Consider the following 1,130,687-nt stretch of genomic DNA (forward strand, 5'->3'; position numbering starts at 1 on the left):
AAGCTGTGAGAACTGAGTGGGAGGTGGAGGAGAGAAGGAAACAGAAGTTCCCCATTGTTCCAGTCTGAAAAAACTAGGATTTAGGACAGTGTGTGATTTGTTGTGAGCTGGAGACAAGGGGGGACATCAGAAGTGAATCTATACATTAGCCATCAGGGGCAGGTTGGCTTCAAAGGGGCTGAAAGCAGTGAGAATCCCTCCAGCAGAAGAGGAGGGGCTGCCTCAACTCCAAGGTGGGGGGTGGAGGGGCCAGCTTGACTCCCGCTGAAGACCCCATTAGAAAGGGGGCCAAGAGAGGACAGAAGTGAAAGGCTGAGGCCCCCATGGAACATTGTGGAACAGGACCCAGGCTGAGGTCCCCATAGAACATTGTGGGACAGGACCCAGGCTGAGGTCCCCGTGGAACATTGTGGAACAGGACCCAGGCTGAGGTCCCCGTGGAACATTGTGGAACAGGACCCAGGCTGAGGCCCCCAAAGAACATTGTGGGACAGGACCCAGGCTGAGGTCCCCGTGGAACATTGTGGAACAGGACCCAGGCTGAGGCCCCCAAAGAACATTGTGGGACAGGACCCAGGCTGAGGTCCCCATGGAACATTGTGGGACAGGACCCAGGCTGAGGTCCCCATGGAACATTGTGGGACAGGACCCAGGCTGAGGTCCCCATGGAACATTGTGGGACAGGACCCAGGCTGAGGCCCCCAAAGAACATTGTGGGACAGGACCCAGGCTGAGGCCCCCATGGAACATTGTGGGACAGGACCCAGGCTGAGGTCCTCAGTGGTATGTTGTAGAACAGAACTCAGGCTGAGGTTCTCTGTGGAATATTGTGGAACAGGACACTGCAGGTCCTTGGGATGGGGACCCTAGCTGCCCCAGCAGAATTTTGGGAGGCCTTTCATGAGCTCAACTTCTTTTAAACCCATCTTCCAATTTATAATGGAAATAGGTGGTGAGAGGATTCGTGTGTAGAAATCTGTTGAAAACCGAAATGATTTGGTAAAATAGGGAGTACCTTAAGCTTGTAGGGTGAGATTCATCTGTAAAGGTTCACAGAAGAAGGTGACTTGTGTTTCAAATTTCTGGATGGAAAATCCAACTTTCCCTACACTTTAAAAAGGCAGGCTGGGCCCAGAGGTGACTGCAGGGCAGCTGGGGACACACCAGGATGGAGGAAGAGATGGACAGCAAGGGACGTGTGAAGACCAGTAGGGTGGGAGAGGGTTTGGCGATGACAGGCAAGTAAGAGTTTAATAACAGCTGGGAGGCTCCACAAGCTTCGGGGAAGGGGATTCGATTCAAAGTAGCCGTAAGGAAGGTAGGAAGGTGGGAGTGAGGGGAGTGGGAGAAAGGGCTCCTCTCAGTCTGCAGGCGCCTGAGGAGGTTTCTGAGCTGTGCTGGGAGAGATGACTGCGAAATGGGAACGAGGCTGCGACAGAACCATCAAATGGAACCACGAAAGGATTAAAGAGGAGTTATTTGGCTCGAGTTAAATGGGGAGATAAACTGGGCAACAAAGCAGAGGAGAAGCCGGAGGTGTGCATTTGTAACGGTTGTCAGTCCCTGAGGGCCTACTAGGTGCTGCCACATTGTAACCAGAGAAGTAGAAAACGTTACTTCTGCCCTCAAAGAGCTGACTCCGGTGGGTGGGGCTATGGATATCAACATAAGACCAGCTCAGATCGTCCAGCGCCAATTCCCATGGGTCGTGGGATACAAAGGGAGGGGGTTAGGCTGGGGTGAGGTAGCAGGGAGGACTTCTGGAGCCAAATCTTACCTGGCAACAAAACTTGACCTGGACGGTGAGGATTTCACTGTCTGTGCACTCCTCCAAGTGAACCTGGACATGTTTCCCGCACAATCAAGAATGTGTCCGACTGTGGGGCACTGCCCTGGCACCCATAGGTAAGGTTTGTTACAGAGGTTACGCACCATATTACCTCCTCAAATAAGAAAAAAATAAGCATAATAAGTCAGACAAAGAAAAATAGTGTATGATCTTATATGGGAGTCTGAAAAAAATTAAAAATACCAAACTCATAGATAACAGAGAACAGATTGATGGTTGCCAGGGGTGGGGGGTGGGGTCAAATTGGGTGAAGGGGGTCAAAGGTACAAATTTCCAGTTATAAGATAAATAAATCCCGGGGATATAATGGTATCTATAGTTAATAATCCTGCATTGTATATTTGAAAGTTGCTAAGAGAGTAGGTCCTAAAGGGTCTTATCACAAGAAAAAAATATTGTAACTATGTGTGGTGATGCATAGTAACTAAATTTATTGTTCTGATCATTTTGCAATATGCATATAAGTAAACTCATTAAGTTGTACACTCAAAGCTAATACAATGTTGTATGTCAATTATATCTCAATTCAAAAAAAGAAAAATTTATGATCTCTGGCCCTAAGGGTTTTGGATGAAGGACTGATAACCTGTATTCATCACACACTAAACTATGTGAACCAGGCATTTTGCCAAGTGTTCTACCCACATCATCTCACTTTGCCCTCAGCAACCCTACGAGCCAGTTGCTATTATTATCCCCATTTTGCAGATGAGGAAACTGAGACCAGAGAAGGTAAACAGCTTGTTCAAGGTCACAAACTTGTAAGTGATGGGGCCTAGTTTGAAGCTAGGTAAAGATGGAAGTCATACTATGGAGTCCTGAGAAGGAAGGAGCTAGAGGGGAAATGGGACCCCAGAACTGAGTTATCCTTATGGGTATTGACAATGAGGGGAGAGCAGGGGAGGGTCTAAAATGACATCCAGATCAGGTGGGCCCAGGTGAGTAGCCAGGGTTGGGGGCTGCAGGGGTGGTAGAGCTTTTTGGGAGAGTCTGGGCTCCTTATAATTTGGAGAGCCCGGATTCCAGAAAACCTGGGTCCTGGGTCCCCAATGTTGACCTTTAACTTGTCACCTACTCTCAGACATAAATGGCAATCCTCAGGCTGCAGCCATTCCCCTTTTCATTGAAAGAGGAAGCAGCCCAGAAGGTCCCCTTTGCCCACTCTCTGTGGTGTGGAGAAGAGGAACCTGAATCTGATTCGGAGTTTTTGAAGAAATCTTGCTTTGATGTGGTCCAATTCAACTTCTTCATTTGCTAGCCTGACAGGGACCATGGTGGCTGTGCCTTCTCAGGGACCGGCCAAGGGGACTCTCTCAGCCAGGGCCCCTGAGGGTGGAGTTTCCCAGCTCAGGCTCTGTGACTCTTTGGGGTGTATCCAGTCATCTCCAGGCAAAATTTGTATATTGAAATTAACTTACTGCAAAAATAGACCTATGGGGGAAAAATAAGCCTTTACTGACCAGTATTATTTTGGAGAGGGAAGGGGAAAAGAGAGCTTTAATCTTTTTTAAAGACACCAGTATTCTAAAAACATGGCCAATTAGGCAGTATGTGGATTCTAGCCTTGGCTTCATCATTTTCTTACTGTATGACATTGGACATATCTTTTAAAGTCCTAATAAAATAGGGTTAAAGATGGTTTTGCCAAGGTTGCTGGGGGGATTGGGCAAGATGGGTCCGTGAATGTGCTTTGTAAATGATAAAGCACTACACAGTGGCGAGAAGATCAGAAAACCCTGCAGTCTTAGCTGCATTCACTCTGCTTTCCTGATGGGGTGGGGGATCTGATAGGCACCATTCAGGGCAGCTCAATATCCATACTTCCTTCTCTAGGCCTTTGTTTCTATATTAGTCAGGCTAAGCCAGGCCATGCTGCAGTGACAAATGAACCCCAAGTTCCTGTGGCTTAACATGATCCAGCTTTATTTCCTGCCCTGATGAGGACAGATAAACCCTCCATCCACCGTGTACCATGCTGTCAGAACATGTGGGCTATGTGATCACAATGGCAAAGCAGAGAGGAATGGAAGAGAGGTGTCATCTCTTAACTGTTTGGGCCCAGAAGTGACACATGTCACATATAGTCTATTGGCCAGACTGAATCCCGTGATCTCTACCTAAGTGTAAGGAAGACTGGGAAATGCAGGGGGAGACATGGATATTCAGTGAGTTCTAATGGATTCTGCCAGTTTTCTCCTCTCTAAAATGAAAGGGTTGGACTAGATGACCTCAGAGCAGGCACCACACAGCCCTGGCCTTCTAGGATTGGGTGAGCCAGACACCTGGAAGTTGATGACCTACAGCAGGTCATATCTTACATGGGAAGAACTGTATTACCTCCCCCCCCCAAATCAATTTCACTTTCCTCACTCTCTCCCAGACCCTTCCCTGAGCTCTTTCCTCTCTGCTGCCCCTCCATGAGCTTCCAGTCCCAAATACTTCAACCTGTGAGGCACCATGACCCAAGACCAGTGCAAATGGTTTGCCTTCTGAGAGAAATGGGCCCTGCCTTGAAGTGGGACATTGATGAGGAGCTGAAAGCCAGGCTGCTGGCAGCCAGGACCACTGGAACCAGTGGGCCCTGGGTCCCACATTCCCTCTTGCATCTTTAGAGGAACTTAGGAATAATTCTAAAGGCTTCTCCACTTGCTTTCTCCCATTGCCCTGTTCATCTGTGTACTATTTACTTTCTTTCCCAGGCTGTTGAGATCCACACTGAACTCAGATGATCAAGAATGGTCTCTGTGTGTCTAAAAGGCATGGTGATCCCTGGAAACTGACATGGGTTCACCATGAACAAGCCTCGGTCCCCTTCCGTTTTTGATACGAGGAATGAATTGTCAGACCAGGAGTATACCATAGATAGAGTATTTTTAAATTTCGGCATGGGCACTGGATAAACCTTCATGCACTCGCCAGAGGAGGAGTGAAGGTGCTCAGCTGAATCTGTTGATAGCATCCAGTCACATGCTGCTGGTCTGACCCTGTGCATACCCCAGTTGTGATAGCTGGGCCCCTGCCTTTTTCAGGAGACCCAGCGTCCACCTCAAATCTCTGTTCTGTTAGAAGATCCTTATCATGGTAGCCTGCTCTATAGTCCTCTCTTTAGGAATCTCAGAGGCCTCTGAATATGGCTTTTTCTTGAGTACTTCTTGCCACTGAGTAGCCTGCCAGCCAGAGTATACGCCCTGACTTATGAGAGGGAACCCCAACTGTAAGCGCATCTGCACCTGGGTGTAGGCTTTCAGTGCTGCTGTGACTGCTCTCATTCTTTGATGTTCCTTCCATCCAGAGGTGGGATCTATGTTCCTCTCCTTAGATCTGATAGTATTGTGACTGCTTTGATCAGTAGAGTATGGAGAAGGTGATCCTGGGTGACTATCAAGGCTTGGTCATAAGAGGCCCCACGATTTCTGCTTGCTTCTCTCAGAATACTCACTCTCGAAGCCCAGCTGCCATGCTAGGAGCCACCCAAGCCACACGGAGAAGCCACATGTGGGTGTAAGTGAGGCAGTCCCAGCTGAGCCCAGCCGCTGAGTCATCCCAGCGCCAGTGCCAGACATGTGAACCAGGAAGCCTCTAGATAACTTCAGCCCCCAACTATTGAGGTCACCCACCCTCCCCTTGTCACTTACCTTTCCCACCTGAAGCCCTAAACTTGGAGGAGAAAAGCCATTCCTGCCATTCTCTGTCCAAATTCCTGACTCAGAGAATCTGTGAGCCTAGTAAAAGGATTGGCACTTTCCATCACCAAGTTTGAGCTGGTTTGTTCCATGGCAATTGACAACGGGAAAACCACCTTCTGCCTTTGGCGTGGATCCTTGTCAGCGCCTAGAGGATGGGGCCAGCATCCTGAGAGATCTCAACCGGCTAAGCAAGCTCATGGGAGACGTGGGATGTGTAGTGTGGCCGGCAGAGGTGCCCTCCCACCCCCCGCCCTGCCTTCCCCCCTTCCCACCGTGCCCTGCTGAGCAGCGGAGGCCCTGTGGTCAGCTTCTGACAAGCTCTCAGGCTTGCCCAACTGTGACTTGGCAAGAAGTGCCTCCAAATCTCAGGGCCACATCTGCCCTCAGCTTCCAGGCTGCTCAGAGCCGGAGGAGGGTGGAAACAGGCTCTCGGTCCTGGGAGGTTTGGGCCAGGGAAGAAGACAGTGGGTCTGGCAGGGGACTGAGGAGGGCTCGGGTGGCTGAGGGAACACTGGGGTGGTGGAGCAGCTTGCGGGATTTTCCCATAATGAATGTGGCCCTGGGCATAGGCTTTTGGGGCACAGAGCTCACGGTGAGGGGCAGCCAGGAGTTTGGGTTTGAGTGGCCCAGCCTGGGACTGGAAGGGCCTGGTGCTATCCAGGAATAAAGGAGTGTCTCTTCCTCCTAAATGCTGAGGCAGGACATTCCCCATCTTTGCGACCTGACTCTCTCTGTCAAGTGCACTGTTTAAAGTTCCTCAGTGATCTTGTTGGATGTGGTGCCTGAGTATGAAATCTCCTGGGGTGGAGAGAGGTTTAAAGACACATGGGGTGGGGTAGGGGGATTTAAAAATAATTCTGGGGCCCTGGTTGGTGTGGATCAGTTGGTTGAGTGTCATCCAGGGCACCAAAAGGTCACTGGTTCAATTCCCAGTCAGGGCACATGCCCAGGTCGAGGGTTCGATCCCTGGTTGGGGTGCATGCGGGAGACAACTGGTTGATGTTTCTCTCTCTTTTGCCCCCTCTCCCTTCCTTTCTGTCTAAAATCAATAAAAACATATTAAAGTAAATAAATAAAGATAAAAATAAAAATAACTCTGGGTTTGGGTGAAAGTTTGGAGTATGGAGTTGGATGGAAGAGGAACTTGGAAGCTAGCTGGGGAGAGACTTTAGGTGTTCCAGTCAGGAACACCTCAGGGTTCTCATTCCCTCCCCTCCCCTCCCCTCCCCTCCCCTCCCCTCCCCTCCCCTCCCCTCCCCTCCCCTCCCCTCCCCTCCCCTCCCCTCCCCTCCCCTCCCCTCCCCTCCCCTCCCCTCCCCAGCTCTCTCTTTTCAGGAAGCTCCTTACCTGCTGATAGTAGAATAATTCCATAATATGTTGGGTGAAAGAGCCAGGGGTGTGATACTATGGAGTATGGGATTATGTTACATTTGTGCAAAAAAAAAAAAAAGGAAAAAGAGAATATCTATAACCATATTAGCTTGTATCTAGGTAAAGAAATTCTGGAAGGATATATAAGAAACGAATAAAGATAGGTATATGGACCTAAAAACTGGACAGATGGGGATGAGGTGGGAGGGAGATATTATTTATCACTTTTTGTTTTTATTTCTGACCGTGAGATTGTACTCCTTATGCACCCCTCCCCCTGGCCCTTTTATAGTTTTAACCAAAAGCAAAACAAAAACCCCAAAACACAACCCCCTCTAGCTCTGAGATGATTTTCTGGGCCGTTGCCTGTCATTTCCTACCCCCATGCCCTGCTCCGTTTTTGCTGACATTATCACCGCTTCCTTTGCCTCCTTTTATCTCAGCCCCGATTCCAGGCCTCCTTGTTTAAAACAGAGCAAACAAAGCTTCCCCACCCTTTCTCCTCTGTAAGAAAGAGCAGAGTACAAGCAAACAGTGATGGCCGCTGGCCCCTTCCTCTCATCCGGGCCCAGGCGCCAAAACCTGACTGTCCAGCTCTCCTGGCGAAGGCGAGGCCTTGGCAGCCCGCTCCCCTGTCCGGTCACCTTCAGTACGTTCTTGAACATTCCACGTCTCTGCTCGTGTTCGGACCTGCCATCCTGTGGTCAGCAGCCATGGCGACGTAGCCTCTGTCATCGGCTGTCAAACAACCAGTCCTCCCCAGCTTTATGGTCCTGCAGTTATCTCTGGGCCCTGTCCCCACCCGGCTAACTACTCTCATTCCCATCGCTGATTTTACAGCTCAGTCATCATTACTTCTTTAGAAATCCCTCCAAGCACTTCTTTTAATTCTTAGAGGCTCCGTTTTATGCCGAGGGGCCGAGTCCCAAGTCCACGGAGATGAGTGGAGAGGCTGCCCCTGGTTCCTCCCCGCCCCTCTGCTTGGGTTCTTGGTGACCAGTCACTCACATCTTTTGCATGACACCGTGCTTTGCCGTTTGTGGACCCCATCCCCTTCCTCCTTGCAGTCTTACCGTTTCCACTGACTCGGGTGAAGCGTGGTCTTTAGAGCATCTGTACCCTACCTGTGGGTTGATCTTGTAGGCAGGCCTTAGAGCAGGTTTACTTGTGGGTTTCCTTTGAAAAGGTCAGTGTGAAACAGGAAATGTGACTAAGAAAATCTTCTTCCATGAAGCCTACCTTTGCTAACTGGAAAAAGGCCCCCGTCTCCTCTCCCCCAATACTTACTCATGGCCCAAAGAGACGCATTTCAAAAGAACGCATAGTTCCCAAAACACTGAGCTGTGCACACTAAGGCTCACGTGCGGAGTGAGTGGTTATTTGTCAGGGTTGCTCTGTCTGGGGCCTGTCCTGCCAGCACGTGCTGCCTGTCACTGCTCTTCAGGGAATCTGAGGATGGGCAGGGACCTGCGAGATCCGGAAGACCTTGCGGGTGACCAAGGAGGAGAGTGGAGCTCAGGAGCCAGAACGGCCAGCAATGCTCGCAGGGACAAAGGCCGAGCCAGAATGGGAACCCGGGGCTCCTGACTCTCAAGGCGCGTTTGCGCGATGCATCGGCATGCCTACCTCCCTAAGCTTCCGAGGGCCCCTGCAGCCTCCTATTTGTACGACATAGGCCCAGGGAGCTGCAGCGTGGACGGGGGTGGCTGGGAGAGGACTCTAGGCCTCCTGACTGGGCTTCCTCGGGGAGCCTAGGTTATTTGTTCAGTGTTTGCTGCACTTGGGATCGCTCGGGTTGCAACCCTGCTTTGGTCTTCCTCATCGGAAGCTTAGGGAGGTAGGCATGCGGTTGCATCGGGCAAACGCGCCTTGAGAGTCAGGAGCCCCGGGTTCCCATTCTGGCTCGGCCTTTGTCCCTGTGAGCATTGCTGGCCATTCTGGATCCTGAGCTCCACTCTGGACTAATAATTCTTACCTTACGTGGTTAATCATGAGGTAACAAGAAGTGAAAACACAAAAAACAGGGAATAGTCTTGGTGTGTGATCGCTCCATAAGTGCTAGTTATTATTATTCTGATGGGCTGGTCGGGTTTCCTCCATTCTGTTCAACTCAACAAGAATTTGGCACCAGCCATGGACTTTGCCAGGGCTGTGAAAATGGCCACACTGAAGCTCCACCTTCCCCCTGGCCAGTCTCCCAACGGCCAGCAGTTTGCCTTAGGAAAAGCTGAAAAGAATAATACAGATGGTCCAATGCACACTCCACACTGATGGGGGCAGGGGGCCCACCTCTGAGAGGGCCTGGCTCAGGGGTGCCAGCAGTGCCCGATCCTCAAAGACCTTGCCCGAGCGGTGGGGTGGGCGCAGCGTTGACTCTGGCTTGGCAGCCGGTGCTGTCGTGGAGAGTACGGATGGAGGTGCAGGAGCTGGGACTCCATGTACTTGGACCAGAGGCAGAGCGCAAGTGGGAGATGATGTGAGGGGAGCCACAGCCAGGCTCAGGCCTGAGTCCCAGCTCGAGTCACCCTTCCATTTGCTGTTCTCACTCTCAAGCCCTTTGTCCGCATGCTGGGAAATTCCTGGGGGGAGGTTAATCCCCCACCCTGCGCTTCTCCAGAGCTTCAAGTTGCTTCATTGTGCCCAACAGCTTCCTGAAAGTGTAGTCTTGACACACCAGGGGAAGGACAGACCATCTGTAGGACTCGTGTGGGAAGGATTCAGTGCGTGTGCTGGGGGGAGAGGAGGGAGAGCCGGAGCTGCAGCTGAATGTGTGAAAAGTCAACGGGGCTGAAGTTTTAATAAAACTGTTATTTCTATTGTTCTGATGTTAATTATTTCTCTAGAAACCTGAAAAACAAAACAAATAGCGTGCATGTGGCATACAGCAGGCATTCAACAAATACAAACAATTACTACCTAAAATTTTTTTGTTTGTTATTTCTAAATGGGATCAGAATGATCCTTAAATTCTTTTATGGATCCCTTCCTGAGATCCATTCAATCTTAAAACAGAATGGCAGTGGGTCAAACTTGATTTCTTGCTGATTGGCGAGGAAATTAAATTCCTGAGTAAAAAGAATTATTTTGTAAACTTAAACGTGGGGCTGCTAGGTAGTTTCATTTATTAACCTAGTAGTGAAATGCATTCTGTCTTGATTTACCTGGTTTTGCTTTGTCCGAGCTCCCTCACTCCTTCCAGAGTTCCTTATGCAGATCTGGGAAGGAACAGCAGGGGGAGAAAAGCTGGAGTTGGCTTGGGGCTTTGAAATGGGAAAGAGGAGACATTTCCAGCTCCCAGCATCCCTACTTCCTGAGTATCTTCTGAGCTCTTGCCCCTATGCAGCTGTGCTTCTTTATCCGCTAGCCCCTGGGCCTCGGCCGCAGGGGAGGGGCACCCCCCCAATCCTAGCCTCCTGGGAGAGGGTTGGGGTGCAGGGCTGGGAGCTTCCCAACCTAATGGGACTGAGCCGGCCACACTGCCTGTCTCTCCCAATTAGCCTCCCAAAGGGAACAAAGCCTTATTTCTTCCCTCTCTCTGTTCCCAGGCACTGGCTGGGGAAAAACAATCCTTGGCAGCTCAGGGGTTAAAAATAAAACACAGTGAGGGGGAAAACAAGCCAGGCAGCTGCAGCGGCTCCTCAGAGCCCACTCCAGGCTAAACAGAGGCCCCGGCAACTCCTTGGAGACTTGAACCCTGGGCGATGGAATTTTCCCTTGCATGGAGGCTATTGTCCCCTGGAAAGGGCCAGGGCCAGAGGAGGCCTGGGGAGCACTGATCTCTCCGCACCCACAGCCAGGGAGCTCCTGAGAGCCCAAGGGCTCCGTGCCACCCAGCTGGGGTTGGGTGAAAAGGCAACCGGGGTGCAGCCCACCCTCCCCCTTTGAGAAAGGGGGGGTTGCCTGGTGGGGGACTCCCCAAGGCCTGGGCACCAGTTGCTACTCCACTCCTCAGCCCCAACCAGCCCGTCACTGGGATGGAATAAAAGGCTTGGTTCCCCTGGCAACTGCAGGACCTATGCCTTTCACAGAGTACAGGATGGGCTGGGGGTGGGGGTGGGTGGGGGTTGGGAGGCAGTGTTGGGGGGAGTTGAGGGGGAGAGGGATGGGCAGCCTGTTTACCAGCTCTGTTGGAGGGAAGCTTTTGTAAGTTCTGGTCTGGGAAATCCAGGATACCCTAAGTGTGGGGGATGTCCCTAACTGCTTCCCTGTTTTGAGCCACAGGTGGTAGGAAGGGGACTGCGTAGGCCTCCTGTTAACTTCATCGATGGCTTAGGAGAGTTCAGCAGATCCTACCTTCATAGGTACCAAGGCCTGGTCCTGCTTTATAACTGGAGACCCCTGGAAGTGTTGATAGATGCTAGAGGCCATAGAGAGCTATTTGTGAAGCTGAGATTAGAATAGCAGGCGCCTGTCTCCTGGGTCTGATCTCAATGGACTAGACAAAGCTATTTTTAATATCAAGCACGAGAGTTGCTGAAATATGGACAAAATGCAGAACCTGGACTGACTTTGTCTCAAGCACTAGACTCTGTGAAAGGAGTTAAATCTATTCACATCCAAACAGATGCGTTTAGACTCAGTGAAAACAAGTGATAAGGGACAGACCTTGACCTAGGACTTTGGGAGGAGCAGTCCCAGCACATTGTCACTAGCACAGAGGTGTGCGGGACTCTTGGTGTAATCCTCTGAGGTTTTAGATCGGAAGGGCTCCCAACCTGGCATGGGCAGAAAGTGCCTCTTATGATGCCCTGAGAAGTGCGGCACCTGCCAAGTGGGACAAAAGAAGCAGAGTCAATAAGTTGCTCTCGTGGCTAAGAAGAAAGGTAGGCCCTAGCGCGTTTGGCTCAGTGGTTAGAGTGTCAGTCCTCGGACTGAAGGGTCTCGGGTTGGATTGCGGTCAAGGGCATGTACTTTGGTTGCAGGCTCGATCCCCAGGGGGCAACCAATAGATGTGTATCTCACATGGACGTTTCTCTCTCTCCCCCTTCCACTCTCTCTGAAAAGCAATGGAAAAAATATCCTTAGGTGAGGATTAAAAATAAATAAGTAAATAAATAAATAAAGAAGAAAGGTGGATAGTATACATCAGCACACGGTTCAGGAGTCTTAAGATGCTTTTTAAAAAGTGAAAACCAGAAACAAACCCCAAACTCCTATCTGGTGTAGCCACACAATTCGTGGAGACAATAACTGCGCTCATGGCTGCTTCTGGCGGAAAGCTTGCTCGATTCTTCTGCTTTCCTTTGCGGAGCTGGGGGAGGGGAAGGGAAGGGGAGAGGTCGTTATTTTCCTGAGAGTGTGTGGCTGAGGCCTCCGTCAGTGAAGTACTTCCTCCTGCACACACCCCAGGGCCAGTTCCTTCAAAGCTCTGCTCCAGCCGCTGGGTCTCATCTGAAAGACACAATCTGAGGAAACCTACAGGGTGGGTCCTATGATGAGGAAACACCTGGGTGGCAGGTCCTTGATAAGGAAAAAATCCTGAGATACCACTGCAGCTGCTTTGCATGCATGACCTATGGCCAGTCGGATGGCCACCTGCTTTAATAATTATCATCAAAAAATGATGATGATAATAATAAAAAAGATCAAAGAATCACTTATCACCTAATTAATTTACTTGCTGACTGGTGAATTAGCAGAGAACAAGTCTGGGCAATACAGAATAACAACCCATTTAGAAAATATACAGAGAATGGGAACCCAGAGAAGAAAAATTAACATTAGCTCACCTTGTGAGCTCTCATGCGTGCGTGTGTGTGTGTGTAATCTAATTTCAGTTTTATGACAACTCGGTGAAGTTGGTGTGATTGTTATTCCCATTTTGTAGATGGGAAAACTGAGGCCTGGGTAGGTTAACTAATGTGAGCAAGACCTCATAGCTGAAGTGGAGGGAACTGGGTTTTGAATCCTATCTGATTGTCCTAGATCTATATAACAGCCATTTTCAGATATGAAATCTCACTTGATTCTCCAAACCACTTATTAAGGCAGGAGATTATTCTTGTTTACAGCCTCAGAAGCTGAAGGTCGTGGAGTTTAAATGACTTGTCCCAATCACAAGACAAGGATGTGGTAAAGCTCCGACCGCTCTGGGGCTTTTCCTACAATGGCATGTCGCCTGGTCTCAAGTTCCATTCTCATGTAGCCAAGAAGACTCGAGCGTCCACCGTGCACGCATTCATTTATTCATTCAGTCCTTCAGCTAATATTTGCTAAGTACACGAACGAGGCATCAAAGGGGGATAGAAAACGAATCAGATTTTTAAAAATGTCCCTGTGAGTAAAAGGATTTTATAACCTCACAGCCTTATGTCCTCAGTCACGGCTGTCAATGGAAATTTTCCAAAGTCAGTGTGCTAACTGATGTGTCTCCTTCAGGAAGCGGACACCTTTGCACGAGAGGACGAACGCATGAGGAACCATTGAATCCTGCCCTGGCCGGGGCTCAGGTGGTTGGAGTGCCGTCCTGTACACCAAAAGGTTACAGGTTCAATCCCCAGCCAGGGTGTGTATAGGAAGCAACCAATTGATGTCCCCCGTCCCCCCCCTTGAAACATATCCTCGGGTGAGGGTTCAGAAGGGGGAAAGGAACTATTGAACCATGAACACACCGGGACACTTCGCTCCTTAAAATGGACAATGCAATGAGCAAGCTTTGGCTGGACTCACAGTGACACCTGAGCGGAGGTGGAGGGAAATGAGCTTTGGCCAAGGCTCCCTGGGGCAGCCCGCGTTTGCACAGCGCGGCCAGGGAGCATTCCTGTCCCCCTGGTCCCTGTAGGCTCCATTGTGAGGGGCCCCTCCCACGGACAGGCTTCCTCCCGTATCTGATTTCACGGTCCAGCTACTTCCTGGACAGGGCCGAGCACTTATCAGATGCCTCAGCTCGTATCAGCCCGCGTCAGGGTGTATGCTGGTCATATTCCCCACTTGCCATCTGTACAGGATTACTTATTAAAGATGATTTCTCACAAGGAACTACCCTGGGAAAACCTTGTCCCCTAAGCTGCAGAAGTCACCATAATAAATACAGGGAGGCCAGAGGCACTTAAAAACAAGTGGGGCGTGGTTGGTGCCTTGTGAAGAGCGTGCAGTGTCAGGTGGCCCGGGAATAGAATTTCCTTCCCTGTCCGTGCGGCCTGACATTCATTAGTTCATGTGCATCAAGGTACAGGCATTTGTTAGAGCGTGGGGGAGCTAAGGAGGTTTTATGAGGAAAATGGGGTGCTGGGGAATGGCTTTTGAAGAGAGGGTTCATTCAGGTTTTCAATGGCTACATACACTGAGCTCTTTCCTGGGGACTTGGGGCTGCTCTCGTTCATGTGGTGCCTGGCGCTTAGTAGGTTTCTGTGGCTGGAGGATGGGACCAGGTTGCACAGGCTCTGTCAGAAGTGGGGGATGCCCTTTGAGAGGGTAGAACCTGAAGAACGCAGGGGCCCTAATGCTGACGTCACCCGATCCCAGTGGTGGGGGCTTTGTTGCTGAAAGGCACCCAGGGGACACTGATCAGGAAGACACGGTTGCCTGCTGTGATGGGAAACGTTCTCAGTTTTAGAAACTCTGTTTGGAAACCTTTCACATTCTTTTTGGTAAACGCTGATGAGTCCATTATTTATAAATGAGACCCCAACTTAAAAAAAAAAATCTTTCACATTTTGCTATCACTTGACTTCATTTTCTTGCTCAGAGTCTCTGCCTCTTTTTCCTCTGCCTCGCTTTCCCTCCTCAGGCAGGACTGCTGAGTTTAGCGAATCAAGATACAAGAGACTCAGTTACGTTTAAATTTCAGATAAACAACTAGTAATTGTTTTAGTATAAGTATGTCCCAAAGAGTATATGAGACATACTTATACTAAAAATTATTTGTTGTTTATCTGAAATTAAAATTTAATTGGGCATTCTGTATTTTATCTGGCAACTCTGACCCCAACCTTCCACACCCAAATCTCTTTGAATTTATTTTTATTTCCTGTCAATACGTAGTACCTCTTGGGGCAAAGAGTTTCCAAGTTTACTCTCTTCCGTGTGAAGCAGTGTCATGAGTTGTATTCACCTCTCTTCACTAAGGGTCCCTTTTCAGATATTTCAGAAAATGGTGTATTTCTGCTGAGTTTATTTTCTCTTTAATTCTCTGGGGGGGTCCGTGCTCACATTGGGTTTTCCAAACAGGGGAGTACTGGGGCCATCAGACAGTTTTCAGGGCTGACTTGTATATCCCTCCTTTCTTTTTGGTCACTTTCGCTCAGGTCTCTGGTGGAGACTTCTGAGAGGATAACATACAACTGTACCACTCGTCCAGATGTAAAGACCCGAGGGGATTAAACATTGGCAGGGCGAGAGTCTCTGAGGGTTTCCCAGTTTTTTTCCTGATAATGTTCCTGTTAGTCAAGAACCAAATGTTTACTAAGCACATACAAGGTTGGTAAGGTCAGAGGTAGCATAGGTCCATTTGACAGAGTCCTTGAAGTGTACATATTTTGCCTTTTCCTGGTGTGTGTGTGTGTGTGTGTGAGAGAGAGAGAGAGAGAGAGAGAGAGAGAGAGAGAGAGAGAGAGAGAAGAAACCAGTAAAACAAGTGAGAGAATGAAGCAGGGAAGGCAGGTAAGAAAGGTCATATTGTGGTCACGGTGGTGTTTTCATTACAAAAGAATACACACGGGGCTGGTGGCCGTGTCCAGAGGGCGCGATTATGATTTTTTCACCTCTTTCCTGCTTTCCAAACTTAATGTAATGTAGTTCTCTAATTTAAAAAGAAAACAAAACATTTGAAAGAGTGCTTCAATTTTTATTTATTAAAAAATACAAGGTCTTGCTATTAAAATACCGCTGACTATAAAAAGAAACACGGCATTATAAAATGAATGAAACATGCGATGCTCTGTGAGTTTTACGTGCTGTTTTCTGAGTACCTGTATGGTGGTGGTGCTGCAGCTGGAGCTGGAACTCGTGTCTGCTGGCTTCAGACCCAGGCCCTTCTGTTATGTAGCAGGAATTTACCAGTTGGATCTTTAGGGTTGTGTCCTGTCAGAATCTCAGGAGCAAGGGTCACACGGATTTCAGCACTTTATTACTAAATTATTTCTCTGCACTCTGAAATCTAACATTGCCTGCCGACACAGTAATGCTTTTCATTATTGATTCTTCTGCACAAAGTTTCTAGAGCCTGTGAGTGAACCGGCAATGAAAAGTCAATTATGACAATAGCTCCTGTTTCCTGGATGCCATGTGCCAGAGACTGGGATGAACTTTTACTTCGTTTTACTAATTTAATCCCTGCAAAATTCTGAGGTCCAGTTCAGCCCTATTTTACAGGTGAGGATATGGAGATTCAGAGGTATTAAAATCATACAGCAGTGAGTCTGGAGGCTGAGATTCAGAATTAAAGCCTAGTGAGGCGCAAAGTGTTTCACTGTAAGCTAATCCTTTAAAAATGCAATCACCCGGTGGAGGGTAGTAACTATGCATCAGAAAAGGACAGTACAGGCCTCCCATCTTCCCTCTCTAAACACTGGGTAAACAGTTCCCTAAGAGCCTGGAAAGGACAGAATAAGAGGGAATGCTCTCCACAGAGTTGATTTAACCCTTTGATACAATTAAACTGGGGAGGCAACTTTCAGAAGGATCCACAAATTCCAGACCTTTCTTATGCACCCCGTTAAATTGCCCCTTTCCTCAGAGTTTGTGTTGGGCATGTTGCAAGGAAATCTGGTTTTCCATTTCTCCCCAGGCCTTGGGAGGATCATTTTCCATATTAAATAGAGCATCAGACATTCCTGAGAAGGCCTCTCCCACAGATTTGTTTTGACAACCAGGAGGGAAGGTGGGAGGCCTGTAGAATGGGCTGCATGAAACTCAAGAGGCTCTAGGAAAGCTGGTGCCAAAGCAACGGCTGAGTATTCACAGCTCCTGAGGCCCAGGGAGCAGCCTTTATCAAAGGGGGACACCTGGCTCTAATGCCCTTCCCCCTGCCAGAGGTGTGTTCAGAGGCTTCTATAACCCTGATGGTGACCAGCTAACAGTTGGTGCTTCTGGTCAAAGGTTTGTTTATATGTTTCAGTGGATAGGTTGAGCATTTATCAACCATTATTGGTATTTCATAACCATTCCTTTTGGTGGTGTAATTAGAATTCTGCATTCTTTGAATTTTGAGAAGTGATTTAAAAAATAATCAGGATACTTTGGTTTCAAACACATGCAATTTCCACCTTAGCAAAGAAATTGGGGGGAGGGTTCTCCTAGGACTTTTACTCACAACACCTTCTTCCCGGGAAGCCCCACCTAGCGTTGTTTTGGCAATCGATATTGTCTTAAGTTACAGATTTCCTTTCCTTTGTATCTCTAGGGCAGGCACTACTCCCTATTTTATAGGCAAGGGGAGATTATTGCTTAAAATCTTAGTGATTTTTCCCCCCAGCAGAATAGTACTTTTATCGTTATGTGGCAAGAATATCAACACAGATTCATTGGGTAAAGCTTCTATTCAAAGGCCCAGGTACTGATTAACACTGCTTGGCCTACTGAACAATGGGCGTAGCCTGGGCTTGATAAACCAAATAAGACCTTTGTCTTGTTTTGCTGGCTGCTCAAAATTGCCTCTACCATAAAATCATTCAGCCTCCAAGGAGAGGCCAGGGTTTTCTTCATAAAGACCTGGTTTTTATTTCCTGCCCCTGACTGATAGACAGGTTGGGATGCTGATAGGAAAGACTTTGAGGATGTGTGTTTGTGAGTGTGTCTGTGCACACGCTCACAAACATAGTGCTTCCCGTGGGGATCTGGGTTGTGGGGGACGGAATGGCGAGGCAGCTAGTTTACCTGCAGGCCAGGTAAGGCCTGAACGTGAATTGTTTGTGCCAACTCTTGCTCTGAAGTCCTCACCTGCACTGATCCGGCCACTTTGCCCAGGCAGATAAAACAAAGAACTGTGGAAGTTCCAGCTCCATATTTTCCTGAAAGAGCTCCTCTGCTATCCTCACAGGTGCCTGGCAAATAGTTAAAGCTCCAGTATGGGACTGGGCTCGCATGTACCCACCTTCTCCTGGGAAAATGCTGGGGCTTTTTCCAGATTGGAAAAATAGTGTCACACTTGTTTTCCTAAAAACACCCCAACTTGCTAAACACTTTGTACAAAAAAATAAAATGCTCTATACTGTAGTGCACGCCTTATACCCCTCAAAAGCATGGCCTGTACCTTTGGGCAAGTCCCTGAGTGGGTTTTCTGCTCCAGTCAGTCCCTGACATGGACCTGGTTTCAAGTCAAGGGAAAGGGGCATTAGGAAGACTCCACACCCCTGAGTGGATGCCTGACCATGGCCATGCTTTATATGCATTATTTGGAGGAACAAGGAATGCTTAGCCTGGGAAAGAAATGATCAAAGGGGATCAGGCTTGTGGCCTTAAAATACTCAAAGGGCTGGCACGGAGAGGAGCAAATACACTTATTCAAACGATGACTGAAGGGTGGAAGTTTCCAGAAGGAGTATTTTGGTTCAGTATAACAACAACTGTCTAGCAGTCCTTCAACAATGAATGGAAATCTTCCTTGAGGTGCTGAGAAAGGGCCCCGTCTCAGGACTGTGCGAGCAGAGGACAGCAGGGATGTTGTCATGTGAATTCCAGAATTATGCGCAAGGTTCAACCGATGACCTCCAAGGTTCTTGCCAGCTCCAAGATTGTAAGATTCTATATCCGTAACTTTCCATTTCCCTATTAAGAACAAATTTTCCACATTCAAAATTGTTTTAGTATTTGATAACATTTGTGGGAGGATTTCTGCTCTGTTTGCCTTTACATGGGGCTTACTCCTTTGCCCTATGACCTAACAAGACATAAACACATGAGTTCGATTTGTCAGGCAGAGGAGATGGGAGTTTATTGCTGGGTGGGAAGGTCCTGTTTACATGGGGCCTAGTGTGGAGGGGTTGGGAACTCTATATCTTGCCTCCTATCCAGTATCTGAAATTCCTCCACCCAAAGGACCTGGGCATCTTACCCTGGTCTGGAGGGTAGATGCCGCAGAAGTGATCTGGAGCCTGTCTGTGCCTTTCACCAACTGTCTCAGCCGTTCTCTTGGCATCCTCCCAGCCCCCACACCCCAATTCCATATCCTGCACATGAAGCCTGTATGATAGGATCATCCTAAGGAATCTTCTGAAACTCTTAACTCTTACATCACCTCTCCTTTACTTGAAGACAGAGGAAACTTTCTTTGAAAATTAACTGACTCTCTTTCAAGTGCTCTTTCCCTTAAGCTATCATAAAGAATAAAAACTTCTATTTAAAAAAAAAAAAATGAGGAACATTAACCTAAACATCTGATTGTAATTTCATCTGACTTCAACTTTTCAGTGGAAAGTTCTTTTCTTTAAACATAGTTTGATCTTTACTTCGAAGATTTGTCAATTTTTTTTTTTACAGTTACTTTAAGAAGACTCTCTCTCTCGGGTTAAGGATATGTTGCAAGAAGAGTTCTAGGAATTAGAAGTAAAATACTGATCTGAAAATGAATAAACTTGTACCAACTGATTTTTAAATCAGTGTTCAATTTAATTAGAGTGTGATCAAGGGTCTGGGATACAAAGACCTCAGCCTTGATGTGGCCCCTTACAGAACCCAATCCTCAGTTCTTCCAGTAATCACCAAGGAGAGGTATTAGCTATCAGATCCCTTTAGTTAAATTTTAGACTAAAGGCAATGAACAAAGGTACTCAACATAATTAATCACCAGAGAAATACAAAACCACCATGAAATGCCATTATGCACCCGTCAGACTGGCTAAAACTTAAAGAGACAGATGTATTCAAGTGCTGACAAGGACTTAGAACAACATGGAACTGTCATGCACTGCTGGCTGGAGTGTAAATTGGTACAACCCCTTTGGAAAACTGTTTCGTGATATCTACTAAAGCTAAAATTACCTCAAGATCCAGCAATCCCACTCCTAGGAATATACCTAAGAGAAATGAGTTCATATGTCTTCCGGAAGAAATGTACAAGTCTGTTTTTGTTAACTCAAAATTGGAACCAATACCAATGTCCACTAAGAGGAGAATGGATAGATTGCAGTGTATTTATACAATGGAATACTACACAGAAATAAAAAACTGATACAACTGATACCACATTTGTTGTTGTTAAATTTTTTTATTGATTGATTTTTAGAGAGAGAGGAAGGGAGAGAGAGAGAGAGAAACATCAATTTGTTGTTCCACTTATTTATGCACTCATTGGTTGATTCTTGTATGTGCCCTGACTGGGGATCAAACCTGCAACCTTAACATATTGGGATGACGCTCTAACCAACTGAGCTACTTGGCCAGGGCCCACAATATTTTTTGAGTGAAAGCAGCCAGAAACAAAAGAGCATATACTCTATGACTCTATTGATATAAAGAAAGTTCAAGAACAAGAAGACTAGTCTATGATGTTATAGAACTGGGATTACTCTCGGTAGGGTGGTAGTGACTGGGAGGAGGGAGGAAGGAAATGTTCTATATCTCAATCTGGGTGGTGACTGCATAGGTGTATACATTTGCAAAAATCCATCAAGCTGTTAATTTGAGATTAGTGCACTTTAAAATCACAATGAGATATCATTTCATTACCATTAGGAAGGCTAAAATAAAAGACAGACAACAATAGTGTTGGTGAGAATGAGGGGGAATCGGAGCCCCCATACTCAGTCAGTAGGACTGTGAAGTAGTTTTTTTGTTTGTTTTTTAGAAAGAAGTTTGGTAGTTCCTCAGAAGTTAAACACAGAGTTACTATATGGCCAGCAATTCCACTCCTAGCTACATACCCAAGATAATTGAAAAGATATGTCCACACAAGAATCTGCACATGAATGTTCACAGCAATATTATTAGCAATGCCCCAAAGTGGTAACGACCCAAATGTCCATCATCAACTGATGAATAGATAAATAATTTGTTGTATGTCCACATCATGGAATATTGTTTGATGATAAAAAGGAATAAAGAGCTGATACATGCTACAACGCAAAGGAACCTTGAAAACATGCCAAGTAAAAGAAGCCAGTCACAAAAGGCCACATATTAAATGATTTCATTTATATGAGATGTCGGGAATAGTAGAAAGAAAGTAGATTGATGGTTGCCAGGGGTTAAGGGGAGGGTGCCATAAGGAGTGACCACTAATGAGCACAGGCTTTTTTGGGGGGGGATGAAAATGTTCTTGAATAGTGGTGATGGTTGCACAGCTCTCGACCATAGTAGAAACCACTGAACTGTGCATTTTAAAAGGGTGAATTTTATGGCATGTCAATTATATCTCAATACAGCTGTAATTAAAGAAAGATTAGTGCATTTTACTGCTTGTATTTACACCTAAAAAAAAAAGGTGAACAGTTAAGGTGAATTTGTCAACTGACAAACCAGGAAACGGGGTGTGGGTTAAGAAGAGAGAGAAGACAACTGATTAGCTTGAACATCTCCAAGGGCCAGGTACTTTATGTTTAGTAGTAGCTCATTTAATTGTCAAAGGACTATTACATATGTATCCCCAAGTTAAAGGTGAAGAAATGATCTTCTCCCGTAATTTGCTAATATTTCCAAAGCTACAACTTGGGGCCCAAAGCTGTTTCTCCTCCATTACGCTGCTCTGCCTCTCAGATGTATTCCCACTGGGGACAGAGTTGGCCTTGGAGCTGACTTTGTCTGGAATATTCATTTGGCAGAAGAGGACCCTGAGACCCAAACACATGATGAGATACATAAGATCCCATGGCCGGCTTGTGGCACAGCTGGCTTAAGCCCTGATGTTCCAGTGTAGAATTCTTCTGTTAATAGATGATAAAGTTAATAGCACTATAGTAAGCACCTTGTTAAAGAGATCTATTTGGTCCAGTCACCCCAGAGAGCATTCAGGAAGGGCTCAGTGCTGTGAGGATGCGCCCACCTAGGGCACAAAAACCCGTCCTGAGATTCTCACACAGAGCCATTCTCGCACGGGCCACCCACCTATCTCACTTCACCCTTATTTAGGGCAGCCTTGTTGTCCATCGCCAAGAGAATAAATAAGTTAACTGCGGTGGGCACATACTCACAGCTCTTAGAGGCAGGGAACTACGTGACGATTGTCAGAGAGCCGGGAAAGAAAAAGGCAGGCAACTGAATGCTACTTAGGTACCATTTTTGTAAGTTAAAAACACAACTCCCCACAAAGTAATACCATATATTTTACAAAGATATATACACATCAAAATATATCCAGAAACACATTAGTGTAGTGACTGTTGGGGTGAGGGCAATGCAGTGGGCCTAGTGATGCCATGAACAAAAATAGAATGATTAATTCAATTCTTTACTCTGGAGGCCTAGGAAAATAAATTTAAAAATTGTGGCAGCAGATATTTTATGGAGAAACAAATTTGTCTCCTTTGTTTAACTGACAGAGGCCTGAGTTCCCCTGAAAGTATCTAAATCAAAATCTAAAAACAATGCTTTTGGAAGTAAGGAGAGAGAATTTCGAAGAGAGGTGGTTCCTAGCTGGGTGGTATCTGGGGATCTTCTGCAGATGTAGCTGACTTTTCAAGGACAGCTCACAGCAGGCTCTTGACTGCTCCCTACTCTGTCCTTGACATTCAGTACACAGGCCTTTTTAAAGGCATAGGACTGTGCTGTCTTCCTCAGAAAGCCCACCAGCCTGGAAATGGGTTCCAAGTGGGATAAATAAAGGCACAGAATGGGTACATGATTTGGCCAAGGCAGGTTTTAAGGACTGAATTATGTCCAAAATTTGTATGTTGAAGTCCTAACCCCTGGCACCTCAGGATATTAATATATTTGGAGATAGGGCCTTCAAAGAGGTAATTAAGCTAAAATGAGGCCATTAGGGTGGGTCCTAGTCCAATCTGACTGGGGTCCTTACTGGAAAAAGGAAAACTGGACACACAGAGAGACATGGAAGAGAGGGTATGTGGGACACGCACAGAGGAAAGGCCCTGTGAGGACACAGAGAGAAGGTGGCCATCTGCAAGCCAAGAAGAGAGGCCTCAGGAGAAACCAAACCTGCTGACTCCTTAATCTTGGACTTCTAGCCTCCAGGACTGTGAGAAAATAAATTTCTATTGTTTAAACTACCCAGATAATTGTCAACTGCCGATAATTCCTTTATAAGCGCCATTGGCCTGTGTAAAGACGTAAATGTGCTTAATCCTGTGCGATTTTGTCATGGCAGCCCTAGCAAACAGATAGAGTAGGAATTAGCAGAGCTGGGAACTCGCCTCACAAGTTTAAGAACAAGTCTTGGTCCTGGGTTCCCTGATCAGGGAAGTTATCCTGTAGGTCTTGTCTTAATGAGCAAAGCTCTGGTCAGATTTTCCTAACATAGATGCCATCTTTTGGGGGTTTGAAGAGCTGATTAAGGTGGATGTCTGAAAGAGCAAGAGGAATTCCATGAGCTCACCCAGTCCCATCGTTGGGTAGGAGTTAGGGAAGCCTTGAGCAGTTGGCCAACTGAGAGGGCACCTGGCAGTTATCAGGCCACAGGTGAGGGGAGTCACCACACCTTAGGAGAAACATTCAGCTGGAAGCACCTCTCAACCGCCAATAATTTCTTTACAAGGGCCACAGGCCTGAGTAAATATGTACTTTTCTCCATGGGCTTTTCTAAAGACTGCTCACTCAAACGAGCCCATTGTAGATGTTTGAAAGCACAGGTTCCTTCTGATATCAGACCAGAGATTATTGTTCCTCTATCAAAGGATAAATGAAGCTCAACAAAGCTCAGGAATGGAGGGGCTGAGCCTGGGTCAATAGCAAGGCTGGGGAGCCATGCCAGAACTATACACATCAGGAAAATGTCTATACACACATGGCAGGGAGTGGAAAGTAAGGGCCACTTCCTGTACTCTTGGGTTTCAGCCATGCGAAGGCAAAGAAACGCTCAATGTTCTCAATGTCATTCACATTGTCCACGTTCTTGGTTGGCAGGTGGCAGTCTTCTAGGAACCAAAAGGGAGTTTCACTGGTGAAGAATAGATATTGTGTGTCTGTGTATCTGGGGGGGGCCTTGTAGCAGGGACTTGGGGTATGTATGTGGTGGGAGGGTGGGGGTAGAATTAGGTAGAAAGAAAGAAAGAAAAAGAAAGAAAGAAAGAAAGAAAGAAAGAAAGAAAGAAAGAAAGAAAGAAAGAAAGAAAGAAAGAAAGAAAGAAAGAAAGAAAGAAAGAAAGAAAGAAAGAAAGAAAGGAAAGAAAGAAAGAAAGGAAAGAAAGAAAGAAAGAAAGAAAGAAAGAAAGAAAGAAAGAAAGAAAGAAAGAAAGAAAGAAAGAAAGAAAGAAAGAAAGGAAAGAAAGAAAGAAAGAAGGGATAGCCAAGCTCCATTAGCTTCCTTGAAAGGTTCGAGAACCTCCTGAAACAGGCTCTTTCTCAGCCAGCATGTGCTGCTTAAGAGGCTGCTCGATTAGGCCTTCCTGCTGCTCACAGGCAACCGTGTTGGTCCGTGACAAACCAAGCCAAGTCCTGTTAGGTTGAGGGCAGTCCAGGCCTGCCTGGGCCATATGTACTTGTTTGCTTGGCTGGTCCGGTTAAAACACTTGTTTGAAGAAGTGTCTCAGCTTGTCTTGGTTCAAGGGAGTTTACTTCCTGTCTCCATTCAAGGCGCTTCTCTGGAACCCAGCCACCCAGTCCTGGGGATTCAAATTCTATGTCTACAACTTATATGGTATGATTCCTTGGTGAGTTGCTTAATGCTTGAGCCTCAGTTTGCCTAACCATAAAAATGGGAGAATGATTTCGATTCCACAGTGGCCAAGAGGAATAAATCAAATAAGAATATAAAATGCTCTTGGCACAGGGAGGGCACTTAAAAATATTATTTTCCTTCTTTTCACCCAAACATCAGCTAGGCAGACTGTGCCATTCATTTATTTATTCAACAAATGTTTATTGAGTGCCAGCTAAATGCTGGTGAATGGGGCCTCCTGTACTTAGGCAACATGGTGGCCCAGATGTCCCTGCCCTTATGAAAGGCGTGGCCTAGAGGGTAATAGCCAAGTGGAATCAGGTGTTGGGGAAGCTGTGGCATCATGTTTTCTCAGCCTTTTCCTCTGGTGTCTTGTCATTTGGCCATGAGGCTAGACATGAACATGATGTTCAAGGGGAATTCTCTGAACCAACCATGAGAACAAGTCCATGGTGACTGACGGCAGGTTAATTTCTGGCAGCAGCAAGTGAAGGGCTGGGGAGGAGTTCAGAGAATCAAGCAGCTGTCACAACAATCACCACCATCTTCTGTTTATGTGGGACTCTTCTCCCCTTGCAAGCTAAGTGCTTTATGCACATTACTCAGTAAATTCTCACAGCTTCCTCGCGGGGCAAGGAGGAGGCACAGATGATTAGATAACTGCCTTGCCTGAAGTCACACAGCCGGCAGAAGTGCTAGACCCAGAACTGGGTTGCCCAACGCGGAGTCCATTGGCTCATACCCTGACCATCGGGGCTATGAGGTCAGGACGCTGTGTGTGACCGTGGGAAGCAGGGTTGCCAGTGGTAAGTACAGCCTTCTAGCTTGTGCTGGTACCTCCCCAAACACGGGTGCTAAGTCTGTGCTCTATTCTGCTCAGGTGGCTCTGAGAATTACATTTAGGAATACCCCGGTGGTGGTCTCATCCCTGCCCTTTCATACTGTCCTTAGGATGTCAATGTGATGGGACCTTGGAGGTAATCCAACCCTTGTGTTACAAATGAGGAGACTGAGGCCTAGAGAGATGAAATGACTCCCCCAAGGTCACGCAGATAGTAAAGGTTGAACTAGACCCAGAACTCGACACTCTCAGCCACTACCAGCCCAGGATTCTCCCCCTTCCCCCAAGGAAGTTTCCCAATAATGGTTTAGCTTCCAGTCCCAACAGTCTCAGTTCTTGTATGTAGCAACTCCTGACATCCCAGTTGGAGCCAAGCTTCCAGTTCTGCCCTGGAGGATTTCTCTAGTATTGTCTGCCTCAAGGGCTGTCTTGAATACTGGCCACAGGATGGGAGCTGGGGATTGCTGTGAATCTTGGAGCTTCAAGGATGGGGGCTCAGGCCGCCTCCACTCTTGCTTTCATCTGCAACATTGGCCTTCTCAATCAACTCTCGCTTGAGAGCTGAAAGCACTTAGCACATGTGGGAATATTTTCCGATGACAGTGACTTCTTGATAACATCTGAGTTACAAACTCTTTTACCTACCGAGCTGGCCGTTTTCTTCCACCATGCTATCATACTACCTCAGAGCCCCCCCCCCCCGTTCAGTCACGTGCCCATGCCAATGTGGGTGGATGGCCGTTGGTGACAGTTCTGGTTGACAGAAAGGCAAGAAGGGAGACAGGAGAGATCCAGGTGCACTGTCAGTGAGAAATTGCCAATTCTGTCCATGAAATGAGTCCCCCATGGACAGAGGGTGATGCCGTCTCGTGACACAGCTTAAGAATCCTGCAAGCATGAATGGGAGGCCTCCCTGTGGAGGTGACACAGAGATGACTGGGGGTGCAAAGGTGCTGGCGATGGGGGTCTGGGTCCTGAGAGGTGAGCCATCTGCTTTGGGTGTCTGCTGGTTCTTCATGCATTCCCTAACCCTGATTCCTCTCTTCCTTGATGCTCCAAGGAAGATGCTCCAAGCACTTGACATTCACTTCACTCATCTGCACACTCTGAGACGTGAGCAGGGGACAGATATTATCACTGCCATTTTGCACCTAGAGAAACTGGGGCACAGAGCAGGTGTGGCGTGTGGGTGGGGCCAGGCTGAGAACACAGGTCTGACCCCTACTTACGGGACACACTGTGTCCTTTCCTATCCACATACTCCTCTAAGCACAACAGCAAGGAAAAAACAGCTTCTGAAGGAAGCCTTTTATCTGATGGCAAACCTGATGTATACTGATTGTGAAAAATTCAGATGGTCACCAAATTTGGGATAGGGTGATGGTGTCAGGATAGTCTGGGGGCTTCAATTCTAATAATTATGCTCTGGGTTTGGTTTTGGTTTTTAGTTGGTTTTATTTGTTTGTTTGTTTTTTTGATTGGTGAACACATGGGTGCTGTATTTTTCTTTATTTCTTTTCTGTATGTCTTAAATTTTGCATACTAAATTAAAATCAATTGGACAATACAAAAAGCATAAGGTTATTGTTCAAAATGAAGGTGTTTTACCTATTATTTTCAAGACCTGGGCCATTAAGGATTGAAAGGAGGAGGTGTACTGTTAGTGAGTAGGGGAGCAAAGCATTTATTATGAAGTCAAATGTTTAATGAGGGCTTGCTCTGTGCCCTAGGCTGGTTTAGGTCCTAAAAAACGTAACATGGTTCCTGTTCTCATGGAGCTTTAATTTCTATGAGAAACAAAAGTAATGATAGGTCAACGGTCAGCAAATTTTGTACAGATTAGGCTGAAGACAATAGGAAGGGGCTTAGAGTAACAGTTCAGGGGGAGAAGGCCTCTTGGAGGTGGGGATCCCCAAGTGGACCCATCTCTTGCCCCCAAAGGGCTCCTCTGTTATGTTCCTTGGGAGGAATGAGGTGAGGGTGGGGTCAGAGCCAGGATGAGGAACACCGAGGAGGCCTAGAAGCCTAAGACCGACCAGCCTGGCTGCTGGTTCCACCCTGGGCGTGCCCAAGACCTGTGCATTATACTCTAATGAGGGGTTGGGTCAATGGTGGTGTGTTGGTGTGTTTCTTTTTTTTTTCTTTCTTGAGTGAGGTGCTGTTTTGCATAGATAAATACTATGATTGTGATGTGGGAACCAAAAGGCAGGTCGTTATGCAAAAAGCGCCCGGCAGAGGTGAGATTGTGAAACCAGTTCTGCTTCAGGACTGCGCCTGAGCGTGAGAACTAGGAGGTGTCTGTCTGGGCCTCCAGCTGGGCGACTGGATGGTGGCCGCCCTCTCCGCTCATCTCCTGACAGCCGGGCAGACGGGAAGCACTCCTCTCCCCTCTTTACCTGAGATTCAGAATCCCAGGGGGGGGAAGGAGATGGGGAGACGCAGGTGGCTCCCCCGCTGAGGCCCCCACCTGACTGTTGGGCCTGTAGTCAGTGGGACCAAAGCTCTGCAGGAATCAGTCTAGCGAATAGATTCCTGACTGTGGTAAAATAAGAGCAGGGGCTTCAGTGTCCCACATGAGGCTCAGATGGATCCTAGGCCTAGGAGGAGACAGAAAGAAAGAATGATTTTGGTTCTGAATTTATAAGCTGACTTCCTAGCTGGGGTGGCAGGATCTCAGGAGAGGAGGTGGAGACCGGCCAAGAGACACTGGGCAGCCAGTGATGAACACTCAAGCAGACCGAAGAGAGATGCAGAAGGCAGCCGAGGAAGAAGAACCAGGGCTCCAGTTTCCAGCAGAAGATGCTCCCTTGGTGCCTCATGAAAGGGCGACTCTACCGGCTGCTAAACATACTGCACTTGGTGTGCGCTTCGAGGCACCCATCAGGCCGCCTTTTGTCAGGCTCAGCAAACCTGTTGGGACTGACCATGTTGACAGCTTCCAAGAGGTCAGATCCAGGGGATGAATGAAGCCGAGGTCAGCACTGCCCGGGATGGAGGCACACAGCTGCCTGCGTCCCCGGTGTTGGCCGCAGAGGGGGCCGCAGTGAGAGCGCCCGCTCCAGAGAACACCAGGGAGGGGCAGCCTGGGGAACAGGGAGCCTGAGGGGCTCAGGAGACGAGGTTAAACCCATCCATTCATTTACTCAGCCACTATTCGTTGAGCACCCACTATGGTGTCAAAAAGACAAAGATCCTGTTTTCATGGAAGTGAAATCAGAATAGCCTCCTTATGTTACACATCTGGAGAGCAACTGGATTGCTCCTCCTGAGTTTTCCCTGGTTCCTCAGCACAGTTACTACAAAAGCTCTGCGTAGGACGTGAGACTCGGCTAACGGGCTTCATTATATCCAGGCCTCCATTTGCTGCTTCTACTGGCGGAGCAGCTGGGGAGAAGGCAGGATGGGAATTGGGGGAGTTGGTTCCACCCTTCTCATAGACTTGGGACTCAGTGGGACATCTCTGGGTATTACCTAGATGAGTTGGGTGGTGTGGCAAGGAGTGCTAGTGATGCAATTCAATTATGCCAGACTGTTAATGAGCTAAGTGTTCTATCTTTATTATGCATCGAATACTGGAACATATTACTTACCTACAGTGTCTCAGGCCTTCCCGACTCATGCTACACTAAGATCATGATTCTGTAAGAAGCTCCGAACTCCTACTTGTCCAGCTTCTTCAATAATCTGACCTTAAACTGACCTATAAGACCGTGACTCTTAGTCTCAGGGCTCCTTGAGAACGACTTACCAGAGGGTTAAAATATTCACGTTTCATGGCTTCCCAGGAGTATTCTTTGGACCTTATTGCATTCTGTTCTTACTGTAGGGAACCCCTGTAGGTTCCCACCACACCGCTAATCCTAGTCCTGGAAGCGAGTTCTAAAAAATCATTCAACAGAAGCAGAAAACTGCACAGTTTGAAGATGCTCATTGCTGCTAAAAACTGGAAACAATTTAGTTCATAGGGGATATAAAGTATTAGAGGACTAGTTGAACAAATTATAGCAAATCTGTATATCATGCAACCTTTAGAAATGATGATAACGCCTTTGCAGAATGTGGGAAAATGTTTCTTATGTGGCAGTAAATGGAAAAGGAGGAATATAAATGTGTACATTGTGGCAATCTGTAAAGTACACAGTCATGTTCAAGGCTGTTTGCAGAAAAGATAATTGTGTTAGAATGGTGGGATACAGGTGATTTTATTATTTTACAAAATTAGTGTCAAGGTTAGATGTAATTTTAAAGCACTTTAAAAGAAACAAAATATCCTACCTTAGAATATCACAGTAACTTCATGAGTAGTCATTTTACCTATGACCCTAAAACTGATTTTCAAAGTAAGGTGTGGGATCTACCAGCACCTTGGGACCATATTCAACATGCTTATTCCTGGGCCCTGCCTTCCCAACCACAATTCCCTGGGGCTATTCCAAAAATCAGCAGTTCAGCCAAGCTTGAAGTGGCTCTAAAGCATGTTCGTGTTTGAGAACCACTGTTCTAGAAACTCTCAGAATCAAATTATACATGAGAAGAGGGAGAAATTGATTTCTCTCATGAGAAGTGGAACTATTCCCTGAAAGCCAAGGTGCTCAGGAATCAATTAATTCTTTGAATTTACAAAATTTACCAAACTTGTTTTAAACAATAATCTTCTGAGATATATTCAATGAATATAATCTTCATGAACATCTGATTGTATTCTGCCTGAATATGTTAGTAACTATACATTGAAAATATATTCTTATCTGACTCAATATATTCCTTATGAATATATTTCTTGCAAATATATTTATAAAAAATAAAACATTTTCATTAAGTAACATATTTAAGAGAAAAATATATTCATAAGAAGAATATACTTAGAAAACTAAGCCGTTCTAGGTCTCTGAACTTTTGACAAATTAAATATTTCTTAAATTGCTGTTAAGAAAACATATTCATTGAGAATATGCAAGAAGTTTTTGTGAATTTGGTGAATTCAAAGAGTTGCCATTCATCAGCTTTATTCTTTGGGGATTCAACATGTGTTGAATTGACCTAGAGTCCCCTCAAAAAGACCAAGGGACCCCAGCCATGCTGAGGTTCGGGGCAGTTGGATGGTTGGCTGAGGATGGCTGGCAGGCTGCATGGGGGTCTGGGGTGCGGGCGTGTCTTTCACGAGGCCTGCTGCTCACCCTTAGAGTTCTAAGGGGCCGCGGGTAGCTCTTTTTCTGCCTACATCCAGTGGGGTGTGGAGCCTACAAGCCATTTCATTACATGGAAAGAGAGTGGCTCTTACCATTCTTTTAAAGATGTGAGATCCATTCTTCTGGGAGCTTCAAAAGGAGGGTAATGGTTTTAATTTAACTGGAGAAGTGGGGACAGTCTGCACTCACAGAGGAAGCCACTGTACATCTTGAGCCCCTCACCGAAGGTGGCACTTCCCCACGGAAACCTCCTTTCTCCCCTGGATGGCCCCCTCTGTGACGCTGCCGGAGCTCTGTTGCTTATGCGAATTCACAGATGACTACCATTCTGGCTTTTCCCTGACAGCCCTTGAAAGGAGAATTGTGCTGAGGCCAACAGCCACTGACAGCCTTAACCACGGACAATGTCAGTCATGTTTGTCGAGCGCTTTTCACGTAAGATCAATGTCCTCACCAATTTTCCGGCACTCTGGCATTTAATTCTCGCTATAACCCTCGAAGGTAGGTATTATTGTCATCCCTGATTTACAGGTGGGGAAGTTGAGACCTAGAGATGCTAAATCGTTGCTGACGGTGGTTGACTTAATCTTTGAAACCAGGCAGGCTGGCTCCAGAGCTTCTGCCTCCTTTGGTGAGCAAGAAGCACTCAGTTTTATTACCTGAAACCCACCTGCTGCCAGTGTGGACATTGAGGACAAATGTTTAAAGAGAAACTAGGAAACTGAAGGAAGAGGTATTTTCATAAGTGGCCTGCTATGGGCTTGGTCAGCTGTTCAGACTGGACCAAAGGCATTTAAATGGGTTCTGGATCTTGGCGCCAACAGCAGATGAAGGCTGGTGGTTCTCCACTGAATAAAAAAGGAATTAATCAACAATACAAGTCCTGAGGAACTTCTCTGAGTGTCAGACCCCAAGGTAGGGCTTCAGCTTTCTTTGTTGGGATGCTCAGTTAAATTTAACTTTCATATAAACAACAACTAAATTTTTAGTATAAGTATGTTCCAAATATTACATGATATATACTTATACTAAAAAATTTTGTTGTTGTTTATTTGAAATTCAAATTTAACTGGAAGTCTTGTATTTTTATTTGCTAAATTTGGCAACTCAGTTTCTTTGGGAAGACAGCTCACAGCCCAGGCAGTGTGTTAATAAGGACAGGGTGAGAAGTACAGATAATGAGACCTTTGGCGAAGGGAGAGATCTGGATTTGAACCCAAGGAGGTAACACGATCTCCTGGGTAATGGACTCAGTGGAAGGGGCCTTATGATGAAAAGGCTTCCTGGCAGAGCTGGTTCCTAAGGATAGGTGGGAAGGGTCTGGAAGGGTAGAAACAGAGGAAGGCTCAAGGCACACGCTGGACAGTGAGTAGACAATGAAATGTCTAGGGGAGACTTCATGTTGGGGAAGATCAGAGGTAGAAGATCAGCCTCTGGAGGGTCTTGAACATTCTGAGAGAGATTTTGGACAATGTCCTTTGGATAAGAATGGGTGACCAATTGAAGTAGTATTTTAGAAAGGTCAATTGGGTGACGAAGGCATGTAAGATGGGTGGGGACAGTGAATGGGGCGGGGAGCTAAGCATGAGGTGGTGAGGCCCTGTGGGAAAGGAAGGGTGACCAGGACATTCCAAAGCAATGGCCTCATTTTTCAGATAGGCTATCCAGGTGTCCATCAAGAGGATAGGTGTCTAAAGTGATTGTCTCCTATCTAGTGGGAGATCTGGGCCCTGCTGGGCAGAGAGGAAGGGAAGGCAGCCATGGGTGCAGGATCTCAGAGGACAGATTTTATATCAGAGGTACCCCCAAAGCTGGTCACCATAGGCAGGCAGACAGAGGAAGGGGGTTGAGTGTTACCACTAGTTCTGTTCTATCCCCCTTAGCAACACACCCCTACCCCCACACAACTGTGTGTTTATTAGGTTTGTATAGATTTCCATAGAAAGTGAACTCCTGCTATAACATCAAATAATATGTATTAGGGATGCAATTTCAGCCTTTGGATTCTGTTGTTTTGCTTCCCTTGGAGCCAGTCTTTTAAAGTATCCATTCCACCACCAAAGTTGTCACCTGCTTGGTGTATGACCCTTCTCGTTTTTTTTTAATCTTATTTTTAATTTTTATTTATTTGTTTTAGGTGCCCTTGGCTGTAATCGAACCTTGGACCCTTCAGACCTGGGGCTGAAGCTCTAACCACTGAGCCAAACCAGCGAGGGTGGCATATGACCCTTTTTCTCTGGTTCTTCTCACGGCTGGGACAACCCCTATTTCTTGTAAAAGTTTTGAGGTCCTCTAAAGAAAGAACCTCAGTAGCACATGAGATTGCCAATCCTGAAAAGCCCATCACTGTTCTAGGTTTTCCCAGAAGAGCTACCTGGGCAAGAAAGGAGAAGTCTAGACATGCTGAAAATGGGAACTGTTTCAGCCCTTTTCTGGGACTGGGTGGGACAGGGCAGACTCACAGGGGAAGGGCAGGTGGGAGGAGGCTCCTGCAGCAGGGGCTGAGCCCTGGGTGCCCTGGCTCTATCAGATCCTTTCCCTGCCCAGAGATGATTGAGGGCTGGATTTACGGCTAGGGTGACTTTCCCGAAAGGCCTGGAGGAAGGGTGTGGCCCAGTGGACCAGTGCACTGTGAGGCGGGAAAATGCTAACCTCCTGGTGGATAACTGGTGCTCAGTGAAAGCAAGGCATTCAGGCCCTATCTCAAACACACCGTTTCCTCCCGATTCCTGCCTGTAGGCCCAGGTGACTGTTACCTCTTCCTCCTGCTGGGCAAGGCGGGGAGGGTGGGTCTCAATGTCTTCCACATGTAACTAACTGAGGCCAAGTGTACTTGGGTTTGGGTCCCTTATAGGAACAATGGCTAGCTTGACGAGACCAGGATAGCTTGACCTTGACATCAAGGTGACCTGAACATCCATGGGGGAAGGGGAAGGCAAATTGCCCATTCCTCCTCACAGCCACCAGCCACTTTGCGATGGGAAAGATTCACTCCAACCTCACACCCCATTGCCCAGGAGCTAAACTGTGCTGCCCGTCAGGGGTGGGCTGCTTAGCAAGCAGAAAGAGCCTAGGTCCGCGCCCACGCACACCGCCTGTGGCCTTGCCTCAGCCTCAGGCCCACCTTTTTGGCTTATCTTTGAGGCACCGGATTCCTGCTTCATCCCCCAGCCTCCTGCACTGACTGCTCGGGGCCCAGCGCTGGCATTTCTTGCCGAGTCAGCCAGTCTGCTAATTGCCACCAGCTGGGCCAGGCTGCCTTCTCCAGATGCAGTGGGCTGCTACTCTCGGAGGCTGACTTTGGGTGGCCCATTTGCCAGGAAATTGGCATCGCTTCCTCCAATGAATGGGGGTGGGGCGAGGCGGAGAGAAAGGCCCAGGAGAATGCTGGGAGATGGGAAATGGACCTGGGGGAGGGGGCCAAGGGCCCTTCTCTACTGCCCATAGCCTTTAGATCAACTGTTCTCAACGGAGGCAGGGGCAATTTCCCACCCCTCCCCAGGCATTTGGCAATGTCCAGAGACGTTTATGGTTGTCACAACTGGCAGGGTGAGGGGAGTGCTACTGGCATTCAGTGTGTAGAGTTTGGAGATGCTGCTAAACATCCTACAATGCACAGGACGGCCCCCATAAAAAAGGATTATTTGGCCCAAAGTGTCAACAGTGCCAAAGTTGAGAGATCCTGCTTTAGAGAGAAGAGGCTGGGGCACGCTGGAATGGGGGACCTCAAGTTTGAGAGGCGGCCTCAAGTGGCCTTCATGTGTTGGGATGACTCGTTCTCAGAGCACAGCACAGCCTTCCGCCCCTTGTGCGTCCTCACGTGGAACCACAGTTCTCCCTGCACTGGCCCTGATCCTCACTGTCCCCCCCACCCACACTTCCAAAATTGGGGCGGGTAAGGGGTTGCAAATTCTACAGCCGGTGGATATTGATGCTGAGACAACCTCTTACCTTTTATTTTGTTCCAGATCAGCCAATAGTTTCAGAGGGGCAAGGAAGCCTATATAAACGCACTATATAAAATAATGTTTTTTCTTTTTTTCCTATACGGCATGATAAGAGTACTCACTACCATGCATTGACTGCTTGTTTTGTACCAGAACTTTTACACACATGATATGATATCATTGTCACAACAACCCTATGAGATCGGTATATGATTATTCCTTGAAAAAAACCCAGTCGAGGTCCAGACTGGTTTCCTAATTTGCCCAAGTCACATAGGTATAAGGACGGCTCTAAGATTGGGACCAAGTCTCGGCCCCCAAATCTGTAATTAAGCCCCCTGGAAGATTTCTCCTGCAGGAAGTCAGCCTCATAGAGGAATGTTGGAAGTGAAAAGGACCACATGGACTCTCTCATCTGCCTGAATTGCAGGGGTCTGGGTAGGGTGATTGAGAGAGAAGCGTCAGGCAGGTAACCAAGGGGTAGGGGGCCCCTCGGAAAGAAGAGGCTACTATAGGACATGGCTGGTCCTCAAGAGAGGGTGACTAATGCTACCATGAGTCAGCTGGGTGGGGGAAAGGTCCTCTTCCTCTCCCAGGCCCATGGTGTAACCCTGGGGAGGCTGGCCCGTGCTCCCCAGCCCTGGGGTTGCTTAAACAGCCTGAAAGAAAGGGCCAGGACGGCCTTTCCACTCAAGAGAGCAGTGGTCTGGCCCTGGTCTGTCCAGGCATCCATCCGGGGAGCTCTGACTGGGCTGCTGGCTGGAGCTGGAGCTTGGAGGCTGCAGGAGGCAGGCGGTAAACAGGAAATGGTTAAGTAAGAGCAGGTGGAGTGAGCATGCGGGTGCTGGAGCAGGGCAGGAAATAGCTGAGCAGCTGAATGGACTTAAAAGAATGCTCTGCCCTCCTCCCCAGGCTCTGGCAAAGGCGCTGTCCACCCACCCACTCATCCCTGCCTCGCAGTGTGAGGAGGCCAGCCTGGCAGCAGCCTGCCCCCCCCCCCCCCCAGCTCAGCAGGGGCTGGGAGGAGAGGGGCTCAAGGCACCAGGAAGCCCAGCTAAGACCAACGGGGCAGGAAGGAGGGAGCTCTTTCCCTCGCAGGGCTGTGAGTCAGGCCTTCTCCAATGGCCCTGATGTGAGGGGCTGCGGGAGGTGGGCAGGCTCTCCAGGAACCACGGGTTGTTTCCCTCTTCCTGGATCTCATTTCCTCCAGGGCCCTTTGCTTTGACTGAGCTCCCAGGAATGCCAGGCCCTCCCCTGGGTAGAGCACACAGCCAGGTGTGGCCGACAGCCAGGGAGGAAGGAGGGTGCCTAGGGTTCTCTCCCGCTCTCCCCTTTGCTCTCCCAGCAGGTGCCAGGCAGGGGGATGCACTACCCTTTAAGGGGAGGTGGGGAGCCTGAGCTCAGGGGAGTAACTCACAGAGAAGGGGAGCTGGGCTCTGCCTCCGTGCCCTTCCCCTGCTCTTCCCTCTGCGTCTCATGTTCAGATGGTTTCTTTGCTCTGCCCGGGAATAAAATCAGTGCTCTGGATACTCTCTTGGCCCCCTGACACATGGCTGTCTGAGGACTCCAGGCATCCGGCAACAACTCCCGACTCAGGTCCCATCAGGCAGAGATGCCCACATTGCTGGGCACCTGAGTGGTACACGGGGACACTGAGGCAGGGGTAGTCTATTCCTGGTGCTGGCTGCTGCTGCTTCCTTAGCATGTGGCTTCCAGGAGCAGCAGTGCTGCCATGAGCAGCTGATGGCCTTGACCCTCGCCTGAGTGGGGGGTGAGCAGTGGGGGAAGGAGCTGTGCTCATATGTGTTCTTGACAGCAGTGGACGTCAAGGGTATCTCAGCCTCAAAGGACAGTAACAAGCCACGTTTATCGGGTATGTAACCTATTTACTTATAGTAAGTGTATGTTTAAGTACGTAGGTATATTTATTCATACATATATCAACTCATTTAATCCCTACAGCAACCTAAAGAAAAGGTGCTTTGATTACTCCCGTTTTACAGATGAGGAAACTTAGGTACCGAGAAGGGCAGTTGCTTGCCCTGGCGGCAGGGCAAGCAGTGGGTTCAGGCTTCAGACCCAGGCAGCTGGCTCCAGCACACACTCTGGTCACTATGCTGAACTGCTTACGCGGGCAGCCTTTTGAAGAGGCTTGGTTCCCTGGACCCCGGATGAGATCCCTATTCTTTAGGAGAAATTCCTGTTCTCTCAGGAGCCAGAAGTTTCTGAGCACCATTCTCCACAAGCTGAGGCTCTCTGAGAACCAGGAAGAGGAGGAGAGAACAGTGGAAAGCTCATCGCCTCTCCAGGCTGGGCTGTGAGCATGGATCCTTCCCGCAGTCGCTGTCATGGGGCCCTGAAGAAAATCTGCCGTTGGTTCTGTTCATTCAGGAGCCATGTGTTGACACCAACTTTGTGGCAGGCCCCTGGCTGGGCACTGGGAGGAGCCCATTTAAGTAGACACGGTCTGTGCCCCAGGGTGTTGGTGGTAGGGGAAGAGACAGTCACTTCATGTGTCTGTTGGTTAAATGTGGTAGATGCTGAGATAGGGGCATGCGTGGGGGCAGGGAGTATGAAAGCAAGGAGTCTGGCACTCAGCCAACCCAGGATGTCAGGGAAGATGTCCTGAAGGTGAGCATGCCTCAGCTGGGTCTGGAAGGATGACCCAAGTTAACCAGGGGAAGGAAAAAGGGGTGGGGTGGGGCAGAGGCAGGGCCTTCCTGACAGAGGCTGCAGTGCAGGCAAATGCTAGGAGGCCTGACACTGCCAGGAAAAAGAAGAGAACGTAAAAGTATGTCCGCATTCCTAGAGGCAATGCAGGAGATGAGCCAGAGAGGTTTGCATCATGAGGGCCTGCAAGGCCTCAGCAGGGCCCAGGAGCTTTGTCCGGTCTCTGCCTCCTGGCCTGAAAGACTGCAGGAAAGGGAAGGGCCTTGTGGAAAAATAGTGCAACTAGGTGGATTCACACTCCCTGATTTCAGAATTATATGAAGCGAGAGTAATCAAGACAGAACTGATGAAAGGATGGGTTTTATAACCTTGGACCACAGCAGAGAGTGCAGAAATATAGCCACACATGTGTGGTTAGTTCATTTTTAACAAAGTGCAAAAGGAATTCAAGGGAGAAAGGATAGTCTTTAAAACAAAAATGATGCTGGAAAATTTATACATCCATATGCAAAAAAACCAAAAACATAAAATGAAAAACCCACCCAAAAACCTTGGTGGCCTATAAATCAAAATGGATCATAGACCTAAGTGTTAAACATAAAAGTATTAAAGACAGAAACATAAAAGAAAGTATAAAAGAAAAAAAAACCCTAAAAGTATAATAAAAGAGAAAAACATAAGAGAAAATCTTTGTGATTTGGGTTAAGCAAAGATTTCTTAGAGATGACACCAAAAGCATGATCCATAAAATAAAAAGGTTGACAAATCGGACTTCTCAAAATTAAAAACTTCTGTTTTTCAAAAGACACTGTTAAGAAAATGAAGACAAGCCACAGACTGGGAGAAAATGTTTTCAAAACTTCTGACAAAGGACATGTATATAGAATACATAAAAAACTCTCAAAACTCAATAATAAGAAACAATCCAATTTTTAAAATGGGCAAAACATTTGAACACATACTTCACCTCAGAAGAAATATGGATGGCAAATAAACACATGAAGATACTTAGCATCATTAATCCGTCAATTAAAATCATAATGAGAAAGCTCTCTACACCTTTTAGAATAGCTAAAATAACAAACATTCAAAACAGAAAACTGACAATGCCAAGTAGTGGGGAGGATGTGGAGCAACTGGAACGCTCATTCATTGCTGGTGGGAATGCAAACCGGTACAGCCACTTTGGAAAACTGTTTGGAGGTTAAGTGTCAAGTTAACCATACACTTATTATATGACCCAGCAATTCCCACTCTTGGCAAGTAACTACCAAGAGAAATGAACACTTACGTCCATGCAAAAACCTGTATGCAAATGTTTATAATGGCATTAGTCATAATGGCCCCAAACTGGGAACAACCCCAATATCCTCCCACTGCTGACTGGATAGACAAACGGTTCCACATCATATAGTGGGAAGCTGCTCAGTAGTGACCATGAACTGCCTACACCTGCAGTAACACGGAGGAATCTCAAGTTCACAGGGCTAAGTGAAAGAAGTCAGATTCCAGTGGCTCTATATAGTAAGATTCCATTTAGACAACATTTGGGAAGAGGCAAAACTATAGGAGGGACAAAATAACTGCTGAGTGGTTTTCAGGGGCTGGGGCTGGGGGCGGGGTTTAGCTACAAAGAACACTGGAGAATTTGGAGGGGGGGAGGTAATGGAACTGTTCTGTCTTAATTGTGGTGATGGCTACCTGACTACATATATTTGCTGAAACTCATGGAACTATATTTAAAAATGGGTGGATTTTACTGTGTGTAGATTATAGTGTAATCAATCTGACTTTAAAAAAGCAGTGCAACTGGGCTATAGGAACCCACTTCAGGCCTGGTCCCTAATTGCCTTTCTGCCTCTTCAGAGCCTGTCCCATCCCAGAGGGACCCCAGCCAGCTCTGAGGGAAACCTTGCCCCTTGTGGCTTCTGAGGGCCACAAAGGGAAGTGTTATTAATGAGCCTTTCCTTTGCCATGGGGGATGCCTTTTTATTAAATGAAAGTGCCCCTGGGAGTGTGAATAGCTGAAGCTGAGGAAGGCTCTAGCAGACTGAGAGAGGGAGAGGGGTTGGGAGGGGAGACAGTTTCCAAGAGGTTGGAGAAGGGTGGGGGTGGTGGACTGTGCCCATGGATTGTGGGCATGTGGGGGTGGGGTTAGGAGCTATGTGGAAGGCAGACCCCCCACCTCCCCCATCATTGTATTTGGCTTAGTATGCAAAGTCCTCCCTCCCCACCTGGCAACCACAACCCCTGCCTGGGCTTCCTTCCCACCACCTTCCCCCCACCTCCTAATTATCCAATTCCAAGTACAAATTGGCCAGACAGGTTTGGGGGATTACTTCTTTATGGTAACCAAACACAAAAGCCCTCAGCATCCTTTCTCAGTATATTTCCACTCCCCTGGGTCCTTGGGGGTTCAGCTCACCTTCCGAGTTTCTGTCTGTCGGGGGTTTCCTAGCCAGGGAGATGAGCAGAAGGCCTGAGCAGGCACCAAGGTCACTGGCTTCCGTAGTCTGGTGCTGCAAATTATAGGTTGGGGCATCTGTTTGGCCTCTGTAGCTGATACTTGTATTTTTTTCTACAACATTTTCTTCAAATGTGCTCTTCACGCCCCCACCACAGGGCCTGTACACATACTGCTCCTTCTCTCTGGGGCTCCTCACCCTCTAAAGTTTAATTAAACCACCATTTACTATGCCTTACTGTGTGGTGCTGAGGAGCAGAAATAAATAAGAGAAAATTCCTTATGCAAAAGAAGGCTTTGGCCAAAGGAGAATGGTGGTGACAGTGGTAGTAATCATCATCATCATCATCATCATCATCTGCAACAACAACAATGGCAGGACTGTTTAAGGAGCACTCACGATGTGTCAGGCGTTTACAAACACAATGTTCATATTTAAAACTCAGTACTACAAGGCTGTCATTTTTATTATTCTCATTTTATAAGTGAGGAAACTGAGGCTCAGAGAGGTTAAGTCATTTGCTGAGCTGGTACATGGCAGAGCTGGAATTTAAGTCCAGGCCTCTGGGTCTCCAAAGCCACCTTTATGGACACAGCATTATCCCATGACACCCAAAAATGTTCCCCTCTGCCCCATGTGAAAGAAGCCATCATCCAATTCCAGCTCCAACCTGGCAGGTCTTGACTGCCACAGAAGGAGTGAAACACAAAGATAACATTGATCTATCTCATAGGATCCAGGCTGCTGCCCGAGGTGCCAGCCCAGGACTGTGGGCAAAGGAGGGCTGGGCCAGGATGCTGCACACACTGGCCAGCCAGCTCCCACCTCTCCTCCAGGGCCCTTCCCATTCATTGCATTCTTGGGGGTCATTTCTCTAAGGTGTGAAATGTGGGACTGACTGCTCAAGGGTGACCAGAGGCCCTGGGAAAATGTGCCAAGGATGAGTCTCCCTGACTCGGCTCTGGGACTCCACTTTTTGGACTGAAGTAAGGCATGTATTGATGTTGAGCCCACAGCAGACCAATAAGTCATGCTCGGGCTCCCAAAGTCCTGGTTGGGCTCTGCTGTCTAGTAAACCAAAGACAATCACTTATGAATAATGCAGGCATGATATTGTGTAACAGTGATGGGCTGGGGGGTGACTCACTTCTGAAGGCCTCGTATCAGAGCAATGTTATTTCCTTTGGCTGCCAGTAGACCTAACCCAACCTCCCCTAAACACCTGCCTCAGTAGCTGTGATGTGGGTTCCGGTTGGTGGTGGAGAGCTGTGGCCTTACTGCTGCCCGAGACCAGTGCGAGACACTGTTGAGGACACAAAGTACTGGACTCAAGCTTTACAGATGGGCTGGGGGAGGGGAGGCAGGAGAGCGGGCAAGGGGCCCTGGGCCAGGTGAGGGGCATAGAGATTGAGCCCACCGAGAGTAGGGAGTATGGTGTTTTGGTTGAAGCCAAGAAAACTCAGAAGGAAAAGATGCAAAATATGATCCTTGAGCAAGATTTGATTTCTCTTGTCCCTCCCTCTCTACGCTGCCTCTCATGGGGTAGACAGAGGAGAAGCCAAACTAGATGGAGCCTCTGGGTAAAGACAGCCTTTGGAAAGGCCGGGGCTTGGGGCCCACATTGCACCTGCCTTACAATGACTTCCAGCGAGACCTGACCAGGTGGAGCCCAGAGCTGGTGACTGAGCTCCGCCTTAGTGGGGCTGTTGGGCAAATAGCCAGCTGACTTTCCACAGCCCGAGGGATACTGCCAGACAAGCAAGGCAGGGACACCCTCCTCAGGGAAGCTCCTGAGGGTGTGGGGGAGTGTTCCCTTGCTCCTCCCTCCCTCCCTCCCTCCCTCCCTCCCTCCCTCCCTCCCTCCCTCCCTCCCTCCCTCCCTCCCTCCCTCCCTCTCTCCCTTTCTCTCCCTTTCTCTCCCCCCTCCCCTCCCTCCCCTTCCCTCCCTCCCTCTCTCTCACCCTCTCTGCCAGCCTTCCTTCCTCGGTCCACACCCTCAGTGCCTCCTGGAGGCCTGGACAGAGCAAGCACATGCTCATCTAGGAAAAAAAAGCCCAAAGGAGGATGTGGAGGAAGATGCTGGAGGGTGACTCGGGGCAGTCACCAGGGGCCGGAGATGCCAGCAAGGCCAAGTCAGGAGGCCAAGACTTAAGAGGGACATTTGACAATCTGCGCAGGTCCAAGAGGGAGGCATCTGGCCACACACAGTCAGTGCTCTTGTTATGGTTAGGATGGTCCCGGCTTTAGGCGAACCCAAGACAGACGACAATTACCCAATTATCCAGGTGGTATGAAAACTCTGTACAAAGACTGACCTGAGACATCCGAAATGATTACTTGTGAAGGGGAGCAGAATATGCCGCCTCAACTGCCCTCCTTTGGCTTGTGCATTACTTAAGGTGAAGATAATCGGGACCCAGCTGACTCAGGAAAAACTTTAACGTCTCCCTTAGATGTTTAACGGAATTTAGATAGGGAGCCTGGCCCAGAAAGAGGGCTATTACCCAAAATAACTTCTTACCTGAAAGATTTAGCTGAACAGCAAGGCCAAGTAATGACCAAACATCTGCTCTGCTTATGATCCTGGGAAGTGCTCTCCTCCCCTTGAAGCCTCAGGCCCCCATCCCATTCCCTAACTCGGGAGGGCATATGAGCTTCAACTGCCTGACTGCTTTTGGGGCTCATATTTTTATGGGGCTCCCGTCCATATGAATTAAATTTGTTTTTCTCCTGTTAATCTGTCTTATCTCAATTTAATTGTTAGCCCCCCAAAGATCCTAGAAGGACAGAAGGAAAACGTTTCTTCCCCAACACGTTGATTGACCATTTTAACTCCAGACAGCTTTGGGGAATATATCTGTTGCACAGTCTGTTGTTTTCACGTGAAATGTGCAAATGGCAGGTTATTTACCACCTGGACTTGAGGAGCATCATAAAGATGAGGGCCCAAGACTGCCCTGTTCTTTGTTTTGCGCCCCAGCTCCTTCTATGACTTTGGAAATCCCATGACCAGGACAGTGTGGTCTGCAGAGAGCTTGGGCTCCTTCCAGATGACATGGGCTGCAGAAATGGGGGTCCTGCTGCAAATGGTTTGCTCAGCCAGGGCTGGGCCCGAGTCTGGGACGTTTACTGCCTTTGCAATAAGGAGCTAAAATGCTAACTGGGTGGGCTTCCCTGCTTTGGGGCACCAGCCCTGGCATCACAAAGTGTGGCACTAGAAGGGTCTTAAAGACCCTAGTCCAGCCCCCTCTAGGGAGTTTCTTCTACAACATTCCAGAGGCTGCTCCTTGGGGCATGGGCAGCATTTTCACTCATGTTGCCCCTCCTTCCTCCCACGCCCTGGTCGGCACACCTTGCCAGGCCCTGTGTAGTTTGCTCCGAACTCTCTCTGTCTCCCTCACCTCTTTCCAGGGAGAGGGGAGTTTTCACTCGTGTGTTCTACCAAATGGAGCGATGAGCCCCTTCTGCGGCAAGGTCCCCCAGAGAACAGCCTGTCTCACTCCCCAGTGGAGCTGGGTGAACAAAGGCAGGTGCGAGCCCGTGTGGCCAAATACGCTCGTGGTGAGGGTAAACAGGAGGCTGTGGGCTAGAACACAGCATTCCACTGGCTCTTCTTCCCTGTATCACCCCCTGGCTTCCTCAGCCCCCCCTTTGTGTTTCATGGGCTCTGAAGCTCAGCTACAACTTCCAGACGCCTTAGCATGACATTTGCAACCTCACTCCTCTGCCCTTACGGGCTCATCTCCCAACCTCCCCCCACATTCTCATGTGCTGGCCGCACTCCTCTGCCTAACACCAGAACCTGCGGCTTGGGTGCCCCTGTGCCTTTGCACCTGCAGTTCCCTCTGCCTCGAACACGCTTGTTTCTCTGATAAGCTCCTATTCATCTTTCAAACTCAAATCAGATCCCCTGTCCGAATCTTACCAGATCTCCCAGAGAGAGTTAGGCAATCTCAGCACTCATTGCCAGCCTCTTTATGGGAGAAAGGGTTAATCTAATTGCATGGTAAGTAATTGTTGGCCTTTCTGTCTAATTCCCCTGCTCCAGAGCGACCCCCTCGGGAGCTCCTGCTGCATCTGGCATGCAGGAGTCACTCAACAAACAGTCATGTGAGTGAATGAACAAATGCGAAGAGGAATCGGAGACATACCCTGTGAGGGGATGCCTACCTCTGAGAGCTTACTCAGCTGTCCCCTCCAGAGGTTGCTTTTAGGCACGGCTTGCCTTCCACCCACAGGGCTAAGCCAGAAGTTCATCAAGATGCTGTGCCACCTGCCCTGCCTCCTCCAAGGATTTCTTCCTGGCTGTTTGCCTATGGCTTTTCTGGTCAGTCCAATGAAGGACTTGCACATTTGGTGGGGCCTTAATGCACAAAAAAGCCTGGGAATCAGGTCTGGGTGAAATGAGAGGAAGGACCCTACACTCCGCAATGAGATTGGGAAGTCTGCTCCGGGCAGGAACAGACAGGAAGGAAAGGTTCCAGGGTTTGGGGACGATTCCTTTGGGGGACAGGAAATAATAAGGATGATTTATTGAGTTGAGGTGGGTGGGAGGGGGCATGGGATGGTGGCAGGGGTGGGGAGAGAGTGAGTGGATGTGTGTGTGGGTGGACGTGGTGCGGCTGAGGTTAGGAGGGAAAGGGAGTGCGGGTGACTCAGTGGCCCAGCTGTACAGCGGCTGAGTAGTAAGTGCCTGCCCAGGTTCAAAGTGAGAGCTGGGGAAAGGAAATGAGTCAGGGAAGCACAGGAGCCGGGGTCATATTGGAGGGCAGAGTCGCTGGATCAGTGAGAGCCCTTCGCTTGGAACCCAGGCCCCAGGTTGCTCAAGGCACAGGTTAGGGCCCCCAGAAGAGGCAGGGTGGGGTGTGGGGGAGATGGGGGCAGGAAATAGACATTAGGACTTGGCCAGTGCCAGGAATGGTTCCGTGCTTCCTCCTTTTCTTACAACACAGGGAACAGGAGGGATTTGGGGCTGGCCCCAAGCTGCTGAGGAGTGCCAACAACCAGTTTCTTCACCTGTCCCTCCCCGCCCCTGCCCCCCATCCCCTTACGCCTGCAGCTTATAGACTAACAACCCACAGCACTCCAGGAGGGGTAAATCAGGATCCATTTGTTTTTCCAGGGTTTGACCTCGGAGTAAAACTCTTCCCCCAAAATGTGCCAATTTAAGTGAAAGCGATAAATCAGCTCCTTTGAAATGCAGAAGCAGCTCGGGGAAGCCCCCTTTGATATGCAGCTTGGAAATGAGGCACTTAAGACCCGGGTTAATTCTCTGGCTTTATTGGAGGCAGAGAAAGGGAAGAGCAGGAAACCCGGGGCCAGTCATTAAGTCTGGGCACTTGAAAAGCCTGGGGCCAGAGCGCGCAGGGATGCCCAAGGCCCGGCGGCCCTGGGAAAAGCATCCCCGGCCCTGACGAGCTCTAATCCCAGTTCCCACCCAGACAGATGAGACGTGAAGGGTGGTGGAGAGGAGGGGCGGGCAGAACTGGGGAGAGGCTCCCAGGGATGGGGAGGCGGTTGCTATGGAAACGGAGCGGGGCCCTGGGAAGGAGAAAGCCAAGGGCCAACTTGGCAATTTCCTGAAAGGAGCTGAGAATCCAAGTAAGTGTGTGTGCCATTCACTGGGCAGCTCCTGCGTTCACAGGCAGGGGACCCCAGGCACTCCATGGGAGCCAGGGCAGCAGGGCCTGCCTGTTACCTCGGGGTGGGGGGCCCTGGTCTGGACCCTCATTAGAAACATCTGTTCCTGGAGGCACTCCTCACTGGCTGGGGGAGGAGGGCTCCACGAAATTTTCAAACAGGGGTGGGGCCCTGAGGACACCCTGCTCCCTACATCCCACTCCCAGAAGGGAGGCCAGGCTGGGTGTGGAGACACGAGGCCCAAGGTAGAGTTGGTGCTGGAGAGGTAACCCTGCACCCTGGATTTCAGGATGGTTCCCACTGTCGTCCCTGTAAGTGACAAGTCCAGGTCTTGGACTTGCTAGGCAAATGCCCCAGCTTGAGGCCTGGGAAAGCAGCCCCGTAACTTTACTTTGTAGCGGGATCCCCAGAACTTCTGGATGTAGCGCCCACAGCTGATGGCTAGTCCTGCCTCCTCCAAGTGGCTGCATGGGCTGCCTGTCTGCCCTGCTCTGCTCGGTCCGTGTTCTTTGTTTTATTTTTGAGGCAGCTGAGGGTGGAAAATGAGAGCTAAGAAAATAAAAACCTAACCTCCTAGGGCTTGGTCCTTCCATTTCAGACAGGCCAGGGCAGACAAGCTCTTGCTACCCCCTGCCCTCCTCTGACCTTGGGTGCTGAATTCTGGGGAACACGTTTTCCATGTAGCTGGGCTGACCTTTTACCACACAGTTCCTGCTTCAGTGGACTCAGGGTGCACAGACACAGACACTCGGGGAGCTTAACAGCTAGTGACAGGCGCTTTGCCCTGAGCCCCCAACACCACCCCATCTCAGGAATCCACCCCAGCTGGAAAAGTTTCTCCTCTAGCTGTACCTTCCATTTGGACACCAGCTCATCTTGGGTCAAATAGGGCCTCAGGGGTTCACCCGGACCCCCGAAGCCTTTCCCTGTCAGAATACCATGCTTAGGATGGCAGGCCACAGTAGGTCTCAGACAAGGAGTCAACTAAACACATCATAGATATAACATTTATACATATATATATATAAATTGACTTTTTAGAGAGATGGGAAGGGAGATGGGGAGAGAGAAACATCAGTTGGTTGCCTCCAGACAGGGGACTGCACCCACAACCTGGGTATGTGCTCTCACTGGGAATCGAACCCATGACCTTTTGGTGCATAGGACAACACTCAAACAACTGAGCCACGCTGGCCAGGGCAGAAATAACTCTTTTACGCTTTTTAAACTCAGGACAAGCTGAGAACCCTTAGAAGGCAAAGATAAAGCAGTGATTTCTCTCTGTGCCACCTTCTACCTCCTTGGGGGATATGAGAGAGGAGGGACAAAGGACCCTGGGCAGGCCCAGCTCTCCAGAGCTGCTGCCCACCTCCTGTCCCTGTCCTGCACTAGGGGTGGCCAGGAGGTGGGAGGCTCCCCCGTGCCTGCTTTATCACACTCTCTCACCTTTAGTCTCCAGATGAAATAAATTATATTACACAACTCCAGAGCATTTCACCTGAATCAAAGCAGCAGGAGCTGAGCAACATCACCCCAGCCGCATGGCTTTCTAGAAGTCCAGGGGAGAGGCGCCATTTCCACATCCTCACCCATTGCTGGGAAGGTTGGGCTTGGGGAAGGGGGTGTGGAGTCATGCTCACAAAATGCCTGCTTGGAAGCAGAGCCAAGGGGCCTTAAGAAATGGGGGCAGGCCAGACAGCCCACCAAAGGCCCCAGGAAAAGAAAGACCACGGATGGGAAAGGAGGAGCTGCGTGGGTGTAGGGTCCGGGAGAGAAGGCAGGAGAGAAAAGGCTGACAGACCACAGTGGCCATGGGGATGTCAGAACCAACTCAGGGTCCAAGCGACAGAAGGACAAATTTGTGTTGTGGGAGGTTTGCTGGGAAAAAATCTGTGGCTGTGGTGTGTGTGTATGCACAAGCCTTTGTGTGTGCATGAAAACAGGAGCCTATGTGTACACACACACACACACACACACACACACACACACACACAGCTATAAGGCAGGCCTGTGCCAGAAAGTGCTGCATTCCTCTTAACCCCAAAGCCAGCCCTCTTTCCAAAATGCTTTCTCATTACTCGCAGGAACATTTTCCCCACCACACTCGGCTCTTGTTTCTGTATTTCTATATGCTTGCTGCAGCTCAGACTCTCCTCTGCTTTGTAATGCAACTGTGAAAACACCTGCATTTTATTAATGCTGCCTGGAGCGGGGCTGGGCTGGGCCCCTCTGCCCCCCCCCCCCCAGCTCTCCTTCTTCACATGCTCAGTGAAGCAAAGCATGGGGGTTAACCCTGTGTGGTTGGGTCTCTGTTCTGGAGACATGGTGACTCAGGAGGGGTGCAGAACCTGCAGAAGAGGTGGAGGTCCCCTAGGTCCCCTAGATAGCTGGGCAGGTGGTCTGGGAGCTCCCTGACTCCATGCTTCTCTGGCCCTAAACTTTTGGCCTTTCTTCTCATCTCTGCTGCTACTCCCCCCCCCCCCCCCCAGCAGTGTTTCTCTTTGGAATATGAGGACATCATCCTGTCTTGAAGAATTCCTACAAAGTTCTAAGAGAAACTCTTAGGAAGCCTGGCCCTTTAAGCATCTCCTCCATCCTTTTGCTTTAGGAGCCAGTGGGACTCATAGAAACCATTCCAGAAAAATAGCTGTTTTCCTCTTTAAAATATTTTCAATAAAGCATAAAGAATATAAAAATGGCCCATAGTTTTATCACCCTGAGAGTCCTGTTAACATTTCTTTTAATGCAATACATGTGCAGCTAAGAAAAAAAAGAAAGAAAAAAAAAAGAAAAGAAAACAATCTATAACATGAAACAAGTTTCTCTCCCCTCAAACCACAGTTGCTCCTCCCAAAGGCAATGATTGCAAACAGGGAAAGATTTTGAGTGTATACTGACACCTTCTTTTTTTCATTAAAAATAAGTCTGAGATTCTCACCACATCAGCACTTGGAGACCCCCTTTGTTCTTTTTAATGGCTGCATATTAATTCTTAGTATGGCTCTACCGTAGTTTAACCAGGGTGCTAGTGATGGGCATGGAAGATGCTTTTGGTTTATGGGTTTTACAAACATTGCTGCAGAGAGGCTCTTTGGACACATGCCTTGGGTGTACCTGTGCAGGTATACCTTCAGGGAAATTCCTACCAGTACAGTTACGGGGTCAAAGGATATGTTCACTTAACGTTTTGTCTACTCTTTTTTTCAAGATAATTTATTTTCCTGCCTTTTCCATTTTTTTTATTTTTTATTTTTTAAAACCAGGCAAACTCCTAGTCATCTGTCAGAATCCAACTCAAATTTCATCTCCTCTGGGAAGTCTTCCCTGATTGATCAAGGAACGCACTGGCTCCCCCTCCCATGCTTACCTAAATCTAGTTGTAGCTCAACTTTTACAAATGTCTGTTCTCCATACAGGATTATGATGCGAGCACATCGATATCATTTCTGCTAGAGAGCAAAGCTTTTGTCTTTTAGCATCTCTCTTTGTGCCACTCCAGGGATCTTGGACATTTATTTGTACACCCATGTTCATTGTAGAGAAAACAACCCAAATGTCCATCACAGTGGGACAGATAAAATGTGGCATATCCATACAATGGAATATTAGTCAGCCTTAAAAAGGGATGAAATTCTGACACATACTACAACATGGATGAACCTTGGCGATATTACGCTAAGTGAAATAAGCTATTCACACACAAAAAGACAAATACTGTATGATTTCATTCACACGACGTACCCAGAGTGGTCAGGTTCATAGAGACAGAAAGCAGAAGGGTGGCTGCCAGGGGCTGGGGAGAGAGGGAATGGGGGGTTAGTGTTGAATGGGCACAGAGCTTCAGTTTAGGAACATGAAAACCTTCTGGATGATGGACGGCGATGATGGTGGAACAATAATGCGAATGTATGCAATGCCATTGAACGGCACACTTAAAAATGCTTAAAATGGCAAATTTAATTTTTATTGTGTATATTTTACCACAATAAAGACTTTTCTTTCTTCTTATGAAAATGTACCATCTCATAGACTCAGAGTTCCTGGCACGCTCTCTCCATGGGTCAGTGTAACCGTCCCCTCTCCTCAAGGCAATGCTGACCCATCCAAGATTGGAGAGAGTTGTTATCCTATTTTCAGATATTTCCAGGGAAGGGAGCCCATTACATTATTAGGCAATCTTTTCCAGTGTCTCAAAACCCCAGACATTCTTGGTCCCAGACCATTCCTGCTGCACCTGAAGTTAATTTTCCTTGGTCAGTAAGTGCTTTGTCAGGCACCGACTCTTCACACACTCAAAGGCTCTTGTTGCATCATCCCCCAGCTTCAGAGCCAAGGGCACAGAGAAACAGGCTGGCGAGTGGGCTTTGAGGGCCTCGTGAGACCTCCTCTTAAGCTCAGTCCTCACCAGCGTGGGCATCATGTCTGGGTTTCGATTCCTAAGCAGAGCCTGGCACACAGGACCCTGGGGCCCTGGTAGGTGAAAGCGCACTGATCTGTCCCCTGCTTTGGGGTGTGGTTTGTTGGGCACGCAGAGCTTGCTCCTTTGGGCTCTCCACTTGCACCCTTCTGCTGAAGGTCTTTTGCTGACAGGGATGATTTCCCCAAGGGCCAGGGCCAGAGATAGTGAGTCATTTCAGTGAGCCCTTTGTCCCCCAACCAGACCGCATGGCATCTCAATCAGCTGCTTGGAACGCGTACCTGGCAGGCTCGTTCCCCACAGCCTGGAAGATGCTGACTTGTCATCTGAGAAACATCAAAGGGCTGATGAGAGAGGAACAGGGGCTGAGAAAGACTTCATCACCTGGGTGCCTGTTGATTACAGGCCTGCAAGGCCTGACAGGGCTGAGAAACCTTGTCACCAGCCGGTGTGGAGGAAGTGGAGCCTTCTCTGCTGTGACGGCCTGTCCCCAGCCCCCCTCCGGGGCACCGGAAGGGGAGGGGGTGAAGCTAAATGGTGACCCCACGCTCAGTGACTCAGATGTCACTGCTACCACAAAGGGAAATCTCCGTGGGGTGGGCACCCCCAGAGACCTCATTCACCTGCTAGTCGGAGACGATAACATCAGTCCTGCATTCATGGGCCAGCCTGTCAGCCCAGAAACATTAGTCAATGAGCTTGTGTTGACATTTCTGATTTAAACTCAGGGTTTATATACAGGATCTGGCCTCAAGAAGGAACTGAGGCCTGCGGAAGACAACAGCTCTCAGGTACTTCCTGCAGCTGGAGCTGAAGTTGAGCTGAGAAAGGAGAGTTCCCACGGGCCAGTCCGGTAACTGGAGTTGAACATGAACTGGGTGATGGGCATTCATGTTAATACAGTTTGTGAGTCACAAGGTGGGCTTGGTCCTTTCCTTTTCCCAATAAGCTGGAATGTCTAACAGAGCAAATTCCAGATGCCTTGTAGAATTTTCATTATAATCAGGTTGCTAAGGGACTGTTCTCTATTTAGAAGCATTTGGAAATGCTACTATTAGTATTTGGTTGTTTTGTTTCTTTTTTTTTTAAAAAATGGTGGTGTGTGTTTATTTTTGGTTGTATTTTTTCCTGTCCCATCCCTCAATCCCCAGACTCACCCACCCAAAGAGCTGGTTTCAGAAAACTCAAGAAACCATGTGCTGCAGAAGGTATGGGGAAGGTTGCCCAGGTTTTACAAGAAAAAAGGGGCTGTCTCTGTGTTGATCACCATTGCACAGCCAGTACCTTGCATGTTCCAGGTGTATAAAAGCTCCGATTAATAGTTGACACATCTTGAAGGGAGGAAAAAATAGTCAAGAGAGTTCACTTGAGTTGTCTGAAATTCCACAGCAAAGCAACAAGCAACAAAGAGAATCTGCCCTTCCAACTCGCGGGGAAGGTTCTCTGCAGGAAGCCATGCTATGTCTCTCTTTAAGTGTCCTTTGCATGGCTTTAGGTGTCAATTAGCTCTCCCAGGGGAAGCAGCAGTGCCTGGACAGGATGGGAGGGGCTCAAAGCCTGGAAGAGCCCGGAAGGGCCCTGATTTGGTAAAATTGAACCTTCCTGCAGCAATCAGCAGGGGGGATTGACCTGGTCTTCGGGACTGTAGTTCCCTTGGCCCAGAATTGCCAAGCAGCCAAGTGTTAGGTCCCAGGTCGCTGGAGGTGCTTCTGGAAAGGGTCGTCTCTCAGCCTGGCCCTGCGGAACTGAGGCAAGGTGGGGCTCTCTCCTCTAAGAGGGGCTCCAGAGAGCCCAGAGCAAAGGGATCGTGCATCTGCTGTGCTCCTCTTTGAAGGCTTCCTGCTCATTTCTGGTTGGCAGGGTTCAGAAAGCTCCCTTCCTCATGGACAGCTTTGACTGGATCAGAATGTGAGTAGGAGGGAAATCATGCCTTCCCAAGAGCGCTCTGTGCTTGAACTGACCATCCTTTGTGTCCCGGCCCTGAGAGCGTGAGACAGAGGCAGTGACTGAACCGGGCTTTAGAGCATCTTTGTTTGCGGTGCCTCAGTTTCCCCCCAGGAGCCTGTTGTCCAAGGGTTTTGGAAAGCCAATCCAGGGAAACACCTGAGGTTGTAGGCACCTCTGATCTTTCCCCAGCCCCTGCTCTCGAGATCTCCCCAGAGTCACATGCCCTTCCACACACATTCTCACTGCTCACTCTGTGGCCCAAACAGCCCGGGGGAAGGTGGAGGCCTGAGACGAGGGAGGTTTTGCTGAGGCCATCAGAAAGGGCTGGTGTGGGCTGCCACAGGTTCCCTATGGGACAGCGAGCTCACCCATTTACAGTCCACCAAAGGGCTTCTCTATCCCAGTCCCTTTCTGTTCATTTGCCCCCTCCCCTCAGGCTGTCCCCCCCACACCCTCTCCTACCTTCCCTCCTCTCTCTAAGCTCTTTCTAGGCACCACATATCTGCAAGGACTCTGAGACCTGGACCATCTCCCAGAGCCAGCTTTTTTTCAATCCAGACTCCATCACCAGGAAGAGTCTGAAAGCTTTTTCTTTTAAAGATAAGCTGGGAAGAGGGTTCGAAGAGTGCTGAGAAGTTACGCCTGTTTCTTCTTTCTTTTCCTTTCCCCCTCCCGGGGTCTGAGAGACCAGATTTTTTTTTTTTTTTTTTTTACAGTACATTTTGGCAGGCCCCATTTTTTTCTGACAGAAAAAAAATAACAGGCATATTTTGGGCGATTACTCAACTGGGGGCCTTTGTGACAGGATATGCAGCTGCGTGACTAATGGAGCTGGCTTTCTCCTGGCTTCCTTCCCCTTTCAGGGCTCTTGTTTACTGCTCCATACCAAAAAAAAAAAAAAAAAAAATTGCCATAAGCTACAGATTTTTATTTAGAAAAAAATGCCTGTGAGATACTCAAAGGCAATAAATCCTTTGGATATTCCATTTCCAGGGCTGCAAGCTCCACGCCCTCTCCCACTTTTTCTTTTCAAACACACAAGCTCTTGACTCATGACATGTGAATCTTCTCCCGCCCCCACATCCCCGCTCTCTTCTGAACATATGTCCAGCAGACCTCGGTGTATGTTGGGGGTGGGGGTAAGAGTGGGGGAGGGAGCAAGATGGGAACCATATTTTTGGTGCTTAACTCAGCAATTGCTAAAGGAAGGGATAATGACTTCCAGGGGCCTTGGGACCGTTTTTTTCCAGGCCTGTGTGTGTTTCCATAATCTGTGACAATTTTGTGTTGTAAGCAAAAGTTATTACAAAACATGGAACTAGCTTAATGAGGAAGGGTATGTTATAAACGGGGAGGGGCTGTCTCTTTATAGAGGAAATCCACATTTGGCTGGCTTTGAAATTCAGAATCCTTGGGCTTCTCGTAGACCTTCTGGAAGAGACTCTCTCTAGTTTTTAGTGTTTGACAACTGGAACTGGCCTTTTGGGTTTTTTTTTAGAGATCAATAGGCTTTTTATTTCAAAAGGTGTCTGCCCCATGGATGGGAAGAATTGACTAGCAAGTTAGGTTTGACAGGGATAGATTGATATAGATGAGGTACAAGCTTTGTGGCCAAGTGATGGGTTTGAGCCTCAGTTGTGATCTGGAGCAAGTCATCTAACATCTGTAGATCTCAGTTGCTCTGAGGTTAAAATTAGGATAGTATCCTCTCCTCTTAGGGTGCTGGCAAGAAAAGTGAGATGCTATAGGTCCAAGGCAGGGGAGAGAACTCGAACGTATGCAGTGATCACTTCTAATGATTCTTCATCCGAAGGGCCGCTCAAGCTCTGAACAGAGTAAAAAGGCTTGTTTCTTTCGATGTCAGTTGATGAACAGAAGAGAGGTTATTTATACAGTGGTCCAGGACACAATATTCCAGGGGTGTTTCTGAGGTTGGTATTGCCTCCAAGTTGGCCTGCTCTCCAGTCATCTTCCATGCAGGTCTCAAAATTCTATCTTTGATCACATTCTTTTTAAAAAAAACCTGTTATTTTATTTTTTAGAGAGAGAGAGGAAGGGAGAGAGAGAGAAACAGAGATTTGTTGCTCCACCATTCATGCACTCGTTGGTTGCCTCCTATATGTGCCCTGACTGGGGATCGAACCCCCAGCCTTGTCATATCAGGACGATGCTCTAACCAACTGAGCTACCGGCCAGGGTGGTCACATTCTTTCCCTACTCAGGAAACTGTCCCATCAAACCCAGACAAAAGGCGCCCCTAACCCCATTTCTCCCATCCATTTTCCTGTAACTAACTCAAGTCAGCATGTACTCTGTCCTAGAGAAGGGAACGCTGGGCACAGCTTCTACTCTAGCTGCTGACATGACATTTTCACTGGACGTTGCTTGGAGGCCGCCTCCTCCTTCGCCTTCCTTCTGATTTTCTTCTCTCTGTTAAACCTTGTTTATTTGTCATTTCCTATAAGATTTCACCTAAGCCATGCCTCTCCTAGAGCCTCCACTAAGAACACCTCAAGTGGACACTCCAAACCCTCTAGTAAACCCTAGAAACTATCTTTTTTTTAAATTAAAAAATTTTTTTAGATATGGTTTTATTGATTTTTAGAGAGAGAGTAAGGGAGAGGGATAGAGAGATAGAAACACTGATGAGAGCCCGGCCAGCATGGCTCAGTGGTTGAGCATCAACCTAGGATCCAGGAGATCACAGTTTGATTCCCATTCAGGGCACATGCCCAGGTTGCGGGCTCGATCTCCAGTGGGGGGCGTGCAGGAAGCAGCTGATCAATGACTCTCTCATCACTGATGTTTTTACCTCTCTCTTCCTCTCTCTGAAATCAAATCAATAAAAACATATTTAAAAAAGAAAAAAGAAAAAAGAAAAAAAAAGAAACATCGATGAGAGATAAATATCATGGAGCGGATGCCTCTTGCATGCCCCCTACTGGGGATTGAGCCTGCAACCCAGGCATGTGTCCTGACAGGGAATCAAACCAGTGACCTCTTGGTTCAGGGGCAGACATTCAACTGCTGAACCACACCAGCTGTGCAGAAACTATGTTGTTTACTCCCCATTGCTTAATATAATGTCCTCAGCAAAGGCAGTTGACTTGATTTTGCCAGTGGGTAAACTGAGGCACCAGCTAGGCAATTAACTGGCAAGGGACTACACAGCAAGTCCTTGACACAGACAGGAATAGAAACCCCACATCCTGATTCCAGTTTGCCTGAAGTCTAAAGAGGCACCTTAGCTTGGATATCCCAGAATAGCTTCTCCCAGGCTGACCAGCTGTGAAGTGATGTGTTGCAAGGGTTATTTTTTGCCTTGGCTTAACTCTTAAAAAAACAACCCAAACTCCTAAAATCAGCCTAAGAAAATCCATTTCTCACAATGTCATCTGCTTGCCAAGTTTAAACCTAGTACATTACATCATGAACGCCTTCGGTCCTCACTCTCAGCTTACAGCAACGCTCAGGTACCTGAATTAAGTTCAGAAATCACAGTTTATCGAAGGAAACAGATCATTAAGTCACTCCACTGGACTGAAGCCGTCCACATTGCTTATTTGGAGAAGCCGAACACTGAATAATGTTCTCTTGATTCATGTGGACTAGGACTAGCTGGAGCTATTTAACAAAGGGTGTGGACATCACATGGCATGAGGCCCATGGGAGCAAATAGGAACAGGGAGAGGGACGGTGGTGTGCTGGAGCTGGCTTGCATTGGCTGATTGTTAAATTTTCAGGAATTTTTTGAGCTGACTGTTAAGCACAGCCATTATGAAAAATTAAATTATGTAAACATAATTAAAATATACTAAAAACAAAGGTAATAAATACTAAAAACAGATCACATCCTAATTATTTTGCTACAATTTACTATTATCTGTGCTCTTAAGTTATATGTTATATCAATATGAGGGGAATACTACATACTGTGCATCTCTTCCCAATTCCACATTCAGTAACATCACATAGGGTAGCCTGAAAGCAGCTATGGTGAGAATATTTACACCACAGTCATAGGCAAACTCTACAAATCAGGGCTTGTTCTGTTGATTGCCTAGACTTAAGAAAGTAATAGAGAAAATGTTGATAAGTAGATTAAACATAAAAGTGTGTCATATCTGTAGCAATGTCATTGTAAATTGAGGTAATATTCTTCCAGTATTCAAAGATGATTATCCAACTCAGCAAAGAAGTCATTCTTGTCATTGACAAATGAATGAAGTTCTGAAATACATCTTTGTTGTTTCATTTTTGTCTCACATGTTATTTTAAATAAAATTATCTACCAACAGTCATGTTAGTTCTACACTTGGAAAGTACATTCTTAAATATTTCCCATCACACTCCTGGAAAACAGTACATGTGGACTACTCCCTTAGGGTGTCAGAAGGAAGGCCATTGTAGAATACCTACAGCCTAGCACTAACAGGCATGTCTGAGGGACTGCTATGGAAGAGGAGACACTAATTGCTGGGAAGAAAGCAACACAGGTGATACCATTTAGGTTTGGCAGCCAAAGACTAGCTCATCAGATTGAGAATATAGAAAATTAAACTATACTACTGGATAACAAGGTTAGATAGTAGAGAAACAATAATGACTTCTAAATTCAAGGTGAGGATTAATACCATATAGTCACAGTGCCTTATAGTTCTAAAGGTTTTTCTTTAAAAAAAAATTTTTTTTTTAATCCTCACTGAGGTATGTTTTTCATTGATCCTAGAAAGAGGGGAAGGAAGAGGGAGAGAGAGAGAGAGGTATGTGCCCTGACTGGGAATCCAACCCGCAAACTTTTTGGTGCAGGGGATGACCCTCCAACCAACCAAGCCACCCGAGGCAGGGGCAAGTCTTGGTTTCTTTTTACTTACAAAATGGGGATGATAGTGATTAGGTCACAGGTTTGCAGCGAGGGTTGGTTTAAAATGAGGTGATAGGTACTGAAGCTTAGGAGGCCATCAATAAATATTCATTTCCTTCTCCCTTCCACCATGATGTTTTATAATTGTTTACATTGGATTTTAAAATACGGTATAAGACTCTTTTGGCTAACATATTTACTTTTATAATTATTTTTTTTAGAATTAGATGAAATTACTCTGTTTGACTTTAGGCCAAACCAATTTGAGGTGGTAGGGGCAGGGCAGGGAGGAGAGAGGAGGTGGGCTAGAAGAGGGCTAGCCTAGGATTCAGATTTTGTAAAGAGCTCCTTCACTCATTGGTATTTGGAGAGAATCCACACATGCGATCATGTTCAGCAGGGCTGTTCTGTGCAACAGGAACTAGAGTTCCACCAGCAGAAACAAGGAGGCACAGCCTCTTACCCCTCTGTCCCCTAAAACACTCACGGCCTCGTCACCAGTATGCGGCCCGAACATCAGTCACCAGGTAGACAGTCTGCGGCCCCTCCCTCTGTCCCCCTCAGGGCCAGCCTGATTTAGGCCCAAAGGTCCCTGCTCTACTTGGTGATTTAAATGCAGTAGGAGCTCAAGGTGGTATGGTATATTTGGAGATAGATCTGGAACAAGGGCGAGGAGATTTAGCTTGAGGTTCCTGAAATTTCACTTTCCAAATCCCACTTTAAGCCTCAGTTTCCTTATCTGTGACACAGGAGCTTGCCCAGCTCCTCCACTGGGTCACTGCCAAAGCTGAGCGAGAGAAAGCATTGAAAGTACGGGGTCAATCTCACAGGCTTGCCTCTGGCCACGTTTGTGTCTGGGTGCTCTGCAGATCACTCACTTCAGCAGGCCCATCAGCTAGTGTGGCCCCGGAGAAGAGCAGAGCTCCCCTGGGTGGCTCTGACCTCCCGCTGGCCTGCCTGCAAGTGGAGACACAGTCCCTGGATGCTGGGCAGAGAGGCTTGTCAGCCAGCCAGTGCGGCTCAGGCGCTAAGCGCATGAATGGATGCCCGCAAAGCACTCCGGGCTCTTTGCTTGAAAGCCACTGGAGCGAGACAAAGGGTGCCTTTCCTCACGCATTCCTCAGTGGGGGGCTCGCCCCACCTGCCTCACCCAGAAGCACCTGTGCAGGTGTAGACATGTACACCTTCCTGGATGCTGGCTCCACCCCGATAGTGTGCGATGCAGGTGCAAATTCCACTCTCCTATAGCAACCTCTGCAACTGTGGCGTGCCATGTAGCTGTGATCTCCGTGGATCTGTTTCCAGAGCGGCAAAGTAGAAGCCACAGACACTCCAAACCCTCCTGCCTACCGGGAAATCTTCGGAAAGCTATTAAGAATGCTTTTTGAGTCTCTGGGACCTCTCTGGACCAGCCTGCATTCCCAAAACCAATGCAGCCACTCTGCTCTTCCCAGCTCACAGGCTTTGGTGTCCCAACTGTCATCTACTATGAGGGTCTAGAGCCAGCCTGCAAGGATGGGGTTCTAGCTTCCACATACTAGCTGTGACCCTGGGCAAGTCATTTTAACCTCTCTGTGCCTACGTTTTCTCTTCTCAAAAAGGAGGAATCATAGTCTTACCTTGCAGGCTGTTATGTATATTGTATGAGTTCATGCAGGTGAGTTACAAGTTAATGTATGAGTTAACACAAATGTATGAGTTCACACTGTCTATGTTAAGTGCTTAAACCAGAGCCTGGCACATAGTAAGACTAATTACAAGTGATAATAATACTAATTATTATTAGTATCAATTTCTACCACAGCTATTATTCTGGTCCCATTTTCCTGGCTTTCTAACCATAGCCTCAGGGCCCAGCCCTGTCTACACTAGGTTAGCTACTACCATGAACACTCCAAGATGTATGGAAGAGAGGTTGCATAAAGTAAGCTGGGATAGAGGACTGAGAAAATAATATGACTCAAGGGAGGGCAGGGAAGAAGAGAAAGTCCATAGAAAACAGCATTTGGGAACAGCACCTGGCTGGCCTCTCAAAGGCCTGATTGCCCAATTCAACAGCAGGTCTGTGCAATTGTTCCCATATCTGGGCTCCCCCAGCATCTACCTTAATCTGATTTTTTAGGAACAGGTGTAGCACATGGTATAGAATGAACTAACTCTCCAGATTTTGAGTTCATTGAGGGCGAGGCCGCATCTTTGCATTCCTCGTGTGGGGTGGGAACCCAACTGGTTCTTGAGTCGAACTGCATTAGAAAGTTAGTGTATTAACAACCTACTTCCTCCCCTGACTTAGATTGGAAGGTTGAGAATAACTGTGCCCTCTTGGTCCCAACCGCAGGCCTTTTCTTTGCACCTCTGCGCTGGCCCATGAAGGAATCAGGAATTCTGTAGGCACCCGGGCAAGCTGTTGGACAGGAGGGCTATCTCAGGCCCGTTTGCCTGGACCGCACCACTTCCCTCCATCATTTCTAACCTACCCCTTGGCTCTGTGTTGGATCTGTGCCGGATAAACCCAATAGGCTTGAAATCTCCTCAAATTCTATCTCACAACATCATTTCATCCCTGTGCGTGCATATTTAAAATAAATGGGAGGGGAATACAGTAAATTAAAGTGGTCTCTCCTGAATGGTGGAAATAAACATGATTTTCACCTCTTGCTTTTGGTTCAAGCATGCTTTCTGATTTCTATAATTAATATGTGTTACCCTAGAGTAAAAATAAAGAGATAAAATTGATTTCTTACATTTTATGTGACATTTTATATAAAATATGCAAGTGTATATTTCATAAAGAAATATATAAAAATGTACATCAATGATAAATGAATTTTTATATGTAAAATTCTGTATACCTCTTTATAGAATTATATATTATATATCACATATACATATAATACCACATGCAACATAATATGTACTACACATTAGTATATGCGTGACTGTTCATAGTGAAACACTTGCAAGCAGTACAATAAAATACTGCCAATAGTTTTCCTGTTGTGTTTTTCTGCATTTTCCAAGGTTGTTGTATTGAGCGTTTATTATTTTTGTAACCTGGAAAACTAAAACTGTGTGTTTCACTTGAAATAAATTTTCAAGTTATTTTCAGACCATTATATTTGCTTGTTTTCCTGATACAGGTTATCTGCTTTTTTTTTTTTAAAGCATGAAAACAGGTGCAACTTTTTTTGCCTGTTTGATAGCTTTTAAAAATTGAGCTCAGACCCTGAAGTGACTATAGGATTTGTCATTTCAGTTTGGCCAGATCGGGCTTGCCCATAGAACTGGTCAGCATGGCCGGGTGGACTGTCAATGAGCATCTAAGAGTTGTTTACAAACAGTGGAAAATACACACAGAGTAGAGAATGTTCTGGACTTCAGTTCAATGCACGAGCACCTCTGTTCTGTAGGTGCTGCCTATCTGTGTGTGTGTGTGTGTGTGTGTGGTGTGTGGTGTGTGGGAGATGAATCCAGAACCCTGCTCACAGTCCAAAGCAAGAGAAAGGTGAAACACCCTAGAAGGGGGACTGTGAGGCTACATCCTGGCTGTTCAGGTCCCTGGGGAGATGAAGCGATGATCTCATGGTTATTTTCCATCCCCTGTGATCTATGGTCCTTCCCTGATGCTTGTGTAGCTGTTTGTAATTTGTTCTTTGGCTACTACTTTCTAGATTGCTCTGAGGGAAAACACTAATTTTTGCATTTATATTCTGGGTCATTTAAATAGCAAAGTTTTCAGTTCCCACCCTCTGTTTATGGATTTGCCTTAAGAACTTTTATCCAGTATTAAAATGAGCTCAAGAGAAAGAAAGGTCTTCAATAGACTCTCTGGACCCTCTGGGCCCAGGTGGGTCCATCTGCAAACAAGGACTCACTATTCCTGCTCTCAGCCCTGGTGCCCTTGGAGTTGTCTGAGGGCAGATGGGCTCTCTTCTCTGCCCAGGATTTTGAAATTCTCTGATGGAAGATTCGGTGTAATGGCAAATGTCATCTCAAGGCCTCGGCTTGTTTCCCACTCATCTCCAGTCATCCTTCCACAAAGCCGTTTTAAATCCTTCCTTAGCACTGGTAAGGATTGAGAAACAATAGAAGTTTCATGCTCTTGTCCAGATTGCATGGAAAGTTCCAGGGATGCGGGTGGGGAGGGTAGGGAGGGGAATGAAAACAGAATGTCAGGGTCTCAGGATGTCCAGCTTAAAATATTAGCCTCTGGGACTCGCTGCTTCAAACATGTTACTGAGTCTATAAATACCGCTCTCATCACCTGGAGTTGTAAAACTAACATTGTTTAGCTCCCCAGCTTTTACATTTATGGTCTTGCTTGATTGCAGGACTCTGTTCACTCAACTACTCCCTTCCATGGGCCTCGGACTGTCAGGGGGTTGCCTGGAAAGGAAAACCCGTTACACCACTGCCCCCAAGGAGGACCCACCTAGGCCCACACTCAGTTTCCCTGAACATTTCTATAGTTCTTCTAGGTTAAGCATCTTTCTGATCACTTAAACTCTTTTTTGTATAACCAATCAAAGTATTGCCTAAGGCCCTTCAGTGTTCAGGGCACTGAGGTGGGGGCATCCTTGGGGCAAGAATTCTGGCACAAGGTTGGGGACACACAGACTCAGGGAGACAAAGGCCAACACATCTGAAAGAGAGAACATATGGCGTGGTCCTCAATAAAGAAGCAAACTGTGTGGAGTAGATGAAAAGTGCCATGAACGGAGAAAGAGAGGGATGTAGGCTCCAGGCTTCCCAAAAGCTTGGCCAAGGGTGGAGTTGGGGGGGAGGGCAGTATTGGAGCTGGACCTCAGAAGATGGACAAAGTCTAGATAGATATTGTGAGCAAAGGGAGGGGAAGGAGCAGGGATGGAGCAGAATATAGGGTGGGTTTGTAGGTCTGGACAAGGTGGAATTCACGTGGGAGAAGAGATGGCAGAGCAGACTGGAGCAGGGGTAGGACAGGGCTATAGCATGGACAGCTTTAAAAGTTTTTTCTCCACTGTAAGTTCCTGTGTGCTTTTTTTCTAGGTGGAGACATGTTACTAGCAATAGCCTGTCCAAAAATCTGACATTTGCCCCGGACCTCTTCCTCATATTGGCTCACCACTAAGCCCCCAGACACCAACCAACCCAGGATGGGCGGTTTGCCCAGTTATCATGGGTGCCTCATCGGCAGTCCAGGCTGGCTTTTCCTTGGCGGGGAGTTTCATTTTACCAACAGAGCTGGACTGGGAAAAGGCTGGATCAAGGGTTTGGGTGGTGTCTCCACAGGCTACCATCTTGGGAGGGCCAGTGGCAGATGCCAGGAGCTGGCTGGCACAGGGGTGCAATCTGTTAGCCACTGAAGAGACCCTGGTCCTTGGAGGGTCTGTGAGCCCACAGACACCTGCTTGGTTTGGCCCGCTTTGGCCGGGAGCATTTCCGGCAGAGATGAGCGGGAAATGGGTGGCCGGGCCGATTGAGGAGCAGACAGTGAGAGGGAAGAAAGGGTTTCCAGGGCTGAAACGAGGCATTCGTGAGCCCCTCGGTATCTACAAATGGACAAGAGCTGGCCTTAGAAAATGTTTCTGGCTCGAATCAAGTTACATTGTTGCCTGAAGCACTCCAGTGGAAGATGAGGGTGGAACCCACCTGCCAGGGCTGCTTTCCATGTGGAAGGATTAACAGAAGCAAACGACAGGCGGACAGGGTGGCCCATGTGATGAGGCAGAGGATGTGAAGGGTCGCCGTGTGAGAGGGACAGCCATAGCTAGGGACTGCTGGGGACTGGGAGCTCCTAGGGACGGGAGCTATGGTCGTAGTTCCTGGGCCCTTTCCATGTGTGTGCTGCTGGCCTGCTGCCCTCCACACGGATTCATGAGACCGAGAAGCAAAAGTGAGGGAAGAAGGACTTCTCAGTAGAAACACCCCATAAACAAAGACTTACCCCCCACCAGCAGAGCTGCAGCAGGGGGGACGCTTGCCACTCCCCCCGCCTCATAACCATGACTTTCCCACTCCAAGACTGTCCATCTGTCCAGCCATTCCGCCAAGCCCTGGAGCCCCATGCTGGTTTCCTTTGGAAGAGCCCCAGCTCCCGGGGCGACCTGGGCAACAGCAGGGCCCACGGACGGCTCCAGTCCCAAACTTCCCACCACAGGCAAGGGTTGGCCTGTCCCGTGGAAGTTAAAATAACACACTGGCTGTTTATGAGCAAGAGCCCTCAATAAAGTCATCGGGACGGTTCTCTCGGCAGCGTGTCTAATCTCCTCTGGCTGCCCTTCTGGGCTCTGGGCTCCTGATCTATTTTGGTCTGTCGTCTTTGACTCATTCTGGGACTTCGTGCCATAAATCTGAGCCCCCTCCGGTTCCTGGTCCCATCAAGCAGGCAGACCATTCAGAATTAGCTGTAGTCATGGTTGTCCAAATTGACAGGCAGGGAAACTGAGGCACAGCAGGCTACGGGGCCTTGTCCCGCCTCCCGCAGTGACCCGACAGCTCAGCTGCCAGCAAGGCCCAGGGTTCTGGCTGGGACTTTGACACTGGAGCTTGTGGGTAAGGCTGGGGGACATGTGAACTGTTATAAAGCTCTTACTGAGCCACACTTGGCCGCAAATCCCAGAGCTGTGTGGCAAATGAAATTGCAATGGGGGTGGGGTGTGTGTGTGTGTGTGTGTGTGTCTTGCAAACTTGATGATGGTGCTTGAAGTCCTCCCCATGCCTGGAATTTGACAAGCACAGAATAGAGAAGGACCAGAAAACCCAAAATAATGGGGGCGAGAGAACAAAGAGCCTTCCCAAAGCCATGGTTCAAGCTGTGGGCAAACTGTCTTCCTGTTTCTCATGCAAAGCCCCTGCCCCCAGGCCCAAGGGGCTGGCTGGGCTGGTTTGGCCAGTCCAAGGCCATGGCTGAACTCCTGATTCCAGTCCCTCCTCCTGCCCCAGGCCTCCCTGGGTGCAGGCCTACGTGATCTAGAAAGGGGGGTCTGGGAGGGGGGAGGTGGGGAGGCTGTTAGGATTTCAGACACTTTCTAGGTGCCTCTGGGGACTTACATATTTCCTATGTAAAGTTCAGTCTGTTTGCAATTAGGCCTCTCTTCTTTGCTTATTTCCGGAGAGATTAAAAATAGCGAAATCAGCTTAATCTGGACTCTCTGAGATCAACAAGGCCACTGTTTCCAACAGTATGAAAATACCAAGCAGTCCCACCCACATTCATGGGTCACTCAGTGAGGCAGGCCTGGTAGGCTTTCTGTAATGAAGGAACCTTAAATTGCACAAATTCTCAACAGATAAGACTCTGTTTTTGGACCTCAGCAAGGATATCTTTAACTAAAATGGAGGGGATTTAGCTCTGTTTAGGGCCCGAAATCCTCTCTTTCTTTTCTTCTAAAGGAGCTCAAAGCCGTGAAAGTCTTTTCAGGGAAATCCACCTTAATTCAATTACTTCACCAGTTTTAGCCTTTCCTTAGGGATTTGGGCATATAGAGAATCCTGGGAAGTTTTACCCACAAGGTGCTGCTTCTGGTCTGTCACCATCAGAACAGGTGTCCAAGGTTCTTTCATCAGAGGTTGGGAGAGATGTCACTGATCATCAGCCATCCTGGGGAGGAACAGCCCCCATGTGTGAGATGGCTCATGAGCTGAGGAGGACCATGGATCCAAGGAATACTCCCTTTTTAAGCTCTACATTAGTCAGAATAGGAAAGGCTGTGCTGCAGTAACAAATACACCCCCACATCTCAGCTGTTAGGCCATCTGAAACGTGTGACATCAAGATTGTTGTAGTCAGAAAAGACAGAACTAGACAGTTACTGAGGTATATTTAAGGGCCAGCTCTGTAAATGGCTGACATCACTTTTGTCCATATCTCTTTGGCCTGAATCCAGTCATATGACCTTGACCTAACTGCAAGGGAGGTTAGGAAATGTAGGATTTTTGGTGAGTAGGCATCATCAGCCATAGGTGCTCAAGCTTAAAGGACATCCTCAGAAAAACCTCTCACGAGGCTGTAGGCAGAGTGGTATTTGCACCCACATGGCCTGCTGACTGTCCCCCCACCATTCCCTCCTGGGATGTCCATATGAAAAACGGCTGCTTCAAAGAGGTGTCCTGGAGTGTAACCCTGGGCTGGATGCAAGATGAAGCCTATAGCAGGTTGCTGAAGAGGATGAAAATACGTATCAGTGTAAGCAGACGTGTCCCACCCAGGCCATCAAAAGGCAGGGCCTTTGGTTGACAGCACGCGAATGGTAATAACTTGTTCTCTTTGGGGCCACAGTCAGGTTCCCAGGCAGGCCCAGGCCAAGTGAAATTTCTTCATGTGTGCTTTAGATAAGGCTCTTCCACAGGCAGCACCCATGGGCCAAATGCTTTCTCTGGCTGGAGGCCTCATCCCACCACCCTAACGCTGGTCTGCCTTTGCTCAGGACACAGTGGATACACCCTCAGCCACCAGGGGCCACAGGGCAGGGCTCCAGTGCTTTTCTGGAATGGTGGTTGGGAAGGGACTCCTGCAAACAGTGAAAAGTAAACCAAAAGAGATTTAGTAAGTGAGAACCGATTTACATACTTTAACAGCGACATAAATAAGAAAGCTTTCTGTCCAGACTGAGCTGAGTGATCATGGATTTTCTTTTTTTTTTCTTTCTTAAAAAAATATGTTTTTATTGATTTCAGAGAAAGGAAGGGAGAGGGAGAGAGAGATAGAAACATGAATGATGAGAGAGTCATTGATCAGCTGCCTATTGCACGCCCCCCCATTGGGGACTGAGCCTGCAACCCGGACATGTGCCCTGACCGGGAATTGAACTGTGGGTGACTTCGTGGTTCACAGGTCAATGCTCAACCACTGAGCCACGCTGGCAGGGCCATGGATTTTCCTTTGTGCTAGGAACTAATAGAGCTTTGTCAAGGGGATGTTACTTGTAGTGTCCACCTTGGTATTAGCTTGAGAATCCAAAGCTAAACCCTCACTAATATTCAAACTGGGTGTGAGTGTTAATTTTATGTTTCAACTAGACTAGGCTATAGTGTCTGGTTATTTGGTCAAACACTAGTCTAGATATTTCTGTGAAGGGGTTTCTTTACAGAAACATCTAGGCTACGGTTACAATCAGTTGTAATCAGTTGATTTTAAGTAAAGCAGATGTCCTTCCATTATGTGGATGGGCCTCATCCAACCAGCTGAAGGCCTCAAAGCAAAGAGGGAGGTTTCTTGAAGAAGAAGGAATTCTGCCTCCAAAATGGAACAGAAGAATTTTGCCTGAGTGTCCAGCCTTTGGACCCAAGGCTGCAGCATTAACTCTTACCTGTCTGCTGCTTGCAGATCAGATTTGCCAGCCCCTTAACCCATGAGCCAATTTATATATATTATATATATTATATATATCTATTATATATTATATATATTTATATATATTATATTTATATCTTATTAGTTCTATCTCTCTGGAGAACTTTGTTTTATATAACCAGGGGAAAGCAGATTAAATTAAGTACATTCATGATTAATAGACACTTTTAATTAATTCATAGGGAAAGGGAGCAAATTACAGGGAACTACAAGTTGTGATGGTATAAATGAACGGGTTTCATTATAGCAGGAGTACTTACTATTACATTAAACATACAAAATGGGGTATAACAGACTAAACGCAATAGAAATGAGGTGTCCCTTTAGTAACTTCAGTTCTAATGAGGTGGTGTTTGCTGGGGAACTTCCTGTCTGGGTACAGCCTGGTGCCACTCTCCTCACATCCAAGTGTGTGATAAGCCTGTCTGTGCGCCTGAGCCACAGACTGTACCTGCAAATTGTAGGCCTGCTGCTGGCCCTGCCTCCCTTCTCTTGTTCCATTTAAACTGTATATGTAGTTTTGAACAACTGTCCACTAGGGCTCTTTGGTTGCCAGGGACAGAAAAATCTGTTCCAAAATGCTTTAGCAAAAGGGAGAGCTAATGGTTCATGCAACTGAAAGATCCAGAATTAGGGCTATCAGTAGACACAACTGGATTCAGAGCTACAATAAAATGTTATCAGGGCCTGATTACTTTTCATCTCTCAGCTCTGCCCTCTGCCATGTTGGCTTCAGATGCAGGTTCCATGTGACAGAAAAATGACAGCAGTTTCAGGTCTTGTATCTCTCAGATTTGAGGTTCCAGGGAAAAGAGTGAATCTATTTCCCAGAAGTCCTAGGGAAAACTTCAAGGTGTCTTATTGGCTCTGATTAGTGAGGTGCCGATTCAGGAGAATGGACTTCACGGATTGGCTTAGGTCCGGCTCAAGTGCTTCCTACTGAGTTGGGGGAAAACATCTCTGGTTTTCTAAACATCTCTGGTTTCCTAGTGCACTGGAGTCTTATGGACTGAGAACAGAGGACAGTGTGGGATTCTCCAAGAAGAAAATTGGGCATGGGTACCAGAAAAGAGTGGATGAATTCTGAATACTTAAAATGACAAATGAGAAAGCTTAAAAATTCATAATAGACTTATTTATGGAAAAGCATGTCTGAGGGCAGTGCCAGTGTGAAGTGGGTTCACCCTTTTTTTGACGGCCCCAGCATCGTTGTCCATAAGTGCTTGGTACAGTGGCCACTGCCAGGGTGATGCAAGTTCTATTGTAAAGTGTTCTTAAGTCCCTTTCCCAATACCCAGCTCTATTTCCAGAACCTGATTATAGAGACAGTTGGGGAGGAGGTTGGGGGAGTATATTTCTGACAAAGCGATGTTTCCATTTTACACATATGACTAATAAGGAACTTGGCCAGGAATAGCACTTTATACAGTTTTAGAAACCCTGGCCTGGACCATAAATCACTGAATCAAGCTCTACCCATATCCTTTAACTTTAAACTCAGTTTCTGTCTTCCCAGTATTTTGCTTGAGGAGCTCAGCAACAGAAGGGTTGACATTGAGTGTCCAATGGTGTCATCCCATTGGGACAACCCTCAGGCCTGTGGGGAGGTCACCTTCCCATGGCATCACCCTCGGTAGCAATCTGGGTCAGGCAGAAACTCTGAGCTTGGTCCCACACTCCCTTCTCCTCACTGTCCTGCCAATACAAGCCTTAAAAGTCATGAAAACATCTCTGGTTTTCTAACTCAAGGGATTCTAGCAATGGGGGTCAGAGAATAGAAGGTCACATAGGAGTACATGGAGGAGCAGATATTTCTGTGCAGGAAGATGCTTGCCCTTGTTGCGCCTGTGTCAGAGGACAGAAGGAGCATGGCAGAGCTTGAGGAGTCTCAGAAGAGAGAAATCAGTAGTGAGGAGCAATGGCAAGGAAAAGAAATGGGTCTAGGTTGAGAATCCAGGACACTTCATCATCCATTTCTACTAGGACAGACATCCAAAAAACTACCAAGCTTCCAACTCAGGAGCTAGAGCATAATACGGCATGAGATGGCCCACAGGATGAGTTGACACATTAATAGGTCAACAGGAAAGGCTCAGTCATAAAGGTTGGGGTTGGAACGGCAAATAAGCAGACCAACCCAATGTGATCTAAGGCAAGCAAGACAGGGCAGGTGAAAGGTTGGCTGGCGGCAAATAGATATCCTGGGGCAATGAAGGAGGGAATTGTTCTCTGTCTTCCAATGGGGAGAGCTGTACCCCTCCGTCTTGGCAGAATTTCCAACTTTCACAGGACTCAGGTCTTTGGGAACCTTGTTTTGTCCTATGTCAGCTAAAAATAGTTGAGTGAAATGTGACTGACCAGAGAACCTTTGACCTCTTTCAGGTTTAGCTTTTGGACAGAGCTAAGAGACTCTCTTGTGAGCCTAATTTTGGCAAGAGCATCATTTGGGTTTGGGGTGGGGGGTTGGGAAGAAGCTCCGTAAGAGCAGGCTAAAGGGTCCCATGTTTCTACACCTCCAACATGCAAGGATTGTACTTTGTGGTTGGGGGACTTTAAGAGCATGCCAAGAAAGGATAGGAAAGGGGTATCAGATAGAATGTAAAAAACAGCCTTCTACTCAGCCATAAGAAAAGATGAAATACTGCCATTTGTGACAACATGGGTGGATCTTGAGAATCTCATGCTAAGTGAAATAAGTCAGACAGAAAAGTCAGGAACTGTATGATTTCACTCACATATGGCATATAAAACTGAAAGCAACAAATGAACAAACAGGACAAACAAATAAGCAAATGCTCATAGACACACATGACAGTGTGGTGGTCACCAGAGGGAAAAGGGGGCGGGGTAGCAGTGAAGGGTAAAGGGGATCAAATAAATATACAGTGATGGAAGGAGATTTGACTTTAGGTAATAAACACACAGTGCAATATACAGATGATGTATCAGAATTGTACACATGAAACCTATATCATTTTATTAATCAATGTTACCTCAATACATTTTTAAAAACCCAGCTTTCTAGAACACTGTTTGCTAAAAAAACTCTCTCGAAAATAAATAATAGAATTGAACGTCTCTCTAGCTACTAAAATAACAGCAATGATAATGCTTATGTTTTCTTTCTCCTACAGTATGTGGGCAGATTACCTGAGACCTAAATTCCCCGGTAGCCATAAAAAGTAAAAGCTTATAGCATAATGCTAACTTATCCTAGCACCAAAGCAACACCCTCAGTGGTTAGATTTTCTCTTAATAATAAGCTGGAATACTCTCATTTACTGAGTGCTTATAATTTGTTTGATGATAAGTGTGATGCCACAAAATTAGAAAATGTTAGAGATAGAATTCAACCCTGGTCAGTTAGACCACAACGTCTATGTACTTAACTACTATGCTATTCTCACCATGTCAACACCCCGTAAGTCTTTAAGCAACATGATTGGAAATATGAATGCATCAGTCAGCATCATGGTGAGGGAGATGGCACACTCCAAAGGGGTAATTGAGAAGAATTTAGAAATAGGATTCTTACAGCTATGAGTAAGGTTAAAGGAAACTAACAAGGCATGGTGAGGCCCCCCAGGGCTAGCAGGAATGGGAGCCTGAAGGGAAAAGGGAGAGGCATGAGAGAAAGTGCCTTAGGAGAGAGCCATTCAACAGGACACATGGCCTCAGGTAGAGGGACAGTAGAGAGACACAGCTAAGCAGGGGCCAGTAGAGAGGAACAAGGGGAAAACATACCCTGGCCTTGCCCCACCTCTCTCTTGTTAGTACCTCCCATTGACGGAACCCAACTGAAGCCAGAGGGCAAGGGTGCCCAGTTCTCCTCCCCCTGCTCTGTGCACCTGACCTTGAGAACTGCCCACATTGTCCTACGTGCTGCCTACTGCAGTGCCATGTGCTCGCAACTTAGGAGCGCCATGCCACCCCCGATGCAACTGGCCGACCATCTCTTTTCTCGGTGAGTCCACACTGATTCCTAGTCATCAGCATTTTCTTTGTTAAGTCTTCAGAAGCCACCCCTTCAGCTCCAGGTGAAAATAGAAGCTGCCTTCAGACAGCCAAACTTGTTAATTCATTATGCTGGGCATGTCCACTGCTCCTCTTCCAAAGAGTTGCTGAGCATCAGGCCTGCCTATCGCTCCTTCCTAAACGGCAGCCCCAAATCCACAGCCTGCACTGGGCTCATGCCCCCACCACCTGTTAACTTTTCCTTAGAGACCCTAACCACAATTTGGTGGCAGTGGGGGTGGGTGGGTGGGGAGGTTGGTGGCAGTAGTAGGGTAGTCACTCTTTCTTCGTAGAGTAGCCTCCCTCCCCCATTTCTGTGGTCTTGGGTCCTGATTCTCCAGAGTTCTCAATGTCCTGATTGGGGTGGGGAGCCTTCCATTTTCAGAATCAGCCTGATAAATGTTGCCTCCTCTGGGAAGTATCCCCTGATTTCTCTCTGTCCCCTCAACATTCCCTGCCACACAGCCAAGCACTGTCAAGGGTGAGTCTCATTTCCTGCATCCCTCTGTCTCCCCAACCATAGTGCAATCCTCCAGGTCTAGGACCAGGTCTTCTGATTTTCTGAATCCATCATATTGTTTAGCTTCATTTGGGGAAGACAGTGGGTCCCCAATAAAAACTTGCTATTTGACTCTTTTTCAGCCTTCCTCTCACAGGTCCCTTTGTGAAGTTGAGAGCAGAAGGAATAAAAGCAAGTTAGCATTCATTCACTCATCCAACATTCTGCAAATGTCTCAAACCCGTTAAAACCTGCCCACAGGCAGGCCTCATGTGTCTGACGTTTCTTGTTCTAAATTATTGCAAATACTTTTTAAAAACCTGGAGATTTTATACAAAACTCTGAATTGCTGGGCTTTCTTAATTATTCAGTTGAAATGAGTTGTGGCTGCCTCCTTAAGATGGGTCTGCCTTCTTCAGGTCACGACAGTCCCCACCTTGCTTCACTCCTTTGGGTTACCACCAGCCCCAATAGGCACTGAGTTTAGTTTAAGAACTACTGACACCAATAAGAATCCTATGAAATTTGGAGCTTAGAGACATCCAACCTCCCTGACCCACTGTAGGATGTGCTCCTCCAACCCAACCCAACCCAGCCCAAGATTCTTTTTCCCTTTGCAACATATCCTAATTCCCACTGTGGGTGCCCACAGCTCCCATCGGTCTTGCTGGCAGCTCTGCTGGCTCAGGACCCTGCCCAGCTTGCGGGAAGCACTAGGTGGGCAGGTGTGTGGCCCAGCAGGCACGGCTCCAGGTTGAGCCCAGAGGGCCCTAGCAGCTGCTCTCCATGTGTCAGTTCCCAGGCAGAGGGAGGCTGGTTGGAGAGACCACCCACTCAAAGGCTGGGCCACTTCTCTAGAACCTCCTTTCAAAGACACCCTGGGAAGTGACCCTCCGCTTGGCCCAGTGCAGTGACCTGAGGTTGCCCACGCTCTCAGGGCAGTAGGGACCCTGCCGAGGTCCCGTTTCCTGCCCTCTGCAGGCCCAGATTTCAAAGCTGTCGATTCACTGTTCCTTCTCCTCCTGCCCTCCTCCCACCCTCCTCTCCTCCCCAACATTCTTTGCTTCTTGTTTATATTGCAGAAAACATCTGCGAGAGTAAATGACTGAGATGAAAGATCTTGGCAAAGAGCTATTTTTCTTTGCTTGGCTTAAAAGGGGGACAGATGAAGACTTCAGCCTCCCCCTCACCTCCCCCAGTGTGACTCCCTCCCCCACTTCCCAGAGAGGAGAGAAATGGGATCTGAATGAAGACAGACCAGAAGGTGGCCCAGCCGGCCCCAAGTCCCCAGGCAGGGGAGATTGTTTTTCCAGTGGAACAGGCTGGCCCGGAGGAAAAGGCTACACCGAGGGTGGAGGGAAAGGAGATCGGCATGCTTCTGCAGCTGGTTCTGCACCATGTTTTTCCTGCAGGCTCCCCACTCTCCACCTTCACTCCAGGCAGCACGGCCACCTCCTCCTGGCCTGCGGCAGATTCTTTGTTCTGGGCTCTTTGGCAAGTTATGGAGGAGAGACCACCCCACCAGCTCTCTGTTCCCTTGCTCTTCTCTAATGGTTGTGCAGTTTTGCAGAGAGTGGCAGCCTGGGCTTCATATCTTTTCTGCCGCCTTAAAGGAACTGTGTAGTTTTCAATAAGTTAGTAAGTTCTCTTATCCTCAGCTTCTCCGTCTGTGAAATGGGGATGGTGATATTTACTTCACAGAGTTACAATGAGGATGGAATGATTTAATAAAACCTAGTGCGTAATAAATACTTAATGAATGGTGGTGATGACTGTGATGATGATCTGATGGGATGTGGGGTGGGAAGGAGGGGGAAGGCTAATGCTGAGTCGCTAGGTGACTTTCTAACCCTCTGCCTTCTCCTCTGCAGGTGGAGCTGGGTTCTTTTTGTCTTCCCCTTTGAGAGAGATTGGGATGGGGAAGCGGCACTGAACAAACACACTTGGTGCCCCTGAGATGAAGGTGGCAGGGAAGCCAGGCTTTGCCATCTTCAGCATAGTAAGGGTCTTTGACTTTGTGTCTGTCGGCTCCCTGGCACTTGCCAGCTCTTCTGCTTGGCCATTGTCACTAGTGGAGGTAGGTCAGTGGCCCTCATCATTTAGATGAATCCCTGGTGCCATGTACTATGAGGACAGCTGGGGCTGAGTGTCCTGGGCCCCAGGTTCTTGGCCAGCAGCCCCTGCTGACACGCATGGTGGCACCAGGCTTTTGAGGATTCCGGCTCACAGTCTCCCACAGAAGAAGGTAGAGGGTGTGATGCCTCAGAAAACAGCTTGTCCCATCCCATTTCACCCACCCACCTGGCCCGGAACCTCCCTCCTTTTCCACAGTGCCTCTGGGAGTCCTGCTGTGGCCATGGGCTTCTTGGAAAGGGCAGGGACAGATCTCTGGAGGGCATCATTATCTGGGAACATGGCAAGGCAGTTGTCATAAGATCATGAGCAGATTCCTACCAGGGTGGGACATGGGACAGATGAGTTCTGATTCAGGTATAGGAAAAAGAAAAGTTGGCACACAGTCACGGCTTAGGAGGAAAGCAGCTGGCAGCGGAGGACCAGGGCAGGACTCTTCATCTTAGCCACAGTGTCATGCAGCCTGGACACAGCAGTCTCACCAACTGGGTTCACAGAGGGTAAAGCTGGTGGGTACAGAGCAGAAGGCCCAAGCCTGGTGACCTGTCCCCAGGATCCCAGATCTGCCCTGTCACATCTTCTATGTACCATGGGGAAGTGAATTTTTCCTGCGCACAGGCCTCCGTCAGTGGAGAAATACAGATGCAGGAAGGAAAAGGCAGGATCCGTCTCCTCCTCCTAAACTCGGAAGCCTGAAGCCCCCAGTCGAACCTCTGCTGGGAGAGGTGAAGGGGATGCACTCTGGCCAAGGCACCTATGAGCTCATCTCCGCTTCTGTGCGTGGCCCCCACCCAGCTCACTTAGTGTCACTATTCATAATGGGTAAACAGTTCCGAGAATTCAAGCAACACAGACTAGTCACACAGTAGTGGTGAGTATAAGTTATAGTCAGGATATGAATCTGGGTCTGTGTGGCTTCAAAGCCTCAGCATCTCCTCCCTACTAGATCAGCACTGTCCCAATAAGGACGCCACTGGCCACAGGTGACATCACAGGCGACTTAATTAATTAAATTAAGGAAGCAGTTCAGCTCCTCCGTCACACTAGCTACGTCTCAGTGCCCAGTAGCCACCTGTGAGCAGCAGCTGCCATGTGGACAGTGAAGGTGTGGAACTTTGCATCTGCGCAGAGAGCTCCCTCAGACAGCGCTGTGACTAGGGTGCACTGACTAGTCTTAGCCACACCGTTTAAACCATTTATTCAGTCACACACTCATCTACCCTCCACTCACCTATGCCTTCTCTCCTTGCACTGCTGTCCCCAAGGAAAGGGTGGGGTTGCTCCCCCACTCTGGGAATGAGTGGCCGTATGGCAGAGCAGAGGGACAAGTGCTCCACGAGGGCCGGGAGCCAGGAATTCTCCAGTTTCCCTGCTACTCTGCACCTTCTCTGCTGTGTCTGTGCAGAATTAGGGCCTGGCTCGTCCTTTCAGGGCTGGGGGCCTTGGGGTCTAGCTCCCTCACCCACTGAGGCAGGCCCAGAGGTCGCTCCGCCCGTCTGTAGCCACCCCTTCTACCACCTAGCTCTTTGAATAGGACCCTGTGAACCAGCTTTGTACAAGAGCGCAGGAGAAAGGGGCTCTGTCTAGGAGTCTGGGAGCTGCTCTGAGCCCCACACAGAGGCCAGCCCTGTGCAGCACTGCCCAGGGAGGTCGGGGGGCCGGGAGGAGGCAGTGAGCCCCAGTGTCACACATCAGCCTCCCTGCTCCTGTACCGGCTCGTGTGTGATCCTCAGTTATCCTATTGGTAAAGGGGGAGAAGAAGAATATGAGGATCAGACAAAGGTTCTAGACGTTGCCAAGGGGTTTTGTGCAGTGTTACTGGGGTCTCACTGCTGTCCTCAGAGGTCGATGAGGCCCTATGAGCCTCCTCACTGGTGGACTGAGATGACTGAGGCTCACGGAGAAATTTGCCCAGGACACTGAGCGAGGTCACAGAGGAGGGGGCCACAGAAGCCAGGTGAGCAGGTCACCGGGTTTCTCAGAGGAACTGAGAGGCACTCAGGCCTGGATCAGCGCGCCCGAAGCCCCTCCACACTGCACCGTAAATGCGGGTTCTCTGTTAACCACGGCTCCAGAAGGCAGGGGCCTTGCTCTGTTTCTTGCTAAAATCCAGTGCCTGGACCATGCCTGGCGCTTGGAAGGCCCTCAACAGCATGAGATGGATGGATGAATAGCTGGGATTGGATGTGGGTGAATGCCTGGGACAGCAGTGTCCCCTGGCTTCTGTCTGCTGTGAGGCAGTTACCCGCCTCAGAGAAAGAGTTGATGCTAGAGTCTGGGAGGTACCATCTCTATCCCCTCCTTCACTGGGCACCGGGACAGGGGAAGAGACACGATCAACTTGTGAAAGCAGGCCTATTGCAGCGCTTGGTGTTCCTAGACCTTCGGGACAGTCTCCGCCCCTTCTCTGGCTCCTTGGCCCTGGCTGTTGGAAGCCAGAGGCTCCCTCCAGGGGCTGACTTCCGGCGAGGGCGCCCTGGCAGGCCCAGGGCTGGAGGAGACCGTGTAATTGGAGCGGGAGCTGCGTGTCAGAGGGGACGGGCTGCACAAGAAGACCTCAGCCAGGATGAAATAAATCTGCCCATCTCCCCCCACTCGCCTGCCCTCTCCCCCGACCTGCACAGGTTTGCAATTCATCCGCCGTCCTCAGATGCTGTTCCTGCTATCAGATGATGAAAATGGAGATTCGTCTTGAAGCAAGAAAGAAGTAGCTCGCTTCCCCCCTTCTCGGTCTATTTGAGCCCCCTTCCTCCCCCCTCACCATGTGTTCCTGAAACCTGGGGCTGTTCCAAGTCCTAAATGTGCTGGAAAGTATATCCCTGAGCAGCTGCGAACCTGCTCAGGCTGCAGTGGCCTGGGGTGAATCAGAAACCAAGAGATAGGCAGGCTAACAATGCAGCCCCTTGTTCCCGTGTTGGGAGAGATCACCATCAGCGCTGGGGCTCCTGGGAGCGCGGGGCAGTGAGCTCACACACACACACACTCATGCGCACACACACACACTCATGCGCACACACACACTCATCTGCACACACATACCCACGCACTCACACCCACCGTTTGCCTCCTGGCACCATCCACCCACCTTGCCCACTCAGAGGAAGCACTGGGGAGACGTGTTCCCTTGCAAGCCTGAGGCCACCGTGACAGGCCAGCTGGGCTAGCCGCTCTCTAAGTCACCTCTGTCCCAGCCTCCCACTCTTTCCTTTCACTCTAACTTAACTGGGGAGGCAGGAGGGGAGCTGGGAGGGAGGGTCTGCATGAAACCAAAAGGAGTGGGCGTGTCTCGAAGTTTCATATTGACCTCGGGACCATGAAGGACGGTGGGATGCACAGCCAAAGGGGCTTCTTGGAACCCGAGAAGGTTTTGGGAAGACTATTTGCCAGACACCCTGAAAAAAAGAATTTGTAGGCAAGTCTCAGAGCAGAGCAGGCCCAGTCACACGCTGGCAGCCGCTCAAGGCTGCAGTGGAGTCAGGGGGCCTTTCCATCAGGCCTGATTACAACCACTCACAGCCCGGGCCAATTGCAGGCATTAAGTGCCAAGTACCTACAGGGGTCTGAACCACCCACAGAAGCTGCCCTATTCACACTCACCACATCCTGACGAGGCGGGGGCCGTCCTCTCCGACCACAAATGGACAAACTGAGGCTCAGAGCAACCTGACTGCCAGTCGCTGGCCATGACAAAATGAGAAACTCAGTTCCTTAACCCAGTTCCTAATGGTTGGATTCTTTCTCTCTCTTCCTCCCCCCCCCCTTTCTTTCTCTCTCTTTCTCTTTCTCTCTCTTCTTTCTTTTTAAATTCTTTCCATGCGATGCCTCCCATGAACCTGGTCTAAAGGCAGGAGAGGGAGAAGATTAACAAAAACACTCCCCAATGTAAATGTAACCCCCAAATCTCATCTTCCCATGTGAGGTGGGCATAGCCAAAATTCCAGAGTGTGTCCCAGACAGAAAAACCCCAGGCCTGATGCAGAAGGATTCCATCTGCTCCAAAGCATCGGGGTCACCTCCAACTTTATTCCCTCTCTTTGTCCCCTATCCGCTATGTGTGAGTCCTGTGTGTTTTGTCTCACAAAGAACTTTCAAATCCTGCCCCCCGCCTCCCCAAGCACCACTGCCTTAATTCAAGCTCATGCCATCTCTTCCTGAACTACCACCATAACTTCTCCTGGTCACCATCCTATCATGCCGAAAATGGATTTGTTCATAATGCTCCCCAGCTTAAAAATCACTTTGTTTTCTCTTATCCCCAGGATTGAGGGCAAGCATCTTAGTTACACAAGGTCCTTTATAACCTGGACCAGCCTCCATTTATCTTAATCTCCTACTGTTTCTCCCAAGGCACCTGCCATAACAGGTACATCAAACTGTTCTGTGTTGCCCCTGTGCCTTTGCACATGCTATTCCCTCTGCCTAGAATATCTTCCCTCTAACATTGTCTCTACCCAGAAAACTTGCATTCATCCTTCAGAACACAGCTCAAATGCCCTCTAACTCCACACACAGTCCCGAGTTCATGTCTCTATTGTAGAGCTTCTTTGAATTATAACCATCATTCATATATTGTCTAGCCCACTAGACCAGTGGTTCTCAGCCCAGGTGATTTTGCCTCCAGGACACATTTCATCATGTCTGGAGACATATTTGGTTGTCACGTCTTTGGGGAAGGGTGCTACTGCATCTAGAACATAGAGGCTAAACATCCTACAATGCCCAGAACAGCCCACAACAAAGAATCATCCAGCCCCAGTGTTAACAGTGCCAAGGCTGAGACGCTGCACTGGAATGTGGGCCTTTTGAGGTGAACTCTTACTTGTATCTTTTCAGCGCTTGGCCTCAGGAGATATCCAACAACTGTTTTTTTTAAAAATAAATAAGTGAACAGACTAGTAGTTTTTTATACACCCTACCTGTAGCACGTGGGCCACCTGGAGACCACCAAGCTAGAACCTAAAAAAGCTGAGCGGTAGTGAGCAAGCCTATTGAAAAGGAAGGCATCAAAGGAGCACGTGAATGGGAGTTTGCTCTCAGTGCCGGAAAGGACTGATATTGCATCACTGGCGTGGGGCTCGAGTTAGGCATGGACACACATCACTGTGGCACTTCTGTTTCAGTTAGACAAGGGCCTGCGACTGAGAAGTATCTAGTGGATTCTTCCAGTATACACAAGGCAGGCGTCAAACCCTTCTTAGGGCCGAGGTCTCAGGCCCAGCTCCACGGCCTACACCAGGTATAGCTGACTTGGAGATGGTACAGACAGAATCTGTAAAAATGATCGAAGCCCCGGACGCCTCGGCCTGATGAAGAAAGGCAAAGGGAACCGATATTATTTAACCTCAAGGAAGCAACGGCCGAGGTGTGTCCTAGTAGCTAATTTTCAGGAACACAGGAGGTTGCTACATGGACGGAGCGACCAGCTACTCTTTGGAGCCCAGGACCCAAGAAGAAAAAGCTGATGGGGGATGGAGGCTAAATGCTTTCCGGATGGAGTAAGTACGTGAAGGGATGGCAAGGACTCATGGGAGCCTGTTGCTGAGGGTCCGAGGCGACTCTGCGTCCCTTGCCTCTGCCTGAGATTATATCCCCACTTTGCAATTACCCTGTTGGAGAGCCGGGGAGGGGGCTGTGCAAGCGTCAGGCCTTGCTTCTAGAACCTTCTTATGAACTGGGAAAGCAGGAAAGACAAGAGCAGCCTGGGAGACAGAGGGCAGGAGTATTGGGGAAGGAAAAAAAGGTGAGAAAGGAGAGCAAAGAGGCAGCTGGAACGACATCAGGAAAATGTCGGGGCCTCACCATCTGGAAAACAGACTGGGGGCTATATTTAGACTGCATGACTTGCAATAATTTGTGTGAGGGGGAAAAGGGAAAATGTGAAGTTGGCGTCGTTTCGGGGAGGGAATGAGTTATAAGAAAAGAATGGCTTGATAGGGGAGAGTGGTGCGAAGCCTCAGTCTTTGGACCTTAGGAAAGGGCATCTGAGCAGAGCAGGCCGTCAAGAGTGAGCAATGGTGTTTACTCAGCCTAATGCAGCCCATGCCCCTGGCCCTAGACGGGCCCTGTGCTCCCCCCAAAGAATGTAGGTACATTCCTGGGCATGCAGGCCGTCCGTGTGCCACAGCAGCAAGATGTGTCTGCAACGATGCAGGGTGCTCTCTGGAGACGTGCAGGCCAAGCCAGGGGCTCTGCATGGGGGCTCAGGGCTACGTGAGCAGCATTCTGCAAATCCTAGGCATTTGTATACATTGCTGAGGCCTTCCTCCAGCTGGATTATAAATAGAGGATTAGTTCAAAGGCAGGCAGCCTTTTAAAGAGATGGTGCCAAGTGAAGCCTGCAAACCAAATACAGTAAAACCTCCGCAAGTCCCTATTGGTTTATTCCAAATAGCATATACAGTACGTCAAAGCAACAGCATTTCCCTGGCTGGACTAGGTGCCCTATTTTCCTTTAGGGAAAAGTCTACAGGGTTCAAATGGAGCTATCGTGAAACCTCAGCTATCCAGAAAGAAACCTGTCATTCTGGATAGTGGAGCTTTCCAGCTGGCCAAAGATTTGTCCTTTGAAACCCCACATTTACACATTTAATTATTTTGGATGGAAGCCTTTAAAAGAAGTCACATACTTCCCAGGTTTTAAGATAGGATATACTGATCTTAATTTAAGATTTTTGTTCAACTTAGAGTCAGTTTTATAAGCTCAGTTACTGTGCTATTATGCCAGTAGACCCAAAATCTTTGAGATATATGTAGTCATTTGTCTCTAGTCCAAGTCACTTCATGTCACTATGCATTTGGGGTTTCTAGTTCTACTTTTTTTCTTTTTTTTTTAAATCAGGGAGCATGTCACTTTACCTGTAGTGACCTCATGACCCAACTTTTTTTTAAGTCTCTTCTGAGTTGAAAAGCCAGATAGGCAAACTCGTTAAAATTCTGTGCAAACAAAAAGTAAATAGATTGTGAGTGAGGAACTTAGCCTTTTCTATCCCTGTAGGATTCATCCAGTCTTTTTTAGAGGGTAATAGTTCATCTAGCCCTCTGGGGACAGTTGCTTTGAATTATATGCTACTTTAAATAAACCAATATGAGCCTACACAGATAATTTTGGCTGCTTAGACGTCACTTGGCTCATCTCCAGGTTCTGGTCTGATTTTAGATAGTGAGGTGTCTGGGAAGTTGTGTTTCGGGTAGACGAAGCCTTACTATAATTTGAAATCTATGTTCTCAAGGCCCTTGCGTTTGAGGTAACTGGGTTTTTTGCCTGCCTATATTTGAGGCTGGTAGTGTGATTAAACCCAGCACAGGAAAAAGACTGAAAATAATGACCCCAGCCACTTGTTCATTAATGTCTCATTTTCTATGTCCTGGGAGATGATGAGGATTTCTGGGCAGGATGCTGAGCAGAAAAAGCCACATGTAGCATCAGAGAATGGGAGGGCAGTAACTCAAAGGTATTGGGTCGTGTATTGGTTCAGGGAAGCTGGGAAAAACTGGGTGATCAAAATGGATGAACACAGGCCAAACCAACCTGGGAAGGCTGAGGTCCTTGGGTTGTTTCTGGCATCTTCTGGTTAAGCAGTGAAATTCTGTCTGTGGTCAATCAGATTTGGTGCTTTGTAAAGTCCTCCAATGGCTGATCTCCCATCAGCAAAGATCAGACATTACTGATGTGAAATTAGGCTCCAGCAGGGGAAGTCACTTTATATTCTCCTAGGCCAACGGGCCAAGAGGTGACTCTCAGAAGCCCTGCAGGCAAGGCCACTGCCTCCAGGCAGCCCTCTGTCAGCATGCCTCCAGCAGGCGTAGGCTCATATTATTTCACAAGGTGTCCTGAGAAACCCTGCTAAGAGCCCAGGGTCAGACTTATTTTGTTCTCTGACCATTGTGGCCAGTCTGCCCACATGCTGATCTGAAGGAAATCTGCCCTAAATACCCATGTCCTGGAGCTCATGCCCCATGTCCTCTCCTCACATGACCAGGGGTGGGCACCTGACCCCTCGGTGACCCACCAATGATGACCAATGATTGGGGTGGCCTGGATCAAAAAGATGAGCTAGGGTAAATAGCCAGGGGAGTCTAGGATTGAAAATGGACAATTGGCAATGGACAACGAAGTAGAAAACATAGTTACAGAGTGGGGACCGTGATGTTGGTCTGTAAGCTGACCTTAACGGCAAAGTGGAAAGTAGGGGTAAGACGTGGAGAGTAGAGGTTCAGAGAGATAGAGAACATGCAGAATGTGAGGCTGCTAAGAGAGAGATGTCCGAGTTTCTCACAGCTCGTTTGTTCCCATGAATCCTGGTTACACTTATGTTTCTGGCTGGAGATTCTACGAGCTGGCTTGAGTAGGTCTCTATTCTTTGCAACAAAGAGAACTTCATCTAAGACTGCCGCAATCTCTGTAAACGGTTTTTCAAATGCCAGGAGCCCGAGGCTAGATCCATCTTAATATGTCCCTCTCTAGCCTGAGGAATTCCACGTCTTGAACTTTTTCTCAGAGGACCCATTTTTCCAAGGCTTTAATCCTTATGTGTTCTTTCTCTGATCCTGCCTAAAGATTTCCAAATCCTTCACGTCCCATTGCTCTGACTGGTGCCAGTGTTGCCCCTGGGGACGGCCAGGATTGATTGTAGTGCATACTGCTCTTCTGGTCATCAACGCTAGAACTGCACCCTGCTTGATTTCCTAATGACAGAGCTGTCCTGCTGACTGACAGGCAAATATGCTTCTCACCTAACCCGAAACCACCCCAGGGTCATCACTGTTACAAAATGTCAGTGCAGGAAAGGCCTTGGAGGTCATCTGGCACAACCCTGTCATTTTAGTAATGAAGAAACTGTGTCCCAAAGAGGCTACATAACTTGCCCAAGGTCAGGCAAAGTTGAATAACTTGCTTTTCCCTCATCCTGTGTATGTGTGTTTGTGTGTGTGTGTGTGTGTGTGTGTGTGTGGTGTGTGTGTGTGTGTGTGTGTGTGTGTACTTTTGCCATTGTTGAGCTTTATCTACTAGGTTAAAAATTCTTCAAGCTTCAGAGGGTATTTTGAACTGTGCATATTCAAATTCGAATGCATTATCTGTGTTTCCCCATGACTGATGGAAATGAGTGTACAGACATTCTGCAGAATTCTGTATATGCCCAGGGTAGAATGTACCCAAAAATACCCCAACTGAAACTCATCTTCTAGATGACTGGTCTCAAAGTAGGGTATGTGCAAATTGAGTTATTGGGGTAAGGGAAAAATATTAGAATGCCTATTTTTAAAAAATTTAATTTGTTGTGTTTTACAATGTCCTCAATTTTTTAAATAGGCATGTGCAATCAAGACTAACACACGGTTCAGTTTTGGAATTGCCAATTACCAAAGCACCGTATAATATAATGTGGTGGGGAGTGTGCGTATTCACCCTAATTCTACCTCGTGCAATTCCATTAAGTGGGTAGTACTTGCATTTTGAAATGGGAAACGCATGAAGAAAAATATGATACAATAACTTAAACTGGTTCTACAAATACATTTAATAAAGTTAATGAATTATTCCTGATTTTTCTTTTTAAAAAAAATACCTCTTAGAGAATAAGAAGAAGTGATTACTTTCTTAACATGAAAATGCTTTTCATCTTAAATCAAAAGCCATGGCTCTTCTTAATGGCATAACATTAGAGGCATCCTTATTAAAAGTATAAATAAAATAAGGATGTCAGCTATTACTTTTACTACATAGTTTTGTAACAGTGGGAATTGTAACTCACCCCATCCTTCCTTTGACATTGTTTCTGTAAATGTTGATTCTGACTAATATGTAGCTTGTAGATAAACAGCATGTTTGTATAAGGATCCTAGGAACTAACTTCAGAAGACACAGACTCTGACCTTCAGTCATCCCAGTTCCAGGAGATTTCCTGACCTTCAACTGTAGAACCAGGATGACACAGAACCAGGATGATGAAGACCAGGATGACGCACACCAGATCATCACTTGACCAGTTTTGAGGTCCTTATCGGAATAAACTCTGCTGGTCTGCACGTAGAGAACTTTTCAACCTCATCCCCTTGATTTCTTTGTTCTGCTTCCCCTATCCCTCCTTATAAAAACCTTTGCTTGCACTGAGGTGGAGAGATGGACTTTGCAACAAGAGTCCCCTGTCTTCTCAGGTGGCCAACATTTGAATAAAATGGTTTCCTTTTTCACCAGCACATGTCTCACAAATTTGGCTTTCATGGCGGCAGGCAGCTGAACCTTGGTTTCAGTTACAGTTTTATTATATAACCATTTGGATGTTTCTTCCAATGCAATAAGACATGATATAACAATGAGGGGTAAAACTCCTGGAATGGAGATGAATGAAATTAAGTTTCAGTAAAACAGATTAATGTAAGACATAAATAAAAGCCAATACTAAAGCAAATTATGTCGATTACCTCCAATGATGCAAGAATAAATAGAAGTTTATTTATATTTATAAATTTAATGCTGGAAGAGATCTCAAATATATACTTGATGAACAATTAAATGACATAAATAAGGTTATTTTTAAGAAAAATGGCTTTTTCTTTATCTACAAGACTTGAGGCACCATAAATCACTGAGAAGGTTAGAATTTAATTTTTCAATCAGAGATCCGAGCAAAAAATTAATTTATAAATTCACTGCACATCATTTCCAAATAAACTCCATATGGTTTAAAGAGTTAAATGAAAAAACAACAAAAGGATACCACACAGATTTCTAGAAGAAAATGTAAATGAATAGATATACCTAATCTCTAGATGAGGAAAGGACTCTAGACCAAAAGCAATGAAAAAACCATGAAAGAACTAGAAGTTTGACTATATAAATTGTTAAATGCCTTTACTTTGGAGGATAATAGAAGCTTAATTAAAAGGCAAACAACAAGCTGGGAGAAATAGTTACAAAAAAATGTGAGAGACACACGTTATTATTATCCTTAAGAGTTCATATAGTTTGACAAGAAAAACAAAACAATACATCAGCAAAGGACAGGAACACATAGTTTATATTAAAGGAAGTGCAAAAGACCAGCCTTTCTACCTATCAAAGAAGCAAACTTCTGTTGCTTTGTAAATGAAATAAGGCTGCCATTTCTGTGGAGAAATAGGCCTTATTTACTTTCTGTTGGGGGACAGAAAACTGACACCACTTTACTAAAAGGAACTTTGGCCATATGCATCCAGAACCTTCAAAACATTCATCAACCAAAGTTTGACCCATCAATTCCACTCCTGAGAATTCTGCCTATGGTAAGGTTGCTAAGTTTAACAAACAAAAATATAAGATGCGCAGTTAGATCTGAATTTCAGATATACAGTGAATACTTTTAAAAAATAAGTTTGTCCCCAGCAATGTTTTTGGGCAACTAAAAAAAATCCTATTAATTGTTTATCTAAAATTCCAATGTAACTGGGCATCCTATATGTTATCTGTCAATCCATGCTTATAAAAATAATCCAAAATGCAGCAAAGATTTATGCATAAATCATTGTTGTCATTTTATTTATAACAGCAAAAACATTGAAGATATTGAAAGTAAGAAATCCTAAATTTCCAACAACAGGGAAATGGGAAAGGGGTCTGTGTCTGAGGTTTTCAGTGACAATACTTACAATATAAGGTAGACTTAAAAAACAACAACAGGCAGGGCCAGGCGTGGCTCAGTGGTTGAGCATTGACCTAGGATCCAGGTGATCGGGGTTCGATTCCTGGTCAGGGCACACGCCCGGGTTGTGGGCTCGATCCCCAGTTGGGGGCGTGCAGGAGGCAGCTGATCAATGACAACTCTGTCATCATTGATGTTTCTATCTCTCTCTTTCCCTTTCCTTTCGTCTCTCTGAAATCAATAACAATATATTTTAAAAAAACACACAAAAAAAACACAACAACAGGCAGGCACCTCATACCCATTAGGATGGCTACTATAAAAAACTCCACAGAAAATAACAAATGTTGGGGAGGATATGGAGAAGAAATTGGAAGCCTTGTGTACTGTTGGTGGGAATGTAAAACAGCACAGCGAATGTGGAAAACAGTATGGCAATTCCTCAAAAAATTAGATAAAATTACCATATGAACCAGCATTTCCACTTTTGAGTATATACCCGAAAGAATTGAAAGCAGGGTTTTGAAGAGATATTTGTATATCCATGTTTTATACATCCATCCTTGACCGTTTCTTTTCTCTTCTCTTGGAAATGAAGAACTAGAAGGGCTCCGCTAAAGCACTTTCTTACTTGAGAGGGGTCTGGTTTAATTTTTATTTCCACACTGCTCCCACCTTCCTCTACACAGCCCTTCTCTCTGCACCCCCAGAGCAGCGCTGACAACGGAGATAGTTGTCATCCACAGCCATTGGGACTTCTGCCGGATTCCTCCATCCTCAGGCCTCACCATCTCCCAAAGCGAACTCCTCCTCTTACCCCTAAACCTGCACTTGTCTGGCCTCAGTGGCAGGTGGGGGCACCACCATTTCAAGGGAAAGAGAGGGACTCATCCTCGAAGGCTCCTTTTCCTCACCTCCCATGATGTTTCTCAGTTATCGTCCTGCAGTGGTAAAGGTCTCTGGCTTTGGCTTAGAATCCTGGCTCTGCCCCTTGCTAGGTGTGTGAACTTTGATGGGTTACTGACCTCTCTAAGTCTCAGTTCCCTATTTATAAAATGGATGCAAAAAATAAGCAAAGACGATGCATGTAGATATCTTAGTGCAGGGCTGACGTGTGGTGCACGTGCGATGCTTGGCAGGCATGGTAACAAGCCATCGTGAGTATCATTACCGCCGCTCTCACAGGCCTTCAGCATCTTGTGTCTGAAGTGCGTCTTGGGCTTCCTTGTCTCTAGTCTCCTCTCCTCAAATCTCCCCTCCAACTAGCAACCGGGGTCAGCTCACTGGAATACACACATGACCATTATCAGTTTCCTGCTTAAAGCCCTTGCAGGTTACCCACTGGGCAAGTCCCTTAACACAATGGATAGTCTCCTGCCTACATTTCCCATCGCATCTCCCACCCCTTCTGCTTCAATTTTAAGGTCTCTACACTAACCTCTTAGACTCTTGCCTCACCCACGTCTCAGCACCTGCTCCAACACACACTGTCCCGCTCTGGTGGTTCTTCAGCCTGGATACCTCAGCCCACCCTTGGAGAACTCCCCCCCCCCCTGAGCCAGGACTGGGGCTCCCTTCTAGGAATACCTTGACCGCTGCGTGCACCATGCTGCACGCAGTCTGTTACCCTGCCAGATTATAAGCTTCTTGAGGGCAGGCATTTTATCTGGGTCCTTTGCATATCCAACACTTAATAAGGTGCCTGACCCCCAGTAGGGGCACAATAAATGTTTGCTACATGAATTACTATGTACTGGCATGGAGTGAAGAACTTTACAAAGCAGATATTACTTTCTAACCCTTACAACACACTTGAAAAGAAAGTAGCAGGATGCCTGTTTAATAGATGAGGCAATGAGGCTCAGAGAGGCCACATTTTTTTTTTTTTTTTTTTTTGCTTAAGGTCAGGTGGCTATTCCTGGCTTCAGACTCAGATCTTCTGACCCCAGAGCCTGCATCACTGCTGTTGCCCCACAACGAGTCTCTGGGAAGGGGCACCTTCTGGGGCTCCAAAGGGTGTTGGGAAGTGAAATTAAGGTCCTACCAGGGGTTCCTACACACCTAGTTCAGGGATGAGCTCACTGAAAGTATTAGCGAATCATTGCTGGTTGCTCCCCGAGCCTTGAAGCCTGGCTCCCCCGCAGGCTTTGCAGGAGTCACACTGAAGGGTTCCTTCTTGTCCCCGCCTTTCCTTGCTGTCTCTGCAGTACTGACCGATTCTCTCCTTTCCCCCTCAAGCTCCCGCCTTCTGCTTTCCTTCTCTGGCTTCCGCTCCTTCTAACTCCTAAATGCGGACACTCTCCCTGCTTCTCCCCTTTTCATTTCTATTGCTGACATACCCCTTCAGATCTCAGTCCCTGCCCCTGTCCTTGTGGCAGAGAGGACCACCAGGTTGTCTGTCCGGCTCTCAGAGATACACCGCTGGCCAGGGCTCACTCATCCAGGCCCCCTGTATGCAGGAGGCTCCCTATGACTGAGTTCTGGCCAGTGGAGCACCCGGCTCATAAAAACCTCCTTCCAGATCCTCCACATTCTCCTGCGTCAGATGGATGCTAATTGCAGGGTGACCCCAGAGCCACATGCTGAAGATGGCAGAGCCCCACCCCCTTAGCCCTGTGCCAAGTTAGCTTTATGTGAGCAAGAAGTAAACTTCTGTTGTGCATCAGAGGTTTGGGAGTCTGTTGTAGCAGCTAGCATGCCTTAACTAACTCAGACCCTTACTGGTCTTGTGGTCCCAGGCTCTCCCCACCCCAAGAGGCTCCCCATTGCCACATCAACCTTCCTTCAATCTATCTGGGTCTCAGTGCCCCTCCCTCCCAACTCTTCAATGGCTCCCCCTCTTTTTAATTTTTTACTTAGTAATTTTGAGAGAGAGAGAGGGTGAGAGAGGGAGGGAAACACTGATTTATTGTTCCACTCATCCACGCATTCCTTGGTTGAGTCTTATATGTGCCCTGACCAGGGATCGAACTCTCAACCTCTGCATACCAGAACAATGTTCTAACCAACTAAGGTACCCGGCCAGGGCAATGGCTCCCCTTTATCTACAGACTCCAGGACAAGCTTCTGGGAGAGGCATGGGGACCCTGGGCTCCAAGCCCCCCCTTCTTGCTGACTTTATCACATTCTTGCACTCCTGTCAAATCTGAATGCTCAGAGCTGCCCCAATATATCCTGTCCACTCTTGTCTCTGCTTCTTGTTGTTTCTCCATCTTTGTCAAGATCCTCCCATTTAAAATCCTTTTTTCCCCAAGATGGACTTGTCGGGTTCTCTAGCCACATGGAAGGGCTCCTCTTGGAAGGCTCCCAACCCTCTGCTGGTCTCTCATGTTGGGTCCGTCAGCTGTCGCCTTGCACTATAAGGATGTGCGCTTGCTCAGCCCTCCTGCCCTCCCACCGGACTGCCGGCTCCCTGAGCACAGGCCTGGGTCTCCGTTGTTCCTACCAGGCCAGGCACAGCCCAAAGTGGGGGCCAGCTCCCCACCCATCACCCAACAATCCTCCTCCCCGCCCTTCTTCCTTGAGGGTGAGGCCAGGGGATTGCAGAGTGTATACAACCAGCTCATCCATCTTCCTCCTCCCAATACACTGAGAGGGCTAACTCTGTGACCTTCTGCATCTGTGGATTCCTCTCTTTCTCATTTTTTGTTTTTTGTTTTTTAATACAGGGTCTTGGAGCTTGCTCGGAGGCCTGGCCGGGCTGGGAAGAAGTTGGCTGCTCCGTTATATTTAGGCTAGCAGAGACATCAGTCTAAGCCTCTTTAAAAATGAAGTCTTGTTTCAGTTGGATCCCCAAGCACATCCCCACCCACTCTTATAACAAGAAGCTCGGTCACCTCCTCCGGGTCCCCAGTCTCAGGTACAGACCTTTCACGTGGTCCACACCTGTGTGACCGTGTGGTAGGATGTCAGCAAACAATTGCTCAGCCTGCCCTGGTTTAAAGGAGGATTTCTCCCCTCTTCCAGGCCTTCCTTCGCTGGGGCTTTTCTCTCCTTTATGTCCCAGAGGACCTAGCGGCCTCCGTTGGGGCCCCTTCCCTCTCGAACTAGCCAGAAGCAAATCTAGTTGGTGGGGAAGGGACGGCCTCGTCCTGAGTTTCCGAGTCCTTTCCAGTAAGCCCTTCTTCATGGCCGTAGGAAGAAGCAAACAAAAGACAAAGACCAAAGACTGAAGCAGAAACAGGGTTTGCAGTTGTGCCAGAACGTGTGATGGAGGCCTCTGAATGCATGCTCCTTGTGGGCAGCCTGTAGGTGCGAGTGTGCGTGTGTGCACGTGTACACATGCGTATGTTGTATGTGTATGTGTATGTGTGCATAGGTGCACACATGCATGTGTGTATGTGCATAGGTGCACACACGTGTGTAGGTTGTATGTGTGCGTGTGCATAGGTGCACACACGCGTGTGTGTATGTTGTGCATGCGCGTGTGTCCGCGTATGCGTGTGTCTGTGTGTGTGTGAGAAGCAGCACACGGGAACGCTGGGGCCGACCCTTCCCACTGCCTGATTTGGCTACTGCAGCCCTGGTTCTTTTCCATCCCCAATGAGGAAACGCTTCTTTATGTCTTCTTCACGTCCTGTCCTGACTACCACATTGTCTCCTTGCCGGGCCCACATGTCTCTCATCACCAATGGGATCCAAATGCTGCTGACAAAATAATCTGGCTGTCTTTGTGCCGCAATCACATTCCTCCACTTTTTCAAATTCTTCTCTGTCTCCCATTACTGGGGGATCGCACACAGTCCACCGCCTCTCCCCGCTTCTTTGCGTCCCCGCCTCGCCTCCCCCCACCACCTCTGTCTTTCCTACCAGCTTGTCTCATCCTCTTGCTCTAAGATCACAGCTGTTTCAGGCCTGCCCCGTGTTCCTGGCACGACCTCCTAGTAGGATTTATTCGGTCAGCAAATGTTTATTAAGAGTGACAGGCACTATAGGCACTGGGATGCAGCAAGAACAAAACGGCGGGCAGCAGTCAACAAAGCAAAATATAACAGCATGTCTGAATGATAAGTACTATGAAGAAAAATAAAACAGAGAGAGGGGCCAGAGAACCGCTCTTACACAGCGTGGTCATGAAGGCCTCCCCAAGGAGGCCTGGAATCTGCTCCCTACCTTCCTCTACCTGGGGCTCAGGGCTGGCGTCTCTAATGTACCCCTGCTTTGCCAGAGGCCTCCCTTCCCATCCCTCTCTTTGTATCGCGTTTATTTTGAACTTAAGAACAGGGGGGGCTCTGGGCATACCTCTGCTGCAGCAGACCTGCCGCTTTAGTAACTCATGAAAGACTCGCTCTGGGCAGAAGGAACCAAGCACACACACAAATCACTAAACACAGACCCAGCCCTCTTCCGTTTCCCTGTCCAGAGCACAAATGGTTATTTAAGTATAGTGTCTGAATGACACGTGGGAGTTCTTCCCGGGTGTCCTGTCCATGTCTGAACTGTGTCTCTCTGTTCCTGGAACCAGGGAGCATCTACGGGCATTGGTGACCCAAGCGTGGCTCTGTCTACTCCAGCCAGCACCCCACCCCCTTTCACACAGAGAGAGGCAGAGCTCAGCGCATAGATGCTGAATGTCGGTCAGCAGCACCTTCGCTTTTAAACAGCCTACAGGAAAAGCACCCAGTGATAGAAGCTTCCATAAACAATTTTATTAGCAAGTGAAATGATGAACATTAAATTGGCAGCAATAAAAATTGCTGCCACTTTAGAAAAAAAGTCATTGCGTATGTGTGTGTTTTCCCTTCTTTCAGGGACAGGCTAGGAGGGGTAGGCAGGTGAAGGCTGGGTCTCCGTTTAGACTGGGCCCAGAGCTGAGGACTGCTCTTTTCACAGGGGCTCTTCCCTGGTCGCCAGCTGCAGGGCCACTGCCACGCTGCCCACGCAATTTGCCTTTGCCCAGCTTTCTTTCTCTGTTCTGTCTAGATCTTTGCTGCCCAATATAACAGCCACTGCCTACGGAGGGCCATGGAACACTTGGAGCATGCCAGTCTGAGCCCATATAGGCTGTTAAGGGTAAAACAAACTGGATTTTGAAGACTAAGTACAAAAAAGAGAGTGTGAAATACCTCATAAATAATTTTTCAAATTGATTTTTCAGAGAGAGGAAGGGAGAGGGAGAGAAACATTGATGTGAGAAAGAAACATCTATTGGTTGCCTCCCACATGCGCCAGGGAGCATCTGTGGGCATTGGTGTCTCCCTGTTCCTGGATTGAACATATAACCTGGGTATGTGCCCTGACTGGGAACTGAACCAGCGACCTTTGGTGCATGGGATGACCCTTTACCAACTGAGCCACACAGGTCAGGGTTCTGACAAATAATTTTTATATTGATTACATGTTGAAGTGATATTTTGGGGCTCCATAAAATGTATTATTATATTAGTTATAATAAATATTCCATAAGTAATTATAATTATAAATGAAATGCATACTTAAAATTAATTTCACTCATTCATTGTTACTTTTTCATGTGGCTACTAGATAATATAAAATTGCATGTGGGCTTGCATTTGTGGCTTGTGTTACATTTCTATGGACAAGCGCTGGTCTAGCATCGGACCCCTGGTTTTTAAAACATTGTTTAAGGCAGTCACACATCATTCAGTGGAAATCTTATGTGGAACTTCACTATATAAAGCAAAGCGGGTAAAAGGGGAAGCTGCCCAGGTGAAAGAGGGAGATATTTGTAGGGAGAGGAGGTGAGGGTGCCTGTGGGGGTCTGAGAGTGTGGGAGGAGCCCTATCCATTTTCAGGGCCTGGTCTGGCTCATTTATTATTGGACTGGATAGTCCATTCATTTGAAATTGTGGGGAAAATACCCGCAGGAGGCCCCCCATTCAATCATCCTAAGTGGAATCTGATCTTTATCTTGGGATAAACATTCCAAATGGAAGGTGAGTGCTGGGAGATAAGGCAGATAAGGAAACCATATGGCCCTGTCAGGAGGCTCCAAGGCCTTATTCTTGAAAGGATTAATGAGTCCAAAGGGGGAGGGGGATGTCATCTCCGTTCTGTTTTGAAGAGGCAGAAGCCCAAAGCCCCAAACAGGAATGTGAACTGTGCCCGGGCAGGGAGGACTGGAACTCAAAACCCTCTCTTGCCTTTCCTGGATCCTCTCTCCACCCCAACTCTGTCCATCCCTCTTCACAACGAGGCCCTCAGGCTGGTGGAAATGGATTCCTCACCTCTAAACTGCACTCAGTACCCCAGGCCTGGATCCATCCCCATTCCCCTTGATCTAGCAAAATTTCCAGAGACACGACCTCTGCCTCCCCCTCTTCCCCCGCTGGCCATTGGTGGCCGTCAAGGTGGGCACACAGGGGAGAGGGGCTTTCCTGGCAGGGCAGGGTTTTCAGTGGTCCTGTTGGGCCATGTGGCAGAGCTGAGAATTGACTGCCATGCGAAGGGCGGGTAATCTGCGCCCCAGAGAAAGGGATCCGGATCTGAGGGGAGGAGGAGACAGAGGTGATGGGCTTCTGAGCATGTTCTCTCCTCCCCGATGTCACACGGCACCTCATCCTTCATTTCCCTGGCACCGCTGGTCTAGCACAGCTGTTCTCTGACCCACAACTGGAGGCTGCTGAAGGCATTCAGTTTAGAAACAAAAGTGGGTGCTCGAAGCCGAGAGGGTGGCTTCAGGATGGTGTGACAGTGGTCACTGAAAGGGAAAATAATACAAAGTATAACCAGTATTTACTGAGGGCTCATTTTGTGCCAGTGCCTACATTGATTGTCTCATTAAACCCATAACAATGCTACGAGGTACGTGCCATTTTACCAAGGGGGAAACCGAGGCTCAGAAAGGCTAAGTCACTTGCCCAAGGTTGCACACCTAGTGAGAGCTAGAACCAGGAGTCAAACCCAAGAGGCTGAACCTTGGAGCCCAAGTTCTTGATGTCAACAGGGGCCCAGGACACGATCATCCTTGCGAAACTTCGGCGGCCTTGGTCAGAGACAAGCACTTAGAAAGACTTTCCCACCCACAGTTTGCACAGCCCTAAGGTAACAGGGCTGCCACCCAAGGGAGAACCAGCTGTGGCTTCACACCTTGTTTGGTGGGAACCCAAGCCCAGTGTTGTCCAAATAGCCCTGGCTGAGAAGAGGCCACGCCCTTACCCCCCACTCCCACCATGGTCACATCTTAGGGAGAGATGGGAACAACCGGGGTGGCAGGGGAGGGCGGCAGGCGGCAGGGGTCACACAGAGATCCAGCCACAGGCCTCCCTGCCTCAGGCTGGCCCTGGCTGATGGGCTCCATTTGGGGATTTTCTGTGCTCTGAGCGCATCTAAACATTTGGAGAAAAACAAGAAGGCGAACAATAGAGGCTTGTGGGCTGGAGGACAGGGCAGACTTCCCCCGGGACTCAGCACTGTTCATAAACTGCCCCAGCTGCACTCTCACGGTTGGGATGTCACTGGAGCCTGGCTGAATGGCAGCCTTGTCCTCGCTGGGGGCCAGCGACTGGCTCCTTTCATATATGGTTGGGGGGATGCAAATGCCAGTGGGGGAGCGGGTGCTCATGGGGAAGGCATGCTTTCCTGCCCGAATTTTTGAAAGTCACACAGAAAAGATGCATCTGAGCCTTGGCATTGTGGCTCTGCCAAGTCATTCCTGACAGACGTGTCTTGATCAGAGCTGTCTGTCCCACAGGAAAAGCGTCAGCTTTCCATCAAGTGGACTCTCAGCCCCGGCCCCCAAAGCTCGAGCTCCAAAGGACATGGAGAGTAAGTGGGACTCACTGGCGCTGAAGTCACTTTGGACAGCTGGAGGTGTCTGTGGGGCCCTCAGAAAGAGGCCTGTTGGGCGTCACACTGGGTGGGCCAATGTGGGCTTCTCTGAGCTGCCCCCCTTCCCTCCCCCAAGGCTTTTCAGACAGTTGCCTCCCATTGTCACAGCCAAGGGCAGCAGGGCAGGGTGTGTTAGTTAGGCCAAGAGTGAATGAGTAGGGGGTGCAAATTGAGCTTAGAGCTTCCCTCTTCTCATTCACAGCCGGCCCAGTGAGGCAAACCAGACCCAGTCAGGCTCAATTCCTCCATCAGGTGCTCCCTGCACCTACCTCCTGGACCCCTGACTACTGTGAGGGGCTGATGTGGAGTGTCCTGTCTGGATGGGCTCCCTGGAAACGGCTGGAGTGTTTCTAAAGAGGCCGTTCAGACATCACATCACAGCCCCAGACGCCCGGCCGGCCGAGAGGTTCCTGCTCTCCTTGGCTGCCCTCCCTGGGAAATGCTTTGGATCAGACAGCAATTCTAGGTTGTTTTGCCCGAGGAAAGTGCTAAGGCTTCAGCAAGAATCCCATAGTTGAAGAAAAAGTAGTGGATTTACTGACTAAAAGTATCTGTAAAGAACTGTCCAAGGGATGTGAAGGGCACTGTTACAGGCAGAGACAGAAGACACTAGAGTGGGCGAGAAGGCCTTCAGGTGAGGGGACCTTAGGGACAAAGAGAAGAATTTAGAGACAAATGGTTTGGCTTCTGGAGAAGAAAGTTGTGTTTTTTTTTTAGGGTCTAAGAAGTTCAAAATGGCTGTGCAAGGTCATCCCTGCAAGCCCTGATCAGCAGCGTTGTGCTGAAGAGGTCTCCCTGAGGGTCTGTGCTCCCTCTGTCCTCTGGTCACTTAGCAGACACTAAGGGCAGCCAAGCCTGGATGCCGAGGATGCAAGATGCATAAGAAATCTCCTTGCCCTTGAATCTCTCACAGGCAAGGCTGTGATGGTCACACAGTGTGGGAAGAGCAAGGGCAGAGAGCAGTGGGGGTGCGCACAGTGGGAGTGCGCACAGTGGGAGTGCGGAGACGGGAGCTGGGGCGGGGGGAGCAGCAGCCCGAGCTGAGTCTTCGAGGATGAGCTGGGAGTCAGCCAGGCCGCTCAAGAGGAAGGACAGCTAATCCAGGCAGAAGGCACAGGCTGTGCAAAGACTGAGAGAAAGCACGCCCCCTCCCCAACCCCAGGACAGCTGGGACAATGGCTATGAAAAGAGCTGGTGCCCGAAGAGGAAAAGGCCAGCCTCACATTCTTTGCTTTTGACTCTCATGATTTTCTGTCAGCTGGGCATATGCGGGCTGGGAAAACCTCCTGGCACAAGGGCTTCTGATAAATTCCATCCCTTCCAGCACATTAATGAAAGGCCTTGTCCACGGCTTTGGTGCTATGTGACTCCCACAGAGAATGTGTCTAGGGGACACCTTCTCCTGTCATACCTAATGCTTTCCTGAAAATCGGCTGGTCTGACATGCAAGAGGCAAGCAGCAGACTTGCAAGTTATATGGGAAGGTTCTGTTCCCAAGAAGCTAAACAATATTATCACTGTATTTTCTTGATTTTCAGTCTCACATCTCTCTCAGCCCAACTCCAAAAACCTGTCATGAAATCAGTGCGGCTTTAGGACGGAAGGAACATGGGAAATCCCTATTCACACTGCACCTTTAGAGGCAATCTTCAACCCCTCATGTCCAGAATTTCATAGATGCTCTCTAGTTTTACTCTCTTCCTTCACAACTGAACACACAGGCGACTGGCTTAAATCCAGCAAGCATCTGATTGAGGCTAAAATTCCCCTGCTTTCGGCACGCCTAATCATTCCCATCTCCGTCTCAATTCTGTTAGGTTTAGAAGAACTGCCCTTCTTATCACTGGCCTCAGCACTTCATTTTTCCATTTTCCACTCATTCTTATAAAATAATAAGGTCAAACTGCAATAAAATATTCAAGTACTTGCACAAACACTGCTGAACAGTCAAAAGGTGACGCTGCTGAAACTGAACTGTTGGCGGCCAGGCAGCATTCCCACGTGATGGCTTAAACTTTAGTTCATCAGCCAACGTGGGAGAGCTTGAAACCAGCGGCGGGCTCAGGGCTCGGGGTGGTGGTGGTGTGGGTCAATGTGGAATGTGTAAAAGAAAAGGGTGTGCCAAAGTCAAAGTTGCAAGCTGAAGGTCATGTGGAATGAGCCCACCCTCTGAAGCTCAGGGGGGTATATATTCTCTCACCTTCTGCCCAAATGGGGAGACACTGCTACGCAATGAGGCTGCTGATGACGGCTTTTCTCCAAGCAGTTTGCACTGGGTCACAGACATGCTCTAGGAAACCTTCCTACATCTCTGAGTTCGCAGATGCGGGGGTGGGGATGGAGGGGGTGGGGAGGAGGGGGCGTCATAGGGACCGCCATCCTAGTTTACACCTGGGGATACTGTGCACACTCACAGAGGGAAGTCAAGTTCTTAGGTAAGACTTTTGCATACAACTCAGCTGCAGGCTGATCTGCTGGCTGGGGTCTGGGGGCTGCTATTATCTCCAGAGATAGGGGGCTTACAGGCCAACAGAGTGGTGAAAGGACACTTAGTGCTGCTTGAAGAAATTCCTCAGGAGGCTGAAGGGTGCCTGGAAACAGACACCCAGGACTTCTCTGCCACTTAGCAACCCTGGCAGCGGAACGTGACTTAGGTCTCTAAGCTTGTAGCTAGTGTGGTCCTTGCAAGCTCAGCAGTTCTAGGGAATATACTGAGAAGAGACTCCTAGTCTCCTCAGACCTGCCTGCAGAATCTTATATGTGGAAAGGATTTTGTGAAGAAGCAGTAGATGAAAGACTGAGTCTGACACTAGCCTGTGAGAGGGGAAATAATTCAATCCTGGGTGCAGGAGACCTGGCTTATCCTTCTGAGTGGCTTTGTCTTGTCTTTCTAAATTTCTGGACAAGTCCCCTCATTTGCAAAACAAGAGGGTTGGTCTGTATTGCCTCTCAGCTCTACTCCTCAGAGTACTAGTGAAATGAGGCATGCAACATGTGAAAATTATAAAGCATGATTTAAAAAAACATATCTCAGGAAATATTTATGGTCCTCACAGCTGAGAGATGTGCCAAGGCAATGTAAGCCCAACCCTGAAGTTTATAACAAACCAGAAGGAAGGACTTTGGGGTTCCCAGTCAGGCCTAGAACCACCACCACAAAACTACAAAGCCCTTTGCTTCTGAATCAAAACCCCCCAAGCCAGGTCCTCCTCCTTCACCTGCCCTTTGTGGGAGTGTCACAATTTTCCTTCAAGATTTTGAGGGGTATATGAGCTTTGGTGGCAAGTTGGGGTGGGAAAACCTCCTTTTGATTTAACTTAAGACCAAGCATACTTTTCAGAGTTGCTACAGCCCACATTCTTGTGTTTTGCTTTAAGTTTCCAAGATCTAGCCAGAAAGGCAGTATTTTCCCAACCGTTAGAGAAGAAAATGGGAAAGAGAGGTGGGTCTCTCCATTCTTGTTTTGCAGACCTCCCGAGAGTGCTCGAACTCCTCTGCAGCAGCAGGTAAACAAACACCTGATCTGGGAAGGAAAACTACCTGGGAGTCTGCAGGGAACCGCAGCAAGACAAGGGAAGGGAGGAGTTGGGGGCTGGGCCAGCTCTCCCGCGAGCTGAAAGCCTACTTTTGTTTGCTCCGCATCGCAATCCTCACTTACCCACCCTGGGGCCTGAAAGCTATGGGTGCAGAATGCCCGGGAGATGCCCTTTCTGCAGCTTCTCTTGGGCCCTGAACTTGGGGGAAGGAAGGGTCCCCCCTTCACCCTGTTCGGGTTGGAAGGCGCTGGAATGCCATGCTTTTCGAAGTGTCCGAGTGAGTGGCACTTTCTAAATATGTACAGCGATGGACTGATAAGAAACCCAGCGTCTGGCTGCGCTGCGCCCCCTCACGCTCGGCTGAAACCTCAGCACCGAACTCCACGCTTGCTTTGGAAACGGTTCTGCTCATTCCTGAGGTCCCCATTTCCCAATTTTTACTTCTGGAACTGGGCAAAAATAAGACGCTGAGACACCCCCACGACTCAGCCCCGGTGACCCAAATGGCTGAGTCAACTGCGCGAAACAGGAGCGTCCCCAACGGGCCCGCCGCCCCCAGCCCCCTTCGCCCCTGGCTCGGCCCCACAATGCGCCCTTGTGCCGCGCCTGCAGTCAGGCCGCGGGATTTGGCGCAGGGCTGGAGGGAATAGTCGTCAGATATTTAAAACAGAGCCGAGGGAACAAAGCGGCCCTTTGTGCGGCGAGGAAGCCGCGAGCTGGGAGCCGGAGGCCGCGCAGAGGGCTGCCCGGGCGCATGCGCGCTGCGCCGCGCGCTCCGGTGACCGAGAGTTTTCCAGCCCTGGCGGCGGGGCCGGGGTTAACCCCTTCCCCGCCCGCTCCCCGGGCGGCGGAAAGAAGCCGGCTTTCATTTGCTGGCTGCTACATGTCTAATTAAAAAAAGAAACGGGCATTTTCCATGTTTCTATAGGAAGCACACATCATTAAAATAAAATGATATACCAGTTGGTACCCTGGATTTTAAATGACTGGGATTTAATGGGCCATGTGAAAATGGGGCATTTCTAAAAGACGCGTTCTTCGGACACTAGCAGAACCTTTTTAAAGGACTAGCTTCTGTCTTGTGCATGCTGGGCGACCGGCTGTTTCATTTTCCTGTTTACTGTCACTTGGGATTTGGAAGATATGTTGGTTATTGTCAAGGTCCTGGCTTTTGTTTGGAGTTGTGGGCTGGCCAGTGTTTATTTATTTTTAAAAAATAACTAAATAGAAGTGGAGTGTGCATGGTACAGAGATGGGACTGGGTCATGAGCCAAGGAATATAATCAATCCAAACTATGCATGAGAGTTTCTTATAGGAAGAAAGAGAAAAGCACATTTTGCTGTTGCTGGGGGAAGAGACTGGAGAGGTCTCTCAAGGAGGATAGGCCAGGAGGGACTTGTTGGGGGGATGGGATGTGCACAGTACCCCATCGTACTTTAATATGGCAGTGGTTGCTCCCCAATATGTAATGGAGGAGTGCCAGGTAGAGGCTGGGGGAAGCCAACCACAGACTTAGAAGTGAGTTATTATGCTTGTGTTATCCAGATGGATGGGAAGGAGGGTCTCAAACCACCAGGTGAGACCATAGCCTTCCAAACCAGGCTCCTGGGCCCAAGTCCAGCAAGGTTAGATGGATAGTCCCCGTCAAAGCAAGTCAGGGGTAGCGGAGGGAATCAGAGGGACATCTCGTGACCTGTGTGCTAGGACTCTGCACTAGGCCACTCTGCTCTGACTGTGTGTGCACATCTGAGGAATCTATGCTCTTTCTTTCTTTCTTTCTCCTGTAGCTCAATTACCAGATGTTCACAAAAACCAAAGAGATTTCTACATGAGGTCATCATGGCAAGAAGATCCCTTACTATCTTTGACCTACAGGTCTCCAGGGCAACCACTGCTAGGACGTCACTGGTAGCAGATCGTGTCCCTTAAAGGCCACACTGAAGCAAGGGAGATAAACAATTTTGTGGCAACAGTCACGTAGCAAACTCATTCTCAAATGAGGCTGATTAGATGACAGGGTTTTTTTCCACTACCTTCCACATACTGGCAAGGAAATCTGAGCCTAGGACATAGTCTAAGAATGTACTTTGAGACATAAAGTAAGAGAACAGTTTGGGAGAGAGTTGGAGAAGTACACCTTCTTCTAGATAGAGGGACAAAGTCTCTTTCCTCTCAGCTTCACTAGCTCACAGCTCATTTCTTCTCCCTCTCCCAGCTCAATAAAGGAACTTTATCTTTATATAAAGAGAGCTGTGGTAGACAGTCTCCAAGATGGCAGCCTGCAATGTTCCCCTCTATGCGTTGTTTCTCACCTCTTGAATCTGGGTTGGCCATAGTGTCTTGCTTGACCAACAGAATATGGTAGAAGTGATATTCTAGAACTTCCAAGGCTTGGTTATAAGAAGTCTTGTGATATCTACCTGGGTCTCTTAGATCCCTCATTCCTGGGACACTTGCTCCAGAAACCAGGCACCATTCTGTAAGAAATCAAAGTAAGGCAAAGCCCCTGCTCCCAGGTTGAACACTGCCTGGGAGAGTTGTATCTCAGGCACTGTCACCTGTGTAGGCGGAACTTAGCTGCAAAGAGTCAAGGGAGCCGAGGTCTTCTTTCTTCATTATACCCCAGCCTTCTGACTCCATTAAAGACCTGGAACAACCTGTGCTTTGATGTGGAATAGGTGTGGGCACTAAAGCCACATGATCTGGGTTCAGGTCCTCGCTTCACCACTTATTAGCTGTGTGATCTTGGGCAAGTTGCTTAACCTCTCTGAAACTCTGACTCCTTACCAGTAAAAATAAAAATAGTAACAGTGCTTCGCCTCAGGGTTGTATGGGGATTCAATGAGATCCTGATGGCAACGTGAACACTTAGCTCCATCCTGGTACCTGGAGGTGCTCAGGAATCATTGGCTCCTATCCTACGTGCTTCCCACAAGGCATGGGGAGGCTTCAGATGTGAAATTATCTGTAAGGTCCTGACACATAGTACACGTAGGTTTTGTTCAGAAAAAACAAAAGGGATAATCAGGAAAGAGACGGGAGTCTCACTTGGGAATGAACTTGCCAAAGGTCCTGGCTGCCCCAGTTACCTGCTTCTTGAGAGGATTACTTCTCAGGACCCATATAACATCTCTCTGATTTTCCTGGCCAAGATGCTGACATGTGTCCTGCCACCAAGAACTGCCCCTGCACACTCTGAGTTTCACACAGTCCTGGGAGCCTGGGCCAACCTTGCGCAAGACCAGGGGTCTGTCACAGGTAGTTGCCTGGCCCAGGATCCATAGAGTACTTGGAACTGTGAGGGCAGGGAACTGAGGTTAGGGGGTCCCCAGAGCCTCAGGAAGCATTTTGGGTCCATCTCTTGACCCCACTTCAAACTCCAGCCTATGGAAACCCCAGAAGTACTAGGAAAGCTGTGACTTGCAGGCCCTGCTCCTTGCTCACCTTTCCTCACAGCATTTTTTGACCTCCTGGAAGACTGGGCAGGTGGGCAGATATCAAAGGAGATCATGCTGGGGAAGCATTTCTGAGAGGGGGCAGCTGGCCCTGACCAGGGTATGAGTTCCCTTTGCCCAATGTCCCTGCGATATCAGGCACCCGCCAAGGAGACCACAGCACTTCCTTCTGTGTCCATCAGGATTTGCTAGAATCCTAGTTCCTTTCCTAAGCAGGGCATCTGTGCTGCGCTGCCATTCAGACGGCACTTGCAGCCAATCATTCTCAGTAGGGAGTGCTTGCTGGTGAGAAGCCTGGCCCTCCATGGGGAGGGTTGTTTTCCTGAGAAAATGCCCACTTTGCCTCATTTTCCAAGGGCTCACTTCCTGACCAACGGGCTCAAGGTAAGTGAAGCTAGAGCCCAGAGTCCGGGAAAGATTCCAAACCCTTGGTGTTTCCAACGCAGAGGGGTTATATGTATTGTAAATCTTTACTCTCCTTAAAGTAGTTTAACAGAAAGCAGACATTTAATCCTTTCTTAGTACATCTCAATAGTTCAATTTTCACTGTCATCTGAACTCAGGACGTAGAAAAATAAAACATTAAGCCTTACTGGGCCCACAGGTTTATCCATCATATTCTGTTACCTTCTAAGAAATCTGCCTCGTTAGCATATCTGATCACTTGAGGGACACCTGGTTAGACTGCGTAGGTGGTGGCAAGGGAAGGACTGGCTTATTTTCCTCCCCAGATGCAATTCTTTGGGCTCTCCACCCAGGGTCACCCCTAGCCCGTTTGGCACCTATGTGCAAATTAGAAAAGGCACCCCCTCCTTTGTGTGGATGCCACCATGCCAGGGGACATAGCTTGGCAAGCAGAGTGTGGGCTGGATTTCAGCCCCCACCTACCCTCTTGTGCAGTGAACAGCCTGCGAGACTGTATGGTGGTCCTGCCTCCACCCAATGTCACTATCTCCAGGTTCTCTTTTTGGAGAGGGGCTTACTAGAGAGGGAGGGGGAAGAGGTTGCTCATTGCTGTATGTTCAAGATGGGTTCCTGGAGGCCCAAGAACAACACCTTAATGTGGGCATGTTTTGAGTTCTGGGAGAGTTGGGGACATTTCACAGGAGGGCCCACTTTTCCTGGGACAGAGAACCAGTCTTTGAAATTAAGACAGTCCTGGGGGATGGAACAGCTGGTCAGCCTGCCCATAATCCTGCTGGGAAACTTGACGGCAAACAGCCCTGGATTTGCTCACTTGGACGCTTTACGGGAATTTCCAGGAACCCTTTACCCTCTTCTGAGAAAGAGAGGGTGGCCGTGTGCTATGCTCCCCTTGCCTCCTCCTGAGCTTTGGTGTGTGGTTAGGACATCTGGGTACAGCGAGTTTTAACCCATCTCTGCTTTCACATCTAAATCCAATCACCTGTCAAGGGGCTGGCCTTCCCTGCTTTGATGAGCCCATTTAGAGAGCTCTCCGTGGTCTATCTGTGGGGGAGGGGGGGAGTCCGGAAGGCTCCCTGTGGGATCTCAGGGGTATCATCTTCCCCAGCTGTGACCCAGCGTACACGCGTCTAAAACAGAATGAACAGCACGCAGCACGTCCATAACAGGAATAGACCTCGTGAGGACTCATGACTTGAAGTTTTGCAGGTTTTTTTGGTGAGTGGATACATTAATAGACACAGCACTAAATCTTGTAAATAACCAAGAGTGCTCGGGAAGCTAGAGATGTCTGTTCATTTCCTCATGCATTCATTCAACAAACATTCACTGATGTTTAACCATGTGCCAGCCCTGCACTAGGCTCTGGGTGAAGAGGCCAATGAGAAGAGCACACTCCTGCCCTCTGTTTAAATGCCACTTCCTAGGGAAGGCTCTCCCTGAATACCTCTTTCCAGACCTGGGACCCTCCGGACATATTCCCTTTGGGTGAATAACGTGGCACTTTAATTACTTGATCCACTTCTGTCTTCCCCACTAGACAACTTCAGCAGGATGGGGACCATGTATGTCTATGTTCATCAAAATGCATCTGCACCAACGTTGGCCAATATGGCCTCAAATAATATGGGTCACCTGAATCTATTTGGTTTCCACCTAGTGTACTGGAAGTCAGCATGGATCCCTCTTCTGTGACACTCCTGCGCTTAGGAAATCCAGGTCCTATGGAGGATCTAATCCCAGGCAGGGATCCATCTGCTTCTGAGAGGGCTGGGACCAGATGATTGCCAAGACGCCTCCAGCCTAAAGTCAGCAATTCTAGACAGATGGGCTCTGGAGGACTGGATAGTAACAGGATAACCAGAGCACGGGTTGCAGGCCAGGCTAGAGGCATGCTTGCAGAACCATTCCAGATGCCCGGGCTCCAGGATCCCTCTTCAGGAAAGACATAAAGATATGAGCAGAGCATGCAGCTCTGGAGAGGAGGCCTCGGTGGGCCTAAGGCTGACCTGTCCTTTACCCCCAGCCCATGCACTCCAGACAGGGGAAACTGACCGCCAACGGGTCTGCCAGAGGCAGGAGGAGACAGGAGAGAGGGGAGTGGTGCCAGGGCTGTGGGGCCTGCTTCCTGCACCTCAGAGACTTGGCTCTGGTTACACTCACTGTCATTGTGCACAAACCCAGGTCACTGCTGCAAGGAGATTAGCTGGGACCTGGTTGCTGACACTACTGTTTTATTTATGCCGGGCCACTAAATTCTGGCCCCGTTCTTCTGTTGTCAATAGCAACAGAAGGAAAGACAGATTTTTCTGTGTTGGGAGCTTATGTTTTCTCCTATAGGGTGGGTTATAACCAGCCCAGGGCCCCAGTGTGGAGGTTTGATGCTCTGGGTGATCCAGCGAGTCCTTAAAACCCAGATCTTGGTGGCCAGTATGGAAAAGGTCAGCTTAGTTCTGCCCCAGGCAAACCGGGGTTGGCCGGGGTGAAGGGGCCCTGGGAGGCGGGAGCTATCAGCTCTTCTAAGACTGGGCTCTGCTGCCCCTTTACTTTTGAATGGCTACAAAATATTCCTGGTGGCTGCCTAAAGCATATGGAGTGGAGAAAGGAAAAGAAGAGGAAAAAGGAGAGAAAACAGATTGAACATAAGAGTAGAAGAGCAAAGGATGGGGAGTGAATGGGAAGGGGAGAACGGTGTCTGTGGAGAAGTGCAGCGATGGCATCAGCCATCGTGGGCATCAGCTGTGACATGAACCCTACGTGGGTGACCCCACAGGCAGGGCTGAAAACAGGGTCTCTCTCTGGCAAAGGGCTTTTGCTACCCATTGGGAAATAGCTGCCATCATGGATGGATGGGTACATGGGTGGATGGGTGGTGCATGGATGGGTGATGCATGGATGGATTCATGGATGGGTGGATGCATGGATTGATGGGTGAATGGGTAGATGAGTGATGCATGGATGGATGCATGGATGGGTGGATGCATGGATTGATGGGTGAATGGATGGATGGGAGATGCATGGATGGATGGATGCATGGATGGATGGGTGAATGGATGGATGAGTGATGCATGGATGAATGCATGGGTGGGTGGATGCATGGATGGATGGGTGATGCATGGATGGATGGATGCATGCATGGATGGGTGAATGGATGGACATATGGATGCATGGATGGATGGGTGAATGGATGAATAGGACAAAGACCAGTTGGGAGGATTTGCCAGGAACTGAATGAGTGAAAAGGGGGAAGAAATAGTGAGAAATGAGAGAATCCAGCGTTGGGTAAAGGACTCTCAACTACAGTGTTGGTGCCAAGGGGTGGTTTGGGAGAGCCTTCTCCCCTACCCTTCCAATCTCTGTCTTAAATCAACGTGCAATCTAAGTGAAAAATAGTGTTTACTATACAAACATCCTGCATAAAAATCCCCTAGCCTCTGCCTCACCAGCTTTCCATTTCTAGGTCCTCCTTTAGGGAATCTCCAGAGCTGTGACTGGTCAACTGCAAGGCATTGTGTCTGCTTTCAACAAATCACTCCCCAGGCCAAGTGAATTAGGCTGTGGACAGACAGGTGAGGGACTGAAACATGATTAGAGGAGGCGGGGAAAATAAGCTTCAGATTAGTTTGAGAATTGGAAGAGTTAAAGAGCCTTAAGCCTTCCAGTCCCTCCTACTCAGGGATTTGCAGTATTAATTACTCTAACAATGGCAAAGCATTGAATAGATTGTCTCTTCTCTCCCTTCAGTAAAAAATGTTGAGTATAGGCTTACTCCTAGGAAGGCCGAGTGGGAATGTTTCATTAGGGTCAGGGTCAAGGGTTAGGGGTCAAACGGTTACACCCTCCAAGCCTTGAACCAATAGTAGGGGTGCCTGGCACTGGGGTGAACAATGTTCTTTCATGGAAGGTCCTTATCAGAAGCCAGAGCTGCAGAGAGGGACACTGTGAGTCAGATTTCAACAGCTACCCTTGGTGGAGGCAGGTCAGAAGGAGCGTCAGTAGAAATTGTAGGGAAGGGGAGCCATTCTTAGGCCTCCACTACCTCTGGGGCCTGTGGACTCACTCAGGAATCCCTGGGCTCCTGGGCAGATCCAGTCCTACAACCTGCTTGGGTATGTTCTCAGCTAAATCACGGTTGTCTTTAATGTCAACAAATTACAGGGAAACATTGGCCTTTTCTCTAAAAAAGATGAAAAGTCATGTTCAAGCCTATGTAAAAATAAGGGTGAGGAGGTCTGATTCCCAAGGAAGCCTAAACTTTACCTGAAATATTGGAAGGAGCCTTAGCGGTAGGGAGAGGGAGAAACGCTGATCCAGGAGCAGTTGTCCTGGAGGCTTTGGCACTGAGTCCCAGTGTGAGCAGGGGAAAGATGCTTTATATATGGGGCAAGTGTCAAGTGAAGCTCTAGGAAAAAACATCAACCCTGGAGAGTGAATAGGCTTGTCATATTAGAATCCTCAAAGGGGCCTTAAGTGTTACCTCAATCAAGGAGAAGACACAAAAGGTACACTGTACAGAAATAATCTCCCCAGGAAGGCAAGCAAGTTGAATGGGTTTTTGCAGAAGGATGGAAAACCGTTTCTTCTTCCCTCTCTCAAGACAGAGCTGGGGATGCTGGGCTGAGAGGTTATGTGTTCATCTTAGTGGTCTTCACTGTGACCTAATGTCTTTCAGGGTAGACTGCCACTAACTGGTTTTTCTTGCTCATGGATTCCTTCCACCATAGCTTTGGTTTCCATTTCTAAATCTGTTTCAGCCAAGGGAAGGCTGCAGTGCCCAGCTTTGTCCAACTTGCTTTCTTGACCTTAGGACTACCTTTAAATAACTCTACAATCTTTTAAAACTCATGATTTCCCCCTCTTTATTATTTAAAATAATGACCTTTAAACATTTTTCTTTACTTGTACTATTTATCTGTTTTCCTAGTTAAAAAATAAAAATAAGTCTTCTCTAGGGAGCTAGTCGTAGAAGGAGAAAATATCTCCTTGAGTGTTGAGCCCTACTGGTCTGGTCTAAAAGCTAAGTAAGTTGCAGGAACTTGACGTTGACTATGATCCCCAACTCATGGTCATCTCCATGTAAGTGGTCTTCCTCTGGCCTGCTGCTCTTAGCCCTCACCAGGTGCTATCTGTTGCCAAATCTGGAGGTAGGGATTTGGATTATCCTATGAAGCACAACAGCTAAACCAGGAATTATAGTGTGGAACTAGAAGACAGAGAAAAAGATAAAGCATGGGGAGGGAGCACTGTTTGCCCCAGGACTCCTGCTGTGGTGCCGCCTCCTGAATTTGTGCTTCTGATTTACAGGGCCCCAAATAGTCAAGGCTAGGCCAAGGGCAAACTGAGGATGGAGACAGTAAAGTGATCTTCTAAGGTCATACAACTAGTGGACAGTAGATTGTTCACATTTAGGGGCAACATCAATAACTTTGTAGTATCATTCAGGTGGGAAAAAGAGAATTTAATAAAGGGATTATTTAGCAAGGTATGGGCAAGGTTTAGGGGCACTAACAAAGGATAGTATGATACTTTAGGTTTGATAAAATTGAGGAGGTATTACCATCCCAAAGTCTGAAGGGTCAGGGGAAAGAATAGTTACTAGAACCCAGAGAAAGTAAGTATAAGGAGAGGGCTACCTGACAGGACTTGTAACTTTTGGTGGAGAGACAAAACTAATCCACAGTAATTTGGAAGGGAAGGACATACAGGAATAAAGTCCTCCTGCCTTCCAATGCCCTACTGTTACCTCCTTTGCCTGAGCACAACTAGAAACCAGAGGTAAAAGGAGCCCATTGATGCAATATATACAGGTGGATCCTCTGGGGTACAGGGAAGGGTGAAGGGTGAGATTTATTTTTAGTAATCTCCAGATTTTTTTTTTTCTTTCTTCTTTCTACATTGGCATACCTAGCATGGCTTTCAGATGCTAGAATTTTTCTGATGCCTCCCTTTACCCTGGAACCCCCAGCCAAGTCAGCAGTGTGTAGTTTTTGGGCCTGCCCTCTCTCACTGCTATTTCTTTCTTTTTTTAATCCTCATCTGGGGATATGTTTATTGATTTTTAAAGAGGAGAAAGGGAGAGAGAGACAGAGACAGAGAGAAACAGAGAGAGAGGGAGAGCGGGAGAGAGAAACACTGATGTCAGAAAGAAACATTGATCTGTTGCCTCTTTTATGCATCCTAACCCTGGATCAAACCCGCAACCTAGGTATGTGCCCTTACTAAGAAATGAACCCGCAACCTTTTTGGTGTATGAAGATGATGTTTCAACCAACTGAGCCACCTGGCTGGGGATCACTGCTATTTCTTTATCATAATTAGTTATTAAGAATTTGCTTCTGGCCATGACAGAGCAACAGGATCCAGATTTATCCTCCCACCATAAACAACTAGAAAACTAGACAAATGTACTGATGACTTCAGATAATGCATGCACAACAGGCGATACGAGACTGTGTGATCCCTTAGATAAAGGAAATAAATGAGGTGAGCCCTATGATCACCTCTGTTTCTGACTGGATACAAATTCAGGACTATCTAGTGGGGAAAGGTATCCCAAGCAGAGTAACGTTGATTTGCTGAGTTGAAAGACAGAAAGTGAAGGTCAAGAGACCCTGGATGGAAGTTGTGGGGCAGAGTTCTAGGAAAGAGGGGACTATGTGGAAAAAGCCCCAGAAATATGCACAAGGGTCCTCTGGAATATTTTCTTAGTAGTAAGATGTATATACAGAGTAAAGCTCCATAAGGCTGGGCAAAGAATGGCCAGGAACTATAAAGTGAATAATTCACAGGGCTAACATGGAACTGAGAAATGTTCAAACATCAGCCAGCTTGATCACCCATGGCATTTGGTAGAGACCCCGTAATGGTCATGCCCATCTTGCAGGACTAAACAATCCCTAGAGAAAAAGAAACTTTAGATTCAGTCTAATAAAGCTTTAAAAAAGTCCCTAAGGCAGGGGTGGGGAATGTCCAGCCTGTGGCATGGTCTGGCCCTGCCAAGGCAACCAGAGGCGGAACTCAAAATTCAATAAGACTAGGAGCTTTTTTCATAGCTAATTTTTAAGCTGATAATTTTGTATGGCCCGTGAATGATGTTATAAACATCCAAATGACCCTTGGCAGAAAAAAAGTTTCCCATCTCTGCCCTAAAGGATCAATCTTACTCATAAGTAACCTAACTGACAACCAGATAAAAGCCCAACACTCTTTGAAGGAAAATAACAATACACAATCAACAATGTAACTGAAAATATCCAACATCCAATAAAAAATTACTAGACTTACCAGGTAGCAGGAAAATGTGACTCATAACCAAGAGAAAATTCAGTCAATAGAAACAGACTTGAAACAACAGAGTTGATAGAATAAACAGACAGGCACATTAACACAGCTATTACATAAAATGTGCTCAAAGATTTTAAAAAAACATGAATTTAATGAGGAAAGCATGGAAGATATATTTAAAAATAACCAAATGAAACTTCCAGCAATGAAACATACAATATCTGAAATGAAATGTAAGTGGATTGAATTTAAAGCAAACTGGACACTACAGAGGAAAAATAAGTGAAATTGAAAATGAAAATGTAGCAATAGAAATGATCCAAAATTAAACACAGAGAGGAAAAAGAAAAAACAAAGGAAATAGAAATAAACATTTTTTAAAAATGAAGAGAATCTCAGTAACCTGTGGGGCAATATCAAGAGGGCTAACATTTATGTAATAGGAGAGGAGAAAAGGGAGAGAACAAATTTTTGATGAAATGATGGTCAAAACATTTTCTAATTTGATAAAAAAACTATAAGCATCATAAATTCAAGAATCACAACGAAGCCCAAGCAGAATATAAGAAAACCATACCAAAGTATATCATAGTCAAGTTGATAAAAAATTAGTGATAAAGAGAAAATTTTAAAAACAGCCTGAGATAAAGATATTTTGTAGAGGAACAAAAATAAGAAATACTACAGACTTATGATCAAACTATACAAGCCAGAAGACAATAGAATGGTATCTTTAATGTGCTGAAGGATAGAAAAGATCAATTTAGAATTCTGTATCCAGTGAAATATCCTTTTAAAATGAAGGCAAAAATAAAAATTTTATGAGGATTCTTAAAGACTTAGAGGATTCATCACCAGAAGATCTGCTTTATAAGAAAAGTTAAAGGCAATTTTTCAGGGAGAAGGAAAATACATGGATCTACACAAAAGAATGAAGAATGCCAGAAATGGTAAACATGTGGGTAAATATAAATATGAAAGGCTTTTTAAAAATGGAAAAATCCCTTTAAAATATTAAAGCAAAAATAATGACAGAGTACTGTGGAGTTTACAATATATGAAGAAGTAAAATGTATAACAATGATAGCATAAAGGACATAAGAGTATTTGACTAATGAGCCAAAGTTGTAGATAAAATTAAATCATGAAAAGAACTCTCAATCCAAAATAAGGCAGAGAGAAATGAAAAAAAGAACAAAGAACAGATGGGAAAAGTAGAAAACATATAATAAGATGGTATATTTTCATCAAACATATTGTAAATACATTAGACATACTTGTAATTAAATGCAAATAGTCTGAATACTCAAAAAGCAGAGATCACCAAAATGGGTTAAAAATCATGTTAAGTAAAACCCATTCTAAATGTAAAAACAAAAAGAATTTAAAACAAAAAGAATTTAAAAACATATACCATGCAACACATCATAAAGAAGCTGGATGACTATATTAATAACAGAAAAAGAAGACTTGAGGACAAGGAATATTACCAGAGATAAAGAGGGAGAATTTCATAATGACACAAAGAAAAGTTTGTTAAAAAGGATAACAGTCCTAAATGTGTGTTCACCCACTGATACAGCTTCATAATACCTGAAACAAAAACTGACCAACTGGAAGAAGAAATAGACAAATCCACAATTATAGTTTGATATTTCATCACTCCTCTCTCAGAAACTGGTAGAAAAATAGAAAAAAATGGAAGACTTGAACATTATCAACCAACTTTACTTAGCTGACATTTATAGAAAACGCCACTCGACAACAGCAGAACACATATTTCTTTTCAAGTTCCCATGGAACATTCATCAAGATAGACTACAATTTGGGTCATAACAAAAGACTAACTGAATTGCTAAAATTTGAAATCTCATCACAAAACAATTAATTTAGACATAAAAAACAAAGATGTTTGGAAAATACTCAAATATTTGGAAGTTAAACATTACATTTTAAATAACCCCTGAGTCAAAGAAGACAATGCAAAATATATTTAAAATAATTTTTTAGTGAATGAAAATGAAGGCATAATATATCAAAGTTTATGTGATGCTGCTAAAGCTGAGTGTAAGTAGAATTTTAAAACTCTTATTTAATACTCTTATTGAGGTATAATTTACATAGTATAAAATTCATCTGTTTTAGGTGTATGATTCAATTGTTGTAAGTAAATTTACAGAATCATGCAACCATCACCACAATCTGGATTATCTTCCTAGGGTCCCTCAGAAACTACTGTTACTTTGCAACTGCAATGAAGTTACAATTGTCAAATTCTTGCTTATACAACCAGCTCAACATTGTAAAAATTGAGGTATAATTCAGAGAGCATGAAAATCACCATTTTAAAGTGCCCAATTCAGTGTTTTGTTTTCCTTTTACTATATTTACTATGTTGTGCAACAATCACCACTAATTCCAGAACATTTCCATCACCCAAAAGAGAAATCCACATCTATTATTCCCTGGAAACCATTAATCTATATTCTGTTTCTTTGAATTAGCCTATTCTGGACATTTCATATAAATGGAATCTTACACTATGTGGCCTTTTGTGCCTTGCTTCTTTCATTTAGAATTCAGTTGGTAATTTAAAGTTTTAAAAGTTTGTATTGGACAAGGAGGAAGATCCATTTTTGACAATAGGGATAGAATAGTCTTTTTAACTGATGGCATTGAGACAAATGGATATTCATATGCAAAAGAATGAAGTTGGACCCCTACCTCACACTATATACCAAAAGTAACTCAAAATGGATCAAAGACCTAAATATTAAGAGCTAAAAGTAAAGAACTAAAATGTTAAGAACTAAAACCCTTAGATTAAAACGTAAGTGTAAATCTTTGTGACCTTGGACTAGGCAATGGTATTTTTTAGCTATAACACCAAAACACAAGCAACAAAATAAAAAACCAAATTCAACATCATTAAAAACATTTGTGCATCAAAGGGTACTATCAATAAAGTGAAAATTCAATCCACAGAATGGGAAAAATATTTGCAAATCACATATATGATAAGGGACTTGTATCCAAAATATATAAAGAACCCTTACAATGAAACAATAAAAAGATTAAGCACCCCAAATATTTAAAATATGCAAAGGATTTGAATAGACATTTCTCCAAAGAGGATATTCAAAAGACCAATAAATACATAAAAGACCCACAACATTTTTAGTCATTAGGAAAATGCAAATCAAAATCAAATGAGAGTGCCCTTGGGAATCTTGGATCTGACTCTTGCTTCAACAGTGTTTGGATGGAACAGACCCAGGGGCACCCCTTCTTCCAGCCTCTGACCACCCTCCAACCTCTTTCTAGTCACTACCTTCCAAACCACCTCAGCCATCCTCAGCCTCTGACACCAGCCAACACTGTTTTTTTATCTTAACTCCTTATTGGTGAACCACCATGAACTCCCAAATTCGTCAGAATTACACCACCGAGGTGCAGGCTGCCATCAACCGCCTGGCCAACCTGCCTCTGCAGGCCCCCACACCTACCTCTGTCTGGGCTTCTATTTTGACCATGATGATGTGGCTCTGGAGGGCTTGGGCCACTTCTTTCGAGAGTTGGCAGAGAAGAAGCTTGAGGGCGCTGAGCTTCTCTTAAAGATGAAAAACCAGTGTGATGGCTCCATTCTCTTCCAGGCCGTGCTGAAGCCTTTCCAAGGTGAGTGGGGTAAAACTCAGGACGCCATGGAAGCCGCGTGGCCTTGGAGAGGATCCCGAGCCAGGCCCCTCTGGATCTGCTTGCCCGCACAGACCCTCATCTCCGTGACTTTCTGCAGAGTCACTTCCTGGAGGTGAAACTCATCAAGAAGACGGGCGACACCTGCCTCACCTCCACAGCTGGCGGCCCCCAGGCCGGGCTGGGCCAGTATCTCTTTGAAAGGATCCCCCTCAAGCAGGACTAGGAGCCTTTGGAGCCCAGAGGACTTTGAGGTGCCCTTCTGCATTCCCCTGGTGTATAGCTTTTGCCTGAGCCTCTCCCTAAAACCACTAGCCATTCTTTTAACCACCCTGGAGCCCTCTCCCATGCATTTGACCAAATAGAAACAATAAAATTTTTAGCAGAAAAAAATAAAATAAAATGAGATTTTACATCACATCTACTACTATGGCTATAATAAAAAAGACAGACAATAACAAATGTTGTAAGAATGTAAAGAGATTGGAACCCTCCTATATTACTGTTGGGAATGTAAAATGGTTCAGCTGCTTTAGAAAACAATTAGACAGTCCTCAAAAAGTTAAACATAGTTACCATATGACCCAGCAATTCCCCTCCTAGATACGTACCCAAAATCTACACACACATCTGTACATGACTGTTCATAGCAGTATTATTCATATTAGCTAAAAAGTAGAAATAGCCCAAATGTGTATCAACTGATAAGTGGATAAACAAAATGTAGGATATCCATACAATGGAATATTACTCAGCCATAAAAAGGAATGAAATTCTCATACATGCTACAACATGGGTGAATCTTGAGAACATTATTTGAAGTGAAAGAAGCCAGACACAAAAGGTTACATACTGTGTAATTCCATTTATACAAATGTCCAGAACAGGCGAATCCATAGAGACACGAAGTAAATGAGTGGTTACCAGGGCCTGGAAAGAGGGAGAAATGGGGAGTGACTGCTAATGGAAGTAGGATTTCCTTCTGGGGTAATGAAAATATTCCAAATTAGATAGTAGTGATGCTAACACAACCTTGTGCCTTTCCTAAAAACTACTGAATTATAAACTTTAAAATGGCCAAGTGTATGGTATGTGAATTAAAAAAATAAGGATCTGACAGAAATGACTTTATGCCCAGTATTGACAACTGATAAAGGCTTAATGTGCCACTCTTCTCAGGAATATCTGACTTAACTCCGGCCCTTCCCCAAAAGGCGACATAATCTTATTTTCTCATAGAGTCTAGCTCCTAGGACTATGGATTTTATTCTCATCTGGGGCTGCTACTGGGCTGCCTCCAAAGCCTGTCTTATAACAGACAGTGCAGGTGGAGTTTGTATTTTAAGGTCTAGGCTAACTTTCTTGCAGTATGAATGTTTTAAAATTGTTGCTCATGTGCTCCCATAGCCAGGCTCAATCGAAAGGATAGAAGATGATGGTGAGGCACTTCACAGTTTACAAGAAGCATTTTCATATTCAACACTCTTTTCACTTAAGCATTAAATTTAAATTGGGCATTATGACTGGCCACCCAGTGGCAGGCCCTGAATTCTAGCCCCAATTTCTCTGACTCCAAAAATCTAGTTTTTCTTTGAGGAACCGAAATGCAGTTTTGAACAGGTCCTGGAGAAAAGGCCTTCCATCTAGCCCTCCAAGGATATTACGCAGGTTCTTTGGCATTTGAACAATGAGAATATTACAAAGGTCTGCATTACAGGGAATGACCCCCGTATTAGTCATAGGCCTGCCCAGAGGTTTGTCTTGGTCCAGTATGCTCACCTCCTTGACCATGCTGTTGTGCATCCATTTTCACTCCAGCGAGACAATGTACACCCACAACATGTACAGGCACACTCACACACACACACACACACACACACACACACACACTCACTCTTCTTTAGGGCTGGGAATTGAGTCACTTGTCTGCTTTGCCTCAGCAGTGCTGCGAACAGGGCTGAGCTCACACTTGCATTTTTTTTCTTTTAAAAAATTGTCGTAAAATATAAAGAACATAAAAGTACCATTCTAACCAGTCTTAAGTGTATAATTCTGTGAAGCCGAGTATATTCCCATTGTCCACCATCGTCTCCAGAACTTTTTCTTCCCAAACTGAAACTCCGTATCCATTAAACACTAATTCCCCCTTTCTCCCTGATCAGTCCCTGGCAACCACCAGTCTACTTTCTGTCTATGAATCTGACTACTTTAAGTACCTCATAGAAGCAGAATCATCTCATAGAAGCAGAATTATATAAGAATGGTCCTTTAGCAGTTGTATTTCTTTTCTCTTCTCTTTTAAAAAAAATATATCTTTATTGATTTCAGAGAGAGGAAGGGAGAGGGAGAGAGAGAAACATCAGTGATGAGAGAGTCATTGATTGGCTGCCTCCTGCACGCCCCCGATTGGGGATCGAGCCCGCGACCCGGGCATGTGCCCTGACCGGGAATTGAACCGTGATCTCCTGAATCCTAGGTCGATGCTCAACCGCTGAGACACGCCTGGCCGGGCAGCAGTTGTATTTCTTGATGGCACAGGGTCACCTGGTTCCAGAGCTGGCCCTTGGGACTGGGTGTTTGGTGGGGTAACCAGCCCAGGAGGAGTGATAGGAGAGTCCAGAGCACAAAGCCAGCCCGTCAGAATCTGGGGGGCTTTCTCATCCCAACGACAGCTGGAAATTCTTTCTGCTCTCCTGCAAGCCGGGTGTTACCAACAGGCGACTTTTCGAGCCCAATCCCAAACACAGGAATTCTCCCCTCGTCAGCCTGTCTCCGGGGCCCCAGGGAGACAGCTGGACTTCCCACGCGAGCAAGAACATTCAGCTGCAAGTGCCCTGCCCCAGGTCAGCCTGCTCCGGCTTACCCGCGAGGAGAGCAGGAGCTCCTCCAGAGAAATGGCTGCTTTTCTCTTCCAAGTGACACAGAACGGAGTCGCGGGACTTGCAGAGCTTGCATTGCTGCTACTAGCAGCAGCTGAGGCAATGGATGCCATCTCGGGATGGCCTCACAGCTGGATTGACCGAGTTCTCTGAAGTTCACCGCTAGGGTTTGAATCTCATGCTTGATCTTTCCACTGGCTTTTGTGGAGCTGAATGAATCATTCCTTATTACTGAAAGAGGATCTTTCCCCGTATTTGGAAGCAAGGAGACCTGAAAGTGAAGGTGGCTCTAATAGGCTCTGCGAGGTCCAGGCCAGCTCTGGTGGTGGAGGGCTGGGGGCGTTCTGTGTGGGCGCCCAGGCGCAAAGACTATGGAAACCTTCGCCAAGTGAAAAAGCTGTTTTCTCCAATTCCCCCATGAAACCTCCTGTGTGATTACCCAGTGTGGACAGGAATAAAGACAGGTGGTGTCCTATTTAAGTTTTACAAAACACACCAATTTGTTTATTTTTATGTGGAACATTTCCTCCCAGGAGCTACGAGCCTTACCAGGCTTCAGAAATCCTCCTATAATAAGGCAATGTTGTGAGGAGGTAGGAGAAGCCCTGGGCACCTCTGCAGAGGAGCCAGCTGGAGGAAAGATGTATCACAGTGTTGAGGGTGGGAGCGGCTGGGAGGGGATTTAGGGAAGAGGAAAGAGATTTTCACTGGAGACGTTTTAAGACGATAACATCCTTTGCTGAAAAAGGCGAGGAAGCAATTTCCCTGCAGGTTCAAAAACCAGAATTAGACTCGCTGTTTGAAATTCAATATAGACCTGGGGGTAGTGTTAGAAAAATAGGCTGGTGACTCCTGGCTGCTCGTCTGAGGCCTCTCTGTTTGGATTCTAGCCCGCCCAGATTGTAGGAGGAAGAGAAGACTGAGGACCTTGGGCACAGTGTGGAGGGCATGTGTAGTCAGGCACTGGGCAACTGAGCTTTGAATTCCCAATCTCCCAAGAACTGCACCAGGAACCAGAAAACTAGGTCTGGAATGCGATTCTGCCGCTGCCTAGCATATAAGATGTGGGACCACTCTGGCCACAGTTTTATCATCTGTGAAATGAGGGAATAGGACCAGATTCAAATGTAACAAACTCTATTAAGTATGTGTAGGCCAAAAAGTTGAATAAAGAACTGTTCTTTGGTCTGTAGGACCATACAACCAGGGTGATCACACACACACACACACACACACACACACACACACACACACACACACTTTTGGACACAGTTGTAAAAGGAAACAAACACTGCTCTAAGGGAGACTGGGGAAGGGGAGATTGATTCTACCTTTGGAAGGGATATAAAAAATAGTGCCAAGGAAAATTCTGCAGGCTTCCAGAGGCTAATTGGATGTGCAAGGATAGGGAGAAGATGGGTGTGAAGGCAATTCTGAGGGCATTGAGCCTGGGCAATGGGGAGGGTGGAGATTCATTAATAGAGACAGGCAAGCTAAAAAGAGAGAGGGGTTTAGAGAGGAGATGATCAATTTAGTTTTGTGCAGAAAGACTTTTGGATGTGTGTAGGGAATCTGTACAGAGATGGCCAGCAGGCAGGTGGAATGGTGGCAATTTCAGCAGCTGGAGATTTGGGGCTCATGGAAGTAGTGGTTGAACGTGGTGGATGAGAGAGAGCATGTGGTGAGAGGAGAGCCTGGCAGGGAAGAGGAGCGGGTGACGAGTTCTGGAGAGGAAAATGTACTCCTGGCGGGAAGTAATCAGGAGAGCCCCAGGAAGGAGCCCGAGCGGAGGGTGGGGCCGAGCCCTGTGAGGAGCAGCCGTGGGGCTGGCTCCCCAGCTCCCGTTGGGAGGGAGGCCTGGGAAATGGCCTTAGCAGCAGCCAGGCTCAAGGGCCTGAGGAGAGGAAATCAAGGCAGCAGGTGTAAGGGGCCTTATAAAGAAGCTTGTAGTAAAGGCCATGCGAGCAGGAAGACAGTGACCGAGAGAAGGCGGGGCCAGCCGAAGCCATTTTAGGATAAGAGTGACACAACCATGCTTTGGGGCCTTGCTTCTGGAACGTGATGTGTATTCAGGTTGCAGGGAACCCTGATCCAGCAGGGAGGATGTGGGATGACCTGGCACGGGAGAGACGGTGCCACCAACGCCACCTTGGACCCAGGTAAGTAAGTGAGGTTTGCAAAGGAGGCGGGGATGTCCGCTGCTCTCAGACCAGAGGAGGGAAGCACAGGGGTGATGGGAAGGATCTGTGGGGTGGGGGAAAGGAGACATAAGGGAGTCCCTGGGGAAAGGTCTGGGCCTTCTTGGTCAGGTGCGTGGGGAGAGATGTGCAGATAGAAGGTAGAGGTGGGGAGCTGGGGGTTCTGAGGAGAGGGGAAGCCTCAGGGACAGTGGTCGGGCTGAGTTGCCGGCCTGAGAGGAGAGGACTCAGGTGAGTTTGCAGCCAGTGTGGTGGCTGTGCCCCTGGATGCTACAGAGTGAGTGGGCAGTGATCCTGTTGGGGCCCATCAGGGGCTGAGGGGCCCAAAGGTGCAGGTGTGAACTTGGTCCAAAGAGAAGCTCCTAAAAGGACATGGGGTGGGGGGTGGGCACAAGAGACAGGGTGAGAGAGGAGGGCAGGAGAAAGGAAGAGGCCAGGGGAGGAGAGCTCCTGGGGGGTCTGGGGGGCCAGGTGGGCAAGGGGCTGAGACAGAACAGAGTGGAGGGCCGCGGAGGCCTGGAGGAGGGGCCCCAGCATGGAGGGGTGGGGCTGGTCTCCTGACAGTGCAGCAAGTGACTGGGAGGAACCAGGGCGCCCAACGGCACCAGTAGAGCCCAAGGCCTGGCTGGGAGAATTGTTGTGGAATCTTCTACTCATTAGCAACAGTACCTGTTGGAAGCCAGGATGGCTCCCAGAGGCAGAGGGGGCCTGCGCTGTTCTCCTTCACTTAACCTCCACTGCTCGAGGCTCCTTGAGGGAGGCCCTGGGCAGCGGTGCTGAAGCTGAGTTTCACGCCTTTGGACTATGACATGGAGAGGAGGGCATGAGGACAGGTGCCTCCTTCAGCTGCTTACCCGCCACCCTGCAGCCTGCTCAAGGTCACTCTGTGGTCACCCCAGCTACCTGCAGCTGCTCTCCCAGGCCAGGGAGGTTAACACCCCATTCTGAGGTCAAGCCCTTAGGCACTGAGAGTCCAGCAGTTCCCACTTCCCCAGCCCTTAGAAACCTACCCCCGCCCCCCCCCCCCCCCCCGCAACTGCAGGGCCCTTTGGAAGCAGGTGAGTGTCCCCCGCACACCCCTGAGCTAGGGGACTCTGCTAGGGAAGGAGGACAGGCCACGGGCACTTCCTGCCTCAGGAGGACAAGCCAAGAGCGCGGCTGGACGTCCGCTCTCAGTTTGTTCGGCGCAGTTTGATTCTTTCTCTCCCGGGGGGGCTCCGGCTCGGCGTTGTTTGCTCTTCATCGGCAGTTCATGGAAACACTGTGTCTGGGGAGGAAAGAGGAGAGGGAATTCTCAGATGCTGTGCTGGTGCCCAGCCATGCCCCGGGTGGCCGCCATGGGCACATGCCCACGCCCAACCCTCAGGCCTGCGGCCGTCAGATGGCCCCTTGTGGTGTCCTGTCTAGGCCCCTGGGACCACCGACCTCATACCACCCCCTTGCCAGCAACTACCCTTCAAATTAGAGCCTTCCTTTCTTCATTCCCCCCACGAAGGCCTGAGATTTCTGTGTCTTTCAGCCCAGCCCTTCTTGCCTATGGAGGTCTTGGCAAGAAAGGGGCAGCAAGGAGGGTGGCTGGCCTTCCTCCGGCCTTGTCGTGCCTGGACAACCCTTCCCGGACAATCTCTACAGCTGCTCCTGCGTAGCCAGCCCTGCTCGCTCTCCCCAGCACCATATGGGACAGCCTCTGGCCCTTCCTGGTGGATGCCTCCTCCACATCTGTCCTGTCTGTCTGTCCCTGTGCTCCTTATTCCTTCCCTGTGCCCTTGGTTATTTGTCCACAGAGGGGGAGGGAAATTGTGAAGGATTTGTGCAGAGACCCTGGGCAGAAGAAGATAAATGGAATTTGCAATAAATCCAGGAGCAAAGTTGTAACTTGACTTAAAAACAAACAAAAGGGCCAGAACTGCACTTAAGCTCAGCAGAAGCTCATCTCTCAGTGTAAACAAAGCAGGGCGGACGTGGGCTGAGCAGCCTCGCTCTGGCCGGGGACAGCCAGAGAGGGAGGGGTCTGGAGCAGGCTGGCCGCCCACTTCCTCTGGAAGGGATGGGTTGTGGGGAAGGTCTCTGTGGCCTTGTTAAAGGAGAAAGAAGATGCTGGCAGTGCTATTGTTTGTCATTCATTTTTCCATTTTAAAAGACACTGTCAGGGTTGTTTGGGGGAAGTGCTTTCTTCGCCTGTTAGTGGGGCTGGGGCTGGGCAGATAGAAGCTTGGAGCAGAGAAGGGCGTGAGTGCTGGGCATGAGCTCCCAAGGCCTCAGCCTTCGCTGGAACTGGAACTTCAGGGAGTTCACCTGGCCTCTCAGCTGCTTGCAGGGGCAGGGTGCGCCACACTGGTCTTCCTCAGACATGGCTTGCTCAGCACGGCCTTGGAGGGGTCCCTCTTGCTGGAATCACCATGCCTCACCTGGAAGTACTGGGCTGTAATTAACACAATTACAGTGCCTTGCCTTTACGTATAATTTTAAAGAGCTTCCACACAGATCCTCTGAGGCGGAACAGATAGCATCTGCATTTTATGGGCAGGAAAACTGGCACAGAGAGGTAAAGAGACCTATCCAAGGTCACACAGCAAATCAGCAGTTGACCTAGGTCAATGCAGTGGTAAAGGTGGGTTTTGAGGTACAGTTCCCATTCAGTTAATGATGAGCTGTTGTGGTCTCGGGTGAGTTATTTTATCTCTCTGAGCACAAGCTTTCCTCTGTAAGATGCAATTCCTTTCAAAGTTTAAACAGATTGGCTGCCACCCCTTCTTAAATCTCTGTGGCTTGGCTTTTTTCATCCTCACCTGAAGATAGGTTTTTTAAAGACTGATTTTTGAGAGAGAGGAAGAGAGAGAGAGAAACATCAAGGAGTGTACAAAGCCTCAGTTTAAACATGGCACATCTTTCCGGAGCCTCATTTCTACACCTGGATGTCTCTGGAGGGAACAAAACTGGTCTTTTAAAAAAAACCTATAAAACGAGATGGCTGTGCCACAGAAGATGCAAAATTCACACCTTACAAGTCAAACGGGAAACTTGAAGGACATGTTGTGCTTGCTGCTGTCTGTGTCAGGTCCCCCCAAGTATGTATTCACTCTCCCCTGCAGCCTAGGATGAGGTGGGGACATTTTCTGATGGGTCCTCAGGGCCCACCAGGCAGCGAGCGGTAGAAACCCATGTTCCTGGTGAGCGGGGTGGGTGCGGTGAGGGCGCTGCATCCCCTTTCCAGGGGAGAGAACTGTTTCTACAGCATCTGACACAGTTTTTCTTATCCCAGGCTTTACGTTAGAATCACCTGAGAAACTTTTGAAAAATACCCATGCCAGACCACCCCCCCCCAACCCTGACCAAGAGAAGCAGGATTCCTGGGGGTGTGGTCAGGGCTCTGCACGTTCCCAGAGCTCCCTGGGTGATGCTAACCTGCAGTGTGGGCCGGAAACACTGTCATTCAGTCTTGGAGTTCAGGGAGCCCCGAGTGTCCATGTCCATGGAGGGGAAACAGTGACTGACAGACAACTTCCCACCCTCTGCCTCCCAACTACTGCTTAGACCAGTGGGCAGATGCCCTTACCCCCAGCTAAAGGAAAGGGCAGTGAGGTTGGGGGGAGGTGGGGAATACAACAGAACTTTTCTGGGTGGGGCAGGAAGGCTGTCCTGGGTTGGATAGTGCCCTGCCCCCCACCTCCATTCATGTCCTCCCTGTCATCTCAGAACATGACCTTATTTGGAAATGGGGTCATTGCAGATGCGATTCGTTAAGATGACCTACTGGAGTCAGGTGGGCCTCTAATCCAACACGACTGCTGTCCTTGAAAGAAGAAGAGAGGTGCCCAGGAGAATGTCCTATGGAGATGGAGGCAGAGACTGGCTCTTCCAGCTCAGACATCTGGTGACTAAAAGGGAGCCAGGAGGGTGGCCTGGCTCTGGGCCATCACACTGCCACCAGGGCATTTTTGGGGGCTGCTGCTGTCTGCCTGAGTGGGGCCGAGGAAGGGCTGTAGGGGATACGTGCCAGGAGGACATGGAGCAGGACCCCTGCCTCCCTCTGCGGGCACAGATGATGAAGCTTGCTTTACTGGAGGCCAAAGTGGTCAGGGACCACTGCTGGCCCCGCCTGGCCGCTGCAACCGCTGGCGGGACACTGTAGGCGGTGAGATGGGCCCCAGCGGCCACCACTAATTGTACAAAACCGAAAAATCTCAAGAATATTTTCAGCCCATTTGCACTTATCAAATATCACACTGGAAAGCCCAGCAATTTGCGTAGGATCCTTTCCAGAACTAGGGGGATTTCACAGACTTGGCCTCTTGCAGGGTAAGTTTCTTGGAATTTCAGCCCCAGAGCAGGTCTGGCCTCCTTGGTCTGGTTCACCCACCTTCTCGCATGGCTCCAGCCATTCCTGGGCACACCTGGCCACGCTGTCCAGGGCGACTCTCGAGACAGACTCTCCAACCACGAGATGTCTGCATTCCTCGGCTCTGGTTCCCCCTCACAGTGTTGGGAGTCCCGTGGCACTTGGTGGCCAGTGAGCCTGGCAGTCTAAGAAATACAAAGTTCAGGGCTGCGGCCTCCGCTGTGGTTTTTCTGTAGCTCCATTTCATTTGGGCTAGAGGTGAACACTTCCCTCCGGAGACCCCAGCAGGCGGGTCTGGAGCAAAGTTCAGGGAACAGTCGCTTCCACCGAGGCTGGGGGTTGCTCCTCTGGCAGGGACGCAGCTGACGACATGCTGATGGGGCCCAGGAGGGGCAGCAGGGCCTGCAGACTGGAGGAGAGGCTTGAGGGGAGACGCTGGGTACCCAGCTCCCTGTTTCCAACAACAGCCTCAATCATAACTCCCCGAATGCTTTTATTAGAAGTCCCGTGTCACCTGACGCTTGAACATAATTAAAACAGAACAACCACTTGGGTTTAACTTGATCTTTTGTGACCTCACATATTTTTTACAAGGATGTCTCACAATACCTTCTTTTCAAAGGGGAGCCAAGAGGATGCTGAGGGCCTGAGAAAGAGCCTCCTCATATTCATCAATGATAAGATGAAAGAAAAAATGTGAACCTTTTGTTTTTATGTTATAAAAGTAACACGCAGTCATGGAAGACAATTTGGAAGACACAGAAAATAATAAAAAATCAAATAGCAGCTGCCTGCCATCCCACCCCTAGAGACCACTGTCAGCGTCCTGGGGTACATGTACTCTTCCTGAGTGTGAAAATGTCTCTTAACATCTGTACCTTAAAAATAAAAGTGGAGACAGACTTTGGCATTATAATTCATAATTTCATAAATGAGGCCCTAAAATCTGTTATACTTCATGTAAATTTGATATAGGGATTGGTAAAAGGAATCAAATTAATAAATCCACAAGTTCTTAGGGACCAGCTTTGCAGAAGGCACTCTGTTAGGTACTGTGGGGGATTAGAGGCTTTGGCAGCAGCAGCCCTGCCTCCGGAAGGTAGAACAAGAGGCAAAAAACACACTTTTGACATTTGTATCCTCAGCTCCCAGCAAAGCTCACTATTGGGCCCTCAAAATAATTTGCTGCATTGAGCTGAGTGGTGCCCATCACCAAGGTTATTCATTACTCATTCACTCAACAAATATCTACCTTGTGTCCACTGTGAGTGAGGTGTGAGGTGTTGAATGGAGCAGGGAACCATTGTGATGAGAGTGACGGTTCAGGTTTATATGAGCTCTGGCTTACTAGATGGATGGTGTGTTGGTTAATTATGTGTGTCAACTTGGCTAGGTCATGGTACCCAGATATTTGATGAGTCACCAGTCTCGATGTTGCTGTGAAGGTATTTTTTTAGATGTGATTAACATTTAAATCAGTAGAGTTTGAGTAGAGCAGAAGACCACTCACAATGTGGGTGGGCCTCATCCAATCAGTTGAAGGCCTTCAGAGAAAAGCTAGAGTTCCCTGAGGAAGAGGGACTTCTGCCTCTACACTACCTTTGGGCTTGAGTTCCAACATCAACACCTCCCTGGGCCTCCAGCCTGCTGGCCTGACCTGTGGATTTCAGACTTGCCAGCTCCCACAATTGCACGAGCCAATTCTTTAAAATCTCTCCCTCCAACTCTATATGCGTGTATGTAAATATATATGTATATAATGTGTATATATGTGTGTGTGTATATACAGGGTGGGGCAAAAGTAGGTTTACAGTTGTGAGCACACAAAACAGAGTTTATTCCTGTATTATTATTTATTAATCATTGTATTATTTTCCATATGAACAACTGTAAACCTACTTTTGCCCTGCCTGGTATATCTTGTATTGGTTCTGTTTCTCTGGCTTTGTTTTCCTGACTAATACAGATGGGAAAGGAGAAAGACAGGAGTAGGGAGAAATGGCTACTCAGAGACGGTGAGGGAGACCAGTTTAGCCTGTCAAGATGCTCAGAGGGTGGCAAAAATGTGTGTGTGGAGGCATGTGTTTGTATGTCTATGTAAGTATGCATGTCTGTGTCTATATATGAGTGTGTGTTTGTGTACATCTACATGAGTGTGTGTATCTGTGTATGAGTTTTCATGTCTGCATGTGCCTGTATGTGTACCTGTGCTTATGAGTCTGTCTGTAAGTCTGTGTGTGCCTCTGTCTCTGTGGATGTTTACATGCATCTGTGTGTGTCTAGCTACACAAGTGAATATGTGTGTCTACATGTCTGTGTCTGTAGGGGGGATGTAGCAGGGGTAGAGTCTGTCATGGTGCCCTAGAAAAAGACCTCTCCTGTTAGATTTTTAGTCAGTTCCATCAGCTTCCTGGGAGCAAGCATGGAAACTGGTTTGGAAACCAGACAGGAAGGTGGACAAGTAGGAAAGCAGGTCCCGTAGTGTGTGGAGCAGGAGCGGCCACCAGGAAGGGGGCAGGAGACACCTGGGTCAAGGTGGTACAGAGAGCTCTGTGTGGCTGTTTAGAGACATACACACATCACACCTGCCTCATGTCTGGGGGTTTCATGGGCCAAGGGAAGGGTTTTGCAGGACCAAGCAGGTTGGGAGAATCAGGGCCTGCCCTGGGTTGTGGCCTTGGAGAGGGAGATTTGGAGATAGGGCCCCATGAGAATGTGAAGAGAAATAGGGCAGTCAGGGTAGGGAATTAGCTTGGGGACAATGATGACTTCAGTTTCAACCTGCTGTTATTGAGGAAACCACAGTATAAGACTTTCAGAGATGAGGAGGGGATAGTGACCAGTGTCATGCTCCTGAAAGGACAAGAGAATGTGGAATAAGAAGACATGGGGCTTGACAATTAGGTTGTCTTTGTGACCTCAGTGGAGGGCATGGAAGCTGGCGTAAGGGACAGAGGCAGCGGGTAAGCACGGTAGGAGGGGATCATCTGTTGGACTTACCACTATATATAAAAATGAAAACAGCCACAACAGGGTAATAACATAAGTGGACAGCAGAGTGAGTGATGGGAGCCCTGTGCATATCCGAATAAAGAATGAAATTCAGTCATCAAGATATTCAGCCTTGATCCCATTAAGTGTTTCCGCTAAGAGTTAGCAAACTGTTACCCTTTAATCATGGCATATTTATAAAGGCCTTTCTCCAAAGAACTCCAAGTGCTTAATAAACATTAATTAATTCGCTCTCCCGTTCTATTTCAGGGAAAAGTTGGTGGCAGGTATCATCATTATGTTTATAGGCATGGAAACTGTGGTTCCGATGAGAATAATGCTGACAACCAAGGTCACAGAGCTAGTCAGGGTGGGAGGAACGGCTCTCCCCCTTCCGCTGCGAGGCCATTCCTCAGTCCCTCACATCCTGCCAGGACCCCCAGGTTACTGGTGAGACTTGGCCATGAGACCAACTCCAGGGTCCAATGCTTCAGGGGGTGGCTGCAGGATCATCCCAGAGGGATTCCCGGGCCAGCCAGTGGTGGGGAGGTCAGGGAATGGATCTTTTGGTTGCTCAGTTCTGGGCTACAGGGAACCTAAGCAGTTTACTCTCCTGAGTCCTGAAGGGTGGCAAGCGAATGCCGAGTGCAAGCAACAACAAAATTGCCAAACTCAAGAAAGCGTGCAGTTGCTCCATTTGTGTTTGAGGGGTGCCCTCACACAAGAGGCCTCAAGTAGGGAAATACCCCCAAACCTTTATGCTTTGGGTTGTGCAAGATCCAACCATTTGCTCAGAAGCAAAATGATCTCCAAATACAAGTAATAATCAAGGACAGCCCACTAGGAAAATGGTTTGGTCACCTTCGGTGGTGAGCTTGGGCTTTATCAGGCCAAAAAAATGAAAGGAATCCCTAAGGTCCCAGTGATGGAGGTGGTCCTTGCAGCCCCTGCTGTGGCCCCAGAGGGTGCAGATGTAGGGATCATTAACCTAAAGTCCCTGTACTTCCAGGATGGGGGCTGCCGACACCTGCCGAGCCCTGTGAACGGGCTCTTAGCTAATGAGGACCGGCTTTTGCAGGCTCAGCTAAGTGGTTCACATTCCCAGTCCAGTGTTGATGCCACTTGGGTGGACCTGGGAAATTCAAGGGGCCATCGGCATGTTGGCCCAAAGCCAGGGTTTAATTAAGCCCTAAATCTCCAGCGATTCCACCAGGGGCCCGGGCCCCGGGAGGCCAGCCAAAGGGACAAGCCTAGGATCAGCTTCTTTTGAGTCTTCCCCTAAACCCATTGTTTGCAGAGGCCTTGCTTGTTAGCACGAGTCACCTCCAAGTCACAAAGCGAACAGAAAACCAGGGACCCAGCCCTGCACTGGAGCAGCTTGACCACGGGGCCTATTGTGGCCTGTAGGTCATTTCCCACGCCCGTCATTTGCGTGTGTGGAACGGGGATGTCCATGAGGAAAGAGAGGCTAGATTAGCACAGTCACGCTTTCATTTTGGGGTTTCTGTTGAAGAATCCTTGGTGCTTGGTGAGAAATTAGCAAAAATATGTCTTGTTCAGGAAGCAGAATGATTGGGGGCCATTTGAATTGGGAGGCCCCCCAGCAGGCCAGGCCTAAACTCTGGGGTCCAGCAGACCCCTGGGAAGGGAGAGAGGGGATGTGCGTGCCTCTGAAAGGAGGAAGGGCCTGGGGCTTTCCGGGAATTCCTGTCCACTCCTCACGCCCCCATCCCTCTGCCACAGCCTGGAGCAGAGGAATTCCGCTCCTTACAGCGAAGGTGAGGAAGGGCAGCCTGAGAATGGGGCGCAGAGGCACAGACCCGCCTCGCGGCCGCGGCCGAGGCTGAGGGTAACAGCCACAGCTTGCTGATAAAAAACACGGCGCCCGTCTTACGTGGGGGGCTGATCCGACGGAGGCTGTGGGAAGGGAACTGTGAAGACCCGCGTTTCTCCGACTCTTCATTTGAAGAGTAAATGGTAAATCCTTGGGTTTTGGAATCAGGTGGCCTTCGTTTGCACCCTGGAAAGTGCCACTTGGAAATGTGGTCCCGCCGGATTTGGGAGCCTACGAAGTCCCATGGTTCTACCCGCACTCAGGCCAATGGGTTTCCCTGAGCACAGGGCCAGATGCCGGCCCAAGGCCTCGCCCCTCTGCTGCCGCTGGGGAGGCAGAGCGCTGGCCTCCTGCGCGTTTAGGAAACGAGTTCTGATACAGGATGTTAACACAGCCTCTGTGCGTAGTAGGTTCTCTGTTTCAGTCCCATCGCCGTCGTCCTCATCACTGTGAGCCTGGGGTCGGTTGCACACGGGAATCTGTCGGCGCTGCCCCGGCGCCGGGCGGCCTCCCTGAGCGCGCTGCGCCCGGTGGCCAGCCCCCAGTGGGTCATGAAACGGCGGCAGAGGGACAGAGGGAGCAGCCGCTCAGATAGGCGCGGGAGATGAAAGCCGCCGTGTTTGCCTTTCCAGGGCGCCCCGTGCTCCTGAAGGCCCGGGCTTCCTCTGCCCTGCTGGGCTTTTTTTTCTCTCTTCCCAGTTCCTCTCAGTGATATCTTAAGAGGCAAACTTCCAGCACTAACAGGAGGCCTTTTGTTCTCCTTTTCTCTAAGTGGACTTTAACCCAGTTACGACAGATGAGTCACCACAAAAACAAACAAATAATAATACTCCGTTTTCTTAAAGGCTCTTCCATGCCTGCTGACCGAAAGGGGGAACCTGACACTACCCTGGGCCTGTGGGGCTTCTCCCCGCCCTGGCCTTCTGGAGGCCCAGCCCAGGAGAACCTTCCAGAACACGCTAGAAACCCAGCACCGTGGAACGACTCAGCAAGGTGCTGGCTTGTTTGGCGTTTCACCTGATTTGGGGCGGCCCAGGCTCTGAGGTATTTTGGTCTCAGCACAGTCCTGGGTGGGATTTACATTCCTGGACTTGCCTCCCTTCCCACTTGTGTTTCTTTCTATGGGAAACAGGGGTATTGGACACTATGATTTTATCAAGAAGGACTTTGCAGTCGAATTACTCCTGCTCTGTTAGGAGACTCCAAGCATGTGGACTGTGCAAGTGCAGCCTTCTCCAGGCACTTGGTTAGGCACCGGGTCACAGTGACGAGGAAGACCTGCTCTCCTTCAGGGAGACGGACGTGTACATACATGGATGCAGTGACTTCTGAGAGAGGGAGCTGGAAGACGTGCCAAGGCTGGGGGTGGGGTAAGACAAGGGATGACCATTTGATCCTGGAACGTGGAGAGAGTCTTCTCAGCAGGGATGGCATTTGAGTCTTGAACCATGAGTAGATATCCATCAGATACTTGGGTGAGAAGGGGGCAGACATGGCAGACAGAGGGAGTGAGGGGCATAACCAAAGGACCGAGGCCCATGGCAAGATCAGGCTCACCTTTGCAAAAGCCCTTACTAATCTTTTTCCAGGCATTTGGGCCTACATGCTTAAACAGAGCCGGACCCTCATTTTCCTGAGAAGGCGCTGTCCCTAGATAATATGCCACTGGCTTCAGGACTCTGGTCCTAGATGTCTCTTGGCTGCATCAGACACCAAGGCTTGCTTTGGGCCACCGACCACCTGGGCTCGTTGCCAAGGAGCACAGCCATGGCTCCTGATGGGGCAGTGGTGTACATGTTCTCCACTGTCACAGTCACTGTGTCCTCACCCCCTGGGACTCAGATGCGTAGTGTAACACACTCATGTCCACAACAAAAACAGAGTTCAGTTGCCTGGAAAAGTCCCACTCATCGTCAGCCCAACTTCCAAATCTACTTTACTGCGAGCAGCCCCCGGAAGCCATGGGGGGCGTGAGCAGTACACCCCTCTGTGCTCTGTGGCTCCTTCTCCTGACCTTGCTCCAGGCTCGAACCATAATCGATTGTAATTTGTTTCCCTGAGTGTCCTCCTCTTGGGCTGTGAGCTCCTGGAGGGGATGCGGGTAGTGCATAGTATGTGGTTCATGCACATGCAAGGTATTCAATAGATCAGCGATTTTCAACCTTTTTCATCTCATGGCACACATAAACTAATTACTTAAGTTCTGCAGCACACCAAAAAATATATTTTTTGCCGATCTGACAAAAAATTGGTATAATTTTGATTCATTTACAAAAAAAATAGTAATTACCTACCCTTTTTGCTCTGAAGTGACTTTTTAAAAAAATCAGGTGCCTATACTTGTATATAAGGATTTCTGGTACTAAGAATTAACCAATCAAATGCAACCTTTTATGTGAGGTGGCCAATAAGATGTAACTCTGTTATATGGCCTATATATTTATGGTTCAAGACAGGGCATTCACACCAGCCAGCTATTGTTGTGTTGGCTGTTGTCATTCTTTTATTTGACAATCTAAGGGAAAAGAGGTCAGTGCCCCTGACTAAATAGTCAGGTATTGCGTGTTTTAAAAATTCTTGTGGCACACCAGTTGAAAATCGCTGCAATAGATGTTTGTTAAATGGACATGTGAATGAATGAATGATGTTAAAGTCAGTGTTTTACATAGTCGAACAATAATATCATCCGAAAGCTTCACCTTCATTGTCTTCTATAAAAAACAGTAGAAACCAAGGACCTCCTCCTGAGAGCACTACTTTGTGCATAAGTAGATATCTCTTCCCCAGAAGCTCCTTGCACTAGAGAATTTAGATTTAAAATCAAATTGAGCCCACAATGGCACTACGGCAAAGGGACTCTAGTCTATTTTTTTAGGCTGACTTCCCTGCTTTAGCAAATCCCATTAACTGAAACAGTAAGGATCCTCCGTTAAATCTGTGCAGTGCAAGCCCCTTGAAATACAGTTCTTCACATTTCTGTGTCAACTATCTGAAAAGTGACATCTTTTAATCTGGAAGGACAGAGTAGGGTAGACTTCCTTTCATTTATCTAGGCCTCTCTCTCTCTCTCTTTAGGAGTCTTATCAAGGGCTGGGTGGTGGGAGTCTATTCTACAGGGGATGTGCTCTTCAGCAGGCCCTTCCTTCCCCACTCTCTACTCTGCCATCCTCAGACATCCCCAGGCAATCAAGAGTAGATGATACGAGATGATTGCAGTGGTGGGTGAGAGGGTATGGGCCCCAGATTCAGTCTAGCCTCAGCTTGTTTCTCTGCTTTGGGAGAACTCAGGCTCCTGCCTTGTCTCCTAGGGTTGAATTATGGCTGTAAGAGAGTAAAATATTCCAGGAACAGGCTTCTCAATGACAATTGCTGGTTAATTACTTCCAAGAAGATGGAAACCTTGGTCTCCTGATGTGCGCAATGACAGGCACAAGAGGAATTTTCCAATACAATAGGGGAATGAACTTCCCAAGGACAGGGTGACTGACAAAAGCCACCATCTGACCATGCACCAGAATTAGTTAATGTGGCACCCCTGGGGTGGCACAGTTGATGGCTTGGGTCAGTGCACTTGGGGAACAGCAGTGTTCCCACTCCCCTCCAGGTATGTCACCAAGATCTGCCACTGGTGGGAATGGTGACTTCAGGGCAGCTGGAGCACTTGTAGTGTCATCCCCAATGGTGAGAAGTGAGATGACCTTGGCTATTCTGCTTCGGAAGGAGATGGTGATGAGGAGGAGCTAAAAGCTAGATAGGTTCTTCACATCTGTGCCAGAACTGGGTGCACCAAGGCCTTTCTCTATTCCGCAGCAGATTTTACAGTGGCCCAAGTGCTTCCTCCGCTGAGCTCATTTATTACTCCCTTCGTCCACTCTCCGGCACTTGTCTATGCAGATTGCTGTCTTCTGAATTGTCTTAGTCTCTTAGCTTTGCTCTCTCTAGTTCCCTTCTTTGCCCTTCCATAAAAGGAGGACTGTGGTTCTCCCAGCTCCTTTCCTTCTCACTATGACAGTGAATTTTCAAAACTCCAAGGGACAGAGTGATGTAAACTGGCCAAGGAGAAGGGGTGAATCACCTTCGTGTTTGAGAACCACAGAGCAGCTGTCGACGTTTATAATTGTCCTCTGTGAGTCCCTGCCTGCTTATTTAAGATCCCTTGGAGAAGCTCATTCCCAATTAGAAAAAAGTAATGGTTTGGGTATGATTAATTCCCAGTGCTAGGTGGAAACAAAACCATTGCAAAGCTGTAACCGTCAGTGAGGAATTCTCCTTGGCGATGCTGCTTAGGACACTGGCCACTCCAGGCCTCTCGCTCTGCTAGTGTCTGGTGGGAAGGGCTGAGGAATTTGAAGGGGAATAGACATGGGATAGGAAACAGGAAACACATCTGCTGATCCTCAGATAATCTTTTTTTAATGTAATTTTTTCCTGATTTTGGAATAATAAATGTTCGTGGGAGATAATTTGGAAAATGGAGACAACTCCAAAAAAAAGAAAATAAAAGTCAAGCCAAATTTTATTACCCAGAGAGAGCACACTTAATGTCCTTATACATATTCTTTTAGTTAAAAAACACACACAATGTTTTTTTTCTTCTTACAAGACTGCTATGTTCCATGCATACTGCTTTATAATCTGCCTTTTCCCCTTTAATGATATGTTGTGAACATTTTCCCGTGAGGTTAAGCCTTCTTCTAGCACATAATTCTAATGACTGCCTCGTATTCCATCATACAGATGTTCCTTCAGCTAATACCCCGTGGGTGAACATTAAGGTCATATCTATTTCTTGCTATTGTAAATAACTTAATGTATACACTGGAGAGACTGACTCAGGCTGCTCCATTGTCCTGGTTCATAAGTCGCTTAGTCCTTCCTCAAAAGCCATTTGTCATTTTGCGGGCCAGAGAAACTGCATCACTGACTTTACAACCCTTGCTCAGAACACAAGCAGAGACTTAATCTACCCAAGCTGGCGAGAGTTCTCTCAGTTCCACAGAAACAGCCACCAATGGAAAAAAGACAGTGGTGCTCAACTCACTTATTCATAGATGCATTATTTCAGACAAAACAAGGGCACATGACTGGTTCCCCCTTGACCCTGGGTCATCTTTTTGACAAGGAAGGCAAGCTCATTGCAATAGAGGGGAAGCTTATAATTAGCAGGGTAAAGCGACAGAGGTGACTGGAAGCGTGCATTCTGGAGTGAATCAGTCATCATTCTGAAACCACTTCCATGTGTAGTATTTTTGATGTCATTGCTCTGCTCCATTAGAGTAGATCATCATGAGCAGACTGGAATAAAGACCTAGGGTTCCCAGCATGCCAAGGAGTTTCCCAAAAGACAGTGGCTGGCCTGGGCAGAGGGGAAAGACGGGCACCGAGCAAACTCCCAGTTGAGAATCTGGGGCAAAATCTAGACTATCGGTTCCTGGTTCAGCTCAACTTCAAGAAATTAAAGCTGCCACATGGGGTGTACCTTAGACAAGTCTTGTTTCCATATCATTGGCACTTGAGCCCAGCAGAAAGCCAAGGAGGAAATATGCTCCAAGCTGGAGGGGCAGGTGCTGTACACCTGGGAGGTTGGATGTGGGTGGGCCAGATCAAGCAGGTCACCTCCCATGCCATTGCCAACTTCTCATCCCAGTGGCCATCTCCAGCAGTCGTCGGATGATGAGATCTAAAGGAAGTTCTCATTTCAAAGTCCAGGCCCTCTTGCCATCCTCTGAGGCCCTGTGGCTTCAGGAAGAGACTGGTAGGGAAAGACTTCATGGAGAGAGAATGAGTTCAAGGGGAATGGCGTGGGAATGTACACCACGGTTTGAGAAATTAAAAATAGGTGGGGAAGGGATACTGGCTTGCGCATACACACATACACACACTCACTTGCTCACAGTTTAATGGCATTTCTGGGAGAGGAAATTGTGGTCTCCAATGCATATGAACAGTCCTGGGGGGAGCTCTCTAAAGAGAGTTGGGGTGAGGAGCTGGAAGAATCACAAGATTCCTCTCAGACAAACATGTTTGTGCCACCTCCAAAGGCTGTCCTCCATTCTCAGTTGCTTAAATATGTCATCAGACACCCTTGCCCAGTCTGACAGTCCCATGTCCACAAACAAAGCACCCCAGTGAGTCATTCCTTTCCCAAGCTTCAGAGGGGTCTTCTGGGGGTTGGAGAGGATTCTTTCCAGGCTGATCAGCCCTGGCTCATGAACTCAGCTGTCTCCTTTCCTAGGAAAGCAAGCAGGGCTTCTAGGAAAGAGCTACTGGAGCAGAACATGGCTGCCTTCCACCACTTCCCCTGGCCACCTCTGCTTTTCCTACAAGCTGGAGCCTGAGGATGGGGAATTTTATAGAGGGAATGCTGAGAATAGATCAGTATTCCTATCCTGGGTGATTGAGAAGCTGTGCAAACACAGCGGGAGCCTCTCTTCATGCCCATAATTGGACAACAATGGCACCACGGTAAATGCCAGCCCAGAGAAATTCTGCTTTTCCAACCAGGCAAAGGACCAGGCACCTGCATCCTGGCCTCTGGCAATTAAGAAGGAAGAGTCCCATGCCCATGTGCCAATCTGTTATACCAAGGATGTGAATTCCCTTTCTGTCCCATTAGATTTCATCTCTCTCTTCCCTTGAAGCCAACAGGGACAGGCCCTAATTGGTTTCTTCTACAGTTTTCTTCTCCCTACCCCTGGTTCAAGTTGGCCCCTACATGCAGCCTCAGCCTAGCTCAGCCCCCAAAAGCCAATGTGACCATAGACTAATGAGAGCATGAAAGTTGACCCAGAGAGCCAGCCAGAGTCCAGGCCCTGTTCTAAAGTTATTTCATGTATTAACTCATTTAGTTCTCATAGAGCCTTATGAGATGGGTACTATTATTGTTTCCATTTTCCGGATAAAGATACTGAGGCCCAAAGAAGTTCATTAACTTGTCCAGGTCACACTGCTAAAGAGAGTTTTGTGAAAATAAATGAATTTGAACCTAGCAGCTGGCTCCAGAGTCCTGCTCGTATGGCCACAATGCAAGTGGATTAAAATGGCTTTGGTTCTACCTATCCTGCTGCTGGTCCAGATCTGACCATGGGCCTCTGTCTAACAATAGGATGCTGTCTTGTTCCCATGCTTGGGTTCCTGCTTTGGAGGCCTCCTGGTATGCTCATCCCTCTAGGATACCCTAGGGTGCCCTGTTCTTACCATCCCCCATTTCAAGTTCTGGAATCCTACCTTAAGCCATTCTGATGGTCATGGCACTGGGCCTTGCTGAGAGGTCCCAGACGATGAGATTGATGTCATCCCACACAGAGCCCCTAGTGCACTGACTAACACACAAGAGGTGTTGAATTTACATGGGAGGAAATCAAAATGCTCTGGGCCTCAGTTTCCTCAGCTGTACAATGAGATAATAGTAAAGAGAGTTTTGTGAAAATAAATGAAATGAATCTGTGTAAAGCACACACAACAGTGTCTGGCACATGGCAAGCGCTGTCTAGAGTAGGCAGTTACTATTGTCAAGTTGTGTAGTTTTTTTTGTCATTGCTATATACAACTGGAAGACTATGGGTTTGGAGTCAGCAGCCAGGGTTCTCGTCCTGGCTTTGCCACTTCTCAGATCTATGATCATGGGCAATCAATCCAACTTTTCAATGCTTATTTCCCATTTGAAAAATCACATAATTCTTGTACTTCACAGGGTTTTTTATTTTTTTTTGAGAATATATGTGCTAAGTGCCTGACACAGAAAAATCTCACTAAATACTAGCCAAAAATTATGTGTTACTAACTATTGTGATTATTTTAAAACTGGGATGTATATGTTTAATGCATTTTAGGCCACTCAGTCTTCTTCTTGGGACAGCCTCCTCTGTTTGATAGTCAAGAAATACCTGCTCAGCTCCTCTTTCCCTTCCCCTGAACATCCCCCCCCATATACCACACATGCACACCCATACACCACACCCTCCCACTCTCCTCACTACACACACACAGACACACACACATACACTATACACTGCACCACACATACAGACATTCCCACTCCCCTCACACTATACACCACACCCTCCCACTCTCCTCACTAAACACACACACACACACACACACACACACACACACACACACACACACCATGGTATCTCCACACTCACATTTGTGGGACACTTAAGACTTCTGGGGTTTTGTAGGTCCCCTACCAGCCCATGAGAGCAGTGCCCCCTGATGCAGGGAGGGGATTTGGCTTTTGGAGTCCTGGAAAGCATCCATTTCTTCACCCTTGGTACTGAGGGACACAGCATCACAGCTGCCTGGCAAGAGCTTGGCCAGGGAACTTTAGAGAGCAGGGAGAGTGAGAGTCCTTTTGACCATATTAAAGTCACTTGCCACCCATGTCTGTGCCTGGTTCCACACAGTTCTAGCATGGTGGGCAGTTTCCCAGGGCTCCATTCCTCTAGTGGGATCCAGTAGTGAGAGGAGGACAGTGTTGGGCATCTGGGTGGCTGGATGATCTCCACATCGCCAGGGCTCAGGCCTTCAAGTCCAATGGCAGAGCCAGAGCCTCACATGGAAGCAGGAATGCAGCACTCCTTAGCAACAAGGGAAAGATGCTCATTGCAGATACTTGATGTGGGAACCCTGGGGAACAGCAAAAATGCAACAAGCAGTCCTCCATATCCCCCAATTCATACAAAGAGGGCTTGGCCCCAGCGAGATGAGGGGGACTGCCCAGGGAAGGAGAGCACCAGACCAACAGGGCTGATTTAATTTTAACCATCAGAAGGCTCTCTTGTTGATATGAGCATATCGTTGTTTCTGGGGGAAGCCCCCATGTTGGAAGGGAATTCTGGAGGGACTTATGGATGGAAAAGCTGGGCAGTGAGCTCCCCTCTTCCTCTTCATTGGTGAGTGTGTGACAAGTGGAGCAAACAGAAAGGGTCATCCTCAAGGCTCTGCTGGAAGAGTGTGGCTTCTGTCCAGCAGCCCAGCTTCCCTGGTGGATCCAGCGAGAGGACTGTCACTCTTCTCGCTCCTACTTCTGGGTCTTCTTCCAACCTCCACTTCCCAAGGTCCTTGCCTGTGTCACCATATTATTCCAAGCTCATTCCATTGTTGCTGACTTCTCTGAGCAGCCTCCCTTCATCCACTGTGGGGAAAATGTTACCACTCAGTCTCCAAAACACTGAACAAAAACCAGGATTTTAACTTGCCCAGTAGGAAGGAGGAAGGAAAAGGGCTATGGGTAAGTTGTGCGTGGCAACACTACCATAGTGTGGAGAGGGGTCACAGTGGCTGCCTGGCCCTTCCCAGGTGGGGCGGTCACTTAGTGAGGACCTCATGGGCTTAGCTCAGCCACCCCTCCACTGCTCCTCTGGAAAGGCCCCTCGTTGGGGGTATTCTGAAGACTCCACCCTCCTCTGTGGTCAGTGCAGATAGTCTGCAGTAGTTGATAGTTAGCTTAAGTATGAACATACCCTGAGAGGTGGGTCTGTGTCATTAGACACTCAGGCAGAAATACCGCAGAGACATGGAGAAATTAAGACTGGATGCCCCTCAAGGCAATGGGCTAGCCCCAGGTAAGGCAGCAGGTGGTGTCAACATTTCTCACTCCACGTAGATCTGTCTACACCCCCAATGGGAGCCAAGGAGAAATCCAGGTCTTGGAGGCAGTAAGGGATTCTGAGCCCCAGGTGCCCTTCAACAGGGACAGACCTTCAGGTGAAGACCTGAGGTCTTCAGGCTTTCTCTGCTCTGGGAACCAAACTCTGAGACAGGTGACCCCAAACCCTGAAGGGCAGGCGAATGGGAACACCCCACCAGGCCAGCAAGCTGGGTGATTATAGGTGTTGATGTGAGGAGTGGCCAGACTGGTTTCAAGCCTGTCACCTGACCATGGAAAACTGGTTCCATTTTTTTAACAACTGTCAGCTTGGCCCCACCTGAACCTGGGTCGCCAGGCTGGCTGGGCAGTTTGAAGAGATGCATGGCGACTGCGTCTCAGCTCTCACTCCATCAATCAGCCGAAACCTTCCCCAACCCACAGAGCTTGATGGACAGCAAGGCTCTTCCTGTCCCACTGGAGGGACAGGCACGAAGCCAAGGACAGTACGAATTTTCAGAATCAGCAGCTGGGAGGATGCACCAATTGGTTGCCCTGGGGTGACTTGTGTGGGGACAAGCAGGGGGTGAGTGGGAGGTGTGGGTGGAGGCAGGGAGGGAGGCTTTGAAACAGGGCTAAAGCTGAAGTGAGAATAAACGTCGGTGCAACGTTAGCAAGTACACTCCACGAGCAATATCTGAATGCATATGGAATGTGTGTGTGCGTGTGTGACTTGAAGAACTAAGGGGAAAAGGGGGCGGGGGAGAAAAGGGGAAAAAGCTCTCTCTATCCCTGTAATCATTAGAAAGAAAATGAAGTCCAAATTGCGTTCAGGGCTGCTGGGACGCAGGGAGAGAAGCAAGAATGGAAAAAACAGGCCATAAAGATGCCAGGGCTGCTTAAGTAGAAACATCTGTTGAAGTCATAAGACTAGGGGCCTGGTCAGGCTTCTAACAAACCCAGGAAGAGGAGAGTCTGTGCTGGATCAGGACGAGCCTGGCCCGCCCTGCGCGGGCCCCTGGGACCCGCTTACGTGCGCGGAGGAGATACCTTCTCCAGGGCTCAGCCGGGGCCTGGCTCCCAGCAGGAGAGGAAGCGAGAGGGGAGGGAGAGGCGCCCCCAGGTCAGGAGGGGCCTGCAGCGGTCATGGGGGCAGGGAGGTGACAGCAGTCTCGAGTACGTATTTATTTAAAGCTTTAAACTCACTGGGGTAGCCTGGTGAGCCACATGTCTCAACTCCTGCAGCGAAGGAAAGAAAAAAATGAAGGTGGGGGAGGGGAGGGTCAGTTGCTGACCTGCACAGAAGTGGGGAGGCTGGGCTTTCGGTTTGTAAGTGGAAATCACTCTCTTATTTGTGATTTTCTACCAAGGCCAACTGCCCAAAGCCCACCTCTGCTAACAGCCCCAGGGATGGCAGCTAACATGGTGGCCGTATGCCTCTCTCCCTGTACCACCTTCTTTGTAAGTGTCACCTCATTTAATCCTCCAGAAATCCCTTGACCCGGGAATAGGTAGAGACTTGCATGGCAACCTCAGTGAGGTTCTCCTGTTAGCAGTGTTATCCTAGGAGGAAACTGAGGCTTAGCGAGGTTAAATGACTCGTCCAGCTGGCCAGGTCACCAGCCAGCACATTCCAAGGAACACCCAGGGCCTGTCCTTCTCTCTCTTTTCCCCCAGACTGATTTGAAAAGCAGCTTCAGCCAAGCTCTGCTGGGAAAGCAGCTCTGCAAAATGAGCCCGGCATTCGTGGAGACCCCGAGGTCCCAGCAGGCCCCCGTGGCTGGTCCGTCCAGCACTGTCACATGAGCCCTGGAAAGCAGAGGGAACTATAGCTACAGACGCACCAACACAAAACAAAGGGAAGAAGTCTCTCAAGAAAATGCAGAGACGGTAAAAGAACTCTAGAGTCTATACTCTTTGCTTGTGGGAACTGTCACTGTGCCGTTTATAAGGCCCCATCCCCAAAGTCAGAGACTGTCTCCTCTTCCTCAGGACCCGGCCTGTCCACATTCACAGAGTTCCTTCACCCACAGCTATCCTTCCTTCCAACGAGGGCACTCAGGGTCTTCTTTCACATGGGGGTGGGGGTGGTGACTGGCCATGAAAGGCTTCAGGATTCATGGTCAGGGGTCTATAAATGTCCCCAGAAAAATACAAAAGTGAAATAGCAAGAGGGCTGGCGAAAGACCTAGCCCCTGGGCAGCTGACTTGGGAAGCATGTGATCTGAATGTTCCCTGAGCCATCGACTCTGTGCTGCTAACACTGACTAGGGTTGGAATCTGTTGGTGCCAGGCCCCTGCCTCATGTCAACCCTCTATGGTAGGTAACATCACGTCTGCTTTAAAGGTGAGGAAACTGAGGCTCATGGAGGGCTCTTAACTTACCTAATGTCACCGTTACTGAGTGACAGAGTTGGAATTAGAATCCACAAGGTCAGATATGGAAACACCCCGTGGATGTTCCTCCGTGTGCCCCACTGTGTCTCAACCGCTAATGTGCCTCCGATTAGGTGGCCATCTTATTACAGTGCATCCCCTGATTCAGAAGGGGCCTGGGATTCTGCATCTGTAACCAGCTGCTGGATGCTGGCCTGGCTGCAGGGCCAGGACCACATTTTGAGGAGCGAGGATGCTTTACCCACACTTATCTGTGCCACTGGGGCTGGCACTTCTCTGCCTCTTCAATATAGCTCCACCAGAATGGACCAGAAGACCACCTGTGCAGCCCACTCAGCTACACTATGTGCCCAATTGTAGCTAATCGTCTCACTCCTGTTACTTGGCTGAGTGTTAAAAAACTCAACATCGGCTTTGGGTAAGAAAGGCTGGCAGTGGCCTGAGCCGTGGTGGTGGAGGCCCTGCTCCCCTGGGGCCAGGGTAAGACTCTGTATCTTGATTCTGATACGATTCTGTATCTTGTGGGGGGGATCTATGTGATGAAATCTCTCCCTAAGCACCCCCACCCCCACCCCCCAACACACTGTTGGCCTCTTCCAAGAGCTGACAGGAATTTCCTGCTCAGACCAGCAGAGGAAATCTGGGTTTGCTTCTCCAGGGCCAACCTCAGTGCTAAAAGGAACAAAAGACAAGAAGGCAGGCGCTGCTTTTGTCTGAGCCCAGATGACTTGGGGTCCTGGTTCTGCTCTCTGTGTATCTGGGGAGGGTCTTGTCTGGTTTTTTTTATGTGTAGCCCCCTGGGCTGGCTCCGGGGCTCTGAGTACAGATCTTACAGGAGACCTGCATTCCACAGAAAGGAGGGGCTAGAAGAGGCTGGGTTCAGGTTTGCTCAGGAGCACAAAGACAACCTGGAAAACCCAGCCCCTGCACCCCGCAGACAATGCTCCTTTTTTGTCCCCCTTTTCAAGAGACATTACTGAGGGCCTCCTGTGCACAGGGGCTGTGCTAACGCTGGCATGTCACACAGACCAGGATTCCCTGGCTGTGGGTCTGCAGAGCTCACAGCTAGAGGGAGCCGACTTGAAACAGAGCAGTGGAGCGCCATGGAGTCAGTGCTGAGAGGGGGCGTGTCTGCGATGCTGGGGTTGCAGGCTCTGGGTGCACATTCCCTGCTTGGCCCTGCCGATCATGCAACCTGGCTGTCTCTTCTCCAAGGTGAAACCATCACCTCTTTGGGTTCACGCGCCCACTCTCCCACTGCTTTGGAAACGTGGGAGAGTGGGCTTTCTCCCCTGACCAGCCTCTACCTCCCCTGACATCACCTTTGCAGAACCTACTGGACACCTTGGTGAAAACCAGAGACACACATGGGGTGTACTTCAATGGGCATCTGGAACTTATCAGAATGAGGATTGGCGAGGTCGTTCCTTGGGAACTCTGCAAATGTTTGCCTGGCCAAGAATAAAGGTGTGTGTGAAGGGGAAAGGTCAGGTCAGACAGGGAGGAGACAGGAGTGGAGGCTGTGTGTGCAAGACGGAGGAGGGACTGGAACTGGACCTGGGGCGCCGAGGCAGCCTGGCTCCGTGGGCTCCTGACCGCCAGCCTCCAGCAGTCCTGGGCAAATCTCCACCCTGGGACCAGGAGGATTGCAGCTCTGTTGCCCCAGACCAGCGGTAGAGAGCTGGGATCGTAACTGTCCTCTCCTTAATTATCTCCCTTCCCCAGGCTACGAGGTGCCGGGGCTGAGGGGAGGGGGTTCAGAGGAAAGCTGACGGCAGCAGATTCACTATTAAAGGAAAGGAGTAACGTGCTGTGGATGCTTTGCAGGGCGTGATGGGATCTGCAGCAGATGAGCAGTTGCCGTGGTGACAATAATGAAAAGCAGGCCTGGGAGAGGTCCAAGAACCCCCGCGGGCTGAGTTATCTCCCCCCTCTGCTGCTTCCCTGGCCTCCCCACCGCCAGCCTCAGATCAAACTCCCCAAGTATTTATAAAAACTCTACCAGAAACAGAGAAAGTCAGCTGCCCAGCCAGGCGTCTGCCCACGTTCTTCCGGAGCTGCTCGGGTGACACTCTCCGACGTGGCCCATTATTTTATTTTTCTTCCTTGCAGCGAGCACGGCAATCAGAGAGGGAGGGAGAAAAGAAAAATGTTTGCTCTGCCGTATTCTGGCTGACTTTGAATCGGGGAGTTTACTTGGAGTTCAGGGGTCTTATTTTGGGCAGGTCACCCTGTCCCTAGCACTCCCTGCTCTTCTGATCCAAGTGTTTTTCCCCTGCTCCCACCGTCTGTTAAAGCTGGGCTCCAACCTAGACCTTCCACACGGTCACTCCTTGGTTGCTTAGCTAAGTAACCAACATTCCTGCCATGGTCACCAACCCCCTGCTGGGGCTTCTTGTCAGCTCCTGGGAGAGTTGGAGGGGACACTTGCTAAGATGCCATGTAGACTTCCAAAATGAAAACGCAAGAGATTATGCAAACTGGCAACAGGAGGAGCTGCCCCTGCCATGGTGGGGCAGGAATTGGGTTTATTCTCTCTGCAGGAAAGGGCAGACTGCAGGGAATTGGGCTGGCCTGAGAAAATCTGGGTGACCTCTGGTAATTGCTTTTTTGCCAGGTGGTTATTAAAATGGTTAGCAAAGAACTTGGAAAAAAAAAAAAAATAGGGTGTACAGAGATGGGCTGAATCTCTGGGCTCTGTCCATTTGCCAGTCAACGAGTGTATCATGTGATTGCTCTTTGTGACCGCCCCATCCTGCGGGTCACACCGACTTTAGGGGATAACGGGGAATTCCTGGATTGGGTCAAGAGGGATAAGTGTAATTTGAGTGTAATTCCAGTAGGTTCAGTCTGGCTAAGTTGTGAAACCTATCTCTCCTTTGGTTTCATCTTCAAAAAATGAGGGTTGGACTAGATGTCTTCTAGTCCTATGATTTTTTATGTAACAAGTAAAGACTAATAATGCCGTATGGTAAAGTAACTACCAAGAATATAATTCATGGGCCAGATGTGGGGTCCAGGTGGTAAACCACACAGGTGATGAAGCAGGAGAAGGGTTAATGGAAGGACTGGGAGTATCATGGAGGTGAAACTTACAGTGAACCTTGAAAGATGAAAGGGCTTTGGACAGCAATGTGGAGAAAGTTGAGCAGGAGTAGATGAGCAGATGTTAGGAGCATGGGAGAAGCCCAGGGGAGGAGGGGAGCTGGCTGGAGTCGAGACAGATGTGGGGACCCTGGGAGGTAAGGTTCAGCAGAGAAGGCCGGTCCAGGCAGTGGGGACGGAGTGTGCGTATAGGATTGGAGAGAAGAGGCTTGCTCCAAGCAGTGTGGCAGCACATGCTTGTTTGAAGATCAATGAACCTGTTTTGAGTGACTCCCACCAACACTCCAGCAGTGAGAGGTGAGAGGAAATCAGGTGGCAACGGGAGGGCAGGACCTTTGGCCGTTGCCTCATGTGGGCCCAAGGAGGCTCTGGGTTCTGGCTGAGGGATCTAACCCTCCAGAGACAGGTTCTTTTGTCACCTTTCTGCCAAGGAGGCCAGCCAAGTGGCACAGGCTGGTGGGGATTAGAGTCAGGGAGTGTGAGGGGGGAAAACAAGCTCCCCACTGTGTCGGGACCTAGACAGTGACACCTGAATGACCCCGAGGCACGAGGTGTCGGGCAGACGCCCAGCCCTGACAGTGAGGAGCCTGGGCATCCTGAGGAGTCTTCTAGGAAACCTCCAAAACTCCTCCTTCCCATTTTCATTGGCTCCCCTCACTCCCACTGGGCATTGGCCCCTATGTGAGGGCTCTGCTCTGGCTCTCTTTCAGCCAGAGGCCAGCAGCCGTGGGCCAAGCATCCACGGGTTAAAGGGCCACGTTTGCCAAGAGTCCACACATATCAAGCTGCTGGACCTTGCTTCAGGTACTGGAGTTCCCTGCCCAATTCCCTGAGCTTAACCTGAAGGCTGGTGTGGGCTTCTAACCTAAGTCAGTCCTGCCAATAAGGGTAGACTGTTACGATGTATGTATCTGTGGGACTTAGGGTGACCAAGAGGTGACTTTTGGGGTGTGGATGTAGAGCTTGGAAATGTGGGCTGAGTGTCCACACACATGTGCTCAAGGCCCTGCCTAGCCCCAGATGGAGCTGGGTAGGAAGCCAGCCCAGGGCTGGCTCTCCTTAGCCCCCCATGTGCCAGTGTGGAACTCTGAGGAATCTACCAATTCTAAATCCAAACTTGGCCTTCAGGATGTCATGAAGGTATGTTCATCAAGGAAGAGGAGAGAACATGACGTATAACTTGCAAATATCTAGACATATGGAAGCTGACCTCCACTGCGCTCTAGCCTGGACCCCCAAACAAAATAACTGTGGGTGACTGAGGGAGCCATTCAGCAGAGTAGCAGAGGCAGAAAGTGTATATGTGAACCCACATACGTATATGTGGGTTCACATATACGTATAACAGTGTCTTCCCATGCCGGTCACTGTTCTAAGTGCCTCCCACGTATTAACTCATTTCATCCTGACAAGGGTCTCCGTTTGCAGACAGAAACTGAGGGGCAGGGTGCTAAGTTCACACAGTTAATACAAGGATGGGATGGGGTTTGAACCCTGGGAGACTAACATGTACCAATCACTACATTCCAGCCAGGCACAACTGGTCTGTGAGAAGGAGGTGATGATGTAGGGCCGAGCAGCTGGCCTCCTGAGCATGGATTCCACCATGTCCAGAACTGTCCATAAGATGTCCATGTCACAGCCTTCCAGAACACTGTGGGGACTAAAGAGAGAGAGGGGAATAAATCTAAAGGGGAAACAAGAGGATACCAGGGCCCAGGCTCTGTTTTATCCTGGGATAGTGGGGCCAGCAGAGGCCTCAGAATGGGTCAGGTAAGTGGCTGTTCTGATTTGGGAGTTGCTAGTGCGTTTGAGCTGTGCAAATAGGTTACCTGATAAATTACAGAACATCTAATGCAACTGGGATTTCAGACAAACAAGGCATAATTTTTCAGCATAAGTATGTCCAAAATATTTTATGGAACACAAACTAAAAAAATTATTCACTGTTTATCTAAAATCCAAATTAAAATGGGTGTTCTTTTTATTTGCAAAATCGGGCAATGCTACCCTCAGACACAAAGCCCTAGCCCGGGTCCCAGGGCTCGGATAAAGAGAAGCTTAGGCTGGGGCTCTCTGCCTTTGATCTAGGGGACCTGCTTACGTCCTTGTGCTGCAGGAATAAAAGAAATCTCTGAGCTGCCTTTGTTCATTGTCTGAGAACCTCAAGTGCCAAGTTAAGAGGTCCCTCATCCAGCTCACTCTGGTGGGGCCTCTATTTCTGTGGGTTAGCTGGATGGGGGCAGAGGGGAGCGTGGTGCTTTGAAAGCAGCTGGACAAAGGTCTTAAAACAGAAGACCAGGGGCTGGTTCCTCACATGGGAGGCTCTGAGCTGACTTGTTTTCAGACCCTTGAATTTTCAAAGTAAGTGAGTCTATATATGCAAAGGGAAATTGGTGGTCTTGGTGGAGGGAAGCCAAGCTTACAACCCAGATCACTGAATATCCCAGGACTTCCCAAGAGGTAGGTAGGATGAAACACGAATCTATGCGATAACCCTCAAGTGCATGCTCCTTCCCTCCTTTCTCTGGTCACCCTTCAACCTGCCAAGTCTTGGAAGGCACGTGGGTTGGGGCATGATGTCTAAACCCAGACCACCTGCCTTGAACTTTCTTCTGGATTTTCATCCTCATGATCCTATGACCTACTCCTTCCAACTTGGTCTCAGAAGTCAGTGATCAAGGCCCTTTCCCTACAAATTGATGCTTCCTTCCAGGAGAGAGGTTATCAAAAGACATTCAGAACCTGGGGCTCAAATGTGAAGCTCTGCTAGTTTGCTTTTAACTAATTGTGTAGCAGGTCATGTATGCGGCAGGCTGGAACGTTCTGAAGCCCCTATGAAGGCTGCCATGTCACACTATCCATAGGGGTAAGTTATTCATTTTTGCTTTCTTTGCTTTCACTTCCATTAGCAACGAGTGCCAAGGACCATCCCCATATTCTGCTGCATGGGAACGCACACCATGGAAGCAGGAAGGTCAGTATGTTTCTCAGGAGTTTGCCTGATGGCAATGACCCAAGGCCTGGGCCAGCTTGAAGTCCTACAAAGCAGTAGGCACACCCCACATTCCCTTTGATTTGAACCTCCCCCTGAGGACACGTCTGACTTCATTCATTTATTTACTCACTTAGTAAATACTATGGAGTACCCACTACATGGAAGGAAGGCGCTATTCTAAGTGTTGGGGATACAGGTTTGGAGAAAGTAGATAAAGCCTGTACTCTTACTGGTGTGTGTGTGTGTGTGTGTGCGTGTGTGTGTGTTGGGGGAGGTAAATAAAAAGCACACAAATATATCAGGTGAAAATAAGTACTATAGAGGAAAATAAAGCAGGGAAGGGGGCAGAGGGTACTTGGGGTTACAAGGCTGCCTTCTATGCAGGGAGATGAGGGAAGGCTCTTCTGATAAGGTGCCATTTTGGAGACCTGAGGTGAGGAGCTAGCCATCAGGATGCAGGGGATAGAACACTTCAGGCAGAAGGATTAGTAAGGACAGGGTCCTCAGGTGGGACCATACCCATTGTGTTGGAGGAACAGCGTGGAGACCAGTGTGCCTACAGCAAAGAGAGCAAGAGGAGAAGAGGTGGGGGAAGATGCGGAGGACATGTCAGGCAGGGCCTGTAGGCCATTGTAAAGACTCTGACCTTTACCTGAGCAAGGCTGGCAGCCCCTGCAGAGCTTTGAGCAGAGGTGTGACACGATTGGTTTATGTTTTTGAAGACTCGCTCTGGCTGCAGTGTTGAGAATAGATTGAAGGGGGACATGGGAGGTTGGAAGCAGAAACCAGGTGAAGGCTTTTGCAATAATCTAGGCAAGGGATGATGGTAGCTTTGAGCAGTGAAGCAGAAATCAAGGTGGTAAGAGGTTGTTGGGGGTTATTTTCAAGGAACTGCCAACAGAATTTGCTGATGGCTTAGATGTGTGGTGTGAAATTCCCAGAGGAGGCAAGGGTGGCTCCACGACTGTTGGCCTGAACCATTGGAAGGATGGAGTTACCCTTTACAGATATTGGGAGAATGAGAGAGGAGCGTGTTGGGAGGAGAATCCGGAGTTTGATTCCAGAAATGTTAATCTGAACATGCCCAACAGATATACCAGGGGAGATGTCAGTAGGCAGTTAGCTATGCAATTCTGGAATTCAGGGGACAGGTCCAGGCCAGAGATTCAATTTGGGAGCTGCTAGCTGATGGATGTCACATAAAGCTATGAGATAGCGTGAGATCATGTAGGGAGTAAATAGAGATAGAGAACAAAGATGTCCCTGAGGTCCTCTCTGCCACTCACCAGCAATACTGCAGAGCCATGCTCAGCGTTCAGTGGCCAGTCAGGTCACTTGTTGATGGCCTGGGCTGATTCTTTTTGAGTATAGGTTTTCTAAATCAGGAATAGTCTTGGGAGTGCGTGATGGCTCTCAGATCGATTTTACGCCTGTTCTACTGAACCTGGAGGAGTAGCTCAGGGAGATGGGCAGATCCTGGTGTACCTACAACCAACTTCCCACCTAGCGAAGCAGGCAATGAGACTTAACGTGTACGCAATGGGAGACCCTCTGAGGGCATGAAAGCCAGGCTATATAGGTAGAAGATCTTCCGTGGAGATGATCGTGTGCTGGTAATGGGCTCTGGGGCCTTGTGAACCAGAGGTGTGGGCCCAGCACTGTCTAATGAAGTAGATCCTCAGAGGCTGGCTATGCATGGGTGGGTGGGTACTGCAGGGAAGGATCTATGCTGATGAAACGAGAGGAGGCAGAGAGGAACCTTTTGATGTAGTGACTCCGAGAGTGGGCTCTGCTGTCAGAGAGACTTGGGTTCAAATCGGGCAAGTTACTAACCCAGGCTATCAACAAAGAGCTAACACTGTGCCTGCAAAGAGCCAACGATCAATAAATAGTAACTGTTACTAATTATCACTCGTGACTGTAGGACCATCTGTCTATATCCAGGCTGATCTGGACCAAGATTGGAGGACAGCTTTCAGGAAAAGCAAGGACAACACGCTGTCTCTCTAAGACAGTCCAGTTTCTCGAAATGGCTATATTTATGGTAAATCAAGGAGACTGATTTTTATGAAATGAGGAACAGCTCCCCTGCTGAGAGAAACACACCTTGGAAGAGCCTGACCCTCAGCAAAAATCCATCCCCAAGTGCGACAAGAAAGGGAAGAGTTTTGATGGCCTTCCTGAAGAGCAAGCTTCAGCTTCCAACAAGGTAGGAGGCGAGGCCGCTGCTGACAGTGCAGCTTGCAAGATGTGAAGCCTGCGAGGCAGTGGGCAGGGCCCATGCAGGGCTGGCGCTGATGTGGTAGAGAGAGACTTAAACCCGCTGTAGGGTTGAGAGGATCTAGGGGACCACTAGACACTTAGCAGAACCCACTAGTGTATTTGGATTAGAGATAATATTTCAAAAGGTTGACCAGACATTTAAAAACGCATTATAAATATCCCTGCTTCTAAACCGGAGGACATGGGACAGAAACCAAGGACCTGGGACCAAGTTTTTGTATGAAGTATAAACTAGCTATGCACTGGAGTCTCAGGGGTGTGTGGGGGCTAACAAACTTCCCCAGAACAGTGTGTTTTCTAGTTCTTGGGGCTGTGCTTCAGAGATTTATTCTGATAGGCAATGAGATAAATTCAGCGTTCGCTTCCCTTGCTGGCCTCCTTCTTCCTTGGAGACTGTTCACTCTTGCTTTTCCCTTCTTCTAACAAACTTGATTACCTGGCTCTTGAATGCGGGTCTCAGGGGGGTGTCTCAAAAAACAGTCAAGTAACAAACAAACAACTAATAACTGACCAACAACAACTAACCTACTAACCAAATCTGGTAGGCAGAATAATGGTCCCTTAGGAGTGTCCATGTCCTGCCTGGCTGGGCGTGGCTCAGCTGTTGAGTGTCAGCCTAGGGTCCAGGGGATCGGGGTTCCATTCCTGGTCAGGGCACATGCCCGGGTTGAGGGCTCCATCCCCGGCAGGCAAGAGGCAGCCAATCAATGACTCATCTTTGATGTTTCTATCTCTCTCTCTCCCACTTCCTTCCTCTCTCTGAAATCAATAAAGATAAAATAAAAACAAACAAAACTGACAACTTAACATTATTAAAAAAAAAAAAAGAGTGTCCATGTCCTAATCTCTGTAACCTATGACTATGTTACCTACAAGGCAAAGGAGATTTAGGTGGCTAATTGGTTGGCCTTAAAATAGACTCTCCTGGGTTGTCTGGGTACATCCAACGTAATCATAAGTGTCCTTAAAAATGGGAGAGGGAGGCAGAAGAGGAGGTCAAAGTGATGAGGTGTGAGCAAGACTCAGCCTTCCATTGCTGGTTTTGCAGATGGAGGAAGGGGCCCCAAGCCAAGGAGTGTGTGCAGATTCTGGAAGCAAGAAAAGGGAAGGAAATGGATTTTCCAGAGAGGAACACCACCCTGACAATTCCCTGATATTAGTCCAGAGAGACCCATGTCAGACTTCTGATCTCCAGCACTGTAAGGTAATGAATTTGTATTTATTTAAGGCACTAAATTTGTGACAATGTGTTATAGCAGCAATAGAAAATAAACCCACTAGCCACCCAAACTCTCTCTCTATTCTGCAGAGTCAAGCCCAGTGCTTGGTTCTTTAGCCATAGTTCATGATATCACCTGTCCTGTGCTCCACATGGTCATCTGTCCTGTGCTTCAGGACAGATGGGGCCACTTGCTGCTCCTTGACTGTCCCCGCCTCTCACCCCTGCCAATGTTGGAGACTCCTCCTTGGGAGGGTCATTATGTCTTACATTTTTACAGAGCTTCCAGGCTTACAAATCACCTTCAGTGGTTGGTGAAGTTGGGAAGAAATGACATACATATGAGTGCAAACTGGAAAGTGAACGTAAACTTGAAGTAATAAGGGGTTTTATGTGTGTGAGACTCCCCAGCCACCTGGCCCAAGGCCTCTGACTGCCCCAGAGCTTCTCCCCTTAGCCACTGCCCCAAATGTCTTAAATGATAGTCTCATAATATGCAAAAGTTACCCTCTCACTAGCTTTGAAGACTCTTTGAGGGCAGGGTTCTGGACTTAATCCTTTATCCTGACAACTCTCACCAAGAGAAACTTTGCTGTGGTAAAGTGGGCATGGGGGTGAGAACAAGAGGGTCAGAAGGTCACAAGAGGTTGCCAAGGGCACTGGCCCCCTCTGGACTTAGCCACAGCCCCCAGACTCAGACTCCCAGATGACAGGGCCATGCTTTTGCCCTTTTAAATAGAGTAGGGTGTTCAGTAAGCAGCTATTAGAAAGGTACTTCTCTCAGTACCTTCCCCTGGTTTCTTTTCGGCCCACCCATGAACTCTTCTGGATGTTTCTGGTCCTGGCTACCCTGGCCTGTCCTATACAAAGTGGCAAGACTGGCTTCCCACAGCCTTGTGTGATCCCACAGCCGAAGGGCCCCTTGGGGACAGTCTTAATTCTGGGTCCTCTCCTAATCTCAGGCTCCCCCGCAGGTCCTGTTCTGGTCTCTGCTCCTGGCTACTCTGTTCCCAAAGGTGGGGAAATGGAGAGGGAGAGAGAGGCCTTTACTCTGCAAGCTGCCAATTGACAAGGAGCTATATGGCAGAGAGACCTAGGTCTGGGGACCCAGGGGCCACCAGGATAGGCTCATTCTTCCCTCTGTTGGCACGGCCTGTCCCATTACTCTGGGCCACGTTAGGTAAACAGGGGAAAGAAAACAATGTCTGTCAGTTACAAAATGAACCCATCAGGAAAGGAATGTTATTGCCAAGTGTTCTCAGAGGGCCCAGCAAACAAAGAAGGTGAAAACCTGTCTTTAACCTCAGGGCCCAGTTCCCAAAGCAGGGCCCCTGGTGGCCCTCCTGTGAGCAGAGGCCTGGTGGTTCTGAAAGCAAAGCCCTTTCTACCTGCCTCTTTTCACTTTTCCAGGATCGCTTGGCCTGTTCCTTCGGCTCCTAGGGGAGGGGCTCCCCGCTGAACAGCCAGCGGGAGCAGAGGTGGCTGGGATGCAGGCTGCTGGCAGTGTGGCCGCGGGCCGTGCCCTTTCAGCAGTGGCATTCCCATCTCCAAGGAGGCGGCGCATCCATACAGGACCTTCGGCATTTGGTCCTCTGGGCAGCAGAGGTGTCCCGTAGCAACCGGGGCTGTGATCTGCATATGACGGCGCGTTGCATCTATTCACCACTTTCTTTCCCCTGCTCTCTTTGAAACAAGCTTGCCCTATATCCAAGTTCCCTGTGAGCCCCATACAATGAAAACAGCGGTTGACAGGTTCCCTGTAACTCATGAAATCTGAGTGCATCCAAGGGGGGAGAGCTCATTACTGAAACACAAAACGGCCCCTTTCAAGGCGCGGCCGGCCGGCCCTTCAGTTTGCTGCCGCTGACCCCGCTGCCCTTCCAAGCACAATAAGCGGAGGGGGAGAGGGAGAGAGGGGCCTTTACTCTGCACGTTGCCAATTGATCACCCCTCTAACCCCTATGGGGGCTTCTTGGTCCAAACAATTCAGGTGACAGAGGTCAGGGCTCCAGCCCACTCCTCGGGGGAGATCTTCGCTCTCCCCGCAGGGACTTTCCCAGGTGAAACAAAGACCGGCTCTAGAAGCCTCCAGCAAACTCCTGCTGGTGACGCAGAGGGGAGACAGAGAAAGGGGAAATTAGAGGTGCCCAGAATCACAACACTGGCCCGCAGCCCTTTCATCCGCCCGGACCCCAGCACTCTTTTCACACCCTGGGACTGGGCCATGCAGTGGGGGAGCCCAGTCACGTCTAAACCCCAACATGGCAGCCAGAGACCAACCGCCTAGCAACTGGGTGGGGAGAGGAAGCCGGGTAAGGGGTGGAAACTGCTCTATTTTTGCCCACACTGGCAGTGAGGCGATTAAACCAGATTTCTAATATCCAAAATATCAGAAAATTAGAAAGAGGAAGAATGTTTGAGGTAGGCTGAGACAGTCCAGTGCAAGCTTCACAGGAAGCCTGTGGACAGCTGCCCATTTCTGAAGCCTTCCTGTGAGGGCCCCAGAGGATCCCGCTCCACTGCTGAATAGACGCCCTACTGAGCACAAGCAACACAGCACAGTGCAAATGAACAAGATACGCCGGGGCTCTGGGGCTTACCATCTCAGAGGAGCAAAAGGTGGTAAGCAGGAGATGGTATTCTTTAGTTTCTGATTTCAGGAGCAGAAACTGAGCGTGAACACACAGTCAGCTGTGCCAATGATCTGGTACAGATTTTCTTGGGGATCACAGACCATCATTTTAACCACCGGGCTCCCGATTTTCTCATTGGGAAATGAACTGTGCCACTTGCAAGTCTCTAACTATGCCAGGTACTTTCATTTCTCCAGTGCTGTCCCTTTCTGCTGGAATGCCCTCCACCCACTCACCTACCTGGCAAATTCCTGCTGATTCTTCACGCTACACAGCAAGTGCTATATTCTTCATACATTCATATCTTAGCACTGTTCACAGTGTATTATGGCGATCAGCTTCCTTACTTTTCTGTCACAAGACTATAATCCATTTGAGGGTAGAATTACTGTTTTATCCATCTTGGTATTGCTGCTGGTTAGCACATAGCAGTTAGTCAGTGATCAGCTGAAGATTGAACTGGACCATGATAAGGATCATTATTTCTTGTCCAGGTCCTAGATTGGGTTATATTCAATCATCAAGGACTTATGAACAGGGATATGGCATTTCGTAACTCCAGGGTTCCCCTTCCCGCGTGAATGAGGCTCCTATGCAATGGTGGCCCTGCTTATGGAACTCCCACCACAGGCCAGGCACAGCGGAGGAATCCAGGTACTATGCTTACTGTAGTTACACAGGCAGAGCTAACAGGGAGATGGCACCGTCAAGGGTGGGGGCAGCGGGAGCCCTGGGAAAGGAGAGATCTGTGTGGACACGGCCATTGGGAAAGGCTTTGTGAAGAAAGCAGAACTTGCACTGTCCACGATGACTGGGCAGAAAATACAATTATAAAAAGGAGGTATGGAAAGTACAGAGGATTGTGGGGGCAGTGAAACGATTGTGTATGATACTATAATGGGTATGTGTCATTACACATTTGTCAAGACCCGTAGAATGTACAACACTAAGAGTGAACCCTAATGTAAAATACGGACTTTGGGTGATAGTGATGAGTCAATGCAAGTTCACCAGTTATAACTAATATACCACTGTTGGGGGAGGGATGTCGGTAAGGGATTGAGCATGTGTGAGGGTAGGAGATATATAGGAAATTTCTTTACTTCCTGCTCAATTTTGCTATAAACCTAAAACTACTCTGAAAAAAAGAAAGTCTATTTAATTAAAAAAAAAATAGAACTCTGAGCTTATTGGGGGATATCAACAGAAACAAGCATATTGAGGAAGGAAGACATGGGGGAGACAGTGAACAATGTGGCCTGACCATAGATGGTGGGAGGGAGTACACAGTGAAGGTGTAATGAGAAGCTAGGTTGGATAGGTAAGGTGGGGCCAGATGCTGAAGAACCTTGGAGGCCAAGCAGAGAAGTTGGGACTTGATTTTGGAGAACATAAGAAGACCTGATAGGTTTTAGAGCTGAGAAATGATATAATAAAAATAGTAGCTATAGTAGTGGGGTTTGATGAGAGGTTAGAGAGAAGAAAGACTAGAACATTCTCCTAGTCCACAAGGTACCAGGAGTTTCTCCCAGCTCAGTAGGTGTATGTTATGATTTCATGACTATCTGTGCACAGAGCTGTGGAGAGCGTGGTTGATCTGGCAGCCCCTGCAGTGGGTGAGACCCTGCAGTGCTCCATGAGCACCAGCTTTCTACAAATGCATCAAGGTCGCATGATGAGTGAAACTGGAATAACAGAGCATGTAAGACAAGGGACACTCAGCCTGCGGGCTGGCCTGGCTTTGCTGCTTATTTGCTGTTTGAGATTTGGCCTTGATGTTGTTTTCCTAATATCTAACAAGGATGATAAATAAGTCAGTTCTGTAGACAATGGACCAGGTTCACCTCTTTCTTATTCTCTAGATTTTTAGGACAGAGTGGAAGAGAGAAAGATGTGGTTTTCAGCATCTTAGAGACCAGTCAGTCCTTCAACCAATCGTTACAGACTCTGAGGACAGAGCAGCAAAGAAAACAGACAAACTCCCTGCCCTCCCAGAGCTAACGTTCTAGTAAGAAGCCAAGTAAAATTTCTCATTAGCTGTAGATGAGGGTTAGTCCTGGCTCTGCATAACCTAGAGAAGCCAGGAGAGACAGGTGACAAAAACCAAGGAAATGTGACAGGTTGGCAGCAAGAAGGAACAAGCTTGTTCTAGAAAAGTAGTCCTCAAATTTTCCATCCAACATACCCAAGGAATTCAACAGATACACCTTCCTCAGCAACAGTGGCTCTGGCCACAGTACCAGGGAAGGACGCAAGTGGTAAAACCCCCTTGAAGAAGAAGAGATCCAGGTACATGCCCTAGCTGCACTGGGATAACCCAATGGAGTGAGACACACAGTGAGCAGTTGCTTCCTCTGAGCATATTCCCCCCAAAATAGCATCTTTTCAGCACTATCTTAACAGATAATATTGACACGAAGATGTTAAAGCCCACCATGAAAATACATTAGGGTGAAACCAGGAGTAAGTCTGTCCAATACATAATCAAAATATTAATGATCCAGCATGAGATATAGAGAGAAGCAGAGGGGAAAGGGCTTGGCCTTTTTTATGTGTCTACTCTGCCTGATACTGGGACCAGGCCATCCTGGTGCCCAGCTCTCAAGAATTATTATAAAACCAAGTCAATGGGTCAAAGTCCAGAGTGGGAAATTCTACCCCAATGTAAGAAAGATATTCCTGAGGATGAAAACTTTCAAATAGTGGCTCAGATGTCTACAAAGTAGTGTGTACCCCATCCTGGAAGAATTCCAACCCCAGGATGGTCATCTGTTGGGACATCCTGTATCAGTAGGGATGTTGGATTCCGTGACCAATCAAAGCCCTGCAATGCTCCACATCTCAGATTCTGGTAAAGGAAGGCAGAGGTCGGGAGAGTAGGGGGCATCTGAACTAGCCTCACCCAGAATGCAGAGAAAAACCTTTCAGCAACAATCATAGAAGCCCAGAGGCTGGTTCTTAAAAGTGAATGTCAACAGAATTCATTCCCTGCTCTTTACCAAAGGCTTAGTAGTCATTTCTCTGCACCATTATTTGCTGCTCAGAAACTTTTCATTTTATTTTTTTAAATGGGAAATTTTAAAAACTTGATTTTAGAGAGAGGAAAAGAGAGAGAAACATCGATCGGCCACCTCCTGCATGTGCTCCAACAGGGGACTGAACCCATACCATTTTGGTGTACAGAACCACCCTCCAGCCTACTGAGCCACTTGGCCAGGGTTGCTCAGGGGCACTTTAAAGAAGGCTGAAATGGAAAGGTGAGAAAGTGAAGGGCTTAGTTCAAGGGAGAGATGTGCCTGGGACTAGAACACAGTCCCCACAGAAAGGCCTGGCTCTGACAGACTCAGATCTCATTGCCCCTGCGCCCTTCTCAGCCTCCTCAGATGGTTGAACAAATGGCTCTAAGTCACCTTTTGCTGGAGGAAGCTTGGCCCTCACAGGAGGGCCTGAGATTGGCCCCTGATAAGGCAGCACGTCCTGTCTGGCTCTCCGTCCACACCCTCGCAGCTGGGCCGGCTGTGGATGTGGCAGAGTTCAAAGGCCTTGCTTCCCTTGGACCCACATCAAGGACTGTAATGAGAAAAGGGTCCTCTGACCTTCCCATAGTGAGAGATGGGACCATCTTTGTATTGTGGTGGTGTGTGTGGGGCGCAGAGTGTGGGGAGTGGATTTTCCTGTCACTATTGTGTTTTCATGCACTGGACGTAGAATATCTGAAAACAATCATCGGAAATCGTCTTTCACCTACGGCCAGAGACTGGAGCCTGGCCCAGGGTGGGGAGAGGCTGTGTTCACCCAGTGGGAACCTGGTGGCCCATGTTAAGAGTGCTCACTAGGGGGCATGGCTGGGCTTTCCCAACCCCTGCCCCAAACACTAGCACTCCGAGGCCCCCTTGACCACTAGGCCTCAGACTCTGATTGGAAGTCCCTTCTGCCCACCAGCTCTGTCAGTGGGAGACACCTACCCGGAGGCCAAACCTTATCATCAGACCCATAATCAACCTTGCACTCAGGCTTTCCACTTTAGGTTCAACCCAACCAAATCAAGATCATTCCAGGGCTGAAGTCCAGCCCTCTCCTGGGCTCTTAGGAAGGTGCCTTATGGTGGCGGCAAGCCATGTGGGGAGCCAGTGAGATATTCACCCTCTGAGGTGAAGGCTACTGGGTGCTGGTGGTGGGGAGCTGAGGAACTCTGTGGCTATAGACAAGGGATGGCAAGGCTCCTGCAACCTGAGCTACCCACTCAGGGTACCAGCCTCTGTTCTGGGAAAGGGGACCACTCCATACTCTTTCTCAAAGGCCTGTCCCATGCTGGGACAGACAGCCCAGCTCCAGAGACCTCCTGTTAACAGAAAGTACCACAGCAATGCTAACAGGGACTGTCCAGGCCTCTGCGGTGTGACCTCTCCTGAAGGGAGCCTGGCCAAGCTGTGGGCCAACACCCACAGGCTGAAAAGGAGGCTGGGAACAGCGAGGAAGGAAAAATGAGCAGCATGAAGATTTATACCAGAGGGATGCTGGCCACAGCGAGCCTCTCCGCTGGCTTTCTCTGCCATTGTGTCAGTCATGATGCTTAAACGACCTGGTGAAGAAAAATTGAGCTTCAAACGGATTATGGCCCAACTTCCCCGAAAGACACAGATTACCCCTCTTCTGCCCCAGACACCAGGCGGAACAAATGCTATTAATAACACTGCCCCTCCCCAGTCCACTCAGGGTCTGCAGGGCTGGAGCCTGCTCCTCAGATGCAGCCAGCTGTTCCGAAACAGGTTTGGGAAAGTGATCTTTGGCACATAATGAAAAGGGTGTGTATGTGTGTGGGGGTGCCCAAGAGTTCTCTATCAGGGCCAATATTATTTTTTAATTGCCGAGAATCGGCCTGTGGCTGTAGCTCAAGGCTACGGCGCAGAAGCTTGCCAGGGATCGGAAACCAATTCCAGGGGAGGTAAAAAAGCACGTCCCAAGGACCGTTCATTACTGAGCTGTCATTTCTTATGGAAAATCAGGTGACGCCTCGGAGTTTATACAATCCTCTTCCCGCCACCTCTCCCTCCTCCGTTCCCATCTAGAAAGGGAGCAGCGAATTTGAGCAATCTGGGAATTTTGGTTTCTGCCCTCCCTTCGAAGCATGACCGATGGCCCATTTTTCAAGCCAAATCTCACCCCTTGAAGGCAGCTGTCAGGAAACCACAGAAGGTGCTTGAAGGAGCACAAGAAATGGCTGGTTCTAATCTGGAGAAAAAAATGAATTAACAAGGCAGCTACTTATGGAAGAATGTTTTCTTTTCCTCAGCCTCAGCCTGCATATTTTCACAACATGTGTACTCTGTTACCTTGTCACTTCCTTGTTTTCTTTGGGTAAATAACTGGGCTCTAGACTTAGGAGAAAAAGAAAGAAAAAGCCAGCTCAGGAGTATCACTGGGCCGGCCTGGCTGGCTGATCTGGGAGGGAGCAGTGGGCATGCACTGGGGATAAAGCAGGCTCCTTGCAAACCCAGCCTGGCCCGTCTGGATGGGCCTTTTCATTGAACTCTGCAAGTCACAGCGTGGGGGTCAAAGAAGGGAGGGGAAACCTGCTCACTCAGCCTTGGGGCTGGCAGGCCTGGAGGCTGGGGGAATAAAGAACTTTTCTCCTTGGCCAAGGCAAATGGGAAGCTCTCTGAACTCAGCAGAGTCAACATGGCATACTGTGGCGCTTTTCTCAGCCTCTGCCTTCCAGCTGGCCAAGGAGCAGCGGGGGAGGGAGGCTGGCCCCTGGTGCCCTGTGGTGAACCCTGGCCGGTCCAGGTCCTTCCATGGAGCACAAGAGTGAGGCCTTGCCCTGCGAGGACACAAGGCAGGTGTTCGGATGTGTGCCCAAAGGTTTTTGAGTCTCTGTCTTGCAGAGGTGTCGCTTCGCCTTTCCTCACTTCTTGGGCTCAGGAATACTCACCTTGGGATGTCTGTGGCACACACCAGATGAGCACAAAACGTGGGTTTCACCTTTCAGCCGTGCTCTGTTGATGAGAGCCCGAGGGGATGACAAGCTGGTGGGGATGCTTGGTTACTATGGTAAATAAGGATCTTTTATGTATAAAGTTATAGCAGCTCTCATTCACTTAGGTCCTCGCAGCTGATCACTGAGAACAGAAAGCCAACAGTACTACTGCTCCGAATATCACACGGCACTTAAAAGGAGCTGGTTTACCACGCACCACGACATGCCTGTGGGTGCTGGCTCCGCCGTGTAGGAGGAAACCGAGGCAAAAAGCACTCAGATGCTGAAACAAGCACAAAAGCCCTTGCGGCCTACTTGGGGATTAATTGCGTGCTGTCCGGGGCTCCGAGTGTGTGCATTTCCTCTCTCCATCTGTTCCAGAGCCTTTGATTCCAACCTGGAACTCCCGATCTCACCTTGTAGATCATGCAGCCTTCGTCAGGCAGGGGTTTGGAATTCAAAACCAGAGTTTTCAGTTGCAGAGGTCTGGCCCCCATCTGGTGAGCGGTTCCTTCAGGATCACGGGAAGGGCTATAAATGTCCCACGAGGTGGGGTCACTTGGAGAAGAAGGGAGATGCCTGTTCCAAACCGGCATTCATAGGTGTCCAGAGCTTTCAGAGGGAGCAAAAGGGAAAGCCAAATGCTTTCTGGGAACAGTGAGACAAGCTATCCAAATTTTTCCTGTGGCCTAATTCTGCAGAAGACCATGGGAGATGGGAGCAGCTAGGAGAACAGATGACAACAGCTCATGTTCATCCAGCCCTCTCTGCTCCCAGGACTGCTCCGCACTTTGCAGTATTGCCTTACTCGGTCTTCTCAGTGATCCCGAGGTGGATGCCATTGTCCTCCTTTTCAGATGAGGCAACGGAGGCACAGAGACAGTAGCAGCTTGCTCAGGTTCACACAGAGAGACCAGACAAGTGACAATCACCCAGGCAGGGTGATTCCAAAGCCAGGGTCTTTATTCACCAGGCTGTGCTGCCTCCGAGGAGCTGCTGAAGGAGCTCCCCCATCAGAATTCAGGGGCAGCTCCTCTGTGGCCTGATGGCCTGCCCCAGACCCAGGACGAGGCTCTGCCATCCCCACATTGCAGCAGGAGATTTAAACGCCTCTCCTGTCACTGTTACTGCAGTTTCCACATGGAGCCCTACAGCGCTAGTCCCCGAGCAGTTACAAATGGAAGTGCCTGTCCTTCCTCAACCCCCCTCCCAGGCCCAGCCCAGCCCAGCCCACACCCATCTGGCTTATATTTGTGCCTCAGTCTGTACCCTCTCACTTCTGGTCTTTACTTCCTTCTAGTCACTTCCTCATAGTGGAGGTAGAGACCCCATGTCGCACACCTGACCAAGAATCAGGCCATATTTCCCCAAGGGTGGCCCCTAGCCCATGAGCACCAGTATCCTCTCGGTGCTTTATGTATGCAGATCAATACGATTTTCAGCTGTGGGACTGGAAATCTGCAGTTTTAACAAGCTTCCCAAGGGATCTTGATGGTCCCTAAAGTCTGAAGCCCACAATCTAGGCTTTTTCTGAATTAGGATGTATTGAACCAGGCAGGCAGTGCCACTCTGAGCTCTGCCTCTCGTCCGTCAGAGGCTGTGGAGTGGGCACTGTAAAGAGCTCGGGGTTTATTTGGGTACAGACAGGGGTTTTCTCAAGTGGGGAGGCTGGGGTGAAAGGAAGTGGGGAACGGCGGAGGCAGGGTAAGAGTCTGCATGATATCTCTGCCAGTCATTTGGAAGCCCTGGATGGGCGAAGGCCCTGACACAAAATTCCCCAGCAAAGGTCCCAAGCAGAATGCCTCCAGAACCCCATTGAAAAAGCATTCCTGAATGTGGCCCGTTTCCTGCTGGGTGATCCCAGCAAGAGGATGGAGAGTGAATCAGGCCTGAGGGCTTCTGAAGGGAAGTGGGGCAGCCTCACCAAGTGGAGAGAGCAGGTGGGGATCCAGGTAGGTGGGCTGCCGGGGCACAGGAGTGCCTGTGAGGGTGAGAGCCATGCCAAGTCTTCTGAAGGCCGCTTTCAAAGAGGCTTAGGAGACAGGCAGCCCCTGAGAGACCCGAGTCTCCAACTCATTAATAAAAGACATCCCAGGCAGGCCACTGTGTCCAGAAAATGAGATGAAACGTTTGGTCAGTCAGCTTGGAGTTTGAAAAAATGAAAAAAACAAACAAAAAACCTTTATAAAATTGAAAAAGGAAGGTTCCCCAACCCCCATCTCACCAACAACTCCAAAACAACTGAACACAAAGTACTTTAAACTTGGCATGTAGTAAGACCTCCATGAAGATAATTTCTCAGCTTATTTGAAGGGAAAATAGTGCTATTTTTGTGACCACATTTGGGCATGCTCAGTGAAAGAAATTCAAGTGAAAAATCTGACTATTTGTGGGAAAAGTGGGGCACGGAGGAGATACAGAAGGCAGTGGTGTGAGTGGGGGTGCCCTTGGGTGTGTGGAGGCAGCTTCCACTTCAGGAGCTGCTTGTGCATGTGTGGACTTGGGCAAGCCACTTTTCCGGGCCTGGGCTTTCTCTTCTGAAACAAGGTAGAGAAGAGCCCTGCGTGGCCAGCAACATTGCTGCCCTATGGGGCTGGGGGCAGGCAGGCAGACACAGAGCGCCTCTGTCCATCCCACATGCTGAGTCCTCTCCGGAGTCCAGCTGGGCAAGTGCTGGTGTCTGCGGCACAGACAGACTTTCCCCACCTCCTCTTTAGTGGGAAAACCACAGGAAAAGCATTAAGAGCAGCTCTGTGGTCTTACACTTCAGATTAATAAAATTAGGGCATTACTCAGAATTGCTTTTATGATTTGTATTCATACAGTGTCATATATACTTATTAGTGTCACATATATTTATATTATTTCATTCATCATATATATAAGTCACAAATACCTGCCATTTGTATATGTATAATGTCATCTACATAGTATCATATATATTTATATAGTATCATATATATTATATAAGTACACCATATAAATACATATAATATTATATGTATATATAGGCAAATATCTATTATATTATAGGTATTTATGTATATATATACACACAACACATATATGTATAGGTATTTGTGTGTATATATATGATGCTATATAAATATAAATCACAGATACACACACATACATACACACACAGTCACTGGTTAAGTAACCTAAGTCTTCCCAATGTGGTCATAGACAATAAACATTTGACTCCTGTTGTGGGTTGAATTGTGTCCAAAAAGATATGTTGAAGTCCTTGCCTGTGGATATGACCTTCTTTGGAAATAGGGTCTTTGCAGATGTAACTAAGATGTAAGCTAAGAGGAGGTCATACTAGAGTAGGGTGGGCCCTTATTCCAATATCACTGGTGTCCTTATAAGGAGAGAAGAGACAGAGACAGACATACATTGGGAGAAGATACAGACACACAGAGAAGACGGCCATGTGAAGGTGGAGGCAGAGATCAGGGTGATGCGACTACAAGTTAAGGAACGTCAAGGATTGCCAGCCACCACAAGACAGAAAGAGCAAGAAAAGATTCTTTCCTAGAGCTTTTGGGGCAGCATGGCCCAGCTGACATCTTTTTAAAAATATTTTTTTAAATTGATTTTTTAGAGAGAGAGGAAAGGAGAGGGAGAGAGAGAAACATCCATGTGAGAGCCAACCACTATCAGCGGCCTCCTGCATGCCCCCCCACTGGGGATCGAGCCCCAAACCCGGGCATGTGCCCCAACCAGGAATCGAATCAGCAACCTTTTAGATGATGCCCAACCAACTGAGCCACACCAGTCAGGGCCCTGCTGACATCTTGATTTCAGCCTCGTAGCCTCCAGGACTATGAGACAATAAATTTCTGTGGTAAGCCCCAGTGTGTAAAACCTTGTTAGAGCAGCCCTAGGAAACTAACTCCCATTGCAGAGTGAAGGGAAGCTAAGTTTATGCATCAGGCTTTTGCATCTGCTGAGCCCCCAGTTCTTGGCCCCTTTCCATGGCTCACTCGTGCTCTCTCTCTCTTGGGGGAAGGGGTGGGGTGGAGATATTTAACTGTTTCCAACTGAAACCAACACTTGAAAGGTTCTGAAGGCCCCTGCACCCCCTGCTCCTCCGTGGTGATGGCTGATGACTCAGGCCACACTGCCACCACCCTAAGCCCAAGCTTGATCATCTGGAAACAGGGAGCTGAGCGAGGACAGCACTTCACAGCCTCACTCTGCCGGCCCCACTCCCTCCCGGTCCCAGCACCAGTGCTTTGAGCTCTCAGAGGGTGGTGGAAATTTATGGTTAGTTGCCTCTAGATCAGAGTTCCTGCTGGTAGAGAGTTTTTTTTTTTTCTTTAATGGTACGCAGGAATTCTCCCCCACCACCCCCCAAAACAGCCACACATCTTTTTAAAATTTGCACCTTTTTTTTTCAGGCTGGTTTCCTACGGTGAAGGAGAGGCTAGGAAATGCCCAATAAATCATCTGTCTGTCCTCACTCAATTGAAAGGCAGGAAATGCAGAGAACAGTCCCCTTACCTTTTCCACTTTGCATATAACAAGAGCTATCAGGACCCTTTGAAGGGCAGCCCCTCTGACAGCAATATTAATTCTTCAAGGCCACTGGAGTTGTTCCTAGGGCTCAGACCTGAAGGCGGCAGGCCCGCTTGGGATGCCGATGGGCTCTGCTGCCAGCCTTCCGTGGGCAGCCTCTCCACGGCCTGCTCTGCTCTGGGGAGCTGACTCAATCAGCTCTGATTTAAGGGGCTCCGTGTGCACGGCACGGTAGTAACTCTGTGCAGGATAAAAGCCATTTTAATCCCTAGTGCTTGTCTTTAAAGGGTTCACAGTCTACATGGTGCAATAGCTAAGTCATGTATGTCAAGAAAATGACCTCCATTCAGGGAGGTGACGGAAATGTTCAAGGAGAGGTGGCAGGGGCGTGGGGAGAACAGAAGGAGCTTGCTGGTAGTCAGGAAAGGCTTCCTGGGGGAGGCGGAGAAGGCTGCGGGCCAAGGCGTGGAGACCACGGAGGCTCTGGGAACACAGGCAGGAGGAAAGGCGCTGCTGAAGATGCGGGGGCTCCCGGGGGCAGCAAGGAGTGAGCGTGGGAGGCAGGAAAGCATGTGTCAGGGGACAGCGAGACGCTTGGGGTGTGTGGTGAGGTTGGGTGGGTCTGGTGCATGTTCATGTGTGAGGTCCGGGAGCAACACGTCTGCGTCTGTCCTGCTCACCAAGGCTTCTCCGGGCCCCAGGGGGACACCAGACACATGGTGGCCACTCAGCACACATCCACTGAATACAGGGATGTCAGGACCAAGGGGTGAGTGTGTCAATGAGTCACTCAGCAGTGCCCCATTGAAGAGAAGGGACCCTCTGCAACCCCATGGCAGGTGACAGCTTTAGGACACGCGACCCCAAATACACCGCCTGGCACATTCAGTATTTTAAGCAGAAGGAGCCTGGGACAGCAGAAGCAGGAGGGCCACTCTCCCCTCCCCCAGGCTTCTCCCTGAGAGACGCCACAAAGCCCTCAGGTGAGGGGGGCCCTACCTACACCCAGAGCTATAGCTTATCTCCCAAGACAAAGGGACACCGAGAGAATCCTAACCAACAGGCCTTGCTGTGTCCCCCTAGCTGACTACACTCCCCTCATGTTTCTTAAACTCTTATTTCCTCCCCGATGGCTCTCTCATCAAATCCAGCATAAAAACACTTCGATCAAACTGTTTCTTTAGGGCCTTATTTCCTTATGAAGGCTCCCGAGTCCCAGAAGACTGATATTAAATAAATGTGTATGCTTTTCTGCTGCTAATCTGTCTTTGTCAGTTTAATTTTCAGACCCAGCGAGGGTCCTTGAGAGGGTTGAGGAAGACCTTTCCCCTCCCTGCACAGGTCAGTGAGCGGAGACCCAGGACTCACCTGCGCAGCTGCCGGGAAGGTGGCAACTCCAGCAGGCAGCAGAGAGGAAGCCTCCCTCCGTCTGGGTCCCCCGGGCGTGTCTCCAGCCTCCCCCACATTGATGCCCACCTGGGTGGAATGAGAGACAGCACTGAACTGCCCCCTGGGACCACACTTCCCCTCACCCCTCATTAGATGGACAAGGTTAGAGCCTGGCTGGTTCGGGGTGTGACTCGCCCGCTTGAGGGCCAGTGTGGGTTATTTTCCCCTGCAGTATCAGCTTCATGGACTGGACAGCCAGGCTTAATGTGCTACCTCTTCCAGAAGCATTTTAATGTTAAAAGATGGCTGTGCTGAGCAAATAACATTTAACACAGAAGAAGGGAAGGAGAGAAAGGGAACCAATGCATATGGATTCCCTATTGTGAGCCAGTCGCTGTGCTAGTGCTCTTGAGGGTTTTTTACTTATTCCAATACCTCTACTGCTGTTCAGTCAATTCCTTTTTAAAAAAAATATGTTTTTATTGATTTTAGAGAGAGAGGAAGGGAGAGGGAGAGAGAGAGAAACGATGTGAGAGGGAAACATTGATCGCTTGCCTCCCTGACCAGGGATTGAACCCACAACCTGGGTACGTAACCTGACTAGGAATCAAAGCAGCGACCTTTTGGTGCATGGGGTGACGTTCCAACCAACTGAGCCACCCCGGCCGGGGTTCATTCAATTACTCTTTGAGTATCTTATATGTCTGGACATGGGGAAACAGCAGGGAACAAAACATACAAAAATCCTGCCCTCATCACACTTACAATCCAGTAGAGAGAACAAATAGCAAACAAGAAAATGAATAGTATACTAGAAGGTAATCAATGCTATGGAGAAAATAAAGCCAGGGAGGAAGGTCAGACGAGTCAGCGGTGGGGGTCGGCAGTGGGACGGGTGCAATTTAAAATAAGGTGGTCAGGGAAGGCACCACTGAGATGGTGACCTTAGGGAATGAGCTGTGGCCACGTCTGGGAGAGAAGAGTCCAGGTGCAGAGGTAACACTCCTGTGGCAGGAAGGGATGTGGTCTGTTCAAGGCACAGAGAGAGGACCAGCCTGGTAGGGAGAACACTGAGCTGCTCTCCAAGCATGGAGAGAATTGGCTTTTCCTGGTAGAGCACCTGGGTAATTCATCTTGCTAAGGAGGTCAAGGTCACAGGCATAGTGTATATTTATTTTCCAACAAAAGCCATCTTTCAAGGACAGAAGAGATGGTCCTAAGAGAGTGCATTAATGATCATATCTCTGGCCTTCATGCTGGCCTGAAGCCCTATTCTACTGCTGCTACATGTTTGCACTGGGACAGATCTCGCTCTCTGAGCCTCAGTACTCTCTTCTGCCCCAAGAGACTGGGCTGACATAGTGTATAAAGCACTCTGTACATTGTGCTATGCTGTAGAAATTGTTCATTGCTATTATACCGTAAAAGCAACTCAGGGTCTACGTCCAGCTCATGTTGGGTCTGTGAGGCCATCTTAGCAGGCAAATTTTTAGGCTGCAAAGACTATTTTTACTTTAGTGTTACAGTAATCTTACTATTTTGGGCAGGGAATGATTTCATGAGGTTCTCTGAACTCTGGCTGGATGTCAGGCCATTTCTCAAACCTGAGATAAGTCTAAGCTCCCCACCTTACCTCCACCCCACCGTGGTTGCGTCTCTCAGCCTCACTGGGAGAGTTGTGTGTCTATACCAATGGCCTTTATCACTAAACCCATGGTGTGACCTCAGCTGGGCTCTCAGTGCTGCCAAACAATTTCCATCCTTTGGTTAGATCCTTGTTTGCTTTGTGTGGTGAGAGCTAAAATCCAAGTCCCTTATTCCACATCTCCTCTCCTTGCTCCAGGCAGATGGTCTGGCTTTGACCACACTAAGAGGTGCAAGTTCAACAACGTGGGCTCTTCTCTGCCTGGACATTCCTTACCAGACCTCAGGCCACCTGTTATCTACCCACCTTTTCTAGATCCAGAGCCGACACCATCTCCAACACCAGTGGAGGGATGATTTCTTCTTGTGCTAACAACCATATCACACTTTCTATAGAAGTAACCAGAGTGGCTCAAGGGGCTTATGAATGAGGATGCTGATTGCTGTACTGTTAATAATAGCAAAAACTGCCCTGGCCCGATTGCTTCAGCGGCTAGAGAGTCAGCCCACAGACTGAAGGGTCTTGGGTTCTATTCCGGTCAAGGGCATGTACCTCGGTTGCAGGCTTGATCCCTGGCCCCAGTTGGGGCATGTGCGGGAGGCAGCCAATTGACGTGTCTCTCTCACATCGATGTTTCTCCCCACCCCCCCCGCCCCGCCTTCCACTCTCTCTGAAAAGCAATGGAAAAAATATCCTCAGGTGAGGATTAAAAAAAAATAATAATAATAGCAAAAACTGAGAAGCAATTCTATGTTCAACAAAAGGGCATTGGTTGAACTGACTGTGGGAACAGCCATGAGTTGCCAAGAAAAACCTTATAAGAGGTGCAATCCCAATTTTGCTAAAAGCCAAACAAAACTGGCAACAACAAACACAAATATGTGCATAGGGAAAAAAACGACTGGAAGGAAATATACAAAAATATAAACAGTGATTATCCTCAGGTGATGAAATTATGAGTGGTTTTTAATTACTCTTAGGGCTTTACTATATTCTGAAATGCCTACTGTAACCACACAGTATTTTTACAATTCGAACAAAAAGCAAAAATATTATTAGCAGCATTTCTCCACAGAAAAGCTGCATGTGATTCAGGCTTTGTTGTCCTCTAAATGCAGCTTTTCCTGGGTGGTGTTTGGCTGACAGCTGCATAGTAACTCTTGTTACATGTAGGACTAGAAGCAAAGAAAACCATAACCAATTAACGTTACAGTAGGAACTGAGGCATGCAGAATGGAAATGCCTCAATGGGAACATGCTATTACTAATTTTTCCCCCCACTCTGAAACAGGTGTTTAGGGGAATGCGCTAAATTTGCTCCAGATAATTTATTTTAAAAAATACTATGATTACTTCATTTCTCTGCCTCTGTTTTCATGGGAACTTGTAACACGCAGAACCATGCAGTTATGGACGTTCTATTCTAAGTCCAACCCACTGACCTGAGGCCCTACTGTGTGCCAGCGCTGGTGATACACGGGGTCATCTGCCAATGATTCTCAACAGGCAATAGCGTGAGACCCCTTACTAAGGGCTTCGGGAATGTGTTTAGGGTGTTTTTGATTGTTGAAATGATTGAAGGAAGGGTGTTACTAATTTAGTGCGGAATGCTAATTTAGTAATGCTAAATATTCTACAATATGTGGGATAGTCCTAGGTAATCAAAAATTGACCTACCCCAGTGCCAACACCCTGGGGGAGAAACACGGAACTGGACGGTTGACACAGACAGTGTCTGGGAGGGACAGAGGGAAAGGAGGGGACAGCTACGTCTCAGCAGCAGCCTGGCATCGCCACACTGACACTCAGGGTTACTGGATCTCCCAGGTTTTCTAGCGAAGCCAGAAATGTAGATGATGATGTAAAATTTCCTGATTTTTAAAAAACACTGTGTGGGCCAAACAAAACACATCTGTGGGCCAGATTGGGCCCTTGGGTTGCCAACTTGCAACCCTGCCTTTGGGTAAGACACAGTCCTGTCTCCATGAGAGGAGTATAACGGAGCCCTTCCGAGCTCAAGTTCAGGTTCTAGAGTGGACAAGCCTGGGCTCAAATCACGGCTCTATCATTCACGAACTACAGTTTCAGGCGAGTGAACATTGTCTGAACCTCATTTTCCCATCTCATAAAAAAACAGAACTTAATGGGAACACTCATTGGTTGGTTGTGAAGATTCATCCAGGCAGGAGAAGTCCTCAGTGCCCTGCACATAGGAAATGCTTAATAAATCAGAGCTATTATTATTAGTATTAAGTATATCACAGCCTAAAATAAGCACTTACTGTGTACAGAGCTTTGTGTTAGGTGCTGAGAGCTTATAAACAAATGTAAGAGAAAGCCCTTGACCTGGAGGTGTTTTGTTCCGCAAAGAGATAAACCCTGGACATAAACATTGTGAGCCGGCCAGATATAAGGATGTCACTGACCTACGTCAGGCAGTTAAAGGAGACCAGAGACAGGCACTTCTTGGGAAGGTGATGGTAGTAATGGGCGGGGGATGGAGTCCAGGCAGACAGGGATGGAGAGGAGCAGCGTAGGCACAGGATAGGTTATAAAACCATAATAACAACTGAGTGCTTACCACATGCCAGTCACTGTCTCTGCACTCCAGGGGGAGGTAAACATGTCCCCTGGCCTCATCCGTATGAAGGACAAGGCATGGGGTCTCTGGAAGGCCTTCTCCTTAAATATTTTTGAAAAATTTGGATGCAACTCCTTTTCTCATTAATGTGCTGTTATTTTCAAGTCTCTCCAGAAAGCCTGTGCTTATACCCCCTCCAATCCCCTAAGCCTCTCTGTGACACAGGTCACTGTTAGGGTTGCTGATGGGTTGGCTCTAGTTTGGACCCACTTGGGCTGGCTGCTGTGGAATCCTGCACTGCAGTAATAGAGGGGTGTGCTCAGCAAATTCTGTGAAACAAGTTTTTCAGGAGGAAATTCTTAATCCATTAAAAGAACAGACTCTTTCCCAGCACTCCAACACCATTTACACATGAGGCCCATCTATGTTGCAGAGTTGCCCAGGCCACACCTTTCTCCCAGGGAAGATTTTGTTCACTGTGGCTCTGATTTATTCTATGGGATGGACAGTAATAAGGCTATTTCACTGGGGATGTCTGATGCCTGAGGCTCTTTAGAGCATAACCTGAATTAGTCCAAACTTGTGCAGGTTCACTGCAATGCATCGTTAGCATGGAAGTTTCTAAGAATAATCACTTCCCCCCCTCCCCCACCCCAGTAACTGCTGTGCAACAATTGTCTGTGAGAAATGCACACCGTAACAGTCCTCCAGGAAAAAAATCCTTGCTTGGAAGTCAGTACAATGCCCTTGTGTCCATTTTTCCAGGAGGAAAAGTGAACAAACACAGTGTGTGGTGGCCCAACACTGCATGGACCAGAAGGGAGAAGGGCCTACTTAAGAGGTGAGCCCATCTCTCCATGTTGCACCCTCAGGAGATATCCGAGCCCCCTTCAGAGACCCCCAATCCTCCTCCCAGGTCCCACTCCACCAGGGAAACAGATGCTGGGGGATGGGCAGCCTGCAGCAGTAGAGTTATTAGACAACCGTCAGAGCCGACAGGCATTTTCATAGGCTGCCCCGTGGATGGCAAGTTTCCATTTATAACCAGAGGTGAGCAAACATCAGCTCAGCATTTATCAGCAGGGATAGCAGTGGGATTGTCCTGTGGCTTCTTCCAGGAATAAGTAACAAAAAAATACTGGTCAGGCCCTTTTTTCCTTCTTCTAGAACTCTCTATAAAGATGTGTCCAGGGTGGGGACGAACAACCAGATACGGGCTAGCAATGCTGTGGTTACCTGGTCCGGAGATTTGTCACAAGTCACTTCTTATCGTTCAAATGGGGTGTTTAAGGCTCAAAGAAATCTGAGTCGGCTCCTGAGCTCAACATTCTGACTTATAGGCAGTGGCTTAAAAACTGGGACTCTTCCAGCTCCCTCTCAGAGCCTGGAATTAGGACTGTAATCCCGAGGAGGAGGAGCTGGAAGCATATCTACTGGCTTTTGAAGGGCCTGACAGAGCTCTGGGCTCAACTCTCTCAGCTCCCACCCTGACTCCAGGGCCTGAGACGTCAGCCAGGCCATCACTCCCTGCAGATCTGAATCCACGACTGTTCAGGGCACTTTAATCAAATGCAAATTAGGCCTTTAAACACCAAAGGGATGGGAGGAGGGATTAGTTGACAATTCTGGGAGCACCGCCTAAGGCCCTTGGGAGTGACAGCCCCCCACAGGGAAGGTCAGGAGGAAAAGAACAGAAAAAGGAGAGAGCTCTGGAGGGGTCAGAGGCCTCTGGTGGCTCCCACTCCATCCCCAGTGTGCCCCAGAACGTGGTCCTGGGGGGGCTAATCCCTCGCCCCACTCCCCTTGTCTTGGCAGGGTCAGGACCCCCACCCATGTGTCACTGGCTGTACTTCTGGCCCCCGGGCCACGGTGCTCCTTGCTAACCTGTAATTCTCCAGGCCCAGAGCACAGACGCAGGATTCAGGATTGAACTCAAAGAGAAGGGGGCCCTTCTGGGGCCACAGCTTGGAGAAGAGGGGCACACAGAGGGTGGCAGAACAAGCTTGGAACCAGCTCCAACAGAGTAAACCAAACTGCTCTCCTCCCTGCCCTGCAACCCTTTCCAATCAGGGAGTCTAAAATTACCATATTTACAGCATCTGCAGCCAAGCCAGCACTAAACAAGATGAATAGCCGTGACGCACGAGCTGAGTAGAAGTATGCAGCCGGGCTGGGCTGGGCAGCAGGGTGAGCGGGCCACGGGGGGAAGCAGGACGGGCCCAGGCAGGGCGGCCCAGGCAGGGCGGCGGGCAGGATTCGCCCGCACTAGAGGAGGTGGGAGGGGGGTGAGGGAGCCCTAGCATGTCAGTCTTCTAGAAAAAGAGATGGAGCCATATGCGCACGCGCGCGCGCACACACACACACACACACACACACACACACACAGAACATGTGACTGTGATGCTAACTTTAGAAAGTGTCTCCCTTTTTTCCTTCTGTCTTCCACCCTAAGAGGACACTGTTGACTCCCCCATGACAGGATTGCTTAAATTCAGTGTGTGTGTGCGTGTGTGTGTGTGTGTGTGTGTGTGTGTGTGTTGGGGATGGAACACCCATGTCTCTGAGCTCCTTTCCCAAGCAGCCTTTTCCACGGAAGCTCTGGTCAACCCATGCAGACTAAATGACCCCATTCATAAAAAGCGCCTAGAAGTCTGGGTGGTGGAGCTCTGCAGGAAACCCGGACAGGAACGATGGGAGCGTGTTCTGTGTCAGGGTGTCCCAACACTCTGTCCCAGCCTGGCCTGTTCATTTCCTGGGAGGGAAAATGCTCAGGAAAAGAGAGCTGGGACTCCTGACCTGCAGGCGCTCTCTTGGAGAATTTCAGAGTCAGGAGGGACCTAAATATAACAGAGAGAGTAGGCAGGACTAGCTAAGGAATCTCAGCCCACAGACTCTGACCTGTGCCTTTTCCCCTGTCTCACAGGCTCACAGCAGAGCCCCTGGTGCTCTAAGACTCAGTGAGCAGGACTCCTGGACCCCTACACTCCTCCCTTTAGCTGGAGCATCCCCACTTTGGTCTATTTGTGTCCAGGGCTTCTCTTTAACTTTTCATTTCATTTCCACAACATTTTCAGTGACTAAAATAATGGTGGAAATCACTGGCCTATACTTGCAGGCAGGGTGGCTAGAAGGAAGGCAGAAAGAGATGCCTATAGAAACAGGACTGGATATGGCAGGGGATGCTGCAGAGAGGGGAAGGGAGGTCAAGATCAGCACTAGCCCCAGAGTGAAACAGGCCCCAGAGGAAGACGTCTCCCCTAAGAGAACTGGAACCAGGCTGTCTGCCATAACCCTACTGGAACCTGAACCCGGACCTCAAAGTGGGGGCCATTTGTTAAGCAACTGTCTTGTCCATATGAGCCACTCTTGGTAGGAGTATTGGCTGGTATTTGCGTTGTAGCCGCCCACCCGAAAGATGAGTTTCCAAGCTGAGGATGTCCTCCAATAGGCACGCCACTCAGTGCATGACTAAATCTGCTCCCCACAACCCTCAGGGTCTGTTAGAAGAAGAAAGTCCTGAGAAACTACACAGATGTGTTTCTGTTCTCAGTGGCCAAGAATTGCTAAGACCTCCCTTCACCATTAACATAGTAAGAAGTAGGCAGAGTCAGTCACCCCAAATGACAGCTCCTAGTCTCATTGCTCTGTCTTAGGTGGGGCCCATATTTTTTCTTTTCTTTCCTTTTTTTTTAAAGATTTTTAAAATTGAATTTTTTAGAGAAGAAGGGGGAATGAGAAATAGAAACATTGATTGGCTGCATCCTGCATGCCCCCTACTGGGGATCGAGCCTGAAACCCAGGCAAGTGCCCTGACCCGGAATGGAACTGGCAGCCTTTTGGCACATGGGATGACACCCAACCAACTGAGCCCCATGGGCCAGGGCAGGACCTATATTTCTCAGTAGTGGCCAGCAGTCCCTCTCTTCTCTTCTCCTCCCACCTCTTAGACCTTGCCTTCTGTTTCCTCCATTGGTTCCTCTTTCTTACCCTCCTGTTAAGTTGTTTCCTCCAGGTTTGAGCTGCTGTTTTCCCTTCGAACTCTGTTTTCCTTGAGCAATCTGATTTTCTGCTGGCTTCATTTATCATGGAAAACCTGTGACCTCAGCCCCAGCCATCCCCTGAATTGCCCACATATATTTCCAACTGTCTGTTGAACTTCTCCAGTTGGACCTTCTCCAGTTGTCTCAAATCACACATGTCCAAAACTGATCTCATTATCTACGCTCTCCTGCTTCCCACGACAGGGCCCCTCCTCGGGTTCCTCCCTTATCCTTTCTCTCTCAGTCAATGATATCACCAGCCACTTAGACATCCCAGTAGAAACCTTAGAGTAACCCCTGACCCCTCCCTCTCCCTCATCGAGGTCTGTCAGCATTAGCTCTGATGAATCCTTTAAATCTCTCTCCCTTCCATCTGTGTAACCAGTGCCCCAGGTCAGGCTCTTAGCATCTTTCTGCCACTCCAGTCCCTCTTACTGAATCTCCCAGGCCTGGATCCCCCCTCCACTCTGCAAACAGGAAACCACTGCCTAAACTCAGGTCCAGTTCAGAAAATATTTGCTGAGGGCCCACTTTGTGCCCAGAACTGGGCATATAACAGCGAATATGACTGTAGGGTCCCTGTCCTCATGGGCTCAAAGGGAGCCAGACAGGAAATAAGCAAAAAACCAGATAAGTGAATAAATACTTCTAAGTTGTAGTAAGTGCCATGAGAGAAATAAGTCAGGCTGGGGTGGGAAATAATAGGTTGGGGCGGATATCTGTGCCACCACCTGCAAAAAGACCTTCGAAGGCCCCTCACTGCCTATGGAACAAAGTTCATACTCCTCAGCTTGGTATGGAAGGCCCTTGCTGATCTGGCCCACACTATTTTCCATTTCCTTTTCCACGGCCTTCCCGCTCCTGCCTCCCTGTGAATATGCTCCATGGCCTACTCATCGCTGAATCTCAAGCCTCTCGTTCCTGGCAAATAACACGCAGGTAATATGTGTTTGGGGAATGAACGTGTGGATGAATGATGATGGCGAGGGTCCCCTTTCCAGTCACGCCCCCTCCCCTTCCTCACATCTGCTCCTCGGTGAAGCTTCCTTACCGTGGCTCCTTCCCCTGCGTCTCCATGGTGTTTCTCACATAGCTTCTGCCCCAGGTACTTAGAATATCGGTCGGTCCCTCCTGTTAGACCACTAGGGCACTGAGGGCAAGGGCAGTCTTGTCCTTTCTGGCACACAGTGGGGCCTGGACATGCCAGTTAAGTTGACCGTGAAGAGCATAAAGCAGCCCTGGCTGGTGTGGCTCAGTGGTTAGAGTGTTGGCTCATGCACCAGAGGATTGTGGGTTCGATTCTTGGTCAAAGGTACATACGTCGGTTGCAGGTTTGTTCCCGGCAGGGCTTGGGGCATGTGCAGGTGGCAACCGATCAATGTCTCTTTCATATCGATGCCTCTCTCTCTCTCCCCGCCCCCTCCCTCCCACTCTCTAAAAATCAATGGGAAAAAAAATCCTCGGTGAGGATAAAAAGAAAAGAGCCCAAGGCAAAGGGAAGTGATTATTGTCCTTCTAAACTGTTTTCTGTTAAAAACAACAACAACCCACACACACACAAACAAACAAAAACCTCCAGTGGCCAAAGTAGTCCGGTGAAGACACCCTGGCCAAGTGGACAGCCAGAGGCGCATTCCTCCTCTTGCTCAAGGGACAGCCTCAAAGAGCCCAACTTTGTCACTTTATCCCTGCCTTGGAAAATATTTTTGCACAACCAAGGCAGAGCACAATGAAGCAGATGCGTGCCCACGGAAACCGGTGCTCAAAGATCTGCCCGTATCCATGGGAACAGAAACTCCCCTGGGTCGGGAGCAGGTTCTAGGACTCAGCTTACCCTTCGCAGGATCTGTGAAGAGCCAGCTCCACTTCCATCCTAGCAACCTGTTTCCATCCAAGGACCTGACATGAAACCTAACGTCTCTGCTCTTTCCACGTCCCTTTTTTGGAACTCGCTAATCGCTATTCCCCAAGACCAGAATAATTGAACACAGAGCTCTGTTGGTCTTTGGCAAATACATTCACAGTCCCTGCCTCCTTTGGCGGGGAGGGTGTGGGGAGGGTGGGTGGAAAGTGGACAGGGAACCAATCATAAAAAATTCTAATAAAAAGTCTGATTAAAGGTAAGAATAAAAATAAGAGGTAGATTTTGTGATTGTTTTTAGGCTTGGTGCCCGCTCTCAGGAAGGTACTGGGCATGTGCCAATGTGCCTGGCTTTCCCAAATCCATGTTGATTCATTTGAATTTCACACATGGTCACCTCCTGCTCCTTTCTTTTTTTTTCAGTCTCCCCAGAAAGCACCCCACCCCTGACCTGAGCATTTCATTAGTCCTAGGGTCTAAGACTAATGGTCCTTAGGGACCATTTGAGATTTTTCTTGACAGCCTTTTTTATTCACTCTGGTTCAATGGTGCCAATCCAACTGTCTTCAGCCAAGCCTCCACAGGAAATACGATCCACTTGCTGCGTCAGATCGCTTGGAAATAGATACGATTGGCTTGGAGTCACTCCATGCGGGGCTGTAAAATTGCTCTCTCCCCTTCTAAGTGGGTTGGTTCAAGCCCAAACTGAAGCAAGAGGCTTCCAAGGAATACAGGGCAAAGGAGTGTAGTAAGTGGTGGCGATTCAGTCAGTGGTCCTCTTGCTTCTGAGTCAGTATTAACCTTCCCCTGGCAGCAAGTGCGCGTGGGCGGCCTTCACAGTCCAACAGAACAGTGAGCTCTTCAACTCTGGGCTTCATGAAACATTTTACAAGAGGAGCAGGGATGCAGGCTTGGTGTGAATCTCTTCGTTCAAGCCAAGTGCTAGTTTAAATTTTTGCATTTCCAAGATAAATGAAGGTTAGTTAAATTGATTTTGAGATTTATGTATCTTACGCAAAGTTGGCAGGGTGTCTATACTTCCATTGGGCCAATGCTACAAAATACCCTTGAAATTCTCACATACATTGTCCTAAGGTCTCTTTGGAATTTCAAATGGGATTCATTTCTTCTTTGAGTGAATTTTGCACTGTGCCACTTTTGTCTAATTACCTGAGAGTCTGTCTCGTATGATGAAAAAGCCTACTTTGGGAATCAGAAAACCAGAGTCTAAGTCTCAGCTGTATTTGGGCAAGTCATTGAACTTGCCTCAGTTGCCTCAGCTACAAAATGGGAATTGTGCTACTTGTTTTGAAAACCATAAAGCAACATAGAAATGTATGAAGATTTTAGCCTTACCAGTGGCTGTGTGGTAGAAAATGAAGTGAGGCCCTGGCTGAGGAGCTCAGCTGGTTTCAATATCATCCCAATATGACAAGGTTGTGGGTTTGATCCCTGGCCAGGGCACATACAAGAATCAAACCAATAAATGCATAAATAAGTGGAACAACAAATTGATGTTTCTCTCTCTCTCTCTCTCCCTCTCTCTCTCAATTCAATAAAAAATAAATTAAAAAAAGAAAGAAAATGAAGTGATTCTCCAGGTTCTATGGAAGCTGTGGGCCAAGACAATGTGATAAAGACATGAATGTGGGTGGTCAGGTGAGCAGGACGCTGATGGCCATGTTAGAAAGCCTACTTTCAACTCAAGCCAATCCTTTAATCTTATTATTAGGATTCTTATATAATTTTTTATTTGGTATAATTCTTAGAAGTCAGCCATTCGATCTTGTACTCAATAAAATATTTTTTCACCATTTTCCCATCAAGAACATCATGATAATGCTTGATAATCAATAATAATGAATGATTTTTAGGTCCCAGATTTCTGGCAACTAGGGACTAAGAAGAAAAGTCTTTGACTTCAAGGAATTCAGTGCTTTGGGGAAGATGTGCTTTTAAACAGACAACCATGAACAGTGAGCTAGAAGGGAGATAGTGGAAGAGTGACCAGCTCTCTAGGGCAAGAGCCGGCAAACTATGTCCCCAGGGCAAGTCTAGTCCACCACCTGCTTTTGTGAAGAAAGTTTTGTTGGAACACAGCCATGGTCATTTGTGTATGTATTGTCTACAGCTACTTTTGCACTATAATTAAGGAGTTGGAAGGGACAGTATGGCCTGCAAAAGTTAAAATATTTCCTACCTGGCCTTTTACAGAAAAAGTTTGCTTATTTGGGTCTTTCAAAGATTATCTTGGGTCCTCAAACTTGAGTAGGAAACAGCCAAGTAGAAAACAGGAGAAAGGCATCCAGTTGGCTGTAACAGTAGTAAAAGGGAGTTATTAAAGGATATTTCATGTTTAGGAAGCAATGGGAAGTCTCAATGGTGCAACACAGGGAACAAGGGGAGACAAGGCTGGAAAGATGGCTGAGGTTGGACAGAGATGGTCCTTTTAAGTCAATGCTAATGTGTTTGAAATTAATCCTGTAGACCTTTGGTCTCCAAATGGGATGCACACCCCAGAATTACACAAGATGATCCATTAGGATTCAGGCAGAAATTATTAGAATTTTAACTTTACTTTTATCTAAGAAATTTTAGCTTTATAACATATAAATATTGACAATGGGGACCTCACTGCATCGATGGCATATGGGCACATGTCACAGATGGTTCATGAATGAAGTGTCCTGCAGCAAGATCAGGAATTGCACAGGGCACAGGGGTCAGTCGGTGTCCTCAGTCCTCACTCCTCCCCAGACTTTTAACAAAATATGTATGAGCCACCACAGCTTACAGTTTCTTGGTTCTTTAGATTATGAATGTTATCGAGTTTAACCTAACATACACAAAAATGGACAAGGGGTCTAATACGTTCCTGCACAGAAACAACAGGTCAAAGATAATACTAATAGTACAAGCACAGACAAATAGTAAGACTAGAAGCACTGACATGTCTCTTAGAACAAGTTCTCTTCAGCCATACTTTTTGATGTAACAAGAAATCAAGCCAAACAATTAGAAAACTCCAAGAGAACTATCAGACATATGGATTTACATCCACCATCATTTATGATGAACTTTCTCTGACGTATTTGTTGTTTTGTGATTATTTAATGATAGTATGAAGAAGCCATCATAGTTAGCAAGATATTTAAAGCTATTGCTTACTTCATCTCTTTTTCAGCCTTTTAAAAATTTAATTTTGTGTATATTTCATAATGTACATAATGTATTAGCAAAGTAATACATGTGTATAATGTAAAAATAAATATACATCTATTGGGAGTACATATTCAAAAATTGTTTACTCTTATAAGGTTCAAGAGAAAAAAATTTGGAAACTACTTCTATAGACAATAGAGAACCAATGGAGGTCTTAATAAAGGGAGAGAGGGTTTGAAGCTTGTTTTTGAGGAAGATGCCATAGGTTGCCATGTGGAAAGGGGAGCATGCTGTGCAGTGACCACTTCAGCCGTTTTAAGTGCTTGGAGGTCTTGAAACAAATACTAAGAGCTGTTATACAAATCCCACTCTGCCAGCTCTCTCTCTTTTTTAAAAAAAATCCTCACCTGAGGATATTTTTTTCCATTGCTTTTCAGAGAGAGTGGAAGGGGGAGAGAGAGAGAGAGAAAAAACATTGACGTGAGAGAGACACATCGATTGGTTGCCTCCTACCACAAGCCCCGACCTGGGCTGGGGACAAGCCTGCAACCGGGGTACATGCCCTTGACCGGAATTGAACCCTGAATGCTTCAGTCTCCGGGCTGACGCTCTAACCTCTGAGCCAAACCAGCTAGGGCCCAGCTCTCTCTCTTTTTTGCAAAATGAATGGTGTTAGGTCCAAGCAAGGCCACAGAAGATTGAACTCACAATATCACTTTGCAACGAGCAAAGTAAGTTGGGTGACAAGAAAACAGGTTTCAGGGATGAGAAAACATACCCTGAGAATACTGCGTGCCATCCGGACTCGGCTTTCCTCTCTGACCTACATGAGTTTCCAGGGTAAAGGATTCTTTAATCAGGAGAGATGTAGCCACTGTTTCAGCCAGAGAGGGCCCTTCCCGCTGCCGACAGGCATAATTAATTCATTCTGATGGGCAGACTCATTCTATCAAGACTGTGCGTATAGGATGTGGCTTCTGGGAAGGAGTATGGCTTTTCTTCTTGGAAAGGGGCCATGTAGGCCACTAATCTATTACAGCCCTTTCTCCTTGGCCATCTATTGCTTGCCGCAAAGAACCCAGTTGCCAGATTTGAAGAACTTAACCTATATTCTGTCAAGTCTTCAAGAAAAGAAGAGGCCAAACCGAACTGGGCAGGGTAAGGCTCTGTGGGATACAGCCCGAGGGATACCGCCTGGTGGTCCCTGAGAAGAACCATCACTGGTCTTGAGCCTAAGCCTAGAAACCCTGGAACATCAAAGGAAGTTTCCGTCCCTGGGCTCCCTGAAGGAGGACGGCCTTCTTCCTCTCTATCTAAAGCACTTGGGGTGACAATGAAAATAAAAACAAAACAAAAGCAACAACCACCACTCTTTATGGTCAAAGATGGAGTTAGGAAGAAGAAAAAAAAAAAAGCATGCTCTGGCTGTCACAATTCTACATCATTTGGCCTTACTCTGCAACTCAAATCTTCAATCTTGTCACCCACATGGATTCTTTGTTCCAATAGTGTCCGTTTCCTTCTCTCAAACACACCATCTAAACGAACCCTTTGCTCTTGGTTGAAATTCTATTCAGCCCTGGAGCACTCTCAAGCCTCCATCAGCTCCATAAAGCTTCCCTTGCTGCTCCTAAGCCCACCTCTTCCTTCTCTGGGTTAACCAGAGTTTCACATCCCATTAGGGCCCCTCGTGTGTTTCTCTAGTTTTTCTGGGTCCACCCAGCGGACTTCCTTGGAGGGATGCGTCATTATGTACTTCCATGGAACTTAGAGCCATGCTAAACCCGAATTTACAAATACTTATTGTTTGACCATCCAGTTAATGGTAAGTGTCACGCAGAGAAATGAGTGATCAAGTTGGAGAATAAATACCCCTCTCATTTCCATTTGATGAGCAAGGTCTTGGGAGGGTGGCAAGTGAATCAAGCTAAACAGGGGGAGAAGGACTAACGACTTTCATGGTTCATGGGGTCAGAACTTAGCTCAATTGTCAAGGATTTCTGGCTCTTAAAGAGTTCTGATGACCCCCACACTGTTGCAGTGTGGTCTGCAGTGAAACCCTAGGATCCTAAGCCTCCAAGTGAGTGCAAGGAACTCCGAATTCTCCTCCTATGTCTGACCTCAGCAGCTTGTTTGGCTCCTCTAGATGTTGTACTAAAACAAAACAAAGGAACAAGATGGGATTCACTCATGACCTGGAAGCCCTTGGCAGAGGCTGGGAACAGACAGATCCGTCTAGTGGACTCTCTCAGTCTGTGCTACTTCAGTACAGCTGCTGGGGACGGATGCCAGCACAGACATGCTCTTACAAGGGCACATCCTGCCAGGATTACAGGGCCTAAAAGAAACACCGACACAGAAGGCAAGCCTAACACCCTTTCTTATTGCATCCGTGAAAAGAAAGCAAACGAGCGAGTGCAGGAGGCTTAGCCCACAGCAGCCTGGGGGATGTGGGGCCCTGTTGGAGGCCAGAGTTTAGCATCCTTTCACCCAGACGAGGGAAAAAAGTCCCTCCTTTCTCACCCCTTCCCCAAAATTAAAACAATGAAAATCAGTTCTCATTATCCCAATAATTAAGTCCCATTCAGCTAGCTGACAGCAGCCAAAGAATGATTTTTCTGTGCTGCACTGTGGCTGCCCTCCATGGCCCCATTCATGGGCCACTGTGTGTGCATTTAATCACCCTTAGCAGGCTGAGCTAATGAAATGCTGGGGCCTTGCCCTGCCCTGACCCTGCTGCTATTTCTATCTGAGCTCAGCACGTCCTTTGCTTGACAGTTGCAACCGAACAAGCAGATTTTTCTCTCCCATCTATGGAGTGTAAAGAGCCTATTTTGGCAGCCTGTGGGGCTGGGGACCCCGCTGGAAACGCAGTGAATGTCCTGGGAGGTTAACTTGCAAAGCTGTTTTCCAGACTGAGAGGCGGGGTGGGGGTAGAAGGCTGGAGAGCTGAAGCCACTGAGGGCTGCGGCCCCCATGCACAAGGGAGGAAGGGCGGGGGGCTCTTCTGGGGCATAGAGGGAGGATGAGCCTGGGAGAGTAAGGGGCCACGCAGGGGGCCACGCTGACTTATCCTGACGCAAACCTGAACAAAAGCTCTTTGTCAGTTATCAAGATTCTCCCTCCTTCATCAGGGTCAAAGCGAGAAAACCTGGTCCATTTGGTTTCCAGTTCGCAGGGCCTGGTGAAAGAGGGCGATCCCCGCTGAGAGACTGCTCTCTTGAAATTCCTAGCTGTTGTTTTAATGAGTCCCCAAGATTCAGAAGTTAGGGAACAGGATGCCAAATTATAGGCATTTATCCAAATTGAAATTTAGGGAATTACACTCAGCTAATGAAAAAAAAAAAAAAAAGGACAGTTGTCTTGGAGGAAGTTGGAGAAAAGAGGTAAAAAAAATGTATTGAATGTGTTAATGGTGGCTTGCTATCAAAAGGACACCCAATGAAGAGCTTAAATCAGGGGTGACAAACCCAAATGCCCCCAGAGGCCAGAGAGGTCACTGAAATGAGTGAAGGGAGACAGGTGGGAAGTGTGGCCAAGGAGAAAACATCTGTCCTAACTAGAATGGCAGTCACTACACAACCTCAGACCCTTTCTGCCATATAGGCAGGCGGGCCCTGAATGACACGGTTTTCTGTGTTTTGTTAAAAAGAGAAACCAGAAATCTCTATTCTTTTTTTCAAAAATATATCTTTATTGACTTCAGAGAGAGGAAAGGAGAGGGAGAGAGAGATAGAAACATCAATGATGAGAGGGTCATTGATTGGCTGCCTCCTGCACGCCCCCGACTGGGGATTGAGCCCCCAACCCAGGCATGTGCCCTGACCGGGAATCGAACCCCGATCGCCTGGATCCTAGGTTGAGGCTCAACCGCTGAGCCACACCCCGCCAGGCAGAAATCTCTATTCTTATATTAAATCTCCAAACTGTTAATGTTGGAAACTAATTCAAGATGGTAAAAAAAGAAAAATACCCAGCACGCTAGCCAAACAAAGTATGTTGGCAAACTGCAAGCCCACCCCTCACATTTGCAGAGCCTGGGGCAAAAGCACAAATGGAGGCACACATATCATATGCCTAAATATCGAAAAAGTACAAATCAAGCTCACCAGCTGTTAAAGGAAATACGTTCTGTCTGCCTACAATGAAAAGAAATGCCTTCTTAGCGACCTGGAAGCCAGGTGTGAATTCAGAGCCCTGGGACACCTTGGAGTTCCTCACAGAAATGGGGCAGCAGGGGGAGAGCTGGCTCCTGGCTCCCAGGCCTTCTCTGCTCACCCCAGCTCCATCCTGCATTACCAGGGGCCTTATATACACATATGGACCCTCCGGCCCACAAGTCCCAGCTCCGGCTCTTCCCATACACCCCAAATGACCCCCCTTGGCTGCCCCTCTGGCTCAGTGGTGCCCACATCAAGGTGCAACCTGCCCTTGGGAGGACAGACCCAAATGGACTTGGAGACATTTGACAGAAAACTCCTGGGAGCCAGACTGTGGTCTGGAAGGAGGGGCATAGGCTTGGGGGGTGGGGGGTAGAGGGTAGTCACTTCTCTTTGGTACATGGGGTTAGACAAAGACACCAAAGTAAGACCCTTTAAGGTATGGGGTCCAAGGCAGCCCTCCTCCCTCAAGATCTAAGTGTGGTACTGGCATCAATTTGAGATCCCCGACGTAAATAATCAGACGCCCATAAGTGAAGACATGTTGATTCTTGGCCTGATTTTATGAGTAACTAGCTATGTGACCTTGGGTAGATCCAATCTTTAGATGAATCAGTTTCTACATGAATCACATAGGGACAAAGTACCTTTTCTAACCTGGTCATTTGAGAGATAAAATGAGATTATACAGTAAAAAATTCTTTCAAAGTAATAGCTAAATAGGGAAATAAAAAGGACACTAAGGAAAATAATAACTGCCACAAACAAATTTTATCAAGGGGAACATGATAGATATATGGGGGTCTCACTCATAGTGTGTGTGTGTGTGTGTGTATGTGGAGGTCTCACTCATAGTATGTGTATATATATATATATATATACATATATATTATGGGAGTCTCAGAATGTGTGTGTATGTGTGTATGGAGGTCTCATAGTGTGTGTGTGTGTATATATATATATGGAGGTGTCACTCATAGTATGTGTGTGTGTGTGTGTGTATATATATGGAAGTCTCACTCAGAGTGTGTGTATATATATGTGTGTGTGTATATATATATATATGTCTCACTCATAGTATTCCATTAAAATATATCTTATCCCAAGATACAGGCTAAGTCTAGAACTGAAATTACAGTACTTTTCATTGAGAGTCTTCCCTCTCAATGAAAAAAAGCTAAAAATTTCCATAAGGATCTAAATCAATAACAAGTCAGGAATTTTATTTTTAAAGACTTAAGGGAAAATAAGATCAAAACAGAGGGAGACAAAATTGTACAAAGGGTCACTTGGTATATCAGGAAACATTCATGTGGCAGTAATTTTAAGAGTTCCTTCCAAATAAATATTGCTCCTTGCTGACAATCATGTTGAAGCATGCCTAGCTTGGTACTAAAGATATCTTTCTATTTAGACCAAGCCAGGACTGACTCCGAAAGCACAGCAGAGAGGAGATAAGGCTTTGTGTCTTCTGAATATCCCTGGAGGAGTTGGGAACTGTGGGTGTTTGCTGTGTTAGAATGCCTAGCATCCATTTCCCCCTCCTACAACACCCTGTTTTCTTTTGGGGGGATAATCTCTTCCCTGTAGGATACAGTCTGTGGATAGAGCCGCTAATCGGGAAATTTGTGACCCAAGTTAGGCCAATCAGGTGTTTCCTCAATGGAATGTGAGTTTTGAGCAGAGGGACAGAGAGAATGGAAACATTAGGGATGTCATCCCACCCAAATGGTGTATCCTGACTAGACTTTTGTGACCTTTGTTATGGTGCTTATTTCCTTGCTTCTTGGAGCTTGATTGCTTCTTGCCTGTTTCTGAGACTGGTCCCTCCAGCCTCCCCTTAATCCTTAGGCCCCCTCTGCTCATATCGTTCTTTTAAATTCCCTTTCGCTTACATCAGTCAGAGGTGTGCCTGCTGCATGCAGCCAAAGAACCTTAGTGGATACGAGAGCACCAGTGCACCGCGGGCACTGACATTCAGTCCAGGTCACCAGATGCTTATCGAGACCCTGCATGTGCCCTGAGCCGGGGGAGCACACATCTCACAGAAGGATATGATGCAGAGGCTTAACACAGGAACAGTGACACGATCCCACCCTTCCCCTACCCAGTTACAAGTACTCATTTTCTTTCTTGGTTTTCCTGACATGTTGGAACGCTCAGCTAGCTTTTCACTTCATAGTAAGACGAGCCGTGCGTAAGATGGCCTGCGGAATCTCAGCACTTCAAAGGGCGCTCCCAGAATGAGTATGTAGCTGGAATCACTATGACACTGAGTCACCCTGGTGATCCCAAGGCCTGCTCTGAGATCCATGTGTCAGTATCACATGCTTAGAAACTTGGTTCCAATGCGCCTGACTGCCTTGAAAAAGTTAGTGGAAAAGGCTGAGGTTTTGCCAGGTGGGACTAAAAATAACCAAGAAGTGAGATATGGGAGTGCATGCATGTGTGTGTGAAGATGTGGAGGAAGGAAATGAAAAGAACTGATAGCAGGGAGTGCCTGTATCACAGTGGGAGATGAAAAAGTATGACATTGGGGAGAGCAAATGCCTTATACAACCTTTTCGAGTAGCTTTTGGAATCAGTAGTAATATTTATTGTTTAACTTTTAACCCCATTGCTCTTTGTTCATTTACATCACCTGGGCTCTCATCTTGATACTGTTCTGTATATATTCACCAGCCAGAGGGAGGTGGGGTGATTGAAGATTAGGGATACATGGGCTCTAGAGCCAAACTACAACTAGTGTGTGTTTGAACGTCAGCTTTACTACGTGCTATCCCCAAGAACTTAGGCAAGTTATTTATCCTTTTTGTGCCTCAGTGTCCTCATCTATGAAATGGGGTGATAGAAATAATACACATAAAGCACTTAGTAGTACCCTGTCACATCACTGTTCAATAATTATTAGCTACCATTATTCATTCAACAAATACTTACTGAGCATCTATAATGTTCCAGGCACTGTTCTAGTCCTTGGGATATATCCATGAACAAAACAGACAAATATCTCTATCCTTGTGGAGTTTATATGCTAGTGGGAGAGAGACAATAAAAAATGTTGGTGTTGTTCTTAATATCTGACCCAATTATTATTATTTGACCTAATGTCTGTTTTCTCTAAAAACCTTCCTGGAACCCCTTTAGACCCTTATCTTCAATAAACATTCAGTTCATCTTGGTTCTTTCACTGAAACCTACTTGGCCCTGAGGATGTGCTTGTCCCCTTTGCACTCAAGAGTGGGGTTGGCTTTTTCGCTCACTGCCCACATATCCCAGAGCCTAAAGGATAAGGTGGCTGGCTTCCTTGCTTCCCACTGCTACTTCCACACCTTTTCCCCTCCATGTCCTTTAAAAAACACAGCTCTTTGGATGCTCAACCCTTCAGACTATATAATGCTTCTCCCATTTTGTTGGTGTCATCAACCTCTACATTACTCATTTACTGGACACTGGAGCACTCAGCTTACCCTCCTCCCTTTCACCCCCATTTCTATCATCCTTCTTCATGATTTTAACATCTCTGAGTTCCTTGACTTCCTAATTTCCAATGATTTGTTCTTCCACCTTCCTCAGCTACTTTAAAATGGCCATGGCCTAGACCTGGTCATCACCACTTTTCAAGTCTCAATTTCAATTATGATACGATGCAACCATCAGTTTCATCTTCCCAGCCAACTTTTTCTGGTATTTCTCCTCCAATCAATCTCACCTGCTTATCTATTTATGTTTGTTTGCTTAGTTTTGTTTTATTTATTACCTTCTTGCCCATCCTAGTTTTTCTCTTTACCCATCATCAAATCTATGGCCCATTTTTATAAACATGGCCTACAAATATCCTCAATTCCTTTGCTCTTCTCTTCTTATGTCAAACTTGCCTAGCACAACCCCAAGCTAGTTTAACCCATTGCTTCCCTAGCAAGTTCATTCGAATTTTTCCAAGATCACTATTTATACCTGCTATTAATACTCTGACATCACCTTTCTTTTGGCTAGTATTTCCTGGTACATGTTTTGCGATCTCTTTATTTCTAACTTTCTGTGTGGTTTGATTTATGCGTGTCTTTGGAAAATAGCCTATAGCTAGATACTTAAAATTCTAATCTGATAATCTCTGATTTTTAGTACATACATTTAATCCACTTACACTTATTGTGGTTACTATTATAGTTGACTTATTTCTTCCATTATATAGGGTGTCCCAAAAAATATATACACATACTTTGAATAATTATAAACGCAGTGTTTATTAAAATACATTTCATTTTCAAAATTGAGCTATTAGCTGTTAAAGTATGTATACATTTTTGGGGGGACCCTGTATTTAGAGTTTTCTATTTATCTTTCTTCTTTGTTTTTTCATTTTTTTCTTCTTTCTTGCCTTCTCTTAAATGGATAGGGTGTTCTATAGTCTATATTTTCTTCTTCATTGGTTTGGAAGCAATAGATTGAATTCTTTTCAGTTCATGACTACCCTAAAGTTTTACCATACACATTTAACTGTAAATGTTTAGAAGTGTAAAGATTTTCAGTATCTTATTCTTCTCTCGAACAGGCAGATTTTAACTACATAATGAATATATATATAAAGCACATTTTAACTATATAATGAATACCCCCTCTCCCATCATATTGTCTTGATTAATATTTTGATTTAATCTTTATTTTAAACTCCAGGTTTATTTATTTTTATAATCAGTTAAAGTGCATTTTAATCAATTTACTTGTGCTCACTATAGTTTCTTGATTTGTATACCCTACTCAAGACTCAGTTTTCTTTTTGTTATAATATACCCTCTAATGGTACTTTCAGTGAAGATCTAAGACTTCAGTTTTTTTTAATTTCTAAAAATTCCCTTATTTTTAAGCTCAATTTCAAGTGCTAGTTTAGCTAGGTATTAAACTTTAGATTAACAGTTCTTTTCCCCTCAGATCTTTGAAGATATTACTCCACTGTTTTCTGGAATCTGTTGTTGCTATTGAGACATCTATTATCAATGTAATTTTCATTGTTTTATAAATAACCCCTTTCCTTTCTGGTAACTTTCACTATTGTCCTTTTTATCCTTGAGGTTCTATAGTTTCACTACAAAATATATAGATGTGAATTTAATTTTTATTTATCCTGCTAAGTATTCAAAGTGCATTTTTTTCAGTTTATATCTTTTTACATATTGCTTCTTCACCACTCCTCAATGCCTTTCTTACAGAATTCCCAGTAGACATAAGTTGGAGTTTCTCAACTCTCTTCTATGCCCTTAACTCTGACTTTGGCTGCATTTTGGGTGACTTCTTCAATACTACCTTCTCATTCACTAATCCCCTCTTCATCTATGTCTTATCCAGAGTTTATCCTATCTATAGATTTTACTTTTCTAATTTTTTTATTCATATTTAACAATTCTTTTTCATTTATACCTGATTTATTTCACAATTTCCTTTTAAAAATAGATGTTATTCCTCTTTAAGTACTTAAACACACTTAAAGTCTTTGTTAGATTTTTCTATTAATTTCTTTTGGACAAAATTCATGTGACAAATGTTAATTTTGTTGATTTTTTCCCTTAGTGTTGGATAGCTTTGCTTGGATAAAAGTTTGAGTGTGTGTGTGTGTGGGGGGGGGGTCTCTTTCTTTTTTTCTCCTCATCTTTACTATCCTAGAGGTTTTATAGAGGTCTCTGGTTCAGAACCTAGTGATAGTTTGACATTCTGCCCAGCCATAGTATTGTTATCTCTGAGTAGTGGAAGCATCCTGGCTTCTGTTTGTTGGACTGTGACTACTTCCTCTTGCTTCCAAAGGCCTACAGTTTCATAGAAGTAGTCCCAGGTAGTGTCACCACCATCTTCTTAAAACCTCCTTTCCTATAGAGAAAATCCCACCTCAGTATTTCATTTTAAGCAGTGAGCCTAACTCCAGCCATCTACCATATTTCGAGCAATTTAGACTGTTATTCTATGGGGTCCTCTTGTCCTGCTCCTGGATTTAGAATTTTGCCAACTGTGGCTTCAGTCCTGTTCATTATCTTAACATAATCCATCTAGAAAAAGAAAATCAATTGCATTTGCTGAAGTAGAATAGGGTTGGGAATTATTTAGAATTGGACAGACCAGGCTGGAAACCACAGACTCATTACTTACTAGCTGGGAGATTGGCAGAAAGTCATCTAACTTCTTTGAGGCTCAGTTTTTTTCATTCATCAATTAGAAATGCTAATATCTACCTCACAAGATTGATGAGATAAAGTTGGACACAGTGCCTGGCACCCAGTAGATGTTCACAGCATGTACTGGAATGATTACTAAACAATCATTTTAAAAGGTAAATATTTAGTTTCAAACAACTCCATATTTACAGAAATCAGGTAAAATTTCATTTATTTTGTTTATACTTTATGATTCATAGCCAACTTTCAAAGGTTTCTTGAGATAGCTAACAACAAAAGATGTATGCACAATAAGTTGGATGAATAAGAAAAAGAGAAATTTAAAGCATAGAGAAGGGAAGGAAAATAATTATGCCAAAAACCTGAGCTAATCATTACTGTAATTGAGCATTAAATTTGTTCAAGGCTTCTGGCAGCTAAAGGCAAAAAAGAGATTGGGTGACATAATTTGCAATGGTTAAAATTTTCTCTTAAATAGTTCAGCAAGGTTATGATGGGCTGGAAATCATTTGGGGTTTAAGCTGCATTCGAGTTGCATGGTGCAAAAGAGGGAACTCTTTATGGGTGGATGGTAGAGTCTATCCTCGTGGCTTTAGCAACAGGTTGGACGACTGGTTTTGGATGGCTTAGTACAAACCTGACTGGAACCAGGAAACTGGAATTGATGATTTTTTAAACAGTAATGTTTTTAAAATTTCAGATAATAAAAACTAACATTTATTACTAAAGATTTGGAAAATAAAGAGTATAAAGAAGAAAACAAAAATATTCTCAAAATCCCATCACCTAAAAAACAATCATTATGAAAACTTTAATGCATTTCCTTTCAGAGTTTTTTCTATGTGTACTCATATTTGCTGAGTTTTCTTCTAGTTAGTTTGCTCTATAAATCTGGTGGCCTTTGGCCGAAATGGTTGTTATATTTAATACTAAGAACAGCTACTACTTGCCTATTGAACACCTAATGTGCTCCAGATATCAGTCATCCTAATACCAACAGGTACAAGGGCAGTTTTTCCGATTTGCAGAGAGGTTATGTCACACACCGTGAAAGGAAGAGCAAAACCACAAATTTGGGTGTGTCTGACTATGCAGTACTCTCTCTTTCTCCTGCCAGGTACTACTTCTTGGAGACACAGGCATATCCCTGGCTCCTGCTGTTCACCTGGGACTCCTGGGCATGGGGATGCCTGGATCTGACATCAGCTCAGCTGGCTCAGGACCCCAAATGGCCAACACAGAAAACTGAAGGCGCTCATTCTTTCCCTGCTCTCTCATTTTCTCCCCTGCCCCTTTGTGCCAGAGGTCAAGACGCTAAATTGTCATGGCTTCCTAGTTAGCTCTGGCAGCTATTCTGATGCTTTTTTGCTTTGGTAAAATACTATAATTCAAACCTCTTTTATGGGGATAAAGGTAAGAGAAAGTCAAGAATCCCAGTTCTATTGTTTTCAGTCTCTACAAGACCTCAGAGCATGGAGGATTTTTGTTTGTTGTTGTTATTACTGTAGTTTATAATTGAAGTGTTGTGCAGATATAACTTTCTTCTCTTTTGAGCCCCCTTATCTGCCCAGAAACTTTGCTTCAGCCAGTTACAGACCAAAGTGTCCTGCAGCAGCCCCCAAGTAGCCACTAAGAGGCTGCTCCCTCCGTACACACCCAGGCCACATGGTCGCCAGGGCAGAATGGATGCTACATTCAGAAGGGGCAGCCTATTGTGAGTGGCCTCTGGTCAACACAAGCAGTGTTCTTGCCTCCTGGATGAAAACTGGCCAGTTTTCTCCCCTCACTGTCACCACTTTTGGGGACCTATAAGCTGAGTCTCAAAGAACCAAGAGGCCTAAATGTCAGGGCTCCTGGCCAGCCACATAGTGAGCCGAGATTCTCTGAGGAGAGAACTCTGAGCAGTCCGGATAAATCAGGCGGAGGTGCCAGTGGGTATGAATCAGTGGCTGGGATGTCCCCTCTGTACCACACTTGCATCACTCTAAAGACAGGGCTTTGTCTTTCCTGTCACTCATCTGGCCCTGATGCACCAGAGCCTGCTTCCTGAAGGACTCGTTTGTGGGGAAAAAGTTCTAAAGGAGAATGTCATACGCCTGAGCTTCAATACTCTGTGAGGTAGCAATTAATCTCAATTGCTGGAAGTATAACACATGGCAAATTATGAAGCTGGGTTTCCTGATGCGCCAAATGACTTGGCCCTTAGGTTTGGGACCCATTTAATAATAAAAACCAAAATAACATCATCAATAGTAACAACAAAGGACACTTAAATAGCACTAAATCTGTGCCAGACAGTTCTCTAAGCGCTTTATATATATTAACTCATGTACTTCTCTCACTTTATAGATAAAAAAACTGAAGCACAATGATTTTAAATAACTTGGCCAATGTCACAGAGCTAGTAAGAGGCTGAGCCAGAGTCCTAGGAATTCTAGCTTCTTAACCTAGCTCAAAAGTTTCAGTTGGATGTTAAGGTGAGAGGAATGGCAGAAGACTGGAGAAAATCACAAATTTCCAAGATAGCTTCTCAAACCCAAAGTTTTCCCTCCACACATAGCCTGTCTTGCTAATTTAATATTCCAGAGCTCAGAGAAGTTGTAGCTGGCTATCTGGAAGGGGAGAAAATTCCCCAAATCTTGTGCTGAGCAGAATGCCTGACATTTTGAATGGGTGTGAAGAGCAGCTTGCTGTAATGCCATAGGGTGTCTGGACCACACTGGCGGAGGCCCTGGCAACACTACCCAGAAGTGGAGCATCCCCAGTTGAGAAAAACTTGGATGGCCATAGTGCTCACATGTAGATGGTGCTTGGCTAGGAGGGCGGTGAGTTTCCAGTCATTGGGAAAATGCTGAGGTGGCCATCATGATTTTCAACCCAGTCATGGGACCTGGAGGAGGTTGCTATCTTTTGCATTGCAGCTGTCAACCACGCCCTGGATTAGTTTCCTATTGCTGCTATAACAAATTGCCACAAATGCAGTGGCTTAAAGCAACACAAATTTATCTTATAGTTTGGGTGGTCATAAGTATGACACCAATATCACTGGGCTAAAATCAAGATGTTGGAAGGGCTGTGTTCCTTTCTAGAGGTTCTAAGGAAAATGTCATTTCCTTGCCTTTTCTAGCTTCTAGAGGCTTCTAAGACCATGTCTTAGCTCATGGTCTCCTTCCATCACCAAAGGCAGCAATGGCCTCATTAAGTCTTTCTCACATCACATCACACTGGCACTGACTTTTCTGCCTCCCTCTTTCACATTTAAGGACACAGAGATTACACTGGGCTCACCTGGATAATTCAGATAGTATTCCTATTTTAAAGTCAACTGATTAGCAACCTTAATTCCATCTGCTACTTTAATTCTCCCATGTCATAACAACATATCCACAGGTTTCAGGGATTAGGACATGGACATCTCTTGGAGGCCATTATTTTGCCTGCCACAGCCTAGCCCAAATGGAAAAGCTGAGAAGCCCTGTCATGAACATTGGCAGCCCAGCTGAGAGCCTGGGAAGCGGCTGGCAGTCTCTGTTGCACCCTGGAGAAGGTGAGCAGGTAGCTCACCGGCTATCTGCTTCAGGGAAAAGGCTGGGAGATCACATACACAGTGCATAAAGAGCTATAGATGCAACCATCTTCTTGAGAAGACTCAAACAACTAGAGGTGCAGAGCCTCCGTGCTTCTGTGCCCCATCAACCTCATGCCCGGTGTTCTATTTTCCACTCTCCTAGCAGGAGCCGCCAGCCTGCCTCAAGGGCCAGATTCCACCCCCAGGGCCAGAACTGCTCAGGGCTGGAGAACCTTAACTCCAGATAGCACACAGGCCACATATATACCTCAAATATGCACCCGAAACAAATGAGTCCCTGGGGATGGAGTTTATCTCTCCAAGTTGCAGCGGAGGGAAAAACATTCTAATGGCATGTGAGGAAAGCTGTCAGAGAACTGTTTTGCTTAACATCAAATGCATTCCAGGCCTTATCTAATCAGGGAGTCGTCTTCACAGCTGAGGCAGAGGCTGTTGCTCCACACAGTTCCTGAGCCGGGGAGAAGGGCCTCCGTTTTGAATACAAAATAATGGCTCTTTTGGCTCTGGCAAAGTCCTCGGCAGCTGGGGGTTTGGGGTGACCCCTGCCCCTCTCCCACAGTCCCTCCTGAGTCCCTCTGCACAAAACGAAGCCAGCCTCAGATCCCAGGCTCTAATTGGCCCTGGTTCATTTTGCTTGTCTACTCTATCCCGGGCTTCAAAAGGCGCTTCCATAATAGTCTGAGGCATGAAAAAGGCAGGTCTCAGCTTTCCTCTCTGGAATTGGAGGTAATTATTGCCTTGCACGCACGAGCCAGTACATGCTTCAAATCAGACGGCTCTGGGTGGTTTTGAAAAGTGTAGCTGGGCCTCTGAGCCAGGAGAGGAAGGGGTATGGAAACTTCTAAAAGCTCTGTTCCAGAGACAATCTGGACATCTCGGACCCACAAGGGAGGCTTGCATGGTCTTCTGCAGTCACGTCCAGCTCTGCGGAGAGGCCTGGCTGGACAAGATTGTGTCCTTGACCTCATCCTAGAAGATTCAGGGGGCGTTTTTGTTTGTTCGTTTGTTTGTTTAGTTTTGGTTTTGGTCCTCTCTCTCAAGAGACTGAAGCTGACACCCCACGCAGCTCCCATCTTGCTCGCAATCAGCCACTGTGAGCGTGGCCTGGGCTGTCCCCCTGTGATATGAGGAGCGCCCAAATTATATTCACAGACATGATCGACTCTCAATTATCCATCCCAGTAGATAATCTAATAGTCAATAATCTAATAGTTTGTAATTTAATAACTTATAATCTTGAAAGTTTCACAAGATTTGGATTATGTTTCTAAATTTGCATCAGGATATAGGGAGCTCTCGTGGTTTAGGAATTCACAGTACTTTGAGCTCAGATGTTCAATGTCAACTCTCCCAGATACCTACAGAGAAAATACCTCATTGCATTTTTTGTGAGGAAAGTGCCTTGGGTTTGTTTGGCCATAAGAACTGGGGTCCACACTCCCGCTCTCACATTCACTAGCTCTGTTTTCACTTTACATGGCTTGGTCTTTGTATTCGCATCAATATCTACCTCCCAGGACTGTTATGAAACACAGTCAAGTTCTCAGGAAAAATTAATCTGAACCACTTCCTCAGGTAGATGCAAAATAAGTCAGAAGCAGAGTTGGGCCCTCAACAAACTTTCTGTTTCACATCTGAGAAAAGACAGATTTCTCCTATCTTCTTTTCTCCTGTTTTTCTGCCTTAAAGACTCAGCGGGCTAAGGTAAACAAAGTCCTTGCTTTACAAATCGCATCTGATTGCGAAAGTTCCTGCTAATGCCTCTACGAATCTGAAAGGAGAAGGCTGTTCTGAGCCAGCTAACGTGAAAAACACTGCGGACCCTCCCTGGGTTCCACGGGCCTATGGACAGGACAGACATTGGTGGCTTTCCTCATGCATATGTCTGGGCACTTGCCCATGTTGTCTCGAATCCAAGCCTCAAGGTTGGAAAGTGGAGACAAACTGAGATCCAAGGCAGAACCAATCATGTTGTCAGTGGGTGGCTGGGACCCCAGAGTTCCCACCTCCTTTTCTTGTCATGAAGTTTATATCTCGAGGGAAAACAGCTGTCCATTCTCAGGCCAACTGGGACTGAAGCCAGCTGTTCCTTCCAGATGCCAAGAGCCAGATGTACACCCACTGTTCTCTCCCACTCCCTAAGCCTGAAGTCTCAAACTTTAGTGAATTTATTAATAGCCATTGCAACTTGCTAAAAATGCACTTCCCCAGGCTTCCCCCTCCAGACTATCTGATTGTTAGTTCAGGCTGGCCAGGAAATCTGCATTTTTTCCCTCATGTGAGGATAATTTTTTTAATTGATTTTTTTTTATAGAGAGAGAGGAAGGGAAAGAGAGAGAGGAAAAAAAAGATCAATGTGAGAGAGAAACATTGATCATTTGTCTCCCTTACATGCCTCGACCAGGGATTGAACCCACAATCTAGGTACGTGCCCTGACTGTGAATCGAACCTGTAGCCTTTTGGTGTACAGGACCATGCTCCTACTAACTGAGCCGCCGGGCCAGGGCAGGAAATCAGCATTTTAATTATAACAGCTCCCCCCCCCCACACACATGCACCCTTCTCTTTTCCCTAGGAAATGCCAATATAATTAGCCTCAGAGTCATACTTTGAGCAACAGCCTCTGTAGCGGCGGCAGCGACATGCTGGTGAATGTTTAACACCCGGTGTCGGAGGGGACAGAGCCTGTGTGCAGCTTGCCGATTTCCCACCACGGTCAATTCAAGCTACCCCGTGACATCCCGGTTCTGAAGTTGGGAAAACATGTGTGCGCTTGATCCTCACACGCTCAGGAACCGGGTCCAGCACACCACTGGGTGCCCCGAATGGGGATCCCTGGGCCCTGGCATGAAGGGGCCCTGCTCAGCCCATGATGTCACATCCTTAGCTCTTTTCCCCCCTAAATCCTTAGCTCTTTGAATGGTTCATTTTGGTGACTGGTTCCCAGAGACCTCGAGGGGTTTCAAACTAGAAAAAGGGGAAAAGGGGCGAGAAAGAGCTCCAGGAAAGAGAGTGCAGTTGGTGGGGGACGGTGGCCTCACCGCTGGCGCCCTTCTTCAGCCAGCTTTCGGCAGGGGGAGGCTTTCCAACGCCTGCTTCTGCCTTCGTCTGATAAGCTTTCTGGTCGCCTCCTGTAAACCTGATCCTGCTGACCTGGAGAATGATGAGAGGGCCGAGTGTTGGGGACCTGAGGGGATGAAAGGGCCGGGGAGGACCACGGGGTGGTCATATGACCCGGGGTCTCCAGCGGCTTAAGGCTTCCCCTTTGTGCCCCGGCTCCGGCCCGTGCTGGAAGGTCTTGGTGATTTCCTCCGGCCCCCGACCAGGCGAACAGATGTGGCAATGTCTCCGGTTCCCAGGGCCGAGGACACAAGGCTTGTTGTTTCCCCGCCTGCGGACGGGGCCTGCGACCACAGACACAGCAGCTACTGGTCCCTCGCTGAATCGAATGGCTGAGGCCAGTGAGGTGTGGGGTTCAAATCTACTCTGCATTTCTGCAGCGAAAGGGTGTGTAAACCCAACAGGGTGAAAACCAGCCGCTGTCCTCACTGTCTTGCTGGAAGGCCACTTTATAGGAATGCTGGGGACCTCAGGAGCGGCAGCGCCTCAGCTCCTGCACAGTGACAAAGCCTCTGGTGCCATGACCACCTGAACACCTGCGGCCTTTGGACCTGCTGCTTCTCTCGCCTGTATTGCGGGCACTGCCCATGTGAGCGAGACCTCTGCCATTCTAAGCTTGGAGCCTGAAGGACTCAGTTCCTCTGAAAAAGACGTGCTTTCACTGCTCAGCGGGTGAAAGGAGAGAAGAAAATGGTTACAAAGGAAGGGGTGCTGGCATTAGCTTCCTTAATTATTTAACACCTAGGCTGAGGACTCGCTCAGGGCCCAGCTTCCTATCACTACCCACACACCTTGTATAAGTGGGGCAAACAAAAGCGCAAAAAGGCCCTAACCGCCCGTATAAAGAACCCGTCTCACATCTAGTCCACCCACAAGACCGAGCTGATGTCTAATGAAATGTTTTCTAGCTTATGCAACAAAGGGTGGCCGTCACAATTTGACACAAAGACCTGGTAGGTGTAAGTCTTAGCAGGTAGCACGTTCACCTAGAAGTGCTACAAGTGACGAGCAACACCCATTTCCCTAAAGCTGTGGGCCTCAGAAAGTGGTCGATGGCCCCGTGGGGTCCCTGAGACCCTGTCGGGGTACGTGCAAGGTCAAAACTATCTTCATAATAACACCAAGGTGCTATTTGCCTTCTCCACCGTGATGGCGCACGGTGGAGGCTGCTGGCACCGGCACTGGACGGTGGCCATGGGTTTCTTCACCCCCAAGGTGCGGGACAAAAAAAAAAGAGAGAGACCAGTTCACTTAAGAAGGTCCTAGATGAAGCAGAAAAATGATTACTTTTATGAAATATTGTCCAAAAGACATCCATGCGGTGAATTGGAAGGCGAGCATAAAGCACTCCTGGTGTGGCCCACACAGCACCGTCTGGATAAAGGGCTTGCGAGGGCGTCTGGGTTGCGAGCTGAACTAGCCACGTTCAGGGAACCCCATGGTCACTGGGAGGGACCAAATAGCCATGGCCATTCAGATCTTATTTGACAGACATTTTCTCTGAAGGGAACAAACTGAGCTTGTCACGTCAAGTATTTATTGCCAAAATAAAAGCTTTCAAGCAAAAATTAGAATTTTTGAAAACTTATCTCTGCCACAGAGAGCTTGACGCCTTCCCAATACTTTTGAAAGTTTCTTGTGAGATCAATGGTGATATCAACAAATGTGAACTTCTAGTTTTCATCATGAACTAGTATATCAGATTTGAAAGATCTGCATAATTTAGTGAAGCAATATTTTCCACATGACCCATGCATTACAAAATCATGCCTGAGCAAAAGGTCCAGTCAAAGTGCAAGACAGGCCAAATGGATTTTAATATGTAACTGAGTGCAAAAAGTTCATTGATATAGTTTCAGTTTCCAGGTTGCAACTAACCTTTAATAAACTATTTGTGGTGTTTTGGTATAGTGTCAAAGAAGAATATCCACAATTATCTGAAAAGCCATTAAAATATTTCTCCCTTCCCAGCTATATATCTATGTAAGGCTGGGTTTCCTTCATATACTTCAACCAAAACAACATTATCACAGCTGATTGAATGCAGAAGTAGATACGAAAATCCAGCTGTCTTCTATTAAACCAGACATGAAAGAGATTTGCAAAAATGTGAAACACTGTCACTTTTCTCACTAAATTTTGTTCTGTTCTGTTTGGAAAACACATTTTTACAATAAGATTGTTATTTTTAACAAATTACAAAATTTATGAATTTTAATAAATGAATAAATATAAATTTATTCATGTAAATAAATATTAAATGGATTGGCAAGAAGTATTCAATATTTTTAATATTGAATATTAATTTAATATTTTTAAATATTACATATTTTTGTGTTTTACTTTTTAATATGGTAAATGATTTAATTATCTATCACCAAATAGCAAAATACTCCAAAACCTAGTGACTTAAAGTAACAATCATCATCATCACTCCCTCACAATTGCTGTGGATCAGGAATTCGAGAGTGGCCTTGCTGGGCAGTCTTGGCTCAGGGTCTCCCATGAGGCTGTAGTCATCTGATGGCCTGACTGGGGCTGGAGGATCTGCTTTCAAGGTGGCTCACTCACAAGCCTCACCCCTTGTTTCTGGCTATTGAGAGAAGGCCATAGTAGGTCTCTCCCAATGAACTCAAAACATGGACATTGGCTTTCTCCAGGGTGAACAACAGAACAGACCCAGTGGAAACCTGTAATCCCTTCCATGATCTAGCCTCTGAAATCACACATCCTCACTTCTGCCATTTTCTGTTGGTCACATAGACCAGCCCTGATTCGATGTGGAAGGAGAAACACGAGGGGGGCATGGATGCTGGGAGAGAGGGTCACTGGGGGCTCTCCTAGAAGCCAGCTACCCCAGGATTTATCAATAGATACAGCCCACATCCACAAAGGCTTTTTGGGGTCTGCAGAAAAATTTAAGAGTATAAAGATGTCCTTGGAACCAAATAATGGGAGCGGCTAGCCTAAAGGAACTGAGCCATATCGTAAAAGGGTCTTCCCCCCTCACCTTCCTCCTCTTTTGTCTTGCATTTAGGCAACTACTTGCTCACTTACCCTCCGTGAGCTTGGGGACAGTTCCTTCTAGCTCTGTTTCTTCTGAGCTTGAATTTATTGGGGGTTCCTTATGAGTTTAACCTTACCCACAATCTTGGCTAGTTGGGGTTTTTTTGCCTGGCAATGCTTGGGGCTCACACTTCACCTTTAGCCCATTCTCAGATCAGGCTCCCTAACAGCGCATGTCTCCAAGAAGGGATCAGTGGCAGATAAACTCGGGTCACTAGTGGGCAAAGAAGAGCAGCTCTGAGCCCAGGGCCCGCAGGCACTGGAGAGAGCAGTGAACTAAACAGACCAGGGGCTTTGTCTTCATGGAGCTTAAACTACTAGAAGTGAGAAGAGAGAGAAACAATAAACAATACCAGTATGCAAAGTATGTAGTATGTTAGAAAATGGTAAGTGCTATGGGGAAAAAAGATTGAGTGAAGTCAAAGGCAGTGGAAGTACAAGAGGATTCTGAGAGCTTGTGGGATTAACTAGAGCGAGCCTTGGTGTGAAGGGGAAATTTTAGTGAAGACTTGAAGAGGTGAGGGAACAGCTGAAGCAAAGACCCTGATGTAGACATGTCTATGTGTTTGAAGAAAGCAAGGAGGCCAGTGCGACTGGAGAGGAATGAGTGAGGGAGACAAGAGACAGAGAGAAGGTCAGCACTAACAGGGGCCAGATCCTTTAGGGCCTTGATGGCCACTGAAAGGGCTTTGGCTTTTTAACTCTGAATGAGATGGGAGTCATTCTGAGGCCATCTAGGGGTTTGAGGCAGAGGCGGATGTGCTCTGATCTGGCTATTATGTTGAGAATATACTGTGGGGCAACTAGAAGTAGGGAGACCAGTTAGTGGAGAGTGAGCAGAGGGAGACTGTAGGAGATTCTCACAGTTGACCAGGGAAGAGGTGGTGGTGGCTTAGATCAAGGTGTTGGCAGTGAGGGTGGTGAGAATTGGTTGGATTTTGGATAGATTTGAAAGTAGAGCCAACAGGGTGCCCAGCACCTTGGAAATGGGCTGTGAGAAAAAGTCAGGTCAAGGTTTTGGCCTGAACAGCTTGAAGGTTGGAGTTGCCTATCACTCAAGAACAAAAAGTTGCAGGTGGAGCAGTTTGCAGAGGGGAGAGATTTAGGAAGTTCATTAGACACATGTAGTCCCTGAGTTTTCTGTAAAACCCCAGTTGCATTTGCTCCCTCACATCCCAGGCACACATCCCCAGGAACGGAGGTTCCGATGGTTTGTATGGGTCCTTCTACCATCTACTTTATAGAAAACAGTAAAGAAAATCACTCACTGTATGCAATTTTATTTAAAAGAGTTCAAGAATGTTCTTCAGCCTCTTTTTTCTTTGTCTTTCTTATCGGAAATGAAAGAAAACAGCCAGGGTAGATAGGATCTCAGGTCTAGAAATCCTAGCAGGTAATTTGGGAGCTGAAAACAAATCTCCCCTGAAATGCATTAAGCAGGTGAAGGGGATTCCAGCTTCAACTCTTAAACCACACCTTATCCTAGCCTAGAAAATAACTTCCTCCCAGCCCCAGGCAAGTCCCAGCTTCCACCCACCAAATGCCTGCAGTTAATAAACGTTAAACAACAACAAAATCCCAAAGTGGAAAAAGGAAGACTGATTGGAGGCCAAGATACCAGACGCTCTGCTTGAGAGCCTCTCCCCGAGGGCTGCATGCACGGAAGGAAGAAATATTTAGGCAAGGAAACCAGGGGACCTAAGACACGACTGAGCACCAGAACATCAGAGCAGGGTAAATATCTGACTCCAGTCAAAATGATTATTGTTCTTGACCAAACTTGCCCCTTTGTTTCATTAGAACGTCATACCACTAACCATGTTCAGACTCTTCAAAAGGGCTAAAATCTCCAGAATCTATTACTGAACCACAGTGTAAATCATGCTTCCTGCTAAGTGTGACAGGACTGGAGATTCCAAAATCAGGTCTAGATAAGTCAGCTGAGAGTCAGTAAAGAAATTCTCACAGGTCCAGGGAGAAATGAGAAAAAATAAGGATCATGTTATGCTATGAGGAATAGACTCAATATTACTTATTATTCCTATTTTACAGATCTCAAAACCGAGGCTCGAAGAGGTTGAGTGACTGGCCACACAGCTAGCCAGTAGCAGAGCCATGACAGAGATTCATATGATAAATCACGGTGACTTTCAATTTGCTGAGCCCCTATAATATGACAGGGGCGAAGTACCCTGTGCTTTGTGTGTGTTAACTGGTTCATTTCTCATGGGTTAGTTCCTTTTTAAAGAAGCGAAACTGTCTACTGGAACTTCCTGCCTTGATATGTCTGCACTGTCCAGTACCATGATAGTCACCAGTCCCATGTGGCTACTGAGTGCTTGAAATGTGCTGAGTGGGACTGAGGAACTGATTTTTTTTTTTTTTTAATTTCACTTCATTTTAAATGTAAATAGACGCATGTAACAAGTGGCTACTGTCCACTGTATTGGACAGCACAGTTCTAGAAGGTTCAGTAGCTTTTCTGAAAGCTTGTTAAGTGGCAAGGCAAGGGCTGAGTCCTGGGGCTGATGGAACTCAAAGTCCATGACTCTCCCATCTCCCTTTGGCTCTTCAGTGCGGTGGCCTGCATTTCACAAAGTGAAAGGCCCTGGGAAGGAATTTGACCAGACAGCATACAGTCAGCAAAAGATAAAGCCAGACCCCTAAAGGCTGGGTCTGTATTTGAGACTGCTGCTTGTGAGTATGTCTGGAGGTCCCAACAGAGGCTCTAGCAGGCGGCCAAACACCCCCGCTGGGGGCTGGAGACCCTGCTCCAGCAACTTCCCAGAGCCTACCAGCCCTGGTCCGGTTGACTGAGGGTTCTATGACTCATGGGTCCCAACCCTGCTATATAAACAGCAATGTTTCCTTTTTTGGGGCTTAAGACTAATTGGTAGAGAGGTAGCGAGCTCCCTGGCCCAGCCTCACCCTGTCGAAACATGTAGCCCTCAAAGGTTTTGACTTCAGGCACCACCCATGAGTGCAGCTATCATCTGACATGTGTCTGATGTGAACATTTAACCCGAGCTGGGCCACCATTGTTCATCAGCTTCTCCACAGCCTTCCAGTGTACATCTCTAACACATTGCTCCCCTGCTCCCAGGCCTCCAAAGACACCCCGTGACGCTCAGAGCAAAAGCTGGAGTCTTCAGTCCCTGAGCTGGCCACTGCCCACTCCTCTGACCTTATGTCCCATTGTCATCCCCATCGCTCACTCTGCTCCAGTTCCAGGCCTCCTTGCTGCTCCCCAACACATCAAACTTGTCTCTGTCCCAGGCCTTGCACTAATGATTCCTTCTGTGTAGAAGGCTCTTCCCCAGGATTGACCATGGTTTACTTGCTACATTCCACTTCTGCCAGTCACCTCTTCAGAGAAGTCTTCTTGACTCTAATCTGTGTAGAATAGTGCACTCCTCGCTGCTTTCTCTCTACCTTGCTTTACTTTTTTCAAGGCATATATATATATTTGATTGGTTTTCTTATTGTCTGTCACTGCCACTAAGTATAAATAGTATGGAGAGAGATACTATCTTGTTTTACCCTGAATCTCCAGTGTCTAGGAACAGTCTGACACATAGGTGCTCGCTCAGTATTTGTTGAATGGATCAATGAATCAGTAGATGACTGCATGCATGACTGCTTACGGTGAGTGTGAGGGGGTGGGAGGGGTGGGGAGGCTCAGGTTTTGCTCACTCTACACAGATCAGTGCCTCCATGATTTGGAGACTCACCTATGAGAAACAAACAGATTTGTTGGTTTAATTGCTTTTGCCCTGGGAAAGTTAAAGATAAAAGATAATACAAAACTCAGTGCCAGGTTCTCTGATTTATACCTGAGGAGTTATACCTGAGGAGTTATTCACATAGAGGTAAACAAGAGCAAAGGACTGACAAGTGAACTGTAGGTGGAGAATGAAGGATGGGAAACAGCCCGAGGGACCCATACAATCCACATGCCTTCAACTGGTCTGGGCTCCTATCAGCACCCGTTCAAACTTGGATCCAGACAATCCCTGACAATTTCACTCCCAGAATCCTTTGGGCCAGATTGCCCAGGTGGCTGTAGGGACTGAGGCAATGACTGTGAGCAGAGGCAGCCTAGGTAAGTCCCATCCCTACATGACAATGAAATCATTTAGCCATCTAAAAGTTACGCCCAGAACAGCAAGTGTTTGCTAAGGATGGCCAGCCTCAAAGTTTGCCTAAAACCTGGATTTGGGGGCAAAATTTTCTTTCCTTTTTAATGTATTCCACAGAAAAAAATCCCCTTTATTCCACCTCTAAAGACTTCAAAGAAACAAAATTAGTAGGGCCTAGAAGTGACTGACAAATAGGAGGTAAACAATAAATACTGAATGAACGTCAAGGCAAAGAGGAACTGGGGCCTGGCGAGGAATGGTACAGTTGAGCAAACCCTGACAGTCAGAAACCATGGGCTGGACTCCCTACTCCAGCTCCAAAGCCTCAGTTTCCCTATCTGTAAAACAAAGGCCTGGACTAGCTGGACTCAAGTTCTGCTCCCAGCTATGACACTCTTTAAGTTTCTGAACTCGCCCTCACAGCTCTACTGTGGACCAGGTCTTACTTGTGTCCTACTGAAAGCAAGGCCTGCTGCTCTGGAGACTGTCCATTGTTTTTAAGTACCAGAAGTTATTTAATAGCAATTCTCCCAGAATATTTTTCATGAAAGAAGGTGCTGGAAGGTAGCCATCATCAAAACAGGAAGTAAGCCAGGCTGGTGTTCCATTTATCAGATAACGCAGGCTTAACTAAAGTTCCTGTCACCCCATATGGCGATTCTGGGAGCTTGACCAGGTTTCAGAGGCTTTATATTCACAGCAATAAGAAATCATCTCTGTGGCTTGTGGGATTTGGTACCTATCTCCCTCCTTTCCCCAGCTCAGGGCTGTGGGTGCCAAGCGAAGGCTCCAGCGACTCCTCTCCTGTCAGTGCCTCGGTGCAGCCACATTAGGGTCCGAGAAGAGCCCTCTCCCGAGGCACCAGCCAACACTCAGCATGGCCCGATCGTCTGCTGTCCACTGCGGCATTTTAGTTTAAGCTGTGCGTGAGTTTGCCCAGCCCCCCCACTCTTAGAAGTGTCCCCAAGCGCCAGTCAGTAGAATTAGGTCTCCTCTACCTTCCCACCTTGTTTACAGTCCTGGTGCACCAGGAGCAAAAAGAACACCGATTGGAGTCTGAGAGCAGGAGCGTCTGAGGGCTTCGGCTGGGGCACCTCTCCAGGCCTCAGTTGCCTCAGGGGAGAGGTGGGGACGGGGTGCTGGCCCATTGCCCTGCCTCTTCCAGCCTTGTGATTTCCCCCGGCCCCAGCCCCGACGCAGAGCCAGCCCTTTCTCACTGGAGAGTCACAGCTTGTATGTAATTCCATAAAGGGAGAGGCTCTTCTGCTTTTCTTTTTAACATTCTCAGGTACTCTAGGAAGACAGCAACATTTTGATGACTCCAATAACCAAACCACATAATGAAAATCATGGCAACCTCCAGCCTAATAAAACGCATGGCAAAAGCCTCCACACTCTCCAACAAGACCCTGGGAATCCAGAGCTCTCTGAAGCTGTTAAGTGGCCAGGGCCTTGCACGCTGGCTGATGGCTGATGAAAGGATTTTAACACGCCACTGAAAGTCTCTTTTCCAAAATAACCACTTTGAAACCTGTTAATTACAGGCGCACAACCAGCCCCAGCCCCCCGACAGGACCCGGGGCTTTCGCGAGGGAGAGCCCAGCTCCAAGGCTGGCTGCTTCCATGATGCTACACATGCTTTGTGTTGGGTGGATTAGCTTCAGGATGAGAATCCAAATTAATTAAAACCACATGGCCACTCCCCTCGCCCCCAGCCTCCTCCCCCTCCTCCCTCCCCTGGAGACAGAGGCCAGTTCAGTCTAATTTGGTCCAGTGTTTTTGTTTCCTAAAATCTGTCTTGGGCTCTGGGCCATTAATAGGTTGCAGCTGATTCTAATCTACATGAATCAGAGACCACGCTCCTTTGGTTTTAAGGAGATTACAAATTGTGTGTCCCGCAAAAGGATGGACGGGAAAGGCCCTGGATGGGGCAGGGGAGGCCAATAGATCCTGGAAGGAACAAAAACTCTGCTTTCCATGGAGCCAGTGGGTTTGAATGAGCATGTGATCTCTCAATGCTGGGGGAGGGGAGTAGAGAGGAGGTAAAGGTCTTGCCTCTGTGACCCCAAGGCAGGAACACAGAACCTGGGCCTGCGGAAACACTTAAAATCAGGGATCTGGATGAGCAGAGAAACCTCTACTCACCTATCTTCAAGAAGTTGATTTCCCAAGTTTCGCTGGGTACCTGTCATGAGCTAGAGCAGGAGTCGGCAAACCATGGCCTACAGGCCAAATCCCTGACAACCCTGCACTCTCATTTCACAGGTGAAGAGAGTCGCTTTGATAAGCAACTCACTGAGGGTCGCATGGGAAACAGGCAGCACAATTAGGAAGAGCTGGGCCTCTGAGTTTCAGAAAGATCTTCAGCTGAATGCAGGGAGTTGGGAGCTTTAATATAACACTCCCTTTAAGTGTGTGGCACTGGCCACTTTACAAAGTCTTTTATGTATGGTTCTATAAGCAATCCAGCGAGGGGCTTGGGGTAATATAGCTTCATGTTTTATGTAAAGAAATGCAGCAATGAGTGTCAGTGGACGGCAATGAGAGTCAGGCCAGACCGGGCATACCCCTTGAAAAGAGCCTTCGGCCAAGGCCCAATGGCCGGTGAGCGCCGGGGGTGCTCAGCCCAGGCCTCCTGGACCCTCGGTGACCCTCACTCAAACAGGACCCAGGCTGCCCACTAACTTTCCTCTAAAGGTGCCTCTAAGGGTTCCTCCAGGGACCTCCAGGCACAAGGAAGGGGAGAACATGATTTCATGGCAGGCACAGGGATGGAGGAGGACATGGGGTGCTTGGGGGAGAACAGAGGAAGAGAACCCAGCCCTTCCCTAAGAACAAACCCCTTTTGAGGAAACCTGAGTAGAGAGCCTCCAGTGCAGATGCAACTGGCTGGAAATGCAATCCGGCCCCTTCCAAGGCCTTTGGGGGCTAACTGCTGGGATCTCTGGGGGACAGGCAGGGAAGCCTGAGAAATCAGCATCCTCTCAGGGGCGAGGCTTGGCAGGCAAACACATGACGCCAAGAAAGCTGGGGCCTTGGAGCAGGCAGGGAAGTGCAGGCCCATCCCACAGGAACCTGTTTCCTCCAGGGCCAGGCCCCACTTCCAGGTAGAGACCCTTCTAGAAGGGTATCTTCCCAGGCTGCAATCACAGCGGCCTACAACGCTCTGGAAGGTAGCTATGCTGGGCGTTGAACAGAATCACAGATCAACAGAGTCCCACCTCTATGTCAAGGTCCCCAGCAATGAGGAGCTGAGAGTTTCTGTAAAGGACAATGGTCTATACCTCACTGTCTCCATGTCCACTGCTATCCCCAGGTCCCTTTTCCTTGACAAGCTTCTCCCTGAACTTTAGGCAGTGCCTCAAAGGAGTTTCAGAATTCACTGAGGAGTCATGGGTCCAATCTTTAGAGTCCTGCTATTTTCTTAAAATATGTTTTTATTGATTTCAGAGAGAGGAAGGCAGAAAAAGAGATAGAAACACCGATAAGGGAGAAACATCAATCGGCTGCCTCCTGCACACCCCTTACTGGGGATGGAGCCTGCAACCCGGGCATGGGACCTGACCAGGAATCAAACCGGCAACCTCCTGGTGCATGAGAGGACACTCAACCAACTGAGCCACACCAGCCAGACTAGCGTCCTGCTATTTTTCAAAGGTGTCCAAGGGACTAAAGTTGTGAATTGCCTGGGGGTGATGGAGGGACTCCAACTGAGTATAAAGCAAACTTTTTCATCATAAACAACTGAAGTCCTGTACTGGACCAAGGCAAAGCCTGGAAATGACCCCATTGCACCCTTAGGTCCCACCATTAATAGGGACCCCTTTGCTCAGAAATAGCTTTAAGCAGGGTTTAGACTTTGGCAGATAGCCAAGGAAGAACATCTCCTTGGGCAAGGTATGGCTCCTCTGACTTCTACCTCCCAGTGAGCCTCCAGCATATTCCCTGATGGGAACTCTTCGCTTCCACTAGCCCAAAGGAGTGTGGGTGTAATCCTCTCACAGCTCTGTTTTGTCTAGACTTGGTTTCCTAATAGGTTTGAGCTCTCTGCTCCATGGAACCCAACAGCCAGGAGATTTTTGCTGATGCTTCCTTGAGTCTAGATTAGAGGAAAAGCAGAGGCTCATGACTCTCACACTGGCTCATCAGGACCCCAAGCGGGGGCGCAGGACACCTGGTCCAGCGAGGTCCTGAGCTGTGCTCAAAATCCAGAGCGACTGTTGGCTCTGTTGACTCTGGTAATGGCTTCATGGCCCTTGAATAGATTGGAAAGCGCCATGGTTAATTAGCAGCCACTGAGCATTTATTATGAGCTGGGTGCCACATGGATGAACACACTGGCAATACAGAGTCTGAGGAAGTTACATGCCAAGGAGCTGTTTGTAGAGTGCAGTTTCTCCCCATCTTAAGGCGCTCAGAAATGTCTGCCCGTATGCATGCCATGGTGGGGTTGGGCCAAACTCTCTAACTCTGCTGGAGATGCCAGTCCAAGGACCCTGAGTGATCCAGGGCCCTCATACGAAGAACAGGGTGCTCGAGGCAAGCTCTCCCCTTCTGTGCCACCAAACAAAGGCGAGCCAGACTAAAGCCAAGTGAGAAAGTTCAGAAACACTTCCTGGGGCTGGGCTCATGAACTAAACCCAAGAGCCGAGCAAGCCAGAGCTTAAAAACACATAAACACACAAGAGCGCCCAGCTGCTATTGGCTGAGCAGACTGGGTGCTAAAATGGCTCAGCGCAATGAAGGACAGAATTTTAAAATTACAGCGCTCGCTTCCCAAGCAAATAAGAGCGGGAATTATGGGTGAATATAGAAAATTGATTTCATCGGTCCTTCAAAGGACACAGGGCAGTGACCTAACCTATACTCTCCTTCCCCACCCTCTCAAAATACCTCTGATACCTGGAGCTTGTGCTCTAAATCATGTTCTGTGTCCTGTATAAACAAGGGCTGGTAACTAGTACAGGAAGTGAGCTCCACAAGCATTGAATGTGTACCAACCTGCGGTATGGGGAGCAGCCAGATTTTTTTCTGAGAATTTTCAGACTCTCGAAACTTTCTCTTAGCTTCCCCTCTGCACACCTGAATGCTCTCAGCTTCCCCTCTGCACACCTGAATGCTCTCAGCTTCCCCTCTGCACACCTGAATGCAGGCGCACCACCATGGCTATGGATGGCCCAAGGGCGACAGAGAGGCTCCAGCTGAGCAGTGCCCCATGCGCACACACCCAGACGCAAAATTTCCCCTCAGTTTCCCCCAAACACATGATCAGAGAAATATGCTCATTGTAGACACGCTCCCATTCTCGAAACTTCTCCTTGGTCTCCCCACCCCCATCTATAACTTTGAGCATCTAAGCACATGGGCACTCCCAGCTACCCTCTCAGACACAGACAGAACTTTCTGCCCCCCCCAGTACATGGAAACTCAGAGCCTAGTATATTTACACTCACATGTGTACACACACACACACACACACACACACAGCCACTTTCCAATGGGCTCAGTAACAGCTGTGACAGGTCTGGGTCTGCTTGCTGTTGTTTCTCACTTGGCTCTAATGGGCATTCACTTAACAGAGAGGTTTGCCATCCACTGGTAGCATTTACCCCAGGCCTGAGTGCTGGTAAGGTGGCTTTTTAAGAGCATGTGTGGGTGCAGCAGGAAAGCAAGGACAAAGGCATCCCTTCCTATCTCCAGCCTGAGTTTCACCCACGAAGGAGTCTGTTCTGGATTGTTGGGGGTGGGGGGTGTTTTTCATTCAGCTGAAGAATTTCTGGGAGTCCTATCTCAGGGTCCTGTTTTGCCACCTCTTATCACTGATTATTCCAGGCCCACGATGCCTAAGGGCAAACTGTGCCTGGGTGGGGGGCACCAGCCAAATGGGCAAAGGCCAATTTGGGTGGAATCCAAAGGAGATGAAAATGGGCCCCAAGTGACCGCTACCCCTCTGGGAACTTTGGCTTTAACGATATAATAATAAAAATCGCACATGGCTTCACGTCCTGGATAGGTTCTTGGAAACTGTGAGTTTAAGCAAAACGAGGTAAAATAAAACCAATTTTACCATAGGCTAATTGATATAAACAAGAGTCAAGTTTCTACACATATTTCTGGTCACAAAAGCTTCACCAAACTTCTAAATAAAGACCCAAAACACTTCTGATATTAAACATTGAAATAAATGTGAGCTCTACACACATTTAAGAAAGATGAATAAAAGCAATTAAGATCATTCTTTTCCAACCCAGTTATTCCAGTTCAGGTCCTCAGGTGGTCGGAGCCTCTTCGGGAAGCTCGGGGCCCCAGGCGGGAACCACCCGAGAGGACACAGTGAGGCTCAGCGGCCACGCACACCCACGGCCACGCGCTCCGCCGGCCACGCTGCAGACAGGCAGCCCCGCCGGCGCGCGTGCTGGGGACGTGGGAGAAAACCCCTGCAGCCATGTGCAGAGTGTGCAGACTCCACAGGGACCGCGGTTCTGGCTGGGAATCGATTTTTACCCCCTCACCAATGTTACAAGGAGACAAAGTTGAATGAAAGGACATTATGCAAGGACCCGCGGAGGAGAGAATTCCCTCCTCCCCGCAAAGGGCAGTAAATGTTGCGCTGCCCACACAGAGGGGGCGCTGCCTCCATGGACAGTGGGACTGGCTGACGGACAAGTTCCTCTCTCATTTCCAAGAGCCAGACGGACTTACTGCATCTAAGAAACTAACAAACCCAGGGCGCTCACTGTGGGGGTCTGGACAAAGGGAATGCCTTCCAGGGCGTTCACACACCACACTTTACCCGTGGTGTACACACGGGGGTGTCACAACAGGGGCTGTCATGGATTTCTCACTATGTGCCACTGAACAGTGGCAAGGGGCTGGCTAGAAGTATATGTACTTTGTCCTCAGTGTTGCTTGTAAACTCAACCCCACTCTTCTCCCCAGAAGAGTCCTTTCTTCAAATAAAATCTTACAAGGAGCCTGGCTGGGTGTGGCTCAGCGGTTTAGTGTCTCCCTAGAATCCAGGAGATCGCAGTTCGATTCCCTATCAGGGCACATGCCCGGATTGGGGGCTCGATCCCTAGTCTGGGGTGTGCAGGAGGCAGCCGATCAATAACGACTCTCTCATCGATGTTTCTCTCTCTCTCTCTCCCTCTCCCTTCCTCTCTCTGAAATCAATAAAGAGATATTGAAGAAAAAAAAAATCTTACGAGGAGAGGGAATGAGTTTGTTTCGTGTGTTGCGGCGGGGGGGGGGGCATCCCATCTGTTCTGGCTTCATCCCAGCTGAGACTCTCTGAGGGGTTTCTTGGATCCCAGTTTGGCTTTGTCCCATTGAGTGTCTACTACAATGCAGGCCCTTTCTCATAATAGTTGTTGCACTTTAGTACCCAAGAAAACATAATGACAAAGAGCTGCTAGAAATGTGACAACCCTTTCTATTAGCCTTAATTTTATTATTATTGTTTTTAATCTTCACCTGAGGATATTTTTTCCATTGGAGAGAGAGAAACATTGATTACTTGCCTCCCCTATGTGCCCCGACCGAGGCCAGGGATCAAGCCTGCAATCAAGGTACGTGCTCTTGGTCAGAATCGAACCCGGGACCCTTCAGTCCATGAGCCAACACTCTAACCACTGAGCCAAACCCTCTAGGGCTAGCCTTAATTTTATATACTATTGATTCAGGCTGCAGCCCATATTTGGTGTGGTGCAGAGAGTTAGGAATCGTTGCTGAAACTCTGTGATCCTCCACAGGTTTGCAGGCCACCAATTGAGAATCAATGCACAGAAGTTAGGAGAGAAGCAAGAAGACTGGGGTCCTAGACGAAGTCACACTGTGAAGGTGGCTCCAGGGTCCAGTGAAGGAATTGGTGCTTAATGCTATTTGGCAATGGAGAGCCACTCAAAAGCCATGTGCGATTATTATTATTGTCTTACTAAAGCCAAGGAATGACATGATGGGACATGAGCCAGCAAAAAAAAGGATCACCCCTTTGCATTTAAGTCCTCTTTCCCATCCCCAGCTGTCTGAGCCTCAATCCCGTGTGTCCACCAGAAGCGATTTCCCCAGACCCTCAAGGATGGGTACCAGCCCAGACAACTTCATCATCAGAGGTGCCTACTATCTGGTGTGGCATGACCTACAGTGGGTGCCCCAGGCCAGGTCTCGAGGCCCTCGTGACTGTGAGTACCCACTGATGTATACAAATGAACACATGCCTAAATTAAAGAACATGTATGTATAATTATATGTAAAGAAAGGGGGATTTCTACTGTGCGTGGGCAAAAGTGAGGCCTAGTTCCTCAGCTCTGCTCCCACTCATTTCTTGACCTTCTGACCCCTGACCCCCAAACCTCTCAGAGAAGAGCTTGGCTTTATTTGCTGAGTCAGGAAACAGTGAGAGGTAATGTCCCACCCAGGTCTGGGGAAGGAAGCTGTGCTACCAGTTCCAGCTCTGTGCTCTATTTGCCTTGGAGAGAATCACTGAGGATTTTGGTACCCAAATATGCCCATGCCTAAAATGAGGGGGACTGTTCACATGTGTCTACCAACTTCAGAAAGGGCCATGGGGAAGAAGAGGTAATTAAAGCCGTGAACGCTTTGTGCTTCTTGGATGAAAGACGACACTGTGAAGTTTTATTATCTACCTACTCTGCCTTTTTATTGTTCCAGTTCCCTTCTGTTTTTCCTTTTGGGGGTCCGTGTAAACTTTATTAGGTATTAATTTCAAAAAAGGCCTCCTTGCACCTCAGAGCAGGATTTTATTTGGTGCCACAGAGAGTTTCTTTGCATAACTCGGCCCTTCGAAGGGCTCCTCCTGGTCAGGGTGAAGGAGGCCTGCATGTGTTTGGCTGCTCAGTTCAGCTTAATTTCACAAACATTTACGGAGCACCTATTAACATATTCCTCGCCCAGAGAGGCAGGGCAGGTCTGGAGAGAGTGGGGCAGGTTGATGGACCCTGGAGCTGGGCCACATGAGGGCTGAGTTCTAGATGGAGAGTCCCCATGTGTGTCCTTGGAGAGCCTTGGCCACCTCTCAGGATCTCTGCTTTGTCATCTGTAAAATGGAGACAATCCCATCCATCTCATGGGACAAAGCCAAAAAAGGATATAAGTGTCCCAGTGAGCAGCGTGTGGGGGGGAGGGAGTTCAGTCATTTCCAGGCACCTCCTCTGGAAAAGGGGGAAAGGAGGTGTCTCTGTGCTCACTCCTGTTTCTGCTCCCTGAGGCCCTCTGTCCAGTCCTGTTCACCCATCTTGGGAAGAACGCTGGTTAAGTCGGCGGTTCTGGAATTTCTCATCTAGCCCCCACCCCCACCCCTGCACGCCTGGGCAGCCTGCTTCTTCCACATACTCCCTCCTGCGCTCAGATACCTCCAAGGCCTCTGCATTAGCATCCTGCTGCTCCCTCCCTCCTAACCCATTCCCAAGGAGGAGAGGAGAACCTTGCCATTCTTTGAAGAAGAGGAGCACAGTGGAAATGGCTTTGCTTTGTTCTACCCACTTCAGCAAAGACCAAACTGTGGACTCCGCGAAGTGCCAGTCCTCTAAAGGAGAGCTTCAGTCCTTGAGGGGCTGGGGCTGTCCTTGAGCGATGTGTCCTGGCAGGACAGACGCAGGGTCCAAGGCAGAACCTGCTCACTGGTGCCCCTGTCCCCGGGACCCAGCCTGGAAGATGCCCCGAGACCATTCCCTGGCAGATTCCTTCTTCCAGTCTGAGAGAAGTAGGCTGACAGCATCCACACAGGCCCCTGGCCCTCCCTGGCTGCGGCTTCTTGCTGTTTCTCAAGTTGCCAGGGAGGAGAGCGGATGCAGGGAAGCCCTGGAATGGGCACCGCAGAGGCCAACACAATTTAAACTAAGCTTCTGATGCTTAGAAGGGGCTGGGCTTCCCACAGCCCCCTGGTGTATGGAGCTTTGAGGCGGCGTGTTCAGTCTGTTTGTTCTTTTAGAAGCATGCCTGGGAAGCTAGGAGTTATTTGTTTCCGAAAGGTAGGCGCTCATCAGGTGGGTGGTCTTGGCATTTTCTGTGTGCTTTGATTCCTTGCCTCTGCTTTTCAGGACCACTGAGGGGTTCATTCCCCTCTCCCAGCAGTGCTGGGGTTTGGCTGCACAGCGCATCTGTGCTAGGTTTTCCCACAGGCCCCTGCAAAGGCAGCCCTGCTGCCTCCAGAAAGCCCTGGGCGGCCCCCTGGGAGAGCAGGGCTGCAGCTGTGGGCCACCTCCCTCCTGCAGCAGCTTTGATCAATTTTTGTGGGGGCCGCGTGCAGCCTGACCTCCCATCTCCAGCGTCTCTCAGGTGGAAAGTTCTGCTCAGCGTGCCTATGGCTTCAAAGGCTCTCCCTCCTTCGGGCTGGGACGAGACTGATAATGGTTCTCATTTTGTCGTGTAATCTCCCAGCAGCCCCCATCCTTCCATTGACAGGCTCCTGCTTGTTTGCTGGGGCTGCTTTGGCCAAACTCAAACCACCTTTCTGGTTGAGGAAGCACATTGACATCCTCCCCCATTGAGGCTCCTTTGATGGCTCAGACATGGCCTCCAGCCCAGACAAAGGTGACCAGGCGGCTGCAGCTGGGCACCTGGTGAATCAGACTCTGGGCGTCGGCAGGGTAGACATCCCCGAGGAGCGAAGGGCTCCCTGAGCCTGAGAGTCCGTGGGGAGGAACCTTAGGCTCCGCCTTCCCGCCTCTGAAGTCCGGGCTGAAGGCAGCCCCTGCTTTCTGCTCTGATTCCCAGCAGGAATCCAGCTTGGGGGGGCAGGGGGAGGGGGGGAGCGCACACTGCCCTGTGCCCGGGCCTGAGCCTGGCTGAGTGCAGGAGGCCACACGTCCTGAGGTTGACTACATTGCTGAGAACTGGACCTATTCACTGTCTTGAGTGGTGGGCGCTAGGCCAGTAGAGCTCGGGAAGTTCCTTTTTTGCCTCTTATTTCCAACGGTTGTGGCCTTATGGCCTCGGTTCTCAGCCCTAGGGGTAAACAACAGCTAATGCATCCAGTCCAGGGTTCACGTCTGGCTCCTGCTCCACTGCCGCTGACCCTGTAGTCTGGGTAAAAGGACAGGGCTGGATGGCCATGGTGGCTGTCCCGGGTTTAGACAGGGCTGCTGCCTCCCAGGAGGTCCTCGCTGCGGATGGGGTTAGGCTGCACGTTGCCCTTTGGTTTCCTCATATTTAAAATGAGGGTGGCCAAGGGCAACAGGAGCGGTCAGGAGAGCATCCTCCTTCCCCAGCTGATAGCGCAGGGCTCTTCCTTCCTTTGATCGTACTCAAAACAACTCCTGCCACAGAACAATGAGCGGGGGGACGCCGGGGGGGATTTATTATGGTGTTGTCCCGCGGCACAGCCTCGTCTGACTTTATCTTGAGTGGAGGCCTGTGTGAGAGGAAATCTGGCAGGCTCCTGGGTCGTCTCCCTGCTCCTGCTGTCCCTCCAATGTGCAGTGCTGGAAGGACAGCAAAGAAGCTGCCATCCCAGCCACACCCCAGCCTCAAGTGGCAGCAGGAGGGAGATCAGCCTCCATCTCCCCAAACTGACAGGGGCTCTGGGAAAAGCACAGGACTTCTGACACTTAGAGTCTGCCTGAGACTGTCCTGAGAAAGAGAGGTCCCCAAATAGTGTCAGGCCCCAAATAGACAGAGGGCCCCCAGGACAGGACCTTCAGAGCCCTTCTCTCCAGCCACTTTCCTTTCTCGGTTCTGGCTAAGGGAGGGAGTGATGCCGGGATAGGTTTTGTTTGAGGACCGTGCAGCTTCTCACACGGAGAAGCCACTAGGTTAAGGGTTTTATCTCTTCCCCCACTGTGGCTGAGGAGAAAGGCTGAGCCTGGGGGCCAGAGGATTTCGATCAGTATCAGTTCTGAATGCGGATGTCTTGTCATCCACCTGCTGTTAGCAGGCCCTAACCAGGTGCTTGCAGCAACCTTAATCTCAGTCAGTTTATCACCCATTAGCCAGTGGTGCTAATATTCAGAAATAAACAAATCCTTCCCGTCAGCCAGCGGGTTTGTGGGGGCATGTGGGGCACTGTGGGGAACCAGATCAGCCGTCTCTGTAATGCTGTGGATCGAGCATAGGCAGCCTGGACTCAAGGTCTGGCTCTACCATGAATGACCTTGAACAGGCTACATGAACTCTCAGAGCCTCAGTTTACTCATCTGTAAGATGGGGTTGAGAATACTAACCTCATAGGCTTGTTTTGAGGATCAAATGAGATCGTGCATGTAAATTACCTAGCATGTGGCCAATGTTCTGTAGAGTGTGGTCATTACTGTCGCCACCATTTCAAATAGGTGAAGGGCTGAGCTGACCTCCTCTCATCCTCAAGTGAGCTGTGAGCCCTATTCTCAGCCATAACAAGCAAACACGTGAGATGTAACACAAGAGGGAGCAGGCCCGCAGCACAAAATTCACCTCAGCTGCAGCAGCAAATCCAGGCACCGAACTCGGTTTTCAGACCTCTGGATCCTCTCTAGTCACATCATCTCTCTGTGTAGCCCCACTGTGTACATTTCCTAGGGCTGCCACAGCAAATTATCATGAACTCGGTGGCTTAAAACAACAGAAATTTATTCCATCTCAGTTCTGGAGGCCAGAAGTCCAAGATCAAGGTGTGGGCAGGGCCACGCTCCCTGAAGGCTCTCAGGGAGAACCCTGCCTGGCCTCTCCCAGCTTGCGGTGGCTCCAGGTGTTCCTTGGCTTGGGGCCACCTAATTCCAGTCTCTGCTTTGTGGTCACAGGCTGTCCCCTTTTTCCTCTGTCTCTCTTCCATGTGCCTCTTATAAGGACACTTGGCATTGGATTTAAAACCCACCTGAGTAATCCAAGATGAGCTCAACTCAAGATCCTTAACTTAGTTACATCTGAAACAACCCTTTTCCAAAGAAGGTCACATTCACAGTTCCCAAAGATTAGGACGTGAACATATCTTTTTAGGGGGCCACCATTCAGTCTACCACACCCACTAACCCTACAAAATGTCCTATTGGTTTATGACTAAAAAACCCAGACAAGAGCTTTGGGTGATGAAAATGTTTTAGAGCTAGACAGAGGTGGTGGCTGTGCAACATTATGAACACACTAACTGCCACTGAATTGTTCACTTTAAAATGGTTCATTGTATGTGATGTGAATTTCATCTCGATAAAGATTAAAATGTAAAATAAAATGTTTTTTAAAAATCTGGCCTTGTGTTCCATGTGCCACCCCCGCCCCCTGTCCCCGCTCTCACTGTCAGTTCACATTTCCTCCTGGGCAGATCTGTGTGCCCATTTCAGTGCCAGGGCACCAGATCGGCTTATGGCACAGATTACTGTCAAGCTTACTCTTGATCCCACTTCTGAGACACATCCTCTAAAATTCCATGACTAAAGCTGAGTCTACACAGCAGCAACCAAACTTCAGCAAAGAACAATGGGTGTGGGTGAGAACTCACCTTAGTAGCCAGACTGTTGTTTGCCAATATTTTGTTTAGGTGGCAGTAAAGTGGATTTCCTAAGCAAGATTAATAGGCTTGTACAGTTCTCTGCCTTTAAGAATTTATACAGTCTGCAAGAAAAACACACACCATAAATGGCAAGACACCTAGAAAAAGATGTACAAGATCTGGGTGAAGCCCACCCAGGGTTCTCTTTGAAACTGTTGTTTGCTGAAGTCATAAGGGAAGAAAGTTCATGCTCCCATTTGCTCCAAATTTATTTGAGGAATAGGAAAAGATGTTTTAGTTTTATGCTTCCAGAACAGAGAAGATTTGGGACTTAAGAGGAGAAAAAAATGCCTCTAAGGAGAACTTAGGACATGGGGACTCCCCTGTGTTGACTGGGGCAGAAAGTGTTAAGCCTGACACCTGAGCTTTCACTCCTGCACTCCCTCCCTCCCTCCCTGAACATAGGCCTGCCATGTGCAGCAGGCAATGGGGTAGGCCACTGGCTAGGAGGGCCAGAGCAGTCCCAGGCCCTGTCCTTGCTGCCTGTACAGCTCAGTGCGAAAGCAGGTGAGTGGCATGGCCATACTGCAAGTGCTAGGAGAGAGGGCCATGGGAGCGCCACGTGTCACTGCCTGGAGTGAAGGGAAAGGCCTCCGGAGTTGATGGCATCTGAGCCTAGAGTTGAAAAAAGACTATGACAGGGAAGGAGCATCGCAGGCAAGTAAGCACAGCTTCCACACTGGCCCAAAGGCATGGAAACAGGTGGTGTATCTGGGGAACATGCATCCGGAGGGCTGAGAGGGCTGCAGAAAGGAAGGCAGGCTGTCCGGGCAAGTCAGAGCCAGGCTGGGAAGGGCCTTGCGTTTGACCCAATTCTTTCTGCTGACTTTTTCCTTTTCATGAGAACAGTCAAATATTTATCATAAATCATTTCCTTTAATCCTGTCAATAGACCCTTTATACAGACAAATGCAGGGAGGCTCAAAAAAGCTAAGCAATTACCCGAAAGAGGGCTGCACACAGCACTGGAACATGCAAGAAATGCCCGGAATGACTGAGAGGTTGTCGCTGGAGAGGCAGGGGAGAGGATAGGTTCAGGGAGCACAGTGGGGGCTTTAACTGCATCCGTAATTCATTTCTTAAGCGCGGTGTGGGTGCAAGGATGCTTTTTATGCCCTTTGAACGTGTGAAATTTTCCTAGTGAGGTTTCAATGGACTGGTCCCCTTTCCACGGGACTGGTGCATCAGGATAGCATCTCTGCTGGAAAGCTTGCAGTGCGTGGAGGCTGGGAGCCCTTGGAAGCACAGGAGTCGCCCTTTAATGTGCCAGGGCCTGCCGAGCTTCCCACTGTGGCAGCATGTAAGTCGCTATTTTTTTAAAACCCCTTTGCAAAGGTCTCAGAGGCAACACTTCTACAGAAAAAGCAGGACAGGGAGGTCTGACCCTGGCCCTCGGGTGGGTGGTTGCTGGAACTGTACTTCCACCTAGGAAAGTACGCAGAGAGAGGAAGGCGTCTAAGCCCCACTTTGTGTCCTCAGGGGGGGCTTCTGTGCTGCCTGATGGACAGGTGCTCCGTGTTCTTTTTCAAGTGGATTTCCCTTCAGTTACACTGTTTGCTTTTCCTGCCAGAGCATCCTGCCCCCTCCAGAGCAGTCCCTAGGAGGAGACCCAGCCCCTGCCTTCCTGGTGTGCAGAGCTTAAAACAAGAGCCCTCTGCCCATCGGACATCCTTACCATTTCCAGCTATTGAGTGTAATCAGGTGTGCCAGGATCTGATTTCAAAGCCCAAAGCCAAAGGACTGAGGAATCCTCTCTCCCTGTCGCTCCAGTGGGAGACAAAGGGGACTGAACAAACAGGATGTGCTGAGAGCTGCACAGAGCACTGCCCAGCAAGACAGGCGGACGGGATGCAGGCTGAATAGATGGCCCTGAGCTGGGCGTGGGCACATGTGCTCAGTCACGCCCGAGAGAAACAGGAGCAGGACGAGAGGCGACACAGCAACTGATGTGACAGCCCCCCGGATGGTTCCTATACAGTCATGCTCGTCCAGGCGAGTTACAGAATCCGTGTCTTAGAAGATCCTGACTCTCGCCATTTACTTTGCAGAGAATGTTGGTATTTCTAGAAATTAGAGAGAACCCGCCATGCCTTGTGGGGCAGAAGAGGCGTAGTGCTCAGGGATGGATGATCAGGACTAATACGGGGTGCAGGTGCAGAAGACCCATTGATGTAGCCCAGTGTTTGGGTCCTGGTGAATCCATTTGTTCCTGTCCGCGTTTCTCTCTCTTTTATCCTAGACTCTGATTCCTGGGTTTGGGCACTTAGATCTAATAAACTCTCTTAATCATTAACTTGGAAAAGCGTCTAAAGTCATTCTAGAGAACAGGACCCTTCTTAGGAGGATCTTTCCTCCTGAGAATATTAAAAAAATATTTATCAAGACCAGACTTGGAGGCAAACAAAGGTCACTGAAGGCAACATGGGTAGGAAGCAGCTTACACGGGGAGGGAGGGGCAGACCGACCCCCTTACTGACGGCAGAACTTAATGGTATCTGCCCCCAGTTGAGATACTGTCCCTGGTGCTTTCAACCAGGGGTGCTGGCATGTGGCCGACAGGCACCTCTGGCTCTGACAGCCACTGCGGGATGCACCTGGAGTTCTGTGGGTGAGGCGGGAAGGGCAAATGTCCTGTAGCACACAGGACAGTCCCACACAACCGAATAACGACCTCAGCCTTTTACTGGTGGAAGTGGTCATCTCTGACACTCAGCTCAACCCTGAGCTTCTCCAACCTGGAGTCTTTGAACATGAAACCTCCAGAAAGAGTCTCTACAGGCTACTGTTGGTTCTAGATGAAATAAAAAGCACCCAGAAAGTGAAAAGTGCCTGACATCTTTAGTTCATCATTACCTCTCAAGGCAACTCCAAAATAAACTCAAAAGTTTATTAATCTGGCAGAAAACATCAGTTTTATAGAGATGCTTTCTCCCAGGGCTAGAGTTCTGGGAGCCTGAGAGTCAGAGGCTGCCTCTTAGCTTCATAAGTAGGTCTGAGCATATACTAAGTTGCTGTGTCCCTATATAGTGTAAATGTTGGCATGCTACAATTCAGCAATGGCAGAGAAAGAAAATTCCAGTGGCGAGTGGGTATATGAAAAGCACAATGAACATGCTAGTTATAAATGATTTCTGTTTATGTAACGAGACAACATGATTGGAGCTTTTCTTTAGTGTGGCCAGAGTGGAAACTGAGTGTGGGGCCCTTGGGGAATTAGCTACATTAAATGGACTAACTAGGGCTGTTTTTTTAGAGGGAGCAGGGGGAAACCAGCAGATACCATTCAGATTTTTCTTAAAGAGACAGACTTGATGAATCTATCATCCAACTCATCAGGAAATGAGCTTCACAAAGAATTGAACTTCTAGGGAGATTTTTGAGCACGAAGTTGCAGTGTCTTTCAGAACTTGACTGATGATTCAAGATGAACCACCACTAACTTGGGTTATTCAGGCAGGGAGAGTGAGAAAGGCAGCCCATTAATCTAAAGGTGGCAGGAGACCCCTCCAGGTGAGCTAACTGGACAAACGGAGGAAGTGAGTCCAAGTGGAGAAGAGAAAGACGAGAAGAAAAGGCAGAGCCCTCCCCCACTGCCTGGTGTGGCCAGGAGACAGATCTGCTTGGGAAACCTGGAGGGATGGTCTAACCCGAATTTTCTCTCAGAACCAGAGTGACTGGAACTTGTCTGAGTAGAACTGAAATCTGTGCTCTGTCACTCACTCGTATGACAGCATTAAGCAAGCTACCTAAACCTGAACCTTGGTCCCTCACCTGTGAGATGAGTTAATGGTACCTGCCTGAGAGGGTACTTAGGGAATTAAGTGAGCATTTATTGAGCACCTTACATGTGTCAGGTCTCACATGAGGTACTGGACAGACAATGGTGAAAGGGCTGACAGTTTCATGGGATCACTTATGTAGTGAGCTGGGCACAGATACTGTCTAGCATATAGTAGCTGCGTAACAGACGTTCTTGAAATCGTTACAGCCATGGTGTAGATCAAAGAGAGAGGAGCAGGTAAGGCTTTGCTGAGTGCTGACGGTCGAGCTGAGACCTGAATGAGATCAAGGATCCAGTCCTGGTATCTTTGACCCTCTCTCCCCTCCCCTACTTTCCCCCACCCCTCTAACAAATTTGGGCTCTTGCTGTATACATGGTGCCAGGCCCTTGGGCCTGACATTACATAGCACTTTATGGTTTCAAAACTGGTTTACGCATGAGAACAAATGTCAGTTTTCAAACTTGCTCATTGGAGCAAAGGTGGTTCCACGGAGCGCCTGCAGCGATGGTGGGAGAGATTCTGAGCTTACACTCCCTTCAGCAAGAGCAGACTGTCTTTGACCGGTTTCCTCTGAGAAGGAGCCAACCGGTTTACTGAGAGCCCTTGATGGGGGTGACGCTGCCCTAGGCGCTTAGGGCACTCTGTAACAAATGAAAGATGTCTACCCCGCAGAGCTTGTACTGTAGCAGGAAAAACACACAACGAAGGGCGAACATAGTGAGTTATCTATTCTGTTGCATGGTGATCGGCGGCCTGGGGAAGTAAAAGCAGCACAGAATGGGAGTAAGGAGAGGGGGCTGCAATTTAAACAGGGTCGGTGTCATGGAGGTGATATTTTAGCAAAAACTTAAGGGGAGGGAGTCATGCCAATACCTGGGGAAGCAGGTGAGGGTGTCAGCTGTGGGATTATCTGGGGGAAAAGCATCCCAGGGAAGGGTTCGGAAGCGCAAAGGCTATGAAGGGGGCCTGGCAACAGGAGCAGGTGCCTGGGCCTGGAAGGAGCAACAGGAGGTGGGGCAGTGAGGCCTTTGCTTTCCGTCTGAGTGAAAAGGGCATCATTTCAGAGCTCTGAGCAGAGGAATGGCATGATCTGACTTACGCCTTAAATTGGAGAATTGGTCATTGCTGTAACCCAGGTTTAGACAGCTGGTGGGGGAAAACCATCCCTTCATCTATGTGGTTGTCTTTATGGGCTCCCGGGGATGAAGTTTAGGTCTATTATTTCTATTCCCATTCTACACATTGGGAAACTGCGACTCAGGGAGGTCACAGGAGTTCTTGGAGGGCACAGAGGGGGAAGGTGGTGGCTGGGGACTGATGTCTGGCAGACTCCCCTGACTTGGTCTCAGAGGGGCTGTTGGATACTGGGAACTTTCTGCCCAGCAGTGTCCACATGAGGTTCTTGTGTCCTTGAGGACTTTTTCGGTGCAGAGAAAAGACTCTAGGGGACAGCTTTGGTTTTTGAAATCAGTATTTTATTTATTAAAGTTACACACTGGAAAAAACCAGTTTTCCCTGAGGCTTTAAAGTTCACCTTACAAATCTTATTTTATTCTAGTTGTAAATCATAGATGCTCAATAAAATTTTGTGGACGATTTACTCACACTTCAAGAGATCCTTCCTTGCCTTATGTCTCAACAATGAACCCAAGACAGTGCACTTAGTACCTCCCACACCATACATCCCGCAGTAAATCACACCAGAAAGGAAGAGAGAGCCCTGCTGGCGGCCTGGGGTGGAGGTGCCACTGAGCCAGACAGGACTGACAACAGGGGCCGGGGTCCCAGGCCCTAGGCCTTCCCAGAGGGCTTCCTGCCAGGCTCTGTGTTGCTGGGCAGGGCTCTACTGGCAGAAATCTCAAGAAGCACCTGAATGAAGAAAGTCAGAAAAATGTTTTCCCTTCCTCCATGCTCCCTCTCCCTTTTCACCCGTGCTCTGGAAGACAATCTGTGAGGACAGAGTTGCCAGCTGGCTTAGCTTCTGTCTCGATTAGTGGAGGCTCAGGGGTAGTTTTTGCGGCAAGGGCCCCTCCAAGCGCCTTTCCTCTACCATAACCCCTCCACAGTCTCTCTGCTTCTCTAACTCCTTCCCTCTCCCCTTGGCCTCTCAGTGCTCCAGTCTTTCCCTCCCACCCTCCTTCTCAGCTCCTTCCTCCCCTCCTTTCTTTAGGCCTCAGGAGCTCCCCCCACTCCCCATCCCCACATTTCCCTCCAAACCCCACAGTCTTTGTTGCTGAATTCAAGGTTCTCAATACAATAAAGCTTTGATGATTTGCCCCAATTGAGAAGGAATGTCAGCTTAAATTAATGAAGGGTCCGAATAATGGAATTTTCAAGCGAAGTTTAGTTGCTTTCAGGTTGTAAGACGGCCTTTCCAGGGAGAAGCCTTCACATTTAAATGCAGTCACCGGGAATGCTGAGAAATGGGGCAATATGTCTTAGAGACTCTTTTAAATACCTTAACAAAAAGAGCCCTTTATACTTTCTTTGAATCTGAGTGTTTTGCTCCTAAAACCTTTCCTTTTTAGTGACCAGCATGCCTTTTTATCACCGTGATTTTACTGGCTTCTCACAGACGCAGCGCGGTCTCAATTCCTGAATTCTTTATGACAGAGACACTTCCACAGCCAGTCTCTTTAGATATTTTCAGTCTTCAATGACATGAGAAATACTTAAATATGTATTATCTTTGTAAAAAACGAAAACCTTAAAAATAACAATAAATGCAAATAAATGATAAAAGAGTTTCTGTGTCCCAGTTTCTACCACTTTAAGGTGGTAACAATGCATCATTTATGACAAACTATCCTGCACAAAAATCCCCTCTTCAGGGTCCCATCCAAAAAAGAACCATCCACAGCTGACTGGGTCCTGCTTTCTTGCAATCAAGAGCCCCAGAGGTAGTGAAAGCTCCCAGCTCTCCGTTTGGCACCGTTATGCTCCATCCACCCTATTTCTTTTCTTTTTTTTTTTTATATACCCTATTTCTTACAGCACCTCTGCCACGTCCGTCCCATACTCTGCCAGGAACGCTCACCAACATGACCCATGTGGCAAATGTTAACAATTATTACATCTAGGTAAGAGTGCTTAGGCATTCATTTTACTGTTTTCTCCACTCTTCCAAATGTTCGAAAATTTCATAATAAATTAAAAAAACAAGTTCTAAGAACAGCAAAACAGCCACATGATCCCAGGAGTCAAAGGATGGGTTCTCGCTCCTGCTCTCCTCCTAGAGACCCCAGCCCTGCCCTGGGCAAGGCTGCGCCTCCTTCACGGGAACAGTAACAAAAGCAGTACGTGGTGTATTGCTTAGCAGCGCGCACGTTCCGCAAGCCCTTTCGTATATAACCTCCTTTTCCTCCGGGGGTCAGGTGAGGCAACTGTTGTCCGCATTTTGCAGATGAGGAAATCAAGAGGTTGAGCGATACTGCCTCATAATACTGGCTCGGTTATTGCCTTGTCACTGGGCAGCAGGCATTGCTCTGGACATCTGCATGTATTAACTAATTTCATCCTTACAACAACTCTGAGTTACATGCAAAACTTGCTCAAGATTGCAAAGCTACCAAGTAGCGGGCTGGAATATGAACCCAGGTGGAGTACTCGTGAGCCCGAGCTCGTAAACACCTACATCCGCGTGCGCTGACATCACAGATGTTCCCAATGTTCCACCAGTGGAAATCTGCAGCCTTCCAGGTTCATTCAGACTGTAAATGTGTTTATTTGGCCCAACCAATATTAGATCAATTCTGAATTGGTTGCCATAATTTAAAGATTTATCTTAAAAAGATTTCATTTGAAAAATCCAGATTTCTGGCTTCCCTTGAAAAATCAGAAGTTCTGGAAGCATTGGGCTGGCATCCCACAAAGTCACAACTGGCTGGAGCTGAGGACATGCTGTCCCTTTAGGCAGGTCATACTCTTTCCAATTTGTCACAGTCCCCACCACTCCCTATTATTGCAAACTGGCCTCTTTGCAACTCTGTTATCTGTCCAACAAGAGCATTTGAGTTTGCAACCCCGGCACTGCAAAAACCTACAACCCTAAAGAAATAGAATGTAATGTCTTCCCCGGTACCACTGATGCACTACCCAAGCCATACATTTATCCAGGTGTATATTCATACAACCATCTCTTCACATATCCACCCATCTATCATCCATCCATCCATCCATCCATCCATCCATCCATCCATCCATCCATCCATCCATCCATCCATCTTTTCACTCTGCCTGTCTTAGGCAACCTCCCTCCCTAGCTTAGCTATTCTCAAACTGACTGCACAGAGTCACACCTGCCATTTCTTGACCAATATCTTCTTTTCTCAGAATTAGAAGGGCAGAATCAGAGGATGGGAGATGATCTGTCGAGGAAAACAGTTATGGCAGGTGCTATGGACTGAATTGTGCACCCCCCCCCAAATTCATATATTAAAGCCCCACCCCAATATGAATGTATTTGGAGATAAGGCCTTTAAAAGGAGGTAATGAAGATTAAATGGGGTTAGGGGACCCTAATCCAATAAGACTGGTGTCCTTACAAGTGGAAGAGACACTTGGAGTGCACACAAAGGAAAAGCCATGAGAGGACACAGCGAGAAAGTGTCTGTCTCAGAAACCAAACCTGCCGGCACCCTGACCTTGGACTTCCGGCCTCCACAACTGTGAGAAGTTTCTGTTGTTTAGGCTCTTCTGTGGTATTCTGTGGTGGCAGCCTCAGCAGACTGATGAAGCAGGGAACTGTTTTCCATGTGTCCCCTGCCCACCGATTCCACTGCCCCAGCCACTATCCTCTCCCTTGAATAGGCAATCGCCCAACACCCAAAGCCATTTGGGTTAGTTACTAAGAGAAGTTGTCAGCAATTCCAGTTAAGAAGGTCTATTATTTTCCAGGGTGTGAACACCACCAGCAAGATGGGAGGGTGGGAAAAGGGCTGGGAAGATACCACTAAAGAATTCCACCAGTAAGATGCACTCAGGACATCTCGCTAAACCCTGTGCACCTGAAGGAGGGAGATGCTGCCTGAAATCAAGGCATAAGGAGACTTTGGAGCTGAGACACAAACATGAAAAATGTTAGTAAAACCCAAGGTGGTTTAAGGAACATTGAGAGCTGCGGGTGCGTCCATCTAGTTGGTTGGGTTTAGCAAGCTGTTTTGACTGGAAAGTCTGAGTCCAGCTTAAAACAGAGTGATGGTGAGAATAATTACTGCAAAATTGGCTTCATCTTAAGCCTTCCTATGAGTTTCCTCCAGGTGTTCTAGTTAGAGAGGCTTATGTTATTAACACAAAGATAGGTGGCTGCTGATTAACCCCAGAGGGGCCTAAAGAACTGGGAGAAGGCCAAACTGGCTTCTGCTTCATCTCTGCATCCACTTTCAGGATGCTGAAATGGTAATGACTCAGGTGTTGGGATGATGGTGTTGGAGAGAGAGGCTGGACAAACCCCAGATGGGTTCTCAGATCCCAGGGACAGCCAATAGCAACAGACTTCAATCTCAGATTCTAAATGGAATGAGCAGAGATCTGGAAGTGGTCCAGAGGCACTGGCTCTAGAATCCCTCAGCAGCAGGTTTAGAAACACTACCAGGACTGCCTTCTCTGCCATCAGAGGCTCCTAGGGAAACTGTGACTTTCAGTAGATCGAAGTGTCAATCACAGGACAAAGGTTGACCAATGATTTTATCAATACTGACATACTCAGAGCTCAGGAAAGAGCAGAGAAATACAGGGCTGTTTGGATTTGCCTCTAATTCACTTCTAGCTGCATGTCCACTCAAACAAATATGGAAATACTGAAATCTGAACTGGGTTGGGTTGGCCTTTTAACCATGCGGTGAGGTATAAATACAATGGTCTAGAATACAAGGCGAGGTCCGGAATCATAATTCAATTTCTCCCCTAGTCCTCTCATCGATGTATGAATTCAGACTAAGCTCCTCTGACTCCACTGAAACAGGGAAACACCACATGTGGCCAGTTCTCTAAAAACATGGAAATTTGTGAAAACTGCCAATGAAGAGCTTTGGGCATCTTGGGAGCACATTGGCAAAGACCTTATCTAAACAGAGTCCTTCACTTGTGTCCTAATCCTTAGTTTGAGAGTAAATTGCTTGGGGCTTGTTATTCCAGGATCTGGGCCCAGGGCTCCATGAGGCCTGAGGGTGGGGCCCTGGGGAAAAGCAAGGATCTGGGATGGGAACCAGGGATCCTCGCAGGGGTCAGAGAAAGGTCTTGGGGATGAGTGGACTAGAGTATCTTCCCGCTCGGGTCAGTCAGGGTTCCTCGATGAAAGTTTCTCTTGCTCCTGCTGATGCCTGGTTTTGGGGAAAGGGAAATTGCTCCAAAGATTGGGAGAAAGAGGAAAGGTACTTGGATCCCATGGTGAGAATGGAATTTTCTTTAGCCAAAAAAGGATTTCACTTCCATTCCTCCTTCCATACCACACCTTCCCCAATCTTCTTTACATTCACACATTTTAAGAGCTTTTCCTTCCCCCTCGCTCATCCTACATGGGCACTTCACCAGGGGAGAAGCGGGATACTGGAGTCAGGGCTTGGGGGTGAGCAGTGTTGGGGACTAGGCCGCGACAGGGGAGATCAGTCTCCAGTTAAGATGGGGAGGAGAAGCGAGAGAGGAGGGCCCCTGCGTCCAGGCAGGGACAGAGTGCCCTGGGGCCGTCGCCAGCCGTCCTCTCCCGCCCTGCCCACTCTGCTGCCCACTCTAACTAATAGTCTGTACGAGTTCCACGCAGGCAATTTGAAACTGAATTATTATCTGGAGATGTGCGCTTTGGGGAGACCGAGTAGGTGGGATCCCTTGGCAAACGAGGCCTGCCACCGCGGCTTCCCTGGAAGCATCTCGTGTCCTTGAGCTTAGGTTTTAGGCAGGAAACGGGGTGACCTCATTTCTCCCTTCGTTCGTATGAGGTCAGGGTAGGCCCGGACTCTAGTCCTGAAGACAGGAGGTCGCGGCACCTACAGAGAGCTGGTCTGGCCTGAGAAAGTTCAGTGCGAATCTCCCCGAGGAACGCTTTGAAACCATCCCTTCTGACTTAGTTAAAAGGAGCGAGGAGGCGTGAAGCCATGTTTGGTCACCAACAGACCTCGAGAATCATCTCTCATCTCCGGGGTCAGGCCTCGGGAGGGCTCCCTGGAAGGGGAGCCGAGAGCTGCCCTCGTCGGTACGAGCCCTCATCTGTTATGCCCACAGCCTCTTGGAAACGTCCCCCGGCCAGGCCGCCGTCAGCACTCGACTGAAAACACATGGAAGCGGCCCGCTCAGGGCAGGAATTCATTATTAGAAGAAGAAGAAGGGAAAGTTTGTCTCTCTCTCTGCTGCTTTCAGGAAAAGTCACAGGCTGAGAGGGAAACTGAGCCATGTCTGGTAACAGGGAGGGATGGAGGCCGAAGGGCACGTCTCCAGAAGCCTCTTCACACGAAACACGACGGCCCTGGGCCACTCAAACCAGTCGTCGCCCTAGAAGCCCTGCGAATCAGCCACGGCTCTGGTTAGCCCAGGCTCCTGCCCTAGCACAGGTGTCTGGTAGCTCCGCGGGAAAGTCCTCAGAGTGAACTGCATTTCCCTGTCTGCTCTTTTTCAAAAAGGTCCCCCATGGACCTAAACAGGCTGCAAAATTATTTGGTCTTCCTTCCTCTACATTACCCCCTACATCTCTGATACGTGCCCATTGGTCCCAGGGAAAGGAGTGCATGTGGGAGGAGACTGGGTCTAGCAGGATGTGGCAGCCACTACAGGGGACAGGGACATCCACTTCTCCTTCCCTTCAGAATACGGGGCGCAGTGAGGGTCTGCACTTCCCCCCTCCTAGGGGTTGGGAGTGGCCGCGTGGCTGCTCCGCCTGAGAGACCTGATGTGTGTTGCCCTCCGAGGGCCAGGGTACAGCCTCTCTCTCCCCCCCCCCCCGCGGCCGTGGGCAGTCGTGGAGGGGCTTGTTGATAATGAAATGGAACGAGTGGCCACACGGAGGACGGCGGCCCAGGAGACTTTAAGTCACTGAGATTTGGGGGGCTGTTTGTTTAGGCGCAAGTCTGTCCTGACATGTGCTTGCTGTCTCTTGGTCGTCCCTCCTCTGGATCTGACCGGCTCCCTCCTTCCAGCTGAGCAAAAGAAGGTCCTGTCAGCGCCACAGGACAAAAGTGATGGTGACGGCATTAAAACTAAAGTTTGGGAAAAAATGACACTCCCAAGCGGTTTTAAGACCACGGTTTTTAGGTCAGAACCTGGTATTTGGCACTTCCTCTCGCCTGCATTCCCCCTCCCCATTACCTAACCCTCACTTCCCATCTCCGACTGTCACTTGGCAAGTTTGGTTTTGCCGGACGAACTTATACGGTCTTGTCTCTGAGCAGTAACTTTGCTCACAACATACAACACAAAAGACACGATGCGTAGAGTTCAGCACCTCCGGGTTAATCCAGAAACTCTCGCTCTGCGGGCTGACAGGGACCACACGCTCCCGAAGCTTCACCAGGACTGTGGCGCTGCGACGGAGTAGCTGGCATGCGAGCAGTTAGCACGTATATGTGCATGTACACACACCAAGAAAAAGAGCACCGCATCGCATCCAAGTTCAGCAGAAGTAATTAACAACGCAAGATGCTTCGCCAGCATCTATCTCATGGGTGGTACCAGCTTGGCAGATTTTCAGCTCATGAATACGACCTGTGTCTTCTCTCTTGTGAATGAACACTCCCTGTGGCAACTTTCCTGTGCACGTCTCCTAATCTTTAATATTGGAGAAAAGAGAAGAGGGCAGGGATGGGACCTCTACTGTATTCTCAGCGCACAGCCCAGGCTTTCTGCAGCCGCTGCTCCCAGTGCAGATCACTGGCGATTCTTTCATCTGGAAAATACTCACCGAGTTTCTGGTATGTGTACAGTGTCATGCTGAGCACTTTAGTGAATTGCGGATGACCAAGAGAGGTTGTAATAGATATGAACAGAAATATGACATGGGTGGTGAGGGGGGAGAGAGGAGGGACCAAGTCTACCTGGGTTCAAATCCACGTTCCATCACTTTCTAGCAAGAGACCGAACTCTTAGTGCCCTGTCCCTCACCTGGAAGAAGGCACGATTAAAGGCCTGCCTCGTCAGACTGCTAGGTTATTCCGCTTAGGCACGTACGGTGTGTGTCAAGACGTACGGTAACAATAAATATTGGCACAAGGCAAAGACAGTGCCTAGGTGCGTCCTGGCAGTTCGCACTTGTGCTGCGTCTGAAACCCACCCTCAATGAAATTTCATGGCGAACGGCCCTGGTGGGTGCTGGGGCTGATTCATCTATTGCTGGGTGCAGAGCACTGGCTTAGTGTGTACAGGGGTCTAAAAAGTGGTCTCGAGGAGGAAGCCATTTAATCTCTGACATTTCTGATCAAGATATGTTTTCCTTATACCCTTTTCAGATACTTCTGAATGCCCTATTTTAACATGTGAACTGTTTAGCTTTTCTTTCCTGGTGGACAGTGAAAGTGGAGAGGAACTGAATTAATAGTTACAGAGAACGAAACATCTTTCCTAATTTCTCAAATGCTCCCTTGATCTTCAAAATCAGCCAATTCATGTCATAAGAATTCATGGGAAATTTACATTGAATCAGCTGTAAAAACTCAGCTTGGTTTTCACAAATGTTCTACTGAAAACCACAAGTTCTCGAAATGCACCTGACTCAGAGGGAGACGAAGGGCCACGGTTGGGAAAGTCTGCCTTGCCCACCACTGCCAGGTCCACCAACCCCGTTCTCACCTCCCAGTGCCCAGGGCACCGTTTGCTGTCCAGGAATACCTCCCCTGACTCCCTCTTTTGCCCTTGCAGCATGTGGCTTGAACCTGCATCCATCATGTCACTCTGTTTCATCATGTTTTATGTTATTGTTAGTAGTATATGAGTCTTTTCCATTCCTTGTAATACAGCCTCAAGGATGGGGTTTATCTCCTATTGGTTCTGAGCCTCCCCTTAGCACTTGGTATGGCTCAATAAATACTGAGTTGTTAAAGACCATTCCTGACCAGTCTGTACCTACTGTGCGCACAGCACTCTGCAGGGCACCCATAAGAGACACAGTATAAGACTTGATTGTAACCTCCAAGACATTTAAAAACCTCTGTTAGGGGAGCAGGTGCAAAGTGGCCATATAGAGAACAGCTTTAGGGTCACTAGCAACTTGGGAAAGAGAGGTCCCTATGCCAACAGCTGGGAAGATTTGATGCCTGGCTTTGAAGGGGCTGAAGCTCTGAGGTCATGCACTGAGTGAGTCCTGAAGCTTTGGTGGGAAGGAAGCCTTGTGGCAGTAGGAGGGGGAGAGTGGGTGTTGTGCTGGAAATGACTAAATTATCCTATGGGTCACCAATTGATTTATTTGCTAATTGACTGGCCCAGCTTTGGGCTTTCAATGTAAAGAAATCATTGCATCCTTTATTAGATACTGCAAGAATCTCACCCTTTGTTCTGCAGGGCCATACACAATATATTAGTGAAACCTGAATTTACACCACAATAGTTGTGCCACTAATGACCTTCCAAATGCCACTAATGCCATACATGACCCGCTTCTCGGTTGGATCCAAACCTGTCAGTGAATTCTGAGCCCATCGACCTCCCTCTGACACAAGGGCAGACCCCCACGCCAGTGCCCGCCCCCTCGCCTCCCGCCTCCCCCATCTTTCCATGATTTCATTTCTGAATCAGTTACTCATTGGAGACCCCAATTCTTATACACCTCCCCTTTTTATTTGGTGGACAATACTTTATTCGGAAATGTTCCCTCCTGTAATTACAAATCCTGTTAGTCACCCTCCTCCGCTCCCTAGGGGGACTGTGGGCTTTAATTAATTAATGTGGTTAAACCGCTTTGAGGTGCCTGGTTGAACGGTGCTATATAAGTGCAAATTATTATTATTATGGCTGTTGACATCCCATGGCAGTAAAGCCTGCAGCCTCACGCATCTGGAGGCCTGAACAAAGACTTCTTCGTCTTCACCTTCCCTGCTCTGTCCAACATGCCTGGCTCAACGGTGTGAGAGCAAATCTGTTACCATCTCAACAGCAATCAACTAATTAATCCCCATTAGATTGGCTTCCGCTTCCTCTTCCAAGCAGCATAGTCCTGTTTCATTTCATAAATCACGCCCCCATCAGCTCTAGACAAAGGTCATAGTGTCCCTATGGCCTCTGTTGGCCTAAAAGAAAAAAAGAAAAAAGAGGGAGAGAAAGAAAGTTTGAAAAAAAACCCCTCACATAAACGTTGTTGTTATGAAATGCATGACCCTCTCACTAGCAGCCCGGGGAAGCTTCCTTCCAGCGCGTCCGCGTGCACACACACCTGTCTGTTGCACAGCCAGGCTCGGCTGCGGGCAGCTACAGACCAAAGGGCGTCTTCCCGGGCTGGCAGGGAAGAGGTCATCCGGAGAAGCCAGAGCCCCTCTTTGGCTTCCTCCTCTCCCCCCAGGTTTCCCCCGAGAAAGCCAGCTGCCATCTGTGGCCAGGAAGTCCTCACAAAGGCAGGGAACTGTGATTTAGATGTTTTGTGCTACACCTAGCACAGGCGGGCCCGTTCAGAAGGCCCGGGACTTCCACTGTGACGGTAGCCACTGAAAGCAGCCCTGTGGGGGAGGCTTGGCCTCTCGAGGGGACGCTGCTGACCAAAATGCTTCTTACAAGGCCGTGCCTCAGCCCCTTTGTTAGCGTGGACGTGGGTGAGCCTCAGGGGGCCATGTCTTCATCGGCCCCCATTTATCCTGCCTATTGAAGGGCTCCTTCAGGACATCGGTCAGTCTCTGTGGGAAATGATTTGGAGAGCGACAAAGGAACTCGGGCCATTTGGGGGGCCTTGGGAATTCAGTAAACATCTGGACACGGAAGGCCAGGTTCTCAAGCAGCCTAGCCGGGGACATGTCAAAAGAGAGAAAGAGCTGTGTGTGCAATGCAAGCTCTTAGTTCTGTGGCGACATTTGTTGTAGAAAAACACAGACGCCCCAGTAGGTAGACAGGAAGATTGTTCAAATGTGCCCGTTTGTCAGCGTGTGTGAGCGCCGTGCACTATGTGACAGTTCTCATGGCCTGTGTGAGGAAATCAGAGTTCTGCACGGCCGGGAGCAGCATGTGACGGGCTCTGATTCTGGGCATCCTGCGAATAACCCAGGATTGCGTAAGCCAGTCCTGGATGCTGTGAAACATTTCTGCTGTCCTTAAGGTCTGTAAAGCACTTTCTGGTCAAGGTGACTTGGATTCTCATCAGGAGCACATTTTAACTGACAAAAAAAAAATACCTAGGACTGAGACTAAGTGATTTATACTTCATGGTGAAATTCAGGATCTGAACTCTTGACTCTCAGTGTTCCCTTTAGTGTTGAATCAATCCATTCAGAGCACATTAGTCAGCATGATTCATTAGTCACATGGTGCTAATCAGCATTCCCCAGGTCCCCAAATCTATCCTCAGACGGTAAAAGAAACTGGTTTCTGTTGAGAGGCAACGGAATGCCATTTCATCAGCATGCAGGAGCTCATGTCTAGTTTCAGTCCCACAAATTCTTGGGAATGTTCCTCAGTCATCCGAGCTGGAACAAGTCTATCTCCTCTCTCCTTCCATATTCCATTTTTGAACCTCGATAATTTGTGTCACAGTTTGACTTTGATTAAAGTTATTTTTGTTTTGAAATAACTAGGAACCTTTTTTTCCCAGCCTTATATCCCTTAAGCACCATAGTTTGTAAAGAATAGATGCTCAACAAATACCTGCTGAACTGAACTCGCTGAAATAAAGCTCACGTCATATTCCAGAAAGAACACCGAGTGCTTTTGGAAGAGGTTTTCAAAGAAAACCAACAACCTGGATTGATTTAACATCTTTTGGTATTACTACCTGGGCATTTTCACAAATGGAAATTGTTAACTCTGCAGAGATAGCCAAATGGCTTCCAGGTTCTAAAAGAGGAGTGTGGATTCAGACCAGCTATAGTCCAGGCCTTGGAATAGAGTTTTTCTCTAGAACCTTATTCCAACTAACATTTTGTTCCATGTTTTAAAAAACTGGAACAGGAAAAAACATTTTGGGGAAAAAAAGTGTTTAGTCTATAACTTTGGGCCCCAATTCATACCCTGCTTTGTGCTATAAGTACTAGTAGCTGTTGTTCAAATATCTTTCTTACATAATGCATAATAGCAAAACACATGCTAAAGTTTCTGCTTGAGATAGATTCTGTTTTGGGTGGGGAACCAAGATTTTTGGGGTGCTGATCTGTGGTGTCATTACTGACTATGATACCCTACTTCTCTGCTCTAGACTCTACTTGAGGGTCCTGACAGCATTTTTCCAGCTTTTTAGAAAGTTTATGTTATTAATAATATTTGAATGTACACTGATAGCATTTTTAACACAAAATATTGATGTTGCACTTCAACATTATGCAATGAGCCCAGACCTAGGGTCTGTACTATTGCACCGTGGGACTTAATCTCTGCAACTAGACTCTGAAAGGGATGTGCCACTCAATATTCCTCTCTTTCATGGTAATAGAACAACCAAATTTTAACTGTACTCCAGGCCATCCAGAGTAACAAGTATGTAGCCTCTGACCAGCCATTCTACTTTTTGATATATACCCAGAGAAACCCTCATACCTGCATACCAAGAAACATGGCAACCGAATTCATTAAATTAACAAATAATTTGACTACCTCAATTAAAGTGAAAGAACATGATCTATGTGTACCAACTTGGATATACTGCAAAAACATGATGTTAAGTGACAAAAGAAAGTTATGGCATGATGTGTGCAATAAACCAAATTTGCATTTATGCAAATTTGGGATGCACTCAAAACAAATCTCTCTTTGAGGCTAATAGCCAGAGTTAAAAAAGTGAACAAAGCACAGTGTGGGAAGATATTGTGGAGGAAGGGAATGTGAAATCAATGTTAAAAGAGAAGAAGGGAACTAGGAAGATGGGAGCCCTTCCTCATTTCCCCTGGGAAGCTCCTCACCAAGAAGCAGGCAGAAGCTGCAAGGGACAATGCTTTGGCCTGGTTGTGCTTTCTGAGGCGCAGGGGCACCCAGCAGCCCAGGGACCATGTTGCAGGCCTGCTCTGCCCTCTTTTCTATGACTCTGGGAGAGAAGCTCATGCTCTCTGCTCCACTGACCCCCAGGGCTCTCTGCCCAGGCTCCCACAAGAATGCCAGTCTGTGCCAGGTGTGTGGGTGGCATTTACCAGGCAGACACCTCCATACCTGGATGGAAACAGATTGAGAATCTTCTGGGTCACTTTGGGTCCACCAGGAAGAAAACATTTAGATGGGTTACTGATTCAGACTGAAATCTGATGAACTCAGGTGGTGCTATTTGGGGGGAAAGAATTTTTCAATAAATCATCCAGTTGGCTCAGTGACTAAGAAAATGGAGTAGAAGAATCTAACCCAACTTTGTGACAAGGGAACAAACAGAGGAGATTAATGTCCCTCCCAATATGCTTTAAAAAGCAATCAAACAACCACTCTTGATTTTACAAGAAAGATGAGGCCGTAGCTCTCCAGCTCTGAAAAAAATTATTGTTTTACTTGTTTTCTGGTTTCTTCTAAATCCCTATACCAGGTGGTTAGAAAAACAGGAAACTAGCTTTGTTTCCAGCACCTTCTCAGTATCCATCTCAGGGTCCCCTGGGCTCTCCTTAGGTTCCCCATCTCCATCCTACGATTTATGCAGCTCATTCAAACCTAAACTAATAGAGGACAGCACCAGAATCCAAATTCAACCCATCCTATCTGATCTGGATTTTTTTAAAAACAGTATAAAAAAACAATTCTGTCCTACTGAGAAACAGCCATTATCTTCAGTCCTGCTCAAAGCAATCTGGCTTTTGTTTTTCAAATGCTCCCTGGATCCCCGAGGAAAAGGAAGGAGCAGCAGAGGCCGAGTGAACAAGGAGCCGCACAGTCAACCGTGTCTTCTCCAGGGCCAGCCCTCTGGGGCCTGCTTCTCTGCCGGCCAGCAGGCCCCGACTGCCATGAGCCCCACAGAGGCCTGATGGCTCCAAGTTTTCCCCAGGCCTCCTGCAGCCTCGGCCACACAGCCGGGCTGCTTTTAACTATAGAATCTTTATTCCTGGCTTGACACAGAGGCCCAGGGGTCCCAGCTGTGTTCTGGGTGGCACAACATTTGGGGCTTCTGAGCAAAGGGCAGGACCAGAGCAGATATGAGTCAAGTTGCAGCCCGTGACCTCTCCTTTCCCTCCCGCGGCCCTGTGGTTCTGTGGGCCCACCCTGCTCTTCCCTCTCCGCTAGGTCCTCGCACCCCCTGGCCTCCCTCTGTGCTAGCCAAACCTCTAAGCTTTTCTACCTGATGGGTGCTGAGGCTTCCGGGGTGAACTCTGGGGACAAAAGTTAAAATGGATCAACGGCACCTACCCCCCCTTCACCTTTCCCACTTTAGCTGCACAGAAAAGCTGCACTCCCTCTCTCTTGGGACCTGGCCCCTCTCAGAGCCGAACCATCAGAAGCTGGGGCCTGTGAGCTGCTTCTCCTTTGAGGCCTAAGTATTTCCAGGGTCTTGGGCCCCACCCTGAGAGGCCAGGATCCCTGACAAGTGCCCGACAGACAAAGAAGATGCAAACAGCGGTGTTACCATGGCAATGGCCGGAGCCAGCCGGCCTCCTGAAGATGCTGGGAGGGTGGGATTTCTTTCTTTTAGTTTTTCTTTTTTTCCGCAAAAGGAGAATAGCCCCGCTCTCTATTTTACTACAACAATGGCATGGACCAGCTCCTTCAAGTGTTTAAAAAGCAGCCTAAGAAATCTCTTAGCAAGCCCCTCAGTGTCTCCAGCCTGCCGTTTTATTGTCCCTCCCAGCCCAGTGAACAATGGGGCAGGAAGGGTGTCAGGCCCCAGTGGCCGGCTGTTCCCAGCATCCTAATCCTTGAGAACGGGTGAAGGGAGTGGCCTGTGGAGCGACTTTGGCCTCACCTTTTATTCCCTCCCTCTGCTATGCTCCCAGGAGCTCTTCAGGTATTATAAAACCCAGCTTAGCAGGCCAGTAGGAATCCTGGGGCTTGCTAAAGGGATAAAAGGCACTGAGGGATCATTCCCACACTTACTAATAGTGCCCCCCAAAAGGTGGCCTGTGTGGGTTACTCTTTCCTACCACTCCAGGCCTACAAAGGCTGGATGTGGAGCCAGAGGCTGGGCTGGCAGTTCCGCTTTTAGTTGGTACCACAGAAGCAGCCCTCACTCTCCCTGCCCTTCCCTTCTCTGTCCCCCAGCCTCCAGGCAGGAATGGCACACGGTCCCCACTCCAGCTCTCGGTACTGATCTCCATGCCAACTCGGGGACACCTTGCCAGAGCAACCCCTCACACAAGAAAAGCTTATTGGCCTCGACGGCTGGTACCTTTCCAAGGTTACCACCCAGGGATCAAAGGTTTCTTTGCTTTAAACCTGGGGAAATGTGCAGGTGTTTTTTTTTAGCTCAGTCATCTGTTAAGAGTGGAGGGAAAAATAAGATTTTATGTTCCAGTGAGTGGAGAGCTCAAAGAGACAGACAGCTCTACTGAGCTGAGTGAGTGACAAGCACACCATCTCCTTGGAGCAGCAGATGCAGCTGAAGCTGTGAAGGCCTTTAGAGGTCACCCAGGCCAATGACTACAGTCCAACTAAGACACATCTGCATTGCAACTTCTATACAGAAATTGAAAATGCACACACACACCCTGAGACACAATCATACAACAAATATTTCATGAAACAATGCAATATGCTGGTTGCGACTCATTCGTTTCATTTTATCACCCAGGAATGGGTTGTGACACAATTTGCAAAGCACTGAATCAAGGTCAATGCTGTCATTTCAAGCTGACAAAACCAGTGTGCCAGAGATTTTCTTAAGATTACACCAGAGCTGGAACGGAAGTCTGAGGGAGGGGTCTCTCTAGTAAAGGAGAGGTCCTCGTTTTTCTGAGGGTCACAACTTTTTTTGGTTTTCCCAAAGTCTTGGGAGCACACAGCTGGAGGAAAGGGCCTGCCCAGGGGTTTGTACTCAGTGGCATTTCTGACAGGGGCAGAAGGGTTTTGCTGCCTCAGAAAACCTGAGGTGGAGGTATAGCTTGAGGGAGAGGGATGGATAAGCTTTCAAAGCAACCAGGTAGGGCTCTGCAGTCTCTCAGATATTTTTATTTATTCCTTGGGGTTCTTGGGTCATCGGACACTTTCCTGAAATTTTTTCTTTCCTGGACACACAACTCTAGGTCAGCCACCTTTAGCAACTCACTTTCTCCCATTTTCCAACTTTTTCTAATATTCTTTCTTTGTTGTTTTTTAAAGTCTACCAATTGATTATAATTCCAGTCTCTACTTTCTCAAACAGCTTCCTCTTTCCTGTCAAATTCATGATCTTAGCCATGGGTGTCAGAGAGGCGGCCCTGTGAATGTTGTTGCCACAAACACTATCCCAAAAGTTATCCAAATTAGACCCGGCTTAGACATGCTTTTGACCAAAATGTCCCGTGATCAGGACTCTCAATACAAGCCATCTGGGCAGAGCTGGCTCTTTCCTCCCCTGAAACTGTTTTGTAATCTCCCATAGAATTTCTTGAAATCTTCATCTAAATTTGTTATTTAGTGGACTTCTAATCTTTTAAGAAAGGCTGTAAAAACGGAGAGCCAAAGCCACACGGTGCCCTGGGTAAATAAAACTCTAGCCTCCTGATTGCTTATTAGTTATACACCCTTAGAGACTATGTAACAAAGGGGCCTGCTGTTTGCTTTGCTTAATCTGGTCTTAAAATCTCTGCTTCTTTGTCAGAAAACAATATTTGCAATTGTAAAAAAAATATTTACCAAGGAACTTGGATAGCATAAGTCAAAGGCTAAGAGCCAAAGGTCAGTGGTTCTTACCCCAAATTTCCCTGGCCCCGAGTCCCTGCTGTGGAGCTTGGCTGCACCAAACAAACACGCTGCTTTCCGGGTCCATGACGAAGCAGACATTTTAGGAGAGGAAGGAAAGGGAAGGCTGCAGCCTGTGGCTCAGTCAGAAGCACGAACTCGCCAGCCTGCCCTGCAAAATCCCTGCTGGATCTCTGCAGCGCAGTGTGTCTCCCTGGGGATAGTATAGATGCTTACCCCAGTTCACAAACCTGGGAAAAATTCTCAACTCACAAAATCCTACAGGGCAGGAGGAATCCCATGGACAGCAATGACAGCGTGGTCCTCTGTGGTTCAGGCTACATGGTCACCTAGGCATCTCTGTGGACAGGGCCTCCTGCCTGGCGGGGGGGACAGGTGTGTCTCCTGAGCATTTCTGTGGGGAGCCTCTTAATTTACCAAGCAGTTTGGGACATCTGACCCTGTGGGCTAAGTTCAGTGGTGTTTGAATCAGTGTCATGTTCACTGTTTTCTGGACAGACCTGTCATTGGATGCCTTTCCTACCTGCCAGAAGATCCAGTGTCAGGGAATGAGCCACATTGGGGATCGGTGGGTTCCTGGGTGCTCTACCACGAGCCGGGGCTCAGCGCCTTCTGAGCCCCAGGCCCATGTCACAAGGTGGAGGTCAGCAAGGGGCTTGAGCACAGGGAAAGGAGGTGGAGTAACCAGAAGGAGACCAAAGAAGAAATGCTCATGGAGCCCTAACAAGTGCCCCACAGGCTGCCGGCCAAGCCTTCAGCCTGCTAAGCAAAAGGTCTCTGAGGCAGGGCGGCGCCCTCCACCCGTGTCAGAGACTTACTGCCTGCTCCTCACTCCACAGGATCTGTGGAGGGGCCTGGGGCCTGGGGTGGTGGCAGCTCCTAGCTTGCTTGGTTTGACCCTCACTCTTTGGTTGTCTCACTCTGTTAGAAAATTCTATAGTTCTCCCTAAGCCCCACCACCACTTTCTGTCCGATTCTTGCCACAACTGCCAATCTCTTTCATCTTATCAGGGTAAAAACCACTGGCCAGTTCCTCTTGGTCTTTGGTTCTGTCCTGAGGTAGTTTTGATCAGGAGCATAGCAGTAATTATCACCAACAACGAGCAACACCGAGCATAAGCACCTTAAAGAAATGGCTTCATCCAAGGATCTTACCTTGAAGAACCAGGCCTTCCTTCTTGATGGTGTAGACAAATGAGGTAAAGGGAGCCAGAGGGGACTTGGCAATGAGAATCTGCAATTAAACACATTTCCCAGGGTCAGTCCAAGGAGAGATCAGAGGGGAGCCCCTATTCAGTCCCCTTCCCATTTGAGACAAACTGATACCATATGACCACAAGCCATAAGGTTTATTTACTATTATTTTTTAAAATACGTCTTTGTTGATTTTTTTAGAGAGAGGAAGGGAGAAGGAGAGAGAGAGAGAGAGAGAGACATTGATGAGAGAGAAACATTGATCTGCCACCTCCTATATGCCCTCTGCTGGGGATCAAGCTGGCAACCCAAGGATCGAATTGTGCCCTGACCGGGGCTTCCTCTCCGTGCACGCGATAATGCCGAAGCAACTGAGCCACACCGGCCGGGCCACAAGGGTTTTTTTTTTTGTGTGTTTTTTTATTATTATTTTAGAACCAAATGAGTGTTATTCTGTCAATCGATTGATTACCTTGGAAGGCTGTACATTTATTCAAACTATCCTGCCCTTGAATGCCATAGTCTTAAGCCAGGTTTTTCTAGAAATAAATTTCATAATTTCATGTCATGTGCTTAAATAGTTATCTTTATGCCCAATGATAAAGCTAGTCTAATTTTATTAATAAACTTAGCTATTTTACTAAAAAAGTTTTCAAAACTCCCTTAAGAGATAAAGATTTACCATCATTGTGGATATTCAAACTAATTTGCTAAAGGCAAAGCCATGGTAGGTTGCTCTGTTGGCCTCAACTCTTCACCAAATCTGTATCCTACCCTTTGCCATGTGACTGCAGTTCCTCTTAGCTGAGGTACAGAGTACTTCTCATGGCCTGTGACTGTGGGTTTGGCTACATGGCTTGTTTTGGTGAATAGGTTGTGCTAGTTCTCAGCCTAGGCCTTAAGAAGCCCAATATTCTCTTATGTTTCTGCTACTGTTAGAAAAAGAATATATCCAAGCTAACCTGCCATCTCAGAAGAAAGATGTTTCCTCAACCTGGAGCAGAACTGGCCAACCAGGCCCATCCCAAAAGCGACCCCCTGGACCCCCCCCATTAGTTAAATGCTTATTACTGTCTGCCTCTGAGATGCTGGTATTGTCATGAAGCATTACTGCAGCAAGAGCTGACTGATGTACCAGCCCACACAAAATACCAAAAATAGTTTGAGCAGTGGGGCTCTCCTAAGAAGACACCTACCTTAAAGAGGACCATCATTTGGTCATAATCGCTAACCCATTATCACTCCTCATGTGGCTCTACAGAGCTTCTAAGGGCTGGTGGTGGATTATTCTATTATAACATTTCTCCTAAGGAACGTGAGTCTCAGCTTCCTGCTCTGCAAATTAACATCATCAAAAATAGTGACAGTTCGGTAAACAGCCACTTAGGTAATCAGGGAGGCAAGGAAGAAATAATTTCAAATAACCAAAAGGCTCACATGTGATATCTCAATCTATCTCAATTCAACAAGCACTTACTGACTGTCAACTGTAAGAAACGGTGGAACAATGTGGTGGAAAGGGCACAGGCTTTAGCCATGGGGTTTGAGTCTCGATGCCTGTGGCAGGCCTTGCCATTTTCCCCTAGCAGCCATCCCCCTTTTCCTTTCAGCAAGGAACTCCTCAGATGTCCACATTCCTCTGCCTCTTTTGCAACTAGGATGACCACGAGACCGAGCTTTGACTAAGAGAATGTGAGTATAAGTGGCAGGTAGAACTCCCCGATCATATTTTCATAAGAAAACGGTGTATTCTTCACTTTCCCCTTCCACCTCCCCAAGGACAGGAACCAGATTCAGCCACATGGATGTGGACACCCTGGGGAATGACAAAGCATCTCAGGAGAAGGAAGCTGGGTGACCTCATAAAGCATCGATGCCTCCCACCTGGGGTCACCTGTCCACCTCGGGACAGAGCCATTGATCTGAAGCCCTGTATTCTGGACGCCTTTGTTACTGTGCTGCAGCCTGAATTCTAACCAATTCTGTCACTATGGACAACCTAACTTTTTTGAGTCTCAGTTTCCTCAACTGTAAAAGGGGGATAATACCACCCACCTGAATGGGATTGCTGTGAGGATTAAATTAAATATATAAAATGCATGTTACTGTGTCCAACTAACAAGAATATTTCCAACCAACTCAGCATATATGCCTCCCAAGTACTCCTTCGCTCATCAAAAACCAATATCCTTTGCTTTTACCAGAAGGATTCAACTCAAGCTGAAATCTCAATAATTTTTACAATTGCTCCGAAGTGGACTAGATGAACTTGCTTGTCATTCTCAGGATGTGGGCATTTATATCTTCATGTCAAAAAGATCTCACCTTTAAGTTAAGGTAGAACCTTCCTGACAGAGGCAGTTTGGGGATGGTTCAGTGTGAAGCTGACGGACGTCCCTGGTGGGGGAGTGGCATGACAGGAGAGAGGACAGTGCTTCTCAAACTTGGATGTGGTATGAATCACCACGGGGCTTACTGACATGAAGATTCTGAATCATAGGTGCTGAGTGGGGTCTGAAAGTCCACATTTCTAACAAGTTCCCAAGAAATGCTGCTGCTGTGGTCCACAGGCCACATTTTGAGTAGCTGGGTTCCAGGAAGTTAGCCTGATCGAAGGGCCAAAGATGGAGAAGCAAGAGACAGGGGTCCTGAAGCCAGTTAGGAGGCTATTGTGATAATCCAAGGATGGGCTGACAGGGCCTAAACCACAGCTGTGTTAGAAAGAATGAGGGAAGAGAAAATGGGTAAGAGAAATATAAACCCATAGGTCAAAGAGCAATAAAAATAAACTAAACATATCCCAAACTTTAGATCTTTATTGTCTGCACGAAGCAATTGGACATGAAACCAAAAGGGTATAAGTAAATAATAATAAAGTACCATAGTATATTTTTGAAAATGATATTACCATTTTTATTTTATAAAATGCAAAATTGAAACTCGGGGGGAAAAAGGATGTGATATTCCAATGCAACACAACCAGTAACATCTGAGCCTCAGCCTTCCAGCCTGGTGCCGCTGCCAACATCTGACCGCTTGCTCTCCCGGGAGCACACGCCCACTCTGTGAGCAAGCACTGAGCCCCGGCAGGAGCACCTTGCCTGCAGGGGCCTCACATCTGGAAGGACCTCCTTTCCAGGGAATCAAGGGGTTTGGACAGGCCACTGATTAATGCCGTGCCCTTCTCCAGCAGGGTTTCAAAATGGGTCATCGAAAAGATGATTTGTGTGCAGTTAGAGAAAGGAAGTGATCAGTTATGTCAGATGAATCCCACTTCCTTTTTGGGGGGGTGGGGGTGGGGGTGGGAGGCAGAATTTCCAGATTGATGGAACAACAGCAACCTGGTGAGAGGCAGCAGCTCTAGCAGAATGTACTGTAACGTAGCCTCGGTCACCATGTTCAATATTCTTACCCACCTGCATAAAAACGCTGACGTATTCAACCACATCCATACAACAAATATGGGATCCAGCAGGAACGGGACTGACAACAAATGCTACCCTAAGAGAGCTTATATTCTAAACGAGGCAAAAGACAAGCAAAATGAGTAAGTAAAATATACGGCATGTCGGATGATTATATGTGTTAGATCATTATAGAACCACATGTATGATTATATGATGGAGAAAGAAGGCAGGGGAAAGCACAGGAAGTGTAATTGGTCAATTTTAGAGGGTAGGAAGAGACCTCACTGAAAAGGTGACATGTGAACTTGGGGATCACGTAACTAGATCCACTGATGGGACGCTGAATATGGTAACAAAGGGTGACAAATACAGAGAAAGAGTTAACGTATTAGATTAGACAGTCATAATATCAAACGCGGCCCAATCCGGTTAGAATATTGGGACCAATCCTACGAACCTTTTAGGATGCAATTTATTGAAATACATGTAAGGCCTTTTCCTTGAGAACAGAGGACCGACTATTGGTTACAGAATGGGGAGATGAGATTTGGCTTTCAGAAGATGGATCGGGAGTGCTAGTTAACTATAGTTTAGTCCAAGGTAGTTGTGAGATGTGGTTCACAGAAAACTAATGTGGTCTCAGGCTGTATCGGTGGAGACAGTATCTACAAGGCAGTGATGATCTGCTCGGCTCCTCATCGGCAAACCATGCTGGATGCAATGTGTTTGGATTGGAGCCCAAATTCCCAAAGGAAAACTGACAAACAGACCAATTGGAGGCCCATCAAGGCGGTCAGACGCCCGAAGCAACCCGTGAGCACCAACGCTTCAACGCAAACACGATGGTCAGAGGCCTGGCGAGAAGGTGCAGATGGCTTTGAATATGAGGGTCCCAATCTGGAGGGTCTGTGGTGATAGACGGTAGAGAAGGGACGTGTCAATCACCTTTCTAGCCTAACAGGTTTCAGAAAGAGCGATGCTCGCACGTATCTTTGTAACACAGATAGACTGTTCCCTGTTTCAGACTCAAATCGCTATCCCGTGCTCTGTGCGTTATGCCTTTCGGACAATAAATTATCCCCTTCCAAAGCAAACAGCGCTTCCTAGCAGGTATTCTGGGCTGTTCTGTTTCAGATGTTCTGTCATCCCGTAAATTTGGGGTGTTCTAATCATTGTCCGACTTTGGCTGCTGTCAGGTGCTGTTCTATCTTCTTCAATAGATAATTTTCTGCAGCAAGGGCCTGGCTGCTTAATTAAACTCTAGGGCCCTAGCAAAAAAATTTTTATCACACTGACCCCTGTGTGCAATGTATGAAGTTGGCTTTGGGACCCTCTGAGGATCCATGGAAATATGTAGTCAGGCAAGAATGAGTGCAGACATATGTGACTCAGGGAGCTCAGAGCGCCACCAGGCAAGTGTGTGGTATTGTGAGCTGTTAACTCCACCTCATGCAAATGGCCAGATTGATTTTTCTTGAATGTTTCCTTCCTGTCAGACCAGCTCGACTCTAACTACAACAGAATGAATGTATTTTCTCCTCTCTTTACCTATTATTGCAAGAAAAGTGGTCATCAATGTTTTAAGTATTGTATTTACTATGTACTAGATGCTGGGTCCCAAATCCCACTACCATCTGGAAGTAATGTCCATTTTTTTGTACCATCCACCAATCTATCCATGTACTTGTTTAATCCACAAATGTTCACTGGGCACTTTCCTTTGTGCTGGGCATTGCTCTAGGTGCAGGGGATCTAGCAAGGGGCAAGGTCCTCACTCTCATGCAGCTGACATTCTGGTGGCAGAAGACAGGCAATACAGGGAAACCTTTAGGCCTTGGGCTCTTTTCACTTTAACATTCTACTCTGAGCCCCTCATTCTTGGGTATTCATTCATTCAATCCATCCATCCATCCATCCATCCATCCATCCATCCATCCATCAACGAACACTTATTGAGTACCTACTATGGGCCTGGAGGATTCAATTTGCACTGTGTGAATTTGCACTTTTTAAAAATTTTTTATTTTTAATGTTTATCTTTATTGTTGAGACCATTACAGATGTCCCCCTTTTAACCCCGCTGATCCCCTCCACCCCACATCCATCCCACTCCCAGGCCCTCCTCACACCAATGTCCACGTCCGTGGGCCATGCCCATAAACATACAAGTTCCCTCATTAATCTCTCCCCACCCACACCCCCCTCCCTGCCTTTCTTCTGAGATCCCTCAGTTTGTTCCAAGCTTCTATGTCTCTGTATCTACTTTGTTCATCAGTTTATTTTGTTTATTATATTCCACATATAAGTGAGATCATATGGTACTTGTCTTTCTCTGACTGGCTTATTTCACTTAGCATAATACTCTCTAGTTCCCTTCATGCTGTGCCAAAGGCTAAAAGGTCCTTCCTCTTCACAGCCGCATAGTACTCCATGGGCACTTTTTATTTTATTTTTAAATATGTTTTTATTGATTTCCAAGAGGAAGGGAAAGGGAGAGATTGAAACATTAATGATGAGAGACATAGATTGCTGCCTCCTGCACACCCCCTACTGGGGTTTGAGCCTGCAACCCTGGCATGTGCCCTGACCAGGAATTGAACCGTGACCTACAGGTTCATGGGTTGATGCTCAACCACTGAGCCATACTGGCCAGGCTGAATTTGCACTTTTTAAACATTGCCATCTATTTCTACCTCAATTTATTTTTCAGATGTATGTTCTGAATTCTCGATGGGATTGTGAAGACCAGGGGCATTTTCTTCGATCGCTCACCCTTCTCTGCTATAGGGCCCAGTCGAGTGCTTTGCTGCCTGTGGGCTCCTAAAAAGACTGATGGGCATTTTTCTCACTGTGCTTCACTTTATCCCTGTATATGTGAAGGTTTCTCCCAATTTCCAAGTGAAAACACAGAGGCCTCAGTGCTCTAAATCAGATGCAGAAGGAGAAGTTGGCCTTTGGAGCTCATTGGCCTTCCCTCCCAGAGCCTCTTCTCCTTTTAGGCCCTTCCCTTTGGGCCTGTTTTGCTCTGAGCAAATAAATCGTAAGCTGATGTTCTTTCACTCTAAGGTGCCAGCCGATTTAAACATGCCAGGACTACCCTTCAGGTGTGGTTGTATTTTAATGTAAGATTCTCAAAGGAGGATCATGGATCCAAAGTGGTAGAAAGTCCTACAGGATCGGGATGGGTGGGGAGCCCCATCATCACCATCTGATGATAAAAACAAGACAATACACATCGCTCCGCAAAACCCTTTGAGGTAGGTAGCTTATAAGCAGTGAAGCCAGGATTCCAACCCAGGCCACCTGGTTCTATCGCCCATACTTTTAACCAGCATGATGGCAGCCCCAAATACACCATGCACACATCAACCCACTTCCCTAATAAATCAAGTGAGGCAGGACACATAATAGCAAATAGGGCATCTTCCCCTGCAGTGTAGACCCTGCACATAATAGCAAATAGGGCATCTTCCCCTGCAGTGTAGACCCTGCACATAATAGCAAATAGGGCATCTTCCCCTGCAGTGTAGACCCTGCACATAATAAAAATAGGGCATTTCCCCTGCAGTGTAGACCCTGCACGATTAAAGACAAAGAAAGCTGGATGGGCCTCTATGCAGGCTGCCTTAGCTGTTTATAAACTTCCACATTGGCAGTCTTCCTTCTGCTTTTCCTTTCTAAATGTCCAAATCCCACCAACTCTTTGAACCCCATACACATGTCACCTCTTCCAGAAAGCTTATGGTGATTTCTCCGGCCTACAGTAATCTCTAATTCCATCTTACTTTATCTGTACCTCTTTAATAGCTATGCTTTTCCACCTGATTTTAGTGCTTTCTCCACTGAATTTACTACCATGTATTTGAAGGCAGAGACCATCATCATCATTGCTGCTGCTTCTGGTCTCACCAACCTCCAGTACGGTGCTGTAAACATCATAGAAGCCCAGTTATGAAATGCAAAACTGAGTGAGTGGATAAAGGCACAAACTGGTGACCTTCAGAAGCTCTAACTCATACCCACTTTGAGAACTTATCTGGCATCTCCTCCCCAAAGTTGGGGACTTAGAAGGTGCCATAGAAAAGGGCAGGCTGCCCAGTCCATCACTGCCAAGATTCTCAGCGTGGGCAGGCTCCAAGTTGAGTCTTTGCTTTCAGCTCGCTATAGCATCACATGTTTTTCCTGGCCTGATCCCACTTCCAAGAGGCTCAGAAAGTGGAAAAGGAGCCATAGCACAGAAAGTGCTGGGCATAGGAACTTCAGGCCCCCAGGACGGTGATACCTTCTAAGGAAAAAGCCTGAGTCCTCCTTTTAAAGTATAGGTGTCACCTTCATCTGCACCAACCCGTCCATCCCTTCTCCTCCACAGGTGGCCAGGAAGGCCAGTGTGGAGCAGGGAGCACAAAGATGTCAGGAACCTTGGGCACAGGCTATCCTGGAGGCTCCTTTTATAGCATGCTGGCAGCTCACATGAGTTCTTGCAGTAGAGTCCCAAATTTAGGAAAAAGTGAGCTTTGCTTTTGTAGCCCAGGAAAGCAGACACGAATAGGCAGCCATGTGCTGAGAATAAGCTGGCACCAATTCCTCCACTTTCTCCTAATTCCCGTGCCAGTCAGCTTCCTTTAACACCAGTATTGAATCCTTCCTCTCTCCTATTTCCTTCCCTGTCACTCCCCCCCCCAACTCTTACACTAGTTGGGGGGTGAAGGGCAGAGTACAAAGAGCTAGCAGAGGGCAGATGTGAGCAGAAGAATTTCTTTCTGTGGGTGCAACTGGTGGACCTGGCTTGCTTTCTATTCCTTCTCTCTGCTGCAAGATGTAAAGCCCAAAGACTATGTAATATGTTCAGCTAAAAAACTGGAAGAAGTTGAGATAGATAGTTCAGAAATATGACTTTGCCTCCATCTACGATTTCATATCTTGCTGATTTTTTAACCCTGTCTCAGTCTCTCCTGTAATCAGCAAGACTGTGTGACTGTTAATGAATTCGATGTCCCTGCTGAATGCCTCTAATACTTGTATCTGTGTGCAGGGGTCCTGCTGAGAAGCAAGAGAGAAAGCCCACTGACTCTGAAATGTCCTGCAACAGGTACCCTATTATCTCACTTCGACTGATGCCTGGGCTAATAAAACCCATTGCGAAGCTAAACAAACCTTTCCTCTAGCTGTGCCAAGTGTCTGCGACAGAAATCCTTCATGCCAGGGATTTTCCTCCTTGTCCAAGACTGAGGAGAAGGTTGTTTTCTCAGCTGTTTTGAAGCCCAGGAAGAAAGCCAGGGAGGCAAACAAGCCAGTCAGTCTTGCACCAGATAATTCACAGGCTTTTGATAACCTCAAGTCTTCTGTCCCTTCCCCAGGTTGAGCTGAACTGTCCAAGCCAAGGGACAGAAGGGCCGGAAATGCTCCAGACAGGAAGATCTCTGTGGCTGGAAGGAGGCCACAGGATCAGCGAGGCCTGAAGTGTACCCCGTGATCCTCAAAGGAATTCCCTAGTCATTGTGTTAAGAAGAGCTGGAGGGAAAGGTGGCAGAGGTCCAGCTCCCAGTCCATATCTGGATCTTGTACTGATTAAAATCTGCTTCATCACTTGGAAACTCACTCTCCATAGAACACTGAAGCCTCAGCACGAAGAGCTTTGCAAGATTATGAGGGGAGAATAGAGAATGAGTTTAATGGCATCGAAACTGCCTTCTCAAAATAGGGGAGTAGGATCTGTAGACATAATACCGTGCTGGAAACTACAGGGTGCACAAATGAACTGTATTTGAGCAGGTGTGAATTTATTCCCTTATCTATATGTGGCCTACTTCACAACTTTTCACAAATTGGGGACGAAATTAAGCTGATCTGAATCCCTAATGAAATATAATTCTAGACCCTGGGAAGATTCTCCTAGAAAACTTGGCTCTGAGGCTATAAGATCTTACTCCCCCATAGAGTATCCCTGTGCTCTTTTATAACATCTCTCTGGTGCCTGTTTAAAAACGTGTTTCTGTAATACATCAGATCCCAAAGTATATAACCTAAAAAAGCTAGGTCCTTAAAGAAATCAATAATTTCTTCAGATTGATTGGATAGTGACTTAGTAAATCATGGGACAGTAATAGTTCAGGGTCAGATTGGCATTTTCAGTTTATTCCTCCCCCACCCCCATTTTATTATGAAAAAACTTAAACACACAGCAAAGTTGAAAGAATTTTATAGTGAATACCCATAGACCTATCAAGTAGATTCTAGTATTAACATTTTATTATACTTGCTTTTATCAATTATGAAATCATTTATCACTTATCATATCAACCTATCTTATTATTTTTGTTGTCTCATTTCAAAGTAAATTACAAATGTCAGTGCATTTTCTTCTAAATACTTTAGCATATATATAATTAACTATAAACTGAATATCTGTTCATATATTTTTAAAACCATGTTGAAATTTTTCCTGTGAATTTTACATGTGGTTTGAAAGAGTTAGTGATTTTCCCCAAATTATACTAAAATCAGAGAGAATTTAGTGACTACACATATATGACAGTATGCAAATTTATATATTCAAAGAATATGGGTCATTAATTATTTCTACATGAAATATCAGCTTTATTGGGCTATAATTTACATGTAATAAAATTATTTTTTAATGTAGGCATTTAAGCCATAAATTTCCCTCGTAAGTACAGCTTTAGCTGCATCGCATACATTTTGGTATGTTGTAGTTTTGTAGTTTCTCATTTCCACTCTGATTTATTCTTTGACCCATTGCTTATTTAGGAGTGAGTGTTTAATTTGCAAAAATTTGAGAATTCCCCAAATTTCCTTCTGTTATTAATTATTAATTTTATTCCATTGTGATCAGAGAAGTTTGCTTGGATTCATTAAATTTATTGAGGCTCATTTTGTGGCCTAATATACAGGTTGGGGCAAAAGTAGGTTTACAGTTGTGAGTATGGAAGATAACAATAATTAATAGAATAAACTGTTTCGCATACTCACAACTGTAAACCTACTTTTGCGAAACTCTGTGTGGTCTATCCAGGAGAATGTTAGGTGCACTTATGTTTATAATTGTTATGTCTTCCTGATGAATTCACTCTTTTATCATTATAAAAATGTCCGTTTTGTTTTGTTTCCAGTAATAATTTTTGTCTGAAAGTCTCTTCTGCCTGATATTACTAATAGCCATTCAAGCTCTCTTTTGATATTGTTTGCATGTTAAATATTTTTCCATCCTTATACTTTCAACTGACAGTCTTTGTTTCAGCAATCTGAATATAGGATCCTCCACTATCCAAAAGTAGAGCATTCCCATGTAAACTTTCATAAGATGAAATAGTGTAAAGCAAAGAAGCAATTACCATTAATTTATATGAAAAAAAAATCTGAACATTCCCAGACCCAAAATTCCATGCACACATGATGTCTTTCATTCATCATGATCGAAAAACTTAATTATATCCAGTTTCATGCTAAGTATAAAACTTATATGAGCTCTCCTAGGCTTTTCTGATACCTTAGGATGCACCTTGCCCTATAGAAATCAAGATAAAGGTCAGATGCTCACAGACACAGTTCAGTAATATGGCATCTTGATGCTGAAATGCTGAGTGTAGTTCCCAGGGAAGGAGGTTGGTGGTGCCACTCTCAATGCTTCTATAATGGCTGGCTGCAGAACAAATGCTGACTGCTATTGTCACTTTCAGCCTCTTGTTAGCCCTACCTGGTAATGGGGCCTTAGGCAGCCATGATAGTAAGCAATTGCCACTGATTATTTTTGGCAAATGCTGCGTGGGTAGGACTGTTCACATAGACCAAGCTCCGAGTCAGGTGAAATAAAGAGAAGGCCTGAAAATGGACAGTTCCTTTTGGTGAGCTGTCAGGTCACACAGTGGCTGTTCTCTTGGATGGGGCTTTTGGGAACCTCCAAACCTGTTTTGTCCCCTGTTCTGCTATGCTGCTGCCTTATAAAGCTATGATAGTTGCAACACCGTTGGCTTTCCTGGTTACTGAAGAGCTGGAGAGGGAGGATGGGATTATGGAACATTAAAACGCAACAAATCTCGTTTTTACTGAGATTTGCCTACTTTTCTGGAATAAACACTGCTCAGATTGTTGTAAACCTTTTGTTAATCCTGAAAATGTTGATTTTGACAGTTTTTGTCAATGTTCTAGTTGCTCTTATGGAGGTGCAGATTTTGGGAGTGTCATACTCCACCATTCTGTATGTTGAGTATCCCAAGACAAATTTTCAGTCTGATTCAATATCTATCTTTGTTATCCATCCCCATTCAACCCTGTCACCTTTGTTTTCTATTTTAAACATTTTCAAACTTCTAAGAGATTGATTGTTTTTATGTTTTTAATCAACTTAATGTTTATACATAATTTAAAATAGTAAATAATATCACTTATTCAATCATTCCCTGTCATTGGGCATTTAGATGGAAGGCATCCTATTTTTGTCTGTGAATGTAAGTATTTTTTTACACTTCTGAGGCTGTCTCAAGCCATAGTTATAAAAGTGGAATTTCTAAATCAATGTATATAAACGTTTTTAACTTTTTTGATACCTAATATCAAACTGTCAATTTTCTCACCCCATTGGCAGCATATTTGAGGGCTATTCTCAGTCACTATTACAATGTTTTTGATCGTTACCAATTTATAGCTGGAATATAGTATCCTATCATTTTATTTTCAATGCTTTTAATTATTAGTGAGTTTAAAAAGTCATGTTTATTAGTAATTATTTGTTCTAATTTTTGTAGTGTCCTTTTTACATTGGGTTATTAATATTTGATTATTAACTGGTCAGTATACATAATTTTAATTCAAATACTATACTCATGTCAGTTAAGCATCTAAACAGATTTTATACTAACAAATATGAAAAGAATAATGAGGGAGTTATAAGAAGAAGATATATTAAGTATAATAATTTTTGTAAAATCACTTTTGATCTACTTTAAAATTTTGCTATTTTGTATTTTGAAATGCTTAAAGAAATGATCTAACTATATAAGAATTAAAACCCTCTGAATATTAAAAATGGCAACAATATGTTACCAACATGACAAATATACTTGGTAAGAAAGGCATAGAAACCACACTAGAACTAGGCAAAGGATGGAAACACACATAGGAAAATATAAATGTAAACAAAGACTAAGAAATGCCTGACACGTCTAGTGATAAAAGGAAATAAATACGTATTGAAATATTAACATACCATCTCTTATTACATTTTGTAGAACTGGCACCCTTACTTGGCTGGTGAAGTGTAAATGACTACACCCTTGTGCAACCCCATTGGCATATGCAGAAAAAGCAAGATTAATTCACCCGAAGTGATCCAGAAAATAGATCTCAAATACGTAACTCCAAACAATGGAAAAGATACATGCCCACACAGAAAATTCACTCCATCATCATTACGATGGTGGAGTATTATAAGAAATCCAACAGTTAAACAAACAAACAAAAGAAACAAATTATGGTAGAGCCACAGGATGAAACAGCACAAACCATTGAAATACAAGGTCCTGACCCTGGTGAAAGCTGTTCCTCCTTACCGAATGCTGATAAAATGGTAGGCACTTTGCCTACTTGATGTTCTTTAATCCTTACAACAAACTTTTCCTATTGTGGAAAATACACATAACATAAAACTTACCATTTAACCACCTTTAAGTGGACGAACCCGTGGCACTAAGCGCATTCACACTGTTGTGCTAACATCACCGCCATCTGTCTCCAGAACTGTGTCCGTTAAACACTAGCGTCCCATTTCCCTCCTCCCCCAGCCCCAGGCAGCCACCATTCTACTTCTATTTGTTTCCTCTCTATTGAATTCACTGGGGTGACACTGGTTAACAAAATTATACAGGTTTCAGGTGCATAGTTTCACAGCACATCGTCCGTCCATTGTACTGTGTGTTCCCCACCCCAAGTCGAGTCTCCTTCCTTCACCATTTACCCCCCTATGCCCTCCTCCACCCGCACCCACCTACCACTTGTTAATACTACCGCTGGGCGCTGCTAAAGGAAGAAGTAAAAACTGACTGCATCGCTATTAAATCCATGGCCATCACCACTACATTTAAACTTTTTTTAAAAATAAAAAGTTAATATAAGTACCATTGCTTTTAACTTTCAAATAAGTACATATGAATCAGTATGTGGTTTCACTGTCATCTGAATTTGGAAATTTCAATCTAGCTCCAACTAATGCCACCCAATACTGTCACAGGCCATTTCAAGTGGCAGAGATGCATTCCCTTTCCCTATCCTAAATCGGGAACATAAAAAAAGGCCAGAAAAACAAGATGCACAGGAGCTCTGTCCAGATGTAATACTAGGCTCTGTGACCATCCAGCAGGCAGGCGTGACTTCCCGGCATGGTCCACAGGCCCCAGGGAGCCGAGCTGGAGCTCCTGGTCCAGGCCCTTGAGGAAACGCAGCCAAGGCGAGGCAGCTCCGGCCTGCGAGGGTCACGGAAGGAAGGCTGCGGCTGTGCAGTTATTATGGTAAAAAGATGCCAGGAACCCAGAGGGTGTGTCTTGAATTCTGAAGCACACATCCCTGTTACATCATGCTTGGGCCACAGGGGACTTTCTTTAGTCTCATGGGAATCGATTCGAGGAAGGCAACATGTTTCTATGTAAAGAGGCTGAACAAACTCTGGGCTGGCGAGATCCAAAAACAGCTGGTCAAGGGGGACTGGTGTGTGTCATGGCCCACATCCCTGGCCCCGCTCTGATGGGTGGAGAAACTATTTTAGTGGGAAAGCAACACTCTTTCTTCAGAGCACGATCAAATTAATTCCCTCTGTTACCACAGCATTCTTATTATTTCCCTAAAGCCCTTCTCCAGTGGAAAAAAAGGGCAAAGGACAAGAAGGAAACACAGACAGGATTTCAGATGAGTTTAAGGGCGTAACCGAGAGACAACAGAGGACCCTTCCCGTCCTTTCCTCTAGGGCTTAAACTAAATCTAGTTTGAACTAGTCTTTGCAACAAGCTCAGGACAACGGAGGAGAGTGGCAACTTGATACAATAGGCCTCTTGGGTGTTGTCCGGACATAACCAGGGACTTGTCAGTTTAGGCTTTTGTTTTTTTAATATTTTCAATGTGACTGTGTCTAAATCTTACACTGTATATAAACAGAGTGACTCATTTATCAAGTATTGTTTGGGAATTAAGGTACCTTTATCCCACAGAAATAGGCTCATAGACTAACATCATTCCCCCAAAATGGAGATCTGCCGAGGACTTTAGAGAGAAATTTGTAAGAAGAGCTTGATAACAACCAGATTAGATTTATAAGGAGCTAAAAAACTACCCTCTCTCTTTGGGAACCCACCAGATTTCCATCTGGGGCCTATTTCAAACATCAGGTCTCTTGGCGGACTTGGGATAATCACAATGATAAGAGCTAACATTTATTACTTGAGCTCTTGCTATGTGCTAGGCACTGTTCTAAGACATGCAATCCTCATACCAAGCTTAGGAGGTAAATGTTATTATCTCCATTTAATCCATGAGGTGACTTAGGTACAGGTCAAGCAAGTCTGCTGATTAACACAGGGGCGTGTGTGGTGGTCCATGCCTAGAACTGTTATTTATAGAAACCAGAGACAAGTAAGTCCACCAGGGCTGCCACTTCTGGGATCTGATTTGAGGGGTATCAGAAGGTGCCCAGTCAACATCTTCCTCCTCTTGCCGAATTGTTGGAGTCTGAAATTCTCATTAGACTCACAGATTTGGGCTAAGTCTGTGTCACCAGGCAGTCTCCATGGTTAACACACACGTACCACCAGGCAGAGCATGTTCTCCTGGACGAGTCAGTAGGTAATCTTGCCTGAAACGCAGGACCCTGAAGCTGAGAACACAGGCCAACAGTGACTGTCAAGGGGGCCAGAAAACTTTCCAATAAAAGATGTTCCCAGGGCTGGGACGCCTGGACAGGGGCCTTTGTGGGGGATCCAGCACAGCCTGGCACTGAGCCCCCAAAGGAGGGAGATGGGGGGAGGGTTAATGTCCTCTTGCTCTGTCTCCACGCTAAGGATTAGCCCTGTTCAGAACTCTTAGGGGCCCTTTCAAGTATCATGATCCCACAAGCATTTTTTAGCCTCAAGTTGACTTGACTACACTACAGGACTAGTTGGCTTTCTCTCTCTTTCCCCCGCCCCACGCTATGAACATAGCTTTATGTTTTCATGATTATATAAATAACACATGCCCACTCTAAGCAATCCAAGCAATACAAGAGTTATGAGGAATGAAGCAAACCAGCACCTTCTCAGTGACTCTGAGTGAGGGAAACCCTCTAGGTCAGGGACTGCAGAGCAGAGGATAGCTGCCCGAGCTCCCTTTTCTCCCCCGGGGCCCTTTGGAGCTGGGATGCGAGGCAAGTCCAGAAGATCTGGCTTTAAAAAGTCCTGAATTCTTCCTGGTCCCACGCCCTTCCCACGTCAGCTTCAATCGGTTTCCCGCTGCTCCTATTCTCCCACCCAGCCACCTTGGCTCGGCCCAATTAGGAGGCACAACAACGTGGAAAGCCGCTTCTTTGTTCCCGGGGTACCATCTTAAACAGCAGGGCTCCATTTCCCCTCCTTCCCAAGGAGTTAATCACATTCTAGAAGTAAACTAGAGCTCCGCCTAATTGCTATGGGACAGAAGCTTTTATCACAAACACAAGAGCCCACACATTGAAGTGTTTTCTTCAGCGCTCAGGCAGAGTCCTTCGAAAGGCAACGAGGAAGGAATTAGAGGTCATGCGGGTTCCTGGACACAGGCAGGCAGGTCCATCCCCAGGGGAGCCAGCCAGAGCTCTGTAAGGGATGCGATACCGAAGAGGGAGAAAGGCAAGAAAAAAGAGAATGGAAGCCAAAAGCAAAGACAGGAGCCAGGTTCAGCAACACAAGAGCCAGGAGACCTCTTCCCATAGCTGCGGAATCTCGGACAATCAGAAGACACATGATGAGGGAGGGTGATCGGGGGACAGCTTGGGGGATGGCCCTAAGGCCCCTCATTGTTCTGAGCTTGGATATATTTATTGGGAGACTTGGAGAAGTTTCCTGAGCCATCTTTTAAAATTAGGATCAAGAGAGTGGGCCCTATTAAAAGACACTGATAAATAACAACTATATTTAAAGATCCATTCAGTCCAGACCAGTCCAGACCAAGTTTCGTGGAGTATCTGTACGCCTGCTATGCTCTTTGGCGTTTCCTAGGCGGAAGGGGTTAGACTAGGCTAACCTCTACCCAGGAAGCAGAGCACTCCTACATATCAATAGGCTCGGCCAGCTGTTTCTCAAGGGAAGCTGTTGATCACTACTTTTCTAGCTTGGGTCAAGGTGTTTGTTATTTTTTAAAATATAACTTAAAAGAGGAATGCTTAAAGTCTTTCAGATATGAGTTCTCGGAACACAATATTTCTTTCATTTTAATGTCATTACCCTGTTGACTACATTTCTGTATATCCATACCATGAAATACTATGCTGCTATGAAAAGAGATCAGTAACTATGTTTACATGGAAGGATCATCTATGATGTAAGGGTTATTTAAAAAACAGGTTACAGACTATTATATGTGTAAGTACACACACATTTTCATATATGTGCGGACAATGTCTAGAAGATTATATACCTCTGAGGGATTTTTCTTCCTACTCTGTGTAATTATTCTATATTGCTTGATTTTTTCTTTTTCTTCTCACAACAAGCATGAATTACTTTCATGTTTTCCATTTCAGAGAAAACAAAACATCCTCTCCATCACACAGGTAGGGAAAGTGAAGGGAGAGAGAGAGTGGGTGCTCTGCCACACACTAGGCATCACTCCAGCCAGGATACGCACTCCGTAGTTGCCAGAAATTTCCTGTCGAGCAGGCACAGACTCCAGCTAAATGCCACTGAAAGCAGATCATGCCAGAATGAAAATGCAGAACCTAAAAAGGGCAGACAGACTCTCCAATTATATAAAACCGTATTTACAGTAAGTGTAAGCAATGGTTACTTAGGAAGGAATGACTTATTTCATGTTATACAAATTGAACAAATATTTACTGAATACCTCCTATGTCCCAGGTACTGAGCTAGATATTAGGGAAAACAAGGATGAATATGGTGAGGTCCCCTGCCCATAAGAAGCTGAATGGTCAGCTTTGAAGTAACCCAGAAGGCCTTGGGAATCCAGAAGATGACACGCACTGAAAAACACACTTGCTTCCCAGCTCTTTGCCTAAGGCTGGACAGCAATCCAGGCTATTATGGCTTAAATGCCTTTACTTCCAGCCTTCCCAGATTCCTGTGATCAATTTATAAAAGAGCTATCCCTATAGAGTGTATTGCTCATATATCTATATAATTTTAAAATGAGTTTTCTCCATCAGACAAGCAAGACTCCTGCATATAAACCAAAAGTCCTTGCCCCTGGACTACCACATTAAGTTCCTGAAAACCATTCTTGGCTCCCTAGTACCCATTTTTCAAACTTTAGCAGGTCCTTCAATGGGCCAGTGTGTTACTCCAGTCTCCCCTCTCCCCTCTCCCACTCCTGATGGCTCTCAACCCTGACTCTGCTGATTAACTACATCAGGCTCGCCTTTACTTGGGCTGGTCTCTTTTCCCTGCATGAACTTCAGAGCCCAGCTGGGAAGCCAGCTCTGCTGGGAAGCTACCCTTCTCTCTGCCTCGGGCAGGATCAGTGGTTCCCCCTCTCCTCCACTTTAGGAGACCGATTACAGAACAACTGCCAGGCTCTCACTCAGCCCATTCGGAGTTGCTCAAGTACTGAAATACTGCCATGCCATTTGGCAAAGAGCTGCTGTTCCTAAGGCCCTCGAAGGCCCCATTGCTTCACCAGCCCCAGGACCCTCCTACATGATCCAGTAACTAAGGGGTTACTCCCTGCACAGTGGAGGTGATGTTCCAGGACGCCCCTCCCGAAGGCCTGGCATCTGTCCTGCCCTTCATATGCAGGACCGGTTGTTAAATATTTTACTGTCCTCCTATCCATCACACTACATTATGGTCAGTGGTTCCGAGGCTTGCCGATCCAGCTAGATTTTGAAAACGATGTTTTATTTGTCTTTGCTTTTTCCAGAGCTTAGTCTATCACCCAGTAAATGTTCAGTAAAGGCCAGGTTGCTAAATGGCCACAGGTCCAAAATTATTACTAATTTCATCTCAGTTACTTAGCTGATGCCACTTTTTAACTGGAAAGACTATTTTACAGGCCATCATTAATGATTAAGTGAGACTCAACCAGAAAATGTTGTATTTTTGTCGTGGAAGAAATGACATCAAGACTTTCATGAAGCTTAATATGTGGGAAAGAAGTCGCGGCTAAGTAAAACCCCAAATGGTTTTTTAATTGCCTTTAAGTCATTAGTTTTAACTTACTCTTCATCTAAACCTTTTCGAAGAGCCTTATAACCCAGAAAAGTTGTTTAATGGCAGTTTCATGCACTTGTCTCTCTACAGTAGTGGAGGTGAGTAACGAAAAGGTGAAAAGAAAGCCAAGGAGAGATAAAGCAAATGCAAAAGAAGGGAAGCAAAGGAATGGAATCATCTAGAAACAATGGAGGTGGACAGAAGAACCAGAACCAGTCGCGACCTAGTGGGCGGATATAAACGCCACTTCAACAGTAAAAATTCTCATTATTAGAATTTTCTGTCCTTACATTTGTAATTGTGAGCATGGAATGTGATTATTTATTCAGCGCTCTTTTTGTTGCAAGTCACAGACATGCAACTGAGACTAAACAAACAAACAAAAAGTATTGGCACACGTAACTGGGCTGTTGAGGGGTGACGGACGCCTCAGGCTTGGCGGGGTCCAGGGCCTCAAATCCTGACCTCAGAACTTGGAGTAATCTCTCCCACTCTCTCAGTTCTCTTTTCCTCTAGGGTGACTTCACTCGTTCTCCAGTGGGTTCCCTCTGCATGTCGGCAACGATGACCACCAGGAGCTCCAGGAATACATTCCACTAATTTAGCAACCCCGATCGTTCCAGCAAAGCCCTGGTTTCCCCTGATCAGCTGAGCTTGAGTTGAGTGACTACTGTAAACCAGTCTCTATAGAAAGGGTATTGGTCAGACCAATAGCTAGTGGGTACGATCGGCCCTATGTAGGTAACACGGGCTGAAAGCTGAAGAAGGGTGTCCCTGATAAGAGAATCAGGGTGTAGGTATAACAGAAGGGGGAAGAGATCAAGGGCGAGCAACGGTACCACATGTCTACCATACCGGTTATGAAGCAGGACAATCTAGCGGCTGAAAGTCACTTTAGAGTTAGACGCAAGTTTGGCTCCTTTTCCACCATTTACTGGTTGTTTTAGATTCAGAATATTTTTTGACCCCTCTGAGCATACTCCCCCATCTGTAAAGTCAAGGTAATGATACCCTCTTCATAGTGTTATTGTAAGAACCCACCTCACAAGAGTTTACAAAGACAATGTTCGTACAGCCCTTATCATGTGCCATCACAGAAAGGCAGCTGCTGTTATTAGAATCTTGAGGAAGCTACGGGAAAGCACAAGGCTACACCACAGAGGCTCCTTCCCAGAGAGGTGAGTAGGAAAGAAGGCGACGCCGTAACCTTGGTGCAAACCACGGTGTACAGCCTCACTTTTCAGCCCCTCTGGAGTCCACTGGCTTGATCTTGGCACTTGAACAGAATCCAATTCCTTCAAGTCTTCTCAGCCCAACACCACATTTGCTTTCCCTCTACTGTACAAGTTCAGTAGGACAAACAGTCCCATTCGTTTGCCAGATTGGTCGCCCTCTATATACCTGTTCATGACTTTGAAAAAGTCCTAATTCTAGGTTTCCCAATATAAGAATAATATAACTTGAAAATGGCTAATACCTCATTATAATTCAAGGTGAGTCAGCAATTAAGAATGCTGAGTATACGAATTCTAATAATTTTATTATCTGTGGCCCAGGGATATAGTTTGAGGAGGTAGGCGTTCAGGAAAGTCAGTTGGTTTTAAGTTATATCTGCAGAGTTGTACTTAAACTTAATAGATCATAATTAAAAACAACAACTATGAACAGTTACCTAATCTCCTTGTGCCTTAGTTCCCTCATCTGTAAAGTGGAGACCATGGAACCTACCTGCAAAGATGTGATCATTAAATGGGTAATTACAGGTACAATGGTAAATGGCTGAGCACTTGGTGAGTGTTAGCTGTGATTGTTATTGTTAAACCGACTGTGCTGGAAACCAGTAAATTAGTGATATTACTGGTCCTTTGACAAATAAGAGATCTTTTTATGAGATCTGGCCATGCTTACAGATTTAGGGTCATGTGCAGCTGGGAAGAGAATTCAGCAGTCTCTTCCTCTAGCTTGTCCCTTTGTTGTGAGCCTTGCGGGACAGCCCTTTAGCCTGCAAGCAGAGTGTGAACGTGGGAAGACATCCTGTAGTTCTAGCTGGCTGTTGGCTTTGGGCTCCATAATGAGGGTCTCTGCTTACCTCTGGACCTCATAAACAGAGACTTGAGAGGAAAAATTTGCCAAAGTTCAATTGCATATCAAAGAAAGCCACAGAGCCAGAGCACTCCCCGAGGACCCACATAGCCGCTTTGTCTACTGCCAAGCCATGGCCCTAATGCATGGATAGGCCTGTGAGCCAAGAGCCAAAGCCACAAAGTTCCACCAGTTCATTTAGCCTTGGCATTTCAACGTACTGCGGGATCTGCTATTTGGGTTGTTGTTTCATTGTTAAGGGGTAAAAACAGAAACATCCCCGTCATCGGAAAACTGGTTTACTAAAATCACTACCGCTACCCCAACCCCACCCCGACCGTGAGAATAGCTCCACTGTCTGTGTGATGAAACGGGGCAAGTGCCAGCTTTTCCCCGCTGGTGAACCTTAATCCATCTGTGGCCATTTTTTCCCACTGGCTGACTTGGATGGGCCTCTTTCTGCATCTCAGGGTAGGTGCTGAATCTGGGCATGGGGTCCACCTCTACCTCAATCCCTGCTCCTTTAGAATGCAGCCCTCTTGATGGTTTAATTTCTATTCCAATAGCTTTTCAAATCTTCCCTAACATCTTCCCCCTAAAATGTATAAACAAAAGGACTCAACTCCTTCCAACCCTGGGATTTGCTTGTTTCTTCAAATGTTCCCCCCGAAATCAAGCGACTACAACTTTTATGCCAGGACAATGTGATGCTTTGAATTCTAAAAACATCCCCAAATGGAAAGCTACATAAAGGGCATACATAAGAAAATTCTGAAGTTACAAATAGTAGCTTGTCATCTGAGGAGAAGTTTATTTCATTTAAGTCAACTTGTTGGGCACCTGCTCTCTGCACTGTGCTGGGACGTTCAGGAATGGGCCAGTCCTGCTTTCTAATGAGCTGAACAGCTCATGTAGCAGGGACAAGGGAGCAGGTAACTGCACTTAAAACCACATGCATTGGGAACCCAGAAAGCCACCTCTGCATGGCGGTAGAAAAAAATTTAAAGAAATGGTATCATCAAGGCCAGGCCATGAAGGAAAAGTGGGATACTTCAAGGGAAGGGCATTCCAGGTAAGTAATTCAGTAGACGCAAAGGAAATAAGGTTGGAAAGTTCTGGGCACCAGCACACACTGGAAACATCTAAATTATGAGTCAATACTAAATTAGGAGTAAAGAAAAGGCACCGAGCACTAATAATATTCTTATCTGTGAATGCTCAAAATTCCTCTCTCACCAGAAGAGCTCTTATTATTTGAAGCACACAGCTGTTTTTTTGTTTTCTGGGGGGCTTTTGAATAAATTTGTGTTTTTAGACGGGAAAATGCAGTCCTTGAGAAGTGACTTGTGCAAGGCTGGGCAAAGGTCAGTGCCTTGAACTCTGCAAGTGGCCAGGCTAGAGGCAGACCTCAGAATTCCTGTTTCCTACATCACTATCAGGCCACCCTGTCATCTAGTAAAACCAACCCCATGTCTTGGTTTGAACATTTGAAAATGGAAAGAAATGTGACAGGTCAAAATCTCAGATTCCCTTGGCTTTTGATTACTTACAAATCCACATAAGGCTCACATATCGCTCTCCTCTCATTTGTCAGCATCTGAATTTGTTTGGTTGTCGTGTGAGTGATGAAAACTTAAAAGCTATGCTGATACATACAGCATGTGGGAACCACTCCCAGGTTCTCTCTGCCCTGGCAAGGCCAGGGGTGCATGTACACAAGCAGACCTCTCCGGCCACTTGTGCATACACTCAGCATCACTAGACACTCGTTTAAGAAACACAGAGTACTGTGGGCTGACTTGATGAGAAGCCACAGGCTTAGTTCTCAGATACTGGCCAAGAAGAGATGGGATCCAACCCATCCCCAGACCACAGGAAAAATACTTTCGACCATAGAGCTGGCTGCAAAATAATCTTTTTGTAGGAAACAAAATGTTTCCAGCCCTGGGATTTTTTTTTTTTTTTTTTTTTGGTCCTTCACTGTTATTGAGTAGGAAAGGCAAATGCTTAAGCAAGAGGCCAAATAAACATCTAAGGAAACCCACACCAGGCTCCTTTTCTGGGAGAGTGGAACACAGGGTGAATGAGCGGTACACTGGACAAGCCCCAGGCCTTTGGGAGCTCTGGGGGCACAGCAACCAAGGCAATTCTTTCGTGTTTATGACCCCAGTTTAATCCCACTCCTCTGCAGCTCCGCTTATTAACTAAGTAGACTTGGACAAGTTACTTCACTTTTCCAAGCCTCAGCTCCCTATGTGTCAAGTGTGAATAATGATGGTATTGATATCATGGGTTACTGTAAAGAACAAACAAAATATATGTAAAAGTTGCACAATGCCCAGCACATAGTAGGCACCCAAGAAATAGGACTTATTAAGGTAGGTTCAGTAACTTTATTTATTTATTTATTTATTTATTTATTTATTTATTTATTTATTTATATTTTTAATCCTCACCAAGGATGTTTTTTATTGATCTTAGAGAGAGAGAGAGGAAGGGGGAGAGAGAGAGAGAGACATCGATGTAAGAGAGAAACTGATTGGTTGCCTTCTGTACGTGCCCCAATCGAGGATTAAACCATAACCCAGGTATGTGCCCTGACAGGGAATCAAGCCCACAATGGTTCACTGTAGTTCCCTGCCCAGGACGATGTTCCAACCAACTGAGCCACACTGGCCAGGGCGGTTCAGTAACTCTTAAAGTTACGAATGACTATTTTCATAGACTGTTCAGAACCCAGTGATTCCTTAGAGATTAATACTCCAGCCCCCACATTTTATAAACAAGGAAGTAGTCCTAGAGAGATGAAAAGGTGTGACCAAATCACCCAGTCAGCCAGCCCAGAGCTAAGACCCAGCAGACTGGATGCAAAGAGTACAGAGAGTTAAACTAACTCACACCATAGAGTATGCTATGTGCTGCCAGTTGGCAGTGGATCTCAGAGTTTAGTGCACCTAAGAATCACCTGGAGCATGTGTAAAAATGCAGATTTCTAGGCCAATTCCCAGTGCTGCAGATTTTGTCTGGGAAGGCCTAGGAATTGGAATTTTAACAAGCTCATCAAGTGGATTCCGAGAGGTATTCCTCTCACCACTGATCAAAAAAACTACAAACTCAGCCAAACAAATAACTGAGCAGAATGTTACAGTTGTATCCTATGGTTTAGCATAAATGAGCAACGTGGCAAGCCCTACCTACCCTAACTAATGAAGAATGCTCCCATAGTACAAGAGTAAATGAGGTACAGCATGGCATTGCTGCCTCTTCTAGATCATTAACTATTTTATAGAAGAGGAACCTATGACTCAGAGTCATTAGCCCAAGATCACATATCTAATTAGAGACAAAGCTAGAACTTAATTCTAAAGTATCGTTACCTTTCTCACAGTGGAGAATCTTTTTTCTAGGTAACTACAGGTGAAGACAATGGGCTTATGTATGTATAGTATATGCCAGAATCTATGAATCAGTTTTAATCCCTGAAAGAATAAAAAACACCATCCATTTCCAAATGGAAAAATCCTCCCACATTATTCCTGGGGCTGTGATTCACTCCATCAGCTCCCTTGTAGGCTAATGGAAGAAAATTGGTTAGAAGGGAGAAGTAACGATGCCATAGAATGCTGGACATTTCAGAGACACCAGAAACTGTACTCGTATTGGTGTACACCACTTGCTTCCTTTTCATTAAAATCCTACCCTTCTAATATAAAACATGTACCTGACCCCAAGGTCTATAAAGTTCTGTGCGTCATCAAGTAATCATAAGAGTATCCTAGTTAGTGGTTACTATGTTAAAGAATTTGGGAACTTCCTAGAGAGGGTCCAAGTAAATCAATATGGGATTGGATTCAGAGTCATTCTCCAAAGGATAGAGTTTTATCTGTTCCCTGTAGTGATGGAGCACGTAAGAGTCTCTTAGCAACTTCTGGGGTTTTGCTCCCATAGACTAGAAATGATGATTACTTTCTACTTATTGGTCCAATACGAAAGGATCTGAAAAGGTTCCCAAGCATAGCTCCTTCACTTCCACTTCTTTTGGACAATGACCTTCATCCCCCAACAGAGTCCCTTCTGAAAGTTGCTATGAAATGTGGGCAACAAAGCAACGTGACAGTCATAGCCTGTTTGAAGAAATCAGTAACTGAATTCTCCAGCTGGGTGATGCTTGTCCTCACAAGAATCTCAGAATGCTCCAATTCATTACATCAGTAACAGCCTAGAAAAGATTATTATGATTTAGATCAATCTTGCAACCACTATTATTGGCCAAAGAAGGGAGTATAGAAGTCTTCTATAGACTCGGAGGTGGCATCTGAATTAGAACCCAAACATAGCTAACCACTTAACCATCCTTCCCTCCTAGAGAGAATTCTGGCCTTTGGAGCTGCTGCTCTGCTCTGGGTCATCAGTGCATTCAGAGAATGCCAACTCCTCTATGACGGGAACCCATTAGAGAATGGGAGCCTGCCATGCTTCCAATAGGGAGGGGCAGGGTCTGGATATGTGTATTGCAACACACTTCGTTTAGAGGAGGTTCTTTTGGTTTCAAACCCCCAACCCCCACAAGGCATTATTTCCAGCCATTAAAATGCTTCCTGAGCTTAGATACATTTGGAAAGTTTTGGAAAATCCCACAGGAAGGAGACTGGGCCAGAAGAGCTCCTTTTCTCATGCCATTCAGGAAGCAAGCACAAAATGTTTGCCCTCCAAGACAGCCCAGCCCAGGAACGCAATGCTCAAGGCTGGAGAATCATGGTAGACAGGGGCCCTCTGGGGAACAGGACCAGTGGAGAACATTTGGGGCCTTATATTAGCCATATGCCAACCAGAGAGCTTACATCAGTCAAGGCCACCAGAAAAATAGGACTCACCCCAGGCAGTTTGAGAGAATTTAATGTTGGGAACTAGTTACAAATGTGTTGGAAGAGTTGAAAGGAAAATAGAGGACAGGGAGGCAAACCAAAGATTAGTAACAGTAAGAAGCCACCCCATTGCTAGAGGTGGAGGAACAAAGGAAGAGGCACTGTCACTAGAGCCCAGAGGATGGATGCCCAACTCCAGCTCCCTGTGGAGATTAAACCACAAAGGGATCATGAAGGAGAAACTAATGTTACTGCCTGAGATACCACTGGGAGCTGCGAGAGGAAGGCAGAAATACATGGCTTCTCCCATACATCTGCCCTCCATCCTTACTCCAGGGCCCCAAATCAAGCAGAATCAACGGAAAGGGAGCCTGAGAAATGCATTGCTGGGTCAGTTCCCTGTGATTCCATGCAGAGCAGGAGAAAGGCAGAGAGTGGATCTAAGAGCAAAGAAGCAATTGACTGGCATGACCCACTAAGGCAGAGATTTCTGATTCCCAACGTGTAGATGGATATCTTTTAGAAAACACTGAAGCCTAAACTGGTAGTTCTCCCAATTAGCTGCTCTCCACACCCCTGGACCTTAAGTTTGCCAAAATTCACTGAAGAGGGAGACATAGCTATCCAAAGGGCCCTCTCCTCCCTGAGCTCTTTGCAAATCTAGTTTGCATCTTTCATTTTCCCCGCCAGGTGATTCCAAACTTCATTCTTCACACATTCCGATGACCATTGTCTCTACAGAAGCCACATTTCTAAAGGACGGAAAGAGCACCGAGGGTGGAGAAGAGGGAATGATTGGCTGGAAGCCATGGAGGGCTGGGGGTAGTGGTTTTGACTTAGAATTCTGCACAATATAAGAAATCCCTCTTGATCTCCAAGCTAATTCCCAATGGCAGTCATTGAGGTCTGGGTGGAAGCATGGAAGCAGCCACACTGTCCCGTAATCAGGGAACTATACATGTCCTGAGCAGGGCTGGCTCCCATCTCCCTCCCAGGTCTGCTCTTCCTCTTGTACTAGCCCATTCAGTGAGCGACAACTTCATCTATTCACTCACTTATCAGAAATGACTCCTCCTTCCAACCTCCTTCCAGACTTTTTCTCTTGGTGGGTCAATGCTGTTGGTCCTGCCTCCTTACCGTCTCGTCCCTCTTCCTTCTCCATCGCAATCGCCACCATTTCGGTTCAGGCCCTCATTTTTTTTTGCATCCTGTTTCAAATCCCTCCAAACCAGCATGGGAGACTGTCTAAGAGAGGACTGTAAAGCACAAATCTGATGTCACAGCTCTGCTGGGAGTCTCTCCGTGGAGATCTGAGAGCCTTTGGGATCAAGTCTGATTCGCCCTGCCTTCCCTTTCTTTGCTTTATCTTTATGTACAGGCCTCATATTCCTCACCCCACCCATTGCACAGACAGCCACATACCCTTTACCATAGCACTAAAGACAGACCTTTTGCAGTTCCCACCTTGATGCCTTTGTTCATATAGCTTGCTTAGCCTTTTTCCCCACCTACCCAGCAAGTACCGCCACACCCTTCAAGTCTTATCTCAAACACTATGCCCTCCTCTGAATCCTGCCTTGACTATACCTTCCCTTTGGAGAGTTCGGACTACCCAGCATCAATGCCCACACTCCTGTCACAATTCGCTCAGTGCCTTCTTGCAGGCATTTACGTCTGTGTCCCTCTCCAGGTGTTCTCCCTCTGCTTGTGTGGGTTTTCAGGGCAGGAGCCTGGGCTTTACTGGATTGCATATTTCCCATATTCAGCACACATATCTACCCAGGAAAGATCTGGAAGTAAAAAAAGAAGAGGGAGGGAAGAAGGGAGGGGTGGAATGAAAAGGGAGTGTCCAATGCAAAGAATACTTAATGGTCTTGTCTCGGTAAAAATAGAAGAGTTATAAGAGGATCCATGCCTATGGTTAGAGCACACACAATGGACTAGTATTACGATTAGTCTCTGGAAGATTTATTGCTAAATATTTTAAGCTGTAATGTACACCGTTTCTTAATTGAGGAAAAATATTAGATTTTTAGGAGATGAAAAAAGTGACCAAGGCTTCACAGATGCTATGGCAGTCACTCAGCCAACTTGTCTCAGTGGGTTTTCTTTGAAAATACTTGGCCTTTGGACAACCAAAACATGTAATGAGACCCCCTATGCACAGGGGTCCTAGAGACGAATGAGCCTTTGCTAGAAATGCCTGCTGTTTAATTTAAACTGAGATTATAGGCTGGTTCCTGAGGACTGGCCTAATCAAGTCAATGGGATCAAATGTTGACGTACTCTCAGCAGAGCCAGTCACAGGGATCTTGGAGCAAGAGTAAATGAGAAAAGGGGGAGAGGGGATAAAAAGGTAAGGCTAGAGCCAGAATGGAGTCAGAGGTAGGAAATGGAGCTCAGTCACAAGAGGAACCTAACATTCCAGTGCAGTCAGTGTAGAAGAGGCTACCTGGAGAGCATACTGTATAAAGAGCTACAAATAAGAGAACCACTGATAAAAGCACGGCTCTTGAAGGGTCAGAGGCTGCATGGATCTACTGAAACTGCATTCTAAGGAGGCACTGCATGAGAACACAGGATAGCCAGCTCTCCCAGTTCACTAGACATGGCAGAATCTTCGTCAGGGTAAGGGGATAACACTTCCAGAGAACAGACAATTCGGAAAGGTTTTAAAGGTAAATCAGAAAATTGATTATAATGTGGGGAAAGTGGCTTTGCAAGGAAAGAGTAAAGGGAAAGGTGTCACTTATATGTCATCTAGTGACATCTATGAGGGAAGGGATATCTTTACTGGGTGCACTGGCCCTGCAGGCTTTCGCTGGAGGAGACCACGGGCAGGTGGGCACAAGCCTGTCCTCACTGTGGGCAAGACTCCACAGAGACTCTCTCTCTCCCTTCTTTTTTTTTTTTTTGATAAGTGGCAGAACACTGAAGGTGAACCCAGAATATGGAAAAGACTCTGGCTAGAAAGGCCAGAACTTGGAAGCTGAGAGGAGAGGCCCAGATATGCCCTGCCTGGATGGCGAGGTTCAGAGGACCATGTCCCGCGGAGCAGTCTCCCTCCAGAATGCTCTGTTGCACACAGAGCTGTACTGTTACAGGAAACTATCAATGATTACTTCACAGAGATTAAAAAAAAAAAGCTCTCGAAAAGCAACAACTCATTCCACTCTTTGAAGGGATCATACCACCTGGTGTAGTCATTGAAGGTGGCTAGGTAGACCGAGCAAAGCAGTCAGAAAGCTGGGGCTGTGGAGGCTTTGGGTGATCTGTGCTCAACCCCTCCCAGATATACAAGGTGCCTCAGTTCCACCTTTTTAAGGTTTATAATGATGTCCCTCGCTCTGGAGGCTTGATGCTCAGATAATTCTGTTACTTAGAGTCGTGGATCATAATCCCAGCTCAATCTCTCCTTGCCAATTCTGAGCCAAGAATTCAGAGGTAGGCAGTGGGGTACAACCACTGTAGCTTGGCTCTCCGAAGGTGTTCTCACAGTCATAGTCCCTTTGGTAACAATAAAACAAGGGTCCAAGACTCAAGCACACATGCTCTTTGTCCTGGATGCCAGAACTCTTAAGCTCTGCCAAGCCAAAAAAGAAAACTTGCAGAAAGAGACCCTCTGTGGAAAAAAATCTCTGCTTCTAGCACTTGAACTCCAAGGCAATTGCCAGGAGCCACTGACTGATTTAAAAATCTAGGCAAGGCTATTGTGTGTGGAGAGAGGGGAGACGGCGTATGGAAGGAGTGAGTGTATCGATTCTACGGCAACTGAGAACTCCACATTATTTAGAGCAGCAGAAACCAGGAAAGCTCCATGACTTACATTGCAGCTGACAACCCCTCACTCATGCATTGGATAGTGTTTAGCGTATCTTAAAATGTTATGGTAACATAATCAGACCTACATAAATTCAAATCATTCGTTTTCCCTTACACCTCTACCTCCTTAATCCTTTGTCTGCTTCCCATCCCCCTACACCTGATTTCATAAGGTATTAAGATTATGGAGGGGCCTGAAGCCCCACCCCACCCATGGCCCCGATCAGGCTGAAATGCAGCGCAGTGCTATACGTGCTGTGACTCCCACAGCCACGGCGGACTCCGGGGGAGCAGCAGAGGCCACAGGCCCGGGCAGCGCACCGCCTCGGGAACAGACGCGCCCAGCAACCAGCTTGGAATTCTCCAAGCCGGGTCTGCTTTGGCCACATGTGTGACAAGCCGTGCTTTTCGAACCGCCCCCCCCCGCCCACACACACACACACACACACACACACACACACACACACACACACAGGGCAAGGGGCCTTTCTGAATCACAGTCACATGCCAGATGTATTTCTAAGGCAAATAATGGCAAGAGCAAGGGAAAAACCAAGAAGCAGCTCATCTCCCTCCTAATGTCCCTGTCCCAGAGCAGAAGGTGCTATCTGAATACATAATCAGTAGGCTTTGGAGGTAAGCTAAGTGACATTCTACAGCTACTCATCCTTGGGCAAAAATCAGAGAGTAAGTGAGAACCATTCATTGCAAGCTAAAAGAATCATCACTTAGTCAAGGCTCCGTTTTCCAGTACCTCATTTTAGTCCTAAATTTATTTATTTCTTTTTAAAAAGCCTACATCTCACAGAATGTGGTAACAGAAAGAACTTAGGTGCTGGAGTTATACAAACTTGGTTTCAAATCTTCATACCACTACTGAATACAAGTTACTTATCCTCTTAGCCCAGTTTCTCTCTCTCTCTTTTTTTTTTTAGAGATTTTTTTAAATTGAATTTTAGAGAGAGAGGAAGGGAGAGGGAGAGAGAGAAGCATCAATGTGGGAAGGAACATCAATCGGCTGCCTCCTGTACTCTCCCTACTGGGGATCGAACTGGCAACCTGGGCATGTGCCTTGACTGGGAATCGAACCAGAACCCTCTGGTGCATGGGATGATGCCTAACCAACTGAGCCATACTGGCCAGGGCACCAGTTTCTCATCTGTAAAAAGGGAGATGATAAGATCCATGTTGAAGAGCTGGTGTGGGGGTTAATGGAAATAATGCTTGTGAAAGGATGGAACATGAGGCCTGCAACCATAGGTACTCGATGAGAACGAACTCCCTAGAAAATGAAGAGGGCTTAAATTAGCCTTGCCTGGAGCATCAGAATAGAGCAGTGATGCCCTTCACTACCACACAATGGGACCCTGAGATGGCAGGAAATGGGTCTTCACAGGCTGTCTCCTGCCTCTTGTCTCCTTTCCTCTATGACCCACACTGACGCGAAGGCTCAAAAATATGATAACCACAGAGCCTCTCCCATGCTGAGAAGACAAGAGAAACCAAAGACCAGGACACTCCAGTTCTCCCAAACGATTGCACACTTTTATCCCATGAGGATAGGTGACAGGAAGCTCAAGATTCAAGGGTGACCCTCCATGGGCATAAGTGACTGTCCGCAGGAGAGGGCAAGGGAAGTCAGCCCTGTTTGCAGGATGTTGTCTATAGGGAAAGTCATTTGGCTGGAAAGTCTATGCTCATTGTGAAATTCAACTTGGAAAAACTTACTTATTTACATGTCTGGGCCCAAGAATTTAAAATGCTGACTTTTATCTGGTAATTCATTGCAATGTGGGGTGGGGCGGTGTCTTTTAAAAATATTTTTCTGCAGAGTTCTGTAGAACCCTTTTGTGAACCACTGGAAGTCACAGGGGATATCACATCACCTACAAACTTGGTAATTTGATTGAGCTTGGGGACTTTTTTGTCCAGAGTTAACCTATGAAAAGTCAGCCCAGTACAGTGAAAATAGCAACAGAGTAGGAATTGGAATTGAATTCCAGTTCCTCTTCTGTTACTTACTAAGTTGTGTGACCCTGAGTAAGTCGCTTCACTTCCACTGTCTACCCCCATCTGTAAAATAAGGGGCTGGAACAGAGTGTGGGTTTGAGGACCACCCCTGTGAGAACCACTGGAAGTGCTTGCCCTCAATGAATGGCCGTGGGGGCCGGGGCCTGGGAACCTTCACTGTTAACACCTGTGACTCTTGAGCTCATGGCAGCTGAGAATCGCTGGATGGGATGGTCTCTGGAGCGCATCTCAGATGGGACACTGTCAGGTCCTAAAGGCTTTTTTTCTAGTGAAAGTGCTGTTCAGCTTTAAGTCAGTTCATAGTTTATGTAGATATGGAATCCTTTTCTCCCCTCTGCTTTTCCTAACCAAAGATGGTGACCCATTTTCTCCCCACTCATAGCTAACCAACCAAGGCTAAAATACAACATCCTGTCCAACCTTCACTCTCACATGAGCCAAATAAGTTTCGGCGTCCTTGACTCTCAGGTCACTGCCTGTCCAAGAGATCTTGTAGCTGTTTCCTATGTTGTTTTCCAACTAAAAGCACTTTTCTTCCCTAGCGCGACAATGAGTGCTTCAGTTTGGTTCCAAAGCCTTCTACTGTCTCTTCTACTTCCTGCAACAGCTGAGATTTCTCTAGAAACCTCTCATCCACATATTTGCCCTGGTTTACTTAGCAAGTTAGAGCTGGAAGGGTCACTGCATAAGATTTTGTACCAGACAGTGTGTAAAAATAAAACTAGTCAGAGCTGGCAGGGGATGACAGTGGAGATAAAGAACTGGTGAAATGAGTGGCTGGTTAAAGGGGGGCCACCTAAACATTCCTGGAGTGGACCAGCCGTGCAAGTCCTGCCGGTCAGAGATCAGGATCCCCAAAGAGAGAAATAAGGACACGTATTGTCTCCCGTGAAAACAAATGTATTCAATTTACAGGAGTATTCTTTATTCACAGATACATCTCTACTTTTGGGTGTTAAAATACCCTTTCCTTTTGGGAGTGGTGGTAACAATTTTACAACTCTACTTGATGAAAAGTGATATCTAAACCCTATGATTGTTCCCCACCCTTGTTTTGTTTTGATTTCAATTTGAACTTTTATTGACCCCATGTGACTCAAAATCTCCTAGGAAAAATGGACTTTCCCCCTCCGCAGAGATACAAGGTCTTCCAGCCAGAGTATCTGAAAGGGAGGCCCCGGTTAGGGCCGTGGGAGCCATTGTACTGATGCATTTTTAACTGGTAATTTCTAATAGAACCTCCTCAAGGGAAAGTTTTTTTCTACTTGAGTCCATTCAAAAGTAGTGATTTTTAATTTTTTTTTTTTAGTACACTGACGTTTTTGAAAGGGAGCCCCATGAAGTTTTTTGTTTGTTTGTTTGTTGTTTTCATGGGTGGTGGGAAGATATTGATGCTCTTCTCTCAGATGTGGCGCTAGAAACGGGGAGGGTGCCCCAGGACCCCCGAGTTGTTCCTTCTCAGGTGGAGCCTGTCTATGCTCTGGGAGTCCAGGCTCACTGTATTTATGTGCTGTGACTGCATACTTTCAGGTAGGGTTTCCTCAGATTTTAATACACTTGCCTGGGGACCTGAAAAAAGAATGTCTTGAAGAGTCACCCTTCTGGTTCCCCTTTTATACGTTCTCCTGATGTGCTCGAGACCTGGTAGAGCCCTTCTGATGGGAGAGTGTGGGCAGGGGTTGGACTTCACACTTGAGCAGCTCTGAAAAGGGAGTAAACATTTACACCCAGGGCAATGGGCTTGGCTGGGATTCTCTGTTCCCTTTGCTATTTCTGTAGATATTTATGCCTAAAAAACAATTTCTCCCACCCCTGCAGCATAGCCAAACTTCTCCTCAGGCTGGATCCAGTCACCAAAAAACAGCAGATGAGCTGGAGTAGAAAACAAGAGAACAAGCCTGGTGACCTGGAACCATTTTACAAAGTGAGAAGGGCTCATTTTTGAATGAGGACAACTGTGTTCAGAGCTCTGGCTTGCTTACTCGAAGAACTCCAGCCAGGATTTCAAGGGAAGCCTGCTTCCCACCCCACCCCCCATAGCCCCCAGCATGCTGGCTCTACAAAAAGATATTCCTGTATTCAATATCTTATAGTGTTTCTTTATAAGTGTCTGCATATAATTGTCGAGTTTGATGCTAAATTTTTGAACGGACAATTACTAATACTTTAAAAGAACTATGAAACTGCAAAACTCAGTGCTATGGAAGAGTGACCCTAAATAAGCAGTGTGTCCTTCCCCAAGACGGGGTTCATGTATGGCTACAAGGAGTTTGCTTCCTTCTTTCTTTCTTTCTCTTTTAAAATAAATGTATTGAATGTGTGAGTGTCAAGCATTGACCTTGCTCTGAGGGTGCGCAGGTAAGACTCAGTCACAGGACTCAGGGCTCATCCTTCAGGTCTCACATCTGCAAAAACAGAACAAGTGGGAGGTGCCACTGTGGGCAAGACAGAGGGACCAGGGCCCAATTAATGTGGGGTCTCAGAGTCTTCAGAGTGATGATGTTGTCTTTAAAATACAAAATGGGTACCAAAAGAAGAATTTTATCACCAGAAAGGAAACACTGACGACTTTCATTATGCAAAACAACCTGGGACTTTGAGAAAAGCCTGAGGATTCAAATAAGGATCAGGAGTTGAGTAATATTATTGGTCCTGTCAACAATTTACGTCTCTTGCTCGTCTCCTCCCTCCAGGGTTCTGTAACATCAGGGTGCCTTCTAAATGGAAGATGAAACTATTGTTATAAAGCCCATTTAAATAAACCCTCTGGACGAAAAAGTCACCTCTTTCCAATTTGTTGAAATAAGAGAGTCATAATATTTATTTCGTCAAGGGAGTGTGAAGCTTAGTTGGGATTCATTTACTTCATTACTCCTTCTGGGGCGCTTAAAAATTTATATAATCCCATATGTGGTTTGTAGGAGTGGACTTCACGAGGATTTCCTGAGAAAGAGTATGAATATTTCATCAAGTTTTGCCATCCATCTTTCAAGCATAGTCACCCTCAGTCTAGCTTTTCCAGTCCCTCATGACAGGATTCCCGGGTACTGGGAGCTTCCCAAAGGGGGGCCTCCGCCAGGCGTCTGGAGGGGCTGCCGGTCCATCACTGCAGGCCCCCCCCAGCACCTGCCTCGGGGTGTGCACACAGGCTTGCTGTGTACATGTTTATTTCCCCAAGCTGACTGTGAACAACCACAGGGCATCAGCCTACCCACATTCTGAATCTCTCACAAGCCTCTTACATAGTAACTAGCAGAGAAGAGGTCACGGAACGAAGGTTTGTCGGGGGAATGGGTACACGCCTCCCATGCTCATGTTTCAAGGCAGAAGCTGACCCATGTCTTCCCAACGAATGACCTGCCCTCCCGTTTTCCTTCTTTTCCCGTCCGCCCTCAGCCCAACACCCTCCTTTCCTTCCTTAGTAACCTGATTTGATCTAGTTGAGGCAGAGGTTTCCAAGCTGGGCTGCACAGCAAAATCACCTGGGGTGGGGAACCTCACAAGTAAAGCACACAGGGGTGCCTGGCCTCACCAGCAGGAACTCTGATTTTATTTGTCAGAGTGCGGCCCTGGGGCTGGTATTTTGTAAATGCTCCTGTGATGGGTCTACAGTGCATCCAGGCCTCAGAAACACGGATTTAAGGGATACTCAAGTTCCACCTTCTTCTAAAAGACTCTGATGAGTTCACCTTCCTCGGGGTTCAAAGCAGTTGCTGTGTTAACTGCTTATTAGGTAACAAGCCATGTGATAGTATCTCAGTATTAGTTTGTGCTTTAACTCCTGCAGTTCATTTAGATTGTTCCTGAGTGTGTACGTGTCACGCATGTGCACGTGTATTATGTCTCAGTCATCTCTCGTGCTAGACCAGAAGAAACACGAAGGCAGGAATCGTCTTCTACTTCTTAACATCCCCATGCCGTGCACGTGGTGAACCAAATCATATCGTTACTTATTTAACAAAACCAAACCACTAAAACCCCCCAAACCCTGGTAGTGGCATTTTAATTTATCTCTAAGGACATGTCTTTAGTAAGAATAAAAACATTGCAAAAAGGGTGGGGCAGGATTGAAGCCGAGGAGGAAAAGAGTAAATAAAAGTCAAATGGAAAAAAAGCTAAATTAGTCCAAAAGAAAATGTTTTCCAGCTTCTTAAGAGAGTTTTTACAAACACTGAAGCAGAATAAACAAGAGAATTGACTTGGCTTGTGCCCTGATAAGGAGATTTCTTCCTTGGTTGTATAATTCTACAATGTTTAAAGGGTGTAAAGAAAATAATCAGCCAGGGAGGACTCCTTCCCTTGGACCATGCAATTCATCTCCTGGGTTAATCGCTCACAGCTCTGCTCAGCTTGACCCGACCCCCTTCCAGCCCTGTGATCTCAGACTAAGCCTCACATTCAAGAGCCCTGGCTAGAGCTCAATGTCACAGAAACAGGATAAAACATAACCTTCGTTCCATAACCTTGATCCCTTGGTGTAGTGGCCTCTGCTTGCGCATTGAGAGAGAGAAAAAAAAGAGGAAAATACAAAAGCTCTCCCTGTTTCTTCCCCTGGTAGCTTGGGTTCACAGTCTGCCTGTGGAAGGATCCAGGCACATCCTCCCACTAAGTAGTGTTATAAGTATTATTTGGAGCGATTACCTTAAAAGCACATATCCCACAACACGTTTATCTTCACATGGCTTCTCTACTTTGTCATGAAGTAGGACCACAGGAAAGGCCCAATGAATCACTCAGCACACACTAAGCGAGATCAGGTCAGGAGATAGAGACATGTGTCCTATATCAAACTTTATCCTAGTTATCAGGCCACAAACCTAACAGCTGGTCCCCAAAGACACGCACATTTCTGTAGGTTAATTAAACATATATTCTTTAGCCTTGGTTGGCCATTTTAACACTGGTCGTATTTTACTTTAATTTCTCATTATTGTTTGAAACATGATTCAAAAGCATTTAACTCTGCTCGTGATGGATTAGCAATGATAGTAACGAGTTGTCTTTTGTAGATTAAGATGCCACCACTGACCCATCTAATGGGATGTGAGTTGATAGACTGTCACCGATCCATCCCCGCTTTGCTCCGGGTTCTTCTTGTGACCAGTGCCCTGCATTTGACCTTATGAGCCAAGAACCAACAGCCACCAAAATGTCCCAGTCACCAAAGAGACATAAAATAATAGCGTTTTGGTCTACTAGCCACTTCCTATTGACACTAACAAAATAGAGATGACCAGTTAATTTATTAAAACAAATGAAAAAGAAACGTGTGGCTCTAATTTCTTTATTTACTGATCAACACTAACTAGGATGCGTAAAACTAGAATCAGGGAGCCCGGAACCCATGATTCCATATATAACAGACTGACTCACAAAATCAGTATGTGTCACCCAAAATCTAAAACAGAGATAAACTGCAAGTTTTCAAGGAGTAGGGGTAAGGATCCATGAACATGACCAAATCGACATTGATCCACAAGGACTCTGCTTCCTCAAGTAGGAGTCTAGGGAGCAGTGCTTGCTGCTCCTTAGCGACACACCTGACAGCTACAAACAAGGTTTAGTCAACAAAATTTATAGCCTGGGGTACAAACGGAAGGTCATTAGGTTCTACAGGAATATTTTTGGATGCGCTCCTGAATCATCAGAGAAAAGGCATCATGGAGGTAATGAGCACGCCAGGGCCTGAGAACTCAAGAATGTTCCCCTGAACGAAAAACACGCAGCTCCATCTTCTCAGAACATGGCTGACTCAGTCATCGAGCTGGAATGTTATTTATACAGTCCCAGCGAACCAAGAGGAATCCTCTGGGCTGTAACCAAGAACACTCGGAAAGTTATGTCTGGAACAGGCAAAGGCTCATGTCTGTTTGGGATGATTCCTGACTGCCTGAAAAAGAGCCAGTCTACCTAATGCAGGTGAAGGGCCACAGTCCCTTCCCGCCACCCCCTCGGGAAGGGACCACCAGCAGAACATTTCATTCCTCTTCAATTAATAACTTGGATTTGTTACATATTTAGCAAAATGCGCAGATCTGGGTTCTGTATTCTGCCCTATCCAGCAAATCAGAATAATCACCCGTCTTCCTTCTCCTCCTGTGTGCAGCGGAGGTAATGATGGGACCTGGTCCACACAGAGGACGGAGCTAAGTTAGACATCAGGAAAAATAAACGTCCTAATTAGGAGACATCTTACCACAGAGGTCAGACTGTGGGGGTCCTTTCTTCAGGGGTGGAGGGAAGATGAAGAAAGGGGTAGAAATGAACCCTTCTGGGTGAAAGGGGGACACTCTCACTTGAGGCCAGGACAGAAACCCTAAGTAGGGAGCTCTGGGAAAGTCACCCTTTTGGAGTCTCTCCAGTATCACCCAGTATTTTAAACTACTGGCTTATGAGTCAATGCAAAAGCACCCAGGATCTGGAGAACAGTTTCTTTGCTTGGCAAGGTCTGTCCAGCCTGAGATTTTCAAAGCAAACTAATCTCAAGAAAAAGCACCATCACCGTTTAATTTGTACATGAATTATCTAGTGCTTGACAAATAGGACAATCATTCACTTTACAGACAAAGAATCTGGGATCCCTAGAGGTATGTACCTCGGTCACTTACACGCTATTGGCCGATATCAGGAGACATGCTGACTCTCTTGGGCCCATTCTTACAGTTTTTCCCTGTGTGTGACTTGTCTCCTCTCTTCATTTTAACGGCCGCTGGGGCAGATGGGGTGCTGTTTGTTTCTCCCCTACCCCGTCAGTGTTGGGCCAGGACAGACAACGTGGCCTTGACAGTCACAGAACAATGTCAGAGCACTCACCTGTCTTCTCTCTGAAGCGAGGCTTTGGAATATCAGCCGTGTATTCACACTGTGGCTCCAGGTGTTGCCCAGTGCAGCTGTGACACAGCTGGATCCGGAAGCCCCTGAAATGAAGCAGGGTGTAGCTATGATTGTGAGGTCCTTTCCGGTGATGGTGTTTCACAAACAAAAGCCCGTTCATTGCTCGTGGCTTAGGGTACTCGGAGGCTCAGTTCAGGACCACAGAAGCTGATGACTTAGAGAAGGGGGGGTTGAGGAACAAGAGACTAAAAATAAAAGCTGGCATGAGTTTCAGCCTCAGGGAAAGTGACCACTACTGGGCTAAAAGGTAACAGTTATATATCAATAAGAGATCGCACTGCAAGGCAGTTGCAACCATTGCTAGTAATAAATCAAGCCACTCAATATCGTGCTAGAAAGGCAAAATGCTACTGCACAGGATAAGAGCCAGGTATGAAATAGTCTTAGTTTGAGTTGTAAGTCTTTTTTTTAGCTTGATATGAATTTTAATTCAGTTTTCCTTGTTAATATAGAAAAGGTGGCACATGCATACAGAACACCTTTGCCCTTCCAAGCCCTGCACACGTGCGCGCACACACGCCCCGGGAAGAGGAACCTGGGAGATCTCAGTGTTTCATGTCTCTGTATCAGACATCGTTATCCCAAGAGAAACATTCTTTTACCATCTAAGACTTTCCTAAAAAAGGCAGATCTGAAGCAAACTCTCTGAGTTTCTAGTTTCCCAGCACTGTACTCCATCCACTGTCTTACGCCCCCAGAGCTTCACTGATCTCCTGCCATCCCAGGAGGAAACCATTCTGGTCGCCTCCCCGCCTTTCTTCTTACGGGCAGGCCAACAGGTCCCACCACCTAGTAGCGAGCCTCTACTGTCATATCTAGGTCTCCCTGAGCTCCTGCCCCAGCTTTTGGCCTGGGCCGTGGGAGGAATCCTAGTCTTAGGGAGGCACACAGTCCTTCGGGCCTGAGGATAAAATAACTCCTGAACATGCTTGGTCATCTGCACCCGTGTCCCTCTCTGGCCCCATCACTCTAAGCTCTCTCACTGGCTGGGCTCCTGTCCCTTCCCTACTTCTCTGTCCTCAGCCTCCCTGACCTCTCGTCAGCAGTTGATAAAGCTTCCCCTCCTTTGACATCCAATAGTCTAGCTTCTTTTTCTTAGCGGATGGACTTCAGGGAGCTGACCATGACCAAAATTTCCCCTAATACCCAAGTGCCCTCAGTGGCTAGGAAATAAATTAACACAGAGGCCAGTTGTTTGCATTTTAACAAGTAGAAATTGTTTTCTACCACAAAACAGATGTACACTCATCTCCCATTTTTCCTTTACAAATCTCAGTCTACCTTCCAATTTTTCCTCTTGATAGAGAAACACTAACAGAGAAATGCTTTCTGCTGTAAGATCACCAGCATGGCAAGGAAATCAGCAACTGATTTTTCTTTCTTTGCATTTTTATAAAACAGCTTTATTGAGAGAATTCACACATCATACAATCCACCCATTTAAAGTGCAATGGTTTTTACTAGATGCAGAATTGTTCAACCACTGCCACAATCAAGTTTAGAACATTTCATCACCCCAAAAGAAAGCCCCATACCCCTTAACCATAAGCCTCTAGCCCTTCTTTCCTGCCCTTGGCTCCAGGCAACCATGAATCTACTTTTGTTTCATCTTAAGTGTTGGGAGAGGATGGCGAGTAATGAAGACTGTGGTGAATTAGAGAATCAGTCCAGGACCTCAAGGGGGAAGCCCCTGTTCAGCGCCAACTTTGTGATCATGTGTCAGTATGAGTTCATAGTTAGCCACATCTTTGGGTTTTTAAAAGAGAAGCCAGAAATCAATATTTTAGGTACAATCTCCTGATTTTTAAATGTTGGTTTAATTATTTAATTTTTAAACACACAATAAGCATGCTCAGGAACCAGATATGACTCCCTCCCGCCAAGCCTGCAATGTCTGCTCCATACCAGTGGTTTCTAAGCCTTTATCTCAGCCCCTGACTTACCTCAGCACCTGCCCTCCGTTTTGAACCACAGGAACTATAAGCCCGATGTAATGAATTTTAGCACCACAAATTCCATATCTTCAAATAAAGCTTATGTCTTCCCATAGAGACTCACCTCTCTTTCTCTGTCCCGGTCTTTGGCCTTCCATTTAATCTGGTTTGAAACCTGAGCTCTATTTTTAAATTTCTCCTGCTCTTCACATCCAATAAATTGTAGAGTCCTTTTGGTTTGGCTGTAAAATCTCACCTGCAACCTTCCCTACCCTCCATTCATTCCTACCCCAATCTCAGAGCAGGCCCACAGTAGCTCCCACCCGGGGACGAATGCTATCGCTTTCCGCCTGATCTCTGTGCTGCCTCCAGTCCTTCCCTACTACAAGCCCATCCTCTGTTCTACTGCCCGATGAGCCTCCCTAAGCACATGTCTGAGCACACTACCCCGCTATTCGCGAGCAGCATGCTCAAAAACTGTCTATGGCCCCCAAGTGCCCTCAACGAGCTCTAAATTCCTAAGGTTGGCATTCAAGGCTCTTCCAGCCCATGCCCAGGCTGCCTTTCCACACCTCTTCCCTCCATTCCTCACTCCATTCCACTTCATGTAGATTTGCTCCAATTTATCGCTGCTTCTCCACAGCGTGACACACCCGCATGCCTCTATGTCCACACGTTGTCTTCAGTGCCGCTCCCTACCCGTCACTTCCCTGATCAGCACAGGAATAATGTTTTCCACCTCTAAACCCCCATAATACTTTCACTCTCTCATGTCACTGCCATTTTCTATCCTGTGGTACATTATTTGTATGTTTTACTTCTCACCCCTAAGATATATTTCAAGAGGGCCACATCCATGTCTGATTTATGCCAGTATGCCTGAATCACAACACAAGGTCTGAGAACAGAGGATGCTTCATAAATACTGGTTAAATAGTTAATAAGTTGCTCTAACTAAACATTGAACTGTGTTATACACCTGTTTTAGCAGCAGATCTACATTCTTAATTCTACCTTGCTTAAGCTAAAATTAATAGGTTTACCTTTTTCAAGCAAACTCTAGAAGCTTGTTGCTTATCTGTCTGTTAAGTGATAGGATGAAGAGACAGACGCTGAGTTTTAAGGTTTGCCAGGGAAAGGCTACATGTGAATCACTAGAAGATGCTCTTTAGTTAAGCACTCAAACATTTTTCTCTGTAATGAAATTGTATGAGCATCACAGGTCTAGAAGATGCTTTCAGAAATCAGAGCCACATTGGGCTGGTAGCCACTATTTAAAGAATTCCACGTTCCTGAAGAATATTTAAAAGTAGAATGAATACACTTTGCTGTTTTCTGGACAGGCAAGTTCAGGTCCTAAGGGCCATTGGCACAAATGCCCATGGGAAAGTTTACAGGGAGACCCTGAGCAAGATAGCTTGAGGAGAAAAATTTTCAGCAGTGCTTGCAAACATTGAGCCACCTACAAGTGCAATAACAGCCAGGCCTTGAAAGTTAATGATAATAAAAGACAACAGTTTTAAAGTACCAAATGCTAAGCACTAGGTAAGCCCTTTATATGGGGAGCTTTTCATATCTTGTTTGAACTTCATATCTTAGTTTCATCTTTTTACATCCTCACAACCACTCCATGAGATAGGGAATATCATCCCTATTGACAGACTGTCTATGAGATATAAGTAACTATCCCAAGGTCACATGGTTGGGTAATGACAGAGCCACCTCGGACACCAGGCTGAGGGAATCTTAACCTCTTCTCCAATTAGCTTTCTCCAGACTCATTATGTCAAGTAGCCAGCTACTCTGCCAGCCAGGAGGCCCCCAGGAAGGGCCTGAAGGGCCCCAAGGCTCATCTTGGGGAAGACACTCATGGGTGTGCTGTGAGCACCTTCTCACTCATCTCCACTCTGCGTGTCACACAGGCTCCACACTCGGCTTACTCTTTCCTGATGTACAGTGATAACCCAGGGCAAGGGGTTTCCAGAAAGACACACAAGCCCTGGCTTGGCAAGGTATTTCACCTTGCTCAACTGGCCCAGCAGCTGGATTCATACAAATCAGGAGGCCTAAAACTGACCTTCTCTGGTTGAAAGCTTAACAATGGTCAGGATTAGAAGGTTATTTCACTTAAAAGGGTTTCAAATATGGGAAAACAATTGAAGGGTGGTTATAGGTGGTGGGATCACCCGGGAGAGAATTGGGAGAAAGGTAAGTGGGGAAGCTGTCAGTTACTCTAAGTTTGTAATTTTTTTTCCAACTGGAAAACTCAGTGGTCTCATATATTTTGACTTTCAAGCCTTCCTATGTGAGGGCTGGTATAAATGATCATTAATGCTGTTTATGGGGGATGTAAGGTAGAAGAAATCTGCTTAGTGGCTTTTCAGAAAAGGTGATTTCCTGCCCAGTGACCTAATTGGTCAGGAAATAAGTAAATTTTCTCTATGCTCATTTTACGAGGAAGTTCTAAAAATTAGGGCGCTTTCTCCCTCTCTCCTTTTTGATGACTGATATTTAGACCTGCCAAGGCAATATGACTTCATTCTACTGGAATTTGGTTGATTTCAACACAAATTAAAAAATCAAATAAGTGAACTGGGTTTTAAAAATATTTTCATTATTGGGGATTTTTTGTTGTCACAGGATTGAGCCTGTAGAAGGATCTGAATAAGCTACACAGAGAAATCTAATTGATTTACTGTGAAGTCAGGTCTCTCTAAAAACAACTGTGGGAACATTCATTCCCTCCTCTCTCAGAGACTCTCTTAGGTAAGCCAAAGCCTGCTCTCTCTTTGTGTTTGCTTACCCATCTGTAAAATGTGAAGAATAATTCTTGCCTCCAGGCAGCCGAAGGTCTTGGTGACCCTTAGATGAAGACACTTGGTATGTATAAATGACAGAAGCAACGATGACCAAACACTATAGATGAAATCTGGGGAGAAAAAAAGTTTAACCACCATCTTCTACATTGTTTATTCTGCTAATAATGAGGCGAGCCAGTAAAGTTCAGTAATGAAGTGGTTAAAACAACAGGATCTGGGTTCTGGAATCTCTTTCATAACCACACGCTATCTTTTGGATCCAATTCCCCCTCCTTTGGAGTGGGTGGAGGCTAGGGAGCCGGATTTCTCACAAGGCAAGGGGCTTTCTCTCTGCTCGGTGCACACAGGGCGTGGAGTCTTGTGCAATCCGACTGGGGGATAATCAGGTTGCTGTGTGGCCTTGATTTCCAGCAGGTAATGGGCCTCTGGTACCAACCTGTGTCAGTCTGTAGAAGGGGCCTGTTGGGGAGCCTTCAGTGAGGAAGCTTCTCTGAAAACATTTCAATTTATGACTCCTGTGGCTAAACATTTCTAGGAGGTCAAACTGAATCTCCAGCACATAACATAAAAGTGTCTGCTGCACAGCAAAAGGTCAACTTTAAAAGAATAGGCTTTTCCATGTTGAAATAAATTAAAGTGTAAACAAAGCAATGACTCCCAGAATAGGAACACAGGGGAAGGAAAAGTTCATGGCCTCAGAGGGCTGGATATTCAGGACACTGGGGCCCTCCTATCCCTTCAGATGAAAGGTAACTTACTGAGACTGGAAAGAGGAAATTAAAAATAAGAAAAATATTTTGAGGACCGAAAGGGAAGGAGATGGTGTGTTACCCTTGGAACTGACGTTCTCTCTCATCTGTCGCCTTCATGTCCTAAAGCCTGTTCAACAGGGCCACGGTGGCACGTGGTCAGCGGCTGGCCGGGAGGCAGGACTCGGGTCCTCCTGTGACTCACACGCGGCGTTGGCGACCAGGCGGGAGGAGGCGGGAACACTGGGCGTCGCAGTGGGCCCTGGTAGGGACCAGTCCTTTCACCTCCCTGAGCCTCAGCCTCCTCCTCATCCATGACAAGAAATGGTTGCTCAGAATAATCTCAGAAGTTCCTGCCAGGACTAAGAGCTTTGAATCTCATGACAAGAAATTAGCTCCTCAGTCTGGATCCCCCTTTTCTAGGAAATCTGAGAATGCTCAACTTAAGCGATTTTCAACCCTTTCCATAGCATGGCACACATAAACTTATAACTAAAATTCTGTAGGACACCAAAAAATATATTTTTTCCAGTCTGACAAAAAAAAAAAAAAAGGTATAATTTTGATTCCTTTACAAAATAAAAATAATAATAATTACCTATTTTTTTTTTGCTCCAAAGTGACTTTTAAAAAAATCAGGTGCCTATACTTGCATATAAGGAGTTCTGGTAGCAAGAATTAACCAATCAGATGCAACGAATAAGATGAAATGCTATTACATGACCTATATATTTATGGTTCAAGACAGGGCACTCACACCAGATGGCTATTGTGGAGTTGGCTGTTGTCATATTTTATGGGACAATCTAAGGGAAAAAAGGTCAGGGCCCCTGATTAGTCAGCTACTGCATGCTTTAAAAGTTCTTGCAGCAAACTGGTTGAAAATCGCTGCTCTATTCCATGTGCTATTTTTTAATGGCTGTGACCTACCCAGTGCCCATTAGGGCCTGAGACAGTACAGATAGTACGTACGTATGGTTCTTTTTCTGGGAGTGGATTTCTCTCCAGACGAGGCTGTTTCTTAGTCTGTGCTACCTACTAAAACCTTATGACGGGTACACATTTGTTGGCCAGTGGCCAAGTCCCAGCAAACACAACTTCATAATCATGAAGCTTAAAGATGGGAGTCTGAGTGAGGCTGTAGGGATTAAAAGGAGATTATCATCCATTAAATTCAGTTTCTCCTGCTTGAAAGCAGGCCCATGGAAGATGCTGAGCTTCAGCATATGTTTTTTTGTTGGGTCATTCAACTGGGGAAGTGACTGAGAACCTTGGATAGCTCAACAGAAAGATGAAGTGGAGAAATACTTAGATCTGCTTTTTCCTAATTTCCCAGAGTACCCTAGTCTACCTCTGTTGGAGGTTCATTAGCTCTTGCTCCATTCGATGCAGAAAGGCAGAATTTCAGCAACCAATGTTAAAAGGGGTGAACGGGGTATAAAAGAGGGAGGAAGGCTGCCTAGCAGAGGCTATTTCTAAAAGAAGCCTTCAAAACAGCCTAAAACTCCAGGAGGCCACAGGGCGAAGGTATCATAGGCTCAGACATCTCCTCCAGCAAAATTAATTTCCTTGGGGGCTTGTGGTTCACTAACTGAACCTGTGAACCAGCTGTATTTAGTGTGCGCTCTACTTCCTTGGGCCTCTAAAACTGACAATGGTCTGTAGGTCAAGTTCCAACGGAAGTGATATTTCTGACCTAGCTCTATAAATAGAGCACTGGAAAAAACCCATCAGCTGCAAATGGCCCAGGGACCACACGCTATCTATTAAGCAAGTAACCGCAGTCTCTGTGCTGCCATTTTAGGTGAGAAAAAAAAATCTTTTGTTATTTACGATCTATAGAGCTTTGAGATTCTCAAAATACTCTAAAGCTATTAGTCTTCTTTCGGATTTACAAATAAAGGATCTGAGGCACAAAAACCACATAACTGCCTCGATACCATCCGCCCACTGAGGAAGGCATTTGGCCTGGTGACAAATAAGGCTCCTTCACTTTGGTAAAGAGCAAACTGTCACTCCCAATGTCTCGTGGCTGGAGGTGAAAGAGGTGAAGCTGTTCGGAGTCTTCACTTAGTCTTCACTTACACAACACACTGAGGCCGATCCAAGTTTCAATAAAACTCCTTCCTGAGGAAGGTAAGAAATGTGAGGAAGACACGAAAAGGTGGGGCAATCAGGACCTCTGGAATGCGAGAGTCGGCGATGGATTATTCCTCCCCAGTGAAGGCAGCAGCGGCGAGCTAATCGCTGGGATAAAGGCTGGTATGCGCCAGCGCAAACCACCGAAACAGCACGGCTGGCTTTTGTGGGGGGAGAAAGTCACTTTCCCAGAGTCTTGGAGTGGTTATACAAGTTAGCATCCAGCCAGAACACTTTTGAAAATGAAACTGGGGCATTTTATTAATTATATTGGAGGAACAGATAAATCAGGGCTGTTCCGGGCAAACCAAGATGTATGGTCACCCTGTAGGGGCCACGTAGGAAATGTCCAAGATCAGCACGAGGACGCTCACCCTACAAGAAATGGTCAGTCTAGAATCCACCACACTTATCGACCAAAATCCTACAGGGAATACTGCTTAGGACTTCTCCGCTATGTTTGCAGTGACAATCATGAATCCTCAAAGACAGCTAGGAAAACAGCAGCAGGCTTGAACTAGGGTGTCTGAACGGAAAGAGGCATTTCCTCCCCACCTGGCTCAGTTTCCAGCATTCCCCAGGAGGCGATGCCTCTAATTCTTTCTCCAATAATACAGCTTTCCTCTTGCTATCTTCTATTTAAGGGGGGAAAAAGTCCTGAATGGTGCCCTGTAGCTAGGTCTCCTGACTCTGAGAAAAACTCTTTAATTAAAAATAAATTCACTCACTAGAAAAAACACATACTATCCTTAAGTAAATAATACCAAAGAAAATAAAAACCCAACCATTTAAGGGAATCTGCAGCATTTTCTTTTTGAATTTAGGCTTCATTGACTATAAGGGAGGAAGATGCTTATGTGAAACAGGTTCTTTTTCACAACAGTGTGTTCTATCTGCTCACAGTGAGAAAGTGAATTCCTCCAATCATTCATATCTGCCATCAGGGTAGGAGCTTTGCTTTCCTGCTCCCATTGTAGACTCGGAGGCAGCTGGATTCTCATATGATCATCTCACTTTTTGACCATTGAATTTTTTTTCAAGTAACTTTGTTTCCCCCCCTGGCTGAAGCAGAAGAAATGCTTATCCTGATAAGTATCTTACTCTTTTGTAAAATTTTCCTATATTTACCCAAGAATATTTTTTGCGTTAATTTTTTTTTTTTTAGAGAGAGTGGAAGGGAGGATGGGATGGAGAGGGGGAGAGAGAGAGAAACATTGATGTGAGCGAGACACATCGATTGGTTGCCTCCTGCACAAGCTCCGATCGTGACCTGGGATCGAACCTGCCACTGAGGTACATGCCCTTGACTGGGCTGGGAATCGAACCTCGTACCCTTCAGTCCACAGGCCGACGCTCTAACCACTGAGCAAAACTGGTCAGGGCTAAGTATTCTGATTTCAGATTGTTTATTGTCGTGACTGCTGGGGAAAAAATCATGCTCAGATGTGTGCATTCAGCCAACTGCCTTTGGAGAAAGCTGGGAAGTGTAAAAAGTGGCATGCCCTTTACGTTTTAAACTACAGTGAAGGAATATTTGGTAGCTTTCCATAGCCAAAGAACCAGACTGTGCAATGACTCAGGTGATAGGCCACTTGACTGAAGAGCAAAGACGCACACTAACAGGCATGGGGTTTGCCTTTGGGAAATCAGCACTAGGCAAACCAGCCTGGAGACAGGGTCCTTCCCATGCCCTTGGCTGATGCAGAGCTGGGCCCAGGTACATCTGCTTTGGCTTCAGGCTGGCCCTGGATCACTGGGAGCCCTGGATCACTGGCACTTTGCAAGTAATAGGGACAGAAGGGAAAAAGAAATGTTGTTATCAGGAAGTCTGTTCCTGAAGAAAATCATTTCTGTGAAAACATCAGTGGATTAAAATGTTATTAATGCAAAAAGACATTTCAACTAAATGCAATGGCTAATCGTAGACTTGAGATCCTGGATAAAAACAGACACACACACACACACAACCCCCAAATTGCCAAAAGGACATTATTGGGACACCTGGCAGAGTCTGACTATGGCTGGTGTATTAGATAATAGCATTATATCAGTGTGAATTTCCTGGGTGAGATCATTGCATTGCAGTTAAGTAAGAAAAGTTCTTGTTCTTAGGAGATAAATGCTAAAGTATTTGGGGATGAAGCGTCATGATGTCTACAACTGACTCTCAAATGATTCAGCAAAGATAATAATAATCAATTAATATTATAAAAATTGATAATAATATGAGAGAAAACAAATGTGGCAAAATGTTAACAATCCAGGTGAAAGGTATATGGGAGTTCATTGAACTTCCCTTGGAACTTTTATGCATGTTTAAACTCTTTTTCAAAAAAAAAAAAGTAGGTTGCCTGCCCTAAGAGATCACTGGAGTCTTTGACATAAAATCAGGACACAGGAGACTGCGAGTGGCTCTCTGGAGAAATTCCAAAGGTGCTGTTTCATGTGTCTTTATGCATCAGAATCGCCCGGTTTACTTTTTTAAATGCAGAATCCCTGTCCCCATCCCACTAATGAATCAGAATCTCTGAGGGGTGAGGGCCAGGAGTCTGCTCTCCCAGATGATCCCTACATATCCCAGAGTTTGAAAAAAAATTGTGCATTAGGCCTTCCTTGTTTTGCTCACACCTGTAGACTTCTCAGCCCCCAGGGACGGTCCGTGGACTGTCACGGGCACATCTGTGTTGGAAAATCCCCACCTCACCTTGTGATGTGGCCCTGCATCCTTCTCGTCGGGGGAAACTCCATTCTGGTGAATGCCCTCGGCCCAGTTGTTCAGACTCCTACTTCCCAAGGGGAAGAGAGGAGAGAGACAAATGCTCTTTAAAAATGCCATAACTCATCTGGTTGGAGTCGTTCTTAGAGGAGCCACCCCAAACCCTAACTCACAGAGTGGAGGAGGGGCAGCCAACAGCCTGCAGCATGAAACAGGACAGGGCCAGTGACGGGGCCCAGGCCCCCACTCAGACAGAGACCCTCATTAAGGTCCCTCAGTCAGGATCCGTGACCTGCATTTCTTCTAGACAGCTCAGCTCTCGGAGCTCAAGCTCCCCTTTGTTTCTGTAGTGACAACAGGAACAGGGTGTAAGTGAAGGAGAGAAGAAAATAAAGTGGGACAGAAGACAGAAGCCCCGAGGCGCTTGGGAAACTCCAGAGCAGGTCAGTGCACCCGATGAGTTCAACGTTAAGTGCATTAACACACACCGCTTCCCTCCATCCTGCTACAGCGCTATAATCACCATCCCCTTTCCACAGACAAGGCAGTGACCTGACAAACACACCTGGTCAGAGGCAGAGCCGGGGCCTGGGCCCAGGCTTTCTACGACTTTCTGCAGCCCCAGCTGCCTCCCTCCTGGCATCAGAGATCACATCATTGCAGAGAATGCTTTTAATTATCACCTTGCCCAGAGGGCGAAGATTTATGGTTATGCTTTCCTCCAGCCCCATCCCAAGCACCCCTTTGGGAAGTGGAATGATCGTGATAGGAATCAGGATATTTTCAGGCGTGGGAGAGAATGGAATGCTGGCGTCACATATGTTTGTTGCCCCTGAAGGCTCTGAGCAGGGGGTGGGGATGGGGGTAAGAAGCAGACTGTTGGATAGTTCAGTGAGGCAATCCCAGTGTCCTCAGCACCCTAAGTTGCCGATAGTTCTTTGGGTTTATTTTCCCAAACTGGTGAATTCAGCTTGGCTGCCCAAGTTTCTTCAGTTCAGCTTGTGTTTCCCTGAACTGTGGAGCTAAGAGAAGCTGAGTTAAGGCTAAGAGAAGCTGCTGCCCTTTTCCCTTTTTGGGGTGTGCACACCTGCTTGGGCATATAACATGAGGGATATCCCCATGGCCATCATGCCAACAGAAGGCTCACAACAAATCGAAGGCCCGGAGGAAGGGAAAACTCCGTTATGATAGGGATTCACAGTGGCCCCCAGGTCACAAGCTGCAAGGTCACGTGCAGACTGCCAGGGTGTGGGGCTCTCAGGCAATGGGGAGCACTTTCACTTCCTCAAGTATTCCTGCGCAAGAGCGTCCCGATCGCCAGCAGGACAGCCACGTCGTCCCAGGCAGTAGCAGCCTCGTGGCGGGCAAGAGAAATGATGAACAAAATATGCTGATGCTAACAGGGCTATTTTAATTGGGGGAACTGGTTTGGTGGCAGCAGGCGGTCAGTACACATCTGTGAAATATGAGTTCTTAAGCAAAGCAATTTCCTTCTTTCTTGAAGGTCACCGTTTATCTGGAAATGGGAAAGAACTACAGGTTTACTGCAAATGACTAGATTCAGCAAAGTGATCAAGGCCACCAGCTTGGTGTGACTTGTCCCACGTCTCAGGAGTCAGTTGATATGACATTACAGCAAAGAAGTATGAGGCAACATTTTGGGAAAGTTAGTAAGTTCCAGGCACTAGGCTCAGTAACTTACATACATGATCTCTGTGGGGGAGGGACCATTACCCTACCGATTTTCCAGGGAAGGAAGCTGAGCTAGAGAGAGAGCAAGTGACGGCCTGAGGTCGCCGGGCAAGGGTCAGAGCAAGGGTTTGAACCCAGTGGTGCGACTAGTCACTTCTTTTGTTGTTTCTTTTGGCCATTTAGAAAGTATTACAAGAATGACCACTCATCTCTTTCTCTGGGAGGGAAAACGCACGGAGGTCCCCTCACCCCTTTCTCTAGACACTCGTTTTCTTTTCCTCATTAAATAGCAATATTAAGTTTCTCATTCAGAGTCATCTGTGCCTGTCTGGGAAAGCACACTTGAATAATGTTCTCTCCCTGTTGTTGGGAAACTCTTCGTCATATGATAGGCTTCTAGAAATGGATACCGAAGAAAAATAAATCTCCGAGTTCTGTAGATTTCTAACTGAAAACATGTAAAATAGCCATAGTTGCCAAGATCATGACTGGCTTTCCTTCTGTGACTCTAATCTTCACATCTGGTTCACCTTCTTTGCCAGAAGCACATGATTTCCCCCCTTGTTATATCTTAGGGTGTTTCTGTATTTTATGACCTTTCTAGGAAGAATTGCTATGTTAATCATCATTACAACCCCATTGATAATTACATTCTTTCTTGTATCACTGTGAACTCTACGATGAAAAATGGACTGAAGGTATATGGGACAGAGTGGGAGGAGCCCCATGGGAATCCAGTGAGGCCGTTTTCTCATCTGTGATGTGTTTGTGGGACAGGAAGGGGACAACAATCACAGTTAACATGTACACGCACCTACTACAGTGCTGCCAGAAACGGTTCCAGGTGCTTTCCATGAAAAAAATCTCTTAATCATCTCAACAACAATATGAAGTTGGATACTATCATTGCCCTTATTTTACAGATGATGAAACCTGACCCCCATTTGTACAGCTAGTAAGTGATGGAGACAGGACTCAAACCCTGACCACCAGGCCCTGGAGCCCGTGCTCCGGCCTTCCCCGTGATTCTGACGAGCAGCCAGGGCTGGGAGTCCTTGTTCCAGCAGACTTCCCATGTCAACAGCTGAGTCTGATGTTTTGTACTGTACGTACATCTGAGTGGATTATTATAATGTCCTTAGCCAAGGAGGGCCCATAAAGTCTTCAAGATATTACCACAGACTCACCTTGTTTATGAAATGGAGTAATGGCACAAACAGAAGACTCATGTAGTAAGCATTTTTTTTTTAAGTAGAAGATTTTATCATCATTGTTGTTAAGGAAAGTGACATGCCTAAGGTCACACACTTAGCCAGGGGTCAGTACTGGTACAAACACCCTTTTGCATACACTCCTTGAGCCTCGGGGTGTAGTGCTTCACTCAGGGGACAGCAGGGCCTTCCCGCCTGCTCAGCACCTCTGCCCACAGCTCTGTGTAAGACCAAAGGGATCTCTGTGCCTGCTTCCCTGCGGCCCCAGCTCCAAATTAAAAACAGCACAGCCGCAACAACAAAATAATCATAAAATAAAGAAATGGTGGAAAAAGTCCTGGGTTTCAAAATGTCCTTACACTGATCATCCGGGGAAGGGAGGGAGGGCTCCTTCTTGAAAGGGGCGAGTGCCTGTCGGCAGGGACCTAAACCATCAGCATTCTGTGCTTTCCTTTTGCTTGGCTGAAAAAGTTTTCTACCCTCCCCCTTCCCATCTCTAGCAGAAGAATGACTCCCCCCCAACAACCACCAACTTTAAAGGTAAAAAATTCTAACTTCAAAAAAAGTTCAAAAATAAAAACCCGAAAACTCACAGTGGTCACAAAACAGCTTTGTGGGAAGAGGGCAAGTTTTCTCTTAAGAGAGGCTAATTTCATAGGGTTGGGAAGAGAGATGAGGGGGAAAGGGTGGGAGCGCGGAGGAAGGGGAGGCGGGAGCGGAGGGGATAAAGGAGGAAGAATCGCTGGCTTTAAAAAGCAACATTGTCCAGAGAGGTGAAAGGGAACAGATGGCCGTGGAGAATGTGGCCCTCAAAGCCCTGAAGAAAGGCGCGATGCTGACAGATCTTGCTGTTTCCCATTGATGCCTGAATGTTCTAGTGTGGCGAGCCGAGGCCAGTGCAGGGGACAGACCTCTGTTCCCAGAGGCTCACTGGGGCACTGGCGGTGAGGCTGGCTGAGAAAAAGCGGGCGGCGGGGCGGGGTGGGCAGCTGCGGCCACAGAGGGAAGGGCAGGGGGGTGCGGGGGCTTCCACAGCCTTCTCTCCTGGCTGGGCTGGGGAGGTCAGCCCGGCGCTGGTCTTTGCCCTGGCAGAGGTGAAGGAAAGGACGGCAGCTGGGGCCCAATGTGCTGGCATCCTTGCCTGAAAGCTCACTGGGGTTGGCATGTCTGGGGCAAAATAGATAACTTGGGAGAGGAACATTAAGAAAATGTTCCAGATGCTTATAGAAGATTGAGACTTTTGAACTATAATAAACAAACAAACAAAAAATGGGGGCTTCGAGAGAGGTCAGAGGATCCTGCCAAGTGAATCCTGTGCTATTTCATGGAGTCTCAGGGCGGAGAAGTGATTTGCTGAGGAAACACAAACATGAGTTGGTGGCAGAGTCAGGAAGGAATCCAGGGGCTGTTGTCAGAGATCTGAGTCAGACCCAAGGAGGTGCTAAACTCAAAGTGGGGCTTTGCTGGACATGGCAGGAGGGGCCAAAGGGCCTATGGCGCCCAGGGTGTGTGCACGTGTGTGCTTGGGACAGGCATCTGGAAGGACTGCTTTCGGGCTCAGCGCTTGTAGTTGTGCCACCCTGGAGGATGTTCTTGGAGACTCAGGTCACCACAGAGCGACACTCTGGCCTCTCAAGAGGGGACAGTCCCATAGGCCCTGCAGACGGAGGCCTGAAGAACTCAGGCAAAGAGGGGGAAGGGGTTGAGGAAGCAGTGACTACAAAGAGGCCCATAAACTTTAGGGGACAAAGATGAAATCAGTGTAATTTCCTTACTATAACTTTGATCTTGAAAATTTTTGTTCCAGATGACCTCTTGACTTTTCCCTACACCCCTGAAAGGCTGATGATAAAATTCAGCCAAGCTGCTGCCCATTGAGGAGGGATCCACTTTCTTCCCGGCTTACTGTCCCGTTGGCCCGCAGAGAGCTGCACCAGCCCAGACATTTCTCTAGCTCTGATTTTCCTCTCTCCTTCCCTGATCCTGAAAATGAAAGAGACCTGAACTCAGGGCTGAGGGTCTAGAAATGGGGGGGGGGGGGGGGGGGGAAGGAGAGTTTGGAGAAACAGATCCTTCATCAGAATAGTCATTTGGAAACATTCCCACATCTCAGGTCCCCGTCTAACCCTCGGTGGGAGGAAGGGAAGTTGAAAGGTGGCTCTAAATATATTTAGTGCCCTGCAGGTTTACCTTTACCTGGGCTAGGTCTCCGTTTCCACGTGACAGAGGCTGTCACAATAGCCACCAAACCCCACGCTCTGTACTGCACATACATCTGAGTTACTGAGGAAATTCCCAGGAGCAGCATAGTAAAAAAAAAAAAGGTCAACCAGGATGAAGACCTTGCCTTTTATTTCCCTGCTTCCTTCAAATTGCTCCCCGGGCGCTTTAGATGTAGAAGCCCCACTAATCAACCTTATAAACTGCGGCCCAGCCACCACGTAGAAATCAGTTTGTGTAGCCCCTGACTGAAATTTCCCCGGGGAGAGAAGATGCCCCGGGCCTGAACAATCGCCACCTAACACAGCCTCAGCGTCCGAATAGAAGACAAGGCGCTCTGACATCCCAATTGAAACTCCGGGCTGAATCCGACACAGAAGAGTGTAATTACCTTTCCCTGTCTGACGCACACTAAAGAAACTGGAGAAGTGGAATACCTATTAGGTCCCCGCTAATCCTCCTCGGGAATTCAAAGCAGGGCTAGTCCCTGGAATTCATCTCTGAGTATTCTTCTCGCCACCATTGTTCACCGGCTCCATTGATAAGCGCTTGCAGCTAACAACGCCTCTTACCGAGCGCGCCTCCTCTTTCCCAGCCGCTCCGAGCACTTTACAAATATCACGTCATTATTCTTTGTCGCACTCAAGTGAGCCTGATAGGTGGCAAGGTTCATTATCTTCTCCTTACCAACAGGGGAAGCGGACAAAGGAAGAAGGGACTCGTTTGTGCCAACAAAGCAGAGGCAGAACTGGAACTAAAACCCGGCGCCCTCCCGACTCCAGCGCGCACATGGCCCGTGTCGCGGCAGCGTTCTGCTGACAGGGCGGGATTTTCTGGCTGGGGCTGTGTTGTAATCAACAAGTCCGCAGCGTCGGCCACCGGCTGGAGGGGAAAGGGCAGGAGGCCGACGGAGAAGCCCCGCCTGATGGCCTTAACTAGCTCACCCCGGAGTCCCAGGGCCCCGGAAAAGGAGGGGGTTGGTTGAAAGGACCTTTAAAAGCCCCTTCCAGCTCTCAGATAATCAGTGAAGTGAGAGTTTCAAAAGAGAGGTTGTGTCTTTCACCGGCTCCCTGTGACGACCTGGGCTTCATTTCTGTTGTTAAACCTGAAATAGCATCCTTGTCTCTTTACACTCGAGGTCATCCATTGTCCACCCAAATGCTGGTGGGGACCAAATCCATCAGTGTGAGGTGGCAAATGGAAGAGGTAGTCCTAGGGCATCAAGGCCAAGGCCTAAGGAGAGATGGAGACAGCCGAGCAGGAAGGGAGAAGGCTGGAAGGGTCATAAAAAGAATCGGCAAACAGCGCTGAGCTGCGCCTGGCCCTACCCAGGGCACTCCCTGCATTCCAAAGCACCTATGATAAGTGCTTCAAAGCATAAAGAGGCCCCAAAGAAATAGCGTTTGCTTTGGTTTTTCTAAATACAGGATTCACTTGCCAACTCCAAACCCATGCAAATACCGGTGCCACATACCCCGTAGTGGCAATTTTCCATTTAAACAGAATTTCAATTTAATGAAATAACACTGATGTGCCTTCAAGTTAATTAAAACCAGTTTTACAGGTGGCTTGATAGTTTATAACGTGTTGCTTGAGCCAGATACGCCGGAGTCTTTAGAAAACCCGAAGTATTTTATCTTCCTGCTCTTTTACACTTTCTTTTCCTAAATGAAGCTTTGATACTCTATGTTGCCACAAGGAGAGCTGGAGAGAGAGAGCACATTTAGCAAAATCAACATTTGTTTGCAGGAGAAGCAGCCTCCGCAACCAGAATAATAACCTTGGAAAGAGTCTGGGGTGATGGGCCGATTACAGTGACTGGATATAAAGGACTGACTGTGCAGTTGCCAGAAAGAAACACATTTTTGTAATATCTGGGTTGTTTCTATTGGCCTGGCCTTCCTTGCACTCACCATGGGAACTGAGTCAACAAGTTTACTTGCTTTTATTTCAGTGATTACAGTGTATTCTTTTTCCCCCCCCTCCACATACAGAAAAAAAAGAATAAAGAGCAGGTATCTCCTGAAAACTAAAGGCTTGATGGTCAAATAAAAAATGGGTATAATTTTATTTATCTTCAAGTCCAGCTGTAAAAGCGACTAGTTAGAAACTTTATTCCATCCGCTCTCCCTGAGGACCTCAGCCTGACCTCGTGGAACCTTCTTTCTGGGAAGTTAAAGAATTTCCAGGATTAGCTCAAGTCCTGAGGCTGCCAACTGTGACAATCTACAAAGCTCTCTTAGGTAATGATTCAGACCCCACTTCTGCTCAAGGCCAAGATAGTCCCTAATGAGTTGGAAATATTCTCATTTCCTGGACCTTGACCACAAGGCAAATCGACCCTGAAAGAATTTCAGAAGGGCAAGCTCAGTGCCTCTGCATACTAAAGACTCAAAAACCGACATTACCTGTGACATCAGAAATGTAACTGAAGATTAAGAGGTCATCAGAAACAAGTTTTAAAAATAATACTAGAAGGAAGGAAAGAAGGAAGAAGGAGAGAGAGGAGAGAGAGGAGGGAGGGAGAGAGGGGGAAGGGGAGAGAGAGAACCTCATAAATTTAATAATAGTTGACCTCCACCACTTGGTTCTGGAGGAGGGTGCCACCCAACTGAGCTTCTGAATTCTCCAGCAGAAGGCCAAGCTTCCAATACCGATCAGGAAAAATGCCAAATTCCTCACCATCACAATCACAAGGCGAGGAAAGAGGAGGGCCCAGGCAATAATCTCAGCTTATTGCTGGGGGCTGGGCAAAAGTCAGACTTTAGAACCGACCAGGGATGGCACTAGTTTAATGTAGTCTAGGAATCCCCCTCATCACTCCTCAGACACTGTCCTTCCCTGGGTCTCCTGTACAGTACAGACATATGGGTAGTTGATGGAACATCACAGTAAACTTCCAACTCGCTACTGTGACCTCCTTAAGCCTCAGTTTCCCCATTTGAAAACCGCGGGAGCAGGATGTGTCTTCCATCTCTAAGACGCCCTACTGCTATTGAGTCTCTGCACAGATTAGCTCCAGCGTTTTCCCCAGGCACAGTATATTTTCTGTCTTTTAAGTTCTATTCAGTGCTGGTCCCCAGGGGTGCCTGATAGAGTCTGAGGAGTCTCAGGCCATGAGTTCGAGTTTTACAGGCCAGCAGGAATATTCACTTCTCTTCACTCCTGCACAGGAAAGTTAATGTCAGAGAGTAGTGGCCTCGCTCAGGAAAACCCAGGGGCATATACCAATAGATACAGCTCAGGCTGGGTAAGTATAAAGACCCAAATGGGGAGGTCTGCCACGTGACCCGAACTACAGCAGGATAAGCACTCACTGTGAACATCTAGGAACTAAATGGGTAGGTTTTAAATAAGTGACTAGAGCTTCAAGGCTTGGATGTTTCCCGTGTCCAAGATTTGCAGTGTAGCTATGACTCAGCTCAGCAACTATAACCATGACAATGGATTTCCACAAGTTAGCTGAGGAAATTTTAAGAACAGTCAGCAACTCCAAGGAATGTTTCATTCAAGGACTCAGAATGTTATGTAAGTATTATTTCTTATGATACCAAACAGATGTGGAAATGAGGCTTTCCATCAGAGAAATAAGGGACACTTTTACAGACTTGTCTCAAGTTATAGAGTAAGCTAGGGCTTGAACAGAGACTCCAACAAGCCACTCGCAGACGATCTGGATTCCTAGTGGGTTCCGCATTATCAGAATACCTGGGTTTAAAACAGTAGAGAAAAAGCCAGAAGACTCATGGAGGAACAGAGCCCGGTCTCAGTCCTGAGTATCTGTCTCCCAGGCGAATCCCTGGTCATTTGCTTATTGCCTTTATTCAGAAGCCTGGCCAGGATGGGCCAAAACTACCCAGATGACTAACATAGGTACTGATGTGTGTTCCTGATGTTTAGAAAAAGTAAGTTTCCACTTTTCTGTATCACCTTTCTGGTCAATTCAGAATGCAGCTTCTTTAAGACAGACTAACATTTAGAATATGTTGATAGATCTGATATGTTAACAAAAAAGCAAATCACAAAATAGTATGTATGCTATGGTCTAATTTTTAAAATCAATTTACATAAGTATTTATATGCATGGAAAAGCGGCTAGAATTACAAACACTCATATTTTACATTACCTTGCTATAACAGCATTGCAATTTTTATTTTCTTTTTTGGCTATCTATGTTTTCTATGGGCATATACAACAACTTGGATAAATTTTATAAACATAATGTTAAGCAAAAGAAACAAGTACCAAAGGAAACGTACTATATGATTCCATTTATATGAAGTTCAAAAACAGGCAAAACTAATCTATGGTTGCAGAAACCCAGACAGTGGTTACCTCTGGGGTGGAGGGGGAGAGACAGGGCAGTGACAGGGGAGCTTCTGGGGTACCAGGAATGTCCTGATTCTAATCTGGGTGCTGGTAACACATGTGTGTGTGTTCACCGAGAAAGTTCACGGAGTTGTGCATTTGTGACGCATACAATTTTCGTTTGTGTTACACTTCATTTTAAAAGTTACTTAAATGAAAACAAAACAAAGCCTGAATCCAGAGGCTTCCCTACATACACTGTCAGGAAGTCTAGACAAACAGCCATTTGGTGGGGGGTAGGGGAGGCAGGGAGAGATATTTCAAATTGTGCTTTCAACTGCATAATGATCTCCTTTGGGTGGTGGCGATCACAAGGAAGAGACTACAATACCCCCAGCTGCATCTCTGAGAAGGGGGCTCTGGAACCTGGCTCCATAAAGCGGGAAGAGAAACACAACCTCAAGTCACTGAAGGGTCCTGCTTTGTGACTATCAATGTCCTCCACGCCTCCCTTGACGACACTGCTAACTCTGGAAATCCGAGTTTCCACTGGACTCAGGCTCACTGTGTGGGCTGCTGAAACAGCCTGGACCAGGTACAGCCACACTGGGAGGTGCACTTTGCACTGAGCTCACATTCAGGAAACACGCTGAAAGTGGCCGGGTCTGTGAGAAGAGATGCTTCGCGAAGGCCTGGGCCTTGCAACCCAGTGCCTAATGCAAGACCTGGCATAGACTAGGAGCTCAATAAATATTTTTGAAGTGAGAGAGTGTATGAATTCACTTTCAAAAAGGAGAAACTGTTTAGAGCCCTAGTAGAAGTTACCACAGAGAGGGAAGGGAAGGGAAGGGGACGGTGTGTAATCACAGGCGTCTGATGGGGAATGTGTGTCTCTGATGGTCCCGTCAATGTCCCTCCAATCAGTTAAGTCAGGCTGAGTAAAGCACGGGGAGATCTGCATTGCTGTAGGTATTTGGTGAAACCATTTAGAACAGCACTGTCCAATACAAATATAATGTAGTCCACAAATGTAATTAAACATTTCTACCCACATGAAAAAAATAAATTTTAATATATTTTACTTAGTACAACACATCCAAAACATAATCATTTCAACATGTAATCAATATAAAAATTGAGATATTTTACACTGTCTTCCCCAATACTAAGTCTTTGAAATCCAGGGTGTATTTTATACTCACAGCGCATTTCAAGCCCTTCACAGACATGTATGTGTCTAGGGGCTATTGGATGAACAGTGCAGGCCTAGGAGGATGCCTGTTTGGTGGAATTTCTTTCAGAAAAGATGAATGGGGTGTGTGGGTGTAAAAGAGAGCTCGAGAGGGACAGAGGGACGGACTTGATGGTATTTAACACCAGTTCCATCTGTTCCTGAAGTCAGCTGTGTCCAAGTCCTCAGTTTCCACAGGTAGCCAGTGTCCTTATGATAATTCTCCGTTCTGCTTAAGCTATTTTGAGTGTGGTTTCTGCCACATGCAATAAAAACTGACAGAGATAAATACAGAGGAAACATGGCCATGGGTGCAGCCTGTTTTATAGGCACAGTGCCTGTCAAAGAGCTGACTAAGTCAGCATTGCTGAACCTGTACATCAAGAAATAAAGTTACTAACAAAAACCCTATTTTGAAGGCTTTCTGTTGCTTGCTGTTGGTTGCAATCAATTTGTACATCCCTTCTGAAAACAAATGAATGAAAGTTTAGCTACAGCTTGAAGTATTCCAGGTGCGTTTTGGCTGCAAATTCTGAATCAAACGGGAGTTTAATAAGGTGCAGGCCGTACGAGTTACCTGGACACTGTCGGTCTGAGGCTGCGGCAATGTAACAGAGATGAAAATAACAGCTCTCCTATCGCCAGCACACCTCCTGCTTCATCTCAGGGGCTGTCTTCCTCCCAACACACATTTACACTGCGTGTCTTCAGTTAAACATGGAACTGGAGTTTGAGGGAATGGGTCAGTGGTTTGACTTTCTGAGGAAAAGGCAGCCATCCCCGATACCACTGCCTAAGTCCCTCTGTGACTTCAATGTCATAAATAAACTCTGTATTTGGGACTGTCTTTCATTCTGCTCTATTGGGTCCAGACATGCAGGGGATTCTAGTTTTTTCATGTCACAAACCAGTCCCTGGGCGTCCTGAGGTGCTTATGCTACAACAGTTCCTGAGGTTTCTTTGCAGGCAGTTTAGTGCCATGAAGTTGGAAAGGCAGGACTAAATGAGAGGCAGAAATAATCACCTTCCCACTGCTTGATGGGAAACCACTCCCGGGACTGGGAAGCGGGAGACACTGGCTTCCATGAAAGGGGGCTCTGGATTGGCTTTTGAAACCCCTAGTGCTGAAGGCACAGGCAATCGGGAGAGACTGGAGGAGACAGGAAAAGCCAGTGGGGTGCTAGGCAGTATAAGGGCAGGTAGGAAAGGGCTGAACAGCAAGCTCTCTGTCATCTCCTGCTGTTAAAATTCCTGTATGAGCCCTGCACGGACTGAATGTGGGAGGAAATTTGCAGGATTCGCTGTAACTGCAGCCATCCAGAGAGGTGTAAGCTATTTAGTGGGTGCCTAACAGCAAGGAGAGGGATGGGGAATGGCATGTTATTGCTACATCTGTATGAGTCACAGGCTTGTAAATGCTTCATATCCTGCCTAGATCATTCAGTATCTGAGTTAGGAACTTAACCCAGTTGTCTGTGGAGCTGTGCCTGATTTGCCCTGGTTTAAAGGGTTAAAGAGGTCAAAAAATCCTGAGCCTCTAAGACACGAATTTTCTGCTCATCTGCTCATCGTAATTATGAGAGGGAGAGAAGCGTAGCAGACAGAGCCCCTGGCAGGAAAGCAGGACTCCTGGGTTCTGCCAAGAGCTGCGTGTGGCCTTATGTAAGTGCCTGCTTTTATCTCAACGTTTCCATTTGTAAAAAAGGGGTCACAATAACTAATTCGCAAAGGAAATTGCCCTAAATGTTGATGAGAACACATCTGAAGATCCTACACACTTTGGAAGGAGTGCTGACGAAACAGAGCAGATGAAGTGATTAAGGGACCCCCTTAAGTGACCACAGTAAGTGGCTAAAAGCAGGGATTCTGGTGCCCAGCCTTGGGTTTCAATTCTGGCTCTGCCATTTATTAGCTCTTTGCCTTTGAATGAACGACTTAAGCTCTCAGTGTCTCAGTTTCCTTGTCTGTAAATCAGAGATAGTAATAGTACCTACCATTAAATAAGTTTATATATGTTAAATGTCTAGAGCAGTGTGGCACATAAATAAATAACGGCAAACTTTACTATTAATGAGAACTGTATACTTTCATCTTTTGAGTTAGAAAAGACTTTATAAAATATCTAGTCCTTCTCAGAAAACACCCTTTCACAGATGAGAAAAACAAGGGCCAGAGACATCAAAATAAGTCAATAGAAATGATTTGCATATCCCAGCCTGCTCATCAGCAGACACAATGACATTTCTGAACAACTATTCTTAGAAAGTGACATAAGTGTCATCATTGGAAGATCTTAATGCTAGACTAGGACCAGAAGTAAGACATGTCCTTCGGCGTATAGTCCTGGGAGACAAATTGGGCCTTAGTCGTTCTTAGGTGCCCAGTGGGCCTTCTGAGGGACACAGGAAGTGTGGGATAGCATTTGACTGGCAGTACACTTTCAAGGCGGTCAGCCTGGAATTGCCAGTTGTCTTGAAGGGGTGCTGAGAGGAAGGGAGGAAGGGGTGCTAGGGGATGAAAAACCAAAATCTATCACACTGATAGAGAGGCTGCTGGAGGAAAGAGCTGAGTCCAGAGGCCTGCATTTCTGTTGTGAGGGCCGGGGGAAGCCTTCGCCTCAATGTGATGCAGCGGGAAGGGTGGCAGGCCTGGCAAGCTGCCCACTGCAGAAAGGCTGAGGCCCAGCTGACGGGAGAGTCGGCCTGAGCCACCCCGCGATTCCCTGGAGATTTGGATCAAGCTCATAGCCAGGGGAAGTGGGGATTAACACAATGTGGTGTCCGAGCTAATGAGTTAGCAAAACAGAGACAGATGGCAATTGCAGTAACTTAACTCGCCCATCTCTGTTTGCAATGAACTCCCACAAGCGTCTCCTCTGTCCTCGTGCTATCTAACCCTGCCCAGCCCTCTCCATCCATCCGGAAGATCCTGGTCACAGAGAAATTATCCTGCAAGAAAAGGAGCCATAATGCTGCCTTCTAGACACAACTGTCACGCACCACTGGGGTATAGTGGTGGGGAAGAGATCATTTACACACTTTGGAGAGATGCTGACCTCTGTCTCCAGAGGAAAAGCAAGGTTATTCTTATTGAATTGCTATTTTATTCTTGCGATATAAAGTCTAATAACAATTGCCTAAAAGGTATACAGTGGCATGAGAATGCTAAAATTGGGAATTGCTACTTGGGAATGAAAACATGAAAAGGGAACCTTTATTCTGACCCCCCAACAAGTTTTCTGTAGTCAGAACTATAGGCTGTGGAGTTGTTTTCTTCACAGGCATTTACCACATGTGATAAACAATTTACTGCATGCTCAGACCAGACGTGCCAATCTTGCCACTCTGGGAGGCAAACAACTGCTTGACAAGTTATCTACCACCCTGTGCCTCTCTTAGGGTCCTTCTCTGCTTCTTTTCCAGTGGTTGCTTCCAGGGGGCATTACTGTGCCAGCTGCTGACTCACCTGGTGCCAAGGTGAGCCAGCACAAAGCTATGTCGGAAAACCCGCCTGATACTTTTGCAAATTGGTTCATTTTTATAATAAAAGTCTCTTTGAAAATAAAATTCCAACCATGTAAACAACAGAAGGCTTTCAGGAAGAAATGGAGGTTTAAAAAATCCCTGATTTATGCATTTTAGTAAATGGTTTATTTTCCCCCTATTCTACCTACTTATTTCATTCATTAAAGGAATAAGAAACTTAAAAAGTTAAGTTAAACTCCATTGATGCAAATAGGTTTTGCTTTTGCAAAGTGAAAAGCTGACTCATGAGAAGAAACTTAAGTGATCGCTGAATTATTCAGTAGAATGTGTACCTAAGTGGAGATATTGAGAAAGACGCTTGTAAGTAGAAAGTAGACTCCTCATTCCCACACCGCCCCCCCCCCCCCAAACTTTCCTACCCAGTGACCCTCTTGGGGTCTCCCTGCTTGCCTCTGTCTTCTTAGAACAGAGCCTTGGGACTGACACAGAGTATAAGTGAACAACAATAAGAACTTGCAGCTAACCAGCTGTCAAGGTCAACTTTAGACCACACGGTGTCTGGGGAAGTATTTATATTCTCTCCCAATCATATGCCTGGTAATAAGGGGCAGTGAAATTTGCTGGTGGGAAACTTGAACAGAGAGTGTGGAGAGTAACACTGTGAGGGGACTGAAAACAACCTTCTCAGTGGAACTTCACTGTGAACACACTTTCCAGCCCTAAGGGTCAGCTGCCTCGTGTTGAGGAGGCCGCCTGAGGAAGTGAAACTGACAACGCGCAGTCTCCAGTTCAGTTGTGTTTCCTCCAACTTCATGTCTGTATGTGCACCGCAGGGTTTCTCAACCTCAGCACTACTCACATTTTGGGCTGGATAAGTCTAGCTTGTGGGGGCCTCTTCTGCATTGTAGGACGTTTGGCAGTATCCCTGGGTAGCTGCCAGTAGCTTTTCCCTCCAGTTGTGACAACGCAACTGACTTTAGACATTGCCAATGTCCCCTGGAGGGACATGTCCCCCGGGGTGAGAACAAACTGGGACACTGGGTAAAGATTCTGAAAAAGCAAAAATGAGAGATTCCATAATCTTATGGCTGCTACTTTGAAGTTAACTAATTACTTGTAAAATATATTTTTATCTTGTTTACTAGACTCCAACTCATAAGTGTCCAAAGATATTAAAATACTAAAGGGAAATTAGCACCAAATGATAAGAGGCATTGGTTCTTTCCAATGGGGTAAAATTTAAGGGCAAATCAAAAACTAATGATTTTTTTCCAGTTGTGGTTTCTTATCCAGAAAGAGAGATCAGAATAAATTAAAGAATTATGATGAACTTAAAAAAGGCTACTGATAGCAGGACGTTCAGTGGTCTGAGTCTAAAGACCAACAGGGCTGGTCCCAATCTGGCCAGAAAGCGCTATGTGCTAGGGATTTAACAGAGGGTGTTTTTTCCCACTTGTCCCCAAGAGTCCTTTCAGCTTTAACCATGCCACCTTCATATCACAGGAAGCTACCAACATTCTATCCATAGGGTATGTCTTTAAAGTAATATTTTAGAGTAAACAGGATATTTTTGTGCTGGTCCAATCGGTAAGATGACTGGTCCATGTTAATGCCAGATAAGGGAATACAACCTCATCATCTTAATTTTATTAGCATTGCTGAGAAAATCAAGTGTACTGAGTAGAATCTAAAGAGTATTAAGTTCTGAGAGTACTAAGAGTATTAAATTGTGGGAGGTGCTGTCCTTTCATCTGGATTTAGCAGAATGGCTGGCACAGTGTCATCTGCAAAAGCTTTTCTTTCAATGAATGATGAATGAAGAAAGGGTTTTAGAGTTGGCTTATAGGGAAACTCTACTCTATGGCTTTTAAACAGAAATTCACTATGATTAATTTAGGGGAATTAGAAAAGACATTAGTATTGCTTTAAATAAGGGGTGGGGAACCTTTTTTCTGCCAAGGGCCAGTTTGATATTTATAACATCATTCGCGGGCCATACAAAATTATGAACTTAAAAATTAGCTATGAAAAAAAGCTCCTAGATTTATTGAATTTTGAGTCCCACCTGCGGTTGCCTTGGCAGGGCCAGACCAAATGATTTCGTGGGTCGTATACTGCTTGTGGGCTGGATGTTCCCCACTCCTGCTAAGTGAAGCTCACATTAGTAAAACTGTTCTAAGAAATAGGTAAAAATATACTTCCCAGGGATACCTACTTGGTGAAGTGGACAGACTGGAATTCTGGTGAGTCAGATTCTAAAGAAATAATTAGCTGTGTGACTCTGAAAAATCACTTACTGTCAATGGGGCTTGGTTTTTGTTGTCCAAAATAAGAGACAATTTCCAGCAGCTAAATTTGGTGACTGACAGGATAAAGACAGGAGGATATATAGGGGAATTAGAAAAAGTGAGGGGTTTAGAATAAATATAAAATGATTTCATGGCTTAGATTCTGCTCTTTTAATTTAGAAGCTTACTGATAGATAACAATGAAACTCACCCTACTGATCAAATGTCACCTAAAATGAATGAAGTGCCCGTCTCCACTTATTTTTACAAGACTGGAGTCACTACTCTTTCAAACTGCAGGCTGCCTTAGGTGGTGTACCCAGAGTGTGGCCGTGTGGAGGAAGAATCAGAACAGAGCCTTCCCCTGCCATCCGAGTGTTCCAACCGAACCCGGGAACACTGAGATTGCAACAGAAGGTCTGGGATTACACTTCCACTGAAATGATAGGGTGGTGGTGCCAGCCCCACATCTGTGGGAGCTGTGGCACAGACATAGCCAGAGACTCGGCTTCTCTCTGTTTCTCTTTCAACTGATGACTCTCACGGAGACTGCAAAAGTCAGTGATCCCTCTTCCATCCCCCACGCCATCCCTCTGTGGGGAATTCTAATGTGTTAAATGCTCTTAATTATACACACACACTGACATCCTGAGGAAACTGATGAAAACTACCTGGCAGAAAGCATGGGTGTGTATTTGCTCGAACCATCTGGGGCCTGCTGGGGCACTAACCACCACCCTTGGCGTTCACTTCCCAAGTGGGATGTCATTCCGAGGCCATGTGTGTGGTCAGTTAATCACGTGTGTTTCAGTTTGGCTGGGTGAATATGCTCTGCAATTTCACTTTGGTCCCCTCACATTCTTGGCTTTTCAAAATGACCAAAAAACCCCTGTCTGAGAGGAGCAACTGGGAGGGAAAGTAGCCTCCTCACTGGCTGAGCGGGGCCAGACAATGCTGCGCAGTTCCCAGAAGTCACTTAGAAGCACACTTGAAGCCCGAGAACATCCCCAGAACCCTGGGGCTGTGAGAAAGAGACAATTTAAGAGAATGACAGTGGGAAAAAAGCCTGGAATTTCAGAAAGTGGTTCCAGGGACAACGATTATATAAAAATAAATTGGAGTGACTTTTTCCAGGCAATCCACTTCCCTAGGTAATGCCTTCAAATGATGGTCACTAGCATTATGAGTACATGAGTATGCAAACCACGTTTAGAGGCACCACAGCCACCGACGGCGGGTGAGGGTGAGGGTCCCTTTGAGACAAGCAGCCTCCCCTTCCCCCTGCTGTACTGTGCGACCCCCGCGGGAGCCCAGCTCACCAGGCCGGCGAGAGCTGCCTTGATTAAGATGTGATGTCCCCGGTCACTAATAGTTCTCTCGGGGAGTGAAGGGAAAATGGCCAAACCACACTATGGAAAGAGCAGACCAAACATCTCCCCCTTCCATTCAGACATGTCCCGACCGCAGAAACTGTCCTCCCCCAGCGTCGCTGCCCTCCATCCCGGCCTTGGGACTCGGTGGCACCGTCTGCCCCCCACGTACTCTCACACGCCTCCATCCTTCCCCTCCTTGTCCCGCGGGGGAGTGGGTACTCCAGTCAGCTCCGGGCAGACAGTGACCCCGCTGCCCGTGTCCCCGGAGGCCAGGAAACTGATCCCCGGGAGGGGACAAAGCAGGGAGGGGCCTTCCTCCCTGCCCAGCACACCTCTCCCTGCCAGCGGCTCCTTCTTCTTTCCCCTTAAAGCACTTGGCAGTCTTTGAGCAACGTGAAAAAAATGTTGGCATAAATCCAACAAAAATCATCTCCAATGTAAAAACTGTAACCAGGGGAATGATTTGGGGGCCTCATTCATTCATTCGCTCCTTATCCAAGAAATATTTATTAACTTCTGTGCACCAGGAAACGGGCTGGGTGAGACCAGCTAGGTCTTTTAATAAATAATCGCATGTGACTAATGTCAGGCTGAGCAAACCTGACACTGTCAGTCTACCCTTGAATGGGAAGCTCCACTTATGGTTTCCTGAAACGAACACCAGCGGGACAGCACACTATGGCATAAAGCTGCTCGTTATACACACACATGTTGCTGTTTCTGGATGAGAAGCGTTTGGGGAAGAACAGGTAAACTGAGTCAGAAGACAGGAGGCACCCTCTCTTGGCCTAAGTGTCTTCATCTGTGAAATGGCGCTCACACTACTTGCTTCACTTACTGGAGATTTCCAAGAGAATCAGAGGGAATGTATAGGAAAGAAAGCACTTTGTAGACTATAAAGGGGCGTCCATACACGAACCCTGGTTGTGATTACTTAGTCCTGAGCTTACTGATAAGGGTAGCTCATCTCTTCACTTTAAGCGACACAGAAGCCTTAATAGAAGAAGATGGTCTCAGTTCGGTAACCAATAAATTAAACCATCTGAGTCTTAAAGGGAAAGAGAAGTAGCCATCAGCAGAAACATGCTCTTTATAAATTAATATATAGCAATTGAAAACAGAAAATATTTCAGTTATAAAACAAAAGAAATCCATATGCTAAAAGGCTTAAATATATTGGGGTGCTCCAAAAGTAATTAGGTCGAGTGGGATGAGGCTAAGAAAGTTAAAGCTAATATTTTGTCCCATCTCTGCATCCAGTTTATGAATATATGGAAACAGCCCAGTGTTTCTCAGACTGGAGTGGTAAACAGGCTCCTTTTAAAGGGAAAGCTGAGATAGAAAGCACATAACGCCTCTGGGAGACCTCAGACTGAGTCCAGGCAACCTCAGACCAAGTTCCAGAATCACTAACTTAGGAAACTTAAGATTTATTTTTTGAAAACATCTCTTTTTAAAAAAACTTATCTTTATTGCTGAAAGTTTCACAGATGCCCCCTTTCCTCCTGGCCCACTGACCACCTCCACCCTCCGAAAACATCTTTTGATTGCAAAGATTGTCTTTATAATAAAAAAACCTTTAAAATAAAAACATAAACAATGTAAAATCTCATGGAACTTGCAGACCTCAAGTATCCACAGCCCCCAATTTGAGAAATTTTGATTTTTGTCTCACCCCTTGGAAGAAACAGGGCCTGTGGAGACAGAATGACTCCCCTAAGCCACACAGACGGCTCTTAGCAAAAGTGAGCCATGAGCCCTGGTTGCCGGATTTCTAGAACAGAGCTTTTTCCTTCTTTAGACAAGGCCTCTTCTGTTTGCGGCAGAGCTTGCTATCTGCTCCAGACAGATAGTGGTATTGTGTTTGCTCAGAGACAGGGAAGCAGATGGAGGTTTGCAGGGGAGGTGATGTGGGTGTGGCAGATACAGGACATCACTGCAGCTGGGCGAAAGGTTTGGAAAAGAGGTATTTCCAAGGCTGGATTCTTTTGCTCACCATTGAAATAAAAATACTTTGGGTAGAAAACACAAGCAGTCTGAACAGTGGTAGCATTTCTGCCTAACAAGTTTGGGCAGAAAAGTAGCAATATCGTCTTGAACTAAAAACCGGAGAGGAACTGCAGAAGGTATGAGGTTATAATTCAGGGTGGCCAATTTAATCAGCTCATATTCATTAAACACCCACAAACACATGGTGCTTTACAACAAACCCCTTTCCTCACGCTGAAGCATCCACAGGCCTGTTTTAAACGGGCCACCCTGTACAGGTTGGGACTCTGGCCAAGTGTTAAGGCAACTGCTTCCCTTCCTAAGAAAAATAGGGTGGATTTTTAGACAACCACAAGTAAAGGTTAGAGCCTCTAGTTTTACATCCCATCCAAAAACAGGGAAAGATTTAGGGAATCTGTTTTCCAAGAATCTGTTTGAAAGGCTCTCTATATGAAACCTTCCATTTCAGACGGTAATATCCTATACTATCTACATTCCCAGACTTTTACCCTGCAATTTCCCTGGATGCACTGCCCCTCCTTGTTGGAGCTGAGCTCAAGTACTTCATGAATAGTCCCACATAATGACTGGAGCATTATGACCCTTGAGTTATGTATAATTAGCCAATCAATGATTTTGGTCACTTCCGGCCCTTGGATAATGAACTCATTGTAACTACAGAAAGCATGTTCTTACCACTGCCTGTTAAAACTGCCAAGAATATTTTCAGCCTTACTGATTTATCAAGAGACTTTTGATTGCTATCTGATGAGAGGACTGACTGGGCCTGCTCCCCTGACATGCCCCAGGAGCCGGGCCCAGCTAGAATACCAGGGGGTAATGCAGCACAGCTCATCCCACTTGGGTCTGAGCCCAACCGTGTTGGCAGGTGCTGTGACTTTTCTAACATATCTCTGATACTTCCAAAGACTGTGATCCACACAGGAGGGCATCAGATCATTAGGAAAGACTAAACAATTGCCTTACATCAGATGATTCTCTGATAACTTTCCCATTCCTGCGTGATGATATCCACTAGAAGACCTGAAGGAGCTCAGGACAAGACTCAAGGCATTCTACTAATTATAGCTTATAAACAAACACACAGTAGGGTTCAACTAACCATTGCTCAGTGATTGGTTGTGTGTGTTTTTAATCCTCTCCCAAGGATAATTTTTACTGATTTTTAGAAAGAGAGAGGAAGGTGTTGGGGAGGGAGAGAGAGAGAGAAACATTGATGTGAGAGAGAAATACCAGTCCGTTCCCTCCCACACATGCCCCAACAGACTTGGCTGGAACCTGCAAGCTTTTGGTATACGGGACTACGCTCCAACCAACTGAGCCACCCGGCCAGGGCAGGTAATTGGTTGTTTTTTGTTTTTAAATTGGGTTAGTTTAAATGAGTGGTTTAGGAAAATGAGATGGGTTCAATAGGTAGAAGATACAAACCAAAAAAAAAAAAAAGAGATAAAATAGCTTGTTTGCAATGGCTCCACGTTTCCAAAGATGTGAGCGGAGAAGAATAGTCATTTTTCAAGGCAGTTAGCTGAACAACCATAAGATCTTTACGGTAATAAGGCTACTTTAATAATACCCTCATTTTTTACAAAAATCCTTAGGTGGCCCTGGCAGCTTTGCCTTGGGTTTGGATAAAATAAACAACAGACGGCTTATTTGGCATGATCCTCTAGTTCAGAAGTAGGTCTGCGGCTCTCAGGTCCCTAGGAGTGAGTCCCCTCACTTAAGAAATAGAACATTATCAATATTCTGGAAGCCTCTGCTATAATCCCTCCTCAGTAGTATCATCTTTTCTCCCACCCAGAGTTAACCCTTTCTTCTAAACTTGGTGATTTTTTAAAATTGATTTTAGAGAGAGAGGAAGGGAGAGGGAGAGAGAACCATCGATGTGAGAGCGCAACATCAACCGGCCACCTCCTCCATGCCCCCTACGAGGAATCAAACCCACAACCCAGGCATGTGCCCTTGACCGGGAATCAAACCAGCCACCTCTTGGTGCACAGGATGACGCTCAGCCAACTGAGCCACACCAAGCAGGGCTATTGTTTCACTTATTCCACTTACTTCTGTATTTATTGGTTGATTCTTGTATGCAGCCTGAGGAGCGAACCTGCAACCTGGGTGTATTGGGACGATGCTCTAACCAACTGAGCTACCCGGCCAGGGCCAAACTTGGTGATCTTCATTCAAGCCATAGTGAACATTTCAAAAATTCTATGAAATTTACACAATATAAGAGACAAATCTTTTATTTTTCACTGAAATTAAATCAGCTAATTCATTCAACAAATGCTGCTTGAGTGCCTGCTATGTGTTGACAGAGTCTTAGGCCCTGGGGATGTAGCTATGAACAAGACAGGCAAGGTCCATGTCCTTGTGGACCTTACAAGCTAGACAAGCAAATAGTCACACAAATAATTAGTGACAATGTGGAAAGAGCTCTGTGGTTGAGGCCCAGGGTACTGTGTGAGGAGCACCTGGAGGCCACAACCCAGGAGTGGTCACAGGATCTGGGAAGAGTTTCCTGAGAAGGTACCATGGGAGGCAGAAGAAGACTCAGCATAAGGACACTAGGTATTAACAAGAAAACAACTATTATTTAACCATTACAGTTTGCTTACTAGACCCGAACCTTCAGAATGCAGGGTCTATAAAGAGAATCATAAGAATAGTGAAGAGTTGGGAAACTACTGCTCCAGAGTGACCCACTGGCCACAGAAGCTGGGATGGGGGAAATAGAGTGTTAGGAAAATTCAACCATCACAAACAAGAAGATTAAAGAAGGCCTCTGCACCCTGGCTCCCAAAGGCTATTTCCCAAGGTCAAGCAGCAGACTGGTCCCAAGTCTAAACAGGGGAGTGCTAGGTTTCGGCTGTGGAAGCAGTTCCATCTCCACTAACCTTTACAAACCATGCCTGTGTCAGTTTTTCCGAGCAGGAGAAATAGATGGAAAGCCAGGCCACATCTTAATAGGGCCCTGGTGAGCTAATGGGTGTGATTATTTCATTGTCTCGGATTCACGCCAGCCTAGGCTCATCAGATACAGGCACAATCCAGGAGAAACATGACCTCACTTTCGACATGGGACTGTGCACTCAGATGCCAACAGGAATTTAGCGATCCCTCAGTGCAGGTAAAACTGAACTCTTTACGGTTCCAGCTAATGAGAAGCATACCAAAGTTACCTAAAACAGTAAAACTAATATTGACATTAACATACTAGATACTGTTAGGGTGAGGGAAGCCAGGAAAAACTCCGAGACCATCTGTGCTAAGTGTGTCACATCCATAATAAGGTGCGCATTTAAGATAAATTGCCATCTCTTTAAATGATTAAGTACCAGATTTATGGAAAGCTATAACCCCACCAGGACCACAGGGATGTTAAGTGGTTAGGGCTGTAAAGGTGAGAATCTCAAGATTTCTGTTGTGCCACAAATTGTCCACTGACTTGCAAAGCCTTTTCCAAGGTAACTCTGTACTTCAGTTTTCCCAATGGAAGGGCAATTCCATCACTTAGACTGCACAGCAATGAGAAGAGCAACACGGTCGCAATCAGGAACACACATCCACTGATCCACTTGGAGAACCTCCTTGCATCACGTCGACACCCATTGGAAGACTCCAGAAAGTGCAACACAAGGCTCAGTGCTTTCAAATGGCAGCTTACAGCATGTTCAATCATTAGTCCTTCAATCAACTTTTCCTGAGCACCTACTATGTGCCAGAGTCAGACCCTGTACTGGACACTAGGGATATAATAGTGATTAAAAGAGACTCACTCTCTGCTCCAGTGGATGCTGCCGAGGAACAGCACCAGGACTGACTCCTCACTCCTTTGTTTGTGAGCTATGGCCCTGGGGAACTTCATCTCTCTGTTAAGGTTCATTTCCTGATCTGTAAGATGAAGTTACTATAACCTGTCTGGTATGTGAAAGTGCCTAAAATTACATCAGACTCATCAGGTGTCTATTAAATGTTTTTTCTGTCATTCCTTTCTCCAAATCACAGAGATAATAATGTTTACAGAGTTTCAATAAAAGATGTTTCACAAATACAAATGACCAAGCTGTTCTTATCAGTGATTATATGTAACAGGCAGTGTGGTGTCGTGGACAGAGAGCTGGCTTTGGAAACAGTGAGAACAGAGCAAGATTCTTGACTCTCCCACTTATTGGATATGTGGGTTTGAACAGGCTAGTTTATTTAAATCTCTCTGGGCCTCCATGTCCCCACCTCTAAAACGGCAATGATAGAGCAGTTTTGAGGGTTAAATAAGTTGGTAAGTTCAACATACCTAGGATAATCAATAAGCAGTAGCAGAGGGCACGTATACACACAGAGTCTGTCTCAACGGGATGGGTTTGATTTAATTACCATAATACTATTTGTACATACTCTTTTCCATTTACTTCATTTATTCAAGGAGATACAAAAATATATATCAAAGCAAATATCACTACCTTAAGAAGAGAGAACCTCACAGCAGGGCCCCTGGGGAGGGGCAGCGAAAGGGCAATGTGGCCACCTGAAGGAGGGAGGAAAGTTCTGTTTGGGTCTTGCGTTGCCCCTCTCAGGGGCTTCAGAAGAAAAGGAGGCACCTCCTTTAATTTCAGTGTTTCTTCTAAATCATCCACAAGCCCAGCTGTTTTATTTTCTAGGTATCAGAATGCCAAACAAACATGTTAGAATATCAGAATTCTAATTAACCCCAGCAAACTGACAGCTTTCGAGGACAACCCAAATATCTGCAGGGAACACAACAGATACCATCTGGGGAGTCTTCTGGTCAACATTCTCCCTCCCTCAGCACCCACTGTTTGGTCTGTAGTACATGCAGCTGAGAGCCAAGAGCTCTCTCACAAATATGGAAGAGGCACAGTGTGCATGTGGAGTGACTCTGTTTGTTTGGTCGGTGTCTCTAAGCAACTCAGTAAGGGACAGAATGACTTGGGTCAAGGTTGCCCCTGGGAGAGCCAGGGAGCCTTGCCTCAAGCCCCACGGCTCCAGCCAAATGGGGCATCTTGGAAGGAGGTAAAGGCTGTGATAACCTCTTTATCCACACACCCTACTGGGGGATGCAGGCGGGCCGGGGAGTCCTCGCGCAACACCCCCCACCACTCATCCTTTCCTTGTAGATCCCACTTCCCCAGGCTCACAGGACTGTCAGCCCCTGAGGGAGTCCTGTCTTTTTTCTGCGCTCACTCTTGAGTAAAATCCCAAGTCTAGACTTGGGAAATATTTTCTCATGAAATCATTAAGGAGTCAACGGCAGTGGTGGCAAAGTATAAAGATTATCTGACTATTTCCTCTCTTCTCCAGTCTCCAACATTCCCTTCTCTCTCTCTCCTCCCCGCTCACCATCTCATGTCTTATTTCACTGAGAAAAGTGGAGCCGGAAGAAAAGGACCCCCTCCGCCCCTCGCCCAGCCTGCTACGCTGCGCACTGTTCCTGCAGCCTGTCTTCTTGTCCGCTCCAGCCGAGCCCCCCGTCTGCTTAGGCTGTACCCCATCCCTTCCTACACCCTCCAGGCTTTTGCACTAGTGGTTATTCTTTTTTCTCTTCAGCGTCATCACATTTTGCCTTTCTACTAATCATGTACATCTTAAAAACTACAAAATAACACCTCTGACTTCTTCAGCTACCAGTCTTTCCTTCTTTCTATTTGTAGCAAAACGCCTTTTAAAAGTTGCCTGTGCTTTCTCTTTTTACTCCCTCCCCTCCAAGGGTCTCTTTAACCTACTCCAGTCCGGCTAATGTCCCCAACCCTCCACTGCAACCAGTCTTGTCAAGGTCACCATTGGCTGTATTCTGCCAAATCCATGGTCAGTTCTCGGTCTTCATCTTACCTGATCTCTCAGTAGCACTGAGGTGAGCTCCTTCCTCCTTGAAACACTTGCTTCAGTTGGCTTCCAGAAAATTACTCTTATGGGTTTCTTCACACCCTACTCTCCCCTCCCTCCCAGTCTCCCTTAGATTCCTCTTCTTTTCCACTTATAAATGTTGCTGCATCCCCAAGATCAGTCCCTAGTCCCATCCCCAGTTCAACCCATTCCCCTGAGCTCCAGCCTCATACCTCCAGCTGCCTACTTGGCATCTCCACTTGCATGTTTAACAGACATTTCAAACTCAACTTTTCCAGGACAGAACTTCTAATCCCTACCCTGCTCCCTCCACCCCAACCTGCTCTTCGCCCCAGCATGCCTAGATTTTTTGATCTAAATAACTCCATGGAACTCCATAGAAAAAAAATAACACCATTCCCACAGTTATCTTGGCTCCAAAATCTAGAGATAATTTTTAATTTTTTTAAATATTCACATCCAATCTATCTGCAGTCCTTGTAAGGAGTTTCATCAAAATGTATCCTGAATCTAACCACTTCTTGCCCCCTCCAGCACCATCACTCAGTCCAATCACCATCTCCTACCTGAATTAATGTCCTGTTTCCTGACTGGTCTCCTGGCTTCCACTCGTAACCCTTCCACCCTATATTCCATACAGCAGGCTGAATGAGCTTATTAAAATGTAAATCACGTCGTGCCCATCTCTGGCTAAAAGTCTGCATCACACTTAGAATAAAATTCAAACTCCTTCCCTTGCTTTACATACCCTAGCCCATGCTTACCTCTCCATCCAACTTAGCAGCCCGACCAGGTTGTTGTGAATGTAAAACTTAGATATACAAAGAAACTTTAAAATTATTAGGTGCCAAAAGTAAGTGATACTGTTGTTGCTATGGTTATTATTGGATCAGTTGACCTCTGGCAATGAGTTTTAAATATGTCTTCTAAACATAAACTGTAATTCCTGCCAATGGCCATATGTTATTACAGACTGTGTAACAGGCAAATCCTCTCATTCTTGTTAATAGTTCAGTCATTGCCCTCCTGCTATATATTTAACTTTGTCTTTTTCCCCTTGTGGATGTGGGATGTCCCTCGCAGGAAACAGCAGCTGTGTCACTAACCCTGGATGTGGTCCAAGGCCATTTCCATATCCTGTGGGAGAACCATCCCCTCAAAGTTTGTTTTTGCAGCACAAAGTAAAGATCATTTTTAAAAATATATATTGTATACAGCACTTTTTGTCCAGAAGTGACTTCTACATGACCCAGGGACATGACATGACTAGGCTGTGGCCTCCAATTCTGCAACTTGTACTGAGCTAGTCATTCCGATTATGGCCTCCGTGACTTAAACGTGATGGACTCTAGAAGGGAATCCAGTAGCCAGAAATAACATCTAATGACTTGGGGGGGAAATGAAGGATATGGCACCATTTTAAAGAACAGGAGGAGTTTATGGAAGAGGAAAGTCACTGAATTGCACAGAAATTCCAAAGCCACGCAGGTAACACTTTCTCCTGTGAAGGGATCCCAGTTTCACACTTTACCTAAGAAGGACCAATGGTATGACCAGGTGAGGACCTGAGAGGACACACAATGCCTTTTGGATCACCAGTACCACTTCCCGAGTGGTTTAATTTTCTTAGGAAGGTTTTCCCTCACTCAGCTCAGGAACCCAATCTGTGCGAGAGCTGGCGTGCCGAGGTGCAATATGCCGAATCTGACACAACGCCAAGAAAATCCTGAGGGTGGTTTCCTAAATGGGTTTCTAAATTGTACAAATAGCCAAACCCACTGGCACTGAGCTATTTGCCTTAAGTGACTCTTATTTTTAGAGGAAAAGTCAACAAACACACGAACAATCTGGGGATCCAAGCGATGAGCCCAGTGGGTGATATCAATACAGAGCCATGTCTCAGCTCCCAGGAGGGATGAGTCACCAGCCTCGCCTTGGGACAAGCCAGCGCTAAGGGGGAGCTGGTACTGGCTGAACTGGTCAGCCAAGGGACGCGGGAGGCTATTGCTTTTTGTGGTTTGCCATCTCACTCTACACAGAGGGGGGAAAATATACAATAACCCTAAAAAAAAGAAAAGAAAACAATAAGCAGATTCGAGCAGCTACCCTGAGAGGAGCCGCGGACGTCCCGACTTGATGCGACATTGGCCTTTCGGATGTCTATGATCTGCCGTGCAGCCGGCAGGCTTTCCCCTCCAATGCTTAGACTGACACTCTCTCCTGTGAATTCACTGCTCTTTCTCGTTTCTTTATGAAGCAGCAGAATGTTTCCTGGGTTGGGAGGCAGGCATGGCTTGCTCGTGTTAGGACTTCAGCTGACCTATCTCACTGCCTTAGGGGTGAAGTAAGACGCGGAAGCAGCAGCCTTGGCCATAGACACGCAGCCCAAGTACTACCAGGCCCCAGGGCGGAGCCATCACGACACAGCCGGCCGAGCAGCAGCTGGGACCGTCCGCAGTGGAAAGGAAGGGGGAACCTACTTGTCACCCCTGGCTAGGAGCACCCAGGTATACAGAAAAAAAGAAGAAAAAAAAGAAACACATACTTTATAGGGAGAGAAAAAACATGGTCAATGACAGAGCCAAAACAAATATGAAAGAACTCAAACAGCCTGCCCTTACTCTCCCAGGCGGGCGGGCGCCCGGAGTGAGCGCTGCCAGGCGGGAAGATGGGCACTGAGGAGGGCATGGCTTTGCCTTGGCTGGTGGTGGGATTCGGAGGAATGTATTTCACTTCTCCGGGGCTGTTTTCTCATGTGACTGTGCAGGTAAAACATCTGCCTCACAGGCTTCTATAAAAATTATGGGATAAAAGTAAAAATACTTAGCTCACAATTAAAGTTAGTTCCTTTTCTGATTAGCTTTCTGGCGTTCTAGCTTGTAGCAGCAACTCTACCCAGCTTTAGCAGTATTTTCTCAGTAACAAAAAAATACCACCTTTGAATTGAATCAGCAATAGATAAATAGCAGGATTCTGCTAACTCTTTTTGGCACCCAGGCAGACCTATAGCCATTAAGATAAGAATCAGTTCTAGAATGTTCCCCCATGAGCTCTTCTTTTCTATGTGGTTGCCAGAATTCTCAGAATGTCTATACCCTTAAAATACATTTCAAAACAATGTATTTTTCAGAAGTTGTCCCTTGTTTCCCCCTTTCTACCCAAGTTGTGACCCCAATGGTTGCCTCCATCACTAATTATCTCACTTTCACAGGACTTAACGGAACCACCTTTCCCCCTTCACCTCCAAGAGAAAAATGACGATTTTAGCTGGCATCTTCTGACCAGATCCACCATCACTTAGCCTTGTGAACTTTCTGCCTGGAATACTCTTCTCCATGTTTCTGCCTCATGGACTCACGTCATGTCACCTCCTTTAGCCTCTCTGAACCTTCCATTCTTAAGTAATGGCTCCCTCCTCGTGTGTTCCTTCAAGCCTTAGAACCTGTATTTCAAATATCTGTTCATGGGTCCTTCTCATATATGCGTGTGTGTGTGTGTGTGTGTATTTGCATTTTTTTGGTTTGCTTTTTAAATTTTTCAATTACAGTTGAGATACAATATTATATTAGTCTCAGGTGTACAACATAGTGATTAAACATTTATATAGCTTACGAAGTGATCACCCCAATAAATGCCCTTTTATTCTCTCAAGCCTGGTATATAGTAGGCATTAAATAAATACTGAGTAAACAAACAAATAAATAAAAATTTTAAAGTCCTCAGCTTCTCAAATGGCCCCTTACAACTCACACATAAGCAAACAGGTTTGCAGAATGACTTGGAGCCCTCTGACCCAACTGTAAGAAACAGGAAGACAGTGAGCCTGACAGACACATCTAATTTAGTCTCGATAATAAAACTGTGATCAAGGACATGCATATCAAGTATAATTAGTAAAACTATTATTGTCATCTCTTTTAGTTCCAGTACTACATCTCATGAACAGTTTTACCCAGTGGCCACTTTGTCAGGCTTTCGGGTTGCCCGCCCACCAGCCTAGACCATACAATTACAGGGATTTCGCAGCGGTCTGAAGCCCCTTCCCGCATTTTATAAAGAGCACTTCAAAATGCTCTGGAAAAATCTGTTTCTATGTCCTAAAGCTCCTGAGAGTGAAATGTTACAGTTGGAAGCCGCCCGAAGCTCATTTATACACTGAGGTTATTAATCCCCTTCTTATATGTTTGATATAAGCCCTAGGGCACTTGGGAAGGCGATCCAATTACCCAATTCAGAGAATTGCCCTTTTCTTTCAACCAAGTTCAGAGCTCTGAAATTTTGTTCCACCAATGACTTTTTGTTTCAGTCAAACAAGGTCACAGAAGAGGCCAATATCTGCCAAGGCCAACAGGGGTTTCATTTACATGCCCACTAATGCGAGCAACATAAGAACTTCTTGAGAGCATTAAACTAGGGTGTGGGACAACAGCCTGCTATTTATTTACCAGCTCCCAAAGCCATCACGGCCCGTTTCTTGCTATTCAACATTTTTGGTTACCATTTTGGGCTTCATCACACTCATCTGCCGTGCATCTGGGAGACACGGTGGAATTTGCCAGCAGGCAAGGAACCTCTAGGGAGATAGATGTTCAGATGAGCCCTGGGGGAAGGCTGCTTGGGCCCAGGCAGACCAGGCGCAGTCCCCACATCCTTAGAGTCCAACATTCCAAAGGTAGCTTGTTAATGTGGTTCAGGGGGTTTCTTTTGCCATCTATCACCTGCCATAAACCTTATGTTAGTGATTTTCATGTATTCATCTTTGTTGAATACTAAAGCATGGTCAGTCTAGCCTTCGCTATGGCTGGAACACCTCCATCGTGGCCACAGAGAAGGCGGTCTGGCCAATGTCCCATCAGTGTCTGTCAGAATCGACTGAGGTGTGTTTGTTATTTGAAGCTGATGAACAGTTGAGAATAAGCATTTAACAGATGCCCAGAGAAATAAGGCAATAAGTCAATCCATTTATCAAAACTTCTGGGACTCCCACTTCAGAATTTATGTGCAATTAAAATGACACTAAGTGTGTTACGAGTTAATCTTAGGAATGTTTATTAAACTCAAGGATAACTAGCTATCCAAAAATGTTTCTTCAATTTACTAAGAAGTGATACTAGTTTTTTAATTATTCTGTGTTTGCAATCGTGCAATCAACAGAAACATCTGGAAAACTCTTCTCCCTGCCTAAGTAATTCACAGATGTATTAAAATTATTGCTGGAAAAAAGTCAGAAAATAAAAAGGTAAGGGAAAAAATATTATATTCTTCAATCATAAAGCTAATGGTTTTTGAGTCTGATATGTTAAAGGGGTGACAAAATTTTGTAAAGAGTTGAAGATATGATTTACCAAAAATGGAAGATATACTCATAAAGGAAGAAAAGATAGTTTTAGAAAATGATTTAGATAGCATACAGTTTCTGAGACATACTGCTCAGATGAGAGAATGTCTTGATTGCCTTTTTTTTTTTTTTTGGAACAAGGAGAAAGAATTCATAGATCACACCGATTAGTTAATGATCTGGAAACTAAAGGACCTGGGTTTTAATATTGAAATGAATTCATCATGCGGTTTAGGGAAAGACTTTAGTCTGCCTGACCTCAGTTTCTCCAGACGAAATATCTAGATTACATGATACAGCATGACTCGCTGAAAAGAAAGCCTTTACAGATAATAACGCTTACACAGAAAAGCTCTTAGGTTCAACTACCTGAGCAGTGAAGACCTAAAACACTGGAGAGCGTAAGACAAACAGACCAGTTCTGTGTTTTCTAGTGATGCTATCAGGGTGTGAGTAGAAACAGCCTCACATCTTTCCTCATTAAACAGCTAAACTGAGCAGAGAACCTGATTTCTCTTTATTCCCAGTTCACATACAGGACTTTTCCTCTCCACACATTTCCCTGAAGCTCTGGCATCAGAGCTGATGGTCTGTTCTGAGGTGGCCCACAAAGGTCTCTTTCCTCCCACTTCGCTCTCATTTCGCTGCGAATTCCAGCCCTAGACATCTAGTCCCACACACTTTCTTCAGGCCAGGAAAGGCTGAGAAATGTGCTGGACTTCTGAATCCTGGTGCACTCACTCTGGGCAGCCTCACCGTGGCTGAGGGCAGTCAGATGCCAGCGCGGAGACAGGGGCGTCTGGGCCCCGGTACCTGCCAGTTCCTGCCAATTCCTGCCTACAACCATCCAAAGAACGCTGGGGTCTCGAGAGCGCGAGTGGGAAAAGGGGGACTGGCAGCAGGGAAAACACGATCCTGGTCTCCAAACAGCAATAAAAGTAAAATTAAACCCTCACACATACATACACATAAGATTCTTTATGTCTTCCATTGAAGTTGCCTGAGTACTTCACGCTGGAACTACGTGCAAAAGGATTTTCTGAAAAAACAAACCACACACACAACAGACCTTACTGCTCCCTTGAAGGAGCTTATTTAAGGCAAAACAAGGCCTCCCATCATTCCTGTGAGAGATCATTGTCCCCCTTGTTGCCACAGCGCCCTGTGAGGCTGTGGGAAACAAATGACCTCAGAGGCACTGCAGTGTGTGTCACTGCGAAAGAAAAGAGGCGCGAGGGGGCTGGGGGAGGAGGGGGGCTGCTGGCGAGGCAGCCGGCCATCCTCCAATGATCTCCCTCCAGGCACAGCAGGGCCCGGCTGAGACTCGGAGGCCGGGAGTCTCCAGCCAGCTAGTAACGGGATTAGGCCCCCATTCCCCAGGGGCGAGCGTCCTTCTGGATGCCCTGCTGCTCACCCTGGTCAACCGCCCCTAATTGGCCTTCTCACTAAGTGCCCGGGGACTGCTGGTGTCCCTCTGTTTCGTGGGTGCTCTGAGCCTGGGAGGAGGGAGGGGTAGCAGAGGGAGGGGCGAGGAGCAGAGTAGGCTGACGGGGTAGCTGGGGAGGGGGAAGGGACGAATGAATGAAGGCAATCCAGGGCGAGGGAAGGCCGAGGCAGGGGGAGAAGGGGCTAGGAAGAGCTGGGTGGTGAAGCAAATACCGGGTGGACGCTTATCCTGCCACAAACCGGGCGGGCGCTGGAGAAGGTAGCCCACTGGACCCTTGCTCTCACCCCGGGCACGCGCGTGAAAGCAAGCAGGCGGCCCAGCCAGGAGCTTCCTTTCCATGGCACAGATCTCCCGTTGACTCGAACACAGCGCCGAGTTTACCTCTTCTAGAGCAGTGACGTAAAGTCCATCTTCCATGTGGGCACACAGGCACAACAGGGCAGTGTAGGCTCTGGTCTTACGAAGGTGGCACCTCTACCTTCAACACACACACACAGAGGCAGAACACATACACATAGAACACAAACACACACACACTAACACACACACATAGAACACACAGAACACATACACATAGAACATATACACACACACACAGAACACACACACATAGAACACACAGAACACACACACATAGAACATATACACACACACAGAACACACACACGCGCGCACACAGTGAACACACACCATCGCCACCACCAGTCTCAGTTCCCAGCTCTCCCTGGTAGGCTACGAGGCTGCTACAAGCACTGGTAGAGCATCCTGTGGAACATTCAGAGCCCTCTGCGCCTGGCCCTCCTGCTTGAACCCCAGGGTGACAAGCAAAAGCGAGGAAGGGAGCCGCGAGCGGGTTCAGGGGAGAGGCTGGAGTGAGGCCTGCCCAGGGAGCCTGCACGCTTGAAGTTCTGTCTCCACACTGGGGAAAACACAGACAAGCAGAAAGCATAAAATATTGTATATTAACCTACATATGCATATAACTATATCACACAGTTTATGTATGAAATTCCTTTTATGTATGTGTGTAGTTCCTAAGCAAATATGTAGTGTGTGGCTATTTGGAGAAGCTGGTTCTGCCCATTTTGAGTTGTTTCCCAGGAACACAGACATCTCTGGGTTGCACTCTCCCTCCTCCTGATGGGACCTGGGACTATGCAAAAATGCACTCATTTCCGTGAAAATATAAATGAGAGATAAGAATAGGGAGGGATTACTATATTATATTTCTGTTATGTCTCTTTTAGGTTTGGTGCTTACTTTTTTTTAATCCTCACCGAGGATATGTTTTTATTGATTTAAGGGAGGGAGAGAGAGAAACACCAATAACATCGATGTGAGGGAGAAACATCTGTTGGTTGCCTCGCACATGCACCCCGATTGGAGATCGAATCCACAACCTGGGTATATGCCCTGACCGGGAATTGAATCCATGACCCTTCGGTGCACGGGACGACACACTACACAGGCCAGGATACTTTTTTTCAGAGTAATGAAAGAGTGTAGGCTCCAGAATCAGAAACTTGAACTCGAACTCCCAACTTAACCTCTCTATTGTCTCCGCCTCCTTTCATGTAAAGTGGGGCTAGTGATTGAACCTGCATCATCAGATTCTCATGAGAATTAAGTGAGTTAATACATGAAAAATCTTTATACTAGTGCCTGATGCATAGTAATAAATATTTGTTGGTGGAGTGATTATTAATAGTAATTAATGCATTTCCCTAGTCACACTCCCTTTTAGGAATTTTAGTGCCCCAGTCAAAGATTAATAAAATAATGACAAGGGCTAACATTTACATTTTTTGAGAACTCACTATGTACCAGGCACTAGTGGTCATTTATATGTATTTAATTCCTACAACAATTCCATAAGGGGCACTCGTAGGCATCTTACGGCCTCTGGCAGAGGCATTGTATTAATTTGAACCATATAATATGGCTGCTCTTCAACTTCTTTCCTCTGTATAAACAGTGACTTCATTTAATTTAGCTAATTTCTTTGGGGTGACTGTAGAGGCTTCGGGGAAACAAAGACTAGTTTAAGAGAAGACGATACGCCAAACAACGAGCCTGACCTTTGCCCCATCCTCACCCCTGCGCCCCAGTGGAAACATGATGAGAGGGTGTGGCTATCAGGGGAAAACAGGAGACAAGGTGGTATCATCATAAAAGAGAGGGGACAGATGAAGGGACCGAGTTTCAAAGCTGTGGCCCTTGAAATTCCCGGACTGATTTCCCCAGGCTCAGAAAACAATTTCTGGGCCATTCACTCATTCATTCCTTCAGTAGGTATTTATTGAGCATCTAATGAGAGACCCTGAATAAGAGGGGAAACGAGTGAGAACACGGATTCCAACTTTGTCTCAGCCATTTGTTAGTGACGTGACCTTGGCTGACTTTCTTAACTCTAAGCCTCACTGTCCTCATCTATAAAATGGAGACGACACCTCCTGCGATGTAGGGTTGCTGGGAGGATTAGAGACATCTGAGAAACACCTAGTCCAATAAAGAGTGTTACTATTATTACTGCTGCTGCTGCCAAGACTAACACCACTGCTGCCACTAGTGCCACAGGCTCTGTGCCGGACACCTAAGGCCGGGGCCCGCTTTCCAGGGTATCAGTCAATGGAGGGCCAGCTCATTGCATGGGGGCAGGTACAGATGCCAAGGAGGGCAGCGCCCAGCGAAGGGTAGGGAAAAGGCATTCCAGGAGGGCATGGTCCCTGCAAAGGCAGAGAAGCCCCAAAGCTGGGCCCTGAGCTGCGGAGCAGCTCAGTCTTACAGTGGGTTTGGGGGAGAGGGAGTGGGGAGGGAGTGGGTTTGGGGGAGAGGGAGTGGGGAGGGAGTGGGTTCGGGGGAGAGGGAGTGGGGAGGGAGTGGGTTCGGGGGAGAGGGAGTGGGGAGGGAGTGGAATTGGGGGAGAGGGAGTGGGGAGGGAGTGGGTTTGGGGGAGAGGGAGTGGGGTGGAGTGGGTTTGGGGGAGAGGGAGTGGGGGGGGAGTGAGTTTGGGGGAGAGGGAGTGGGTTTGGGGGAGAGGGAGTGGAGAGGAATGAGAGGCGGCCTGGAAGGGCGGCTGGGCCACAGGATGGAGAAGAGAGCGTAAGTGCATTTTCCCCTCTGCCTTCACAGGGGTTTGTAAACAGGGAAGACTAGACACATTTTAGGAGATTCTTCTTTTAGCTGCCAAAGAATCTTTTTTCTCTTTTGGATGCAGTGCTTGTTGTCGGAGACCCAGGAGCCCAGCCCAGGCTGACCAGGGTTCCTGCACAGCCTGCAAACACGGTGGAAGGTCAAAACAGACCAGCCAGAAAGTCCCCAGGCCAAAGGCAAACCAGAGGATTTTTTTTCTTTCTCCTTCTTTCAGGCTCTGAAAAGACTGGTCTCTGAAGTCTCTATTTCAAACAAAAAGGACAGACAGTCCCAGCTTCTAAATACTGGCGAAGAACAGCCACTCTTTTTAAAGAGAGAAAAAAAACACACCGCCCACAACACACAACTTTCAGCCACATTTTTGCCAGCAGCATTCAAAACGATTCCTTTGAGTTAGCCAAGTGGAGCCCTGAAAAGGTGAACAAACTCGCAGCTCCACTGGCTTCTGTGGGAGGCAATGCCACCAGGAGTGGCCAGGCCCTGCTTACGGCTGCCCGGCCTGTGTCCGTGTGTCCCTGTCCAGGCACCAGCTGTTTGTGTTTACCACGAGCCACCTTGAAGCAGGAAGAGAGGGACTTGGTTTTCATCTCCCCAAACAACAAAACAGTGTTGCCTGCCCCTGAGCTAAAGACATGCAATCACCCAGAAAGGGAGACTTTACGAGCTTTCTGGGGGCTCTGAGAGGATGCAAAGGATTAAAGCGAGGTGTGCTTTATGTCTTTTGTAGTTTACTCTCTGCTGCCCCGTGGAGTAGCCAATTCCCCTGCCTTGGACAGGTCTGCTTGTTCCTCTTGGTGGGTTCTGTTTTTCTTTCCTCCCCCATGGTTTTCGTGAGTTGAAGGGAGGAGGCAGTAAAAGTTCATTTCAGATGCATCATAAAACTCAGAGAGGCTGGCCTATGGCAGCTTCGCGCAGGTGGGGTGTGCTGGGCTGAGGCGGTGGCTCCTGTGGGGGGTTGTGCATGTAGAGAGGCTTCCAGAATTCTGCCACTGCTTGCTGGGACCACAGCGGAGGGGCCCAGCCCAGCCCCACTGGCGTCTCCAACTAGCATTGTGAATTTCTTCTTTTGTTGGGGATACTCAAATGCCACAGTATAGTCATTCAGAAAACAGAATATTCTTAAACTCTCTCTCTAATGGTTTTGAAATGTTTCTTTATTATAGGCCTTCATGTCACATAGTCTGACTGAAGAATTCCTAGCCCCAGCCCTGCATCCCATGGATCAACCAGACTGTAGCCCTCCCCGAGGTTTCAGGCTGGATTGAACAAGCAAGTCACAACAGGAAAAATATTAACAGGCAATAAACACACAGAAAGATGCTCACTCTCTCTAGCAAGCAAAGTGAAGTAAATATAAACAACAATGAGATATCATTTTCACTTAAGGTATTCAAAAACTGAAAAGAAAATAACCCCCAGTGAAAGCGATAGTCTAGAGGGTCAAGCATTTACAAACACGAACGATGGGCACACAAACTGATTCCTTCCTGATGGGTAGTTTGGCAGCCCATATAAAAATAGGAACATGCATATGACTCACCCATATCACTTCAGGAATGCATCCTAAAGAGATAATTAGACAAGTTTAGAAATATGCATGTAAAAGGGCGTTCATTACAATGTTGTGGGTTTTTTTTTTCTGATAGTAAAAAAATGGAAAGAAACCTAAATGACCGTGCTGGCCGGTATGGCTCAGTTGGTTGGGTGTCGTCCCATGCACAGAGGGGTTGACAGTTGGGTTCCCAGTTGGGGTGCATGCCCGGTTGCCAGCTCGGTCACTGGTAGGAGGCAGCTGATTGGTGTTTCACTCTTGCATTGATGTTTCTCTCTCTCCCTCTCCCCCTCTCTCTCTCTCTCTAGAAATCAATAGAAAATCTTTGGGAAAGAAAAGAAAAAAAGAAAAGGGACAGTGACTGAGAGTTCAAATGAATGAATATGTTCAGTTACTTTAAAAACAAACAGCCCTCGCCTGTTTGGCTCAGTGGTTAGAGCGTCGGCCTGTGGACTGAAGGGTCCCGGGTTCAATTCTGGCCAAGGGCACGTACCTCAGTTGCAGGCTCCATCCCTGGTCCTGGTCAGGGAGAGTGGGGGAGGCAACCAATCAATGTCCTCCCCCCCCCCCCCCAGTGAAAAGCAATGGAAAAAAATGTCCTCTGGTGAGGATTAAAAATAAACAAACAAACAAAAAACCCTAAATGACCAAGAGCCGGAAAAATGCGTAAATAGGTCACAGCAAAGCTACTGATTGGCATATTATATGGAGCCACTCTAATTAATGGTGGTGTTCTTCATTTATGAACATAGAGTTGTCCACAACAGACTGCTGAGTGAAAAACAAGGTCACTGGCAGCAAGGACAGTGGGATCTTGTTTTCTAAAAACGGCACATGTGAACAAGAGGATGCACCATCTGAGAGATATCCAGAGACTCTTGCACCAAAATGCCTCTCAGCGGCATGATTTAAACCATTTCCTTTATACTTTCATATTTTTGAAAATTCAGAAAACAGCAATAACAATGTCTCTCTTTATCTTGGGGGAAAAACAATCCCAAACCACTGGACTAACCCGAGCCTTCAAACTGTGATGCAAACCCCGTGAATTTTATTCAGTGTAGTTCCGGGGAGGTATTTACCAGAAAGACAGCCATGGCCCAGATGATATTAGAAAGAGTTTATTAACATCTGGAATAGAAGAGGGCGGATAAAAATCCCCAGAGACATGTGGGTGGGTTTAGCTGGAGAATCTCGTGAACTGCCAAGCCCAGGCTCTACTTTACTTTCTGTTGTTCCCAGAATTAGTTGGCAATAAAATAGTGAGCTAAACTCTCCAGGCAAATTGGTTTTTAGATAACATTAAGGTGAATTTAAAAATGCTCAGCTGACTTTGAAGATATTGGAGCTAACTTACTATTCAATGAGCTTTGTATTAATGTTTTCTTTATGCAGTATTAAGAGTTAAACAACAAAAAAGTTGTGTCTACATAAAGAGGCAATATAAGACATGGGATAAAGAATACATTTGCACTAGTCTTACCAGAGCAGGAGCACCACCTCTACTGTTCCCCAGCAGCTGCTTGCACCCCTTCAATGACGAGACAGGGTCCTATTCACTGTGCATCACGGACCCCTGCAGTCAGAAAGCGTGCTTCGCTGGAAGTTTTCCTAAATGCTTAAAGGTACTCAGATACTATCCTGACACCAGGATTATATTCTCATTTTACAGAAAGGAAAACAGTCACAGTAAGACCAAGAGGCTTACACAAAGGCTTTTCAGACCACGGAGTTTGAAATGCAGCTCCCAATTCAAAACCCAGCCCCAGGTCCACCATGTAGTTTTCTTTTTCATTTTCAAATCGTAAGCAAGCCCTGAGCATCCCAAAGTTCTGACCTGCCTCCCCTCCCCCACCAGACAGCGTGAGATCTTTGGGCTTTTAACTGTCTGAGTGCCCAGGAGTGACTAACTTCATTTTTCTAGTTTAAAACGTATTGGATAAGGCAAAAGTTCTTATAACAGGCCTACCACCTTATATAGCACCATGAATGGTAGTGACTACGGCTCACTTTTCTAATATTCTTTATTACTTTAAAAGTAGCTCTTTGTCAAGAAAACATGACCACTATAGTCAACACTTTTAAATAGTTTTTGGTTTCATGGAAGTGGTAATGAGAAAGGATCACACATTTGTTTGTTTGTTTAACACCATGGGTGGTTCTTATATTGTGTGCATGTGATTTAAGTGCATTTCTTCTAGACCCATGCACTGGGGTACCCCACGTGGTTTCACCAGTTGGGTGGCCTGAGCTGCTCAGAAACTCTTAATAGAAGCATAGCTATGCAGACACAGGGGAAGTCTTCGTGAACCATTCCCCCAAAGGGGCAACTTTTCAGAAAAATGTTAAGGGACATGTTGACAATTCTGTGCTCTTCTCCCCCTGCTGTAACAATCAGACAGTGACCCAGCTCGTTCCCCCCAACACCCCACTCTGTCTGTCATAACCTGGCTCCACCTCCGCTTCCAAATTTTTATCCATAGCTGCCTGGAAACCCACCTTCCGCAACCCTGGTCGTTGATATCCCCTTGCCCAGTGCAGGTCTGAGTTTCCTGTGGCAGACCTGGCTGTGGGGGGAGGAAGGGGCGGGAGAGAAGGCAGGCACACCGCCAGCCCCGATTCCAGCCCTTTACACGTGTCCTCCCCTCTGCTACCACATCCCCTACGTCTACACAGGCACAGGCCCAGTCCAGCTCCCGGGGCAAAATACCACGGAAGCTGCTCTGCTGGCTCCTATGGTCTCAACTAAAATGCAGATGACGATGATTTCAGTCCTTTGTGAGTCCACCATTACCATCGATGCATCACTTTCTCTCTCTCTGTGGGGTTAAACTGGGTGGCCATAATTTCTCCTCTAAACTTTTTTAAAGGAAAAGGGGTGCTAATGACAATTATGCCAAGACACCAAGTACAAAGAAAGACTAACCTCAGAAATTGGGGTCTGTGTTCATCCTAGGGCTATGGAAAACCACACAAAATGAGGACAGGCTAGGGAGGAGACCCAGAGAGGGCTGCTTTGCTCTCAACCTGCTTTCTGACATTGTTAGTAATAAAAACCCTTAGAAATGTCCAAAGAGCTATGTGCTTGCTTCAGGAACTAGGAAGATGAGGACAAGTTTTATGACTATACTTACAGCTAAACGTGGGGAAAGAAACAGCACCCCCACCCCCCACGCTCCCCGTTATATCCTTCCCCCACCCCCAACCCCACCGATTCCTACCTGCTGGTAGTAAAAGCAAGGGCACAGGCTGGCCAACCCGTGGGGACCTCAAAAAAGATAAAAAGGGAATGGACAGGTTCAAGTGCAGATCTAGAAGAGCCTCAGGGAACCTGCACTTGGAGGTGTCCCCAGCACCCCTGGAGCTCCCTCTCTGACATCACTAAGCCCCTCCCAAGGACAGCAAGGTGGACAGTCCTGTCTCCCAGTTCCTGGACTGGGAGGAGAATGGAGAAGAGTCCCCAGACCAATGCACAAGGCAGCAATGAGGAAAATCTGTCCGGCTACCCCAACGTCGTACTGAACATAATGTCTCACAGAAAGAACCCAGGTCAATGTGGGTCCCCAGTGGCATCAGCCGAGGAATCGAGGAAGAGTGTTTTACAATCCTAACAGCCATCTTTTATGTGAACTCCTAGAGCCTGTCCACTAGTAAACTGGAAGGGTACGGAGAGGTGATTCCATGTGGCCAAGGGGATGGGCCGGTGACTTCCCAGGTTCTTGTTAGCTTTCAGAATATGTCCCTATCAGGCACGAGAGCTAGTCTTAGGCCAAAACAGTCAATTATCACAACTGATAATTCGTTTCAGGACCACAGCACCGCACAGTTGTTCAGGCCCTTCCTTACTCTCCGCTCTCTCCTCACCCAGCCTCATCCACTAATTCATTCTATCATCGTTCACTCAACTAACATATCCACACTCATGGTTCAATTACCATTTGTAGGAAGATGACTCTCAAATGTTTATCTCCAGCCCAGGCCTCTTCACTGGGCTCCAGGTTCTTTATATCTTCCTGGTATACCTCCTCAGTGTCTCAGAGGAGCTTCAAGTTCAATGTCTCCAAGGGCAAGCTCATAATTAGACCTTGAATTCACTTCATTCTCTTCACCCCCACCACCATCCCCACCAAACAACCAGCACATCCCACCTGGACAATCACATCTGCCTCCCAGCAGACTCCCCGCCTGCTCTCCACACTTCTAATTCATTCTCTACGTTGTAGCCAGGGTGATCTTTCCAAAAAGCAAACCTCATCGCCTCGTTCCACTCCTTCCTTGAAACAAGTCAATGGCTTCCCTTTACTCTTAGAATAAAGACCAAGCCTAACCTTGGTCTGCTCCCCAACTCTGCATCTAACACTGCACATCTCCTCACTCTTGCGGTGTCTCACGCGTGCAGTGTACACTCTGACCTGTCTTCAGACAATGTCTCCTCTGATCCGTGCCTACTCTCCTTCAGGCTGCAGGACACTCCTCCAACAAAGCCTGAGAAATATGTGGGATTCCCCTGCAGTGCTCTCTCTCAGCCAATGCACCCTCTCCTCTTAGGTAAGGACCAGAGCTGTAATTTGTCATTGACTTCAGGCTTCTTTATTTCAGGCTGTCTCCTTCTCTAGACTGCAAACTTGGTGGCGACAAGGGCCACGTCCATCTGGTTTACCACAGGCATCACTCCATACTGAGTAGAGGAAAGCGAGAAGGGGGGAAGGGGGGCGGTCTTCTCACACTCCCTCAACATGGTCAGTACTTTCCACTAGTTTGTGGCGTTCCCTTAGTGTAGCAGATTCTTTTCCCTCCTGCTAGTTAAACCCGATTTCTCACTCAAGCCCAGTTTATATGTCACTGTCCTGTGTCTGCCCTTCTTTGAATCCGGTCTTGATTAGGGCGATTTATATACACAGTCACCTTTTGAGGGGATCCAGGTCTTATTTGTCTCTATATTCCACCATCGCCCCTGTCACCAACCTCATGACTTAGGACAATGCCTTCCGACAGTTTATTGAAAAGAATTAAATGCACTGGAGACACTGTTAGTAAGCTTGGAGCCATAAAGGAAGAATTCTGTTCTAGAACTAGGAGATGCCATGGTGTCCAGTCACAGCACTGCCCACCGTGATGCTACTTAAGACGTTACTAATGCTGTCCTGGCAGTTCTGCTCGACATTAAAAGAAAGAAGTCAAACAAATATAACTCCTTCCTCCCAATATCCCACTATCTAAAATGAAGAATGATAATCGGCCGACTACTTAAATGGAAGCTTTACAGTGAGCGCGTCCAGTGGGTTTGATGAATGGAGGTGGAGAATGTAGGATACCCCGGGGCAGCCATCACCTCCCCTTCACTAAATCAGGGAAACGTCCATCTTCACTTAATTCTATTTACTTAACACGAGCCTAAAGAAAACTTGTTTTACTTTATCCATCTGTCTCATGGTTGCCACAATATAATTTTCGAATGAAATTTCTAAATGCAGACCACACACGGTATTTCAGTGGACCTAACGCTGATTTATGCTAAGACTGGGGGAAGGGAGGTCCGCTGAAGAAAGATGCTTAGCCAGCAGTTTCCTGACTGGCAGCCTTTGCTAGCTCCACTGTCGCAGCATGCTGATGTAGTTTAGTGTCTCAGTTACTCCTGGATTTGGCCTGTTCAAGAGTCATATTATCTCTGCTATACCAAGCAGGCATGAAAGTCAAAACTGTGACTCCTAAGACAACCATGGTGATAGAATATAAATTAAAAGGCCCTTGCTTGCTTAGCCTTCATCTGAAAACATCAGAATGCAATTTGTTGGACAGATTCTATAATCTGCAGATGAAGGCAGTTATAGGGCTCAAGTTTATCCCGCGTTAACAAGCCCTAATAGTCTAGTTCAGCTCAGACATAACAAACGGAAATGGCTTTAAATTATCCTTCCCTAGAGACATGATTTCATAAGAGAACAAACTCTATATGAGCACAGAGAGATTTCCAATGTAAACATGTGGTGGAAGCTAAAAGCTGCAGCCGGGTTTCAAGCCTGGATATGCCAATGGCAGGGTATTTGATTTCAAAGACACCGATTTCCTCCCAGTGCAATAGCATGCAGGCTTTTTTTGCTGACTACACTTTGAACTGCAGAATACACACAAGCTTGCATATATGTGTAATTTTATAGTTTTCTTTCTAGCTAGGATATTAATAGATTTTACTTAGCCTTTTCCATGTCTAAGTATGACTGGGGTACAGATGCTTAAGGGATAAAGTTCCTCCTGGAAAACACAAGGCTCCCTCATCACCTGAGCTGTCTGAAACGGAGACTAGCCTCTGAGGTGTTGGGAAATGCAAGGTGAACAATTTGGCTCTTCCATGTTCAAGAAGGACATCAACCCAGCTCCCTCAGAATATGAAAAAGTGTGGAAAGGAGAATTCCCTTGCAAGATACAGGAAACAGACATCTTAGCTTGTTCTTTTTGGGCGAGCCAGGTCTAAAAGGCCTAAGACCAAGATTTTTTGCCCTGGCCCGTGTCGCTCAGTTGGTTGGAGTGTTGTTCCGTTCACCAAAAGGTTGCAGGTTCGATTCCTGGTAAGGGCACATACTAGGGTGCAGGTCTGATCCCCAGTCGGGTGTGTACAGGAGGCAACTGATATCTCTCTCTCGCTCTTTCTCTCTCTCAAATCAATAAACATATTCTTGGGTAAGGATTAAAAAAAACCCCCAATTTTGCAATGCACAATCATCCAATGTTCTTCAGGCCTAGGGGCCAAAGGAGGTCTGCCTCCCACTTTTGTATGCCTCATGAGCTAAGAACAGTTTTGACACTTTGAAGTAGGGGGGGAAAAGACAAAAGAAAATTATATTTTTTGACATAAAAATTATGTGAAATTCAAATTCAGTGTTCATAAATAAGTTTTATTGGACCACAGCCATACTCATTTGTGCATGTACTGTCCATGGCTGCTTCCACATGTTAATGGCAGAGCTGAATAGCTGCAACAAAGACCCTATGACCTGCAATCCAAAGACCGAAATATTTATATCCTGCCCTTTACAGAAAAGGTTTGCAGATCTCAGATCTAAACTATGAAACAAAGGCAATGGTAAACGTCAATTGCCATTTTTGTTTTTTAAACAAACCTATGTATTATGCTTAGGGACTCACAAGTGAGGTAAATATTCCTTGTGTGTATATGACAATCCACCTGTCTAAAGTCAAAAGCCTTTGTACAGTTTTTCCCAAAACCACTAAGTTATGCGTGAACCACTTAGACCAGAGATCACAAAGTCAAATAATTTAAGAGCCAGACAGAAACCACAAGTAAGTAAGAAATCTTAATTTTTATTAAAAATTTCCTGCATTCGAAAATATTGTGACTCTGGCATGGGCATCAGCCTGCGATCTGACTTAGACCATGAGCAAACCTGGACTCCTCCCTTTTCAACAATTATCAACGGGGAGAAAACTGTCTGTGCTTTGCTGAGTATTTTATATTTAGGATTTTTTAAAAGTACTTTACATTTATCCTCGGAACCTATCACAGAGGTATGTTCATTCTATGACATTAATAACTTTGGACTGTAAACTCTTCGATGATTGTCTGTGCCCCACAGCATAAGCCGTGCTACCGTCACTTAGTAAATACTTGCTGACTTTACCACTATTCTCTGCTTCTCGAATTGATTTTCAGAGCCTGGGTGGAATATCGAGCAAATTCATTTATTTCATTCCTGCCCCATATTTAAGCCACTCCAGAAAGATCCCACACCAGCTTTCTGTGTGGGGGCGTTTATAAGATGAAGACCAAAAGCGACCAACAGCCCTCTGAACCGTCCAAGAAACAAAGGCTGCAAACATCAGTAGCTGAAAGGACTGCAGGCAGAGCTGCTACTGTTCACAGCCCGCTTCTGAAAGTCAAGTCTTTGCAACACAGCTCCCCCAACCATTCTGTGGGAGCAGATAATTTTATATCCTTCAAGTTGTAGGAAGTGAAGGAACACTGTTAATGAAAATATGTGCTGTGCCTGGCCAGGCGTGGCTCAGCAGTTGAGCATCGACCTAGGATCCAGGAGATCGGGGTTCGATTCCCGGTCAGGGCACATGCCCGGGTTGTGGGCTTGATCCCCGGTTGGGGGCGTGCAGGAGGCGGCTGATCAATGACTCTCTCATCGTTGATGTTTCTCTCTCTCTCCCTCTCCCTTCCTCTCTCTGAAATCAATAAAGATATATTTTTTTTTAAAAAGAAAATATGTACTGCTATTTATTCATGCATGTAAACACACTTGGTCAACAAACACTCCTGGAACATTGCTGAAGTGTCAGGTACAGGGCTGCGTGTCAGACAAAACAGGCACGACCTGTACTCAGGCCCCAGCATCTTCCAGTCCACTGGAGGCAAACATGCTGCAAACAATTCACAAAAAACAAATGTGTTGAGGACTACAAGACATGGGGGGGGCGGGGTACAAGGAAGAGAGAGCTCAAGTTTTCCTGAGGGTGAGTTGTCAGAAAGGCTTCAGAGAGGGTGGCACTTGGGTTGCGTCCTGAAAGCTGAGGCATTTTGGAGGCTGGAGGGGGTAAATTATCTGCAAAAGAGCAGCAAACGCAACCCAAAAATGTGAACTAGCCTAGCCCATTAGAGGTACTCTGAGCACTTCACAATGGCTCTAGTGTATGTGTTTTGGGGGGGGAGGGGTGATGGAGAAATGCGGCCGAGAGAGAAACCATTCAGAGAGATATGGCTGGAGAACTCGGCAGCTGCCAGATCTTGAGGTCCCGGTATGTATGCTAAGGAGTTTGAACTAAATCCTAGAGGCAGTGAAAAGACACTGAGGGATGTCAAATACAAGAGGAACACAATCACACTGCTACCTTAGAAAAAACACTGGCCCTGACACAGAAGAGGGAATGAAGGACCACAGAGTGGGCTGCTGGACAGGTCAAGGTGAGAGAAAGTGGAGGCATGAACTCAGGCCCTGGGTGAGGCACTGGATGTGAGGAGTCTGGCGTGCAACTGTGCAATACACGGAGTGGGTGTCTGGGGAGAGGGGAAGCAGGGGGGAAAGGAAGTCTAAGTCGATTCCCAGGGTAGCTGGTGGAGCTATGCACCATAAGAAGGAATAGAGGAGGAGGGATAGCATTTTTTTTTTTGTTTAAAAATAACAGTAAAAGGAATCAGTGCCTTCCTGATTATAACCTAGACTAGGAAATCCTATCAAATGAAGCTGTGCTTCAGGGTGTCTCAAAAAATTCTTTTTCTGTCCTTGTGGCATTTGAATGTCATGAATTAGACTACCATGTACCATGAAATCACCTTAAATCTGTTTTGGAAAAAGATGGGATATAAATAAATAATATATAAAATGTCAAAATATTTACTTTCCTAATTCATTCTATGCACACATCCAAAGACAAATACAGGATCTTTCTAAACTCTTTTATGAGGTTTGAGGGAACCATTAAATTATATACTTTTCCACATCTGAATTCTGAACCCATCAAAAAACAAACAAAACACAAACAGAGGAGGTGGAAGATATTGCTTGGGGGCATAGCAACAGTGGGCTTCCCCGGCCGGGATTAGCAGTGGCCCCTGCCTGTGGCTGGTGTAGGACTACACCTGAGTGTGAGGTGTTTGTTCCCTCCTTACCCTACACTCACCAGGGGGACGGGCCATTCCACTGTCCCCGAGGAAGAGTGCTGGAGGAGCAGAGGTAGGCGGGAAGTGGGCAGGGAAGCCCTGCTCGTGGGGAGGAAGGACTTCCCCTAATTCCCTCATCTAACAAACTTCTAGCTATTATTATTTTCCCAGCGTAAGCAGTGCATACCATAGAATCCCATTCCATTCAATCAGCATCAAACGGCCTCTGTGTTCCAGGCACTGGACTAGGCACTGGAAACAAGGAGATAAAAGACAAGGTTCTACCTTCAAATGCTCACACGCTGTTTGAGGACAGACCTGCAGGAGGGTAACCAAGTGATACAGCAGAGGGGCAAGCAAAGGACTTGGAAGCAAACGGGAAGTGATAACCAGCTGTAACCTTGGGGACTGGAGAGTATACTAAGAAGCACCTTGACTTTTTTCTCTCACTACTTACAATATTTCAAGCTGTCATTTCTTTTCATTAGTGAAGGTTTTTCATTTGCCACAGGATGTGAAAGTGCATGGCATGCAGTTGTGTAATGGATGGGTGGACATCTGTTCTTTCTGCCTACTCAACGCCTCTTCCCCCTTTTCTGGCCACAGAAGCCTTCCTTTCCTTTGGATAACTGCCCCAGCCCCACCTCTGGGGCCCTTGTCTTCCTGCCACAGGGGTAGGCAAGTGATCCAGTGGCCAACTGGGCACTTTTTCGGGAGTACTGACTTAAAGGCAGAAAGAAAAGGGGCCTCGTGCTTTTTGAGATCCTAGGTGATAAGAGCCAGGGAGACCACTTTGCCACCCCTTAGACTTCCCAGTTGCATTAGCCAATAAATTCCACTGAACCTATTACATGCAACCAAGAGCCTTGGATAATACAGTATTTATCATAAGTTTACAAATTACTTGAAAACTTTTCTTATAGATTGTTCCTATTGTACCCTTGATGTAAGATAAAGTTAAGACTTCCACAAAGCTTTATAAAGACCCTCCTGCTTCACTGCTATGTGTCCTAGGGATTGCCAATTATTCTACTACAAGTCACAGTGTTATTTAATGATGAAGCTACTCTGATACAGTACCATTTATCAACTACCACTTTTAGTTTTGATTTTTTTCCTATTATGTTTCTCTGATTTATTTTATCTATCATGCAATTTTTTTGGCATTACATTTGCTGAAATACAGTCATATTTGCTCTTGTCCTTTAAAGACCAAATTCATTTCTAATTTAGTTGTTAACACTGTGCTTTATCTTAACGTTTTCTACCCAGCTCACCTAGTGGTATCTGCAAGGTTAAGTCACCATCACTATGTGGAGATTGTTGCTTTCATATTCCCTGAAGGTGAAAATATCAGTAAAATTCAAATTTTTAAACTGTAGGGGTGACTGACCCTCTGTTTACTCAGCAGTAAAGCAGAAACCATAAACCCTGTTTCCCTCTTCTTACCCTCTAAGAATGACATGTAAAGGTGAGAGCACGTGGTGACCTCTGAAGAGCAAGGGTGGAGGGTTATGCATTGCTTTTGTAGTTTATTTTCCCAACTAGATTTGTATCTCTTAGAGGGCCAAGTACATGGACATTTTTGGCTATCCCACATATGCAAGGTGATTGTTAGTGTGACAAAAAGAAAGAATAAAAGCTTATTTACTTTCCTTGGCAACTCATTCCCATGTTTCAAAACCACCTGAGAGTTACTGTGAATAAATATTTCTAAGCAAACACTATTATATTAGCAGAATACTACTGAATACTAATCCTGTGCCAGGCACTGTGTTACATTCCTCTGAAACCATTCCCTCTTTTTGAACCCTGTGTAGACCAAGGAAACGCAGGAGCCTTTTCTGTGAAAGATCTTTACAAGGTCACATATCAGCATTGTCTGTGATAAACTACCTCATTTAAACATTTTAAACATTTTATGATTAAAATTATATACATTATAGAAGATGATTCTGCCATTGGACTGCTATCTTCCTCTACTAGAGAGAGGCAGCTTTCCTAAGGCTCTAGTTTTCTCAACATTCTAACTGATTCCTATTTATAAGAGAAGCAGGCACAGAGAGACACAGTATATTCAGTGTTTCAGTGGTATCTGCATAATTAAATCACCCCTGATACACAGACATTGTTGCTTCTCACTTTCCTTAAAGGTGAAAATATCACCATAAAGCTGAAATCAGAAAAGGAGTTATTTGGCATAAATGCACTAGAATACGGCAAATGTAGAGAAACCCTTCGAGGCATCCGAAGAGCCTGCCATCTGAACTCACACATGGGTGGGCCTTTGGCAGCCACATTAAACCCTGTTGTCTGACGGCGTAAGGGCAGACACATCACCTATCCTAGTCCAGTCAGACCTTCCTGCAGGAATTTCGATTGAGAGATGCTCGTCAGTCCGTATGAAGGACACACACACTTGCGTACCATGCTTGGCCACGTGCTCACTAAGCAGTGGCAGTGGCCAGCTGAAAAGGAAAGAAGGAAGCAGATATTCAGAGAGAAGCAGCTCTGAGTTCACAAGGTTCTGAAGGGAGCGAGGCAGACACAAGGACATACCGGGGGAGTGGGACTAGCTGCCCCGGTCCTTGTCGGAGCTGCAGCTCCAGACTCTGGTCTCTCATGAAGCCTGGATGGATCTCACACCCTTGAGTTCTGCAGATTCTCCTGCTCCCTTATGGCAAATTCCTCTTTTTTATTAAGATAGTTTGAGTGGGTTTCAATTATTTACAAACAAAATTTCTAACCTGTTCCTCAATTCTGGTTGAGCATAAGAATGCCAGAAAGAGGTTTTTTAAAACACACATATCCCTGCCCTGGCTTCTGATTCATCAGGTCTGGAATTTTAAAAACTCAACCTGAGATCTATTGCTCATGGAATGGCAACCAGTACTTAGCAGAAAACTGGGCATCAAAGGGCAAAGGACATTTCAGACCAAGATAACAATGACAAAAAGGGAAGAAATAACAGTAGGATGCAGGAGCACATACCACTTCCACAAAGCTGCATGTTGCAAACGACTGATCATAGCATCCACTTCTGCACTGAACACAATGCAGTCAACTTCGGTCACCTGTCGTGCAAGAGATTTAAAGTTCCAAGGGTTCAAATTATTTCAGGTTTGATTCATGTATCAATAAACTACCCCTGCAGCTTTGAATCTAAATCATTTTGGTACCTGGAAGCATTGAATCTTGAAAAAAACACATTACTTAGCTGGACAATTACAGGTCATGGCGGCAGGCTAAGCAGAAATGAAAATAAGATGTGGGTATGTGCAAAAGAGGCAATTAAGTGGAAATTTGGTATAGAAATTCTCCCCTGCACAGGATGAAATTGAGTCCAAAAGTTGATTGTATTCATCTGACAGCAAGATTAATACCCTAATTATGGAATAAATTAGTAAGTAAAACTGTAAATGAAATTGCCCTCTTATTACTTTGACAAAGGAATTTATCAGGTTTAGAGAGTGGATCTTTTCTGAGGTAGATGAGAAAGATTACTGTAATATTTATAAAAAAATGTTTTTCAACAACTCTAAAAAGGAAATTTATAATATACCCCAGAGAAATGCATCTTGTAAGAACTGCCCTATTTGGTTAAGAGGCACTAGGAACAAATAGAGGTGTGGTTAGCTGTCCTGCAAACCCTGGGAATGAATTCTCTACCAGTAGGTCGGTGTCTGACAGGCACATCAGGATTAATATACAACAGCAGGAGTTTCAATAAACTGATGCAGAGAAAGAGGAGCCGATCTGGGACCTGGAAACCTCCTCCACATAATAGACTCCAAGTTGGCAGCGTGTAGAACTCTGTCATCATCTTATGTTAAAGTTTGAGGCGCTTCTGTCAAAATGACTATAGGAATTTGGTGGGGGTGGGGGTGGAGATGTACTTTTTTCTTCAAAAACTTCAAGGCCTTGCTGGTAACTGATGGGAGAGCATCGCGACAGCAATATGGGGGTACTGGACAGTAACCCTGGAAGATGAGTCCTCTCCTTCAATCAGCTGCATTGCGTGGTGTCTCCCTTGTGCGGCCCCACGTGCGCCGGAGAAGAGTAAGTATTGAATGAAATATAAGGAGGAAATATGATCACTATCACACGCTTAGGACATTGTTCTGGACAAATATATGATCTTACCTTTTTGAATTCTGCTTTCATAACTGCAAAACTGAGACTCATCCAAGTCCCATACAAAGATACTAACAACTTTCAGAGATTGGTATGTGGTTTAAGGCAAAGGATGGCAGAACTATAATTCTATATTCAGTTCCCTCATAGTTTGTTGTACATATGATGTAGTAACAGTAGCTAACATTTGTTGAACACATACATCAGACACCATTCTCATGTATTACATTAACTCTTTTAATCCTCATTATAGTCCTGGAAATAGGTTCTATTATTCTTCTCACTCTACAGTGGCACAGAGAGGAAACAGCCAACGCAGAATAGCTGGGAGTGGCAGAGCCAGGATATACACCCCTATGCTATATGGCTTCATAGAATGTCCTGACCACACAGACTTGTCACTTCTCTCCTCTAGTGTCTTAAAGTTTTGCCGGCCTCATGGCTGTTTCCACAATGCCACACCCAGGGTGGGTGCCTGCTTGTCCACAGTGAAAACTCCATAGAAAGGGTCTGTAGAACTTTCATTACTTACATAGGACAATGTTTTCATTACAGGAAAATCAGTAGCCACAGATTCTGGTCCCTACTCCACCTTTAATTAGCCAGGTGAATTTGAACAGCCTCTCAAGGCCTCAAGTTCCTCATTTAAATAAAAGAATTATATCAGATGATTCCTGAGGTTATTCTCCAACTCTATGAAATGCTATGATAACAGAAGAAGATTCCAGGTCTCTTCTACAACTTTCCCCAATGCTGGGCCTTATCGGCATCACCTTCACAGAGCTCATATCCAGCTCCAGGCAGATAAATTAGTTGTGGTGAAATCTGTGAGCATCATAAAGAAAAGCTGATTGCTTCACGACTGGAAAGACGCAAATCAGAAAATTCCTGACGACTAAATAAAGGACACTGATTATACTAGTCAAATGCGTGGATGGCTCTCTTCTTTTATAACTTTGAAAACACTTTAAATATGGAAAAGTATAGAGGAAAATACAACAAACATTGTTTCTATATTTTCTTCACTTTTTTTCTTTTTCTTTTTGGCTTGTGTACTAAGAAATACATCAAGTTGAAGTACTACAATCGCATTTCCTTCTCCGGGTGAAAACCATCATCAAGAATTTGGTATTTATCCTTCTAGTCTTGTTTTTACAGATATAAATGTAGCCTTTTGTGTATATAACCTTGTCTGTAAAGCACAGTCTGTATCTAAGGTGCACATCCAGAATTGTATTTACTGGGTTGTGGTGTTTGTGCCTTTTCACGTCTAAGTAGACGCTGCCAGGTTCTTCTCAGTGATGCTTCCAATTCATTCTCCCATTAGCAGTGCGAGTTCTTGTTTCCTCACAAGATCACCAACATTTAGGGTTTTTAAAGTCTGTTTTGTTTTGGGTTTTTGGTTTCGGTAGGGATTTTTTTACAGGGATGGGGAACTGATGGGTAAGAGGTACATCTCAGTTTTGCATTAATTTATATTTCCATAGTGACTTGTAAAGTTTAATACTTAGGTTTCTTCTTCTAAAAATTGCCAGTTGGTAGCCTTTACCCATTTTTCTATTGGGTTGGTGTCTTTTTCTCATTTATTTGTGGAATATGAACATGCCTGACTTCTTCAGGCTGGAGAGTCATAGGTGACAGGCCGGTTTGGGAGCCCCTGATTGGTCCCGATTGGGCCAATGGGCCGCCCAATCTGTCCGCAGGCTTTGTGGCCAGGCGACATTCAACCGCCAAAGAGTGACATCATCCTACTCAGGAGCCAGCCCACTGGCCCTCAGGGGGGGTGTAGATTGTAGGCGCAACTCTTGGGTTCTTTTTCGTCTGCCTGCCGTCGTCCTGGTCGCTCTGCCACTCTGCACCTCTGTTTCCCAGTCTGTAGGAGGGAGAAATATACACCAGCCTTCGCACTATCTTTCACGGAGTCACAGAATGAAGGAGAGAAAGTCTGGACTCTCTTGAGCTTTCTAAAGAAAGGTCTCCCATAGATGAGATGATTTCAGTATGTTTCTTCTCAGCTTTTCAAACTGTTTAAGAAAAGTGCAGATGGAACTAAACTGAAATGAAATGATAAAAAGATATTTAGCTTAATTTCTCTGAACCTCAGATTTCTCTTCTGAGAAACGGGAACTATTTTCATTTTCTTTGCTCTGGGGCTACCTAGAGACACAGCTCCAGTTAGAAATACAGCAGATGTAAATGTTCTCTTCTGTGAGGTGCGTGAATATGGGGCATAAGCTCCTTCCCCAAGAGAACTTAGGTCTCTTAACAGAGGCCAAGGGCTGCTTCGCGGTGCTGTCCCTGACTTTCTCAGTGGAGAAGAGCCATGCGCCCTACGGAGGTTTAGAAAGAAAACAATGCTATGAAAGGGAGCTTAGTCTCTTCGGGTTTTCTTGAAATAATGATCTCGTGTCAAGCCTTGACTGTTCAAATGAATTATATTTTGATTAATGACCTTTATGCTGTTAAAAAAATAAATGACCAAAGTGTGTGTTTATATATGCAGAGATGTATATTATACGTGTGTGTGTGTACCTCATTTGTGTTTGTGTGTATATACCAAGAGTGAAAGAGCCAGCTGTTTTAGCCATTTATGTTTGGGGGATGGGTGGGTAATACAGTAAGTTCTGTTGAAAGGAAATTATGGGAGAGAATCTGATACTCTGAATCATTCAACAAGGCAGGGTTCAGAGGGCAAGTGTGGAATAAACTCAGAAACTAGCTTCCTGTTGCTAAATCAGTTTTAAAAAGTAAGCATATAAGATAAACTCTTTTTGGAAGTTAGGTTTTTGTTGCTGTTGTTATTTGGGGGTATTTCGTTCGTTTGGTTGTTTGGTTTTGTTTCTCAGTTGATTTTTCTTGCATAATTCAATTGGGAAATGAGTTGGGGTGGGCGATTGTAAGGTCCCTCTCTATCAAAACCACCATCTCCAGGAAATTCTCCCTCCAATACTTGCAACAACAGGTTTGTGGACTTGCTAGTGTTCCCTCCTCCCAGTTATTTCCCATAACTTGCAAAATACAGACCTAGAAATTACCATTTGAATTTATTTAGAATAGCTTATTGTGAAGTCAGTCAACCTCTGCTTATTAGCAGATTCACTTTAAGGCTGGAAAGCCTCCTGGGTAAATTGCTTTTAAGTGACCATGTGGGCTCCACGAAGGGGAAATGACTGCTGGTGTGTAATATGCGGAAACTGCGGCGTCTGAGCAATGTGGCCAAGGAAATTGCAGAACTCAGTTGTGAAGCTAATTAGCAGATATGTGGATGCACGAAAACTCTAGGCAGAGGGGCTGGTACTTGAACAAAGCATCAGGAGCTGTTGCTTAGTAGAGCTTAATGCAGTGGCCCAAGTAGTATAGAAGAAAGTGGAGCAACATATGGCCTTTAATTATTTTTTAATCCTAACTTTTAAATAAATCTAGATCCATCAGAGCAGTAATAATGCCAAAGCTATTGTTCTTTAGAATAGCTTTTCCATGTGTAAAAGTAGAATTGTTTCTCTAAGTTAAATCCATTTTCCTGAGTCTTGATTTGAAGTCTCTGGGTCCCAAATTAGACTAGTCAAGCTACAGTAAGAAATAAGCCAGATACCTACCAGAGCCAACATGAAATGCTCCTGACTCAATACAGAGCCCATGCACTTAATTCTACCCCTCCAAAAATACCGGCACCAACGCTAAGCTGGCCCATGCTTTGTCTCATTTATATATTTAATGCAGAAACTAATTATGATTTGTGGCCTACTAGCAAAAACGAAGGTATAGAAAATAGAAGTCCTAGGCTTTATCGTTACTTTACCACTAGGTCATTGTTGTTGTTTCTGATGTGTTGCTTGTCCATATACAATGTTCGCTCCTTCACAGGCATGTCATGGTGCTGAAGTTCACTCCGGGGCAGAACTACACCTAAACGGAGCCAGCCAGCGTCTGTTCATTTTACCTTTCGCGACACGCAGCAAGTGGTCTCGCCATTCTTTTGATAAGCAAATTCTCAATCTAGTAATCACAGAATCTTAGTGAAGAGGTACCTTAAAGGACACCTAGTCCCACCTCTCAACCACTACAAGAATCCTATCTGCCGGAAAAAGCCTTCTTTTATACAAATGACATTTCTAAGGCGATTTTCTCTTCATAGCCAAGAGTGCAGGAGGAAAACATCTGCCACCTTACTCTAAGAACTCTTTCTACACTTAAATACCATTTAGTTTCTCCCTTCAATCTTCTTTTCTTTAGGTTAAATAGCCCACTTTCATCGTTCTTCAGAGATCTGCGTTTCCATGCTTTTAATCATTGCAATTGCTTTCCACATCCTCCCAAATGCAGAAGCCCGAGCTGGGCATGGGCGCTGAATGAGAGCTTTGCCTCTAAGTGTCTCATTAGTGCTGAATATGGTGACTCCGTGTTTCATGCCGGGCTCCTCTTAACATAGCCTAGCATCAGGTTATAGTTTACAGAGTGCTTAAAATATACATCTAAGAATACATATATATGTAAAATTGTTTCTATCCTTTGACCTCTTTAACTATATTATCAAAAAATACTTTAAAGTGAAAAACCCTGAAATCATTTAGAATGGGTTTTTTCTAAGGTAAAACCCAGACCTCATAGCGTTCTGACATATTTAATCACAGATGCCACACACGGCTGGTAATCTGCCTTGTTATCAGTCCCCAGTCTCCCCCCTGGAATGCCCAAATTCCATGTGTAGCCACATGCTCTCTGGAATCAAAGAAAAGGAAAAGTACTCTGTGCAGTTCTCTGGGACTCGCAGCTCTAGCAGACCATACTATCTCTTTAGTAGCTTGTGGCCTCCCTGGGGCTGGAGGTCCCAGAAAGTGCTGAATTCTTACGTGTGAATGTTTTATACTGAGGAGTTCAGGTTAAAAGTGACAGAGTGCCAACTCTAATTGTCATAATGGGCAAAACAACAGGTAGGGCCTATTACTGGGTCACATGCCAAGGCAGCTGGAGTCAAGGGCTCGAATGATGATGAAATCTGTCTTTCTCTGTTTTTGGCTCTGCTTTCCAGGGTGTTGGCATTCTTTTTTAAATTTTTAAACAATATATATATATCTTTATCGATTTCAGACAGAGGAAGGGAGAAGGAAAGAGAGAAACATCAATGATGAGAGAGTCATCAATCGGCTGCCTCCTGCACACCCCCAACTGGGGACTGAGCCCGCAACCCGGGCATGTGCCCTGACCGGGAATCGAACCACAATCTCCTGGATCCTAGGTTGATGCTCAACCGCTGAGCCACGCCCGGCCAGGCCAGTGTGTTGGCACTTAGGCAGGCTCCCCTAAATGGTGGCTATAGGCTTACATTCTACCAGTTTAGCGACCCCAGCAGGCAGAGGGGATCCCTTTCCCGGCTGTTCCAGCCAAACTCTCATGTTGAACTCTCATGTCCTCAGCTTGGGTCCCATGTTTATTCCTAACCCAGTCATCGAAGCTCTGCTTGGTTTCCTCCAGGTTCAGAGCCCACCTCTCGAGCTGGAGGGTAGCACCAGCCCCGTGTGAACCACACAGATGGAGACTCAGAAGGGGTAGTTCACCAGAGGAAAACTGGGGTGCCTTTTCCAAAAGAAGGGGGGAGGGGAGGGTGATGGAGAGAACACAGGACTTTTCTATTCATAGACCTCCAGTGTCTCTGTCAGGGAACCCACAAAAGGCATAATCTGTGACACACAGTATGGAGCCAGTAAAGGATTGAAGAACGATCCCCTGGCTAGCAGCCTGGCCCTTTTGGGACCAGGACCAGCACAAGACCCGAAACACTAAGGACAACAGCAGCACTGCCAAGCAGTGCACAAGAGAAAAGTCTTGCTAGGTTGGGATGGAGGGGAAAGAGTTGAGAAGACACAGCCCTTTCTGTATAATTTCAGGGAGGGCAACCCAAGAATTAGAGAAATCACTTGCATGGATCTAAGAAGAAGTATATACTTAAAACCTTTAATAAGAATTCTCTTAGTCATTTCTTTGATCCCTGGTTCAGTGAAGTTCTGATCAAAATTTTGCAGTGACTTTAGGGCAGCTCCATTAAATAGTCAGGGTGGCCTCAGAAACAAGGCTGGATGAAGATGCACAAGGTAGCTTATGGGAAGGGAGGAAGAACACAGGGTGCCATAGGGAAGTGAGTGACTGGGGGGTTCTCAGCAGAGGCAGGACAGCTGTTTTAGAAAATTACCTACCTTTAGAAATTGATTTATGGGGTTTCTTGCTGAATATCATAGTAAAATGAGTACATATCAGTGAATAATTACAAAATTCTAAGACTCACAAATACTGTGCTGAAATGTTTACTATGGCACAGTGATTAACTTTTAAATTCTAGTTTATTTTGCCTTTTATAATCACAGCTATTCCTTTGCAATTATGACTTGATACTTAATTTATGACTATTTTATACTGTGTTTTAATAATTCTTTCTCAGAAGATTAATATTCACTCATAGTGGTTAGAACTTGAAATAATTACAGTCTGTTTACCTTTGGTTCCTTGTTGAGTCTTAAGTTAATTATAAAAATATTTGTGAGTAATAAAAATAACCGTGTTGGTTAATATGGGCATTGGTTTTCAAAGCAAAAGAGAACCAGGAAATTTAGTTGAATTCCCAAAGGAATCTTTGGTTAAGAAAGGTTTGGGAAGCACCATGCTGGATGCCTCCAAATGTAATATACTCTTGGCCTAAGCATAGAAGGAGAGGGCGGGGGGGTGGGGAGGGATGGAATAACTCTCTTTGTAAAAAGAAAAATCTCTGAAGGATAGCATTTTTAGTCTCTGTGCTGTGGAAGAAAACAGGCTAATTTGTGCGTGCGGGCGCACACACACACACACCCTTAAAAAAGGTCTAAACTAATGGGACATTGAGAAAAATAACTGAGATCATCCAATTGATAGAGTAATGACTATGGGAAAAATATTTTATTACCTATTAAAAATTTAGCTTGCCAAAACAGAAAAAATGGAAGCACACACCCTTACCTCTAAAATCGAACATGAGAACATGTTTGCTGCATATTTTCCTGTGTGTCCTCCAGACTTACGCTTCAACCCTCTCCACCCTGCTCTGTGCTTGGGAAGCTGGCCTGTGTGACCACATCAACAGGACTCCTTCCTGGGTTTGGCCACTGAGGAGCACCAGCAGGAGACTAGAGATGGTAGAGTGGCCTTGGGCTAGGGGTTGCCTGCACCTCTGGACAAGGTCTCAGGTCCCGCCGGCAGTCCTCCCAGTCCCGTTTCCAGCATCCAGCCCATCCCTTGGCCCTTTCAGGTCTAGGGGAACTGATGGAGCCCTACTACCACCAGCCCTGGAATATTGCACAAGCCCTGTGGCTTCCCTGCACCCTGTCCACCCTACTAAAAGTACTCCTGTTATTATGCAAGTCTCCTGAATGATCCTAATCAAAGTGTGTCATCTCTTTCGTGATGAGATCCCGGCTGATACAATATGGAGTATATTTGGTTGAAGAAAAAATAACTGGGTTATAGAAAAAGTACTAGTGGCAACCTGTGCCTCATTTTATTTCTAGTCCTGACATTTACTATTACTTTTTATTAGAGTTGAATGCAGGCCAAACCTAGCCATAAGGAGGTTTATGACCAAAAAAACCCTCGGTCCTCTACTCACAAATGAGACATAAATACAGAGTGGGCTGGAACGAGGACTGCTTGGCTTTCATCACATGGATACATCCCTGGGGCCTCCTCCTCACTGTCCTCAGAATCCCTCCCTCGTGCTCACAACCTGTGACCCTCCCCTTCCTTTGGGGGGTAGTGGGCCCACAGCACTGCTTGTAATAGTGCCCAGGACAGTACTAAGCACACAGGAAGTTCAACTGGGGAGACGTCTTACTTATTAATGAGTAACACAGTGATTCAATTAGCATTTAATAAACTAAGAAAAGCAACTGCTATAATCCTAAGCATCTCAACAACAGGAACCATGTCTCAGTCATGTTTCTGGTCCCCACACCTAGCACAGTGCCTGACACTTAGTAGGGACCCATGAAAACATTTATTGAAATGGAGTGTTAAATTCTAAGGGACAGAAGGATGGTAAGTGCTATGTGTAGCCTCACTTGTGTGTCCCGAGTATACGTCTCTACTGTGTGCACAGGTTCCCTCCCATTCTTCTTAACAGAACATCATCAATGTCTCCCTCAGTGGTTTTAAGCTATTTTGGGTCCTGGACTTCCCCCTTTGAGAATCTGATAAAACAATGTACCTGTTGCACACCAACAGATAAATATAGGTCAATGATTAAGGGTGAAAAAAAATACCTCTTAGTCACGATGATCTATACAATCCTGAAGCGGGCATGTTCCTTGTGTAGGAAGAGGGCAGGGCACAAGGTACTCCAGGAGGAATCTGAGAAGGTGCATTCCAGTCCAGGCTTGTCAAGAATATAACCTAGAGGGAACTTTCTTTCCTCCAACCCCAACTTCTGATCACAAATACCTATGGTTGTTGTGGATGATGATGGCTCTCACTAAGGGCGGGGCACTGGGCTAAGTGTAGCATCAGAACTCACGTAGCCCTCACCACAGCTTTATTAGGTAGGTACTAAGAAAGTGTTATCCTCACTTGAAAATGAAGAAGCCGACACACGGGGGGTTAGCAGATTTCTCAGTCATGAAAGTAGTTTATGAAGGGGCTAAGGTTAGGACTCAGGTAGTTTCGCTCAAATCCTTGAGCTCTTAGCTTGTCAGCTATTGCTCCCTCACTGATGAGCTAACGCCTGCTCCTAACTACCCACCGCTAAGGAACTTGAGCAGCACATACTTGCTGGGCATCTCCTGGAGCATAAGGACTGCACTGCTGCGGGAGAGGCAGAGGTGTATAAAACAGAGCTTCCCCTGAAGAAGGCACACGCGCGAGGGCCGGGTGGGCGAGTTGGACTCCTCACTGGCATTAACAATCCCAAGCGGCACAGGTGAGGAGTAACAGGGCAGAGCCTCGGTGCCACTGCGGTAGGGCACTGAGGGGATGGTCACAGCGGCCTGAGAGGTGATACAAACCTCAAGGGAAAAGGCCACGAGCAGAAATCCAGATGAAAATGTGAAGGGACTGCTAGACAAAACAGTCATACTCTAGAAGGAAAAAGCATATCCAACATTCATCTATAACATGAAACACAAAGGTTTATTTCTTAAATATATTGTTCACATGACATAAAAGGAAGAATGTTATGGAAGTCAGGTTTTCCATGTCACTAGAATGCACCACTGAAAAGCAGGGAAGTTCGGAGTGGAACATGTACAAACTGAGCCCACTGTCAGCCTGAGACTGTACGAGGCCAGCACATCCAATGTACCAGGCCTGGCTGTGGGTCTCCCCGTGTACCAGGCACCGGAGATAAAGAGATGGACAGGAGAGGGTGCGAACCCTCAAGAAGCACACAATGTATCGAAAAGACAAAGTGCTTTGCGATTTCCTATAAAACTCTGTGATGCCCATGATGACAGGGATGAGCAAAGAATGTACACGGTGAAGCCGGAAGGCTCAGCAAGAGCCACCCTCGCCCCGCTGTGCAGACTAGAAGCGGATGATTTGTTTCAGGTGGCCGCTCCTAACACTATCTGAGGGGACTTGCCAACATGAAACAAGAGATTGTTCAAGAACCACCAAAGCAGGAGTGTAAGTGAACTACGTACAGACTACTGATAGGTGGGCATTTACAAAGTCACTTATAGCCTGTGCAACTGTGCTGTGGTTTTATTCATGATTCTCTGAGAGGGTAGTAAAGTCCTCTAGCCCCGGGAGGCTGGAGGTGCCTGTCCTAGCTCCCCCTCTCGGCTTCTTTTCCTGTCATTGTAGCTTCGAAGCTACAAACTCACAACGGCACCTGCTGGCCCAGAGTGTCTCTGAACCTCTACTGCAACTTCTCTTAATATCTAAATATCATGGTTGGAGGTCAAACTCGAACCCTCAGGAAAATCTCTCTGCTCCTGCTTCTGCTTCTGCTGTCGGGTATAGAGCATTTGAGCATCACTTCCTCGGAGGCAGGGCTGGGTTTCTCTAGGGCTTTCCTGTTTGTATGGCGCCTCTTCTCTGCAGACCTCTCAGTTCCCTATGGGACGCCATCCTTAGCTGCCAAGGCTCGGACTCAGCATCACGGGTCGGAGGGGCTCAGCCCGGTATCTGGCACATGATAAGCGCTCAGGGAAGGTCCGCTGATGGATTAAGAAACGAGCAAATGAATGCTCACCTCTTCTGGCCTCTGAGGGACCCGGCCCCTGGCTGCATGGGCAGCAATGCTGAGGTGCCAGGCTGATGGACTGGCCAGCCCCTTAGCTCGGACCAGTCTCACCTTGAACATTTCACCCCTCCCATCTGCCCCCACTCCCAGGTCCTGTGGTCTCCCCGGTGTTCCTGTATTCAGGTCAGGAAGGCTTATATCTGGACCCTGGGCTCTCCTTGGAGGAAAAACAACTTCTGGGCTGAGTGCTCAGGGAGCCTGCCCCCTAGAAACAATAGGTGTTTTTCTTCTCTGGGTTCTTGCTTCCCCTTTTGAAATTCTCACAGTTGTCCTGTCTATTGGTCAAGGTTATTAAAACCTTGATGCATCTGCGAACATCAAATGCTACCCACAGATGGGGAAAAAACATATAATACTTTTAAATTCTTTTGTCTTTGCCAAATGTATCTCTAACAGTGAGTAACATGGCCATGTGGGCTGTGCAAATACATTTATAAAAGCATGTATGTATGAAATACACTTAGGCATACCGCTGTGCTGGAGTGACAGAGTTTACGCTTAGAAAACAGTTTTTCCCATATAATTTCATCCATCTACCCCAAATTGTGCAGGATACAAATGATAGCACACTGCTGGTTTCCTTTTTTAGAGAATGCCACTAGTGGGTATGCCTATTTCTCCATTTTGGTCCTGCGTGTACACCTTTTAGCAGAGGTGCTGTGATTTCTCAGCTCTGAGTTCAGCCCTTTTCCACTAGGCCTGCAAAGTTGGAAGATTTTCAGAGGCAGCTCTTTGCATTATAAAAAGTGTATTTTAATTATCCTTTTTTAACCAGAGTTTTTCAAGGTGCTAATTAAAAGCATTCCTAGTGCCCTGGCTGGGTGGCTCAGTTGGTTGGAGCATCATCTCATACACTAAAAGGTTGTGGGTTCGATCCCTGGTTGGGACAAGTACAAGAGGCAATGTTTCTCACATTGATGTTTCTCTTCCCCTCTCCCCCTCTCTCTCTCTTTCTCTCTCTGTCTCTCTCTCTCTCTCTCTCCCCCTTCCTCTCTAAACATAGCCTCAGGTGAGGATTACTCCTGGTGATTGTGCAAAGCCAACACCTTTTAACCTTCAGCTTGCAGACACTCCTCCTTTTATCCCGCATTCGAATCCCTGAACCCCTAACGGTACAGTGGCTTGGTCTGCCCTGGCCTACACTGGAGGCTCTATGGTCCTAACACAAATCAGGGAGTTGGCCTTTCCACAGAATACATCTACGAGGCCTAGAGGCAAGACGCGATTAGGTGCTACTTAGCTCTAGGCCAAGTGCTTCCTAGTCTTCAAAAGCTCAAATTAGCCAATCAAAACACTTTCATAGAGTACCACTTACGTACTGGCATGAAGACTGATACACACCCATCAGAAATGTGGCCTTCATCCCTTAAAAGAAGCTTATTATGATCTAGAAGAGGCAGCTTTGCATTTAAACAGATACCCAACAATACTGGCCACATAGGCTGACAGCCACTACGAGGGGCCGGCAGCAAAGGCAACTGGATACATGTGGAGGGGGTGGGGAAGGAAAGTGGAGTGGGGAGCTAGGATGAAAAATAATCAGGCGATGGGTCTGGCCTTGTGAAATTACGGAACGTGTTACTCTGCAGTCCTTGCAAACTGCCACTGGATTTATGTTGGACCTTTAAGGTGCCATACAGAAGTTGAATATAGTTTATTCAGGCATGGATCAAAGGAAGGCCATTATTATTATTGTTATTATTATTAGCTTCATTATATTTACTTATTTAATATAGTGCTTACTATGTGCTAAGCACTGTTCTAAGTGATTTGTAATATTAACTCATTGAATCCTCACAGCAATGTTAGGAAGTCAGGATGATTATTTTGCCTCTTTAAGAGGCTGGAAAACAAGAGTGCAGGCTTGCTCAAGGTCTATACCTGGCTGCCTCTCCTGTTCCAGAGGAAGAGCAGAGTATGGACCAAATGCTTCTGTTTGCTGAGCCTCTCAGGGCCATGAAACACCAGGGGCAGAGACTGGCTACTCAATAATGTCTTCCTCTGAAACCTGCTATGACTCTTACTGAAATGTTCCTGAAAGCACCCCCACCCCAGTGGCACCAGCATTCCATCATCCAAAAGGAGGGAAACACAAACTTTGCAAGTTTACCAAGTGCACAGACTGACTGAGTTAGACCTGACGCGGAGAGAAGGTTGCAGACGGACAGGAACGCGCGGAGGGATGAAGGAGCAGAGTGGCGGGGCTGCCCCGTCTAGAGGAGAAAGATGCCTTTTCTCAGACGTGCAGGACTAAGGAACAAGACTGTAGCACCGTGCCCCCACCTCTGCTCTTTTTCCTAGTTCCCATTTTTTGTTTTAAATTTCCTTTTAGAATTAAATAGACTTAATTTGTAGAACTGTGAGGAGCTGGTAGTTAAGGGGAACAGGAAGCAGGAGAAATGTAGCAGAACGGGGGCCAGGAGACAGATGAAGGGGGTGCGGAGGGAAGGCAAGGCCCGTACACGGCTCCGTGGGGAAAGATGAGAGACATGTCGGGAGTCGGAGGAGAGAGGCTAGTGGCTGCTCACAGACGGAGGCAATGTCCCCGTGTGACCCTATGAAAGAAATTCTTCCAGACCCTTGGGTCCACAACACACAGTTTGAGAAATGCCACTGGGATACTTGGTAGACCACACCCATTGAGATATTTCACACTTAACAACTGTGGCCACAGCAGATGATGGGAATGGAATGGCTAACTTCATGAACTTTCCCAGCTGGGGCAAGTAAAACACTTCACTTCATGAGCTCAAAATGCTGACAAATCACGTTATATAAGGAGCTCAAAAAGAAAATGGTGCCGGGCAATAGATTTCTGCTACTTCTTTACCAAAACTAAGCCTGGAGGAGGAGTGGATGGGGACAGTTGGCTGAGCACCACCGCTGCTCTGCAGAGGTTGGACAAATGGCCATTTTGGAACAATCGTGATTCCTATGTAAGCTCATCTTGGAACTATTAGCTATTTACAGTCTAATGCTTGAAAGTCTCTTCGGGCTCTTTAAAGATATTAAAATGATGACACACTTAAAGATGTTGTAATAACGTTCCTGGGCTGTCTGTCCCCCTTGGTTTAACCATTTTCATACAAAACAGAAAGCATCCAAAGTTAACATCTGCCAGAACCCTCAGCTCTGAGTCTGTTGCATTGTAGCACGACACACATGGACAAGATCACTTAGGGCCAATTTCAGGTGGAAAGTTATCTGTCCATTCCAGGTACTAAGGAATGAGGAGAGAAAGGATAACTACAATATGGGTCCCCTGGAGATTGGGGAAGGTGTGGAGAGGGGAACAGCCCACCCTCAGGGGCACTGTGTGAGCAGTGGTTAAGCAAACGGGTTTTGGAGTCGGAGTGACCTGAGTGCTGATGCCGGCTTGGCTTTTGAATGGCTCTGGGACCTGCATCAAGGGACTTTATCTTTTAAGGACTTCATTTCCTCATCTGTAAAATGAAGGTAATAGTACCTGTCTCATAGGGTTGGTAGGAGAAATATGAACCTACCATGTAGGTAGGTAATGTGGTAAAGCATTAGCACATACTAGGCACCCAGTGAACGACAGCTATTACTATTCTCAGGTAGGTCTAGTCAGTCCCCACATCATTAGACAAAACAGGAATTTTATAGAAGAGGGAATTCAAGAGGGTCCAAAGCTACCCTAAGGAGAAGTACTTTGGCTTTCAAGGGAGCCCCAGTTTTGACCTGATCAAGAGTCAGAGCTGGAACAAAGAGGCCAGCCAGGTGATCTACAAAGTAAGACTCTGAGCTTGAGTGGACCTAGCAGGGCCACTCCAGATAGAAATGAATCTTCAGAGCTCGCTACACAGATATAAAGACATGAAAAAGGACTGCTTTTGCCTTTGTGTGACTGACCTGATTCTATTTTCAGTTTTATCTCAGATATTGTTTTGTTTTGGTTCAAAACAGATAGTGACTTTCAGTAATCATAAAAACTCCCAGTCTCCTTTTTATTGTAGAAGTCACATAGGATTACTAGATTTTGCAAACAAAAATAAGGACACCCAGTTAAAATTTCAGATAAACAATGAATATTTTTTAGTGTAAGTATGTCCCTCTACAATATTTGGAATGCAGTTATACTTAAAAATTGCTTCTTTATCTAAAATGCAAATGTAACTGGGCATTCTGTGTTTTATCTGGCAACCCTAAACAGTGGTCAAGAAGTTGCCCTATCTAACCTGCATAGTGGCAAAGTCAAGTCACCTCCCACCCATAGTTAGTACCGCATTGGAAAATAACCCCCTCCCCAAACCCCATGGTTTCTAGGACTGTTCCTTCCTAGCAAATACAGTACCAAATTTACAGGCTTTAAAAAAATGTATCATTTCCCCACTCTGGGATTTTTTTTTTTTTTAAGTATCTTAGTTTAGAGAGAAAAAAATAACAATGGAGGGGATTTCCCCTCCGGTGGCATGTAAATAATTATTGGTAGACTGATGTTTAAGGCATGAGGCTTGTAAGAGTCCTGACCTCTTGCTTTTTTAGCATGTCTAGCAAGGCCAATAGGATACATATGTTCTTCTAAAAATCTCTCTTCTTTATTCTTCATGAAAAAAAATAGAGAGAGAAATTATATTTTCTCAAATGAAGCAGCATTTTCCTTGGCAGGTTCAGTGCCACAAAATACTATGAAATTAACCTTCAGGGCCTGAAGGGCAGTGCCCGACGGTGCTGGTCACTGTCTCTAGCTACAGCTGCAGCCTGGCTGTTCACAATGACCCTAGAGGGAGAGGTCGGCCATGTCATGAACAAGGCCACACAGTAGTGGACCATCCATGCAAACAAACAAATGCAAACTCCCTCTTCCTTGGTTATATCAAAACCAACTAAGTTCTTTCCTTCCTGATTAAAAGCCAACAATATTCCTTACTTTCCAAAATATCCCCAAACAACCCCAGGTTCAAGGTTCTTAGCAACTCAAATTTAGAAATAGGCTTACCCCGTGGAGACCTGGGAATCTGGCAAATAATAATTCTTTTTTTTCCTCCTCCTATCCACTTCCTAGTTCTACTCAGGTACAAAATTATCCCTTCAAAGATTAGCAGCCAATATTTCAAGAAATTGGTGTGTGTTTTTAAATCTTCTTGAAAGTATTACATTAATCTTCTGGGCCAGGGTGCAAAAGGCCTACGGCCAGGTTGAGCTGGACAAACAAATGGAAGTGGTTGCAGCTCACCAACCCGGTGCAAAAATGTGCTGGTCAAAGAAGTGGCTTTCCAATCAGGAGGAATCACTAGTGAAAATCCACAGGTGCTTTGTTTTGGCCCAAGAGGTGGTGGTTGCATGATGGATCATGAAAAACACTGAAGAAGAAAATGAATCATCTGGTCACCTTGGCTTAAAGCATACAAAAGGATGGAGTGAAACGAGCTCTTCTTTGGAAAGCTTTGCTGATGCAGTCAAGAGAAGTCTTGAGCTTGTTGTAATTCATTGACTTCCCTGGTTCTGACATCAAGAAAAAGAAATAGTTTATACTACCTGACATGTGTCAATCCAGTGTGGATTACTTACTGTTCTGAGCACACATCCCAAGCTCTCCTGCCCCTGAGCCTTCTTTCCCAGCTCTCACCTACACATGCTGAAATTCTACCTATTGGTCAAAATTCAGCTTTTGAGCTTTTCAAGCTTGTGAAGTAGACTTTGGGCTACTTCTTCTGGGATGGTGTCCCTGGAACGATCTCTCTTTTGCCTTTAAACTCCTAGTGTCTTTTGCTTTTTCACTTTCATACAATTATTACATCTAGTTGGAATTAGGTAGGGACGGATTTATCTCTTCCACTGATTATTAAGCCCCTTGAAGGCAGGGATGGGATCCCACTGAGCCTTGGCCAAATGGAGTAGACAGCAGATACTCAATCTATGTCAGCAGAGTTGATGCAATTATTAACCGCATCTTTGATTTCTTAGTAATATAGTCTTTAGGAAATCTTTGCTGATGACCTTTCTGATACCACACAGGGCTTAGCTCTACCACAGAATTTATGACATCATATTGAAATTATTTGATACACATTAGCTGCTGGACTATAAGCTCTTAAGGTAGGAGCCTTGTTTCACTCATCTGTGTGTCTGCAGTGCCTAAAATTATACCTGAAAATAAGCAGGCATGTAAATAAATACTTAATGAGATGTTCAAAGTGGACTATAAGCTCTTTGAGGGGAGGGTCCACCAATTCTCATCTTTGGCACTTTCTCTTTATAATAAAGAAACATTTGTTGGTGCTGACATGTGGGGCAGGTTCTCTAGCAGTTTCTCAGTTCTTTCAAGTAGGTCATAGCATTAGATGCACAAAAATATAGAAAATCTTCCTAAATATAAATGCTAATTTCAAGGCTTTCTTGAAACTTAGTTATTCCTGGGCCTGGCCGGGTGTGGCTCAGCGGTTGAGCATTGACCTATGATCCAGGAGACTGTGGTTTGATTCCCGGTCAGGACACATGCCCGGGTTGCAGGCTGGATCCCCAGTAAGGGGTGTGCAGGTGGCAGCCCATCAATGACTCTCTCATATTGATGTTTCTCTCTCTCTCCCCCTTCCTCTCTCTGATATCAGTAAAGATATACTTAAAAATTAAATAAATAAATAAATAAATAAATAAATAAATAAATAAATAAGTGACTTCCTGGGTAGCCCTCTTCCCTAGCCTAAGATAGCCTCAAAATTTTATTTTGAGCATGACCTGCCTTCCAATTACGATATATTTGGTATTTTCAAAATAAATCCAACTAAAGTTTGAAAACTGGATTGTGGTGATGATAATATAACTCTCTAAATTTACCATGTGTCATTGAATTGTTATACTTACAATGGGTGAATTTATGGTATGTAAATTATGCCTCAATAAATCTGTAAAAAAAATCAACTTAGACCAGTGATTTTCAACCAGTGTGGCACAAAAAATTTTAAAACAGGCAATACTTGCTCTGTCCAGTATGGTTCAGTTGGTTGGGCGTTGTCCTGTGCACAAGGAGGTTGCTAGTTCCATTCCTGGTCAAGGGTACATGCCCCAGTTGCTGGCTCGATGACTAGAAGTAGGTGTGCAGGTGGTAGCCAATCATTGTTTCACTCTCACATCAATGTTTCTCCCTCTCTCTCTCTCTCTCTCTCCTTTTCTCTCTAAAAATCAATAAACTATTTTTAAAAATACAATACCTGACTATTTAGTCAGGGCCACTAACCTCTTTTCCCTTAGATTGTCAAATAAAAAAATGACAACAGCCAACACAACTATAGCCATCCTGTGTGAATGAATCAAAATTATACCTTTTTTGTCAGATTGGCAAAAAATACATTTTTTGGTGTGCCTCAGAATTTTAGTAATTAGTTTATGTGTGCCATGAGTTGAAAAAGGTTGAAAATTGCTGCCTTCGACGATTCCACAACAGGGAAAACATGGTACTTTTCACTGTGACCTCCAGGGTCTGCCATAGTAACAGATAGCATCACTGTTCCTTGTTAGCCAGGAGGAGCACCCATGCCGGCAGGAGTGCTCGGGCAGGTCACCCAGTGTAAACAACTCTGCAGAGGTCACCACAAAGGCGCCGTTGTTCTATCTCCCAGCCGAGAAGGAAAGGAGAGTCACCGTGGAGTATCTGCTCTCCCTTGCATCCCTAATTAGAAACATGTGAAAGAGGGCCCACCCACGGGTCAACCCCGCCTTTCAAAAGGGCCCATTTCTCTGCCTCATGTTGCACATTGGCTGAAGTAGACCTCTCCCTGGGCTTGCCATGAGAATGGTTTCAAATTATAAAAGTATCTCCAAAGGCCACCATCAAAGCACCAATGGATTTCCACTAGTGGTTCCCCATGATTTGAAAAACACTTCTTTGACCAGCACGTAATTAGTGCCAGATTGGTAAACTGGAACCAGTTCCATTTATTTGTCCAGTTGAACCCGGCCACGGCCTGCTGCGCTCTGGCCCAAAGTATATAGTGCTCAGACCCCCATGGGTAGGTGAAATGCATAACTTACAAAATTTAAAAGCTCTAGGCAGCATCTTGGCAACACAGATCACACAAATGTCTGCATTCTTTCTTATAATCCATCAAATTTGAACTTAATACTTGGTTCTTTCCATTTTATAGATGGGGAATATAGCACTAGTATCCAAACTGCTTTAATGATATGTCAAGAAAATGAATGAGAGATTACATAAACTCTATTTGTTAATGCCCCAAAGAAAATGTTATTTATTGTAACGCTACCCAAAAAGCAATGCTGCTATTCTCATTCGAAAAAGCCCCACGTTTCTTCAAACTCTGGGAGACAGTGACTTGTTTTCATAGTAGAAGTTGATATAAAGTCAGTGCAAGTAAAACTAAAGTTTTGCTTTGGGTCTAAAGCGCTAAAAATGCTGGCAGACATTATTTAAACACATTAAAATGGTCTTTAAAAAAACAACAACATAGGGAATGATACAAGCAATGACTATTGTGCTGGCCCAACATGGAGCCTTTTGCAAAGATCAGATAGTCCAAAAGGCCCACTTTCATCTGACCAAAGACTGGTATTTAATCTCCTATGTGGAGGAAAGCTATAGGCCTTAGATTAATGGCCACAGATCTGCTGCCAAGCTGCTCTGAGTGTCTCCTCCTAATGTGAAATAAAATGACCAATTACTTCAAACCGTGTGGTCAGGCCAGCTGGAGGATATGCATCCCTTCCCCCCTCATGTACAGATACATGAAAGCTGAGGGCATCGTTCATGGGCATTGGGAGCAATGATCTGTCTGTACTATGTTGTTTCTTCTGAGTTTGCCAGACAGAGGACTAGGCATTGGCCATGGGTGATTCTTAGAAACTGAAAACCAGAGGGAGTTAATTTTACATGTGAATACTTATCTTCTTGGGTGAGATGTTTACCTAAAATGAGACAAAGACTGAAAGGCCTTCCGGTGGAACCCATGCAAAGTGTCAGCTGGTGTTCCACAGAAAACCGGCTGGGTTCTGGCAACTGGAGGCTAGTGGCAGTAGGTGGGGAGAGGAAGTCATATTTAGAACCATGGTTCCAGTTACACTAATCACATGCTCTACAGGAAAGTGATCACCACTGCCTGCCATAGGGACTAAAGGATCAAAACTTACACTCATTGGATTATCGTGAAGGAATTTCTGACCCTCCCTGTGTCTCTACTGCCCTCAGCTATTAAAACCAATAAATATACCCACCAGCTTTGGTGTGAAAGGAGGTTGCATCACCTTTTTGGCTCTACAATCAAGACATGTCTTATTAATAGTCTGCTGCTCTGTAGAATCAAGTGTGTGAAAGCTTTGTGCTTTCAGTATATGAAAGAATGCCAGTGACCAAATGATCCCCAGCCAAACGTGAAATCAGATTCGCTGAGAGAGGCAAGCATTTCAGGTCTGCCTTTCAAGAAGCAGCCCCACCCAGCTACTAAGGTCGAAGTGGAAGTGACTTAACACTTTGGCTGAATTTTCTTTGGCTGGCTGATGCCTCGCTGACCACCTCTGAGAGAGGTCTGCACAGGGTGGAGGATCTGAATGAGTGCACGCGGGTCAGAGGGCTGGGGGGTGGGGACACATGGAGTGGGGGCAACCTGGGCAGCGGAACTACCCTATGATCAAATGCTTGCTCTTCTCCAGGCAGAATGCTTCTAGGGAACTTGCTGTCAGCACTCTTGGGCTCATCTTTCCAGACACTTCTCTGAAGAAGGAATGACTGATCAAACTCTCCCCAAGTCAGAAACTGAGGAGGTGGAAGAAGGAATGTTAAAAGCTGGTGATGTACACAGATCTCTTTGTAGGAAGCTGGATCCACGCCTCTGGCACACAGCCCTTGCTGGCCCCGAAGCTAGGCAGCCAGGCCTGGAGAGGCTTGGGCAGTCAGAGGCCATGGGGGTCTTTATCTCCTTGTTCCTCGATTAGCCAAGAGAAAAAGGAGGAAACTAGTCACTAGGAATCCTGGTACTGAACAATCCTAGCCATTGTCACACCATTCAGTTTGTCTTCTATCAGCAGAACCATTTACATCACTCCAGACCTATCCCCGACCCCTATAATCTCCTTGACTGTCATTCAACCTATGATGGTTCCTGGGGAATTGCAGGCCAAAAGTGAAGGATTTCTTTGTTTCCATCTCTGTGATAGGATGGCATGTGGTCCTGAGTGCCAAGGCACTGAGATAAGAGGGGTGCTCAAAATGCCCAGCTGGCTGGAGAATGAAAACCCGGAGGACAGAGCCAAGCTTGCACAGCAGACAAGGGCCACTGTGGCCAGGGCTGGAAGTAGAGTCCTTGTCGTCCACAGGCAGCAGCGGAACTAAAGGGAAGCCATCCCCCGACTCAGCTGGTGGGAGCTGGGCAGCTTCCCAGCTGGAAGGGGCTCTCAAACACATCCCTGTAAGCTACCCGTGAAAGACAGAAATGCCGTTAAAAACAACAAACAAAAGGAGCTGCTAATCAAGGGGAACTTTAGACTTAAGAACGGGATTCAGTCATCCTTCCAGAAAGATGCATGTCTGGGCCAAGGCCCAAGAGCATGACATTCAGCTGCTGCACCCTTCTTTGGGGCCCAAGTTTAGAGGCACTGAAAGGAGAAGAGAGTCACAAAGGAGGCAGATGGAAAGGCCCCCACACGCATGCAGGGCAGTTCTCCTACAGATTTGAATTCAGCAGGTATGCGCAATCACAATTGTAATCGCTACTAGGAACCAAAATAGTGTTTCTGATAAGGAACCAGCAAAGACCTCAAAACATATCAGTCCCTTTCCCTCTAAGCTTTGGAAGTTATAATCATTTGGTGGTTGATGCACAGGGCTGAAAAGCAGCAACCATTGGTCTGGAAACCACCCCAGGTTCTGACTCCTCAAGACACCCCAAGCAAGGGCTTTTTCTGTGGTTGATAAAACAAAAGTATTTTGCATAGATAGCCCAAGTGGCCTTAATTCTTCTCTTCTAAGCTTAATACTTATAACTAGGCTATTTTGTTAACAATGGCTCCTCCCTCCATTTCTTTCCTAATATTTTCAGTATTATCCAAATTGCTCCTAGCAATATTTTATTTTCTACTAACTCTTCAGATAGAAAGGCTGTCTATATAACTAACAGAAGCAAACAGAGCAAGGCAGTGGAAAATTGAAACAGTAAAAGCCTGATGATACTGCTGCTGGCAAAATCCATAGGCTAGAAGGAACTGCTCACAAGACATTCTAGGTTAATTGGGCTTTGAGAATTACTTAAGTGATTTCTATAGTTGACACCCCCCCCCCCCCAATTCCAGCTGCCTTGGTTCAGGGGGAAAGAGTGTACCTGTTGACGCAGCCACCCTCAGATGACACCAGGCTTAAGCCTGAGGGATCGGCACAATCTGTGAAGACTGGACCTTCCTACCAGCCTTGCCTTGACCGCCCGATGGGGAAGAAGTAAAGCAATCGAGTCCTCTCCCACCGGACTTCAGTTTGCAACGTGTTTTAAACTGGAAGACCATAGGGAGGCAGAACAATGCATGGGTTCTGCATTCTGCTTTCCACGTGCAGGGATACAAAGCAACTGAGAGGCTCCCGGGACCCTCCTGGTGCTCCGCCCACTTATTTAGATCATGTCGGTGAAGACTAAGTGAATCAATCTTCATAATCAAAAGCAGCTGCTCTGTTCCTAACTCACCCCTGCGAACAACACTTTTCACGGGAACTTTTTTTGTTAACACCATATTTCTCATCTGCGGTGCCACCATTCTATACAGACTTGGGCTTATGCAGACCAACAGCACTCAGTTACCCCCTCAAATGGACAAAATAACATTTGATCTATACAACACGAGTTGAAATAACAGCTGACTTGGAATATGTTTGGGGCCAATATCCAGTTACCTTCTTTTTTCATCCTGCTCCCCTGACCCCCCCCCCCCCCCCCGGGATGACATCAACATCTATGTGCAGAGCCCTGGGACCAGCACTCGCTATTTTAAGTGAGATTACACAGGAAAAAGATGATCTTGCACTGAGATAGCATGAGGACTGCAATAGGAACAGGATACCCTTTGAAAAGAGAGTGCAAGCTCTTCCAAAGAGCAAGAATTCAGGATGTCCTGGGTCACTGCCGGTGGCACTGCCATTTATCACTGGCTGCAGAACACAGTGGCCAGATTTCCTGGAAATTAAAAAAGGCTTTTTTCCTGAATTTTCTCTTGACGTAAACCATTATCTATTTGTAAGAGATGAGGAGGGAAAAAAGCAAACACACATGTTAGAACTTCAGGCCTTTAAAATAGCCATTGCCTGCTTCCCAAATGGCCTACTTAAGTCTCATTTTTTTGCAATTATTTCCTCTTCAGACAAAGCTGCCTAAGGGTAGTCTATTAAAATAGATTTTGTTGGTTTTTCTTTCTTTCTTTTTCCTTCTTTACTAGATTCCATGTTGGGCTGCAGTTAAAGTGGCCATGGTACCAACATTTTCTCTGCATTCCTCCACTCAGAAACTTTCTGAGTTTCATCCATACAAAGGTGAGGTGTACGGGGAGGGGGGAGGGAGATGAGGGGGGACGAGGCCACCATCTAATCGGGTCATCTCCAGTGTGCACTGTCCGAGGACAGACAGGAGCTCCCTGCTGGGAGAACACGGCTGAGACTCCACAGGGGAGGCCGCAGGGTGCCTGCAGCGTCCTGGGAAAGTACACGAGAGAGGAAGTGAAATGGCTCGCAAAGGGGCATAGTGAGAAAAAGCTAGAAAAGGACTGGAATCTGTTTCAGTGGGCAAGGCTGCTCACCACTCCGTAGAGGTTATTTTTGTTGTAGACAAACTAGCTTTCCTTAGAAAAGAGAAAAGTGATATTTTTAAAGACTGTCCCCTTCCCCTCCCATCCGGCACAACTGGTCCCACCTCAAGCACTCGGCCTGTGACAGTCCTGACAAGAGCATGCAGTTCTCTTCCAACACGCTGTGGTCACATCTGTTGTCACAGGAACCATGTGGCCGTCCTCATGAGGCTGCACAACACTCCCCAGGATCCTCTATGAGGCACCTGGCTGATTAAAAACAAATTCATTTCCCAGGCCTTGAATTATAGAAAACAGGAATATAACTGAAAGAATGTCCATGCCTAAAATGGCTCCAAACTAACATAAAAGATAGCAGAATCAAATAACGTCTTACGAAAAATCTTCATATTAATCAAATTATGTTTCCCCATGCTAGCCAGTCATGTTGATTTGCATACAGTATTCTGGTATGTCTAGGAATATTCCGTATATAATACCATCACATTTGATTGAAATCCCCTGAGCAGCACAGCGAGAACAACCATTTCTAATGATTATTCATTTCTCGTGGTTAGAGGAACTAACTCAGTTGGTGACCAACACCGGCGGCTGGTCAGTTCCCTCACATGTCTCTCAGGCAGAGATCTTGACCCCACTGTGAGTTAGAATCTATACAGCAAACAATACTACACTTAAGGATGCTTCCTTAGGGGGGCTTACTGAAAGTGATCACTGGCTTCATTACTGTTATTATTGTTGTTGGTGTTATTATTATTAGGAAATATTATGGAAGGTTCCAAGTGCAGACCGAGAACTCCTTGCCCCTGGCATGGAGTAGCCGCAGCAACTCCTCTCCAGGCACCGTCATCCACCCTCTGATTTCCATATCCAAGCATAATAAAAGCAAAACTAGCAGGAATTATTTGGCTTTAGGATCTTGGAAAATGCAGTGTTGCTTAATGTCCAGCTGGAGTCATCTTTGCCCTTTCTCTCTCTCTCTCTCTCTCTCTCCCTCCCTCTCCCTCTCTCTCTGTGTGATCCTCCTTTCTCCCTACTTTAAAATAAATGTTCTTTATCTTGGGCCTTCTATTTTCTGATCCAGAGCTCTCAATCACAATGCTAGTGGTGAGTGATGACCTCGCTGTGGCTCATTTCACTGCCAGCATCCGTGCCATGGACTTGGCTATAATTTGTAATAACTGGTAAGTGGGCAGCAGACACCCACTGTGCCTCAAATACTGCCTATCAGAAAGGTGAAAACACCTGCCTTTCTGGTGGAGAACATGACCTATCTCTTATGCCCTCTTAGTTAATGAAGGGTCCTGCTGCACAAATAGATTCCCCAGTCCATTAGCAAGATAATTCACTAAACAATCTGTTAACATTTCTGAGAACTAAATATGGACACAGGCACATCATAAAGTGGAATGATGCTGTGTCCAACAGATGTTCATGGGTCTGATAGTGAAATAACTGATGTTATGATATGGCAGCAAGGATTTCTTCCCTTGGTTTATAAGCACCTTCCCTCTTAGTATTGTCTGTGAGCCGAGATCAATGGCAGCTTTTCCAATAGAAAGTGCATTTGGTTTCAATTCACTTTCATAACAACAGAGACTAACCCTCAGCAAGATGGAGAACATTAAGCTCCATTGTTAGGCTGAGGAAGACTGACTCAGGTGGCCAGAGGCAGAACAGTCCCTTCTCCGGAGAAGAAAATGCCCGTGGGTAGCAAGCCTCATTCCCAAGCAGCCTCCTTCCCTCTCCTTTCCTTCTTTCTTTTTCTTTCTTTTAAATAACAATGAAAGAAATCAAAGAATCATCTCAAATCAGAACTGGAAGGGACCTCAAAAAATCTACCTCCTCTAGAAGGTTTTGTTTCTTAAATAATTATATAAACCCTAAGGCATTGTTATTTAATAAGGTCCAAGGGCACAGCAAAGAATTTTATAAATTATTTTAGTAAGCCCCTTGTGGAGCTTTTTATTATCTTAAATAATGAGAAAATGAATGAGATTCTTTAAGACTTGGCAGCTTGGAGATGTTAGAGGTTGCTAAGTGGGAAAGGTGGGAACGGGGTCCAGGCCGTGTTCCTCGGGCAGAAGGAAACGGCGAGCCGCTGGTTCGGGTCTCAGACAACCAGCGACTCACTGTCATCGGCGCAGTTCTTCAGAAACACCAGCGACATTCCCTTTGCTCTCGCGGACCGAAAACAAAGCACATCAGATAAGATTTTACAATGGGAGAATTCTGACGCACAAAATGTCCTAATGAAGGGTCCTTCAGGAAAGAAAAAGAACAAAACACTGAAACGAGGAATTATGTAACTCGACCCTTGATATTCTTCAGAAACAGCAGGGGGAAAATACCATCCACTGCACGTTCCTCGAGAACCTCCAATCAAGGGCTCTAGCCATTTAAAAACATGTTTCCTGGCTTTAGACGGGCTATAAATAAATTTAATAAGGATGAAAAAAAAAATCACGGCATCATTTACAGTTCCCTCTCAGCTCCAGCTGACAGAAATCCAGTCCAGATGTCCGCTTTGCTCAAACGACAGCAGAAGGGTGGACTTCCACCGGGAGCGTGGAAGCTCCAGGAGGGGATGTGGAGAGAGGGCGGCGAGGGCGGCGAGGGCGCGGGCAACGCCGCTTTCGTACCGACTGCACCGAAACGCAGCCATTAATTTATTTTGTGTGTAAGAAATCCACTTTATGAGCCTTTGCCCTGTCTCATCACCACTTTCAAAGCCACAGGGGCTTGGCTGGTGAAGCCTGAAATGGTTGTTTCATAACCTTTGCTTTTAAATTAAACAAATGACCTCAGATTTTGGAGCAGTTGTTGACTCAGGGGAAAGTATGCCATTAAAAGTGTGCCAGAAACAGATTTAATTGGTACAAGTCCCAAAAAGTGCTCGAAAGAGCACAGGCTTCCCGCATATAGATTTCAGGGAAATTACTCAAAGGCCGCGCAGCTTTGTCAGAATTTGAGATGTGAAACAAGGCAGCTGAAAGACTCCGTATCAAAAGGGTAAATTCAATTCAGGAGATATTAATCTGATTACCTAAGTAAGGCCGCGAATCGGATATGCTCCATTGTGTGCTCTTGTTCAACCTGGACAGCTGGAGGAGCCAATGGCTTCCCTCTCCCTAACATATAATTAAGTTTTAAGAGACGATCGAGTTACGGATACACAGTTTTAAGAAATATTTCATTCAGGAGTGGCACTTACAGTGCTTGCCTGTTGCAAGAGACATTGTCCACTTTATTTCCTTGAGCCGCGCTGGAGAGTGTGCGGATCAGGGCCTTGGGGCTTGGTGTTTGTGTTTCAGGCTACAATAAACGCCCTCTGTGCACCTGCCTGGAGGAAAAACCAGTCCAGCCGCCTCCCAAGACAAAAGGGCCCTGTATTAAGTGCTGAAAACCCAGACGTGAACTGACCCTGTCAAATTCCAGCTAGGGAGAAAAAAAATCCATATTTTCGGCCAGTCCAAGAGAAGCTGCCATGTAGGTTTCTGGGTTTCCTTTCTTGTCCCCACTGAGTCTGAACAATGGTGACTTGTCAATAAAAGTCACCTCCTTTCTCATGCGTCTCCTTGCCTTTCTAGATCCCTTTCCTGATGGTGCAGTTCGTACCTGGCACACCACAGTCTGCCCTCCAGTGAGCACCACACACCCTCCTGCTCTTTCTCCACCAGAACCCTCCCACTGGAATCTCTCTTTGGCCATTAAGGATGTGGAAGTACATCCTTCCAAATAAACAGCATTGCTAACTTAAGTGTTTCCAAAGATTCCCTAAATACGCACTTACCACAAACTCCAGGTGCACCTAGAATTGCAGGAGGGTTGGTCAATAGGTCAAAAGATCAAGGTTATCGTTCCTCCATGGCCGTCGTGGTTCCAATGCCAGTTGGCGAAAGGCAACACTGAGTCGCACATACCAAGTCTAGATGACTTGTTCTGAGAGAACTGTTTGGCTTGGGCTTATTGTTAATTCACGTCCAGAGTCAATCAGGTTAGCCTCAGCCGACGTGTGCATTCTCATGAAGGAAAGTGATTTCTCACAAAATTTGAAACCCAGTTAGGTGAGTTTTTATTCATAAACTTCACCAGAGGCATGGGCAACTTTACCCAGGGTCCCAGACAAATGGACTAAGACGGGCAAAGTTATTAGCCCAACTTGAGAATGTAAGTTGGTTACAAAACCAGAAAAGGAGTCATGAGCTACAATCTCCTGCTTCTCTAAGCCAACCCTGAGTAGAGAACAAAATTAATCAAATCAAGATTTTGATCTTTATTTAAAACTGCCATAGATTGCAAGGCTTTGGCTGCCAAGCATTTCTGAATATATTTGGTGATAAAAAGCTAACTCTTAAGGGTTAACAGCTCTCTCAAGGTTGCTTCAATAACTTCTCCAAACTCTAGCCCCGAGGGGCAGGAAAACCAGATGATCAGCTCAGGAAAGCCAGGTTCCCTAACGTGACCATTGCAGCAGGATGTGCTTAATTGTTTGTGTCTGGAGAGAGCCTAGAAGCCAAGCGCAGTTTATCTGACTCGGTGCTCATTAAACAGCTGGCCAAGGAAAACAGTCGCCCACCACAGGTGCTAAACGACAGCGAGCTACCCAGCCAGCCTGGTGAGCTCGCAGTGAAACACGGGGCTGATTTACAGTCTGCCACGCTCCGAGTGGGTCTCACCCAGGGACGGAGGTTGTCTGTTGGCTGATATCCAGAGCTCACCAGACACCATGATTCAGGACAGGCTGATCAGGGAGCCCATCCTCGTTTGGCTCTGATAGCCTAAGACAGTAGCTCAAGCCACCAGAACATCATGACGCTCTCTTCTTTCCTTAAGTGCCTCTGACATGAAAAATTTGCCCCCCTCATTCTGACAATTCCTAGGACCTGTGTCACTTGAACTGCTTCATGTGTGTGGGCCTCCTATTCTGGCCTTTCCTTATTTTCTTATCTTTCCCTTCCTATCCACTGAAGTGCAACCCATGCAACCAGTTTAGACGTGAGGTTGAGCTGCATGACAGTCCGCAGGGAATGCAGGGTTCCACCAGGCAAGGATGGCAACTGGAATTGGTCTTTATGTTCTAGAGGGCCTCGGGCCTGACGCTATCCTTGCCCAGCTAGCATTTCACCTTACAGATGCTCCATAACTGGATGAGGCCCACACTGCAGTGTGGGGCTCAGGCTCATTCCTCCTGGGGCAGTAAAGAGCTCAGCAATGAAAACAAGGTAGGGAGAAATTTGAACTTTCCCCCGACATCACTGACAGTCAGTCATACGTGCGATGACTCATAGGGGTGTGGGAAGAAAATATCAGAACCCATCTCATTAAAAAAAAATCTACTTCTGATGTGTTTTATATAACTGAATAGTATAGTAACACTGTGTTTTACAGATAGCAGTTTTACTTATTTTGGGGTAATTCCTCAAAAATGATGGGTCGTAGATTCAAAAAATGTGAAGATTGCTGCTCCAGATAACCAGTATAATAACAGTGACAAAGGGATCTACCAAAATACTCAGAGAGAGGTTGGCCCAGCCTGGGGTTTGTTTTGTTCATCTTTAAAAGATAAACAGCCCGGCCAAGCATGGCTCAGCGGTTGAGCATTCACCTGGGATCCAGGCGATCGGGGTTCGATTCCCGGTCAGGGCACATGCCCGGTTGCGGGCTTGATCAATGACTCTCTCATCATTGATGTTTCTATCTCTCTCTCCCTCTCCTTTCCTCTCTCTGAAATCAATAAAGATATATTTAAAAAAATAAAAAATAAATAAAATAAAATAAAAGATAATCAGAGAAGTCTGTCTGAAGCTTAAAAGAGAGAAGATCAATTTGCCCTTTGAGGGCATCGCCTAACGTGCCCCCTGTGTATGTGGGTTGAGGGAACCAAGGCCAGAGAAGTTAAGTGACTTGCCAAAAATAAGAGCTGGCTTTGTGGCAAGGCTGGCACTTGAACACAGGTCTCCTAATTCCAAAGGCAGAGCTTTATCAGCTGTTCAAACACATTGCTTCCCTAATGTCCATCTGTGAGGTTTCAGGGTAAATACAAAGAAATGACCACTCTCAGCATGGAACACTCTCAGCTCTGGAAAGGACAGAAATGTGTGATCATAGCTTTATGAGGACATTGTATTATTGTCTCGTAGAGCTGAGGGTAGAGTACTGGTCTAGAGCACAGAGTCTGAGCCAGACTAGGTTCAGACTAGGTTTAAATCCCAGCGAATCAGTAGTTAGCGGGTCATCAGCAAGTTATGTAAACACTCTGTGCTTCAGTGTCTTTGTTTGTAAAATGTTGATAACAACTGAACCCCACAAAGCTGTTGGGATTTTTCATGCATAGTATCAGTTCCTGACATATAATATACTTAATGCTATTATAATCACTAGCAAAAGGAATATAAAAATGTACTTGTTTCCATACTGCTGTTTAGTACTTTAAATCACTTGATATTTTCTCTCTCCACCTAGCAAAGAGTTATAGATGGCTGTTTCTAACTGCAAGGTACCTTGATAAATCGAGGGCTCACCTGATGTACACCAAAGAAACCTCTCCCAGGGTGATGAGGCAGAAATCCAAACCAGACCTGGCCACCCACGCTTTAGAATGGTAAAAGCTGATTATAAAGTTCCCATTGCCTCATGAAATTTAGGGACAGCCCCATGCAAAAGTGATTTCCTTCAAAGAGATCCAAATCCAAGTTGTCTAGTTTCATCTGCATTCCCTCCAACCTATTCGTTGCTGCCTGAGACATCACTTTGAATGATATAATGGTCCTATTACTTTCCCATTCCAGCGGCTCCCCATCATCCTCAGGAAAGAATTCAAACTGACTAGCATGCTGGATAAGATCTTTCACAGCCTGGCCCCTTCCTATCTCTGCAGACTGTCCTCTTGCCACTCCCTTCCATGCAGCACATAAAGGACCTCCATAGGTCTCCCTCAACACCCTGCCTCTGGTCCATTACATGGGCTTTTCCTTCCACCAGGAGCACCTTCCCCTTCTCATTCTCTGCTTGGGAACTGCTACTGATCCTTCAAGATCCAGCTCAAGTGTTCCCTTCCTGAAAAGCCTTCTTAGAGAGCTCCCATCCCCAAACCAGGACTCCTCTGTGCTTCCCCAGCAAGAGCCTGAACCTAGAGCCATCATAACACACTCTGTATTCTTGTCCATAATGATTCCCACCACTACCTGACTGAGAGTGTCCCAAAGAGCAGGGACAGTCACTTTTGTCTCTGTATCCTGAACATCTGCCTAGCACAGGACCTAGCAGGTAGTAGGTACCTAAGAAATATCCTTATTGTAAATCAGACTAAACTACTTCAGTCACCACTCTTGTGTGAATGTAGATTTCTCCTTCAAAAGCACAGCTATTAGGCTCCTCCCCGCTCTGTTCTGACACTTTCCCGAGCAGCCCGCTGTTGTTTATCGCATAATCTGCAGGTACATACGTAAGACTGACTGCATATTGAAGGAATTTTGGCGCATATATGATGCATCAGTTTCATGATTCCTTTAGGTGCATATAGGTTTAAAGCTTCAAATAATCTTTGATTGCTCTGCCTTGTAGCTATAGGTGCCTCATTCATTTATCAAATATGTATTGAGTAACTACTATTACCAGGCACTATTCTAGGCTCTGGGGACCCAGCAGTGAACAAGGAGACAAAGATTCTCGTCCTCAAGGAGCTTATATTCTAATGACTTTAAGACAGATTTGTTGTTGTTGTTAATTTACCTTAATTTTCTACTATCACATCAAAGTACAAGCAATTTCCAGTTTGGTCCCTGAAGGAACAAAGGCTTCTTCCTGTCTGTACCTTGGATCCACCTGGGGCTCTGGCAGCCCCTTATTCATTGATGTTCGTTTCCCAGGCTATACCTTAAAGATTTTAATTTATTCTATTTCTGGTCTAGAGCTCTCTTGGGGGCATGTTCTCCTTGTCATTCAACTCAGAAGCAATTTATTTTGGTACTTTTCTAGCCTCCTTTATCTACATGCTGTATTTAAAAACAAAACAAGTCCATGGCCCACTAAGGTATCATCCATCCTCTGTGGTTGGAAGTGGCACTCCCAGGAAACGTAGGTTCTCTTAGCTGCTTTAGTGGGGCCATTACACAGAAGCACGGTTAAGAAGATCAACATCAGAGCCTAAAAAGAACTCACTGTCCCCTATTAAAATACAGCAACCCCTCTGCAGCCTGCACACAAGCGTGCGTGCGCACACACACATACAAACACACTTGCATTTAACCCATAAAACTCAGGCTCTCTCCTGAGGGTAGGGAGTAATTTTGCAAGAATACCATAAATTATGGAGAAGATGCTGCTTACAGATACAGAGTCTCCAGTGCAGATGTTTCCGTTATCCAGCTGCCTTCGTGGTTACTCTGGCTTATCCCGTCTTGAAAAGTGGTAAATAAAGGCTGAGCGTGGGATATAATCTGTGCCAGTGTGCCCGTCATATGTCCCTGAATAGGAGGTGACATACATGGGTAATATTAGGCCTCATGTCTTATCAGATAATAAATGTTTAGAGTGGGTAGTGGATTCCAGATTAACAGAAGAGAACTCTCTCTCTCCCCCCGAAGAGAAGCTCTAGGGCTGACAGTGGGTATAAAGAAAATCAGATCAAAGAGGAGCCAGATAATCAGTTATCTGGGACTGGAAAGGAAATGTTTTCATTTTTTTTCTTAAATCCAGTATATTGGCTTGAAGGCATGGACTAGTCATAGATAGATAATGTCGAAAATTTGATCTGGAAGGAGAGAATTTTGAGAGTGGATGTGGCCACAGGGATCGACAGAGGTATCCAGACCCACTTAGCAAACGGACAATAATATTTGCTCAGCTGGACCAAGTCCTTCAACTAGATGTTATGTTGGGGTATTTGCTTCATAGGCACTCCCTTGTATAGTAATCTGCCCTTCTTACAAAACCCCTTCAAAGGGGAAACGCCCCCTATCCATGGACCCTACTGACAAAATAGATGTACTGGCCATGTTTTTAATACTGTGACTTCTTGGCCATGTCTGACTGGACCAAAGGACAGCCCATTCATAGAATTACCAGGTGTGAAAAGGAAAATTGGTCCAATCAGATCATAAGGTCAGGGGTCAGTGCCATGGAAAGCCAAGGTAGATATGAGGAAACTGAAGAGAATGACCTAAGTTCCAACCTTTCCCATGTGGTCTGGCTGTAGGTAGTTCCTATTTGCACACAGCCATGAGAATCCAAATTGTATCCTTACAGAACTTAGTGGATAAAAATGTAAGTTTTGGAGCCGACTCCCTGGGTTGGAATCCTGGCTCTGCCAGTAACTGTGTTGCTTTCTGAGCCTCAGTTCCTTCATCTGTAAAATGAGATAATGATTACCATCCACCTCAGAGTGTTGTTGTGAGGATTAAATTCGATAACAGATATATAATGCCAGGCATACAATAAATACATGGTCCATAAATGTTAGCTACTGTTATTAACAGACTAACTTTTTAAAAAATGAACTTGAGTGGCTTTTGTTTCTCCCTACTAAAAGAGCCCCGGGACAGTCTTGTCACTGCTCTGTCCCATGTCTGAGACAGCGCCTGCAGAAAACACCACCAGTGACCTGATGAAGGTGCAAGGCTACCATGAGTCCTGACTGCACCCCTTCCACATGCCATCTCCTCTCTTAGAACATTGTCTCCTCAAGCTCTCAGATGGAGACCCATTCATCTTGGTGTTCCTGGTGCTGGACACAGATAAGAAATTCAACAAACAAAGCAGTAGTTCTCAAAGTGTGGTCCCTAGAGCAGGAGTATCAACAGCTTCTGAGAATTTGTTACAAACGCAAATTCTCTGACCTTCTCCCCAGACTGACTGAAACTCAGGAGTGGGAGTCCAGCAATGTGTGCATTAATAACCCTCCAGTGACAGGGCTGCACGCTGAGGTTTGGGAAGCACAGGAATAACGGTTCTGGTGAGAAACACGTCGTTCCATACCCTTGACTGAAGAACAGCCCTACTCTTTCCAGGGAGTCATCCATCTTCTTTGACTGAGCATGTGGCTTTGGAAGGGATGCACATGGAACTATACGGGAGGAAAGAGAAACATTCCTAGCCAGTCGAATAAGCCTCATCAATCATGTTGATCAAGGAAATGATGTGCTGCCTATGGATTATCCTCGTATTTGTCTCACAGGGGCTTCAGGAAAAATCACAAGCTCCCTACCATGGCAGGACAGGTGTCAATGCCCCACACTGCCTTTCTCCTCTGCCACTCTCCTCTGTGGCCCCTGCACCCCCAGTTATGAGTTGAATGCTCTGCCATTCTCCTCTGTGGCCCCTGCACCCCCAGTTATGAGTTGAATTCTCTGCCATTCTCCTCTGTGGCCCCTGCACTCCCAGTTATGAGTTGAATGCTCTGCCATTCTCCTCTGTGGCCCCTGCACCCCCAGTTATGAGTTGAATTCTCTGCCATTCTCCTCTGTGGCCCCTGCACTCCCAGTTATGAGTTGAATTCTCTGCCATTCTCCTCTGTGGCCCCTGCACTCCCAGTTATGAGTTGAATTCTCTGCCATTCTCCTCTGTGGCCCCTGCACTCCCAGTTATGAGTTGAATTCTCTGCCATTCTCCTCTGTGGCCCCTGCACTCCCAGTTATGAGTTGAATTCTCTGCCATTCTCCTCTGTGGCCCCTGCACTCCCAGTTATGAGTTGAATGCTCTGCCATTCTCCTCTGTGGCCCCTGCACCCCCAGTTATGAGTTGAATTCTCTGCCATTCTCCTCTGTGGCCCCTGCACTCCCAGTTATGAGTTGAATTCTCTGCCATTCTCCTCTGTGGCCCCTGCACTCCCAGTTATGAGTTGAATTCTCTGCCATTCTCCTCTGTGGCCCCTGCACTCCCAGTTATGAGTTGAATTCTCTGCCATTCTCCTCTGTGGCCCCTGCACTCCCAGTTATGAGTTGAATTCTCTGCCATTCTCCTCTGTGGCCCCTGCACTCCCAGTTATGAGTTGAATTCTCTGCCACTCTCCTCTGTGGCCCCTGCACTCCCAGTTATGAGGCATGATTGGCAGTGCTTCAAATGACTGTGGCTTTGCCACCATGTCTTTGGTAACAATAGATCTACCTAGAATGTCATCTCTGTATCCTCAGCACTAAGTATGGTTTCTGGTGCATAATGGGTGTCCCATTTTCCTAAATATTTGATGAATTCATTGTCTCCTTACCTCAATCTCCCCATCCCTAAGCCACCCTGCATATTTCACCCAGACAGTCTTCAGAGGGCATAGCTATAATCACTTTAGCATAAAGTCTAAATTCAGTCTGATATTCAAAAGTCTGGCCCCAACCTACTTCTAGATTTATTGCACATGACCTCCCTATGTTTACCGTTGCCCCCTTCCCAACATACCCTGCGTTCCCCGACAACATAGATCCTATATTTATTGAGTACCCTTCAGGAACTAGGGGCTACAAAAGTGATCAAGGCAAATCTCTGCCCTTTAGGAGATCACATGAAAGCAAAAGAGGCAGACAATAAACCCACAAACAAATACGTTCAAAATACAGGTCAGGTAGTGATAAGGACAATAAAGAAAAGTAAAGCTGGGTTAGGAGATAGAGAAGGACGGGATAGGGGTAGGGGTTCCGCCTTAGACAGGTGAAGGAAGACCTCTGAGAACAGGACACTTGAGTAAGACTGAGTGCAGTAAGGGAGCAGGCAAAGGAAGATCAGGACAAGTGCTCTGGTCAGAGGGAATAGCAAATGCAAAAGCCCAGAGGCAGAAATACTCTGGTGAGTTTGAAAAACAAGAGAGTAGGCTATGTGGTTAGAAGAGATTTTGAGAGGGAGAAAATGACAGGACGTAAGGGCAGATATGGCCCATTGTGCACTTAATGCCTTTGTCCTTAGCATTCCCTGATCTTCAGGATCTTCACTCTTCTCTGCCAACTGAAATCCTATCCATCCTTCAAGGTCTATGTCTTACATCTTCCTCCCTGGACCCCTCAGATTGGCCTCTGCTGGAAAAGCCCCTCTCCCTAAGTCGGGGGCCTCTGGCACATGCCGCACTGTCTGAAAGCACGGCACACATTTCCCCTAAAGTTCTCCTTCAGAATTATTCTCAAACTACATTGTAAATATTGTGAGGGCAGGGACCACGTCTTGTCCATTTCTGGGCTTCCTGTGACATTAACATAGTGCATATGGTAGGGGCTCACAACTCATAAAAACATCAGGTTGAAAGGCACTTGAATGTCTCTTCATCCAGCCAAAAGACTTTTTGGAGGGACCATAACTCTAAAACTATGCTAATATATGCAGGAATGCAGCTAATGCACAGGAAATGTCAGCGTGACTGAGTGAAATACAGCTTATTCCAACTAGTATTTATTGAGTGGCTTACCGGAAAAATGAAGAAAAGAAAAGCCATCAGAGAGATCCAAACCTAGGTCAGAGCTCAGCTGGACTGTCCTTGGACCAGACCACCTTGGCAGACCTTGCTACAATCCTCCCCAAACTCTAGTAAACATCAAAAATGCACGCCACATTACAACACAAACTAAGTTATCACCTGGGCACCACTCCTAGAAGCTAGCCGCTCTTCCTTTCTTTATGATCTCTGACCTAAAGGCCTCTCGTGTTTGGTATAGAATTCTCTTTGATTATGGTAAACAAGGATCTCGTCTCAGAGAATCCTTCCAACTTGAAGCCTTCTGGGATCACACTACCTCTTGGCATCCCATTCTCTGGGCTTTGGCTCTGTCATCTCTGTAGCGGAAGCAATTAACAAAATTGGCTTTGGTGTTCTTGTCCCTTCTGCCTTCAGGTCACTGAGATGTTAACATGAACATGTGCAGACCTGGGAAATAAACTGGTAAATTCTAGAATGAAGAAGTCCGAGGGTAAGGGGAAAATGTTTTCAAAACACCTAGCCCAGCATTTTTACGAACCATCTCAAAGACGGATTCTCACAGAATATTCTCTGGTTCCCATCTCATTTGATCGTGCTTCAGGCATGTCTCTCTTTGGCAAACTGTCACGAGCAAAACAGAGCTCCTGACCAGGAAGCACTTCCTGGTGGTTGACTTCAGTGTTCTCTTTCTCATTTGACCCCTCGCTGTCGTGCTAATGCCCCTTGGCCTCCCTGCTGAAAATCCTCAAGTTCCTCTCCCTCTTGAGATCTTCAGACATTTGTAGGCTGTGCCCAATCCCTCTCAACTCTAGCCACCACCACCACCACTCCCAGCTCACATAATATTTAGGCTTTCTTAGCTAAACACCACAGGTTTTTGGTGCTTTTAATCTTTTTCTATAAATCAGGCCTTTCATGGCATCTGAGCAGTTGCTGGAAGTAAGTTGGGTGTGTTGATATATGTCTGTGGCTTTGGGATTAGAAATGGAAAGGTCAATAGGACACTTAGACATTTTTATCCAAAACTCACTCCTAAGAGGCATCGGTATCCAAATCTAGGATTTCATGGGAGGGGCTCTGCTTTCCGCTCCCGACATCACTATCCCTCACTCACTGTGTGGCCTCTGAGCAATTCCCTTTTCTCCTTCATGTTTCAGTGGCTTGAAGCGGTTAAGTGATTCATCATTTTAAGACATTTTAAAATGCTATGGAAATGCTAATGTTAATAGTGTTGATCATAGTTTTGGATATTAACCTTGAAGTCACATGGTGACACTTTATGTTTTCAAGGCACTAATTATAGCCACCCTGTACCATAGCCCTGAGAGGTGGATGTTTTAAAGCTGCTCTACCCATACCCATTTGTACATGGTTTGCCCAAACTATGAGACCGGGTTGTGGAGGGCCTTCGAGCTAACGTGTGGAGAGAGTTCTGCTAACTTGACCAACCCACCCCAAAGTCTGTGGTTAATGGATTACAAATTTGGGTAATGCTGGACAATAAATTATGACTATAATAATAAAGCTGAAAGTACACACAATTTAAGCAGAAACACCAGTGTTTTTTTATCGGAAATGAAAGAAGCCATTGATCATAGCAACTGTCTGAGATTAGCAGGGAGCCACATTTTCAAACATCCTGCAGTAAATCCAGAGCAGATCCAGCTGGAAAGCAAGAGTGGAAATAAAACTTGAAAATTCATACCACGCTTTGAAGTCGGCTTCTTTCACAACCATGAGTCCCGGGTTCGCCCCAACCATTCTGAGCTGTTCCTACTTGGTGGATTTATTTTAGAAGAGACACAAGCCACGCACTTGCATATAATCTTTCAAATAGACTCCAGCTTTTTGCAGGGATGGTTTCTTAGGGAGTACAAATCCTAAAATACTTTCTTGCACATGAAATCAACATCAATTCAACCAAAATAAAAAGGCTTCCAACACGAAAGCTAGAAACTATGCTTGGTTCTAGCAAGTACTGCCTTTTCTCTTGTGTTCTTTCCTTGACCTATCCATGCACTTTTCATTTTTAGTTTTTAAGTACCGTTATCTATCAAAAACTATTACTGCAGATGGAAGAATACTAGCATGCCTATTGCTGGGAATGCCAGGATGGCAGCCTGCTGATATCTTCCTTTCCATGAAGGCTCTGCGGCTGCTGAAGAGGGCTGTGTCACCACAGTGAAGGAACTGCTATCCTATTAAATCATCAAAGGAAAACAGGCTAATGGTCTAGGTTGAGCAGAGCTTCAGTCTTATACAGGGCCCACTGTCAGCATACATCAGTCTCACCTACCAACTGTGCTTCAGCCAGTCCTTCTGCTCAAATCTCAGGTGCCTTCAGAATAAGACATGGTGTCTTAGGCCAGTTGGACTATTAGATCCTTTCTTTACTGATCACCGTGGACAAAAGATCCCTTATGACCAAGATCCAATCAACCTTAGTGTCTGTGAAGACCATCAGGAAGGACTGGCAAGAGCATCTAAGAAACAGGACCTTGGTCACAGAACAGTCACGAGAACTTAGTCAATAACCAGTCACGGAACTCTGTAACAACCTAGGTGCCTGAGTTTCTGCCAACAAAACAGAAAACTGAAGAAGAAAATGCTTTAGCTCACTGCGTCTGGTCGAGAGCAATGTAGATTATAAGAACAAAAACCCTGATTTCTGCCCTTAGCTTCACAGTATAACTTTGGTCAATTTGCATAAGTCTTGAAAGTTCCATTCTCCCAACCGGATGAAATAACATTTGTGAAAGGCAGGCTAAAAATTGACAAGCACGCTGCACGTGTGAGGAGTTATTTTAACTAAATAGGGAAAATTCAACCTGTGCTCTCATTCCTTCTCAAGGTACAGAGCCATGGGGCGGGAGTGATGTTGGGAAAAGTCCTTGGCCTTCAGGGTCCACTTCTCCCTCTGCAGCTCTCCTACCTGGGAGCTGGATAATTCAACAGGGGAATGAAACCTCAATGAAGGGAATCATATGGTGAACCCAAGCAGTGAACATGGGCCTACATAATCCAAGCAACAACCTAGCCACAAATTTAATAAGGGAAAAAAACCAACATCCAACACAAAAACAAAGGACTCTCCACTTTACAAACACTGGGAAGGCAACAGCTGGTGAGCCGAGATTAAAGGAGCGTGAGAGAGCACCTCCCCTCTCCTGGCTTCTCCTCCCCTCCAGAGGTCCCTGGCCAGCCAGGGCTGGAGTTTACAGCCCTGTGCAGATGACCTTGTTCCAGCTAAGATAGGGGTTCTTTTGATCTCAGCAGGGGGATGCTCTGGGCCTGCGGCTGGCAGATATTAATAGTATAGGATCCGCTGGGGTAGAAGAGATCTCTCAGTTGGGCCAGGTCACTTGTATTCCCTGCTCTGTGTCAGAGCAGAAGGGACTTCATTTTCCCAAATCAGCCCCTGCTGGGCACTTCTCTCAGGTCAGCTAGGATCATTTTATTCCCGGCTGCTCTGAGGCCGCTTGTTCTCACCCCACGGCTGTTTTGAAGGGAGCGCTGTTTAAGCGGTGCCTCTGTGCTTGCAGGACGGGGGACCTCGAGCTCACTCATCTGGGCGCGCTTCTCACTCGCACTGGTTTGCATGCACTCTTGTGCACACGTTGGTGTGGAAGAAAGGCAGAGAGAGCAAGAGACAGGTAAGACCAGAGTGTTTACAGAGAGAGATATATGAGAGAGGAGACTATTATAGGTATGACAAAAGTATCAATGCTAAGATTTCTGAAGATCCTTTCTAGTATTTTAGCAATCTTCAGCAATCTTATACTCTTCCAATCTGTCATTTGACACAGAAAAACTGAGGCCAAAGTGATTAAAAGACCTGTTCAAGACCATGGAGCTAATGAAACAAAGCTGATGCCACGAATGCCTGAAACAACAAAGCCACTTATCCATGTTAATCACAGTAACATTAACAAACATTGCAATATATTTGAATAGATATAAATATTCTAAGAAACTTGTCCATTTTAATTCACTGGTAAGGAACTTCATTATAGGCTTCAGGAAAAATATTTCTATAGCTTCTTCACCTGCTCAGCTATGCAAGGAAAAGTCCTAAAAATATATTGTTTCCATTTTCCCTTGGATTGCATAATAAGAAAAAGTTGTCTAAGGATGAGCTGGAACCCTTCCTTTGCCACCAACACCACGTTACCATTTTCTTGAAGCGGTTGCACTAGAGACCCAGAGCAATTTCCTTTGCTTAAGATAAACCAGGAAGCCAAGACAAAACAAAGCATCTTACTTACTGGTTTTCAAATAAGGAAACAAGATACTCTCTTCTCCTCAGAGCTGAATAAATGTGTGTGGTGTGTGAAATAATTATAACCATTTTTCATGAAGTTCATAGGTGCCTTATGTGATTCTCATGGTTACTGTTCTTACCAAGTATAACTACGGTATTCATTCAGCATTTACTTACAGCCTGTATGTGCCTAGAACTTTGCTAGTCACTCAGGGACAACATGGACGCAAAAAGAATACAAGACAGTCTGTGTCCTTAAAACATCTGCCAATCTAGTCGGGACACCATGTAAAGTGAAGTTAATTTTTCTAGACCTTTTCTTTATATAGCAGAGCAGGTAGAGGGACCACAAAGGAGGAACAGAGAATGAGGCCGACACGCCCTGGGACAGGCAAGGAAGAGGTGGTCTTTAAATAAACCTCGAAGGAGTGGGAGGGTTTGGGAAGAAAAGAAGAGGTAGAAGTGGAAAAGGGAAATGCTATTCAAGATCGGGGGGGGGGGGGGGGTGTCCCTGTAGAGACACGGGGCGGGGGGACGGCTGTGGGGAGCTGCAGGCAGCAAGTCAGCACACCTGACATAGGACCCTCAACCAAGGTAATGGCAAGAACACAGGTTGAACAGGAAGGAGAGACCAGACTGTGAAGTGTTAAGAAGCACTGACTTTACCTAGTGGTGTTTTGGAAACAGATTCATGCAAAAGAAAAATAACCTGATTTTTAGCATTTGCTGATTTCCATGGTGTAAATATTTCCACCCTGGCTGATTTCCAGCTGACAGATCACAAAGTCCTGAGTATTTTAAAATCAGCTTATTGATTTTATCCCATTCTCAGAAAATGGGCTGAAACAACTCCCAGATTTCTCAGGAGAGTGACACAGTAAAGGAAAGCCTGCGCAGATAAGCTCCACTTGGTAGCAGCAGAATGGAAATGGCAGAGTCTGGAGCTGGGAAGACATCCTGGAATTTTATTAAAATAATCCAATTGTGAGTTTAATGAGGCAGCTGATCACAATACAAATTACAGAAAAATAGAAGGGACAGAGGAGATATATTTAGAAAGAAGGACCACGTAGACTTGATGGTGAAAGGAACGTAAGGCAGGGGGGACAGTAAATGATCAGGTTTCTAAGTCCAGCTGATGGGGTGCGATGATGCATCACTGATGTGGAAACAGGGTACACGGTGCATTTTACTACTGCTTTAAACAAGTAATTAGTTTTCACTCTGAAAAGCACCACCAAGAAGCAGGGGTATGTATAGTACTTGCATTTGGGGGACCATAGCCTGAGGCTGATTCGTGGAAGACCACCTGGGCAGCCAGGAGCCTTGTGAGGCCTGGAAGTCCCAGATATTCCATCATGAATAATTCTCAGAAAAAGGAACGTGCAAAGGGGCCTGGAACAGCTACGCACATACACGCAGGCTCACAGCACTACGACTAGCAGAACTCAGAAATGTCAAGTAAGGACTTTCAATAAAACTAGAAACCACCCACTGGCTCTGTGGTGTAATTCCCCTTGCTACGTAAACCATAGACAGCCTGACCTTTGCTAGCATGGGAGTGGGGAGAAATTTTTGCAGATTTACCAGGGTGGAGTGTTTTCCTTAATCATTCGGTAGAGCTGATAGGCAACACCAATCACTGGCACATCGCACTGGTGCACACTTTTACCTGTCCAAAAGTACCCAGCACAAGAAAAGGCGCAATTGCTATGGGACCACTGGTGAAGCCAACCTTTGAGCATCAGTCTCAAAAACAGAGTCAGTTAGCAGTGCACCAGCCCTCACACTAAGGACCCAAGGCAACCTACAGAGGAGTGACGAGCCGCAAGGTGCAGGTGATGGATGCCTGTTAAATGACTCAGTCGGGTGGAAAAGGAAGCTCACTTACAGTGACAGAGCAAGAGACTCTCCAAATATAAGGGATCAGATGCCAGGAAAGGTGGCCAAGCCTACATCCCGGGGCTCTGGCTGGGTTCACTGTCCAGGGCCCGTTAGCTGGTCTCCCACTTCTCACAGGAGGCAGAGAGGTGGTGGGGCTGTATGTCAGTGTCAAGTTTCAGCCCCTGTAGGACAGATCCCTTACCTTCAGACAGGGACAAATCATCAGCTGGAGACACCAGGTCTGCCTGAGAAGCTAGGGCTCCGCTCAGATGGGTTGTAATTTGATTCGTCAAGATAACCTGTGAACAGACAGGGAGAAGGTGGGGGGAAAGGGAGAAGAGAGAAGACCAAATTAATTATTAGAGCTATCAAAAGGCAGACTGTGGCTTAGGAGGAGACTGATAAGTACACAGGTAGGAAAACCCCAGCTCTGACTTTCATCAATTTTATCAGTAGGCCAGAATATCTGGCAAAGCCCACAGGTCATTTGAAACACAGAAAACGGAGCAAATGGGCTGACTTTCTTTCAGAGCTTAAACCACTAATCGACTCTTCCTCAGTGCTGAGTAAGTTGGGACTGAGAGGTGATGTCATATTAGCTGAATAATAGAAGGCCAACCAGAAAATTAATATGCGTGTGTACACATTTTATGAAACTTCCATTTTTAAGATTATATCCATAACCCTAGTCACTAGTGCTGAATAAAAGCAGTAATTTAAAATCTGGATGCCTGTGGCTTCTTCCCTTATTAAGTCAAAAGTCAGAGTTTTTTATTTCCAAATTTATGAAATTAAAATAAGATTCATCCCTAAAGGAATTAACACTCTCCTTTTGAATTAATAATAGTCTAACAAAAGAATTCCAGAGTCTCACTATATATTTAAAACACAAACTAATATCCTACCTATGCAAAATAAAGTTCATAACACTTAAAATTCTTAGAAAATACTCTAAAATTACCTAATTCAAGTGGTCTACTGCCACACCATATTTTCACATTTGGTTCAGTCAAAACCATTATTTCCCTTTAAAATTCTCACTTATAAAATTTACTCTATTGTTTAGAAACCTACAGGAAGAATGAGATACAAATTCTCTCCTGGAAAACTGCAACGTCACTGATCATTTCCCGAGGTTTGGGTGTTCCCACCATGGATCGAAAGAAACCGTGAGCGCCGGGCTGGTGTGGCTCAGCAGTTGAGCACTGACCTATGATCCAGGAGATCGTGGTTTGATTCCCAGTCAGGGCACATGCCTGGGTTGTGGGCTCGATCCCAGGGATCATGCAGGAGGCAGCAGACTAACGACTCTCTCATCATTGATGTTTCTACCCCTCTCTCCCCCTTCCTCTCTCTGAAATCGATAAAGACATATTTTAAAAGAGAGAGAGAAAGAGAGAAAGAGAGGGAGGGGGAGGAAGGAAGAGAGGGAGGGAGGGAGGAAGAGAGAGAGAGAGAAAGAGAGAGAGAGGGAGAGAGAAAGAAAAGGAAGGAAGGAAGGAAGGAAGGAAGGAAGGAAGGAAGGAAGGAAGGAAGGAAGGAAGGAAGGAAGGAAGGAAGGAAGGACCGTGAGCATCTTGGTCCATCAGAGAAAATGTACTTTCTGAAAAGGTTACTAGGCATTTAGTACCTGAAATGGGCACCTAGCTGACTGTCTTGTTCTGTCCCATACTATTGCAAGTTATGGTTTTGTTATCACCCTGATTTGAACAGAAATACAAATCATTTCCATTCTTTATTGTCCGGCTTTTCAGCCACACCTCTGATGCTGTCTCTCGAATGGCCAGTGACACATTATAAATCCTATGCCAATGGCAGCTTAATTGAGGGCTGAGACGGGAGCATGGTGGCAAGGTCAGGTGAGGAAATGAAGTGCTCTATTAGCAGAGACAACCTCCCCGAGGCCTTTGTGTGTCAACGAGGCTCATGAGTCTCTAGCCACTCTACAGGGAAGATCAGACATTACAGCATTCCGCTGAGTATTTGCCCATCGCATCACTCATAGGCTTCTGTATTGCTACTTTTCATTCGGCTGGTAACAATCACATATGATATGTCTTCAATTAAAATGGCTGGAAATGGTCAAATAACAGTCTGTTCTTGTAAGAAACGAATATTCATATTCAGGAGCATGAATTAGGGATTGTGTTCACTTCTCTCCTCATAATATAGAATATGGGCTTTGCAGTTCGATAAACTGGGTTCAAATTCTTACTCTGACACTGTGAACCTTGGAAAAGGTACTTAAACCTTGGAGCTTTGTTTGATCATAGGTACAATAACACCTGTCTTATAGAATTGTTTTGAGAATTAAATGAGATAATCAATGTAAGGTATACTTAACATAGTGTCTGGCACAGAGTAAATATTCAATAAATAGAAGCCATTGCTATAATTCTTTCCTTCAGAAGGATGCTGTATAGGCTAATAAGTTAGTACACTGCTAGTGCTTCAGACAGTTGGATATATAATAATAAAACACTACATCACAATTTTCTACATCGGTATATACTTTAGTACTTGATCATTTCTACCAATCTTAGTCCTAAGTTTTATTTAATTGAAAGAATTTGTTTAAAAACCTCAGTACGAAAAAGTAATCATTTAAAGCAAGGCCAATAAGATACTGACATTGTTCTGAAAATACCATGTGCTTTACCTACCAATGAAGAAAATAATGTATCTGTCTGAACTAGTTAAAAAAAAAAAGGAACTTCTGAGAGATCAAATATGTAAGTTCTATTGTTAAGGAGATTCTTCTAAAAGATGGCTTGGTGATAATAACTAGAACTCGAATGATATGTAACAGTAATAAGATAAACATTTATTGAATACCTACCATGCAAAGCATGTCATCATATACGCCGGGGGAAATAAAGATGTAAAGACACTGTAAATCTTTTCAGAAACTTGTATGTTAAAAGACAAGGCACTTACTAAAATATCAAACCACTTTTTCTCGCTTTTATTATTATTCCATTGGTCCTACAGTAGAAACTTGTCTTGAGATGATAGTTTTATTGTACATAACTATTGAAATGATACCCTGCACAGCCTAAAATCAAACTACTCTGCAGATGTCCCTCAAAAGATAACCTTTCAGTTCCACTTCCAACGGAAGAGAAGATGAAGAAGAAAACATTTTCACTCTCCAAGGGCAAAAGAACAAACTAAGTGGTTTTGCTAATCCTCTTGCTTTTTATTATGACTCCAAAATCCAAATCATTCAAGGTATACATAGCAACCAAATTCAGGGGGCCGCTAATCACACCATCTTACTGAATTGTTGTGTTCTTTTAAATCAGATTTTCAGCAAAATGACAGAATGGAAACATTTCCAAATAGTATCGATGACAAATAATCTCAACTTGGGCAGAAGCCTATGGATGTGTTGGCCTCTGAGGCAATCTGGACACTTGAAAAGTACATTCTTGAAATAAGTTAAAGAATACTATTGCAAGTTATGAACAGAGTCTTAATACTGTCTGGTTTCTGACAACGAGTTCTGACTGACTTTAAGGAGCTTTCCTGCTGCTTCGCCTCCATTGGAAATGTTGGAACCTCTCTTGCTTGGCACCAAATTCGTGCAAGAGCAGTTTGCACAGTGATTAGGGTGAGGGTTTTAGAGTCAGACAAACCTGAGTTTAGATCCTGGGTTCTACCACTTACTAGCTGTGTGACACTGGCAAGTTTCATAACCTCTCTGGGCATGATCATACTTAACTCAAGGGTTTCAAGGATTAAACTGGATAATGCGTCTAAAGTCCTTCCCGTGATGCCTGGCCAGTGGAAAGTGCTTCCTAAAGGTCAGCCTCATCATGGTCTTTAATTATTCTTTGCTGATTTGTACCTTCCTTGGTTAGACAGAAAACCCATGCCTGACCCTCTTTTTGTACAGCATACAGCCCACTACTGACCAAGAACAAATATCTGCTGCTGATATGTTCCAAAAGCAACAAAAATTTATTTGAAATGACATCTGCCGTTTTTGCCATTTCTCTAAAAGTATGGCTTATTTAAAACATACAACAGCCCCCTGCCCCCATCACACACACACAGTACCACCTACTACAAATCCAAAGGCCCGAGTGAACTCTTGGACCAAGGGGAAGAAATATATTTTTTAAATAGTTATGACTGCATCTGAAGCCAGGAGGAGATGGACCCCAACATAGTCTACTCCTCAGGAAGGGGAATACCACCCACCTACTGGGGGCACCAGGAAGCCGGCGAGGTGTAAAGTAGCCGTCTCCACGCAGCTTTCCGCATGGAGAGACCACTGACTCCAGGCCTCCTGGCACTGCCCTCTCGGCTGTGGGATGTGCCAGGCACACCTAAAGAGGAAGTGGCCCCTGTATCATGTCACACAGACCACAGGCCTCAATTTTAGCATCTCCTCCGAAGGCAAATGGGGGTTCCCAGTTTTCCCTTGCATTTCCTAGCTTCTCTACATGCATCCTACTCAACACTTCTGTATATAGTAGTTTAACATCTATATTCAATTTTAGAACAATGACGCTCTCTAAAGAAGAAGAAATTTCAGAGTACAAATTCATAAGTAACCAATATGTGTATTATAAGCTAGAGAAAAGAGATGAAGAGACAGGAGCCAGTTAAAGATCAAGTGACCTAGTAAGGCAGATGGGTGGGAATGAAAGCCATTTTGGTCAAGAGGCAGAGGGCCCTAGGGATAAAAAACCAACCAACACACAAACAGACAAAAAAATCTGTGACTAATTTCTGCTAAGTATCAAAAAGATAGCTTAAAAGAGCAAATACCTAGAGAGAAGAGGGTAGGAGTAGAGTAAGCTGGTCAGCAGAACTGTGAGCAGGAGTCCACTGACCGATTGAGCCTGACTCTCCGCTAGTCTCCGTGCCTAAAGCGGACCATCTACCTTCAGAGGACCCATCTTTCTTCAGCGATGCTATGACCAGAACACACCTAGAATATATCCACAACCTATTCATACCTCCTACTCCTGGTCCAGAATACATTCTGCCTTATGGGGCCACGTATGTGTCTAGTCTGACCCACCCTCCACTGAAGTATTTGGGAGTATCTTTGCTGGGGCCTCTATGAATAGCTACTTAGTATATTAAATCCACTGTGAGTACTGGAAAACAGTGGACAGACGAGAAAATGGGACAGCCCTGGAGGGAGTCAGAGTGGGGAACTGCCAGGCCTAAAGGCAGAGCCTCTAATAGAAGCAGTTCCTTTCATTTGACTTTTGGAAGGTGACAGAGAAGAGGGAGTCTGTGGCCAGCCAGGGACAGAATAGGTTCGAATGTGCTACCTGGCTGGTCCTGTTTGCTCAGCAGGAGAGATATTTATGGTCAGCAAAACAACTCAATATTTACAAGGAAGATTTTTTTTTAAGGACCTAAGAACATGTCCTCCTTCAGCTTTCTGTGGGGACAGGTGAGAAGTAAGTTTTGTAATGTGCACCTTTCATGCATCGAACTAGAATCGCCTGAGATCAATGTTAATAATAGGTAAGAAGGATGTGCAGGCCTCCATGCCCCCTCTCCCTCCTGAGGCAGCAGTGGGCAGAGGAGAGAGAACAACTCTTAGCCCGGACCCATGGGCAGGTGAGCTCTCCAGGCCTTGATGTCCAGATCTACAGAAACTGATCTATAAAAGGAATAAACAAAGGGATCTAAGGCCCAGGAATACACTAAGATCATCAAAATGCTGCACTGCGGCAAGCCCAATCTTGGGACAAGAGTCCCTCTGGACTCTGACACTTATAAATAACCAAGTTAAACTGGGAAGTAGGTTCAGCTTCTAGAAAAGTGTTAAGCACTTGAGGCAATCCTAGTCGAATTCTGCCCATCTTTCTGGTGGTTTTCATCCCCCTCAGATGCATGTGGCTTATCACTTTCCAGGCTCACAGGAGGCCTGGAAGCAAACTCTCTGTAGAACTCCTGTCTCTGTGCAACCAAGTTTAAGGGGCAGGCCAGGCAGGAGGAATCTCAGGAACATTTCTCTGCCCATAAAAACACTTGCTTCCTCCTCCCACCCACTCCCTGCCAGAAATCTGCCACAATCTAACACAGAGAATCAGAGAAGTTTCAAAATCACTAACCGGGCACAGAGGGCTAGATGCAGTGATTGTCCTGATACTTACAGCTCCCAAGTAAACAGGCCGCCTGCTGCATAACCTGGCCACCCAGAGGAAGGCACCATCTCAGCGACAGACAGGGACTGCGGGGGCTGACTGCTCACCAACTGCCGCCAGCCGCTAACCTGGCCCTCTCCAAGGGACTGGGTTCTGCTCTTCATGGGCGCTGAAGGCATCGCTCATTTTTTCTCTTTTTGCATTAAAAATGGTCTATCAGCTTAAAGTACACTTTTTAACAATGCAACTTAGGGTATCTAAAATGATCCTGGTTGACAGATATGACAGTGACCTAGTCTTTCTATCCAAGCGGAGGCCCCAGATAAGTCAGAAATTCTGAATTTTAGTCCTGCCCTGCCTGTTAAGGGTTGCTGAATGCCTTGCTTTTAAGGAGACAGAGGCCGGAATTTTCCTGTGAGAAACTGCTAAGGTTCATTGAGTCCTTTCATCACCAAGGCTTGAGGGAAAGGCCCTGGAGTGGTTTTCACCATGTTCTCCTCCTGCTTTCCAACCATGACGGTGTCTGCCCCAACCCATCTGCTGTGATAGGAGCTGGGAGAGAAAGGAAAGGGGGTGCGGGGAGACTAGGGAAGGGTGAGAGCCAGAGGGGACAGCGCAAGAAGAATGGGGGGGCACTGGGCATAGTGCAGGAACAAGGGTATGTCCCCCCAAAAGCTGGTCTAAGAGTCACCCTTGCAACTCCCCTGACAACACCCTGTCCCACTCCCTCCCCATAACTTCCAGCTTTGAAAAGTGATATCCAATATTTGTTGTGAGAAGTCAGACCAAATATTTTGGAGTCTGAGCATCTGAAATCTGGTTTTACTATTCACTGGCTTAGTTTTGCCAAGCTCTGGAAAATTATAAATCATTCCATTATGGAAAAAAATAATTCTTCGTTAGCTTCAGCCCAGAGAATATCAACTGTCAGCTCGAGAATAAAGACCTGATAAGGTTTTAGTAATGCAGCCTGCTATTTCCATCTCGAAGGTCTGCATGACAACTGTTTTCTGGGAAAATCTGAAAGGCTGTGGGGGATTTTCCTTTTGAAATATTTGTGGTAAAAGGATCAAACTTCAATTTGGCTTGAAGAAGACACTGCTGTGGGAGTGGGGCGGCTGCCTTTTAATTCTGGCTCTGTCTCACCTGCTGTGCAATTCTGGGAAATGCTCCTAACCTCTCTGTACCAAAAGTGTTAGGTCCACAAAAAATGTGAGGAAAGAGAATGTGTTATGACTAGAAAAGTAGCAGGCTGCTATGAAAAATGTTACACATTTCAATTCGCTTTAGTGTTGGGGTTGGACTTAAAATGCTTCCATTCTCACTGATTCTCATCATCTCCAACCTTAAGAAATCCATCTGACATGGAACTAACTGGCAGTGGCAGAGAAGGGGGGGGGGGGAATGAGGGAGAAATCTTCATAAAATTCACACCTCTTATTATGGAGCTGGAGGGGGGAAAATCTCTTCTGTAGATTTCACTGTGAAATTCACAGGCACAGCTAGGGAAACACTCTGCCCAGTACAAGGCCCTAAAGACGACACTGACCCAGCACAAGGCAGCAGAGATAGAGGAAAAGAATCTCCACAGCTCTGCACAAACACAAACACACTCAATCACAAAGGGATTGATAATAATACCTCCTCCATCTCATTTTAGCCATTGCCCAGACCACTGAGTTCAGAGGAAATGCACTGGGGTAGAACTGTGCCTGCCATTTGGCCAGAATAAACATAAGAAAAAGCTGTGAGGCATGGGAGGGCAGCTTTCTCTGTGGCCTACTTCTGGGTGTGCATGCAAGGGGATGCAGTGGAAACCCTGGGCCAGCAACTATTGAGCAGGAGACGTAGGCGTGAAGAGCTCCGGTTCCACTGCCGGCATGCTGTTCCACCGGGCCGGCGGGGCTGAGGTTAACACGTGTTGGTTCCGGGTCTCACATGGAGCAACAGTGGTAACGAGGCCACAAACAGCAGGCTGGTGTGCTGTTTCCACCTGCAGCCCAGCCTCGGTGGCATCCTGTCAGTAATCTTGGGCCACTGCAGGAAATGGCATGCACCACTGGTGAGCTGCGACGGTGTGTTCACAGTAGCTTCAGATGGTTCATTCAGCAACTGCGTGCAATTTTTCAGTTAGCAGGGGACCAAAAAGGTCACTGGGCAGCCGGGACTTGGAAAATAACTAGGCCAGTTGTTGGATGACTGAGGTTCATGGATGTGGAGGACGCCGTCCTACCAGCCTTCGCTGTCCTGCACGTTTCCGGTGGCCCGGTCCGCTCTTGGGTGAAGTTTGTTTGGTTGTCTCCGCCCACTCCCAGCTGCCCACTGAGCCCCACAGGCAGGCAGGCGAGGTGAATTTCCAACAGCCCCCTGAGTTTCTGCTGACCTTTTTAGGTGTTTTTGTTACTTGACGGTGCTTTCTATTCATGTGCACTCCTGGGCCTGGGGATTCCCCTCCCTTTGATTTGTAAGAAGGATTAGAAAGACACAGCTTTGTGATCAGTCCATCCAGACGGCTGCTATTAACTGATTTCCCCTCCTCAGACTCATTTGAAACCAAGAAAACAGTTCTGTTGAGTCACTTGCTCCCTGGGGGGCGGGAGTGTGTGTGTGTCTGAAAATACTGCCCTTGGGGGAGTCCGGCCTGATAAAACACGGACTTTGCTCTTCTCCAGCCCCAGCCACACATACAGTGGCTTCCAGTAGGGGCCTCTGGTCTCGCCTCACCGAGAAATCTCCCAATGAGGATGAGCCAACACTGGTCTGTGTCCTCATATCTCTATGCCACCGAGGCTGTCCGGACTCTGAACCTGGATGTGTGCGTCCAGTTCCATCTCCAGAGTCAATCTGTAGCATCAAATAGGAGCAAAGGTCACTGGCTATCTGTTCAAAAGGAGGTCAAAGGTCAGCCTAGGAACAAATTTCCAAGGCAGCAGCCTCATCAGAAGTGCTTTTGAACAAAAACTATTTATTTGATATCCTCAGGGAAGGGATATTGTGTACGGTGTTATTTTTTTAAAAGGGGGTAGGGGGTGGGAGTGGAATCCATGCTGTGTCCATACTTAAATAAATGACAAATAAACAATAATAAACAAACAATAATAACCTACAATTAAACAGAGTCAACATAGGAGAGACACAAGAATAGGTCCAGAACATATACATTAAAATGAGTAAATATTTACATGGTGAGTAGGGGTAGGCTTCCTCCCACAGCAGTGCCCCTGGAGTGGAGATGCTCCATCATGGTCCCCAACAAGCCAACTCCCAATCACGTGCTACAGGCCCATAAAACAGATGTCCTAGCCAAGGACAGGTTACACACAGGGCACAAGCCCTAATGCCGCATGACAAATGCCCGCCCACTCCGGTGGCTTGGGAATAATCACCTGGAGCACGGTCCCAAGAGGAAATATGAGGACGTGTCAGGCCTCTGAGTTGCTAGAGGGAATGGTAAGGCACATGTGCTACTAGACCTGCCCCTTGTAAGTGCAGGTGAGTGCTACAGGGCTTTCTGTTTTTCAGAGTATGTTCACAGAGTGGTCTTAGCTGACCCTCACTACCTCATGAGGGAAGCTGGGAAGTAACTGAGGCAGCTGTCGTGTGTTAGGAGGGTGGGCCCTGGAGTCATGCCTCCTGGATTTCCATCTCAGTGCCACCACCTACTAGCTGTAGAATTTCAGGTAGATTACTTAATCTCTCTGTGCCTCACATTCTTCAGCTACATAATTAAGATAACATGAGGATTAATGACTTGGCATATAAAGCACTTAAGACAGTGCCCAATACAAGCAGGTATCTATCAAATATGAGCTTTTTACCTATTATTGTCTTCACTTCAGTTTTTCCAGTGGGAAAATTGAGGCTGTGACATTTTCATTCTATCTCTGTATTTCTCATGGTTCACTCCGGCTCCAATCCCCAGCCCAAGTGCCGCAGTCCGAAATGCCCTGCTTTATTCTTCTTTAAATTTCCACCTTTCTGGGGCCATTTCAAATACTGAGTCTTCCATGAAATCTTTCCTAACTACACTGGGCCCAATGGCCTCTCAGTTCTTAATACTCCCAACTATAGAATCAGTACAGAGTAATGTAGTACAAGAGGTTTTTCTATTATATCATGTATGTTATTCTTATCTCTCTGCCCCTAGTACAAATGCTATGAGATTCTATGTCCTTCCAGACCCCTGTCCCACGATTAACATACATTAGCTCATTTCACCCTCACACCTCAGTGATAAAAACATTATTATCCTAGTTTTGACAATGAGGAAACTAAAGTCCAGAGAAGTTGAGCAATTTTTTGAGACCAAAAGCTAGCATGTGGGAGGGCCAGATTCAAACCAGGCCTGTCTGGCTCTTTGGCTTTTGCTGGTTCTACCACGTAAAAGAGTCTCAACATGAACACTCATCGCCTCGTGGACGTCTGTTGACTAATTTCTTCCGAGCAGAGATTTGCTGGTATCAGACTGACCAAGTCTCACACTGTTTAATGCAAAGTCTCATGTAAAGGAAAACTGAACAAAATGTTTAAGAACAAGACAGATTTTCAGCTGCAAGGAGAAACCGGTTGCCTCGCAGATGCTGTTTGGTAGAGGTGGGAACAGTGCGTGCAGGCTGGGGAGGAAGCACGCTCCAGCAGGTATGGCAAGAGAAAGGGCACAAACTCCCGGATTCTATTTCTGTCTTCGCCACTAACCACTCTGCTAATATTTTCACTTCTGCTAAAATGGGATGGCAAGAGTTTCAGAAGAGAAAGGGCCACATAAGAGCAGAGTAAGAGCAGAGTAAGAGCAGGCCGTGAGCTGGTTAAATGTGGTAGAGCCACAGCCAACATCAGGATCTGGACTAGGAGTTCGTAGCTGGGACAAATTCCATGTGGGCATCTGTCTTCCCACCTTTACTTCAGCTCGCAGAGAGCAGCCTTGGGTATGGAGCTATACTGAAATATAAATGATAATAGCATTTATGTTTTCAAACAAGGGCTATCTTTAGTTCACTTAGTATCCACCTGACCCAGTCAAGAAGTCTGTTCTTGTCTTCCTACTTATAATGATGTTTGTGTTATTTTCAGACGGGTCACTTCGTACAGTGGTGGCGCTAAATAAGAAAAAGTTCACTGATTCTTAGTGTATTTGATAGCCATTTCAAGAAGTGTATTAGTGCCTCTTACATCCTGATAGAGCCCCTGGCCTTACAGTGAAAACACAGCTGGAATGGAGGTGGTAAGGGCAGATGTTTGTTCTGGGTCTTTGGAGTCATCCAGCCAAGAGGCTAGGCCTGAAAGGACGTAGGCAGGTTCCTGCAGTCCTTTAAGGTACATCATGATCCCTTTGAAAAAAGGAACACAGGGCCTTTGGGTGGTGGCTATCCATTTCCACACATCTAAAGCCCCACTGAATTCAGAATCCTGGAGCTGTGGGCAAGTCCTACGGAAGACGTCCTGCTTCCATTGGGAAGGGGCCCACCCGCCGAGAATGGAGGCCCAGCATTTTTGGAATGGGAAGAAACGCAAGCTCTCTTCTGTCTGCTTATTTACAACACGGTGCTCCTTCTCATGGGCTCGCCCTGCCCTCCCCAGGACCACACCGAAATGACTAAATCTGCCTGTCGCTCCAGTGAATCCAGTCAAATAAATAAGTCAATTCTCTTTAAGTTTGTGGTCTCAACTCCTTGTTGGTTTATTGCAAAATTAAAGGGCACACAGAGTAGAACCATCAATCAGCAACCAGCAGAGGAATAAGCTCTTTGTGGAATGTACTGAGAAGCAGAAAAGAAGAAGAAAAAAATGAAAAGAAACCTCATGAAATGGTCATTTGTTAGTAGAACAGAGAGAAAAAAATCCACATTGCACACGCGGCATCATTATGGAAAAGTCTTATTAAAGGTTTCCTATCTTGCCAGGAGAGTACGCACAGGAACGCAAACAAAAATCCCTCAAAATGCTCTACCGTTCATTAGTGCTGGTTTCTTGTGGGTTTCCCTGTATCCCATAGACACAGCCAGAGATCATGGGGCCAAGGGGCTGGACCAGTGAGTGACTCAGCAGGCTCAGGACCAGGGGAAGGAGATGAGATACCACTATTGTTTATTATAAAATAAACAAATATAACTGGCTCCCTCCGCCCTTTACCTCCACCTGACCTTCCCTTAGCACCCTGTTAAAGTCAAAGCACCTAGCCCTAGGCCTTATTTGGAACTTTTAGTCAATGCTATTTGATGAGGGTAACATTGAAGAGCAACATATAGTCTAGAGGAAGAAAATAACACTTACTGAGTGCCCACTGGATGCCAAACACCATGCTCGATGGCTTGTTCACACTATCTCCTTTACCCTGACCATCACTCTGAGGGAGGTGGCATTACTCTTCTCCTTTAAGGACACCTGTGTTCACTAACTTGCATGCATCAAGCAGCAACATCTATGGGACTCCAAAATCACTTCTTTCAACCAGATACACCATGTTCCAGCAGGACACCAGAAAACTATTGTGGCACTTAAATCCTGCTGGAAAAATTAAATCAGTAGTACTGGAAACAGCATAATCACCAGTCCTTGGTCTACTTAGCGCATTTCCACTCTATATAAGTTTCTTCTCTAGACAACAATATTCTTGCCCATTTCACAGAAGAGGAAAGCAGGGTGCCAAGAGGTGTAGGGAACTGCTCACACTTGTCAGCAGAAGAGCCATTAGACTACAACGTGGCTCTGATTCTCACCCAGGTAAGATGTAGCCTTTGAAATAACTTGGTAATGGGGAAAAATTCTTTATGTTGCTTTAGAATAATGAATGTACTATTATATAATATATATGGAATATATATATCTTACACACACACATATATATGAATATAAAAACCTCATCTGAACAAACCTCCTTACCATCTAGCAATAATGCAGCTCTTTCCACACCAGAGAGGAGAGTAGCCTAAACCCAAGCCCAAGTCTACTGACCCCAGACCCTGTGCTCTCTGCGCTCCCTGATCCTGAAGGGGCATGTACCTCCCAGAGAGAGGCAGACTGACGGTAAAGGAATAACCTCCGTGAGAAAGCTGGTTCTCAACGTCTTTCTGAAACAAGGACCAGCTGCGGTGAAGTGGAGCCGTCCAATGCAACGGGATCTTGGCTTCACTTCTTTTCTCTGCAGAGGTGACTATCCATAGTGCTAGAACCTCTGTGCTCTCTCTGAAGTGGTCCTCCGTTCCTCACGTGAGGTTCATTGTAAGTGCTGGTTATGGTTTATTAGAAGTGGCCCCGTTCATTGTTTAGCCAAGGAGTTCCCAAGAGAGAACAATCGAAGCAAGAAGTGAGAGGAAGCCATAGCTGGGGCTGGGTAGGTTCAGGACAAGACTGCGAGGAGGCTAAGGAGTAGAGTGTATATTTAAGGCTTCCCTCCCCCAGCCCCACCATCTCCTCTCTGCCCCAAGCATCCCGTGGGCTCTGTACATCATCCTTCCAGCACTGCTAGCGAGGGACCCCTGGGAGACCCCTTTTCCCCGGCGAGCACCACCCTGAAGGGCTTTGAGAGCCCAAGGCTCCATGTCTGCACCATCCACAACTGCTCATACATCTATATGGGCCTTTTCCCCATTCCCTTTTTCTAATGAGCTAAACCTTAAATAAGTCTTAGGTGACTTCTGCACAGGTCTTCATGTTACCAGAAATGGCCCCTAGTGACATGCCAATTTCTCTAAGGCAGTGACTCTGAAGAGCTGGGGTGAGTCTCGAATCTGGTCTTATGACTCCAAAATCCATGGTAATTCCTCTCCACATTCCTTCCTCCCTCTTCTGACACAGAAAATCTGGCTCCCCCTCTGACTGACAGATTCCCTTACAGATATCTGAAACATATTCAAAATAGGAGCAGAATATCTGACAAAATTAAGTTGCCCAAGTAATATAATTTTTAAAATGATAAAATATTTATTAAATATGAATTATGGTTAAAACAAAGCAAAGACTGATATTTTTTCTGTTAATAGGGAGAAGTAACAAGAGCATGTAAACTACCTATAATGAAAGGGAGCAGATAATCCTTGTCATAGGGTAAAGAGAGAGAGGCTGTGGGCATCTAGAAGATGGGAGGAAATGGTATCTCACCGGGAGACTGAGGAAAAGTGTCATCTGATCATGATGTGGTCATTGAGAGTCACATGGAAGGTCATTTTGAATGGCAGAAGGTCATTTGGAATATTATAAGCACTTGGATCTGCAGGGTACTTCAGAGGAGGACTTGAAGCTCCAGAAGGATGGAAGTCACTGATCACCTATTTTTATCTTTTTAAGATAACACAGGTGCTTATACCAGGAACTCTTTGATAAGGATGGAGATAGACACTGGAGAGGATTCCCCTTTTCATGCAGCTTGTCACGTCTGCACATCCCAACCTTTCAGGAAGGAGATGCAAGTTGTGGCCACAGTTCTGTCCTGCCCCTGAAGTTGGTTCCTACAGGGCAGGTTCTTGCAGCAAAAAAAGAAATAAGTTGAGAAAGTGTGTGTGTGTGTGTGTGTGTGTGTGTGTGTGTGTGTGTGTGTGTGTGTGTGTGTGTGTGTGTGTGTGTTTCAAACTGTAGAGCTAAGATTCAAACTGTATTTAGAAGCTAAATTCTGCTAAAACACATCAAAGGGTTCCAGGCCCCATTACAGAGGGAAGGAAAAGCCCTGATTCACATGCAACATGGTTTAGGAAAAATTTTTATGAAAGACTTCTTAGAAACTAGGGGAGTAAAAACTAAAACAAAACAACCAGAAAGTCCTCAAAGTCTGTGTCATCAGTGTCCATTCTGGTAGCTCCCCTCCAATTCCCTCACAGGCAGGAAGACCCCACTGGGCTTCAGAGTTTCCCCACCCTGGAGAACGGAGGCATAAACTGAGGCATTCCTCTGATTTGTTCCACTACTTTAAAAGCATCCTTTTTTTTTTCCTGCCAGTTACTTTTCATCATGACTGACAAGAAAGCTTTCAATTTTTCTATTTATATTCTCAAAGCCAACCACAAAACTCAACTAGATGTTCAAATAGAAACGTTAATCGATACAACATATAAGCATGTTACTTTCATGTAAATCCCAGTCAGTTATTTGGTAGTACATGGGGGTCACAGAGAAGTCCCCTGACTCCAACCAAGCCTTGGAAATAAGGAATATAAGATGGCCTTCTGGAGTTAAACTAGATAGTCAGCACTTACTGCCTTAGACCAGAACCACACAACTAAAGGAGAGGTTACGTGCCCCATAAAATCATGGCTCTAAGTAGATCATCATCAGATGACCATCTTCTGAACCCATTGATCAAATTAATACCATTAAAGGTAATTACCCAGATATTACTGCCTGATAAAATAGGAAGTACACAGCGTCACCTATAGAATATTTTTGCCTAAAAATACACCTAATCTATTAGCCACTAGTTCCTGGGATAAAGGAAGACAAGTTACACACCACCAGGAGGAAGCTATGAGCCAAGTCTAGAATGTGCAGTATTCTACATCCACTCTCAAATCAATGTCACAAATAAAGGGGGGGGGAAGAGGCTGTTACAGAACAAAAGAAATTTAGGAAATATAATAACCAAATGCAATTTGTTTCCCTTATTTAGGTCATTATTCAACCTCACCAACTATAAAAGAACATTTTTGAGCCAAACAGGGAAATTTGAATATGGGCTGGGTATGAGAGGATATTGATGAATTGTTAATTCTGCTAGGCGCGGTGAAGGCATGGCAGTTATAATTTCAAATGCCCTTATCAATTTATTTATTTAATGCTCACCCGAGGACATTCATTGATTTGAGAGAGAGAGAGAGAGAGAGAGGTGGATGTGAGAGAGAAACATCAATCTGTTGCCTCCTGTAAGCACCCTGACTACGGTTAAACCCCAAACCTAGGTATGTGCCCTGACCACGGATGGAACCCGCAACCTTTAGGTTTACAGGATGATGCTCCAACCAACTGAGCACCTGGCTAGGGCTGCCCTTATCAATTTAAGATGGAGGGCGGGTGGAGAAATATGTATTTTAGAGAGAAATTTAAAAATACAAACAAGAAAGGAAGGGAGGGAGGAAGAGAACCACACTACATTTAGTAGGTCACTACGAATACTTACATTAGCACAGTAATGTAAATGCTAAGTATAGTTTTAACTAAATATCAAGATACGATCATACTGGAAAAAAGGTGACGAGTGAGAATGAAAGAGAAAGTGGTGGAAATGTGCAATGGTCACCCTCCCTAGACGTCATCTTCAGTAGAAAAAACAAGAAACAGCAAGGCAGCACAGCACGCAGAAACACAGAGGTAGCCAGCGGAGCCAGCAACGTGAGGATTTCAAAGTGGCTGCTTCCAGACAGTAAGAATCAGCGGTGAGAAGGAGACCTGGCCAGGGAGACGCTGTTCTTCAGTTTAAGTATACATGATCAGTAGACTTGAAAACAATATACATGCTTTACTTCAATGAAAAAGAAAATTTAAATTAAAAAAATACATCAGAAGAACGTGGGGAAGAAGTTTGTTAGCCAAAAAAATTAATATAAAAGATAATCAGAGGAGCAAAAGATGGCAGTACTGATTCCAAACCCAACTAGGGCTGCCGGGAGCGCGGTGTGGCTCGCAGAGCACATGGATCCGGGACAGGAAGGTCTGGACTGTGGAGATAGGTGCAGCCAGCTCACAGGGCCTGATGCCATAAACATCTGACTCACTTTACCCCCTTGCTATCCATTCCATACTTACCAAGTAGCCTGCCAATAATTTGATTTCTCATTTAACTTGCCTGGAAGGGGAAACGTACTAGTTAGACAATTCTGCCTACCCTGTGCCTGGAACAGCTTTCCTTTTCACTGCAAAATTAAAAATTTGGCATCTGCTTTTATAGCTCAATCTGTCCTGTGAGATTTGGAGCCAAGAATAGGGCTAGGTTCACCTGAGTGTGATAAGCTCTTGGTCAGAGTTTGGGCCCAGGCCAGATCACCAGGTAAAAACCACCTTGCGAGACCCCCTGACTTGGTGAGACTCCTGACTTTGGCCAGTAGCCACCTCCCCTCGAGCTGCTCTAACCTCAGGGTCCTCCCCGGGTGACCTTGAGCACTTTCACAACAAGCCGGTTCGTTGCTATTGATTCCCTGCAGTATTACACTAAGTGATTGAGAGGCAACTGTGTTCGACCACTTCCAGGAAGACACGCTGGGCACGTGCGGCTCTTCAGCAAAGTTATTCCCTACCAGGTGCCTTCAGGTTCCAAAGGGAGCTAAATTCCGGAAGTTTCAAAATACGAACAGTACTCATAAACTTCAACTATACTTAATTATTTTTATAAAGAAACATAATAATAAACACTACTGAGTACTTTTAAACTACAAAACCCTGTGATGGAGGACCACTATTTTTCCCTGTTTATTTACAAAGGTGAAGAATCAGGAGCAGTGAGGTTAAATAATTTGGCCAGGGTCCCACAGCAAGATGGAGGAGCACAGAGTCACACCTGGGCCACACAGCTGGAGAGCTGGTGCAAGGGAAGTGTGTGCCTGAGACTCACAGAAAATGAGGAGCAGAGCTGGGAAGAGGCATCACGCATGGAAAAAAGTGGAAGCTAACTGACCTACTGAGGCATCACAATATCCCCAAACCATAGCCACTGGAACCAATTCCATTAGCTCTGAAAGAGCTGACTAAACACCCAAGATATATAAAGTCCCCCCAGTGATCACCTGGTAGAACAGAGCCTGTGGCAACTGCATCCAAAAACTTCAACATAACCCTGAAATCATAACAGAACCAGCTGGTTACAGGTCACAGAATTTTATGGCACATAATTGTTCACCGTTCTGTTTTCAAGTTGAAACAAGTATCTCATAAAAGTAACAGGCATTTGTTTTATTCCCTTCGGAGAAGGAAAGATGCAAAGAAAAAATGGCAACGTCAATTTAAAAGTTCCCAGAGTCCTAACAATATCGTCCTTATCTCAAACCTACCATTTATTGAGCAATTACTATGTGCGAGCAATGAGGCTAACTTTACAAGCATTATCATCATCTCCTCAGAATAGCTCAGGCTAATGGGTCCCTTATTATGAGCCGGTCAGCCTGCTCAGCGCTTCGCAGAGATGATCTGTAATTCTGACCACCGTCCGAGGCGGCAGGCCATCATAGTAGATCTCTTTGATAGGTGAAGAAAACGAACTTAGACAGTTCATAAAAACTGCACAAGGTGATGGGAGAGCCAGACCTGGAAGCCGAAGCCCAGACCCCAGATCCAGTGGGATTCAAAGCCTTGCTTTAACCGCCATGCTCTATTGCCTCTTTATCTCTTTTGATCTTTACAACATACTTTCAGGGTTAGTGCATGATTATCATCCTTACTTTGCAGATGAGAACACTAAGGCTCAGAGAGGTTAGATCACTTTCTGACGACACAGCTGACAAGTGGCAAAGTAGAATTCAAATCCAGGATCATTTGACTCCAAAGCCCAAGCCTTTCATTACTATACTGCATTCTCTCTGCTCTCGCTGGGATGGCAGCTCATTCATTCCAGGAATATTTATCCAGGGCTTACTATGCGCCAGGCACTATTCTAGGCATATAGGATATAAAGTAAATAAAACAACTAGAAATTCTGGCCCTTGTGGAGTCTGTATTTCAGCAGTGGAAGGCATAAGTGAACAAAATAAATGGTAAATGATACAGTATGTCACAAAGTGATAATTTCTATAGAAACTAGAGTAAGGGGATTTAGTCTAAGGCAGCAACTTTCAATCTTTTTCATCTCATGGCACACATAGACTAATTATTAAAATTCTACAGCACACCAAAAAATATATTTTTTGCTTATTTGACCAAAAAAAAAAGTATAAATTTTATTCATTCACACCAGGTGGCTATTGCTGTGTTAGTTGTTGTCATTTTTAAATTTGACAATCTAAGGAAAAAGTCAGAAAATTCTTGGGCACAGTGGTAGAAAATGGCTGCTATAACTTATGAGAACAGGTTGCAATTTTAATCAGAGTAGGAAGAGAGACCTCATAGAAAAGGGGAAATATGGGAGAAAATACACTTAAGGAGCCGAGGGCAGCAGGCATGGGGTTATCAGTAAGTTCCATATCTCCTCACCAGAAATCTTCTAATTCTTTAATATCTTATCTCTTGTAGAAATAGTGAAGAAGCAGTTGTTGTCACCTATATGCCAAAAGTGTATACTGCAAGGTGACAAGAAATATATACATACAGCCTATCCCCCATTACACAAGGAAATGGTACAAATGGGTGGCTGTGCCCAGGCAGGGGAGGAAAAAAAAGCTAAATATTTTACCTATCAAGAATTAGCTCCCAAAGTAAGTGGCCTTCCCCAGGCCATCTGGGAGATGTCTTCGTGAGGCTCTGCCTACAGATGTTAGCATTATAGAACTATTCCCATAAAACTGCTCTGTATAACAGTCAAAGGCTGGCTGAACCCCCGTGACCCAAACGTGACATCTCCAGAAAAACCAACAAGGCAAGCTGCATGACACCTTCCATGAGTGCACAAAGCCGGGGCCATCCTGCTATAAGAGCTCATTACACTGCAAGGTCATCTGCGGGGTCAGCCTATGACTGTGGGAAGTTACAGACATAATTTCTTGATCCTGAGAACGCATTCTTCTAGTCCAAACTTTCTAATAAGGACGAGTTAAAGCTAAGCTCTGAATTTTGGTACTTGGCCTCCTCTGTGAATGGTCCCTGGTGACCACTGTCCCCTTCCAGTCCACGAGCACATTTCTTTGGCCATATCTGAGGACAGATCAATATGTATCCTATAGGGCCTCGCCTGTATTGGGCTAGATCGCAGGGCACCTCACTAAGTAAGGGAACTGAGGCAGCAGTTTGGTAATGGAAGTTAAGGTTGAAAAGTTATTACCAGAGTTAATGTTAGTTAAGTATCGCAGATGACTTGGAATTCTAGTTTTGATTTACTTGTTGGCCAGTGGAAAAGAGTGGTTCTGCAACAGCTGTTTCCAGCTGGCAGCTGTGCGTGACCAGAAGCTTCAGATCAAGTGACAGGTAAACCCAGAGCCCTGATCCAAGGCTGATGCTCCAACATTACATCACACTGCTTTTAATGATGCAGTTCCTGCAGAATACATGAGAAAGAGAGAGAGAGAGAGAAAGAGAGAGAGAGGGAGAGAGAGAGAGGGAGGGGGAGAGAGAGAGAGAGGGAGGGAGAGAAAAGCCGAGAGAGGGGTAAATAACTTCAGGTTCCAGCCCTCTGAATTCACATGTTACATGTTTACTGAGCACCCACTGGGTGACAGGCATTGTTCTAAGTTCTAGGGTGACAATCGAGACACGACTAATGATGCCTCTGTCTGCCCTGGGGCATCAGTGCACACAATTATCAGGGTCCAACAGCATACCAGGAAACCAGGAGATGAGCCAGACAATTTCAGATATGATGAGTGACATGAGGAAATAAAACACTGGGTGCAGGCTCCTGATATAAAGGTCAGGGAAGGCTTGAGAGAGGACATTTGGGCTGAGATCTGAGGACAGCTCTGGGGTGGCACAGAGTTCAGGGCAGAGTCTCAGGCGGAAGAGACAAGTAGCAAGGTCCTGAGGCAGGAACAACCTAGGGGTGCTCCAGGAAACCACAACCAGAGAGAGGCTGGAGACTAGTGAGTGAGAAGAGGGTCAGGGAGATGGGCAAGTTGAGTGGGCAGCACCCCAGAGGCCAGCACAAAGGCTCTGGGTTTGGTTTTAAGGGTGGCGGGAGGCCGCTGGCAGGTTTAAAGTAGGAGACTGACATGATCTGGTTTACATTTTAAAGTGCTGATTCTGAGGAATTAAAACTCCAACATTCTAATCCCCTTTGTGACTATACAGATTTTGTGTTCTGTGAAACCCACTTAAAATATTCATGAGAGTTTAGTCCCTCTTGGTGAAAGAAAGAAAGAAAGGGGGAGGGGAGGGGGGGAAGAAGGAGGGGGGGCGGAATATATCCACTAAAGTTGTTCTTCGGGTTGCTAAGAGCTGGGAGAGGTAGAGAAACCAAAACATAGGGTCTCAAAAACACAGCCCAGAAGAAGATGCATTAGGGGTCTAGACAGGAGCTAGGAGAGGAGAGTGTTCTCACAGCCCCATCCTTTCAGGGTGGCCAGAGGGTGATCCCTGGGGGGGCGGGGAGGAGAAGATGCCTGATCACACTGCTCCAGCCAAATCTTAACAGCAGCCATAGCACTGAAACAGAGGGTTTATAGCTGAAAACACCTTCAAACAGAATTCCATCCGGGTCATCCCAGGTGGGATGTGGCTCCACTGTCGGTCCACGAGTGCTTATTATATCTCTACCAAATGCAGTGCAGAAACAGAGAAAGACGAAAAAGTAATACTATGTAAGTTACAGATGCAGGGTGCCTTTGAGGATTTGAAAGTCTCATAGGGAAGATAGGAGAGCAGAGGGGAACAGTCCACAGTGGTACACGAAACCATCTTCACATATATACAGATGTTAGAGGTAGAGCTCCAACCCAGGTCTTCGGAGTCTTTGTTCATCACGGTCTCGGGTCAGAGAACCCACAGAACCCACGGCGTACGACGCTGACTGTAATGAGATGTGACCACTCTGCCAGGATTCGTAGCTCCTCCTGCTGCTGGCCCAGCAACGCAAAGGTCATCCACAAACAGCCACTTGGCTGAATCCACTTCAGCAAATTTCAGTCTCTTCCAACCCACCACCAGTTTCACTTCCCAACAGGGAAGCTACAAAATGTACACAGGAGGAAGTGAGAGCGACCAGCTGGTCATCATTTGTCTTTTTTGAAAGGCATGGCCTGCACATGGTACATGTGCGCAGAGACGAACGGCAGCGTGATGCGCGGCGCACACGTGCATTCCAGCAGCTCATCCAGGAAAAGCAGCTCGGCCTGAACCTGCCGGGTGTGCCCGCGCGGGGCCTGCAGCGGGAGGGCACAAACCTTGCCTGCTTTCTCTGGGCAGCAGGAATCTCAATTCTTGTCCTGCTGCCCAAGGAATCCTAGGCCTCAATCAGAGGATTTATCCCACATGTTAGGCTCTACTCCCCACTCGACAATTTTCAATAAAAGGGCATTTAGGTCGCTTGTTATAATAGCGGCTGATACATGTAACAGGCAAGACTCTGCCACGTTACTTGACGTCTGAAAAGTTCAGTTTCATCTGTGTAAAATAGGAGCTTTAACAGTGTGAATATACTAAGAGGCACTGAATGATACACTTCAAAATGGTTCGTTTTAGATGATGTGACTTCCACTTCAATAACAAAAGGGGTAAATAAATAAATCAGCTGACACTTAAAGAATAAGTGGGAACTTTAAAACTGACATGCCTCAGAATCAGGGCAGTGGGAGCTTGAGCATGAAATAAATTATTCAATTTATTATGAGAAAGCATTAGAAAAACAGTAGCCACTGTGAGCATTTTCATGTTCTAGTAACACCTAAAGTGACAGAGAGGATGAGTCTGATGTTCATGCAGACATTTCGGCTGAATAGATTGTACTCCTCTGTGGGCAGCTAGAGAGATGTGAGCCACTGCTTCAAAAAGACCTTCCTGGCAGCCATGGGGAGAACTCCCCCTCGGGGTCTGCGTAGGCACCACAGGGGCTCTGGCATGGAAACTCCTCTATAAAACGGCTCATATCTAGGAGTGCCATACTTTTTATTAATATTTGCTAAATAACCCATCAAATCGTAAACCTCTAATTCTTATCTATTATTATCTTCTTGAATATTTTTATAGCAACCTTCTTAGGTGAATAGAAAAATTATTATCCTCATTTAATATGATAAAACCAGGGTCAGAGAAGTTACCTGAATTGTACTTTCTAAAGGAGGTAAGATTCTAATCCTCAATTTTGATGATGTCCAACTCTCATCATTTCTGTTAACCAGCAAAATATAAATTAAAATTACACTTTAGCAAAACTATAGCATCAGAAAGCAAATCAGTGTTTGCCTGAGGCTGGGGAGGGGGACTGATTGCCAGGGAACATGAGGGAACCTTTGGGGGTGATGGAAATGTGCTTAGTAAGTGGAAAAATTTGCCAAAACTCATCAAGCTATACACTTTACTGTATGTAAATTAAATTTTTAAAAAATTGATGTTAATGTACTCCCCCAATTTTGCCTTCCATAAACAAAGTATTGATCTTCCATATTCTCTTTCTACTGCCTTTGTCCAGAAGACTAATTATTTTATTCGAATCTTCTAGTGGCAAACACGTTCTCTCTGTCGCCACTCCTTTGATGTTAAATGCTATGACATTAAATTATGTTTCCAGGTTTGCATAGGAGAATTTTATTTTCATATAATGCCATATGTATTTGCCTTACCTTGGTTTCCTAAACTGAGGTATGTTTTTAATATCTGTGGTTCTCAGTTTTCCTATTATTAGGGCTACTCTGGGGCTCTGAATTAACTGGCTCGCTCACATTCAAAGCTCAAAACCAAAAGAGCAAAAATTTCTAAAGGGCAAACCCCAAGAGCACATGCTCTTCCCCTTTTCAAGCCACCTTTCACTCAGCAAAGAGCAGGCCAGGTCACTGGGCAATGTTCCGAGGTGCACTCACTCGCACGTCTGTCTGCTCTTCAGGGTAAGAAGAGCACTGAGAATACGAGGCTTTGGTTTCCTACTCTGAAGCTGACTCAGAATTCTGATTGTTTTCCTGGAAGATGGGTCCCATATCTCTGTAGCTCCGCATAATACATGGAACTAAATAAATCAACAGTTTGTTGATGTTTTTGATGAAATAATAGCATTTATGTATTTTCACAGCACTCTCACATTTATTAGTGTACTTGAGGCAACATCTTTGTGAGGCTGGTACCATTATTGATCCTGTTTCACAGATATATCAAAGTCACAAGGAATCTACGTAATTAGTCAAAGACACTCAGTTCTTAAGTGGCGGAGTCATAGTTTGGTCCCAGAGCCTGTCCTCTACTCACTAATACATTGCCTCTGATAATTGCACTTAGATAAAAAAGCCAACCTCTTCCAGAGAAGGAAGTATCTAAATCTATTTTCAATAGTGTAACATGGATCATTTTGCTAGACAAGGGCTTCCTCATGCATAGGAAGAGAAATGAAGAACAAACATGATGGCATCACCCATCTACCATATATAAATCCAGTATGTACACTTTCTCCAATCTGGAAGCACAACATCTCATTAACTGTGCATTTCCAACATCGCTATATTTATAATTCCTATTTTGCTAGGTATAATAATATTCATCCCGCAAACACCAGCCACCCCACCCCCTTCTCCATGGGTTCGTCACTGATCTTTTAGAGTGAGTTGTTCTCTTCCTCTGCTGCTTGATTCATACCAATAGACTAGCATTTACTATCTTACACCGTATAGTTATTTCCATACCAGTCTGTCCCATTGTTCTGGGAGCCCTTAAAGCAAGGACCATGTCTCAGTCACCTCTGTACCAGGGCACAGCGCTTGATACACAGCAGATCCAAAGGAAATGATGGCTGAAAACTATGGGGCCTAACAGTTATCTGTGATATTCTTAGCCACAAATGAGTGGTAAAGTTTAAGAGATCAAACTTGACTAAGTCCCTGTCCCAAAGACACAGTAACCCTGCCATTATAACCCTACCTCCAAATCCAGGTTAAGAATTCTATTTTTGCCACTGGTGAAAGTTATCACAGGTCCCTAGTTCATAAGGGCCCACTCGCTACAGACATGGGGTCATGGGCAGCCCTATCAGCGAAGCGAACTGGAAGCAGGATAGGCAGCTGAAATCCAAGACTGTCCCACTCAGCCTAAGACATCTGGCCACTTGGCCAGTGTTCCAGCTAATCCACTTCACCTAGATGATCATCCCATTTGTTTCACACCAAACCCTGCGGTGAGTATTATATGCTACTGGAAAGGTATGGTTCCAAGAGATAAAGGCCTTCAGACACCAGAGTCCCTGTCTTTCCCCACTATACTATGCGGCCTCCACACACAGACCTTCAGTTTGAGACAAAGCAGATGACAAGTTGTAAAGGCGGTTAAAACACAATGCTAACCTCCCTCTCTCACTTCATGCCATCTACTTTCCTTGGATCCTGAAATCTTCTGATGCCTTAGTCAGCATTCTGCACCCCCCCCCCCAACAACCCTCTTCTCTAACTGAACTCATCCCTGCTCAATCATCCGCCCCTGATAACTGTCTCAAGGCTCCACAAAAGGTCCACTAACCAATTTGCATCTACTTTCCCTTTCCTCTCTTTCTTAGTCTTTAAGAAAGTAAGTACCCTATGAGATACCTCCCAAACCTCTGACATTCCCTGCAAATTGGTAGGGATATTCCATAGTATCTCTCACTGGCTCATCCAAAACCTTCTCACAAACCCCTGGCCATCCAAAGCTCTACCTACTCAGAAAACATTCTCTTCTTTTCCACCCTAGTAAGTTCTGTCACTTAGCTTACAAGTGTCCAATAATATGTCCAGAGTCTGGTTCCATTCTGCCTGTAAGTCATCCCCAGTCCCAGAATTCCTAGAAAACTAGGAACTTTTTAGGCATTCAGATTTCCATTAGGGTGGTTCCAGTGGGCTAGGCATGTTAATAAACCAGTATGACATCCCTAACCCTGATGACCAAGAGAAGAGAGCTAGTCAAAATAGTCCTACTAATTTAGGAGCCATAGTTCCACATAAATACAATCCTTACTTCTATTCTAGCAACGTGCCCTGGTCCCTAGAGCTCTACCCATTGTTTTCAGTGAATTCAGATGAAATGGAAAGGAAGAGCATGGGTCAGAGGGGACGTTGGAGTGGCCATCTCAAGGGTTTGGCAGAGTGGAACAAGCACCCAAAAGGTGAAAGTCTGGGCTTTCCCAGAAGAGAAGTATAAAGCAGTTAGAAGACAAGCACCCAAAAGGTGAAATTTACATATTAAATAACTTTGCTGCTGACTTTTCTTGGTACACTGCTTTTCTGGCATCCCTTTTACCTACTATACATTGTTTATGATTTTTGCATTCTGGTTCCTGATGATCAAGGCTGCCATTAGTACTCATTTAAACCAGATGTTTTCCACAAGAAAATGTCAGATGAGGGGGAAGGGCTAGGCCCATTATGCAAGAACATAGGTCTTACAGCTTTCCTCCACCAGGAGACTTTGCAGATTTGACTCAGGTTTCCGAATTGAAAGCCCAACATATTCTTTTTTGCTTAAAGTAAAATGTAGTTTTAGGTGTTCAAACGAGAACTAGTGTCAGAAAAGAAAAAAAAAGCATTGTGAAATGTGCTCATCTTTACAGTATATGTAACAATATTAAATAAACCTAAAATGTAAAGTTAGAGTTAAGTATTCATAATGAATTTATTATAAAATAATACTGAAGTTCAGAAACCTGACTTAAATTTTGGTTGAAAAGATGCCGTTAACATCACTGGGCTGTCTGCCCTGTGAGCTCATTCCACGTATGTGGCTATCTGCATCCTTGGCCCCCTTTTACTCCTAGATCTTCCCTGGTAAACAAGACATTCTGCTTTCTGTGCGAGCTAGTTAGATTTGGGTTTTTCTTACTTGCAAGAAAGAGTCTTGCCTGAAATGATGATGCGTGAGAACTGTTTGAGTTCAAGCTCTCTGGCTGGGGCCGTTGGTTTTACAGGCAGCCTGTGAAAGTTTCGGTAAAGTGCCTGCAGGTGCCTTGCTACCTTCACTCTCACAAGGCACCAGCCAGGTGAGTGCCCTCTCCTCCATGCAGGTGAGGAAACAGTCTCAGAGGGTTGCTCAAAAACTAATGGCTAGCTAAGAGTCCAGGGGGGATGGATTCCAACCCAGGCAGACACAACTCAGAGCTCTATCAGCCTCCTAAAGCATCTGGGTGAAGGGCAGGTGAAAATCCCACAGTGGAGGGTCATGAATATATATATTCCAACTGCACTTAGTCAGAAGTTTAAATGGTGTATTGGAATAGGTTGTTTATCTTTCTTCCCTACCAGTCTCAACGCTTTCTGCATCTGATTCAACAGACTCTGCCTTGGGGGTGGGGGTGGGGTGGGGGGTAGGGAGTGGTACTGCAGGGCAGCTTGGGATACCCGCTGCAAGGTTCACACAGGTTTGACCTTCTGCTCACCCACTCCGCCCCCAGTATCTCAGGTCCCCCTTCTAACACCGCCCCAGCCACAGAACAATAAAGGCAGAGCTTGCTCCTAAAACCTTGGACTCTAAATCCTCAGGCCTCCCTATCTCTTCTCTCCTGCACTGCTGCTTTTTCCTCCTACTCTGTATACAACATCACAAACACACAGTGTCCCGCACGTGGCACAAGGCACAAGTAGCATTGTTGCAAAGTGAAGGGATTTTTGGGAAAGGAGCAGTATCCATCTAGCAGGGGGTTAGTCTCCTTGGCCAGTGTGCCCAGAGGAAACAGGCTCATCCAGGAACTATCTCAGCCCCCTTCCCGGCCTAACCTGGAATCCCTGACCCACCATCTCCTGCCTCAGATTTCTGTGCCCCTCTCCCTTTTCTATTTGAATCTCACAAGTTCTGTCTGCCTCATCTTTTTCTACTCACAAAGCCCAGTACCAGCCCTGTGCCTGCTATGGGTTTGGGGGTGATGGATGAATGAATCCCAGTTATACCCACTCCTTTATTTTGGGACAAGTAAGGATTTTAAAATATCTTATACAGAGGGTTGTGTTTTACACAGGGATTACAGTCTAAAGTCGGCGTGTAAGGCAAAATTTACAGTCAAAATTACCCTGGAAAATCCCTCCCAGTACAAAATATATAGTTACAACACTGCACAGTAATATGTGTATACAGTAAATTGCATCGTGCATAATTAAAATTACAAGCACAAAATACAATTCTGCAGTATTTTTAATTACATACAAGAAAGAGAGCGCATAGTTGAACTTGAATACATTAAACGGGATGCTGATGCTACTCTCTAGGTCTTTCACCCCAACACCCACAGGCTTTTCGCAAACTTCTAAATAGGCTTAAGGGCTCCATTTACATGAAAAGACAGACAGCTCCGGGAACTTCAGAGGCCGCCTCTTAAGATACACAATCACCACAAAAGGAAAAGGGAGAGCATTCTTTCACACAGACCTCTTTTCCTGTTTTTGCCTTGTGGCAGGAACAAAAGCTTTCTGAAAGAGAAAACCAGTCAAAAATGCAGGCAATAAGTCCTGCTTAGGCTGTGAAAGATGCTTCCCTAAACTGCACCATCCAGACACAGCCTTGAGGAGCCGCGAGGGTCATCCCACAAATTGGCCTAAAGGCTCTGAAGGATGCACCAGCCTTAAGAGAAAATCAATTCTAAGAAATCATGTGGAATAAATAAGGAACATTCCAGCTGAAGTTGGAGGTAAAAGAAAAGTTACATTAGGTACTTAAAATTATTGGAAGATTAAAATGTTTTGTGAAATGTGCCTATTGTTTGTTAAGAATTCATTCTCCAAATATATCTTTAAATATAGCATCAGTATTCTTGGTGTTGCGGGACGGTTGCTCTAACCAACTGAACTGGCCAGCCAGGGCTGGTGCCTGATACCTTAAAGCAGCAATTTTCAACAGTTTTCATCTCATGGCACAAATAAACTAATTACTAAAATTCTGTGGCACACCAAAAAATATAGTTTTTGCTGATCAGATAAAAAAAAGGTATAATTTTGATTCATTCACACTGGATGGCTATTGTTGCATTGGCTGCCTGTTGTCACATTTTATTTGACAATCCAAGGGAAAACAGGCCAGTGCCCCTGACTAAACATGTTTTAAAAATTCTTATAACACTGTTTGAAAATCGCTGCCTTAAAGCACTAGGAGAGGACAGAGAGAAAAGAAAGCTTTAAGACCTAAAATTATAGACAGTCAAGAATTATCAGAGAATTGATTAGTTCAAAGTTTCTCTATATACCATTTTCCCTCTCAGCCTACTAAAAAGAGGAGAGAAAGATCAGAGATGCAGAACCATGGCCTGTCACAAACACTGGGTATAGATTCCTGTCTGAGATCTCCAACAGAACCAAGTTCCTGCGCCACTAACCAAACCCAGGCTCCTTCTCCCTGCCTCAGCCAGACTCAGTGAGAACACAGGGTTCTAATCTAGGGCCTTAGGGGGAAGCAAGCATGGTTATGACCTAACTTTTAGACTTGTAATGCTTTCTTCCTTGATCTAAACAATATGCCCACTTCCTTTTATGGTACCTGTTGGAATTCAAATCAACAGAACTTTACCGAGCACACTGTGGACCAGACACTGAACACAGTGCTCCACTGGGCACTGAGATGGGAAAGAGTCGGTGAGCTGAGCACCAGCAACTTGGTGGGAGGCATAAAACCGACATACACATGACGAGCTGGCCAGGGAGTGCCAGAAGAAGCCCAGCGAGGGCTCATGTCAAGCATTACATTACTATAATGAGCAGTCCACTCAGAAGAAAATATACAGAAGGCTGAGGGAACCAATACAAACAAATTTATGTGTCCCCATAATCAGAGCTGTGAAAAACACGGACTAGCTAACTAGAGAGTCAAGGGTAGAGTAGCACAGCAGAAACAAATTGTGATGACTGGGTAAACCAGGTGTCATCCCCGTTCCTTCCACGCAGGTTATTTCATTCTCATAATGATGATGTAAGGTGGACACACAATTTTTATCCTTGATTTTACACATGAGGAAATCGAAGCTCAGAGAGATGTGATAAAGGTAATGATGCGGACACATCAGGATTGGGGCCCAAATCTTCACACTCAGCATCCACACCTCCTTTCACTCGCCCCCAGCCATTTCCCTGATCAAGATATCGCATAACCCATCCTTGTGAGACAGAAAGCCACGAGTTTTCCGAACGCAGCTTTTTTGGTGAAAACTACTTAAACTTTCAAATTAAAAATAAAATTTTAAAAGGAGGTAATTCAGGAAAGCTATAGATCCCAGAAGGTAATTCCTTTTCCAGATGGCATGGAAATAATGATGCCAATTTGGGGCTATATCATCTATTTTGCTGGAATTTTGGGTACAAATATCCCCTGGAAAATATCTAACTAAAAATAAAAAGGGCCAAGTAAATGTAACCACTGGCTGCTTCCCCAAATTTCTTAGGATGACTAAGAGAATTTATTTCCTAAAATGTGTCGCCAGCTTATGTAAAAACATACTGGTGGTGCTCAGTGCACAGACCTGTGCTGTCCTGGGTCTGCTGCCCCTCGTGCTGACGAGTCACGTGAAACTATGGTCACTTACAACCGTGCTGGCCGATGGCGACTGGCACTGCACACTTAACCCTGTCCATCGCTCTCAGTCCCCAAAACAGGGCGAATGCCCCTTCTTAATCACACGTGGTGGCCCCAGCAAAGGCCTTGCAAGTGCTCTGTTTGTGCTCTGAAAGTTTTTAAATACCCCTTCCCTTCCCTTCCCTTCCCTTCCCTTCCCTTCCCTTCCCTTCCCTTCCCTTCCCTTCCCTTCCCTTCCCTTCCCTTCCCTTCCCTTCCCTTCCCTTCCCTTCCCTTCCCTTCCCTTCCCTTCCCTCCCCCCCCCTTCCCTTTTCTTTCTTTCTCTTTCTTTCTCTTTCTTTTATTTTTTTTGTTAACCCTCACCAGAGGGCATTTTTCCCATTCATTTTTAGAGAGTGGAAAGGAAGGGGGGGGAAGAGAGAGAGAAACATTGATGTGAGGAAGACACATCGATTGCTTGCCTCCCACATGCGTCCCAACTGCACTGGGGATCGAACCTTTGACCCTCCGGTGCGCAGGCTGATGCCCTAACCATTGGGCCGCGCCGGCCAGGGCTCTTATTATTTTTTTTTTTCAGACCTCACCCAAGGATATGTTTCATTGATTTGAGAGAGAGAGAAACATCAATGTGAGAGAAACACCCATCGGTGGCCTCCTATACACGCCCCGACCTCGGATCAAACCCACACCCTAGGTATGTGCCCCAACTGGGAACTGAACCTGCAACCTTTGGTGTATGGGACGACACTCCAACCAACTATGATTTTCAACATTTAAAAACCCATTCACAGACATCTAAAAGCAACATTTAGATTTCCTTGAGAAAATCAAGAGTTTTAGTAGGGGACTGTAATCATGTAATTTCTAGGCGTAGTAGATATGAGAGAGAAGTAAAGGCAAGATCCCACACTTTGGAGGAATGACTTGTATTCATTTGTGACAGCTCCAGACGATGCTCCTTTAGCACTCCCCCCGTCTTTTGTTGAAAAGAGACTCATATGTAATTCAAGTCATTTCATTCAACAATATTTACAGAGCACCTTTTATGTGGCAGGCTCTGTTTTAGGTGTTGAGATTATAGCAACGGCCAACACAAAGTCCCTGCCCTAGTAGAGCTTGTACTGTAGTGGGGACGGATGATTATGTTGGTGTGTTGGTTGGAGGACTGACAAGTAGGCAAGTGCAGCTGTAGTCAGGAGGAAATCTGATCAGAAAGATGGGATACCGTGAAAAACCCTGGAGGCCATGATGAAAGTTTTGGGTTATATTCTGAGAGAGATGAGAAACAATTGCAGCTTTTTGAGCAGAGGAGTGATAGGACTTCATTCATGTTTTAGAAAGACCATGCTGGCTGCTGAATGGAGAACAGATTTCAGGGAGAAGTAGAAACAGGGAAGCCAGGCTATTACAATAGCTCGGATCACTAATGATGTTGACTTGGTTAGCATGGTAGAGGTGGAGGGGGAGAGAAGAGGATGGGGTTCAGGGCGTATTCTGAAAGTAGAGTTGAAAAACTTGTTGATGGATTCAATGGGGAAGGGGAGGGGAGGGGAGGGGAGGGGAGGGGAGGGGAGGGGAGGGGAGGGGAGGGGAGGGGAGGGGAGGGGAGGGGAGGGGAGGGGAGGGGAGGGGAGGGGAGGGGAGGGGAGGGGAGGGGAGGGGAGGGGAGGGAAGGGAAGGGAAGGGAAGGGAAGGGAAGGGAAGGGAAGGGAAGGGAAGGGAAGGGAAGGGAAGGGAAGGGAAGGGAAGGGAAGGGAAGGGAAGGGAAGGGAAGTTGACGGTATATACAAAGTAGTGATTATTGCAATGGCCCGTGGACTCAGTTTTGGGTAAAGAGGGAACTGAGGACTTGAAAATTATTAAAAATCCCACCATTTTAACAAATCGACTGTTTTCATTTATCCATATTTCCTTCTCATCTTAATCTATATATACATAGTCTTACAATTTTATATTCTGCTTCTATTGCTAACATTACATCAAAATCCTTATCAATGCATAGTCTTCAAAGTCATAATTTAATTTAAATTGTTATCAGTTAACATAAGCACAGTGTACTGTGTATGTCTATTACAGTTTAACTGGTCATTATTCTATTTTTAGACCTGGAAAGCATTTTTTCCCTTTCTAAATAATACTGTAATTTGATTAGTGCATTGATCACTTGTAATGTTTTTTAAATTTCAGATTTTATTACTTTTTCCTAGGACCTATATCCCCAACAATAAAATGTTATAATATGAAGAGTGTTCTTAGAAATATTATTTATGATCTCTTTACTATACCTTATATGACTAAAACCAGGTTTTATGTTGATGATTAGTACTTGTCTGACACTATTCCATTGCTTCCTATACCAAAAATTTCTCTTTTTGTACCAAATGTCAGATCTGTAGAAGTTTAGCAGCAAGAGAGATAGGTGAAGGATTCAGACAACAGGGAAGGCCCAGAAGGAGGTGGGTCTTGCTCCAGGTTTTAAAGGCCTCAGAGAAAAGGGATGTTACAGATAAACAGCTTAAGGGAAAATACCGAGGTGTAATGACTGAGCAGGGTGACTTCCAGGGCAATCTCCCCGACAGAAGCAGAGGTACTGCTGGGAACAGCTGCAACAAGCCTGGATAAGTGGAGAAGGGCCATCTCAGGAAGGACCTGGAAGCCAGACATGAAAACTGAGACTACCCCAACTGAAATTAATTCGGAGTTATAGTTGTCAAATCAGGTGAACTTTTCAATAAGTTGTTTCTGGGGGTGACTTCAGATACCCAATCCACCCAGCAGGATGAAGAGGGGACCTTTTACTCCTTCCCACAGAGAAACACTCAGCTGACATCAGGTGGTGAGAGACAGAACAGAAGTGGCCAGTGAAATGACCACCAACACCGGCCAGGACAGGTAAAAAATATGTTGTAATTCCAGTTATAAGGGCTATACCTCCAGTGAGCAGCCCTCAAATCCAATGCCAAACAGGGTAAATCTATATCCATTTATCGAACTCAGTGTTTCACCTGACTGAATGTAGTCAGAGGCAAGGTGCAGCACATACTTCTTTGGTTGACCACAGTATAATGTCCTGGATCCAGATGAACTTTCTTTGCACAGTATTTATTATTCTAATAAACCAAATGGAATGTTTAGAGATGACTGAAGCAATCTGACTGGCAAACTTACAGGGCATTAATTCTTCCAAGGTGACTGGTGCATAAAAAGTGAAACTATAGCACTCATGTAAACAATCCATCGGCCTCATTTCCCTCCCCTAGGCACCTCTAATTTTCAGCTTATGTTAGCTGTAAGACGAGCTAATGTTTTTAGTGTAGAAAAATGGCAGTATCCCAGACATAGAACTTACTTTCAGAAAAAGAGGAAAAATTCTATAGCCATACAGATTGTATCAATAGGCATCCATGACTAATGACTAAGATGAATCACTCTTATATTTTGGCAGGCAGGTGAGACCATGGCACCAGTATCTCAGAAACTAAATACTAACTTATTCCAGGCATCAGAAAAGCTCTACTTTAGGCTAGCAAATTGTGTGATAACTTTTGCCCATAAATATATATGCTTTTGAATTAATCCCAGAGAAATAACTGCAACTCAAATATGGTCTAATTGTCTAATTGTCTTTCAAAACAGGTACCTTCCTGTGGGTACTTTAAAAATTAGAGTGAACGATTGTCTTATGAGGCAAACAATTTATAAAAGAAGTTGGCTAAGTCAGATATGAAAGCAGGACTTGGAACTATGGGGCCAGAACCAAGTACACAAGGTCTTACCTGGGGCCAAACAACCCAGGTCGCTGCCCTCTGAGGTCAGTCCTTAATTATCTCCAGGTAGTTCCCTTACGCTTATCTTTGGCAAATCTTGCTTTCAGCTTCTTGTCGGTATTATTAACTCTTCCTATCAACCCTTTGTTTATCCTTTCCTTGAATTCATTCTTAGATTCAATAGAGGAAATAGTTCTTAAAAATAGTCGAAACACAAACTCCTTAAGGTTTTTTTAATATATTAACATATGTTTGTAGAGAGTACAGAGAGAGAAAAGAAAGACAAAGGGAGGAAGAGCAAACAGAAGGCCGAAGGGAAGAGAAAGAAATGAGAGAGAGAGAGCGGGGGAAGAGAGAGGGAGGGAGAGAGAGAGAGAGAGAGAGGGAGGGAGAGAGAGAGGGAGGGAGAGAGAGAGGGAGGGAGAGAGAGAGAGAGAGAGGGAGGGAGGGGGGGAGGGAGGGAGAGAGAGAGGGAGGGAGAGAGAGAGAGAGAGAGAGAGAGAGAGAGAGAGAGAGAGAGAGAGAGAGAGAGAGAGATGGAAGAACCGGTGGTGAAGGGGAAGTGGGAAAACAGATTAAGGCTGGGTGGAGTATATTGAATTTCCAGAAGCTAAGACAGGACCATATTTATATATAAGTTCAAAAATACATATCCACGCTAGATTTACGTTATTTTAGATGGCTCCTATTTCTCCATCCCCCATTCATATAATTTCTCAAGACCTATATTTAAGTCCCTACACAGACTATTTCCAAGAAAACCAGGACCTCGTCATGCTCTAAAGCTCAAAATTTCCACAGTTAAAATACAATAAAAAATGTTTATTAACATTGTATTTTGCTGTTTTCACATTTTAGCTGCCTGGCTGTGGGTGTACTCAATCCCTTCAGGCTGTAGGATTAAAAGAGGAATTTGAGCTCTTTTTTTTGGTGGAAGCTGCAAAAGACCCTTTAGAAATATGGGACTCAAGAAAAAGGCTGTGAAAACACTCTTTTAAATTCTCAATAAAAACCAGTTCTTTCCTGTGCCTTACAGGTTATGAAGGTTATGAAGGCTTTGCCAAATGGCAGGCAGGTCAACTTTTATGTGCATGACTGAGATAATATAGCTGAGAGCTGCATTCAGTCATAACAGACATGGATATTTTTCCTGTAACATTAGAAAATAGAGAATTACATAAATGTATTAGTGTAGCATCTTCAAACAGTGCTAGTCTTTCTCACAGTCAAAAACAGCGGTTCGCGCTTATAAGGGCTGAGCTGAAAAAGTACGGCTCTGAAGCCTGAAAACATTCAGTAGGGCACTGAGCAAAGATGCTGGGCCCAGCAGACACGGAGGAACTGAAGTCCACTTGTGTACACAGAGAAACAGACGGGACGCTCGCAGGCCACTCCGGGGAACACAGCCCACCATGGGAAAGTCTCTTTTCTTGAAATTATTTCCTTTATTTTGTTTTCTTAAATCGTAGAGTCAAAAGACCACTCCTCCACATTCCTTCAAAAGCTTTAACAGGTTCTAAGCTATTTAGCAGCATTTAAAAGAGAAAAAGATGGGGGGAGGACCTCTCCCCTTCTGTAGCTCCACTCCCCTCTAAAAAACAACAACACACGCTTGGCTCTTTCACCTCATGCTTTTAAGAAGGAATTTTAATGGGATGAAGCCCTTCGAGGTACACAGACTTAGGAGGGAGGAGCACAATAGTAAATTATACCTTACAAAGGAGCCTGAGCCCACTGCCCACTGCCAGTGATGTTAAGTCCATAAACAAAATGTCTTTTAAAAAAAATCCTCCTTGAAAGGTGCAACAGAGGAAGACGAATCACTCTTTTTCTCTGGGTCTGTCACATAAGAACCAAGGCCTTGTCAATGACTTCAAACAGCAGAGCCTGGACAACCAGTCAGAGACAAGGTTGTTTGTCCAGCATCTCTTTGCTCTGGAAACATTTTCCTCCCAAGTAATATAAGTTATAAGGCTGTACTAGAGAGCTCAATAAACTGACATTCAAGAACATTAGCTGGGTTTTTTTTATGCTGAAAACCGTGGCAAACTGATAGCTACAGCTTGTGTCCATGAGGGTGGAGGAGCCGAACTTCTGGTCACTGCCTGGCAGAAGCCTGCGCCCACTGGGGTGAAGCGCTGCCACCTCTGCCATCCTGTTTTACCAATACTCTCCCCTCCTGTGCATGCTCTCTGCTCCTCTGCTCTCCTGTTCTCTTGCTGTTGGACCCCAGCCCCTCGGGTCACTGGTTTGGGCTGTGGTTTAGATGTAGGTATCAGCCCTCAGTGAATTAATGCTGGTGTTGTAAGGCCAGGAGCAGGCCTGGGCAACACCCAAAAGGCCTGTTCCCAGAGAATTTGGGCAGGATCTTGGTTCTGTGGGGCATACTTTTTCTACCTATGGATAAATTAGTAAAACCACTATGTTGTTCAATTTGAACATACAAATGCAAAGAATTCTGTGATATTTGAAAACATCGAATTAAAGGATCTGAGTTTTGGTTATTTGCCGTAAAAGTAAAGCAACTATATAGCTCTATACCTTGAGCATTCTAATGAGAATATTAAGCTTCTTGACTCAGAAACAAATATAGAAACAAGCCGTGACTCATTTTTACCATTGTTCTATTCCAGAAACTTAAAAGCATGGTCTGCGTGGTGAGGATCCATATAAAAATGCACACACATTGCTGAGCTCCTAAGAGCAGAAGATGTCAATTAATTGGAGGGTGTGAAAATAAAGCTGGGACAAATGTTGGGGAGGGGGAGGGGAGGGAGGAGAGAGGAATGACAAACAATAGCAAAAATATCATAAATCCGTAATTCAGAATGGCTGCTAAATACAAAAGCGGGAGCAAAGCCAGGCTATAGTTCAGAGACTAAGTCTAAGGTTATTTTGTGCAACATATTTATTCACTAAAGCACCAAAGCAGCTATTAGAGGAAACAATAAAAAGGTCCCCTCCCCCTGGAAATTTGAGCCCTGCTTTGGAATTTTTATGACATTTCATTCTTAGCAAACAAGGTCTCACAACCTTCTTCCAGCTTCAAAGAATCTCTGTGGTGGTGGCCTGTGATTGATATCTGTGGTCTGATTTATATATACTGTTTCAGGTATTCTCCAAAATTTGTCCATTATGAAAAAATAGCAGCTCTGGCAGGCAAACGAATAAACAAACACCCATGTCCCTAGCCTCCAGGCTTACCCTGATTACTGTGACTCACCTGGGTCACAGGAACGAGGCCCCTTTATGTCCACAGTGCCTTGTCTGCAAAATTAGGATGTTACCAGCACCCCCAGCTACAAACTAAAAAATACCCCGAGATTCCCAGGTGGAAAATAGTGAAGGGTGTGGTGTATGTGTGTAAAACCACAGTCCGGTTTGTCTTTGTTTTATGCAACAAGTGGGTTCCTGAAAAGCCAAGGTTTAAATCCTTTTTTTTCTTTCCATTTTTGTAAATGGAATCATTTACAATTCACATCAGGAACTTGCTATTTAATGAAATCCGATTGTGGTTCCAGTTGTAAAGTAAAGAATGCTTTTGTAATTAAAATAAACTCTTTTTGTTTGATCAACTTTATTAATTCGGACTTGGTTTTACTGGAGTTCCTGAGCTAGAGTATACTTAGAGTATTACCACCATTCTTATATGTGCATTGTTTTCATTTAATGCTATTCTTTCCTTTTTCAGCAAAAATTCAAAGAAGTATTTCTGTCCCCCGAGTCCATACTCTTCACAACATGAAAGGACAACACTGGTGCTGCAGCTTTATTTAGCTGGAGTGTGTCCCTTGGCATGTGAGGCATCCGGGGTAACAGCCACATTGGGAGCACTGAGACATTAGGAAAGAAAACTGGAGGCCGTGTCCCACAGCCCACGCAGCAGTGTTTCTGAACCAGCTAAAGAGCTGAGCCACAATCAGGCTGCTCTTTAAAAACAAAACCCTGTTATGTCTACCTGAGTTAGTGAGGGTGACACCTTCATGCTGACCCAGCTCAGCTGCTGCTGCCCCTCTGCCTAGAGCACCTGACACTACTCAGGGCAAGGGCAAGGGCAAGGGCAAGGGCAAGAGCCTTTCCCCCAAATTCTCCATGAAACACTGGCACAAAAGGGCAAGAGTGCCAGCGCCAGTGGGTGCATCCGCCCGATCTGCCATTTCAAAGCAGCTGCCTGCAGGCCCTGTCTGCCCTCTGCTACATGAATGCAATGGTGCAGAGAAATTAAAATGCTGTGGAGCTGGGGGGAGAAAAGAAAGAGAGAAATCTTAAAGACAGTATCTTGGAAGCATATGTTTTCAAATCACTGCAGCCAGTTCCCTGTCAAGAAAATATTGGCCAGGTTGGCTGGTCCGATCTCGGGCAGCCACAGATGGTTTATGCCTCACTCTTCAGGTCCCTGCTCGGAGGGGCGAGAAACAAAGGATATCACTCTTTCTGGTGTAGTTATTCTGCCACCTAGTGTTATGTGTGAAAATAAACCAATCACATCTTCAACACTACAGGCTGTTAACAAAAGTAAAAAAGAATCAAGAACATTGCTAATTTGTGTGCTTTTTTCCTTTCTAAAAAAGGACATCCTTCGTTTACGCTGGTAGCCCGGGGAGACATCATCAACAATTACAACGGTCCTTCCCATGTGAATGGAAAGCCAGAGAGCATTAGGTCTGAAGTTTAGGATGTAAAGGAGAAATGAGTATTAAAACCCATTTTAATGACTTTCAAAAGGCCTGGTCCCTCCAGGTAAGGAGAATACCAATTCAATAATACAATCCAGGGGATAGGGAAAGTGCAGCCTCTGCAGTTTCCACCCCGGAGAAGAGAGAGAAAAATAAACAGAGAAGCAGTGATTATAACACAAGGCCTCGTCACTTCTGGAGCTAATGCACCAGGAGGCAGGAATGGAATAGGCTGTGGGCTGAGGATGGATGCAGTAGCTTCCTAGCTGGGCTTCTATTTTGTTTTCTGGAAAACAGCTGTACTTATATCTACTCCTCCTATGTTCACAAAACTGTCCTGAGAGTCAATTAGATAGTGTATGTGAAGGCACTGTGTCAAGTATAAAGTGCTGTGACAACCATCTCCCCCACACTGTACTCCCTTCCCCGGTTTCTGGCTGCCACTCATACATACGTGGGCCTCTGCATAAAGGGTTGTGTGATGAACTTGTCCTAGAGTGCGAGTGCTCATTCTCAAATAAGAGTTTTTGTGGTTGAAGAAGTGTTCAATGAGAAAATGTTCATATATTTCATGCAATGTATGCAAAAATCCCCCACTAGACTAATAAAGAACTTGCATAATAGTTTAAAATCAGGTTATTCCAAATGTTCCTCCTTAAAATTACATCCTGTTGAAAAATGGTAAGGCTATCTTGATGAGCTGTTTCTACTAAAATGGGTAGATTGGTCCAAGTTCTTAAGGTTACAGAAGACCTGAACTGAGCTTGCCTTCTGTGGGCCGAGCTTACATTGTGATCATTCATTACGCTGTGTGATTTCAGGCGAGTCACTTAACTGCTCTTGATTTCAGTTTCCGAATGTGCAAAAAGTAAGGGGGAAACTAAATACCCACTCTTTCCAGTTCTATGATGAAAATTTGTTCTTGACAGCAACATTCAAAGAAAACTCAAAGATCATGGCAGACTAGCTTTAGTGTAAGTCTTCAGAAAAGTCATACATTTTCAGTCACAAGACAGAAAGGGTAGATGTAGGAGAGACAGCCTCTATCAGAATCTCTTAGAGCTGCTCAGAAACCACTGGGAGCCAAATAAAAACCAGGCTGCAGGAAAATGCTTACCCAGCCACCTACCTGAGCTTTCAAAATTCCAAAGAAAGGCTTGACTTTAGCTCTGAAAACACCCTTTGCTCTTTTTAGTAATATTTTTAACAACGCCAAGAAAAGAGTTCTATTTATCCAGATTTCCTCTCTCCCTACAAATGTCAACACTACTTGGGAGTGCAGCAAACACAGTCTGGAGTTTTCATGACCAAAGTCACACTGCAGAGGAATCAACCTTGGAGCATGATTATTGCCAGTAAAGGCTACAACTCCTGCCTAGAAAAACCCAGCCCTTGATTTCTCTCTCGGAATCACTGGGTTTCCAAGCTCTCACAGAGTCCCTCTCTTCGGGTGATGCTAGTCCCTAGTCTTGTAAAATCGCTCAGCTTTGTTCCATCTCCCCGCTGCTGTGTGTATATCTCCTGGCACATTTGGCCAGAAGATTTAGTCCGTTCCCTTCCCCCATCTACTGGAACTTCCACCCCCTGTATCAAAAGGATTTTGCCAGGCCTTTCCAATAATCTGCTGGAGGCCATGGAGACAGATCTAATCAGGGTTCTCATCAATCTTCTCCCACCGGCCAAACAGAGCCAGAAGGCTGGATGGGAAGGTACTGAATTATTTCCTCTTCCTCAAGACACACTTGTGCCCGGAAAGTTGAGGGTCCGCTGTGTGTTCCTGGGAGCTCACATTTTCTTGGGGAAAGTTCAGGGATTTCACTTTTGCCCCAAACCAAATGCACATGAAACTTTAAGTCTGAATTCCACAGAGCCTTTTAAAAGCCTTGCCTCTCCTTGGCTCATTCACTTTGGCAGTTTTCCAGAGCAGCTGACAAACTGAAAATAAGCACACTGCTGCCCTCCTCCCCTTCCACACGCCACCTCCCCCGGCTCCCCGACAGCCACCCCTGCTCACAGGCCCAGGACAGTCACATATACTCTCAAAGCAGGATGCAGGTGAACCCACCTCTGCCTCACTGCAGAGTTTAGTATGGTCTTGAACGTTCCTGGTTTGAGATTTCAAACGTTGTCATCATGGGTCTAAATCAGACTGTGGAATTAGAGCTCTCCTCAGTATGTGAGAGCAGGGATTCACCCTTTGGGGATGTGTCTAAGGTCAAAAATCTCCTTGGAGACATGCCTACCTGTACTTCCAAACTGCCTGTTTCTCTGTCCTGAGCCACAGGAAGAGATATAGGGGATAACTTTTGTCGCACAATTTGAACCAAATATCTGAGGCAGGTAGTGCCTGGATTGCCTGTCAGAGAGCGGATTTAGGAGGCTGTGAGAAGCATCACACACTAAGCAGGAACCCGGGGCTCCCGTATAAGGCGCTGTTCCATATATTATTAACACATCAAGAATCTGATCAACCACAGCTGCAAGTCCACCTGACTCAGAAATTAGCAGCAGCTCCAGCTCCCCAAATTAGTGAAGGGAGACAGGCATCCAGCGTGTAAGGCCTTCCAGTAAGAAACACTTTCATAGAGGTTTTAAAGTTATAGCCAAGCCGGTTGGCTGGACCCTACCCTGGCTGGAGATTCTCTAGATAGCAACAGAAGTGGAATTAAGACCCCCTAGGACCAGGACAGGGACCGACTGGCCTCAGAGAGGATGGAGGAAACAAGAGAGCACAAGTCACGGAGCTGCCTAGGTGTCTTCACCATGGCTCCAATCAATACATCTCAGCTCTTTGTGCCAGAGCACTAACTCCCCCTTCAAAGGGAAAGCCCATGAGCCTCTCACACAGCCCTCATTCATCTACCCAAATGTTAGGAGATTATTTTCTTTATGAAGTATGCCGATTAATTGCCAAGGCAACACCTGTGCATCCCCCTTTTTTTTTTGCTATGGGAAGCATTCTAGGAAATCCATGTATGAAACCGCCCAGAGATCACCCACCCAGTGGCTTGGAATGCAGTGTGACCAAAGGCATTTCCAGAGAGCTCACAAGGCACAATGGCCACGCATGGGTGGATTTGCTGGATGGATTAGACAAACCAACCGCAACCTTTCCATCTTTTGTTTAGATCCCTTCCAGTAGATTGGCCTTGTTACCAATACCGATGCCAAGACTAGCAATTGCTTGCAACAAAGAATTGTTGTTAACCCCTACCCCCTGCTTCATTCACCCTAATTATTCTCTAACAATACAATGGCTTCAAAAAGCCTCCAACTGTCCAACAGACACCAGGGCCAGAGGAATCACTCACTGCACACAAGCGGCCCATCAATAAAAGAGGATCCTGAAGCGGCTCCTGTCTGGGTACTAGCCCCCGTCGTCTCCAAGACAATGGGAGAGGAGCTCGGGGAATAAAAAGGAAGTCCTGCTCTGTGGATCTTTTGTTTGTCTGCCAGCGCTATATCTGCTCCAAGGTCTTGGGTGGATCCCTTACCACTCCCAAGTACAGGAAAGAGCCCCAGTTCCTAGGAAATGCAGCTTCTATGTTTTTGATGATTTCTTACTGCAGCCAAAGTGGACCTCAGTGAGGATTCTGGTTAAGATTTTTTTTTTTCTTTTAAGGTCAAGTCCATCTTATAATGCAGAGAGATGTGGCCACTGAGCTAATTCATAACAACCGTAATATCATAAATAGTTCCTTTGGAGCCCACCAACATATCCACATTTTTGTTGTTTGTTTTCAAGCAGATAACATGGGTGGACAGAGTAACTGAACAGAAAGGAAATAGATGGGAAGCAGGCCTCCGTGAAAGGAAACCTGTTTAAGAAACTGAAATTGGTTTCATAATCCTAGAGGTTTCCAAAACAGGAGAAAATAAAGTCAGCAGAAAATTAAATGAGAGGAAGCTTCTGTTGATTACAAATCAACATGTAATTATACTGGGATGCACCCATGGCGATGAGATGCCAGCAGAAATAAAAGGTCAGTTGTTTCCAACAGTCATTGCTGTCAGTCCGTGTTTACTGAGAACAGACCAACACAGTGACCCAGAATCTCAAAGATATCCTGGGATAAAAGGGATTCATTATAGTCTATCTGAGTCATCAAGTGGTGTGTGTCCACATGTAAATGGAACACAGGACCTGGAATGTGTAGTGTGTCAATTACTACAGAGCAATTGAAGCAATAAAATCTGAGGTTCCAAACCATGCCCACAGCAGAGCTATAAATAAGTGAACAAAGGGAAACTGAATTCCCCGAGGAAGGAAAAGGCTGGATCAACAAATGGAGCAAGGTCTAGACCTTTGAAAATACAAAACAATACCAACATGACAATTTAAAAGTGATGTTACCCAATAATTCTTACATGCTAAATGACCTAACTAAAAAGATAAACTACTAAAAACATGAAATAATATGTAAGAAATTGCTTTTTGCCTAAAGGTTTGCAAAATATAAGGGAAAAAACCTGAACAATGTTTCATGGAGGGGAGAGAGGGGGAGACACTTCAGTTTACTAGAACTTGCAAAGGTTAAAAATGTAATCACCCCAACTAGAAAACAGGAGTAATAACTCTAGGCAAGTGTTTGGTTCATTTCCAGAAATTATAATACCAGATATTGTGGCTAAAAAAAAAAAAAAAAAAGAAACAACATTGATTTTCACATGTGAAACAAAGCAATGAGTGATTTGTAACCAACAAGTACTGATTTGCTTTAAAAGTTCTGGTATAAATAGTCCCAGATTTTAGATGTGAATTAATTCTGAAAACCACATCTTAAATTAATAACAGTGACAATAATGCATAAGGTACACACTACTTATGGTATTATTGTTAGTTGGCAGATGTTAAAACATACTGTCCAAAGGCCCCTTCAAGGAAGAACTTACTGTCCAACTATGGGGAATATGGTCAGCAGACAGCCTCCAGTATCAGTTCCTGCAGGGTCAGCCTTGGTTTTAAAGAGCCTACTCATCCAATGTCACGCCCTTCCAGAAGGGGGTGAATATAAAGGCCACAGCAAGTTTTAGAGTAAACCTGGTTATAAACTATAATGCTAGTTCTCTATTAGTCTAGTGGGTGGGTTTTTAATTTTTTTATTTTTATTCACTCTAGAACTAGCTTGGCACAGGGCTGGCTGAAGCTCTGTTGGGTTCATTACAACTCAGTTCCCCCCTCTGCTCCTTCCCCTTCCTTTCACAGTGTTGATGCCTATATCTTGCACCCCAAAGTCCACCTCAGTATCTGCTTTTGCAGAACCCAACCTGAAACAGGTAGCTGCTCAAAAATTCACCCATTCATTTAACATGCAACAAATATTTATTAAGCAACTATTATGAGTCAGGGTGTGTTCTAGACACTGGGAATTTAGTGGTGAGTAAATCCCTACTCTTGTTGGGCTTCAATCCTGGCAGGGGGAAAAAGACAATAGATGTATAAATAAGTAAATGGGACCAATAAATGCCCAGAAGAAAATAAAACAGGATAATTGGGGTACAGAGTGTATGCAGGGTGATGAGTGGATTGCTAGTTTAGCTGGGGAGTTTAGGGAAGTCGTTCTAGAAGATGACTATTTAACAAAGACTTGAAAAATGAGTCATGCCAGCTATGTGAAGCTAAGGAGTGACAGCATTCCAGGCAGGTGTTTGGACTGTTGTAGCTGCAAGGGTCCTGAGGCAGGAACAAATCTGGCATGCTGAAGGGATAGAAGGAAGACCAGTGTGGTGAAGTGCAGTGTTATGAGATAAGTCAGAGAAAAATCAAGACCAGCTCACAAACCTTCACTACTGGGCACTTAGTAATTCAAAAGACAGAACTATTATCTTATTTATCTGGTTAAGAGCACAGGTTTGGGGGCTGACAACCAGGGTTCAAATTTTGGCTGTCACTGACTAGCTCGGTAACCCTGAGCAAGTTACTGACTTCCCTGACCTATGGCTTACATGATAATACCTTCCTCATAAGGTTGTCATGAGTATGAAGTGAGGTCATATGAAAAGTATTTACTTAGCATGGTACCTAGCCCCTAGGAAGGGCTCAATAAGTTGTAGCTATAATTATTACTTTAACCCCAGCAATTAGCACAGTCCCTAACATTTAGCAGATACTCAGAAAGTGTATGTTGATGAAGTAAGGCAAAATCCTGATCACATATATACTCTATTTTCCTCTGTACATTAGAGGAAACTATCAAATTCAAACTGAGGAGACAAAGAGGTGATAAAGGGGGCTTTATTATTTATTTGTTCAACAAATATTTATTCAGCAGTGGCAGGTAAGAAAAAGTGGACTTCCTACCTCCATTGGACTTACAACCTATAAGGGGAAGCAAGAGGGGCTAAGGATAGACTGTCCAGGAATTCAGAGGTCAGAGGTTGCAAGCTTAAAAGCGAGGCAGGTGGGGTACAAACTCAGTCAGTCTGGCTGCAGAACTCGTGAAGAGAGACACATGCTTGGGTAAGGGAATCGTGTGACGCCTTTTGAATGGCAGGGTGAAAACCCTGGAGCTGGGCTGCCTGGGGTGAGGTTGCGGAAAGGCAGGCAGAAACTACAAGTTTAAAAAAATAAAATCGGAGAACCTGAAGCGTTTAAACTTAAATGGAACCCATACTTATTAGACTTATCCAACATAATGATCCAAATATTTTATCATGACATTGTGACTGACAGTTTAAAAAGAGCATAAATATGTTTTTCTTACAACAAAGGAAGAAAGAAAAGAGGAAAAATGCAGAGAAAAAGAAGGTTGCTTGGTGCTGAGCTGCGACCCTGAACAAGCAGCTTACAAGAGGCCAGAACTGCAGTCTGGGTCAATGTCCCAGAGCCACATTTTAAAGGGAAAGAGACAAGATGTCATGGAACAGGCCCTGGGGGCTGTCTGGGCTTAAAGCCCTGATAACAGACAATCAGCTACTGGCAAACAGAACAAATGATGAACATGCGAAGATGGCAGGCTCACTGGGACTGCTTTTCTCAGCAGGCATGTAATAGAGGAACGGGGCTTTATTTTAGTTTAATGAAATAACTATGTAAGGGACCAGCACAGTGCCTGAGGCAAATCAAATGCTAGTTCCTTTTCTTTTCCTTCTCAGCTCCTTCCCATCCTATCCCACAAAAAGCTAGGACAACCTTTCTTTCTCCAGTGGCTTGAGTTGGAGAAATATCAAACAGTTCTATGCATCTTCAGAAAGAAGAGACAGGGCAAGTCTCCACGGGTTCAAGCCCCTGAGTTCGGGCGCTACCTATGTGTGAGCTGGGATGGGTACGGGAATCTTCGCGAGGGTAAATGACAGCAGGGATGTGAACAAATATCAGGCCGTGTGAAACAAATGGCCTTTTGTACTCTGGACACTTTACCTCATTCTACCCGCGATTCACCATGGAGAGCAAGTTCCTGTGCCAGCTGAAACCTCTGAGTCCTTTAGTTAGAGAAACAGTCTTCCTTTATCACACTTACCTCCCGGCAGCTCGTGAGTACAGCGCTTCCAATGGAAGATTAGGTAAGTAAAGAGTATCGATCATATGTACGCCCTAGAAAAAGCACAACCGCGTGAGCTCTAAGTCACAACGGCCGGAGGGAAAGGCTCTGCGGCTGGCACACAGTCTTCTTTTTGTCCCCATGCTCCCTGACCACACAGTCGCCAGGGGTTCCTGTTTATGGTCTGTCCTCCAAGTGGCTGTGTATGGAAGTGTGGAGGTGAGGCTGTTAAAGGCTTCCAGATCTTGGGTGAAAGGTGCTGTTTTAAGTCATCCCACTCATTACAGACATACAGGCATGGGCTGTGGCTCTAATGTTCACAATGAGGTCTGTTCTGAGATGAAGGAAACGAAAAATCCGAGGCCGTCTTTATTATCGCAGATATAACACCCAGGGTAATAAGGGTGCCCTATAAAAACCACTGCTGCTGATAAAGAGGCGCTGGGGATCCCTGCACAGTTTCAGTGTCACACTTGGTGAAAAGGCCTCTCTGCTCCAGGTGCCTACGTGGATGTTCTTGTGGTCAGACTGTGGCCTTCTGGGCAGACTATGCAAAAATAAGGAACAGCTGTAGGCCAGAACAATGTGGCTAACGTAGCTTTTTCACATCCAACCTAAGGCCTTTCTTTTTTAATTCAGATATTGAATTACACTTAGGGTGGCCAAATTTTCTCAACTAAAAACCTTGTCTGTCAAGTATATTTGAGGGGACAAAGGAAGACACTATTGGAAATGAGACTCGAGAAACATCTGATAATTATATTAGATTCTGCTGGACAAAGAGGACTCGTGTGGTTCTTGTGGCTGGCGGTGATACTAAAGAAGGCTCCAGAGTCTCAGAACTGTGTGGATAGCACTGGGCAGGGCTGATGGGTGGAGGCAAGAAAGAGTGACAGAGAAAGCAGTGAACAAAAGAAGAGAGTAGTAAGTTTAAGAAAACATATCAAAGTCAGGCACTAGAGTGGAGTCTTTGGGCTTCGTGAGAAAACAAAAAATGAGTAGAAAGAAGTACAGCTTCTAGAGGAGATGCAGAACCTGAGTCTGAAGCAGGACAACTGCTCCCTTCCTGGGAAGGTCACTATCTTGGTCTGTTTAGGCTGCTGTCACAAAGTGCCATTAACTGGGTGGCCTGTCAACAGCAGAAATTTCTCACTGTTCTGGAGGCTGGGAAGTCCAAGATCAGGGTGCTAGTGTGGTCGGGTTCTGGTGAGAGCCCTTTTCTGGGCTGCAGACTACAGGCCTCCTTTATAAGGCACTGATCCCACTCCTGAGGGCTCCACAGACCACAACCCAGGAATCTACTGCATTGCACGACATGGCCTGGAGGTAAGAGCTGAGAACAAGCTGAGAGTTCCCGGGATGAGTAAGGGTCAGCAGAATCTACCAGCCACATTTCCTTTTGGAAATTCATGAATTCTATTTTGTAAAAAAATGTTTTGTTTCTATCAAAACTACAATGAGATAAACCACTTCACAACAACTAGGAAGGCTGCAAGACTGACAATAAAAAGTGCTGGTGAAGATGTGGAGAAGCTCGTACATTGGAGGTGGGACTGTAAAATGGCACAGTCATTTTAGAAAACAATTTGGCAGTTCCTCAAAAGGTTAAAACATAGAGTTAACATAAGACTCAACATTTCTACTCCTAGGTACATTCCCAAGAGAAATGAAAACATGTCCTTGCAAAAACTTGTATATAAATGTTCATAACAACATGATTTATAATAGCTAAAAAGTAGAAACAACCCAAATCCACAGAGACAGAAAGTAGATTAGTGGTTGCCTAGGGGTGGGGGATGGTGTGAGGGGAGGGAATAGAAAGTGACTGCTAATGAATACAGGATTTCTTTTTGGGGTGAAAATGTTCTAAAGTTTGATAGTAGCAATGGTTGTATAACATTGAATATATCAAAAACTACTGAATTTTATGGTGTGTGAATTATATTTCAATAAAGCTATTAAAAATGTTTTTGAAACATCATGCTACCTTCTAAGTGTTCTAAATAATTCTGCTAGTAGAGCCTACAAAGAAAAGCCTACAGAAGCAAGGATGAAACCTGTATGAGTGAGGTTTCAAGTATAATAAAAATAGGGAGTGGCGGGGACCCTGGCAATGGGAGGGATATGCCCACTCTAAAGGAGGCAGCAGCTATGCAGGTGCAATCAGTCATCGACCTGCAAGAATGCAGCCCAGTGTTGCCAGGACTCCCAGCTTTCAAAAGAAGTCAGAAACTTGGATGTTTATATCTCTCAATTTTTTTAATACTGACACTGAATTCAAATTTCCTTAAAGACATCACTGAGAAAGGTAAGTATACTATGTCTGTGGGTCACAGGATCCTATGATTGCCAACTTGTGACCTTGGATCACCTTGTCTTTGCCATTAGTAAAGCTGATTGCATTCAAGGACCTCAGAGGCCTTTATGTATTAAGTAACCCCCACAACATGGAAAACCCAACCAGTGGACAAACACTGATCAGAGAGACCTCTTAGGTGTAGGGCACTAGAAAGTCGGTGCAGAGTAAAACAAGAGTGTAAGTCGCAGGGTGGCATTTGTGAGGGAGGAGGCCCTCACAGCCTGCACAGAGCAGTCATGCAGAAGGCATTGAACCCAGGCTCCTGAGTTCCAGGACACTGCTGGGTCCCGTCTTGTGATACTTAAAACTGGCTCTGGGCTATCTGAATTGAGTCATTTTTCATTGTTCAGTGAACAGCAGGAGGAAACGGACTCATAGTTTCTCAATGTGCTTGTGAGTGTCAACTCAGGATGCAGCTCATCCTTCCAGAGGCAGGAGGGAACAGACACCAGAACCCAGGTGCTCTGGAGGCTGGGAGAGATTTAAATCCCTGAATTGGCTCAGAAGCAGACATCTTTTTTCTAATAATTCTCTTCTCCAGAAATTTCCCAGGACAGGGATTTTTGAGGCAAATGTATCACTGCTCACATAATTGAAACAGCAGGTGAATAAATGGGGAGGGGTCAGCTGGCTTGATGAAGGGTCATACAGGTGTCCGAGGAAATAAGCAAGTGCTGGAGAATCGATTTGTGTGCTTTCCCAGAGACACGAGGAACAGATTGTTACAGTTAGTTAGCGGCTGCATACGAATGACACTCCTTTTGTGTGGATGTCTACAAATCTCAACAGAGCCTGCAGTCATTTGGAATCCAGGTCAGCCAGGGAAAGCCGAGTGGGAACATATACTTCTGTGTCTCTGAGAACGACTCCTCAGCTCTTCCCCAGAGCAGCACACAGATAACCACCTAGAAGGGGTCAGTGTCCTGCTAGCCTTTGACTGAAGCTCCCAATCTCATTAAAAGAATTTATTAGTCCAAAATGTGTTCTGCAGTAGAAACAACAAACATAGTTGCGAAATACCCAGTTAGTGATTCCTAAAACTCTCTCTACATAGCACGAGTAGATTCCTGATCCACAATCTGAACAGAATGCACTCTCCTGTCCTCGGCCCCCTTTCTCTTCTGCTTAATTGACCTAACCAGCTTCAAATACTTCAAGTACTTCTCAAATGGTCCCTTGCTTGACCCATACTATGACTGCCTACTGGACTTCTCCACCTGAATGTCTCATCTCATTAGCATTTTAATTTCAACTCATCATGTCACAAAATGACCTCGTCATTACTCAAGGCGGACCGGAGTCCCTAACCTGGGCATCATCCAGCATCGACTCCTGTATCCCACCAGTCACTGTAGTCTGCCCACTTGGCTCCTAAGATGTATATCTAATCTATCCCCACACCTTTGTCCCTGCTGCTAGACTATGCAACGGCTTTCTAACTAGTCTCTTTTCTCCCACCCCACACTATCATCAGAAGTCTCTTCTGAAAACATAATCAAATGAAGTTATTCTTTCTTAAAAACCTTCGCAAGTCTCTTCCTTCAGTGCTTATAGGATAATGCCGTAGGATGCTATACAAGGCCCATCACAATCTTACCCAACTTAACCTACTTAGGCTCATTTTTGCCACAACCCCATTTTAAAAAATATGTTTTTATTGATTTCAGAGAGAGGAGGGGAGAGGAAGAGAGAGACAGAAACATCAATGATGAGAGAGAATCATCACTCAGCTGCCTCTTGCACACCCCCTACTGGGGATTGAGCCCTGGGCATGTGCCCTGACCGGGAATCAAACCGTGATCACCTAGTCCATGGGTAGATGCTCAACCACTGAGCCAACACCAGCAGGGACCCATTTTTAAAAATGTCTTATTCCACCCTAAATATTCGAAGCTCTTTCATACCTCTTTGCATTTACACATGCTGTTCCCTCTACTGATAATGTTCTTCCCACCTTTGTCCATATGGAGAGTTCCTATATATTCTTGAAGTTTCGACTCAAACATTTCCTTTGCAGAACTATATGCTGCTGCTTCTGTGCTGTCCCAAGTATTTTGCTCATACCAATGAGCAAATCACAAAGCACCAATACAATGTATAACTTCAGGTCCACGGTGATGTCTCATTCACAACTGTATTCACGATGGAGTCACTAGTACTAAGGTGCTTACTAAATGTCTGAGAACTGAATGAATAAACCAGAAGATGAAAGGATTAAAAAAAGCAAGAGAAGTGGATCTTCCATTATAACTTCAAAGTATAATCATGAATCTAAAAATGAACATTTCTTTTAAAATAAACTTCTTGATGAGAAATATGATCCAGACAAGATAATGTAATCACAATATATATGGCCTTGGCTTAGCCAACCAGCACTGACTTTTCAGTCCTATGGATATGGTCTTTTAGGGAAAACAATTAGTATAGTACCTGACAAATAATAAGCCCTATCTGTATGTTTGCTATTGTTATTATTATTAGAGTGTTATAATCTGGCCTCTAGTCCATCTAAATAGAAAAATAAGTTGTCATAATGGAATTCTACTAAGTAGCCTACAATACCTGACTTTACATTAGTTTCCTAATGCACCTGAAAATATCCTGCTTCCAACACATGAGTAAGTCAGTGGCCTTTGGCCACAGATCCCCATCTGAGGACAGTGCATAAATACTTTAGGCAATATCTTCTAGGATTTTCTATAAGCCAACATCAAGCCAATTTATCTGACCTCCTCGATCTATAAGCAATCCCGCACCTACAGCTATTTTCTAGAGGCCTGAATGAGTCAAAAGAAGAAAACGGTTAATCAACTTGGAGAGATTGGAAAGCTGGCAGAGCGCCACTGTGTGAGTAAAACCTCAGCACTGCGGGACCACAGCCATTGGAAAGTTCGGGGATTTCCACAGCTGAACACATTTGGCGAGTGTGCTATGGTCCTCTGACCTCGCAATAAAGACAGAACACACTGAACTGGGTGATTTACCTCTGACAATATCCTATGTCTGCTGCCTCCAGCTGTTTACTCTGACTTGACAAAACCAAAGTTATTCCCCCTGAGGCTTATGACTTTGGAACTGGCTCAGAAAATTCCCTCTGTCTTTTCCTCGCGGTGGATGTCATTCTTAGTCCTTGGCTTCACTTTTCTATAGCATGAGGCTTCAATTAGAAGTGCATATACAGCAACTAGCACAGTACTTGGCAAACAGGAGGTGAGGCTGCTCTTTTTTGGGCCAGGTTGGTCTCCCAACACTCAGGGTATATAGCACCATCTTGCTTTTCTTTTTTGACAATTGTTAACCTGACAGTACCATTTAAAGTCACTTTTCCTGCTTAAGATCTGTGTCACTTGCCACTGTTCCTCATTTCATCTATTCTAATTCTCCCATTCCTTTTATCAGGGACTTGATTTCTGAAGTTGCATTTTTTGTAAGATACTACTCTAGTAATGTCTGGCTTTCATTCCCCACAGAGTCCTACAGACCCTGCATCTGAGTAGTATAATTTAATGTTCCCTATCTGTTATTTAACATGCAGTGTATTATTGATGCGAGGAGAGCTTCTCAAGTTTCTGATCTATCTGTGTCTACCGGTATGTCTCTCCACTCCTCGTCTGGCCCTCTCACGTGATGTACACGGCCCTCTCTCTTCTCTCTTTCACTTAAGCATATGAATCACTTGGATTTTATTACCATTTATTGCATCTCTCTCCTGGTTCTGCTTTCTGTTCGGTCACTGCATCCACAAGGCATTCTCCGTGTCTGCTATCACTGATGTGTCAGAGGACATACTCAGGCCTCCTGTTCACTGGGCTCTTGTCCCTGATTTTCTTTTTTAATACCTATTTTCCTTACATAGTTTCTTAAGATCTCATCCATTTACTTAATAAAGAAATAAATTTAGGCAAAGCTTTCTGTTTAACTCTCTTCCCTGCCAGAAAAAAAAATATCCAAGAACCTCTCCATTCAGCAAACTAGTTGCCTGAACACTGTCCTATGTCTCAAATATACCTACAAACATATGTATGTGAGCTTTCACTGACAGGGTTCCAGTCCATTGATCCATGTCTCCTTGGTGAGCAAGGAGAACTGCTGCTTTCACTGTGTTGGCCTGAAGAGAGGGCCCTGGGGACTTTGCCTTTTGGCCCTCAGGTCAGTAAACACAGTGGAGATTAACAGTGAAGAGGTGAGAAGCCTGGAGTAGGGGACTGGAATGTGGATTTGGAGGAGAAAGGACGGGAATTTCAGGAAAAGGAACAGAACTTGGTAAAACCAAGTAAGGAAAAGAAAGGGAGAGATGAAATAGGGCTAGAGAAGAGAAGATTCACAGAGGGGAACGTGGGGTGGTTAAGGGAAAGAAACATCGGGAACAGAGGGAAAGGTGGCACACAGCTGGCCACCCACTTGAAAAGGAAAGCACAAAGGAAAACATTTAGGAATAAGTAAACACAGATGAGAAAACATTCCAGATCAATGTGTCATCCTCATTTTAAAATCCTCGTTGCTATTATAATCTACTACCCACAATATGGCTTCTCGTTATAATTCCCTCAGCCTATAGAACCAGAAATAGCTGCCTCGCTGATTCGTTTGAAGTCAGTCACTCCCATCAAAGCCCTCAAAGACTCAAAGAGATCCTGTCAATCGACACAACTCAAAGGCGAGAAGTAACTCACCGGGCTGTTCTCATAGTTCACTGCTAATGACTGGCCTTTCTTTTGCCTTCCCTGTGTGATAATGATGATGGTGGTGATTTTTATCACATTCAAAGAATTCTTAAAATTGCCCGGCTGGGCATGGCTCAGCGGTTGAGCATCGACCTAGGATCCAGGCGATCAGGGTTTGATTCCCAGTCAGGGCACATGCCCGGTTGCGGGCTGCAGCCGATCAATGACTCTCTCATCATTGATGTTTTTCTCTCTCTCTCCTTCTCCCTTCCTCTCTCTGAAATCAATAAAGATACATTAAAAAAAAAAAAAAAAAAAGAATTCTTAAAATTCATTTTTCTACAGGCAACTACTATAACCAAAGATGCCTCCTGTGAATGACTGATTTATATTCTAAAAGTGTGCTGGAGACAAAAGGACATGGAAATGACAGCCAAGCACTAAACTGGGTTAGTCTATTTATGGGAACTCCTAGGAAAGAGAAAGAAACCCCTGTGTAGCTGCCCATTTCTTTGGATTTAAGGATTAATTGATTCCTGCCCTGTAGAATCCTGTGAAACAGGTTTGTAGTGGACATTTGTTCACTTTCAAATCCCCCTGATTTGGTAGGAGCACCTCAGTTTGAGGAACTATCCTGACCTTCATTATAGGTGGTGCTGATGGGACTGTCAGTCAAGGCTGAGGGACTTCCCCTAGCCAAGGGGTAGGCTTATAACCCAAGCAAGACAGCCACTCGGAATCTCTCTGGAAATCTGAGTAATTAGGTGAACAATAAAGATCAGGAAATGTCTGGAGTGGATTCATCCCGGAAGGGGTACCATGTCGTAACTATCAGTTTCTGTTTCCTTTTTCTAGAGCTATCCTGTTGGAAATGTTTGCTCTTCTTTTCCTTCAATTCTATGACCTACTCCATAGATACTAAAAATTGCTGTTTTCTTTTAAGCTAGTCAGAGTTAGTTTCTATTGCTTATAATCAAAAGGTCTCAACCAATACAATCTACATTATGTTGAATCAAAAAGTCACTTGTGTAAGACAGTCCTACAATTTGATGCCTTTTGTAACCTCTCAACTAGCTACAAGCCTGTTCTCTGTACTATTTCAGCCCTGGGTACACAGTTGAAAAATTTTAACTATGAGGATGTCGTAGCCTGGCCTATAATGGCACCAGATACTGGTCAAAACAATTCTGTCAAATCCTAAACCACCAATTTAGAGATGCAGCCATCTAGCAAGCAGGGCGGGATACAAAGATACAACTGATTTACAACACAGCTCTGATCCTAGCCCCAAATGGAAGGCTCATGTAACCAAAAAGATTTGGCAAGCCCCACACTGGACCTGGGATACTTGCCTTGTTGGTTATAGTTTTCAGAACCAGTCTCTCTGTCTGGAGACAGGGTGACTGACCAGCTGAAGAGGGAGCACCGCCCAGCCTGTGCCAAGGGCCCTGCAGGAATGTAGCTGAGCCAAAGACTGGAGACTGGGGCCTGTTACTCCCAACATCCTGGACACTGCTCTACTCTGAAATTGGCTGTGAGCAGATAAACCCAGATTTCATTGCAGATGTCTACTCCGTGGGGTCATTTCTTTCTCACCCTGCAACATATAAAACTGTGAAAATGGCAATACCTGTCATGGTGGAGATAAGTAAGCCAGAGGCATCTTATATAATGTCACACTCTTACCTACACTGAAAACTGTCCAGAAGTTTCGTCATCTTGATTCTGATCACATACTATTCTAAAACGCAACGTGTTGCTCATCTTATCCACAAAGGCCCCTCTAGGAAAGAGGTTTTGTGTGTGTGTGTGTGTGTGTGTGTGTGTGTGTGTGTGTGTGTGTGTGTGTGTGTGTGTGTTTAATCCTCACACAAGGATATGTTTCCATTGATTTTTAGAGATAGAGGAAGGGGAAGGGGGGAGAGAGAGAAACATGGATGTGATAGAGAAACCTCGATAGGTTGCCTCCTATAAGCGCCCCCACTGGGGATTGAACCCACAACCTAGGTATGTGCCCTGACTGGGAATTGAATTTGCAACCTCTTGGTGTAAGGATGATGCTCCAACCAACTGAGCCACTCGGCCAAGGCAGGAAAGAGTTTTATAAGAAACTCTAACTGCTGAGAACACAATTAGGCCAATAGTGAGTAGGCTCTCTAGTTACTGGCCATTAAAAATGTTAGCTTGACCGGTAAGACAACTGTAAATCAATATAAAAGATTTAAATACATACAACTTAATGTAAGAGAAAATAATTATTTCTCAGCTGTCAATAGATATTTACTTACTAATGAGCTTTCAATTCATGAACTTTCAAAAACATACAGCTATGTCTCAAAATGTGCCAGTCAACTTTGCCCATCAGCAAAAGAGATTAGAGATTAGGTATTGCATGAATAGTATATTTTGGGGCTTAGGAACAAGTAAACTTTTGGAACCTATATGTTTATAAGTTAAGGACTTCTGTAGTATTTTTAGAGAACATTAGGTTTTCTCCCCAATCTGCTAGCTTCTAGGGTACCAGATAGGTCACTGAGAAACTCATACTTGATTCCCACATTCAGTCTACAGAAAGATACAAAAACTGAGACCTAGAAGGGACTTAGCAATCATTTAGATTAAGCTCCATCATTTTGCAAAGGTCAAATTGCATGTGAGGCCACCAAGAAGTAATTACCTTGATCCTTCCCACCTTCTCCCAAAAAGAAGTAGTTACTTGATGTAAGTCACACATCTGACCAGTGGCTGGAATAAATCTCGCACACAGATTATCTGACTTGTGCCCAGAGCTTGTTTCACTATATCAAGTGCTTTAAAACAAAGCTACTAAGTTCTCATTCACTCATTTATTCAACACAAGTTTATGAAACACACCTGATATGCCAGGAGCTGTTATAGGTACACACAAAATGAAGACTAGAGCTAAGTTTCTTAAACAAAAAAACAAAAAAATCAAAGTTGGTTTCTAAAAGTGATACCTCTCAATTTTTTAGTACATTTTCACACTGTGGTAAAGGCAAGAGAATTGAGACAAAAGATGAAATAATGTACAACTCTAGAAACAATATTCAACATCAACTAAGCAGTATGTGAATTGTTTTGCCAGCAATAGAGAACATTTTCACTAAATTAATAAACTAAGGCCTAGAAAGTATTCCTAGTAAGGCCAAGTGACCTTTATGACCTCTAGAGTGGCCTAGGATGGCAAAAGGGAGCTATGCTGAAAAATAATACAGGCTTTGGGCTTTGGAGATAGAGAAGCCTGGCTCTGCCATTAATAGTTTGTGACCTTGGACAAGTTATTAACCCTCCCTTACTCTCAACTTTTTTCATCTCTGAAATGGGGATGAAACCACTTACCCTAGATGGTTATTGTAAAAAATAGATATAATGTATGCAAATCATTTAGCTCGATGCTGACACAGAATACGTCCTTAATATATATTATCTATCATTATTACCACTAATAAGAAGAATTAATGGTATAATAATATGACCTGTGGAGCAGTTCTGTAGGAATGAAAAAAATACATGAATGGCCAGCAGACAGGCTTCAAAACCTTTACAAAGGCATGCCCACCATACTTAAAGGAGAGTTTTCCCCAATTAAACATTAGAGCAGGCATTTGAACTTAGGTTGGTCAGACTATAGAACCTGTACACTCTGTACATGTCTCCAAACAGAAATACACTCTAGTTGACCAACCCTCAGGAAGAAAGCACAATTTAACTGAGAGGACTCGGGAGGGGGCTGGTCTCCTTAGAACCAGGCTGAAGGGACCATTGGTAAGGAGGTAAGAGTAGTGTTGCTGTCTTGAAAATCAAAATTGCTAAAACTGGCTGAATGCTAACATCTCTTGCTTTCTTCTTAGCAGTAATCATAACTTCACTTGTATTATTTCATCTTACAAAAACCCTCTAAGGGTAGATATTGATATTACCCCCATTTCACAGAAGGCTTAAGTAACTAATCTAAGGTCAACAGTTGGTGGGTGGCTGGGTAGAGATTTAAATCCAGGGAGTCTATAGAGTGAATGATTAGCTACAGCCTTGGGCCCCAAGGGCAGAGCAGGTGTGTGGTCCTGGGGCTCTAGACCCTGGTCCTGGGAGTTGGAAATATTCTACCTATGTCTCAGCCCTGCTGAGGTCCCTATCAGAGGGTAAGGGAAGAAAGAGAAAAACAGGAAGGGACTGTCTGGAGACAGGCAGGAGGGCCCTACTGCCTTCTCAGGCAGAGCCAGAGCCACGGAGGACATGTATCTCTACTTCTAGCTACTCTGACTATGACCTTAGACTTGGGGCAAGGAGGCATTACTGGGCCATTAAAGGTATCTACATGCCTGGAGAAACCCAAAGGCCTCTTTCACCACCTGCAACTCTTTTTCTTTGAATTGAAAATCCTTGAAGATTTGCTCCATCAAAGTCCCATTCTATCCGACCAGCACCTAGCACAGTGCCTACCATATGAATAAGACACGATAACCATTCCTGGAAGGAAGAGAAGGGAAATGAAGGTTAAGAAAAACTGGAAAGGATTCTCAAATAGCATGATTATCAGAGGCCTGGCTCATTAAAAGAGTACTGGCCTGGGAGTTAGGAGATTTGGGTTCTACCCAGCTCTGAATCCAGTTGTATAAAACTGGCAAGTCTTTTATTCTCTCTGGCCCTCGGTTGGCTCCTATGTAAAATAGGTTGGATAAGATGACCTGTAAGTGAGATAAAATGTACAGGAGTTTTGCTCAACGCCTGGCCCTGAAGAGGCTTTTTAAGAACCTGTTTACTGAGTGTGCTGCTTTCCCTCTTATAAACTCCCTTCTCCTTTAGCTTGGCTCTCTCATTTTACACATGAGGAAACTAAAGCACCGAAGCTATGGGACCAGTCCAAGATCACCCAGTTCATCACAGTCCACCTAAGACGACATCCGTCCCCTTGGCTGTCCGCCTGCTGCCTTTCTTCTACATCACATTGCTTCCTGACCTGTTAAGGGTACTTGCTTCTCTCCTGCTGTCCATGAAGAAGTTTCTAAAAATAACAACACACATGATTGTCTTGAACAAGACTCATCATAAAACACCTAAAGAGAATAGAGCATATAGTTTTTAATCCTCAAAGATGAAAATTCTACCGTATTTCTCAATAGTCTACTCCAGTTTTGCATGTTAGTGGGTATTTCCTTATGTCTATCCAAATCCTTCACCCTGCAGTTTCGGCCTCTTGTGTCATCCTCAGGTGGGATGGAAAGCTCAGGTCACTATGTCCTGCTGTGTTTTTCACATATGCGAAGGTTGCTGTTGAATTGCCTTTGTCCTGTCTTTCCAAGCTGACTGATCCCAGTTTCCTTAAATTCCCTCATAGCTCTTCTTTCCCAGCCCTTTAATCACGTTTTCGGCTGAACTCTCAGCCACCTCTCGACTCAGTCCCTCCTCATTAATTACTAATCACAGAGCTGGGCACAATTTCCAACTATGACTTGAATGCTGCCTAGCAAGCGGACTGTGTCACGGCTCCTACAGGTGCGTTCCCTAAATTAGCATTCTGAGATCACGCTTTGGTTTGTAAAACTATAGGCCACCCTAATTTAGGCTAGAAGGAGATTATTTGCATCTTCTACACTGCAAACTTAACCTTGAACTGGCTACCTCCCAGCTCTCAGATGCTTCTGGCTACTCCTCCAAGTAGTCAGGGAGACTAACTTTAGTAAGAACCCAGGTAAGACAGAAGGAAGTAAATTAGCAGAACAGGAACCCTAAACTGTATCAATATAAATGTAAATAGGTTTGGGTTTTGTGTGTCACTGTTCCTACATGAGTACAGACAGATAATTCAGTGGCATCTGAGAAGCACTGAGCTGCTGAAGCATCACTTACTTAACGTGTATCCATCTTTTCTGTTTCTTTCCACAGTTTTTCTAATTTATAATATTTTAAAAAAAGCTTTTTTCTAAACTGTTCAACAGTGTGTCCAAACCTTTTCTTTAACAAACGTACTTTTCTCCTATGTTTTCTATGTATGCTGTTGAGGCTTGAAAAGAAAATAACTTTTTAGGATGTCTTTTGTGGTTTACATAAAAAGCTAAAATCATGGTGGTATGGAAGCAGAAATCTCCTGAGCCATTTATGAGCATCAACTTCATGAATGTTCATCAACTAAGCACACACGAGGTACTTGGGAGCATGGGGTGGAAGGAACAAAGCATAACATAAACCTGGAAGGCTTTCCAGAGGAGATGACACTGAAGCTGAACACTGAGGAAAGAGCAGGTTTTCACTGACACTCAAGCTGAAGAAACATGTGCCAGGCAGGACTAACAGTGAGCAAAGGAAGGCAGGACGGCACCGCTTACACAGCTAACGAGACACTGGCCAAAGAAGTGATCGGGATGGAACAAAAGTGGCTTTTGCAGAGATGCTATTTTTACAGTAACTTTTCCAACTAAAAGCTGTTCTTGCGAAGGCATCCAAGTGCTGTTAAGAGAGTCACGCCATTTCAGGGCAGTCTCGGGACAAGAAAACAACTAATTAACGCAACAGGCTTTGTGCAGGATGGAGACAGCATAAAAGGAGGCAGCTTCAAAGGCCGGGCAATGCAGGGAAACAAAGTCATTTGCTTTTTACGGTTTCAGTAATCTCGCCTGCTACGCTTTCACAATTTTTCACCATTCCACACCAGGCCTGTTCGGTCCCACTTGGCAAACGTGGGACTCCTTTGTCTGTGCATGTGTGTTTCTCAGCAAGAACAACAACAACAAAAATGTGGCTGAGGCTGATTTGTAATTTTTCACTGCGGCTTTGAATCATGGATGATATCAGCACAGCTACAGAAATTGGGTTTGTCAGTTAAGCCTCCCTCCCTGCGGGCTGAGCAGCAGAGCATGAAACATAAACCATGAGGAAACAATGGCAGGGCTCGGGGGTTATTTATTGCTGTTCTCCAAATACATCTTAATGACAGAATGGAAAATGGTCAACTGGGAATCCAAGCTATCGTCTCCTCGTGGCCAAGACCATTTCTTGGGGTAAAATTTTCTTTTCTCTCTTTCCCCCCCTTTTTAAAAATGTTTGGAAAATTGTAACAAAGCAGAAGGAAAATGGGTGAGAAATGTGTGAGGATGGTTTGGCAGAATGGAGTACGTGGCTTAACTAGCCAGAAGGAATTCTGAGTTTATCGCGGCAGAATTCTCCATCCACAGCCCCTTTACAACGACACGCCTGTAGGCTTGTGCTGTGTAAGAATCTCACCAACAAACGGAGGGAGTTAAAGGACTGGATGGGACTCGATGGACTCGGAGGACTTGTGTGAATACTACATGTATGTGCTCACAGGCATACACATGTGTTTGTTGGTATATGTCCTTCCAATAAAAAAACAACAACACGAAAAGCTATAGAAAAAAGTGCCTCTTCATTAGACATTTATTAAAAACATGCATATCCTGGAGTAGGCCTTGGGCGAGGCAGGGATAACAGTAAGTAATGAGGAAGAGACCCTGTCTTGGACGGGATCCTAAGCCAGAAGGAGAAAGAGGAATGTCAACATATTCGGCTGGACGTGGGTGGTAAGGGGGAGGGAGAGTTCCTATGCCCCCAAATTATGACTTAGGAAACTATGTAGATAATGATTTTCCCACTAACCAAGACAGGGAAAATGTGAGATGGACATTTCGGAAAGAAAGACTAACGTTGAGACTTGGGCATTCTGCAGGTGGCTATTCACTATCTAGGAGAGTTCCAGCAAGCGTGTGGGCCCACGGGCTGGGGCTAGAGAGAAGTCTGGGCTCGATTAGAGATCACGGCCGGCCAGGGCAGGAGAGACCGCCAGGGAAGAACCAGCAGCGAGAAGAGAGCCAAGGGCGGCACCCAGAACGCGGCAACGGGCAGCCCTTCAGCACACACCTTTGGGCGACTATTCTGTGTAGTCATTTCACGAGGTACTTCCAGGCACAGGGAGGTAAAGAAAATAGTTCCGGCCCTCAAGGAGATTGCAGCTCTTACGAGTATTTGAGTAAGAGAACATTTCTTTCTTGATATCTGGTACTTCTCCTACACTAGCCCCCCAGATTTACTAAAGTGATGTAAGAAAATATTAATTTAAGCTCTCTATACCTTCTCAGTATATTTTTCTAAGTTTGTTTTGTTCTTAAATTTAGGATTATCAATTGTCAATTTTGTCTCTGCCATTGGAATACCAAGCTCCTTGATAACTGGGGCCACTATACCATATAGTTCCTTTTAAAATTCTCTAGACTCTACATGCGAGTAATAACCATTACTTACTGAGCACAGAACATGTCCAGCCATTATTTGTAAGTGCTTTGTAGATGTTATTTCACTTCAGCATCACAACAACCCTGCAAGGTTGATATTGCTACTCCATTTCATAGATGCAACAGTTAGGGTACAACCACTGGCACATGGCATAACCAAGACACCTATATTTGTCTCATGTTCACAGGAGTAAATCCATGCTCTTCAAAACGTCCTCATGCTCTATCCATGCCTCAAGAAAAGGGAACAAATGATCACCATCGGTGACAAGAGGGGCACTTTGTAATAACTGAGGATCTGCCACCAAACACCCTCATCCGCCCCTGCCTACTCCCGGGACCACCTTAGGAAACTACTGGCACACTTTGAGAAGTGCTCTTCTCTAAGACGACTTAGTGACTGTACAGACTTTTGAGGAGTGAAAACCAGGGAAATGAAAGGGGATTGCTGTACCCATTACCATTACATATGAACATGTCTACTTAAAAAATAGAACAAGTAATGTTCTGTGCAAATAATACCATGTTGGGCAGTAAAATTAGGGATTCAAAGGGATCTTATTAAATTGAAGAATAAATAGTTAATAAGCTAAATTAGAGTCAAAAACTCAAATTGGAGAGTATCCCTGGGGGAAAAACAGTCAATTATTTGGAATTAATGTAACTCTGAGTTTAACAATCAAGCAAGAATAAGCAAAATATGATGTGTCCATACAACCGAGTATTATTAAGCCACAAAAAAGAGGAAAGTTCAGCCGTAAAAAGAAATAATTCAGTTTGTATGAAATGTCCAGAATTTCCAAATCCACAAGACACAGAAAATAGATCAGTGGTTTCCAGCAACAGGAAGGGGGAGAGGGAGGGGATGCTAATGGGCACTGGGGTTTCCTTTTCGGGGTGATAAAAATGTTCTAGAATTAGGTAATAGTGATGGTTGTACAATCCAGTGAACACACTAAAAACAAAACAAAACTCTAAACTGTGACTTTAAATGGATGAGTTTCATGGTATGTGAATTTTAGCTCAATTAAAAATTATAAGTTAAAAAATCAAGCAAGACAATGAGGTTCATAAAAAGGAAAATGTAGGAATCACAAAACAATCTTCTTTTTATTAATGGATCGGTCAGGCCCCAGGACTGCACTTTTCAGGACAGCTGTAAAGCTGAGGAGACTTGGAAAATAAGCCTTCTGTGGAATCCTAAAGAAATGGGAAAGAGTCTACCTGAAAATCCCAAGTCAGAGTGGGTGATTTAATAACCATTTCTTCAAGTATATAGGGCTTCTTAAGCCGAGAACAGCAACCACCAGCTGCTTTCCATCTCCTCTGAAGACAGGAGAGAACAAAGAGGCTCACCAGAGAAGGAAGGGACTGAGGACAGACACGGAAAGAGCACACTCACAGTGAGCAGTCGGCAAAAAGCAGTGCTGCCAAAGGAGGCTGCAGGCTCTCCACCACCTCCCACGATCTCTTGTAAAAGGCAGAGGCTTCAGGACTTTTCAAGAATGTTTTCAAAGCCCCATCTGGGAATCTGTCATTGGGGTTCTTTAGGGGGTACCCTTTCTATTTTAAGGTCAGTGAGTGGGATAAAGGGGAGACCTAATGAGGTTTATGTTAAAGTAAATTTCTGCAGAATAATAACAGTTTCCGACTGTGTTCCTTCATAAAGCATCCTCTTGGAAGAAGGAAACAAGTATCAAGCTCTGTTCCAAATGGACTTGGGAGCTTTGATATTCAAGGTTCAGGTGCTTTGTCCGCCACACCCACCTGGTGGGAGTTTTACCTACTTGCAAGTTCCCTTTCTCTTTATTAATCTTCATAGAATTTTATAGTTTTCCCGAATTCTGAAAGTGTCTCTGCTGGCGGCCCGGCAGCCACTGTCTGTCAGCCTGTAGGAACGTCCCCGGGGCTCAGCTGAAGGCACCTGCTCCCCAGCCCTTCTCCAGGCGACATCTGTCTCTGACCGCACACACCCACCATGCCCAGCAGTGCCAGGACGGAATACTGTGCCCTGACAATGTATACACACACCGCCATCCAACGTGTCATCTCTTCATACTGAAAATGCCACAAATCCAAGCTTTTGGATTATGTTGTAAACTATGTTCGCTGCCTAGTTTTTCAACATAGGCTTTTCTGATATGATTAGGGCAGTTTTTCATAGTTCTTAGCTATGTAGTTTTCATCTCTAGAGAAAGACCAACATACTGATGTTATAATTATACATTTGAAATGTCTGTCTCTTGATTAAATAAATATAAAGTTGATGTTGATGCCACATCATTAGCACTCATGTGCAGGTAACAGCAAAATTATGTCTTCATGGACAAACTGCATTCTTTCTGATAAGCACACATTTCTCCAGTGCCAGTCCTCAGAGTATCACAGATATTACTGACCACACATAAACTGTTAGAAAATGTACTACCGACTGCCAGTGATACTTAACAAAAAGTAGACACCTCACCTTACTAAAGCCAGAATCAAAGTTGGAGCAAAAATGAATCAGGCAATATTACAATCTTTTCCCTAACCCATAGCACTAACTTGGAAGTGAGATGGGGGTGGGGAGACGACATGAAATGATCTTTGCAAGTCAGAACAGAACAGGTCTTAAAATTGTTTTTGGCTCCATGGCCCCTGGGTCAGCTCCTGAAACAGAAGTCAAGCTGTGACTTATAGGCTTATATTAATTTTCCTTATGCTGCTTAATTTTAGTAGCATAGTTTCCACATGCTCTAATTTCTTGTTTTTGGTGTTGTATGACATGTCTTGTAAATAGTGTGAAGTCGGTTTAACTGTACAACATTCAAGTTATATCCCCATTAGGTCTATAATCTAAAGACCTGCTGCTTACAGATAAGGAGTAGCTCTGACGTCTGGGAAATACTAAGAATTATGGAGAAACCCAGCAAGACTCTCTTACTTGTTTGAGACTCACCTTAAACAAGAAAGCCTTGCTAATTTACACAGAGTTGTCCTTCTAAAATCGGGTAGACAAGCACTTTATACTCCAGACCCTGAGTCTTCCATGACTTCCTCAGTTTTAGAAAAATATTCTTCTACATGAGTGCCCAACTCTCTATAACACATTTTTTTCAGGTCCCATTCCTCCACAAAGATTATGAGATTTCTGTCAAATTTAATTTGGCCCATAGCCACATAGTGACACCAAGTAAAATATCTTGTGAATATCACTCTAGGTCAAGGATTATATATTTTATTTTATTTTTTAATTTAAAAAAAATTGATTTTAGAGAAAGGAAGTGTGAGAGAAATATCAGTGTGGGAAAGAAATATCCATTGGCTGCCTCCCACACTCACCCTGACAAGGGAATCGAACCCACAACCTGGGTATGTGCCCTGACCAGGGATAGAACCCATCACCTTTTGGTGTTCAGAACAACGCTCCAACCAACTAAGCCACATCAGCCAGGGCTGGGATTGTACATTTTCAATGTTCAGAACAGATCCCAGTAGCATGCTTCAGATATTGCATCTACCCGTTAATATAGCAGTCCTTGCACTGTGAGTGGGTTAAGGCCCCACCTTCCAATCAGCCTAATGGGAGCTGAACCCACTCCCCTGTCCTGCACACCCTATCATATAACACAACTAAGTGACTAAAAGAGCAGTTATGTTCTTGATCAAGTGCCCTTTTATAAAGGTTCCTTCTTTGTAAAAGAGACGCGACATCTATATTAATTGACTACAAAAGATTTGCCTTTACACTGCCCAGGAATGAGCTCTCTGGAATCTCTGTATTAGTGATAACATGAGAGTCCAAATCCAGGGGGTTTTAGGAAGAAGGGATGAAGCCTGGTGTGAAAGCAGCAATGAGGAAAAGGGCAGTGGTAGGATATTGTGGGAAATAAAACTGTCAACACTTAAGAGGGCAGTATGCTCAGGAGACAGACACATTTCTGTTAGTTAGGTGAGGGGAATGTTCCAAGAGGAGGCTGAGAACACAGGAGATTTTGCTGGTGCTGGATTCTGGATTTTAGGGGACATAGAACTTGAGGAGAAGTGGAATAAGGGGTGAAAGAGAGGAATTAGTTTGGGAAATAAAGGGTTTCCTATATGTTGGGCCTCTTGTGGTGATATCTAAACCATGCTCCAAGCACAGTGAGATTAGATCTGTGTATTGGCAGAGATTGGTGACTGGGCTGAGATGAGAGTGTGCTCAGAGAGGGATGACTGGGATTCCCTGGCCCCTGTTGATGGAGATGAGAAAGTCCAAGGAAATGGAATCCTGTCCAAGCATACATACCTCCCTTGATCCCTGATGCTGAAGGAGGTAGCATATAAATCCATGTAATAGAGGAGTATCATATACATTTGAAGTATTTCTAGACTTAATTTTATGACAACAAATAAAAAGGTGAAGAAACAGCAAGGATAGTAGAACTTAGATGGGATTCTTTAAGAAAACCTTGACAGGCTTATTTGGGAAATCTATTGGGGAGACTTAGGGATAGTTCATGGCTTTGGGGGAACTGAAATAGGTATGTTTGATTTGATGCCCTCTTAAGCTTTACTAGACACTAAACTAGAGTTCACCTTGGGAAAGTTATAAAATCTCCTTGATTCAGTTTCTTTATCTGTCAAATGGTTAGAAGTGGGATAATACCTAATAATACCTATGTCCTAGGGCTGTCATGGTGATTAAATGAGGTTAAATGTAGCACCTAGCATACGCTACATGCCCAATAAACATTTAATTACCTTTTTCATTCACTCTTTATAACAAACCCGAGTCAAGTATTATCTCCACTTTTAAGTGCATAGATAGGTTTTTAGTGAAATTCAATAACTTATTTAAGTGCCTCCTTTAGTAAGAGGCTCAGCTGGGATTTTTAACTCTGTTTGGATTGATACCAAAGGTTGGTCTGAGCTTTCTGCTGAACCTCACTGCCTCTCCTATTTTATTTTCTGCTACAGTTAATATCAGAACTTATTTCCTAAACATTGATTTGGGAAACTTACTGCTTCTACAAATGTCAAACATAGTAACATAGGTGTACCTGACACAAGACCACAGGTGAATCACTATCAGACAAGAACCGCCCGCATTAACTGAAGATGGTAGTGGTGGTGGTGGTGGTGGTGATGGTGATGGTGATGATGGAAGTCGTGATGGTGATGGTGATGGCGGAGGTGGTGATGGTGGTGGTGGTGATAGCAGAGGTGGTGATGGTGGTGGAGGTGGTGGTAGTGGTGGTGGTGATAGTGGAGGTGGTGATGGCGGTGGTGGTGGTGGAGGTGGTGATGGCGGTGGTGGTGGTGGAGGTGGTGCTGGTGGTGGTGATGGTGGTGGTGATGGTGGTGATGGTGGTGGTGGTGATGAAGAACAAACAGAATATGAAGAGAACATCAGGCACTTAAAAATGTAGTAAGTGCCTGGAATTCTTTCTGGTTCTGAGTGGGTTCTCTTTGTTATAAAAGCAAAATGTGGCTCAGCTTTCCTTTGTTTCCTCTTTAGGTATTGGAAAGAACCAAGTGTTAATGAAAAACAGTAAGGCAGCTGCAGTATATAGTAGAAAATAGGCTAAACAGTCTGTAGACATAGATTCTGGCCCTGCCTAGGCCACTGGGCAGCCAGATGGCCCTGGGCAGGTTCACAACCTCTCTGGTGATAATAATCTATTGATTGAGAGCATGGATTTCAGAATTAAAAAGCCCTGGTTCAGTTCCTGTCTTCTACTTACTACTGTGTGACCTTGGACAAGATACTGTGTAAACCACAGCTTCCCTATCTCACAGTGGAGATAATAATACCTAATTTACAGAATTATTATTACAAAGATTAAGTGAACTATTGTAGGAAGTTGGCACTGAGTTGGTGCTCAGAAAACATCTGTTACAATTGTTACCACCACCGCTCTCTGAGTCTCATGTTCTCAGTTTCTGAAATGGGGCAATAATACCTGTCTTGTCTCCTCTGTTCTATCTTCCAAACAGGATTATTTGTGATGATTATCATGTGTAAAATAGCATTTTGTTAAAATGTAAAAGACCGTGTAAGAATAGGGTTATTATGATTTCAAATCAGGAGCGAATTGAATATAATACCTCTGTGAGGTGACAGGGATGATCAATCCTCTCGAAATTTTTGGAAAATGATAACCAAATCCTAGAAGTCCTAAACATCTAGCTGAGGAAAACAAAATGTCCTTCAGGTTCTCAGAACTCCAAGTTCTTTTCCCCATAATATAATTGGAACCCACTAAGGGTTCATTTAATTCAGAGTACAAATGCAAAACAACAACAAAGTTGAAATAAAGGGAAAGATGGTTTCCCAGATGCCCACAAACCTGGGAACTTGTTACTACAGCACAATGCAACAGAGGCTTACAAATTGAGTCCTGGGGGGGCGACATAAGCTATATTTGTTACATGTGGACACGAGGCCAGAATTTGGCCTTTTCTGTTCTGTGAAGTGTCATGTACATAAATTAGTAGACTGTCATTCCCTTTAACTCAAAACACTGGTGAACAAACAGCTGGAAGGAAGCCACCTCCAGAACATGACCAGCCACAACACCCAGAACACTGACCATCTCTCATTCCTCAAGCTCAGCTCTTAAACCACCCACTTGCTTAACTCCGAGTTGTTATTGTTCAATGTGTGTCTTAACTCATGTCAGAGAATCTTAGGGAGGGGACTTCTATTGCTAAAAAAGTCTTTTTCACACAAATGCCGCACATTTCAGGGTCAAGAGTGTCCCACTGGCTTGGCTGCCCCCTGGAGTTACAGTTGACAAGTATCAAGGGTAACACAGTTGCCCTGCCCTAAGGGGCCTCCTGCTACAGACACATCCCCGCCTTTTCTGCAGCCCTCTCCAAGGATTCCGAGAAGGATTTTGTGCGGGCGTGAATTTTGTTCCCTTTTCTCTCACTCAGAGTACAGTCACGGTACTTTTTTTCTAAGCAAGTGCATAACAGTGTTGACTCACTTTGAGTTTCTCATCAATGAACATCCTTAAAAGTTTTACCCATTACTTGCGTTTTGTTAACCTAAGTGTCGGCGTTGACACTGACCTCTGTGAAATTTAAGCATTATCATGGTTAAGAGCACAGGCTTGGTGCTAGATAACTGGATTCTGCCCCGGCTCTGCCTCTTATTGGCTACGAGACTTGAGTAAATAAGTTATTATCTCTGTGTCTCTACATCTACCTATCGCATGGCATATTAACAGTGTAGCCCTCAGAGGATTAAACGAAGGAATCCATGTAACACATTTAGCATTCTGCCTGGCACATAGTAAGTGCCCTACTTGCTCAGCTTTTCTTGTAGGCTGAATATTTTCAAGTGTTTATGAGAAGGATGCTGAAAGATGGCAGGAAGATTTCAGTTACACATCTTTTCAGACCATGACTCTTGAGGTTGAGCCAGACCACCTTGGGTCCTCAAGAGTCAGTCAGAGAAGGGTTCGCTGCCTCGTTGTAATACTCTCACTTCTAGAAAGAAGCAGGTAGCCAGACACTAATAAGGGCTCCAAACCACAGTACACAAAAAGGGCCCTGCGCGCAGGGAGTCGGGTCCTGGAACTAAAAATGGAAGTAGCCCTGTGCACAAACAAATCAGAGTCCCCAGGCACTGGGTGGGGAGGGGAGGGAAAGGGTCACGGAAGATGTCCCTGGCTCCACCACTTGTTGATTTTAGGCATTCCTACCTAGGACACGCACCACGAGCGATGCTCTCATTCTGACCACAGTGCATCATTCGTCAGATAAACAGCCTTTTCAAAGAGAGGGCCAGGGAAGACAATGCAAAGATTTAAGTGTGGGAACACCACTGACGCTGACCTGAAGCTTGGGAACCTGAAAGCGAAAGTGACTGGAAATGAAGTGAGACCGCTGCTGGGAAAGAATGGAATGTGAAAATGAAATGAACATTTTAAAGGGAGTGCACTTCTCGTTGTCCCCAGTTGACTCAGTGACTCAAGCTGGGAGTTTCTGTCACACACACAGAATTCTGTTTGGTAGTGACCCACCTACTCTCTTGTGACAGCCTTATCATGAATACCGAGGGAACACTTCACTCGAGGCACAGTGGTAATGATCCCACGCATATTTCCTTGCTTTTGCAGAGCACTGTGGAGATTAGAGAGCCTCTTCCCAAGAAGGTTCTCACTGAAGCCTCGCACAAACTCTGTGAGGTGGAGACTGTTGTCCACTTGTTACAGCTAAAGAAGTTGCTATAAATTCAATCCCCCCCCCCCCATATTACTACAGCAGCTGGGGCTGCTACCACCCCCAGCCAGATTCACTGAAGGCAACCAAGGGACACACACAATCTCTCCACTACTCGTAATCAGCCGGAGGCCTAGTCATCCAAACGAGCAGGGCCAGTTTCTGTAATGATTCATGTATACGCACAGCACTGCACTATCATCCCGAACATCTTTAAAATAAAACACACGTGGGCGCGAATGTTGTTCGGGTGGTCCTCGTATCTGCCCCCGGTGTATTTGGATACAGCAACAGGAGTCCTGATCACCTAAGCCTCAGGCACAGCCTATAAAAACTGGCTCCATTGTTATGTGGCCTTGCCTCCTCTAACCAGAGAACTATTTTAAAGATATTCCTAGAGTGTGTTTCACTCAAATTAGTATAGCCTGATGAAATTTCAGTGCCAAATAAGGAAAAAGATCCCGTGCTACGTTCCTGGGAGGTCTGTTACAGCCCAGCCAGCAGCTTCCTGCAACGCCCATTTAAAAAGATTAGCAGCAGGAAGAAAAGGAAGGTTCCAGTAAAAGAATCATCACTGAAATTCTCAGTAGAATTCCTTTCTTTGAAGCCGAAACCCAGCACCTTCTAACCTGAGGGGGGTTAGGGCTCGTGTGTCCAAAGGGCAGTAGAACCCCGAGCGTATGCAATATTTTAAAATGGGCTCAAAAGTAGATTTAAAGGGGACTTTTAAATTTTTCAACATAGTCAACCTAAATATTTTCCTTTCTACTTGTCCTCACTTTGGATCTTTCAAACGCTGAACACGAAGTGAGTAAGACAACAAAGAAATTCAGAAGTTCTGGGAAACCTCATCTTTTTGAAGGGAAACTTAGCGGGCGGGGCAACTCCCCCGAGGAAGTACCTGTGAAGATGCAAACACGCGAGGCCCCCTGGCAGCCAGACACGTCACCCATCGAAGGAGGGACGGCCAGCAGCGGTCGCCGCACACCGCCGGCTGCCCTGAAGTTAGGTGCCTGGCCCTGCGGCCGGGCGCCCAGCGCTGTTAGTGTTGGCCCAGAATCCGAGGAAGTGGCAACAGCGCCCTGTGCCCCATCTGTCAGACACCAGAGTAGAATTGTCCTCCATCGGAAGCAAGGAGAAAGAAATACTCTCTTGAATCTAAGGTCCTTAAGTCTCGCAATGTGAGCGATGCGAAAATCCTCCTGGTCCGTCAGAGTCCCCAGACTGAATCGCCCAACATGCAAGAGGAACGGGTTTCCACCAAGTGCTACAACCTAAGAAGAGCGGAAACCACTCAACCACCTCAGGCTTCACCCCAAGACAAGCCTATCGAAAATCTACACAAATTCCATTCGACCCAGAGAAGAGCTGACTTTGAGATTGTGGGGTGCTGGATACCAAACCGCAGCTACGCCCAGTGCAGCTCTGTCACAGCACAGCGTGTCACAGCACGGATTTGACGCGCGCCGTCTAGGGCATAAAGTAGAACACCAGGGAGGTCTGGCTGGTGATCAGAGGTGCTGTGATGGACGGCACAGCTGCAGACCCAGGTGGAGGGTCAGCTGGCCTGAGTTTAAGCTCTGCTGTTTTCCAGCTGAGAGGCTAGGGACACACTGTTTCACCTCTCTGAGCCTTGGTGTTTTCATCTGGAAACTGAGCGGCTTAAAGTGGTTGACCTGGAAGATCCTTTCTAACTTGTAGCACTTCCAACACTCCATGGCTCCGGGAAGAACAGCCCCTGAAATTAAACCTTTTATTGCTTACGTGCTGCAGAGAAAACAGGTTGCTCATCAACAGGCCACAGAGATACGGATCCTATTAGCAAAAGCTTTGCCCTTTCCGTGGCTGAAAGTAATGAGAGGAATATTTTGGCTTTCAAATTGGGCAAAGATTTGGTTTGGATTTCTCTTTAAAAAGCAGCATGTCTCCGCAGTAGAAACGATGCCAGTAGCCACAAGCCGGGTCATTGCATTTAGTGAGGGAGGCCCAAAACGCACAACACAAACTTCTTAATTGCCATTACTATAACCTTCACCACACCGTGTTTTTCTTGGGGACTCTCCTGGTCAGGTAATCTGAGTTAGATTCAACCCAATTTATAAACTTTGAGACTTTTCCCACTGTAGGTAAGATTACATGCTATTTTAAGAAACCTCTTGGGGGATGAGGAAATATGTTGTTTTTCTTTTAAATATTATACTGTATATCGATTCCAAATGTTAACCGAGCTTTTAAAGAAAAACATGCGTTCCCTAAAATAGCCTGTCTACAATGCCTCTTATATTTCGGCAAGTCAAACACAGAGCATAACTTGCTAAGCATGTAATTAGAAACAAAATAATATTTGGTGAACATAGCTAAAAACTAAATGTAGATGTCCCCAAGACATTAATCAAATATTAATTAGCATGAGTTGCGTTGCTACCTTAAAGCTGTACACCCAAATGAGCTCCTAAATCCAGTTTTAAAAATCTTTGGGAAGCAAATATCACATCCAGAGGTCCAGTTTCAGTCTTCAGTTTTCTCTGCAGTATTTTCTGGAAATCTTTCCAGTCTTGACCATGTCTCTACACAGCATGGTTCTCCTTCATTTTGGACTTCATTTTCTACATTTTCTTTGGGCTACTCTTATTTGTCTCTTTCTTCTACCACAACTTCTTCATGAATCTCAAAACTCAGTGACTACCCTCTGCGCCTTCCTCTTTCAGTATCTTTCCTTTACACTCTCGTCTTTGGACCCGACAAACTCTAGCTGTGTTTGCCCCTAACTCTGCATGAATAACATCCTAACCTTCATCACTAAACTTGACCTTCTCATGTGAGTTTCAATTTTCTACCTCCTCCACTGCATGCTAGACATCTTTACCATTTTGTCTCATCATTATTTCAAACTTGGAAGTTATATAAAACCGAATCAAGGAAGAAAAAAACCCTAGTGGAATGGACTGAAATTACAGGTATCTAAATGAATTTATGATTTCTAAAATACGAATATGTGTGTGTGTGTGTGTATCCCAGCTCTGTGTATTGAAAGGGCCAAGAAGCAAAGACGCCTCAACAGTAATGAGCACACTTACTCCACAAAAGTTGGTCTCTAATTATCATTTCCACTAAAAAAGAACTGAGGATTCTTGGAGAAATGGGCAATTTGAGGACGGAGAAAGGATAGGTACAAGATGAGCTTAGGATAACCTATTATGCCAAGAAGTAAGGAAGTGCTTAAAAAAAAAAAAAAAAAAAAATTAAAAGAGTAATGGAATATGACACAAGAACACACTGGCTAAATATGGGACAATTTGGACACCAAAATAATTCAGTACAGGTTTAACCACAGAAAAGAATACGAATCCATGAGTACAGATTGGTGAGGAATGAGTTGATGAGTAGACTGTGGAAAGGACAGATGGGTAGGTGAGGGGAAGAGAGAGCTCTCTTGTTTAGAGAAAAATGTCTAGTGATAACTGGCAAATGTGGAGGGAATGTTAGAGTTGGAAAAAATCATGATTTTGCAGCTATTTTTAAAGCTTGCATTATGCAAGAATCATCAATGGAACTATACCTGGGTGGATGGGGGGGGCAAGGTATTTGCTTCCCACTGACTGCTTAGTGCTTGCAAGGGAAAAGTGGTAACTACACAGAAGAAAAATCAGATAATACTTGACCCGGTAGTCAAAATTTTCATCACCAATGAGGGGTGGGTGGACATTATATATCTATAAATGATAACTTGAGAAGAGCAAAACATCACCTGGTTAATTAACAAGGCATAACCTGAATCTAATCATGAGGAAACATCAGGCAAAGTTTTAAAAGGCATGGGGGACAGGGGCCCACATTCTTAAAAAATGTCAGTCATAAAAGATCAAGAAAGGCTATGGATGTGTTCCTGATCAAAGGAGACTAAAGAGACATGACGACTAATTGCAATACCTGATCTAGACTGAATCCTGTGCTAAAGGGGGAAAAATGCTATCAAGGACACTATTGGATTACTGGGTCAACTGAGAAAACCGAAATAAAAATAGTACATTAAATCAAATTTGCTGAAGTTGAGAACTTTACAATGATTATATAAGAGAATGCCCCCTTTCTTGGAAATGCATGCTGATGTATTTGGGGGTAAAGAATCAAGATGAATGTAATTTATCCTCAAAGAGATCAGAAATATATTATGTATATGTACATCACACGTAGATAGGTGACTGATAGGTAGGTAGACAGAATAAATTATAAAGCAAATGTAAAATATTGGCAAGATGAATCTGAGTAAAGGTATTTGAGTGTACTATTTTTATTCTTATAATTATTCTGTACTTCCAAATTAAAAGGACAAAAAGATACACACAAAAACCCCACAAAAAACAACTACACAAGCAAGCCTAGACTGAAGCTGTGTATCCAGCTTCCAAGCAAGCTGTCTCTATCTCCTATTGACTTGATTCTCCTAAGCACGCTAGAAATATTGTACTTGTCCTCAAGACTCCTCTCTCACCCCTCAGAGTCACTGCACCATGTATTGCAAACAGCCCCCATAAGGTTTCACATTTCTCCCTTCTTTTGAATTCTTACTACCACCATCCTGTTACATACATTTATCACTTTACAATATAGTGTTGCTACAATCTGCAGATTCATCCCTCCAACACTAGGCTCTCTACCCTAAAACATCTTACATTCACGCCACACATTTGTCCGCCGACAATACGACTTCCATTCTGTAACTCATCCACTCCAATTTTCACAATGGACTTTATATTACCTAAAATAAATAATCAAACAACAAATAAGTGCCTAACTTCTTTTTTTTTTTTAAATATATCTTTATTGATTTCAGAGAGAGGAAAGGAGGGGGAGAGAGAGAGAGGCAGAAACATCAACGACAAGAGAGTCATTGATCAAGCCCACAACCAGGCATGTGCCCTGACCGGGAATCAAACCCCGATTGTCTGGATCCCAGGTCGACGCTCAACCGCTGAGCCACACCCGGCCGGGCAAGTGCCTAACTTCTTAGCCTAACTTAAAAAAATTAGTTGCAACATAGTGCATTTTCATTGTAGAGAACAGATGAAAATGCCAAAGAGCACAAAGAAGAAAATCAAAATAACTCAGTCTCAGGACACGAGCATACCCACTGCTAACAGCTGTGTAGCCTCCCTGACCTTTTCCTCATAAGTCTATTTCATAAAATTGTGATCATTCTGTACATGCTGTTTTATAAACTACATTTTTCATTCCTCTCTATATCATGAGTATTTCCCCATTTCAATACATATTTTTATACATGATTTTTAATAGCTATAGAGCTATTATTGTACTTACAGTCTAATGTAATCAGTTCTCTGGTTTTCCCCCCAATTTTTCATTCTGATAAATAGCACAAATAAAAATATTTGTGCTCATCTCAATGATTTTCTTAGGAGAAACTGCTGTATTTTTAAAACTTAAATTGAATCACACCTTCTCCTATGTCCTGTGCACAAACACACTCTGAGCTGTTTCACTCGGTGCTTTTACGCCCTCTCACATCGCCTTCATGCCTCCTCCACACCACTTCAAATCAGAAGTGGGCAACCTATCTTAAATGTGTTTGTATCAGAAGTTCTCAAAAAATGATCTTTTTTTAATCATTTGATCATTGAATGACTAACGTCCTTTGTGTTCTTCCAGGCCTCGCACAAGCCTCCCTCTGCCAGAGCCTTCCCTATCACCTCTACAAGCCATAGTTATCACTCCGTCCTGCTTAGCACTGATACAAAAAAGACATATATTTTCTTTCATTGACAAGCAGGTGACAAGTATCGGTGTCTCCACTTGGCAGGTAGGAGAAACAGGATGTGAAAAGGTGACTAACTCGCCAATGGTCAGGTTCTGAGTCCCTGAGTAGGTTCTACAGTCTGTGACCTAAGATGAGCCACAAGAAAAGTGTAGCCTGGGAAATTTTGTGTGATACCAGACCTGTCCTTGTTAGGCCCTAACCGCCTGATGAAAGCACAAGTTGACTGGGTTAGATTAAAGTTAAAACCAAATGGTTTAAAATTAATTATATGCATGAATACTTCAGGTTAACAAATTCTCTTTCCAAAAATACCACTAAGATTCAAGAACTGTCCTTTTCATTGCTTTCTGGAAGATGTACATATTAGAACTATGCTAAAATGTCAACTGAGAAGGGGCTTTATAGAGCCTGCTTTAATAAACAGGTACTAATGATTAATATTTGTCAGATCAATACATTATATATTAATAGGAACTCCAAAAGTGTGTTTGAAATGCTTGAGAAAAGATGTTTCTCTTAAACACTTTCAATATGGAACTTCCTGTGTGATTTCATTTTAAAAACAAATTCATGAGGAAAGAATAGAGGTAAAGCTCCAATACTTAGCAACGCAGTTAGAACTACATTGGAGTGAAATCTTTTTTTCTTTTCTTTTTTTAAATATATCTTTATTGATCTGGGAGAGGGGAGGGGAGGGGAGGGGAGGGGAGGGGAGGGGAGGGGAGGGGAGGGGAGGGGAGGGGAGGGGAGGGGAGGGGAGGGGGCAACATCAATGATGAGAGTCACTGGTCGGCTGCCTCCCGCACGCCCCCTGCTGGGGATCGAGCCCGCAACCCGGGCACGTGCCCTGCCCGGAATCGAACGGCGATCTCCTGGATCCTAGATCAACGCTCAACCCCTGAGCCACGCCGGGGCCTGGAGTGAAATCTTAACACTACCATCACTCCTGGGGATCTGGCTGTTGCCTTTACACACGTGCAGAGAAAAGCACTGTTTTATTTTACTGACTTCCTCCTTGGGAAATTTTAGGCAGGAATGAGGTCCTGGGCAAAGCCATGACGAAGCCGCCTTTGAGACTCGCAAAAGGGAAGGTTTCTGGGGGTGACGTCGGGGAGCACACTTGCAAATTCTGTTCCTCAGAATGCGGGGGTCTGTTTAAGAACCCCCTGTAGTAAAGTTTTATGCCCATTATTTACAATTTTAAAGCAAATTTGCAGTGGGTAACGAAAGCAGTGACCCCGTGCTGTGCGCCGCGCCCTGCGGGGTGGGCCGGTCCCGCCCGTCGGGGGAGGGGAGGGGAGCACTGCTGTCGCCTCGGAACCCCCAAAGCCAAGCCCCGCCCACGGCCGGCCTCTCGGGCCCCCCACGCCCGGCACGCAGGCGGGTTTCACGGACCAGGAAGGTGCCACAAGGGAAACGGTTAAAAACAGCGCGCGGGCGATTACGCCTCGGTGCCTCCTGCCCGGGAGCCTGGCAGCCGAGCGGACTCCTCTCGGGTTCCCTGACGAATTCCTCCGCTGCTGCCATGCGGTTAATTCTCCACATTCTCTACTGCTCTGATTATTAAAAAAAAAGAGGGAAAAGGAAAAGCAGCCAGCCAATATAAACATCAAAGGGTGCTCCCGCTTCTGCGGCCTGCAGATACTTCCCAGAGCTGCAGTGTGGGGACAAAAGAGGCTGGGGGGGGCTTTCTGTTTTCTCTGGGAGACAATGGGCCCAACCCGGCCGGCCGAGCGGGAGCACAAGCAGGCGGCGCGCTCCGTGCGGCCGGGCGGCCACGGCTGCCTCAGGGACGCGGGGTCCCCGCTCAGCCCAGACAGCCCGGCCGCGGCTGCCTCAGGGACGCGGGGTCCCCGCTCAGCCCAGACAGCCCGGCCGCGGCTGCCTCAGGGACGCAGGGTCCCCGCTCAGCCCAGACAGCCCGGCCGCGGCTGCCTCAGGGACGCGGGGTCCCCGCTCAGCCCAGACAGCCCGGCCGCGGCTGCCTCAGGGACGCGGGGTCCCGCTCAGCCCAGACAGCCCGGCCGCGGCTGCCTCAGGGACGCGGGGTCCCCGCTCAGCCCAGACAGCCCGGCCGCGGCTGCCTCAGGGACGCGGGGCCCCGCTCAGCCCAGACAGCCCGGCCGCGGCTGAAGGGCGCGCAGGCGGAGAGCTGCGCCCCAGGCAAAAGCCCTGGGGGCGGGGGGGCAACTCGGGAACTTAAAGCCAGCGCAGCTTTTCATTTCCTGAACTTAAAGCAAATAACTGTTTGTGGTATTTACTGGAGTTGGAGTTTTTTCCCTTTGGCCAAGCCTTTAGACTCCACAAACGACTGAATAGGAGGTTAGTCTGAAGTTAGTAAGATAAGGCTGAAGGGAAATAAATGTAACAATCTATTACACGGATAGGGGAGAGGAAACTGTCACATGCCTACGTGCAGGATGAGAGGACGACCCGCCGAACAAGAGTTCGTGTGAAAGAGATCTTGAGGTTTTAGATGACTGTGGACGTTATATTAGCCAACAGTGTGACTTGGCTGCTGAAAAATCCAGCACAATTTAAGGCGAGGTTAGCAGAAGTATAGTGTTCAGAGTATGCAAAAAAAAATAGTCCCCCATGCTCTGCACTGGTCTAGACATAGCTGGGGCGTTGCTTGCATTCTGGGTGCCAAGCTTCAAAGAGTACACAGAGTATGTCAAGGGCGTCCCAGCAAGAGAAAGAGTGGAAATCATGTCGTATGAGGAGTAACTGAAGAAATGAGGATTGTTTCAACAGGGAAAGAAGAACTTCCCGGGCGGGTTAGCTTCTGCAAATCTCTGGGGAGCTGTTCTGTGGAAGAGAGCAAACTTATTTCCATGATCTCAAAGGGCAGACAAATGGGCAGAAAGTAACTCAACATAACAAAAAACTTTCTAACAGTTCAAACTGTTCCCAACTGGAGTTGGCTGTTTCGTATAAGTTACTTCCCCGGTGTTAGAAGGCGTCGAGCCTAATGAGCACCTAATGTCAGGGATGTCATAGCTGCGTATTCCAACATGAAGTGGGAGACGGGTCTCAATGCCTTGTTAGATTCTCTCAGACTTTACGATGCTAAGCCTGCAAACTACAGAATGAGACAGAAATAACATTAAAAACAAAAGGTGCCTATCATTTGCTTAAATCCTTCTACAGATCAGTGGTAAATTCACTCAGTCATTCGATCATACCACTACGGTCCCTTGAGTTTGTCTCATGAGTAAATCAGGAAAACCCTCCTCCAGGTGGGGCCGTGAACTGCAGAAAGCATTTGTTTGTAGGAATTCCGGCATTCCAACACCCTTTCTCATGTGCTTATTAACCTTCAGATGCCTCATCTTCAGACACACTAAATGCCAAAAAAGCCAAACTCCTTGAGAGCAGGGTCTGTTTTAGTCACCTTTGTACTCCCAGGGCCAAGCACTGAGCTTGACGCGAAGCAGGTGCTCAAAACGACGTGCTGACTGTGCCGGTGCTGTGGGTACAGCGAGGAGCCAGACAGGCCCGGCCTCAGCCGTCGTGGAACTTCCAGCCCAGTGGGAGCCACCAGGATTACACAAAAAGTCACACAAAGAAACACGTAAAAGTATAATAAACACAGTGAACAGAAGTATGGAGAAGCATGGGGGGGTGTAAGGGAAATCCAGTTTTCTTACGGGAGTGATCTGCACACCGAGCGGTGAAGGGGCACAGGACAGCCCGGTGGGGACTGAGGCAGGAAGGCTTTTCACAGAAAGGAGAGCGCATGTCTAAAGGTGCTGCGAGGTGGGCAAGGGGGAAGGAGAAGCAGGGGGGCCACGCAGGACCTCGCAGACCACACTGTTATTTCTGTGTTTAATCCTAAGTGCAACGGGAAGCCAATAAAAAGATTTTAAGCAGAGAAATGAGAGAAAACCATCACCCTGGCTGCTGTGCTGAAAAGGATTGAAAAAGCATATTTTAATCCATTAATGGGCCATGGAATGAACTTAGTTGATGACACCCAGAATGAAAAAGGAGTAGAATTATTTTTAAATATCAAGCTGCATCACACAGAGTAAAGGTGAGTATCGTTTTATGAATCTTTTGTTTCAGATTTACTTATAGATACACAGTATCTACACATATGTATATGTACTAGGGTAACATCAATGTATCTTCTGTGTGTGTGACTCGCAGTCAAAAAAAAAGTTAGAAAGCCGCTAGAGGGAATCAAGAGTGAGAACTGGGAGACCAGTTAGGAGGAAAATAAAGTAGTCAGGAATGAAGCAGTAAGATGGTAAATATGTTGACAAGTGGACAGAGTCAACACGCCCTGGAGACTGACATTCGGAAGGACCTCGTGATTGAATTTCGAGGGCAAACAAAAGGGAGATGTCAAGGATGACTTGGGTTTCAAGCGTCTATTAACTTGAAAAATGAATGAATGGGTGACTGAACAGACGAGTTAATGAAGATGGCACAGTAAATCTGGCTAAAATTATAGTTCTCTTTAAATTTAACTGTAGGGGAAAAAAATCTATCCTGTTTATTTATTTTAATTATAATATATCATTATTGATTTCAGAGAGAGGAAGTGAGAGGGAGAGATAAAAACATCAGTGATGAGACAGTCGTCATTGATCGGCTGCCTCCTGCACATGCCCTACTGGGGATCGAGCCCACAACCTGGGCATGTGCCCTGACCGGGAATCGAACCACAACCTCCATGGATCCTGGGTCGATGCTCAACCGCTGAGCCATGCCTGCTGGGCCTACCTATTTAAAACAGTAAAAACTTAGTTTTTGTTTTCCCTTGCTTTCTTGGGTCTCTGTGTGAGCTTTTTAGAGCTAGGGCCCAAGTCTCCTTCAACTTTGTATTCCCAGGTCCCACCCCAGGACCTGACACAGGGCACGTGCTCAGTAATGACCCACTGAATGAGTTAATGAGTGGATTAAAATAAAAGTGAAAAAGTAATCAGCCTTATGGAGAAATGAAATGTCCTGTATTTCTTAACATCAAGAGAGAGTACATGAACTTGGGATAGATTTCCACCCCCCACCACATTTTATAAAACTAAAAGAAAAATGCATTTCATTATAACTATACTATAAAAGCACTCTTACTCCTTTTACGGCAGCGAGTACTAATAAATCTTCAAAAGCCCTCTTCAACCACACTGTCATCTCTCATTCTCACGTTACATTTACAGGTTTGCAAGAGACTCAAAGTTCTAAATTCACAGTCTAAACATTACTCAGAGTAGTCCCATGTACTTGGTATAGAGATAGAGGGCAGGTATAGTCCTCAGTTCAAAAGCAAATAAATGAGGCATGGAGAATATCCAAGAAATCTAAAGCCACCGAGCATCACAGCCCCCAGTAATTCACTCCTTGCCTTCTGGTTTGTAGTGGGCCATGCGGCACTTTGACGACACCCTGCCTAACACCGTCCTTTGTTGGCCCTGGGACACATGAGAGGTCTATTACATTTCTACCCCTCGGGGGTAGACACTGCGTCGTCATCTTTTACTGTACTCTCCACGATGCTCAGCAGCCCTGAACACAGCAGACACTTAATATTTCTTGACGGGGCTACCAGGAGATCTCCTGATTTAGAGGTGGTTACACCAGACTGCTCCCTTCATCAAGCTGGGTTGGTCTTGCATGCAAGCTTTATCTCCAGACACCCTGGTCTTCTGTTACCAAAGAGCAACGGCCTCTTTTCAAAATGAAAAACATTTTCCATTATAAGCTATACTTGCAGCTGGGATGTTGAAATACTCCTCAAGCGAAGATTTTTATCTGTGCTGCAAACGGGGAAAGTGTAACTCATAAGCTTAATTCTTTAAACAAATCCAGTAACTGCTCCTTTGGTCCCAGACAGCCCTCTCGGCTTGTTTGTTTGTTTTAACGTCCCACGCTGTTTCCCCCTTGAGTCCTGGTAGTAACCTGTCCACTGAATGTGATCACGTAAGATAGACTATTGCTGGTGTAATGAGTATGGTCCCTATTATCTCTTGGGGAGCATCCCCCGCAAGAAGGTATTGAAAAGGCAGATACAAGCAGAGAGGAAGCCCAGGGTTTAGAAGCTGGAAGGGCTCTAAACAAACATGCTGTCAGAGAAGCTCATTGTCTCAACCTGACGTGGTCAAAAGGGAACTCAAAGCAGTTATCACTTTTTATTTATTTTATTGTTTTAATGGATTTTAGAGAGGAAGGGGGAGGGAGGGAGAGAAACGTTGATGTGAGAGAGAAATATTAATTGGTTGTCTCTGGTATGCACTCTGACCAGGGGTTGAACCCACAACCTGGATATGTGCCCTAACCAGGAATCAAACCCACAACCTTTTGGTGTAGAGGACAATGCTCCAACCAACTGAGCCACCCAGCCAGGGCCATATATCACCTCTTATCATGGCCAACTAGCCATCTTGATTTTTAGGTATCTTAGAAAAACACAAATTGTTATGCCACATATCTGTCACTGCAAACTTGGGGTATTTATTCATTTTGAGAAAAAAACTGACTACTTTTAGAAGAAATTTGAATTTGACCAGTGTTTTACTGATAGTCTTTTAGCCCTTCCTCGCAGCAGTTCTGAGAAATCTATCATTATGTCCATATATTTATAAGAAAATGAGATGCATGCAACTTTGTGTCAAGCCAGTCACTGAGATGTAGCTTGAAGACGGTCCTCAATAAGCCTGCCTCTCGAAGAGGAGGAACATGTGTGCAAAATCAATTAAAACACAAGGCCAAGTGAACCAAGTGCTTCAGCCACAGGTCACAGTGGGGCAGGGCGCAGCGTTTAAGTCCAACGGAAAGCAGGGGGCAGAATGTAACGATGGAAGAAACACTTGAGCCTTGTCTGGAAGGATGTTACGTATCGTAGAAGGAGATGCGAAAACAATACCAGCCCAAAGTAACAGCATAATCCAAGCCATAAAGGTGTGTGAGTATGTGCTATATCCAGGGAACTACATGAAAACTGTGCAGCTGAAGCAGAGTGCTCGTGAGGGATCATCAGGTGAAGAGTAAAGGTCCACATGAGTGAAACCCACAACAACAGCTACCAGTAAAAGTCAGTGTGATTTTAAAGTTTGGAAATGTTTTGAGTGCCTCAAAGAAAAGCAGCTGCACCAGCTTCAGTGTTACAGATGCAGTTTAGGATGAAGCTGACAAAGCAACAAACCTGAAGACACAAACTGTTACTAAATTCTTAGATTAGAAAACCCATTCATTTAAATGATTTATCCCAGAACTCGTTCATATGATGATCCTGTTCAAATTCCTGAATATAAACCCCTCCCCAAGGGTAACTCACAAATGAGTTCTCATAAAGTCAGGCAGGATATAAAGAGACAGACAGGCATTTAAGGCTTCATCCATCAGGTTGGGTGGCAGTGCTGCCTGGAGAGATCTGGTCTGTTTACTAACATCAGCGGAAACCCATGGTTAGAAACAGACAACTTGAATTCTGGATCACAAAATCTGTTTCCAGAGGGCCAACGTGTAACTTTTGGTGTCTGACTGACATTTAAGAACTAATCAAGCTTGGGGCCATTTGAAAGGAATTGTCCGGAGAGCACTGGCTTAGTGTTTCTCCTGTCGTTAGCTGACACGTACTGATTACAATTTGATCCTTTCAATCTGGAATAGAAAAATCTGTTTTCAGAGAAGTCAACAAATACATCATTTTTGATAACTTTTTGCAGGGCCTCTTCTTTTCACACGGAAAGGGAAGGAGCACCCAGAGGAAGACCTTGTGAAAGGCTCCTTTCAAACAGGGGCCCTGGCTGTGTCCTGATTAAGGGTTCCTAAATAAAAGGACACCCGGCAGCAACTTATGATTAACCGTGGTATAGTATTTCAAACAGTGAATAACATTATAGTTATTGCATCCAACAAAACTCCTTATATTGTTGGTTCAACGCATGACCTTGGTTTTGTCTGGCCTGTAGGTGACCTGAATTGAAGAGAGATGTCTGGGTTGAAATTTAACTCGGTGTCTGAAAAGCTGTGTCACATGGCTGGAAAGTCAGTAATGTTGCAATCGAGGGGAACCCCTGCTCCTCTCAATGTGATTGGATGGTATAAAGGTGAACCTGAGAAAAGCAGTGAAAAATAAAAGCTAATTGGTCCGTCTAGGACAGCCCTTGAATAATATCCAAACATTTGCAAACAGTCTGAGTAAACCACTCAGGTTATTCTTAAACAACCAAGGTAACTTGACTGCCTGCCATGGGCAAGTGCCCTCTAGATTAACTGGTAAACAATTCTCGAGTGATTAATGACACACACTCTTTCTCTGCCCTCTGCTGAAGGCAGAACTCTCTGTAGGAGAATAGAAAAAGGCGTTGCCTCTTGATTTATAGGCTAAGACCAAAGCAATCTGTGTTTTCTGTGTTAGAATCGATTCCTGAGCAAGACTTGGGCTCTCGAAATGGAGGCTACAGAAGATGACGAAGACAGGGGCTTCCATTATCTCCCTAGAAAGTATGCTCTGAAAAGCTGCCAGTGTCCCCCCAAGTCTTAGTTAGATGGGCTCAGGACCTGATTCTAAGAACTACCCTTCCCCATGCCCGTAACAGATGAAAACTAAAGGGAGAGCTTGACTTTTCTCATTTCAGTTGGTAAGTAATTGTATCCCTTAGTACCTGGACAGTTTCTTATCACAGGACCTCAAATTACCTTTCATTGGGTTGTCCTGTTGAGTGGCCTGATCATGTAATAGTCTTAAACTCTGTTACACAGAAACTCAAGTTTCCATAAAGCAGACCTATGGACTCTATAAAATGATGGAGACGCATATGATTAGTTTTTGTCTGTTCATCACTGCTTCACATCTTAGCACAATTTAAGATTTACAGTCACATTTCTACCCCCAACTCTGCCAACAAACCACTCAGTTCCTCTAAAAATGAGTCATAATAACATTTATCTAACACAAATACATCCTTTGTGTATTTACAATACCCTTTTAAAAAAGGATATTGTGTTTTTTAAAAGGCCTGCAGTGATATAGCATTAACTGAAAGTATTTAGACAATTAATATTGGGAACTAAGGAGATACATACTTCCCAGGAAAGAGGAGTTTGCTTGAATTTCATTATTACTAATGAAATTTACAACATTAACCACATGAAAAATTTAAAATTCATTAGTCACTGTTTAAATCAATGGGGTAAATTGCTAGCTTCTACAGAGATTATGGATTATGATCTACAATAGTACTGAGCACTAGATCCTAAATGGATACTCGTTAAATTAAGTCAATTAACCACAGGGAGTAAAAAACTAATTTTTTAAAAAAAGAGTTGAAATAAATTTTAATCTGAACTTGTCATCTTGGTATCTTCAGAGTACAGAGTAACTTGTACATGAGAGGCCTCAATAACAGCTGATGATGTGAATGAATGAGCTGATTGGCTGAGTAATTAATTCATGGAAGAAGGGCAGTTATATAATAAAGCTAAGATAAGCTGAGAAAGCATAAGACCATCTAGGTCACTAAGGATAGTAGGAAAAAATGTCCATTTGGTGCTATTATTTACCTGTGCCTATTTTTTTTCCAAAGAAGGGTTTAAAATTTGAATCAGTGCAAAGTAATGACATTTCAGCTTGGATTTTCTAGCACAGAAGAGGTAACTGGGCCAGCCTCATTTAAAATAGGGAAATGTGTTTATTTCCTGAAAGGGCCTAATGAAATTAAGGAGATTGATTTCAGGATCATCTTTCAAGGAAGACTACTAAACCCTTTTGTTAAATCAAATTACTCTGAGCAAGTTTTCTGTTGTCTAGCTTAAAAAAAAACCCACACACAACACAAAACAGGCATTAATACCATTTTCTTTAATATGTCAACAACTTTTAGTGGGAGAAGTAATTTTGAAATTAAATGTAATTCCATGTCTTAAGCAATCTAAACCTAGATTCAGGAATTTAAGGGAGGGGTTAGTGGCTTTTTTCTACCAGGAATAAATAATAAGGGAAAGGAAGTTTGATCCTAACCATATCTCTTTGCTGTCTAATATCTCAAGTCTTAAGATTTATAGTTTCTAATAAAACTTTATCACATGGGTAGAAAAATGCATGAAATTTGTTTCTATTCATGGATCCACGATTGCCACTGAGGAAATCAATAATATTTTAGGTTATATCTATTAACTTTCAAGGCTAATGGCAAGGAAGTGAACAAATATTACTTGGTTTCACAGTCCTGAAAAACACCCTTTAACATCTTTTTTCCATAAAGAAATCTACATGAGATGAACTGAGGAAATCGGAGTGGCCACTCATTTATTCATTCAAGCGCCCACTGAGCATCTCTGGAGATACAGGAAAGCCTAAAACATGGCTTCCAAATTCTGAAGGCTCACAGTCCAGGTACAAATTCAGACATGACAAATTCATCAACTATATACTTAAGATTTGTACCACAATAAAAAAATTAAAAGAAAGGATTAAGACAGATAAGGTAAGTTACACTGCAGCACCAGACCACCATAACAGAAGTGGGGAAGAGAGAAAAGAAGGCACTCCTTGTTCTGCCTAGGGAACCTAGCAAGGCCTCACCAAAGATCTAAGGAACATACGAGCTTCACCAAGGAAAGAAGCTAGAAAAAGCATCCAGGCAGAGAGTAAGTCAATGCAAAAAGATAAAGGGAACAAGAAAAGCAGTGTGTCTGAGCATATGTGCATGGAACGGGATGCTGGGAGCTGAGGCTAGAGAGGTGAGCCAAGAAAATCTGACATACCAAGTTAATAAATTTTAGATCCTATCCTGTAGAGGAGAGTTTGAGAGAGGTTTTTTTAAATAGGAGAGTGACTGGATCCGATTTGTTTCTAGGTGGATAACTCATTCCATCTTTCCAGAGCAGATCAACATCACCCTTAAATTTAATTCATTTTCATAAGCCCATTGCTAGAGAGAATGCCCCTTAAATCTCTAAGAAACAAAGAGGCAAGTGACTCAAAATTTACCCTGGGAGGTGGCATCTTAGAACATGTTTGGGGAAGGCACCTTAGAAAATTCACCTCTGCAGTGACGTTTCTTCCAGCTTCTAGTAGGTGGTGAGATTAACATCTCTCTGGCTCTTTTACCATATGAACAGCCACATGCACATGTAGGAGCGTGCACACGCACGCGCGTGCACACACACACACACACAATTTATCAGTCTGCACTTCAAGCCACCTGACCTTCAAGTCAGATCACCCACAATCAGAAACTGACATACACAGGAATGGGCTAAACTAGGTCTGCAGTTGTGAGCATGCAAAACATGGAGTTTATTCTTGTATTTTATTATTTATTCTTGTATTTTATATGTTTCCACATAAACAACTGTAAACCTTCTTTTGCCCACCCCTGTATTAAGAGGACATAGGAAACAGAATCCAAACAGAATGGAATATTAAAACATAATTTATAGAACTTACATATTCCCTATTCAAGCAAATCCTGCTGCCCCCAACTCTGCCAACACATTGTCTATAAGGTTAAATTATTACATTTGGAGATAAAGTTAAAACCAACATGCTGATCTGAACTAGTGGGCAACAGACTGAAATGCTCACAGCAGCCAAAATTAGAAAAAGTAAATCACAAACTTACCCAGTACACCTCACAGCTATTAATTTAGCTTTGGGGAGAGGGGGGAATCTCTCTTAAAGGGGCCTTTCTAAATGGAAGCCACAAGTTGGCCTGAATAATGGCAGTGGTTTGTAAGGGGGGCCGATATCCATGGGAGCCCGGGGACCATGCAATAGACGAGAGGGCCCCAAGTGCCTATTTGTTCTCAAGTACCTTTTCACTTCACCCACTATTATCATCAGGGCAAAATAGCTCGTAATGCTCTGGGGCTTCAAAATGTTAATCTATAAGGCACACATGATTATGTTATTTAGGATAGTTATTGGGTCTAACTGAAAAAAATAATGTACTGCTTAAAGCCAATGTACTTATTAGCCATATAAGATTGGAGAACAGGACGCCTGACTTTTACTCAGAGTTTTTCCAGTGACTCACTATGTAATTCTGAGGACACAGCCCTTTGATCTTTAGTTCCTTAGCCCATAACCAGAGTTTTAAATTGTGTCCCCCCCCCCCCAATCCTTTTGGAGGCTCCCACTCCAGCTTCTTTTGCCCTCAGATGAAAGGATCTATAGACGTGGAAAATTGTTGTTTGGTGATTTCCTCTATCCCCCTTTCTAGTATTTCAGCTGTTCTCCTTTTACATCGAGGGACACTGCAGAGAAATCACTGCTGTGCACAATCGAAGCCACAGGCTTAAAATTTCACTGTCGGAGGGGCAGGCTGAGAAGGAACAAGTCTGGCTTTAACACCACAAATATCTCCAATTACCAAATGTGGGCAGAAAGAATACAAAAAACAAGCAGAGATAGAAAGGCCCTTGGCCCTCTTCAAAGCCTCCCTTTGGGGATGAAAGTTCCTCTTTGAGGCTTCCAAGGCAGAAAGCCCAGGCAGCCGGCACACCTGGACTGCATTAGCGGGCCCTGGACTCTCGGGGAAGCAGGCTGAGTTTCCTCTAGATGCTGCCCACAATCCACCCTCGTAAAAGCTCACAGTAATTTACCAGCTTAGGAACACGGCACGGGATTCATGGAGCGCTGAACCCTGGGATTACCTTCCAGAGTCACTGGATAAATCCCACTACTCATCTATGTAAACACACTTTCATCTCAATTACCTTTAGCTCAAGAAAAGTTTCATTTTGTTTGCGGTGGCACAGAGTCAGGACCAAAACGCACCCTGAAATCATTCTCATACCTCTCCCGGAGAAGCCTTTTCAAGTGCATCCAATGTTGATGTAACTTATGAGTGAGGGTTTGCATTAGGCTATGTGCTCATTTAAAGACAAAACACCAAGGCCTCTACTGTTTGTTTCCCCTTCATCACCTGTCTTGCCAGTTCTCCATATTAGTGCCCCGACCTGGACGGAGAGTCCTGCTGTAGTCACCGGGCAGGCTCCAACCTCTCCATGGCATCAGGTATGGCTGCTCCCGCCCAGAAAACACCTTTGTCTTCCCTCAATTCCCAATCTCTTTTCTGTACCTCTTGAAATATAACTCAGCGCAGAGCTTGCCCAGCCACTGTGATCACTGTGTTCTGTGCATCTGCTCCCTAGGGTGCTCTCTCCAACCCCATCACTCAGGGAACAAGGAGAGCATAGGCCACAGGCTCTGGAGTTAGATGATCCTGTTTTGCGTTCTGGCTCTAATTCACCACCCGTGTGACCTTGGAAAAGTTACTTAGCCTGTCTTTGCCGCAGTTTCCTTATTTATAAAATGGGGGTAGCGATGGTAGCTACTTCATGGAGTTATTGTAAGGATTAAATATACGATCCTAGAAGAGTGACTAAAATGCTGAAAAGCACTCATTCAGCATGATGATCATTATGATAATACCTTCATTCTCAAGGTCAACTACTTGCTTTAAAAAAGGTACTACTCTAGCTAGCCCTCTCTAACAGTAAAACTCCCTTGTCTGTCAGTGGGGAGGATGACTTCCTCCTCCCAAACCACGACTTGCTAGGGCAGACGGAGGCATTTGCAAGCATGCTCTAGGACAAACAAGTTTGGGCAAAAGACTACACAAGGGCAAAATAATGATGAGGGAGACGGAGCTGTCAGAACACTCTGTGCTCCGTTAAACTAGATGCTTTAAAAATCTAGGCTATGGTTCATAATCTCCCTGGAGCTGGGGTCTTTCAAGGGGGCAAAACTTCTTAGGATGGCTACTTGAGTTAGACAATGCTCTGACCTATACATGTTCTTCAGGACTGAGAAAGGGCTGGTGCCACAGGCCCAGCTCTAGACACAACATGCCAGGTTGCAACAGAGGGTAGAGCGTGGAGCACATCCATTTCCACCATTTGCGCAAGAACCCACGGTCTTGAAGCAAGACCTGAACTGGCTGGAGTCCTAGTGTCTGCGGTTCCTTATAAGCCGCTTGCACCTCCAGCACAATGTGGGGCGTCACACTCCTGTGGTGTGAAGGCTGTGCTGTCTGCTTACCCACATCCCAGACCAGCACTCTAACTGACACATGGGCTCTCTGGCAGTACTACTCCCAACAGCTACAATAATGCAATAATAATGTAGCATAACATGTTTCAAAGTTGTATACCTCTCTAAATTATGTTATTACTAGAGGTGTCCTTTGAAAAATATATTTCGTGTGCCATATAAATAGTATTGATTTCTATACCTACCATGACATAAGAAAGGTCGTAAAGCACTGCTCTAGCCTAGTATCAGAAAGAAACCTACTATTTAGTAAGTTCCGAGCATGTACTAAGAACCTAATAAGTATGTCATGTGATTATGCCTTTAATACTCTGTATTTCGATTTTCTATCTGTAGGTCAATGATAAAATCAACACAATCATCTCAGAGGATTGACCTGAGGGTATAAGTGCTTTGAAATTTTTAAATAAAATAAAAAATGAATTTAAATATTTATTTTGAATTTGCTGCATGAAATGTGTCTTATCCCCAAACAGATTCTTGCCAAAAAAAGGAAAAAGATAACAGAGCTGCCCCCTAAAAACAAAGCCTGAGATCCAGGGCCTGTACAGGAAGACTGGCTACCCCATTCTGCTCTACCACAGAAATCACGCAGCAGTCAACAGTCCTTTGACCGTGGAAGGATTAACACACTGGGAGCAGCTCCTTTATCTCCAAGGGGAAATGTTCCTGAAGGGTTTTAGAGTACTTCGCATTGATCTCACCAGTGTCTACGTCAAAATGCCGCCCCAGAGGCACCCCCACAATTTCTCTACGACCAAACAGCCGACATTCTCTATGCCACAGACCAAGGCAACACTTACATCTACACATCTCCTCCAAAGTGTTTTCTATTCCAGGTTCTTCAACAAAACCAAATTCTTTGCTCTAGTTCTGAACCCCAAGAATCCTGTCTTTAGTCTGCCTGAAAAAATGGGACAAGATGTGTTGTTGTCGTAGTTGAACAACCCAAACAACTTCGGTAGCCAGTCCTACAAAACAGGGGTGAGGACTCGGTTGTGACAGTGGGGGGGGGGGGGATTCTCATGGTGCTTTACTGAGAACTCCCTACCCCCCTGACCCTACCTTCTGCTAATTTCCAATGTGCTAGCTATGGCCTGGAGCTGGGAAGGGGTCGAAACCCTCCAGACACAGCCTATGGATTCCTTTGTTGACTTAAAAGGAATAAGAGAAAGTCACACTTCTTGACCTTTGGGCTGTTAACAAAGGGTTTGAGGAGGAACGGGATTAAACGGGCCCAACCATAGGGACTGAAGTCTTCATGGGCTCTTCAGTACCAGCTCCCGGAGCGGTTCCGGTGAAACCGCCAACACCGGTTCTCCATCTGAGACCAGAGAGGACAATGACAGCAAAAGGAAAATATGCGCAGAACGCTGCAAAACGGACCGTGGTCTATAACTAGACCAAGGAGAAAAGCATCTAAAATAACAAGTCTTCCTCCTACCGCTTCAGAAAGAACAGTTCAATTAACTGGGTTGACGGGAAACAATTTTATATAGAATTTGGATAAATGCGTCCAAAGGTTAAATACTTTAAAAAAGCTACTTATTAATGAATTCATTGTAGGTCTTTGTTCTGCACAGAGATAGGGGTTCGAGCTTAAGCTCGCTGTTGTCAAAACAGCCTCGGGGCGGGGAAGGAAGGCGAGAAGGGAAAAAGCAGACCCTAATTATTGCAAAGGGAAGGAGGCAGCACAGGCCCCAGCTCCGTATCAGAGAAAGAGCATCAGGAATAAAAGCAGTGCCAAGAAGACCCGGTGTTCTACCTGCCTGATGAGCTGCCTCCTTTCAGGTAATGCCAAGGTCATGTGCACTGAGCTGTTAAAGATATCTGAGCAGGGCAATGTTTCCCAGCAAAGTAACTTTCTTTAAAGTGTGCTAACACCTGGTCATCTGTTCATCTCCACAGAGGCTCAGGGTTCAAGGGAGAGGGCAGGGTGAAAGGTCAGTCAAAGGTCAGAAGGTCTGAACCTCTTGGCTGGAGAGTTAAATTCTTTAAACCCTTAAAAGACTTTCTTAAAGCAAATTTACTTATACATGTTGCCAGGAGTTCCAGCTGACTTTTAAAAGTTTACTTGCTTTTTGTTTCCATTTCTTCCCTTTGTCCTGTCGCGCCCCCCCCCCCCCACCAGGCTCCTCTCCTCCCCTCCTCCTCCTCTCTGTCTCTCTTTCTCTCTGTCTCTCATAAATTTAGAGTTGCTTGGAGAAGCTTCAACAATAATTTAAACAGTTCAGCAAAAATTTGAACAGTTTTATATATTTTCTCCTTATGAATGAATTTCTGCTCTAGACTAGTAAGAGGAAAGACAGTCACATGGGATTAATCGTATATTTTTAAGGGGAAGTCCATTGAGGAATCCTAGTTAAACTTGAAAAATGGATTTTGGTAGATAGGGATCGGTAAAGCATATGTATAATTAGATCACTCTGGTACTGGCCAGCAACAAGGATTATTCTTAAAAACAGGAATGGAACACGTTAGGTGCTTGCACACGCGTGCGCGCACATGCACAAGCGGAGGCAGCCGCTTGTGGGCTGAGTGCCTTTCTGGCACTGAGGAAAAGGTGGCACTTTTCAAAGTTTCCAGGGGAAACATCTCTGGGTATGTTTGTGCTGTTTGCCCTTGCGTGTGGATGTGGCAATGTACATTCAGCGGCACTCTAGAGTCCGGAAGAGAAACCTTTCACAGAAACACATTTTAATCCTCAATATTATCTTTCTTGGCTCATTCTGGTAGTTATACTCTGGGGAAAAAATCTCCTTTGCTCATTTTGTGACGTGACTCATTTGTGGATGGCAAAGTTGATGACAATATTATGAACAAACTGATTTAGAACAGATCTGTAGTAAAAAGCAGAACTCGATCTTGGCATAGTGCAGTTGATTAATATGCCCTGGGCCCATGCAATACATCTCTCGCTGCTAATTGAAACAATCCAGAGGCTTCTCTGCTAGTTACCTGGGCGATACTGTCCCATGAGCCTATCCTCTTTAAACACTGCTACAACTATTTCAAGGTTGATTACCATTGAATTCCCAGAATCAGGATATCCATGGTCCAATGTTCACCTTTTTATATTTAAAATGGACATGCTCAGAAGTCTTCCATATAAAATGTTAACACTGTAAATTCATACAATGTTCATCCTCTCTGGAGACCAAAGGGCTTTACCGATGCTATTTTGTTTCAGTTTCTTACGCTTATTCTACCCCCAGAGTGACAGACAGTATGATCCTCACTTCCCTTGTGGAGAAATCATCCAAGGGTCACTGAACTGCCGGAGGTGAAGTTGGTGAAGCTGAGACGTCGAGTCTGAATTTCCTGATCCACGATCACAGCCCTAGGTCTTACTATCTTATTTTTAGAAATGATAAAGGATTTGAGAGCTAACTCTAGAGAATGGCATGTTGATGAAGAGCACAGGCTTCGGAATTAGCTGGGCCTTGGTTGGGGTCCCAGTTCCACTATTCACTGTTGTGGTTCTCGGATATGACTTAACCTCTTGTGCCTCGCTTTCCACCCACCCACGCAAAGTCCCAGAAAAGCAGATGGGTGTGAGTTGGTCAGTTTCCCAAAATGCATACCTAAGACATAAAATCTACCGCCTCCTCAACTCCTAGAGGTAGTTTAAGGATTAGATAAATTGGCAAGTTGGCACACACTCTGAGAGCCCAGCTAACAGAACAGGCACCCAATGGAGTCCCAGCTCGGTGGGGGAGACCACCCACTAGCTAGCACTGCCGAGTGTCTGATGACTGCAGTGAGCAGGCTGCTACGTCGGCTACCTTGACACCCAAGCAAGGCGAGGGAGAACAGGCAACTCAGATGATAGATACTACAGATTCTTTGCAACTATTCTAAAAAGTGACTATGTAGCTGAGAAATCGTGCAGACATTGTCGTGGGACTGTCAGATTTTACAGAGGAGGAAGCAGAGGCCCAGACAGGTTTACTCAGAATTCATACCATATGAAGTAGTAGAAGGATTTGAAACCAAGTCAGACCGATCTGCATTTTCTACCAATACTCTGAATTTACAAGGAAATAAAAATCCAATGTGTAAAATGTTAACTGAGAACTTATCTGAGCCACCTGAAATTTAAACAGACACCATGATTCCAGAACTTGAATTTGGCTTGAGAACCATAAACGAACCTGGTCCTGCTGTGAGGCACTGGCTCACTGTGTGTCATGCCCCGGCATTGATTCGGACAGAAAAGCGTCACAGAATGAGTCAGTAATAGCTCATCCCATGCAACCCCTAACAGGTGCTTCCTAGTTATGTTCTATGTAGAGACTGCTGTCAGCTATGTTTATGAGGTATGAGGAGTCCCGCCCAAACGCAGGGGGAGGGCCATGGACAAGTGCACCTACCTACTCTTTATCAGCCATGCCTACAATGAAGAGAGTGGAAATAATCAGTCTCACGCATTTAATACTTAAATTACCCTGCATGACTGATGAAAGTCAAATACTGTGCCTCTTTGGTATGCTTTATTTCAACTATAAACACATCAGGTATCTTTAAGTTCAACAAATGCACCTTGAATTCTTGCCCTCATCACTGACAAAGGATGAAAAAGGAGTCTGAAGTCGCAAACTTTCATGAGGAAAAAAAACAAAAACAGAAAAGAAACAAATGAAATAACAAAATTAGTATATTGGTATATACAAAGATCACATATTTCAACTAAATTGATCTATTGCTCTATTTCATAGGTTAATCTTTGTTTAATCTTAGTTTAATCTTTCAGGGGAATCCTGATCACCAGGATTCAAAGTATAGCTGAAGAGAAGGAGAGAGCACCCTGTTGCTCTCTCAGGGACTAATATTAATATTTATACCAGCTACATACCATTATTTGCAAAGAACATTAAACTAAAAACTAAGATGTGGATTATACCACTAAGTTCACCATCTATAGCATTAAATTTTCTTGTGTAATGCAGGATTACTCATCAACATAAGGTTTCAACAAACTCATTCAATTAATTGTAAGTTTAAATATGTGGGTCAGAATAAACTTGTACGTCTTATTAAGAAGGTAACCTTCAAGCAGACTTGAAAGGGGTGAGGGAATCACTAACCTAGATTCAACCCAATGTTCCTGTCTTGCCCCCACTGAATAGCCTCACCACATGCTCTTGGCTACTCCAGCATTGTTCTATTTTTACAATATATCCTGGCCTATGCCCACAGGCTTTATTTTTAAATATCTTTCATTAAGGCTCAAAACACTAAATCTAAGTTGTTCTTATCTTAGCCTGGGATCACTGAAGCCCATCAAAATTATATCCTTGTCTCAGTTAAAATCATGTTTTTCTCTTTCCCGCTCATGTTTTTTTATTCCTTGACTATGCTAGACCCTAAAATCTACCAGGAAATAGAACTTACCAGCACCTCCCCTGAAGTCTAAACATGCAGAATAACATCTAGTAGTATGTGCAGAATAAGAACAGGTAGGAAAATACGTAAGGGTCATTAGAAAGATAAGGGGGTAGCAGAAATAATAGGCAGTGGCTAATCACATTGTGTAGTCAATGCTACACTGGAAATACCATGATGAAATAACCCAAGACTGGGGCTAGTCAGTGCCATAATTACAAAGACACCTTGCAGAGTCAGTTTCTAGCGGTTGAGGTTTCAGTGGCTACAACTTTCCCCTTCATGGACGAATATGTGGCCACAAATGTCAATATAATGACCTGTGTAGGAGTATTTTGTATATTTTGCCCACCTTAAGACTTCACTCTTTCAGTGCTATGCATTCTTCCTTGAGTAAATATTTATCTATGCCGCCCAGTGGTTACAGCCCAAGGACAGAAGCCAAGAAACAAGGATACTGCCCCATATCCTGCTACTATTTTTCATTATGACAATGCAAAAGTCATCTCTTCTCTAAGGTCCCTCTGCTGAGGAACTGCCTGGGCCCCCAGACCAGGTTCTAGAGCCTTACACAAAATTACTCATATTATCCCACAAAAGGTGCTTCGACCCTGGAATCTAAATCAAGGAGTGATCAGTCACTCCGTCCTTGTCACCTCGGATCCTGATTAGGACTTCCTGTTCACAAAAGGAAAATCCTCCATTTAGGTCTCAGTGCACCTACTGACTGCTGTGTTGGAGCATAAAGTTAGTTTTAAGGTCAGGTTTCTCCCACAGTGTGGCCAAATGACAATCTGCTTTTTGTAAAGAACGCATAGAATATAATTCTATCTTTAAGGCTCACCTAGGCTTCAGTGGCAACAGATCAAACACCAAAATTTATTAACCATAAATGACTCAATCCAGCCCTACTTGGCTTTATAAATAAGAAACAAAAATGTGCCTCAGTGAGTTAGACACTGAGCTAAGTAAATGAGAGTGTACACCCATTTGAGTTCTGCCACTGACTTGGTGTGGAACTCTTGGCAAGTCAAAACTCCCCTGAGTTCAACTTCCTCATCTGTAACATTTTTTAAAATGATATTTCACTAACTGAGTTTTCACAAGCAATAAACTATAAAATGCCTTTGAAAAATGCAAATGCTTAGAGCTGTATGATCAGTCACATCATCTTCAGACTAAAACAAAGGCCCAACTCCCTGTGATCCAGGTGTCTCTACACTCAATAATAAAATACCTTGGAGATTTGGCTCAGCAATGAGTAAACAGACTACAATACAGGAAGGGCAAGCTACTGGGGAGGGAGGGCAGTGCAGGTTAATCATTCACAGGATTAAGTGTCTTATTTCTCTTTCATAACACAGGCTTGGCTAGCTAGAAACATACCCAGCCAAGCACAGAAAGCTACGGGTGGTTAAAAGGAAATAATCGAGTGGGAAAGGAACCATGGTTCAGGTCACATCATTTTAATTCTCTTAAATTCTTCTTTTAAGGGACTTTCTTCACTTGAAATTGGGAAGACATCAGTTCAACCCATTTACATAGATATTCAATTTTCTTACGTACACAACCTCTTACGTATTGTCCAAATAAGTCCTCACAAGCTTATGAGTTCTTGCGGAAAAGCTTGGCAAGAGTTTTCAATCAAGCCTCCTGGTATGTGACTTAGACAAGGCTCTTCACCTGGCTAAGCTTCTCTTCCCCCAAGTCGGAAAACAGAAATTATGAATTGGGCCCTGGCTACTGCAGGGACCAGCCCATTAGCGCCTGGCTCTCTTTTCCTTAAGTAATGTTTGCACTTGGCAATGTGGTCAGAGGTCAAGTCAGCAAGGACAGGACAAATATATATGTAATAGGTGAAGAATGGAATGACAGAAAAACATACGGGAACCACATCCTCCCAACGGCCGACAGAGCATTTCCTCACTCCTTCTAAGTGAGCACTGGGCAAGACAAGGGAGGAGGAAAGGCACCCGTGACACTGGGGGGTACTGGTGAACTGAAGGCCACACGGAACCGAATGGGAGGAAGCGTGTTAACACTGGATACACAGGAGTTAACGTTTTAAATAGTTTCATTAGCTTAAAATAAGAATATGAAATATGATAAGACAAAAGGTAATCACCACCTAAAACACTGCCTTTAAGTTTTTATTTAGAAAAGAATAAATTAAAAATATATGGTAAGCGCTTGGTCAGCCTGGCTCAGTGGTTGAGCACCGACCTAGGATCCAGGGGATCGGGGTTCGATTCCCGGTCAGGGCACATGCCCGGGTTGCGGGCTCGATCCCCAGTCGGGGGCGTGCAGGAGGCAGCCGATCAATGACTCTCTCATCATTGATGTTTCTCTCTCTCTCCCCTTCTCCCTTCCTCTCTCTGACATCAATAAAGACATATATATATATATATATATATATATATATATATATATATATATATTTTTTTTTTTTTTAATGTATACTGAAAAAGACTGTGGTCTATAATCCTTTCCTCGAGAGAAGATTCTACTGCAGAAATGTCTCTTTTCTTTTTCATTCTGTCACACTCTAGAGTTACAAATAGAGAAACCGATGAAGGGTCAAATAAGGCAGAACCCCCCTTAAGAAAAAGAGAAACTCATATAAATACATGAACTGTGTCAGGCTGAGAGCCTGCCCACCTTGCACACAGGAAAGCAGGAGACCTCTGCTCCCTGCTGGGTGTGGCGGAGGAACTCACCTGTATGCTCACCTAGAACTCCCCCTGGGCAGGTGGGGCTTGCCCGGTTAGTGACTCCTGATAAAAACTGACTTTGTGCCACCCAAAGGCTAAAGCCAACACACAAAGCTTTTATTTTGGGAAACCTTGATGTAAAACTCAAATGAATGCTTTACTCTCTGCACATTTTTTTTCCTTTCACATAAACCTTTTATGCTTAGAAATGAGAATAAAAGGTTTCATGGCCATTCCAAAATGCAACTCGCTATCTACAACTGTGAAAAACAGATACAATATAAATGTCCAACATCTAGAAGAATAGATATGGAAATTGCTACAATCATGAGATAGATTATTATGCTAGCATTAGAAGTCTTTTTATGAAACATTTTTAATAGGCTAATAAAATATTTATGATAAAATAAGTGAAAATACTATATAAAAACTACATAAAATATGAGCTAAACTATGTAAAATTTAAATTTATATAAAACAAGACTAGAAAGAAATATAACGAAGTTATTAACAGTAGACATTTCAGGGTGTGGTTTTAGGTAATTAATATTTTATATAATTCAGATACCAAATAATTCACCCACTGAAAAAATCTCAGTGGTTTTTAATATATTCACCAAGTTGTACAACCATTACCAAAAATGTTCTACAATCAATTTTAGAACATTTTTATCACTTCAAAAAGAAATCCTGTCCCCTTTAGCTATTACCTACAAGAGCCCCCTTTTCCATCCCCAAGCAACCACTAATCTCTATAGATGTCCCTGTTCTGGACATTTCATATAAGCGGAATCACATAATGTGTGGTGTTCAGTGTCTGCCTTCTTTCACTGAGCATAAGGTTTTCAAGGTTCATCCATGTTGTAACATGTATCAGTACTTCACTTCTTTTTATTGTCAATAATATTCCATTGCACAGACATGCCACACTTTGTTTACTCATTCATCCATTAATAGATAGTTAAGCTATTTCCACTTTTTGTATTTATAAATAATGATGCTGTGAACATTTGTACAATTTATTTTTAATTATCTCAGGCATACACCTAGGAGGAGATGGGTGGTTTTTAAAACACTGCTGTGCTCCCAAATTTTCTACAAGGTACACATAATACTTTTATTATCAAAGAAAAAAGAGTAACAAAAAAATCCTCTTGATTTTAATTTTCCTGTATGCCAATACTTACCTTACCCAACCTCTCCTTCTCTCCTAAGCCCAAGCCAGATGTTTTGGAGTTAATTAACTAAAAAGTTTTTAATGAATGCTTGCTCAGAATTGGACCCTGTAGTAGGCAAACTAGAAATGAGGTCTTTGCTTTCAAGAAAGGGATGCAGCTAACTGTAGAGAGAATGCTTGCGAGGGAAAACCACCAACATTAACCTGGGAAACAGAGGAACACGTATTCAAATGGGATGGTCTCCATCCTGCCCTGGACAGTGAACAGCTCCATCGCTCAACAGAACACCCGAGTTCTCGCATTTGCCTGTGCTCTAACCAAGAACTCAGAAAACAGAACTTCACAACCATTACAACTCTCTGTAAGAAAACTGTTTCCCTAATGAAGGCCCTAAGACAGAGAGATGATAGTTAAAAGGTTCTTTCTACATGGCTGAGATTCCATGGAATAGTATTATCTTCTATTTTCTGCATACATGCGCACATACATACAAACAAGATGTTTCCATTTAGAAAAGGCTGTGTTGGCAGAGACGTGCAAGCAAATGGGGAAATGTCTTTGCTACAAGGCGAACCAGGAGCCCATCCAGGTCCTCTAGTTCAAAATAGGCCCACCAGTTGAAAATGCCTCCACTGTGACTGACTTGCAAGAACCTCCCTTCTGTGAAAGTGTGTCACTACCTGCCTCTCAGACCACCTGGGCCCCAGGCGGACTCAAGCCATGAGGACTCAGCAACATCCACGGAGAGCGGGTCGTGACACAGGATATCACACTGAGGGGAATAACTCTTTAAAATGTAATATGCTACTTAAAATATATTGAAAAGTTCTGAAGAATAACATAGTAAACATCCATGCATTCAACTTAAAATATAAGATATTTGTGAGGTATATTTTAAGAAACAGATGAATAGAAAAATAAAATTATCTGAAGTTAAGTGTCTAACAGAATAAGACAATTGTAACCATCAACAACAGGCTGAGGAATAGGGTGAAATGATTTGGGAGGAAACAATTTGAATCAGGCACTAAACAAATAAATGAAACCAGGTACTTTAGGGTAATACAACTTATCCCAAATATGACTCTGGCCTGTGTACTCTTGTGCCTCCTACACTACGGCCTCCTCAGAAAGCATGCTTCTCCCAGGGTACCAGAGGCGTCACCTATTCGAAGAAGGAAGAAAACAACCTGAGATTAAAAAAAACAGAGCCCGGCCGGGCGTGGCTCAGCGGTTGAGCATCGACCTAGGATCCAGGCGATCGGGGTTCGATTCCCAGTCAGGGCACATGCCCGGGTTGCGGGCTGCAGCCGATCAATGACTCTCTCATCATTGATGTTTCTATCTCTCTCTCTCTCCCTCTCCTTTCCTCTCTCTGAAATCAATAAAGATATATTTTTTAAAAAATAAAAATAAAAATAAAAAAATAAAAAAAACAGAGACCAGCCTTGGCTAGTGTGGCTCAGCTGGTTGAATGTCATCCCATGCACCAAGAGGTCAAAGGTTCAATTACGGGTCTGGGCACATGCCCAGGTTGTGGGCTCCATCCCCAGGAGGGGGTGTGTGCAGGAGGCAGCCAATCAATGTTTCTCTCTCACATCAATGTTTCCCTCTCTCGCTCTCCATTGCTCTCTCTCTCAAAAAAAAAAAAAAAAAAATCAATAAAAACATATTTAAAAATAAAGAAAAACAAAAAGACCAAAATTCACTGAGTTTCCTATGCATGCTGTAGTCTTCAGGGAGCAGGAGCTATATAAACTGCTGTTGTCGTCATCAGGAAAACAACAACAGCTAGAATAATCCCTCCTGAAAACTGAAATAGGAGAGTGCCAGGAGCGAAATGCTTCGGTGGAGGTATGCCCACGTCCCAGGACCGGAATAAAAGAGGGTTTTAAAAGGCAAGTCTGAAATATGCTCACTGAACATGACCTGCCTTGCTAAGCCTGGTTCTTGTCATAGCTATTATGCCCTCAATTTCACAAACATCATGTTCACTTGGAAAGAAAAAACTTGTTTTAGTAGTAATTGCACATCAATACGAGAGTCCTATTATTTCTATTAACTTAATTAACCTATTTTTGAAAAGTATACAAAATAGGTCACTTAAGTGGGTGTGACCTTACCCAGTGAACTATGCTTTTAAACTGTCTCCAACTATTAAGATTTATAGACGCCTTTATCAACATCTTGGTTTGAAAAGGCTGGCTGAGTGAAAGGCATGCAGCACCAAGCAAAAACAGCTTTGGTCCCTATCAATCAGCCTATTATAACTTAACGATATTTAGATGATGTGATTAGATTTTCAAATTGAATGCTGTTTAATCTAAATTCCAGAATGCTTGTGTAATCATGCCATATTTTTAAGGTTCAGGCAAATAGGCTGAAGGACAGAATTTGTATCTAAGGTCTATAAAAGTAATGTTCTTCCTAGACCGCTAAGGAAGAAAATTGCCTTCCATGGTAAACATATGTGGGCAAAAACTGCTTCTAAATTATCACCACCACCATCATCAAAAGCATAAAGGGCCTCTGCAGAACTAAGCACTATACTAGGCAATATACAAAAGTTTTGTCTTGTATTTTGGTCCTAATTAGGTGGCATAAAATCCTAGAAGTCCATTTTTGTTATATTTAATAAAATTTCATTCACAAAGTGATAATGTCCTTTCACCTGAGTGTCTCTGGTTCCACAAGCATGCAGCCTACACAAGGGAGATGCTTGTGCTACAACTAATAGCTTCTACTGCCAAGATGATGGGAAACATTTCCAAGTTCTCACATTCTAACTAAACAGATTCACTATCAGAGAGGTGCAGATCACAGAAAAAGAACGTCAAGCCTCCCAGGCATAACAACCCTCTTAGGCTCTGTGAGCTTATGTTACATATGGAGTCTGTCCCATGTGGAGAACTCAACTGAAAACTAGTGAATTGTGTCAAAGTCACAGAGCAGCAGCCCAATCTAATTCATTTTTAAACCCGCACTAGTGCTCTACCAGGTACTGGAAAACTATCTTAATAAACTAATAAATGAGTATGCAGAAGCTGGCTCCTTAATTCCAAAAGAAAGTCCAGGCGTCTTAGTCTGAAAAGCTTCAGTCTCTGTTCCCACCTTTATTTTTCCTCTAATACAGCTTCATGTAAGCTTCACGCTAGGGAAAGTCAATCACTGGCTATTTTCCATTCCCTGTTTTTCCTGTCTTTGCTTGCACTAGTCCTGATGCAGGAAGATTTCCTCGCCTCCGTGTGCTCAAATCCTACCCCCACTTTATTAGTTTAGATGTGACATCCTACACATACTTCAGAGGCTTACCCCCTGGAAAAATGGATCCAAAGGGTTCTGGACTCAGACAGAGGGTGGGGCTGGAGAAGATACAAAATCAGATACTGAACTGAATTGAACTGAACTGAAAGATTAAGGAAAAGCCTGCATCCTGGGGGAGACAACATCCCACCTGTATCCTCTTTAGGCTCCCTAAACTCTGGGGACCAGCTGTTTAACCCTCAAAAGAAAATTAGAAGATTCTTCCCTGGACAAAGAGATGAGCTATAGAGAACAGGCATACATCTGCAGACAGCTGGAGGTCCACCAACAAAAGGAGATTTCTGCCAAAAACCTTCGAACGAAGATGCCAATCAATAAAACTAACCATATACCTAGAGCTACCAATGAGAGAGTGTGTGTGTGTCTGTGTGCATGCATGTGCATGGGCATCTCTTGCTTGTCAACATGAACAGATTGTCAGAGACACTAGACTTTTGAAAAGACAAAGAACAAATCAGAGCCCGATCAGCGTCACCCGTGTCAAAAATAGCTTGTGTTTCCCAATGCAATAATTAAAGGTTTTTGAAGAACACTTCTCAGGATATTAAGGATATGGTTTTCAATATTCAGTACTTGTACTTTGATAAGACCTGAATGATTATCAGTATAACAATGAATGAAACTTCAATGCACCTTTTATTATGATTAAGTTTAAGCGTAGTTTAGCAAAGAAGCAGTGAATTGACAAATATAAATTTGGGTATTTATGTTAAGACAGTGTCCATCCTAGGCCACTGTGCTTGCTTCAGTCTCCAAAATCATCCTCCGTCTCCTTTCTATATATGTACTACTTCTTCCCAGTGTAGAAATCAGAATTCTTATTTCCTCAGAATTCTGCTCTTGGTGAGCTGGCAGAGAGAAAGTGATCTGTTTGACTAGTATACACTAAGGTATTTAGCTGCTAATAAATTTGTGTCTCCTCTAAGGCAAGAGGCTAAGGAAAAGAGGCCTCGAGAGTCAGTGGACTAGGCCCCAGCTCCACCATGCCAACAGAATGACCTTCGGCAGATCAGTGACTTGCTTTGAAGCTGTATTTCTTTATCTCTAAAGTATATATGATAAAAATCTATCTCATGAAGTTGTTTTAAAAATTAAATAATGCTTATGGGAGGACTTTGTAACTATAAACTTCTAAAGAAGGCAGTGAGTGCAGGTGGAATATCAGAACCCTAACAAATGAGTCTTCATGGTGAAATATAAGACTGTATATGAAAGCTTTGGGTAGGTATAGGGATTATGGGAGCATTCTTGTTGACTCTTCAATCATACCAATAAAGTAAAGACCTAGCCTACCTACCAAATCTTAATCTGGGCACTTGTTTTTTTTGGAAGTAAAATAAATTTATTAAAGCTTGGGACAGTGAGGCAAAGGAAGGGCTCCTAGAGACAGGACTGGGGGTAATTGCAGGATGAGCTGCTGCTGCCCATTGCTCCCCTGGGTGCAAGTCTTGTGGGGACCCTTAGAGCTTAGGATAGAAGAAGAAAAGTATACACCAGAGGAAAGGTGCATGAAATAACACGTAGTCAAATTGACATACTTTGAGGGTAAGGGGTAAGAGTTTTCTGGCTTGAGAAGTAGGTGATTCCATTTAGAGAGAGAAGAAATTCAGAAAATAGTACGTTAACTTAAGTTTTGTACTTATTATAGGCCAACCAGGTAGAGAAGTTGTCTACTTACTTAGGCTTATGGGTCTAGAACCCAGGGAAAAGATCTAGAGTAGAAATATAGATTTGAGAATAATTAACAGATTGGGACTATTTGGAATTATGAATTCAGCAATGCTTTTCGAACACTCCCTTCATTCCTACTTTACTTAGCCTATGCCACCAGCTAAGTATTCTCAGATCATTTAAAATCAAAAACACTTTGAAGATACAACTTGATTTATAGCTAAAAATATATTATTTAATTGAAGAGTTAGTACAGATAACAAAATAACTGCTTCTGAAAGTCATGCTATGGATTTATTATGCTCCGGGTCCAATTAAAAGAGAAAAATCATTAAATATGGCAAATGATTGTTAAATACAAGACTGGCAAAAAAAAAAAATGTTTATTCCAAAGGCTTACTATTCTGAACTTTATAAATAATATTTTCTATCCATTGGTTAAAGCACCTTTTTTCCTTCAGATTATAAGAACTTTATATTTTCTCTCATTAGTTTTAACAACATGCCTGTCAGGTAGGCAAATGAACTAGGACTTTTATCTTCATGTTAGAGCTGGAGAAACAAAAACATAAAGAGTAGAAATAGCTTTGGCTGGGTCGCTCAGTTGGCTGGAGCATCGGGTCACACACCAAAGGGTTGTGGATTCGATGCTCGGTCAGGGCACATACCTAGGTTGTGGTTTGATTCCACAGTCAGAGAGGGTATAGGAGGCAACCGATCAATGTTTCTCTCTCCCTCTTTTTCCCCCTTCCTCTTTCTAAAAATCAATAAAATCCTCAGGTGAGGATTTAAAAAAAAAGAGTAGAAATAACGTGCCTGTGATTTCCCAGTAGGTCATTAAAGTGAAGCTGGAAACAGAATACAGACATCCAGACCCTGGTTTTCGCTCTCTCCTCTGGACTATCATCATCATCAGTTACCCAAAGGATGTTACAGCTGGGTGTCTGGCACTACATTCATGGCACTATGCCAGGCCACCCTTTATAGAGTGAGATATTAATGTAGAGATTATTAGAGGAGTGGGTGAAGGTGTAAGTAGAGATTTTTCTCTATGGCCTTTCAACTACTTTTCTTATGTACCATATTACTAAATGAAGTGGATTATTATATAGCATGCAAAACTAAACAAAATTTTATAGTACTTGCAACCTCAAGTATAAAGTCAATGCAAATGATAACATATAAATAGAGAACTGTTTTCAATCATTACTAAAGAGGAAAGTTTAATGAGGGAGGCGAGATGATACAGAGAGCTAGCGTGAGACTTGAAGCCCAGTACCACCAGGACACCAGCACAAATCTAACTCCAGGCTTGGTGCAACTAGAAATTATTTTGATAGAATAGTGCTTTGTTGGTTAGTGTGAAATAACTGGTCTGTTTCACACCAGTTCTCACAAGACAAGCATCTATATCACAAAATAAATAGCACTTCTGACCTTAACAGGACTCTTCCCAAGAGAAAAAATCTGGATGAATGAAGTCGGAGTTTCCACCTATCTACCCCTTCTCCCCACCATGAAAGCTAATCCCCTTTTCACTGCTCCATCCAAATCAATAACCTCTAGATGGTCATTATGTGTGTCTGCCAAAGCTTGCACGCCACTGTGCAGTCCTACTCACCTTCTGAGATGAACCACAGAGGTTTCCAGGTTTATATACTAACTGATGCAAAGCTCCCAATGTGTTACTAATGGGACAAAATAATAAATTTCATTTCAGAGTGATTTTCAAATCCCCCTACAGAAGGACATCTGAAAGTGCTTAAGAAACATGCTATATCCCTAGTGGTTGAAAGAAAGAAAAAAAAGAAAGGGAAAAAAAACCTCTGCCTTGCTCCATAAGGGTTATTGAAAATATCATACAATTAATGCTATTTATATGGCATTGAGCTAAACTCGAAAGGTAACACTTAACCACCCTCTGTTTACCAAGTTAATCTACCAGATTTGTTTACTTTGTCTGATTTACTAAGACAAATACGTTGAGTGTCTGAAATGTTTTATCTGGCCCTGGGAAAGGAAAACTAAAGGAGTGTTGTGCTTTTATTAATAGATAAGTGCAAACAGGCCCTATCCTATCAAATGAACAGCTAGGACCTTTGGCCACTGTTTACTGAAAATAAAATTAGCCTTGGCTGGCAGGTACTTATCAGATCTGAGAATAATTAACTATCCACATCTGGTACATGTTACTGAAAATGCTAGTGGGAGCCATTAACTTTGGTAAGGGTTATTTTTCCTGAACAGTTAATATCCCCCTAACATACCATCGGAATGTACTCTTTCTTCCCAAACACATTCATGGTAGCACCAAAAGCAGTTCCACAAACTGTTTTCCCACTTCGACTCAACAGAAAAAAAGAGTCTAGAAATCCAAAAAAATTACCAAGACATGGTTGGTTCCCACCACACTCCACAAAACTCACCAGTGGGATCACCTGCCCCAGCAAGCGCTGCCAGTTTTGCAAACAAACACGGTCATTTTAAGTTAATCAGTAACAACAGTTTGCTCTATTTCCCCCCCCCTCAAAGGACTTCAAGGAACATCATCAAGGAAGAATAAAATGAGTATAGTTTTCTCAATTCAAAAGGGAATTAAAAAAACAAAGATAAAAGAGAAGAAAAAGATAAGAAAGAAAAAACCAAACAAATTAAAAAGAAGAGCCTAGGAACCAACAACCCATTACAAGCCAGTGGAAAAGGCAGTAACCAAATTCAGGCACATTGTGCCTAGTTCATTTCTCTTCTAGCCTAACAATTTACTTACCAGGTAATAGTTTTCACAGTTTTATTAAAGGAAAGTAAGTGCTCTAAGGCACTCATATAAATAAGCAATGCAAAATAAATCATGTTTTATTTATGTCCCAGGAGCTAAGAGACAGGAAACTCAAGGGCTCTGCAATTAGCTTGCTGTGAAATTCTAAACAAGTCAGATGACTTGTTTATTGGTAACATAGCCTCTCATCTCTCTGCTCCATAAAACTGGGAATACCAGCCTGCATCACAAAGAGAGAAGTAAACTTCTGACAGCACCAGGAAAATGCTTATAAAGAGAGAGAGAAGAAATTCCAAATCTCCAAGAACATTTCTCAAGGAAAAGAGAACTATGTTAATCATAACATAACATTTTACCCAGTACCATTTAGCAAGGTAGTTTTCCAACATCTTTTTGTAGACAAGTATCACTGCCCCTCCTAATGTGACAAAGGAACTTGCATTCTAGTGACTAAGATCTTGGGTGGTTTGATGATCAGCAGCTGCATTTCCAAGGAAACTGCAAATTGGATCCACTAACAATGAATAATAGATGGCTTTCCTGTACACAACGCCTTACCATAACATGCTAGGTGGGTAGGCGTCAGACACCTTAGTAGAGGAGGGCATGAACTAAGAAATGGGGAAGTCTAAGGACATGTGGTCAGTAAATAAGGCTTGGGAAACTGAAGGGGGTAGGAGTAATAAGTAAGGAGGAAATATAACACAGGGGAGAGAAGAAAGACCAAAGAAAAACAGGAGAAATAGAAAAAGCCATGAGTATTTCCTGAATTAGGCAGTATGGTTGGGTGAAGTAGAGAAGCCAAGCTGGTGGGGATGACAGGCATGATTCGGAGGAACCTCAAGTGATTAAGAGAGATGGGAGGAGGGCCTTCCATGTGAGATCTCAAGGCAAGTAGGAATTATTTGGTTGAAATCAGAGAAAATGTTGTTGATCTGGGCTGGGTCTGATGAGGCTGAAAAGAACCCAAGTGAGGAATGGATTTGTAATTCCTTGCGTGCACAGTGTCAAGGAGGCCTCTGGAACATAATACTGAAAAATGATTCGTGTAAGTTGGCAAAATTAGAAAATACTAAGTCCCAACTCTTCCAACTGCAATAATAAATTTGATTTGCTGAATTGTGAAAGGTTTCTTATGCGAATGCCATCTGTAGTATCCCTCTAATCATTCAATTATTCTACGGGAATGCTATCTGCGGTTTGACTATAGAAGCACAACTTTCCGAGGATTACTCAGATTTGCACGATTCAGAAACCACTTGCAGTCTCAAGGAGGTCGGCAGTTCAGACTATTTTCATGTCACTAACAAAAAGGTTGATTTCTCCAAAGTGTCAAACCCCAAGCTAACAGCTATGGTACATTAAATGCACTCTTCTGTGTTCATTATTTGTTCACAAAGCACTTGTTTCAAGAAAGAAAATTTTTGTATATTTTCTAGTGCATTAAATCTATTATCATCAGACTTTTAAAAAATGCTTTGGCTAAGAGTTTTAAAAACAATTATTTCCCCTGGTACAGGATCTTCTATTTGAAATGTTTAAAAGGCTTCCAAGATAAACATATATTTGTTTTAAAAGTATTCAGTATTTGATTTATAATATCCTTAGATTTATATTTTGAGAATACTTTATATGACTTTGGAATGAAAAAATTACACCTGGGAAGTTAGCTAAAGCCTGCATAAAACAATATTTTTTTAAAAAGAAAGAGGAACGCAGGTGCTATTTCAATTTACCCGTTAAACAAAAGCATTCAGTATTCTAAAACTGGCTGCTATGAAAATAAGACAAAGTTTCCTTGAATTGAGGTTACTTAATTGTACCTAGATATTGAAATTCTTTCAGTCTTGCTTTGTATTGCAGCTTTCTTTTGAAATTTATGTTAATAGTAATAACCTGGAAACAGGACCTATAGAGCAGGGTTTCTTAACCTCAGCACTGTGGACTTGTTAGTTTGGGTAATTCTTTGTTGTGAGGGGCTGTCTAGTGCACTGTAAGATGTGTAACAACATCCCTAGTTTCTACCCCATAGCATCCCCCCCCCCCCCCCCCAACCTCCCTGCACTGTTCTAACAACCAGCAATGTCTCTAGACATGGCCAGATTTCCTCTGGAGGCAAAATCACCCCCAGTTGAAAACTGTTGCTATAAAGGAATGGCGACCATCACAGCTTCATTTAGGAGGAGCGTGGTATTCTGAGATTCAACAAGGTGTGGAGAGAAGGGGGTGGGGCTTAGTTAGGCAGAACTGGATTAAAATCAGGACTCTCACTCATTAGCTGTGAGGCCTTATAAAAATTACTTAATGAAACCTTGACTTCCTCATTAATGAAATGGGAATAATAACATCCTAGGAGACATTTGTCTTTGTCATCCAGCATCCCTTTTGGGGGGAAGGAGGGAAGAAGTCCTTCCCTCCTTTAGGTTCTTCCACCCTCAGCCTAGCCCCTGCTCTAGGGTTGAGTGTGTGAACCAGATTAGCCAATGAAATAATTGCATCCTCCAGGCCTTAATAGGTGAATGGTTCAGGGATGGGCATGTGACCTGTGCTGGGCCAACTGTACTCAATTAAAAGGCTTTTGCTAGGGCAATCAGGAAAGATTCATTCCCTTTCTACTGAGGTTGCTAAACAGAGCATAAGCCTGGACCTGCTGTGTGGGAAAAGCCAACTCAATGGAAAACACGTTCAGGAGATGCAAAGAGACCAAGGCCTGGTGAAATGATCAGTATGTACTACGTGAAGTGAGGTCTACCTGTCAGATTTTTCAGTTATGTCAGCTAACTCCAGGAATTCCAGTTATGTCAGGAATTCCATTTTAATTTAAGTCCGTGTGAGTTGGGTTTCATCACTTGGAAACAAGAGTCCTATCCTATAAATTACCTATTTCAAACAATTGTTGAGAGGACCAAGTAAAATAATGAACATAATAGGCCTATAAAGTGCTTCCTTCCATTGGTTTCCAATTTATATAAATCAAAACAAACACAATTATGTAAGCGTTCAAAAGACAATACAGTGAAGGATCAGACAACAGGACCCATGACTTAGCTTTGAGCTCTTTTCAATAAACTGATAGACGTTGTAACAGCTCAAACTCATGGAACCAAATACTACTATACTTAAAGTTCCCTACAGTCAAGTCAATGAGTTGCACATGCAAATTCTGGTTTGTTTTCTTTGTTACCATCATTTTTAGGTGGTGAACAGTAAGGGTTTGCTTTGAGTACAAAGGTTCCAGAGTTTGATTTTGTTTTATTGCCAAAAGGCTGAAAGAGGAATTTATAGTCAGTGGATTAAATAAAAATAGCAGGGTTGGGACTACGATGAATCAAGTGAGACATCTGCCTCAGATGCAAAATTTTAGAGGCTGCCAAAAGCTCAGCAATCAAGATAAATGATATTTTAATGCAATATTTTTAAAATTCAAAAATCCATAATGAAGAAAATAACAGAATTTTTAATAATGGCAGGATCAGTGTCACTGATTTTTCATTTTGCCTCAGACTCCCAGATGGCTCAGCATGGCACTGCAAATAGAGCAAAATTTCTTAAGCTGTAAGAAGCAGAGACATATCTAGTGCTCGCAAATATCAGGAACCTAGATGCACTTGGAAAACCTAGTGAAAAACTCTGAATAGAAATCTAAGGAACTCAAGTTCAAATTCAAGTTCTAGTCAAGTTCAGTACGAAGGTCTATAACTGAGCAAATAACTTGACCTTTCTAATCTTTAGTTTTTTCATATATACACTGAGCTATCCCAGATGATTATTAAGATCTTTCTTAACTCTGAAGTTCTATGATTACATTCTAAATTTTATTTCCTTTGATGACTAAAAACAAATGAACACCAAATATGTTATATTTTAAGGTCAGCATTTGTGTTATTTAGGAGCTTATGAAATGTCAAGTTTTAACCATTAGGCTCCACCAGTGAAAAAACCCAGGTTGTGGGTGATTTTTTCGTTGTTTAATATGAGTGCTGTCACATGTTCCAAATGCCATTCGATTATAAGATCCTACAATGGGGAGATTGGCGACTTTCTGTTGTGGGCAGAGGGTAGCATGGTTGATCTGTGTCTCTAAAAGCTGAAATAATTCACATGGCCACCCACTGACAAGTCCATTGAAGCATAAAGTAATCGGCTTAATAAGTGACTGCTCATAATTCCCAACAATTTCCAGAAATAGAAAAATGAAAATTGACAACGACAAAGAGAAGATGACAAGCATCTGGAACAGGAGTTTAAAACAAAAAAGTAATCTCTTAAAAAATAGCACACTAAGTTAAAATTGCTAAAAGTAGCAAGTGGTTTAAAAAACACTGGAAATATGAAAACTGAATATGAAAAACAAAAATGTATGTGCTCAGGTCCATGCATATAATTTTTTTCAAATTATTTTGCTGAACCCTAAAAAATAAAGAGTTCTCCATGCCTCAGAGATAAAGGGACTCCATAGCTTTTTAAAAGGACTATGTAAATAAAAATAGGGGCTATTTTTTAATCAATATTTTTTTAACTTTTTATTATGCAAAATTTCAAACATAGACAAGGTATACAGGATGATATAATGATGTCCCTTATACCCACTAACAGCTTCAATAATTATCAACTCATGGCCAACGTTACTGCATCTATAGTCCCACTAATTTCCCCAATTCTCATCAAGAGCTATTCATTATAAGCCTCAAAATGAACAAATCTTTTGGGGCTTTAGTTTCCTTGTTTGTAAAATGTGGGCAATTACACTCACCTCCATATCTACAAATGAAGTTATGGAAAATAACCAGAACTTCTAAGCCCCTTCTAACACTTACTGTGGTTTCTGAACCTAAGAAAAAACAAGATAGATCATGGAATCAACTTTTGTTTAAATAAGTATTTCTTTCAAGCAGCTGTAAGTGCTTTGTGAGAATTTATCTTTCATTCTCTCAGCACCTCTGTGTGGCAAATAAAAGTATTATTATTTGCCGTTAGGAGATACTGAAATTAAAGAAAAAGGAAATGATTCAAACCAGATCAAATGAAAAATCAACAGTTGGCGCAAAAATAAATCCTCTTTTCTGATCCCCATGTTCTGTCATTAAGATATGCCGCTTCTATCATTATTACAACAAAGGTGGATGAAAATGATGGTTTTCTCTCAATGAAATAGACTTGTACTCTATTAAGGAGTTTTTAGATTTAAAGGAGTAATGCTATATAATACATAGGCATTTAAATATACTTACTGGCTGTAAGGCCCACCTTGTGGATTCATACAAGAACACAATCTTTTTTTTTGTTTTTTTAATTGTCACCCGAGAATATTTTTCCATTAGCTTTTCAGAGGGGGGTCAGGGGGAGAGAGAAACATCGATGTGAGAGAGACACATCGATTGGCTGCCTCCTGCAAGCACCCAGACTGGGGCTGGGGATCAAGCCTGCAACCTCGGTACGTGCCCTTGACCGGAATCGAACCTGAGAGCCTTCGGTCTGTGGGCCAACGCTCTAACCACTGAGCCAAACCGGCTAAGGCAAGAACACAAACTTTAGTTGGCTGGTCGGTTCACCCTACCTAAAGAGGACAGCAAAAAGCAAAGGAAGCAAGTTAAATGCACCTGTGGTTCACTGGCATTGAACAATTACAGCTTGCCTTTTCGTAGGTTTGAAATCTAAAATATTTACTTGGCAGGTGAAAAATGACTTCAGTATTACACTTGAGAATTATACCATTTGGGCCCAGTCCATAGTGCCACAGGCGTGGATGATGCAACTTCCAACTCAGTTACAGAGTATTTTCATAGCACTTACCAAGTCATTATAACTTCATATATTTAAAACATTTTCCTTCCGATTCATACCATGGTTCCTGTTCATTGCATTTAGTCAAGGCAGGTTGGGGTGGGGTGGGGTGGGATAGGGGAGAGGGAAAAAGCTGAGGGAAGAGTACAGTGATGAGAGTCTGCCATGAACTGGGTGTCCCTGAATGTTGCCTATTACTCACTTCATGGAAAACACCAGAGCAGAGGCTCTTTCTCTTTCTATGGTCTCAGGAACAGCCAGCTGCAGCTTGAGCAGAGTTTTCGAGGACCATTGCAGCAGAGGTCACAACTACCTGAACATTCAAACAAATAGTTAAATGCTTACATGAGAAGGGGAGTCTTCTCCAATTATTTCTCTCCAACTTTGAAAATAATTTTAGAGGCCATGACCTACCCAACACCTGGCTCCCTAAGGCTTTTTGACAAATCAAATAAAAATAAACAAACCAACCAACAAATAAATCGGGATAAACTATGTCTTTAACGTAATAATTTGCTGTTGCTGTTATTATTGTTTTTATTCAGGATGCAGAGCTCATGTGGACTGCTGCTTCTAAAATAAGGCAGAAAGCAGAATTAAAATATAGTAAGAAGGATAGTGAACTGGTAGGCTAAGCAACCTAGGTTCTCTACACTAACTAGCTCTGTTGGGCAAGACCTATATCCTTGCGGACAATAGTTTTCTTATCTGTCAGAGGACATACATGGTTCAAGTGAGTTCTGAGATGATTATTTTTTTAATCCTCACTCTAGGATATTTTCTCCATTGCTTTTTCAGAGAGAGTGGAAGGGAGAGAGATACATCGATGTGAGAGAGGCACATCGAGTGGTTGCCTCCCACTCATGCCCCGACCAGGGCCAAGCCTGCAACCAAGATACATGCCCTTGGCCTGAACTGAACCCGGGACCCTTCGGTCCTCGGGCAGACGCTCTAACCACTGAGCAAAACCGGTTAGGGCAAAGATTATTTTTAGTTCTAAAATTCTTAGACTATCTACATAATTCTATGCCTATTATTCTATTACTCCTGTGTAGTGTCCCCATTTTTCATAATGCCACCCCTTTCATATAACATGATTAAAAATGTGAGTCATCTCTTTATTGATTAGCTTACACAAAACAGTTTAAATCTGAAGCAGAGAAAAAGAAGCATTCCTATTAGATGACCTTTTAATAATACTTTTTTATAGGAATAGTTTCAAAAAAAATTAGAATATTCCCTAATTTTCCTCCAAATCCCAGGTAACCAGTCAGGCCATTTTCTGCGATTCACAAAGGGCAGTTTATAAAATGATAATATATAGCTGCCTGGCCTAGCGCCTGGCACATAATAGATGTTAGATAAATATTTGCATACCTAACCCCTCCTCCTTGATCCCCACCTTCCCAACACTACCACCCCCACTACTGAAAGTAAGACTTTTATAAACTACAACCCCCTCTTTAGATCAAAGAGGCCATGGAACCAGACTGAGGACTCACTTATGAGTAAGAGTTTAAAGCTTTAGGTAAAAGAGTTCAAAATCTTACCGGTAAAACAGAAGTATGAAAATTTGTTCTCAAATTGTCAAGAATGAACTTGGGTACATTATTAATAAAGGGAAATTTGTAAATAAATGAGAATCATCATAATTCAAACATTTTTATATTCTCCCAAATATTTCATGAATAAATGTCACCCTGGATGCAATGACCCCATTATATTGAAATTAAATATTAATTAACATAGAACTTACAATAAAAAATACTCTTCTAACCCTTCAGGGTATACTGCATGCACCACTTGCCAAACTAAGACCCATGCAGAGCAAAATATGCTGTTGCGAGTTTCATAAATGCCAAAAGAAATAGTTTTTCTAAAGTGCTTTCTCAACTTAAAAGAGGGATCCACCTGATAACTAGGTAAAGGGGAGACGAGTCTTCCCCCACAAAGAGACATAAAAAGACTAGAAATAACAATGTAATAGAAAAATACTCTGAAATTTTAAAACTTGAAACATAAAAGCCTTTCTCTGTGGAGATGAACTCCTTCCATTCTCCAAGAGCTCTGTCAACATCACCAACTTCCAACACTTGGCTCACAAAAAAATGTGATGACGCAAGAAATTGTCTGGAAACAAACAAATAAACAAAAAAAGCATTCTCTCCCCCTGGAGCCAGAGCTGCCTCGACAGAGCAGGCAAGCAGCCAGCATGTCAGGGCTTCATTTTTAAGCCTGTTTAATTGTTCCGTTCCAATTCAACAGTCCAAGTCCCTCTTTTAAGAAGTACAGGCGAGGGGGGGAGGGAAGATCCTACAAGATATTATCTAGTTATTACTTCACTAGCCCTTATTGAAGAAGCTCTAAGTGCTAATTAGCCACATAAAACTCGGCCGATGAACTCCAAATCTTGTGCATTACTAGTCAAACTTAGAAGGGTCTCTTTCTACTCTGTGGGGCTAGTCATTATGAAACTCACGCTAGCAAACTGAACCCTAAATTCACAATTACATTCTAATCACTGCTGTTTATCCATGAACTTTTCAAACTATCTATAAAGGGAGAAAGCAGTTACGGGAGCTATCTTATCACATTCTAGTTGGATTTTTGCAAGCATTTATTGAGTTGGCTATAGGGGCTATAAGAACAGGCCAGAAATAACCTAAGGAAATTTCTCTGGGTTTTTTTTGGTATTTTTTCCTTCTTCTTTTCTTGCCAAAATCACTTGGCTTCCCAGTGACGCAAAATAACAAAACAAAACAAAAATCTCACAGCTATTTACTGGTATAAAGAAATTAGGGTAACACCAACTGGGTTCCCTTTGCATCATTTCCTTTTTATATTATATGTTCCAAGAAAGTTACAAATCTAGTGGCTTGTGTGTCTATTCCCCCCAAATTCAATTATCTACCCATTGATGTGGTCAACAATGTGTACAAGGAATTTAGTTATGCAAATGTTTGTGAAGGATGTAAGTGGCAGGAAGAATAGATAATGGTCATTCTAAGATTCATTCTCTTTCCAAACTCTCAATTTATGATGAAACATCATAGCTATTTCAGTTAGAGACTCCTTGTTTTGCTATTGGTCATTTCTATAACCACCATTGAAAACATAAAAGAAGTTCTTTTGCTTCTGACCAAGATGGAGTAACAGGAACCACATTTACCCTACCACCTATAACAACCCCCCCAAACTTTTTAAGGCAAAACATGAAACAACGTGTGTGTTTTTACAAGACACTGGACATCAGGCAATGAATGACAGTGATCCCTTAAATATAAGAAACAAACAAGGAGAATGCTATCATTGCCCCAGCTTACTGGAAAGCTATGGTGCGGAGAGAAGGAACCCAGGTAGAGTCCAGCAAACTTCCTGATTTGAGGAGATACAGCTTAATGTCCTGGAAAAACAAGGCAGCTAAAATTCACAAGAGGGATCTGTGGAGAGTCTCCCTCAAATATTCAGCACTGATTAGTGCATGCATGTGAGGAAGCTACTTGAGGCTGGGGAAAGAATGATATAAGAGGAGCAGAGAGAAGAGTGCCTAGCACTCACTCAAAACCAGGAATAATGCCTATTCTTGCCAACCAGACTGGAAAACTTCACAAGTCTTACAGCACTGGGAAGAGTACTCAGAAAGGTCTTATCTTAATGGTGGAGACTAAATGGTTCTGGTCCTGCCAAAACAAATCTTAAAAGCAAGATCCCCAAAAAAATCAAACTGTTCCCAAATAATGTAACTGCATCCCAAAACAAACCTCAAGACACTGCACCCAAGAAAGTAAAATCATAATGTCTGGTATCCAATCAAGGATAACCAGACAGGCAAAGAAGCAAGAAAGTAAGCCCCATAATGAGAAGAAAAATCAACCATTGAAATGGCTCAGCACTAACACAGATGTTAGAATGAGCAGACAAGGACGTAAAATTGTCACTATATTTCATATGTTTGAAAAGTTAGGTAGAAATATGAAAAAGACCCAAGTCAATATAAAAACTACAATGTATTAAATGACAAATTCACTGAATGGGATTAATGGTAAATTACACATTGGAGAACTTGAAGGCATAACAATAGAAACTCTCCAAAATGAAACACAGAGAAAAAAAGAACAAAAGTTAAGAGCATCAGTGAGCCATGGGACAACTTCAGGTGGCTTAATATAGGTGTAATAGAAGAGGAAGAGGAGATAAAGAAAGAAGAAAAAATATTTTGAAATATAATAGCCAAGATTTTTACAAATTTGATGGAAACTATAAACCCACATATCAACAAAAGTCCATTATAATTAAATTGCTCAAAACCAATAAGAAAAAAACTTTTTTTAAAAATTAGGAAAAAAGATATGTGATGTACAGAGAAATAAAGATGAGTGCAGTTTCTAGATAGAAACAATGAAAATGAAAATACAATGAAGCAACAACTTTAAAAAATGGAAAGAAAAACTGTTAACCTAGAATTCTATTCCTAGCAAAACTATCTTTCAAACACAAAGGTAAAACAAAGACCTCTTCAAAAGTATAAAAGCTGGACTAATTCATTACCAGTTGACCTATACTATAAGAAATGATAAAGTAAGTCCATCAGGCAGAAGGAAAATAACATCTTGATCTATACAAAAGAATGAAAAACACTGAAAATGGTAACTACTGGGTAAATATACATTTTTCTTATTATTTAAATATATTTTAGATAATTGGCTATTTAAACAAAACAGTATTTTAGGATTTATAACTTACATATAACATGTATAAGTAAAATGTATGACAACTTCTGTAAGGTTCTTATAGTACATGTGAAGTGGCATAATATCACTTAAAGATAGACTGGTAAATTAAAGATGTATGCTTCTACAAAAATAATTAAACAAAGAGTTACAGCTATTAAGGCAATAAAGGATCCCGGCCAGATGTGGCTCAGCCGTTGAGCATTGACCTAGGATCCAGGAGGTTGAGGTTCAATTCCTGGTTAGGACACATGCCCGGGTTGGGGGCTCAATCCCTAGTTGGGGGTGTGCAGGAGGCAGCCAATCAATGACTCTATCATCATTGATGTTCCTCTCTCTCTCTCTCTCTCTCTCTCTCCCTCTCCCTTCCTCTCTCTGAAATCAATAAAGATATATTTTTTTTTAAAAAAGGAGGTAAAGTAGAATAAAAAAAATCAATCCAAAAGAGAACAGGATACAAGGTTAATTTACAAAAGTCAATTACTTCCTTACATACTAGCAATGAACTGGAATTTCAAATTAAAAGCATAACTCCATTTACATTAGCTCCACAGAAAAGAGAGAAATACTGAGGTATAAGCCTAACAAAGTATGTACAAGATCTATACAGGAAACTTCCAAACTCTGATTAAAGAAATCAAAGAAAATCTAAATAAATGGAGAGATATTCCATGATCACAGACAGAAAGACTCAATATTGTCAAGATGTTGGTTCTTCCCAATTTGATCTATAGCTTCAACATAAATCCCAATCAAATTTCTAACAAGTGCCCAGCCGGGCATGGCTCTGTGGTTGAGCATTGGCTTAGGATCCAGGAGATCATGGTTCGATTCCCAGTCAGGGCACATGCCAGGTTGCAGGCTCAATCCCCAGTTGGGGGCGTGTAGAAGGGAGCCGATCAATGATGTCTCTCATCATTGATGTTTCTATCTCTCTTTCTCCCTCTTCCTTCCTCTCTCTGAAATCAATAAATATCTATAAAAAAATTTTTTTTCCAACAAGTTACTTTATGGACATGGGCAAACTGATTCTAAAGTTTATGTGGAAAGATAAGAAAACTCCACCAGAGTAGTCAACACAATATTTGGGGGGGGAGTTGGAGGACTGAAACTATCTAACTCCAAGACTTACAATAATCTATACAGTGTGGTATCAGTGAAAGAACAGATAACTAGATCAGGAAAAGAATAGAGAGTCCAGAAATAGACTCACATAAATATAGTTATGTCTCTCTCCAGAAGAGTCCGTTGTTTAAAATATAAAGTACTACTTCATTAAATAAAAAACATTTAATGAAAACCTACTTCATGTAAGTCAGTGGACTGGGTACCTAAAGGGGATAAAATTGGATGATATAGGGTAGATGTCGGATTTCAAGGGACAAGTAATACCAATGATGAAGTGTAGTGGCAGGTGTGGTTTACTTTGCTAGAGTATAAAAAGGCTCAGAGGGTGATTAAACAGGAAAGCAAGTGTGAAGTCATAGAGAGCTCTTGCCAGAAAGCTTTAAAAAAATGGCAAGGTTAATAATGTCAGAGTTTCAAACAGAATACAAAAGAAGCCAAATACAAGTTCTTAAAGTCAAATTCTTTTATAATCTTCTCATTTAATAAACTGCAATATATTAAATCTCAATGGGAGGATATGAGATTAGGGAAGAGCTCATTTTAAACAGTGGATTCCAGGACACATTTACTCAGAGTATGCCCTTCTGTACGAAAATGATGGAAACACACAGTCCCAATATCACCTAATTGAACTATTTTTCCTGAGTTTATAGCCTTCAGTGGGTTACTCTAAAATTCATCAGCTTTGGCACTCTTCCCTCAAAGACCAGGAATCTGTTCCGCCTCAAGTGGAATAAGACTCCTGGAGAAATTATTTTGCTACCACAACTATTTCTGTGCAGTTCTAAGCGGTGAGTCCCAATGCTTGCCAAATTCCTCTGGTTTAATCCCAGCTGAATGAGCCCAAAATATAGCAAAATAGCACCTCTACTTCCTGGCTATATTTGATTGTCCAATATTCCTCCAAAAGCATGCCTACTTTTATGTTTAAGAAACTCCTGGCCTACACTTCTTAATCTAATATGTGCTATTAAGTATGAACATGCACAAGGAGCACCCATTCTGCTCTCCATCACTGCTACACTCTCTTTTACTGAAAAAATTAAAAAGGAACCCCTAAGAGTGTTTACAGCTTTTATATATCTAATCACAGTTACGGACCAAATTATATGAGCTTGAAAGTTCCTTGGCAATTAAGGGTTCCAAAAAGAGAAAAGTATATAGTGCCTCTTTCTACTTGCACTACTGTCTACAATTTACGCCAAAGCTCTTTCTCCTGAGCCCTCTCTGTTAGAGAAGCAAAGTTCTTTCTGTCTAGTTTCTCAGGGTCCTTACATCCACTTCAAGCCTGAAGTGCATTCCAGTCAGCCAACGACACCTAGGCGATCTGAAAAGCCCTCAACTGAAATGCCCCATGAATCACCTCTTCTGAAGCTTCCGAACTTTCTTTTGTTGCTTCTGGCCTTTGTTAGTTCATTCTTAGCTTTTGTTTCTAATTCATTCCTTCTCCCCATACTATTGGGCTCAACAAAGTAGTTCTGCTTCCTTTTAACAGAACGATCTTGGGCCCCTTTACGTTGAACGTCAGATAACGTCTACTCATACTTCAAACAGGTACATACAATTTCATGTTGAAGCTGTTCATCACACAGTTCAGTGAGTTTCAGAATAACACCAAACATCTCAAGTTTCAAAACTATGAATGTAACATTCCTTACAGATTATATTCTAGATTTATATCCTAGTGTTTAGCTAAATGAAAAGCAGGGACCAAACCCAAAGACACTCCAGATGTCTTCTTTGAATGAGTTCAACTTGTACAAAAATTTTTGGAGAAGATACACTGCAGCTAAGTACAGATGAAAGCCATAAAGGAAAGGGAAATGCCTGAATCACAGTCATAGTATAAATAACTTTCAGGAATTCATTTCCCGACAACTCACTCCATTCATACTTTAATGCTGAGTTTAGGAGAATACTATTGAATAAGAGAGGCTCACAATAGCCAATTATTAAATACCTATTTTAAATTATTATTTATACATATGCTATAACATTTCCCTTGATTAATATGTTTTTATAATAATAATTTATTGAACATAATATATAACAGCCACTTTATACAGATTATATAATTCAGTGCTCACAATAATACTAAAGTATTATTATCATTACTCCCATATTACAGAGGAAAAAATGGAGTTCCCAAAAGCTTTAGTGACTTGCCCCACTTACCCTGCCAATAGGTGGCAGAGCAATATATTCAAACCCAAATCTGTCTGGCTCCCAAACCTGTGTCCTTTCCAGTAGGATGCACTCCCTCTCCATTTAAGTATTTATTACTAGTCTAGTGCTTTGGAAACTTCCTCACACATGGAGCCTGGGTTAGTAGAGTGGAAAAAACACTTGTGAGCCTAGGCTCTGGCTAGTGTGTGACCTTGGCCTAATCATGTTCCTTTTGTCGGCTTCCTTTTTCTTGTCCATAAAATGAAGAGTTTGGGTAGCTGACATCTAAGGGCCCCTCCAGCACCAATGTTCTACCATACTATTCTATAAATTACAGACGATGCAAAAATGTGGAATAGGGGGAAAGGATAAGAGACAGAGGATTAATGGGGCAGTAGCAACAACATAGCCACACAAGTCTGGGATTGAGGAAGACAGATAGGCAGAAATGGAAGAAAAATGGCTTTGTAATATTATATTCCCAATATGAATAAAAATATATAGTATATATAAAGTTAAACAAGATCCTATCACCAAAGAATTTTATCAGATAGACTCACCTGTTTAGATTTAGCATCAACTAACATTTAAATCATTTGAAAAAAATTCAAAATACATGCAGACATGAGAAACCATCGGACAAACCCAAACACAGAGTCTTGTTTTTTCCACAAGGTTCTGAAGACTTTGAGGGGTCCCTCCTGTATAAACAGGAGTGCAGGCTGACACTGCCTGGTGTAGCGCAAGAGAAATGACGGAGTTTCCAGAAAGAGTGGCGGAGAAGAACAACTTATGTCAGAGACAACGCTCTCCTCAGAAGGCAATTACTGCGGACTTTCTCTTCTTTGGCTCTCAGCATTCAGGCCAGCAAGGTCAGTCTGTCACAGAACAATGATTTAAAACCTTCGCAAGACATGGCTTCTCCTTATTCAGCAGAGATTCCTCCATCAGATTTCCTGATTCCTCCTCCGTTCTCGAAAATGATGAGAACAAAGTGCCTCTCTGCACAGTTGCCATCACTAAAAGCCAATAGGAGGTGCACGCAAGCTCCACGGGAAAACATCACAGGCCAGAGGGGAAAGGGCACGGAAACTAGCTGGGGCAGGACAGGGAGCGAGCAGCCAAGAGCCCTCTGGGCCTGGGAGACGCTCGTTCTGTCCGAGATGAGAAGGGGGCCCAACGTCTAGGCTCGTGAGAGAGCACAGAGGCTCCGGTTATCCATCTTAAGCTCTCTAGATAGATAAATATGCTTTATGTGGAAAAAGAAAGAAAAAGATGAGCAGCCTGGCAGAAGAACTTAAGACAAACCAAATCTTCCACAGGATGTGTGCAGACAAAAAGGCCGAGGACCGTGGGGGGTGGGGTGGGGGGGGAACGTCCCCAAAGAGGAAGGGAGGGGGGAAAAATTAAAGCCATCAGTTCTGACATTTGCCAAGTTCAGAGAGTAAGAGCACTGTTCAGACTGCCTATAAACCAGGTAAGAGTTACTGTGGGTTCTGCCAGAGTCCACACACCCCAGCAACAGCCCACCGCCGAGGCAGCCACCCTCGGGCTCCCGCTGAAGATCGCAGCTGCTCCTCGGCCCCTGAAAGCAACACACAGAATACGCAGCAGCTGCAAGGAAGGCGCTTAGGGGAGGGCTTGGCATGAACACAAGGGTAGCCAACAGGCACAAATAGGAAGGGAGAGGGACAGTTTTCCTGTGTGGTTTGTGTGTGTGGTACGAGGGGAGCTCAAAATAAGAGTTAGCCGAAGCTCTGGCCCTGATTGCCTGAAGGCGCTGGCAGGCTCGGCCTTTCTCATGGCCGGCGGGCCAGGAAACGCAGCTCTCAGCTGTCTGCTGCAGTGTTTTCCTCACTGTCACCATTTTCGTGTTCGGCCCCTGGCTCGTTTGTGTTTTCTTCTTCTTTGGGGATTAGCACGTAAGTGTGGACAAAATCCATCCTGGTTATCCAAGACTGTGTCATTTCCTCCCACACCGTATTTGTCAACCAGGGACTTCAAGAACACGAAATCCTGACAAGGGTACAAAACAAACTGTAGAATTAGATGATATGTAAGGAGCCTCAGAGACCATCTAGCCCAGCCTCCTCTCCCAGACGAGAGCTAGTAGTCATTAAGAGAAGTAAAGTGATCTGCTGAAATGCTCAGAGAGCAGCAGAGTCAGGGCAAGTGTCCAACTGTCCCATTCCCATCCAGCCAGTGTCCTGCCCCCCAAAATCAGCGTTCCTTTAAGCTCCGTCTCAGCCAACATACTGATCTCCCTCCAGCTCCCATTAATCCCTTTCTTTCTTTCTTTCTTTCTTTCTTTCTTTCTTTCTTTCTTTCTTTCTTTCTTTCTTTCTTTCTTTCTTTCTTTCTTTCTTTCTTTCTTTCTTTCTTTCTTTCTTTCTTTCTTTCTCTTTCTTTCCCTTTCTTTTTTAAATATATTTTTATTGATTTTTAGAGAGAGGAAGGGAGAGATAGAAACATCAATGAGAGAGAAACATCGATCAGCTGCCTCCTGCACGCCTCCTGCTGGGGATCAAGCCTGCAACCTGGGCATGTGCCCTGACTGGGAATCGAACCCTGACCTCCTGGTTCATGGGTCGACGCTCAACCACTGAGCCACACTGGCTGTGCCCAATCCCTTTCTTTATGAGGACTTGATAAGAATTATAATGAGTTCTCTCTCTCTGCTTTGTAATAAAAAATTCACATATAAGTTTAAGTAATTATCTAAAACGTTAAGCCTTGAGAAAATAAACTTGGAAACTTATATTATGAATAGCATTCAGAGAAAAGACGCAATCTAAAGCGAAGCAAAATGCATGTCATTAAAAATGAGCTACATAAACTTACAGTTTGACTTTCCCTTATGTATATTGCCATGATTATTAAGTCATGAGATAATGCTGTTTGTTACCCCCCAAAAAAACTGTGGCCTCAGTTTATCCTGCCACATTGATTTATAAAGTAGCAGGTTAATTTCAGGCCTTGGAGACATTTTTAAAATTAAATTAAGCAGGGTTTGTTTTTTTAAATAGTGTTTCTAGCTCAAGGAACAAATTTAAAAATCAGAAGAGAATACATTCACTTGAAAGTAAATAAGAAAAAACATAAAAAATAAAATATTATTTATGACAAAACTGAACATGCATTACAAAAATGATTTCACAATATTCCCCTTTTTGCCAATAGAAATAATTTTTGATATTGAGAAAGATTTACATTCTCAGACACAGGTAACCTTTAAAGACTTAAAATGATTCTGACTCTGAAAAGGAGTATGTGAATGCGGAGGGGTAGGTGGATATATATCAGTTTACATGGAAAGTCATAACAAAGCAATCTATCTTCTTTTCTCAAGTTACAGTTTCTCCAGCTAAAAACAATTTCAGTACAATAGAAATCGTGTTATATAACATTAAAAAAAACACTTCACCTCTTTTTGTTGCATCTACCATGAGAATACCATGCTCAACAATCAGACTCTTGACATCCTAGAAAATGTAGGTGTCACTCTGAAGTGACCACAGTTACTGTAAAGGGTCCCAGAGGAACCCTGAGGAGGGACTTCAGTCACATCAGTGTCAAACTCAGTCTCCTTGGAAGGAGGCTCCATGTCAACGAATGGTGGGGAAATAGAAATGACTAGCTATGGTTCGCAGTCTGCAGTCATGTATGGAACATGACCAAGGGCCTTACACTGGGCTTCCGTTAGAAGGCGAAGTCTCTGTATGCTCACCTTCCCATCAACGTCATTATTCAGAAGAACAGCTGTCTTGCTCAAGTCCAAAATTTTCTGGGAGGAAAAAAACATACACAGGGTATCTCAAGCCCGGAAAGATGAGTTAATTCTTGAAGGAAACAACATTAAACTTGTGTGAAATTTAGCTGCTTTGGTTCAGCAAGCCACAACAGTTAAAAACAAGAATATCAACATTTTTGGATGGTTCCTATGTCTGAAAAAAAGAACAGTTCAGCAGGCTGGTAAAGAAGCTATAAAAGTTGTCCAGCTATGGAAACAAGATGCTAGATGACTCCAAAGATATTTCAAAGATATAATAAATGCTCTCTATTGATTGGGGTCGGGTGGGGTGGAGAAGACACTTGACTAGTAAAATTAGCTAACTTTTCCTTCCTTCTGTACATTTTCATCTAACAGATATTTTTTAAGTGTTTAACCTTTACCAAACACTATTAAATTCTGGGAACCTGGAGACTACAACTGACATACTTCTGACATAAAGGCACTAAAAGTTACCTGGGGGAAACCAAAATGTGCACGGAATAGCCCAGAATAGTACGCCAGTGATAAAGGGAACTCTGGAAGCTCATGGGAGGGGTACAGGGCCAGCCCAGGAAGGGTCAGGGAGGCTACCTGAAGGAGGTGCTGGGATGAAGGATAAACAAGAATTAGCCAGGCTTAAATAAAAACAAAAAAGCAGGCAAGTCCCTCTTCTATTATTTTTTATGTCTTCGTATCTAACATACTTGTTTCATATGAGAATTTGATCTAGTCCATAAAACCTTGGGGGGGAAAAATACATTATTATTGTTATGTCAAAAAAAGATTCTTAGCGGAGTACTAGCACACATTAAATATCAAAGCTCATGGGAGGGATACGGGGCCAGCCCGGGAAGGGTCAAAGAATTAAGGCAAAGACTTAAGCCCTGGCGAGTGTTGCCCAGTGGTTAGAACGTCGCCACCCCCACCCCAAAGGGTCTCAGGTTCGATTCACAGTCAAGGGCATGTACCTAGGTTGCAGGTTCAATCCCTGGCCCCGGTTGGGGTGCGAGCAGCAGGCAACCAATCAATGAGTCTCTCTCACATCTATGTTTCTCTTTCACTCTTTGTCTCTCTCTCCCCATCACTCCCTCCCTGCTACTCTAAAAATCAATGAAAAAAATATCCTTGGGTGAGGATTAACCAAAAAAAAAAAAGACTTAAAACAAAGTACACATTACCATTAATGTAACACTTAGACATGAGCGAGCATACTAACTTTCCAGAGCTGCCACGGGAGCTTTGTTTCCCCATATTCTTGCAGAGCACTAACTGGAGACCAGGCATTCTGCTAGGTGCTACCGTAGGTGCAATGAATATAAATGAATGTAATGAATAAAGCTGGTCTCTCTCATCAGGGAATTCATCATCTCACTTTACCTGTATGTTCCTTGGGGAGAAAGATCTAGAGCAGCAGCTCTCAAAACTTCTGGTCTTGGGACCCATTCATTCTCTTGAAACTATTAAGGACTCAAAGAGCTTTTACTTACGGGGCATGTATTTACCATATTAGAAATTAAAACGTATGAATTTTTGAAAGATTTATTAATTCATTTAAAAGTAAACAAACCCATAACATTTTAACAAAAATAATGTATTTTTTATAAAAAGAACTATATTTTCTAAAACATAAAAACTTAGTGAAAAGAGTGGGATTGTTTTCCATTCTCGTAAACCCCTTTAATGTCTGGCTTAATAGATGACAGCTAGAATTTGTTATCTGGTTTTTCATTCAAGGTGTTATAATATCATACATCACATGTACACTCATGAGGAAATGAGAACACAAAAGGCAAATAAAACCTTACTATTATTATGAAAAGAGTTTGACCTCATAGATCCCCTTGAAAGGATTTCCTCCCAGAGATCTCAGACCACATTTTAAGGACCACTCATCTATAGCAATAAAAGTCATTTTCAAAACCTGGCAAATTAGAGTGTGAATCCAAGTTTACTTTGAGGTTTTAACTTAGGGATATCTAGCAGTAACATATTTCATTACATAGCCCACTAATTCTACTCATGGACTTGTTTTCTTATAACTGAGGCAACCCAGGTTGCATGAATGGGTCCACCCTCTCTGTCATGGTAAAGACTACCTCCTCAAAAAGCGTCAGCCAGCCCTGGCTGGTGTGGCTCACTTGGTTGGGCATCTGAAGGTTGCCGATTCGATTCTGGGTCAGGGCACATGCCTGGGTTGTGGGCTGGATCACCGGTAGCAGGCATGCAGGAGGCTGCCCATCGTTTCCCTCTCACATCAATGTGTTTCTCTCTCTCTCTCCCTCTTCCTTCCTCTCTCCCTAAAAATCAATAAAAAATCATAAAAAAAAAAAAAAAGGTCAGATTTTTTTAAAAAGGCTTGGGCTGAGTGGGTCTTGGCACAATGATGAGGGTGAGCATTTGGCTCCTTTGCTTGAGACAGTCCTGGTTTATTCCTATTGTCCCAGAGTAATTATTAGTAGAGCCCCTTCACTCTCAAAAGTTTCCTAGTTTGGATGATAAATTATATGGTCACCTCAACATTGCCTTGCAAAATCAGTGCTAGATTCTGCTTCTTCCCATGGTGTGGACGGGTCTAAAAGAAGCCATGCTGCGTTTGATTTAAGCAGTAACATTCTACCAACTTCTTCTCCTAAAAGGCAGCAAATCATGGGAGAAATTCCTCCTGGTTGTTTGGTTTCTGTGTCTTCTTTTGCTTTCTTACAGTGTTGACAACAACCATTCTTGGCAGTTCTATACGACCACACATGCTGCTTGTTTTCTTGCAATGCACCTAGTTCAGAATCTGAACTATAGGATGTCACTCTGCCCAACTGTTTCAAGTTGATTGGAATATAACCTATAGATTGAGGGCTACAAATTAACCAGACTGGATTAACCACGAGGCTAATAAAACACTAGGCAAAACCTAACACATCGATTCAGCCAATCACCAGAAATTGAGGCAACTCAGTAGGACAAGAGACTTCTTTGAAAAAGTATTAAGTCTACCAGGCCTAACCCCGTGAGCATGGCAGGGGGTATGAAAGGGACTGGAAAAGAAGTGCTATAAATTCTGATTAGTGAACCTTGAAACTGACATGAATTTGGCTTTGCATCCCCAAGTGGCAGAGAAACCTCAGCAGTCATCCAGTGCTTTTAGAGAGTAGGGTAAAATTATAAGAACATTTTTACGAGTTGTGGCTGGCAAGCCCTAGGCCTGTTAAAACTCTTCAAAAACCAATGCCTTGGTGGAGGTAACATTTACTGTTTACTGTAGCTCTGGTTGTTAGGGGTTATTGCTAAGGTCCCAGCTTTCCATGACATCAGCAGCATTCCAAGGGAAGTGTGTGTCAGTGACTTTCAGTAATGACTCCCTTTCCCAAATGTTCAAAGCTCCTGCCAAGCTGCCCTACACCTGCACACCAGCTGAGTTAGAGGAAAAGGAAAAGTAAGATGGATTAAGTGGGATTTTTGTCTGGGTTCCTTAATGAGACTAAAGGCTTTCTTCTTTCAGTGTTTGGTTTTGTGTAATAAATTGATGCCAATCCCTTTAGGAGTGACGTGACTCATCCTTAATTTTACATAAACCAGTCCCGTCGTGACCTCTCGCTGTCATAGTCCCAACTGGCTTTTCGAGAGTTTCCTTCTGCAGGAAAAGTTGGGGGCTTAGTGAGACAATGAGCGCTGCTTGCCGACACTCGGGAAGGGTTTCTGAGGGAGGCATCCTCTGCTCCCCAAATTAGCAGGCAAAAGAAGCAGGGAGAAGACATTACTGAGTAGCTGTTTTAAGGATCACCTGGATTTCAACATTTCAAACCAGCTGTGTACTTATCCTCAAAGCAGCAGCAGATCCCAATCCAGAGTCTGGCCTCTCCAAAACGGGGACCTAGTGAACCTAACCCGAGGGTGCCCACAGCCCACTCAAGGAGCTTGTGACTGGTAGTGGGGCCAATACTAATGGTACTTATGTAAGACCTTCCTGTAAGGCATTTTATCAGTGTTAAATTCATCACTATTCACGACAGCCCTCTGAGAGGTGGCAAATATTAGTTCAGGTGGAAAAGTTGGGGGTAGGGTTGCGGAGAATTAAGCCGTCTGCCAAGAGGGAGGCAGTAGGCCAGCTCTCAGATCCCCAGGCCCTTACCCCTGAGGTAACTGACCCCTTTCAGGGCTCCCTCTGGTTCTGGGAGGCTAGACCAACCATTTGTCCCCATCAAAGTGTTGTGAAAAACAAGCGTCATTGTTAATGAGGCAAAGCTTGGAGCTGTCAAAGGAAAACAAGAACCATTTTATGTGAAGACAGAGGAATGTCCTCTTCTGGGTTTTGACAAGACTGACTCCTGCATCAATATCCCCTTCTCGGAACAACCCAGGCAGAGCATTCCACGTGTACCTGTTTCTCCATCTATAAGAAGCTTAAAAACTATCATTCACAATAGCTCCAAGGATGTGTCAATAGTGTCATAATCAATGTTTTGGATTGCACAGGTCTTTGAGGATGTCCAAAGTGCTCAAAAGTGCCCTCTTTTACAGTATATTGCACAGTTCTAGAAAAGTTTCCTTTAATTACTGGTATATTTGTTCTTAGGAATTAGGAATAAATCCATATGCCTTCAGGTGATTTTTAAAAGTAAAAAGCCTCTATAATTACAAAAATTAATCATCTTCATCTTGCAGAAATAACAAGGAATTTCTTTTGTTAAAGCGGTAGTAGGGTGGCATCCTCTGTGGGCTAAGGCAGCCACAGATAACATGCTAACAGAAACGGCAGTGTTTCCCAGTTTCTGTTAGACTTCACCAAAACAGGATTCAAACATGAACCAGTTCTAGAGGAATCGTTCTCATTCAACCACAGATTGCCAATGAGACTGGAAAAGGCAACTCTCAGGTTCAATTCCTGAATTAAACTATACAAGTCTGTCCAGTGTAATCTCATATTGAGTCGTGAGCCTCAGTTTCCTTGAATAATTTTTTAAAGGGGGAATTTTACAATTATGGCTTGTTAGCAAGAGGTTGAGCTAATACCAATTAGAAAACAAGTCTTTGAATAAACTTTCTGGTACACAGAATTAACAAAGTCATTATCCCTGAGACTAAATTCCACAAAACATTTTCATAGATAGATAGATAGATAGACAGAGGAGAGGGGAGAGGAGGGGAGAGATAGAGAGAGAAAGAGGGAGGGAGAGAGAGAGAGAAAGAGGTTTTTATCTAAATGCTTTCTTAAATCCTAAGAAAAGAGAATTGAAAAAAAAGTCTCTTTTCTTCTTGAAGATAAAAGATTTAATGAGATACTAATCCCCTCAGTAAAGTTCCTTTGGTAATTGCCCTACTCTAAGCCACGCTAATTTTGCCAGCAGCCTTTGTTGTTAAAAGATGTTGTTTTATTATGTTAAACTCCACACAAGAGCAATGTAACAAAACGGCAAAATATGCTTCTGATTTCGTTATGCTACCAACCTATACTTACCCGGAAATTTTAACTGCCAAGTGTCTTTTATCTAACGCAGACTTCATCTTTCACCACCCACCATTCACCACATGAAGTAACAACGTCATTAGGAGTGGAAAACTGGGGGAATGAAAACCTGAGCCCTGGAAAAAAATACTAAATGGGAATCTGCCTCAAGCTCTGCAGATTTTCGAGCTTGCCCCAGCTTCTTGGGTCTGGATCGAGATTTTTGTGCTCAGAATACGGCTGGATAGGGAAGGCAGTCTCAAATCACAGCCCGAGGGCTCAGGAACAGAACACACAGTCTACAGTCCTCTAAAGAGGTCGTCGGAGGGCTTGCTCGGCAGAGGATCCTTTCTTACCGGCCCTTGGTGATGTCATGCCCATGTCTCCAGGGCCCAGGAAATGCACCATGACTAATGGAGTGCCTCATTTTTGTGAATACACATTCCATCTCGGAGGGGCAGCAACAGGCAAAGCTTCGAGGCCAAGAAGGCCCGGTGAGAGGACGCCAGTCAGCCATGCACAGAGGGCCTTCAGTAGTCCTGGAATAGACTGCTCTTGTTCACCCCTCACACAGCCCTCCAGCAACTGACGGTATGCCTGTGGCCTGGGCTTCTGCACGATGGAAACCCTGAAACTGGTTCATTTTGTTTTTAAGTTACTCTCTTAAAGGAAAGAAGCGTGTCACTGTAAGGAGGCAGACATAGCTTCCAGATTTCTAATGGATCAGGCAGCACTCAGCAACTTCTTCTGTAAAGGGCAAGATCATGCGAATTTTAGGCTTGGCAGGCCATAAAAGCAGCCACAGACAATACCTCAACGCATAAGCATGGCTACAGGGCAGTAATGCGTGATTTACAAAAGCAGGCAGCTGTAGTTTGCTGGCCTCTATATTAAAGGGTGGACCACCCCTTCTTCTGCCACATACCTGGGCCAAAGTACTCTCAAATGATAGTGCAGTTACAGGAAAGGAGGTAAAGGGGTTTGTACAATATTCCTGTGATGGCTGCCCCGTGTAGAACCTGAGGATAGTGTACAGAGAGGCAGTCCGGTTCAGGGGTTCAGAATGTAGGCTCTGGGTCAAATGCCTGGGTACAAATTCTTAATCTGCCACCTCTGAATGTAAGGCCTTAGACAAGTTACCTTACCCCTCTGAGCCTTGGGTTCTTCATTTGCAAAATGAGGTTCCAAATTGTTCTTATTCAATAGGGTTAATAGGAAACTTGGAGATAACAAACAAAGCTCAGCATAGTGCCTGGGGCACCATAGTGCTCGATAATTATCTGCAGTTATTGCTAGATTTTTTTAAAAAGTGACCATAATAACTACCCCTGATTATAGTTCCCCAAAGTGAAGAGGCGTAAGTCCCCACAAATGCTAGCTATACTGTGAACTTCTTTCCAGTTCTATTAGTATCTAGTAACATTCTCATCTTAAGTAGTTGCATAGAATTCCACAGGGAATGCACCAAAACTGCACCAAATTCCTACTGCTCAGCATTTGTTTACTGCCTTTTGTCATTAGAAACAACGGTATAATGAACATCCTTAAACATGCACCTTTGAACACTTGTTCAGTTCTGTTCCTTGGGGCAAAAAGTTATGCACGTTTTAAAGAATTTGTAATTATTCTGCCAACTGGCTCGCCAGAAAGTTTATACCAATTTCCATCTGTACAGGCACCGAAAAGAGAGGACCTGTTTACCAACATTCTTGACAATACTACAAATAATTTGTTTTAACACTAATAAAACCAAGACTAAGAGAGGTTAAATGACTTGTTCAATCTTAATGAAAATGCTTAATGTGTAATTATCAATAATAATCCCACTTTATGGTTGGGAAAGCTGGAGCCCAGAAGTTTACTTAAGATAGCCAAAGTCCTTCCGATAATGCAAAGGATGTAGAACATGACCAAACTGGAAATAAACTTCATCCTATTATTGGGCTGTGCGAGGCTCACCATAGCAGGCAAAATTTAATTTTCAAACAGCAAAGAAATATATTGCCTTCTCAGGAACAAATTTAATTTTTCTTTCTTTTGGCAATTAGCTAATCCAAACAGAACCCTTTTATTTTCATGTGTATATAACTAAATAACCCTACAAACCAATGTCCTCTTCCCAGAGGAAAAACTTAAAAACCTTGAGCATTTGACAAGAAAGTCACAGATCTATGCATCTGTTAAGATGAACTTCATTTGCTCTCTTCTATTATCTTGCTTTATTTTCTTCTTAACACTTATCACAATTTAAAATTTGTCACTTTTTGTTTGTAACAACTAAGTTCCATGAGGACAGGGACTTAGTCTTGTTCCCTGTCTTTCAGTACCTAGAACAGTGCTTAGCACAGAGCAAGTGAGTTATAAATATTTATTGGCTAAATGAATCCTCCCAGATGCCATCCATGTATTTCCCCACCAGCACAATCTCCAAGGCAGGCAGGCTTTAGCATTTTATATTAATCAGAGCTGCCATTCTCTGCTTACAATACTGCAGAACAAACTGCCTTCCTAAAGGAGAAGAGCAGCCTGTCTCTCACCAGCAGAGCTCCCAGCCAGTTCCATCCCAATCAGACCTTCACTACTGGTTGACCATCCACATGCCGGCACATGCTAGCACACCAGGATACTCACCTTTCCCTCACCTAGGAGATTCTGCCACCGTCAGCCCTCGTAAACATATGCACTGGTTCTGTTCTAAGTATTTGGTTGGTTGGTCGGTCTCCAAAAGAGCTCCCCAAGTGGGTCAGTAGTTAGATTTAGGTTTTAAAGACAAATACACCACCTGTCCACTGTTTTATTTAAAGATGTGATGAACATGGCAGTTAGTTTACCACCAAATATCTGTTCTGTCCCAAATTACTGATCTGGCCCAATGTGGCCCAATATGGTATCCACTAATCATACACGGTTATTTAAATTAATTTTAAAAACTTGTTTCCCCAGTTGAACTAGTCACATTTCAAGTGCTCAATGACTGCCATATGTGGCTAGTGGCTACTGTATTGGACAGCACAGATATAAACCATTTCCATCACTAAAAAAGTTCTACTGGACAGTGGGGATCTAGTCAAACATGGGAATCCAATTCTCCTTGTGATGTCTTATGCCACTCACCTTGTGGTAATTTGTTATGGTAACAATAGGAAACTAATATACCTAGTTGCCTTCCCCTAAGTTACCCAGCTTGTGTTGGTAATGCCAGAATTCAAATCTTCTGACTCTAAGCCCAGTTTATCTTCTACCAAAACTTCTACGTATTACTTCCTTTTCCATACTACTTTCTCAAAGATAGGAAAATCTCAGCTCAGTGCCTTTATTGTGCTATAAGGAAAAGCAAGTGATTTGATTAGCAACCATATACAACCATTATGTGGCTGATAACATAGCCTCTAGGACCAGATGTACGGATTTTGAATCCTGACTCTGTTGCTTATTAACTGTATGACTTTGGACAGATAACCTAGCCATTCTGTGCCTCAGTTTCACCATCTATAAAATGGGGCTAATAATTATCTAATAATATGATGATGATTTAATTAGTAAACTTTTGTGAATAAATATTTGTGAATATTTGCTAATTAAATAAAACATGCCCAGTGCAGAGTAAGCAGTATGTGTTTGTTATAATAAACTTCTTAAAATATGGCTGATCTATCTGCAACCTGTTCTTTGTGAACCTGCTCACAACAAACAAAATATTAAAGGCTATTAAGGTAATGAAAATTTTAACTCAAAATTAAATCTGCAACTCAGAATGTTTAACTAATTTTGTTTGTTTGCTGTTTTTTTGTTGTTTTTTAAAATATATCTTTATTGATTTCAGAGAGAGGAAAGGAGAGGGAGAGAGAGATAGAAACATCAATGATGAGAGAGTCACTGATCGAGCCCGCAACCCGGGCATGTGCCCTGACCGGGAATCGAACCCTGATCGCCTGGATCCTAGGTCGACACTCAACCACTGAGCCATGCCCAGCCGGGCACTAATTTTGATTTTTTAACCAACACAGTTTAGATCCTATTTTAGAATTTTCTTTATGTTTGGGTACGTTACATTTAAGCCACACTACAAATAAGTCAGCCAATTTACAGATAGGAAAAGTATCTCATTTATAACATAAAACCAACATGGAATCACAGTTTTTATATATGATATAAGAGCAATATTTTTAAAATCCTGGTCTATCCAAAAGGTATTTGAGCAACTGGGTCATTTAAATGGCTGGGCCTCATTTTAAAGAATAAGTTGAATTGTAACCTTTGAGATATCATATTTAGACTCTTCAATCAGGCTCAAGGTAACTTAAGGCTCTGCCAAAAATTTCCCCTATTGGCAAGAAAGTAACTAAATATGAGGATGTTCCTCCTCATAACATATTCTCATGTGTGTGCTTGTAAGTATTACTTGCCTGGCTTGGTTTTCATCTTAATGGAATGCAACCACTCCCAAAGCGTTAAAGCCCTTCACTGAGATTTAGACGCACTGTATTTCAGATGAGTGAGAAAGATTCTGTAAATAGAGATGGGAAATAAGTATCTTTAATTGAATCAGTGAAACACTGACAGACAACACAAGCCAAAAATAAGAAGAAGAATGAGAATGTAAGCTTCATGAGGTCAGCACTTACGTCTTCCACCTGTTCCCCATTATAACCCTGAACCGAGCACAACCCTGACACCTGGTAGGTGTGCAGTATTTGTGGAATGAGCAAATGGACTGATGAAAGGAGAGGCGATGGGCTAAATGTGTACACACAAGGCAGCACTGACCGTTGCTGTACTGCCTGGTGTGCTTGGGATGTGCGGAGAGGAAAATACCAGTAATGTCGGGTGTCTTTATTTGCAAAAGTCAGTGGTACATGTAGAATTTACCTGTCTTCTTTCCAGTCTATAATGAAATCTTACTGAAACTCAAAATGAAACTACCTCCTTAAAACAGTTAAAGTCTCTTTTTCTTTCTTAATTAAAACACCACTAAAGAAAAAAATAGGTGTTAGAACACACAGACAATCCACTACCCTTGAACAATGAATAGTGAATGATTTTACTCATCTTAAATTTGACCATGTCTAACCTGAAAAGGGAAGCGATGGAGCAGGTAACTTGGCAATCTAAAATTCTTTAGATCAATCACAAATATGCAAAATCGATTCCTTCATTACTTCAGATAGAATCAGCTTCATCAAAATATAAAACTTGAACCCTGAAAAGGGCCCTGCTAAGAGGATGAAAGGCAATTCAGAGCCGTGGAGGAAATATCTGTAAACCATATATCCAACAAAAAGGACTTATATTTAGACTATAAAGAGAACTCTCAACACTCTAAATTCAAAAACCAAGCAGCCCGGCCAGGTGTGGCTCAGCGGTTGAGTGTCGACCTAGGATCCAGGCGATCGGGGTTCAATTCCCGGTCAGGGCACATGCCCGGGTTGTGGGCTCAATTCCCAGTCAGGGGCGTGCAGGAGGCAGCCGATCAATGACTCTCTCATCATTGATGTTTCTCTCTCTCTCTCTCCCCCTCTCTTTTCCTCTCTCTGAAATCAATAAAGATATATTAAAAAAACAAAAACAAAAAAAAACTAAAGATGGCTTTACTCCATGGCCCAGGATTGTACTTTAGGGCACATATCCAGGAGAAATGAAAACTTCATTTTCATTTAGAAACCTGTACATGAATGTTCCTAGCAGCTTTAGTCATAACATCCCAAAGCTGGAAACTATCCAAATGTCCTTAAAACGGTGAATGACTAAATAAATGATGGTACATCCATACCACAGAATAATATTCGGCAACAAAAAGGAATGAATTTTAGATCCATGACTTGGATGAAACTTAAGGAAATTATGCTGCATGAAAAAAGCCAATTTAAAAAAAATACTTCATGGTTCTATGTATATAACATTTGTGAAATAACATAATTATAGAGATGGAGAACAAATTAGTGGTTTCCAGAGGGTAGAGAGTGGGGGATGGTGTGGTTGTGGCCACAGAGAATCTTGCGGTAATGGTACAGTTAAGTACCATGGTGCTGGTGGTTGTGTGTGATGAAACTAAATAGAGTTACACACACAAACCTCCACACACAAATGAGTACATGGTGACAACTAAGTAAGCTCTATGGATTTTACTAATGTCAGTTTCCTGGTTTTGATATTATACTAGAATCATGCAAGTTGTTAACATCAGAGGAGGCTGGGTGAAGGGTCCATGAGACCTCCCTGGACATTTCTTTGCACCTTCCTGTGAATCTATACTTGTTACAATATTTAGAAGTTTATTTAAACAAAAACACAAATTATCTTAAAATAAATCATTCAGATTTAAGAGTGTTCTGTCCCTTCAAAAGTAATCTATGTGATTTTAAGTCCCTAGGTATCTCTTTTTTTTAAAAAGTATAGTGAGTCCTCCCCCATGGGACACTTTTTCTTTAAATTTATTTTTATTGTTGAAAGTATTACAGATTACCCTTTGACTCCCTCCACCTGTTCCTGCCCCCTTCCCAGGCCTTCACCGCACTATTGTCTGTGTCCATGAGGTTATGCATATATGCATATACGTTCTTTGGTTAAATCTCCACCCCCACTTCCCTCTGAAATATGTCAGTCAGTTTCATGCTTCAATGACATTCATTTTTAAGTAATAAAATATTTTCCTCCATTTTGAAACTCAAAACAAAAGTTGACTAAATAGTCCTCAGTTTCCAACCAGACTAATCCTTGAGTTAAAAATACACAGAAAAATATAATTTCAGCTTAGTCTATATTACCAATGTTCTAATATGGTAGTCACTGACTTTAGAAGTAAACTCAAATAGAGACTGAGTTTTATTCTCTGACAATGTGAGACTATCCTAATTGGACAAAGAAATGAACTAAGAATAATCCTGATTATCAATATCTAATAAAGGAATATAAGAATTCCATATTTGGATACTTAAGTTGCATAAAGGAATCAGCTAATTAAATTTGTCTAAGAGGATCTCTGGGTCATTCATACTCAAATAAAGGTAGACTTTTCCTAAGGAATGAAGAAACATTAGGCAAATGGAAGTCACACACACACACACAATCAGGCATACAGACCAGGCATTAAAAACCAGTAGGTCACAAAGCCTTGTTAACTCTCAGCATTTGCCACTCATGCAAGCCTCCCTGATGTCTGCAGGAATTCTCATGGGAAATGAGTGAAGCTGCCACTGTTTCACCTTTAAAATTTCTATTTTCAGGATCCCACTTCAGTTCAGAAACTTTATATTGCTCAAATATCTCAAGGCTTCAGTAAAAGAATCAATTCCCACACAAAAAGAGTTTGGGGAAACTGGCTAAAGAAAAATCATTGGATATTTTGTTTGAGTGTCTGAGAACTTTTCCGTTTTACTTTAACCATGGCTTTCATCTAGGACACGCTATATAATGAGGAGTTTGGAGGCCAAGTACCATTGTGAACAATAGAGAGGTGTGATGCCTAAGAGGGCAGGAGGGCTGCCCACTCTGCTCCCCAACATTAGTTTTCATCTTGGTGAGTTTATTTTCATCTAGAATCTGAATCTCAGCTCATTTGTCTCAAAACCCAATCTCTTCAACACAGGTTGAGTGGGACCTTACATTAAGAGGAGATCCACATTAAGTAAGTTCACAGAGGCTGATGCACATGATTAGAATACTGATTTATTAACCTCTGAAGAGAAAGTCAATACTGCATAAACCAGGAACACCTGAGTCAGCCAGGCCAACATATTTTCTCCCTTGAATGCAGCCTCTATGGACCTGAGAGTGACCTCCAGGCGTTGAGAGCCGTCCCCACGTATAGTAAGAAAACAGGACTCAGTCCAATACCTGCAAGGGAATGAATTCTGCCAACAACAGAAATGAATTTGGGAGAAGACCCCGAGCTCCAGATGCAAATGTTGACAGCCAACACCTTGATTTCAGCCTGAACAAAGAAATCAACCGTGCTGTCCCATATCTCTGACTTATGGATGGTGAGCTAATAAATAAGTGTTGTTCTAAGCTGCTAAATTGTTTATAGCTTAGTAATTTGTTACACAGCAATAAAAAACTAATATATCTACAGACTAGTTATTCTCAGAATATGTATAGTTCTTCAACCAGCAGCAGGATCATCTAGGAATTGATAAAAATGCAAATTCTTGGGCCACAAGAATTTGGGGGTAGGGTTTAACAATCAGTACTTTAACAAACCCTCCAGCTAATTCTGAAGTACACTAACGTTTGAGGACCACTACACGATGCTTGAGTAAGCACAGGGACCCTTTGCCGTGTGATTCAGCCTTATCTATGCTTCAGCAGTGGACCAACATATTTTCTAACTGACACACCCTTGGGTAAGTGGGATGTGTTTATACTTGGTATTTAGTTTTGCAATAAAGAATTTTTGCTTTGGAATTGTACTTTTTAAGACAACTGTGTAACTATCCACTGTGACTCAGTACTTACTGATTTCTAGTTTGTCTCTACGGAAAAACCTCCTTTCCCTCACTAGGTGAGAGGCACCTCCCTATTGTGCCCCTGTGGTGTCTACATTGCACCGTGTCTGGCTCTCTAATTAAAGAATAAGGAATGTACTTAAGTCTTTACATTTTAGCTGTGTGTTGCCACCTAAAACTCTCAACTCATACAACTCTGATAGTTTCAGCAGTGGGTGTTCGCCTGGAAGTGAGCATCTTGCCTCACTAAATAAAGAAAGTCCACAAGGCGCAGGAGAAAAGGTCCTGAATGAGCTGTCAAGAGACTTAGGTTCCAGTTTGGGCTCTACCACGGACTAGCTGTGTCATCTTAAGCGAGTCAGTTAACGTCTCAGAGCCTCTGTCCCCTCAGATGCTCCCTGAGGCCTCCTGCTGTGTGGTGGTCTCCTTCGCCACGCACTCCTACAGAAGCAAGGCCAGTGTCCATGATGATAAAGATATAAAGTAGTAAGTGGTATTGCAAGTGGCTAGTGCACACGCTATCTCAGAAAAAGTGAAAAAGACTAGATACCTCTCCATCTCTAGGAAGTTATCTCTGGGAGTAAAAAGACATTGATTTCAGTGAAAAACTAACATATTAACTTTTAAATAGAGGGTTACCAGATCTGGCTTGAGAGTTTAAATTCAAAGTATTCAATGCCGCTTAGAGAGTAAGAAAATAACTTCTTAAGCTTTATATTTCATAGCAAGTTCATTTCACGTGAGAACAGAGATACAGGACAGGGTCTACAAATCCCCTATTCATAAAGGCTGTGCTTCTGTCAGATTCGATCTGCAAGTTACAGAAAATTTGATTGCTGAGAACATTCATTCTTGTGATCTCATCGATTTCTCCTCACATTACCTCTTCTGAAAGTCTATTTCTCTGGGTGAGGATTCAAGAGAGACAGGCAAACAGATAGGGTTAAGCTTCTAAAGGAGTGAAACTTAATCTTCTAAAGGAAGAATCCGGGAGCAACCAACACCAGACCCACATTCTAAAGGGTAAATACCACCATCTTCGCAAGAATCCAACATTTCTCTTTAAAACCATTTGGTCCCAGCGATTCTTTCCAAGCAGTAAAAAACTTTCATTCTAAAGTTAAGATAAAGAGTTTGTATAGATTTTTCTAAGCAGATCATACATTCAGTTTTATATGCATAGATACATATTGATCATCTATACTCTCTAGCCACTACGTTAGCAACCTGGAAATAAGAGGCCTGGTGCCCGCACATAGGGCTCCTACATTCCTCGGGGACACAGACTAATGGACAGGCTATTCAACCAACAGATACAATGAAAACTCAAAAATTCAAGTCTAAATCAGGTTACAGAGAAATAAAAGCATAACCATCAGTTCTATTTAACAGATTGCCATCTCTGGGTTTTAAAGTTTAAAGCAACATATTCTTCCTGTCACGATGACACGAACATAATGATGCAGAATATTTCTTTGGTACTTATAGTTTTCCAAGGATAAAAAGCACGATTGCCCGTATATGTATTATAAGGTGCAATTGTTATTTAGCCTTATTATTACACAGTCAAGCTAACTTTGGAAAATGGGCCCCTATCTTTTCCATTTGTATAACTCAAGGTCGCTGTTCACTGAAAAAGCCCAACATTCATTCAATGGAAATTTAATGAGAACGCTCTGTGTCCCAGCACTATGCTAGGCCCTGGGGAAACACAGATGGGGAGCATAGTCGTGTCCCCATGAAATTTACAGTCTAATAGAAGAAACAGCTATGTAAACAAATTGTTGGAATAGTGTGTGAATAGTGCTTTAAGAGCACATAATCCTAGCAGAGACCAGGGAGTGAACAGACCTTCTTAGTGGAGGAAACCAGGTGGGCTGGGGCGGGTGCTTGATCTATGACTACATTCAGGGCTCTGGGTGTAGCAATAGAGGGGATACAAAAATTAATCAGACAAAATCCCTACTCTGATTTCAATGGTAGATGGGGGGAAAGGAAAAAATATAATTAGAGGCAGACTGAGATATGAGATAAGCGCTTTTAAGGAAGCGGAAAGTGTTTGGAAAAGCAGAGCAGGGAGGACTGCTCTCTTTTCACAAGGGCACTGAAGGGGGCTTCATAAAGGAGGTGGTATTTGAAGTGGCTCATTGGCTTATGCTCTGGAAGGTTCTATTTATACCAGCAGACATAAGTGATTTCAGTTCTGAAGAGGTGCTTTTAGACTTTCCCTTACTGACTTTAAAGTCTTTACAGAGAAACTGCAATAAGCAAATATATTTTCTGCAGAAAGAATCCACCCAAACACCTTGACATTCTCATTCCACATACTTCACACATGGTATCTTTTATGTCTGGGAAAGTAGACCAGGAAATGGTTCAAATACCCATGGGCCTCAAAACATATACATTGGAAAGTATACCTAATTTCCAAAAAAGGTCGAGTTGCAGAAGAATCCATTTTGATTGGAAAACAAGCTGTTCACTTCTGGGTACAGCGCAGATGCTGCAGTTTAGGACGGAGGAAGTAAAAAGAACCTCTGCTCTCGAGATCCCTGCACAGCCTCTTCTTCGGTCCAGCAGCAACCTCATACCAGCTGGGGCGTCTTGACACAAAACACACTTTGGGGGTGGGAGGGTAGCTATAGTTTTATATAGTTGTCCAAAGGAGTAGAACACTTCTGACTGCTACTTCTAATCTTTGCTGACAGTGATTAAGGGCTAGAAAACTTGAATATAGAATAATCCATAAAGAAGAAAGTTATGCAACTCCTGAGTGTGCGATGGTTTTTGGCATACACAAGAACTAAATGGCTCCCCCAGAAAAATAATACGAACAACAATAGGACGAACATCATGAAAGTGACCACACAAACTGAAAGCTAAGTATGAATAATTAAAAAACTGATTTTGAAAAATGATTTTTTGTTACTTATGAAGAAAAAAACAGCAACATTATTATCAGCCCAAAGAAACTGAATGGCTATAAGACATAGACGTATATAATTCAATCTCCATTTCAGTACAATGATTACAACTGCATTATTCATGTCAGATCTAGTGCCAGAGAAGCCATGGGAAGACAGCAGGCTGACTTTGAGCTCCCATCAACATTAGGTATGAAGATTAGGTATGGGGACATCCTGCTTTGACTTCATAAGTATCATTTCAGTAACTACCTTACAGACACTGTTTTTATGTGATCCTCTAGGACCTTATTTTATTTATTACACTTCTAAATGACACCATGAGAATGGGTTTTGATGGAACTACAGTTCTAAGAACAGAGCCTACCATCAAATTTCATGGCAGATCGCTCGATATTTAACACCAACTGTCTGGTCACCCAAAGACCGATTCACCTTTAAAAAAATGTATCTCTTAAATAGCTAAATGACTATAATATCTCCAGCAATGAGACAATGATGTCTTTTCCCAGGCTTATCCAATCCTCTTGGCAATCAAACTGACAGGAATCGAACTGCGCAGATTATTCCCCCCAAACCTGGGTGTGGCCACGGTTCACCAAAGTGCTCCGCCACTGCCCACAATTAAGCTCAGCCCACATGCACTGTGACTGGTATCCATGAAGCCACAATTCTAAGAGTGATCAGACCAAGTTCACATTTAGAGGAACACGGGGTACTGAGAATTACACAGCCAGCTACTTAAAAAAGCCTGCATGTGCTTTTTCCATTGCACCTTTCTTCCAGCTCTCATGGAAACAAGCACTGCCACAGCCCCTGGGTGAGCCAGGGGAGCCTAGTCATCTGGCAGCCATGCTGGTCTCTGGCATCTGAGAAGGACATCAACTTAAGAAATGAGAGAGTAAAAAAAGAAGTGAACACAGTTTGCTTCTCACCCCCTAAAATTCTGCAGTTTCACTTGCTTGACTCTAAATTAATTTTGTTTTGAACGCTGTACAAATGAGTGCTAGAGCCCTATCCAATTTTCAGACCACTTTGCCATGTGCCCAGTAGGGGCTCAGTAATGTTACTGCTGGGGTTGAGAGCTCCATAAGCCTATGACTCACTGATGTAATATTTTAAATAAGGATACATTTCTCATCCAGTATGACATTATGTGGGAAAGTTTAGCTTTGTCACCTGTTTGTCATGAGACCTTGAGAAAGTTACCTAATCCCTTTCAACTGTACCTTTATCTCATCATTAAAATGACAGTAAGAAAACCTGTCTCCTTTTTATTATTATTAACTTGTGAGGCGTATATACTATTCAAAGTGAACAAAAACAATTTGCAAACTCAGAAACATCAAGGAGCTAGTTCACTGTTTCATCTTAGCAAAAACTACCTTATATAGTCTCAAAGAAGCTGGTCACATGAATTATATAAGTGCAAAATCACACCATCTTGTATATGAAAGTCCCTTTTGTCTCCTTAGAAGCTTGAAACTACCCAGTCTCCTTAACCTGCCACTCTCTGAATAAGAAAGGTACCAACAGGATTGCTCCTTCATTGGGAATGCAAAGGCTTGAGGTCAAACTGAGTGAAACGGCTTCCTCAGGGTTACCCAGTAGCTCAGTAGTAAGAATGAAAAAATAAGGTTTGACTTGCACTATAGGATGGGATTGAGTTACATTCCCTCCTTCTGTTTAAGGATATTTCCAAAATGATGGCTCCAGTCTTTACATGTGCTTATCACACAATTAGTCACCATTACAAAATTTTTTCTTTTAATATATCTTTTTTGATTTCAGAGACAGGAAAGGAGAGGGAGAGAGAGAGATAGAAACATCAATGATGAGAGAGTCATTGATCGAGCCCGCAACCCGGGCATGTGCCCTGACCGGGAATTGAGCCCTGATCGCCTGGATCCCAGGTCTACGTTCAACCGCTGAGCCACGCCTGGCTGGGCCAAAATAATTTTTTTTATGGGGGAAGAATTTTACCCCTAAACATCTATTTGCTAATGATTCAAATAGCACATCACAGGTTTTGAATGAGAGACCTCACACACACACCTTTCTCCCTGATCTATTCATGAGTCATGGCTGAGAAGGGTGCATTTTTTCTAATTTACCCACTGAGAGGGTATCACCCTTTGGTAGTCCCAGCTATAAGTAGAGGTATCTTTAGCCTCTTTTCTTGCTTGAGCCCCAGCTTTGTGTCCTGTTCCTCCAACTACAAATATGTCATGTGCCCAGTAGGAACCAGGCTCTAGTTCACTAAGGAGGTGCAGCTGCTCTCAGGGAAAAATCCTCCTGAGTTTTTCCTTCTGATAAATATTTCTGGCCTATAGCTATTTCTCTTATTTTACGTCCAGCTGAACCATGCTTTAAAAAGATAGATTTTATTTTAATCAGAAATTTTTGGTGTAATGTACTCATCTTCTAACATATTGCTAAAAGTAGAATCTAATAATGATTTCTTTAAAACTAGTATAATGTAAAAATCGATGTGGAGAAATGGGTTATAAAAAAGTTAGTGTCACTGAATTCATGACATTATCTCTTTACCTCATGGAAGTTATAGACTTATCTCTTGTGTATTCCAAATTAGAACATATTTGTTATTATCTCATAGATTAATAACACTAGCTATAACTTATTATTACTGTATACCAGGCATTTTACATATATTATCTCTAATCATTATAGTAACTTTGCAACCATGACTTATTATTAGCCTTATTTTATTTTTAAATAAGTTTTTATTTTTTCAATTACAGTTGACAGACAATAGTATATTAGTTTCAAGTGTACACCCCAGTGATTAGACATTGTTTAACTTACTAAGTGATCGCCCCAATAAATCTTGTACCTATCTGACACCATTCACAGTGATTACAATATCACTGACTATATTCCCTGTGCTGTACTTTACATCTCCATGACTATTCTGTAACTACCAATATGTACTTCTTAACCCCTTCATTTTTTTCATTCATCCCCTAAACCCTCTCCCATCTGGCAGTCGTCAAAATGTTCTCCGTATCTGGGTCTGTTTCTGCTCTGCTTCTTCATTTATTTTGTTTTTTAGATTCCACATCTAAGTGAAATCATTCTAGGCCCTTTTCTAAGCATTTTATGAGTTCTAACTGCTCTAATACTTCCAAAAGCCCTACGAGGCAATAATATTACAGTCTGATCATACAAGGCCTTGCTAAAGATTTTGGATGGCATCCTAAGAACAATGGGAAGCCACAGGAAGAGTTAAACAGAAGCATGATGTGACCAGATCTGTATTTTGAAAAGATCACTGTGCCTACATGAGGGAACAAGACCAGATGTGGATCAACCAATTAGAAAGCTATTAGAGTATTCCCAGGGATCAACAGAAACATCAGAGCTGCTAAGTTAAGAAACTGGAAAACTATTAAGAAATTAAACTCAGGGAGAGCTACAAAGAGTTATTGAATAGAGGGGAAATACATATAAAGAGGTATTTTAGGTGAATTGGAAGGGGGAGGGGAGTGATAGCTAAAGAGACTAGCTAGGAAACAACTGCAATAGGTAAGGCATGAGGCAGTGAGAACCTGAAATAAGGTGATGGCAGAAGAAATGGAAAGAAAGGCTGAGATTCTGAGCATCATGGAAAAATTCACAGAGCTTGATGTGCACCTGCGCCACGATCACAGACAGACAGGCTCGTTGTCTTTATGTACCATGAGCTCCTCTGTGCCCAAGCATACCTTACTTGCTTTTTATTGCAGCAATCAATACAAATTTGGCACATGGTAGGCTCACAACTCACATAAATGAAAGAAAGGATTGACAAGGCAGGGACAGAGAAAGATATTTTTGGAATTACATTCAGAGTCTACGGCTCTTTCTGTTTGGGTGGGGGGGGTGGAGGTGCTTCTTTTAAATGTTCTCACTGGGAACTGTCACAGATAAGAAGAGACTAAGAAGACATGACAACTAAATGCAGTGTGGGATCCTGAGTAGTGTCCTGAAGCAGAAAAGGTACTATATTAGTGGGGAAAACTGAAGAAATTAAATAATGTCTATAGATTAACAAATAGTATTTTACTGATGCTAGTTTCTTGATTTTGATGCCCATACTATGCTTAAGTTAGATGTTAACATTAAGGGAAGCTGGGTGAAGGATACATGAGAGCTCTGTATTATTTTTATAACTTTTTGTAAGTGTAAATTATTTCAAAATAAACAATTAAAAAAATAAGTAAACACCCTCCTTGCTGGCAAATCTTTATTTTTTAAGTATAGACCTGGTTTTGAAAACAAACGAGACAAGAACAATGAGCGCAGAACAAAGGCTGGTGAGAAGGTCAGTAATCTCTCTGGGCCATGAATTTCTTTGCAGGGGAGGGCTGATTGAAAAAGCATGGTGTGACTTTAAGTAAATAGGAGACTGTTTTCTTTTACAGTCATAAATGGCTTTTAAAGGCAATTCAAAAGGACAAGTTCTAAAAATATTTTTTTGCAATGATAGCATCACTGGATTAGCGTAAAGAGTGGCTATGTTGAAGAATAGCACTCATTTAAACAGTATACCTGAAGGTATATTTATTTTTTAAAATCTCTCTTCATTACCTTATGGTCACACCTCAGAGGTGCACTCAGTAAGCAAATGAAAAGCTAATTGAATGCAATAATTTACCGTGTTTCCTGCTTTCTAATGCAAGAGCCTGGGTGATTTTTTAATCTTTTCTGTTATGGAAGATTTTACCTTTTTGAGGGTAAGAGCAAACATATTACTCTTTACCATAAATTTGCTATTCTTTGGGGAGAAAAGGAAAGTATAAAGAAAAAGAGAGTGCCAGAGAAAGAGCTGCCTACAGGCGGTGTGTGGTCAACAGCTCATACCTCTGTTGGTCTCACAGTGTATTCTCTCTAGGTCAATACTAAGCATCCACGGGGCACATTCACCAATCTGTTGGTCAGCACAGCTGCAATATTTTATTGAGAAGGTTTAACCCAGAATCTTATCCATCAGTATTCACTGGAATTTGTGTTGGAAACCCTTTGAGCCATAATCAGGAAGTAAAAGAAAATATATGAAATTATATAAGTATTTATAAACAATTACCTAAATAGGCACTATGCCCAAGTCTATCACAAAACAGAAGCATTTTATGTCTTTATTTACCTAATGAAGCAACATGGTATACGATGTAGGTCCACGCCTTAGAATCAATGCCTTAATTTCTCTTCCTTTTTGCCACTTAATTTGCCTATATATTGCCTGTCTTGCTTATAAAACAGATGTAATAACATTGTTACCTTCCAGGGGACTTATGTAAATTAATGAATATGGCTGTAAAACATTTTGCACACATGAAGTGTTACATAAATACTTACTAATTCCTTGAATGTGCTCATTATATTGCCCACTTTGAACCTTAATATTTGCTTATAACTCTACACTTCAGATTTCCCCAAGGAAGAAATTCCAACTTTACTTGCTTGTGACTTTATAGACACTTCTTTATATGAGCAAAGTCGAATTCAACAGGACGCAGAACCAGGAACAAACACAACTAACCGAAAACCAAGCAGTGTTCACAAATGCTTGAAGCCTGTGCGTGTACAACATGCACCTCGGTAATGGTTAAGCACAGTCACTCAGCATTTCCAGTTAGGGACTGTAACAGCAATGGAATGACTTACAGAGTTAGGTACCAAAAACTAGAGGATCACAATATAATCTCATGTCTCTCTGTTTAAATAGACCATATTTTCTCACTATTCAAAGGGCAGAATCCTATGGAGGCTAAAAGAAACTCTTATATCTGAATAAGAGTTGAATAATTTAGCCTCTGTTGCTCCAGTTATATATATATATTTTTTAATATATCTTTCTTGATTTCAGAGAGAGGAAGGGAGAGGGAGAGAGAGAGAGATAGAAACATCAGTGATGAGGGAGTCACTGATGGCTGCAGCCCGCAACCCGGGCATGTGCCCTGACCAAGAATCAAACCCCGATCTCCTGGATCCTAGGTCGACGCTCAATCGCTGAGCCACGCCTGGCTGGGCGTAGTTTTATATATTTTCTCAAAGAATCACTTTAAATCACTTTACTGCTACTTATGCTGTACTTAGCCAGTCTGAAACAATCACCACTTGAAAAGAGTGTCAAACTAAAAATTTACTCAGAGTAAATGAGATAGTACATGAAATATTCTGCACAGTATCTGTCTTATACTAAGCATGCAATACATAGTACTTATTAAAATGATATGTAATTACTAATAATGAATTCTGACATATCAATTGTATCCAATAAAAATGATTTTGTGGAAGACTTATGGAAATAGCAATATTTCTACTTGTACATTAAACCCATGACAATGAAACATAAGTTAATAAATATTTAGTTAATATTTTGCTAATAAGCTCATCACAATGAGTGTAACAAGGTTAAGGAAAAAAATTCTCCTGATATAACAATTTTAACATGTTGATATATTATAAAATATAACACAAAAACCATCACATAGAACTGCACTAATTTAATGACAAAATGCTATGTATATTCCTCAAAAGCTTCAACTGATAGAGTGATTATCACATTAAGACGGCAGGTAACAAAAGTAACTTGTCATTCAATTGCATTACACTCAGATTGCATAACTAAAAGATTAATGTTGTGGCAAGTCAGCATGCAATCTATATAAATGGGTCAGTACAGACCAGTCAGGTGTGGCTCAGCGGTTGAGCACCGACCTAGGATCCAGGAGAGCGCAATTCCATTCCCGGTCAGGGCACATGCCCAGGTTCCAGGCTCCATCCCCAGTCAGGAGTATGCAGGAGGCAGCCCATCAATGACAACTCTCTTATCATTGATGTCTCTCTTTCTCCCTCTCCCTTCCTCTCTCTGAAATCAATAAAGATATATTTAAAGAAATAAAAATTAAAAATAATAAATGGGTCAGCATAAAACAAATGGTTTTCCATATTGTAATTTGGAACAATTTCTATTATGTAACAGAAAATAATTCAACTCCACCTTCATAGATTCAGATATAAAACAAAAAATATGATTTGGTGCAAAGCATGTTGTTCGGTAAAGCTGAAGGCTTTACCATGACTCAGGATTGGATGGCTGTCACTAACAGTGATCACAAGTATGTAGGATAAAACAGTAAAACAAGCATAGGTCCACAATCCCTAGGGCAGCAGTGAGTTCACACAGGAGAAAAACACCTATACATGTGCTCAACGTGGGAAAACCCTCACCTAAAAATTAAGGCTTCTTTCCAACCAGAGGATTCTTACTGGAGAGAAACTCCATGTCTGTACTGAATATTGGTGGGCCTTTGGACAGAAGTCAGAGCTGATTACTAATCAAAAGATTCATACTGCAGAGAAGTCTCATGGATATAGCATCTGTAGGAAATCTTTTGCTAGGAAATCACATCTTCAGCTGTATCATTTAATTCACACAGGAGAGAAACCTAAACCTATCTATTAACTAACTGCAAGGAGGCCTTCACTAACAGGTCAAATGTGAACAAACCTTAGCATGCTCATACTTAATGCCTACTGATGGACGCAGTGAGTGTGCTAAGGGCTCCATCCAGTTACTCTGATAGCCAGAGACCAGCTCTAGTGTGCATCGGAGCATTCACACACCAGAGAAAACCCATTTGTGTTTTTAAGTGATAAAGCCTTCTCACAGGAGTCAGATCTAATTGTAAAGCAGAGGCTCCATGCTGCAGAAATCTGTATAAATGTCTGATACGTGAGAGAGCCTTCAACAAAAAGGTTACTGTACGAGTGAGAACTCATCCCAAGAGAAACCCTAACAATGCAGCTAAAGGAACCTTACCTTATTTGCATGGGTCTCACTGAGCCTCATACCTTTCTGCTGACAGTTTAATGCACTAGGAAGAATCTTCGTGCAGAAGGCAGGAAAATTTTCATTTCTTTAAGCATCATTGAGGCTATTATTGGAAAATTGTAGTTCATCCATGAACTACTTGTTAAAAAGTTTTACCAATTTTTCTTATGGGTTTTCTTTAATTGATTTGTATTGTTCTTAATATATTATGGATTTTAGCCATTCATTTGTTATGCATGGCAAAAATTTTATTCCAGCTCTCATTATAGTATCATTTACAATAGGTACAGTATTGATTAATGTATTACAAATAATACCTTTCCTCCAAGAAAGCTAAAAGTAGCTCATGCAAATGCTGGTGAGAATTAATAAAATCAGTAAACCAACTGAATATATTTTAAACATAAGTGTGCTATTCTACCCGTGAGAATCTGTAAAAGATTTTCAGGCAGAAATTAGACATCACAGGTCAAAATCTCATGACAGTGCAGAGAACTTTAAGACAGTCAATCTCAAAAGCATATCTTTGTAATTTAGGGAACATATTGCCTAGTTAATTATATGAGGTAAATATTCCTTCTATGTAGTAAGTTTATTGAATTTGTAAAGAAGAAAGCGATGATGACATGCCCACTAAACAAGCACTACATTCTTAATGCCATTTTACTGAAGTCTCACTTCCTGCGTGTTAATTGCACTGGCTTCAAAAGCATCTGGCAGGTATTGCCCTGGATAAGCAGAGAGACCATCTCCTGGAGCTGGGAGCCTGGGGAGCTGCCACTTTTCCCTCTAAACACAGCTCAACAGAACCAGCTGGGACACAGCTGCAGCCCAGCTGTCAGCTTTGATTTCCTAGAGCTGCACTAAAAACAGTCACGTGATAATTAAATCTGAATTACTACAACTAAGACTCACAACGCTAAAAATTTAAATTCACCAAAATTCAGAAAGACTTTCTGCATAAAGAATTACATTTGTGGCTGTGTCATCACATATCCTTATGCACATTTTGTCACCTCATTTGAGGTCAGGTAGACAAAAGGGCTGATTATATTTTGTGAAGGGGGTAAATATATTATATTGTCCAAATAAAAAAGGGAAATATATTATTAAGGCCTATTATTGACACAAATGCCATTAAGAGCAAGTAATCATCATATCAACACTCAGAAAAACACTTTCCTCACCAGACCATAAGCTCTCCAGAGCAGGGAGCACAGCTTACCAATTTTTCTGACATCAGTCCTTCCACAGAGCCTGGCGTATAAACAGGTACTCAATAAATGTTTTTTGAATGAGTGAGAAAAGTTATACAATAGTTAAATCTCTAACTAGATGACAATGGGACAGATCCGATGATATAATTCTTCATGTGATGCAGAAAGAAAAACGAAGTAGAATATTCCTAATCTCCATAGACACTGTCCCCTCCGGCCACGACCCTCACCAAATGAGAGCGCGAGAACTCCCTGACTATACAGTGGGATATTTCTGGTACCTGCTCTGGATCTTAACCAGGAAGAAAAGGAAGAAGCATTCCCAGGAGTTAACCAGAAGCACTTCCAGAACTGAGAAGCAAGTATTTTCACCAACAAATCACGTTAAGTTCACAGCTTACTTTCAGTAATGACATCTGCTTCAGTAAATGTCATTTTAAAGATGGGGAACCTTGCTGGGACCTGGGACCTGGGACCTGGTGCCAGCTCCATTTCCTTTGCAGAGTGTAGGAGTTGTAATGTGATCAATGGGAGGTCATTAGCTTATTCATATACAGCAGGTCCTCGAACAGCACTTAGTTCAACGTCTCCTGGAGACCTGGGTGCGGGTACTCCAGGAGCGGTGACCCAACATACACTGTGAAAGGGAGGTAGACCCAGAGGGAGGGCTGTAGAGGGTCACACTATGAATCACGTGATTCCTTCATCTCAGCCAAGGAAGAGGCTGTATTTTGAATCAGAAGAAATAAAGAAGGTAGTGAGGATCCAAGAGAGATCTCAAAGGACGGCAGTTGAGATTGGGCCTCAGTGAATTATGGAAGACCATTGTTAAAAAGAATCAGAAGTTACAAACACTGAACGTAAGCTGGGCTCCAGGGACGCAGGCTGCGTGAGTGCAATGTTATACTAGGATTCTTAACTTTGAATGCTAACTGAATTTCCTGTATGAGGTTATACTGTGGATAGATTATGCTCCAATAGTAAAACCCCTTCGGGGGTTTAAAAAAAATTCCTTTAAAGGCAGTTCCATGTATAACACTGTATCTGCTGCTGGAGGGCCCAGCAGAGATCCTACTATGAGCAGCTACCGTCTAGCAGGAGGGTGAGAAAGACAGCAGAGTGAAGCCTTTCGGCAGCAGCAGGGCTTAGGGTAAGGTACAGGAGCCACGTCCAAACAATGAGCGATGAGGTCTGGGGAGCAGGGAGGCACATCACACAGGAAACATAACTTGAGTGCCTGGAAAGTACAGAGAAGTTGTGTTACTCATCACCACAGGTGACCATCTGGAGTCTGTTTGGGGGCGCAACTGCTCCCCTCTTGCTGGGAGCCATTTCAGGGGACCCTGGTGGCACCTCTGGCAACCTTCGGTATTTTGGCAGGAACAAAGAGTGTCTGAGTAAAGGAAGTGGTCGGGTGAACATTACTGGATTTGCAATTTAACCAAAACCAAAGTGCTTAGGAGGGCACTGTAGTGGGGCTGCGCCCTATTTACCTCTCAGGAAAGAAAGAACTGCCACACACTTGATATGTGTAAAGAAGCTTTGAAAGCAGACACCCACTCGCCAAGAACAAATAATAATTTAAGGTGGATGAAGTGAAGAGACAGGCAACGGCACAACCGCATGAGAGCTTTGGTGTATGTAAATTTGCTTGCTTTTTAAGCCACCGATACCCTGTTTCTGAAAATGTGTTCCCAGCCTCTCTCCTCCCCTAATAGAACCCAATCAGTTTCTGACAGCTCTTTCCCAAACAGCTGTCTTTCATTTAATTTCATTTAGTGTGCAAACCGTTTCATGTTGCACGCACAAGCACACTGTGAAGAATTCATTTTCTCTAGTTTCCTGGAGACGATAAAAGAATTTAATAATAAAAAAAAGTTGAACTTTGGCCTGAAATGTTGCCGTCCTGCTGGAATGGTGAATTATACGAGTGGAAGTGATCCAAAGGTTATTTGGTCCACCCCCTGCCGTGCAAAAAGAGCCTAAACAGATCCTTTCATGTAATTATCTTACTTGTCCTTTTAAAATCTTGTAAGAAAAATTCTACATTCTCACTAAATAAATTTGGTCCAGACCTTGATAATTTGAAAAATGAACTTCCCTGGGGGTAAATGCAGGGGTGGGGGAGGATATCGAACTCACAAATTGGAACAAGTCAGAACACAGGATTAAAAAACAAGTATGACCCTAGAATGCACATACAGAATATCAGGAAAGACTTTTGTGAAGAAAGTTGTATTCCTGAAGGAGAGAGAAACACACAGTAGTTTACAACATTTAAAAGCCATGAGTTCAAGTTCTACCAACACTTTTCTTTTTCTTTTTTTTAATATCTCTTTATTGATTTCAGAGAGAGGAAAAGAGAGGGGGAGAGAGAGACAGAAACATCAATGATGAGAGAGTCATTGATCGAGCCCGAAACCCAGGCATGTGCCCTGACCGGGAATCAAACCCCGATCGCCTGGATCCTAGGTTGATGCTCAACCGCTGAGCCACGCCCGGCCAGGCTCTTTTTTTCTTAATATATCTTAATTGATTTCAGAGAAAGGAAGGGAAAGAGAGAGAGAGAAAAACCTCAATGATGAGAGTCATCATTGATCGGCTGCCTCCTGCATGCGGGCATGTGCCCTGCCCGGGAATTGAACTGAGATCTCCTGTATCCTAGGCCAACGCTCAACTGCTGAGCCACACCCAGCCAGGCCAACCAATGCTTTTCTAAGATATAGTTCTCTTATCTCCAAAATGGGTATTAACATTTATTGAGCTCTTACTATATTTCAGGCACTATTCTACGTACTTTATACATATTAACTCAGAGAAATGCTTATATTATAGATTTGTGTAGATCGAATAAAACAATGTACATAAAGTGCTTAGCACAGTTCCTATGTTCAATAAATGGTAATAATTATTACTCTTACTGTGCTCATGAAAACCTAAACTGACCATCAATAAGACTTTAGTGCCCAAAGAAAGACCTGGGGGAAAAAAGAAGCTAAAATAAGTCGTGCCACTTTGTTCCCTCCCTACTTCCCTTCCACCCAATGTAGGAAACAGCCTTGAGATAGAGAAAGGAAGGAAAGCAGCTGGTCCTTGCACCTAATAATGGTAAGGGGAGCGGATGGTGGAATGGTGTGGATACCTTCCGATTTCTTGGGCACAGTTAAGAATCCCATCCTCATGCCCACTTCTTTTCACCACCCCCACCCCCATGCTCACTGTACCTTTCTCTGGGTTTTCAGCCCATCAGGGGCTCTCAGATGCCAAAGAGTGCCCCAAGGAGCAGGCCTGCTGTCCCTTGCACACAGCTCTGCCCCATCTTAAACTGGCACCTTCTAAAGAAGACACACTCAACTTACTTCCCCCATTTCTCAGTGTTTCCTAAATGTAACAGTCTTGGGAATGGCAAACGTCTAGTTATGAACTTCAGCAGAATTTGGGCTTTAGAAACTCTTGTACTTAAGTCTCAGCATCTCTCCAGGTAATAAAAGCATACTTGTATGTACAGTTCAAGCACAATGTGAATCCAGGGGTGGCTACAAAGCCACTTGTCCAAGGGATTTTTCCTACTTGGGGAAGAAATATTCAGTGTAGAGAATGATTTGCTTCAGGTTGAGGATATTTAACACCCACCACCTCATGTGATAATAGAGAAAATAAATGAGAAAACGAAATTAACCTTCCAAAAGAAATCAATTCGAAAACATGTAAAGCACAATTTCCCAGACAGTGAAAACTGGTGAAGTTATCTAAGGGGTTTTTAAATTACTTACGACTGCTCATTTCCAAAGATGATTTTAGCTACAGCACTGTGTTAGGAAGAAGAGGGTGAATGATATCTCAAGATTCCATTAAATTCTAAGATAGTGTAACAATTAAAATGTGTTTCTAGCATGAAACCTCTTTTTTTAGAAACGCAGGTGAACAAATAGCCACCTTTAAAAGATGAATAATCTCTTCTAGTTAAGTGAGATGGATCACTTATTAACCTCGGTTCAAAGCTGCTATGAAGAATAGAAAATAATTTTTTTTTTTAAATAAGCCAACTGCCTGTGGAGCCACTGAAAGCAACAACTATGGGGTCAGTCAGGGATTGCAGAGGCAGATTTGGAGGTTGCTACCACTTGAATTGGGCAGAAAGACTAGGGAGGCAAAGAGGAAAAGTTGCTGAACAGGACCAAGGCGTAGGAGCTGCTTCAGAGAGTCCTCTCCAAGTGTGTCGATGACTGGCCAGGCAATGGCCACCGGGATACTCAGCATTCAAGTTGACCAATGGCTAAAACATAATTTATTTTAAGAGGGAAGCCAGAAATGACATTAGTGATGCAACACCTTGTGTTATCAAGTATTGCCACCTACTCTTTCCTGTCCAGCACATGCTGCCATTACCAGTAAGTAAGCCTGGGCCAGATACCACATTCAGAGCCATGGCTCCTTGCTGTCTACACTCCAAGCCCCAAATAACTAGTTTCTTTATCCAATCACCCGGGTTAAGAGGGAATATTGTCTAGCAACTCAGCAGAAGATCCATGGGCACACCCTGGGAAAATACTTTGGGAGTATCAATGGAAAAGAACTGTCCCCCAGCGAAGATTTTTATCTTCTCTTCCTACCAAGCTCCTTACTTCTCTCAGAAAACTTTGCTTTGTTATATAATGCTTTGGGTGGGACACTCACCCTTCTCACTAGCACCATGCCAGGACATTCAAGAAATAAAACCTACTTCAATTCCACATTTACAAATAAAAGAGACATGTACGAATTCATCCCATGAGTTGGGCTCACAGCCACATTATAAAAGTCATATTCGGCCTGCCTGCACTTTATCAAACCATGAATCATTTTTACACTGACACCCCTTCAACCCCCTACTACCACCCAAAGACTCTTCTGGTCTGGCTAGGGAGCATTTCAAGTGTGTGACCATCAAGTGCCATGGCCACGCATACACAAAAAAGCAGTTTCTAAATCAAATTCATATTCTTGAAAATAAACACATTTCCGAGTGACGTAGTTACAACAATGTCACTCTTGATTTGAAAATTAATATAACATTAAGGTTTCTAAAAAAGGGATCATGCCCTAGCTGGTTTGGCTCAGTGGTTAGAGTGTAAGCCTGTGAACTGAAGGGTCTCAGGTTCAATTCTGGCCAAGGACATGGACCTCGGTTGCAGGCTCCATCCCCAGCCCTGGTTGGGGTAAGTGCAGGAGGCAACCAATTGATGTGTCTCTCTCACATCAATGTTTCTGTTTCTCTCTCTCTCTCTCCCTCCCCTCCCCTTCCACTCTCTCTCTGAAAAGCAGTGGGAAAAAAAGAGGGTCAAGGGTCAAGAAGGAAACATAAATAAGATGACATCATATTGTTCTGTGGTAGGTTTTGCCTGTGTAATAAGGCTAGTTGGTGTAAAGTAATCCAGTAGACAAACAAAAATAAAGATTAGAGGTCCTCATGGATAATAAAAGTCTAGTTTCCATTGCACTCAAATTGAAATAACTCAAACACAAACAGATAATTCATTTGAAACCAAAGTAATAGATTTTTTTTAAATACATATCAGTTTTGAGAATTCACATACCATAAAATTCACTCTTTAAGGTATACAATTCAGTATTTTTTAGTAGACTCACAATACCTAAGTGCAGAACATTTCATTACCCCCAAAAGAAATTCATTAGTAGTCACTCCCTATATTTTCCTCTATCTAGACCCTGGCAACCACTAATCTATTTACTGTCTCTATGGAGTTGCCTATTCAGGAGATTCTACAGAAATGGAATCATACAATATGTAGCTGTTTGTGACTAGCCTCTTTGATTTAACATAATGTTTGGCCATGTTTCAGCCTGTATTAATACTTTATTCCTTTTCGTTGCCAAATACTATTCCACTGTATGGTTATACCACCTCATTTGTTTATGCATTCATCCGTTGATAGACATTTGAGTTGTTCCCACTTTGGGGCTATTATGAACAATGTTGCTATGAATATTCATTTAAAAGTTTTTGTGTGGACATGTTTCAATTTTCTTAGGCTTATACCTAGAAGGGGACTTGCTGGGTTGTATGCTAAGTCTATGTTTAACTTTTTGAGGAATGCCAAAGTTTTCCAAAGTGGTTGCACCACTTTACATTCCCACTAGCAATGTATGAGAATTTTAATGTTCCCACACCTCCCCAACACTTGCTATGCTCTGTCTTTTTTGTTATAGCCTCTCTAGTGGTGTGATACCGTGGTTTTGATTTGTATTTCACCAACAACTAATTCTGTTGAGCATCTTTTCATGTGCTTATTGATCATCTTTATGTATGTCTTCTTTAGAAAAATGTCTATTCAAATGTTTTATCTGTTTTTATTTGGGTTATTTATCTCTTTTTATTGTTGTATTCTAAGAGTTCTTCATGTTTTTTGTATACTGGATCCTTATCAGATGTACGATTTGCAATTATTTTCTTCCATTCTGTGGGCTGTCTTTTCACTTTTAAAGTAGGCGTTCAGCCTTACTCTTTTGCATGTTGCTGTCCAGTCGTCCCATTACTATTTATTGAAGAGGCTGTTTCCTCCACTTCATTGTCTTAGTAACCTTATCAAAACTTAATTAAGCAAAAATAAAAGTTTACTTCTAGACTCTCAATTACACTGATGTATAATCCTATCCTATTCCAGCACCACACTGTTTGGATAATTGTAGCTCTGTAGTATGTTCTGAAATTGGAAAGTGTGAGTCCTCCAACTCTGTTCTTCTTTTTAGGATTGTTTTGGCTATTCTGGGTTTCAATGGATTTTAGGGTCATCTGCGATTTTGATAGGGATTGTGTTGAATCTATAGATCAATTTAGGGAATATTTCCACTTTAACAATATTGAGTCTTCTGACTTATGAACGTGTGATATCTTTCCATTTATTTAAGCTTTTTAAATTTTTTTCAACAGTTTTATAGTTTTCAATGCACAAGTCTTATAAAAGTTTTAGTTAAATTCATTCCTAAGTATTGTATTATTTTTAATGCTCAACGTTTTAGGTTTTGGTTTCTCTTCTAGCTTTCTTGAAGCACCGAGGTTAAAAAGGAGTAATTATATCCATAGCCAAGCAGGTTGCGACCAATCCTAGATGTTTATAAACATCTTTAATGAAGAAGGAAATGGTACTGATTATCATGGAGCAGTAAAATGGAGCAGAATGCAGACTAGAATCAAATAAGATAGGTTCAAACTAAAACTTCATCGCTTATAAGCTATAGAATGCTGGAAAATGCTTTCCTTCTCTAGCCTCGGCAGTTTCATTTATAAAATTAAGACAGTATCTACCTTGTACAATTTTATGTAGATTAGAAACAATATATGAAACATAGCTTCTTAAGGGTTTTGCCTTACTCACTAGTATATCTTTAGCCCCTAAATCATTACCTGGGCATAGAAAGTATTCAGTAAATACTTACTAAATGAATTAACAAAATGTCTGATATAGTATCTAGCAAACTTAAGGGCTTAATAAATGACAACAATAGTTACTATCATCATCTTCATGAGATGATCAACATTAGCATAAATAACCTAATGCTCCAGAGAAATAATCAGGAAACAAAATTATAGTGATACCGTAATCAGAATGAAGTGGAAGTACAAATAAATTTAGCTAGAGATGATGCAAAGCTGATAAGAACAAAGGAAAACTTAACAACTCCAATGTTGCCGTTCATCTTTAACTTTTGCTTACTTGTTATTGTTGAATATGGGAAAGTCTAAAATACATTGTGTCAGATGTGGGGAAATGTTACAGGTTTGATAGAACAACTGGAAATAAAAAAATTACCATGTCTATATTATACTAATTATAAATACATTAACAGTACTAAGAATTACTCTAATTTAAAAAAAAAAAAAAAATAGAATAGAATGCTCCTGGAATTCTTATTTTCTGTAAAGTTCATTTTTACAAAAAGTAACAAAGATAAAAAGAAAGAGAAACCCACTAATATGCCAGGCTAAAACATCTAGTTTCTGGGTTCTTGCAGTTTCTCAAAACTGCATAGAAGCATCTATAAATATAGGGAAAAGGGGCAAAAACTAATGCTGAAACCAAAATTCAAGTCCAGCTGCCATATGCAACCTCTAAAAACGCCTTCTGATGTTTCAACAGGCTGCTTTTTCATTTCCTGTAGTTTTATCTTCTGAAAAGATTACAAGAGAGCTACTGCTTTACATTTAAGACTGGCAATAAGACCGAGACACTCTAGACTTGGCACGTCTCATTAGTAATTGGTTTGAAAACCAATATGTTCCCACCTCTTTCATTCCCATTGCTGCAAATCCAAGAAAGATGATTCTAGAAACTGTCACAAATAGAATAAAGAAATAAGATCGTCAGAGGACCAAATAAATAGAAGCTCCATAATCCTGTCATTACCGTTGCTAAAACTTGCTGCTATGCTGTTAAGGCTACTTGTTTCATCAAACAAAAGTAGCTGTTCTCATTGATAGACAAGGTTTAAAAGACCTTTCTTAATACAATAAAAGCAAAAATCTACTGATAACTTCAAATTATACTTTAAGGTTAGATAAAATATTTGGAGTCTGAAATTAAATTCCAAATATTTTTATCCTGGTATGCTCTGTAATGATTTGAGTCTTCTTTTTATCTTTTTAAAAGTAATAAAACCAATTAATTTTTGTTAACTTTTAAACAATGCATGGCCATAGTAAAAAATATATGCATATTAGCTAACAAATAATATAAAATAAATGTAAAAGTCTCCTGCTCTTACCTACAGACCCATATCCCCACTCCCCAAGAGAAACCACTGTTAACTGTACCTTATTAACAACCTGAAATTTTCCATGCATTGGCAAGTATAACTAATCATACGTACACAAAAGAAAGTGCAACTCTACTACTGACAAATATAAACCATCTCTTTTATTACAACATAAAATTATACATATATCTAATTTTTTTAAATTATCAGTATATGTCTACAAAACAGAATCAGAACACCCTAGAGCCTGGAGCAACTTTGGAGAACATTTACCAGTCTCCTTGTTTTATAGTTCAGGAAACTGAAACTCAGTTCATTAGCTAATTTGTTCAAAGTTAGTTAATTCCCAGAGCTATTCCTAACTTTCACTGTAGTATTTTCTTCCTTGAATGATGTTAGATATTACTATCTCCTAATGGACCTTAGAACATCTTTCTCAAATGGAAAAATACATTTCCTGAAGTTCAGTTTCTAATGAAGAAGTTACAAACTGCTGAAGTCTCTCCTGCTATTTCACTCCTCTTGCTCCGCAAGGGGGTATTTCGTTTATTTTCAACCAAAACAACAGTCCTGCCTCCTGGGCAGACTCAACAGCCCCATACACATCTGTAGTCTTAAGTAAACAAGTAAAAATAATGTGTAAACCTTATGAATTTGCTAACTCCTGTGCAAGTACAGGAAAATGATGGATTTGATTTTCTCGGTTGAGTGACTAAGAATTCAGAGAGCTAACAAGCCCCCATCTGTACCTTGAGTGATAAACGAATAAGGGTATCTCATTAGGAAGCTCACCAGAGAAAGCTCTTGGTTTCATCAGAAGTGAATGAAATCTATCTCGGATTCCTTGTAATCCACTTACAGGAATCATGTGGGCCCATATTCACCCAATTGGTATGTGAGCAGAGACATGATGTCAACAGAGTCTAGAGATAGCCCTGTTCCGGGTTCACAGCAAAACTGGACTGTGATGAAAAGTGCTTGATAGAAACTGCTAGCGGAAGAAGCAATGGAGTGGGCAGATTAGATAACTGAGTTTTAAGACAAAGCATTGTTTTGGTCACACCATGAAACCCATGCCTACCTTCTAAGCGCTTTGTTTCTCAGTTTACCTGCTTTTTAAATTGATCACGAAAGTATTTATTGGTTTGAAGAGGGGGATGGATTTCAGAGACTTTGGGCAAAGGCCTTGCTCAAAGAACCAAAACACATACTGTTCTGAGTTCTTTTAATTAAAAACAGTAAGAACAATAAGAAGCAGTTGTTCGCCTTCCCTCCTATCTTTGTAAGGTCCTATAGAAGCCAGACTCTCCATTCTCTATTATCTATTATGTAATCTTTTGCTGATTCTTTAAACCTTTCCAAAATCACACAGCTATAGAAACTGCCCCTTCAGCCCGACCTGGCACTAAATACTAAAACTTCTATAGGTTGTAGGCAGTAAAAATGCCAAATAAAAATCTCCCGGATATACTCTCTCACTCTGTAGATGTTGTTACCTTGAGTTTCTGGGATTCGTCTCCAATATAAACAGCACAATTGTCACACTGAAGGAGGATACATCAGGCTAATATGCCAACTATCACTTCTAACAGGGTACAAAATATATTGAACCTGCACAATTTCCCACGTTTTTACGGGAGTAGTTAAGCATATTTTTCATTCATAAAGCACCTTTTCTTTTGATGACTATTTTGATAATTTTTTTCATAATTTTTTCATAATTCTTTTTTTCATAATTTTTTTAAAAAAATTGTTTTCTCCCTGTCTGAAGCGGTCTGTCAGAAGTAGTCAATAATATATCTTCTCCTGTTTCCTCGCTGGGGCAAGAGCCCTTCTTTATTCAGCCCATCCTCTCATAAAATCTAGAAAAGCTTGCCTTCCTCAGTTTATACTAACAAATTAACTTCGCACACTGGGGAAAAGAGAATGAGAAATTACTGTAGGTTGCTGAGACAGACATAAAATGTTGTAACAACTATCCCAGCAACCCACTACATTTATAGGAATTACAGTCTAGAATCTCTATTATTGGCACCTAATAATCTAATACCTTTGGCTTTGTTCTTCACCTCCTAGTTGCCTAACTTTGGGCTACTTCATTTTATTTTTTCTAATCACCATATTCTCTGCAACAGGAAGAAAAACACAACAAACTGAAACCCAACATGGTATTTCCTAGTTGCTCTCATAAAAGGTTTGATGGAAAAACAGACTGAAACTATTTTGGTGACTCATATAAAGTTCTGAATTATATAAGGAATTCCTTTAATTATTTTATTACTTATTCTTTATAAGTCAATAAAGTAAACTGCTACAGTTCTCTCCAAGGTATATAATATGGAAGCCTAAGCAGCTAAAAGGACATGCACTGGTACAGGAAAACAAGTGTACTGGGGTTGGGATCTGATTAGAGTCCCTGTATTTATCTATTTGCTGGCTGAATGCCCCTAAGCAAGCCGCTTAACCTCTCTGGGCCTCAGTTTACACTTTGCAGAATGGCAGGGGGAGGTCAAATAATCTCTAAAGCTCTATAAATGTACGGGGAAAAAGAATTATTTTTAGCCAATTAAATATCCATGGCCCCTTTGAGGTAGGTCAAGATCAAGTAAAAATTATTCATAAAGATTTTTTTTAAATAAGGCAAAATGGCACTATGAGAGATCAGGGTTCATACCTGGTAAGGAGAAGAGATAAGGACCACTTGACCTTGAGGTGGCTCACTGAACTTGGAACAGGAGCCATACTGAAAGTCCACAAACTTTTCCTGAAGAAATGACAAACTTTCAAAATGAAATGTCTATGTAACAGGCCAGAGTTTTTACACGTTCCACAGGCAAATGTGGTTTATAAAGTAAAAGCCATTGCCTTGGCCAGCTTTGCTCAGTGGTTAGAGCCTTGGCCCATGGACCGAAGGGTTCAATTCCCAGTCAAGGGCACATACGTCAGTTGTAGGCTCGATCCCTGCGTGAGGCCACCAATCCATGTGTCTCTCACACATCGATGTTTCTCTCTCTCCCCTTAGGTCTTCCCTCCCCTCCACTCTCTCTTAAAAAGAAAAAAAAAATCGGTGGAGAAAATGTTCTTGGGTGAAGGATTAACAAAATAAATAAAAGAAAAGCCTTTTTTTTCTAATGCAGAAATTTGTCTTTGATCATTGCCCTGTCCAGTTGGGGTTGTTGGAAACATACTTCTGCCTCCCTCCTTCCCTCTCGAGCTCGCACACGTTCACAAGGGCCGACTCCAGCCGGCCTGCAGGAGGCCATGAGACAAGAGTCTGCTTGGGAAGAAAGGCAGCGAGAACGTCCCCCGCCCTTTGAAATTTTAACTCCTGTCCAGGCACTCCCTCTCACCCCATACTCCTCTCATAAAACGTGGTATTTATTTCTCTTTGATTCTCCTCAAAGGTGCCTGGAGAAGCCTGTCAAGTGAGCTGCCACCTTCCAGATTTAATCGGTTTTCCTCAGTTGCTGGGCCGCTCTCAGTGCAGAAACCAAAAGGTCTTCCGCCTGATCGGGCTTTCTCAATGCAAGAGCTGGCAGAGCCTCGCACGAATATCATCTGAGCGTAACAATAACAATATTAGGTTCCCTCCTATCACAATGGCCCCAGTGTTACTTGGTCGGGTTGTCACTCCACCTGTCAGCTGCCACCAGAGAACAACAAATTTGCAAATTTACACAGTTTTCTTAGGAATGTTCTTTCTTTTTTTTCCTCTTTGGACTCTGGAGCTCCTATTCTTTAAGGGCAGGGGGGCTTATTTAAACACAGATTTTTACAACTTAACTGGAAGTGTACCCTTCTTAAAAATGGAAAATTGCCACAGAGCAGACTTAATTTGGGCAGCAAGCAGGAAACAGAGCAAGGAATAGGGCCCAAAATTATGATTTCATGTCTTACTGAGGCAAAAGGGTCTAAGGTGGTTTTATCCAGGGTCAGGGGCTGGGCTGGGGGGCCTGGAAAAAGGGAAACAGTAGGTAAGGGAATTTTACACGCATCCACAATTCGGATCAACTCAGACATTTTCACACAATCCTGAACACCATGACTAAATATGGGCAGGTTGAAGATCTGTCCCCTGAATCAATATCCTACTGTGTTAGGAGCCTCTGATCAATAAAAATCTACGGGCTCTCTTCCCAGACAACAGAACAGAAAACAGGGAGAAAAAAGGGACTTTCCCATGTTGGGATTTTTTTCAATTTCAGAAAATCAAGCAATTAAAGAAAGGTATGACATATAATATTGAGAAAGAACAGATTGCACAGTTAAACAATAAACAATGCTGATGTTTAACAGTCTTGCACATTGCTGTTTCCAGAGCCCCTAGAATGGGGCCTGGTACGTACAGGTGCTCAGGAATGTTACTCTCTCTGCCCAGGAACCCCCCCAATACCGTGCGACCACCATGGCCAGTGACTCCTGTCTCGCTTCATCCAGGTCTCGGCTCAGACATGCCTGGCTTGACTATGCTTTAGTATCTCCTTACCCTCTTCATTTTCCTGACAACACTCAACGATACCCAACACTGTACACCCACCCGCTTACTTTTTAATTGCCTGGGTAGGTACTATTTTTGTTCACTGAAGTAACCCCAGCCTCTCAAATAATATGTGTCATTAAATGAATATGTGATTAAACTGGATTATAACCTACAGGCTTATTCTATTCTGTGTTCAGTCCGTCAATTAACAATTATTGGTGACTCGCTAAATGCTGGACACTGTCTAGGACTAAAGAGCCTATGTGAAGAAAAGGCCTCTGGATAAAGAGGTCATGGTAACAGTTTAATATGGAACATGCCGTTACACTGTGCAAACAGAGACATGAGAGCAAGGAGAAGAGGCACCGAAAGCAGACGGTCAGAGTGGGTTCAGTTCTCCAGCGACGCTGCCGTGAGAGGACACGGCACGTGGGAGGACATGGAAATCGCAGCTGCTGATGAAGCCAGAAGGTCAGCAGAGAGCATGGTGGGACGCGAGGCCAGTACAGCGCAGGGGAGTCGGCGTGAAGGGCCTTGATGCTGAACTAAACTGAGTCCTGGAAGCTGGAAGGAGTCAGCGAAGGTTTTAGGCAGAAGAGCGACATGATCTGGCCTGCATTTTAGGAATATCACTCTGACAACATTAGTAGGGGCAAGGATAGCGACAGGAAGACAGGATTTCACAGTGGCCCAGACAGAAGCAATGAAACTAAGACAATCCGTCCCTGCATTCATTCATTATCTCATTGCTTCAACCAAGCATTCGGAGTGCCTGCTGCTTAGGCGAGGCACTGGAATAGGTAACATGCACCAAGAGGTTGTGGGTACTATTCTCAGTCAGGGCACATGCCTGGTTGTGGGCTCGATCCCCAGTCGGGGGCATGCAGGAGGCAGCCGATGGATAGTTCTCTCTCACTGATGTTTCTTTCTCTCCTTCTCCCTTCCTCTCTCTCTAAAATCAATAGAAACATAAAAAAGGGGAAGGGGAGGGGAGGGGAGGGGAGGGGAGGGGAGGGGAGGGGAGGGGAGGGGAGGGGAGGGGAGGGGAGGGGAGGGGAGGGGAGGGGAGGGGAGGGGAGGGGAGGGGAGGGGAGGGGAGGGGAGGGGAGGGGAGGGGAGGGGAGGGGAGGGGAGGGAAGGGAAGGGAAGGGAAGGGAAGGGAAGGGAAGGGAAGGGAAGGGAAGGGAAGGGAAGGGAAGGGAAGGGAAGGGAAGGGAAGGGAAGGGAAGGGAAGGGAAGGGAAGGGAAGGGAAGGGAAGGAAAAAGAGGAACCCGAACACAGATTTGTCTGTGGTGTAACTTTCAGGTGCCCATATGCTTTAGCCATAAATAGCTAGAGCACAGGATAGGGTTCAAGTCCTCTTTAAAAAATTAAGGGGCCTAGTGAAGACATCACACTCTACACAAATATGGATTTGTAGAAGATACCCTATGAAAACTATAGCGTAGTTAGGTAAAATAAGGTGAGCTTTAGAGTTACACTTGGCTTCAAATCCTGGTTTTGTTACTTATTGCTGTATGACCCTAGAAAAATTACTTAACCTTTGCGAGTCTATTTCTTCTGTCTATAGTATGCAGGTTGTAATGAGGAATAAATGAGATTAAAAATAGAAAGTACTACCATAGTGCTGAGTATATGGACATAAAATAAATGAGAAGGTGCAGGAAAGTGTACCAACAGTACACATGACAGTCAGGAGAGGGAAATGTGGAATCCGTATGTGGCAAAGAAAGATGTGTGTATACTAACACAACCAACTATGATGCCAAGAGAGCACACTCCTAGTCACGGGACTCTATCATGTTCCCCGGGAGTGTTGGTCAGTTGAAAGTCAGTTGAGAAAACAGTTCTAGAACAAGATCATTTTTGCTTCCTTCTGTTGCATATAATTAGTCGGTGTTCAATGTTTGTTATAAATAGGAAGAACCCATGCATCAAATGATAAAGGCCAATAAAATAACTCATTCATCTCATTTCTAAGTAACCACCCACATATCACTTCTGTATGTCATCAAACTTAAGATGCAGCCAAGAAAACACTTATGATAAATGACTTAATTATAAACCTATACTTGCCAGGAAAAGAATTTTAATTTAACAAGCAACATAAAATAAATAAATAAATAAATAAACCCACACACCAGAGCCTGTTCTCAATAGTAACTACTCATTTTGTCCTACGGCAGGTGCACACACGCATTTGAAATGCCACATCTGCTCTCCTTCTTAGAGATATCTTCACTAAGGAAAAAAGAGAGATTCCCGTTTCTCCCAAGAAGCTTTAAAAGCCAAAAAAGCACAACCAGATGTAGTTATTGAGGAGCATTCTTCTTCTTTACAGGCATCTTACTTATGAATCATAACATTTAAAATATTGTGTTTTTATTTTCCTCCAATTAGCCTTTTTTGGCTGGTCGCCTAACCTATGCTCTGGTAATCTCTCCTAAACTATATTCACCCCATCCCCAGACCTCTGGGTTAACCACACTTCTCAATCCAGAGTAAACTATCACTATCAGTCATGTACTTTCCTAAACTTTACATAGAAATCTGAAATGAGTAACACTTGGGGCATAAAATCCCACAAATGTCTGCTGCCTATATTGCTCATAAGAAATTACTATCCTGCAGTAAGCTTTAAATATAAAAGGTCCTTGCCCAAAGCCTGCATTTTCTCTCTCTCTCTCTCTCTCTCTCTCTCTCTCTCTCTCTCACACACACACACACATACACACACACACACACACACACACACACACACACACACACACACATACACATATATATTTACCTGACACACAGGCTACCAAAAGAGCCACATTCAGAGGAGGGAGAAAGCTGGGGGTGGGAGGGCCTGTGCAAAATGCAAGAGAGGCTCTTGGCAAGGATGGCAACTTGAGAGGCCCAGGCAGATTGGGACGTATGGCTTTGTTCCATCAAAAGGTTGTTTGAAGCACAGTATTTTATTTTTGTAGTGGGGTATTGAGTTCTGAGATCTCTGATACACCCCAGGGAACCAGCAAAAGCCGGTCTCAGCACTGTGCCAGCCCCCTGCCAGGTCACTAATGAAAGTGAACTGTGAGTGCACCCAAATAAAACACAGGAAAAGGCGAAAAAGGACTCCAAGCTGGGTCCGTTCCTTTTATTTCAGAAGAGCAACCTTTTCTGTACTTAGGGACTAATGAGTCATGAACAGGAGGTGGGAACAAGTCACACAGTGCGTTACAGGGAGGGGACAACACAGGTCAGGCTTTGTGCTCAGTAGCCAGTTCGGTTTTCAGAGCATTTCCCAGCAAGTTGGACAAAGGAAACAGAGCAGTTAGATACTTGAAGTGTCCCCACTAACACTCCGGAGAATTGGGTGCTTCAGTGTCAGGGTGATGGTGGAGTGGGGAGGAGGGTACAGGTAAGGTGCCCAGGGAAATCAAATAAAGATGGCTTTATCTGAAAAGTACGTAATTTTTTCCCCCAATGCTGTTACTTTGAACTTTATGTTTTCTAAGGGATGTGATCCAGTCCCTCAGCAGACTTTTAAAGGGAGAACAGAACTAAAGCCTAAGAAGGTATTTTATTTTTCCATCCCCACCACTTAATTAAGAAGGGCCTTTACAGTGGTCAAGGTTTTAATCGCCTCCTCCCCCTCTCCAACCCCTTCTTCAGTTACACCCACGGAGCGACTGGGCCAGAGCAAAACGGGCATCTGAAGCTTCTCTTGGGGAGGAAAAGACCAGCGAGATTACCCCAGACGCCATCTCTCCCTCTCCCTCCAACCGCATCTCCCACCCGCCCTCTTCCGCGCACAGCCCGCAGCATTTCTGTGCAGGAGCAGCTTTCCTGGCGTGACTGATTACAGCAAGCGCTGCAACATGAGGAAGTTCCCAACAAACTGCAGAAAAGGAGGAGGGAGAGGGGAAACGGAGTTATTAAACAGAGGCAAAGACGAGCTGCGGAAGCGAAACCTGTGAAAGAAAAATAATAGAAAAATAAATAACATCTTCTGAGATACATTAATGAAAAATAACGGATCCAATAAAAATTGGATTTATTCCCAAATACCTTAAGAAAATAGAATTTTAATTCTTTTCTCTTTGTTTACCATAATGACATGTAGGCCAATAAAAGATGTTTTTAGTTGGCCCAGGATTTCTTTTGTAATTTTCTGTCCCTCCCAAAACTTAGACCAAAGACATCACCTCTAATTTCTCTCAGAACCACAGAGAAATAAGATCCTTGATTTTATTTGGAATTCTAACAACTAATTCAGAATATGCTCACTAAGGGCCCTGTAAGAGCAAATAATAAATTCTTTTTAAGTAATTAAAAATAATGCCAGCTCTATCAACAATGTGCTGGTATATATTCAATACTTCTAATCTTTGCAACCAGGATGCAAGTTAGACATTACCAGGTATCACAATGAGGATATTATATAGTAAATGACTTGCTCAAGGCCACATGAGCTTAGTCAATGATGAAGCCAGGATGTGAATCCAATTTTTTCTCATTCCAAAGCCTAACTCTATTAAACCACAGAAGAAACAACTGTAACAAAACCCTCTCACATTTAAACAGTATAGATTTTTAAACATAAACTACAATAATCCAGAGTTTTCTACTATCAACAATGTCACATAGATCAGTAATAATAACAAGTCATAAGGAGAATGACGTATTTGCTAATGAAAGCAGACTGGCTGTAGGTGATCTTCAGGTTGTACTTCAACAGCTGGGTGAGTTTCCATAGGGTCTCAAATTGTTTAGACCCCAAACCCTCACCTAATCCATAGGTTCAGAATCCAATTCTAGTATATGCCTGCTACCCAAAATAAAGAGAGCCACTAAATGAATGGAACCTCAGAGTATCAAAAGGCCTTAGGGAATTCATAAATTGTATGGACTGTGCCAGGAGTCTCTTAATGCCTCTACACAAAGGCCCTAAATATCTCAGGAAGCTTCAGAAGTATAATTCCCCCAAAAGGCCCAAGACTGGAAGCTAATTCCAGCAGAATTTGGACCTTCTCCATGACTAACAATATCCCTCTAGTTTAAAGGGTATCCCTATCTAAGATTCTTACTTCTCCCTTCTCCCTGTGCTCTGCACCCATCCCATCTCAAGGTACTCCCATCTGTATTTCCTCTGATCCTATATAACTCTCTCTGTCTTCCTAGTTTCCTTCCTATCAGCATTTAAGCATGCTTAAGCCCACCACATACCTCCCCCAGCCCATACTGTCTTTAGTCTCTTCTCTTCTTTATGGCCAAAATACATGGAAGCATGACCTGCACCTGCTGATTCCATCCACTCTCCTCCCAATTACACTTTAACCAAATTTAGTGAACTCCTGCAACCACCAGTCTACCAAAAGGGCTCTCAAAAATTAATAGTTTTTTAGTTGCAAAAGTCAATGGTTTCCTCAGTCTTCATTTTACTTGATCTCTTAGTTGAATTCAAAACCTTTAAACACCCCCTTCGTTTTGAAATGCTCTCTTCCCTTGGCCTCCATAACCATACACGGCTGATGTTCCTCATACCTCTCCAGCCCTTCCTCTTCCGTTCCCTGAACAAATACACCTCCAAGAATGTTGCAGTGCTAGGCCCTCTTTTCCCTATGGGCACTCTCTGTGGACAATGTCAGCTGCTACCTTGATTTTAATCAATCCAGCTATACCCTGAAGAATACCAAATCTGCACACCCAAGCCTTAACCTGTCTCCATCCCTGGAAATGTAGACTCAGTCCAAAGAATGGGGGACCCAGCAAGGAACAAGACAGGCATGGTTCCTGCAATTCCCAAGTTCACTGTCTAGCTCATCCTCTCAGAGGTCTCAAGGCACCTCCAACTGAAAGTGTCAAAAGGTGAAATCAGTATCTGTCCCACACCTAAACAATAAAGATCTTCCCACTCTCTTCCTCATCTTAATTAATGCCACCACCTGTCACCCTTTAACTAAACCAGAAACCTGAGAATTATTCTTGACTCCTCCCTTTCTCCAATCAATCACCAAGTCCAAATGTTTTCACCTTCTACATGTCTTCATATAAAACCTTCTCATCATCCCCATCATTACCCAAATCCAGGCAACCACCATTTTTCACCTGTGTTACAGCCAACAGCTTTTTAACTGGTCTCCCTGCAGGCTGACTACCCACCAATTCAATACAGAAGCCACAAGAACCACATGGCACTACACAAGGCACCAACGTTGAGACTGACCTATCGCAAGGGCTCAATATATTCTCATTGAATAAATGAACCTATTGATGGATCAATCAACCCATCAACCAACCAATTCAAAGCCCAAGGGCTAGCTTTAATGTTTCTTGAAAAATCTCCTGAAAATTGAGTGTGGTGGTTTTAGGGAAAAAAATATATTGCCCCCAAATTTGTGTCTTTGTGTGGCTGTGCCACTCCAGACCACAAATACTGGGGAGGTGTTTGAATACTGGAGACTGTTGAAAACTGTGTGATATCCACATTTAAGCCTGCTGTGTAGGACCACCAGGTATGTCTACAGTAGTGGCTCTCAACTGGGAATGACTTTGTCCCACAGAGGGTGTTGCTACTGGCATCTAGTAGATAGAAGCCAGGGATGCTGCCAAATATCCTACAATGTACAGAATAGTCCTCCACAGAAAGGAGGTATCCAGCCCAAAATGTCAAAAATGCCCAGGCCTACAGTTATAATATGATTTATTCATTTCTTTATTGAAGGCTTTCTTTCTCTACTCACAACAAAAATAAACAAAATACCCCTATGTGTATGCACACACACAATGTTTTATCTTTGCTTTTACACATCTTTGGAAAACAAAAAGATTGTTTCTCCCTCACACACCCACCTCTATCTTCTCCACTCTAATTAACCAAGAGTAACATAGTCGGAAAATACATTTTATTGTCTAGTACTTGTTGATGTTTCCTATTCCTATGATAAAATATAAATAAGTGGAATTCTTTATATTTCTCTCAGAAGACAAAGATAAAAACAAAAAACCTAAATCAAGATGCTTCACTTGCACGAACAGAAACCGATTTTTTGACAAGCAAAAAATAAGAAATATTCTCCATTTCTATCTTAATCAAGCAACCATCAAACCAATGCCAATATGTAATAATTCTAATGGTTTTTTTTCCAATTAACTGTCTTTCCTAGGTACCACATTTTTAAGGAATCTCATTATAGGACAAAATCTTTTTGAATTCTGTAAGAGCCCTGTTAAAGTGATAGAGACTTATAATTGTGAACTCCTGACTTCAAAATCTACCAGAACAAGATAAGTACTTCCAGGTCATGTTAGTGCTAAAGAACATCGGGTCTTCAACTACGTACTTGCTCTCACTGGACTTCATAAATCAGATCAGGGCCAGGTTTTTTGCACAGCCTTATAAGTGGTTAGGCATTCTTTTGGCTCTGACCTTCAGTGAAATTCTACCAAAGAATAGTTTATGTCTAAGCTTCAATGCCCTCTATTTTTTACTTATGTTGAAATTTAACTGTTAATAGTTTATAAGTAATTGATAGTGACACCATATATTGACCATGAAACTATTTTTTCTTTTTTTCAATCCATATCAAGACAGACCATGCATATACATGTTGAGAATTGTGGGAAAACATCTGTTCTTCACATGAGAAATTAGACTTTTCAGTTAATGCTCTTGAAGAGACCATCAAACTCAAACCTCAGCTATGGCATGTTTCATAAATGATCATCTAGGTTAAAAGAAAAGGTGTCAGCATAGAGCAGAGAGAGGCTTTCAGAAAAGGCTGAAACACTCACCTTGAAACTATCTGCACTTCAGGTTGGGGACACCCCTCTTGGAATACCCTTCAGTGTCTGGGGCCTGGGTTTTGATAGACACTCAAAGAACAAATGCAGCTATTCAAACATTTGCCCATATCTGAAAAGTACCTTCAATACTCAAGTGCATTATGGAATGTGATTAACACACTTTGATTTTGAAAAATTCCAGAGAAGGAAAAGAATGTAAATAAAAGAATGGAAACTATATGTACGAGTGGACATTAAAGAACCAGAAGTATGGACAGAAAATATACAAATAAGATTAAGTTGATACATCTGGGGATGGAAACACTAGTCTATTCATCCTTAAACTATCTATGAAGTAAATGGGAAGCAACTGTTTCCATTTTTATTTTGCAAATAAAAAATCAAGGCATGAAGCAGAAAAGTAACAATGTGAAAAAAATTATAGGTTGACAAAAGTAATGATTGAGTAAAAACACTAAGGCTAGGTTTCCTGATGCCATACCCTACGGTCTTAATCTTTTCTTATCCCAAGGGGACCAACCCCTTTGGTTGTTGCTACCTGTTCTTCAGGAAATTTGTGAACTACTTAATAACCACCAGATAATATGTAAGTATCACTTCCATGCACACAGACTATAATTTTAGCCAGGTGTAAAAGAGGTGGGAGAAAGGGAGAAAAGACATGGTCCTTGATTTCCAGGAAGGGGAGGGAGGGGGGTGTGCGTGAGAGAGAGAGGGCTACAATCTTTTGGAAAACAAATAGGAATGAATAAAATTCATTTTAAAATAGATGGCATAGATGTAGTCTAATCGTAATTCAGTCTCATTGTAATATCATACACAATGAGAAAAAAATACAGACTTTAAGAAACTTTTGTCTTTTTACCTTTCATATTTTCAATGCACTCTGACTAAATATTCATTCAGATAACACGGTGCAGCAGCAATAACATAAAAATCAACTAAAGGTTTAGATTTCATTAAGTTAGGCAGGCTCATTCTAATTCTAAACTATTTACTTACACTGTTAGTAATATATGTATGCTACAACTAATAAGGAAGGGGAAAATACTACTATGATACCCTCTGCTTTCTCAAACATATCTGAGTTTAGGCAGAAGTATATGCTAAATATTCAAGAAAATTAGAATGACCTTCATTTTCCATAAACTTGAAATGTAGACTTTCAGTTTTATAAAATAGATAATGGAGGAAATTAACTTTTTAAGAGTATTTGAGGCCTGGAATGTAAGAAATATAACATTCTGAATGTTAAGAGAATATCATATCAGACAGTGGCATCTACTGGCAAACGATAATACTGTAACCCAATTCTAGTAGGCATTATAAATATCCAGAAAGTGTGTGTTTATCTTATATTTTTATAAAGATATAAGATACCTTATGTTTTTTAATGTTCAATAAGATTTCTATATCTAGCATTATTGATCTTTTGCTGCTGTTATGTGATTGCTCTCCATCTCACATGATAGGATTCACCAATGAAGCCATCTGGTCCTGGACTTTGTTTGTTGGGAGGTTTTGATTACAGATTCAGTCTCCTTACTAGTGATGGGTTTCTTCAGATTTTCTATTTTTCATGATTCAGTCTTGGTAAGACCTTTTATGTTTATAGGAATTTGTCCATTTCTTCTAGGTTGTTCAATTTGTTGGCATGTTAACCTCTTTTCAAAACAATTTTTATGGGAGAATTATTGCCTTTAATAATAGAAACTCCTCTATTAATGTAGGTAGTAAAGGATATAAACTAATACTGTTTATCTGCAGATCAGGAATACCATCAGAATTCTTAGATACTCAAATCATATATATAAATACATAACTAAATCAATAACCATTTGTCCTCTGATAGATGTATTAAGGAGAAAACACTTCCAAAATCGTTTTATAAGGCCAGCATTACCCTGATACCAAAACAAGACAAGAACACCACAAGAAAAGAAAATTAACAGCCAATGTCCCTAATCAACTAAATGCAAATATCCTCAACAAAATATTAGCAAACTGAATTTAACATTACATTAAAAGGATCATACACCATGATCTAGTGGGATTTATTCCAGAAATGCAAGGATGGTTCAACATCTACAAATCAATCAATGTGATGCACCACATTAACAAAATGAAGTATAAAAATTATATAATTCCAATAGATGCAGAAAAAGCATTTGACAAAATTTAACATCCATTCAAACACAAACTCTCAACAAAGTAGGTATAGAGAAAGTACCTAAACACAGTAAAGGTCATATACGACAAACCCATAGTCAACATCATATTGAAAGCTTTTCAGGAACAAGACAAAAATGCCCACCCTCTCCACTTTTACTCAAAATAGTATTGGAAGTCCTAACCAGAGCAATTAGGCAAGACATAAAAGGCATTCACATGAGAAAGGAATGTGTAAACCATCTCTGGTTTCAGATGACATGATATTAAATGCAGAAAACCTTAAAGACTCCACCAAAAAAACTGTTAAAACTAATTTAATAAAGTTGCAGGATATAAAATGAATATACAAAAATTAGTTGTGTTTCTATATACTAATAATGAACTGTAAGACAGAGAAATTAAGAAAACAATTCCATTTATAATTGCATCAAAAAGAATAAAATACCTAGGAATAAATTCAGCCTAACAGATGAAAGACCTGTACACTAAAAACTATAAGACACTGATAAAAGAAGTTGAAATGACACAAATAAATGGAAAGATATTCTGTGCTCATGGATTGGAAGAACGTTGTTAAAGTGTCCATACTATCCAAAGCAATCTACAGATTCAATGCAATCCCTATCAAAATTCCAATGTGATTTTTCACAAAAAATAGAACAAACAATCCTAAAATTTGTGTGTAATCACAAAAGATCCCAAATAGCCAAAGCAATCTTGAGAAATAATAACAAAGTTGGAGGCATCATGCTTCTAAACTTCAAACTATATTACAAAGCTACAGTAATCAAAAACAGTATGACATTGGCATAAAAACAGACACATAGATCAATGGAACAGAACAGAGAGCCCAGAAATAAACTTGTACATACTCAGTCAATTAATATACAACAAGGGGACGAAGCATATACAAATTGAAAAGAAGAGTCTCTTTAATAAAAGGTGTTAGGAAAACTGGATAACAAAGACACCTTCTTCTTGACAAAGATTTGCCTACACATTCCTTTCCTACCCTTATTCCTAACTCCTGCTTCATCATCTCTAGTCATTGCTAGATCTCTTGACTCCTTTTCTGTCTTTGTATCTTCCTTTTATCTGTCTCACTTCCATGCCTCCCTGTCATATGGACACCAAACTGTGCTTTTTCTGCCTCTTTTGATCTGTGTATTATTGCCCATTAGTTTTACAGGTAGCCGTATTTATATTTAACCTACCTAAACTTGATCATCCATAGAAAAAGGGAGTAATCTGTCTACGCAGTTGGAAAAAATGTTTATTTACCTTCATGTTTAATTGAGCTGTGAGTACTGCTCAATTAAATACTGATTAGTTTCCTAATAGAACAGTCCTTTCAGAACTGGGAGGCTGGAGGATTGTTTTTATTTTAGATCTTTAGAGTGTAGTTTAGAAAAAAAATGGGGGGGTGGCTCTTTTCTCCTGGATGGTTCTGCAAGGTTGAGTTATGTATTAAAAAATGGGCTCTTGAAGTTTATTTTGGAACCTTGAGAGTATGGGCCAATTTATTAGGAAGGACAGGGGAAGGAGTGACTCTGAGAAGGAAAGATGGAGAGGCTTTGGGTGTTGGTAGAGGAGCAGGGGCGCTTCAATGGATAGTTTTCTGGGGTAAGCATCAGTGCCGTCTCTGCACTCTGGCATGTCCTGGAACTTTACAGGGAAGTGCTGGCCTGGCCCAGGGTCTGCATAGCCTCTCTAACAGCTAGCAAAGTGTCCATGTTACTGATTCCTTGATTCAGTTTAATTATGTAAACTCTGCATAGGCTGATCTTAACCTACTAAATGTGTAAGGAATGTTTTGATTACTCACTACATAGCTATCTAAATATTGTAAAATTCACAGTTGCTCCATTGTATACTTCATCCAGGCACTGGAGGAGTGAACACCCAACAAATGCACCCCTATCATTTTCAAAGCAGTAGTTCTTCTGATGAGACTTCTTCACAATTTAGAACTTGTTGACACACTAGCCACTGTAGATATGGTTTCAGTTAAAAATATCTTCCTCTTTAAAGAGGATAGTCCCACTCTGGCTGGGTAGCTCAGTTGGTTAGATTCCTGATATGCCAAGGTTGTGAGTATGATACGACAAGGTTGTGGGTTCATTCTCCAGTCAGGGCACATATAAGAAGCAACCAGTGAATGCATTAAATAAGTGAAACAACAAATTGATGTCTCTCTCTCTCTCTCTGTCTGTTTCTCTCCCCCCTTCCTGTCTCTCTCTCTCAAATCAATAAAGAAAAAATTAAAGAAGACAGGATTCTTTCCTTCCCTCCAAAATAAAACCTCAAAGTGAGACAGAGAGAGCATACATGAAAAATGTCTAGCTTTCTTTCCTGTTGTCTACATTCTCTCCATACAGTGAAGACCACTTAAAGAAGCCAACTCATTTACAGACCTTCCCTGACACACAGCTCAAGACGTAGTAATACCTACCCTCACAGTGTTGATGAGAGGAGATCACTGTAAGATGCTTAACACAGTGCCTGGCACACTATAATTACTAAGAATGAAAACACAAAATAGTGGTGAACAAAAACAGCAGCAGCCAAAGACAGTATCTATTCAGCTTAATTTCAGTTATATTAAATTACATGGAAAAAGATCAGAAAGAAAAAAACTAAAAAGAGTCCACAGAAAAATAAATAAATAGATAGAAATAAAAAGGCAACCTACCTAATGGGAGAAAATATCTGCAAATCACGTATCTGATAAGGGGTTAACATCCAAAATATATAAAAAATTCATACAACTCAATAGAAAAGAAATGGGCCAAGGACCTAAATAGACATTTTACAAAGAAGACATACACATGGCCAACAGGTACATGGAAATGTGCTCAACATCATTAGTCATCAGGGAAAGAAATGCAAATCAAAACCATAATGAGATATCACTTCACACCTGTTAAATTGACTATTATCAAAAGGACAAGAGATAACAAATACAGGCAAGACTGTGGAAAGCAAGGAACCCTTGTACACTATGGTAGGGCTGTGAATTGGTAAGGCCACTATGAAAAACAGTATGGAGGTTCCTTGAGAAAAAAAAAAAGAACTATCATATGATCCAGCAATTCCACTTCTGGGTATATATCCAAAGGATGAAATCACTCTCTCAAAGAGATAACTGCACCCCCATGTTCAGTGCAGCATTATTAACAACAGCCGAGACATGGGGATAACCTAAGTGTCTACCAGTGGATGAATAAAGAAAATGTGAGATTGAGACATATATGTATATATCTCTCAAAATCCTACCACTTGTCACAACAAGAGTGGATCTTGAGGGCACTATGTTAATAAGTAAAATAAGTCAGGCAGAGAAAGACAAATACTGTATGAGCTCCACTTATATGTGGAATCTAAAAAAACAAAATTCATAGGAACAGAGAGCTGACGGATGGTTGCCAGGGGCTTGGGGGTAGGGGGGGTGAAGGAAATTAAAGGGTACCAACTTCCAGTTTTAAGATAAATTCTGGGGATCTAATGTATAGCATGGTGACTATAGTTAACAATACGATATTGTATCTTTGAAGGTTGCTAAGGAAATAGGTCTTAAAATTTCTCACCACAAAAAAGAACTTATAACTATGTGAGTTGATGCATGTGTTAACTTATTCAGATCATCATTTTTCAACATAAACATATATCGAACAATTACGCTGTACATCTTAACTTACACAATGTTATATATCAGTTATAGTTCAATAAAGATGAAAAATGAATCAATAAATTATATTAATAAAGTTTGTGCAACTATAAAAAAGTTAAGAGTCATTATCTCTAGGTGGGAGTATCTGGTGGTTGGTTGCTGTTTCTTCTTTATTTTTCCTTTCTTTTCAAGTTTCACACGATGGGCACACATTTCTTTTACAATCATTATGTGAAAATATGTAATAGTAATAGGATTTTGCACAGAAGAGGGGCCATGAAAGGAATTTACTGCCTTTGGCAAGTAGAGACTGGTAGAATTTTGTCTTCTCCCTCTGTTGAACACCTTGGCTCCCTTAATGGCAAGACCAACCTCTTTTCATAAACTTTATTTTCCTCCTTCTGTTCCCTCTATTTCTTTGAAAGCTGTCACCTACTATTTTTTTCTTTCCTTTACTTTCTGATCTCAAAGAATAAAAGTTTTTAATGTACAAAAATTAATTCTAAAGAAGCTTACTTCTAAGTAGAAATCTTATCTGTATAGATACATGACATATTTTAATAAAAGTCTCCAATAGTGAGCATATGATGTGACACAGCCTCTTAATATGGTAGAAATATAGGAAATGTTAGAATAAAAAAAAATCTCCAGAAGCCTATTACCCTATTTTTAAATTTTTAAAAAAAATACTCATATTATAAACACTGTACGGGAATGGAAGATCTTTCATGCAATGACCTGGACCAAAGCATTCTTCTGACTTGTAGAGAAATATCAATAATCCCATTTTATACTGAAGATCACAAAATTTACAGATGTCTTTAAAAGTTTTTCTTTTTTTAAGGTTTTTTAGAAGCAAAAGGCTACAAGGTTAACAAGCTTTTCCACAGAACCTTTTCTCCACAATGAGATATGGTATTCTGCAAGTTCCCTAGGAGGGAGCCAGGGCTTCTCACGGTACTGCTGCTAAATCTAAGGAGAGAAAAGCTGAGAAAAATTGAGGAAGGCTTTCACTTCTAGATTTGAAGGAGAATTCAAATATTTACATTTTTTTAAATCTGCAAGGCTTTCCTTTTTAAGCAGCTTAAATTCTTATCCATGAGAGCTTGTGTATCTTGCTCTCTAGTATGAGCTAAATGTGCCCCCCCCCCCCCAATTCCTATACTGAAGCCCTAACTCCCAATGTGATGGTATTCGAAAGTGGGGCCTTTCAAAGGTAACTGGGTTTAGATGAGCTCATGAAGATGGGGCCTTCTTGATGAGATTAGTCCCTTTCTAAGAAGAGGAACACAGAGATCTTGCTCTTTCTCTCCACATGGGCACAAAGAAAGACCATGTTAGTACAAAGCAAGAAGGCAGCTGTCTATAGGCCAAAAAGAGAGCCCTCCTCAAGAACTGAATCTGTCAGCACCTTGATCTTGGACTTCCCAGCTTCCAGGAATAGGAGAAATAAATATGTTGTTTAAGCCATCCAGTCTAAGATATTTTGTATAACAACCTGAGCTAACTAAGTCACTCTCTTTTCTCCTATCACATATTGTCCCCACTCACTAATACCTACTATAGAAGAGCAATAAATACAGAACTAAGATATTTTCACATTATTGTTTCATATATTTACTCATGAGAATGCTTTGCTCCTTGATTTTAATTTTAAATGCAGATGTACAGAACATTTTATGCTTCTCTCTTTAAAAAAAAAAAAAAAATCAACTTATGCCTGGCTGGTATGGCTCAGCGGTTGAGCATCAACCTATGATCCAGGAAGTCGAGGTTTGATTCCCAGTCAGGGCACATGCCCAGGTTTCGGGCTCGATCCCCCAGCAGGGAGCATGGAGGAGGCAGCCGATCAATGAGTCTTTCATCACTGATGTTTCTTTCTCTCTCCCTCTCCCTTCCTCTCTCAAAAAATCAACTTATAAAAACTAAATTAAGTTACTTTTTAGTTACATAATCCTCCTTGGTTTTCATTTCATGTAAGATAAGTGCATTTTTGGCAGAAACTATTGTTCACTCCTGAACATAGTAAGATACAGAATTAAATGATCTTCCCTCATACTAAAATATCACCTGGATTAAAATCAGTAACAATTTTTTTATTCAGCCTCTACTATGTGAAAGGCACTGTGGGAGATAAGAAGTATGCAACAAGAGCTGCCCTTAAAATGTTTAGTTATTTTCTCTATTACCCAAACCTAAGGTAAGCCCTCAACAAAGTGACAAATCATTTCAATTTTCTAACAAGTAACAACATCAGACTCGTGGGATCCATCCTTTCCTTTCCACTTCACACAAATCCTGCCTGCTAGAACAGACCCCCGTTGGGCAAAAAGTAAAATGTCACTGTGTTCCCACAGGTCATCATCAACACTCACTAATTAGAATATAACCAGTGAGAAAGGAAGGCGGGCAGGACACGAAAAGAGGTGTAGAGAAAGAGAAAGAGAAAGAAGAAAGGAAAGGTTATCTTACTGAAAAGTTGTCTGTTTTAAAGTAACCAGGACCAAAGTTTAAGAAGAAAAACATGAATTTTTTTCTTATACTGCGAGGAACACTTAGAATTACTTAAAGAAACACATGGAAAATTGGCCCAAATGAAACATTTTAGACCTAACCCAGTGTGGAACTCTGCAGACCACCTAATAATCTCACCAACTCCACCAACGCCAGGATACAGGCAAGGACTCAAAACAGGCCGACTTGTTTCTTTGGCATTTTAAACAGTTTACAGAACATGTGGATGAAGGGAGAAGAGAAAACCATGAACACTGCCCCAATGACATGCTTATAACCTCCTGCCCCCCGCTATTTGAAGCAAATAAGAGTCTGCATCACTGTGCCCTTCTCCCTATGCTGGTCTGCAGAATTCAGAACTAGAATTTCCCAGCACTTCCTACCAGTTAGTTTCAAAATAATGTGAACGTGAAACATCCAAGTCAATTTGTTCAAATGTTCCTTCCTCCTCCCGCTGGATGCTTATCTGCACTGCTTTCTCTAGGAGGGGTGAGCAGTCATTCGAGTTGCTGGCAATGTTTTTTCTGGGTCTGTTACAAAAGATAGGGAGCTGACAGGCAATGAGAAACCGGTTTTTATCACCATGCTGCGTGGCGACCTGACGGGCAGTAAGCAGTTCAGGGCAGTGTTCAGTCTCGTCTTTCCCCCGTTCTTTAAAACATTTATGGCTTGGTCCTCATTTGTAAAGTCTCAGCACGCTTCCTTCTTTTACAACCTTTTCTACAAACTGTAATGGAAAAGCTACTTCATGGCACCTTATATAACTTTAGTCCTCTCAGGGGTTTTGTCATCCCTGGTAATTTGGCTTTAGAACCAAAAATCTACCCTATGCTTAGTCTCCCAGGGTTGTTGTTTTAATTCCAACTTATTTCTCCAGAAGGGGGTTGCTCTCTCTACTACTTGCTGAAAACACCTTTTTAACATTAATTTTCAATGTAAGTGTTGGTCCAGGGTTGCAGATCAGCTCTGCAACTTTTTTAAAGATTTGCAGACCAAGCCAGAGAAGTAGAGTCTGGTTTGCTTTTGTGGAAAAAGTGATACAGACACATTTGGAAAGCACCACTTAAAGATTCCAAGTTCCAGATCGTACTGAAAATATTTGGAACTTGAATTCCAATTTTATCCCCATATAAGAAAACGCTGGTACTAAAAAACTGTTTGTAAAGTTCCTAATACTTCTGTCATCAAATACCTTTCCCAAAACAGCACTCTGATGGGTATAATGCAAATGAATCACCAATAAAGCAATTAAATTCCACCCAAGATATTCCTGTACTAAAATTCAAAGGAAAGTGCTTGGCAAAATGCATGTTAGTATCTGCCAAACCCCAAACATTTGAAAACAAATAATAACTGTAGGAGGCTTTGCCAAGCTCCAAAAAGCCAGTGGCCACACCTCTTTGAGAATGAGTGTTTCTGAATACCTACTTCAGCTTCATCTGCTAAGTCCTTGAGTGTCAAAGGTCAAGAACCACCAACGAAAGAATTAATAAAGCTGAGGCTCTAGGTAAATAAACCTCAAACACCAAAGCTCTGTCAAATACAGTCATATACAGTTCATCTGTTGAGAGAAGATTCTTTTCTTTCCCCCATTCAAGCATCATTTCAGCCCCAGGATTACCTTTCATTCAGCAAGGATCACCTACATTCTAACTCTTGTGGTTATTAGAGCAAATCATGGGGTGTTGAGAACCTGGCTTCCTCCATCTTAATAAAACAGTTCACGTCCTAGAGGCAGTTAATCCCTGGAAGGCTTTGTGATCCCATCCCATGACATGTTTGATAAATATGGAAATTATAAAATGTTCTGACTTGTTAAAAAATTTTTCAGCCTGCTTAATGTGCTCTTTGGCCTTAACACGCACAAAGTGCTGACTTGGCATGTCTGGGGCCTCCATCACCTTCTCTATTGTGTATACACTGACAACCCCTGAAGCACAAAGAAGTCACACTTCACAAAGAAATGTTTATTCTACATGCTGAGAGGGACTCTCCTTTTCTCAAAGAAACAAAGGTACGGCAAAAGGGAGGGGAGAAGGGTGTGTACCAAAAAATGTGGCAGAAAGGAGAAAAAACCCCTCAATTCTAAATGATTGCAAAGCTGAAGACCATTAAAAAATCTGGGTTGGGATAGGTGTGTCTAGAGGTGGCCGATAAACAAATCTTTCAGAGTCTGGAATTGCTATGGAGAGAAACAACCATTTCTCTTTGTTTCTGGCTTTACAAAATGTAATTAATAATATAGTTTTCTTCAGTACCTCATATCATTCAAATGAGTCAACTTCCCTTAAACACTAGTCAAAGTTAAGAAAATAAAACACTATTATAACCTGTACGGAGCCGCCCGTGAGCAGGAAGGCAAGCTCTGGTCTCATGAATAGGTCCAACTTCTATTCATCTCAAATAACTAGTCATTTTGGAGACTGAATAAACAACTATATAAATACCAAGAGAGAGGGCCTGTAAATGTACAAACTGGGTGCGGTGTCTGGAAACCCTGCCGACTGCTCCAGGCATAGGATTCACAGGGAAACTCTATGGAGAAACCACAAAGACAATGCACTGATGAATTGCTGATGACACACTGGAGTCCTTCAAAATTTACAGCCAGCTACACTCCTCAGTCACTGCCAAGCTTGATATTCTCAGATCCAACCATCAGATTCCCAACACTTCGACCATTTCCAGAAAATTGTCTTTATGGGATCTCCTGAGGCTGCTGCTGGTATTAAACTTACAACTGTGAGAACAGCAAGAGTGAGACACATGGTAGAATGGAAACAGAGGCCCATGAATGCCAAGGCACACCTTAGTAAAAAGAAAGCAAGCAGGAAAATAGCCAAGTGGCAGAGAGCAGGAGCAAGAGGTTAAGAAGCCAAGAGTCAGGATGGTGTACATACTATTAAAACAATCCAGGAATAATAGAAAATTAGTTGTCGCTCTACAGACATTTCTCAGGGCCTATGTAGGTTTGGGGTAGGCAAAAAAAAAAAAAAAAAGGACGACCAAGGCCACTGCAAAGGGCAAGAATTTGATCTGTGGATGCTGGGGAAGGAAACAGAAAAGAGTGGAAATGTTGACCTCTCAGCTTAGTCTTGTTACACCAACTAAGTTAAGAAGGAAAGCAGACAGAGATGACTTTGAGAAAATGATTGAGAACATTATCACCTACTTTCCTGTCAATACCAAATTTCTTAAAAACAGTTGTGGCTCCGAGTAGCAAGGCATGTAGGAAATAACACCGCAGAGACAAGGAGACCAGCCAAACCCATGGCCAAGTCATCCGTCTTCTCTTCCGGGAGGCAGAAGGCTCTGGAGTCTAGATCAAAGCTTCTCAAACTTTACTGTGCATGAGAATCACCTGCGAATCTTGTTAAAATGCAGATTCTGATTAATTAGGTCTGGAGTAAGGCCAGAGCTTTTGCATTTCCAGCAAACTCCCAGGTGATGCTAAGACTGCAGTTCTGCACACCACACTGTGAGCAGCATGGGTTAGCATGGATCTCGGTCAGGTACATTCTAGCTTGCTCCATGACACTGACCAAGTTACTTAACTGCTCCAACTTCTCAGTTTCCTCATTTATTAAATGGAGATAGTAATGCCTACCTCATAAAGGTGACATGAGAAATAAAACTATCTAGCCTAATGCCTAGTTATTGCTGTCACGAGCACAACATTCCCCTCAGTGTGGTACACGTTCTATTGGTGGTACAAGGACAAACTTCTAAAATTTGTAATCATTGAGCAACATTTTAATTGGTATTAGAAAAAAAGTAACCGTTACCTTAAACTCAAGATTTCATGGGTGTTACCACTAAGATAAAGCTAAGGTTAAAAGAAAAAATCAATTTTAAAAAATTAATAAATAAAGGTACAAGAGGTACATGGATATGACAAAAATGATGAAGATGACACTCAAGTGACTAAAGTTTAAGAAACATCCAATTAACACAGGGTTACTAAATTTCTGAAGACAGGGGCTTGATAGAATTATCCCATTATAAGGAACAGGTATGTGACAGAGTTCTGAATGTACTTCGAACTGGCCACACTTTAACCAAATTATACTCTTACCCACGCTTCTTCATATTGCATAACTATGCTATCACAGATCATCAAACTATCTATAAGGCTAAGAAAAACAAATTCCATGGAATAAAGCCATTTCCCCTTTCAATACACAAATTAACAAATATAAACTACTTCCCATCAGTGGGCTAACAGAATTATGCCTCCAAGGAAGGAAAGCTATGATTTCATAAATCCAGTATTATGATGTTTCTCTTTTCCCACCAACATTTTGTAACACCATCCTAATGTAATCTATGGTCAAAGGGATGGATGTGAATGACTGATTGCTTTACAAATGAATTTGTCATACCCTTTAACAACTTATAGAGCACAGAGAGGAAGTCTGAAGTCATTTGAGTTGGAAAATGGGCAGCATGTTTGTGAGTAGCATGGTTTTCAAAAGAGAACTATAAAAGGCTTCCTGATGTATTTAGCATCTGATGTCTGGTAAACTTGGAACAATACATCATTCTTACAATTCTGCTATATATAGTTAGTTAGTTTTGTTCAAGTTAATGAGTGAAAAGAAGTGAACACAGATACATGTCAGAACTTCACTCATTCATTTGTCCATGATGTGAACCACTTCTTTGTTGAATGGGATAATAGGCTCAAATACTGGAAGAAATGTTCTCAAGGTGTGTGTGTGTGTGCGTGTGTACAATTCATAATATAATGCCTATGCACAGCACACAATTTTAAGTTTAATCTACATGATTAACATTTTCTCCATCACTTTCTTAAGCCTACACAATTAACAAAACAATAAATAGAGTCTTGATTTGCTGCATTTGCCAATTTCCATGGTGTTAATACTTCTACTATGACTGCTTTCAAGTTACCAATATGCATTTGCGAACACAGAGCCAGGAGAGATGTATAATACCACACATCATTATAGAGTATTACCAGTACAGATACACTGAACACAAATAACTTCAAGGGCAGACATAATAGTAAAATGTAACAAAAATAATTATCAAGTGATGAGTTTTGAGTATTTTTTATTTAATTATAAGCTCATATAGTTTAATTTTTAATAATAACTGGCTCACAAATTTCTGAAAATTGAACAGTTAGTTCTTGGGTGCTGGTGGGAGCTGGCTCCTGAACACCACTGGCCACACAGCACATCCCACATATGGTTGCTAACACCACCCGATTTACATGTCACTTGAGTTTTCTAAGGTAAAAATCTCTTGGAGAAATGTAGCAAACTTTATGTGCTAAAGAGACAACAATAACAAACCTCAGATACTGTAATAGGCATTTTGTATGCAGCCAAGTTTGTAGTTAACAATAGAAAACTTAGGAAATATTTATGTACCAAAGCCTTTAGGAAATCAACTAATAAAAGCAGCTTTGCATCTTGGGGGAAAGAAATGCAGGAAATGGATATTTGTTTGGGTGAAAAAGGACGTCAAGCTAGGAATAAAGATATCTGCATCAATTTTCACAAATAAAACTGGTCAGAAAGGGAACCAAAAATAAAAGAAATAGCTGCTTAGGCCCTGGCTGAGTAGTTCAGTTGGTTAGAACGTCATCCCGATATGCCAGGGGTGTGGGTTCAAGGGTACATACAAGAAGCAACCAATGAATGTATAAATAAGTGGAACAACAAATCAATCTCTCTCTCTCTCTCTCTCTCTCAAAATCAATCAATAAATAAAAAATTTTAAAAGAATTAGTTGCTTATAACTGAACCATAAAGTTTCTCTCTATCGACAAATCACTACCACAATAATATAAATGCTTTAGATGCCATCATTACATGTCAATACCAACATTCTAATTTGTAAAATATAAAAGGGAAATTATAAGGAAATCTAAAGCTATTTCACTAATCCCTCTCGCCAAAGTAAACCACTAAGAGAATGAAAGAATTTATTCCACAAAATGGTCGTTTATAATATTAACTAGCACTTTTAAAGGCTTTCAAACACAGGTCTGCATTGACCTGGTAAATCTTTGAAAAACTAAAAGCAGTTAAGTTGCTCTCAATCCCTTGAAAAGGTTCAATTAACCAGTTAATATTAAAAGGGTGAAAATCCATCGCCTTCCCTTTCATGGAAAATATACTTGTGTGAATGACATTCCAAAGCCGACTGGAGTATCCTATGGATTGTTTATTTCAAAAGCAAGTGTTCAAAGCTGAGGGAATGTACAGCACACAGTGTTTATCTCTACAAGATGGAGCATATGGAAGAGTTTATAACCGTCAAGTGTTATCACACTGCAGAGCAAACATGTGGACTGACACAACAGGGGTAAATATAGTGAGACTCCTTCACAAATTGGGGGTGCTGGAGGCACATGGAAGAGTTTACAAAAATTGCAATGTTGAAGACATCTGAGGGACAGTGGTGCTAACCTGGCTTTACAAAAAGATTGTATGCAAAAGATGCCACTGTTGTTTCTGAACTTAACACAGATTTAGGCATGCAGGTTAATTTGAAAAGTGGCCCTTAAAGAAAAAGAAAGAAGAAAAACAATTCCTGTCTGGTATTAAAAATTCCAAATAAGCACTATGGACTCTCAAAATAAAAAACAAAAGTAAAACAATTAAAATCATAGATTAAATAGCCACTGAGATTCAAATAAAAATATAGTTGAAAATCATTTAAAACAAATATTTATTATAAAGCAAACAATTCAGTTTACTAAAAACTTTCATGTATAGTAATATAAATGGCTAAATTAAAGCAATTTTAAAGTAGAATCCATTTTGGCAATGACTTTTAGGTAAAAAGGAAAATAAAGCACTAAACCTACATTTTAAAATGCAGAATTTTGCAGTTATCTCCCCAAATCCTCTTTCAGTGTGATCTAGTATTGAAATATACATTATTTCAAAAATCAATTTTTTACACATAAAGCTTTAGTAAAAAAATAATCATTCCCCCCAAATTTCTGAATATCAGAGGCCATGAAGAAAAATTCTAAATTGAGTATAAAGACAGAAAAGTAATCCCAAGGAAATAAAAGCACTCTCTGTCCAAAGCTCACATGTACTAAATGCAGAGGCTGGAATAAGGCTTGGATGTTCTTTCTATTTTCTTCAGTCCTCTAGTCATTACTTTAACAGGCAAAGAAAAACTAAACAAGCAAAACTCTTTGACGGAAGCGCATACTTTCCACACACTCTAAGCGTCAAAGGCCTGTTTAGAGAAAAGCCAAACAATCTACTGCATCTTCAACATAAGGGCCAGAATTGGGTTATGCTTCTGACTAAGGAGGCTATTTCTGCTCTACCAAGGCTTCATTTTGTAACCTCAGAGAAGAGATTTATCTGTACCTCACTTGGCTTTAAAAATCAAGATGGAGCCACATAGTCTCTACTTAGCTCCTTAGAATATTGTGAGGCTACAATAAATAATGTCCATAAAAGCTTTGATCTCTTCAGGGGGGAAAAAATGAATTCTGACACAGGCAGGAGAGGCTTGAGAGGTTCCTGAGAGAGCACTGTTAAGTCAAGGTGGAACACAAGGAACAGATAAACCACCGATCACTGGAAAATGCCTGCTCACCCTTCTTATTTATTTTCCAGGTAAAAATGGTCTTTGAAACTAAGCCCATAATCTGCCAACTAGATCATATCCAATTTTCACTTCTTTTACATCCACTTATGCCATCACTACAAATTATAACATCTGAGCAGGTAACAGACAGATAGAGTAACTGGACTCATGATTGGAAAAACAGAGGAAAAACCAGGGTGCTTGATTTCTAAGCCTAGATCCTCTTGACATTAAAAAAAATGAGGAATTAGAAAGTTAGTTTAAAAAGTAGATTGCAGGCCTCTTTATAGTCCCATCTGCCTCTCTCATGAGAAGTCATCAATATGGCTGCCAAGATTTTGTGGTGGAAAACAGATTTTGCAAGATGAAACAATTGCACTTAATTGACCTTAATTCCTGGATATTTGCCAATATTTCCATTTAAGTTACTGGGCACAATGGTTTCAATTGAATCTTCTCTCTAAAGCCTCTCATGTCTGTAATGCACATAATTTCTATTTGTTAACTATTGGACATATAACGATGACAACAGTTTCTTTCTTTCTTTCTCTAAACATTTGATTCACAATAGCCACACATTACAAATGCCAGATTCTTATTAAAATACTACATGAAAACAGAACAGCACTTAGAGATTTATAATGTGACATAAAACCACACAGCATAAAAAAGGAGAAAAACTGAGTGTATAAACAATCTTAGCACAACATCTATATTTTGACATAATCTATACTTGTTCCACTGACGATCTTAATCCTTAGGGTTTGAAATCTACCGTAGAACCCATCTTTAATTGTTACCATCTTCTGCACAAGAGTGGTAGATTGCTTTTCAATTCTTCTCGCTTTACCTGATTCTGATTTATGTGTGTGCTACAAGGATATCTGAATATGGTGTTATGTTTTCATATAAACCTCAGTGTATGTCATTAATTGGTACCAAGATCAATAACACGCAATGATAGTAACAGACCTCTAAAGACGGTGCCTACCTTCTTATGATCTATAGCAGGAGGCACAGCTCTACCAGATGAATCAGACCATAAAAATAAAATGTCGGCAGAGGAAAAAAGTTGGTGGCGCAGGTAACAGCAACCACATCAAAATTACAACTAAAATCCAGACCACCATCACTCAGAGCCTCCTGAAACCTGGCTGCACAGAAGCCCTACAACCAGGGAGCTGAAGGAGCACTGAGACCGGTAGGAGGGGTGGGGATGTGGGCGGGTGGGGGCTGAATCGAGGAGACATGGCTGTGGGACCACACCCGGTGCCGTGGGTTAAACCCGGGAGGGCATCTCCGCAGAGGTTTCCCGAAGGAGTGAGGGGTCCCAGCCCCACAGCAGGCCCCCAGCCCAGGGCTCCAGGGCCGGGAAGAGACGTCCCCACAGCTCCGGGCTGTGAAACCAGCGGAGACTGTCGCTGAGGGTCGCGGAGGCTGCGGGAGCCCCAGCAGCTCCTCCTAAAGGGCCCGCGCACGGACTCACTCGGACGCTCCCTCTGAGCCCAGCGCCGGGCAGCAGCCTGAAAGGACCTGGGACACTCGGGGAGGAACTAACCTGCCTGAAATCCGGGCCAGAGCTGGAGGGGCGGCTTCCTCCCAGGCAGAAGGGCTGGCGGAGGCCGTGGCTCCTTTGGCCAGTCCTCCCCCACAGAGCTCCCAGGCAGGCGCCATATTTGAATCGCCAGCACCTGACTCACACCTTTGGCCCCGCCCCGTGATTCCCGGAGGCCCCGCCCCTCCCCACCTGCAGCTCATCCAGGCCATTTCCAGGGGCTTTTCCGTGCAAGTGGCCTCTCGAGCCTCATGCTTAGGACTCTCCTAAAATCTCTCAAACAAGCAGCAGCGGGCCCCATACGGCTTGATAAGTGGCCCCAGGCCTGGCACTAGCAGCAGCCTGCACTGGCTCATAGCTTGGCCTCTCCTGGACACCTCCAAGGCCAGCACAAGCAGCAGCCAGCTACGGTTTGCTGTGTAGCTCATGCTGGGTGGCCCTGGGCAAGGCACTGGCACAAGCTGACTTTGCACCTCCTGGGAGGCCCCAGAGACAGTGCACCTGGTGCTCAGACTCCACCACGCTGGATTACAACCCTACCATATCTACGAGTGACACACTCAAGGGACTCACCTGGTGAACAGAAGTAAATCCTGCTCCATAGGGGTGTCTCCAGCACAGCAGCTCTCTGGCTGTAGCTGCAGCTGGTCCTCAGAGCTGATTGGCTTGGGGGTCAGTTCCTCCCAGTGATGCCAACAGCAACCAAGGCTCAACTACAACAGGTCAGAGCACACAGCCCACACAGGGGAGCACCTACAAGGCCCAGCTCAGGTGACTGGGGAGGCTGAGCCCCTGGACCCTACAGGACACCTACTACACAAACCCACTCTACAAATTCCAGGAGACATAGCAGCTCTACCTAATACATAGAAACAAACCCCAGGAAGCAGCCAAAATGTGGAGGCGAAGAAACATGTCACAAAGGAAAGAACAGAAGAAATCTCTAAAAGAGGAACTAAATGAAATAGAACCAAGCAAGTACTAGATACAGAGTTCAGAATTTTGGTTATAAGGATGCTCAAGAATATTAGTAAGAGCATTATGAAAACAACTGAGAAAATCGATGACATAATAAAGTACCAATTTGAAATGAAGGCTACATGAACTGAAATGAAGAATAATTTCCAGGGAATCAACAGTAGAGTAGAGGACGCTGAGAATCAAATCAGCAATCTGGAACATGAGGAAACAAAAAACACCCAACCAGAAGAGCAAAAAGAAAAAGAATCCAGAAATATGAAAATAGTATAAGAAGCCTCTGGGACAACATCAAGAGGCCCAACATTCGTATTATTGGGGTGCCAGAAGGGGAAGAAAGAGACCAAGAAACTGAAAACCTATTTGAAAAAATAATGGCAGAAAACTTCCCCTACCTGGTGAAAGAAATAGACTTACAAGTCCAGGAAGTACAGATAGTCCCAAACAAGAGGAACCCAAAGAGGCCCACAGCAAGACATATCATAATTAAAATGCCAAAGGTTAAAGACAAAGAGAGAATCTTAAAAGCAGCAAGAGAAAAGCAATTAGTTACCTACAAGGGAGCACCCATAAGACTGTCAGCTGATTTCTCAACAGAAACCTTGCAGGCCAGAAGGGAGTGGCAAGAAATATTCAAAATGATAAAAAACAAGGAACTACAACCAAGATTACTCTACCCAGCAAAGCTATCATTTAGAACCGAAGGGCAGATAAAGAGCTTCACAGATAAGAAAAAGCTAAAGGAGTTCATCACCACCAGACCAGTACTACAGTGTCCAGAATATCAGTGGCAGCTTCTGCTCCCTGACCCTTCCTACCATGATCGATCAAAGGGAAGTGGTGAGATGGGGAAACTAGTCTGACTGCTGCTCCCTATCTAACTCTGGATATATTTTCCCATGTAAATACAATTAACCTCATAAATGGCTGCTAAACTCCATCTTTCGCAGTGTTGCAGCTGTAAAAGAGTACCGGGGTAAGCTTTGCATATTAATACTTAAAAGGGGGAGATCAACATTATATTTGCTTATTTCCGTATCCCACCCAAAAATATAACTCTGAATCTGTTAACTTGTAAGAAAGTAATTCTTCACTTTTTAATTAATTTTCCTTGTGTTAGTTGATATTTTCAGAGTACCTGAGCATGTGCAGAAAACAAAAACAGTTCATTTTTGAACACTTTAAAGCCGATATCCTGCCAATCTTTCTAACATACAAACATCTTACGTTATTTTTTTAAAGATAAAGAAAAAAGAAAGAAAGCCTCTGGAAATAAGAGATAAAATGGTGAAATTCATGAATACAAACTCTCCACAGCTTAACCTTTATAAGGGAAAAGAACTGGGTAAATTAAATTATCAGAGTCCAAGAAAATCACAGATCATGTTGCAATCAGAAAGCAGACCTATCCCCAGCATGAATTTAGAATATATTTAACTTTGGAGACTCAAAGTTCATTCCCTTCAGTCATACCGCCTTATTGCTTCAGTTTGAAATCCAAGGTGCGTGGTGATAAGTTTGCCTAATTTGCAACATTAGGAATCCCTAGGTCTTCCGATGAGCTGCCCAGGCTCTCTGGGTGTAGACAATTGCCAGAGAAGAATTTGACAAAAATGGAATGGCTCATTCTGTCTCCGTAAAGGACTTTTTCATAACCATGCACAACCTTCCCTGGGGGGCACTTTAGAATGACAGGTTTACCTTTTTGCTAGGAGTGGTATCTCAGTCTGCCTGAAATGGTACACAAGGGACAGCCACTATTTAATTAACTCTAGTTGATGATAATTTTGTATCAAATGGGGTTATAGAAATAAACTGTCTTCCTAACATTCTTGTTATAGACTTAACTTAAAGGCAAATAATCATTACTGATCTAAAAACAAAAGCATAACCTGTGCTGGGTCAGAAGAGACATCCAACAAATCCTGTCTTCCAGTGGTATGAAAGGTCTAGTAACAGCAAGATTAGCAGTATTTCCCTGTAAAATTTTTCTACTTATGTTTTTGATCCAAGATGCACTGAAAAATTAACAAAAGCTCCCCCAGACTGCATTATCAAATAGTCAAATAGTTAGTGGTCATATTAGTAAGGCAGGAAAATCTAATGTATAATGATACATTTGTATCTCAGATTATTAAAAAAAGAAAAAAAGACATCCCTCTTAGAAAGAACACAATCAAACACATTAAGTATCAACTGCCTTCCACAATAAAGCTTTCATCGATAAACTTGAAGGAAACGCTTCTTAGCTAGCAGGTATATTCTCCCAGGTCTTTCCAGAGTATTCATGTTTCCATGTCAGAGATGATCCAGCTCCACTGCCTACTTCAGCCCAGTGGTGTCTGGGATGGAGAGGATCATCAGTCCATCGACAGGTCCGCTGACCAGTGTCCGTGTGTGCAGCAGCCTGTCAGAGTGGCTATGAAGGGGCCCCAGTCTCTGCCCTCCTAGTGCTTTCTATTTAGCTTGTTGGAGAACAAGACAGTTCAGTGGGGTTCATGATCTTCTAGGGTGCATGGAATTGAAAGCTGAGTAAGTTAAACTCAACTTCTAGTGGAAAATCTCCACAAAACTATCACGGAAATGTCATCCGAATGTAACTGGAAAACTGAATAAAAGTTGGCAGAAGTGCCGATGTTAAGTGGCATTTTACACTCAAAGCATCCAGACGGGGGGTGAGGGTGGTATTTGCAGTACAGAATAAAAACAAACATTAAAAGACTTTAAAACAAGGGAATGTGTGAGGACAGAAAAATAAGAGCATGTGTTGAAGCAGTCTTATTATTTTCCACATTTACTTATTTTTAAAGAAAGAGTCAAGGCTAAATACAGGGATACCACATGTAGCTCTAAACCCTAACGAATGTGATAGAGGATGGTTTTTCTCCTGGCTGACTTAATTATTCGACAACAACATTTAACCAAATGCTCCTGAGTGTCTACTGTAGGCCAGGCACTGCACTAAGGAATCCACTGATGAACAAAAGAACATGGCTCCTGCCATCAGGGATCTTGAGAGGAGACAAGGAACCGTAACATGTAACAAACACTATGGCGCTAGGTCATATGGAACAGACCACAAGGACACCGAACCTGCAGGAAGGCCTATTTGAGAAGGTAAAGTTTAGGTTGAGACCAGAAGGCTATGCAGGAATTAGGCAAAAAGAGATGACGAAAGAGGCAGAGGAACAGTACGTGAGACAGCTCAGAGCTAAGAGAGAGCTGAACAAAATGCAGAGAAATTAACTTCAACAGGGCGACGGCATGGACAAGGGGAAAGTGGTGCAAGATAAAGCTGATGAGATACGTAGGGCCTGATCAAAAAGGGCTCTGCTCTGAGGACAGTAAGAAGCCACTGCAATGTTTAGAAAGGGGAAGGACATTATCAGCTCTGCCTTTTTTAGGTCACTCTACCTACAGCGTGGAATATGGAAGAGTGTGGTACAGGAGTAAATGGTAAAAGGCTACTGTCACAATCCTGTGAGAAATGATAGCTCCTCTGGAATAGTGGCTTCTAAAAAGTAAAAGAGATGTAGCAAATTTCAGGAAATATTTAAGGGGGCAAAATTATCAAAATTCTGCTTGGTAAGGGAATATAGGGAGTGAAGGAGAAGGCGACAAAGGTATTGTCCAGGTTTCTGACTTGAACCACTGGGCGATGAAGTCACTGCAGGCAGAATAGGCTTGGAGAGGGAGTGGTGGGAAAGTCATGAGATCATCATGGGAATAAAATGTGAAATGCTTGGGAAGCCAGAATGAAGTGGGTTCCAAAGTGAGTAGGAGGTAAAAAGTAGAGAATAGGTGTGATGGGGAAGAAAAAGGCTGAGTGCTAAATACGTAGTTGAAGTAGAACAATTTTTGAAGATAAACTTAGTAAGCTCAGGAGCCAGTAGGAAGCAAGATAATAATAGAAGGATCTTTCTTTCCGAGTGCTTTGTATCAGCCACAGAGCTTAGCACTTTAAAGATATTACCTCTTTTCATCTCCACAACAACCCTATAGCATTGGTATGAGTATCCCCACCTAACACACAAGGAAACTGAGGCTGAGAAATATTATATAACTTGCCCAAGGTTTCATAGAGACAGACCTCAAATGTGAATCCAAATATGTCTGATTACAAAGCCCAACGCTCATAATCACTAGGCTACATACAGGATTTGGGAGAGGGGCAGGATTAGACAAAAATCAAGATCCCTCTAAGGTGGAGAAAGATGGAACCAGACTTTATGAAGGAAAACCCTTTTTCGTCACAGAAGGGACAGAGGGAAAATAACCACATGGGAAGATTTATACTTTTGATGGCAGACGAGGAAGGAGTTTTCCATCTGAAGATCTCTCTCTCTCCTATTGACGTAAAACTAGTCATTTGCTGAGTATCAAGACAGAATTAATGACTAAGGCATTTGAGAAGAGTAAAAAATAACTAAAACTATCATTCATTCACTGAACAAAAATTTTTGAGTGCCCACTATGTATTGGTACTATTCTAGGCACAGGAATTACAATAGTAAAAAAGAAAAAAAGGAAGGAAGGAAGGAAGGAAGGAAGGAAGGAAGGAAGGAAGGAAGGAAGGAAGGAAGGAAGGAAGGAAGGAAGGAAGGAAGGAAGGAAGGAAGGGAGGGACGGAGGGAGGGAGGGAGGGAGGGAGGGAGGGAGGGAGGGAGGGAGGAAAGAAGGAAGGAAGAAAGAAAAGAAAGAAAGAAAGAAAGAAAGAAAGAAAGAAAGAAAGAAAGAAAGAAAGAAAGAAAGAAAGAAAGAAAGAAAGAAAGAAAGAAAGAAAGAAAGAAAGAAAGAAAGAGAAAGAAAGAAAACTCCTATTCACACAAATAATTTTTTGTGGGGGAACACATAAAAATAAGCCAGTATAGGAATCAGGTAATTTCACATTTGATACAGTAACAGTGGAGACTAAGCTGGGTAATGGGACTGATGGTTATGGAGAACTGCTTTACATGGCGTGCTCAGGGGAAGATTTGTGTGAGGCAGGAGACATCAGCTGACACTGGAAGAAGCCTTGGGTGAAGCATATTGTCAGGCAGAATGGAGGAGAGAGTTATTTAGGGGATAAAATAAGCTTGCTGGGTAATTCTGAGGGGACAAGCGAGGTGGGTGCCCATGTATTATAGTGGTGTTAATCTGCCTCACTCCACATTTTTCTCCCACTGAACTCAGCAGCTCAGGAGCAATCACTGAAAATCAATCTCCCACAGCTGGGAATTTACCTGGCAGATATGACCCATAATGGGGTGCAAGAGTTTTGTAGGTGAAGAGAGAAGTTGGAGATATGGTCCATGGACTCTAAACTGAAGAGAAAGGATAGTGAGGAATCTGTCCCATATAACTGCAAGTCCCCATAAGGCTGAGATTTGGCATATAATAAAGAAATTATGACCAAAGAGGAAAACATCCGAGTTTCAGCAGAGGTGAAAAGAGGGTAGGAAAGTGGCATGGAAGAAAAGGGTTTCAGAGCTGTGATGGGTTTTTTTTTAAAAGAAGACAAGGGTATTAAAAGCAGAATAATGGGAGAAATGGAGGTACAAGTATAAGAGTCCCCCCTTAACCACTGTTTCACTTTCTGTGGTTCTAGTTACCCCCCAGTCAACTGTGGTCTGAAAATATTAACTGGAAAATTCCAGAAATAAATCATTCATAAATTTTAAATTGTGCACCATTCTGAGCAGTGTGATGAAATCTCACGCCAGCCCCCTCCGTTCCGCCTGGGACATGAATCGCCCCTTTGTTCAGCATATCCCGGCTGTCTGTATGTGCTCCCTGCCCCTTACTCACTGAACAGCCGTCTCGATTATCAGGTCGAATGTCTCGGTATCACGGTGCTTGTGTTAAGTAACCCGTATAGTAGCCCAATGCCGCGTCACAATGCCTATGTCATTCACCTCACTTCATCTCACCTCAGAGACACTATCATCTCATATCATCACTAAAAAGAGAGTGAGTATAGTACAGCAAGTTATTTTGAGAGAGACCACACTCACCCAACTTTTATTACAGTATATTATAATTGTTCTATTTCTATGATTAGTTATTTTTATTAATCTTACTGTGCCTAATTTATAAATTAAACTTTATCATATATGCATATAGGGAAAAACATAGTTTATACAGGATTTGGTACTATCTGCGGCTTTAGGAATCCACTGGGGGTCTTGGAATGTAGCCCCACGGATAAGGAGGGACTATGCATAAGAAGACAAAGAATGAAGTAGGGGACATGATAGCACAGAAAAGAAAAAACAGTTGATTTAGCTAAGCAGCAAAAGCATACTCAAAGAAGCAGGGTATTTTACAGCAGGTAAAGAAATGGTGGTCTGTAAGCGGTGGGGACTCAGGACAACCCTGTGACAGTAAAGGAGCAGGACAATGACAAGCATCCTCCCAGAAAGGCCACAGGGGAAATGGCTTCCTGGGGGAGAGCCAGACCCCATAGCAGGAAGAAAGCCTCCCTGGGAGTGGATTACCAAAGCTGAAACTTCAGAGGGGCCTGCCATCATTGGCATCTGATCCGTGCGCGGAGGAACCATCTCTCAGGGTGGGATGTTCTTCATCTATGCTTCTCTTTTGCCGTGATTCCTCTAATATGACATTAAGTAGTAGGGAAGAAATCCAAGAGAACCACTAGTCTGGAATAAACATCCTTTTAGACAAATAAAAAAAAATTATACTTGGAAAAAAAAAGGCAAAGCTGCCATGTTGACATCAGAACAGTAAAGCAGTTTATTTAGAGAGTCATTTGAACAAGGCAGACACAGTTTAAGGACCCAGGGGGGTTTTCAGTTTCCACCATCTGGTTATTTCCCCAGGCCTCTGCCATGCATCACAAAGCTCTCTGTGAATCCACTTAAAAAGGAAAGGGCTAATACTCTTTTTTATTTGCTTTAACACTGCCCTCAATAAAAGGTGGGACATCCAAAGGATAAAATAAATATTTGGCCACAAAAATCACAGTGCAAAAACTTACTTATTTGTGTGGAAAGGGGTTCTCTTTTCATTGTTGAGTATAAAAAGCAGGTTATAAAATAAGATGTTAAATATGATCTCATTTTTGCAAACAATAAACTTTTTTATTGTGGTAAAATATACATAACATAAAATTTACCATTTTAACCATTTTCAAGTATACAGTTCAGTAGCATGGAACCCATTCACACAGATGTGCAACCATCACACCATCCATCTCCAAATTTTTCATCTTCCCAAACTTAATATCTGTACCCACTACACGTCAGAAAACAATGAATTCTGACATATGAAAAGAGGAAAAAGTCTGAACAGGCGTGTACCAGTATTATTAATGGTGGATAATGCAATTATAGGTAGTTTTACTTTCCTACTTTTTAATCCTCTATATTTTGATATTTTTTTCCTAAAAGAAACTCCATTTCTAGTGTAATTTTAAAATAATTTTTTTTTTAAAGGACACTGAAAGTTCAAACATTGGGAAAAAAAAGAAAAACAGGATTAGGGGCCATGCTCATCACCTTCTATAGACCTGGACTAGTAACTAAAATGTATTCTATGAGTGATTCAAGCAACTCAAATTTTCTATGTGTTTGTAGAATGGAAAAAAAAAAAAAAAAGCCAACACATTATCAATTGCCTAATAAACATTACAATTCTTGAAAATAAAAAATAATTACTGCAGCATAGAAAGCTAACTGTCCCCATTGCCTATTTTCCTCATCTTCCTAGTAATAACAACCTCAATTCTTTTTTTTTTTTTAATATGTTTATATTGATTTCAGAGAGAGGAGAGGAGAGGAAGAGAGACAGAAACATCAATGATGAGAGTCATTGATTGGCTGCCTCCTGCACGCCCCCTGCTGGGGATCGAGCCTGCAACCCGGGCATGTGCCCTGACTGGGAACTGAACAGCGATCTCCTGGATCACAGGTCGATGCTCAACTGATGAGCCACCCGTCCAAGCAACAACCCCAATTCTCAGTTGGATACATTAATGCCCAATCAAAAGACAATATTTCCTGGTTGTTACACTTGCAGTTAGTTGTGGCCACGTGACTAAATTTTAGCCAAAGAGAGAGCGGTATGTGCGGCGTCCTGGAAGCGCCCTTAAGGGAAGGGCACGCTCTTGTTCTCTCCTTATTTCTAGCTGGAACACTGGCTCAGTGGCTGAGTCTCTAGAAGCCAACTTGGACATGAGGCCCCATGACAGAAATGAGGAAGCAGGGAGCAATAAGACAGGTCTCTCTTTTTTTTGTTATATGCAGTCATCCTAATGTTAACTGATACAATTGCCTTCTAAACCGTTTTCCTCCCAACACGGCTTATATTCAGTCCTATTCCTTTATCAACAATGATCATTAAAAGATACCAATAGAGGCCTGGCCTGTAGCTCAGCGGGATAGAGCATTGTTCTGAAACACCAAGCTTATAGGTTCAATCTCCCGCCAAGGCACATACAAGAAGCAACCAATGAATGTATAAATAAGTGGAACAACAAATCTCTCTCTCTCTTTCCCATTTCCTGTTCCTCTCTCTCTAAAATCGATAAATAAGATAAAATAAAATAAGACACAACACTAGAAACTGGTAAATAATAAGCATGGCTCAATTCAAAGATGACTAATTCTCAACCTCTTCCCACCTGAGTTTTCTGAGGAGCCTGCCACCGGCGGCCATGCTGACCTGGCGAATTCTTTTCTCCACTGAGTCAATACTTTGCAGAGCTTGTTCTCATCTCTTTATTTGCTGCTTTTCAGTTTCCTTACAAGGCTCCTCTATAAGCTGATGGTCAATTTCTCTACACTGTTTTGACTACAATTAAATTTTTTATATGTATTTAATGGTTGTTTTAGTAATCAAGATTTCCCTGAAGCAGTCTGCTATGGACTTAATCATGTCTCTCCAAAACATATGTGTTGAAGTCCTAAACCACTACATGATGGTATTTAACAACCAGGCCTTTGAGGGGTAACTAAGCTTAGGTCAAGTCACAAGGGTGGGGCCCTCATGATGGAATTAGTGTCCATAAGAAGAGACACAAAAAAGCTTGCTGCTGCTGCTTCTCTCTCCCTCTACTATGTGAGGACACAGTGAGAAGGGGGCCATATGCAGGCCAGGAAGAGGGAATGAATTGGCTGGCATCTGGATCTTGGACTTCCAAGCCTCCTTACCTGTGAGAAAATAAATTTCTGTTGTTTAATACTCAGTCTATGATAATTTTTTTATAGCAGCCCAAGCATACTAATATGCAGTCATTCACTCAATTATTACTGAATACATAATAACCAATTATGTATTGAATGCCTACAATAGGCCAGGAAAGTTACATATTTGATTTCTAATTTTCTCAGTAACCCCACAAGCTAGAGATTATTATATTCATTTAAGATATAAGAGGCCTGAGGCCAGAAGAACAATTACCCAAGGTCCCAAAGCTGGTAAGTGAAAGTCAGGCTTTCAACCTGGTCTTACCCTAGAGTTTACTGCCCGTTATGTGCCAGGGCACACACAAGTCTCTGTCGCAAGGAGCTAATGGTACTTTAGAGGGAAGACCCAAACAAATATAAGCTGAATAAGTCAAAAGGTTAATAACAGTACAGAAAAACTAATAATAGTGAGCAAACCCCAAAACAGAAGAGTACCAGGAGGGAGAGACTGCTAGATTCAAAAGATCATGAAATGCTTCAATTTCTCGAGCATAAAATATGTAAAATTACTTTGAAACAAATCCTTGTTGAAACCCATCCAAACTAAGTAAAATAAAGTGGTAAGAGACATTACAACCTCGAAATAAAGATAAAAAACTTAATAGAACTTACTTTGACATTTAAATTAGTGCCTTTTAAAAGTCACCAAAAAAGCATTTCCTGGTTTAAAGTATGCCACAGGTGATTTGTTTCATCACATCTTAATCTTTAGGGGAAAAAGAATTACACAGAAGCTTGGTTTTTCTAAATTACCTACTGAAGTTAACCAGTTATTGACTAAAAAGGTGCAGGGAAAAGTTAAAACTCTTTTCTGGAAATGTGTGAAATTAGATAATATGCTTGTATTTGAAACGGCCTGAAAAATTTCTTCACAAAGGTAAGAAGAGCTATAAATGGTCAAATAAAATCTTAACAACGCATAGATCAGACAGGAATGCGGGATACATAGGACCCAGCCTCAATTTTGGAACAACATAGCTTCAATTTCCTTGAAATGATAGCTACTTAACTACTAAGCAATTTTTTAAACAGATAATTCTGGAGCTTAAAAAAAAGTTAATGTAGGATGTTTTTATAAAAATTCAAAACCTTCCATGGAAATCTATGACAGTCTGTGCAATGTAGGAGGGGAAATGAATCCAGCACTAATCCATAAAAAGCAAATTCAATTTGTATATTCTACTGGTTGTCAGAAGAAAATATTTACTTCTAAAGAGAAAAGATCTATTTTAATAATACCTTTTAATTCAACAAAAAAAATTAGAGCTATTAACTATCATTTGATTTTGTGACAAAAATATTATTTTCATTATAAATATAAAATACATTCGTTACTGGAAACAAGGAAAATGAAGAAAAGGGTAAAGAAAAGAGCACAACCATATCCCCATCACCTCCAAACACTAGCATTTCCCTCAATCAGCATATTTTTATATTTTCTCAAAATTTTGATCATTTTATATAAATTAGATATTCAGCATTCTATCTTTTCCCCCTTTTTCCACTTAAAACATATGGCATTTTCCCACATTTATTATAAAGCCTTCAAAGAGTCACATTTAATTCCAGTCAATGTACTCAGTTCATCTACATTGAGTGTAATACAGGTTTCTCTCTTAGATCTCTAAGTTAAATGATATAAAATAAGTCATCCTCAGATGTGGTTTTGATCTTGCAAATTTCTACATGTACTCCTAATCAAATATCTGATTTTAAAGACTACCCCAAATTTCCCAATTAGAAAGAAACATATTTAAATATTTAAAAAGAAAGTTAGACACTGCATTTGAGTTTTGATAATCTAACAAGGAAGGATACCCTCTTCTGATCTGCATACTTTACTCTTGTTATATATTCACATAGGTAGTGGAGACTAGGAGATAGAGTGTAACTGTTACAAATGTACCAGGGTGAAAGTCACTTTAGCCAGCCCTTAAAATAGCACCACTGAGTTCTGAGGGACAAACAAGATTGAAAAACCTCTAAGCAACTTGATCAGAGACTGCTAAACCTCCAAGGCAGAATAAAAAAAAAAAAACAGCTTTGAAATATGGCCAACAAACATTCATACTGTTCATTTCAATACCAATGAAGGAAAAGATAGCCAATAGGTAAGATTATCACACCAAGGCCAAGATACTGTATTTGTTTTCCTAAAAGGACACAGAATCAATTTATCAATCAAGTTTGGTAAGTTAGTACAAGATTGTTGTCAAACAGAACAGTGTTCATAACTTGGGCACTGCTTCATGAACAAATTCCAACTTACTTACCATAACCCAGCTCTAAGAATTCATAAAGATAGAATCTTGGAGGCCTGACCACTATACTCATTTAAGAAACTACTTATTAGAAACTGCCTCTTTTAAATCCAACTAATACAAGAAAAAGAAATATGCATTCGAACTATCTTTAAATGTTAAAATAAATAATACTATGCAAGGTTAAAAAAACACAGTAACTTCTTTGTTATCCTTCAAGGTCAGAGAAAGTTGTATTCCAGTTAATTCAATATTCTGATTCAGTTTGTTCATCTGTTAAATAAGGCTGGTATGGACTAAATGAATTAATATTTGTAAAGTACTTGGAATAATACCTGGCATATAGATTAAGTGCTATACGTGTGATTATTAATTAAATTAAGCTATATAATTATGGTAAATTGAAGTACCAAAAATGTCCTCAGGCCTGCTTCTGGTCTCACATGCTCTTCCTGAACCTAGCCACTCCCCATCAAAAGGTAGAGTCCCTTTTTCTCCCCTTGAACCTAGATGGGCTTGTGACTTGTTCTGATCAACAGAGGATAGAAATGTTGTTCTGGGATTCCCAAGGCTATGTCATAGAAAGAATACAGCTTCTGCCTGGCTCTCTTTTTGGAATGCGTACTCTGGAGAACCCAGACACTCCACTTTAAAGAAGCCCAAACTAATCATTTGGAGAGATCACAAGAACAGACACATATGGAGAGAAACTAGAGCTTTCCTAGCCAACAACCAGCAACAACTGCCAAACATGTGAATGAATGAGCCTTAGATATTCCAGCTCCCAGTTTTTGAGTTTTCCAGCTTCAGACATCGTGGAACAAAGAGAAGTCACCCTTTCTGTGCCCAAACCAAATTCCTGATCCACAGAATCTGTGAGCATAATAACTGTTTTATGCCACTAAATGTTGTGATAATTTGATACACTGCCATTGTTATCCTACAATAAAACTGCTACACTTAAGATCTGCCTTTCAACTAAAATCAAAAAGATTTTAAAGTGGTGTAGATGAAAAAGGGGTTTTATGGAAAGTAACCTCACAGGGTGATCTGAGCATAAATTCCTAACTGGGCAGGTCTTGGTGGGTAGTCACACCCCAGGCATATTAACTTCTTTAGTAAAAGGTTTATCTTTGCCTTAAGCAAGCCCTGTCCATTGTTTCTGTGCATCTAGGTTAACACACCTTTTAAAATGCCTCTTTTCAAACCCCTCAGAAGGGAAACCACCCTTGAGAGCACATAATCTTGTTAATTATCCTGTAATCCAATCCCTGACTTGCTTTCTTCAACCTTTATGTAATCTTCCTTACATTCTCTCTTTAATTCCAAGTGAGTAAAAGAGGTTGCGAAGTGTCATTCTGGGAAGCATTTTTCTCAGTGGGTTACAAAATTAAACGTTATGCAAATAGGGCAGAGATAAAACAGAAGAGAGACTCATAAAACAAAGTAGAAACAACTGTCACGAATCCAACATATTTTTATAACAAGAGCAGTAATTGTTACTGTCCTCCATATGTAATGCACTGCAAAGAGCCACAATTTTAACACTCTTAAAAGTCCTGTAAGGATACTGTATCATCTCTATTTTATATCTCACATGCAATTCAGAAATAAAATACCCCAAGACGAAAGCTATAAGAAACGTACTTTAATCTTGCTTTGTTGATTCAGATGGCACTCTGAATCCTTGTAATGGATCATCATTATGACTATTGCCAATATAAACCAGGGGTTGGCAAACTTTTTCTTAAAGGCCCAGATAATAAACATTGTAGTCTTTGAAGGCTATATATAGTCTTTATCACATATTCTTCTTTGTCTATAAATTTGTCCACACACAGTTTAATCAACCAAATTTACAGCTGTTAACAGGTTGTGCCTCTATAGTCCAGAACATATAAATAAGCTTCTTAATCAGAAAAAAAACAGGTTCAGAGTCCAGTTGTTTAAACTGGAATTGGTACAGCCATACCTAACTATAGTTAAAGCGACTGTCAAGGAGAATCATAATCTCCTTGTTTTTTCCCAATTTCCTCAAAGCTACAAAGTTGCTGCCCAGCAAACATGTCTGTGATCATCTAAAACTGAGGTTACATGATCTCATTTAAGAATGAGATGCCCAAACTAACGCCAAAGCAAACACAGGTTTTCAAACTGAGGCTCCAAATTAGGAAGAAGGCAATTACTTAAATTCAAATTGGAAGAGGAAAGATTTTTGAGAGCTTGTAAATCAGAAGGCCCTTAGAAATTGGAATGAGTATTGAAGTGAGGAAATGAACTCATATATATAAAACATTTTTATTCATTTTTCTTAGGAATGCAAAAGTAAATAAAGCTTAAGTAAGAAATAAGAAGTATTGGTTTATGGACAGCCCTCTTTACAGACTGTGAATATATATGAATTGATTACTAGTAGCTAAGGTGTTAGCCATATCATGTTAATAGAAATGAGTTGCCTTGCTAAATTAACTAGTTAGAACAGTCATCGAGAAAAGTAACCAATCCAATCACTAAAAACACAGAGCTAGCCAATTTACATCCTCTGTTTTTGGAAGTCCCTGAAAAATTATAAGTATTATTTTAAGGCATCTGATATTTTTACTGTTGTGTATGACTCTACATTTCTTGCATCCAAAGACAAAGAAATATAAATTTCTTTTTATTAAGTACAAACAAAATAGAACAGTTAACCATACAGAAAAATCTATCACCCATAAAAACAGCACTTTGAACCTATATTACTACATAATTGACAAATTCTATTTATTATAAGTTGAGTTTAAACAATACCATGCCCTGTTTGAAACCTAAATTTTATGATAGCTACTCAAATGCTATAATATCTGCCAAATTCTAGTTTTCTTTAAATTATTCCAATATGACTTCAAACTAAGTGTCCAAGGCAGAAGCTGATCAGAAGAAACAGCTCAGGTATATACATTTTCCAAGTACTGGGAAGGGATCCAATAATCTTTAAAAGAATGACATTTAAGCAGGAGTATCTATTTTATAAATATCTGAATTCTGACACAGGAAATATTTTTATAATGACAAAACAGATTCTGTTACTCTAAAACCTTACATATTTGTATTAGAAAAACAAGGAGAGATTTGGTCTGAATAAATAAAATGAGTGTGTTACAGGACATCAAATAACTCTCAGCTTCTCCAATGGAGCTATATGTCTGATGACACAAGGTTTCAATGATTTTTTACTCTGAACTTCTATAGACTCTGTGGACTAATCCCATGGTCAAGCAATTGACTGCACTATATTGATTTGTATTGTTTTGAAGTAATTTCCTATGTTACCCTATGTCTTTAAAATCTTTTGAATCTCATAGCCAGCTAAACATATCAATAAGCAACTCTTACGAACTACAGACTTTCTTAAAACTCTCTTTCGTGCTGTGGAAAGGTAGGTTTCAATTAGATACAAAGAGCTTTGAACACCAATTTAAGGATTTGTATTTAATTCAGTGGATCATGGCAAGCCACTGAAAAGAGGAAAAAGATAGCCCTGGTCGGGTAGGTCGGCTGGTTAGAGCGTTGTCCCGATACACCAAGGTGGTGGGTTCGATCCCTGACCAGAGAACATACAAGAATCAACCAATGAATGCATAAATAAGTGGAACAACAAATCGATGCTTCTCTCTCTCTTCTTTCCTCTCTCTCTCTAAAATCAATAAATAAATAAATTTTAAAAGGAAAATGATAATAATTATTTGAAGAAGAATCTAGATGTTTTGTGTAGTATGGATTAGAGGGTTGAAGGACTAGAGAAAAAAATAAAACAAAATTAAGAAACTATTCAATTATTGCCCTGGCTGGTGTGGCTCAGCTAGTTGAGCATCACCCAATGCGCTGAAAAGTTGCCAGTTCAAGTCCCAGTCAGGGCACATACTCAGCTTGCGGGTTTGATGCCCAGTCGGGGTGTGTAGGGAGGCAACTGATAGATGTTTTCTCTCACATCAGTGTTTCTCCCTCTCTCTCCTCCCCTTCCTCTCTCTCTAAAAAACCAATTTATAAAAAACACACACACACATTTTAATAAAAGATCATTTAAAAAAGAAAGAAAGAAACTATTCAATTATCCACAAATTAGGTGACTGGTGCCTGAACTAGAATGGTAGGGGGGGAAATTTGGCCATAATGAATATTATAATACTTATGTAAACAACATGATATTTAGTCCAGAGGGTGACACATCAATCCTGAGTAGAACTGGGGAGACCATCATTTTAAGCCTGAGTGACAGTTGGAATAATGGTATTTTTACCAAATAATGTGTATTCTTTCTTCAGAATGTATCTTGATCTACCCCCTTAAATCTCTTTCTGTTAACAAAGTCCAAACATAGGTCATGCTTTGTTTGTAATACTTTATCAGACTCCCAGCATCAAACATAATCTCTCCCCCAGTTGCTCCTCAGTAGAGCAAACAAATCACCCAAATTTTAGCAGACTATTTTCATCATGCTCCTCTTTCTACTCTAAGGAGAGGGCTTCGGAGACTTCCAATGACTTTGAAGGTCAACCTGTTGCTCCCAAAAGAGTCACTTCTCTAAGGGCTCGCCTCTTACCTTCCATCTGAGCTCTTCTCATTTTGGTCATGAGAATTTTACATTCCTTTTTATCCTGGTTAAAGAGATGCATCCTTCTTGTAAAGAGGATTTGAGGAACACTTCTGAATCAGAAAATCTAAGAGTGCCTATTGGCTCTGCCACCTCCCGGTTATACGATATGGGACAAGTCAGTCTGCACTCCTATTTCTGTGTCTGAGGAAATAAAGCCAACCTCATGGGGATATTTGAGGATTTATGTGAAGTTTTTATAAAGTGAGAAGAGCCAGGATATAAACTGCTATAACTATGAAGACGATTATAGATCCATATTAGGTAAAGTCAGTTTTTTACCTAATGAATGATCAGTCTGAATGGTTCAGAGCCTAGATCAAGGATTGGCTGTCCCGAGTTACTGACACCATTTGTTTTGGCAAGCCAGGCTAAAGGGGAGAGGGGGACAGCATATTAGATGATTTTAATCTATATCCATAAAGCAATTTCCCAGGACTATGAAGCTTTGGGCTTTGTATCCCTATCCAAGTCAAATAAACTCAAGTTTTCATCTATAAAGAAAAACAAAAGCCTAACTGGCCTTTTAAAGCTTGATTAGATTAGAATTTCCAATAACTGCTCCCACTTTGTTTTTTTTTAAAGCATTGTTAGTTTGGGAAACTTTTTTTTTCACTATTCTCTTCTTCTACGTAAATGTTTTGCTAGAGCCCTCTATCTAGTCATTTTACTAAGAGGTAAAATAACAATCTGGTAAATTACAGAGCAAGCATTTAGACCCATAAAGTTGCTCATTTTTTAAATTACTATGCCATTCTTTCTCCCCTATACGATAAAGTTTCCGTTGGGATCATAGTCTATTCTGTTAGACCTTTCTATCAGTACAATTGCACAGAGGAGATGCAACGTGAGGTTGAATTAACTCAGATTTCCACTCTACATATAATATGAAAACTCTATTGTAATTAAGGAGACAATGCTGAGAGACAGCTCTCCTTATTTAGAGAAATCCTATTTAAAATTTCACAACTTCTAGGAATATATCCTAAGAATCCTGAAACACTAATCAGAAAGAATATAACAATAAATAAAATGTAACATTTAAAGGTAAAAGTGATAGATTTTGGAAGGGGGTTATAGTGAGAGAAAACTACCCAAATGAGCCTAGTGCTTATTACTGCAACACTGAACTATTTACAAGGGCTTGGCAAAGGGTGGGGGTGGAACATTGTAATAAATGGGGGAGAAATAACAAAGTTATCATTACACAGATATTAGCCAAATTGGTGACAAGTTAGCAATACATATCAAAACTTATTGACATGATATGCCCAAGTATTCTCTTCATTGTAAATCCTTAGGATTTAAAAAACTTCAAATTTCAAAGCTGCTTCCTATCAGTTAGCAAACTGGTCCACAACTGTCAGCGCTTCAAGTCATAACCAAAGGAAGAAATTTCCAGGGCCATATGGAAAGAATTTTCACCATGCCATAATAATCTGTTTAATCTGTGTGAAAACATCTTATTCATAATTACTGTACTTTTCCCCCTAATTAAAAAGCAATACATATTTATTCTTGAAGGTCTGGAAAATTCAGAAATTTATAAATGAGAAAACTTTAATCCTATCACCCAAAGATAACTGTTGTCCATATGCTGGAATCTCTCTTTCCAATATGGCATATTTATTTTTCTATATGTATATGCATGTATGTGTTCAATAGTTTTTGTGTGGGTGATTGTTTTTTATAGAACTGTTATCACACTTCTTACATAGCTTTGTATCTTGCTATTTTTCACTTAATGTTAACATTACATGAAGAGCAATTAATCCGAATTTTAAAATACAAAGTTTAATAATGGTAAAACATTGTACATATGCAATTACCATCTCTTTATTGGCAATTCCAAATTTAAGCCACTAAACATGATATTGGGATGAACATCATTGTAATTATTCTATATTAAAAATAATGATTACTGCCCCGGCCAGGTGGCTGAGTTGGTCAGAGTCATCCAGTACACCAAAAAGGTTGTGGGTTCATTTCCACGTCAGGGCCTGTATTCAGGTTGTGGGTTTGATCCCCCACTGGGGTACATGCAGGAGGCAACCAATCGATATTTCTCTCTCTCTGAAAACCAATAAAAAGATATCCTCAGGTGATGATTAAAAATAATAATAATAGTAATGATGATGATTATGATGATTTTTTCAGGACAAACTCCAAGAAGACTACTGGTTTGAATTATATAAATGTATTATTTCAAATCTAGAAGTGTTGTCAAATGTCCTCCATACAAGTAATACCAAGTTACATTTCCACTATCGAGGTATCTGACACTTTCACTCTATACTCACCAACAAAAGGCATATTTTTTTCATATGCAAGGTAAAAAACTAACATGTCACTACTCTAATTTGCATGTATTTCATTAATAAAGCTAAATATTTTTCTCTGTTAGCCACTTGTATTTCTTCAGTGAATTCCTTTTTTAAAATATATTTGGCCATTTTTCTATTAGGAATTAGTATTTTTTTCTCTCGTTGATTCAAAAGAACACTTTATACAGAGAGATATTTGCCCCTTATTTACATACATGTTACAAATATTTCTACCTCTTCCTTATTGGCCTTTACAGTTTTTCTAATGTAGATATGGTTAAATTTTTCATGCAGTCAAACTTATCAGCACTTTGTTAATTTGTTCCATTAACTTTATGCCGGAAGAATTAATACCTTTCTCTTATAACTGGGCTGGAGCTACCAAAAATTATATACTTATAAAATGAGTTGGTGAGATTCCAGCAATATGACAATATGGGGAAATAATCTACCCTAGAACTCTCCAATCATATACATAGATATACAGTTATTTTCTTTTCTCTCCAAACATATAAAAATATTAGATAAGATTTATCTTATTTTGCTTTAAAAACATAGATGAGCTTCAAATGAATAAAGAGAAAACCCCAAATGCTCTGGATAAAAAATGGAAATCAGAAGGGAACAATGTTATACTTTTTTGGTTAAATTTATTCTTAAGTACTTTATTCTTTTTCTTTCTATTAAAAATGGAATTATTTTCTTAACTGCACTTTCACATGTTCATTGTTAGTATATGGAAATAAACTGATTTGGATATATTAATCTTGTATCCTGCAACCCTATAGAACTCATTTATTATCTAACATAGTTTTTTTTCTTTTGGGAAATTGTTTAGGAGTTTCTATAAGATCATGTTATCTGTAAAAAGAGATAGTTCTATTCTTCCTTTCCAACCCAGTTGCTCTTTATTTCTTTTTCTTGCCTAATTGCCCTGGCTTTAACCTCCACACAGTGTTGAATAAAGTGGCAAGAGCCATTATTGAAAGAATTTTAAAAAGACCTAAAATGGAAAGCTATCCCATGCTCACATATCTACGAATACTTTATATTGTTAAAACGCAGAATGATCTAAAAAAATAGATAAATTAGAATTTGTTAAAATTTTGTAAATTTTGCTTCAAATGATACTATCAAGAAGGTGAAAAGATAACCTATAGAATGGGAGGTTGTAAATCATGTATCTGATAGGGGCCTAGTATCCAGAATAAAGAGCTCTTACAACTCAACAATAAAGACAAATTACCCAATTAAAAAATGAGCAAGGATCTGAATAGATCTTTCTCCAAAGAAGACATACAAATAGCCAATAAACACCAAAAAAATTCAATATCATTATTAATTAGGAAAACGCAAATCAAAACCATGAGACACCACTTCACACTCATTGGGATAGTAGCCACTATATGTGTGTGTGTGTGTGTGTGTGTGTGTGTGTGTGTGTGTGTGTGTGTACACACACACATATGTATACACACACACATGTATACACACACACACATATATATAGTTTTATATAATGTAAAGTTATATGATTATACTCAACATGATATTCATCTTCACACACACAAAGATGTGAAGAAATTCCCACCCTGCAAATTGATGGTGGGAATGTAAAATGAAGTTTGATAGTTCCCCGAATAGTTAAACATAGAGTTACTGTATAATGCAGAAATTCTACTCCCAGGTACAGACTCAAGAAAATTGAAAACATATGTTCACACAAAAACCTGCACACAAATATTCACAGGCGCATTATTCATAATAGCCAATAAGTAGAAACAAGCCAAATGTCCATTAATGAAAATAAGGTATATCCATGAAATAGAATATTATTTGGCCATAAAAGGAATGAAATACTAATACATGGTACAATATGGATGAACCTTTGAAAACATACTAAGCAAAAGAAGTCAGACACAAAATATCACATTTTCTATGATTCTATTTATATGAAACTGTCCAGAGCAGGTAAATACAGAGACAGAAAGTAGGTTAGTAGTTGCCAGGAGCTGGGGGAAGGCAAGAGCCTGCAAATGGGTATAGGGTTTTAGGGGGGGCTGATGAAAATCATCTGGAATATGACACTGTTCGTGGTTGCACATCTCTGTGAATATACTAAAAAAGAGCACTGAATCAAACCCTTTAAGAAGGTGAATTTTATTATATGTGAATTATATCACAATCTTTAAAAGATTTGAAAAATTAAAAACAGAACAATAAACATCAAAGTTAATACTGTACCAGTCCAGAAGTTAATGAGACCAGATTCCACTTTATAAACTTATCATCAGTGCAGCTGTGCTTGTTACAGCAAAAGACTGAAAATAATTCAAATGTCCATCAATAGGGGACTGCATATATTTCCCATAATATTATTAAATACGATAATCTGTTTTTAAAAATTAGGAACTCATTTTATATATATATAGAAAAGCAAGGATTTCCAAGAAATATTGTTAAGTGAAAAAAAACAAAATACAAAACAGTACTTAAAGTATGCTACCAGTTATGTTAAAAACACACACACATGTCTGTATATGCAATATTTAAAGAGATCATGACTAATAATTTTCTAGACTAACTGAAACAGATTTAAAAACAGATAAATCAACAACTTGCTAGAGAAAAGTTATTGAAATGATTTAAAAACTGGAAAAATTGAATAACAAATTAGAAATTAAAAAACTAATATAAAAACTACCCAAAAGAGAAGTATTTGCAGTATATAAATCTAATAAAGGATTGGTATCTATAATATATAAAGAACTTCTACAAATCAATTTTTTTAAAAAGAAGACAATCCAAATAGACAAAAACTTGGATAGGCACTTCACGGAAACAACTATACAAAAATGCCCAATAAGCACATGAAAAAGGCGCTTAATGTACTTAACCATCAAGGAAAGGCAAATTAACAGCACATTATGATACTCAACATACCCACTAGAATGGCTAAATTAAATAGTTAAATACCAGCCCCAATAACAATGTGGACCAATCAGAACTCAAACACTTTTGGTAACAAAGGTAAATTAATTCAACAGCTTAACTGTTTGGCAACACCACTAACGCTGAACACATGTAAACCCTATGCCCTGATCACTGAACTCCTAGAGCAAAGAGCACATGTAAGTATGTTCACCACCAGCCATCTGTAAGAATGTCCAGCCCCGCGGCGTGGCTCAGTGGCTGAGTGTCGGCCTAGGAACCAGGTCAGGGTTTGAGTCCTGGTCACGGCACACGCTGGGGTTGCAGGCTCGATCCCCAGAGGGGGTGTGCAGGAGGCAGTCAGTTAATGATTCTCTCTCACCACTGATGTTTCTCTCTCCCCCTCTCCCTTCCTCTCTGAAATCAATAAATACATATTTTTTAAAAATAATAAAAATATCCCTACCCTTCTATCCCAGGAGAAGTCCCACATAATGGGACCTCTTAAAAACAACAAGACACTGTTCATAGTAAGAACATTCATAGAAGCCTTATCCATATTAGCCAAAAATTAGGAAGTGCTCAAAAATCCATTAACAGTAGAGTGGATAAATAAATGTAGCATATTCTACTGTCTGAATAATTATATACTAGGATACTACGCAGAAAACAGAATGCATGGACTATAATTATATAAAGCATCATGATAAACCTCACAAACATACTGTTGAGTAAAAGAAGCCATACACAAAAGAATTCATCCTGTGTGGTTCCATTTATATCTAATTCAAAACCAAACAAAAAATCCCTACTCTATGGTTTAGAAATTTATAGTAGCAGTTACACCTGGGGTGGGCCATGGGCAAAGGGCACACCACGACAACTTCTGAGGTGCTCGTAATTTTTAGTTTCTTGATCTAAAGTCTGGTTACATGGATTTGTTGAGTTTGTTAAAACTCACTGAGCTATACATTTATGATCTGTGTACTTTTCCATGTCTATCTTATATTTCAATTTTTTTAATCTAAAAGGCAAACCAATCTCCCAACTAAAATTTGCATCAGGTAAAGGGGATGTAAAAACAAGTTTTACCATACCTTCAAGAAAGAAAGAAATCCAACATTATGTATATTTTCCAAATAATAGAAAATGAAGAAGCTACCAAATTTATTCTATGACCTAAAAGGTAAAATACTAGAAAGAAAAATTATAAGGCATTCCAAAACAAAATATTAATAAAAGAAATATAGCAATATATTATTTTAAATAACCAAGCAGAGTTTGCCTGAGAATACAAGAATAGTTTAATACTAGAAAATCCATTAACTTATTTTACTACATTAACAAAATAAAAGAGAAAACCCATATGATTTATTTCAGTAGATATAGCAAAAAACATTTGTGAAATTCTGTACTGATCCACTATTTTTTTAAAATGTCTACCCATCCAGCAAAAAAAAGAGAAACTTTCTAACATGCAAAACATGTTAGGAGTTCCTTTAAAACAGGAATAAAAGAAGGTTCCACTATCACTACTTCTATTTAAGAAAAAAGGATGAGATTTGGAAAGAAAAATTGCCACTGCATATGGTATGATTCTCTCCCTGGAAAATCAAAAAAAATCTACAAACCATTTTTGTAACCAAGTAGAGAAAGTTTGCTAAAATCTATATGTAAAAATCAATTTTCTGAGACAACAACCAATTTAGCTGTGCAATAAGAAATAACTCCCTTTAAAAAAAAAAACCAGTATGAATTTAATAAAAGATGTGCAAGATCTTTGGGGATAAAATTCTATAATGTTTTTTAAGAAGGCCTAAATAAATGAGAAATAAACCATTTTCAAGAATGAGAAAACTCAGTATAATAAATAAGCAAATTCTTCCAGTTTAATTTATGAACTCAATGTAATTCTAGCACAAACACAAGAGGATTTTTGTGATAACATATCACAGAGGAGAGGGACAGATTTCCAAATGATTGATATCAGAGACAGAGGCAAAAGACTTTTTAAAAATTGATATCCTGATTTCTGATTTTCCCCCCCATTTCTTGTCTTATCTTTCAGGAATAACAATTCTTCTCCATGAGCCTTGGTTTTCCTAAAACATTCCAGAGCTTCAAAAACTAAACAAAATATATTAGAATAAATATCTAAAGGTCAGATAAAAGATACCCACTGGAGAAATGTAACAAACTCAATCCAGGAAGCCATTGGATTCTTACTAGATATTGCAAAAAATAATCATTTAAAACAAACAAAAAACACCCTCATTAGGACAAATCTAAGTCTCAATGAAATGGAATACTTAAGTTTAGAAATCCCCACCAAAAGAAATGTAGAAAGTACATTATATATTTTACTAAGGCCTTGGCAGTACTCCTACCAAATGTGAACACAGAAAGACATACCAGAATTTAAGAAAAGTCTTTTTAATACTTTCATGTTATCAATCTCTTAGAAAATCTAGGGAATCAAATTTTACAGGATGAGAAAGAAAAAAATGGAAGTAACCCAAGGAAACAGATAACAGAAAAAAATAATTTAGCAAACTCTTGGAAACTTGGGTACATGTTCTGGAGTTTAATATTAATGAAATGATCAGCTTAGAATATCAACTTAAAGTAGTTTTGAATAGTGGTTAGAAAAATATCAGCCCACAGGAATTTTCCACAGGCCCTCCCAAATTTATTAGTCACGGCAATAAATAGGAATGGCCTGAAGAAGTATACTTTTACTATGGGTTATATTTTGTGTGTTTTTTCTTCATTCTTACTTTCCTACTATTGGCTTTTTGTTCTTGGATGTGGGGGGGAAGGGGTTGTTTTATTTTGTTTTTAAGATTCAAACTGCTTTTCTTAAGGCTATGGACTATGCTAACTTTCATAAGCATATTTGCAAGTTTCCCCACCTTTTACACCTTAGAGCTACTGTTCATTCAGTTCCTTTAAAATAGAATGTCCTTGGAACCCATCTAACATATATCAAAATCCTACTGGACGTTCCAGGCACAGTTTAAATGTCATTTCCTCCCTGAGGAATTCTACAGTAATATTTAACTGCTCCTCTGTCCCATGCTAATTTAAGGGGGAAAAAAAATCAACACTTAATGCACTTAATGAGCCTCTAATGCGTGTCAAATGCTCTATAAAAAATTTTTATTTTAATCTTCTCTATATCCTACAAAGTACTATTTTCTCCATTCTGCAGAATGGAAAACTAAGGCTATGAGAGGTTACATAGCACAATAAGTCATGGAGTTGAGATTTAAATGGAACCTATCTGATTTCATAGTCCATGCGTTTTATATAATCTCATGCTGCCTCTGTTATAGCCTTTATCATACAGACTTATAATGAGTTGTTTATAAGTCAGTCTGCTTTTGCAGGTTAAAAGATCTTTGAAGGCAAAGGCTTCAAAGGCTTTGCAGGTCTGGGTCCTCCTGTCCTAGCACAGTGTCTAGTATGTAGTACATATAACACTTTTGTAGTGGCAGAAATAATGTGAAGAAATTAATACAATGTTAATTTTTCTCATATAATTAGCTCTCATGTGACCTCAAGACCTTAAAAAATAAGTACATGGCTTCCAGACATAACAGGGTAACTGAGACCACAGCTGTCCTATAAACAGTGAGAAAATTGGACAAAATATACAAAAGAACTATTGTCACACACTGGACAAAAGTCAATGTAGGACCCCGATCCCTAAGCAAAGGAAAATGAAAAAGGTAATTCCCCAAAGGGCTCCTGATGTCTGTATGGAAGCACTTTCTGGAATGTAACACAAGAGGTGGTAACCCAAGCAGAGTATAGGTGTCCTGAGTTGGGGTAAACAGAGTTCAGAGTTTAACGAGGAGGAAAGAGACAGAATCTGCAGGATGGAGTACTAGTAAGAAGGGAGTTATGCCAAGAAGAGCTTGAGAAATCTGCACAGGGGTTCTTTTGAGACTATGGGTGAAAACTAAACTGTATATGCATAGAGTAAATGCTACAAAGTCAAGCAAAGTACCATGAGTGATAATTTGAATAATATCCAGGACTCATACAAGATTGTGAGACATTTTGTACAACCAGAGAAGAGACTTCGATGATTATCTAGAGCATTGCATAGAGAATCCAGAGGAGTCACACCCTAGTAGCAAAGCTAAAGTAGCTCTAGAGTAGTAATTCTTAAAAGTTAGAGTTCACCAGAATAACCTGGAGGGTTTGTTAAAACAGACTGCTAAGCATCACCCCCATGGTTTTTGTTTCTGTGATTCTGGAGCAAAGCTCTGGAATTTGCATTTCTAACAAGTTCCCCGGTGATATTGATGCTGTTGGTCTAGGTATCATACTTTGAGAACCACTGCACTAGAGGAAAGACAACTCTAGGCACACTCTAACAAGTTTCAAAAGAACTGAACTCAACTCAAACTACTTGCTCTAAGCCTAACACTCTTTATAGAAAGACAATAAAATTCTGCATTCAACAACATAATATGCACAATATCCAGCATCCAATCAAAAATTATTAGACATGCAAAGAAGCAAGGAGACTCATAAACAGGAAAAAAAATAAGTAAATAAAACAGGCATGTAGATAACAAAGATATAAAAATAGCAGTAAAGACTTGTAAAAGAACTAAATTTATGCTCACAAATGTAAAGGAAAACATAAAAATAAGAGAAAAAAGATACCAAAAAACAAACAGATAAAACAACACAAAAAAACAGAGTTTCCAGAAACAAAAAACACAACATCTGAAGTGAAAAATTCATTGAGTAGAATTACTCACAGATTAGATACAAGAAAAGATCACTAAATTTGAAGCACAATAGAAATTATCTAAACTGAGGGACAGAGAAAAAAAGACAAAATTAATAAAGGCTCACTCTCTGTGGAATGATATCAACTTGTTTAACATACATGTAATGAGCATACCATTGATGGAATCAAGGGGGCAGAACAGTATTTGAAAAACTAATAGCCAATGTTACCATATTTGATGAAAAATACTTTTTTTAAAAACAGATAAAATCAGCCCAACAAATGACAAGCAAGATAAACATAAAGAAAACCACACAAAGGCAAATTATAATTAAAATGCTAAGGAAAAGTTATAAACAAAAATGTTTAAAGCATTTTTTTAAAAGACATTATATACACAACAAAGCTAAGAATTCCACTGAATTCTCATCAGAAACAATGAAAGCCAGAACACAACGGAATGACAACTTTAAATTGGCACAAGGAAAAAAACACAAAACCTGTGTTAACTTAGAATTCTGTATCTAGCAAAAATATTCTTTAAAAATAAAGGTAAACTTTGCTGTACATCTGAAACTAATACAGAATAATACTGAATGTAAATTGTAGTTGAAAAATAAATTTTAAAAAAGTATTACTTGCAACATAAAGTGAACTGCAAAGTTATTCAAGACGACTTAGCATGAGGAATATCTGGATCAAATTTGAAAATTAAGTTGCAGTATCACTGAATGAAGCATTATTTTGAAAGAATATGTTAACTCCAAATAAATATTGCTTCAAATAAAAAAATAGCCCAGCCGGGCATGGCTCAGCAGTTGAGCATCGACTTAGGATCCAGGCGATCGGGGTTTGATTCCCGGTCAGGGCACATGCCCGGGTTGCGGGCTCGATCCCCAGTCGGGGGGGTGCAGGAGGCAGCCGATCAATGACTCTCTCATCATTGATGTTTCTCTCTCTCTCTCCCTCTCCTTTCCTCTCTCTGAAATCAATAAAGATATATTTAAAAAATAAATAAATAATTAAAAATAAAGGTAAAATAAAGATTTTTTTTAGAAAAATAAAAACCAAGAGAATTTATTGCAAACATATCTGCAGTATAAGAAATGTTAAAGAACATTTTTGGGGCTGAAGTTAAATGATGCCAGATGAAAACCTGGATCTACTCAAAGGAATGAAGACTTTCCCATTTCCCCATTCGCCAGGCCCTGGCAACCACCATTTTACTTTCTGTCTTTATGAATTTGTCTTCTCTAGATACCTCATATAAGTGGAATCATACACTATTTGTGTTTTTGCAACTGGTTTATCCACCATAATGTCTTCAAGGTTCATCCACGTTATAGCATGTGTCGGAATGTCCTTCCTTTTTAAGGCTGACTAATACTCCACTGTGTGTACAGACCACATTTTGTTTATCCTACTGTGAATAATGCTGCTATGAAACACAAATACACAAATATCTCTTCCATTTCCCTGCAATCTTGAGATGATTATGGAGAATGTCAGCAAAGACTGTAAGTTGAAGATGGGAAGGCTGGTGGGCAGGAGCATCTTGCCAAAGAATCCTGGTGAACTTCAGAGAAAGACGAGATGGCAATAACAACAGTCTTGGACATGTACAGATGCCTTGAAGATCAACCAGTGCGGACCCCTCCCAGCCTTAAACCCTGCTTGGCTATAGTCACACAGACAAGCACTGGCTTTCTCATTTTACATTTCTAAGTATAAAACTAGGTACTACTAATCTACCCTACCTAGGTGTGATAATGATTTATAAGCTAATGTTAATAAGTGTATTTTTAAGATGAAAGACAAAGAGTAAACCATCCTATATTAAAATAAATTAAAGATAAAACTTGGCAGGGTAACCAGTGAATATGTTCAACTATTAACTTATCCTGCAGGCAATGCCTTTGTTGGCTTACTATTTCAAAAGCTTTCTTTGTTCAAGATCCTTCTTGTCTACATAGCAATAATACACACTGAAATTAACACTGGCTGAAAACATTTAGCCCAGGGAGCTAGAAAGGCTTTTTGCGTCAATATATGGTGGTTAGTATGTATTTTTAAACCGCTTACATAATATTTTATTTTTCCTTTCAAAGAGCAACATGGAAGTTAACAGTCTAAAAAATTAAAAGAAGAAAATATGCAAAACTCTAATACTAAATGAAGAGAACCCTGGAAAACCACGTTCCACCTCAGAATTCAGTTTCAAAGCCATGTTCACACTGACGATGTACAAAAAGGTGTGATTTTTGTATGAATACATACAACTGTTAACATACAGAGTTAAACTCAGGTTTTCCCAGGGTTTCTTTTATACTTCCCTTTGCAGTTTATATCATAAAAAAGTAAAAATAAAATGATATTTATTATTTTTATAAAAGTGTCTCTCGGTACATTATAAGAAACACCACCTATTAACAGATTTTTTTAATCAGAGAAATTATAGTAAATATCAACTTCCCAGCACCTAGCAGAGTGTCTAGCACTTACCAGGTAGAAAAAAATATCACTGAATGAATGAATAAGAACAAAAGAACAAATGAGTGAAAAAACCAATGAACTTGGTTATTCTGATGTGTCTGTATACATTCATTTCACAGCACTATCTTCCAATAGCTGCCATATGATCACTTTGGGTTTGGTGCTAATCAAAATGTGCAAAATATGTAAATAATGTTTCTTGGAAACGTTACTATACTTTCTAAACTCCTATGTTAAGTACTTTGAATTTCAGAAAGATATTTCAGCAGTGAGTAGGCAAGAACAAAACTCCTTGCAAAAGCAACGCGCATGTTTTGATAATAAGAGATGATTCCCGCTGCTCAATTTATGGTCAAAGAGATTCTCTGCTTCTTAGCCAACGACAGGAAGTAAAACTGGTTATAAACAAATAGAGAACACACAACCAAAAGAGGTCAGACCGCGTCTTAAAAGTCAACCAGTTTTAGTCCCTACCTAACGAATAAATTTCTTCCACTACCACAGGCCCAGAAGGTAATTCTGCAGCACCCTGGAAAACTTACCACTTAGTTCCCAATGCAGTCATTCTACTTTCTGAACACCTCTACAGATCACAGAACTCTTCTGTATGTGGAGCCACAATGTATCTCCAGATAACTAGCATCTACCCATTGGTTGTCATTTTGCATTCTAGAGCCTCACAGTCTCAGGCTAACCTCTCTTCTGCAGGGTTGCCCATCAAATATTAAATGATGGCTATTGTGACCCCTTACAGACTAACATCCCTTCTTTCTTTAGTTTGCTTATATATATAAAAAAAAACCCTCCCTATTATTTTAGCCATTTTCTTCTAGAATGCTTGAAGCTTCTCAAAGTGTAATAATCTAGTACAAAATAGCCTGATGCACATAGAATCAAGGAGGACTATCGCCGATCCTACTCTAGACATTCTATCCGTGTAGCCTAAGATCATACTGTGTTCTTCGAAAGGAACATAACAAAGTTGTTCCTACTGAATTTTCAGTTAACTTAAGGATGTTGTCTCTTTTTTTCTTACCCCTACATCTAAGCCATTTCTCCCCTATTCTGTAATATGTAGTACTATATATTACATTATAAACTTGTTCTCAGTAAATTTTATCTTCTTGGTCAAGCCCATCATCTAGTATGTTTAAACTTTTGACTCCTCTATGGCCTAATAATTTGAGCCACCTCCCCAACTGTGCATTATCTACAAGTTTGACCAGTGCACCAGCTGTACTTTCTTTCAGCTCTTTGTTTATATAACATGAAGCTGAAGACTGAGTCCTAATTCCTGTGGTATCCCAGAATCTCCCTTCCAGGTTAACACTTTTTCTCTTAAACACTCTTTCAGGTGGTTGTTAAACCAGTTACCTATCAACATAACTATACTGTCCCATCATATCTCTCTTGTACATTTTACCCATCAAGACAGCATTCATGGTGGACCATGCCAAAAAGCTGCATACAATTAAGACACTTGTATGATTAACACTCTGATAACCTTCCAAAGAAAAATAAAATTAGGTTAATCTACCATAACATTTTTTTGTGAACTTGGGCTCGCTCCTAGAGAGCACCATTTTTTCCTTCTGAGTACTGAACAGCCATCTGCTAAATCATCTAACCTGAAATTTTACTGAGGATCCACTTCCCACTCAGCAGCATGGGGAACGAGAGAGCGAATCTACAGATGCTACAGCCGTAGGCTCAGTGATCTGTTCTCTCTTCTCCCCTCATCCTTCTGCCTGAAGCTCTACTCTGTGGATCCTGACCATGCTGCAGACGGAGGCAGAGGGGGAAAAACACCAACAATGGGTTTTCCACACTGAAGTGCCCGCCCGGCTCCTGTTCCAGAATGCCTTTCCCATGTTCCTTACACCCATGAAGAGGAGCCAGCCCTATCTACTGTTCTGACTTACCTGCACTACTAATATACGGAATACAGTTAACTACCTTGACATGGTATATACTGAGGCTTCACCTTTCCACTCCAAAAAGAAACAAATGCTACAATCTTAACACAGCAATAGCCTGTGAGCAAGAAAGAGAGTCGCTTGAGAAGCAGCTGTGCGATAATACCTCACAGGTTTTATTTTCACTGTCACCTACTTACTATAAGTTATACATATGTATAGGCTTTTAGCTTTTAAAAAGACCCAAAGTACTTAAAGATAAAACATACTATGATTCTTCAGTTAAAAAAAAACACCCTAAAATATAAGTACCAGTGCTTAGTTCTTAGGCAGTAAATAATCACAATAATTGTGTGACATATCAGAATTTAAAGTAATGAATCTCATAGTCAATTAAAAAAGAAGAAAAAATACAATTCATTTGCGCTACAAAGATAACTCGAGTATTGGTTAAGAAGATTCATAACTCCAAGCATTAATTCAGTCTCTTAATTCTTTCAGGTTTATGTTTGAAAAATGTTTCTGAAATTGCAATTCACTTACATATTTTAGTTTCTACTATGGGCCTGTCACTATACATATTTTTAGCAGGTCCTACCCTTAGTTAGGGACAAGTTTCTTACAATAGAAGGCATCTTAGTAAGTAAAAAACTGGTTATATGACAAAGAAAAGCAAAATTCAGGATAAAAACACATGGAATATTATGCTTCCTAATGATATCCTCTAAATAGCCACTGGAGGCCCTGGCTGGGTCGCTCAGTTGGTTAGAGTGTCATCACAATACACCAAGGTTGCAGGTTCTATTTCCAGTCAGGGCACATACAAGAAACAACCAATGAATGCATAAATAAATGGAACAACAAATCAATATTTCTCCCTCCCTCCCTCCCTCCCTCCCTCCCTCCCTCCCTCCCTCCCTCCCTCCCTCCCTCCCTCCCTCCCTTTCTCCCCCTTCCTCTCTCTCTTTCAAATCAATAAGTAAATTTTTAAAATAGCCACTAGACTTAAAGGATTTTGTTTGTTTCTTCATTTTTGTTTTTGTTTTGCCTGATTGTCCCACTAGGAACATTGGCAACAGTGATTTAAAAGGTGTTAAAAGTCAAATCACTATATCTGGCTACCATTCAAAAAATGAATTATCTTGAATTATCAAGAATTATCTTGTCATTTCCTCTGGAGAATTACAATCAGTCCAAGCTCTTAAGAAGATTTCATAGGTGGGGCATATAATTGGGAAAAATCCAGAGCTCGGCATGTAAATGCAAGCAAAGCAGGCACTTGCAAGGAAAGGTATCATATCCTCAAGGCTAAGGTGACGGCGTAATACAGGAAATTCCAAATGAGAGTTCTCTCTACAGTTGTGGCCTTAGAGTGGGGTTACCCACCAACCCCACTACCCCTCCCCAGCAAGAGGAAAAGTCATTGTGCTTTTTTTAAAGTATCTCATTTCATATTAAAATGCAAGGTCAAAAGCCAATAACTCATGCAAAAGTTTTAAAACTTTCTTTTAAAAAATGTGTCAGGAATTTCTACTGTATTCTGAATTATGTTTATCATGGACTTTTATACAAGAGTAGAATCACAGAATTTCAGATTTGAAACCTGTGATATCATCTAGTCTAAAACTTTCATTTTTCAAAGCTCCAGGGAATGTGAGAGATTTGCCTAAAGTCAAGAAGCCAATTAGTGGAAATAATAACCACACATAATTCTGTTACCTCTGTGAAACTAGACACTAGGTCCAACCAACCAAGTGCACTGATAATGCTTACTATACAGGAAGCATGCTTTTCCTGATAGCCAAATACTTTACATTTGAAGTGTCTACTAATTCAGGAATCAAATAGTTTCCACATAAACAAAATGAAAACATTTCTCTGCAAACTCCAGAAAAACAGTGCTGAAGTTATATAGTACAAACTGCATTTCACAAACCACAGTATAATAGTCTAAGTGTATAGTAATCAAATGTCATCACATATAATTAAAGATAAACTCAACATGTCAAAACAGAAGATCAAAGCACTTTTAACACTGCAGGGGCCATCATGTTCAATGGCCTGCTCCTTGATCATGCCTGTAATTCACACAATTCAGTGAATCACAGTGCCTCCTCCTGCTGCAGTAGAAACAAACCTCAAAAAACTCTTTAAAAAAATAATTGACAAACATGAAATATTCCCAAGTCATGTCTGTGAAAAGATTAGTGCATCACCACTTTTCTATTAAACCTGATCCTGGAAAAAAAAATAGACAAGATGTTGTTTTTCATTCTCAAAATCAGATTCTGATCTAAGCATACATTTTTGAGTTACAGGAAGTGTTCTTGGCTTACTACTGTGCCAAGAAAGTAGATCATCTGAATTACCTGATATTTCCTATTTGTTGGTTGTTGTTGGTTTTTCTGTTTGTTTGTTTGCTTTGTATTGTTTTTGTTTTTAATGCCTTCCAAGGCAATGAAACACTACCTACTACCTGAGCAATTCAATAAGAACCAAGGATAGTATCACTTGGCATTGTACAAAAAACTCCCACTTCGGTTATTTCATTCCTTTAAACTTTGGCTGACCCGCACGGACTGTTATTTCACTGAGGAAGTGACTGCCAAGTTATCCACAGGCACATACACAGACACAAACCACAGTATGGCGAGTGTCAGCCGTTACTCCTAAGAGTATCTTCACTGCAGTGCGTGCTGAGTAACGTGGAGTTATTCAGTAAGTTCAGATAAATGTAGCGTTAGAATAGGCCTTCAGAGATAAATAATCGACTGGGATAATAACTGCCTCCAGATGAGCTATGAAAGTCAATACTAAGAAAACCAGTATATTAAATGCTCTTCATCAAAACCAGAGAAAACGATGTTCTAAGAGTTCCTGAAATCCTACCAATTTAAAAATCCTCAATAATCCTAAATAACAAATTCAAGCTTACCCTGGACCTTTACAAATAAGTAATGGGTTTCAGAGCCTCTAAAATGCTCTTTTCAGATGCAGACATCAAAACGAAGAACTTCTGACTTGTGCTTGTCCCTAAAACTTTGGATAAGTCACTTTCTTAAAACTTTGCTTAGTTGATAATGAAAGAATAATTAAGGATGATAAAAGATCTTTTCTTGACAACCTTAGATATTTCTAATCTTGAGAAACATATATATCTTTTTAATCCTCACCTGAGGATATTTTTTTCCATTGTTCTTTCAGAGAGAGTGGAAGGGTGGGGGAGAAAGAGACACGTACGCGTCTCCCTCACATGCCCGGTCAGGGGCAGGGAGAGAACCGGCAACCCAGGTAGGTATGTGCCCTTGTCTAGGAATCAAACCCATGACCCTTCCGTGCATGGCTGATGCTCTAACCACTGAGCGACACCAGCCAGGGTGAGAATTCAGTGCCCACTGAAATCCCAGGTGAGATGCAAACACTATTTAGAACTCTGTATACAGAAAAGAGGTCGAATATTATTGCTAAGGGTTTCCTTTAGAGGAATGTTGAAAAGAAATAACACATGTCAATTAGTACAGGATTCACAGTGTTCTGTGCATGCCCCATATTATATTACACTCTGTAGTAGCCAATTTCCTTCAAGACTATAAAAGAAAACATAATGCTTCTATTGTTACCATGGCATTCTCTGGCATCCTTAACTACCGAGAGTTAGTTAATTAATCTGATATATTCTTCTCTGTATGTTGTAAAGCATTTTTTTAACCTACAGAATAGGTAAGGACTTTTGACTTATGAATATAATTTTTATTACAGGCAAATTTTATATGTGTTTGAAAGCATGAAGAACAAAAGTGAACAAAATGAACCATTCTATCTCCAGGGAACTTACAGTGTGGTTTGGAAAAGAAGACTTACACAGAAGCACATAGCACATGTATGCACACACAGAGAGAAAACTAAACTATGACAAAGGGGGGGAATCAGGCAAAGTGGAAACAGACAAACCCAAATGAGACATTCTACAAAATTAAGGACCTATATACTCTTCAAAAATGTCAATGTCCTAAAACACAAAAAAAGCTAAGAAGCTGCTCTAGGAAAGAAAACTAAAGAGCATGACCAAAAAAAAATTCCTTTCCACCGATCCATACAGGTCATCCTGGGATAACAGCCAAAATTTGAATATGAACAATATACCAGGTAAAAATATAGTACTGAATTTGGTCAATATACTGTGGTTATGTAAAACAGTCTTTGTTCTTAATAGACACATGCTAAATGATTTAGGGTGAATGGTCAAAACCTCTGCAATTCACTAGGAAGTGGTTCTGAACAAAAATATGCATATGTGTATTTGAGAAAGAAAGGAAATGTAGCACAATGTTAACGATAGATAAAACTATGTGAATGGCATATGGGAGTTCATTACACCAGATATGTATATTAGACTCCATTCAAAAGAAACAGAGGACAGTATTTCTATCACACTAATGGACACTTGGAACAGAAAGAACACACATACAATAAAAATAATTTTCAATAAATCAACATAAATATAACACAGTAGGAGTTTGGTTGAAAAATACTGTGGAAAAACGGGGCCAGATGAGATTATCACGAAGACTACTTACAGGGAATTATAAATCAGGTTTTGAGAGAAATATTGGTGAGATTACGATAAATGAGATCGGTTGATGGGAAAAGGCATAATGTTATTTAAGAAAGATTATCCTATAGCAGCAGCAGGACAGGGTAGAAGGGAGAATGACTAATGAGAGGGAGATCAAGGAGAAGACTATTGCCATAATCTAGGCATGAGGTGTTGGGGGCCCAGACCAGAGCCATGGCTACGGAAACAAAGGCCTTGAGATACTCAAAGAGTATGAAAGCAAAAGTAGTTATTTAAAATGTCCAGATCTGTTAGAAATCAGAGTTAAATACTATATGCTAACTGTATTTAAATATTTTACAACCATATATGAATCACAACTGCATTTTTAACAGTTCACTTCTGTGGGGCAAAAACAACTCTGCACACTCATGCTGAACTGCGGTGAGGCTTCAAGGCTGCAGAGCTGTTAGCAGTGAGCTCCAGGGGCCGCCGTAGCCAACTCTGCCCAGGCTGCAGCTTCTCTATCAGCAAAATGAGTAGACTAACTTTCAGCACATGGAAGCACTTTCATATGGCAGGTTCTGCTGGGGGCGGCATCATTTGCAAACGCCATCAAGCAAAATGTGCACTTTCAAATGAGGCTCATTAGACAAGATTTCATGTGGCAAAAGTTGTATGCAATAAGTTATTTCCTTTTTTTCAAGAAGGTAATATTCAAATTTGTATAAAATGCCGCAGAGCAATCAAGAAAGATGAACGCTAAGCAAAACCACGAGATTTGGTTTTAAGGACATCACTGGAGATTCTCAGAAAAGTACTTTTGAGTGTTGAAGACTGAAATGCAAAATAAGTTTATTTTTTATTTTAAACTCCTTTTAGAAACTAACAGGGTAGCAATAGGACCAAGGCCAACTAGGGCAGCAGTAGTGTCCCTGGAGGTTGACACACGCTGCTTCCTGACACTTTTTCATGCTGGTCTCCGCCTCTCCCTGCCTCACTCTCTCCTCCCACTTCTTAACCTCTTTTACCTTTGAATAGAGCCGGAGATTTCTCACTGGGTAGATAAGTGGAGTATGAGAAGTACAGGGTGAATGAATAAAGAAGAATATTAAGATGTAATAGAGTTATTACCACCAGGTTGGCTATTATGAGGAGGCCCTCAGGCCAGGCCAGGGTTCTAGAGGAAAGAATGCAGAGGCAAGATGTGTGAACTGAAGTGACCTGGGCAGTAAACAGGTAAATTCACAAGTGATATTCTCTATGTTCTCCAGGATACATATCCAGAAGTCATTACTATATGGATAAAAGGCGAGAATCAAGAGCTTTAACCTTTTCAATTCCCCTTAATTTCTCTAATTCTAATATTCCAGTGCTAAAGACAGGACTCTTGACTGAAACACCTACATGAACAAATAACAAGGGGAAAAAACCTTTTTGTACAAACACCAGTAATTCAGCCACAGGGAAACCAAAAATGTGCAAATCATAACCTAAATCACAGACCTGATACTACAAATAACCTTTAAAGTACAAACCTAGTAAGAATTTGAGGTGGCTGTAATGAAAATTTGAATGTCCTCTTATATTCTAACCATGACCATACACCCTACCTGTGCGTTTAGAGGGGGGAAAAATGAAGAGAAACAGAAAGGTAGAGAAAGAGGGGAAACAAAAAAGTTCTAAGCGGATATAAAGTAATATTAGTAGAAACTAATAATGTGAATAGCATTTGATCTTAACATAAGTGCAGAGTTAAAGTTAAAGTTACCAAAAGACCCAAGACTTTAGTTCCCACTGGCTCTCAGGCCCCATTCTCCAGGGCTGGTACAAAATATACCGAGAACATTGTAACACAATTCGCCCCAATGTTATTTTCAGGCTGTATGTGTACTTGTATTTTGATTAATATTATTAGCTGCCTTTAACTTTTCAAGGTGAATGAGAAGATGCTGACACAAAATTTTAATTAGTGCCCTTTGTGAACTGAATCCATGAAAACTTTCAAGAGAGCAAAGATAAAAGTACATTCCATGTTCTACTTACCTACGCCCGAGGGCTCGGCCAGGCGCAGAGCCGAAGCAGGCCAGGGATCAGAGACCTGGAATTGCTTGCTACTTAATACCTGTTCTGCTCCAGGCTACACTGAAACTTCAGCTTTGATACGTCAAGGCTAAGAGCCAGTTTTGATAGTTGGCCAGAGGGAACGTTTTTAAAAATTAATCTCTTTGTACAGCAATGCTTCTTCATGAAGATGATGAAGTGTAGTTCCAAACCATCCTAAGTCCCAGTTCATCCTCATTTATGGCTCTGGGAGTTAAAATTCATCCATCAGCACCACAGAGGGAATTTTTTACAGCTGAGTCAAGCTTTCTAATTTTCAGTCAATCAACCAACATGTACTTACAGAGCTCAGTATAATAGAGACACAAGAGGTGAAAGGATTCTGCTCTGAGATAACTGAAATTCTAGTTGAGAAGGGAAATTAACTCAAGTAAACTAAAGATAAAGAAATACACTGTTTGATATTGAGCATTAATATAAAAAAAATTCAAAGAATAAAAACTAGAGTAAGCCAGAAAAGTCCAAAGTGGCTTTATGAAAAAGGTGAAAGGAACACAATGAGATATGAGCTAAGAGAGAGGATAGTAAGATATGAAAAGACAAGGAGAGCAAGCATTATAGGTGAGGGGGAAATCAGTAATAAAGGCAAGAAGTAAAACTGATCATAGTATTAGGGATGGGGACAGGGGTCGGTATAAGGTAGGAATAGCCAATTTAAGTAAAGTAGGTGTTTAAGAAACGTGGTTGAATAAAGAGGCATATGGCATGCTTTGAAAGCCAAGAAGACCAATATAAACTTCAAGATGAGGCCAATGAGAGTCCCACTTGGTTACTGATTAGGGAAGCAGTAGCACAAATTCTTTAGAGAGGGTGGTTTAACAGCAGCCTGGGGGTAAAGATCGGAAGCCAGCAAGGAAATTGGTGGAGCCATTTAGGTGCGAGGTGATAAGAACCTCAACTGGAGTAACAGCATCCATTTACAAAGCACTCAACAATATTTATTGAACGTTTGAATATTTATCAGGGGAATGTGAATAAGAGAGATATGGCATTACTGTCCCACAGAAACCGTGAGATAAGAAATATTCCTCATTTTAAGCCACTAAATTTTAGGGTAATTTATTATAGCAATGGATAAGTAATGCGGAGGTGAAGCCAGCAAAGGGGACACCAAGTAAGGCTAGAAAAGCAAGAGAGTAACCAAAAAACATACTGCCATTGAAAATGGGGGGGAGGGTAATTTTCAAGCAGTAGAAAGGTAGACAGTCATGGTCAGATATGAAAGATGATGAAAGGTTTAAAACTGTTCTTGAACCTGGTATAGTTCACAACTAATTAAAATGAAATAAAGTAAAAGAAAATACTTAGAGTAAATGATCACACTGTTACTATCTTCCTTACGAAGAGAATGGTAGGGAAGTAGTGTAGCCAGCTGATACACACCATAAATTTAAACAATTTATATTCCTAACTCTATGGCTCTAATAACTGATTAAATGGCTAGTGAAAAGTATGTCTCATGTATAGTAGAGAGTATTTTTTAAAAATATACTTCTGTTTTTATCTAATATCCTAACTTTAATCCTATACTCTCCCCATAACAAAATATGAAGCTTTGAATTTATTCAAACCTCTATTACTCACTACATGGTGCTATAAATTATTATTTACATGTTTGTTGTCCCTATTACATGTAAGTTCCTCCAAAGTAGGGACTGTAATTCATCTTTGAGGGCTCAGTACCTAGAACAACGCCTAATCCACAGCAAATGTTCAGTTGCTAATAAAAATTTACTGAATATAGTAGAAAAACAATGCCTTTCCAAATATATTCATATATGATAGGTCATTTTTGAGGAATTAAAATTTTTCTTCCATTTCTTTTTGTTAAATAGTATCTCTTCACTATAATTCTCAACTTAGCATTTGTCCACCTTGGAAAATTAGTTGAGGTCCTTCTATCACTTATGTTCTCTTCTGCACTGATATTCTACATATTTCACTTCTAATATTATAGACATTTAAATGTCCTTTTTCTATCCCAGTTAGTAAAATGCGGTGAGTTAAGCTAAATATTTGCTCAAAAGATGAGCCTCCAGAAAAATATAAAAATAATAACTAAAGATAGGAAGATGAGTGAAGGTTGTTAGTATCAGTTGTTAGACACCAAGCATATAAATGGTTCCTGTATCAGCTTTTGCATGATTCTCTTGGGTTTCAATGTCTTCATTTTTGTAAATTTAAACTCAATCCTAACTCAATTCTAACTGAAACCTCCATCTCAATTATACTAAACTGAACAATATTTTTTCATGTCTTTCTTCCCAGATCATTCCAAATTCTGGTTTAGGATGTCAAAATATTTATTTGGGTATATCAAAACCTAAATTGTATTTCCTTGCCCTCAAATTGATAATTGCCCAAATAAAGTAATTAAGAGGCTATTTTTAGGAGAAACTTAAGTAGAAGCATAAGAAATAAGAAAATGAGGTAAAGTTACAAAAAATTAAAAATTAGCACTTAAAATACACAGATGTTTAATTTTTTAAAAGTCTACTTAAAGAACAAACTAAATATTTCATTTTTTAAATGGTCCCAATACACCAAATTAATCTATAACTTTGCCTATTAAAATACAAATAGACTACTACCAATCTTCAGGAGCTATAATCAGGACAAATTCTTACATTGAAAATGTTTGTGGGCATTCACGCAGAACAGCTGCCACCCAGGATGACTAAAATAACACAAATTAGATGTAATTGAGTTAAAGGACCACACCAGGTTTGTAATTCAATTTGTTCTATGCGGTTTGGGTTTGGGGTTTGTGTGTTTTTTTTCCCCTCCAGCAAACCACAGGTTTGAAAACTTCATCAAATGGGAAGTACAAAGAAATAGGAATACATAATGCAAATATTTAGCACCACAATTTACATAAAATCTACTGTAACAGTTTAGACAATGTTGTGTGTTTTTGTTTTTTTGTTTTTAAAAAGCCTGAACGCAACAAGCATTTACTTAAGAATCCTTTGAGGGTCCTACTCACTAACACTTCTTACTGCCCATTTCTCACTCTACCATAATTTATCCTAGCTGTAAGGTGAGCTTGGTTTTGATCTAGTCTCCTAAGTTTCTACACTTTTTATCTACAGGTATGGTGTAGATTCCAGCTTAGATTCAATGCCACTTAGAGTTCAGTCCAAAATCCTTAAGGTCATTAATGTGAGTCAAGGGTAGAGCCAGAATTTTACTACAGTGGCCTTTTCAGCAGCCTCAGATATAGTTGATTACGCACTGCTGATAGATGTGGCTAATTACACTGTCATCACTGTGTTGATAATTTTTATTCCTATGGGTCTAACCAGCATAGACCTTTCCCTAAAAGAATGTTTAGATAAGATGTCCTGAAACTAACCAAACCGAAACCCTTGATGGGAATCTACTCACGCAAGGCAATTGGATCACTGAGGGATTTTTAAGGGAAAGAGTTTGGCTTAGAAACCTGTGACTTCTCACCATGCCCTTTCCATTAGAAGTGATGGGTTTGAAGCAAAATTTGAGGTGAAGAACTTTCCAAATAAGTAGGTTGCACAATCAGCTCTCAGTTCATGCCATGATAATAGTTCCACATAAAACCAAAGGGTCTGATGTAATTAACAGGGTTCATTTCAGAAAATCCTGTTTAACAAGATTTCTCTGATAATTACGGTTTAAGCAGAACACAGCGGATAGGGGTGTGTATCAACTTGTAACTAATCAGAAACAAACTCACCTTTTGTTGATATTGATTACCTATAAAATTTTTGGATTCACATGTATTAAAAAGTCATTTTGTCCTGGGAAGAGAACATACGAAAACTTTTACTGAGACAAACTCTTGCCTCTACTGTTTTTCACTCTGGCAGATACAGACATGAAAGGCACCTGGCCTAATAATTCTTCCTTGCATAACACTCCAGAACACACCACAAGCCTATCCCCTCTAAAGGCCAGCTCTTCCCCGATTTCACAAGACTCTAAAACCACACCCAAGAAGCTTGAGCCTCTTAGGTTGCTCAGATAGTAAAGTTATCAATCATTTCAAGTGAAGAGGGAAACCAATTTTTAAAAAATAACATTTTATTTTAACAATATTGGTGTCAGGGGGGGACACAATTTTTCTAAATTAAGAGAGCTAGCTATTTAGTCTTCTGCCTGCTATCTGACACCACCTGAGGTATACTATAAATCTTCCTGAAAGACAAGGCTGAGAAGTACTACTGGCTAATTATAGGGGTCTCGTGTATAAACCAGATGCTGAATTGCAAGGTAGTTAAGATTATTGCCAGTTAGAACATGCATAAGGCACTCAAACTATCTTGGGAGCCTAATCATTATTTTTATCCCCATCACCAAAAAAAATGTAGTCCCATTCTTAAAGGCAGAAGAATGTACTAATGTGGTAATGCTATCTTCCCCTCTTAAATTCATTCACAGTGAAAGTCTTCTCTGTAACTTAAAAGGTTTGCCTCCACTGAAATAAATCTCAAATTATATAGCCATTATCATTTTACAGATGAAGAAATGGAGGCAAGGCAGAGTGATGTGACTCATCCAAGTCCACATGTTAAAATTACATTGTAATTAGAGACTCAATATACAACTCTTTCCCCCAAGGCAGGATGACCCATGCAGGCCTACAACATATAACATACGACATTCACGAGGAACAAAAATGTGCTGCAGGAAATCTGGAATACATCAAGAGCTACGTGTTCCTCAAGGCCCAGGGCAAATCCTGTCTCTTACAGTTCATTCCCCTTTCCATTTTCCAAATTTTCTATCATGCTATTGAGCTGCTGTTATTTCAATAGTAATTTTTTTTTTAAGTACAAAGCTGCAATTCAGCTTACGTTTTCAAGCGAAGAAAGGAAAAACAACAGAGATGCAAAGCATGTTAATAGTATCCTCTCTAATTGCCCTCCTCGGTTACTTGACTGATTTGAATCCTAAAGTTCAAGAGGAATCAAAAAAGTAACCTCCCCCCCCTTTTTTTTTTACCTGCAAAGCCATATCCCAGGCCAATTCAACTAAATCTACAGATAGAAAGAAAACATGTTCTACCAGCGTAAGAAGCATAACAAACTTAAATTGGAAGCTAAACCGAACACCAGCCATCTTTTTAAATTCATACGAAACTGCTGAATGAGGAAACAGACCCCTTCTTACCAAATAGGTTCAAAATGTCCCGCCTCGGCTGAGACTGGTGGGAAGCATTCCAGAGCAGTTTACCTACTGAGCTCTAAACATGGCCGTTGCATTTCTCATAGGTTATACACAGAACAAGTTTCATGTGTGTTTATAAATACTCTGATTGTGAAATATATACTTTAAAAATTGTAACCTTAATTTTTCACATCATAACAGAATAGCCTCCAGATGCAGAAAAGACACAGCCGACTCGGCTAGACTTCTTGCCATCACTTGTCAGCCTCGTTCACCAGTTGGACAGGAAGCTTTGGGAGAATTCTCACACCCCCTGGGGTGACGTCAATTTGGAAAGCAATCACTGAGAAAATAATGCATTTCTTTAAACTCTTTCCTCAAAGAAATATCTCCTTTCCTACAACTGTTTTTTTCTTTAAAGAGAAAGTTTACTGGTGTTTTGTATCAACCAAAAGAACAACAAGTGTTTTTCAAAGAAGTTAAGTGTCTCTTACATGTTTCTTATAACAAAAAACCACCAATCACAAGAAGATGAAAAGGGGAATTCAGAAAGAGAACTTGACACAATAAGTCTACAAGAATGGTTAGGATTCAAATAAAGCGGCGAATTTTAAATAAGACTTTCTATTCCAAGGTTATCTAAATGACAGAACTCACGGAGAACAGCTGAACAACATAAAATACAAATATACCAAAAAACAAAACACTAAACTAAAAGATAAGTTGCTAACTTTTGTAAAAGGCACCAAATGACTCAGAACATTACATCTGGGAAGAGCTATATCCAGCATCGTTGGGCCCCTACAGCGTTACAAACCTTTTACTCTTCTATCAGTTTGCAGCATTGTTCTACCTAACACAGAACACTCTTCGTTGGCCTAAGAGAAATAATAAAAACTTTAGGTGACCTATTCTGGGTAATTTTCTCACTCTCAAAGAATGTTCTTAAATAATGCACTAACCTCCCCACTGCTGCCATTAATTCATGTAGAATCTTTACTGAGGAACACAAAATAACTGGCAGTGATTATCTTTATTTTTTTACAAAACATCCCTGGGTAAGTTAAGAGCCAGAAATAATCTATTACATGTTACAGATGGAAAATTTAAGAGCAAGGAGTGACCTACAATCACAAAGCAAGACCGTGATGGGCTGGGGCTGATTCCCTCAATTCCTGACTCCTAACCCTTTGCTCCTGGTATATGATGGTACCTCTTAAATCTTTAAACACTCAAAGCATATAATAAGTGCAAATGTCTCAGAACCTCCCATTCACTTTGACTCAGTCCTATACTGCTTTTTGTCTATAACTTAAAAGAATCCTAGAGGTGTAAAAGCCCTAAAAGATCATTTAATCCCCTCATCTTACAGATTTCAAATTTGCTTCTTGAATTAATTTGGGAATTTAAATTAAGTGCTAAACAGAAGCAATTGGGAAGGGAGGACTTAAGCATATGGAAAAGGAAAAACCAGATGTATATGTACCGCAAAGATCCCTGGTTACATTTAATTTCCAGCGATGCCAGTAAATGGGGGGGAGGGGGTAGAGGAAAGGGAGGGGAGAGAGTGTTAATGTCAGTGATGTCCTTTGAACTGGGTCCAACATCCTAATTTTTAAGGAAAACATTCCTCCCCCAGCCAACAACTGCAAACTTATTCCTTATGTAATTGGCATCAGAATCAATACTTGGTTGCTGTAATTTTTTCCCCTGTTACCTTCTAATTATCCATGTGAGACGACCAAGAGAAGAGGAAAAGGTCAGGCTAGCATTAAAGATGATACCAGGTAAGAAGTTGAAAAAAAATGTGATAAATCATCCGTATGTACTATTACAAAAAGATCTCCAAGATATATTGTAGAATCTAAAAAGCAAGTTTGCCAAACAAGAGGCAAGGAAGTACGATACCATTTTTGTGGGAAAAGCACACACAAACACAAACACAAAGCAATAAAGCAATACTAGATGTCTTCCCTCATAAGCCTCTTTATCTACTGACACATCTGTTTCTAAGTCAATGGAAAGAAAAAGGTCTGAAGGATAGACCCCCAAAGTGAAAATAGTTGTCATTATCTGCCCTTGGTGGGGAGGTGACTGGGACTGGGGATGATGGTTGTGATGGGGAAGTTAAAATGCTTTCCATAGATATTCTGAATGTTTTGAATATATTCATATATTACTTACATAATGAAAAAAATTTTAATCGGCTGCCTGCCTGGGGATTGAGCCTGAAACCTGGACATGTGCCCCGACTGGGAATTGAACCGCAATCTCCTTTTAGGTAGAAGCATGCCTGGGCACAAGCATGGGAAAGCCCGGGCCTCCTCCAGAACTCTAGGTAAAGAGCTGCTGTTTTCCTCCATCAGTCTACTCCTTAGAAACACCATCACTGGCTCTATTCTCTGACTTTTTAGCAATGCATCATGTAAAGACTCTTAATCCTGTGATTTCCTATCCACTGTTTACTCCCTGGAAAGTGAAATAAGGTAGGACTAGTAAGTAGATGAGGGTAATGGGTTTTCTTGAACCTAACTCCCCACCAGGAATCTACTATGGCTCTTTCCGCCTATCCTCCAGCTACGAAAATAAGAGTGGGCTCTTAACTGTCTGCATTAAACACCTTGCTGACTGGTTACAAGTATACACGTGTTTCTGTGTCTGAAAACTGCTGACCAGTCACAAGATACTGGTCACAAGATAACTCATGTCTGCACTTACATTCATTTAAGTAATTTTAAACACCTTTCTGACCAAAGTAGCTGGCGACACTGGCGAGTTCTGGCTTGAAATAGCCAGTCAGCAAGATGTTTTTGTTTTTTTTAAAGAATGTCTTTATTGATTTCAGAGAGAGGAAGGGAGAGGGAGAGAGAGGGATAGAAACATTAATGATGAGAGAGTCACTGATCGGCTGCCTCCGGCACACCCCACTGGGGATCAAGAGCGGCAACCCGGGCATGTGCCCTGACCAGGAATCAAACTGTGATCTCCTGGATCATAGGCTGATGCTCAACCGCGGAGCCAGGCGATCCAGGCAGCAAAGTGTTTTAATAGGAAGGAGATGCCCTAGACCATTTGGCTCAGTGGTTAGAGTGTCAGCCCGGGGACTAAAGGGTCCTGGGTTCGATTCTGGCCAAAGGCACATACCTCAGTTGCAGGCTCCAATCCCCGGGCCAGCTGGCATGCGGGCAGGAGACGGCCAATCAGTGGGTCTCTCTCACATTGATATTTCTCTCTCCCTTCTACTCTCTCTGAAAAGCAATGGAAAAAATATCCTCAGGAGAAAATTGGAAAAAAAAAAGCGCCCAACCAGGCATGGCTCAGTGGTTGAGCATCAACCCAGGATCTAGGAGATTGCAGTTCGACTCCCGGTTGGGGCACATGCCCATGTTGCAGGCTCGATCCCCAGTCGGGGCGTGCAGGAGGCAGCTGATCAATGACAACTCTGTCATCATTGATGCTTCAACTCTCTCTCTCCCTCTCCCTTCCTCTCTCTGAAATCAATAAAGATATATTTGAAAAAAAAAAATAGGAAGGAGGCATTCGTTGAACACCGTTATAGACCAGTTTCATCACTGCTCTGGCTCCAGTACCTTACAGAAGCAGGTCCTTCCTCCTGGCTGGCCTCGGAAGGAAGTGGTCTGCAGTTACGAATATGAACTCTTTTCTAACGGTTGCACCTATCGCCTGGTTCTGTACACAGCTTGTTTCTTCTGTCCTATTTTGTAAACAGTATTCTTTGTAAAATCTTGGTTTCCTCTGTTCCTCCACATAAGCTCCAGCAAAGAACAGTTATGATCAAAAGCACAAAGTGAAAGCAAGCAGAGAACTACAAGAGGGCCGGTGGGACAAGAGTAAGTGTACATGTGTGAGCAGGGTGGGGTGGGGTGGGGTGGGGTGGGGTGGGGTGGGGTGGGGTGGGGTGGGGTGGGGTGGGGTGAAACGAGGCGAGGGTAAGGAGACTGGGCCAGACTATGACCCCGTGCGCCACCAGCTGGGGGTTTGGGCTTCGCGCCCTAAACGTCATGCGGACCCATCGAAGGTGTGTAAGCCGGAGAATGATAGGATCCGATCTGTCTTTGAAGAGAGATCTGGGAGCAGCAGGGAGGACGGGCGAACGGAGAGCCTGAAAGGGGAAGGGCAGCATTCAAGGAATCGAGCTGAAAGATAACAATGGCTATGAGAATGGAGAAAGGAAACAAACATTCCCAGGCAATTCTGGAGATGGAAGAGGCAGCACCTCTCCATACGCTCGCTGCGGAGACTAAGGGAGCACAGGCCTCACGGTGACTGTGAGGCTGCCAGCTGAGGGGCCGGGAGGCCACGAAACACAGAGAACAGGGGAAGGGAGCGGCTGTTCACAGAGCGTGTGGAAAACGAGCGTGGGACTTGCCGACCTGCATGCTAGGATGCCAACTCTTTGTAAGCTCCAAAAAGATAAGGATCTTGTCTGCTAATTTTCTCCGTGCTACACCTAGAGCAATGCCGTGTGCACGTAACTCAAGTTTGTGGGGATGGTGATCATGGTCATCTATCCCAGGATAATTAAGACTTCACAATATTTAAGGTATCTCTTCAAAGTGCCTATGTAGAAAGGAAATATGAGACAAAGTGGTTAATTCTACTTCTCTGTCAAATTTCTTCTTTCATAGTTTCCAAAATAAATTTCCAATAATAACAGGGCTTTCAAGAAGCCGGTCTGTGGCTGGGAGCCGCCTCGGGCAGACTGTATACCTCTCACAGCCTCACATTCTACACATTCCAATAGCCAGGCACAGCACCTCCATTCTCGCTTGTTCAGGAGCCTGTACTACAACTTAAGATTCCAAAACCTGCCACACTCAATAGTCAAATACCAAAGACACTTAAACAATTTGAAATAAACAAAAAACACAAAACACTGCAGTTTTATTTGAAAAACCTTAGAGGGGGTGAGGGAGATACAGGGAAAAAGCAGCACTCGTTCTGGTTAATGTTGTTGTGCACTGTTTTCTGGGGTTTGCCTCGTAGGCATGTTGAAATCATAACTAAATAAATCAGCTCCGGCTACACAAAGAAACAATATTCCCTTCCCCCTGGACGCCTGAAGGGAAAACGGCATCTTCTCCGTGATGTGCACACGCTTTGGAGCTGCTCTGTTTTTAATCCTCTGCCAAGTCAAGTTTTGGTTTTATTTTAATCTTAGTAACCAGAGTAAATTCCAAATCTTCGGCAAGTGAGCGCTTTTGAATGCCACTCACTTTCCTTTCTAACCCCTGGAACTTTTAAGAGTTTTGATAATGCCTGCACTGCTGGCCCCTTTTCATGAGGAAGAAAGTAAATATACTATAAATTAGGTATAGTTCCTGACATTGACAAGTCAGTCTGCAAGTGAAATAGGTTAAGATAAAATTGTATCTTTCCTGCCCATCATTTGAGAGAGAGAGAGAGAGAGAGAGAGAGTGTTTCCAGGTCCCGCAGGAGAAAAAGCAGCACAGGAAGTCAGGAGATCTGGGCTCAAGTCTCATTCATTCTAGTCAAGCAATTGAAATTGGTTTCCTTGTATCTAAAAGTTAGGAAAAATGACTGGATGGTTTTATTGCCCCTCCCTTTCACTTTAAAAGTTTGACTCAAGATCATGGCTATTGCCTGACTTTTTTTTTTTTAACACATGGAAAGCAGTCACTCAAAAAAATATTCCGAAGAAAACAACTAGTTTTTATGGTATTGGAATAAACCTCTGAAATTACCTAATTTGTACAGCTTTGAAACTATATTCCAAGAGTTATAAATTGTTTTATTTATTGGAATGTTCTACAGTTTAAAGAAAAACATTGCAAACTACTCATCTAATCCAACTCTGTCCTTCCAGATGAAGAAACTGAGATGGAGACTGGAAGAAGAAATATGATACACCCATAAAGTACCACGCAGCTATTAAACATGACGGCAAGAGAAAAGGGGTCATGAAACATTTTAGAAGAAATGAGAATATAAAACTATGTATAAAAAACATGTAAGCACACATTCATTTTTCAGGGTAATAAATTCATTGTATCACTTTCACCAAAACATTTTCACTATCAATATTCAAATAAGATAAACAAATGAAAAATGCAACAAATGATCCAACATCTTACCGTTGAGAAATATTCAGAACTAACATTTAGTGAAAATCACTCCAGACAGCTGTTCCACATATACAGATGGATAAATGAATGAACAGAAATAAATTTATTATTTCTGGGATAAGAGTATACTCACTTTTAAATATATATATACACATATATATGTATATATATCAATTTTACTTGAAATTAACAGAAGCTAAAATGAAACTTAAGAAAACTTAAGCCTTAGATAAATTCTTCACCCCAAGAATATTACTTGTAAAAATCCCTCTAGGAGGGGGAGAGAGTAACCAAAGAATTTATATGCATGTATGCACAACCCAAGGACACGGACAATGGTGGGGAGAGGGACTGGGGAGAGGGATGGGACAGGGTGGAACGGGTCATTGGGGGAGAAAAAGGGACATCTGTAATATTTTAAACAAAAATAAATTTTTTAAAAAATCCCTCTAACTTTGAGAAAAAATGATTTTAAAAACTATATAGAGTAGGTTACTGTTACTTTAAAACTATTTTAAATTTTAGACAGTATTGATTGAATTGTTGCTATGAAAGATAAGGAGATTAATAATTTCCATTTCTCTTACACCTATCTCTGAATTTTTGTTTTACTTGCTATGATGTATAACATTTCTATTCTGTTGTTACCAGCATTTCTATGGTTTCTAAAGGTTAGATTTATATGTAAATTTATTTAATATTCACAACCAATTTTTATTTTATTTTTTAGATTTTTTAAAAATGTTTTTTATTGATTTTGAGAGAGAGGGAAATTTCGATGAGAGAGAAACATCAATCAGCTGCCTCCTGCACACCCCCTACTGGAATCAAGCCCACAACCCAGGCATGTGCCCTGACTGGGAATCAAACCAGTGACCTCCTGGGGCATGAGATGGCGCTCAATCCACTGAGTCCCACCCAGTTTTTATTCTGAGTCATCTCCTTGGTTGGCTAAATTTGAACAGATTTCTCAGTAAGATCTCACAGATGCTATACTCTCTGAGTTCTTTTGCACTGGAGGATTATATGCCTGTTACCTTTACTCCTCAGTGACAACCAGACTAGGAACAGTGTTCTTGGGCCACACTCTCTTTTATCAGAACTCCGTTGACACTGCTCCTCTAGTACTGGACTTTGTTGTGACGTCTGAGACGAGTCTAATTTTCTCCCGTATACATGAATTTTGCTTTTTGCCAAAAAGACTGAAGAAGAGTTTCCTCAGTAACCACCAGGATTCAAGTTGATACTGATTCTTCTTTACAAATTCCTGTCTTCAATGTATCTTTGGTCTGCAGATTTAGTTTTCCACTTCCATGAATTTTGCTGTATTACTTCTCTCAAAATGTTTAGCTCCATCCGCAGGGTCCTCTTCCTCACAGACACCAGTAATCCTTCTCTTGACTCACCTCTGTGTCACACCATCACTGTTAGCCAAACTGCTTTAGTCTTTCAGCCCTGCATTTACTGTGATTATTTCAGGCTTTTGCTCCAAAGCATTAAATTTTCAGCCACCTCTATTCTATTCCTTACTGGTTCATACCACTATTAGTTCTTCAGTGGTGGGGTGCTAGTCTCCAACTTGCTTCCTTAGCTCTACAAAATCTCACTTTTCATCAATATGACACCATTTTTAAAAATTTATTATTTGTATGTGCAAAAAGTATGTGTCAATTACAATTTACATAAAAATATTGAGACCAAAGAGGTGAAATAATTTGTCTAAATAAAGTTGGTAGGATAGGACCCTTCAACTATATTATGCTGTTTCTAAGATACTTGCTTCTGACAGGATAGCTACAGTTTTAAGAGAACTGAAGTATCCAGCCAAGGACTAAACATCTTTACATCAATGATCCAAAATGTAAAACTTTCCAAGAATAATATTCTTCCTCAATCTACATGTAGTTGTAGTCTTTGAAAAATAGGAAAGTAAACTGTGTCAGCAATCTGATCACCAGCACACAATCTGGGCTTCAGACACACAGTGGATGTGAGTGAAAACCTCTCCTACTTTCTCTTGACGGAACTTGTTCTCTTGTTTCAGAAGTTAAGCAATTACAGGCCTCATGTAATTTCTCCATCAGAACTGAATCTAGAGAAGGAAATTCCTCCCAGTCTGGCAAACTATTGCTTAATATGTCTAGGCTCCAGTCTGTGTTCTTGAAAAGACATGTCTCTTGCGTTTATTTCCTCTTAGATATACTGTGGGTATATTAATATACCTATACCCACTCTGATGCTAGCACATTCCTAAAATCTCGGGACAGGGTCCTGGAACAAAAACCTATTTCGTTCTTCTGAAATGTTGAGAAAAAATAATAAGAACCTTCAGGGATGGCCAAGAAAACAAATGTGATCTACAAAAAACAATCACAAAAGATTTGAATTTTTTTTTTTTAGGAAGGGTGAAAATGATGTCATAGAAAGATGGCGTGAAGGAGTCCAACCGTTCCTAAAGCTGAGTCGCAGCCCCTTCTAAGCTACGTGACTCTGATAAGCCATTTTGCTTCTCTAAACTCAATTCATTTGCTCAGTAGATGAACAGTATTATCTCTCTCAAATAGTACATTTATATGTTTAATATAGAATATTAACTTTATATATTTTTTATAAAGATTAAAAAGTGATTTTACACAGTAAGTCTTATTCTTGGCAGGAACAGGAAATATATATAATTGATGAAGGTATATATATATACACACATATATGTGACAAACATAATAACTTTTGACTTTTATAACTAATCATTAATCATCTAATAACACTTAGAGATACATCAGCATATTTATCCCTGGGCCATCTTTATTTTTCAATGCTAACATAAATTTCAAAAGAAAGTACTGACCAAAGGAAACCAGGAGAATCAAGCAAACATTGTGACCTAACAAAAATCATAATCCAAATTCCAGGATTGATGATACTGGCAGCTGATTCCTCTTTATATATACAAACCTCAATAGGTTAGAGAATAAAACTGAAGAATCTAGAAGTCAAATAATACAAGAAATGTCACTTATAATCAGTTAAAACAAAAATAAGGAATGGGAAAAACTGACAATAAAAGATGCAGGGGGGAAAAAAATGTAGCTAGTAACCCCTGAAGGTTCCTTGAAATACAATAGAAAAATTCATGCTAAATCTAGATAAAGGGCGGAAAAAGCAAGATAAGGGGGAAAAAAAGAGTTAAAGGAATTATTTAAAAGATACCATGTCAGTTTAGGAAGTTTCTTTTTAGTGTCTGGAACATTCTAACAAAGAAAACTAAATTTAATAATTGTGGCCACAATTTGGATGCCCTGTTTTACAATTTAGTGAGACTAGTTAAAATAGATGGACACTTTGGAGGAGAATAAACTAGTAACATTTGTTTTGACTAAAACAAGAGCTGGAGCATCTTCAAACGAGCACTGAGACCTGTTCACTCGGCTCCAGCTCCATTCCATCAAATTTACATTCACCCTCCAACACTGTCCCAGAAGCCTGTCCCACATAAGAGCAGGGATGAAAATAAAGAGGAGTATTTCCTCACTATAGCTTTTATCTGAATTTTTCTGTTTACTACATTCAGTCTTGATTTCTTACCAAGTTTATTTGACAAGCACTTGGTGGTAAAACTAGACACCAGATTTTTCCTTCATAAAAACCAACGTGGGTGGCGTCTTTGTATTTTTCATCTTTTTTACAAGAGGATACCTCTCTGCAGTGCTGTGAGACCTCGTAGAGCTGTGTGAGACATTCTGCTGCCCAGCCTACGACAGTTAATTCTACCTCTGTAATTCTGCTGGGTTAATAGTTATCAGCAGATTTGGTCAATCTGAAGACAGGAAAGGAAAGAAATGCATAAAGAAAATCATCATCATCAAATAAAAATAAAGCTTCATGTACACAGCTCTATGCTAAGCATTATGCAAAGTAAACAGACATGATTCCTGCCTTCCAGAGGCCTCCATGCAAAAGCAGATGGTGTCGACACAGACGTATAAACAGACTTTCACAATGTGGAACAGAGACATGATGGCTGCCAGTGGGGCAGAAATAAATCAACAACGGCTAAATATTTACCAAATGTGAGAGATTTATTATGTGCAACGGATTTTGTATAATACATAGAATAATCTCTGGAACTGGTGAGGGCTGAGTAAAGATGCAATTCTTTTGTGTCCTGATCCTGCTCTATCTCTGACTCCTCGTGTAACCTTAGGTTTTAATCTTACAGTGACTATTTGTTGCCCTATAAAAATGAAATAATAGCATTCAAATTTCTTCCAGGTTGTATACACTATACATGCATAGACTCGTGAGAATATAACATAGAAGATTCTATTATGATTTCTAATGAAGTGAATTAGGATAGAAATTCAATTTTTAACCCCTCATCAAAAATATTCTCCCATAATATACTTCACGATACCAGTTAACATCTGGGGACGTGAACTTTTGAAATGGTTGGCCTGAACTTTTGATTAGAGACAGGGAGTCTGAGTGTTACGCACGGTGCTGTCATTCCCCATCAAATGTTACCTGTTTTATTTCTCTGAAACTTCCTCTGGCTATCTTCATCTCTTTGTTCCTTCTTTTCTCCAATTCCTTTTCTTTTCACCTCTTTTTGTTCTCCTCTAACTATGGGATCTACTGAGATAACTATAACAGGCTCCCCAAATAATTGGGGGCAGAGGGAACGAGGGGCCTTTTTCTCCGGTTTCAAAAAAGAAAGGAGCCTGGGGTTTTTTCCTTTATTTTTCTTTCTTTATTTTTTTGTTAATCTCCACCCAAGGATATTTTTTCCCATTGATTTTTAGAGAGAGTGGAAGGGAGGGGAAGAGAGAGAAAGAAAAACATTGATGTGAGAGAGACACATCAATTGGTTGCCTCCGGTTTGCACCCCCACCCGGGCCGGGCTCCACCGGCAACCCAGGTGCACGCCCTTGAACCTGGAGTCGAACCTGAGGCTCTTCGGTGCATGGGCTAACGCTCTACCACTGCGCCACACTGGCCAGGGATTTAAATATTTTAAATACATCATAAAAAGACTGAATTAGGAGGCCTTAGAGACTGTCTAGTCACAGTAAACATCGTTCGGTACCTAAGCTGTGCCATGTTCCTTTACACCCAGGGGCTGTAGGCCGCTTGGGTGGCGCCTTCACCCGCCCTCTCCGGCTCAGCCAAGCCCACACCCACTCGCCCTTCCCCAGAGGCGAGCCCTGAGCTTCCCTTCTGTCCTTTCCTTACGCATGTTCACGGCCCCCGGGCTCCTCCTCCGCTGGCACGGTCACATCCACTTTACGCACCTAGTATCTGTTACCCACAGGCTGACAGGCCCGGCCGAGTGGGCAGGAAGCGGGACTTCGTCACCTGGCCCTAGCACAACACCAGGTAAGGGAGGCGTTCAGCAGAGGTTTGTGGAAGAGATGAATGACTAAGCCAATCATGGGATCGAAACAATTAAAGTACGTGCTATGGCTCCTGAGCAGCACTTTCCAGCAGAGCTTTCTGCAGCAACGAGAATGTTCAGGGTCTGTGCTGTCCAGCACGAGATCCGCTCGTCATGCGCGGCTACTGAGCAATCGAAACATGACAATGCTGCTGAATTTTTAATTTCACATAATCTTCATTCCTTTTAACAGCCACACGTGGCTAGTGGTAAACGCGATGGACAGTGTAGCTCTAGAATCACAATGGGAACATCAAACACTATGCATACCTTGTTTTGCTTACATGGTTTAATACACTGACCGTTAAAGCAGTTTGCTCAAATAATTAAAATGTCTCTTAACAGCACTTGCAGCTCTTGAGGGCAGGGTTTCTATCCTGCTCACCATCATCTTATATATAACAGCTCTTTGAAAACACTGTGCAGGTAAACTGAGTGGAGATATCAACCGTTCAAATGCAGACTTTCATGTCTCTTATTTTCTTTCCAGTTTAAGAGTAGCAGGTAAAACTAAAAACCAGACAACTACCATAAAAGTAAAACAAAACAAAAAAAGATGTTATGCTGCCTGGACTGTGTCTTCCACAGTTCAATAGGCAGCTACCTAAAGGCTTCACTTTCAGAAAAGCAACCAAGGAAAGAAGGTCCCTAAGTCCATCCTACTTCTCCACCTCCATTCCACCTCTGCTCATGCTCTTTTCTTTTCCAAAAGCCAACTCTTAACCCAATCCCATCTTAATCGGCCCGAATTCTATGTGGCTACAATGTCTAGTTGGCATACCCCTCCTTCGTGAGGCATTCACCTTGACAAAAAAAGACGGGATCTGTCTTACCTACAGAGAACTCTGCCTTATTCTAGAGATGTTTGTCACATTCATTAAATACAACTAACGTTAGCCACATAGAATTTAATGTCTCACTTTTCTGAACTATCACCAATATCTATACGTAATGTTTCATTTTTATCGCCATGAATCCTAAAAATTAAAAGTTCTCTTGGATTGAGTCAAACATCTTCTACACACCAGGCTATTTCTTGATTTGGTGTACTTCCAAACCTAGAAATATCTTTCATATGAAACAGAGGAAATCAGAAACAAGAGGAGTCAGACACTGTGTCATGCAAAACCATGCCACTGAGTGACAGAAGAGATATGCTTGGCGAAATCCCAAGCTACATTCCTAGAACAAGTCCCTGGAGAGATTCTGTTTTCTTGTAACATTGGAAAATACTTTCAGGTCCGAAGTATATATTGCTTTTTTGCAATCCAGCCATAAGCAGTAACAGTACCATCATCCTTTATATTTCTGAATCCAAGACACGTGCATCAGCATAAAGTAGCTGAGAGCAAAAGGCTTCACAACTCTTGGCAATAGTAAAGCCATGTTACGGGCCTTAAAGACATTGAAGCCATTAAGGTCTCGAAAATGGTTGTAAGAAAAAGCTTCACAATTCTGAGTGCAGACGTTCATGGGATTTTCTTCTATTGTTTGAAGCAAAAAAATATATATATATATTACTTCTCCCTGTATAGCTGATAATTCATTAATATGGCAGAAACACTTCACTCTTCTTCACATACAGATTTTATCTGCTTCAAATCTCACATTGGTATGCACTTTGTTATTGACAATGATACCTTAAAAATAATACTTTCAAAAGTTTGGACAACTTTTTAAATTTCCAGTTATGATTTTCTCTACTATAAAGCCAGGAGTATTTTCTACCTTTGGTTTGGGCAACATTCGGTAACCCGAGGAGATGACTATTGTATCCTTTGTCATGATTCTGATACTAGAGTAGCAATAAAAATTACAAAAATTCTGAAATTAAAACACTGGAAGAGTGACTAATAATCATTTATTCAATCATTTATCCCAATGAAGAATTTTTTAAATAGCTATATATTAGTTTGAACATTCTAATAGCATTTCAACATTTGTAAGTCACATGGGGTTATGTGCTCAAAAGAACATGAGATGCAGAAATGTTTCCATATGCTAGAAAACAGTTCCATCATTTTAATAAGACAGGAAAAATGTGGTTTATTCCACAAATAAACACTAAGCTATAGAAGGTGCCCTTTTGAGAATGAGGTAACTTTAGGGTTAACTATAAACAACTCTGCAGCCACATGAGATCACCTTACAAATAAACAGAACAGTATAAAGTCAATTATGATTTGTATAAGTTTTAAAAACATGCTACTGTGGTTAAAATATAATTTAATATTCTAAATTCAAATAAACTTGAACTCTCATCTACTGATAAAAAAAGTCCACTTACTGTGACTCTTGTGATCATAGGATCAAGAGGAGACAGGTTTCAACTTTTCAATTTCAAAACTTTTAACCATTCTTACTCCTCTCTGTCCAAGTCCTTTAAACACAGAGGACAATAACTTTTAGGGGAAATGAATGCTACAGTAAAGGCTAGAGGCAGTTGCCTTGTTTGGTTAATATAGTTTAATTTTCAAGTTCTATTCTTTGGAAAATGTTCATTAAAATTTTACTTGAGCCCTAGCCAAACTGGCTCAGTGGTTAGAGCGTTGGCCCATGGACTGAAGGGTCCCGGGTTTGATTCCCACAAGGGCACATCCTCGGTTGCAGGCTCGATCCCCCACCCCAATCTGTGTATGCGGGAGGCAGCCAATCTGTGTTACTCTCACACCGATGCTTCTCTCTCTCTCTCCCTTCCACTCTCTCTGAAAAGCAATGGAAAAAAAGAAAAAGAAAAAGTTTATGATCTAAAAAAAAAATTTTTTTTTCACTTGACTATAGCACACTCCCATAGAAGGAACAGACCAAAAGCCCTTTACAACCAGATGATATTGTTATTATAAACCTCACTCAACTCCAGACCAATGAGTGATAGTACATTTCAATGGATACAAAACCACAGGCTACAAACCGCATATACTGTAAGCAATTTTACCACCAAAGCAAAAACATTGTAACACTGCATACTGAGTAGCATTTATCTCCAGGCCCCAATTCCTACCGCAAGAGATCTGTACTATTTCTACTACGGCCCAGAAGACATCTAGAGTTCACCATCTATTTGTAGGAAATAAGGAGCCAATATTTCTATGACTGAAGAAGTACAAAATGTCCCCTAATCTGAACTCCACCTTGGGTGATTCCAGAACCAATCAAGCCTGATGAGAGTCCACTGTTCAAAAGGTTCATATCTACAATGTTCCTGTAGACTATGACAAATTACTCTGAGCCTGTGTATGTCTGGACTCTAGTATGCAATAGGAATATTAACTAACACCATATGTCCAATTTAATACTTAATCTAAATACAACTCCAAAAGTCAGAGAGCCTTTCCTTAGACTATTTCCCTAACTTAGTCACAGTGGCCATACTTCTCTACAATCAGCATTCATTTCTGAAAAATATCATGTTTCCTATAGTTGTGAATGTTCTGCTGGGCTATGTAAAGTTCTCTAAAATAGGAGATATAAATCTTATTGAAGATACAGCTTTTTAGGCAGCAAGTTTTTCCATTCTCACATATACACCAGTGCACAAGGTAAGTTAGTGTTAAGCATTAGTGACTGCCTGATACAGTATACATGAATGAAGATAAAGTCTTTTGTTTCTTAAGACAGAAGATTTGCCTTTCTACAGAAAACATGTTAAACCTGAATGTTCTTGAGTTGAATTAACTTTTATCTCCCAAGTAATTTGCTTATTTTAATTAATAATTTTAATTAATAATTCTGAAAGAGTCCCATTACTCATGTGACTCTCTCATAAGAAATTCTGAACATGGAAACAGCAACTACTTTAGAAACTGAATCAAAAACAAAGAAGAAAACAGACAGATGAAGACAAATATTTAATGGAATGCCAGCCATGGGCCAGACACTAAAATGGGACCTAACAAGGTAAATAAAATACAGTTCCTGCCCTCAATGAGGCTTATAATCGATTTGATGGCATTGTTATATTTTTCTCTCATCAAAAGAACCATCCATATTGTTATTAACCCATGAATAGAAGCTAAACATGCCTTGCAGGAAAGTCTCTCCCAACTCTTAGGATAATCTGCTCCTCTAAACAAGTGGCTAATCAACTTGACCTTCCTACTCCTCTATGTCTTTAGGTGATTCTACTGTTTATGTTTGTGCCGTGCATTTGGTCATGAGGACATGTAATGCATGTTACTCACGATGATGATGATGACAATAGCTAACACATCAAGCTTTATTACATGCCAGATCCTGCACTAAACATTACATTTATTATTTACCCTCCTCTTCCCATACACTAGTTGGCTATCCAACAATCACATACACTATTATTATGTGTGACAGGGCTGGTATTAAGAGAACACTATTTAATCCAAAAATATTAGATCAAACTAGAAGACTTAAATACACCAAATTAAGAAACTATTTTTATTTCTTGATTTTTCTACCAAGAACCACAGGTGATAGCTTTATCAGAAATATATATAACTGTATGTTTAAGTTATAACTACCTGCTGTTCAGGAGAGTATTTGCAAAGGTTAGGGCAAGGCAGGTGCTACGGAAGAGAGCCGTAAATGCGTCCCCTCCTCCCTTGAACCTGTATCCAAAAAAGTACAAACTCAATCTGTATTACCTAATGACTCATACCAAAGACTTCTGTCTGATCTAAAAGAACCCTTTCAACCTGTGATGAAATTCAATCTTTAAAAATTAATTTCTTTAGTTGCTTATTCCACTGAGAAGATCTAACAACTTTTTCCCTTTCCGTCTCCTTTCTATTTCATTTTCTAAAAGTGACCATTTGACTAAAAGGTTTACTTGGTAAAAAGTAGTATTTTCAAGTTCCCTAGGAGGTAACCCTCAATTCAAGTCAGGATACCTCACTGGGAGCTGAGGGTTCCAAAACTCCATGTTAAACATATACCTTCAAATCCCAAATTCACTCAGAACCTCAAAACTGCAGTCCCTAAAAGGAACAAAAACAGCCCCTCCTTCTCTAAGGTGCTTATTTGGGAAGAGACCTCTCATTTTATGACCCTGAATTGGAGTGTGTCTAGCAGACCCCTTTGGGTAAAGTCCTAACTACAACGATTCTTCATCTTTTAAAGGTCACAGAGCTCAGGATCCTGTGAGGGCTACGCACGTCCTTCCTTGACTAGCGCTTGCAGGTGCAGACACATAGCACTGTGCACAACTTCAGGAGCTCTGCAGACTTACCGAAGCCCAGTCAGGGACCTCCATTTAAAACTCTTGGTCTATGTTTCCTCAATTACACACCTTCCTATATTACAGGAGCTTGGGATCATATGTGAAAATAATAAAGTGAAACTTTTTGAAGAAAAACTATTAATTAAAAGAAAAATGTTAAATGTCCCAAGATGAAAGGGGTTCTTAGCAATTCGGGGCATCACTAGCCTGGCTGCGTATAAAATGTCACCACATGGCACAAGCCATCTAGAAGTTACTATGGTCTCACTGTCCCTCAGACTCCCACTGCTGACTGGCACGGTTTTCCTTTAAATATTTTAATACTATTTAACCAATGGAAAATTTTGACGTTCTGGTATACTCATATTTTCCTTGCTCTTCCTGATTCTTATCTGGAAGACAGCTTAGCTCCTATTGTTATTTTATTGTTGATTTTATGATTCAACTGTCATGAGTTGGAGAGAGAAAGGAGATCTTGCTTTTCCCTTGGCTTCAATGAGTGCACCTAAGTAACTATTTTAATACAGGAATACATTCAAGGTAGGTATGATTCTTTCTCTTTGTTGAAAGGGCTTCCTGATCTATCCAACAATGACATGACGCTGGATACATCTTTGCATCTCCATGACCTACTTCCAATCCTATAGATTTCAAAGAGACTCTATCAAGTATCTAATCATCTACAAGGTCCAGTCAATTTTGGTCACTATATTACGCCCAGTGCTTAGCATGCCTGGCACACAGTAAGTCCTCAAAAAATACAACTTGAATGCACAAATGTAACTCTTAAAGCAGCAACTAAGTATATGATCTTGACAAGTTACTAAACATCTCTGAGATAGTCTATCTTTTGAAAAAGGGAATAATAATCCTCAGAGAGTTATTACTAAGATTAAGTAAAATCAAGTACATAAAGCACAGTACAGTAGTAACAAAAGTCATATAATTATATTTTAATGTAGACCTGTATTTGAAGGCCTATTAGAATAACTATATCTGAATTGTTAAATATGACTACATTCTTATAAAATAAATAATAATAATAAAGGGGGGGAAAACTAGGAGCAAAAATATTAAATACCAAGACAAAGATGGGGAAAAACTCTCATAAATAAGGCAGTATTTTGAAACAAAATAACCTCCTTATATATTTGTGACTGAAAACACAATACTTTCCAAGTGACAAACCTGGCCCAAACATAGCAACGGGGAGATTTATTTTTGCTAAAGTTATTATCCAGTTCTGTCCCAAAAATCCTTACTCCTTAGAGGCATGTACTCTAAGATGAAATTGTCTTGGTAGGAAAATGTGCTTCAGTTTTCTTTTCCCCTCGTATACAGGTTTCTTTAAAAACTAAGTCTAAAGCGCCATCTACTGTCTGTCAGATTACATCACTTATTGGTTTTATCACAGTGCTGTGGAAATGCAAAATGTAGCAACTTTAGAATCTGTTACTTTAAAATCCTACTTCAAAGAAACTAAAGAGGGTATACTTTTTCTCCCATTCCATACTTTTATACAATATACTTAGATGTAAATGCATACCTACACACACACACACACACACACACACACTCTCTCATATCTGAGCAATCTCTTTTCCTGTTTGTTGGTTTTTTCACTTTCTTAAGTAGGCCTTAACTCATAAAAAGCATCACAATAGAGACCAAAATGCTTACTTCTATAAATTAAAGGTACAAATAATAATAATAGCAATTTTTATTGAGATCTTACTGTGTGCCGAATAGTGTTTTAAGTGCTTTTCACTCATGTGTCCTGCAATCTTCACAGAAACCCTCTGAGACAGGTGCCATTAGTATTATCTCCATTTCACAGATAAGGAAATTGAGGCACAGAGGAATTATTAAAATTCTGCTCAAGGTTACACTGTTAGTAAATGACCAAACTATGGTTGAACCCAGACATTCTGGCTCCAGAGTCCATCTGTTAACCATGATACCAAGCTTTCCATTACTACCAATGGGTTCAAAGAATTATTAATCACACTTCTGTCATCAGAACTGCATAAGACAAACTCTACATCAAGCTTTATTTCAATACATTCTAACATCATTCCACCTTTAGGTTTTTTTGTGTAGATCTATATTTAGGAGGTATTATTTTTATGTAGAGAAAACCTTGTTAGAATACCTGGGCCTTACTCCAGAGATTCTGATTTGATGTCTGAGCTGGAATTTGAAAGCATTGTTTTTAACAAGTTCTCCCCAATGACTGACACAGCCAGTGCGGGGTCCTGCATTTAGACCATGGAGCTTTACGACATATTTTACCCTTGGGCTATCCACATGCTCTTAGGTTAGAAGTTCTCCTAACTTTTCTCTCATTTTAAGAATTTAAATACAGAGGACTATGAAGGCAAAGCTCCCTCATAAATTTAAATATGTGGGGGATTTTGTGTTTATACTGACTTTCAAAGTAGGGAAGCACGGGATGGGTAAACGGGAATTTTTTATTTTAATAATCTCAGAAGAGTAAGGGAGAAATGAAGTGAGTCTCCCCAGCTGCTTCTGTACACAGACTCTTTTCTGACCCTCTAGATAACTTATTCTCTGAGCTAGAGGTTTTCAAAAGTTACTCCAGTGATTTCCATTGAGGAAGAAAAGAAAAGGCAGGGACTCAACACTATTCCCATCTCACCCTCACTCAGTCGAAACAACTACTCCGCTGACACTGGTGCAACTGACTGCTGTTTATTTCACATGGAAATATCACCACGGAAATAAAACCACACATCTTGAGGTAAGGGGCTGCGACTCCTTGTTCTTTGGAAGTAAATGGATGGGCGGATGGATGGGTGGATATAGATGGCCAGCCCACAGCTCCTGTGGCAGTGGCTCTCTTATTTATTAACCCACAGGGTCTTTTTCATTACACAGATGTAGGCTCTAGCAAGAAAATATCAATGCATTAAAGGAATCTCCAGTTACTACACAGCCTCCCGCTTCCTCCCTAACAGTACGCTTGGGGACACAAAACTCTAACAATTTTAAAAAGAGAAGGTCACTTATAAACATGGTGTGTCTATAGTGCAATGAAACCGGTGTCTTAACAAGCCCCTATAACTTACATACCTACTTGAGTGACGCTTGTGGAAAAAATCAACCAAGAACTTACTCTAAAGGAAATCCTGCCACTTGTGACAACATGGGTGAAACTGGAGGGCATTATGCTGAGTGAAATTAGCCAGGCAGAGGAGGACAAGTACCGCCCGGCCTCACGTACAGGTGGAATCGAAAAAAGTCAAGCTCGTAGAAGCAGAGAACAGAGAGTAACCTAAAAAAATGAAGACTTGCTGCCACAGAAAACAGTGAAAAGAATGTACTAGGAGCTATTCCCCCCAAAAGGAACAAGCGTAAAGTGAGTCTATAATCGCCTGTGGCCATTTCAAGAGGAGCAGCTTTTATTTGGACGCCCTGCTGCTGGCCTTAATAAAGAGACTCAGGCCCCGTACTTTTCGAGCGCTGCACTTCGTAATTACAGTGCCCGCCACAGTCGGTTCATCTTCTGTAGATCAGACGCTCGCTGTCCCAAGCCCTCCATTCTCAAGAGGAATCAAAGCCCGTCCTTCCCGGGGGCTGCGAGCCTTGGGGGCCGGGCAGGCTCTGCCGCGTGGGTGCAGCCACACTGGCCCTGCCGCTCCGCGTCACGTCCACCTCCCCTTCCAGTTCACCGTGCCTGCCACTGCATTGCCCAACTCCTGCTCTGTTCCAAACACTCTGAAGAAGCTTCCCAGAAATCCCTGTCTGGATCAGCAGAAACAATTTGGAGCCATCAGCAGATTTCACCATTTCCTTTTGGAGTCATTAAAACTTTAAACAAGCATGATCTCGGTGTCGGCCCTGGGAGGCCCTACGATGAGCCTCTCTCCAGCTGAAGCCGCTCGTTCCCTGCTTGGGGTGGTTCCCACGACAGGACAAGGGTGTGTTTATCCACTCAAAGTTTAAACGTTGATGGGTTTTTATTTTTTTTAGTGAAAGTTGCAAAACGCATTACAAAAGTAAAGGGGGAAAATTCCCAAAGGAAACGCCAAAATACCCAGCAAAAAGAAACAGCTCGTACTCGAGTGGTCTCATCCAAGCACTCAAACTGCCTCAGAGTCAACTGATTCTGAAACTCCAACAGAATTTTGACCTTTGCCCTCCAATTATTTACTTCTTTTATAATCATTATGAGTAAATGTATTGAGCACATTTGAAAATTCTATATGAATCATAACTAGTAGGTCCAACTACTTTATTAGCTTTTACCTCTCTTTATTACATTTGAAGGGGGGGTGGGGGAGGGGGGAAGCAAACAGTCCTTAACCAGAAAGTTAAAAAGTAAACAATTTTCTCCTTAAACTGGTCTGTACTCTGAACAAGAGAAATCACTCTTTTATTCAAGTGCAAATCTGTTGGAAGCTTTCACTCTGCTTTCCCAGCCTGCTCTCTGCAGCTGCATAAAAGATGAGATGTGGGAATGAAAGAAAACTCGACTGGGGCCAAAAAGCAACTCTGTCCATATGCAAACTCATTCACGGAGCAGCATGGCTTCCTACATCCCTTCCCACTTTTCCATTCTAGCAGGTCCCCAGCCAAAAGGAGGAGGTACTGTGCTATCCCATCGAATGGAATCGGGGAAGACAAGGTTACTATACTAAACGCCCCCACCCCAGCCACCCCTGTCCTGACACAGCACCTGAGGTGTTCTCAGGGTCAACCTTCAGCTCTAAACTCGTGGAACAAGACAGGATCAGGGGAGTCCCTCTTACAGGTCTCTCTTAAGATGCTTGTAGAGCAAGAGAGTGGCAGAGGCACAGCAGCAGGAAGCAGAATTTACTTCACCTGCCTGACCCCATGCAAAATCAAGGCGACAATCTTCCCCCCAACAAGCCAGATCCACTGTAGGCTTTCAGAAAATCTGGCCACCCATCAGCCTACAGGCAAGGGTAACGGGTAACTTTATAATCCCAGCAATCTACTTAGGCCAACAGAGAACCATGCAATTGAAAAAGTTCACCATCAAAATCAAACTCTGCTGGGATTAGAAGCATATTCTCAGGGGGTTTTACTCAAATGCCCTTATAATTCCATGTTATTTTTAATACTGTTCTTTGGGTTTTGCCCCACACAGAATTCCCAAGTCACCGGAGGACCATGAACAATGTCCAGATGTAAAAAATGCAAAAATACTTCCCTCCTACTTGTGCATTCCAAGATAAACACCACAAGAAGCACGTGTGACTAACCTCGGAGCTCATTCCAAATTAAATACTGCATCATGTGCACGGTGTAGGCTTGAAAAACAAAGCTGCACAAATATTCTACACGCTTCACAAGCCAGACTTGGGCAAGCACATGACCACGTTATAAGAAGGAAACATGAATTGGAGAGTAGGGGTAAAGGGTGAGAAAAGTCTCAGTCATGACCTTTCCCAGAAAATCGGTGCTATTTTCAGAACACTTGTATAATATGGGACATAGATGAAAGAGGAAGTAGTATTTTTCTTTGTTTTGTTTTTCTACTCATGGCCCTCAATTCTGAAACCACCCAGCAAATAGGAAAACCCTACAAAGATTTCAAAATCCCTAGCTAAGCCATGCACAAACATTAACCACACACACTCACATACTAAATACTTAGATGTCTGGCTGGCCGGCCCAGACAGAATCCTTTTGACCTATAAACTGAATCTGGACCGAGTACATGGAACCTTAGGGGGCAGGGAAACAGGACATTCAGGTCACAAGAAAAGACTTCTACCTTATTTTCTTTTTTTTTCTTTTTTTTTTTTTAAATATATCTTTATTGATTTCAGAGAGAGGAAGGAAGAGGGAGAGAGATGGAAACATCAATGATGAGAGAGTCATTGATTGAGCCCACAACCAGGGCATGTGCCCTGACCGGGAATCGAACCGCGATCGCCTATATCCTAGGTCGACGCTCAACCGCCGAGCCACGCCCAGCCGGGCAAGACTTCTACCTTATTTTCATTGTTTCAAAAATCAAAGTGAAAAATATAGAGGGATGGATGAAAAGATGGCAGACAGAGAAGTAGTTGGGCTGAATGAGCTCTTCTCTCCCAACTTATCCTAAGTGAATGAAAGCTTTTAATAAATTAAGACTGGGAAATGTTTGTTGAAATAGCTTGTTTTTTGAAATTATGTAACATTTGATAGATACAAAAGAATATATACAGGGTGGGGCAAAAGTAGGTTTACAGTTGTTTGTATGGAAAATAATAGTTAATAAGAATACAAGAATAAGCTCTGTTTTGTGTACTCACAACTGTAAACCTACTTTTGGCCCACGCTGTATATATAATGCAGGTTATGCAGCAGCGTAATGATAAAATACACACCTACGAACTCACCACCCAACGCATTCATTAGAACATTCCCCATCCCAGTGAGGTTACACGTGGTCCCCTCCTGAATCCCATCCTCCGGCCTCCCTCCCATTGGCCATCACTGTTCTGAGTTGTGCATTTATTTTATTCTTGCCTTTTATAAAACTGGTTTTCACTGCGGCTGATGGAGCCGGCAAACGTATCTGGGAGCCCCCCTCTGTGTGCGCTTTCGCACTGGGGAGAAAAGGTCCTTACCCCAACGTGTGAAGAATAGCATCTACCTGTGCGTCTGTCTTCCCCCAATGTCAGTATCTCAAGATCGGGAGTTACGTTTTATTTACTCTGCCTTCCCCGTACCTAGCAAAGCAATAGGCATAGAATGAGCGTCAAATAATTATTTTTCAACTCATCTTTCCAATGAGAGCCCAAATGCCTTAAACATTTCAGTCAGAGCTGAATAACAACAAATACTATTCTTCCAATCATTACCTTTCTTCTATGACAGGTCCTATCTCCAAGCCCCAGGCCCATGTTTACCAATTATCTTCCTAGACTGTGAACCAATATAAGTCACTGTATCGCCTCATCCAGCGCTAGATAAGATCTTAAGTGGCAGTAAAATTGTCAAATGAGACTAATTTCCTCAGGACTCAGAGAGTGCTGACTCCTTAGTCTGAGAGAGCACATTACCACACAAAAGTTTGATTTAATTTCAGCTATACTTAACCACAGAGACCAGTAAGACATGGAGGAGTCGGTTGTTTTCTAATCAAGGAAACATCATCTACAAAGAGAGCTATACCCAAATTGACTGAGGAGTCCCTGCTATTTGACAGCAAAGACTTTCACAACCACCTTAAAAGAGCTTTACATTACGTACTGAACACCAGTCTCTCGGGGGCTATGTTCTAAAGGATAAGCTACACCCTCAATTATGTCACCATTATGCAACATGCTCACAATTACAAATTCGTCCATCAGCCTGAAAGGCAGAACTGACAGTGCCGCTTCGGATTAAAAGTTATACTGTGGGACCTCCCCCAGAAGTATCAGTGTTAGCAAACTTTTCCAACTCATCTCTTCATTCTGATCAAAGCACAAGATTAAGACCAAAAGGATCCAAAATATCTTTTTGGGTGTGGAGAGGAGTTGGGAGAGAATGTGCCTAAGGAACTGAAACCAGGCCTCAGACATCAATCTAAAGGGTTTTTCCTAAGACATAACTGCATGCAAGTCCAAAAGGTTTAATTGTTACACTCCAGGGAGCAAAGTTTAGGTAACTTCACATAAATAAATGTTAACTATAGTCTTGGATTAGTTCTTACATTGTTAAAAAAAAACCCCAAATTTCAAAAAACTTACAAGCACTGCAGCACATGCCAGACTGCTTTACAAAAGCCACATCTCTCCAGTAACACAGGTGAGAGGTTTGGTCAAGAATCCATCTGAACTTTAATAGATCATCCCAGGGAAAAACCTTGAGAAGGTAAATATCTTTCTCTGAAGGTTTAAGAGGTTGAAGCATTAAGAGGTTGAATGCTCTATTTCAACCTCTTAATGCAAAAAAGGAAAAAGATCACTCATCTGTGCCTATCACTTATCAGATATGGCCATTTCTTAATTTATTTAAGTAAACTTTAAAAACATCTTCACTATTACCACTGCACTTTGATAGCAAGCCAAACGAGCAGAAAGAGGACAGAGAATTCTCTCAAGTGTACTGCTCGGAGGTACTGGCCCAAAAGATGGGCACGTGATCACAGCCACCTCAGTATGTCACTCCATAATCGTCAAAGCAGTCCAGCGGCTCAGTCACCGACCGGGAAACATCTCCAGGCAGGCTGTAACAAACACACACTCCATTTTCTCCACCTACCTCCCCTCCACCATCTAAACACAAGCTTGTATCCAAAGGGTTACTCTCACTATACCTAAAGTCAAAGACAAGAGTTCGTAGCAGGATGATGCTGATCCATTGTGAAGGCATTTCTCTGATGGTGACTTAACAAAAGTAGAACTACTGCAATCCCTTCTGCAACCAGTTGGTCCTTTATTGTTTCTGTTTTATTTTTAGCTGTATCTCTAAAAGTATATCTTACATGAGCCACAAAAGAATGAACCACTATTCGTGTCTCACTATCCCAACCCCTAGCATTTCTCTACTAGTTTGTAACTAGGTTAACACAAAGCCAGTATGCAGAAGGCATGTTATATGCTAAAGGACATTATGTTTCACTCTTAGTAGTTTAGCTCTTTTTTGGCCTCCTATAATTGCATTCCACATTGATTTAGGGAACAGCTTTGAGTATCAATAAAAGACAACTATCAACACCCTGTTCATCCCCTTTCATGGCAGCCTACATGATACAGCCAAGCTCACTCACTGCAGTAAATCTATACCACCTTATTTCATTATGCTGAAAATACTGCATTTATATGTATTTAAATATATTTGTGCTTCGAAGAAACAAGCAGTGAAAAGACAGAAGGAAAGAAAACATTAGAAAATCAAATATCTGATAAAAGAGATACATACAGAATATATAATGAGCTTTTGTAATTCACTAAAAAGACAAACAATTGAATTTAAAATGTATGAAAAATTTCAATAGATCTTTCTCCAAAGAATATATATAAGTGGTCGATGAGCACATCAAAAGATTCTCAGCCTCATTAGCCACTAGGGAAATGCAAATTAAAACCACAGTGAGTTACCACTTCATACCCACTACTACTACGATGGTTATAATTAAACAAACAAACAAATAAAAGACAAGTATTGGCAAGGATATGGAGAAACTGGAACTCTCATTCATTGCTGATGGGAACGTAAAATGGTGAAGCCACTTTGGAAAACAGTTTGGCAGCTCCTCAAAATGTTAAATACAGTTACCATGTGACCCAGCAACTCTACTCCTAGGTATATAAGCAAAAGAAATGAAAACATGTGCAGACAAAAACTTGTACATGGATACTCGTAACTGCTTTATTCACATTAGCCAAAAAATTAAAACAAACCAAGTGTCCATGAACTGATGAGTGGATAAACAAAATGAGGATATCCTTACAATGGCATATTATTTGGCAATGAAAAGGAATGAAGTACTGGTTACATGCTACAACATGGATAAACTGTGAAAACAATATGCTAAGTGAAAGAGGCAGTCATAAAGACCACATATTGTATGATTCCATTTGTATGAAATTTCCAGCATAGGCAAATCCATAGAGACAGAAAACAGCAGCTGCCAGGGGCAGGTGGGGGGTTTTATGTAATAAGAAAATGAAATAGAGGACATAAAACAAATAAAAATAAAAATAAAAAGTATTCTCTTCCAGCCCTAGCCAGTTTGTCTCAGTGGTCAGAGAGTCAGCCCTCGGACTGAAGGGTCCCAGTTGGATTCCAGCCAAGGGCACGTACCTGGGTTGCAGGTCTGATCCCTGGCCCTGCTCAGGGCAAGTGCAGGAGGCAACCAACTGATGTGTCTTTCTCGCATTGATGTTTCTCTCCCATTTTCCCTCTCTCTTTCTCTCTCCCTTCTACTCTCTCTGAAAAGCAATGGAAAAAATATCCTCGGGTGAGGATTTTTTTTTAAAAGTATTATTTTCCATATTATTTAATATACTCTACAAATAAGAGGTGAAGATTAAGCTCCCTTACCTATAAACCCAGAGGGTAGAGAGAACATCTTTTCACCATGATATCCTCGGCCGGATTCCCTGACTCTCATTAGATACATGTCAAATAAGTGACTAACCAAAGAAATGAACCTGCTACAAATGCCATAGGAACCACTTTCCTGAGATAATTGATGGCGTTTTACATCTTCCTTCACAATATACCTGTTTCCTTTCTTCTTTTCTTTTCTTTCCCTCCTACTTCTTTTCTCTCTGTTTATCTTTCTTATTTTAAACCCATGCTTTAGGACTGCCACCAGCTGTTGTCACTGGCCATTACTTTGCTAGATTGATCCTAGTGGTAGCAATGAAGCACTTCCATTTTCTAATTATAAAGCACCACCTAGTGGTCTAATCTCCCTTTATCCAAAGGGTACCTACCAGATAGCAAACTGAAAAACCTGAAAGTTAAATAAGAAACATCAATGAATTTCAGTTCTTCTGTCATGTCATATTGGTCTTCTGGCAGCATTAGACACATTGAGCCCATGTATTTTCATATATACAACCAAGTTGTCAGAAGTTACTAATGTTGACACTCTACAAAGATTCATAGTCATACATATATTTACTTTGTTTCTTACCCTAAAGCAAACTATGTTACTTCAATTCTAAGAGAATTAATAAAGGTACAATTCCATTGAGATCTTTTATTTAAATTATGCTTTAAACACTATAAAATACAAATCTGATTATATTTTCCACTACCTGCAATGTTTCCTAAACTTACCTGTTCATAACCTAACAAGATGTTAAGTGGCATTTGTCCTGTTGTCGCAGAATCAGTGATAAGGACTCACAGCTGAGAGCAAGAAGCAGTAAATGCCCAAATCTGAGAGAAAGCACCAAAAACTATGTCCAGATATCTCCCCTAAAGTTTAAGAAGTAACAAAACTGGATGGTGCATTCAACCAACCCTTCCAAGGACAGAACTAAGGCAAGGAAAGGGAGAGCCTGGAAATCTGGACTCATGGGGGTGGCATCATTAACTAAATGAGCACTTCAAGAGAACTGGTAATATAGACTGGGAGGTGAAGATGTCTGCAAGAAGGAGAGGCTGGCAGCTGGGTCCCAAGTTGGCTGCTTAATGAGCTGCAGAGCCTATAAGCACCTGAACATAGAAACATATGTAGATAATTGCCTGGAGATCTCTGAAAGAAACAGAGTAGCTAGTCCAAGCCCAAAGCCCAGTCCCCCAAAAGGACTATAGTGTATGCAGCTTGCCTGGCAAGAGAAGGACTGTGGCCCTTGGAGGGCACATAAGAGGGCCTTTCAGCTCCAATGACCCCCAAGGGCAGAAGCATTAAGTAAAGGAAAGCTGGGGAAAAGGGATGCCTAGGAGTACACCCACCCTATGAGAAATGGACCATTAACAGGGACCAGTGGGGGAAGCCATGGTTACCCTTCTCTGTGAGGGTCGTCACCAAAAGAAGGGGTCCAGATAAAAAGGGACACTAGAAGATTTAGAACACTGCCCTCCACCAACCACTCTGAAGACCTCTAATTCCCCCCTTCCCTACTCCGTTGCCAATATAGAGAATCTGGGCCTTGAAAAGGCAGGATACAGTATCTCTCAGCTAGACCACAAGCAGCCCAGGTCACAGCTCTAGCCTGCACTGGGAAAATATGTTTCCCAAAGTTTAATGCTGTTCTAAACTGTTTAATAATAACAAAATATACATGCATACGGGGGGGGGGGGGGGGGGGAGGAGGGTAAGGGGGAATGTGGAATGTGCTCTTGCTTGAAATCTCACATCAACTGGAAAATTTGGGAAACAATACTTGCTTACAGCTTAATCAATTGAATTTGCTCAATAAATGGGTTACAATAAGAACTACCAGGGCACTTGTTAAAAACACAGATTCCCAGCCCTCCTCTGAGGATTCTGGTTTTCCCAGTCTGAGGGTGAAGTTCAGGAATTTGGTTTTTGTTTTGTTTTGTTTTAACTTTCTAAGTGATTCTTACAGTCACACAAATATGAGCAACACTGTTTAGGAGGAACTGATGAAATTCCTGAGTGTAGCACGCATGCTCCGTGAGATGCTCTCAGTGTTTCCCTAGCCCTCTCCGACTCTGTGCTACAAACAAATAGAAATGTTTGCTATTTTCGCAAATAGCATTCCATTCCATGTCTGTCTGCTCGATACATACTTTTCTCAGGATGACTTCTCTCTTTATTCATTTGGTAAGTATTATCTATAGCACTTTTAGCTCTCTGTTTTGTCCCATCTACTTGTTTATATTTCAAATTTCTTTCTTTCGGAGTAAGAATTATTAGAGGGCAGGAATGGTGCCATGGCTTGTCCTGTATTTCCAAGACCTACGCAGAGCTTGGTGTGTCAATGTTTGTTGAGTGGATCAGCTAATGTTCCCAGTTTCCCGGATGTTCATATATCAGAGAAACTTAACTACAATAAAATCTTACACAATATTAATAAGTCATAATCTTCATTTAGATTATCTTTTTCTCTCCTTGCAGTTTTTCTTTATATACTCGCTTCATTTACTTCTATATATTAACTTATCAAGTGAGAAATTACATGAGGCATAAACATAGTTCCACTTTTATATGAGAAACACTGATGTAACATAAAACCACTACATTTTATACTATAAACAAAGTATACAAAAGAAAAAAAGCAAAGTTTAGACCAAATAGCTTTATAATTAATTAGGCAGCATAATTTAAACAATAACATTTTAATTTGTTTTTAATCTATCTCCAACTACAACTTCACTTTATAGTTTGAAGATTTCCATAAGAAAACAAATCCATTATTTGATTGGGAGAACATTACTTTCAGCATAAGTCAGTGGGGTGGAAGTCATCTGGGAGACAAAGTACATTACTATGTAGGAAGTGCAGTTTCTCTCTAGACCTAAAATTAACTGGAAGTTTTTTCTCTGCACTACTGCACATTTTTAAAACGAGATATTCTTATAAACATGATAGTGTCATACGTACAAAAATACACACAGCCTGGCCGGGCGTGGCTCAGCGGTTGAGCGTTGACCTAGGATCTAGGAGATCGAGGTTCGATTCCCGGTCAGGGCACATGCCCAGGTTGAGGGCTCGATCTCCAATGACTCTCTCATCACTGATGTTTCTCTCTCTCTCTCCCTCTCCTTTCCTCTCTCTGAAATCAATAAAGATATATTTTTTAAAAATACACAGAAATACGTACATATATATATGAACTTTTAATCCTTTCAACAATGGTTTTCTCCTGCCCATCCCCTGAAAAAGAAAAGACTTTTTTTTTTTAAATCTTTCTTTTCTAGAGTGTGGCAGGGACTATTCCTCAGTTCATCCAACAATCAGCCCAAGCTATTGGTTTGCCCATTCAATTTCAGGTACTCAAGGAGCTGAATATTAGATTTCTAAGCCTCCATTCCAACTAAGGGTGGTCTAGGAACAGAGTGCTAAACTTCACAAACCTTGACAGAACACAACTGCCTGTTTACTTGTGTGTACCACCTACTGCAGTGTAGGAACAGTTTATGCCCTAACTCTCTGAAAAAGCTATGAAACTCTTTCAGAATGGTCAAATACATCATGTCTCCATTCAACTTGCTTCTTAGAGGCCCCTTTTCTGGATCTTACATCTTCCTGCTCCAGTCCGTACCAGTCACCTCTAGACCTGCTGTCAGCTGTCATCCTGGACTTCCTTTTGCTATCCTCCTGGGAATTTCCTTCATCTCTCTCCAGTGTTATACCTGTTTTTCTAGGTTTCATGTCTTCTTTTTTCTTGCATGTCTCTTTCATGTCTTACCTCTCTTTCTGATCCCTCAATACCTTCCTGAGGAATGAGGAAGGAGATAAATTTTTTGAGAACCTTTGAGAATTTTTTAGGATAAAATAAAGATAAAGATATTTTTATTCTATCCTCATAATTGAACGAGTGTTGAGTTGGATAAAGAAATCTATGTTTGTGATAATTTTCCTCAGAACTTCCAAGGCACTGCTCCATTGTCTACTAGCTTCCATTGTTACTTTTGAAAAGTCTGACACTCTGCTAATCCATGTTTCTTTGTGACTTGTTTTTACTACCTGGCGCTCTTAAATATCCTGGTAATATATCTCCCCCCCCCCCCCCATTCATGGTGGTTAGCACTTTCAATTTAGAAACTCGTGTCCTTCAGTTCTGGACATTTTTCTCATATTGTTTCAATGGTAATTTCTTCCCTTTTCTTTTCTCTGGTCTCTCTCTCTGTTGGAAAAGAGTTAGGCCTCCTTCAAGGATTCTCTATTATGTCTCATACTTCTCTAATACTTTTGCATCTCTTTGACTTTTCTTTTCTGGACGATTTCCTCAATCTTTCAATCTATTAAAGTTCTATTGTATTTTATGAGCTCTTTCCCCTTGACTATCCCTTTTACGACCCATCATTCTTGTTTCATGTCACAATATATTCTCTGGTGTCAGAGAGATAATTATGTCAGGTACTATGCTAAGTGATTTACATTCGCCATATTTAATTATCACAACCAACCTACAAGTAAGTTTCATTATCCCTATGTAGATGCCTAACACACATCTCAAACTCAGTATATACACAGGACTGAATCCCTGATCTTCTTCCTACTAAAGCTTGCTCTACCCACAGTCTTCCTCTTGTCAATTAATAACAATTCCATCCAACCAGTTCCTCAGGCCAGAAGTCTAAGCTCCTCTTTATGTTTCACATAACATATCAAACCATTAGAAAATCCTGTTGGCTGAACTTCCCAAATGTATACAGAATTCAACCATTTTTCACCATCTTCAGTGCTACTGCTTTAAGTCACCATCTCCTCACCTAGGTTACTAAGAAAGCTTCCTAACAATTATCTCTGCTTGTGCATGTCACCCACTACAGTCTATCAAGACTGCAACCAGGTGAGCCTTTGAAAACCTCACTCAAGTCTTTGCTCAAATGTCACCTTCTCAATGATACCAGCCCCGACTACCTGAATTCTGCCCCTGCTCTCCTCCCTACTCTATATCTCCCCAACCCTATTCTACTTTTACTTTTCTTACAGTAATTACTATCTTTAACATTAAATTTCTATTTATTGCTTCTTCCGGACTAGAACATAAGCTATACCAAGAAACAGATCTTTATTGTTTTCTTCACTGATGTATCTCCAACACCTAGAAGGTGACTCATATTAAATATATGTGGAATGAATAAATGAATATTTTATATATGAGACAAGTGAGGTCTACAGAGATTAACTTGTCTAAGGACACACACCCAAAACATAAAAAACCTAGTAAGAATCTACATCGGCCTGAGGCCAAAGTCCACATGTTTAAGTCCATGTCTGTGATTAAAATGAGGTGAATTCTCCACAGACTCCCAAATTTTTGAGGGGGAGGGTTATTTTCAGGGGGTGTCATAGTTCTAACACAGAAAAAAATACATTCCTTTGTATAAATTCAGAAGGAAAGTGTTTATGCAGATCTGTGAGGTTATAGAATGTGATGGCATTTAACTCAACACAAAATCCAGAAGATTAAGCAAAGTTGGAAACTTCCTTGAGCCCTCCAGCCACCAAGACAGGAGCAATGTTGCCACAGAAACTTATAAGTAAGAGCCCCAGACCCCTATTAGGAGACATGCTGCTCCCCCTGCTTTTACTTAGCAAGGCATGGCTTTGACGTACATGGCATATGACTTGATTCAGAATGTTCCAACCTTCCCTCCAAAGATTTACTTTAAACACATGCTATTATGTCTTTTAACTGGACTATTGAAAAGTTTTTGGCTACTTCCTCTATTCCTATTCAAACATCTAAATTACATATTCTCCTTAAATAAGAGCTCGGGAGAAAAAAAGCTTCAGGCTCCAAAAGGAAACAGTACTTTTCTGGCATTGGCAAGCTTAAAAAGCAAAGGATAGAGACTTATTACATGTTGTAATTTTAGACAATACTAACAAAGAAAATCAAACTCCTGTGGTACAAGTATGTAATTTGATAAATATTCTATGCGTTATGTAAGAATGACAAACTTTACCCCCTAATGTCAAGACGAGAGCTAGGTTGAGGCCTTTTACGTGTCTTTGGCAGCAGGTCTGGTAGGCAGGACTAACACTGCGGGAAAACGGGACCATTATGCTTATTTTCCTTCACACTCCCAACTTACCTGACGTCATTTCCCCCCAGCAAGGATGATAGAAGCCCACAAAGCTAGAGGAATCTACTCTGGAAAAAATAGTAAGCTATTGCCAAGCCAAGGGAGAAAGCAAGCAGTCAGGCGTCTATTCCCAAAGAATTCATTCAGGCCCTTTCCTTTCTCCAAAGTGCCACCATTTTCTTATTCACTATTACATTCAAGTCTATCCAATAAACCTTACTCAGGTATTACAGCAAACAGTTGCTAGTTGTGTCTGACTGGTATCTAATTCCACCTACTTCTGGTAAATATATTCCATTTCTTTGGAAATCTACCCCTCCAGACTCTCAGCCCTTGTGTCTGGGGAAAGGCTGCATCCCTAGCAGCCGGGGTACAGCCTGCCATCCAGGCCTAGCTAGAGCAGCACGTCTCCCCACCGCAGTGGCTATTAAACACTTGAAATCAGCTACTGAAACTAAGGAACTAAATTTTAGTTTTAAGTTTATTTAATTTAAAGTGACTAGCCATCTGTGGTTAGTTTTTACTATATTAGATAACATGGTATTGGAATAAGTACTGAATGAGGACAGGTACTTTTGTCTGCTGAACGAATAAATGAATGAATGCACACTCAGGTAAATACTCCAAAGCGTATATCCTAGAGGGTGGGACACACAGTGGGAAAGTACGTTAGGGCCAGATTACAGGTGGCTCTGAATGCAAATTTAGAGTTTGAGCTTCATTTTGAACTTCAGGTAGTAAAGAACCACTGATATTTTCTTAATAAGAGAAGAATAATAATAGTTTTAGGATAAATAATATGGCAGAAGTGGGCAACATGTACTGACAGAATAAGATCTGAAAGAAAAAAGAGATGAGTAGCTCGTTGTCATAGCCTAGTTTAAAGATTCTCAAACTTTTTGGCCTCAAGATCCTGTATTAGTTTTCTAAGGCTACCAAAACAAAGTACCACAAACTGCGTGGTTTAACACGACAGAAATTTATCCTCTCACAATTCTGGAGCCAGAAGTCTGATTTCAGGTATTGGCAGGGTCGTGCTCCCACTGAAGGTTCTCACGAAGAATCCTTCCCTGCCTCTTCCCAGCTGCAGGTGGCTCCCGGCCAGTCCTTGGTACTCTTGGCTTGTAGCCACATCACTCCAATCTCTGCCTCTGTCTTCATATGTCATTCTTCCCTCTGTGTCTCTATATCTAAATCTCCTTTTCCTTTCCCTTGTAAAGATACAGGTAATTGGATTTAAGGCCCAACTATAACCTCATTTTAACTTGAATACATCTGCCAAGATGCTATCTCCAAATAAATTCACAGGGACCGGGGATTAGGATTTGAACATATCTTTTGGGGAGGACATTCAACCCATTACAGACCCCTTAACACTCTTAAAAATTATTGAGGTTCCCAAAGAGCTTTTTTATATGTGGGTTACACTCATTGATATTTCTGTCAACATAAGAAACATCCAAACCTGTTGAGAATTTTTATAAGTTTATTTGAGCCAAACTGATGACATGCCAGGAAGCAAGATCTCAGATGCTCCAGCAAATGACAGTTTTACAGTTTATTTTATACATCCGGAATTAAGGAGAAAGTAAGGACGATTATGTGAACATGAGGGAAAGCAAAGAAGGGAAATCTCTATGACTGGATTTCGGGATAGTTTACAAGACTATGCACTCTCTTGAAGGTGGCCATGCTTCCAAGGCATCTGAAAAAGGAAGCATTTCCAAGGTGTGTTAACCTAGACCAATTTTCAACCTTTTTCATCTCTTGGCACACATACACTGATTACTAAAATTCTGTGGCACACCAAAAAATGTATTATATTTTTTGCTAATTTTAAAAATAGGTATAATTTTGATTCATTCACACCGGATGGCTACTGCTGTGTTGGCTGTTCTCATTTTTTATTTGACAATCTAAGGGAAAAGAGATCAGTGCCCCTGCTAAATATTCAAGTACTACATGTTTTAAAAGTTCTTGTGGCAACCATCATACTTCAGGACACACAAGTGCCTTATGAGTATTTACATCATCAAACAGTTATGTCAAAACAAGTACTCAAGGGGCAAGATTTAGTGACAGTAATTATCAGTGATTCATTATTAAGAACATTCTTAAGCAAAACTATACTTCTCCCACAAGTGTGTGGCAGTGAGGAATGCATTGATTATCAACACAGTTTGTTACCTCTGCCTTAATTTGTGTAAGGCACCACAAACAAGTATAACTGTCATTGGTTTTTCACTGTCAGTGCAAATGTCAGCGCAGGAAAAAGGCAAATAGCATTAGTATAACTATAAAAACAGGTATCGCTCTGCACACTCCAAGGGTCTCCCCGCACCACCCAGGAGTCCCCAGATCAAATTTTAAAGACTACTGCCCTGCCCCAGATAAGCAGTTCTCAACTTTGACGTGCATCAGAATCACCTATGACCTTGAACTAATGAACCAAATCTCTACGTTGACAAAGCGCCATTAGATAAATCTTAGGCACATCAAAGGTTGATAAGTACTGGCCTAGATGGTATAGTGATAGATAAAACTAGAATTTTAGCAGTGAGAATGGACAGTAGGAGGCAGTATGAAACTCTATTAAGAATTAAAAAGACTTTACAGATTGATGAAATGTGAGAATATGCAGAAAATGAATACATAGAAGGTTTTGAGTTTTGATTACTGAAAAAATGGTGATACCGTTAACAGAATGAGGGAAGTTAGGAGGAGTCTATTAAGGAACTACAGAAATAGGAAGGAAGGTAAATTATTTATTCCTGATCTTCCTGGTCAGAATTAATTCTCTCTTCCTCTATGCTCCCACTAAATGCTGTTTGTATCTCTATTTTTAAATTTTATTTCATCTCACATTGTATTACAGTGAGTTGTTTATATGCCAGTCTCCCACTCAATAGAGAATAAGCTCCTTGAGAGCCTCTGTGGGCTCGGGAGCACCAGTCCTGGGCTCCAACTGTATGACCTTGGGAGTATTACTTAATTTTTATAGTCAATTTTATCATGTCTAAAATGGGGATAAAATAATTTACTTTTTAGGATCAGAGATAAATTTACAAAGTAATTAGCATAATGCCTAGCACATACTAAAAACTCAACAAATAACAATAATAAAATCAATCAGCATAGTGGCATTTCCCTTAAAAGTAGTCCTTTTACTGGGTCAAATGGCAGTTCAATTTTTAATTTTTTGAGTTAACTCCATACTGTTTTCCATGGTGGCTGCACCAGTCTGCATTCCCACCAGCAGTGCACTAGGGTTCCCCTTTCTCCACACCCTCGCCAGCACTTATAGTTTGATTTGTTGATGGCAGCCATTCTGACAGGTGTGAAGTGATACCTCATTGTGGTTTTAATTTGCATCTCTGAAGATTAGCAATATTGAGCATTTTTTCATGTCTCTTGGCCATCTGTATGTCCTCTTTGGGGAACTGTCTATTTAGGTCCTTTGCCCATTTTTTAATTGGATTGTTTTTCTTCCTTTTGTTAAATTGTATGCGTTCCTTATACATTTTGGATATTAATCCTTTATCGGATGTGTCATTGGCAAATATGTTCTCCCATACAGTGGGCTCCCTTTTCGTTTCGTTGATGGTTTTGTGGATAAAAAAGCTGTGGTACATTTACACCATGGAATACTATGCAGCTATAAAAAAAAAAAGGATCTCTTACCCTTTGGGACAGCATGGATGGAACTGGAGAGTAATATGCTAAGCGAAATAAGCCAGTCAGAGAAAGACAAGTACCACATGATCTCACTTATATGTGGAATGTAATAAACAAAATAAACTGATGAACAAAATAGATCCAGAGACATAGAAGCATGGAACAGACTGAGGGATCTCAGAGGGAAGACAGGAGTGGGGGAATGGGTGGGGAGAGATTAATCAAGGAGCTTATATGTTTATAAGCATAACCCATGGACACAAACATTGGTAAAGGGAAGGCCTGGGGTGGGGTGGGGTGGTGAGGGGTGGAGGTGATCAATGGGAGAAAAGGGGGACATCTGTAATACTTTCAACAATAAAGATAAATTTTTTTTAAAAAGTATTCCTTTAAGAGCTAGGACCTGAATGAATACAGACTTTTGGCAATTCTCACTTTAAAGCATACCAGGGACACAGTTCACTCAATTAATTATAGATATGATCATCTAATTTGTGGATTGAACCATCCACTGTATGCTGCCACAGGCTCATTAAGGCCTTTAGAAAATGGGCAAAAAAAGATTTTATAATATGTTTTGCTGTTTTGGAATGTTGCATCTAACTCTGTATAAAAGGGGGGGGTGGAATTCTCTAATAAAGTTCCTAGATTGCTACAGGATTTAATTTACTCACGCTATCTTTAAACCTCATATACACAGATAATTTACAATTTACAGAAGAGGAACAAAATTCGCTTTTCTATTCATGTGACCAAAACACACATCTGGTCTAGAAGGCAGCAGTTTGCCAGAGTCCCTCCCCAGAGGTTAACGGTTCTGGAACAGAAACACAGTACAAAACTCGATCTAGTTGAGACAGGAATGAAGCCGAGCAGAGAATGAGAAGGATAATCCTAAGGGAGGTAAAATGCGACTCTCAAAGCTGGCTCCCAGCCAGCACTGCTAGGCTCGCATCTCCTGACTTGCCAAAAATAACATTAGGATCTTTGTGACCACAAGCAGTAAGGACTATAGTTTTAGGTTTCATCTAAAAATAACTATAAAAAGCAACCCCCCAAAAGTCCCCATACATCAGTCAAAGTGTGATGAGAACTGTTAAAACTCTATCATGATCCAATCAATGCTGTTTCCATTATAATCAGAAATGGTGCCTCCTCCCATTATTTCTATATGGCATGCTTTAAGGGAGTTTAGCTCAGAGAAAAAACTGTAGGATGCCATATCTGAATGCTTTCATTTCTAAGTAAATAAAAACCCAATTCAAAGTGGCTTAAAATAATACTTCTCCAGCTTTTTTGTGCATATAAATCATCTGGGAATCCTATTAATATAGAGATTCTGATTCTGTAGGAGTAGAGTTGGGACAGAAATCCTTCATTTCCAACAGGCTCACAGATGATGCTGATGTGGCCAGTAAATGGACCACAATTGCAGTACCAAGGACTTAAACCACAAGGAAATACACAGATTAACACATCTGAAAACTCAGAGAAAAGACTTTGAAAATGTCATCAAGGACCCATAGCTTTTCTATCTCTCTGCTCTACCATCCAAAGTGTCAGCTTCAGCCCTGGCCAGTGTGGCTCAGTTGGTTGGGCATTGTCCAGTGCAATGAGAAGTCGTCAGTTCAGTTCCCAGTTGTGGGCTCGATCCCCAGTAGGGGGCGTGCAGGAGGCAGCCAATAGATGTTTCTCTCTCTCATCAGTGTTTCTCTCCCTCTCCTTTCCTCTCTCTCTAAAATCAATAAGAACATACTTTTTTAAAAAATGTCAGCTTCACATTTGGCTATATCATCATCCCAATACACTGAGGTTTCGGTTCAATCCCGTCAGGGCACATACAAGAATCAACCAATGAAAGCATAAACAAGTGAAACAACAAATTGATGTGTCTGTCGCCCATGCACGCTCTCTCTCCCTTCCTTTCTCTCTCTCTAAAATCAATAAATAAAATTTTTAAAAATAGTTAAATTAAAAATATATCAGCTTTATCCTAAGGTTGGCTCTACTTTCTTAGATACATTATGGTTGACAATAATAACCAGGGCTACATGCTTCGTCGATCATGTCCTGCAGAAGATGCAAAGTATCTTCCCATGGATCTCTTGTTAAGTGCAAGGAAGAATGTTCCCAGAAGCTTAAAAGCCTTTTCTTGTACCCTATTTGCCAGAGTTAGGTCATGTGCTCATGCCTGAACCACTGACTGGCAAAGGAGAATAGATAACCCTTGGGCCAAAAAGGCCTACCCCTGAACTGAGGGTGGGATCAAGTTTCCTGATTCCTACTGGTTACAGGGGAAACTATCATGGGCCCATTAGGAGGAAAGAAAAACAAATGCTTAGCAGGCAATAAACAACATCCAATATAAGTAAATATTTTCCTCCTTCATCCCATCAAAGCTATCATTTTGTTCTGAATTCACTGCATCAATTTTCCTGATTTTAGAAATTCTATCACATTGGGACATATTTAAAATATTTAGTATAAGATGGCCTACAGTATTTAAAATCATTTTATAAGATGGCTTTCTAAGCTCCTTCATCTATTTGCATTTATTCAGTTTAGAGTATAACTATAAAAATAATTTTAAATACTTTTATCAACCTAAAATGACAGAGAATTTAATTATTTCAGAATCTATAAAATTATAGCATAATAAGAATAATAATGGCAACAGGATATATGGTAGCCTAGCAGTAAAGTAAGAAATAAATTCATATTGTAGGATATATAAATGAATAAATGAAGAAATGTGAAATGTGGGCTTTGGTTGTGAATCTATCACTCTTTGCATGGCAGCAAAACTTCCTCCTAGGGTGCACTTTATGGTATGTAATATACCTCAATAAAGCTGCTTTTTTAAAAAAAAAAACACTTCCCTCTAATAATACAGAGCAACAACTTACGGAGAAAAAAATGTCTAAAAAAGATTTAGCCACATATGTCACAAATGCCAAACATTTACTACTTAGTTTAATCAAAAATCAGGCTCACATAAACTGCATCAGAGATCCCTGAAAGCAATACCAAAAATGTGGGCTGTGTGACCTGATCCTTAATGCTGTTCTACCTCACAGAACCCTGAGACCCAGGAAATGTAAGTTCTCTGCAAGAAGCACTCCTGGCTAGTAAACAGAAAGCAAAGGCTGGAGTCAGCTACATGGGCTCAAAGTTTGTACAACAGTGGCTGCTAGGAAAACACTTAGCAAACATCTCACTCATAACTCACTAACAGATGGGACACTTTTTGTTTAAACTAGTAATCCTAAAGGAATGTGACCATTTTACAGGTTGGGCTCACTCTTTCCAGGTCTATAATGCCCGACATAATTATTATACAAGGCTATCTTCAGATATATATTTATTTATGCTTTTCAACTTAAATTCTAACTGGTACCTAATGGAAGTCACTACACAAATCTAGTGAATGAAAAAATTTAAAGGGTATTATTATTCACAATAGCCAAGATACAGCAACAACCTAAGTGTCTGTCAACTGGTGAATGGATAAAGATCTGATACACACACACAAAGGACCATGCCAGAGCTATCACATCCCTTTTACCTGGGAAACAGGAGCTTTCTTAGGAGGTTCCCCCTCCCTATTAATAAGCCTTCCCTTAAATGTGTGGCAAACTGCATTTTTCAAAGATGGTCACACCAATATATTTATCCCATCCCACATGTTCTTTTTACAATGTGACACACACGCCAACTGAGAAGTCATGTTCTCTCCCTTGAAAACTGGGAGGGTGCTTGTGATAGCCTCGACCAGCAGAACACAGCAGAAGTAATGCCATGTGACTTCTGAGGCAGGGTCACAAGCAGAATACAGGTTCCATCTGGGGCTCTCTCTCAGGAAGCTCTTCAAACCCAATGACCACATTGAAACCACAAGTGAATGTTCTAGCTGGGCCCCCAGTAGTCACAAGCATTAACTGCCAAACAGCCTTTGTGCGATTCTGGCTGAAGCCTCAGACATTATGGAGTAGAAACAATCTGTCCCCACTGGCTTTATCTGAATTCCTGGCCCAGATGAGAAATAATACATGAGAAGTAATAAACTGTAATTGCTTTAAGTCACTATATTTTGGAATAATTTATTAAACAGTAATTAATACAGCACTAAAACAGATACCATTGGCCAGAACTGGGTCTCACGACCCACCTGCCACTGCAGAACCACCTGGGAAATTAGGGACCATGATTGCTACAGACTTTTGGTTAAGGTGGGCACACTGTCACTAAATCACAATCAGGGTTCTATTAACAAGGGGAAGGTGGAAATAAGTACTGGATAGGCAACTAACAGTACCTGCCACAACCACTTAATACTTATTATCTACTACCTTATGTCAAGTTGATCTTTTCCTAAATATATGTCTTTCTCTGCTAATAAAATATAATAGAGTCTTGAAGACAAAGACTATTTTATTACAAAATGCCTTCAATAGTGGTTACTCTAAAAATATTACCTATTTAACTTCTGAAGGGAAAGATTTAGGTTACACTTTAGAACTTTTAGGTCCTAGAAACTGTGAGATTTTGAAACAGATAAACAGGAACTATTTTAGAATTTTTTTCTGGAATTTTTCAGAATAATTTCTCTTGGAAAATGCTGGTGCAACTGAACAATCGAATAAGCTTTGAAGATCCCTTATACTATACAAACAAGTACTGATTAAGTTCAGAATTAGAATAAGTCATCCCAACAGTGCCTGTAAATCCTGCATGAAAGATAGGGGTAAACACTGGTGTAAGCTAATTAACAATTGCACGACACTTTGTAAACATAAAGTTCCTAAATATTTATTCTTAAGCAATCACATTGATTTATCACTAAATGATAAACTTACTCTTAGTGGAGGAGGAACCTCACTCTAGCTCCCCAAAATGATACTAGCCCCTACATACTCCTGACCACTCATGATTTTTACTGAACTATTATCTCTATTTCTTTAAACAATAAGAATAATATGAAAACCAATAAATCTTAACAAAAAACATTCCAAAACTTTTATTTTAGCTAAATAGAAGTTCATTATCTGAATTTAGAAAATCCTGATTCATCATTCAAATAACTAAAGCTGAAAACAGCCACTAATTCAGATTCAGTTGGGTATGTCAATATCAACTAATATTCACACAGTGCTTCAGAATTTATGAAGTGCTTTCATACATATATATCATATCAATACAGTCATCCCTCGGTATCTGTGGAGGACTGGTCCAGGACCCCCTACAGACACCAAAATCTAAGGATGCTCAAGTCCTTTATATAAAATGGCATAGTATTTGCAGTTAACCTACGCACATCCTTCCATATACTTTGAGTCATCTCTAGATTATTTATAATCCCTACTACAATGTAAATGCTATGTAAATAGTTGTTATGCTGTATTGTTTAGGGAATAATGACAAGAAAAAACACTCTGTACATGTTCGGTAGAGATGCCCATGGTAGGCCTAAGTACATAGTACACACCAGCAACAATGTAACATTGTTTTTTTTCCAAATATTTTTGATCCCAGGTTGGTTGAATCCATGAAAGCAGAACCTGTGGATATGGAGGCCAACACGTGTGTGTGTGTGTGTGTGTGTGTGTGTGTGTGTGTGTGTGTCTAGATATACTTATCTTCCTATAAAATTATTATATTAAACTGCTTTGCAAACTGTGAAAACCTCGATAAAGGTTAGTAATCTAGCAATACAGACTTACTATTATTCATCTACTAATATTACAGCAATAATAATAATAAGCCTTATGAGGCAGGACTTTTTACCCCCTTTCAACAGATAAGGATACTGAGGCTCAGAGAGGAGAAGTGACTGGTCCATGGTCACACAGCCAGCTGAAATACATTCAGTACTGAAACTTGTATCTTCTGACTTGAAATTCTGGATACTTTTTACTATATCATGCTGCTTCTGTGTAATGTTTACCTTTTTAAAAAATATATGTTTTTAACTGATTTCAGAGAGAGGAAGAGAGAGGGAGAGAGAGAAAAAAACATCAATGATGAGAGAGTCATTGATCAGCTGCCTCCTACAAGTCCCCTACTGAGGATCAAGCCCAAAACCTGGGCATGTGCCTGACTTGAAATCAAACCGTGACCTCCTGGTTCACAGGGGAACACTCAACCACTGAGCCATACTGACCAGAATGATGTTTATTTTTAAAGGCATAATTCTCAAAGATCGAAAGAAAAAGTGAAAGGAGTGGTCTATTGTTGGATACAGAACTGTCATTTCCAAGGCTTAGGGAAGACCAATTCCATATTCTTACACAACCCAGTAAACTAAGCTAAAGATCACAAAGAAAACAAAAAGGGGATTCATTACAATACAGGCTAAGAAGTGAAACCAATTTTAGTAACTTTAAACTAGGCACATAAGAAAAACTTCTCACATTATAGCATTTTCAGTATTTCTTTAAAATACTGCACTTTGGTCCACATAACCACAAGCATCACTTTCCAGTTCATGTCAGAACTGTCCCTCCCTCAAATATATACACCAGAGATCCTTTGAGTCATGATGCTTATAAAAACTACCTTAGGTTGTAAGTTTCTAGGGACTTTTAATTAAATTCACGAACAGCCGATTTTATGGACACATCTGGCAGTGCCATGAAACTAAAAGTCTCCTGTCCAGTCACAGCACAGACTGAGTCTTCATTAAACCTCAAAGCAGAATCTTAGGAGGCTGTCTGTACTTCAGATGTTCCCCAAAACAGGTCCAAAGTACAAGTATTTAGTAATTCTTTTCCTAAGACAGCATACTTATCACAGGACTTAAGCTACAAGTTTGCCAATTACAGCTTGAGAAAACAGACACCCAGCAAATCTTTAGCATATTCACTGGCAGATAAAAGGCATTAATTATAATCTTAACATACACACAAGGTTTCCGTGTAAGTGAGAATGCAATTAAAGCTGCAAGTATTCAAGTGTTTTTTTTCCTTGAAATATAGATCCCACTAACAGAAGTAAAAGCAACAAAGTACACTGCAAGGTATGAAACTTTTCACTGAAAATGGATTGAAAGAAATAATTCTGAGTATTGAATAGCTTTCGGTCAATAAGAGGCACAGGAGCAGAATAATTCTGACTTCTGCACCAGGAAGCAGTGTCCCATTGTGAATGAGAACACGTGCACTGGGATCAACCAGGTAGGAGCTCAGTCCCTGCTCCTTCTACTTACTAGCCATGTGATTCTGGGAAAGTTATTTAACCCTGATAAGCCTCAATGTCTTCATCTATAAAACAGGAATAATATAACCTACCTCAAAAAATTATTTAAAGTATTAAATTAAAAAATGTTTGAGATGTACTCACTGCAATACCTGGAAAAGTAAGTATTCAGTGAGACACAGCTACTTATTAACAGCCTTTTAAGACTGTAGGTTATTTAAATAAACCAGAACAATTTCAACAACTACTTACTTTTGCCAGCAAAACAACACAAACTCTGAGATATTACGTAAGGTCCCTGGTCTTAAAAGGGACTTCAAACCCTAATCATTAGCCCTGGCCAGCGTGGCTCAGCTGGTTGAGCACTGTCCCATGCACCAAAAGGTCGCCAGTTCGATTCCCCATCAGGGCCATGCTAGGGTTGTGGGTTTGATCCCTGGTCAGGGTATGTATGGGAGGCAAGGGATCAGTGTTTTTCTCTCTCCCTCTCTCTAAAGTCAATACAAACATATTTTTTAAAAACACCCAATCATTAATGATCATAATGTAATTTTAAAAGATGCTCCGTTTTGCAAACCATTGATGGTGAGAACAAGAGTCTTTGCTCTCTTTCTAATCACACACACTCTTCTCTCCTATACCATCAAAACAGTCTTAGGATTAAAGAGCTATCATCTTATTTAAATGTTTTACTTTTAATAAGACATTTCCCAGCAGAGACTGAATCAACATTAAGAGAATCAAAGCAAATAGGAAAATGTAAAATTGATGATTATATCTTTTTCACTGTCAAGGATAATCGGACGGCAAAAAACGGGGAGGGAGCAAACTGTTCAAGTGACAAATATCTAACTTTTAATATCCTCTATTATAAATTATCTTAGTTGTATTGGAAGACAGATAAAACCTTTAAACCACAGCTGTTATGGGTTTTCCTAGACTCTTTTTTCCCCCTAGACTCAAAGATTTGGAATTTTTTTTCAAATCTTTCAAAATTAAGTGCCTACTTCAATTCTTATACTCAATAAAATAAAACATTCTAACTGCAATAATTAAAGTTGTTTCTGCTTTGAGACTAAAACATTGCCCAGGACTTTAAACACTATTAAAATTATAAAGTATCTGAGAAATAAATTTACTGACTGAATAAAATGATAAAAAGCAGAAATAATAAGACTAGGAGCTTCCAAAAAGAAGTCAGGATTTAGGATGTCAAAGAATTAAGCTCCTCAAAAAATTAAGCTCAAAACAAAATAATAAAATAAGACAAAGCTTTTTAAAGCATAAAATAAAAACAACAACATACTCTTGGAAGATAAGTGTATTAACCCAGTGGGCATATTCAAAAACGACAAAGAGCGTACAACAATATCAACCAAAGAAACAATTTTTGTGTTTGACTGAAAAACATAGGATAGAGTCCTTTGACCAACCTCTCATACAGCCAAGGTTGTATTTCAAATTGTTTATTTGAATTTAATTAAACAGTGAACTATTAGTAGATTCCATTAAACACAAGATCCAATTTCTCTACACTGCGCTTTTTGATAATTTAGAAATCACAAGGTAGAATATCATGTGACAGTGGTAAACTTCTAGACAAGGCATTATAGCAATAGTACATACGGAGCACTGTTACATTCCCGGCTTGATGATCACAGCTCTATATAAAATCTTAACTGATGATATCTCACACCAAGTTCATGCATCATACTAAATTAAAGGTTCAGAGCTTTCAAATTATCAGCAAATCCTCTCCATTCAATTTTAAGGAAGAAGAAGGGGGAGAGACACCAAAGTTTGGCTTCCAAATATCTTTTCACTTTTTAGAATGAATGTTAGAACGTTTTCCCTTTAAGAAATATTAGCATAAAGTAGGCGCTTAATTAAATATGCATTTCAGACATTGCGTAACTAGAAAAAGTGATGCAATCATCCTGCAAATATGTACTGGACACCTACTCAATACAGGTCACTATTCAACATGGACACTATTCAACATAGGCAGCTATGAAGGAGGCATAAAAAACAGTTCTGTTTTCAGGGAGTTTTCTGATAAACTCAGGAGATCAAAATTTAATGTGACACTGTAAGGCAATAAATGATTAAGTTCTAATTAAGAAGTTAAAACCAAATTTTGTATGCCACATTTTCTCTCTTGGCTTCTTGCTTGATTCTATAAACCTCAAAGGCTGTGTAGCAGTTTACACTATTGGTACATATTCTTTATGCTAAAAAGATTCAAGATTTTAATTTTCCAAACACGAATCTAAAAATTATAAAATCATAACTAAATGATATCTCAGTTTAGGGAGTTTCTTATCTTCTGTTGAGATTACACATGGCTAACACTGAAAAGCCTGACAATACTAAGTGTTGCTGAGGCTAAAGAACAAGCAGAACTCCCCACACACTGCTAATGGGAATGCAACCCAGCAAACACTTGTATCTTACATCTTATAGCTCACCTACTGCAAACCTCTGCAATATAGCCTCATCTTCAGATTTCCTGATCATAACTCCCACTACTGAAAGTCACACCAATAGTAATGGGCTGATCACTGTGTAAGTTATATAGCTATCTGATCACAATATTGTACCCTTGACACTATCATAATATCGCATGTCAATAAATAAATAAATCTGTTCCAGGCTCAAACTGTAAAATAGATAAAATAATCTCAACAGAAGAACAAACTTAATAAGATGGTGATATTTGCTCCAGCAATTAGACTATGCTACCTTTAGAAAGTCATTTTTTTATACATTTCCTTTTAATTATATTACTTGATATTATGTCAGTGAACTTTATATTAAAAAGAAAAGAATGGTAAAGAAAAAAAAAGAGAGAAAAAGAAAAACTTACTGGGATTGAAAATTCCTCAGCCAGATATTTCAAGGAGGCTGCTTCTCTCGCCAAGAACTTGTTCCTTTCTCTCATGTTGCCCTGAAGTTGTGCATCAAACTCCTTTCTTACCACAGAAGCAACAGAGTCAATAATCACAAGTTTAACTCCTTTTGAAATAATTTCTTCTTCTATGGATTCAATCCTGTAAAAGTAGAATTTGTAAAATAGTAGAAAAGTTTAAGATATAATAACAAAAAAATAGGGCATAGCAAAGGTTCACCAACTTAAAAGCAACAAATTGTTCTTTCCTAAGTTATAGTGATGATTGTAAGTATTCAATAAGCGTAACTTATTTTCATATATCTCTTCTACACTATGGCACTCTTTTGGAAATAAACCAAAATATTTTCATTCATTAGTTCTCCTTCGATATTGCTAAAGTTCCAATTTTAGGGTAAAATTCCATGTGGTAGCCAGTCTCCAAAATAGCCCCCATTTGCTCCCATCATCTGGTATTTACACTCCACAGAGTCTCTTCCACATAGTATTAGAGTTGGTCTGTGTGACTAATAGCATATGACAAAATGATGGTACGTCACTTCTCAGAGCAGACTAGAAGGTGCCGCTTCCATCGTGGACTCTCTCTCACCTATCCACTCTCTCTCAGACCACTTGCTCTGGGGGAGGCGAGTAACTGTGTTGTAAACAGCCCTGTGGAGAGACCCACATGGTGGGGAACAGAGGCCTCTGGCTAAGGTCCGGAAAGGAAGGGAGGCCTTCCAGCAACTGCATGACTGACCTTGGAATTCTCCAAGTTCTCCAGCCCCAAGAGCCTTGAGATAACTACAGCCCTCGTCAACAGTTTGACTGCAAGCTCTTACGTAACCAGGAGCCAGAAATACCTAGCTAAGCCACTCCCAGGCACCTAACCCTCAAAACTATGTGAGGCAATATATGTTTTCTGTTTTCAGCTGCTAATGAAACAACAGATAATTAATATACCACTTAATTAATTATATATAAAACATTTTATTCAGATGTGTGTGTTTTTTCATTTTTAAAGAAATACTTCGACTAATAGGCCATAGTGAATGAAGAAGAACACAGAAATAATTATTGCCCATAAACCTAATATGTAGGGACTTTTTTTCACTCAGGAACTAAAAACATCCAAAAAAACCAAAATATAAATCTTCAAAGTACTACGAAAATACCAAAATCTAAAGCAGCATACCTTTGTAGAACCTCATCACAGCTAAGTTCCCGATAAAGATGAACTTTACTGCTTGTCAAAAGTAATTTTTCTTCAGTGTTAAAATATCCAGGGAAACGAGATTCTGCTATCTCAACCAGTCTATGGGGGGGGAAATGGCATAAGTGAAAACAGTCAATATTTAAGGCCATGTTGCTGAATCTCTAATGAACTTTACTTAGGAAACTCATAAGCCACAAGGAACACTAGAACAAAAGCCGTATCAATAGAGCAGGTATAAGCAAACTGGCTTGATATACAAGCTTGAAATGTAAGCCCTGCTTTATAAGCACTAAGACAGGCTAGCAGACAGAGCATGAGACCAGCAAGGGCTTTCAGATCGCATCTAATGCTCAGCAAGCAACAATGCCTCTCAAGTTTCTCTTTCTGGGAATAATTTTTTTTCATAATTGATATTTTGACTAGTAGCTATATTATATGTTTAATAAATGAGCAAAATGCCTGCATTTTCATGAATGAAATATATTTGAACAAAGATAGAATATTATTCTAATAATCAAATATCAGTAAGTCTCCATGTCTCAGACCTAAAAGATATGCTTTGTCCATTAAAACTTAATACATACAAAATAAATGCTATCCAGTAGGTACTTGGTAAACAGAAAATTATTTTCTACACAAATGAATGTTGTCCTATATGCCCTTAGTAAATAAAAAAATGATTTTCTAAACACTGAATTCTGACCTCAAATCTAGTTCTAATGCATGAGGTAGGCCAAGCATGGGAGAGTGACAAATTGAAACAGATGCAACTACCATAACTAATGGTACAAGACATGGAGAACAGTATTAGAAATTTCAAATATTTCTGGCTAAAAATTTAAAAGTGTAAAACTTTGAGTATAACTGTCTCCTATTTAAATGATACTTTATCAGCCCCATACTTAACCATCACCCAAAGGCAACTGAGAAAAAGGCCTGGAAACACAAAAACCATCCCATATTTTATGTTCCATTTAAAGACACAAAAAACAAAGGAACAGTGTTTTCATTTCTAGATAGTTAATGAGTTCCAAGAGGAGGCTGAGAACTTTAAATAGATAAACATAAGCTGCTCACATACGCTATAATCAGAAATGAAAGAGAAAAATCTAAAACAGGGAGAGAGAAACATTAAAGAAAACTAGGCAATAACATTTTTAAAGCATATTTTGAACAATCTGAAAAGAAATAAGCATCATTAGGTTGAACAGGAAGAGGAGAAGTTATTTTAGGAGTGAAGAATAGTACTAACAGGTGGGTGAAGAGTGAGACGACATGGATCAAACGACTGGTCAAGAGACGTCCCTAAGAAAGGCACAGGAATGGGGGGAAGGGAACCGAGTAAGCGATAAAGCAAGAATAGACGGCAGCAGCAAAGGCAGAACAGGTACACGTGCAGGGCTTGGGAAATGTGTCAATGCTTTGATTAGGATAGTTATTTGATTAGGGATTTAGTGCTAGTCAGAGAAATCAGCTAAAAATCTCTGGCTCTTGGAACCCAGTGATTTTTAATAGAATAGGAATGACAACATCCATCAGAAACATAGAAGTTTTTCAAAATTTGGGTGCCCAGTTGATTAGGAACCAGATTGAGAGAGTACCTAACTCCTTGGCAACAACTAAATAGCTGACAGACAATAATTTTCTGCCTCCAGCACTGGGTTGGATTTCAACTAGTGGCTTAAGTGGTGAAAGGCTCTGGAACTTATTACCACTCTCTCATTCCATGAATGTCCCCCGGGAGGAAGGTGGCCACAGCATGGATGTGAGCTAACTTCATGCAGAGTTATCATGCTCTCTTCCTTCCCCAAGGTTTTGGTGGAGAGCAGGGTCGGTGGTAATATCTCTAACACCATGAAATACAGAAGCCACAGCTCTTGCCGATGACAAAATTTACTTCTAGATATTACTCCATTACTAGGCAATGGGAGTATTTTCTTTCTTTCCATCCTAAAAATGCACAATTTATCTGGTTTAGTATGAAATAAACTAAAAGAGCCTTACTGACTTTAATAACCATTAGAAATGGCAGGAGGGAAATAAAATCATACAGGGTTTTTGCCAAAAGGTTCAACGGGATGGTGGTGCCTTTAAGGTCAAGCTTAATGAGCTTAGACTAATTTAGGGTCAATAACCTGACAAACTTAGGAACTGTGCACAGAGATAAAAATAATAACTATAGTTACCAGACTAAAGAATTGTATCAAATGGTTATTTACATACCAATATGCTAAGTTTCTCTAAATGTTTTTTTCTTATTTTAGAAAAGATATCTAAAAATATATAAATCAAAAACCAAATATGAATGTAGCTTTCTATATGCCTCACATTAATCATAGCAATTTCTCATGATAATTTTCATCACAAAGATCTGTTTTGTTTGGAGCAAGCAACAGAAAAGAACCTATCTTTTTTGACCCAGACATTAATTACATAAAGTTTGAAAGCAATGCCATCTAGTGGACATCTTTTTTATATAAAGTATTCCTTTCAAAGGATGCACTTAAGATTCACTCATTCAACAAATATTTATTGAGAACCTACTATATGCCAGGCACTGTTGTAGGTGCTACACGGATGGCAGTGAACAACCACCACCACCAATCCTTCCCTCCTGGAACTTACATTCTACTGAGAGAGACAAAGAAAGGTAGTATATCATTCATCAGATAATAAATGCTCTAAAGACGTGAATGTGGATGAGGGGACAGACTGCAACAGGTGGAAGCAGTGCCATTTTGTGTAAGGTGGTCTGGGAAAGCCTCTTCAGTAAGGTGGCATTTGAGCAACAGTTTAAGGGAGATGAAAAAAATGAACCATGTCGCTATCCAGTGGAAGAGTACACAAGAAGAGAGAGTTATAACAAGTGCAAAAGCCCGGGTGTGAGATGCCTGAGGCACTGGGCAAATAATAAGGAGGCTAATGCAGCTGAAACACGGGGAGCAAGAGGGCAAATAAGAAGAAATAAGGTCAGAGGGCTAGCCAAGGGCCAAAACCACACAAGATCCTTAGGTCTGCAGGTTTTGTCTGGATTTTATTTAGCAAAAGCACAGGAGCAGGACGGACATGACCTCTTTTTTTCCTTTTTAAAGAATCACTCTAGCTACCAAATGCAGAAGAGGCTGAAGATTAGCAAGGGTGCAGGCAAGATCAGCCGGCACACTAGTCCAGATAGGAGGTGATGGTGTCTTGGCTTAGAGAACAGCTCATGTGGTTAGAAGTAACTGAACCCCAAGTGTGGCTGAAGAGAGGAGCTGCAGGGATTTCTGGACTAACTGGCCAGCACGTGGAAGAGCGGAATGAACCATTCACTGAAGTGGAGGATGGATGTGAATCGAGGTTTTCATCATTAGTTCCCTGCTACTTCACAGCTTTTGCATAAATGGAAAGTTAAAAGCTTTACATTAGTGACCACATGCCAACCTGAAACAAAACATATGCTTAATGTAAAAAAAAAAAAAAAAGTCCTTCCAAAATTCTAATTGAAATATCACATCACAAATGTGCTGAAATGAAAGTTTTAGTTTTTCAAAGCTCCTTGTACAGATGTAATATTTTCCTGTTCATTAATTCAACATGTACTTGCTCAGCATTGTGGGATTACTAAACATAATAATGTGAATCTATCAGTTCCTTAAAGATTCCAGAAAGTTCCAAAGTTTTGTTTTAGTAATAGTAAGTACTTCTAACTTCCATCTTCTACCCTAGAAACTCTTCAGGATCTCCCTCCCTACTAATTTACCTAGATTCGCAAATGATAAGGCAGCTGAAGCTGCACGAAGGAAAACCTACCCAGACTCATGAAACCATCTAAAAAATGGTAAGAAGGAATTTATCTCCCCTTGACCCCTGGGTCAAAGATCCTGGTTTTGTACCAACTAGCAAAGAGGTAACTAAGGCCACACTGGTACTGCCTTCAGAATCAGCCAAAGTCATGGCTGGCAACTGCCCCTCTAAGCCTCCCTCTAGCTACACTGATTCGGAAAGAATGACACCTTAAATAGTTTGGCAAGAACGAAAGGGCCCTGGCTTTGGGGTACTTGCCACCCTCAGAAGTGACATGCACACGAAGTACAGCAGCTCCTTCGGGCTTAAGCACGGCCACTGCTTCCATACAGTATCACACAGTCCAACACACACCTCCCCTGTGCGTGCTTAGTTATGATTGTTATAGTTTCATATTTTTGTGATTATTTGATTGTCTCCCTCCCCTTTTGGCTACATCTTCTTCCTAGGTTTCAAAGCTTTTCTGATTTCATGACAAGTCAAGAATGTCTACTTCTACCTCACAATAGTCCAACTCTATATCCTACTTCCTCAGGTCCCCTTCCAGGGTCCTAGGTCCCACCTCTTCCTTCCCCAGATCCCTGTTTTCCTCACATGTCTATTTGTGGTATAAGACTCAGCTTTATTTTCCTTTATCCCATTTTATTGCTCCCAAAGTTTTACTTTGAAACCTCTATTACTATTTACCATCCATATTAGCTTCCTTTTTCTTTTCAATTTGGAATATTTACTGGGGTTTTTTATCTTAACCTCCAGGTCCATCTTTTTCTAATTATCTCCAATAGGAATGATATAGTATTCATCCAATTCATGTATCCTGGAATTCTCATGGTTGCCCAATTTTCCATAAACTGATCACTAGATTAATCTATTCATTCATACTCTCAGGTATACACAAAAGAATAGCATCTAAGACTATGTCAGATCTTTATAAGTCCAATAGGTTAAACAAATAAAAACAGACTATTTTCTGACTCATTCAGAACTCTGTCTGCTTAGCATTCCCTCTCCCCAAGGCAGTGCCTGAGTACCCGAGGGTTTAACACCAGGCTATACTATTATCTATTATCTGCAAAGTTTTATGTGTCAGTCATTGGATTTGGCTTTGAAGATACAAAGATATAACACAAACTCAAACTGCTGACAAACCAGTGCCACATACTTAGAAAGAATAGATAACCAAGAAATGTAGAACAGAGCAAATAAACTCTTAGGCAAAATAATCCATTTGGAACGTATCTGGTCAGGGAATATGCTTTGATTTAAACAGTATTCCTTGGGAGAAATAAGGGAGAGACCTGATTCATAATGACCTAATGAGGGAAGGATTCAAAGGACCACACCTAAACTATACCTTCACTAGTGTGATTGAATAGAATCAGTCTTTAGGTGAACAAGCTCTCCTGCTTATACACAGCAATCAGAGCAGGGAAGGATGACGACCAGACTTACTGTCAGGTGTGTACAAAAACACAAATGACTCAATGCCTCTCCCACAGAATGGTTAAAGGTCCTTTTCAAACCAAGGAAACCTTTTCTTTCCAAGCAGAGATACCCTTACTATCAGTGTGTTTCTTAGAATGAATACCATACTATTTCAAAGATCAAAGTGAAATACTTCTCAATCAATAAAATGTTTTGAAATTTGCAATTTTTCCATTCACTAATATTTTACTTCCACCTAGAAATTAGTTACAAAGTAGCTTACCTCTGTCTTTCTTATTAATTTTCCCTCTTCCCCATTTTCCACTTACAATTCTCCATCTTTCTTGAACTTCTTTCTTCCTGACTTTCTGCAAAACACACCTTACCCAGGAGCCCCACTTAAACCAATAAAGGAATAGAATAGATAACTACTCCCTCTGTCAATGTGAAAAGGCAAATTTCTTTAAAACAGTACCTAGCATTTGGTATTCCCCCCAAGAAAGAAAATGTTAACCTATCTGAAAATGTTACATGTATATATAAGTTACAAAACTAAAGAATTATCATGGAAAACAACAAAATCTCCTACCTTTCAGCACTAAATGCTGATTCTGTGTCAATGTACACAACAGCTCCTCCCAATCCTCCCATGCTGGTGGGTAAGGTGGCCAAAACACTCATCATTATACAAAACTGAGTTTTTCCACAACCTGGTGGGCCTGTAATCTAAAAAAAAAAAAAATTTTAAGTTATTTGTGTAAACATAACAAGCTAGTCAAAGCAAAATCCTTTAAGAACTTGCCACAAACACAGTCCAACTAAGCTAGATTCCCAGAGATGTCCACCGTATATAATGAATTAGCTTCTCCCCTATGCAGCTGGATTGGTACTGGCTATGGGCCAACCTTGGGAGAAATGAGAGAGTAGTCATCAAGTCATCCCTTGTGCTCTAGTTCATGGGAAAAACCTTGTTTAAGAAAGGCTGGTGGATTCATTTATACATTCACAACTTGTAGTTCTATACCTTTTCCTCATTAAGACATTTATAGAAAGATCTTGAAAATATTTAAGAGGCTTTAATAATTGGTTTAAGATTTGCTATGAATTGGCCTCTCAGAACAATTTTGTGCTACTCCCCTTAAAAGCTACTTTGATCTTTATTCTTAGGAGTAAAAGTACCAGGGGTGTGATGTATACAATTTACTATCAAATGGTTCAGCAAAAAAGTGTGTGTGTGTGTGTGTGTGTGTGTGTGTGTGTGTGTGTGTGTGTGTAAAAAGAGAGATAAAACAAATGTAACAAAATTCAACAACTGTTGAATCTAAGAGATTCATACTTTGAGATGTATGTTTTGAAACTTTAGTTGGTAGAGAAGTATTTCAAGGTTATAAAATTTGAAATCAAGACAATATAGATGGCAAAAATAGGAAATTAATCACATGTATATTCCAGCCCAACTGGAAGTAGTTAACAAATACTATTTGAATATGTTAAAAATATTCCCTTTAAACATATGTCACATTGGCTGTGGCATCCAAAATTTAAGAACCAAAACACTATCCTTTTTGTGAAAATGACACAAATAATGAATGTTTCTCAATAGGAAGAGGGAAAGGAGGAGGGAAGAAGATAAGAAAATCTCAGGTAGAGATGAAAAAGGTCTGAACTAAAACTGAGACATACTATAGATATAAAGAAACTGTCTCAGATACATCATGAGGTAGAAAGAAGAGATGACCCATGAGTCTAAATCATTAAGGCCAGTGATTCTCAAACTTGAGTGAGCATTAGAATTACCTGGCTACCTTGTCAACCAGCATCTCTGGTTTAGTAGGTCTGAGATGTGGCCTGAAAATTTATATTTCTAGTAAGTTCCTAGGTGATGCTAATGCTGCTCTACACTTTTGAGAACCACTGTTTTGGAATTTAGACTAAAGCTAAACTTCTTTTATCAAGGCTCCATATTAAAAAACAAAAGCTCACAAGTTAAAAACTATGTGCTGATTTATAATCTCAAAAATTGTGATTTACATTTAAGAAAAAATAGTTGCTACTACCAATAATAGTTTGCCAGATAATGAGTGATCAGTGAAAAGGGGTCTCCAAACTTATTTGATTCATACTCTGAAAAACCAAACCAAACAACCAAACAAAAATTTAGTATGGTCCTCCAATATATGCATATTTGTTATATACATACTATTTTATTAATATGTTCTATATGGTATAAAACATACATAAAATAGGGATTTAAAAAATAAAAGATTACAAGCATTAAAAATAGTTTCATATCTTCGTTGTGCGGAAGGCAGTTAGACAGACAGGAGCAGAGCAAAAAATGATGGGCCAGGTACAGAGGGTCACCAGGGAGGAAAGCCTCGGGTGCCTAGCAACAGACAAAACTGGGAAAACAAGGACCTTGCCCACAGGGTGACCTTTCCTTCCCTAGCATATCACTGATCATGTGGTTTAAACCCCCTGACCTTTCATATCTGTCCTGTGGTTCGAACCCTCTCTGACCTTTCCTTGGAGAAAGACAAAGGGACTGAAGAGTGGCCTCATGTGACTCCCACATGGGCCCCTGCATGACCACTCCCTTAAGCATTAACCCCCAGGGATGACATCTAGGCTGCAGTTGTGTTTCAGCTCCAGGCCCAGAAAAGCAGCAAAACCAGACAGAGGGATGCCATGGCTGACATCAGGACTAGATGCAATGACTAATGGCCCCCTCTCCTAGTGCCAAACAATCAGTGGAAACCATGACCCTAAGGGAACACACCTGGAAAGCTGATGAATGTTCCATTGAGATCCTCCCCGGGGCGTCCCAGAAATCCCTGCCTTTGGTGCCTTTGGAGAGCAGATAACAGCCTTCAAGATGAAGAACCCAAAGCGACTGTATCTATGGAAGAACCCAATGCAACCCTCTCTATGGAGGTCGCCCAAGCCTCTCCCCAGCCCCTCCCTCAGGTTCATTTTCTTTGCCTCTCTCTTTCTCCTGAGCTCCAAGGATCCTTCTTTTGCCTCTGTAACTTGTTTCCTGAGCCCATTTCTTCTACAATTCACTTCTTCTACCCTCTGTGACTTTCTAAATAAATTTTCTTTTGTAGTTTTAGTCTCAACTCTGAGTTCTTTCTTAGCCAGAACTCAAGTACCAAGGTCTGGTCTGACTCCACCAGTCTAACACCTGGTGCTGTCTCACCGCCAACAGTTGTACAGGTCTTTTCATGCTCATAAAAACTTATTAATACTTTTAGTGGAGGAATGATAATAATAAAAATAAATGAAATTATATTAAATATTGACTTAAATATTTTGTAATTCAGTGACTGAAATGTCAGGTCCTAAGTTCTGCTTATTTCAGCACTTAATTGTAATGGCTGTACAGTAGAGTAAGGGATAACTGCAAAAATGCAAGGACTGACATTAAAGTAATGTATGCTTTTGTCCTTACTAAATCAGTATTTTCGTTTTTCAATAAATTCCATCAGTTAGTTTTTGTTGAATTTTGGCTAATAAATTTCTGTCTTCTCTCCTATCAATTGTTCTTGCAAAATCAAAAGATATTGCATTTTTACAGTTTTAACAATTGGCTTAAAAATCAACTGAAACTACTGGAAGATTTTCAACAGTATAGAAAATATTATTACAAGTTTTCTGCAGTGTGCAAATAGCAAAGTTTTCACTAGACACACATATCTCTTATACCGAAAATCACATTACAAAAGAAACATTTCCAAGCAGGTACATAAAAAAAACCAACTTTCTCTGTATTTTAGTCTCTGTCTTTAAAAAGGCAATTACTTTCTCACTCTTTGTTAAAACGTCACCTTCACTTTCAAGGGATGGAGTAAGAGTATTCCATTGGTTGGTTGTTTTGTTGTTGTTTTGTTGTTGTTGTTAATAGTTTATTGATTTTTAGAGAAAGGAAAGGAGAGGGGGAGAGAGAAACATCGATCGGCTGCCTCCTGCACACTGCCTACCAGGGATGGAGCTGGCAGCCCAGGCATGTGCCCTGACCCCCAAATGGAACCGGCAACCTTTCGGTGCACTGGACGATGCCCAGCCAACTGAGACACACTGGCCAGGGCTGGTTGATTGGTTTTTAATCTACCTTGAAGTATGTAACATAGCCCCTTGTCATAAAGAAAAGGTCGGCAAATTTGACATATCTTGCCTTTTCATTTTAAAAAAATGCTTCACTCATCTTTAAATTCAATAACTCTTTTACAGTCTCTGCTGGGAGACAGCCAAAGAAGTTCTCATAACTCAGATGAATTTCATAGTCACTCCCCATCTCATTATAGAGTACGACAGAAATGCTATGCTTTACCAGACAGGTTTTTATAAATTAACAACACTGATACCATCTCTAAGCGCTCTTCACACATCTGACATCTAGATAAAAGTTAAATTTCATTATTTTTTCAGGTTTACTTAGTAGGTTAAAACATTTCAACATTAATAATTTTGAGCTTCAGATAGTTTAGCTCTGAACTCTAGCAGCCAAACCACAAAATTTCAAGTTGTGTTCAGTTCCCAGGTTCAGCCCCAATGTGGTTAGAAAGAGAGAACATGCCAAACCAGAATAGTCTAAGTTATTTGCTTCTTGGAAACTCAGAATGAATACAACGTTTACACACAGAAGACACCAGTAAAATACAATTAGCTTCAGATAGTTAGAGCCTGCATTTCAACACTGCCTGAGAAATGTAAAAGAACTGGAAGAAAACAACCAGTAGTGAAGATCACTCAAATATCAACAAGCAAATACAGAGTATTAATAATTGGTTTAATTGGCTTAATAACTGTTTAAAGAGGAAAGAGAATTATTCCTAAGGAAAGAAAGTCTAATTGTATTAGAGTAAAAATGAAGCCTAGTCCTTTTAATCTTAAATGAGATTAAATGTTTGAGATGAATGTGAAACCCAGACCTGTTAGAACCTAAACTCTCACCAAGTTCATTCTCCCCACATTCAGGATAGGGCCACCTTCCAACCCAGTACTTTGCAGAAGACAATTTAAGGACTGCCTGGTTCTGATCTGAGAAAAAAGCATATGAAAACTTCTTTTTTTTCTTTAACAACCACCCCAAACCTCCAGCCCCCAGCCAGCATCTAACTATTTGTCTCCATTTGCTCTACAATTATGTAGAAATATGATTAGGTCTTCAGACCTATAGAATTCATTTTAAAAATAACTAACTCTCTAAATCCTAAAACGAATGAACACAAAACAAACAAATAAAAAGCTAACGATCTCAGGTAGCACATTGCCTTGTAACAGAAACACTGATCTTAAATTACTTTACATCAACATGTGGAAGATTTTCTCTCCACCAGTCCCTCTTATTTCATACTGACAACTGCTGTTTTTAAAGTGAAAGGGAAGGGAGGGGAAAAGAAAAGGCAGGGGAACAAGTCAGGAAGAAAGCAGGAGGACACAGAAATGACAAGGACCCCAAGTTTCACAGCAAAAATAAATACTGAACACTATTAAGGGATATAATCATTTGTTTAACAAGCAATCAACACGTGCCATATGAAAGACTCTGCAAACCCTTTACGGAGAAAGATGTTAAATCAGCAAGTGAGTGAAAAATTGGGAACTATAATCCAATCAAGCACATGTGCTAAACTTCTACATTAGGACAGAGGCCAGACTGTCCAGCCTTTCAGAACACTGGGTAGCAGATGACAGTCAAGGAAGGCCAGTTAGAAATCTCTCCCTAGTTTTCCTGCTGCTGCTTTTGTACATAGAGATGACCTGAACCTGACTGCAGCCTGAAGGAGACGAGACCCACCTTGACCGACCTGCAGACCTATGAGCAAGAAAAATAAATTTTGCTGTTGTTGTAAGCAGTTTAAGCAACCAAAACTGACTAATAAAACAGGTATGTCCGACACTTCACTGTTTATGCATTTCTTTACATGACTGGCCCTTGTAGGCATCTGAGTTTGCAACCCCTGTGATCCTGTAGGCCACAGCTAACTCTGCCAGTGAGAAAGAAAGAGATCTGTCATAGTCAACTGTTCCGAGGAAAGACTGAGATGCCAAAATAGGACTCTGTTATCTTGCCTCTACCTTTTTGGGACGGGACAGTCATTTCCAAAGCAAAACTGCCCCACCCAAGGAGATCACCAGGTCTCCTGCAATCGTGAACAAAGCAAAGAAACACAAGTAACTAGAAACGTGCTCCACTGTTTCTCATCCCTTAGACGAGCAAGGATCTAACCACGACTCCTGGCTGCTACAAAGCTTGGCGGTGCTTCCCCGGTTTACTCCTCCAGAGGCACTCTTAAGCTAAGATGCGCAGACGGTCCACCTCTTGAGTTTGGGCCAGTTCTCCAGGGCTGTAATCTCTGGATTACAATATGAAAATACTTTTTTTGATGATCCCCTTAAATACAATCTTCAAGTTTCCTAATCACATTAGCATCTTTGTCATGTACTCTCAGCAGGGGTGATATTAACCCAAGGAAGAGGTTTGGTTTTTATTGGGGAGGGGCTAATTTTACTTTCTTTATGTATAAAGCACATAAACTGACATACAGTGTATGTGTGGTATTCAAATCTCCTGGTGGGGGTGATTAAGGAAAAAAAGTCTATAAAGCTCCTTAGGGGGCAGTAATGAAAAAGGGACTGGGAAACACTGGCCTGATCTCTGTCACCCTCCTACGGCGAGATCACAGGGTTTGATCTCCACGTAACTTAAACTTCAAATGTATCTTTGCCACCAATCCTCAGTTATAGCAGATGCAGCATGATCTGCTTGTATAGTCCACAGTGAGGAACGGGGTGCTCTCAGGGAAGGGGATGCACCCCTGGGTCACTCCCATCAGTGACTGGATTTCTCCCCCGCTGCTTCTGCTTTTGGCGGAGCAGCACCTCCCCAGCTCCATGTTTAATCTTGGTGCCGAAAGTGAATATACACAGATTTGGTGAAGTTCATACAAATCAAAACCAGTGATAAATAAATTAGGGGATTTCAAAGTCAGCGTCAACAACGAGCAGCCATACAAATGACAGCAGAGTGTTCCGGGTTTAGTCTTCCCCTCAGTCATCTCCAGGCCACTCTACGCTGACTCAGCCGGCGGCCTGGTCCCTCACCGCCGCGGACCCGCCTTCGGCCTGATCTCCGGGACTCTAGACTTGACCTCTTGGCCAGAAACAAAGCTCACGCAAAGCAACTCATTAGACAACTCCATCGGTATCTGTACTAGTTCTCTATCGCTATGTAACAAATGACCACAATGGTGACAGTTTGAAACAGCGCCATTTATTACCTCGGTTCTGTAGGTTGGCAGTCCTGACGGGCTGGCCTGGGCTCGCGGCTCCGTCTCACAAGGCCAAAGTCAAAATGTCAGCTAAGTTCCTGTCTGGGGCTGGGGGAGTGAAGGCAGAGTATCACCTTCCAAGCTCGTTCAGGTGGCTGGCAAAACCCACTTCTCTGAGGTTGTGGGTCTGAGCTCCCTGTTTCCCTTTGGCTGTCATTTGAAGGCTGCTCACTGCTTCCAGAGGCCACCTACATTCCTTCCCACAGGGCCGCTTCCACCTTCATGTTTTGGATCCTCAGGTTTTGAATCCTTCTGGCTTTCCCTTCTCCTTTAGCCAGAGAAAGCTCACTGCTCTTAAGGGCTCATGGGCTCAAATTGGAATAATCTCCCCCTATCTTAAAGTCAGTCGTGCCATATAACACACCATAATCGTGGGAATGACATCTCATCATATTCACAGGTTCCGGGGACCACAGCAGAACATATGTGGAAGGACATGTTAGAAATTCTGCCTACCACAAAGTCTCAAGGAAGAGAGGGGCAATAAATTAAACACACACACGCTCATGCACATACACATATATGCACAGACATATATAAACACGCATGCAGGGTGATAGCCAGCCTCTAGGAAGGCCCCTGCGATCCTGACTTTGGAACTCAGCCCTCCCACACTGTCGTGGGTACGTGCCTGTGAGTAACAAAATTCAGCAGAAGTGATGGTCTGTAACTTCAAGGCTAAGTCATAAAAGACTGAGTCATTTCCACTTTGTTTTCTTAGATCACCAATTCTAGAGAAAGTAGCTGCCATATCATAAAGACATTCAAGCAGCCTTGTGGAGAGGTTCATGGAGCCAACAAATGAGTCCCCTGCTGTCAGTCAGGACCAACCTCCCAGCCACACGCGGAAGCCACCTGGAAAGCACCACCCCGCCTGGTCACGTTTTCAGAAGGCTGCTGCCTCAGCCAGTATCGTGACTATAATCTCATGGGACCGTAACTGGAAACACCTAGCAGAGCTGCTCCTGAATTTCTGACTCATAGACACTGTGAGAGAAATAGTTATTGTTGTTTTTAGGCACTAAGCTTTGAAATGATGTGTTAAACAGCAACATACAACAAAAATAATATTTAAGTACGTAGATATGTAGACACTGGAGATGTACAACTTTAAAAACATAAGAAAAACACTCCTAAAGTAAAAGAATCACTGATGTTCATTAATAAAAAATCAATTAAGTAGAAAAATCATATTCCTTAAATATACTATTTCAATGATTTTAAAAAACAAATGGCATGCGAATGAAAATAACACTGTAAAATAAATACTCTCCCCTGCAATAGCAATAACATTAGAAGTTCCCAAAGTTTAGGTTATTCCAAGATCAAAGGGGAAAGTGTAAGAGAGGCAGCAGGAACCAAAGCATTATAGTAAACAAACACCATGGAAGCGCCAAAAAATAAATAAATAAATGCAAACAAATTCTTTCATTCAACTAATGGTTATTAAGTACCTTCTTCATGTCACAATACTGTGGATGTAATAAGAAGAAAAAGACATAATCCCTGCCTACTTGGAATTTGTTGTCCAATGAGGAAGATATACATTAACTAATTACACAAACAGCAAAACCGTCATGGTGGCACGTGCTACACAGAAGAACCATAGCACATGGTTCAGGTCTCCAGGAATATAGGACGATTCCAAATGTGTTAATTAACATAATAAAATAGCTCAAAATATATAAAGTAAAAAATAATAGAACTACAAGTAAACTTGTCAACTCGACAATATAATGGACTATTTTAACAGGCTGATCTGATAGATTGGACGACACCTAAATTTTAAAGTTTGAGAGCTACCACTAAGAAAATGAAGAAACAAGCCAGAGACTGGAAGAAAATAACTGCAAATCATATATCTGGTAAAGGACTTTATATACCCAGAATATATAAAGGACTTTTATAACTCAATAACAACAAAATTAACAACCAACTAAAAACATACGCAAAAGATTTGAATAGACATTTCACTAAAGAAAGTGTATAAATGGCCAATAAGCACATGACTAGGTGTTCAGTATCATTAGTCATCAGAAAAATGCAAATTAAAGCCACAATGAAACACAACTGCACACCCGCTAGACTAGATAAAATCAAGAAGATTTTACTGTCTTGGTAAGGATGTGGAGAAACCACCATCATGTACTGCTGGTGAGAATGTAAAATGGTACAGCCTCTTTGGAAAGCAGTCTGACAGTTTCTTAAATATTAAACACACACCTATCATATGACCTAGCCATTCTATTCCTAGGAGTCCACCCAAGAGAAATAAAAACCTATGTTCACACAAAGACATGTCTGTGAATGTTCACAGTAGCATTACTCCTGATGGACAAAAACTGGAAACAACCCAAGTGTCCATCAACTAATGAGGGGATAAACAAAATATGCCATAGCCATACAATAGAATACTTTTCAACTCTTAAAAGAAAAAATTACTAATACATGTAACAAGAGTGATGAATCTAAAAATAGCATGCTATGTGAGAGAAACCAGATACAAAAGACTACACATTATATGATTCAATTTATATGAAATGTTTAGAAAAGGCAAATTTATTAAGACACAAAGCTGGGGTGCCTAAGGCTAAAGATGGAAGCAGAGACTAACTACAAATGGGCACAAGGGAATATTTTAGGATGACGGAAATGTTCTAAAACTGGATTGTGGTGATGATTTAATATAAATTTACTAATTGAATTATATAGTTACAATGGTTGAATTTTAAAGTACTTAAATTGTACCGTAATAAAATTATGTTTTTAAATAGTCAAATGACTTATGAAAAGATATTTAAGCTCACTAGAAATCAGGAAAATGAAAACTAAGATCACAAAGATGGGCAGAAGTTAAGAAGTCTGATAATACCAAGACAAGACAATTTGGAGCAAGAGGAATTTGTGCACATCCGCTCGTAGGAACATAAACAGTCACAACCACTCAGAAAAACAATTTGCACTGATTCTGCAAAGTTACACATGCACATACCCTATAAGCAGCAAATCACTCCAAAGTAGATATCCTAGATAGGGGCCAGATAGTAATATTTTAGGCTTTGTAGACCATGATGTCTCTGTCACAACTAACTCAACTCTGCCTTGTAGCCACAGACAAAATGTAAACAAATGAACATAGCTGTGTTACAATAAAACTTAATTTACAAAAACAGGCAGTGAGCCAAACCTTACCACTGGGCAGTAAGTAGTTTGCCAATCCCTGTCCTAAAGAAATACCTGTACATGTGATCCAGGAGACATATGTAACAGTTTCACAGAACTTGTTTACATTAGTAGCAAGTGGGAAGAAACCAATATGTTCACTCACAAGAGAAGGGGTAAATGAATTGTAGCCTACTTTCAAAATGGAATATGATACAACAGTGAATTGTACTCTTGCTACCGGCAACAACATGGATAAATATTAGAAAACAATGCTAAGTGAAAGAAGCAGATAGAAGAGATATGATAGGATTTGACCACAAATATATGATTTAATAGAGCTCAAAAATACACAAAACTAAATACAATGATATATCTCTTGTGTACATAGGTGGTAAAGGTTATCAGAGGGAGGAAAAGTAGAGGAATGGTAGAAATTCAGGATAGAGGTTACCTCCTAACAGAAGGCCAAAGATCAGGGAGGAGACTACAGTCAGTTTCAATGGTTTTGGTATTGTTCTGGTTCTTATACTGGGTATTGGGCTCATAGGAGTTCACAACTTACACTTGCAAGATATACTTAATTATGTATACATAAAATAAATACTAAAATTTTGTTTTTTAATAAATACACAGAGATACTCCCTGTATTCGGCTGAAAATCCCAAGAAGATTGAAAAGGTTACCTGTAGCTGAAACAGAAAGTAGAGAATTTGCCACTAATAAACAGTCAGAGATTTATATTCCAATTCAGCCAAGTAGCTCATGATGAAACACTTAAATGGCTTGTAATTACCACTTAGATTCAAAAAGAATTAATAAAAAGTAAGTGAAAATATTGAAAATTACTCTAAAACTTAAAAAGTAAGAAGTAGTGCCCTAGCCTGTTTGGCTCAGTGGTTAGAGAGCCGGCCTACGGGCTGAAAGGTCCCAGGGTTCGATTCTGGCCAAGGGCATGTACCTCATTTGCAGGCTTGATCCCCAGCCCAGTCCAGGCACATGTGAGAGGCAACCAATCAATGTGTCTATCTCACATTGATGTTTCTGTCTCTCTCTCTCTCCCCCTTCCATTCTCTCTGAAAAGCAATGGAAAAAATATCCTCAAGTGAGGTTTAAAAAAAAAAAAAAGTAGTTGTTAATCTTCCTGATGTTCAATTTTTTGTTATTTAAATAAATTTATAACTGTGTGTCACTATTGTTATAAACTTATTTGAGTAAAGGTCCAGCTAAATGACAAAAAGATTATATAAAACAGGATTCTGGCACCATCTGGTGGTAGTACTCTGCAACTGCAGGTTCTAAATTTGTTTGCTTTTAACTATGTCTCTATTGATTTCAATAAATATATCTTTATTGGAGGGAAAGGGAGAGAGAGAGCAATATCAATGATGAGAGTCATTGATTGGCTGCCTCCCACACGCCCCCTACTTGGGATCAAGCCTGCAACCCAGGCATGTGAACTGACCAGGAATTGACCCAAAATCTCCTGGATCATAGGTTGATGCTCAACTGCTGAGCCACACTGGCCGGGCTAATTTTTTTTTTTTAAGATAACTTCATTCATTCATTCATTCATTCATTCATTCATTCATTCATTTACAAGCTATCTAATAGGCAAATACTAGGCATAGTGCACACACATTTTTAAATCTTTCTTCAAAGACATAAAATAAGGTTTATTATCTAAAACAGGGTTTTAGATCTTTCTGGGGGAAAATTTACAGTAAAATTTATGATTATCATAATGTAAGAGTCTGCTCGTGTTGAGAAGTTTGTTTCAAGTATCTATATTCCTGGAACTCTCAGGCAAGAAGTACCTCAGCAGTGTATTGGAAAATATAGTCTATCGATTCACCGAATCAGTACCACTGAGCACACCAATGTAGTTTTCAAGGAAAAGAACTGTGGTGGTTTTTAAATGTCTTCAAATTCTTTCTTGACACTTCTTCTTTCAAAGGGTAGAGCCTAATTCTCTTTCCTTGAACATGGGCTGGACTTACTGGCTCATTTCAAATGAAGACAACATGACAGAAGTGATGATGTGTAACTTCCACAGTTAAATCATCAAAGGCATCACCACTTCCATCTTGCCTTCTTTTGGATCACTCATCCAACTGTTGCAAGTCAGCCCTCATGTCATGAGAGGACTCAAGCAGCCCATGGAGAGCCCACCTGGGAAGAAACTATGACCCCCTGTCAACACCAGCACCAACTGGCCAGTCACATGAGTGAGCCCCCCAAAATAACTGCTAGCCCCACCAAGCCTCCAGACACTGCATTCCTTGCCAAGATCACCAAGCTACGCCATTCCCAAAGAAACAAAACCAGTAAGTGATTTTTGTTGTTTTAAGCTACTTAGTTTTGAGGTAATTTGTTCTGCAACAATATATAACTAATACCTATCACTTCCTGGGACCAAATTCTATCCACAACAGGAAGTAAATATAGCTCATTTCAGTTTAGTACTATAATTTGCCCACATGTTAATACATTTTCAAATTTTCTTCCCTTATATATTAAGTAGTGGTCCTTTTTGAATTTCTCCAAATTGTTTGGTATTATTTCATAATATTCATCACTTTCTAAGTTAATTCAAAAAAACGGCAACAAAGGAGACAGGCCAGTCAGTCAACAAGGGGTTTTTTTAACATCTTCTTGCAGAGCAACTATACTAGACACTGAGTAGAGAACCATGCCCTGAGGTGGTTATAATTTAATTCAGATTAATATTCATGAAAGAATGTGGTTTTTTAACTAAACTTTTACCCAGGCTCTGAAAGTAATAGGGTAATGGAAGAAGGTTGGGAAAGTGTCTCCTTTACCTCTGTGAGGGATCCGCAAGCTACACCACCATGCAGGGCTTCATCCAACGCAGAAAGGGTTGTAGGTAAGAATGTTGGCGCAAGAGCAGCAGACCTCTGTGCCTTTATCTCATAAGCCTGAACGAGAAAAAGATTAAGTTCTTTTCAACCTCCATATCTACTCAAAAACATAAACCAACTCCAAACCTCAAATTTTGGCAACTAAAACGCCAATTCCATCTTTTTATCCTGTTATTTATTTGTTCAACAAATATTTGCTTTTTGCCAGGGACTGAGGTAGATTACAGGGATATGACTGAACAGACAAAGCCCTTCCCCTCACAGTACTTATAGTCAACCATCAGGACTAGAAACTGGGCAATTACCGTACAGTTAATAAAAGATACTGTGATAGAGAAAGTGGAGACAAAGACAGTTCACCTGGCCTGGACTCTGTGATCCGGGAAGACTTCACAGAAGAGCTGGACTAAGCCAACGTCTGAAATAGCTGTTAGGCAAAGGAAATGTGCATGTGCCTGCCAAAGAGAGTGTACAAGGAAAGGGCAAGAAGCAATAAAGGGAGGAAATGGAAACTAACAAAAACTACAAAAAATAAAGTTCATTTAGAACAGATGAAAGATGGAGTGTGGTCATGGTGTGGCAAGCAATGAGGCTGGAGAAATAAGCAGGGGCCAAATCATAAAGAGCCTTGTTGAAGTTTGGAGTTTATGCCAAGAGAAACAGAGTGACATGATCAAGTTATCATTTCAAACCGAGGTTGGTTTGTGAGGAATAGCTATAAGGTAGGTGTAGTAGGCTGAGGTATATCCACATCCTATCCTTGGAACTTGGGAATGCTACCTTATTTGGAAAAAGGATCTTTGCAGATGTGATGAATGTGATTACATGCCTACTAGTAATGCATGAGAACACTTGCCTCTTGCAGTCTCTACCATTAAAAATTTCATTTTTATGAATGAAATTTTATGAATGAAATGAAACCATAACAATGCATTCATTCAATAAATTAGAGTGCCTACTACCTGCCATATACTATGATTGTCTCTGGGAATACATGGTAAACCAAATAGAAAAAGTCTACCCACGTAAAATTTATAATTTAATAAATCTGTATCTTAAATCCAAGGCTCTTTTGCCCCTGTGAGGATGTAGGAAGACATGCATATTAATATTTATGATCCATAAATGTGCCCTCTCTTCTCTCTCTTCTCTAACCTCACCTATTGAATTCTTATTTCAGTTAAACCATGGATACCACACAATTTTTTAAGGCTACATTCGGGCACATAAAATAATTAGAAAAGCTACAGTCAAAGTTGTGTGATTTGCATCTGATTCAGAAATACGTGTTTATTGCCCACAATCTATCATCAGGCATTGTTAGGAGGACGTGGGGAGACTTTATCGAACATGAAAAGGCAGCCCAATCTGTCAGCATTAAAGTGCTTCATTTGCAACTGTAAGTATAATTACTAGAATAATAGATTTGATGACTCTCAGGAAGAGAGCAAAATGAACTAAAAAAACAAGGCTCCAGAAATAATAGTATGTTCATAAAGGAGACAACAAGTAATACTGTGCTATGACATTCCACCAGCTTTTCTTCTACTTTGGTGGTTGCTTCCTCTCAGATTCATTATTGTCCAAGCTCATCTTTAAATGTTGGCTTCACTCAGGACTCGGTCTTGGGTATACTTAACTTCCAACTGTATATACTTTCTAGGCAATTCATGCAGTCCCATGGCTTTGACGACTATATTCACACTGCCGACTCCCAAATGCACACTTCTAGTGTCTACGGACCTCTCCTCCAAGATCCGTGTCCAGAGATGGGGCAGGGCGAAAGCAGGTTTACAGTGTGAGTACACAAACACAGGGTTATTCTTGTATTATTTATTCATTATTGTATTATTTTCCATACAAACAACTGTAAACCTGCTTTTGTCCCACCCTGCATTTAACTTCCTACTTCGCATCTCCCCTCAATGTTTCACAAGCACCTTAATTTCAACAGGTACTAAATTGAATTCTGATCTGCCTTCCTCAAACCTGATCCTCTTTCAGTCTCCCTTATCTCAGGAAACAGTACCACCCAGTTTCTCAAGGCAAAAATCAAGGAATCATCTTGATACTTCCCTGTACTCACACCACCCATCTACAATCACCAAATCCCATTCATTCTACCTCTCCTGTCTCTCTTACATTAATTGACATGATACCAACTACATGAACCCCACACTAATAAACCATGTCACAATCACTTTCTGCCCAGAATATATTAATAGGTACCTAACTATTCTTCACAAATATTTTCCTGTTCTTTTTCAATCACTTGTCCTATGTCCAAGATTGAGTTTCTGAAAACACATATTAGATTACACCCTTTTGTGGCTTCTCATTGCTCCCAGAATAAAGTCCAAAATCCGTAACATTGTCTGCAGGCCCAATGATCTGACTCCTGCTTGCTTCTCCGACTCCATCTCCCGCCATCTCTTCCTCACGGCGCGTCCCATTCCCACCAGCTTGACTTTATGACCATGCCAGCACCACTCTGCTTCTCTTGGCAGAGCCTCGGCATTTGCTGGTCCCACTGCCTGCAAACTCTTCCCGCTCGCCTCCTTTACTTATCTCTCTCCAATTCACCCTTCAGGCTTTGGCCTACGTGTCACTTCTTGTGGGAGCCCTTCCCTAAATTAAGTAATGTCCCCTGTTACTACGTTTCAAAGCTCCTTGGAGTTTTCCTTCATAGGACTTATCACTACTACCATTAACTAAATATTTACGTACTTATGTCTAATGTCTGACTTCTCCCACTAGACTATAAGCTACAGGAAGGCAGACACTTTATCAATCTTCACTACAGTATCCCCCCAGTTCCTGACAAAGCGCCTGACACGTGGCTGGCCCTCAGTGAATACTGGTGGAAAGAGTAACTGACTGAATAAATAAATAGGCAAAAAAAATCTTTCTTGAAAGAAAAAACTAAGGCTAAGCCAATGTTACGGCAGGACTCAAATCTAAAGATGAATTCTTGAATCGGCATTTGGAACGAATGGTATTAAGATTGCAGCTGAAGTGGTGATGTGTGGAGATGAAAGTGAATTTCCTGCCCATGCTCTCTTATTACCTAACTAGAAACATGCCATAGATATTGAATGAATAGAATGACAGAGGCCAAATTAAAAGGTTTTCCTGGTGTACTTTACAACCTTTAAAATAGTAACAGGTTATTTTGAATCTAGCCACAGAATCATCTCATACTATTTTAACTCTAACTTCTCCAGTAAAACAAAGTGAGCCGTCCAAAGCGACGAGATCAATGACAACACCAAGAGTGGTACCAAACCCTAACTCCAATTCTAATTCTCCTACCTGCTCTGCCTTTAAGGTACTTCTTCAGATCGCAAGCTAAAGCTGAACAAAAGAAAATACTTTCCCCGTCCATTGTTTCAGAAATCTCAAAGGACACTTTCTACTTCGTAGGACTGCACTCTACTTTATTGCTCAGTGGTGACCAAATTCCAATATGAGAGGGTAAAGTAATTAATTTACAATCCACATAAATAAATACATTTGCAAACATTGAACAGACTTTTAGGCAACTCTTATTCTGGGAAAACAATATCTTCTCTACCATATATCAAACCTACACTTTGAAAAGCTAAAGTCATGAGACAGAAAATAGGAAAAAATAGTACAACTTGATGAGGGCTTGTTATAAAGGACTTTAACTCTTTTCAAAAGTGAGGATAAGTTTTTAAATATTATTTATTCAACCAATAAGCAAGTAGAAGTCTACTATGTGTACTTTATGATGTAAAGTAAGTGGTGATGGTAAAAGTTAGTATTATAGAGATAGGGGAATTCTAAAATTAAAAGTAACCATAAAGGTCCACATATCCTACCCAAAAAAAACAAAAGAGAAAGATGACCTTTTGAAATATCACTTTCAGCTACAAAGAAAAAAACTTTCTGTTGTCCCCTCATTCCTGTAATTAGAAACTATCTCCCATGAGCTTATAAACTACATTAAATTTTTCAAATATATTCTCATTAGAAGGCTAACTCTAGTGTAGGAGTCAATATTTTTGAGGTACTCATCTCTTTTTGCTTTTGTCTCATCTCAAAAAATTATTTTAAATGATATGAAGAATCATTTCAAAATAAAAAATTATAATCACATCATCATAATAATAATAAAAAATATATATATACCGTTTGCATCTGTGGGGCACAGGCCCTGCTCACCACACATAGAAGTTCATGGACGCCTCGATAACTAAGGCCAGTGATCTTCATAAGCTCCAGTGGGGAAAGACATAAAAAGTCCTAAAGAGACATAAAGAGAATATTTTAAATATATATGATGTAACAAAGATATTGGAATTAAAAGGAAAATTTCAACTGATACTGTCCAAGTATAGATAAAAATAAATTTTATTGCAAATCAAAGATTTATGTATTCCTCATAGTACTTTCCCCTCAAAATATGCCTTAACTAAAAGATACGATGATAGTCTTATGTTGCAATTATCCATTTTAGTTAGCACGTCCCAGAAGACACACAGAGTAACATCACAGAGCAGCAGCATCCAGCCCATGTGTATATATATGAGCACTCCACTTGTACATGAAAGAGCTTAGACACAAATAGATGACCAGAAAGTGTCAGGTTGAAACGGGTTTCTTCCTAAGTTACATGAGATCATGTGGAGGAAGTATTTGATAATTGACGGAGAATAGAACTGACTACGGAATGAAATGTTAAATTACATACTTTTAAGAGTGCTTCAAAGTATGAACATGAGGTTTACTAAATGTATAACAGAGGAACCAAAAACACCTTTAACATACAAAGCAAATTTTTTTTAATTGCAGCATGTACTGAAAGTCTGCCTTACTAAGGATTAAGTCCCAATCTAAAACCTTAAATTTCATTTAACCCAAAAGAGATTTGCCTCATTGCTGTGCTTAAAAATGTAACATCTTCTCTATACATTTCTCTCCTTCCATCAATAGGAAAATGATCCTAACTATTAGGATCTCTTACTTTCAAGAGAAATTATCCATTTTGAATACCATCTCCTCATTCAAGTCAAATTTCTCAAGTAACTACAAATTTTCTTTTAAGTACATAAAACTTCCCTAAAACCCCAAATAAATGCTACTTTACCTTATGCCATGAGCATCCTTCTCCCCAAAGTGCAAAAATATGGAACCTGAATCACTGAAATCATATTTGGAAATGGAACCTAAGTAGATTGTCATTTAAAATTAGTCTGTGGAGAAACACCATCATTTATCTTTTTTTTTCTATAAACCTAGTTTTCATATTTCAGGTCTAGTTAAGAGTTATTAAGGTATACTTAAAATTAATTTGTACTTAAAGTTTCTCATTGAAAACAAATTAAATAGCCCTGGCTGGTTTGCTCAGTGGTTAGAGCGTCAGCCTGTGGACTGAAGGCTCCCGGGTTGCGCTCCAGCTGAGGGCACGTGCCTGGGCTGCGGGCTCGACCCCTGGCCCCGGGGTGCGTGCGGGAGGCAGCCAATCAATGTGTCTCTCTCACATCGATGTTTCTCTCTCTCTCTCTCTCTTCCACTCTCTCTGAAGAGCAATGGAAAAAATATCCTTGGGTGAGGATTGAAAAAAAAAAATTTAAATAAATTTTACCTTACAGGTAACGATCTGATGTCTGTTCAGACGGTCACACAGCTCTTGTGATAAACCCGCTCGTCTCAGTTTCTTGCTACCCATGGCTCCAGATGCAGGGGGGGGAATCCACCTTGAAAAAACATTGGAGAATAGCGTAAGTGATAATAGGTGGCTACTATCCGAAACACTCTATGTAACAAAAAATTCTTCAAATTTTTCCGTGTGAATAAAATGTATAGTATTTAAAATATTACAGATAAAATAAAGGAAAGCTATAGAATCTTTCTAAATGTTTTAAACAGGGGAGACAACTGTTTGGCAAACATACACACAGAAAACAACACAAGAATATACAGTTCACACCATTCTTTGATAGTTATTACATGAATATAATAATACCACTTGACATTTGTAAATCATCTTGAGATTTTCAATGCAGTTATAAATTTGCATGTGTAAATAACCTTCAAGGCATATTTCGAAACACCACTCCTAGAAAGTCTTTACTTTCATTGCACTGTAACCATAATACATTTGTTGAGCATCTACTATACCAGGCACTGTTGCTATACATAAATTATCACATTTAATCTTCTCAACAGCCCTGTAAGAAAGGTTATTCATCCCATTTTTGCATGTGAGAGAACAAAAGCCTGAAAAGCTTAGCTATTCTATTGTCACCAGAAAAAGTAAATGGTGGTTCCAGATTTCAAACCCAGGAAATCTGACTTGAGGTCTATCCTAACCATTGCACTCTATTCCAAGTCCACAATCATATTTATCTTCGTTTTCTATGAGCCAGAGCAAATCTTCAGAATAAAATGAGATTTTATTATTCCAGGTGTTATTTACAAGCTGAATTGTTGATTATTATACTAGCTGCCACATTCCCATATACTATTACATTTCACTCTTGTTGAACCTTGTTAGGGCTAAATGAGGCTCCTGAAATAACTGCCTTTAGAAAGCTAAAATAGAATCACTGTGATTCCCTTGATAATGTATGCAAAGGAAAGGCTGTGTATTTTATTGAGATGGCAAAATATTTTCTGGATAGAGTAGAAACAGGAACCCTTCATTGTTCCTGGGGCTAAAGCAATATAATTATCAGAAAAGTAAAATTTTGAAACAAAAATATATACCAAGAATGTAGATATTTATTTCCAATACCAGGACCCAAATTTCTATTTAACATCTAAATTCTCTGAATCAGATTGAATATCTGTGTATCAGATTCTCTCTCTTTCACACACACACACACACACACACACACACACACACACACACACACACACACCCCTCCCACAAACACAGAATGCATCCCTCTCATTTCTTTTAATGGGAATTTGTCAGTATTCATTTCTGTTTTCCCAGTAGGAAGTTTACTAAGTCACATGTCATATGTGCTATGTCATTGCCTAGTGTCTTTACAGATGGGGTAGTTCTGGGCAATGACACCATTTAGACTAATAAATTCAATCAAAAAAGAGAACTGTAAATCCCAAACTACCTGGACTTTAACAGTGACCAACTCTGCTATCTCTGCCTTTATTAGGGCCACTCCCATCACTTTCCTGGACTATTGCATATTGCCTCTGGTTACTCACTGCCTCACCAAAAAATAAAAATAAAAATTTTTAATTCCATTCATTTGCTCCTTCTGCAGGCACTTTTTATTTTATTATTATGTTTTTTAAATCCTCACCTGAAGGTATATCTACTGACTTCTAGAGAGAGAGGAAGGGCAGAGAGAGAGAGAAATACTGATGTGAGAGAGAAACCCCCCCCAACACACGCACCCCAAACAGAAATCGAACCTGAAACCCTTTCGGTGCAGGTTCACGAGACGACCACGCTCCAACCAACCAAGCCACCCAGCCAAGGCCGCAGGCCCTGTTTTAGCACACACTCTGCTAAGTTCTGGGGTACAATAATCAGTTAAGCATATTCCCTCCACTTTGGCAATTCACAGTAAAAGATGAAAAGAGCTGTATACAAAAATAACTACAGTCATGCAATAAGTATTGTCGTTGGTATTTAAATGTGCTATGGACAGGAAAGCGCACCAAACTGGCTTGCCACAATCCTGCTCTGCATGTGTGTACCTGCGCTCACGTGCATGGGGAACGAGGGAAGATATTCAGCCCTGGAAATTGAATCCTCTCCTCCTCATCAAGAAAAAAAACTCCTCCTGTTAGATGTTCAATGAAAAATTATTAAGTAACAATAATAGCTAATATTTATTGAGCCCTTATTATGGTCCATACACTGTTCCAAGGGCTTCAGATGTCTTACCCCATTTTTCAGATTAAAGATAGAGGCACGGAGTTGAAAACGTTCGCAGTCTAACAAGCTAGCAGCGTATGAAGGGGTCCGCGTTCGAATCCAGGAACCTGACTGCAGACCCCACGCCATTCTCCACCTCTCCTGCAACACCACCTGAAGGCGGGCAGACCCTAACCTTCCCTGAATCACGGCTCCCCCCGCCTGGATCCCCAAACTGCCCGGAAGTAAAAGGGGGGGTGGGCGTCAAGAGGCGAAACCACCCCAGAGTCCCCTAAAAAGAGCTTTTTCAACAAGGCCCAGATTCCTTGCAACCCCACAAAGGAAGACAGGCAGGAAGCTTCCAGATGCGCGACAGAGTTCCAGTTAAGATCCCCACCGACTTAGGGGGCGTGCCCTGCACACGAGAGATTCTCCGCTGCCCCAAGGTCAATACCACGGGCCCAGAGAGGGAACAGAAAATAATGCACGCACCCCAACTCCCCACAACTGCCCCCGAGATGAAACTTTCCGGTACCGGGTCTGCAGCATCCAACTTTCAAAGTTTCCCCCACCCATCACACAGTTCCCCTAGGAAAGCGCTACAAAGCAACAAACAAAGCGCTGGTTGGATCATCGTCCTGAGAGCTATCCAATCAGAGGCAGGCAGAGCCAGGTCGGCCCCGCGGCTTGCTGGGAATTGTAGTTCACACTCTATAATAAAACTGTAAGTCCCAGTTTCGCAATCTAGTGATTATCCAAAGGCGGTGGAGGAACATCAGCAGGGAGTGTATGAAACCAGGATAAACTTTGCTTGAACTTTTTTCTTTCTTTTGTCACTACATTTAAAAATTGCTAAATGGATCAGAGAGGCCGTGTTAGTCTTCTGGAAATAGAGAATCCACCTATCATAGGAAAGGTTTTGGAAGAAGCTTTTGGTTTGTTTGAGCTTGCTCTTTTCATCACCCTTTGGTAGTGAAATAGTCTTGGAAATGCTGAATAAAATTGCTCAAACCGTTCCTTTCTCCGTTTCAGATTATTACATGTGCGAAAGCGCTTGCTCATTCTTTGCGCTTATCTCCCCTGTGCATACATACCTCTATCTTATAATTCAGCCCACTTGATCCTAATTTTTGACCTGCGCCCCTCACTAGACTGTGAGCTCCTTGAGGAAAGGGACCACAACTTACTCAGTTTCTAAAGGCTAGCACACCGCTCAGTTAACGGTTGTCAGGTAAATGAGCAAATAAATGAGTAGCGTTAAACAGAAGAATATGGGAATTCAGAACACAAGGTTCTGGGATTATAAGAGAGCCCAAGTGTATAGAATAATAATGGAGAAGGATTCTTGCCCTGGGTATCCCCCCAGCCTGCCAAAGCACTGGCACTGATTGGAGCTCAATAAACGCTGACTTCAAACGCTAGGAAGAAAAGAGGGCAGAAGAACAAAATCAAGAAACACAGCTTTTCCTGCTTCCTGCTCTGCCGAACGCTGAACGAAAGGTGTAGAGCAGAGGAGCTGTCAAAACTGAGGACGGTCCCTAGACAGGTAGCGGATTTACTTTTTACCGAGGCTCCGACCATTCTCCAGTTCACAGAGGTGGCGTCACGTGACCCAAACAAACATGGCGCCTTATTTACATATTCCCTCCATTAGCCAATTGGAGTGGCCTCTGTCAATCGTCAGCCCCACCCCTACCCGCCTCGCAACCTTCCGAATGGAATTTGTCACCTGACCCGTCTGAAACATGGCCGCTCTGGAAGCACTATTGCTTCGGGCGCCGGGAGCAGGTGAGTGTAAGGCACCCCGAGAAGGCGAGAGCGCTCCCCCAGACCCCTGCAGGGAGCGTCCCTGCGCCCCAGCCCCCACCGCCCTCCGGTTCTGGCACGGGTTCGTCCGCGGGTCGTCAATCCTCCGCCCTAAGGGAGAGCTCAAACGAGGGAGGGTCCTGCTGAATTTCTCATCCTTAAGGAGGCGACCACCCGGGAATTTGGAGCGGGACTGGGTATAAAGTTTAGGAGGGAATACAAACGTGGAGTTATGGGTCTGGGCCCTAGGCTAATACGACCGTTAATATTAATTGAATATTAGATGCTCGTAGAGAGATGAGATCCACCCCTCAGGGAAAGGTGGAACTTCTCAAAGATAGTAACATATCAAATCAACCTTACAATGATAATTAGGAAAATAAGTCCCGCCTTTCCCAGTTGGGCTAGTAGTTGATATTTGTCTAAATACAGCTCCTTCCATTTCTTCTTACTTTGGTGTATATTGTTTTGTAGGAGATGCTCCACGAGTGAGAAAACTGACAATGTGTTCTGCGTAACTCATTTCTTTCTATCTCCCTGCACTCTGTGCTGGGAAAATGCATCATCCGTTTGGAAAAGAGGAAGCTGCTTCCCAGAAGGAGCTTTTTGGATTTTTCTGCGAGTGCCTTGGAAGAGGAGAATGGGAGCTGGCACAGGCATGTGTACCTCAGCTGCAGGAGGCACAAGGGGATATCCCAAAGAAGGTGCAGGATATACTACAGGCGCTGGTGGTGTGTCCAGATCAGCTGAGGTGAGGGATCTCTCTTCCTGCCAGGCAGTCACAGGGTGGGAGACACGAGGTTCAACATTTGGACTCTGGTCATTGTGCCTCACTCAGCTACCCTCTGAAGAATTAGCAGAGGAAGAGTATTTCACATGCTCTGAAAATTTACCTCTGTAATACATGCCTATTACTCAATCAATACTGGCATTAGATTATCGTTTTGAACTGTATTTAAGCCTGGCCAGCAAGTTGTGCCTGAAACCACCATTTCTTGTTTGTTATCAATAAAGTAGATGGTGGAACTGCTTTGAAAAGCATTTTCTTTGCCTCCAAAAAAGCAAACCCTGCTCTCTTCTTGCTTATGGAATTGAAGTGAATTCACTTAAAGCTTTTTATTTTGAAATAATTATAGGCTCACAGAGGTGCAAAAATAATACAAAATGTACCCTTTAGATAGCTTCCCCCAGTTGTGACATCTCATAATAGCTCCAGTACAATAGCAAAACCAGGAAATTAACATTGGTAATTACTGTTAACTAGATTATTCAGCTTTCACTGTTTTTTAATCTGCATTCATTTTTATGTGTGTAGTTCTATGCAGTTTTATCCATGTGTATATTCATGTAACTACCGCTGTAATCCAGATACACAACTGTTTCATCACCACAAAAGAATTCCCTCACCCCCTGGGAATACCTCTTTGTATTTTGACCACTCCTTTCCTCCTGACAGACACTGTTCTCTATCTAAATTTTTTATGAAATTCTTCCTGGCAGTGCTAATAACTAGTATAGAAATTAAATGTAATGTTCAGTCACTCCGTCACCTTCCCTTACTTTGGCATTTATGTTATATTGTGTAAGTACTATATTAGCATATACAGAGTGGGGCAAAAATAGGTTTACAGTTGTTCATCAGGAAAATAATACAATAATTAATCAATAATACAAGAATAAACTGTTTCACTTATTCACAACTGTAAACCTACTTTTGCCCCACCCTGTATAGAATGGAGACTCTTTTCTTCCTTTATTTTTATCCCCTTAAATTTGCATCCTAGCCTGTTACTGTCTAATTTCAATTACTAACTTCAAAGAAAGGTTTATGAATTCCTATAACCCTCTTTCTAGCATAGAGTTAAAAATAAATTTGTATCAAGTTCCTTTTTTTCTTTAAGACTACTTGATGCAGTTTCTGTTTTCAAGAATATGCTTTAGATAGCTTTGTTTTTATGGTTTTCTCCATAATATTATTTTGTTTAAAAATAATAAAGACTAGATAGGGAGGTGGAGATAGGATTAAAACCTTTTTCTTTTTTATGAAAGCTGCTAGTTCTATTCTGGTTCTAGTTTTATTGATCTGTCATGTACATTTGAAAATGTCTCATTAGAACATCTTGCGTGTTCAGGTTTAAAATGGACTGAGCAGTGAAATCTAAATCTTGGATGACGAAAGAGAAAAAGTCAGTAGAAATTCTTTGTTTAGAAACTCTTTCTTTTTACATTTTTCAGATGTGGACAGGACATCAACCCTCAAAGATTAGCCTGGGTCTGGCTTCTTGTACTGGAAAACTGGTTTGCCCAGGAAGAGGTAAGTAGGTTTCTATTTCAAATTTTCTCTTGAGGCTGAGACTGAGAACAACTTGGTGGTAGTTATGAGATTTCCCTTCTGTCTGTTACTTCTTTTATTATGAGATTTGTCATATCTTCTCTCTGTGCTTGAGAATGGCTTGGATTTTTATTGCTGTCTTCTTACCTAAATTCATTCATTAATTCACTAGCATGCATTAGCATGCACTAATACCATTTGGGGTGATACCATTTTGTTAAATACCATCATGAGAGTTGTGCCTGAACAGAACTTTGCAGAAATCAATGGAAGTGACAAGATAGGGAATGTAGTAATACTCAAGTAATGGGGAATGGACTGGGCTGAAACTTGGTTGTTTTTCCAAAAATTTTATTTTAACTAATCCAGTGCAGTGAAATCTTGTAGATTTTAAAACTCATTAATTAATAATTTAATAACTCACATGAATTGAATGATAATTTACCAATGTAAAAAACAAAATGAGCAAATTAATGCTGAAAGAAAACTTGTGAGGAAGTGCTTTTTTTTTTTTTTTTTAGAAGTATGTGATAGTTATCAGAAATTGACAAACATTAAAGGTATCTATCTCTCTGAGGCAATTTTATATTAAACCTCAGACTTTAAGATCAAGTAAGGAACCTCTGACTCAGAAGAGGAATGACTGGCCCAAGATCATACCACAAAGCTGGAAAAACTAGAACTATAGAACCAAGATCTTCTGACTTTGAGTTCCTACTTCTCTGCTTTTTCCACCTCAATATTCGTTTTAGCCTTCATGGGCTTAAAAGTGAGAAACCATAAATTCTATTTTGTAGATGTCTATAATTTAACCTAATTTTCTTCTTTACTCCCCTCAGTCATCAGAATTAATTTTGTCTTTAATTCCAGTTGTGCTAGACACCTACCCTTCTCCACAGAGCTGTTAAAAAATAACAGAAGTGTACTAACGTAAATGTATTACGTATTCAGGCCTTTGCCAATAGCCTACAGAAGGAAATGGCAAAAAGACTAGGAGGAGAGGAAAGAGAAGAAAAACTGAAAAATAACCAACCCCAGGATAATTAAGAGTTGGCTATCGTTACAGATTTAAAAGAGAAAAACTTGAGCTAAAAATATTTAAGAGTATCTTCAAAGAGAAAAAGAAAACATGTTTTATTGTTACTAAGGATATTTCCAGTACAAACATGGAATTTATCAAACCAGATGAATTTTCCCCTCCCTAACGGATATTTGCTTACTTTATGGCTGATTGGTTGCTTATTTTGTAGGCAGTTGCTCAACCAGATCAGGCAGTGGATTTCACTTCCCTGACTCCTTAGCACAGGCAAGGAGTTGTTCTTGCTTTTGCCAGCACCAAAGATCATTTGGTCCATAAGGCTCCAATGCCTCAGTTATTTAAACAGTTGTGGGACTGTTTTAAACTTTAAACAAGGACCTCAGATGATTTAAAAACTTAATACAAGGACTAAGATTTCAAGTAAATTCTTGGCGTAGTTCTACAAGGCCAGTCATTATCCTGGGGTGGCTTTCATCTTCCAGGGACTTACTGGCTGCTAATCATGTTCCAGTCTCCCACCTTCTGCGAAAGCTTCCTTTTTAATAATTATTTGAAACAGTGATTCTATTTTCTCTTTCTTTTATCCACTTTTACCTTCTGCCTTTTTATCTTGTCGTGATCTATTGCTACATGTGTAAGTATGTGTGCAAAGATTTATCTGCTGAAACGTCACTGTCATGCTGCTTCTCATAGAGGAAAACTGCAAACAACCCCTATGTCCATAATACAGGACTGGCTCATCTATTTGTAAAATACCTTGCCATTATTAAAATTATGTGGTAAATGAACTTCAGTGACATTTCCCCCACTGCTATGTGGGGGAAAAAAGTTAAGGAAACAGATTTGGTATGCATGCATAGATGCATGTGTAAAAAATGGTCTGGATGCCCTTCGACCACAGGATTAATAGTAGTTCTTTTTAAGTGGGAAGACTTGGGATGGGGGGGGTTAGTTGCCTATTTGTATATTCTCATTTTTCTGCATTGAACATTCCTGACTATAGTAAGAAAATCTGAGCTTAGAAAAATGAAACAAATTTTTGCTTGTTTTAGGAATGTTAGTCATTTATAGTCATGCATAGGCATAATATAATTTCATCAGTAAAATAAATATAAACTAATTAGAATTCTAGATTCAAGTTCTAAAATCTTAACCAGACTTTGTTCTTTTATTAAGGGCTAGCTTTCTAGACATCTTACCTATTCCTTCCTCTCAGTCCTCAATGGGAGCACTAACCTTCGCTTCCCAGCATGAATTTTCTCCATCAACTTCCAATCACTAGCATTCAGATAGTGTAGGTGCATTAGGGAAGGGTGTGTACGAAGAAATAGGATTTTGGACCAAGAACATGCCGGATCATGTTAGCCTCTGATGCAATGACTGACACGTGAATAGAGTAAGTGTGAGCTTGTGTTGTAAACTCCTCTCCCACACACAATCCTGCAGGTACTTCTTGCCTTGAGTTAGGGAGCCTTTCAATAAAACCAAGCTTCTGGAAGCTTTAACCAAGTACGTGATTTACAGGTGTCTCTCATTTAAAGCTGTGTTTGTCAGGATTATTCCCAGGCTTTATCTGTTTTTATTTGTGTCTGGAGAAAGAGAGACTATAATTTTAGTTCTAAGAACCAGGTGAAGGGAAGTAATTGCAAAACAAGCAGGTACAGAGAGAGGCACAGACTTTCTCATCCTGTATACATTAGTCTTCTCTGATGGCGTCTCATTGACAAACACTGGGGCCACTTTTTCCTTTCCATGCTTGAAATAATTGGAAAATACTTCCAAACAATTCCATCTTCAGCAAAGATTACTTTTAAAAATACCTACTTATGCCACAGGTTTGTTTGATTTAGAGATTAAATGCGATTTTTAAAAAATATGTGAAAATATAGCACACAGTACCTGGCACATAATAAGTGTTAAATAAATATTAGACCCTTCCTGTTTATGTATGTTTTCCAACATATGATAAATACAAAATCAAGGCTTTGGACCGAAAGAGGGCAGTGTGGTCCACACCCTCCCAGGGTTACTCATACTGGGTATTTTAGTCTCTGCAACAGGAAGTCTTGGGGAAAGACTTCAAGTGATAGAAAATGTCACGTGAAATGAACAAACCTTAAAATTTGAGGCTGACCAGTGTGAGATTTAGTGTTAACACTTAAGAGGGGTATGCATCCAAGTTTAACTGGTTTTGTTTCTAAAGAAAAGTATCTCAAAACATTCCTAGGAATTCAGTGGTTATCTTAGAGAAACAGCAGAAATAAGAACAACTGGAGAGATCAAGAAGTGTTATTTCCCTTTTGGGCTCACATACCCCAGCCAGGAATGATGTTCGCAACAATCGCAAGGTGTTCAGGTTCTGTAAATCCAGCATCATAAAAGCTTTAAAAAGAAGCTCAAACCTCACAAAGTCGGGTGGACTAAGGCATTCCGTAAAGCAGCTGGTAAAGAGCTTACAGTGGGTAATTCATTTGAATTTTTAAAATGTAGAAATGAACCTGACAAATACTAGTGAGAGCTGTGAAATAAAACTACTGATGCAATGAGAGAGTTGAAGAGATCAAACAGAAGCATCAGGCTAAATTTATAATGAACAGGTTGAAGAAAAAAAGAACCGCAGAAAGGTCAGGACATCAAAGAAGTCAAGCAAAACATTCATCTCCTCCGGGCCACTTTTACATGCAAAGGAAAGCAGCTAGAAGACAAGTGGTACAGAAACTACAAGAAGATGTGGACATTGAAGTTGTTTCTGACAGTCTTACTGTTTAACCGTATCTATGAGTACATTGGAGAAACTCCTTTAGAAACTTAGAATCTAAGACATTGATTTATTTTTTACATAAACTGACTCAAATGAAAAGGTGAATAAAAATACATCTCTTCTACATGATATCTGCAAAGCATCAGATATTATGGGTGCTAGATTGCATCTCAGTGTTAAACCTTCATTGATGTATATATGTAAATCATGAAAATTCTGTAAATACAAAGTGAATTGTGGACAGAAAATGATCATGCCATTTGGTTAATGGCACAAAGCAGCATTTATATAATAACTAATGACAGAAATTCATGGCTAGCGATATATAAAATAAAATTTTCTTTGCAGTAAAAAAATTTTTTGTAGTAACTGGAGAGAAATATTTACTTACAATTTATTAACTAAAGCATATGCCTAATCTGTGCTTTCTTCTTGTGATTTTTCTAGAAGTTACTCCCATCTGTTTTCCGGAAAAAGCTGGAGTTTCTTTTATTGTTAGAAGACCTTCAAGGTAACATTCCAGAGGACATCCTCAAGGTGAGAGGGCTCTGGAGCCATGTGCCTGGGGTCACAGTTACTCAACTAGTTCAGCTTCCAGGGACCCAGTAGAGATAGGTCCCCTATAGATTGGCTGTGCTCTGTTCTCAGGCAAGACCAGGCTAGATAGAGGCCCCTCTGAGGGGACTTTAGAATTAGGCTACACTTACCTGATTTTAGAATTCTTGGAGGTAGATTGTCCAGAAGTACTAAGCAGAGCTGTGGATTAAAGTTTTTTCCATATCGTGTAAAAGGGATACATAACTCGGATTTAAACTAGGTGTTTGCATTTTTCACCAGTACATGGTAGGGATGTGAAGGGAGACAGAAACTGGTATTTGTTGAATACCTCTGCCGAAGCAGCTACACTGACTGTGTTAGAGTTAATCCTCACAACAACCTTCTGGGGCCAGATTCAAACTTTTTTGAATTGTCTTTTTTATTATTATTATTTTAATTTTTATTGATTGATTTTAGAAAGACGAGAAAGAGAGAGAGAGAGAAAGAGAGAGAGAGAGAGCAGTTTGTTGCTCCACTTATTTACACACTCATTGGTTGATCCTTATATATGCCCTGACCAGGGATCAAACCCACAATCTTGGCGTATCAGGACAATGCTCTAACCAACTGAGCTACCCAACCAGGGCTAAACTAAGTCTTAACTAGATCTATACTTAAGTGCCTGAGGTATGCTCTGAGGTTCAGTACTAATTTTCTTCATCACTCTGCCATCAGCTAATAAAGACATATTGGCCGTAGGATTTAAGGGTGGTACTTTCACTTATATGAAGGCAAGGATTCATGGTTCTGTGACCATCTTGGAGACAGTTAATGAAGAAGCATCTCTGAGCACCATCCATAGGCATGGTACTGAAGCACCCCCTTTTCTCCCTCAGCCCCCACCCTGCAAACAAATTATAGGCTACAAACAAATCTTGCCTTTAGGGGCTTAGTCTGGTCAGGGAGGAGTGACTAATAGGCACATGAAACAATTATAAACCATACGGTACTAATTGTGAGTACATTGAAAGCCCAATAAAAAGGAACAGTTGTGTGGGTTGGAGGTATTGGGGAAGGTTTTATAGAGGGATAAGGAATGGGCTAAGATTTAGATCAAGGGTTAAAAACTGGTGTGTAATGTTCTTTTTTTATTATTTTATTTTTATTTTTTTAACTGATTTTAGAGAGAGAGGCAGGGAGAGGGAGAGAGAAACATCAATGTGAAAGAGAAACATATAGATTAGTTGCCTTCAGTACGCACTCTGACTGGGATTGAACCCACAGCCTGGGTATGTGCCCTGACCAGGAATCGAACCCACAACCTTTTGGTATACAGGACAACACTCCAACCAACTTAGCCACACTGGCCAGTGCACATAATGTTCTTTTAAAATTTGAATTTAAATGCCTTGAATTGGGCATAATGTCATATGCCCATTTGTTACCTGCTTGGTCTATGAGTTTGCAGTCCCTTTAGATTGACTGCACATTTTGGAGGCAGTAAGGAGGACAGGCTTGAGCATGGAGGCCTTGGGCAACTAAGTTCATTTCTTTGCCTCAATCTCCTCATTTGTAAAACAGAGATAACAGTAGTTATCTAAGGTTGTTGTAAGGATTGATTTGATTTTTTTGTGTAAAGGGTCTGGCACACAGTCATCACTACAGAAGTGTTTGCTACTGTTATACACACACACATATATGTGCTGAAAAGAGGAAAACATAAAGGCATATAGGTGATAACATTCTAGTCATGCTCACCATAAGTCCCTCTCTCCATCTCTATTTAGGAGCTGTATGAGGCTTTATCACAAGACACTGTAGACCCTGTGCTTGACGGAAATCGAAGGCCGGAGAGCTGGACTCTTCGGCTCAGCTCAGAAGCTATCTCTGTGCTATTGAATCTTCTGAGCCAGGCTCCGGAGCCAGCGCAGGCCCTGCTGGAGCTTCTGCTTAGAGAAGACGATGGCACTCGCACCTGTGACGGGCCTCTGCAGAAGGCACTGGTGGACCTCATTCGAAAGACACTGCGAGCTTTGCAGGATCCTACCACCAGGTCCCCTGGGGGAGTCGATGCCATCTATGGAGCCCTGCGGACACTGCATTGCCCTGCAGAGCCTCTCAGGGCTGAGTTACGTCTCCTGTGTGAGGAACTACTGGAGGCCTGCAGGACTGAGGAGAGTCCCCTGCAGGAGGAGCGGCTGCTCAGCTGCCTGCTGCACAAGGCTGGACTTGGCCTGGTATCCCTGTATGGCCACACCTATGCAGAGAAGGCCACAGAGAAGCCACCAAAGGCCTCATCATCAGGAAAAGGTATGTTCCCTTTCCTGCTTTGGGTGTGCTGGTAATCCCACTACAGCCAATCTCTCTGTAGTTCCTCCAGGTTGGGGCCTTTCATAATGCTCAGGAAGTCTAATAGGAAAGATGAAGCAAAAAAGGGGGAAATGTTCTTTTGTAAAAGCACAGATTTTGTAGCCTAAGATGGAGTGGTGGGGAAAAAATAAAGTAATAGCAATAACAGCAAAGAGCTTTTCAGAAGCTGTTGAAAGAAGGAAAGAGTCTTTGATACAGAAGTATAAGAAACCTGGTTTAAGTTTTTAAGAGTGAACTCTAATAGTTGGCTTTTCAAATGGGCTTTAGCTTAGGAAAGAAGAGCTCCATCTCCCCAGTAACCCTTCTGGTTTGATTTTCAGTTTCACCGGATCATCTGGATCCCGAGCGGGCCATGCTAGCCTTGTTCTCCGATCCTGACCCGGCCAAGGCTTGGAAATTGGCCTATTTCCACTGCCTGAGCAGCAGCAAGCACTTTCTCGAGCAGGTCCTGGTAGGTCAGACGTAACTATTTTCCATTGCAGAAGTACCCAGGGCCTCTCTACAGGCTTTTTCCTTCCTCGTTTCTCTCCCACTCATTTATCCAACACAGAGCAGTCTAATTAGTGGTGAAGCCTAAGTCTTCAAGAATGAGTATGATTCATAATTGGAACTGCGGTCATTTTATTATCAGTCCTTTGAAAGGAACTAAAATGTTGCATACTTATCAACTTTCTGGAGGGTGTAAGAAAAAAAAGACATGCCCGGCCAGGCGTGGCTCAGCAGTTGAGCATTGACCTAGGATCCAGGCGATCAGGGTTCGATTCCCGGTCAGGGCCCATGCCCTGTTGCAGGCTTGATCAATGACCCTCTCATCATTGATGTTTCTCTCTCTCTCTCCCTCTCCTTTCCTCTCTCTGAAATCAATAAAGATATATTTTTAAAAAAGAAAAAAAAGACAGTGGCAGCAATATCTTGTCTAGCTGACAGAAATTTAATTACTCTAAACTTCTTCCAGCTTGCAACTGAGCTTCAGTTTAATTCAACAGATATTTATTAACCTCATCCTATGTGCCCTGTACTGTGCTAGGGGCTGGGGTCACAGTAGAAGTCAGTTCCTGCCTTCAAAGAGCTTATAGTCTGTTTTTTGTGGACCTTTTTTACTCAACTGGCCTCTTCTGCCATTGTCAGAAATCTCTTTCCCTAATGAGCAGCAAATCCACATAGTGCCTATAGCAGCCTCCTCTGACTTACAGGTGACAGCACTAACACTGCTGAAAGAGGAAGATTTCCCAAGTCTTGGCCGCCTGCTAGACAGAGAATTCAGGCCTCTCAGTCGACTGCTTGTGCTCCTGGGCTGGACACACTGCCAGAGCCTAGCATCAGCTAAGAGGTTGCTACAGACACTCCACAGGACCCAGGTAACTTTCTCTGCAGCCTGAGCTGCTCAGAAGTGAGCGCTATGGGACTTTGGGCTGAGGCAGAATGCAAGGTCCTGAAGTTCATGACAGTCTCTGACCCCAGATGCCTGAGTCACCGTCTCTTCCTTCTATGTCAATACAGGACCAAGGTGGTGACAAGCTCCTCAGGGATGCCTGTGATGGGCTGTGGGCTCACCTGGAGGTCCTGGAGTGGTGTGTACAGCAGAGCAGGTACAGCCCTGTGCAGCCAGCTCCCTTCCCACCATCGGGCACACTTGCCCCCATGTTCTGTGCATGTGACCATTTCAAGACATCTTCCACATAAATGTTTTGTGTTGATAGTGTTGACCAGCAACTAATAATTATTCCAACTATTAAACAAGGAAAGAAACATAAGGAATAGTTTTCTTCACCACAGCCATAAGATTATAACGAGAGGGTAATTTAAGGGTGACAATGACAAAGAACAATAACTCACATTTCCTGAGCACTTACTATATGTGAAGCATTGCTCCAAGCTCTTTACGTGGATGATTTCACTTAAGCTTCACAATAACCCTATGAGGCAGATACCAATATTACCCTGATTTTAAAGGTGGGCGTGCCCAAAGTGACACAGTAAATGGGGTCCACATTCTTGGCCATGAGTTATCCTGGGTCACACTTTATTCAGTGACTGCATGTTGAACTGTGGTTGAGCCTCGTTTCCCTGATAACTTAGCCTCAGATCTTCCCTAGGCCTGGGTTCCTGTTTTGTTCATCCGTCTCCCCAGCACTTCCTGAAATAGAGTAGGCAGAGTGGGAAGTAGCGAGAGGCCATTACTCAAAGGAAAGCAGAGATGTTGTGTCCCTTCTGAGCTGGGAAGAGCACAGAAATTCGGATGCTTAATCTGCAGGCTTTTTCTAGACCCTGCTGACCACAAGGCCCTTTCTAGGTCCTTTCTAGACAAGTAGAGCTGACTTAATGGATGTACTTCCCAGAGTGTAAATAAATGCTCTGCTGCATCCCAGAACCACTAAAATTTAGCGCTTGGGGAAGCGAAACCTGTGGTGTCATGGGCCAGAGAGCAAGAGCTAGAGGGAATGGAGATTGGTCTTTCTCAGAGCCATTATATAAACTGCCTCTCCTTCCATCTTCTGTCTTTCCCTTTCAGCAGCCCCATACCAAAGAGAGATCTCTTGTGTCATTTACATGGTGGAGACAGCCACTCAGTGCTCTACTCTCTCCATCACCTCACAAACCTTCCAGCCCTCAAGGAGGAAGATGTTCTCAAGCTCTTACAGAAGGTGCCAGCCAAGGACCCCCAGCAAGAGCATGGTAAGTTGGTGATGGAGTCACTTGGGCAAGGTTTCCTCTTAGGACAATCTTGCCCAAGTTCCTTTCAGCACAAGATTTAACTGGGTGTAATCTGTCAAAATTGGTGGGCTAGCAGGTGCCCTCTAAATTACGGCTGTTTGCCCCAGTGAGATCATAGGATGTAGGTACGTGCCTCCCCTTTCTTGATGAGGTTTAGGGAATCCTATTGAGAACAGTCCCATAGGAACCCTTGTCCTCACGGAACCATCTCAAGAACCACTAGCATATCCTCATGCCAATGAGACAGAATCAGGAACTGCCCTCTGAATTCACAGCGCCGTCTCTGGCAATATTTATGCAAATTATTGGCGAGTCTCTCCTTTCTTCATAAGCTTTCTCACAGCACACTTTGTGTCTACCCTCTTTCTTTCCCATATCTCCTTCATACTCTATTGAACAGATAAAGCGGTATAGAAGAAAAACTTGCCTGAAACAATAGCAAAGCCTTGTTTTAACCTTAGATCTTTGCTTAAAATTAAGGTCCCCACTAACAAGCTCTTTTGCTCTCAAAAAATATTATAGTGCAGTCACAACCTGCCACACAAGCCTAGAACACTTTGCTTTGAGAGAAACAAACCTTCCCATATGGCAGTAGATGTTGCTCAGCCTGGATATCGCTTAGACTGACTTTGAGAAAGGACCTACCACTAATTGGAATATGAGTGTCACTACATTCTACATTTTTTTTGTGGGAAGGTAGGCAACTTATTTAACAGATTTCCTAAAGGAACTGGAACTCTCTGTTTTCTACATATAAGTACAAAAGACTTGCAAAGAAGTATTTTAAATCTCACTCTTAGTGACCCACCAGGACACACTGAGAACTTGGAAAAGGTAAAAGGAGCAATAGTAGGACTGGGACTAGGGTGAGGCAAGAGAGGCATCTGGGGAACAAAATTTAAGGATCCGCTCACCCTCAGGGTTATGCAAGTGCTTGCAAGTCCTGGCCTTGGGCGATAATGCCACTTAGAGTCCAGGGGCATGGAACAACATTGATCTCTTTCTGGTTCTTACCCTGACCTTGGCAAAGCTGAGCTGCCTAGAAGTAATCACTAGGAAGCCTACACGTACAGGGTTATTGCGCCATCATAGCAGCAAAGCATTCCTAACTACTGCAGTGCCCTGCCCTGCAGGAATTTGCCTCAGGGGAACTGCAGAAATTTACTTTATGAAGAAGCATAATCAAACACTTACACTATAATGGATTTTTAAGAAGGAGGAAAATTAAGTAGGAAATGAAGTAGGAGGAAAATGAAGATGTTGTTATACTCGACATTCACACACGTGTATATGCAAAACTATCAAAAGGGTAAAAACACATTGTTAATGGTTGTGTTTAGCTGGTAGGATCATGGGTGATATTTTCTTCTTTTTTGCTTTTCTACATTTAATGTCTTTTTTTTGAGAAGGTTGTACTTATACTATGAAAAGAATTAAAGGCAGATTAAGATGTTTTGAGACCCTAAACTATTATGGTGCCCTCTCTTTCTCCTCAAGTTCAATTTTTTAAAATGAGAAATTATAAATTATTAAACAAGTACAAGGAATTTCAGCAGAGTTCGTGTTTTCCTCCTCTTGGATAATGCGGCCCTAGGTAGAGTAAACTTTTTTTTTCTCTTTTAAATTCCCCCTCTACCCTCCTCTAAGCATTTACTTTAACTTGTTTAAAAAAAAGGAAAAAAAAGATTTTAAGAAATATAAGGAAAAGACTTGTTAGATAGCCATGAGGGTTGTGTCAAACAGACATGTAGAAGGGAGGGTGGTGGGGAAAAGGAAATGGGGGGACCTGAAAGCTGATGTTGCGTGGAGGAAAAGGCCTGGGAGGGACACAGATCAAGCTGACAGAAAGGAGAGAGCAATGCAGCATCTCTGCTCCAGCCATACTTGCAGCCATACCTGAAAGAACCAGCTCTGAAGTTCTGCCTGTTCCTCTCTACCATTCAGATTCAGCTGGTGCCCCAGGCCCCGAGCACCTGAGCCAGTGTCAGAACCTGACACTCTACCAGAGCTTCTGTGCCATGAAGTATGCCATCTATGCCCTCTGTGTGAACTCACACCAGCACAGCCAGTGCCAGGAATGCAAGGACAGTCCCTCTGAGGACCCGGCCATGGCTGCAGAGCCAGTGAATGATTCTGCCTCCTCCTCAGGTACAGCACCCCCTATCCCTGATATAAGCTGGTAACAATCTGTTCCAGAGAGTTCTTTATGTGGTAACCCTTTTTCACCAGATTGAGGAGGTAGCCCTTGGTTTTATTACACCCAGGAATAATTTTATCCATTTATCAGCCTTCATTAATCAGAGACATGGAGAAAACAAGTGATTTGCCTAAGTTCTAATGGAGTCTGATCACCTAGTACGGTGTTTTCCAAATGCTTTTTTCCCCTCTATAATCAATAATAAAAATAGCATTTCACATCTCACTCTAGTTTGCACCTATGTATATAATTTGTGTGTTTACATATGTATTTGTACATGTGTAGATAAGTGATATATAAACTGAAATAAATTTTAGTAAACAATATACTCACCCTTCCAAACAGAGCACCTTCTTCATTATTTTTCTGTTGTATTTCTTTTTTTTAAATGCAGCCTCTAAATCAATGTCATAGATCACAGCTGAAGTGTGAAAGAACCCATTTCCTATCCTCTCTCATTTTTCTTAATAACTTACAATTTTTTAACTTGCTTTGTATGACTGCCAGTCAGTCTCTCTCCCTTGTAGCTTTGGAATAAACCTTTACCTCTGAGCATGGTCATTTTTGACCAGTGAACACTTCTTCTTTTTTTAATTTTTTTTTTAATATCTTTATTGATTTCAGAGAGAGGAAGGGAGAGAGAGATAGAAACATCAATGATGAGAGAGTCATTGATCAGCTGCCTCCTGCATGCCCCCAACTGGGGATCGAGCCCGCAACCCAGGCATGTGCCCTGACTGGGAATCGAACCACGATCTACCTGGATCCTAGGTCGATGCTCAACTGCTGAGCCACGCCTGGTCAGGCCAGTGAATATTTCTTAAGGGATCTAGGTAGCCCTTGATCCCCTTTAGTGTAACAGTGAGTGAAAACAGAATGGAGGAGTAAGGAGCCTGTATGCTGGAGTGCTTGTCATAGGTGAGGAACAATGTAATATTTAAAAAACAGAAACAAAATAGCAAGCATTCAGTGAGCTGTACTTCTAATTAAGGTAGCAAAATCTTTCTGCAAATCATGAACAGAGGTTGCTGAAGAGTCTTGTTCTCCTGACTGTAACTGTAATTCCCCGTAGTCATGAAAACAAATGAGTTGAAGTTGTGAGATTGTTTGAGTCTGGCAAGCAATGTTTCTAATGTCTGCACTTTCTTTCTGCTCTTTCTCTGCCCTCTTCTCTGATACGTGCTTCTTTAGGTGCTTCATATCTCTTCTCAACATACCTGGCCAGGTGTCAGCAGTATCTGTGCCGTATTCCTGACTCTTTGTGCCTGGAACTTCTAGAAAACATCTTCTCATTGCTCCTCATCACTTCTGCCGACCTTCACCCAGAGCCTCACCTGCCCGAGGACTATGCTGAGGAGGATGACGTTGAGGGGAAGGGCCCTCTGGGTTTGAGGTCCCCACCAGAGAGCCCTCGACACATAGCACAGCCTGAAGGGAAGTCAGAACGGGGTTCCCTGGGAGGCTCCAGGAGCCCTGCTTATACAGTTCCAAGCTGTCCAAAGACAGAGCCAAAAGACCATTCCCCAGGGCCTCATGGGCACAGCTTTTTGGACCTAAAGCACCTTACAAGTGGCATCAGTGGTTTTCTGGCTGATGAATTTGCAATAGGGGCCTTCCTCAGGCTTCTCCAGGAGCAGCTGGATGTGCTCAGCCAGCACAGCCCCCCTGAGGAGCCAAAGCTGCCCGAAGGCCAGAGCTGCTCCGGAAGCAGAAATGGACTGCAGAGCCGCCTGCACCGCTTTTCCAAGGTTCTCTCTGAGGCTCAGTGGAGATACAAGGTGGTAACAAGCAACCAGGGCTCAGGTGAGAGGAGGTAGCAGAACCAGTGGGTCCAGAAAGTGAGGAGGGAGAAAAACCCCAGGAATGTGGGAGAGAGCGAGGAGTGCATGGGAGTCACACCTTAACTTAAGGCATATCACCATAGCAACTAGTGTCAGAGCCGTGTCTCAGAGCCCAGTCCAAATCTTCCCCTACCTGTTACCCCAGGAGGTGTGTCAAATCAAAATTGATCACTTTGTGGCGTGACCCATTGGGTTTACTGTTTCAGAGGAGCAACCTTCACGAAGATACCGGCCCCTTGCCCCACGGCACCCTAGTCTCCGCCGGGGTCGTCGGACTCGAAGGAGCCGGGCAGGTAATTGATGAGCTCTCCTCATGCCTCCTCTTGCACCAGGCAAGTGGCATATGGCCACTTGTCTGATATTCTTTAAGATAAAGCCCATGGTCCAAACAAACACACAAACGAACGAACAAACAAACAAACGTGATCTAAGTGTATCCTAGTCCCACTCTCCCAAGGTAACCCTTGCTGATAGTTTCCACCTGGAATTTTCCACATAGCACAAGTATATATATCATTTCATGTATTCAGATGTATCATTGAGAACTGTAACTGTTTTTTCACCTGTGTCCTTTTTATATATACAGATGTTTCATACTATATATTGACGACTTACTTTTTTCACTTATTTTAAAAGCTGCTGAACATTCCATTGTCATATGTACCCTTTTGTGGACACTTAAATTGTTTCCAGGTTTTTTTTCACTATTATAAGCAATGCTACAGTAAACAACCCTACAGGTATGTCTGGGCATACTTGTGTGAGTACAGCTACAGGATAAGATCCTAGCAGTAGAACAGCAAGGTCAAAGATATGTGGATATAAAATACAGATATTACCAAACTGCCTAAAAGAAAAAAAATGGATGAATTTACATTCCCACCAAATGTATATGAGTGTCTATTTGCACATACATTCATTAAAAACTAGTAGTCAGATTTTTTCAAATCTTTGCCAATGTGATTAATGCAGAAATGTGTATCATTATTTTAATATTAGTTTTTAGTTTAAGGTTGAATGTCTTTTTATATATTTATTGGCCATTTATAGTTTTCTGAGCTGCCTATTCATGTCTAAGGTCTATATTTTCTATTGGGTTCATCTTATTGACTTGTAAGAAGTTCTTTGTACATTATAGATAATGTTCTGTAATTATGTGCTAACAGTTTTTCTCCATTTTTTTCTTTTGACTTTGAATTTTTCTGAAGTAATTTTATACAGGAGCATTATACAAGAGTATTACATTTTTAGATAATCAAATTTCCATTATGGTTTTCGTGCTGGTTTTTAAATAATTAACAGGGAATTCATAAGAGTTTCCTATGTGCTAAACAATACTAAGTATCTTGAGGGAGATGAATGAGGCATACATCAGGACTTTGCCTCTGAAGGATTTATAATTTACCTGCACAGATGGTAAACTGACCTGTATCCATAAAAAACTTAAACTGCACTGAGGCACTGCTTGAAAATAGAAGATATGTCTTAGAAGGGTGCTCAGCATAGCCTACAGAAGTCAGGGAGACAGGTTTTATGGAAGATGACTCTTGAGCCACGCTCAGAAGAATGAGGCGACTCTCGCTAAGTAGCAAGGAGAAAAGTGAGCGTTCTGGGTGGAGTGGAGGATGTTGTGAGAGAAACTTGGAAAACTGCAAGGCTGAGTGGCTAAGGCCCTTAAGCTGGTTTGAGTCAAAAGGCATAGCTAGCCTCCACTTGCCCTGTCTACCCCAAGGATACACAAGCCAACTTTCCTATAGCTGTGTCCTTTCCAAGCAGTGAGCCTAGAAGAATCCCTTGCATAGGGCTGTATTACCCTTGAATGACCACGCTAGGAAACAGTGAACCTCCATGCGCTGGGAAAAGCGAGTAGAAGCTTTTCCTGTAGGGCTGTAAGCACCGTGGTCCTTGGCAGACCAGGTCCTATGCAAGTATGAGAACAACTTTTTCAATGTCAGAAAATGTTGGCATCTTTTACACCCTACTACTTTCTGGCCATAATAGTTGTACTTTTTTTCCCTTTGGCATACTGACAGTGCTTAGTGAGCAGACGGGGGTCAATGACCCCTAGAAGTAACTCGAAACCCTGGGGCCCTGAGACTCACGGGTTGGAAACCACTGGTATAAGCTATGACCCAGTGAGCATTGGTGCCATATTAGGCCCACCCTTCTGTAGAAACTAGTGTTTTTGCTGTAGAAGCAGTAGGTGTAGTAGTTACCCATTATCCCCTCACTCTAATTACCCAGATCTTGGTTTTCAAGCCAATTTCTCACTTTCTACATTGTAAGGAGTTGATGGTTGATTTTCTCCCTTCTTCCTAATGCCTCTAGATCTCCGGGACAGAGGTTCCAATCCATCCCTGGAAAGTACAAGTAGTGAGCTGAGCACAAGTACTTCAGGTATGTTGCCAACTTCAAGCACCTTTGCCAGATATGGAGCTGCCACACACCGTGGCATAAAAACCTGACTGAGCAGTTCTTATTTATAAGATAAATAGTTCCTGGGGATGTAACATACAGCATGGAGACTATAGTTAATAATACTGTATTGTATATTTGAAAGTTGCTAAGAGTAGATTTTTAAAGTTATTATCACAAGAAAGAAAAATGTGCAACCATGTGTGATGATGAATGTTAACTAAACTTGTTCTGTAGGTGGCCAAACAAATTTCAGTAGGGAAAGGGCTGTTTCACTATCAATTGAGCTACCCATCAGCAGAGAGAAACAGAGGTGAATACCTAAGAATGATACTTAAGTCTTTTTTTTCTTTATTGTTGAAAGTATTACAGATGTCCTCTTTTGGTACTTATGTCTTGTATTCAAAGATGATAGTATAGGTTTGCCCTTCAATTGGGAAAAAAATCAAGACTCATTACACACCTTTTAAAAAAAAGAAACTTGTCCAGCCATCATAGCTCAGTGGTTGAGCATCGACCTAGGATCCAGGAGATCCCGGATCAGTTCCCTGTCAGGGCACATGCCCTGGTTGCAGGCGCGATCCCCAGCAGGTGGTGTACAGGAGGCAGCTAATCAATGACTCATCATTAATGTTTCTCTCTCTCCCTCTCCCTTCCTCTCTCTGAAATCAATAAGATATATTAAAAAAAGAAAGAAACATGAAGCCATAAGAGTTTAGTGGGAGGTTACAGCAGTATAGTTTTTCCTCAATTTCTATTGCTTCCTTGGCCCCCTCATTCTTGTGTCTCAACAGAGGGAAGTCTGAACACTGTGTCTGGAAGGAATGATTTGGGTGGTCGGTTGCAGCCCCAAACTCAAAGTTCACTCATCCCCATGATGTTCTCCCCACCTGAGTCACTACTGGCATCCTGCATCCTCCGGGGGAACTTTGCAGAAGCCCATCAGGTAAGGACCTGGGCAGCAGGTGTTAGTAGCCTAGGACTCACCTTGTCATATTAAAGAATACAAAGTCCGCCCCTAGCTGTCTGGAACCTACTGGGCCTCAGGTAGAGCTGGATACATGTGCAACCAGAGCCACTTGGGAGCATTTGCAGGGCCACATCCAGCAGGAGAAATAGGAGAGAGTTTCCATGTATAAGGCCCAGTCCTTAGCATTGCAGATTTCAAGACCCAGGCAGGAGGAGGTTTAAGCTGTGGAATCATTGATTTGCTTTCTTAACATAAACAGTGTTTTAACAAGAGAAAATATTCAGCTATAATCCCAACATTTCAAAATGTGGAAATATTTTTGTTTCTTTCCTTCTAAGCCTTCTCTGAACATGTACATGTTTTTACATAGTTAAAAATCATGATGCCAGCAATATTTAATAAGAAATGGAATACCAGTTCAATATACAAGTATAGGGGCTACCAAACTAAAACGCTCATGTTGTCTAGGGAAAAGTGCAAGAAGAAATCAGAAAGACTTACTCTCCCTGAGCTTCTATGTCCTCACTTGAAAATTGGAGTTGCCCAGCTGGCATGGCTCAGTGGTTGAGCAGCAACCTATGAACCAGGAGTTCTCCATTTGATTCCTGGTTGGGGCACATGCCCGGATTGTGGGCTTGATCCCCAATGGGAGACGTGCAAGAGGCAGCCAATCAGTGACTCTCTCTCATCGTTGATGTTTCTATCTCTCTCTCCCTCTCTCTGAAATCATTAAAACATATTAAAAAAAAATTGGAGTTAAATTTAATACCTGCTTGTCCTACCTCATGGGAATGTTAAGAGGATTCTGTACAAGCTGTGAGAAACCCGGTTACAGAATAAGCTATATGTATATAAGGATCCTCTACTATTGTTTAAATTTAATAGCATAAAAACCTACCATTCTAAGTTTTGAAACTCCATTGGTATATTTATTACACTGTACTCACCCCTTAACATGTAGGTCAGAATTTTTCTTTCATGTAAGTTTCGTTGTTGAAGAATCAATTCAGGAGAAATCTAAGTGATAGGAGAATCTTTGCTTAGCCTCCTCTGGTCATTCTAGGTCCCATACTTAAAGATAATGATAATTCTCACCCGGCCGGGCGTGGCTAAGTGGTTGAGTGTCAACCTAGGATCCAGGCGATTGGGGTTCAATTCCTGGTCAGGGCACATGCCCAGGTTGCGGGCTCAATCAATGACTCTCATCATTGATGTTTTTATCTCTCTCTCTCCCTCTCCTTTCCTCTCTCTGAAATCAATAAAGATATATTTAAAAAAAAAAAAAAGATAATGATAATTTTGACCCTCTAGGGAGGATGGGACCCTCACCAGCCTTTCTTACACCCAAACCCGGAAGAAGTCAACTGTGAGCTCCCTGGATGCTTTACCTCTAAACGTCCTCACTTCCACTTCCTTCCCTGGGCCCTTGATCTTTTTTCTTTTTTTTAAATAAAAGCTTTATTTTTAAAAAACCTGGCTACAGAATAAGCCATAAGTATTGTAAGTAAATACCAAAGGCATTAACAAGAAAATAATATTACTTGTAACCCTATTGTCCAGAACCAATATTAAACATAAAGTATATTTTTTGCCATTATTTTTCTAAGACATATGTGACTTTTATGTAGCCAAGATTGTTTTGAATTTAAAACTTTATATAGGCCTTTTTAATATTTGCCTTGTAACTGATTAAATGACCTTACAATAGTCTGATCAAGTAGCTGCATTTGACCATTCTCCTGTTACTCAACATTTAGATTATTTTCAACCTTGTAATAGTTGTAATAAGTAGTGCCAAGATGATCACCCTTAGACATTAAGCCTTCTGAATTATTTCCTTAAGAAAGTTTCTTATGAAAATTACTGAGTCAAAGAATATAAACATTTTTAAAGCTTTCTGTATTACCAGATTGCTTTTCAAAAATGTTTGTGACAGTTCATTTTACCACCACCCCCTGAGGGCTTGTTTTTGGTGTTTTTTTAATTGACTTCAGAGAGAGGAAGGGAGAGGGAGAAAGAAGTAGAAACATCAATAATGAGAGAGCTTCATTGATCAGCTGCCTCCTGCAATCCCCTGCCTGTGCCCTGACCAGGAATCGATCATAGGTCAATGCTAACCACTGAGCCATGCCAGCTGGGCCCTGAGGGTTTATTTTTACACTTTGTCATTGTGATAGATGTAAAATGGTATTACTATGACTTAAATTCCCTGGATTACTGAAAGAGATGATATTTTTCATCTATGTATTAGTCATATGTATTTTCTGTTTGAAATTGTCCACATCTGCCAATTTTCTACTAGGGCTTTGGTGTCTTTCTGGCTGGCTTGGGTAAGTTATTTCTGTAGTTGACCTATTCTTCTAACATGCACCTACAATCAGATGCTTTAGGGCCATAGTTTAATGATAGGCAAGATCCCATATCTCTAGATATCCCCAAACTCAGTGGACCCACACAACCCACGCTCCTCCCTCTCTTGTACCAGGTGGTCTTCATGTTTGACCTGAAGTCCTCTCCCAGCTCAGGGGAACTGATGTTCGTGGAGCGCTACCAGGAGGTGATCCAGGAGCTGGCCCGAGTCGAGCACAAGATTGAGAATCAGAACTCAGACGGGGGTAGCAGCACCATTCGAAGGACAGGCAGTGGCCGCTCAACTCTACAGGCCATTGGCAGCGCTGCGGCTGCAGGTAAGGCTTCCCTGTTGCCACCACTGGTGGTGAGGTAGCTGGGGAAGGAGGGCCTCAGGGGAAAGACCACCCAAATGAGAGGTTCATCAGGAAGGTGAGCAGAAATCCAGAGCAGGACACTTGCCTTGCAGAACAGCCGTCCTGACATATTGAGAGTAGATTTCTAGCTGTGCCCAGCTTCCCTGATCATGGCATTCACACATACCTGCCACTCGAGCTACTCCATTAAGCTTGTCCTGTGTGACTAATACTGAAGAACATGAATGCTATTTCCACCTGTGTTTTCATGGTCACTCTCTTGGGCTTTGGGAAATGGTTAGGAATTTATTTCCTTCCATGTAATTATTTAGGGATAAAGCATATTATCTTCCTTTTCTGTAAAATGAAAATGTTGTGTATTATTCCTATGGCCTGTGATTTATGGGTCTCAATTCCCAGCCTAGGCTACACTGCAGAAATTCATCGTTTCATTATTAAAAGTGGAATCTTATTCCAGGTTTTCACGCTGTCTTACTGCTCTAGGCTCTGTGCATCAAGTAGCATCACACGTTGCTCCTTCTCTATTCTCCCAGACATTTTCAGTAGCTATTCAAAAGTATATATGCACGTCCTTTTTGCTTTTACTATAAATGGGCTCTTACAACAAGTACTGTTTTCTACCTTGCTTTTTTCGCATTGTATTTTAGAGATCTTTCTGATGAGCACACACCCCTCATTCTTTCTCAGAGTACTTTTAGATCCCTTTTGGAAGGAGCCCTCACTCATCTCATCCATTTTGCGTTCTCTCGGTCTTCCTTTCCAGGCCATTGTTTTGATGCCATAAGAATGGGATGCAGTGATGGTAGTAATATGTGCAGAAGATGCCCCATGCAGAAGGACCTTGAACACTTTTTAAGTAACTACTTTTCAAGATAGAAGTGGTATATAGAATCATTTTAACCTTTACTTTTTACTCCATTGCTGGTGTCCAGGGATGGTATTTTACTCCATTTCTGATGTGACCGACAAGCTGCTTAGCTCCTCTGGAGACCCCATCCCCACGCTCCAGGAGGACTTTTGGATAAGTAGTACCCTGGTGGAGCCCACTGATCCCCTGAGGGAGGTTCTGGAAGACCTCAGTCCCCCCGCCATGGCTGCGTTTGACCTAGCTTGCTCTCAGTGCCAACTCTGGAAAACCTGCAAGCAGCTCTTGGAAACGGCCGAACGACGTCTGAACAGCAGCCTCGAGAGCCGAGGTGAGTTTGCTTCGTCGGCCATATTCCCCACTTCTCAGATGGATTTCTGAGATACTTGAGAAATGTGCAAGAACGCACTTACTGGGGAAGGAGAGACAGGGAGCACGGAGTAGTTAATTTCCTCATGTCCAGTCTGAAGGCATAAATATAACCTATTGAGAGCCTTGCCTTCTTACAGGACAGCAATCTGCAATTAGTTGGGGCAGTTCTTTTCTCATTTACGGATAAATATATACATTCAAAAATGATGTAAGTGAAATTTGTATCTTTAAACTGCATTCCCCCTCCGAGTGAACCCCACTTAGCCTATAACCTGGGGATAGTCTTGAGTTTGTAAACCAGGTATAAGGGAAAACTTGGTGCACTCAGTTAAAGGGAAGATTGTACCTTGAGGTAAACAGTATCAAAATGTGTACATGGGATTTTCTGAGGAATGAAGGTAGAAGAATGTGAAGACAGAATTAGGCAAAATTCACACACCAAACATTGGAAGGACTGACCAGTGAGGGAGAAAGGAGCATGTTCTCTCAGTAACATGGAGGGAGGAATGGTGGATAGGTTGCAATATGAACATCCACTCCTAGGTTCCAGGATTCGCTAGAGAACCCATAGGACTCAGCATGTAGTCACACACCTGGCTAAGATTTATTTCAGCAATAGGATACAAAGCAAAATCAGCAGAAGGAAAAGGCTCATGGGATAGTCTGGAGAAAACAAGCCAAAGAGCTTGCAAGAGTCCTCTCCCTGTGGACTCACACAGGACGGGCTTCATTCCTCCAGCAATGAGTTGTGACAAGGGTGAAGTGTTGCCTACAGGGAACTTATTAGAGACACAAGGCCCAAGGTTTTTACTGGGAGCTGGTAACAAAGGCAAATTCCAGACTCTCAGAAGGAAAGCAGGTATTCAACATAAACCACCGTGTATGAAGAGTGCAGGCACAGTGAGCCACTCTCATTTAGGGAAAGTTTTATGTCAGTATATAGGAAACTGCCCGTCAAGTTCACAGATACCGGCCAAGGGCCAATCTTTCGAGCAGGCCTTTCTGAGGATAGAAGCCTCAGGCCTGCTGCATTAAATAACTCTGTTCTGCACACTTCTCCAAATCACTTCTGAGCAGTTGGTTAAAATGCCCTTTAATGGCCCTGGCCCATGTGGCTCAGTTGGTCCTGTGAACCTAGAAGTTGCCAGTTCGATTCCCAGTCAGGGCACGTGCCCGGGTTGTGGCTCCATCCCCAGTCGGGGCGTCAGGAGGCAGCTGATCAGTGTTTCTCTTTCTCCTTCTCCCTTCCTCTCGCTAAAATCAAAAACTTTTTTTTTTTAAATGTCCTTTAATATTCATATATTCCTTCTAAGAAAGTATGCTGTAGCACATGCAATTCTTTTTTGGGGAACAATTCCTCTCCACCTCATCTAGCACTTATATTCTAAAATGAAAGGAAATATTATCCAAACTGTTAGTAGCTGAAACAGTTTCAAGTCAGTAAATTAGGAGTTGCTTTAGTACCTACTTGTCTTCAGGTTATCCCAAGCATAGGGGTACAGAAGAGGTAAAATGAGTAATCTCTGTTCATAAAACTGTTCATAGTCTAGTCAGGGTGTCAAGATCCTACTTAAAGCACTTAGAGAAGACAGATGTGATCTCAGGGCAAGTCCTCAGCTGAGGGCAGTACCAAGGCAGATCCACAGGAAGTGCCTGATGGCTTGGGGCGTGATGCCGTGGGAGCGCCAGAGTCTCGGGCTGCTGCTGCTGACAGCTGAGGCCTCTTGCAGGAGGTAGCCCTGGCACCTCAGGCACAGAGAAGCCAGGTATATTGGCTGTCACCCAAAATGGCACAGCATATACTTCCTCTTTAATATTGGAGGAGATAAAATTGTATAAGTAAATGCAGGAACTAAGTAACAATCTCTGAAAGTACCTCGTTTTTTCTGCATTCCCTCTTCCTTCCGCCGTTCCCAGGTCGACGGCTAGACCATGTCCTCCTCAATGCTGATGGCATTCGAGGGTTTCCAGCTGTTCTTCAGCAAATCAGTAAGATTCTCAATTATTCCCTTATGTCAGCTGGACAAAATAAATCAGGTAAGTTACTTTTCTCCTTTTTTTCTCTCCTGGACTCAGAACATTAGGTCAGCATCAGACTTCACTTTTTCTTTTTCACTTGCTTTCTGTAGAGAGTGTAGAGGAAAAAGGAGGAGGTCCTCCACGGTGCAGCATTGCTGAGCTGCTTCAGACGTGCTGGCCCAGCCTAACTGAGGACTGTGCTGCCAGCCACGCCAACCTCTCCCAGCAACTGGACCAGATCCTTCAGTCGCTGAGGGAGGCACTAGAGCTGCCAGGTACGGGCCCAGGTGTGGGAGCAATGAGGACTGAACCAGGGAGAGGAAACACTTTGGAGCAGAGGCTTAGGCCTTCAACAGTGTGCCCTACTGGCCCTCCAGTTAGCCAGCGCATGTCTCATAAGTAACTCCACCTGTTCCCCTGCCTCTGGCGTGAAGGGATGATTAACATTCCATTACCTGCTCTAGCTTTCTTATTGCTAATGAGCAGCATACCCTAAAGTTACTCAGTAAATGTTGATCAACCCTTCCATTCCAACCCCAGAGTCACTGGGGTGAAAACAGAATCACCCACCCTGATTTCTCCAGACTCAAAGCTCTTCCTGGCTGGGAATCACTTGCACGTGTGACCAACTTAAGATTTTTGTAGCTGCCTTGTAAGTGTAGCGCCCGAGCTATGGGAGGCCCCATGCAGTGTACAGAGGCCCAGTTCACACAGTTGTGTTGGAAACTGACCCAAAGCTGGATGCACAGACTAAAACCTACATCATTTCTGCCATTACTCCTCTCAGAGCCCAAGAGTACTCCACTCTCCTCCCTGGTGGAGCAGGCAGCCCAGAAAACTCCAGAGGCAGAGGCCCACCCTGTGCACATCCAGACTCAGCTCCTCCAGAAAAACCTGGGCAGACAGACTCCAGCAGGCAGCAGTCAGACTGACTACATGGGCACCTTCTCCAGTTACTGCAGCACGCTGGCTGCAACTCTTCTTCAGAGTTTGCGCTCTGAGCCTGGTAAGTAGCAAGAAAGAGGAAACAGGGTCATGATTGGTCTGCAAGTGTTTAGAGCAAGGAAGAGGAAAGATACTCAGTTAAGAGGTTCTGGACACAGCAGTAGCCAAGGGCACTAGATTTATAAGGTCTTCTCTTATTCTTCTGTGCTTTACTCATTTTTGTCTCCCCAATACCTAGTATAATTGTACAGCACATGGGAGTGCTCAATAAGTTATGATGGCATTAGTGACTCAAAAATACCTCTCAGGTCTTCAGTCCCTCATGGATGTGTGGCCCCGGCAGAGGAATCAGGTCTCTGATGTGAGTGCCAGATTCCTACTTGAGTCCACGGAGCGAAAGTGGCATGTACTCTGTCATGTTAGGCGAGCAGGATGAGCTGTTTGTGGCCAGACCTGGCCCCTGAAGTTTGTCTGTGATTGGAGTCTTTAGAGCAGTAGTAAAGCATAGACAAACTTGTGCTGAGGGTCATGTTGAGAATACCCTTTACCTAAAAATATCAACAGAAGGGCTTGCAATGTAGTCTTCGTCTTAACACTACTTCTTTATTGGTTCTGGAAGACAGGGCTCTGAACTGTTGCATTCAGGGGTGCGAACAAAGGTTACTTTCTTTACCTTTGCAGATCACGTGGAGGTCAAAGTTGGAAACCCCTTTGTTCTCCTGCAACAGAGCTCTTCCCAACTGGTGTCACACCTCCTGCTTGAGCGACAAGTTTCACCTGACAGGTAGGAGCTACGCCGTGGGAATTGAGCATGGGCCTTCCTAATTGTTTCATCAAGGAAACTGAGGGCTGCATGGGGTTATACTTGGGCTCAGTATAGGGAGTGGGTTTCTTCTATACTTCGCCCTTGATTTCCATTTACTCTTATACAGCTACATTCAAATTCAGTGTGCCTCCTTTCTTTCTCTGTTGCCACCACTAAAATTTACATTGCAAATATAAAATTAAGGAGAGAATCTTCACCTAGGAATAGGCAATAAGTCACAAATCCGATAACACATTAGTTGGCCAGGCTATAGAAAAACAAGCATTCTCATAGATTGCTGGTGGGATATAAGTTTGTACAAGCCTCCATGGGAAGGCACTTTGTCCAAAGCTACTAAAATTACAAATTCATATACCCTTTGACCTAGAAATTCATTTTGGGGAATTTATCCTGTGGCCTTATTATACATATGGAAAATTATGTATGTTCAAAGTCATTTTTATTATAGCCTTATATGTAATAGGAACAGATCAGAAAAATCCATTGTCCACTAACAGGAGACTAGTTAAATTATGGTTCATCCCCATAATGGAATACTATGTGCTGTCCAAAGAAATGAGAGGCCTCTCTGTAGAGGGATATAAACAGATCTCCCAGATATGTTATGAAGTAAAAAAATAAAGGACAGAGCAGTATGTCTAACAGGCTATTTTTTGTGTTTTAAAAAAAAGAGGGGGACAATTAAAGAGCCTGAATGTACAGTTGCTCGTGTAAACATAAAATCTGAGATTAGGTGATGGTGCCTATGCACTCAGGCTTTATTCCCTCTGCTTCTCTCCCTCCAGGTTAGCAGCCCTTCTGGCCCGAGAGGGACTCAGCCTGAGTGTGCCTCAGGTCATCGTCAACTGCTGCTGTGAGCCCCTTGCCCTTTGCTCTTCCCTGCAGAGCCAGCAGACATCCTCTCTCTTGACCCAGCTGGGCATCCTGGCCCAGCTACACACCTCTCACTGCCTGGAAGACCTCCCACTTTCTGAGCAGAGCTCCCCAAAGCCAACTGAGAAGCCCATATCAGAGAAAAAGCCCAGCTCCTCCCCAAAGGATTTATCATCCTCAGCCCTCACCTCTTCTGCCTTGGCCTTCCTTAAGTCCCGCTCAAAGCTGCTGGCAACAGTGGCCTGTCTGGGGGCTTCCCGAGGATCAAAGGTCACCAAGATCAGCTTGTCATGGAAGGAGCTTCGTGGCCGCAGGGAGGTACCTCTGACTGCAGAGCAAGTAACCCGGGAGTGTGAGCACCTTCTGGAACAGTTCCCTATGCTTGAGGCCTCTCTCCTGGCCGCCTGGAAGCCCCTCCGAGGGTCCTCCAAGCAGGAGCAGAGTCTGGCAGCGAGTCTCTGTGGCCAGGCTAGTCTCTCTACTATCCTCCTGGGTCTGCATTCTCCTGTTGCCCTGGATGTACTCACGGAGGCCTTCGAGGAAGCCCTGGTGGCCAGAGATTGGCCCCGGGCCCTTCAGCTTACTGAAGTGTATGGGCGAGATGCGGATGACTTGAGCAGCGTACAGGATGCAGTCCTGAGCTGTGCCGCAGCATGTGGTGAGCAGAAAGCTATGCCTCCCTCCTTCACTAGTGGTAATAGCATTTCACATTCACTGAGCATATCATCGCATTTGGTCCTTATAGTAACTCTAGAGAAAGGTGCCACCATAAGGGTAGGAAGCTTGCCAGGATAGTAGGAGGTGGAGCAGAGCTTAAAATTTAGGTCTTTCTAACTTTAGAAAACATATCTATAACCAGTATTCTCAACCCTGCATGTCAGAATCGTTGGAAAATTCTATAAACCACAAATATTGGAGGTCCATACCCAGAAGCCCCAGGTGGAAGTTAGGTAAATGTTTACTTTAAAACAGAAAATTTTTTCTTTTAAGGGCTTTGAAGGCCATAGAGTCTCAATTGAAACTACTCAACTCTTCCATTGTTGCATGAAAGCAACCAGCCATAGAGAATGTATAAACAAATGAGAATGGCTATATTTTAATAAAACTATTTATAAAAACAGGCTGTGGGCCTGTTTGATGACCCCTACTTTAAAAGCTCCCCCGGAGATTTTGATGTGTGACCAGAGTTGAGAGCCAGTGACCTACCATACTCCATTAGGGAAAGCAAGGGGCATGCTATAGTGAACAGTTTCTGGGTAGAGGGCCTCGCTTCCCTGTGGAAAGGAGAAAATCAGTCCTTGAGAAGGGCGAAGAAATCCACTGACTGGTTATGCAGCCTTCTGTGCTTGGAGTCTGTTTTTCAGCTCTGAGATAGGTGTGGGAGAAAGAGAGATCTACGAATAATGACAGAGGATATTAAGGGAGTGAAACTACTTTCCCTGAAATAACTTTCAAGTAGTTATGGCACACAGTGAAATTGCAGGGAAAACTAAAAGTTCCACTGACTCGTTGAGCCTGAAACATTGCTATATATGCAGCATGCCAGAATGTAGAGAGCTTCATTTTCCCTCCTTCCTTCCTTCCTTCCTTCCTTCCTTCCTTCCTTCCTTCCTTCCTTCCTTCCTTCCTTCCTTCCTTCCTTCCTCCCTCCCTCCCTCCCTCCCTCCCTCCCTCCCTCCCTCCCTTCCTTCCTTCCCCCTTTCTTCCTTTCTATTTCTTCCTCTCTTTTCTCCTTCTCATCCTCTCTCTTCAAAAAGTCTCGTGACTCTGATTAAGTTTGCATAAACAGAAACATAGGGGCATAATATTTCTGCTTGCCATATAGTATAAAAACTAGTTAGTCAGATAGATCTTAAGGATCCTCCAAGCTCCTGTTTCATGAAATTGAACAAAGCTCTTCTCTTAAGAAGCAACCTGGACTCTGGAGCTCTTCTGGTGCCAGGCTTGCTGCCTCTGGGTATCTTTTTGTCTTGTAGACAAAGAAGGTTGGCAGTACCTGTTTCCTGTGAAGGATGCATCTCTGAGAAGCCAGCTAACCCTAAAGTTTGTGGAAAGGTGGCCCCTGGAGTCATGCCTAGAGATCCTGGCCTACTGCATTTCAGACACAACTGTCCAAGATGAACTAAGGTGTGAACTACAGAGGAAGCTGGTGGAGCTGGAGGTGTATCAGAAGGTATGGGCTCTGGCATCGAGAGAAAGGAAATGGACTTCTCACCCTATTACCAACTCTCTCTAGTCTATTCTTATGTGATGGTGGATTCTAAGAAACAGAAAATCTAGGTCTGGCTTTTGCTTTGCATCTGGTTTTTGTTCTTAGGTGAACAGTGAGGAGGCTGTTCACCTCCTGTCTGGTTCCTCTTTTATTTACTCACATGATTTTAAATATATATGCATCAAACAAGGATAAAAAATTAACACTAGATAATACTCTGGAGTCCACAAAGCCTTTTCACATATACAAGGTGGGGCAAAAATAGGTTTACAGTTGTAAATGAAACACAGTTTATTCTTATTATTTATTAATGTATTATTTTCCATACAAACAACTGTAAGCCTACTTTTGCTCCACCCTGTATAGTTGAGCTTTGTGTACGTTTTGTGTCCATTGAGTTTTTTGTTGTTCTTCTTCAAGAGTTTTTATAGAGCTTGTCTCATAATATGTCTTTTTTAAAGATTGTTTTAAATCCCACCTAAATTTCAAGAGCCATTTTGAAAGGATGCTTGAAAATGACAATTTCAAAAGTGAAAGATTCTTGCAGTGTATGTGTTACAGTCAAGATCAGGAGGCTCGGGGAGACAGGTTTGGGTGGTAACAAGTATAAAATATATGCTAATTTTCCATGTGTACTTGGAATGGAACGGAGTCTAGAGCCCCACCAGCGAGAGGCACGTGAAAATTGTGGGTAAAAAAGATTCTTTCCACTCTTGCTCAGCAGTTTTCATGCAGAGCTAAATGCTGCATGAAAGGTGATCCCACAGAACATTGAAGCCAGCGGACTATCTTGAGTTGAGTTTTGGGATGGAGGAGCATGGGACAAGTGACCTTAGAAGGGTGAGCAAACTGTAAAGTTACAGAAACCTCTGAGAGCTGTCTTCACAAGTGAAAGGCCCCAACCTTGCCCTCTCGGCTCAGTCTTTGCTCCGACTGTGCTTCCCTGATAGGTTCACTCTCCTCTAAACAATCTTTGCCCCATTTGCTCCAATTCCTCCCTTCTCCTGGCAAGTTATGACAGCCTGACTTTGGGACATAGCTTATCCCAGGAAACTCCAATGACTCGTTCATGGAGGAAGAAGCTGCACTGTGGTTTGACAGCTTTTCCTGTCTTTCTGTAGATTTTAGGTTTGCAGGCTACCCCAGTGTGGTGTGACTGGCAGACCCTGAGGAACTGTTGTGTTGAGGACCCATCAACTGTCATGAATGTGATTCTAGAAGCAAAGGTACCATTTTCCTGGGTGGTATGTTCTTTCCTCCTCTTTTCAAAGCTACAACTCTTTAGCTGGTTGTGTAGACCTCTTCCCCCATATAAATGTCCACATTTTTTTTATAACTGCATCACATTCTTTTTTCATTTTTGTGTATGTGTATGAATTTATCAATATACAAAGAAGTATACAAATGACAATTGATGCTTTTATACTATTACCTTGCGTTCATACAAGAGATTTTCTATACTGTATACACTGGGTAGAGAATGTATATGTAGCAGTGGGATTGCTGTGTCATCAGACATGAGCATCTCACCTTCACTAAGATTTTACCAACTGCCCTTCAAATCAGTTGCCCCAGTTATACTCCTACTCACAGTTTCTATTGTTTCCATATCCTTACTCTTTTGGTATTATCCAACTTTTCACTTTTTGCCAAAAGGATGGTATCTCATTGTTTTAATTTTCATTTTCATGATTAGTAATTATCTTTTCATGTGTTCCTTGGACATTTGAGTGCTATATAGAATTTATTGACCTTTTAAGGAGCTGATATACCATAGTTCAAAATGTAGATATGCTCATTCAGATGTTCAGCCATCCAGGAAACATTTATCGAATACCTGTTATTTGTTAGATACTATGCTAGATGGTGGTGAAACAAAGATGATAAAGTTTAGTCCTTGCCCTTGAGCAGCTCACATTTTGGGAACGGGGCGATAAGAGACGTATTCGTATGTAATTATTATATTCCAAGTGACAGAAGTAAGCCCAGATTGTGGTAGGAGCACCAGCAGGGCACCTATCATAACCTGAGAAACAAGGAAGCATCCTCAAGAAGACAACATCAGGCAGAGTGGTGGGGAGGGCATTCCAGATCCGCCTTATTAGAATACTTGGACAAAGCCCTGAAAATTCTGTTCTCTGAAATTTTAATCCAGAGCTCACAAATTGGGGGTGTCGGGGTGTGGAATCCAACCCCAAACATGTTTGTTTGGCCCATGCAGTATTGGTCTGCCGAATTTTTATTTTTTATAATTGATTTCATTGTCAACATTTTAAAATAGGGACTTATTTAATTAAAAAAATTTTTAAAGCCTAGTAACTCTGGACCTGCACTTTCATGTGGCCACAGTCAAAGCTGAGTAGGCATTGTCTCCTTTGAACAGTCTTCTCAATCTTCCCCACTTCCATTGTATCTCTCAGGGCTGATACCAAGTGTCAGTCATTTATTTCACCTGCTTTTCTTTTTTATAATACTGCTGAGATGAAAATCACATAATTAACAGCCTGCTTTGTTCATTTTCATTTCTTACCCAGCCATTCTAGTCCTTTGAGTTTATGATCCCACTTTAATCCTGTAGTGAAGTTCCTACCAGTACTTACCAAACTTTCTAGGGCTTTAGCAGACCGACTGAAGATTGCTAAGAAAAATCAGGCAAAAGCCAGATGAGTGTCCAGGCCATTCATTTAAAGGGACTGAAAGCATGTGTGTGTGTGTGTTTCCTTCCAGGAGTATGGGCTGTGTGAGGAGTGGGGCTGCCTATACCCCATTCCAAGAGAACATTTAATCAGCCTACATCAAAAGCATCTTCTTTACCTTCTAGAAAGAGGAGATCATGAAAAGGCTTTGCAAGTAAGCCTCCAACTTTTCCCATTCTGGTGGGGGGGGAGGGTACGAGAAGAGTAGTCAAATCAGATGGCTTCGTTCCTGCTTAATTCTATGCAAATATTCGCAGTCTCAGATCTGCCCCTTCTGGTCCTTCAGGAGCTGGTTATAGTCTGAATCTTGAGCAGAAGGTGCCTAGCCCTCCATTAGGTACCAGAGGGGCAGCTGGGTCAGGATTCTGCTGAACTCTGGTCCTGTCAAAGCCATCATTTGTGAAGCTATGGGAGTGGTGAAAAAAATGAGTACAGAGAAGAGATTAGTCCAAAATGAATAAATGTTCCATTTTCAAACAAAACAGGCTGGACTAAGTATTCTTCTACAGGCTTCACCTTTCTCCTCTGCCCTTCTCCTCCAACAGCTTTTGCGAAGAATTCCTGACCCCTCCATGTGCCTTGAGGTCACAGAGCAGTCCCTCGACCAGCACCCTAGCTTGGCCACTTCTCACTTCTTGGCCAACTACCTCACCACCCACTTCTATGGAAAACTGACTGCTATTCGACACCGTGAAATCCAGGCACTATACATGGGATCCAAGGTAAGGAGGAAAAGCAGGTATTGGAAAGCGTGCCTGAGGGAGAGACTGCTGGCCAACTCCCACTTCAGAATTTGCCCTGTCAATGGCTCTTCTTCCAGGCACCTGCCATCTTTGGCCTGTGCTGTGTAAAATCTTTACCCTAGCAGCCCACCATATCCTAGCTGAGTCCCTTAGAACTTGTCATTCTTTTACTGCCCCATATCCAAAGTGAATTTTACCTGGGCCTCTTAGGTTCTCTTTATGCTATCCCTGGCATCTGCTGTATCAATTCTGACCATGTATTAGCATCTCCTGGGCTTTTTAAAAATACCAGTAGTTGACTTCTACCCCCAGATCAATTAACACTGAATCTCTTGCAACAGGGCCTGGCTATCTTCCAAAGGGATTCTGATGTAAGGATTTAAAACTAGTGCTTGATAAAGGGTTAACTGTCTAGGTAATAAGATGAGGTAATAGGCCCTTACCTTTGATACATAACCTTGGAGACACTAATAGAAAAAAGTTATAAACTAGAAAAAGTAATCAGGAGAAGCAGTGTTTGGGGAGAAATGGGGCCCTCTGGCACTCTTCTAACAATTCTGATGTGCAGTCAGATATACTGCCCACAAATAGAATGAGGGCTGGCTGAGCCAGGAATATGACCACTGGCCCACTTGCTAAGAGTTCCACTACATAAAATGTTCCTAAAGAAGATACTTTTTTTTTCTTTTTGATGCACTCTACCTAAATGGAGGACTCCTTTAAAACTGGCAATGAGCAGAGCCAATGGACATATTTTAAGCCTAGTGATAACAACCTCTAGAAGAAGTTTAGAGTAAACATTTACCTGTAGGACACTGGAGGTGCCAGGTTAGGCAGTCCACTGAAATCACCTTATATTGTTCATCCTAATAAAGCCTCAAATGGACTGAATGGTGGCTTTAAGGTCAGGCAAACCTCAACCATGCCTGGAGGATTGAGGCCAGAGGTAAACCGCCTACCACCTGTGGGCCAAATCCACTCCTGAGCCTACTTTGATATCAAAGTTTATTGGAACAAGTACATGCGTTCACTTATATATTACCTATGGCTGTTTTCCCACTACACTGGCATAGTTGAGTAGCTGCAACAGAGACTTGATGGCCCATAGAGCCTGAAGTTTTTATTATCTGACCCTTTACAGTAAAAGATTGCTGACCCCTCCTCTAAGTGAAGGTGCTTGGAGCTTTCTTCTTGATTGCTGCCTGGGGGATTTAGATAGGAGTCCAGCCTTGCTTCCTAAAAGACTACTAACCTGTTTCAGTAGTTAGCCATGTACCCTTGGTCCCTAGCACCTTCCCCTTCCTAGTAAGAATCTCGGCTTTCTTCTGAGGTTTGTGTACTATTTTCTTTATTCTGTGGATGTTCCCCACAAACAGGTTTTGCTGACCCTGCCTGAGCAGCACCGGGCCAGCTACTCCCACTTGTCCTCTAAACCCCTGCTCATGCTGGAGCAACTGCTCATGAACATGAAAGTGGACTGGGCCTCTGTGGCTGTGCAGACACTGCACCAGCTGCTGGCCGGGCAGGAGATCGGCTTCACCATGGACCAGGTTGACTCACTGCTTTTCAGATATGCGGGGAAAGCCCTGGACTTCCCGTACACTCTGAGGGAGAAACGATCAGGTGACTGCCAACACCCTAGATGGGCCTTCTGCATGGAGGAGGAATTACTATTCTACACCATTAGTTTTAATTTCTCCTCTTTTATTATTTTGAAATAATAGAGATTGAGAGTAGGAGAGATCTTGGTCTTGGAGGAAGTAGCAAGCTAATCAGAATTTTTAAATAGTAGATAACCACCGTGTGCTTGATGTTTGGGGGAACGAATGTACTGGAAGTAGTCTCTCTGTGGCCTTCATGCAGTGGGTTCTCAAGTGCCATCGTTTTGTATAGAGAGTACATACCAGGGTCTCATCAGCTACCACTGGTGTCTGAGCTGACTCAGCCTCTTCAAGAATGAAGAAAATTAAGTAAATATGGGCTGGTGTCTCCAGCCAGCTCTTTTTTCTTACTCCCTACCCCCTAGGGGCATCATCTTCCACTTTCCTCTGGATATTTTTTGATGTATTTTGTACAATCCTGGAATCTAATTTCTTATGTGCCTTTATAAACATACTTTGTTGAGGACTTTAAGAAGCAGGCTTAGAAGTCCTTCTACCATTCCTTTTATACCTGGTAGTGTCATGGAATGACAACCAGTGAAACCAACAGGGCTTTGAACTAGCTGCCTAGCACAGTGAATAGAGATGCTTACGGTAGAACAATATTCTGACAGCATTTCCCTCTCTGCAGATTCTGAGATTCACCTCCAGGAAGTTGTCAGTCAGGCTTCAGACCTCGAGACCTTGACCAGATCACCATCAGCCGAGTTCTCTTCTGCTGCCGCTCCTGGTGAGAACAGCTCTGAGAGTTACCCAACTTTTAGTTCAATCTTGCCCTATTCTCACTTTCTGACTCTTTTGCCCCTTTTTTAAAATTTCCAGTTACAACGTCCTTACTGTTTTCTTGGTTTGTTCAACTTCGTATACCCCAGAAAATTCAGCATACAGTTGATTCTCAATATTTGCATTGGTATATCTTTAGTTTCTACAAACACTGACTTAGTGAATACTGGACCATTGCTGCTAGAGCAACTATGTACACATGTGTATATAGCTATATACACATATATATCTTACATATATTTATATGTGATTTATATGTATCATATATACAGATTAGATATATATATCACAGATTATAACCTTGAATTCAAAACAGTTCGTAGGAATGAATTCTATTTTAGTTATTTTACAAAAGAAAAAAAGGTTCATCAGTGTTAAGTGACATGCCTGAGGCCACCCACTATTGGTGCCAGAGTTGGGTATCATTCCCTGTCCTACTAAGCGCAGGCCCGGAGCTCCGCACACCGCACCGCCCTCTTCCATCCCTGCCCTCTGGTGCGCTCTGTGGGAGAGCTAAAACAGGAGGGAGAACACCTTTTCCAGCCTCAGCTGAGAGCCTGCTGTCAAGAGACTTAAAGCATTCGCCACCCTGCATGTCCGTGAAAGCACTGTAAATATTGATTTTGAGGTTACAAATAAATGCTAGCGAGTGGACAGATTCACAAATATGGAATCTGTTAATAAGGAGGACCAACTGTATTTCATCTTCATGTTTATTCTACTCCTGTGCTGCATCTAAGTACTGACATCTGTCACCCACACAGGGTGTAAGCTCCTTGAAAGCCTCAGCCGTGTATTGGTTGCCCCTTTTTTCTTTTTTTAATCCTTACTGAGGATATTTTTCCCATTGCTTTTTCAGAGAGAGTGGAAGGGGGAGAGAGAGAGAGAGAGAGAAACATCAATATGAGAGAGAGACATCGACTGGTTGCCTCCCACACGAGTCCTGACCAGGGCCGGGATCAAGCCTGCAGCTGAGGTATGTGCCCTTGGCGGGAATCAAACCCGGGACCCTTTAGTCCGCAGGCCAATGCTCTAGCCACTGAGCCAAACCGGTCAGGGCGGTCGCCCCTTTTTTCCATCCCTCCTCTCCCAAAGTCTCTGGCCCTTTGCACAATGGCCTACACTCAAAAGAAGCTCAGCAAGTGTTTGTTTTGCCAGCGGTTGGAGCAAGATTCTGGGAAGAGATCTGTAGCCTCTCATCTTTGGGTACTGCTGAGAGTCACTATGTTTTTCAGTTTTCTTTTTCTGTGACCTGCCAAAATTGCTCTGCAAGGCGACAAGAAATCTCCTTAGATACCATAAAGCAAAGACTGGCATTTCATGGCCATTCTTTGAGAATTAGTCATTCTTCATGGTAACCATCAGACCTGAGGGGAGGGCTCAGACTTACAGGCATATGGGCAGCTTCATGCATCCGGGCAAGGCAGCCTGAGCAGCTTTGGTTTATGTTTTGGGTTTGGTCTTTTTTAGCTTTTTATTGTGGAAAATTTCCAAAACACAAAAGTAGAAAGAATAGTGCAGTGAAGTCTCACATACCCATTACCCAGCTCATGATGACCATTCTTGATTCATCTATACCCCTGTCCTTCTACTGGATTATTTTGAAACAAATCCTAGATATAATTTTATTTATAAATATATCAGTATATGTCTCTAAAAGTAAGGACATTTATAAAACAAAACCATAACATTGTTATCATACCTAAAAACAAATTAATGATTCCTTATTATTAGCAACTATCCAGTCAGTATTCAAATTTTCCCAGTTGTCTCATAAAGATGTTTTTAGAATTGGTTTTTCTAGAATCAAGATCTAAATAATGTTCGTACATGGCATTTGGCTAAAATATCTCTTAAATCTCCTTTAATCAGTAGGTCCCCTACATCTTTTTTCCCCCTACCTCTTTTTTATTTGTGGAGGAAACTAGGTCATTTGTCCTAAAGAGCATCCCACATGCTGCATTTTGCTGGTTTTTGCCCTGTGGCAACCTGGGTCTTTATTCTCTATATTTCTAGTATACAGTAGCGATATCTAGAAACTTGATTTGATTCAGGCCTAATACTTTTGGGTACGTATATTTGATGGGTGGTTGTGTCTTTCCCGTCAGGAGATACACAGTGTCCAGTTGTCTCTCTTCTTGTGATGCAATCAGCCATTAATGATCATTAACTGACTCAGTTATTTCAGTAGGGATTTGTAAAGTGGCAAAATTCTAATTCTCTGACTTCTGGCTCTGACTCCCAGGTGTCTCCATTGTACATTCCCCCAGTCCAAGGGAGAGGAGTGTCCCACAGAGTCAACCCCTGCTGGAGTTTGTGCCCCCAGCAACACCCCCAGCCAAGCACCAGTGGGTACCAGATGAGAGTGAGAGCCTCTGCATGGTCTGCTGCAGGGAGCACTTCACCATGGTGAGCAGCATCCATTTCCCACTTTATCCAAAGAAGAAATTAAAGCAAAACTCAAGTTCATAAGCCTGAGTTTATAATCACCTCATGTCCCCAAGAAGATACTGATATTTTCAGAACTACCAAATCTAGAACTTTGGATGTATCTTTAACCTGACTAGAGTGTATTTTCTGGATTCAGACAGGTGGTAGATGCCCTGAAATAGCGTTAAATTCTAAAATCTTTGCCATTCTCATAAAAAAAAAACAAAAAAGAGGCAGTCTGGTTTAGCAGGAGGAGTCACCAAACATCAGAAGATCTTGTTCCTAGCTCCCCTGTCTTTCACAATGAAACATATGACCTGGTAGTGGTTACATTTGCTGCCTCTGGAGACAGAAGACCTGGGTTCTAATCCCAGCTCTGCCTCTTATTAGCAATGTAACTATTAACTTTTTCAGTCTCAGATGCTCACTTGTAAACTCTGGATGATATGTTATTTGTCGTGTCACTGTAAGGACTAATTATGATAAATATTACCACACTTAACACAGCGCCTGACTGATATATTACTCAGTGCCAATGAAAGCAAGGATGATGTAATTTCTTTGTGTCTGTTGCCTCCTCATTTATAAAAGAGGTGTAATATGTTTACTAACCTCTTATAATGAAATGAGGTAATACTTGTGAGATATTTTGAAAAAAGAACACTTTTTTTACCATCATGAATACCATGTAGAAATTGTATCTGAGAAATTGGCTGAGAAAATCATTTCCTTCCCCACTGTTTTTTGCTGTATCTTTACATGTTGCCTCCACAGACAAGTAGATCTTATGAGGAGCTATTGTAAAATTGTCCATGACTTGGGCCGAGAGATAACTTTACATCTCAGCTTCTCAAAGGCAAGCACTAGTGTGTTCTTTCTCAACAGAGGCCCACACACCTGGTGTTCTTAGTAAGGCACAGGGGCTGACACCAAGGATAAATGGATTAATAAGTATACTCACAGTTCCTGCCATCTCACCTTCTCTTCCTCCCCCTTCCTTCTCTTTCCTCTGACACTCCTCAGTTTAACAGACGTCATCACTGTCGCCGCTGTGGCCGGCTAGTGTGCAGTTCCTGCTCCACTAAGAAAATGGTTGTGGAAGGCTGCAGAGAGAACCCTACTCGCGTGTGTGACCAGTGCTATAGTTACTACAACAAAGAGTGAGTGTTCTGCAGCAGGGCTACTACTGTTACTGAGCCCTGCACCCTTCCCAAAGTCCTTACACTCCCAGGAGGCTCACTATGGAGAGCATCTCAAATCTGGAACAATTACAAAAAAGTTTTAACTTAACATTCACATTGAAATGCCATGAACTCTACAGTGAAATATTTGCCCTTGGTCAGAGAAACCTCTAAGAAAGAAATAGGGGTGAGAGGAAGCCAAGTTTCAGGCTCTTACAAGATGTTCTTTCTGTATCAGGGCAACTCGGGTCATTGATCTTATCTCATCAACCTCCTCACCTGTTTCAGAGCCACTCCTGCTCCAGTTGGTCTTAGCTGGACTCAGAGGGACACATTCGTACCTGCTGAATGTTTGGGCATCACTTTCATCAGCTCTCATCTATCTGGTCTAGTCATCCTGGCTCCTTATCATAATTAGAAGAGCCTTTTCAGTAATCCTGAGTCATGTTCCTACCCATAGTTGACTTGGTGAGAGATTTCAGAAACTGCTCGTCCCTCTGGCAAGACAGATCAGGTCTGGGTTAGCTCGATCAGTGTTGCTCAGTACTTTGCACTACTTCTAGCAGCAAAGAATGCTGAAGCTAAGACTCCTAGAACATATGAGCCAAAGCAACTATCCAAAAGCAAAATCACTGTGAATTCTTCGTGTTTTACTGACAGACTTAAATAGATTTTACGTTTTGTTCAGTAGTGTAGCATTTTTTGTCATTATTTACCATGATCATTGCTGATCTTACAGGAAGGAATACGTACCGTGCTTATACTGCAGATTCTGTGACCCTGGCATACCACTGCCTCCCTCAGGGTGGGGACAGGGAAATTATCTATCTACCATACTGCTGAGATTTGAAATGAGCAGTTAGTGTTGATGGGCATTCTTTCACTCAGTAATCACTCAGCAATAGTCACTTTGCTCTCAAGGCGCCCCCATTTAGTGGGGAGGCAGCCAACAAACAGACCACAAAGTCATTGAATAAGGACAGTGGTCAGGAGGGTTTCTAAGGTGTGGCACCTAGCCTGAGCCTTAGAGGGTGAGAAGATAGTAGGAAAAGAAGCCAAAACAGAGCATGTCCAGAAATGGGAGGAACAACTGCAAAGGTAAGGGTAAGGGTAGGGGAAAGTATGGGTCGTTGAGGAAGTGTAAATAGGTAGGTGATGGGCTAAGGTTCTGGCCAGTGTACCTTGAACTTAGAGGCTGGCAGCTGAGCCAGGAGGACCTAGGCAATGCCACAAGGCTGGGAGCTTGCCCTTTGGCAGCATGGGTTGGGGTTAACCAGCAGGCTTCTCATGCAGGTCATGATTTATGACTCGACTTGGGCTCTGGCGTGTGGCATCGGGACTTAGTGCTTGGTGGTGCCACCTGAAGTTGACCAGTCAGTGGCAGAGTGGGGAGGACTTTTATGGGTTGAGCACAGGTCATGGGTGGCAGGAGATGGTCTCAAGAAGTAACCAGATCAGGTCACAAGGGGGGCTTGTCTGCTGAACTGCAAATGTGGAATAGTTTTACCCTGAGGAGCTACTGAAGAATTTTAAGCAGAAGCGTAATTTGGCCAGATTTGCATTTTTGAAAGCTTGCTGTAGCTGCAGAGAACAGAATGGGTTCACAGAATCTAAGAGACCATTTGGGAAGTTATTGAAAAGGCTCTACCAATAAATAATGAGGACCCCCTCTGAGGCAAGGATGAAGAGCAGATGGGGACATTTAAAGGGGTATTTAGGAGATGGAATGGACAGGAAATGGTGAGTGAGTGGCTGTGGCAAGCGAGGAAGAGGAAGGAGTTTTGGATAATGCCCTATCTCACTCAGGTAATAGAGTAAATGTCAGGGCTATACACCAAGTTCAAATCAAAAAGGAGGGGAGATTCAGGCATTTCACTTTCTCTTTCTCTGTTTCCAGTGGACTGGAGAAGCCAGGACAACCAGAAGGTAAGGCTGAACCACATTCCCTGGGACTCTGTTTATCCGCTCAGATTGGCTTCTCCTTCATGTCATCTGCAGCTGATTCCCTTAACAGCAACTCAGTCAAACTGGCTGGCCAAAGAAAATTCTTAGCATTTCAGTCAAGCTGTTTCCTATCATATTAACCTAGTATTCTGGCCCATTAGCTTCCGGCATTGAGAGTCCAGCAACCAAAGAATTTGGTCCTTAACTTCTATTTTTTTTAACCCTTAGGTTCCCCTTCACCATCATCCTTCCTCCCAAGACTCCCTCCTTCCCCCTAGTTAATCACTATTATTTGTTTGGCCTAAATCCTTCCATCACAGGTTAACTTTTGCGTAGCCAGGGGCTCAGCCCTCCACTTGAGAAGCTTGTACCTTGCAGGGTTGTATGGCAAACACTGTAACACATCCCAGGTCTCCCCTGGGAAAGAAAGTTTGAGGTGCCTTAGGAGGTCTCCTAGAGGAAATAAAGGACCAAGGAAAGAGAAAGGGCACTCAGATAGCAGGCAAGGATCTGCTGCAACTCACGCCAGCTTACTGGGCTGGGTTAGACTGGCCTGCTGGCCAGTGGCTGACACATGGATGGCATTTCTCTTCTCAGCACCGGACAGTGCCAAAAGCGAAAGCCTTCCGTACTCAGCTGTGGTCAGAGTCCCCAAAGCACCTGAGGTAGAATGGATTTTGGACCTGAATGAGGAGGAAAATGAGCTGGTGCGGAGTGAATTTTACTATGAGCAGGTAATAGCAATAAAATTCAATGACTATTTGAGTTTCTTTATGATGTGTAGTAGTATGTGCAGGAAATGCAGAGAAAATTTGAGGTACCTTAAGGAGGTCTCCAAACAAGTATAATAATATGGGAGCTAAGACAAGTAAACCAGTTAAGGCAGGAAATGAGGAGCATCCTGGGAAATGCACAAGAAGAGATCAACAAAGGCTTCGTGGAAGAGGTAGCATTTAAGATGAGCCTAGAGCCCAGCCAGGCGTGGCTCAGCATTTGAGCATCGACCTAGGATCCAGGTCATGGTTCAATTCCTGCACATGCCCAGGTTTCGGGCTCGATCCCCAGTCAGGGGTGTGCAGGAGGCAGCCGATCAATGATGACTCATCATCGAGGTTTCTATCTCTCTCCCTCTCCCTTCTTCTTTCTGAAACCAATAAAGATATATTAAAAAAAAAAAAAAAAAAAGATGAGCCTTGGAAGAGCAGTAGGAGTTTGACAAGCAGAAATTTGGGGGTTGTGAGAATAGGGGATGGGCAAAGAGTGCAAAACTAAAGCATCTGAGCAAAGGCTCAGTGTCAGAAATTGCAGGTCATGATGGGGAACTGGAGATGGTTTAATTTTGAGGGATAGAGTAGAGAGGTAGTAAAAGGTAGGATTGAGCCTGGCCGGGCATGGCTCAGCAGTTGAGCGTTGACCCAGGATCCAGGCAATCGGGGTTTGATTCCTGGTCGGGGCACATGCCCGGGTTGTGGGCTCGATCCCCAGTTGGGGGTGTGCGGGAGGCAGCTTATCAATGACTCTCTCATCATTGATGTTTCTATCTCCCTCTCCCTCTCCTTTCCTCTCTCTGAAATCAATAAAGATATATTTTAAATTAAAAAAAAGGCCGGATTGAAACAGGCTATTTATGTTTAGGGACTTGAATTCTACAGAAAGGAATATGTACTTTGTGGACATCAGGGACCATGAAGGGTTTTGGAATATGCTTTTGGAATATGAATTTAGCAGTATGTCCAGTGACTTGAAGCAGAGGCTCCTCCACATGGTCAGACAAGCAAGGTGACCATCATAGTCCTAGCCGGTAATAAGAAAGACCTTTGTAGTTAGGAGGGACCTGTAAACATTTCGAAGAAGCAGGTAGCACATGAATACAGCTGCTTTCTTCCCAGTAAGATGACATAACCTAGCAGCCAGAGCTTTGGCGGTGTTACTTACAAGATCTGACACTTGTTTAGTTCCATTTCTGCTTTGCTGTGGAATGTTGGCCCCTTTTTCAGTGCTTTCGAGGCTTTGTGAAACAGGAAGAATAATTTCCGCTACCTAACTGCATGTGAAGAATGCATGTTTCTCTCTTCCTCTACCCTGGCCAGGCCCCCAGCGCCTCCTTGTGCATCGCAATCCTGAATCTGCACCAGGACAGTGTTGCCTGTGGCCACCAGCTGATTGAGCACTGCTGCAGACTGTCCCAGGGCCTTGCCAACCCAGAGGTGGATGCAGGGCTACTCACAGACATCATGAAGCAGCTGCTCTTCAGTGCCAAGGTGATGTTTGTCAAGGCCGGCCGCAGCCAGGACCTGGCTCTTTGTGACAGGTAAGTGGGAATAAGTCTCTGTTCTTTTGCATAGAGCTCATTTCTGTCCAGCTTCTCTTCCTGACCTCACAATGAGTGTTCACCTCACCATCCTTTCTAATAAGAGAGACTGAAATGTTTGCATCTCAATTTGATGTTAATGTAATGCTGTTACCAGATCACAAGTGGTCTTCCTCATCCTACCATAGCAGCCTGTGTCCTTCCTTCTCTGTCCCACATAGATCCTCAAAGCAAAGGATTCTCTAGCTATACCCCATCAGAAAGAAATCAAAGACTCTGGTTGATTTGTAATTAAAGTCAGTTTAGGGGAGCACCTTTAATCTCTGTGGGACTTTCTGACTTTTAAAGATGTGTCCTCCCAGAGTGTCCAATGCTTAGCCTTGACCAAAACTCTACCCCATCCTTTACCAAATTCAGACTGTGGCCTCAGGGAGATCTGAGTAACAGATCTATAAAGCATGCTGGGAACTGGTGTATCCTGTTACAGGTAGGAATCTGAGTCATAAAGTGGAAATACCTTTGAAAAGGGTATGATTAAACCTCAGGTCCCTGCACAACTTGCTCTACCTCTATTAACTTGACAATGAAAATTCCCATTCCTGGCTTATCCACCCAGATGTGTGACTCACATTGTGTGTTCCCAGCACTCAATCCTTGCCAGGTATGGGAGCAGAGAGCATGATTTTCTCTGACATGTAAGTATCTCAGGCACTTGCTCAGAGTACTTGCCTGCAAACTCAGCAGCTGGCAGAGGACTCAGTGAATATCAGCTTCCCCACTTCCAAGCTCTGTCACCGTGGGCAAGTCTGTTACCCACTCTGGGCCTCAGTTTTCTCCTCTGTAAAATAGAGATAACAATAATACTTATCTCATAGGGCTGTTATGAAGATAAAGTGAGAATATCCATGTAAAGGGTAAGAACTGAGCCTACTGCAAAAGTGTTAGCTTTTTTATTTATTTTATTTTATTAAATATATTTTTATTGATTTCCGAGAGAGGGAGAGAGAGATAGAAACATCAGTGAGAGAGTCATTGATCAGCTGCATCCCACACGCCCCCCGCTGGAGATTGAGCTCGCAACCAGATGTGTGCCCTGATCCGAATCGAACCATGATCTCCTGGATCATAGGTCGATGCCTAACTGCTGAGCCATGCTGAGCAGGCAGCTTTTTTATTTTTATTAACAAAAAGCAAAAGGTTGAGAAAGACAAAAGAATGTGGGACAGAAAGTGGAAGGAAGTTTGAAGGAGTTAATTTCACTCATATCAAGAGGTACTAGATTCTACATCATTTTTCAAGTTGATAAATTAATAAATAGATATAACATGTTAAGTAAAGTTTTTTGAAGAACCATGAAAAGAACCAAATAGCTACCAATTTACCAGAAATGGAAGAGAAGAGGGGGAAAAAAGGTAAAATTTAAGGCAAAAATAAAAATATATTTACATACACGGTGGGACAAAAGTAGGTTTATAGTTGTGAGTGTGTGAAACACAGAGTTTATTCTTGTATTATTTATTACTTACTGTATTTTCCATACGAACAACTGTAAACCTACTTTTGCCCCACCCTGTATTTCTTGAATATCAGTAATGTAAATGAGATAAAGTTTTAGTAAAAGAAAAATATACTCAGATTGGGAGGGGAGACAAACTTAACTTCAATTCCTATGCTTCCTTCAAAATCTAATATAGATGGGGGAAATATCCACTTTAGGCTGAGGGCAGCAGAAGTTAAGGGAGTCCTTACTTCAGTAGGATTCTCACCCACCCCAAGGTGCCTTCGGCTTCAGCAGGGGTTTCAGATTACACATTCTCTCTTCCCATCCTGGATTCAAATTCACCCACTCTGGAGAATAGCTGTCTTTGTGCCCATTTGCTGAGGGCGGTGAATATATCTCCCATGTGTATTAAAACTCCTAGTTTGCAGAATATTTTTCTATTGTCTTTAACTCATAAAAAACTCACACCACTAATACAAATGAACAATACCTAATGATCCCAAATTTGCTTTCACACACTGTACTTTCCTACTCTGTTCCTAGTAGGTTGAGAATCATTAACACACTGAATCACTTTTCAGGGAAATCAGTGGGCAGGGCAGGATCCACAGGGTTTTTGCTAGAATTATGATACAAGATTTAAGAACCTCAAGTTGAGGCAGCGCTAGACAGAGTAATCCAGCCCTCTGGGCTTTCTATCATTATAAGGTTTTTGCAATCACCAGGTGTCAGGAGTACCTCAAAGGTGGAGGTCCTAGTAGGCTGTAATGGGAACCCACCCTTAGGCCAGGGACAGGATGTCAAGTCCAAGAGACTAGAATATGAGGGAAGGGCCAGGAAGCCCCTGCCCAGCAGTGTGTCCCTGGAGTGGTAGTGATGTGAGCTCTGTACTGACCAGGAATGCAGGCCATCCATACAGTCTCTGTGCTCTACCCCAAGCAAGCAGGGTTCAAAAGGGCTAAAAAGCAAACAGGAAACTTGTGAGCCTCCAACATTCAGTGTAAAGGCCTTGCCTCAAATAAAAGACCTGAGTGTCCCTACTCCACATGCTAATATCTAACATTTAATAAGTGCTTGCGAAGTTCCAGACACTATCCTAAGCTCTTTCACTTGGGTTATTTCTTTTTTTATATTCCTTTTACAGATGAATAAATTGAGACAGAGAAAGGTTAACTAACTTGCCCAGGACCATAGAGCTGCTAAATGATGGAGTTGAGATTCAGAGAGTCCAGCTCCCAAGCCTTCTCTCATAGTGTCTGTACCTCTCAATTCTCAGGATCACATTTCCCATTGGAAATAAATGAAACACCTTTAAGCAGCAACTATTCTTAGTAAGACTGTGGAGCTTCATTGCCTTGTCCTTTTTCTCCCTGTAGCTATATCAGCAAGGTAGATGTACTGAATATTTTAGTTGCTGCTGCCTATTGCCACGTGCCATCTCTGGATCAGATCTTACAGCCAGCTGCAGTAACCAGGCTAAGGAACCAGCTTTTGGAAGCTGAGTACTACCAACTGGGAGTTGAGGTGAGGCAAAGACAAAGATTACTTCTACCCCACTATAATGAATTGCCTTTGTCTAGCCTTGCAAACAGGTATTGCTGTCTCTCAGTTGTTCTTGGCCATGGGTAGGTATCTAGGGCGTGACCAGTTTACCCAGATTGGGGGTGGGGAGAGATGATTAGCAACAAGGGGATAGAGTAGGTCTTAGGAACTCTCAGGCCTTGATGTAGGTACCTCTAACTTAAAGGAGCAATTTTTCCTCCAGGTCTCCACAAAGACTGGGCTTGACACCACTGGGGCATGGCATGCTTGGGGAATGGCCTGCCTCAAAGCCGGGAACCTTACTGCCGCACGGGAGAAGTTCGGTCGCTGTCTGAAGCCCCCTCTCGACCTCAATCAGCTGAGTCATGGCTCAAGACTGGTACAGGATGTGGTTGAGTACCTGGAGTCCACAGTGAGGCCAGTCCTGTCCTTGGTAAGAGCACAGAAGAGAGAGGGTCCTCTCAGGGAGGGAGTCCCAGGAACAGTAATGACCTGGGGAAAAGATCAGCTTCCACTCAGCTGACAGTGCGGTCCTAGCTCAGAGCTGCCAGGCTTGGATTTTGTTCTTTCCATTATACATAGTTTGATGAGTAACTGTATATGGTTAGATAAGTAATACGGAGTCAAATTTTTTTTTAAGCAAATTACAGAAAACTACTTTAAAATGATAAAAATCACATATAATCTCATACCCAGACTTAAGTAGTGTTTAGATTTTGGTGAATTTCCTATTATGTTTTTGAATGAAAGCGATGTTACACAGCATTATAATATATAGAATTTTGTATCCTGCCTGTTTTTCTACCCTTAGAACTGTATTGTGGGCATTTCCCCACATTGTTAAGTATTCTTTGAAAACAGTAATTTCCGGGGATGCTGAGAACTTCCTGAGTTCCATTTACCCCTCGCACTGTCTCCTTTCCTATCAGCAAGACGATGATTACTTGGCCACCTTGAAAGAACTGGAAGCTACCCTTCGGACCCAGAGCCTCTCTCTCGAGGTGATTCCTGAAGGGAAGATCATGAACAACACTTACTACCAAGAATGCCTGTTCTACTTGCATAACTATAGCACCAACCTGGCCATCGTGAGCTTTTACATGAGGCACAGCTGCCTGCGGGAAGCCCTGCTGCACCTGCTCAACAAGGTGGGACACACAGACACGGCTCTCAACAGGCAGTGCCTGCCTGCTTTACCCTCCTAGGTTGGCCACTCAGCTTTAAAAGGGGGGTGGAGAAGATAACTCCTTTAAACTAAACCCAGTGCTAAGCTATGAAATCACCTCTGGCATAGTGAGGTCGAAGGAAAATTCTGTATAGACAGATCATGATTTGGTAAGTGTGCAACAAGTCTTAACCTGGATCCCAAATTGCCTTCTGACTGGCAGTGAAAATTCCACCCCCTCTCCAGAAACACACAGCAGAATCAAACAGTAATTGAGAGCATGATCTCTAGAATAAGGTGGTTGGTATAAGTGGTGTGGCCTTGGGCACTTTGCTTAACCTCTCTGTTTGCACACACCTCCACCTGCCGTGGGGCTAAGTCCCACTGCTGACCCAGCTGCTCATCACTCAGAGTTGTTCCCACAAGGGCCAGGAATCACCCATAGCACACATCCTATGTTTGGGCTCCAATACCTGATGGAGGGAGAGTGTGTTCTCTTTTCCCTCTGGCATCGCTGCCCTTCTCCCACCAGAGGTACAGGCACCACTGAAGTGCATCATTTCTTTGGAGCCATTGTGAAGCAAAGTCAGGACTCTGTTTCACCACATCCTGTGGTATTCCCTCTTTTATCTTAATGTTCCATGAAAACCTTATGAGGAATTAGCTGATTCATACCAAATTTCATATAGAATTAAAGGACCTCAAGGTGTACTTTCATTTCAGTCTGCCACTCTGATTCAAAATGGCAGCCCATGAAAGTTTGCAGTTAGACCTCTCTTGTAGGATTGCTCCAAGAGAAGTCAATAGTTCACAGACTCGTGGTAACCATGCCCCCACAGGACAGTGAAAGGGAAATGTTTTCACTGCTACCTTAGCTCCTAACTGTGCCTTAGCCACTAACCAGGTCTTGAGAATAGTGTGAAAGTTATAGTATTTAGAGTTTAATTGCTAACCTTTTCCTTTCCCTCAGTTTCCAATGAGTTTTGAGGTAAATCTGTTTCTCCCAAGCACAAAAAGACAATGGAAATCACCCAGTTCTGTTTGTTCTAATGACTGACTAGTCCAGAGAGCTAAGCTGCTTATTTACTTACGTTAGTCTAAGCTGACGACAGCATTGCCCCTACTTTATGTTTGTCAGAGCTGGATAAAAGATTCCCTTTATCTCCTGTGATCACAATGACCCTGGAAGTGAAATATCTTACCTTAATTCTCAAGCAGATTGGGGACAGCAGAAGGAAAACACTGCAACAGCTGGGACTGAATGCCTAGAGCATGGAGGCTTCTCTAGCCTATTCCCTGCCCTTTCCATCCTTCACCTGCCGCACCGCCCAGCATGAGCCTTCTAAAACATAGACACATGTTGCTTCCCTTATTCCCCTCTAAAAGGCCTTCAGTGGGTCCCCACCACCGCAGGATGAAGTGCCAGGGCCTTAGCACACGTGGGACCCTCCAGGATCAGGCCCCTTTGTTTTCCAGTTTATTTTCACCACAAATGCTGTCTATAACCTGCATTCCAGATTTACCAAAGGACCTGATTGTACCAGGTACTTTCTTGCTTCCACGAGTCTGCATGTGCATTCCCTCTACCTACAATGCCCTGCCCCTCCTCGTTTTCTCGGAGAATGCATGTTGATCTTTTCAGACCCTCTCTGTTACACATTCACAGAACATGCAAGTAATGATAATAATCTCTTCCTTTCCACCACCATTACACCTAGGGCATAGTGCTATTATTGCATTTATTCCACTGGTTTGCAACTATTTGTTTACATTGTGTCTTCCCATCTGGATGAGAAGGCCTGTATTTTACTAACCTGTGTAGTCAGCTGCCTGGCCTAGCGCCAGTTATGAATGAATGGATGGGTAGATAAATGGATGAAATGGAAGTTCTTAAGGTGTTGCTCTTCTGAGGAATTCCACCTTACTGTGGAGCTGAGGCCTCTGCTTCTTAGAGTCTGTCCTACAACTGTTAGTTTAGGTCTGGGTTTCTCAGTTAGGAACAGCCAGCGTCAGGAAAGGAGCGCTCACCCACTGTGGGTGTTCTCAACGCCCAGATCTTTCCCACGTCTGAACAGCTCGTGCATGTGCTCCTGGGCCGCCGTGGTTATACTACCAGAGTTTATAGCCATCCTTTACTCTCCACTAGTTACTCTACTCCTGGTCTAAAATCTAAATGCCAAAATGATTTTCTTGTCTATGACTGTGGAATAAGGGTTTATGACTAAAGGTCTCTGAACCACAGATGAGCTTCAGAAGCAAGGGGATGAATATATGTGTGTACTTTCCTAAGGAGTTTCATGATGTCTATCATTTATTCATTCATCCAAGAGATATTTATTAAATAATTATTTAATGGCAAGAATTATTCTTGACACTAAAGATACAGCAGTGAAAATAACAAGCACAAATATCTGCCCTCGTAAAACTCACATTATAGTAGAGAGAGAGAGAGAGAGAGAGAATAAGCCAGGTAAATAAAATATATAGTGTAGTAATGAGTAACAATAAGAGGAGTAAAGCAGAAGAGGTGGTGCAGTTTTAGATAGGATGCCAAGGGAAGATGATGCCTGAGTAAAGGCCTAAAGGAGATAGGAGTGAGCCATGCATGTTATGGAGGAAGCACAGTCCAGGTGGAAGGAGCAGCAAAGGTCAGGGAGCAGTGAGCTGGGACAGGTGGGAACAGAGAAGGCCAGAAAGGTAGCAAGGGCCAGGTCGCATAGGGCCTGGTAGACATTATGAGGACTTGGGCTTGGCACTGAGTGAAAGGGAAAACCATGGGAGGATTTTGAGCAGAGGAATAATGTGATCTGACTTATGTTTTACAGAATCACTCAAATTGAATTGTTGGCATTAGACAAAAGAGGGGCAGAAGTGGAAGATGGGAAATGAGGGAGGAGGCTGTTGCAATGATCCAAGCAAATGCTGATGATGACCTGGGCCAGGGTAGCACAGTAGAGGTAGTGAGAAGTGGTCAGATTCCTACATGTTCTGTATGGTCTTCATAGTAAAGCCAATAGAATTTGTGGATGAATTTGATGTTGGGATATGAGGGGAGAGATGACTGAGGTTTTTGACCTGAACAACTAAAAGCACAAAATCGCCATCTGAGAAAGAGAAGACAGCAGAAAGGGCAGATTTGGAAGAAACAGGCACCAGCACAGTTTTAGATGTAGTAGGTTGACGAGGTACCTGAGAGGACACGCTGAATAGGCAATTGGCTATCAGTTGGAGATCCAGTACTGGAGTTCAGGAGGAATGGCAGGCTATAAATAGGGATTTAGGCATAGTCAGCAGATAGATAGTATGTAAAGCACGGAAGCTATATGAAATCACCAAAAGAATGACTGTAGTAGGCAGAAAAATGAATAGGTTTTCCCTAAGCCCTAGGGTGATTAGGAGAATCAGCAAAGGAAATTAAAAAGAAATAACCAGAAAAGTAGAAAGAAAATCTGGACAGGTGGTATCCTGGAAGCCAAATAAAGAAAAATTTTCAAGAAGGAAGAAGCCATCAGCTGTATCAATGTTAATAGATCAGACGGAAAACAAGGACCAAGAAATAACTTTTAGGTTTAATACTGTAGAGGTCACTGATAACCTAAGGGGCAGTTTTAATGGAGTTGTGGGTATAAAACTTGGTAAGAGTGGGTTGAAGAGAAAATCACAGGAGGTAAATAGGAGACAGTGAGCATAGATAACTCTGTCGAGGATCTTTCAGTAAAGGGAAGGAGAGAGTGGAACAGTCACGAGAGCAGGATTCTCAAAGGTGTCTGACACTCAAATGTTAAAAAGCACCGCTCTGAGAGGATGCTGAAGGAAATTCAGAATGGACCCCAGATGATGCCAGACCCTGGCTTAAGACTTTAGACTTTCTGCTTTGCCCTGCTCCAGGAAAGTCCTCCAGAAGTCTTCATAGAAGGCATTTTCCAGCCAAGCTATAAAAGTGGAAAGCTTCACGTTTTGGAAAACTTGCTGGAATCCATTGATCCAACCTTGGAGCGCTGGGGAGAGTACTTGCTCGCTGCCTGCCAACATTTACAGAAGAAGAACTACTACCACATTCTGTACGAGCTGCAGCAGTTTATGAAGGTAAGAGCGGCCCCAGCCTGCCTTCTGTCTCTGCCGCTGATGCCCTGGCGTGCCCAAGCGGGGAGACTGTCCAAGGCAAGGGAACAAGACTGTTGTTTGGTCCCTGGCCTTGCTGTTCGACTGATGCTAGAACAAATCCATGTTGCTGTCTAGCATTGCTAAGTAATAGGATTTCTCTCCCCATTCTAGAGAGGGAAACTTGAATCTGGAATTCAAGGAATATAAGAGGTAGGTGGTAGTTTCAAGATAAACATGAGGCATGAATGCAGAATATATACGGAATAATGAAGTGTTTTTAGAGAAGATGCGTGAGGGAAAGGAAAGAAGTTTCTCCCAATCTGTCTGAAGTTGCCAATACTAAATCTCGAGAAACTGAATTATTCAATCAGTGCCACAATAAGAGTGAAGCCAAGGTGGATGGAGAATCAAGTATCCTTTCTAAGATCTCTCCTGTGGTGGAATATTTTCCCACCCAAGAGCTCAGCCAGTCACTTCACTGCGGGATCTCTTAGGCCTAGGAGTGACAGATACAAAATAGCAGTGCAGCTGGCGATGGGAATGGGTGCTAACAAGCAAGAGTCATGGGTGGAAATCAGATCAGAATTCCCCCCTCCCCCCACCCTCCAATATCCCTGGCCTCCTTTGACCTGAACTTCTGCTTTTCTCTTCTAGGACCAAGTCCGGGCTGCCATGACCTGTATTCGATTCTTCAGTCACAAAGCGAAGACATACACGGAACTGGGAGAGAAGCTCTCATGGCTGCTTAAGGCCAAGGACCACCTGAAGACCTACCTCCAAGAAACCTCCCGCAGCTCTAGAAGGAAGAAAACCACCTTCTTCCGAAAGAAGATGACTGCAGCTGATGTGTCCAGGTAGTTCTGGGTTCAGGGAACAATTAGGGTGGCCAGGAAAGTTAGAACTAAGTGTCTATTGGTGACAAAGCTGCTCTTGCCTATCCCTAAAGCCTTGCGGGGAAGAATATACTCACCTGAAGGACTTATTCCTACTGATCATGCTGCTTAGAACACAGCACCCTAAGTAAATGCTCCCCCGCTACCATTTATTGCCTCATAGACCCAGTTGCTAGTTATCTTATGTGTTCGTTCATAATTCATCTCTCTCAACTGATGGGCCTGTGAGGACAGGGTTCATGTCTCTCTTGACCTCTGTTGGTAGCAGCACATAGGTGCTCCACAAATACTTACTGATTCAGGACTGGAGCTCATCCAGTTCCACAAGGCACCTTAGCTATCGAGAGTCTGTACAGGGCACTGACCTGTACAGTTTTTGTCTTGTAACTGCTCAGAGGGTATTTTGATCTCTTCTCCTTCCATGCCATCTCTTTTGCCCTTTCCATTGCCACCTCATTACAATTCTCAGTCACCCAGCCCCGGTCACACCACTCCTGGAGCCCCTCATGCAGCTAGACTGTGCGTCTCCTGTCACTGTAGGCACATGAACACACTTCAGCTGCAGATGGAAGTGACCAGGTTTTTACATCGGTGTGAAAGTGCCGGGACCTCTCAGATCACCACCTTGCCTCTGCCAACCCTGTTTGGAAATAACCACATGAAAATGGATGTTGCCTGTAAGGTACGCACTGTGTTTCAGACCTGCAGCAGACTCTTCGTTTTCAGAACGGTTATCACAGTTGTAATCATCTATATTACTTCAGTTGTTAGTTTTATGGCTGCCACCCACTAGAATGTGATCTACAGAAGGCTGGAGAGCAAGTCTGTTTTGATTGTACTTGTATCCCTAGTGCCTGGCTCTTAGTACATCCCAACAAATATTTGTTGAAGAAATGAAGTGGGGCCCTTGCTCTTGACTGTGGGCCTGCCCCGTAACTCTTGCTTCCTTAAGCGTGGCTCCCTCTCTGTTTCAGGTCATGCTGGGAGGGAAACACGTAGAGGATGGCTTTGGAATCGCATTCCGTGTCCTGCAGGTATGACTCGGGTTACTGGAGATTGTGCTGAGGGCGAGCAGCCTGACCAGTTCCATGAGAGATGATTATTCAGGCAGTTTTTATCCCCAGAAAAGCAGATCTGCATGTGCACCAAGGGTGAATTCAAGGAGGTGGCTATTACAGAACTGTGTCAAATTCAAGACTCTAGTCCACTTCACCAAAAACCACGTAACCAGTGATAAATTCATCAGAAGCTATCCAATAAATACCTGAAACAAATCTAGGAAACCTCCCCGCAGCTCTTTCCCTGTGGAGCCTCTGCTCCCCCTCGCAGGGGACCGTGGCTAGAGGAGGTGGCCCCTCCATGCTCCACCTGCCCAGGAGCTGGCTTGATGAGCACATTTTCTATTGCTCGTGATTAGAGGGCACAGGCACAGCTGTGTCACTGGAGCAGCAGTTAGAGCAGGGCACTGAAACCAGAAGGAGCTGAGTGGTTTCTCCAGACCACCCCCACCACATGGCTACGTGCAGACACCCTGAGGACCAGCATTCTGGGCGGGCAGGGTCTTAAATGTAAGCATTATGCGTGTCTCAAGGATCAATGGCTTCATGAGCAATCGACAGATTTCTTTCTTCCAACCCACTTTCAGTGTTGGACAAAGCTTTCCACACCCAGATACCCCTGGTGACCAGGCAGAGTGGCAGCTCCTCCCAGACCCTGTGGAGGCATTGTCCTAGACCAGGCTTAAAGTTCAAGTGTTTATCTGGTAATTTCAGTGTTTCAGCAAATCAGTGTTTTGGTGAATTGGCCTGTTTCCAAACACAAAGGCACCTCTTAATAGCACCAAGTTTCCAGGGTGGCAAATACCAGCCGCAACATCTGTTTCCCAAGGAAAGATGACCATTAGAGAGACACTGAACTGCTGTTGTGAATTTGGTTAGAATATTTTCATAAAGTGCTACAACAGCAAGTGAGATGTACCAGTTTAGATGTTAAGGTTATGATTTTTATGGTTGCTTCCTAATTGCTTAACTCCAAAAGAAGAACTTTTTGCTTGTTTTTTGTTTGTTATTTATATGTTTTCTATCGTGACTATAGTCAGTATGGCTTACCTACACTAAGCATAGTGGGAGCTTTTTAAATGCTGCCTTCTTTCCTGCTGCTGATCTCCCATGCCACCCTGAGCCCGTCATCCCCCATTCCGTTCTAGGACTTCCAGCTGGATGCTGCCACAACCTACTGCAGAGCTGCCCGGCAGCTGGTGGAGAGGGAGAAATATAGTGAGATCCGACAGCTGCTCAAATGTGTCAGCGAGTCAGGCATGGCAGCCAAGAGTGACGGGGACACCATCCTCCTCAACTGCTTGGAAGCGTTCAAGAGAATTCCACCCCAGGTGCGCTCACTCCCACACCTCTTGGCTCCTCCCTGTATTTCAGTGTCTTCACATTCCTGTTTATATTTCTATTCCCCACAATGGACCTGAAACTCTACAAGATCCTTTTATATTTCTGACCCCTTGTAATAATGTAATAAAGGGTCTAATCAACCCTTCTCTGGAAAGAAAAGTCATGGTAATAACCTCATACGCAGAAGCTGGCCCTCAACAGCCATTTCTAATGTTGTTTGCACCTGAAAGTGTCTATGGATTGTTGGAGTTGAGCTTCTGTGATTGTGGAGGTGGGTCTGCAGATGGCCTTTGAAGCATGTTGCCTGTGAAACTATCCTCCTGTGAAAGAGCCACATCAGTTGTGAAGGCCAAGAACAGGCCTCTTGAGAGCTGTTCCTTCTCAAATTCCTAAGCTTAGTGTTATCATTAGATTTCTCTTGTTGCTCTTATGGCAGGAGTTGAGTTTATTAAAAAGAGTTGGGCAGGCATCTCCATCCTGCAGTCAGAAAAGCTGGGCTGAAACTGGACTGGGCCCCAGCTTTCACCTGGGGACTCTCCTCACTCTCATGACTGCTGTGTTTCTGCCCTGCACAGGAGCTGGAGCGCCTGATCCAGGCGATACACAACGATGACAACAAGGTGAGCAGACTGGTCTTCCTACCCTGGCGATGCTCATGACATCACCTAGGCTTACCTTGTCCTCTCTATTTCTTGCTCCCCATGACAGCTCCATTCACCCTGTATCTCAGCTTCCTCACTATCCAGAGGTGGAACTGGGACCCAGAGAGGGGTGTAATGAGAGGGAACAGGTGGGAGATGCATGACCATTGACCACATGGCCATGGTCTTCCCATTTCTTTATCCCCGAGACAGACATGTCCTACTGCTGTTGAATCTTCATTTTCTGTGGAGGTCTTCTCTCAGACAGCCCTAGGAAGTCCCTCACTTCCATCATTAGGTGACTGATTGAATAAGGTACTCAGAGTGGGCAGGCATTTCTTTATTCTGTAAGGAAAAGCGTGTGCTCTACAGTAGGAAAAAAACACCCCACCCAACCCTTGATCAGCAGATACCTATTGGTGTCTCGTTCTCTGGAACCTGCCTTTCTCCTACAACCTCAGAGCCCTTCCCTGTCAAGTAAGAAATGAGTGAACCTGCACTTCACTTTACTTTCGCAAGGAGGGCCAGCCAGAATAAACGTATTCCCAGCTGCCCCTGTCTGTGGCTCACAGCAGGCCCAATCCACGTGCTATCCAGAGGAAGGCCTGCAGGCCAGGAGAGGCCTGGGAAAGCCCAGCCAGACTGCCATGGCCACTAACAGGGGAATGATCGGGCAGCTGAGAATGAAAAAAACTGGTGTTGGGCAAACAGCTTCTTACACAACCACAGAGCCGCTCCAGTGGCAGCATTGCTAATCCTGGGGTAGATTTTCAGGGCATTTTTTCATTTGAGGGGTTAAGGCAAATATGTTCTTTATTTCTGCAACATTCTGATGAGATCCTATGGAAAGGATGGAATTATGACATTCTGAAATATGGAAGATTACTTTTCTAGAATCAAAAAGAGAACCTGATAGCCAGGCTAGACACCCAGGTTCCCCGATTCCCAGACTGCATTCCTTTTCCAAGCCTTCAGTGAGCCTCCCACTCAACAAGACGGGGCTTTGTCCCTGGGAAAGTCCTGCACTAAAATCTAGACAGTCATTACTTTCCAGGGGTGTTTTTTTTCAGCAGCTGTTTTAACACACTTAGGTAATCTCAGGCCACAAAATCTTGCCAAAAAATAGGTTCATTCAGTTCCTATTCCAGCCTTTCTGGCAAAATGCCCTTTCTCCTGGTAGGAATTTTGCCTGCCAACTTGTGTTATATATTTAACATACATAGGTGCTAGGTGGAGCTGAAGGCCTGGGTGAGAAAAGCATCATGGGGTAGCAGGCGGATACCCAAACAGCAGGACTGATCACTGCAGTGAGCTCAGAACATGCCAGACATCTAGCTGTAGGAAATGAACTGTAATTGAGCTTAAGAAAGAAAGACTTTAGTGACCAAGACAAGAAAGAATATGGAGCATTGAAACAAAGGGAGAAGGTCCCCTCCAGCTACCAGCAGGGACTATCACACCAGAAACGCAGCTTCTAGTGGAAGCTTAGGAGCCACTTGCGAGGACCTTGTTGGCTGGCCTGGAATACTGGCTAACCAGGGAGATGCTAGTGAGATCGGGACCAGGGGAGAAGGGGTTCTCATCTTCACCAAGCTGTGGATTCATGAGATCGAGGGTGTCCAGAGGGCAGGAGAGACACCCCTGTACCCAAAACGGAACTTGCTCTGATCCAAACAGCAAAAGTTAAACCTTTTCTAATTATGTTTATAAGTTTTATTCCCCAAATTTCCTGTTAAAAGATTTTAAATTCCGCAAGTTAATAACAGAAAAGTCAAGATGTAGGATCTATGTGCCCATTGTAGGGGATAGGGATAATTGTTCATTCAGCCATCCATTCACTTGATGCATACTTACTGAATGCCTGTTACATACCAGGCCCTGTGCTAGGCACCAGGAATGCAAGGGCAGAAAAAGCAGGCACTGTTCCTGCCCTCATGGATCTTAAAAGTCTAGTCAAGGAGACAGACACTGATCAGATAATCACCCAAATAACTAAAGTCACACATGTGGGGGCAGTGAAGCCAGGAAGAAGCAGGAGAGCCCAGGACAGTGAGGCGGAGGACCTCAGAGACCAAGGGCAGAGGCCAGACTCTGCCTTCCTGCTTGCCTCCCTCCTTTTGAAATTCTTATTTGTAATAACTTTTTACACTATAAAATAACACAGTGTAGTAGCCTAATGTCCAGAATGTTTAACGAGTTGCTATACTATAGGGAAGGGTAAGAGCCCGGTGATGGATTCATGGGCGAGAAGTGATAGCTTGTGCACCTGAGCTCCAGTGCAGCTCTGAGTATTTCTCGGTGATTCACGAGTGTTGTTTCCTTTCCCCGTCTCATACCCGTTGCCAGGTTCAGGCCTACCTGACATGTTGCAAATTGCGTTCTGCCTATCTGATTGCTGTGAAGCAAGAACACTCGCGGGCCATGGTCCTCGTCCAGCAGGTGCAGCAGGCTGCCAAGAGCAGCGGGGACGCTGTAGTGCAAGACATCTGCACCCAGTGGCTTCTGACAAGTCACACCCGGGGTGCCCTTGGCTCGGGCTCCAGGAAGTGACCGTGGGCAGCGGGCCCTGGGAACTGTGGGACCGGAGCGATGGAGATGCTCTCCGCCTCTTTCCTCCTGTGCAGTGAGACTTCCCTGGCTCTTCCCAGGTCGGAAAGAGCTGGGTTGGACCCTCCTTGCCATCATGGGCAAGTACAGGGCCTTTCACGCAAGTGCCATGCTTCTCTAAGGTTGTGGACTCTGTGTGTGTTTGTCTCGAGATGACCAGTTCTTCCTACCTCAGAGTGAGTGCGTGCGTGTGCACGCCCCTGTGCACCCATGTTTACGCCCAAGCATTTCTGAACAAACGAAACTTCCCCTACTGAAAAGAGGCACTTTATTTAGACTTCTGCCGGTCTGAAAACCTTCCCTGCGTTTTGGTTCTTAACCCGGGTCATCCTGTTTGTGTACACAGTCCCGTCTGCGAGACATTCCAGTAGCTCCTCATGACTAGAAGGGTTTTATCGAGAATTATAGAGCAGCACCAGAAAGATGGCCTCCTTCCCCTCCCTTCCCTTCCCAGCACTCAGAGATGGCTTTGGGGCAAGGGCTACCTGTGGAATAAAACTGTTCCATGTCTCCTCTCAAAAGCACAAGGAGTGGGCTGAACAGAAGGGTCCTCCCTCAGGTGCTGGCATCTGAAAACAGTTGGTGCACATTCAAGTGATCAGACCTAGAACCCTAGACACAAGCAGGAGGGGCACCACTGACTTCATCCAGCAGGGAAAGAAAGGCCAGCCTCTCCAAATGGGAATGCAGGGGTTTCTTACAAGCCCAGAACTGGCTTTTGTGACTATCGGTGCTGCAAAGTGAGAGGATGTGGCTCCCTCTGAGAGTCGGGAGAGATGGTAGCCAAGGTCCTAGAATGAACGGCTAGACTTTGCTATTTGAGTTAGTCTTCTCTGTGCCCTTCCAGTTGGTTAGGAAACCACTTCCTCTTCTCTCCTGCTTCTCTTCGGGACTGCAGGGCAGGTATGCAGGGACCTAGGGTCATTGAGAAGGCAGTGCCTTTGTCTTAACAGAGGAGTCAAGGGTTTGCTTTGGAGGTGGGCCTGCAGACAAGAGTCAGGCGAGGGAACAGTGAATAGGTCCCATCCAGTTGGTGAAAGTTGGTGATGTACTCCTTTAATATGGGCTTATCTTCCCACCCGAGATGTGACAACGTTTTAGAAAGGGTCTGTCATGCTCAGTGACTTGGATTTGCAAATGAGAGGCACAAGAAAAGCTCTGCAGCTCTGAGCCTTGCAACAGCCAGAGCTCAACCTGTTGATCTCACATTTGCTGCAGAGACAAACAGGAACTAGAAGCGAAGTCAGTATCTCTGGTGCTTAGAACCCTGTGGATTTCCCTCTGAGCCAGGTTGTTGTTGTTTTTTATAGTAAAACAACTATTCTGGGCACCTGTCAGGTTCAAAGATTTTGTCATGTTACAGAGCAGAAAGACTGCAAACAAAAGGCTAGATCCCTGTTGGGGGAAGTTTGACAAGCGGCTTTTCCTTCTTTGACTCATAGAATGCATCTGTCTCCCAGGAAGCATCGTTCCCTGGTATCTGCTTGCCCTTCTGAGTCTGCCCTTTTTGCACTGAACATAAGCACTTTATATGAATGGTCTGCACATTTTGCAGCCCTTAATTTGGGATGTTAAACCAGATTTTTCTGACTTTTTCCTCTAACTAGTTGAGCTATAAAATAGGCAACTGTTGAGTAGACTGACATAAGATGGGGCTAAAGGCCTCTGAGTATCACACTGTGGTCTCCAGCAAAACAAACAAACAACAAAACTAACGCATATGTTGAAGAGCTGAATGTTTTACTAGAAGCATCCATAATAAAGTCTCTGTCCTACCCGGTTCTTGGCTTCATGACCTCTTTGTACTGCCTTGCCCTCACCCTTCCCTTCCTTTTTGCCTCATGGTCTGTGTGGAGAGAGAAAGTGGTGGGAAAGATCAGATGGCCTTCCATTCTTGAACTTCTCTAAATGATTCCCATTATAACTAATGACTTTATCTCAAGTTTCCTATGTGTTAAAAACTATTAGTGTACTCTCTACTACCAGAAGACTTTTTTTTTCTTCAGTTGCCTCAACAGTTATAAAACTTTGTAGATCTTTGCCAGTTGGGGTAGTGGGTGGAGATTGGTTACATATTCATCAGGTGCAGAAGATAAGTAAAAAGTCTCTCCCATCCCGGTCCTGTCAGCCCAGTCTCCTCCGAGAGGCCACCAGTATCAACAGTTTCTTGTGTATAGTTCCAGAGCTATTTTATGCATAAACAGCAGTAATAACGAAAGTATCCCATGGTGAAGATATGCCACAACTACTTAACCAATCTCTGCTAATGGACCTTTTAGGTCATTGCCATCTTTTGCCACTACAAATTATGCTGCAATGAATTATCTTGTCCAGAATATCCTGGGTCAAAGGAGATGCACACTTGGTAAGTGTTGCTAGTTCCCTCTCAAAAAGATCACAGCAATAAATGTCCCACCAGCTGTGTAGGACAGTGCCTGCTTTCCACACCTTTGCCTCAACAGTTATAAAACTTTGTAGGTCTTTGCCCGTGTGATGAATGAAAAATGGTATTTTGAAAATGGTATTTTAATGCTGCTTGTCATTTTTAAAATTCCATATCTTTAACATCAACCAAAATGTGAATCTTTGAAACCAAGTGTAGGGTCTTTGGGGAAAGTAGGACTCAAATTGTTTTTCTTGCCATCTTCTCAGAGCTCATGTTTGCAGTATGTTACTTGAGCCATAGACAGTAGCCTTACTGCCACTATCTCCTTTTCCTAGAAACATGATCTCATCCAATTTCTCATTTTAAAAAAAACACACAAACAAAAAGTAACGATAAAAGTACACCTGAAAACCACCTGGTGTAGACACTGCACAAAAGTGTGTCACGACAAAGAAAACTGGAACACTGTCTAATCTAGGCTAGAGGATCACTGACTATGTTTAGAAACCTGAGACACTCCAAAGTTACCAGATATCTTTGGCTGGAGCTTAAGCAAAGTAGATCAAATGCTATTAGGCTCTTTTCATAACCAAGCAACCAAACAGGAATGGTCACAGTATCCCTGAGGGAAATGGCCTTTTCTTGGTCTTCACCCTCTTCCACAGTAATAATGTTGCCCAACCCATCCTTGAAGCTTCCAGTTCTTCTACAACAAAGTCACTCAACATCTGGTTACCGAATGGCGCCTGCGGTGGAGTGCTTCCAGGCTCCCTGTTTCCTCCTGTTGTTCCTGCTTGGGACCCTTCACCACCTCCACTCCCTACCCCACCCTCCAGTTTTCAGTTGTCAAAACCCTTTCTTCAAGCCCATTTCAAGTGCCATCTCTACAAATTATTTGCTTCTCTCGCTATCATTTCTCCTCATTCCACTTAAAGTCTGGAATTCTTCAAGGCCCTCTCCATTCCCTCTTGACACCCCTAGACTCTCTCATACATCCCCATAGTTTCAGATTGAGTTCTAAACCCAATCTGACTGCCTAAATTCTCCACATCAGACCTGCCTTTTGACTGCTTTCTGGAACTCACCCACATGGCTGACCTGCACCTGAAAAACATTAGCAAATGCAAAGTGTAACACATCCTAACCTACCATAAACTTGATCTTCCTTCAGTGGATACTAGTATTAGTTAATGTTATTACTATTGTGCATGCTGCCCAGGTTAGAAATGTCGGGGGTTTTCTCTATGGACTATTTCTTCCCCCTCCTCATTCAACAAACATTCAAGTACCTACCGTGCATTAAGCACATATCCCGTTGAAAGCCAAGTCCTATCCTGCCTCCCAGTCAGAAGAACCTGATCTTTCCGCTTCATCACCTTACTTCAGGTCCTTGTCACTTCCTCCCCTGACTGTCACAGAAGCCTCTTTTCTTCACAAACGTCTATCCAAAAGGTGCACCTCCAACCAGCTCCATATTAAATAATACTTCTGGAAGAATAAACAGACTTCTCTATAATCCTGAGGTATGGAAAGTCTTTTTAAGCAGATTCAAACCCCCAGAGTTCCTGAAACATTTAATTATTTTTATTATGGTTAAAATATACATGACAAAATTTACTCTTTTAACCCTTCTGTGTTGCTTAAAGCTCCCCTATTCTGCCCACTTGACAGTCAGTTTGTACTTGTTATTTGATTACCTGATAGACCATAAGTTTCTTGAGGGCAAGGATTGTCTCTTTGTCACCTTGAGTTATCTACAAATTATTTGTGCATTATTTACCAGTAAATAAAGATTTGTTGGATTAAATGATATAGACTGTAGTCTGTCCTGGATAAGAAATAGTTGAGAAAGTGAACATTTTGAAGTTACCTGTTTGAGTCTTTTTCCCAACTCAGTTTCTCAAGGTCAAATGGCTCATTTTTCACCTTCCACCCCACCCCCTTCTTTCCGTTTCCCAGAGGAGGCACATGCTTTGCCCCTTCTCAGCCCGCTGCCTGGACCACTTTTTCCCTCCTCTTCACCTGGTGACCCGTCCTTCGGGTCTTGCTTAAACACAGACCTCTTGGTCCGGGAAGGCTTCTCTGATCTCTTCCCCTACCCCAGGCTAAGATGGGCAGTTCTACCATGTGTCCTTGTAGCAAGGGCAGGAACAGGAAAGAGCCAAGGGGGCAACAAACAGAAACAAACTGTCTTTGATGAAACTAGGAAACAACGTAAGAGAAATTCACAATATGAAGATTAAAAAATGGATTGACACCTCTTCTAATGTAGAAGGTGGAAAGGAAGGAAATATGAGTGGGATACAGGTAAGCTTGCTGGTTTAGAAGCAGAAAACTGAGGGAGTTTAGGCTGATGGCTTCATGTCATCTATGAAGTCAGAGGAAAAAGTTGCCTGTTGATGATTTAAGGGAGCCGGTAGGTTGAGTGGCTTGAGAGTGCGAGAGGACATGAACTAGCTGTTGTAAACTAGAGGCAGTTTCACTGTGAAGCTTTTGAAGTTTACCGGCCCCCTGTGAGCTGCTAGGAATTGCATTCTAGTGTGAGGGGGAGCCAAGTTGCAATCAGAAAGCATTTTTATGCAGGCATTGCTGCTAAAATTCCTAAAGAGATCTCAGAAGACCTTAAATTCCCGCTGCTCCCATTACTCATGGTGGTGGTTGTTTCTTCTCATTCTAGATCAACATCTACTTTTCTACCTAATTTTGTATCTGTAATTTTGTATTCTCTTCTTAAAGATGGTCTCACTAAATGTATACATTTTCCTAGATCCATCCTTAGCTACGGGAGAACAGGTGACTGGGCAGTGCCGAAAGCCCATTTGACGTTGATGACCAGTGCTCGAGAGTGGCTCCAGTCTGCCTGGTGGAGCGATTTTCTCCTGCAGCACTCTTGGCATATAGGAATCAGAAAGTTGGAGTCTCCCATGCTTGGCCTTTGCTAGACAGGGTGATAGGGTGGCCAGAGGGCTGGCAAGGGGAGAAGCTGGAAGAGTAGGAGGCTTGGTTGGAGTAGGATGGCAGGAGTTAAGATATCTGAGGAACAGCAAGTTCAGGTGATAAGGTACCTAGGTGTGGTCCTTGTCGTGGGAACAGGAGACTGAAGAGTAAATAGGTTCAGTGCTGAAGAGATCAGGGAACCAAGTCTGAGTGGACATGTGGCATCCTCCAAATTCTAGTGCTTTGGACGACCCATATAGACCCACAGTTATGCCATTCACTTCGTCTCCCTACAGTACCCTACAGTACATGTTATCTGAGTTGAGATAACTGTCTATTCATACCCTCTCAGATACTTTATGAGGCAAAATTATCACATGTTCAGTAAACACCCGATATCTCTTTAATTCCAGGTTGACATTAAACCTCTCTGGTCCAGGCACACGAAAGCGGCCTCTTTTCTTGGAAGTCCTGGGGGTGGACTCCCAGAACTATACAAGCAGTAATGCCCTTAGACCCAGGCAAGAAGGGCTCCTTCCCTTGGTCATGCACCTTAAAAAGCCCTACATTTCACAAAAATACATATGAATATAGTACATTTATTTAAATACACAAGAATATAGTAAATTTATTTAAGTGGACATCTCTGTTACTGAGGCTCTGGCACTAAGTTCTGACGTAACACTCACGGCCTCAACACCTGGTCTCGTGACTAACACTAGTTAAACCCGAGGGAAACACGGCTGGATGTCTTGACGGCATCCAAATGCTTTGAAGGTGTGTAGATTGTGCTGCTACTTCTGAGTGCAGGAAGAATTTGAACAGAGGGAGCAATTACAGAGAAAAGACAAGTTAACTTGTCAAATTCTTTCTCAGTGTGAGTGTAATAGATATTTGCATTAAAACAGGTATTGTTTTCAGTAGTGCTAAGTGTCTTTTTTCCTGTCTCCATATATTAATGTGTGTTTGCAACACTTTTAATGGAGGTTAAATAATAAGTGGTTCATATTGCTTTAAAAGTAATAGACATGTCATGTAGGTGTAGAGGAAATGTGCATGAAGCATGATATCCATCTTTACATTGGCAACTAAAGGGACATTGAGCATTAGAATCATAAATAGTTCTATTTTTATAAAAGTTTATAGAATTAAATTTTAAAAACTAAAAAATTCAGCTTTGTTGAAATAACTTTGATTTAAAATGTTGATATTGCCCAGCCGGGCATGGCTCAGTGGTTGAGCATTGGCCGAGGATCCAGGAGATGGAGTTTCGATTCCCCGTCAGGGCACATGCCCGGGTTGCGGGCTCGATCCCCAGTCGGGGGCGTGCAGGAGGCAGCCCATCAATGACTCTCATCACTGATGTTTCTTTCTCTCTCCCTCTCCCTTCCTCTCTCTGAAATCAATAAAGATATATTTAAAAAAATAAAAAATAAATAAGTAAAATATTGATATTCATAGCAATAATGTATTTTGCCTTTTATTTTCAATAAGTAATTTAAATATTTTAGAAGAATAGCTTAAGAAATTTAAAAATAATTTTTATTTTTACCTTTAATTTACATTTTTATGAAAATGTTTAAATTGCATATACTTTGAATATAATTACATCTTGTATTTTTTTTAATTCTTTAGTTAAGTAACTACTACCATTAGAACACAAAATATTGAATGATGACAGCAACATAATTAATGATTTTATTGAGTGGAAAGCCATGTGGAACAGAGCCACCCTCCCACTCCCATTCCTGCATTAGACTGTGATATGAACAAGAAATCAATTTTTCTTGTATTAAGCCACTAGCACTGTTTGTTACAGCAGTTAATCTACTCCTATCAGAACAAATTGTACGTCATGTTCTATGCTCTTCTTAGCTGATAGTTTTGGCTAAGAGATGGCATATATCTACCTATAGGAAAAATGGATTGTACATATAGATTAAAATTTGGATGAACACCTGTGAAAGTATGCCAAGACTATTTAGACTCTCTATTGAGATGTTAGTTCAGTTATCCCTGTGGATGCTGAAATTAACAGAAGATGACAAATCTTTGTGGTGGGGAAAAATATAATGAAACAGGTGTCAAAATTTCACTTTACAGATGAGGAAATTGAAGGTGATGAAAGTAGATTAGAAAGACATCTGCCTGGATCAGCAGTAATGGGGGAGAAAAGTAGGTTTTAAAAATGGTAGAATAAATGAAATACTGCCATTTGCGACAACATGGATGGATCTTGAGACTATCATGCTAAGTGAAATAAGTCAGATTGAAAAAGCCAAGAATCATATGATTTCACTCTTATGTGGAATATAAAACTAAAAGCAACAAATGAACAAACAGGACAAACAAACAAAAGCTCATGGACACAAATAACAGTGGTGGTTACCAGAGGGAAAGGGGGGTGAGGGGAGGTAGTAAAGGGTAAAGGGCATCAAATATTTGGTGACAGAAGATTTGACTTTGGATGGTAACCACACAATGCAATATACAGATGATGTATCATAGAATCGTACACTTCAAACCCGTGTCATTTTATTAGCAATTTTATATGGCTCAACATAATACTATTGCATCAGGACACAGACTTCAACAATTTATTGTTATGTAACAAGATGTCTCAAGGAGGGCAGCTCCAATCTTGGTTAATTCACTGACTCACTACTTTATCATCAGCAACTCAGGTTCCTTTTCAACTTTCCCTCTAATGTCCTAGCAGGTGAGCTCAGCTCCACACAGGACTAAATATAATTGTGGTAGATTTAGCCATGACAATGTCCAACAGAAGAAGACATAACATTTCTTCCTGTGTCTCACTTTTGGTCCATGAGAAAGCCCCTTCCGGAAGCTACTGGAGTAACTCCTTCCACATCCCCTGGGCCATGATGGAGGCACATGCCTTTTCCATAACCAGTCACTTGCAAGGGAAATGTGATCACCATCATTCCTTGGACCAGTGGTTCGCAGCCCCAGTCTTCACATCAGAATCACCCTGAAATTTCAAATATATTTGCCCAAGAGTAGAATGATGAAATAGGAATCTCTGAGGTAAGACCTACACATTGACACTTTATATGTTTTAAAATACAGCTAGGGTTGAGAGCACCGCAATAGTTTAATCAGTCATACACAGTGACAGTGGCAACCAACAATGTCTGCTAAAATTAGTAACTTTTTATTTCCAAGTAAAAGGTGAAAATATTCTGCTTTTTTTTTTAATATTCTGCTTTTTTAAAAATTGAAATGTTATCTCCCAGGGGTAATCTCTCTTATGTGTTCATTGTATATGGTTTTAGATCTTTTTCTGCTTCTAGAGCTTTTATGTACTTATATATGTACCCATAGAAAAATATATGGTATCTTGTTATGTGTGTAATTTTTAAATACAAATCTTATTACCTGCGTGCATTCATCATTCTGCAATTCATCAACTTATCCAACAATATATGTGTTTATAGTTATTTGAAAAGTATTATTTTGGAGTAATTACTCCAAAAGCAAGTATACTTCTCCATTCTATAATTATACCAAAGATTGTTTTCTTTGATGGATGGACTTACAGGTTGTTTCCAATTTTTTGCTAGTACAAGAAATGCCTCCTTACACACATATGCTAATGTTATTGTGGATATTAAGAAGCAGAATTCCTGGGTAGAACTGGCTTCGCCATTTCTTCCACTCATGCCAGCAATATATAAAAATATCTCTCTTTTTTTAGATTTTTGCCAACATTTGCTAAGCTCTCTAATTTTTTGCCAATCTGATTGTTTCAGTTTGCCGTTCCCTGATCACTACTAATGTGTATTGGCCATTTTTATTTCATTTGCAAATGTTCTGTTTATATCTTTGCTAAGTACCCTGTTGGATACTATGTCTTGTTCTTATTGAGAACTAAAAGTACTTTATGTAATATGGGTATCACTCATTTGTCTGAAAGGCAGGTGCTGTGGTAAACCTATCAGATTCCCGGCTTCAGAAATGAAGCACCCATTTCCCCAGCTGCTGGGCATATAAGTAGCTGACAGCTCTCAGCTGAGTATCTCTCTAGAACTTGACCTCACCAAAAAGAGCCACTTCACCCAGGTTATACACCCTCCCTGGAAATTGCCTACATCCAGTAACTTGTCAGTGCAGGGATACAAAAGCCAACCTTTCCTCAGTTCAGAACAACTAAGTTCCAGAGCTCCCTGTGGTATCAGGATCATGTAGGCCTTTGTTTTGACTGCACCGTTTTCCCGCTTGCCCTTGCCCAACCTTACTTCTATTACCCTCCCAAGAGTACACCCCACACTTCCTGTATGCAAATGTCCACCTCAAGGTCTATTTCCCAAGATACCCGGCAATGAATTACAAGTATGTTCACCAGTATCACTTGGCTCTTAGCTTTATTTGTGGTGTTTTATAGATATAGCCCTCTTTTCTCATATGCTTTTTGCTTTCATGTCTTAAAAAGGCCTTCCCTCTTCTAAGGACTTAAAGATAGTCTCCTATATTTTCTTCTAATACTTTTACTTTTTTTTTTTTTGCTTTTTAATCCATCTAGGACTTGTTTTTATTAATAGTGTGAGATAGGGAATCTAACCTATGTTTTCCTTTGGATAGCTATTTGCCCCACACCGTTTACTGACCAGTGTATGTTATTCTCACTGATTTGAAATGCCATCCCTACAGCTGTCACATTCTTACATGACTCCCCCTCCCTTTCCATAACTGAACGCTTCACACTGAGCATCTAACACAAGCCAAACCTGAGGTTCTTTAAATACTACAAATAAAAAATGCCTGCAGTATCTCTTCAGTAGTAGAAACCACAAGGTGTGAAGCTTGAGTTTTCAACAGCCAAGTTTCCTGCCACTTACTCTGAAGCGAAGTCTACAATCAGAGAAAGGCAAATGTCATAGGGAGGGGAGCATGGTGGTGCTTGATGCTTGAGTTCTAGTTATTTCTGAGCTACTTTCCTGCCCCACCCCATTTTTTAGACAGATCCTGCCTCAGGTTTATTTGTACCAATAGCACAAGAGGATACCAGCTCCATGCAGACAGCAGCCCAGGCCGTCACACTAGTCCTTCTGTCCTCATCAGCAGACAGAGGCCTCTACGACTGAGCCTTCATGGGGGCCTGGGAACCTTTGGGAGCCTGAGCCTGAGCCTGAGCCTGAACCTGAGCCTGAACCTGAACCTGAGCTGGAGCTGGTCATAGCCTGGGGCTTGCTTTGAGCCTTGGCCTTTGACTTTTGGCCAGCAGAGCCTGAGATAACTTGGTGATGTGGGCACGGGCACATTTCCCAAGCTTGGGGTGAGCAATGAAAGGCAAGTTGATTGAGCTCCTGGCTGCTGCCCTTTAGGATCTTGGGCTTTATAAGGGTCTTGATAGCCTTGGCCTGTGGCTCATGGCCTTGGTGGTGTTGGCCTGCATCTTCTTCGGGCCCTTCTTTTTTCTTCCTTTTTTTTCTTTATTATTGAGAGCAGGTCCTTCTTGTTGTGCTTTTTGGCAAAGCACGTGTTCCTCAGGAACTTGGGGTCTACCCCCTTGAAAGATTCATATCTTTGTGATCGGGGTTTCTTGATGCCATTTTGGGGACTGGTTGTGCGTGATGTGGTTCTTGGAAGTGGCCGTATCTGCACCAAAGCCCCTGGCTCTCAAAGCACCTGGGACCAGAAGAGAAAGAGCCCTTTCCCACTTTTCAGTTTCAACCCTCCCTTGAATTTATGAGCAAAATCTTTTATGGCTTTTGGCCTAAGCTTGCTCCAAGTGGGTGTCTGTCTTGTAACTAAAAGAGGCCAAAGACACAAGCTAGATTCTCCATGCCGAACACTGAGTTGAGTTAGACAAGGTCAGGTGCCAGCCAAGGTCGCCTGTGCAGTTAGGCATCACATAGGTAATCTGTGCTCTGGAACTGTTTGCCTCTTGACTTTCAAATGTCTCTTTTGTTTCCTTTTCCTTTAGTTTCCCAGACAAGTTTTATTTTGAGTAAATTTAGGCCAGTCTCAGTCGAGCCAAAGGGAAAGATTTTCCTCACCTGGATTAGGCTAGCTACGGGTTTCAGAGCATAACAGAAGCCGGGAATAGTGAAGGAGCAGCCCTGGGGCAGCTAGAGAAGCACCTCGTTGCAGAAAAATCTAGGATGACTATAATCTCTGAGCCCTTCTCATCCAGATCTTGCCTCCTGTTCCTAAGGGCCCTGTACCAGGCAGGAAGCCAGATCCACAGCACAAACAGACTTAAAGAGAAACTGCCTCTGTGGTCATGGGGAAATGACCCAGAATCACGATGACTCTGCCACCGGATTCCCAGTGTCATTTATGCTGGGCTAAGGCCTTTCTTCCCCTTGCTTGGTAGTTAACTTGGGGCAAGTCTCTTCTGGAAACATAACGGGAGGCCAAGCTGGCACTTGTTCCTTGCACAGGCTGAGCAGACTAGACAACACTCTCGGTGTTGGACAGGCAGCTATCCAGAAGCAAGACGAAGCCAGAGCATGAGATGGTTCCCAAGGAGCAGTGCTGAGGGAGGCTGAGTCCTGTGGGAGAGCCTGACGCCATAAGAAATGACAGAGTCTAGAATCTAAACAAGGGTGACAACTATTGTTCAATATTTTGAAAATGTCAACAACAGGTAAAATCAATACCCACAATTTTTTTTTCTTTTTGGCATTCTTTGCTCCTTAGCTCTCATATATTTGGTGTCACTACTCTTACATGTAAGTGCATCCAACAATTTGAGATAAAATAGAAAACTTCAGATTTAAAATAGTTTCCCTGGCCAAAAACTTCTTTAAATGAGGTTAGGACATACGATTAGAAGCAAGCACCCCAGCCCTGCACTACTTGGATTCGGCTGAGCTGTGCCACTCGTCAAGGAGGGCAGAAAATGATGCATACTTCAAGTAGGGCTGTTCTTCAGGAAGGAAGGCAATCTACAATATGGAAGTTATGATTAGCAGAGTAGAATTGGGGCAATTTCTGTGTTTTCCAGAAATTACGGTTAGAAGATAATGCAGGGAATGCTCCCCAACCCTAAAACTCAAGGGGAAAAAATTTCCCTCAGCCCCCCTGAAGTTCCTCAGGCCATGAAGCTCTGGGGAAGCAAAGTTCTTCCCTCTTGGGCTCCAGATTCTCACTCAGATTGCTTTCCTCCTGGCATTTACAGACCCGAGGAGCCTACATGCAAACTCCTGCCTTGGCCCCGAGTTCCAGGCCCTGCTATCTTACTCTTCCCCAGCCCCTGTACTCCAGACTGAGGCTATCAGCACCCTGCCCCACCAATTGACCCCACGGTATCTGTGTATCTTAGCAAACACACAAGAGGTTTTTCAGATTTCAGATATTTGACACAAATCAAGAATAGAATGACCTTTATTAAGCCAATCACACTAGCGAGTAGTCTGGCAAACATGAAAAGTTATAAAATGTAATAGTCCAAAGGGTTCCAAACACACATAATATAAGGATTCCATATATTCAAAGAACAATCTTTTGAATGTGATAGCATTCTGTTCTCTCTGGGGGGAAAAAAAGTTCTATAGAGAGAAGATTCCAATTGAATAAACATGACTGTATTTGAATGTGTGGAAATGGAAGAACCCAGCCTTGTGAGCAGGTTTGCTCAAAAACCCTATGCTCCCAGTACCAATACCAGCCTGTTGCCCAGGTGTGGCACTGAAGCCAACTCCCTGCAGCCGTGCATGGCTTTGTTTCCTCTACCTACAACCAGCCATCTCTGACATGCATCAAACCCCCACCCCAAGCCGTGCCTCTTGCCTCAGTGTTTACTGCTTATGGCTTAAACTCATATGGTGTGAATCTTTGCTCTCACACTCATGGTCTGCTTGCTCTCCCTGTTGGTCGCACAGTCAGTAGCCCTGCACACTCCTGGTTTTGATGTTTACCCAGAGGAGAAATGCAGGATCATCAATGCCAAGCACACTCTTCACCAGCCCTGTCTCCCACCCTCGTGTGGCCTTTCCCTGTCCCCCCACCCCTTCCCTCCTCTTCCCTCCCTGTCCTTCTTCAGCAGGCTTTCCAGTGGACCCAGCAGCCGATGAGGCACCGGGTCTCAGGAGTGAGTGAGCACTGATTGCTCCCCAGGATTCCCCGAGCCCCTTTGCTCACTCATGCTCCAGGGGTTTCCCTTGAGGGAAGGGTTGCTTCCTCCACCGTGGGAGGCCGTAGGGCATGGCTGTGAAGAATGCTGGTCTAGGTCAGGCTACCTGGGTCCACTCTACCATGTTTCAACTGTGTGAGCTGGGGCAAGCTACTAAACTTCTCTGTGCCGGTCAGTAAAATGGGCATAATAGTAGCTACCCCAGAGGGTGCTTGTGGGGACAGCTAAACCTAATTAACATAAGTTTTAACTTTACCTTAGCTACTATTCTTCCCCACTGCGCGAGGTGGGTGGGTTGGACCCCAGCTTCAAGTGTGGCCTGCGATTGGCTTAAACCCGTTAGCATAGCCCATCCTTAGCCATAGTGGTTGGTTCAGGAGGGAGCCCAGTATTTACTCAGCCAGTGAGGCACACGAAGATTTGCTGGGGCTTCTGGGGGGGAAAAACTTCCACTTTTCTTTCCCTGATTTGAACAAACCAGCAGTAAAAAGCCTTTTGTGAAACAACCAGGGAAACTTGAACTCCAAGTATTAAATGATACTCAGGAATTATTAATGTTGTTAGTAGTTACATGTCAACATAAGAAAAGTCCAAACCTGTAGAGAATTTTTATGAATTTATTTGAGCCAAACTGATGACATAGGATGGGAAGCAAAACCTCAACAGATTGAGAAAATGCTCTGGAGAATGGGAATTTTGAGGCTAACTTTAACTTTATACATTAGAATCTGAGGAGGAGACTAAGGAGGGTTACATGAAATTCACTGGTGATCGATTAAGGAGGTGGGAGAAAGCGTGGGGTGGGGAGACTCTCTAGGATTGGATAAAAGGCGAAATGGAGAAACACATACTTTTACATTGGTGGGTAGAGGACAGTTAATAACACAGCCCATAGAAATGGTATACGGGGAACAAGAGAAGGAAGGATTCTGTGGTCTTGTGCTCTGGCACTGGTGGTTGTGCCTACAAGGGGTGCAGAAAAGAAAATTACTCTGACCTTTCATAGATATGTTATCTTAGATGTATAAAAACAATGGACAGAGCTCACTTAAGGTAAAGATTGACCTTTGCTACCCTGGCTGGTGTGGCTCAGTTGGCACGCCGAGAGGTCGGGGGTTCAATTCCCCATCAGGGCACAAGCCTAGGTTGTGGGCTCTGTCCCCAGTTGGGTGCATATGGGAGGCAACTGATCCATGTTTCTCACATCGCTGTCTTTCTCTCTCTCCCTCTTTCTCTCTCCCTAAAATCAATAAACATATCCTCAGGTGAGGACTTAAAAAAGATTGACCTTTGCTAAGGAAGCTATAGACCTGGGATGTGACTACCTGCTATGACCTGCCCAGTTACGACTTTGTAATCAGATCGGCCTGTGTGGTTACTTTTGTTCCCCAAGCTTGTCAGGCCTGCTATGTGGCCTCCCTAAGCTTGTCAGGTTTGTTGCATAGCCCCTTTTTCATTCACATACAGTATTGTGGTTTTGTAACAAACAAACAGATGTTCTTATTTAGATACACACATTAAATTATTTATGGATGAATGCGTGATAGCTGAAATGTCATTTCAAATATCCCACTCCACCCCCAAAAGATGTCATGGAGGAAATATAGATGAAACAAGACTGACTGAATGTTAATGTTGAAGCTAGATGACAGGCAGGTGCATGGGGATTCATGATGCTATTTGCTCTACTTTTTTCTATTTAAAAATTCCCATAGTAGAAAGGTTTGTTTAAAAAATAAAAATAAAAAAGTCTACTTGCTATGGAAGAAAAGGGCATTTTTGTTACCAGATGCCCTTTGGATGCTTTAAAACAGAAACCAATAATGTGACTTCTTCTGTCAGTTGGCTGATAGATTAGGCATGTCTCTCTGCCTCTTCTTGGTGACCTTCAGCACTTGAGGCAAGCAGCAGGTCACCTGGGGCCATAGTACAGGAGAACAGGGAGGCCAGAAGAGAGATGACCTATGATTTCAGGTAGAGGGTTTGTCAGGGCTTAGTTTCTCTGTGCCTGTCTACCAAATTAAATGAAGTTCCACATTCCCTCTGGCCTCAATCTATAGCAAAGCTTAGCATCTGTGTAATTGAAGTCACTTCTATCACTTCTTAGATGATAAAATGTGAGAGCAGGAAGAAACCTAAGGAAATATCCAACTGAAACATCTTATTTTACACCATCTTAACAATGCATTATAAGATGCAATATTATAACAAGGTTATGGGTGGTGAGTAGGGTGAGATACTACGCACTAAACTAGAAGGCTGGCTTCCTGCTTTGTTCCATTTCTCTCTGGCTACCCTGAGAAAATAAGTAAGGCAATGAGATGTGTAGTCTATTTCCTCTAAAAATTGAGGTAAAGCCCTGGACGGTGTGGCTCAGCTGGTTGGGTGTCATCCTGTGCACCAGGAGGTAGCCAGTTCGATTCCCAGTCAAGGGCACATGCCCAGGTTGCAGGCTCGATCCCCAGTAAAGGGTGTGCAGGAGATAGCTGATTAATGTTGCACTCTCACATCAATGTTTCTCTCTCTCTAAAAGAAAAAAAAATAAATCAATAAACTATACAAAAAATTGAGGTAAAGGAAATGCTTTAGAAAAGGAAACCATCCACATGATTGAAAATGGGCAAGTCCAAAGTTGCACACTGTTATAAGTCAATTATTTCTCCATAAAGCCAGAAAAACATTTCAATTTTTTAAAAAGTGGAAAAAGAAAATGGGAAGGTCCAGCTTCATGCAGTGGCTCCAGGGTGCTCAGAGGAAGGAACCAAAGTTGGCCAAGGTTAAGCCAAGATTTCCCTGAGTTGGTTCAGACTCCAGAATTGTGAAGAGAATTTAAATGTGAAAGAGATTAGTCAAGAGTCTGAGTCTACAATCCTTAGAAATACGTAGTGCTGGTGCTCCTGCCACCTCAGCTGAACATGCTGGCTGGTGTCTCTGGTACTGATGAAGAAACTAACCCAGTTTTCCAGGATCTTTTGCCATCCCCGTGCTCGGCCTGGTATCTGCCTACTCCTCCTGCCCCAAGAGGGTGGCCTATTGTGCAAGTCTTACAGAAAAATGCTCTATAGGTGTGACCATCTCGTGCCATGAGCCAGCCTCACAAGAGGGTTGGGTGTACAAAGGTTTCCTGAAGGGTCAGGAGAATCAGAGGAGGACAGGATTCACAGAAGCAGCCAGCTAGGAGGACAATCCTTCAGGATTGGCCATCTCCTTGGTCTCCTTTCATTATGGCATGGACTGGACTGGATAAAGCTGTGGCTCTTCTACCAGCTCTACTTCCATTGGATTCCAAGAAGCTCACAGCTTACGGTCCACAGACGCTCAGCAGTTTTGTTATTTCGGGCTCTTGGAGACACCCAGGCCTTCTTGCAGTCACTGGAGGGCAGAGAAAGAATGTAAACATCCAGGAGTGGAAATTGATGGCTTGGCCTCTTTCTCAGAAGACATTTCTAAATGTATAAAATATATTGGATGAAAAGAAACTAATTGTACTGAAATGCAGTTTTTAAATATTGTAAAAAATGTGTGACATAGTAATACATAGGTTTCTTTATTTAAAATATGTCTTCATTGATTTCAGAGAGAGGAAAGAAGAGGGAGAGAGAGAGAGAAACATCAATGATGAGAGAGTCATTAATCGGCTGCCTCCTGCACCCCCCACCCCCGACTAGGGATTGAGCCCGAAACCTCGGGCATGTGCCCTGACCAGGAATCGAACCCCGATCGCCTGGATCCTAGGTCGACGCTCAACCACTGAGCAACGCCTAGCTGGGCGGTAGGCTTCTTTATTAACGTATTCTATAACAAGAGCTAGCACTGGGTCTGATAACCACCGGATTTCCAAGTAGTGGAGAGCAGAAGTGACATTTTGAGAAATCTGCAACTGCAATGTGACATGAAAATATTACAGTTTTATTGGTGACAGAGTCATAGGTATTACTACTAATCCTGTAGTTCATTGCCTACATTTATGGAAAATGCAGTACTGATAAAAAAGAAAAGCCTATGAGTTAATTACTTTTCCTTACACTCTTGTTTGCTTTGTTTGTATAGAAATAGATATATAGTCTTTTGCTCTTTTATATAAAACTGGGATCATACTGTATCTAGTTTGAGGAGATATCTTTCTCTTGTTAAAAATGTATGTTTTAATTGTACAAGTAATAAATAAATATATGACCTTTAAATAATGCAGAAATACCTGGAGCAAAAAGTTACAATCCTGCTCTGGCAGGTGTTGCTCGGTGGTTAGAGTGTCAGCCTGGGCACAGAAGGGTCACAGGTTCGATTCCTGGTCAAGGGGACATAACTGGGTTGCACATTCATTCCCTGGCCTTGATTGGGTCGTGTGCGGGAGGCAACCAATCAATATGTCTCTCTCACATTGATGTTTCTCTCTCTCTCTCTTTTCTTACCCTCTTCCTTCCTCCGTTCCACTGTATCTAAAAGCAATGGAAAAATATCCTCGGGTGAGAATTTAAAAAAAAAAGTTACAATCTTCCTTCACTCCCTCTGACTCTCCCTCAAACTCCACTACAACAGTTTGCTGTGTATCCTTCCAGGCTGTTTTAATTGTATTTACAATGGTAGTTATATAGTTCTTTATTGCAGTTTTCCCCTTAAGTATTATTTGAAAATATCTTTAATGACTACCTAATATTTTATCACATATTTAAGGCAGTGATGTTAAATAGACTCTAGGGTAGCACTGTCTAATAGAAATATGATGTGAGTCACACATGTGAGCCACAGACGTAACTTTAAATTTTCTAGTAAAATTTTTATAGAGTAATTTAAAAAGTAAAAATAAATGGGTGAGATTTATTTTAGTAATATGTTTTATTTAACCCAATGTAGCAGATCATTTCAGCTTGTAATCACTATAAAAATTATTAATGAGCTCGGCCAGTGTGGCTAAGTGGTTGAGCATCGACCCACGAACCAGGAGGTCAGGGTTTGATTCCCGGTCAGGGCACATGCCCGGGTTGCGGGCTTGATCCTCAGTAAGGGGCATGCAGGAGGCAGCTGACCAATGATTCTCTCTCATCATTGATATTTCTATTTCTCTCTCTTCTCCCTTCCTCTCTCTGAAATCAATAAAAACATATAAAAAATTTTAATTATTAATGAAATATTTTACATTTCTATTGTCATATTATGTCTTCAAAATCTGGTGTCCATTTACATTTACAGCACATCTCAGTTTGGACTAGCCATATTCAAGTGCTTAATAGCCATATGTGGCTACTGGCAATCATACTGAACAGCACAGCTCTAGAGCCAGACTACCTAAGTTTAAAATCCAGGCCTACCACTTACAAGCTATATGATCTTGAGCAAGTTAACTATTCTGTGCCTCAGTTTCTTCACCTGTAAAATGGGGATAATAATATTATCTGTCTCATAGAGCTGTGATGATTACATGAATTAATACATGTAAAAGACTTAGAAGAGTGCCCAACAGTTTGTAAGAGCTCAAACAACATTGGCTATTATCATTTATCCATTCCCCTATTGCTGGGCACTGAGGTTATTCCCAGTGCTTCACTTATGAATGGTACACCAAAGAACAGCCTTGAACAAAGTGAAACATACGAGCAGACTGGGCTGGATCAAGTCATGGAAAAGGAAGGAGTTTTAATCCTGGGCTTCCTTTTATTCCCAAACTGAGTTTGTAATAAGACTCAACGCTGAAATGTCTATTTCTGTATTCCAACAGGTAGCGCCAATCTTGGCAGCATGGGGAGACAGAGTTCACACTGAGGAGAGTGGCCCTGCCCTGGTGCTTTGTGTTAAGTGGTATTAAAGAATGCATGAAAAAAGTCAGCCAGAAGCCTCAAAAAAGGAGAAAAAAGGATCAGAGAGCCTGCTAGTATCCTTTTCAAGGCACAGCCAACAGGGACAGTCCTCTCTTACAGCTCTCAGACAGCTGCAAAGCTTTTCTGGAAACAAATACAAAATAGGGCCACGAAAGCAACTCTTGCCACGTGTCTAATGTAAGTTCCCTCGGAAAAGTAACAGCATTTGATTTACAGGCCCAACCCCAACCTGGATTCTGCTGTGAGGCACAAACTGGGCCACCTGGGAGGCAAAGCCCAGGGAGCCCTGTGTCTCACCACTCACAGGTCGGGCGGAGAACCCACGCTGCCCCCACGCACCTGAAGTACTTGCCGCTCAGGGGCTCCAGGCCCTCAGCCAGGGCACAGTGCAGGCTGGTCTGCGCCCCCTCCCTCGCCGACTTGAGGAAGGGGGAGAAGAGCCGCCAGAGCAGGCACAACAGGAAGGAGTGCCGGACCAGCTCGGAGTAGACGATGCCCGGGTGCACTGAGTAGGTGGTGACCCCCGTGCCTAGGGCAAAGAGAGCACAGTTAGACCAGGGACACTCTCTGAGGCCCCGAAAACAACTCACCTCCTGTTGCAAAATGCCCAAGAAGAAGGGTCTCAGGAAACAGAACCCTATAACTCAGAAGGTGCCACTCTTAGCCAGGTGAAATCTGGCTAGTACTTAATTGATCTCTTCTAGAAAGATCTATAGCCTTCTCAGCCTTCTGTGCTCCAAAAGGAATGCCTCGTTGAAGGTCCTTCTATGTCAAGGTCACCTTTCTCTGTGGCTTAAGTATTAATAATAGAAACAACAACATGTACTAGTTGTGCTACTAATATTACTACTAGTAGCAGTAGTATCAATTATTGATAGTGGCATCTTTGGAATTCCTATAGGAAGGGCTTAAGGGAAGCAATCTGGTTGAAAGAAAGGAAGCTAGTGGGTTTGGTTCTGTTTTACTATGTTTTTATTGATTTTAGAGAGAGAAGAAGGGAGAGGGACAGAGAGACAGAAACATCGATGAGAAAGAAACATCAATCGGCTGCCTCCTGCATGCCCCCCACTGGGGATCAAGCCTGCAACCAGGGCATGTGCCCTGACTGGAATCGAACCAGTGACCTCCTGGTTCATGGGTCAATGCTCAACCACTGAGCAACACCAGCTGGCAGACAGCTAGTGTTTTGAGCTGCATTTGCCAGGCAAGCCCGTTTTATGAGGTGTAGATTGAGGGGCACGATGGAGATTAGGAGGGTTAACATGACCCCCAGACATCCCTGGTGCCTCCACTGTTTTTAGTACTGATTATGTGCAAGGGCCGACTACATGCTTTACCTACATTATCTCATTTGATTCTCAAAGAGGCTTGTGAGATAAGTTATATTAAGATGCACATTTACAACTGAAAAAACTGAGGTCTCATCACAGAGAGGTTAAGTAAATTAATTGCGCAAGGTCACACCCTTGCAGGTTGCAGGGCCAAGGTCTGAACTCTGATGTAAAGAGCACGGACTCCAGAGCTAGACTGTCTGAATTTGAATCCTGGCTCAGCTAGGAAAGTTGCTCCGTCAAGTTTCTTTATATATCTGGGCCTATCTCTTTTGTTTGTTTGTAGAGCAGTGAAAAACAGTAGCATCTACCTCATAGGTATGTTGTATTAAATGAGTTAAGACACGTATGGTACATGGCATACACAAAACTCTCAATTATTATTGTCATTGTTATGTCTTTCAGCGGTCACCCTATTCTTCTGCCTCCTGTGTTCTGATAGCAAATACCACCGTTCCTGAACTCTGGCTTATTCAGTGTAGCAAATGGTCCCCAGGAGTTGAAGATGTCAAAGCCAGCAGCTCCAGTAAAACTCCAGGAAAGCACAGAATCACAGGATTAAGAGAAGCCTCACCTTACGTTAAAGTTGAGGGGATGAAGTCAGGGGAGGTTAAAGGGACATGTCCATATACACACACGGCTAGTGTGTGACAGAGCAAGAACTCAGGCCCAGGGGGCTGACGTCCAGCCCCAGCTCCCTGACTCCCGGCAGTGGCACCTCTCTTGCTCAGCTCACCACGTAAACCTCAGCAAATAGAAAACAGAAGTAAGTGCCCTGGTTTTAAATCAAAGTACCCACGTTCCAGCCTTGACTCCATCACTTGCCATATAAACTTGGGCTGGCCACTTCTTTGGACCTCAGTTTGGACCAATATAATAATGATACCTGCTGTGCCTGTTGCAAGAGGTTGTTATGAAAAATAAAATGAGATGATATAAGATTTGACATAAATGTAAGGTAACTTTATAAGTTCCTAACCCTTAGTTAATTTTAAGCTTCCCAAGGGCAAGAACTCTGTTTTTATTCTGTTTATAACCTCACTCACCTTAGCGCATAGAGCTACCATGTAATGTGCATGTCTGACATCCTGACTTCAGAAATTTCTGTGAACCTCTAATCTGGATGGAAAACTCTGCTTATGCGATCTTAACGCTGGCCCTTTCTCCAGACTTACCTTGGAGCTTCTTGGCCAGCTCACGAGTAAAAAGCACATTGGCCAACTTGCTGTGACAATACGCAAAAGCCCTGCTGTAGCGCTTCTCACCCTGGAGATCATGGAAGCGAATCTTGCCAGCAATGTGAATCACTGATGACAGGTTCACCACCCGCGCAGGAGCAGACTCCTTCAGCCGCTCCAGGAGCAAGTGGGTGAGAAGGAAGTGGCCTGCAAGGAGAGCCAGCAGGGAAGACTGAAGAGTGGAATGGCTGCGCAGGCTCAGGATATGGGAGCTGATGACAGGACTTCAGCATTAGTTCACTATCTTCTGGGTGTGAACAAATTTTTATGTAACTCAGTGCTAATGGTCAGGCAGCCTGAGTCAGTGAATTCCTTAAGGGCCAGAGCTAGATTATAGGTAAGGCAATATAGACTTAACCTGTACATGCTGGAACCTCTGCCTTTGCCCCAGTCAGGAGAAATGCTACCTGTTGGCTTCTAACCCCGCTGTGGCCATGATCACACAACTGTGGGTCCAGGTATACCCATACACAGAGGGAAGAGTGGAAGAGTCAGGGGAAAATAACATTTGTCTAGGATCAGAGAACATGTTCCATGATCTCCTCTCTAGAGCCATCACCTCAAACTCTGAACTCCAGCCTCTCTCAGACCTCAAGTCCTCAAGGTTTGCCTCCTCCATCGACCAACACTTGGCTTTCTTAGCCCTCAGTTATAGATGTAACCCCCTCCAGCCAAACACAGACTCCTGCAGCCCCCATGCCTGGCCCTGCTTGGCAAGACTTGTGCTACCACAGCCTCATCTAAGAATGACATTTTTCTTCCAGGTATCTCCAAAATTTGGGGGTTTCTTTTTTATTACTTTTTTTATTGAACTTATTGGGATGATGTTGGTTAATAAAATTATATAGGTTCCAGGTGTACAATTCTATAATACATCATCTGTATATTGTATTGTGTGTTCACCACCCCAAGTCAAGTCTCCTTCCATCACCATTTATCCCCCTATACCCTTTCCTACCTCCCCCCACCCCCTTTGCCATCTAATAATTGGGGTTTCTTAATAGTATGCGTAGGAGGATCTCACTTTTTTGGTCTGGTCAGGAGAGAGATAATAAACAAAAAAAAACAGTGTATCTAGTCTGTTGGGAACCCTGGCCTCCAATAGGACCACTGGAGAGTCTTGGAGGTTGTCTATACCCATAGAACAAGGTGGAGTCAGCCTCGCTTTTTATTCACTCAGAGATACTTACCCAGGTAGTTGACTCCCAGGTGGGTTTCAAAGCCATCGGCTGTCTTGGAATATGGACACATCATCACTCCCGCATTGTTAATCAGAATATGGAGCTGCTTTTCCTCTGTAACACAACCAAGGAGACCCTCTAGTTAGCAAGGAGTCTATAAGCTCCCCAGCACAGTCCCAGTTACTTATTGCCTTTGGACTTATCTTAGTGATATTCAGTAACCACCGTCACTTGGGTTTCTAACTTTAGTTATGGCTATATTCCTGGACATCATTCATTCATCCATTCATCCAGCCATTCAATTATGCACTGAGTACTAACTCTGGGCCAGGCCCGCTCTGCTGGGCACTGGGCATACAGTGGTAAAACAAGACAGACATGATCCCTGTCCCTCATGGATTTCATAGTCATTAGTAAAAGTTGTATTTTTTCCAAGATACAGAAGAATTTTGGCAGCAACACAACCTCATTTGGTGCCTGTGGCCACAGAAGGTTGCTTCTCAGGATGAAAGAGGAAGAGTGGCATTATGGCCACACCTTGATGCCAAGGTACGAGCCCAGACAGGGAGTTGATATCTCCAACATTCCCACTGCAGAGGCAAAAAAGATGACAAAGATCCTGCCCAGCTTGTCCATCTGCCATCCCTTGCCAACCTCGCCAATTCCCTGCCCTGCTGATTCATGTGGCAGAACCTGTCTAATGAAATGCATGATAATTCTGATGTAAGGGTCAGAGATGGTTCAGGGTGGAGCAGCCTCTCCCACACCCAGCTTCTTGCTTTTTTAGCTACCCACCAGGATTTACCTGCCAGAAAGCCCTCAGCAAAAGCTCGGATGGATTTGGTATCTGATAGGTCCAGTTTCCGAACCAGCACCTGGGAGTTCTTTGTATCAGCTCGGATTTCACTAGCTGCAGACTCCCCCTTCAGTACATCTCGGCAGGCAATGTATACTCGGGCTCCTGGACCAAAAAAAAACCACAGGGCAATGTGTTCAGACCCTGGGCTGAAAAAGAGGATAGTAAGTGGGCTTGGGGCTGGTGGACAGAGCATTCTCCAGCCATCCCTAAAGCAGTGAGTGGCTATATTGCCACTTTAGGATTCTCACTGCAGTACTGGTCATCCTCCTGCTATCAGCTTAACTCCAGGCTGGGAGCCCTGGTTTTTACACTCTGATATTTAATGTTGCTTAGTATCTCCTTTTAGAATAACAGACTTGGCCAATACGATACACAGACATCATTGTTTTTCTTACTTTATGTAATAGGAAAGGAGGTTTGTTTAAGGCCACAGGTTAGATCAGTGTCACGGCTAGACTTGAATCCAAGGTTCCTTGAATTCCTGGCAAGAGCCTCTAAGCCAGGGAGAAAAGACAAGGAAATGTGGTCAGAGCCCGGGTGAGAAAGGCAGGAGGTGCTGCCCTGTGGACACGGGAGTGGAGGGACTTGCCTCTGCGAGCGAGCTCTCTGGCCGTCTCCTTGCCGATGCCTGTGTTGGCACCGGTGATCACCACGACCTTCCCAGGAAGCTGCACGTTTGTTCTACAAACCCCACCAGCAAAGAATTTCCTGCAGGCAAGGGAAACAAAAGTATTCACATGCCATCCTTCCCAATCCCAGACTGAGATACATAAAATCCATCAAGCCTCAAAGAAGAATTTCTTTCAGTTGTTGTCAGGAGACCTAAGGAAACTAAATCTTCAGGGGGCATTTTCCCAGGGGGCAAGGGTGTCTCCTGCTCACCAGCTCAGGTTGGAAGGTCATGTGTCCCGAAGGTACACATGGTCATCTGAGCAAACAGAATAAGTGCTCCTGAGCCAGGGCCAAGGGAGACCTTGCTTATTAGATAAAAAATAACAAAGCTCTTATCTCTAGAGGTTCCAGGAAGTCAGCTTCCTCCTCTAACCTACATTAAAAGCATGTGCAAAGAGCACTAGTGTAATCACTGGCCCTGAGCCCTAGGTCTTCAATAAGCACTAACGGTGAACAGCTGATGAATGGCACCTCAAGGGGTCCCACGTACAAATGTGGCTCTTGGGCTCCCTCTCCAGTTTTAGAGAGCCAACATCTTCAGAGGCTTTTTGCCATCCTCCGAGATTCCATTCTAGCCATCAGCACACTGAGAAAACCTTTCTTGTCAGACCTCTGTGCAGAGAGCATCTTTTTACATGAAGTTTACTTGACACATTCCAAAAAGAGAATGGGAGAGGGCACAGGTGGTTTTCTGAGCATCATTCAACTGCCAGGCACTTTCCAGAGGGACTTTATTTTAATCCTCTCAACCTCTTATTATCCCATATTACAGTGGAGAAAACTGAGGCTCAAAGAAATTCAAGTCACTTGTTAATGGTGGCAAAACTGCAATGTGAACCCAGGTTTCCATGCCAGGACCTAGAGCAACACTCTGCTCCGGATATGTCCATATAACTTTATCAGCAGCAATTTTCAAGTTCTCAAAAAACACACATTTCTTTGATACCTCCAGAAATCCCACAGCAGAAGAGTCACCCCCAAACATTCATTAGTTGGTGGAAGAGAGTTTGTTTCCTTCTGCAAATGCCCGGTACCTAACAATGAGCCCTTCAGCAGTGACCACCCATGGTAACCAGGCAGGGCCACCTTAACTGGGAACAACGAAGAAAGGAAGACCTTCCGAGGAACTCAGGGGGACAGAGTGAAAGAGCGAGGACTTCCACCTAAGTGTCCCTCAAGCTACATAACGCTCATCCACCCGCCTTCCACTCGCCTCAGCATTCAGGTCAGCCCCTGGACTCCCAGCCCGGGGCCTTCCTCCTTGCTTTCCTCCCTGGCATCCACAATCACCTTCTTCCTCTCTGCTCCTTCCGCCCCGGCTTTCTCTCCCTTGCCCTCTATCCCTTTCTCTTCTTTCAGCAGCTGAGAATTCATCTACTTACAAGTTCGGTGGCTCCCAATTTAGGCCTTGTAAAAATATTGTACAAGTCACCGCATGAAGACAAACCTGACGAATGGAGCTATCACATACAGGAAGGAGAGGAAGGAGGTGAGCAGTCCCAAGAGAACCATCATCTTTCCAACTTCTTTAGTTCAGGCTCCTTAGCAAAAAATAACTCCGGCTCTAAGTCTGGCTCGGGCCCCTGGTCTTGGCTGCTGCTTGCTGCTTCTGTCTCTTCTAGCTCCTCTCTCCAGCTCGCAGCAGCAGCCTGGCTCTAAGCTGTAGCCCAGGAGCCTATTTAAATTCGAGAGCTGTCAGAGCACAGCCTGCTGGGAGTTGTAGTCCTGGGGGGGACCGAGGCAGGAGTAGAGCCTCGCACTACCCAGCAAAGACAGTGAAGGGAAATGAAGCAGCTGCCCCTAACTTTCCCTCCCTCGACTGTTTTTCTTATCTAGAGAATGCGTTCTCCCCAACCACCCCGCCTCTATTCCTGCAAGACAGAATATTTTTAGCTTTAGCAACAGCCACCATGCTACCTGAAATACAAATGTGATTAAAATGGAAAGACAAGGAGGACACCCCCAGAGGAATGGCGAGAGAAGCCAGGACAGCAGATTCCCTTGGCGGGGAGGGGGTAGAGATTGGGAAGATACACCGTGGGGAACTCCGGTCATGTCCTGTTCTTTGAGGGGGGTGCTGGTTACACAGGTGTGCTCGCTTTGTGAAAATTCGCAGTCATACACTTGATTTGTGCACTTTTCTGTGTTTTATGTTATACTTCGGTGAAGTTAACACATCCACGTACAAGCCAAGGAAAGGTATAGTGTTTCAGTGCCTGGACTCCCCGGTTCAAATCCCCACTGATCTACTTACAAGCTCCATGGCCCTGGGTAAGTTACTAAACCTCTGTGCCCACTCAGTTTCCTCCCTTTTACAAAGGGCATGATTAAAATATATACTTGCTTGTTTTAAGTATTAAACAGGTAATTAAATAGGTAGATAATTTGTGACAGACTAGCACACACAGTAAATACTGTGTAAGAGTTTGCTGTTGTAACTAGCTGTATTGATTCCTGTCTCCTTTGCTATCCTACTTGCTTTACCCAAGGGTTTGGTGTAGAAAAGGGGAAGGTAATGAATGAATCAGGGTGATGTTTCCATTGAATAGTTAAAGAAGAGAGGAAACGCAAGGAAAAAATTGCTAGCAAAAACTCTCAGAGCCCTCTGGAGGTGGCTGAGGAGGGTTCACAGCGCTTGCTCACTCAGCAGTCCTCTCCTGGACAGGACAAGAGGCAAGGAATCAGGACAGGACCCCAGTAGTCATGTCCCAGTTCTACCCCTTCCTTTGAAGCTAGAGGAGGCTCCAGGAAGGCACAATGATGAAAGAAGACTCTTGTGGCATGCAGGTACTCACTCCCAACTCATCAATTCATCCATCTACTTAACATATACTTACTGCCTACTTCTTGGTGCCAGGCACTGTGCCAAGTACTCCAATGACACAGTTCCTGTCCTTTGGCAATCCCATGGACCTGATAAATAAAACAAGGAGTAATCAGATAATTTACAGGTAGAATCTCTTTTGATTCCCAGGGGCCTCTCCCATCTCTTCCCACTTCTCTCACTCTGGCTCCAGTTCCCTGCAGAGACCTACAATGTCAGCTGCAGAGATCTCAAAGTTCCGGAATCTCCTGAGATCTTGTTGCTGGAGCTTCTAGAAGTAGATGTCCACTGGGCCAACATGGTCCTGCTGATTGGTCAGAGTCCTTTCCTCCCAACACCTGGTGACATTGAGCCTGCCACACCTCATAGGTTATATGTAAAAACAAGATCTATTGGTGCTTTATGCTTAAGAGTTCTCCCTACCCCATGTAATCAGGGCTGCAGTAAGCCTGCCAGACGGACATGATGCTACACCATGCAACGGACAGTACATTTAATAACCTCAAATAAGGGTACCTTTGTACTGTCTTTTGAGCTCCCCATTTTCACTGATTCAAACCCAAGATCCCCTGCATTTGTGGAGATGATGCTCAATTTATCTTGAGTTTGTCTGCGAGGAAAAGGACCCTAAGAAACAACACGTAGTGCTCTGGAGCAACATAGAGAAGATATGGAAGGGACATAAGGCATCTAGAATTATGAAAATATATAAATAGTTTGTTTAAAAATATGTTAAATATTATAACCCAAAGACCACCATCAGGTAATTGATTAGTCTTACCAAATGTAAAACTATATTACAAAGCTATAATAACTTAAATAGCATGGTACAGGCAGGTGAAAAGTCAGACAAATCAATAGAACAGAATGGAAAACCAAGAAATAGACCCAAATACATATGAAAATTTAGATATAATTAAAAAAGCCACTTCAAATCATTGTTGGGAGAAGATGAATTATTTAATGAAGGATTATAATACCTTGCTATTCAGTTGGGAAAAAATGAACTTGATCCTCACTTTACTTTTTACACCAAAATTTCAAATATATCAAAGATATAACCATGAAAAATGAAACCATTTAAGTATTAAGGAGACCTAGTAAACAAATTTTAAAATAATTTTTGGGTGGTAAAATCTTTCTAATAAGATTGGAAACCCAGAAATTGAAAGACAAAAATACAAAATAAATTTTTTATGACAAAACCACCATAAACAAGGCAAAACAAAAGAGAAACTGGGATAAGGGTGGAGAAATATTCACAACCGTATTGCAGACAAGAGTTTAATTTATTTAGTATATAAAGAACTCTTACAAATCACGAAGAAAAAGAATAAGAAACCCAATGGAAAGAACAGTTTACGGAAAGGAAAATACAAGTGGCTCTTCAACCTAACCCAGAATAGGAGAGATGCAAATTAAAATTATACTGGGAGCCACTTATCAGATTGGAAAAGATCAAGAAGTCTGTCACACAGCCCAGCTGGAGTGGCTCAGTGGGCTGAGCATTGTCCTGTGCACCAAAAGGTCACCAGTTCCATCTCAGGTCAGGGCATGTGCAGAGGGCAGCCAGTCGATGTGTTTCTCTCTCACATCGATGTTTATCTATCTATCTATCTATCTATCTATCTATCTATCTATCTATCTATCTATCTATCTATCTCCCCTCCTCTTTCTAAGCATGTCCTTGGTGAGGATTTTTTTTAAAAAGGCCATCACACAGTCCATTGACAAGAGTGTGAAGCAATAATGATGCACTGCTAGTGTGTGAATGTTACAGCTTCCAGAGAGAAGCGTGGTAATATCTAATAAACCTATACACATGCTCATTGACCTGAACATTCCACTTCCATGTGTTCATAAGGTTGTCACTGCACCACTGTGTGTAATAGCAAAAGTCTGAAAGCCTTCTAAACATCCATCAATAGTACAGCCATACATACAATGACTACTATATAGCTATGAAAAAAAAATACTTTTTTAACATATTGATATGGAAGACTCTTTGAGACATATTTGGTGAAAAGGCAAGGAGCATTACAGTGTTTATAATATGCTACCATTTGTTTTAAAAATGGAAGGAATAGGCCTGGCTGGTGCGGCTCAGTTGGTTGGAGTGTCATACGTACACTGGAAGGTCTCAGGTATCATTCCCGGTCAGGCCACATACCTCGGTTGTGGGTTTGGTCCCTGGTTGGCATGTGTACAGGCGGCAACCAATCCATGTTCCTCTCTCGTGTCGATGTTTCTCTCTCTCTCTCTTTCTCTATTTTCCTCTCTCTAAAATCAATACACGTATCCTCAGGTGAGGATTTAAAAAAACCCGGAGGGAACAGATGGACATATTTGTATAACAAGATGAGAAGAAACAAGATAACAAGAAAGAGAGAACAACGGTTGCTTCTAGGAGAACAGGGGGACAGCAACAGGGGGCTTTTCACGGAATGTTCCCTTTTGTACCTTGTGCATTCATAACCTATGGCTTAAATATTAAAGTGTTTAGCAAAAAGAGCCAGGTAACTGAAATAACCTGTTATTTTTGTTAAATTAATCATTGCGATATCACAAAACAAAGCTATTTCTCAAACCGGTGTTGAGACATCCTTAAAAGCGTGTTGCCGCATAAGCAAAGCCATCCTCATGACCTACTTGGTCACTGTAATTGACACCAAAGAGCTCACAGACCCATCTGACACCTGCTGTTTTAGGGACTTTCAATCTGAGATAGACTAGGTATTATGTAATAGAGCGAAAGATGAAAACACCAGAGGAGGGCCTGCAGCAATGGACCTGAAATTCACCGCCAAGAAGCGCTGGCTCACCACTTGCGACAGAATTGGGACACGCTCCTCCTGATGTGAATCACAGCTCGGGGGTAACACCGTCCTCGGAGGGCAGGGCCGCTGGAAGCTGGCCAGGGGCTGGAGGACTCGCCCTCTGGTCTAAATTTAAGTGGGGTCCTAGTGCACTCGCCACCTGGTCATCCCTGTCCTGGTTACTCTAGAAAGTACCCTCTTAAAATTAGAGCAGGAGGAAGAACTATAAACCTCTCCTTTCCTCCCTCCTCTCCCTTCATCATAAAAGAACAGATTTCTGTGAATTCCTGGGGCTTACATTGTGTGTGTAGTAGACTTTCAAAAAAGGTCTGGGATGATGAAAAGGGTTTACAATTCAGCAACATAAATAACAATACTAAACTTTAAATAGCTCTGTTCTTAAAGTCCTTTCGTCGCCCTGCCACTGACCATTTTTCACCAGCCACTTTATTCTATAAGCTCTTGTCCCTGATATTTTTCTTTCTTTTTTTATTTTAAAATGTTATTTTATGGGTGTTTAAATTCCCCTTCCCTTGGTAATTGAGAGGATTAAACTTTTTTTCTTTAATCCTCACTTGAGGAAAATTTTCCCACCAATTTCTAGAAAGTGGGAGGGGGGAGGAGGCGGGAGAGAGAGAAACACTGACGTGAGAGGGACACATCGATTGGTTGCTTCCCGAACGTGTCTGGACCCAGGCGGGGAACCTGCAACCGAGGTACCTGCCCTTGACCAGGAATCGAACCTGAGACCCTTGGGTCCACAGGCCGACGCTCCAACCACTGAGTCAAACCAGCCAGGACCCTGACATTTATCTTAACTCTCTCTCTTTTTAGCTTTAATGAGGTCTAATTAACAAATAAAATGGTAAGATATTTAAAGCATTCAACGTGATGTTTCATTAACTCTCGTCTGAAGAGCCTTTTATCCTTTTTGATTGTTCACTGAAACCTCTCAAATGCCTTTCTTTTCTCATATGAGGCAATTTAGCTATGTCTAAATTTATCTATGTCTAATTATTAAACTGCTTCTGCTTCCCCTTCCTTCCTGAGGGAGCTATAAGCATGTTTTCCTAAACCAAGACAGTTTTCACCTCTAAAAGAAACTGTTTTCCAGCTTTTAAATGGCTTTTCACCCACTTCTTACATAAAGTAAATAACAAAATTTGTACCACTCTGTAACCATGATGTATAGTAAGAAGCCCGGAAGCATGAGAGTTAAGCCTATAGGCGTGGGGACAGACTTCCTGGGCTCAAAATCCTGACTTTACTCAATTCAATGATAAATAACCCAATTAAAAATGGGCAAAGGCCCTGGCTGGTGTGGCTCAGTTGGTTGAGTGCCATGCACCAAAAGGTCGCTGGTTAGATCCCTGGATGGGGCGCATGCCCAGGCTTGATCCCTGATGGGGAGCATGTAGGAGGCAGCCAACTGATGCTGCACTCTCACATCGATGTTTCTCTCTCTCTCTCCCCCTTCCACTCTCTCTGAAAAGCAATGAAAAAAAAAATATCCCTGGGTGAGGATTTAAATAAATAAATAAATAAATAAATAAATAAATAAATATAAATAAAATAAAATCAATAGGCAGACAAAAACAAGTGTTGACAAGGATAGAGAGAAATTGGAACCCCACACACTGCCGGTAGGAATGTAAAACAGTATAGCTTCTTTGGAAAACAGTCTGATAGTTTCTCAAACAATTAAACATATGACCTAACAATTCCATCATTAGCTATATCTTCAAAATAAGTGAAAACATATATGTACACAGAGACTCCTACACACGTTTATAGCGACTTCATTATCTTTACAGATGAGCCAGCAGCTCCCTAGACCTTCAGGCCCTTGATGTCCTCATCTCCAGGATGTTCTCTTCTACCTCACCCTGTCCTTCAGTCTGCCAGCACCTGGAACCACCCATCTCTAAAGTTCTATATTCAGACCTTCCACCCTTCTACTCACCTAGCTCTCTTGTAGCATGAATCCCAACGTAGCAGTTCTTTAACCCCAGGAGGACCTCCAGACAATTGTAAGTCCCTCCTGTCGTTGCTTCCTTGAATTATCCAACTAGGATTTCACACTCATCATTTCAGTCATTCCCTTGCCAATATCTTCCTCCTCCTGGCTCTTTTGTCTTTCTGCCCCAAGAGCCTAATAAACCCCAACTTTGGATGAATACATCTGTCTTCTTTGTGCAGCTGGCTGGTGAGAGCTGCTAAAGAAAAATCCTATCACCTTGCATGGTGATGTCATTATAAATACAGGGTGGGGCAAAAGGAGGTTTACAGTTGTGAGTCCGTGAAAACCAGAGCTTATTCTGTATTATTATTTATTATTGTATTATTTTCCATATGAACAACTGTAAACTTACTTTTGCCCCACCCTATACATAGCCACCAACATCACCCAGGCCTCCAATAAAACTGTCGATGTTTTTTTTTCCTTAATCTCCACAGTGATTATTTCAAACATTTGCTGCCCTTCTTTTTTTTTTTTTTTTAAATATATCTTTATTGATTTCAGAGAGAGGAAAGGAGAGGGATAGAGAGATAGAAACATCAATGATGAGAGAGTCATCGATCGAGCCTGCAACCCGGGCATGTGCCCTGACTGGGAATCGAACCCGGATCGCTTGGATCCTAGGTCGACGCTCAACCGCTGAGCCACGCCCGGCCCGGATTTGCTACCCTTCTTAAACTTCTTACCCACCCCCCTCAGTGTCAGTATGCTTCCTGGCTTCTTTACACACACACAAATAGGGACCATCAGAAGGAAAATTCTTCATTATCTTGGCAAGTCTATTTGAATTTATGTTCATCATATCTTCCTTTCCTCCTAAGATGAATTTCTCTCTGGCCTATCCTCTCCTGCTTTCTCAGGACCTTATTCTATCACTTATCTCCTATCCCCCCTTTATCTTCAACTTTTTCTTCTTTAAAAAGGCTCCTACCATCCCACCTCCCCCTCCTGATACTAACATCTCTTCTCATTCCGGCTTGAAAGAGTTGGCTACACTTTCCTCCTGTCTACTCACACCTCAGCCTATTCCAATCAGGCTTCCACCTGTCATTTCTATGAAGCTGTTCTCCACAATGTCACCAATGACTTATGTGATGCTCAATCTAGTGGACATGTTTCAGTTCTTATGTTTCTTGACTTCTCAGTAGCATGGTACACTTGATCAGTTCCTACTCCCATTTTAACAGCTTTATTGAGGTATAATTGACATACAATACTCTGCACATGTTTGAAGTATACAATTTGATGAGTCTTGTATACACTCGTGAAACTATCACCACAGTCAAGACAATGAACATACCCATCACCCCCCAAAGTTTCCTCATTTCTTTTGGTAAAACCCTTCCTCCCATCTTTCTTCACTTCCTCCCATCCCTGGGAAGCCAGTGGTGTGCTTTCTATCACCACAATCTACAATCTACAGTTTGCGTTTTCTAAAATTTTATATAAATGGAATCCTAAAGTATGCATTCTTTTTTTTTTTTTTAATCTGGCTTCTTTCACTCAACTATTTGGAGTCTCATTCAGGCTGTTGAGTGCATCAAAACTCTATTCCTTCTTATTGATGAGTAGTATTTCATTGTGCGGATACATCGCAATTTGTTTGGTCCATTCACTTATTGATGAACATCTGGTTTGTTTCCTGTTTTTGATTACGACAAATACAGCTTCTATAATCATTCATATCCAAGTCTATATAAGTAACTTATTTCTCTTGGAGAATTACCTAGGGGTCACAATAGGTGTATATTTAACATATTTAACTTTTTTTAAAAAATATATCTTTATTGATTTCAGAGAGAGGAAAGGAGAGGGAGAGAGAGAGATAGAAACATCAATGATGAGTCATTGATAAGCCTGCAACCCGGGCATGTGCCCCAACCAGGAATCAAACCCCGATTGCCTGGATCCTAGGTCGACACTCAACCACTGAGCCATGCCTGGCCGGGCATATTTAACTTTTTGAGAAATTGCCAAACTGTTTTCCAAAGTGGTCCCACGATTTTACATTCTCAAAAGCAATGTATGAGAGTTCCAGTTGCGCCACTTTCTCATCATTCAAACTGACCTTGTAACGTGTCTTTCAGTCAAATGGAAATGAATTATCTGGAAGAAAGATCCAGAATACATTAGTGTGGTGCAATCAAGAATCACAGCCAGATATTGATAGTTAAACATCCCCCACCTTCACCTTCTAGAACCCAGATACAGGTTCAGATGACAGAGCTGAAATGACTGAACAGGGGACCTGCTTAATTCCCAGGTAATATTCATGGCCTTAACTGAAGACAGGATTAAACAGTTTCATGAACTGGCAAAACTAACTGTGCTGCTAACCTGAGAAATTCATTGCTACTCTGGGAGTTACTATAACTAACCCAAGCCATCAAGAAAATCATATTATCAATTAATCGTCAAACACCAGGAAAATTATGACGGGTACCGTTATAATTCCAAATAGACACAATAAAGTGGTTCTCCTGGGAATGAGTTCAGGGACCAGTTGTCTCCGCTCCGTTGGAATCCCTAAGGAGGAAGAATTCTCACCTCCCCGTGCCTTACCAACTGCCAGGCTCAAACCGCTCCTCTCCTGCGTAACCGGCCTTAAAACATTTCGCAGATGCCAATATTTTATTTCCACAAACGACGTGGTACCTGCCTAACGATGGTTGAGGAACAGTGAATCGGAGTCTAGACTTGGTCACCGGGATACAGAGGTCCGGGGAGATTTCCCGAGAACGGCTGGTGGCCAGCAGGGCTGTGGGGGAGCTGGCTGGATGACTCAAAGGCCCTGCACCCTAGATGGCTGGGGACCCGCAGTGCCTCTGGCGCCGGGTGCATCTTCTCGGCGCCTGGGAGCAGCGAGCTCACCGCCGGTTGGCCCACGCCAGGCTTTGGACTACATTTCCCAGAAGGCTTTGCTCCCCGGCTTTGCCTCCTTTCCTCGGGTGCATCTGGGAAGGGAAGCCGCTGAGTGAGCGCCGCCGGGGTATCTCCCTCTGCCGCCGCATCTCCCTTCGCTGCCGCCCCGCGAGATGATTGGGGTCCTGCTCCTGCTCCTCCTCCTTCCCCTTGTCCTGTACATCGCTGCACCCCACATCAGGTCTGTGCAAATGTAATGCCTTCTGAGAGCCTTCGGGGGTGGGGGTGGGGGCATTAATCCTCACGGAAGCTCGGTTCGTCAAAAGACGGTAAAGGAAAACTCCGGGGCGGGGAAAGGGGGGCGCCATGTAGGCGGAGGCCGGGCTGCGGGGGATGGGGGGAGGGCGACCCCCTCCGACCCCAGGCGGTGGGAAGGGACTGCAGACCCGAGCCCCCAGCTTTGTTTCTCATGGCCCCCTGTTTTCGTCTAAGCAGCCCTTGCTCCCAGCGCCAGAGAACCCCGAGGGCAGGGCTACCTCAGACACTTCAGTGTTACATCTTTGGGGGATTCAGAACCCCAAATAAGGCGCGGACCTCAAGGCTGTTTTCCCCTTCGCTCCCACGCCTTGAACCGGCCCTGTGCAGCCTCTCGCTTCCAGCCTGTAAAGTACAAAGGAGCGATTCAACTTTCTGCTTCCTGAAAGTGGCCCTCGATGGGCACGGTGACATCTGCAGCCCCTTTGCCTGGTCTCTTGTTACCGTGAGATGCGCTCTCTCTCTGGGAGACGTTGCGAAGGAGAGAAATGATATCCTGCCATTCGAGCAGGATTATCGGGGCCGAAGTTTATCCCTGGGATTTCAGAGGGGGGCGGAGAGGCCGAGGGTAGCAGCCTGTTAACCAGGTGATACATCAGGCAACGGCCGGCTTAGTGTCGCCGGAGAATCAGGCGCGAGCCGCAAAACTGGCGGCCTGCGGATTGGCCCTGAGTAAGTCACCAGTAGTGACGGCGAACCAGTAACGGGGAGGACGCGGTCCTGGGCGGGCCGGGGCGGACGCGGAAGCTGCGACGCCGGGACGCCGAGGCGCGAACTCGCCTCTTCTTTCCCTCCCCACCTCCCTCCGGCCCCCCGTCCAGGTGTGTTTTTCCTCCCCTCTGACCACTCAGCGCTCCTACCTCTAGGCACACGTGCGTGCCCCTACTCGGAGGAAAACGACTGCCTTTTCTCTCTTTCCCCTGCAGGATCCTCTCATCTACATAGTCTCAGTGAAGAGCTGAACCTGAAACGAAAATAGTGCTCATAATACATCAGCGAGATTTTTCTGAGGAAGATTATACTCCAGGAGTCACATTCCTAACCACCTAGTTAGGTCACAAGAGCTAGGTCGGAGCTGGACTTTCATAGTTGATGGTCTTTCTCATTCCCGCTGGTTAAGGAGAAGAAAGAGCTGAGTAGAGATCCTGACACATTGTCCCTCCTGGAGCTCAAGTTGAAGGGATGTGGGGAACTGAGAAGGGAAGGCTTGTTCTTATCCGCCTGTGTGCACTAAGCTGGTGACTTTAATGGCTGGTAGTGTGTACCTTGCAATTCCGAGTTCAATTAAAAAGGCTGAAATGCCTTTTAAAAGTGCATCTCCCGGTCAACAGATTCTTTTAACTTGAGCTTCAAGATTTGCAGAGAAGAGAATCTGAGGCCTGCTAAATACTGTCTGTATTCATTCCTTTAGAAAAGGATAGTGCATTGCTTTAGAACAAGGACTCTAATTAAACCAGAACTTGACTCTCAGCTCCCTTTTGTACCTCTATGTTCTCTTTGTCTTATTTTTAATTGTGTTTGTGTGGTTTTTTTTCTATTTATTTTGTCCCAGGTTGACAAGCTTTCATAATTTTAACTTTTTGTGTTGGATTCATTGTTTATCAAGGCCATAAAGTGCCAATTATAAATAAGTTGACGTAGTGGATTGATTCTTTCTTCTTCCACACTGAGTCTTGTGATTTCCTAAGCTTATAGAAGATCGCAAATCGAAGCCAGGTGCCTGGCTGATCAAATATTCATCCAGATCTTGTACTGTAGGGAGTAGCTCTAATTATTATTGCCCTTGTAATAGCCTCACTTTTATTCTTGAGTAAGAACAGAAAACTTTTGTTTTCTTTCCTTTAACCTTCCTTAAACCTATAAAACAGGGAACCTTTTTTCTGCCAGGGGCCATTTGGATGTCTATAACATCATTCGTGGGCCATACAAAATTATCAATTTAAAAATTAGCTGTGAAACAAGCTTTAGGTTTATTGAATTTCCAGTCCTGCCTGTGGTTGCCTTGGCAGGGCCAGACCAAATGATTTTGAGGGCTGTATACGTACGGCCTGTGGGCCCGACATTCACCACCCCTGCTATAAAAGTACAGCAGTAGAAGGAACCAAAGGAGACCTCATCCTTGGGATCTGAAGACACAGGGGTTGCAGGAACCTCTGGTTGAAATGAGAAAAGCAAAGAACTGATGAGCTCTCCTTTTCTGTCTGCAGGAAAATGCTATCCAGCAGGGTATGTACATCAACTGTCCAGCTTCCCGGGAAGGTGGCTGTGGTCACTGGTGCCAACACAGGCATCGGAAAGGAGACAGCCAAAGAGCTGGCTCAAAGAGGCAAGTTTATTTACTTCTAATTCCCTCCTGCTACAGCCATTTTACCTTTCACAATGATGACCGTTCTCATTAATTTCCTCCCAGTCCTGGAATTCAAGAACATTCCAAATGCCCTACTGATTTGCTGGTCTGAATCTAATATAATGCTCTCTATATAATGGACACTTAATGAATATTATTGACTTATTTTTCTTTCCTGATTTACTTACCAGATACCTCTGTTGTGGAGTAGGGATAAAATAAATAAAATAATAGAAAATAACATTCAGCATCAGTGTTAGGTCTATAATACGCGCTCAAAAATAGAGCTGACAATTTGTCTCTTATGTGTTGGTTGGCAGGAGCCCGTGTATATATCGCTTGCCGGGATGTGCAAAAGGGGGAATTGGTGGCCAGAGAGATCCAGACCATGACAGGGAACCAACAGGTATTGGTGCGGAAACTGGACCTGGCTGATACTAAATCTATTCGAGCCTTTGCTGAGGGCTTCTTAGCAGGTGAGTATACAATCTGAATCTATGTTGTGGGTCTTGGGATCAACATGGCTGACTTAGTTAAAAGGAAAAGATCCCTCTCCCTCTCTAATATATAGAAATACTAGATAAATATAACCCAAAACTTTTGATTCATAGCTGAAATCATTAGTAACAAAGGGAAATCCTCAAGAGGCAGAAATAAAAAGTGAATTTAAAAAGTCATGGTCGTACCCTAGCTGGTTTGGTTCAGTGGACTAAAGGGTTCTGGGTTCAACTCCGGCCAAGGGCACATACCTTGCTCAGTTGTAGGCTCAATCACCAGCCCCGGCTGGGGTGCGTGTGGGAAGCAACCAATCGATGCTGTCTCTCTCACATCGATGTTTCTTTCTCTCTCTCTCTCCCTTTCTCTCCCTTCCACTCTCTCTGAAAAGCAATGGAATAAATATCCTCAGATGAGGATTTAAAAAAAAAAAGAAGAAAAAGTCATGTCCGTGAGTAAGAACTAAAGACAAAAATCTCACAGGGGTATCAGAACTCAGTATGGGTTTTAGGGTCTAGAGATGAGGCCGCAGGCCCTTGAGAGCTGGGGAGCTGTATCTGAGGCTCACATAAGTTTGAGATTCACAAAAGCCTTCTCGTCCATGGTACAGAAGCTTTAAAAAGCCCAGACCACCAGCTGAGGGACATGACAAAGAAGTTTATCATCTCTTAAGGATATAGATGGATAAAGAATCTTTGGCAAGAAATTAGAACCTTCAGTCAACATCATCTATGGGGGGGGCATTCACACCTTCGAATAGTGCAAGAATCATAAGCTGAGAAGTTAACAGAAAACTCTGTAGTATCATTTGAAAGCAAATCCAAAAGCATCCATAGGCATACCCTCTCGTAACCCAAGGAGCTAGGCCTCCCAAGGAAAACAACTTCCACCAAAATGAACCTACAGTCAGAAATTACTAACCACAGGAAAAAATGAACCATAAGAGAAAGTTGGCAGATTAAAAAAAAAAAAAAAAAAAGTTAAACCAGTATTTCTTCTGGGGCCTGAATTCCAGTGGCAGGGGTGCACACAGACCGTCCTTTTTTCTCTTGCTTTGGAATCTTCCCATTCAGCTGGGAAGACTTTCTGTTGGGAGATGTGGATGGAACACTTCCCAGAAGCAGTAAGTAAGTAGCTCCTGAATTGGAAAGATTGGAAAGGCCCTTTGATAGTGTAAGATGGAATTCTGCCCTGTCTTAAAAGTATGCAGGATTCGACTAAAGTCTTAGAATGAAACAAGACAATGCAAACAATGCAAGTATGAAGGGAACACAAAGGAAAGATTGAAGTCCTGCAGCTCCATTTTCAGAGCCTGGGTGTGAGGCAGACTGCTAAGGTGTAATAGCTATGGCTCCGTCTCCTGTTCCCTGCAGAGGAAAAACATCTCCACATTCTGATCAACAACGCGGGAGTGATGATGTGTCCCTACTCCAAGACGGCAGACGGCTTTGAGATGCATATAGGAGTCAACCACTTGGGTAAGAAATCTGGCCTCATCACAAAAGCTAGAGGGAACCTGAAGTTCCCCTTGGAAAACTTGGGGGCCAGATTGAGCCTTTGAGGTGTGTTTGGATCTCTGGGTCATAATAGACCATAAGTAAATAATATATAAATATCATGTTCCTGCCTGAAAGTGCAGGGCTAAACTTTAGGCCCACTTGGTTTCACCCACTTTTTCATCTGTGATTCACATTCAGCTTACCTTGGAGCATTTTTCAACAGCCTAATTATATTGGGGGTTGTGTTGCTTTCTTTTTGTGGTCCTTGTGCCTGCTCTTAAAGAGCGATGTTGCTCAAAGTTGGAATGAGATGGGACATCACGTTCATATTCCCATAATCCAGACCTGCCTCGTAGAAGGTTGTCTCATGTCTTTGACTGTTTCTGTTTCCCTAAACCCTTACTGAACTTGTTTGGTGGTTGGTAATGAATTAATGAGGCAAGAAGCCTTATTCATGAGTTCTCTGCTTCCTATAGCTGAGCCCTGCTCATCACTACTCCCTTCACCTCTACATTGGCCCTGAACTCTGTAAATTCTAGTTTTTCTTACAGGTCACTTCCTCTTGACCCAGCTGCTGCTAGAGAAGCTGAAGGAATCAGCCCCATCAAGGATAGTGAATGTGTCTTCCTTCGCTCATCACCTGGGAAGGATCCACTTTCATAATCTTCAGGGCGAGAAATTCTACAATGCAGGTCTGGCCTACTGTCATAGCAAGCTAGCCAACGTTCTCTTCACGCGGGAACTGGCCCGGAGACTTAAAGGTAGGCTTAGAAGAAATGAGTGTGCAGACATGAGTTGGGGAAGTAGCTAAAAGCCACAGGAATAGAAACTTTTCTGGAACCTGTTGTCTGGCCAGGATCTGCTTCCATGACTATAACTGGGTCTAGTTTTAGTAAGCACCCCACAACTGAATATTAGAGGTGGCCATCAGGGGATGGGGACATTCTGACTGTGAGTCTGAAAGCTTGGTTTTACCACTTCCTAGCTGTGTGACCTGCAACAAGTTACTTAACTTTTCAAGGCTTACTTCCTCATATGTAAAATGGGACTACTTCACAAGGTATTGTAATAAATTCAGGCTTCATGAGCAAGTCAAGGTTTTTTACTCATAGTGAAACTAAGTAGAAGTGAGGGACCTGAAATGGCACTAGATACAGTCATTAGGGTAAAATAAGTGCTGGGGCGGGGTTGGGGGGCGAGGTGTCTCCCTAATAGCAAAGGGCCATATAAGAGGGAAATGTATGTTGAGAAGTGGGCTCTCCAGTCACAAATAAACAGAGTTCCTTAGCATCATCCACTCTGGATTTCCAGTAAAGACAAAGGAAATCCAGGGTGGACAATTGGAATTGCTTAGGAGTTGAGGTGGGCAGAATTCAGGCCTAAAGAAGCAGACTCAGGAGCCCCATTGTTCCTGAGCCTCAGGAACAGGAACCATTTAGACAGCTCTGAGATGGGAAGGAAGGAAACTGGTAATCAGCTCAGTTCACATGTCCAGTCTGTGCCCAGAACATGACATCTTTAATCAGCTCAGGATGGATCGGGATCAGGATGGTGAAAACTATCCAAAAGGTTGGGCAGGGAGTTAGGGTGGCCTGGCATGGAGAAATGGGCTCAGCTTTGAGGATCAGAATAAAGCAGAGCTACATGAGTGAGGAAGCTGATAGATGTGAGGATTAGGTGGGAAATTGCTGTGGTGCAGTAAAAGGAACCTGCGCATGACAGAAGAGTCATGCGTTCAGCCATTCAACAGTCAAGTATTCTGTGCCCATGCTATTCTATGCACTGGATTAGGGGTTGGGGATGGAGTGGTGCACAAGACAGGTGCAGTCCCTTCCTTGATTTGGTTTATATATAATCGGGGGAAGACAGTTATCAAGTATTTACACAACTGTCACATGTAAAATCAATCTAGTAATGAATAATTTTCATTGTAGAAGTTCAAATAATGTGGAAGTATATAGAGTTAAAGGTGAAAAAAACCCTTCACTTATTCCCCTCTCCTTTCTGTGTTTCTCTCCTCAATAAACCACTGCCAACTATTTTAATGTACTCCTTTCCAATCATCTATTGCATTTACAAATATATATATATATATATATATATATATATATATATATATATATATATCATATATAAGGAACTGAAATTGCAACACATTATCTTGGAGATCTTTCTATGTAGTACATAGAGATTTACCCCATTCCTTTTGTTGGCTTCATTGTATTTCATAATGTAGATGTGTCTTAGTTTATTTATTCATTTTCTTAGCATCTAGATAATTTCCCTTTTGTTGTTGTTGTGTGGTTGTAATTGTGGTAAAAGCTATAAAGGGGAAGTATGAGGACTTGTAACGGATTTGCGGGGAGCCTCATTCAGTCTGAGGGATCAAGGTAGACTTCTCTGAGGAAGTGAGCTGCAAGCTGAGCCCTTGCAGGATGGTTAGAAATTAAATGGGTTACAGTGTGGGTGGCATGAGGTGGCTGAAAAACATTCTAGGTAGAGGGGGAGAATGCATGAAGTTCTGGGTTCAGTTTGAAAAACAGAAGGCCATTATGGTTAGAACATTTAGTATAAAATATAGGTCATTTTTTCATTTTTAAAAAATATTTTTTATTGATTTCAGAGAGAGGAAGGGAGAGGGAGATAGAAACATCAATGATAAGAGAGAGTCATTGATTGGCAGCTACCTGCATGCCCGTTGCTAGGGACCGAGCCCAAAACCAGGGCATGTGCCCTGGCCAGGAATCGAACCACAATCTCCTGGATCCTAGGTCGATGCTCAACTGCTAGGCCACACCAGTTGGGCTAAAATACGGGTCATTTAGCGTAGATCTCGAGTTGAAAAAAATCCAAGTCCACAGTCCTTTATCTGCAATTTGTGAAATCTACAAAGGCCTGAAAATTCAGGTTTTTCATAAGCTTGACACCAAAACACATTGGGCAACAAAACTTCACCTGTACTGAGGAGAGTAGGTAATAGACAGTATATGTATATGTATCATATTACCTTTACAATAAAGAAAAAAATTGGAAACATTTCTGGCCCCAAGGTTTCCAGTGAAAAATTGGGAACCTGAAATGGCATATGTAAAAATGGCATTTATAAATGTATAAATGCACCAGACGCTATTCTGAGCTCTTTTACATATGAACTCATTTAATCCTCAGAACAGTCCTGTAAGGTGCAGGTATTATGATTACTCCCATTTTACTGATGAGGAAACTGGGTCACAACCTCCAGATATTGCCCAAGGCCACATAGCTAATAAGCGATAGAGCTGGGATTTGAAACTGGGCAGTGTTGATTCATGTCCTCTGCTCTTGTCAGCCATTCAGCAGCAGTAAGCCCTGTCTTCTCCTCTCTGTGGCACCCCCGTCAGGCTCTGGCATTTCAGTGTATTCTGTACACCCTGGCACGGTGCACTCTGAACTGACCCGGCACTCGTTCTTCATGAGATGGATGTGGCGGCTCTGTTCCCTCTTCATCAAGACCCCTCAGCAGGGAGCCCAGACCAGCCTGTACTGTGCCTTGACTGAAGGTCTTGAGATTCTAAGTGGGAATCACTTCAGGTATGAATGCATGCTTTTGAAGATGGAATTTTATTGCCTAGAGGGAATAATTAGGATTTGTTTGATGTAGTGTATCATTTTTGTAAAGTACATTGTCTAACATAGCTTTTGTCCTTTAACTCCATGGTTTTTACCTTTTAATAGAAGAATTTGGCCCACCCACATTTTTCTTTTTGTGGTAACTGCTAGGTTTGATTTTATTCATGTCATCTTTTATATTTCCTGGGGTTTTTTATTCCTATATTTTGTTATGTCAGTCCAGTTTTCTATGTTCCTTTTTGGACTCCTACTTTTATTTATTTTTATATTAAAAAGAGTTTGAACCTGTATTTCTATATTGCCTTCAGGACTGAAATAGTATCAGTGGACTCCTTTCTTGAATGACTGAAGACTTTTAAAACTTTTTATTAGAGGATTTTGAATATACACAGTAGTAGACAAAATAGCATGTTGAATCCCCATATACCCATAATCCAGCCTCAACAACCATTAACCCAAGCCAATCCTGCCCCACCCCAATCTACAACCCCTTCCCATATTTTTCTCATCCTATATTTTTTTGAAGAAAATCTCAGATATTACATAAGATCAAATTCTTAACATGTTTTACCTCTACCTTCAAGATTTTGTGGAAATCACCTGAAATTTTAGAGAATGGACTATAAGTAAATTAAGATTGGAATAGGAAGTAGACAGTCAGATCATGAAAGGCCTGTAATGCCAGACTGTGAGAAGAGCCACAGAAGTTTAAGTGGAGAGAGACATAATCTGGTCTGAGCTTTAAAAAAAAAAATCCCTGGTGACTTCGTTTAATGAGTGAATAAGTATCTCAAGTGAGAGATAATAAGTTCCTGAGTTAGGGTAATGACAATTGGAATGAAAAGAATTGTTACCTGAGAAAGGCAGAATTTTTGCCACTTGTCAACCAGTTGAGCGAAGGAATAGGAGAAGATTTGGTGACTTGGGTTCAAGCTTGAGTTATTAGGAGGTTGATGGTGACATTAACTGAGACAGCATGCATCAAAAATAATGTGTATAACTTAGGGCTCTTTGTTCCAAAGCAGTGGAATTGGACTCTGGCTAGTATAAGCAAGAAGGGAAATGACTAACATACGAGGGTACTCCTGAGTCCAAAGAGAAGATGAAGAGCCAGGCTTACAGCAGTCAGTGGGCAGCCGGGTGGCGAGGCGCTGCCACGGGGGAGAGTGAACGCTCCTCATGGGTTTGGTTGCTCATCACCCACTCTGCAGGGAGGTAGCAATGGGTCTCCTTTCTCCTGCACCCCGCCTTCCATCCCCTCACCCCCATTTCCTTGGCTAGCAGTGGATAGGCAGGCCCTTGATTAATGGGATCGTCAAACCATATCTGAGGGGAAGGGGTAATTGCATAGAAAGAAGTCAGGTTGCTATTGCCAAAAGATTGTGGAGTGGATGCTTGACCAAAGAGGAACAGTTGCCCGCTATGTAATAAACCTGGCTGTATACATGCTGAGTGAGTTTTCCATAGACTTGAGTGGAAATGTGTAGCAGTAGTTGGAAATGTGGGTCTGAAGTACAAGAAGATAGATTATTTAGTGACTGGATTCTTCCAAGAGCAACTGGATTCTTCTTTCCTGGAGATTTTAAGAAATAACCCTTTATCTTGGTTTTGACTGAGTGGTTTAAAGAAAATCAGCCTCAAATCCATGGTTATTGAATTGACTTTTGAGGAGCCTTTCCATTCCCATAGATTTTTAATTTTCAGCGCTTTTAAGATCAAGCAGCAACCATGTAGGCCACTATCAAGAAATGAACCTAGCCCTAGCTGGTTTGGGTCAGTGGTTAGAGTGACAGTCATTGGACTGAAAGGTCCCGAGTTTGATTCCGGCCCAGGGCAAATACTTCGCTTACAGGCTCGGCCCTGGTTGGGGTGCGGTCAGGAGGCAACCAATCGATGTGTTTCTCTCACATCAATGTTTCTTTCTTTCTCCCCATTCCACTGTCTCTGAAAAGCAATGGAAAAAGCTCAGGTGAGGATTAAAAACAAAAAAAAGAAATGAACATAAAAGTGTCTTGAATGAAACCTTAGGACCTTTGCATTGGATGTTCTTTTTTTTTTTTTTTTGAATATATCTTTATTGATTTCAGAGAGAGGAAAGGAGAGGGGGAGAGAGAGAGAAACATCAATGATGAGAGAGTCGTTGATCAGCTGCCTCCTGCATGCCCCTGACTGGGGGATCCAGCCTACAGCCCGGGCATGTGCCCTGACCAGGAATCAAACCTCGATCACCTGGATCGTAGGTTGCTGCTCAACTGCTGAGCCACGCCCGGCCGGGCTGTTCTTTCTGTCTTACACACTAATCTACTTTTTGTCTCTATGGATTTGCCTGTACTGGACATTGATATAGATGGGATCATAATATGTGGCCTTTTGTGACTGGCTTCTGTAACTTAGCATAATGTATTGAAGGTTCATCCATGCCAAAGGGTGTATTAGTACTTCATTCCTTTTTATTGACAAGTAATATCTCATTTTATGGATATACCACATTTATTTATTCATTGATCAGTTGATGGACATTTGGATTATTTCCACTGTAGCTATTTGGATAATGCTGTTATGAACATTCATGTTTAATTTTTGTATGGACATTTCTCTTGGGTACATACCTAGGATTGGAATTCCACGGGGATATGGGTCATATGTTAATTCTGTGTTTAGCTGTTGGTGGACTACCAGACTGCTTTCCAAAGTGGCTGCATCATTTTACATCGCCATGAGCAGATTATGAGGGCTCCAGCTTCTCTACGTCCTTGCTAACACTTGCTATTCCCTGTCCTTTTGACTTTAGCCATCCTAGTGAGTATGAAGTAGTATCTCATTATGGTTTTCATTTGCATTTTCCAGCAAATGATGCTCAGCATCTTTTCTTGTGCTTATTGTCAATTTACATATCTTTGTTGGAGACATGTCTATTCAAATCCTTTACCTATAGTTATTTATTTATTTATTTTTGTTAGTCCTCACCCAAGAATATTTTTTCCATTGATTTTTAGAGAGAGTGGAAGGGGGGGAGAAACATCGATGTGAGAGTACACATCAATTGGTTGCCTCCTGCACACGCTCCAAAAGGGCCCAGGATCAAAACTGCAACCCAGGTGCATGCCCTTGACTGGGAACTGAACCTCAGACCAGGGCTCTTTGCCTATTTTTAAATTGGATTGTATTTTTATTGTTTAGTTGTAACAGTTCTTTATATTATCTAGATACAAATGCCTTGTCAGATATATGATTTGAAAATATTTTTCCCCACTATGTTGGTTTGTCTTTTCACTTTCTTCATGGTGTCTTCTGAAGCACAAAAGTTTCTAATTTTGATGAAGTCTAATTTATCTATTTTTTCTCTTGTCACTTGTGCTTTTGGTGTCATATTTAAGAAACCATTGCCTAACCAAAGGTCACACAGATTTATTACTCTTTTAACAGTTTCACAGTTTTAGTATTACATTTAGGTCTGTGATCCATTTTTGTTAATTTTTTTATATGGTATGAGGTAGGGGTCCAACTTTATCCTTTTGCATGTGATATCCAATTGTCCCAGAACCATTTGTTGAAAAGATTATTCTTTTCCAGTAAAATTATCTTGGTAGCTGTATTAGTCCACTTTAGGCTGCCATAACAATACCACAGGCTGTGTGGTTTAAACAACAGAAGTTTATTTTCTCAATTCTAGAGGCTAGAAGTTCAAGATCAAAGTGCTGGTATGGTTGGTCTCTGGTGAGGCCTCTCTTCCTGTCTTGCAGATGGCTGCCTTCTTGTAGTGTCCCCACATGGCCTTTCCTCTGTGCGAGCACACTCCTGGTGTCTTCTCCTTTTCTTATAAGGACTCCAGTCCTGTTGGGTTAGGGCCTTACCCTTATAACCTCATTTTACCTTAAATGCCTCCTTTAATGCCTTATCTCTAAATATAGTCACATTGGGGAGTTAGAGCTTCAACATACAGATTTTGGGTGACATGAACCGGGTCATAATAGTAGCCTTATCAAAAACCAACTGATGTACGTGTAAAGGTTTACTTCTGCACTTTTAATTCTGTTCCTTTATATATCTATCCTTATACGAGTACCACAGTATTGATTACCGTGGCTTTGTAGAAAATTTTGAAATTGTCAGACAATCCTTTACTGATTAACACTTACCAAAATCCCACTGGAACATATTGGCACTGTGACTGTACTGATGCTTTACTCACACTTAAGTAGCTCTTGCTGTCGTATTTGAATAATTTTTACATACTTCATAGCTTAGAAGGCACTTCCACATCCATTGTGTCATTTGCTCTTCACCATAGACTACAAAGAGTGTGAGGCACAGGGCACTGATAGCTGCAGAGGCTTTCAGAGACCAGATCATTTCTAGAGTCATACAGAACCTTTGCTTCTCAGTGATGGACTTTTCACTCAGAAATGGCAGGTTGTACCCCAGCCCATTTTGTGCAATGATTAGAGCATTCACCCTTGGACTGAGGGATCTTGGGTTCAATTCCAGTCAAGGGCATGTACCTCAGGTGCAGGCTTGATCCCTGGCCCTGTTCGGGGGGGGGGGGGGGGGGGGGGGGGGGAGGCAACCAATCAATGTGCTTCTTTCACATGGATGTTTCTCTCTCTCTCTCTCTCTCTCTCTCTCTCTCTCTCTCTCTCTCTCTCTCTCTTTCCACTCTCTCTGAAAAGCAGTGGAAAAAATATCCTCGGGTGAGGATTAAAAAAACAAACAGAAATGGCAGGTTGTGCTGGTGAGTTCCCCTGAACTATACTTGTAAGGCTTGTTTTTAAATGCAAAGATTCCTTTTAAGTGGTTTTTCTCAAACTTCTGTGCATTTAAGAACAATCTGGAGAACTGGTTAAAAACGGATTACTGGGCCTCAACCCCAGAGATTCTGATTCAGTAGGTCTGGGGTGGGACCTGAGAATTGGCATTTTTCCAGGTGATGCACAGCCCACACTTTGCGTAGCACTGTCTTTTTGTTGTTGTTGTTTTTTAAATATATTTTTATTGATTTTGGAGAGAGAGGAAGGGGGGAGAAAGAGAGGTAGAAACATCGATGAGAGAGAGACATCGATCAGCTGCCTCTTGCACACCCCCTACTGGGGATCAGCCCGCAACCCGGGCATGTGCCCTCACCAGGAATTGAGCCAGCGACCACTTGGTGCATGGGACGATGCTCAATCCACTGAGCCACACTGCGGGACAGGGAGCGCTGTCTTAATGGACACAGTGTTAGGAGTTTGCTTCATGTCATTATTTTAGACTTGTCAATTCAGCTTTTTATCTTCAGAATTTGCTTAAAATGTCCAGGAAGCAGTTTTCTTGAAATAGTATAATTTTAAACATTGCTTTTTATATGGTATCAAAGATTGTGATCTGTTCAGTCAGTCATTTTTTTAAAAAACCCTTCATTGAATACCTACTGTGTACTAGATGCAGGAAATACAAAAATGAGTAAAAGGATTATCCTTGTGAAAAATTTCTAGGTAGTGCAGAGTTGGGATATCCTGCCTGCATTTAATGGGGACTTAAAATAATTAGAATGACATCAATGAAGAGAAGGTATATGAAACACTGGGTACCTTGTTACCATTTCTTTTCTGCTATCTTCTTTTTTTTCTTTCATTATTTATGAAGCTGACTTGTGTTTTGAGTTTAAAAACAGGTGGACCAGAAATAAGTGTTTTGTGTTGTTTTTGTTTTGTTTACCATTCTAAGCATCTGTGACCAATGTAAATAGCAGGATCTCAGCTACATGACACTGTACAAGGTCCTATAGAATGGACCTCAGAGACTTAATTTGAACAAGATGGACATACACAGCTGTAAGGCAGGCACTGATATTACAGTTAAATACAGGTGTCCCAAAAACATGTATATACACTTTAACAGCTGCTAGCTTAATTGATGTCTTCCTTTTCAGCCAGACTAAGCTTTGAACAAAGGAAATTCATCCTAAAATGCTATTGGAAATTTGAAAATGCAGTTGAAGTACAAACACTGCCTTTATAATTACTCACAGGGTGTCCCCCCCAAAAAATGTATATACACTTTAACAGCTGATAACTCACTTAATTTTCACTCCTTTTCAGGTTTAACTGATTTGAAATAATGAGTAAAGCCAGACTAAGCTTTGAACAAAGAAAATTTATCCACTAGACTTTTTATGGGCATACATAAAAGGTAAAGTTTACAGTATAAAACCGGCAACAATTGCCAAATTGAGGGCGCACAAATACCAAACAAAATGATTCTTGATGTTTGCAACTCCATTGCTTTGAGTTATCAGCAATGCCTAGACCAGAACTGTCATCAGTTTGAAAACAGGCATTGACAAAAAAAAGTATCCATTTCTGTAGATTCTTTTAAATTTTGAAAATGAACTGTATGTTAATAAACACTGCCTTTATAATCATTCAAAGTGTGTATACATTTTGGGGGGACACCCTATACATACAAAGGGGAATATTAAGACTAAATGATATGCACTTATATCAAACAAAGCATTCTGATCAGAGGTGGTCTAGTAGGATCTAAAATGGTAATTACGTTTTCCCTGGGGTAAAGATTGGAGAAGGAAGAGACAGGACAAACACTACATTTGTGAAGTGCCTAGAGGAAATGTCGTCCCTGAGTGGTTTTTCCGTCATATTCCTTATCCCAGGCAGAGGAACAGACTCCATTCTTAACCTCTCTCTTTCCCTTCCAGTGACTGCCGCATGACATGGGTCTCTGCCCAGGGTCGTAATGAGACGATAGCAAGGCGGCTATGGGACGTCAGCTGTGACCTGGTGGGCATCCCCATGGATTGACAAGCGGTGGCAGTTGGACCCAAGAGAAGTGTGCAGCAGACTACTCAGTACTCCCTGCCAAAATGATCTTCCTCCAGGGTGGCCAAAATCTTGAGCACAAAGAGAGCAAACCTTCCAGCCTTGCCAACTTGATGTCTGATAAAAGCCCAGTGTGCACTGCCAAATTCATCGAAACGCCTTACATTTGTCTAGATTTACTTTGCTCCTGTTATTGCCATTTACTAGAGATATCATAGGATAAGTAGCCCTCATGACCTGCAAGCTCATATTTTCCTCTGAAACCTACTGCCTAGGAGAACCTGGGCTATGGCAGGGCTGATTTGTGGCAGTTTGGACTAGTTTCTACCCTCTTTGTTCACAGTGTAGTTCATCCCAACCAACCAACCTTTACTTCAAGAGGGCCACGCTGCAGCCTCAGCTGAACCCCAGGGGTCACAGTGGCTTGGCTCAAGAGCAGGGCTTGTCCCTCACCTCTTTTTTTTTTAGTCCTCACCTGGATATTTTTTTCCATTGCTTTTCAGAGAGAGAGTGGAAAGGAGGGAGGGAGGGAGAGAAGGGGAGAGAGAGAGAGAGAGAGAGAAACATTGATTGGTTGTCTCCTGCTCACCCACTGACCTGGGCCAGGGATGGAGCCTGCAACTGAGGTACATGCCCTTGGCCAGAATCGAACCTGGGACCCTTCAGTCCACGGTCCGACGCTCTAATCACTGAGCCAGACTGGCTAGAGCTGTCCCTCACCTCTTAAGAAAACCATCATGGTGCCAACATCTGGATTCTTCTTACAGGAAATTGAACTGAATCTGGATGGTGGCATGGCTCTATCTCTGACAACCTAAAGCCACTGCTAAGACATTTTCCCATGCCTAGACCATTTAAGAGCGTCCTTTTATAAGAAGTTTGTAGGTTTTGGAGGATGGCAGAAATAGGAGGGAAGGCAGAAATACAAGTGGAGTTTAAACTCTTGATTTTCCTGCTATTTCTCCAACCAGCAAGGAGGTCATGAAAGGAGCAGTTTGAGAAGGTAGGCCTCCTGATTTCAGTTACTGACCCCAGACCCATGGAGGCCTCCTTTTTGTGCTGTAGTTTCTCTTAGAAAACCAGAAGGCGGGAAAGGCTTTTTGATGATTGTTACTGAGTATATGTGTTCCTGTGTATTTTTGTATTAGGGAGTGTTTTCACAAAATTCAAAATAGCCCCAAAGGAACAGTATTAAACTGGACCCTGATACAGGTAAATGATCAGGGAAGGAGCAAGCCAGTGTCATCCAGTCTTTGGTACAAATGAGTAAAGCTGCAAGGGGAAGCAGACTCTGTTTATGTTGATAACTACCCATCAAGAACACAAGAAATTCAAAGATGATAAGCCTGGAAGATAATAAAGGGACTAGTTAAGGATTAAAAAAAAAAAAGCTGAAGATGGTAATATCCAGCTATAGAAGAGCTAGGGTGAGCACCTCAGTTAGCAAGACTGAGGGCACTACCTTATGCTCTAGTCAATGTGGCAGGAAAAAAACCCCTCAATTCCTTATTTAGCAAAATTATCTTACAGACTGATACTGGTAGTTATAGTCAATTTAATAATCTTATGGTATTTCCTTACATTATCTTGACAAGATTAAAATATCTATTTGCTTAAAAAATCTACATTTTATTTGGAGAACTTTTTAAAAAATGTTTTTATTGATTTTTTTAGACAGAGGAAGGGAGAGAGAGAGACATCGATGTGAGAGAAACATCGATCAGTTGCCTCCACCACTTGCACAGATCCCAACCTGGGATCAAACCCACAACCTGGGCATGTGCCCTGACCAGGAATTGGACCAGCGACGTTTTGGTGCATGGGACAATGCTCAACCAACAGAGCCACCCCAGCCAAGGCTTATTTGGAGAACTTTTATCAAAAGTAATGTTCCCAAAGGAAGTATGAGACATTGCTGTTTCCATCACTTGTTTACAGTATGTTATTTTAATAGAGTTTGTGATTTTCTTGGACCAACAGTTATATGTTCACTTTAATGGGGAAAAGTTATAAGATCACAGTTTTCTCACATTTGTAAATTAATCTTTGTTGAAACTGCATATTTAGAAGTGGCCATTTTATGGAAAAATTGGAAAACTTTTGATCATAGTGCAGTGGAATAACTGAATTAATATTTAATTTATATTGAACTGTTAATGGCAAATAAAAATTTTTGATTATTGTGTTTTAATTTACTGGAATAAAAACTATGAGAATTAAAGGAACGTTTAATTAGAGTCAAAAGAAGAAAACACATTATTATGGTTATGCACCCATTTCAAATTCCAAGGATAATTTGTCCCAGAGTTTTACTACAGTATAGTCTCAATTGAAATACCATTAACTTCAGCTGTGTGGTAATTTCATTACTCATTCACCCATTTCCTACTTCTCTTGTGATGCTGTTCAAAGATTACTTGTTCCACCGCAGGTTATTTCTCCTTTTTTACTTGCCCCTTCTATAACAGTGCTATGGGACACTGCCACTAACAATTGCAGACTTTGCTCTCTCGCTGATTAATATTAGGAACTCAACAAGTTTCTTCAATCAATAGTTAATGAGCTCAATCTAATAAGGGTCCAGGAGATATAAACCACCAAATCATTCCCTCCTGATGAGTCACATCTTTTAACAGGTGTGGTCAGTTTTAAGCATTGGGCTGCCAAGCAAACATTTAGAACAGCTTCATAAGCAAACCACGAAATCGGTGAAAACAGGAATTCCCTTCCACTGAATCATGAAAACCCATGGAATGCAGGAAAGGACTCTGTTATTGTTAACACGTTACACTTAGTGGGAGTGAGACTTGAAACCGGGTCCCCCTTGCTCACCGTCATAAATTGCCCAAACGCAGAGAGTGAATCTTTTAATCACTAACATACGTAAGCCCCGACCCCTGCCCAGCGACCGTGTTTAACATTAACATCTGCTGAGTGTATATTTTTGGGGGTCACACTGCCTGAGGACCACTTCTGAACGCAGGTGACCCGGTTGCTTGACCTACCCAGAAAAAGTGCTTTATCGCTGGAGGGCAGGCAGGAACCTGGCGAGACTACCTTCCAAGGGACGAAAACTACCATTATGTTAGGACGTGAACGAAGTTAGTCGGGGTCCAAAAAGTGCGATGACAATGAAGATGACGTCCATGCGCACCCTGATACCAAATCAACACAGCGTCAACCCCGGCGGCCACTGGGCTGGCTGAACCGCCGCGCCACTGTACGCGTGACCTCCGGGTAGGAGCGCCTTCCCAGCCGAACTACAGCCCCCGGCATGCACTGCAGCGCACGCATTACGCCGGGAGGCGGGGCCCTGGAGAGAGGCGGCCACGCTGCCCGTCCCGCGGGTCCCCACCGCCCCTTCGGCTGTGGCGCTCTCCCCAAGCCAGCACTGGATATTTCCAGAGCTCCGGGGCTGCCGCTACCCCGGGCATGCCGCGGCTCTCACAGGGGTCTCCCGGGCAGCGCAGCCCGCCCGACTTTCCGTCAGGCTTTCGCGCCCGGCGCTCCCTCAGTGTCGGCATGAAGGGGACGGGCGTTCCGGCTCAGGAGGACCCCGCCGCGGCCCGGGAAGCGCCTAGTCCAGCGTCGCGGTGGCTGTAGTCGCCGTGATGTCTGTGGGGCTGGGCGGCTGACCGCCGGGGTAGGAGCGGGCCCCGGGCTCCGAATCTCGGCGGCCGCTGCTCGAGCGCGGCCTGCGCCATGGCCACCTCCGCCGCCTCCTCCGAGCATTTCGAGAAACTGCACGAGATCTTCCGCGGCCTCCATGAAGAGCTACGAGGGGTGCCGGAGCGGCTCCTGGGAACTGGAGGGACAGGTGAGGCGGGGAACTCGGCCCCGCTCGCTGTGGGAGGGAAAGCCCTCACCCTCTCCCCAGACCCGAGCCTTCTTCGCTTCTCTCATCTTCAAACGCGCCCCCGATGACTGGCTGGGCCCGGCGCCCAGGATCTCCCTGCTGCCACTTGTGCTCGGTGATGGGCGTCGGAGTGTCCTTTCCTTGGGGTTCTTCATCCTCCCATAGCTTTCACATTTTTCTTGTATTTTCGCTCTGGTAAGAATAGCATAGGAGACTTTAAGTCTGCGGTCCTGTATTTCAGTAGAATTGATTGCTTATGTAGCCGTCTGTGTTTTGTTTTATGCATTTAAATAATTATTCTCAAGAGAGGTCCATAGTTTTCACCAGACTGGCAAAGGATCCGTAGACCAAGAGAGTTAAGAATCCATAGGAATCATAGCTTTTGGGGTTGGTAAATATCAGTTTGGGGGGGTTAGTCTTTAAATCAGAATTGTGGCTTTTAGGTGTGGTCCTCTTAGGAACTTTCTGCTTAGTTTATTTCCTGCCCCCAGGATTTCAAATGCGCCTGGAGGAGCTAGAGTTGTCTGTTAAATCCGTGGGGAGCACTGTTCTTTGCTCCAGAATGAAATAGATCTTGATGGCAGGTGGATAAGACTGCTTTACTGTTTTTACGTAAGGGTCATAGGAATTGAATGGTGAGAATGAAATTCATACGTTTGTTTAACTTGTATTTATTGGGAGAGGTTACTGTGTTCCAGGCACACTACCCTAGATGCTGTTAACATTGCAAATTGCAGTGAAAAAACTTGTAATCTCCGTTTTAGTAGGTTGATAATAATGCATAACTATTAAGACGCTTTGTTAAGGGCAACACGGGCATACCTCATTTTATTGTGGTTTCCTTTTGCCCTTCACAGATGTTGCGTTTTTAACAAATATAAGGCAAGACCTTCCACCTGCAAAAAGATTACAACGGACTTTATTATGCCTGTACCTATAGGAAAATAAAGTAGGGCAAAGGAATAGAGAGAGGGGCACTCTGGTTTTAATTTGGGGGGGGAGAGGATGGCTGTGAAAGCCCTCTTTGAAGAGATGGCATTTGAGCAAAGACCTGAATGAAGTAAGGGAGTAAACCATGCAAAAATCTGGGAGAAGTGAGTGTCAGGAGGATGTACTAGCACTGCAAAGATCCTTAAGCAAAAGTAAGCTTGGTATGTTCTAGGAAGAGCAAGAAGGCCAGTGTGTTGGGGGTGGAGCAAAGGAGATAGTGGTATAGTGGTAGTAGATGAGGCTCAAAGAGGTAGGCAGGGCCAGATCATGTGGGGCCTTGTAGACCATGGTGAAAGATTTGCATCTTTTTTTGAATGAGATGGGATGCAGTTAAAGGATATTGAGCAAGAGAGTGATGGGATCTGATTTACATGGTTGAAAAATACTGTGGGTTTTTTTTCAGCTGGTGCTGAATTAAATTTTGCAATACCCATTTCTGTAAGGCTAAATAATGCATTCTGTTTGGTTGAGTTAGTTGTATCCACCTTTGTCATCTACCCTAACCCTTTTCTCATTTCTGCAAAGAGGACAATCAAAACATTGTGAATTTCTATCCAAGCACAAAATACTCTTAACACAACTTGCCGGTTAACAGACTTGTTTAATGGGTAAGTAAATACAATATACACACATCCCCAGGTTATAACAAGAATTTCAACAACTTTCAGTCTCTTTATTCACTATGTTGTTCATACTGCTCAATGACTATTTGTTGAATAAATTGAATTTAATTAAGCAAACACACTGGGCCTCATGTCTGAATCCTTATTTTAGTTCACAGACTACTTCACAAGCTTTCCATAGCTTTAATTTCTATCATGAATGATTAAACACTGAATAATACACATAACACAGCCCTTGCATTTATCTTATGTGCTGTAATTGAATTCAGTCATTTTTCAATAAACATTTATTGAGAATTTTTATGTATCAGTCACTCTCCTGGGCCTGCAGAATTCCAAGAGTTCTTGCCTTAAATGCGAATTGAAAGGCAGTGTGTTTAGCAGCAAGGATTCTAGAACCAAACTGCCTGGGTTCAAATCCTAGATCCACCTCTTAGCTGTGTGACCTTGGAAAACTTACTTTAACCTAACTGGTTTCCCCTGCAAGATGGGGACAAATCATAATATTTACTTCATAGGGATTTTATGAGAATTAAATAAGTTAATATATGTAAAGCTTTTTGAATACTGCCAGACAATAGTAAAAGTGATTAGTCATTGATACTATTATATGGGAAATTTGATGTTTTATTTAAATAAAACATGAGAATATCAACTCTGTATACAACTACTCTTACCTTGCTCTTTTTTCCCATTTTTTCTAGAGCACTTATCTTCTAACATACTAGACACTTTACATATTTATGATGTTTATAGTATATTATTTGTGTTTTTTTTTTCACTAGCACAGTGGTTTTCAAAGTGTGGTCCCTGAACCAGCAGCATCAGCACCATCTGGGAACCTGTTGTAAATGCAAATTCTTGGGCCCCTACCAGTCAATAATCATTAACTATTTTAACAAACAGTCTCTTTTAACAGCCCCCCAGGGGATTTCTGATGCATGTCAAGTTTGAAAGTCTCTGAGCTAGAACATAAGCTCTGTATTTTCTCCACATCCTAGCCAACACTTATTTCTTTTCTTTTTCATAATAGCCATTATAACACGTGTGAGGTGATAGTTCATTGTGGTTTTGATTTACATTTCCCTGGTGATTAGTGATGTTGAGCACTTTTTCATTTACCTGTTGGCCATCTGTATGTCTCCTTTGGAAAAATGTCTATTCAGATCCTCTGCCCATTTTTAAAATCAGATTGTTCTTTTGCTATTGAGTTGTATGAGTTCTTTATAGTTTTTGGATATTAACCCCTTATCAGATTTATGATTTGCATATATTTTCTCCCATTTGTTGATGGTTTCCTTTGCTATGCAGAAGCTTTTTAGTTTGATGTAGTCCTACTTGTTAGTTTTTGCTTTTGTTGCCTTTACTTTTGGTGTCTAACCCAAAAATCTTTGCCAAGACTGCTGTCAAGACCTATGTTCTCTTAAATGCGTTTATTGGTTTCAGGTCTTACGGTCAAGTCTTTAATCCATTTTGAGTTAATTTTTGATTGTTGTGTAAGATAGTGGTCCAGTTCCATTCTTTTGTATGTGGCTGTCAAGATTTACCAACACCATTTATTCAAGAAACTGTCCTTTCCTGTGAGACAATGAAAAAAAAAATACTGATCTTTGCCTTTAGTTCCTGGCACAGAGCTCCTAAAACCCTTGTAATTTCCTAAATAAGAACACTAGCCCTGGCCAGTGTGGCTAAGTGGTTGAGTGTCATCCCATGTACCAAAGGTCACTGGTTCAATTCTTGATCAGGGTATATATACCCAGGTTGCAGGTTCAGTCCCCTTTCTGGGTGTGTACAGGAGGCAACTGATGGATGTTTCTCTCACATTGATTGATGTTCCTGTCTCTCACTCCCTTTCTTCCTCTCTCTAAAATCAATAAAAATAAAAATAAAAAAACTAGGAGCATCTTGTTCTAATATTTGGTCTTTGACTCAGACCCTGACACAGAGCTCCTAAAACCTTTGTAAGTTCCTAAGTGATAAGAGCACTAGGAGCATCTTCCGTTCTAATGAGGCAACTCTGGGTGGGCTCTTAGGTATCTCCTAGATAGGGGCTGATCACCAGAAAGACCAACCCATGATTAGAAGCTTGGATACTCAGCCCTGCTCCCCACTTCTCTAGAGAGGGGAAAGGAACTGGACATGGAGTTTAAAATTGATCATAAGTTGGGACTGGCTATAGATTTTGTATCCTGCAACTTCACTGAATTCATTTATTCTAACAGTTTTTTGGTGGAGTCTTTAGAGTTTTCTATATATAATAGTTTGTCATCTGCAAATAGTTAACTGTTTTACTTCTTCCTTTCTGATTTGCATGCCTTTTTTTTTTTTTTTTTTTTATATCTCTTTATTGATTTCAGAGAGAGGAAGGGAGAGGGAGAGAGAGAGAGAGAAACATCAATGATGAGAGAGCCATTGATTGGCTGCCTCCTGCATGCTCCCGACTGGGGATCAAGCCCGCAACCCTGGCATGTGCCCTGACCGGGAATCAAACCCCCATCACCTCGATCCTAGGTTGACGCTCAATCGCTGAGCCATGCCCGCCCGGGCTCTTTTTCTTTTTTTAAAATCCTCACCTGAGGATATTTTTTTCATTGCTTTTCAGAGAGAGTGGAAGGGAGAGAGTGAGAAACACATATCGATTGGTTGCCTCCTGCTCGCACACTTACCAGGGCTGGGGATTGAGCTTGTACCTGAGGTACATGCCCTTGGCCAAATCAAACCCAGGATTCTTCAGTCCCCAGGCCAGCGTTCTAACCGCTGACCCAAACTGGCTAGGGCTGGATGTTGAATTTTGTCAAATGCTTGTTCTGAGCTATTGAGATAACCATATGATTTTTATCCATCATTTTGTTAATGTGGTTTATCACGCTTGATATGTGGATGTTAAACCATCACTGATTGCATCCCTGGAATAAATCCCACTTGATCATGATGTGATATTTTTAATGTATTTTTTGTTTGCTAATATTTTGTTGAGGATTTTTGCATCTTTGTTCATCAGGGATATTGGCCTGTAATTTTCTTTTCTTGTGGTGTCCTTGCCTAGTTTAGGTATCAGTATAATGCTGGCCTCATAAAAGAGTTTGGAAATGTTCCTTCCTCCTTTATCATAAGCTATATATTTTGTCTGTTTTGTTTATTATGTATCCTAAGCACCTAGAAGAGTGCCTAGTATGTACTAGGTGCTCCATAAATATTTGTTGAATGATTGTGTAATTACTGTGGATTGTTGGGAAGAAAATAATATATGATTGGGTGTTGAAAGGAATGTGGTTTTATTTCTTTTTTTATTAAATATATCTTTGTTGATTTCAGAGAGAGGAATGGAGAGGGGGAGAGAGAGATGGAAACATCAATGATGAGAGAGTCATTGATCAAACCCGCAACCCGGGCATGTGCCCCGACCGGGAATCGAACCCCGATCGCCTGGATCCTAGGTCGATGCTCAACCGCTGAGCCACGCCCGGCCGGGCGAATGTGGTTTTATTTCTAGTCTACCATCTTCCACATTTTCATCACTTTAAAATGGTTGTATATATACCTGTTAAAACAAAGGATAGCAGACACAATGTGTCTGTTTTAGGACGTTTGTATGGCAATGACAATCCTTTATTATATGTGATCATTATTAATCCATTTAATATTATATTGTTATATACAGCCATAATTTTTAGTCTTAGTTTTGCAGGATCTGAAAAGGTCTCTCCAAATACCTCAGATTGCTGTAAATTCTTACCCAATTATTATAGAACGTGTGCCTATAGTCATGATTTATTTTCGGTTTTGTAGCCCCTTAAGGCATTTCCCCACGTCTTAGTGGTGTAAAGTTTGAAAGTTTTTTATTTTAATTCATTTAAATTTCAATATCTATATGTGAGACGTCGTTATTTTGGGAACCAGAAAAAATAATCACCATGGAGGACCCTATGCAACAGGTTGATAAATACCAATTACTCATTGACTGCAGAATTTTAATTTTTCCAACACTTACATATTCTTTGGTGATTTTATTTTTGCTCTTAGTTCTAAATCTAAGGATTTACTTTAAAAAACAATGGTAGTTACTATTTATTGGACCCTTAATATACGCTCAGTGCTTGTTATGTGCACTATCTCTTTTAACCCCTTCAGACCACCCTTTGAGGTCAGTACTGTTATATTTTCTATTTACAGATGAGAAAACAGGCTTAGAGGGATCGGATGGTTTTAACTTCTACATGGTATGAGAAAATTATGGCGGTCTGCAAATAGAGGGTGTAGGTCTTAGAAATGCCACTGTGGGGCGCCAGAAGCAAATTAGTCACATATTTTAAAGATCCTGGCGAAACTATAGTTATTTCCACAGTTCTGTATGGGCCAACGGTAGTCATTCTTGAGCTGGTAATTAGGAAGAGAGACTGTAATCTTGTAGAACATTAAGGTAGGCTTCCTCTAGCTGTCTTTCAGAGCTGACTGCTTGTATTTTATTTCATGTCCAGGACATGGGGTTGCCATCCACCTAGTTTACCAAACAGAATTAGTCTCCATGTGAGTGACTCACATATGATTGGCTTGGGAAGGCGTGTCGGGTAGGAGTAGTGTTGGAGTGGCTCACTCTTGTTTCTGGTGACCATTCCACCCAGTATGCAGACCTGCTGTTTTGTTTTTTAATATGTTTTTATTGGTTTCAGAGAGAGGAAGGGAGAAGGAGAGAGAGATAGAAACATCAATGTGAGAATCATTGATTGGCAGCCTCCTGCATGCCCCCTACTAGGGATCGAACCCACAACCCTGGCATATGTCCTGACCAGGAATTGAACCGGTGAACTCTTGGTTTCTGGGTCAGTGCTCAACCACTGAACCACAGTGGCTGGACAAAGTAGCCATTCTTGACTGCAGATATTATTTCACTGCTAGTGGCTGAAAAAACGCCCGCGCAGGGGTAGTAACAATTGCTTTGGTGCTTACTTCATCAGGATGGTCAAAGTGCAGACAGACCATTTACCATGGCTAAATTTTCTCCTTTTTTCTTAAACAGACCCTGGTTTTTGTGAGTGGTATGGAATGAGAAATAGTTCACCTGTAGTGCCTTGTGTATATTAAAGGGATGTCACATGACAATGAATGAGGCATAGTAAAAAGTGCATTGTCAGGTTTAAAGTTCTAGAAGTTATGGGACCTATAAAAGAAAAGTAAATTTCCCTGTTCTAGAGGAGCTGGATCTCAAGATGAGAATATAGGATGTACACTCCCAAATGATTTATAATCACTTAAAAACCAGCAGACAATTGACATGCTAGATGCTATTGTGATTAACATAAGTATAAATCCATATAAAGCACTATATTGGTATTACTAATCTTATATTGGATTGGGTTCAAAAGTCAAGGCTTAAGGTGAAAATCAGGGTAAACAAAATTATCCAGGAAAATTTTAGGACAGCATATTGAGTACCTACACGCCACCTCTCCATAAGCCCAACCCAGCTGGGTTTTTGTTTTTGTTTTTGGCATTGGAAAAGATTGCTCTTTCTTCAGATGGTGGAAGTGCTGGCATATATTTAAGAGTCACACTGAATGAAAAATACATAGCTTTAAAAGACTGTAGCCCCATACATGCTACAACATGGGTTAACTTTGAAGACATTATGCCATGTGAAATAAGCCAGATGCAAAAGGACAAATATTGTGTGATTCCTTTTATATGAGATGCCTGGAGTAGTCTAATTAATAGACACAGCAAGTAGAATGGTGGTTACCAGAGTCCGGGGGTGGGGGAAATGGGGAGGTAGTGTTTAATGACTGGAGTTTCATTTGGGATGATGAAAAGGCTCTGGAGGTGAATAGTGTTGATGGTTGTACAACAGTGTGAATGTACTTAATGCCATTTAACTGTATACTTAAAAATGGTAAGATAGATATATATCCACAATTTATTAAAAAAAATAAAAAAATAGCCCAGCCAGCATGGCTTAGCAGTTGAGCATTGACCCATGATCCAGGAGATCGAGATTCGATTCCCAGTTAGGGCACATGCCCGGATATCGGGCTCGATCCCCAGCAGGGGGCGTGTAGGAGGCAGCCAATCAGTGACTCTCATCATTGATGTTTCTATCTCTCTCCCCCTCTCCCTTCCTCTCTCTGAAGTCAATAAAAATATATTTTTTGAAAAAGGAAGGTTATCCCCAGACTGTGAAGGTAATTTCAAAAGATGAGTTCAAAAAACATTGTAAGCAATGGTAACTTTGTGGTAATAAGTAGATTTCCAGGGAGAACATTCATTTGAATGTAACATTTAAAAAAATCAAGCTCCTCATAAATAGGACTAATTTTTGCTTGTTAGATATGAATGAATGACCTACCTCACTATATAGCCAAGGAAGGTCAGGCCCCAAAGAGATGAAGAGAATTATCCAAGCTTACACATTAAGCCAAGCCCAAAGCTGGGACCAGGACTGAATCCCCTTTACTCACCAGCAGTTCTCCACTGTCCAATGTTCACCAGGTGACAGCATGCCAGGACTCCTTCATCATTTCTGCCATGTTCAAGTACCATTTTTACTATTAATCGTTTTCTTTATAACAACTTATTTCATGTAAAATACATTTAACACATGAAGTTATTTAAAAGGAAATTTTATATTACTACTTTAAATGGAAAATCTGTAGAACCTATCTGAAAGATCAGAAAAAAATACAGAGAAGGCAAAACAATGCTGTTTTGGTTCAACGTTAATTGCTTTGAAGCTGAAGCCCCTTCCATTTTTATTAAAAGGGAATAGTAGTAATTTTTAGGTGTTAAAGACATAATAGCACCAAAAGGACATGATACAAAGGATTGAAAGAGAATCAAGAGGGGAATGACTTTCTGTGTGAGTCGGTTCCATGCCACCGCCAGTGGATATGGCAGAGAAACAAGTGCCGTACTGTGCAGTTTCCCCAGCAAGCAGAGTTAGGTGGGTTTTGGGTTTGTTTTGCAGAAAAGCAATGGCTAAGGGTTTGAGAAGTGATACATGATGTGGGTGAAGGTGGGGACAGGGATTTCAGAACCAGTATTGTTAAAAAGTTCTTAGTGATGATAGTGTGCCTGGTCTCTCTGTTAGGATTGGGGGGTTGGGGGGGATTGACAATGACTAACAACACCTATAGTGTTTCTTAGTAGGGACCCTATTGGCCTTTGGGGCCAGATAATTGTTATGCAGGACTGTCCCAAGCATGGATATTCTTGTTCCCTGGGCACTAAATGCCAGTAGTAATACCCTCCCTCTCCCCTTCCCCCAGTTGTGATAGCAAGTCCCCATACTTTTCTAAATGCCTTTTAGGAGTGATTAAGTACTACCCCCAACAAGGGAGGGATGGGGAGTTTATTCTACGCAAAGGGAATGGGCTGTGCAAATGTATGGAAACAAGACTGAGCATTTGAAACTTTTCTTTTCTAGAAGAGAAGAAGAAATTGATCAGAGATTTTGATGAAAAGCAGCAGGAAGCAAATGAAACGGTGAGACAGGGAATGGTCCTTGTTTCTTCTACCTGGTGGTCATCTTTTCCGAAAGTAATGCTTATTTCCTGATCACATATTCACTGTTTCTGCCTATTGATCCTGGTTTTTATTATTTCTGACTAAATGAGGCCAAGTAATGAGGATGGGGATGGGTGTTGGGGGTGGGAGTTTACAAAAACAAATGGATAAACCTTAGAAGACTGTCCTGAAATGAAGCTTTGATAATACATTCCTGATGTGAGTTGTAAAGGGCATTCTCATACCTTTACCTGGGTGGTCTTTTAAAATCTCATTTAAAAGCTGGTCACCAGTCCTTATTAGAAGGAACAAAAATTTCCAAAGGAACCTTTTTTCTAACAAGTTACTCTGAAGTTTGTTTAAATAAAGATGCATGTGACTTTAAAAACAAAAAAAAAGATGGCCATTAAGATCAGTCATTATTCTTTGTTAAACTTACTGTCACAAAAATGTAGCTCACAGGTAGGTGGTTCTAGCCACTTTCCCTTCTGTTTTAAAAGACAGCATAGTGGTTGGATTTGGTATCTTGGGTAAGACATGCATGGTCAGGATGAGTTCTCAGTCAGAACCTAAAGCTGTCAGAAGTGGTCCAGGTTGCTGAGCAGTTTAACAACTGCTTCTCTTAATCTGTGGCTTAAAAAAAAAAGCTTTGCTCTTACCTACTAGAAGAGTCCTTCAGTCTCCGTTATGCTCTATCTTCAGCAAACCCTGCAGGAGATTGAGGCTAAAATCCAGGTCCCTGCTAGAAGTACTCTGTAGAAATAGTTGCCCCTAATTTTTGCTGCCCCAGCGTAGACTGAGAAAAAATTCTTTTTAAACCAGAGAACTTCCTTCCTGCTTGTTGAAGAACCGCCTCCCTATTCCAGTCACGTTCTGAGAAGTTAAGCCTGCCTGCACCCTTTTCTCTGTTGCACATCTGTTTTAGGAAGGGTCAGGCCACCAGACTGCGGAAACTTTTTCCTTCACAATGGGAGTACTACAGACTTTTCTTAATACCTGAGTACAACTGGGCATATCCATGTTACAGAACCAGTCTTCTTTTTTAGTTAACATCTTGGTAGCATTTAAAAAATCTTTTAGCTAATACCAGTTTGTTTGATGCTTAACCCCATCCTAGGCAGATGAGAAGAATTTATGGCCTCTTGTGAACATGTTCAGGTTTTATATTTTACTTATTCCAGAAAGATGGAAATCTGATGTGGACGCCTGGTGATCTCTGACATGGAGACAAACAATTGGTTTTCAGGAAGAGGAGGAGGAAGGGAAGACCCTTGATGGTGATCTCTGACATGGAGACAAACAATTGGTTTTCAGGAAGAGGAGGAGGAAGGGAAGACCCTTGATGCCAGACCCTTATCATTTTTGAACAGTAGACATCAGAGTGCTTCATGACAGCACTTGAACCACAACAGGCTAAGAACTCAGTATACTGAAAAGAGAATTTGAAGATTTTAATCCTGACTTCTCTTTTTGTGTAATCTTGAGCAGGTTTCAAGTCTTACATAGGAAATAGAAATAGTATTTCCTACCTTGTTGATTCGCTGTGAGGATTAAATGCATGTATATAAAAATGTTTAGTAAGCTATAAGATACTTGTTAGTCTTCTCACTCATTCATCACATGCTTTTTGAATGCCTGTTCTGTGCTCAGTCGGCACTGTGCAGACGTCATAGTGGAGTGAATGTGCCACATGTGGAGCATAGGTTGAGTACTTACTTGGGTTTGATTAGTCCAAACTATGCATATGCCCAGATGAGGCTGTCGACTCACTATTTTCTGCCTTCCTAGCTGGCAGAGATGGAAGAGGAACTACGTTATGCACCCCTATCTTTTCGTAACCCTATGATGTCTAAGCTTCGAAACTACCGGAAGGACCTTGCCAAACTCCACCGGGAAGTGAGAAATACACCTTTGACAGCCACACCTGGGGGCCGAGGGGACATGAAATACGGTACATACACTGTAGAGAATGAGCATATGGTAAGCTTCAGCTGGTTTTCCCCCTTCAGGGCTGTGGTACAAGAATTAACCATATTGTGGAGTACAGTCCATGTTACAGTGTATCCTACACTCTGGTTTCCCCCACCCTATCCTCTTTCCTGCATCCAGTTCCGCTTCTTCCCTTGGGTGTTTACCCCTACTGTATTTAATGCAGATCTTCCCAAACCATATGCTTATTTACTTTTCTTTGTATCCTTTATATATAAAACAGTGCTTGGTATGTAGTACAGGTGTTATGTCTGAACTCTATTCTGACCCATTGATCCACTTTTTCTCATACATGCCCCCCAAATTCACTTAGGTTTTTAATTTATCAGAGTATTGTTACAAAATTAACCCAAACTTTCTTCTACATTTGTATCAAGATGTCCAGTAGCCTAGATAGAGTAGAGAAGGCAGGATGATGCTTCTTAAGAAGGGGCTAATGCCTTGCTCTGTTGTAATAGAAGGTGGGCCAGATTCCTCCAGTATTCTGATTTATAGTTTGACTGACTAGATTGAAAATCTGTATTCTGAAACTGTCTAGAGAAGCTAGAGTAAAGAAATAAAACTTCACAAAGCTTAAATTGAATGTGTTGCATTTGGGGTCATATTCCATAGTACAAAGTTGTAAGGGCCTGGCAAGTGGCATGGGAGAGAAATGGAAGAACAGATTGCATGTATGCAGAAAAACTGATAGTATTATTATTTTTTTTATTATTATTATTTTTTAATATATCCGATAGAAACATCAATGATGAGAGAGTCATTGACCGGCTGCCTCCTGCACGCCCCCAACTGGGGATCGAGCCCGCAACCCGGGCATGTGCCCCGACCGGGAATCGAACCCGATTGCCTAGATCCTAGGTCGATGCTCAACCGCTGAGCCACACCCGGCCGGGCGTAAAACTGATAGTATTTTAAATAAAAAAATTTCCTTTCATGATTCATCCTGATTATAGTTGAAGAGACAAACAGGTGTTACTGGCCTGGCGTTGCTGATGTCAAAACTAGAGTATTTGAGAATGGCGTAAAATTTTCTAAGTTCACTTGTGAAGGGAGGAACTGGACAAAGGCAGGCAGGTGGAGCTTGTTAAAGGGAGATGAGAGGTGAAAGTAACTTTGGTCACTTACTACCAAAAAAAACCCAAAAACCCAAAACAAAAAAGAGGAGATAAGTCCAAAGAATAATTTTGCTTTAAAAGTATTAGTTTCAGAAAATAAAAAAACAATTTAGATATATACAGAGTGTGGCAAAGTAGGTTTACAGTTGTTTGTGTGGAAAGTAATATAGTAATTAAGTAATACTATAAGAATAAACTGTTTTGTGTATTCACAACTATAAACCTACTTTTGTCCCACCCTATATATACCACTTTCAGTAAAATTATTGTTCCAAAGCTGAGGTTGATTTTACCGTCCTTTCCTGTTCTTTCTCAACCTAATCAGTTGTAAACCCGTTTTATTACTAAAAAGCCTTATTCCTGCTTCTTTTAAGCTAAAGTAACGGGTTTAGTTCAGCTTCATTCAGTAGTTTCCTCACGCACAGGTCCGAATGCCATATTTGAAGACTTCTTGTTACTTGTGATCTGGGAACCTGTTCTTTTGGCTGCCTTTTTTGTTGTTTATTGATTTTAGAGAGAGGGGGAGGGAGAAAACCATCAATGTGAAGGAGAAACATCAACCGGTTTCCTCCCATACACACCCCAATCTGGGTATGTTTCCTTATGGGGAATTGAACCTGTGACTTTTTGGTCTATTGGATGATGCTCCAACCAACTGAGCCACACCTGCCAGGACCCATTTTTTGGCTTCTTCATGGTGGTGTCTAGTACTCAGTAATAGGAACTGACCCCTTTTTGAGTATGTGTGTGTGTATGCTTTGAGTAGCTAAGAACATAGAGGTATATCCATTTCTGTCATTGGCCTGACAAATGCTACTTCTGTCCTCATATCTTCTGTGCTTAGGATTATAGGTGGAGTAAAACTTTGATGGGGATTTAGAAAATTAGGGCACTTGAGAAATTAGGGCAGCTACGGCACCTTACTTGGCCCCAAATACCTCCTTCCCTGAGAGCAAATCATCAGTGTGGCAACTTCAGAGTTTTTGTTTTGTTTGGCTTGAAGTGAAATTCTTTGGGGCTTACCAAGAGTGTGGCCATTTTAGTTTTTTCTTCCAGAATATTGCAGTGTCCCACCCAGACTTGTAATTGATTTCTGTATGCACTGAAAATGAATAGCTTATACATGGTTCCCCAGTACCAATCAGGTAGGAATATTCAGTGAATTAATCTGTTCTAGGGCTGTAGAGTTTAGTTGGTTTGGTTGCTGCTCATCAAAGTTCTAGGCTATATGCAGGTAGCCCCTGCACCCCAGATCTGAACTGCTGCCTCTAAGAAGTTGCTAGTCAAGAAAGCACATGAACCAGTTCAAATTCATTACAAACACAGGGAAAATGCTCCTTTAATTCTTACTTCACTTAAGTGTAACAAGCAATGGAGTGAGAGGTATTGTGATCCTGATTGGATTCCTAGTTCTGCTTTAGTCTTATCTTGAATTGGATCTTATAGTTCATTATCATCCTTGGTTATCTTTTTTAAAAAATATATCTTTATTGATTTCAGAGAGAGGAAAGGAGAGGGAGAGAGAGAGAAACATCAATGATAGAGTCACTGATTGGCTGTCTCCTGCATACCCCCGACTGGGGATCGAGCCCACAACCCGGGCATGTGCACTGACTGGGAATCAAACCCCAATCACCTGGATCCCAGGTTGACGCTCAACCACTGAACCATGGCTGGCCGGGCATCCTTGGTTATCTTAAAATAATGAAAATTGGCCCTGGCTGGAGTGGCTCAGTTGGTTGCGTGTCCTGTGCACCAAGGGGTTGCTGGTTCGATTCCTGGTTAGGACACATGCCCAGATCATGGGCTCAGTCCCTAGTGGGGGAGTGCAGGAGGCAGCTGATGGGTATTTTTCTCTCCCCCCCAAAATCAATAATATACTTTTAAAAAATGAAAATTATTGCATACTGTATTCCTTCTTACATAAGAGTGTTCATAAGGATTGTGCTGGCATTGAATTTATAATGGAAGAAATCTAATATTTCCCTTTCATAATCCTCTCAGAATCGGCTACAGTCTCAGAGGGCATTGCTTTTGCAAGGCACTGACAGCCTGAACCGGGCCACCCAGAGTATTGAGCGTTCACATCGGATTGCCACAGAGACTGACCAGATTGGCTCAGAAATCATAGAAGAGCTGGGGGACCAACGTGACCAGTTGGAACGTACCAAGAATAGAGTAAGTTTGGGTGGATGAGGAAAGGGGCAAGAGTGGGTAAAGTAGGTGGGTCCATTAAACCCCGATGCCTTGCTACTGCCTAAAACTACGGCAGTTCTGAATTCAGGGTAAATGGCCTTTTAGGTTCTTACGCTTTTCTCGGTTTTTAGTTTGCATGGCTGAGATCTCCCCCTTGGAAGTAATTTTACCCCAAAGACGTAGAGATCACTGGAGGAGAAAAAAGACTGAAGAAGTTTATTTTCTGCATTTATTGAAGATTGTCAATAAACAAACATAAGATTGTAGCCACTCCATCCTTTTGTTCCTGTATTACCACTCTGAGGTTTTTATTTCTCCTACATCTAGTGGAATATTCTGCTCTTCTTATGAAAGCATCTTCTACTGAAAAGATCCTAGCTTTCCTGTCATTTAGAACCAAGGCTGTTTTCTACATGTCATAAAATAGTACCACTGACAATTTGTAGAGGTTCAATCCTGGACTGTAACTCTGTACTGTTACCCAAGGTAAGCCATGGGAAGAAAATGGAAATAAGCCAATGATGGCTCATCTATCACTCTTAAGAGGCTGTGAAAACTAACATTCATTTCCATACATCTGCATAGAAATTTTGAAAATATTACAACTTGTCAGTGGAATGCTGAGGGAAATCCAAACCAAAAAACAGATATGTGGGTAAGACCTCAGTGGGAAAACATAGTTCACTGGGGATTTGCAATAATTTTCTGATACATCTTAATGGCTGTAATTTTCCATTCTTAAAATGAATCAGAATGATGCCTTTCTCCATGAAAATTCACAGTAAAGTACTGAATTGAAGGTAAACCATAGAGGAGGTAGCATACTTACAGATTGTTTTGATTTTTGACTTTTGTAGATACCAGGTGGATTGGCTGAATTTAAAAGCCAAGGAATGATCTGAGAGATCAACTTACCAAGGCCACTGGGGATTGGGGACAGATGGCAGGTGGCATCTGTTGAAATACCCTCCAGCAATCTAGATTAGTACCAGGCAACCAAAAGGGAAAGGTTAAAAAAAAAAGACTTAAAAGTATTAACTCCTTTCACAATTCAGTATAAGTATCTCTTAAAGGAGTAAAGAAGAAATAACCATATCCCAAGAGTGATAATCCACCAGCCTACAAAAACAAACTATAATTCAAGAGACTCTCCTGGAGTTTAGCTGGTGAAATTCAAGTCTTAAGTTGCTTCACAGTTACTGGCAAGGTACAGTTGAAGCCTTTCTGTTTTGCATAGCCAAGGATTAGCTCTGTCCCAGAAGTCCCTCACACAGCCTTGGGATATAATAATTCCTAAACCCACTTGACATGTACTAAAGTGTCTTGTCCTCTCCAGTTTCTTTGAATTATACTCAGAGGCCACCTTTGAAATTGGTTTGATTTCAACATATACCCCTTATGCCCACTGTCAGTTTAGGAATGTGCAAATTCTAGAGTGTGAACTTTTGTAAGAAGGGGAAATAATTGCTATTTTCTCTTCTCAGCTGGTAAACACAAATGAAAACTTGAGCAAAAGTCGAAAGATTCTTCGGTCAATGTCCAGAAAGTAAGTTTTAAAAATAGTCACAAAATTAATTTCTCTTAACTCTAATGTCTTTCAACCAAGAATGTCAGAGCTTTAAACTGTGACTTGCAGCCCTAGCTGGTTTGACGCAGTGGTTAGTGCGTCGGAGGTACTACCCAGCTTCTGGTTACTCAGGACCCATCTCTGGATGGGTGAGCTGGATGTCAACACTGGCGAGTCTGCCACAAACACTTCTGCCAACATATGCACACAGTATATGTAACTGATGCAGCTCTATATGGTTAGATGATATTATTATTGCTATTTTGAAATATGATTCAACCTGATTTCAGAAATGGTATATTTTTTCATATTATAACTATTTTTCTAACTAAACCCTCCTAGAAAAGCTGGTTTTAAAGTGAGGAAGTAGCCCTGGGTAAGTGGCTCAGTTGGTTGGAGCATCATCCTGTATACCAAAAAGTTGCAGGTTCGATTCCCAGTCAGGGAACATACCTAGGTTGCAGGTTCAATCCCTGGTCGAGTATGTACAGGAGGCAACCTCTCACATCGATGCCCCCCTCTCTCCCCCTTCCTCGCGCTCTAAAGTCAATAAAAACATATCCTTGGGTGAGGATTTAAATAAATAAAATGAACTATTATTTGAAGACATTTTAGCATCAGAAACCATTTTTATCCTTTGGTATATATTATCCCAGTTTTCAACATTTCTGTGAGGTGTTTTCTCTGTTGCAGCTAAAGAAGCTGTTGTGTTGTCACTTAACCAGCTAAAGAACCTTATACTGGCATACCTTGAATTGTTGTGCTTTGCAGATACTGTGTTTTTTTACAAATTGAAGGTTTATGTCAACCAGTTTATCAGTGCCATTTTTCCAGTAAGCTCAGATGATAGTTAGCATTTTTTAGCAATAAAATATTTTTTAATTAAGGTACGCACATTTTTTTTTTTTAGACATAATGCTATTGTGCACTTAATAGACTACAGCCTAGTGTAAACGTTAACTTAATTCCATTGGGAAACAAAAAAATTCATGTGCCTCTCTTTGTTGCTATATTCGTTTTATCACAGTGGTCTGGAATCAAACCCACAATATCTCTTAGGTATGCCTGTATATACTTACTGCTGAGTGGCTGTGAGACCGAACAGAAATTCAGTCTGCCTTGGCCCCAAGTCAAATCTCTATGAATTAAGGGAAAGAAATAAGGTTATCCAGACTTCTGACTGCTCACTTTGCTTCTGTTTATAGAGTGACAACCAACAAGCTGCTACTTTCCATTGTCATCTTACTGGAGATAGCCATCCTGGGAGGCCTGGTTTATTACAAATTCTTTCACAGGCATTGAACTTCTGCAGGGAAGGGTTTGTGGACCAGAACTTGGACCCTGTGAACGAATGGTGTTAGAGATGTGGAATAAGAGTATTGCTGCTGTGAGCTAACGGTTCAAGGATGCACTGTGTAGCCAGACTGTGGGAAGAGGGAGGGAAGACGGAAAACCAGTTAAATGTGAAGGAACAGCAACAAGACCATTGTGATATACCAAGGTAATAAATGCTGTTTATGACTTCTTTAAATGTACATAGTACTCCAACAAATTAATACCCTGTGAACTGCAAAAAAAAACCCCAAAACAAATACATTTACAGTAGTATTATTGGTCACCAAAATGGAGAGGGAAAGGAAACTTTATAATTGTGAGATTACGCAAATATTCTCATTAAGGCAGTATTGACCCAGATGACCATGTAGTATCTGTCCCCTCAAACACCTTACAACTCTGGAATGCCCATTGTGATGAACATGTGTCAGCACACAGTATTTTCTAAATTCTCACACGTTCTTCATTTTCTGATTCATGTGGTGAACTGGGAGTCGGAAGTTGATCATAGACATTGGGCCCTCCCTCCCTTGTCTGACCAAAACTTGAAGCAATCACATCCACTGCCAGGCCAGCTGTAGCCTTGGCTTCTTCCTCTGAAGCTGCCAACTGAGGATTAACTTCAACAAGATCCAGTGCTGACAGCAACCCTGAAAGAACAAAGTGTGGCAAAACCTCAGAAAATCCCCTGGCTGCTGCTTTCAGTGTGGGTTGTACCACCTGCACAGAATAGGCCAAGGTAAAAAAACCAAGTCATTTTCTACTATAAAATTATCCACTGTCAGGAAGCCCTTTACACATCATCCTCTTGGGTATGAATTTGTTAAAACACTTCTATATCACCCTGGCTGGTGTGGCTTGGTTGAGCACTGTCCCTCGGGGTCACCAGTTCAGTTCCGAGTCAGGGCACATGCCAAGGTTATAGGCTCGATCCTCCAGTAGGGGGCATGCAGAGGCAGCCAGTGGATGTTTCTCTCCCTCTCCCTTCTCCCCTCTCTAAAATCAATAAAAACATTTTTTAAAAAACAAACCACTGCTATATTAGAACAGGACTGAAAGAGACCTTTAAGGTAACGAAATCAGTCATCCCTCTTCAACTAACATACGAGGCATAGCTGTCAGGCTTTCTGGAGAGAATAAAGAAAGCTTGGGGGGTGCAGTGGGGCAAGGAGTTTCCAACGTACTTATTGCGAAAATGTGTGCCATTTCTAATATTAAGGAACCTCCCACGTGCCTGCCTGCATATAACCAGAATTCTACTCCCACTTTTGAATGATGCTGTATCTGCATACTTAAGGCGGCATGTGCCCTGAAGTATGGTTATTCCTGCAGGTTTTACTCTTGCTCCTGTAGGTCTGAGCTCTCAGGGCAGGTTCCATGTCTGACACTGTTTCTAGGTCTCCCATCAGACTGACCCAGTATCTTACACTTGGTGAAGGGATGACCTGGCCATATTTAATTTAGACTCCAGTGTCTTTGAGGGTTTGAGAATTGTGCCAGAGGGTTTGAGAAGGGAAGATTAGACTGAAAGAACCTGTCTAGACCTGCCTTCTATTTCTCCCCCACCTCCCCTTCTCTGTGATAGTTAACTTTTTAGTTGGATATTCTTAGTGAAGTTAATCTACCTCTCAAGAGTTATCTGAACAAACTAGTATTCGAGAATACAAGTATCTGAGAATATTTAAGGTGGCCATAAAGCCTGGAAACATGGATGAATAAATATACGTACTTGTTTACTGATCTTACAGTAACTTAGTACATGACGTGCTCACTGCCATTACATCTGTTCAGCATGTCATCCCTTGTTAGCAATGCATAGTTCAGTGCACTGTGCAAAACTGCGGTCAGCAGGCACGTTACTGTAGCACATCTACCAATTCCTGCACATGCATCTGCACCTCTGAGAATTTGTGTGTCTGAGTTCCACTTACTAAAGCTGGGTCTTCAGCAGAGCCCAGAAGTAATCAAAAGGGTTTAAGCTATTAAAAATATATATTACCCACGTTTCCAGATTATTGCCACCTTGTAAATTAGTTTAAGCAAACTGTCTTATGTATCTAGTTGACAGTATCATGATAGACAGTCTTTTAGAATAGAGTAACATTACAGCAAGAGAGAGAGGGTCAAGGTATGACCACTGCCCCATCTAAGTAAATGCTAGAGGTTACCAAGCCGCTCTTAGTGGTGTTACTGGGAACCCAAATGGAGGATTGAACTCCCAGGGTCACTGGCCACTAACCCAAGGACAATTAATGTCTAAGATTGTGGGTCTGAGAATGAGACTACCTTGCCACTGTCAGATCTAATAGACAAACTCTCTTCCTTTGTGTCGTGCCTAAGACTAGTTGGCTCCAGAGCCAAGGAGACCATTTCTCAATTCCCATATCTATCCCAACTAAGTCGAGGGTTTCCTATAGCCCTGGACCTTTCAGTCTGCGGTCTCTGCTATTTAGACCCTAATTTAATGAGATGATGTTGAAGTATCATGAGGTAGTTGTTTAAATTTTGCAACTAAAGGTCATGTAAAGTAGCCTTAAAACCAGAAGCTTTCTGACAGAAATGGAAACTTTGCAAACATGTATGAGTTTTGGGATAGTAACCCCTTGGTAGCCACTCTTGATTATCTAGCACTCATTTTACTAATCTTTCTGTCAGTCGTTCATCTCCCAGTATCCCTGTGTTAAAGCTCCTGTTAAATAGGATCCAGTCTAAGACTTACCCAACATGAAAGGACCCAAGGTATCGTAGCTTTGAAATATCTTCAAGAGAAGCTTTAACTCCACATTCCCAACTCCCAGTGAACCTACCTCTTTTTTTAATACGTCTTTATTGATTTCAGAGAGAGGAAGGGAGAGAGAAACATCAATGATGAAAGAGTCATTGATCGGTTGCTTCCTGCATGCCCCCTACTGAGGATCGAGCCCGAAACCTGGGCATGCACCCTGACTGGGAACTGAACTGCAATCTCCTGGATCATAGTTCAATGCTGAACTGCTGAGCCACGCCCAGCTGGGCCAACCTCTTAAATTAAGGTAAAAATAGCTACTTGGCCTTGCCTTTTGATCTTAATCTGCCTTTAGACAGTCCAGATGCAAAGAACTGAATTAATTTGGCAGGTTATTGTATTTAGTAAGTGTTTAAGGTGACAACTTCTTATTCGGTATTACCATATTTTTATATGAACCAGATGCAAACATAACTCTAATTACTATCCTTTATTAGCCTGACTACATGACTTTTAGCTATAACAAGTTGAAGCAAAAACAGTGTCTACATGACATGAATAGAGGCTTCAGCATATTTACTTATCTAGTGAACAGGTTGATCACCACTTACCTGTGTTGTGTATTTCTTCAGTAATATACATGCCTTCTCGATAGGTCAGTCCCCCTAAAACAGGGGTTCCTGTGGCTGGAGCCAATGTAGGGTCAAATGCATCAATATCAAAACTCAGATGGATTGGCCTTTGTCGTCTTGAAAGGAGAAGAGTAAGAGAATAGTCATTTGGTTGTGTCTGAACATTCATATTCCCTACAGATACAACTCCTTGATTTTGTTGCTGTTAATCCTGGTACTCTGTTAATACAGCACATTTCCAGGTTTCCTATTTTGGAGGTTACTGAGTATTTGCCTATTAGCTTTTATACACCATTTCATAATTTTGCCATTTGTTCTGTGTGTCTCAGACTAATTCCAATTTATATTTCTGACTTACCCTAAGCATTAAAGCCTCTTACATTAACAACTGTCAACAGAGGGAATTCTTCACTTCCATGTGACCTTGGGCTGTGATAGACTCTAATTTCATTTGGATTATAGTTGCTTTTATTCTCTCAGTGTAACAGCAGCTAAACTTACTCTGATTTAGGTCTGCAATCTTATCATATCCCAGTTCTAATTTAGCCCAGGTGTCCAGTGGCTGAAACTAACATACAACAACTACATACTAAACTAAGTTTCTTAACAGGTGGCACTTAATTACATTCATCATCCAGGAATACTCAGCACTGGGAAAATGCTCTTAAAACTAGCATTTGATTAGCATTCATCTGCCATCTTTATCCACTGCCAAGTTTTGCTTAATATAAAACTCCTTTCAGTTGGCCCTGGCCAGTGTAGCTCAATTGGTTGGAGTGTCATCCCATACACCAAAGGGTCACAGGTTCAATTCCCGGTCAGGGTGCATACTGGAGGCAACTGATCGATGTTTCTCTTTTTCCCTTCCCGCCTCTTTCAAATCAGTTTTTAAAAAGCATATTCTCGGTGAGGATTAAAACAAACAAACTTTCATATGAAGAAATAGTGAGGCTAGGCAGAATGGGATAGTTGGAACAATAAATGCTTCTCATCTCAAAAGATAAGCATTAAAAATGGAGCTAAAGAGAAATTTACGAGAAAGAGACTCTAGGCAGTGATTTCAAGGAAACCCCCTCCCAACTCCAGAGGAAGAATATGACCTGTGTTTCAGATTCTCCCTTTCTAATTATTTGAAATTTTTATATGTACATGTTTTGTTTTTATTTGAAAGAAAAGCTACTATCTTCAAGAGAAAAGCTAAAGTGTGCTGCCCCCTGGGAGCTGCTTTATTACTCTGGGGACCTAGAAGTAGACATCTGTTGTAGTTACTTACTTGCCAATTAGCAGATCGAATGTCTGTTCCATGACCTTCTGGATACCAAGTCTATCTATTTCTCTCATGGAAAAATACTGGATATCATAATTCTTTAAAATAAAACTGTGATGAGATATAAAGGAAGGAATCCTTAGTTTAAACAGCATTTTAAATCAAATGCACGTTTAGAGGGGGTTTTGTCTTTATAGTGATCTACAAAAGTTAAGGCAAGGAGCAACCTATCAAATAGAACATAAGTGGCCAGGATGGGCCCAAAGTTTAACCCTATATGTCAGCTTACTGTTCAGGAGGATCCACATCTCTTAGACCAATATATACGATACTTGGGGAAGAGATACAAGGTTTGATCCAGGAAAATCCTGGGAGTTGTGGCACCTGTGAAGAGAGGAATGAACAGGATTCATCAAGAAGTTTTGGTCTCACCAAGATAATCACCATGTGCTTCCCATTGTATGCAGTTTGCTTTCTCCTCCTGCCTACAGGATATGCTTAATGCAATACAAGACACTTGATCTGGGAAATGATTCAGAAAGGCAACTGAAGAACACAGTATAGCTGTCTTAAGAATAACTAAAAATTTTCTTCTAAGGTGGTCTTGGTTTCTCATTAACTTACCTAAATAGCAGAAATACTGCTGATTAGCCCTTTTCATGTTACTGAATTATTTACAGATCAGTTCTTGAAACAACACAGTTGTCATCTCAAGTTGCTGACAGCCAGAACAGGAATTCTGCCTAATGAATAACCCATGTTATTCCTGGTTTAACTTGACCCCTCACTGAAGGGAGGGATAAACAGATTCTAGTCTATGCCTGGACGCCTGTGTCTTGAACAGCCTAGAAAAATATTACCTAGAGGTAATCCTGGTTTTACTTGGGATTCTAGACAATGGGCCTGAAAGTGAGGCCTGGGAGATTCTAACCAAGAAGTCTTCAGGCTGTGGGTGCATCAATCACTAGAGTTACCCAGTACCACCTTCCTTTCTTAGACAATTATGAACCCCCTGGGAGCAAGGACCATCTTTATATCCCTAGCATCTAACAGACTGCCTGCCCATAATAATGTTTGATGAACATATGAAGGGAGTGGTAAGCATTTCTACCACTGGCAACCTATCCTTCACAGAAATCTTACTGAACTGCACCCTCAAAGCCCCTGCAAGCCATTCAACTTTCTTTTCATTTTGGCCTACTGACCTTGTCCTGTAGTTCTCTGAGGAGAAATGAAACCGGCTGTCCATGGAGACATCCAGATGAAGTGGTGAGGGGTGTATTGATGTCAGCATGGGCATCTACCCAGATCACACAAAGGTCTGGGCAGTGCCGGGCGTGGCCACTAATGGTACCAATAGCCAGGCTGTAAAGAACAAATACAGTTTGAACTGCATGGATTTTTTTTCCAATAACTACCTGTAACTATTTTCAATCCACGGCTGAAAGCCTGTGGGTGTGGAGGCCAACTTATGCACTGACCTATGCCATTTTAGATAAGGGACTTGAGCATCCACTGATTTTGGTATTGGCCTTAGAACCAGTCCTATGCAGATACCAAGGACAGTTTAAGCTCTTGGTTAGTCAAAAGTTATACCTGGATTTTCAACTGTGCAGGGTGGGGGATACCCTTAACCCCTGAGTTGTTCAAGGGTCAACTGTACAATAATCTTCAAGGCCCTCTGCTTGGCAAACACCAGTAACAAATATCCTTGGCCAGTGCAGCTCATACTTTGCCCTCAGGGCAAAGTCAGGGCCCCAGACTAAGGCTGGTTTGGGATGAGACAATCCCTGGGGCTGTAGTTCCCAAAGGTTAACGCTGAGTGAGTTAGGGAGAAATGGCAGGCTCTAAAGGGTCAAAACTGACCACTGGTTACCCTCCTTGCAGTGTGACAGATGTCATTACTGCCCCCAAATCCCTAAAATTTGATCCATTAGCCCTGGCCCAGAAAAGGACCTTAAATATTTGTTCAAGAATGAAATCCAGTTAAAGGATATGGCCTTTGTGTAACAACTCACAAATATTGCTTAATACCTCTTAAGGAAAACCAGGGCGATCTAATTATCACTTTCAAAGAATTAGTTACATTAATTTTTTAAGGATAAAAATAATCCTTATAGCTTTTTAAAATACATAATACTTTTTTTTTAATCCTCACCAGAGGATATCATGATACTTTCTAAAACAAAAAAATCAAAGTTGTTAAGTCTTTAACAAGTCTTTAAAGTAACAGGGCAACCCAATTAAAGACCTCATTTAGAGCACTGGATAAAATACAAGTTTATTTGTATGTTATATACATTAGCATGACATTTAAATACCATTGTTTCTATTTTTTGCCTTTCCTTGTCCTTGGTCTCTGCCAACTGTCCCATCTCAACTGTAGGAATAGAGCTGATGAAACAGTGGTTGGAAAGCTGCCCAGTTTCCCAGTAACCAAAGAATCTGACATAGGTGGAAATGCAGCTTAAGCATCTTAGGAACGAACTATAGCCATCCTTGGTCAATATAGCATGCGAGAGAGCATTTTAAGCCGCATGTTCCACATACGGCCTTTTTGAGGGATAGCATGGACTAGTGCTAAAGGCAGTGGGTTAATTCAGAATGCTGTTTTTCCCCCCAGGAAGAGGTGTGTGATCTAGGATAAGTCATCTAATTTATCTAGATTTCAGTTTCCTTCCCTAGAAGACAGGGACAATAATCTCAGCCTGTTTAAGTTAGAGTTGGTTTGATGATTAAGGCAATTACTGTATGTTGTACTATATGAAAGGAGCAGAGTGACCTAAAAATTCCTGTTCCTGTAATATGTTCAATAGCTACTCAGGTTTTATGCTCATCCCTTCCTGTCTGGAACCTTCCAGATAGCTTAGGTTTTAGCACTGAATTGGAAATTGGGAGCAGTGACAGGGCTGTAATATAGATAGCTACAGACAAAAGAAAAGCCAAGGACTATGACAATCACATTGATAAGCGGTCCCCAAACAGACGAGAAGACAATATAAATGAACTTTGAGAGAGAAGTACTTAAACTAAGAGGCAGGAGACCTACACTCTAGCTGATTTGATTGAATCTGGGACTACTTTCTTACTCTACCTAAAAATGTTACTCATAAAGAAGCATCTACCTGCCTTTCTAGTTGTACCAAAGATCTAACTTCTGTTAAATGATCTGAAAAGCTCTCTAAGCACCGTAAGGAAAGTTGCTAGATTGGATCTCAAAGGAAAAGTTAATTGCCTATAAAAGTCACATTGGATTTGAATCCGTTCTACTTCCTGGTTCTAGACCTTGGGTAAGTTATCTAACCGCTGACCCTCAGTGTTCCCAGCAATAAATCAAATAAAACTATATTTGCCTCATGTCATTATTCTGATGGTTAACTGAAAATATATATGAAGTGCTCAGTACTCCTAGTACTTAAAAGCCGTTTTTTTCCTAACAAAAACCTTTATTACTTAGCTCAAATCATACTCCTCTGCGAAATCTGACTAGATCAGACTGATCTCCTCTGAAATTCTGTAGAATTCACTTTCATTCCATGTGTATTTATTTCATCTAGGCCCAATAGCTCACAAGTTTCCCACAACCCCTAGTGCTGCTTGAGAAAACACATCAGAACAGTGTTCAGTAAGGTACATGCTGATTCACTGAGAGAAAGGATCTATTGTGTCACCTGGGGTGAGTTACTGTGGAGGTAGAAAATACAGTATTCATATGACAAGTGGGGAATTTGGAACAAACCTATTAGCAGAAATGCTTTAAATTTAAAAAAAGGCCCAAATTCAGCCTATCGATGAATCTTTCCATTTCTCCCAATAGCCAAATGAAAAGCCCTAAGACAGCTTCTCGAGAAAGCTTTCCAAGAAGTAAGCACAAAACATGGGACTGTGTCTAAAAACTCTGTTTAGTCCATCTCTGAACTTCTGTACGTGTCCTAACAAAGAAAGCCACATGTGCCTCTAGCAGCTCATAATCTTAGACATCAGAATGCTAATATGCATTGCTAACCTTAAAAGTCAGCCAGGTTTTTCTCTAGAAAAATGGGTTTCTTCAGGAACAGAGAATTGTAACCCTGAACATGCAACCATGGCGGGCTACGTGCAACTCCACTAAAACAAAGAAGAAATTTCTTACAGAGGGGGAAAAGAAGTTGGGAGGCTGTTACAGAGTTCCTCCTGCTATGCTTTAAGATCAACTGACGGGGCATGACAGTGTCCTCTCCTGGCCTTTCTACTTCATATGGGTTTCTGTTTGTTAATTTTTTTTTTTACATCATACCCTAAATTCTGAAGGGTATTTTACTCAGGAAATGGAGACAAGCTAATTCATTAGCCCAAAGCCCCATGCAGTCTAGCCCCCACCACCACCCCTGGCTCCCAGCTTACCTGTGGTCTCCTCCCACGGTGACACAGCGGTAGCCACCTGACACTGCTCTACTAACTACCTCAGCCAGTTCCTGGTTGGCAAGGCCCACCGAGCGAGGATTCACTACCAGGTTGTTGTAGAGATCGTCCTTGGGGACTGGAGTGAAACTCAAATCTCCAAAGTCTTTTAGGCGGCAGCCTGGAAACAAGTGGAGGGTGATTAGTTGGAAATGTTATTATAACTCTTAGTGGCCTGGGCCACAAATAACAACTTGTGACAAGGTGCACATCATCCTCATTTTGTCACAGTAAAATTCAAAATGTAACGTGGCTGCCAGGGTTACTTACCAGCAACCTGTGGGGTAGATTCTACTAGGAACACCATTTTGCAGATGAAGGGGTTTTGGAAAGTGAAGCCCAGAAATGTGAACAGTAACAATCACAAAATTTGGAGCAATTAGACCTCTATTCCAGAATTATAGCATGGAAGTAAAATACCAACAGGATTTAAAGGAAGCTAATTTAGGACAAATACATATACAGAAATTTACATGTTATAAACCCAGGTCTCAAAGTCTCAAGGTTTCACATATTCCAGCAACCTGTGACACCGGTCACTACACGTTAATTTTTATCTTTGGTGTAAGTACTAGTCTTTCCATCTTCGCTTCATTGAAGGTGAGGACTGAATAATCCAACTCTATCAGGAAGGGGTCTGAACTACCAGAGAACAGAACGATACCACAGCTTATATCCTTAAGACCCCGTTTCTTAAACTGTAGTCTAGGTATGTTGAGGAGGAAGGATAGTGGGTACAGGAGAGACATCTTAATATTTCAGAGATTTGTGTTAAAGATTTGGATTAAGACCAGCATGGACCCTTCTTGAATTTGTACAGCTTTGTGCTATACTTCTTGAATCCAAAGCCAAACTACTGATAAATGTAAAAATTTGAGAAGCAGTGGCCTGGCCTATAAATCGAGCTTAACAGTGACCTGGAACATAAGACCAACCAAGGGATCACCACCAAAAGGGATCCATACTGGAAGCAAAACAGAAAACCTTATCCTATTCTCAAAGGTGAGATGTACCTACCGTTAGAATCCTGTATGTATCTTTTGGTTACTGCATTAAAAAAAATAATAGTCATTTAAAAGGCCTAGAACTAGAGATGATCTGGGCAACTATATAAGAAGAAAGGGGAAAGGTGCTGAAGGTAGGAGAATATGATGACAGGCCAGACATATTGGGAATCTAGAGGAAAAAAAGACCAAATAAAACATTTATGGAAATATTTAAAAAAAAAACAACCACGAGTAAAGTCATTATGCACTTTACTAAATCTCAAAATATGCGAGGACACTTCAGATTGAAGAGAAAGGAAGACTGAACTAACTTTCAAGTCTATAAGGTCATTGTTGGCAACATCACCTTGGGCTGGGCAGATTTTGAGTGGCAGTGCCTACACCTGGATGCTTCTACTTCCATATCCATGTTTATCTCAGCACCTCCTTAAACCACATCAAGCATTTAGGTTCTTACTAGGTATGAGACACCAGGGCATGTCTGGTGTTTTACATTAGGTGTATAATTAGAAAAGGTTTATAATCAAATTATAACAACTAATTTTTGAAAACAACTCGAACTCAATCCTCACATGACCAAGAAGTACGTGGAAATTAAAGTGATCAACCTGGTAGATAAGTGACAGAACTTGGGGAACACTCAAGTCCAGTCATGGCATCTAGGATGTAGACTCAGAGAAGTGTGACAGAAATCAGAACTTGACTTGCTGTTATTTACTGATCAGAAGCTGCAGAAAGTCTAGAAAGGAATCTAAAGAGAATTTGGCAATCTCACAGCAACACTCTCCAAGGAAGAGAGACTGAATTTCATAAAAGGATTTTGGTCATCAAATGTGTAACTGCGGAGTGAATCACTAGATTAATTCATAGGCTGGATTATGCAACTCCATTTGGTCTGATTCCTTGCTCACCGAACAGCCCTCTGCTTATTCACTTAGTTTCCCAGTTGCCCTCGTATGGGCAAGAGGGCTTCCTGATGGTGCTGGGAGGGCTGTTGCTCCATAATTATGCATGGGCATTTGGGGTTGTACATCACAGTTAGCATGAATCTCTGGGTCTGAAAGCCTGCTGAGCTCTGCACACATCAAGACTTCTGTTCCTGGAGGGACAGATGCCCTGAAGGGATTAATATCTTGAGAGGCCCTACCTGAGCGGCCTACCCTCTATGACTCCCAACTCTGCTCTTTTAATTTCCACAGTAAGTTCCGGGTAAGAACTAGGGAAAAAGTGCTAAAGGAGTGAAAGGAAATTCAGTGACAATTGAGGTGGTCAAGGAATGACGATTCCTACAACAAGTAAAGTTTGTACTTGCACTATTTTGCTAACTTTTGTTTCCTTACTGGCAATAGAAAATTTTTGTAAAATTGATAAGGAAGTGCCTGATGGTGAAAGTCCCTTATCCCACTCCATAGGCTTGACTATCCCGGCAGACCTTTCTGCATAAGCATAATCCATACAATTCTTTTGAATAAGGTTAGGGTAGGCTAAACCGCTGTAATGAACCCTCCCCAAAACAACAGTTCAAACACAGTCAATTGGCTTCTTGTTTATTTAACATCCAGGTGGATGTTCTAGGTCAGCAGGAGGCTTTCATGCAGCGATTCGGACACCAGGCTCCTTTTCATTTGTGCCTCTGCCATACCTAGGGCCCCAGGCTCAAGGCAGCGGGAGAGGAAGAAAACCCTGGGAAGGCACACCTCTGCTTTTAAAGGCCCTGGTCTAGAAGTGGCACACCACTCCTGCTCACATGGCATTAGCCAGCAAACGCAGGTCTAAGTTATGTCCAGAAGATGATGCAAATGGATTTGGGCAGGTAGCTAGCAAACTCTGCCACAGCTAGTACTTTAAAATTCCACTGCCATAACCTTTTTTTAAATTTAATGTTTTTATTAATTTTTTAAAGAGCTAGAAGAGGGGAGAGGGAAAGAGGGAGAAACATCAATGTGAGAGTGGAACATTGATGGGCTGCCTGGAACCCCAACATGTGCCCTGACTGGGAATCGAACGGGCAACCTTTTGGTGCACGGGATGACGCCCAACCGAGCCACACCAGCCAGGGCAGCTGCCATAACCTTTAAGTGATTCAGAACTCAAATACTAAAACTTATGTTGCTGATCCTAACTATTGGTAACCCCAACTATTCTAGGTCATTACAGAGCTGAATCAGTGAATATACTATGTATCCTGATATAGCGTTTAAGGAACTGTCTCCTCTAATGCCTACTGTTCCAGGCGCATTGTAGCACTCAAAGGGCTGCTGGAATAGAGCCCAGCATTGGTTTCTAGAGAGTGAATAAGAGCCTGAAAGAAGAACTGTACATGCCATGTTTGGAAAACAGTTGAGCAATTTAATAGAAACAATAAGTTTGCATATTGGAGCAATGCAATATGAGGTTGTGGAGAGCATGATTTGCAACCCACAGGCGAGAGTTTCTGAGGAGTAGGGAGGCAGATGGGAGGCTATTTTTCGTAAGAGCCCAATAAACGGAGTAAATAATGAAGCTATGACTCGTCAGGGTGCTGTGTCTAGTTCAAAAGGCACAAGGAATGGTCTCAGTTATTTTTAAAGATCCTAAAGTAATAGTGGAAAGAGCAAATACTGTATGGAAGGGCCATCTATCTGCCTGTCCTGCTCGAGGGGGCCCTCCCTTTCTTGAACTTCTCCTGAGCTTCAGGTCAACTCATCTGCAAATCTAGATCAGATGAGACATAATGTTTGTTGTTGTTAATCCTCACCTGAGGGTATTTTTTCTATTACTTTTTTGGAGAGATTGGAAGGGAGGGAGAGGAAGAGAGGGGGAGGCAGGGAGGGAGAAAAGGGCAAACAGACAGACATCAATTGGTTGCCTCTCAAGCGCCTGAACCAGAGCGGGGGATCAAACCTGCAACCCTTAGGTGCACCCTTAGGTGCACGGGCTGATGCTCTAACCACTGAACACACTGGCCAGGGCGAGACATAGTGTTTTATTGCTGCTCTTTCCTCTCTTTTAAGAAGGCACTGTAGGACAGAATGAGCCTGAAACTTCAAGGAAGCTCATATGACAAGACTTCAAAGGGCTCTCCTGTTTGACATGCAGTGGGAAAAAGCAAAGCTCTATAAAGACTGCCACAGCCTCGTTGCTTCTTTCCCAGTGCTGGTAATAAAAATACACTGAACGCCATTAAGATTTTTTAGTACCAGGTGTCACCTTTGGCCTTGATAAACATCTCTAGGCACCACTGGAGTGAAACGAGAACACAAGGGCATCAACAGAATGACGCAACCAGCTGGTTGGGGAAGAGATCAAAATGGCCCCGCCTGACCTCAGCGGTGTCTGCAGGCAGCACTTCTATTTAGGGTCCTGATCGCTACTGAATCCCTGCAAGAAGCCAGCGACAGGAAAGAAGGAAAAGGAACATCATTATCTGCCTTCACACAGCACACTATGCTCGATGCTTTGTAGACAGCTGCTCATCCTCACATCCTCTGCTGGTATCACATACTGCGGAGGGAGAAACTGGGCAAAGTTAAATAGCTCCAGCTGTTTAGAGCAAGCCGGAATCACCCTTTGGTTGGAGACTCAGAAGACAATGTTACGAGTGAATAGGCATTTTTCCATAGTATAAAGATAACTCATTTTCCCTACTGCTCTGGCTTCCACTTATGGGGAACCCCAGCTGCTCCCAGGGCTGCCAGCAAGTCAAGAGAGATGGGGTTTTTAAAGTGGGCTGACACAAGGGAGAGTCCACTAAGCCCCAGGCAGTCCATTGGCAGATGGATTTGGAGAAAAGCTAAGGGTTCAAACTGTGCCTGAATAGGATGGAGTGTTATGACTCGTCAGGAATAACAAGTCAGTGAAACCTGGAGAAAAACAAAGACACTGAGGTCTCATTTGGTACTGAGCGACTCCTAATCCTAATGGATTTTAAAGTTATAGAGTCAAACACTGTACATTAAGATGTAGCTCCACGCACAGGGAATTCTAGCATTGTAAATGAAGGAATGCTCCTGCTAATTCTTAGAACCTCAAAGCTGTACCTGGAAAACCTGCTATTGAAAACAAAGCTGCAGTGTTCCTGGAGGCGGCCTAAACTAGGAAAGGAGCGCCTGAATTCATTCAGCCCATTTGAAGTACACAGAATTGCTCTTATCCCTAAAATGTGATTCGGGTAATAACTTTAGAAGAGACTGTTATTTAAGGTAAACTCATTTGGTTACCACCAATAAAATTAAGAGGTCTGAGTTTTGTTTAGTGCATTTAACTCCCCAAGGCTATACAATCTCAAGAACCACATGTCCTGGAGTATCTAAAAATCGGCTCTTTGCTTCCTAGGCCCAGTCTCCAAAATGTTTGGTACACTCAGGAAAGAGATCATATCATGCAAGTACACATATTTGTTCTAGTTCACCCCTTCACAGTCCCTGAGAAGACTCCAACCAGCACTCTCAGCATCTCCTTCCTCCCCACTCTGCTCTCCTGTTGTGTGTGCAACAGCTAGGTGTTGTCAGACACAGTGAAGACCACTGTGCAGGGAGAGTGGTACTGGGAGTTCAAATGACAAAAAGATTTGGAACCAACTTGAAAGGGCTCTCATGTCTGACCTGCAGTGGGAAAAAGTAAAGCTCTCTCTAGACTGCATCTCTCCCAGTGCTGGCAATAAAAATATACTGAATACTAAGATATTTTAGGCCCAGGTGTCACCTTCGGCCTTGATAAGAAGGTGACCCCAGGCATCCTGGCCAGTGATTTCAGACATGTCCATCAAACATCAACATTGAGTTAACCTCAAGATTAACTGATACAAACATGGTGTTAATAGATGCCTTTGCATAAATGTGATCCTTGCATAAAAAATAAAAACTTGGCTCTAGACATGTAACTGAGATGACCTGCAACACCTGATAATTGCACTTCTCCAGCTACATCAGTCCTTTCCAGAGGAGAACAGAGAGTATCACTATCTGGGGACAGGCTTAGTAACGTGTGTCCCGATGAACCAAACTCATGTCAACCCTCTGAGCACCCACTAGGTCATAGTGGGTCTTCCACAGACTGTCAGCTGATGGCACCCGAGCAGCCTGGTGCCAGCGCAGGCAAGAGTGAAGGTAAGAAAAGGGCTCGCTACAACAAAATTTCCCTCATTCAGGACAAGACTGTTGAGCTTCAATGAAAAATGATCTGCTGACACACTTCAAGCTATTCCAGTATCTAACCACAGAAGGAGACAGCAACAATCCCTGGGGATAAAGTGCTACTCTTCAGAATGTGATCCTTCTTGCTTTTTTAAATTCCTGATACTCCACCTTGTTGCAGAAAGAATTTAAAGGGAGACACATCAGGCTAGTGACTACAGCTCTGCCAGTAAACAGTCCAGATGTGTAGCTCCGTGCCCCAGACCCCGGGCTAGCACCATGATGAGAGCTCCCCAGGAACCTAATATTAGACAAACCGCATTCCATACTGCTACGGGCTGAGAGTGAGTGCTGCCACATCGCCTCCTGCCCATCCTGCCGCCGCGGGGCCAGTGCCACAACAGATGCAAAGGAAGAATTCCTGTCCTCTGGCCCATGACTTCCTAGAGGAGTCAAGATGCCCAACCAAGTACAGTTTCTAAGCTTGTTCTACCTCCCACAGTTGTTACAAGGATTAAACCAGATTTTAAAAAGCCTACGTGCCAAGAATTACATATTAGTTCAACTGGATGAGGCATCTTGGTGGTTTTTCTTCTGCAGGGAAAGAAAATGTTCCCTTTCTTCTCGTCCAGGTTCTTTTGGCTGATAAAATCGACTCCCCCAGATAATTGGAGAAAGGGGTAGGTGATTGGAGCTTCATAGGGAAAGGAGACAATTCACAGGGTGAGAAGCGCCAATTTTTGGTAAACAGGTGTTTGCCATACTAGGCAGAAATAGAGCACCTTGGATTTTGAACAAACAGGACCTGCCTGCCAAGCCCCCCCCCCCCCTTACCAAACCTAGCCCATACTCTTTGCAGTTATCTCTTGTGATAATTCTCTTCCTGAACCAGGCCTTCTATCTAAATTCAATTAGGCAGTTAAAGGGGAAGTAAAAAGCTCTTGCTGAGTCTTTGGGGCCTTGATTGACTTCAGCTGAAAATAATTCACATGCCGAAGAGGCACATTTTTGGGGAGACTTATTCTGAACCCCTTCACTCCCACCCAACCCTTTTTCTTTTCCGTGACTGATAGTGTAACCTAAGACTTCCCAAAACCTGTCTATAATATCACTATATCATGTTTATTTTTAAAATTTATTTATTTTTAAATATGTCTTTATTGATTTCAGAGAGGAAGGGAGAGGGAGAGAAACATCAATGATGAGAGTCATTGATCGGCTGCCTCCTACACACCCCCCACTGGGGATCGAGCCTGCAACCCGGGCATGTGCCCTGACTGGGAATCAAACCGTGATCTCCTGGATCATACATAGGTCAATGCTCAAAGTGCTGAACCATGCCGGCTGGGCTCGCTATATCATTTTTAAAGGCAGACCTTTTGGTGAGAATTAGAAAACAAACACAGGTCCATTGATTTCTCATTGAAATGGTTCCTAAAGAGTCCAGCTCTCACACAGAGCTCAAATTTTCTCCATTCCCTATAAAAGAGTATAAAGCCAAGGCCACGTGGATGAAAAAGGGATTCTGTCATAAGTCTGACCAAAAGTAACATCACAGGGTGATGTGACCATAAAATTCTAACTGAGCAGGTCATGGTGGGTAGTTAGGCACAGGACTATAAGAGGTTTATCTTTGCCTTAAGCAAGCCCTCTCCATTGTTCTTGTGAGTCTAGGTTTATACACTTTTGAAATGACAGAAGTAATCCTCTTTTCCAGACCTTTTCTGTAATCACCCTTGAGGGAGCACATAATCTTAACTATCCTGTACCTTGCTTTCTCCCACTTCATATAATTTTCCTTACTTCCCTCCTTAATCCGAAATGTATAAAAGAAACTGCCAAATTGTCACTCTCTAGAGCATCTGAGATCTTGCCCCCTTGCATGTCACCAGTTTGGCTCAAATAGGCCCTTATAAAAATTTTCTACAGGTTTGGATATCTCTGATGTTGAAACTTATTTGCAACAGTGAGCAACATTCTGAAAAAGTCCGCGCAGGATCATCCTGTGGACCAGAACCTGGTGCTAGCTAGGTACCAGCACAGGCCCATTGTGCCCTACCAGCTCCCTGCTTTGCACTGGGTGAAAGTGGATGAATTTTCTCTTGGAATTCCAGACCTCCCGACTTTAAGTGGCAGGTCCTGATTTATTTGAGCTGTGCTTATAAAATCCTCGAGGTGGATAATGATAGAGATAACCCAGGGACACGGGGAAAAAAGGGTGACTGCTTTTAATTTCAGCTTTTTATTGGATTGTTTACTGAGAGCCTGAACGAAATCTTTGCTGGTTAAATGAAAGACTGAACTCTCTTTAGCTCTGAAAGAGATAGGACACTTGCTTCCCCAACCCAAATCTTGGGTATTCTTAGATGACTAAGAATCTTTGTGAGGTTGCTGAGGTTGCATGTCCTCTAGGGCATGAAGGAGTCCTATCAGAATATCTACCACATTTGGCTCATCCAGAGACATGCATGTAAAGGCTGGTTTTCCCTAGAAGGTTGTTCAGACTCTACAGATGTCAAAGGAAACTAAAGTCAATGTGGGAAATCATGCCTCTAAGGCCAGCAAGCCTAACCACGGTCAGCCTCCCATGAACACTCCTGCAGGAAGCTTGACGAAATGAGGATCCTTTGATACTCCTAAACTAATCTTCACATGCATGAGTAGAAAGAGCCAGTTATAAAATCAGGCAGAATGAATGGAAACATATTTAATTGGGTCCTCAAAGCTTTAAAAACAGGATTTAAATAAATGGGTCAATGTAAGATGTTTAGGTGGCAACCCAATTCTTCTGCAGTATTGAACACAGCTGTCCTTTACAAAGGGGAAGAGCATTTGAACTTGCTTGATTTGTCAAGGACAGATACAAATTGTGTCTTCTTTTCTGTTGCTTTTGTTTTTTGTGTCTTCTTATTCCAACTGACAAAACAAAATTTGGATCCAAATTTTTATAAACTAGTGAGTTTTTCCTCAAGGCTATGGTCTCTCTGTCTGTCTGTGTCTATGTATGTATATTTCAAATGTGAGGTAACTTTTCTACCTCTGGATGATATTATTAAAATTAATTTAATAAATTAAGTGATTTGAAGGCAAGTGGTTGTAAGGATTGTGAATTCTAAAATTCTCAGAAATATAGAAATTAACTCAAGTTCATGTGATCTAAGGTTTAATCCTTAGTCAATAAAAGTTAGTTTAAGTTTGTTCGTTTAAGTAGGACAGACATACCTTTCAAGTTATTGATATTAAATACATTTTACCCAGGTTTTGCAAAAATAATCCATATTAATAATTAATGATGTCTATGAAATTTGTTTCCAGAGGTTATAAAATTTCTTCATAAATTGGCCAAGCTAAAGAATGCTAATTGCTTACTTCTTAGGTTTCATTAGAAATTGAGGTTTTAAGGGTTAAAATATCAATATATGTAGGAGTAACTTTGTGGTGTTTCCTGAGGGCCCCTGGAACATCTCAAAAGACTTGTGTGTGGTTTTCTTAAATGTTAAATTGCTTGGGAAGCACTGTAAATAAGTAATTCTAAAAAACACACAAAAGACTTCTAGGATATATAGTATGGGTGAACAATGGTTGTAAATTAAGCAAGTAGTGGGGGCATGGGGAAACCAAAACTGCTGCTTGTTCCTCTGGGCTCCCTGGCGAAACCCATTTTTTGGTTTTTACATTCCTTCATACATCACAGTGCATTTAAGCTGGACTTAAATTAGATGAAGGCACTTACGAGCTGACATCATTGAAAGGAGACATCTTACACTATTGCCAAGTCACTTTAAGAAAATGCCAGATAGCCTGGCCAGCGTGGCTCAGTGGTTGAGCATCGCCCTATGATCTAGGAGATCAAGGTTTGATTCCCAGTCAGGGCACGTGCCCGGGTTGTGGGCTCAATCTCCAGCAGGGGCGTGCAGGGGACAGTCGATCAATGACTCTCTCTCATCATTGATTTTCTATCTCTCTCTCCTTCTCCCTTCCTATCTCTGCAATCAATACAGACAAAAAAAAAAAAAAAAAAAAAGACTACCTGATAGGTACTGGCTTCCTTTCACACAGAGCTCCCAGAACACAAAAGACTTTCGAGATCACTAACTGCCACCTGGAGATTCTATTTATTGGAAAAGACATCAAATAAAATACATTCTCTAACCTCATTGTAAGGGAGCACATCAGGTGCATAACTGTGAATGGACATCTACCCAATGGGCGCCAGACTCCTCAAGGACATGGGAGGTGGACAGCTATTCCAAGACACAGACAAGGTCTATATACCATAGATCGATGCTGAACTCAGAGACCAGCTGTCTGACTATCTTCACCTGTCTGCTAATGATGTCTGTCATAGTAATAGTTAGACTTGTTCTCTGAGCTTTCTATGTATCCCAACTGCTAATGATTACTGAGGATGAGTAAGATAACTTCCAATCCTCCTCTTATGGCTTATGCAAGTGTTATACTAGATGCAAAATATAGAAAAATGAGAAAGGTGACAAAACTCAGATTGTGACAGTTCACAGGCTAGAAATGATCCCGAGTGTGCAATGCGTAACCACAGTGCCACACCTTGCAGTGATTCAACTGTTGAGTTGCACAGGAAAGTGTTTTCTACTTCTCTTCCTATTCCCTGGTTCTGGCCTCCAGGAGGGAGGGAGGGAGCCAGGAAGATTCCATCTTTCTTCTCTTCAAATCTGAGCACATATATATTAAAATTTATCTTTATTGTTGAAAGTATTACAGATGTCCCCCTTCCCCCCCCATGGATCCCTTCCACCCAGGATCTTCCCCCCTCCCCCCATCACACCTATTATATTAACACATACTCACTATCAAGAGTTTGGTTATTAATAGAGAGTAAATTTATTCAAAGATTATTTAAACCAACCACAGTAATTCCTTAGGTTCTGGGCCTCTGAATTGTGCTATTTTGGATATTGAAGGAAATATGCAACATCTGTCTAAATAACTAGAGGTCAGCCTTACCTGAAGCGGTCATAATTAGCTACTCAGGTCCTGGTTCAAAAACAAGTATGTTTCAAAAAGAGAGCAAAAACTGGCCATTATCACCTACAAAAATTTAGCTTGAATAAATTCATCAACTGGTAGCCAAACATCTTGTAAGAGTTAAACAATATGAGTTATTCTTTGAGTCATACATTCTTAAAAATCTGGGAAACCAGATGGCTTCTAGACAGCAAGTCATTTTAAGACAAAGGAAATAGTGATCTGGGAAAATCCCATCAGTCACAATGTGAATGAAGTGTGGAAGACAAAGAGGCTTTAATAAATCTGACAAGTCCAGTGACGAAAGTAACCTCACAAGGTAATCTAAGCATAAATTACTTACTGGGCAGTCATGGTGGGTAGTCACGCCCAAACATTTAACTTCTTTTAGTATGCCCTAAGCAAGCTCTGTCCATTGTTTCTGTGCTTCCAGGTTAACACATCTTCAAAATCCCAGAGTAATCCTCTTTTTCAGACCCCTTGGAGGCATCATGGCCACCCTCAAGAGAGCACATAATCTTACCTACCTGTAATCTGATCCCTGCCTTGCTTCCCACCCCCCACCCCTTCTGTAATCTTTCCTACATTCCCTCAATTCCAAATGTGTAAAAGCAACTGCAAAACTGTCATTCTCGGGAATATCTTCCCTGTTAAAATCTTGCTTCCAAGTGTGTCGTCTCTTTAGCTCTGTGGAGGTTCATAACAGCCACCCAACATGTGCATCAGTGCTATGTGGATTGTTTTGAGGTAAAGGCAACTTTAGCTGCACTCAAGAGAAAGTTCTGCTGCTCCCTTAGCTACCTAGAAGAACTTAAATTAGGGGCCTTGCCTAGAAAGAAAACCTCTTTATACTATCTATAGGGCAGGACAAACTTCTATTTAATAATCATCTGCTCTTCTTATCCTGAAATGACCCTTTGAAGCCTCCAAGGCACCATACCTTACCCCTAGCTCAGAATGTCTTTTATACCCATTTCCCTCTCTTGTCTTTGAACCTCTCATGTATGTGGGGTCTCTGACTCTCTCGTGTATGCAGGGTTTCCATACATATGTATGTAATTAAGTTTGGTTATTTTCTCTTGCTAATCTGTCTCATGTTTATTTGATTATTAGACCAACTGAAAGAACCTTGAGGGTATAGGAAAATTTATTCCTCCACCACAACTCAAACTCTAATAAACTCTTACAAAAATGTTCTACAGGTTTGGATGTTCTATGTCAACAGAAGTTACAGGAAAAAACTAGGATGTGTTGGGGAGGAAAAATTTCCTCTACCTTTCAAGGTTCTTCTAACTGATCTAATAATCAGACTAACATGAGACAAATTAGCAGGAGAAAAATAAAATGTAATAACATGTATACCTCCTGATACATGATAGAGACCCAGGAACACCAAGTTCCACCAAAATGGCAGAAGCCACCACCTTCATTCAAGACCATCTTCAGCTAAAGACAAAAGATGTTGCCCAGCCAGATGTCTCAGCTGCTGAGCATCCATCTATGATCCAGGAGATTCAAGGTTCGATTCCCTGTCAGGGCACATGCCCGGGCTATGGGCTCAAGCTCCAGTGGGGGGTGTGCAGGAGGCAGCTGATCAATAAGTCTCATCATTGATGTTTCTATCTCTCCCTCTCCCTTCCTCCCTCTGAAATCAATAAAGACATAAAAAAAAAATTTTAAAAGACAAAATATGTTGGGGATAAAGAGAGTCAGTTATAAGAGGTTACCAGGAAAAGCACAGTAAACAAAGGTAAGATTGTTATGAAGATTTAAGTCTGTCCCTACCTTCTACATTAATAGTGAATGCAGGCCTGCTACAGTGAGGGAGACACCCTTACTAATGGAGATTTCCCTTACATATGTAAATGTACTTTTACAGAAGGTAACTTCTACTTGGCCTCTCCCATGCCTGCTGTTTCTCAAAATTAACTACTCACTTCTGCCGGTGACTTTCTTTCTAAAAGGCCAAGGCAGCTCTCTGAGCAGCCGCTCAGTTCTTATCTTCACTCAATTCTGTACTTTTGCTTTGCATGCTAAATAAACTTCCTCTTATGCTAGAGTTCTTGGCTCTGAATTCTGTCTTCGCTGAACTCAAGAACCAAGAACTGACTTCACCTCTAACAGAAACAATGGATCAATTCCAGGCAATATTTAATGACTGATAACATCACTTCTGGTGGAAGTATATACTGCTTCCTATGAAGCCAAATTGCCAGGAAAAAAAAAATTGAACCTAAATCTGACCAAGGATCTAGATCCAATTACCAATTTATAGGAAATACAGAGGACAAAAGAGCATGTCATAGGTTGACATGGGGATGCATGTCTGCAAAATCCAAACTCAGAGATTCTGCAGACACATGACCTAGTTTCCTCTACAAATAAACTGCAAGGAAGGAAATAACAGAGGAGGGACCTATAAAGGACTTAAGAGATAGCAATCAATATAGAACTTATTTGGATCCCAACTCTAACTGTAAAAAATAAACATAAAGAGTGTAAGTTAATAGGGCAGTGTGAACATTAAAAGGTGAAAGGGTAGATACAAATTGAAAAGACTTGTCCCTGTTGAAAATAAGGGAATAGACTTCTCCCCTTCTTTGTTTCAGAATTTCTTTCTCTGTCTTTTTCAAATGTATGTAAATCTTTATAATGACTAAATGAGCCAGTCTCACAACACAAGAATGTTTCCTTCAGGATCTGAGAACCATCTTTTTGAAATGCGAACATCTAAGCCCTGCCCCTCTACCCCCACCTCCCAGTTCCTGTAGCAGAGTAATAGGCTATCTTCTATGGGTACAAGTGGCAGGTGCCTTACTCCAACTTGAAAAACTACCTCCTGTGTTAAGATATGAAAAGTTTGTTTTCCCTCCAGATAAAGCCAATCAACTAACACAGGTGGCCACTCCAATTTCTTAAACCTCCGCTCTTATGTGCAACTGCACCTACAATACTGTCATGTCCCTAAGAGAAGAAGCTGCAACCTCAAGTAACCTTCCTTGATCTTCATAAATTTTTATTCTAACTTACTTATTTTAATAATAATTTTTTAAAAATATTTTATTGATTTCAGAGATAGGAAGGGAGAGGAAGAGAGAGAGATAGAAACATCAATGATGAGAGAATTATTGATCGGCTGCCTCCTGCACGCCCCCCCACTGGGGATCGAGCCTGCAACCGGGGCATGTGCCCTGACCAGGAATCAGACCAGGAATCAAACCGCGAGCTCCTGGATCCTAGGTCGATGCTCAACAGCCGAGCCACGCCCTGCCGGGCTAACTTACTTTTAAATGTTCCTTTTTTATATTTTAAGTTGTAGTAAAATACACATAAAAATAACCATCCTAAACTATTTTTAAGTGGTATTAAGTACATTCATCATTTTCTGTAACTATCAATACCATCCATTTCCAGAACTCTTTTCATCTTGCAAAACTGAAATTTTGTACCCATTAAAAAACATCTCTCTGTTCCCTCTCTCTCCAGTCCCTGGCAACCACCATTCTACTTTCTGTCTCTATGAATTTGACTATTCTAGATTCCTCATAAGTGGACTCATACAACATGTATTTGTCCTTTTGAGACTAGTGTACTTCATTTAGCACAGTGTTTTCAAGGTTCACCCATGTTACAGCACACATCAGAATTTCCTTCCTTTTTAAGGCTGAATAATATTCCATTGTATGTATGTACCACATTTTGCTCATCCATTCATCCATCAATGTGTGATAGGCAGTTAGACAGACATGAGCAGAGCAAGGATGATGGGCCAGGTACAGAAGGTCATCAGGGTGGAGAGCCCTGGGTACCTAGCAAAGGACAATAGTAGGCTGGAACCTCGCCCCCAGGGTGGCCTTTCCTCCCCTAGCATATTGATAATGGTCTTGGGGTTTGAATGCTCTGACCTTTCCTCCCTAGAGATAACATCTAGGCCTCAGTTGTATTTCAGCTCTAGGCCCAGAAAACCAAGAAAACCTGCCATAGCTGACCTCAGGACCAGCTGCATTGGATAATGACCCTTGCCCTGGCACCAACCAATCAGTGGAGACCACAATCCTGAAAGGACACATCTGGAAAACTGCTGAATATTCTATTAAGATCTTCCCCTGGGACACCCCTAAACACTCCTCCCCTAAAACCCTTAGGACAGAGAACCCAGTGTGCTCTCCCTATCAGGAGCATCCTGGAGCCTCCCCCCGCCCCCACTAGCATTAGCTTTCTTACTCCCAAGCTCCAAGGGCCCTTGTTTCCTAACCCCATTTCTTCTGGGAATTACTTCTTCCATCTCTGCAATTTTACCAAGTAAATGTTCTCTTATAGTTTGGGTCTTGGCTCTGAATTCTTTCCTAGCCAGAATCCAAGTACCAAGGTTGCTGAACTCAGGTCCAGTGTGACCCCAACGGTCTAACACCTGGTGCCTTTCCCACTACCTACAACAAATGGACACTTGCATTGCATCTACCCTCTGGCTATTATGGTTAATGCTGCTATGAACATGGGTGTACAAATATCGCTTCAAGACCCTACTTTCAATGTTTGGACATATGCTCGGAGTGGAATTGCTGGATCACATTTTTTATTCTTCGAGGAACCACCATACTGTTTTCCACAGTGCCTGTATCAATTTTACATTCCCACCAAGTGCACAAGGGTTCCAATATGTCCACATCCTCACCAACACTTTTTTTTTCACGCTAGCCATCTTAACGGGTATCATAATTTGCTTTTAACAGATTAAGAATAACACAATAGCAAGAGCCTAGCACAGTGTCTAGAACATGGTAAAGGTTAGATATCAAATAACTTTGAAAATAAAAGATGTAAGTTAAATTATTTGCTGCTTTTATAAGCAGGAAAGAGAGAGTTATATTGAAATCTGTCTATTATAGATTTGCCTATATTCAGGCACATCATCAGTGATGTAGGATTTTGCTAAGGGATTGGCAAATTACTAATTCCCCTACTGGGGATCAAGCCTGCAATCTGGGCATGTGCTATAACCAGAATCGAACTGGTGACCTCTTGGTTCATAGGTCGATGCTCAAACACCGAGCCACAGCAGCCAGGCAATTCCCATAATCTTTAATTAAGAGGTCCTAATCTGGTTTAAAGGCCACACTGCCAGAATTAATGGCCCCAAAAGTCACAGTGCAGGATGGTATAGTGAAGATATTGCTGCTGCTGCCTCCACTACTAGGGACCGGCACTGGCAATTTGCACGGCTGACCCCACTGACACTGGACAGGAGCTACTGCCCAATTGCTGCCATCACTAAATGAGTTCTTTCCTGCCCCTTCTCCTTGAATTTCAAATCAAAGTGTTGGTGGAGCCTAGGTCAAATGCCCACAATACTAGCTGCAATGAAAACAAGGTGGAATGTGGGTGGAAATAAGTCTAAAGAGGTAGATGAGGGTCAAATTATGGAGGACTATCCTATTGGTTGTTAAGTGTGGAAGTGTGTAACACATACCATTAGTGGTTGAAAGGCAAAGACCAAAATGTAAAACTATTAAAATGAAAATGTACTAGAAAGATGTAACTAGCACAAGCCTGAGATTTCACTGTTTATTGTAGAGGCAGTTTACATTTTAAAGTAGGAAGCTTTAGATCCAATTAAAAAATAAAAACCAAAAGATATATGCAAATTAGATGGTATATGACTCTAAATCTTCTTCTAATCTAAAATTTTTGTAAGAGTATGTGACCACACTCTGCAGACAGAGATCCAAGAGTATGCCTCGGCAAGAATTCTTACCTTTGTCTGCTCATTCTAGAGGTCCCAGGATCTTTCTACTGCAGGAACTTCAAGTATAAGCAGTACCCAGCTGGTGAGGTATCCAATTTGTGATGCCAACTGTAGGGGCAGAAGAAACTTCCTCTACCCTCAAGGTTCTTTTGGTCATATACTCTTCCAAAAAAAATTGAAGAAGAGAGAATACTTCCTATGAGGCCAATATTACGCTGACACCAAAACCAGGCAAGGACAACACAAAAAAAGAAAATTATAGGCCAATATCCAATTAACATAGATGCAGAAATCTTCAACAAAATACTAGAAAATCAAATACAACAATACATTAAAAAGATAATACATCATGATCAAGTGGGGTTCATTCCAGGGATGCAAGGATGATTCAGCAGTATATGCAAATCAATTAATGTGATACACCACATTAACAAAATAAAAGATAAAAATCAATAGATGCAGAAAAAGCATTCGACAGGATACAACACCCATTTATGATTAAAACACTCAATGAAAAATGGGTACAGAAAGTACCTGAACATAATAAAGGCCACATATGACAAGCTAATATACTTAATGGTGAAAAACTGAAAGCTTTTCCTCTAAGATCAGGAATAAGACAAGAATGCCCACTCATGCCACTGTTACTCAACATAGTACTGGAAGTCTTGCTGCAGCAATTAGGCAAGAGAAATAAATAAAAGGCATCCAAATTGGGAATGAAGAAGTACAACTATTTTCAGATGACATGATTCTATATAGAAAAAACCCTAAAGACTCCACCAAAAGACTATTAGAAACAATAAATACAATAAAGTTGAAAGATACAAAATCAATATACAAAATCAATATACAAAAATATGAAATTAGTATATTCCATATACTAATAATGAAATATCTGAAAAAGAAATGAAGAAAACAATCCCATTTGCAGTAGCAACAAACAGGGTAAACTGCCTGGTCAGTGTGGCTCAGTGGTTGAGCATCGACCTATGATCCAGGAAATCGAAGTTTGATTCCTGGTCAGGACACATGCCTGGGTTGTGGGCTCAAACTCCAGAGAGGGACATGCAAGAAGCAGCCGATCAGTGACTCTCTCATCACTGATGTTTTTCTCTCTCTCTCTCTTCCTCTCCCTTCCTTTCTCTAAAATCAATAAAAATGTATTTAAAAAAGAAAAAAGAAAAAGCATGTGTTAAAAAAAAAGGATAAACTACCTAGGAATAAACAAAGGAAGTAAAGGACTTATTCACTGAAAACTACAAGACACTGTTGAAAGAAGTTGAGGAAGACACAAAGAAATGGAAAGATATTCCCTGTTCATGGACTGGGTGAATTAACATAGTTAAAATGGCCATATTACCTGAAGCAATGTACAGATTTAATGCAATCCCCATAAAAATTTCAGTGGTATTTTTCGAAGAAATAGGACAAAGAAATGCTCAAATTTGTATGGAACCACAAAAGACACCAAATAGCCAAAGCAATGCTGAGAAAAAAGAACAAAGCTGAAGTTATCACACTCCCTGACTTCAAATAATACTACAAAGCTACAATAATCAAAACAGTATGGTACTGGCAGAAAAAGAGACACACAGACCAATGGAATAAAATTGAGAGCCCAGAAATAAACCCACACATATATGGGCAACTAAGTTTTGACAAAGGAGCCCAAAACATACAATGGTGAAAGGAAACTCTCTCCAATCAATGGTGTTGGGAACACTGGAAAGCCACATGCCGAAGAATGAAACTAGACTGTTATCTGACACCGTACACAAAAATTAACTCCAAATGAAAGACTTGAATATAAGATGTGAAACAATAAAATACATATAAGAAAACAAAGCACTAAACTTATGGACCTTGGTCTTAGAGGGGTTTTTGTGAACTTGACCCTAAAAGCAAGAAAAGTAAAAGCAAAAATAAACGAAGGGGACTACATCAAACTAAAAACTTCTGCACAGCAAAAGAAACCATCGACAAAACAAAAAGGCAACCAACCAAATGGGAGAAGATATTTGCAAACAATATCTCCAATAGGGGCTAATATTCAAAATATACAAAGAACTCATACAACTCAACAACCAAAAAACAAAAAAATCCAATTAAAAAATGGGCAGAGAACCTGAATAGACATATTTCCAAATAAGACATACAGATGTTTCTCTCTCCCCCTCTCCTTTCCTCTCTAAAAAAATCAATAAAAAATCTTAAAAAAATAAAGTAGTCAGCCCTGGCTGGTGTGGCTCAGTTGGTTGGAGCATTGTCCCGTACACCAAAAGGCTGTGGGCCCGATTCCCAGTCAGGAGCACATACCCAGGTTGTGGGATCGATCCCCCATTGGGGTACATGCGGGAGGCAATGATGAAAGTTTCTCTCTCACATTGGATGTTTCTCTCTCTCTGTCTCTCTCTAAAAGTCAATAAACATATCGTCAGGTGATGATTAAATAAATAAAAAAATAAATAATCTTTTAAAAAAGAAAAAAAAGAATAAAGTGGTCAGTTGTGCAATAAAGGTGTCCAGCAAAATAAAAGCTGACAAATCAGTGAGCTTGTTCAAGATGGTTTCAGTGGGATGGTCTGATGAGAGCCAGGCTGGTGAAGCATCACTATCATGTAACTAAGCTCATGACTGCTAACATTCTCTACCGACCACTAAAAGCAAATACAGATCCCCGAACTCACGTATCGATCTGTCCCAGATAAACAGCTCTCATACCTTAGGTCCTTATGTTTAAACAATTCTCTCAGGCTCTCTTATCAGTTCCTGCTGAAGGCAGACCAGATTCTTGGGCGATAACCAAAGAGATTGCTGTCCTTAGATGGAACGTCAAGGGAACACAAAGAATAAATGTCCCAAATTGTGGACAAATAAATGGGAATAAATGTCCCAAATGGGTTAGAGTAGATCCCAAGTGGCTTCCTGAATTCCAGGGCTTTTGGCCTGGTCACAGTGGCACATTAATTTAGATAGTTGTGCCAGAGGCTGTCACCTCTTTTAAGTACCACAGCAAGCTCAAATTACCATAACTACCAAGAGAGAGAGCTCAAAGTGTTCACCTTAGTTTACAGCTATCTTTCCCCACAGAACACTGATTCTACTTCTGAAGAAAAAAGGGCAAATGACCACGGCTGTAGAAGCTAACTCAAAGCAGGATCGAGGCACTACCTTGGAGCCTTGCCAGAGCAACTGCCTCTTTTCATTTCACTCAGGTTCTCTTTACATATTCAAATTAAGCCGTAACCTGAGAGAGGACCCACTGAGTATCCAACCGAGCCCAGACACCAGGTCAAACACATTCATTGGAGAAAACAGGAAGTTTAACTGATGCCATGGCAACATTGATAGCCTGTGACATCAGAGCAGAAGGCAAAGAACAAAGGGATTTGTGAAAGTTAACCTTTCTGTGGGTCTTCTCTCTCTTGAAAATTGGATCATGCTGCTTATTTGAAAACACTCAGAGGACTTAAGTTATTTTGGTACTATTTCAGAATAGAGCACTGAAACTTCTCTGTACTTTTCTCTACCGTGTTCCTGGAGATTAGCCCAACCACAGGCTGGAAATCTGCTGAGTGCCACAATCTTATTAATATGCAGTGAGATTCTATTTCTGACTGCTCACCAGCATTCTGGCTACCAGTTGGGCTACCAATCAGCTACAAGGTAAGAACATAAATTATAAAACTAAAAATATATTTTTAAAAGTGCAAGGGAAGACCAAATAAACTGAAGCTCCACCATCATTTTAGGTTGAGAGTTTACAGAGGACGTATTATAGTATTTAAGGGAGAATGGCTGCCCCAGGTTGGTGTGGAAAAATACCATGAGCTGGGACAGGAAAAGACGAGTAACTGCAAAGCATGAGGAAGAGAGGCTGCTACAAATGCCCCTCCCCCCCATTCAGCAGCAGCCGCTGCATATTGTTTCCTGTGTGAGGGGCTGAAAACTATTCTTGTCAGGAGTTTCTTAAGGCAGAATTCAGCAATGAGCAAGCAATTCGAGCAACACCAGACCCAGTTTATCAGATGGGCTGCATAAGTTTATCCAGTGTTAAAAAATTGTGATGACCAGAGATTGCTTTTTAAAAGGAATAATGTGTATAGCTGATTTAAAGGAACAGTGTCCTCATTTATAAGTGGGAATAAAAACTTCCTCTATTAGGTAATGTGTGACACATTAAGACTAAATCTTAACAATGTATCTTTCATCTTTGGTGGTAAACTTGGGAGTAAAATGATTAAGAAAGAGACCCTATTGAAGAAGGAACTGCAATTATTTAACAAGAAAAGTCTTGAGCATTCAGCCCAAGACACCCTACCCCTATGTAGCCAGAGGCATATGAAGCACACTCAACTCAAAGTGATTTCAGTGACTTCATCATTCCCCTGTATTTTGGGAAGAGATGACCCACCTCTGGAATAGACTCAATGATCAGCTGAGGAGGTTTCAAAGCAGGAATGAGAACATAACCGGAGTGATTTTCATAATCTGGAAAGTTTGGGGAACACTAATCTAAGACTCTGGTTATAATATAATATAAAGCTATTCATCCTAGGGAAGAAATGAATGATTCAAAGAGGGAAACTGGCTAGACTGATGAGTCATAAGCACCTCATCATGACTGAGTTAGGAAAGCTAGAATTTTAGGGGGAAAGGTTGGCTGTGCAGTTAGAGTTGGAGCTAGCACCATTCTTAGCACCACTTTGCAGTCATTAGCAGCTTGTTCCAGACCCTGCCTCTCTCTACTTCCTTGCTTTCCACACACTCTCTTGATTGCAACAAGATTTTGCCTAGAGACTCTGATAGGTCTTAAGCTGCAGATGGAATCCAATGGAAGACCGAGAGACACTTCCCAAGTGTGTGCACAGCTGACACTGCGGTCCCTGGATATGAGAGAGAAGACTGAACTGGTCTATTACCTTCCTGCACAGACATCTCAGATCCACCACTTACCCAAATTGGAGAGCCTTTTCATCAAGCCAGCTTCTCTTATAGCAGCAGGACCATATTCCACTCCTTTTCTTTTCTGTCACATAAATCATACAGTGAAATGTGAGGGATGATTGAAAATAAGACAACCAGAGTTCACAAAAATACAGACATCTGCTATACTATAAATAGTCTCCCCCTTTATGGGCAAGGAATACATTCTAAGGCACCCCCATGAATGCCTGAAATCAAAGATAGTACTGGACCCTATAATAGATAAAGTTTAATTTCTAAATTAGGCACAGTAAGAAATTAACAACTAATAATAAAGTAGCACAATTATGACAATAAAATAAGGATTAGCTGAGCAAGCACTGCAATATCTCAACAGTCAATCTGATAAATGGCTAAGTGACTAACCAGTGGACGGTGCATACAGGTGAACACACTGCACAAAGGAATGATTCTGCTCTCGGCCACGACAGGGAAGGACTGCTTGAGATATCATCACGCTACTCACAACCGAGTGCAATTTAAAACTTGTGAATTGTTTATTTCTAGAATTTTCCATTTATTATTTTCGGACCACAGTTGACCGTGGGTCACTGAAATGTTGGATAGTGAAACCAGGAGAAGACGACTCTACTTAGTTTCCAATAGATCCCTCTGAAAAATCTGACATCATTATTTTCACCTGAGGTCTAGTTATTTCAAACACAGGGAAGGAGGGGAAAACAACAATCACTAGAATCAAATTAACCTTCCAAGGCCCATGTGTGAAGGGCAAGCGCAAGCCAAGACAGACTGAGCCAGGTGAGGATCTGGTGGCTGGGTGTGTGTGGCTGGCAGGGGCCAGATCCCGGGCTTCTCTACCAGTGAGCTCCCCAAGGCTGCAGGTTTCTTTCAAGAAGAGAAGAAACAGCCCCTCCCGGCCTGCCCCGCCAGTTTCCTTCCCAGTTGATGCTCTGAGAATGAATCCTGAATTCTTAGAAATCGCTCTCTAACCTCCACTGTTTCACACCGGGATTCACGCCGGTTTCTCCTCCTTCAGCCCCTCCGCGGCATCCTCTCCCTCCTTTCCTCTCCTCCATCACCCCGAGCGTGACCCACCACTTTCTCGCTCCTCCCAGGGAGGGCGCAAAAACCCGCCAGCTCGAAAACCCTGCCGAGTCGCACAAAGGGCGCCCTCCATCCCCTCCCTCCGTCCGTCTTTTCTAGCGGAGACCATCCCACGTGCTCTCCCGGTGCCCAATCGCGGGAACCAGGCTTCTCCCCATCCTCTCCACGATTCTTCGACCCCCCCCTCCCCGCTTTCTCTGGTTCCAGGGGGCGGAGAGCCTGCCCCACGGTGCAGGTCTTGGTTCTCACCTGTCCCCGTGAGAAGGGGGCTCCAATCACAGCCACCGAGTGGACGGACTTTTTCAGAACGAAATGCACTTGCGTCGGGAGACGCGAGAGGCTTCTGCTTAGGGACATGATGGGCAGCGCGAGACGTTGCCAAGCGACGGGCGGCTCCGCGCGGCTCTCGGCCCCGAGTGAGCGCCGCCGCCGGCCGCTGCGCTTACCTACGGGTGCGCGAGCCGCGCCGCGCAGCCCGGACACGTCACGGCCCCGCCCCGCCCCCCGGCCGCGCCCCCAACCAGCCTCCCGCACACCTTCCCGCAGGCCCCGCCCACTGCTCCCAGGCCGGGACACGCCTTCACCGCTGGCACCCCACCCAGCCGGCTCTCCCTCCGGCGACAAGCCCTGAGGCTGCCACCATAACGCCAGTATCAGGGTCGGGCCATTAGGAGCGTGGCTACGGACAGGTGTGTCCCTCGCTGATCGAGGAGGGGCTGGCGGGGCGGGGACTGGTCGGACCTGACTCTGAGTGCCCTGCCAAGACCAAGACGCATCCAGGGCCCCGTTCAGTCTCAGAGCTCAAGGTCCAAAAAACGCGCTTACCTTTGGGAATTGAAGGCTAGGAGATCAAATCTAGAGTAGAGCTCTCTGGACCAGGCATGTTAATAAAATCCCACCTATTTTAGGTATTGTGGATGGGGAGATTAGGATTTACAAAACAGTTACCTTCTAGATGTTTTCCATTCTTTATCTGAATAACGGGAGCACTGGTTCTCAACAACCAAACATAGCAACATATGTGGACTAGCTGAAAGTAACAATTAGCTAGAGTATTAATATTTTAATAATAGCAACTAACAAAGGTTCTAAGAACTTTTAGCCCTCCAACAATTCTATAAAGTACAGTAGTCCCCCCTATCCTTGGTTTTGCTTTCCCAGGTTTCAGTTAACCATGGCCCAAAAAGATTAAATGGAAAATTTAAGAAATAAACAATTCTTAAGTTTTAAATTGCATGTCATTCTGAGTTGTTGATGAAATCTCCACCATCCTGCACAGCCCTACCTGGGACGTGAATCATCCTTTGTCCAGCATATCCACAGATGTACAAGATACCCACCTATTAGTCACTTAGTAGCCGTCTTAACTATCAGATCAACTGTCCCCTTATTGCATGGCCACAGTGCTTGAGTTCAAGTAACCTTTATTTTAGTCAATAATGGCGCTCAAGTGCAAGAGTAATGATGCTGGCAACTCAGATATGCCAGAGAGAAGCTGTAGAAGCTTCCTTTAAGTGAAAGGTATGTATGTATAATAAATAACAGTATATAGAGAGTTTGGTACTATCCATGGTTTCAGGCATCCACTGGGGGTCTTGAAGCATCCCCAGGGGTAAGGGGATACTACTATAGGGACTATTTTAAAGACAAGGAATCAGGATCAGAAAAGATAAGAAACTTTCTCGAAGTCACATAGCTTGGAAGTAGCAGAGCTCTGTGACTACAGATTCCAAATTCTTAACTATGACACTATGGCTTGTAGAAACTTGGATGTTAGTCCTCCCAAAATAATTTTTAAATTGATTTTTAAAGAGAAAAGTGTTTATGTAAACACCTGACAAATATTTCCTGATGCCAACTTACATGCTGCTTTCCAAAATATTTCAGAAGTCTCCATGGCAACATCATAACTGGAAGCAGCTTTAGTAGTGTAAGGCAGTGTATTTATTTTTATAGGATAAATTTTATACCTGTCTCCCCCTGCTGGTTTAACAAAGAAATGTTTTTGAAGCCTTAGCAAAATAAGTAGGTATTACTATAAGGCAATGGTGTTGAAAGTGTGTCCCAGACCAGCAGAATCAACATTTGCACACTTGTCAGAAATGCAAATTATTGGGCCCTACCCCAAACTTAGTTATTTTGGGGGTGGGGAACCAGCAACCTAAATTTTATGTGAAATTCTAAATTGCAGACCTTTTTTTTTTTTTTTTTTTAATACTCACCCAAGGACATGTTTTTATTGATTTTCAAGAGAGAAAGGGAGAGGGAGAATGGAAGAGAGAGAAAAATTGGTGTGAGAGAGGAACATCGATATGAGAGAGAAACATCAACATCAATTGGCTGCTTCCTGCACACCGCCTACTGGGGATGGACCCCGCAATCCAGGCATGTGCCCTGACTGGGAATTGAACCAGTGACCTCTTTGTGCATGTGTTGATGCTCAACCAGCTGATGTCACAGAAAATTGCTCCTGGGGTGGGGAAAACCCTCACACATTTGGTGTCAGAAGTATTGTGAGTGTGGTAGCAGTGTGAGAGTAAAGGAGAAACACAGGAGGAAGACGGTTTTTTCTAAAATATTTGTGTATATATAATGTAATACCTAGAGCAACCACTAAAAATCTACATAAACACTACATACCCACAAACACTATATAGATAAATCAAAATGGAATTCTAAACAAGGAAAGATAAAATATGCTATATACAAAGTAAATTAACTTACTGACCAATTTCACTCAATTGCCACAAATTTTACAATTTCATTTGCTTTTTTTTAAAAAATTGAGGTATAATTAGCAATACTTAATCCTATTTGGGATTTCTTTATATTTATATGGGCCTTTAATTTTCTTCCCCTAGGGTAAGTGGTCCTAAATAGGAGACCTACTCTGTTAACACAGTATATTATAAAGAAGTAAATAAAATAAAAACTACAGTATAAGACAGCAGTCTTAGAACAACTTTTCAATCCCTAAGTATAAGCAGATACTAAACGGGTTTTAAGAATCCAGCATGAACCATAAAAATTAAGTTAACTGAATTATTTGATTAGGTTTTGACTATTATTCATATTTACAGACACTCAGGTCCCAAGCCTAACTTTGCCAGTAGAAATAATTATCCATCTTATGAAAAGTAAGTCAGATTTGTCCTATGTACTGCCACCACAATGCTCAACTCACTCAAATATATTTCTGGTTCTTGTAGCCAGAACTCTTTGGAAAGTACAGCAAAGACTGACTGGTTGTTCATCAAATCCCTTCTCTTTCCTCGTCAGGCATACTGATAGGCCATGTTTCCCAGCCTCCTTCGAAGTTAGGTAGAACCATGTTAATGAGTTCTGGCCAATGGAAAATAGGTGGAAGGCTTGGCCATAAAATCCTCCCATGTGTGATCCTGTTCTTGCCCCTCATCTGTTTGCCGGAAGCAGAGGATCCAATGAAGAGGACCATAAGGAGGCCCCCCTAGACCGAAGAAGCCTGGGTCTCTGAATCAGCCATCTGAACCAGAAACACCCAAATGGCATTGTAGACAGACAATAAATATACATGTATTGTGTTAAGCCACTAAAATGTTTTTTGTTTTTTTTAATAGCAGTTAGCCTACCTTGACAAATATCAAGTACACATGTTTCTCATGCTTCCTTTTCCTGCTTCTCCACAATTGAATTTACTAAGGAATTAGTTTTGAGACTCCTTCAGTGACCCTGCAAAAAGATATTAAACTTCCTGGGAGAAACTTGCCAATAGCTAAGTCTAAGTTCTTTTCATTAGCTGCCCTTCCTTTCTGACACAGTCCACTGTACTTTTGAGTCCTGTTAATACTTTGAAGTCCAATACTGAAAGCCTAAAGAATCACCCTTTGCTGTTTTTACAGGGTCATTATCAAGACAACTTGTCTCTTCATACCCCAGTTGGCTTCTAGGTAAATGGCAAATACATAGGTTTCAATTTCTACTGAGGTGCCAAACTGCATAACAGAGTTAAGATGATGCTGTGATCTGACAGAGCAAAGTGATTATAAAGATTTTGAAATTATATCACCTCACTATTTAGCCTTAATAATTTAATATTCAAAAAAATTAAGTACATTTTGGTGTCTTTTCTACGACTCTATATTGTAAAACTTCTTAACTTTTTTGTGTGCCACAGACCCTTTGTAATTCTGGTAAATCTAATGGATCTCTCCCTTATTGCAATAATGTTTTTAAAATGAATAAAATACATAGGATTAAAAACAACTAAATTAAGATACAGTTATAAAACTGTTTAAACATTATAGTAATATGTGTCTCTATTGACACATTAAATAACAAGATCTAGCATTGGGTCTAATAATTACTGCAATTTTGAAGTAGGGATGAGTGGAAATGACATTTTGAGATAACTAACAATTATTGTAAAATGAAAATGTCTGGGGTTTCTATCGGTGACAAAAATTGCAAGTATTTTTAATACTAATTGGTTTGTGGCCTACATTCATAATCAAAAGGTTAAATTTTAATTAGAAGTTAATAAAACTAAAGATGAAACTACTTTTTATCCATGGAGCCCAGGTTAGGAACTCCAGGACTAGAGGGTCCCCCAAAACATTGACATCTAAGTGTTGATTTCCAAGTGGTGAAAATATGGGTGGTTTAAATTTTCCTTATTTTCTGTATTTTTCAAAATCTCCACAATAACCAAACATAACTTTTATAACCGTAAAATACATCACATGATACTTTCCAAAGCGAGAGGGGTGTATTGCTTGGTAAGATTCAGGATACACAAATTGGAAAAACAAAGCAATACTTGAAGAAAATCCTTTAGAAAAAAAAGGGAGACAAAATTTTGGATGAAGAGGAAGAAACTTAACCTCACTTTCATCAGAGACACTTAAAGCTGGTGAGACCAGTTAAGCGACTCATCTTTCTACGCAGAGGGATCCGCTCTTTAACACGCGCTGCTGCCGCGGGTCTGAAGCACCATAACTCTGTACCGGGCCACGCTGCCCTTCTCGGCCCACAGGCCGCAATTACTCATGAGCTTATTAATTTTATTATCCACACCTTCTGCGTCTTCCACGTTTGCTTACCTCCCAGCTAGGGCTTGTCTGTGTACTCAGTGCTCCACGCAGGGGTTTGGGAGACAGAACTGCCAGGCAGTGAAATCCAAACTCCTGACCAGACCCTTACCTACCTTGCCAGTTTCCAGCTGCTTCCCCGCGCGTCAGCCTCCCCGCCCTTTTGATTCCTCCAGCGAGCCCACCCGGCTTTTCGGGCAAATTCCTCCACCAGAGACCCCGCAGCACAGTCCGGCTCCTCATCGCTGTAGCTCCAGGGACTTTCCTCAGGGAGGCTTTCCCGGCTGCACAGTGGAAATTCCCCAGGCCATCCCTCCGGGCATATTACTGCCGACAGCATTCTCTGAAATATTTCCATATTGTCTCTCTGCCCAGGAAGCAAGCTACTTGAAGGCAGGCACCTTGTCGATACTGCTGGCCGCTGTACCCTCAGCACCTGAAGCTACCCGAGTGAATGAATGAGAATAAAGGAATACCTGCGGACTGTCTCCTTGGGGTGTACTCTAGCTCAGAAAGAGAAATCAGTTTATCAAGAAAAAGTACTTTAATCGCGGTTTTAAGCTGTCGGCTGACTTGCCGGCCCCCTAGGAGCCCAGCCTTGCGGGAGAGCCGCACAGCCCCGCGCGACGGCGGCACCGGCTCCCGGCGCGGGACTGAGGCTGCGCGGACGTGCGGAGGGGCGTGGCCAACCCCGCTCTCCGGAAGTGGGTCGGGAGCCGGCGAGACGACGCGGGCCGCTAGCGAGGGCGGGCGGCTAGAGCGGCGGGCCGGGCCGGCCAGGCTGGGCCTGGCGGGCGCCCTCCGGCCATGGAGGAAGAGCTGAGCTTCTCGGACATCTACGGCAGCCGCCTGGCCCTGCAGCGCCGCTACTACTCCCCGTCCTGCCGGGAGTTCTGCCTCAGCTGCCCCCGGCTCTCGCTGCGCTCGCTCACCGCTGTCACCTGCTCCGTGTGGCTGGCGGCCTACAGCCTCTTCACCCTCTGCGAGGTAAAGCCCGGCCGCCCCTCCCGCGGTCGGTGTCCGGATCTCGATCTGGGGAGGATCCCTGGGGTCTTGGGGCCGAGCGCGGACCTCTCACCACATCCTCCTGCAGTCGTAGGGCCGGCGAGTGAGAAGTCGCTGGCTCTGGGGACGCCATTCGGCCGCTGGACAGCTCTTTAAATTACGTGGAGCGAAGTGTGTGCCCCTGGACTTCCTCCCTCTCCGGGGTCGCTGCTGTGCCCCGGTTCCGCCCGGCCTACAGCTGGTGCTTGCACGACGGCCTGAAACGTTCACTTCCATGTGCCTTAAGTGGTAACTCGGTTCGAGGGTCAGGAGAACGACCGAGTGGGTCCTCGCCCATCGCTCACTCCTCGGGGGAATCCCTGCTAACAACACGCGATGTGTAGTTTCCCAGAAACTGTCTTTGTCTCCACTGTGTGCGTGTGTGTGTGTGTAGCGTGTGCGTATATACACACACGTTATTTAAGAGCTTGATATTGATAGTTCTTCTAATCTTTGTTTTCCAAGGCAATCTGACCCCACCGTCTCCCAACCGCTTTCCCGACTTCAAGTCCTTTCTAAAGAATTATGACATCTCAGAGATGGGTCGTTTCTATGCGCAATTTCCAGACTCATTCGTACTCTCTCAGCCTGTTTCCACGTCTCTAAAATGGAGTTAATATCTGCCATTCGGGCTTCACAGGATTGCGAGCGTCACGTGCAGTAGTTTTGTGACAGCCCCCAAATAAAAGGAACCAGCCTAATTGCCCTTTTTAATTTCATATGTAGTGTCCTGAATGGAATATGTTATTCCAGGAGTGATCTGGTCAGAGCTAAGTACATCGCGGCTATTTATTTCTATAATTCGGATATTGCTTCCATTACTGCATCCTTTACCGCATCCATTAGCTTTTCTGCTACCAGAGCATAGATATACACATAATTAACACTGCCTTAATTTGTTCCAAATTATAGGTTCTGGCCATGTGGTCATGTGAGGAGGAGGGAAGAGATACTTATTAAATGCCCACTGCTTTTGATAGTCCCAGCTGCTTTACTGGATGCCTCATTGCAACCTTAGAAGAAAACCAAGGCCCAGAAAGAGTAATAACATCAAAAGTCACAAAGCTAGTAGACCTGGGCTTTAAACCCAGCGCTATCTGACTCTGAAACCCTTCCTTTTCCACTAGACTATGATGTCTCCTCCTTGGGAAGGGCTTGCTTAGGCAAACTTTTTAAGTGGAGAAGTTTGTTTTTTATGCCAGCTCCCTTTTGTACTCATCTCTCTCATCATGGTACCACTTAGTCCCATCAAGTGCCCAGGACTCAGTAACCTCATCTTCCTCTAAACTCCACTGCAGCACTTCAGGGCTCTGTGTACCAACATTTCTTATCTCTCCTCCTATTCAAAACTATTCCTCAGAGTAACGAATCTCCGCTAGGAGTGAGAAGAAATCTGATGAAGGAGTTCATTAGAACATGGCTTACCTTCGACCTAAATGAATATTGAACTGTTAGAAAAATGAAGTATTAAAATGTAGGCACTAAAAGATTAAGATACATATGGCAAAATGATTGCTTTCAGACACCAGTCTTATGTTGTATTTTGACTGCTCTAAAATGATTAAACAATTTTCACTTAAAAAATAATATAGGTAGCTCAGCGGCATGGTTCAGCGGTTGAGCATGATCCAGGAGATCGCGTTTGGATTCCTGATCTGGGTACATGCCTGAGTTGTGGGCTCCACCCCCAGTGGGAGGCTTGTAGGAGGCAACCAGTCAATAACTCTCTCATCATTGATGTTTCTCTCTCTTTCCCTCTCCTTTCCTCTCTGAAATCAATAAAGATATTATATATATAAAGTTTTGGGCAGAGATTACCTTCTTGAAAAGCTGATATGGATCAAATTCTCTAAGCATTTACTGCTCTTCATCCCTTCTTCTAGTTTCTGAATTCACTGTTCTGTTAAAATTCCAGGTTTTTACCTTATTTATTCCAACCTAGAGTGGTGTTCTTTCCCTTCCTTTTATCAATTAAGTATATCTATCAATAACTACCACCTCCTCTGCACCAATTAAGTCTTGCTTCCTTGGAAGTCTTCATGGGACATTGCTCTGTGCTTTAATCTGCCCCCCCCATCCCTTCCTAGGCATTTATAGTATCCTAGTATTCTCCAAAAATAGTTTATATGAATTACTCTTGCCTTTAATAAATCTCTAAGGGTCAGGACTGAGTTTTATTTCTCCCCATTCTTCCTTAATGCTTATTCAGTGCAAACTATGTGCAAGACACTGTACTAGCTACTAGACACTTAATTAACTCAAAGTAGATATTTCTGGAATGTCAAACGCCCAGCACATAGATTTCTTCATCTTCCATCCACTAATCAACACATAGTCATCGTGCACAGAGGGCGGCAGACTTTGTCTTTAAAAGGCCAAATAGTAAATATTTTAGGCTTTATAGGTCTCTTTCATATTCTTGTTTTTCCCCCCTCTTTCTTTTTTTAAACAACCCTTTAAAAGATGTAGAAAGCATTCTTAGCTCAAAGCGGACCAGACAAAAATAGATCACGTGCCCGAATAGTTTGCAGACCTCTGATCTAACAATTAGTATATGTGAGGTAGAAAGACGTAGAAAGATGCTTTCTTTTTTTAAAAAGAATTATTGATTGATTTTAGAGAGAGAGAGAGAGAGAGAAACATTGATCTGTTTTCGCACTTATTTATGCATTCATTGGTTGTTTCTTGTATGTGCCCTGACCGGAGATCAAACCTGCAACCTTGGCATATCTAGAAAGATACTTTCAACGAAAATCAGAGCTGGTCAGTAGCTAAAGTGGTAAAAGTAGATTTATTCAGAAGCTATTGCAATAGGAGGAAAGACCGTAGTACAGAACTGGGCTCATTTCTGAATGTGGCACAGACAAGTGGGAATTTATAGCCTAATAGCAGGGTGGGGGTCAGTGGATGGGAAATTACTAAAAGGAAACATCAGGGGTAAAGGGGGATTCAGGCTAAACTGATTTAGTAAGATACTTGCTACAACTGGGCAATGCAGGCCCAACAAGGATGGATGCCAAGGCTTAGAAGAGCTTGACTAGAGTTAGGTCAAGGAGGGCATCTTGTCAGTAACAAAGAATAATGATACTTCCTGCCCTTGAGGAATGACCGTCACAAATTACTGAATCTCTTTTGATTCCAGGTCGATGATTTTTTTCTTGTGCCATCCTTCTATATAGTAGTTTTATAGAAAAAAGAAAACAATGCCACATGAAAGAAACACACATCAATAGAAAAACATCAGAAATGATAAAAGGTTGTAAATGTGTCTTAGAATCAAAGGAATAAATATACCATTTTCAACCCTTAACACATCAGTTAGTCACAGCCCAACACAATGAAAGAGCCCTAAATGGCAGTATCTCTGTTATTTAACAAAAGAATTCAGGAGGTAGGAGGCCTCTAGGGGGCATAAGAGGGTGTTTTTCATCTTGGTGTACTCTACTCGTCCTCAGCCTACCTTTTCACATGGTCTTACAGAGTCCCTTAGTAGTTGCAGAAATCAAAACCTCAGGATGTAGAAACCTTGTCTTCCTTAGAGCTCTTTTTAAAATGGACTTAGTTTTCCAGAAGCCCCTGTAGCAGATCTCCCCTCACATATCACTGGCCAGAGTTGTGTCATGTGCCCATTTTTAAACTAGTCATCGGCAGGAGTGGGAACCAATCATGATTCACTCCATGTTCTATTAGGAAGGAGCAGTGGTTGTTGAGTAGTATCTGTTACACTGTGCTGAGCATTTTATTATTGTTCAGGCCATGATTTGCACTATATATTCTGAAGGAGTGAGTGTGAGAGGAAAAGGCTTGAGTCCTTAAGTTGCAGTTTTGGAAGAAAAAATCTCTGATGGTGGATATTTTGCTGATGGAGGTTCTCTTCCACAGACCTATCCAGAGCAAAGGCTTTTTTCCTGCGTTGCCTAGAGTTGACTTATTAAACATCGATATATGTAGAAGACCACTTAGTAATCTTACTGCCTATGTCTGGCTCTCTCTTCAGAACAGCATGATCCTCTCTGCTGCCATCTTCATCACCCTCATAGGCCTGCTTGGTTACCTCCATTTTGTGAAGATTGATCAGGAGACTTTGTTAATCATTGATTCCCTTGGCATCCAGATGACTTCATCCTATGCCTCTGGCAAAGAAAGCACCACCTTCATTGAGATGGGCAAGGTGAAGGATGTTATCATTAATGAGGCTATTTACATGGTAAGTATGTAAATGGTGTTACAGGCCTCTCTGGCCTGGATCTGAACTATTTTAATACCTAAAGTATTAGATGTCAAAAAATTAAATTTAAGGGCTCTCTATTCCAGTACTTGTAGTGTTTCCTTTTGAGCTGGCATGTCTAAAACCCATAAAAGTGGAACTTACATTGAAAAAAGATATATCCCTTTATTTACTTTATTTTATGTTATTTTATTTGCTTATTTATTTTTAGAGAGAGGAAAGGGGGGAGAGAGAGAGAGAAACATGGGTGGTTGTTCTACTTATGTATGTATTCATTGGCTGATTCTTGTATGTGCTGTGACCAGGGATTGAATCCAAAAACTTGGCAAATCGGGGCAGCGCTCTAACCAACTGAGCTGCCTGGCCAGGGTGTCCCTTTATTTTTAAAGAGAGAGACACAGCAGGTTTCCATGGTTAGGGAGTCAGTATTTCAACTTTATTTTTTGGCTCAGCTTCAGAATCATCTCTGGTTGTTGCTATTTTGTCTTTTTCATTAAAAGCATGAGAATATACTTCTCCCTCACTTCAAAAGCTATCAAGTGTTCTACTTAGAGATAACCATTTATGAAAGAGTTTTAGCTTTCCCTTGAAGAAAAAGAAAACAAGTTTGACTTAGATCTCTGCTATTTGGTGTATTTTCTTACAGCAGAAAGTGATTTACTACCTCTGCATTTTATTGAATGATCCAGTGGAACCAGATGAAATATCCCAAGTAGTACCTGTCTTCCAGGTGAGCACCAAACACACTGCTTAACTTTCTTCTCCAAAGAAATCCTCTACCTTCCTCCCCCTCTCTGCATATCCACTGCTACTTCTGTTTACTAGCAATGTAAACTTTTGTTGTCAGGAACATTTGAGGATAACTGACAGCTATTTTTAGTGAGAATTAGGATTTTAGAAGCTCCTTCCTGAGGCAAATATAGACTTTCAGAAATACGAGTTCATACAAATTTTAGAGAAAAAAATAAATATATAGCACCTTCTGCCTATAAATCACCATTCATCTCCTTCGACTCTGTCAGTCTACCAATATGATTTTATGTAGATGTTACTGATCTACACATGCTGTTACACACCGTTTTGTATCTTGCTTTTTAAATCTGACATGCATATTTTCATGCATCTACAAAGGCCATTATACTAATTATTTTAAATTATATCATCATATCGAGTATCAGTTTATTTAGCTACTCTGTTGCTTTTGAAATCACATCCAGGTTATTTTTTTTTTTCTTATAAAAAAACTTATACAAACAATTGTAATAAATTCCTTTAAAGGTGTATAATTTGTGTATGCAGTTAACTCTGCCTCACTGCCTATTTCTCAAAGGATTTAAGGCAGCTTAGCTAAAATTCTTTTGCATTATAGTTAAAAATTATTTTATTAAAGCTTATGAATAGCTTTATCGATTTTTTCAGTGTTTGAGATTTGGCTCCAGAGATTGGACAACTTTACCATACTTTGGGTAACTTGTGCTTGTTTTTCTACAGTCTTGGCTAACAGTGGGTTTAGCTATTTTTTAGTTTAGTATGTAGGTAAAGGAATTTAAAGTTTTTAAATGTGTATCTATTTAAATGACAGACTTTTCATATTTCCTTATATCTACCTATTAGTAATTCCTCTTGTTTTAAACTATCCATATCTCTATTAGTCAAGTAGAATGGAGATATTGATATGCATTTGTAACAATTTATGTATTTTGCTGGCAAGCTTTTATTAAACATGCTTTCTACGTATCTTTTTCCCATTCTGTAACTTTTTTTTCATTCTGTTACATTGCATTATACAAAATATTTTTCAATATTTACATGTTAAGCTGCCCTTCTTGCTCCTGAGGACTGTTTCACAGCTTGTGACCGCCCCCCCCCCCCCAGTAACAACTCCAAGAGGAGTTGTTACTCCTCTTGCTTGCTCTTAGATGGAGGTCGTGAAAGTTACACAGATTAAAAACTGTCTTTTGAGACCCTGCTTCGCACTATTCACAAGCTGGGCTATGAGCCTAGTTAGGGCCTCTTCCAGCAAGGTGCTGTAAGGCCTGAACTGCCTTTCTGAGCTCCCACCTGTGCCAATAAACCCCTTGCTGTGGGTGAGAGCCTGAGGTTGCACATGGATGCAGCACTCCCAAGCACTCTCTTATGTTCATCTTGACTGTGCATTTCTCCCCTTTGGACTTCAGAGTGCGAAGCCCCGGCTGGACTGCTTGATTGAAGTATACAGGAGTTGCCAGGAGATCCTGGCACACCGGAAAGCCACATCCCCAAGCCCATGAGTCCCAGCATTCAGAAGGCCAGTGCTGTCTTCCATGGGAAGTGACTCCTAAGCCCTTGGGCTGGTGTGTTTCTGGATTCTAAACCATCATGTGGACATGGTCCTAGGAATCAGATGAATGCAGTGGATCTGAGAGCCACAGAGCAGGTGACTGGAAACCCAGCTCATTGTGTGATGTCGAGCAAAGTATTTCTGTGTATTTCAGTGCTCCCCTTGTAAGGTACTGCCTGCTTTACCAACCGAGGGGAGACCTTAAGAAATGACATGTCAAAGCTCATGTTGACAAAGAGCACTTTGTGAATTTCCCAAGCACATTCAGGTTCACTTTTTGTTGAAATATGTGGAGCAAGACAATGGGAAAGTGCTATCAGATCTCTTGAGACAGACAATTTCTAACTGTATAAAAGTTAAGAAAAAAGTCAAGCCCTTCAAGTACTGGGCTAACAGGAAGAAATGTCCTACAAAAGACTAGTCTCTATCCCCCTAGCTCCTGTGTCTGCACAGGGTTAGTTCATGATGACTCTCTTAATAAACAGATCTCCTTCCTAAACATGCACATAATTGCCTGGTTCACAGCCGCTATTTATTGACAGACTTGAATGTGGCATTTCAGTAATGGGTATGAAGCACATCAATACTCTTCTGTTACTCAGCATTGTGTGTGGTTTCCAAAACTTTTGCCAAGAAGGATCAGACAGAAGGCCAGACAGAAGTTCTACTTTGGTTTCCAGACATGTTAAAGGACATACATGCAAATGATAGAAGCCTTTGTTTGCTTAATTCATAAACTAAGAGAGGATTCCTAAAGGGTTGGAAAGGAGATAGGGTGGGGGAAATAGCTTGACCCCCAAATTTGGTATGAACACAGCTCTATTCTTGCTTTTTCTTTGGGATCCTAATTTTTTTCACATTCCCAGGTAGGTAATATCCTCATGAGCCTTAGAGACACTCAGGGTATTACAAAGCTGCAGTTGTCATTTCTGTCTTTTACACCAGCCTTGGAGGGGTACTTCAGAAGCCTGTGGTAGGTGTGACGTGTTGACCTGTTTGAGGTAGATATGTCCCAACTAGATCCCAAATACTGGGGGAAAGGCAGGAACAGAAGTGGGAGACAGCTGTAAAACTGCCAGCCTTGCAAAGTCAGGTTCATTTAAGAGGCAGACACTCTGATGCGCTGCTTTTTCCTTTTTTAAGAAAAAATATCTTTAATGATTTCAGAGACAGGAAGGGAGAGGGGGAGAGAGAGAGAGAGAGAAATATCAATGATGAGTCATTGATCTGCTGCCTCCTGCATACTCCCTGCTGGGGATCGAGCCCATAACCCAGGCATGTGCCCTGACTGGGAATCAAACTGCAATCTCCTGGATTCTAGGTCAATGCTCAACTACCGAGCCACGCCCAGCCGGGCTGATAAGCTTCTTTTTCATCATGTTTGTCAGTTTAAAGGATGAGAGAAGAGAAGTGTGCTGCTGCTGAGGTGCTCACATACACTAGTTCTGGCCAAGCAGTTCTGCAGTATGCAGAACACACACACACACACACATGCACATACACACACATAAACACACACGTTGGGGTCAAAGGCTTGACTCTTGGATGCTACTGCTAAAACCATACAGTTTTCAGCACTTTATTGACAAATGGTAAAACTGCATTAGAGCTGTGAAATAAAACTCAGTCTCCAATGTTGGAAAATCACAGTACCAATGAACTCTTTCGTCTTTCTGTTAGGGGAGGGTGGAAACAAAGATCATCTCCTCTGCACTCAGCAGAAGGTCTCAGTTGGGGACAGGGGGGTACTGGCATCATTAGAAAGGCAAAAGGTGAAAGCAACATTCAACTTTTTTCACCTGATACTCTTAGGCTGGCACAGACATCACATGTCCTCTGTCCTCACACTAATTCCCAGCGGAAGTTCGCCAGAAGTCTTGAGTGAATCCAGGCCCATGAGCCCCGAGGGGTCTTCTGCTTCTGACTCATCTTTGGTGGCTCACAGAGCAGCAAAAAGCAGAGTGCATTTGCTTGGTCTTTCAAAGAGCAGGGAGACAGTGACAACCACCTCGTCCTACAATAGTGAGCACAGCCTTCACTGAGCCCTGTCCAGTAGTTAAAAGGAGACATGGAGAGGTCAGATTAGACCTACCCCTGCCTTAGCTTGTACCCAGTTGGGCTTATAGTCCAGTGTGAGGGAGAATAGCTATGATCTCAGCAGGGGAGCTCCTGGTCCTGCAAAGATAGGAGCTGCATTTATTTGTGGTAGGGAGAGGGGAAGGGTGGCTATTCCTTTTTCTCCAGCTCTGGCAACACCTTTCCCATCTGGGAAAGGAAGTCTAGTTTTAGCGAGTTCTAGGCTTTTGTCAGAGTTCAGGTGAATTGGAAATTTTAGTCCTATTCAGGGATGTTGGGAAAACTTCAAGTATAAATCCCCACATAAGGACCATATACAATATAAAAAATATTAGCCTCCCTGAGGGTATCAGCGGGGAAAGCCCTGACTTACAGCACTGATGCCCTCAGGAACCAGTAACACCCCTGTCTGTCTAGAAGCAGGCTGCATCCAGAGCTCAGTATTCTTGTGGAAAAAAACAGTGGTCTTTATACTGGGTCTGGATTTTTAAAAGTTGGGCCCTGAAACATTATAAGGCACCTAGAGAATAAAGGCTTCATGATACAGAAATTCACATTTCACAGAACAAACCAGGGTGGGAGTCGGGGGAGGGTGGTAGACCCATCACAGTAGTATCATGCCCCACTTCGTATCTCCAACCCCAGAGGCACCAGGTGGTGGGGGGGAAAGGTAGGAGAAATATTCACAGCAACGTTGGCTCCTTGGCAGTGCATGGAACAGGAGCAAAGAACTGTCCAGCCAGTTCCCATGGCTGGTGGGCAGCAGGTGGTTTGGTGCGTGGGTTCACAGTTATGGAGCAATGGTTCATGTAGCTGGCCATGATGAAAGTAGCCTCTGCAATCTAAGGAGACAACAGATAAACAGAGGACTTGAACTAGCATTGGCTCCAATACTGGCTTTCTCACTTACCAGCTGTTACACTGGGTACATAACCTTCCTGGGCTTCAGTTTCTTTATCTCTTAAAACATCCTCCCAGGAGAAAATGCCCAAAGATGATCATTACTGTGAGGTTCAGAGGCCCAATGAAATGGGTGCCTAGTGGTCTGGAGGTCCTCTGAGGTGCACAGTATCCCTGAGAACAGGAGAGGCAACATTTCTGCTCCAGTTGGCTCCAAGCTAGGAAAGGGGGCCTCCTTGGAGGAAAGGGTCTATGTATCCTCTCCTTTGGCAGGGGTGTACTAAAAGGGGGAGGAGATTTGGCAAACTCCAACTTTTGGATGAAAACAGCAGGGTTTCTGCCTGGGCCGTTTTTCTCAGTGGTTAGAGCATCAGCCTGCAGACTGAAAAGTCCCAGGTTCGATTCCAGCCAAGGGCACATACCTCCGTTGCAGGCTCACTCCCCGGCCCAGGTTAGGTCAGGGCACATGTGGGAGGCAACCAATCCATGTGTCTCTCTCACATCAATGTTTCTTCCCTCCCCCCCCTCCCCATCTCTCCCTTCCACTCTCTCTGAAAAGCACTGGAAAAAAAATATCCTTGGGTGATGATTAAAAAAACACACACAACAACAACAACCGGGTTTCCAGTTACTCTCAGAGGGAGTCCATAACTGTAAATCAGGACTTAGGTTTCTGAGTCTTTATAACTCTTATTTTTGCTAGTCAACATTTCCTGTACTGAGTGGGAATAAAGCCCTTAAGGCAAAAGAGGTCTTTGGATGGAATTCAAGACCTGAAGTTAAGGGGGAGCATGTGCACACTGTCCCACTGTGTGACTAAGTGAGAACACCTTGAGGAGGCAGCGCCCTGGCCCTAGGCCTGCTGCAAGGAGAACGGCTAGTGAGCACCGACTCCAGCCTGCATGGTGCTGAGGCTGGAGAGACTAGAAAAGATAATGTGAAGAGCACAGGAGTAGCTGGGCCAGTGTTGCCTCCCCAGCCAGCCCTCACCTACCTGCTCAGCAGTGACTTGAGATGCAACTCCACCTGAACCCTCTGGAGTCATGATTATAGACATGGCCAAAAGTTTTGTTTGGGGCAGGGCTCTTCTGGGATACTGTCATAACCCCAGCTTCCTTTCTAAGCTCCAAGTCCACCCCCCTTTCCCTACTAGGTCAGAGTAAAATATTTTAGCAGCGCTCAGACCCACCTTGGGAGCGGCCATCCGGAAGATCAACTTCTCAGTGTGGCCTTTTCCAGAGCTCTGGTCTGGAAGGGATCTAATCACAAGCATGAAGTCATCCCGGCAGCCACCAAAGGTCGTCACTGAAGAGTAGGGGTAAGTGACATGCACTTGCTGTGGGAAAGAGCCAGTTAGTTCTGGGGAAACTTTCCCCCTGCCTCCTGAGCTAAGAAACAGCATCCCCTGTCTCTTCCAAGCACAGGGAGCCTTAACCAGGAAGGGAGAACTCTGAAGTGCTCATAATCTGTAGATCTACACCTCCAATGTCTATAAGCTTTGTCTAGACTAGAGAACAGTGGTACTTGGGGAAGGGATGGGGGTAGGCAGACCATGGTCACTTAATTCAGGCCTCTGAGTGCAGAGAGGAGAAGGAAAGACTATTCAGGAGAAGGAGGGGTCAGGGAGCTAGCCCTCACCCTTCCATACCATGGTGCCGTGGTCCAGGACGCTGACCCCACCCTCATTCACTGCAATCCACACCGGAGCGTTCTCCCTGGAAGACAGCTGCACAGGCTGGGGAAACAGGAAAATCCCATCAGACATCCACAGCTAGGGATTCTGAACCATAATAGCTTTGTGAGGAAGAAGATGCATGCAGGGGGCTACTAGGCAGTGATCTTTTCCTTGTCTTAGAAAACATTTGTATAGCATTTTGGAGTAAACAGGAGGCATCTGGCCTTGGGGCTCTGGCTACCTACTAACAATCCTGAGGCGGGAGGAGATCACTTTCTTGGAGTACCCATAGCCTATCCTGCCACAGCACACTGGTTGGGAAGCGCTGTGCTGTAGAATGGAGCATCCCTGGCTGCTGTTTTCTCCTGGCTCTCAGAAACTAACAGTACTCCACCCACAGTCTCTCCCAGCTGAAGTGCATCTTGCTTCAATCAATTTCCCAAGGACTATAAAAGAAGTAGGAAAGCAAGAATGCAATTTTACGGGCTTTAGGCCCTACCAGTAAGAAAAGTGGCTATTTCGTGGACAATTCCTGGGATGACTCTTTTCACTGCCAGCACTACAGTAGGGCAATCCCCAGAAGGCTGGGGAGGTAGGCATGTCAGCTTTTTCAGAATATTTCCCCAACTTCCCAGACCAAGTGGGGCCCCCTGTTATATGCCCTTATAATTAGTTGACCCTATCTCTTTTTGTCCCAGGGGTAGCACTGAGAAAGAAGTCAATAAAGGAAAAGATAAAATAACCCTGGCTCCAAAGCAACGAATCACAACTGCTCTGGACCATGAAAATGAGACCAGAAATGGGTGGAGAGAGAGCGACCCCTGGTGGTTGCTAGTTTGCAGGCAGGTGCTGCACAGTGGACTCAAACATGACCAGATAGGGACTGCGGCTCCAGGAGAAACTTTGGGCATTCCTGAGGGTGTGGTCACCACTCCTTCCACTGAAAACCACTTGCATTTACCTGAGCAGCAAAGAGCTTAGCACCAAAGAAGGGCCATTTCCGGGCCACAGTCAGATAGATGCGGATACACTCAGGAGGGGAGCAGCCTTGCAGAGCTGCCCACTTTGCAGTCAGCTGATCTACCAGATGCCTAGTTTGGACAGATGGAGAGAAATGGTGCCAGTGAAGTTCCAACATGTTTTTGTGGCAGCTCTGAGGCCGCCCAACTCTGCAGCCCACATCTCCCACAGCGCATCCCCGCAAGACCTTGTAGCCTACCTCAGCTGTTCAGGGGGTGCCCCGTGTCTGTAGCGTCTTGGGTAGAACCTGTCTAGGACCTGCTGTAGGTGATGCTGAGCCTTGGGAGGCGGTGTGCCCCCAGGGCTTGGCGGGAGGGGCCTCTCCAAGTCCCCAAACTCTACCTGTGATGGAAGCACATGGAGGCACAAGTCAAGAATCTGGACATGGGAGGGGCGGGATAGGAACAGGGGTGAGGATGGGCTGCTGAGAGAGCTGAAATGAACCATTACTTCAAAACTTTACTGATAAGGTATGAATGGATGTAAAAAAACACTTCTAGTGAAGAGATCCTTTAACTCCAGTTTCACAGACACTAGAGAAACAAGGGGCCTAGAATATTAGAGATTATCTAGACCAACTTCCATTTCCCAGCTGAGGTTAAGTGCCTTATCCAAAGACCCAGTTAATTAGGGGCAGACAAAGGAAAACAACATAAGAAATTCTGGCTTCCAATTCAAAAATATGGGATACAGGACTGAAGATGCTACAGATCCTAGAGTACAGCAGGTCCTCGAATAACATAACATTGATGAGATGTTTCACTTGAAGTCGCAGAACCAGTGACGATGTTAAGTGAGGACTGACTTACTGTATAGCAGAGTTCCAACTATGGCCTTTGGAGTAGGACACGTGGCTCAAAGCCCAGATCTGCTACTTCCCAGCTTTGTGACCCTGGTCTAGTTACTTAGACTCTCTGAGCTTCAATATCCTCACCTATTATGTGGGGATAAAAACTAAAGGTGACAATACATATAAAATATTTGGCACAGGGCCCTCTAGAGAGTATTCAATAAATGTTTATTATTTGAAAGAGGAGCTAATATTATTTCTCCAAGGGAACCATACAGATATCCCAGATACATCTGGCAAGTTGGCCGCCTAAAGGTGACAGGGAGGAGAGTTGAAGTCTGAATGTGTGTTCCTTTCCCTAACTCTACTTAAAATGATTGACTTAAAATTTGTAAGTACAAATTTTATCACTTACATTATGTGATATGAATTATTTAAGAATCATATTTAGGCCCTGGTCGGTATGGCTCAGTTGGCTGCAGTGTCATCCCACACTGAAAGGTTGTGGGTTTGATCCCCAGTCGGGGAGTATACAGAAAGGCAATCAATCGGTGTTTTTCTCTCTCTCCCCACCTTTCCCTCTCTCTAAAATCAATAGTTGAATCCTTGGGTAAGGATTTTTTTAAAATTATATTTAGTATAACAACCCTGTAGAAGCAGGTATGGAGGTATTTTTGTTTTCAGTCTACGAAAATGGAAACTAAAGCATAGACACGGCAAGTGAGACCAAGATCTCACAGCAGGAAGTGGCTAGAACTCAAACCCAGGCCTCCGGATTCCACACCCAGAGTTCTGCACGCAGCCTGTACCTGCAAAGAGGAGCTTTGCCGGATAAAGAGTCACCTTCTTCCACAGCCAGGGATAGCAAAGCCAGCCTCTCCTCTGGCCCCACAGATCTGCAGAATCTCCTTTCAGACTGTGTGGTGCATTCCACCTGTGAGTCCAAAGATGGTATCCTGACCCTCCTGATTCCTAAGCAGAACCTTACCTGGGCCATCAGGGCAGCCATCTCCAGAGCCAGTTCCTTGTTGACAGGAAACCTCCCTGCCACGATCTCTCCGCTGGTCTGGAAGGCGAGAAGCAGGCGCTCACGCTCTGTCTCCCCTTTGACCTGACTCCGGAAGTACAGCCTGCAGGGAAGAGGGTGAGAAGCCAGGTCAGCTGGGGTCCCAAAAGGATGAGATCATCTTGGCATCCGTTTATCTTGATTTCCAAAGAAAGAGATGACTCTTTTTATACCTTTTGTGAGCCTATTTTCTATTGCCTCCAAAAAATTTAAGTAAGCATGACACGGAGCTGATTCAGGGCTATCAGATCTCATAGCAACAGTAGCATGTGCTTAATTCTGGGTACACTATTAGACTTACGGGATTTGGTGAAGGGAATCTGATACCAGAAATTACAGCTTATCAGGGAACTGGATGAGTTAAGAAGCCAAGAGACTACTAGAAATTATTTGCCTGGAGACTAATCTGGGATGGAATTTTCTTACTCAAATTGGTAAAAAGTCAGAATGTCTACTTCTGGAATTGGTATAGGTGCAATTTATTTTCAGCCTTAAATATCTAGTGCTCATAAAAAATTTCAGTCTTCTAAGGGGCCTGGCTCCCCAGTAATGAGCACCATGGGGTGTTGTATCTGTGGACCATCCTGCCTGAGCACCCCAGGGGCAGCCCTCATGCTCGGCCCCACCCCTGGGCAGTGCTCAGGACCTGTTCTTGTACATCAGCTTCACGACACGAGTGCCACCCTCAGACTTCCTGGAGTGCAGTTCCTTCAGGGCTTGCTCCCATTTGGAGATGGCATCGCAGATCTTGAAGAGGCAAAAGAGGAAAGTTAGGAAAGCACCTGATGGGGGGAACGAGGTCCAGGCAGGCTGGACTCAGCAGAGCAGCAGGGCAGAGTTGAATGACTGTCCACCACGAGGAGGTCCTGTGGGGCCTCGTGCTCCTATTCCCAGGACCCCAGGTGCCTGTGCTTCCTCATAGACAAAGAGGTTCAGCCTGGGCATGGCGTGAGCAGCAAAGCAAAATTAAAGCTCCCTCGAGGCAAGGCAGGTCTCAGTCAAAAACCATGGCCTCATATCACTGGCTGCAATTCCATTCCACTGACAGCCATTCTCCTCGTCAGCAAATATACCCAGAGGCCTACTGTGTAACAAAGCCTTACAGACGCCCTGACACTTATGAAGAAGGTACGTGTGTCATAGTGTTTCTAGGCAATGGTAAAGGACAGTAGGAGACTCTGTCCTGCTGCCATAAAGAAACCAGACATGGACCCAAAACTCACACTCATCAAGTGCTACAGCACATTCCCGCAAACACTTAACCTGTGCCATGGCTCTACTCTCAGACCACAATACAAGATAGGTCCTCAGACCCATTCAAAGGCCTTTAATACAGAAGCACCATAAGGATCTACCTCCTAAAAATGTGGCTGAGCCTGTAGGCACAGCATAGGTCCTGGCAGACAGTGAGAGAGTGAAGTGCCAGTGTACGACACAGCGTCCAGTGGGTCTAGGCATACAGCTGCCCACCTGTGTGTGTGCGTGTGCATGTGCATGTGCATGCAGGTGTACATGTGTGTGCGCGCGTGCGAGCACGTAACCAGTAGGCTCAGTTGGGGCTGCTGCTGAGAAGTGCCCCCCTGTCCTTCCTACACCAGCTGAAAAGCAGCTTCCCCCTTGGATGCTGCATAGCCACCCAAGGGAAAGAGGGACATAGAGCTCTTCTCTCCAGAGACAAAGGCACAAACAACTTTTCTCTGCCCACATGGGTACATTTTAGGATGGCACAGAAAGCAGGCAAGCACCTTGGACTCAGCACCAAACAGGCTGTGACAGTTAGACACCCATGAGCGAGGCTTTTCCCCACCACCAAAACTCCAGAGCCAGGAGGTGGCACAGGAGGAGCTCAGTGGGTTCAGTGGGGAGGCTGTCACCTTGACACTCCCCTGCAGGCAGTGTTCCAGGTTCCTGCCAGAAGGATCGTCTGTGAAGAGGGCAAAGCCAGAGTGGGACGACTTTCTCATGCCTGTCTCCTGGTTCAGCCGCTGGAGGAACTCGTCCACAGTGGAGGAGCCGTCAAAACCAACCACCTGCAGGGAATATGTATCAGCCCGAAGGGGGCTTCCTGAGGAAGGTCCACTAGGGCTCGTGGAGGGGTCTGCATCCAGAGGTGGAAAAGCTTGGCTAAAAGGAGCAAGGGCTAATGCAAGAGCCAAGAAACATTCCACTCTGTATTCATATGCTGAGGGTGTGTGCCTAAGGAGTGAGCCTGCCCACTGGAAACCAGTATGGGACACAAGCTCTCTTTTCCCTTTACTGTCACTTTTTTGGAGGCCCTTTCCTGCAACTTCCTTGGTCAGTGTCTCAGCTTCCCTGTTCATGCAATGGGTTCAAAAAGTCTACTTCCAGGACGTCAAACAGTGGAACGCTCTTGTGATTCAAACTCCTCTCCCCTGCCACACTGGCACTAACCACCCCTCCCACCCCTGAGTCCCAGGCCCATCCTTTTGCTAGTTTGCCTATTAAGAATCTGCCAATCCTAAGGAGGCTTAGCACCCACCTGGCCCTAAGGTACTCCTCCCAGGACAAGGATATAAGGAGACTCAGGACAGGGCATATACCTGCCCCCTACCTGGTAGGTCCCGTTGGCAAAGTGCACGGGGATGCTGAAGGGCAAGGAGTGGTGGAAGGGGTTGCGCAGCAAGATGGACACCACTTCCATGCGTGATGGCCTGGCCTCCCGCTCCCCAGTCTGCAGGGTCCGCTCCACTGCCCGCTGGCAGTAGGTGGCATACTGGCCAGTTTCATTGCTGAAAAGACAGGTGAAGGAAGAAGGGAATATTAGGGACTCCATTCCTCCCTGCCATCCTCATACCCTGGTTCCCAACCCAGACCTGGCCAGGACCACACTGGCCGCTGGGGCAGGCTGTGGAAAAATCCCTGAAGACTGGCCTGGGTGTCAATTTGCCATCAGGGCTATATGATCATGGCAACGGAGAATGAAAATCTGGGGGTAATCTGGAGGCAACATGGGAACTGGTGTGCATAGAAGCCAAGGCCTGCCCAGATCTCCACATGCCCATTTGTGTATACAGCCATGGGTGAAGGCTCCATGATCAATGAACAAACCTCAGAGGGTGGGGTGATGGGATCCATCCTGGTATCCCCTGGGACACTCTCAATTATGCCACAGCCGGGAGTGATAGGGAGGCAGGGGAAATGGTGCTCACTCACCTGGGGTCTGCGTGGCGCTGGAGCTGCTGTTTGATGTACCAGAGGAAGTGGTGTTGAGGCAGGAAGAGTGGGGCGCACAGAGCCAGGAGCTGCCAGCACTGCAGGGCAATAGGCAGCGTGGGGTGAGTGCTGGGTCCACATCCCCCCAGCCTCACAGTCCTGAGCTACAGAGCCTTCAGCACGCTCTCCAAACTGGAGCCCCCACTTTCTCTGGGTATTGGGACGGTCAGCCTGGTCAGGCTTTGACCAGAAAGGCAATCGCACAAGCTGACCGTACACAGACATCACCCAGAAGGAGCACAGGGAGGGCAGCTGTGCTGAGGCAGCTTTGAGCACTGCAGCTGCCCACTGGCTACCAGGCTCAGAGGATACCAGCCTAGTCACCTCCTCTGTCTCCCACCTCCTGGGCAAGCCTGGCCAATGGCTCCTGTCCGCTGTTCACCCTGGGATCTCCTACCTGTGTGAGAGAATACTTCTGAGGCGGGCGGCAGCTGGTCTGCTTCATGAGTTGGCAGTAGATCTCGCTCTGCAGCTCAGGGTGCACCAGGCAGACCTGCAGGGCCCTCTGGGCCAGGGACACGTGGTAGTCCACCGAGGAGGCTTCCACAGGCACGTTGATAAAGAGCTGGCAGGACTGGCAGGGAAATGACAGTGGGCACGGGCAGCCTGACCACCCATGGATCATAGTCCCTGTGACAGTGGGCAGACTGGGCCATCCCCCCAGGGCTTGGGGAGGCGCCAGTTCACCACAGAGAATGTTTCTAAGAGGGAATACTGGTCCTGCTTGGGAGCACCCGTGCTTGCTGAGAAGGCTACCTGGGAGAGAATCTTTCCTTCTTTAAATGTTGCTCTTACATAAGCAAAACACACTCATTTTTAAAAAAGATAGATTATTCAAGATGGGCACAAAGAACATTCTAAAACAGGTCAGAATCTCTCAAGTCCAGAAACAGCATATACCTGCCCTTTCCTGCTGTTCATCAAAGGAGGTGGGGGGCTCAAGGGCGAGTTTTACAGGCGCTTCCCCAGGCTCGGGAATGAAATCCCAGAGCTTCTGGCCTCCCTGCCCTACAGGATATGGTGGGGATCCTGTGGGACTCTTCCCCTTTCTCTACGATTCTCCTGTGGGCCACCCCCTAAGTGCACGTTCTCCTCCCCCTGAGGATCACCATGGTGGGAAGAACTGCGTGGGGTGGAGCCTGGGCACATAGCGAGGGCACCCACCACCAGTTGGTGGGATTGGGCTCTGCTCCCACTTTACCTTGAAGAGCTTGAGGGCCTCGGTCTGCAGGGCCTCGGAGGGCAGGGTGGTGAGGGACGTGTACAGCCCGTCCTTGCTGTAGCACAGCGTGGGGTGCCTCCAGAGGGGGGAGTCTGCCCAAAGCACAGCAGCAGACAGCAGTTACCACTGGCCAGGGAACTCGCCTCCCACCCCATCCCCAAGCTCACAAGAAAGCAGCTACCACTTTGCTCGTGGGGCTGCAGAGGGGCGAGGTGTGGGCATCTGAGGGCAAGCACATGTGTGCAGGGGAGGGCCCCTCCCTGCAGGGTCAGGTCTGGATGGAGAGTGTGTACCAGCCCGAAATAAACAAGCTGTGAAGCTACAGGAAAGGGGGGGGTGTGGTGCGTGCTGTCAGTGCCTCAGGCTCCTAAGAATCAGCAGCAAAATAAAGACCCCAAGGTACCCCAGGCTTAGGTTAGGCTTCATTTATTAACAACTCTAACTATAGATTAACCAGCTACCTCCTCTCCTCAGTCCTCTTTCCGGCCAGTAAAGCTGCAGGTTGAACAAAGTAAAACATTGACCAGGTCGCTGGGAAGCCTGCTTCCCAAACTTCCCCCGAGACAGAGCAGTCACCTTAGCCTCTCACCAGAGACAGGGGCCCTGGAGCTTGGGGCGGGAATGCCCTTCTCTAGCTCAGACGGTTTTAAAACAGCATCAGGGCGCAGCACTGCTTTCTTTGATTCTTGACCAACAACTGCCCAGCCACCACCCTCTAATGCAGCTGTGACGGCCACGCCTGCCTTACCTGGGTCACCCTCATCATCCATCAGTTTGCCAATGAGCTGCTCATAGGCAGTCCCCACCTTGGCGCTGCTGCCACCTGCGGCCACTGTGAGGTGATAAAGCCATGCATCCTGGAAGGGGACATAAAGCCATCTGGTGGGGCTGGGGTGACAGGTGGAGGCAAGAGCTCCTACGGGGCTTCCCTGAAGGGGCCAAGCCCAGGGAGGGTTCAGCTGGTTTAGTTCACACAAGCCAAGGGGAAAGACCTGGGATCAGATGAACACGAACCCAAGTGCCTAAGTTTGTGGTTCTGCCTCAGTGAAGAGATGGTCACTGGGAAAAATTCAATATAAGGAATATTCCTAATCAGGGACTACTAGTTGCCAAAATGTCCAGGAGGGAAATCAACATGAATGTGAGGAAGATCGGGGGAAAGAGAGGAGAGATGAGAACCACAGGTCCAAGGGTGGCCATGTGGGCCCAGCCCCTTCCTTACCTTTTCATGCTTTGTGCCAATGAGAAGGTAGGTGGGGCTGTGCTCTGGGGGCTGGATCACCAGGGTGCAGTGCGAGGAAAGCAACCGCCTGGTTCCTCCAGCCTCATAGTCCTCGTCTGAGTCACAGGATCGATCGACTTCCTCTATGCGTGCATCCTGCACAGGCAGGTGGCCCAGGGGTCGCTGCGGACATAAGCTGTCCATGAATGGGAGAGCTGCAGGGGGCAGGGAGTCTCCTCTCTAGGGACCCTAGGCCTTATGGGGCTGGGAATCATGGACATGAAAGGATGACAGAAGAGGAGGGGAGATGACAGCCCACTGGCTGAGGTTTGCTTGGAAAAATAGACCCCACAGAGTGTCTATGGTCCATGCACTCGAGGGAGCCAGCCAGCTGGCTTTGTACTTGCTGTGGGTCAGGCGGGGTAGAGGGGAAAGTGGAGCCATAGAAATGGGGTTTGGGGGAAGAGAGAACAGGTGCTGTCGGAGACCGGGAAGTACCTTGTCCTCATGGCTCCGATAGTAGTAGAAGGTTCTCCCAACGAGAGCACACCAGACCAGCTTGGAGTGGCCATGCTTTACCTGTGAGACAGAAACGAGTCAGGATGACCAGAACCAGGTGGCCCCAGAAGTAAATCCAGAACTGGCAAAGAGAAGCCACAGGCAGGCAGATGTCAAAGCCCCTGGTCAACTCAAGCCCTTAGTGGAGACGCCGAGACTCCCTAAGGGAACTAGCCCTTTCTCTCAGCAAGGGGCCAAGGTGTGTACCATGGGACACCCCATCCATCCGTGTGCGAGATGCCATTAAAAGATTAACTAGGCCAATTGGATGTCCTGTCCCAGGAATGTGAACACGAGAGGAACTTGCAGTTGGCAGAGGCTAGAGTTGTAAGAACGTCGAGAAGGAGGGAAGGGCCATGGGAAGCGAGTATAAATGGTGCAGGAACAGCGGCTGCACAGAGGAGACTGAATGGGAAGCGGAGGCAGAGAGAGAGAGACTGCAGCACTGAGCTTGCGCCTATAGCCGCTTTAGTTCCTGGAGGCGTTCAGCCTAATTCATGTGCTTCCTTGTTAACTTCCCTCTAACTTGGGGTTAACATGTGCTTCTCTGCTCCTTGCAACAGAAAGAGCCCTGACTAAAACGTCTTTAGGGCAGGCCTGGGATATTACAAGTTTCTGAGTGGCCACACCGACCTGGCAGCTTCCCACTATTCATACTGGTAGGTGCAAAAGGGGGTGGGGGCAACCCCTAATGAGCTCAAAATGGGTACAAGATGTTCCTTTCTTTCCTTTGTCTTGAGAACAGCTGTTGTTCTAACAGCCCTGACCCCTGTTTCCAGGGAATCATTCACCATCACCTGTGTGGTCAGACCTTATTTGAAGCCAACCAGCTAATCCCTGTGAGGAAATCCCTAGAGAGGAGCTGTGGATAACGAAGGGACCCAGTGCCCCTTGGCTCTCCCACTCCTGGCTCCCCTGATCTCAGGAGGCCACATTTCTCCCCACCAGCCACAGCCCTACCTTGGTGAGCCAGCCCTTCACGGTGGGCTTGGTGCCACCCTGAGGCAGGGCTGCCGGCCCAATGGCCTGGACCTTGAGCAGCCTCTGCAGCACTCGGATCCACTCCTCCAGCAGGCAGGGCGAGTCTGCCGTCAGGTAATAGGTTTTCTTCTCAGAGATGAGCTGTGCAGGAGGGAGGGTTTGGGGTAGGGCCAGGAGACACGAGGACAGAAAAACAGAAACCTGGCTCTGAGGTGGCACAAATCCCTGAGCCTGCTGGGCCTTCCTTCTTCCCCCCTGCTTCTCCCCGCTTCTTTTCCTCATCTTGCTGTCCCTGTCTCTCCTACCTTCACTCTCTCTCACATTCTGTGTTCTCTTCGTTCCTCACACGCACAAGTCAGGATCCCATCCAAACGTCGAGGTCATGTCTTTCACCTGTGCCCGTTTTCCCCCCGTCTGTCTCCATCACAGCCGTATCCAAACCCAGCACCTCTCTGTCTAAAATTCTAGCTGCTAGGACCATGCTCACCTGGAATGTCTGTGCACCCTCCCCTCGAACAATTTGGCAATGGGAGTTCAGTTCCACTTGACCTTGAGGTTTCCGGATGATATCGCTCTGTAAAGGAAGGAATGATCTTACTCCAGGTCACAGGCAAAGGAGAAAGTGAGTCCCAAGCTTTCCTGGGCTCTGCATCCTGGTTCTAGCTAAATGGAGCAATGAGGAGACAGGGGTCTTTCTGATTCAGGCTTCAAAAAGTATAGACTGAGCCTTGATTTTTTTTTTTTTAATTTAAAAATATATATATTTTAAAATTAATATTCCTTTTTTTTTAAAAAAAAAATGTTTTTATTGATTTCAGAGAGAGGAAGGAAGGCGAGAGAAACATCAATGATGAGAGTCATTGATTGGCTGCCTCCTGCACGCCCCCTGCTGGGGATCGAGGCCACAACTCGGTCAAGTGCCCTGACAGGGAACTGAACTGCAATCTCCTGGATCATAGGCCGATGCTCAACCACTGAGCCACTCCAGCTGGACTTAAAAAATGTTTTAAATTACAGTTTATAGTCAATATTATTTTATATTAGTTTCAGGTGTACAGCATAGTGGTTAGACAATCATATACTTCACCAAGTGTTTCAGTACCCAACTGGAACCATATATAGTTATTACAATATTACTATGTTCCCCATGCTGTACTTTGCATCCCTGTAACTATTTTATAACTACCAATCTGTACTTCTTAATCTCTACCTTTTCACCCGGCCCTCTAACTCCCCTTTTCTCTGGCAGCTCTCAGTCTGTTTTCTGCATCTTTAAGTCTGTTTCTATTTTGTTTGTTCATTTCTATTGTTCTTTAGATTCCACAATTAAGGGAAATCATGTGGTATTTGCCTTTTATCTCACTTAGCCTAATACCCTTTAGGTCCATCCCTGCTGTTTTGCAAATGGTAAGATTTCATGTTTTTTAGATTAAGCTTTAAAATTGGGTCAGAAGCCACTGAGTTACTACTAAGCTATAAAGCCCCTAATTTTTTTCTGCTACATCCTTTACATCAAGTGTGGCAAATAAGAGGCATATATATCACCATTTCCATTTCCAGTGCCACTGCAGACATCACTAATTGATCAGAACATGCCTGCCTACTGAGTGATCCAGGCCCAGAATTCTTAACAAGGTGTTCGAGACTGCCACTACCAATGAGATTTGCACAAAAGACAAGGCCTCTTTGCCCTCCTCAAAACATTAACATTGGTTACTGACCAGGGAGAGCCCGTCAAAGCAGGTTCCCACATCCAGTGCTCCCTAATTCCAAACAGTGTTAGGAAGGACAGGAGGAGACATTGGGCTCGCCAGTTAGAACAGTTCTTTTACAGAACCAGGTGAAAGAAGAACTTGGCTTCTAAAGGAAGAAGTGTCCAAGCCAACTTGGCCAGAACTGCCTGATCCTGCTCAGTGCCCCATCTCACTGTGAGAGTCAATCACCAGCCTCATGGTCTGTGTGTGGCTCAAAGCCTCTCCCCACCTGCCAGACCTCTGCCCTCTGCCCATGGGCCATGATGGCCCTCTTCCAGCTGCCTCACACATCCTGGGGATGGGGTGGGGTCCTTTAGATGACAGTCCTGGGGGAGGAAGGTCTCACCGGGGACTTGTAGTACAGAATCTGTCCCTGTCTCAGGACAAACCAGCGCCTCTTCCATGTCTTCACCCGGCTCCCCATTTTCAGCAGGTAGCCTGACTTCTCCAGTGACTCCTGCAGGAGTGGAAGGGTTCACAGGAGAAGGGTGAACGGAGAGGCAGAATCACTGAGGTTGTGGACGTCACACAGGCCAATGTGGCCCAGTTGAGTCACTGCTTTGTCATCAGTTAGAAAAAAACCTGAGTACCTACTGTGTGTATTTTCAGAGCACTGAATCCTGCTAAGGGTTTAGGGAGGACTACATAAAGCATGGGTGGCCCTGCTGTGGGAGGGTCCTACTGGCTGGGGAACACACCTGCCCATGGGCAGGTGGCAGATCAGGGGCTGCAGGAGGGAGTCTGGTCAGGGTGGGAGGGGCTTCAGGAAAGGGCTGAGCTGGCCGTTGAGGTCAGCCTTTCCCTTGAAGCTGAGCCAGGAGGCAGAAGGCCACTCAGGCAGCAGGGAAGGGAGAGGTCTGGGAAAGAGTGGGCACATCAGCCAGGCTGGGGTGGAGGGTTGGGGGTGGGAGGAGATACAGACAGGGCAGCTTGGTTGTGTGGACAAGGGCTGGGGAATGAGATCTGGTTTTACTGCTGGCTCCGGCGTGTAACAGCACATCTCTGAGCCTCATGCTTCTCATCCACAGAATGGGGCAATAATCCTGAGAGGACTGTGCGGACAACTGAGACAGGACATGAAAAGCATGGAGCACGGTGCCTGGTACACTGTAAGCTCAATAAATGTTAGCTCTCAGGGTTCCAGGGTCAGCGTGGAGCTAAAACGAGGTACTACGTGCAAACCCCTGGGGCTTGATGGGCCACAGTGTGCTTTCCAACTTGCCATTCCTGGTTGGATGAGGCTCCCTCTCCTTTCTCATGGGGTCTGTGTGTGCCTGACTCCACAACTGCACCCCTCTAGACCATTCCCCATGGCCTCCCATCAGTGGCAGACCCCTAGCCCCCTCCCTCCCCTCCTCCATCCGAGGGACTCCCCCCTCCTCTTACTGCTGCCGCCCATGTCTTATGCTGAGGGCTCCAGCAGGCAGCTCCCACCCTTCCCCGCCTCAGCCCCATGGGGGGGCCACCCTCCAGCTCACCCCACCCAGGTTCAGCCCATCAGTGGAGTAGGACAAGGTGCGCTGTAGTTTGTGTTCAGGCTCTGAGTAGTCACTGTCCAGGGAGCAGGCATCTGGGGGGATGGCGTAGTCGCCCTCCGAGCTCAGAGAGGACATGGAGACACCTGGCCAAGGGGGATGATTCGAGGTCTGTGTCCCATGCCTCCCCTAGCTCCTCACCCACCAGGGACCCACTGCCCATGGGAAGAGGTGGGGGCCTCTTATTGCCCTGCACCCCTCCTACTCCCCTGCTCCATACCTCTCTTGATAGCCCGGGGGCTGCCTAGTCCACTGGTCTTCCTGACCTCCGAGCAGGGGACTGAAGTTCGGAAACTTGCCAGAGAGCTGCAGTCGTCGTCGGACCCAGAGGATTCATCCACAAAGGGCACGGTGCTGATCTGTGTGGCTCTCTGCAAGACAGGCCCCGTTCCCACTGCAGCTCGGGCTGCAAAACAAGCCCCATCCCACCTGCTCTGCACTCGAGCTCCAGGTGCTCAGGGTGTGGCCAACACAGCCTGTCCGGGGCACATGGGTGCCCTCACCCAGCCAGGCCACCCAATAGACAACTGTCCCTTCCTGACCTTCCTTACTCCTGTGCCCTCATCTCCAAGCTTCTCCTTGGGCTGACAGTGTGGGAGGCACACCATCTTCTGTGGCACCTACAAGAGCCACCCCATCCCAGCTGAACACGGAACCACTGTGACCCCTACTCCCTGCCACTAGGGGGCCAGAAAGCCACGCCACGGCCCAAGTGTGAAACAGGAGCTTTAAAAATGTGTGGGATCAGGAAACGGGAGATCATCTCCATGGACAGACATTTTAAAAGACTGATTATCTCAGTGCTGGTGAAACTGTGGAGAAAAGGGTACTCTGTGGAGTAAAGTTTTTTTAGAAGATGAGCTGACACTACCTGTCAGAGTTTAAAACATGCATATCATCTGCCCATGAAATCTACACCTAGAACTCTGTCCTGCAGAAATATGCATATCCAAGTGCACAGAGATACATCTGCACAATGGTGTCCATCACACCACTTATTTCAGAGAAAAAGAGAGGTGACATAAATTGTCAATCAGTGGAGGGCGGGTTAAGGTAGACATAGGCGTGTGACTGAGGGGTACTGGACAGCCCTAGACGGGGAGGTACGGCAGAAAGGCCTGGCACACGGATGGGGGAACCAGCAAGGGACACGTAGAATGAAACGTGCAATGTGCTCCCCTCTGTGTGTGTGCACGTGTGCACCCACGCGAGAGGCAGCAACAGAGACAGTGAGAATATGTGAACCCACTTGGAAACGCGGCAGAGGGCCTTACGGAACAAACACGGGGCCATGAATGATGGCTGCCTCTGGGTTAGGGATTAGGGAAAAGCAATATGAGAGGAAACTCCACATTTGGCTTTTTATCCTTTTATAAAAAGTCTTACAAAGTACAATGGTTATGTTTTAAAAAAATAATAATAAAAGGAGACAAAAAAGGTATATAAAAACATGTTGCACTTGTATCGGATTTTTGTGTTGGGGATGTTATGGAGTAATATATGGGACTATACATTTGAAGACATAAAAAATTCTAAAAGGAGCCCCACTGCCCTCTGGGACACACACATGCAACAAGATGCGGGGGACAGGTGGAGCAGACACAGGTTTAACCTTTAACTTTTTACTTTGCCCACAATCACGTTGATTCAAATTTATGTAATGTAGAATTTTTCTACTAAAAGTCTGATAAAGATAAACAATAAAAATAACATGACAATGACTCTGAGCTCCCTGCCCAGAGTTACGTCTGTGCAGAGCCTGACCCTGGCGCCCTTGTATCCAGCCACTAACTAGACAATGGGCCTCTCTGGAGGGGGACACCCCATCCTTGGAGAGCAACTTCTTACCCCCTTCAGGACTGTGTAGACCGGCACTGTGCCGTTCTTGTAGACAAGGCCAGAGAAAGGTCCTGGGGACGAAAGGGAGGGAGGCCTTGAACCTGGAGGGGCAGAGAAGAGGGATGAGATAAGCTCAAGTGCCACGGCCCAGGAAGGAGTGTGGGGGCAGCAGAGACCAGGAGAGAGTAAGGAGGAAGCCGCAGACAGTGTTCCTGGAAACAGCACTCCCAGCAGCGACAGACTGGGTGGCAGATCTCAGGATGGGAGCCAAGGCCGCCTTCAGTCCCACACTTGCCAAACTCAGTTACCAATCATGCTCTACGTGGCTCTCACACTACTGGGGGGATTCTGTGGCTGCCCCGTGACTTAGTGGCGGGGATGGGCCTCCTTCAGGGGCACATCTAAATCAAGGTACTGGGGCTCCTGCCACCCAAAGCCCTTTACTGCAGAGGGGAAGCCAGTGCCAGTAGCAGGCTGGGGTGAGAGACCCCTCCTCTAAAGTCCCTTCCAGCTCTGTCACTGGCTACAACCCCAGGCCCATTCCCATCCAGCAGGTAATGAGCTGAACTTGAACTCCCTTTTCCCTTCAAGGTAGCCCTGGCTGTGTGATTTCACCTGAGCCTCACAGGTTTAGGGAGGGAACGGGGTGCCAGGTGACCCTAGCCCTGGGTGTTACCCAGAATCCTCTCTCCCCCCACACGTCCACCCTGCCCACTACGGGCACCCCACTTGGGACTCACCACGGCAGGTGGCATTACTTCTCAGAGGTACGTCGGAGAGACGCATGCCTGACGTGGCCACAGCATAGATCCGGCTCTCCTGGAATGAGAGGTCCCGGGAGGGTCAGAGCCCGGGGCTGCACCCACCTCAGCCCCTCCTGGGTGTGGGAAAAAAGCACAGCTTTGGAGGCAGCCAGACTTGCGCCCACAGCCGGGTTCAGCCCGCTGGCGGGGGAAATCGGGGGAGTTACATCATTTCTGGGCCTCAGCTCTGAAATGGGGGTAACACTATTCCCCTTTCAGGCTGCTGTGAGAACCCAATGACATTATTAATGTAAATATCTTAACACCTGGACTATAATCAGTGCCCAACAGATAATCAGCTCTCTAACCCCCACCCTTCCCTTGGGGCAAGCAAGTTCCAGGGGAAAGGAGTCAGCAACCTGTGTCTTTGAATCTGACCATTTTACAGCTCTCAGGTCCCAGGCTCTCACCCCTAGAAGTGGGGTGTTGACCGTGAGGAAGTCAGAGCTCCATGGTGAGGGCATGACCTTTTGTAAGCCAGCTGTTTGGAAGCTGGGACATTTTCTCCACAGTAGTAACGTTATATCACAGCTAGGCTTCAGTCCAACCTACAAAGCCTATGTAGCTCAACCAGGACCAAGAACCCCACCGTACTAGACCCTTAGATGGGGAATGCCTGCCCTCAACTCTTGCCTCACCCCTGGATGTCCCTGGGTCCCAAGTAGGCTCACAAGCCTGGGGAGCTTTTCTAAGGATTTTGATAGCTCTGGAGCAACCCACAGGCTCCGCCTTTGCTTATGCATATCTCTTTTCTCCACTCAAGATAAAGAAACAACAAAGGCCCCCTTAAGTGACTGGTGAGTCATAAAGACCAGAGAGGGTCAGGGCTCAGGGGGCAGGGCAGTAGGGGCTGAGGCACCTGGGGGAGAGAGGGAAGGGCTGGGATGGGATCCTGAGATGAGGGCCTGGGAGGCAAGGTAAGAGACGTGGTGCAGTGAGGGTGGCCCAGGAGGGGCACTGGAGAGGGGCAGATAAATTGGGACCAAGTAGTAAAATTAGAAATAAAAAATATTTGTATTCCCAGTAGTGGTGGAAAAGGCCTCACACTTCAGAGGAGAATGAAAGTGAAGCTTGAGGAGCTGAGGTTCACTGTGAACACTGGTCACCTCGTCAGCTCTGCCCAGCGCCCGGGGGCCTTACCCAGGATGGAAACCGGTGCAAGGGGGGTGTGGGTGGTTTGCTTCCCAAGTCCACTTCCTCCAGCTCAGCTCCCGACGCCTTCGGGCTCTCTCCTTGCTCCTCTCTCCCGCCTGGGGGCTGCTCCTCCATCTCCATCTTCTCCGGTTCCTCCCGGAGCTCAGCTAGGGCCGCCACCTCCGGAAGGCCGGAGCCGGGGAGGGCTGCGAGGGTCCCAATCTCAATGCTCGCCGCGTGGCTGAAGTGCGCAGGGCGCGCCTGGGGCTGGCTGTGGTGCCGCTTAGCCAGCTGGCCGCTGTCATGGGGGGTGCTGGGAGCTCGCGCCTTCGGGAGGGTGAGGCTGCAGCCTGGGCCATCTTCCCTGGCCGAGGCCTTTGTTCCAGGGAGCAACCCTCCCTGACCAGTGGCCAGGCCCTCAACCCAGGAAGACAAGCCAAGTCTGGAGGTGCGAGTCTTCACGCACAGCTGGCCAGAAGAGCCTTCTCTTCTCAGACGAGGTGGAAGGGTCTTGGCCTCTGATATTCCCCCAGGACAGACCATGATGGAACTGAGCTCCCCCGGGGAGCTTCCCCCTGTAGGGACAGAGTCCTTGCTCTGCAGAGAAACTGGAGAAGGTGCAGGCAGAGCCGCCTTCATAGCATCCTGGGCCTGAGGACCACTGTCCTGCCTCATCAGCTGGGTTCCTGGCCCTGAAGGGACAGAATCCTTCTCTGGGGTTCCCTGGGGAGCTACCAGAAGCTTCTCTGAAGATACCATCTGAAGAGCTATGGTTGGGGCAAAAACAGGCATATTGAGAGCTATCTTAATTCAGTCCCATAATCCAACACACACATACACACACACACACACACACACACACGCTTACCTTCTAGAGCATCTTGAAGGGCTTCCACCTGCTCCACCAGGCGCTGATTACAGCTTTTCAGGTGCTGATTCTCCATCTCAAGCTAGGCACAAGGAAAAAAGGAGGATTTAGAATACTTAGCTTACAGGTTTAGACATATAATTCAAAATAAGCTTAAAATCCTTTTTAAAGATCAAATCTTCAAAAAAGAACAGGGCTGCCCCTGAGCTCCTCCCTCACTCTGTGCTAACCAGTCTTGTTTAGGATAGAATTTCATTTGGCAATCCCTGCCCTTTCCTTTCTAGTTTCATTTTTAAGCTTTTAAAATTGTGAAATACACATACACAGAAAACTGCATACCACGTCGATGAACAGCCTAACAAATGATGCTGAAATGAACACTCATGTGACCACCATTCAGGTTAAGAAATTTGCCAGAACTCCCAACAACCCAGGACTTGCCCATTTCCAACCACACATCCTTCCCTCCCTCCCCAGAGGCAACCATTCTTTTAGGTTTAGGAGACAAGAGACTCACTTCCTTGCTTTCTGGGTTTTACCATCAAAGTATGAATCCTTACACACATTGTGCCCATTTTTGAACTTAGTATAAATGGAATCATACAGCATGTACTTCTGTGTCTAGCTTCTTTTGAACAACTTCATATCCATGAAATCCATCCTCATGGTTGCTGCATTTTTTTAAATGAAATCCAACACACCTTTCAGCAAGAGGTCAGGGCTGTGCACTATGGAGGCATCAGCTCTGTCCTCAAGAAGTCATAGTCCAGCAGGTGACCTGAGATGCAGGTATACAGAAGGGGACAAGAGGCAAAATAAGCTGATACCCCTACAGGTGTGAGTCACATGTGTCAGGACAGAGGGGAAAAAATGAGTGTTCATTGTTTTCCAAACTTCAATTCCTTCTCCTTGTGTTTAGAAAGAGGTTTTTTGTTTTGTTTTGTTTTAGTTTCTTGGGTGGTTTTCTTTGCTAGTAGCCCTGTAGCTCTAGTCCTGAGTTTCCTAAACAAAGCTGTAGCAAGTGATGAACTAGGAAAATGATGGAGTTTTGTGGACAGCGGAATGAGGCTGTCAGGGGCGGGGGTGGGGGGGAGTGGAGTCAGTGTTTAATGGGTGCTGAGCTTCTATTTAGGATGATGACACCTTTTGGAAACAGACTGTGGTGATGGTTGGGAAAGTACTTAATGCCACTAAATTGTACACTTAAACACCAGCTACAACGGTACATTGTATGTATATTTTTAAAAACGTTAAAAGGAATGGAGACGACAGAGAAGAAGGTGGAGTGGACGGTAAGGGCTGTGTGTGCTCCTCAGCGGGAACTGATGCGACCCCTGAGAAGTGAGACTCATTCCGTTTCCCCAAACTTAAATACGGGAGCCCTGGGAACCCAACCATGGCAGAGGAAGGGAAAGCGAAGCGAATGGTCTCAGCGTTTACGCTGAATGAAGGCAGATGGTTAGCAAAATGAAGGTCGGTTAAGGCCCCTCAAACAGAAGGAGGCAGGGAGAGGTGCGGGGGGCGGGGGGGGGGGGCAACCCCATGTTCATGTCCATTCAGGCTCCAGGGAAAAGCGTGTGACTCACCTCTGCTAACTTTAGTGTCACCCATTCCTTGATCTTTGCAGCTTTTTCTTGAACAATTTTTGCTTCCTCAGCTCTCATCTGCTTCTACAAGAAAGAGAGGGCCTTTAGTTCATTACAACAGTTACTATTTTAGTGGGTAATTGGAGGCGGGAAGCCCCGAGAAGAAATAATCAGGCGACTGGATGGGGTGGCCTGATAGAAAAAAATAAAGTCACGTATGAATATTTTTAATATTTTTAAAGTGGGAAAGGCCTCCCTAAGCATAAGAGAACTCTCAAAAAGTCATGAAGGAAAAGATTAATGAATCTATATCCTCACTATAAATTACTATCTGACAAGAAAAGAATCCCTTAAACAAAATCAAAAGACCAACTGGAGGATGATTTGCGACACACATAACACACATACAAAGGTCTAATTTGAAATAAACCACCCAAAGGATGTGAACTATATCCTTTACTGTACAAAGGATGTAAATAGGAAGTCAACAGAAAAAGGAGGGAAAGAAACCCATGAAAAGCTGCTCATCCTCAATCATAATTTTAAGAAATTTGATAAAAATGAGACATCATTTTCCTCTATCAGACAACACAATTCAGATGTTTGATATTGTCCCAATTTGTCAAGAATGTTGGAAAACAACTCCTCTGACACAAATGAGCAAAGCCTTTTGGGGAAGTGATTTGGGAATATGTAACATCTGTCAACATTGTATTTTTATTTATTTTTTTTGTTAATCCTCACCAGAGGGTATTTTTTCCCATTGTTTTTTTGTTTTTTGTTTTTTTAAGAGAGAGAGAGAGGAAGGGAAGGAGGGAGGGGGGGGAAAGAGAGAGAAACATCAATGTGAGAGAGATGCATCGATTGGTTGCTTCCTGCATGCACACCAACCAGGGCCGGGGATCGAACCTGCAACCCAGGTACATGCCCTTGACCAGCAATCAAGCCTGCAACCCTTAGGTGGGAGGGCTGTCAACATTTTAAATGTACATACCATTAAACTAATAAATCCACTGCTCAGGAATCGTTAGTTATAATTTGATAGCGCAGCAAAAAAAACCAAACACACTGGAAATCAGCTAAACGTCCACAAATAAGGGCAAAATAAACAACATGGAAATGGGATGCTATGCTTTGCTATACAAGAAACGTTCACAATGAACAGTGGTTAACAGTGAGGAATAGAAACGAAGGATTGGGGACAGAGGAAAAATGTTGTCATTTTATACTCTTCTGGGTTTTCTGTGTCTTTTACTATACACATGGATTATCTTTGCAGTTAAAAACAGGAAATAAAGCTAAATTAGCAAATGAGTACAGCAATTCCCTCAAAATAATCGAGAGTACATAGGTGATGGAAAGGAGGTTTGTATCTAAAGCACAGCAGCCTAGGTCAGGAGATGCAGGCTTTGGGGCTTTGAATCTTCCTCTGGGGCTTATCTGCTGTAGGCACCTAACCCTGGGCCTGCATGTCATGTCTAGAATGGGGGTGACACACCTCCCTCCTGGAGCACTGTGAAATGAAGTGACCAGGTCCCAGCACAGTGCTCGAGGCCCAGGTGATCAACCAGTTTTACAATGAGCACAAGTGCCCTGGGATATTCTGGAGTAGTTTAGAGACCAGCAATAACGACTCTGGTTACACTTCTAGGGAAAAACTGCCTCCTAAAAGTAAGATGACAGACATAAGCTCCAAACAAGGCATCTGTGCAAATGATATAGGAATATGAAAATGTCAGAGCTGGAAGGACCTTAAAATCATTTAGGTTAGGGGTTTGCAAACTGGCCCACAGGCCAAATCTAGCCTTCCACCTGTCCCCTCCCCACCTTGCCTATTTTTGGAAATAAAGTATATTGAAATTCTGCCATGACCATTCATTTATATATGGTCAAGGGCTGCTTTCATGCTACAACAGCAGAGTTGAATAGTTAGTTGGAACAGAGACCACATGGGCCACAAAGCCAAACATATTTACTATCTGGCCCTTTGGAAAAAAAGTCCATAGACTGACCCTTGATGTAGAGGCCCAGAGGGGTGAAAGGACTTGCCCTGATCTGGCACAGCTGGGACCAAAACCAGGTCTATTGACTAACAGAACAGCATTCTTTCTAGTCTGATCTTGACCTATTATTACTATAAAATGAATTTTTTTTCTGACCTAAGCTTCAGCAGAAATCATGTTGCCCGCCAATCCCCAGATGCTGCCACTCCTATGAACCACTCAAAAGAGAAGGCATCTCTAAAATCAATGGAAATTTATTATATTTCAGGTGTCAAAATTCTATTTTCCCATGAGTTTTCAGGAACACATCGTACTCTGCAGATGATAAAGCCACATGCACAAAGGAAATGTCAGTGAATGATTATGAATTTGCCCATGATGGCGAGAAGGTACTACCAGGACTAGGTGGGACCTCCATGGGGAGTGTACACGTGGAAAATTGTCATCTGGCCAGTCCAGCCAGAGTGGCTCAGTTGGTTGAGCGTCGTCCTGTGCACCAGAAGGTTGCCGGTTCGATTCCCAGTCAGGGCACATACCTCGGCTGTGGGTTTGATCCCCAGTCAGGGAGTGTAAGGGTGGCAACCGACCCATGTTTCTCACATCAATGTCTCTCTCTCTGTCTCTCTCTCTTTCTCCCTCTGTCTAAGCATGTTCTCAGGTGAGGATTTAAAAAAAAGTCATCTGGCGATGCTGTGGGGTTGTTTGTTGAAAATAACGGAGCTCTGGCACCAGGAAAAGTTGGGTAGGCCAATGGCAGAGGGAAGGGACAGAATTAGGATGAAGTTAATGAGATTGTGGAGGGGAAGGGCTGGGCATGGGGAACTGGTGGGGGATGTTCCAATCGCCTCTGGAGCAAAGGTGCTGATTGTAGCTGGGATGCTGGGCAGTGGCCTCTCCTGGGCTTCCACGTGCTTAGGATAGAGGAGGCACCACTTTTCAGAGAGGGCAGCAATGTTGGACTCTGCCAACTCAGGTTGATTGAGAAACTTTGGCCAACCAGCTGACCAAGGCTGCTGGGCTAGCTCCATGCTGCTCTGATATGACAGCCAAGTGCCGTGTCCCTCATGCTAGCAGGGCACAAGGCCAGGGAGGAGAAGGGACAGCTCTCCTTACCAAACACCAGCCCTGTGTCTGATACAACACAGGAGTTCATTCTCCTGACAGCCCTGACGTATTACAACCCCTATTACATCAATATATAAAATGAGAAGCAGCGACTTACATAATTTTCCCACAGCCAGAAAGCAGCAGGAGCTAAAGGTGGGATTCAAACCCAGATCACTTTGCCTCCAAGGTCCTTTTCTCACTGTATCCCGTCTGGTGCCTAATGTGCCGTATTCTGATAATGAAATCTCCACATGAAAGAACAATCTCAAGAAGGAGCAAGCTCCCCGCCTCTGGAGGGTCAAGCAGAGGGGCTCTGCTCAAGAAGCTGGGGCCAATGGGTGCCGATGCTGCAAAGGGCACTGGTGTTCTGCTGCTTGATGCCCTTACCTGCTTCTCCAGCTGTGCCTCCAGCTGGCCAATGAGCTCATCTTTGCCCTGCACGGCTTTCAGCAATTCTTGGTACTTCAGGTGCAGGCTGCCTGCTGAGCCCACATTCTTCAGATTGGACAGTTTCACCTTCTCTTCCATCACACCCACCTGAAAAAGACCAATTGTCTCATAGAGTTGGGATGTGGTCTGTGAAATGACCACTAACATGGGAGGGGATACCTCCCGATACCCCAGCCCATGACTCCCAGACAGAGCCCTTATCCAGGGAAGTTGGACCAATGAATTCAATGACCATTGATTAAGCCTTATTTGGGGGAAGGGGGGAAGGGGGAGAAGGAATTGATAAGGAGAAACAGCAGGGTGTGTTGGGTCCTCTAACTGTGAGGGTCCTGGTAGGGATGAGCTGGGTAGGACAAACAGCTCTGGAGAGGAACTGCTCCCACCTAACTGTGTGTGTGGCAGACATGTGCTGCTCAATGCATATCCACGTGCTTCCCAATATTCCCAGCCCTCCTGTAGTCAGAGTGGCATGGAATTCACTCCAGCCAATGGGCCTGAGAGGAATGACATGATATTTCTGGGCTCAAGCGTTTAAGAGCTGGCGCACAAGCACCATGGCAACCAAGGAGGCTGTGTGTTCCAGAGGGTCCAGCTAGAAGATGGGGAGCTCCATTAGCCTGGATCCCTGAGTCACCGTGTGAAGCAGAATCCCTGGCTCGCCCTCAATAGAGAGATACCATAAGTGAGAACTAAATGTGATAAACCGCTGAGGTGTCAGGCTTAATTTGTTACCCCAGCATAACCTAGTCTATTTGGACTAATTCACTCACCCACTCACTGCACTGACCCTTGACCAAAGACTCATCCATGCCCACGGAAAGCTCCATGCACCTTAGTTTGTTCAGCAGTTCTGACACATGACTGCTGGTTTACCTCATCCCTGTAAGGAGCTCATCAGTGTGACGAGTATGGGTCCGTGGGAAGGGGCTGGGAAGGCCAATGGTCACCCCCCTGCACACTCTTCTCAATCCCCTCCCCCTCTTACCTGGGTCTCTGCGTTCTCTGCTCTCTGTTCTGCCTCCTGCAGCCTCTGCTCCAGCTCCTGCATCTGCTCACCCGGAGACAAAGAGGACATGTAGGTGTGGCGTCCCTACTATGCACATGACATCAAGGTAACACAAGTGAACTGTGCAGACACTCCTCACGGGCAGGGCTTGAACTGCCCATGTAAGTGAGCTCAAGGGTGTCAGAGGAAAGATGTCTGTGGCAACGCTTGCTCTCATATCCTGAACTGATGGGAGGGGAAAAGCCCTTGGTGCTGTCCTCCCTGCTGAGGGAGTAAAAGCCTCATTCCTTTTTCCTTGTGTAGGGTTCCCAGGGAGGGTCGGCAGTGTGACCGTCCTTCCTGAGGCACCCCACCCCAGTCTCAGTCCTGCCTTCAGTCTCCTCTTCCTGAGGCCTCCCTCCCTCAGGCTGGGTCACAGGCAGTGTCCTGCCACTGCTCACTCATGTGCCTGGCATGGAACATGTTCTGTCATCATGTCTTCAGTGAGAATGTTCATTCCCAAGCTGGGGACTAATACTTCCTCATCATCAAGTATGCCTGTGACTGTAAATGGCATTCACAGGTGTCACCTCGTTTGATTTCTTTAATCTTAAAGAAATAGAGGGGCTCAAGACACATTTTAAAAATTCTATCTTGCTACCAGTAGAGGCATGTCATTCAGGAGTGAGAAGGCTGGTAATTCTGGAATCTTAAGCCAATTGGCCCAAACAGAGACCAACGTTCTTATACGTGGACACCTGTCAGGGACCAGACCGAAGGTGAAGCCTAAGGAGCTCCTCACCAGCCCGGCCCATACGGCATCTCTGCAGCTTCACCAATTCATGGGTTGGCCAGTGGAGTGTGGCTGGATTTCAGCTCTCACCTTCCCTCTGGTCCAGGCTCGGCTGTGCGCCGCTGAACCACACACTGTCACACAAAGGCCCTGCAGAAGCAGAGCTGTCATATATCCGACTCTCCTGTCAATGCCACATGCCAAGGCCTAGTCAACTGCTCCTTCCCTGCCCCGCCCTGCCCCAGAACAACATATATGCATTAAACATACATATCCCAGCCTTGTCCTGAGGCTGGGCAGGCCTCTGTCTCCAAGTTCTAGCCCAGCCCTCACCTATCCCATCTCTGCAGGTGTGGCCTTTGCGTCAGTGACTCAACCTTTTCCCTTTGGCCAGGACCCTGACTTAATAGCCACCTACGAACTGAGAAATTCCTTCTCTTTCTCAATCTCTCAGCTCTGAGGAGAGTTACCAGGAAGCAGTTCATGCTTGAGAAGCTGGGGCACCTCTTTCCTCAGGGCAGCCCTGCCTCATCCATTTTCTTCTTCTTTTTGGGACTGCAGAGACACAGATGTTTTCAGTGCACATTCTCTTTGAAAGGATCTGAGGTTCCCAAGTAAAACTTAAGATTTAAAACAAAAACGCCCCTTGGGCTCCAATGGGCAGGACCACCTGTGATAGGCATTCATGTGCTCAGGCCAAGGATGCCTACATCTCTTCCTTCCTCTCCTGGGTTTAATAATCGTGATCAAACCTCTCAACCCAAGCCTGAGAGGGCAGGTTCACTCTGGCCAGACACAGGCATCAGAGCCAGATGACCTTTCCAAAACCAAACAGTCCTTGGGCCTGTCTTACAGGAGTCCCTTGACCTTCAAACATTTGTTTGCAGCTACAGGGAAGATAACAGCATAGCACAAACCAATATTATGGTTACAGGGTGGCTGCCCAAAGCAAAAAGAATTCTACTTGGTGTGTGTGTGGGGGGGGGGGGTTTGACACACAGTGGTGGCCCACACTGACCAGGTTAACTATATAACTCTACCTCTCTGACACCAGACCTGACTGGGCCAATCAGGTTCTCTCTCCAAGGAATCTGAAATCTGGAATTAAGAGACCAGAGATAAGAGCCCAGGGGGCTTCCCCAGAGAACATGCTTCAACTTCACCACATCGTGATTGTTAGGTGGTTCCTGCAGTTCTGTGAGCTGTTCCAGATCCTCCTAATACATTCCCTGTTTGTTTAAGCCAGCCAGAGTTGGAGTTTGCCCACATCAGAAAAAGTCTAAATAATGCAATTACTGAGAGCGTTTAAGAATACAATGAAATATTGAATGAGAGGCTTTAGATTCTTGACAGGCCTCCTAGAGTAACCGCCAGCTGGACTGTTTGGGTTTATCATCTGTTCTGTAGCTCAGAAGACACAGGTTTTCCATAGGAAGCAATAACTCATAGGTCATATGTGTGACCTTCTGCAATGACTGTTTGATATTTTCTCACTTCATCTGATGGAAAAAACGTGTCTTCCTGTTTTACAAATGGAGAAACCAAGGTAGAGTGAGGACTAGAATGTTTTTGAGTCCTACCTCCCAGCTAGACCTTTCCACTTGGGTCAAGAGTGGCAGTGACACTGGTCAGAGCCAGAAATAACTCTGTTATTGACAACACAGTGAGCATTTTTATCCCCTCAAGATTTTAATATCCCTTTAAGGTATGCTATCACCGAAGCAGATAGAAAAGCTGGGCTGCCACCAGGTCCCCGTGGCTGCCAACTCTCCCAGCTGCTCTTATCTTCCGGGCAAGGACACTTGAGACTCAAAGCATTTTGTATCCACCTTCACACTGGAGTATTCTTTTTCCTCTAACATTAATTTCTGAGCATGGAAAACATTTTGAATATCTGAAACTTTTTAAAAAGAGTATAAGGACCATCTATGTATCCATCACTGCCCTCAGACTGTTATCAACACCCTGCTGTCCCTGTTTGAAGAGAATGTTTTCAACATCATGTTTCCCTCCATTTTTTATGAAAATACATTTCCTCCATTGCAGCTGAAATAGTCCCAGGTGTTTCTCTCAATCCTGGCATCAACACCTTTCAAGACAGCAGGTCATTCTTTGTTGCACTTATCAAAGGGCCACACCTGGAGCTCCGAGATGCTGGAGCTCTGGGTGGGCCACCCCTCATTTGAGTACTGTTTCTCCTCTCAGGGGGTTCCTTAGGACCACGTCCTCAACTGTCCTTTTAGTCTGTGGGCCAGGGGTGACCCACCAGCCACAGAGGTGTCAGGTTTAGGCGGATGACTTTTAGGCAGGATCCACTTTCACCAGCTGCAACTCCCACATGCGACTCATCAGCTGCCTGACAACTGGCCGCAGTGACCTGATGAAATGCACTTGGCACCGACCTGGTACTTAATCCCCATGTCCACAGCTCCTTGTAACACTCTGTGATGCTGTGAAATATCAGCCCTATGGCAGTGGGAGAGGCGGGTTGCTCTGCTGCTCTCGGGCACAGTCCTGCATGCTGAGTGAGCAGTGGCCTGAGCGAAGAGCTCTGTGCCATCCTGGATTGTAGCTGCCCTTTGAAAAGGGGGTTCGGTGTCCTTACCACCGCCTTGCACCCACTGGAGAAAGTGGTACAGGTAAGGCTCTGTACCACTAAGACTCTGCAACCCAACTGGCTCTGCCATGGAATGGCTTTAGATAAGTCCCTTAACCTCTGTGTGCTTCAGTTTCCTCACCAGTAAAAAGAGAGTTAATGAGTCTCTGCCTCCCAGGGTTGTTGATGAAGGTTACACAGGATGCCTCCTATAAACTCATGTACAACCTGGCACCTACCGAGCAGTTTACAGATAGAAGCTACTTGTTGGTTTTTCATATACAAAGATGGCACTTAGGTCCAGGGACATAGTTTAGCTGGGACAGTCTGTTCATCTGTCATCTGGAATAATTAGTAACAGGGTCTCCTTTCTCTCTCAAAAGTGCCCTGGTCTAAACGGCACTTGATAAATTATATGGCCATCCTACATAGGATCCATCTACAGAAAGAATGGCTTTAAGCCAGAGGTTGCCAACCATTAGCCTACCGAGCATCTTGTAAGACCTACAGTGCTGTGGGCACTTAGCCGACACAGATATAACTAAACAAGGCCACTTCTGTGTCTGGCACTGGCTTACGTGATGCTCTACGTGAATTAACTTGTTGAGTTTTCATCCCAGTCTTAGGAGATGGGTACTGTTATCCTTGCTGTACAGATAAGGAAACTGACCAGAGCAATTAGGTAACTTGCCTAAGAGAGGGCCAGGATTCAAACTCAGGAGGACTGGTTCCAGAGTCTGTTGTGCTCTCAGCCACTGTGCCTCTCATCTGTCCCGGAAAAACCCAGATTCTACAAATAAGGCCCAACTTCAACTTCTCCTGAAAACTCAGAAGATCTGGACATACTAGGGTTACATTTTCTTACGGCAATAACCACTTCCTCCTCTAGCCCTAGCCCATTCCCTTGAATTTTCCCCAGAACCCACCTGTGTCACTTATCTAAGGGACCTACAAGCATTTGAATTCGTAATCCCCAGTTTTAGCTATTGAATGATTCCAACTGTTGTAATCAAAGACAATGGTTTTCAACTTTATTTTTTTAGTAGATCTTTTGTTCAATTGAAATCATGTCTATTCCTGAATATATAAAATACACGACTTTGTGGCTGCCCTGGTGTCTGAAAGGGCTTTAAGTCTTGGCTGTGGGTCCCCCTGCACCCCCACAGCCCAGAACCTCCTCTGGGAGCATGGGCCTCAAGTGTCCACTACAAGGACAGCTAAAAGGGGCCCTGGGGCAAGGCCCTGGCAGGAGTTTGTGGCTGTAGATCTCACACTTTCAGGGGTGGAAAGATCCCTGTGGACGTTGTTACCGGCAGATTTCTGGGCCTTGCCCACTGAGGTTTTCATTTAGCAAGTCTGAGGATGGGCCCAGGAATGTTCTTGAAAAAGAAAATCCCAGGTGATCCTGATGCAGGCGGTCCACAGACCACATCCTGAAAACATTAGACTGGCCACAGGATGCAAAGCAAAGCTACCTGATTCCCTTGAGGATGCATCCCTGGGCTGAGCCCCATCGGCATGGGGCTTCTGGAATGGCTTTTGAGGAGTACAGAGCTCTATCGATGCTATGGTTCCTGAGAAATATTATCTTTAGTGGTCCTTACAAAAAATGGGGGTGAGGAAAACAATACCCCCCAGGCATACACACTCATACACACACACACACACACACACACACACACACACACGCTCACAGACTGATGAATGTCAGAGGGATGGAGGAGGGCGGGTGGGTGGAGGGGGAGAGAGTAACCAAAGAATTTATATGCATATATGCACAACCCAAGGACATGGACAATGGTGGGGAAAGGGACTGGGGAGAGGGACGGGACGGGGTGGAACGGGTCACTGGGGAGAAAAAGGGACATCTGTAATATTTAAACAAAAATAAAATTTAAAAAAATAAATAAATAAAAAAAGTTCTAAAAGGCATCTGCTCCCAAAGCCAATCAGATCTGTGAGCACAGAGACGTGCTAAGGCTGACTGTGATGATTTTATGCAGGCTTCAACACACTTCCAACCGGTCCTCACAGTCCTGGCACTCCCCTTTTATGATACCCCGCCCTTCCACAAATTCTGAGGTATTTCAGGATGTTTTACTGGGCCCCGTGTTCTATCCATACATTGTGAAGCTGGTGCCTGAACTGAACTGCGACTCTGTATAACGCAAGGTCTGAGGGGGGAGGAGCAATGTTCATTGTTCTTTTGTTTAAGGAAACTGAACTAGGCCATTTATACACTCAACAACAAAAAAAGTCATGAATTACAAATTGTTGATGTATAAATATAAAACTGAGTAACTGTATTTCAAAACCTTGGTTGACGACATTAGTAAGAGATTCTAGAAAACAGGAAGAGCACGTGGTCCCACCGGAATGGGACTTGGGAAAAGCTGCTTCAGTTAAAAATATTCAAGCTAAAAAATGAGAATTGTTTTATTGCTTATTTCTTCTTTTTTATAAATCCACTCAAATCCCTTTTGGAAGCACACAGGGAGTAAATAAGTAAAAAATGTAAAACCTGTACCAGTTCTAATACTGATGCCATGTTCATCATGACACTTCCTACAAAGTTTGGGGTTTTTTAAATGTTTTTATTGATTTTTTAGAGAGAGGAAGGGGAGAGTGAGAGTGAGATAGAAACATTGATTGGCTGCCTCTGCAGGCCCCTTGCTGGGGATCGAGACTGAAACTGGGCATGTGCCCTGACCACGAATCGAACCAGCAACCTCTTGGTGCATGGGAATGACACGACCACTGAACCACACCAGCTGGTCCTACAAAACTCTTTTGTGGACAGATATTATATTCCCACTTTTTCTGATGGGATAACTGGGGCACAAATTTAGTAAAACTGAAAAATGTCCAAGGGACTTTCAATATTCATCTACGTGGCCTCTTACAACAGTACCCAAGTTTTAAATGGATCCGACTAGCCTTCGTGACTTCTTCAGCACGCCAAGGAAGAGGGCTGGGGAAATGTCTCCCGGGGAGCTGAGCAAATGTGAACTCTAAGACATTAGCCACTCCCTTGACTCCTGTACTGGCTCCAGAAGGGGGTGGCCCTGGCAGCCGGGGCGTCCATGAGCAGCATACCAAACTTTGAGAGGTATAACAGCAGAAACAAAGTTCAGTGCTGTCTCCTCTCTCACCCTTCATCTCCTCTCATCCTGACGTGAGGGTTTATCTGGTAGCCTTGATACTTTTCCTTTAAAAACAATTTTTTTCAGCACTCATTATTCCATGCGTAGAATGGCAGCTCTGCAAGAGGAAGTCAGGTGTGAGTAGGCGGCGTGCTGGGGAAGGAGGAAGGGCATGCTTCCAAGCCTTAGCAGCCAATGGATGGTATCTGATCCCAGGCAGGGCCGATCCCCTGGGGCACACCCAGGGCCGGCCTGCCCTGCATGACAGCCAGCAGTGAGTGAGCGGCCATCCGTCGTCTAGGCTCTACCTCTTGTCTGCACAGGCGAGCAAGCTGTGTGGAGAGGTGGAGGGGGCAGGCGAATGAAGGCACTGGCCTGAGGGACCCAGTGGCCTGGCTCACCCCGGTGCAGGTGGGTACTGGTGATGAATGACAAGTAAGTTCTGGGAAGAGTGACAGGCAGGACCTGGGCTCCGCCTCAGCAGGAACTCTCCAGAGAAACCCAATCATCTCTTCCTGGGATTTGAAACTTACCTTGATGTACTGGGGAAAATGTCTAGGGAACTGCTGAACCTCTCTTAGTGATTTGGGGATGACTGCCGGTGACAGGCGCAGACCCGACACTGAGCAACGAGATGTTTATGGCCTTAAGAATTTGTGCGCCCTGGCCGGTGCGGCTCAGTGGTTGGAATGTCAGCCCGTACACCGAAGGGCCATGGGTTCGATTCCGAGCCAAGGGAACGTACCTGGGTTGCAGGTTCGATCCCCTGCAGAGTCAGTGGGGGGGGGCGGCAAGGGAGGGAGGCAACCAATCGGTGTGTCTCTCTCACATAGTTGTTTCTCTCTCTCTCTCCCCCTCCCTCCCTTCCACTCTCTCTAAAAATCAATGGGAAAAAATATCCTTGGGTGGAGATTAACAACAACAAAGAAGAATTCCTGCCAAGAGGTGCACCACCTTTTCCTCAAGTCACACTCAGCCCTCTTCCTTACTTCTGTCTCCCACTCCATGACCCCAACTCAAGGTATCTTGCTCCTTTCTCCCCTCCCACACCCCGGGCTCTTCTGCCTCCGTCTGCATGCTTCCCCAGCCTTTACCCAAGTCACACTCTGCGCCCCCAACACTTTAATGGGAGGGCATTCTGATTACATGATGATCAGAAACAGCGAGGAAGAGGATGGGCCGATATGGAAGGTCAGCCTACTCAGACCCAAGGCGCTGGGGGGAAAGAAGGTGTTTATGAACAACACGTGTAAGGGACCTGGGGAACAGGGGAGGGAGACACTTCAAAACATCTCTCTTTCTTCTTTTCAGCTTCATTCAGCTTCATTAATGAAAATAGTAAGTTCACACAGTCTAAATAAAGCATGACAAGCCCACTGTGTGACCATTTATCAAAATACACATTACAAACATTTAACTAGTGTTCCTGTTCTTCTGATGTAATGATCTGATAGCTGTGCTTTCTTTGGTTTTCGGAATGGAAGCTAATTATTTAGTAAAAACAGATGTACAATAATTTTATGCACTTAGGGATGAGCTGTCTATACTTTCTCAAAAATATCTTTTATTATGAAATATTTCAGGTGAAAAGGAATATTTTAAATTATGTAGAGATTAGTTTTTTTAAAAAACATGTACCCACCATTCAGCTTTGTCAAATTTTAACTTTTGTAAGAAATGTTTTTGAAAAAGAGACCACTACAGAGAGCTGAGGCCTCCTGTGTACTTCTCCCCAGCCTTACGCCTCTCGTTTGGTATTTACCATTTGTATATACCCCTAAACAACAGAAATTATCATTTTGCATGTCTTACTTTACATAAACTGTGTTATTCTGTGTATATATATCCTTCTGACTTTTTTTGTTTAATGTTGGTTTTTGAGATTAATCTTACACATGTAGCTCTACTTGATTTATTTTTAACTGCAATGTCATATTTCATTGTACAAATATATTCAACATGTTTATACATCCCCTATTGATATATAGGGTGTCCTCCAAAAATGTACACACACAGTTTGAGTAATTATAAAGGCAATGTTTATTAAAATATATTTCATTTTCAAAACTGAGCTATCAGCTGTTAGAATATGTATACATTTTGGGGGGACACTCTGTACATTTAGACTATTACCAATTTTTCATACATCAATGCTGCAATATACATTCTTGTATATGTCTCCTTGTGGCCAATATATTTGGATTTATTTCTACTGTTGCATTTTGTGCTTTCTATTTACTCTTTTTTTCTACTCTTTTTCCCTCTCCCTGCCTGAATTTAATAGACTTCCTTTATCCCATTTCCCTGCTCAACTGATTTGAAAGTTATATACTCTATTTGTTATTAGCATTATTCTAGGCTCACATTCTAGGCTTACAGACTGCTAATTGTTCCCCAGTTCTGCTCCCCATCTGTTCTCTTATCTCTCATATAAATAGAACTTCCAACTTAGCAGAGCACATGGTTATCCAAAATAAAACAATACTTTCCAATCTTCCTTGCAGCTGGGTATAACCAAGTTTTTTCCAGTGAGATAGGAACAGAAGGAATGAATGCAACCTCCAGGTCATGCACTTAAAACAAAGGGGTTGGGTGGACATCAGGATGAACCATCTTCAAACATGCAGCCGGTACCACCCTAGAATTAGACTGCTTATGCCTGAGATTCTACCTAAGAAGGAAATAAGCATCTGTCTGGTTTAAGCTACTGTTATTCTGGGTTCTTTCTTATAGCAGCCAAACTACACTCCAGCTAATACAATAGGCATGGATTAAAAAAAAAAAAAAAAGATCCCGCTTACACTCATTCTGCTTCCTGAATCTAGGGCTTCATATCTTTCATCAAGTTTGGAAAATTTTAAGCCATTATTTCTTTGAGTAATGGCTCTCCTACACTCTCTTCTCCACTTCTGGAATCTTATATAGGATCTTGTCATTCTAGCAGCCATGTCTAGGCCTGTGTCTTTATCTCTGTGTGCTACATTCTGCATGATTTCCTCAGGCCCATATTTCAGTTCATGAAGTCTGTCTTCAGTGGTGCCTAATCTGGTGTTTAATCTATCTACCCACTGAACATTTATTTTCAGTGAAAACAGTTTTCAATTCTAGCAGTTCTATGGGGTTCTTTTGAAAGTCTACCTGATCCTTTTGGCTGTGTCCTGTTCTTGTCTCAGGTTTTCAATTACTTCATTACGTCTTCAATATTTTGAACTCATTTATTTTAGAGTATCATGCCAAAGCTCTATTATTATTAGTTCTTGGGGGAGGGATATAGTTCAGTTGTTTGTTGTATATGTGGACTCTCATACACTGTACATTATGCTCCCAATATTCAGTCATCTTGAGTCATATATTCATCTTCACTGAGGCTTTTTTTTGGCCTGTAGGGATTCTGTATGACCTGGGTTGAGGTCTTGTTTCTCCAGAGAGGTTCTGTGTCTGTCCCTACAAGGTTTCCCAGGGGTATCTCTGGCCCAGGACTTAGGGTTCCTAATTCACAGACAGTATAAATTCTAATGTTAAACCAATTCATCATCACCAGGTTCTCAGGGAACCTTTTTTCCTTTTCTTCTTTTTCCTCCTAACCCAGAGCCTTATTGGCTAAGTATGAGAAGCTGTTCCGTCATCTGCCTGTGCTGGTGGATGGTTTTCTTTTCTTTTTCTGCCTTTTCATTTAGCGTGAAGCTATTTAGTACTCCTAACTTTATATGAAAGGTTCAATGTCAGGCCCAGCTTTCAAATGGCCAGACCTCATTTCTGCCTCCATAGATGTTAAAACTCATCCCTCAAACCTTTCAAGACTAAAGGGAGACCATCCATGCACCCCGTCCCACTCAGCAGCCTGAACTGAGTACCACTTGGGTTTTCCTCTTTGCCCGCTGAGGATTCCTTTTTTTTCAGTGTGCAGCTCTAAACGGAAGATAGTTTAAATGTCTAACGCAGTATGCCTAGGTGTTTCACAGTGGCCATTTTTAAGGTTATTTCATTGTCCATATTACTAGAAACGAAAGTCTCTTCCCTCCAAGATGTGTTTAACCAGCTGGCTGATCCTTACTTATCCTTGCCTTCCCTTGCATACCTTTTTCAATACCGTAACCCAAGGCAAGGTTCTCAAGCCTTGCAGTGTTGAAACCAATGTCTGGGAGCTTATTAAACATGCAGATTATGAGCAGTACCCGGGGAGACTTGGATCAGGAGGGCTGGGGTGGGGCCCAGGAATGCAAATGCTTAACAAGTACTCCTCCAGGTTTCTGGTACAGGTGGTCCCAGGACCACCCTTTGAGAACCACTGTCTCACTTCTGCTTCCCTTTCCCTGCGGTGGTGGAATTCTACCCTTTCTATTTGCAGTGTCTGAGAACCACATCCGCAGGAACACTGCCAATCTGTTCTGCAAAGCCTGAACGAGGTGGCAATGCCAACAGGCCCAAGGTTCATGAGTTCTAGTCCAGGCTAGTCCAGGGCCACTCCTCTCAGAAGTGGAAATGCAGAGGTGACGCCAACAACTTGTCTTCCTAGACTCCAGGCTATGGGTTTGTCCCTAAAACAGGCATTTATTCAGGCTTTACTCATCAAGACTTTGACATTACTTGGAGAGGGGTGGACTGAATTTTACTTTTATCCTATGAAAGAAGGGTTTGCTAAACAGATAGGTGATACAAACAAAACTACAAAGAGAATGATTGATTCAATTAACATTATATATATTTTTAGTGCAGATCTCTACTCTCTAGAAGGGTTATGCTCCAAAAAGTCAGCCATTTAGAATATATGTTCCCATAGAAACATTATGAATGGTGGTCACTTTCCCACCCAGCCCACCCAAGCCTGTAAAGCTAATAATTGCTCCCATTTAAGACCTATTCTACGCCAGAACCTTTATATATGTGATCTGATACAATTCTCAAAATAACTCCAAAAGGTAGACATTTGTGTCCCTGTCTTAGCGGTGAAGGGACTTGCTCAGGGTCACATAGCTAATAAGTGGCTGAGCCAGGTAGGTCTGGCTCTAAAGCCTGTGTCCTTGTCACCAGGAAACCAGGCTGCCTTCCGCAGCTCCTGTGCTTCATAGAGGTTGAGCAGTAGGGTGGAGATTTCCAGTCTTCTCTCCTACAACATCCTTCTTCCCCATGCTGAAGAGATGTTAAGGGAATATTAGAACCTCCCCTGCAGCCAAAGGTGACTCAGGAGGTAACAGAGGACCAAGATGATTTGTGTCACTTCTTTGGTGTGCCATACAGAGCAGCAGAGCAGGAAAGAATGCTGGATGACAGCTTAATAAACTGCTTTGACTTTGGTAAACTACCTTGGGTGGGTTTCATTTTACATGTGTGAAAAGCATCTTACTCAAAGTTCACCTTTCTGCAATGAATAGTAAGTAAACCCTAAGGATCGAATGTACAGTATGGTGAACACAGACCACAGCATTGTACTGTAATCATCAAACTTGCTATGAAACTAGAATGTATTTATTCCAACCACTGAAAATAAATAATTATGTAATGTGATAGAGCTAATTATCACTATGACGGCAACCATATTACGATGCATAAATGTATCAAAGTAACATGTTGAACACCATAAATTTGCACAATGTTATATGTCAAATATATTTCTATTAAAAATAAATAAAATAATCCCCCCCAGAAAGAAAGGTCACCTTCCCCAGCGCTCCCTAACTCTGGCCCTCTCCGACAGGCCTCGGCAGCGAGGTCAGGCAGCTAGCTGCCTGCTCCCCAGAACTCACCTTGTCGGCGAGCAGCTCCCGTATCTTGCTGGCCTGCAGGCGGAACCGGGTAAGCTGGGTCTCTAGGGCCAGGCAGCGTTTCTGCCAGTCCATGCTGGTCCGGGTCTCCACCTTGGGGTCAGCCATGATGGAATCAACTTCTGGTTATTCCAGGGATCCCTGAGAACCAGCACACAGAGAGGGAATGATAAATAAGTGTGGGAGGAAGAGTTACATGGGGAAAGGATGAGAGGAGACCAGAGGAAGACAGAGAAAACAGGGGCTGGGGGAGGTAAGTTAGTCACTGTCCCTCTGTCCCGAGGCCCCCTTTCTTAGTTGTGTGTCACATTCTATCATAAGTTAGCTAAGCAACCTCAGGGGATCACAAAACCCCAGAAACCGTAACGAGAACCTAGGCTCATTTTTACAAAAGTGGAAAGGCAGGGCTCATTTGTTTTTCATTCAATAATTTCATGTAACTAATTTTTATCCATTCAACGAACATTTATGTGCCAGACAGTGTTCTAAGCATTGGAGATGCAAAGATAAATAACAGAGGTCCCTTGTCTTTGAGTTTTTCAAGGAAGTCTAACTGCAAAATTACAGTGCAGTCACAATAACCGATTGATACACAGATAAACAGGACAGGGAAATGGGGCCGATGATGCTGGGGGGGTGGGGAGGTGGGGATAGAGTTCACTCAGCTAACTGAGGGCAAAGCCTGGCGTCCAGGTTAGTTCTGGTTCTCCCACAGCTATATAGGTTTCAGATGGGGAAACATGGGAAGAAAATGTAATGCTTTGAATTTCCTTGACAATCTTCTATTTAGTTGGGATTTCGTCAGTTGCTGTCACTGAATCGTCCTGCTTTCTCACTCTTTCCTAAGTTGTAAAATACAAACCAGAAAATTGGTAGACATTTTGCTGCAGCCTCCGGAGAAAACCACAAATCTTTGGAAGACACTTTATATGAATTCAGAACACATCAAGGAGGCACCTATAATTTCTCCAGGAATTTATACAGATGGTTCCTGGACATATTTTAGAGAAGATAAACTGGGTTAGGATGAGAAAATGAAGGATGTATGTGTGCGCATGAGAGTGGAGATACAGGCACAGGTGAGCACAGAGGAGAGAAAGGCTGGAAGACACAGCCACCAACAAGACTTTCTAGAGTGCTACTAATAATTATGTTTGGCATCTAGCATAAATTTGGTCTGCCCCAAACCGTGACATATGATCACCCTAGTATTAGGTGATTTTAAAGAATGATTGTTCATTTTTTTAGGTTGATATATTTAAAATGTAATCTGTTAGAGATACATATGATTTACAGGCACAATAATAATATCTGTGATTTGCTTTAAAACACTTCATGGTAGGGGGTGAAGAGTGGTGGGGAAGAAGGTACATGACATAAGATTTATCAAAATGTTAATTTTTGAAGCTGGGTGATGGGTATATAGGGGTTCTTTATACTGGTCTCTTTACTTGAGTATATGGCTGGAATTTTCCATAATGCAAATTTGCTATTTTTTAAAATCCCCTTTCCCTTTGTACAGGAGCCATATGGCCTCAGAAAACCCAGCTACCTCCTGTACTGTTGCCAAATATTAGCCTGGTGCCCCAGTGAGCCTGTCCTCGATGGGTTAACCACCAATGTTGCTTCCCGCCTCACATCTGACGTTTATAAGTATATTTCCCCCATTACCTACCACAAATAGCTATCATTTATTGAGTTCTCGCTGTATGCCAGGCACATGTGGCCTCTTCAATCCTCACAGCCCATGAGTTCAGGGTGGGCACTAGTCCAAGGTCTCAGGTGAGGACACTGAGGAACCAAGAGACTGTCCGGCTTACACAGAGAGTTCCACAGAGGGATGCTCATCCCAAAGTCCCTGTTCTCAGCCACTGTACTCTCTCTTCACACCCATCCAGAAACGGAAAAGAATTCTGATTTCACAAAGAGTGAGGTGGATTGTTAAGAACGAAAGAAATAGCCCTAGCTGGTTTGGCTCAGTGGTTAGAGCACTGGCCCACGGAGTGAAGGATCCCAGGTTCGATTCCGCCCAAGAACAAGTACCTTGGGTGTAGGCTCGATCCCCAGCCTCCATCGGTGCAAGAGCAGGAGGCAACCAATTGATGTGTCCCTCTCACATCAATGCTTCTCTCTCTCTCTCTGGAAAGCAATGGAAAAAACATACTAGGGTGAAGATAAAAAACAACAACAAAAGAATGAAAGAAATATTTTATAAGATCTTTTGGGATCATTGGTGCTAAAATGAGCCTATATTCTAGACTTTCCAGGACATTCTGGTCTCAAATATTCTGACACCATAAACTCCGTAAGTATAGACATTTACCACGTGTCCTGACTTTTCATTTAAAAAACAGGGTCAATGGACCTGTAGAGAAAGTCCCAACAATTGAACCACTGAGGGGTCTGGTGTCTGATGTCTTTTGGTTCTGGGTTGCTCAGAACACTGGATGTGTGATCTCAGCCCTGCTCTCCCGGAACTGTCATCCCAAACAATCCCGACATTGTGACCTCCCAGCAATCCCCACCTCAAAGGACTGGAACCAACAGGAACGGGCAAGAAGACAAAAGACAGAAACAAAACATGACCTTTTCTGAGCTAAGATCACAGCTGAAAAGACAAAACAGAACTTGTGGGGTCCCCAGAGAAGGCCCTGAGGCTTTGCATTTGATTTGCTTTGTCCTTTAAGGGGTTTTTGCTTTTCCTTAGATAAATAAAATAAAAAAAAGAATCTGAAAGTCTAGCACCTAGCCCCAGGCTAAGGAATTAGCACAGAAAGCACCCAAGTAAAACCAAGGGACAGGGGAAACTTAATTATTTTGTGGTTTTGAAAGAGTTTGGTGGATTTTTTTAAAAAAATATCTCTTTATTGATTTCAGAGAGAGAAAAGGAGAGGGAGAGAGAGAGATAGAAACATCAATGATGAGAGTCATTGATTGAGCCCACAACCGGGGCATGTGCCCTGACCGGGAATCGAACCCAGGTCGCCTGGATCCTAGGTTGATGCTCAACCGCTGAGCCACGCCCGGCTGGGCGAGTTTGGTGGATTTTAATTGCCTCTTATTAATTGTCAAAGCTGTGTCTCAGATTCCATGGGGGAGAGTGGGAACCCAAATTATCAAAATCTCCAGGGCCTTTGGAAATACAATAAATATGCCCTTGGCCTCTGCCTAGCCCTGACATCTGAGATCATTCCTACAACGAAGGGAGTGCTTTCCCCAATCAAGCATCTTCATGACATCATGATTCTGAACCAATCAGATGTCTGCTAACCCTTTCCCTGCCTTGAGGATGCTGGTTAGAGGGCTGACATCATCTACTCCTGTCTCAGCATGTGAGGAGAGCTAAGAGGTTTCGAAACATATCTGGAGCAAGGTGTCCACTGCCAAGCACAAGGCCCAGAGGCTCTGTCGACAGAAGCAGGTGGTCAGAGCAGCAGCTATAAAACCTGAGATGTTAAGGGAAGGTAACAGTAAGTTAAATCTCACCTGCTAAGTCACCTTGCACTTGTACCTCCCATAAGGATGCACAAGGATGAGCAGAAATAAATTTACAGAATGGTTCTTAACTTTTCAAAGCATTGCCACAGGCGTCCTCTCTTTCCTTATCTTCTCTATATCCCAGAGATGCAGGACAGTGAGAGATGAGAAAACTCATCACCTCTGGGACTTGCTTAGAGACACAGAGCTACGCAGTACCAGAGCTGGGCCAAGAATCCCGATCTCCCAACGGACAGAACATCCTCTCTCCATAGAGATGCTTCAGCAGGGGTGGTCGAGTCTCGTGCTACCAGGCTGGCCTCACACAGATACAACATCCATGGCAAAACCAGATGGGGAGCCCTGGCCGGTTCACTCAGTGGTTGGAGCATCGGCCCGCAGACTGAAAGGTCCCGGGTTTGATTCCGGTCAAGGGCCTATAACTCGGTTGCAGGCTCGATCCCCAGCCCCGGTTGGGGCGTGTGCAGGAGGCAACCAATTGATGTGTCTCTCTCACATCGATGTTTCTCTCTCTCTCTCTCTCTCTCTCCCCCTTCCACTCTCTCTGAAAAGCAATGGAAAAATCTCCTTGAGGATTAAAAAAAGAAACATAGATGGGGAAATGAGAGAAGGGGCAGGGAATCAGGACAAAATCAAGCTCCAATTTTTTTTCATTTTTTATGCTGGAAAGCTTCAAACACACGTAAGTAGGGAGAACAGTACAACAAATCCCCACCCAGCTACAATTATCATCAACTCATGGCCACTCCTGTGAAACCCAGTTCTCCCGATTCCCACTAGTGCCCGGCATGCCTAGCTGCCCAGCAGGTGAGAGTCAAATAACTGTATGGGCCTGATGCCTGCTCTGGAGCTCCCCAAGTCCTCCAGCACCCTGGACCCACATGGCCACGGGGGTCGGTAGGGAGATGCCTTGGAGGAAAGGCTTCGGGTAGACAGGGTGGTAAAAAGAGGACACAGGGAGTTAGTCGTTAGGTGACTTTAGACTCTGGGCTGGCATCAGAGAAAACCCATATTGAACTGGGATGGCTCTGGCAGTTTAGGGGTTCAACCAGAAATTGATAAAATGTTAAGATTAAATTTAATTCAACCAATTTTTGTTAAGTGGTTCCTGCGTGCAATGTTGGGCCCATAACGATAAATAAAGACTGGTGGCTAGTGGGGCTCAGGTCTACAATCTGAATATCCTGGAACTTCTCTGCGAAAGGGCCCAATCAATACAAGAGCCTAACAGAAAGAGGTCAGAAGTCGCTGCAGGGGGCATCAGAGGGTAACCAGGACTCTGTTCTGGGTACAATTTCCACTGGGCTCTCCCGTGTCACCTCACTATGGTTTACTCCGGCAGTGTGGGCACCTTTTGTGATTTTCACTTGCTAGTGATGGGCTTTCACCATCTTCTGAAAGTGCTCCGCTAAACTAGACTGACCGCCTTGCCCCACTGTGGGAGAGGAAGAGCTCTGTGCCCCTTTCTGAGGAGGAGCTGGGGGAGGGAATGAACACAGGGGCACGGCTCCCTTGGAGCTTGCATCACCATCTGATCAACATGCATTTGACCTCTCTGGGTGCCAAGCATTACATTTTACAATGTTGGGGGGACAGGAAATTGGGAGCAAGTTCCAGCCTTCAGGGATCTAAACACCAGAAAAAGGAGCGAGGTCAACCAGGAGTAGCACCCCTTGAGAACAAAACCAGTAAAGAGAAACAGCAGAGTGCAGTAATTAAGATGCCACATTCTGGTGCCAAACAGGCCTGGGTTTAAATACCAGCTCAGGCACTAATTAATCCTGTGACTTTAAATCATTTGCTCAACTTATCTGAGCCCCAGTTCCATTTTGAAATTGAGGGCAATAATATTTATAAAGGAGGGCAATAATATTAGTTTGAACCATACAAAATTGCCAATATTTAATAATTTTCGACCTTCAAAAATGGCAATTTCATAGACCACATGCTGCTGGGGTTTTTTGAGAATTAAAAGAGATGTTACTAAAGCCTGGCACACAGCAAGCACTCAATAAATGACAGCTACTATCAACAAACAGGCAAATCTAGCGTGCTCTGGGCTATAGATGTGTCTCATATGAGATGTGTCTCACAGATATTATCACTAGGTCCACTTCAGAGAGAAGGCCAGGGGATTTTAAAAAACGACTTTATCTCTTTATTTTTGAATGTTGAACCAAAAAGGGAATAATGCAAAGTAATATTTCTTCCTTCCCCTGTACTTCATCCATAGCTCTACTCAAAGGCAACCACTGTTATGGGTTTTTGTGTTTTTCAGAGATATTCAGTGCACAGACAAGCATTCAGGTATATGTTGCACACACACATACACACACATACAAATGGTGGCACAAGAAACACACTGTACTTAATATAAGTTAGAGATCTTCCTGTATCAATAAACATATCTGCCTCATTTTCCCTCCATGCTGTTTAACAGCTTTATTGTATTTTATTGTGTAGCTACTACATGATTTCACAGTCATGTGCCACATAACAATGTTTCAGTCAATGAAGAAACACATATACAATGGTTCTGAAAAGATAATGGAGCCAAAAATCCTTATGGTATAGGGACGTCATAGCTACAGTAATGTCATAGCACAACGCATGACTCATGGGTTTGTGGTGACGCTGGTGTAAGCAAACCTACTGCGCTGCCAGTTGTAGAAAAGTACAGCACATACAATCATGTATGGTACATAATACTGGATGATAACAAACAGCTATGTTACTGGTTTATGTATTTACTACACAATACATTTTATTGTTATTTTAGACTGTACTCTTTCTACTTATTAAAGTCTCTTGATTACATCATTTTGTCTTGTGCTTGATTTAATCTTGTGGGGTTTTTTTTTTATAGTCACATGCTGTCCCGGTTTATAACCTAAGAGCAATAGCTACACCACATAGCCTAGTGTAGTAGGCTTACCACCTAAGTTTGTCCAAGTGTACCCCATGATGTTCACACGCAACGAAATAGCCAAACGACTCATCAAAACGCATCCCCATCATTAAGTGGTACATGACTGTATTTAAGAGTCTCTTATTGACAGATATTTGGGTTGTTTGAAACCTTTTGCTAAAATAAACAATGCTGCAATGAATATTCAATGAATATACACATCATTTCATACCCACCAGAATATATCTGAAGGATGAAGTCCTAGAAATGCAACTGCAGGATTAAGTGATATACATTTTTAAATGGCAAAACAGTCCAAATTGCCCTCCCTTGAGGCTATTCTAATTCTAGGCTATACTCCAGCAAGCAAAAAAGTGCCTGTTTCCCCACGGAAGAGGGCAGAGAATGCAGGATGGTGGCTCAGCAGCCAGCTTGCTGTGAAGTTACCTGGATAGGAGTGAAGGAATCCTGGCACCTACCATCAGCATGTATAAAGCACTGCAACCCATGAGGAGCACAGATTCTGCACACAGATACTCAACCTCAGAGAGAGAAGGGGATAGTGGGGGGGGGGGGGGGAGTAGAATGGGAGGTATAGACTTCTCCCTCTTAGCTGGTGATTCCTGAGGAGGGCAGAAGGAGCACCACTTTTTCTCAGTTGTTAGGTTTAAAGAGTTTGGGAGCACCAGGTGTGCCCCACCATCGCCCAGCTCAGAGCAGACCCCTCTCAGCAGCCTACCAGAGGGAGGGGACTGGACAGTGGATCAAACCCTTTGGAATTTAGGAGGCTTGGGTTTGTGTCTGGCCTCTTCCACATTTTAGTTATACGAACTTGGGCAAATCATAATTTTTCTGGGTCTGTTTCCTCTTTTGTAAAAAGAGATAATAATATGCAGAAACACTGGATTTATGGTTTATAAAGTGTTAAGTGATGTTACCATACACAGCGTCTGGCACATATTAGACAGTCCAAAGAGTCCGATGAAGAACCAATGACTTTTCCATTGAAATTGTTATTAAAATGATCTTTCAAGCAGAAGTTTTAGCTGGAGCTAAAGCTCTGTCTGGAAGAGTTTTATGAGGTGGCTTCAAAAAGCCACGGAGATGTCCAGCCAGGGAGCAGATTCTACTCTCAGATAAGGGTCTTCATGCCTTTGCCACTCCCCATTAAGGACCCCTTTTCTCTAGCGACCGATTCCTCTCTGAGGCTCCTAGGGCACAAAGCTCTGGGTGTCATTCGACGCCCAACTTGTTTTCTTTTCTGCATGGCTAACCTGCCTCGAGGAGCCCTAAGCGAACCACCGAGAAAGCACATTGGAGAAAAACCCGAGATAAGGCGGGGAGGGTCGAGGGAGGGATGAAGCCAGGCAGGAGCACAGGCAGCGCGGCGGAAAGCCTGCAAGTTCTCCGCGAGGGCCCTCACGGGAGCAGCTGGATCCAGCCGGTCCCAAACTCCAGGTCTTCCCAGAAAGTCCGCTCCTCGCCCCCGGGAGCGGCTCCCTGCGCGCCCAGCCGCCCGGAGCTCGGTTCCAGGTGGGCAGGCACCTGCTCCGAATCGCCCTCGGGCGGAAGGGAGCCGATCCTCCCCGCCCAGCCAGACCCCTCGGGGCGAGCGCACCCCCAGGCCACCCCTGCCCCGGGGGCGCACGGTGCCACTCACCCCGGGCGAGCTCGCCGGCGTCCCCGCGGGCCACGCAGCACCCGGGCGCACTCCGCGCGCGCCCGCCGCTGACCTTGCGTCGCTCCGGTCCGAGCCCACAGCGGCCGCCGGGTCTCCGTTTCCCGGCAGCAGGGGTCGGCGGGGCGGGGCGGGGAAAGGCTGGGGCCTGGAGGGTGCCCGCAGGCTGGCCGCACAAAGGGGAGGCAGGCGCACCTCCCGGCGCCCCATTCAACGCTCGGCCGCGCTCCCTCCGCCCCGCCCGCTCCTTAAAGGCAGAGCGCCGGCTCGGCTCGCCGCGGCTGGGGACGGGCACAGGAAATGACCTCAGCAGGCTCCAGCCTCCCACCGCTCCGCTCCGCTGGGCTCGTCCCTGGGCGGTGAGCCCCTTTGGGTGGGGGGCTCCCCCGGCTCTGGCCCCTAGCTCTCTGCGGAGGCTGCACCGGCCGCCACAAGGGACAGTGAGGGCGCCCCCGGGTCTGCAAGCGTGAGACCCTCGCAGGAAGGGCGCAAGACCAGACCCCACGCCACCACCCCCAAAGGAGGTTCCAGCGTTTGGCAGCCTGTAAAAACTTTAACGCCCGGATATTTGAAGCAGAAGTTCTTATTTCAAACAACCTTTCCCACTGGCGAACCCATGTTCTGATTTGTAATTTGGAGGGGAAAAAAGTCACCGCAGCCCAGCGTAACTTGCTTGCTTATGTGTGCATGTGTGCGCAGGCATGTGTGCATGCATTCCTTATTTAAAGGAGTCGGCCTAGAAGGCAGTAAGGCAAACTGTTGGGTAGTCTGCAGGGGTGTCTTCGGTGTACCCTTGTTCTTCAAGGGCTTACAGTCCCTCAGCTCACCAGTATAATCCAACACCCAGGGGGCTTGGAACACTCAACTTTTGGTTAGGTGGATATGGGTTAAGAGCTTTTCCCCCCAAAGGAATGAACAGAGGCAAACACCACCAGGGCCAGGTTCTCCAAAGGGGCTTTAAAAAGACTCAGTTCAGGTGGTGGTGAAGGATCCCTAGGCTCCACTCCAGGTTTGAATCCGAATCTCTGGAGGTAAGTCTGGGAAATTGCCCAGCTAACAAGCTCCCCAGGTGATTCTCATGCACAGTTTTGAGAGCCCAGACACTATGAAAAGATGGTCCCAGTAGTTCAGGAGGCCAAGGGTGAAAGTTCAAATGGGCCAATTGGACTCCTGGGGCTGAACTTGCAAATAGATTTATAGCTCCTGGGGATTGGGATAGGTCAGCCCCAGTCTGTGGGACACTGGCCTCTGTTGTCCCTTCAACACTCTGGAAATTGCCTAAGGAAGCCCAAACGCAAGTCCTCTGGAGTTGGTAAGGGAGATTTATTCATTCATTCATTCATTCATTCATTCATTCATTCATTCATTCATTTTAAATTGGTAATCATGTACATAGTATAAATTTCAAATAATACAGAAAAATCTTAATCTTAACAATGAAAAATCTTCCTCCCACCCTGTCCCTTGCCCCCCGCATCACTCCCCCCAAACACAACCAGTGTTGTAAGTTTTTTGTTGGGGGAGGTTGTGTGTGTTTTTTATTGTTAATCCTCACTAAAGGTATTTTTTCCATTGATTTTTAGAGAGAGTGGGAGGGAGGGGGAAAGAAAGAGAAAGAGACATCGGTGTGAGAGAAACACATTGATTGGTTGCCTCCATATGCACCTCAATTGGGGCCAGGGTCCAACCTATGACCCTTTGGTATGCAGGCCAATGCTCTAACCACTGAGCAGCACATCACTGGCCAGGGTTGTTGTAAGTTTTTGTGTGTATCCTTTCAAGATATTTTATGCATACATAAGTATTCATGTATTCATAAATGCATATGTATTCATATCCCCCCTTTCAACACCAAGGAAGTATCTCTTGCTTTCTTCTCTTGACATTACCATTTGATGACTCTGAGTGTGACTTACCAGTGCACTTAAAGATACATTATTTTTAATGGTTCCCTAGTATTCTTAGTGATGGATATTTCAGAGGTTTTTAATCCCTGGCTATTATACACCTTGATGCAATGACTGTCTTTGTACACACTTCTTGGTCCACATGCATGACTGTCTTTATGGTTTAATACTTAGATGTGGAATTACTGGCTCTAAACACAATGGGAATTTTAAATTCCAACAGATGCTGCCAAATTGCCCTCAAAGGAGATTGCACCAACCTACACTCCTATCAGCATGTATGAGTGCCCCTTCCTTCCCTCCCACCCTTGCCAGGGAGTGATTTATCACAAAGTACACAGCTTTTAGAAAGGGGAGGTTAAGTGAGTTGATGTGCATGGGCAATTTTAGAGCACTGCTAGCACACAGAAGGGCCCAAGAACATGTTAGCTGTTAGTGTCCCAACCTCACTCCTCTGTGTGATTGCCCCAGCTTTGGGGTCTGTTTCAATCCCAGCTCTGTAAACTTGGGCAAGTTCCTTAGCCTCTCTGGGACCCAGTTTCTGTATCTTTAATATGAGAATTTTAATGTCTCTCTCTGGGCTTGATTTGAGGATTCAATTCTATAAAAGAGTTACATAAATTTTGGGATCCAGTTATTGTTCAGTAAGTGAAGCTATTCTTTTTCCCTCAAATTTTCCTTCCAACTTTTTATTTCAAAAATTTCAAACCTACAGAAGTTACAAAAATCATAGTACATTAAATACCCATGTACTCGTCACCTAGATTTACCAATCATTAACTTATTGCCACTCCGCCCCCAATTTGAGAGTTAGTTGTGCACGACGTTTTTATCCCCTTTTTTTACCCAACTTTCTGACCTTTTACTCCTGAATACTTTAGCATGTACCTTTCTAAGAACATGGGTGTTCTCCTAATATCACACTTAGAAAATTTAACATCGATACAATACTATCAACTACAATGCAGGACATATTCTCATTTCCCCAGTTGTCCCAGTAATGTCCTTTATAGCTGAGTTTTATAGCTCTTCTATTTATAATTGTTAGTTTCTACCTAGTACTCACCAGAGTGAATGGATGGTTAGAGAAAAATGGGCTCGTCCCCTCCTCCACTCCAGGGAGAGAGTAACTCCCACAGCCCTAGACCCTGGCATTCTTTGGGGGCTGCAGGTAATCAATCACCAGGCACGAGGGATGCTCACAGGCAGAGCAGAGTTTCCCATCTAATACTAGGGATTGTCCCCCCAGCCACCTTTGCTGATGTTGCCTCCTCTGCTGACCCCAGCCACCCCATGCTGGCAGCCCAGCAACGCTCCCCCCCAACTCTGGCTGGGTTTCTGGTGTCCTCTCTACCTCCCCCACTGGTCCCCAGTCAGCAGAGGCAGCTGTTCTGGCTCCAATGACACCTGGCTCCTGTATCACCCCCGACACTCCAGCTCAGGGATGAATCCCTATGGACCTCCAGACCGGTGTACCCCAACTTAACCCTGAGATTAAGGGTTGGGCTGTCTTTTCTTGATGATCTTTCTGTCGTATGGCACTTTCTGTGTATCCCTCCCCGGAACTGAGACTGAGTGTCAAACTGTGGCCACTGGCCAAATCCAGACAATGACACCAGCTGACACAGACATCCTCCCCCCCCCCCCCTTATGGTAGCTGACTTTTAAGTTGTTCCAAGTACACTATTAGATGCCCAACTCTAAGCTTGGGTGAACTATCTCCTTGCTTCCTGCCTCAGTTTGTTCTGTTGTAAAGGGAGAAATTACTCCTCAGCATAGCTACCTTCAGGTCAGAGGATGTGAGCTGGAGGAAAAGGCAGGATTATGAGGGAGTCACCACAGCAGAGGGGGCTTTGTAAAACTGAAGTAAAGGAAAAGCCAGCTTGGGCACCCTATTGGGCTGGTGCTGCAGTGGGAGAGGGAGGCGAGCAGGAAGGGCTGGGTGGGAGCTGGGGCCTGGGAAACCTGCTGGAAAGGCCCTGACCCCCAGACCCCTGTAAGGATCCATGGAGAAATGGTAGCCACCACACCTACAGCTCGTTTCTGCTTGGTGTTAGCTTATTATAAGTGGCCAGATGGCAGAGAGAGGAAGAAAACCACTATGTGCCCAGAGCCAAAGGGTCCTTTGGGTCACTGAAGCTGAGGGCCCCCTCTTCTCTTCTGAGAGGAGAATGAGGCTGGGATGGGCACTCACTGTGAACAGGTCTGGACCAATTTGGCCCTTTGGCAATTGTCAGGTTCTTCTGTTTGTAGGCACTGGAGGTGAGAGGTGAGTGGAGGCCATTTGTCCCTTCTTCCATAACCTCCTGCAGGTGGGATATTAAAAATGGCAAGGCGAAAGTCTGCCAAATATACAAACATTTATCAGCGAGCAGGCACAAAAAGTCCCACAACCTGCTTCAAGGGAGTCAAGGAGTTGGCCTGTCTGGTTTTTGTACATCAGTCATGTGAGGGCCCAGATCATCTTTCTGGCTATCTCTGTATTTTGAAAACCACTTATTTCACCAGTGAAAGATGTTTCTAGCATCACTCAAGCACATGCAGCCTACTGGTGTGGATTTGGATGGCGGTTGAAGTGTTTATGTAACCACCCTCTAGAGTGTGGATTCCTGATTAGAGTGCTTCAGATGCCAACTAACCACTCTGGAGGTGAGAGGAGAGTCAGCGTAGATACACACCACATGAAATAGTAAAAAATGAATTCCTACAGAGTGGATGTAACAGCATTCTAGTCTCTGCCTGGTTCTCTCGGCAGCACCATGGGAAAAAATGGGGGCCTGGAAACTGACCAGCCCTCAGTTCAAGTCCCAGCTTTATAATTTCTGTGCTAATGTAACCTTGGGGATGCTTGCATAACCTTTCTGAGTTCATTCCTCATTTGTAAGATGGTGACAATAATTCTTGACTATTGAGGTTGATGAAAGGATTCAATGAGATAGTATGATGTCTGGCACAGTAGCAAGTTCTGTATAAAGGGTGGCTTTTGTTACTCTTTGAACAAATATTTGCTGGAGGATTAATGTTTACCAGCTACTCTACTAGCTTTCCAGATATCTACTCTACTACCTCAGAGGTGGTATCTGTTTCCAAGGAGTTCTCACTGTTATAAGATTGGCATAGATAAGCAAGACAGCCCGAGAAACAACAATAACTAGGAGAACTGGTGAAATGTTTGACAATTCATCTTCCCCATGTCCATGGGATTTCTAGAGACCCCACTTCCTAACCCCATTTGTTTTCTGTAAACTGGGCTCTGGGCTCCAAAGAAACCCCTCCTGCTTCACTGAAACCCTCCCAAATTAAGAGTAAAGGGAAAGAGTAGAAGAGGGAGGGGGCTTCAGGTTCCCAGGAGCCCTGTGCCCGTCCTGGGCCAGCCTTCTGCCTCGGGAGATGGGGCAGAGCTTGGTAGCTTTTGGGTTCCAGAGAAGCCAGGAGGATGGTTCTACTGCCAATTCTCTGGAAGCATCCCGGGCAACCATGGACTGGGTCAGAGAGGCTCAAAGTCACCATCCAAATGGGACTGGGAGGGCAGTGATCAGACGTGCAAAGAAGTGTAGGGTACAGGATAGGAAGAAAAAGGTGATCCAGGGGCAGAATTCTCGTGTGTGTGTGTGTGTGTGTGTGTGTGTGTGTGTTCTTTCATTTATTCATTCAGTTACTCATTAACAAATATTTACTATTTTCCGGACTCTGTGTGAAGAAACAAAGTGTGACAACTGTGACCAGTAAACTCAGGGCACAGGCTTCAGAACCAGATATGCCTGCCATTGAATCCTGACTCTTCCCAGCAGGGATTGGGGGAAGAACCGATGCAGTTACCACATATATCACTGCAAATGATCCGTTCAGGGCAGCTGTGGGCTCTGGAGCCAGAGAGCCAGGTGGATGACAGGGAGCAGAGGGGTTTTTCATGTGTAAAACAGGAAACAAAATTCCTTCCTTGCAGGGTGGTTGTAAAGGTGGAGATAAAGGGCCTGCCCCAGTGCCTGGTATATTATAGGCACCTAGTAAGTGTTATTAAATGAAAGTATAAAGGGGCAAAGGACTAGCAAGATATCCAAAGACCAGGGGCTTGGAAACTAACAAAGAGGAGTGGGTACAAGGAGGGTCTGGTGGAGAAGGACTCCAGTGAGAAGGTAGGCCGTGATTCCCCACCTGACCCCATGCCATAAAATCCTGGGGGCACTGATTAAAATATGGATTCAGACCTGGAGCATTGGGATCAGCAAGCCCAAGGGTCTGTATTTTCATGTTCCTTAGGACTGGTGGGGTGACTGGTTTGTCATACATCATATTTTAACACTCCAACAGTGGAGGAACACAGGATAGAACTGATGTGATTACAACATAGATCAGTGCAAAATGATCTTTCAGTGCATCTGTGGGCTCCCCAAGCAAGAGAGCCAAGAAGAGGGGGGCTCAGTAAGATGGAGGTGGAGAAGGGATGGCAGGGAGGGAGTAGTGGGAGCTAACTTGGGAGCTGATGGAACTCGGGGAATGAAGACCGGGTAAATCCAGCCTTCTGACTGAGATTCTAGATCATTTTACAAATTACAACATCATGGTTTAAAGTAGGTGTCTTGTCTCCATCATAAACAATGGCTGCTCACGTCAGGGCATAGGAGGGGCTGGGCAGGGCCCAGATCCAAGGAAGCGGCTGGTTCTAAAGCAGCCTGGAGAGCCCATGTAGGAAGAGACTCCGGGATTCTGAGAAGCCAAGGAAATTCAGGCCAGTCAGGGAGCTGGTTGTGGCACCTTGGCTCCTTTTCTGTGGCATGTGTGTCGCAGCTCCAGACATTGGCATTCTCAAGGTGACGGTGTTTGGCCCCTGAGGGCCTACTTCTGGAGTTCACATCCCAGCTCTGTCACTTAGCTCAGCATTGGCATTTAGTAAGTATTCAATAGATGCTGGCCATTATTGTCTCTTTAGCTGATGACAGACCCAAGCTGAGAGAAGGAAAGCTCTTCCTTCCACCCCTACCTCACCCCCACACTCAATTCTGCCTGATTCCCACCAGCTCATCACAGAGCTGAACTAACTGTGAGAGGTCTAGTGAGCCAGGGTTTTGCTTTCATACGTTTAATCAATGTCTGTGGAGCGTCCGCTGTGGGCCAGGATGTAGGGGAGGGAGAGTGGGGGAATAGGTGGCTCCCTCCGGGGCCAACCGGACCTTGGAGGGCCCCTTTGCCTCCCCTCCTGGAAGCAGCTGCTTCACCTGACAGGAAGTTGCCTACCGTCTGGGGTGGGGACCTGCACGTAGGGCTGTGAGTGGGTTTCCTCTGCCTCAGGGATGCATGCATTCCTCCACAGGGTGCCTTACAGGCTGAGTGGTTGCTACAAGAGTGAGGCAACAAGTGCTCCAGGGTTCACGGAGAAGAGAAGACATGAAATATGTGAATAGATTGAGGAGACATTACCATTGCAGCTCTTCCTCCCTTCTTCCCTCAGTGGCTTGGCATGAAACCAACAGGTCCGCTATCTCCTTTGATCCATCGGGCCTTCATCTTGTGCTGCTGATCATCAGGCTTAGGCTCAGGATTCCTACTAGAAGTGTCAGGGCTCATATCCTATCGGAAGCTCTCTTTGCTAGTTCCTTTTTGTGAAGGGGGTTAGTCCCAATGACATAGCCTGTCTTCTCTATCAAAGTCCTGGTCGTGACCATTGACCTGTCAGGACATTGAAGGCTATCTCTCAGCGCCATCTGGTGGTCAGGATGGCTTATTTTCTTAAAAAAATGTTTTTCAATCACAGTTGACATAATGTTGTATTAGTTTCAAGGGTACAACATAGTGATTGGACATTTATATTACCTAAGTGATCACCCCAATAAGTCTAGTACCTCCCCATCTGACAGCTAGGATGGCTTGTTTTCTTAAAGGACCCCGAGCCTCAGCATTTCGGCTCCCATCCACACCTAAGGCCAAATCTGTTCCCTTCTGATCTGACCACAGCCTTCTTTAGTCACCTCAAAAGGTGGTTAATGGAGCTTTAAGCTCTGCCTAAGGTGAAGACTTTAAACTCTGCATACTTTGTTCCTGTTCAATTTTGCATAGTTTCAGGGAAGGGGATTGGAAAATTTAGCGGTATTAAAAGACTAGGGTGAAGTAGGGAAAGATGGAAAGAACATTCTCCCCCCTTCCCAGCTCTGGATGCCTGGCTCCAGCAGAGCACAGACCATCAGCTGGGCACTTATTCCATGTCTCCCAGTCATGCCATGAGAGCAGGGAACTGGAAGTCTCTTCTGTGCAAAGTCTAAGCTGTGGATTAAGGATCATCTTTGCTCTGCCACAGATTAAGTGATAGGATGTGGAGCTGGAACCAAAATGCTCTACTTGGAATATTGAGGGAACCCACATATATTGGGAGCTTTGTTTATGCAGAAGTGAGCTTTGGAGACATGGTATGCACAGTGCACCTTTCCAAAATGGAATTTCTGCATATCCAAGTTCTGAAGTTTGTAGTCTAGGTCCAGAGGAGGAAATACTGGTCCTTGTCCCTTTATGGAGTAGCGTCCACTCAAAGGAACCAGGTAGAGCCGACAGACAGGTGTCATACATAAGAAGGGAGGTCTGGGATAGAGCAGAACACATAGATTCCTGGGATAGGAAACTGGCAGGCATTGCTGTGGGAGTGACACATGGTTGCTGCTCCTTCCAAACACTACACATTGCTCCACTGGCCACTGGGGAAACTCTCAGATGGTCTGTCTGATCCTGAAAGCAGGAAATTCCCTGCAGGGCGTTGGGATCATTCCTATGTAGACCCAGGATCTCTGGAACAACAACAAAAAAAACAACACTTGGGAAGAGCATGTTTATTAGGGGAACAAAATTTTAGTGTTGAAATAAATCTACTGGAATACTCAGAGTAAGAAATTTCCCTAAATACATTTGCTGCTCAAAGCCAGTGGGACAGTAGTGTGCATATGCAGTAATGGTCATGAGATCAGCAGTCATTTATAGAGATGAAGATCACTAACATTTTTCTAGGACCTTTTCCTCCACTCTAAATCCCTGCTTTCACTGACATGGTTTTATGATTCTTGTGTCCCTTCTTGAGCTACCATCTTTCAATATTTCTCACAGTTTGTATTAGGAGAAGGATGGTTGAAAAGACTATATTATCCCCAATATTTATTAGCAGCAATAATAACAAAAAGAGAAAAAGACACAACCTACATACCTATCAATCGCAACCTATTAAATAAATTATTATGATTCATCTAGAAAATAAAATACTATGCAGCCATTAAAATTTTTGTTGAAGAATTATATTTAGTGACATGGAAAGCTATTCATTACTTAATTTCAAGTGAAACTATTTCTAGAAAACTATGTACAACATGACTAATTTTATGTAAAATTGTACATATGTATATACATAACTATATGTCTATCTATGTATAAAAATATGGGTAGAAGATTTTTTTTCCAAACATTAACAGTGATTATCTTTGGGTATAGAAATTTGGTGCAATGTTTTTAGTTTCTGCTTTGTTCTATATCATATAAATGTTTTATAAGGAATATGAATCATTTTTCTAAGAAAGCTATTAAAATATTTTAAAAGTATTGATCTCATCAATAAAGTAGCAAGTTGGGATTCAGGGAAGTTGAGAAAGAACTCAATAAAGCCACAATCTGCCAGTCAAAGAGTCAGAATTTGCCCTCATAACTTCCCACCCCTAAAGTTTAATGCCAATACCTCTGGGAAACTGCCTCTAACTGGTTAAAATCTTGGTGGGGGGGGTTGGGATATGGCCAGAGGAGACCTGGGGGCGTGGGGGATCAATGTTCAGGTCAGAGGGGACTCACATGCTTTTGATATTGCTGGATCTCTGTTACCTCTTCAGAGCAATTAAGCTATGACCACAACAGCGTTACTGGATTCCTATTATACACCATGTTCTTGTGGTCTGGCTGCTGTCCAGGTCTTGAAGGAGCAGACACAAGTCTGGGAACAGAGTTAAGTTGGGCCTAGTTCTAATCCAAATCCGTTTTACATCTTGCGAGGGAAATGCCTATTCAGCCACGCTCTCCTTTTGAGGAAAGAAGGTGAGGCTAGTTGGGTGTAGTCCAGAGGCCTGACTTCGTGAGGTTCTGGGCGGGAGCAGTGTGGTGAATGGGCTCAAGGAGAAAGCCTGGAGTCCGTCTTCCCTCCCTCTGTCCCTCCCACTCTGCCACACCCACCCATGTTTCTCCACACTGCTGCACAGCAGCACCGGAGACCCTCATGACCCTTCCTTTGACACCCTTAACGTTCCAGACCGTCATCCAGCCCTATTCATCCTGATGGGCACGTAGCAGTTAGGACAGGGAGTGGGACCCATTGGGCCCAGTATCTTCCTGGAGCATAAACTGGGATTTAAATAGTAAAAGCTCAAGGATATGCTATAATATTTATCTCCATCATATGAATGCCCGTAAGGACGCTTCCCGGATCAAGAAGGGTCCCTGAGGAATCGGTTTCCTTCCTAGGCTATGCGCCCTGAGCACAGACATGCAGCTCCAGAGCAGACTACCCAACACTCCTGTGTCCTTCCTTTGTGCTACTAGAAACCCCGCTATTCCCTTCCTGTTCCTCGACCCTTCTACTGTATTCCCTGGGCAGTTACAGTCCTATACACCTAACATTAGTGCCCACAGATATGGAAAAATCCACCAAAGATGGCATTGCCCCCTCCCCAGGTCTGTGTCTTGCTGTTGGACATAAGAGGAAGCAAACCTTGACCTGAGCTTTGGGCAAGAAAGAGGGGCAAAGATTCTTCTGGCAGAAAGAAGTGTGTGGATTTGCAAATGCTGGTCAATTTTGAACCAAAGCCTGAGAGTTTACTTTACAAATTGAGTGTGGTAGATATAAAGCCAGATCATGGAAACAGCCCCATCATAGAACACAAATAATTACACACCTTCCGCAGATGGGAGGTGCAGAATTTAAAGCTCCGAGTACAGGGTAATGCTTTGTTATAGGCTGTTGTGTATTGTTCTCATATCCATATGGCAGGTCTCAATCTTGTTACCTGTCTGACCCTAATCCCTAGCGCAGTACCTGGTACATCAATGGTTGTTGAATTGAAGGGCAAGTTCTTTGCCACTGTGCAGTGCTAGGGAAGCCCAGTCCTCGCATTGGAGCAGTGCTGGGAAGAGAAGACACTAAATACATACTTAGTAATTAATTAGCATCTGAGACTAATAGGACAACTCGAGTGAACTAATTCCCCAGACATGATAGAGTCCCTGGGATCATCAGCCCATCAGGCTCATGCAACCTTTCCTGAAGGCGGCAGAATTCTTGTAGAAGGGCCAAGATGGGAGGGTAAAAATGGAAACAGGTTTCCACCCTCAGTGATTCAATCTGTACCCCCACTCCCATCCCCATCCCCAAGTTGGGCTGTCTCTCAGCCAGCTCCTGTGGGAGAAACCTTTTGACTTAGATTTACATAAAGATTTTTTTCCATTCTAACCCATCCAGAACCTAGTGGGGCCAAGAATTGGGACTTGGATGAGATGTTGCGATAGAAATTCTTAACCTATTAATGTTGCCAAATCCCCAGATATCCTTCTGCAATCACTGTGTCGGGGTTGGAATTTCTCTTTGAACTGATAAGTGAAGTTGGGACAGGCACACAGTGTCCCCCTGGGCGGAATGGCTTAGATAGCGGCATAAAAGCTTTTTAGTTGCAAAGCCTTCTCATAACCAGGCTCCCCTAACAATGCCCCTTTGTCCCTCCTCAGACGACTAAGCTCCTTGTATCCTGGCAAAGGGAGACACGAAGGGGAGGTGACCAGCCTGGAGTTTGGTTTCTAATCTCTAGGGCAGAAATTCTTTCAAATTTGCCCAGCACCTGGGCTGACTGCTGAGTTGGAAATGAGAGCAGCTGGGGAGTGGGGGTGGCTCTCCCCATGATTTCCAAGTTTCATAATCAACTCCATCCCTCCATATTTACAACCTTCACAGTTAAACCCACACTTAGAAATAAGGAGTAGTGTAGTTTCGATGTATTTTCATAATTTTACTTTAATTTCTTTTAGTATTGGCCTCCCTGCCCACGCTTAATTTACCACTGGTCTCATGCAACTACACTAATTTTCGGGGCTGTCTTAGTGCACGCACATTAATGTCTTAATGCTTTATGGATGAATTCACATGATCACAGAATGGCGAGGTCTTCATCTTCAGGCTCAAGGTGTTCATAAATACTGCAGAGCCCTTATCCACTGCATTTTCTTTTTGATGACTAAAAAAAGAGAGAGGACGTGACTTTCAAATCTCCCCAATGCGGGAACACACACATTCTCTTGAGAGCTCTGTGAAAGTACACATTCCTTTCTCACATGGACACATGGACAGCAAGCCTTCCGATAAAGCTGCCGTCAACTCGACCATTCTCCGGGGTCTAATTCCTTTCCCCCCACTCTGCTGGTACCCCTTTCCAACCCCCAGAGGCAACTGCGCAACGTCCATAAGACACCTGCCTGTCTCCAGCTCTATACTAACCCCAGAACAAGTAGTGATTTTAGTCAGCCATCCGTGTTTTCCCATCCTGGTACTTTTCAGAGCTTCCTGCTACTTTCTTGTGTTTCTCCCTTCACCTTCTCTCAGAGCCAAGAACATTTCAGGGGCATTGAGTCAGGAGTACATTTTCTGTGTTACCTGCTCCCCCCATGTCATGGACATTCACTTTTGGGGGCCTGCATAGCAGCTTTTTTCTTCCTTTGGGTAACACCTCTTTAATTTCTCTTTCACTGCTTACCTCTCGATTATGATGTGGAGTGCTGGCAGAGCCTACGTCAGAGTATTCTGCTGGCCCTTCCCTGGCCAAGAGGTGGCTGCATGGCTCAACTTGGCAAGTTTGACTCCTTCACACTTGAGCAGAAGTGATAAAAAGATTGAAGTTGTTCTGGCAGAACAGCCCTGAGGAGACTTTCAAATACTTCCTGTTATCTGGGTTCCCAAAGCTGTCCTGGTCCTAGTCTTTTCAAGTCTATTTTGCCAGCATTCCCTTGAGATCCATGAGCTGCCTGATCATATCCTTCCAATAAATTCCAGTTAGACTTAGACAGCTAAAGTTGGCTTCTGCTGCTTGCAACCAAAGAATTCTAAATGATACTTGTTCACACTCCTTAGCCTCTTTTCTTCCTATTTCAAGAAGGGACTGTTAACAAGTGTCCATCAGTAGATGAGTGGATAAAAAAGCTGTGGTACATTTATACAATGAAATACTACTCTGCCATAAAAAAGAAGGAAATCTTACCCTTTTCTACAATAGGGGTCAACCTGGAGAGCATTATGCTAAGTGAAATAAGCCAGTAAGAGAAAGACAAGTACCATATGATTTCACTAATGTGTGGAATTCAATGAACAAAATGAACTAACAAGCAAAATAGAGACAGATTCATAGATAGAGAGCAGGCTGGCAGCTGTTGAGGTGGGGTTGGGGGGCTGGGTGTGGGTGGGGTGGGGGATTGAGCAGAACAGAAGAGAAAAAACTTATGGACCCTGGACAACAGTGTGGTGATTGCTGGGGTGAGAGAGGAGTAGGGGTGGTGGAGGAAGGTATAGTGGGGATAAATGATGATGGAAGGGGACTTAATTTGGGGTGGTGAACATACAATACAGTGTACAGATGATGTGTTATGGAACTGTGCACCTGAAACTTGTATAATTTTGTTAACCAATGTCACCCCAATAAATTCAATAGAAAGGAAAAAAGAAAGGGCTGTTGCAAAGATGCTTCCCCATTTCCAAACTCCCACAAATTACCCTGAGTCCCTCTCTTACCTCCAAGACTATGCCTGTAGTTTTTGAAAGACAAGAACTTTTCTGCCCTTCTGAACACAAACCATTCAGGAAGGGGTTGCTCTTGTCCACCATAAGTAATTTTCTTGATGACTTTCAGGGGAGACAGAAAGATTTCTGTGTTCGTTAGAGAGCATGGGTTCCCTGGGGCCTCCCCCTCTTCTCTACCACCCAGCTTTTTCTCCTAGAAAGCTGGTCCAAATGATCCCAAACTCAAGACTGACTTTGACTCCAACGATTCCTATTTCTACCTCACTTCTCTTTCTTTTCTAGCATCTGGGACAGACTGTGCATAATTCTCTCTTGGCTTCCAATTTCTATGCTCCGACTCCCTACCATGGGCCCCCAGATATGGCTGCAGGCCCAGTCCTTCCACTGAAATCATCTCTCCTGACTTACAGTCAGAGGGCAACGCCCAGGGAACCAATCCTCACTAACAAGTATATAGAAAATCATCAAGAAAATTACATATAGTGGACAAGAGCAACCCCTTTGTGGATGGTTTGCTTTATAGAAGTGTAGGAAAATTCTTGTCTTTCAGAAAATATGGCTAAGAATCTAACATATTCAGGGCACTTTGGAGACTACAAAGACATTTGAAATACGCCTTTTCCTTGCTTTGTGGTAGGAGAGAGATGCAAAGAGAACTACCATCAACTGCCTGCTGTGGCAGGGACTTTTAACCATGTCTATGTGCCTAGCACAATGCTAAATGCCTAACATGAATCATCTTATTTATGCTTACAACAGTCATGGGCTTTGGTATTATTGCCATTTCCATTTTGCAGGTGAGGAAATAGGCTCAGAGAGGTTAAATAGACTGATGTACACCATCTGGCTAGGGTGTGGAGTCTGAATCAAATCCAGGTTGCTTTGGTAAGAGAAGAAGGTAAAGGAAGGGCTGGCATCCTCTGGGGCTTGGTTTGCCCCATGGCCCTCCAACTTGAGTCTGTACTTGAACCACTAAAGCACTATCACTGTGCCTACCTGCACCCGGGGTCACCCTCCTCACACATTCACGTAACGCTGTATGCATGTCTCAGCCTTCTTTGTGTGAAAAGCCAGGGGACCACTCAGCGCGTTTTTAGGTCTGCTTCTGCAGCAGACTGCTCTGCCCTGGGCACACCCGATCCCATTTGAAATCTTCTAGCTGAAATTAGAGAGGACCTTGGATGGGGTGCCAGAAGACCTGAGTTTGAACTGCATTTTGCCTTTGCTAGTAATATAACCTTGACCAAAACATATAATCTCCCTGTCTTGATTTCCTCATTTATAAAATGGGGATAAAAATAGCTACCTTACTCAAAGAGAGAAGATATGCCAACTGTAAGTAAGGCATTATATAAATTTTTGTTAGGAAGAAATGATTCCTGATTTAGGAATGAGGAAAACCTAGATCTTGGAGTTAAGTCCATGGGAGAGCTGGATAGAGTAGAGACTGGCTGAGGCGAAGTCTTGTGCCGTAGTTCCTAACTCTTCCTTCTTTTTGATTCTGTAACTGGCACCTTGGCTTATGTATGCTATGGCTTCTATACTAATATTATATATGAAAATATTTTCCTAGACTTTATTTTTTGTCTTTGATTCTAAAAGAAATTCAAATATTTTTGTGGGCCCTAAAATATCGTAGGCACTAGGCCGCAACACCTGTGCCTAGTGGATAAGTCCCCTTGAATTCAGATCTTCTGCTTTTCCAGCCCGTATGTTTTCCTCTATGCAATGCTGCCTCCCAGAGCCCGGGAGGGAGCCAAGTCAGCTGCCAGCAACAGACAGAATCAGAGCCGGAGAACTGGGCCTCCAAGGCAAGGGGCCACAGGGGAGGTCCCTCTTCAGCAGGTGGGCTGTGCTGCCAGATTAACGAAAGCCACTTCTTTTTTTTCTTTTTAAAAAAATGTATCTTTATTGATTTCAGAGAGAGGAAGGGAGAGGGAGAGAGAGAGAGAAACATCAATGATGAGAGAGTCATTGATTGGCTGCAGCCCGCAACCCGGGCATGTGCCCTGACTAGGAATCAAACCCTGATTGCCTGGATCCTAGGTCGACGCTCAACTGCTGAGCCACTCCCGGCTGGGCTAAAGCCACTTCTTGTCAAGGTGTTCCCAAGAGAGGGCTGACTCCTGCCTCTTTGATAGCGTTCTAGGGCCAACTCACCTACCTCACTGTAGCCCCGACCCTTTCTCTTCACTCTCCCTGGAGTAATCCCAGCAAAAAACACTTTTCTGTTACAGAAGACCAACTGTGTACTGAGAACTTTATATGCATTACGTTACTGAGTCATCAAAATATACTTATGAAATAGGAAATACTGTCTCCATTTTACAGAGGAGGAACTAACCCAGGAAAGCCAAGGGCTCTTGACACTGACACCACATGGCAATGTACTTCCTATATTGGTTTGAGGAACTCGACATAACTCCTCCTGCCCTCATCGAACTCCAGTGCTTTCCTTCTAGAAAGAGTGATTCAGCCAGCCCTAGAACAGGTTGTGTATGAGATGGGCTTAGAACTTCTTGTCCACATTGTTCATCTCTAGTTTGGGATGCACCTTTGAATATCCCAACCAGGGACAGGAGGTTGATGGAAGACCTATGGTCTCATCAGGCAATTAGGGGAAGACATAGGATCAGATTAGGTTCCAACAGTAAGAGCAGCCCAGCTTCTCACCCAAGTTGGGCAAGACCAGCGGGATGAACCTTAGGTTCCTTTTCTTAGAAGACTGGTGCTGCCCTAGAATTCTGAGAACTCTTTGTCACTGTGGCATGCGTTTAAAAGGGAGAGAGCTAGGAGACAAGCAGTAATCAGACCTCTCAGATCAGGCCTAGGCACACATAAGGTTTGTGTGAGAATTAGAAAAGGGCTACCCCTCTGCATGGCTTATTTATGAAAGGACACCCCAGGAAGCCTTATACATTTTTTTAAATGTCCCTTTCTCTTGGCTGCATAACCCCGTGCCAGGACTCAGGCTTGACGTGGGGACAGGCTGGATTGTTTCCCACTCCCTGCTCAGCAGGACCTAGGACCCATCAGAGGGGCCTATCTCAAGTCATAGCCCTCTGTCGGGTTCCCCACCGTCCACATTCTAGAAACTCCAGGATTTCCAGATGACATCCAGTATTTTCTGCCTTTGAAGAGAAGAATCTAGATTGACCTCAGAAATATCTGTTTAATCTTTGTGGTGTAGGCCAAACTGTGGACGATGGAGGTTCAGACCTTGCCTTAGACGAACTCCTTAACTTCCACAGGCCTCAGTTTTTCCACCTCGAAAATGGGGCTAATAAAAACAACCCTGCTGGGATGTTTCAATGGATGGACTGCACAGAACACAATGCTGTTACACAGTAGGTCTGCAACACCATGTGGCCCATGCCCTTCGTGCAGCGGGACCTGCAGGATACCCACAGTGGATCTTGTACACGCAGTCCCCACAACTCCTGCAGGCTGGGAGGTGAGGGGCCCAGGCTAGCCCTCTCCTCCCGGCTCCTGCAACACCTCAAATACAGGCAGGGTGGCGGGGCCCGCGAGGCCAAGGAGCGCCGCACTGCAGCCACCTGCGCCGCGCCCGGCGGAGGGCGCGCTTCCTTGCGCCCGGGACGCAGGCGACACCCGGCTGCGAGAGGCGGCGGGGCCGGCAGGGTAGCGCGCCCGGCGGCCAGCAGCGAGCAAGGAGTTAAGCGGGCCGGAGGCAGGGCGCCTGTCAGACGCGAGCATGTGCAGTTTGCTCCGCATCCGTACTATGGGTGAGTGCCGCCGCCGCCGCCGCCGGGGGCTCCGCTTGGCCCGGGCAGCGGCGGCCGCAGCCCCCCGGCCCCCGCGGCGGGCGCCGGCACACAATGCGGGACTAGGCGCGGCGCGGGAGGCCCGGCGGCGTGGGGGAGGCACGGCCGGCAACTCGCGCGGGGGGAGCCCGAACGCCGGGCGTGGGGGCGGGGAGCGGGCGGCGCAGGAGAGCGCCCGAGTCCCGGCGCGGGAGGAGGAGCGGGAGGGAGCCGGCGGAACCGCGCTCCTGGCCGCACCTGCGCCCGGCAGGGGGCCGGCCCAGCCCTGCCCCTGCCCGCGCCCCTGCCCGCGGCCCCGGCCCCGCAAGGTAGGTGCCCCCCGATGCCCGCAGAGAGGCCTTTCCGCCGCCCGGAGAGGTGGCCGCGCGGGGCGGCCAGCGCGGTGTGTGGAGGTGCGGGCGACGGTGCGGTGATGGGGAAGAGCAGGGAGACCGGGCTGGGGGCGCTGCCCCATCCCGCTTCCTCTTTGCTTTCGGTTTCGAAGCGGCTGCCCCGGCTGGAGAGCTAGCTGCAGATTAGGTGGTGCGCCCCGGCTTGGATTCCCTGAGGGGGATGGGCGCACAGGGGGGCGTGTTGGGGAAGGGGTGCCTGTTGGCAACTTTCCCCGCCTGAAAACAAAGGGGCATGGAGAAGATGCTGGGGAAGGGGCCAGTCGGGGATCTCGGCGGCGGAAGGTTGACACCCCCTTCCTGCGGGCGGAGAGCACCCCATGAGGCCGCTTCGGGAGGGCGAAGGGGGACGCCAGTCTGGGTGGAAGTTAGGGAGCCAGGGCTTGGGAGTGGAAACCACAGACCTTCCTTAGTTTGAGGCTGAGGACTTTCCAGAAGGGGAGGGAACCGTCCAAGATGATCCTGCCGCCTTCTCTCCGGGATGCATGGAAAAACTAGGTGATAGTGGACAGCATAGCCGGGGGCCCAGCCCAGCCCCCGGCCGCCAGCCCTGGCTGCCCTCTCTGAGCTCCAGCCCTCGGTGGGAGATGCGGGGCGGGGATGAAGGCCATGTCATCCCAGTTCATGGCACGGGCCTCTTTCCCGCGGGTTTTCCTTTCCGGCTTTCTGTGTATGCTGGGTCAGAAGCTGACCCCTTCCCTTCCTTCTCAGGACTATGCCTCCCTTTTCTCCACAGTTTCCTGGGGGGTGGGGGGGGATGTTCAGTTGCCTCAGGAGCAGAGCCTAGGGTGGCAGGTGGTTCAGATGCTGCTTCATGCCCTCTCAGGAGGAAAAGAGCTGGACCCTGGAGGAGCTGGGCCAGTGTAACCTTGGGGGCTCTGCTTAACAATTCTCCTGTGTTCTCAGCAGTTAGTAACAAATGAGCTGTTACTCTGGCCTTCAGACTTGGGTCATCAGGAGGCCTGGGTTCTGTCTTTGCTGTAACCAGGAAGAAAGATCAAAGGGAGGGCTGAATGGCCTGCCCTGGGGGTGGTACAGTGTCTTTCTCTCTGGAAAAACAATGGGCCAGGTTCCAGGTCCCGATCTTGTGTCTTCAGGAATGAGGTGCCTCCAGCTCCCAGCCACTTGCATGTGACCACCGGCTTCTATCCTGTGGCAGCACTGCCCGTTGCCTTTCATTTCCTCAGAAAGGACAGCCCTTTGAGAGTTGGGTTTTCCCCTGGTTTCAAGGCAGAGAGCTACATCTGCTTGCCTGTGGAGACAGAAGGTACTGGGGCGGGGGTAGGAGGGGTAGCTGGTCTGCTGGGTGACTCTCCTGCCTGCTCCTGTGAATGAGCTAATGATACAAGTGATTGGGCCAGGAGGGGCGTGCAGGACCTTGGTCTAGAGAGGCATGGAACAATGGACCGAGATGAGGCTTGGCCTTCCATAGAGCTTTGAATTTGGGGACAGAGATGGGTAAATGGAAGACAGCGGGCCCTGGACCAATGTATTTATCTGGTCCTTGGAGGGAAATGACAAGCTGATTTAGTGTTGACTTTGGTCACTTAAAGATATAGGAGTGAGGGATGTTTCAGGACCACTAAGGGGCAGCAGGAGAAAAAGAAGTCTCCTGAGCTATAGATCTGTGATCCTGGAACTATGGCTGGAGTCAGATGCAGGTTCTAGACCAGAGAGCACCACCAGTCCCACTTCTAGGGCCCTTTCCCTCTAAATGGGCAGGGTTGATATTGCTTAGCACCCCCATTGGCTTTGTCCCAAGCTCTTTATTCAGAGCTGAGGATTGTTCCTCAAATGTATTGAATGTAACATGAGGGTAATGATATGGGGTCCTGACCCCTCCACCCCCAATGATAAGAAAAGGGGATTTTCCATAGATCGTTCCTCAAATGTACTGACTATAACATGGGAAAATGATACTTCCTCTGATTCCCTCTTTTAAAGTGATGAGGCATGAATTTTTATATTTATAAAGTGATTTAAGAGCCTCAGGTCCCTGAATGAAAGATGTCAAATGAGTTAGGGAGCCTTATACTGTGTTTATTTCACTTGTATCAGATTTACATATTGTTTCTAAAGGGAAGGGTGTCATTTTGCAGGAAAGGGCTGAATTACAGCTTTTGTGATAGGGAAAGTTCAGTGTCAGTTTTAAAAGTACAGTTTTTAATCAGAAAGGTACTTGCTGTAGCACATGGACAGCGATTGTTTTTCTGTCTGCCTCTGCTCTCCAGAGATCTTTGAGCTCCTTCTTAGTAGGATTTTTCCAGGTAGACAGGGTCCAGTCTGGATGTCAGGGACAGTAACCCTCCAAGCTCTGAGAAGGGTCTCTGATGATGTTGGGGACACTAATGTTAGAAGTTGAGACCTGGGTGAGGGCAGTAAAGTGAAGCTGCTTGGCCTTATCAGCAACCATATAAGATCTGGCTGTCCTTGAGGGAAGGGAAATCTAACCCTCCAACAACAGCCTGGCTGTTTTCAAATTTGTATCTCTTTACTTTTCTCCTCCCTCCTCCCCTCACCCCTCAATTTACAGACAAAGCTGTTTGGGTTTTATTTTTTCATTGCAGGAACATTCCTTTTAAGGTGTGGATAATTTCTTACTTGGCAAACTCTTCAGCTCTTTTTGTGGCAACACCTGGCTGAGGAGGGAATGTTGGAAAGGATTCTGATGTTTTGAGCAGGAAGAAATTCAGCCTTTCTGGTCAGGTCTTCTGCTTTCTCCACCACCACCAATCAGAGGCTTCGTATTTGAAAAGTAAAGTGTAAGCTGATTTCTGGGGACGCGCCAGGAGGTGGCACTTTTGGTTATGATTTCCCTTGAGGGAAACTGAGTCACGTTGAGAGTGCACTGGCTGTGGTTTGACTGAATGTCTGTATTGGGGAAGTGTTCCTTTCCTGGGATTTAAGAATGTTTGGACTCAAGTACTGGAAGAGACCTAGGGGTTATACTTTTTCATTATGAGACAAAGATGCAATGATGGAATTTAGGCACCCATGTGCTTGGTTTCAGATATACGCTGGCCTCAGACTTTGAGCTGTGGGATGTCCTGTTCTGCTGCAATTTAAGGAAAAAGTGTGGTTTTCACCCCTGCAGTTCACATCCATAGATAGATGTGATCTGTCACATTCCCAGATAAAAAGGAGGCCCTTCTCCCCTCCCTTTGCTCACATCCATCTTGCAGGAATGGACTCCTGCTCTCTTCCACACTATGGCTGTCTGTCCTCAAGGTTCAATTTAACATCAGTTGCCCTCTGTATAATTTAGTGGGGTCGAGGTCACAGAGTGATATTGGCCCTCTGCTCCTTTGAACGATGGTTCTGAAAGGTAACTTTTCACCCTCCGTTGATGTTGGTGCTTCCACCTTTGGGGTCAGTCACAATCCAGTGTGGCAATTTGAGGAGTAATCAAAGTCATTGCCAAGTCCTGTTGTGAACATCGAGCTCCCAATTATCCTTTACTCCGATGGCTCCCCAGCAGGGAGTTTGGTATCTTTTCAGGGCTCTTGGCTCCCAATGTGCCTGGTATTGTAGAAGGGACAGCATCCTTGAATTGAGGGCACACAGTTTATATGGACAGGACTTGGGTCCTCAGATTGCTCCTTCCTGCTGCTCCATCCTCTAGAAACATGGTGGTTAAAAAAAAAAGAAAATTTAAAAAAAGACTTGCATGGTCAAATTCTAACTCAGTATAGGGAGATGTGATAGATTGGGGGCTTAAATCAGAGTGCACTTTTGGCCATTACTTTCCACGCCAGAAGCCCTGCAGTCAGAACGCACTAGCTATTTCTGACTGCTTCCGTGGTTGGACATGAGTGACAAATGCCTTCTAGCTGGTTCATTCATTCATTGTTTCCTTTCAGTTTTTAAGAGACACCCTGTCACATGAGTTTCTGGAATGTTTCCTTTCTCTCAGAAAGGTCACTCAGCCTGAGTTTTCGTAAGGCCTTGACACTGGCCCCGAGGAGCGAGGGATGCCAGCCAAAAAGGAGATTGAAGGGCCACAAAGAGAGGATTCTTTTCTGAGCTTCTGAGGGGTGATTCATGCTTCAAGATAAAATGTGCTTCCTGGGGCTTCATGGTTTCGTGGCTTGCACCATTGGTAGAGGGCCAGGCCCTGGTGCAGCAAGAAGCCCACCTTGTAGACAATAACTGCAGTTCTTTGGAGCAATGGTGGGGGCCTATATTTAGCCCACTGCCAACCCCATCTTCTTTTTTACTGTTGTCCTTAGACAAACCCCATTTTAGTCTTTGGTCCCTAGGATCCCCCTCCCTCTTATTCCCAATCAAAAGTGCCTTTCCAAAGCTAGAAATAAGGCAGCCAGGGCATTGGTCTTACTTTCGTCTATCTTCTTAAATGTGGATGAAAAATATCATCACTACTGGACAACACAAGCAAGCAGCAGCTCCAGATTTTTAAAAAAATGTTTTATTGATTTTAGAGAGAGAGGAAGGGAGAGGGAGAAAGAGAGAGAGCAACATCGATGTGAGAGAGAAACATTGATTGGTTGCTCCCCCCCAAGGACTGGGGATCAAACCCACAACCTGGGCATGTGCCCTGACCTGGAATCGAACGGGCAACCTTTCAGTGCATGGAATGTCACTTAAGCAAGTGAGCCACCATGGGCCAGGACAACAGCTCCAGATTTTTGTTTTTTAATTTGTGTTTTTGCCAGCCATTAAAAGGTGATGACCTTTCTAGTCTGATCTGTAGAAGCCTTAAAGGTTTCATATAGCCTACATGGTTTTTAGCACATGGTGAGGGCTTATTAAATCATCAGCTGTGGTACTTGGATGTGATCAGATCCCCATATTTCTAGGTCATTGGGCAATGACGCTATTTGTGTAGGAGCTGACGGGTGGTAAAGGATTCTGCAATGAGAAAACCTGGGATCCCTTCCTGACTCACTTGTATGACCTTGGACAACCCATGTCAGCCCTCTGATACTTAATTCCACAAATGGAGCTTCAGCTGGCTTCAGAACTCATAGCAATAATAACAATAACAGCCACCATTTATTGAATACTTACTATATACCAGGCACTGGGCTAAGCACTTGATATATGTTCTTCTTTCATAGCAATGAGATAGCTACTTATTTATCCCCATTTTACAGCTAGAAAAACTGAGGGTCTGAAAGTTAAAATGACTGCACATGTCCCACAGCTAGCATGCGTCTAAGTGGGATTTGAACTGAGATCCGTCTGATTTCATTGTGTTCTATGGATTGTATGCTGGGGAGAAGGTAAAAGTGGAAGTAGTATTAGTTAAGCTATAAGAAGGAGAGCTTATGTGGATTAAACACAGCTAGTTAAATGGAGTTGGAATTCCAGATTCTTATTTGATAAAGATCCCAGTGAATGTTCGGGAAGAAGAGAGAAGTCAATACCCTGCATCGGGGAAGTAGACCAGATAGCCTGGGAGTTACCGTAAGGAGAAGAGACTTCCTGTTTGACATAGGATGTATCTCATAAACCCCATTTCATTTTGATGCCATTTGTTTTCTCTTGCTTAACAGGCTCTCTGGGCAGCATTTTTCTTTCTGTCACCCTATTGTCACTAGTCATAGCAGCTTATCTTCCCAGATTCTTGACTCCACTCATCCTCCAACCTCATTTCTGGGCCTTCCCCTGCCCGTTATTACAGTTTGGCTGTGGAGACCTAATTATGACTTTGGGTCCCAGGTACACTCTACAAAGTACAGCAGACTATCCCATTCTCCTGAGAAAGGATTTGTGGCCACTGATTACTCCCTTCGAAGGTGATCAACTGGTTCATTGAGATGATTCTCATTTCTTTACCCTTTTTTCTTTCAGGCAAGTTAACTCTGAGGCTCTTCTACCATTTTGAGGTGTGTGTGGAAGAAGAATGAAGGTTGGGGTGGTGGCCTGGAGGAGGTGAGCTGACCCCCTTTGAGAGTTAGCATGATGGGGTACAGTGGGGCATTGTGCTAGGGGTCAGGGGGTTGGGCTCTTGTATCAGCTCAGTGACTCTGGGCACATGACATGAGTTCCTCTAGTTTCCTTATTCTGATGACCGTTTAATCGAGGCAGCTGAGAGCTGTGTACTCTCTACCTCCTAAACTGTGGAAGCACCCCTTGTATCTTGTCTTAAACTTCACACACACCCCTTACATTCCAACTGCCTAAGTGAAGGCAGCAGGGAATTGGTGCAGTGGTGTGTTTTACATTCTGCATTTGGACTTGGCAGACTCCACGGACTGGTTTGGCCCAGGATCCACCCAGGGCTCCAGGACTTAGGGACATTGGCTGATGCTTTCCAGGTGACTCAGTGTCGTGAGAGCGTGCCTCTTCTCTGCTGCCTTTGCTCTGGCCTAAAAGAGCAAGATCACATCATAAACTCAGCTTAGGAACTAACTCAGGGAATCACAGCTTTTCTGTGCATGCACTTGAGCCATCTGGATTTCCCTTTGAACAAAGCCATTTGTCCAAGGACTCTTGGATTCTGCTATCCGTTGATACATCTTCTATTTTCTTTTTTCTTTAAATATATCTTTATTGATTTCAGAGAGAGGAAAGGAGAGGGAGAGAGAGATAGAAACATCAATGATGAGAGAGTCATTGATGGAGCCCACAACCCGGGCATGTGCCCTGACCAGGAATCGAACCCCGATCGCCTGGATCCCAGGTCGACGCTCAACCGCTGAGCCACGCCCGGCCGGGCTCTATTTTCATTTTATCATATTCAGAGTTGAGGAGCAAATGAATTCCCACCGAACCCACCAAACTAATCTTTTCTCTCCCTTCTGGCCTTGCTGTTTTCCTTAGTTCTTTATTGCCCTTTATCAATTATTTCTTTCCTTTTAATATATCTTTATTGATTTCAGAGAGAGGAAGTGAGAGGGAGAGAGAGAGATAGAAACATCAATGATGAGAGAGTTGTCATTGATCGGCTGCTTCCTGCATGCCCCGGACCGGTGATCAAGCCCGCAACCCGGGCATGTGCCCTGATGGAATCAAACCGCAATCTCCCGGATCCTACGTTGACGCTCAGCCGCTGAGCCACACCTGGCCCGGCTTATATACCAGTTATTTCTAATGGTGGTTACTATACCAATGGGAATGTGAGAGATAATTTTAGTTGGTACAGGGATAAACATTCCATTTTAATAACTATGTTTCTAATTAGTATAAAGAAACATGACTCATTGGGATGTGTTCATAAAGTGACTTAATTTTGTCTCCTACTGTCCCTTTATGTTTTTCAGAGGGATTAGTTCCTTCCCTTCCCTGGGATGAAAACTCAATCAGTCCCCATACCTTTTCTAGTCATTCTCATGCAGTAGAAGGTCCTCTGGCCACTTTAAGTCACAATTCAGTATTTAATGTGTCTAGTCGTTTGTCAGTGGGTTGGGAGGGACAGGAAAAGTTTCACTTGGCCAGCACTGCTGTCTGCCAGCTTCCAGCTTCCTGAGCCCAGCAGGTATTTAATGCCGATTATTTCTTTTGTGTCAAAGTTCATGGTTTCTCAGAGACTCAACCCCCAACCTCCCACCCCTGCAATTGCTGGGACCATTCACTGCTGTTTGTCTTGAAAAGAGCAAATTATCCTGTATTCTAGATCATTGTTCTTTCCTTAGCCTCTAAAATGCAGTGGTTCACCTTCAGCCTCTTTCGACTAAAGTCCTTTAGTCTGTCTGAGGGGCCCTTTTGGACAAGGGGCCTCTGTTGCATGTGGCCCATGCAAGTCCAAGGAAACAATCACACATTTTTTGTGGTAACAGTCCACCCCTAGTGAACCTGGGAATGCAGGCCAACCCCCAGCTCAGCCATTTCCCTTGGCTCCTCCAATAGCAAATGGCCAGGTTATGTCTCATACCTTGGGTGTTTCAGGTGATGATCAGATGACAGTGCACCCTGTCCTAGTTGCAGGGTCAGACATCAAGTTTCTGGAGTAGTCCTGTGGAAGCCCCTCTTACCAGCTTGGGAGCGTCAGATCTGTTGTACTTGGTGCCTTAGTTAAGACTTTCAATTTAACCTCTTGTTATATGTGTATTATCAAAGCCATAACTGTCACCCTAGCCAGTTTGGCTCAGTGATTAGTGTTGGCCCTCAGACTGGAGGTTCCCAGGTTTGATTCTGGCGTGTCCCTGGGTTGCAGGATGGATCCCCAGCCCCAGCCAGGAGCGTGTGTGGGAGGCAACCAATCTATGTGTCTCTCTCAATCAGTGTTTCTCTATCTCCTCTCTCTTTCTCTCTCTCTCTCTCTCCCTTCCACACTCTCTGAAAAGCAATGGAAAAAATATCATTGGATGAGGATTACAAAAGCAAAACAAAAAGCCTTAACTGTCAAAGAAGCCCGTGACTTCATGGTTATTACTGCTTAGGATAAGGCTACAGTATATACTTAACTAAAAAGGTTAACAACATCTAACATTTATTGAGTACTTAGAATGCTAGATACTGTTTTCAGTACAATAAACACCCCCTTTTATTTAACCCTCATGAGAGAGGTACCTGTATTGTCTCGATTTTACAAACGAGTAAACTGAGGCAAAGAGAGCTTAAGCAGCTTGTCCAAGGTCACAGAGTTGGCAACAGCCCAGATTCAGATGGAGAGAATCTCACCCCAGAGTGTTCAGTTTTAAATCACTGCACTCTGTCTCTTCTCACAAGGGCGGTAGGCAGCCATGATCAGTCACAAAGGCAGGAGGCGAATGATTGGGAAATGCTGCCTTAGGACTTGTCGGTTCTCCACTCTGGCATTCAGGCTCTCCATGCATCATTTTTACCCGCTTTCCCAACACTCCTTCTGTGCCCTTTACCTGATCCTAATCCACATGCCTGGCTAAGCTGCCAGGCACATGCCCACCCCGTATCTCATATCATTTTCCTGCCCAGACAGCCCTCGTCTGCTTTGCTGGCTCCCCAAACCAAGGTTCTTTGTAAAGTTGGAGCTCATTCTTTGCTGCAAAGGTACATTGGGCCAAAACCACTTCAGCTGGGATCTTTGACTCCTCTCCTAATTTCATCACTGAATTGGCAACGATTATGCGAGGAGCATGCGGAAGGAGCAGTGAAGGCCCTGGCCAGGTAGCTCAGTCGGTTAGAGCATTGTCCCGATACGCCACGGTTGCAGGTTCAGTCTTCAGCCAGGGCACATACAAGAAGCAACCGATGAATGCGTAAGTAAGTGGAACAACAAATTGTTGTTTCTGTCTCTCTCCCTTTCTCTCTCTCTCCAAAATCAATCAACAAAATTTTTTTTAAAGAAGAGCAGTTAGCTAACCCAGATTCTGATCTCTTTCTGCCGTTAACTGCCCGGTTTCATCATTTTTAAAGTGTGCGTGTGGATTAGTTCCCTTTAGTTGTCAAAATTCTATGATACGTGTTTACCTTCTTGTCCCTACACCTTCTAAGCTCTTGAGGGCTGGAACTGTGTCTTGTATGTCAGCACCTGCCGACTCTGCCCAGGGTTTGAGGTATAGAAGGTGTTTAATAATAGCAGTTGGCTGGCTGGTGGGAAATACTGTTGTAAGTCAGCTCTGGGCTTGACCAACTTTTAGAAATCGCCTTCTGGGGGATCACTGGTGAGGACTTTGGAGTTGTTTTTTCTGCATAAGTTTATAACAAAAGTTTTGGGTCCAATCTGCTGCCTTTCTTTCTATAAGAAAGCGAATGTAGTGCTATTAAGACTCACACTTCTTTAGCTATAGTTTCAAAATCCATGACGGCCTAAAACTGAAAGCTTTTCTTTAACTTGCATGTTGGCAAAACCTGACCTGGACTAATGTGAGGCCACTGGTTGTCTGTTCTGCGGAGTGTGAACATTCATAGATGTGGCCGCAGAAATGTTCATGTGTTTGATTGGGGGGGGGGGTGCTGCCCTAGACCCTGCTGTGGGGCTATGTAATCTGTGAGATGTGCTCTACATTACCTTTTTAAAAACTCCTGCATTGCAAAGGTTTCAGATAGGGGACTGTGTGGTGTTTCTCCACAGAGGTGCGATTGGCACCGGGGGTGGGATAGGGCTTCGTTATGTGGGACTCTTTCAACATCACAGAACCTCACCTGACCCTGCATCGTTGGTCTGGCCCTAATCCTGGCCTTGGTTCCAATGCAGCTACAGCCTGTACCTGAGTTGACCAATTTGATTTTGTAAAATATTGCATGACGATATCATGTATCTGGATTACTAAGCTATTTTGGGCACACCTTAAGTTTAAATTTTGTGCCTGAAGCAGATGGTTCTCTTGCCTCACCCTAGTCAGTCCTGGCCCTGCATGACTCTTTTTCTCTTCCCACTACCTTGTCTCTGAGATGAACTGGTGTGCCCTCAAGATGGATGGTACCTGCTGGGTGTCCCTGTTTCGATGTAACATGGTTGGGGTCCCTGTTGGCCCCTTAGCCGAGTCAGCTTCCCAGAGGGACTTGCAAGTTGGTTCCTGGATGTACTTCCTACGTGTGGGTGCATCTTTGGAGCTCTAATGAGCCTGGTTCCTCTACTCCCTTCTGGGAAGTGATGCAAATACTCATTTGAAAGTGTATCTGCTTGTTAATTCCTACAGCTGCTCTGACCTGATGTTTAAAAAAATTTTTTTTAATATACTAGTGCTCTTGGAAAAATATGAAAACAATATAAAAATGTACAATGATGGGATCTAATATGTTCTATTGTGTTTATTTTTTATTAAGGAAAGCGAGAGGAGGGGAGATGAATGGTGACTGTTAGTGGAAGAGCCTACTCAGAAAGCCGTTTCTGGCCCTCCCATTGGCACTCCAAGCCAGCAGGCTACCCCCTCCTTTCTCCCTAGGCCCGTGCATCCTCAGTTTGGAGAGGGCACATGAGTCAGTTAGCTATCTTCTCTTGATTGAAGGACACACTTTCCCCCCACTTTGTTCCTGTTTGGCCGTGATGGGCATGCCCATGGGACTTAATGCCTCCACATCCCCACCATTAAATAACCAGCCCCTCGCAGAATCCGAGCCCTGAGTATTTCTGGCCTGCCTTTTTAACCTATTGGAGGTCCTCGGAGATCATTTCTCTATCCCTATGCCTGTCCACAATTCCTCACGATGTAGCATTTTCCATAAATACACTTCCTTATGCATCCTCTTACAAACTGTTTACTCATCTCATCCATTAAGAAGATACTCCCCAGACCGAGCCTGGCACCTATTGCTTTGGCTTCTTCTAAACACATCTTTGCCTCTGGACATTGAACCATTTCTCATTGCCCTGGCCCCTGCAGATTGACTTGTGGTCTTGTACGTATTGTCATTAGGCTGGAAAATGCTGAGATAGGGCATAATTTAAATTAATCGTATAAATGAAATTTCCCAAAGGTGCCCAATTAGTTTTCTTAAGCCCCATAGACTTACCATGTTGTCAGTATACCCACCCACGAGCTTCATGTGGGTATCTTGTTAGAGACCATTGAGTTTATCCCGTGGGATTGATCATGTGAAGCCAGACTGATTCTGCTCACCCCTGCATTTCCCTCAGCACCACAGTTTCTCTTGCTTCTAGGGGCACATGGTGTTTGGGATGGTGCCCCCTTTATATTTAGCAAATATTTATAATGCCTCCTAATTACCCTGAGCAGAATTCATAGATAATATGATCTACCTATTTACATAAGTTTAAAAATATCAATAAAATGCCTTAATTGTAATAGAAGAGAGAAGTACAGAACAAGTTAGTTACACAATATCACATTTCCTAAGATATACTTGCTTGAGTATGACTACACGGAAGCCAGAAGGAAGGAGTCAGATGCTGGAACCTGTACATAGAATCACTGAGAAGAATGTAACAGCCACAAATATCCACAAGATGCAGGTGTGTTGTGTGGGTGACTCGAATACCAGGGGAGGTGCTGCTGAGGTCGACATGATTTTCCAAAATGGGGAACCACGCTTGGTAGAGTTCCAAAGAACAGAAAGTATGGTATCCCCTCAATTTGTACTCTAATGGCTTTCCTGGACAATTCAGTATATGTTAAAACCAAGCAAAATTCCTCTGTGTTTATTTTAGACAGGGAGTTCGGTTCCAGATGCAGATAATTACAAATGGGCTTTTCGCCTCTGACCAGTGGACCATTCTAAAGTCATGTGAGAGAGTCCTTTTGTGGCTGCTGTGGGATTGCAGGGCGTCTGGCAGTACCTGTCGCATTCCCTATCCACCGTGGGGCTGATAGAGGGTCCTCCCCCTATCCCAGGGATGGCCCCATTAAGAACTGCTGGTCTGGAAGGACCAGGACCAGAAACTAGAAGACCTGTGTCCTGGGTCTGCCCCAATATTTATGTGACCTAAACTACGTACATCAGGGTCCCCTATCTGTAAAGGGGATTTAATGACACATGTGTCCTGCTGGCCTTTGGGACTGTGGCTCATTGTGCTCCCTTCCTTGACCTCAGGATAGCCAGAACACCCATGTGTGCCCCACAGCGTATATCCCAGTGACAAGCTCTCCCTCGCTGCAGTTTTAGCATTTAAACATCCTTGGGTCTCTCTTACCTAGTAAAGCAAATTTCTCAAGAGTTATCCATATGTACTGTCTCAGTTACCACCCTTTGCAGTCACTCCTCCTTCCTAAATGGTCCCCAATGACCTCTGCTGCTAAATCTCTCAGTCCCTGTCTGACTTGCCTCTGCAACTGACCACCGCCCCAAACTCTCCTGCCCCCTCTTTCCTGACAGGGTCCTTTCCTGGGTGCCCTGCCTCCCTGGCCCTTCCTCAGGCCCCTTCATAGAACCTCGTCCTCTGCCAGCCCTGGGTGGCACCCCTCACTCCCCAGCGTGCTCCCCCTTTGTGCTGCTCCACCTAGCTGGGGTCCCAGGCCTGCCCAGCCTGGAGTCCCTTGGGCATCTCAGACTTGGAGCATCTGAAACGCAGCAGCTCCTCTGGTATTCTGCTCTCAGGGGACGACACTGCCATCGCCCAAGTCAGAAGTCAGGTGTCGTTCTCCACGCCTCCCTCTCTCTCGCCCCGTCCAACGAATCCCTCACCCAGTCCTGTCAGTCCTGCTTTTTTAAGAGCTTTGAGTCTTCACTGATTTGAGTTGGCTGCTTGACCCTTGTTGGCATTTAGGATTGCAACTTCTACTTACTCTTCGGGCTGGATGAAAACCTTTTGAGGCCCTCAGCACTGACCAGGGCAGGGTCCTGTAAGTAATTAAAAATATATTAACAGAGTTCTAAGTTATAATAGGAAATCATGGCTTTAGAAACAACAAAATGTTCTTGTGCAATGAAGCCACAAGAGTTTCCTTTCCATGCTCTCTCATTTTCCCTTCTTTGAAATAATTTTCTTTGGTGCCCCATCATGGGTGGTACCCTAAGCATGTGTCTAGTGGTCAGGTGGGCAACCCAGGGCCAGTTAGAGCGTCAGCTTCTTGTGGCCGGGGCTTGGGTCTTCGCCTCCGTGGTACATGGTGACGTGACACAGACACTAATTACTTAATGAACATGTGAATGAATGCATGAATCATGAGATGGACTCGAAAATACTTAAGTAAAAAGCAGTGTAGCCAGAATGCAAGTTATCATTATTAGCTTTCTGGTGTTTGATAGTACAGTGGAATTTCTAAGATTTTATCTTTCCAATGTGTTAAAAACAACCAGCACCATGGTTGTGCTTCAGCTTTCATACTCCAGCCTGCTTAGCATTACATAGTCTGCACATGAAAGATGCATATAAGGATTTCTGAATTAATAAGTAAATGATTCCCCTTAGCCCACAGTGAGGCTGCTTAAAGAGACTCAGTCTGGCTGTGAGTTATTTAAAGTGACCTCACCCAGCTGTGATGGAAGAGAACCTGGGAGGGAGGCGTGCCTGTGTGTGTGTGGGGGGGGGTTACTTTGGGGTTACACTGGTGATGGGGATGGATGGGATGGTGGTGTGGGAAATGGGCATCCACCCTTCAAAGCCCGCCTGAGACCTCAGCAGGGAGGAAGGTGACCTAAAGGCCTAGAGTCAAGCACCATGAGTGGTATTAGCCACAAAATTGGGGGAGGGGGTGAAATACCTTATAAAACCCAGAAAGCTTAATAAGTAGAACTTGCGTCATTATTATGGGCTTGTGGACATAACAGGTGTCAAAACATTTCCAGAAAATATTAGCTATATATGAGCATAGACCCGAAAGTTTAATCAGCCCTGGTATTCACAGGGAGTCCTCTTGGAAGGTTGCAGAGTTTTGAGAGGAAGGAGTAAACCCGTGAAGAAGTAAGAAAAGAGGCCAAATTGGAAGAGGAAATGTGTCCATGAGGGACATCTTGGCAGCCCTGGGATTTCTGTGTCCAGTGCAGACATGTGATGACCAGTGTCCTCCCTGGATTCACCCTGTGTCTGCTCCACACTCACCCCACCCCTGTCTAATGGAACGCGCCCCTTTGTTGTTTTTCACCCAAAACTTTTTATTTGGAAATTAATTTCAAACTTACAAAAAAGATGCCAGAATTGTGCAAAACACCCATATATTCTTTATCACTGTTTTTAATATTTTTCCTCATTTGCTTTATCTGTTATGTTTCCTCTCCCTCCCTCCCCTCCCTCCTACCCCCCCTTCTGAACCATTTAAGAGTAAGTTGGCCCTTTAAATATTTTAGTGTGGATTTCCTAAGAATAAGGATATTGCTTTACATAACCTTCAGTAAATTGAACATTGCATGATACTTTATCTAATCTGCTGGTGTATTTCGGTTTTGTCGATCGACCCAGTCATGTCCTTTGTAGCGTGTCCTGTCCAGTACAACTCTGAGTCTAGGAGCCCAGAATGCAGTTTGTTGTTGTGGCTCTTGTCTCCTTTCATTTAGAACAGGTCCTTAGCCTTTCTTTGTCTTTTATGGTATTGACATTTTTGAAGAATATAGTCTCCTTCTTCCCCTTTAAAAAAAAAAAGTTCTTTTTTTTGGATTCGTTTGATGTTGCCTCATGTTTGTTTGTTTCTGTTGCTTTGTAGAGAGAGAGGAAGGGGGGGAGAGGGTGAGAGAAACACCCATCGGTTGCTTCCCATACATGCCCCAATCCAGGATGGAACCCGCGACCTAGGCATGTGCCCTGACCAGGAATTGAACCTGCAACCTTTTGATGCATGGACGACACTCCAATCAACTGAGCCACCCGGCCAGGGGTGATGTTGCCTCAGGAGTAGACTCTGGGTTATGCATTTCCACCTGGGATACAGAAGAGTGAGGTGCGTTTTCAGTATGTTACATCCAGAGGCACTGGATGTCCATCTGTCCCTTATGTGTGAAGTTTGATCACTTGGTCAAGGTGTTGTCCAGTTTCTTCACTGCGTATTTACTATTATTATTATTTACTAATAATCTGTGGGGAGATACCTTAAGACCATGTAAATATCCTGCTCTTCATCCGCATTTCACCCCTTGATTTACCAACCTTCCCCTCTGGGTTTGTAGGTATTTCTGGATCCCACGCAGGTGTGGGAGTGCCAAGCTGTCTGGGACCAGGTGGATCCTTTAGGAGGGCGGAAGGCCTGGCTCGCCCTGCGCTGTGGTGGGCACAGCCTTGTTGAATAATCGCATTTTGACAATAGTTTTTTTCTTGCTACTCCCACCAGGAACAGAAGCTCATTTGTTATTCACTCAACTGACATATGAGAATGTTCTTACGAAAGCGCCTCAGCTTTATTTGGCCCCAGTGGGGTACAAAGAGAAGGCTGGTGCCCTCTCCATGTCTTTAAAGAACCTACCACAGAGGTGGGGAGACAAAACTTGGACTCAGTGGAAGGTAAAGGGTGTAAAAGTTATCGGTACTGTGATCCCATAGGACAGCTCAACCAGAGGTCCTGTGACCATGGAGGATTAGGTGGCCTTCAGAGTTTGGGGAAGGAGGGGTTGGGCGGGTTAATCAGGGTGCAGGGACCTTTCCTTAATTTTTTTCTGCTAACAGCCTTGTTTTGTTTCATGGATTCAGTAGCCTTCCTTGCCCCTCAGAGGATATTAATTATACTTTTAAAAACATTTCATTCTCTTGAATTTGTTCATTTTATTTTCTAGCCAGAACTTCTTTTTTCAAATTTGGTGCTTCTTTCGAGGTTTCATGTTTGTCAAATGTTTGGTGAGTCTGGGTTATGTGCTCCAGAGCCAGCCACCACTGGTTGTGGCCAGGAGGGTGGGATGCGCCTCTTGGGGACTGGCAGGAGCTGGTCCACGTGTCCCCCCTTGCCTCCCTACCGTAGTGTCCAGGGCACAAGCATGGGTAGAGAGTTGGGCAGGGGCCCACTTGCCCGGCTGCTCTAATCCACTCAGGGCTTCTCCTGGGCCTCCAGGGAAGTCCTGGCACTTACTAGCACCGTGCCTTGGGAAAGTTGTGTAACTCACAGTCGTATTTGTCAAGTGGGGATAATAATAGTGTCTCTCTCAAAGGATTTTTGTGAGGGTTAAATGGGATAATATATGCCAAAGTTCTTAGAACAATGTCTGGCCTATATATGTGCTCTAGGAATGTCTATCGTTGTTATTATTATTTCATGATTTTATTTTTTGGGTTTGTGGTTTCTCCATGTTTATTCCCATCTGCCTCCCTTCTTCAGGGAATCCATATAATTCCTTCTTGTTTTCTAAAACCATAATGGATTTGCTCTTCCTAGAAAATGCCTTTTCTGTCGTTTTCTAGGGCCTTCAGGGGAGGCAGGCATATATCCCTGGCCTGCTATCTAGAAACAGCCACACATTTCCTTCCATTTCTTTTCCTCTAACTGTGTACAAGTGTTATTGTTATCTGTAATGCGCACGTCAGGGCACGTGTGCACCAGCTCAGAGCCCAGCCTAGGGCTGGGCTCGCCTCGGGGGCTGAGTTACTGGATGCTGACTCTGTCCTGCACAGGACTGGGAGGTGATGGGTTCTCTTCTCCGCCTTGCTTGGGCTGCTTTGAAGCTGTCCTCATGAATGTAACGGGTCCTCTGTTTCCTTTGTCAAAAGGAATGTTAATTATTTTCAGCAGTCTAATTACGTGGCTAATGAGAGACTGAGTGAGATAACATTCCCTTTAATTACTCTTGCCTAAGTGCTGTTGGAAGCCGTATTTTGAGCATGTTGCAGGGCTCAGTACTTAGAGGTAGATGGAGCTGTCCAGTGAGAGACAGTGAGGAGCCAGGGTTCTGGCAAAGGCTCATGGTGAAAGGGCCCGGCTGCAGCCAGTGCCCGGCCGTGCCCAGCCAGTGTGTGCTGGCTTTCCTCTGCACCATTACTGAAAGGAAAGGGACAGTAGGATTGGGTCAGGTGCAGAGCAAACCGCATCCATCACAGCTTCCCCAGAAAAACTTTCATTCCTGTCTTCCACCCAGTACACTTGCCCTTCGGCTCCTCTGGGACAGGCCCCCTCACTCGTGGAGGACCTGTAGTCAGCCTCTCCCTCCATTTGCCACGTGGATATTGAGTCTCTACTGTATGTCAAGTTTTATCCAGGACGTGTATGCAGAGATAAGGAGTGCATGGCCCAGACAGCTTTCTAAGACCAAAGTCTGATCATGCCCCTCCCTTCTTTGCCCAGGATAAATGCCACATGTCTGTGTTCTCACCCCTGCCGCCGTCCAAGACGGATCTGTGCTAGGGCTTTCCTATGGTTCTGATGTGACGCCTTCCAGTACCTGGGCCTTCATGGGCAGACCCTTGGAGGTGGCACTACCAAGCCCCTGGGTGGACTTGGGTAGGCTGGAAGGGGCAGCTCACATGAGCTGTCTGCCATGAGAAACTACTGCCAGCTGTAGGTGGCCCGTTGCCATAGGTAAATTAATTCTCTTAGTTTCTGTGCACACATCCCCATCTCTCATGAGTGGTATAGGGGGAAAAGTGCTGGCCCTCCCATCAACCTCCTTGAGTTTCTGTTGCCTCCTGAGTAAATGAGAGTTAATGTCTGCCTCATAGGCTAGTGGAGGGGACTGATGGGATGACCTGTGTGTGGAAGGGACTGAGGAGATGACCTGGCATATAGAAGATGCCCAATAAATGGTTTGAAGTTTTTAGTACTCCAAGCAGCACCCCTAGACTGAGTTATAGCCAGAGACCCAGTGGCTGGCCTTATTTACCAGTAGCCAGGACCCTCTCCTGTGCTCTTGGATGTAAGTCACCCTTCAGACAGTGGACAGTGACTTTCATGGAACAAGGGTTAACCCTCCCTCCATCTCACAGTGGCAGCCTTGGTTAACACGGCCTGAGCTTAAGGAAGAAGCAGGGCAGGGGTGTCTGTTCAAAAGGAAAGGATTTCCAAGAGCAAGGAAATGGAGCTCAGGTTAGGTCTGTGTGTTTGGCAGCCTTTTGGCCACCCTTGGTAACTGCTGGAGCAGGGCAGTCCAGTAGAACTTTCTGATGATAGATGTGTTCTATAACTGCACCATCCAGTATTATAGACACCAGCCACATGCAGCTGCTGAGCACTTGGATGTGGCTAGTGCAACTGAAGAATGGAATTTTTTATTTTATTCACTTTTAGTTAATTAAAATTTAAATAGCCACCTGTAGAGAATGGCTATCAAATTGAATAGTGCAGTTCTGGAGTTTGTAGAAAATCTATTTGTACACTACCTGTTCTTGACTTATGCTTTATCTCCAGGCTGCTAGTTTTCACGTATCCTGGTTACAGAAGACAGTCAAGGTGTGCCGGGGTGCTAGCAAGGATTGGTGAGTCATCCTCTCTACCAATCAAGAGGATTTGACAAAGGGTAGTAGCCAGAAGGGAGAGCCCCAAAGCTATGGCTATCTTGCTGAGCTTGATCCGCCTTGCCAGGCATCAAACCGCTCTTCTCATTCTGCACCTTACTGTCTGCTTTTCATAGCAGCAGAGGTTGGCAGGTGGTGCTCAGATATGTGATCCTCGTGCCAACTACCTATGGTCCAGATGGGGCGAAATCACTTGTGTTGGTCAAGATTTTCTTGATTGCAAGTGACAGAAAGCCCAACAAAGTAGCCAGAGTTAAAAAGAGTATTTACTTTCCTGTTAAAGATAGGGCCTGGTAAAGTTACTTAAATTCTTTTGATCAGAAGCAGATGGAAATTACACGCCATCAGTCATTCGATCTTACTTTCTCGTCATTTGTTGATAAACATGGTGCCAAACAATAGCTGACTAGGACCCACAGTTTCCAGACCCTGTCTACAAGGGGAATCTTCATTGACTGGCAACATTCACTTGGCAACTGGGGGCTTTCCCATGGCCCAGATGGCATTGCAGGGACCACCAGAAGACTTTTGCGATAAAGGGTAGGACGTTTCTGTCCCCTGAATTATACCTACTCTAGTTACTCTGGCCTTGCCATTTCTCAGACTTGTTTAGCTTGCTCCTTCCTCTGGGTCTTTTCACTGAACTATCCCCTCTGCCTGTAATGTTTTTTCCCAAAACTCTTCTCATGGTCTCTTTGCATCTTTCTGATACATGCCCAAATGCTACCTCCTTACGGATGTTTAAGACTCACTCTCTAACATTCAGTTTTTTTCTGTTCCCTATCAGGCCTTTCCCCTTCTTTGTGGCCCAACATCAGAAATTACAGTATGCATTGGCTGGCTTACCTGTTGTCTGTCGCCACAGCCTGTGAGTTCCGATGGGGTGGGAACACTGTCTTGTTCACACTGAGTACAGTGCCTGCCTTCAGTGAAGACTCAATAAGTATTTGTTGACTACTGGAATACAATACCTTGAGTAAACAAACCAGTCTCCACAGGACTTCTTGGACCAGGTCTCCTGGTTGTTTAGAGATCTCTGGGATGACTTGGCTGTAGAAAGCTGTGAAAAGTAGGGCACTGGGTGTCATGCTTTTGAGGCCTCTGGAAGACCTGCTGGGCTTTCTTCTGCCTCTGCTGGTGAGGCAACTGAGGGGCAGGGTCCCCATTGCCAAAAAGGCATGGTATGGTGGGGTAACCTGTGGACACCCTAAGTACAGGGCAATAATAGGAGAACCCAGATAAATAAATGTCTGGTCCTATATCAGTGAGGCTGTGGGACCATTGCCTGTCCCTTCCTGGCTCTCAGGAGGAGCCTTGCTAGTCTCAGGTGACGAGGATTTCTAGGGCCCTTCAGCTGCCACCTGATGTGGTCCGCATAGGGGATTATCGATGAAGGGGAGGCGAGGCAGCTCTTTACAGTAACACACGCCTGGCCCTGGGATGGCAGCCAGGCAGCTAATTAGAGAGCCCAGCAGCTGTCCAGCCTTTCAGGCAGCAAGCAGCAGTTCCCAGTGCCAGGAGGTGGGATGGGAGGGAAAGGAGTGGGCATGGGGCCAGAGACCACCCTCCGACGTATAGGGGCTGGGCTGTCAGGGTTTGTGCAGGGGTAACATTGGGAGGGGCATATAAAGTAGAGCAGGATGGAGGGGAGGAGGGAGGGAGGAGGGGACAGGTGGCCTCCAGGTGAGACAGAAGGCAGGGTGGTAAGATGTGAGCTGACAGGGAAACCCAGATTCCAAACACTGAGGGAGAGGACCCAGAGTAGAAGGGCAAGGTCCATGGAGTCCATCCCCTGTCTTTACCCACCTTCCCTGTGCCAGTCAGGTCCCTAGGCCTGGGTCTCCTTGCTCCACAGGGGGATTCGGAATTCCAGTTGCATTTGTAGCTGAGTGTGGTCACTCCTCGGTTTGGGAAGTTGCCAAATCCACTCATGTTCAGGGCTGGTCTTACTACAAGACAAGTGAAAGCATTTGTTCTGTGTCACATGGGAAGAACTGGGGGGGATTTTGAGTAACCAGAGGACTCCCCACTAGGCCTTTAGGGCATCTTCTTTTTCTTTATGGGTGTCTGGGGTGAAGGAGATTTGGAGAGAGTTAAGGAAGAGGAGAGTAAGAGAGCTAGAGGGACAGTGTTTTGCTGCTGCTTCCTGGCTCCAGTCTCAGGTTCCTGGCTGTGGGGGTGGGGGGTGGGGGATAGATTTGGCTTTTGGGTTCCAGTCAGAGAAGCAGAGAGTCAATCCTGCAGGCCCAGCTTACCCTACATAGTTACAGGGAGGAGAGAGATGATGCAGAAGGAATTTCCTGCCAGCAGCTGCTGGTTAAACCTCTTTGGGAAATGAATCCCACTTGCGTGAAAACTGGATGTGCCTTTGGCGAGTGCCAGCACATCGTAGAAATAACAGAATAGGCATTGTTATTCTCTGGCCCAAACCTGAGCTTGCAGCCTGCAGTGTCTATGGGGATGCCTGGGGCACTCTGATCCTGCCCGACTTTCTCGTGTGACATGTCTTCTGGACTGCCTGGGCCCAAGGCACCCACCTCGTCTAGCCGCACCTCTCAATCCAGGTGATGACTCTTGGAGGTGGGAAAAAGGAGCGTGAGCACCCTTATTTCTTATCTCATCTGCAGAGACAGCCCTGACTGTTGTAAACCAATGTTTATGGTGCTTTGTGGGAGGAAGCCCTGCCACGATGGAAGCCTGAAAATGAGAGAAGGTCCCCAGCCATCATTGTGTGTGGTTCATAACACTGCATGGTGCAGTCACCTGAGAATTTAGCTGGACCCGTCTCTTCCTTGCTTATCTATCCATCCAACAGAAATTCCATGGTCTCAAGGAATTCATTATGTGGAGGGGAAACAGACATAATGATTTTAAGATGGGACAATGTGTTTCAATAGAAGGCTGTTGGGAGGCCTGTGGGATCATTGGTTGATGGGGGCTATGGGAAAATGGTGTCAGCGTCAAAGGGATGGGGTGGGAGCACAGTCTTGAAGGGGGAATGGGTGTGGTGGGCTGCAGAGGCAGGCAGGTAGAGAGGGCTTGAAGCCACGTGGTGGTCTCTGCTCCTTCAAGCTCCTAGCGGCACCTGGGCTGTTGAGGGAAAAACTGTAAGGACAGACTCGACTGTATGTTTACAATTAAGCAGCTTACAGAATGGGCTAAGTAGATTACACTTAATGGAGCGTGTGCGTGTGTGTGTGCGTGCGTGTGTGCGTGCGTGCCTGCAGACACATGCTGTAGGAATGAGATTTGGATGGCAAGCAGTTCGAAGGCACGTCCTGTGGGGAGAAGGGTGACTCCAGAGTCCGATGACCAGGGTTTGAATCAAATGTGTGGTTTTGGCCTAATTTCTTAATAGCCTGAGACTCAGTGTTTCCATCTCTAAAATGGGAGTGAGGGGTGATAATTTCTGCCCTTCCTACAGGAGTTTTGGGAGAATCATGTGAGATGATAAACTCAGAAAGGTCTAAGTTCTACCCATGTGTTATCAGGGCTCCTCACACATTCACATACTCTAAAAACTTCTGGTTCAGGCCCTGAAGTCCATAGAAGAGCCAAATGCCCTGTGTACCCTGGGACCTACTCTAAGGGGGCAGGGAGTGTCAGAGAGGCCCGGGGCCCCTGCTATACCATCACCTCCTCATCCGGCCCCCACCAGCTCCCCGGGGGACGACCAGATCAGGAGGCGCCCAGGGAGAGGCTGGCCCTGGAGGGAGCCTGTTCTGACCACTGCGGCTTCATCTGCCAGGGTAGTGCCTCGGCCAGCAATGGGCTGGGCTCCCAGGCTGACTGCAGCGACCAGCAGGCTGTGCTGCCACGATGTGGGCTTTGGTTTCTGTTTCTGTTTTGGTTTTTACTTGTGCTGTGGATGTGGCCTGGTTAGGGCCCAGGGAAGGGGAGGTGCCTGTGCCCGTGGGTGGGATTGAATTGCCCAGACACAGGGTCATGGTGGTGCTGGGTGTCGAGCCTGCAACATTAAAGCCTTTTCTCCAGGTGATAGGTATGTGCCTTGGTGACCCCTTGCCCACCATCAGGCAGGCAGAGCCATGGGAGGAGGCTGGACCAGGGGGAGGGTTGGAGGCCCCTGTTTGTGGAGGAGCTGGGAAGGAACAGAGGCGAGGCAGAGCCCAGGAGCCCAATGCCCATCAGACCCTCTGCCCTTCACTTCACATGAGGGGCCTCTCCCAGTGCTGGGGAGACACCCAGGGGGTGCACACTGTCACCACCCACCAGCACATGTGCACACAACGAATTTCAGGTCCCCAACCCCTGCCCTTTCACTTAGCTCCCTCGCTGCCTTTCAAGTTGTCAGCTTAGGGAGCAGAGGCCTGAGTCACCCATTGAGAGAGCCTGGGGGGCGGGCAGGGAGGAAGGTGATGGTGGGTGTCAACATGGGGTAGCCACCCCTTTGTCCACCCTGTTTGGCCATCCACAGGGATGTTGCCAACTCCCACCCCCAGTCATATACTCTTCTCTGCTTCTTAGTGGCCAGTGCGTCCTTCCACAGGGCCGTGCTGGACCTGCCCATAGACTTATACAGATGGAGCTGTACTCAAGGGGTTTTTAGGGAAGTGTCAGCACCTTCACAGTAAAACAAAACATGTGGGAATTATGAAATGGTCAAGTCTCAGGGATATATTGAAAATTCGTATGTGGCCAGGGAGTTATAAAGTCAGATTTAGATCAGCTGAAGTCAGTTACTGATGTTAATAGGAAGGGCCTCAACAACACTAATGATAAAATAAGAGAATGGAACAAATATTAGGGTGGTGGAATTGTGGGCAGAGGGTTTAGCACCTGTTTTGATGGTGTGCTTGTTTTTCTGTGTTGTTCTAACTCCCCAAACACTAAAACCAGTGTCCTGCATTGCCTGCCCTCCACAAGGCTCCTGACCGCCCTTGAGAACAGATGTACCCACTGCAGGGTGAAGTTGAAAGTGTAATTTGAAGCTAAATGAGAATAGAGCTGGATTGTAAAAATATATCTCCTCTCAGATTTATAAGTGAGCACACATTCCCTTGCGGTAAAAGAAGTCCTAAGTCCTGGCCCCTCATGTGACTTGGGATGGATCCCAGGCTCTTACTGCTGGATTACCCAGACCTGAGCAGACAGGACAGAGGAGGTGGCCGGTTCCAGCAGAGGGGTCAGACAGTCTGGGCAGGATGAGTGCTGAGCCTGGAGCTGAGGCCTTGTGGTGTTTGCCTTGAGGATGCTTCTCTGGCTGTCCTGGTGGCTCGGAGCTGGGGACATTTTGAGCTAAAGAACGCCTCCTCTTTTATTCCTAGGGACACATGGAAACCACTTGCCCACTAGCTGAGGATCAGCTGAGCCCTGGGACTAATGCTTACCCACACTGCTGAGAATGGCACTATTGCCCAACCAGGCACCAGGACAAAGGTGAACCGGGGACTCTCCTGGACAGTGATCCTGATGTCTCTTCGGAGCTGTGCACTCAAGGGTGTGATAAGTGAGTATGTTACAGGCTCCCTGGGGATAACGGGCCCTCCCTGCCCCAGTAGCAGGGGCCCCGGTCTGGAAGTCCTGGTCTGAGCCTGCTTTTCATCTGAGGGCCTGCCAGAGCTCTTGCGCCCTCTGTCCAGTGGTCCCACTTCTGGAACTGTGCCTTAAGAAATAGTCCCAGGGAAGAATAAGGGGGGAATAGGAGGGGAGTGTCCAGCAGCTTCAGGCCATGTCCTATGCTGGAGCCATCTTATAGCCACATGGCCTCTAAAAGCCGGGCCAGACTCCAATTGGCGATGTGAGTGACATGAAATACCCAGCACCAGGAGAAATTCTTCCCAAATTCTCCTTGTCTGAAGGCTCATGGATGCTTTGAGCCTTGCGCTCCACTTCTGGGCAATAAGACCCGTTTCTCCCCTGGGATTTCGACTCTGCGCAGATGCCACAATCAGTTTCTGTGACCCAGGTAGAGCATCCAGGGCACTCGGAGGAGAGGGATTTGTGGCACCTGAGCTGCCGCAAAACCAGCCATCTGCTGCTTTTGTCCCGTTAGCTCTGTCTCCTCTTCAGTCCAGATAAGCTTCGTGTAGGGCGAGAGGCCCCCAACTACGGAACATTACCTGTCCTCACATGGCCTGTCTTCCCAGCCTTGGCCTCTGGCTTTCCCTGGATGATGCTTTTAAATATGACAATTGTCTGCATCCCCAAGCCCCAGAGGCCTGTCTGGCCTGAAGGCTGTTCTGTGAGACCAGGGACCAGCCAGCAGAGAGCTCCCCTCCGAAGGCAGGGCAGGGAGAGCAGGCGCTTCTGCACTCCTGAGTGGACAAGCTTTTAGGAGCAGCAGGGCTGGTCCATGGGAGCCAGAGCAACAGATTCCACACAGGAGTTTGCAGGGAGGGAAAGGAGTCACCAGGTATTTCTCAGCTTTAGCTAAAAATATAAAATTCAGGGCTAGAATCTGTTTTCCACCGAGTCTGGGCTTGCAGAGTGGGTTTGTGATAGGAAGGTCTTTCAGGAAGTGTGTTCTCGGGTTGACCTGCAGCCGGGATGGTGTGAGTGCGCCTGGACGGTGGGAGTGGCATGAGGTTGGAGAAATGGCCGTGGAGGCCACTGTGGGGCCTCGGTGACTCAGGGAGGAGACCTCTTCCCCACATAACACAGAATTCCCCAGGGCCATCTACATCGTCAGCCTTAAAACTGTTGCACCCTCTGCCCAGTGATCGCACTTCTGGAATGATTCATTAACAAGCAGTCCCAGAGAAGAAAAGGGCTGAATTATTTTGTTACAGGCATAAAAAAGATGTGTCTTGTGGTGTCATTGTAATGGTGGAAATGGAAACAGTTCTCCCTTTGTTGAACTTCAACGTTAAGTAAATTATAGGTTTCTGCGTGTGGAGTGTTACATAGCCGTTTTAATAATGGGTGCATAGGCCATCTACCAACTTGGGAAAACAATTGTGATCTAATAAGTGATATCGTCAGGTTGCAGAATAAGTACATTAGGGTAACTTGTAAAATAAACTTGTGAGAAAAGATTGCAAAGGGGAAGTGATATTGGCTGCTAGTATAGTGGAAGTTTGAATGCTTTTTCTCTCTAAGATGCATGGATTTTAAAACGAAATTTAATCTGGGTGAATATATAACACGCCATTAATGGTGACTTTCTCGATGATGTGGGATGCTGTGGGGCTTTGCTTTCTAAGTCATTCCTTTCTGTAATGTTTAAATTTCAGCTGTGAGCGTGTTATATTTGTAATCAAAAAAGATAATAAAGATATTTTAAAATGCTAGAATTAAAACTTTTAGAAAGGCTGTATTTCTTAAGAAAGAGACGACTAGAGAGGCTGAGCTGGCTAGCTGCTTCTACCTGCCCTCATCAGTGTTTAAGGGCCTGGGCCTGTTCAGGCCCATTCATTCTTTCATTCATTCCATAGCACTAGTGGGTCTTATTGCAGGCACTGTTGTAGGCACTGGTTACCTGGCAGTGAACAAGACAGAGCCCCTGCCCTTGTGGAGCTGTCATTCTAATTGCGGGGATAGACAGTGAGTAAGTAGCAAACCATCAGAATGTGAGAGTGCTATGAAGAAAATTAAATGGGATGGTACGAGTGACGGGGAGGCTGTTTTGGATTGGAGATCAGACGTCTCTGAGGGGTGACAGTTGAGCTGAGACCTAAATGACAACAGGGAGGCAGCCATGTGAGGTCTGGGAAGAGCCTTGAGCCAAGGCACAGGATGCCCACCTGTGGGCCTCATCCACGGAGTACCCTTCATTGCTTGAGCCCTGGGGAACCTCTGTGCCAGGGCTGACTTCGTTTCTCAAGTCCACTTGCCCCCCCGTGCCTGCCAGCTGGGATTTGCTTAGCATCTGAGACCCTCTAAGATCCTCCCCTGCCAGCTGGCCTGTGTGGGACGATTGCCCCTGACGCTCTGGTTGCTGTTACTCCAGGCACAGGGCTTCTCTGGGCAGCCTGCATGTTGGCCACTGCTCTAGGCTGGCAGGGCTGGACCATCTAAGATTCCCAGCAGCATTGGGGCGGGCTGGCAGTCAGGGAGGCTCGAGGTAATATGTGTCCTGGTGAGGGATCTTTGAATGGCACATGCTTTGAGGCTCTCAGAGGTGGCTGCCACGGTCCTGAGAGGGTCAGCTTGTGGCCCTAGAGAACATTCGTGTGGATCCTGCCAGACCTTGGCCTCAGAACAGAACTTGGTCTCCTAGAATAGTCTGAAAGCCTTTGGTAACTCTGACACACATTCCGAGCTTCATTGATGATCTACCTAGAATCTCATGTCCTTCTTGTTTCCTGCTGTCTCTCCATATACCATCCCAGCCTTCCAGAAGCAGAAACTCGGAAAATGGTAGTGCCCTCAGGAGCCTGTAGCCAGCCTCGAGCAGTGCGGTATGCTGGGTAGGCCTGAAGGCTCTGGAGCTGGGCTCAAATCCCACATCTGCCTTGTATAGCCATAAGAACTTAGGTTAATTATTTAGCCTTTCTCTGCCTCAATTTCCCCATCTGTAAATGGGCTTGAAGAATGTCTGAATTAATACATGGAAAGTGCTGAGAAGAGTGTCTGATTATTAATATTATTGTGACTAAGAGGTGGGAGGAGGACCATCTCAGGGGTCTTTCCCAGGGGATGCCCACAGCAAGAGAGGGTAGAACTCTGGTATCTGGGCCAGCCAGTGGCCGCAGGTATTTTCCCCCACTTGCTTCTCTTCTGGACCTGAAGCAAGCTCATGTTTTCCTCCCACCAACTTGTTGACCACAGCGGAAGCTCAGGATGGTTTCAGACCTTGCATCTTGCACCCAGATGCAAGGGCAGCTCATCGATTCCACTCACCTGCGGCACAGGGTCTGCCAGGGGACTGGCCTCACGGCCACTCAAGCTGTGCCCCCGCTACCTTGCCCTCAGGTCTGTGCCCCCACTGCGTCTCCCAGCGCATAAGACAGGAGTGAAATTTGGGAAGTAAGTGGGGTGAAAGAGGAAGGCCTACTGGCCTGGCTACATGGAGGGGAAGCCTGATTTTCTAGCAAGATGCCCCTCTGGACAAAAATTCCCGGAGTCATTGTGTTTTCGCACCTCAGCTTCCTGGAACAAGATGGGAGTTTCTGACAAAACCAAGGACAGTCATCTCATCTGGTTTTGCTTCCAGCCTGCCTTGGGCTTTTTTGGCCTCCTGGCTCCTCCCACCTGCTTGCTCTGCTCTCTGGCACCCTAAGAATAGCTCAGCAGGCCCTGAGAGCAGCAGGTGAGGTACTCCTAGGGAACAGGGCTCTGAAAGCCAGCCCCCTCCCCTCCAGTCACCCGTCCCCTTGGAGGGGCAGCGTCCTGCTCTTACAAGTCTCCTTGAGTCCTGGTCTTTGCTGGAACTCTCTGTTCCCAGGCCCGTTGATCAACAGGCATGAGGAGTTTCATCAACACTTGTACTTGAGTGTTGTTCCCCCAAATCCCTCTTGTGAAACTGTCCACACTTTTTTCCCTGCCTTCAGTTGCCCGCACTCTCCTCCTCTACTCCAACCTAAATTTTCTTTCCTGGACTGTCCCAATTTTGTGTCCTGGTTCTCAGGATGGTGTGTTTGTCACCAGTAGAAAGCGGCCAACATCCAATGTGTTCAGTGTGCTGCTGGCTCCTCCTGAGCCGGCTTTCCCAGGGTTCTGATCCCGGGGCTGAGCAAGGAAATAGGAAAGGGTCCAGGGCAGAGGCTTAGGTGGGGGAGGCCAGGGCAGGGAGAGGTATCTGCTGGACCTAGCAGAGGGTGGGTGAGCTCAAAGTGTGGTTATTAGACATGGGTTTGGGGAGTGGAATTCTGAAAATCCACCCGAGCCAATGCCTGCCACTGGTCTTAGTGCCTGTCCCACCACGGTGTGTGCTGCCACCCCAGCTGATGACACTGTCTCACATCCCTGTTCCCTGTCTCCACCCCCATCTCCTGGCCCCAGCCAGGACTTCTGGGTTTCCCCATTTGTCTTGCATGGACCAGGCATGTTCTCTTGGCACCACACCTCAGAAGCCGTCTGACCCTGCTTAGGTATGCTTCCCCTCCACCTACCCCTGTTCTTCCAGGTACGGAAGATTCCAGAAACAATGCAGGCCTCTGGCACCCCTGTTCTCTCCCCCATCCTCTCTTGTGTTGTAGCCCTCTCCCTCCCTGTGACAGCTACCTCTTTAATCTTTTGCTTGTAGGGTTTGGGGTCCAGCCCTTCCAAGTTGCCTGCTCCAGGGGCGACTGGAACAGCCTCTTGATTTGTTACCAACTGGGAAACTGTTCTTGGTTGTCCCCAAAGATGACACCAAGAGGCAAAAAGAGCAGAGTTTTAAAAAATCAGCATCAAGGTGGGAGCTGACCTGAATAATGAATGGGCTGCTGGCTGAATAGGAAGCCTCTCTCCCAATCCTGTGGGTTCAAGTGCAGGTCAGGTGGACAGGCAGGTTCAGAGGGGCCTGAGTGGGGTGGGAGACAACGGTCTTTCGGGAGTTCCGGGTGAAGTGAGGGTGTGAGGAGCTGTGCCAGGAACACTGGCCCTTTCATGTCAGCCTATTTCTGAAGCCTGGCCTTCAAGGGCTGGTTCTGAGCCCCCCCCCCCCCCCCCCCCCCCCCCCCGCTCAGTCGTGTGGAAGCTGGAAGCGCACACTGACTATCCTCAGCTGAGGTTTTACTCTCCCTGGGGCTGGCTGTTGGTGCGGGTATTGTTTTCACAGGGTTATTTGGCTGCCAGGTTGGTGTTTTGGGTGGAGGTAAAGACCTGACCTGCTTAGCACAGAAGGCTGCCAGCTGCTAGTGAGGGCAGGGACCAGATGACCCTGCCTCAGGTCGAAGGGGGCACTCTAAGCAGGAGAAGCTGACCAGCAAGCCTGGCACTGTGCCAGGGACATAGCCACCCTTTCTTGAGCTGTATTCTTAGTAGCTCATTCATCCCCACAGTAACACTCAAGGATAGTTACTCATATTATCTCCACTTTACCTATAAGGAAACCAAAGCACAGAGAGGTCAGGTAAGATGCCCTAGATCCTGAAGGTGGGGCATATCAGCCAGGATGCAAACCCAGGCAGGTAGGATGTAGGGGCCCTGCGCTTAACCACTAAACCCTATTCAAACCTGTGAGTCACGGTTTGTTGTTGGGGAAGAACCTGTGTTAATTTCACGTGAGTTCAGGCGTTCTTAGGTTCATTTGCCTGGCAGATTTATTGAGCATCTTCTATATACAAGGCACAAACATGAGTAATACATATTCATTTAACAATTTTTTAAGGTAAAATTTATTTTTATAAAAGTTATGCATATTTGTTAGAAAAAATTTTAGACAGAAAAGTACAAAGAAGGAAATAAGAATCACTTATGTCACTCACCTTCCAGAGGTGATTGCAGCTAAATTTTTTGTCTATTTACATGTATGTTATGCCTTTGCTGAATCAAAATCATATTAACTATTCAATTTGGAATCCTGCTTTTGTCTCTTAGCTTTGTATTAAACAAACATTCATCGAGTGGCTACTAGTGCTGGCCTTCAGACGAGTTATAGCAAAGTTGAGTGTGAAGTGTCACAGACTTGAACTCTGCAGAGGTGACAGACAGGGCAGTGGGCAGCTCTGGAGTGGGAGGTGCTTAGGAAAGTCTTCATGGAGGAGCTAGATCTTGAAGGATTATGGGTTCAAGGGCAATGGTGGGGGTGGGGTAGAGGTAGCAGTTGGGATGGGTACTCCAGGTAGCAAAAACATCAATGTAAAGGACTGGGAGGACAGGATCTGAGGTAGAGGGGGGTCACCTCTATCAGCTGTCCCTAGGGGTTTGGGCCTTACAACGTTAAAGATTCATGAATGGGCGTTAAGTGGGGAGAAATATTGGGTTTGCATTTTAGAAAGATTGCTGTTTGAACACACTCTTGCATAGTGTGATGAGTGAATTGGAATGGAGGCGAGGAAGGAGAGGAGCTGGGAGACTTTTGGAGTCATCCAGGTGAGAGATGACAAAAGCTTGAACCAGAGCAGCAGCAATGAGAAAGAGGAATGAAGAGAAGAAGATGGATTTCAGAGATATTTAAGAGGTAGAAAGGACAGGCGTTAATAGCTGACTTGGTGCTTTGCCATGTGACTTGCGTCAGCCAATAAGATGTTAGTGGGCCTGACTTAACCAGAGTCTTGAAAAGCACTGGTGCCATTGGGCTTGTTTGTTCTTGGTCCTTTGCCCCGGCCATGAGAAGAACATGCTGGGGCTAGTTCCCTAGGCCCAAGAGAGGATGAGAGACAAGCAGAGCAGAGCCACCCCAGCAAAACAGGACAGAGCCTCCAGAAGACTGGTAGTCTCGGGATGGAAGTCTTGAATCCCAAGATCTGCCAACCCATGGATAGGTGAGCTGTAGTAATAAATCAGAATATATTTAAGCCACTGAGTTTTGGGATGATTTGTTATGTAGTAATTGCTAACTGGTAAGAAATGTCTTTGCTCTTTTTATGGAATGCTTACTGTGTGCCAGGTATGGGGGATACAGTGCTGAACCAGGCAGACAAGGTCCTTACTCTCAGGGAGCTCATGTTATAGTAGGGATGTGGCAAAGGAAGCTAGAATGAAGCCAGGGCTTCTGGCTGCTAACCAGGGGCATGGTGGTACCAGTAATTAGGATGGGTCATAGGAGGAAAACAGGTTTTGGGGGAAAGATAATGAGTTTGATTTAGGAAAGGAGTTGGAGGTGCCTATGGGACATTTAAGTGGAGGTGTGCAGGAAGGAGTGGGATATATAGGTGCAAAACACAGGAAAGATGTCTGGCTGGGGAATCCAAGTCATCAACATAATAAGACAGAAAATCACGTGTACCAAAGAGAGACAAAATAAGTGTTGTGCATATTCAGAGGAGGAGGAGAGGACTTATGTCTGAGAGGATGAAGAAGATTTTGTTCTGAAGGTAACCTGTAAGCTGGGTTTGTACTTGTGGCAGTGAGAGGAGAAAGGCACATCAAACACAATGGATAGGATATTCAAAGGCATGGAAGTAAGACGGAGAGAGCTGGACTATAAGAATGAGGCTGAAAAAGTAGGTTGGAGTGAGATCATGGAGAGTCCTGAACACCAAGGATGCTGCAGGGTTTCATTAGGAAATGGGGAGCCATTGAATGTTTTTGAACAGGGGAGTGACATTAGGCACTCATGCCTAGGAGATGGGCAGTAGTATGTAGTGATACGAATTTTGAAGTAGAAGTCAAGAGATATGGATTCTAGTCTCAGCTCTTCCATTCACTGGCCCTGGGATATGGGGCAGATGACTTCTCTCTGAGCCCCAACTGTCTCTCTTAAAAAAACAGGAGTAAAGCCTTGGCCAATGTGGCTCATGTCCCATACATTGAAAGGTGGTGGGTTCGATTCCCAGTCAGGGCACATGCCCAGGTTGCAGGCTTGATCCCTGGTTGGGGTGCATACGGGAGGCAACTGATCGATGTTTCTCTCTCACATCAGTGTTTCTTTCTCTCTCTCTCCCTTCCTTTAAAATCAATGAAAAACACATCCTCAGGTGAGGATTTTTTTAAAAAAGGGGGGGAAGTAAAACTACCTGCCCTTCACATGAATCTCAGTTGTGTAAGAACCAATGACAAAATGTGAATGAGAGTGCTCGGAAGACCACAAAGCAATGCACGTGGGTGGGTATTTTGTGACTAGGCCCACTGCAGCTGAAAGATGTGACTAGAGCTCCTAGACGTGCGGGCAGAATGCAGATGTCATCTTGTTAACCTCTGACCCCTCTCCCACTTGGAGAAGAGATTGACAGTGATGTCAAGCCTGGTGTCCACTGGTAGCTGGCTGCACTGGGATTCATGTTCTCATGCTCTGTCTTCCTGTTCTCAATGCAGCTCTGAACTCTCCCATCCCACCATCTATATAAACAACACGTGTCATTTAGACAGTGACACACCAGGAGAGGCCTGTGCCATGGCTGCAGAACATAAGACTGGAAACATTTGCTGCCCTCAAGGAGTATACGGACGGGCTAGTTGGATCAAAAGGGCATGTGCCTAAAATAGTAAATAAGGTGGCATTTGATAAAGCACCACTGAGTGGTCCAGACAGTTGCTGGTGAAGGGTGAGGAGAAATAAGAGGCCTGTGGGCTGGGCCTGGAAGACTGGGTTTAAAAGACAGGAGGGGGAGGGGAATAGGAGTGGAGGGGAAGACTCTCTCCTCTGTCAGCCCACTGGTTTCCTTTCAACATCGAAACAAAACACCAAAACCCTGCTTAATGGAGCAATTAAGGACAAATGTGACCACAAGGAGCCACAACTTCACACCCATTAGGATGTTCATCCTCAGAAAACCGGAAAATAACAAATGCTGGCAAGGATACGGAGAAATTGGAACCAGTGCGTTGCTGGTGAGAATGTAAAATGGTACAGTCGCTATGGAAAACAGCAAGGCCGTACCTCAAAAAATAAAAATAGAATGACCAGATGACCCAACAGTTCCAATTCTGAGTATATACCCAAGAGTTGAAAGCAGGGACTCAAGCAGATGTCGGTACACCCATGTTCAAAGCAGCATTATTCACAATAGCCAAAAGGTAGGAGCAACCCATTAATGGATAAATGAGTAAACAAGATGTGATCTATCTAGATAGATAGATCACAATGGAACGTTATTCAGCCTTAAAAGGGGAAAGAAATTCTGACATATGCTACAATGTGGATGAACCTTGAAGATACTGTGCTAAGTGAAAGAAGCCAGATACAAAGGTACAGATACTGTATGATTCCATTTAAATAAGGTACCTAGAGTAGTCTAATTTATAGAGACAGAAAGTAGATATGGGCTGGGGAGGGGATGAGAGTTAGCGTTTAATGAATATGGAATTTCAGTTTGGAATAATGCAGAGGTCCTGGAGATGGATGGTGGTGGTGGTGGTTGCACAGCAGCAGTGTGAATGTACTTACTACCACTTCACTGTACACTTAAAAATGATTAAAATGGTAAATTTTAGGTTATGTACATGTTAACACACATACATAAAAGACACATGTGACTGCTTGCTTAGAAAGATCTCAGAAACATGAGTGATGTGGAACTGCCTGAGAAGAAGTGGGGGAAGAGATGGGGACTCCAGTGGATGTGCCTGGTGAGAAATGAGCTAGTAGCCTAGAAATGGGGGTGACTGATGGGCCAGGATAGCTGACTCTCCCACAGGTCATCCAAAAAAGTTACTCTAAGGAGTGTAGTAGACACCTCCTTCGAAGAAGCATTTGAGTAGAGTTAGAGGAAACCACTGAGGTTTCTTCATTTCTCATGCCCATCTGGCTCAGGTAAGGAATATGGGATAAAGTCAAGATTATGGTTGGTAAGCAAAGAGAAAGGTAGAGGCAGGTTTGAAATCCACTCCACCTTGGTTACTTCAGAGACTTGGACTGGGTGGTGGAAAGGCAGCAGGAGGGGTTCAGCCCTCCCTGCCTCCCTCCTTCGCACCCTCACCTGTCTCCTCTCTGTCCCCAGCAGCTGGCCCCACTCGGTGCCATGGCTTCCGTGGAGCCCCTGACGGCGCTATCCCGCTGGTACCTGTACGCCATCCATGGCTACTTCTGCGAGGTGATGTTCACGGCGGCCTGGGAGTTCGTGGTGAACTTTAACTGGAAGTTCCCGGGGGTCACGAGCGTGTGGGCGCTCTTCATCTACGGCACCTCCATCCTGATCGTGGAGCGCATGTACCTGCGCCTGCGGGGCCGGTGCCCGCTGCTGGTGCGCTGCCTCATCTACACGCTCTGGACCTACCTGTGGGAGTTCACCACCGGCTTCATCCTGCGCCAGTTCAACGCCTGCCCCTGGGACTACTCCCAGTTCGACTTTGACTTCATGGGCCTCATCACCCTGGAGTACGCCGTGCCCTGGTTCTGCGGGGCCCTCATCATGGAGCAGTTCATCATCCGGAACACCCTCCGCCTCCGCTTCGACAAGGACGCCGAGCCTGGGGAGCCTGGGGAGCCCGGAGGTCCCCTGGCCCTGGCCAACGGCCACATCAAGACTGACTGAATGGAGGACTCGTGGGGGGGGGGGGGCAGGGGTCTCTCATGAACCCTGTGGAGAAAAGTACCACACTGGTGGAGTTGCCCCTTCTGTACAGCACAAGCCTCACCCTGTCCCCCTGCTTCAGCCCTGTGGGGCACACACAGCCCGCATTTTGTCCCTGTGGGTTGGTGTTGGGGGCGGGCTGTTGGGGCAGCAGAGGGACTTGGGATTGGTCCATGGATCTCAGCCCAGCTCAGAGACTGGAGGCAGGAGGCAGGAGGCCTGAGGCTTCGCAGCAACTAGACTACATGAGTGACTTTGGAAGCAGCAGGCCCTGTCCTGGCTAAGAGACTGAGAAATGGGCAGAAAGTGGGAGGCAGGTCTGAGAAGGCTTGGGGCTGCTGCCTCAGCCACCTGGTTCCCTCTCTCCTGGTTTAGTTGGGCTTTGGCTGGTTTCATTAGGCAATATTCAGGTGCTTGCTTGCAACCAATACCTCCCCGGGGGCCTGCTGAGCTGCAGCCTAAAGAGAGACTGGGCAGCCGGGAGGCTGCTTGGAGCCATGCTAGTCTGCAAGGGCTGAGAAGCCTTCCCTTGGCTCCTTCCCCTCCCCCAAGGCCCCACGCTGCTCTCTTGGCCTTCTGGGGGCCCCCTGGTGCTGGATTCCCACCAACCTTGGGCTTTGGGAGGTTTCAGTCCCTGTGCATTTGGTGGCGTTTCCCCTTTTCTCTCCTATTTTCTAGGCCTTTACCACTATCAGCCCTTTATCCATGTCAATCACCCACCAACCCCCAACTCCAACTCCCCAGCTAACACAGCAGCTGCCAGAGATAGAACCCTGAGACACCCTTCCCACCCTCTGCAGCCTTCCTTCCACTGTTGCCCCAGTCTGGTGGGCTGTGGCAGTGCCCCTGGTGCTCTTCTCCACCCATGCCCCCTCCCCGCAGTGGCCCAGCTGAAAACGAATGATACCCACAACACACAGCCAGGACAAGATGGGCCCCACAGATCCACAGTGGGGACCTAGAGACAAATCAGTGTGTGTGTGGGGCGGTGCAGTGGGGAGGGGGGAAGAGGCACATAGGGGCATCTAGCATTCTAGGGGATGGGGGAGCAGTATCCAGTGTTGGAGACCATCCTTGGCGGGAAGGGGTCCATTCTGGTTCTGTCATAGCCCTAGCCCTGGAGCAAAACCTCCTCAGGGCTACCCCCTCCTCACCCTTCCCAGCAAGGCTGACACTTGGAGCTTGCTCCTCAAACAGTATTAACCCTGCCACACTCATGGGCATTGTTATCTTGGTTGCCCATGACAGGTCCATTGCTGGCAGTGGACAGGTGAAAACCTCACTCTAGCCCATTTCCGGCTCTGCCCCACTTGCCAAGGGGAGGGGTCCATCAGAACACAGCCTATTCCATGGTACATGGTCTCTTTTTGACCACACTAGGACTTAGGTAGAAATTAGCCTTTCCCTTTTTATAGAACATTAAAAACTGATAATGCCACCTGTGGAGACAATCTCCTCTTCTTGCTGTGTTGCTCCACCTAGACCGTGCAGACAGCACAGGGCCAGGACAGGTGGGCTGGATGTGGGCAGGAGTGGTGACTTGGGTTGGGAGAAAGGATGGGAGACTGTCTTTGGCAGGGTTGCTTTCTGCGGTTGACCCTGTCCACAACAGGATGGGTCCTGGGTAGGCTCCTCACATCTAGGCACAAACTACATTCTCCTGGGGCTAGTCCTACCTTTGATTTTACTGTGACCCCAATTCCAGGGCTTTGGGGCTTCTAGGGATTTAGGCTTCCAGTGGGGGTAGATTGCTTTCCATCTACAGCTGGAGGGGATTCCAGAGGAAGAAGATTGTCTGGCTTCCCTGTTCCCTCTAGGTAGTTGTTTCCTTGGTCCTCTCTCCCAACTCCATGCTATTTTAGTCTCTTGGACCCCAACACCCCTGCAGGCCCCCATGTGGGCCCCTAGACCATACCACCCACCTTTGCTCTCCCTTCCACGATGGAATCTGGTGGTCAGCTTATTGATGTCTCTCAGCATGAGGCCTCCACAATTCTCAGCCTGATCAAGCCCTTGGATGGCCTACTGGATCTGGCTGCTCCAGATGTTGCCCTATCGTCATTCCTCAGCACCATCTTTTCTCTGTGCAGGAGGTCCTGGGGTAAGCCTGCCTCTCTGGCAATGTACAGAGCATTGTGTCCCTGTTTCATTCAGGTGCCCCATGGCTCCCGTTGTCCCTCGTAGGGCACAGAGCCCCAGCAAAGGGAGGCAATGAGCCAGGGCTTGACCACAGGATCTGCAGGCTCAGAGTTCATCGGGGATAGCCCAGACTTCAACTCTTCTGTTTTGGGTATCTTCAGAGCCTCAATTCCTTAGTGCCCAGGCACTCAATGTTTGGAGTAATCCCAGCCCTGCCAGGCAGCAGGGGTGCTGGCAGAGAGAGCCAGCTTGCTGTTTATGAACTGCTGGTGTCCTGGGCCTCTCTGCTGGACATTGCAGCATCTCTGAGTTACAGATTGCCATGAGCTGCCCTGCATGGTTGAACTGCTTCCATGTCCGCTAGGTATCCTGTCTCTTGTGCCCTGTTCCCTTTGATGCCAGTGAGTCATAATGGCATCTCAATGGCCTATGCTTATTCTCAGCAATAATACCTAGGGAGTGGCCATGGGGCCTTTTGTCCTGATCCCTTGCCTTCTGCATGGGTCTCCTGGGGAGGCAGCCCCTGCGTGGGTCAGTTCACGAGAACCTGTATTTATGAAGCTCCGGGCCCTGCAGACGTCGCAGGGGATGCAGAGAGGCCCAGCACTGGAGGAGCTATGGCCAAGGGAGGGAGCATACCTTCCACCCTGAGGCAACCCTAGACCTGGAGGAGCTGCAGGTCCTGGCTCTGCAAGAGGGCCTTTGAGGCGGTGGGATTGTCTCCCAACTGCCGCAGCTCTTCTCGATTGTTTGCCCATTGCCTGCTCTGTCTCCGTTAGTCTCTTTGTCTTTCTTTTCACATTCGTGCACATAAAATATACTGGTGTTTGTGTTCCAGGACTGGCTCTGACCCATCTCTTTCTCTATTTTGGAGCCACCTTCCTAGGGCTGCCAGAAGCCAGGCTTTTCACACCCTGGCCTCACGCAGTCCTGAGCTGAGAGGGCTGCTGGGTGGGGCCACCCCATGGGGAGGGCAGGTGGCACTTCCCGCAAATCCTTTTCACTGTATTTGCTCTGGCCCTCTCTGGAAGCCTGACTTCTCCTCCCAACCCCCGACTGCCCACCAGTAGCATAATCTGGTCCAGGCCTTACTTTGGTCCCAGGCTGCGAGGTGGATGGAGAGTCCTGGGCAGTATCCAGGGTGGCTACAGGCTAGCTGCATCTGCCCATGAGGTGAGCTCCTCTCCAACATGCCAACCAAGACCTGGGATGGCTCATGAGGCCGGGGGGCGGGGCACGAGGGAGGAGGCTGAGGGTACCTCAAGACTCCCTACTTTCCATTACATGAAAAGTCACACTTTGAAGACATGGAGCTCTGCACTCTCCTGAGAGCGCCACCTCCCCCGAGATGTGCATTTGCAGGGAGCAATCCCTCCCTACTTCCTGTACCTCTGCTCTATCTAGTGGCCTTTCTTCTCCCCTCCTCCCCCCATTCTCCTGGCCACTTTCCTACTTCCAGGAAGAGAATGGAGGGTTCAGAATTTCCTGTCAGTTCAAATAAACACCCATGACTTGACCCTTCCCACTCCAGCCCCTTGCCCCCAGCCCGACAACAGCCAGGCTGTCAGACACTGGCTGGCTTTCCGATGGAGTAGACAGTGTGCTTTCTGAATCCCTGAGAAGGCCCTCTTCCTCCCCTACTCGCCTGAAGGTGTTTATTTCTTTGACTGAAAGCTTCCCGCCTTATAAAAATGAGCGAGTATAAAGCCCCAGCAGTCCTTTACATGTTAGTATAAACAAATCTATAAAGCTATTCCCTTAGAACAGGTTTCTACAGAAAGAGAGGCAAGCATAATGAAGCAGGGTCTACCTATGGGACTTCAGAGAAAAGGCAAGAGGTGAGGCTCAGAACAAGAAGGCCGAGAGCACTCAAGACCCTTCTTAACTGGCTGCTCCTTCTGTCCTCTACTCAGCGGGCGCCTTCCTTTCTTGATACTTTCCTTCCTTGTCCCCTCATCCAATCCAAGGGAACCTTCTGACAACTGTACATTGAAAGAAGTTCTCTTTAAGAAGCTAAGGCCAAGAACCTTGGCTGCATCTTATGAAATCTGCCCAAACTGCAAAAGACTAATGCTTAATTAATAACAGTGAATGAATGACCACAACCTTGCCTTGTCTGCTGGGGGTGCCTATCTCCAAAGGGACAGCTGGATTGCCTGTTTGGTGGACAGGGAAACATGTCCTCATCCGCAGGTTACAGGGAGCCCGTCTTAATTTTAACAACAGCCGTGGTTCCTACCACAGCTAGCCCCAGCTAGCCCCATGCCACCTCAGTGCCACAGTGGCCGGGCACTGCACTGAGTGCTCAAAGGCATTTTCGCATTTTCTCCCGTCAGAGGTGGGCACTGTCAGCTCCATTTCACAGAAAGGTCTGGGGGCAACCAGTCTGCAACTCCGACTTACCACATCATTCTTTTGTTTCGATATAAGCAGAAGACACTTTGGGGAGGATTTGTGATGCATCAGGCACCCTTTCGTACTTTGGTGAGATTATGGGTGTTGTAGAGCCCAAATGCGATTCACAGAGAGAGCTTCATGTTTGGGAGTGGGAGAGTTGGGGGAGAGATGGGGTTATAAGGAAGGAGGTCTGGGAATCTTAACCAAGACTTCAGACAGTTGCTGCAAGGATCCATCCCTGCGGAGGAAGGGTTGTGAAATTTTGGCCTCTTGCAACCCTGGGCTTAGGGTTCATGCCTCTCCTTCCCACATACATTTTGTTTATGCCCTGGACCTTTTCCCTTTCATCCCAATTACTTTTCCTTGAGATTAAGCCTGGGCCCCTTACCATAGATGTTCTCAGAGGCTTTGAAACTACCAGATGAAAACTTTCTCCTTCTGAAAACTCAGATGGATCTGAGAATTGACCTTGTTAGTTCTACAACTTCTTATTGACACCACAGTGAGCCAGGGACAAGGCTAGTTACTGCAGTGTGTACAGCTAGTCAGGGAGAAAGATGCGTGAATGCTCACACATCGTGTTCTCACCACAGTGCTGATAGTCCTCCAAAGGAGTAGCCTCCAACAGGGGAGCCTGACTTGTCTATAGGGTTAGCTAAGGATTCCCCAGGTAAGAGACACTGCATCTCCTTCCCCCACAGGCACGTGTCCCCTAATCTTTAAGGGACCCCATGAGACTTGCAGCCAGGGGAGCAATGGGCAGCGGCAGCTTGTCCCAGGCTTACCCCCTGAACCTGTCTCCAAGCCCCCTTTTTCTCTGACTTCCCAGTGAGCTAAAGCAGCCCAGCCTGGGCTCTCCTGTTGCTGCTTCTGTGCCCTTCCTTGTTTCATTGTCCTAAGTATATTTTTGCTGCGGTCAATAAATTCTTGCTTTCTTTTCTAAACACACACAAAAAAGAGTGAGACACTGCAGATTTGAAGGTCAAGTACCAATGTTTTCAGAGGTAGGCTTGGCTACTCCCTGTCTGGAAATGCAGATATTGACTCTACCCCAAGAGGTGCCTAAATGGGTACAGTGCAAAATGCAGTCAGCACACAGTGGGTGCTTTAAGGAACTCTTGATGAATGAAGTCCTATCTTGAGTCCTATCAAGGGTCAGCCCCAGTAAGCTTATCCTAAAGGGTAGGCTGAATGTTCCAGGGCACCAAGTCTCCCTTGGCCGCCTGAAGCTAGGAATCCTGTTTGAACAACCACCTTCCTGCCATATCTTTGCTCAGCACTTCAGAGCAACTCACTCTCCTACTTTCTCTTTCCAAACCATTAGTCCCTGAAGAGCCCTGCCAGCACCCCACCTTCACTCTGAGTCTTTGGACCTTGGCCAAAGACCTGGCTCCACTGATTTGTCCATCTTTTCACCCCTGTGATACACTTTCTTGGTGTGGGAAAAGGTGTCCTTTGAGTGCCAAGCAGTGCAGAGAAGAAGGAACCCCTGGTAGTCTGGTCTGGCTCCTTACCTCTGTCACAAGCACACCTTCCAAACAGAAAGGAAGTTTTCTGGTTTTTAAAGGTTCACTGATGATAGCCCTGGCCAGTGTTGCTCAGTGGTTAGAGCACTGGCCCCTCATACCCAAGGGTCACAGGCTCTATTCCCTGACAAGGGCATGTACCTGGGTTGTAGGTTCAATTTCCCACCCTGGTCGGGGCATGTGTGGGAAGCAACCAATCTCTCTCTCTCTCCCCTCTCTCCCTTTCACTCTCTCTAAAAACCAATGGAAGAAAATATTTTCGGGTGAAGATTAACAACAACAACAAAGGTCCACCGATGACCAAAGTACCTGAGGATGAAGCTTCTTAGTTCGAGAGCAGGGTTATATTAGTTTTCTAGGGCTATTATAACCAAGAACCACAAATGGGGTGGTTTCAAACAACAGACAAGTATTCTCTCACAGTTCTGGAAGTCAGAAGTCCAAGATCAAGGTGTCAGCAGGAGGCTCTGAAAGCTCTAAGGGAGACTTGTTCTTTGCCTCTTCCAGCGTCATTCTTGGTTTCCTAGGCTTGTGGCAGCGTCACTCCAAGTCCTGCCTCCTGGGCCATGCAGCCTCCCCTTCTGCCTCTTCCTAGGACACATTATCATTGGATTTAAGGCTCCCCTAGGTGATCTCATCTCAAGACCCTTAATTTAATTACACCTTCAAAGACTCTTTTTCCAAATAAAGTCACATTTGCATTTTCCAGGGATTTTGATGTAGACATATCTTTTGTGGGGCCACCATTCAACCCTCCATTGGGGGTTAAGAAGAGAGATTTCTGCTGAAGTCCTTGCATCCTGTACCATTTAGGAATTCGTCAAGAGTAAGAGCTGAAAGTACAGTGTGGTGTGGCTCAAGAGAGAACCCAAGGATTTAGGTTGAGGATGGAGCTTTCCATCCCAAGATGCCTCCTGTAGCTGCTGTGATTTTTCTGTTTAGATGTAGATCTGACCATTTCACCCCTGCTCCAGACACTTTAATGATTTCCCAATACCTTTAGGATCAAGCTCACCGCCTTAGCGAGGCTTACACAGCCCTTCGTGGTTTGGCCTCATTTCTCGCCTCCCCCTCAGTCCCACGCAATCCAGGGAGAATGACTTGTAGTTTCTCCACCAGCTCCCTGCTCACTGCCAGCAGCTCGTGTTCCTGTCCCTGGAACACTCTCCTTCCTTCTCTTAGCCCAGCTAGAGGCTGAGGCGCTCACTTACAGCCAGCAACATTGGGCTCTGTTTACTTCGAGCTCTCCCTGGCCCCAGCTCTCGATTTAGTTCAGCAAACTCAGGATGAGAGCTGTCTCCCTGGAAACTCTCCATGTGACAGCCGCCAGCAGCAGTAGCTAAGTTCTTCCAGTGCAGTTGATGCAGCAAACTTTCATTTGCCCATGCACCTGCCATGTACCAGGACCTGTGCTAGGCTTGTGGGACTGTGGTGAACAAGGTGGGCTCCGTCTCTGCCCTCCCTGTGTGATGCCTTCCCCTGAACTACAGGGTGCTGAGGGCTGATGAGCTGACTTAGAAAACAAGGGATTAACTTGATTTAGGGGGTCAGGAAATATTTCTATGTTTGGTATAGCCAGGAGAGGGGGTAAAGTGGGAGGTGAGGTGAAGGGCAGGCCTCCAGGTAGAAAAGACAACACATGCAAAGGCTGGGAACCAGAGAGAGCAGGGTGCCGTGGGTCTGCAGAAGCAGCCGGGGTGAATGATGGAGTCTGTGGGGAAACCAGGCCCAGGTCATGAAATGCCTGTAAAGCAACACGGGGAGAGACAGATGATAAACAAACAAGAAAATAGCAGGTTGTAATACATTAGAACAGAGTGGTATGTCAATGAATAGAGAGCTCATTAGACTGGGTAGCCCTTAAAAGGTCTTTGGAAAAAGATGACATCTGGGCTGAATCTTGGATAATGAAGCGGATTAGCCCTATGAAGATGGGGAAAGGCTTTTTCATGTAGCGGGAACTGCTAGGGCAAAAGCCCAAAGATGATGGAGTTTGGATAGTCTGAAGAACAGGTGAAAGGTTGGTATGGTTGGAGCTTGGTGAAAAAGGGGGTGAGGAAGGCAGCAGGTGGGTGAGAGAGGCAGGCAGGGGTCAGAGTGTATAGGGCTCTGGACTCCTCGGTCAGGAAAGGGGATGGGGAGGAGAGATGGATATGGGAGATGTTAAAAAGAAGAATTGGGGGCCTGGCCCAGTCCCTTCCAGGGAGCCCCTCCTGAGGGGCAGGATGAGGCAGGGGAAGATGGTAGGCAGAGCCTGGGGTCCCTTGTAGCCCTAGCATCTGTCTTGTCCTCCTAGAGGCTGGGTTGCGGATCAGGGTCAGCATAACTGAAACTCGGGTCTGCATGAACACAGACAATAGTATGGGGAAGGCCTGGGTGGGGGCGGATGCAGGGGGTCAATGGGGGGGAGGGGACATCTGGATACTTTCAACAATAAAGATAAATTTTTGAGAAAAAAAATCTATAAATAAAACTTGGGTCTATTTGGTTTCTGCAAACCCTTCTCTACCTGTTACATAAACATGACTGCCCTCTGGGGTAGCTTGCACCAGGCTAGGTCCTGCAGAGCTTTCTAAATCTCTCTCTCTCTCTCTCTCTCATTCACATACACACCGCACCTTGTACACTCTAACCTTTGTCCCCTGGGCCTGCGGAGGCCCTCCTGAAGCTACCCAGGAATTCAAGCCTTCAGCCCACTCACAGACCCTTGGAGTCTCAGCAGTATTAGGACACCCCAGAGCAGGTCAGGGGGAGGGGGCACAGCACAGGTATTGAAACAGACAGACTTTAATTCTAATCCTGCTTCTGCCACTTACTATCTGTCCGACTTTTTTTTTTAATCCTCACCTGAGGATATTTTTTCCATTGCTTTTCAGTGAGAATGGGAGAGAGAAAGAGAGAGAGAAACATCAATTGGTTACCTCCTGTACACTCCCCGACCAGGGCCAGGATCAAGCCTGCAACCGAGATATGAGCCCTTGACCGGAATCGAACCTAAGACCCTTCAGTCCGCAGGCCGACACTCTAACCACTGAGGCAAACCAGCCAGGGCTGTTTGACTTTTGACAAGACACTGAGCCCGTCTGGGATTTCGCTCAGTGGATTTAGTACAAATCAAGTCAGTTTAGGTTAATTGACTGGGAGCACAGTCTAGCCTCCCCCTCCAAGGCTGAGTGTAGAAGTAAATATGTTGAAGGTTTGGAGCAACTAGAGGGGGCATTAGATTCCAGTGGAGGACAGTAAACATCTTAAAGTGGAATGTTAAACATCTCTGTTATTAAAAGTCCTGTGAGCATTGCCCTTGGGGAAATTTTCACCGGCCAGCTCTGCCCACCCTGCCGGCTGTGGAGTGACCAGCTGTTCCGGAACTAAGGGGTTTCCCAGGATGGGGGACTTTCCGTGCTACAACCGTGATAAATCTGAAGTGAGAGTCTGATATTCTGCAGGAGGGTCCCCAGGAGCCCTTCAGAGGCAGACAGTTGGCCAAGCCTCTCCGGGTACACAGTCAAGGACAGCGAGTGCCCACTGCCTCCCTGGCTTGTCCCGTCTCTCCTGCTGCACAAAAGCCGAGGGTCGAGCAGGAGAACCTTGTCTGCACCTCTTTAGCACCGAAGGGCAAACTTCCTCCTTAGATCCTTTTAAAAATGAAAACCTAATGACGTTTGGTATTATTTTGCTGACTTTCCCTCAATCTGTTCCCCCAGGATCTCAGGCCTGCTGACCGGCAGGACCAGATGGCACCTTTGCAGGAATATCTCATCCTCTCGGCTTTTGCAAAGGCTCTGAGCTTCCTGAGAAGCAACTTTTTTCTCCTGATGGACATATTTGTGCAGCCCTTCTTGTCATTCACTTATTTTTTTCCTTCCTGTGACTCCAGTGAAGGCACCTGACACCCAATCCTGGCTTACATTTCACGTCCTGGATGACAGCTGACCTTGTCCAGGAGGGAGAGTGGGGGGGGGGGGGGGGAAGGGCAGGGCAGGGACCAGGAAATGGAAGGAGCCAGATTGCTCCACATTTATCACTGTTTGTTTGCAACCACCCACTTTCTCAGTCTTTCCAAAATGTGGCCCTCTGCATTCCCTGTTCCCCTGGGAACTTCCTGATTGCCCAATAAAAGATGCAAAAGGCTTTAAGGTCATTGGACCTGGTATTGAATCCAAGGTCCCTGACTCACTTGGGTGTGTTACATCACCTGCTTAAGCTTTCCTCATCTAAGAATGGGGCAAATAATAGTTCACACCTTCCAGTGCCGTGGGGATCAGATGGGGCGATGCTTATCAAGAGCTTAGCACACAGTCAATGTCAGATACTAGGAGATATGTTCTCCTTTGTTAAGTCTCACACGTCAAAAGCTCTAGCAAGTATTTCCGGACTTGGGCCACTTATTGTTAATAGGAAGGCAATTAACCTCTGTACACACAAGTTTTCTCATCTGTAAAATGGAAATGATAGAACCTTCTCTATAGGATTATTATAAATGCTAAATTAAACAAAATAGTATGTTTAATATGCTTAATACAGGCCCATGATTTCTTACTCCAAACCCATGCGATTTTGCAAGACTTTTTGGAGTTAAGAAAAATAACATTTATATGCTGTATATTTTGTAACTCTTGAGCCAGGTGTGAGTCAGCACCCCATAGTCAAACATTATTATTTCCATATAAAAACCTATGACTATCGTACTAAATGGGGCAAATGAAGACTTTTAATGGTCTTAAAACCTTATCTGTGAGATAGGCAGGACATGTATTAAAACTCCCACTTGACAGATAACAAACTAAGGATCAGGACAGTAGGCTGTTCAGGATCACATGGCCCATAATTGGCAGCACCAGGACCCCTGGGTCATCTGACCATCTGTCCCAGGGACTCTCTCATCATATCACATAGTGTGACAGACATGACCCTGTTACAACCATTCCCTTTGCTTAATGAACTTGAAAGAAAAAGAAGCTACTAAATAGCCAAGTTTTCTTCTCGTGTTTCTAAGTGTACATAGGTATATATCTATATTATTTTCATATTCTGCTTTCCCCACTTTGGTAACTGGTACATATTTCTTTGTGTAATACTGTAATGTACTATAGCGTAGTGTATTGTTTTTTAAAACTATAGAGTCTTCCAGAAACTTAATATAACCCAGTTGTCTTAGTTATTCCCCTACTGCTGGGTATTTACATGCTTCCATTTTTGCACTGTTCTAAAATAACGCTCAGTCACTCACTTTAAACTTTGCCTTGGGGATGAGCAAGCACATTGATCCAAAAACACCTTTTCCTTGAGCCCCCGGCTGGCTGGCAGCCTTTGGGAGATAGTATTTCCAAGCACTTTGACTATATATTTGTTGTTCCCAATCAACAAATCAATTAGGGTTTATTGAGTGCCTGCGTGGGGAACAGGGTGCTCTTTGGTGCTTGGAGGAGGCACAGAAGCATAAGCTGTGTCACTGACCCTTAAGAAGCTTACATGTCACCTGAGAGGCCTTTCAACTTCAAACCAAGCTGTCTTTGCCTCCAGCCAGCGAGGCTTTCTAAGAGGCTAGTCAAGATGGGTACCAGGGTGTGACCTGAGTGGTGAAAGAAAGAACTTTAAATAGGTCTCTGATGTATCTGCTTCCCTGACATGGGCCTTGGTTATGCTTAGGAGGAAGGTGCTAAAAATGAAATAGTGAGTAAGGAAAACAAGGCCAGGGGTTCCATGAAGCCTTCCCTAACTCATCAAGTTATACCTTTTTAACAGTCAGGGTGAACCATTAAAAATCAATATGTGGGCATTTGTCCCGTGCACCGGAAGGTTGCCAGTTTAAGACCCAGTCAGGGCACATGCTGGGTTGTGGGCTTGATCCCTGGCATGGGGCATGCAGGAGGCAGCAGATGGATGTTTTGTTCTTACATCAGTGTTTCTCTTTTTCTCTCCCTCTCCCTTCCTCTCTCTCTCAAAATCAATTTAAAAGATCAATATAAATTACCACTTCCCTGATTCCCCTTGTTGGTGTCGGGGGCAGGGAGCAGTTGACGAAGGACCAAACGAAACCTGGTTGCTGGTCCTACGTAACTTTCCTTGACGCAAATTACTTAACACTTCTCTACCTCCTCTTGCCCATCCATTCCTAAATGACAGTGACGCTCTCACAGGATTCAGGATTGTAACGAAGATCACTTGAAATCCCAAGTGCTTTAGAAAGAACAAAATGTTGCTCGAATGATCTGAGGGGGGCTGGGGACCGCGTCTCATTGGCTGCCACATCCTAAATCCCCAGCACAGTGTGGGGCTGGCATAAGAAGCGTAGCTGAGTGGACAGGGAGAGAATCGGCAGGTGTTACTGTGAGTCCATAAAGGGCAGAGAACCTTACATCATCCCGTCTACTCCCACACCTATCATCCCTGGAGCAGTCCCCACCCTGATCTTGTCATCCCTGAACCCGCTATAAGGAGTCCCTCATTCAAGACAGCAAAGACTCAGGCCTAAAGTTCACTCCCCCCATAGGGGAGCAGAGGCAGGCCCTGACCTCAGTCCATCTCCTCAGGTTTCAAGGGCTGCAGGACTCACTGTCACAAGAGACTGACCAGTTCCGCTCCCATGTCCCGCTCCTGGCTGCTGAAGCAGGGGAATGTCAGGCCCTAGGGGTCAGCTGCCAGCAGCAGCTCTCTGGCCAGCTGAGGACACCTGGCACCAGAGAGCGGCCATGCCCTTGCGCACCACCAGCCAGGGGCTCGGGTGTTTCCTCATCTGGTGCAGCCAGCTTGTTGCTCCTGGGCATTTGGTACCAATAACAGAGACCCCCTGCCAGCCTGTGCTATGCAGCCAGTTCAAAGCGACTCACCCCGGCCCACCAGCCGGGGTTTCCCAAGGAGTTTTCCTGTATTTCTTAAGTCAGTGTCATCCTTCTCATCAGGATACCTTAGAAGACAAGACAAGCTGTGAAGGTCTGCAGCTGTGGGGTTGTGACGACTGGTCGTTTTCCAAAGTCTGATTTCTTTCATTTATTTGTCTTCTTATCTTCTGTCTTCACCACCTGAACCCAAGGTCCCCCGGGCAGGACACATGTCTAATTCATCCCAGTGCTGAGAACTGTGCTGGAAGCAAAGCATGTGTTTAATTAACATCTGTGAGTGAGTGAGTGAGTGAGTGAGTGAGTGAGTGAGTGAGTGAGTGAGTGAATGGACCAACAAGTGAACTCTTCTGCAATGTTTATTATTTATTACATGTAAGTGATAATTATTATAAATAAGTGACTTGTAAATGACTTTAAACGGAGGCAGTGACTCCCACAGTCTATAAGGAGTAACGTACAGTGTCCTGCCTTGTTCATGGATTATTCAGTCATGTATTCATTCAACCTTGTGTTTGATCTGTAGTCACATAGTGTGGATGTCAGAGCTATAAAACAGAAGTGCAAAGTTCTACAAGCATCTGTGATGGGGGCGTTTGGCCTAGTTAGAGAGGTTAGCGGAAGCTACCTGGAGGGAGTCATGTGTGAGCCAAGATCCAAAAGAAGAAAGGCATTTATTGGGGGCCAAAGTGGAGAAAGAAAAAAAGCTTCAGGAAGAGGGGATGGCATGTGAGAGGCCCGGTGATGGGAGGGAGCATGTAAGGAGGAGAAACTGAGGGACAGCCAGGAAGCGAGGAGGGCAGTTAGACCGGGTCAGCCCCCTTGGTGAGGCCAGAGCAGCAGCCATTGGGCAGCAGTATCCAGGTGTGCTCAGCTGATGCCCTGGGCCAAGGCAGGGTGTGCCCTTTGGGAGATGTCACCTCCTCCAAGAGACTGTCCCCAACCCCTCGGCCTAGGTTAGGGCTCCTCTTCTGTGTTCCCATGGAAGCCAGCTTCCTCTTATCATTTAACTTACAAAAGTCTATTTTAATGATCTGCTTTCTTACTTTTTGGTCCCCCGTCTCTCGATTTGTGAGCTTCTTGAGGGCAGAGACCTTGGCTATTCATCCTATGCTCACAGAGTTCCTAGGACATGATAGGTGCCCCATTAATGTCTGATGAATGAATGAATGAATGAATGAACAAATGAATTGCCCTCAGTTCAGGGACACTGGTTTGGACAAAGGTTTGGATTTCTACAGTCAGGAAGCCCCAGCTGAGCTCTGCTGCAAACAGGAGAGTGTGGACAGGAGTCCCGGCCACGTTTTGGAAGAGAAGGGATCCAGAAGGCTAGAAAACGAATGGTCAGGGGCTGCTGTGCAGTTGGTGCCACATGAAGGAAAAAGGACTGACAGTGCCATCTTTAAAAGGAAAGAGGGATGACAGTTTCAAGGAGGCTTTATTTACCAGATACTTAAAAAAGGAATTTCGACAGGTAAAGTCACATGCGTTTATAAAGATGAATGGGAACGTCAGTGGGGTCTTCAGCAGACTCTTGTGACATACGCATCAAGCACTGTTCTAAGTGCCTTCAAGAATTAAACCATTTAAATCCTCATAACAATCGCACGAAGCATGTAACTATGGCTATGTCTGTTTCACAGGTGAGGAAACTGAGGAGCAGAGCGGGGTACATCCCCTCCCCCAGGACCGAGCAGCCAGAAAGTGACGGAGCCACGCTCCAAACTCAAGCACTTCGGGCTGGAAGCCAGGCTCTTAGCCCCACCCCTGCTGCCCTCCAGCCAGCCTTGCTCTGCTGGTATAACTGAGGAATTGTTACTTTTAAAAAGATCTTCCCAAGAGGGAGGTATGATTCTTCCCCATTTTTCAGATGAGAAAACCGAAGCTCAAAGAGCTTAACTTGCCAAAGATCAGCCAGCTGGTAAGTGGCAGAGCCAGGATCTCTGATAACAGCAGCCTCACTGCCTCCCGCGTCCCCCAGATGCCCTCGGCTGAGCTCTAAACTTGGTATTTTCTATGCCACTCCCTCAGCAGCTCAGGGACCTCAGCCAAGGCCTGGCAGATGGCTGCACCCCGTGCACATTTCTGACTCAGCAGCCCCTTCTCTGCTCCCCATCTCACCATCCCAGTCCTGAGCTGCTAACCCACCATGACCAAGGCAGGGACACCATCCCAACCTGGCACGGGACTAGGAGTAGTTAAGTCCATCATTAACTTTTGGGGGGAAAATAGGTTCATCTAAAATTATTTATACACCCCTGACAGACAGGAAGGAGGCTGCCTGACCCAGGGGAAGGTGGTTAAGGATTCAGCGAGTCAGCATCCCAGGGACCTGCAGGCCGATGCAGGTGGGGCTTGGAGCTTCAGGGAGACCTTCTGTCTCGCCACTTGGATGCCAGGATGTTTTCCCTGGTGCTGCCCATCCCTGCTCTCCTGCTCCATTCCCCAGGGGCTGCCTTTGCACAATGACTGACAGGCTCCTGATGCACCTGAAACCAGGGAAAGGAGCAATTGGATCCAACCCAGCCTCTTTGACACAGAGCCCTAAGGCCAAGCACATGCCCAGGCCTATCAGGGTCCTCTGAGAAGCTTGTGAACACATTGGTTACTTTCACCTCAAGAACTGACTCAAAAGACACCCAACACAGGCTTCACGACTCAGTTCCCCTTCCTAGAGATGACATGTCACTGTAAAGGTCTGTGCCTCAGTTTCCCCATGTGTGAGAACAGACACTTTGCAAGCTTCTAGTACACACAGACTTGACTAAGGGAACCCTCCCTGAGACAATAACAGAAAATATTTCCATTTATGAACTAAGGAAGGAAGCATGGCTAGGGTAGGGGGCAGGAGAAGCTTGGTTTTTAGGATCAGGCAGATTTGGGCTTTCAAATCTGCCTGATCCTAGGTCTGCCTCTTCCTGTCTATGTGGATCTCTGACCTTCGGAAATAATAACCAATCCAATCCTCAGAACAGACCTCTGAGGTAGATGCTATCTCTACCTGAGAAACTGGGGCACAGAGAGGAAAATTAACTTGCCCAGGATCACACAGCTTTTAAGTAGCAGAGTCAGGTGGCCTTATTCTGGCCTGCACCACTTATCACCACCATACACTGCCCTGCTTCCTATAGGACCTTGAAGAGCAGAATTCTTACCCTGAACCTGCTAGTAACTTAAGTCACACTGTCACTTAGGCCTCATGTGTAAAATAAGGGGAGAAGACCCCTGACTCTACACCATGTAGCACTATGTTAGCTGCCAAGTTGTTTCTGAGGGTGTGTTGTCTCTGCCCATTGGCCCATAAAGTGCTGGGCAGTTGTCAGGTCTTTCCCCCTTCCCCCCACATCACCATACCTGGCCTCCTAGCCTTGGCTTCAAGGGTAAGCAGTGGGGGGCGGGGCGGTAAGAGCCGTGGGAGAGCTTCTTTCCCAGGGTCTCCCCAGTGCCCACTCAGCCCTCCTCTAAAGCTCCCAAGCACCAGGAGGCAGCGGCTGTCTTCTGGACAATGCGGACCATGTCAATAGGTCGTATCCTCCCCCACATCAGAGTTTTCTTGGCCTTTTGGTCACACTGGGACCAACTTAAAGCAATTCGGAGAATCCTAGCGGAGGAGGGTAAAGTGCAGATAGACAGGAGGGCCAGAGCCTCACCTTCAGCAGTTCTAACCGAATGGCTGGTGCGCCCTCCTGACGGCCGGCTCGGCCCCTCCTAAGAGAGCCTGAGCCTCTCCCATTGACCAACACAGTTAGTTCTACCTGAAGCTGGGCTGCAACCTGACTTTTCCGTCAGGCCCACCTCCTGGGCCTAGTGGGGCCCTTTGGAGGAGCGCCGGGTCCCTCTTGTGGGACAGTCCTCTGCCATGTTGAAGAGAATCCCTGTGTCCCTGCCAAGTCTTCTATTTTCTAGATTAAATATCCTCCACTTCTTTCCGTTTTGCTTCTTAGGTCAGAGTTCTTCGAGGCTTCTTCCTCCCCTCCCCACGCCCTCTCTTCCCAATTTGCTCTAATGGATTTGTCAGGAATCCTGACTCAGGATCCCTTTCAAAATACAATGATCAGAGCACAACACTCCAGCGCTCAGTAGGCCAGCACTATTGTCTATCGTCTCCCCTTTTCCTCCTCCCCTCCACCCACTCCAGCTCTCCAGGCCTCCTTCTGGAAACCGCACCCCCAAAACTCCATCCATGTTGTCCTTGTAGGGGCTGCCACGCTCACCTATGATCCTGCCCCCAAGGACAGGTGATTAGCCATTTGGTTGGCACAACATGTGAGCTACTCCAATCAGTTCATTTCCTGGGATTTGGGGGTTTGAGTGCCTCTCTGGTGATTGAAACTGTGAGATATAAAACTCAGGGGCTATTGGCAGGTTATAGCAAGCTAGGCTGTGGAAATGAATCAACCCTGAAGCGTTAGTGGCTTAATCTAATAAAAGTGCATTTCCTTCTCATGCAAAGTTTGATGGCCTTGGGTAGTTCTTCTAGGAAACTCTCCTCCAACTGGTGATTCAGGGATCTAAGAGCCTTCTATCCTGAGGCTCCATCCTCTAAGGATGTCTTTCACTTCGAGCAGTGAGGAAGGGGGTGAGAGGACTGAAGGGATGGGGGAGGGCGTGGAGAAGGCCCTCCTGCTCCCAGTGGCTCCTGCCTGAAGTGATGTACATCACTTCCACTCACTTTCTCCAGTCAGGTTTCAACCTGCAGCCTTGCTTTACTAATTGCAGGGAGGCTGGGAGATATAGATGTCATCCTTCTATGTGCTGATGAAGAAGAGAAAAAACAAAGACTGGTGAAAAGTAGTAAACTAGTGACAGGAAACGTGTAGTCGCCATGGTTTTGGCTGTGCACAGAAAGCTGATCTAACTGAGGGAAGCAATTATAGGCAGAAGAGGTGAGAGATGGAGAGAAAGTTCCTGATTAGGCTGTTTCTGAGGCTCACCCACCTTCTCTGGGGCTTGGTTACCTGTGAGATACCACAATGTCCCTCTCATGCATTCCCCCTGAGATGAGCTAATTTTGTATTAGTTTTAGATGTAAGACATCTAAAGGAGTCAGATCTAATACATTCCTTGTCTTAACAGTATATGTTATTAATGCAGACTAAATAATCACAAGTTAAAAAAACACAACTTTTTCACTTCAAATCTCCCCATCTGGGCTTCCTTGTCTAGTTCAGCCAGATAGCAAATATTTTTGAATATTTGTGGACCATACAACCCCTGTGCAGCTGTAGCGTGAAAGCCGACACAGATAGTACATAAACAAATGAACATGGCTGCGTTCCAATGAAACCCAGCTAAACAAAAACTACTGCAGGCTGGATTTAGCACACAGGCCATGCTTTGTCAATTCCTGATCTAGGTGGTCTTTCTGATCTGAGCTTGGGATTTTCGTGTTTCCCTAATAAACATAATCTTGTTAGCGTCAGCCCATCTGTCAAGTCAGTGGGCGTATTTTTGAATCCTGATTCTACCATCCAGCACAGCAGCTCTGTGTCATGTGCATATTGAATGAGCTTTCAACATCTTAATGGTTCATCAGACTGGCAGGCTCTGGGAACTGTAGCGGGTGGTGACTGTGCTGCTCTCCTGGGAATGGCCACGCTGGGGATAAGCCAGGATTGCAAAGGGTGGGATGCTTGACAGAGCACCCTTCCAATCATGTGGAGCATGGCCCCTGTGACGTGAGGCCAGCACCCTGTCGCTCTCACTTCATGGAGGGCATCTGGCAGGGCAGGAGTCATTTGGAGGCTGTTTGCTCCTCTGAAGAACTCTTTTACTCAACACTCAATATTCAATGTGATAATCGAATAATTATCATCCACTCTTTTACTGTGCCCTCCAGCAATCTGGGGTACCCTCCCTGAGTTAGAGCCATGGAATCCCACTCTTAGGGCTGAGTGGACCTGAGCATCATCAAATCCAGTGCCCCTCATTTTACAGATGAGAGAACTGAAGCCCTAGGTGGGAGCAACTTGCCCAACAACACAAAGGACATTTGTGGAAAAGCCATCCTGGAACCCAGGGTCCGGCTGCTTCTTTCCATATCCTTCCAGAGGGAACTGTCTCCAGGGAGATTCCAGGCCACGAAGCCCCTGGAGCCCTGTTATACCAGTACAGTGACAGAGAGGACAGGTACTGGGGGAACTTGTGCATCTGGACCTCCTAGCTGTTAAAATAAACAGAAGATCTGCCCGGCTGGTGTAGCTCAGCAGTTGAGCATTGACCTATGATTCAGCAGATCACAGTTCGATCTAGGAAATCATGGTTCGATTCCGGTCAGGGTGCATGCCTGGGTTGCTGGCTTGATCCCCAGTAGGGGGCATGCAGGAGGCAGCCAATCAATGACTCTCTCATCATTGATGTTTCTATCTCTCCCTCTTTCTTCCTCTCTCTGAAATCAATAAGGACATATTTTAAAAAAGAACAAAAAGAACAGAAGATCTAGTTTTTCCTGGGAAGCCCCCCTTTTTGTGTGTGGACTGTTTCTCATAGGCTTGGCTTTAAGGCCCAAAGGACTTTTCAATAGCCAAAGCAAACTGTGAAGTGCATGAGCTGCTTTGTAATTTGTCTCCCTTAAACCTGGTTGATGGCGTTTCCTTGTGAATTACCATTTCTATATGCATTTTTTTTCTGACTTTAAATGTGCAGGTTTTTTTCCAACACCAAATATGTGTTGTTTGTCCACATCAATTCTCCATTTCCCCACCACCAACGAGGTGTCCAACAATTCAATTCAATTCAATTCTGACACTCTCTACCTGGGGTTAGCATCATATCCCACAAGTTAAAAAACTCAGTCCCACAAGACTGACCTCACTTTAGATGCCAGCTGCAGGTGAGGTCCCCAGATGACCCTTACTTCTCCCTGACCAATTACAAATAGGGGGTTTTCACACCTCCTCCCTCAAATTCGATAATTCACTGGAATAAGTCACAGAACTCAGGAGAGTGTTCTACTTACGATTACTGCTTTATCATAAAGGATACAACTCTGGAACAACCAAATGGAAAAGAGGCAATCTAGGGAAGTTGGAGGGGAGCTGCCCTCTCTGCGCATGTCACCCACCTAGCATCTGGATGGGTTCACCACCCCAGGAATTCTCCAAATCTCGTTTCAGAGATTTGTAACTCAATTTCCAGCTCCCTCCCCTCCTCAAAGCTTGGGAGTAGGTCTGAAAATTCCCACCCTCTAATCATGTGTTTGGTCTTTCTGGTGCTCAGCCTCAACCCTGAAGCTATCTAGGGATCCCACCCAGAGTCACCTTATTAGCACAATCCCAGTGTGTTCAAAAGGGCTTGTTATGAATAGCAAAGTACACAGATGTTGAATTATAATCTTTTTTTTTTTTTAAATATATCTTTATTGATTTCAGAGAGAGGAAAGGAGAGGGAGAGAGATAGAAGCATCAATGAGGAGAAAGTCATTGGTCGGCTGCCTAGCCCGCAACCCGGGCATGTGCCCTGACCGTGAATCGAACCCCGATCGCCTGGATCCTAGGTCGACGCTCAACCGCTGAGCTATGCCTGGTCGGGCTGAATTATAATCTTATACACCTGAAAATCATACAAGGTTATTAACCAATGATACCCCAATAAATTTATAAATAAATAAATAAGTAAATAAATGGAAGACACTCTTATCAAGGAAAGTCTAAGAATTTTAGGAGTCTGTACCAAGAACCTAGGACAAAGACCAAAGTTTTTGTATTATACAGCACTGTGCCACATACATAGTTTCTCGGTCAGCTGGGGTGTTTATAGCTAGAGCCCTAAAATCGCAACTCCGGACACACACTTGACCATGCCCATCATTAGGAGGCCCCCCTCCCCCCGTGAGAGGCCAGGGCCTTTCTTTTCTGGGTGTTGATTTCCTCTTTGGGGTGAGGGGCTTGATGGGGGCCATGCCACTTTCACTCCCGTTTCCCACTAGCCAGGGCTTCTGCTGCGCCCAGACGCTGGCCCCTTCCCCTTGCCTGTGCCACCCTCCCTGCTTGGAACGCTCTCCTTTTCCTGTCACATTGCAGGTCAGGAAAAAGGTTTCAGGGCACAGGATACTTTACGGTGGTGGTAGGTCCTCTAAGGCATGGTGCTCTTCATTGACATTTGCTTTTGTTTTTTCTTTTTTTAAAATATATCTTTATTGATTTCAGAGAGAGGAAAGGAGGGGGAGAGAGAGGAGACAGAAACATCAATGATGAGAGAGTCATTGATTGAGCCCGCAACCTGGGCATGTGCCCTGACCAGGAATCAAACCCTGATCGCCTGTATCCTAGGTCAACGCTCAACGGCTGAGCCACGCCCGGCCGGGCTTGTTTTTTCTTTTGGCTGAAAGAAATCTTTTTACATAGTCACAGAACAAACAGAGTTGTACCTTTTTACAACTTACAGAACTCACTTAACCTAATTTTTGCTGTTTCTGTCACATCTCTGACCATTGCTAATAAATTCTTCCCTATGGGAGATTAGAAAGACACATGCCCACCCTCCCCTCTTCCCTGAGGCTACCTTTGTGGTGAAAAATCATACCCATTTTCCCACGCCCTGATCCAGTGCTTGCTCCTCTGTGAAGCCTGTGCGGCCCATCGCACAGCACTGTGGACTCTGTGCTCTGACTGCTTGTTTACGGTCTGGTCCTCTGCAAATGCTGTAAGCATCTAGTTGTGTATATTTGCCCTGAGCTGTACCCGACACACCATGTAGGCTCACTAAATATTTAGTCCTGGTCTATGAGAGAGAGAGGGCCACCTAATTAGATAAGAGCCAGGACAGGACACAGGAAAACTGGTGATAAAAACAAGGAGGGATGCTCCTTGGTAGTCATCTTCTTTCAAAGGAGAAGCTATTGCTATTGTATGCCTGGTTCTGGTTTACTCTGCTTTCTGCACTGCTAGCCCACCCCCCATTAGAAACACACATGCTTCTATTAATCGCTATTACTCAAGACTAACAGTTCCAGAAATAACCTATTTTGCAAGGTCAGTGCAAGGACATAGGGACATCATCCTGGTGAATCCACTGAACCAATGGATGGACATTGGATTCCTGGTAAAAAGTGTCGCCAGGAGCACTGCGGAGTCTTAGCAGGATCATGTTGTGATTTTCATAGGCCTTAGGCACTTGTTTCCTCATGAGCCCATTACCCTAAAAAGATATTTAAAATTATATTTTAAAACTACATTGGCCCTGGCTGGTGTGGCTTAGTTGGCTGGAGTGTTGTCCTGTGCACCAAAGGGCTGCGGGTTGGATCCCCAGTCGGGGCGTGTGCGGGAGGCAACCGATCGCTGTTTCTTTATCATATCAATGTTTCTCTCTCTCTCTCTCCTTTGCCCTTTCTCTCTCTCTCTCAAATCAATTTTTAACAAAATGTTGGCTTAAAAAAAAAGACTACATTGGTATAAAGACAAATGTAATCCAGCCCTGACTCATTTTTATACATTCATTGTTATTATATCTTTCTTCTGATTTTGAAAGAAATTAAAATTAAAATATTTTATGGGCCCCTAAAATTCTGTGGATCTGTATTAGTCTGGGTTCTTCAGAAAAACAGAACCAACAGGAGACCTATATATATAGCTATATAAATATATAAAGAGATTTATTATAAGAGATTGGCTCCAGCAGTATTGGAGGCTAAGAAGTCCCACAGTCTGCAGTCAGCAAGCTGAAGACCCAGGAGAGCTGATGGTATAGTTCTAGTTAGAATCTAAAGGACTGAGCTCCAGGGGAGCCAGTGTGTAAGTTCCAGTCCAAGATTGAAGGCAGGACAAAATCAGTGTCCCTGTCTGAAAACAGGGAAAGAGAACTTTCCTGTTGTGTGTGTGTGTGTGTGTGTGTGTGTGTGTGTGTGTGTGTGTGTTTAGAGAGAGTGGAGGGGAAGGAGGAGAGAAAGAGAAAGAAACATTGATGTCAGAGGGAGACACATCAGCACAGGCCATGACCAGTGCCAGGGATCGAGGCTGCAACCGAGGTACATGCCCTTGACCAGGAATCCAACCGAAGACCCTTCGGTCTGCTGGTCAACGCTCTGACCTCTGAGCCAAACCGGCCAGGTCTCTTGTGTTTTACTGAGGACCCCAACAGATTCAGTGAGGTCCACAGACATTGGGGAGAGCAATCTGCTCTCTGCGCCACCATTTCAAATATTAATCTCATCCAGAAACACCCTCACAGACATACCCAGAATAATGTTTAACCAAATATCTGGGTACCTCCTGGCCAGGTTAAACTGACACATAAAATTAACTGTGGCAGGACCTTGGGCACTCTGTCTACTGAGCCTGCTGGAGAAGGCTGCCCTGAGTGCTAGGGAGTAGACTACACAGGGGCCTTTTCTTGGAGTTACCACTTTGTAGATGGGACCCATAGGAGAGATGACTCTGCACAGTGGCTCTTGGGTTTGCTACCAGGGGTCTTGAGCTTGGGGACTGGTGTCCATGCATTTTAATCTCTAGTTGGGAGAAGTGGGAAAAATAGGGTCTTGGAGGACTGACTTTTCATCTATCTGTCACAAACCAGCTCTACCCCTTGTCAAACATCTCTGGCTTATGCTGTGCCCCCAGAAGACGAAGTTTGCCAAGCTGGACTTGGTGGAGCAGAGCTTCCTCTAGGTCAGAGGAGTATGAACTTGAACTGCAGGTTGGTTTGCTTGAGCTACAGCAGCAGCCACAACTGCAAAATTTTTTTGCAGTTTAATCTTTTATTTTAAAAATGTCTTCTAAATTTTGCATTCTACTCCATCTTATAGTCATATTTATTTTCCCCAAAAATAGTTGAGTAAAAGTTAATGCTCTGTTTTTATCCCATGGCTTCATTATTCCTGGAATACCGGCCCCCTTATCGGGAGAAGAGTGGATTAGAGAGAAGGGCCAGCTCCGAGGCTTTTTGTCAGGGACTAAGGGCACTACAACAGTTAAGATCAATATTCTGCTGTCTTTCCTACCCTCTCTTCCACCTGCGAGGTGGAGAAAGGCCTAGGGAAGGCTGTCCATTTGCTCCAGTGTCAGGGCAGGATGTGAAATCGAATCAGGGCAGCACCAGGCAAACTGGGAGATCTGCAGAACGTGTCTTCCATGCTCTAGGCAGGATCTGGGCGCAGGATGAGGCGAGAGAAACAAAGATTTTACAGCTAAGGTTTTCAGTGCAAATCCTACCCGTCTGTGTATCTGAACCACAGACTACAGTCCATGCAGCAGAGGCCCATTTCATGTGACTTTACACCCATACCAAGGAGGCTCGATCTTTGAGAAAATAAACATTGGCCCAGCTTCAAACAAGTCAGCCCTCCTGCTGTTTATTTTTAGTTCTTTGGATGTGTGCAGATCATCACCAACCCAATGAAGAAAACGCAGATGCTCCCCATAATTACCTAGCTAATAAATCATGGCTGAAAGGCGGCCGGGGACAGTGTGTTCTGATGACCTTTGCTGGGGAGGTAGCTGTCTCTGAGGAACAAGTGAGATGGGTTGGGGGTGGGGGTGGGTTAGGTACCCCTGGCCAGTGCATCCTGAGGGAAGCCTGAGTCAGGGCGGAATGAATCAAAGAAAGGGCTTCTCAGAATGAGGTGTGTACGGTGTGTGTTTGTGTGGCGTGTGTGGTGTGTGTGCTTGTATGGGGGACTCAATGTGTGTTGGAGGAGGGGGGTAATACAGAAGAGACTGGGGAAGTCTAGCCTTGGGTTTTGAACCAGAGAGGGAGACTCTGGTCTTGACAGGGTCTTTTCCAGGGGTTCAATGCGCATTCAATGTTTTTGTGTGTTTTTTTTTTCCTGCCAAAAATCGATTTTTCGTTTTTTGGGTTGAAATTCTTCTTGGATTTCTCCTTTGCTTAAGGCAGTTTGAGTCAGGTGTCAATCACTGGCAAATAAAAGAGCCTTAAACAGGCCATGGGAGAGTCCAGTAAAACGAGCATCAGACTGAAAGTCAGGAGACTTAGGTTCCAGCCCTGGCTCTGTCACAAACCAGGCTTGTGGCCTTGGGTAAGTCACTCCTCTTGGACTCAGTTTCCTCATTTGTAACAAGATGAGTGGTTTTCAGATTTTGGATTTCATGGACCAGCTTGAATCATCATAAAGGACCACATCATTAACAACTATATCCAACACTTTATACAAGAAAGAATAATTTAACACCAAAAGTGTAAAGGACAAAATGAAAATGAAACAAATTTAGATTTAAGAAAAATCCTTTAGATTGTAATTTCCCCCCATACTGCCCTAGGCTGGAGAACACACCATCGTAGGCTGGTACTGCTCTGATGCCTGGGGTTTGGTGACTATTGAATTTCATGTACTCCCAGGTCCATCTTCAAGCTCTAATGTGGTAGGGTCAATCTTTCAGCTCTGTGCCTTTTTTCTAAATTGTCGGTATTGCCAGTAGCCCAGCCCTTAGCCAACCTTTCCCCCTCTGCAGCTGAGAGAAGGGAGTATCTACCATAATAAAGAGATATTGCCCCCTAAAGGACACACACTGATGAAAACTTACTGCTACTTCTACTGCTATTGCTACTAAAATCAAACAAAAGCTCATTTCTGACATTATTCTAGACAACTTCACATGTTTAGTGTTCAAAAAGTTAACTTAAGTTTCACAGCAACCTCAAGAGAAAGGCATAATTATTATTCACAGTTTGCCAGTGAGGACACTGAGGCATGGGGACAAAATAGGGAAGCAACACAGCATTCAGTTGACCTTGGACTTTCCTAACTCTGCAGGGGTCAGACTAAAATGTTTGTGTGCCTAAGGTTTGGGGCATGTAGAGCAAGGCTCGTTGTCCTGGATCCAGAGCAGGTAGGAGCAGAAAACAGCATCAGGCTCAGATCTCTGTGCTTTCTGGGTTCCTCCCCCAGCCCAGGAGCATCTACCTTCTAGATACTGGCCCAGGAGAGGACACTAGAAAAGGCATTTTGAGAAAAGGAGGGAAGATCAGGGGAGATTAGGGATGGGACAAGATATCTTGGATCAGAACATCCTATCTTGAGAGCTCTTGCCTAGAAGACTCAAAGTAGCCTTGGTGAGATGTTTGAGGGTGGAGGTGGGGGTGTTCATAGCTGGGTTGGGAAGGAAGGTACTAGATTGGGTGCAGAAGGCCCCAAATGCAAACTGGCTCCTTGGCGTTATCTCTGAGCCCTGACTCTTAACTCACTGTGCTCAACCTAGTTTTCCCAGCCTACGAAATGGGGTTAACAGGCTTAACGGGAGAGGCTGAGAAGGAACATGAGACAATGACTCTCTTGACTTTGGAGTCAGGACAAGCTGAAGACCTTGTCCTGTTCCCATCCTCCACTCTTTTCCCCCCTCCCTCCCACCAGTCTTCCCCACTGCTATAAATGGCACCACCCACGATCAGGCTGCTCAAGCTGGAAGTCAGAGATTCAGCCTCAATTCCTCTCTCTTCCTTGCTGCAGCCCATCAGCAAGTCCTCTAGGTCCAACCCCCCAAATATGTCTCAGATCCCCCACCTCTCTCTCCACTCCATCCACAAGTCCAAACCTGTGTCCTCTCACCCAGATACTGAAGAGGCTCCTAAATGCTCGCCTTTCTCCAGTCCTGTCCCTAAAGCCCGTTCCCACACCTCCAGCCATAGTGATACTTGACCATTTAAATGAAATCGTGTCACTTGCTTAAAACCCTTCAGTGATTTCCCATTCAACACAGACAAACAGCAGAATCCCTAACCTCGGCCTAACTGGTTTGGTCCCTGCCCACCGCTCCAATCATCTCAGGACATAGGTCTTGCCCTCACCCACCGAGCCCCAACCCCAGTGAACTTGCAGTTCCTAGAGCACAAGCTCTTTCCCTTCACAGGGCTTTTGCACCTGCTGGTCAGTCCTTTGACCTAAAGCCCTGTCAACAGTTTCCTGCTGCCCAGGCTCAGCTCCAAGAGGCCTTCCCTGACCATCTGATCTGAGGCAGAATTCCACTTATTTTATTTTTTTACCCTTAAAAAAAAAGTTTTTATTTATTTCAGAGAGAAGAAGGAAAAGGGAGAGAGAGAGAAACATCTATCGGCTGCCCCCTGCATGCCCCCTGCTGGGGACTGAGCCCACAACCCAGGCATGTGCCCTGACCTGGAATCGAACCAGCGACCTTCTGGTGTTTGGGATGACATTCAACTAACTGAGCCACACCAGCTTGGCTCCACTTCTTTTCTATCACAGCACCTGCTCATTTCCTTCTGAACACTCTTTAAATATAATATGTTGTTTTGTGACTTTGCTTCCTTGTTTGGTTTCTGTCTCCTCCACTGGACTGTCATTGCCACAAGGGCAGGGCCAGGTCTCTCTGGTCATGGTGGTAGCTTCCCAGCACAGCATTGGCACTCAAGAAATACTTTGGGATGGAAAGTCCATTCCGCAAGTCACACAGGACCCCAGGTGTCTGCCCAGTGTCTCCTTGCCCCTCTGGCTTCTTCTCCTCTGCTCTCTTCCTCCAGAGGGCAAGTCAGTGCACAGGAGGCTGGTAACGTGCTGAATCTGCCCCCTGGGCTGTTTCTGACACTGTGGGCAGGACTTGCAAAAGAGCCAAGGGTGGCAGTGATATTATGGGATGCCAGGTGGAGGCTAGAGACACAGTGACAACTCCCAAGTGCCCATTCTGTTGTTCCAGGGGAACTCTTTCCTCTGCTCAGTCTCCCTTATAGAAAAGGGGCCCCTCTGCCCGACCACGTGGGGCTGCTGAAGACTGGGTACCACATAGAGGAAGCAGCTGTGAGACACCCAGGAAAGGGTGTGATCTGGTATTTCGGGACCAGGAACAGATGTGCCAGTTTGAGAGAAGGCGTTTGCACTCTCCCTCGGGGTTGCAGAGCATCAAGCATGACGTCTTGGGTATATTGCTGGGCAAGACCTGGCGACCCCACTCTCCCCAGCTACTCTGTGGCAAAGAGTGGACTTTCGCTCCCTCACAGGCTCCTGCTGGCTTGGCATCCTGGGCATTTGCCCAGCCTTCTTGGGGGAGGTTGGCCAATCCTGACTAGATAGTAATATCTTGTGACATCCACAGATCCTGGCAAGGAGCCTGAAGGCTCTAGGCAAGAGTGGATCTGTAGGTTCCAGGAAAAGGGTTTCCGTGGGAAGCAGAGCTGTGGTGGCATTTCTGTGCCCCAGGGACCAGCCTGCAGGGAAGCAAGCCTTCTGGGAGCCAGAGAAGCCCAGAGTTGCATTTGCAACACAACCCATCAGACCTCTCTCCCTTCCTCATCCAGAAAAAAAATACCAGTGTCCAGCATGCTGCCTGCTTCCAATTTGGTGCAAAAATGTATGGTCAGTAAAATGTCCCTATGAGGGGACTGCATCCCACACTGCGGCTCCAACACTAGAAATGCCCAAGGTCGCAGTGGGGTGACACTTAATGGGGTGCCAGGTCTTGGATCAAATCCAAGGCAGAAAGGGTCTGTTATCACTCAGGAACTGGGGGTCCAAGGTGGGAAAAGGGAGGGGGTGACATCCAGGCAGGCATGGCTGGACAGCAGAATCCTGCTGGAGTTTCTTTGTAAGTGTTCTGTTAACTCTTTGAGTGACCTTCCTGGGAGTTTGACAAATAAATGAAAACCTGTATGACCATGATGAGTGTTTAAAACAATCTATAGAACAAAATACAGCATGACCAACACCCAGCCCTTCAGTTACCCTCTCCTGCTGCGCCACCTCCATGGGCCTGGTGTTCTTGGCAGTCACCATTCCTCCCTAACTCTGCCTGCGCTGGGGCTGCCCCTCCAGACACAGCTTAGTCCTCTGGATGCTCCCACCGTCTGCAGTTTGCTTCGAGTTTAGTGCCTCTCAAGCTTCAGTGAAATCATGAGTCATCTTGATAAGATTATGAGCCTGCTTGATAAGTTTCTGATCTACCAGGTCTGAAGTGTGGCCCAAGCGTCTGCATTTTTACAAGCTTCCAGGGAGATTTGGGTACAGAGGGTCCTAAGGACCCCTCCCCTCCCACACACACACACGAGAAACACTGACTTAGAAATCACTGTACAAATGGTTGATTTTTAATTTTTAAAACAATACTGCAATGAAGACTTTGTAGAAATCATTTTTTTTTTCTTTACACATCTCCTTAAAAGTAGGATTATGGAATCAAAAGATAGGAATTGCTTTGTAGTTCTTGCCAAGTTAGTCTCCAGGGAATTTGAATAATTGAACATTAACTTTTAAGCATTTAAATGGATTTTTATAACAATATTAAAGTTTCTCAAATGGAAAGCTCAAGATTTATAGTGGGGCTGCTCCTTTTTCTATGCAGAGCTCTGTGTGTAAACGATCCACTCATTTCCTCTCACTACTTATCAGAAAAGGAGCAGGATACTGGCCTTTTATAGTTATATCAATTCCTTAGCTATTTTGGATAAAAAGCTTTATTTGCCGCATGTATTTCTCCCCCTTCTGTGGCTTTCATTTTTGTATTTGCTTTATTACAGTCTGTGGCACAAAAGGCTTTTAAAAACACATTTGGTTCCATCCATCCTGTCCCTGGTATCTGTTTCGTCAATAGACAAAATGTTTTCACCTCATCACAGTCAAAATACATTGGCTTTTCCATTTCCTTCTCTGGCTTTTTATGGCCCATTTGAAATGCATTGTAGTGCATGGTGTGAAAAATATGGATAGAAGCTCATTCTGATCCCTGCTGATGTCCTACCACTTAGATGAAGCTTAGGAAACAGTGGCTCTTTCTTCGAGCACTGTGCTAATGCTGTTCGTCTTACGTCAAGTCCTTAAATAAGTTGAATCTTTTTCTGTAGGTTCTATTTTATTCCCCTGGCCAATTTTTCTTGTCTGTACACCAATAAAATATAGTGATGGCTGTTTAGTCTAAGTTCCCCCAAAACATTTTTTAGCTGACTCATACTCCAAATGAGTTTTACTGTTTATTATTTTTTAATCATTCCCCAAGGATATGTTTATATTAATTTTAGAGAAAGAGAAGGGAGGTAGGTAGAGAGAAACATCGATTGGTTGCCTTCCAAATGCACCCTGACCAGGGATCAAACCCACAACCTTTTTGGTATACAGGACAATGCCCCAACTAACTGAGCCAACTAGCCAGGCCTTTCTGTTTATTTTTAAAACCCTACCATGAATCTCATTGTGTTTTTAATTTATATTCCATTATAATTTTAACTCTATTTAGATTTCATAATCAGAATCAGGATGTAGCTCTTCATTCATTCATGTTTTCCTTTAAGATTTTTTTTGAAAAAGTATAATTTACTCCAAGTTAAATTAATTTCCAACTAGTTACTTGGGGCAGGGCAGGGGGGTCATTCTTTTTTTTTTTTTTTTTTAAATATATCTTTTATTGATTTCAGAGAGAGGAAAGGAGAGGGAGAGAGAGAGATAGAAACATCAATGATGAGAGAGTCATTGATCGAGCCGGAAACCTGGGCATGTGCCCTGACCAGGAATCGAACCCCGGTCGCCTAGGTTGATGCTCAACCGCTGAGCCACGCCCGGCCGGGCGGGGGTCATTCTTATGAATAAACCTTCTCTTAGTGCCACTCTTACTCTTATTCTCATGCTCACTAAAATACAAGAATCTTCACCCCAAAACCACACAAATAAAACGATATACCTCCCCTTATCCCCCCCCCCCCCCGAACCCCTGGCCCAGTATATGCTGCTTCTTGGCCTCGGCCAGCAGCAGTCTGCGAACTGCTCTGTGGAGACCCCCTTGGTCTCACTCCCTTTTCCTCTCCTTCCCTGTAAGATGAGCAGGGTTGTCCCGGCACCACCTTCCTGGGTTAGGACACGGCTGGTCAAGGAAGGCTCAGAGTGTTCTAGAAGTGCCATCCTCATTAACTCAACAAAACAGGGATCTATGGTGCACTTGAGTAAGCGCCCCCTCAGAACTCATGGCCGCACACAACCTCAGAACGTGACCTTATTCAGAAATAGGGCCTTTGTAGATGTAAGGAGGTAAAGGAGGTCATACCTGGATTAGAGAGGGCCCTAAATCCAGGGACTGGTGTTGTTCCAAAAGAGAAAACAGAGACAGGCACACACACACATACACACGAAGAACGCCATGTGACAACAAAGGCAGCCGTGGGAGTGATGTGTCTACGGACCAAGGAATGCCGAGGGCTGCTGGAGCCACCAGGAACCGGGAGAGAGGCCTGGAACAGACGTTCCCTCAGAGCTTCTAGAAGGAACCAAACTTGCCAGCACCTTGATTCAGCCTTCCGGCCTGCAGAGCTGTGAGAGAGTAAGTTTCTGTTGTTTTAAGCCACCCAGTTTGTGGTATTGTGTTTGGCAGCCCCGGGAGGCTGGCCCGCACAGGATCCTCAGCATTCCCAGCGCTGACTTCTAACTGTGGGATTATCTAAAATACAGGGGAGAGGTGTCCTGGTAAACCTGCCCCAGAGCCGAGAATGAGCAGTTCCCTCTGGAATGTAAATACTCAAGAAGTGATGAGAGTTTTCCTGTTTCCTGACCAACCACAAGTCTCTCTTTGTAGAAGGCGAACTATTTATAGCATATTCCAAGCTCTGAGAACCCCGGACTCTTTTGCCAGGAGGCGGTGTGGCAGAACTCAAAGGGCCCAGAAGCTGGGCTCAGACCACCGGGGTCTAAATCTTGGCTCTGCCTTTTACTGGAAGTGTAACTCTGAGCAGGCCACCTAACCTCTTTGAGCTGGACTCCCAATCTGTAAAAGGAGATGATAAAAATTTTATCCCTGGCATATTTTAGGGAGCTGTTACTGGGATCTGATGAGATAATTTATGGGAAATCATTGTTTAAATGTAAAGTGTTGGGCAGATGTCAATAGTGGTTGCCTGGGGCAGGAGGGACAGAGAGAAAGTGTGGGAGGACAGGTGCTTTTCCCCTGTATCTTTTTGTTCCTGTTAAAAAAAACCCATTTGTTAAAAAAACATTTTAATGTGCAAGGAAGAGGGGGAAGTAAATAAATCTGCATGCCCGATTCCAATGTCACCCAAAGACGACATCTAGAGTTGGGAGCACTGATGGCCCTCGAGTGGGAACCTGTCTTCCCCCAGCTTCTGGTGCGGGAGCTTCTTGGATGCTGCCCAGCTCACACCTCCTGGACCACTTTTCCTTGCTTCTGTTAACCCAGAGTGTGGGGTCTAGAACTGGGTGTCCAGCCCGCCATGGATTTCACACAGTCTGATTTATTTTTCCGAATCTAGAGAGAATGGGGACCCTCCTGCCAAGAGGTTGGGGCTACTTACAGGATTGTATGTAAAGACAAGGCATATTCAGGAAGATGTTTTCCCAGAGCATTCTGAGGCCTTATGCACATCCCAAAGGTGCAGAGAAATGACTGCTTTGATGGGAATCCCCCCGGAGTCCAAAAGGGAAACAGAGCTTTGAGGTCCACTTGCTGAAGCTCTGTGCCCCACTCCTGCCAGGCGATGAGCAGGCCTTCCAGGGTCCTGAAGTCTCATCTGGGTCCTTCCCCTTGATTTTATGTCCTGGGGCCGTGTCTGACACTTGCCACCAGCCTCCTCACTGCCAAGACTCCAACTCCTCCACACGGCGTCCCCCACAGAGCACTGGCCTCCCCCAGAGCGCTGTCCCCTTGACAACATCAACACTAGCTGGTCAATATGACCCTCTACACGGGTTGCCTCTCTGCCAACAGAGAAAGGCTCCCCTCCTCCCTTCTTTGGGGTGGAGGGCTTACAGCAAAGCCACTTGACCCCCAGTGGGAAGGCCCTTTCAGCTTCGCCAATCAGCCCTCTCCTTCAGAGCACTTGGATCTTCCAGCCAGGCACCGGGCCACTTTGGCTTTGTTTTTGCATCAGAGCCACCAGGCCAGGATCTTTCCTCACCCACAGCAGTTTCCCCCTCCCTGTGCCCGATGTCGTTCTCCATAACCTTCCTTTCTCCAGCCCCAACTGCACACTGATGAACGTAATTTGTACCCCAGAGTCAGGTTCTATCCCAGGCAGTACTGAGGCAGGTGTGTGCTTTTGTCGAGCAGAAGAGAGGACTGGAATGTGTGATTGTGGCCTGTCTCCATGTGCCCTTGGGCCTGAGCCTTGGCCCCAACCAAGGCTTAACCAGATGTGCTCTCCTCCCCAGGAGTTTAATAAGGGTGCTGTGATTCCCTTTGCACTGTAACAGTTCAGGGCAGCAGCTTTGGAGTCAAAGACAAACTTGATTTCAATCCCAGCTCCACAGTTTACAAGCCATGTGATCTCGAGCAACTTACTTAATCTCTTGGAATCTCATTTTTTCCCCATTTGTAAAATGGCTGTTGAAGGAAATGAATGAGATAATGCATACAAAGGGCTTAGCGTTAGTCCGGGGCATGCAGTAAGTGGTTAATAAATGTTAGCTGTTGTTGTTATTAACAGAACGATCTAGTTTCTAGTCATGGCCTCAGCCCAGTTGAGCTTTGCGACCTTGAATAAGTTATTTTTACCTCTGCCGGCTCTTTTTTTCATGTAAAATGAGAGGATAGTCTTGAGCCTTGATGGTCCTTCCAACTTTACGATCCTACAGTCCTTTTGACCCTGATGGGGTAATTCCTGCCATTCATACTCTCAGATGAGGTGGCTATCCAGAGGTGAGATCAGAGAGGCTGCCAAAGTCCACCTGGCCTCTCAGCCCAAGCCTGTCTCTGTGCATCCAGGGCAGTGGTGGGAGGGCCTGGGAGAGGGGCTGTGGGGAGCTTGTCTCTAGGAGAAGCCTGGTAGATAACTAATTCTAAAGGAAGAAGCCCCAGGCCCTCAGGCCTCCCTGAAAAAACAGAGGCTCTGAGATCTGAGGGAAGGGGGAGTGCCGAGGTGGTCAAGAGGCTGCCTCACACTGAGTCCTAATGAGAAAGGGGGTTGTGAGGAGAGGCTGAGAATGCAGCTGTTACAAACCTGGCTGCTGAGCCTGACGGCCTGGGTTTGAATCTTGCCTCTTTCATTTACCAGCTGTGTAACCTTGTTCAAAGTACTGAACCTCTCTGGTTTTCTCAAATATCTCATTTGAGAAACAGGGTAATAACAATAATTTCCCTTGCTGGTTGTTGTGAAGACTAAGTGTACGTAAGTACTTAGGGAAGTGCCAGCATGTGGTAAATGCTGTGTAAGTGCTGGTTGTGAAATGAATATTATAATAGTAGGGAACTAGACGCTGCTTTGGGCTTTGTGTAGGGGAAGAGGGGTCCCTTTAATGTTGCAGCAGAAAGTCAGAGGCATCTCCGTGCTGACTGCGGAGTCCGGGGTGTAGGTGGAACTCTGTATGACACCCTCTGGGAAGTCTCAGAAATGTGTGCAAGAGAGTTTTTGGATGGTCCCATAACAGTGGCAGAATATGCCAGGAAAATACAGTGTCTTACAGTGCAGGCACCTGGGGAAACTAACGTTACACCACCATTATGAGGGATCAAATCCCTTGGATGGACTAAAAAGTGAACTGTCATCTGCCATTAGCTCCTCAGGGCAGATGAGTTTCTCAGATTAGCCAATATTTTAGTGGAACCCGGGAATGGGAACTAACACTGGACGAGGCGGGTCGGCGCTGGCACAGCTCCCTGCGGGCGGCAGGTAGGTGGGGCCCGGGCGCAGACAGACAGGAAGCCCTGAGTGTTTGGGGCGAGCGTGCGGACTCCGGAGAGGAAGGAAGGAAGCGCCGACCAAGGCGGCCAAGGCGGCCTTCTTCAGCTTTGCCTCGGGGCCCCTGGGCGTGTTGTGGGCAGAATTTCCACGGCCACGGCCGCCAGGGCTGCCGCCTCCCCTCCCGCCCCTGGTGGGGCCTGGGCCTTATAAGGTCGGGGCCAAATCAACCATGTGGGACTTGGCTGCCCCCCAGTGGCTACTGAGCAGAAGTTATCTTAAAATTGGTCGAGAAGATTTTAAAAGAGCATTTGCATAGTGCTTTACAGTTAGTTACCAGGCACTATCACAAATAATAGCCTTTTTGCTTGAGGATGTTTCTCACCTCCCCATAGTCTTCAGCCACCTTGAGCATATCTCCCCCCACTTTTCCCAGCCACTTCTGGCACCCCACCTTTCAGATTCCCTTGGCTCATCTAATTTCTCCTAATGGGAGGAGGAATGGAGCCTGGAGCACCCGAGAAGGACTGGTTGAGTTCTGACTCCTCTAGGGCCTTGGGTCCTCGCTCCATTCAGAGGACTGAAAAGAGCACTGGAGAATGTGACAGCCCCTGCACTCAGCTTAGCCACACTTTCCCCCCTTCACACAGTGGTCCTGGCGCCCTGAGCATGCCTCAGGCCAGAGCTGCTTGGAGTTGTCTTTGCTTTTGAGCTCAAGCCTCAAGCGTCTTCAGAATTTCAGTGCCTCTTAAAACTGGTCACTGTCCACACTCTCCCCCAAACGAGCACAAAGTCTGCCCTTTCTCTGCCACTGCTGAAGGTAATCACACTTGACCATTTGAGAGGCTCACCGACTGTCCCTACTGGGAAGGGAGTGGACAACAGGGCAAGTTACAGAGGTTCCCACACTTTCCAAGGTCTCACAGCCAGGGTCCCTGGTCTTTGGTTCCTAATTCCTTTGCCGTGATCACTGAAAACCCAGAGGGTGAGCTCAAGCCCTCTTCCCTCCCCAGCAGCTCAGCTGAGATGCTATCAGGTTCAACAACATCCTCCCTTGTGTGGAGAATGTCCTAGAAACTGTTGCTCTGATTTTCTTCCTGTAGGAAAAGGTAATCTGAGAGTCACAGTGAATATTTTAAATATTTGATGTTGTGTTTTGGGTTTTGACATGTTATTTTGAGAAACCACTTAGAGATGTTTCGTTTGGGGCAGTAGAGACCAGCCATTAAGATGACTTCATTCCCAGAATTTAACTTGTTCCCCCAGGTGAGACAAAGCAGCTGAGCCAGTGGGATGATGACCTTCCCTTCTGAATAGGACATGAGAAGAATTAAGGCGATGCGAGGGGAGGGTGCAATGCAGGAGAGCCTGGCCTGCTCTGATGGACAGAGCTGGGCTAGGACCACAGGGGAACGAACTTCCTAGCACAAGGTGGGGTCACAGCAGAATGTCCTTCCTCATCTGGTGGCACCTTGGGAGCCAGCCCGACCCTCTCAGCTTTACCTCTCACATGCCATGGACACCTCAGCTGGGACCCTGTTAAGGCAGGTCATGACCTAAGACTAGGGAGAATGACAGATGCTGAGAATGGACAGGAGAGGGAAGAGGGATGCGAGAAGAAGGACATGGATCTAAAATCCTTTAATTACTCCAACTATTGCAGGAGCCATCAGAAGTACTCCCCTCCCCCCACCCCTCCCAAAGGCTCACTTGCACTTGAACGCTTGAGTAGGGCGACAGCCACTCATTCGCCCTCTCTGGGAGGAACACACACCCACTGACATGGAAGAAACACTTGGGATCTAAAGGAAGCTGAATTGGCACAAACCTCGGGGTCTCCGCCCTTCCCCTTTTTGCACCTCCCTGCCGACTGTGCCAGGATTGGCCACAACTCTCTCCTGTCTCTCAGACTTACCACTTCCTCTTTGCTGTGACAGCACCCCAATGCCCACTTTCCCCGAGTTCCCCAGGCCTGGCTCCTCCCACCTTTCCCTCTAACCCCCCCCCAAAGTCTCCCCCTTCTGAAAGCACCATGGGTGCCTGGGCTGTGCTGGGGCTGCTGACGGAGGTTCCCCAAATAGTCTCTGTTCTAAAGAAGCTGGTTGGGAGATACTGCGGAGGGATGGTCATAGCTGAAGAAATAACTATAGAACCATTTCATAAGTAATATCCTAAAGGTCTATACAGGTGGCCACTTCATTTTTTAATTCAATCTTGCAAACAAATACCCTCCCAACCCCTTTTTGTTCCTTTCCTTCTTGCTTGGGATACTATTTTGCGAGAATGTAATGTTTGTTGCTGTGGCAACAAATGCACTGATGATGACAAGGCACAAAAATGGGAAGAGCCTGGTTTTTGATAGCATCATCAAGCTGTTGACTCCACTCTGGAATCACCTACCTCCAGACTTCTTGTTAATTAAATAAAAATATCTCCCTAGGGTTTAAGCCACTGTTGGCTGACTTTTTGGTTACTTGCAGCCTAGAGCATTGTAACTGATTTTCTCCTGTGTATGAGAGAAGGAAGTTAAGGGAGAGTTGAGGATAGACAAACCCAAGTTCTTTGTGGAAAGGGGCAGAAATTCCCATGGTGGATGGACCCACTCCACCTTTATTTAACTTACTCAGCTGATATTTATGGAGTGACACCCATATGCCAGGCATCACAGTGAGCTGCTGTAGCGAAAATCAAGAAAAACCACACATGGCCCCAGTTCTCATGAAGCTCAGAATCCAATGAGAGAGTAAGACATTAGCCAAATAGCCATCCTAACAAGTGAATAATAATTAGAAGCTGAGCTAAGCACATGGAGGACAGGAGCAGATGCTGTGAGAATATGTGACACAAGACATACAGTATAAAGCCTGAGAGCCAGAAAGACCTCCCTGAGAAAGTGACCTCTAAGCTGGGAGCTGAAGGAGGAAGAGAAGGGTGAACCAGGCAGAAGCAAGTGAGGGCTGGGGGTACAGGGAACAGTGCATGCAAAGGCGCTGGGGCTGGCTTGAGATCCCTGAGAGGAGTAGAGTGAATTCAAATGGGTTGAAAAATTTACCTTCAGTGCCTCCTCCAAATCCAGCCTACCAGGTTCCCCTGCCCTCTGCTTCTTGGCTCATCCTACCCTATCCCCCAGGAATCCCCTGTCAAGGCTTTCACTGAAGTTTGCCCATTCGGAGGTTCCACCCAGACCTGCTCTTCCCTCTACCCCACCCACCCTTCAAATGGCTCTCCCCACCATCAAAACCTCCTTTCCCTCCCCTATGAATCAAGATATTTTTTCCTATATTTTTTTCTGAGGGGGAGAGAGAGAACCAGCCTGTTATTGGCAGAATTCATATAGCAAGCAAAGAATTTTAGGCAGGAGGAGGACCCTGGACATCGCACCTCTCACAAGGCAGTCTCCTGCCCTCCTCCTTAAGACGCCTGTGGGCTCTGCATGGGAGAGTCTGAGGTGTAGGCTGGGCTCTGCGGGTGGGCCAGCCACTCCTTTCCTCCCAGTTTCTCCCAGGGCCTTTGTGGGAGGGCTGGGCCACCTTCCAGAGGCACTGCCTTCAAAAAGCCTGAGGAGAGGCAGTGTGGCCCAGTGGGAGGAGCCCTGCTTTGCAACCAGACAGCTCTGGGGGTGAAGCCAAACCCTAGCTTTCTGCATGACCTGGGGCTGTCACATAGCTCTCTGAGCCTCAGTTGCCTCATCTGCAAAACGGGTGTAAGATGATCTTTACAGAGTTGCTCTGAGGATTAGAAAGAAAATGTATAAAAAAAGAGACAAAGATGAGATTTTTAAACCTGAGCTAGGGCTCAAGCACAGATCCAGAGTCAGGAACTAGCAGTTTCAAACAGTTTGCTCTACACGTCCACTTCCACTTCCCACGCCCGGTTTCTGAGTTTTTATTTGAAAAGCATGACGATACCTATCAATGGCTGAATTAATTCTAATTAAAATGAAACAAAATTTAAACTTCAGCTCCTCACACTGGCCACATTTAAGTGCTCAATAGCCATTCATGGTATTGGACAGAGCAGATATAAAACATTTCGATCAGCAAAGAAAGTTTTATTGGACAACACTGGCTTAGGGAAAAGAGCCTCGTGCAAACAGGAGGCCTGTTCATTCTACCGTCATCTCACTCCTGGACCAAGACAGTGATCGGGATGAACTGGCGGGCAAAGACTCACTGGGAGGTTGGCATGTGTGCGTGTGCCTATGTGTGCATGTATGTGTGCATGTGCATATGTGTATGGGCGGTAGACAGGCCAGGGCCCAGCCTTCGGGCCTCCTAGATGAGCTCACAGACACTCACCACTTGCAGGGCTGGACGGGGTAAAGTCGCAGAATGAGGGCGCACCAAGAGGTCCCAACGTGTCTCATGTGAGAGACATCAAGGCTTGGGGTAGCCCACAACCCTGGAATCAAGTCCTGACACAGGGGCCCAGGAGGAAAGGGCCTCCTGGTGTTTTCTGAGGCAGAAGGGGAGGCAGTTCATGTGAAGCTACAAGATGCAAGTGTGCAGCCCTGACCGCTGCCTTGATGCAGAGTCTGAGACAAGGACTTGGTGGGTAAAACAAATGGGCTTCCCAGGGAAACTCTTCTATGAAATCATGTGAGAGGGGACTGGGTTGACCCAGGGCCAGGTCTGTCCTTCCTGAGCACCTCTGGGTCTCTCACTCACAAATACTGCATTCTCTCAAGTTGTTTCTGGTCATGAGGGAAATATGACTATTCTTTTCCATCAGGCTTACTTCCCAGAGACCTCGGCATCGCAGGTGACAAGCTTCTTACCCAAGTCCACTTCCAGGAGCCAGTAATGTCCTGAGCAGGACATGACCAAAGAAGAAGTGAGCATTTCAGCCCTGGAGGCCCAGGCAACTCCCTGGAATTGTGCTGCAGAGATGCCTGCCCTCTAAAATGCCTCCACCCCTGCATTCATTCATTCATTCTTCATTCATTCCATTCGGAAGTCATCAGAGCTCCAGTCTGCTCTTTGGGGATCATCTCCATGGAATATGATACACTGTCAGTGCACCTCTGAGGTTAGGTGCCCAGATTTTGGAGTCAGCCCTGTATGACCTGGGCAAGTCACTTCAGTTTCTCCAACTACAAATGCAAAGAATAACAGAAGCTACCCTCAGAGGGCTGTTGGGCTTTATGGATGACTTAGCACAGTGCCCCAAATACGGCAGCTATTACTATTATTACTATTATTATTAAGCTGTGGTGACACAGGACTAAGCCACAACTCTGAGGGTAGCTGGAGAGGGCGACTGAGGTTGGTCTAAGAGACAAGAAGGGTCATGCTGGAGAGGGAAGTGAGGAAGATCAGTTGCTTTGCTCAGCCCTTGGCTACTTGACTGGACTGACACTCCAAGTCTCACCCATTTCTCCTTTCCTAGGCCAATTATGAGGCATCTTGATGGGTAAGAAGAAGGGAGGGAAGAGGTGGCCATGATCTGTGCCCTGATTTGGGGTGGACACAATCTGAGGGCTGCATAGCTCCCCACCCCATCTTCCTATCTCTGGCCATAATGAGCCCCCATCCCTGGGAAAGCACAACTGGGGGTCAAGAGCAAAGTGCTGTCCTCAATATAAGCTATCCGATGGTGGCTTCTAGAAAGAGAAGGTCCCCTGCCACTGTAGCATGGGTTACCCTGACTTGCAGTAGGAAGTGAAGAATAAATGGCAGTCATTTTAAAACCTGCCATTTTTCTATTATCAATTTCCTACTGCTACAGAGATAACTCATTCATCTAGAATTCAGTATCTGGCAGCCTCACTTGTGCAAAACAAAGCACAGAATCAGAAATCAGGTGAAGCCCTGCCCATGTGGCTCTGTGGATAGAGCATCAGCCTGCACACTGAAGGGGTCAATTCCCACCAAGCATCTGGGTGACAGGTTCGACACCCGGCCCCAGCCGGCCCAGTTGTGTGTGTGCAGGAGGCAACCAATCAAGGATATGTCTCTCTCACATCGATGTTTTTTTTCTCTCTCTCCCTCCTTTCCTCCCTCCCTCCCTCCCTTCCACTCTCTCCAAAAATCAATGGAAAAAATATCCCGGGGGAGGATTAACACACACACACAAAGAATAAATCAGGTGAAAAAGAGAAAGCTGGAGAAGCTGAAACAGACATCACATGCTGAACGCATACTGCTTTCAGGTGCCATTTATCCTTCCTTTAAGCACTGCTCTAATAGCCTGGGTTATTTGTCTGAGTCTAATCAGGTTGTAAGCAATTTAGAGAGTAGCTACCGAAGACGGGCACCCTGACAGCAATGAGAAGGGGCAACTGGCAGCAAGGGAGGAGATGGAGAAACTATGAAGAGCAGACCAAAGCCCTCAACACACAGCAGCCTGGATCTGTTTCAGAGGCAACGCGTTTGAGGGCCTCTCTGCAGTTCCTGCAGAATTCCACGCTCTTGCCAACGGGCTCAGAACACACATCTCTGGAAGTCCAACAGGGGAATGATCCAATGGTTAGAATGTGTTCGTACAGAGCCAACTCTCACCCATCCAGTCTCAAGCTCTCCTTGGCACTTCTGAGAGATGCCATGGCTCCCGGCTGTCATCACCATTTTTTTGCCCATTGAGAGGAAAAGCCCTGATCACTGGAGACCTGCAAGTGACCCTCAGCAAGTGGCCTCATTCACCCAGCATTTATTCTTTGAGCTCTTACTGTCCTATTACGGGGCTCGATTTTCTCCTCTGTAAAATGAAGGTTGATTTACCAAAGCTTGCAGCCTGGCAGTTCATGTGTTCAGGAAGAGGTCGTTTGGGGCTGGAAGGTAAAGATCCCTAACATTACCAAGGATTTACCACGCACAGGTGCCGAAGTGCTTTACAAAGCTACACTTTAATCCCCTCGGCAACCCTGTGAAGCTCAGATAGAAGCACAGGGCCCTGTGGTTGTTTCCATAGTCTGCTGAAATTCTTAATTTTTGAACCAGGATCCTACCTTTTCACTTGTGCTGGGCCCCACAAATTATGCAGCCAGTCATGGTTCAAGGTCTCCCCGGGTAGAGGAGCTAAATACTCCCGTGGTCCCTAACCAATGGCATTATCTGAGAATTAGTTAGAAATGCAGAGTCCCAGGCTCAGAGCCCTCGGAAGTCAGATCTGCACTTTAACAAGATCCAATCCTGAGCCCCAGTCTCATTTGCTGCTTGCCTGCTATTTTCTTCCAGGTCTGCATTTACTGGAAAGGTATCCTTAATTGAACAGTTAAGATTTCAACCTCTAATCTTCAAGTGAGAGGAGATTCACCCTGCCTGTGGGAAGTGGGCTTCAAGGGGCCCCAAATCCTTGAATGGCGGGGGTGGGCACCCCACGGGCTGTCAGAAGAGCCTGCTAATTCAGATGTTGCACCTACACTGGGTTGGGGCTTTGCAGGGACTAGGGCAGGAAGGCGGAAGCCTAGGGCGCAAAATTTAGGGAGGCACGCACTTTCAGGCGTGCACTTGCGTTTGCATGACCGACCCTGCACTTGCACGACTCCCTTAAACTTCGAGCTCTAGGCTCCTGCTCCACCCACTCCAGTCGGATGGTGTTCCTCACAGGTAGCTGGGGCTTGGGACCATGAGCTTCACAGCCTTTGCAGTTTGTGCGCTTGGAGCACTTTGAAGTGCCAGGCTCCAAGTCCTGGGAATTTCTAGTCTGGGGCAACTCCAAAAAGGGGCCTGATTGCTCAGCATCAGAATTCTATATCCCCACCATCTCTTCCCATTTTTAACCCCCCAAAACCCCACAGCCACCCTTTACCTCTCACTTGTCTCTAAATTCTGCGTTGGAGATCATTGGGGCTGGCTAGCTTCACCCTCTCCGAATCTTCTCAGCAAAGCCTTCCCACTAGCAACAGATAGCCTCTCCCATGGGAGGAGCTGGGTGCTGGGCCTGGGGATGCTGTTATGCCAGCCTCGGGGTGCAGGTGGAGGCCAGGCTGGAGATTGGCTGCTCACCTGAGCTCAGCTCCGAGTATTCACATCACCTGGGAGAGGCAGGGCTCTAGCTGGGGCTCCACCTCAGCAAGGGGGCTGATTTGCAGCTGGCACCCACCGTTGTTGGAGTTGACAGGGCCCTTCCCAGAGGAGGGCTAAGGAACTCAGGGATTTTCCAGGGTGGAGGTTCCCAGAGCCAACTCAACTTCTGAGAGTCTTTCCTTACTTGGCGAAACTTCTAAAACGAGGATTCCCCAACCCATGTAGCAGAATCTCCTAGGGATGGACACGGTCCCTGCTACTTTTGTAGGAAACAGAAAAAGGAGCCCCACTCTGGGCAGATGCAGTCCCACTGGGATGTGGCTTGGCAAGTGGACCGAGACTTGAGGTAAAGAAAAATCTTCTGTCCCTTTGAGGAATGCAGCCTTGGGGGTGGGGGCATGCTGTGGACTGTGGACGGCCCGTGCCTTCTTTGTGCAGTACACAACCTGCATTGCTGTGAGCCGTGGCCCTGGGCGAGGCTGGTAAAAGCCCTGCAGGTGATTCTGATGATCAGGAAGGTGGGAGCCTCTGAGGCTGGAGAGCAGATGTGACCAGATGTGATCCACTGTGGCCAGCATGTGGTACCATGGCCACCACCTTCCTGCTGAGGCTCCTCAGACATTCCCAGGCCAAGGTTCTGCCCCTTTCTTTTTTACCCACACAAAATAAGCAAAGAGAAAGCCTAACCTCCAGGAGTAATATTTAGGGAACGGTGTGAAGGAAAGAAGGGAAGGGTGGAGGAGGAGGAGAGGAGGGCCCTTATCTATATTAAACAGGCCCAGCTCTGCCTGCCTGCCCAGCTGAGTCATGTTATGCATCCTGTTCCACCCCTCCTGGCCATGCGACAGCTGCCAGTGGGCAGCTCTCCTTCAGGGCTGGGTTTTGGCGCAGGGTTGATGGCACTGGTGGAGAAGCAGGGAGTCTAGGCTGTCCCCCACCAAAGGCTGGCTGTGCACCCTGGAGACAGTGACAACCCTCTCAAGGTGTTCCGGCTTTTCTAGTGGAGCGGGGAGGTGGGTTTCAGGGTGTTAATGAGCGGGCACTCCACCAGTGCCTGCCAGGTAGATGTTCCAAGCCATAGAGTAGAGGTAGGATTTGAACCCATGTTTAGAGTCCAGAACCCATGCTCTAGAACAATGCTTTTCAAGAGTGGTCTGTACTGCTCTATGACAAGATAAGAACAGAAATTGAGGGTAAATTTGGCCATGTTCGGCAGCTGGGCATTGCCAAGACCTTCAAGTGCTTGACCTTGAGGCCTTTTCTCATTGAACAGAATATGCACCAGTCTGGGGGATGTACAAGCCTCTGGGAAGTTGCATGTGGTGGAGGCTCTGTTCTAGTCATCACAGTAGGACCACACAGTTGTCAATGACTCAGGAGAAATGAAAAATGCCGGCTTTGCCACAGATGGTGTGAGCAGCCCCGCTCTGGGACGCGGCACAGTGTGTCGGCCAGTGTGTCAGCTGTGGCAGACCAGTAGGATCCGGTTGGCCCACTGCATCTGCGATTCAACCAACCTCTGATCAAAAGTATTCAAAAAATATATTACGCTGTTACTGGACTATGTAGTTAGGCCTATGATGGTTGTGTCTGTACTGAACATGTACAGACTTTTTTTCTTGTCATTCCCTAAACAATACTGTATTAATAACTACTTACATAGCATTTACTTTGCATTAGGTGTTATAAGTAATCTAGAGTTGATTTTAAATATGTGGGAAGGTGTATGTAGGTTACATGCAAATTCTACTCCATTTTATATAAGGGACTTCAGCATCCCAGAGTTTGGTTTCCATGGGGTCCTGGAATCAATTTCCTAATGGATATATGACTGTATTCTTGGTTAATCAAAATGATACCTTGCTTACACTGGTGTGTGAGGCCTGGGGGCAGGGTCTGTGTATTATTGCCCATGGTGCTTGGTTTATGTTTATACACATGACATACTCAGTAAAGTCTCCTATACCAGTGAATGAATGAATGACTTGATGGGTGAATGAATGGATGTTTCTGGCTGTAACAGGACAATGTGGTGGCCTTGGGCAAAGTCATGAATTGGGAAAAATCTCTTGCAGCTTTTCCTGCTGCCTGCACTTCTAATTTCCCTCTCCTCCCCCTTTTTGTCTCTGCCCAAGCTTTTAAGTACCTTCAAAGTGCTCTTCTGGCTGCTCAGGACCCCACACACCCTCCTCTTCCTGTGATGGGTGCCTTACCTTGGCCCTCTTATTGCTCTCTTCCCCAGCAAGTCCTCAGTTCTGAGTCTCTTCCAGGGGGATTTCCTCCGGCTGGCTAACTCCTGGGAGTCCCTAGGGGTCCACCCGACAGAGATCACGGAGTGTATGCAACGGGGATGGTCTCCGTTGATTCTGATGAAATCAGCAAAGGTTTCTAGAAATACTACACTTAGTGTTGGTATAGACACCTGATACTGGTCTTATCATACACAGCTGGTGAGGGCCTCATGTGGTACACTTCTAGGAAGCAGTTTGGTAATACATATCAAGAATTTTAAAAATTTATGCCCTTTAACATAAAATTATGCCCTAGATATTTATATGAAATAATCAGGGATGTGATAAAACGTTTATGTACAGAGGTATTTATCATAGCATCATTTACACGGTGAAACAGGAAATTTGACCTAAGTGGAAATGATTAAATACATTATGATACAGGCATGATAAAATATTATACAGCCATTACATTTATATTTTTGAGTCATTTTTAATGATTTGATAATATGCTTGTTGGCTATCATAAATGAAAAAGGCAGGGCTCAAAATTTTAAAATAAAATTTAATAAAATATATGTGCATGTAAAAATGCTTACCATCTGTCTAGGTCAGCAGTTTTCAAACAGTCTGCCACAAGAATGTTTAAAACATGCAATCCATGACTATTTAGTCAGGGGCACTGACCTCTTTTCCCCTAGATTGTCAAAGCAAAAAATGACAACAACCAATACAACAATAGCTGTCTGGTATGAATGAATAAAAATTATACCTAATTTTTTTGGTGGTATCAGCAAAAATATATTTTTTTAATGTGCTGCAGAATTTTAGTAATTAGTTTATGTGCCATGAGATGAAAAAGGGTGAAAATCACTTGTCTAGGTGATTGGATTTGAATGGATTTATCCTTTTTGGCATTTTCTAAATTTTCTATAATAAGCACAAATTATTTTTATGGTTGGAAAAAACAGAAAACATTGTTTAAAATCTTTTCTGATTTTGTAGCCAGAGCTCTCCGTCTCCTGCACAGTCATCCGTCACTGCAGCCCCGCTGTGATGCGGGCCGCTGTGGGGAGCCCAGGCATTGCCAGGAGCAAGCCTTTGAGCTAGCCTATATACTAGCCCTGGCTCTGCCACTAACTGGCCGTGAGACTACAGACAAGCCTTTTTATTTATCTGGGTTTTGTGGTGCATATGTGCTCATTTATAAAATGAAGTGCCTGGATGTGATGCTTTAAGGGTTAGATTCTGATTCTGTGATTCTGATAGTCACTGAGTCAAGGTAATTGTGAATAAGACTCCATGATTTACTCTTCCCCGCCGCATCTTAAGATTCTTATCTATATATAGCTAAAGGAGTGGCTCTTCAATGGTGAAATTTAACATCAGACTGTGAATCACCTACACCCCAAAACTGGCCTTATAGCTCTCTACAGTTCACACATTCTAGACATTATCTGGCCCTTGTGAGAGAGTCAGGGTCCCTTCCAGATCCGCGCCTGACCCTCAGAGGGAGAGGAGAGGAGAGATGTTTGCCTGGAAAAGCAAGACAAATACCTGGTCCTGAGCTTCCTTCCCTTCCCTGCTCCCGTCCCCCAGTCTCAGCTCTTCACTACTTTCTGTCTGCTTCCTCTGTCTCCCTCTTCCCTGTGGCTGAGTCCGCCTGATGTCAGTGTGGTTCCCTAGCGGACTGGTGGCTCAGCCACCGCAGCCAGGGTAGGTGGGGGTATGACTCATGCCCTAGGTCCAGCGAGTCAGACTTAGGGCGGGCTGGACCAGGGACTATCCCAGGATGACAAGCAGGTTCTAAGTTAGAGCCAAAGAGGATAAGAATTTCCCATTCCATGCCCGGCCGGGCGTGGCTCAGCAGTTGAGCATCAACCTAGGATCCAGGAGATCAGGGTTCAATTCCTGGTCAGGGCACATGCCCGGGTTGCGATCCCTAGTGGGGGGCCTGCGAGAGGCAGCTGATCAATGACTCTCTCATCATTGTTGTTTCCCTCTCTCTCTCTTTCTCTCTCTCCCTCTCTCTCTCCCCCCCTCCCCCCTCCCCCCTCCCTCCCTCCCTCCCTTCCTCTCTCTGAAGTCAATAAAGACATATTTAAAAAAAAAAAAATTTCCCATTCCAACTTCTCATGTCCTAGGTTTCAGCCCACAATGTTTCAGAGCTCAGGTTATTCTTTCTTCCTCTTCGCCTCTCATGAATTGAGGAGCAAGTGCATTCGCACTGCCCTGGAGTTAAAAACTGGTGGCCTTGGGCAAGTTGTTTAACTGCTTCAAGTTTCAGTTTCCTTGGCTGGAAAGAATGGGACAATAAACTCACCTCCCGGGGTTGCTGTGCATTAAATAAAAGCTAGCCCACTACAAGCCTGGCTTCAGAAGGTGCTGAGCCCATGTTCATTCTGAAACGCAGTGTGGAAGCACCATTGCTTTTGGACTTGCTGGAAGATCTGAAAGTCAGTGTGTGCAGAAGGCTGAAGTGGTCCATTTCCAGGGCAGTCCCCCTCCCCCATCTCAAGCGGTTTACGTGTCAGCTCCAGGCTGGTTTTGAAAGGCACAGCTGGCCTTCCGCCACCTGGGGCACCTTCTCCCAATCTACTGCCTACTCTGTCCTTTTGGGCTTTTGGGGCCTTTCCCTTCCAGGTGAATCATCCTAATAGTGTGCTTCAGAGTACAGTGCCTGTGTCCTAAGGATTACTAGACAGAATCAGCATTACTGAGGCTTCCTTTTGTTTCAGGCTCCAATATGGTTGGTTGTTGATTTAGTTGTCACTAAAAAATTTGATATTTTCTTCAACATGGGTTTTTGCATTAATTTTAATTTTAAAAAAATATTTCATTGAAATGTTATTTATTTAGAGTACTGAGTTCCTTGGCACTCCCTTTAATTTTGTGCCTAAGGATAAAATCTTCAGTTCTAGCCCTTTGGAGAGGGATGTTTTTGGGGGCAGAGGGCTCCTGCAGATTGTACCTGCTTCCTTAAACCTATGACCTTGCTAATGGGATCTTTTCTCTGCCCCTACCAGAGGCCAGGATAAAGTTCCTAGCCTGGTGCCACCCTATCCACTCTCGTACCCCCATTTCAACTGAACTCAGGGATGACTGTAAATCAGTGATTTTCAACCAGTGTGCCACAAGAATTTTTAAAACATGTAATACCTGACTATTTAGTTATGGGGATCTGACTATTTAGCTATGGGCATTGACCCCTTTTCCCTTAAATTGTCAAATAAAAAAAATGACAACAGCCAGCGCAATAGCTGTCAGGACTGAACGCTCTGTCTAGAGCCATAAATATATAGGTCATATAACAGGGTGCACCTTATTGGTGAAGTGGCACAATAAGGTTGCATCTGATAGGCCAATTCTTGGTAGCAGAAACCCTTATATATACACAAGTGTAGCCACCTAATTTTTAAAAAAATCACTTTGAAGCAAATAGGGTAGGCAATTACTTTTTTTTTTTTGGTACATCAATCAAAATTATGCCTATTTTTTTGTCAGATCAGCAAAAAATATATATTTTTGGTGTGCCGCAAAATTTTAATAGTTTACATGTGCCATGAAAAAGTTGGAAATTGCTGCTCAAAATCCTTGAAACCTTTTCAGTTCCGTTTAATTCCTCAGCTATTACTCAAGGGCAGTACGCTAAGTGCCAGGCGGGCACCTGGGTAAGGCTGGGGCAGGAGGAAGGTGCAGAGACAGGAAAAGTAAGAGGCGGGGGCGCCCTGGGGCACCTGGATGCGGCGCCCGGCCCACTGGCGGGGGGGGAGGGGGGGCGCAGAAGCCTCCAGGAGGCGACACCAGTCGCCAGACTCTGTACCCGGAGAACTGCTCACCTGGGCACCTTGGGGAGGCGGGGCGGGGCACTGGGGGGAATGCCAGCGATCCCAGCCTGGCCCGACTTCCTCCCTGGGCGCCGGGCGCCGTGGCTCTGGACACCGGCCAGGGGGCGTCGCCGGAGCCCGTCGGAGGCGCTTCCTGCGCGCAGCGAGCGCCCGTGAGCCGAGCGCGCCCACGCGGCGCCGGGACAGCGCACCCGGCGGGCTCCCCGGCGGCGGCATGGAGGACGGCGGCGTGCTCAAGGAGGGCTTCCTCGTCAAGAGGGTGAGCGCACCGGGGCCTCTCCGGACTTTGCCCAGGGCGGCTGGCGGCGGGCGGGCACCCGCGCACCCGAGCGGCGGCCCCGGCGCCAGCTCCACGGAGGACCGGATCGGGCGCCTGGGGCTCTGCTGGGCACAGCTGCGGCCCGTGGGGACGGCCGGTGGACGGCTTGCTATGGAAAAGGGACGGGGCGCAGGCAAGAACAATCCAGATAGCGCGGATAGGGCGCGGAGGTGGCTATGGAAGTGGATATCGTAGTTAAACGCACTTATTAAAATACGAGGAGTCCGTGCCCTGTGGTTCACAGCGCCGTCCGAGTAATTCCCGCGTAAACACTCGCAATAAGCCAGGAGCCAGGGGGAAGCGTGTGCTGCTTACGGGTCGCTGTGTGTGTGGATATTGCCTCCTTTCGTCTTCCCTACAGCCCTACAGGTGGTAGTGCCACACGGCCCCCCTTTCTCCAAGGGGAAAACAAAACTCCCAGGGGCAGGTAACTTGCTCAGACCTGGGTGCTAGCCTGTGATGAAGCAGAATCGGACCCACTCAGATCTACCACAAGCCTTTTCCTGTCCACGCAGGGTGGGGATTGCTATCACTCTGCCACAGATGAGCAAATAGGGTCAGAAAGATGAAATCGCTGGCCCAGAACCCCAGGGCTAATAAGAGATAAGACTGGAACCTCCATCCTCAAGGCTTCCCCATCACCCCATGTGGTCTTTCCCACAGCAAGCAGGAGTCCAGACAAAAATGGGACACACAGGATCAAGGTAGAAAATGAACCAGAGAGCAGGTACAAGAGGAAGTCAGTATTTTAACGTTCTTTTAACATTGATGTTCAAGCTCAGCGTTTATGCTGACATAGTAGCCGAGCATAAAACCTGAGGGTGAGCCCTTTGGCCCTTCTGTTGAGTTTACGGCTTTGGGAGGGGGCTGGATAGAGAGGGAGAGGGATGGCTGTGCTCTCCCTTCCATTGCCTCCTCTGGCAGCCAGATCAGCCCTGAAGTCTCAAGTTGCTTTCAGGTCCGGAGGTAATGTAGTCAAGTTATGTTATACCTTGTTTGATATAGGCGAGTGGGTGCGTTGTTTGCTCAAAACTAAACAGAGCAGTGCTAGGAGGCTGATGCCGGATCAAGGGTCAAACTGGATATAAGTACAAAATTCCACACCTGCGTCATGCCACTGTGATTGAAGTCATAGGCTGGTCCCTTATGGCTTGTGGAGGCAAATGCACCTCTGAGAGACAGCCTGCAGGGGAACTTCTGTGGGCTCCCACTTTCCTCTCAGCTTCTGAAGTTTGAAGGAAGGTGTTGAGTTGGGCAGGGGGTTTTGGTGGGCATTGTTGATTGTCGGGATAGTCGGGTCCTGGTTAGGGGCCTGTGGAGGACAGACCCCCTCAGATGGGCCCTTGCGGGCCTCCCTGTTCCCAGGGGTTAACTTACATGATTTTCCACCACAGCCACCAAGCAGAGTCAGGAGATGATGAGAGGGAAGGAAGGATGTGAGTTCTCTTCTGGACAGGCTGCCAGTTCTGCATGTCCAGCTTACGGAGTCCAGGGGACAGAGAAGTGAGGACAGTCATCAGGTCTGACCCCAAAAGCCCACAATAGGGGCTTGGCTGAAATACATAAAGCTTATTCCAGCCAAACCCAAAGACAGGGCTTTGGAGCCTGACACTGAGGCAAGCAGAAGACACCCCATTCTTGCAGTGTGAGGGATGTAGTCTACTGATCAATCTCAACTTTTTCTCTCCCCCACTTCCCCTTTCCTGGTAGCTCCCGTGTCCACCAGAGAAGTTGCGGGTGGCTTGTGGTATTCCATAGATTTAGGAGGGTTTGCAGTTCAGAGGTGGGGCAGGGCCGTAGCTGGAAGCCCAGCCCACAGAACAGTCACCACAGGTGAGGGTGAAGCAGGAACAGGCAGGAGCATGAAGGATTTGGTTCCTACTCCTGCCCAGACAAGAAAAAAGCAGAGCTCCAGGCAAAGCGCAGGCTGCTCCCTAGGCCTGACTTTAAAGGAGGGGGCCGGGCGGGGAAACCGGATCAGCGTGGGTGGGACTTTTCCTTTCAGGAGAGGCAGAAGCACTTCAAGCATTGCTGCCCTGTTCATCCCTTGAACAGCACTCTTAAAAAATGACATGGCAAGGTTAACATGCCCCGGCCTAGAAATTTCATTAGTGGGCCTCTATCCAAAGGAAACACCATAAAAGGTTTATGAACAAAGTGTTATTTATGGGGTGAAAAATTGGAAACTACCTACATATCCCCCCAAGTAGACAAATAATTAAGTAAATTATAGTTATGCAGATGTTTAAAATGTCTGTAATATTATAACTTAAAGAGGAAAAGTATAAAAGGTGTAAGTAATGGAAAATGTGCATGGAAAAGAAAAATTTAGAAGGAGTTCTGGAGGCTAGAAGTCTGAGAACCGAGGCGTTGGCAGGGCCAGTTCCTCCTGGATCCTGTAGGGGAGAATTCCTCCTTGCCTCCTTTGCTTCTGGTATTTGTGGGCTGTAAAGGAAAAACCCAGATTTTTTTCCTTCCTATGTAGTTCCTCCCTACTGTGTGTGTGTGTTTATCCTGTGAGTTTACTTTTATGCAGAATACTCCACTTCTGACACTTCTGGGTGTGTGGGTTTTCCCCCACCAAGCAATTCTCTGTGACACCAGCTGGGTGTCCTACAATTTAACTCAATTCTGACACTGTCTACCAAGAATAGTGTCAGATTCCACAGGTCCCACAAGACTGCCCTACCCCAACACACACACACACTTCAGCTGCTAGTCACAAGCCTGGGTTACCACCTGTGCTTCTGACCAAACAGCTATAGCTGGGAGGTTCCAGTGCCCCCTCCTTGGGTTTGATTAATTTGCTAGAGTGGCTCACAGAACTCAGGGAAACACTTCCTTAGGTTTACCAGTTTATTAAAGGATATGTAAAGGATACAGGTAGGCAGCCAGATGGAAGATATGCACAGGGCAGGGTATGTGGGAAGGGGCGTGGCACGTCTATGCCGTCTCTGAGCACACCACTCTCCCAGTGGTCACCAACCCAGGAGCTCTCCAAACCCTGTACTTTGGGATTTTATGGAGGCTTCATCACATCGGCAAAATTGATCATTAACTCTTTTTTCAGCCCCTCCCCTTTTTCAAGAGAATAGGGGTGCAGGGTTGAAAATTCTAAGCTTCTAATCAAGGCTTGGTCTTTGCAGTGATCAGCCCCTATCTAGGAGCCATCCAGGAGCCCACCCAGAGTTGCCTCATTAGAGCAAAAGACACTGATGTCACCTGGGAAATTACAAGGTCTCCAGGAGTTTTGCCACAAACCAGGGTCAGAGACCAATATATGTGTTTTCTATGATCTCACACAGACAATCTTTGGTGTTCCTGGGCTTGTAGATGCATCTCTCCAATCGCTGCCTCCCTTGTCACATGACCATCTTCTCCCTGTGTGTCTCTCAGTGTGCAGGTTTTCCTCTCTGTGTAAGGACACCAAGCATATTAGGGTCACTAGGTCACCCTAATCCAGTATGACTTTGTCTTAACCAGACTGTATCTGCAAAGACCCTATTGCCAGATGAGATCCCCTTCAGAGGTACCAGGTAGCAGACTTCAATCCCTCTTGTGGGGACATAATTCAGCCTATAGCAAGTACAATACCTGCTTCTTTGGGGTGTAGGGTCTTGGGCAAGACCTTTCTGAGCCTCAGTTTCCTCATCATTACAGTTAGGGAGTAGTATAGGCTTTTTCAAAGGGTCCCTCCAGCTGTAACATTCTGTGCCTCTTAAGCCCAGCCTAGGGTTGCCATCCCAGCTTATGGACTCTCCTCCTCCCCCCTGAAGAAGCTTTAGGGACTCTAAGCCACTCATGGTTCAGCTGGCTTCTGGCTCCAGCGAGCCACTTACAGACGAGCCTGGAGATGGAGGAAACTGCCTTGGTGGAGGACCTTGGTCAGCTTACACCACTGTGTTTTTGGCCTCTGACCTGCTTTGTCTGGTGACTTTAGACCCGTCCCTTACGCCCTCTGAGCACGGCGTGGCTTATCTGGAGAGCGGGGATAAGGCTGCTGTCTTCCCGTTTTGTGGGTCACTGCAGCAGCCTCCAGCTGAGCTGCCCGCTCCAGGGCCGCTGCTTCACTCCTGCGCTGTCACAGTGTGGCCTGGGCGATCTTTTTAACAGAACTTACGCTTGTCATCCTCTGGCTACAAGATCAAACTCTACAACACAGGACCTAAGGCCGCTGGGCCCCTCTCTCTTCCCCCATCCCTTCCTCCCAGCCTCTGAGCCCCACCCATATAGAACTATTTGGAGTTTTCCAGAAGTCGAAGCAGTTTTCTGCTCTCCCTTCCGTGCCTTCCTCACCTAGCCAACTCCACACAACCTTCACCGCTCAGCCCCAGTACCAGCTCCTCAGGGAGCCCGCCTCACCCCACCGCGCCCTCCTCCACTGCCTCGGAATGAGCTCTGTCTCCCATCTGAGCCCCTTCTTGGGTTTGCATCACGCTTTACCTTAGTTATCTATCCATGCGTAACAATTACCTCAAAAGTTAACATCTTAAGACAACAAACATTTATTATCTCACACAGTTTCTAAGGTCAGGTAGCCAGGAGCAGCTCAGCTGCAAGATTCTGGCTCAGAGACTCTCACGAGGTTGTAGCCAAGATGTTGCCCAGTCGCCTGAAGGCTTGACTGGCTGGAGGGCCCATTTCCAAGCTCATTCACATGGGTAGTGCCGGAGGCCTCAGTTTCTCACTTCTCCACTCTCCTGCCATCTGTCAGGACCGGAATCCCTCCACTGCAGCCACACAGTATTGTTACACATCAGAATATTTTGCCTTTTTTTTTTCTTCTCTACTGGTATAAGTCATGATCCTCTAAGTGTCTCAATACACAAAACCTTTTCCATATTCTAGATTATTTACTTAGCACAGATCCCCGTAAGTGGAATTACTGGGTCAAGGAATTTGAACAGTTCCATGGGGAACACCAGCTGCTTGAGTTTTCTGTCTGCGTAGTGAATCCCTTCTCCTCAGCCCTTCTCCTTAGCCCTCTCTCCTTTGCCAGCAGTCAGGATTCTTAGCTGCTTATAGCACATGCCACTAGCAAGTTTGAGCAGTAGGGGTTTCACGGAGAGTAACAAATAGTAAGGAACTCAGGAATATTTGGGAGGGCCAGAGAACCTGCCTGGGATGCTATAGCCGGGGACGCTGCAGCCAAGACAAAAATGCCCAACAGCGCCACCAGACATTTCTAGTGGAAACCACTGCTGGCACTGGGCCACTTGGGCCTGATAACCCTGGGGCTGGTGTCAGAACTGAACCTGTTCTCCCACCACGTCCTTATCACAAATTCCTGTTTCCCATGTTTGGTTGCTGCCAAACAGGCCTCATTGCTCCATGCATGTGACTGGCAGCAACTTGGTCACCTACCTGCTCCCTTTGTGCCAGGGATTCTGGGAAATGTACCGAGTTGTCCAGGAAAGTGCAGTATCTCCTTATTGGCTTGTTCTGCTCAACAGCTGTTGGTTACACTTTTCTCCATAACACCCCAGCCTCCTTTCTCCTTTTCCTGTGATTTCATTTGCTAGGTCTGCCGTAACAAAATACCCCAGACAGGACGGCTTAGACAAGAGAGATTTACTTTCTCACAGTTCTGGAGGCTGCAGTCCATGATCAAGGTATCAGCAGCATTGGTTTCCTCTGAGGCCTCTCTTCTCTGCTTTTGTGTGGCCACCTGCTTGCTGTGTGTTCACATGCTTTCATGAGTGTGTTCTAAATCCATTCTTTTCTGGGCCTCAGCAGACAGTCCCCCATCCTTTCGTCTGTTCTAGAAACAGGCTCTCTGCCTTCTTCTGACTATCTTATCCATTGGCTTTATTGTCTCCCTGAGAGCCCCCCAAACTACCCTGCCTTTCAGGCCTGCTGCACCAGGCTAGGTAAGACTGTTGGCGTCCTTAGCGCTGGTAGGCCGTGTGTGGCTTCAACTTTACAAATTTCCTGCATCCTTTGACTAGTTATAGTTTTTCTAGGAATATATCCTAAGGAAAAAAATCAGAAATGAGGATCAAAATTAATGTGCAAGGATATTCATTGCAGAATTGTTTATAATAGTGAAAAAGATGAAACAATTCAGCTACAAACACAGGAGATTGACAAGTAAGTGATGCATCCACCTAGTGGTCACTTAAAAATATGTGTTAAAGAGATTAATGGTGTGAGACAATGCTCAGCAAAGCTCAACAAAGCAAAAACTAGAAAATAGAAGTATATGTAATATGGTTCTGATTTAAAAAAAAACAAACCCACAGCATTAGAAAGTAAATATTAAAAGAAAAAAAGACTGGAAGGAAATACAGCCATCAACACAGCAATGGCTGTCTCCTCGTAATAGGAGTTTTTCTTCTGTATACTTTGCAGTGTCTTTCAAGGTTTATAACCAGAAAAAAGGCCAAATGGGAATGAGAAGGCCAATGCCAAATGTTACATATTCAAAGGAGATGACAAAGATATCCAGACAAAGATAATGCTTTCTTCATGAGAATGAAAATAAAACGTATGATTCTGTACTGGATCCTTTGGCCATTAAAGACATTATCGGGGCAATTGGCGAAACTTGTACTGGGTTTGTGGAATAAGTGAAAACATAAATGTACATTTCCTGATGTTGATGGCTGTATTATGATTATTTTGGAAACATTTATTTTGTGTGGGAGATACACAATAAAATATTCAGAAGTGATGGAGCATCGTGTTAAACATGTACTCTTAGATGGTTCTGTAAAAAAGTTAATCATCTTTTCTCTGAAGTGAAATTATTTCAAAATAAAAAAAATGTATACTAAGCTAAAAAAAGATAATGCCATCCCCCTTATTGGAGAGTCAGCCCTGTGGCACAGACTGGCTACCTGTACCACGGGACACCTCCCCTGACAGTGCTGTGCCCTCAGCCACCTCACCGCAGGGCTCTGCTATCTGTCCTCAGGGTCATGTTGTCCACAACTGGAAGGTGCGATGGTTTGTCCTTCGGCAGAACACGCTGCTGTACTACAAGCTCGAGGGGGGTCAGAAGGTGACCCCTCCCAAGGGCCAGATCCTTCTGGATGGCTGCACCATCACCTGCCCCTGCCTGGAGTATGAAAACCGACCCGTAAGTGAAGGCCCTGGCGTCCCAGCTCCTCCCTGTCCCGGCCCCTCCCACCGCTGGCCTCTGGTGAAAGCGGTGTGGGTAATGGGAAGAGCTGAGTTATCATTGAAAAACCTCCTTCAAATCCTGGCTGAACCACGTACTGGGCATGTGACCTTGGGCAAGTAATGAACCTCTCTGAGTCTTACCCCCTCATCTATAAAATGGGATAAAAAATGACACCTGACTATCTCCCACGAATGTGATGGGGATCCTGTAGGCGAAGAGGCACTACGCAAATGTGAGTAATTAAAGCAATATGATGGCCTTCATCCCCAAGGGGAGCATGTTCCAAAAGTCAGGGACAGCTCCCACCCTACCATCAAAAAGGTATCTGACTCAATCATTTATTGAAGGCCCAGTATGTGCCAAGAAATTGGCTGGGCTTGGAGGAGCCGAGGAAGAAAATAGTAAGATCGCTTCTTCAGTTAATAATGTTAATATGAAAGCAAGTGGTTAACTGAAAAACATTCGGAGTTTCGAATGTTGGTTCAAACATCATTAGCCATAGAGGGGACTGTATCTGAAGAGGAGGAAGACGGCTGGGTCAGGTACGGCTCTGCGAAGAATGGAGACTTGGGCAAAGATCTGGAAGAGGAGAGGCAGATGCTCCAGGCAGATGGAAGGTCTTGACTAGAAGGAAGGGGAGAGAGAGGGATAGATCTGGACATGAGGAAGGCCACTGTGGCCAAAGAAAGGAAAATGTTCACTGAGGGAACAGTGGGAGAATGGCTGGTGCCCGATGGAGGTACTGGGGAGCCACTGAAGGTTTTGAGTGAGAGAATGAAGCTCTCTTAGGAAGACTAAAATGAGGAACGAAGCTCAGTTCCTAATAAGATTGCTCGGTCCATAAAGAAGGTACCTCACCTCTGAGTGCTGGTCTGGCTGGCTCTCTCCTCCCGCAGCTCCTCATTAAGCTGAAGACCCGAACGTCCACAGAATACTTCCTGGAGGCCTGTTCTCGAGAGGACAGGGACGCCTGGGCCTTTGAGATCACAGGGGCTATTCACGCTGGGCAGCCTGGGAAGGTCCAGCAACTCCATGTACAGAGGAACTCCTTCAAGCTGCCCCCTCACATCAGCCTGCAGTGAGTGCCCGGCCCGGCCCCTCGCTCTGCCCGGCTCTGCTGCAGCCTCTCCTGTCTGTGTGCAGTGGGGAGGGGGCTCTGTTGTTGCTACACAGGCCTGACTGCTGTCACCGTCGTGCTTCAGGGCCTTTCGCTGACACTGTCCCGTTTGTATTAGTTTCTCTGCCTGGGAATGGCCCTGCCTACCCACCCTGCTCCTATGTAGCCCCTTGGGGCCTCTGCCGCTTCAGCCCATCGCAGCATCTTAGGAGCCTCCCTCTGGTTTCAGCCAGGGTGCTCAGGGCTTTGTCACAGCTCCCAGGAACCTCCACTTGCCAGTCATGGGCTTGTTCACAGCCCGGTGGCAAGAATGATGTGTTCTTGGAGCAGCTGCATCCTTGCCCTGAGGTGCTCCTCCTTCATTCATTCATTCACTCAAGAAATAGCCCTCAAGTGCCTGCTGCGCACCGCACCATACTCTCAGGAGATGCAAGTGGGGATAAACCAAGTCCCATTCCAAGGGCTTTCCAGCCCAAGTACGTAACTAGAAAATAAGAAAAGAGCTTCCACTGGTGGCAGGAATCGTCTCACAGAACAGAAGGAAAGCAGGTCAGTGGTGCAGGTGAGAGCATAGAGCAGGGGTGAATGAAAGGCGTTCCCATCATGGGAACTGCAACAGCAGCCCATTTGCAGGAAATGCCCCTAACCCCCGAGCAGCAGGGGTCACAGCTCTTTAGTTTTACTACAAAAGCAATACCTGTCTAGGATAGAAATGGGAGAATATTTAGATGAGCAAGAAAAAAAAGAAATGATCTAAAATCCTGTCTCAAATTCTGACCGCTCTCTTTGTGGTGTGTATCGCACTGTCTGCCACTTGCTTAATACCCTTAGCAGAGACCCTGGGACCCTTTCTCATACCTGTCAGTGCAATGAGAGGCCCCTCTCCTTTGCCTTCCTCCCATGCAGTCGCATCGTGGACAAGATGCATGACAGTGGCAGTGGAATCCGGCCGAGCCCCAACGTGGAGCAGGGAAGCACCTACAAAAAGACCTTCATCGGTGAGCCTTCCCTCTTGGAGGGAAGCGGAAACCTGGGGCGTGGTGACCTGCGAGGCCAGCCCCAGGTGCTCGGCAGCTTGTGCGGAGGCCAGGGCTGCCCGCTGGCCGACGGGCTGGCTTGACATGCACGCGTGGGTGTGGCCACAGCTCCACGTAGCAGGTGTGGCCTTTGGTCTGCTCTTGTGTAGCGCCCCAAGGCTGCCAGGAGGTCAAAATCAGTGAGGTCACAGCCAGGCACCCCCGGGGAGGCTGGCCTGTAGCCTGTCGCCTGACCGGCACTGCTCTTGCCCCGATGCAGGCTCCTCCCTGGTGGACTGGCTCATCTCCAACAGCTTTGCCGCCAACCGTCTGGAGGCCGTGACCCTGGCCTCCATGCTCATGGAGGAGAACTTCCTTAAGCCAGTGGGCGCCCGGAGCACGGAAGCTGTTCGCTCCGGGGATCTGGCTGAGCAGTTCCTGGATGACTCCACGGCCCTGTACACTTTTGTAAGTTATGGATAGAGGGAAGAGGGAAGGAAGAGGGGCAGAGGGAAGGAAGAGACCACAGAGTGGAGGCCAGGGGGGTCCACAGTCACGGGTGGAGGCCTCGGGTTTAGGGGACAGCTTCACCCCCAGGTGGAGTGGGCTTCTCTACGGAGGATTTTCCTTCTTCCTGTGGTAGTCCCCACAGCCTGTAACTGGGACTTTTTGTGACAGAATCCTTGTTCTCTTCTTCCCACGAGGCTGAGAGCTACAAGAAGAAATTAAGTCTCAAGGAGGACATTAATCTGAGCACTATGGAGTTAAGTGGCACCGTGATAAAGCAAGGCTATCTGGCCAAGCAGGTATGGCTGCCTTGGAGCAGGGAGGAGATGGATAGTTCTCGAACTCAGGGGAGGCAGGAATTTCCCCGAAGGGTGGGAAGCCCTGAGACTGCTAGAGGCACTAATTATCAGCTGGATCAGCTAAAGCAGAAGCCCGGCAGCAGCCACAGCAAGCAAGTCAAGGGGATGCAGGTTCCCCCTCCACGAGCCCTAGACAGGGGGGTCGGGGAAAAGGTGCACACAAGTAGTGATCACAACATTCAAGAAGGTCTGCGCCACTGCCCCGGTCCTGTTTGCCCGGAGGGGCATTGCTCCTGGGTTGGTGTTTTGCATTCGCTGCCTTCCGCTCTCTGAGGCTTTCTAGGGTCTCTGCCGCCTTTGGTGGGACTCTGCACGCTCCCTTCATACACCTTCTGAACAACCCACCTTAATAGGTTGAAGATGAAATTTTACAGGGTAATCTCAGTGTTGAAACTCTGACCATGGCCGCTACTGCTGACTTTGGGACAGCAGCCCGTTTAGCGGGAGACAGCCACGGTGCAGTCACACCTGCGGCGCTTCTACCTGTGTCTGACAAGAAGGCTGCTCGCAAACAAAATGACCGCATTCGGGCGTAGGAGGTGTCGGTGGACCTCTGCACGTCCCCCCCGTTTGTTCGCATCTCACACACCACATGAACGTGCGTGTCTGGACCGTGGACACGTGTGCTGCTCAGCGCCACTCCTGCTGTTACTCAGAGCACCTGTTGTCACCTGTTTCTTGCACATCAGGATTCCCATCTGCTCTCAGACTGTTTACATCCATGAAACTGCCCAGTGGGAGGCTAGCGAGGGCAGGTAGTGAGACCCTAGGAGACCACAAGGAGGGTGTGGGAGGGACCCGGTGTCCCAGGAGGGGCGGCTAAGGAGGCTTTGTGATTTAGGGGGTGACACCAGAGAGCCATACTCTCATCGATTATCTTAAACATAATTGATCATTTCTTACTTTTTCTGATGCAGAATGTTGTGGTTTTTACTGTGTGTGTGTGCATACGTGTGCAGGCAGCTGTAGGTTTGTTTTGGGACGAAGCTGACACTTAAGTTGGTGCCCTTGTGTTCAAGTTTGCGGTGACCTCTCAGTCCGGTTGACACCTGCTGCCCCCCTGTCCTCCTTGTGCCCTGAGTGGTGTCTGGGTAATGCTCCCCCTTTCCTTCGGCGCTGACCCTCTTTGGCTTTGTCAATTCAACTAAAGGTGACAGTGTTTTTGCTGAGTGTCACTGAGCAGGGGAGTCCATGACACATCGCTGCCATCCTTGGGGCTCTGGCAGGCTCTCCTTAGAAAGCAGTCCCATTGGAGCCAGCTGGCTTGGAGGTTTGGCATTCGATAGAAGGAAGTGGGAGGAAGTGGCTTAGCTGTCACCAATGAGCCTTAACCCTTTCGTTACCTCAGGGCCACAAGAGGAAAAACTGGAAGGTGCGGCGCTTTGTTCTGAGGAAGGAACCGGCTTTCCTGCATTACTACGACCCTTCCAAAGTGAGTACCGCGTGCTCACCTGGTACCCGTGTGAGGCTTCCAGATACTTCTCTCCCAAGCATAGCAGGCAGCTGGCTCCACGTCCTTCCTCTCAGCATCCTTACCATACCTTCTGCCACACTCTGCCTTTCCTTCCACAATCCAAGCTGCTCTTATAAAAGTACGATCGCTCTTTTCTTTCATCATGTCCTTGCCTGCTCAGTGCATCTTCATTATTTTGTGAGGAAAAGCATCTTTTAGTCTCTCTAAAGCTTGCTCTGTGAATAGAGGGTGAGGTGGGCTGATGGACCCCAACCGGGTGCTTCCTAGGGTCTTTACCCCTTTCTATCCCATGAATTCTGCCCCCTCAACCTCTTGTCCCCACCAATGTTTTGAAAATGTTCTTTTACTATACACTAATATTTAAGCCATAATTTACTAATTTTTTCTTCCTGATCAAAGAATTGCTATTCTGAGTTTCAGATAGTATTACTGTGAGCTGAGTTGATCTAATTCCAGTCAAAAGAAAAGGAAAATGGTCTTCAGTTGGCCTGTTCAACCTTGTCTTTGGTAGATGTATGATTTTCATCCATTTTTTGAAAGATTGAAGACTGGGCAGTTCCTCCCTCACTGAGCTTCAGTCAGGAACCCCCATCCTGGGCATGAAGGAGTCCCTGGGACCCTGCCAGACCCCAGCGAGAGAGCTGAGGGCCAGGGAGGGGTGTGGCACTGCTGCAGGTGGTGTGAAACCAAGAGCCCAAACTTACTCACTGGTGCCTGTACCGCGGCCGAGTGATGTCAAAGTTCAGCCTCATCTTCTGTTACTGACTCCTTTGGCTGGCATGACTTATGGGTGAGAGTGCAGCTCTTCCCTCTTGTCCGTTCATACCATTTCCTGATCAGGTCTCCTTCCCTTTGCAGGAAGAGAACCGGCCAGTGGGTGGGTTTTCTCTTCGTGGTTCACTCGTGTCTGCTCTGGAGGATAATGGTGTCCCCGCTGGTAAGGCGCAGCTTCGGCCCCGGCCTGATGATCTCAGGGGCCTCTCTCCTGCACTCTCAGTAATGCTCTGCTGACCAAGGATTGAGCTGTGGGGGCCGAGTAGGGCTTTCTCAATGAGACGATGAATGGTGTGAGTTTTGAAGACAGTTTCAGAATTAGAGAAAAGGGCATGTGTTCTTAGTTTTAAGAATGCAACTATATAATCCTTGTCTTTAATATTATTTCCCCTCAATTTCTGTTTACTGGTCCATAAACTTCCACCTAAGAATAATATTAGCTTATACAGTGTTTAAGGGTTAGCAACACGCTTTAATATCTATTGTCACACTAATTTCACAATAGTCAGCTAGGGTAGGAAGATAGTATCATTCCCATTTTATGGATGTGGAAATTAAGGTTCAAAGAAGTTAAACAATTTAAAGTCAAATCCCAAATCTGTGCCTGCTCTTTATATAAACATACTAGATTCTCTGATGTCAATGAATCTGTAGTTCTATGGTTAGCATAGGGGGCAGGCCAGGAGGGCTTCCAAGAAATTCCAGACATACCACTGGCAGGCCTGAAGGCACAGGCGAGAGGGAATGGGAGGGAGGAAAAGAAAGCTCGCATCTGGTGGGATTCCCTAACCGTATCCATTTCCGCTTCCAGCTGAAAGCAGACATGAGTATTCACTGACTTTTTTCCTGCCTAGGCGTTAAAGGGAATGTCCAGGGAAATCTCTTCAAAGTGATTACTAAGGATGACACACACTATTACATCCAGGCCAGCAGCAAGGCTGAGCGAGCAGAGTGGATTGAAGCTATCAAAAAGCTAACGTGACAAGGACCCGAGGGAACAGGACCAGGATTCCTCCCACCTACCAGATGATACAGACGGATTTCCTGGAAAATGAGTGTGTTAATGTAACTATTTTGTACTGTTTTGGAGTGAGTCTGAAGAGTTTCCTAGATTACATTTGGCAATGGTGCTATTTCCTTCCCCACCTTCACGTTAACAACCTGGAAATGCTAGAACAGCTATTAGGTGTCAGCATGTTGACTTGCGCCAGTCATCATAGCCAGCCACCCTTTCTTCGGGCAAGAAAGTAGGTTTCCTTATAACACTAACTGGCCATGTTTTAATACTAAATAAAACCCTAGCCTCATGGCAGCTCTCTCTGAAATGCCGTCAACAACTCTTAACTCCTTCTTTGGAATTAATAAAAATTGACATTTGTTTCTGGCTATTAGAATTCCCTTACAAAGTTTCAGTTTTCAGGTTTTTCATGCTCGAGGCTACATGAATTTAGCAAGGTGAGTATGAAGACATCTCAAGTGATCTCTGTGACTAAGACATGCTTCATCTTAAAAGAGGGATGGTGGCAAAATTTTGAACAAATAGTTTTCCTTTGAAAAATAAGCTTGCATAAGTATTATACATCACAGAAAAATAATGGACTCAGTTGAAGAGATTAGTCACACATACCAAAGAAATAAAATATAGCATTACCATGGAAAATAGAATTTAGAAAGCTGCAGAGCAGGAGCTCTCTAAAGGACAGAGAAAGATAGAAACAGGAAGAGAGTTAAATCAAGGCATGAAATTTTGGTTTTAAAGTGAACATTGAGACAAATAGGTACCAACAAGCTCCACCAGTTGGGAGGCTAATCTGCAGTGAAAAGTCTGTGTCATACAATATTTTAAAAAACATTTTTATTGCTTTCAAGTTCATACAGTAATCTGGCACAAGCTACTGCCAGCATTCTTGCTTAGTACAAGTGCTTAGACTTCCTTTAATGAATAGGTTAAGATATGTAACTGACATTTAAGGGGACTAGATAACTTCCAAAGTAAAAATTTGTCCTTTTAAGTAGTTTGAACTGTCTTCTCTTAATCTGATCTAGAATACCTGACCTGAATGATCAGGAATTCCAAGCGAATGAGGTTTTACTTCATTCCTTACATTATAAAAAAAACTACCTTTTAAAGCACCATTTTCCATTTGGCATTTTACCAAGGTCTAATGTCGCTGGAATTTCCTTTATTGCTTTTGGAATATCAACAGGTGTTTATCTGAATTCAACTGCATTTGGTTTGATGGCTTCTTGACTCTCTAAATTGGCACAGCTGCACCACACTGTATAGGACACAGAATCCTCATGCACTGAAAGTGGATGACCATCACCTTGAGGCAAATCAGGGAACAACTCTCATCAGGGTACTAGCATTTGAATTTTTAAAAATCCCGAACAATTTACATTCAATTGTTTTTTATGTATCAATGTTTGAAAGTATGGCAGCTGAGTAATAATTGTACTGCTAAGCACTCTGCAGTGCTTAGCATGTCTCTGTAGGCTTCCACTGTTTGAGCAATATCCAAAGTACTAGTTTGTCTTGTTTTGCTATAAAACATCAAAAATGGTTTGTTCATATTTTTTGTCAGCCATTTTCACTTAATTATTCATAAGACCCCAACTATTGTCAATTTTCAGTTTTGAGTTGATAACCACTTAACCTCAAAGACAGAATGGGAAGTAGGTGAACTTGTCAGATCTTAAAGAGGTTTTCGGGAGATCCAAGATTTGGATAAACTGGTCACTTGTCTTTGTCAATCTGTTCAAGTTATTTGGAGCTGGTGTGTATCTTGTCCTCATATTTGGGGGTGATACTTTTAGGTCAGAAAGGTATACATATGCTTTAAGTTTAGTTAGTTCTCTCTTCATATCACTGAGGTATTGATCTTTTCTCTGGCAAGGGTCATGAATGTGCAGCTGTTGTGGAACGGAGCAAAAGGCCTGCAGGGGATAAATCCACTCACTATAAATGCCACCAAGTTATGGCTTTTAAAGTATAAAAATGTTCAGTAAACAAAAATTCAATTAAATTCCCATCTATAGCAAACATTTGAGCACCCATTATAAAAAGATGACATCTTGATGCTGTGAGCTTATTTTTTGACTCCTTAAAAAGACGGAGGTGAAAATTATGTGCTAATTTTGAATATATCCAGATTCCCCCCTAAATATTCCCAGTATGCCATGCTAGCCAGCAATCATGGCTCCTTGTGGAAGTGGTTATATGAAATCAGGCTTCTGGATTTAAAAAGCTACTAAAGAGTAAATTAAAAACAGCCCTCACATATGGCACAAACTGTTTTACCAACACTTTTCTATTTTCCAGTCCCTTCAATATTGAGTCTAGTCTTGGACTGATGAAAGTAGGTATGGTTTAATCTTCTAAGTATTTAAATTACTATTCTTAGGAATAACTAATAAGATTAATATACCTAGTACCTCAAGTACTGGATATATTATTAATTTATCTAGTTTATCAAGTACTAGATATAATTAACTAAGAGATTAAATCTACAAAGACCAAACTCAAGACTTTCTACACCCTGATTATTACAGCTGTAACTTCAAGCCATGTGTTTTCTATTAATTTATTTACCTTTATGTTTATCTTTAAAATAATTAGTTCTTAAAGATAAAATTGATGGAAATGTAGAAAAACCACTGTAATTATGTTCAAACAGATCCCTATTTTGTTATAAAGGAAACTGAAGCTCTCTAGGTGGCACCTAGTATTTTAAAAGAAAAGAACTCCCCAAAAGTTGGCCAATGATGCTCAAAATAACAAAAGCAGCAGCATCTCAAAAAAAAAAAAATTTTACCACTCTGAATTACAAACTCAGGCAAGCAGCTTAGCGCACCAACTAGGACCATGTGATAAATTCTCCCTCATACATTTCATCAATCTCAAACAGGTAAAAGGCACACAACCATATAATCCTTTAATTGCATTTTAAGGCTTTCCCCCCTAAGAGTCAACTTCCACTGCGGTTAAACTTAAAATGATTTTCTCTAAGTCCTCCTTTGGAAAGGACCTGTTGTATAGATCCTTTGAACACCTGCCCTTATATTTCTACATTTAGACTAAAATGAACAGAATTAGGGTCTTAGTAATCATAATGCTTTTAACTGGTGACAAGAAGGAAGAAGCCTATAGTTAAATATCCCAGAAATTTATTTAATGTTTGCTTGATACATTTATATAGAAAGGTTGGGACTATTTGCTTTGGGTGCCCCTGGTAAGTTGCATGGAGGCACTGAACTACAAAGAGGTGTCAATCTGGTGACATCAGAAATGGAAAACTCAATTTTATGACTGTTCTTAAAGATTTGTCTCCTGTGAAGGCCACTCCCTTAAAAAATGCTCAATGTGTTAGAGCTACTGTGTGAAAACAGCCGACATTTTAGGAGGGCATTTCATGTTTTGGTCTGTTAGAGCATTTAAATACTTGGAAATAAAAATATTCAGCTTTGAAGTTTTCAATACTGGAAAACTTTTAAGTCTAGGGTTTATAGCCAGGAAGGGCTGTTTTGTATTCCTTAAACTGGACTCTGTTTCCCACAGGGTTAATCTTCAGCTTTGGCTTCCATTTCTTCTGCATCATCATCTCCATCCACTTCTGCATTTTCTCTCTCAAGCCTCTCCAGCTGCCTTGCAAGTTCAGTTTCATCTGTATCTGTGACCACTTTGGGCTGTGGAAGCAGAGGCATAATTTCAAAGTGAAGTAAATAGTACATAAAATTCAGTTTCAATGCTATTACTGCCTGGTATCTTAACTGTTAAACACTTTTCTTAACAACTCTGCTATATCTATTCACTTTTGAATGTTGACATATCACTAATAAATTCCATTAGTTCAATAATGTAAGATATTTATAAGAATAAGACAATACAGAAAAAAGAAATATGTGTGTATTAAAATGAAATACTACTATGTTATTTTTTTACAAGCAAAAACTGAAAGTATATGAAAATAATCTGTAGCTACGTCTTTCAAACCCAAAAGACATCCTATAAAAATGCATCTTCTAGGTTCAAAATAAATTATTTACTATTCCTTTCCAGAGAAGGAGTTACATATATATATGTATTTACATAATATATTAAATATTTTTCTATATACACATATGAAATTTAGGCTTTATTCTTGTTGAGATGAGGGAAATACAGGCAACTATACTTGTTTCTAATTCTGAGACCAAAATTTAAGTATTTCACATTAAATTCTGACAATAATAATTTTCATCATCTATTTTTTTCCTCAGTGGGGCGGGGTGGGGGACAACAGGACACCTACCACCACCAGTGACCACAGTTCTCAATAAACATCCCATGATAGTTCTAATTTACTTATAAAAAGCCCTTTTAAGGGACCCTCTGGGTCAATAATTATTTTATGCTTAGCAGAGATATAATCCTAAATGTATCTCATTTTTAAAGATTTTAAAATGCAAATCATTTAGAGATGTTTTAAATTTCTTAAAAACTTTAAGAATAAGGCAAAACCACTCTTGATCTCACCTCCATTTGAACATTGAAGACACCCCTCTTTTCCTCAATCTTTTCTTTTATAACAGCCATAGCCTGGTTGAGGACAGAGAGGCCTTCTGTCCTCTCCAGGGTGGTTGTAGTCATTACATACCGAGGAGGAGCTATGAGGTTAATCTAAGGAAGAAGATAAAAATTCAATTGTGAGTATACCTGTAGAACACACAACTATTAGGATGTTCAAGAACTGTTTTGCTAACCTGCTTCCTTAACAGATCTGAACTCCCAAAATTTAACCCCCAATTTTATAGTCAGCAATTTGGGGTAGGTTTAATAATATCGCAAAAGCTAATTGGTACAGTGATCTAATAAAATCTACTGCAATATTGAATATGAAGAATGATGATTTCTGGGTGTCTTTGGTGGATAAACTAACTATAGCCATCATCAGCATAATGGATAATTTGTCTCTAAAACAAACAAAAATTCGATTTGGTTCTAAACTAAACTGAAAGAAATTCTAAGAGATTCTAAATAACAACCATCCAGTTAATTCTATTGCTAACGAAAGATTAAGAGGGAAACCTCCTAAAAACTGTGTGAATGAGAGAATATGTTGCTCGTTTCAAAATTCTATAAGCACATGGGTAGAACCTTTTTTAAATAAAATGTTTTTATTGATTTGAGAGAGAAGGGAAAGTGAGAAACATCGATCTGAAGCCTCCTGCAGGGAGAAAACTGACTGCTCACCTTGATGGGCATGGTTTCCGTGGAACAATTCAAACCTGCTCTCAGGGCTTCTTTCACGGCATCGATGCCTTCATAACCGTAACAAGCCACTTCGATATCTAAAGTTATAAAATTCAAAAGCTTATACCAAAGAATGCAAAAAATATTTACAGGCTTAAAAGAAATCAGAGATATGGCAGATACATGAGTATTCGAACACCTGTAAAAGTTTTCATCATCCTTTCAAGTAGGAACCAACCCCAGCTATTAACTTTCATAACTGAAACTATCTGAAATCATCTCTCTCATCCACATTAAGCCCATGAATGATGAAACTGTAAGACAGACACATTTAACAAACACCTTGAATTCTGGATATGCCTGGGTTAAAATCACGATTCCAACTTCTCTGTTTCTTATTTGTAAAATGGAGAGGAGTGTTTTAAAAACTGAATGAAACAATAACTGCAAATTGTCAATAACAGTTTAGAAACTGCATACACAAAGCAATTCCACTTTTAGGAATTTGCCTTACAGAACACTTACATAAATGGGTAAATGTGTGTGTATACACACACACACACACACACACACACACATATCGGTGTTAACTTATAGTGTTTTTTTTTTCTGTAATAATAAAAATTGGCACAATCTAAATGTTCTTCAAGAGGGGACTGGTTAAGTTAAAGTTCATCAGTCTATAGACTATTACTTAGCCATTGAAAAGAATGAAAAAGATTCCTGTTTTACATGGAAGGGCAACCATGATACACCAACTAGGAAAAGCTAGTTGGAGAAAACTTTGCATAGTATGATCTCATCTTTGTAAAAACAAAAACAGTTATATACGAATGTAAATAGCATACATTCCTATACAGCATATGAGTATAGAAAAAATGTCTGAAAGAACATATTCCAAACTATTAACAGTGGTTAACCCAGAGACCTGGAAGGATATTATTGTACTGTTAGACTAATAAAATAGCAACCCCCTTAAAAAAAGGGCTAACTTGAGAGTGGAAGGGAGAGAGAGAAACACTGACTGCCTCCCGCATGCACCCCGACCAGGGCCGAGGATGGAGCCTGCAATAGAGGCACATGCCCTTGGCTGGAATTGAACCTGGGACCCTTCAGTTAGAGGGCCGACACTCTAACCACTGAGAAAAACAGCTAGGGTAATAATAACATATTCTTTGGTGAGGCTCATTAACAGCTTTTTTTGATACATGTAAAATATTTTAACATCATTAAAAAAAAAATCATTTACCTGCTCGAATTTTGACAGCCTGTGGAGTCAAACGCCTATTAATATTATTAATGAGTACTTCCCGTTCATCTTTATTCAAATCTAAACTATCCAAAATAGATGGGTCTCTGATTAAAAAAAACACACAAAAAAACAACAACAAAAGGTTAAGGTTACTTTACTGATAATTGCAATACCAAATACAATACCACACAATAATGTGTAAGAGCATAGGCTTCAGTGCTGTTTGATAACTATACATCTTTGGGCCTTTCCATACTTCAGTTTCCAAATGTGTAAAATGTGTACAAAAACAGTGCAACTTAATGGATTGTGGTATTAAATGAAATAAAGCAGCATTTAGCAGTATGTGACAAATAGAAAACACCCAACTGATCATTATTAAAAGAAAAATTTCAGAGATCAGGCTAAAGCAAGCAATTTACAATGTCTCCCAATACACCTGACATCCCACTATACTTAAGCACATCTGTGTAATTAGCAGTCCCTGCTTCAAGGAACTTACAATCTAATTGGAAAAGAACAAAAACATGGAAAAATTTAAAAAGTAAAACTGCATTCCTAGGAATTAGGAAAGGTATTACTTCCAGCTACTGGGTCATGTCAGCAAGGGTCTTCACAGATAAAGTGTAATTTTACCTGACCTTCCTAAGTTCCACAAGACAGGGACCAGGGTCTTAGTCAATGACATGGTTGCTAAACAAATGACAAATGAAAAAATAAAATGACTAAAAGAATGATAGGATTTTAATAGGCAAAGGTAGAACTGTTTTAAGAAAGGTATGATATATTAAAAAAGAAATGGCATGAGCTTAAAAAGCATAGGCTAAGGAATGAAAGGCAAAATAATTTGAGGGAACTTTCATTTAATTAATGCTGTCTACAAAGCAAAAGAAGACAAACCAAGAGAAAAATGGGCAAATGAGATAGACAGATGTTTCATAGAAAAAACAAATAGTCAATACATGAAAAGGTGTTAAGTTCACCAATAACTAACAGAATGCAAATCAAGACAAGATATTATTGTACATCCATCAATTTGGCAAAAGGAAAAAAAAATCTGAGACATACACCAAATGTTGGTAAGGATGATGAGAAATAGGGATGCTCAGACAATTGCTAGAGGGAATATAAATAGAGAACCAATTTGAAGAGCATTTTGGCAAAATGAGTAAATTTAAAGATGCATGTAATTAATCCTATGACCAAACAATTCTATTCCTATCCTAGGTATATACCTTAGAACTCCCAAATGTGTACACACAGAGACAAGTACATCAGTATTCATCACAGCATTGTTAGAAAGGGGGGAGGGGGGAGGGAGAAGGTGTGGGGTTGGATTACCTAAATATCTCTTAACAAAGGACCAGATAAAACATTTTCTCACAATAATACTACACAAAAATTATCACTAAATGAAAAAAAGTGAAGGGATTAGCCAAAGAACATATGTTTGTAACCCACAGACACAGACAACACTGTGGTGATGGCCAGAGGGAAGGGGGGTACAGGAGTTGGGTGGAGGTAGGCAAAGGGGGGGGAGGGAATGGGGATGTCTGTAATAGTATCAACAATAAAAGTAAAAAAAAAAAAAAAAAAAAGTCCTTCATGGTACAAAGAAGAAAGAATGTCTCTAATGGCTACACAAGAAATCAGTTATGGCTGTGGTAGACAGACTAACATTCCCCCAAAGATGTCCACGTCTTAATCCCAAGAATGTATGGATATGTTATCTTACATAAAAGAGACTTGGCAGATGTGATTATGTTAAGGATCTTGAGATAAGGAGATAATTCTGAATTACCTGAGTGGGCCCAACGTAATCACAAAGGTCCCTATAAGATGGAGGTGATGTGATAATGAAAGCAGGATATATATACTTATATTTTGGAAAAAAGTGTGGAAATCAATTTTCCCCTAGGACCTCCAGAAGGAACACAGCTCTGTCAATACCTTGGTTTTAACCCAGTAAGACCCATTTCAGAATCCAGACCTCCATAAATGTAAGAAAATAAATTTATTTTGTTTTAAACAAACAAGAAAACCCCAAACAAGAAATTAACATGAAGTAGGCATATATCTATCAGTCTGGAGACATCCTGTTCAATAACAGCCTTACGAGTAAAAATTCAACGATAAGAGTGATAGAATAGAGAGATAAAGTTTAAACATGTCCTTTCGGAATACACTTATTTATTTAAACCATAAAAATAGAAACTGTAATGATACACACTAATTTCAGAATAGTGGTTATCACTGATGAGTGAGTGAAATGGGTTGGGAAGGGTAAAACATTATTTCCAAATATCTCAGAAATTTTAATTCTTAATTAAAAGAAAAATATGGCAAAGAATTACTTAAATCTAAACAGTCACTACATGACTGATGATGCAAGAGAAGAATGTTAAGGGAATAATATATGCCAAGGCTGAGCGGTAATGGAGCTGAGTGCTGGAGATGGAAACTAAAGAGTTAAGCTGAGGCCAGATGATGACAGCAAGCCAAATTAAGAAATGTCCTGGCCTGGCCGGTTTGGTTCAGTTGTTCAGAGTGCCAGCCCATGGACTGAAGGGTCGCAGGTTTGATTCCTGGTGAAGGGCATGTACCTTGTTTGCAGGCTCAATGCCTGGCCCCAGTAGGGGCACATGCGAGAGGCAACCAGTTGATGTGTCTCTCTCACATCAATGTTTCTCTCTCTCTTCCCCTCCTCCCTCCCTTCCACTCTCTCTGAAAAATCAATGGCTGAAAAATCAATGGCAAAATATCCTCGGGTGAAGATTTTAAAAAAAGAAGAAAAGAAATGTACTGACTAAGGAGCGCAGGACTGATGTCAGGGAGGGCAGGAATATAAAACTCCGGATGGAACCAGAATGCCTGGGTTTAAATCCTGGCTCTACCACTTGCTGTGTGAACTTGGACAAACTTTTGACTCTCTACCTCAATTTCCTCATCTATAAGATAGGGATTAATAGAACTTATACCATAGGTTGTGAAAATTATATAAATATCAACTATTATAATTACTGCTCTTTTCACCTCTTGGACAACATGAGATGGGAAAAAAAAAGTCACATGTAGGGGTAAACTGGAAGGGATTTGGAGAACCAAATGAGCCCGCTTGCCACAGGCTCTAACAGTCCCTAGGCCCCACTTGGACATTCTGAGGGCTGAGAGGACCATTATCTCTTGGCAACACAAAGGTTAGGAAAGTAACCTAGGTGCAGTGTGAGGCTGCTTGTGGAGCATTAACGTTTAGGGAGGTACAGAAGTAGAGAGAACTGGAGTCTGGCTGTTAAAAGGAGAGGACACAGTGCTTGCTCAAAAAAAGTGAAGAGAATGTTGAGAAGTTTTTTTTTTAGTGTAAATGGGAGAAATAACATATTTTTATGCTTCTGGAGCAAAACCAATTAAAGGAAAGATTGAAGACCCGAGAGATGAAATAACAGATGGAAAGAGGTCCCTGAGCAGTAGCTGGGCACAGGTGATAAAATTAGTTTGAGAGCAGGAGGGATACGAATTCCAGTGTGATGGGAGCACAGGAAGGAGGCAATGACAGGTGGATGGAGATAAGGTGGATGGAGGAAGTAGAGCAGAGCCTGCATAATGGCTTCTATTTTCTTTATAAAATAGGTAGTGAATGCACCAAGTGACAGTGAGGGAAGAGGGGTGGAGTATCTGAGGAAGAGTGGGCATCCCAGAAAGCTCTAAAATAGCCACTCTAAGAATGGGAAGATGAACTGACCAAGAGCAGAGAGAATGTAGGGCAGCAGTGAAGGCCCAGCTGGGGCTGAGACCACGAATATGCAGGGGCACCAACATGCAAGACTGTGGTTTTTTTCCTAGCAGCACTCAGCAATCTACAAGTGCAGAGAAGGCAGGAATATCGATCCAAGGCTGGATGTAACAGGGCAAAAGCTCATGATATTGGCAAGAAAGTTGTTGAAATGATGGACCACGGTGGAGCTACTCTGAATAAGAAAGAGAAGGCAGAAAGGGGTGAAAAGATAGGGAGAAAAAAAAAGGTTTGGAATCAGAGCCTGACATAAGAACTAAGAAGACACAGAGTAGGACTAACTATGCAGGAGCTGGAGGGACAGGGGGATGTGGTAAAAAAAGAGAATGTGTGAATTAAAGGTTTTGGAGGCAGAGCAAATTCTGGTGATAGTAGATCTAGGGAAGCCATATGGAAGGCTGGCTAAAGTGTCATGGGATGAAGGTTTAAGGAATTGTGAGAAAAAGAAAACAAGAGGTTACAGTTTTAGATGAGACATCTACACTGGCCCTGAAGTCACCCAGGACAATAAAAAAACTAGGAAAAGGAAATGGATAGGGAGAAGTATGAGATGGAACCATACGGTTTATGAAGCTATATAAATTATAAGCCCTGACCGGGTAGCTCAGTTGGTTAGAATGTTGTCCTGATATGCCAAGGTTGCGGGTTTGATCCCCGGTCCGGGTGCATATAAAAAGCAACCAATGAATGCATAAATAAGTGGAACAACAAATGGATGTCCCTCTCAAATCAAAGAATAAAAATTTAAAAATTAAAAAAAATTATATAGGGTTGGCCATACAAAACTGGCCCATATGATGGGCCTTTTATACTGAAATATTTTAATCTAAATTTGTACTATTACATGTCAGGCTCTCAACCTGCATGCTAGACCCAGCAGCTGTGATATGAAAGTAGAAGCAGAGCCAAAAAGATGTTCTTACGAGACTGCATGCTTAAATGCATCATAGGCACCATATCCAGGTCTCTTATACTTGTCATCAAAGACCCAAGCAGTCCTCTGGAACAGGCTTTCCAGTTGCTCATCCTTGGTGTACTCCAACACCTCAGCAACATGACGAAGAATGCTGTAAACCTAGAAACAAAATGAAGGGCTCAACAATTCAAAGGTTAAGAGATCTATTAAAAAAATAGGTATTTTTACACTTGACTGGATAGTATATAAAAACAAACCTTTAGTTAATTTGACTATAACAATTGCTTAACAACGAAAGATCGCCATACAACAAATTCTTTTCCACAGAGAAATATCTGCTTTCCCATAATCTCAACTGGGTATAACAAGTAGAAATAGTACAGAATTTAGCATCCTGACACCCAGGTTAAGTCTTGACTCTGAGATAGATTAACTTCTCTGTTTCCTCACTTGGAAAAGAGAGGTAGTATCTCTCCTTTTTACTGCACAGAGCTCTTATATAGATCAAACATATACAAATGCACACTATAAATGGAAAACATTATATAAATGTCTTACACAAATGTATAAAATTTGTATATTATACAGATCCTGTTAAATAAATATAAGGTATTATTACTACCACTTCTTTTGAGAGAGATCATGGAACCAGGATTGAGATTTCAGTATTTCTTTTACTGTTATCATTTAACAGTTATCCTTCAATCTTATCCAGTACTGCCAAACTTTTTCTAATCTCCAAAAAATACAAGGGCTTAAAGGAGAGAAAGAGTATAGAAAGGAGTTTTTCATGTTAATTATATATGAAAATTGAGTGAGGAAAGGTATTAACATTGGCTATTCATTCTTTCATCTTATCATCCTGGTAAGACCTACTAATAATCATTTTGGAAGTTTCCTAGAGTAGTGCTTCTCAAATGTGGATTCTCAAACTTGTTGGGACTTGAGATCCTGCATTTCTAATAAGCAATCAGGTGATGCTAATGCTGTTGGTCCACAGACCATATTCTGAGTGGCAAGGTCCTAGAGTTTATTAAAAAGGGAATTTAGTGATAGCACTTTTGAAATATGTAAACCAGACTGCAGTAATAATAAACACATCAGTAAAACAAAGGGAAAGACTGGGTAATGGTCTGATGGTTTTTAGATTTTTATTCTGTTTTACTAGGGTTGAACAAGATTTTAAAATCTCTTCATTTAACATCGTTTTCTTGGCACTTTATTTCTAGGGAAGAAACACAAGTGGCAGAAGAGAACAAAAGACACAAGAGAAGGGCAAACAAGAGAGAAACAATGGAAACAGTGCCATCAAGAACCAAGGATCTAGGGAATGAAGGATAATCTAAACAGGACCAGAGAACAGAACAATCCAGACATAAGATGAATGCAGAAATGGCTGTTCTTGCTTTATTCATGCTTACTGTGGGGAAGTAAAAAATTATAGCATTAAAAAAAATAATAACCTTAACTAGGGAAAAAACCAAAAACTAGTAACAGGCCTCTCTGCCTTGTTTTCCTAGATTCGCAAACATTTCACAAACATTGCTCTTTCTTAACGTACAACAATTGGTTATCTCTGTGATCCTTATCCCAGAATAGGGAACAAAGTCAACTACACATTATTATGACAAGCCAACTCAACTGAAATCACCCACTGTTAATTTATTCCTAAAGTAGCTTAAAACCACTAACATCCAGTATTGTTCTGAGAATATTAGATCATAAGCAATACTCTGAGATAGGAACCCCATGACATAAAAAAGCTATAGTCATACTCTTCTGATATTAAGTGTTTAAATCATTTTTGTATGTAACATGTAACTGGAAGTGAAAATGTAGTTACAGAAAATGTAGATTATTATTATTTTTTGCCAGGAATATGACTTGCTGATTACTTACTAAGCACATCAAATAGTGAATTAATTTGACTCAAAAATCAACTTACAGTTTTGGATTTGGTGAATTTATCTTCACATTTGATTGCTTCCTCTGGAGACACTCTTCTTTTCGACAAATCAATGTATCCTGAATGAAAAAATTTTGAAAAAAATTATCTCTATCCAGATGCCAGCGTACTACTGTGGCAAATTTTCACAACCAGCTGCTTGGTTGATATACCTACACTTACGCCCCATTAAAATCCTATTAACAAAATACTGCATAAGTACAAGATGAGAAATTTTTTGTTTTCAGAACTGCATCTTTATTATCATGTAATTACCTCATTGGAGGGAACTAAATTTTCAATTACCCAAATTAAAGCTAGTCAAAAGATTCTCTATTTGTTTATCTGGCGTCCATTCACCAATTTTATTAACTATATTTTCTCTCTATTTTTTCCTATACAATCTGGTATTAGTACTTTGATCAGAGAAATTCGAAGTCCACCATACTGGAGGGGTTGATATTCCAGGCTATCTCTTAGACTGCAGGCTGCAAGGCCTGAGTTTGTCATACTGAATGAGGTTTGACCAGGAAACAGACCTACAGCTACACCAGCAAAGATGCTAAGAGAAGAACCCTGTTCTTCTAGCTGAGGCCTGTGGATGAGCGATACTGATATAGAGAGTGGAAAGAAGAGTCAGATATTTCATTCTCATTAGGAAAACAAGTTCAATGGTTTGGGCTATGTCACAGGCATCAGAGTACAAAGCAGGAACCGAGGCCATTAGCCTCTCCAACAGAGGAGCTTGCATTTGGACATCACTCAGTGATGACAGAGTCCCATGCCCAATTGCAAGGGCCTAAAGGTGGAAAGGAACCACAGAAATCTGAAACACACAGGGAAAAAATAAGGTCTGGTTGATGTTGTGGGTGACGAGGGCACATTTTGGCTGGAAGAATCTGGTTTGGTTGCTTTAGTGATAGTTGTTTTTGCTGCTGCTGCTTTCTCAATTTGACTCACCAGTTTCTCAACCAAGTCTTTATTGTTGACTCCGGTAGGTTGAGTTTCAAAGCGAGTTCCTTTTGAAGGTTTTTATCTGGAAACATAGTGTAGGAAAAGAGCCTCCAACTATTCATGCTGTGTGTGTATGAAAGAGGTATGTTTTTGGTGTTTCTTCCATATCATGGAACCAACTGGATTCTGTGGTACCAGGTTCATGCTAAAATCAACCATGTGGATAAAGAGTCTGGCTGGGGATTCTCTGGGGCCACCTGTTCATCAGGGATGCTGACATCTGGGATGACAAGCTGTGATCAACTTTGTCTTCTTGTAGCATATCAATACTGTAATCACACAGGTGGACAAAAGAGTGTGTCTGGAGAGTCCCAGATGCTCCTCTGTTCATCAGAGCACCAGAGACCTGCACTGGTGCTCTGACATTTGTGGCCTGGCTGACTGGGTGGGAAGAGAAATCCCTTTCCAGGGCCAGTCAATTCTTAGAGATAGCAAAGGGCTCAACTGCAGCAGCCTTTCACATGCCACCTAACCAATCCAGAGCCCATGTCCCTAAACATTTCCTCATCCAAGTCTCACACACCAAGCCAATCATCCAGTCCCCCTGCTCTAAATCAGCCCAAAGCCAGGTACCAGACCACCAGAACAGCTGTGATGCCTCAAGGCTTGCCAAAACTATTCAAACTAGCCAACCCTACACTGTTTACCCTGATCTGCCTTGCCTTTCCCATGGAAATCTTAATAAAGGCTCTGGCTTTCCCCTTGCTCCTTCTGCTTCCTGACCAATCTGGTCCTCCATGACAAAGGCTTGTCCTCATCTCCTGGGAAACTTACTAAAAATCTTCTTTCAATGGCATTGGCCTCTCCATGTAACCAGTCACCTCCATAAATTAAAATCCTACCAGTGCAGATAGAGCCCAGCATTCTAAAGAATTCAGGAGGGAAAAAAGGTCTTTAAAATGTACCTACACATTTTTTATTTTAGGCATCACCTCTCTTTGGTCTTTGGTATTTCTTATAATGCGGGTCTATTTGGTAATAAATCCTCTTAGTTTCTATTTACCTGAGAAGTTCTCATTTTGATCTTCACTGTTGAATATTTTCTTTAGATACAGAATTCTGGTTTGACAGTTTTCTTTCAGTACTTTAAAGATGTCATTCAATGCTCTGACCTCATTATTTCCAATAAGAATACCACAGTAATTTATATTACTATTCCTCTGTAAATAATGTGTCATTTTCCCTGGCTACTTTCAAGATTTTCTCTTTATCTGTTTTTCAATAGTCTGATATGCTTAGATGCAATCTTATTAGTATTTATCTTTGAGGTTTGCTAGCCCCTCCAATTTACATTTTTCCAGCAAATATGGGAAACTTTTGGACATGATTTCTACAAATATATTTCCTGCCCTTTCCTTTTCTTTTGGAATAGAGCTTTTGATATTTGACAGGTTTTTTCCTGTTCAGGTTGGTCCTATTTTAAATGAACTATCTTCAAGTTTCACTGTCATCGTTAATCTGTTAGCTCATCCAGTGAATTTTTTAGATATTGTACTTCTGATTTGTAGAATTTATACTGCTTTTTTTGTGTGAAAGTTTCTAATTTCTCTATAGAGATTTCATTTTGTTCATTACAAGCATATTTTCCTAATATCCTTGAGCAGTTACAATATCTGCTAATTCCAACATAAGGCTTATCTCTAGGTCAGTCTCCACTGATTGCCCTTTCTCTTCTGTATGGGCCGTATTTTCCTATTTCTTTAAATGTTTGGCAATTTTGGACTGTATCCCGAACACTGTGAATGGTATGTGACGAACTCTGAATTTCTTTATGTTCCCCTTAAAGATACTGATTTTGTTAATTCAGAACTATAAGGTCTGTCTCCCAGGTAGAAAGCAACTGAAACCTGTTTAGTTTTTTAACCTGTAGAGAGTTAAGCATAATTCATATATAAATTTAGGAGTTTTTCCTGTGTCTCTCCTTTCTCTGACCTCTGTTACTACTTTTTAACTGCTGTGGTTATTCCGAACTATCACCTCTGGTTCTCACGCCATTAAGACTGTAGGTTTCCACTAGAATATTGGCTTGAAGCTATCTGTGACACACATTCAGACAAAAAGCTGCAAAACTTATCCAGGCAATTCCTTTCTTCCTTCAATTTCAGCCTGCTGTTGATTGTTACCAATGTCTTTAGTTTAAAAAAAAAAAAATTAAATCAGGGTTTAAAGCTGTTATTTTTAAAGGTTTGTCCAACAGAAACTAATCTTCTAGCATCCTAAATGGATCCCCCTCCATAGGATCTTCCATACTCTGCTTTTTTCCTTATCTTATCCTGGACATCTTTCCACATCAGAAGTGTCATGATTTATTTCACCATGATTCTGATTATTTCCTGTTTTTAATTAATACTGCAAAAACAATGCAGCTATTATTTTTACATATATCTATTGTATATGCAAATAAAATATTTTTCTGATTGCAGGTGGACATTTGATTCCTTGTTATATATTTTTTATAAGAATAAAGAAATACAAGATAAGACAGCATTCTAGGTCATTGACATGAAGACTTATTAAAGTTTAAGGAATACAGTAGTCCCCTCTCATCCACAGGGGATATGTTTCAAGACCCCCCCAGTGGATGCCTGAAACTGCAGCTAGTACCAAACTCTATATATACTACTTTTTGCTCTATACATCCATAGTTTTTCATTTAAAGGATGCACTTATGCCTTTCCTTTGGCGTATCTGAATTGCCAACAACACTACTTTATACTTTGGGGCTATTAAGTAAAATAATGGTTAGTTGAACACAAGCACTGCAACTTGACAGTCAATCTGATAACTGAGATGGCTACTAAGTTACTAATGGGCAGGTAGTGTATACAGTGTGGATACGCTGGACAAAGGGGTGATTCACGTACTGGGCAGAAAGGCTAGAGATTTCACCATGCTACTCAGAATGATATGCAATTTAAGACTTATAAATTGTTTATGTACCATGGTCTGAAAATATTAAATGAAAAATGCCTCTGGGAATAAAATTCAAGTTATTTGACCCATAAAAATGAGCCCTGTGATGTACTAATTAAACCACTAACTTAAGAGGTCTTGCTTAGATGGCTAACTGGCATCCTTCCGTAACAACTTTGTACGTTAAAGAATTTATAAAACAAGGTGTTTTGGTTTTTTACTGTAGTAGGCAATTTACAAAAAATATATTTTATAATAAACCATTTTAAATCTAAAAGTTATAAAGAATGGGCCAAAAGTAGGGGTACAGTTGTTCGTATGGAAAATAATACCGTAATTAATATTAATACAAGAATAAACTGTGTTGCATACTCACAACCATAAACCTACTTTTGCCCCACCCTGTATTTTAGATATTTTTCTCACTTACCTTTTTCTTTGTCCACTCTAATGACCACCACACATTCATTCCTGCCAATTCGGATGAGTTTGTTTATAGAACGAATACGCCTTCTGGACAACTCACTAAGAAGAATCATGCCTTCAATATTGTTATATTCCAGCAAGCTGACATAAGCCCCCATTTCAGCGATGGACCTTACATTCACCATCACTACATCTTCCACCTCAGGAAATTTGTGTTGATAAAATCTACAACTCAGACCCGGCATTCTGCAATTTAAACAAAGGAATCAAGTAAGTGCTCAGTTAAGGTCAAAATAAAGTGTCAGTCAATTTTCCATAGTTTGCTAGTGAATTTGCTGGAAGAAGTTGCTAGTCTTCTTACCTCTTTAAACTTCTTAAATGGTATCAGAAAATAGACGATGTCTAGGAACCAAGCTTTAATTTATATATTGCTCCACATTTTTGTAAGGCTTGGGTGATTCTCTGCCATCAGTTTCAGAAGAATCATAAAAAATAATGACCATCTATAAAGTACTCTGAGATCTAAGGATTAAAGGTACACCTCAAGAGTTTAATACTACTTTACTACCACCACTTCAAGAAAAAACAAATGATGGGACGCATCAATACACCTATCAGCAAATTCTAAAGCTATTCTTTCTCCCCATCAGCTGAGACTGTATATGCTGCTACCCACTACATAAAAAAGGAAGAATCTTCTTTAACTTAAATCCTAACCATAACTGTATATTAAATGATATACTCTATAATTTATTATAGCCAAAATTATAAGGTCACATATCAGGACAAACACTAAGTTTATTAATCACAACAGATATTAAATTGAACTAACATGTACCCTCCTATCCAAATTTTCCAGCTTCTAATTTTTTCATCACTCCCAAATACTCTTACCTTTTGTTGATTAGATATACCCAATCTTGAGAATAGATTTATAGATCTCCATTACTATAAAATTCAAGTTTCTCTTAACTTACAAGCATTAAGTGTATTTAAAACTATTCCCTTTGATCCACCCAACCCACTTTCAGCAATATTCCTTTTATGACCCACAAGCCTAAAATCATACCATAAATAGAAATATATTTTTAAACAGAAGCTCTCAAACTAATCATAGTTGATGATTTTCATTTTCTTCAAACCTTAACCAGTTTACTCATCAAAGCTCAGAAAACAGGCAGTAATAGGACCTAAATGCCTACAAAAATTTGTGAAAATTTACTAACTTATCTTTTTCTTATTAAGTGGGAAATAAGGCTGCCATTACTTGATCTTAAAGACAGAACATCCATATCCAGCTCACAGGCCACCAGAGTTGTGCTGCAGTGCTAACTGTCCCCGCATGTATCTTCCCACTGATTTATATACATCTTTCCACTACCTACAGGGTCCTGTATGATCTGGCTGCTGCTTATCTTCCTGAGGTTCTGCTTCTCTTAATTTTATAGATGAAGAAACTGAAACATAGCTTAAGCAACTTGTTCTGTCATATACTACTGACCAGTGATAGTGTCAGAATTTGAACCTTTGAAGTTTGGATCTACAGTCTGTGCTTATTCATTAGGCAATATTTTCTCTCAACATTATTGATATATTACAATTAGACACACCTTAAACAAAAAGTAACATTAATATACATATTTAGTGCTGAAGCATATACTGTAGATTAGTAAAAACTTTTAGTGCTAATCTATCCTGTTTAACAAAAAAAATAAAGCAGCACATTTATAATAGTGGCAGAGATGTATTTCTCTTGTGGCTTGACAAAATAGAGGTTTAGGAAATAAAGGGCAGTGGACATTCAATGGCCAGGATTACCCACCAAAAAAACAGCTGAGCAGGTCATTTCATTTTCAGTAGGTTTTTTTTTTTTTTTGGCAGGGATGGGGGGCTACTGTCAAATATCTGTATATAAAGTACTAAAATTTGAGAGCTAAAAATGTTTTGAACTGGGTATCAAAATAAAATGATGTCATGGAGATCTGTGAAATAGTTTTAAGAAATTTAATATGTGCTACCCACATTTACTTATCAAGTTTCTTCAAATAGTAAAGCTGATAATTTGAGGGAAGCAAGGCTCAACTTGAGGGTTAAAGAACACAGGCAATAGTGTAAAAGAATTCTGAAGGGAGATATAAATGCTATAGCCATAGGGGGTTCAAGTCTCTTTGCAATATATAAGGTAAATAAAGGAATACCGCTAACAGTATGCTATTCACAGTCTTGTGTGGTTTTTGTTTTTTTTAAAATGGTCAGAATTCTCAAGCCCAGAAAGAGCACAGTGTTCAGCGTCCTAGGGCGAGGGTGTCACTGCATTCTCCTGAGGCGCCCCATCTCAAAGCATCCTCACTTTAAGTATACTGAAGAGGCTGTACAGTCACTTGGCTCACTTTCCTTCACGAAATTCCTGGTAAGTACAAAAAGAGTGCATTTCACAAAGAGCCTGCATATTGGTTGACAAATTTTGAACATATCTCCTTATTTACGCTAATAATTACACTAACTTTTAAAAAAGCAGTCAGGAAAATAGAAGCCACAAGTTAGGCATCTATCAGTCCTTTATATAATTTTCAAAGCCCTTTGACTTCAGGCAAGTAGCATAGTGAATTTTGTGAATAGTTGTACATGTGGGTACCAGTCTTTGCTATCTTACTTACTAGCTAGTTTGAAAATGTGTTCCCACTGAACTGTAGTTTCTAGTCTGTGCCATGTACCTCACAGATTTGTGGAGAGTATCAAATGAGATAAAATACACATAAAGGAAATATTATTTCCATTTTGTAGCTTAGAATTTAAGTTTGGAATGGGAAACAAAGTAATAAGCAAGTAACTGCAAAATAAGAGGTACTATGAAAGGATCACAGCAGAGCAATCAATTAACAGGGAGCCAAGGAACAGAAATATTAAGTGACTTCCTAAAAACAAATGCTTAGTAAGTATTAGAACACAAGGTAAAAACAAGTCTTACGACATTAAATCCAGGGTGTCTTGAACCCACAGAATCTCAATATGTCACAGTACTGCAAAACCATATGAGTTCTTTGTTAATGTCCATCTTTCAGAATACATTAACAGAACTCCAAGCTAATTTCAAATACCCTGCACTGTCAGCAGCTTTGCTTAGTTAAATGGTAGGTAGGACTTCTTTCTTAAACCAGTGTATGGTGAAGTCAGCATAATGGATACAGGAAGTCCACATTCGTTTCCAAATGACATGTATTATGTGTTAGAAACAACTCTTGTGGTGAACAGTCTAACACGCTCTCTGAATGCTAGTTTTTAGTATAGGAGTGCTACAGAAAAAAAAAAAGCACTTTTAAATGATCTCACTGTAGTTGCAAAAGGAAGCACCTGGATCTACAAACACCACTGTGCATCTCTGAGATCTTCTGGCATCAGAAACTGAGAATTGGCAGTATAGCTCTGTAAGTAGAATTAATTCCCAAACTGTTCAAAGACACACAGTCACAAGTTTTTTCTTGAATAACAACTTCAACTGAGAGAAAAACCAAGACTTCTCTGTTAGTCCCCCCTCCCCATGAAACAACGTTTCTTGTTTAACAAAAATTAAAGTAGCTTAAGTTTGGGGAATAATAAAAGCGACCTCAGGCTGAATAGGTACCTAACCTTAAAATTTCCTTAAGTTTTCGTTTTACTTCACTGTAAGACCACAGCCTGTAATTCTGTGGTCATCGGTGCTGAAATACGGCAGGCAGACAGACGGGAAGCGTACTAAACTCCACAGCATGTTTTAATTTGAAGGAGTGACTCATTCTATAGAAATGCTCATCTCGAGCGATAAGGCAGTATGGGCTTCAATTTTTAAAAAATAAACGATCAAATGAATAAATTACTCATGGACCCTTTATATCCCATCTCTTGCCTAACCTGTAACCCATCCCAGTGGTCCCTTGAGGTGTCCGGTCTGGTTTTCACTGAGAGGTGGTACTTTCTGTGACCGAAAGAAAAAAAAAAAAAGGCCGGAATTGTCAAGCCCGGAAGGAGCGAAGTGCACAGCGTCCTCGGGGGTGTCGCTGCGTTCCCCCAAGACGCCCCCACCTCAAGGCAGCCTCCCTTTAAGTGTACTGAAGAGGAGGTGCAGTCAGTCGGCCCCTTCTCCTTCGCGAGACTCCTCCGCTCGTAGAGGCACCTCTGCAACACGGCAAGACCGACGCGACGCCGGCGGGTGGTGGCCGCGGTGTCCAAACACTTCCCGCGCACGGACGGGAGAGGTGCTAGCCAGGGGCCTACCTTCTCTCGACCACCCACGTACGGGACACAAGCACAGCGAATTCTCTGAGAAACCGATCTAGAGGACTAGTCACCTGAGGTATACGTCTGGATCCCACAGTGGAGTCTAGGGCCGCGCTTTTGAATCGTAGAGATCACACTTGACCCGCCGCCGCCGCCGCCGCTCCTCCTCAGCGTGCGCTTCGCTCAACCCCACCGCGCATGCGGCACCACCTCGCAACACGCCAGCGCCAACGGAATAGAGGCCCTTCTTCCCCACTGACCATAGAGTCCAGGTCCTCCGAGAACAAGGAAGAACGTAGATCACAGGAGGACTTGAAAATTACACTTTCTCAAAGCTTCGTTTAGTTTCCTATAAGTAACCTTCAAGGCGCAGGGAAGAGGGAGGACTCTGATTCCTTGTCCCTGAAGAATAAATTCTATCTCAAAGGTTGGGCCAATCATGAGGTGGCGCTGTGACCAAAGATGACAACCGGAGGAAGAGAAGGCGTGTACTCTTCTCTCTGGTTCTTTCGCTTCCAGCTGGCACAGCCTTGCGCAGCCGCCTGGAAGCTGGAGTGGGAGGGGCTAGAAAGTGAACCCAAATTGAGGGGCCGTCTTGTGGTGCGCGCGCCTCAACATCCGGGCATCGCCCTTTTCACGCCCTCCGGTCCCTCCCACCACCCACCCTTTCACCCCCAGCGCCAACAGGAAGCGGAAGTGAGGAATGCGTATCGCCGCGGCCTCTTAGCAACGAGGGGGGTGTCAAGTGACACAATCAGCTGACTCCGGTAGAGGAAGGCGCTGTGGCTGGGTCTGTGGCAACCGCGACTGCCGGGCCGGGAACCCGAGCCGAACAGTCACCGTCAGAATGTCGGGCAAAGACCGAATTGAAATATTTCCCTCGCGAATGTAAGTAAAAGAATGGGACGGGCAGCTCTCATTAGGTTCAGGAACGCCTGGAGGGATTCTCGTTTCCTCCGACCCTGGACCAGCGGCGAGGTTCCAGATTTTCTGGGCGGATCCTGAGCTCTCCCGTCTCGTTTCGTGAGTGCAGGGCGAGGCTCCCCGACGGCCCCCTCACACATTCCTCCGAGTGAACCCGGCTGGTCAGAGCGATCCCGGCCCCTAGGAACGAGCACCTGGCCTGCTGGCTTTTGTGGAGGTCGGCTGACCTTCCTCATTAATCGAGCCATTCATTCCACACTCCTTATTGAACCGGGCCCTGATTTTATGTAACTGCGAATCGTCGCCACTCCTGCCCTAACAGCGTTCGGTTAAGCGAAGAGATGGACAAGCCAACGAGGTTTGATAAATGGACTGAGAAGGGAAGTTTACTGCATACAGAGGAGACTTCTAAGCCAAATTGGGTGTTGAATCGAAATGCCCTAGCGTGGACTTCAGATTCGATCTTAGATCCCCTTAGTCATTTTCCAAAATCCCATGAAATGTCACCTGCGGTGGGAAGATAGCCCCGAGTTTCTGAGGCATTCCTCTTGCTATGTCACCACTGCACCCTGTTCAGACCTCCGTTAATATCCCCCATCACCTTGTAGAGTGGATGGCATTTACCTAGCTTTCCCACTGGACTGTGGCTCTCTCCAGGATGAGAGTGTCTCGATCCATAGACAGTCCACAGAAAATGTTCCTTGAATGAACCCAGGCCTTGGAATCTGCTCAGCTGTGCACTTCCTCTCTCATTTGGCCTGATTTCTTTGGCAGGAGAAATAGCATGTCGCCCTAGGTGTTTGGTCAGTCTGTAAAGATTTTGAGGTTTTCTCACAAGTACCTAACAATGTGTGGAAAGTAAAGATTGTTCTTATTGGCCCTCTCCTCCTCCTCTTCCTCTTTTTTCTTTTTTTCCCAGTGAGGAGCAGAAGATCAGTTTCGGCTCTGACATTTAGATTTTTTTTTTTTTTTATTGTGGTCCTATCTCTTTGGAAGTATTCTGTTGTTTTTCTTCATCTTGACCTTTTTCTCAGAGAATCTGAGGACTCTTAAAATAAGAGTTATTTTCAAACCCCAAACCTAGATTTCTGTCTCCGCCTGGGTGGCTACAGCTCTTATTGAAATGAAGGAGTTACTGGCTGTTTGTTTATATTTTTACTTTCACCTGCTAACTTTCTAATAGCTGTTTGTACTACCTGGGAATTGTCAGTTGTGGAGAAGAGAGCCAATCTCTAGCATAGCTTGTAGCAGTCTAAGGCTGTGTTCCTAGATGATACCGGCCCCCATTAAAATGTCTGCCTGAGAAAGCTCAGCGCTGCCAGGAGAATTTACTGTTTGTTCTAGCCAACACCTGATGGTAGATCTCTGACCGCCCTTTCTTAGGGCATTAACTCTTCAGTTTATGAATCCTTCATTTTCCCATTGAGATGTATAGGGTCCCCAAAAATGTGTACACACTTTAACAGCTGATAGCTCAATTTTGAAAATGAAATGTGGTTTAATAAACACTGCCTTTATAATTATTCAAAGTGTGTGTATACATTTTTTTGGGACTCCCTGTATATAGAAGTATCTTTCTCAAGGACCTGAAAACCATTTCTTTGAAATGTAATTACCAGGAAGGATAGGGCCTCTGTCAGCGAGGATAGAATCCTAACTTCCAGAATTGCAGCCACATTTCCACTAATTTCCACTGACCAGCCCTTTGTAATTTTTCATGTCCCTGATTCTTCTAGAGTCCCCTCTCTCTCCCTTCCCTCATTCTTCCTTTAAAATGCCAGTCACCTCTGCACAAATAAGAATGGAGCTCAGCTCTTTCCCCTACTGAGTTGTTACTAAGTAAAATCTATTTTCACTGGTTCAACTGAAGTTTGGCTGTGTTAATCTTAGATAGTAGTAGAATGTTAACCTTTTTTTGTTATACTTTAAGACTAAGAGGTGAAAATAGACTTCTTTAAGAAGAATGATAGGTTTGTGAAGGGGAAAATTGCTATTTGAGAGCACCCAGCTTGCTGTTTAAGGGGAAAATCAGGTGCAGGAAGTTAACGGCATCTCTAAATATTTTCCCCAAGGCTTAGCGCAGGTACTTGGTCATGTAGTCATATGTCTTTGATTCATCTGGAAACAAGTTATCATCCTAGCTGAAGGTCAAACACTTTTAAGTAGGGCTGGAACTTGTAAAAGAACAATTTTTTTAAGAGCTAGGCTAGAAAATACAGTAGTGACTTCTCTTTGAGACAGTTCCAGCTTACAGTATTAGCCTGTGAAATGGGGCTGACACCCACTTAGGCACCAGAAACAGAAGCAAGTTTAGGGTGAGATTAAAAGAGGCATGAAGGATTTGGAGTCCACAGAAATCGGTTAAATCCAAATTATACCTATAAGGGCTGTAAACCCTTGGGCAAGTCACACTTCAAGTGTCAAGAGTAAAAGTTTTATTTTACAGAGGTGCCATTACCTAAGAGGAAATTAAAATTAGCATGGTAAGTTCAATTTTATCAACCAGTTTGCCTTTTTACTATGAACTTGCTGGAAGCTGCAGTACTAGGATTTGACTTAAATTTGATCCAACTCTTTGAGCCGAAATTCTGGTGGTTAGTGTCAACAATACAGTATGTTTAAATGTACACATTGGGGTGGCTAGCTCCTGTTCAGGCAAGAAACTGAACCAGCTTCACTGGTTAGACCTTCAGTGAGTGCAGAGTCAGCCCCTGATCGCTAGAGAGAGAATTGTTCATCTGGTGCTATTCATAATCTGTAGTCCCATGTGTTTGGGGTACAGTGGACCTAGGTTTGAGAGTTTGAGCCTGGGCGAGTCACTGGAGCCAGAAATTTGTTTCAGGTCCTGCTCTGCCTTTTCTTCATTGAGTGACTGTGGGAAAGTTGTTTCATTTTCCTGAGCCTCATTTTCTTAACTTTAAGGATAATGTCTAAAGCTCCTTCCAGCTAGAGAATTGCCTCAGTAAGCTTTGCACTATGGTAAAAGATTTAAATACTAAGAATTTAGCCAAAACGTCCATTAATACCCACTATTTTGCAATTGGTTATCAAACCATTCATATGAAATTATATCCCGTTAAACAAATCACTTTAAGTATTTAAGATAATCTATTGTTGAACTTATTACCCACTTTATTCCATTATTAAATTTTGTTTGGCATATGGGAGCAAGAACAGAAATGTTAATTTCTACTGTTGGTTTCTAGACTTTGGTATTGGGGTTTCTGATGGGAAAAGGTTGAAATAGGAGGTAAGGAGACTTCAGTAGCTTGTCACTTCTTAGGAGTCTTTACTAATATATGTCGCTTATAAGTTACCCAGAGTCATTTGTTACCTAATTTATTACATTTATTTGCTATGTAAAGTCATTTACAAATTAATAAAATGGTAGTAGGATCTTGATTGATATCAAAACACTTTAATACCACACTTTTAATAGAAAAAGTAATAAGTGGTTGTGGAATAAAATGCCAAAGATACAAAAGAATATAGTAGTAAAAAGTAAATCTTATTTTTTTCAGTCAGCCCCATTTCCCAAAGGAAACTTACAGTCTCTGTGAATCCTTTTTAGTCTCTTCTCTGTATCTATATAAGCATATTTATCCTTCTTTGCTTTGCATAGCTAAAACAGTATATATAATATAGGAAACACATGTCGACCTACCTTACTCTTTTTTTTTATGACTTCATGTCATTCCATTGTATAATGAGACATAATTTATGGAACATTTAACTTGTTTCCACCCATTTGTATTATAAATAGTGCTGGAGTGCTCATTCTTAACCTTAGACATGTTTTGTATACATGTGGGAGTAAATCTGTAGGATAAATTCCTTAAAGTGGAATTGCTGGTCCTGAAGATAAGTGCATTTTGAATTTTGATATAAATTAGTGAACAGATTTAAAAAAAAAAATCCTTAATACACTTCTAATGGAAACAGATATTGTTTTAACTTACAAATCAAATAAGTATTTAAACCATGCTGGCATTATAAAATAGCACTCCTGATAAATTTTATTATGACTTAATAAGTATTTTTGCCAAATATTGATTAAAACATTGTTTTCAGTTTTAAATAAATACACTTCTCATTTATGGAACACTTGAGGGTAGAAGACTGCAGTATTGAGAAACCAATTAAATCCATCAACTACAAATGCTATATATTATTCTGATGACATCAAAAATAAAGCATAATTTTAACATTGTATTGGGGAGGAATTTTTATTTCTTTTAAACAATGGGAATAAATGTCTTTAACTTTCTTTATACAGGGCACAGACCATCATGAAGGCTCGATTAAAAGGAGCACAGACAGGTCGAAACCTCCTGAAGAAAAAATCTGATGCCTTAACTCTTCGATTTCGACAGATCCTAAAGAAGATCATAGAGGTAGAATGAACTTTGCTTAGAACAGTATTTTAGAAATAGCTAAGGAAAATTGAACATGGCTGTTGACATTTTTGTTTAATATTTCTTTATTGATTTCAGAGAGAGGAAGGGAGAGGGAGAGAGAGAGAAAGAAACATCAATGATGAGAGAGTCACTGATCTGCTGTCTCCTGCACACCCCCTTTTGGGGATCAAGCCTGAAACCCGGGCATGTGCCCTGACTGGAATCGAACCACGATCTCCTGGATCCTAGGTCGATGCTCAATACTGAGCCACGCCTGCCAGGTGGCTATTGACATTTTACTTTTTGGTTATTTGAATTAAATTTTTTTTTTCAAAAGTAAAAGTACCATTATAAAGTAATGAGTTTCACATAGTTCATTTAATAAAATCCAAATTCCTTGCTCTTGTTCCTGAGCCCCACTTGACCTAATCTGGCCCCTGCCTGCCTCCCTGATCTCATTTGCCGCATTCTTCCTAACAGCCTCGTCCAGGGCCTTTGCATTAGCTGTTTCTTCTGTCCGAAATGCTCTTTCCCCAGAACTACTTATGACTGGCTCCTCTGGCCATCCTGGTCTCTTCCCAGAGGCCATTGCTGATCATCCAATCTGAAGTGACCACCATATTTACTTCTGTCACATTTCCTTACTTTGTTTTTATCATAGCACGTACTACTGCATGGTATGTTCTTGTTTGATTGGTTAACTCCACTAGAGAATGTAAGTTCCATGAGAGGGGGACTTGTGTCTTTTCAGCAATATATTTTCAGTGCCTAGCACAGTGCTGGCACCTGGTATTTTAACTCAATACTTTTTGGATAAATGATGTGTGAATACAGAAGTATATAAAAAAGTAAAAGTCCTTTCCCATTTCCCCTTCCCCAGCCCCAATTATCCTTTCATTTCCCAGAGGAGTTCTTTGTGACATTTTGGTTTATATCCTTTCCTTCTTCTCTCTCTCAATTTTTTTCTCCCTCAATCTCTCAATCTCTCTTAACACATATCAAAAGTATTGCTTTTGTAAAGCATATACCAAGAGTATCATGTGTGGCTGTATATCCACACACACATGTTCTTAGTAACAAACGTGCATGCAACTTACATATATATATATTTATGTGTATATATGTAATATATACACACACACACACATATATTTATATTTATATAACATTTATTTTCTGCCCCACTCCCCCTTCCTTTACTCCATAGCAGAATGTGGACAGCTTTCTATGTCACTACATATGGATCAGTCTTATTCTGTATAACAGCTGAATAGTACTCCATCACATGGGTAATGGAATTTAACCGTTTCTCTACTATTGATGGATGTGTAATTTTACCATTTGTGGGGGAAGGTACTCTTAAGTCCTTATGTGTATGTGTGCTAGCATTGCTTATGTGTATGTATGCTAGCATTTCTCTGGAAAAGAATCTTAGACTCTCAAGAATCATTTAAATGTTTGATAAATAACTGTGAAATCACCCTCTAAATTGTTATACTAATTTATGTATCTACCAAATGATTAGTGAGAAGACCTATTTTCTTAAATTCTTCTTAATTGGGTATTAATTTTTTTATTTGTTGCCAATACATTGGTCTAAAATTGCTATCTTATTTTAGTTTGTACTACTTTTGATTGTGATGTTGACCATCTTTTCATGTTTACTGGTAATTTGATTTTCTTTTATTTTTTTGTGGAAGTTCTGTATTTAGTGTATAAAATGCTAAAAATATTTTCTTCAAGTCTAACTTTCTTAAAAATGATATCTTAATTTTTTTCAGTCACATCTGTTAGTCTTTTCCTTTATATAGCTTTTGGGTTACATATAATGCTTGGAAATACCTAAAAAGATTAGGAAAATACTCTGTTTTATTTTATAGTTTTAAAAATCTTTAATAATTTCTGGGTTTTTGGGGGTGCTGGTGGTGATGTGAAGAGGTAGGGATTTAGCTTTATCATTTTGTAAATGGATGGCCAGTTGAATGGTCTCTTTACACTACTAAATTCCAGTGTAGTCCTGGGGCTGTTTCTGAACTGTCTATTCCATTTCATTGACTTACCGACCTAGTACCTGATTTATTTCCTTATCATAGCTATACATTTTTAATACTTGGTAAGGTAGCTCTCTACCCACCTGTCCCAGTTACTCTTCTCTTTCAAAGTAAATTATTGGATATTCTCAGACTATTCCAGATTTATTTTAGAATCACTATGCCATTAGGATTTTGACTGCACTGTAATGAATTTAGGAGATTAATTTAAGTCAATCGTCTTGGACCCATTCAGAAATAACATAGTCCTGCAGTAGAGATTCAGTTTTTGATTTCTTAATGTCTTTATTTTGATGTTTTAATTATAAAACTTATGGTTTTGCAACAAGGTTAGTGACCATAACCAAAACTGTTCAAGCAAAGTTGGAATTTTTTTTTTTTTATCATCATCAAATCAGTGTTTACATGCACACCTGACATAAAATACTGATGATTATTAAAGGAACATGATTATGATTTTTCCTTGTAAAAAACTTAGTTGTATCAGCTATTGGTTTATGCTTTTTCAGACTAAAATGTTGATGGGTGAAGTGATGAGAGAAGCTGCCTTTTCACTTGCTGAGGCCAAATTCACAGCAGGGGACTTCAGGTAAGAAGACTAAAGGGGGTGTTTTAAAAAATCAGAGTGCTTTTATGTTCATAATTTTATTTAAAAGCCATTTTAAATTTAAAAAATATAAGCATTAAAGACAGTTGATATAGGAGTAATAAGGAAGGACACCTAACCCCATCACCTTAACACCACTGTCTTTATTACTACCCACATGTATCTGTTACATAGTTGCAGGCACAGGATACTTAATATTTTATAGTCCATTTTCATTTAACATCGTTATCATAAATATTTTTCCTTGTTTTCACTTAGCTGCATAATCTTTCTCTAGATGTACCATAATTCGTTACCCTTTCCTCCTAATGGAGGACCTTTGGGTTTGGAATATTAGAAAAGGTGCCAGATTTTCTGGAATATTAGAAAAGGTGCCATGAACATCTTCATTCATATGTATTTTTGTTTCTATTGAATTATTTCCTTAGGATAAAATTTTGAAGATGGAATTGATCATTTAAAGGGCATGTATTTTATGGCTTTTGCCCTGTCAATATATGCTTTACAAAGCATACAAAGTACTTCAGTTATTGCTTTACAAAGGGGTTTTGCCCATTTCCATGTTATGCGATTCCCCAAATAAGACTGTGAAGTAGACCCGGTAGGCAGTTATTCTCAGTTTAAGTTCAGTGCCTTCCTGAGTGAAATGGCTATTCAGGGGCAGAGGTAGGAGTTATTTTCAGGGGTTTTGATTTTATTTTTCTTTGCCCAATAAAACAATGCCTTCATTCTTAGTTTCTATTATCTATCTAGGATCATTACCTGGTGGGCAGGTCTTAACAGCCTGAGGGGCATAAGGCCTTTGAAGCAGTAGACTAAGTTTTGCCAGTGTTGGTAGGATAACAACTTGCATTGACTTTTCTGGAAGAGGGAGGGAATCAATAGTGTGTAAGTGGTCCGTGAATGCTTTAGGGTGGTTACGGGGAAAACACTGTTTTATAATAAAAATGAGGAGTCAGACAAAGGCAGATGGAAGGTAGGTAAGTTCTAGGGTAAAGGAATTGTACTCCTGCTTAGCCAAACTTAGATTTGAACAGCAGACCTAAAAGGACGGCAAGCTTTCTCTAAATTACATTAGCAGGATGAAAATCCCACGTCTTGACTGAAAACTCAAGCAGTCTGCATACTTTGAAATCATTCTGTTGCTTTTTGTAGGGCTGATTCTCACTCTTTGCTCTCTGACGCCCTCCTCTGGAAGTAGTGATTTTTGTCCTTTTCTGGAAAAAGATGTTATCAGAACATACTTACCTGTGACACCTCACTCTTGTTAAAATTATCCAGTGGTAGGTTTATTTTTCACTCTAAAAACACAACTAAACCAAGGCCTTTTTTCCCCCTGCAGCACCACCGTTATCCAAAATGTAAATAAAGCCCAAGTGAAGATTCGAGCAAAGAAAGATAATGTAGCAGGTAACTCTTCAACCCTTTAGAACCCTTAGGGGAGAAAAGGTGACATTTTAAAATTAATCTGTTTATATAGCAATATCTTGATATCCCAGTTAATCTTTTCTGCCTAGAACAAGTTGATTGGCTTTACATGTTAAACCCATTGTAACTGGTGTTTGCCAGGGGGTTGGGGTAGGGGAAATGGGGAGTTGTTCAGTAGATATAAAATTAAGGTTATACAGGATACATTCCAGAGATATGCTGTACTACTAATAGAATAATATGGTGTGTACTTAAAAACTTGTTCAGAGGGTAGATCTCATATTGAGAGTTACACACACACACACACACACACACAGGAAAAGGGACACAACAAATCTTTTGGAGATATGTTTATTACCTTGATTGTGGTGATGGTATCATGGATGGATGCATGTGTCTAAACTCTATCAAAATGTATACATTAAATATGTGCAATTTTTTGTATATTAAGCCATCAAAGCTGAAAGGGAAAAAACCCCACGGTAACAACCAGATCCCTTATTACTCAGCTAATTTAATTTTTGAATAGGATTGAACACTTAAGAAGGCAGGTTCCTAAGTTCACTCCTTGAAGCCAGTTACAATCCCATACGATCTGTTGACTTTTTCTGTGTTTAACAGGTGTTACTTTGCCAGTATTTGAACATTACCATGAAGGAACTGACAGTAAGTGTCTCTGGGTCCTGATTTCTTTTTAAGTGAACCTTGTTTTGGAAAATGAGTTTGGTGGTTCCAGTGTTAGAGCCTTGTCTGATACAGCCAGGACAATAGTCAGTTCACCAAAAGGTGTTATGGCTGGGAGTCATTAAACATTGTACCTATCTTAAAATATTTTATTTCAACCTAGAGATATATAAATGTATAGCCGTTTAACACTTCAGAAATATAAGCTGATGGCCTTTGGGTGTGAATCCACTGATTAGACTTCCACATTGTCTTTCTGCATAAACCACACCCATAATGCATTGTTTATAATTTCCAGTTTGGGCCTTTTTAAAGTAGTATAAGATCTTGGACACTGTGATGCAAACTGAATGCTAAATCTTCCTAGCTTTTTATAACCCACTCTGAATTTTTTTATAATTGTCTCATCCTTCCCTAATTTGGCAGCATTTTTGTAGTAAAACATCTTTGAGTTTAATCAAAAAATTTTTTTAATAGAAACAATATTCTTTCTTGGGCACTTATCTTTCATTGTTCCACATAAAATAATTAGTACAGCTCGAATAAATTAGAGCATTCTGGACAGAGTGTCATTGTACTGGGGCATCAGGCAGTATGGTCTATTTAGAGAATGGGGCAGTTGGTAACTCCAGTGGTCTGGTGAAGTGAGGGTTGGATAAAAACTTCTATAGTCAGAATAGTATCCTTGTGGAAGACTATTCAGCGTCATGTCCTACAGTGTTTGGGGAGTGAGATAGGCACTTCATGTTTGCATTTAACACAGATAGTCAATTTGTTTTTCCCTTTTGGCATTGTTCTGCCTTATCTTCTTTTGGGGAATTTTAGGGAGAAGATTATTCTACAATTACAATGTTGTCTGACTGGTTCTTTCAGGTTATGAACTGACTGGTTTAGCCAGAGGTGGGGAACAATTGGCTAAATTAAAGAGGAATTATGCCAAAGCAGTGGAACTGCTGGTGGAACTCGCCTCGCTGCAGGTAGGTAGAGAATTGCTGAAGAACTCCTGCCATTTCCTTCTAATATTTGAGTGCAGTAGATGCAGATTTGGCTCAGGGCATACTGCATTCAGTACTTCAAGCTGTTTCCGCGACCCTCTTTGAAACAAGCTAAAGATGTTTTGATTTCTGAAATGGTGGCTTCTATACCATTGTCCCAACTTGTGTTACTAACAAAATGTGCAGTGGTGTAGTTTTACTCTGCTAGGTGAGGACAGTGAATTTAAATGCAAACTTAACACGGTGTATGCATGAAAGCCATGTTTTTCCTTTGTGGCCAGTTAATGTGTATCTAGGTCATTTGTGCATGATTCTCTCCTCTTGCCATTTTTATAACTTTCGATAAGTCTGAAGTAAGTTTAATAGCATGGAGATAGTGTTAGCTTTATGGAAATCTTACAAAATATTTTTTTAACATGTTGAAAGTAGTAGTCTCGGTTTACAAATTTTTTCTACAAGTGCTGTCTGAATGGAGCCAAGTAGCAGGCACAATTTAGAAAGACTTTGTACTTACATTATTTGTCCTCTTTGTTTTAGACTTCCTTTGTTACTTTGGATGAAGCTATTAAGATAACCAACAGGCGTGTAAATGCCATTGAACATGGTGAGTACAAGCCTGTGGGGCTCTTTGTCCACTGTGCACGCTTCTGCATTTGTTGAACAGCTGCCAGGATCAGGCACTGACCGCTGGGTGGTAAGACAGTGCCCACGGTGGATAGTGCAGTGAGTCATTAGTGCAGGAACATGTAAAGTGCTTGGATAGAAGGAGAGTGGTGAGTTCAAAATTATGGAATATTTTATTAATTTCTGGTTATATATGAATAAAGGGTGGAAACTATTTCTCAAGAACTCTAGTGTTTTCTTTAGTTCTTTCCAATGATTGAGTGAATGATACATCTTTTGAACACATTAAATATTTAAGTCCCTCCCCCTTAGGCCTGTGTCCTACAGAAATAATGTCCTGTGTTCTCCTTGATTTCTGAAAATAAATTTTCCCATTTGATGCACTATTTTCCATCTCTCTTAGTTCATAATTTTAAAACTATGACTGCTTAGTGTTGATATAATACTTTTTGCTTAAGAAACTCAGTTTTCATCAAAGGAACATTTTTTCAGTTTTAAGGTAAGAAGAAAACTTTGAATAGCAACATTATTTTGCTTGGGTTCTTTGAAGAGGAAGTTATCTCATTTTTTAAAAACTTAAAAAAACACATTTCCTGACTGCTTGCTAGTGCCAGCCCTTGTACATGGAATTGCAAGTGAAACATAATGGATAAGGTAATAGTCCCAACTCTCATGTTCACATTCTAGAAGAATAGGCAAATTCTGTGTAAAACAGAACCTTATGACTAACACAAAACCCAACTCCCTGCATTCTCTCTGCCTTGATGCTCTACTTTTCAACAGACTACCGTATATTTAAAATAACACTGTGGTTCAATGTCATATATTCATATAAATTCAGTGTCCTATATAGCGAGCTGTCCAATGTTATCTATAGGAAAGACATTAGAAGGGTGCATACCAAAATGTTTATAATAGTTACTTTAGGGTGGTTGGATTATACTTCATTTTCTTTTTTATATTTTTGTTTTCAAAATTTTCTGCATTAAATGTACATTGATTTTATAATAAAAAAAAGTAAGTGGTATACAAATGAGCACTGGCAATTTGAAAAAAAGGTGGTTTGAAGTTCTCATGTGTATATATATTTTTAAACCCTAGTCATCATTCCCCGGATTGAACGTACCCTTGCTTATATCATCACAGAGCTGGATGAAAGAGAGCGAGAAGAGTTCTATAGGTTTGTTGGAACTGGCAGTTATTGATTATTTTCTGTTTTCCATATTCCGAAGTCTCTGTCTGCTGAGAGACTTGTTGGCTTCTGTTCTTTAGAATTAGCACTGCTTGCATTTTATTCTGATACATAAGCGGCGAGAATATTGCCAAAGGCTGTGAGGAAAGATCTATGCCAAGTTTTGCACATACCTAAAACATGGCGTCTCCAAAAACTTTGGTCAGAGGAACTATTAATAGACTTATTTTTTAAAATGAAACAGTGATTTATGTGGGTGTCTGTCTCCCACATAAAAAGAAACTGGAATTAATCAACCAGTATGTAATGCATGCTGACTGTGTTCCAGAGGGGACATTATGTAGTAGTGTAAATCATACCATTAGAGAACTAGTGCAGTACTTGGAGAGAAATGATGCATGTACATAAATTAGTTATGAACATTCAGAGCTAGTAGGGACAATAAATACTAAATAGGTGTGTACAGGGGCCAGTGCCAGGTTCAGAGAAGTGGGGGACAGGCAAAGGCAGGCATATTCAGGGAACACATGGCCCTCTTGAACTCTTGAGTGGCAGCTGAGTATGACTTCTAATATAAATTATCAAAGGTTATTTAGTTTCTGTCCTTCAGTGCTGTTCAGGGTTGTGGTGAGCCAAATGGAATGATACTTTAATAAATGCTCAAAATCTGTTCCATTATCTGGGAATGGATTTCAAAGTTCATTCACCTTGGGACAGGAGCTTTTGAAATCAGTTAGCTTAGAATGTGTGTATTGTACCTCAGATCTTTTTTTAATGGGCTATAAATTACTAAAATTGAAATTAAAGTAAAATTTTGTTCTAGTTTGTATTTATTATCCGTGTTACAAAACTAGAAGAAAGCAAATCTACTTAGTACTGAAATAGCATTCAGAAAATTCCTTTCCTTTACAGGTTAAAGAAAATACAGGAGAAGAAAAAGATTCTGAAGGAGAAAACTGAGAAGGACTTGGCGAAGCGGAAGGCCGCCGGCGAGGTGCTGGAGCCGGCCAACCTTCTGGCCGAGGAGAGGGACGAGGACCTTCTGTTTGAGTGACCTTTCCCGCTCCGCTTCTTCCAGAAGGCCGGCGTGTAGGGCCGCTTCATGGGGCTTTGTTTCTGGCCTAAGAATTTCACTGGTTGTAAAATTCCCCTGGAATCCTAATTTACCAACCACTGATCACAGATGAGATGTAGAGAACCTGCCCGGGAACTTGTAGAATTTATTCTGCAGAAGTGTCACCTACTCCATTTGTCACCTCACCAAGCATATTAGGAAATTCCCCTCGAGCCAGCAGTGGTCTCAGGCCAGCTGCTGTCAGAGCAACTTCCATTCCTCCCACTTACACACCTTGGCGCTGTTGTGAGACCGCTGCAGCCACCCTTGTGTAACCGTGCACTTCTCTCCTCAAGCTTTAGGAAGCCTTCACTTATTTTATTTTGCATGACAGGTCTTTGTTCTGTCTGTTATCGAACAGTTTTGCCAATCTGAATGTGACTATGGTATAAACAGTAAAATGATTAAAGATGCGTTGTTCCTTTTTTAAAAATGAAATTAAGGCAACAGAACCTGTGTCTGTGCCAATAGGGAGCTTCCCTCTGGTGAAGAATAAGTTGAAAGCTATCTGTGTTTCACCTAGAGGACCCAACGGACTGACTTCATCCCACAAACTTGAAGACGGGACGGTTGTTAGAGATGCTGAAACCTTACGGCAGAGGTATAAATACAGCAAGAGAAAGTACTCGGTGGCTTTTTTTATTTGAAATATAATTTTACTTTTTATTTTTACAATACAGTGTGCAGTATGACATCTCAAAATAAGAGTGCAGATACAGGATAAGAGTACAAAGGATTAAAAATGTCACAAAGGTTACCTTATTAAGGCTAGCTCCCTGGTTCTTATTTTGCACACACATTCACAAAATTACATTCAAATTATTCCTTATCAATGCTTATTCCTTAGGCCATCAGAAAAGGGAAAAAAATCCAGACATTAGATTTTCATAGCAAATCTGGATTAGTCTAAATACTGTTCTCCTTTTCATCTGTTCTAACTTAAGATTTCTTTAAAAAAGATATTTCCTTATTTGAACGTGCGTATTTTTAGCTACCGGTATCATTCCTATAAGTGGTTAAGACTTCCCCCTCTCTGGGGTCTCCAATCAGAACCACAGAGGGACAGGAAATGGAACTGGCCACAGCGGCCAGGTGTACAGCAAGGGTTTTTCCATTTTCTTTCAAGGAAGTTAGCAACACCTCAGTGTTCACTTTGTTTAGGGACTGTGTTGAATATCGGCACATCCGTATCACTGGGACAAGCATTTCTATCCCTCTACCATTTCTGATGAGAAAAGAGCTGTAAGACTTCACTGACTCCCCAGATACCTCTTAGGCTTCCTAAAGTACGTTATGCTCGGCACACGCCTTGGTAGGGGATTTGCTTGTTAAAGCCATTATCTGAGTCTTGATAGCACGTGGCTTAGTGTGGATGTACGGTCTGCAGGCTAACTCGGAATGATACAACAGCCACTGACACTACCTGAAATCTCATTCTAACAATTCAAACTGCCAACATTTTAGATCTTAGGGTTGAAAACAGTTGTCAGTTATGATAAGCAGCTCACAAAACTCCACTGCCTACCATAGACTACCTTTCATTCCCCAGGAGAAAGTAAACTGCAAGACTGAGAAGATGAAGTGCTTATATTCCTTGTCTTCCAATGCTGAAAATCAGTAAGCTTTGCATTTCCTGCTGTAAACTTGGAGTGTTTCAGACCTGAAAGAGTATGGATGGCATTCCTTCCCTTAACCTAGGATGTCACTTTCTTCCTAATGAACATCATCTTGAAAGTATTTCCACATAAGACACACTCCGCAGCCAACTTTAAGGCCATGCAAATTTGAACAGAAAGGGCAACATATAAACTGTCTACATTTGTTCAAATAAAATTATGTAGATGATAAAAAAATCAAATATACACATGACACTGAGACAAACTACTAATTAAAAACAACTGCTTACATTAAATTAAGTGACAATTCAATATTATTCCAGTGTTTAGCTTTGAGAACAGGAAATGCTGTATCTAAAGTTATCACAAAAATAAAACACATTCACATTTGAGGTTGTTTGTCACACATCACACCATCCCTAAAGGCTTGAAAAGACTACAAATCAACTTTTCATGCCAGGGTGAAAATCCCATTAGCTTAAAACATTTATGGTTTAGCAAGCTGTTGCATTATGATCATAAGAGGCAGACCTTGTTAGGATAAAAACCTCTTTACCCCCACCCATGTTTTTTTCCTAAAATGTTCAAATGACTTTCAGGTCATCCTTTCCTTCTGATCTCAAAGTCAAATGTCATAGTATTTCCTTCAGATAGATGTAATTTTAGTCCAATCTGAGTGTTACCCATGACCATTTGTCAACCTATTAAATATTAGTATACAGTACAGCAGCTATATTCATCACAGAATTCCAGTTTATTACCTCTATATAGCACAGTCATCAAATTACTGTGCTCTTCTATAAAAATGCAGACACTGTCAAAGGTGCTATGTCCTCTCATGTATATAAAAAACTGAATCATGAGAAACTTTGTCAACATAGTTTATATGAACATCTGCCACTCATAAAAATATAACTTACACATTCTGTTGTCCTATGCAAATCAGAGAAAGGAAGCAAGGTTACCAAATCAATTGTGACAATTTAAGGAAAATTCAGAAAATCACATATTTGAAAAGATCAGCATGTTGTACGCGCTTAACTATATCAGAGTCTGCTGTGTGTACAGTAAAGTCCGATCCACAAAGTTTGAGCTAAAACTGGTGCTTCTAACGGAATGTTTTTCAAGGATTAAAAGACATACAAATGAATTCAAGCCTACCTTGAATTCAAGCCTAGCCCCAGACCAAAGTGGCACCTTAAAAAATATTTTTTAATCACCATAATTTAATGTAGTTTTTGAAATCTGTTGTGTATATACTTTCAGCACATAAAAAAACTTTAAGTATTTTTGATGACTAAACCAGTTTTCTTACCAAATAAAGTTTTGCCCAGTACACAGAAACAGAGTCCCTCCCCTCCCCCACCAATTCCCGTTAAGTCATTTAAGTTAACTGTTAAAATAACATCAGTATTTATAACTATGTGAGACATGGACTGCTGTGTATACACACACACGTTTTTCATGGAGATATGACTAGGCAGGAAAGATTTAGTTAGGTGAAAACAGGTTTTTACATGGATAAAATGGAACTGCTCCGTTGAAAGCTTCCATTTAGAATCCCCAAATGAGGCAAGAACCTAAAGCCACAGGGAATAAAGACTGCTGTGCACAAATTACCTACGGGGATTTTCTTCTTGCTAGTTTGAGATCTAAGAACAAGGTCTACGTTGCCAGCCACCTTACCCTCAGAGTCTTGCTGAAGGATCCGGTTTACCTTCGCGCTGGCAGCGTGCCAGATCAAGTCCAATCATGCCACAGATGGATGTTTCCTTCACCTCAGCCAAGTGGACGGCACCCACTGAGGTTCAGTATCAAGTTTGTTAATTAACCTAAGCAATTCCTGATAGGCTTTATCAAGATCTGAATTCACAATTGCCGTGTCAAAGTAGTGACCATTGTTCTGCTCCATCTCTCTAGTTTTCTCAATGATTTCTCTCAACTCTTCTGGCTGTAAAGAGTAGATAAAAATTGTGGTTAACTCCTTACCAAAGATGGTGAAAGAACAAGCACACTGCTCTCCTTCTCTCATAATACTCCACCTTAAGAGCTCTTTCCCAGCCTGGTCATGGCCACAGAGACTTCCTTTGCTCTGCCATCTTCAGGACTCACATTGTGAATAGTTTAAAACTCAATATAATCTGTTTATACGGCAATTTAGTTTTTATCTTACGCACAATACTTCAAGAGCACAGACCGTTACTTTGAGTTCCCCACAGACATCCATTTTAAAATATTTTAGATCATAACCTCTTCCTAAAAAGAGCATCTTTTGTAACACAGAGTGAATCTTTCTGCTTGGAGCAAGGTTTTTTGTTTTGTTTTTTTAAAATATGGACCCCTATGTTCATGGCAGCCAATTTACAATAGCTAAGATCTGGAAACAGCCTAAGTGCCCATCAGTAGATGAGTGGATAAAAAAACTCTGGGACATTCACACCATGGAACACTATGCAGCTGTAAAAAAGAAGGATCTCTTACCCTTTGGGACAGCATAAAGGGAACTGGAGAGTATTATGCTAAGTGAAATAAGCCAGTCAGAGAAAGACAAATATCACATGATCTCATTCATATGTAGAATATAATGAACAAAATAAACTGATGAACAAAACTGATCCAGAGACATAGAAACGTGGGACAGACTGAGGGACCTCAGAGGAAAGGTGAGGGTGGGGGAGTGGGTGGGGAGAGATTAATCAAAGAACTTACACACATAAATGCATAACCCACAGACACAGACAATAGTATGGGGAAGGCCTGGGGATGAGGTGAAGGTGGGGTGGAGGGGGTCAATGAGGTAAAGGGGGCATCTATAATAATTTCAACAATAAGATAAATTAAAATAAATATATTTTTATTGATTTCAGAGAGAAGAAGGGAGAGGGACAGATAGAAACATCAGTGATGAGAGAGAATCATCAATCGGCTGCCTCTTACATACCCCCTACTGGGGATCGAGCCTGAAACCTGGGCATGTGTCCTAACTGGGAATCGAACTGTGACTTCCAGGTTCATGGGTCGAAGCTCAATCACTGAGCCACACTGGCTGGGCCTGTTCTTCAAATCTATTGCAAAGTTAGGCAAATTAAACATTATTGGAAAAAACAAAGGATCAATAGAATGGGTATCTTTTTTTATTGCAAATATTGCTGGTCAACCCAAGATTTAATAACAATATAGCTGACCCTTGAACAACATGGGTTTGAACTGCACAGGTCCACCTACATGCAGATTGTTTTCAATAAGTATCTGTAATTGTTTTCAATCTGTGGTTGGGAGTCTGCAGATGCAGAGGGCTGACTGCATGCACTGATCTACACTATTTTATATTGGGAACTTGAACATCTGAGGATTTTAGTATCTGCAAGGGGTCCTGAAACCAATCTGCCAGAGATACCAAGGATAGTCAAGTTTTGGGGGGTGTCAAAACTTATACAGGATTTTTGACTGCATGGGGGTGAACAGCCCTAAACCTCACTGTTCAAGAGTCAACTGTATATATATATATATATATTGGAAATACTCAGCTTAATATGTTAAATTGCTACTCTCTTTTTTTTCTTTTTTTAAGTATGTCTTTATTGGTTTCAGAGAGAGGGAGAAAGAAAAAAGGGGGAGAGAGGGAGAGGGAGAGGGGGAGGGAGAGGGGGGAGAGAAACCTCAATGATGAGAGTCATTGATCGGCTGCCTCCTGCACGTTCCCCACTGGGGATCGAGCCCAAAACCTGGGCATGTGCCCCAACCGGGAATCGGACCATTATCTCCTGGATCATAGGTTGATGCTCTACTGCTGAGCCATGCTGGCTGGGTGCCTCTGTTTTCAATACACAAAGAAGGTCTAAAATTCACTAACAAGTATCCTAAGAGGAGTTTGGGAAACGATATAGTGCAGGTTCTTTTAAAATACTGGGTAAGGGAAACAACTATTTCACACAGACAAGCAGGTGGCAAGGCTGTGTGCCTCTGACTACCAGGCACAATTGTTCAAAATGTGAAACTGCCTCCAAATCACCCCTGTCAACAAAAAGAACTAACTAAAGTCAAATCCAAATGTCTCAGATATAAAAGTTACATTATCAATACTATATTGGATGCACAATGCAGAATAATTTATATCATTCAACTGGTTGAACTTCTGTAACAGTAAGAAAACATATTAAAAGTATGACAGCTCTGGCTTGTCCTGAGGTGATTTCTTGTGCAGTTCTCTCATTTTCATTCTGGAATGTTGTGCATCTGGCTGTGGTACACAGAATCCTTTGTTCTCTGGCAGGGACCCTGTTACACTATTGTAGCTGAGCACACTGACATTCTTGCTGAAACATATGTCTACTCAAAGCTTAAGATTATTATTTTTTAAAATATATCTTTGATTTCAAAGAGAGGAAGGAAGAAGGAGAGATAGAAACATCAATGATGAGAGTCATTGATCAGCTGCGTCCTGCACGCCCCCACTGGGCTAGAGCCAAAACCTGGGCATGTGCCCTGACTGGGAATCAAACTTTGATCTCCTGGATCATAGGTTGATGCTCAACTGCTGAGCCACGCCGGCCGGGCAAAGCTTAAGATTATTGAAAGGACATTCCAGAACTCAAAATAGAATCTAAACCTTGTGGTACTAGAGTTGAAATGTAAATGTTAAGCCCCACATCTTACATAGATTCACACGAACATCCAATCTACCCAGTTTTTTCTTGATCAACTTAAGGTATTTCATCTTTTGCCAAAATGGCTTATATCACTTATTTTGTTTTAGTTTCCTCTTATTTTTTAAATTATAATTCATGAGTAAAATGAAACAAAATGTTTTTGCTCAAAAAATTTTGGGCTGACAAAATTAGCCTACAGGGAAAGTGACTAAGTTCGTACTATCAGTTCACACTCAAGCCTGCTTTTAACAGAACAGATTCCAAGATTCACAGTACAGTCAGACAACTGAGTTTTACATTTTGCATCTAGAGAAACACCATCACTTTCCTAGCTAGCACAAGTTAATTGACTTAAAACTGAGGATTTGTTTTTAAACAACACTTCTATTTTGTGAGTGATAAAGCATTATTGGAAATACCAGAGGAGATACAACATAAGTGAAATTAAAAGGCAATCAGATATATCACCCTCTACCCAACAAATGCGGAATATATATTCTTACTGGTGTGCATGGAACATACACCAAGATAGAACACGTGTTGGGCCATATGGTAAGGTTCAACAAATCTGAAAGACCGACATATTACAGAGTATGTTCTCTGACCACAATGGAATTATAAATCAGTAAAATATATTTTAAAACCTCCAAATAGGTGGAAATTAGGTACTTCTAAATAACTCATGGGTTAAAGAAAAAAATGACATAGAGAATTAGAAAGTATTCTAACAAAATAATGAAAAATATAACCTCAAAATCTGTAGGATGCAACCAAAGAATTGCTTAGGGGGAAAGCTGTAGCTTCATATTAGAAAAGAAGGATTTAAAACTCATCTAGGTTTTCTTCAGACAGCAGAGCAAGTACAAATTAATGTTAAAGTAATTACAAAGAAAGAATAAAAATAAGACAAGTCATTTAAATAGAAAACAGACCAAAAAAAATAGGGAAAATTAACAAAGAGAAAAGTCCTCTGATTTGGTTCTTTCTCTAAGGGTTTTGGTTATTCTTTTTAATTTCCACATAAATTTTAAAGTCTTTTCAATTTCTACAAAAAAAATCTGAGATTTTTTTTTTTTTTTTTTAGTGGTAATAGCTTTTTTGATATAAATTCATTTACAATTCACCCATTTAAAATTTACAATTCAACAGGTTTTAATATAGTAGGAGTTGTGTAATCAACACAATTCAATTTCAGAACATTTTCATCACTCCCACCCCCCCAAAACTATACCCATTAGCAGGCACTCCCCATGTTCTACCACCCCGCAGATCTAGGCAACCACTTTAGGTCTCTCTAGATTTGCCTACCTGGACATTCCATAGAAGGGAATCATACAATATATGGTCTGTGTTGTACTGTGTAGCAGTACTTTATTCCTTTTTATGACTGTTTCCCAAGACATACAATAAGGCTACAGTAATCAAGACAGTGCAATATTAGCATAAATACAGAATAGAGTCCAGAAACAGTCCATAATCTACCCTGCACCCCTCTCCCCCACATATTTGGTCAGGCCATTTTTTACAAAAGTGCCCATGTAATTTGATGGGAGAAAGGACAGTCTTTTTCAAGGAATGCTTCTAGAGCAACTGGATGACCACACGTGATTTAAAAACAAAACAAAACAAAAAGCCAATCTCCACTCTTGCCTTACACTAAAACAGAGATGAACCTGAGATAGATCATAGACCTAAAAGTAAAAGCTAACACAAGAAAACTTTTAGAAGAAACCATAGGATAAATCTTGGAGTAGACAAATTTTTTCAGTACAAAAAACTCATTGACCATAAGAAAAATGAAAACGTGTACTTAAGAAAAAACATTTCTGATTTCAAAAAATATCATTAAAAAGATACAAAGACTTAGAAAAAATATTTATATCCAGATATAAAGAACAACAATTAAAAAATAAGACTTGAGACATTTTACAAAAGAACATGCCTAAATGACCATGTGAAAAGATGCTATCATCAGTCATTAGGAAAATGCATCATGATAACATTTCACACCTATTAGAATTAAAAAACTGTTACAAATCAACACAGCAAAAGTTGGTAAAATTGTGGAGTCCATGGAGCAAAAAATGGCAAACTTTTTAACACAGTTTGGTAGTTTTTTACACAGTTAAACATGCACTTAGCATCTGATCCAGTAATTCAGAAGGATGAAAACGTGTCGCCAAAAGACTATGAGCTTTGGTCACACTACACCAAATGGTACTTAAGTGGTGAATGGATAAACTGTCATATATTTAGATCATGGTATATATCGCACTTAGCAAAGGAAGCTATGAACTACTGTTAGATGCAACATAGATGAATCTCAAAACATTATGCTCATACAGAGCCAGATGCAAACTTAAACATACTGTGTGGTCCCACTTATACTAACTTCGAGAACAGACAAAAAATAAATCTGTAGTGACATAAAGCAGATTAGTGGTTGCCTTGGGAAGACGGAGGGTATTAACTTTCAAGGGGCATGAGAGAATTTTTTGGAGTGATGAAAATGTTCCAAATCTTGATCGGCATGGTAGTAACACAGGTATGCATTTTACCAAAACTCACTCAATTATACAACTTAATGTATGGACTTTATTTATGTAAAGTAACCTCAATAACATTGATTTTTAAAAATTAGAAAATTCTAATTAGAAAATCAAGCATATTGTATATATACTGTTAACATTTTGTTATTGATTAAGTCCATGCTTTAAAAATATGTATAATTGGTATCTTTCTAGACCTCACTCAATTTAGGATGGCTATTTCAAAACAGAGTAGGTAAATATTCCATGAGAGCACTGCCAGACCACTAACCTAAAGAAAGTTGGTTAACATGTTCTGGAATGGTGCATGGCTCTTGGCACGACACTGATTCCTGTTGAAGAAAAACCTAACTAAAAAAGAGTGTGTGTGCTTGAAAACTGAAAATAAGGCTGAATAAGCAGAAGGGAGTTCACCGGTCTGTAAGGGGCATCCCTTTCCTTGAACGACTACAGTATTTCTTGCTTACAAAGTAGCTGCTGGGCGCCAAGTTTCACAGAGTACTCACCTTGCTTTCCTTACTATATGTTGTGATCCTCAAGAACAGCAAGTGACCGTATCTAATATTTCTAATATCTAATATTTCTTTTGAATCATCCCAAGTGCTAAGGACAACAGACACTCTGAACCCACTTATTTATGAACTTATAATTGTGTTGCAAAAAAATTAAAAAGGGGTGAAACACTACTTTAACCAGCTGGTCTACTTAGCCTAGACATTACGTTCAACATGTAGGATGGGGAAGTTCCTGGTGTCTAGAGCCTAAGACACTGAAGAATACTACCTTCCATTTATGTAGGCCGAGGAAGGAATGTAAGTAGGCCCAGAGCAGAAAAGGATAGCTTGAGGTAGGAGGAGGAGGGTTGGCCGTGCTAAAGTCAAGAATCGAAGGAAAGTTACGCTTTGAGTGACTTTTAAGGAGCTTTCAAGGAAGAGCATTATTACATGTTTTTATGGCTTTTAAGGAGATTTAGAAGCATAGCAAAAGAAATGAGATCTGAATGATTCCTCTCTTAAATAGAAATATTTAAAAAATCAGCAAAAACCAAGGAAGAGTAAGTACTTGTTACTTTGACGAGTCACACGGCAGTTTTAATTTCACACATTTAAATAAAAAGCCAATGCTTTCTGATTATCAGTATATTATCATTTAATTATTAATAATGTTTAGTATACTATGGATGCCCTCAACCATGTCACCAGTATTTAAAATAATTTTTAAAATTTTCCATTTCAGCTCATGTAAGAAGACCAAAGGGAGGAGAGAAACAGAACATAAAAGTTTCAATGAGAAAAAAGAGAAAGACACAGGCACTCAATGTTGGCTCCCACACGCGTGGACTACAAAGAGCAGTGGGCAATCCCTAAAAATACGGTGAGTCCTTTTGTGTGTGTGACGGGTGTCACATAATCCCTCCTGGAAATAACATGCACACATATGAATATTAAGAAGTGTTAAGGAATGCCAAAGCTTACCATACATTTGGGGTAACAACAGGGAATGTGTGGGCAACAACAAGGGAAGCCAACATCTTTGGAGAGCTGCCAGAGTCCAACCATGAGGGAACCATGGCAATTTTGAGGAAAGTAATATGGCAGAAAGAATAATCAGTTTGAAAGCTCAAGCAGATGTAGCTTTTAAGCATTGTAATATATTAGGCCATGACTGTTTCATGTTTATTTTCAATGGGATAGTACAACAGAATAACTCTACCTTTGGATTCTTGCCCTCTTTGGCCAATAATGCCCGAAGTCTTTCTTGTGAAGGGGGTGCAATAAAAATAATATATGGTTTCAAGTCTGAATTCCGGAGAGTCTTCAACGACTGAAAAGAAAATATATTTTAGATCTTTAAAATAATTTTCAATATTTAACTACTTCTCAATAATATACTTGGAATGTAGTAATGTCTTAATGTCATTAAAAATGAAACAACAATCCATGAGTGGTTTCCAAACATCTTCATAACAAAAAATTCACAATATTTTAAGACCCTACCATTACTATTAAAAATATATTGTGTACCTATAAAATCACACACAAGCAAACACACAATATTGGCTTGCTCTTTTTATGTAATAAAATAAAAATGAGTAATACTGAAGGACTACAGCTATGTGATGTTAAAATACCCTACTCATTAGATCACATGCAGATTATAATAACCATATTAAAAATCCATTTTGGAGAAATTAGAAATGAGCAGTCACCTTACAATGTGCCAGGGTCTAAATGCAAGCACAATCAGAGAAAAAACCTTCACATACACACACACACAAATTCTGGAAAAGCATATCCAAGAAAAAGAGACTCAGTCTGATTTAGGCGGTATGGCTTTCACCTCCCCTTTGCCACACATGACAATGTGCCGTAAACTGAAGCACTCCATCACAGTGGGAATTACAGGGCCATGCCCCCTTTTTTAACCTAAAAACTTTATTAAATGTTCATAACTGAAATAGTAGAGACTAAACTCTTTTGTCCACTAAAAAAACAAAGAAAAGATAATTACTATTTCAAGAGAGCCATTTGTTTTCATTAATATTATCTTTTTAATCCTCACTTGAGGGTATGTTTTCATTGATTTTTTGAGAGAGAGAGGAAGGGGCGGGAGAGAGAGAGAGAAACATCGATTGGTTGCCTCCCGTACGTGCCCCCATTGGGGATCAAATCTGCAACCTGGGTATGTGCCCTGCCTGGGAATCAAACCCATCAACCTTTTGGTGCACGGGACTGCGCTCCAACTAAATGAGCCACCCAGCCAGGGTCTCAGGAGAGCCTTTTTTTTTTTTAATTAATATCCTCACCCAATGATATTTTTCCCATTGCTTTTCAAAGAGAGTGGAAGGGGGAGGGAGGAGGGGAGAGAGAGAGCGCGAGAGCTAGAGAGAGAGTGGGGAACATCAATGTGAGAGACACTCAATTGGTTGCCTCCCACATGTGCCCTAACTGGGGCTGGGAATCGAGCCAGCAACGGAGGTACGTGCCCTTGGCTGGAACTGAACTCGGGATCATTCATCTGAGGGCGATGCTCTAACCACTGAGCCAAGCCAGCTAGAGCAAGAGAGCCATTTTACAGTCAATTTCCTTTCCTGTACATCTATTTAACAACCACTACTTAGATTTCCTGAGTTGACATATGCAGTAGATTTCACCACATTAAGAAAAGTTTTATGTTGAATCTGTCTAGTCTAGAAAACTTTTCCACAACAAACTATCTTTAAAATCCCAAATTTCTATTATTTTTTAATGGAAACCTAAGGAATAATTGTTAGTCATTTTCAAGTTTTTGCTTAGTCTGTCAAATAATAGAAACCAATGCAAGTTTCATTATTTAAAACAACTAAGCATTCATTATGATACTTGCTAATACCTGAACTATCGTATTTAAAACCATAAATATGACATTTATTCTAATTTTTCTCAGATCAGAAAAAGAAAAGGGGAATTCTTTTATAACCTCTAAAATCCTTAGTGTATTACCAGTACTACAGTTACTGCATTAAATTTTAGAAAATATGTAGGTGTATATATGTACATATGTATGTATTTTACTCTCTGAGGAAATTGAGATTTAGCAATCTGTCTGATTTCATATAGGGAATCAGTGGGAAAAAGCTGTATAAGAACAATTAGGTCCTGTGGTTCCTGGACCAAAACACAGTTTCCACTAAATTACTTTGCAAAAAAGTTGCCTCAAGTACAACACCCTAAACCAAAACAGCTTTACCTGTGTACGAAGACTTAAAAGACATATTTTTCCAGAGTTGATCACTTGCCGTACAGAATCTATGCTGGTTCCATACAAATTTTTCTCAAATTCACCATGCTCAATGAACTTTCCAGCTGCTACGTCTGCCTCGAACGCTTGCCGAGAAACAAAGTGGTAATCTCTACCAGCTACTTCATGGTCTCGCCTACTACGAGTTGTATCTAGGCAAAGAAAATCGGGTAAGAATAATTGGCATGGATCAGGGTAAGGATGGGGGATAATTCTGTTAATCAGAAAAAATTTTAATTTTATAACACAGATTATAACAAATTGAGGAAATGTTAAGAGCCCGTGTGTTTAATGTAACACTGGTTTTATTTCTAGATTGAGAAATGAAAAATAAGTTTTTAGTATCTTATTGTTACATTTAAAACTTAAAACATTTTATGCTTACAGCTTAAAGTACTTCATATTGCATTTAAAACACTACCACTCACCTTTTCCTAAAGTTTATTTCCATAAGATTAGGTGCTATATAAGGTATTATATAATTTTTATTTTTATTTATTTGTTTTGTGTTAATTTTTGTTTAAAATATTACAGATGTCCCTTTTTCTCCCCAATGACCCATTCCACCCCATCCCACCCCCCTCCCCAGTCCCTCTCCACACCATTGTCTGTGTCCTTGGGTTGTGCATATATGCGTATGAATTCCTTCATTAATCTCTTCTCCTCCACCCACCCACCCTCCTCCGTCCCTCTGAGATTCATCAGTCTGATCCATGCTTCCATGTCAATTAATCTATTCTGTTCATCAGTTTAGTAAGTTCTTTAGATTCCACATATAAGTGAGATCATGTGATGTCTGTCTTTCTCTGCCTGGCTTATTTCCCTTAGCATGATATTCTCCAGGTCCATCCATACTGTCCCAAATGGTACAAGATCCTTCTTCTTTATAGCTGCATAGTATTCCATGGTGTAAATGTCCCATAGCTTTTTTATCTACTCATCTACAGACGGGCACTTGGGCTGTTTCCAGATCTTAGCTATCATAAATTGCGCTGCTATGAACATAGGGGTGCATATATTCTTTCTGATTAGTGTTTCAGAATGGTACTATATAATTTTTAAACAAAACTTCTCTGTTCATACATTATGTCTAAATTTCTATCTTCTGCATTAGTTTTAAAAAACCAGAAGTTGATTCCATATTGAACAGGGAATTATAAGAAGTGCAAAATGAAATTCATTTAGAAAGTAATTAGTACCATATTTTCAGAAAAAAATGAAATTTCCCAAGAGCAAGATTTGGTTAAAACAAAAGTTCTTTCTTGGACAACACTGTTTTGATAAAATGGATGAAAAATTTCCCTACACAGTTAGCTTCTAAGGTGGTAAATGGAAAAGCACAGGAAAATGGGAATGCATCCAAACTTACGAGGAACTGCAGATGCAAAGCGGTCTTTTTCTTTGTTCATGAGCCTCTGACGCAATTCATTCTGGCCACAGTTCTGTGGACCAATCAAAATGATAGGTCTTTTTCTATTTGCTGGCTGATGATAAAGTGACATTTCTTCATAAGTTAAGATTTCTTCATTGTCATAGTCTTTAGGAAGAAAAAAAGTTAAGCCCTTCAGACAGAATTATTGCTATGTAATAAACATATACTCATAGATCTGCCCAAAAAATGGGAAAGAGCACAATTTATTATTAAAAACACTTAACTTTTTGGATCAAGATAGTATTATATCATGAGTATTTTCTCTGGTCATTATATCCTTCCCAGGATACTATGAACATAAATTAGACAATATATTAATCGTTCTAGAAATTTTTATTGCTTCTCTTGTTTCATAGTGTGTTTGAATATTTAATATCACTATACTGATTTTTACGTAAAATAGCTAGTTTGCAGCCAATAGTTTGACAGAGGGTGGGGAACCAGGGGATAAACTAATGAGAATAATACCTATAATTTTTGTAAGATGAGGACACTAACACTTTACTGAGGGGGCTGGTTAAAGATCAGACATAATGTACATGCTGAGCACAACACCTGGCACACACATCCCGAACAGTGGCTACAACCAGTGGTATCAGAGAAAGCTGGAATACTTTTCTGTGATTATATAATGTGAACACAGGTCCTATCTGTGCCATTCACGCTTCCTGAACTTATACTTACTTTGCTCTGGAATAGCTGAGGTCATGATTCAAGAAGAGGTATAAATTATGATAGGTGGGGTAACATTCCTAAAACCCATAATTCAGGTGAAATCAGAGCTTAAGTGGAAAGAACAAAGGCAGACAATAGCAGCCTGCCATCTTCTCACTCATACTGGTTATCTGACTGGGAAACAGCGTCAGATGTGTAGCCAGACTCTCTCAGGTATAAGTTCCATGGGGGCAGGGGACCATCTTAGTCTTGCCAGTGCTTAGCACAGAGCACAGAGTAGGAATTCTAACTATATGTGTTTAAATTTCAGCTCAACCCATCTGAGTTGTAAGAACTTAAGAAGGTTACTTTAATATCTGAATTTTGAATTTATTGTGAGAACTAAATGGATAAAGATATCTAAAACATATACAGCTAGCTCCTCTAGAATAAAAATTATAAATTAGTTATTAATAAAAATATTAATTATGATGACACTTTTCCTTCCCAAAATGCTTTTCACTATGAAAAATCTGAGTTCCTTCTTCTAACATGTATAATCAGACTGTGGTAGCGTTGTGATTTACAGACTTAGTTTATAATCTGTAGACTTCAGATTTGCAAATTTTCTAGACTTCAATAGCTATTAGAGCTGACTCAATTAATTTTAGTGTTTCAAAAGATGAAAAGCAAGTATTAATGATCGCTTACCCAAGTATAAAGGAAAGGATTAAAAATTCAATAAATCATCTTAGTTACATATATATCAATTAGCTTTAAGGATGTTTATTTTGGGAAAATTTTTTTTTTAAAGTAGATGGAATCTCAGGTTTAGTTTTATATGGAGTTTTTCAATAATCTATAACAATTTATTTTCATTGGTTTAATTTATGCTGCCTAAAAACAACTTCAAGGCATTGAGAGAATAAGCCTTAGAAATTGTTTAAGTTAAGGGTTGTCTTGACTATTATTTGGCTTGTTTCTAACATGAACCAAAGCACAGGTAGCATATCTAATGCCCATAAGAACCAACCAAGAAGGTAATGAAAGCAGTAAATCAGGTTTGGTTTATAAAAATTGGTTGTGGAAACTGTTGAACTAAGACAATAGGTGCCCAATGTAAAGGCAACAGCCGTCACTCAGGTCCAGCAGAGTGCTGTCGCTTGGGAATATGAGCCACATGATCAGACCTTTTGATTTTAAGAGAAGCTACAACTTTAAAATAAAACAAAAAACTCTCCTGTGTACCTGACTCTGCCAGCAGGTAGCAGGCTCTGTGGAATGGGTTGTCTTGGTGACAGGAGTTATTATAGACAAAATATTCACTGTTTACTTAAATACAGCTATGTTGTTAGAATTTGTTAGAAGCATATATTAATTTTGCAAATAAAGACTTTAAGTAGAAAAGAATTAGAGAAATTTCAATTCAATTTCCTCAAAATTAGAGAATTTTCAATATGCTATATATATTAATATACTTTAATTTTTATACCAGTTTTTCTCAGAATTCAAAACACTGCATTACTCATAGGATTCCAAAAAAAAAAAAAAATCATTTTTGCTCAATGACTTTCTTAAGCCCTTGTGCCATATTAAGAGGCGAAACAAGACTAGAAACAAAACTCCCCAAAACTATCAATTTCTTTCAAGTGCTAAACATTGGGTCTCGTTCAGGTACCAAGCCAGCTGCCTCTGAGGGTGAAGCTTACCATCATTTTTATTGGCATTATACAGCACCTTTTTCCTCTTCTTTTTATTCTTCTTTGCACACCACAGCTTTCCTGCTGAGTGACCATAAACATAATTATAAACGTGGTATCTGTTTCCTTCAACAAAGCTACCTATTTCAAATTGAAGATCTCACATAGCTTTTAATTTAAAGTTACAAACACTTATTACTTGTTCACAGAACTATTTTCAGGGAAGCATTTACAATTTTCCATTAATCTCACATTACAGGTCAACAATCTTTAATATTTAAATCCTGTCCTTTCTTTACAGTTCTAAGATCTTTGGTTTTGCCTTTCACATCACTCTTGCCACGAATACATCTTTCTTGCCAGTTCTAACTGATATGTAAATTTAAACATGATTCCAGATCAAGACCCAAGAAACCTCTCATTAATGCCAAATAAAAGTGTCCAACCTGATTTTTCTGGCTCCTTGTCTTCTTCTATGGTTTGCTTCATGGCCTCCCTTTGCTGCTGAAAGCTTTTCCCTTAATAGAAGAAAGGAAAAGGAGAAAAATATTTAAGACAAAAGAATAGCCGTATTTTTTTAAAAAGCCCGGGGAAAACACCAGAAATAACTATTCAATTATATTCGCTTCTAATTCCTTCACTTCTAATTCCTTCTGGCGCCTATAAGAGTGTGTCAACTATGATTGCACATAAGCCTCCAAATGTTTAGAATATTTCCAACCTCACTCTCAAGCAACCCCAAGACATGAATATATCACCTATTAGAAAATACATCTATAATATTTTGAAAAAATAAAATAATAAAAAATAAAAGTAGAGTCTTGAGAGAAAAAAAGATAATAAACTAGTGTTAGGAAACATAACAGTCCAATTTTTACAAAGCTTTCATTGAGCATTTACTAAGTGGAAAGTACTATGCTGGATCTTACAACAGTTCTGATCATTCAAAATTATCTGAAATCAAGCAAATTCATCCTAGGAGCTAACTTTCCAAAATAATATGTGAATATTCATCACTTTTTGATTCCAAGACATCACCATATTCCTTTGGATTTATTATTCTCTATTCCTCTTTTTCTTTGTATGTGTATGTATGTATGCATACATTTTAATGATTTTTTAAATTTCCACCTTTACTAATGATACAAATAAGTGAAAAACATGTTTTTCATCTCAGGATTAAGCTTTCAATATAAGAGGCTTTCAAGGTTTTTGACCTTCATCTTATTTTAAGACATCTACCTTAAAACCAAATACATTTTTTCTGAAGGCTAAAACTAGTTTTACTTAAAAAATTCTGTATTAGCCCTGGCCGGTGTGGCTCAGCGGTCTGAGTGTTGGCCCACACACCCAAGGGTCTTGGGTTCGATTCCCGGTCAAGGGCTTGTACTTGGGTTGCAGGTTTGCTCCCTGTCCCTGGTCAGGGTGTGTGCAGGAGGCAACCAACCAATGTGTCTCTCTCACAATCAATGTGTTTTTTTTTTTCTCTCTCTCTTTCCCTCCCTCCCCTCCTTCCCTTCCACTCTCTCTGAAAAACAATGGAAAAAATATCCTTTGGTGAGGAGTAAAAAAAAAAAAAAAAAAAATCTGTATTAGAGGTATACTTTTATATTTAATTTGTGTATCTAATTCTTCCCATTTTAAGACAGGGATTTTTAAATGTTGATAGGCAATTTCCACCTATGTTGGAATAATCTGTAGAATGTAGTGTATTTTATAAAAGCACAAGTGAAAATACTGAGTTTAACATACATAAGAAGCATTAAAGGAAACCAGGTTATCTCCAGGGGCTATACAGATTGCACTCCTAGTGAAACAAGTAACTATGACTAGAGGGGTAAGTCTAAGAGCATTAATATTTAAAAATGAATACTTGTCTTTAACAAATTAAAAAAAGAAACAAAATTTTAATCATTTACATATTAAAATATTTAAAAACATTACAGTGTTATACTTCTATGGCACACTTTTATAGTATACACGTATTTAACTTTTTTTGAAATTGAAGCAGACATTAATAGGAGATGGACATTATGACCTTTTAAAAATCCTTCTAACAGAAAACCATTATCAAACTCAAACTAAGCTGAGTCCATTTATTTGTACTATAAAAGACTTGCAAATGACCACTGGAATCTCCTTGACTCATCTATGTACTTTCAGAAACTTAATGTAATCAATCTGTCAATAAACACCAGTTCTAAATATTTATGGGCAAAGGCTGGCACAGTAAGAAGATACCAAATTGGTATTTGGCAGAAGCACTGAGTAGGGACCCATGATAGCTGCCCAATACTTCAGGACTCCATAGGAAATGTCCTGCAACTGTTACTGTGGAGAATCAAGGCTGTCGTATCACCCACTCAACTATATATATGAAGATCATTCTTCCATTCCTGAAATATGGCTGAATATAGACAAAATCTGTTTCCAGCTTTTGGGTTTAAAAGGTGACTTGTGACTTTCTGTAACCTTATTATACACATAAAGAACCAATGTATATATTATATTACACCACAATTTCATTCTAAAGTCCAACAAATTGGTCACAATTATATTCAAGATACTTATGCTACAGCCTGGCCAGTGTGGCTCAGCAGCTGAGCATCAACTTACGATCCAGGAGATCCCAGTTCGATTCCTGGTCAAGACACATGCCTGGGCTGCAGGCTCGGTCCCCAGAAGGGGGCGTGCAAGAGGCAGCTGATCAATGACTCTTATCATTGATGTTTCTAACTCTCCCTCTCCCTTCCTCTCTCTCTGAAATCAATAAAAATATATTTTTTAAAAAAAGAAAAAAAAAGATACTTATACTACAGATACAACATAAAAGCCCAACTACATGAAAAAGTAATTACATCATTTTTAAAAAAGGCATGGAAAAGTGAGTTTCCTTTGTCAAGGTCTGTTCTCTAAACGTTCTCTTAACTATACATGCACTTTCTACTATATTGTTCTTACCTGGAACGAGCCCAGCTAGAGGCTGATTATCTTCATCGCCATCCCTGTAGGCTTGCCACCAGTTTGGATCTTCCTGACTGATCACATGAAGTATATCCCCTTTTTGAAAAGACAGACCTAACTCTCGACATGGAACATACGGGTCATCTGAAGGGTCATAGTCAAAATGAGCTTTTACATGAATCTAAAAGATAAAAAGGTTAAAAAAAAATGAGAAAAATAATGATGAAATGGTAACACAAAATAGTTAGCATAAATGTAATTAAAATGTTATGGTTTTTCATCGTGCAAAGAAATTAAGAGTTGAAAGAGGGAGGTTTAGTAAAATAACAGTATTTTGGAGGGCAGTGTTTTCTCAGGCTCATCTGTTTTCTTCACTTAAGTTCATGTCTCTGTTGAGCGCAAACATGTACAAGAGTATGCTGAACACTGTACTGCTAGCCACAAACAAGATGAGGTGCTAAGGGGCTTAAGAGAAGCAGAAGGAATGTAATAAAGCTACTGATGCTACTGTCTCCATTCCTGATCTGTAAAAACAATAACTCTGCAATGCCCCTCAGGTATCTCAAACCTGTAAAATGGACCTCGATTTTTCTCCCCAAATCAGTTTTTCTTCCAGATTTCCCTTTAGTAAGCTGCACCACTATCCACCCAGTTGTTCAAGCATCTCTGCTTCCGCCCTTTCCTTGACCCTCCACATTTATTACAAGGTCCTGTCATTTCCACTTCCAGAACACAGCCCAACTCACTTTCTCCACTGCCACTGCCATCACCCAAGTGTAAGCCATTATCATACTTCATAATGGCTTCAGCAAGTTTCTTAAAACTCATTGCTTCCTTATTGGCCCTACTGAACCAATCTATACATAGAAGCCAGAAGTATTTTTAAAAATACAGATCAGATCATTTATTATATTTAAAATCCAAATTCCCTGCCATGGCCAAGGATACCTACTTGACCTGGCCCTACCTACCTCTCCAGCCTCATCTCATAGAATCCCGCTCTTGCCTTTCTCCTCTCCTACTTGGCTCCAAGCGCACAGGCCTTCCAAAACAAAGTTCTTTAGAAATCATATCTGAAAGCTCTTCTGGCTTCATCTCATCCTCAGCTTCATGTTGCCTTTTCCAAGATACCTCTCCTGACCACCTATATAATTAACCCCATTTCTTTTTATTCTCGATGTTCACACTGTGTTTATTCCTACCTTATCACTTAATGCAAGCTGTAATTATTTTGTCAGTTCATTATTATAAACCCAGTGCTTAGCATAGTGCCTAGTACACAAAAGGTTTCCAATAGATGTTCATTGTAAAGAAAATAGTTATTTGGGACCCCTAAGAATATATTTCAATAATTAAAACCACTGGCTAGTGGCTAATTCTATGGTTTGTACCCCTGCAATGCGATTTCAAATTCCTTCTACTCTAAGCCTTTAAGTTCCCTGTAAACCACTTTTCTCTGTCCTCCCAACCCAGACCCCGCAAATCAAAAGACTTCACGAAAGCATGTTCCCAGTCTTAGTAGAGGGATGAATCTTCTAGAGGCAAGAGATATCCTACAGCAATTTCAAGTACTAAAATCTCATAATATGCTTCTGTTGTTCTCAGAATCCAGAGTACCACATACATAGTTACTAACAGATTTTTAATGCATCTATAGTTACCATTTTCTATCATGGTATTCTAATTATTTCCTTTAGACTGATGATAAACAGTAATGTAGAACTCTAACATTTAATGGCTTTGTGGGACATTACCTGTTATACTACACAGCAGTTAAGAGCATAGGTTCTGGAATAGGCATGGGTTCTAGTCCTGACTCAGTCACTTACCAATAGTGGGCTTGGGCAATTAACTTGACCTTTCTAAGTTCTAGTTTCAATGCCTGTTAAATGGGAATAATAAAGATATCTACATTTCATAGGGATGCTGTGAGAATTAAGTGAGATAAAACATATGAAACAATTAGTACCGTGCCTGGCACAGAGTAAGTAATCATAATAGCTAACATTTATCGGACAATCAATAATCTGAATTTTCTAGTGCATATTCCATCACTAATAAGCAGCGTGATCCCACTACATTTCAGTTAACTCCTCTGTTAGATTAGGGCAGCGATTTTCAACCCTTTTCATCTCATGGCACACATTAATTACTAAAATTCTATGGCACATCAAAAAATATATTTTTTTGCCAATCTGACAAAATAAAAATAGGTTTAATTTTGATTCATTCACATTGGACAGCTACTGCTGTGTTGGCTGTTGTCATTCTTTTATTTGACAATCTAAGGGAAAAGAGATCAGTGCCCCTGACTAGTCAGGTACTGTGTATTTTAAAAATTCTTGTGGCACACCATTTGAAAATTGCTTGATTAGGGCATTAAAGCTAGATGAAAAACATGCCTTCAGCTCAAATATTCTATTTCCTCCCTCCATATTATTTCAATTAGATTGTGAAATACAATCTAAAGTTTTACACAGTCTGGGCACTCTAACACTTTTTTTAAGTCAATGTGGAGAGAAAGAAACTAAACAGTTTAAGCAATGCACATTTCCTGGGATAAATGCGCCAGTCACCCAGGAGTGAACTCCAAAGGTGCCAAGACTCTTGCCCTCTGCAACTGATAAAGCAGCCACTTGTTGCTATGTGTGATGCATAAGGGAGTACCTCTCCTGACACAGTTTACTTTTGCCATTCATGATGCTGTAATTCAGCAACTGATTATAGTGCAGTTTCAGATAACATCTATTTTATCTATTTTAAATACATGCTTCTTTCTAATAACACAAAACATACATTAGAAAGATACCTTTGCTCTTACTAAATCCTGACCTGTACCATAACGATGCTCAATAAATTGGTTTTAATTTCTAAAAATCATTAATCTGCATATGCCAACTAGAACTATGGTTTCCTATCACTGTTTTCTTTCTGGAAACCTTCAGCGTGAGCTTTAATAATAGTAGTTCATTCTAAGCCAGTTAGGTTTGATAAAAACTTTGCAAGAGATATTGCAATTGAGAGCTCTTCACAATAAAGGGAGGAAATGAAGGAAAACATTGCACAACATTGTTTCTACTTTGAAAAGATCTCTATCCATCAAATGCTCTATTTTATTTATTTTTATTTTTTTAATCCTCACCCGGGGATATGTTTATTGATTTTTAGAGAGAGAGAGGAAAGGAAAGAAACACTGATTGGTTGCCTCCCATATGTGCCCTGACTGGGGATGGAACCAGCAACCTTTTTGGTGTATGGTATGACACTCCAAACAACTGGCAGGGCTCAAATGCTGTATTTTATTTTATATTTTATTTTATTTATTTAATGGTTTTTATTTATTTTTTTATTTCAGAGAGAGGAAGGGAGAGAGAGATAGAAACATTAATGATGAGAGTGAGTCATTGATTGGCTGCTTCCTGCACCTCCCCCTACTGGGGTTCGAGCCCGCAACCCGGGCACATTGTCCTGACTGGGTATCGAACTGCGATCTCCTGGATCCTAGGTCGATGTTCAACTTCTGAGCCATGCCAGCTGGGCCTAAATGCTGTATTTTAAAAGAGCACTGTTTCTTTTCCTTTCTCTCTCCCCCTTTCTTTTTCTTCTTATTATTTTTTAAATATATCTTTATTGATTTCAGAGAAAGAAAAGAAGAGGGAGAGAGAGAAACATCAATGAGGAGAGTCATTGATCAGCTGCCTCCTGCACAGCCCCCTGCTGGGGATTGAGCCCGCAACCTGGGCATGTGCCCTAACTGGGACTCGAACCTCAATCTCCAGATGTTCAACTGCTGAGCCAAATAGACCGTGATCTCCCTTTCTTTTTAAAGCCACATAAGTAAGGACAAATTTCAACTCTCCTCTGTGTGTCTTCTCAAAGAACAGAGCTACTTTTGAAGTTCAAGGCTTGTTCACTGGAGAGGTATGTGGAAAGGCATGGTGCACAGAGAATCAGTCTATTGGAATTCAGAGAGAAATTATTTTTTCATTTCTCCTCCTACAGAAGAACTTTCAACAGAAGGAAGGTTGCAAATGCATTATCAACTTTAATGTGTTCCGTAAAGAATAAAGAAAAACATGGAATGACAGCCAAAATATAAAGTATAACTGTGATGATATATTGAGAAAGAATGGAAACTGTTGTTTCAAGCTGCTATAATTTCATAAAAATTAAGAACAACAACAGATGTAATACATCAGGCTTCCATGTTAATCCAGGACTTTGAAGTCTGTAATTTTTTAACAGCTTTATTGAAATATAATTCATATACTACACAAGGCACCCATTACACAATTGGATGGTTTTTAGTAAATTCAGAGCTGTGGGTCCACCAACAGTTTTAGAACACTTTTATCATTCCAAAAAGAAATACCTATTAAGAATTCTTCCCATCCCGTCCAAACTCCCCACCCCTACACCTAAGGAACTATTAATCTACTTTCTGTCTCTGTGGATTTACCTGTTCTGGACAGTTCATATAAATGAACCAATACATGGCCTTTTGTGACAGGCCTCATTCACTTAGCATAATTTTATCAAAGTTCATCCATGCTGAAGCATATTATATAAGTACTTTTATTCCTTTTTATTGCCAAATAATATCCCATATTTCATTTTCCATTCATTAGCTGGCAGACATTGGGGTTGTTTCTAGTTTCTGCCTATTACAAATAATGCTGCTGTGAACACTCACGTACAAGTCTATGTTAGATGTAAGTTTCCAGTTCTCTTGGATATACACCTAGGAATGGAACTTCTGGGTCATAGGGTAAGAAAATCTGTCTTTTAATATAGCTAGTTGAATAAATGCTTAACATAAAGAGCAATACATATTCTAAAATAAGAGTTGTGCATACTTTGTAAAAGCACTTTCCTCCTAAATTAAGTAAATTTAAGTTAAATAAACCTACCTATAATGACAGAAAGACAAAGTTCAATGTTATGTCAGAAAAATTCTGAAAGAAATTTTATGAGTTTACTCATATGAAATACTGATATTCGTATTTATTTAAATAAAAACTACTGAATTTCCTTATTTTTATTTGAATGCAAGAAATATTCAGGTTGATACTTCTGATACTCAAAACAACAACATCCATGGTGCAAAAATTTTGGGGTAGATGTACATTTTAATGAACTGAAAACTTACGTCCACACAAAAACCTGCACAGGGATGTTTACAGCAGTGTTATTTATAACTACCAAAAACTTGGTAGCAACCAAGATGTCCTTCAGTAGGTGAATGTATAAATAAACTGTTATATATCCAGACAATAGAATATTATTCAGTGCTAAAAAGAAATGAGCTATCAACCTATGAAAAAACATGGAGGAAACTTAAATGTTTATCACTAATGAAAAAAGCCAATCTGAAATGGCCATATACTGTCAAGTTTCAACTATCTGACATTCTAGAAAAGGCCAAACTATAGAGACCAGTAGTTGCCAGGGTTGGGAGGAGGAATTAATGGACAGATAACAGAAGACTTTTAGGGCAGGTAAACTATTCCATACGATACAATGGTGAACGAATACATGTAATTATACATTTGTCAAAACCCACAGAATGTACACCACCAAAAGCGAATCCTAATATAAACTATGAACTCTGAGCAATAATGGATCCATCAGTTCATTGATTAACAGCTGTACCATTCTGGTGCAGGATTGTTGACAGTGGGGAAGATTACGCATGTGTGTGGGTTAAGAGGTATGTAAAACTGGACTCCCTGCTCCATTTTGCTGAGAACCTAAAACTACTCTAAAAAAGTGACTTTATTAATTTAGAAAAAAAGTAAACAGTAGCCATCAGACAATAAATAATGAACAAAAAAATCACTTACTACAGTTTCCTTGGCAGGAGGAGGCTTGATCTGTTGACTGGGAATCAGAACAAATGTCAAAGTACCATGCATATCAGACTGTAATAGAGAGATTAGGTAATTCTTAAAACCCATATTTATGAAAATCATTTCATGATCTTATGATCAATATTTCCTAAACTGTACTATTCCGAAATCCCTAGGAGACTTATAAAAATTGGTAAAGATGAATCCCATTTCATTAGGAAGCACAAATTATGCCTTTGCTGGACTGCATTACAGTAGAGCTACCCAGTAACATGGCATTCTGTAATTCTGGCACACTGGGCAAGGACATTTAGCCCGTAAGTCTTGGGTTCTTGTCTTTTATTCAGTGTAAGTTTAGGAAGATTACACAGTGAAGGCTTGGACAATATCGCAGTGCTATAACAATTCTGGGCTATCTACTCTGACATACATCAATTTTAATACAGAATTTGAAATAGTAATTGTGACTAGGGTTAGAAAAGTGATACAAATATTCTCACTTCCCAGATGCCTTGTCTCTGTCATCCATTCTATTTTTTAACTACGCAGTGTCTCACTGCTAGGTTTACTATTATTTCCCAGTACACCACTAACTGGATTGTTTAGGTACCTCCAGCCTAGACAGTAAAACAGTAATCACAATTTCTGATCCTGAGATAGTAGGAAGCAGTGCTCAACCTAGAGATAGCAGCCAATAAAATAAGGGCAAAAAACAATGACCACTGGCACTTTGCCAAAGCAATGAACGGGGTTGAGTAAAAATAAGGCTATAAGGATGTTTTCTAGATTCATCAATAGACAGCAGATAGGAGAGATTCTATTATAACCATTGATGTTAAGTCAATAAGAATATAAACCTGGTTTGCGGGTATAAATGCAGTGATCATAGATTGCTCTCAAAACATGTCTACAAATGGCTTCCTGATTATATGAGAACAGAACTTTCTATGACAGAAATGTTCTATATCTACACCTTAATATGGGAGCCATTAGCTATATACTGCTCTTGAGCACTTGGAATGTAATTAGTAGGAACGAGAAACTCAATTTTAAATTTTACTTAATTAAAATTGAAATAGAGCATGTAGCTATCAGACAATATAGATCTATACCATTGCCATTACCTAACATTGTTAAGAAAACATTAATCAATTATAGATCATAAACAAAATGAATATAAAAATCACAAGGGCATGGACTCTGTTTTGTTACTGTTTCTCTAGCAGCTGGCACACAGTAAGCACTCAAATAAATATATGTTGAATGAATTAATGAGATATATTAGTGACTTTCGAGGTAAATAAAATATACCTAATAGTGATAAAGCTCAAAATAAAAAAATATTAGTACCCAACCCAAAATAAAGCTCTACTGATAAATACTGTAGAAATAATATCATGTGAAAATAAGCCTAGAAATTATCCAGTGCTCTTAACATTTTAAAAATGTTTTAAAATATTTTATTCTGAAGTCTAATAACAAAAAAGCCCCAGCTTTCAAGAATCTACCAAATATTTTTCTATCTGTGTCAACTTACCAACAAGTCAAAAACCTCATTGACATCTTTACCCCGAATTTCAATGCCATTAATCTCCAGGACTTCATCTCCTTCATGTAAAAGACCACTTTTCTCTGCAGCACCCCCTTTTACTATCCGACTAATGATGACAGAATCCATTTCATTACGAACTGTAGCACCCTAAAAAAATTCAACATCCAATTTTAAAATAAAAATGTGATTTTCTGGTTAAGCATTTCTTCATTTTTAAATTCTTATTTTTTTCTATTCAGTAATACTAGCCTTCAGTTATCTTGAGGAAAAAATAGACTTACACAGCTAGAGTAATCATAATTAGGTTTGAAAGCTGACCATTTCCTTACATTTTCTGCTTCAGAAGCATTCCATTCATTAAAATTCTAAAAATCAAGCAGGCATTTGAAGCATACAACAGAAAAGTGCACTTGCTTAAAAACCATGTGAAGACCTATAATCAAATTTGTTCCCTATATACTGGATGCTATTTCAAAAATGGTTATACTAAATTTAGGTGTAATTAGTGAACATGACCATAACTATAAAAGTCCTTTTTCAAAATTCAAAAAAAGGTGAGGTAATGAATACTAATCTGATTGATTCATATGTTAAATATTATAGCTCTGTCCAATTCACATTAAAATGTATTAAACACTGATATTTGTTACACAAATTAGAAACAGAAGTAAAATATATACTTCAAAAAATGAAAAAATAAAATAGAGAAAAAAGCTTGAAAGTAGACAGAGTTTGTTACATTTTTATCCTAAACTTCTGTAATAACTTTCCCAATTTCTTTTTTCTGGTGGGGAAAAAACTAAGTTACATAAACTGCCCATAAAATATGGTCCCTATTTCATGTGTCACACTATTCAAAACACAATTTGAGATCAGGATTCAAGAATATCCTCTGAAAATAAAGGAAAGAAAATTAAGGCAATAATAGCAGACTAAGAAGAGACTGCAAAAAATTTTACATAAAAAAAATATAAAATATTAACATTAAGGAATACATACTTCTAAGTATATGTGAATTATATATAAGCAATTGTGTTTCAATAGATTTAACTGAATAAAAAGATCAGGTTTTCTAATTTTTTTTAAAAGCTGTGAGAATAAAGCAGATTGTTTATCCCTTTGTTCCTCAACAACTATTTCACAAGCCACTATTTTCATCAAATTAGGGGTGAGAAAGACAAACACATTTTTCTCTGAAAAAGGAATATGAGGAAGAACATAAAAGAATTCCAACAAATTGACCTCAAAAGAGAAAAACTACCAGAAATGTTAAAGGGGCCTTTAACTATCTGCCATACCAAAGATCCCTGGGTAGAAAGGATCTCAGATCTGAGACGTGAAATACTTACCAATGGAATATCTCGAGCCTTTTCTATACGAACTATTTTTACAGTTTCTCCTCCATACTGGCCAATGCTTTCATAAACTCTCTCATCTGGAATGGGCTCTAGCTGCATTTCCTGTTCAGCGACCTTATCGTGGGCCAGTAAAAGTGCCTGTTTCAAAAAAGATCCGTAGCATTTAAGGTAACAGCATGATACATTTCTCTAGAGAGATTTTTAACCTAATCATGTATATAGTATTCTGATCATTAAACTTTTAAAAGAAGTGCTATAATTAATGATATATTCAGATCTGTTTCCAAACTTTCCAATGAAGTAGAGATGCAACCTTGTATCTTTCATAGCTAGTAGTAACTAAGGATGTGTAAAGTATAATGGGGCAAAATGAAAGTCTAAAATGCTTATTATACTGCAAAAAACAATCAATTTAAAGGCCCAACACCATAGATAATTTAAATTTATGAAAAATAAAACCAAACAAAGGGAAGATATTTCTTTTAAAGAATAAGAAATTGTTTCAAAAAATGTTAATTTTAAATATGAAAAATTATAATCCAACAATAATTACTTTGCAGGGGGAGTTGTAAATAATCAAAACAGTCTATCAATAATGTTTGAGGTCTCTTCTAGCCCTAAGAGACTGATTCAAAGAGACTTTGCAGATAGGAAAACCACATATACAATGCTCTGTCCATTTTCTACCTGAATATGTGGAGCATTCAGCAAAGCAGTTAACTCTTGTCCTTCTTTCTGGTGGACTGGCTTCAAAACAGTTTGTACCTAAGGAATGAAAAGAAAGATTAATCTTCCTAGGTTACAGAAAATATCACCAGCACCTATACAGGCATATTTTTTAAAAAGATAGAATTTAAAATCATAAAATCTACTTATAAGAAAGAAAGGCACCAAAAAGAACTGTTAGAAAAAGATTATTTTTTCTCACAGTTTTCAATCTTGTTATTATGGGTAACAATAACATTCTTTATTTAAAAAGACAACACTAGACAGGATTTTGGTATTTATGCTTATGAATGAACTATTTCCTTCTTGCAGGTTTCTCCCAACATACTATAAAATACACTAATAATTACATAAGGGAAGGAAAACTAAGTTACTTGGTATTTTAGAGTTTTTAATCATGTTTATGCAACTATATTTTAAATCAGACGGTACTTTCAAGAGTTACAGACTAACACAATTTATATAAGAGTAACAGAACAATCACCACATAATAGTGAATTACATTTAAAAATTTCCCAATGTGAAGTAATTCTTACATTCCTAGGATAAACTTCACTTGATTATGATAAATTTTTTAGCCTTTGTTTCCTCATCTGTAGAATAGCAGCTACCATTTAAGGTTCTCAAAAGATGGAGATAATCCAATATAAACTGCTTAGCACAGTATTTAGCACATAATAAATTATTACTTAATGTTTCTATATGTGAGTTATTAATATTTTAAAGGTTTCTACATTAATGTTCATAAGTTGAATTGGCCTCTACTTGGTGAGTGTGGTCAATGTACACTGGTTTACAAAACTGCTTTTACTAACTAGGTCATTATATCCTAGTACGATGAACTGGAAAAGTATATATTTATGTGTCAAAACATTTTATTTAATATTAGAATTGCAAGTTCCTGAATGTTTTGATAGACTTTGTATATAAAATCATCTACGCCTGGCAGATTATTTTAGGGGTGGATTTCTGATTTTCAATTTTATCTACAGCTACCGGTCTACTTCTCTGGCTATCTTAAGTCATTTTTGACAATTTACATATTTTTATAAAACCACTCACTTGATAGTACTTTTACATTTAGTAAGAAAGCTATAACTTTCTTAGTATTATGCTATAATTTTTAACTTTGTGTCTGTATTCATGCTTTTTTCTTTCCTAATGTTACTAATATTTATTTCCTCATCTAACTTGTCAAAGGTTTCTATATTTTCTTGTTTTACAAAAAGCCAGCTTTTAATGTTCAAGCTATCGTTCTTTCTATTGAAACAATTCCTTTCTTCTGCTTTAGTGTATCTTCCTTTTTAATTTCTAATCACTTAAGCTGTATGTTCAGTTCATTTATTTTCAATCTTTTTCCTTCTATAATAAATATTTAAAGGTACAAATTTTGCTCTGTAGGTTACTTTCCCACAAAGATTATACTATGTAAGGTCTCATTGTCAATACCTCTGATTTTCTTTCCTTTTCTATTTCCAAACTCAATTACACACCAAAAAGAGTAATTTGCAACAATGCAGATAACAAAACCAAAATTTCTATGTATTAATGAAAACAGAAGTAAATTCATATATAGAATTTTTTTTTTTTTTACAAAAGTAACTCATGATTAAAATAGGAATCCGGTAATTCTCTAATACCTCTTATGGCTATTTTAAATCACTTTATTAGTAATTCCCCTATCCTAAGAGATGATAATTTTGAGATTAACTAATTTAACCACAAGTGAATCAAAGTTATGATAGTAATAAACTCAGTCTGTCCTCTAGTTTTGGTACCTAGAAAAACATGTTTCTAACCTTCGAGTTCTGTATGTATAAACAGGATGGCATAGCAATTATCTTCTTCAAGAATTCCATTAAAGCCCTGGCCAGTATGGCTCAGTTGGTTGGATGTTGTCCCATGCACTGAAAGGCTGTCGGTTTGATTCCTAGTTGTGGTACATGCCAGGGTTGCAGGATTGATCCCTGGTAGGGGGCATGCAGGAGGCAGCCGATCAATGTTTTGCTCTCACATTGATGTTTCTCTCCCTCTCCTTCTCTCTGTAAAAGGCAATTAAAAAAAAAAAAAAGAGCCTGGCTGGTGTTGCTCGGTGGTTGATCTTCTACCCAAGAGGTCATGGTCTGATTGATTTCCGGTCAGGGCACAGGCCAGGTTTCAGGCTCGATCCCCAGTGGGGGGTGTGCAGGAGGCAGGTAATTGCTATTCCTCTGTCATCAGTGTTTTTATCTCTATCCCTTTCCTTTCCTCTCTCTCCAAAAATCAATAAAAATATATTATAAAAAAATTCCATTGAAGTCTTACTAATGGACAAGTGCAGTAATCCAAAACTGTAATTAAACGCTGAGCTTTAAAATAGGGTGTCTTTCTATTTAAAATACAGCAAACCAAAATTAATTTAAAATGAAATTTATAGTCCCTGATCATATACCTTTTAGTAGCTGGAGAAAGTAATTCTGACGGAGAAAGAAAATTTCAGATTAAAAATGTACCAAGTCAACACATTAATTTTGTGTAGACACCCCCCCCCCATTTTTACTTTTTAAAATCAGTTCCTAAACATTTCTGACATCCTCCCCTCTTATAAAAAAGCAATGTGTTGGGTGTTTTGCCATTAGGTAAGATGTTCCCTGTTTCTGATATTCTTCTTCTTCATTAAGTTAACAAAATGTGCCTGACTTCCTAAGAATTTTCATCAAGGGAAATATAATGAATTTTCTTCAGATGCCTTTTCTGCATCAACTTGATCATATAGTTTTCTCCTTTCATTTACTCACATAATTATTTTAAAATATTTATCAGCATGAATCTATCATGAAATAAATTTGAAATTAATATGGATTATCTGGCCTGCAGGATCTTTTAATATATCCCACCCCTTACTCCTTGTTTAAGAAACTTGCCAGGCTTTCTCAGTCACTACTGTCTTTGTATCCTTTGCCAAAGGAACAGCTTTTCTTCTTTTTGGGGCTTCTTAGTATATTCCCAATCATCTTTCAAGACTCAGCAAATTAAAGTTTTTTCTGTTTCTTCATTTCCCATCACTCCCCACCCCAACACATACACAGAATTAGGCACATCTTACCCTGCTCTGGTACCTTCTCATGCTGCTATTACAGTACTCACTAGATTGGGAACTGTTTACTCCTTCCACAGTGATAGCCTAACTCAGCCTTCACTGACTGGTTGGTGGACCTCTGGGTTGTTTCTAGTTTCTGACTATTATCTGACTGCTATGAACATCTGTGCACAAGCCTTTGTGTGGGTATGTTTTTATTTCTTTCAGGCACATACCCAGAGAGGGATTGCTGGATCATAGTATACAGGTATATTAGCTTTAATAAATATTGCCAAACGTTTTCCAAAGTGATAGTACCATTTATACTTCAGCAGTAATATATGAAAGTTTCAGTTGCTCTATAAATTGACTAACATTTGATACCGCCAGACTTTAAAAACTTATTATTTTAGTCATTCTGGTGTCCATGCAGTGGTATCTCATTTTGTTTTAATTTGTATTTTTCTGTTGCTAACGATGCTGAACATTTCGAACTTTTCAAACTTACTGGACATTTGGATTTCCTCTTTTTGTGAACTGTCTGCTCAAGTCCTTTGCTTATTCTTTAAAAACTGAGTAGTCTTTTTCTTATTAAGTTGAGAGAGTCCTTTTGGATATAAGTTTTTGTCATGTATACTTATACACACATGTAAATACCTCAATATCTCAAAATCAAATAATCAAGTACCATTTCCTAGTCTGTTGGCTTGTGTTTTTGCTGGATAAGCAGAAGTTCATTAGTTTAAACCCAATTTCTCAACTTTTTGATAAAAATCACTTTAATGACCAAAAAGTTTGTTTTGCATTTATTAACAAATATCTTAGATCTTCGAAGATTTAATATGGATTTCCAAATTGGAAGTTTTCATAGTCTTTATTATCTATTATATAATTCATGCTAAACTGATATTTTGAGTTAGAAAAGTAAAGAATACTTCTAACATTTTAAGACATTCTTTCCCTAATTCCTTGAGGTTTGGTTTTTTTTTTTTTTTTACTTACATTAAATTTCCACATAAAAATAATACAACTAAAGCATAAGGTAATTCCTTCTTTTAAATACTGCATATTAAAGTAGCTGGAATTATGAATGCTAAAAAGCAAATTAGGCAATGGGCATATGAGCAGCCTAGTCAGTCTTATGCCAGTAACAAAACCTCACTTGGCCTCAATATTCAGAAATATAAAACAAAAAATTGAATTAGGTGATTGCTAAGGTTTTCCCAGCTATAAAATAAAGGCAATGAGTTCATTTAACCCTCACTTTTACCAGACTTAAAGCTCTCTTTGATGAGCTCTAAGTGTGTACTTTTCTTAAGTGTTATGCACAAGTCAGGGCTGCCACACAATTGTGCATGCACAGCTCTAGGGAAAGTCATTCACACTGCAACACCACCATACATTGTGGCCAACTAGGTTCATCTTCTTGCACTCATTTTAAGATCAGTTTCAGTCCAAGGTCACTATCACTCACATATCCCACCACCACCAAAGCAATACAATCCTCAAGTATTACTAGAGATATTTTAAGGATGTAAAAGTTGACTTTCAGAAAATCTTGATATGGTACTTTCAAAATTGTAAACCATGTCAATATGTTAACTATCCTAAAACTAATATTCAAAATTGATTTTAAAGGTCATTTTCAACCAGTTCTCTCTCTCCCAAAGCTTTTACTCTTTAAGCTACTTCTAGTTCTTTGTCTCCCTCAATCCTAAAACCCTTTAAAGCTATGTTGCTGCTTGTATCCTTTCTTTCTACTCTTTCTGTGGACTCTGTCACATTCTTTAATTAGAGCACTTCTGATCTCTCTTGCTTATCTCATTTTCTTTTCCACCTATTGTTCTATTCAACAAAGCAAAGGGGGCTGAACAAAACTTCCTCCTAAAGACAGGGAACAGAATTACAATTATTTATTAAGTGTTCCTCCCAAACCTATACAATAGAAGTTATGCTATATTTGTGAGTAAGTAAGATCAAAGTAATGTCAGTTATTCCAATCTCTGTAAGGGAACTAATTTTCAGAAAAACCATTTAAACTATGATAATAAAAACTACAGGGATAATTTCTTAATAGAAATTTTTGCATATTTATTTTTAACAATAAAAGATGAGCACAAAGAATAGGTTTCAACCAGCTGTCTTTTAAACTCTGGTGGATGGAAAATTTCCTTTCCAGGAACAGGTCCTTAGGTCATTTTCCTAGGCAACACTAGACTTCTCTCGGCCACTCTTACACCTGGGATCTTTGCCCATTATAGGCATCTACATCAAGAAAATACGTTCTGTGCTAATCTGACAAGTGCCTCCTAACTTATTTTATAAGTCTGTAGCTCTGGAGGTCCTATCTTCCCGCCTACTCCATTTTCTGTCTTGTATCTGGATTCCATAAAATAGATTTATTTGATGGGCTTCTGGAATTATTAGTTTCTATAATATCAAAATAACTTAAAAATCCTATAATAATGACAAAATGTTCACCCCTCCACCATGATTGGAGATGGGATATTTGTATCTTTTAAAATCTTCAAATTAAAAGCTGTTTGCAGAACACATTAAACACTGAACATCAACAAGCAGCAGAAACTAGAACTCTCACTGTACATTAAAATTTAATTATTTCTGACCTTCTACATAGTTTTTATAGAGGAAAAACTTCAAAATACAGTGATGTACCACTTGACGATAGCTTCTGAGAAATGCATCACTAGGCGATTTCATCATGCAAACATTATGGAGTATATTCACACAAATCTAGATGGTACAGCCTACTACACATGTAGCTAGCTATATGGGGTAGCCTATTGCTTCTAGACTACAAATGTGTACAGTGTGTTACTGTACTGAATACTGTAGGCAACTATAACACAGTGTGTATACTTTTATAGGACTGTCAGTGCAGTAGGTTTACACCGGCGTCACGACAAACACACAAGTGTGTTGGGTTAGGACGGCTATGACATCTCTAGTCGATAGGAATTTTCCAGCTCCATTATAATCTTACGGGACCACTGTCAATACATGGTTCGTTGTTGACTGAAACGTCGTATTGCAGCACACTACTGTATCTGCTAGTAACAAATCTTATGAGTTATATAATATGCGATTATCAGATACAATTTTTATCTCATCAGTATTCATTCACCTCAGTTTATATGTACAATGCTTAAAAAATATACTAAAAGCATTAAAAAACTTTCCCCTTTAGTAATTTAGACAAATATTTCTCTTACCATGCAAATATATAATTTTATATACAAAATGAACTCTCTCTTTTCATGAAACAGAGTTCTGACTCTGAAATAAGTATATCCTTTTTTCAGGATAAAATGTATTTAGCAAATTTTTCCCAACACAATAAATTATTATTATATGATCAGTAGTAATCAAAAAAGCTTTATGTTCACATCAGTATTTGAAATAATACTGCCTTACCATCTCTGTAAGGGAACTAATTTTCAGAAAAACCATCACTAACAATTACCTTGTACATGTCAACAATGTCTTCAGAATACATACCTCTTGTGCAAGATCTTGTACATTGGAGATAAGAGGAAATGGAGGACTGGCCTTGTTCATGTGCACTGTGACAGCATTGTATATCTTAAATGCATTCTGGAAATCTTTATTTTGTACAAGTTGTAAAAGCAGTGAAATATCCTCCTGGCTCTGAGAATCTACCAAAGTATGTTGGATATGTTTAAGTGAAGAAAATAAATCTTCCGCTTCTAGTAGGAAAATGAAAAGGTATAAAAAAATTAATTTTCCATCTTAATTCAACATTTAAGATAAAATATTTTGAACCGTAACAATTAAAAAACTCCATGAAACTTGCTAGATATATATTTAGTGTGAAGTCACTGTCATTTTACTGATTTTTAAGTAACACTCTTTAAAATTATAACAGAATAGAATAACATTTTTTGAAAGTGTTTTAAATATAAAACAAATACATACTTACTATAAAAACAAATGAGCAGAGGAATACAGAAATGGAAAAAAAAATTTTAAATCACCAATAGTCCCATCACCTAGAAACAACTTTATTTTAAACATTTTACAGCATTTCCTTTTTTCATTTAACAGTACATTTTAATTGTTTTCTCAAATCACCAGTCTTTAAAAGACATTACACATAATGGCTCCATGATATTTTACTACATGGCTAAATCATAATTAATAATAACCATTACACTAAAGCTGAACATTCAGGTTGCTTTCAATTTTTTGCTCCTATAAGTAATAAGCACTTGAGTACATAATGATCAATGCTGCATAAAAATTTGTCTATAGAGATTCTGATGTTTTCTTAAAATAATTCCTAGAAATAGAGTTTTAAAATAAGATTCTGACACTTTAAAAGTCAAACAACTTTCCAGGGAGATTTTTATGAATTTACGTCTCATTAGCAGTATTTTCTCCAATATTCAACATTACCATTTTAAAAAATCTTCAATTTCTTTAATAGGGAAGTTAAAGTTTATTCATATTTACCAAGTACTTTGTGGTCCATAAAAATCTTATGAACACGAGTCTTATTATACTGAAAGTTGTGGCATATGTATGTGTGTGCGTACCTGTTAGTGTGCATACGTAGCATATGCATTTTTCTGGGAGTTATCTCAAAATGGTTAAGAACCAGAGATTGTCTCCTCCTTGCCTTATTATAATAGCATTATGGTCTTTGCTCATATTGACATGACAAGTACTTGCTCATTATTTTTTCAAAAAATGCCTTGACTATTCAAAATATAATTTACAGAATATTTTTTTCAAGGTATCTCCTACTCTCTCTTTCCTATTCTTCCAAAAAGAAAAGTTATTGAGATTTTGACTGAAATTAAAACTGTAAATGAACATGAAAAAAAACTCACAGTGGATACTGTCTTCTACGCAGTCTTTTCAAGTCTTGTTTTCTTTATATAAGACCTTCAAAAAGCTATTGAATTTTGTACATTTACCTTGTATCCCACTACTTAAAGCAGTTAAATTTTTTATAGATTTGACTAGTTGTCCAGTTGATTCCTGATGTTCCCTCTCCCCCCCACCAATCAAAACAGATTTAGTGCTCTTACAAAAATATGTGTTTAGTAACTTAAAATGCAGCAAAAAAAGGGGGAAAAGAACTAGGAAGTCAAACTGTCATCAGAATGACCTAAGAAGCTGTGACTCAGAGCTAAATACAACGTGACAGTCAGAATTGAACCGTAAGTTGCTATCTGCAAGAGTGGACAGAATACAGACAGGGGAAACTGGGAGATGTTGGTCAAAGTACAAACGCTCAGCTTTACGAGAATAAGTTCTGGGATCTAATGTACAGCATGGTGACTACAGCCAATTGTACTGTATTGTGTACTTAAAATTTACTGAGAGTAGCTCTTAAGCGTTCTCACACACACAAAAAGGAACTACATGAGGCAATAGAAGTGTTAATTAACTGTAAATATTTCACAATGTGTACATCAAATCCTCACATTGTACACTTTAGACATACAGGATTTTGTCAATTATACTTCAATAAAGTTGGGGGTGGGGGGATATGGAATGTCAGATTCCATGAAATTCAAAGAGGTTATCACAGAATTACCTAAGTGTATAAAGAATTTCCTAAGAATATAAAGAATTCAATAGCTTTAAAGTATCTTTAGGTCAAAACAGTACAACATTTAAGTATCTTAAAAGAAAAAATAATTACAAACCAACAAAACAGTTAAGGTAATTGGCTACAATCTTATGGATACTACTGACTTCCCTGAGTGGAGAAGGGGATTCCCGTTTAAATTTTTAGTAATTCTTTAAAGGGGCTCAGCCTGGCTGTCAGGGCAATGAGAAAAATCAGGAACTTCAGATTTCAGCATTGACTGAGATCAATAAGCAACTTTAGTCAGTCCAGAAAGTACCCATCTCCCTACTGTGTCTTTTCAACCCTCGGGAGATTAAAAATTTTAAAGGCAAAAGAACTTCTGCAACTCTCCTATGTACCAAAGCCACCCAGTTGGACACTAACATACTGATATATATATCCTTTCAGCTATAACTACTGGTGTTATTTTGTTATACTATATGGCCTTTCAGACTTAAAAAAAAAAATGCTAATCTACCATACAGATCAGATTGTAAATGTTGTTTTGCAATCTGATATTTTCCGGTTTCTTTAGAATAAATTCCTAAGATAAAATTACTGATCAGATAATAAAAATTTTTATAACTTTGATATGTATTGCCAAACTGCCATCCATATTTGTATTTATAGTCTAACCAGCAATTAACTTGAGTGCCTGTTTCTACAAACACAAAATGAATTAAGGATGATAAATCTTTTCAGTTCTGATGATCTGGTTAGGAAAAATACATATTTATTTGCCTGGGAGTGAGGTGGATATATTTTCACAAAGTTAACAGTCATCTGTATTTCTTCTTTCATCCTTTTTTTTCTTTTGCCCATTTTTCTACTAGAGTTTTTTTTCTTTTTTCCCTTATGACTGAAATTACATTGATTTATAAAATGCCTAGAGTTTCAAGCACGACATACAGAATGTAATTTTATCTTTTCTTGCTATATTAGAACAATGTATTTTAATCAAGGATATTTATGAGAATTAGTAAGGAAATTTAGAGATCTCTGTCCTGAGTTCAACCTCAAACACAATCAGCATGTCCTATATATATTTGATTAAATGTACCCTTTTGGTTAAGAACTACTGATTTAAAGGCTTTATTAACATCAGTCGTAATATTTTAAGACATGATATATTTGTGACTCACTAAAGTACTCAAAATGATTTCCTTCTATAATAAGTAAACTAGAGTAATATATATTGAGTTTTTGTGTCTACTTTTAATAGGTATTAAATTTCTTCCTTGACAACTGCCTCCTTTTGTTGCCCTCTTTGAGCTTCTGTTATAACATGGCATATAGTTTTCATATTTAGAATATTTTAAGTATAAATAGGATACTGTAGTCATTAGCCAGCAAGAAAAACTAGGGAAAGTAAGGTAGGGTAACCTAAACTAGGAATGGCTTAGTGAGAGATACAACTTGAGATCAATGACCTTATTTCAGGAGATCAGTTAACTCAATCAGGAAATGGGGCATTTTGTGCTTAGTCCCAAAGAAATGACAGCTTTAAAGTTCTAAGAAATTAGTAGGCTTCTCATGTTGATAGGAACTGAGGTTAAGAGTTTTCAGAAAATGATGAAATCTAGTTAATTTCTCCATATTGTCTTCATACTGAGGAATTCTAAAGCCATAAAGACCAGGTAGGACAGTTTAAAATCCATAAAAAAACCTCAGGGTCAAACTGGAAATGTTTTTCACTTAGGAGGTCAGGGACCAAGATCAGATCTATAGGAATGGGAAGGCTATAAAGCAGAAGATTACAACTGCACTCCAAAGATGCTGATAACCTAGTACCTAATAATGGGTTCTGGGAGAACATAAGGACCATGCCAGCACAAGAAATATCAACAAACTTAACTAGGCTTAAGGTTCAAGCCTTTTAGGTTAGCATTAAGACGAATGCAAACTTGCTAATTATCCTTCAGAACTTCATTCACCTCTATTGAGTCCTGCTCACGTTTTAATTAGTAAAAACTGTTTTCAATGAAATTATCTTTTCTTGGGACTTGTCTCCAGAGTTGGGAGTTGTCAATCAACGTTGCCAGACTAAATTAAAATCACTTGCACTGAAGCTGAGTTTTACAATTAAGTATCACCAACCATTATTGAAAAACTACAAGTGTCTATCTGTCCCAAATTGCACAGATGTAGAACAATACCATGTTATATGCATATACATTTTACGCAATCCTCATAAAAATCCTGAAAAACTTTTTCCAATGAAAACCAAAACCATCAAAACCTGAGACATAACAGATCAAATCTCTACAGATGGAGAAAATGATGTCATACATAAAAATGGCACCTGGATCAATAATTCATTTCTTCAACTTCTAAGACTGCTTTTTCTGCCACATTAAGGGAATAATAAAAGATAAGCTTTTTTTCTGCAGGTTCTAGGGCTTGATTGTGATAGGTTGTTTTTCTGTTTTAGAAAAGCTGTCCTAAGATATCTTTTCACCCAATACAGCAGCATGTAACATACACTGACAAGAATTTAGAGAAGTTTATGCACACTAGTTATGTCACCGTGGATCTGTACGAGGAATTTCCTCTAGTTAACTGTGCTTGTGCATGTCTCCATACATACTGCATGTCTTAATTCTTTTATACACTTTTTATAATACTGTTGGCTACTTTTATAATATCGTATTTTAATTCTATTTTAAGCAACTGTCTTATGGTCTAAATATTTTCTCAGAGTATTTTATTTCAGCTCTAACAGTACAACGGTATACTAGGTAGTATACTGGGAAAAGTTCAGCAAAAGAAACGAAAATTGCAATTTCTGTGAATGTAGAGGCTATGTATCTTTTTGAGAAATGTTGTAAAGCATCTCTGACAGTATTGCACTAGCCTGGGTAGCAAAGTAGTACAGCAAAATTTGATAACTATGATTTACATGGGCAGTTTTCAGATAAATTCCGTATCTGCTTTCATGACCAATTTAGCTGGGAAGGTTTCCAGACGGCATTTTTAGGCTGGAAAGTTGCCCAAAGTTCTCTCATCCCTCAAGCTCAAACATGCTTCCACTGAAAATGTTTAATGAATAAGCAGAACAGATTAAGTTAACAGACACTTAGAAGAGTTTTTAAAACTTTATGAAATATATGTAGCTTGACAAGAAGATATGGATTAAATATGCAGCTGAAACAAATGAATATTTAAGAGGAAAGATGAAATATCAAATACTACAAACCCTCAGATGAAATTAGTATAGATCGAAAAGTTTATCTATTTCAAGGAAATTGAAAATGATGCTCCTTCTGTCCAATAACAGTTTTAAGATCACACAGAAAGTAACAAGTACCTACAGCATTTGTCTTAAAATTCTGATTATGATAAAATGAGTTCACTGTCTTGACTCAGTTCTGTTAGAAAATTCTGAATGGAATTCTGACAAAGGGTCTTTTCTTTGCTATTAAGTATGATGTCATAACAAAAAATAATTGTTGGCAACATCAACTCAAAGATTCTCATTTGGACATTCCCATATTTTTAATTTCATATAAAAAATTCTTAATTTTAAAGGTCAGAATATTTATTTTTTTAATTTTTAAATTTTTTTGTTAATCCTCACCCGAGGATATTTTCCCATTGCTTTTAGATGAAGTGGAGGGGAGGGAGGAAGGGGGAGAGAAAGAGAAAGAGAGAAACATCAATGTGAGAGAGACACATCGATTGGTTGCCTCTTGCATGAGCCTCAATCAGGGCTGGGGAATGAACCTACAACCCAGGTATGTGCTCTTGTCCAGGAATCAAACCCACAACTCTTTGATGTAGGGGCCAATGCTCTAACAACTGAACAACACCGCCCAGGACAAAGGCCAGAATATTTAGTTGTATCATATCGGAAGAAAATTTTTTTTTAACCTACATCTTTAAAAGCACTTTACAAATACCTATTATTCAGTAACAGTTGATTTTCTACATACTTTAAGAGATGTCTCATTCTGATGTAGCAATTAGGTTGTATGTTACTTAAAACAAAAAGCCACCTAAGTTCTTCAATAGTCTGTGCAATTTCAGAGGGAATTTTAAAAATCCAGTCAGATGCAACTAAATCAATCCTGTCAAATATGCACCCTCTTCTGTAGTAATGAAGATAAGACAGACAACAAAGGCAGGACAGGATACAGAAAGAAGAGAGACTTTCCATACACAGAAACCAGCCGTCCCCTTCCCACTCCTGTACACAGACACAACAGACACAGAAGAAAGAAGCACATGGACAGAGAAAAAGAGGCAAATGGAGACTCACAGGACTGGTGAGAAAGAATGACACAAGTGCAGTGTGGAAGTAGACAAAGAAGGGAGTATTGGGTAAAGAGGTACCTAGGGCAAGGCAGGATGGAAGGAGGGCAGAAACAAGGATACTGCGAGAGAGGAAGGCAAAGGCAGGTATAGCAAATCTGGCTTTGGTAATAAATTCTAGTCTGTAACAACTTCCCTTCAAAAAATTTCTTCATATCTAGTTTATATTCTTTGTCCTACAGTTTGATCTACTTCCTCTGGATATTCAGTAAAAATTGTTTTAAGTTTTCATCATCTTCTCTAACATTTCATACAACACTTAAATCTTGATTATGTTAAAAGAGAGAACAGATTATCTAAAGAAAAATCACTTATATTTGCCTTTGGGATACAATTAATCAGATAACTACAAGCATACACATTAAGTTCAAAAATCTACCCCCTGAACTCTCTCGTCTCCCTTTGGCCTCTCCTGGCAGCCTAAAATGTAAAAGAAAGAAGGCAACAGAAAGTTATCACCAAGAGTTGCTCTTTCTGAAAATTCTATCTTCAAACACCCATGAGTCTGGACAGCCATATGGGAGAATTTTTTGGCTGTAAGGATAAACAATAAAATTACCTAAGGAAGCTAAGGAATCTCCATCTCTTGAGACTTCTCAAAACAATAGAGATAACCATCTATCCTGGATTAGCTTTGCTTATTTTTACTTATTGCTATCATTTTTCTTACATGAAAACAGAGCCTGTCTAGAGAGCTATTCTAACATTAAGATTTCATTGTTTAAATAATACCAATTCTTTTAACCTATGTTCAGAAATTTCTAGATTTCAACCAACTTCATTACTTTTATCTGAAACACTTAAAGACTTCTTTTTCTCTAAACTTTAGAGTCAAATTGAATATTGAGATGAGGAACTTGATATTATCAAGTATGAGAAAACTGTATCAGTTACCAGCATATCTATGGAATCAAAATTAGAACTTTCATTCAGGAAATCTTTTTCCTTTTTAAATTTAAGAACATAAAATTTAGATCTCTGAACTTTGGTTTTTAGTGAACTAGGTCAAAATGAATTTATTAAAAATAAGCAGAAGCTCATGAAAGATCCTGAACAGCAATTATTCTTTAACAAACTGGGTTACAAATTACAAACAAATACAAGTATGTATGCAAAAGCAGTTGAGACAGTAAAATCTTACCCCCAAATATATTTTAATAAAATGGAAAACTGTCACTGAAGTAACTACAATTCAATCAAGTATAAAAGCTTCATGATTTTGAGAGAGAAAAAAACAGCTCAAAATTTGGAGTCAGAATACCTGTGTCCTAGTTATGGCTTGACTGTATATTATGTCACTGGACAACCCATTAGAAGTCTCTGAGCTTTTTTATTAAATAAGTGGGTTTGACTACGATAGTATTTATAACTTTTATTGGTGATCCCTTAAAAAAATATTTTTTTACTTCTCAATCCAGTATACACATACCAATTTGAAATAAAAGATTTATGAATACTTATGTGCAATATAATATAGTTTAATATTTCCTATTTTCTCCTAGTTATTAAAAAAATTACTGGTTGTTAAGATGGCTAAGACTAAAAGACTATACTAACAATAGCAAGGATGTAGAGAAACTGGAACCCTCGCACAAGCTGGTGAGAATGTCAAATAGTGCAGATACTGTGCCAGATACTACAGTTCCTCAATAAGTTAAACACAGAATTACCGTATGATCTAGCAATTCCATTCCTAAGTATATATCCAAAAGAATTAAAAACAGGTTTTTAACCCAAGACTCATACATGAATATTCATAACAGTACTATTCACAATAGCCAAAAGGTGGAAACCACCCAACTGTTCCATGAATGAATGAACAAAAAGCGGTTTTACCCATACGATGGACTTATTACCTAGCTAGAAAAAGGAATAAAGTTCTAGTTTGTCTACAACCCAGATAAGCCTTGAAAACATTATGCTATGTGAAAGACAGCCAGTCACAAAAGGTGACATGGTGTGACTCAGTTAAATGAAATGTCTCAAATAAAGAAATCCATAGACAGAGGCAGATTAGGATTGTAGAAGTTAGGGAGGGGAGGATATTAAGTAATTGCTAATGGATATAGTTGCTCTTTTGGGGGTAATAAAAATACTTTGGAATTATATAGCGGTAATGGGTGCACAATCTTGTGAATATACTAAAAACTCATGAACTGTACATTTTAAAATATTGAATTTTACGGTATATGAGTTATATCTTAATATAACTGCTATTTTAAAATATTAAATTAAAAATTACTGTTTGAGATCTACAAATTAATTTCATGACTAGAAAATTAGATGACCTCTCTGGTAGCTTCTGGTTCTTACAAAAGTTAAATTTTAGGCCCTAGCCAGGTAGTTCAGTTGGTTAGAGCATCATCCTGGTATATGCCAAGGTTGTGGGTTGGATCTCAGTCAGGTCACATACAAGAAGCAACCAATGAATGCATAAATAAGTGGAACAACAAATTGATGCCCCCCCCCCAAAAATAAATAAATAAAATTTAAATTTTGGTCAACCCTACCATTGTGCCAAATGCTATAAACATTTTTTGCTTGGTCCTCAAGAAAATCCTAAAATTGCCCTGGCCGGTTTGGCTCAGTGGTTAGAGTGTTCGCCCACAGATTGAAGGGTCTCAGGTTCGATTCTGGCCAAAGGCACGTGCCTCAGTTGCAGGTTTAATCCTAGGCCCTGGTCGGGCGTGCAACCAATCGATGTCTCTCTCACATCGATCTCTCTTTCTCTCTTCCTCTCCCCCTTCTGCTCTCTCTGAAAAGGAATGGAAAAAATATCCTCTGGTGAGGACAAAAAAAATCCTAAAACTGAGGCTCAGAAAAGTAAAGTAACTTCTCCAAGGTCAATAGCAACTAAGTGAAGTTAAAAAGTATTTAAACTCGCCCAGCCGTCGACCTAGGATCCAGGGGATCGGGGTTCGATTCCCGGTCAGGGCACATGCCCGGGTTGTGGGCTGCAGCCGATCAATGACTCTCTCATCATTGATGTTTCTATCTCTGTCTCTCCCTCCCCTTTCCCCTCTCTGAAATCAATAAAGATATATTTAAAAAAAAAAAGTATTTAAACTCTACACATCAGACTCCAGACATCCCTGCACTTCCCAATATGCAACAATGTCATGCATTTCTGAACATAATTGATTCAAGTCTGCAAGAGGGGAAAAATTAAAACTGTATTATTATTTGTTAGATGGAATGAAGTTTTGATGCATTGTGTCAAAGGCTGGTGTAGCAATTAATCATTTTTCATGCAAATTATGCATATTTAACAACCAAACATTACATGACTATTACCATATTCTACTGAATTTTTAGAATTTTTATTTTAGTTTAGCTCTAAGTTTAGCAATCTTAACAAATCAGAAAATTTTCAAATGGTCCCAACATTTTAAACATTAAATCTTATACCAATAGGTCTAATCATTTCACTTCTGGGAAAAAAAAGTCCCTCAAAGAATGGCTAATCAAATGTGGAGATATCTACAGCAGTTGAGCATAAGTTCAATGGCAAGAATAACTTCTCAGAAGCAGGCTGACCTCAAGGTTTAATTGCACTGTTATTTTGTTCGCTGGCTTTAAATAAACTTTATTTTAAAAGCCAGTCTTCAAAGAAGTTCATAACAATCCAGCAATATTCTAGAATACCATGGGCAATCAACAGTCAAAAACTGTCAGAAATAAATGTGAGATATTTCACTTTATAACGTCAAATACAGAAGTACTCTTTTTTTATTTTTACCTGAGGATATGTTTATTGATTTTAGAGAGCGGAGGGTGGGGGGGAGGGGAAAGAGAGAAATAGATGTGAGAGAATCATTAATCGCTGGCCTCCTGTACGCACTCTGACCAGGGATCGAACCCACAACCTAGGTATGTGCCCTGAATAGGAATCGAACTCTCAACCTTTCTGGTGTATAGGACAATGCTTCAACCAACTGAGCCACCCAGCCAAAGCCAGAAGTACAGTCTGAATATTCAGAGCTATCTGGCAAAAAAAAAAGACACTAATCAATACTGAAACATGCTATTATTATTATAAAAGTATTTTATTCAGTTTTCTTCCCCTTGGTATGTCTTTTTAAAATTTTTCTTCACATTAATAGCATGTTCTTCTGGTATAAATTAGAAAGCCCCGAATCACCAACTTCAGGAGTCTCCTTATAAACCGCAAAACAGATAGCCCACCATGGGTGTGTAAGGGTGGTTGAGTGTGCCTTTCCTAAGCTCTTTTCAAAGATGCAACAATCATATAGTCACATATACAATAGAATACAGTGTTTCTGAGTTTATTCTCTTTAAATATTATGTCCATTGTATTTACCTGTTCACAGTTGTGGCCCAAAATTGCTTATTTATGAATATAAAAACCGAAACAGTAAATCTACAATCTAGACGTAGCTGGAAATGATCCTACTCTACCTCATCCCACTCTAACCTGCATTCTATTCTTTTCTCAGGATTTTTCCCACAAGGTAGTTTGCTTTGCTTATGAAAGAGAACTAGACAAGAACATTTTATTTATAGCAAAGCAAGTTTTAATAACTCATGACAATTTTAAGGAAAGTCTTCTTAATATATCAAATTTGTATAACTTATATTAATATTAATTATTCACTTGGAATTAGTTCAAAATTTCTCAAATATATAATTTTTAAAAATACTTTATAATACTAATATTAATTATCATTTGGAGTTAAGTTCCCACATCACTATTTTCTAATTTTCAATAAGGTTCTGAGTGCTTTTAAACAAGAAAATTTAGTTCATCATTTCTGAATATTTTCTATCAATTCCATTCCTGCACTTTTAAAAAAAACTTTGGTGATTTGTACATTTATTTAACAAATTTAACATAGAGTTTACTCTGTAACAGATATTATTCTAAGTGTGTTAGCAAATTATATGCACTTACTTTATGCACATTTCTACGACCTGAGAAATCAAGGCAAGCTCACACTCATTAGGATGGTTATTATCAGTGCATCATTGGTGGGAATGTAAACTGGTGCATCTAGTAGGGTGGTTCCTCCATCCTTGCACTTCTATTACTACCCAGTGCCAAATTTATAAATGCTTTCATTAAAAACCACCACCTAGACAATTAAAGTATCTAACCTTTCCAAACACATTTTCAGTTTTTACTCACAGATAAATGATGATGTATCATCTGGAAACTGAAGGCTCCCTCTGAAAGAAATAAATCAGCTGCCCCATCCTTTCCTCACTTAAAACAAGGCTGCTGTTTCTGGCAGAATTTGTCTCCTGGCATGCGTGTATTAATCAAAATACTGGCAGGAAGACACAGTCAACTTTAAGGGAGTACTTCTGTTGTAGAATGATGTGTTAGCAAATTACGAACAGAAAAAAAAATGTTTGGTGCAAAGCTATTAAACTTCATTTTAAAATGAAAATTTAAAACTGAGTCTATTCAAACACTGAAGTTTTGACTGATAATAAAAACTTTATAACTAACGCTAACTTTTCATGTTTCCTACAATTAACATATTTGTGTTGAGTATATTAACATTAAATCTATCATCTGTTTCTCAATGTATTAAATATTCTCCTATTCAAAAAATGAATTACAGATAGTTTATTTTAAAGTAATTTGAAATGTAACACCAGCTATGTAAAATAGCCTTAAGTTTAAGGACTGTACAAAGGTATTTTTACAAACTACCATAGATTGCAAGTTGGAAGTAAATATAGCTGTCCTTTAATCTATGCTTGTAGATAAGTTAGCCACACAACATATGAACAGAGAGAGGAAAAAGCAAAAAATTTAAGAGAAATGGTCTCAAGTTTTCTGAGCTTAGGCAAATGAATGAATGAATAAATAAATAAATTCCCTACGTGAATTTGGCTTAAGCTACATTTGTTTCTTTACTGATTTACATGAATATTATTAGATGGATATTTATGCCTGATCCAAATAAAGCAAATGGACAAATACATTAATCTTAAAGAAATTTAAACAGAAAAACAGAAGAATCTTCCAAGCTTAGGCTGAATATACAATATACTACAATGTAAACTTTTTCCAAGTCACAGAGAACACAGAATATTTTAATTAAAAAAAAAAAAAGAAAAAAAGGGATAGTAGGAGATGAGAACTGGTAAAAGGCAACTGGGAATGAAATATTGTTACTCGAACAAAACTCTCAGGGGAAAAAAGAGCATAAAATTTGTTTAGATAAATGCATTAAAAAGTCTGTAATCTTTCTGCTTTCACTGTAACATCTGAAGGAATTTAGCAGATTTCACTATCACTGAACACGTCAATGATATCTTCAAACACCAGAGAAGCAAGCACATGGCTTTCTGTCAAGAAATATGGACCCTAAATGAATTTACAGCAAAGAAAAGCAGCAGACTATGTGATGTAATAGGAACTGCTCGAGATTTAGAATACAGAGCTTCGTAAGGAGCAAATCTCGTACATAAGGTAGCTTTGGAAAAACTAGAGAAAGGTATTCCACTCTTGGTAGTCCGAGCACTGGTCCAGTGAGTGAAGAACAGGCAGGGTGCCAGTCTCTACTCAAACCCTTTGCTCTATGCAATATACCAACTACATACCCAAATCAGGGAAATTCAAACTTGGCTCTACCCCTTATTAGCCTGGGGTCTTAGATGATTTAACAGAGGTTATTTCTTTATCTCCAAAACGGCAATTACAGAGCCCTGTTAACAGGATTATTGTGGATACCACACAGAATGGTGTTTGCTACAAGCATCTAAGGCAGGAATGGGGAACCTTTTTCTGCCAAGGGCCATTTGGATATTTATAACATATTTGGGCCATACAAAATTATCAACTTAAAAATTAGCTATGAAAAAAGCTCCGAGATTTATTGAATTTCGAGTCTCACCTGTGGATGCCTTGGAGGGCCAGGCCAAATGATTTCACAGACATTCCCCACCCCTGATCTAAAGGAACACAAATTAACGTATACTCCTAACACTAGTTCAGTGATCACTCTCGTGTGTGTGTGTGTGTGTGTGTGTGTGTGTGTGTGTGTGCAGGAAGAAAGGGCAATAAGTTCAATAATCAAATATTCTAAGTTTGGAAATTTACATTTGACATCAACTCTACTATAGATTCATAATGTCTATTAATATTCTAAAGACTCTAAGAAGTCCTGTAATAAGATGTTTTACTTATTTAACCCACTGTTCTCAAAATTTATTTGATCACAGACATTTTTTTGTTTATATCTATTAAAATCTCAGCACTAGTTTTTTTTTTTCTTCACAGAATGGAATTGGGGATAGTATAGGGAATTTGAGCCATGTTTTATGTATATGATGTCATGTAAGCAGCACAAGTTCTTCTTAATGATATTAATTAAAATCAAATAGATTTTAAGCTACAGATACTAATTTTATTACTATTTTACAAACCTTAACAAAATCAGAAATTCAAAATCTGAAAATTGCTTTTGAGTAATTTTGATATAAAAATCTGAGTTTCAAATAAAAGGTGAATTTCAAGGCTTTAACTGTTAGGCCATATGTAGAATTTTTTAATTCAAAGATTATATATAAAAACTATCTTGTAGAAACTGAAATATTTAAGCCATATGCTTTAACTCTACATGGCTAACAGTAAACAATGATGGTTGTAGGACCTTTCCAAGAAAGTAAGTGTCTTGATTTCAAAATGCTATTATTTACATTTATTATACCCTTCTTCCTTTCTATACACATTTATGTTAAGACAAGAGAAACAAAAACAAAATATCTTCTATTATTCTGTTTTTACTTACCTAGTATTTTCACAGCATAATGAGGACTTTCTAAGACAATTCCTTCCTCTGTATCAAATATAGGGTTATCTATTCCAGTTTTTGGAGGAATTTGGGCTAGTTTCTTAAGTCTCATAGAAGAATTAAGGTCAAGTTCTTGTTTTTTCCCTTCTTCTTCTCGCCTACGTCTCATGTCCTCCTGTTGTTGCCGAATACGCTCCAACTGTGCACTTCGACGAACAGGCATCATCCTGGTGCCCAAATCTCCAGGGCAGTCAACAGCCATCTCTCGGTGCTTCTGATGTTCCTCTGGTGATGCAAGATCAACATTTTTTACTTCGCTGTCTGATTCCTCAGTAACATGCCCATTCATATGGGATGTTGTCATGGTTATCTATAAAAACCTGTACCACTTTTTACAAATCAATTTTTCCTATAAAGCCAATCTCTTGATTTTGCAGTATAAAATCCATGTTACTTCAAAAAAGAAACAAAAAACTTCTCACATCACATAATAATGCTATGAAAATGTATCCATGAAGGAAATCTAAGGGGAAAGATGAGGGGAAAAAAGTATAAGAATTATAATATTAAAGACTTTACATAGCCTACTTCTAATCCCTACACAATATAGAAAATATCCCATAAGTATATTAGATTAAGTACTTTCATTTCATAGATAATGCTGAGAAAATCAAGATCCCCCCCCCCCAAAAAAAGGGTCCTTCCCAGTAATTTGAAGCATACTGTTATTTTATGGCTCAGAAAAAAATGATGTATTGGAAGGTTTAGCAAAATAAGAAAGTAAGAAAGTTTTGGGTACTAGTTTAGTAGAGAATCGGTTGTTTAAGGTATAAAAACATTTTAATCATCTTTGTATAGTTGTCTCAACACAGTACTTTCTGCTCAATTAATATATATGAGATTAAAATAACCTCCTAGTTACTGCTAAGGAAACTGGCATAAAGCATGTCATGTTGGTGGTTCCCTTGAGGTAAAGGTAGTATTCTGGGACACAATTCACTTTTAGGAGTTTATAAGATGAAGAAGATACCCAATGAAAAAGAAACTTTAATTAGCAGCTAAGGCATCTATAGAAAACCACATTCAGTGAGAGAAATACTATGTGGGTTACCAGTGTCTATAACTGGTCACATTAACAGAAGAATTAGGGTTAATTCTTTATGAAAATTCATTCAGAGAAAATTATACCTGTTACCACCCCAAAAAAACCTTTAAAGCCATACTGTACAGGGAAAATAAGAACATTCTGGACTCAGAGACCAGAAAACTAAATGTTAATTCTGGCTCTGACACTTTCTCTACCTTTAAGATCTAAGACTAGTCAGTTTTTCTCTCTGAACCTCAGATACTTTTGGAAAATTTATTCACAGGATTGTTCTGAGTTTTAAATGAGATAGTGTAGCCATTTTTAAAACTAAAAAATATATACTTATATTAATTCTTAGTATTAATTTGATTCTTATATTTTAAAACTCCGTATTTTATTATTTTTTTAATATATCTGTATTGATTTCAGAGAGAAGAAAGGAGAGGGAGAGAGAGAGATAGATACATCAATGATGAGAGAGTCATTGATCAGCTGCCTCCTGCACGCCCCCGACTGGGGATCGAGCCGGCAACCCAGGCATGTGCCCTGACAGGGAATCGGACCCCTATCGCCTGGATCCTAGGTTGATGCTTAACCGCTGAGCCACGCCTGGCAGGGCTCCATCATATTTTAGACAAGAAAAATATTTTACTGGATGACACTGGCTTTTCATCAAGCCATTTCTTGGGCATAAAAAGGCAGATTGTTTATATATGTGAAAACCCACATGTTAAATCTAATTAGTCTTCTTTTGCTCAAGACTTTAAAAATATTTACAATAATAAAACTACCACCTCCTTGAGTTAAGCATCCTTTCAGTAAATAGGTTTGTTAGAGCACATGCCTATTAAGCAAAAGCTGTGTTTTCAGACATTCCTAATGCCAATCTTCTCTCAAATATCTTGTCACAGACTGCTTAACACAAACCACCATGAAAGCCACTAGACTAACAATCAGGAAAATAGATACAAGTTACACGAGTCTCAAGAAACACATTTCACAAGAATTTTGAGACATTTTTCTCTTTTATCAAAATATTAGCTTCTCTATATATAACAATGTGGTCTACACATAAACATCTTATTTATCATTAGAATGCCTATTTTTCATTAAAAAAACAGCTGTCAGAATTACATTAAGCAATTTTTAACTTTTTATATGTTGATTTATGCAAACCCAAAGTCAGCTTATTTGATGTTTTCATTCCAAGTAAGTAGAAATTTGTGTAGGAGTTACTGTAGTGCTGTGCTTAATTTTAATTTTAAAAACCTAGGAGTGTACATATTTCCAGAAAATTAAAACTCTCAACTTTCTCTATTTACAATATTTATTGAATATTAAAAAGCAAATTTAATAATAATGTATTTTTTACTTTTTATGATAGTCTACAAAAATTATGATCTGAAATGAAAACTGTCATCTTAAAAACTGTAAGGCTGTGCCCATATTCACTATAGTAGATCGTGGGGGCAGAGATTAAAGATCACGTAAGAAGAGACAGGGCCAGGCCATCTGGGTAAGAGTTCTCGTGCATTATCGTGCTTGTCTACCTGGATGTGGCCCTTTGACTCTCAGAAAAATTTCTGCAACCTATTATTAATCCACTTAAAATTCCATTCTGGCTATCTCCCTTGGCGTATTCATACATAATCTACTGGGACAGATGGCAAAGAAGAATGATTATTCTTCCCCAGGTGGTTTCTCCTCGATTGATTCTAAACTTATTAAGACAGTCTTATTTTTATGTCCCCCAGTGCTTAACACAATAAATGTAACATAGGAAATGTCTAATAAATATTTGTTCAATTAAACTTAGAAATGTCATAAATTCACAGAGGATGCACAAAGGACCCTAAAACAGTCTGTGATAAGGAGTCATAGCAAACACGCAGAACATAAGGATGCATTTCTTTGAGAGGCATTTCAAAGAACTAAATATTAGCCAGACAGAAGACTGTTCCAGGCAGAGGGAATCCTATGACCAATAGGAAGAAGAGTATGGCACGTTCAAAAAACAGAATAGGATGCATGCAATGAGGCAGGACGGCACAATGGGGGCATGTCATACATGAATAATGAGAAAACTGGAAAGGTAAGGGGGGGCCAGACTGAGAAGAGTCTAGGAGCCAAAGACTGTGATCTTTATCCTGAAAGTAGTAAGACTTATTACAGGAATTAAAACAGGGGATGGCAAGATCACATTCACTTTTAGAGAAATACCACTGGTAGAAATGCAGAGGGTTGACTAAAGGGTGGAAATGAGACCAATTTGAAGGCAATAAGAAATATGATCCTGAACTAAGAGAGTGAAATGAAGAAAACTTATATTAAAGAAATATGTAAGTTACAGAAGTATTAGAACTTCATGTCTATTTCATATAGCAGGGCAAGAAGAAGAAAAAGGAAGTAGTAATAGCAGTAATACACAACTATAACATTTACTGAGCACTTATGTGCCACACAATATTGCAAGCACTCTACAGTATTCACTATTAATCCTCATTACAATGGTAAAAGTATGTCCAAACACGCCTACTTTGTAGACAGCCGGGGAATGAGGATTAAAGTAGGCTCTGAAGATACAGGATGGAGGAAGAAGGAAGAGGCCGTATCAGCCAAAGGTAGGACGATAAAAGGAGTGGGGAAAGTACACATAAGGCTGATGAACTAAACAGTCAGCTTGTACAACAGGAGAGTGGCTAGAAAGTTTGATTGGGTTCAACTTATGAAAGGTCTTAAATATAAGTTCCTAATTTTCAAGGCAGTAAAAAAACCATCAAAGACTTAGAAAAGAGGGGTGATTTGTACATAACTTTAATTGAGCATTTACCCCTGTATAGATACTAGGGTTATAGAGACAAGATCTGCACCTATTAGTATACCTACCAAAATGTCTTCAGGGTTCTAGAAATTAATGTGTCCAGAATTAAACTCCTATTTCCCTTTAATCCTCTTGTGGCCTCCTTTACCCCCTTCCTCCATTCTCAATTCTAATTAATGCCACTGTACCCACCCAGTTACCCAAGACAACAGAATGCTGAAGAGGCGAGGCTCCAGAATCAGACTGCCCAGGATCTAATCTGTCTACTCTCCTTTAAGTCTCAGCTAGAATACATCATCCTCTGGATTTCCATGACTCCCAAAACTAAATATGCAACTCCTCTGGAACCCCACAATCCCTGTCACATCTCTGATCAAACTGGACTGTACCTATCTGTATCTCTGTCTGTCTGCCCATCAAACTAGAAGCCCTTAGAGGTCAGAAACCAGGCTGACTCATCTCTGGTTCTGAGGCACTGGCAAGCACAGGGACAAGCAAACAGGAGGCTTCAAGATATGAGCCCAGACAGTGTGACTCTAGGGCCACTATCTCCAGGATCACTAGGTGGGTGGCAATGTCATTAACTAAGACTGAGAATATAGGAGAGGGAGAATTAGATAGAAGGGACGAGAAATTAAAGGGTCATATGGGTTTAGTTTTGGACACATTAATTGCAAGGTTAACTGTAGATCATATAGGTAAATGATCTAATCAACAGGGATCTGTCTTATTTATCTCTATAGCCCTGATATCTAGTAAGAGATAAATGCTTAATTAAGTATATGAGCAAATCACTCCGTTCAGAACTTCAGGTAGCTTTCATATAACCTACAGAATAGAATCTGAACTCACAAGGTAAACCCAAACTTTATAACTGTATTTTTTACTGCTTTCTTGCACAAGCCTTCTACGTTAGCTTCCTAATTGGGCTTAATCCGTATCCTTTTCTTCCTGCCTAAATGCCTTACGAGCTAATATGATGAACTGCTTCTCCTTTCCTCTTCTACCTTCGAGATCTACCATAAATCCCCATTCCTTCAAAAAGTTTTTCCAGACCACCTTGGTTAAATAATCTCACTATCCAACACTCCAAATATAATGCTCACAAGTTAACCCATGAAGGCCGTGAAAGATTCAAATAGTTCTTCCAGAATCGGAAACATTATGCTGTGTCCTGGCTTTTTTATGCAGTCAATACATATCAATAAACAGCGAAAGAGTCCCAGTCCAAAGGAATTACATTTTCCCTCTCAAAAAAAAAAAAAAAGAAAAAGGAAGAAAGAAAAAACGTCCTTTGACAATTCAGAGGCTGGTAAATACTGAACTAGAGAATTACCTCCTTATATGTAAATAAGAAACCATCTTATGCAGATACTGCAGTTACAAGTTGCTGGCCCTAAGAGAGATATTTCTCAATTCTCTAATTATAAATAGTTTTTAAAATGCCTCAAAAGCCCACATTTCAAATCCTCATTAGAGTCCCAGCTCATTATACCCCTTTGTGGTGGAAAAAAAAATTTAAAGAAAAATAAATAAATATATCAAAACTCTTTACATAGTCCACAAAGCAAGAAAGTGAATTTTCAGGTTGGCACGCCAAAACTGTTTCAACATTAACTTCAAACTAGTGAGAAAGGGCTTTGCTTATGTGAATTGGCTATAGCAAAAGGGGATAAAAAGATGCTAAATAAGCTTCAATATACAAATGACTGAAACTGAGGGCGTGAAATAGCATTAGGAATACTGGCCCATTAAAAACTCCACACTAAGAAACAAAGCCATTTGTGTGACAGTTGGGAAACATGACAGGTTAGCAGGAAGACAATTTCCTATCGAATCAGTATCCTAATTTATAGATAGTGGAAAATGTAAAACATGCACTTTATATGCATAAACATTGTTGGTCGACGCTAGTGTCCAAACCTCCAGATTTTTTTCAATTCATCCTTCCTCCCCTTCTCCCACAAGTAATGCCCTTTGACCAGCAGCTGGGAAGTCTCATTTTAAGTGATCAGCATTCCTCTGACATTCTAAGAAGTTGGACTATTTGTTTCCATAGAAACAGCTTTTTCAGCCAACACAAGATTCAGGCCAAGAATAGTGAAAAGAACTTACATTATGCAAATTGGAAAGATTTTGCCTACTATTCTCTTAGTTTCTCTTCTCTGGTTTTTCAGAAACAGCTTTCTTACTCTGTAAAACAGAAAAGAGACAATCAAGTATAAAAGTCTGCAGTGCTTTTTAGAGAGAGGGAGTGGGAGGGAAAGGTTAATTCAATATGATATCCAATTCTGTTTGCAGATGACTACGATTTCTTAGAATAAAGTAGTAAAAAGGCAACCCCTTCCTATCTCTACTGGACAAACATTAAAATCAATATAAATTACCTGAAATCAATGATGAGAAAGAGGTAAACATAACTGGTTTAAAAAGTTTTTAAAAAGGCTAAGATCCTTTTGCAGATTATTATTATTTTAAAGAACATACTTTTTTAAAACTTGATCTTAGAGGGAGAAATAAAAAGAGATAGAGACAGAGACAGAAACAAAGACAGAGATAGAGAGACAGAAACACCGATGTGAGAGAGAACATAGATCAACTAGGGATTAAACCCACAACCTGGGTATGTGCCTTGACCGGGAATCTAACCAGTCCCTCTTGGTGTACAGGACAACGCTCCAACCAACTGAACCACACAGGCCAGGGCTTGCAGATTATTTTTCATGATAAATTTGACCTCTAGGTTAAGGCCCAAACAAAAATGCAGTTTTTTGCTTTGTTCTTTGCTTTAACTACAATTTCTGGATCAATTTTAAACATTAAGAATAGTTCACGATACCAATAAGTTTAGAAAATTGCCTTACACTGTATACTGGAACCTGAGTGAGAAAGCAAGCCCAATTTTAGTAATATATTCCAGCATATGATATATTCCCCACCATCAAATGCTTACAAGGTAGTCGAGACACAAAACATGCATATAAAATAAAGAGTGGCCCAAATAAGGAGAAACTAAAAATATGTATAGACAAACATATTTAATGACTCTGCTTGCTAAATATCAGTGCTACTACACTTAATATAGTTAATCCTCAAAAAATCCTACAAGTTTAAGTACTTTTATTATTCCCAATGACAACTGAGAAGACAGGTTTAAAGAAGCAAAGATTTTGCCCAAAGAGTACCTCAAAATAAACATTCAACAGTTATAATAGGTACCCTTGTGTATATGGTTTCACACTCATTATATCGTGATTCTTTCAACACCTTTGTATGGTATTTTACAGAGGACAAGAGTATAATGATTATTCAAATGGTTTGTTTTCTTAATTTATTTTACTTTTTATTTTACTGGTTTGAGTAAGCAATGACGGTGACAGTGGTTAATAGTAGAAGTAAAAGCAACAGCATTACTTGCCAGGCAGAGTGCCAAGAATTTCGCATATATCATCTCATTAAATCCTTTCAACTCCTCAAAGTTATCCTGTTTACAGAAGTGGAAAACAAATATAGAGAGGTGAAGTTGCTTCCCAAGGTCATAAATCTAAGTGGCAGAGCCAAGACTCATACCATGTCTGTATGATTTCAGAACAGAAGCTCTTCACTCTTGCCATTATTTTTATTTAGTCTTATCTAATACTAAGTGAAGAGAAAGAAAAACTATTGATTATGATGATTCTCAGTTCAGTGTTTTGAAGTGTACCTTCCTAAGATTTCCCTTCACTGGTCCACAGATATTCTCTCTTTTAAACAATGAAATTCTATGAAAAACACATTTGCAAATCCAAATACCTAATAGCCTCTTCTTGTCTTTTTATGCTTAAAATTTAGCTTAGGTGGTAAGTATTCCCAGGGACCAATGGGACTGCATAACGAATCACCATTCACTGTTTTCCTTTACAAAGCTGGATATTGTTATAGTAGTACCTTGCAATATAAAGAAGAGTTGAGAGAACAAGAAATCACTTATAAAAAACACATAATTAAGCTCCCTATATATTATAGGTAACATTCTCTGAAAAGTATTATTGTTATTTTTTTAATTCAGTGGGCAATTCTCCATTTCCTTATATCAAACACAAAGTTGAAGCTCACTGGAGATATTCAAGACCATACACTCATAGGAATTGGTTAAAAGCCAAAGAGTATCAAAGATATCAAGTGGTTGGTTACTTGAACTGCCCCATTATCACCTTCAACAACTTCATAATAAAAGATTAAATGAATTCAAAAGGTTAGTAAAGTTTTTTTTAAAAAGACACTAGGACAAACATTTCAAAGAGACTATAACATTTAAAACTGGATTTTTTAATATGTGGAACCAAGTTCTGCATTGCTAACAATGAAGAGTACATATGGCCTCACTGGAGAACAAGAACAGTCTTGCTAAGGAACAGGGCCAATGTAAGAGATAGACGATAAAGCCACAGCTGACTCTGAGTGCTAAGCTAAATTGTTTAAATTTCTCCTGTAAGCAATGGGAGACTATGGGTTTGAGTTAAAAACCACCACCAAAAATGGCTTTTTAGAAAGTTAAATTTACTCTACACTGTAACCAGAGTTGACCAGAGGAAATATAAGTAGAGTAGCCAGGAGAGACAATGTTTTAATACTTTATGCATGGGAAGATAAAGGAAGTAGCAGAAGGAATGAAAAGGAGTAATTTCAAACAATGGTTACTACAAAGGATGATTTGAGAAGATTCAGAGATCAGGAGCCAACTATAATTCTAAAATATTGAGCATGACAATTGAACCCTGGAGAAATTAGAGAACCTTAAAAGAGAATAATTCAGGGAATATACTTTCTGGGAGGGAGAGAAGGAAAATGGGGAGAACTGGAAAGATGATAAATTCCATTTTAGAAGTATTGCATTTAATGAGTAAGAACATTGAGCCCTAGCCGGTTTTGCTCAGCGGTTAGAGCGTTGGCCATGGAATGAAGGGTCCTGGGTTCGATTCCAGCCAAGGGCATGTACCTTGGTTGTAGGCTCGATCCCCACCCCAGTTGGGGTGTGTGCAGGAGGGAGCCAATTGATGTGTCTTTCTCACACTGATGTTTCCCTCTCTTTCTCTCTCCTTCCACTCTCTTGAAAAGCAATGGAAAAAAATACCCTCAGGTGAGGATTTAAAAAAATAATAAAGTGAGAACACTGACAGGTTGTTAATTGCTAGGCAGGAAAACCAGAGAGCAGGTCAGAAATTAAAATTTGTAATTTACATATTCATATCTTATACTTGTAAAGCTTTTCAGTGTCTAAGGTAAATTCAAACACATCATACTTGATCCCCACAGTTGCTCTTAAAAATAAGCAGGCCAGATATCCCCATTTTGCAGAAGAAATGTAGGCACTGCAAGTCACAGAGCTAGATATTAATAGAACAGGAACTAAAATCCAGATCAGTGAATCCTTGTGTGGATCTGGTGCTATGTTAGTTACATCTCCATAAGATGATACCATACTGACTACAGACCTCTTTTCAGAAATCACATAATTACAGTTGACCCTGAACAACAAGGGTTTCAACTGAGCAGTGCCAATTATATGCAGATTGTTTTCAATAAACACCTGTACTGTTTTTGATTGGCAGCTGGGAGTCCCTGGATGCAGAGGGCAGACTGCATGTATTGACCTACACTATTTTATATAAGGAACTGGAGCACCTGAGGATTTGGGTATCCATGGGGGTACTGGAACCAATCCCCTGGGTATACTAAGGGACAACTTAAGTTTATGGGAAATAAAGTCACACAAGGATTTTTTGACCGGGGGTGGGGGGTGGGGGGTGGGGTGTGTGTGTGTGTGTGTGTGTGTGTGTGTGTGTCTCTCTCTCTCTCTCTCTCTCTCTCTCTCTCTCTCAATGCCCCTAACTCCTGCATTGTTCAAGGGTCAACTGCATGTCATTCTTTTACCTTTAAAATATGTTAAGAGAAAATTCATATTTTCTCAGCTTCTTGCTTCATAAAATAAATGTTACTACAATATTTCACTGTTATATATGTTAACAAACTACAAGTTTACTATAGTACCAGGTTGCAGTAGCATGACATCTATTGCTGGAAGTTTCTAAATATTCAAGTACTCCAGTGGAGAAATGGTAGAATGCATGTCAATTTTCCTACTAATCTGAAAAGCGAAATTAAGTTACCAACATTTCAGGTTCCTGGTAACATTTAAAAAATGTAATTATTCTGAATTGCTCCAATTTTGGTATGTGTTGTCAAAGTGAGCCACATGTCCTACCTTGACAGTTCAATAAAATATTAATTTATACCTTAAAAAATTAGTACCATAAAACTATAATAGACTAGCTCCTGTCAGATAAATCAGCTATCTCCTGGGGTCAAATTTACATATTCAAAAATCATAATTATAATATCCCTAAATATGTTAATAACTTATTATATCAACTCCCATCAATTCTCCCTCCTTAACATTTCATATATCCCCGTTTCTCTTTTTCATACCACTACTTTAAATCATATACACAGTATTTCTTTCATGGATTTTTCTATGAACTTGACAGTCTCCCGACCTGGATCTTTCTAGTTGCCAATCATTTTACACAGTACTGCCAGATTCTTTCCTAAGGCACACAATTATACCCACAGTCTCCCTTTCCAAAATGTTTTGTTGCCTTTCCCTTCGCTTAAGCTACTGTTTACTAAGGGATTTCTATGTACTCATTCATTCACTGTACCTGGAATGCATTATCTCATTAACCATCACAACCATCTCCTTGTTCAATTTTGTAACTTAGCTTAGTAAAGATAACTTCTCCAATGCAAAAAACGAAATGGCACAACTGGGCCTCAAATTGAAGTCTGTTTTTTAAGACCTTGATTTACTTGGTACTAGAGCAGAGCACAGCCTGAGTTCTTTTGCATCCTTGCCCCCCAAGCCTTAACTCCTCACAGGTTCTCATGACTTCTGGCTCTCTTTTTGTTGTTCTCCTCAAGACAATATAGTGAGAGTGACCCTATCTTTCAATTAGAGTAGAAAGAAACAAGTGGCATAAATATGTAAAAATATTTACTTTGGTATAAGGTTTTTGTGTGTCTGTGTGAATGATCAATCATGTCCAGTGCTAGAAACAATGTAGGAAAACAGACACTATGTACTGTTGACTCTATAAGTCAGTACAATATTATGGAACATAATTTTGCAGTATTTACCAAAAATTTAAAATAAAACTTTGATCTATCAACTCCTTTTCTAGAAATTTATCCCATGCAGTATGTTTGGAACAATTTGGGTATGTTTATCTACTTTTTCAACTGTAAATTTAATAAAATCTAAATCCAGATCAAGTATTTCCAATTAAATTTTATCATTCTAATTGAGATGTGCCATCAGTGTAAAATACACCAAAGTTTGAAGACTCAGTATGGAAAAAAATGGATGTAATACACCTCATTAACTGTTTTTTGTATCTAGTACATGTGGACATAATATGTGTTATGCATTGTGCTAAATAACATATGCTATCAAAATGAGTTTCACCTATTTAAAGTTTTTTAATGTGGTTAACAGAGCACAAAGCTCTGTGTGAACTGACATGGAACAAAGGCAAGTGAGTAAGGCAAGCTTCAAAATCCTGTTTATACATCTGCCTATTTTTACGAACACATAAAAGGTACGTTTAAGTTACTAACAAAAAATGCGTTAGCATTTAATATCTATGAAAAGTAAGGATAATAGACTTCAGGTCTTATTTTCTACCTATACTTCTGTACCATTTGGATATCTCACAAAATATTGACTAAAAAAATGTTACTTTTATAATTTGCTTGGGGGGGGGGCCAGGGCACACACAAAGACATTACTCTTTTGAAAGAAAAAAAACACAAAGAAACTTTAAATTACAACTGCCTTCTAAAAAGTCTATAAAAATTAGCAGCAGTAACAAAGCCCTTTGAAGAGTTCTAGAACCTTTAAAAAAAGTTTAGTCAAAATATTATCTCTAAGACCCTAAACAATTTCATAAACGCACAATGCAACAATAAACTAAGAACTGCTAAATAAACCACTTAAGCAATCATCAGAATCATGATTCTTCGATAGTCAGGACTTCCTCTACCACACAAAAGTGAATATATTGCATCTTTAATTTTAAAATGAGAGGAAACCAGTTTACTAAAGGAATGAGGGCATTAGTTAAATGAGAAATTCCAAAAGAGGCCACCTACACTTTAAAATACAGTAACGAAACTGCTGCCTCTGAGTCCTTCCCATGGCAGAGGATTTAGAGCCTTGTCATGATTCTGACTGCATCTATTCTTTCATCATGCTAATAACTCACAATGACAACTCATAGAATCCTGCTTTACAGATGCCTTTTTCTATGCCTATTCTATACAGATTTTCTCTATCTCCTTTAATCTTGGGTGTCAACCCTTTAGTCAATTACTTGTCACAAGTTTCAGGTCTCTAAAATCATATAAGAGATTTCAACTTTTTTTTTTTAAATCCTTACCCAAGGATATTTTTTCCATCACTTTCCAGAAAGAGGGGGTGGGGATGGGGGTGGGGGAGAGAAAGAGAAACATCAATGTGAGAGACACATATCAATTGGTTGCCTCCTGCACGCCCTGACAGGGGCGGGGATCAAGCCTGCAACCCAGGTATGTGCACTTGGCCAGAAATCGAACCCGGGAACCTTCAGTATGCAGGCAAATGCTCTAACCACTGAGCAAACTGGCCAGGGCAGAGATTCCAACTTTTGACCTCAAGTGATTCATAGCTTACTAGAGAGGAAAAAAAATGCTTCAAAGGTCAACAAATTAGTAGATGATTATCTCATTGGTATGAAATTCAACAACTGGCCATAAAAAAGAGAGAGAGAGTAGTCTGCCTCATCATTGAGAAATACCAAGTAAACATTTCATAGCTATTAGAACAAGAACATTATGCGCAGTTAATAAATATTCATATCTATTGTTATCTATAAATTAGACTAACAGTATTTTCAGGACCGGAAGTAGGGATGTGTCATCAGAATAGGAACGGAGAAGAAACTGAGAAGGAAGAAGACTGATGAGGATACACATGTTACCGAGTTTAGAACCCACTGAACTTTTAGTACTGCAGTATTGCTGACTGAGGGTATGAGCCATGTTCTGATCTTGACCAGACAGTCTCAGAAGGCAGAAAAACAGAAGCAGGTTATTATGCAACAAGAAATAGGAACAAAAGGTCAATCTTAAAGATCACTGACGAGCAGATCCTCCTTATCTGTGGGGGATATGTTCTAAGACCCCCAGTGGATGAGATGCCTGAAACTGCAGATAGCACCCAACCCCATATATACTGTTTTTTCCTCTACATACATACCTATGATAAAACTTAATTTATTAATTAGGCACAGTAAGAGATTAACAACTACTATTAAAATAAGACAATTATAACAATAACTAAATAAAAATTATGTGAATGTGGTCTTTCTCAAAATATCTTACTGTACTATATTCACCTTTTCACCTAAAGGAAGCACTTTATGGCTTCTTTTTGGCATATCTGAACTGCCAGCATCATTACTCTTGCACTTTAGGGCTATTAAGTAAAATAAGGGTTACCTGAACACAAGCACTGTTGATACCCCAACAGTTGATCCGATAACGGAGACTACTAAGTGACCAATGGGCAGGTAGCATATACAGTGTGGATACACTGGACAAAGGAATAATTCGCATCCTGGAGGGGGAAGAGAATCATGCTACTCAGAATGATGCACAATTTAAGACTTATGAATTAGTTGTGAAATTTTCCATTTAATATTTTCAAACCACAGTTGACCACAGGTAACAGAAACCACGTAAAGTGAAACTGCGGATAAGAGGGAGCTACTATACTGCAAATTCTACAGTTAAAAAAGGTTACTAAACTATACTTTCATTCAACAGTGTAAGTACCCACTTGGTACACAAACCTGGATAGTCACTGGCAAGAAAAAGAAACTTAAAATCCAGTATGGAAATTAGATAAGTAAACAAGCAAACAAACAAAACCCCTATACAATTGCAATGCTATTCGATAAGTGCTGTACTACAACTGCAGAAAATGCTGCAGGAGTTACCTATAGATGAAGACCATCCTAAGAAAAGTTATATAAATGGGAAAGAATATAAGACCCAAGACAGATTACACAAAAGGGAAAAAAGCAAGCAAAATATTAACACAAGCACATTGACATCAGTAAAATTAAACAAATGATTTGAACATAAGATTTTAAATCACTGTAATGCAACTCATCTGTAAATTATGTCACTTTTTAAGCCTAATGAAAAACATGTAGTGAAAGCAAGCTAGTGAAAAACACACTAGAGTAGTTTAGTGCTTGAGAAGTCAATGAGAGAAACTGATAAAGCTGAGAACTTGACCTCACTACATATATAAGCTGTTTATAAGTAGGGCAACAAAAACTGTTTTCCCCCACTGACTTTTACTATTTCAGAGATGAAAAAAACTTTACCTCAGTATACAATTAGTTATTCATTACTGACTCAGTCTGTGACAACTGATTCACACAATTTCTGTAATATTGCTTTATCAAATTATTGATAATCACATACTCTTTTCAAAAATATGTTCACTAAAACATAATGCAGTTTATTGCAATCCCTGCCTCTGATCTGTGAAAGAGTACAGATTTTTTTTTTTTTTTTTGGAGTGAAGAGAGGAGTTAAACATCTTGAATCAGGCTCTAGCTTAAGAGAAATTCAGAAAGGAAGAAAAACAACTTTCTAAAGCCTCACTTATATCCCAGACATTACACAAAAATGAGTACAAATACATGAGTACTCTTTAAGTGCAACCAAATCTTAGCAGAGCACTTACTTTGGTGTACTCATAGAAGGCAGTCAACTATTTTAAATGACTGCAGTTTTAAGGGCACTTGTGAAGCACACAAGCAAAATATAGAAAGCCTACTTGTTAGGTCAAATCAAAATACTGCTAATACATTTTAAGTGTCATCATCAAACATTTTCTGTGACAAATGAAAACACTCAAAATATGAAACAAAATCTCAGTTTTTAAAAAAAATTTGATTTTTTTAGAGAAAGAGAAAGGGGAAGGGGAAAAAAGGGGAAAGGAGGGGGGAAAGGAGGGGGAGAGAGAGAGAGAGAGAGAGAAACATTGATTTGTTGTTCTACCTGTTGATGCATTCATTGGTTGATTCTTGTATGTGCCCTGACTAGGGACTGAACCTACAACCTTGGTGTATCTGGACACATTCTAACCAACTGAGCTACCTGGCAGGGCCCTTAGTTTTTTGATGTAAAGTTTCTGGTACTATTATGAAGCCAAGCAGATATAACTTTTATCAAGGAAAGCATAATTCACGCCAATTTAGCTATAAATATAAAGTTATAATTTCTAATATTTGGAACTAATTAGATATACTAAAAATTGTCAAAAGCCTGAATGAATCTTAATTATTTCACATCGGTCAATTTGTCACAAACCATTGTGCAGCCAGAAAACAAGAGCGGGGAGGTAAGCAAATACTTATTAAGTATCTACTATGTGTTAGCGAGATTATTTTGCTCAGTGCCTTTCATACCTTATTTTAACCTTTTTAATCATCTTCCAAGGTAGCTACATGTTATAGATGAGTAAAGTGAAAGCTTGGCTGAAGTCAGCATGAAGTAACTTCCCAACTCAGCTGACCCTAGGGCTCTTTCAACTACATTACAATTATCTTCATTTTTCCTGCTGACTTTTTGCCTAAAACAAAAAGTAGGCAAACTAAGCCTAAAGGCCAAATCACTCACACCCTGTTTCCATAAATAAAGTTTTATTGAGCACAGTCATATTCATTTGTTTGCACTTTGCACTGTCACAGCAGAGTTGAGTGCTTGCAACAGAAATGATATGGCCTGAAAAGCTTAAAATATTTATTATCAAGCCCTCTACTGAAAGCTGCCAAACCCTGCCTTAAAGGATCAAAAATGCCAAGAATCTCAGAGGTCTCAAAACTTCAATGTTTAGTGTATCTGAGACTACTATTAACCTAAGAAGAAACTTTAAAATTATATGAGACAAAGGGCCAAATTGCTTGAATTTATAATAGCTAAATCAAATAAGTCCAAATTTATAAAAATGATAAAATTAAACAGCTTGATTACTAAGTTACTGAACCCTTTTCTTTTTTAAAAAAATTTTATTTATTGATTTGAGAGAGAAACATCGATTTGTTGTTCCACTTATTTATGCATTCATTGGTTGATTCTTGTATGGGGATTGAACCTGTAACCTTGGTGTATCTGGACGACAGTCTAACCAACTCAGTTATCTGGCCAGGGTGACAAATCCTTATTCTTTTTTCTTTTTTTTAATCATTACCCGAGGATATTTTTTCCACTGCTTTTCAGAGAGAGTGGAAGGGAGAGAGAAAAAGAGAGACGTTGATATGAGAGAGGCACATTGATTGGTCGCCTCCCGAACACACCCCAACCGGGGCCAGGGATCAAGCCTACAACTGAGGTATTTTCCCTTCGCTGAAACTGAACCCGGGACCCTTCAGTCCATGGGCCGACTGAGCTAAACCGGCTAGGGCCCCTTATTCATTTTAATTAAACTGTCTTCTGTAGTCTGAATTGATGTAGGTAAAACCACAATTCAAAAATATTAAATATATTTAATGAGCATGCATCCTTTTACCATGCATCCACATTTTTCATGAAGGAACTTCTCCATGATAACAAAACAGATCCTGGCCTTTTCTTATAAGTACTTTATTTCATTTTTCACTTCACACCTTTTTGATTTAATACATTCTCTGAATTCATTCTAGTCTGACTAAGCCAAACATTTACCTGATTACTCAAGGATCTATAGATTTTCTGGTGTGAGGAAGAAACATGTTTTGTTGTTGCTGTTTTTAAAATATCCATTATTATTCCAAGTAAAAAATGTTCCATCATTTCACCTTCATTAAAAATATACTTCACTATCCAAATACATGTAAATAATTTGTCTAAATTAACCCAACATAAGGAATGTATAATTATAGCAATACAAATAATTTTTTCCCCCTTCATTTAGTAATTTTAAACAAGAGTCCTCCAGGGGTAAAGTATAGTCCACAAACTCCAGCACAGATCACCTCAATAGATTCAGAGAAGGCATTTGACAAAATTCAACATCCAGCCACCTCAGAACAGAAGGAAACTTCCTTAACCTGATTTAGAGAATTTACAAAATTACCTATAGCTAACATTTTAAAGATGAAAGGCTGAATGCTTTCCCTTTAAAATTATGAACAAGGCAAGAATGTTCCCTTTCACCACTCCTATTCAATATCTTACTTGAATTCCTAACCAGTGCAATGAGTCAAGAAAAAAAAAGACATAAAGACTAATAAGAAATAAACATGTCTCTAATCATAGATTACATGACTATCTACTTAGAAAATTCCAAGAAACCTACCAAAAAGAAAAAATCTCATAAAATAGATGAGTTTAGTAAAAACTCAGGATACAAAGTCAATACACAAAAAAACAATTGTATTTCTAGATCTTGTCATGATCAAGTGGAAATTTTAGTCTTTTTAAATGCTGACCATTTACAACAGGACCAAAAACTTGAAATAATTAGGTATAGATCTAATAAAATATTTGTAGGATCTACATGTTGAAAATTAAAAAACACATAAAAGAAATCAAAGACCTACATAAATGGAGAGAACACCATGTTCACAGATTAGAAAACTCAATTTTGTTAAGATGTCAATTGTCTGCAAATTGAACTACAGATTACATAAAAATCCTAGCAGAATTTTTTGTGTATATTGATAAGCAGATGCTAAAATTTATGCGGTAAGGCAAAAGAACTAAAATAGTTAAAACAAATTTGAAATAGAATCAAGTTGGAGAACTCCTATTACCTGATTTCAAGGTGTATTTTAAAGCTCTAGTAATCAAAACATTGTGATATTATCAAAGGACAGACAAATAGATCAATGGAACAAAAGTATCTAGAAACAGACCCACACAAATGTAGTCAAATGGTTTTTGACCAAAAAGACAAAGGCAATTCAATGGAGAAAGGGCATTTTTCAACAAATGGTCATGGAACAAAGGGACAAATAGATGAAACTCAAGCCAAACCTCTCTCCATACAAAAATTTACTAACACAACATAAACATAGATCTAAAAGTGAAATATGAAACTTATAGAAGAAAACATAGGAGAACATCTTTCTGACTTTGGGTTTGGCAGAGTTCCTAGGTACAACACACAAAGTAAGATCCACTGAAGAAAATACTGACACTTTGGACTTCATCAAAATTTAAAACTTCTGTACTTCAAAAGACATTGTTAGAAGAATGGAATAGGCAAGCCACAGACTGGGAGAAAATCTCTGCAAATCAACTATCTGACAAAGGAATCTAAAAAACTCTCAAAACTTGACAATAAGAAAATCCAATTTTAAAATGGACAAAATATTCAGACACTTCAACAAAGAAGATACAGTCAAACGTTGGGTTCTCGAATGTCTCCCATCTCAAACAATTTAGTTCTTGACCAAATTGTTCATGGGAAAAATGTCTTGGTTGTCAAACAGTTCTTGACCAGACAACCATTTCATGCTGATACCTGTACGATCAGTCACTGTCTCTCAGGCAACAAAGGACAGAATGTGCAAGTATGAGTCGGTTTACTGCTAAACCTTGAGTTGTTAACATCTCAGGAAATTGTGCTGTGAATGGTTTCTGTGGTTGTTTTTTGTTTTGTTTTGTTTGTTGCTTTTGCTGCTGCTTATTATTAAATACATGCAGTAAGTAACCATGGATCCTAAGAAGGTTAGTGATAGCATAGTGAAAAGGAAAGTTGTGAGAACAATGACAGAGCTTAAAAAAGAAATGCAAAGTATGATAGAGGTGTTCTCGTGTCTGATCTGGCTACCTACTGAGTATGGCATGGCAAATTCAATGATTAACACAATTTTAAAACATAATGAGCCATCAAGAGTGCTGGTGTGGCTAAGGGTGTGAGAGTGCTCATGAAACAACAATCACAGGTAATTGAGAAAGTTCAAAACAGGAAATCATTTTGGGGTCTGCAATGGATTAATTCAATTTACATTATTTCTAATAGGAAAGAATGATTCAGTTTTTGAACAAATCACTTCTCTAACAGCCTTTTGAGACAAATTAAGTTCAAGAACCAAGGTTCCACTATACACAGAGGGCAAATAAGCACATGAAAAGATGTTCAATATCATTAGTCATGAGAAACATACAAATAAAAATCACAATGAGATACTGCTACATACCTGTTAGAATGACTAAAGTTAAAAAGATTTACCATACCAAGTACTGATGAGGATGTAAAGTAACAAACACTCATACATTGCTGAGGAAACTAGTTCAGCCTCTTTAGAAAAGAGTTCTACAACATCTAGTTTGCTATGCTGCTGTAACAAATTACCAGAAATTCAGTGGCTTAAAACAATACAAATTTATTATTTTACATTTCTGTAGGTTAAAAGTTTAACTCAGGACTCCCTGGGCTAAAGTCAGGGCATTGGCAGAGCTGCATTTTTTTTGAGGGGCTCTAAAGGTTAATCCATTTCCTAGCTTTTTCCAGCTTCTACAGACCACTACATCCCTTAGTTTACGACCCCCCTCCTCCATGATCAAAACCAAGAACTCTGTATCTCTCTGGCTCTGCTTTCATTGTTACATCTTGTTTTTTGACTCTACTGCTTCTCTTTCCCCTTTAAGGAACTTTGTGATATTTCAGGCCCACCTGGATAATCCAGGATAATTTCAACATTTTAAAGTCAGATGAGAGACAAGATGGCGACATGGGTAAAACTGGTACCCACCAGCTCCACAACCACATCAATATTAAAACTAAGATACAGAACCACCATCATTCAGAACCTCCTGAAATCTAGATGAACGGAAGTCCTACAACTAGGGCACTGAAGAAACACATCGAGACGGATAGGAGGGGAGGAAACGCAGGGCTGAATCTGGGCTGAATTTCAGAGACACAGCCGTGGTCCCACACGCAGGTGCCACAGTTTAAAACCGGGAGGGATATCTCAGTCAGTGGAGGTTTCCCGGAGGAGTGAAGTGTCCCAGCCCCACATCAGGGCCCCCAGCCCAGGATTCCCATGCTGGGAAAGGTCCCCGCAACTTCGGGCTGTAAAAACAAGCGGGGACTGTGGCTGAGTGAGTGGAGGCTACTGGAATCCCAGGCAGCTCCTCTTAAGGGGCTCAAAGGGCCACGCATGGACTCACTCAGACATGCTCCCTTTGAGCTCCAGTGCTGGGCAGCAGCTTGAAAGGAACTCAGGACATTCCGGAACTAACTTGCCTGGAATCAGGGCGAGAGCTGGAAAGGCAACTTTCTCACAGACAGAAGAGCTGGCAGAGGCCATTGCTCCTTTGACAAGACCTCTGCCCACAGACCTGGCAGGTGCCTTCTCTGAATCTCCATCAACCTGACTCACCCCCACCCCCTTGTGATTCCCAGAGACCCGGCTCCTCCCTACTTGCAAGCTCATCCAAGCCATTTCCAGGGGCTTTTCTATGCAATATGCAAGTAGCCTCTCTAGCCTCATACTTAGGACTTTCCTAAAATGTCTCAAACAAGCAGCAGTTAGCCTCTGTGTACCCCATTCCTCTCAATAAGTGGCCCCAGGCCTGGCACTAGTGGAAGCCTGCATTGGTTCATAGCTTGGCCTCTCCTGGACACTTGCAAACCCAGCACAAGTAGCAGCCATTTATGGACTGCTGTGTAGCTCATGCTAGGTAGCCCTGGGAAGGACATAGGCAGAGGCTGACTTTGCACCTCCCAGGAGGCCCCAGAAACAATGCATCCTGTGGTCAGCTTTGACCACACTGGATTACAACCCTACCACATCCACAAGTGACACATTCAAGGGGAGCACTCAGTGAACACCAAAGCTCCACTGACGTAAATCCTGCTCCACAGGGGTGTCTCCAGCACACCAGCTCTTCGGGTATAGCTGCAGCTGGTCCTCACAGCTGATTGGCCTGGGGGTCAATTCCTCCCAGTGATGCCAAAAGCAACCAAGGCTCAACAACAGTAGGACAGTGCACATAGAACACACAGGGGAGCACCTAGAAGCACCAGGTGACTGGGGAGACTGAGCCACTGGGCCCTACAGGACACCTACTACACAAAGCCACTCTACAAATTCCAGGAGACATAGCAGCTCTACCTAATACACAGAAACAAACAACAGAAAGCAGCCAAAATTTGGAGGCAAAAAAACATGTCACAAATGAAAGAACAGAAGAAATCTCCAGAAAAAGAACTAAATGAAACGGAGCCAAGGAAACTATTAGATATAGAGTTCAAAACAATGGTTAAAAGGATGCTCAAGGATCTTAGTAAGGCTATTAGGGAAACTAATGAGATCGTCAATGGCATAATAAAGAACCAGTCAGAAATGAAGGATACACTAACTGAAAGGAAGAATAATTTACAGGGAATCAACAGCAGAGTAGAGGACGCTGAGAATCAAATCAGCAATTTGGAATATGAGGAAGAAAAAACACCCAATTAGAAGAGCAGAAAGAAAAGAGAATCCATTATGAAGATAATGTAAGGAGTCTCTGGTACAACTTCAAGAGGCCCAACATTCATATTATGGGGATGCCAGAAGGAGAAGAGAGCAGGAAATTGAAAACCTATTTGAAAAAATAATTACAGAAAACTCCCCCTACCGCTGAAAGTAACAGACTTACAAGTCCAGGAAGCACAGAGGATCCCAAACGAGAGGAACCCAAAGAGGCGCACACCAAGACACATCATAATTAAAATGCCAAAGATTAAAGACAAAGAGAGAATCTTAAAAGCAGCAAGACAAAAGCAGTTAATTACCTACAAGGGAATACCCACAAAGCTGTCAGCTCATTTCTCAACAGAAACTTTGCAGACCAGAAGGGAGTGGCAAGAAATATTCAAAGTGATGAAAAGCAAGGACCTATAACCAAGATTACTCTACCCAGCAAAGCTATCATTTAGAACTGAAGGTCAGATAAAGAGCTTCACAGACATGAAAAAGCTAAAGGAGTTCATCACCACCAAACCAGCATTAAATGAAATGTTGAAGGGTCTTCTTTAAGAAAAAGCTAATGAACAAAA

General features: G+C 43.6%; 13 protein-coding genes, 1 long non-coding RNA gene and 1 pseudogene across 28 annotated transcripts; 8 read left to right on the forward strand and 7 right to left on the reverse strand.

Moving 5' to 3' along the window:
* Nucleotides 1-133,733: 133,733 nt before the first annotated feature.
* RAD51B (RAD51 paralog B) lies at nucleotides 133,734-683,644 on the reverse strand. 7 transcript variants are annotated; one of them, XM_087819673.1, is made up of 11 exons: nucleotides 683,577-683,644; nucleotides 680,838-680,949; nucleotides 679,382-679,495; nucleotides 675,167-675,283; nucleotides 662,438-662,574; nucleotides 656,617-656,736; nucleotides 655,401-655,584; nucleotides 377,155-377,251; nucleotides 274,038-274,141; nucleotides 235,584-235,662; nucleotides 133,734-134,750 (listed from the first exon to the last, which is right to left on the reverse strand). In XM_087819673.1, exons 2-11 carry the CDS (start codon nucleotides 680,919-680,921, stop codon nucleotides 134,695-134,697), a joined length of 1,092 nt encoding a protein of 363 aa, XP_087675799.1. In that variant the 5' UTR covers nucleotides 680,922-680,949; nucleotides 683,577-683,644; the 3' UTR covers nucleotides 133,734-134,694. The 7 variants fall into 7 exon arrangements, with proteins under 7 accessions (XP_087675799.1, XP_087675798.1, XP_087675813.1 ...); XM_087819672.1 differs by lacking the exon at nucleotides 683,577-683,644 and adding an exon at nucleotides 682,925-683,024; XM_087819678.1 differs by lacking the exons at nucleotides 133,734-134,750; nucleotides 683,577-683,644 and adding exons at nucleotides 227,316-227,719; nucleotides 682,925-683,022.
* LOC107545666 (uncharacterized) lies at nucleotides 145,841-155,967 on the forward strand. The gene is made up of 4 exons (XR_001604055.2): nucleotides 145,841-145,912; nucleotides 147,035-147,190; nucleotides 150,333-150,492; nucleotides 155,941-155,967. It is a non-coding gene; the product is annotated as an uncharacterized LOC107545666 (long non-coding RNA).
* Nucleotides 683,645-684,805: 1,161 nt separating the features above from the next.
* ZFYVE26 (zinc finger FYVE-type containing 26) lies at nucleotides 684,806-745,289 on the forward strand. Of its 2 annotated transcripts, none has more exons than XM_016223844.2 (42): nucleotides 684,806-684,872; nucleotides 685,365-685,641; nucleotides 687,126-687,204; nucleotides 691,470-691,559; nucleotides 693,347-693,869; nucleotides 694,250-694,380; nucleotides 695,123-695,287; nucleotides 695,430-695,518; nucleotides 696,442-696,605; nucleotides 698,589-698,792; nucleotides 700,033-700,644; nucleotides 700,889-700,975; nucleotides 703,011-703,079; nucleotides 703,892-704,043; nucleotides 706,553-706,754; nucleotides 707,726-707,989; nucleotides 709,948-710,067; nucleotides 710,160-710,324; nucleotides 710,837-711,055; nucleotides 711,676-711,778; nucleotides 712,606-713,351; nucleotides 714,670-714,866; nucleotides 716,027-716,131; nucleotides 717,633-717,755; nucleotides 718,147-718,323; nucleotides 719,721-719,967; nucleotides 720,637-720,735; nucleotides 723,034-723,197; nucleotides 724,242-724,378; nucleotides 726,297-726,325; nucleotides 726,941-727,077; nucleotides 728,434-728,654; nucleotides 731,532-731,679; nucleotides 731,921-732,130; nucleotides 732,627-732,845; nucleotides 736,751-736,948; nucleotides 737,621-737,820; nucleotides 738,400-738,541; nucleotides 738,834-738,893; nucleotides 740,066-740,248; nucleotides 740,837-740,881; nucleotides 743,249-745,289. In XM_016223844.2, the coding sequence occupies exons 2-42, from the start codon at nucleotides 685,448-685,450 to the stop codon at nucleotides 743,450-743,452; spliced, it is 7,623 nt and encodes a 2,540-aa protein (XP_016079330.2). In that variant the 5' UTR covers nucleotides 684,806-684,872; nucleotides 685,365-685,447; the 3' UTR covers nucleotides 743,453-745,289. The 2 variants fall into 2 exon arrangements, with proteins under 2 accessions (XP_016079330.2, XP_087675819.1); XM_087819693.1 differs by lacking the exons at nucleotides 684,806-684,872; nucleotides 726,297-726,325 and adding exons at nucleotides 724,832-724,840; nucleotides 725,342-725,364 and having other exon boundaries at nucleotides 685,412-685,641.
* Nucleotides 745,290-760,055: 14,766 nt separating this feature from the next.
* Nucleotides 760,056-769,597, reverse strand: RDH12 (retinol dehydrogenase 12). Its single transcript, XM_016223883.2, has 7 exons — nucleotides 769,478-769,597; nucleotides 767,948-768,066; nucleotides 767,305-767,460; nucleotides 766,509-766,613; nucleotides 765,256-765,465; nucleotides 763,089-763,278; nucleotides 760,056-760,305 (listed from the first exon to the last, which is right to left on the reverse strand). The coding sequence occupies exons 1-7, from the start codon at nucleotides 769,543-769,545 to the stop codon at nucleotides 760,203-760,205; spliced, it is 951 nt and encodes a 316-aa protein (XP_016079369.1). The 5' UTR covers nucleotides 769,546-769,597; the 3' UTR covers nucleotides 760,056-760,202.
* A 9,097-nt stretch (nucleotides 769,598-778,694) lies between these two features.
* RDH11 (retinol dehydrogenase 11) lies at nucleotides 778,695-794,145 on the forward strand. The gene is made up of 7 exons (XM_016223882.2): nucleotides 778,695-778,793; nucleotides 781,075-781,193; nucleotides 781,535-781,690; nucleotides 783,083-783,187; nucleotides 783,760-783,969; nucleotides 786,589-786,778; nucleotides 793,512-794,145. The coding sequence occupies exons 1-7, from the start codon at nucleotides 778,726-778,728 to the stop codon at nucleotides 793,612-793,614; spliced, it is 951 nt and encodes a 316-aa protein (XP_016079368.1). The 5' UTR covers nucleotides 778,695-778,725; the 3' UTR covers nucleotides 793,615-794,145.
* A 2,830-nt stretch (nucleotides 794,146-796,975) lies between these two features.
* VTI1B (vesicle transport through interaction with t-SNAREs 1B) lies at nucleotides 796,976-815,000 on the forward strand. 2 transcript variants are annotated; one of them, XM_016223837.2, is made up of 6 exons: nucleotides 796,976-797,449; nucleotides 806,519-806,577; nucleotides 808,387-808,578; nucleotides 811,707-811,880; nucleotides 813,383-813,444; nucleotides 814,671-815,000. In XM_016223837.2, the coding sequence occupies exons 1-6, from the start codon at nucleotides 797,335-797,337 to the stop codon at nucleotides 814,765-814,767; spliced, it is 699 nt and encodes a 232-aa protein (XP_016079323.1). In that variant the 5' UTR covers nucleotides 796,976-797,334; the 3' UTR covers nucleotides 814,768-815,000. The 2 variants fall into 2 exon arrangements, with proteins under 2 accessions (XP_016079323.1, XP_016079324.1); XM_016223838.2 differs by lacking the exons at nucleotides 813,383-813,444; nucleotides 814,671-815,000 and adding an exon at nucleotides 812,030-813,375.
* ARG2 (arginase 2) lies at nucleotides 814,758-847,190 on the reverse strand. The gene is made up of 8 exons (XM_016223835.2): nucleotides 847,039-847,190; nucleotides 845,695-845,767; nucleotides 823,808-823,985; nucleotides 820,630-820,789; nucleotides 819,714-819,808; nucleotides 819,431-819,535; nucleotides 818,137-818,273; nucleotides 814,758-815,450 (listed from the first exon to the last, which is right to left on the reverse strand). Exons 1-8 carry the CDS (start codon nucleotides 847,144-847,146, stop codon nucleotides 815,245-815,247), a joined length of 1,062 nt encoding a protein of 353 aa, XP_016079321.1. The 5' UTR covers nucleotides 847,147-847,190; the 3' UTR covers nucleotides 814,758-815,244.
* A 5,449-nt stretch (nucleotides 847,191-852,639) lies between these two features.
* PIGH (phosphatidylinositol glycan anchor biosynthesis class H) lies at nucleotides 852,640-861,099 on the forward strand. 2 transcript variants are annotated; one of them, XM_016223854.2, is made up of 4 exons: nucleotides 852,640-852,842; nucleotides 856,897-857,106; nucleotides 857,774-857,857; nucleotides 859,305-861,099. In XM_016223854.2, the coding sequence occupies exons 1-4, from the start codon at nucleotides 852,663-852,665 to the stop codon at nucleotides 859,395-859,397; spliced, it is 567 nt and encodes a 188-aa protein (XP_016079340.1). In that variant the 5' UTR covers nucleotides 852,640-852,662; the 3' UTR covers nucleotides 859,398-861,099. The 2 variants fall into 2 exon arrangements, with proteins under 2 accessions (XP_016079340.1, XP_087675861.1); XM_087819735.1 differs by having other exon boundaries at nucleotides 857,777-857,857.
* Nucleotides 860,987-900,663, reverse strand: PLEKHH1 (pleckstrin homology, MyTH4 and FERM domain containing H1). The gene is made up of 28 exons (XM_016223855.2): nucleotides 900,532-900,663; nucleotides 888,256-888,318; nucleotides 887,208-887,357; nucleotides 883,711-883,794; nucleotides 882,125-882,206; nucleotides 881,263-882,023; nucleotides 880,060-880,138; nucleotides 879,329-879,420; nucleotides 877,701-877,851; nucleotides 877,424-877,566; nucleotides 876,292-876,402; nucleotides 874,679-874,765; nucleotides 874,171-874,332; nucleotides 873,151-873,231; nucleotides 872,653-872,835; nucleotides 872,179-872,287; nucleotides 871,410-871,522; nucleotides 870,606-870,782; nucleotides 870,149-870,246; nucleotides 869,547-869,724; nucleotides 868,849-869,004; nucleotides 867,621-867,721; nucleotides 866,897-867,038; nucleotides 865,318-865,460; nucleotides 865,060-865,189; nucleotides 864,072-864,158; nucleotides 863,613-863,759; nucleotides 860,987-862,365 (listed from the first exon to the last, which is right to left on the reverse strand). The coding sequence occupies exons 1-28, from the start codon at nucleotides 900,655-900,657 to the stop codon at nucleotides 862,207-862,209; spliced, it is 4,095 nt and encodes a 1,364-aa protein (XP_016079341.2). The 5' UTR covers nucleotides 900,658-900,663; the 3' UTR covers nucleotides 860,987-862,206.
* A 25,376-nt stretch (nucleotides 900,664-926,039) lies between these two features.
* On the forward strand, nucleotides 926,040-964,128 carry TMEM229B (transmembrane protein 229B). 5 transcript variants are annotated; one of them, XM_087819759.1, is made up of 3 exons: nucleotides 926,040-926,077; nucleotides 950,437-950,611; nucleotides 960,580-964,128. In XM_087819759.1, exons 2-3 carry the CDS (start codon nucleotides 950,492-950,494, stop codon nucleotides 961,111-961,113), a joined length of 654 nt encoding a protein of 217 aa, XP_087675885.1. In that variant the 5' UTR covers nucleotides 926,040-926,077; nucleotides 950,437-950,491; the 3' UTR covers nucleotides 961,114-964,128. The 5 variants fall into 5 exon arrangements, with proteins under 5 accessions (XP_087675885.1, XP_016079373.1, XP_016079376.1 ...); XM_016223887.2 differs by lacking the exons at nucleotides 926,040-926,077; nucleotides 950,437-950,611 and adding an exon at nucleotides 958,996-959,828; XM_016223890.2 differs by lacking the exons at nucleotides 926,040-926,077; nucleotides 950,437-950,611 and adding an exon at nucleotides 958,996-959,828 and having other exon boundaries at nucleotides 960,583-964,128.
* A 45,692-nt stretch (nucleotides 964,129-1,009,820) lies between these two features.
* On the forward strand, nucleotides 1,009,821-1,023,986 carry PLEK2 (pleckstrin 2). Its single transcript, XM_087815087.1, has 10 exons — nucleotides 1,009,821-1,010,058; nucleotides 1,013,866-1,014,011; nucleotides 1,016,842-1,017,006; nucleotides 1,017,948-1,018,129; nucleotides 1,019,075-1,019,166; nucleotides 1,019,465-1,019,652; nucleotides 1,019,889-1,019,990; nucleotides 1,021,399-1,021,482; nucleotides 1,022,383-1,022,461; nucleotides 1,023,153-1,023,986. The coding sequence occupies exons 1-10, from the start codon at nucleotides 1,009,821-1,009,823 to the stop codon at nucleotides 1,023,278-1,023,280; spliced, it is 1,404 nt and encodes a 467-aa protein (XP_087671213.1). The 3' UTR covers nucleotides 1,023,281-1,023,986.
* A 152-nt stretch (nucleotides 1,023,987-1,024,138) lies between these two features.
* Nucleotides 1,024,139-1,045,220, reverse strand: EIF2S1 (eukaryotic translation initiation factor 2 subunit alpha). Of its 2 annotated transcripts, none has more exons than XM_016223808.2 (8): nucleotides 1,045,112-1,045,220; nucleotides 1,040,791-1,041,032; nucleotides 1,036,434-1,036,513; nucleotides 1,034,496-1,034,647; nucleotides 1,029,780-1,029,886; nucleotides 1,028,531-1,028,628; nucleotides 1,027,814-1,027,957; nucleotides 1,024,139-1,026,984 (listed from the first exon to the last, which is right to left on the reverse strand). In XM_016223808.2, the coding sequence occupies exons 2-8, from the start codon at nucleotides 1,041,029-1,041,031 to the stop codon at nucleotides 1,026,859-1,026,861; spliced, it is 948 nt and encodes a 315-aa protein (XP_016079294.2). In that variant the 5' UTR covers nucleotide 1,041,032; nucleotides 1,045,112-1,045,220; the 3' UTR covers nucleotides 1,024,139-1,026,858. The 2 variants fall into 2 exon arrangements, with proteins under 2 accessions (XP_016079294.2, XP_016079291.2); XM_016223805.2 differs by lacking the exon at nucleotides 1,045,112-1,045,220 and adding an exon at nucleotides 1,043,137-1,043,193.
* LOC148094063 (arginine-fifty homeobox-like) lies at nucleotides 1,036,522-1,037,606 on the reverse strand (annotated as a pseudogene).
* Nucleotides 1,045,221-1,045,790: 570 nt separating the features above from the next.
* On the forward strand, nucleotides 1,045,791-1,059,465 carry ATP6V1D (ATPase H+ transporting V1 subunit D). The gene is made up of 9 exons (XM_016223809.2): nucleotides 1,045,791-1,045,928; nucleotides 1,050,241-1,050,358; nucleotides 1,052,922-1,053,001; nucleotides 1,054,362-1,054,429; nucleotides 1,055,069-1,055,113; nucleotides 1,056,005-1,056,108; nucleotides 1,056,664-1,056,730; nucleotides 1,057,852-1,057,930; nucleotides 1,058,855-1,059,465. Exons 1-9 carry the CDS (start codon nucleotides 1,045,888-1,045,890, stop codon nucleotides 1,058,994-1,058,996), a joined length of 744 nt encoding a protein of 247 aa, XP_016079295.1. The 5' UTR covers nucleotides 1,045,791-1,045,887; the 3' UTR covers nucleotides 1,058,997-1,059,465.
* A 225-nt stretch (nucleotides 1,059,466-1,059,690) lies between these two features.
* Nucleotides 1,059,691-1,114,991, reverse strand: PALS1 (protein associated with LIN7 1, MAGUK p55 family member). The gene is made up of 14 exons (XM_016223801.2): nucleotides 1,114,670-1,114,991; nucleotides 1,108,644-1,109,169; nucleotides 1,094,463-1,094,671; nucleotides 1,087,847-1,087,924; nucleotides 1,087,151-1,087,297; nucleotides 1,085,787-1,085,948; nucleotides 1,084,244-1,084,321; nucleotides 1,078,398-1,078,581; nucleotides 1,075,883-1,075,954; nucleotides 1,075,446-1,075,520; nucleotides 1,073,020-1,073,187; nucleotides 1,071,600-1,071,802; nucleotides 1,069,584-1,069,694; nucleotides 1,059,691-1,062,623 (listed from the first exon to the last, which is right to left on the reverse strand). Exons 2-14 carry the CDS (start codon nucleotides 1,109,008-1,109,010, stop codon nucleotides 1,062,447-1,062,449), a joined length of 2,031 nt encoding a protein of 676 aa, XP_016079287.2. The 5' UTR covers nucleotides 1,109,011-1,109,169; nucleotides 1,114,670-1,114,991; the 3' UTR covers nucleotides 1,059,691-1,062,446.
* Nucleotides 1,114,992-1,130,687: the final 15,696 nt, after the last annotated feature.

Source organism: Miniopterus natalensis, chromosome 1, assembly GCF_054644295.1.
Source record: "Miniopterus natalensis isolate mMinNat1 chromosome 1, mMinNat1.hap1, whole genome shotgun sequence".
Lineage (NCBI taxonomy): Eukaryota > Metazoa > Chordata > Mammalia > Chiroptera > Miniopteridae > Miniopterus > Miniopterus natalensis.

What these genes read in the sequence shown, in the direction of transcription:
- TMEM229B (XM_087819759.1), top strand. Translation starts at nt 950,492, where the DNA reads ATGCTTACCCACACTGCTGAGAATGGCACTATTGCCCAACCAGGCACC. An exon ending in GGAGCTGTGCACTCAAGGGT is followed by an intron (nt 950,612 to 960,579) that starts GTGATAAGTGAG and finishes CTCTGTCCCCAG; the next exon opens with CAGCTGGCCCCACTCGGTGC.
- RAD51B (XM_087819673.1), bottom strand. Translation starts at nt 680,921, where the DNA reads ATGGGTAGCAAGAAACTGAGACGAGCGGGTTTATCACAAGAGCTGTGT. An exon ending in GTGCCCCACAGATGCAAACG is followed by an intron (nt 675,284 to 679,381) that starts GTATATATATAT and finishes TTTCTCGTTCAG; the next exon opens with GCTTATGAGATAAAGGCACA. An exon ending in TGATTTGTCCCTGTCTGAAG is followed by an intron (nt 274,142 to 377,154) that starts GTAAGGGATCTG and finishes GCTTCATTTCAG; the next exon opens with GGGCTTCCGGATCCAGCTGT.
- RDH11 (XM_016223882.2), top strand. Translation starts at nt 778,726, where the DNA reads ATGATTGGGGTCCTGCTCCTGCTCCTCCTCCTTCCCCTTGTCCTGTAC. An exon ending in ATCGCTGCACCCCACATCAG is followed by an intron (nt 778,794 to 781,074) that starts GTCTGTGCAAAT and finishes TTCTGTCTGCAG; the next exon opens with GAAAATGCTATCCAGCAGGG. An exon ending in TATAGGAGTCAACCACTTGG is followed by an intron (nt 783,188 to 783,759) that starts GTAAGAAATCTG and finishes TTTTTCTTACAG; the next exon opens with GTCACTTCCTCTTGACCCAG.
- PLEKHH1 (XM_016223855.2), bottom strand. Translation starts at nt 900,657, where the DNA reads ATGGCTGACCCCAAGGTGGAGACCCGGACCAGCATGGACTGGCAGAAA. An exon ending in TCTACACAGTCCTGAAGGGG is followed by an intron (nt 877,852 to 879,328) that starts GTAAGAAGTTGC and finishes CCTGTCTTGCAG; the next exon opens with AGAGCCACACAGATCAGCAC. An exon ending in CAGCGCCACGCAGACCCCAG is followed by an intron (nt 869,725 to 870,148) that starts GTGAGTGAGCAC and finishes CTGTCTTTTCAG; the next exon opens with CAATGAAACTGGCCAGTATG.
- ZFYVE26 (XM_087819693.1), top strand. Translation starts at nt 685,448, where the DNA reads ATGCATCATCCGTTTGGAAAAGAGGAAGCTGCTTCCCAGAAGGAGCTT. An exon ending in GGCCTCATCATCAGGAAAAG is followed by an intron (nt 693,870 to 694,249) that starts GTATGTTCCCTT and finishes TTTGATTTTCAG; the next exon opens with TTTCACCGGATCATCTGGAT. An exon ending in CTCTTCTGCTGCCGCTCCTG is followed by an intron (nt 720,736 to 723,033) that starts GTGAGAACAGCT and finishes TCTGACTCCCAG; the next exon opens with GTGTCTCCATTGTACATTCC.
- ATP6V1D (XM_016223809.2), top strand. Translation starts at nt 1,045,888, where the DNA reads ATGTCGGGCAAAGACCGAATTGAAATATTTCCCTCGCGAAT. An exon ending in TTACCATGAAGGAACTGACA is followed by an intron (nt 1,055,114 to 1,056,004) that starts GTAAGTGTCTCT and finishes TGGTTCTTTCAG; the next exon opens with GTTATGAACTGACTGGTTTA. An exon ending in TGTAAATGCCATTGAACATG is followed by an intron (nt 1,056,731 to 1,057,851) that starts GTGAGTACAAGC and finishes TTTAAACCCTAG; the next exon opens with TCATCATTCCCCGGATTGAA.
- PIGH (XM_016223854.2), top strand. Translation starts at nt 852,663, where the DNA reads ATGGAGGAAGAGCTGAGCTTCTCGGACATCTACGGCAGCCGCCTGGCC. An exon ending in TTAATGAGGCTATTTACATG is followed by an intron (nt 857,107 to 857,773) that starts GTAAGTATGTAA and finishes ATTTTCTTACAG; the next exon opens with CAGAAAGTGATTTACTACCT. An exon ending in AAGTAGTACCTGTCTTCCAG is followed by an intron (nt 857,858 to 859,304) that starts GTGAGCACCAAA and finishes TTTGGACTTCAG; the next exon opens with AGTGCGAAGCCCCGGCTGGA.
- PLEK2 (XM_087815087.1), top strand. Translation starts at nt 1,009,821, where the DNA reads ATGGAGGACGGCGGCGTGCTCAAGGAGGGCTTCCTCGTCAAGAGGGTG. An exon ending in GGAAAAGGGACGGGGCGCAG is followed by an intron (nt 1,010,059 to 1,013,865) that starts GCAAGAACAATC and finishes TGGTGACTTTAG; the next exon opens with ACCCGTCCCTTACGCCCTCT. An exon ending in CCCCCTCACATCAGCCTGCA is followed by an intron (nt 1,018,130 to 1,019,074) that starts GTGAGTGCCCGG and finishes CCTCCCATGCAG; the next exon opens with TCGCATCGTGGACAAGATGC.
- EIF2S1 (XM_016223808.2), bottom strand. Translation starts at nt 1,041,031, where the DNA reads ATGCCGGGTCTGAGTTGTAGATTTTATCAACACAAATTTCCTGAGGTG. An exon ending in TAGAGTGGACAAAGAAAAAG is followed by an intron (nt 1,036,514 to 1,040,790) that starts GTAAGTGAGAAA and finishes TTTTTCATTCAG; the next exon opens with GATACATTGATTTGTCGAAA. An exon ending in GCATTTAAGCATGCAGTCTC is followed by an intron (nt 1,029,887 to 1,034,495) that starts GTAAGAACATCT and finishes TTTTTTAATCAG; the next exon opens with AGACCCATCTATTTTGGATA.
- RDH12 (XM_016223883.2), bottom strand. Translation starts at nt 769,545, where the DNA reads ATGATGGTTCTCTTGGGACTGCTCACCTCCTTCCTCTCCTTCCTGTAT. An exon ending in GTGATAGCTCCATTCGTCAG is followed by an intron (nt 768,067 to 769,477) that starts GTTTGTCTTCAT and finishes CCTTGCCTGCAG; the next exon opens with GAAATTCTTTGCTGGTGGGG. An exon ending in CTGAGCGGCAAGTACTTCAG is followed by an intron (nt 760,306 to 763,088) that starts GTGCGTGGGGGC and finishes TCTGCCCTCCAG; the next exon opens with TGACTGCAAGAAGGCCTGGG.
- VTI1B (XM_016223837.2), top strand. Translation starts at nt 797,335, where the DNA reads ATGGCCACCTCCGCCGCCTCCTCCGAGCATTTCGAGAAACTGCACGAG. An exon ending in CTGTAGAGAATGAGCATATG is followed by an intron (nt 808,579 to 811,706) that starts GTAAGCTTCAGC and finishes TAATCCTCTCAG; the next exon opens with AATCGGCTACAGTCTCAGAG. An exon ending in TGGAACGTACCAAGAATAGA is followed by an intron (nt 811,881 to 813,382) that starts GTAAGTTTGGGT and finishes TTCTCTTCTCAG; the next exon opens with CTGGTAAACACAAATGAAAA.
- PALS1 (XM_016223801.2), bottom strand. Translation starts at nt 1,109,010, where the DNA reads ATGACAACATCCCATATGAATGGGCATGTTACTGAGGAATCAGACAGC. An exon ending in CTCCTGCCAAGGAAACTGTA is followed by an intron (nt 1,078,582 to 1,084,243) that starts GTAAGTGATTTT and finishes TTTATCTTTTAG; the next exon opens with ATTCATGTAAAAGCTCATTT. An exon ending in CAAGGAGCCAGAAAAATCAG is followed by an intron (nt 1,075,521 to 1,075,882) that starts GTTGGACACTTT and finishes ATGGTCACTCAG; the next exon opens with CAGGAAAGCTGTGGTGTGCA.
- ARG2 (XM_016223835.2), bottom strand. Translation starts at nt 847,146, where the DNA reads ATGTCCCTAAGCAGAAGCCTCTCGCGTCTCCCGACGCAAGTGCATTTC. An exon ending in TCAGAGAACTACAGGACAAG is followed by an intron (nt 819,809 to 820,629) that starts GTCAGTAGGCCA and finishes CTCTCTTCACAG; the next exon opens with GTGCCACAACTCCCAGGATT. An exon ending in TTCGATCTGCTAATTGGCAA is followed by an intron (nt 818,274 to 819,430) that starts GTAAGTAACTAC and finishes TCTCCTTTCAAG; the next exon opens with ACGACAAAGGCCAATCCATC.